Here is a 1,142,762-nt window from a genome sequence, read left to right on the forward strand (position 1 = left end):
TTGGACAATATTTCTATTAAAATATATAGGTCATCACAAACAATATTTTTGACCTTGTAGTTTTTTTGACATCTGAGAATGCACAAGACTACACAGCAGTCTGTCAAAAGTAGCATTGTATCTCTAACATGAACTTAAAGGATAAAAATTACTCTGCACAAACAACTTTATTTTCAAAACAAGAGGAAAACATACAGTATTTGTCCAAAAGTTTAACTGAAAGCCATAATTATGGCTAATGAAGACAAAGAGACAGCATTTTATGAAAGTTTGGCATTTTGACCCTATTGAATCATCAGCTATGTTCCATTTTCAGTGGGAATTTTTATGTTAAAATAGCCAGAGCTTTCAACTGTCACAAATAAAATGGTTAAAATTAGTGCAAGGTCTCTTTCATGTGGAGAAAAAGCATGTAAAACCTAAACAATTCCAAAACTTCCTTCTTTATTATTAAATTAGTTCTGGTAACATCCCTCTGCCTAATGCACCAGCTTATTGCCCAGGCTTCAAGATATCTTTTTAAAATTTACTTTGTATTGCAAAGTGTCAGTTGAAAGTACCTGGTGTTATTATGGTCAAATATTTTATTACAAGGAGTCCCACTAATCCAATAAAAACAAGAAGGTAGCTTACGAGGAATGTTTTTACAGAACAACTTAAAACCAGGCTGATCATATGTACAACTTCCAAGATAAATGACAAACTTTAAAAATTGTTTTTTAATCCAAGTTATTCTCACTAATCCACATAAATATTTTTGACATTTATTATGTTTAATAAGTCTGTCCAGCCTTCACCTGGAAATACTAAAAGATATGTGTTGCCTCACTTTCCATGAGGTTTTAAACAGAACATGAGAACAAAAGGGTGGTGTTAAAATAAATTGATTTTGGTGTTTTTTTTACACATCTTGAAATCCTGAGAGAGAAGTTGATAAAGAAAACAGTGGTATCATTTGGCCTTGTCATACCATATGAGTTTTATTTATTTATTTTTAATGTTCTATAATTGCTGGTAATGCTGTAAGGAATGGGAATAAACTGCAAAAAGCAGGTAATGATGAAACTGAGACACTCCTGTGTGGTCAGCTGAGCTCCTAACTGTGAACAAGGAAAGAAGTTTCCTCAGAAAATATAAGATCTACTATTTTAGGAAGAGTAACCTCAAAAATAATTTTCCTCCACATATGTAGTCTCTCGTCACAACTATTTTAATATTAAACCCAGGTGATATTAAGCCTCTTGAAACCATTAATTTTTCTCCTCCACTTTTTTTCCAAATGAAGTACAATTAACAGTTCTAAAGCAAGAGTTTAAAACTCTTAACTGATATTAAAGTATTAAAAATATCAAATAATTCACTAATAACTCAGTCTTTCTTGCTTTATTTTTGAAAAAAAAATAAAGGAACTTATTCTCTTTTTCTAGTGGAGGTATATTTTCCTCTTTACTGTCACACAAAAAACTGATATAATTTGTTATATATCAGGTTACAAATCGATTTAACTCACATCCCAGCATGTGAGTGTTAATGGAATTTACATTCACATTGATATCTAACAATGGCAAGCAGCAGCCTTCACTTCAGATTTCCGTCTATGAACACTACTAGCCATCAACTAATGTCTCAGAACATTGAACACATTTACAATGAGTCAGGAACATGCACATGCGTGCACACATGCACCTATGATGCTGAAACAGGGGAAAACATTCAGATAGTTTTAGGAAGCTAAAGGACCAAAATGCAGTTTTCTCCCTTTACAAGTTAAATTGTAAACATCAGAGAACTTCTACTGGGAAATAAGAACCTTAAAAGTTGCCTTTAAAATGACATGCAGAATAACCTTTGTAGTGGACACCAAAGGAGACAGAAATAATGAATAAACACACATCCCCAAAAGTCATTCAAGATAAACAAATTTTAAGTTTAGGTAATATATGATATGTACTAGAATCACACTATCTACAATACCAAATGAATAGATAGAAATAAATAGAAAATCGTGCTTGAAGCCATCTACTCTGCACTCATCACAAAGTCGTTGTTCCAGAAAATGATGAGGAATTTTTTTTTTCTCCACAATGACAAAATTAAAGGCACTTTGATTTTTTTTTTGTTTCCAAAGCATTACTTATAAGCAAACAGACATTAGTAGAACACTACTTTGTAGTAGGTACTTCCTTACTCAGAAACAACAGCCTGAAGTGTAATGCTGCTGCATCATTGCTATAATTTCCTTCATGTGCTTCAATAATTTTATTTCCTCTTATTCAGCTATGGAAATTATTTGTCGTGCTTGTCAAGAGATTCAGTGAGTTCAGTGTTTGGCCTTAGAAAGTGCTTGGAACCACAAGGATTAATACAAATAGAAATTATGAGTATACTCTAGTAGTCATACATGAAATACAGAAACATATTTCCTTGATTCTTCCTTGTCCTTGATATTTTCAAAACAGATACCTTTTTCTCAAGGCGAAAAATAATCCTTGCAATGAACAGTGTCAATAATTCTGTGCAAATAATAATTCTTTTTTATTCCACCTCACTTTATGTGTGTGGAAAAAAAATTTCCCGCAGAAGAGCATAACTAGTATAAAATCAATGAACTATAAAGCTGGATTTGTTTTTGTAGTTTATCACTGAATGCAAGAACAGAGGTTCACAGTCTATTTTTTATTTCGCAGGCATAAAGTCCTTGACAATCAAGAAGAAATTACTGGAAATTGCTCAACTTTTAAGAACTATATCAGTTTGTAAGACTGAACTAACTTCAATATTCACTAAACATGAAAGGTAATTATTTGATTTTTTTTTAAATTACTAAAACCACACAACTTTCTAATGGAAAATAAATCAATCCATACAAGACTCCATTACCATTTCAGGGCAAATCATATCTAATCTTTTGGTTAACTGCTATGTTTCCAATTTTTAGCTAACTGGTCATTCCAATGTGTGTTCTACCCCACCAGAAGCAAAATAAAGAAATGTTCACAAGTGATCTTAATAGAGTGGTAAAAATGAAAGGAAGAAGACACATGGAATGTACTTTAACTATCTAGAGGTAAAGGTGAGAAAGGATCTCTCCAACCAGAGATATTACATAGTTTCTTTTTCAGAAGTTTGATCTTATGATGCAGACTTTCCAGAAAAAAAATTAAAAAAATGAAACTGCATATCCAAAAAAAAGCGTTTGACTACCAATGATAATGAAAATTTATGAATCCTAGATATTTTTAAAATCAATAGTGTGTTGGTTTTAACACCATCAGGAAACTAAACTCCAAATAAGCCACTCCCTTTACCCTACCTCTTCCAGTATGAGAAGGACAATAAAAGAGAGACTATGGATTGAAACAACAGTTTACTAAAAGCACAAAGCAATGGAATGAGACATGTACGATAACAACAACAGTATTAATAGCAAAAGTATACCGAAGAGAATGTATTCACCACTGGGAACAAAAAAACACGAGATGGCAGACACTTTCCAAGGATCACGCCCACGTAGTCTCCAGACAAAGGCAATATGGTGACCGTTCCCGTGCCCATACCACATGTTATTCAGGAGACTTTTACATAATTTTTCACTGACCTAAGGTGTATTGAACTTACATATGTGACTCTTAAACACATTTTGGTCTTCACTACACTGATCAACTTTGGAGAATTCAATACCAAGATCAACTTTAGAGAAGTCAGCATCAAATTTATGAAGTTGTTATTAAGAGAAACTTCCTCTACATTTGCTGCCAATCATTCCCCATTTAATGTTTGGATGTCATTTACATGCAGAGCTGAGATGTTAGGAAGATGTTCATCACCTTCTTTTTATTATTACATATTTAATTATCTGTGCTGAGTGTTCCAGATGAATATCATGGTTGAATTAAATTTCTTTATAATGAGATGGAAATATTTAAGCCCCTAAAAAGTTCAATGTCATTTATAATTTATTGTCAAAATACATGACACATATAAGTTCAATCATATTATTTTCCAGGTTATACGTAGCTTTCAGAATCTTTGTGAATTCTGAATAAATCCTTTACTGCTCTTTGAGGTTGCAAGCAATCTGGTGCAGATGTTTACAGAAAAAAAAAACATTTTTTCGAGGAAAATTCTGTGAAGATCGAGGCTGTCATCATCTAAACTATGAAGATGGAAACATGACGATCTCTGGGTGGTCATTTCTCTTGGACTCCTTTGAATGGTGATTTCCTAGGGGTTCTCATTCATAAATAATTTAAGTTTCTTCTTTAAATCAGCTACATAATTTTCTCTCCTCTTTTCCAAACATGAGAAAGCCTCATTCCAACTTCCTTATGGGCTAAATTGACTCCTAGTCTATCTCCATTTATTCCAATGCTTACATTGTCCTGCAGCTTAAGCAGCTTTCTTCATTTCTGATGTTTATCTTCTGAGACATTCATAGTGAACAATCATCTTCCCTCTCAGTCTTAGTTTTATCACATAAAACATCATGTTCTTCTTGTCCATAAAACAGGTTTTCTGTTCTCTTAATTATTTTATTTACTCTTTTCTTTACCTGCTCTTTGAATTTAACAGTCATGGACATTTGCTCTGGATGCATTCTTGTTAGTGATTTGTACAGTGGTATAAATACTTCTTTACTGATTCTGAAACTATTTTGCCTGCTACAGTCTGAAATCGTATGTGAGTTTTTGAAAGCCAGTTCACCTTGACAGGTTACAGTCTTTTCTAACTGCATTCCCCCATGTTGGAATATACTTTGTGGAACAATCTAATCTGACTGTGATTAAAAAATAATAGGTCTGAAACTGTATTAGCATGTGTTTAAACTTACATAGTATATGAAACTGTTAAACAGATTCTTTTCAGTAGAACAATAATATACCTAAATTATGGTGTTTAACATCATTGAGGAAAATTTGTTCAACAAATTTGGCATAGCATGCAGTGTCCAACCTCAGACAAAACTTTGAATGGATTTGTTTAATATTTTTGAAAAAATATTTTATTATATTTCTCTTTTCCATATAGTTTCAGCACTTCTGTTAGCTACAGTGCTTTGGATCAAAATACTGCAACACTTTTTAATAATGAACTGTTATCTTTAAAAGAAGCTTGAGAAATCCTGGTGATTCACATTTTCTGAAGTATTGTTGATGTTACAACATTTTTATCACTCTTTTAAAGTCAGTTTAAAATTCTGTGTTAATGCTGTGTGATCTCGCTAGGGCTCTTAGGCTAAGCTGGCAAGAGGAGCAGATTCTACAGAGCAAAACACTTGGTGCTGAGGACTCAGCATCCACAGTGACATCACAAATAGAGTTTACTTTGGACTGGCTCTAGTCTTGACCCAGAGACTGTGCATTCATCAGCAGTTGGAATTACTAGTTTCCTCCTGGAGAACATCTTGTGATTTGAATGTACTCTGAAATTGAGACTAAGGAACTGTTTCAAAATCACATTCATGATCCAAATTGAAATGACAGGATTGACACACTCTAAGCTGTCTGTATCTGAGATCTCCATGTAACAAAGGCACTACCTACTTCTACTAAAAGGGTTGGATATAAAGTGATGTCCAGATTGCATTGTGCAACAAAATGATGAATATGCTGCTATAAAGGATGTGTAAAACAAGAGAGCTTGACACTTTGCAAGCATAACATTCTGTCCTCTAAGAATACATTACTATCAGTTATCTTCAGCACAGAAGAAAAAATATGTATCAAAAGCCAAAGAAAGAGCACACAGAGTTTATTAACAATACATTTTAAGTTGAAATTTCAGCTGGAATTTCACCTACCTTCCTAAGGTAAATGAAATTGCAAGAGTTAAGGAGTTACTTCCAGCATCCAAGTCAATCATACCCGCAGTGTCTCAGGACATAATAGCAAAATTTAAATCCTTCCTAAACAGGAATTGTATGCATATTCTTTACCACGTCAAGCATGCTACCAGTTTTAGCAGTATAAATCCTTTGGTTTCCAGTAAGAAATTTCCACTAAGGATTGTTCCCACCTTATCTGTCGTTTCAAATCATATTATCTTAGGATACCTTTGAAACACAAGCACACACTCAAAAGAGCACGAAGTGCTGAAAAAGGCCTGCCACTCTTGGGACAGCTTTAATACTCTGCTGTCACAGGGGTTAACAGGCAAACAAGAATGAAGTCATTTCAGTGAAGTCGCCAAGGCGAACTACTCCTGCAGGCGTGCTCTGGAGCCGAGGGTCACGCCGGGGCAGACCATGGGGAGTTTTCATAAACCAGCCAGACACAGCAGTGAGAACGGAAAGCCACCTCCGGTCCCCGCGGGGAGCACGAACACAGCGGCAGGGCAGCGCTGGCGGGGCAGGAGGGGCCGGGTGGGACAGCTGCTGCCCCGCACGGGCAGGGCCGGGGCAGACGGACAGGGCGGGGCGGGCGCAGGGTGGGCACGGTCCCGCTGCAGCTGCAGAGGTGAGCTCAGTCAGTGGCCAGCACCCTCTCGGAGGGAGCGCAAGCAGAATATCTACTCGGCTGAAAGCCACATCCTCTGCGCACGCAAGAAAGGAGGTGGTGACCCAGGCAGAGCTCCCACGAAAACATGAAGCCATTCAGATCTGCAGGGAGACCCAGAGCCTGTCACCGGTTATGAGATGGCAGCAGAAACAAGAGCGCTGTGAGCTATGACCAAGTGGACAATCTTCTCATCCTGGTGGTGGAGATAAGAGAGGAAGTCAAAAGGTTAAAGAGCATAAGGGAGTCTGAGGAGGAGATGGACTGGTAGAGCCACTCTCTTTGATCCCTGAGACAAATGCACTAGGCAGCCACATCACAAGAAACAAAGGATCTCCTACCTCCTTGCACCAGGCAGGAGGAGGGGACCAAAGAGACTGGTGGAACAGAAACAGATTTCTGCCTTGGAGTGGAAGGGGAATTCCCTTCCATCGTACATCACCTTCCCAGATGCCCTTACACAGTAGGTATGAGGCACTGGAACTTGAGGGCCAGGCAAATGGCAATGTGAATGAAGGTCTATCCAGGTGGGAGGAATTGTCTAGGGTGAGTCAGCCTACCCCCCTGCAACTGCCTTGGTTAAGAAAAAAAGAAGGGTAGATGTCTTCAGTGACTCCCTGTAGAGAGGAATAGAGGGGATGGGGGTAGAAAGAGGAAAATCATGCATACACCTGGCTCTGAGCCTGGTGTGATCAGTAGAATTTTGCTTTTTCTTGATCACAGGTCAGTTTACACTATGCTAAGCCTTCTGACAACAGATGGAGTATCCCTGTCTCAAAGCAAGAAAAGGATCTTTGCACACAGGATAACTTTAATCTAGGTTGGAAAGGGAATAAAACCAGGTAATAAATAAAACCTCATTAGAGGTAAGCCTAGGGACACCATGCCACTGTTTGACGGATGGTGGGCTAGCGAGGTCCTTCAGTCTGCTGTCTCAGTAGAGGTAGGGGATGGAGATTCATGAAGCAGCAAGGATGTAAGGGTTATTGATGTGTTAGGAACCACAAAAGCACCTGAGGATGGTCAAGCAGGAATCAGAGCTTCTCTCCCTGAAAAGGTAGTGGGATCCATAACTGAGCTGAAGTGCACCTATACCAATGCACGCAGCATGGGCAACAAACAGGAGGAGCTGGAAGTCGTTCCACTGCAGGAAAACTATGGCATAGTTGGCATTATGGAAACATGGTCAGACAACTTGCACAACTGGAGTGCTGTAATGGGTGGCTATAAACTCTTCAGAAGGGAAAGGCAAGGAAGGCGAGGTGGTGGGGTAGCCCTGCACATTACAGAGTGTTTTAGTTGTCTAGAACTTAATGATGGTGATGAAAGCATTGAGGTTTTATGGGTAAGAATCAGGGGAAAGGCCACCAAGGCAGATATCCTGGTAGGCATCTGTTATAGGTTGCCCAACCAGGATGAGAAGACAGATGAAATATTTTATAAGCAGCTAGTACAAGTCTCACAAATCACTAGGCCTTGTTCTCATGGGGGACTTCAGCTTACCAGATGTCTGCTGGAAGTACAATACAGCAAAGAGGAAGCATTCTAGGTGGTTCTCGGAGTGTGTGGCACCTGACACTTTCTGGTGAGTGAACCAACTAGGGAGGGTGCCCTGCTGGACCTGTCTTTTGTGAACAGGGAAGGACTGGTGGTGATGTGACAGTCGGAGGCTGCCTTGGTCACAGAGATCACAAATTGATAGAGTTTTCAATTCTTGAAGAAGTAAGGAGAGGGTCAGCAGAACTACCACCCTAGCCTTCTGGAGAGCAGACATTGTCCTGTTTATGAGACTGGCTGAGAGAGTCCCTTGGAAGGCAGTCCTAAAGGGCAAAGGAGTCCAGGAAGGCTGGACGTGCTTCAAGAAGGAGATCCTAAAGGTACAGGATCAGACTGTCCCCACATGCCAAAAGATAAGCCAGTGGAGAAGACCAGTCTGGCTGAACAAAGAACTTTGACTGGAACTCAGGAAAAAGAGGGTTTATAAAACTTGGAAGAAGGGGTAGGCAACTCAGGAAGAGTACAAGGATGTCATGAGGTTATGCTTGGCTAAAACCTGGCCTAGAACTTAATCTGGCCAGTGCTGTAAAAGACAACAAAAACTTTGTTACAAGTACGTCAGCAACAAAAGGAGTTCTAGAGAGAATTTCCATCCTTTATTTGATTTAGGGAAAACAGTGACAAAGGATGAGGAAAAGATTGAGGTACTTAATGTGTAGTGGGTTGGCTTTTGGATCTTTTAGGCCTTCCTTAGCAACGGGGGTCAGAAATCTAAGGAAGTATTCCATATCATCCTTTAGTGTAACAACATATAAATAAGGTGCAGGTAAGAGAGCTTGTGCTCTTCTCTCTTCCGGTGGCTGAAGACGACAGGTCTCTCCACAGACGATCTTTGCTTGTATGGGCGGAGGCCTGCCTGCTCCAACCTGCTGTTATCTCCTGTCCCTCCGGGAGGTGTGGGGGACTTGGTTGGTGCTTCATACAGTTCTGCTGTCTCGTTCAGGGAAGTATTTAATTCATTTTTTTTTATTTATTCACTAACTCTCTAATAATGGTGTATGTTTGGAAGATATTTGTTTTAGTTTTTTTTATCCCTGTTTCCCCCCTCTCTTTTCCCTTTTTTCCCCTTGGGAGCTCCCTATTGTATGTACAATATATTCAAATTTTACATATAATTGTAAATATATATCTTTGATATAATCCCATTTCGTTCGGGCTTCTTTTGGATTTTCTGTGGTTCATTTTTTTTCCCCTCACTTGAAAGAGCGGGAGGGGGGAGGGGATAGCTTGGACTTGGCAAGAAAGTCAGGCCAAACTGATACAAATGCCTTCTGTGACTCAGTTTTTAATAGCAAAACCAGTTGTTCTCAGGGTAGCCCAGCACCCTGGGCTGAAAGACAGAAAGGGGGAACAGAATGAAGCCCCTATAATCCAGGAGAAAATCGTCATTGACCTGCTGATCCACTTAGACGTGCACAAGTCTATGGGGCCACATGGGATGCACCCAGAGGTACTGAGAGAGCTTAGCAAAGAGTTTACTAAGCCACTTTAAATATTTACCGGCAATCCTGGCTCACAGGAGAGGTCCAAGTTGACTGGAAGTCAACAAACATGATGCCAATATACAGGAGGGATTGGAAAGAGGATCCAAGGAACTACAGGCCTGTCTACCTGACACCAGTGCTGGGGAAGGTCATGAAGCAGTTCATCTTGAGTGCCATTACATGGCACATGCAGGACAACCAGAGGATCAGGCCTAGCCAGCACGGGTTTGTGAAAGGCAGGTCCTTCTTGACTGACCTGATTTCCTTCTATAGCAAGGTGACCTGCTTAGTGGATGAGGGAAAGGCTGTGGATATTTTCTACCTGCACATTAGTAAAGCCTTTGACACTGTTGCCCACAGCATTCTCCTGGAGAAACTGGTTTCTGTGCACTTGCCAGTATATAAAGAACTGGCTGGAGGGCTAGGCCCAGAGAGGCAAGATGAATGGAGTTACATCCAGCTGGCAGCCAGTCACTAGTGGTGTTTGCCAGGGCTCAGTGTTGGGACCAGTTTCTGCTTGATGGAAAAGAATCTTCAGGTGCTGGTTGACAGTGGCCAGCAGTGTTCTTAGGTGGCCAAGAAGGCCAATGACACCCTGGCCTGTATCAGAGATAGCCTGGCCAGCAGGACCAGGGCAGTGGTTGTTCTCTCTTATTTGGCACTGGTGAGGCCACACCTCGAACCCTGTGTTCAGTTTTGGGCCCCTCACAGCAAGAAAGACATTGAAATGCTGAAGCATGTCCAGAGAAGGGCAACAGAACTGATGAAGAGTGTGGAACACAAGTCATATGAGGAGAGGCTGAGGAGATGAGGTTTTGTGTGGAGAAAAGGAAGCTCAGAGGATACCTTATCACTCTCTATAACTTCCTGAAAGGAGGTTGTAGGCAGGTGGGGGTTTGTCTCTTCTGCCAAGTAAGAAGTAATAGGATAGGAGGAAATGGCCTCAAGTTGCACAAGGGGAGGTTTATATTAGATATTAGGAAAAAATTGCTTCACTGAAAGGATGGTGAGGCAGTGGAATGGGCTGCCCAGGGAAATGTTAGAATCACTGTTCCTGGAGAGGTATTAAAAATACATGTAGATGTGGAACTTAGGGACATGGTTTAGTGGTGAATACGGTGGAGATAGGTTAGTGGTTGGACTTGATGATCTTGGAGGTCTTTTCCAATCTTGATGATTCTGTCATTCTATGACCTCAATAAGCTGTATAAGAAAACCTGCAGTTGTTTCTCCATGACATAAGCCCTAGTGAAACTTTGATGTTGAGTAGTGATAGACTGCCATAACTGTTAGTTAAGGCATCTACTATATATATGGCAGAAACATTTGTATAACTTTTGTTGAATTGATTAAACATGCCACTGACTCAAACAGATCAGGGTCTATATCATTTTGCCTTACAACTGCAGAAGAAAACAGACATTCCTAGGGAGCCTTAAAGCAGGCAAGCCAGGAGACAGGCTTGCCCTTACAAAGCATTTCCTTAATGTAAATCTGGGGTGAAAGTCAGGTTAATTATCACTACACCAGCATTTTGTTTATTTGTACCTACACAAACAGATTGTGGTGTTTAATTGCACTGTACCTAATTTATTAAAAGATTACATAATAGAGGAACCTGGGAGTTTTCTTTTTCATAGAATGTAGAGGAACCTGGGACTTTTTCATAGAATGGTTCTTGTCTCAGGAGAGACTGTCTTATATATAGATTCATATGTGTGTGTGTACCTTTAGTATTTATGTGTGTACATACTTTTAGTGCATGTGTGTGATTATATATGTGTGTTTATATATATATATATGTGAGTGTGTTATATATATACATCTGGAATGTCAAATTATGTCAAGGAACTCAACATAATTTTTTTTAACCTTATTTCAGCTTGAACTAAGAACATGTGTTGTCTAGTTACTGACTTACATTTCATTTCACCTCCCAAGTCTCAGTTTGTCTTGGTAGACATTGTCTTTCCATAACAACTTCTGGAGCACTTGAGATCTATTTTAGAATCTATGTATTACTACCTATAAAACTTAGTACATACATTTGAGGACATACTTTTGGGGGAGAAAAGATTTACCAAATTGGAGTGATACGTTAACTGTAATAAAAACATAGCTGAGTAGTGAAATGGCATATTGTTACAGCCTCCTAGTTTTAACACCTATTAAGAAGAATCTTTGATGATTGCCAGAAAATACAGTGCAAAATAATGAAGTGCCACAGGAAGCTTGAGTTACAGGGATGCTGATTATTAGTGGGCTCAAGCAGCTAAAGGTAAAGATTTTTTTAATAGTGTTGGCAAAACCAAAGTAGTTTAAGACACTGTGTTAACACAGAATGAATTTGCAGATTCCAACTATAGTGCAAATTATCACTGCTGGTATCCCCATGATAACTGAAAGATGCCAACAATAAAAGGAATTCCAGCATTTTTTCCAAGTCTTTATTCCCTCCCAGATGGGGAAATTATAGCAAAACCTTAGTGCTCAATTAAGTTAACAGACTCTTACTTGGAGCATGGGAAGAAGAAAAAGCTGGCATGGTTTGTTCAGAATGTAGCTTTCCATCGCATATCTCCAGTGCTTGCTACTACCATGTGGGTCCTTCTGTGCTACACTGCGCCACTGTCTCTAACTCTACACCCACAGTGAAGACTCTACGTGTAAAAATGGGCTGGTTAATTCATCATAAATCTTGATTAAAATGTTAAAAAGAAAGAAAAGTCCTGATGCCATTTCTTAAAAGTATTAGACTGTGCCTGTTTTCTCCTACTTTTTCCCATCAATTATGAAGCAGTCATTATATAAAGGTTTGGAATGAACTAAGTTGCCCTACTTCCCATTTATCAGTGTGTTGCATTTACTTTGGAAATGGTTGGTTACAAATAGATAATCCTGAAACTATAACATAAACTACAGTGGTTTTATTTTAAACACACATTTTACCTTTTCCTCTTTCTAGGTACATGCTTCCTAATAATTTCCTTCCTCCTTGTGTATGAATTTCCTTATGCAATTTAGAAGTGCTTTTGGTACAATAAACTCCATTAATCTGAGTGTGTATAATATGAAATCTATAGAAATAGAAAATTTGTGAGAGAAAAGAAAGGGAAAGAGAATTTTTTTAATCAAAAATGGTGAAGATTAGAAGACAAGTTCACTCCCTGTACAGTAGGATGTCTGAATTCATCCAAAGAAACCTTTGAGCTTTACAGATACCATTCACAATAAAAAGACAACCAATTGCTTACAGAAGTACCTCCAAGACTGAACTACTTGCTTGATCTAATCTTTACTATTAATGATACCTGTAGTATCAGTTACCAATTCTGATCTCATTGTCAGTTCCAATTTACATTAACTCACATCAGCTTCAATGAGAATGTTTACTGTTGCTTAAAGCTACAGCTCTACTGACTGAAGGATGTCCAGCCGGTAAGACCAAGTTAATTAATTATCTTGTGCTTTCCTGGGATGTATGCTTGGTTCTTCCTTGCTTTGCGGCTGGACTGGAGGACAGTCATCCCACAGCTGTGATTTCAGAAGCTCTGGGCAGTCACAGCAGCAGTCTGAGGCCACAGTTATGCTTCTTGATATTTTATACTTCTTCAGATTAACGTTTGTGAAGTGGGAGAAGATAATACTTCCCTGCCACAGACACTAGATGTTGTGGTATATTTGGTTGCTATAATGATTAATACCAGAAAGATAGTATTACATCAAGAAGCAGGCAGCAGAGTTATTTTTGTTAAAGGGTGAACTCTACTCTGGAGAATGGTGTCTAGTGCAGAAGGACTTCAGAATTCTGACATGTGCACTTTAAAAGTAGATAAAGAAGGAGGAAATGCATAATGCATTTTAAGCGGTACTTACATGTTAAACAGTGGCAGTATATTATTCTGAAACATAGCTTTGAATTTATAAATTCTTTCGATTTATATATTTTTAAAGATTTTGATCCTACTTTTTATAATTAAAGCAATGCACCCTAAATGCACATAATAGAAAGTGACATAACATGCCAGCACACCTTTGGGAACATGATTGTGTGCTACTTGCAGCTTTGTTTAGTCTCAGAAAATTAATGCTAACATTGATAAGCAACACTCATAAATTCGGGTCAAATAATGCTGCTTTGCCTCATTCAGAGAGTAAAAATCATTTCAAAGACTTACTGTGCTGTGCTCAGGGGCTTGAATAATACCCAGGGCACTGTTGGCAACAGGGTTTCATCAATAGATCATCAACTTAACCTTTATTTTAATGCTTATTTACATATGTACATGAAGTTGTGGTGAGAAATGAGTACAGTTTCACTTGACACTTTGGTATCTGTAAATAACAAATGGGTTTGTTTCTTGACAGCAGGATTTCTGGTTTTTTTTTAAAAATTTATTTATCATCCTTTGGAACTCGTGTGGAAAAAATGTATGAATCTCTTATTTGTTTTCAGCTCTATCAGGAGCAGAGCACATCTTTCAAGATAAACAAATTTTGAATCACAAATGGATTTGACTGGGTAAACTCCAGAGACTTGTAATAAGAATACAGAGCATTTCACTCCTATGACATTGGTTTGAAATTAGCCCAGGTGAACAGAGAGCAGGAGTCATTTTCATCTAATGTCTCTTCAGCAGCCTACACAAAATGAATTGCTGGGGTTTAATGCATGCATCTCCTTGGGGTCACACAGCTGCTTTTTAGAAACCAACATTAATCAGTAGTCAGCCTGAATTATGAATATGCACAGATGAACTAGCAGAGGTATGTAAAGTAATCCACATGGGAAAGGAACTATAACTAAACATACACAATAACAGACTCCAAAGGATCTGCTGCTATTCGGGAGAAAAATCTTGATAACAGCACTGACAGTTCTTTGAAATCAGCAGCTCAACAACAATCAGAAAGACAAACAGATGTTCAAAGTTACTAGGATATATACAGAGAGAACAGGAAGCACCATTGTACCAATGATGTTAGATCCACACCTGGAATATTGATTTTGTTTTTCATTGCCTCATCTTAAAAATACTGATGATCTGGTATGGTTCCTAAAAACGTTTCTAGAAAATAAAAGACAGCAATGATAATCTGAAGTATGGTTCTGATTGAAAATAGAGAAAGATTAATTAGACAATTCCTCAGTTTGGAGGACGGTCAGTGAACAAGACATATGAAAAAACAGTGAAATAATGAATGGCATTAAGAGGGAGAATTGGCATGTTTATTCAGTTTTTCCACATAAGAGAAAAACTAGGAGGCATTAAATGAAATAATTAGATGGAAGGTATAAAATAAACAGATGCACATTTTCGTGCTATACGTAAATAAATTATGGAACCCATTGCCACGTGTGTTACGAAATTCAAACGTGTTTACAAAGTGGCTAGAGATGTTCATGGAAGTAAGGCCCATCAACAATAACTAACATAATGCACTTGTAACCTCTTGTACTGGGATACCTAAGCTGCTGATTACCAGAAGCTTAGAATATAAGCCTGGGGAAGTGTACTTCTATGCTACCATTTTATATTTATCATTTCCAACAATATATTTCTCCCAGTCCCCTACTATTAGCTCTACCAAGAGAGACTACTAGGTTGAACAGTGTGGCTGTTTCTACAACAGTCTAAAAAGTTCATTGTTTTTGTGACTATATTCAAAGCAAAGAATCAATCGTTTATCATGGCAACTGCATTTAAAAAGTATCCAGCATCTGATAAAAATGAGCATAGAAAGCAAATTATTCTTCAGGAGCAAAATATTTCTTAGAGAATTTATTTTTTGTTGGTTGGGGTGTGGGTGCTGAATGCAGCTGCTTTTTCATCATTAATTCAAAAGTATTTTGATCTCTGAACATGGAAACAAAGAAATACTTAGTGAATTTACTACAGCAATAACATTGAGTTCAGAGGAAAATGCATTTAATACTTCAGAAAAAAAAGAAAATAGTCTTCAGCAACTTTGTCCTTCATAAAAAAATTTTTGTTTCTAATGTAACTTTATGAATGCTGATGTTTTATAGAATTCTAAAGAATGTAAGGTTCAAATTATCTCCTGTGGTATACAGTATATTGTAATCTAGAGATGGATATGAAGTTCTATTCACACTGAGATTTTGATATAAATTGGAACTGTGTATTATAATTTTTTTCCCTACACTACATTTTCAAACTGAGATTTGTTGCCCATATTTGTTATAGAGGAATTTGCCATATTCTGACTCAGTGGAACCAGCTATGTACATACATGTTGTATATTCCTTCTGTACTTACTTCCCCTGGACTTTTTAATTTTTCAGTATAAAAAACCCCAACAGTCAATTTTATTTTTTTGCGTGCTCTTCCACATGTGTCTATCATATATAACCACATAGCATTTTCTTCTTTTAAATCAATAGGTTTTGTTTTCAGAGAGTTTTCAAGCATCGGACATGAAAGCATTTTGCTTCCACAAAAAGGACAAATAGGAGTTGCGTATAGGTCAAGAAAACAGCTGCAGGAGAAACCGGACCAGCTTTGTAATTCAATCAATTCTTCAGCACCCTTCTGCATGAAGGCTATTAACATTCATATATATCACCTGCATTTTTTCTCAAAATCTTAAAAAATATAAAATAACAGTTCACATTGAACTGTCACAGTGGAATATTTAACTTTATATAACCAACATTTTCAAAGGAAAAGAAGAAAAAAATATAGCAGTTTTACATGAAGGCACTAATTACATCATTAGAACTTGCCATTGTTGTGAAAATCAAATTTGAATATCTGGATCGCTATCACACGCTACAGATGGAAATTTTTTTTAAGTGTTATTTCTTTCTATTTGATTTGAAGTACTGTTACACACCATAAGAAAAGATTTTTGAACCTGAAATCTGAATTCATCAAGGCTATTGAAATAAGATGAAATAATTTTTAAATACATTCCTGGTAAAATTTTAAGCTAACACAGAGCTTTTAAATTGTGTAGCTGTCAAGAAACAAGGGAGCTTAACCATATTTATGAAGGCCCTGAAAAAGCAGAGGTTGAGTACCAAACTGAAGGCTCTTCCCATAATTCCCCAATAGGAAGCCACCAACAACTGACAAAGGAGTCTGAAGCTTTCACAGTGGGTACTGAAGTCCTACCTCAAGGGAAGAAGGTAAGAACCTCCTGCTGACCCCAAATCGCTCAATGAGCAAATACCAACATATTTAGAGAATAGCTAAACAGTACTTCTCCTTCTAAAATACGCATATAGCTTCAGTTATGCTCTCAAATAGCTACTGAGATTAAATTGTTTTAGAAAATTATAAGATATACTTGAAAATTTTCTGCAATCATCGAGGAAAAAGATCCAATCAGCTTGAGTAGAGTGTGAAAGTTAACTTCTACAGAAATGCTCTTTGAAACTTCAGTCTCCAGAGGCTGCAGATCTTAGAAAAGAGAATGCGGATATTAATGATGTGAAGATTACAGATAATTTCAAACAACAGATAGTGAGCACTGAGACTATGAAGACTGTACATTAAAAGACTCAAAAAAGGCACAAGCCTGTGTGGAATGTTTTTTAACTAGGGAATATTCTGCAATCAATACTTCTTCTTTTGTGACCATGCTGTCTCTCTCCAGTGAATATATCTATATTTGAAAACAAATCCCATTCTTTAATTACTTGCATTCAATAATATTGTATTTTCACTTGTGATAGGAGAAAATTTTCTGAGTCTTCTATTATGATTATATTTACTTAACAGACTAGCTGAATAATTCACATAAATAAAGCACCTTATTTTCTCTTTTTTCTCTTCCTTAGTTTTTTGTAAGACAGAAAAACTCAGTTCATAGATTTTAAGAAATTATAAAGATATCAAAATAAAATACATATAAACATCAGTGTTCCACTCAATTTATCCTCTTACTGGGGTGCATGGACACTCAGTCAAGAGGGGGGACAAGGGGGAATGGCTTTAAACTGAGAGATTAGATGGTAGATTTGGATTAGAAGTGTTCAAGACCAGGCTGGATGGGCTTAGAGCAACCTGTTTTAGTGGAAGGTGTCATTGCCCATGACAGAGGGTTTGGAACTAAATGATCTTTAAAGTCCTTTCCAACCCAAACCATTCTCCATTCTATGATAGCAGTGCATCCCTGGTTTTGAGACATGCTTCTGAAAATGAACAGTGCAGCCCCACACCTGCACGTGTGACTATGGAACAGGCCCCATCAGTATGCAAGTCTTTCTATATTGCCGTATCTTTTTGCCTTCGGTTAATTAAGTTCTCCCTTGAATGTCTGACTAAAGCAACATAATCTCCACTTCGCAAAGATTAACCCCATTAATACCAATTAACACATAACAAAGAAGGCTTTTAATGTTTTACAGCAGCAGGCTAAGGAGGATGGTACTGAGGAGGATTAGAGGGGATCACTTGTATCTTTAGTTTATGACGTCTCATTAAATAATTTATAATAACCCATCAAACATTTTATATTGGAGAAGTTGTAAATGTTTAAGCAGTAGGATCCATTAATTGCAGTCAAGAAGAGGAATTTCTCTCATATGGATTCATGTGTGGGAAAAGAGGAAGAAGAGAGATGGGGCTGAGGTTGTACAGAAAGCAAAGACTCAAAGATGTATCTCCAGCATGTGGAAGACAGTAATAACAAGTCAGGACCATATTCAGGCACCAGCTGCATCACCTGGGACAGGCATCACATCTGGCCATTTTTTCAAGTGTTTTGCATGCACTCTTATGGTTGACTGGTAACACTGTGACAATAGTGCCATACCAGCTCCCTGCTGGTCTCACTGTCCTATGCTAAAGTGTCCTATGCTTATAACAGAGTTGCTCTTAAGAAGTGGAGAATAAGGCATCCTGATACAATTTTGTAGACATCAGACTACAGAATTTCCATAGAAATCCACACATCATCATAGGTGCTATTCATAATGAAATCTATGCTTGTTTCCTTGTTTATAGAAAAAAAACAAAAATGAAAAAAAAACAACCAAAACCACCCCAAAACCCCCAAACAAGCAAGCAAGCAAACAAACAAAACCAAAAAAACACCACCACAACAAAAAAAACCACCAAACACCCTATGCCCATTTTAAGGCATTCCAAGTGCAATCAAGAAATTACCTTTTTTCTGGCTGTGGGTAATGACTTTATTGGCTCAGTTTCTTCTTTGCACTTAATCCTAAGAAAATCTCTGATCAATGTCAGTGAATTAATAATTTTTTCAGAATCAGCACTTCAAGTGCATTATATTGAAACTATCAAGTGTCTATTTTTAAATAAAATTAGTATTTTATTTTTAAACTAAAATAATTACATTCTTCCTAGTACTCAATTCTTACAAACTTTTATTTAATTGAGAATTGGATCCTTTTTTCCCCCAGATTGTTCCATAATTGTTTCCCTCTCCCCTTTCAGATGGATATACTCAAATTCACATTGGAAAATAATTTTATTGGACATACTAACATCAGAATTTATTTCATAAACAACAACTGAATTAGTATTTTGTGGTTTGATTGGGTTTTTTTCGCTTTTGGACACAGAAGTCAGAAATATTTGAATGGATGAATGCATACTGAAATCTTGGGAAATATACTTGATATTTCTAGTGCAGACAGAAACTGTAAAAGGAATTTTCTTCCTCTGTACAAGATGTTACCTTTAAAAAGCATGAAAAAAATAGAACTTTATATATTTGATAAGAGTCAATTAATCTCCAATCAAATGCCCTGTTCTGTTCTGCTTTGCCTTGCCACCCTCCTCTTCTGCTATTTTATTCTTTTTCTAAAGATCTGAGAATATATTGGGCATAGAAGCTGCCACTCTGGTAGGTTTGTGTGAGGAGATGCTAGTGTCAAACCAGCAACACTAGTGTCAAACTGCAACACTTGCAGTTATTTCATTTCAGTAACCATATTAATTTAACAGAGATACCTATATAAATATAGCGACCTATATAAAGTCTACTTTGCTGAACTGACACTATTGCTGCCATGTATTGCCTCAGAGCACTTCTGCTCCCCCACATTCTTCCTGCTTGTTGCTAGGTAACAAGAAAAATTTTGTAAGCCAGCCCAAAGTAATTTTGTAAGCCTGCCCAGGCTTTTGGATTTGGGCATGAACTTCGGAAATTTGTTAACTAGCAAATACAGAAATCAAAATTCATGGCAAAATTACATCTCTAGGATGTGTGTATGTGTGTACACGTTGCTGGCCACTGCAGCAGTCTTTTTGTCAGAACAAAGCCATGGTGCTTTTTCCACATATTCCACAGGGATATCAAATATAGCCATCTGCTAAAAAATTGCATTATCTCCTATCTGAACAAGATGTACTCACTCAGAATTTCAAGAGGCCATTACGAACAATGTGCTATTCAATAACTGATTTGTCAAACATGCTTTAAAACTTCAGATGTAGTAATAAAACACAGATAAAGTACATAGGTTTGTGTACATATCCTCATCATCATTTCATTTAATAGTATCTCAAATTATTGTGGAAATAGAGAAATCATGCATGTGTATGTAGTTTTTCACTTCTAGCAGCATTCAGAAGCACCTTTGAGAAAAGAAAAAGATGTACACTTGTAAATCACCCTCCCACAACAAATCTGATCACGGCATATTTTTGCCAAGGGTTTATAATGGTGATGTCAGAGGTTATTAATCTTTCTACTACCCTTTCTATAGTTACAGTTTATTTTATATCAATTGGAGAAGGTATACATGGGTCGTGTTCACTAAATTCTACTTCCTTTCCACAGAAATAGTCCCTTCAAAACTGATTTCTGACTTTCCTACTACAGCACTTTCCATTGAACTTTCTAATCAACAGCATCTGAAAGCCTGGAGACCTTAGATTCTGCCTCAAGTCTTCCATGATCTACTGCAGACATCTCCTTTAAAAGATAAATTTTCTAAAAGACTAATAGCTCAAGGTTACCCCCTTGTTCTTTCATAGAGAAACATTAGAAAATCATATGACAGTGCAAATTAGACAGCTGCCTGCAAATCACAGATTTTCTAAGAGATGATAAAATAGCACTGTTCACTTAGTCACCTGGCTTTTGTTACATCCCATCATTTTACCTCTAAAACATCTCATCTCTTTATACGAAATTCCCTTTGACTCCATTAGATTTTTTTTCTTTGTTCACTGAGAAGGCCAGCAGTGACAGAATTCTTCCAAGGACTCAACATGTGACACAGTAATCAGGAACTAGGGGAAAAAAAAAAAAGAAAAGAATATGATGCTCCTCCTGAGTCCTCTGCATTGTTTGTACCTTGTAATTAGTAATTATGCCAAACGGTAAGAGAGTGTTATGTAAGTCTTGTGCTCAGGATGATGTGCTTGCTTCCTAGCTGTTGAAATCCCTATAAGGAGCTAAAATAACCTTCCTGCACAACTGATAACAACAAACATTTTCAAATCCCAGAAATCTGATCACACATGATATAGCATAAGAACTTACTATTCGATATATTACATTTTAAATATGTCATGACATGTTTGATTTTATTGACCCTACCATCTTGAAATCTTCAATGTCTAAATTAAAATCAGGAACAAAATAATCCATTTACCTAAGAAACCCAACCAATCAACCAACAAAAGCCAAAAAAGCCACTCTATAATTTCTGGTATCTCCCATCCTTGAATATCATTTAAATAGTTTATATGTGCTTCTGTGCTTCTCTGTGAGTAGCAAATGCTGATCTGGGAATAATGTAAACTATGCACTGTCTGGACGATCGCAGTTTCCAAGGGGATTGTGATGCAGAGTTCTCTTACCCTGGAGGTGTATAATTGCAGGTACTCAGAATAGATATAAATGCCTATCCAGCTTTTGATGATGCTCCATGATCTGCTTTATTATCTCACAGAAAAAGAGCAACAGAGCAAAATTTAAAATGCAAATGCACAGTGGGGACAGTGGATGGTAATTTATCTAGAGTCACAGATGAGATATTTGGATTAGATCCTCAAGTAGTATAGCTCCTGCAAGGTCAGTAGACATACTCAACTCGCATTTTCTGAGAATTTGCACGCAGAAAACTGTATCACTAACAAAAAATCAAATAGAGAGCAATAGCATGATGTTTAGAAAGTCCTTGTGCCAAAACATGGAAGAATTGCATCCTGCTGCTTCTTTGTGAGCAGACTTGGTCATCTTCTAGCATTGCCAATCTCACTTAGCACAGACAAGTGACCAAGTACCAAACACAGCCTCAGTGATCCCCAGGGGAAGCTTTTGCTCAAATGACGATGTGGAGAGCTACGTAAATATGGAAGTAGTATTTTTAAAAAATAACAATAAGTATAATATATAATATAATATGATCTAACATAATAAGTAACTAAGTGCTCTTGTGTTTGGGACTCACACTGGCACAGGTGTTTCTAACTCTAGTGCAGAAACCACAGAAATCTGCCAAGAGGATATGAGAAGCAGTCTGTCAACATGGTGATTTCATCATAATTTGAGTTTCCACTTAAACTTGTCCTTTAAACTAAGAAAAACAAATCCAAACAATATGTCATTGATTCTTGTTTCCAGAAAATCCATAAAGTAATGTGAATGAATGTACATCTCAGCCCAGGGTTCTTCCAAAACATATGATGAGAAAGACACTGAATATTGCATATTTGGATCAGCTAAAAAAAGCCTGCATCTCTTTGACCCTTTTTTATCCCATCACTTAATCTCTAAAACATCATATCTGTATGCTATTCCACTTAACAGATTTTTGGAGCTAAAGTATTAATCATTATATTTAAACCATACATCATATGTGATGCAGGAACATTGTTATGTTCATGTACTTACATGGATGCATTCAGGAGGTGGAATTCACCATTATATACTGGAAGATATTTAAGGGGTAAATTTCACATAAAATACAGAAGTCACTGCTTTTAAATGATAACAAAAGTCTTAGAGAACAGAAATAACCTCAAAGAGTAAGTTTATTAAATCGAAAGAGAGCTGCATTTTATTTACATGGTAAAAAATTGTAAAACCTATAAAACGGTCAAAGCCCACTATAGTCAATAAAAAAACTTACAGCAAGTTCCAGTAAAACACTGGCAGTATCTGTCATAGTTAGGAGTCAAGTTTGAAAAATACTGCATACTCAATTACGTGTTCTGAAAATGCATTTATGAGAGAGGCAATATTTCACATTTCACATTAAGGGTTAAGCCCAAACACTACGTTCTTCTAAACTGAAGTAATTATCTGGTAGAATTCTGCAGAAGAAAATATAGGATTTGATTTAATGACTCCTAATAGAAAAAGCTTGAAAACAGTTCAGTGGATTGTTCAAAGCTGGATACTTATTTGGAGCCCAGTGGAAGTAACTTTAAGTAGTAGTAAAATTTACCATCAGAAGTAAATATCCTAGGAAGACAATTTCATATGCCTTTGTTTACTCTTTTCTACTGCTGGCTCCACTGAAAAACTATAAGAAAAATTGCATTCCATTTACAATAAAGAAATTAAAGCAAAACAAATTAAAAACAAACAAAACAAGAATACCACTAAAATTCCTGATAAGCTTTAAAGGAGTCAACATGGGATGAATTTTGCATGAGGCTTAATGTCTTGCTTTATGATATATGAAAGGGCTAGCATATCCTTCAGCATGATTCAGCTCTCTCATCAAGCCATTATGATATATAAATATTACATCAATTTCATTGCTTCTCTAATGGTATTTGAAGGTACTTGCTTTCTCCCAAGGGTATTCTTTTAAAAAGAACAAATAAATAAGCCCAAGCTTTTTTTTTTTATTGTTTACACTTAAAAGTTTGAGCTCACTTAGTGATAAAGGCCTACAGATTTGCCCCAAGAGCTTTGGAAGCTTATTAAATGGAAAGTGTTTTCCAGTGCATGTGTTGCATATGAGAGAGAAGAAGTTGATAAGACCGTTTTCAGTTTCATTGAAGTAATTTATGAATGAAGTTTCTTACACACATGTGCATACTCACACTCAGCCTCCTCCCAAAGAGGCTCAATTATCAATCTCAAACAAAATAAACACATATTATGATAAATGAAATTTCTATGAGTGCTCTTCATGCTAGTGTGCTTCGTTAAAAGTCTCTAATATTAATAATTTTACTCAAAAACTGACAACCGAGAACAAACATTTTGAAAAAAGTTTTTTAAGGTCCAGTATTGTGAGAAGCATATTTACACTGGCAATGAAAATCACCCCATCATTTAATTTCCTTATGAAGGCAAACTTCCTAATAAGTTATTAATATTATGTTAAACCAAAAAATAATGGTTTTAAACCCACTCTTTCAGTCTTAATGAGTTGTGTAAAAGGTACCTAACTCCTCTGGAGATCATTGGCTTCCGTGTGTCTTTTATGCATCTCCATGTTTTAGTTGCTTGCTTCCTGGAAGAAGTGGGACAACTGACACAATATTATGCTGCTGGATCTCATCACTTTCTCGAGAATTCTATCTACCCTCTCCCATATCCTAACTTCATATTTAAGAAAATGGAATTAACAAATTGCATACCTTTTAGGAATTTCAAGGTTAATTTAAGAATCTGCCTGTACTAACCATCTCAATGCAGTAGTACTAGGAGGTTTTTTTTCCATTTGGTTGCTGTTTCTTATTCCATTTGATAGTTACTTCCCAATTTTATGTTGTTTTTCTATTTAATTTATCATACCTTTATTTGTTCTCATATATATATTGGAAAATCTGCTCTGCAGTGAGTTTTCTGATCTGGGCAACTCTAATCATAAACAGTTCAAGCTGTAGTAGCTTCAGGAAACTAAAGATGCACAAAGGCATATATAAATATACAAAAATATATACATTATAGATAAATATACACAGCTAAACAGGGATTTAAGAGTGGGATGCATGGGGGAAAAAAAGCCAGTAACTGTAAGGCTTTGTGCAGATCAAAGCTATATGCTGTGTGGAACTGCTCTATTTCTCTTCTGTAATTCCTTATTTGCAGGGAATATTTTAAAATTAACAAATCAAACTAATAGACACAAAACTGTAACGCATTTCCTGCAAAGAGTGGGAATTTTCATTTTTAGCTTTGAAAAGTCCACATCCCTCAATAAAGTTTATTATATGCCCTTAAAGGTGAATTTTTCTAATTTTTTTGGAGGTAGAATTGCCATGCCAAGTTGAACATTTGTAACCTTCCTATAGATTATGTAGCACCCATAAAATTGCAGAGCAACCCTCATCACAGACCTAGTCTGGTGCTACTTTCCTTCAAAATTCAATTGCAAACTCCTTGCAGCACTGTGAAGAAAAGTAAATTGAAGGCTCTTAGAAAGATGAAGGAGAACCATTTCCAATATACAAGGCATGCATAACTAATACAGTTCTTATATCTTGCTATCTGGACTAAAGGGTCACCCTGGTTTCCGCATTACTGGAAATCATTGTACAACCCTTACAAAAGAAAAGGTATAACACACTTACATAATCAAATAAATGTACAGATTTAATTTATGGGATTTCAATCTGAAAGTGAAAGTGGCTCTTTGCAGCACAACTCAGTCACAGCATAATTCAACTCTTTTTGGTTACAAACGTTCTTTGATGGGTGAGATATGCTCTTCCACATTGCAACGAGATTGATTCATTGACAAACAAGTGCAATTTAATCACTTCTAGTCTACATGGCTTACAGAACAAAAGAGGGTTAATAATCTTAGAAGGCTGAATGCATTACAAGTGCTTACTGTTTATTCAGAAGTGAGATTTCCAGTCTCTTGGGTACTGCTTCACAATTCCTGTTTGTATCCTCAAATAATTACCATCCAAAATATACTTGAAACAAGCTCAGTTTGTTTCTTTATCTACTCTTTCTGACAGCCATTGCATTGAGGGATGCGACATAATTGTGTTATTTCAGGCAATAAAATGGTCATCCCCCACAGACAAATAATCAAGCAATTTAAAATGTCATGGTTGCCTGAGCAGCCAGATTCTGATTTCAAAAGACCTAGCTACATAACCCTGAGAATGTAATGCTTTTTAAGGGAAAATCCTTTCACAAAACAAATATTACTTGGGGGCATGGGGGGGGGGGAGGTATAAAACATTATTGTTTTAGCAGACTATTGTTTTTACAAACATCTTGTTGCTCTCTGGTTATAACAGCATGAGAAGTTCCTTAATTAAATTTTAGGCATTTAGAAAACTTCTGTGTTTTGCTTCCCACACACACTTTTCTGTCTGCTTTTCACATACACACAAGTTTTTTTTATTTTTCTTTTTTTTTTAAAATCTAAGATCTCAAGCTGTGGACATTGTGTTAATTTACTATGATACTGTGAGAACTATGCAAAACAGTTAAATTGTACAGACAAGAAAGCAGTTAGAGAAGGCTCGAAGACAGATGATAGTTATATAAAGAGAAGCATGATCTTGGTATAAGCATAAAACTTATTTATATAGCCTTCCCTGCCAGTCCTAGGGCACTGAATTCAAATGAAATTGACTGATGTCACATATACCAACTTCATCTAGTAATTACCTGAGGTTCTTTGGTTAAGACTTGACTTAGTCTTCTCATAGGGTTTAAGCCGGAGCCAGCTGTAGCAGTTAACAAGTGATATTTTGAACTGGACTCTTTTAAATGAACTAACAATATCATATCAGGTAGCACAATTCTAGTGAGTTTTTCAGAACACAAGACCCATAAGAAGAAAGCAGAAGGGGTAGATCTCTTCCTTCTCCCTTACTAATTTCTTTTTGACCACCAAGTCTGATTTCCTGCAGGCCTTCACGCTGTGGAGAGCCATATTTTTCAGCTTTCTAAGATGTGTAACCCACTCTGTTCCAGGACCTGCTCTTCTCTCCTTCCCTTAGCCACAGAATCTGCCCTTTCAGTACTCCACACTGGCACCATTCATGTCTCAGGACAAGCAGAGCTTCATTTGAGGGCAAAAGCAATGTGACCCAGCATCACAGGACTGGGCAACAACCAATGAAAGGAAAAAAAGAGAATCTGAAATATACAGTGAACAGCTTTGATATTGTTACAAGTCGTGAATCTCAAACTGTGATTCTATTAAAGTACAAATGCATTGTCCAGCATCGAACAGTAAACCAGCATGAACAACATGATTACATCAGACTGGTGCTTAATGAGATCACGTATCCCAGTATGCCTACTGCCTGCAGCACTGTGACAGCTCTCTTCTTTGCATCATACCAACTGCACGACTTGCTCTCAAATCCTTTTATAGCCTATTCTCTGTAGCTGGCTCCAAGCTAAGGCTTTCTCCCCATATTTTACCGCTGAAGGTCCCTTTTCTCACAGTTCAGTAATCATGGACCTCTGACAGCTGCTCTACAACCCACTTCTCCTAACTTAAGAGTTAGAACACGGATGCAAATACATTAGTAGTGGTTTGATCTGTTCCAAAATTATTTTTCTTCTATGAAATTGTCCAGAAACTTTTATACTTTGCCTTGGGAAAATAATTTTAGATTCAGAAAACCTTGTGGCACCTTGAAGAACATCACTTTCCCCCAGATTTTTCCCTGGGTTAGTTTTTCTTTTTTTTTTTTTTTTAGTGAAATAAGGAGCTACAAAATAGAATTTCCCCTTCCGTATGCTCCAGAAAATTAACAACTGTGGTAAAATTAGAAGACAGTAAGTCAAATTTCTCACTGGTATCTACATAAGATGTTTATCATAGGCTGGTCATAAAGAATAAATTATTTTACTGTTTTCATGTGTAAGTTTGCCTCATTATACTTTCTTGATATTAGAACAATTTGCTAGTAGTAGCAATGTGACAAGTTTAATCATCAGGTAAAGAAATGTGTTTAAAATGCTTAAGCTATGCTGGCTATGCAAGATTTACTCAGTCACGTTATTCCTGATAATTATTTATTAATAAATTAAACATTTTAAAATATTTTAAATACATATACTCTTCATAATCAGTCATACTCTTTGGTGTTTATACTGCTCTTTTATACTTAGCCTTTCTATTCTGGTAAATAAGAAAACAGTTTCTTGTTAGCTTTGCTCTTCAGTTCTCATAAATTGGAAGAATGGAGCAACATTTGGCAAAAGAATACACCTTTGCATCTGAATGCTAGAGTTAGGAAATATTTATTTTGCTTCTGTGCTCTTTATTAATTGACAGAACAGCACTGAATTTTAAAAGTACTGATTCCACAGCATACTGCTGCTATGTGCTATGCTACAACATGTCGAGGAAGCAGGCTGCTTAAATAAATTTATTTTAGAAATGTATTCAAATCTGATTAAAGGAGTTGAACACTAGGCATTCAAAGAATTATGTTCAGCCTTGGAAAGTAAAATAGAATAATAAATAAACAATAAACTCACCTTTTTGGTGACATAATTTATCAATATTGAGAGCATGGAGATTTAGTGCGAAGAATAAAGGCACAAGCTTGGATATTGATCTTTCCGACTATTTCTTAGAAAAAACATTAATGTTAATGCAACAATAATCATACATTGTAGGACACTTATATCATATATACTACAGCCCAGAAGGACATAAGTTCAGCATTCCCAAAATGAGAAGGAAAAGAAGAAAGATAACTTCCTACTTGTGATACACTGAGAGTTAACTGATCTATAACAGATATCATGTTTCATTAATGGGAACCAAAGGCAATCTGAACTTCAACATGAATATAAGAAGACCACTTCACACTCTGAGCTCAAAAATGATAAAAAAATTTAAACACAAAAGACAGAGACTTTTAAATATATATGCATATATGCTAAAATAATGTCTTCTAAGCAGATGAAAGGAAATAGAATTGAAACTCCCCTCACCGTGCCCTTCACTCAACTCACTGCTAGCTGCAAACTCTGCAGCACCTCTGAGTTCCTAGCAAAACTGGTTTTCCATCACAAAAGGACAAAGCTCAGGGCTACATCCCTGGAACAGTCTCAGCAAGCTTCTCTTTTCATGCAGAAGCTGCGCACAATCCTCCCCTCCCCAAACGTGCCCAGATGTGTTCTGGGTAAAAACCCTGGCCCCGGCCTTGGCCCTGGCAGAGGAAGCGTGGCTGCCTCAGGACTCAGGGCTCTTATTTCACATTGGGAAGAAACAACTGATACAACTTTATCACAACTTCCCTCAAACAGCTGAGGAGGAAGGAGATTGTGAATAAGCATTTGTAATCTCCTTGAAAGACTCCCCTGGAAAGATTTTGTGGAGCAATGAATGACAGCAATTCCTTCTTACTCCTATCAGCACGAATATTCACTTTGTTTACAACAGAGTTAAGTTCTTTACTATGTCCTTTCTTTTCTTTAAGGGCTTTCTACCCTTTAGTTGAATCAACCTTCCTGAAGATGGAACACTCCACAGTCCTCTGTATTTAAGATAAGATTGAAACATATAAGACTGAATGTGCTCCTAAAAGGGAAAAAAATACCCACAAGAATCTGCAAAAGCTTTCTTGCTCAAGACAAGCCTTTCTCTGGGATGAAGAGGGAAGACATTTTCTACAACTTTTCCCGAGTGAAGTATGTCCCACATCTCTGTGTCTCTTCTGATTGTTTCATGCATCTGTCCCTGTACCTTTCTTGCATCCCTTCATTTTCTTCCTAGAGGATGGCATTGCTGTTTGCTTTGCCCTTTGTCCCAAAGCTAATATTTGAGAAAGCTACAAGAGAAATTAGGGTGTTGTGCTATTTGGTCACACCTCACACCATCTGAATGTACTGTCACTGGCTTTGGCAGTGCTGTCACAGATGCCTAACAGGCACAAAAGATGGTATATCCATCAAATAATACTATAAAATCACATATTAATTTTACTTGGAGACCATGGCTCATTGACTCTTCATTTGAAATTCTCAAACAGTGTTGAATGCTTGAGAAACACAAAAGAAAAAAAAACAAAGTCCAACCTCAGCAAAAAGAGCAACAGCAACATTCACATTGCTTTTTAGGTTTGTTTTACCAAACACATTTTGCAAATGGGGAAACTGCTTCAAAAAGTGATATAAAGAGTTTTTACATGGTGACTACATAGACCAATGGCAAAATCAGGATTACTATGATCACTTTCTCCCACTTTCAGATACATAAACTAGAGTACTCTTTCCCCCTATTTATACATAAGGAACCATAGTTTCCTATAATAGAACAGATCCTTCAGACTCACTGCACTGTATGCATGGGGGCAACTCTTACCTCAGGCATAGAGGAACTCTGCCCAGACCAGAACTTTTACCTTTGGTGAAAACTGTCTTACTTCCCTCCTCTGCTATGCATGCCAGTGGGCAGCTAATCACTCAACAAGAAGTACACTGCATCTCCACTGCATCTGCACTGCTCTCTAGATACCTGCTGAAAGCAACAGTGTCACAAAAGAGTGGATGTATTTATCTCTCTCTCTCTCTCTCTCTCTCCATATATGTGTGTGTGTGTGTGAGACTACAAGAGAGAAAATAATGGAATTTATATTTGTTTCTAATCTTTTGTGCCTTGACTAATCTATTTCTTCTAGTATTTTTTTCATAGGCTCTTTACTCAAACATTGTCTCTGCCCATGGCAGGGGGGTCAGAACTAGTGATCTCTAAGTTCCCTTCCAATCCAAGCCATTCTGTGATTTTCTGGATGCATGTATGTTTTGTAAGTAAAATCACCAACTTCTTTCTTCTTGGTATTACTTGTGCCATTCCTTGGAAACACCCTGAGAAATGAAATGGAATAAAAAGAATTAATTGTATCAAGTAGGATTGCAAAAAAGCAAGGGGTGGATAGAGAGCAGTTTGTACCTGAACAACAGACATAGAGTGATGACACATTTACTTTTGCATAACTTAAACTGCAAAGACAGGCTCTTAGCTATCAAACACTTCGCAGCTGCACTAACATAGAGCACTTGTTGGAAACTTAAATGAAAAAACAGAAGTTTAGGCCAAGGCTGAACTCAGGAGGAAGAGGTGTTATATTTATTACTCCATGATGAATATACTGTGGCCTATTGATAATGTATCTAGTAAGTGTCTGATAGAGTTTAAAACTTAGAGTAAATGTTCATACAGAGAACTGCATTTTTCATGGAAGGCTGATTGGAAGAGACGAACACTTCTCATACATTTCTGGTACACTCTAAGGTCAAAGCTGCAACACTGTCACAGCAAAGCAGTGTGAAGGACTTGGTTCTCGCCCATCGATTCTTTTAGGACTTAATTAACACTTTAAAAGAACAAAATTATTTCCCCTACTGAACTAGTATAGCAACGTGTCAGATCACAACTTTGAACTAAAGCAACAGACCACTACCAATCGATTAGATACATAACTGTAAAATTTTGACATCATTTCAAGAAATGTGCTTCCATAACCATGCTAGCAGTGCTTAGAAGTCATTTTAAAAAAGAGCCGTAATTATCTGTGGTCAGCAGAACAAAAATACATTTAGAAACAGGCTGATCCAATCATTCAGTGAAGCCGACTGAATGACAGTCTTCTATCAACCATGTATGAAATACGATTGCAGAAATCTAAACCACCAGTAGGTTACAGAAATTTTAAATAAGAAACCAGCTTACTAAAGAAACAGCTTTTTTTTTTTACTAAGGTTGTCAAACAGACTTTAGAGAAGACAGAGTATTCTTCTCCTCTTCAGAGGTATCATCTTCCTATGTTAAAATATGCACAAGAGATTAATAACCTCATACCAGCCAGGCTGCTCTACTGACTTTCTGCAGCCAAATCACAAGTGCCATAGAAGCCTGAAAAGTTTGAATTTATTCTGTTTTGCTGCTAAGCCTTGAAAGGAGTGCTGGACAGCCATACTGTTCCACACTTTCATTTACTATCAATGCTTTTTGTGAAGGAAAAATTCCTAATGACTGTACAGACTGATTCTCAATTAGACACAAAGAGTGATACAAGCAAGCAATGCTACGAACGTCCTGAATGAGAGCAAATACCACCATGAAATTCAGGAGGATACATAGCATAGCAATGCAGATTTAGATCCTACAACATGCATCATGGAGAAGATATATAATTTAAAAAGACCCAAATTTTGAGAAAATATGTTGAGGAAAAACTGAAGGCACAGAAAAAAGCTGAAGTTGTAAATAGAGACAAGGGAAAAGGCTTTTAATCTGAAATGTAATAAAATTCATTGAATATTCATTTGACTAGTGAAGGAAAACAGCATATCCAAAACCCTAAAGAATCATGAAAATAATTATAAGGAAGACTTATTTGGGCTTCCTACCCTTTTGTGTTACCAAATGAGAATGAAATTAAGAAAATAGGAAGGACATAAAAATCTTGCATGAAAATAGTAAGGACATTTTTAACCTTCACAAATTTCATCATAGAGTCAACTTTTATACCTTATAATTTCCTTCTATTATTTTGTAAAGGCAAGAAAAAACAAAACAAAAAGCAAAAGCATGTTACAAAATTACAAATGAAGGTGTTTCACAAGGTATCTTTCTTTTTTTTTTCCAAAATTCTAAAACCAGTTGTGTTAGACAGCCTAAAATGTTATCCCCACTTGAGGAGATAAAAGAGGAAAAAAAAGTACAAAAAATGTACAAAGTTTTTCTTATTTCCTAATGAAAAATATTGTATTACTGATGATAGCTGCAGAGGATAAAAATGGAAAGTTCTACTAAATCAATCAATTCACTACTACCATCCTTGATCATTTTAGTGCTTCTTCCAGATTAATTTTCATTAATCCAATTTTAAAATCACCAGAAGTTAATGTAAAAGTGATATTTGCATGTAGAAATTTCACCTGGTTTCTCACAGAATGCAAATTTCTACTTCTGGGAAACTGTTTTCTACTTGTAAAGTGTGAATAGTTTATTTTCAGAGTTCCAACTTATATCTCTTGCTACAGTAATCTCTTAGTGTCCTAGTAGAATTTCATAGCAACACAAATAGTCCTGAGATTTTTTTGACCCATACAAGTCTAAGGACTGTTGCTTTTGTAATTTTTAAAATAATCCCTCAGAGAGTTTCCAGTGTGATTTATTTAGAATGCATTCATCAGTGAGTTCAACCATTATCCAGATATACCATGAAACAAAATGCATGAAATGAGAAGGAAAAATAGCTTTGCACTCCTTTTCAACTTCATTCATCTTTGTAATATATTTTTTTCTCTCCCTGCAATGTTTTTTCGTTAGGACTCTTCCCTAACCATTACCACTGCATTTTATTTCATTCTTCCTTGCCTGCTTCAACCTTTTATTATTTTATTGTTGTGCTAGGTGGACAAAAGCTTTCTTTTCAGTACAGAATTGATTGCTTCCCCACAGAAGTGTCAGAAATCAGCAGAGAGTTGAAAAGATAAACATCCACAGCCAGTGTTTCTCCAGATAGAAACAGGAAGTGACAATATTTCCAACAATACTTATTCATGTCCATCTTGATGGAAATGCTGCTGACATAGGCAATAGAATTTATTAAAAAAAATAAATTAGGAGAACAGAACAATCTCTGACATCGAAGTCTCAGCAAAAGCCATGGAAGTTGTCAATTCCTCTGTTTTATTCAGTCTGTTAAGGCCTCGATGATTGTTTCTTTAGGCATTTGCTTTCTAGGAATCTTAGAGCATTGCTACTTATTGTCTTTTTTTTTATGTGTAGTTTTATACAATTTGCAATCATTTTATAGTCTGAATTTTCAAAGATGTTGATATTTATTTTCCAAGTCCTTTGAATTTGATGAAATTCTTGATTTCGATCTTTTTTCATCACGAAGAAATGTATGACCCAACAAGGAAAAAAGAAAAAAGAGCGTTTCAATGTGGAAGATTGTTAATTAACTCATGGCAGATGATCAACAACCCTAATCTTATATACAATATTAAAAAAACATAAATTATTTATGAAACTAACTTTCTGTGTCAAATAGGAACCAGCTGATAAAAAGTTAGTGAACTTAAACACCTAGTACCCAAATCTGCAGAGGCTTTGCTTAGTAACACACCACTGACCTGTCTTCTGTCTCACTGACCACTGGAATTCACTCCCAAGACAGACTGGACAGGCGGGTGCCTCAGGAAGACAGTTTCAGAAGATGGTAATTGAACAGCCAGACAGAAATGGAAAGCCAAGGAGGACAAGGAAAAGGAAAACCTGCTTGATATCATGTGGGTACTGACAAAACCAGAAATCTGTTTTCCACCTCCTTTCTCAGACAACTAACTGTTCTTTTGAGGAGTTAAATGAGCAAATTAAATCAAATTGAATTACATCTTATGGAATTAAATTACTTTTAGGGGTTGGATTAATTCTGTGGTCCACTAACTCCAGTCCTCTTTTACTAGATTCTCTCAACTCAGTTATTTCATCTTTCTCTTTTTTATACATTCCTTCCTTTATTCCTTTAACCTCACCTGTAGAATCCCTTCTTAAATAATACACATATACAGACAGTACAGACATAGCATTCCAAGCATGCATAGCATTCCAAGATGTAGTTTCTCTTTTTAATTTTTTTTTGTAATTTATTTGCATTTAACTGAGCTACTGTGAAAGGAACAGAAGTACTTTTTCAAGTCAAGAGAGTTCAAAATTTTTTACTAAAATAAAATAAAATTGCAGTTTATATTTTAAATTTCATGAAAATACAATCCATGCATAACCATCTTTTCCAAACTAGGATATTAATCATATTTTGATATGGTATGGTAGCAGAGGATCAAAGAAATCAAGGAATCTTTCACTGTGCAAGCCATTTCAAGTAGATTGAAAAAAGCCTCAGAGACTACTAGACGTGAACCTCTAATGAGTGGCATTTAAATGACTTAACAGAGAATTCCCTTACATGTTCTGTGTGGGAAACTGTTCCAGAGCTGAAAGCCCAGATTATATAGTACATACACTGCAAAATGTAAGAAGAAAACAGAAAAATATGGATAAGACAGTCAGACTCCTTGCAGAAGCTGAATCACATGTAGAAAAGTAACCTTAATTTTTAAGTTTGCAAATTGTGTTTTAGAAAATATGTAAATATTATCTGGGATATATAACTCCCACTTCTTGCTTTAAGCATTACATCTCACTGTTCCTTTCAAGTCCAATAGTATTCTGATTTATTCTGTTGTTTGGTTTGGTTGTTTTGTTTAATTCTGCTAAGGTTACCTACTTTAACATAGGATTTGCTTTTCAAAGTTCTCAAAAGTGACAGACAATTTTCCTCTTTCTTATTTTACAAAAGATGACCATAAAATCATCTGATGATGTCATCATTTCAGTGTCTCTTCCTCATTCCAAAATTCTATACGTCACTGCAGTTACAGTACAGGAAAGATTTCTCTCTTATGAAAGTCAGTCAGGGTTCACTGATTTAGTCCTTTAGACAGCATTCTGGTTAACAGATAGTCTAGATGTACATTATAAACATACAAAAGCAAGGAGTAAAACCAAGACAAATTAATTAAATATTTCTTTAGAATCTCTTATCTAAGAAAATCATGGTTTATTCTTATTGAAATAAATAACACTTAACTATTAAAGTATGTGTCTTAATAATTCAAACCAGCATTAGCATTTTTTCAAAGCATGACTTTGCCATTTGTATAAAACACTGTAGGTTTGTGACTTCTTTTGTTCTTCAAGTTTTCCATTGTTTAGGTGTGCACTAAGTCTTACAAACTACTTGTGATTAAATGTGATAAAGAAACAAGCAAAAAATAATTCCCTCATTTCTAGTCATACACTGCATTTCTGGACCCGAGCTATTACATCCTGATTACTTCTGTGTCTATGTTCTTAAGTGGGGAGCAGTCAATTAAGTTATTCCCAACCCAAAGATCTTCTGCCCTGCTATGCTCTTCCAGCTGGAAACCAGACAAAACCACCATGTTTTCATGGGACACCAATACAAAGTGAGGCTGCTCAGCCAACAGGAATTGCAGATTTACCTGGTAGGTTTCCCAGAATCTCCCTAAGCCCATCCCCTGCTCATGAACCTTTGCTATGTCAGTAGTGATGACTCTGTGTGTTAGTTAGTTATGATACTAATATATATTACCATTTCCACAATAAAATGTTCAACATCCTCTTCAGACAAACTGTATATTGAATTTTAGAAATGAGATTTTTCTTGGCAACACCTGCACAAATGAGAAAAAATAAACTAAATAGTTCTACTAAGAAAAACAGAAATCCAGGCACTGAAGTCTAACTGTTTTTATTATATCTTGAAGATAAGGATAATTATTTCTTCATTTATTTCTTTTGGTATGAAATTGCAAGGTAGCTCCTAACATTTCCTAGGCCTTCACCTCCTGGACTTAGAAAAAAAGTGAAAATTTCAAAAATTATGTAATTGGCTCGTGTAAAGGTTGGGATATAAACTTTAGAGAGAGTGAAAAATTTGAAAATATTTTTGATACTCCTCATTGAAAAGACTACACTAATTGTCATATCTTACATATAAAAGTTGTTATTAAATATTTTCATAAGACTGTGATGCTGGTATAATAAAGTAGAATATTAATTTATGTGTCTTCTCTCTAATTCTGTGATCAACCTGTAAACAGTGGGGACAGGGAATCTTTGAATGATTACATATAATTTTTAATATGTTAGAGTATTTTAGCAAAAAAATACAATTACTGTAATAATTTTCACAGATTTAGCCCTCTGAAGGAATAAAATGCCCATTTTCTATGGTGAATTGAATGGAACTCACTTCGCTTTTCACGTGTAATCTCTGCATTTGGCAAGATTTGTAAGACTCGATGAAAATTCCAGAAAGAAAATGGTTTGCAGTTTCTATTTGTACACGACAGCAGACAAAAATCTTCAAACTCCATCAGGTCAACTGAAGAATAATTCGTCCTTTCTCATGCGCCTACTAGAAGTGATAGATCCTAATCAAGATCACAACTTTTTTCTCCATGATTTTTTTGCATCACGCACAATGCAGTCACCTGCAAGAGAAATTTCATTAGAGCTTTCTATCAGTTATGCTCTGTCATGCAGGCGATACAGGCTTGGTTCTTAACATTGTCATCTCTGAAGCAGCAACCAGATACATTGGCATGTGATTTGAGAATCAAAACAACAGAGAACAGCATTCCTCTCACTTTATTGCAGAGCTCAGTTCAGCATTTAAACTGTGATCTTCTTTAACTCTGGTATTTAATTAATCTGCAAAGGTAATGGGTGTTTTATAGAAGTAAGAAGAAGTCAGAAATAATATCTGTAGTTCCAAGAAGGATAGGGAAGAGGGTGGGAAAATGGTTTGACATATAACACATATATACTTACCCAACCAAATACACACAAATGTTTTTCCTTTATGCTTATTATGAGCAACCAGGAACATCTGATTTTTTTGATTAGCTGATAAAACTGGATTAATGTATATAAAATTGAAAACAGTCACCGATATTATTTTGTATTACACCAAAGAGGATCAAAGGTTGTCAATGATCCAGTTTCCCATTTGACAATGGCTGTACCTTTTCTTATAGGCCTTTTTCTTATAGACCTTTGCTATTAACCTTTAGGAGTTAATCAAAAACTTCCTGTTTATAAAACCATGTTGACCATAACTGCTTTCACAAGTATTGGTTAGAGAGTAGCTATAATCTTTTATCATAAACCCATTAATCACAGATGGTCCAGATTTAGGCTTCCTGGACAGAATTTTTTGAATTTTCATACAAGTATTGGTCATGGACACAATGTTACTAGCCAGATGGGCAAAGAACACATAGGAATGTGTAAATGCAGTGGTTTTGTATGGACTCTATCCTAGTGCTTAAAAGAAATCACCAATGAAATGCTCTACTGTGCTTCATAGAAATAGTCAGAGCTAGGAATCACAACTGTAACATTTTACATTCAGGTCCATCTTTGTCCTCTATTAAAATTCCCTTAGAGTAGATATTATTTTTCATGTTGTACATCAAAGGATAATGTCTTGCCAAATGTTTCTTGAAGATTATTATAGATCTTTGGGTTTCATCCTGTATTATACTTATCAGACGCCTTGCAGAGTGTGATTCATTGTCACCTATCTACACTGTGTCCTCTTTAAATCAGGCCTTCATACTACAATATTCACTTGCAACCTTGACAACTGTGCATCCAATGAGAGATGTTTAGCCCCACAACCTATCAGAATTCCATCTTAAATTTACAGAATAGAAGTATATCATTCAGTAGAGTCTTCATCCTGCATGCTATTACATACTAGAAAGGCCTGAAGAGATTGTGATAAGAACATTATTTACCTGGCATAGGACTCTAAAAACTCTCAGTAAGGGTAGTTAGGAGAGAAAATAGGTGAAAAGACATTCAGAGATGATACATAAGATTCTTTTTTCCTAATTTAAATAATCTTAAAATGCTTCTATTCAGTTCCCAATGCATAAAGTACTTTAATTTGGCAGAACTTCTACTTGGAAGAACACAGAGTCCTGAAGTTGGGTTTTCTAATGCAAAGTCTTCCTTTTAGTTTTCAGCATGCACAGTATACACCATTCCTATACCAATAATCTAAATCCAGAGAATGTATATAAAAAGAAAGCCAAAGGGCGTACATTTCCTATTGGTAAACTGATTTTAAATTAATGTAAACTGGTTATTCTATGGGGAGTCTAATTGTCATGCAAATGAGAGTAACTTATAGGGTCCTCTGATTTGTCTTTGTTCTTTCTATTTTTTAAACCAAAATCCTCAGAGTTCTTCCTGTGACTTACTCCATTGACAGCATTTTGATTCGATTTTGCTCCTAGAGATACACCTTTGATTACCTGACACTGGTATTATAGGCAGCTAAACTTTTTTCATATTTGTGCCTAGAAGCCCCAGAACAACTGAACTGGAAACGACTAGCTTGGATATAAAGATGAATTTTCTTCTTGACAGTTAAAAAACAGAACAAAATTTTCAGCTTTGCCAAATAAATTCAGTGATAGCTGAAACTCCTTGCAAAACTTTTCTGGAATTGTGAAATGTATCTTGTGGTATAGTAGAGGTAATTGCAAACACCACTAGATGGAATTATCTCAATCCTGCATTAGAAATCAAACAACCTTGTTTTGCCAGTACGCTGCTTACATAAACTAAAATGAAAACTATGCTGTTCTTCAGTAATGATCCAAAATGGTTTAATTATTCTCTTTAAAGTGATTGTATTTTGGACCATAACAGCAGATTATCATAAGATTTTTAACAAACTTGATGTTTAAAGCCACACTAAAAATGAGCTATATCCAAGTACAGAAAAAAACCAATATTTTATTTATAATCTTAGTTTAGTGTTTGAACTACAAATTCTGGTTCTAGAATTGCTTAAAAGATCATGGGGTTTATAGGTTTTCACAAGTAAATTAATTTTTTGGTTGTTTTTTTTTCTGTTTTTTCCATTTTTTTTCACAGAATGGTGCTTTCACTAAATACAGAGCAAATCATTACATGGAAAAAAAAGGTTTGCTTGTTTGTTTTTTTTTCACTTGCGGAGTTACTCTTATTATTCCATTCTCTGATGAATAATTTCAAAGAGGGCATGAGAAAACAAAAGAAAAAAAGAGAAAGTGACAAAATAGACTGAATCTCACCACTAGAATTCACCATAAAAATTCCCAAAGTGTAACAGAATTCTTACAAAATTTCCTAGATCAGTTCTTTTGGGGAATCAAGATCTCCTATGAAAAATATGGCAAATGGGAGTCAGGGTAGGTTGGGCAGGAAAACGGGAACGGGAAGGGTAAATAACTGCAGCAAAAACAGGTTCTGAGGAATACACATAATTTTGTCTGCTTTAGATCACAATAGAATTTTTAATAAATAAATTTCTTTTTCTTTGTAAAGACACTTTTGAAACAGTAGATTTAGCCCAGTCATTTGTGTAATTTGTTTTATAAACCATCTTTCGTTGTTCCCACCCCCCGCCCCCCATAATGTCATAAATGTTTCAGATTTGAGTCTCTTGTACATTGTCTTTTGAGTTCATTCGGATCAATAACGGTTCATGCACTGAACTGTGTATTGAATTTATTGTGTTAACTGTTGTTGTGTGGTTGAAAGGAGATTTATAAGAGTTATAGTGATTTAGGTGCTCATGCTCTATTGCTGGCATGGGCAAATGACTCTCTATGGGTGTGTCACCTGTAAGCTCATCATCCACATTAATGATCTCTACAGTCCGTGTTGGAGCATGATGGTTCTGCCGGTGATGCTGCTTCCTCATTTTGTAGAAAATTACCAGCATCACAGCAGCCATGAGAGTGATAGCCACAAAACAACCAATTATGATTTTGGTAGTCTTCATAACCTCATCTATTCCCGGGATCCCATTGTTTGCGTCCGTCACAGGAATGGTGAAAGTTTTTTCTGTAGATCTTGTGCTCTGTGGAGTGAGTGAGGTTGTCATGTTAGTGGTTTCCCAGTTGGTAACTGGCGTGGGCCCAACCTGCTCTGTGGTCTGTGCCTCATCCTGAGAAGGTTCCACAGTCTCTACCGTGACAGTTGAAAAGTATGTGTAACCAGGGTTATCCAGGGCGGTTACATTCAGTGTGGCAGAAGCTGTGGTATTCCCAACAGAGTTACTCACCATGCATGTATACAAACCCGTGTCTTGCAGAGTTACCTTTGTAAAATTTAATGTGCCATCACTGAGCACAGCAATCCGAACTCTGTATGCCCCATGTGTCATAACAGATCCATTTGGAGTAATCCAAGATACAGAGGTCAAGGAGGTTGATGCCCGGCATTTCATCTCTGCAGCCATGCCTTCTGTGACGTTGAGGTCTGCTGGTGGCTCCACTATTACTGGAGCATAACATGTGAAGTAATTCAGGTCCAGCTCACCAATGTACCTTCCTTTTAAACTGGGAGGTGTGTGGCAACGGGCACAGCATGCAGTATTGGAGGGTGCCTTGTCTTTAATCCACCAGCTGAGCCAAAGGATATCACAGTTGCAGTTCCAAGGATTGTGATGCAAGTGGATCCTTTCGAGGCGAAGCGGTGTGAACAGGTCATGAGGCAGTAGCGTTAGATTGTTGTGTGCCAGGTTGATCTCTACAAGTGACTGAAGGTTATCAAAAGCATTCCTTTCTATCACTTGAATCTGGGACTGTATCATCCACAATTTCTGAAGATGCATCAACCCTTGGAAAGAACCTGGCCGGATGGCAGTCAGGTGATTCCCAGAAAGATCTAACTCATCCAATTTTACAAGCGGCGTAAGGTTAGGAATCTCTCGAAGATTGCACATGGCAAGGTTCAAATATCTCAAGTTGGACAGACCTTCAAAGGCACCTTCTGAGATGTATGAAAGCCTTTTCAATTCCCCCAAATCCAGCCTCCGAAGAGAAGGGATTCTGTTAAAAGCATAAGAAGGGATGCTCTCAATGGGGTTGTTTCTCAACCACAATTCCTTCAGTTTTGACAGGTATACAAAAGCCCCATTTGGGATAGTGGTCAGACGATTGTCAAAGAGTTCCAAAGTATTGAGATTGGCCAGACCATTGAAAGCCCCTATTTCAATTGTTCTGATGTGATTCCTGCTGAGCTGCAGGATTTCTAGGTGCCTCAGATGCTTGAAGCTATTAACCTTAATGATTTGGATCTGGTTCTCATGGAGATTGAGTAACCGGGTGTTGGTGGAGATGCCGTCTGGCACGTCTCTCAGATTTTTCCGGACACAGATCACTTTACTGAACTGGTTGCTGCAGGAGCAGACAGAAGGGCAAGTTTGAGCCCTCACTAGACCAGCCACCACAAGAAGCTGAAGAGCCAACAGCACCACAAGCAGGGGGTCAAATAGGGCCCTGTTAAACCTAGGACCTATCATTATCTGCTGTGGATGTAAGGTCATCTTGTTCAACATTCATAATTTATTTGGTGTTGGTCCTTCTGGAGTTCAAATAGTCTGAAAGAAAGGAAGAAGGGAGAATGAGAACATTAAATTAATATCAAATACTTAAGTGTGTCCTCTAAACAAAGGCTTCTCAAGTCTTTAGAATGTCTAATATCATTTTTCTGTACATATATGTATATCAACTGCAATTGGCAATAAGATAAGAAAATGTCAGAGACTAGCTTTTCCTGCACAATGTATAATGTGCATAGCTGGATGGTACATAAGAAGTCCAACCACAGTGGATACCTAAAAGAAAGAGATGAAAGAAATTACAAGGGTCTCAAAAGGCAAAAATTAGTAAGATAGGAATTTAATAAAATGGGAATCTTCAAAATATTCAAGGTGTTAACATTTTTTACACATTATAAGACAAGACATCATATAATATGAAGAGCAAGTGGAGACCTGTTTGGTATGGGTAAAAAACTTTGTCTATGCAAATGTGATTCTGGAATCAGAGTTTAATTAGAAGTCTCTAATTCTGAATATAGCAGGTCATGTAAATGACAGGGCAAGATCTTGCCTATTACAAATTGAAAAAAAAAGAAAAGAAAAGAAACATGCTGAGCATCAGTTTTTCCCTACTGTTAAACAGCATCATCCAATTTCATATTTCCTCCTCAATTCTTTTGTTTGGCACCAGTAGCAGAGAAACACTCATTAGTAAATGTGTACTGAACACAAAAATAAGAATAGCCATTTAAATGTTGAAAAATATCTCTGTAGCTTAAGGGTTGGCAGTTTCACTGGCATTTAGAAAAAACTCTAAAAAAATTCTACAGATCTTACTGTAAGGGGAAATCAGACCTTTACACTACAAATGATCATTACCATTTTAAGAATTTCAGTACTGATTCATTTGTGGCAGTTTTTAAAGTCCCCAACCCTCAGTTCATTTTCAATCTGCTGCTCAGTTCAAGGTCCCTCTGTTGTCGAGATTAATGAAATTTCCTATAAATCAACCAAAAGTGAAGTCTTATAAATTACAGCAAGCTTAAAGCATATTTATAACCTAGAGTATCCAGATGGATAATACATATATTCAGTAAAACAAAATACCATAAGGCAATGGTTTTCCACTCCAAGATCCAAATAGTTTCATTTTGTGTAAAAAACAAAGCAACAAAATTAAAAAAAAAAAACAAAAAAAAACCCCCAGCAATTCATTTAATGATTTTTTTTTTTCTAATTATATATTAGGACAATGAGTTTTTGAGAATTAATTTCTGCTTTTTTATAAAACTTGTCACAGTGGTTCAGAGTTAGAAAGTGTTTTCATCTCACTTTTAATAATATACTTCAGAGAAAACCAGTATAATGGTTAAAAACTAGTGAAGGGAACTGAGAAGTCTGAGCCATTTCTGTTTGTTTGATATGCTCTGCATGTGCTATTTATAAAACGTAATTCTTGTCATGAAAGATTCATGAAACTAACGTGTTTTGCAACCTTGAGCAAGTCATTCAACTTCTCTCTCTGCAGCTTACACTACTGTCATGTGACACTGGAGAACCCTGTGGCTGCAGCGTTAGATGGTACCACTCCCATCTCTCTATCCCTTCCCTCTGCCAACAACTGTACGTCCGAGCATCAGCTTCATGGGTTTGGGACAATGTACTAGATTAGGGGAGGGGCAGCTGCTGTACACACCTTTGTTTTTACTGTAGGCTTACAAGGTCACTTATCTCTTCACAGGTACTGAACAGAACATATGGAGAAACACTCTAATCATTAAAATTCAAGTTCGGTTACATCAAAAATCCAGCTGTAGTAAAACTATCCACAAATAGGGGGTGAAAAGCACATAGTTCCCATCCTTCTTACACTGTTATGAAGAAAAATCTGCCCCTTCTGTCCAAAAGAATTATATTAGAATCTAATATCAATTTTAGGGTTGTTAGTTAAGATCTGTGACCCATGGATTTTGCTGTTGGATAGTAATTAACCATTTTCTGTGATAGTTAATGTGATTGAATTAGTGTTTTTGTCTTTTTTGGAGGGGAGGGGTGGCTTTGTTTGTTTCCGTTTGGGTTTTTTTCAGTAATTTTTTTTTCTATTCTCATTTTTAAAATTCTTCTAAAACTTATCCCCTAAGGACTTGGACTGAATAATGAATTCCATTAACAGGTAATAAAACAGTCACAGAAACACATCAAACCAATTATTTTACCATTGAACTGGTGCAATGTTATGTCAGCTTCAGAGATGCCAGTTGTATAAGACTGGTGTGGCATAGGCAGCACATGCGGCTTGTAGAGGCATGGGAATCTTCTGTGTTCTATCTCAGACCTATTCACTATTAAAGGCCAGCTCTACAAGATGTCCTATGGTTTCTCTACCTTTCTTTTTGTTACTTTCTGCTCTCATTCCAGTATCCTGGATACCCTGAAGGACCAGGAAAACTATAGCACTTGTAGAACAAGAAAGTATAGAGAAATAAGAAAGGTCATGAGAGAGCAAGCCCCCAGCATCAGATAATGCATAAAGTTCCTTCAGTTGCTCTTTGCTAACCTCCATGAAGCTGATGATCCCAAACTATGCTGCAAGCACTCTGAGGCACTTTCCTCCCATTCCAACTCCTTGAGCCTAATGGTATTACCCCATTGCCTTCACCTAGTCTTTTATCCAGCAAATCTTCCCTTTTCATCACTACACATACTCTCATTGGGTGTAAAAAGAAAAAAAAATTAAAAAAGCTAAAACCATTTTACTTGAATACAGTACTTCATCATAACATATAAATTATTCAGTTATGAGACTGACTAGCAAATATTGCTCAACCTAAACTAAAATGTTTCCATGTCTCAATTGCAAAAAGATTTTTGAAAGAAATGCTTTTGTTTTATGTTCTTAAAATAAATTCCCTATATCCTTTCTATCTTCGGTTATTGACTCAAACAATGAATCATTCACATAAAACAGCTCTTTCCGTATGCTGAAGGCAAAAATTGCCCATGGCTTTTACATTTACTGATTTCCCTAGTCATGTGCTAGTGATGTCTCAATCAAACATGTGCCTCAGTACTACAATCTATCAAAGACCTCCAGGGAAGTCTGACACCATCGGGTTTCTGCAAGATTCAAATTCAAATACAAACTTGGTTACTCACTAATTGTTAGCTTCTCTGAAGAAGACAGGATCACCATTTTGTGAGATGGGGATACAAAGTTCGAGATATGTTTTCATATGTGTTGGTATGTTTGATCTTTCTGTGTCTAAGCTGGATCTTTTTTAATATATAAGTACAGAAGATCTATATTGTCACCCCTCTGCAACATATTCAGGGAGGCAGTGGGAGCAAATCTTAGCTTTTGTAGCCACCATTTGATTTAACATTGGATTTATTTACACAACTCAACTTTTTTCCCTCTTTGTTGGCAATATAGGAAACAAAATGCAGTTTTTAGCATAAGACCACACTTGGTATTGAACTTGGTTCTGCTGAAGTACAGGGCAGTTGATGATCCAAAAAAGCAATTATGACTAGCAGAAAATATGCTAGGCAAGTATATGCCTTGCAAGTCCTCCCTTCCAACTAGTGAGCTTTGCATGAGGCTAATACTGCAGTAAGAGACCTAGTGGTAGTGGAATGTATTAAAAAGGCCCTTTCTTTTATACTAGCGGTCTTCCACAGCTCAGAACTTAAATATTCAGGAAGTCTTGGTGCAGGTATTTCACATCAGGGTAATTTTAAATCATAAATACCTTGGAAATACCCTGGAAAAAAATTATCCAACACAAAAACACACTCTAAAATTAATTTAAACCCTTAAAGAACATTATGGAAATATTTTAATGGGCTTTACATAAAGATCCATCTGGAACTCTGTACTAGAGTAATTTGCTATTCAATACCTATTATGCCAGAGACACATGAAGATTTAGCTTAACAAACCCACACATGGAACATAGACCATCAACCAGCTTTAGTCTTTGTTGACAACTCTTTGTCTTCTAAGTAATTTTTTTTTTTTTCATTTTTCTGGTACCAAAATAGTAACTTCATGGTCAATACAGTAACACTAGTGCCCTCTGCTGTATAGACTTAAAATGTAGTTTAAAATGCTGAGAATTTCCTTAATACGCAGTGAGTTGCCCAGACACAGTGCAATTATCAAATGTGTTTCCAAACATGACCTTAAGTCTATCTGTGGCACTGTTCTAATTATCATCTGTTATTTTAATACAGGAATGTATATTCTCTTTATGGCCTTGGAGACATTCCTAGACATATATGGAGAGTTGTTTGGTTTGTTTTCTATTTCCACAGGAAAAAAAAAAATCTTTCTGAAATTGGCATTTGATATGCATGTTCTCCTCTCTATTGCTTATCTGACACTTTGTTAGTCTTGATGTACTACACATTTTCCTCTGAGCAAAAAGCATTACCCTCTTAAGATCCAATGCAGAAGATGAAGCAAGGAATGACAGAGCTAATCTACCTCTACAGACATGCACAGTGCAGCTTTCCTTAGGGGCAGCTTGAAGGATGCGGTAGTTATGCTGCTGAAATCTAACTTTGCCACTTTGCCAGAAATGTCTTCTTATGTACATTGTAATAGTATCCCAAATTAATTTTTCTTTTCTTTTTCTTTTTGGTAATTAGGTCTTGAGACTGATGTGCTTTCTTCTCCCTTTGTTATATTACCAGGAGAAAGTGATTATGATTATTCTGATCACTGAAGGATTTTCCTGTAATGGTGGGCTTTGATTACAAAAAAAGAACTTTTACACCATTTCCAAAGATCTGCCTAATGAGGTGGCAAAGATATTTCCCCAAGCTCCAGTGACCCTTAGCTGGATCACTGGCAGCTTAGTTGCTCTTGGCAACTCATACTTAGCTTTCCATCTAGTCTGTGGGTCTATGAATCTCAGCAGCAGAGCTGTGCAGCACAAAGGCCATGGCTTTATCCCAATACATGGTTTAAGATACAGTGTGATCTAGCACATTTTGGTTTGTGCTGTATATCTGCCATGAAATCCTGAGATGTGATGCTAGGTGTCACTGACTATGTAGACAAATTTATCAGATATCAGGTGTTTAAACTATCTCAGTAAAATTAAATCATCACAAGTACATCACAGTTAAGTCTCAACTGAAGCACAGTTAAGGTAATCAAAACTCTCCCTCAGCCATGTCCCAGAAAATTTCAGGATGAGGAGCATTCAAATCCCTTTCAAGTTGACAAATACGTGAATGCACTCAGAAAATGCATCTTTCCTTCACTTCATATAGCACTGTTATGTATGCTGTACATCACACCCTTTTTGAGAGAAAAACCCTTTGCAATGATATCTGCATTTTATTCAGAAAACAAGCCACTCTACAGTTGCAAATTAAACTGCAGATTTCAAACATGTGAAGAGGAGTTAGGTGTGTCAAGCAGCTAATTATTCTGAGATGTCTCTTCTGGTAGCATCAGCACCAGAGAATTGAAAATAGTTTCTGTGTGGACAGAACATGGAATACAGCAATAAAAATAAGTCCAAATCCCAGGAAGACCTTATGCAGAAGTGACTCTTTTGACTCTCTTTTCAGGAGCTCTGAATGCTCTCAGAGCCTGAGACTGATCCCCTTTTGGCAGCAATGTCAGCAGAGGAAGCCAAAGGAATTTCAGCGTAGATACAAACCGACAAGCACACGATATGCTTTAGCTTCACAAAATACTGAAACACATGAGGGTTAATCCTTGTCCCAGAACAGAGACTGAGCTGTGGGCAGGCAGCTCCACTGGGGTCAGAAATCCTCTACCAACATCTGCTCTGCAAATGGTCCTGCAGCCTCACATGTGTGTCCCCAGGTGGCTGTAAAGGGTTGGGCTGATGGAACCACACTGCTAGGGATTCACTCACCATACCCTTCCACCTACCTCACCTCCCCCGCTTTTCTGTCCTGAAATACCTTTCCACCTGGTTGAACCCCCGAGGACTAGAGCTTTCAGTTCAAGAGCAGTACAAACACTTTGCATGCTGTTCCCTGCCCCTATACAGTACAATGACACCATTGTCTTTCTCCACTGAATGCCTTTGCCACTAACAAAGGAAGACATACTATGTTCTTAACAGAGCATTGAAATAATCATCATGCAAAATCAGTGAACTGGTTTACAGTAGATCTCATATCTTCCTCTTCCTAATCTTACTTTTCATTTTCCTCATGGACTGACTCCTGTCTGAAGTGTTTCGAGTTTTTTAAACAGATTGTTTTACAATGAAAACCCATGACTGCAACTATATAGCTGTGTATCTTTTCCTTCATTCTTAAAAATCACTTTTCCCTTTTCAGTGCTATAGGATTTTAAATGTCTCTACAACAGTTAAGGGAGCCATTGCAATAATGTCTAAAACCTAGGATGTTTTAAAGGCTAGCAGTTTTCATATATTTGCTTTTTATTTTATTTTTAGTTAAATATGGCAGAGGCCAAAGAGGGATAGATAGACAGCCCTGCAATGCAAACTGATTACTTGTGAGACCAGACAAATCAAAACACTCCCAATGCAAATTATTCTCCTCTTTGCATGTTTCACTGTTTTGCTCTGGGACGTAGTTGGGACTTTTTGTGGCCCGTTCAAGCATGTAAGTGTAGGAGGCAAAGTGGGTATTGCTGTACCCCAGATACCTCCCAGTTCTCTTCTGCAAGCCTTTCAAGATTCAGCTGAATCACTAAGACACATACCTGAAAGACTTAAATGTGATTGGACACATTCAATCCTCCTAAATCACCACTGATTTCAGGGGAGTTCAATCAAGGATGAGTTCGACCCAGTCTGCCTTTTTCTTCTTTTCTTTCATTTTGTTATACAGAAAACGGCTTTATTTCACATGCCTCATTTTCCAGCATGATTTCATGTTTCCTCTCTCATGTTCTTCTAAGGTTTAAAACTTTCACTTTAACTTCAGGTAACAGAAATGAACATGAAATAAACATTTTAAAAAGGAGGATTTGAGTGTACATTGGTCCAAGAAAAAATATTTGCATTTTAGCTGGAAATTAAGATAATTTACAGTGTTTGAATCTGTATCAGTCTCGTATTTCCCCTCTATTTATAAATATTATTTTACTCTTAAGCATCATTTGCAGTTCTATCCTCAGTATAACTCATAATATTTGCTAATTTCATAGGAAAACCATAGAAAAAATCAGATGATATGTAATGAATATTTCTTTAGGAAGATTTAGTTTTATTAAGAGGAATTATTTGACTTCTTTATTGTCCTTTCCCTGGATGTCACTCAAAGGGCAAAGAGGACAAAACAGACCTAACTTATCTGTTCAGACTACTCACAGTGGTATGAATAGGAGCAATCTATGAATTATTCATGATGAACTAACTTAAATTCTTTCATAAAAGCCACAACAATACAGCTTGGTACTAGTGCACCTAGAAACGTTCTAGAATTTTAATTGGAATTAACTTTTAAGTGGGTTAATTATATTACATTAAATCTTTGTGTGGACATTCTTATTTCAAATTTAATTTAAGCTAAATTGAATCAAGGCCACTGTAATTTCAATTAAGAATGTTCAGAAAAGGATGTAATGTAGTTTAGCTAGTCCCTTTTCAAAGTTAATTTAGGTTCATTTTCTTGAGACCCCATGTAGACATTAGGAACTTTTGTTCTATATTGACTTGGGCTTGATTCAAACCAATTACGTAAAGGTAAAAAGGTTTTCTACCTCATCACTGATCCCCTGGGTTACTCAAGTTACATTTTGCTTCATTAATTCAGTTGATAAAACAGCTTCTCAGAAGTTTTGTTGTTTTTTTCCTCTTATATATTTTTCTGGAGAGATATTTATGTAGGGAGAAACAGATATCTGGACAGTAGGAATTTTACAATAGCCTTATAAGAAAATTCTCTGAATTACAGATGCATGCCACTACATCTCATGTGCCAACCATGATATAAGGGGAAGTCATACGAGAACCTTCAGAATTTCTCTGTCTTATGCCACAAACACCTCAGTGAGCATCAATTAAACTGCACTATTTCTATAACTATGCTTTTTAAATTCTTTTTTCATTTATTATCAAAGTAAAATCACAGATCCACATTAGGAAGGCACCTATGAACCACAACAAAATTAGTATAAAACCAACCCTTAATAAAAAGTTATATGCTGTTCTAAAGCACTGCTCCAAAACAATTTTCAGAGCAATTTTCAATCCTGTCACACTGGGTCATTTTTTGAAACATTAGTATTTCTTTGTTTTTAGTAGACTAGCAGTGATTTAACAACATCTTCTTAGACATAACACAGTGATGCTTTAACTCAAACAAACTAGTTTTGGTCTGGTAGAATATTTCAATTTTTATACATGGAAAAATTAAATTGTATAAATTAACATACTTTTCAACAACATAATACGGCATTTCAAAGTGGTAGGCAAAAATCTGCAATTTAAGTATACGAAACATTAAAATTTGTGTCTTTCAAAAGATGGAAAGGCAAAAATGTGCAAGGCTGATGGAATCCAAGATGTTAGCCCTCGTTCCTTCCAGAATTTTCTCCCTACTCACAGACTATAAAAACGATGTGGGAAATGTTGGGTCAGAACACCACAGTCTAAGAATATACAAATGTAGTCAGTACAATGAAGAGAAACAATAACAACAAAAAAGGCAATTAGAGTAAGAAAGTCGCCATTAAGAAAGTTGGAATCTAGTTTTTAAAGTACAAAACATAATTTCCTAAATTACAGAATTTGCTCATCTACTGAATGTGCTAATGCTAAATTTTCTTGTTACCCATACACATCATGCTTTGAGCCTTCCTGAGCTCTTAACCTCAGCAGATAACATAAACTAGAAAACATAAATATTTTAGTTTGATGAGCACTTAATAGAGTTGTGGATCAGTAGCAGTTTTCTATACTTTTCTACACTTTGGCAACACAGATGCTCTAGTAAAATCTGAAGTTATTTTAAAATATTTGAAGATTATTTTCATATTAGCAAATTGGAGAATTGTCCATTTCAGAGGCATAAAAAATAAAGTTTGTCCCTTAACAAGTGCAGTTTTTCCAAATGCATTTTTTAGTATGCAAAACAGAGGAGATTAAAGGAAATTATAGTAAAGCAACCATGTAAAATCTGCATCAATGCTTTTTGGGATATGAATTAAAATAGATATTTGTCTAAATACTTCTATGGCATGATGCTGTGCCAAGAAAGGTGTTTTCCTGTTTTCCTCTTTTAAGATCTGAATTATTTGATGCTGAGTTGGAAAAGTGCTTGGTAGTTATTTCATAACGTTGGTAACTATAGTCTGTATTGTTAGTATGTAATATTTCAAAATACCTTCTGGGGGAAACACATCCAACTAATAACACACTAAAGCACCAGAGTCCATTTTGCATCACTGCATTTGTAGTGGCTAACTGAGTCCAAATTACTCCCTCATTCTGCTAATAAATAAAGCAACAAAGAGAAAAAGAGACATGCGTTAAAAAGTTAAGGCTGCAAATAGCCTCGAGTCTGGTAAATGATGGTTAAACTTCTTGTCCTTGGTAGCTATGGAAACCCCTTAAGGTAAGAGTGGAACACAGGCACTTTGTGGTCTGCAATTTACAAGCTGTTTATTTAATTATGAAGGAATACGAAACTGTTAGGGGCAATGCAATTATCCTACTGTGATAGTGTTTTGAAAGAAAAATAGGTACAGAGAAATATAAGAACTTAATTTTTTTGAAAATTACTTGTTTTAGGACTTCTATGAAACTGCAATACATTGTTTTTTACTGAAATCTGTGACTATTTTTTTTCCCCCAAAGGGTATGAGGAGCCAAAATTAGTAATATGACATTTTGCCATAATATCCCTCAGTAGATTCATAGTAATTATGTCCATTCTATGCTTCATGAACAAAACCAAGGTCACGGTGTATTTCAATTAAACCCTAGGTGTTACCAAAGTGCAGTACAGCCAGAATAGCATGTACATTATTACCAGATCTATCACTGCTGGGCAATGAGTTGGTCACAGGTGCTCTTGCATACAGTATTTGTACACCTTTAAATATTACTAGTGGGAGAATGTTTCAATTCAATTTAGGAGGCAGCTAATGAAATAAAATTAAGAGTGAAACTATGTGATGACTCAGGGGGACTACAGCATCTACTTACAAGTATTTTCCTGGATCTGAACAACAAACTTTGACCTGATAGTTCTGTTGTTCGGATTTGCATGAACGTAGTGGCCTCAGGGCCCTTTGCATACAGTGGGAGCTTTTGGCAACAATCCATCCTTCATTTGATTGCCTTAATAAGATGTGAGGTATAAACACATCCTCACAGGTCCTCTGTAAAAGAGACAGGTAATTTTATTCTTGTTTATGTCTGAAGAAACTGAGGCAATAATGGATTAAATCAATTGCCAAAACTCAGCACATCTCTACATGATACTTGGGAAACGTGAGGTTCACATTCCATGCTGACTAAATACAATGTGTGTTGCTCCAAATGACAGCCATATAGCAAACATCAACTTGTTGCTGACCTCAAGATAATGTGTCTTAGTGCACTGTTTCAGTCTGGCCCTAAGAGTACAAAGACTGAGTCTGCTTCAATGCAAAGTATGGATGAATCTTGTTCCAGCAAACCACAAGAGTCAAAGTGGATGTGCTATAGGGAGTGGTGTCAGCAGCAGAGGTAGAACAGGGGCCCAGACATACCAAAACACATTTCCAGCAGAATGCGGATTTAATCTATGTGTTAAAGGGTGTGACTAACATGTCATGACATTTAAAAATAAATTTTATTAAATATTAAAAAATGCTCTGTCCTATTCTAAAGATTCCTGTATTATTATTCTTGTCAAAGTATTTGTACACATTCCAGAAATGCATTAAAAATCCTGAATTTGTCATTTCATGTACATATTCTTTCTCTCATTCCTTCCCCTTTCTACATTCTTTCAGATGCCGTTTTGGTTCTGAGGCATTAACAAGCATTTGCCACAAGCTGTTGACACTATAGATGGCAAGTCTGAAGAAGTACATTGAGAGGTTGAAATTAGAATTTATAATGCTTGCTATGGTATTCCTCCTCAGAAATCATTGGATGTCTCTTCTACCCATAGAACAGATCACAGACATTGAAGTGGATCACCTCAGCCCAGTCCAATCCTTGCTACATTGATAATGGGTAGAGACTCCTAGGGACCTACTATAATCTTTTCCTTGTGAACTGTTCTCAAAAATTCCTCTTGGACAGGCTCTCCAATATATGTGCAATGCTCTTCTGATCCTTGGCCACAGAAAAGCTTTTGTATAACCCTCATGTCAGACAGGTCTCAGCAAGCCGTAAACTGCTTTTTAAATATAAGTGTTTAAAAAGATCTGAAAGAAAATTCCTTCCATAGGAATGTACAAGTGGCAAAACGTGACATTTCACATTCATTATCTTTTGGGGCCATCCAACTAAGATTTAAATAGCTTGAAAAAGGACAGCAGTTCATCTTCAGGGAACTAGCTTCACTAGCTGGAGAAGGAAAGGGAAGAGTGTAATAGCTAAGAGATTTATAACTGGTTTTTATGCAAGTAGGCAAAGTATCTTCTGATGTCACTGCACCACTCTAGGACAACATAGAACCACAGAATCATAGAAGTTTTTCAGTTGTAAAAGACCTCTAACAACATTAAGTCCAACTAGTAATCTGACACTGCCAATTATCCAGCTAAACCATGTCCCTAAGTGCCATATCTCCATGACCTTCCCTGAAATGAGATCAGCCTGATATGAGCTCTTCAAATCTCATTTGCAGTTTCTCTCAATGTCAGTTCTTCTGCAACAAACATGTATCTGACCTAGTAAGGGATGGATGTTGTTTTCATGGACCACAGTACTGTAGAAAGATAGCATGTTCCAAAACCAGTTTCACTCTAAAATGACTAATTACTAATGTTTTAACGACTAGATACTAATAATAAGTTCATTAACTCCCAAATATCTTTGTATAAAGCATAGTCATAGGGTCACACATATATATAAGACGACATTTGGATTTTACCTTAATAAACATCCTTTCCCTTTTCGTGCTTAGTCAAGCACTGGAAGCAAAATTAAAGAGATAGAACTAGGTACAATTTTATAACTGTGCTGACTTCTTTAATGTGGCAAACAAAAACAATTATGCATTTTTATTTTTATTTTTACCTGTTTTCATTTTATTAAAATGTTAAATTAATTCTGAAGCAACTAAAGTAACTGAATACTGGAGCATTCTTTTTCCATATGTGCTGAAATGTGACACTAGCGCAATCCCATATCATCCATCCCAATGTGTTTTCCTGAGATATCCAAAACATAGTGCAAATCTTTGCAGAATATATCAACTGATTCAGGTACTGATAATGTATATCAGCCTGGAAGAGTCATTGTTAATAAAGAAAGTTTGGAAAGCAGCTTTGTGAAAATCAAAGCTTTAAAGGAATTTGTGGAAACAATGGTCAATTATGTGAGTTATTCTATTTCTGTCCAGACCATCTTTAAATTCAAGAATCATAAACTATATGGATAGGATAGATGTTATCTCTCTGAAACTTTACCCTGCAATAATGCTTATAGAGAAAAATAATAGATTACTTCACATTTTCACATCGACATGGGTTTAGTCATGATAAATATACATTTATTTGATGGAATGTCTTCTCTATGTAGGCTGCCTATAGCCTGCTTGTTTAAATCACTGGCCAAATTCAAAGCACTATTGCATCAAAGTGAAATTCATGAAAGCTAGCACGTACTTCTTTAGTAAATGATCATTTTCACTGAAGTATTATTTATCTACTTCAAGTTACCAACAGGATACAATGCCCAGTATCAGCCTGCTTGTTCAGCTCTTCAGACTCTTAAGTGCTGATACAGTATTCTGTGTTCATAAGCCCACCATTAGACTTGCATTTGTAACTAGAGAAAATCATAGGTAAAAATTTACTCCTACAGAACCCAATGGGAATTTTGCCTTTGATTTCAGTGGAGTCAGGACTCCATGTCATATATCAATAAGAATTTGCTGTATAGAGCCAGCAGATTATTGCTGATGTAAGCACTAGGGCTTTGATGCCATTCTTTTAGGACAGTTTTCAGGGAGATGGAAATGTAATTTTCATTTAATTAAAACTGTCAGAGAACACAAAAGGAAAAAATAGTAACCGAGACAGCTAAAAGAGAGTTCGTATATATGAAAGTGGGCTATATAGAAAAAGTAATATAATATTTTAAAATGTCAATATGTTATCATGGATTCTTAAAAGATTCCCAGAAAGTACACAACTATTTTAAAAATGCATAGCAAGAATGAATTCAGGGTTCAAAACAAATTTGAAAATTATCTGTCCAAAGTAGAATAAATTTGATATTTGATGTTATTCAAGGATATAAATATGGCTGCTTGCAGTAAAGCTTTCCATTACTATGTTGGCCTGCATAGCAATAAAAACATTTATCACAGATAACACAGATACCACCAGGGTGTCCAACATCTGCCGTTGGGAAATGTTGTTTTCAGTTTCTTACAGCTTTGTAAAATTTTAACCATTTGCAGATTAAATGTTCCATATTAGGTATATACCTACAGTATAGTCACTGAAAGTTGTGTAGACACTCAACACAGATTTAAAGCAGCTGTCATACCTTATGGTAACAAATAACTTCAAGAAAAGGAGAACTTTACTGGTAAAGGCTCAAGTACTGAATTCAGGTTATTTTTTTCATTCTGTACATTGAAAGACACAGAGTTAACTATAAGAAAAGTATGATCTGTTAAGTAGTTAAAGATAGTAATAAAACACAACATAGTCAACGAAGCTTTCATTCAAACACATGCATTTCTGCATGCATAGGTATACCTAATACACTTAAATACAGATCAACTATTTAAAAAAAGCTATTTTTTTGTTTCCTATCAAGAAAATACTTTCTGAATTTTTGAATTCTAACTATTGCTCTAGTCTGAGAACATGGAAAATATGACAAAATTGTTGAATGACAAAAGTGCTAATGTGTCTAGTTATCACTGGCTGAGAACTGTTTCCTGGATTCTTGTTTGTACTCTCTACTCCAGAAAGATGCACGTGGATAAGTATATGAAATATTTTCAAGGAGTCATTAGCAGGCACCCATGTGCAGTTGAAGTGGGCATTGATAGGGCAGTCATTCCATGAAGTATGCATCTGAAGACTTTTGGCATCATCAGGCACCCTCTTACCAGAGTATTTCACATCAGTCGCATGTGATTGTGAGCTGCTAAAAACAATGATAAATGTAAGTGCTAATGTTGCATTTAAATATCAATGCTATATAGCACGTATGTCCCCAGCACTGTGCTGCCTTGCAGACCCGTATCACATAGTGGACTTTTTAGCCTGGAAGATTACACAATTAATTGTAGAGTGGATTTTGCTATTTGCCCATAGGCAAATACAGTTATTTGCCTATTTCTAGCTGTATCCACTTATGCAAGCATGCCTAATGGCAGCTATTGCCAAGTAACTGTCTGTCAATGACTGCCCTTTAAGAATGCTTTTAAAACCTGGGTTCAAGCATCTTGGGGAAAAACACCTTAATTTCTTTATTCATATTGCTGTTCATAAGCTCAATACTTAAGAAAGCTCAGGAAGTGACAAGATGTAATCACAGCAATTAGAACCAGCAAAGACAATGGGGAGTTTTGTTTCACATTCTTCACACAGAAACATAGAAGCATAGAAATTTCCTTCACTAGACCTGACTTCTGAACTGGGATCTAAATCTCAGAAGGATTTCATGAAAGACAGGAGAGCTGCTGCGTCTCAGAGATAAGGAACATGCACAGATTTAAGAACTTCCTCTAACACTGCAGTTATTACTATCAGGGAGGGGATGATGAAAAAAACATTTTTTTTTTTGTATAGGTGAAAAGAAAATGCTATACATAACATATTCTTGTGGCTTCTTTTCTTTAGTTTTTTTTTCCTTTCCAGCAGTGTGAAGGCAATGTTTTTCTCTGTAATTCTAAGAAATTGTCTGAATTTAGTCTAATTCTCAGATGGGACAAACTGGCATTGTTCCATTCAAGTAAATGAAATCAAATGATTGTTATTCCAGTTGAAGTCTGTGATCCTTGTTACCCTCTAAACTACACTGATCCATTCTTCAAGAATAAGGTCTCTGGGAAGACCTTTGAATGGCTTTCCAGCACCTAAAGGGGGCATACAAGAAAGCTGGAGAGGGACTTTTTATAAGGGCATGTAGTGATAGGACAAGAGAAAATGGCTTTAAATTGAAAGAAAGCAGGTTTAGATCAGATATTAGAAAGAAGTTCTTTACTGTGAGGATGGTGAGATAGTGGACAAGTTTCCCAGAGAAGTTGTGGATGCCCCATCCCCAGAGGTGTTCAAGGCAGGATTGGATGGGGCTTTGAGTGACCTGGTCTAGTGGAAGGTGTTTCTGCCCATGGCAGGGGGGTTGGGCTGGATGATCTTTATTGTCCCTTCCAACCCAAACCATTCTATGATTTTATGGTTTTATGAATATCAGGAGGTTCAGGCAGCCAACTGCTATGAAAATGCAGTTTTTATAAAGTAAGCTTAAAATGGTAAAGATAACACAAATAGTTTTGTTTTAACTATGTAATAAAGAAGTCTCATCTGATTGCTGAAATGCTGAAAGAACAGTAATCATACCTGAAGAGCGGACTTAGTTTTAGTTTTCAAAAAAATAAACTTTCCTTTTTCTGAATAATAAGTTATTTGCTTTCTTTTTCTCTTTTTTTCTTCCTTGGTACCATCGAGTTGCAACGGTAACACCAGACATAATCCACAATGAATGATGTCCTTATCTCCTCCTTTATAATGTGTTATGCCTGGTGTACATGGGTTTTAAGAGGTTTTACATTGACTAATAGATGGTAATAGCTTAGAGTTATGTATTGACTTTTATCTAGAAGTTTCCCTGTGAGTTTTAAATCCTACACTGACAAACGACGTATATAACATTTATCATGATTATCTTATTCCCCACTGGTATTTCTGGAGACATAGCAATTTTTTTATAGTGTTTACAGTTTACCATCAAGAAATACTGAAGACTGCTATCTTCAACTGAAATCAAAGGCAAAGTTTAGAAATGTGGGCTATAAATCTACGCTCAAATTCAACAACCACAATTAGTGTAAAATTCCCTATTGTTTTGGAAAGTCCATTTTCAAAAAAGGATCTGACTCCAAGTGGAGTAGATTTCTCATTTGCCTGTATCATGTCAAGTACTTCTGTCAGAACAGCACTAGAGCACTGCTGTAGAACTAGGTTGGGAGAACAATCTACTTTTAAGAATTTGGCAAAATAGCTTCTTGCAACTCTCCATTTTGTTCAGCAGATGCAATGGCTCTTTTTCAGGAGAGAGCTACGTATCCAATATAAGTAGACTAGTACCCTACGGCATTTAGTCAACAGTAAGTTAAGCATACTGAAAATCTTTCAGTATTTGCAGAAGCATGTACTAGGCAGCCTCTCTTATCCCTGACATTTGTCCTTAGTGAGACAGGGCATGAGAGGTTACCTGGGAAACAGTTAACCACGAGTTATCTTACCTTCCCCTAAGACAGTAGCCATCATTTGGTGGGATCTATTAACATTTAGTATCTGCTGTTCAGACTGCCTTGAGCAACAGCTGTTCCTTTTCTTACTTGAAACAGGTAGCAAATTAACGCTCACAGGCAAATACTGGGATTTAAAGTCTACTGTATAGGCAACCCCTAGAAGAGAGCAAAGCTATATTAAAATCTTTTCATAATACTTTACAGCTGTTTAAAGGGAGGAAGTTTTCTGCAGCTCCACAAAGCTCCCAGCAATGTAACCTGCAAGACTGTGGTATACTGAAATCAGCAAAACAGCTTAAGAGTTTCTCCTTAATGTACAAAAGTAGCATAACAGGTCACCTTTCAATTTAATTAAGGGTCATCAAAGAACTGACAACATTAATTTTTCCTTCTTAAAGAACACTAAATCCTCCTTTTAAAATTTCATTTACCTGCAGTCTGGTGTCCAAATTGTCAGCAATTTCTTTTTTTTTTTCCTTAAGTGTAGTACAAATTGATAAGTAAATTCAAAATTATACAGCAGCAAAAGAAATTATTTTTTTTCTTTTAATGGTTTGGGGTGCTTTTCTTCTCATCAGGATCCCTCACATTTATACTAAACGCAGCTTAATTTTTCAAAATGAAATTTAACAAGCAGTACTTAAGAGTGAACAAGGCATTTACTAGACCATATTCAATTGCTCTTTGCTTTTACTATCTCCCAATTTTTACTAAAAGGCAAAGTAAGAATATACTAGGAAACGAGAGGAATAATTTCATTAGTGATTGCTGAACAATATGAACAGACAATGCAGACACAGAAGATAGTATACCTGGAAGCTAGTATAGAGCTACTATCGTCTTCTTGAAATTCTGATTTTCAAACTGTTGATTCAAGGATTTTGAACGAGGGTTTGCTTCACCTTCCTTGCAAACTGCAAGGAATAATGGTCAATTCCATTTACAATCCAATGGCCATGCCACTCTGCCCATCACATGGTGGCTCAATCATCAATAACACGAATAACATTCAAAATCCAGGCTTCATACTTCAACTAAAGTGACCTGACTTTTCATTCCCCTGAAGGTTGTCTGTTCTGAACACATGCTGAATTTTGGTATTTTTGGAATGTTCTTTCAATGGGAAGTTTCAATTTCAATTCAGTGCATAAAGATCACTTCATTCAACACAAAATTAGTTATGAATGCTGAGCCAGTGCTCTATGTCATGGAGAATTCCTGTAGAAAATCCTGACTATGCTGTAATAGTGGTTACTGTCAAAAATGAAATTCACTGGTCAGATCCACAGCTTGTATAAATCAGTGTAGCTTCACTGGTACAGGGTCTGTCTCACTGCATCCATTTAAATAGTTTCTCAAACTCCTGATCCAACATTTTTATCTGAGTGCTGTTGTCAGGAAATTGAGGGCAAAAGTATGTACACTTAAGAAAAGCAAAACCAACACCTCTTTGTGCACTGTTAATGAGCAAGAATGAAGATTAGTTTTTTAATATTTGGTAATTAGTTCATTATGTTCTTATGAAAATTATATTTAATGTATTATTTCTCAAAAATATTTCAACTTAATCTACAGCAGGGTCAAAAATATCCTCTACAACAGCTTGTGTCTCTGTCCTTTACAAAGACAATTGGATTTCTGTCACAAGGAATAAACAAGGGGAGGTTTTCAGTAGGTGTGGATGATGGTTATGAGGAATTCAGTATTTGATGTGCATGAGAGTCTTCCCTCTGGAATTAACAGGTTTTTAACAGATATTACAAGTTTTTAAAAGATATTAAAAGATTTAGATTATAAGTATTTAAATTCCATTTTCACTCCTCTCCTGGTGAATTATGACTTGCCAAAGCCATGCCAAAATTAACAAACAAATTTAGGATCAAAGTTTCCAAATTCAAGCTTTCTTTTTTTGTCAGTACTATTAAATCCACCTTAGGTATACTTTCATGACAAGGTACTAAGTAATCAGTAATTTTGAACTGAAGAAATTAAATGAATCACATTATCTCCCCTGTTTGCCCTGTCAGCTCACTCAAGGATAACTCATGTGCCATTGACCAGTGAAATGATTATGAGGATTTCAGAAGAGAAGTTGGGATTATTGCTTCTGCATATTTCTATGACATTGCTGTTTGCCACTTGTCCTTTCAGGCAAATGTCATACCCCTTACCAGTATCAAATTCTCTTATGCAATATGCAGAAATAACACCTTTCTGTTTAAAGCTAAAGATCTAAAAATGAGTTAAAAATGTATATTGGAGAAGATCACAGCCTTCCATTATTTTGAATGTTTGATCTTAATGAGGCCTGACAGAACTTTAGATGAGTTAGAACAAAATGTATAAAACTCTCAGGACTGCATTAGAAAAAAAGTACCCATAATCTTTGATGTTGATTCCTTTCTTACTCGCAAGTATGAGCTGCTAAATTTTTTCTTGTTAATAAAAGCAGCTGGTTGCAAAATATGAAAAATGCAAAAAGGCTTTGCCAAGAGATTGCACTTCAAAAATTGTTCTATACTTGAATGAAGATCTGTAGTTTATTGTCCAAAATGCATTTAAAAGTGCAATTTTGATATACTGTACAGTATTACTCAAAATTTTGGTATAGGAAGAAAATTATTCCTACTCATGTAAGAGGGTAGTACTCTAGGTTTGCTGGATATTGAGGCAACATTTGTCCAAACAAAGCCAGTCTTTTAGGGATTTTTTCCCTCCTATACTAACTTGCCCGCATACAGTATCAGATACCTGTTGTATCTGCACAATGGTAAAAGATCAATCTTCACAAGTTAAATTAAACCTGTTATGGAGAAATAGAATTAAAACTTGGCTTTTGAAAGCAGTTTAGGGGTTTTTACCCTGTCCCTTGTTCAATCACAATGAAACTGAGTGGTCTATGTGACATTTGCCATTAGTTGCAACTCTTAGTTGAAGAAAACTGTCTTATGCCACAGCTAATGCAGTTAGTTCTGTAATACATGTAGCAGAACCTTAGTGCTGCAATACTGAAGATTATAAATTTACACTCTGCTGCTGAAAGATGCTGTTGGTGTCATTACTCAATCTGAGCTAAAGCTGATTTGATCTTGAAACTCAGCAGAGTAGCTTCCTGACTTAAGATCATAGAGCTATATAGTCTCAATAAAGGGTCAGACTGGAAAAAAAAAAAACAACGGGGGGGTGGGGAAATCAAGAAACTCAGCTAATTACTACATACATATTTGGCTCATTATTGCCACTGACTCATGTGGTGTGAAAAACCAACTGAAAAGGTTGCACATCAGCAAACTAAGCATGAAAAATGCTCTTTTGTAATTATAAATTGAATAGATTTATGGTGAATTATTCCTCTGACCATCTGATATATCTGTAATTTAGGTGGTAAATAAGTAAATAATGGAAAAAACATAGGCCTTGACAGAAAAAAAAAATAATTAGAAAACGTATTTTCTTAATAAGTTGCTCTCTTTTTAATTTTTTTCATTTTTTCTTCCTCTCCTCCCCCCTTCCAAAACCACTGCCAACAGAACTTACTGAACAATAGCCTGTTATGCAATACACTGAAATATACACAGTGGTTTTGATCATAATAAACTATTCAGAAGCCTGAAAATACTTTTTGCAGAGCCTGGGGATAAAAATCTAAAGAATTTAATTTCTACAGAGTTTATAAGAGAGTTTTATCCATCCTACAAGATATCCCCAAACCACTATCTAAAAGAAATAATTTTAATTAGGTTCTAAGGAGGAAATGCTGGCCCCAGTAAAATAAATAAAAAACACTTTCTTTCTGCAAGAGGTTCATTTCACTCCGTACATTTTTAGAAGAAAAGAAATGCAGTCCTGTTCAATTTTTAGAAAATCTCTATTATTTTCATCCCTGTCAAAAGCTACATCCTAGTCCTTTCTCACTCATATGTATTGTTTTGTGGGTCAGTTACAGATAAGCATAAATACTTGGAAATTTAAGGGACTGAAGCCAGTATGTTTCACAGTAATAAAATCCTTAATTCCTGAAGTAGGAACAGCAACACAACACAACACCCTAGTGTTGAGGACCTGAGCCAGAGCTACTCTTCGTGGCTTGTTTTGGCATTGTTTGTTGTAATTTTCCTGGAGTTTAAAAAGTTTTCTTATATTCAGTTCAGTTAAGTAATATATAGATCACCTATTTCTAAGTTAGAAAGAGCACCATTTTTTGATGTCTTCTCTCCTCAATTTAGTGTTATCCCTTAATAAGTTCTTACTAGTGCTGCAGTCCAGATAGAAATAAGAAAAATGATGGAGCCGAGAATATGCAGAATTACAGTGTGCCATGGATGTTTATGCAGAGGATCTGAAACCATTCCCAGTCCTTTGAGACAATCCTGAGAGACTAGGATTCAACAACTTGAATATTGTGCCATGCAAATGAAACTGAATTGCTTCTGGGGAGAGGTAGTGAAATGGGAAGATGAGAGTCTTTGTTACCATTTCCTATTTCAGAGAATAATCATGCCTTAAAGCTGCTAAGACCAGTTCCTCAGATACTCGTTTGCAGTGTGGGGTTCCAGACAAATAATGACATTTACAAATGCTATTTCATCCTGCCAAGGTCGTTAGCCCAACTGCTGTCAGCTGAGAGGTGAACACATATATGTATAAACATACCAAAACATATATATTTCACAAAGACACACACTTGAATTGGAATTATGGTCTCAAAAGAGTAAATTAACTCACTTGCCTACTGACTCACCCTAGCCTAGCCTTGTTTGATGGTAGTCACATGATCCAGTAATATGAAATCTAATTATGCTCTACTACTAAGCACAAATGCAGGGAACTGCATGTACCCAAGGAGACATTTCAAAGAGCTTTCCTCTGTGGAATGTCTGCAATACCTATTTTTAAATCAGGACCCAAGATTTTGCCTTCACTGAAATGAAGGTAATCTCTGCACAGTGAACCAAAAGAGCATTCTCCTAATTAGTGTTGTCTGTATTGGGCTAGACACAAACATGAGAGAATTACATTCTAGTCCCCAGAATCACTCAAATTGTGAACTGGCAAATATATTTTCCTATATGAATAAAAAATTCACTTTTTTAAAAAAAGAAGTTGCTAGCTTAATGTTTAAATTACATTAAATTTTCAGTTCTAGTTCATTCTTTGGACTTAACAGTATAGGGAAACAAGTCTACTATCACAGGAACAGACGTGTATAGTCTATCTAAAATTCACCCTGACTTTTCTAAGATTGCATCACTTGGAAAATCTTTCTGTTTTGAAGACCAGTTTCTTTTAAAAACAGTTCTTATGGTATAATTGATATCCCTATATCCATAAAATTCTTTGGGTTATGGATTAGGTGTTCCATTTAAAAACATATCCAGCAACATAACAGAGATGTACAGTGTACTGCAGCTGGGATTCAGCATGCACTAAGATGACCTCCTGAAACTCTGCATTATCAGTGATTTCATCTAAAAATCTCTCACCCATAGTTTTGGTCCTTCTGAAACCTTGAAAATCAAATTACATTAATCAGAACATTTTACTCCTATTATCAGCATATACAATTCAATCGAAATTATTATAGCCAATAAAAATCAGCAAAGATCACTGATTTTAAAATTACTTGATCACTAGAACAAGGACATCATTATCAGTTTCTAAAAAGAGCTATGGATGGATAGCGTTTTTATAAGCCATTAAAGGTATCTTAATTTGTACATCATAATCAGGGTTCCCCTATTTCTACAAATTGGTGCTTCAGAGGAGCTTTAACAGAACACAGTGTTCCATACCAGTGGCACTGCAATCAGTAATAAAATATAATGTACCAATGTTAACAGCACACTGTGTTAGGTTTAGCAGCATGTAATTCAATGAGTTTTGTTAGTTTGGCCAGGAAAATTCCAACTTGCCTCCAAATTCAGATAAAAAGATAGAAAAGACCTTTTTCACTAAGTCATGTCATCTCTGGCTCTTATCATGTTTTTTTCCCAGACCAATTGAAAACAGACTGTTATTATAGCTAAAGTGTTCCCAAGTCCAGCTCCAGACACAGAAAGGACTCGTGGCATTATGGTCTATCATAGAAATAGCTAGGTTTTCATTCCATAGGCACCCAGAGCCAGTAAAATAAACTCTTTTTTCTGCCAGACACAATTCTCCAGTTACATTGCTAGGTGCTTTCAGCTTCATTTGAAACATCAGGTATTGCTCATTGCTTAAAGCAAGATGCTAGATGTCACGGTTTTGTGACCTGATCCAATATGGTAAAATCTCTCCCTGCAGGAAGCAGACTGCTAGACCTCTCTATCCAACCACAGCTGCTGCCTTAGTGATCACAGTGTCTGCAGTGGCGTGTCTGCCCGAGGGAATTTATGGGAATACACTGCAGGCAAAGAAGGCTGCATGGCTGGGGGCAGAGCAGCCAGGGTGAGGAAATATTGTGGATGGCCGGCAATCCCTGTTGGGCTGTACCGCAGAAAAAAATGAGTGCGAGTGAGCTGTTGACAGCCCACACACCGGAAGATCGGTTTCTTTCTGAAATGAGGACAGTAAAACAACACTCAGCAGTGATGAAAAGAAGTAAAAGAGCAGCCTTGAACTATCACTTCTTTCAGTGTTTCAGGGACTGGCTCTGTGCCCAAGGCAAAATTACATTTCAACTCTTACACGCAGCTGAGCAGCTGAGAGGGAAATGGTGCTGTGTGCAGGGACTATCTGAGTTAAGATCCCATTTCTAATTGATCCTAAAAGAAGCTGAAGATTCCAACCTCAGGATTCAGCTAAATGTTATAAATGTCTATTTTTTGCAGTCTTGTGCAGCCAAATGTAGTGGTGTTAAGTGATACCAGAGCATCCCTATAGGACATGTAAAAGTCCTTATTCAGGAAAGCTGCAGCTCACAGAAACAGTTCCCCAGTGCTATGCTCTCACATCTGTGCTCCACTAAAACCAAGGAATCTCTATAAACACTGATGTCCTCCCCAAAAAAGCAGCTAGTCTCGGCTATTCACCACTAAGAGGTACCTCCAGGGGTAGAGGCTTATCTAGATTTAAATGTGGGGATCAAGGGATGTTTGTTGGTATTGTGAAAATCTCAAGTGACTTTAAAACCACAACTTTATTGAACTGAATAAAAAAGTTATAAAGCCATTCAATTCCAAACAGGCATTGATATATACAATGAGATGAATTTAAATTAAAATTCCCTTACTTACAGGTTATTTTATAACTGCCATCTGTGAAGGAATTCTATATTTTCCACTATAGTACTTTTACTGCCCACTCTCGGAGATGGGAAAATGGATTAAAATAATCTCTAGGTTGAGCCAGTAAGGCAGTTCCTCAACTGTCTCCCTGCATATGAGGGGACATATGAGTGAAGCTACAGATGGGCTAGCTCAAAGACAGACAGCTATTTCATTTTTTAAATGATGAACAATAGAAAACATTGCCAGCCATCTAAAGCCATGTTGTTAGCTGTTCTTTGTGCTGATGTAGGGTGACTGTGAGATCAGTTTTTCTGAGAATAATCAACATACTGTACTCAACTATTTCCAGGGAAAAGAGAGCTGGTTTTGTTTCCTGTCATTTCAAGTTTAATTTTCTCTTCTTAATCTGTGTTTTAAGGGATCTCACAGAAGTGTCAACTCTGTACTGCTTGATGAAGGAATTTCATTAGTCTAAGGTGACATTTTAGGTTTTGTTTAAATCATTTCTAGTGTTATTGCTTCCTGCAGAGAAGGATTCTTTTAAATCACCGACATATTGCTGTGCACAGTAGAGATCTCCCTTGGCAAGATATGAAAGAGAAATCACATACTGATAGCTATTCATACCCTAAAAGTGGGCAGAGAGTAATGAGGAATAAGGCAGTCAGAGAAACTCTGAGCACGGACAACTTTCACAAAAAAGAGTAATTAGAGGAAAAGGCATGTTCCAAAGTTTTTGTCAAAAAGCTTTTCACGTACAAAAGCAATTCCAACTCTCATGACCATAGTTCAAAAATAAATCTACAGCATATCTTTCTTCACATTTAGAAAGAAGTATATATATTTATAATGATAAATTATATACGACACTGATCAATGTGTGAATACATTGCAACTTCATTTGCATTGGGTATATCTTCTAAAAACTATTAGAAATATTCAGCAAAATATGATATAAAAGAATTGCAAAAAATATAACTAATTTCTCTAGACCACAGCTGGCAAAGTCTGTCTCTGTGTTTTCCAAGTTACCTAGCATTTCTAAAAATATACACTTATCCCAGCCAGCTTGACTTCATTAAAATCAATGCCCAGCTCCCAAATACTATTTGATTAATTGTTTGAAAGAAAGTAAACTCTTAGAAAGCAAACTCAAGTGCCTGAACGAAGCATGCTCAAAATATATTTTAAAGTTGTTTATTGATGGTGGTTATAAGTAAAATGTGAGTATTTCAAAATATAGAAAGGTACAGAAATTATTGACATTATTTTTGTATTTGCTAATTCCCTTTCTTTTGAGCTCAAAGACAAACCATTTTTTTAATCTCTTGTTCATAAATCTCTTTAAAGCTTATATTTTTTTTAAATATAGCTTTTTCCCAAGAACAAAAATTACTTTTTTTTGTTAGAAAGATCGTGAAGAGCAATGTCAGTCTTAATAATTAGATTATCAAAGCCATTGGACACATATTTAAATTTGCATTCTTTAGTTATTTATATTTTCCATTAAAGAAAGGAATATTGCAAGAATGTACTGCCAACAGAAAATTTAATTTAAACCCAAGGGACTATTTGCCACTTTTTCACCTTTTCTTCATATTTTAACATTTTCCTGTGGTATTGTGATCACAAATAACAGCACTGTCTTGGCATAAGAACTGCAGAAACAAAACTTGATTGGTGTTTATTCATTGTCCAAGCTGAAGAAAATGTAGAGTGCAAAAAGCACATGCATTAGCTATAAAAATTCCGTCAGCTTTAATAATTTATGCTATTATTAGTAACACTGTTTGAGCAGGCATGTTTCCCAGGATTCTTTATAAACAAGGTAGAGTCCAAAATTAATGTATTTTCTGTGGTTAATCTTTGCATGAAAGCAACAAATTAGCTTAACATTTAAAAATATTAGTGTTTCTATATAGACCTCCTCAAACTTACTTGCTAGTATTTTACCTTTCTCAGAATGCCTTAATCTTTTCTCTTCAACAGAGCATTCCTGCTTACTTTATATTTAGGTCATAATGAGTTACCTGCTCTGGTGAGTCATTGTGCTGCTATTGACAATCCTCATGATTTATAATGAAGTATTATTTTTAAGTGTCAAATTATCTTACCATTCTGCAGTCAGACATGATACTTTCTGCACTTTGAAATGACCACTGTCCACATTTCTGTACTTGGATTTGCTGCAGAAGCAGCTACAGTCCATGTGTAAATACCCACTGCTTTTTTCTGTTTTTAATAAAATAAAGCCAGGCTTTCCTGAAGAGTTAATGGCCACCTCCTAGATTTGATTTTATGCTTAGTGAGCTGAATAATAAGACTGGTCAGGAATTTTACAAGATGTTATTTTTTTCACAAAATCCTTGGCAATAAGACAAATTTATCAGAGCTTTCATTGGAGTGAGAAGCTCAGAAAGTGTGTCAGCCCTATTTAGAAGCATTATCTGAGACGATCTTTCTGCCTGCTGCAGAGCGAAGGACCTGATGGTCCTGGATTATGTCCCTTTGAATCTCTCTTAGTCTGGCTTAAGCTAATTTTCCAAGAGATTCTTATTGCCCATCTTCATACCTAGGTTAATGTAAGGAGTGCAGTTTCCTCAGCAGCTCAGGAAACTTTTTTTTCCCCCTCACTCCAGTTTGCTTGAAATCTCAGATTTCCTAGGTCACATAGAATTTGTGAAGCTCATTTTGTAATTCATATTTTTTTTCTTTTATTATTTATTTGTGCAGTAATGAGTTTCATCATCCATAAAGTTTTACTGCATAAAGGGTTAAGCACATGTAGGAAGAATGGGATGGTCAGCAGGATGGCAAGGACAATGGAGAAAAATGCATTCTGTAATGCTGGGAAAAAGCTGTGTAGAGGAGCATTGTGATTGAATAATGAATACACAAACAGTTTTATAGCAGTCAAAAAAGCACATTAACATCAGGAATTATTAGGGAAATAATAGAAAATAAAAGCATTACCATTCCCTCTTGAAATGCTTGACTTCAGCAAGGCTTTCAACATTGTCTCTCACAACATCCTCAGAGGCAAACTGAGGAAGTGTAAACGGTGAGATGGATTGGGAACTGGCTGAACAGCATAGCTCAGAGTGTTTTGATCAGTGACAGAGGCTCTAGTTTGAGGCCTGTCACTAGGGGTGTCCCCAAGGTTCAATACTGGGACCACTCTTGTTTAACTTATCCATTAATGACTTGGATGAGGGGGCAGATGCCTCCTCAGCAAGTGTACTGACAACACAAAGCTGGGAGGAGTGGCTGATAACCCAGAGAGCTGTGCTGCCATTTAGAAGGACCTTGACAGGTTGGAGAGATGGGCAGAGAGGGACCTTCTGAAATTCAACAAAGGCAAATGCAGGGTCCTGCTCCTGGGGAAGAATAACCCCAGGCACCAGCACAGGCTGGGGGCCAACCTGCTGGAAAGCAGCTCAATGGAGAAGGAGCTGGGGATCCAAGTGGACAACAAGCTGTCCATGAGCCAGCAGGGTGCCTTGTGACCCAGAAAACCAACAGGATCCTGGGGTGCCTTAGGAAAAGCATTGCCAGTAGGTTGAGGGAGGTGATCCTGCCCCTCTGCTCAGCCTTGTAAGGCCGTATCTGGAATATTGTGTCCAGTTCTGGGCTCTCCAGTACCAGAAAAATATAGAGATCCTGGAGCAGGTCCAGCAGAGAGGGACAAAGATGATTAGGGCACTTAAACATCTCTTACAAGAACAGGCTGAGGAAGCTGAGTCTGTTTAGCTTGGAGAAGAGACAGTTGAGATGAGACCTCATCAATGCCTATAAGTATCTGAAGGGGCAGTGTCAAGAGGATGGATCCAGTGTCTTCTCAGTGGTGCCAAGCAGTAAGACAAGAGGCAACAGGCAGAAACTGATGTACAGGAAGTTCCACATGAATATGAGGAAGAACTTCTTTACTGTGTGGTTGACCAAGCACTGGAATCTTATGGAATGTGCTCTAGGATGACCCTGCTTGAGCAGGAAGGTTAGACCAGATGACACACTGTGGTCATAGAATCATAGAATAATAGAATCATAGAATCAGCCGGGTTCGAAAGGACCTCCGAGATCATCAAGTCCAACCCTTGATCCACTGCAACTGTGGTTACTAGAGCATGGCACTAAGTGCCACATCCAGTCTCATCTTAAAAACCTCCAGGGACAGAGAATCCACCACTTCCCTGGGCAGTCCATTCCAATGCCTGATTACCCTCTCTGTAAAGAATTTCTTCCTAATATCCAACCTAAACCTTCTCTGGCAGAGTTTAAGTCCCTCCCAACTTTACCCATTTTGTGATTTTGTGACAGTCCTGCTTCTAGAACTGTGCCACATTTTAAAAAGGATATAGTGGAACTGAAGAAAGTTTAAAGAACAGTTTTTGAGGTGATGAAAGACATGGAACAGATTCTATGTGAGACATGGCAAAATGGACTAGAATTCTGTAAAAGAGACAAAGGAGGGCAAAATAATGGAAGTTTATAAAAAAACACATGTTATAGAAATAATGAATAGGAATTGATCAGATTTTGGTGTGTCTCTCTACACAAACATTAGAAAGTAGAAAGTGTGGGTATCAGGACACAAAAGTAAATACTTTTTCAGAAAGCACATGGTTATACAAATGGATGCTAGACAAGTATTTGGAAGAGTAAACCAATAAGATGTATTAAATATAAATCTACTTCAGGCTCAGAAATTCATCTGAACTGAAAACAGTCAGAGACTGAACCCAGCTATGGAAGAAGCATAAACAGTTGACAAGCTCTAGTTCTTTGTTGTGTTCATATAATTCCTTCTAGAAAAAAAGAATATCTGAGCCAGTATCACCATCCTTATGCTGAACCATTCATCATGATAAAAGCAGTTACCTGGGTAACCTTGTATCAAAAACTGAGGAGACAATCTAGCAGAATGAAAAATTATCAAGAGTATCACAAAAATAACATCCCAACGAAGTCTTAAGTTGAAAATACTAGAATGTAAATAAATGCATTATTATTATTATGCTTTCGTTCTTTGCCTATATTTTTTCCTATATATCTACTCTCTGCTACTGTAGTAAAAAGATACTGAAGTATATGGATCCATGGTTTACTTAAAATGACCATTCTTATGTTTCTGTCAGGTTGTAGGGACGAGAAACATTAGCAATATCATACATTATAGGGAATATGTTGACCAGATCTTCCAAAGGACTAATTGTCCTAAGTGAGACACTTCCAAGTGAAATGAAAAACATTATGATAGCACATTGACAGCTCAAATGATAGCACATTGATATGAAAAGAAAATGGAAAGAACAAACACAAAACTGACTTTGTTAGACATGAAGAGGTTTCTTTGCTTTTCTGCAAGAATTTGTGAGTTAAATATAAAAAAAAGTGATTGAATAAAGCACAAAAAAGAAATGGAGAATCCATCCCACAAAGTATGAGTAATGTTCAAGACAAACTCTTAAATACTCAACATTGATGGTGGTGGAGTTAAGAGAACATAATTAACTCTGTCCTAATTGGATTGATATCTGCATACCGAGTGGGATATTTTAATTTTGCTGGTTCCAGATAGTTACACAGATAGTTACATTAATAATTTCTGTTTATCAAATCTAATAGTTAAAAAACACCCCAAAACAGACAACAAACCCAAACTTCAAGGAATCTCTCTTAATTCAAGTGGTGCATAAAGTTGTTGAGTCAGTGGAGTTGTTTTCCAATAACATTACAAAATAATAAACAATTCTACAGATGGTCTAGAATCCTGAAATAAAAACTCTATCAAATATGCCCACTGGCACTCTAACAGACACCTTGCACTACCATAGTACAAACAAATACCTAAGTAATAGTAGGATTCCACACTATTCACCACTAATGCAGACATAATGCAGAAATAATTTATTTTCCTGTTTTTGGAACAGTTTACATACTGCCAATGTTACACAGTAAAATAAGACAACTAGAAAACAGTTTATTCCTCTTCCTGCAAAGCACGTTTCAAAGTTAACCTTCATGACAGGAAAACACAATGAACAGAAATATTTGACATGAGTGCTATAGACATATGTATTCAAACATGGGCACGCATATGCAACTCTGCTTGGTATGCATGCATACAAATTCTTGTTTCTCATTGCCACACCTTCTAGACTAAGTTTCTACCTCTTAAATTACTTTGAACAGCTGAAAAAATGCTTCCTTTCTTCCTTATTTGTGTATATGGCCAAAGTTTTGATGTCAGAAGGGAATTCGATCAGTGTTTGAATCCTTAATATAGCTACTGTAGCTATTAAAAAATTGACATGTTAATGGTCACTGCAACTTATTTTGCATCAACTACTAATTCTTTACTTATATCCCCAAGATTTAATATAGGAGAACATCTTCTAGATGCCTAAACTGAAATTGCAGAATACAAATACAGAAGCAGAGCAAAACCTAAAAGCAGGGAGATAAGCCAGACCCTCAAAACAGCTTACTATTTTTTTATTTTCCTAGAATTCATTTTTCTGATTGGCTGAAGGGGAACTTCCACTTATTTTCACTTCAATGTGTCAGAATTTTGCTAGTAAGTGTTTTCTAGTAAGCGGTCATGAGGATTGTTTTTGGGTTGTTCGGATTTTTTTGTGGTTTTTTTTCTTGTTTATTGTTTTTTTTACATGCTGTTTTTCATTACAGACTTGGGAGCATTTTCTGACAGTGTTGCATAGGCACTAAATAACTTTAAATTTTGGCTTAGTATTAGCCTAGATCTAGAGAAATCAGTGAAGTGGGAGCAAAGACAGTTTCAAACATCTTTCGCCTGTTCATCATAGACGTAACCAACTGATAACTCAGTTTAAAATCTCAGAGTTTACATTCATAGAACTCTGTGTCTTTTATGTTCTAGAGTTCAGAGTATTTTTAGTTTCATGCTCCAGAGTCATATAGACATTTTCAAGCGCTCATATCTTAATTATATTGGTTTGTTCTCTTTCTTTCTAGAGGATCTGTACCTAAGATTAAAATTGTTTTTCAAAGCACATTTAAGCAAGAGGGTGACTTTAGAGTTCATTATCTAATTGATCAAACAACCTGCTAATTAAATGTATGTGGGCCTAATCAAAGTAGAGACATAATGCAGCAACACAGTGAAACTGTCAGCTAGGTGCGTGAAACTCAAACCATCAAGGCGACTGGAACTCATTATGTTGCTTAATTACATTTAAACTAAGATTTTCAAAGAAGCCTAGCAGGGACACTTGACTGTGTATCCTAAGTTGCTCTGGATATGTAAGACTTGACCACAGTCTTGACTCAGCACATTTGAGACCAGTGTAAAATCTGGGCTGAATTTTCTAAGTGAATGGTCTTCTTCATGGTTTCACAGTCAAAGCCAGACATATAAATATAGTATATTTCTAGTGTTAAATAAAAAACCCTCTTGTTTCTATTGTTTAAAAGTAATGAGCTGCAACAAACTGCAACACAAACTGCCTTATGCTCTCTCTTAACTCTAAAGCAGTAGCATTTTCTTTTCCATTAAGGCCTAGTCCCATTCTGAAAATACAAACAAATAGCTGACTAACCTCTATACATCTAATAATGTTAATGACTCGTATAAAAAGAAAAGAAGATAGGGGTGAAACTACTGCAACTACTGCATTCTCCACATGAATAGAACTTTTTCCAATGATAACACAAAGACTTATACAAAGCAACTGTATCCATTGAAAAAAGATTTAACAGTCTAGATCGATAACAGGGGTTGGAACCAGATAAAATATATTCTTAGGTCTATCTGAATAATAATAGATTGATCTTAGTTATTGAAGACTAATCTATTTGATCTTAGTTATTGAAGACTAATCTATTCAACTAAAGCTAATGTATACTTTACATTCAAATGTCTCTTATGCAAAGGTGAACTTCATTATTTTTCATTACAGTTACTGAGTATATTGCAGTAACATGTGGAAGTCCAAATCATGATGGTAATGCTGTAAGAATCTTACCCCAAAATTGACCTTAAAAGTGAAGACAGACGTAAGACGATTTGTTTAATCCCATGAAAAAATCAGAAGCACAGCTATGACCCAAAGTCTGCGGCATCAGTCTTCTGCTCTAACTTGTGGGCAAAACTCCAGTTGTTTAATGATGTGGATAAAAACTCTAAGGCATGACTCTGCCTGGTGTCACTCTTGGTTAGTGATGAATTGTACATTGCTTCAGTGTAGATTGCCCTGGAGCCAGTATGGCTTCCCCATTATTTTATAGAGCGGCATCTTCAAAATACAAGAAATTTGCCACTAATGATAGTCACGCACAGTTGCCACATACCCCCTAATTGGCTGAGTATTTTCAAACTACTCACTGCTATCAAAGATACATAGCAATAACCTCCAACAGGGAGAAGCATCTTCTGCAGAGAGGACATTTGCAGTCATTTGTCTAGCTACAGTAAAGATCTCCAGTTGTAATTCATATGGAAGTATTTCCATAATTCAAAATATGATGGTTCTCACACTGTGCCTCTCAAAACAGAAATGAAATAGATAAAATGGTTTTATAAACTTTAAATAAATAAAAGTAGGTTCCAGAGTAAAGATCTAATCAAATTCACTTCAATGTGAATAGAATAGGAGGTAAGAATAAGAAAATAAAAAAATTTAAAGCCTATGTTTTTATGGAGACTGTGAAGTGAAGCCAGACTTAAGAAGCTCTACCCTTCTAATTGTGTTCTCAAACATGGTAATTGTTCCTCACAGGAAACATCAGCTGGCTGTAACTTCCTTTGGAGATTAGTTCAATATGTCTACTACTAGCTCCCCAAACTTGACTGAAATTTGAATCTCAACCATTTTGGCTATATCCAGTCACTGGATCTGAGACTCCTGTCAAATTCAGTGTCATTTCACAAACTCCAAAGGCTGTTACATTAACAGAAATTACAACATAACCCTTTTAATTCAACACAAATTTCCATGGAAAGTTCACTTGTACATCAGGAAGAAAGCATGCACATAGAGTAATATACGTTTCAATAGGTATATGAACTAAAATATGAAATTCCAATTTTGCTATCAAAGAAATTTCATATCTGACTTGCAGTTTTCAGAAGCAGCAGGCCATTAATCATCCATGCTACTCAATTCCCAGCAGTCTTTTCAGTTCTTTACTTTTACTTTTGAGTTATTTTTACAAGGAAATGAACCGAATTACTTTGTCTAAAAGCAAAAAAGAAAAATAAAACATATCTTAATAAGTATGTGCAAAAAAACTAAAAAAAAATAAATCTTGCAGTTTTTCTTTAGGTATTATAAGTCTAGCAAAAAGAAGCATTAGTTCAGAAACAGAAGCTGTCTGTTGTTCCAAAAATTTAGAACTCAAGGACACAGATTTCGGGAAGGAGCTTCATCTGGTAAATCTATAAAGTTTTAAAGTATTAAAATTGGCAGAAGCTGAGAGGCCTTATGCAGATTTAGCCAAAGGACTCTGTAAGAAGTTTTCTTTACTTCACAACTAGGGAAGTCAAGGAAAATTCAAGGAATTGGAAGGGCATGTAAAATAGGCAACACCAGCAATTTTAAGAGTCAAGCAACAGTCTTCATATCATAGTACCTGAACTATTTCTTTAGCAAGAACAATGCCTTCACTTAATAATGTTTGGCTATGTACGAGACAGAGGAAGTATCACTGTTTTTCTGTATTCTCCAAGGTGTTTCTTTAGGGAGCTGCCAACTTTGCTTATACCAGGAAACCCTTTTGCAATGTTGAAAATCTTAGGAGCTCTTTAGAAACAAGCTGAAGAGAAAAATCTATTTTCCTCATGTTGATGACAAAGGATTGCTATTTTGGGGTTACCATCTCCCTAGATGTTTTTAGAATTTCATTTTATAACTTTCCCTCCAGAGGTTTTATAAGAGAAAAATGTTTAAATCCTCGAGTACTTCATAAATTCATTACAGTTACTGAATATATTGCAGTAACATATGGAAGTCCAAATCATGATGGCAACGCTGTAAGAATTTTACCCCAAAATTGACCTTAAAAGTGAGGACAGATGCAAGATGATTTGTTTAATTAAATTATCTTATATAGAGCGAGAAAGATTTTAAAAAAAAGAATTAGTATAGGTGCACAGGTAGCAACCCTCAACGATGAAGCCTGAGCAGTTTCACTGAAGTCAATAGTTTACAAAAGAAAAGCCACTGCCTAATTAAAAAAGGATTTTTGATTTGATTTTATCTAGACTTCCGCTAATATACATGACATCAAAAAGGCAAGAACAGAAGACTTGTCTCTTGCTCCCACTCTATGCCTTTGCCAAAATGTCACCTTCCTTTCTGTTATGAAAAGAGACATCCAGCCCTCAAATTCCTACTTTATTAGATTTTACAGCATTGAAGTGAGCACAGGTATTTATTGCACCAACATGGCAAATGTCTAGGCTGCTGTTCCCCTTTGCAAATACACAGTACAAACACAGAAGCAAAGCAATCTCCCTTATGCTATTGTACTGAAATGTGGGCACTGCAGCAAAACATTAACAGTCATATTTTAAAACATATTGAGGATATTACAAAGGAAAATAACAATTGGAATTCCTATAGTTTGGAACTATAACTTAAGGGTTGGAAATAACACATTGTGAATATTTCATTATATAATCATGATTTAATTACTTGGATGTTCTTTTGAAAGAGGACATTACCTCTCCTGTCTCTAACCAAAGAGGACCTAAAGCAGGGAAAGGTGGGATGCCTTGGCGCAGGTACATCAGTGGCAGAACAGAGAGAATTCATATCTCTGACTTACAGCTCAGTTTATTTCCTTCATAGCAGATTCATTATCTACTAAAGGGGGGAGTGGATTCATCCAGATCAGTGAGTACTTGGACTAGTCTTAGTCCAGCAACCTGCATTTTTCATTACTTCACAGTTTTAACACAGTGCAAAATGCCCCAACAAACGAGAACAGTTTTCTCTCCTTTTGAAAAGCAAATGATCCTTGCATGATTTGCAGATGCTGTATTAATTATGAAAAAAATCTATTTACTTATGATTTTTCTAAGCTAGTCTAAAAGTAAAACCATTTAAACGTTGATTCAGTTTCAGTGCCCAAGAGAACTGCCCCCAAGGAATCCCAGCCACTGACTCACTTGAAATAGCCCTTGTAAATTAGCAAGCATTGCACAAACACTGCTGGCAAATTCAATCATTTCTGTGTCATGCTGCATTGTTATCTCCCGCTCACTTAAAGAGCTGAAGTTCATTCTCTCTTAATTCGATGTAGGCTAGTGAGATGATAGGAATGACTTTGGTTAAGTAGCACTGACTCTATTAATATTTAACTAAAGAGAATAATAAAAATAGAGCAAAAAGACTTAGAAATTAAACTATCACTTGCATGGTGTTTCCTCATGTTCTCTATTTTTTAATATCTATCATCTCTTCAACAGTATTTTTCTATTTTAAAAAAAAATCCTTTGTGTTAAATGTAGAGCTGTTAGAAGAAAGAAATGCAAAAGATCAAGGTTCAAGCTACAATATCTCTAATGTCTCTGAATCTGTATGGGCTTTTACAGAATTAACCAGGGTCAGAATTTTGAAAACAGATGCTTTTGTCTAGGTCCAGACATCAGCACTCATTAAAATGTTGCTATAAAAAAGCTTTCAGAAATCAAAGCCTTGATAAAATAATATCAATCTCTTGTTTATTCTTTGGTTTCTTCCCAAATCACAGGAAACTGAGAAAAATATTCAAAACTTTAATATCACGTATATTCCTCTAACAATAAAGGCAATAATATGTGAAATTATCATGTGATCTGCTTGTAAAAAATAATTATATTCCTTTAAAAACCTGAATTACACCTGCAAGCAGCCATTTCTGACTTCAAACTTTATATCTGAAGGATAAAAAGTTATATTTGAAAATTTATTATCATCTTTTATAAAATAATTCCTAAATTTTAGATTTCATGAATTCATAAGTATTTTTATCATGATATAAATTTATCTCACTGACTTATGTGGTTACATAAATAAATGTTTAAAATGCCTGAGGGACTACTGCAAATTAAATATAAATAGAGTAAAAAGACTGTGTTGCTTTTTTTTTCCCCCCAAGATTAGGAGACAGTTTGTAGTTCACAGCAGGGTTAAAAATGCTAACCCTCAATGGAGCAACAAGGGTATAATTAAAATTTGCAGCTGTTGTGTTTCCAATATTTGTAAAGGTGTATGAACGATACAGAATAATTCTTATTACAGTATTACAAGTGTTATTCTTTGACAGTCTATTGATATTTACCCCATTTTATTCCCTAAACTCAAATAACTCTAATATTGTTCTCAGGTATATTAAAAAGGTTCTGCCTCTTCTTCACAGCAATTGGTGATGTCTATATTTGTATAGATAAGTAAATTTTCATTAATCCTTTCTTGACTGATAAATAGAAATGATTAAGAAGTAGTTGGGCAGAGAACTATAGTGCCAGTTGTCTGCCTCTCCTACAGCTAACATTTCAGCTCTAATGAAGTTAGCCATCTTACACTAGATATGGTAGTGCCAGGCAAATTGTCAGTAATGCCAAAAACTTGGTAATTTTCTGGAAAGCCACTTCAGCTCTTAAATAGTCCTATTTCTTAATTTCCTTGAACTGCCTAATGAATAATTTGAAATTAAGGCAAGCTAAAAGTATAAAATAAAATGGAGTATTTTGCTATAACACAGAAGGAGGATGCCATTCTTGGGTCCTGATCTTAAAAGTACTTACAACAGCCATGCTTTCATTTGTATGTATGAGATGTACTTACATTGTGAGGCTAGATTCTTGTCACATACAGAACTGGAGTAAATTTTAATAAAGAAAGGAAATTGAAATGGATAATTTGCTGGAGAAGCGGGCCATATGAACTACATGAAGTTCAACAAGGCCAAGTGGAAGCTCCTGCACCTGGGTCAGGGCAACCCCTTGTGTCAATCCATGCTCAGGGATGAAAGGATTGAGAGCAGCCCTGTAGAGAAGGGCTAGGTGTTCTGGTGGATGAAAACTGAACAAGAGCCAGTAGTGGATGCTTGCAGACCAGAAAGACCACTGCATCCTGGGCTTCATCAAAAGCAGCATGGCCAGCAGTCCAGGAGAGGTGATTCTCCCCCTCTACTCCACTCTCAAGAGATTCCACCTGGAGTAATGTGGGAATATTTCATGGTACCAAAAAGTATTAATAAATCTCCACATGTTCAGGAAGTATGCCTCACCTGTAAATAGCATATTTTCACTGCATGCTTCTAAACTGCACACAAGGTTGAAAGGAAAATAATCTGCATTTTTCAAGAGGCCTATTTTATAATTAAGGACTCCAGTAGTTCATATGGAAAATGAATAAAAGATCTTTAAAATTCTCTTTGATACATCTATGCACAAGAAACAATCATTACTTAAAGGAGGAACTGAGATATGAAAGAATTTAGTCATGACCCACAGAATGAAGCACTATGTATGGGGAAAATAAAACAAAGTAGCATTCCCAAATCCATATGATATTGGGCTGAAACCCAGGAAATAAAATAAATTTATTGCTATGACTATTGCATATTTATAAAACACCTTACAAATGGGAACTTCAAAGGATTTTTCAAAGGATTCATTAATTCGATCACAATAATCCAGTGAATTAAGTATTGTAGAATTCATTTTAAAGACCATTAAACTTAGGCATGGACAGCTTATATGACATATCCAAGAGTGTATAATACAAAACAGTGGTGAAAAAAAAAATGGGCTGCTTGGTTCTCTTTAAAACTAAGAGCTGAGACCAACTTTCTTTTATGAGGAATACAGTAAGGAAAAATATAGGTTTTATGCATGAAAGAGGGTTTTGACCATCATAGATTTAAAAGTAAGTGCAGTAAAGAATCAAAACTCAGTGAGGAGCAATGAGCTTACTGAGCCTGGAAAACATGGAATGTAAAGAACAAGTTCTATATCTGAAGTGTGATTCAGTTATTAACTGAGACAGGAACATAATATGAAATGAAGGTGGCATAGAATCAGCACAGGAAATCACATACAATATTGGGATTATTTTCATGGTAGACATTTACTAGATACCCACCTGATCGGAAGAGGCAAATGAGGTGGAATGATAATTGAAATACAAAAGAGGCAGAGGAAAAGATGACAGAGATTGCAATCAATAGGAGGTTTCAACGGCTGCCCAGATAAGTGCTGGAATCCATTAAATTGGATTAAAAAATATCACCATTGAAGCAGCCAGTCAGGTTCAGTTTATAGTAGTTTGGTACAGTGGAGAGGTCATGTTTTATTAGGATTAGTTCTGTTTCTTTTTAACATAGTTCCCAGAATGTCATGCAAGAAGCGATACAGTTCCAATTTTCACAACTTGTCAGGTTTCTTCTATGCACCACTGTAATTTTAAATACTTGTCCACAGCATATATTTTTGCTGCAGCTACGCTTGCAGCAATGTAATTGCATCTCCCACACTACATATATCACTTCAGAAAGCAGTTAAAATTTTAAAATTCCAAATCTCTAAAACTTGATTACCATAGAGCTTTTTAAGAAACTCATATAGAAGCTCATCTTGTTTTTTACTACTCGCCATCTTTCCCATTCTATTGAATTCTAGATATTAACCACTGATAAGTTGCTGCTTGCTGTCCATATAACTCTTGTCACCACCTTCATAGTTCCCCTTCAGAACAACACACACACTTTTTGAAGACATGCATTAAGGCAAGCTATTGTTAAGCCACCAACATCAAATCAAACAGTTTCTATATTTATTTTTCTTGTTTCATCCAAAAGGAAAAAGGTAAAACACTATATTTTTAATATTCCCTCTTATTTTGTCATCATTTGTTTTAGAGGCTCTAGTTTCCCTGTGGCCAGCTTTTTGCATGTGAGAGTCATGAGTAAAGCAACACTAGTCATTCACTTGTCAGTTAAGTACATGTCCAGGTGCTTTATGAGCTCAGAGTGTAAAAGGCACTGTAACCAGAGAAAATGAAATGCATATGGGAAGATTATTTAAAAATAATTTTCTACAATCTTGGTTTCAAAATGCAGCCAATTTCTCCTCTTAGATATACATTATGCCGAATAGCTGGGCCTTCAGACATAAAAAGTTATGGATTCAGCACTAAGCTAGAGATCTGGATTTTGGAAAGCACTGGTCACCCAAAAGCCCCACAACTTGAAACTGAGCATGAGAGTACTTAGACCCTCACAGTATCAGATAGTCTTATTACTTGAAGTGCTACAACAAAATTTCTGTGAAAGCCCTGGGGCTCATAAAAAGCAAATATTTAATGAAAAAGCAAATGAATTGCTGTTCAAACAGCAGGGATGTGTTAGAGTGGTACAACGCCCTACAGGAGTTGAGTTTGGTCTAAGGTTTAACCTTTCTGACTGATTTTCTTGGGGGTTTCTCCTGTTTTTTCCAAGTTATATCTGAACACCTTCCACATCATATGGATTGTAGTAGCAGAAATTGTCAAATTCATTTGTTATTTGAACATATTATGTAACTCGACACACTGACAGAAAAGAAACCAGGGAGTAAAACATATGAGAAGAAAAATCCCTTGTATTCTCCAGAAAGGTGAAGGCAAATACTGCACGACTGAACCAGCCATTTAATGGCTCATTTCAAATCATAGTCATATCATGTAAGTATCAAATTTTACCTTGCTATTAACTTGAAAAAAGAAATTAGTGAATATATCTCATTTTATTTCAGCATACCAAGACCACACTCTGATATTGAGGGATGTCTTGCAGCACTGGAAAGAGCTTAGAATTTCTGATGGGAATCATTTACTGTGATAAGCAATAACAGCAAGAACATTTGAGACGGAGCCAGTTTGGAATCAGCTCCAGAGAAATGCTGAGAAAGAATTTAAGCATGCATTTTAGGTCTATATGCCTCAATGGGTAATAAAAGTAAAACCAAACAAAACTAAACCAGTCAACCAATCGATCAAAACCAACCAACCAAAAAAACAACCAAACAATCAAAAAAACCCCAAACAAAACCAAGAAAACTAAACCAAACAAACAAAAGAAAAAAAAAAAAAAAAAGAGAAAATCTGTAGTCTTGTTTGTCCACTGATGGGGAAGAATACCCATTCTTTGTAAGTGATGTGATCACAAACTCTAGGCTGGAAACCCAGGCCAAAGTTTTCAGCACCTTACATCATCCCCACCAAATATAAAATCCCTAACAAGTCACAGTCCTTACAGTGGAACGGGAGCCAGCTCCTTCTATGGCAACAGTGGTTTGACGTAGTTGTATAAAACATGTACTTCTGTCAGTAAAATACACTACAAAGATAACTAAGAGCAAATACTACGTAAGAAGGTGCCATCTTTATGTCATTGCTTGTCATCCCTTGCATGAGGTTCTGTCTAATGGGATCTTGGCTTCCATCTACTTGTGCCTAGTTAACTTGAACTGCTTAAAAAGCTTTATGCATGGCTTCACATTCCTGCCATAAATCTCCTGGTAATATCAATATTGCATGTTTCATTCCTCCTGAGAATGATAGTGTTCCAAAGGAGAGCAGAGTCATAAGAGAAGAGCAGATGACACATTTTATGCACAGAAGGGTGGCATCTGAAACCAAGAAGGGCACTTATTAGTACTGTTTTCTATAACTGTGGGTCATAAATCCCTTGGAGGTCGTACAAAGGTTAAAAAAGAGAGCTATCAGTGACCAACACTCAGTTCCTGCAGGGCTGGGAAATAAGAGACACTATTTTTACTAACTTCAATTTCTACACTTCCCAGAAAGCTTCAAATTACCTTTAATTGCTGGAAACAGTTTAGCTCCTCCAAAATGAGAAAGTCAATAAGCACAGTTGTTTTTCACTCTCCTGTCCTGGGGGGGACTTGTTAATACTGACTGGTGGAGATCACTCCAAAACAGATGAGCTGAGACGGCCTTTACCTTTCAGAAAGTTAGCTAAATGTAATCACTAAAGTAAACGATCTGGGGAGAGATGGTAAGGAAATAGACCATTTTTTCACAACTCTTTTGGCAACTGTCTTTCTCAGGAAGATCCTGCCTCCTGTATTCCCAGGCATTTTTCCATCCCCTGAACATGCATTTGGTTGTGCTGGTACAATTCCACTCACTGCAGAGATTTCTGGGGAACCAGGTTATAACTTCCAGGTTAATAACAAGCCTCCCTGTAAAGGCAGAATATTTTTAAAATAGGTCTTTCTCTTTCATCATGCAACCCCATAAACAGTCATAGGTCAAGCAACAGGGACAGAATAAACTTAATTAAAATGAGCTACTGTATCAGGACAGAGTGGAAATAGAGACAGGGGACACAAGGACAAGGCTAATTACTAACTAGAACACCAATCTGGAAGACAGAATGACGGAGGGTGTGTGAAAACCACTGTACATATCTGGAGTACAAAAGGACAGGGTGAGTCAGCAACATAAGAAACAAAAAAAATCATGATTTGATGCAAACAAAATCAATGAGATGATGGCAGAATTGTTTCCAAGAAGAATTTTTTCAGTGTTTTCATGAGGTCTTTAAAAGAATTGAATATGATGAGGGTACTGAAGATCTCAAGGATTGAACTACAAGACTAAGCAAATACAGAGGCATTGATTAAATGCAGAATAAGAGTACATCAAAGGAGACCAAAAACATCTCTTCAGAGTTGTGGGAGGAAAAAATTGGAAAGTTAATCAATTTTCTTTTAAAGTTATATAAACAATACCAAGATAAACCTAACCAAACCAAAGTCATATTATAAATGCATCCCTCTTTCTTTCAGAGAGAAACTGATTTATTCTACCTACTACCAGATGAAAAAAATCAGGTTTAGGGATGAACCCTCCTTTCTCAGATGCACTGCTGAGCTCAACTCAATAGTCTGCTTCCCCTCCATGTACAGATCTCTGGCTGTTTATACAGGAATTTCTGAGTATGCACTGAAAAATATTAAAATTCCTAGTAATAATAAGAAAAAATTATATTTTATCTGAAACACAAGAAATTTGTTTTAACTAAAAAAAAAAAAAGGCAGTTCTTTCAGTTGCAAAAACAAGCATTCAAAAATTATCACGAAATCTCTTTGTCTGCAGTTCCTTTTTTAAGTTTTCCTGTGCAATGAATGAAGCAAGGTCTCAGTGGATGGTGAAGATAAGGAAAGAAATGACTAAAACATGATAGTGCACTTGAGGATAATATAATAATATTTATGTAGATGTATACAGTATAACCATTCTATCCCTCCCACATTTTACTGGAAACATAAAAAATTTTCTATCATAGCAATCCTTCAGATGAACTACACTCCTTTGGAAGGGGGGAAAAGAAGGGGGTGAAGAAATATGGCAAATTTGTTTTTCAGTAAGATTTCAAAGAAAATGAAGGAATTAAAAAGTAGAGGTGTTAATAGATTGTGCATGCACATTTGTATTGCAATTTTCATAGGAGTAATGCAGTAAAAATCATAAAAATCATAAAAATATGATTAAAATGGGAATAAAATAATAAATCTAAGAAGTTCCAAATTAATTTACCATTAACAGGTTTTACAGACCTCATAAATTTACTTTCTTTTTAGTGCTCATTATAATCAATAAAGGTGTATATATAGAGAAGTATAAGGGTCAACACAGTTGTCTACATATCCAGTTCAATATAATTCCTTAACTGCACTAAATTCATAGGTGTGACTAGGGAATACAGAGCCTCTTCAAGTGAAGAACATAGTGTATTATAATGAGACTGAATTTGTCCTTTTGATCTGGAAGGTACTGGAGATAATAACTGTGGTGTCTTTTGTATGACAGTGTGGCAGGCATGGTTCTGAGCACCATGCATCAATGCTCTGAAACCTCCCTCTGAACCAACATAATTTACCTATTTTTTTTCCAAATAAAACTTAACTATTATAGCCAAGAAATAGCTCTTCTGCATTCTAAATCAGTCCTTCTTCTCTTTTATTTCACTTGTTTACAACACTTATGCTTTATCTGTAGTAATGTGTAAATCATCAAAATGCATACATACAAGTTAATCAACACTCAAAAATTTTCTGTCAAAGCTAGTATGAAAACGAAAATGAAAGAAACAAAAATTCAAGTATATATACCTCCATATAGCTGAATGGACAGGCAACCTGTTATAAAGGCAAAGCTCCAAAATCCCTCATGAAAGTCAGAATTTGCATCAGAATTTGCATCCGAATTAAGAGGTTTCAAATCAGGTTATATTTACAGAGGTCCTTTGTTCTATGAAAATGCTATTTTTTTCCTATTTCTCTTGTTTGTTCTATGATCACTTCAGAGATTAAGAGTAGAAAATGACTGGAAAACACACTGAAATCTTCTAAGAACAAAAATGGAGGCTTTATCCTTCACTATAAAGATATTAATAAAATTTTCTCATCTGGGTGATCCCTAATTTAGTTTTTACAAGTTCTTTGATTATACTACTAAGTTGAAAATAGAGGCATGAATAATGTGATATTCTATGAGAACCTAGAATACTTTTTTTAGAAAGTCAGTTCAAAGCTTGATGGAATAAAGACTCCTTGTTATTTTATTCTGTAAACAGCATAGCTTACAGTTTTAATTCTGAAATTCTCATCAAACTCCACATTAGAATCTACTACAGGAAATCCTCTGTTCACACTTGGCTCAGAAAAATATGAAACTTTGGCAAATAAGATAAGTAATGTCTAATATTCCACACCCATAAATGAAGGAAGCTGAAGAACACATTCAGCAAAATGGAACTGAAGATGCTGTGGATACAGTCTTCCTGGACTTCAGCAAAGCCTTTGACACCGTCTCCCATTGCATACTCCTGAAAAAATTGGCAGCTCATGGCTTGGACAGGGGTTAGGAACTGGCTGATGGCCGAGCCCAGAGAGTGGTGGTGAACGGTGCTGCATCCAGTTGGCAGCTGGTCACTAGTGGTGTCCCTCAGGGATCAGTGTTGGGCTCAATTCTATTTAATATCTTTATCGATGATTTAGATAAGTGGATTGAGTCCACCATCAGCAAATTTGCAGATGACACTAAGCTGGGGGGGAGTGTCAATCAGTTGGAAGGCAGGAGGGCTCTGCAGAGGGACCTGGACAGGCTAATTCCAATAGGATGAGGTTCAACAAGGCCAAGTGCCGGGTCCTGCACTTAGATCACAACAACCCCCTGCAGCGCTACATGCTGGGCACAGAGTGGCTGGAGAGCAGCCAGGCAGAAAGGGACCTGGGGGTTTGGATTGACAGGAAGCTGAACATGAGCCAGCAGTGTGCCCAGGTGGCAAGAAGGCCAATGGCATCCTGGTCTTCCCTGGCCAGCAGGATCAGGGAAGTGATTCTACCCCTGTACTCAGTGCTGGTGAGGCCACACCTGGGGTGCTGTGTCCAGTTCTGGGCCTCTCAGTTCAGGAAGGATATTGAGGTGCTGGAGCAGGTCCAGAGAAGAGCAACAAGGCTGGTGAAGGGACTTGAGCACAAGTCTTATGAGGAGAGTCTGAGGGAGCTGGGGTTGTTCAGCCTGGAGAAGAGGAAGCTCAGGGGAGACCTCATCACTCTCTACAACTCCCTGAAAGGAGGTTGTAGCCAGGTGGAGGTTGGTCTCTTCTCCCAGGCAACTATCAGTAAGACAAGAGGGTATGGTCTTAAGCTCTGCCAGGGGAGGTTTAGGTTGGATATTAGGAAGAAATTCTTTACAGAGAGGGTAATCAGACATTGGAATGGGCTGCCCGGGGAAGTGGTGGATTCTCTGTCCCTGGAGGTTTTTAAGATGAGACTGGATGTGGCACTTAGTGCCATGGTCTAGTAACCACAGTTGCAGTGGATCAAGGGTTGGACTTGATGATCTCAGAGGTCCCTTCCAACCCAGATGATTCTATGATTCTATGCATGCCAAAAAGTTCAAGTAAAGCATTCCTAAGTAGATTAGTTTTGTATTTCTCACACATCAGATTAAATCCCATGAAAATCCAATTTCATTTTTCACCTTCTAAAACATTATTCATATTATGTTTTTAATCAAGTAAAAATAGGAGATAAAAAGATAAAAAATAAAACTATCATAAATGGCTGTACATTTGGTTTACTCAGACTTTTTTATTAGTCCTCAGTTGTTATTTGAATCTCATCAGCATGTTATGCTGGGACAGTGGAAAGGTCATTAGAAAAACATTTCTGGTGGCATTCTGTCTGAAGAAAAAAAAGAAGAAAAAAAGCCCCTCAGAATATTGCAGAAGAAAATAGCAAGGAAGCCAAATTTCCCAAATATGGAGTTAAGAAAAGATGAAAATCATCATCATTTGACCTTGAATTACTGTTCAAGAGATTCATTAGCTAGCACTGTCTGGTCCCCTGACTCTGACACAGCAGAGGCACAGCAATGGTGTTATTGCTTTGCACAAATTCCTAAACACAGGATATACTTTTTACCCTTTTGCTGCTAATCATGTTAATAAGACTTTTGATTTAAGCAAATAAATAATCATTGACTTCACTCTGCAACCATCCAGGATGCATAGTTTATATGCAACTTGAATTTGTTATTACTAACACAAATCAATCCAATTCAGTGTGCAAGCCTCATTTTCCACTTTTTTCTTTTTGAAACTCCATTTTTAAATGATCAGCAATTCAGTATCAAGTGACAATTTCTACATATAGAGTACTTCTTTTTAATATTGGTGATTTTAAATACAACTTTTAGCTGCAGTAAAGGAATGGATTATGGTGGCTCGCAGATTTGCCACCAGTGGATATTTACCAACGTTAATAATTATTGTGGAACTCAGCAACTAGTTGCAATGCTTAATATATACTTAAAAGTGACCAGGACAGGAGAAATAGGAAGATCTCTTACTTACAAATCAAAGCCTAGAGGAAACTGTATGGTGCCAAAACATTAGCATTCCTAGAAAAACTAAATAGAGATATTTGTGCAACTGGACAATATTGTCTAGTTTAGCTATTAACCCCTTGCTATAAAAAGTGCTGCTTTGTTTTTAAGACAGTGTAAGGACTGAAGAGATGACTATTCCAGCCTCTGTCTCTGTAACTCCTATGACTAAGACAGCTTTTCTCAGTTTAGACATTTTAAGATAATTTTCAATTCTACTATCTCAAATCCTCAAAGAACAATAAAGATATGCAATAATGAATTTAAATAGACTAAGTGGTGCTTTCTTTGATGAAAATGGCTCAGATTTCCAGATCAAAGACAGTAAGAAAGAGGTTCTACCCCCTAACTTTCTTAATGCTTCATCTCTGTCTTTGTAAAATTGGAGTAATGATCAAACAACAGAAGTTGCAAAGATAAAGAAATTACCTACTCAATTTCACTTCTACAGTTTCTAAACATGAAATCTTGCTAAAGAAATACATTTTGTATACATGTAATACTCAGAAAAGTTGAGGACTTCTGTGTTGCTTGGTTCTTTAATACATTAGCCAATGTGCTGCTATTTCCATTCTGATGTACTGTATTTTTCTTATTGATCAGAGGTTCACTGTGTTTAGTGTTACTTTATGCAATTAAAGGAGTGAATGACTGTGGGCTCTTGTAATGAGCCCAGTCGAAAAAAGAAAAAAGTCACAGCTATAAATCAAGAGGATTAAATGAAGATATTGTAGCATCTGAATGATACAGAGCTCTCTTTTATTCTGTGCTCATATAGCTCTTTTCATAAATTATGAAAGGCATTACAATAACAAAAAAACGTTAGAAAACTATTGGAAATAACATTATGACAATATAAAGAGCCTACTTGGCCAAGATAAACAAATGTTGTAATATATCAGAAATATATTCACAGTTTAGTTCACCTCTGTTAGCTACTATGGTCCATGTTGTATAAAATCAGCCTTGCATGTACTGCTCATTTGCTTTATATAAAAAGTGCAGGGATTACTCCCAAAATAATTTTTATTTCATTTTAAGTCAGTTCAAACATCTGTATGACCAAAATGAACAATGACTTACTGGATTAAAGTAATCTTCAGCCTAAAGAGGCACAGAAAATCCAGGTCTGCCTGGTGATGTGGGCTAACTTTGCCATCTGTTTCTAAGCAGGAAGAACAGAGGACTGTTCTGCCAGAGGGAATTCCTTCCCAAAAGCTGTTATTTGGCATTCACAGTTCCCATAATGATGCTTAACAGAGCAGGAGGAAGCACTCTCAGCACTTGTGTCTCAAGGTGCGCTCCATTTCCACTACCCGCATACACATTCTTCTGACTTTTTACCTCTAGCATTGTAGACAGCCCTACTGTTTCCCCATGATGCATCTTGCTCCCCAACACAAGGCAGGTTTCAATACAAAAGAGAGTTATACCTATCAAAACTTGAAATTAAGGTTTTACAAAATGCAAGCAAACAGAGCGTTACAAGGAAAAAATAAAACCCAAACAAACCCTATTGCTCTAATTACACATACGTTTCATTCACTCATTCAAATTTCCTTCAGCCTGCTCTTGCTCAAAGGCCACATAGACATGAATTCATCCCCTTCCCCTCATTTCATGAGGATCCATAAGAATAACTTCCATTTCCAGCTATTTGATAGGGGTTTAAACATCCTGGGGAGTTCTAGCTGCAGTCAGACACCTTGTATATGTAAGCTGTATTCATTTTGCTTCTGCAGTAATCATATTGCCTAATCAGACTGGTCAATCTTCAGTTCTTCTTACAGATTTCAATAACTTCATGATAAATGTTATACCAGACATTGGCTATAAATAAAAGTTGCTATGCATCTGATTTCTGGTATATTTACTTTTCACAGAGACCTCACCCTCTATGACAGATACAAATGTCACCTCAATAAAAACTGGTCTGCTTGCTTGATATATCTAGGAGTAAATTCTTTCCCTTCCCTTTACCGTGTTTTAACATGTTCTCTTTTGCCAGAAGAAATTTAAAGTAGTTTGGAGCCGATTTTTTTTTATCTATCAATTTTATGTTGCCAAATCAATAACTCATCATTTGCAATTCCCTAAGATGTCAAGGGAATTGAGGAAAAAAATTACTATTTTGTCAGATCAACTCTTCTATTCCTAGTTTTATTCTACTGTAGTCAAAGCAAAATTTCCACTAAAGGAAGTGTTAAAAATTGCAGGACATGATCCTGGAACAGTACAGGGACCAGAACACTCAGAGGAAGGTAATTGAACATCCAGTCCTACAAAGGGTAAATGCTAGAAACTGTTCTTGTTCAGTATCAGTTGACCAGTTTTCTGCCACCTGTCATAACCATTTGAGGAATTAAATGGGAAATCATAATTTACCGTAATAAGAGGAGCATAATTGGAAAGAAATTAAATAACAGAAAAAAAAAAAGAAAAAAATGGCAGATGAACAAAGACCAACCTACTGAGAGGAATAAAAGAAAGAAGTAAATCAAAAGACTGAATCATTGGCGTTCTGACACACTAAGAGGACCAGCTTTTTGATCAGTTTTTATGAAGGCAAAATTTCACATAGTAAGTTTAAACAAAAAGAATATAAAACATACCAAATGTATTATATACAGTGTTATCAGGTGTTGGAGAGAGAAACTTAAATTGCATTCAGCAATGCAGGTGAAGGCTGCCTGCATTGAAGGCTGCCTCTTTCATGTTTGATTTCTTGGACCATTTCAGAGATCCAATGGTCTATTCTTGTCATGTCACAGTCTAGTTTTTTTGTGATATATTGAAGGAATTGCTGCTAAGTTCTCCTGTCTCTATTTGACTCTTGAGGGTTATTGACTTTGGTTCTGCCTAAGGGTTCTTTCTTCTACGAAAAAACATTAGAGATCTCCTGGTGCTCTCTTGCCTGCTAGCAATGGGCATTGCCAATTTTGCATGCACAGGCTTTGTGACTGTAGTCTTATCAATCTCCAGCTATGTAGAGCTAGTTGTGCACACACAGTCATTCAAAACACAAGCTTTATTCTAAGCATGGCTATCAGAATTGTTGTTAGGTGAAAAGAAACCTCAGGTTTGAGTTGAATAGCTCATTTCATCTGTTCCAAACTCTGGGATATGCCTCATTCTCAAATGGAGATTTTCATTATGTTTAAGAACATAATTAATTCTGAAGCTGTATACTCTTCACTTAATTTGAAAGGTTTGGACTTTCCCATAAATCATGGAACACAGCTGGTTTCTTAGCTGTTACAAAACAAGCAACAAAACCAAACCCAGCATTGACTACTAGGACTCTACTATAAATACTGTGAAAGGGGCACAGTGACTGAAAATTCTGAGTCATTCATCTTAAAATAGACCAAAAGAAAGTATCTATCAAACAGACCAGCAAAATGCAACCACTTGTAAACTGACCAGCCAAAGAAATGGACAGAAAGAACTCTATTTGCTGGAACAACGTGAAACATTTGTGGTTCCCACCAGAAGCAGAATCTGGTCAGATTCAGTACTGATGTCAGATCAGTACAATTATCATTAGATTCCACTGAAGATAAAAGCCTTTTACTGAAAATATAAATTACCTTTTACCATCAAGATTTCAAGTTATATTAAAACAGCACTCTTATTTTCCTTTGCCTTCAGTCAAAATGGCATTTCCAGAACAGTTCACATGAAACACAATTTAAACAGTGAATTAGAGACTGAAACATCAATCCATTAAGCTTCATATTTCTCAGAAAGCTTAAGAGTGGAGAAGTTCAAACTTCATTTAGTATGTTGCAGATGAAGATATCACAATGTCATCTCCTCTAATTTCAGTTTCTTTCCATATTTTTCCTGAGGATGTGTAACTTCTTTTCCCACTGTAAAGCCTGGAATTCAAACCATTCTCTATGGCATTAAGGTTAGATTCATAGACTTCTATAATATCTCAAGTTGGAAGGGACCCATAAAGATTATCAAGTTCAACTCCCTGCTTCTCACAGGACTACCTAAAAGTAAATCATGTGACTAAGAGTGTTGTCCAGATGCTCCTTGAACTCTGCCAGGCTTAGTGCCATGATCACTTCCCTGAGGAGTCTCTTCCAGTGACCAACCACCCACTCAGTGAGGACCCCCAATTTGAACTTCCCCTGGTGCAGCTTCATTCCATTTCCTTGTGTCCTGTTGCTGATCACCAGAGAGAGGAGATCAGCACCTTCTCCTTTGCAGCCCTTATTGAAGATGCTGTAGACTGAGACTACAGACTACTGTTCTCCAAGTTGAGCAAACCAAGTGACCCTAGATGCTCCTCATAAGTCTTGCCCTCAAGACCTTTAACCATGTTGGTCACTCTCCTCTGGACACAGTCTAATAGGTAGATGTACTTCTTTATGTTGAGGTCCCCAAAACTGCAACCAGTACTCAAGGTGGGGCTGCACCAGTGCAGTGTAGAGTGGGACAATCACCTCCCTCAACCAACCATCAATGCTGTGCCGGAGGCACTCTAGGACACAGTTGGCCTTTCTGGCTGCCCAGACACTGCTGACTCATGTTGAACTTGCTGTCAACCCAGTTCCCCAGATCTCATTCTGCAGGGCTGCTTTCCAGACTCTCTTCCTCTGATTTGTACATATAAGCATATTATCCTGTCCCAGGTGGAGAATCCTGCACTTGCTCTTTTTAAATTTCATGACTGGTGATTGTTCAGGTCTCTAGTCTATCCAGATCTCACTGTAAAGCCTCTCTACATTTTATATAATCCTTTGAGCCCAACCCAGCAGCCAATTGTTCACCCAGTATATTATAGACTTGTCTAGCTGCGTTGGACATTTTGTCCAGAAGGATACTGTGTGAGAGAGTATCAAAAACTTTGCTAAAATCCCAAACTACCACATCTACTGGTTATCCTTGGTCAACTAGACAGGCAACCCTTTCATAAAAGGAAATTAAGTTAATTAGGAAGGACTTTCCCCTCATGAACCCATGCTGGCTGTGACCAATGAATGTGTGATCTCTCAGGGTTTTTTCAATAACTCCCAGAATAACCTTCTCCATAATTTTACCAGGCACTGAAGTAAGAATGACAGTCCTGTAATTACCAGTCTTTCTTCATACTATTTTGAAAATTGGGACATTTGCCAGATTCCATTCAACTGAGACCCCTCCAGACTCCCAAGACCATTGAAAAATAATGGATAGAGGCCCCACGGTAACATTGGCCAGCTCTTTCAGTATCCTGGGATGAATCTCATTGGGGTCCATAAATTTATGTGCATCTAGCTGGAGCAGCAAGTTAAGGGTCAGCTGGGAGGTTATCACCCCTCCAGTCACAGTCTTCCAGCATAGATCTCTGGGTGTTCCAGGGCCCATTATTAGTGTCAAATAATAAGACAAAGAAGGCCTTCTGCTTTTTCTTCATCCTTATTTGTGAGATGACTGACCTCATCAGGTAATGGATCAATGTTATCCCATATCCTCCTTATGCTGCTAACATATTTTTGTTGTTGTACACAGTGCTGGTCAGCTTGAACTCTAATTGAGTTTTGGCTGCACTAATTTTTACCCTACAGTGGCAAACAGCATATCTGTAGTCCTTCCCTGTCACTTGTCCTTGCTGCCAATCTCCATACGCTTTCCTTTTCTACCCAACTTTTGGAAGATCCCTGCTCAGCCAAGCTAATCTTCTGCCATATTTCTGACACTTTGGAGTTGCCTGCTCCTATTCTCTTAAGAGATGGCTCTTAAAAAATGACCAGTATTAACGGACACCAGCACCTACAAAAGTAGACTTTCAGGGTGCCTTACCAACTAATTGCTTCAGCAGCCCGCAGTTGGCTCTCCTCCTATACAGGGCTGAAGATTTGCTGGCAGTTTTTCTCCTGATACCAATGATTTGAAACTCTACTATCTCATGGTCACTGTGACCAAGACAGTTACCAATCATCACTTCTCTCATGAGTTCATCTCTGTTTACAAACAACAAATCTAGGAGGGTAGCTTTCCTAGTTGTCTTCCTTTGTACTTGCACCAAGAAATTCTCTTCAATGTGCTCCACAAATTTTCTGGACCTGTTTGTGTCCACTCTATAATATTTCCAGTTGATGACTGGAAGGTTAAAATTACCCATAAGGACAAGGGCAATTGATCAATTCCTTATAAAATAGCTCATTTGTGATGTTGTCCTGGTTGATAGCAGACACCCAAAACAATATCTCTTTATTTGCTTTCCCCTTTGTCTTTACTCAGAGGCTCTCAACCATGTTGCTGTGAACTGTATCACACAATCCAATCCCTCCCTTATATGCAGTGCCACATCTCCACCTCATCTGCCTTGCCTTTCCTCCTGAAGAGCCTATAACTGTCCATCATGACACACTAGTCACAGGACTCATCCCAACAGGTTTTGCTTATGCCAATGATATCGCAGCTCTGGGACTGAGGCAAAGCTTCTAGCTCCTCTTGTTTATTTAGCTTCTAGCTCCTCTTGTTTAAACCCAATACAAATTCTGTGGCCAGATTTTTTAGTGGGGGGTGCTACAGAGGTGGCTTCTGTGAGAAGCTGAAAGAAGCTTCTTGCATGTCTGGCAGAGCCAATACCAACCAGCTCCAGGATGGACTTGCTGTTGTCCAAGGCTGAGCCAATTAGCAATGGTGGTAATGACTTTGTGATACCATATTTAAGAAGGAAAAAAGTTATTGTACAGATGTAATTGCAGCCAGAGAAGAGCCCATGGAGGACCACAGGGATGCAGATATCCACTTGCAGCTCATGGAAGAGACCCACACTGGAGCAAGTGGATGCTCAAAAGAGGGTTGTGAACCCATGGGAAACATGCTGGAGCAGGCTCCTGGCAGGAACTTGCAGACCCATGGAGAGAGGAGCCCATGCTGGAGCAGGCAGGACTTGTGAGCCTGTGGGGGACCCACGTTGGAGCAGGCTGTGCCAGATGGACTACACCCTGTGGAAGAATGACTCATGTTGCAGCAGTTCATGGAGAACTGTTGCCAGTAGTATGGACTCACATTGGAGAAATTAATGAAGGACTGTCTCCTATGGGTGAGACACCATGCTGGAGCAGGGGAAGGACTCCTCTCCCTGAGTAGTGGCAGGAACAACGTGTGATGAACTGACCATCACCCTCACTTCCCATCTCCCTGTGCTGCTGGCAGGGATGCAGTAGAGCTCAGGAAGGAGGGGGGTAGGGGGAATGTCCTTTTAAGATTTATGTTCCTTCTCATTATCCCGCTCTGAATTTTTTAGTGATACAGTCAATTGATATCCACAACTGGAGTCTGTTTTGCCTATGATGGTATTTGGTGAGTGATCTCTGGCACACTGTCCCACAAATATTGGCATGCCACACCCAGGTTTTTCTCTAGTGAGCCTCCTTTCATCCCTTTCCCCCTTCAAATTTAGTTTAAAGCTCTTTCTATGAGACCTATTGACTCCCACGCAAAGATCCTTTTCCCCCTTTGAGACAGAATTATCACTAAAGCATCAGCAAAGGAACATTACAGAAGTTCCATGAGAGTCTACCAATATTATAGGTAGAAAATGCACCTCAGAAGACACATGAAAGGCAGATACGGACTGATGCCAGATCCTCTGGATCTCAGAACAGTTCCAACCATAAGGAAGCTTTTCTTGTCTTTTGTTTACAGTAAATTATCTAAAATCAATTGATGCAATTTTTTGTAAAGTCTAGTGGGCCCTCATTAACAAAAAACCATGCAAACTCATTTCTTCTAGATAATAGAAAATCGAATTAAGCTAGTTCAAATTGATTAGCAACAATTTTGAGTGGAAGATTCTTGAAAAGCATATAATAAGATAAAAACTATCACCATTTGTATGAGTGCAGAAGGCAAGACCTATGTTTACTCTCACTTTCCTGTATCAAACCTTTCTTCTATCACAAATCCATTTATAACTTCACCCAACTAATAAAGTAGTTTCTGTTCTTTTCAGAGGGAAAGGCTTCAGACTCTCTACCACAGCTACAGGTTATACAGAACTCTCAGTGTGTTACATGAGTACAGATTGGTCAGTATTCTGGTAGCTGCCAAGCCTAGCGAGGTATGGTGAAGTATGGAAATAATTTGTGAATTGCCACAGTGGATTCTCTGAATGGTTTTAATTAATGAATGTCAGGGAGCTGGAGGGAGCTCACCACCAAAAAAAAAAGGAGGGTATGTCCCAGACACATTTGAAAGCCTAACCTAGTACTCAACCAACCAAAACATCTATACTCCTGAGCAAAGAGAAAACCTTTCCTAGCTAAATGATTTTTTGTGTTTTTTCAGTGCCTCATGAGATGTGGGAATAGATTCTTATGAAAACTTCTGCATCAAAAATCCCATTGTATTTTCTACCACTGTGATTTCCCATTGTTATATTTCTTACACACTGCATACATTAAGGCACATTAATAAAGGAAAGCAGCAAGTCAGCCTGTCAGATATTTCAAAATGGGCCATGGGAAATGATTGGTTTAGGATGACTGGACAAAATCAGTTTGTTCAGCAAACTTAATTTTAGCTGAGAACCAAGAAATGTGTGTACAACATGAACATATCGTAAATTAGCTGGGCTCAAAAATACACCATATAGCTGGGCTTTTGGGACAGCAGAGAAACTTAAGTGTTCTGGTGCTTCATGGCCAAACTCTACCTTTTAACAGGAAGGAAGAAGCACTACAGTTACTCTGATGGTTGACAGATCTTCGCACATTCTCTCAGAATTCTGAAATGCTAGCAACAGAAACATCCATATTTAAGGCTTCAGGGGAGAAAAAGAGTTTCCACAAACACAACGCTAAACCTGGAAGGTGAGATTGAAAGAACCCAATAAAACAAGATTATGTGCATTTAAAAATAAAACTATTAACTCTCCCTGTGAAGCAACATTTTACTATGCTAAACTGTTAAATGGATGATAAACTGTCATTTCCAGGAGTTTTAATTCCTATAAGGGATTTCTTGGAAAGTTACTGTAAACTTGTGATTTGTGTTCTCTAACAGTTCCATAGGAAGACAAGAAAAACTCTCTAAGATATAGTGTCCAAATTCTCCCTCACACATGAATGGGAACTGAAACTCAGCACAGTTTAAGAAGCTCTGGAAGATATTCAGAAGACTTCGTATGAGCACACAGACAACAGCAAAGGTTTGTGCTCGTCTTATCTACCAGTTTTCTGCCGTGAATTTCAGCACATCTGTGGAGCCTGAAAAGCCGACTGCATAACAACGTCCTAGCATGAATTACCTTTTCAGTAGGTTTACCGTCTTGAGAGGTGATGTTTCTCCTCGATTCCCAAACTACCCCTGGACCTTCTCATCCTACTAGCCCATTGGAGACTGTTCCACAGAGCTGCCTGGACCCCCCCACAGCATCCACCCTGTGGAAGAAACACATATTGAAAAACTGTGATGCAGCAGTTAAATCTTCTTAAGACATATATTGAAGACATTGGGAGAGAATAACTCAGGTAGACTAAAACATGATCTAAAGCTGTCATTACACTATCTGAGAAGGGAGGAGAATTGTAGTATTACAGTGCCCCCTCAATGTAATTGTATGTATGATAGAGCTACTGAAGGCACAGTTAATTGCAAGAAGACTTTAAGGCACAAGCATAAACAGAGATTTCAAAGGCACTTAGTCAATAATGTGATCACCTAATCTTACAGATAACAACCTTGCCTATTAGAAATGCATTATTTTTGCATGCTTAGCAGTAATAGGAAGGGGGTAGTTACCAATATATCTCTGTAATGAGTAGCTTCATCATAGATCCATGCAGGGCATAGTGGTAGAAATTAGGTGTTTTCCTGTCATTAGTGACAGTGAAACATATCTGTGTATATCTCGTGATGGCAAGATATGCCTTCCAGCACTGGAAACTTCCTTCATCTAGAGTCTTACATGCACATCATGGTAAAAATTTAAATTGGACAGAAGTTTAAAAATTAATTGCTCTGCTAAATAATTTTGAAGTTATAGCCTGGATATAATGCACCAAATTTCTGATTCAGTCATCAAATAAATAAAGATTAGAAATAACAATGGTATCTAATATTTCATAGCTTGAAAACACTGATAGGAATGAGATATGAAACTGGTCTTTTGTTTCAAATATTTTAAAAACACTGCTCATTTACTAAAGGAAAAAAAAAATCTACTGTCTCTTGTTTATGACAAGAGAAAATTGAGCAAATCATGACTTCAGATAACCCATAAGTCACTGACTTTGTTTTTCAAAGACCTGCTTGCTTTTTATTCTTTTGGCCTTGGCTGCCTAGCAACCTTCACAGAGCTTTCTTAGTCTATACTAATTCTGGAGAGTTTTCATTTATATATTTATTTATGAGAATGTCTATAAGGAGGATACAGAAACAAAGAGTTGTTTGTTCCTTCCTTCTAACACTGAATTCCAAACATGTCACCTCAGTGTCTCAGTGAAGGACACAGTCCTTGGTTTTGAAAAGAGAGTTATCTACCTTGATATTGCTTGGAAACTAAGCAAATCCCAGTTTCCAGTAGACAAAAGCTTAGTCTGTGTCAGAAGCTACTGATGTAATAGGCACTAATAATTTCTCTCCCTCACTGTTGATTTGATTCATTGATAAGCTTTTTCACACTGAAATACTAGGTGCCTGTGTAAGATTACTGTTCTCATGCAGATTGGAGCTTTTACATAACATGAAGACAGAGTTTGTGCTACCGTACTGGGTCACCAACAGTTCCTGTATCAACCAAGCACTGGCAGGAAATGGAGATTAAAGCTGATCTGCTGTGTCCATGACTCAAAGTAGGACAATCTGGAAGTTGGGCAGGGGACTGCTTATAAGTAGTTTGAAACTGGATATGGGCTATCTGTCCCTGAACCAGCCATTAGGTTTTCACAGAAAAGCCTATTTCCTCAGGTTTGTTTTGGGGATTTTTGGATTTTGGTTGGTTTTTATTTGTTGTTGGGTTTTATTGGTGTGTGCGTTTTTTGTTTGTTTGGGTTGTTTTTGTTTTCCTTCATTAGTAGTGCAAAATTGAGGATGCCACAGAAAATATCCCTATGCTACATTAAAAAATACTTATTTTCTTGCCAATTCTATTCAACCAGCACTTTGCAAATATTTTATGCTCTGATCAACACAGCCATCTCCTACAATCAGAAAAAAAAGGGGGAAAAAAAAGAGAGAGAGAGAAAAAGATGGTCAAATATGTGCCCTGAAGAGCCTAACAGGCTCTTTCAAATGAAGTGGTAAAGGCATGCCAAATATTCATAGCTTGTAGTCACATGATGGTGGTGTGGATTTTATGTCTCATTATTTCTAACCCTGAACTCAAATGGAAAAGTTTGCATTTACTTTCGGATCAAACAGAAGCCTGAAAAATAAAAGACCAATATGTCTTGAGATATCTCAATATGCCTTAATCACTTCATTACATTTTTTTCTGATTAAGCTGTCCTGAAGCTGTGTTTTGCCATTAAGAGACATGGAGAGAATCTGTGACAGAACATGAACCTGAAACCAGATCTTCTAACTTCCACTCTCAATTTCTTACTAACAGAGACATATACATAAAAATTAGGTTGTTTTAAACATGACAACACCTGTAGGATTATGGAAGCATTTGTAAATCTTGGTGTTTATGTATATGCAGGTATCAATAATAATTTACTCCAAATTTAATAGTAGGAAATAAGTATATTTAAAAAATCTCCTCAATACTGTAACAGGTAACAAACATAGATGTTGAATGGTATATCAGTGTCCAGTGAAATAAAACAGAAGAAAAACATGAATCATAGAAATTATTCAAAAATAAGCTGCTGGTTAAAAGAGCATAATTTTTTTACAGCTACTTATGAACAGTGAAAATATCCATGGAAACTAAAATGTGCAAAATTATTCAATAAACAGGAGGGAGAAAGTTACTGGAAGTAAACAGAGATCTGGGATTTCTTTTTCTATTTGTGGGCTCATGATAAACAATTTTCTAAGTTCCTTTCCCTCTGTCACTCTAAACAGTAATACAAGTTTGTAGTTCCCAGCAGACATCTCGATTTGTACTCCTCAGAGTTATTGTAATACAAATAAATTCCAAATGTAATCCAAAATTAAGTAGTTGCTTATTGAGAATGAGTTTCCATACATATGTTAATTTTTCACAGCCTATGATTATTGCAGCAAAACTTGAGATTGTGGTGTTTCTTCCCCTTGCTAAGTATGAACACAATTTCATATGCTTTTAAATGTTAAGTAAAACTTTCTAAAATAAACCTAATGAAGAGTACTAGAACCATGGACTTACATATCTGTTTTCTCACGTACTTTTGTGAGAAGTCTGTTTTTAATAAGTTGAAGGACATGTAAATAGACAACAGGGAGAATAATCTTCTTCCATGCACTTTTATAAAAAGTTGTTATATTAGGGTTTTCTACAGAATGAATAAAATTTAACTGTGTCAAAGCAGCTAGCAAAGAAGATTCAACCAGAGAAAATGAAGTCTCTCAAGATACATGGAAAAATAAGTTGCAAGCGGTCCCATCCTAAATTTCAAATACTAAAATTAGGTACTTAATCCACTACATTTAGACTAGAAAATCTCCTCTGCCATGCACTTATGCTCATAAAAGAAGAGTTATACAAAAAAGACAAATTTTGCCTATCTTTCTTCCTTCCTCCCTCTGTTTGTCAAAAGAGAGAGATGCAAAATGCCTTAGTTTTCTGGATAGGGACTATAGCAAAATGAAATATTAAAGAAGGACTGGGAAAAGGTCATGATATAGAAAATAAAGTTTTAGTTGGAAAAAGAGTAAAAGAAAATTATCATCAATATAAAAGTATAATCTTTGCTTGAATATCTAACTCACCAAGGAGAATTGCAAGAAATCTTTTGAAAGCAATCAATATTCCAGTGCTCAGCTCCTCATTTCAACTGCACTGATTTTACTTCAGACTTATGACAGTAAATGTTCAAAATTTGGTCTAAAATCTTTAAATATTTTCTAAAAATTTATTAGGGCAATAAGTAAGAAAAACTCACTGAAGTTATGATCAGGCTTCAGTAACTGCTTTCAAAGTAGTTATATTTTTATAGATTGCAAAGGGATGAAAAGAGCTGCAGTAAAAGGAAGATTTATTAAAGAAAAACTAAACACAGTAGCATGTGTTACGATGACATAGTAAAGAAAACAAATAAGTAGATGAGAACAAACTACACAGTTCCTATTATTTTTAATAAATATCACTAACAGGGTAGTATTCAAATGACAAAAGAAAGGAGGTTGTTATACTTATTTACTGCTGGCTACTACTCAGTTGTCTTTCCAGAAGAACACAGTTTTCTTGCATATTCAATATCTTATCTGCCTGATCCTGAAATCTTGGGTATTTTAGGATATGTGAAATAGCATTAGACTCTGTTATTTATGAATCTGAATCACTTGCAAGCTGCTAGTGAAAATGTGTGTGAGCTCTGGGTATTTACATGTTAGATAACAAGCAAGAGTAAAGTTAATAAAACAGGAAAATCATAGTGTGATATGCCCACATAAGAATTTCGACAGAGGGTACACAGACAAAATACTACTCAAGACAGTTCCTTAAAGAAAGGTATTTGATACAAATTCATTACTACTAGTAAATATGAGGAAGTTAAGTTAAATCTCACCTCTGAATAACTGCTGACTCACTGTGCAGTAAAACTAGCTACTGGTGATTTCTTGGTGGTTTGAAAAGGTATTCTTATTGGGGTTTATTCCCTTCAGTTTTTGACGTATTCTACTGTTTCAGAGCTCTCTTTTATTTTATGTGCTTATCAGAATAGAACTTTTTTACGCTTCAGAAATGCCCAAACCCCCATAAACCTTGATTATTTCTTGTGAAGGTTGTAACTACATTTTTTCCTGATCTTTTAGCTTCATTAAATCTTGAGTAAGGATTATTCTCCTGCATAAGACCTATAATTTCTGTGTATACTGCACTTTTCATTTTTCTTCTTTCAAGAATGCCAGATAAAAGCAAAACAAAGAATAGCTGCATGTCTGGTATGCTAATATTTTTATACTTCTGTATTTGAGCTAAACAGATGGGGATTAGGCAATTCTGCACGGCTCTCTCTCCAAAACAAGTTGAGATAAGATATAAATTCTAAATGCTAAAACAATTTTCTCACCTTTTCCATGTGATCTGCTGCAGTAAAACTATTCACTCATATAATATTGATTGGAAATGTTTTTGTACATCTAATCAATAAACGAGTTAATATGTGTTAAACCAATCTTCTAGACTATTTGTCTTGCTCAGTCTAACTCATACAAAGTGGTGAGTGATTCATTTCAGAGCAGCAGTATAGACTGAAAGGCAGACTGGGGTCTTTTTAATGTGAGTGTCTGTGTGTGTTTATAAACACAAAATGTCATTAAAAATGTTTTTCCCCGACAGTATTCTTCCCCATTTTAAGATCCGTTCTATTGACTAGTAATAATAGTCTCCAGATACTTGTCTGACAAATGGTTGTTTAATTTATTTTTTACTATGAAAGATTTGACCTGTTTTGTTCATCTATAAATACACATTTTTGTGCTGTAGACACAAATATGCATTGTGTTAGCTTTCATTCCTGCTGTGTTTGTACAACACAGTGTGATATTCATAAACAGAAAGGAGATTGAAGTGAAGAACATTTGATAGTGTCACCTAGCATTTTAAACACAGCAAAATAAATAAATTAGTGCCCACTTCATCAACTGCTAAATTCAGTGTGGTTGAAATGAAACAGAGAGTGGGCCAGAGAGAAAAAAATTAATCTTATGTGAAAAAACAACTCGTTGTCAACAAAGCAATAGAATGCTATAGAATTCAGTGCTACTGAATTCTACTGAATTCTTAATTTTAAACTTATTTCACCCTCCCTACTAGGATATCTGAAGCAACTCTAGTTTGGCAATAATTATAAGGCATTTTGCCATGCCATAATGAAAGATCGTCAAAGAGTCTGCAAGGATCATTATCTCTACAAAAAAGGAAGATTATGGTCTTAAAAGATTGAAAGTCACAGAAAAATTCAGAAAGCAATTTTGAGTTAGAGACCTTTTTTGATTACAGAAAGTAATTTTTTTTTTAAAGCCGCTAAAACCATTGGCTTTTCTTTTCAAAATTAAAACTAAAATTCTCTTAATTATTATTAGCTATTATCATTATCATTATTCCTTTTTCCTATGAAACACTGTTCCCCTGATGGTGTATATGTTGCTGAGCTCATAATTTTAGGAATCTTTTACCTACTCAATACCCAGTTGCTGGAGTTTTCAACCACTAATTATAGGGGACTTTATGAAAATCAGCTTCAAAAACAAAGCACTGAAGATAAGGGGTTGGCACTAGGTGACATTTAAGGTCCCTTCTGATCCAAACTATTCTAAAATTCTGTCATATGAAAGGAGTTGCATGATGCTCCTACTCACTAGTTTAATTGGACAAAAGTCAGACAGCTTCTAAATACAGAAAGTTTCAAATATATTAATAACACGAAAGACCTACTCCATTATTTTCTGCCCTTTGTACTGTCAAGGTATTGCAAAAGAAGGTAACACCACTTGCTGGTGTTATACATGGGAAAAAAAATCCCTGATGTATCAAAAAGAAAGATTTTCAAAGATGTCTGCTTTGTGGCCAAAGAATTTCTTTCATAAGTTTTTGAAGTGTATGATTTGTCTTATACTAATGAAGAATATGATTTGTTTTATAGTGTATGTGCATAGTCACATAGCATTGTTGAGGTGAATATAAGGTGGAGACTGACAAGTAGGGACTGAAGGATAGCTAATATTATTTCCTGCAACATATTGAATAGAAATTGATGAGGTTTGCATTACTGGAAGGTGATATGCAGTGCTACTTGCAAATGAACAGGAAAAAATACCAAAATTGTTATTGAAAACTGAAAAAATCACAAAACAATCAGTGTAAAGCCATTAGAGATTAAAGACTGAAAGATTTTGAGTGCTATTAAAACAGTGCAGTCAACTAGCATACTGCAAAGCAGTTAAAAATATCAGTTGCTTTCCTATCTGAAAATTGTTCATAAAATAATGATGCATTTCCCTGTTAATAATGATGTTTTTGACAAATTTCAAAAAATAAATATAGCTAAAACCAATGAAAACCTATAAATCAACAGATTGATTATGTGTGATTGGTCATATAGGACATATAGTACAATGTTGATGGTTTGGACTGGATGATCCAACTTTAACAGATGGAAACAAGCAGGAAAGTCTCTGAATATCATTGGGAAAAGAAACTGGGGCTTTAGACATGAAAAGGACATAAAAATCCTTTTATCTCCTTTTAAAAGAAGACTATTTGGAAATTACCTCCAATTTAAAACTAATTCTTTTCCCTCCGAAGAGTGAAAAAGGAATAGTTACCACATGTCTACCAGGAACATTTTTCTTCCTGTTACACTGATTACCATGATGTGAAAAATGTTATCAGTTCCAGCTTAACATCCCAGTTTTCCAAAATTGCCACACCATATTCATGCAAAAAAAGTATGCACACAAGCATAATGAAACAAACTGATAAAAAATGGCACAAACATAACCATAGGAAGAGCTGACATTTTCATATGAGTCCTTATTAAGATATGGACTCAACTTGTAAATTCTTCTCCCCAAAAATGCAGTTCTGATTTTCTGATTGTAGTAAAGTTATCATCTAGTAGGCCTTATAAAGTCTCATAGCAAACTTAGACTTTGCAAGAATGCTATCTGGTTCAGCATTTTAAAAATATTTGCAAGCAGAATTTTAGCATCTTGAGTATTAATTTATATGGGCTGTGAATCACAGCTGTACCTGAAATTATCTATATTTTAATGCCCCCATTTTTGATTGCAAATAAAGAACTGCGATATTTGCAGAAATGTCCTTCTCCCCATCCCCCTTTTTCAATTCTACACTTATATTTAGTCTATTTTTTTTTATTTCGGTGCAATGCATGTGTAATAACCCATGAAAATTCTGTTTAATATAATTAAGAGTCTGGAGTACCCACACATCCTAGGGGGAAAAAGTTGTTTATTTAAAGATGAGGAGTGCAAACTTTCTTCTTTTGCATATAATCTAAAAGCTAGAGTACTTGCAAGGAAAGAGGGATTCTCAGTTCAATTCCTGCTTCAGCTAGGGGGGCTAAACTTGAGCTCTTCCAGAAAAGAAGTCTATTTCATAGAATAATTAAGGTTGGAAAAGACCTCTATGATCACCAAGTCTAACTGCCAACCATAACAATCACAGTGCTCACCATTAAACCATGTCCTCAAGTGTCACATCCACAAAGTGTTCAAAAAACACTTCCAGGGATGGTGACTCAACCACTTCCCTGGGCAGCCTGGTCTAATATTTGACAACCCCTTTTGTGAAGAAATTTTTCCTACTATCCAATCTAAACCTTCCCTGGTGCAACTTGAGGCCATTTCTAGTCATCCTGTCACTTGTTACCTGGGAGAAGAACGTGACCCCCACCTCACTACAATCTCCCTTCAGGTAATTGTGAAAAGCGATAAGACTAAACTTCATGGGCCCAAAGCAGAGCAAGCTTGCTAGCTATGTAAAATTTCTGGGGCTAGAAGGAAAAGAAGGAACAGACAAGGTGGCAGTCTGGATATGAAAAGGTAGTACTGTGTTCTGATTCCTTTATTTGGGATTAATACTATTGCAACTAGACCATATAAAGGGCGCCAGTCCTTTAAGACTGATAATCCAAAGCTGGTCCAGAAATCAATTGTAGTCTTTACAGTCTATGTTAGACATTGTTCACGAGAGTATTTCAAAGACCTGAAAGTAGGTATGGATATTATATATATTATATACAATATATCAATCAATATCCTAGAATACATCCCCCAAAACAACAACTATATTCTCCTTAACAGCACACTCAAAGCATGAATACCTTTTCAACAGAGTTCAAGAAGAGATTTAAGCTCAAATAAACCTACAGTACACAAAACTTCTGCTTTTTATGCTTCATACTTCAAGAAGGATGAAGAGAAGACCTCACTGAGCGCTACCATATGTTCAGAGCTTTAACCTCCTGAAAAGACTGTTAAAAATATTACCTAAAGGACTATAGGCTAAAAGCTTCATCACTTTTTGAATTTCTGTCTGAATATTCATAACATTTCCTATGGAAGGTTATTTTTATCCAAGATTAGGGAAAGTAAAAAAGAAAGGAAAAATAACCACACTTTGTGTGACTGCAATTGTCCAGGGCTGGACTGTACAGGAACTCATGAAGCAATCTCTCTATAGATTGGGTAATTGTGCTGTAGAACTGCTTAACCTGTCTAGCAGCAATGCACACAGGACAGACTGAGTTCAGAAGATAAGGTATAAAAAAAACCCCTAGACCATATTTTACTCCTGTATTCAGTAACATAAGGAAATCCAGAATAGCTGTATTGAAGTCCTGAGTGCTAAAAAAAGAATAAAAGAACATATCTAGGAACAAATGCTTATGGAATTTCCAAACCTTTCAAAACACTAATTGAAATGACAATCTACATGCAAGAAAATTTCAGCACGTATCAAAGTATTAAAGAAGGAACGTAATTTTTGCTATAAAAATATCTTTATAAATTTAAAACTTAAAACCAAAATTCCCATGATTTTCCCCCTTTCTTCAAATGCTTTTCAGAAATAAAATCTAATCCTTGGCTGAGATATGGCATATTGAGTCCAAGTTTCAACTTGAGAAGCAGTTGTTGTACCTAAGCAATTAAAAATCTCAAAGAAAACCCATAAGCCCAGCAAATTGTGTTGCTATTAGGCTTCAGAAATCGGACCATCATGTTTGCGACATATCCTTGCCTAAGACTGGTTTTAATGGTTAAGAGAAATATTAAATTCTCTCATTAATAATTTCAGACTTCCTTTTCTTGGATCATTCTCTGCATTTTCCCTGATTTCCCCCAACCTGCGGCCCAGATCTCACAGCTGGTGAGTACAGCAACTGAGCTCCTGACATAAACACATGTGGAGTGTGATTCCAACATATCCAGCTCTCCCTCTATTCTCTTGTCTGGTGTTACATGTTATTATCTCCAAAATCTGCACTTTCTTAAATTCAGATTATGCAATCCAGTCATGAGTTGAAAACATATTTTGCTGACTTGACACTTAAGAGAGTAGCTGGAATACTTGAAACACATATCCCCAAAATAGGACAAAATCCCAATCTTAAAGTATATTCAGGATTTTTTTTTCACTTGCAAGAAGTTTAACACAATTTATGAAAGCTTGGAAATGCTAGCTATTGCATTTCTAGTCATATTTATTCATTAGAAAAATCAACATTAAGCAAAGTAAAGAAAACTGACATATAGTTCTAAAAGTTAGCTCTAGAATGAGATGGAACCTTGCAATCCCCTTAATTTCTATGCTAAAAAAATAGTTAGAGCAGAGTAAGAATACCTAATTTACAAACATTCATTCAATTCTTTGTTTATCAGCTAAGATAGTCAAAAGAAATGTCATTATACAAAAATGATGTTTGCTTCAGTAGCAAAGGGAATGAGAACAGAACACTTTATAAACACCTCCAAGGAATTGATAAGGGATGACTGCAGTTATCGGCATCAGAGGCATAGACAAGAAGCATCTCACGCGTTGCTAATGCCATAAGCTACCCAATCACTCCATCTATGATGACACTCACAGGAAAATATTTGGGACCATACTCCACATACTTCTGAAATATACCACATTGAACATTTCTTCCTCCTAAATATAGATTTTAAAATAGTTTCTAAGGAACTATGAAATGAATTTATATATTCATAATTCAGTGAATTCCTGACTGCTGACTTCTTCCAATGGCTTAAAGTTAGTAGCTTAGAGCTAGTACCTAGAAAATTTATTTTACTTCAGTTGAAAGATTTCTCTGTCTTTGTAAAAGGAGGATGCAAATTCTACATTTATCTTATTAAGTTCCAGATGGTCACAGACAGCAGCACAGCAACAAATGTAACCTTCCTGAGTAATCACAAGTATGCTAAAAAATACAGCATACCTAGATTGTTATGTTGACTGACTTTCTATGTGTGAATGATTTTTTCAGAAATTAAATAATTGTTAAGCTAGTCCATGGGTTTATTGCTTTTTTGTATCACACATACAGCTAATGGTTCTTATTCCCATCCTAAGAAATATGCATAGCACAGAAAGATTGTACTGTACTGCAGCCATGGCAGGGTTGTTTAAGCAAATGAAAATGTCTCCTTAAGAGCTGGTTTCTTTCTGTGCTCATTCGCATCAGAGAGAAATAGAGCTAATGCTACGGTCTTATGAGTGCTTTATGCATTCTGACAAACCAAACGAGGTCTGTCAGGAGAGGCTCTAGGCAGCATGGAACTGCTGCAATTTTACATCTCATTGATTACCGCAATGGGAATTGAAAATGGTTCTCTGCTTTCGACATGATATTAAAAATACTGTTGCAGACCTCAGAAAAATATGCAGGTCCTTCAGCAGAGGCAAAATGAGGAAAACCAACTTTGTACAGCATTGTTTCCTCCTGAATTTGAGTCAGGCCCATCTGACCTTTACGAAGGCTAATAATAAAGCAATAAGGTGACACGCAGGAAAGCATGTCATTCTGTGAGTAGTTCTGCAAGAGGATACATGAAATAAAAGGGCAGTTCAATGCCCTGAGGCTTTGGGAATCTGTTTGTTCTATGGTATGTGCATCCTGTATATTGCTGGCATTACATAGATAGAGTATGTGGGAACACACATGTCACAAAAAACAATACTAAAAGAACCAGGACCTAAAAAATATTGTAAGAAAATAAAGATTTATTATTACTGTCACACTGCCTCAATCACTGGTTGGTTTGACATTCTGGAGAGGTTTTTTGTTAAATGTTCGGGAGACTAATTATTTTCATTGCTGTCATACAAAAATCTCAAGTCTTTCCTGTTCTCACATCTTCAGTGACTTATTTTTGCTGGATCCAGCATTCCCCATACACAGAATGTTACCATTTTATAAGGGATGGACTCACATTCTAAGCACAGAAAAACAACCCCAAAACCACAGAGAATAATCTATAGTGACAGCAGTAGAAGTATGCTCTACTCAGAGATTGCAAGTGGCATATGTAGCACCATGTGCTAAGCAAGCTGCGATAGTCACTAACCCTTTGAGGTGCCTAGCAACCTTCAGTAGCATTCAGTGGGAAGAGAAGATTTTCAGCACCCAACAGAATTAAATTGCTAATAAAACTGTTTACTCAGGATCCATCCTAGCAACCCTCAACAGTCCTTAAAATCATGTAGAGGAAAGCACACTTAGTATGAGAACAAGTCATTAGTTACTGCAATCACAGCATCAAACACAATTTAATTTAAAAAGAAATCTCTGCATTCAAAAATAATGACAGTTTTTTAGATGTTCCAGTGGACTGGTCAACAAACAGAATCATAAGACCAAAGTTCTGAATTTCATCATGCCTTTCTGATATTTGAACTATATTATATCTATATACAAGTACCTATATCAATTCTTTATATTTACATCCAATTCAGATATATTTTCAACACATATACAATATAAATTATTAGTATAACAGGCAACCTAATAATTGGAGTTTGAAACAAAACAAAAATTGAAAACCAAATTTCAGTAAGTTAATGACATCTATGTCATTCCCACTAGGAATATAAAATCACAGAAAGTTGGATGCAAAAGTTAAACACAAGGACTTCCAGTGACTCTCATTAGAACATATTGGGAACTGTGTATCAGCTAAAACTAGGTCTGTATGACAAAGAAACATGCCAATTGATAAAAAAGAAGCAAAACAGCACTCAAGTACTACCAAGTAGCCACTAAGAACTAAGCAATATATGAGGACAACTGGTAGTTTGATTAATAGCAGAACAGGAAAAGATCCCTCTCTCACTGCAAAGGTAGCTTTTGAAAATTTACCCTTTTCCCTGCCTCAGAAGGGTATGATAAAAGCAACAGGCCACTTAGTAATCCAGTAAGTAATGTCATCCATCATTTTAAGGACATGAAAATGCAACAATAAATTTGGGTAAAAAACATCCTCTTGGATTTCTTGATCCTTTGATATAAAGCAAGATAAAGACAAAGGACATAAAGCCTAGAGAAATAATACAGTGATGGGCCAAGCGTCCTGATTGCACTCAAAAAAAATTATTTGTTCTCAACAGAAGTCATCTGCTATCCAAAACCAGCAAACATTTACTTTTTCTCTAATAAGAAGAAACTCTTTCACGAAAAATAGTATGATGTGTACAATTGCACCTGTGACAACTGTTTTTACCTTCTCATTATTGGTCTGCTGAAGAGGTATTAATTTGAACTGTAATACTAATGGAATAATTACCATCCTTGGGTTACATATATATTATATATATATATATAATGTTAGTTACATATTACATTCTACTTTCTGTGGTAATGATGCTTCATAGAACATAAACCATTGCAAATGCATTGGTATGCTGAACACACAGAATAGGCTTTTCTATTATTCTCTTTATTTTTGTATATGCCATATATGTATATAAACTAAACCTTACAATACCAACAGCAAGTTAAAGCTGCGAGATACAGAATATTTAAAAGAAAGAAAAAAAAAACAACCAGAAATAAAGGAGTATTTTGTAAATTTCAATTAATTATGACAGTTTCTAACACCAATAAAGAGTTGTAGATTGGCTATTCTACACTACAATTGGCTTCAGCTATTACAGATGGTCATCAGCTGCCATGAAATGCCTGACCTGAAGATAATAGTCACTGAGAGTTCCATAAAGAAAATAGTGAAATAGTAATTTCATTAATATAGCATTTACACAACGCAGTGTATTGGAATATCACAGAATCACAGAATGCCTGAGGTTGGAAGGGACCTCTGGAAGTCATCTGGTACAAAACCCATGCTTAGGACCCCAGATTGAGTGGCTTTTGGCCCTGCAGTGGTGCAAGCAGTTGTTCCTCCCCAGATGCAGGACTTTGCACCTCTCTGTGTTGAACTTCATGAGGTTCTTGTCAGCCCATTTCTCCAGCCTTTCCAGGTCCCTTTGGATAGGAGCTCAGCACTCTGAACATGCATACATAACTTGTTCTTGGGTTACTTGTTTAATACACTACTAATTTTGCTACTTCTCTTTTTTTTTTTCTTTTTTTCCTTCTGGTGAAATATAAAAAATATTAACACTTTCCTGTTCTTCTTTTGTAATTTACTGAATAAATAATATATATATTATGTGATTTTTTTTAGCAGAGACTGAATTTGTTCTTATGTTCTAGGAAGTATCACATTACAAATACTACTACAAGAAAAAACACTGCAGCTTGGACCCATTAGTCTCACAATGAATACTCTTATTCTGAATACATTAAATCATGTTTATATTAAAAACATGTGATATAATAAATGAAATATCTGTAATTTTAACTTGGTGCTCTACTGTAAGTCTAGGGTTCTAAAGGGTTGAATTATAGTCAAAGGGATTTTGTGTTTGTTTTGGTTGGTTAGTCGGAATTTTTTAAAAAAGAAAAGATCAAGGCACTTTTTAAAATTCTGATTTTGGATACCCAGTGATGGAAATCTTATGGCCTGAACTTCAGGGTTACCAAAATCCCAGTGAATTCAAAGTTAGGTATCATCAGCATTTTGTAAATTCAGACTTTGCAGACATTTAAACTTGGTTACTTGTATACCAACACATACAACAAAATCAAAAAATGTTGGAAATTCACTCCTCTGAAAAAGGACTATGCAATTTTAACCAACTTCTAAGAAATGGAATGATTGTAATTAGTGAAAATCAATAAAATATTTCATAAATGGAATTCTACATAACTGCTAAGTTTTATTATGCTATTACATTATTTTGTATTTAAATGAATCAAAATTAAATAAAGCCTGTATGAAGCTTTGAATAAGTTTGAAATTTTTAACTTCAAAATAAATATGCATTCCTAATACAGATATACTGAATCTCATTTATGCTGTATTTACAGAAGCCTCAGTGGAAAGAAATTCTGTAGAAGAATGTCTGAAAGCTAATTGACAGAAATAAAAATTTTCTTTCAAATTCAGAAACTTTTTGCCTTCATGGCAGAGGGAGACCAAATAACTGTCCTTTGCCCCTAATCTTTTCCTCTGACAAGGAATGGTTGTCTCTGAGGAGGTGATACTGTCAGTCACCACAGCCTTGATCATGTATATTTCTTGCATCTGAAGGAATATTGGATTCAAAGTATTATTGGATGACCAAGAAATTTCATATTAACCCAGTCCATCATCTCCATCACATGCCTTACATGAATCTAATGCAATCACAGATGCAAAGTCACCCTCAATATAGCCATCTTGTAAGCAAAATGATGATGACAAACAAAATATTCAGAGATGGAAGAGTGATAAGAAAAACTTATTTTTAGGAGGACGGATTAGTCCAATATGCCTAAATAAAAAAATATGATTTTATAAATATATGAAGGTTACAGATCTTCAAGATGAAAATATAGTGTGATACAGGGAGAATGAAATGCCAAGAAAACAACAATAGTCTGAAATGAAGGTAATAAGCTGAATAGTAGCAAAACACTTCATGAGACTGAAATCTATCCAATAGAGACACAATTCTGTAAGGCAAGAACATTTGGAAATAGAGTAGACAAAGCATGAGACAGCACGAAACAATTGTGTACTGATGACACAGAAGGGTAAATCATCTATATTTGCCTTATTGTCTTTGAGATTACTTCTTCCAGTCAATCATTCTGGAGCACCACTACACTTTAATATCTCTTTCTTTCATTTTCTTTCTCCCTTCCTCTTCCTTTTGAAAGCACTATCAAAACAGATGTGACCTCATTTCCCTTCTTTTTCCTTCTGCTTTAAAGGAACAATCTGTATAATCACTATGTTTACCCAAATGTTTTCGTATTTGGTTCTTTATATCTGAAAACCTATTTTAAGCAACACCTGGACACAGCGTTCAACATTCCTCCCTTATAATGTAGCTTTCTGTACCCACATGATTTTTATAAGGTCACCTATAACAAAAGTCAGTGACCTTATAAAAAAAACAGATGAATGGGTGAGGAAAGATTTGGGCTGGAGAAAATGTTAAGTATCATGACTCTTTACCACATGCCTAAATCCACATACAGAGTTCACTCAAAAAGCAGATTAAGAGAACAAAAAGCTTAGAAACCTGCAAGTATTTTAGAGAAAAGATTTAATGTTAATACAAGTCTAGAAAGTAGGATTCAAAAGTTTTTGATTACAGAAGAAAATAAATACTTATCTCTTCTTGTTAAAAAAAAAATCACACTGGTTTTGGCTTTACTGGGAAACTGTATTTTTAATGCAAGAAATATCTGTTATCTTTACATCTTTGTTGAAATTCTCTATATCTGCTAAAGGGGAAGTGTAATGAATTTCTAGGGTGTTTTTAGTCATATCCACATTTTTTCCAAGATTTTTTTCAAACACTTTCAAATGTCAAAGGCAAAGGGAAGAAAAGTACAAAGATAGTTACTAGCATCTTAATAGCATATTTTCTGCCAATAGTTGCTAACATTTAAATTCTTCCAGAATTATATGCCCCTTGAAACTCTTATAGAATGCTTATATTATCATTTTTTCAATACAAAAATCCTTGTCTACTTTGAGTCTCTTGTAACAAGTATCTGAATTGTAAGATTCTTGTATCTCAATACCCTCAACATTCTTACTATTATACTCAATGTTAACAAATGAAATTTTCATGTCATTTGACAAAATGCCAAAGGTTTTGGTCCCAGTGATAGAAATAAAAAAACAAACAATATTAAAAATTATTTTTACATTTTATTCAGGTTGACTAACTTTATTTTTACTTGTGGTCTGTAATTGGGAGATTATCTAAATGCTTCTACTACCTTTTGGTGGGGTACATGCGACAGAAATATCCCTACATACCCAATTGTTTAATGGACTTGGTTTTTGGTGTGTAAGAGCAGGATCTTATAAAGGACGTAAATCTATCTGCACTTGTTTCTTCATACACAGTAAAAAGGTATAATTTAAAATTGATGTTTTTTTTTAAATTCTCAGCAGTTCTTATCAGCTTTGCATTCCAAACCTGGGAAAAATAATATTTTTTGACTGATAGTCTGAAAGTATGATTTAAACTGATTTATTTGACATATTTGCTCTCTCTCCCTATTAAATTCATCTTAAATGCTGGTGAAATTCAACAATTGGTAGACTTGACTGTAGACACACATGAGAATGGAATAGCAGGGATTCTGCATATCTGACACTGAGCTGCATGGTGTCTGTGTGGGAAAGAGTTTACTGCAATAGGAAAGTAAAACACAAATAACAAACAATCTCATGGTCCACTGACACTTTGTGTATCATAAGAACCTGCACAAGACAGGAACTCTAGACAGGAGAACATACAAAAAGTTCTTGGAATCAAAGTTATTTGTGAATCCCTGAAAATCTATATGTAGTGAGCTAAGCTTGGGAGAAAAATCACACAGAATATTATCAAAGTATTGCTAGTCCCCACTAAACACTAATCTTGTTTGAATTCCAAGGAGATTTTAGACCTTTTGTTTATAATACAATGTAATTTTGTTTGTAATACAATGGAACTTTGAAATTAAGTCATTTCATGAGGAAAAAACCAACCAAACAAAAAGCTAACCCAACCACAATATTTGTATTTATTTCTGATTAATACAAAAAAAATGTTTCTTAAGAATTTAAACTACTCACAGAATTTGGCATGTAATTGGTAAACATTTTATTCAGTTTTTCTCTGTTACTTTTTTCTGTTCATGAGGAAGGGAGACAAAGAAACAGTCAAATAATATTGTCTACCTGCAGCATGTACCTGCTAATGATATCGTAAACAAAGCAGAACCATTCACTTATTATTTAAAAAATACATTCAGACATACTAGGCTAGATGAACTATTTGACAGTTTATTGTGTGATAAATTTTGTTGCTTGACAGTTTTGGATTTTGGGGGTGTTTTTTGATCAGTGGATTCTCAGCATGTTCTGGCATCCAAGAGCCAGTTCTCTGAGCAAAATATGGGAGGCAAAACTGGAGTTATGACTGAAATCTAGCCTTGCTCTAATAGACATGCAGAGCCGAATAACCACAGCAACATGTGGATCCTTCTGCTCCCTTGTCCTGTGCCAGGCACTCGGTTCTGGCTGAGAATGGAAGGGTATCAACAATATTTGCCATTGATGGTATGCTTACTTGTAGAATGGTCAGTCATATCAAAATACTGGGTATATTTGTCTTTATCATACATCTGCAAAACAGAGAAACTATGTGATTCTATCAGGAAATATAGAGAAAAATAATGTATTAAAAAAACAGGGTTTATTTTTTTTATTTTAGCGAAAAAGGGAAGTAAACTATTGAATTTAGAAACAAGCAATCTAAACCCAGAACCATATTTTCAAGCTCCATTACATAGTCCATTTCTTGAAAGAAGGGGATTTTGAGAAACTTAAGGGCTGAGTCAACAGAAATATGTTGCAACAAGTGCAAATGTCTGTAACCAACACGTGTCGACACAGGCATACTGACAGTTCAAGTAGAAACTCTGAGGGAAAGAATTTGGAGGTCATACTGGATGGCAGGTTGAACACGAGCATTTCCACTGAGCACTGTGCACTGTCACTGCAAGCTTGCCAAACCACATAGTGGACTGTTAGAAGCACAAGGGCCAGCATGTCAAGGGAAGTTATCAGTTGTCCTTCTCAACCTGCTACTAAAACACTGGATACAGTTTTGGGCCCTGGATTTCAAGAAGGATGTAGAGAAACTGAAGAGGGATCAGAGGAAGAGTACCAAGAGCATCAGGATCTAGAGTATGTTCCTAGGAAGAGAGGTTAAAGGAGTACGGTTGGTTTTGTCTGGCAGAGAGGAGGTTAGGGGGTGCTGCTCTGTTGGCAGATTTACAAAGATGACTACAGCAAACTCTTTTCAGAAGTGACAGATCAAAAGAAGGGACAACAGCCAAAAATTGCAGGATAGTATTCAAGACCAGACATAAGTAAAAAACTTCTCCATTAGGAGGGTGCTACAGCACAGGAGCAAGAGGGGCATTCTTCTGGTACCTCTGTTACTGGAAGATTTTAAAACTAAACTAGCCAAATCAGGGCCTAATTTGAAGCAGTGCTAGTGATAGCCCTGCTTTGGGAGAACAAAAGATGATTTCCATTAGTATTTCCATACAATCATTTCCTGATTCTATTAAGTTATAAAAGTAGCAACACTTGCACAGACATATTCACAAGTATTTTCTCTTAAATACACAATAAAATCAACTAACAACTTAAATATACAAAAATTAAGTATGTTGAGGTGTAAGAATTTTTAGGTAGTTCGAACGGTTTTTCAGGTAGTGTAGTTTAAAAAAAAAAAGGCCAAAATCTTATAAAAAAAAGTAGGAAAAAAAGCTTTTTGTTTTCTAAATTTCCAACTTACAGAAACAGACATAGGGAAAAAATCATGGTTTTACATAGGCACAGATCTACTTTTATAGGTGTCATAAACTAAATTTTATATGTGATATAATCCAATATTATGCACAATAATTAGAAGTTAAAATTAATAACCACTATTTTGAAAGAACAGAATGCTTCATTTTAAAACCACTTTCATTTGTTTAATAATCTTTCCCAAGGGCCTAAAATGTGCTGAACAATTACAGCCCCTAATGACTTTGTAATCCAAATTTGCACTTGCATTTCTCTTCTATAGCTCAATCCTGCACGGTAGAGAGATCTAATCCTGATCCAGTAAACCATCCTGATCCAGTAAACCATCCCGATTCTTGCAGGATCACCCAGTCTCAATACTTCTTTTTCAGGAAGGATGATAGAAGAAGTAGAAGAAAAAGTGTCTTAGCACTGCTTTTATAACATAAAAGTAAGTTGAAAAGGGCTTATGTAAAGAAGGTAGTAAAATGAACAGATTGCAAAAAATTGTTTTCTTTATGGATCAAGGCATTGTCTGATTTGGAACTGTAACTAAATCACAATTCCCTTCCTGAGATTCTTCGTGGATATTCTTTCCCCTACTGAAGGAGTTGAACAGCTGTTCAGTCTAACTTTTCATTTACTCCCATCTGTATTGTCGTCTCATGCACAATAAAAAAATATGAATTTTCAAGCTGGGTTTTTCATATAGGTATGACTTTTGTGGTCATGGACTAATTATACTTTTCGAAATGCTTCTTTGCTTTTATAAATATATTTAAGTTACCATTACTTTAAGTTTTTTTTTTGTTACTCCATTTGTTATGAATTAACAAGATGTTTCTAACCAAATAATGATATATAATATTTACACATAACAGTGCTGCTAAATTTTGCTGTATTTACTCTGCCCTACACAGAAGCAAGGGTCCCCTGGTGGTCTAGTGGTTAGGATGCAGCACTCTCACCGCCACGGCCCGGGCAGGGGGGAGCTTGTCAGGGGACTTCCCCGGGCAGATGGAGCTCGTCAGCCCTGTAAGGCCATCCATCTAAGAGAAGGTCACTCTAAACAAACCTACATCCGGAGGACCTCGCTGCCACTGTCCAAGCTCGCTTGGTCCTGGCAGATGAACCTTAGGATTAAAGGGCGGGCTCAGTTCAGCGTACACTGTGTCTCACCTAAAAAATCCACTGCGCAGGCTCGAAGGGTAAAGACCTTTCCCAAATCTTCGTTCGCGAAGACTGGCCATGACACAGAAGCAAGCATGAAATGTTTGCCTTTGAGGCAAAGGGCTCCATTTAACATTAGTATCTCTGGGTTACTGCATCTTGATGACTCTGGAATTCCTTCAGTCCATTTTAACTGTACAACAACACAGAATAGTGGTAGAAGCTATGGAGAAAAAATTTACAGCAAATGACAATTTTTTTTTTAAGAATTACCACTGTATTAAATGACTTTGGAGGACAAGGGATGAAAGGAGGAAATGGTTCCTTTAATGTATTGTGGCACCCTATTTGGTCTTAGATAGGATCTAATGCATCAGTATGAACAATGATGCAATGATGCAATTATTCAGTGTCTTGATTTAATTTTCTTGGCCAGCCCTGGGACCCTGCAAAAGAAACCCAGCTGTTCCTTGATTGCACATTTGATATTAAATAGTGTTATATTTTCCTCAGTGCAAAGCAGGGAGTTACTAACAGAGCAAGTCAGTTACTGTGTATGTTCTCTGTAACACTCTGTTCTTAGCAAAATGAAAACAGATTTTATAAAAGAATCAGGTAAGGAATAAAGCACACTTTGGAAATGCTGTATATGCCACTCTGATGGAGTGGACTTAAGCTGCATGTGTTGTATATATACAGATTGGACCTAGCAATAAATGTGATTGCACAGTTAAGCTAAACTACAGTTATCAGTTCTATTTAGTAAGTACTGCATAGCCTGTACCATAGGACTTGATTATTCATCTTCTAGTTTATTCAAGTACACTACCATATAATCTCACAACATAATCTTTGAAAAGACAAACATAAAACCAAACTACACTAATTCTTTTTTATTTGAAAGACAGATCTGATTAAATACATGATTTACTTTATGTCAGAAATAAACATTTTTTAGCGGTGCTCTAGGAGCTGAAATCCATGAGAACTGCAGCTTTTGAGATTCTTTGACACAGGCAAGCTATGTATGTAAAGTGTTCAGATACAGGTTTAGTTGTCTTACCAAAAGAACTGAAGTTTGAGGGCTTCAACTTATACCCTCTGCTATCAAAGATAAAGGTGGTAACTTATTCCCATGCTGTCTGGAATACTGATGATAAAGAAACTAGAAACACAAATCCGTAAAATTTAAACTGGGGATTCTTTGTCCCAGAGCATTAATATTGTGTATGCTTGTTCTTTGAAGAGGATTCGCCCCAGACCATCACTTCTTGCTTTTAGTCATGGTGCATAACAACTGACTCATTTACTCACATCTCATTCACATTTATTCAAGAGGAATGACTAGGAATAATTAGAACTATCTAGTTAGCTATTTACACTGTTTGGGTAAGTTTATTGGTAGCATGAGGCAAAATACAATGAGCTTTAAAAGAAAATTTCCATTTTAAAAAATAGTAATTTTGTTTAATTTCAGCTCTTTTAAAATATTGTACATTAAGATTTTAAAAATATGTATACATTTTTACTTTTGAACCTACTGTCTGAAGAATGAGAAATGTCCAATTTAATTTATTTTCAATCTGGTAACAGGCATTTACTTCCTTCTAAAGATAACTGATGTGCTGATCATATCTCAATGTCTCACCAAATAAGGCCAGTATTTTCCATTCACTTCTGCTGTATTTAGGGAATACTTGTTCCAAAGAATGTTCTAGGTTTTCACCCATATTTAGAAAATGTATTGTGTACCATGGTGAGATAGTCTGATTCTTGCCAGATTTGAACAAAAAGGCAACACAATGTTAGATAATTTTAGTCATAATGATACCATTCAGTGGAACCACAGTTATGCAATGCTGTTTTCACAGCGTTATGGAGTTGTGTTAGGATACTAATTTCTTGGCATTGCAGCCCAGTTATTTTCATTTATGAACACAGAGGGTGGAGGGTAACTTGCCATACTAAAATTTGAAGCAGTCTTTTAGCTTTTTACTTTCAGACCACTGTTGCACATACACAATTACCATAATAGTGGAACAACTCTGCTATTATAGAAGAGACAAATTGGGTGGATTTGAAAACTAGATGAACATTGTCAGGAATTTTTTGATGAAGAGTAAAGGAGTGGAGTACAACGTGTACAAAAGTCATGTATGAAGCAGATCTGCTTTGTGGAATGCAAACCAAAGCAAAATGCAAAAAAAAAAAGAGAGTACCATCTTGTTCTCTTCATCAACTGAAACTTATACAGACAAGACTCCTCTTAACTGAACGCCCACCACAAAAGTAAAGAAAAATACTGTATGTTTGGGAGACAGTGTCAATTATTTTCTTTAAATTCCTATACAGTCGTGGCTCTGACTCATCCAATTTTCTCAGTTTAATAAAATATGACCCCGTGGGTGTAGCCTGTTGCAAAATTTACCACAACTATCTTCTGCCTCCAATGTGAGAAATGAATTCTGAATATGTGGACAATTTCTCCTTCATTTGGTTAATTAACTGTTGAGGTACCTCTGTGTGAGTTCTATTCTAAATCATTCTAGTGACATGAAATTTAAGCAACGCATAAAACTTTGATAAGGAATTCTGAATCAATGTAAAGTTTTTCCAGAACCTTTAAGAGAGGATGAAGTAAAGTTAAAGTGGGGGGGAGAGGGGGTTCGGAGGGAGGAGGGAGGAATAAAGAATGGAATAATTATGAGATCAATAAACAATTAAGCAATTCACCAAAGCACTAAAAGACAAAGACTCCATGTTTAACTCAATTCATAAAAGATATTTAATGTGCCAAGCAAAGGCAAGCATTTAGGTGATATTGATTTCAGTGTTTTAGTTGTGTTGTTACCTCCACAGAGAGTCATAAAGAAAGACAAAAACAAAACTAAAATTAAAATAAAAGTGGGGGAAAAAAAGGAAGGAACCCAACACTGTGTTTTTCCCCTACCCAATGTCTGATATAATTTTATTTTTCTGAATTTCCAGTAAAAAAATTATAAGCAGTGATTCATGTCTAGGCATAGTCCACTGAAAACCTTACATTCAGCCAAAGATCTGATCTTGAAAACACTTTCTCAAATAAAACAGTTTTTACTCATGGGAGTACTTCTAACTCAGTGGCAGACATGCCTTCCTATGCAATCTCATGGCAACTGAGAAAGTGAGAAATCGAAGCATCACCAAGCCCTTTGGTTGTGCTGGGAGGTTCCCAGGGGCAGGTTGGTCACGATAAATTGTCCTTAGCTGTGAATTTCACTTTCCTCCTGAGACTCTAAATCTCTTGACCTCTGAGTCACATTTCAAAGTCCATATACTCTCCACCTGCTTATTTGCAGCAAAGGGAGGGGATGAGTGTCTGCATAACTAGAGAGTAGGCTGAAAGGAGGTGACTGAATATCATTACCATTTCAATAACAATATCATAGCAAATATGTATGTAAAGGTATAAAGTCAGTGTCCAAGGAAAAGAGTTTGGTCACTATACTTTCCAATCATTCTAGTGTATGAATTGAAAACAAATGAATAATAATTTTGGTGTATAATACATAGAAAGCCTGACAAGGTTTTGAGCTAGAATATCAAAGTAATATGAAAATAAGCCTATGTTTGTAATTATCTACTCTTAAAGTAAGAATTGGTAGGCTTGTGATCTTGCTTAACTCTAAGGAAGAAATTTTTTGTTTGCTTGTTTGTTCAATTCAATTTATGCCTGAAATAAGATAATTCGGTAGGAAAAAGGTCACTAAGAGTCTGGATATAAAATAGTTAGCGGCATGAAATTGCTGGCAGATCAGGAAAGACCTTTTTTAACAATGAAAAGATAAGAAAGAAATTTTTGACTTACGACTCCAGAATTACATCACGAATGGAATATTTAAGATAAAAGATGTATATGGATTTTTGTTTTCATCTCTTACTCTGCACTAAAATGTTTTATGTATGATGATACAGATTGCAATAAAAATTGTGCCTACAAAATGCCTTGTGTTCAAGGACCTTTCACACAACTTAAGTTCACAAAACCTCTTCTTAAATCCCATTCCCACTTCTAAAATTATATGAAGTTGGTTTTGATGTCTGAACTCTTATAAATAGAGAGTGCTGGCTGCATAATTTATGGAAAGATCTGTCCTGCAATATGCAGAAGTAATTTCTCTTAAGTTAAAGAGACAAAAAAAGGAACATACAGCGTCTGTGAGGTTTGCTTCAGAAAATGAGTAAGAGGCCACAGGAATGTCTAGATATGACCACTACTGTACACAAGACTGTCCATTCTACTGTATTTAAATTGAATTTTCTCTTTAAAAGGTATTATTTGAAATGATAGAGGGCGGGAAAGATGTGAAGCAAGATCTGATATTTTTTCTTGCTTAGAGGTGGGTGATATTTTTACTTGTTTTGGAAAAAAAATTATTTATTCTTAAACATTTCTGAAAGCAGTTAATTTTTACCAAGTAGTTAAAGTTATAATTCATCTGAGAGCTACATGACTAATGTGTGGAGATTTATACCCCACTCAGAAGCAGGCACTTTGCTAAATATATATATATAAATATATAGAAAATACTATTTCCCTGTTACTTTTATACAATACAACCACCTGCGCAATGAAACATCATTTTAATATGTCATAAGGCCAAAGACACGCCAAAACTTTCAAGAGTAATCTATCCACTTAAACAAATATACATATACCTACATGAATATATAGCTTTAGCAGTGAAAGTAGTTCAGCTCATACCAGTAAAATTAAACTGACAGCTTCTCTAGTACATTTTTTCCTGAATATAGAATTTGCTTTAGTTTCAGCGAGGCTTCATTTTGGTCCATAGCTCCATCTGCATGGAAAAGCTGGCAAGAATGCACTTGTATCTTAGTTTTTAACATTTCATTAAAAAGAGCTATAGAAGTGATCAGAAACAGGCAACTGTTAGCTTTCCTCCAGTCTCCTCAGACACCTCTCCCAATTGCCATGACCATTCAGTGATAGTCCTAGTCTTCGAGAGACCTCTGACAGCAAAGTACTCTTCGGAAGAGAAGAGAAAAAGACCTCGAGAACTCTGCTGCCACTTGGAGGACATGAGCTACTGACAGACAATATCCATGAGTGAGGAGTAGCACAGTCAAAGTTAGTTTTCCTAGTAAACAAAACAAGTCCATGTTGGTCTCTGTAGTCATTTGGCTGGTCCCAGGGTTGGTCAATGGTTTTAGAAGCAGTTATATGAACCTTTGACAAGAGAATTTGGAGAAGGGACTGGGAGAAAGGCAAGAGTAAAGGACCATCAAAAATAGTGTTTGATAGATTTAGGCCTTGTTTTTCCAAATCCCAAATGTTCACCTACTGTAATAAGTTAATGGAACGATGATACCAAATTTTATCTATACTTAATTGATTTCTTATTTTATTTAAAATACAAGGGATGAAACATTGCATAAAGTGTGCAAGAGAAAATTAGGGCTATGTAAGAGAAGGGTACATTATGAAATTACAAAATGCTGAGGGAGCTCAGACTACAAATAGGATTATAAGAAAATTATCCTAGATGATCAGTTTGGTAGGATTTCAATAGTAGGGGAATTTACTGATTTCTGTGGAAGTAGTAAGGGATATGTAACCTCCTTTCTTGAAAATCCAGATCTACATTGTATGGAATATACATGCAGAATAATGCGTGAGAATTGAGATAGAGTATGAATTTTCAAAATACTGATTACTACACTGGTTCTCTAGACAGACATTCTTAGTATTAACACCTTTTTTATAATGTTACCTAACATGCAGTAGCTATGCCAGCAATCTTAGTGCATGTTGGCCTGTTATAATCACGTCATCCACATTGTTTTCTCCCATAAGCAAGCACGTGAGATCACTTAATTCATTTTTATAAATCCTGCAAAAGTAAGGTAATCTATCCAAAGCCACAGTGCAGTAAAGGATGCATAAAGTAAAACAATATAGAAAAGAATAGCAAGGTTAGAAGTATAACTTTGTCTCTAACCTCACCCTTAGCTTCCTAACATTAGGAATGCCCTTCTCTACCTCAGAGAATACTTTCCCAGACTCCATGATCTCTCAGGCTAACTACACTCAACTGTAACAATGAAGTTGCCCAATGCTCCAGGAATGCTCATGAATGCAGGAAACACAATTTATATGAAAAAATTGACTTGGACTATAAAACTCTAAACAGAGGAAGTGAACACCTACCTACCTCACCAGTAAGTATGAAATATGCATATTTGTTTTAGATTTCCATCAGAAATTTTTTTCAGAAGAGTTTAGAACAGTGTTCAAGAAAGGTGGAGAGTAACTAGAAATATGAGAAGACAGCCCACTGAGACTGCATATAATTTCAACCTACACTACCAAAAATTATTCTGCAGAGATGTAGGGGGTAAGTTGACTTCGTTCTTTCTCTGTCTTCCCAAACCAAGGACATGAATTAGCAAAAGAAATAAACAAGTAAAATCAGGTCCACAAATGGAGTTGTTTTAGGAAGAGAGAAAAACACATTTCTAGTCTGAAATGCTTAGCAACCATTCACAGCAAGAAAAAATGTAGACAGAGCAATCGTCAGTGTCCAGTAAGCAGAGAGAAATGGATATACCAACTTTGACACCTCTATATTTAGTCCATCTCAGACTTGGATAGTAGTCTGACACCAAGACCAACTATTGCAAAAGATCATACCTGGGTTCATATTCGAAGCCTAAACCAGATAAAAGCTTGGAGACAATAATTTTGTTTAGGTTTGATTTGTTGAACTCCTGTGTCATCTTAAACAAATGGACTTCTTTAGGCTGTTGACCCAGATTACTGAAAAGAGAGTGTTTCAGAAGTACAGCACCTAAAGCTTGCTAATCTCTACACTGTGAAGACAACTATGAAGGAGGTAGAAGCTTGGTCACATAGATAAATTAGTGGATTGAGTACTGAGTGGAAAAGTAAATACGCATGATATTTGTTTACCGTCAGCACAGCCTTCAAAATTAATCTCTATAAAACATTTCAGATTTGACAAATTCACAGATTTCAAAAGACATTTTACCAACTAAGCAGAAATCTGAGGACTGAGACTGAGTCAGAGTACTGTCATAAAGCAGCAGATCACCTAAAAACTTCTTTGATGTTCTGATAGCAATCTCAGCAGAGAGGGAATGATGGACTCCATAACAAAATCCTTTGGGGTGTTGTGCACATTTCAAGCTAGACATATTTGTTGATGATAGAAATGGAAGCTTGGTTATAGAAGCCCAGGCTACATTTCTTCTACCTGCAGAATTACAGGTTGAGGGTACAGGAATCTCAGAATCATCTACTCTGCCTTTCTGAATATCAAAATATATGAAACACAATAATACATACTTCACTACAACAGTCTTCCACAAAGACATTTTTATACAAGGACTCCAAAAGAGAGAGAAAAGAGAGAGAAAATACAACTTCTCCATGAGTTTAAAAATGGAAAATTATTTTCAACATTAAAATTCTGCCCTTAATCTCAAATCTGAATTCACAAGACCTCAGCTTCTACCTATTGCTTTTTCTTAGAATTTTTTTTTCTAAATTACAAAAAATTTAAACATCTGTTTTTTTCCTCAAAAACTAACCACATCAGTTCTGGGGTTTCTTAATTAACAGAATAATGTTAGGGTACTGATTTTTTCCTTTTTATTCAACAAATTCAAATGAAAACAGCATTCCAGTTTTCCCACTGACATTATTAAAATCACTCTTCTGTTTCTCTTGCATGACAGTGTTTTTTATCACTATCACTGTGGGAGCTCATGTGGAAATCCTTGCTTGTTGTAATCTCAAATACTTTTCAGCTTGTTTTTACAGATGAGTGTCCATCATTCTGAATCTGTCCTTCTTAAACCTAAGTTTTTGCATCCAATATCACTCAGTATGCCTGTCATATTTATCAAGCTGCCAACACTTAGTCTCAAGGAAAATCTTCTCAATTCATGTGATTTAAATCATGTCACTATAGCCAACAACATTTAATTAACCGGCACTCACTGTCAGCTCAGGATCAACAATACAACAAATAAACCACCATACTTACAAAATGGCAATAAACACCAAAAACTTTTGAACACCTTTATATAATTAACCTCCCAAAGTAATATCATTCGGATATCCTCACAGGCCACGTTGGTTACAAGCACATCCACACTTCTGGGAGTGCAGATGCCTCTACTTGCTCCTATTCCACCTCTCCAGACATGGGTGGTCCAGCTCTGTGTGGTCCCATGCCTTCTCCTAATGGACAGGCTGGGAAGAAACCATACACAGTTCATGCATGCTCTTACAAGGTGTGGGTCCTTACGTGTTGCACCCTGTGCAGTGACTCCACGAGCTGGATGCTGGTTTCTGGCAGCATCCAGTACAGAGGCAGTTTGGTCAGACCAAGCCAAAGGTTGTTGCAGTGAAATGGGTCTGGCAGTATCAAACAAATTTATTTGCTCTGTTTCTCTAACCTGCCCAGCCATTCACACTTAAAAAGCTTCATGCTTCATTTATACACTTTTTCAAGCTTTGTTTCAGAAATTTTTTGGTTTTATTTTTGCCTACTGGGGCAGAGTGGGGGAGGTTGTTTTGAGGGTTTTTGGTGTTTTGTGTTTTTTTTTTTTAGTTTGGAGTTTTGGAGCATTTTTTTTGGTTCAATTCTCCTCTTTAGCATTATCAGTTTCATGAAATTTCCTCTCAGTTAGCTCAGTTATGTTATTCACGCATACTCATCTTAACCAGTTCTTACCTAGGTCATTCTGCTAACTGTGGGCTCTAGACATACATTAAGTAATTTTCTGTCAGTGATCTGTTTAGAACATGGACACAACTATTATATAAATAGCTATGATATCTGTATAATCCATTTGAACCAATCCATTTCATCACAATACTTACCTTGGAATATCTGACCAGTGCTTCTAAGCTACTTAAGTATCCTATGTTCTTTAAAGTTTGAGGGCACTTTATTTCCATGATGACTTCTATCTACCAGCCTTGCAGTATGAAAGGGTCAAATTGTTTGCTTGAAAGAAAATGCTTCCCATAATACCATACTATTGCCTTTTAACTCTTCCCTGCCTTAAGTCTCTATTGGTTAAATCCTGTGGTGTATTTTCTGTTACATTGCCTAAAGTTTATGTCAGGCTAAATGGTCAGTGGTTCATCACACTTGTATAATTGCAATGTTTTCTAGATATATACTCTGGATGACTCTTTGAAAAAGTATAACAGGACTGTTAATTTAAAAATATTTGTCCCTAATAGATATTTCCCAATATCCTTTGACTTATTTTTTCTTTTCATGACAAAAATTTTAATCATAATTTTTCCAGATTAGATATAATAAACATAGAATGGATATAATACAGAATAGATAAATAAATTAATTATTTTGACAGTTATGCCTTACTACTGCCAGTAGCGCTTCACAAGATGTGGTCAGTAAAAGCAGCAAAAGGAACAGTAATAGTCCCTTATTTCTGGTGTAATCTAAGATTACCACAGAACCACAATGTTTCCCTCCTATCAGATCAATTTTACTCATTTTAAACCTTATTCTTTACAGGGGTTGTTATATGAGTTCCTCTTCTTTCCCTAGTATATACTAGTTTATTTTGATTGGTCTAATTATTAAATTTTTACTTCATTTTCCCTTGTGTCAAAGACAAACTCATGGTCAAATGTGAATTCTTTTATGATTTCATTTTTTCTATGGCAAAACAACATATTCCTAGAAACTGTCCAGTTTATATTAACACAGCCTTCTGTTTATATGTCCTTTCCAATCAATTTTCCTCATAATTTTCCTCAGGTTTAGAAGATAGGTTTCTGAAGCAGCATCATCAGCTGCTTTTTATCTTTCATTTGCCATAGGCAATTATCAACTTTATCTTTCTTTGCCACAAAAAAATCTTATCTGGGTGATACTTTAAATTAGATGCAATATCTTTTGTAATAGGAATTTATTATCTATATTGCTCTGCAACTTTTAATAACATTCTACTACTGCTGCATGACATTTTCATACATATCCCCAAACCTGAAATTTCCCATTAAAAAATACAATTATTTTTTCCACATATTATGGAAAGTTACCTAAGGACTAAGCCATCCTCTGCTTTGGTTTGATTCAGTAGTCTTTAACAGATACCTCCAGGCCTTTACTTAATGTATGTAACTCAATCTTCAGGGCCAGACTACTCAGTAAAATGTACATTACAGAAAGAGGGATATCAATATGAACAGTCACTGAAGGGGAGGTTTTTCGACCTCTTTCCAGTTCAAAGGAGAAATCCATTATGGTTTTAATTCCCTGCACCATATACAGTCAAAATTCACAAGGGCGTTAAATGCAATAAAACTCTTATTGAAGTAGTAGACTGTGCACTGCATATGAGCAACCTGAAAGGCTAATGGGGTCACCATCCCCTTTAGTAGCCGTGTCATCAACAAACTTAACAAAAATGAACCTCAGTTCTTTAAAGGATGTAACAAATACAAAAGCTTTCCCCTGGCAAATAATAAATAACCACCTGTAGAAGAACCTTCCCCTTCCAATAAGGGCTCACAAATGGAGTAGTGGCAAAGAAAATTCTTGTTAAACCAAACAGCTAAGTAAAGAACCCTCAACACAACATATATGCCCTTCAGCAAAGAAGCTCATGGAATTGAATACATTTTTGCACACTTCATTTGAAACTTGCATGCATTGAGGAAGGGAAAACTTAACCCTTTTTTGTCCCCATAGAGCCTCTTCTAGCTTTTAAAAGGTAAACTATAGCATTTTTGTTAATTATAATATCACAATATTCAGTTATTGATGTGAATAGTCAATACACAGAGATTACACCATCCTAGCTATGACTGAGAATTCATCCTTAAACTATGTAACTTTATAAACTAGTTGGTTTTGTTAATATAGTTTGAGGATTTGCTGTGGCAGTAAGGTTAATTAATCAATTATTACATTACACACTTATGAAAAAGAAGTACTAACACCTGGAATGTCAGCTGGAGTGGCAAAGGAACATGGAACCTTTGGAAATTTTGAAGTTCATAGCATATTAATCCAAAATGGTATTTGGATCACCTTTTATGTCTGTAAATATAAATACTTACTCTATTGTTTATTTCTGGAAATAAAGAAAAAACAAAACACAAAAAAACCAGAGCATCATCAGTCCTCCTGAAATAATTACTAAAGATCCAATTGCCTTTTTTGCCATCTCAAAGATTCTGAGGTAAGTTCAAAGCACATGAACAGAGTTAGTGCCTGGTTAAGGTCTTAAGACAGTGTTTTGCTTAAGATCATGAATAAAGTACACTGTTATGACTCATGGTGCACCCCTCACATTGGTTAAAAAGGCTCTTTATGTGCTTGGCTTTATTTCCCATGAAACATGGCATGTGAATGAAGAGATTATGGACATGAAAGTGAAGAAAGGTTTGTAAGCAAAATTAAAATATGCTGCAGATCTGAACAACGCTAACACTTTTTACAAATTACTACCACTGGTTTTCAGGATCAGGTCTGACCCTTAGAGTAATCATTCTTATATGAATAGTGAAGAAAAATCGCCAACTCCCAGGCTTTCTAGAAGTCAGTTCATACTATAGTGTCCATACAAAAATGAAAGGAAATCACATCCATATTTCCGAGTATTATTTTAATGCACAGAAATGTATGAATCCCATAGCTGTCAAATAACTGATTCCTCAAATACAAAAAGCATTACTAGATGCTGTGATTTGCTTCTGGTTTGCAGACAAAATGTAATTTATTTAACTTCTCTTGCTGTAATATTTCTGAGTAAGCTTTAGCTACTGCAATAATTGTTGCTGGAGTTTTTTGCTTTTTTGGGGGGTTAGTTGGTTTCCTTTTTAATTCTCCCTGTTCCTGGTTATATTGCTCCCCCACAGTCCTGACATAACAAGTACAAGCTCTGCAGCAAACACTATGATAGATTTTATTCAGTGGTCTGATGCTGCCTCTCTCCCTTTCACAAGCAGCAAGGGTAAATCTTGCCTCAGCACTGTGAAAACAGAATTTCAAGACTTATTACAGAGGTGTTAGTATTTAAATTTACATAAGCTCTGGTATATACCTGAAATGCATTTTAATCTGCCCGAGGAACAGATTTTGTCCTGGGAAGTTCATTGTTGTTTCTAATTGTCAGCAACTGCTACACTTTGCTTGCCTGCAGCTATCCAATTAACATATCACCACTACACAAAATACTGTAATATGCTCGATCTCTTAACAAGTCTCACACTCCACTTCTATCCAACAATTTCACCCCAATTGGATTTTGAACATATTAGCAAATGTTAGTGAAGAACAGACAGACAGACATATACCATCAGATAATACAGCCTTCAACCACCATTCTCTATTGCTGTGCAAAGTTCTGTGGAGATACTCCTAGTTGTTTAGAATATCCAGAGAAACAGAGAGACACAGAGAGAGAGAGAGAGGTACAGAGAAAGAGAGAGAGAGAAAAGGAAAGCTCAACTGCAGAAGTGGAAAACATGTAACTTGTGCCCTGAGATATTGCTATGGTAACATTTAAACAATGAACAGAAAGCTCTGCAGGATTTTGCTCTTGCTTCCTTGGATACCAAATGTAAATCCTGTTTCTCTTTTATTGTGTGCATGCACAAGCGTCTGATTTTTGCCTTTTCCGCTAACAGATAGCAAAGTATCCAGGCCCCCTACCAGGAACTACGCATTAATTCACTTCTATGTATTGCAGCTTATGAATATGCAATTAAAACACACCACTAGCATACTCATCTCCCCTCTTGTTTCCCCATTTCTACCTCTTAGGAGAAAAAAAATGACTGTGATAGTACAGGTACCTTTTTTTTTTTTCCTCTGAATTGCATCATTAAATAAACCACTCTAACATGTCACAAGCTAATCCCCAAGTCTTCTGCCATTACAAGAAATAGAGGCAGGACCCTTTCCAATGGCAGCTCCTTGTCCAATCTGCTAGACTCAAGCATGCTGCATGGCTGCCTTCCAGACAAGCATGGCTCCGGCTGGGTGGGCTGAAGGAGGCTTGTTTTCCATAGAGCAGCTGGAACGGGGATAAAAGCCCCCTGATAATAGTATCTTGAAGCCCAGTCAGCTTGTCCACTATAGAAGTTACTTAGTGGGTGCTAATTGCATGTCTTTGGAGTAATTCTCATCCCAGAATGAAAACAACACTAACTCCAGCACCCTTCCTTCTCTCCTCGTTCCCTCACTAGCCGTCACAGACAAAGACATAGCTCCAAACCAACATGAAGCCACTCTGGCAAGACCAAGATGGAAGCTCTTGCACACTGCTGCTGTGCAAAGTGCAGTCCTTCAGTGAATATATTGCAACTTGGATAGCCTGGCTTGTGAGTGTCCACCAGCACCAAGCTCTCTCAAAATGTGCTAAAATCCTGTCCCAAGCCCCATTCAAAACCTTCCTGCCACATACTGCAACAGCAACAATCTTCATGCCAAATGGGAGACAGCTTTTTAGGTCACAGGCAAATAATTTTAAAGCCTATATATAGGAAGCCATAGCAACACCTCTGGAATCCCTTTGGTTTTCACCAGTCCCATACTTGCTTGTATTGGCTCACATCTACAGCCTTTTTTCTTGGGTCTCACCTAATCTTAAAGTCCATTTTTCACTTGTCAATGGTATCAGGCTAGGAGATATTGTGACACAAAATTTGCCACTCCAGCAAACTGAACCTGCTTCAATTCCAGATCAGAGCAAATCACACCTGATATGAGAAAAGACACAGAGTAGCCACCCCCTTGCACTAGCTTACAGTTTGCCAAGAATACCTGAAGTTTACATATGTGATCTTTGACCTGGAGAACAATTAGAACAAACAGAGCAGGACCCTCCAATATAGCTTTATCTTTCTTTCTGTACAAGAATTTAGAGCCTAAATACACACATAATTTTTCCTGGTACAGTGTCAAAATCCCAGCTGCCTGTGGTCACTACCAAAAAGGTCCATGGTTTGCAGAGGAGACAGCCCACAGGACCAGCATGTACTACTGACTGATACATCTGTGCTCAAACACGTGTGAGGGAAGTAGCAGAGACAGCCAGCTCTTGCCTCTGCTTGAGATTTACTGCTCCTCATTTAGGTGGATACTTGGATTTATGTTTTTGGCTGTATATTTTATGATCAGCCCTTTGGGCTCTGGATAAGCCCCAGCAAAAATCCTGAGAAATGTTATACTCATTCCCACTTGACATCGAATGAGTTAAAATCTGGGTTGTTCCATGTATCTTTTGGCTAGTGTATTAAGTGAATGATTCACTGAAGTGTGAAGCTGTTGCCTCTTTGGAAGCAGACATGCATCCCTAGCTTTTTAATGCTGACAAGGTTTGCCTATTTCAGCCCAAACTGGTGACTAAATTTTCCCAGTGCTTTCTTATCATATCAAGAAAATAATTCTACGTAGTTACTCAACAAAATGAATGGGGTACCTATGTCAGCTTTCTATTGTCAAAAACTGGAGTTGCGCTATCAAATTTTCTGTTTATGTGTTCACTTGACAGCAATCCAGGGAAAAGCTTGGAAATGCCTTTTCCTTAGCCAGCTTCTTTTTCCTTCAGTAATTACTGAGCAGCAGCTTAACATAAATTTAGCTGTTCTATTACTGCAACTGCTGATGTAAGTATAGCCCACAATAGGGCACAGACTTATAATGATACATGAAGGAATGGACAAGAGAGTCTTGCATTCATTTTCAGATGCTAAAAAACTTATTACCCATTTAGTGTCCCACCAGGAAACATGTGCCCAGAGAAATAAATGAGGCTAAACCACTTCATACTAAAGGGATTTAGCTATACTGAGAAAGATGAGAGTAATTGGAGCTGGAAGGAAAAATTTTTGCTGTGCCTGTTTCCTTCTTTTTCTGAACACTACAGTACAAAGGGTCTGATTTGTTCATATGTCCAAACAAAAACTCCAAGAGATTTCCTTATGAGCAGAATTGAACCCTAAATCTTAATCTTTTTCAAGTAGCCAACATTTAAGAGGCATGACCTCCAAACAGAAGCACATGGCACACCTTTGAGAGGCAGAAGTTCTCATTTCCACTATGCCAAAAGATTCAGGACATTTACATGAAGTAACAGTAGTGATGTAAGTGAATAGAGAAAGGCTGGGGGGGAAAGGAGGAGGCTAATATTAATTTGTGCATTTATCCAGGGAAGTTAGAGCTCTGGTTTGCAGGAAGCTTGTGAAGCGAGAAATGCTGCCAGAAAAAAAAAAAAAGCGCTAAAATCTGGCTCTACCATCACTTCTTTCACTCCTGCTTTCTCTCCCCTTCTCCAGAATATTGTAGCTAGAGAAAAGCAAAATGAGTGGCAAAGGTAGTTCTGCACCCTGCCTGCCAAAAAAAAAATAAATCTATTTCTGTTCAATGGCTCATTTAATTAGCTTTCTCCCTTTCATTCTCCACCAGTTTTGGCCTAATACTTTCAGCTGGAGCCTTTACTTGTGAAGGCCAAGGTTGAAGAGGACAGAGGTGAGGGAGGATAGAAGGGGAAGAAAGGGAAAGAAAAGTCCCTACCCACAGACTACGCAGTCATGCCAGGAGAGGGGACGGAAGTATCACTTCCCCACAGGAAAACATGGATCTCTATTTTAAACACCATGTTATCCTCTCTTTATTCCACACCCCCACACTACATTTCTCCAGGAAGGGAGATATTTACTGGTCTGCTACACATCATTGCTAATCTGTGAACCCCACCATCTACCAGCCACTTTTTAACTATTTTCATTATCAGCCCAGTAACAAAAAATCTTCTAACACCTCAATGTCCTCTCACTGCTTTACAATCAGTCTCCTTCAACTGCCATGAGAGTCCTAGGGGACCCGAAGGATTCACCAAAAAATCACAAAGAATTTCCTAAGAGATCTGGAGGGACAAGTGGCTAAAACAGCAGTTTCCAAAACTCCCCTTTAATAGAAGAATGTCCTCTCTCTGCCTGTTACTGTCCTTTCTTAGCAATGGAGAGTAAAATGTGCCATTTCTCTCAGAGCTGTCTCCTCAAAATCCATTAAAAGCCCCTGCCTTACACCCCCCCACAATCCTGACAAAAGCCATCCTTCACCACCCTGCTTGATTATAAAATTTTCCTGTTAATACACCATATTGATCTGCAATGTTAGACTGGGTACCAGCATTTTAATTAGAACCTTCAACTATTTCAAACAATCACTAAATAAATAAACCCCCTCTGTGCATCCAATTCTATGCAACTTGCATCCGCTTGTAGAGACTTGGCAATCAGGCAGCACCCCCCATTCACTGCAAGGGCTTTCTCAAAAGATTTCTTTGCTAGTGAACACTTACACATGCTATAAGGACACACTGGCAGGTGCCTGCAACACCCTACAAGGGCTTGAATTTTACTAACAGGAATCTGAGCTACTGTGAGAATTCAGTTCTATCCTCGTTCCTTCCCTTCTCTCTTCCAAACCACCCCCCTCCAGCCATTATCAAAATACAGTCAGGTTCTTTATTCAGGTGGGAGAAAAGACCGAGAAAAGAGGAATAAGGATGAAAGAAGAGAGGCAATGGAGCATATTTCCTTTTCCAAAAAATAATAAAAAGGAAAGTGTACTCACTGTATCCTCAAAGACTATCCAGCTGGAAATCCGAGTGATTATGAAAAACCCGGGTGGGGGAGGGGTTAGAAAACTATTTCATTTCAGCAATGAAACTAAAACTAAAAACAAGAAAGAAAATAAAAATAAAGGATATCCAATTGCAATTTCCCAGAAATTTCAGTCCACACAGGTGCCAATCCAACCCAACACTGCTGAACTCTCCCCCACTGGCAATTTTACTTTCTTCTTCTCTGTCCTTTATTTCTGTGGCTTTCAACTTTTCTGCTTAAAATTGCCGTAGTGGTAATGTTGATGTTTGCCTTTACTGGAGAATAGTGGTTTCAAATAACAGGAAAAAAAAAAAATCCTTGCAGAGGAGGAATGGTCCTTCTCCTTTCTGAAACTTTTCATTCCACTGTGGATCCTTTGCTTAGTTTCCTTTTCCTAAGGTTTTCTGCCTCTCTGGCTCCACTGCTCCCCATTGCTCTTTATTTGTTTTTTGTTTTTTTTCTCTGGAGAGCAGAATGGGCTGTATTTCTTTTTAAGCAATCCTCCATCTGTATTCTTTTAATGTAATTTTGTTGTGACACTTAAGATCCAGGTCTTGCCAGGCAATTTTCTTTTTCCCCCTTCTTTGCTGCACTATTAATTATCCAATCCATGTGTCTCCACATTAGAATGGGGATTCCCATTCTTCTTTTTCTCTATTCCCCCACACTCCTTTAGAAAAAAAAAATCTCCTTTTGTATTTAAATTTTTATTTCTCTCTGCCAAAACAATAAACTTTTAGTCTCTCTCCCCCCTCTCCAAAGATCTGATTAGATTTCCAATCACAACCCAGTGCGCAATTGGATTTTTGATTTCGGCAAGAAGCCAGCAATCCACAGCATCAGCACCCTCTCCTTGTTTCAAACTCCACGATATATCCTTTTGCCTATCCTCCAACTCCTCTGCATTTTCATAATTTCACATTAAATTATATGAAGGAGAGAGGGAGTAGAGAAAAATTCAAGGTTCCCACCAGCTGTCAAGAAGAAATCCATCATCTCGTTATTTTTTAAACACTTGGGACGGGTGTTTTTAGCGCCCACTCTCGCCTTTGCCCCCCCCCCCCCCCCTTCTCAAAATCCTTCTGATGTTAAAACTCCCCCGATGGGGCACAAAGACGCTCGGGAAGACGTGATTCGTCCTCTTAGCTGTAAATTTCAGAAGCACCCTTTGCTTTTCATTTCAGCTTCCTCTCCATCTTTTGTCCAGCAGCTATACAGATCCAGCAGCACTGAGACGGATAAACTTCTATTTCTTCTTTGAGGAGAGAGATGGAAGGAGAGACAGGAAGGATAAAAGCTCTCCCATCTCAACCTCCCTTTTCCTCCTTTTCTCTGTTTCAATGCAGATCTGGTCTCATTTCCAAGCTCAGCCTGGTGTATTTCAGATGTATAAGTTGGATTTCCCTTCTGCACAGCAGTGAGTTAGTCTCCCATCTTCTTCCACACGCCAGTTATCTTCCCCCTTTTCTTCCTTCCTTCCTGCCTCCCTCCCTTCCAAGATGACACAGTCCCAGGAGCGCAGCCGCTTCTTTCAGCTTTTCGTTTCATCCCTGATATGCATAGCCCTTCGCACAGTCGAACCGCTTCCTCCCTCCTATTAGCTTCGGCTTGAATTCTCCCCGTGTGTGCACGTACGTACGCATGTATGTATATATCCAGCTCCTGACAGCTGCTGTTGTTGCTGCGAGGAGCTCCGCTTTTCAGTCGCTCTGGCTTTCAGTTACTCCCCTCCTTTCAGTGGCACCCTAGGATTTGCAAATGTCCCAGGGCCAGTCTCTCTGGCTACACTCCTCCTTCTCCCCTTCTGTTCTCCCCTCTTTCTCTCTCTCTCTTTCTTTTTTTTTTTTTTCTTTTTGTTTTCTTTTTTTTTGTTTGTTTTCCCCCACCTCTTCTTCGCCCCCTGCCCCCCTCCCTCCCCCCCTTCTTTTCTCTGCTTGGGATCAGTAAAATACAATTACCCAATTACCTCCCATCATCTTAGCACTGATTGGTCAATTGCATTAACACTTGATGTCAGGGAAAAGGGCTGGGAGCTGCTCTGGTGTGGCATTGCTGCCACCTGCTTGACAGTTTGGGAACAAACTTAGGGTTACCTTAAGAAATCTCCAAGTCAGAAAACAGTAATTGAAAAACAAGGGATCATCTTAAAGAAAGGAATGTCAAAACTCATTTTCTTAAAAGCCTGCCTGATTCTGACAGTTCAGCCAGCATTCACAGGTACCAGCCTAGCCTCTGAGGCAGAGGAAATGACAGCAAAATGAAATGAGGTATAAAGTCTTTGCAAAAGAAGTACAGAGCAAGCAGTATTCACAGGTATCAACTCCAGCCACAACTGCAGAGGCGTGACAATAATATGAAACAAGGTATAAAATTACCTCTGCAAAAAATATAGCAATGTAAATAATTTTCATGGAAAGACAATCTATTTTCTAATTACAGAAATAAGTATGTGTTCAAAACTTGTATACACATATTAATTACCTAAAACTCCATTTTAGCAGTTGTTCCAGGGCAAAAGGCCTTTGAAGTGCTTCAAGATTTCAGTGAGTTTAAGTCATGGCTCCAGTGAGCTGTTAAGTGACAGCAACACAAGAGTACAATGTCTAGGCTCATCTATCAAATCTGACACAGTTAGATTAGAATGACGTCTGACCAGCACTTTAGAGTTTTCTAAACTGGTTCTGTAATTTGGACTACTGAAGTGCTGTCATGTTCACTATGTACTTATCTACTTATGTTAGATGTACTTATTTATGTTACCTAAAATGCTCAGAATTGGGCTTGTGTCTTGGTTTTTTTCAGGGATCAAAATTCAATAAAAATTTTACAGAAAACTTTGCATGTATAAGGTCAGATATGCTATCCACTTCATGGAAACAGAGTATAGATGATGTATGTGCTGGCATTTGTCTCTCTCAAAATCAGAAATAAATTATTTATAGATCTAACTCCTCCGCACAAGCCCCAAAAAGAGAATGACAGGTGCTTTCATGGTAATTATAGCAAACTTTAAATATTAAGCAATAACTCTGAGTTATTCCATGCATATAATAATATAACTATCTCTTTGTTCGGTCCTCTCTCAAATAGTCAAATTATGTTTGGTGTGCTTACTTAGGCTTCAGCTTCAGTGTGAAACTGGCATCTTGAAAATAAAACAAATTTTTAAATTATATGTCATATTAGAAGTTTTTTCCAGAATTACAAAATCCATAAGCTAGCTGAGTTCAGTCAAGTAACACTTACTGAATCATTAACACTGACTTTCAGATTTATTCTACTGACTCAACAAGCTTGCTGGCGAGAAAAGTTCTACCAGATATAAGTTAAGCAAGTGGAACCAGGCCCTAAATCACTGTTATATTATTTAGCATCTAATCTTACTATCACTGAAATCAATGGCAAACATAAATTACCTACAATGGGTGAAAGGCTGAGTGTGTAGTAATAATTAATAACCCAAAACTAACAGTCTTTCAGGAATGCTAAAAAAGTCTTTGGGAATTTTTGGAGAAGGCTGCGAGTGTGATAGGAGAGGAAGTTGCTGACAAGTAACAATCTTTTTCTCAGTTGGTGAGTTTATTTTATTCCTGTCTTATTCATTGATGCTGCTGGTGTATTTTGGGCCTACAAACGCCTTATGAGAGTCTTTTTCTTCTTACTACTCAAAATCCAAAAAACCACAAACTTCTTCCTTTTCCCAGAAGAATAAAAACATCACTGCCTAATATGTTTTCTCTACTGTTTGTTTAAAAAATTTCCTGCTAATATTAAAGAGCCTGTGAGTGAAAATGAAGGTTTCTATAACCAAATTAAACAAATATATGGGCATCAGGTAGAGAAGACACAACTTTTGGGCATCTAATAAAAGCATCTGCAATAGCTACAGTATCCCTGTTGATACAAGCTAATATTTTACTTTCAGTAGAAATGTGTACATTTTCTAATTTTGATATTATTCAAACAACATCAAAATACAGATTTTTAACAGATAACAGTACTTAAATAGACAATAATATATTTGCTAGCATAGATCTGACTAAATACAAATCCAGCATCAAGACTGAAAAATATGCTCTAAGCTATGATATGATCTTCTATCTTAAAGTTTGTTATTTTTAATACATGAATTAGGCTTTATCACCTAGTAAACACAGGAGATAACATGATTAGCTCCTTAGAAAATAAATTTAAAGTCACCTAATTTGTGATATTTATAAGATGACATGTCATGCTACATGAAAAAGTAAATGTCCTTATACTAAAGAAAAAAAAATAAATTGCATTATCTGTTTTACAAGCATGCACGCTACCTATGTGTGAAACCTACTTAAAACAAATATTCTGGTATTATCACAATAACTCATTCATTAATCAAACGTTAAAAGACTGTCCTTAACTCTGGAGAGACTTGTGTTATGTTTTTCCTGCAGTACATTATATGTTGTTGCCTCCAAACAATACTGTTTGTATATTGTCTTAAATCTCTTATTTTGCAGATTTTCCAGCCAACAATATCAATTCCCTACATATCAGTTCACAAAAGTCATCCAACATGGTGAGCTGATACTCAAAAGTGCCATGGAAAACATTGGATCATAGACACGATGCAATGTTTTACAAGCCCTGACAAGGTGAAACAGAAGAAATACCCTAGGGCATTCTGTTCAGTTCCTAAACTAGGGAATTACTATTCTTCATGCTCATTGCCCACCTCTGAACACACTCAGGTGGACAGCAACTGTTAAGAGCAGCTGTTACCTGGTCTGGGTAAGCTGCCCTGGCAGTGCTACCATACAGCATGCAGAATAGCCACTGCTGCTGTGGTACAAAATCCCAAGCACACAGCGGAGGCCACTGAGTTCTGGTTCCTCTTATGGACCAAGATCACCATGAGTCAAAACAGTGAATTGTGAAGAGAACACAGACTGGCAAAGGAACTTTGTTTTTGGTGTAGTGTAACAAGATTGCCCAATCCTGAGTATGAGAGGATAACAAAACTGAAATGTATGTACTGGCAAATCTTCACATAATAAACATGGACAATAGACCATTATAAAGGACCTTTTCCTTCCTGACAGATAGGGCAAATTCTGTAGTTCTGTGTGATTAGCACTGGAAGCCACTAGTGGAAAAGACTAGATATTCAAAATTTTCAGACATTTGATGGAAGAGAAACATGGCTAAAACTTAACGAAAGGAGATTCTGACCTGTACATAAAAAAGTAGAAAAACATTGTAATTGAATAAGCATAGCCCAATTTTAAGGAAAAGAGTGAAACCAGACGACTTTGCTTAGGCAAAGTGAAAAGCAAATTGCAAGATTTGCCCCTTTGGGGCAGAAAAGAAATGTTGCATACAAAGACCAAATTGTCAAAACGGAAAAAAATAAAAAAAGAAAATTTCTTGGCAAAAATAATATTACTCAAGGAGATAACCATAATTTTCAAGATCTGTTTTCAGGTACTTATAAAATAAATTACTTCAACTAAATATCTTCAGCATCTTCTATGGCCAACATTGAGGCACCAATTTTACACATCATACAAATTTCCACTTAGCACTTATTGGTCAATGTGAAAAAAACCCCATGAACTTTCACAGTGATTTTTTTTTTTAACTCCTTTCTCTTTTCTATTTTTTTTTTCTTAAATCACTAATGGCTTATCCTTGCCTAACAGAAAACAACATAAACTTTTTTTTCAGGTTTATCTAAATTCAAACGAATTGAAATACTATAATGCATATAATACATGTAAGAACCTACTTTCTTACCTTCCGTGCTTGTAAGACTGCAACCAGTGATGTGGACATCGAGAGTGTTATAGCCAGGACTCAGTGGAATTGTATCATCAAGACAGATTATATGATTCTCTGCATACCTGCCACACTGCCTGTAAAATAGAAATAATACTTATTGAGTGTGTTAAACAGGATGGACTTGCTGTTATTTGGACTGGGGCGAGTAAAGTTTTACAGTAGTATCAGTGCATGATATAGCACTATAACCACAGTATGATGTGCACTACACTAGGCAAGGCAAATAGGAAAAATACAAGGAAACAAATAGGGTAAAACCCCACCCTTCTAAATAATTATCATTCTTTTCTGTACCTTAGCAGCAAATATCCGATATTAAATAATTTAAGATCCCTGAATGTGTTGTAATACAAGTGTACTTTAACAGATGTTGACTTAAACTAGACAGATAAAAAGTCAGGAAACAACTTAGGACGTAGTAATGAATGAAGGCAGGAAGTACCATATTTATATTCACAAATGTTCTGAAATATGGTATAGGTTAGTTAAAAAATGATTCTTCAGCCTTGGGTTGTCTAGATTTTCTCACCAAGTGCTCAGCTCTTCCTTCTATCTCCACATGCCCTTAAAACTGTACATCATTTAAAGAGCATATGAAATATGAAATATCAAACCATCTTTCAGTATAATCTTAAAGAGATGGATGAAAAATTACAAGACAATAATGAGCCTCTTGAAATTCTTTTGGAATTTATTTGGCTACTGCCACTGCAGAACAGACCAACAGTCTGTCTAGTCCACTGTGGCGTCATTTCTAAAAAGAATACAATATTATTCCATAACTTTCACTTCATAAAGTGGTGTAAGTGGAAGAATAGCCAAGACCCATTTGCACTGGATTTTCACATAAGCCCTGGAAAGGTTGCAAGTAGAAACGGTAACTCTGTATTTTGGAGACAATAAGAGGAAACAGGTTTAATGCAAAGAAACCTCTTTGTCTCCATTAGAACTTTGAAAAGTTCTAGAAGGAAATTGTGATTGAGAACTTCTCTCATTCTTTATTGACCATATGTTAGAAATCCTGATAAGGAGTTAGGAAATCCTGTCAGTCACAAGTGGTAAAAATGACGGCATAAATAATGATTATTTGAAGTGTATTTCTGTTTTTTAATCAATGATACTTTAGGCTCAGTTTTCCTACCATCTCTCCAAACTTCATTCCCAGGTGGTATGGTACAGTTTTAAATCAAAACTCACCTTTCTGAATCAGATCTGATCTTCACAATCTACGGAAGAGTTTCTTGTTAAGGGATTATTTCTGGTGATGAACAGGATAGAAAACCTGTAAGGGATGAAACATGGTTTTAAGAAGCTGCACATCATGATTATAGGATAGTTTGGGATCAGGGAAAAAAACACAAGAGGTAATGCACAGAAGTCTGGATTTTATCCACACTTGTACCAAATGTTTTTTTGGTTTTTCAGACATTCTATTTCTCTTCCTTTGCACTTTTCTACTCACTTACATTGAGCCTGCATTTCCTTGAAACAGTATTTGCTTTACACTCCTTTGTGTGTTAGGTGAAAATGTAAATAAATCTATAATTTAAGAGATAGAAGTAGTTTTAGCACCAAAGATTACAGTACTTACAGTCTTTGAACAATAAGAAGGGTTAATATTAAGAAAATTAGAATAGGAGGCTGAAGTTTACAAATTTTCCAAAAATTTTTCCATAGCTTATTCACACATATTTTATAAAAATCAGGAGGTCAGGGGATATGGACTTTCATTTAAAATATTACAAGTGGGCCTTATTTTCAGAAGCAGGCATAGCAATATTTGTTAAATCCAGCTCTATTTAAAATGCATTTTCCAAAGATGAACCAACTGAAAATGAATCATCACTTTTGGAAAACACATTTAATAACTCCATATATGAAGGCATATGTCTGGAAGCAGGAGTTAACCATCTGTGGTCCTTAAGTACATATAGTACACTTTACTAGAATTTTTATACAGATACATATATCTGTGTGCATGCAGGTTTCTCATGACAAATGGCAGTGTTTAGATGTAATTGGCATGGGTTTTCTATGGTCAAAAACATATTAAGAACAGATATTTAAAAAAAAAAACATTTTCAAAAATCTGTGACTAAAAGAATTGAGAAAATTTATATATTTATCCTACAATAAACTAGCTTTTAGATATCGGGAACCATATACTTTTAGAGAGACAGATGCAGTTTGGTCGTTGAACTTGATAGTCTAGGATTTTCTGCTTGTTTGTAGGCAGAGTGGCATTGGCATTTTTCCCATTAAAATACTGTGTTTAAGAAAAGAAATTCTCCTTGTTCACATAAGAATTTGAACTTGCTGAAATTTTTCAATTTAAACTTTTCTGAACAACACCAAAATGTCACAAAACCTGACTTACTTCTACAAGCATAGACTCTAGGATAGATTTCAAAAGGTATTCAGGTGCTTAAACATGTGGATTTGGAACTTTCTGTGATTTACAGATTCTGTCTAAGTGTATTAATCAGCTAACTGCCATATGTTTTAATCTCTAAAAGCCTTTCCAATGAGAACACTATTTGTTTGCTTGCTAATATAACAGAAGTGTTTAAGGTCCATATGTGACCTTGCAGGGTTAGGGAGTATATCTTACAGGGAGTCAGCACCATTCATGTCAGCTTAATCATACCAAGATATTGGTGGCTATTGCATTTTTTGAAAGACTTAATTTCTATTTCTTATTTCTTTTGAACAGAAGAAAACCAGCAGCTTGTCAGTATGGTATTAGGTGGGAGGCAGTACATGGCAGGATATGAGTCAGTCATTAAGCCTGCTGGTCAGTAAAAAAAAACTCAAAAACTCAAAACAAACTAAAACTTGTCATGACTAGGATGATTCTATGCAAAGAGAAAATGCATTAGACAATTTATTCAGAGATACAAATTTATTTTCAGAACATGCTAATACTAAGACAGAGAAAACATTTGAGATACTTCTTCCCTACCTCGCTGCAGAAAACTTCAAACATCTGCATTTTATACATTCCTATTTCAGAAATGTTTTCTCTGGACAAGTTCTGTATTATACCCATGCCCACCTTTGGGATTTGATCCTGTAAGATAGTTAAGTGGGATATTTATAGGGCAACCATGCTGATGAAGACCTTGTATGCTAAGCTCTAGAATGACAAGAATTTCTGCTTTGGTTAAATGAGAGCAAGTATATAAATATATCTCAGCCCTTTGTCACAAAACTGTGTGGGAAAGGCACATTAGGCAAGGTGCTAGAAGTGAGGGAAGCTCTAACTACTTGCAGCTATGACACATTATTATTCATTGCATGGTGTGTCACTCAGACTGTCATAATGCACAGCGGAGAGCATGCACATTATCAGTGCTGAACAGCACTGAGAGGGACTGCAGAGGCACAGGTCATTTGGGGGAAATACCTCAGTAACAATCCAAGCACAGGTTTGCTGCTCTTTGTGAAACAGATCTGGCAGCACACCTGGTTACTAACAACCAACAGAATTCACCCATTACAAATGAAGACATTTGAAAAGGCTTCCTGAGATGAAGTCAGAATTCTGTATGCAAAGTACTCACTAAATATTATTCAACCCCATATATTGGTCTTACAGAAAGTGATCTGAACAAAGAACAGGTCAAACGCGTAAACAGTCATATAGGTATGGGTGTTAGCACAATGCTTTGCTGAGGAAAAAGGATAATCAAGAGGAGGTAGAATCTGCAGGGTCAGAGAATGCACAAATACAAAAATCTAAAATCACCCAGGAAGAACGAAGAGAAATAAGGCAGCAAAGTAAGGAAATCAGATATAAGCATCAGATTTAAACACACATACAAGATGAGTCAATTAGGTAAAGAAGGCAGTCTGAAGTTCTTGAATAAGAAAATCTCAAGTTATAGCTATAAAAAAAATAAAACTAGCTTTTATATATTTGAAAATTAGCTTATATGAACAAAAAGTTTTGTGCTACTTCCAATAAGAATATGCTTCCTTGAGCATTTGCAGAAAATGAAATCATAATGGAAAAATCCATTTTCCGTCCCCCATCTGTAAAACAATTGCAATATTAGGATAACTTCTTCAATGTTTCTGCTGCCCTCTGTTTTCTTTCCCCACATACAGCAGCACTCTCTTTTTAAGGCATTTGGGGTTTCCTTTTTTTTTGGTTGGTTGTTTGGTTTGGTTTTCTTTGTTTTTTTAATAAACTTCTGACCACAAGTCAAGAATAAAAAACTTGAGGTCAAACTTCAGCAGCAATTCAGAGAAAAAATTCTCAAACATGCTTGGCAGGTCAGAAAGCATTACTGTAGTACCATTACAACAAGCCCTGCATGAGACCTTCTAGCAGCTGGTATCAGCACTTTCAAACCTTATCTATACTTCACTCATGCTAATAGGTTTCTTTTAGAATACATTGGATAATAAGATACAAATCACACTCTAATATTCCATGTTAGACCAAGAGTTTGAGCAATTATGATTGAGTTGCAGAGCATTTCCTAGGAAACTACTAAGAGGAGCTAATGATATGCTCCTCCATCAAGAATATGAATTTATTAGTAATATTACAATATATATAAAAGACCCTATAAGCTTATTACCTTTAAATTAGCAAAACACCCACATATTAGGTTGTATTGATGCAGGTCTTTTCATCAGTGGGTCTAAAATTATTGCATAGGAACCATCTTACAGACCAACAAAATGTACCAGCCTCATTCTGGTAAATGATTCACAGTAGTACCACACAGAATTTTCACATTAAGAAGGAGAATTTGGTTTCTTGTTCCATTTCTTTTAAAATTTTAGTAGGCAAAATGCAACCATATAAGTATCATCATAATTTTTTATGATTATTCAAAAGATACTGATATCAAAGGACCTGAACAAAACTGTCTAACTTGATCGGGAATTTAATGGTCTAAGCAGTACAAAACACGTTCACATAATGTGACCATTTCTTAACTCACTGAACAATTTGAGCACAACAGTAAGCTAGCAATTTAAGACAACATGGTTGATGGGAAACGTGATATGGGAAGGTCAGGATGAATATCAAACTGAAAACAAGAAAGGATTTATAAATTCATATCTTCATTAAAAAGTCAATGTCTTTCAATAAGCACTGCACCATGTATGATTAATTTTTCATGACATTCAGAATTGTTATCCAATGACTTCTAGAAAACTTGGTATAAAAAGAATCTTTATGCTTTTTATGGAACAAACAAGCAAGTTGAAAACAAATAAAGGAGAGAGAAGATATACTATTGCAGTATGTGATGCTCTCTCTAAAGATACTCATTTTGCGTTTTGTTGGGGTTTGGTTTTTTGTGGTTTTTCGTTAATATTTACAAGGGAAAAATTAAATTATGGAGTCATAATTTTGGAAGGGAAGGGGGCATCCAGTCTAATCTCCTGCTCAAAATAGATCTGATCAGAGCAGATATCTCAGGGCACGTCCAGTGGAGACTTACAACACCTACAACACCTGCAAGAGCCTACAATCTCTCTTGACAACCTTATCTGATTTTTTACCAACCCAGAGTTTTGGGGTTTTCTTCCCCTATAATTAATGTGAAAGCTGGGAGGTACTGGGAGAGAGAAATGGCTTAGGAATGCTGCCTTTGCTGCCCTGGGAGCTGAATTTGCCATTGCAATGATGGTAACCAATGTCAATCGATTGGCAGCCTACTACATGATGTCAGACGGATAAACAGCATCAGCTATGCCAGTCTATGCACTAGAAATGTTTCCTGAGGAACAAAATAGACTTTTAAATGTAGAATGAAAATACAGAGAAGGTACCTCTAAAAACAGAAAAGGTGGGATCAAGGAATTACGAATGAACAGAGAACATCTGTATCTCCAGTATCTCAGCAAGATTAGCTACAGAAGTTATGACAATTGCACAAAATTATCAACTGGGCACTGTGAGACATCCAGTTTTGTTCTGTGAGTTTTAATGACATCCTGCTGTTCCCTGTGATACTCTGGCACCCTGGATATATGCACTATTGAAAACCAAGCTAGAAGGAATGAAATTATCCAACAGAGAAATGTTTAGCTCAAATTCCAGTCTTTTAAATATACATAAATATAACTGTTACAGTATAACTATTACCTGAATGCGTCAGAAGCAGCTGTGTTTTTCATTTCAGATTACACTGAATCATTCCAGACAAAACCGTCCTAATTTAGTCTACATACATTTATGCTGTTATTAGCTATTATATATGTTTCTGCACTATTAGAAGTCAGGCTAAAAAAAGTTTCATGAATGATAACATGAAGCAATTTTTTAAAAAATCTTGATTAAAATTATGTAAAGATTTTTCTAATATACTGATATTTAAGATTACAGAAAGTAAAATATTAATACAAATAAAATTATACAAAATACAATATTTAATTTTAGATTATGAATAGATTATGACACAGAATAACTGAAGTTATAAAAAATTCTGCTTTTAAATGATACTTGAAAAAACTGAGAAAGTATAAGATAGTCTGTGATCAAACATGGTGCAAGTGTATTGAAATGGGAGGCCAAATGGCTACTAAAGATTTATTCTCAGATATTTCTAAAGATTACCAACCAGTTCCTACTGCACTTGCTCAAGCAAGTACACACAATGACTTTGTCATAGTACTTTTATAAGAAAAGCTGAAGGGCCAGGAGTTGGACTTTGATGATCCTTGGGGGTCCCTTCCAACTCAGAATATTCTACAATTCTATGATTATTTGTTCACTTATACAAAATGAGTCAGCTGTACTTGTTTTATGCATACATACATGTGTATATGCATACACTGACTTTGTCTGCTCTTTACAAGCAGAATAAAAATAATTTTCTGTGTAAATATAGCTCTAAAATATTAACCTACAGAAAATAACCTGGAGATACTGATAGACTTTAACAGGTATCATACGAGGAAAGAGAAAACTAAATTATCAGAAGACATGAAAAATCTATTAGGGATCAGCATATAAATTGAAGTATTTCCTGACAACTGTCATTATTGTGCCAAAGTTCAGACAAGCAATAGAGATGTCTCACTCAGTCTCCTATGCTGCCTGCCAGCACTATCAGAGCATCCAGGAATCTGAAACAAAACCAGCTGATTAAAAAACTAGAATAAAAGGAGACCAAATGGTTTTCTTTCCTATTACCTGTTTATAAAAACAACTGTGTATTGTAAAGATCTCCTAAAGGATCTTTTATTTAATGCTGTTTCATCAAGAAACTTACTCTGTACAGGTTTCAGTAAGGGTGAGACTGACGGAAAATGCAGCAGAATACAGTTCTGGCTACATATGCCATTTTTTCCCATGTATATAAGACTTGACCACAGAGCTGTGAAAGGCTAGCTGTTAAATTGTGGACCACTGTTTTAACTTATATCTACTGGGTTGCACACGATTTATACTAAATGGGTTATTTCAAGAGCTAGGATGTGTTGTCATCAAATCCTAAAATATGCATTAATGATAATAAAAATTTCACAGAAAGCCTTAGCAAGACTGATTTCTAATGACTCCTAACAGAAAAAAAAAATCATAACTCTACAGTCCTGTACCTACTCCAGAACACAGCCAGTAGGATAAAATAAGCAAGATTAACTTGTATGCATATATTATAAACTGGCACCTGCATGAGTTAAAGCAAAAATTGAGTTTAGTTCACAGCAACAGAAGAAAAGTGGAAGAGTGGAGGAAAAAACTTTCTAGCTTTAAGAATAGGTAACCGCAAACTTTTTCAAACTGCAATCTTGATTGTTATTCCAATCCCAAAATGTTCAAATCACCTAACAGAAATAAATGAACTTCTAAGTCCCCCATTCCAGGTAAAATCAGCAAAAAATGAGTCAGCCCCTGATTTCCTCCTTGCCTTCAATAACCACTCTAATGACACTGAAATCTGTTGCTATGTACTGTCACGTTACAGGAGAAAGTGATTGCACACAGACTTTTCCAAACATTTGTATTTGTATGACCTGAAATTACAAAGCACACATTTTATGCCTGCATTTCCTACATTTTCCAGCCTTATCTTAAATCCTGATACATCCAAATCAATTCATCCTTGAATAATTCTCAAGTTACTAGAAAAGTACAAGAGAAAATGAAAACATTCAAATGTCACTTGAATTTGCCACAAATTCAGACGCTGAAAACAAAACTATTTGATTAACAATGTTGAGCCATACAGATACTTTGCAACAGAGTCTCAGTCACAGTGTATCAAAATAAATTCAGGCATTCTGTTAGTATGAAACAAACCTTTTTAAGACCCCAGTTCCATGCCTAGTAATCTTCCACAAAGACTAGCCTTTCTACCAGATGTAAGAATCTGCAATTGACAAATGAAAGCTGTAAAACTTTATGAGCTGAATTATTGCCATCCCTGGAATGTATATACTTCCTCTGAAACATTTAAGTAAAGTCCCACCTAGTTCTGGAAAAAATAATGTGGAAGATAAGAAGGTGATCAGGAGTAGTCAGCATGCATTAACCAAAGAGAAATCATGATTAACCAACCTGATAGCCTTCTGTGATGAGACAACTGGCTGGATAGATGAGGGGAGAGCAGTGAATATTTCCTACCTGTACTTCAGCAGCGCTTTCAACATTGTCTCCCATGGTATCTTCATAGGCAAGCTCAAGAAGCGTAGGCTGGATGAGTGGATGGTAAGGTGCACTGGGAATTGGTTAAATGGCAGAGCTCAGAGAGTTTTGATGAGTGACAGAGGCTCTAGTTTGAGGCCTGTCACTAGGGGTGTCCCCAAGGTTCAATACTGGGACCACTCTTGTTTAACTTATCCATTAATGACTTGGATGAGGGGGCAGATGCCTCCTCAGCAAGTGTACTGACAACACAAAGCTGGGAGGAGTGGCTGATAACCTAGAGAGCGGTGCTGCCATTTAGAAGGACCTTGACAGGTTGGAGAGATGGGCAGAGAGGGACCTTCTGAAACTCAGCAAAGACAAATGCAGGCTCTCTGAGCAGGGAATTTGGACTAGCTGACCTCCAGTGATCCCTTCCAACTTTACCCATTCTGTGATTGTGTGATTCTTTGCAGCAGTAAAGGCAGCACAATTTTACTTGTGGGATCAAGCCCAGGAAATTTGCACTTTACTAAAAATCTTTCGTCTGTGTCAGATTCTGTTGGAGTTTACTATATGAGAAAGTCTGAAATTTACATCAAAACAGGAAGTATGGCATATAACAGCTGTCGTAGCTATCTCAGTAACAAGACGGCAAGGCAGGGAAGAATATTTCCTTTCTTCCTAGGTTCCCCAGAATTTCCTAATGGGAAATGAAGATATTTCAAAGACATGCAAGTTACATGAATTTGTATAACATGAGCTCAAGTTGCTGTAAAAAGGAGCAGAGATAAACCTTTCATGATCACACTTCCCTCTCCTGTTTTGACTCACAAACAAAAAAAGGTCAAGATCCAGCTGTCCTAAACCATACTTGGTGTCTTCATTGTCTTGGAAAGAACGGTTCATTGTTAAATGAAGCAAGACAATTAATTCAGTATATTACTATGAACTTCAGCTGCCACTCAAATGAAACTGTTTTCCTCTGTGTAAAAAAGTAACCTGACTTTGAATTTAGAAACAGCCACCTTGCCACTAGAATTGGAGAATTTGCACACATCTACATGTTGGATTTGCCATGTTCTAATGATCTGTATGAACTAAGTACCAAGGGGGAAAATCAATTCATTTCCCTTAGTAAAAATTTCAGAATATTTAGCTCAGAGAGTTTTTGTGATATTCTTGTACTGAAGTCTCATGAACTTGCTCCCGAATAAGCGTAAACAGTTTCTCTGTCTCTTGAAAATCACCATCATTACTTTAAGCCACCTGTTTAATTAATTTATTTTATTACAGTTGCCGTTTGAGGAAAACAAGTAATTCTTGCAATCCAGGGGAAAATCACTGCTGTTTTATATTCTGAGACTCTGAAGAGAGGCTGTAAATAGTAGAAATATATTATAAATATTTTCAAATGAGAAAACTAGCACAAACCAGTCTATTCATCATTTCAAAACTAAGAATAGGTTTGTATTTTGAACACCAATAAAAAAAGACATTAAAAACCTCAGAAATACAGAGCAAAATATAACATTGCATATGAGACCAAAAAAACCTGTGGCTTTTGGTCTGAAAATATTTTTTCAAAAAACGGTTTTGGTAGGAAGAAAAAAGAGAAAATTTTATTTTAATTTGACCCTAGTATACTTTTGCTTTTTGATTTTGTATTTAAATGGATTAGCTGGAATATCATAAAGCATACATGCATTCATGCTTTGTGTCTTTCAAAAAGAAAGCTTTACACAAACTCAAAGGTTAAAATGTAAAGATTTTCAACAACCTCAAAATCCTAATTATTAACAGATTCACAATCTGCCCTTAAAAGATAACTTATTCATAAAAAAATTGTTTTGCCAATATTGCCATGTACATGTTTAGAAACTCCTTTTGAAAATGTCAATCAGTTTATAAATGTTTTGTCCATATCCTCAAGTACTTCTGGATTATTTTCTACCTCATATTCTGCAATGCTTTGTCAGGTTCAGTGTTAAGTAACTCTCAAATCATTCTAATAACACAGCTATTATTTTGTTATTCAGATGGTTCTGTCTATGCTTAACATTACGATTTTCCATCTAGCTTTTCTTTGTTTGATTTCCATTATTTTTTCTCATTTGAAGCTTCTGTATTAAGCACAGTACTTTGTCTTACAAAAAACAAACAAACAAACCACAACCAAAAAACCAAACTAAACCAACCCACAAAACAACAAACCAACAAATGCACAAAAAACAAACACCCCTCCCAAAAAACCCAAACACCACAACAACAAAAAAACCAAACAAACAAATTATCTCCTTAGGAGGATAATTAATAATCTCAGTGAAAAGCACTGAGATTCTCAAGTTCTAAAAAAATTTGTATGAGAATTTACTAATTCTGTAGTTTTAGGATATTTGTATTTCAACTGCACTGTAGTGTGGCAAGAATAACCATGAATAAATGTCAACTAAATACTATGGAACCATAGTCTCCACTCAGCATGCAGAGTTTCAACAACTAAGTCAGAAAGCCAAATTTACCATCCTAACATGTGATAATTACACTCTTTAACCCCTTGCAAACCACGCCTAAGTAGACAAAATAAGAACTGATAAGTCTGGGGTCAGAAAGAACAAATAAGCAGTTGCTCATAAAACTATTAGGAACTTGAGGCGCTTTTATCTTCTTCTATAATTAAGAAATATTATATTCCATACCATGCTGACATTAATAATTAAAGCAGTATTGCTTATGAAAATAATAGGAGAAATGAAGCTGCATTGTTTTAAGAAGAGTTTGAGGCAATTTCCCTATGAAACTGCTGAGATATTCCAGAAAATCTAAATACTGAGTTGACAAATCCAGTTGCTTTCAAGGACAGCTATGTGAAATATCTTATGTCCACTCCAGTTTTCTTTAGTAAAATATGTTTACATGCTTTCTATTCTACTAATCAGCTAATGGATGGTAGGAAAAACAGCAAATACCAGTGAAAGAGACTCAAGAAATTTCTACATTTACAAAGGAGCAAAAAGTATCAAACTTTGGCAAAAGCTGTAATGAAATGTAGCATCAAGACACAAATTGAAAGTGAAAGATATTTTTTTCTATTCAGTACTCAAGGAAAAAATGAGTCAGTATTAAAATTCAATTCTTGCTGTTGCATCTGCAGGCATAAGAATGAATATTAGCCACATCATTAAAATACAGATAAACCATCACAAAGTGATTTTGTTAAACTTTGTGAAATGTATCTCAGCAACCATTAATAATAACTAGTAGAAATATTTACTTGAGATCACTGGGTCACAAAGGGCATGATAAACATGGTGACAGCTTTCTTGGTATGACAGAAAAATGAGTTTTGACCTGGTTGAGGTCTCCCATATGTGTCCTGTAAGTCCAGCTAATGAGGCAGGACAATCATTAAACTTGGATGAATTAATATGACATGAATAGGAGAATCTGCAGATGCAGTGACAGAGATGAAAGTAGGTCACATTCTCACAATTTAAATAGAAACAGTCTAGGCAGCATTAGCATAAGCCTTGTAAGACTTCTACTGAAACCCACAGCACAAATCTGTAACATCTATTATGACTGACAGGAAATATAAGAATAGATAAACCAACAAAAAGATCATAGAGATACATAAAAAGAGAAAAAAAAGAAAAACTGCTTTAGTTTTAACTGGCATTCAGTGAATTAAAAATGTTTACAGCGTACTCAATAAAGATGATGCCTAATATGATAAAAAAATGGATATAACAATTATTATGAGATAATTTCACTTCAAGTGACTGTAAAAAATACATATCTCCTTGTTAGTGTATATAAAATATTAAAAAATATTGAATAAGAGTCAGAACTGAGTAACAACATTTTACAAGAGTATTGAAATGTCTCGTTTTGTCTAAAGCTCTTGGTGGAACACACAACTTTTTTTAGAAAAAGCATCAAATAACCAAAAAAAAGCTGTCAGTGTGTAAGAGTTCTTTGTCCGTTCTTCTCCTGCACCTTTACTCTTTTCTTTGCTTATTTTAAGAGGATACCATGGTAATGTTGAGTGGACACATGAAGCAGCAATGACATGATGAAAACAAACAACTGAAATATGAAATGGCTAATAGGAAAAATGGAAATATGAAGAATATTTGTGTTTTTAAAAAATGTTCTTAATTTATATAAATGGAAGATAAATGTTCACAAAAAATTAACAGCTGTGATTATCATTCATCAGCAATATATTATGTGGTCTGAGTAGTTCCCAGGTGAAGATTCTGTTCAAAATTTTTTGGTACAACAGAAACACTTTCTGTGTATCATTGTCCAACCCCCCCATCCTGAAATGGAATGATACAAAACCCAAATAATTTTCAAAGTCATGAATATTACATAGTGTGTTGTAATGAGAGGGTAATAAGCAGGTTGTCTTTTAAGTGCTTGCTTGATCTGTATTCCAGTATTCAAAGTGCTTACTAATAAAAAGTTGCTTTAGAAACTGCAGTTCCTTTTACAAGAAAAAGTGTTAATGTTCATTGCATGGTCACATTGCCATTTTGGGTAGTTATATGCCACCAAAAATTTGTACTAGGCTACGCCACCTTTTTTTTTTCCCATTACACCAATTTTTACAAAATGAAACAGATAGAATGCAATGATTGATATTTATAGCCATTAGAATCTGGCTTTGACTATTACATCTTCAAGAGACGTAAGTCTGTGCATCTTATGTATAATAGGTGAGTACAGAAATACTAAAGGATTCAGATCTTTAGCATATAAGCAATAGAATGTATTGGAATCATACATCCTTGTTTAATTTAATCTAAACCCACATATATTTCAAATGTCCCAGTGTTCTATATCACTTTATTGTTGCACCCCTTGGTATTTACTTGCTATTGATTTGTGTATACAGGAGCACTGTCAAAAATACATTAAAGACAGACATGGTAGTCTACAGGTAGATCTGCAAAGCTGTTGCAAAGAACTAACTGTGAGGTTCCAGATATAATTATCTGGAACTTATCTTTCCTTGTTTGTATCACATACCTACTGATGTCTAAATTACTTGTTTATTCAATGGATATTTGTTCACATTTGTAGGAAAGAGGTTTCCTCTATAAGGGAAAAATAGGGAGTTTCAATGTCTTAAATGAAAAAAAGTCGGTTTTGATTTTTTTTTTTCAAAAACTGAAAATCAATTTTGCAAAAGAAATGCTTTAGCAAAGCTTTTCCTTTGAGGGACAGGGAAAAAAAAGGCAGAGAATTATTCAATGAAAAAAACCCTAAAAGCTGCATGGTTTTAGAATCATTGAATCATCAAGATTGGAAGGGGCCTTTAAGATCATCAAGTCCAACTGCTCACCCAGCACTATTCCTGTAACCCCTAAACCACTACATCATATCACCCAGTGCTAGATTCAGATGCCTCAAACACCTGCAGAGAGGGTGACTCCACTACCACCCTAGACAACCTATTCCATTGCTTGGTCACCCTAACAGTGAAAAATCTTTTTCTAATACCCACTCTGAATCTTCCCTGTCTCAGCTTAAGTCCATTTCCTCTAGTCCTCTCACTGCAGGCACAGTAGACTGATCCCCACCTCTCTACAACCTCCTTCCATGCAGTTCTAGAGAGCAATGAGGTCCCCCCAAGGCTCCTCTTCTTGAGACTAAACAAACCCAACTTCCACAGTCATTCCTCATAAGACATATTTTTCTAGACCTTCCACATCTTTCCCCTCCTTGCTGGACATGCTCCAGGAGCTCAGTGTAATTTTTAATATGAGGGGCACAGAACTGAACACAGTACTCAAGGTGCAGCCTCACTAATGCCAAGTACAGGGGGACAATCATTCCCCTGGTCCCATTGGCCACATTATTCTGGGTACAGGCCAAGATGCCATTGGCTTCTTGGTCACTTGGCCACACTGCACCCCAAAGTCCCTTTCCACTGAACAGCTCTCAAGCTGCTCTTCCGCCAGCCTGTAGCACTGCCTGGGATTGTTGTGACACAAGTGTAGGACCTGGCACTTTGCCTTATTGAACCTCACACAGTTGTCCTTAGCCCAGATGCCTCTGTAGAACCTTCCTACCCTCAAGCAGATCAACACTCCCACCGAACTTTGTGTCATCTGCAAATTTACTGAGGGTGCACTCAATCTCCACATCCAGATCATCAAGAAGACATTAAGCAGGACTGGCCCCAAAACTGAGCCCTGGGGGACACATTTATAAATGGAGATCAACATATTAAAAAAAAAAATTACCGATGTAAAAAAATAAATATGAAATTTAAATTTTCAAATTAAATAATTGTTATAATTAAAATTCAAAAATTTTTAAGCAAACCTCCATTTCTTATATATATAAAAAAGTATTCATTAGCACATCAATTAAGATCTATAATTGCTTTAAGCGTAAAATAGATGAATTTTCCTGTCATTCCCAGTTAGGTTATTTTCAATGAGGTAGGAGCCCTTTTGGAACATAAGTAGGAAAACAATAATTATTCTAAAAAGAAAAAGGGAAATACTTGAATCTAGAAATAAGGTAAATGTTTCTGCTTCAATATTTTTTTCTAAGAACTATCATTAGAAAATTAACAATAATACTAGATAGTGCCTATTTTTTTTTCTAATGTTCATATAGTTTCTTATTAGAAATATGTTCACTGGATTTAGCCAAGTACATGTATATATACTAGCTTTTTTTACTGTTTTGAACTATCCTTTCAAGACACATGTATAATTTTGGTCTCCACAACTACAAGTGTTGAAGCAGTAAGACTCAAATGTGAAAAAAATGATGCCGTAAATCTTGTGTCTTGAAGATCTCAAGATGAAACACAGAAATAAGTAATGTCTTCAAACTCTCCTAGCTCAGAAAGACAACTAAATATTTTACATATTTAAACCACAACCTTGTTTCCAGGTGAGTTTCAAAGGGAAAAAAAATTACTTGGAAATGTCTGTGAAGTAGACTGCCTTTATTATACATACCAATATCAAATGTTACAAAAGTTGAAAGGTATCTGTCTTGGACATATCTTTATATGACTGTTAGTCATGGATTTAAATCAAGATTGTCCTAGGGAGATTAAACAGCTTAACAGCCAGATGCTGCAGAGCAGTATTTGGCATAGGTAGTTGATAAAGTTACTGACTTTGAAGAAAACAGAAGAGACTGCAAATGTTCCCAACCCTTATAATCAAAACAGTAGAATGTATAGGTAAAAAAATTTTAATTGAGTAGTGTGTGGCTTAAAGCAGAAGTAAATACCAACTGGTACATGGACATTTATACTATATGGGTTACTCTAATATCCAGCTATTCTACTTCCAATTATTCAAAGTTATACCAGTGTAGTCAGGAAAGTAGTCTTCTGCACTTAGGAAGATTCATTACTCCTTGTTCTGAAAATCTTGAGATCTCTCTTGATGAGCCAAGAACAAAGCTTTACAATTTTACTGTAAAGTACTCTAAGTGTAGAAACTGATTCTTCTATTCTCATAGACTGGTTTGATTCAAGCAGTAACACAAAGATGGTCCAAACTATTACCAGTGTTAATAAACTTGTCAAAATTATAACATTTAATGCAAAACATTCTATTTTTATGAATTCTAATGAATAATAATACCTTGGAGAGAAGGGTCTCTCTAGATTTCCAGGGGCAGTGGCTTCAGGATATGAACAGAGAAATTATTTCTCAAATGTTGTTACATAAACTTTGCAGATAACATAAAAATATTTTATTTTTCATTGCAAAGTAACTTTCTGGATGCATCTTCTCTATGGATAAGTGACACGAATAATGTCCTGATTTCCTTCATCAAAATATTTCATTTTGTACTCAACAGTGCAGCCTGTAAAAATACATCCTTCTTCATTTTCAGGTGCAGAAAATTTCAGCCAGCTATATTTTTAAAATTTCAAAAGTCTGATTTGAAAAATCTCCCCTCTAGCATCTGGTAAATACTGCTGATTATTTTGTTTATCTGTGTGGAATTTAATCAACAGCAAATCCACAAAAATTATTCCTGGAAGAACATGCCCAATACCTTTAACAAAATTTCAGGGAACTGAAAACTGCCTGCAGACAAAGACCTATACATTATTCTATTATTTTCTTAAGTCACCTGCATCAAATAGGACAGCACTCATTTTCCCCCTTAGAATCACAGCATCACTAGTGCTTTTCTCCCAGGCAAGTTACAATACAGACTGGCAGGGAAACAATTGTGTCTTGATAGATGGGGGTGCATTACATGCATCCCTATAGTGGTAACAGTATAGAAAACCCTCTACTATTAAGCCAGTGGGTTATATCTATACCAGCAAGAAGACAGCATTCTTTATCATCTATATGAAATAGATTATCATGTTTATCTTACCTCTCAAGGGTAAAGATGCCAGTGTCATAGGCAACATCAAGTTTAGAGCACTGGCTAGCATTTTTTTTGCAGCGACACAAAGACTGAGACGCCCACAGAGAAAAAGGTTATGGTTCAACTCCTAGAAGCAGTCCCTCTGGAGACCTCTTATGGGGTTTACTGAATGTCAGAAGATTTTGCTGTTCCTGTCTGCTAGACTTGTGCTGCAGACGGACAGCAGAATTTCAGCATAGAGTTTGCCTCTTTCTATCAGCTTCTAAATTCTACTAAAAGTGCCTATGGCACTGCTCTGTTAGGAAACATTTAGCACTGCCACAGACACTCATTCCGAGAAGAAGTCATTTCAAGGCACCACAGTGCTTTTATAAACCTCTTCTGCTTATGCTTGAACACCAGAGTCTACAAGTACCTGCACACAGAAAAGTTTACTAATGGCCTCCATACACTAACCTGGAGGTGACAACAGAAATGAAACAATGCCCATAGCTGTTTTTGGTTACAATTCTGTTGACAGAGCACCTCTGGATATGTTTATATTTTACACAAGACACACTTTTCCTTCTAAGTCTGGGTTTTTTTTCCATATATATATATACACACTATAGTAGCTTAAAAGAGAATGAAGAAGTCATATGCTCCACTTGGGCAGTGAGATTTCCCATGAACATACAACTAAAACCTATCTAATAATGTTACTTAATTACAAGTTTTCTGAGTCAGGGCAAGGTAATGAGAATAAAGGTTTGAAATTTACGTGAATGTCAAATCTTTACACTGAGCTAAATCATTTTCATATTTTTGATACTGAAACTATTAATTGACAACAGAAGTTATAATTCAGTCTTTAATTAAAAGCAAAGAAATAACAAACTACCATAAACATTTTATCCCTCAAAACCTAATCAAGAAATAAAGGCAGAGTGGGACTAACCATTAGATGTAAATAATATAAACATTCATTTGCTTAACCGATTTGAAGGTGTTTTCCCAGTTACATTTATAACCATCAATCAAGTTGGAAGTTAAATTACTATCTGATGTTGACTGTTTAGCAGTTTACATCAGAACAGGTTGTGATCTCAATGTCATGATTTCCAAGTGCTATTTAGATGATTCCCAAAAAAAGGCAGTGACAGGTTGGGTCACAACTCACCCCCTGAAAGGAATTCCTTCTGACTCAGTTATTTCAGTAGAAATGGAAGTTTTCTTTAGTTTGTAGTTTTTTAGTCCAACAGGTTCTAAAATATCTCCTATGATTCATATAAAGAGGACATTGACAAGAACAATAACAAAAGATGCAAACCTGAAAACAGAGAATATTGAAAGGGAAAATAGTAGTGTAGAAATCCCTTTCTCTTTTCATCTTTCTTTCAGGAAAAATGCTTTTATGATTGCAGTGGAATTAATAAGGTTATGATAGAAAATTCTTACCAACCGTCATATTCAAATAGCATACTGAAAATTTTATAGAATTTCCCTGACAACAGACAAACATCCTCTAACTATTTTTCTGTAATGGCTAGCTGCACAATTCATATTTAAAAACATGATTAAGAGGATTAAGAATATGCAATTTCAGACTATGAGAGCATCCTAGTCAATAGATTTATTTTATATAGAAGACAAATTTATTCCCAGGTGAAAAATGTGCACATATCTCTTGGAAAAAACCCCCACACTAGTAACAAAGGAAGGTTACTAAGTAGAGAGAAGTTTTAAAAGATAACTGAATTTTTGCAGTCTTTCTAATTAGTCTATCCTTCTTACACAATCTTAGAGGCAGGATGTTCAAGTAAACAAAAGTTACTGTATTAACAGCAAGTTCAAGAGGAATGCGGGCAGTCCTCCATCATTTTGTGTGTAATCACTACTTGCGGAAACAACTACTGCAGGCTGTGTCTGTGCTGAAGGCACCTGGCTGTGTTCCTAATTGCACTCAGATGAAACGAGGCAGAGATGAGAATTACTGAAAGTGAAACCACTACTATGTTCTTCCGGAGTGTTATTCTGGTTTCTGTCATAAATCAAAGATAAAAAGCTCCTCTTTTGTTTCAGTGGTTACCAATAGAAACAGTTATCCACTTATATCAAGGTGGGAGGCTCACATGTAATAAGATGTAATCAAGAATAATATTTTCCCTAGAAATATGCTGGTATCCAGAAAAGAAGAAATAATTTCTTTCTGCTCTGAACACTCATTCTAACATAAATGCATGAAAGAAGGATGGGAGCAAAGTTTTAGACCCAAGGCCGGAGACCTCTCATATTCCCAGTGCAATTATGCAGGAGGTTCACATTTGTTTGTAGTGACAGTACAGACACCTGCTCACATGTCGAGGGAATATAGGCCTAAAGAAAAGAGGAATCAGTCAACTCATTTAAATCAATCCCTTTGTGCTACCCACTCAGCTCCTGAACACTGCCAGCCACAGAGCTGAGAGACAGTCTGCTGTTCAGGCTTCCACAACTGCCTGACCTTTCCTCTAAGCATATTAGCCTACAGCAGATCCAGCCTCAGCAGTCTTTTGGGGCCATGGACTTTGCTGAGTTTTATCCAGCCATCAGTGTTCTGAGCCCCAGGCAAATCCTTCAGTGCTGCTCTTCTCATCACAAAGTAATTACCTGGCCTTTCTTATGCCAGTTTGAATTCATGGGTGGAACTCACTGAAAAGGTTAAGGAGTCAAAAAATAAATTTAGAACTTGTTTTCAGTCAGTTTTCCTGACTTCATACCAGATGGAGTCAGCAACTTGAGAAGTCTGACAGGCAACTTGACTGAGCCGATCAGATGGTCAATTGATCACTTTCACATTTGCCAAAATGTTAAGGGATAAAAAACAGAAGCATATTCTATTGACATTAAAATACATAGACTAGAGACAGATTTCTGAAATGACACAGTAAACCACTTTGGAGTGGGAGGATTTTTTGCATAAGCACTGGAGACTTTGTCTCTGCGCAGAGTGACTGTTGTCTACGAACATTAAATAGTTTCATGTGTAGTTTTAGTCAGGGAAAGTACTTTGTGAAACAGAAAAGAAATTTCTCTGAGGACTTCATTTATATGCTCTGCAAAAGACAGTATTTGATTAATTAGCTAAAGAAGCACAGACTAAGAAGTTCTGGAATATTTGTATGCTGTGCTTTGTCTTGTTCCAAGCACAATTTTGTTCAGATCAAGTCAGACAAACAACGAAATCTGTGACATTTGTAGATCAAAACTGGATTAATTTCAAATAGATTCAAATTCTTGGACTACCTGAATTTATTCATTTGAGATACTGTCATCCTCAATGCAGATAGAATAGGATCCTTCAGCAGCCTTTCATTGAGGGTCACCCTGCCCTCCCTCACCATTCTTCTTACTAGACAAGAAGCTTCATAGCAAGGGTGAAAAATACCACATTGAATGCATTGATATTTATCCCATTTCAAAATAAATTGATTTAAATTTTAAAAATCAATGGCAATCCTCCCTGCTCATCTGTTATATAGATACGAAATTCTGAAATGTTAAAAAAAGATCAAAATCTCATCTTTTGTTCTTAGGGGGAAAAAAATCCAACTTTTCAGATTGCTTGTGTAAAACCTTCTTTGAAAATATTATTTTGGTTAAAGTTATAGTAATTCCTATTTTTGGATTAAGACAGTGTGTAGATAATTAAAGAAATACATAGCTATTTATTTAATCTCCCCCCATATACTTTTTGTATCAAGAATTAGTCAAGAATATTACTTACAAGGTATTTTCATTTTATTTTTCATAATGGGCTCTATATTAGCTTAATACTCTGATTAAGATTTAAAATTACACAATAAAACTTCAGTTATATTTATGCCTGAGGGAAACAGATTCACTTCTGAAAGCAAAAACCCTCTAGAACAAAACATTGAAACATACACAGTTGTTTTTTTTAATTCCTCCATCATTACCTGTAGCCCATATGTTGTAATTCACACACAGACTCTGTGTATGTGTACAGATATATATTCACTATATATTGTGATGCCTATACAGAGTTGACAGCATAATACATTAGTCTTCCATTTATGCAAAAAATAGCAGATATGACTACTTATTTTAGCGCGCTAATATTAAAGTTTACCATGCTCAGATATTCCCATCTAAATTTTTTTTTAAGCTAACTCAAATCATATTTTTATACATCAAACCATAGTTCTCTTCTCCTTCCTCTATAGTATGTACATTACTGGACTAATTTATGTAGATTTAATAGTGTACCTCTGCTATATAAATAAATAATTTTAATTTGGCCATCTGCCCTAGAAAACACTTCCATATACTACATCTCCAAGACCATACTCAGGCTTGCACTCAGAGACCTTAGGGAAGATATCTAATGAAAGTTTATGAGGGCAGCAGATGTTCAGTCCTGCTGTTTGATGTTGGTGACATCTGAAGCTTTACCACCAAGAAATCCAAGAACAGAAGAAATCACAAGAGCAATGTGCAAGGTTCCAGAAAACACACTGCTAATCAGATCATTATTAAAACTGGTAGGAATTCATGTTCAGGCATTTGCAGGAGCTTCTTTACTAGTTTACTCCTCTTTGGTATATTCTCTTCCTTTACTTGTAAACAGAACTCAGAATTGACATATTGGTCATGTTCATTTTAGGAACACTAAATGCCCAACACTGTGTAAGGCTTTTGAGGCTTGGAGGTCTCTGCCCTCTAATCAGAAGGTTCTTGTGATGAAGTATCTTGAATTTGAACAGAGGAATTTACTCAACTGTTTACTCCTGTTGGATCAAAATTTACTGAGTATAATGGTTGTTTTTTTCATGTGTATAAAGCTTTTTTAAAAAAAATATTTACACATACATCTTTATCGCATATTCAATAGCTGATACCTGAAAATTTTGTGCCTGTTTTGTAGCAACAACATAACATAAAAATATTCAAGTTCTTAAATTATTCATAAACCTAAGTTCTGCTTTCCATAGTGTCAGTGGCACTTACAAACCTAAAACTAATTGGTGGTTTTCAATGGGTTTCTGGTTTCTACTTATGTAATTAATTTATGATTATAAGACAGGCTCCTAAGTCACATAACAACCATTAATAAGTTTCTGTTAATGAATAATGAAATTCGCAAAGATTAAATGAACAATTATGTGGTAGATACACTGAGGGATGAAAAATTATTAGCAAGGATTGCTTGTAGTGGTCTGCTCATGCATTTCCTTAGTGGTCTCTGAACTATCACTTTCAAAAAAAATATTCCCAAGTATTAACCTTTCTAGGAATAAATATTAATTTATCATATCAATGGAATTTAAGACTATCTGCTATCATTAGGGCTTTTCTTGGAGGGGAAAAAGAGGATACATATAGGGCAGTTTCAATGAAGGAAACTAGAAATTTAACATCTGCTAGGATCCATAAGTATCAAAATATACAGCGAGAACCCCAATCAACAGGTGAAATATTTTAATCACTAGATTTGCGCTGCTTACATAAAAAGTCTAATTGTTTTCCATTGCATAACTGATTGTAACGTGGGAGGGAAGACAAAAGGGAAAACATTAGGGAAATCCTGCCCTCATTACTACATTTAACGCTGCAGTAGTAGATACTTTCAACTCACTTCACTGAACTTTAGGTTAAGTTTTTAGTGACCAACTGATCAGAGAAAGAATAGAATGAATTATGTTAACAATTCAGGCTCCTGCAACAATTATTCAGTGTGAAAATATATTCTTATGGTATTTGCAAGACTTCCTTCTTTATAGTTCACTTCAAAGTACATGTACAAATGTACATTTTAAAGGGTTACATTAGATAGAAAACACAGACAAGACAGAAAAGAATTCTTAACTATATTTTTCTAAGGAAACACTGAACTCCCTCCACAATCTACAGCATTCAGTAGGACTATCGTTCTATGCAAAAGGCAAACGAAAGGCACAGCAGAAGCAAATTATTAATGACATTCCTAGAGGTCACAATAATAATTACATAGGTTAAAATTCCTCTCCTTTTACATATTCTCCCTTCTATGAATTTACCTTTCATTTTCAAGATAATTTGGTTTCTAGTAAAATAATTTCAGTATTTGCAAACTTTCATTTTTTTTGTTGTTATGACTTATTATGGGCAATGCAGCAGTAAAACAAAGTGAACAACCAACCTTCAGACAAATATGTGTGAAATCAACCTCATTTCCATGGAATAATTTCTTTTTGCCTTAGAAATTTTCTACCTTATTTGAGCTCTTATGCTTAGTGTTTTGTACAGCATCATTGAATGGACAAAATCACTGCAGCACAGAAATGTTCTTTCACATACCCAGATCCTAATTAGCCATTTTAACATCTATTTATTAATTTTGTAAAAAATAAAGGAAAATATAATTATAATAATAAAACCAGAATGTCTCCAGAACGCTGTTTTATCTGTTATAGTTGTTGTCTATCTGCTCCCTTTACCTTTATTCAGCAATGCATTTTTTGAAAACTGTTTTGCTGTGTCATATAAAATAACAGACACTGTTAACCAGTCAAACCTCTTCATTTTTCTTGATGAATTATATTCTGATTCCCTGCCCTGACTTTGTTACACTCCAAATGGACAAAAACAGCCTTAATGGCATAATTAAGTATTACTGATAGTGAACAACTAACTAGGCTCAAGAAACTCACTCTTTTAATTCACACATTTGAGCCTTAGTCTTTTAATCAACTTGATAAATTCTTATATCTTGTTGGTAGAATCTCCAAATCAACCCATTTGAAAATTTACCTGAGAAATGCTATAATGCAACAGAATTGCCCTTTAACTAAACCAGTACTAAACTCCTCCTATACTACAGCACCAAAATACCATCTTCCAGGAGAAACTATGTGTTTGTGCTTTGGCATTTAGTGACTAAGAATATAAGTCAAATGAATAGGTGGACTAGATAAAACTATGTTAAGAATAAATTAAGTATTGATAAACTTGATAAAACATGATATTACTCTAGTGTGCCACAGCACAGAATGACATATGGCAGAACCAAATGTCAACTTAGAATGCTGTAATGTGCTACAGACTTGAATCAGTATAGTGATACGACAAGAATCCTAAATAACAAAATAAAAAACTGAAAGAGTTGTCTCAGGCCAAATTTCAAAGGAAGTAACCAACATTCAAATTGTTAATTTTACAATTAAGATCAGTGTCATTGATTCACTCAAGAAGACCAGTAATCGTGTAATCTCATGTATGAATGTATATAGAAGCAGTAAGAGAAGTTTTCTGCTTCGGTTACTATTCAATAATAAGAACATATTACTGAGATTTTAAAATCCTGTACCCGTAGTGCTGCCTTGGTCCATTTACAAATCCTGTTTCCTAAAACACTGGAAGCTTGTATATTGACAATTACAAGAATAATCCTTTAGTCCTTTAAAGAGATTTATTCTACAAACAAACCATAATCCTTTCTTAAATATTTTTCATCTCATAAGAAATATTTAATCAAAATTAACTTCATACTTTTTAGCAATGTGTACAATTTCTCTATTTCTAGCAGAAAAATAAGTATCATCAGAAACATGGTAGAAGAAGATATGACGTAATGGTTAACAGAGTAACACAATCATTTCATAAATCGTATGCTGCAGTAGTCACACATTTTCACTTTCACGAAATCAGGGCTATACCTTCTGTCCCAAAATCTAAAATCTTCACAAGTTGTCAGGATTTGACAAGGGGATTATCTAGGAAAGCATCAGAAAAAAAAATTAATTATTTGTTCCATGTAAGCACTTGACATCTGGAACTCAACTGAAACATGGCACTGAGAAATGAAGGAATCTGCACTACAGAGACAGTATCAGTTTCCATTTCACACAGAGTAAAAAGCAAATAGGTGAAAATGTATATTTAAAATGAAATAAAAATAAAAATATAATAATTAATAAGCTTGACTTCTGCAAAAGTGGTGGATAGCATATTTAATGCTATCTAAACTGGCTGCCCTGGAGACTGATATAATTTTCTTTAGCCAAAATGCAAACAGAATGTCTCACAAGCTTTCCAATGAACTAAAGCATGTAAGAACCATTTAAAGTGATGACAGGACATTAATTAATTAAAAAGCCCTTGAAAAGACTGTTAGGAAGAACACTATATTAACGAGATTTTTATTGTGTGAGCTACAACAGACCTTTTACATTAGTCCTCTTATTTGCACAGTTCTCCCAACAGTCACTTGCAACCACTTGTAAGCATTTTACTGCACGACCCCAGAGACTGGCCCAGGCTCTATAATATAGAATATGACACAAAGCAGAACAACCAACCAACTAAAAAGGTCCCTACTATTCTAATAGTGGGTAAAAATTCCTTACTAACCTCAAGCACTAACTAATGATTGATGATAGTTCTGACACAACTGATCTCAGATTTTTAAATATCGCATGCTCTACTTTTTCCACACATATTATTCCAGTCATTTTTTTAAATTTAAAAGAAAAGACACTAGCCACTGTGTTCCTCCCACCTAAGATACCAGGTTAAAAAGCATGTCCGTAGGGATGTAATATGTATAATTTATGCTGTGGATCAAATAAATACAGTGAAGACACTCTACTTGGACAATGATCATGTCTTCTCGAGGGTATAAGCGGATCAAACTTTCATCAGTTTGCCGGGTCATTAGAAGATAGGAGCGAATGAAAAAGCTACAGCTGAAAAAAAGGCCCAAACATGTTTAAAAAAAGGCTGTCAGAATCAGGTTCAGTGAAGTTTCATAAGACTTATTTGCCAGTCAAGGGATTCTGTGAAATCTAGGTGAGGGTTTTAAGAATGGAATAGATAAATACATGTCAGAAACTAGTTATATTTCATCTTAGTTTTGAAGATAGAGATACCCTAGTTGACCTCTTTAGGTCTCTTTCAGTAGAGCTCCACCCATCTGAATTGATTGCTTTACTACTCATAGCAGACTTCCTTGCTGTATAATACAGCAAAAACCTGTTTAGAAATTGTTATTGTCTTTTAAAATACTGATTTAAGGAAAATTATGAAGTAGCTAAGGGAAGGTGTTATTCTAAATCAATGGAAATAAAAGTCTTGGATAATCACTGTCAAGTTCCATAATTTAGGATTCATATTTTATTCAGTCAGTTTTTGGTTACTAGATATGAAATATAACATAGGATTGGGCATTTCCTAGTATACCACTTCTAGTCATGCATAGTGATGCCATGGCAGAAAATAAAAAGTTTCACAGCCTATTTAACTAACAAAGTAATATGCAACCTGCTTCCATAATCTTGATGTCAACTTACACTACTGGTATTAGAGCAAATTGGATAAGATTTAGGGCAAAAGAAGTAAAATTTCTTCTTCATCTTTTCCATGGGAGTCACCTGAAGCTTGAGTTCCAATTGCCGTATGTTAATGTGAATATTAAATTAACATTGCTACAGTAATGAAATAGCAAATCCTCTCAAATATATGTCCAAAATCTTTGATATAGCAAAAATAAGTGACCTAGACAAGAAGCATCATGAGAGACTTTATTGTCTCTAGATGAACAACAGACAGAGCTAGAGACAAGCAAATGTAAACAACCTACCAGCTATGTACCTCTTTCTTTTTAAAAGGCAGTATAAAAGAATGGATAGATTCAAAATCAATATTGGACAACCAGAATATAGAAAAACATGGAAATCTGCTAACAGCCATCTGGAATCAGTTTCGTCTTACTAGCCTGAGTATCATTTTTAAGAATTCAAGCATCAAACACACTGAAGTAACCCGAAAATCATTTAACAACTTGACATGTACAGAGAGAAAGAGCTGAGGCAAGAACAGTATATGTGGTTCCCAGGAGGATAATCCACCTGAGTTATAACATTTCCAAATGTGCTGCATAATGTAAGTATTAATAGGACACAGGTGCCTTTGCTGTTGCATAGAAACAGGTGCACTGAGGCGAAACAAGTTATTTTTAATAAAGTAATTTCCATTTTAGACAACGTAAGGTGGAGATTCTAGAAATCGCTTCCAAATTCTGAAGTGCCTGTTGCTGCCCACTAACACACATGAGTCTCCTCGCTTTGCAAAAATACATTACCATATCAGATTAAACATCAGAACTGGAGATAGGACAAAACCGTGATGCCAAAAATTAATCCAGGAAACACTACAATTAAAGCTTATCAACCAGGTTAAAGGTCTAGGAAACAAAGAAGTATGCCACTGAAAGTGTAATTGGCATGCAGATTAAAGAAATTAAGTTAATGTAATAAACAGAAAGAGGGGGGGAAAAAGAAAAGGATAATTAGATATGTTATAATAGTGTCTTTAGCTTGCACTATGACTTAAAGTTTAAGCAATTTTGTAAAAACAATATGCTACCTCTACTGCAGAATGCTGTCATCATATTACAATACAGTCTCAGGCTCTAACTGTAGAAAAAATGTTAGAGCAGGATTAGCTGTACTTGGATAGAAAATTCAGAGAAAACATGGTTTATTTCTGAATGCAGTGTCAGCAACATACTAGCCAGGTTGGAATCCTTTTTTTCAGAGAAACAATCTAAGCCAGCATCTAAGATTGGCACTTAAAACCTCTCGTGAACACAACCCTTTCATCTCAGGTTCATCATTAACCACATGTAGTTATTGAAATGGGATGCCTTTGGAGAAAATATGGCTATTATTAGTTCTAGAGTCTTCAGAACATTATAGTCTGAGGAAACTGACTACATTTTCAGCAGGTTTTTCTCTGTTTCCTCTCTTAAACTATTTTGAAGTATTGTTCAGTGTTAAGAAACAGCTGTAGCATTCCAACACAGAAATAGTTCATTTAACTGCTAAGCAAATGATAAATAGTTCCAATTAGTTGCAGCCTGAAGGGGCAATGTTTTATGCTGATTAAGGATTTGGTACCTTAAATTCAAAAGTATTTGCCCTAATAGCATTTTGGCTGCAGAATACAACTACCTTCTTTTACTAAATTTGATGCATAAAATCCAGTTCTTGGGATATACTTCACTATTTCTGTATGATCCAGAGGGGTCCCCATTTTGGCTCAAATATATCTCCAGTCCAAATGTATACAAAGCTTTTTTGAAAGTAAAAGGTTGCATAAAAAAAAAACAAACCAAAAACCAACAAACAGACAAACAAAAAAAACCACAAAATCATGGCTACCGTCTATAAAACAGTATAGCCTAAAGGTAAAGGAGAAATAGAAATGAAAATAAGGATACATATGGGTTATTAAAACTGTAGTTTTTCATCTGTTATTACAAACCAAGGCCTGCATTAACCATAGGGGAAAAAATATAAGAATGCTGAAAAGCACCTTCCAGTATATAATGAAATACCAGATACAACCTACATCATGGACTTAAATACCTAACATGGCTAGCAAAAACAGTGTTAGGAAATAGAAGACTTAGGGGGTAGCAAATTTCAGCGTCGTTTCTCAACATGATTAAAAAAACTCCGTATTTTTTGAAAAAAAAGAAATAAGCTAAAAAAGTTCCTGGTTAATAATTATTAAAAGAATTTGAAAAGGAAGCTTTAGGAGAACTATAATGACCTAATCATCAAGCAGGGAACCTGATAATTACATAAGACCTTTATTTTTCCATGTATCAACAGCTTGTTATGATTTCTGGAAAGTATGTAGAAGTTTCTTACTTCAGATAATGCATCTTTCTTACAATGAATGGGCAATTTTATATTAAACAAACTAGGAGACTCATTTAAGTTTCTAACTCTGCTATTGACTTCCTGTGTAATTTTGAATTTAATTTCACCATACAACTCCCCATCTGTTTTAAGAATGCTATGATACTATAACAATGAAGATCACATAAGAAACCAGACATATGTATTGCAACCTTCCCTAGCAACAGAAAACTTAGGGCTTTTTTCTCTTTAGGAAGATAATAATGGATGTGCAATCTTTACATCCTGAGAAGAAATATTTTTATCAGGGACTGTGTATCTTGATTAACTGCATATCTACAGTATAAAAATAAATGTCAGGGCCATTAGGTGAGAGCTTGTAGATTTTTTTAGCTCAAAACTCATAATCCAAAATTGTTAGAATATTATATATTGAAAAAATTAATTTTATGTGTATGTGTATAGAGAGAGTCCATACAAATAATTCTTATACATGGAAAATACTTTTGTAAGAAGTTCATTCTCTAGTTACATTCATTACCCTCTTGTGTACCATTTGCATGTAGAAATGTTTTTTGAAGATGTATGCCCTGATGCATTGAAGTTCTTGAGACCACAGAGATTATTGTGTTGATATTCTTAAAAAAAGACTGTTTAATGTTAAGACATTTTAACCAAGATCAATCTATGTAACTTCTTAATTCTTTCATTTTTTATATTCTATGTTCATCAGTAGCCCTTTGATTAATTCTGTTCTACACTCACAACAAGACCTCTAAAACTACTCCAAAATTGCTTAAGACTTTTTATTTACTGTAAACACTGTCAATATGAAGAAAGGTATTTATACAGTTTCTCAGGAAGAAAGACAGAATGAAATTAACAATATCATAAGACATAATTGACTGGATGTTGAAAAGAGTGAACTGAGCCAAAAGGCAATTTAAATATTCTCAGTTAACCACTTTTCCTTCCACTTCAGGAATTTACAGCGGTCAGCTGCAGTCCTTCGTCTCATAAATTGAATAATAGGTTCCCTAAAAGTAGGACAGTTGATTGATCCAATAATTTATATAAAATATTGTTCTTCCAACAAAAAGACCAAGACCAGTGTTTTGTATATTTTTCCATTTGCTTAACTCAGTCTGAACTGAACGAAATCTTCTAGCAGGTTGCTTCAACGGACATTACTTAAAGCACTAAGATTGCCTACATCCTCAGAGATCTTGGTTTTAGAAAAAGTAGGTTTAAAGAAAGGCAAAGGCCATTCATCTTGGCCATTATAATCAACAGATGCAAGCCTATTGCTCAGTAGCATAACATTCATGGAAACTACACTCAGTAAGTCAGCTCTTTGACAGATGGCTCCCTCCCTCCAAGAAGGACAGACTTTTTGAGAAAGACTTTTCTCCTTATTTCTTCTACTTAAGACAGGAACTGATGAAGGTACCTCTCCAAACACAAGGGAGGACTTGAATCTTGGTCTCTAAAGTAGTTTTATCCACTGTATAGGGGACTGTAAACTTTTTTTTTAATAAAGTAAGCAAAATAAACTCTGTAGAGTTATACTTTTCTTTAGTACAGACCAAGGTGTTTCAAGGGAAAAAAAAAAATCCGCGTATTTGCTTGGCTGTTAATACAACATCATACCATTACTAATGTTAGGCAAATATTTGTGCCTTAGGAATTATCAGTGCTCACCCACCAATTGTTTTGTTTGTTTGTTTGTTTTTAACTCATATCATTTCTGGTTTTGTTTTTTTTTTTTTTTCTCTGGATATAGTATAGTAAATTTGTTTACTAAGGGAGATCTTTCTCAAAAATTACTGGTAGATTGTAGGTATCTGCAGTAGAATATTTTCAATTCATTGTATATATTCAGAGCAGGAGCTGAAGTCAGAGACTATAAGACAGGAGAGGATTATCTCTGCACTGTATCAGAAAAAACTAATTTCTTTCATATTTTAAAATTCAAAAATTCACAGTAAGTTGCTGCCTGTTGGACTACAGAAGAATTATTAATGTAATTTAAACATCAAATATTTGCAAATAATCAATACATTGAAGAAGATACCAGTCTGATTTCATATTAGTGAAAATATGTTGAAAATAAAGTATGACTTACCGACTCAGTGTAATCACATTTTATCTTTTTATTATAAGTGTGTAGAGAAAATTACAGAGGCAAAACATAAATAAGATCTCTATGAAGAGAATTATTGTTGTGGCTTGTGAAAAAAAAACAACAATGTTTATGTCAGCAGGTGAGTCTGAGTATTCCAATCATGAATTAATTTGGTGGAAAATCTGAGTTATGCAGTGATATATACTTTGACTAATTCTTAATCTCCATAAATATAAAATTCAACCCTCTTGAGTTGAGGAGGGAAAACATGGAAGGAAGGAGGGGTGGGGTGAAGGTGTCTTTAAGATGGTTTTATTTCTTACTCTTTGGCTCTTATCCTGTGAGTAGTAAATATAAGTATTATCCCCACTTTGAGTCTTGTTTTTGCCCATGAAGGCAATCAGTCACTGACCTCTCCCAGCTCTTATCTCTACTCATGAATTCTTAGGGGTTTTTTTCTCTCTCCTCTGTCCAGTTGTAGAGGGGAGAGTGAGAGAGCGGCTTTAGTGGGTACCTGATATCTGGCCAGGGTCAATCCACTACCTTGGAGGCAAAGCCCAAGCCTGTCATATTGATTTTCCTGTTTGTCAGCATTTAGAAACAGTCTATCTATTTTCATTTCAGCTTTCCCTTCAGGTATTTAAATTCTTTTGATTGATTGAGGTGTGCAGCATTAATTTCTGGATTTCTTATAGCTAAACTAATTCTTCAGGAATCAACCATTTCAATGTGCTAGATTGAAGGAAACCTCTATAAGTCATCAATTTAGGGAAAACTGGTCATCCATTTTTATTAGATTTCTTTTCTTTCTACCAAAATAAATACCAGTACTGGAGATTCACTGCAAAAAGTATTTCTACACACTTTCACTAGTGGGGAGGGGAAAAGGAGAAAAAAACAGGTGGAGAGTCAGGAATGTCAGAAACTAGTTCAATCTTATTAGCAACTAAAAGTACGTAGATTATTTACATAAAGAATACAATTAAAATAAAACTATTAGTAAGTAGTACTTTTATAATTTTACTTTGACACACAAGAACATTTCCAATTTATAAACTCGGTTACTACAGAGAATCCAGTAACAAAACAGACCAATTTATTAGCCAGACAAAATAAGAATGAAGATTGTGTTACAGTTCAACAGGGTTTAAAAAGATAGGACTGTCCAATTAATGTTTAAAGTATATATGCTGAAGTTTACTCAGCCCTGAGAATTAATAATAAAATATTAAAAAAAAATAATTTCAAGCAAAGGTTGCAATGGATTTATTGCAAAAAATGTTCTTTAGATAAAAAATTTATATTGCAAAACATGACATAAGTTTCTAATCATTACTCAGTTAGGGAAACCAAAGTGCAATCACAAAATACTTGAAGATGAAAGGGACCTCTGGAGATCATCTCATCCAGGCTCTCTGCTCAAAGCAGGGTCAAGCAGAGCAGATTGCCCAGGATAGACACCACAACCTCTCTGGGCAACCTGTTCCACTGTTTCACGATCCTGACAGTAGGATTTTTATCTTTCCAATGTTTAAACAACATTTTGCAGAGCAAAAAAAATGCTGTAGGGCAGAAAGAGGAAGAAAAGTGCCCTAAATGGCTTCCAAGTGCTTCAGAAAATGTGAAGAAAGAAGATTAAATGTCGAGCTCAAAGAGTAATCAAATCTGAGAAGAAAATTTGACATTTTTAGGGGATATTTAGAAGAATGGTGTTTGAATAGTCTTCTAGTAGGTGTGGGAAAAGTTTTGAACCTGAAAGTTGACATAAAATTTCTGCACAAAAAAATCTGGAGTATTGAATTAAGTTTTGGACCTTGACTCAGTTATGTCCAGTTCCAAAGGATCCAATAAACCAGTTAATCACAATTATGCTCCACTATCAGTCTATTTAGCAGTGGTACTTACATAAAATTTTCATGTTAAACTGTTTTGGTATTTGGGCACGACTGTGCCTGACTCATAATACAGAAGGCAAAATAGCTGTCTGTATTCAAGTTAGCCAGTGTGAGAGGTCTGATACAAATCAAAAAATTACTTGTTTTTTGATGCCAAGGTAAACAGACCTGCCCTCTATTTACTAAAAGACACCATAACTTTTTTCTTTCTATCCCCTGAGTTCTGAAAATAATTCTCTGCACTGTCCAGATTGAGTTCCAGCCACATTTCAGCCATTGCAGTTTATATCCTCTAGAGACATTATGATAGTTATATCACTGTCCCTTTGATCCATCCAAAACTCAATTAATTCCGCTAAACTATATACTACAAATTAAGCTCAATTAAACTTTATTTTTAAATTAATCCTCTGACTTCTATTCATTCTTGTCATCTTATCCATGTCTTATTCTCTGCTCTTCTGAGATTTTACGGTCAAGTACTGATAAAGTTCAACATATGGGGAAGTATGTCACCAGTGTGAAGAAGAACACTAAAAAAATTGTATAAATGCAGGCAGAGATTCCATCTCACCAACTATTGTCATCTGCTTTGAAAATGACACCTAATCATAAAGACACAGAAAATCAAACAGAACAATAAGAAGGTAGAATTAAAAAATGAACAAATTAGCCCTTTATGAATTCTTTAATTTGCTGTAGAAAGTATGGATTTTCATTTGACTTTTAAAGTTGCTATGAAAAAGCCATCTGACATATGCCAATAAAATCTAGGAGATCCCTTTCCTCTATGATCTAGTTTATAATCGCATTCCATCTGCAATCTATCTTGTATCTCCACTGATTAGAAGTCGCAGACTATCATGAGGAGGGACTAATCTAATATCAATACATGACCTTTCAAGATGTTTTATAAACCTTAGCACATTTGCATCTATTAGATCGTGAATTTCTCACAAGAGTTGATATATTTAAATACCTATCTAGTAGAATTATTGTTAGTAACACAGTAGAAGCATAAAATAATGATTAACATATCTTGTCATCATCTACTTTTTAAAAATAGATAAATTGATTCACAAAGTGTCAAGTGTATTTTTACATTACCAAAATGAAACAGATTTGCTCTAAGGTACCATGTGGGTACTTTACACTCAAATCCTGCACAAATGAGACTTACCACATAGATGAAGATGCATGAAGATACGATAGTCCCTACAAAAACTGTCCTCAGTGTCAGCTGGTTGTGTGCAGGCTGTGACGACTTACAAAGCAACATGGTAAAGATAAAATAGAATTTTTTTAAATATGTGAGCTACTAAGAAGCAATCAAACTTGCCTAATGACATATTTCAGCAGGTCAAAATTCCAGTAAATAGGCCATACAGTGTAGTTATTAAAGACAAACATGATTAGTTTAGCCGAGTACAGGTAGAAAGTGAATGTTTCAAGGAAATTTTGCGAGACATCATTTCCTGAAATAGCTCCTCCCTTATATGCTGAAAGTAATTTTAAAGGTTTTGTAAGCTCTTTTAGAAAGGTGAATCATTATAAAAGACCTGGCAGGAATTTGCAATACTATCTGCTCTAGAAACTGAGAGCCTCTAGCCACAAGCAAGAAAAAAGAAAGAATAGATAAATTTGTTCACTTTCACCTGACATTCCCTGGACAATTTCTGAATAAAGTAAACTCAACTTGAAGGAGAGCAATTGAAAAAACTGCTCAGCTGCCAGTCATAACAGTAGCTGAAAATCTTTTTCCTCACCCATGAAAAACACTCAGTATGTAAATGCTGGATTACGAGGAACAGTCACACAAAGAAACAGAACAAGTCTAAAACCAGAAAAACTTTTAAGGACACATAGAAAACTCTTAAGAAAGTAAGGATGAGAATAATCTGAACTCAATTGTATATCACTCTGACTTGTACAAAACTTAACACAAACGAGTATGCTTTGATTTTATAGTAGTTAGTTTCCTGTAATAGATGTGATAAACAAGGCAATTTTGATGTGACTTCCAGAAAATTAGAACTGTTAATAAATATTTTATTTGAACAAACAAATTCCAAGGAAAATGTTGGCTTATGATACAGAATTTTGATAGGATATTTTAATTTTATTTTTGAATACTTCAGTAATTTTATTTTTGAATATTTTTCCAACTTTCTTGATGAAATCTTAAATCAATATTTAAGATACAGATTTTTACAACATAAATTTATATATTTCCATAATAGCTTAAGAGGGGAGCTACAGAATATGTCAAGGTTAATATCAAAGAGAAATAAAAAACTTCTGTTGAAATAGCTTTTAATTCATTTGCTGCTCTAATTTCAAGATAATTTCCTTTAAACGCATAAAATACTAATCCATTTTCTGTATTTACTCCCTCAAACATGTTTTTTCCTCACAAAAGAAGCCAAGATTAGAAATTGTCTGTATTCCAATTAGTTATTTCTGTTTGTTTCTTCAATCTTATTTATATCTACCCATAGTAATGAAAGGGCTGAAAACCAGCATAGGCACCAAATCCATTTTCATAGTGTACAGAGATAATAATAAATCATCCTAAAGTCCAGGTTTATTAGAAATGACTGAAATACATTACAGGGCAGCAATAACTTCAATGGTTGGTTTGCCAACCAGTGGTGTGGAATTAAAAATGCATTAAAATTTATAGAAAGGAAAGTAAATAGCAGAGAGTTTAGATTGGTTTTGACATAGTTAAATGAAGCATTATTTCTCTTTGTGTGGCTAATAAAATAAAACTCTACAGAATGCAAGAAACGTTCTCTTTTGGAAGCTGAAAGGTGAAAAAATCCATTATTAATTAAATTTACTTCTTATTCCCTCCACTGCATGTCAGTGATGCATTTCAGAAGAGAAGTGCAATGTAACGTTCTTCTCCCTGCTTCCCCAGAGAATTAGCTACTTCTTTAGAACTTTACAAACAGGTTCTGTTCAAACTTTGTAGATACAAGCATAAAACAAACACATATTTGCACAGGAAAATCAACTGCAATAATAACAACATCTCACATTATATAGTTACCCAACTTCCAAAAAGTTTCTCAAAGCTTGTCAGACCATTGGCCAAATTTGTCCTTACAGTCACAGATGCAGGAAACAATAAGAATGGAGATGTAGAAAGTAGCCGCTTAACACATACTTCCCTTATAAGAAGAACTTTTAGGGAACTCTGGGGACGGTACTTAATTTTCTAAGGGTTCAGTTGTCCCAGTGAAACACGGACTGGCGGTGAAGCTGACTGGAAGTTAAGCTGAGCACAGGATTATTAGAGCTCCTAGAACCACACATTTTTCAGTTTCTATAGGAACAGGCAAAAACCACAGCTGGAAGGGTGTGTTTTTCCTATGCCAACACTTTAGGAAGATACAAAACTCTCTATACAGCAAGGTGTGCCCTACATCATAGAGGTGGTGTAAGACAACACACCATGTGCCTAAATTGTGGTAATAAGCACTGATGAGTACAAGCTATCAAAATGTACCCTTTTTCCAACTAAGGCTCTGGACATGGTAGAAGCATGTAAATACCTTTAATGTTCAGCCATTCTTCACTAGCTTTTACCCGACATAGACATTTCTACCAGATAGAGCAACACAAGGGGAAAACTACTTCTCTGATTGGGAGTCTTTTAGACTCACTTTGCATTGACCAAGCAGACTGCTTGGAAGGGAAGAATGCAAAAGAAGAAAGACGTCACTCATTGTAACCAATGGAAAGAGAAGAATAAAATTGCAGAGGTGAAATATGATTAACCAAATCCTATTTGACTATGACATGAAGGTTACCAACCTGACGTTCACAGTATCAGAGTCTTTTTCAGAGCTTTAAAAGAACATGGTAAAGATCTTCTCTATCTGTATCTCTAGAAGCACAAAATACAACTTTCTGGAAATATTTCAGAACTATCTTCAGAAATATTCCAAGAAATATCCTTATAACTTCCAGAAGTCTGGGTTCCCTCCCGTCCCCTTTCCCTGTCACCCCATGTCTCTTTCACTTACTGTCCAAGTTTTGCCTGCTCAGCTTCATGTTCTCATTAAGTCATCCTTGCTGGTAGAGAAATCATTGTAGTTGACTCTGTAAAAGTCATATGAACTAAGAAAAAATAACATCAGTTTTTGCTGATCAGTTTTTATAGACCAGTTTTTGTAGACCTATGTTTGATTTTTGGGGTTTTTTGCACAACAGATAACTGAGATTCTAGGCAATATCTCTGATGTCAAGCAAGAGAACTCCTGAGAATATTTGTTGAGATCATACCAAATGGTAAATCATTAGCTTCCTTCACAGTTCCAGTGCTTTCTTTTGACAGATAAGCCTTTTTAAAAACTCCTTCATGGAACAAGTTCCTAACTCTACTCTCACTGAAATAAAGGAGATAATATATGCAGGTACAATGAATATGTGAATACTGGACTGAAAGACAAGTGGTTTTACCCAAATAAAAGAAAGCGAAAGCTTTTTCTCTGTTAAATATTCATGCATCTATGAACAGACATCAGAGACATTAGCATTAATATAGAATGAAAACTGCCTCTATGTATCATTAGAATAAATCCAGATTTAGTCTACAAAAATATAAACAAAGTAGGAAACTATCATCATAGCAGCACCAGAATCTTAAAGATCTGTTTAAGATTTGAAAATGCAAGTTTGGTTTTATTAATTTTACTGCATACACTGCACTATAAGAGAGAAGAAAATACTTAAATATCCTGTGTATAGTCAACCTATAGAACCTAATTACTGAAGTTGATTTTCAGAGCATTCTTGTAGTCGTGTGAGTTGGAGTAATGATCCCTCATACTTCAGGAATACAAATTGCTAATATCTGCTGGTCACAAAGAAGATTATTTTTTAGAGCATCAGTGGGGATTAGAAGTACACAACTTGCAGGGATAGGTGCTGGATTGCTTGAATCTTACCTTCGCCTGAAAAAAAAAACAAAACCAACCCCCCCCAAAAAACACCCAAAACCCTAAAACCCAAACCCCTCCAAAATGCAAAATGCTTTGAGTTTCTTTTTAGATATTATGTTTGTCATTAGACTGATCAGAAATCTAATAATGAATTATTTGTAGTTACATCACCAATTTCCATCCAGGAAAATTTCATGAGCGATTTTTATTTTGTCCTCATTTTTGTTAAAGTATTTTATGGGGTTAAAATAATTATGGATAGGCATCCATAAAAAAATGTTATGTATAATCACCACAAACAAAGAAGGATCCTTATTTTTATAAAAGACAAGGTGAAATGTGACATGCATATTTCCTGTAACAATATTACTGTATCTCTAAGAAAAATCAGATTCTCACCTGCCTCTGTATTCCCTCAATTTCTTCAAGGTTTCCAAGAAAAATGAACATTTACCCTTTGATATTAAATACAAGGTCAGACAGAATAAGTGATTGCAAATGCCCATTACTTTCCTGTCATCTGCTCAATTAAGGTTTCCAGCTGTCAGCATCTAACATTGCCGCACCATTAAAAATAAAGGGACATTCAGATGCACTGATCTGTATCAAAAGTGCCTTATCAGGAAAAAAAAAAAGACAGAAATGATAATTTTCTTAAAATGTCAAAACTATTAGATGAAAATTTTAGAAGTAAAAAAGGAAGAGAGAACTCCCTCAGAGTCACTCAGATGTCAGTTGGTGCAAATAAGTTAGTTGTTGCTGCACCCACCATTACTCTTCACTTTTGACCAGGCATCCTCTGTTTGGTCAGAAAGGTAAGACATTCTAGAATACCCAAAGGGTATATATATGCTTTTTCCAGACAACTACGTTTTCATTTTATTTGACACCTTTAAAATAAAACTGACAAGGTGTGCAGGGAGGAATAAAATATGTTAAATGTACTGGAACTGTGGAGTATATCACAAAATCAAGCATATTGATGGTAAAATATCTGCCATATAATGGCAATTGATTAGCTTTTTTTTTTCCTTCTATTTTTGAAATTTTCCAATCAATTGTAACAAAAATAACTTTTTTTTAAAATCACATCTGGAAAAAATCTATTATTTAACCAGCACTAAATAATCAATCTTAAAAAATGTAGTGATCTTTTTACAACCAACTTACCCTTTTCCTTTCTTTTATATCAGTTTTGCTGATCTTTTCTGTTCTGTTTGCTATTTTTTTAGACTTTTAGAGTTTCTTTTTACAATTTAACAGAGAGGGTAAAATTAACTCTTTTCTATATTAAGAAAATATTTAACATAAAAATCATCTTTAAAAAAGAAATTAATTGGTTTTGAAAGGCATAAGCCATCATAAAAATATAAAAAATACTTTCTTGCATCTGAAAAATAACTATAAAAGAGAGAATAATTAAAAATGTTTCAGATTCATATATTAGACATTACTGTAACTGCTAAAACAATATATATGTTCAATGTATTCTTCATAATCTGAATGTAGCAATATTTAAACATCTCATTTCCTTAAAGCTAATTGTTTCCTTAAGTTCATTCTAGTTCAACTTCATGGCAGGGGATCAGTAAAAATTTCTGATTTTTACTACATGAAGATCATATTATCAAATTTATTTAGTCAGCTAAAACAAGACAGGAACCCAGTGAGGTTTATAAAAGATCCAAAACAACTAACATCTCTAAGACCTTGATGAAATAAATAAGATTGATTCTTACCAACTGTTTTCCTGGATGCCAAAATACCTTTATGTATCTGGCCTGTTGCTTTTAAAAATTGGGAACCTTTAGAAATTGAAATATTATTTTGTCACCTCCAAAGAAGCAGCAGCTACAAAAGAGGAGAGTCTGCTTGCATTATGCAGTGAAGGTGTGTACACCCTTCATTTCCAGTTCAGAGTAGAGTGATAATACTAAGTCATGGAAACCTAGAAAAAACCCATTCTTTTCACCTTTGAGTTTCTCAGCTACTAGATTAGATATTCACCCTAATGACAAACAGTAAATATTTGACTTTCTTCTTAAATGGCAGATACAATGGAAAGAGGGATCTGCTTTTATACAGTCACTGAAAGTTCATTTTTGGGCTTCTTTCAAGGTCAGATGAGGGCAGCTGGGATAAAGTGATAAAATCACTTTTAGATAACAGTCTAGAGATTTTTCAATCATGTTAACAGTGTGTATGTATATATAAAAATATTATTTTATCAAAATACTTCAAGTAATATTGAATTCACTGTGATAAACACTACCTCCTGCATTAGCAGATTTTCTTTCAACATGTCAGGTTTTTAAACTGAATATAGCACTTTCAAAAATACAAGTCAGACAATTTTGAGTACAAAAATCTTGTGAGTAGGACATACTGTTTATATATTTCATTTAGGCAACTACTCTAATGCTGAACAACTCACGTCTTCTTGCCAGATCATTAAAGCCTTGGAAACTGTTTGGATGCAGCTGTAAGACACTATTAAGGGTAATTCAGTAAAATGTGTAAAGATAGTGAAATACTACTGATCAAACTAAGAGCTGTAAAATTATAAAGGAACCTGTAGAGTTAACATCAAACTAAGTTTCTATGAGTCTCAGCTTTAGATGCATGCCATGTAAGGAATGAAAGATTTCTTAGATTCCTGAACTCCACTTTCTGGCTTGATAGTGTGGTGGGTTTGTTGTTGTGACCCAACGTGATAGCATCCTCTCTGGTATGGGAGGTAGCCCTATAGAAGGAACACAAAAATAAGATGAATGCTTGTTGATATCCTGTAATGGATACTTGAATCCAGTCACTGTCTGTTATACAGAATAACAGTTTAAATCAGGGTTTTTTTACAAAAGAAATATAAAGAAAGAGTTGATACTTCACTTTGTAGAATGTTTCTAAAATACAACTATGAAATCAAATTATCAAATATCTGCAGTTAGATTACTTCTATAAATCATATGGTATTTTGCTCCTTAACCTGCTACACTTTTACATGGCAGTTGATCTTATAGCATGAACTGTAAAATTAGGTTTCACAACCATTCGTTTTTAAGAATTTCATGATGCCATTCATGAGCAGATAGATCTCACTCTTGATGTTCTGCCAAACTTTTGAATTCCCTAGTCAGGTTCCCTTAACTTACCTTTCTCAACTGAAGAATGTATTCATGTTATTTACATCCCAATCCATGTTGCACACTAAAATATGGTGGCTGATTAACTGTGCAGGAATGATGAACACAGAACTTCATCTGAACACAGCTTGGGAAAACCAGATTACATTTAAAATAAATTATTTAGTAATCAAGTGACCACATCTCATCTAGCATAGCCATGGTTCTTCTGTAGTTAGACAGTCCCAAACACCACAGGCAGCAGGCATTTTAGAGGCTGCAGCTAGATGGCTTCCATATGATACCTATAGCTCATAAAAATCATCTTGCATGGTGTCCATTTATTATGGTGGGTGTTAGTCTCTTTTCCAAATAAAAAGTGATAGGATTAAAGGAAAAGGCTTCAAGTTGTGCCAGGGGAGGTTTAGATTGGATATTAGGAAACATTTCTTCACCAAAAGGGTAGTAAAACATTGCAACAGTCTGTCCAGGGAAGTGGTTGAGTCACCACCCCGGAGATATTTAAAAGATGTGTAGACATGACATTGAGGGGCATGGTTTAGTTGTGGACTTGACAGTGTTAGGTTAAGGGTTGGACTTGATGATCTGAAAGGTCTTTTCCAATCTAAATGATTCTATGATTCTACAATTATGCTAGTACGACAATATATTCTAGCCCCTAAATGTATTTTGTCTATTTGGAGTAGACAAAATGTCACCCCCAAAAAAGGCAAACAAGTCTAAATTACCTGTCTCAAACTACACAGAGAACTTGTTCCAAAGGCAGGAGCTGAACTCAAGCTATTCAAACCTAACAACGCTGCTGGTTCTTGCACACAGCTGCCCTATGGTTCCTGACCTCAGGCAGCACCTTTGGCCACAGGATGGACATTTGCATGGATCACCACAGATCAATGGTTCTGCATGAATGTAAATCACCATGCACATACAGCCTGGTAAGCACTCTGCTTTGTAATGGTATTGCTGCTATTTGTCTTCTGTACTATATCCAGTCAGAAACAACACTGACTCAGAGTTCTCTGGCCTCACCTATCCTACCACATGCTTAACAGGCCATTTCAGTTCTCATTTTCCAAGGTGTTATGCAAATAACAAAGTATTACTGTGTTACAATACATTGTATTATATCTTTTTCCCTTCTGTAAAGACAAATTGATATTTAAAACACCTGAAATGACATTGGCTGTCTCAGTAGTTTCTCCCCACAATTTCCCTCAAATAAATCCAAAAAATCAATTGCATGATGCAGACATCTCCCTTTTACTCAACATATTGACAATAAAAAAAGCTTTCTCATTACCTAATGAAGGTGTACTGTCTTTTAGGTAGTAGAAGGAGTAGTGCTTTTCTTCTTCCTTAGCCATCCTTTTCCAACCCCCCATTTCTAGCATGGGCACGAGTACTAAACTATAGGGCTCTGCAGTATTTTGGAACGAATTCAGGGTTTTGAAGGGGCTGCTCTGACACAGTCACCACAACTAGAAAAAGAAAATGCAGACAGATCACACAGGCAATTAAAAGAGCTAAAGTAATAGAATCTGGCTTCTAGCTATGCCTTATGGATACTGACTTGAAACTGTAGCACCCATAAAAATAATCCATACTCTATTAAGAGGGATAAGCATTGTTGGGCAGGCTAGTTTTGTCCCTATCAGAGACTGAATCATTGGTCTTCTAGATGATCAGTAATTTAAAAGAAATGACCACTAAGTTTCTAATCAGCATAAAATCTAGGCAGTAGGATAAACTTTAGTTATAGTCAATAAATTAATTTCCACCTATTCAGACAATATGTTACAATTTAAGTAAATGGCCTTTGTTATGGTTGACTGCATACTTGTCTCTGATGCTCCTCTTGTCCTACATTTTTCATGATTGTTGTGCACCGACCCCCTATGGTTTGTACAGTTCTGTAAAGGGGTGAAGAAGAGTTAAAAACCCATTTGCACTGTCACAGTCAGAACTTGTCAGGGAGCATATATTGTTCTCTCTTGTCTGGAACCCCCACAATTTAAATCTGCCCTCACAGTCAGCTAGAAAAGTGAATACTTCAAAATGAGACAGTGCTATCATTCAAAAATTATTAATGACAAAGTGGAAGTTAAGTGAATCAAAGTAGATACAAAATAAAATAAAAATTATATTATATTACTATGGCTCATTTCCAGACTCTTTTTTGTTTTCATTTTAACCAGCTTCAAATGACTTCATAAAGTGCAGAGCAAGACATCAAAAATTGTTGTATTGGTCATGAAATAAAGGCAAAATTTGAGTAAAGTACTCGTGAAAACATTGCAAAACAATTACAAGTCAAAAATTAAGAAGAAACCCTGTAATTGGAAAAAATACAAGTAAAAGTACTTAGAAAAAAAGAATAGTTATTAGCCACACTAGAATTTGAACAGAATTCATACTATAATTTATAACAACAAAAACAATACAAAAATTATGTGAAAGTATCAATGAACACAAGCAACTCCTACTCCTTACAAAGGCTGGGCTTTCAATTTAATTTAGAATAAATATCATGTTTCCTATTATTTTTAAAGGTTATTTCAGAAAAACACCAGATAGGTATTTACTCAGTCATATGGTATCTCAAGTATCAAAATGGTTAACCCTGCAGAAGATTCTGAATCTTTCACAGCATCTTCTATGGTAACAGGATGAATTGAATCAGAAATAGATTAACTTTCTCAACAGACAAAAAAAAAAAAGGCACCAAAATACCTGGAAATCCATAGCCATATGTTGTATGAAAATGTCCAGCCTTATCAATCATCATAGAGTTTTACTTGCACATAGCTTTGATGGGCAAATTCAGTGTAACAATGCAGCAGACTAACAACATATGCCACCCAACTGCTACCACCTTCATGCCATCATAGGAAGCAGCATGCATACACACATGCAAGCTGTGTCTGATCTAAAGATCAATGTGGGCAACAACAGGATATCCTAAAAAACAAGTACATCAATTTTATGAAACTGAATCTAAATATTTGTTGCTACTTTTTACCATCTTTTATGAAAAAAAAAAAAGAGAAAAGAGAAGAGAGCGATCAAAAGCCTAACTCTTAATTTATTCTTTAACCCTTAATATAATAAGAAGTGTATAAGATGTCTTTTTATGAAAAGACAATTCTATTCCTTTAATAGATTCAGTCTTGTGGTAAGACAAAATATAGTACTTTGGAACCTGGGTTTATAGTCAACTTACATCCCTTTTAACTAACCTCAAATTTTTTGAACACTGTTATTTCTACAGAAATGTATTTTCCTAGCCAAATAATATATTTTCTGCTTCTTCAGCACTGTGAAAATATCTGATTCAAGGACAACACTGAATCAATAACAAGTTCAGCAACAACTCTGTGTTACATGTCACCACATTAAAATGAAAAGATATGGGAAGTTTGCTTTTTCAGGTTTTGAAGTATAGATTTTCAGTGGAAATGTTAGTGAACAAAAACCTTCTTGCTAATCATCTGTGCAAAAGGAACAGAACAACGAGTGTGTCATATTGTTGCTGAACAACTCCTTCATGGTATCTCCATACCCCATATCCATTACAGTGGATTAATCCAAATTTTAATTTACAGAAAGTCTCTAGGTATGGAATAAGAATATTCTGTTTGATGTCAAGCAAGCAGTTAAATTTTGCACTCACATGATAGCTGTATCAAATGCATTTTGCTATACTCCTCTAGAAAGAAATACCTTCAGAGGTCATCACTATTTCCTTAAAAATGGTAGTACTGGTAGAACGAGATGGTGCCATAGTGTGTCTCTCAAGCTGAGGGATAGACAAGGTAAAACTTGAGTATTGTCTACAAAAACAATATCCCACAAACTAAATTCCTATCCTGGAAACAATCAATTTAATTTAGTTCTTAATATAATCCATTTTCAGGTGTGGGAATGGAAAGGGAAGAGTGGAGTACCTTCCTAAAGAGCAACAGAATCTGGAGGCCCTGGGTTTGGGTTAACTACATTTCAGAAGAATCTCACTTATATGGTGTTCATAGTCTGATGATGACTCCAAAGATTTACCAAGTAGCTGGGGAGCTTTGGGAGCAGTTGATAAGTAGCCTATAACAATGGTCTTCCTGTTCTGTTACAAGATATTATTGGGCTGAACATACGTGGGGATAGCAACAGGATAATGTCAATCATTAGTATCTTCTAGTTGTTATGTAGAGGTTTTTCCCTGTAACTGAAATTGTTCAAAAATTTTGTGTCTCTCATGAACTCCATAAGTTGGTTATCTCCAATTTTTGCTTTTGCAAATTTACATTAAACTGGCTCTTGCTACATTAAACTTACCTTTGCTAGTGCATCTTTAACTGACCTTAACTACTCATTCATGACATTACATAAGAAACTATTATGAAGCAATAATACATTACACTGTATTATTTAATGAATTTCCTAACAGGAAATACTAAATGCATTTTGGTAAGAAGTGCTTTAACTTTTACTTAAAAGAAGCCATGATCTATACTATCTCAAAGACCATGATTTTATATAATCATCAAAAGTCTTGTGAGAAAGTTTAAATAGAAATGCATGATCAACTGCTATCCCCCATCTGTTTGGGAAACTATACCATGTTTTGTTCTGCAGTACTCTGCATCACAGGTTTTTCCTTTAGAAGAAAAGAAAAAGATAAGCACATCAAGTTCTTATAGCTCCAGACATTCCAGGATCTTCTTAATCCGTATAAACCTTGAGGATGTGCTCTGGAATAATTTCAAGCAGATGAAGATGATAGCTTCATATTTCAATGTCGTCAGCAAAGAATTACTAACTGAATCTGGTTTGTTATTATGCATAGGGTAAATGATGAAAATGAATGTGAGAATTTAATAGCAAGCACAGAGAGATATCACCCTAAACTGTAACAGTTATGACATATTAATATGACTTTCAGCTGCCATGTAACCTCTCTCTCCAGAAAAATGCAAATAGATCTAAAATCCAACAGGCACAGGCCCTGGTGTTCTTTATCTGAACTGAGTGTCTTAGCTATCCATCTGTACTTTGAAAGGCAACGGCTGCATTACCTTTTTCCACAGCCACATTTTGAAAAGAAGGCAGCTGTAGCTTATCCATGTTGCAACCTCTATAGATTCATATATGCAGAAAGTTTTATTAACCTGGCTTTAGCTTGAGCACACTACTTACAAAACTTCTTTTTACTGAGGTACAGGCAAAGCAAGAGTGATTTGTCTGAAATATACATATATATAATAAATATAGAAAGACACAAAGACAACAGTAAACTTAGCAGTTGGTGATCAAATCCATATCAATCTTGAAAAATACTCATAATTTCTAATGAAAGTTTTCAAATCCACGTATAATAAAGAATGCAAAATTTTAGCTATGATGTGTTCAGTAAGTTCAAAGTGAGATCCAGGATCTTAATATAGAAACGTCATATGAATTCAGAAATAGTCAGTCTATCTTTAAAAGAAAAAACAATAATAATTTCTCCATATTTTTTATGCTATAATTTAACATATATTTTTATGGTAAGCTAATCTTCTACCCAAAAATAAGATCTTTTTCAGATAAAAGAACCGGTTATGTCCCTTGGAAATCTAAAATATATCTTGTTTTCATTGAAACAAGTTTGCACCATAATAGTCTTCATTTACACAAATCCCTATTGTCATTTCTCAGGGATCTGCCAATCTTGTTCAATTTCCCATATTCTGTCACCATGTGTCAAAAAGAAAGCACTATGCCTTGTTAAATTACAATACAAATAGAACCTTCATCCCAAACTCAAAGAGAAATTAATTTTAAAATAACACTGGCTAATAACCTCCCATGGCTTTTCAAAATCCTTTCTGTTTTATAGAATCTAAAGTTCATTATTTTTACAGACACTCAGGGAGACAGTAACTAAATTTCTGAATTCTCGTGCACAGGAGTATGGTCTAAAAGGCTGTTGGTGTAAAAGTGACTCTACATAGTATGACATCTCTGCTTATATGTATTCTAACTAAAATTAGTCAAATTCCTGTCAGATACATCTAACAGTGGACTTGAGTGCTTGTTTTGTGGTTAGGCCTTAAGTGAGCAAGGACTTTGAGGAGCTGATAGCACACTAAGAAAAAATTTATAAAAGAAGCAGAAATTCATAAAAATATCTCAGAAAGCATATCTAGATTCCCATTACAAAACACAGTATAATAATTGCCTCCCCAACAGCATTGACCCAGTAATTTCCTAGCATTGTTAGAAAATTCCAACACATTAATATGACAATTAAAGGAAAACATCCAAGTTTTGATATCCAATTTTCTTGCCAGCTCCATAGGACAACTGGCTGCAAGTCGAGTTAATCACTCCACTCATGCATCGACTTCTCATAAATCTACCCTTTCCCATACACACAATATTTATGAAAGTGATTATTTGATTTGACTGCTTAAAATTGCAGGTGATGTTTTATGACTCATTGCACTCCAATGGCAAGTTGTGCTTTTAAGCACATAATCTGTGTAAAAAACTTTTGAGCAAGATTTAAACAGTTGGTAAAATAGGATTTACTGGGAAATCCTACCTTAGGTCTCAAAAGTATATACACACTACTATCATGCCAATCAAGTGTGCAAAATCTCAGTTAGAAAGGTAAATTTAGGTGTGGAACCTTGGCCATGCAGACACATAGACATAGGTTCTTGAACTAAGACAGCATTAACCCAGTTATTTCTGGGGCACTTTCATTCTCATTGAGGCTTTAGCAAAAGGAACTTCCTTTCCATTTTGTTGTATATTTTTTATATATTGCCCTATACATTAAAAAGCAAACAAGCATATGGCATTACTCTGAAAAGTATACGGACAACACAAGTTGAAAGCAATAAATACTTTCATCTCTTTACCAGATGGCAACTTTTCATATCTGTGCAACCATAAATCCAGAAATGTACCTTTTAGAGTTGGTTATTGGTTTTTGTTTGTTTGCTTGTTTGTATGTTAATCAAATTAAAATTTTAAAGTAATTTCAGGTAGTAAATCTGAAGACTAGACAGGAAATATAATTGGAGGGGCTGGTAAAACTCTTTAAAATGGTTATTTTAAAAGAAGGGAAGTTGATTTTCCCCAAGTTTTTTAATTTTCTTCTTATGCAATGACTATATGGTTTGGGTTTTTTTTATTACCTCTCAGAGACAAATCCCTCCAGAGTTTGTGAAATTGCTATTGCATTTACATTTTTACTAAAAAGTGCTCTATCCAACACTTGTGTGATTGTTTTTTTTACATAACAGTTCAGAAAACAAACTGCAGATTTGAAAGAATAACCAAAGTTTTTCTAAACAAAAGTTTGGAATAGTCTTCATGCTTATTCGCCAGTTAGGTGAAGCATCATTTTAAAATTCTTTTTATTTCTGAAGAGGCAGACAGGATTCAAACAGAATTTGGGAAGTCATCTACCTTCTGCATCACATGACAGGGTTAACTTTTTTTCTGGGTAGAGCATTTGTTGCTTTTCTCACACTAATTTTCTTTATTTCATTTGCATTATAGAACTTTCAAGTCACAGCCCTGAAGGTGTAATTTTTAATTTACTTTATGAACCTATGATAATTTATGTCTGTCCTGTTGCTTGATGTTCAACTAGATTCTTCATTTTCAATTTGCTTTCAGTGAAAAGACATCCTAAACTTGCACATGTTGAGGTAAATGATAGCACTTTTAAGAGCAAAGCTTGTCCAAAGGGCGGAGACACACAATTTCTGCTTTATGATAGAATTCTCTAGTTTACTTGGATAAATAAGTTCATAAAAAATGAAATATTATCTCTTGTAGCTACTAAATAACTTGTAGCTTTTTAGTATTTTGAAGGGTGGTTTTGTTTGTAGTCTTTCACAGGACAATGATGGAAAAAACCCCTCAAATTTAACTTGACTGATTTTCTTAATTTCTTTTTCCAAGAAATTCTTCAAATAGTAACCATTTTAAATTTCTGTTCTTGGCGATAGAGAAGGTATACCCAGTGGGATCTGTATAATGGGCATTTTATTTCTTTATGTATTTATATTAGTTACAGTCATTAATGTAATAATTTTGATTGTCCATAGACAGTTATTCCAGATGAGGTTGCAAAAGTGCAGATGTTTAGCTAAAGTGCTTAAATCAAGTAATATGAACCCGAAGTTGCACAAAAGGTCTTTCCTACAGAAACATTAAGGTACTTCTTATGAACACTAAAAAAAAAACAAACATGAAAACACCCTTTGCTGATGATTTGTTGTTTTTCATGTCCTGCTTCAGTAATCAAAACCCACTGAACAATATAATAAAAAATATCAAAGGGAAATATGTGAGTGAGACTTTTCAGGGTATTTTTTTTTAAGGTTATTATTGTAGAAATATTCAGAACTTTTATCAAAGACTTGAATCTTCACAATAAGTGCATGTGCTTTCATTTATGACTACCTTTATTTTCTCCTGTTTCTCTGTCTACTCTTTAAGATGTTAACTTTTGCTGTTGTTTTCTCTGCATTCCCTTGCCTTACTTTCAACTATTATATGCACTATTATAATTTCTGTCAGTATACGTTTCATATTCTCTCTGCACAATTCTCTGAGGAAGAAAATCATCTGGACCTTGCTCTGGAGCTCAAAGTGTGAACAAAAAAAAGAATATTTTTTAAAATTCTTTTTTTTTTTAGTTGAGTTCTACTGTCAGTTACACTGATAAGAACCTTAGCATTTGGAACAAGCCTTTTTGTCTCCTTGGGGCCAAACATCCTAAATGTTCTCTCTCCCTACCTTTAACTAAAGAGTTAAAACAAGATCAGTATCTCATATTCCAGCAACAGTCCAAGTTGGTACACTTCCTAAAGCAAAAGGTCACTGAAATATGAGACATCACGTAGAGGACCACAGAACTCTTCTAACTAGCAAAAAGTTATTTTCATTGAGGTGGTGTGAATTCATCTTGGGACATACAGATGACACTAATGGACCAGTGGAAAAATGGATACATAACTAATACTAATAGTGTGGCTTGATCTGGAAAGAAGTTATGATCAAGAGCGCAGAGCTGAAGGGTTTTCTGGCAACTCAAGAAATATTGCAGCTGTTACAGCCCTGACAGTCAACATGCTCTGCTGAAGATGGCTGCTGTCCAAATGGTCCTTTGTGGCATACACAAGAAGCTCCACTGGCCATTAAGTGGTAAATAAAACAGTGTGGTAATTCTAATGCAAAGAGTGGTCCTGCTACTACTGCAGAAAGCTGATTCTAATCCCAGTTTTACAAGCCACATTCCAAAATTAAACATCAACATAAAGTGCCGCGGGGAAGATTTTAATTCTTTATCTGGACTCATTTACTTGGCTCCAAATGTACAGTAAATGACAAAGTACTGCATGAGGTATAATTTTCTCTGCAAAGTTCTTTAATATCTCTACTCAGAGGAAAGTAGATCAGTACTACTGCTGCATTAACATATGGAAAAGCTGATACCTTTTCAAACACATATCCTCAAAAAGATAAGGAAGTCAGGAAGCAAAAATCAAAGTATGTTCCCAATCATCATGGCAGGTCCCACAATAAGTGGACATGCTACACATGCAAAGATCAGGAACATGATGCACGAGTGATTCTTGTGGTTCAAGACATCCAGAGAGGTCACAGTTGACTGGAAGCTGGTGAATGTTTTCCTAATTTTCAAAGACGACCCCAGAAACTATAGGCCTGTCAGTCTCACTTAAGTACCTGGGAAAGTTATGGGGAAGATTATTGAAAAGCACTGAAAGACAATGCAGTAATTGGTCACAGCCAGCAGGACTTCATGAGAGCAAAGTCCTGCTTATCAAACCTGATTTCCTTTTAGGACAAGGTAACACATCTAGTTGATCAAGGGAAGCCAGTTGATGTAATCTTTTTGGATTTCAGTAACGTTTTCAATACCATCTCTCCCAAGACCCTTCTGGACAGTAATGGTGCTCAGGTGTTCCTGAAGTGTTCCTCAGGGTTTGATATTGGGACTGGTACTGTTTAACATCTTTGTCAGTGACATGGACAGTGAGACTGAGAGTATCCTCAGCAAGTATGCCAATGACACCAAGCTGTGTGATGCAGTTGACATGCTGGAAGGAAAGAACACCAAACTTGAGAGGTGGGCCCATGTGAATCTCATGAAGTTCAACAAGGCCAAGTGCAAGATCCTGCACCTGGGTCATGACAATCCCAATCACAAGAATAGGCTAAGCCAAGAATGGATTGAGAGCAGCCTTGAGAACTTGGGGGTGCTGGTGGATAAGAGGTTAGACATGACCTGGCAGTGTGTGCTTACAGCCCAGAAAGCCAAACATATTCTGGGCTAGATTAAAAGTGTGGCCAGCAGGTCGAGGGAGGTGATTCTCTCCTTCTACTCTGCTCTTGTGAGACCCCACCTGTCCAGCTCTGGGGCCTTCAACATAAGAAGGGCATGGACTTACTGGAGTGTGTCCAGAGGACACACTGAAGATTATCAGAGGGCTGGAGCACCTCTCCTGTGAAGACAGCTTGAGAGAGTCGAAGTTGTTCAGCCTGGAGAAGAGGCTCTTAGGAGACCTCTTTGTGGCCTTCCTGTGCCTAAAGAGGGCCTACAGCCTGTACCTAAAGAGGGCCAACAAGAGAGCTGGAGAGTGACTTTTCACAAGGACATGTAGTGATAGGACAAGGGAGGATAGCTTTAAATTGAAGGAGAGTAGATTTAGATGAGATATTAGAAAGAAATTTTTTACTGTGAGGGTGGTCAGGTACAAAACAGGTTGCCCAGTGAAGTTGCGGATGCCTCATCCTTGGAAGAGTTCAAGGTCAGGTTGGATGGGGCTTTCAGCAACCTGGTCTAGTGGAAGATGTCTCTGCCAATGGCAGAGGAGTTGGAACAAGATGATCTTTAAGATCCCTTCCAACCCAAACCATTTTATGATTCTTCCAACCCAAACCATTTTATGATTATATGGTTCTATGATTTCTAAGACGAAAAGTGAACCTTATGTTTCTTAAATATTAGATTAAAAAAAAGTAATTTATTTTCAACTGCTTCATATTATTTCTCTTTAGAACAGGTTCTAAGTTCAATATTACGTACAAAAGGTGTTGTGAGAGCACAGTGGTCCTGTTCAGAACGGTTATTCAAATAATGAGCTTCTGTAGAATGTCAGTAATTTAAGAGCATGCACATAAATTCCTCAAGATTTTGTATTATTATATAGAATGTGGGAATAATTATCATGCTTAATTAAATACCACAGATACAAACAGCTTTGTTTAGACCTCATGAGTTTTGGACCTCATCTTCAAACTATCAATGAATAAATAAAGTCTGATTATTCACCACAAAAATTTTATGCCCCTTTTTTAAAATCTGTAATAACCCCTAGAGTCAGTAAGAACAAAACTTATGTGCAAGTTCAATTACAAACACAAGGTAGTAAAGAATTTATTTTTGCAGTATTATATACTCAATTTGCATTCATTTTTCTTCGTATGCATTATAGCAAAAGATTCAAGGGAAAGCAAAGCTGGATAAAGTGTGATCTAAAACTTACTGTTGAGTGAGAAATCCAGAGTCCAGTTCCCAAAGATACCAGAACTTCCAGGTCGCAAGATCAGAAGTTTTTCATATAGAAAAGAATGAAATGAGTAATAGTATCTACTTTACTTGAATGTTACAAGGTTTCAGTAATAATTTTTAAACATTGAAATTATTGAGCATGTATAAATTATATCTGTTCTCATTGTACCATTTAACTGGCACCCTAGACTTGTCTGTATGACTTATGGTTTGCTGCTTACTAGTTTCACCATTGCATTAGAATTCAATATTATACCAAAACTATTCTTTTTTATCAAAACAATTGGCACTGACGCAAATACCTAAAGGGGACAACTACGGTGTTTTAGCCAACTATATGTAACTGAATGATTTACAAGTCATTCACAGAGATGTTGTCATTCACTGCCTACCTTCCTTTATTCCTGTGACTGGTTTTTGATGAGGTGACCAATAGTCAAACTACCTGTAGATATCCCACTGCAGAGATACTTTTTCTCAACTATTAATTTTGGAGAGCTCTACCTACTCTGGAAATCATTCCTTCTAGACTCTCTCTGCTAGATTTCTCTTTATTTCTTGAGAACTTTCTACTAATAAGCACAACAGGTATTCTGTAAACGTGTTTCTAGGACAGCTATACACTGATATTTATATAACCTTACTAGATACACCAGATGGCTTAATTATAAAAACAAAATTTGCCAAATAAACATTACTGATTGTTTTATATATACATTTTCCTGTCAATAATTTGTATTTCCAAGCAAAACGCTTTTGTGTAGGAGCTAATTATATTCTTGAAAAACAAGTAATCCTTTAATCCTGTAGCATTTGGGCCAGGATTTTAAGCTACAGGATAGTGCACATAGCTAGCACATTATTTGTTATTTATGAAGACCTTCCATTTTTTAGTCACACATTGAAGCAACTTAAAACAGTAAATGGTACGTGCTACATAACAGAGACAATCAACTAATTCTGCCACCATGCAATTCAGGGAAAAGAAGTAGTTAATTTCTTCTTAATCTAATGACCACAGTGTGTGGCTGCAGAATTTGTCAATTTTGTTTTGAATACATCTGACCTCTAACATTCACACACTAAATACAAACTAGTTATCAGGTTTACAAGAATGAAAGGGAACATTAACCTTTTCTTTTCTCTTCTCTTCTTTTTATTACCCACAGTCTTTGATATATGGAGCTTAAACAAAATACAAATGCATCACCACAGAAGAGAATCACAAAAATAGTCCAGAGTTGGAGAAGGAGGTTCCTGAAACTTGACTTATTACTTTCACTCCCTACAATCTTTAAGTTCTACTCCCACATCATCATGGCTTTCATCTATGTTTTTACACACTTCACAGTTATGCCTTAGTCCTATGCTTATAGGCCTTTATTAGGCAAGAATCAAATACATGGAGGAGCAGCTAGTCCAGAAAAGATGTGCATTCTCAAATTGCAATTGCATATTTAGGGGAACTCTGCTTTCTCAGACATCTCCCCATGCCATACTTCTCCTTGCATTCCCTGTAGCATGGAAACTACCCCAAAAGTGCTTTTATCTAGTAAAGTTTTTTTCTAAATCACCCTCACATTCCTTTCAGTTATCATCTGGCTATTACATGAACATAAGCCTTTCTGCATCACTTGCCTTTAACTTTTATTTCATCCTAGGCACAAGGAAATGTTTAGAACTCCCTCACTGAGGCTTAGCTTGTACCAAATAAATACCACAACTAAAGGCGTAGAGTCTTCATCAGAATCACAATGTGTCTTTGTGTCTGAAGACAGCAAGTGGTGTGAGTTAACTACAGCCAGTTGAATTATCTGGATGCTAAATAGAGATTACCTAGTTCAGTTCTGCTTGTGGAAAAAAAAGAATTCAACTCAAAACAATAAACCCTGTTTACATATTACTTCTCCCTACCTACCTCCCCCTCTTAATTACTTTCAAAAATGTATTAATCTCCCTGCCTCATACACACAGTTTTGATGGAATCTGGAACATGGATGAGAAAGGAATGGAATACAACCATCCAAGACAAAAAACAAATACAATATGCAAATTTTTAATAGGTAATTAAAATTACTGAAGTCCCAAACAAAATTTTCTTAATGTTACAACACATCTGAATATGGTCTAATCATGATCTGGACCTTTGATAACATGTTCATGCCCGCATTCCAGGAGGTACACACAGGTGTACTGCCATCAAGTCATTCAGCCCAGGTGAGGTAAACAGAACCAAAGAATAATATCCTTTTTACTGTGCTTACCACACCTCTCTTCCTCTCAGCATGCTCTGCAGCAGAGTATTTCACTGTGCTGTGCTGTACAGAGTGCTGGCACTGCACTGTAGCTCTGATCCAGCATCATGCTTAAATATGTACTTAATTTTAAATATCAGAGACATCACAGAATATATGAATGCATTGTGCAGGGAGGTCCAGAGTGCAGCCTGAAGGGCAAAGAAGTCACCTGCCAGCATTGCTCACTCAAGTAAAATCTACAGGGCTGATCTGGCATACACATTTTTATATTTAAAAGAAGAAACAGTGGTTATTCCAAATGCTCACCCCAGAGTTCACAAACCAAATGCTATACATCCTCTTGCAAAGCCCACTGCTTTTGCACTAAAAGCAAAAAAAACGAGATGAAAAAAAAAAAAAGTCTGGTTCTTCTCTTCAAAGGCCTTCCTTACACTGATTTCTGAAGGAAGACCTATGTCCCCAAATACAAGTAATGATCAGGTTTGTAGTAATCTAATTTCAGTCTCAAGCACAGGCATCCTGAAAGGACAGATTTTGGTGCTAGGAACTGTCTGGAGCTCAGATTATGCATCCATCTTGATTTTAGTACTATTATTTCTGTATACATGAGATATGTGTATAGATCCTATAAATGTTCACAAATTGTATTGTATAACGTGTGTTCCAGTCATGCTGCTGAGATAGGAAACACAGGTGCCCACCCCCTCCCTGACCTGAATCAAGCAGAATCAGCCTAGTGGTTCTTAGTCATGTAACCACTTCTTGAGTGCAATGGGAGGAAATATATTGTGTGACCTCCTTCCAAACACATAAATATTGCAGAACAAGGTGCTGTTCAAACCAGAGCAAAGAAACAAAGAAAAAATTTACTAAATCATGAATTAAGAATCCTCCTCAATCCACATAACTAATTAATTAATTGATTTAGCCAACAACAAAAGGAAGAAAAAAAAGTTCTTACTTGAAATCTTGTGAGCCCTTCACTGACAAGATCTACTGATAAAGATTAAACATGCAGATATGAAAGTGCTGACCACATGAGCAAAGACTTTATGAGCAGGTGATACTGTTTTTATGTACCAGGACATCTTAGACAAAATATCTTGATGTATTTCACCCAGTGTCTTTGTAGTTCTATTTCAGCTGTATTTTATATTTTAATATTTTCATTTAAGAAGTGATTGATAATCACCATATCTGTAGGTACCTCTCAGTGTTTTTTACCAACTTGCATTAAAAAAATTGTCCTGAATTCAGATTATCTAAATGCTCTGGTACCTACATGTATGTAGTATGATTTCCATAGCTGTCAAGCCTTGTTATTTAAGGAAACAATGACAGTTCAGTATCGAGAACTTAAAATCTAAATCAAGACATCTAGGGGATTCTTGGTCTCACTACAAACCATGATTTAAGTGTAAGTGACTGGAAGCTTGCAAAGAAGTCATAGAATCTTAGATCATTCTGTTTAGTGACTCAGCTGGAGGCTGACATGGTGGTAGGTAAGCATCTCAGACTATATTAAAACACACTAGAAGTGTCAGGAGGATTCTCATTTTCCAGTGCCTTACAGTCAAAAAAAAATTTGAAGTCTTACAATCACCATTTTAGGAATAAGTGCAACTAGAGACAAAGGTTATACCATCAAATATGAATGATTCACAGACATAGCTGTGGGCTAAAGAGGTTTCTTCTCTATATATCCAGAACATCAATTGGATTGATGAGCAGTAAACAATCATAACTCCTGCATCTTGTAACAAAACAAAACAAAACCACAGTAAGAGAAAAAAAACTAAAAATTGTTGTTTTGAGTATGTTCATGTGAACTCACTAAAAGAAGGCAAGACATTCCTTTTTTGTTCCTGAGAGAACTCTGGGGTAGGTTAGATCAGGCGTGCTATCTGACCCAGAGTATCTCCCCTTCTTACAGAGGCTACATCATCTATAAGACAGCAGACCCAAGAGCATAACACTGTGTTCACATTTCTTTCACTTCAACCCCCTTCCTCCCACTTACAACCCTGTTCTAGGCATTGTTTTTCACACATGAATGTCATCAGTATTATAAAACTCTTTCTAGAAACACCGACGATTATAAAAAAGTGTCTCATTCTTCCCACACATGAAAATGGAATTAATGTGATACTCATTCTAGACAGTAAGCCCTTCTGAGAGTCAACATACACTGCAGCAGTTTGGGCTCAACAGCACACTAAGTTCACGTGGTTTCCAATTAATACAAATGAAATGAGCTTACTTTTGTCTGCCCAAAATGTCACACATATCTATCTATATCATATATCTATATCATATCTATACTATTTTAAGTATTGCAATGGATTAAGAAATCAGAAGTTTGTTGCCATCACTTTCTGTCAACATTTCCAAAGTATTTTTAGACTATTTTAGCTTAGGTTGAAAACAACAATAGCAGTAATATTTTCATTCTCGGTACTAATTCAATGCTTCATGTCAGAGGGTGACACTGTGATGACATTAACACTGATGTTTCCCTCAATCATCAGTTGATGATCCATCAATCAAAATTTCCAAGAAATGGAGAAACACAACCAAAATAACAAACTATCTACAAAAACTTACTATGTCCAAAAACTATTTGGAAGGAAACCCAAGATTTCATTAAGGTATTTATTGTTCAAAGAACTGTGGATTTATTTCTGTTACATTAGCTCACTACAAATTATTTTCACTATCCTTGTTAGCATACGATTAATTATGCAATTGTGAAATGCTTTCTTAGAGGGATGTGGTTTTCTTTATTAGTTTATTTCTATTGTTGAGATAACTTGTTTCCTTTAAGAGACCCCAAGAGGGTTTTGTTTTCTGCCACCTACTGGGAAATATGAAGTGTCAAAAAATGACTGTTGGCTAAAATATGCATATTTTTTAATAACACAGAATCTTAAATAATGAATTTTTTATAATTGTTATCTGCTTTTACTTGTCCACTTATTCTCTTTTGTCCAACTTAAACACAGTCAGAAATGCAAAATATTTTCAACTGAAAACCACTTTTCTTTAGTCTCCTTCAGGCCTTTATATTTCAATAAAACATTGATGGTTATTAAGTGTTCTGTAAAAGATATTGGAGACTACCTACATTCTTTTTTCTTTTTAATAACATAACTCTCAAATCAGGATAAAAAAAGGTCTTTTTTTTTTTTACATAGTTGTACTTACTAGATAGTTTTCTAGAAGATTCTTAATAATGTACTTGGATTAATGCAGTATTTTTGCTTTTTAAAAAACTTGCTAATGCATCACATATTATTAAACTCTTCCCATAGATAAAAACTAGGAATGTAAAATCAAGATCATTTACTGGTTTCAAAATACCAAAAAATACATTGAAATGCAAATATTTTACATTGCTGTAGAAACTGCTACTTTATTGGTTCCTCAGACTCAAAGAACAGAATCACTTCTTCATAGTACAATGTGTTTGGTTGCTTAAGATTGGCATTAAGAATTGGCTTAAGCAAATAAGTAAAAAACTGCCCAGTTTTAAAGTGTATTTTCACATAAAATTATTTAGTCTTATGTAAGTCAGATATGGTATTTTTTTTTCTGACATAATTTAAATGCTCTAAATCAACTTTTGGATACACCTAACTGATTTCAGGGACTACATTAGGGTTTAAATTTTAATGCTTTGAGTCACATTAGAGTCTATTAATTAGATGCCTGAGTAACCTAAAATTGATAGCAAGGATATACCCTTGAATATCAATTTCTCTCAACATAAAGAAATGAAAAATCATTTTTTTTGTTTGTTTTTTTTTTAGTTTGCTGAATAAAAGAAAAGAAGTTAAAACCTGAAAGTCTGAAATATACTATCACACATAAAAAGGCAATTAATATATTACGCAGGAATTAAGCAAAAATGCACTTTTATGAAATGAGGACTTACACTAATAAAAGGAAGCAATAATATATTTAATGTAGCTTAAAAAACTAACTCTCTAGACTACAAATTCGAGTAATTCTGTAGGTAAGGGTATTCAGCATTTAGTGACACAAAACATACTTACTTAGCTCACATTTTTCCACACTGAAATCAGTACTAATAGTTGAAACAGTTGCAACTAATAGTTGCTTCTCTAACTCACTGAGGCCAAAAAAATATCACTCAAAGTACATTTCAGCTAAGCATTCTGATATTCAATATAAATACAATATAAGACAAAATCTCCTATAAGTAAATATAAATCATCATGAATTTCACACTTAATTACTCTGCTATTGGAAGAATAACATTAGGATGTGATTAGTGCAACTAAGACAAGAATCATAACCACAAAATAATTTGGGTTAGAAGGGACCTTAAAGGCCATCTCATTCCAACCCCCCTGCCATGGACAGAGACACCTTTCACTAGACCAGGTTGCTCAGAGACCCATCCAACTTGGTCTTGAACACTTCCAGGGATGGAGCAAACATCATATTTTAACTAAAGCTCTGACTAGGAGCTCTTTTTTGGAGGGAACATCTTTGTTCTCTTCCTATCCAGTACATAGTATAATGAAGCCCTTTTTGGAATTTGACTCTTCAGTCAATACTTCAGCAGAAATAGAAATTTCATTCTGGTGATGGATTATTGCCTAATTCCAAATCATATTCAGGGACTCATGAAGGTGCCTGATCACACAAGCCAATAATATAGTCTAAGGTGGGATGACATAAAATGCCACGATTATGCCTGACCACCAGCACCATAAACTTAAAAATGACTATTCAAGACAGATCTCTGAAGAAGTTTCAGAATGCATTCACACATTACACTGCCATTTATTCTCTATTTCAGTGGGAATTGGAGAAAAACAATGAGATATCTTACTTTAGCTTGTCATGAAAGTAGATGAGCATCAAGCATGGAACCATATTTCAGACCTTCTTTTAGGGCTAGTCTATATGTCTTGCTTACAGAAATATTTTTCTATTTCTATTGCAATATTACTCCAAGTATAATACAAAGAATATTTTGTGTTTATCCATGATTTCTACACGTCAAATTTTGTACCAGAAACCCCTAAGAGACTTCTGGACATTCTGAAGACATCTACTGTACATGTAAGTTATCTAGCCCACAATTCACTTCTAATGTTAACTGGAAAATCAGAGTATTACATTTATTTCTGTCTTGGACCTATTAAAGAAAATAATGCTTTTTTTAAACAATCTGGAGTGGTTAAAAACCATAAGCCAATGAAAAAGATAGGGAGTATCAAATTACATGTTAGCACTGATTTTGCAGTGTCCAGTGATACAGACCACACCTAAATTCTGCTGAAACAGGCACAGAAAGAATCTTTTGACTGGAAATAGCAGTTGTAAACATAGGTATTTCTGTTACAATAAGATAAGGGCAAAGAGAGCGAAACTAAATTAAAGATTCACATAGAAAAGTACTGCTTAATAACACAACACTGTAGATACATTTTTCTCTATTCCTTTCATCAGTGTTAGGCCAAACTCCCATCGATCTCCCAGTTATTATTAGATAAAACATTCATCTGCCTTTTCACCACTCTTACAGCCAGAGACATCACCTTAAATAAGCTGGAATTGAACATGACACTTAATGTCAAACTCAGCACTGCTAATGCAATTACGATTGTCTCCAGAACAACCTGTAGCATGACCCTCTTTTTGATGTATGTGAGCTGTATATCCTTTTTTCCATCCTGTTCAATATTCCTCACCCAGACATTCTATACAGCTAATACTGAATATCCTTGTTTCCTCCATTTCATCTCCAAAGTAAACTGTTAGTGCCATTTTTTCAACACTACTATCTCTTCCTCTAGCGCTTGACAGCAATAGACTCACATCTGCAATCTCACATGAGAACGTAACAGTCAGTCAATCTTTTTTTCCTGTGGTCAATGAGTGTAGTTGTTAGGTTTTTTTTATTTATGAGGGGAAATAAAGAAATTTTATTCCCTTCCTCATGAATTCTTAAAAAATTAAGAACACACTTTTGTCTAGCAATGGCAGATAGGATCCATACAGTAGATGAGTTACATCAATGCAAGAAAAAGTAAGTAGAAGACACTGAATTGTAACAATTTCTCTTTCACCAGGCCACATAAATAAGCCTTTTTGAAAGGTTTATTGACTGAGTAAGATAAATTTGTATCAAATTATGAACTTATAATCAACTGCACTGCAGACGATAATGAAAGGAAAGTTCAAAGCATGCTGTTGAAAGCCTGTCAGAAAAGTCGCTTTTGTGTCACCTGGATTACTTATAGTCCACCATTCTTAAATAATTCCAGGTGTCCTGGAATTTTATTTTTTTTTTTACTATTTATACATCTGCATAATGATGGAGTTCAAAAAAACCCATCAGAGTTCATTAAAAATAAGATTGACTCTGGAGAGAAGAAATAGTTCCCACTCCCATTTCCAAGAAACAACTGCAAGACAGAAAACAAGAAAAACAGTTTGAAAATTTTTACAGACTGTACACAGAAGGATGAGGTAGAGGCCATCACTGTCAGTGATGTTGTTGTTTTATAGTTAAAAAAAGGTGAAAAATCTCTCTTGACATACCAGCTTGGCTTGTTGTGACAAGGACAGTATTCATCATGAGGATGTGATAATAGTAGGGGTGTCTGGATGTCATTTCTTCATGCAAGGAATACTTCAGATGGTTCTGTTGAAATGAGTATAAAAGCCTCAAGAAATATAGGTAGTCATTGTAAATAGTCCTTTTTATGATTTTCTGTTATTCTAGAAAAATAATCTTGGTAAATGTAGTTTACAGACAGAAAGCAAATTGCTAAAAATATACATGTGCTTTGGCCAATAGCAACATACACTCAGAAACCTGATGAAACAATTCTCACTTACAGATGGCAGGAAAGAAGTAGCCAGTACTTTCCATAATAACTTAAAACTTTACAGTGGGATTATTTTCACCCTATTTAAACACCACTTAGGGACTAATCTCTGATTTACCACTGTGTTTGCCTTTGAAATTAAACATATTTCACTCTATTCCCTCAGGTTCAGATGTCCCATGAAACACCAAAAAGAAATTTCATTAATCAAGATAATGTATTAAATCCACCAAGGACAAAACGTTATTCTTATACAACTATTTTGGTGTTTTATATTGTCACAATTTTACCACCAAGGGCTTTAAACAGAAAAATCAATAGCTACAGCAAAATCTCACCATGGCTATGATATTGTTTATCTTGCTGTAGGTTAAAAGCTGGAAGGGATAATGCAGTGAGGTTGAAGCAAAAATGGCAGGGGTTTTTTTTCCTTTGCCATTGTCAGCAATGCTGGGTGGATAACTTAGAATAGAAAGGATGAGAATCAGTTTTTCCTAATTATAATTATAATACTGAATTTGTCTGGACTCCAGTGGAAGCCAAACCTCTGACCAAGAATACCTCTTCCATCGTGGTTCACAGGGGCACCACAGAGAAACCTACAGCACCAAACTTAATCTTCGACCAAATAAAAAATATGATGGATATTGCTTACTGGAGTCTTTATCTTGCCCCAGAGGAGAGGTCAAAACTTTTTAAAAGCATGAAATAAAGCATGAAAGCTACCATAATTGATGGTGCACTAAAGCTTACGTCTAAGCTTACCAAGGAATCAAGCAGGAAGCTTGAGTTCCAATGACTTCAATTAAGGGGGATTCTGGCTTTTGTGAAAGCTAGGGACAACAACTTGTCTTCTTATTTGTGTTTTCTGTTTTTTACCAGCACCTTACTTGTTTCCTCAATTTAAGTCAACTCTTGTTACTCTTCAAGAAGCTCACTTCTTGTAAACATTCTGTTTTGCCCTTAGTCACAACAATTTGTTGGATAATTTGGTCCAGTTCAGTGAACTACAGCATATTCTTGAAGACCACTGGTTTGAAGCAATTCTTTTCTCACTTTTCCGAATTCTTTATTTATTCTGTGTGTCACAAAGTTTCCCTCAAGTCAATCTGTTTCACCCTTTTCTTAAATTCCTTATCTACAGTCCTTCTAACATTATTGCTAAACATGTCACCAGCTATGAATTCTAGAGCTGGGTTTTTTTAACAATATCCTAAAAGTACTTTATAATATTACTTTATTTCCAAGTTATGGTGGAGGAAGCCTACAAGAAAGCTAGAGAGGGACTTTTTACAAGGGAGTGTAGTGATAGTGATAGGACGAGGAATGACTGTAAACTGAAAGACAGCAGATTTAGATTAGATATGAGGAAAAAATTCTTTACTGGGAGGGTGGTGAGGCACTGGAACAGGCTGCCCGGAGAAGCTGTGGATGCCCCATCCCTGGAAGTCTTCAAGACCAAGCTTTGAACAACCTTTGATGTAGTGGAAGGTGTCCTTGCCCATGGCAGGGAGAATGGAACTAGATGATCTTTAAAAGGTCCCTTACAAACCAAACAATTCTATGATTCTATTATTCTAAGATTCTAAATAAAGCAGCAGTGCAAAACTGTGGTATATATGAATTCTGAATGCCTGCATATGAAGAACCAGTATTAGAATAAATTGTGGCACTGGAACCTAGCCACAGCAAACCATGACACCTGTCAGAAAAGTTACGCTGCAAAATGGTCATTTCAGAAGCTCTTTTTAAGCAGCCTCAATGCTCAAGACAACAACACTTCCTCTTCCCCCCACGAGAGATGGAGAAAATGAGATGTCAGCAATCAACACAGTCAATACAGATTCGGTGCAGCATCTGACAGCATTTATGTTAATAGCACTTTCTTGTCCTACGGTCCCAAGAAATATGCTGTCAAAGCTCCACATGCAACTGGGGCATCTCACTATGGTTGTCTCATCTTCAGATAAGAATCTCCTGACAAAAATGTGCACTATGGAAAACATACGGTTAAGATTTCTTGTTTACCATTAAATTCAATTTTTGCAGAATCTATGATCCAAACTTAAGTCAGAGTAAAGAATAGTTTGCTGCAACTTTTTTGAGCCAATTGAACATATGATGTTCTATTAAAATTTCATAACAGCTGATCATAAGGCGTTTAAGGTTTCATCCTATTTTGTGTCTCTGAGCATTAAATGTATTTCTAGCCTCCTAAAAAAAGTTCTACCAAGATAAGTTTGTATTTCATGAAAGATATTTTAAGCCAACATCAAAGGATGAACAGACAAAGAAAATATTTCCCCTTACTTCAAAACATTTTCCACACTTAATAAATTAATAAATGCCATATTTAGATGTCCAAATTATTGCAGAATTATTTATGCTTAGCTTGTACACCTGTACCACGTTTTTTTTTTGCCAGGATGCAGATTGTTATAGGGTCAGTCAACACACTAATGTCTCCATTATGTTCAATACAGGAAGCATGGTGAGTTATGTTAAGCAATTCCTCTATGATGAGTAACTTTAAATCTACAGTACATTCTTAGAAGGAAAGAGGATGGACATGAGAAGATCTTGTAATTTTTTTCTTAGTTGGACAGTATATTAATTTGGCAGGAGAGAAGGGGTGTATTCATGTGGAAGTCAGCTGTTAATTTTTAATTGGAAAAAATCCACAAATGTTTGAAAACCATAAGTATTTTTCAGATTGAGATTATAAATGGTTCTTATTTTGAAATTATTTTCTGTAGAAGTTTGTCTAGATTTAAGTTCTGAAAATATAAGAAACTTCTGGGAAACAAAGTGCAAAAGGTCAGTCAAGGCTATTTTTACTTTGATTTTCTGTTTGCAAAGATGGCCAAAAGCAGGACTACTAAGTAATTCTGATCTGCAATTTCATTTAGATGCTATATGCTGCAAAGTGCAGACCCTTTTATTGCCAGAATTTCCTACAAGAACATTGTGTCATGCACTTAAAATATCAAATCAGTGTTTCACACGAACACTTGAAAGTTGTTTTAAATGTGTACTTCAGGATATCACTTTGCCTAAATTATGTCATGTACTTTTTACATAATCTATAGCTAAATGAATGCACCAATGTTTGCTAACCCTGTAACAGGTAGTCGCTTCACTTTCCAGACCCAAGCGGCCATTTCCTTCCCTTGGGTTTCAGTCCACCTCCTGAAAAAGTACTAGATCATCTTATTACAGAGGAACTGCAAAAACTGAATGAGAATACTTTTTTCCCTACTAATATATTACTTTTCTTATTTCAAAAGAATTTTAAACACACAGTCAAGAATTTCTCAACAGGTTCAGCTAAGGCTAGGTAAAATATTTAATTTTACAGTCTTGATCTTATTTTTTTTATTTTCTTAAGCTAAATTTACCACTATTTCAAACTAAAAAAAACTGCTATTAAAAAAAATATTATTTTGAAAGATGACATTTCAACACTTGTAGAAATTTTCTCCTTTCCACTATATATATTGTTTCAAGTTGATTGATTCATCAAAACTACTTCTACTGTGAATAATTTAGTTTCAGCAAATAAACAGCTTTGGCGGAGATTCAAAATTAGAGTAATTTTCTGCTTTTAAGAATAAACTTTTCTCCTCTGAGAAAATAATATATAGAACCTGCTTGCCCATATGAAGCCAGCAAGATCAGGGATTGTTTCTTAGGATATAAATACTACTTTAGAAATCTCCATGCACTGTATGAAGAACGAAGATTAAACTCTCACACTAACCCATACTGCAGATAGCCACACTCAAGAACTGTTCTAAAGTTTTAAGTGATTTTGAAACTTAGAATGCATAGACACAAGATTATGAGGGAGTTTTTAGCATTTGAGAGTACAGACACCATGCTTAGCAATAGAAATAGTGCTGCATCTGCAAAACTGCCCCGTACCACCTGCACTTTGAGAATATCAGAGCCTGTTTTTAGAAATTAAAGCATAGTTTGGTCTTTATTACACTCTTTTGTGGCTTCCAGATGACTTAGCCGCCTGTGTAACTGACAACTGGCAGTATCCATGATGTCTGTGTCTACTGAGCAAATGGACTGAGACAACCTGCTAGCATATATTCTGTCAGTTATTCAACTAGAATAGATTTATGCTAGTGACTAAAAAAATAGTCACTTTTGCAATTCCCTGAGACACTAATCCCTATTATTATGTAGGATTCTGAATAAATAGGGTAGGATTCCTTACTAGACTAATCTTTTCATGATAAATCAGGCTTCTAGAAGCATGAAGGTTTTGTGTATGTCTGCCTTTCATCTGAGTTTTACCTTAAAATATAAGAGAGCAGGACATAGGAAAAAAAATTTCAGGTTTATGTAACTAAATTAGCCAACTTCACTCCATGCAAATTCCCAGTGATTGCTGAACCACTCACTAATGAATATAAGTAACTACAGCGACAAGTTGTTTGAGTCTAGACTGTCTGCTTTGGCAGTCAGCAGCAACATGGCCAAAGGGAGCATTAACTTCTGTTTTACTCTTTCATCTTAAGAGGAAAGGTCTTTCAAAAATACCATGTTCTCTCATATATTAATGACTTCCTTCTGCTACACACAATTACAAACTATGATAGGTTGTCGTACAGCAATAAAGCAGTAGAGATGCTACGTGTCAGTAGTGTGGAATCCATTTCTCAAGTTGATAATTTATATATAATACTAAATACAATGACACAATAAATTTACAAACATCATATATGGTTGGACCAGGAAGTAGAAGGTATTGCAAAGTTATGTCCATTTGCTTCTTTTATTTCTTCGTACCTTAGCTTTACTAGGGTTTGGAGTTAAAAGAAGAGGAAGATAAATACTTCCTGTACAAGAGTACGCAACCTTGGGAGTTGTTTAAAAATAAGAAAGTTATTAAGTTTTAAAATCATTAATACACAGAATAGAAAAGCTGTCTTTTACTAGAGAAGAGCAAAGCATGAAAATAGTTAAAAAGATATTTCATCTCCAGTAAGATTTGTCAGGGTCTGTGAGATACGATATCATTGAGCTCTGCCATGAAGACAAGCAGAGAGAGTAAAGCATGGAAGTATCTCTTTAGAAGGTTAGTCTAAGGTCCTCATATAAAGGGTAAGATACCTACAGGCAAACAGAGTATAACGTAGTTGTTTAAGATATGATTTTCCAAAATATTTTCATAGTAAACAAATATAGCTTTGTCTTGAAAAAAATATTTTATTATGCACTATCATGGTCATAATTCCAGGGAGTGGAGAGTTAAACAGTGAGAACTCAAATTAGACCTGCTGAATGATCTAAGCTGAAAAACACAACTGCATTCTGTGAACTGTTTCCATCACACAGAGCAGACATCATCAGAGTGCTGAACCTGAGATCGATATAGATATAATGACAATATCTATTCAAGATTGTATCTGGTCTATGAACTTAGCAATCCCAGGAAAAACTAAGTGAAATAAGTCTGTATGATTCTATGCATTCACTACATGGCTGCTGAACCCATGAATGAAAGGAAGGCAAAAAAAAGAAAGGCCTCAGGACTCCTCCCTTTTACACACTTTTCTCAATTTTCTGTCACATCAACTGTCCTTTGTTTTGGGTTCAGATTATTCCATTGGCTTTGAGCAGCCAATAAGATAGCTCATTTAAAAAATCAAAGAAGGAACCAAACACATCTGTATTTATTTGCCTGAACTAGATTGAAGTAGTTTAATTTCTGTTGTTTTTTTTTTTACCTCAACTCAAATTATTTATAAACTAACAGTAATCTTGCACAGAAATGGTCTCTGACAGTTTTACACTGCTTTTTTGAGAGAAGGATAGGATACGAAAGGCCATTGTCTCAATAGAACCCTCAGATTTCATTAGTGAAAAAGAAAGGCATGTATAAAGAGCTGCCCTTACATAAACTTAGTAAATCATTTGAAATTATGGTTTATGTTGGGAGCAGTAACTTTCCAAATCCAGAGGCTGGACTGCAAAAATACCAGAGATGATCTGGATCCATGTAGAGAGTGTTTACTGTTTACATTTCAGTTTTTCTGCACCAGAGGCACAAGACAGATGCAGGGAAAAAACAGCAACTTTGTCATCCCACATGTCTTTGCAATCAGCCTTATCATTGATTTACTCGTAATTTCCTTGTAAACTTCTTCAGAAATCATTTACACATTTTGGCAAGTATGCCTTCAAGTGTAACATATACAATCTGAATATATAAGAATATTTTAATTCTAAAACCAGGGCAAGAATTTTCTACTTGTGCTTCTATTCGTATAGATCAGAAACACACCGACCTTGAAGCCACTGCTGAACTGAATCAACTTGCACAAAGCTTTTATGCCAGTATGAACCATAAAATTATTGTTTAAATAAGTTCAATGTCATTGAAGTGCATGATGACAAGTGTTTTAACTTTCTTTAGGTACAACATGTTTGCTTTGTAAATTACTATCATCTCAGTGCCACACTGATCTTTGTGTTAGGCTTAAGTGAATATTTTGTAAATAAATCTGGTCAATAAAGATTTTGATAGCAATAAAGATCTTTTTGATAACAATTCTGAAAAACTCCAAATGCATCAGACCACAATATTTTTATTCAGTTCTGATTAAATCAATGTCACATGCACAAGTTAAATCATTTTGATATGAAAGAAGATTTTGGGAATGTAAACCTTGTATTGAAAGGTATAGTCACACAGAACTAGTTATAATTATTTCAAGTAAGTAAAAAAAAACCACCCCAAAACAAAAAAAAAAAAAAAAAAGGAAAAATGCTTCAGAAAAACAATGAACAAGAAATATAAATATTAGTTTTTCTTTGGATGAGGAAAAAAGTAAGTTACAAAATAAATTTCTTCCCAGGATGGTAATGATATCTTGAGAAATCTGTGTTTCTTCCTGCAAACAAATAATGTTGAAGCTTAAACAAAACCACTGACCACTGCACACAATAAGTCTCCCAAGGCAGCCAGTATTTCAGATCAATCTACTGATAATTTTTATGGACTATATCACAGTCATGAATATACTTTTAAATTATAATATTATTATTTTATATTTTGAAAAAGAACACTAACATTAATTTCGGGGTGGTCCTTTGGTTTTATCTGAGTTCTGCAGTGTACAGACCTGTCTTTTAAGATTGAATTAACATGACAAAATAAAATTTTAGTTTTCTTGTTTAACCCTCATTTAAAAAGATAATAAATTACCTCTTACATGTTATTTGTTCTTATCAAGGTCACACTTAAAAAAATACCACACACCAATAAAACTAATTGAACAGTGATACCCCAATGATAAAAATTACTACTGGCTATTACGCAATTAGAGAAAACAAGAAAATTATATAAATCAGAGTGTAAGAAGAACAAATATATGCAGATATTTTAGGAATTTACTTGCAGATAAAAACTGTACTGATAACACTTTCAGGAACGCTCAATTACTGTAAGCTGAGTACTCAGCACTTCAAAGTTACTCAATTTTCTAGGAACAGCCTGTCTCAGTGAGGTCCTATAGTCAGTGTAAATAAGGAACTCAAAACATTTCAATGGAGCTATTCTGACTTCTTTCATGAGAGCAGAATGAAGTCCCAATATTTAATGAGAAGCTCAGTACTACTTTGCATGGAGATGTAGCCTATTTCTCTATGGAGAGACTGTTGAATTCCCAGTAAAGAACTGAGCCAAAAATTCCAGAATTGTCTAAATACTGCACCATCTTTTGAAGTACTGCACTCCAATGTGTTATCTACCTTCAGCAAATGTTCCCTCATCTTCAGATTGTATCTGTCAAAGTATTATTGAGAGTGGAAGGGATGCTGGAGACCGCCAGTCAAACACCCCCATGTTTGACTCTCTCTTTATGTACACACAGATATAAAAACACACACGCATATATATATACATATATATATATAAAGGTTTCCACAGCTCCTAGTTGTGTACCTCAGAGAAAACATCATTTGTTATTTAGTTTTAGAGAAAAAGATCCAACCCTCCTTTTCTCTTAAGAAAACATAGGGAAGGTTTCAGGAAAATATCAGCAAAGATGTGCAATTGCCCGTTAACTGCAGAACATACAGCTCTGAAATCTTTCGTCAGCTTCTCATCCTCTTTTAAAAGGCATTGCCATTGCACTTGAAATCCATGTTGCTCTGCCTTAACTGGTTCAAAAGAGAAAAATTCCTCTGCAGCCAATAAAGTTATTTTAGTTTCTATACCTCTACAGTGGAAATACAAATACCTACTCTGTAACAGAGTTATTCAGCTTAGTTACTCATGGAATATTTGAATGCCGAGGTGACAAACCAGTAACCTGAAAGAATAGTTCAACTATTTCTTTAATTGTAACTGCTTACTTAACATCTCAGTTTCTTAATAGGAGATATTCTACTGTGGTTTGATTCTCAAAGAAGCTATGGCAACTGCTCTAGAATAAGCAGACATGGATAACTACATGTTTTATTGTACTACTGTACTAGTACTTTACTCTTACTTTTTACCTTAGTTTAGGTTTCTCAGAACCTTGACATATATTTTGTCTTATACATGTAGATTTTCCCCAGTATTTTTAGAAAACGCTATACAAGAGAAGTATTGTTGGCATTAAAACCACCTGAGACTCATATCTTACACATGTATATATAGATAATCTTATCATAAGTAAAGTTAGACCCCTACACTGTTGCAGGTCCGACTTATACAACCATTAAAATGCTCCTCAGGGAATATTAATTTTAATGCAAGTGTACTCACAAACATATACAGCTTTTACAGTCTTGGAGATGTCTGAACATCTCACACCCAGAGTTTTGTCGGTATGCTGTATCACATCATTCATCACAGATACATAAAGCTACTAAGACAACTAAAGAAAAAGGCCCAGAAGCATTGCTTGAGGCTGTGCATTTACTAGCTCAAGCTTTTTGCTTGTTCACTGAACTCATACACCTTTCATGGTTGATTTGTTTGGACAACTACCTATGGAAATTAAAAGAAAATGTAGGAAAAAACAATCAGGCTTTGTAGGAGACAAACAGACAAGACACCTACTGTGTCTCCAGCCACTTATTCCACCAGAACAACTTTAAGGTTCATTCTTTTCTTTCTTTCCTGAATTTCAATTTAGACAATTCCATTTTAAATAATACATCTTTATCTATTAAGCAATACTCATACACATTTACATTACTGTTAGGAAAGTCTGTACATCATCTAAGATGGTATTTCTCATTATTTTCAGAGCTGAATCTAATATGTGGCTGTATTTTCCTATTTTCTATTTCTGCAATACTTGTTTGACTGTGGTATGACAGTCTCTAAATGACAGATTATTGCTTCTGCTAAGGAAATGGATTGCCTTACTTCTAATGGTTCTGAGAGAGTGCTGAGTGGTTTTGGTTGAAGAGTAGTCAGACTGTTGAGGACTGATTAAATAAAAATGCTACCTGAAAGGCTTCAGTAGTGTCAGTCACTTCATTATTACCTTCACTTGCTCTAGCTGAGTTAGATTTAGATAGCCCCAAAATTACAAGGTGTTAAGCTATGTAAAAACTTAAAATGCAACACAAGTCCTGATATAGAATGACTTGACACCTTCATAGATGACAGATTAAAGTTAAAACAAAATAATTGGGTTTTTTTTGCTAGCATGGAGAAAGGAAAGCACATAAAGTGAATGCCATGACTGGTATCTGTGGCAATGACAAACACCATTACCTGACAAGGGCACTAATCACTCTGTACACATCTGCTATCAGTAAAGGATGTAACCCATTCTTCCTCCTTACTACACTTCGTCTAGTAATCAAAAATTCACAGACTGTAACATTAATTCCTTTTGCTAATTAGATTCAGGCCCTGCTGATGGGAATTGGCATCACCCTTTCCACAATTAACTTCTATGCTAGTGAATGATGAAACCAAAGAAAGACATTTCTGAAATTTCTAACCCTCAGCCCTAGACTTCATCTGGAAAAAGTTCTATCTGAGCTACGTGGATTACTGATCTAGTCAGTTCAAGTGTTGACAATCTTAACTTTTATATCTACCCAGAAAAAGAAAACTAGGCTATGCTAGAGAAACCACACACATGAAGTGATCAGAAACACTCTTTTAATGTTGGATTTCACATTTATAGCTGTCAGCATTAATCTCATTTTCTGAGGAGAAAATAGACACCACCTTCCCTGACACAAGGTCATGGGTTAGGTTTTTTTGTCCCTCCTTTTTTGTTGGTTTTTTTTTTCAGTTTTTTTTTTCTCCCTTTAGATGTACAACAGGTGTTTGTAGGAAAACTGCTATTCTAACCTAATCATGCTCACTGTGATAAAATACCAGGAGGCAACTCTGGGGAGAGAATGACAAAATACATTTGCATAGTTTGCACTGTAGATTTTATTTAATTTAGGAGGAAAGGCCTGTGAGGCTGCCTGCATTGTCAAAAACTGTAAATATAAAAGTGCCTTTAGTATTTCTTAAAGTGCTAAGTAAAAGGTCCTTTTGATTCAGAGGTAAAGTCAGACTTATGAAATCAGTCTTCATAGCCTTTTGAGTTGATCTTTGGAGGGTGTGAGTAAACTATACTACCTTGAAAAGAGTTTCAGTTACTTCATTAGAAGAAACATCTTGTTCAGCTCTGGACTACCCAACTGAAGTTTGAAACTACTTGTGTTGTAAAGTCTAAAATAAATATACACACACAATAATAATAATTTTTGCCCTTCAGTGAAAAGTCTCAAGCACTTTCAGAAAGCACTAGATTACCACCAATGCCTTCTTCCAGATTTATAAACCTGATGTATTATATTCATACAACCTACATGTGAAATAGTTCATTCAGTGTTTTCTCCTACCTTGGTTGATCCAAGTATCTCATTTCAATATATATTCAAAGAGTCTTCCAGAATATGCATGTGATTTAATCATCAAAATATCTAAAGGCTTTCCAGAACAAACAGATCAAAATGTATACTATCCAGATCAGACGCATAATTCCTAGACTCACTAAAAATAACTATTTATCAAAGAAGAAACAGAGTAAAACAACTTCAGAAGGAAAAACCAAGAAAAACAAACTGGCCAGAAAACATTAGGGTGTTTACCTGAGATGTGAAAGGTTGCCTTACAGTGTCACGAGATGCAGTCTGTCTGCACCCTGCAGAAATCATGGGTTGTCCTGGCCCCCCGCTGCCCACAGAGCAAGCGGGAAAAAGGAAGGACAGGGGTTCCATAGGGTCAGATGACAGACCAGAAAATTTGCACAGCCAAAGCTCAACTGGAGTTGAAGTTGGTCAGAAATGTGGGGGTCAATACAAAGGATTTTTTCAAATACATTAATGGTAATAAGCAGTATAGAAAAATCATCACCATTACAGGATGAGGATGGTCACCTGACAAACAGGGACAGTGACAAGGTAGAGGTGGTCAACGCTTTCTTTGCCTCTGTCTTTAATATGGATGATGGACCAAGGGAGTCTCAGTGCCCTGAGTTGGACAAGCATGACTACAAGAATGATCAACTCCCAGTCAACCCTGAAATTGTGCAGGATTTGCTGCTCAAGCTGGATCCCTACAAATCTATAAGGCCTGATGGAATTCATCCCAGAAACCTTGAAGAGCTGGTTGATGTCTTTGAAAAACCTCTCTCGATGCTTTTTGAACAGTCTTGGGAACACAAGAGAGGTCCCAGCTGACTGGAAGCTGGCAAACATTGTCCCAGTTTTAAAAAAGTACAAGACTAAGAACTCTGGAAACTACAGGTCTGTCAGTCTCACTTCAGTGCCTGGTAAAGTTATGGGGAAGATTATTCTGGGGAGCATTGAAAAACACCTGAAAGACAATGTTGTCATCGGTCACATGCAGCATGGCTTCAGGAGAGTTAAGTCTTGCTTATCAAACCTGATTTCCTTTTAGGACAAGGTAACACACCTAGTTGATCAAGAGAAGCTAGTTGATGTAATCTTTTTGGATTTCAGTAAGGTTTTCAAAACCGTCTTTCCCAGGACCCTTCTGGATAAAATGTCCAGCACACAGCTGGATAAACACATCATGTGGTGACTCACGAGTTAAGCACACAGTGAACGAGGTGACATCAGACTGGTGACCTGTCACTAGTGGGGTTCCACAGGGCTTCATCTTGGGCCCTGTGCTCTTCAACATCTTCATAAATGACTTGGATGCAGGACTGGAAGGGATACTGAGCAAGTTTACAGACAAAACAAAACTGGAAGGAGCTGTTGACTCCTTCAGAAGCAGGGAGACCGTACAGAGAGACCTCGACAAACTACAGGGCTGGGCAATCACCAACCAAATGAAGTTCAACAACGGGAAGTGCCGAGTTCTGTACCTGGCAATCCTGGATGTACAGACAGACTGGGAATGAGATGCTGGAAAGCAGTGCCACAGAAAGGGACCCTGGGGTCCTGATTTAGGGAAAGTTGAATATGAGTCAGCAGTGCCCTGGCAGCCAGGAAGGACAACCATGTCCTGGGGGCATCAGGCACAGCATCACCAGTCAGTTGAGGGAGATGATTGACCCGCTCTATTCTGCACTGGTGTGGCCTCATCTTGAATATTGTGTGCAGTTTTGGTCACTGTAATATAAGAAAGGTATTAAGCTATTAGAGAGAGAGAGTCTAAAGGAGGGCAACGAAGATGGTGAAGAGTCTTGAGGGGAGACCATATGAGGAGTGATGGAGGGCACTTGGTCTGTTTAGCCTGGAGAAGAGGAGACTGAGGGGAGACTTCACTGAAGTCCACAACTTCCTTGTGAGGGGAAGAGGAAGGGCAGGCACTGATCTCTTCTCTGTGGTGACCAGTGACAGGACTCGAGGGAATGGCCTGAAGTTGTGTCAGGGGAGGTTCAGGTTGGATATTAGAAAAAGGTTCTCCACCCAGAGCGTGGTTGGGCACCGGAACAGGTTCCCCAGGGAATTGGTTACAGCACCAAGCCTGACAGAGTTCGGGACATGTTTGAATGATACTCTCAGGCACATGGTGTGACTTTTGGGTTAGAAAGTTAGCACTTTTCTTTCATTTTGCCATATAAGCTATTGGTATTTGTTTACACTTTTTATCCAATAACATGAAAGGTTATCTTTCAAAAATTCTGTGCAGCTTAGGATTCATGTAAGCTATAGTGTTTGCTGCAGTGAATGAGCCCATTAACACTTGTGGACTTGATCTATAACTCCTTAAAAGCTTCCTCCAGAGCAGGAATTAGAACAACACAGTAACTATGATTCATAGCTACCTGTACACTCAAGACAATTTTCAGACCACCAGAGGATAGTTCCTAATAGATATTTTACTTTAAACACTGGAATATCAAGTTATTACGGTCAAGTAAGTTTAAATACTGACTGGACTGTCTACTGTCAGAAATATGGAAGAAATTCTTCCAAATCCTCAGGTAAAGCCAAAATGCTAAGCTATATAAAATACAAAGAGAAGAATGATTATTTTCAGGTTAATAAGCTGTTCTGGAACTATAAGGGACAGCAGGTAACAAAACAGCAGGAAAAAACTCCAGTCTATTTTTTTTCACATTTGACCTCAGTCCCTGAACTAGAGATTCAACTGAATGCTACTCTGTGTACCCAGTGTATGCAGAGTACTTCGTACAATACATCATGTCAGCTTTCCTGAATGGTGCTCAAACTTTTAACTTAAGCATCAGTGTTTTGCACTAAGGGCACTAATGCCTGACACAGTTCAATGTTGTTTTTATTTGGAAAATATTATATTGCATTAATATTCCAACTGTCTCCTTTTCTTGTACATACTCAAAAAAAGACCAAAAATGAAGTGAAACAAGAACTGTCTGCTAGCTCTTTACTAGCAACACAAAACTTTTTTATCTATGGAGCAAAGAAAAGTGCCCTTTGATGCAGCTGTCAAGTGGGTCTAAATCCTGTGTTAAAACATATAACCTGTCTTTGGAGATAACTACTTCAGGAGCAAAGATGCTTGTTTACAAGTGGAAACTTCTTTTAGAGGCATTTCTATGTAAAACAAGCTTTTCAGATAAGCAATGAATAAACTCCACTTCATAAAATTTTCTTCTATTTCAAATAAATTTCAAAAGCCTAGTCTAGATCTGTCCTCCATTTTGGTAACTAAATTTAAAAGAAATGTTACTGTTACCAAAACATTTTGTTAAGGACCCTTTTCTTTAAATGCTCATTTGAAGTAGTTTTTTGCGCTAACTGAAAATCCATTAGTTTTTTTAACTTGAGACTTATAGAGGTTTCATTTTGAATGCTAGAAAAAATGAAAAGCTGACACTGACTTTTTTTCTTGTTACATCTGGAAAAAAGAGACATATATACATGGACTAAAAACCATGAAGGTGAGTGGCTCTATAGTTCAGAAAATTGAGATGCAAGTCCTAAAATGGGCTGCATAATTTTACAACTCATGTTCCAATCTCAACATTCTCATTTGTCTTCTTATGGTATTTTCTAGGGGAACATTTCAGTTACTAAAAATAAATGTAGGAAATAGAAGTGTAAAAGTTAAACTGAGAAAATTGCACCCTTAAGCTTTGGAATTTTATATCCTAGAACCACACAGTCAAAAAATTCAGCTAATACATTGTGCAATATGCTTCTATCAGCTTACAGTACCAGCTCTCTCAAATATAGCACAGGCATGATACCATTCTGATGAGTAAGTCGATACCTGAGTAATGAAGAAACATGCATGTCTGAGCTGCTTTCAGATATGTTTACTTAATTACTTAAACCTGTAGCTATCTAATGAAGATCAGTATCTGCACTACCTGGTCTTTAATTTCCAACAAAATGTTTTGTTTTGCTCATTGCATCACTGAACATTTTAAGACTGTCTCAGGTATTAGCTGTATCAGAGGAGCTTCAGAAGCACTTTAGGACAAACCATTTGAAAGAGAAAAAGGAAGGACAAGAATCTCTGTCCTTCTTCTGAAAGCATTTTAAAATCCAAACCATATTTAAATGACATACCATGCAATCTGAATACCAGTATTGCCTCCTCTACAATGCTTTCAACATCTGGACACACCGTAACCTAACATTTGATGATGCAAAACCTCAGAGCTATCCTTCCAAATTTAGTATTGAACATATCAGAAAGTAAAACTATCTTCATTGTATGACATTAGAAAGGATCCTCAGTGATAATCTCACTTCTTTTGTAAAGATAAGACTTTTTAAAAAACTCAGGATATGAAGGCACTGTAAATAGCTTTGAGATGTATTTGTATGACCAAGTGAAGACAGCAGCTCTGTGCCTGCCAGAACACCTACTGGACAACTTAGAAATTTTAAGATCTTCTCCCATTTACAAAGGTATGAATCTTTAAGTAATATTTTACCACAGATACTATACCACGAATATATTCCACATACATATTTTTAATCAAAGTCTGTTTTTCTAGTACCAGAAAATTTTTTGGTTGACAGTCATTGCAAAGGTCAACAACTACAACACCTATTAGCAAGAGTAGTACCCTTTATTTTTTAAGGTTATCTTTTAGATACTATCTATAGATATTTAGGACTATGTATTAGACACTAATATTATACTACCTATTAGAAACCATGTACCAGGAACAAAGAGATCTCAAGTAAGTTGATACTCATATGATGAACTTACAGTGGAAAGGAACAGCAAGGCCTGTCTGCAGAATACTCAAAGGCCTTACCATGAGATCTGCTCTGACAAGAGCAAGGAAATCCCAGCAAGTCCTTCCACCAGCTTTCAGAACTGCACTTTTCTGCTTATGTATCGTGCAAGAGAGGACACCACTTAAACATGAAGAATGGTTTCAGAATATTCTAAGGAGGGTTCAGAAAGATGCCTGTACTTTAAACTCTTTGCTTCCTCAGTCTCTATTTGATCATCATGTCACAAAGTATGATGAGTTAGATTCTACAGATAGTAAATCTATCATTCCTCATCACATGTCTGAACCCATAATGATCATCAAGGCATAGCAAGGGTTAGCTGCTCCCTAAATGATGAGGAGACAGAAGTCAAATGAGATAAAAAGGTTAGCAGGGCAGGACCCCTACAGAGGTGGAGCAGATCCAGAGATCAAGGCCAGGTTCAACCAAGAGTGCAATGACATGGATCTTGGCCACTTGCTCATGATTTGGAGATAATCTAAAAAATCCGTGCTTATCAAGTAGTTATACTGCCAACGCAAAAGAGATTCTCCAGACCCTCACTGGGAGAAATTCCCTGGAGTTTCTTATCTTTACCACTCAAAGAAGAACACAGTCAGGGCAATTATAGCCAAAAGTAGGGGTTTTTTTAGAAAAGATTTTTTTTTTTTTTAGTTTAAAATGTAAAGCACCTTCAATGTGTAGTTTTAGCTGTGCTAAGATAGCACAGAAAATAGAACTTAATAGGCTTAATAAGAACATGTGAAATAGAACAACTTTTGAGAGTTATAAGACCTCAAGCTCCAAGCCATATATCAACCAGGAAATGAGAGAAGCTAAAAAGTTTGTTCCATTATGATCTACTTTTCAGAGTAGGTATGGTCAGAAATGAACACTTGAAAAATAAAGAGAGAAAAAAGAGCCCTCTTCAGTTTGTAAAAGGAACAGTATTTGCAATAAAAACTGTTCTCATACTGGAGGGTATTTATAGCCCCCCTTTCCTACTTAGTCTCACCATAACTCTTTGGATAGTGCATAAACCCTACAGTTCAGAAGCCCAATTTAATTGCTAGACCAAGAGTCAGGAATTTCTCTTTGTGGATCTAGCATTCAGTCTGTGTCTTATTTGCTCATTTGTGCAATAGCATTAATAACATCTGTATAATATCTGTTCACTGTATAATGAATATATTAACAATTATGATGGATGGAGATATTAAAGATATCATGGCAGATGACAAATAAGGCTTGCATTAGGATTCAGCAAAGCACATGCAGACCTCCAATGACCAATTTTCAACCATCATCCTCCCCTTCCTACCTACAAAACAAAAAAATCTTATAAAGGGGATTAAGATCAGGAAATCATGAAAAGTGCAACCTTAGGAAGATACAGTTGCCTGGATGACACTAGGTTGAGTGGGAGCGTTGATCTGCTGTAGCATAGGAAGGCTCTGCAGAGGGATCTGGACAAGCTGGATCATGTGCCAAGATCAGTGATATGAGGTTCAACAAGGCAAAGTGCCGGGCGCTGCACTTCAGTCACAACAACCCCAAGCAGCGCTACAGACTGGGGGAAGAGTGGCTGGAAAGTGTCCAGCAGAAAGGGATCCAAGGGTGCTGGTCCACGACTGGCTGAACACGAGCCAGCAGTGTGCCCAGGTGGCCAAGAAGACCAATGTCATCCTGGCCTATATCAGTAATAGTGGTGCCAGCAGGACCACGGAAGTGATTGTCCTCCTGTACTCGGCACTGGCGTGGTTGCATCTTGAAACCTGTGTTCAGTTCTGGGCCCCTCACTACAAGAAGGACATTTGAGGCGCTGAAGTGTGTCCAGAGAAGGACAATGGAGCTGGTGGAGAGTCTGAAGCACAAGTCTTAACAAGGAGGGGCTGAGGGAGCTGGGGTTGTTTTGCCTGAAGAAAAGTAGGTTCAGGGGAGACCTTATCACTCTCTACAACTACCTGAAAGGATGTTATAGTAAGGTGGATGTCAGCCTCTTCTCCGAGGCAACTAGCAACAGGACAAGAGGTCATAGCTTCAAACTGCAGCAGGGCTGGCCATCAGGAATAATTTTTTCACAGAAAGGGTGGTTAAGCATTGGAACAAACTGCCCAGGGAGGTGGTGGACTCACCATTTCTGGAAGTGTTCAAGAAATTACTGGATATGGGTTTTAGTGATGTGGTCTAGTTGACAGCTGGGACTCAATCTCAGAGGTTTTTTCCAACCTAAATGATGCTGTGTGATTCTATATGTGATTGGGCTGCAAAGTGCCTTAAGAAACTGGTCTTGATCCTGTGTTGGTTTCATCAACAGCCTACATGATTTGACTTTTAGTCAGTTCCTTGACTCACTTCATGATGCAGACTTCTGCAGAAATACACCTCATTCTTCCCTGGCACACCTCCCATAAACTGTTGAAATAGAAACTTCTGATGAAGTGGCATTAGATTTTATTTATGATCCATACTTGGAGTAATGGTTTCTCAAAGCCAGCCTCTTAACTATAAGAAACAAGAAAACTCTGCTTTTCCAATGCATCTGCACTCCCCTTAATGGCCTGCCAGCCTCCACACTAAACTGATAGTCTTATTTGCATAAGTAGAGAAGCAGGAAGTGGAAGGAGACAGATGGGTGAATATTAATTAAAGTTTATAAAGTAGATGAAAAAAGACAATTTGAAATTTCTAAAACCCTTTTTCCAAACAACCTTTTCTTCTTTAGGTTATAATATAATGCTAGAAGATATAATGTACTAAATGGATAAGGAGCTAGAAGCTTTATATTAAGTATTTCTTGAGCGATAAGGACAGTGAGATGCTAAGATAATTCCAGCTCAGCTCCTCCAAACACTGTCAGAGAGCAAAAGTAATTTCTTACATGGTAGAAAACTCTTATAACCAGAAAACTGTTATTTAAGTTTGCTATCAGGTGGAGATCCCAACCAAAACTCACCAAATAGCAGAATTCTAATGCTATTGCTGAAAATCAGATCTAACTCCAGATGAGAATTGTAATGATAAATGTAATGATAAATGATAAATGTAGCTATGAATAGTAAAGGCTAGGATGTCAATGTAAAGTCTTATTGCCCATGGTTTCCATGTACACTATCTTTTTGGCAAACAGGATTACTGTGAAGCCCTTTCTCACTGTCAAATTAAGCACAGCACAGCAGCTGTGATGCTGAACATACTCCATACTTTATCTCAGAACACAGCTGCTTCAATATCAGGTACAACAAAACATCACATCTACTTCAGCTCCGAAAACTGCAGCATGTCCCCCTTGAACGTGACTAGCATGTTACTGAATATATAATTCTAGGAACGGGGTTGCATTTCCTCTAAAAAGTCAGTCCATATGCTGAAAGACTATACTAATTTTGTCCATATAGAGCATCTACTGTGCTAGTATATGCACCAGATATTGGCACACTAATATTTTGCTGATATTACTGCATTCTGGTACAATTGTTTTATAAGCCTTCATTAAATATCTACTCATCATACTTCAGTATGAAAAGGGCAGCTTTTGCATGATTTGAAGATGATGGCAGCATAATAAGTCAGATGAAAGAACAGCCTTGAAATGAGAATACATTTTTCACAAATTTCAGGCTTCATTTCTTTTTTTAAGGTATGAAGAACAGGATCTAAAATTGCATAACTGTATAAAAAAGTTATATCACTGATATAAAATAGGATGTTATTTTATTCAGACCCAGTAGTAACTAAATGGACCTGTTCACATGCAGATGAGTAAAATCTAAAGTTCTATACATTTTGCTGTGATTTAGTTCACAGTGTGCCTGTAATGACTTTGAAAAGTTAAAAAATTAGAATTGTCCCTTCCAACTCAGTATATTCTGTGACTCTATGATTAAGGGTCCACACCACTTCTACTGAGCAGACTAGTCATCACTATTAAAAAGGTAAAATAATGCCTTAAAAAAAGAAATGGAAAAAAAAAAAAGGAAAAATGTAATAAGAGGGAAAAAGAAGAAAAAAGAAGCAAAAAGCAAAAATGACCAAAAAAAGGAGACAAAGAAGGAGAATAAAAGTTTACATAATATTTTAGTTAAGTGGATCCTTAACCTCAGGGAAATTGATAGATTTGAATGAGTAGTAACCATTAAAAAAATTAGAATTCTATCCGTATTTATTGCTATTGAAAAAAAAATTACCAGGCAAAATTTTTTAGAAATGCATTATTTCTTTCCTTTTGAACATAACCATCAGTTTCACATTCCATCAAAAATGCAACTTTCCTTAAAAGGAATAAGGAATTGTTTTATCTGACAAGAATGTATAGAGATATAAAAATTATATTAGTGTGTGCGTGTACATGTATGTGCAAGTGACCTATAGGTTTATATTCAAGATTCAACTAGGAAAAAATTAAATCAAGAATAAATAATTTAGACATGAAGTCTACTGTTGAAGAACAATAGATTTCCTGAAAGCCTAGGAAATCTAGGCTCAAGAAAGCCTCTATCGAAGTGGAAAACTTTAGCAAGCTTCATTCCTGACTTTAGTCAAGGAGCAGATGAGGCAGGGCTCCTAGACAACTGCATAGCTTCCCACTCTAGTGCAACAGAGTCTTTCTCCCACACTCCTGGGAGAACATGGAGAACTGGCTACCCAGAACTGTGCACCCAGGAAACATGGTCCCTGAGAAAAGTCACAGAAAGGTTTGGCTGTGATTTCTTGAAAGTTCATTGACCGCAAGGTAATTTCATGATACAGTTTCAATTTCAGTCTACAGTGGTTCCCAACAGAAAGTGATGACAGAAGACTGGACAATGAAATAACAAATGCCACTAGTTTAAACACACAGATTTACATGAGTTCTAGGTCCATGGATGCTGGTTCACAGTATAAAATTTCATATAGAAATGTTAGTTTAAGGAAAGTGGAATACACTTTGTAAACATTTTCTAACACTAAGCACCTTTAAAACACATAGAACTTCTACTCAATCAAATGAAATACAACTTCTCTTCTACTGTTTCTTCTGTTAGACTCCCCACTGCCCTTTAGCTATTTACAGTATTATGGTAGTTAGCCTTACTTCAATCACACATCTTCAGACTGAGAAGTCTTCTGTAAAATTTGTAGCCTTCACTTTTAGCTGTATTTAGTCCTTTCTAAACACACCTCCTTCCCTCTGTTTTCTTTTTTCATTTTTTTTTCACTTGGCTGTCTCAGCAAACTTTCTCTGTTGGACTTCTAACTTCTTACATCAACTATTCCGGTATCCATTTTTTGGAAGACTTTCCTACCTCTGTAAAACAGTAATTTTCTGCTTTTAGTCTGAATAAAAATAGTTGGCATATAGCCATGACATTGTTCCTTTTCGGCAACAGCTCTTTGGGTTTCAACAGTCTTCCAAACTCCATACCATGTAACCTGTTTCCTCTCTTCTGAATACAAGGCATAAGGGGCAAGAATATGACCAAATAATAATAGTGGATTGACATACAATATCAGAGGTAATTCACAGGCTGTTCACAGATTGATTCCCCAGTCTATACCTCAATAGAGAAAAAGAAGGATGTAGACAAAAACATTACTATATTTTTATGTTTTTGCATAAAGAAAAACAAACAAAAACCCAAGGAAAATTAACTTCAGATTTTTGAAAATTGTTGCATTTATGGTAAGGTTACATGGCGGGACTCAGTCAGACTTTATCAAATTTCAAGCCTCTCAGAAAATAGTGTTCGAGTTATTATATACCCTCCCCAGAGGAGATGCTTAGTCCTATAATGGAATCAAATACCACTCACTCCAGAAATATTAGCAATCAGGTTTTTATGTAAACTGTTTCTAATAATATAGAAAAGATAGACATTTTACATGGTGGGCAGAAAAATTAGAGAGAAGAGTGGAGGTGGCAAATCAAAAGCGTTATAGATAGGAATAAATTCCAAATTGCTGTCCATACACTGGCGCACAAATGCAGCTGACTAGTATTAGGAAGATTGTCAGATGTTTATATGACCCAAATGTTAGAAAGTACACATAAAAGAATGGTTTGATTTGCCTAAGAATACACTCCAGTCGAATTTATCCCCTAGCACCTGTAGCACCTGTAGCACTTGTGAGTGTAAATCACAGGATGCCCAGTGAAAGTGGGATTTGAAATTAAGCTGAAATAGTCTGTAAATGAACAGTTTACACAGCTCTGAGCTGGTTTAATCTGCATGGGGGAAGAGGCAGGAAGGTGAATAAAAAAGGTTTATCCAAACCACGCAGAGAGGACCTGCTTTTCCCTCTATATTCCCTGATCATAAACCTAGAAGGAGATTGCCTGGCAGTACTGTTATACCTTATAAAAATTGAATGTGGGTGCCTTTTTAAGCCTTCATTCAGAGTGCTCACTATATAATTAAGAGAGAAGCTGGAGAATATGAACTCATCAGTTGACAAGAAAGCTGGAAATGAGAACTCCTGGATAATGTTTCAACCTTTTTCACAAGTTGGACAATTATACATGTAAATTTATAAAAGAGAACACAACATATAATTTGAGAGTATCCAGAATTATCCTATAGCCATGTATAGTTTAATAGTTTGATATCCCTCAGATACATCTGTTAATCAAGCAAAGTAAAAAAAAAAAATTATGCATTGTTAGCAGACTTTTGAAGATAACTTTTTGAAGACAAAAAGAGACATGAGAAAGTCCTGAGCTGAAAGTTGCAACAAGAGAACAAAAAGTTATATTCTATAAAATACCCCAAGAGATGCTGAGTCTGCAGATCCCATTGTTGGCATAATTTGTGGGTGGCTTTTAGAACAGGTTGCACCATTTGCTTTCTCATTACAGAGGCAATCTAAAGAACCACTGTCATCCTGAAAGAGCAGAAAATTTTGAGCCTTTAAGCATTCGACTGTTCCAGCCTAAAGTTGAATGCATATTTGAAGGTAAAATTATAAATTTTGTACACAACAACCTTTAGGTATCCTCAAGCAATAAAAGATTCTGTGTGAAAGAAAAGGATTGTTTAGCTTGTCAGAAATGAGATAAGAAAAATAATGACTGGTTCCATTTAGAAAATGAGAAAAACTGATAGGTTCTGGATCACATGAGTTCTGATGCTTCTGCTATTACATCTTTTTATGATTGAAGCACTAATGTTTGATGAAGCATTTTCTTCTAAATGAGAGTATGGAAGACATCAACGAAGCAGCAGACCTAGTGAGTTAAATTAACATCTTTAACATTCAAAAATTATCATCATTAATATTAATTAGGGCACAGAAAGTATAATATCTAGCACTAAAGAATCTAGAATAACACAAAATTTAGCAGCTGTTTACTTGAATGACAATGAGGTAAAAAACAACAGGAAAATATCTCTTTGTTTACGCCCAGTAGTTTTCATTCTGGTAAATTTTAGATACTCTATTCCAAACATTGTCCACCTCAGCTTGCTGATCCTGATTGGGAGGGTTGGTCCTGGGCAAGTTCTTATTTATCTAAAATTGTTAAAATAAAGGTTTTTAAGGCCTGTGTTTGCACACACAAATATTTGTTATTAAGTTTAAAAATAAAAATAAACACAGGATTATATTAAAATCCAAAATTATTATGAACATCTGATTAAATTCCTACAGTTTCTTAATTATAATTAACTTTCATTCTCTTAATGACCACTTGTTTATTTAATGTATTAAATATAATTTTATCTTCTTTTTTACCAACACTTTTATATGTATCCTGTTGCACCTCACCCAAAATACCTCTAAAGAATGAAAACATATATGAATTTGTCAAAAAATTGACAGAAATTATTGTCCTTACATGCTAAATCTAACCCAAATAATTGTCACTTCAAAACCATGACTGAAAATTTTCACCGATAATAGGTAACTGAAATCAGTATTTATTTGTCCAACTACTGTAACACCTTACCACATTTAATAGTTGATGCTACAAAAATATGAACACCTGGAAAATCATAATGCCTCTTGCATAGCGTTAGCAACTTAAGACCACAGTAGAACAGAATGAGAAGACACATTCATACACACATATTTGCACATATAATTTTTTCACTTCTATGCATACACACACATGCTATGTTTTAAATACATTGGATGGATCTGTCATTGTCACTATAAAAGTTTTGTATCCCTGGAAAATTCAAATAATCTGATATTTGAAGTTCAAGATTATAGCGAGCCAACCAAACACTATTTTAATACATAGATATCCACCTTACCTTTGTTATATTTCAAAAAGTTCTCCATTACTCATTGAAGATAGAAATTAAAGATGGAATTTTGAGGGGGATCCAATGTCGAGTTCAAACTAAAACAAAAAAAATTGTTTTACCTATAAAATATTCTAGACCAGTTCTATATAATAAATTTTAGTCATATAAACTTGAAAATTTCTAGAAAATATTAATATATTTGATTTCTTGTGTGATGAGAGGATTTTTTATATTCAGCTGTTCTTCTCTGCATATCTGGTGTACTCTGCATATTTTACTCTACATTCCTAATTACTGGTTGTTTTTAGCAGATGGAAGACTTGCATTCACTCCCATGATTGCAACACAAAAGAATATCAATAAATACCCCAAGATTTTCAAGAGGAGAGATTTCATAAGGTACAGCACGACTGCCACAAAGCAAATGACTATCCTGTCTAGAGTAGATTTTCTGTAGCCTTATATCCCCTAAGTAGTGAAAAGCGAGAAAAGCATATACACAGTTAGAAAAACCTGTAAAGCAGATGCTGCCACAATGTCCCCACTCCTGCCCTGCCCCATACACCAGTGTTGCCCTGCACTGCTACCCATTGGCTCACTGCAGTCTGCACACTTCAGTACCTACACACCAGGTGCTCCTGACACCTTTTATGAACATAAAGGGGATGTAGATAAATGCTCTCTTTTTTTGCATTAAATCGAATTAAATCTCCACCTTTTAGGTGAGCAATGAAATTAACAATTTGATGGTAAAATCCAAAAGCTCTGTAGCTACAATGATCATCACCCATGCAGACTGAAGCCCTCCACTCCCACTACATCTATTCAGCTTGACAAATTGTTTTCTCTGCTTAAGTAACCCACAGATTTAATTTTGGTTGGAACATTCAGTTGACACTCCGGTCCTTCACTCATCTACTCATCCCTTCCTGACTACAAGATTACCATTTTTAGTTTCAAGACTACTCATTTTAAGCTTGTCTGATCATACTACTTAAATGCTAGGTCCACTGTCCACTTCAGGTTACTGTAACTCTGTTAAAACTCTAGTACATCTTCCAGTCAGGGTACAGGGCAAGGATCTCATGCACAGCTTTTACTCCAGGCCATTCCCACTCCTTACATGACCCTATCAGAGTCTCGTGGAGACACTTCTAAGTTAAAACAACTGCTGCCTCCCAGATTACAAAACCTTGTGGATCCAGACAGTGTTCGTTGTATTTCTTTTGTGAAATAACAGTAATTGTTGTTATGTTATTACCAGCACTTCTGAGCAGCCAGGCACAGACTTTAATGAGATTTTTAGTTTTCTACCTGCCTAATATTTTTCCATTTGAGCAGGAAAAATTCTTAGGGAGAAGGAAAATTCAGTTGTGACATGCAGATAAGATTGAAAACTATGAATATCTATGTAATTCTAGAAGTACAAAACTTTGCACATACAAGCAGCTGTTATTAATTCTATATGTAAATTCTCAATAATGTATATGTAAATTCTAAATAATTCTAAATAAGAATTATGTTTATGGTGCTTGAAAGTAATTTTTTTACATATCGAAGTTCTACCTTTCAAGCTGTCACTTTATGTGGGCTCATACAACAGCCATATTAGTTTGTACAAACAAAATGGAGAGAATTTAATGTGTCTTCATCCAATTATCTTTCTCCCATTGAAGAATTAATACTCTAGAAAATTCCTTCAGCGACTTTTAGTCCACATATACTCCACATACACTAAAAAATCAACTCTTTACTGGAAAAAAAGGATGTTTTTGTCAAAATTATTTTTTGATGACTTCTGCAATTCTTTGCTAAGGTTGTTTGGTTATCCATGTGTATGTAACACAGTAAGAGATAAAAAGAGATAATGAGCCATAGAAAGAGAACTGAAGGGATCAAAGATGATTGTACTATCATACATATCTTATATAAAAATTACAGAAAGGAATTTCTTACACACAATTTCCAGATCACCAAAAAGAAAGACAGCTTTACTAACATACTAACTTGATAGTCGTACTAACTTGAACTGAAATGATTAAATTTCATTCTGATCTTAAATATGGAGAAGAAGATCATATACTTAAACCTAAGTATATTATTAGGATATGCCAACGAAATATTTAGGAGAATTTAATTCCAATGCAACTTGCTACCATATCATCTCCCCTTGGGTTTTAATTCTAGTCATTTAAACACTGAATTCTACAACTACAGAAGAGAAAGAAGAGAAGAAAAAGCTTTCCTGACCAGATTAAATGACCAGGAAAGCTTTGAAGATTAAAATTAACACAAATAACAGTGCAAATTAGAGGCTGAAAAGACTTCTTCCAACACTCTTTAGATATACCGAACATCAGATATCTTAAGCTAGGAATTTTTTGGACATATTTACATAACCTGTTTCATAGGTTTATTTCAAGCTTTACCTTAAAACCATTTAGTTGCTCTGACTCCAATCTACTTAGAAATCATTTTAGAATCTCACTTCACATCTTATTGCAGACCTTCTTCAAATCTATTCTCAGTTTATTTATGACTGGTTAATAATAATTTATGTGGTCCTAATTTTTACTTATAACATAATTATTCTCCCTCTCCAGTATGTTTATAGAAAATCACCTCTCAACTTCAGCTGGGTTACACTACACAGGCCATGTCTTTTCATATTCTCTAAACAACACTACAGCTCTCCTGACTAAGTATATTTGAAATCACATTATTTCTTAGAATAGTATCTGATATGTCACAGTACATATGGCTTATGTAGCAATGGCAGTAGTGTTCCTCTAAGGCTGCTAATAATTCTCACTTAATGCCTTCTAGAACCTGCTTTGTCATTTCCCTGCTACCTAACACTGTCAGCAGATAGTCATTCTCTGACCAATATGTTCAGATTCTCCCACCACCTCCAGATGGTAAATCCCCAGATTATACCTAAATTCCTAGTAGAGGTCTGTTCATGCCAGACTTTACTACTGGATTTTAATCTAGAGCAATTATTCAGAACAAGATCTCCCCCTGGTTTTCACCGTTGAATGATACAATCAATCTGTGCCTAATTACAGCTCTTGCCCTTCTGAATGCAGCCTTGTCTAAGAAACAATTTATCTTATTAAAAAAGATATTCAGTCATATTTTTGCCTACACTTCTGAACCAGAAAGAAAAAGTGAAGGTTTTATGTTATTACCATTATTTATCTGTCCTTCAATAACAAATCATGACTCATTCTTAATAGAACTACTTGAGCACCCATATATATGTATTTGCCTATACGAATATATATTTCAAAAGGCCTGCCACATCAACAGATACAATCCTTACAACTTGAAGGTGGAACACAGTATCTGTTTAATGCCTTCCTATGAAACTTAAAAGGAGTGTCTCCGAATGGTAACTTAAAATTGAAATTACTGGAGACGAAAACATGTTTTCAAGCATTAAAATACATTAGAAATTTAAACAAGTAAAAATGCATAAAACATTTTTTAAGCAGTATAAAATATTGTTTTCATATTAATGTGTTTTTAAGAAATGTCTTTTTTGTCCTTTTGAGTATTTGGGGAATTATTAGGAAGTCATCAAAATGATCTTTATCATTCACTGATTATCAGATCAGCCTCAAGTTAGAAATGTCAATAAATATTTTCATAACATTTCCAATAAAAATGAATGCAAACAGCATACCTATGGAAAATGCTGAAACAAAAATAAAATGTCAAAACCAGCAGCTCCTTTCAAAAGTGTTATTGGGACTAATGACCTTTTTCTATGAAAAAGAATCCTTTCAAAAGCTATTAGCTCTACAAACTATTTAACAGAAATACATTTAGAATGACTGGGAACTAATCAATCAGTCTGAGTGCACAGGAAAATGACATGCTGTATGATTTTGACACAGATGACGTTGCTTCAGGAACAAAACAATTCAATGCACTTAGTCCAGCTGATGAGACTGGAGGAGTGGCTGCTGTTCTGTCTGGCATTTGTCCAAACAAGGATTACATTCCTATGACATTTACTGAAGAGTCACTGTGAGGAAGTCCTTAATTCAGAAGTGCACAGGCATAAGAACCAAATTTCCAGAACTGTTATATGCATGATCTGAAAAACCTGCAGCTATTTAGTACTAGATTTCCAGTGTGCTTCACATCCTCTCCTAACAAATCAGGTTCATAATACATAATTTATTATTACTCTCAAGAGTCTTACCAAATGGGGAATGATGTCTGAATCAAAGTGGGGTGTTGAACATGTGCCAAGGCAGCAAAAGAACTACTTTATCATTTCAGCACTTCAGCCTTCTATTATAATTGCATTGGCACCTTTCCTAATGCATAAGTGAATTTAATCTGCAGCAATGCTATATGGAAGGTGTGCTGTATGAACTTTGAATTTTAATGTAAAAAATTCTGGATAATTTTCCACACACAATATGGAAATTAGCAAAGTTCATGCACTTGTCTGCCTCTAAATCTGAAAATGTCACAGATCTGCACGAAGAATTGAGCAATTCTGAAAATTAATGACCGTCACATATGGATATAAGATATTCCTAGTGAGTTAGTGACTTCAGGTTAGAGACTTTAGGTACAGGAGATGTTTAAATTTGCAGGATACTGGCATTTTTACTTTTCAAAGTTACCTAACAACCAATGCTCAAGAGAAGAAATATAGTATAAATACAAATGCAAGATTCTTCCACCTTCTCTTACTTAATCCACTGTTTTTCAACATACTGACCACTGGAATATTAAGCCTTGTGGACAATGGCTTAACTCTCACTTGCCTTTGTAAGTCTCTGTATGATCTGTTTCATCTTTGTCCTCTCTTGTTATGGAGACTAGGAGACCCTGCAGGGGTAAGGGAAAATTAACACTTCAAAAGGTTTAATACAACATATGGTTGCAATCACTTTCGTTATATAATCACCATACTTTTCTTTCTATACTTCTGCCCCCATCATATTCTTCTTTACTTTGCCTACTAGAATTCCTCATTTCTCTCTAGCATAGCTAGGCTATCACCTATGTTACAAGTTACATGATAGCCCTGTGCTATAGAAAATACCATAACACTTAAAATGCATAGAGAACCAAACTTTCACCCTAGCTCAGATCATCCTAAAGTTAATAAGAGTTATTAACAGGTCAGTGGATGTAATAACAGATGATAACTAGAAAGCCATGTAAAACTAAATCTTGTAGGCTTCTGTAAATAAATTATTGCACTACATCCCAGATTAACAACTTTCCTATTGTTTCAGTCTCCAGTTTTCCTGTTAACACACCACCTCTGCCTACACCAGACAGTTGTGCTATGCATATTCCTTTCAAGCCACTACACCAACAGTTTTGCAAAACAGTTTATCTCCACACTTTTCACTGGATATCTCAGACTACACTAATATCACCAGAAATGGAAGATCAGAGAAGTAGCTTGTTTCATCAGTCTTAGTTTCCAAAGCAAGGCTTTTCACTAGCAACTCCCCAAGACAGAACTAGATGCGTAGCAGAGTTACGTCCCTCCTGTAATTCTTTTCATTCTAAACAAAACAATCCTGAAAGATTAATCAACTTGCATAGCAGGTATGATGCTAGAGCCTTATTTATACCTTATAGCCTGTTAAGATCCAACCTGATGGGTAGGTTGTATCATTTCATAAGTACATTTTTAAATGTTTCATCAGCAAAGGAAAAAAAAAAAAGTGAGATTTTTGTTGTTTGGGTTTTGGTTTTGGGGTTTATTTTCTATATGGAAGAGCTAGCATAGTAACAAAAGAAGCCAGCAGGAAAAGGATGGTACTGAAATATGTGTATATGCCTGTATATAAAGAAAGCAAATCATAGGTTATCAGCTTGAATATGCCACGCTTCATCTGATCATTGCTAGATGTGAGCAATGAAAACAGAGTTAATGTTCCATAGAGAAAGCAGAAGTGACAGTAATGCCCAGGAATGGACTTTTACACAAAGAACTCACTGGAAAAGCTCAAATGTCAAGTGTAACAGAAGTTTACATTACTTCAGGTTTTTGACTTATGCCCCATGCTTCCTTTCTTTTTATCCATACAAACATACACAGTCACACAGTTTAAAATCTGGTTTTAGCATAGCACTTTGTGGGTAATGATCATCTGTACAGTGAATCATCAGGATTCCCAATGTGTGTGAAAACTCCTTGGAGAAAATAATTCTTATTCTGTCACCTTCATGGGCAGCATGCTGCCTCAAGGATGGACAGATCATAGCACAGGCAAAATTCAATTGAACCTGATATTTGTTAATGCTACTTGCCTGAACTAGAAAGGGGGTGAATTCCAAAGTAGTTTTCTAGACTTTGCCTACTCCCTACTGAAAGAGAATTTGTATTTAAAGCTTCAGTGGATCCCTGTAGCAAAGCCTGTACTCAGTTTCCTCAAATGTTTCATAGGTATTCCCCAGCCTCTCCCATCTGCCCTAGTGTACTATGTTTCTTTATGAGACCTATTAACATAATTTAAAAAACTGGAATCTGTAAACAAAATGGTGGTTCATAACACAGAAAATATATCTGGAAGCAAAAGTATTTTCAGAATTAAACTAGAGTGAAAAAAACCAAAACCAACCCACACACAAAAAAACAAAACCAGGATTCTTCATAAACTGAATTATACTTGTTTACCACACAGCGTTGTGTAACTATGGCTAGGGTGGTGGGCTTGCAGGCTGTAAAATATAGCAGAATAATTTAATCTTTTGTTTATAAATTCCTATGACCTATTAGAAATCACAGGCCTGATTTTCAGAGATACTGAGCCTGTCTTTTCCATTTACTTCACCCTGAGATGTGTGTGCTCTGTCAACTCTTCTAGAAATCAAACCCCAGTAACTTTACATGATATTAATGGCTAGATTCTCAGTCTTCAAAGGAAGTACCCTGATTTATATTGGCTGAGGCTGTGTCTCTCACGCTGTGTTTCCAGATTCTACAGCCTCTCTGCTTACACTAAAACAGTTAGAAGTAAGATAAATAAAAAATATAGAGATAAAATAGATGAATGAGATAAATTGGACAATAGATTAAAATAGACAAATTAGACTGTCACAGACTTCTCCCTCCCATATACTCCTTTCCGTCCTCTCCTGTAGCTCATGCTTCATTCTTCATGCTGCCTTCTTCATTTGCCTTTGGCAGGATGCCACTGCCAACTCCTTCTTACTCCCTGGTTTCCAAATGCAGTCAGCCTGACTGGACACAAGCTGACTGCAGGACATTCAAAGCCTTTGCAGTGAAATTCTTAGTTCCTTGATCTAGACATACAGATATGCAGACTGGCAGTGAACAGAATCAGTTAAATCAGCTATACTGTATCACATTATTTATTACTTGACTACATAATACTGAAATACCAGATTTTTGAAGGTCTCTGTTCATGTAAAACTTCATAACATTCAGCCAATTTACCTGAGAAGAATGTTTCCCTGTCTGACGAGGTCTGAATCTACACAGTAATCTTTTGCTTTTGGAGTTACACAGCTTATCGGTACTTAGGTTTACATTTTGGCCTATGAAAATTTGTCTTAGAACAATATAGCATGATGTGGAATTGGATTTCTACAGAGGTTTTCCAGCATTTGATAATAAGGTGACATGATTGAATGATTGCAGAAGACTATTAAGGACATGCAATTTTGATGCAGTGTACTTCGATCTCAAACTGATAGTTTGGGACATTCCTCCCCTTCACAAAGGACACTATTCTCTACTCATGACTCTTTACAAAACTCATTCCTTCATTTGTAAGAATTTTATAACTCAAAAACTATATGGTATTGAATTCTGGAAATATGGAGTTTCAGTTGCACAGGTAGGAATTCCTAATTCTAGTTCAGATTTATTGTTCTTGCGTCTGGAAATGAGACAGATGCAGACACAAACTCCTGTCAAAGCTCTACAGGGAAAAGCTGTTTCTCCTGCAAGTCAGAATATTAGTGTGTGTGTGTACTAGTGCAAGATTTGTTTTCGTTGGTCAGACATTCACTTATTCCACTAGATTGGTTCTGCACAGACAGAGAGGAGCTGTGTGGCAGTGATACATGGAGTGCCTCTGTACAAAAAATTCTTTCAGACTGCATATCTCTGTTTCACCAAAGAAGAAAGAGAAAATGTAATGTTTTATGTTTTCCTTCACTTTACATTCCCTGTCAGCAGAGTAAATCTCACTTTGTCAAGTCTGTAGATGTAAAGAAAGAGCATACAGAATGAGAAGAATTCCATGTCCAACAAACCAAGACTGAACTCTCTCTTTTCTCTGCTAGACCTATTTCTCTCTCTTGTCCATGAAGAGTGAGTGAGAGTCTCCAACTTTCAGAGAGGTACCTGCCTCAACTTGCTGACAGACACACTCTGTATTGCCCAGCCTCTCTAGGCAAATGGCTGCTGGTTGTTACAGATTTTAGTTTCCAGTCACCACACTTCCCAATTGAGTTGTTAAAACTATCCTCAAATAGTATGTAAGTAATTAGTAGCTGGACATTAGATTCCTTTTAGTTTTTCACTATGAGGGTTCTATACCTGCTGTCATCCACCACCAACACACCTACCTCGCCTGTTTAACACCTAGCTTCTATCTAAGTCCAATTTCTCTTCATTTTCTCATTTAACATGATCTCACTTCCCTACAGTGAATGCTTATATTCAGAAGCATTTAAATTGGCTGAACTCACTCAGCTAATTTCTGTTTGGTACCACCTATGTAATTTACCTCACACAGTCATAAAATGAAATGACTCTGAATTTTAACTACATAAACAAAAACAGAGAAAAAAAATCCACAAACATTAAAACATATTTTTGGTTCACTTCCTTCAGTGTTCTATAAACAGAAATGATTTTTATTCATATGCTATATGAAATTATAAAACTACTTTTTAATGAGCTTAATGATTTTGTTTCCATGTTAAAGACTTTAGACTCAAATCCGTCTCAAAAATGACTTAACCCTTTTTAGGTCTGCAAAACTGGCAGTTTTAACAACTTGAATCTACAGACTTGAGAAGATATCTATTCTCAGCATGGATATACATATAGCCATGTGAGTTTTAGCAGTTGGTCTTTAGTGCTGTTTCAGTTGATGATTCATTTATTCTGTAGGTAGAAATAAGTATAGCTAATGAGATCACAGAAACATTCTGACAGCTTTGATGTGAATACAATCCCTATATTAAGAGCAGTGTGTGGAGGAGTAAAAGGTGGGATGTTCTCACTTGTAATTTGAAATAAGTTTGGTGGATCTCAGTACAGCGCATAGCAGACTGATGTTCAGAAAAATCACCAGTCAAACTAAAATGGGCACCATTCTTTGCAATAGCAGCAAAAAATAATGATTAAATGGGCACAGTAAGATCAGAACAGGTTTCCAATGCATTTGCTGAGGGGAAAGTGACCTGGGAAATTTGATGTCATCCCATCTGTACAACAAAAACATGGTCAAGCCAACATCCTTAATGACACATAATTTTAGTATTTAAAAGGTATGGAACAAATTTTCAGATCGCTTAAATCTATTGACTTCAGGAAAGCTGTGCTAATTTCCAGAAGTTTTTCAAACTTTCCATAATATCCCTCAAAAAACACTTGTAGTTACTAACCACCTTAGTGTTTTATTTGTTCCTGTATGGTTATGCCAATTGCATGGTGTTTTTTCCTCAGAGTTGGCAATAGAAAAGATTCATCCAGCAAACTGAGCTGGAAGTGGGTACAAAATTTTATTTGGGTCACCCGCAATGGGATTTATTTTAACTAAAAATCAGATAGCTGGTCTAAACTACATACCTGAGCAGCCTTAACACTTGTTTGGCAAGCAAAAGTACCTCTCCAGAGGGCCACTGAATCCATCAAAGCCACTATTTCTCTCCTGTGCAGAGAGAGCATCCAGACAGCAAAACAATCACGGTGTAGGTGTTGCTGAGCTATGTGAATCTCTGTGGAAGGAACTGCAAGTTAACACCACAGGGTAGCTTAAGAGTCCAGTTGCATCTGCAGGCTGAGCCCCATCACTTAACAGGGAACTGAGAACCCCTAAGAAGCTACTATTGTCCCCATCTATGAACTACTCGCTAGTGTTACTTTTCTGAGGTATGCAGCATACATCTTGCACCTCTCAGACATATGAAGATTTTGGCACTGGAGGTCACAGAATCAGAAAATTTGCGATCCCTTCTATAGAAAGAGTTTTTCAAAATATACATTTTATGTTACCACTATCTTCCACCACAAAATAACTGAGCAGCACAATTGGCTGTATGAAAGCTCCTCCTTATATCTGAAGACAAAGGTAGAAAAAAGTATTATACAGTTTTACTCTCCACACTCTTCAAAAAACTCAGTAAAAACATGAAAGTTTTAATGTGATGTAAACCTTTCATAAATCCAGTAGTGTTAAAGCAATTTTACTTCTCAAAGCTGATCACCCTTCCATCTTTCTACAGAGCAGCGTTGGAGAGAGGGCAGAAACTACTTTTTCTCATGTGCAGAATTTAGGAGTTTCTAAAATCATCATTCATTTTTCTTTATCTGTATACAGGAACAGTAAGTGTAAAATACTTTACATTTGCAGCATGAAGCTGGAAGAAAGAAATCTAAGTTCTTTCTGAAATGACAGAAGTGGGAACAGGACTGAAGACTCCTTGGGCAAACAAAACAGACACAAATGAAACAGACAGACTGATCAGCCCCAGACAAGATGCTACTACTCTTGCCTCCTTCCTCCTTGCATTTGGATCCATTTTGACAGCATGACATATAAGAGCCATTCTCACAGTCCACACCATGACAAAATTTGTAGTTTTGTTATCTTTCTCTCATTCTTTGTCTTTTCTTTTAGAACACCCTGATTCCCTATCATTCTAAGTATAGGAACCTCTCATTGTCAGTTAATTGCATAAAAATCCAATGACACTTGACTAAACTTGGGCCTGGATAGGAGATCTGACATGCATCTATGATTAAAAAAAAAAAAAGGAAAAAAGAAAAAGGCAAAGCTTGCTGTTTTAGGCAAGTGTAATGGTCCTAAATGTTACTTTGTAAAATCATTTAGGAAGTACAACTTGTTTATTAAGCTATATCTACAGGTTCCATAAAGCCAATGCAAATGCAAAAAGCTAAACAAAAGCATTTATTTCTTCCTCATCATTATACCTGCTTGTTACTCTAAAAAGAGTTCTAATGTTAAAAAACTGCATACAGTCCCCCAGTAATTACACTCAGTTTCACAGTTACTCCTTATTTCCTTGCATCACTGGAGGTTAAAGGACAGAAGGTAGTCGAATTCAATGAAAGGGCAATTCCTCAAAGCACTAAAATGCTAATAGTTAAAGAATACTGACTTCAACTAAGTCCACACACTCTCTTTGTACAACTTATATATCTAGTGTGAAGGACAGATGACAAAGAGACCAAGGAGCTGGATGCCATATCAAATGAGTGAATACAGTGCTGCATTTGACAAAACCACAGTGAAATGACTTTCCCTTGCTCTTCACTCTGCTATTTTGGTTTTTTATTGTTTCACAATATAAGGTATGCACTTTACTGGATCTATAGTCCTGTATAATGCCAGAATAATCTCATGAATGATTTTCCCAGTCATAGTGGCAGTAATCCAAAAAACACACTACAGCATCATTATGGTTTTAGCTTCCCTATTTATTTTTACAAACATGTTTACAAAGCCAAAGTTCCTATGGCCCAAATATGCAAAGCTACAAGCATCTGAGAATTTCCTATTAATGCAATTGCTAAAGAATCATGCACTTATCTAATGCTATCAACTATTGTTAACACAGAATCCCAACCATACTGAGAACTAACTCTCATTTGCCAATGACTAGAAGGAATCAGATTAATAATAATACTAAAATATAATGCAGCACTGTATTTTGATATTAGCATGAAATGCAAAACTATATTCGTAGGGTTTCTCAAGTAATCTGGTAACAGCTTGCTTAGATGTAAAAAGCATACTGGATTAAAGTCTTACATCTGGAAACGACAAATAGATTAGTAGACAATAAAATATTTTGATAAAGTTCAGTATTTTTACAGACATATAAATTTCACTGAATTTAAATCAGTAATTTATTTTGTAATTCAGTTTGTTATTGTTATCTATACGTCTACTAGAAAACCTTGTAATTTTCCTGTATGATGACTCCTATAACACAAAAATTCACTATAAAGCCTGGCCTAAATGGATGGGTGAGTTAAACTGGATAGCCGAACTGTAGTTTAGTGAATTAAAGCTAGTTAAAGTAAGTTAAACTATATATACAGAGTCCATTTTGAAATTAAAGTATGGACAAGTTTATCTATCATGGAGTCATCAAATTCCCCTTAATGCAGTTTTTCTACTTCATTTACAAGCCCTTATATTCCCTAATCCAAACTGAATCTTTTTTTTACAGTTAAAGAAATATATGGGCCTACTGAGGTTTTACTGACCCAATAGGCTATAAAAATATCCCTGATGATTTCTTGGCATTTACTATCACTTGCGACCTTTATTTTCTAAGAAGGATTATTATTACCTCCTTCCACTCTACATTTCCCTATAGGATATCACCAGCCATATGTCAGCCTAGCTCAGGGGGTTCTCATGCATGGCTCGAGCAATTCTACACATATTTCTGGTGTTTACTGAAAATTATGAACATTTCTTTCTGTATTAATTCCTATTTTTTTAATTAAATGTGGACTTCTAACATGCAGTTAAACACACAATAATATATAAAATACAGAGTCTTGATGGTATCAGTAACTTAAGAGTGCCTAATTTTCATTAAATCACACATTTAGCCAGATATGTGAATCAAGACAGTAAGAGATAATACTTTTTAGAGACCTTTCTAGCCTTGCAACTACTCATGTGATTATATACCATTTTGTGTGATGTTCCTATGATAATGCACTTAACCATGAAACTTTGATCTTCATTTATGCTCTCCACTTTGCTCATTAATTCATCTTCACAGTCTATACGAATGTCTCAGAAGCCCCTGCAGTGTCTCATATTCATTATTTTTGTTTCAGTAAGAAATGGAGACGGAGCCTCATCCTCTGTCCCAAGATGTGGGAAATACTCAGTCCTGAATCTCTAAGTTTTGGTATCCCATAATCATAGAATCATAGAATCAACCGGGTTGGAAAAGGCTTCTGAGATCATCAAGTCCAAGCCTTGATCCACTACCGCCAGGGTTACTAGACCATGGCACTAATATATGAAGCTTTGTGGGTAAAAAAAAAAAAAAAAAGAGATCATATGCAAAAGAGAAAGAAGTTATCCATTTCAACTGATTTATTAGGGATCTTGAATGGTAAAACATCTATATGCAGATGGATAAGAGAAACAGTAGTCATAAAATAATTTTGTTACTTGATGTGTTACATTCTAAGAGGATGCCTGGTTGAATCTATGTTGAATCACATGATTAAGTTTTTTGATGGTTTTTTTTGAAATTGTGAGGAGAGAGTTGGAAATTAAAGAAATTATTAAGAACTGTACAAGTTCTGACTCATATCAGTATATTCAATAGCTTTTTCAGTACTGATCATTTTCCTAAGCAATGTTATTTGTCTCCTAGTAAAAGCAGGCTTGAGAGGATTCTTCCATAATAACAGTGACATATCCTATAGGGAATTTAAAACTGTTGGAGATTTTCGGTGCAATGTTTGATCAGCAACATAATGATGTAGCTCCACATGGAAACTACCTGTGGTGGCAGCAGGAAGGGTGAAGAGAAACAGTCATTGGAGTCACAAAGTTGTTTGCTTAGGCAGTATAGGCAATACAGTTCACAGTATAATCCAGGTCATACAGTGTACACTTTGAATTAGAAGTAGAGCTGTCCATAAACTTCCTATGCCTTAGGGAAGACACAATACTCACAGATTTATGCTAAATATTTCAGACACTGTGGGAAATGAGAAAAATTATTCTTATGTATTTCAATTGGAATTGTGCTCAAATTTTTACTTGTGAAAATGTACTCTGTGCCTACATTAAAAATAGGATATAAAGAAAAGAAGATGGTTGAAAAATACTGATGTTTACAATAGATGTGTCACCTTAATTATTTTCTTCCAAAATAATTAATTTCAGTCTTTATAAGACATCCTTTAATCCAACATAATTTTACATACTGAGAGGAATTTCTGTCATCTTTTAACCACAATTATTGTAGCCTCATTTTTAATTTAAAATGAGATGAAGTGAAATGTGCCAGTAAAAGCAGTGAACTAGTCCCCAAGTACAAAGCAGATCCATCTTTCTGCAGATGAACAGTAAGAAGCAGTTGTCATTAGCTACTGGCTGCAAGAGTTTATATTATCTTCCAAAATACCTTTACCTGTTGATGGCAGGTCAGTTCCTTGAGGACTAACTCTGAGCACTTTCAAACAGTTCTTCATCATTCTGGAGTAACAACTGCTCCTCCTGAATGTCACATCAGGTCACATAAAAACTCTTAAATCCAAAAGGGTTTCAAATATTTAAAAATATATTTTCTAGTTTTTGTCATTTGGACTTCCGTTCTTTGCTTTTTTTGCCCTCCCCTGTTAGTCTCACAGTAATTAATCTCTCTCTGCATCTAGTACGAGAAGTAAAAGAGTATCAGTAACCACTAATACTGAAGTTTTCAACATTTCTCACCTAAGAATGAAAGCTGTTACTAAAACACCTGTTGCTTTGAAATTTCATTGGTCAGTTAGAAAACCTTATGCAGGAATGACAGTTTTCCAAGAAGTTCAGGATAAATGGATTTATGACTTCAAGGCTACCATTTTCATAGATTTTTCAAGCAACTTTCAGCATAGTACATCATCAATCTTTTCCTTCTGGAGCACATTAAAGTCTAAATATTGACAATATTTTTCATTATTTTATAGTAGTGGATTTTGAGGACCATACAATCTGGATTACAAAGTCAAAAAGATACAAAGTATTGTGCCATTACTTTCAATTGTGGTTTTGTACTTAAAGCCTGGAGAACCTGCAAGCATAGTATATGCTTTTCTCGCAGTGCATTGGTTCTCATCATGGTCCTTGGGAAAAGCTCCAAGGAATTTTTGCTGATGCAGATGACAAATTGTGAGAGGACAAAGGTTCAGTAGGTCCAATTCATTACCCAAGGTGAGTATAAAATTTTGAAAATAAATGCTATTGATATATCACCTGTTGGTGGTTTATAACAGCTATTATATGGAATGTTTGTCTTCTCTTTCCTCAAAAAAGGTTGGTTGCCTAAACTTTGAGATGCAATGCAGAATTTGACCTGCAATAGCAAAATGACTAAAGCACATCTATTTGTCTCCTTAAGTAATGGAAGGAATAGCTCAGTCTAAGGATTTTCTGAGATGTATTTGAAAAGATTTGCTCTGTTGTAATTAAATTTTAGATGGGTCAACTCTTTCAGAAGGGAGTTACATTTTATACAAGTCCCTTCCTGTTCAAAAGATGTGAAAATTTTCGAGTCTACAACCTTGCATTTGCTTAAACTATACCAGTTGAGGAAGATAAAGTTACTTTTTGCTGTTAAGGCTTTTATGAAAGGATTGTTGCTAAATTACTTGTAATGCACCTGAAATTTTTTTTGCATTAAAGTCTGTCACAAACTCCAATTTCTCTGTCCATTACAACAAAATGTGTTTAGATACTATGATATTGTTTAAAGCCAAGTTACCCATGAAAAAATGGCAACATCATAACAAGTGTATTTAGTACACAGTACTTTAAATGCTATAGGTCCAATTCACGTTCAATATTAGATAATGAGGTCCTGTTGATCCTGAAAAACCTGCAAACCTACCACTTGAGCTGAAGAGGAAAAGAAAAGTTTAACTGCTGTACTACACACCTGCATCATCACGACAAGCTGTGGTGGGTTGATGCTGGCTTGATGCCAGATGCCCCTAAACCTTTCTGTCACTCCTCTCCTCAGTTGGGCAGGTGGATCTCTGCTTCACTGTGGGCTGCAGAGGCACAGCCAGCCTCAACATGGTTGCACCATGGGCTGCCCAGAGCACCTCATCCGTCTCCTTCTTTCCTGACTTTGTGGTGTGCAGAGATGCTTCCTTCATACACTCTCACTTCCCTCTTCTCACTGTTGCTGCTGTTGTGCAGGCAGCAGCGCTGCCACTATCACTGAGGGGTCAGTGGTGGGTCCATCTTGGAGCCAGCTGGCATTGACTCCATCAGACATGGGGGAAGCTTCTGGCAACTTCTCACAGAAGCCACCCTTGTAGCGCTCCCACTACCAAACCCTTGCCATGCAAACTGAATATACAAGCCTGTGAATTTCTAATTTCATTCAGAAGATAATAGTATGAGTAGTTAGATAATATAAACACCATATATGCCATTTGTGCTTCCTCAAGCATTATGAAAAACTTTGATTTCAAGCAGACATTTATGGAATGAAATTTTTTCATACACAAAAAATCTCTTCTGCAATAAAAAAGTAATTCCAAAATATATTTAAAAAATATTTCTGTAACTATAAGACTGACAGTGGTACTATCTGTACCTAGACATATGACTTGAGGAATATTACATATTAACCAAAAAACTCCCTGATATTACCATTCAGCCAATAGTACGCCAAAAACTCCAAAACCCTGAAGCTCTAAGACATATATAAATAAATGAGCAGAATTCCACCCTACAGGTGGTACACAGATTGGAGATAGGAAGTCTCAAAGACAAGTGGCAGTAACAGAATAAATACCTATAGTACAAAGTTAGTTTTTACTCTTTTTTTTTTCTATGAGGAAGAGAAATAAAGACTAAATATCAATTCAGGCAGGTCTACATCCATCACATTTTCACATTTATGATACTTAGAAAATTTAGAATTTCTATCTATCTTCAGTTTGCCTCTCAATTAATACCAACTAATGCAAATGTATTCAAAATTAGTTAATCACCATTACTGCAAGTTCTCCAATTATATTGCATCAACACACCAAAAACTTTTACAAAACACCCCTTAGTGGTTTTCAAAACATGACATTCATCATTGCCCATAAATTTCTAATAGTGCTATCAAAGAATATAGTAACATTCTACTATAAGGCATACTAAAAACTGCTCTTCAGTAAAATGATTTTCTATACATTTGAAATACCAAAAAGAAAACAAATTATTCTTTAGAAGAAAATAACGTTCTTCCTTGATTTATAAAGACTGTTTTTTGGTGGGGGGAGAAAAGATAACAGAAAAAATGGTCCTGATATTCTTATAATATCATTATTTCTAATTTTGTCAGGTTTTTTTCATCTCAAAAGCTTTCTTTAAGACCTAGATGGTTATAAAACTCACAACTCAAAATAATTCTCACCTAATAGCATACTTGCCTGTAGGAAAAAGTCTCAGAAAATGCTAATACAAGAAAAAAAATCAAAACTGTTCCTTCACCACCAAAAAGTTCCAAAACCTATTTAATTATATGAAAAGTGAAAATGTAAAATTCCCATTCTAGTGCTCATAGCCATTAGAATTCTTTTTTCGCAATCATGACTGTACAAAAAATGTAACAAAGTGAAAAATCAGACTGAAAAGTCTTCTATACCCTAAATTTCTCTTGTGATTCAGTATTCCTCTGTACAAATAAAAATACAAGACTGTGCTCACATCAAGAATAAAAGGCTTTACGGTTGCTGCATCCCACATGCCTTGGATGGCATGCAGACTTTTTAAACTATTAATTAATAATTCTTAGCTTTGCTTTATGCTTTAAGCACAAACAAACATGACTACAAGACTGACATAGATGAGTCACAAGAAATTCATACCCTATTTGCTTCTGCTGTATATAGAGAGCCTAGAGTTACCATCTTAAAAGTCAGTTTGAGATCTGTCCTAAATATTGTTCACCAATCATACATTTAAACACTTTTTTCTCATACAACCATATGTGAATATAAAAAATGTTATACATGAATAGCCAAGAATAAAGTTTTGAATGAAGGTAATAACACACCTTAGTAGACACACAATATTAATGAATGAAAGACTGGAAGGAAAGTAATTTTCAGTTTACCTGTTTTCACTAATTCATGGCAGAGTTAATTTTCCTTCATGCCAAAGTGTAGTGTATTTACTTTCTCAAATGGTATGCTGTATCTTAGGATATGTCCATATTAACAGTCTCCATTTCACATTCCTTTTTTCTGGCAACCTATTGTGTTGAGGGGAAAAAAGATAACATTTCATGGTGTGGTGTGTCTAACACTGACAGACCATGAGATTATCATGTACTTTAGAATGAACATACTGAGAAATCTCACAATTAATAATGAAATAACCTCTAAAGTATAAGCAGTTAAAATTTCTTAGGCAGACCATTGAAAACATACAATCTATAAACATAGAAAAGGAAAGAATTCATCTGGTTTTGACTAGAGATTGTATTCTGTTCTCTTTATCTTAATCAACAACAACTTTAATAATAATGTGAAACTTGTTCTTGAGACACCACACTGTGGGTAATCTGTGTTACAGCCATTATCCCATTTACTGGACAATTCACCAATTCACACCATAACTCAATGGCAAAGAAAAGTCGGCATCCTTTTCTGAACTGCATACATTGAAATGCAGCTGGTTATTTTGTTGTTTGGGTTTTTTTCAATGTTTATAGCATTTTATAGCATTTGGTAGGAACTATACATTCAGCAATGCCAAATGTACAATGCTAGGCAGCACCTGGGAACTTGGGTATTCTTTACTCACAAACTGTCTGTCACAGTAGAGCTACCTCCTGACATGAATTAAATGCCAAGTACCACCATGACATACATAAATCTTCCCTACTAACTGTAGATTGGAACAGTATGGGGCTTTTTTATCTCTTAAGATAAGCTTTTCACCTGTCTGTTTTCATTGTAGTTTTATATATGTGTGACAGACATTAATGGTTACTTATACATTTTATTCATCTGGAACTACTTCATATTATTCCACTGAAGAACACCAAAATTCTAGGGCAGGTGTGTACCATGCTAGTTTTGCACATGATGTAGCTGTTCAAATACCTGGACATGTAATTTCTCTTTTGAATTGAAAAACATCTGGTAGTAAATACGGTGATCCCTAATTAATCAACAGATCACAGATGTATGGTATCTGACAAGTTCATGCCACACACCAAATAGGTGCACAGAAAATATGAAGTCACTTGAATTCCAAAAGGCTCATTTCTATGTTTGAAAGTAATGTGTGAAGGAAAACTCAGGGAAAAAAGTGTGGTAACATCACATTATAACTAATACTGAGCTGAATTTGAGATATTGTAATATTTACAGTTTCTCTTGTGTATCATATCTCATCAGTTACATATATAATAATTCTGAATTACTAAAAAAGATTTATCTAGTTAATAGGCAGTATGGAAATGAAAGGAATATTTTGATCACTTCCATCTTGTTTTCCCCAAACAGCGATTTCCTATCCCAAGGATACATTATCGCTATTTCATAAGCTATTTCATTAGCTTTTTGTGACCCAGTGGATTTATTAATTAACTGTAATTAAATTACTCTATTGTCATCTTCTTGTCTCTGCTGACTGCTTTCTACGTATAGAAGAAAGATTAGCTTCAGTATCTAGAAAAGCAATAAACAATTATTTAAAACTTAACTAGAGGGGTCTAATAGTTTCTTACCATCAGAATTTCCATTTGGGCACAGTTGTTAAAAATATATTCTTCCTCAAATTTATGGAATATAAAAATAGAAATAGAAACATACTGAATCTTACAGAAAAATATATTAATACAATTTATAGGAAATAGAATATAAAAGTAAAAAAGTGTTATTTTTTAAAACAGGGAAAAAAAGCTTTATACATACACCTACGCCACTGATATATTATTCATCTTCCATAACAAATGAGAATAATCAGGGGACAAAAATAGACACTCGAGAGAAAAATGCATCAGACACATTCACAGTCACAGATTATACTACAGCTTAATTTACTATTATATAAAGGAAAGCTAAAAAGACTACAGCTCTTCTGAAACTTAATCACCAGGATCATTTGAAAACTCCCCTATAGAAAGTGATTTTCCTCCTGTGTTGCATGAAGACCAGAATTTGGCCTAATTGTACCATTAAAACTATGAGAGCCACTCTGTCAAAGGAGAACAGGAGGTACATTTCATTTTACAAATTACTATTACAATTTATAAATTACTGAATTTTGAATGAACCTCAGATATTTTGGCTGCCATCAATAGTTTATCCTTCACAAGGATGACATGAACTACCACTGGCAGCAGTAGATGAATGGATCAGAGGGCATTCCAGTCTGCAAACTAGATCACATACTTTTCTCCTTTGTACAAGACAGTGAATATCATTCAGTAATTACAGAAATAACTGCCACTTTGTATTAAAGTGTTAAGGTATTTCTTCAATGAAAAGCTTTCTTAATCTGTCCTGTCTTTTTGAATATATCACGGAATCAATTAGCACCTAACAATAATCCAGCTTTACCAGTAGTTAGTTGAGGTATTTCAACAACAACACAGAGTTCATACTCACATATGCACTGTGCACAGTGGTAACCATCACCATTGAGTTCCTCTTCTGCTTTCAAACACAATTCAGGGAAATGGATGACAGAAGAGATACTGATAACAAAGGAATTCTGACTAGTGAGATTCAGTTTCTAATTCAGCCATATATTTGAAATGGGTCATCAAGGGTGGTAATGGGCATTATGCTTAAAAAAGCATTGAACATAAGCATTTTATCTTTTGGCCTGTGTTTCTATCTCTAGAGTGGCAACAGTAATTCATCATACACTTTATATTTTTATCTGTAAGCAATAGACAGAACTATTTATAAAATGTATATAACAGTGATAACCTGATACTGACGTTTTCATAATAAAAGTAATAACAACAGTTATCAATAATCTTTTTACAGTTAAACAAGTATTACATAATAATTGCAATTGAGGAACTGCCTGGACTATAAATACAATTACACATATGAGTAATTATTGAAATATTTTTGTTCTGTATTTGGGAATTACTAACAGAATCTCTGAGGTTGGAAGGGACCTGTGAGGCCATCTACTGCAATGTTTCAAAGACATCTATAATGTTTTACAGATGTGCTAAAGTGAGCATTAGTTTGTTTGTTTCTCATACTGACCCTAACATCTCAGAATCCTATTTCCTGAACACATTCCTATAATACAATGGCCACGGAAGAAAAGACTGATCTTTCATCTACTAGCAGCACAATATTTTCTTGCTAAAACACCACGTGCTATTGTATTTCAAAAACCTGTTGGTGACTCAAAACTTTAAATGCATTTTTTGACCCTTTAATTTCAATTCAGATTGGGTTCTGCTTTCTGTTAGTTTGACAGTGCACGTATCACTACATTGCATTTTCTCCTTAAAAAGTACTATTTCTCAGTCTGATGTGATTTCTCTGTTTCCACAGCAAAGACTATATGGTTGGGAAAGGACAAATTCTCTCATCTGTTGCCATGTTGTATTTAAATAAGACCTTATTTTCACAATCCTTCTCATCCCTCACAGAAATATCAAGGTCAAATTATTTCGCATTACAAACGTGAAAAATTAGGAAAAAATCCATTGTATTATCCTATCCTGATGAGTGGTGACTGAGAATTAATTATATGGATTTGCTTTGCTCTTGTATAATGTTATGAAAAAAAATTTATTCTGCAAGCTCATATAGTTATCCAGAATTTCCTAAATTATGTAAATTTTCAATACCTCATTCAGAAGAATTTTCTTGGTTTATGATGACAGATAGTTTTATGATGATAGATTAGATCAAAGTACCACATTGTAGGAGTCTTTGGTTGGATTTACACTTGAGATTTTATGGAACTCGATTTTTCTTACTAAGACAATAAATCATGCAATTTTTTGGTGTAGTCATAGTCACAGGATGTGGCATAAAACAGGCACACCTATTTCTCTTACTTATCACCTGGGGAAAAAAACAGACTAAAATGTTTCCTGTATTCCAATTCTGAAAGGGACTTCTAGTAGCCTCAGTGAAGTAAATTGACTCAGCATTCAACTATAGAATTTTAAAAAATGCTTTAAATTAAGATTATTGCTTTCATTCTTAAACAACATTCACGTATCACACATAAAAAATGCTTTGAATGAATGAACTACTGTACATTTTTTCCAGCCATGTAAAATGGATTGATTAATTAAAGAGATTGATAAACTATTTCTTTACCACTGCATGGGCTATAGGTCACACTTAAAGAACTTTTTAAAAAGATGTTTTCTTATTCTGTTATTGCTTTCAACTACCTGATTTATTTTGAGGGTGTATTTCTCCATTCTTAATGATAATTTCATTTCCCTTCTCTATAAAATCTTCACTACTTCTCCAGTCCTAAAAAAAGAAAAAATACTGTCAACACAATGGTAAATAACTTTCCCTGCCATGAGCCACCCTTTTGCAACTCATTCTTTACTGTCTGGCTTTTGATGGAATCAGTAACACCTGTCCAGGATGAACACTACAAAAGCACACGCTGCAAGCAAATCAGAATAGGAATGTTTCATACCTGTCTCACACAGGTGTAAAAGATTACATGTATTGCAAAGCAAAATGAAAATAGTTTTATTTAATTATGGGATGCCCAGGATGTATTTGCTTCCAGATGCATTTGCTTCCAAAAGACATCAGGAGCAGGAACACCTCCCCCTCATCCTTGTAAGGGAAGCGGCATGGTCCAAAAAAAGTGGGAAGGAGCACCATCAGCTGATTCAATGTGCCTTCTCTCAGGCACAAAAGGTTTCCTGAGAGGAAACCCTTCTCGCTTCATGTTCAAATCTGTCCCTTCACCTCCTAAACGTAACAGAAACAGCTTGAGATGTGATAGCTTTGAGATAGACTAGGAAACAGGACAGTGCAGCAGAAATTTTTACTGGTTGTAAAGCCTTTTTTTGGCACAAAATTTCAATGTAAAGACTACTCATATATTTAAGCCTTTGTGTAAACATTCCTAACTTTAACATTGCATTATACTGATCTTAGTCATTTTTAGCTGGCTTAAACTAAATCAAGATATGACACATCCTGGAACATAAATGTCTACACTGGGGCTTACAGTGAAAGAACTGAAGCTATGAGTCATTACAGGGTTTCAGTACAGATTTATGTCTGGACTTAAGTTATCTTAATATACCCTGTGACAGATGCTATTCACTTAAGAAGGTCGATAAAGAATTCCCTTACCACAGAAAGGGAAAGTAGCTTCTGCACGCAGTGAATAGACTTATTATAATTACTATTTACATGTGCAGAAAATGAAACTATTTTCCACACTGTGATCCGCAAATTCCAACGATTTAATTTATCAAGACAGGACAATATTTAGCTTTAATCAGAAAAGTAAAGATCATTAAACCAGAAAGATTTCATATTTATGCTGTTTTAAAAAATAAACTTAATATTTATTCATTAGCAATTGAACAATTTAAGTCATGGAATTTATTCTTATACACTTAGAATTCATAGACATCTTAAAACCTTAGTCCATACCTAATTCATATAAAAAAAGAATCATACTATTCTCATTAATATATGGATATGGATAAATACTATTGAAATAAATAACATCCTACAATCAGACTAGCCTGAGTCTATGGAATTGCTATTATATTTTACAAATGTCTTAGAAACAGAATTTGAGCCTCATAGTAGGATAATATTGTAAAAAGCATCATACTACCCTTTGTGTTTGCTCAGAATTAAAGATAAGCTGATACACATTCTGCAATTTATGAATATGACAGGTTCCTATCCCTCAGAGAGTCAAAAGAAATCATGCCATCATTATAACTTAAATATGACTGAAATTAAAAATGAAATAAGCAAACAAAGAGAAAAACACCTGAAAAAAACTGTAATCTAAACTTTTATAGAAATATATATTTCTTACTGTCCTTTGCAGATTTACAGATTTAGTTCTTGATATTTCCTAGTGAAACCAATCCATATTTACTAGAAATAGTATACATCAAGTAAACATCAGTCTAAACCTCAGTGTCCACAAAAACTTTTGATCCAAACAGAGATCCCTAACTAGATAGAGCCAACATATCTTCTATATGGGCCTTTCACAAACAGCAATATACAGAAAGTTGCCATGTGGTTCTGTTTATATTCAGTATGGTTTGATTTATTTCATTATATGCGGTTCAGAGTGCCATATCAAGGTACTTCTTCCAAATACTGCCATAGGTCATTTCACCCTCCAGAGACTAATTTCAATTAAAAGACATTTTTCACATCATAAAATAACAGCAAACATTTTTGGTGAAAGACCCGAGATGTTTTTTAGTAGCAGTTATATATTTCAGCAATAAGGCATCCCTCTAGGCTACATATTAAGGTAAATGGGAGACAAAAGTTTGGCTTTTTTCCTGAGAACCTACTGATTTACTTTTTCTTCCATCTCTTCCTAGATCCATCTATGAACAGAACCTCCCCCAAAGTGTGTGAAAACACACATATGACCTCTTTTAACAAATTAAAAAGAAAAAATAAAGTTACCAGACCAATAAAAATAAAGCAAAAATTAGCACACAAACCATAACAACCACTACAATAGTTTCATATAGAAGAAATGTAAATTTTCATCACTCCTTTGTCCTTGATTTCCCCCATGTGTGAATTATTATTTAAGTAATTTTTCACCTAATAATCATAAGTTATGACTTGTTATTATGACACAGATGAACTGAGGTGTGATAGTTTTGGCTGGGATAGAGTTTTCACAGCAGCTATGAAGGGGTTGTATTTGCATTTTTTCTGGAAACGGTGTTGATAACACAATGATGTTTTCATTACTGCTGAGCAGCACTTACACAAAATCAAGGGCTTTTCTGCTCCTCACCCCACCCCACTCCAGCAGCAAGGAGGCTGGGAGAGGACACAGCCAGGACAGCTGACCTCAACTGACCAAAGGGACATTCCATACCATATGGCATCATGCTCAGTATACAAATCTGAGGGTAGAAGAAGGAAGAGGCAAGGGAGAAACACGATCAGAGTGAGGGCATTTGTCTTCCCAAGTAACCTTTATGCACAATAAAATCCAGAGAAGCGAATGAATTCCTTATTTTGGTTTACTTGCATGCATGGCTTTTGCTCTATCTATTAAACTGTCTTTATCTCAACCCTCTCTATTGTGATTCTCTTTCCCATACCACCATGGAGTGGTGGGTGACTGAGTGACCAGCTTTGTGGTACTTGGTTGCTGGCTGGGGTTAAACCACAATATGAGTATGACCCTGAGATTAGCTCAGTTGGTTAGAGCCTGGTGCTAGCAATGCCAAGGTTGCGGATTTGATGCCTGTGAGGGTCATTTACTAATGGTTGGACTTGATGATTCCTGTGGGTCCCTTATGGGTCACTAACAGTTGGACTTGATGATCCTTGTGGGTCCCTTCCAACTCAGAATATTTTGTGAATCTGTGAGGATTACACATAACTGCTCTTGGAAAAATGAATCTGAGAAAAATATCGGCATACAGTACATCAATCCCTGCAGCAGTCAGCAGTAAATGAACACACATTGACCAATGGGTGGAATAATGGCTTTGTTGACAATCTGAGATTCAACTTTTGCAACTAAGTGGATAGAGAGATAAGAGAGAGAGTTACGATAAAAAATCATCTCTCTATCACCTCTGTTTGCTGCTTTAATGATCACCCCCCGTTAGTCACATACATGTCCAGATGGCCAGAGATCAAGGATGGTATGTCACTTCTGATCACAGTAGTTTCTTTGACCTTCTGTCCACAGATAATATGAAAATACTCCATTAATCAGAAAAACACTTCTACTTTGTAAAATGCTATAATAGCTTATTGTAATAATAGTCACCCTTCTTGCTCTCTTAATTAAATTCAGAAGAAGTCAGCAAATCCACAGTGGTTTTATGGTCAAAATTCGTACTTGCAAATATTGTAAGGTCCCATGAGTATTATATAATCACTGATATGCCAGTAGCACACGACTTTTCTAACTGCATACATTGCATAAGAAGGAAAACAAAAGAAGAATAAATCACTATCTGAGATGGATGCAAAGAAACAAAAATGAGAAAGTATTACAAATACATCCAGAGTCTAGATGGAATAAAAGTCAAAGATACACTTTTTCCTGTGTAAGCAAACTTGAATTAACCTTAAAGTTAACCTTGGCAGGACATTAGAAATTTTATGAACTGTGTTAAAACACAGCAATTCTGAAAGCAGCCAATTTTATTATTTTTTATAACAGTCAACCAATAATGCAGTGGCATGATCTTATATCACTGGAGTATTGAAAAAACCTGTGTGGAGATGTGTTTACAACCATAGAAAGCAAGACAGCCCTGTAGGGGGATAAAAATTTTAACTATACATTGCTTCTTTGCATAGAGTCCATTAATCAGGCATGTAGATGGCAGGGATATTCAATGGTGAAGCGGCTGGACTGTGCAGTCTGGATATCCATACAGGGAGCATTATCTTTTGATGCCAAGAAAGATTATTATCTCCTCTTAATTCAGACTTTTTAGGAATTTAAGTAGATTCAGCTGGAAAACAATAACTTTTTTCATGATAATTACTATGATTTCTGATTTGAACATAGCAAAAGCCAAGGTCTCAGAGAAAAAAGAAAGAGAAAAAGGAAGATCAAAAATTTTTATAAAATCTATTATCACAGACATATGTATATATACATATTTGATTATAGATGAATAAATATTAAAGTTACCCAAAAACAGTGGGAGCAATGCTCCCAAGAGCTGCAGCTCTGCGAATTTTCAGAGAAAAATCATAAGATTAAAGTTATACAAGATGGAGATACAATGTAATGTAATACAATGCCATGTAGTTTGACTGAAGGTACATTGTCCATCCCTAACCTGGCAGATATTTGTAGTAAGAAAACAGCTGGTTTTTTTCCATGCATATAAAGTCTGATTATTTTATCTGTCTTCACTGAAGCATCTGAAAATGGAGAAAATAAGTAGGATGACATTTAACTGTACATCCAAGGTCTTTCACTCACTGAGTAAAAATGATTTACATCAAATATGGGAGGACTAAGGTGAAAAGTTTAATGCTACTAGACAGTTGGATAACCAAGAGAACATCCCCATAATGCATCAGGTAGTATTATTCCTCTTTTAATGCAACTGCACAAAACCTAATGTGGGCTTCAGCAGATGACAATCCATGTTCAAGGAATATTAATTCAAGCTGTAGAAGATAATAGGATCATCATCAAAAGAACAGAATCCAATCTTATAGATTATAGAGCAACTGGAAAATGCTTAGCTCATTTACTCTAGAAAAATGAAGGTTAAGAGAAGGTATGATTACAGTCTGTAAATATATTGGCTGGTTAAAAGTAGAAAGACAGAGGAAACTTTTAATGTAAAGGACAGTGTCATAAAATCAAATGTGCATACCATGATGCATTTCTTAATAAAAACAGAAGGCTTCTGAACATTAAAATTGTGGGGGTTCTGTAGTACACTGAGAGAAGTGGGACAACTGTCCTTTCTAATCTACAGTCAACTAAATTCAGGGAGTTTTTTGTTTCTTAAGACAAGTTGAAAGAAAGGAAATACATGATATGGTGGTCTCGTAGAAGAGGGAACCAGAGTCAGTAAAGTGTATTACAACTACAAAATCATAGTCTTAATTGGTTTTAAACAGAGAAGCCCTGAATATAGTTTATTCTCCCTTATAGTTCTTTAACACATTCCACTGGGGGAAAAAAACACCAACCAATTGGTAACAAACTTTTCCACATACTACTGAGTACACTGATCAGTGTTTAGCATTTTAAATTCCAGCATTGATGCTGACACTGAGTCAAATATTATGGCTAGATATCTAAATGCTGAATAACTGCATGACTAAATGCATCTGTGTTCATTAAGGCTAAAGCAATGATGATCAAAATTGTTGTTTGTGCAGCAAACTAACTGCTACTAGAATTATGGAGAATTTTAGATCTTCACAAGTTCTTCTGTTTTCATACAACATTATGTGTTATCAGCTCTGTTGCAGGACTTGTTTTGAGAGATCAGATACGATGACTGGAACTGAATCAGAGATTGAGACGTGAATCTATGTGTCTGAAATTACAGTCACACACTTCTGCAATATTTTCTTTGTTGTTTTTTTTTTATTATGAAGATAATGAGCAGAATTTACCTCACCTTGAATCATTGCTTTTACGTACCTAGAAATATTGCTAAAAAATGACACAAAGACAAAGAAGCATAACAAGTGGATCTCCAGTGTTACACTGAAACACTTTGGCTATATCCAACCCATTATCTATTTATTGCACATATCCTTATGTATCACAGAATGACTCACAGAGCTAAAATAATAATTTTAAAAATATCTGAATTTCATGCTGGATTGACAGCCCTGGAGACTTAATTTTTCTTCTCATCCACAGTGCAGAAACAGTGTAAGTAGCTGTATTACTAGCTCTTTCTCATATCCACCCACTCAGAGAGACTATTGTTAAAGGTAAAATATTTCTTAATTTTACACAATAATGCCTACAGCCTTGAGCCATCTGTTGCCTCTTTTAAAGGGTTGATAGGCACCTGCATTTCAAACTGACTTTCAAAAAAATTAAGAACAACTTGAATCCATGGAAAGAGGAAAGACAAGTCCCTGTTGTACTGGTGAGGCACCTCATATTCTAGGATCTTAAATTAGCAGTCATCTTGTAACTAAAAAGAAATTCTATGTTTCTTAAATATAATAACAAAACAAAGTCATTCAAATAATTGCTATTAAATACTTAATACTTGAAACTTGGGGGAAAACATAAGATTTTTGAAAACATATTATAATAAAAGAAACTGATTTTATAAATTTTGTAACTGTGTGGAAGAACACTTAAAAAACAGAATATAAATTTTATCAGTGTTGGTTCAACTAACAAATCACCTAGATTGATTTTTTAACACGTTGGCAATTTCTTTCTCACTGTTAAGTGAATAAGACACAGTGGATAAAAACTTTATGGAAGATTTCAGTGAGATCAAAAGGAAATAAGAAAATAACAGTGAAAGCAACTGCAATCCCAACTTCACTTCAATCACCTAATGCAATAAAAAATCACAAGTTTCCTGTAATTTTAACAATACATACTGAAGCTTCCACTCTCTTGCAAGAATGTTCAAGTCAAAGTACCATTCAGTTAGGCAAATGATCTGGTATCACTCTCTTAAAACTGTGGACATAAAAATATTTGGAAGAAAAATATCTGTATCTCAAAACCAGGAAGTGCATAACTAGTAAAATTTACGTAGAGAAAATGCTGCCATATTTATCTATTTTAAGATTAAACTTAGATTAATAGAATATATATATAGATATAGATAGATAGATAGATAGACAGATAGATGCAAAGATAAATGTTATTACCTTTCTGTAAAAAAGTCTAATTAAAATTCTGACATCTCCTGTGGTAAATGCGAAATGATTTAATTATAATCCAAATGATCTAAATTGAATAGTTTCTGTTTCAAAGACTCACCTGCATAGTGCTAAGAAGCTCAGTAAATTCAATTATCAGTAATGTACAGCTGTCATGCTTCCTTTCTGAACCACACTATTATAATAAAGTTCTTAGATTATTTTCCTGTAGGGCATTATTAATATCATATATCATACAAAAGAAGAGCTTAGAATAATCTCAAAGATCTACTTACCTTTTACCATATTTTTAGACATTTAGTCTCAATTAAAACAAACATTAATGGAAACATGATGTCTTAACTAGATTCAAAACAAAAGAACTTATGATAAAAAGTAGAAACATGCAATAATTACTAAAAAGCAAACACCACCAACAGACATATGGATGTCAACAATCCAGCAGAATTTTCCTACAAAAAAAAATTGAATCTATAATGATTTTCTGGGAAGAGTTCACATTTTTATAATGACCACTGTAAACAAACAGGATTCATTTAATATTAAAGTACTTTAGCAACCTAAATTTATATGAGACTTTAAGATAGGCTCATATTCTTCATAGAAAAAAAATTTCAGTCTTCCTATAGTAATTATGTCCATAGAAGCTCATGTTCATAGGCCTACAGAAATATGGTTTCATGTGTAAAAGTTTGCATTAACTGACAGACAAGCCTTGATCACTTGATCACAAGATCTTGATCACTTCTAATGGTTGAAAAACAGAAGCAACTTGTCTTTTCACAATGGCAGAGACTCTGAAGTAGAAATGAAAAGGACATGGGAATGGAATATTATTAACTCACCAAATACTGCCATATGTTTTTATTTAAAGTTACACTTTGACACAGAAAAACTTGAGTCAATATTATATGTTGATACACAGCTTGGTAAGGTCAGACAAGGTCTGACAACTCAGTGGTACCTGTTTGGCACCTCCAAATTGCAAGTTGGAAGTGCAACATCATTGCTTTTAGATTCCAGAAGCCAAGTACAGCTCACTGGTTGCTTTGTGATAGCACTCAAAAGAGTATCAACAGGAACGAACAAATTTCTCATGCGCAGTTTTGCACTGTGATTTGTCTTCTGATGTCTCTTCCCCAACTACTTGAAACAGTCCATAGTGTCCCGTGCATTACAGCAAGAAGTTGAGGTGCCTGAGAAAGGACTGACGGAATGAATATTTAATAGCCCAGTATCTGGAATTTCTTTTAATGCATTAATGGTATAGGAAGAGCTGAGACTCCAGCAGTGTCTTACCTTCCTGAGTTCTGAATGGTGTGCTGGAGGGATATTACTGGTAAAACATTGCAAAGAAGGTAAGGACAAGGAGTTACCACTTGAAAATACCCATGAGATTGTCTGTTATCCATACCTGGGACAGTTATGACAGTTTCTGGTTTTCCACACCTTTTTTGTTTGTTTGTTTGTTTTTCTGGTGGGGGTGATGGGACGGGGCAGGGGTGTTTATTAGCTGTTAGCAATGGAAGGGCTGATCCCCCAGTGAAGAACATATAAGAAATATGACTAATTATGATTAAGAAACTTACTGGGCAAATGAGATGGAAACATGTCAACATAGTTACTTCAGTCAGAAATGCTGAATACTGCTTTTGGTCACAGAACTATGAGAATATTCAGGCCCCAGTCCACACTTACAGTTCAGGGGAAGGAGCAAAAGGAGAGGGAAAACAGGGAAACTTCATCTGAAACGTGATCTTAATGTTTACTGTCCTTATTATTGTGACATGTTCTCAACAATAACCAAATAACCATAGATCTCTAGGGTCAAAGTGTATGAGGCAGTCTTCTATCACAGCCTCAATGTTTGGTTCATAAATGATATGAACCATTCATAAATGATATGAACCCCAGTAGGGAAGAGCACCACCTACTGAATCACATATGCCACTAATAAGTAAATTTTAGTTCTCTTTAAAGTTTCACCATCCAATGGGGTTTGTGGTTTTTTACAAGCTATTAATACACAATTTATTCTGTTCCAAAACACACATGAAAGTTGACTTGGTTCAGGTCAGACAATTAAGACCACATAATTTTCTTTATAACCCTTTTACTTCCTCCTTGTGTCCTAATTCTTCCTGCATTCGGTTAACCATTCTTTCATGGATGAAAATTCAGATACCATGGATACTGGTATAACTTTTATTGAGTTTTATTGAGTTTTAAAAGTCAATATGATAACTTTAAACTTTTTAGAAATATGCATCTGAAGTATAAGTCTAGAGACTGGGCTTGTCCAGCCATGAGTTTATCATTATAACTGGGCTTCGCGAACGAAGATTTGGGACCATGAGTTTATAACAGAGGGGTAAAGCTCAGACTTGCAAACAAAGTTATCAACATATTAAAAGGAAAGACAAGGGAAACGAGATATCTACAGCATATTCCACTTTCACAACTGTTCAGTTGAATAAGCCGTGGAAATGAAGCATAACAAAGACATTTTTTATGTTTTTCCTCTCTTTTTTTTTCTTTTTTTTCTTTTTTCTTTTTTTTTTTGGAAGAAAGTAGAGCAATGTCACTATAGCCCTTGTTTCTTCTTTGTATATCTTTGCATCAGTCCTCGATGAAACTGGTGACCAAGCACATTATTAATGCAGTGTTCATGAGGAGTACTCACTACTGTATGTTTAGGGACTCATGGAGTCCTGGCAGGTGTTTGTTAGAAGCTTAGGGGAAAATATTTCTGGATAGATTCTAGAAGTAGAGCTAAAGTATTTTTTTAATTATTTTTTTCTTATGCATACACACTAGAGTCAGCACATTAGAAGGAAGAACTTTACACTGTGACAAGCAGGTCATGGCTGGATAAGAGCCTGACAAGTTTTTCATCCTCCTAATAAACTCTGTTGGTAATTTTCCAATCATTTGTCTTCTTCAACCACTTATTTCTGTTCCTGGTACTGTTTCAAAGTTGAGAAGGAAGGGTATGATAAGAAATTTTGAAGAAACACTCAATTAATGAGATGTATAGTGTTGAAAATGAAAGACAAGGAAAAGTGATCCATTTGGCAACCTTATCATTCATCTGTTATAGTACTCCAGAAATCAGAAGGCAAATATGCAAAACAGAAGTCTTGTGTTTCATCCTTGTCAACCCTACTGCAAACCTTCATTTATAAATGTATCAATGAATTTTTTCTATAACCTAAGTTTTTCTATGTTACTTTCCTCTGATTCCCGAAGAATTTAAAATATTTATGGAATCCTTCCTCTAAAAATCAGGTTAGCTCTTGGGACAAAAGTTCATCTTTTTTCTTGGTCAAATGAGTAGCAGAATGTACATCTAAAAAAAATATATGTACGTCATCTTTGAACAAGCAGGATTATGTATGAAATAAATATCAAAATAAAATCACCATTATTGATTTAAAATGTAGTTAAGCAGAGTAATTGCTGAAAAGTCTCAGGACTGAGCATCTAGAGACTGAAGAGGAAATTTTAGGCCTCCTTAATTCAAAAGTAACACGAGTATTGACTTAATGGAACAAAGATCGCTTCAGGTTTGAGCTGCACATCAGCACCTAAAATAAAAAGATCTCTATTTCTCTCTGTAGAGATTCAGTTTTCTGCCACTCCACCCTAGTATTGACACAAAGCAGGTGTATAACATTGGCTAGGACTTTTTAGAAACCCACTAGGTTACAAGAAAGAGCTGTGACAAACTACACAGCCTACAGCTATGCAAGACGTAAAAGGTAAAACTGCAGAGGTAAAATAGAGGAGATAAGTACTGTCAAGCAGCTTGAGGATTCAAGAGAAAAAAACATGGATGTGATAAAAGGTATAAAAATTCTACGGGGAAAAACAGAGCTGGAACATGGCAATACAGGAACATCACAGATCACCCGGTTCCAAAGAGCAGTAGCAGCTGACCCTTTTTCATCCCCAAGTGTCTCATCAAGAGTGATGAAGCATATTAGTGGTTAGCCTAGTTTATCCCTAGTTCTAGTTAATTCCTTTGTGTCTCAGTCACTAAATTACTGCTTTTTACCTTTAAATGGAGCATATCCTGCTTGCTGCCTCTTTGTGTGTAGCGTAAGTCACCCAGATTGGTCCAGAGAGTGTGACACTGTCTCCAGAGGACCTTTTCCTGCTCTCTTGTCACAAATTATACTAGTCTCTTCATGGTATGCCTCATGTGGCAAACATTTTAATCATTCATAACACCATAATTGCATTCCAATTTTTTACAGCAACTGCACAGTATTTGATGAAAATTTTAGCATAATTTTTGCATATTAATTAAGTTGTATAAATATCTAAAAAAACTATGAATCTCACTATTTGAACCAACAGCAGCTCAATGTTGCCACACTAAATGTACAAGAATAACAATGTAAAAATCTAAGACTTTGCCTACTACTCCTTTGTTTATTTTTTTTTGGGCTTGAATTACTAGAGAAACACTGTAGGAAAGGAGGAACAAAGATGGATGTTTGCTTTTACTCTAAAGCATATAATTGAATAATAATTTTTAAAAATGTGATTCTCTGTATTTTGCATGCTGTTCTTCACTTTCACTGAAACTAACAAAAGACATGAAAACTCAAATATAAATCACTTATTTGGACAAAGCACATATTTAAATGGTCACTAATTCTCTTCAACTGTCAGAAGACAAAAGCTTAAAATTTTCTTCTGTATAATACCTTTTAAACTGTGAGAATGTCATCATGCTCTTTAAAGGGCAGAAGAGAAAGGGCTGGAGAGAAACACACAACTCCAGTGTTAGATCCCAGCACTGAAATGGATTGCTACCAACTGTAAACATACTTAATTCATGTATTGTTATAAGAGAAGATGAAGGCCAGTTGTTAGATACATTATAGGGTACCATGCAAATGTTAGCAGCATTTTATGGTGCTGTCATATTCAGAAAAGCAATAATGGAAAATATGACATTTAATACAATTGCTCCCTTCCTATCTTCAGAGGAATATCTCAACCACTTTTAACAGTAATTTTCTGATTCTCTGAACTTTGCACAGCAAATATCACTACTGGAGAGTAAAGTGTGTTGTACCAAGCTTCCTCTCCTGAAATCATCCACACTGTTGTCAGCTAAGTTATGAAAGCAGTTCTGTGAGCAGAATAGTGAAATAGGGGCTTGCAGGGAGCAGTGAACATGAGGAAACATTATCTGATAACTCCAACTGATGAAACATTTGTACTTCTACAATACCTCTATCAGAAATAAGAACTGGACAATGATTCCTGAATTTTGAACACTCATTTAAAACTTCAATCTAAATATATGAAACTGTTTAGTAATATTTCACAGAGGTTCTGTCTAACCTTAAACTACCTCTTTTTTTTTGCCCCAGCTTCAAATTACAACCTAAATTAGCAATGCATGGGAGTGTTCACAAGTGTTAACCAATTCTACAAATGACAGAAGTATAGCCAATTCGTCAGTGTAGCTCTTGGTCACCATTTAAAACCAATACAGAGAAAAAGCAAACTGTGCTGATTTTGGCTGGAGTAAGGTTAATTTTCTTCACAGTGGCTAGTATAGGGCTGTGTTTGGGATTTGTGCTGAACACAGGGTTAATAATATAGTGATGCTTTTGTTATTGCTGAGTGGCATTTGCACATTGCCAAGGCCTTTTCTGCTTCTCACCCCACCGCACCCCAGCGAGGAGGCTGAGGGTGCATAAGAAGGTGGGAGGGGACACAGCTGGGCCAGCTGACTCCAGTGGACCACAAGGATATTCCAGATCACACGGTTTCATGCTCAGCATATAAATCTGAGGAAAGAAGGAAGTGGAGGTGTGTTCGGAGTGATGGTATTTGTTATCCCCAGTAACTGTTCTGTGTGATGGGGCCCTGCTTTCCTAGAAAACACCTGAACCTTGGCTGAACACCTGCCTGCCCATGGGAATCAGTGAATTAATTCCTTGTTTTTCTTTGCTTGTGCAGATGGCTTTTGCTTTACCTATCAAACTGTCTTTATCTCAACCCACAAGTTTTTTCACCTTTACTCTTCCAATTCTTTCCCCTATCCACCAGGGGCGAGTGAGCGAGCAGCTGTGTGGGGCTTAGTTGCCAGCTGAGGTTAAAGCACGACACAATCAATCTAAAAACCCAAAACAACAGCACCAACAACAAAAACCCAACCAAGAAAACCCAAAACAAAAACAAAGAAGCACGAATGAATTGCCGTTGCCTGCTGTTAATGACGAATGACCACAACTACAAGCATTCATACTTCTAAACGAATCTGCTATTTAAGGAATGCATTGTTTTTATGCTGGAGATTTCAGATTTTATTAAATATAATGAGAGAAAAATCAGCAGTATCCCTGATTATATGATGTAATGTCACAGAAATCACAAGTAGAATAAGTATGATAACGTACTTAGTACTTTCACAGAGCAGCATACCTCAAGATGATCTGAAAACTCCCTACAGCAATTTTTACTGAAATCAGTAATCCTGTTTTTCAGCCTATGTAAATCATTTGTCAATAATAACTTGAAAACTGAAAATCTACTTCCTTTCTGTCAGGATCCAACTCTAATTTTGCTCTAGGAACAATAATTATGTGACTATATTTATGCACAATGGGTGGCCCAGACTGTACTCTAATGGATAGCCTCTCTTTAATAGGGAAACCAAAATACTCCATCATTCAAAGGAAGAGGTAGTCTCTTAGTTGCCTCTCTCATGTAATACTGGCAAAAAAATATTCCATAAGAAAAATTCTGTACTCCATAGGGATTTTTTTTGTGTGTGTTGAGTGATTTAGATGTACATACTCTAGAGAAAGGGCATTTAACCATCAAAAAAAGCTTAATCTTGACATGAATTTAGATTATCAAAATTCAGTAAAATAATTTGAATTTTTCAGCAGATCAGCAGTTTTTAGGATCAGGATCAAATATCCTGCTAAAGAAGACTAGAAATTTATTCATGAATGTGAACAAATGTATTCTTTGAAGAACAGTATGACCATGTTTCTGTGACCATAAACAACATGATGTTTTCCCAATAACACAATCATGAAATTAATCCAGGATTAATTTTAATTTAATGCTTTTAACATGAGAGTTGCAGTACTTTCTCTTGGCCACATAAACACTTATACAGATTTTCTTGTCTTCCTTCCAAGGTAACAATGATCTCAATTACAACAAGCAAGACCATACCACGTATGTTCAGAATTGTGAGTTTCTTTCTTTAACTCGTATTCTCAGAAATGTGGGGATGGTGGGCTACTCCCTTCACTCTGCAATGTCGACTTTCATTTCAATACAAACTTGCTTCTCACACCAAATGTTTCAGCAAGCATATATGATTCAAAAGTTTGATTATCATTTTAATAATCACCAGCTCTGTATAAATTAGTGTGCCAACAGCATGATAAAGTTAGCTATACTAAAAAGTTTACTCAGTATTTTGAAATCTGGTTCATCATCCTGTTTGTGGCTCAACATCCATGTGTACTATCAGATAGTAATTCACTAACATTAATGCATGTAAAGATCTTACAAGATCTAATTTTTCAAGTTGACCTTTCTCTGTCCTTTCTATCAAATAACTTTGCATACATTCCATTTATGTTCTCCCTTCTTTCTTCCTTTCATATTTCCCAAATTTGTTTTTCAGTTTGAATGCAGTATCTTTTCTAGCCTTCTTTAGCGGAGCTCAAACACAGTCCCACTTGAGCATGATTTCAGTATCTCTCACAGCCTGGGGAAGCTGACAGTCTAACTCTGCACAGACAGACAATTGTCTCTTATCAAAACTGCATCTCTGGCTTAATAACATCTCAACAAAAAACATCCCTAGGAAGAATTGTTAAAACAGTGTGCCTCAAAATAAGATTTAGCAGCAGCAAAGTGACTTTTCTTTAATGAACAATTCACAGTTAAAATAGATAATTTCATTATTATTGAATAATAATAGTTATTGTCTCGATAGTTTTGTTTTCACAAATACAACTCAACCACAAAGTACTTTCAGAAACCTGCTAAGCTTGACAAGTTGTCTTCCATATTGTTGGTTTAAAATCAATCAAATAACTTGCTAAAAAAAACTTTTTTTTTCAATTGAATATAGTTAGGAGGGAGAAAGAAAAAGGACAGCAAGCCACATACATGGTACATGGAGCTCAGCAATGAATAGCATTCTTATTGGTGTCATCCAATGAAAAATATTGACTTGGAAGCAAACACTGATAAAAGGCTGCAGGACAACTGTGCCAAACTATTCATACATTACATGTGACATGATACTCACCAGTTTGACATATGATTGGCAATAGAAAGGGAAAAGGAGGAAAGAGGGAAAGAGAGAAAGAGGGAAAGAAAGAAGCAACTCATTTTTGTGAAGGTCAACTATTTTAATGAAAGACACGCAATGATGATTAGGGAAGGATTTTAAAACTATACCAGAAAAATCAATGAAGAAATGTGGTTAATAAAGACTGTTTCCCATGCTAGAAGAAAAAGCAAAACCACAAATTCAATGTCTGACTTGTTAACCTCAGAATTTCTCCATCCAGATAAAGTGCAAAGAAGTATTGAGACTTAAGAGGTTGAACCCCAACTCCATTTCAATCCAAGGCAAAACTTCTACTGAGAATAATATTTCTGTCAAGTGTATTCTGGAAGACCTTAATCAAACTTTTTTCTACTTCAGAGCATTCACAATCTGGTTTTCTTACATATAGACTAAAGATTCTCTTTTAAAGGAAGTCTTGAAAAATATAACTACAGAACATTAAAATGTTTCAATGTTTCTGTAACTAGGAAGAAAGAGTGCTTAAGATCAAAATCAAATCAAGTTGCTAAAAGTCTTATTTTGTGAATAGACGCTTTAACTTCCAGATTAAATACTCTGCATGACATGAATGTACCCTTTATCTCATTATGTACCTTAATTCATGAAAACATTAGAATTGCTGGGGACGAATCACTTCTATTCAGTTGTGACATCAATTAAATTAGACTGGTTGGGGCAATAGCTTCTTTGCTTGGGGTTAAAATGGTTGCAAAACATCTATTCTAAATAAAATTGGCAACACTAATACAATTAGAGACTCCTTTTATTTAAGGTTTCTTTTGTGTTAATATGTAAAATCAATAAATGCAAAAGAAGGAATTGAAGTACTAATGAAAAACATATGGTATAATATTTGTTTGTGACAGAAGTGATACTTAATTAATCTCCTCTTACTCACTATTACCAGTTTAACATGTCTGTAAAATGACACAGGTTTTGATGAAAAATCATACTCTTAGAAGTGAAATAGCATAATAATTAATCTAGATCAGAAAAAGTCGCTTCAGTCTGTAAATATTCAACTCAGGATCCAATCTTAATAGTGCAAATAGTTTTATAGATACCTAAATTTACACATATAATTACCTAAACATGTCACTGTACTTAAGTATGAACCTAGACTTTTTATTTTAAAGCAAATGGGCTGAAGTGTGCCTTTGGTCAAACAATTGCAAAAGCCTCTATGGCTGTCTATTTCTATTTTTCACCCTAACAATCTCCTTCCTACAGCCTTCTTCCTCACAAGAGAAGTAACACTCCTCTTTTGTCAGTGCAAACTACTCTGTGAAAGCATATAGTGTGTTTAAACTCAAAACCACACCAACTACATTGAACTACTTCTGACATTAACTGAATAATCCGTCCTATGGTCCAAGAGATGAGAGGACTGAGTCCTTAAAAATACAGTTTAAAGCAAGAACACTTTAAACATCACTGTCAGTTTCTACAGTAACCCCTTGACCATCATCTACTTGTCCTTATGACCTAATAATAACTTTTGTTGACCATTATATACCATGTGATAACCATATACAACAAAACAACAAAAACTGTACTAGATTTTACAATCAAATATATAATTTACATATTCACTTGTTTATGTTATCTAAATAACAATATTTATTGATTAATAATATAATTTTACATGAAACTATTTAAAATAATTAATAATACCATTAATATTAGTTAATTAACATAATTAATATTAATTGATAAAACTTATTGATAATATTTATATACATTATCTTTTTATATTCATATTCACTTATATCAGTAAGATATCTGAAACAATACTAATAGACAAAAAATTACTCTTCAACTTTCTCAAAATGTCAAGTAACTGAAAACAATAGGAGGGCATTAGCAAAAAATTACCTATAAAGCACATAAAACAAACAGAAATAAAGTGAAAAAACATTGAAGATACTGCTTATTTAAACCTAATTATTTACACATGATGGAGAGATCCATAGAATCACAGAAGATATGGAGTTGGAAGGGAACCACAAAGATCATTGAGTCCAAACCTTAGCTGTGCACAGGACAGCCCCAAGAATCACACCATGTGCCTGAGAGCATTGTCTAAACATGGCTTGAACTCTGTCAGGCTTGGTGCTGTGACCATTTCCCTGGGGAGCCTGTTCCAGTGCTCAACCACCCTCTGGGTGAAGAATTTTTTTCTAATATCCAACCTAAACCTCCCCTGACACAGTTTCATGACATTCCCTCAGGTCCTATCACTGGTCACCACAGAGAAGAGATCAGTGCCTGCCCCTCCTCTTCTCTTCTACAACAAGGAAGTTGTAGACTGTAATGAGTTCTCTCCCCTCAGTCTCCTCCAGACCGAACAGATCAAATTACCTCAATCTCTTCATATGGTTTCCCCTCCAGGCCCTTCTACCATAATTCACCATGTTACCATGTTTTCTCTGATGCATAAGGTAAGAACATCAGTTAGTTGACACCACATCACCTATTAATATTTCTTTACATAGCTCTTTCCCTTTAAAACTCTTTTGGCATTATGCAATATGTTTGATTACTAGTTGAGGGATACAGTTCTGCAAGCAAATGTCATGTAACAAACCCTGATACTATAGGTTCTCTATTTCAGGTAATATATTAGACATTGTGTGCAGTAAAAAAGTTTCATCCTTCAGGGTAATGTGTTATCCTTGTCCTGAGGTTTGGTATGCAATAATGCAGTTACCAAAGCAAGTGCACAAATGCACGTAATGATTTTCATACTGGTACACTTCAAAAAAGTGCAATAATGCCACACGACACAACACTGCATTTTAGTCCCACTTAAAAAATATGTATTAATTAATTACAATATATTATAAGAACAAGTAAAAATATAACATCAGTCAAGTGTAAAATCACTACAGTCAATATGCAAAAATTATTTCCAGCAGCCTTAAAAAATATCTATTATCTCATGAATATACAGTGCATACAGATATAAAATTTAGCATCATTATATACCAATGTGACATAAATCTTCAGTATTTAGAGAAAATTATAATCCACAAGAGAGCTAGCCAGGAATTAGTTATAAGTCTCTTGATAAATGAAGATTAATGTCATAGAGTTAACATGTATTATAATGATATAAAAATAAAAATAGTTCTTACTGCTATGGGGTCTTTTATCTGTGGAGCTCAGAGCACTTTACAAGCACTAATTGAAAAAAAATCCCTGCGAGGTGGTTACATTTTATTTTCTGGGTTCTACAAATTGGAAAATGAAGGCACAGATAATTAAAAGAGCTTGCCCCAGGTCAGAGAGCAAGCCACCAACTAAACCAGAAATACAACTTTCAACTTGAAGTTACCAGTTTTAATTCTTCTTCTTTAATCCTATATGCATAACATTAATATTAATGAATACTTCTAACAAAAAACAGTACTTCTGTCATTGAAATCAATAGCAATACTGCTGATTTCATTGGTGGAAGTTCAAGTGTATCACTAAACTATTCCAAAACTATACTAACATCTTAACACATAAGTGGACAATCTCCAGGTGGCCCCAGAAAATCTCTAAAGAGGGAGACTCAAACTTCTTTTCCAGTTGTCCAATCTATTCCAGTGCTCAGTGACCCTCACAGTGAAAAAAGTGTTTCTGATATTCTAAGGCCACTTCCTGTGCTTCAGTTTGTGCCCATTGCCTCGGGTCTTGTCACTGTGCACCCTGAAAAGACCATGGCTCTGTCTTATTTACACCCCTGGTATTTATAGACATTAATAAGTATGCCTCCTGAGCCTTGTGCTCCAGGCTAAACAGTCCCAACTCTCTTGGCCTTGGATCATTTTTACCGTTTGTTTTTCTGAGAAAATTGATGTGTGAATAATCTAAAACTAAAAACTGAACCTAAGAATTTTTTTTCTGTTAATTACAAAGGCAGAGGATTAGACACCAAATCTGAGGAGGAAGAAATTAGGCATAAAATATATTCTAGCAATTATTAAATGTCCAAACAATTCCAATTATCTGAATGCAATTTGGACAATATCAAAATGACTCTGACAATTTTCACTAATCATTAAATTAACACTTCCTCCAATATTTTACATGATAGCAGAACAGCTGTCTACCACATATTAAAAAGAAGATTTATCCTGTTTGGAATATGGAATGGATTATTATTATTTTATAGCCACTCTAGAAAAATGATCACAGAAATATTTAGTTCAAAGGCTTTTAATATTTTACTAGTACAAACTTGTTTCTGTCTTTTTGCAACTATATTTTCTCCAGATGTGTTCACTCCAAAAATGTTAGATGTTAAAATGTTCTTGTTAAAAACATAAATAAAATAAGAGTATTTTCAATAATATTAAAAAGGAAGCCTTATGTGATTTTTGTTGGAGTAATCCTTTATTTATCTTGAGAAACAAAACTAATTATTCATACAACCCAGCTGCTGTCTTGAAGCACACTCATTAATATACCAGTAAACATGGGGTACTTCTGATTTTTTTCCTGAATAAAATATTTAAAAAGTAATTAAGAGGAAAAACTATCAAAATGTCTTACAGGAAAGGATGATTGCAGCATTAAGAAAATTCAGGAGACAGGGGGAGGCAAAAGCACCTCTGTCTACAGAATATTTTCCTATGGTATAATACTGCATTATTTCCTCTTGATTATTCCAATCAGTTCTGATTATTTCAACTCCTATATGCCAAGCATCAGCAATCCAGAGTATAATTGGAATAGCACACAGCTAAAAGCAGGAGACAGGACCAAAGAAACCCACCAACCTATTTCTTTGCTACAAGGAAAAGCATTTACTCTACTGGAAAACAGAGAAGTGCCTGTAAACAGATATGCCCATTAAATCAGTTAGTCAGCAAGGTCTCTTTTGAAAGAACAACATGGAAAACATCTTCTCAGGTTTTACTTAACTTTCTGTTCAAAGGGTGGATGTTGAGCCTCAGGGATCAGCTGGTGACACGAAAATCTATCTTCCAAATCACTCGGGTGTTTTTCAGTAATGAGTTCCCACTTCCCTATCCCTGAAAGGCATGGCAAATAGAGTCATAGATCAAAGCAGCACGTAGCTGAGTGAGTACAGCTGTGGAAGCTGAAATGGCAAGGGCTGCTGTGTGGTAATGAAAAGGGCCATCACTAAGGATTTACTCTAGAATTCAAAACTGTCACTTTCAATTTGAAACAAGGGATCCATTAGCTTAGTGCACTTTTTATTGTTATTGATTTGCAATCCTTTACATTCTTTTAATTTCAAACTGTCATGAAATGCATAACTGTTTTTTACTTCACAGAATAAGCCTTGATGATTTTGCTTTCAAATAATTATTCTCAAACCACATTTTCTTCCTGCATCAGCTTCTTAATGAGTTTCATTAATATAGGTTTCCATCTACCTTAATTATAGTTTTGGCAGATTTGCTTTTAGCCACGTCTCACCTTACTACAGTAGCATTTTGTCACATCCTCTGGTTAAGTCAGAGTGGCCCTGAACAATTACTTCTCTTCCTAAAGTAGTGTGTGTGGGTAGGGAGCTAAAGTGCATGGACACATTTATTCATACTTAATAAAAAAATCCAAACAACCTGCCATTCTCTCATCTAATTTAAGTGGCAAAGAAATCATCTACCTTTCCCCTTGGTAATGGAGGAACTATTCAAAACAATACAATTAGAAGTGGCAGAGGAATTCCAAAATTGCAAGCCCCAAATATCCAAACTATGTCAATAATCTGAGCCAAATATCATACTGAATTACATTTACACAGGAACCTACCATACAGATGTAACACTGATATTTGATTGACACCTTTACCTCAGTGCAGACAGTTCATAAAGCAATGAGTATTTTCATCCCAATCCACAGAATCACAGAATATGTTAAGTTGGAAGGGACCCACAAGAATCACTGAGTCCAACCCTTAGCCCTGCACCCATTTGTGGAGGTGGCAGGGAGCTTTGCTGAGGATAGATTTGCACCCCTCAGGGGGCAGGAGGTGAGCTTTTGGATGTGTGATGGTAAAGCCTCCGATCTGCATAAGGCAGTGGGGCTGAACACCTACCACCAGATACAAGCTGGGCCCTGAGCCAGATAAGAAGCAGATCATGTGGAGACAGGATAGTGTTTTTTATCATGCCAATTGTCCTTTCTTACACCACTCCTCATCTCACCCCCCAAAGAACGTCACATTCCCATGGGATATTCCTATTCACTTTCACATGCAGCCTGAGGATATTCATCCCTTCTGATGGGGCATAACTGGCCTAATTAAGCTGATGTGAGAGGAAGCTGTCACATCTTAGAGGGAGTCATAAACCGTAAAAGACCCACAGAGTGCCCTCAGACTCATTTCTGAGGCCTTCCACCAGAGGATTGAAAGTTTCCCCCCAAGGGAAAGTACCTGCGAGTTCCCACTCGAACCTGAGTGTATATTAACGCATCGGACTTTGTGTTTAGTGGGCTTCACCCACCCACAACAGAGCAAGACTGTGACTATCACTTTGACCAGTGGACTAAACCTAGAACTGCAATAATCAAGTCTCATCACAGGATCCAGGAGCAGTGATATCTTTCTACTCTTTTCCTTCTCTTTCTTTCTTTGTTTTCCCTTATACATTTTCCTTAGTGATATCTTTATGCTTTCCTATTGCTATACTACAATAGATAACAACCAAAATGGCTACATACCTCCTTTCCATTGCAACCAAATTATTCTAAAATAAACCCTACATATATATATATATTTGCAAACACTGATCATTCAGTGTTGTTTCACTCTAATCCACCCCAAGGGATCTATTAGCAAGAACCTGGATTACCCTTGCCTTCTGGGACGGGTTTTAACAGCCTCCTGTCCCCACAATCTTTCTTTGCCATTTTCAGCTTCACTAACTTGAGTAAATCTTCTGCTTCATCATAGGATGGAGCAGAGAATTACTGGAACAAAAGACACCACTTTAATGTAAAAAGTACATCATTTTACGAGGTAGTATGTGTTGCTTTTCACAATTTGGTTAAATTGAGTTTAAGTAACTACAGTCTTCTTTTCTAAGATTGCCACACCTGTTGCAAATAGATATTATTCCTACTCAATCTAACACTTTCCATTGTATGTAAAAACTGTACTTGTGCATCAGTCTCACTGGTATTAAACATGGTAAAAGTTTATACTGAAGTTCATACACCTTCTCTGATATATAATCCATCATTTTAAACAGATACTATGATTCTGTCTTGGGGTTCTTGCATTTTTGCAATATATTAAATTATTCAACTTTTTAGAGCACTAGCAGAAAATACGGACATTTTAGATGGAGAATGATGATTCACTAGTCTTAATAATAGTAGAATAATATTAATATAATCACAGAATCATGGAATGGGCAATGTTGGAAGGGACCACTGTGGGTCACCTGGTCCAACCTCCCTGCTCAGGCAGGGTCATCATAGAGCACAATGCACTGGATTGCATTCAGATAGATCCTGAATTTCTCCAGTGAGGGAGACTCCACAATCTCTCTGGACAATCTGTTCCGGTGTGTGGCTGCCTGCACAGTAAAGAAGTTCTTCATCATGTTTAGATGGGACTTCCTGTGCATCAGTTTCTACCCATTGCCTCTTGTCCTGTTGCTTAGCACCACCAAGAAGGGTCTGGCTCCATCCTCTTGACAACCTCCATTCAGATACTTATAGACACCAATGTTGTCCCCTCTCAGTTTTCTCTTCTTGAGGCTGAACAGGTCCAGTTCCCTCAGTCTTTCCTCCTAAGAGAGATGCTCCAGTCCCTTAATCATCTTTGTTGCACTCCACTGGACCCACCCCAGGAGCTCCATGTCTCTCTTGTACTGAGGAGCCCAGAACTGGACACAGCACTCCAGATGTGGCCTCACCGGGGCTGAGTAGAGGGGCAGGATTATCTTCCTCGACCTACTGTCAGTGCTTTTCCTAATGCACCCCAGGATACCATTGGCCTTCTTAGCCACAAGGACACACTTCTGGCTTGTGGACAGCTTGTTGTCCACCAGGACTCCCAGGTCTTTCTCCACAGAGCTGCTTCCCAGCACGTCAACCCCCAGTCTGTCCTGGTGCCTGGGGTTATTCTTCCCCAGGAGCAGGACCCTGCACTTGCCCTTGTTGAATTTCAGAAGGTCCCTCACTGCCCATCTCTCCAACCTATCCAGGTCCTTCTGAATGGCAGCACAGCCCTCTGGGGGCATCAGCCACTCCTTCCAGCTTTGTGTCATCAGTGAACTGGCTGAGGAGGCATCTGCCCCTTCATCCAAGTCATTTTTAATAATTGAAACAAGACTGGCCTCAGTATTGAACCCTGAGAACTACACTAGTGACAGACCTCCAACTAAATGCTGTGCTGCTGATTATGACCCTCTGGGATCTGCCATTCAGCCAATTCTCAATCCACTTTATCACCCACACTTCCTGAGTTTGTCTGAGGATGTTGTGAGAGATGGTGTCAAAAGCCTTGCTGAAGTTGAGGTAGACAATATCCACTGCTCTCCCCTCATCTACCCTGGTAGTTGTTTCTTCGTAGAAGTCAATCAAGTTGGTCAACCATGATTTAGCTTTAGTGAATAAATTTAGCTTTGGAGAATCCATGCTGGCTACTCCTGATCACCTTCTTCACATCCATGTGGTTAGAGGTGGTCTCCAGAATGAGGCGCTTCATCATTTGGTCCAGGAATTGGGGTAAGGCTGACTGGCCGGTAGTTTCCTGGGTCCTCCTTCTTGCCCTTTTTTGAAGACTGGGGTAATGTTTCCTTTCTTTTAGTCCTCGGACACCTCTCCTGATCACCATGACCTTTCAAAGATGATTGTGAATGGCCTTACTATGATGCCCACCAGCTCTGTCAGCACTTGGGCATACGTTGAATCAGGGCCCATAGACTTGTTGGTGTCAAGTTTGCCTAGGTGTTCTCTAACCAAATCCTCCTTGACCAAGGGAAAGTCTTTCTTCCAACATTCCTTCACGCTGGTCTTATGTGTTAGAGATTCCCAAGGGCTGGTCTTGTCAGTGAAGACTAATGCAAAGAAGGCGTGTATTAACTCTGCCTTCTCTGCATCTTCTGTCACCAGGGTCCCCCCTCCATTTAGCAATGGGTCCACATTATCCTCAGTTTTTCTTTTGTTACTGATGTATTTGAAGCAGCCCTTTTTGCTGTTGTTGACATCCTTATCTTGATTTAATTCCAGGTGCACCTTGGCCTTTCTTGTCTCATTTCCACTTACTCTGACAATCTCTCTGTACTCATTCCGAGTGGCCTGACCCTGTTTCCATCTCCTGTGTATTTCCTGCTCACATTTGAGTAATGACCAGAGTTCTTTATTAATCCATGCAGGTCTCTTGCCCCCTTTGCCCAATTTCTTGCTCATTAGGATACATTGTTCTTGAGGCTGGAGGAAGTGATCTTTGAATATCAACCAACTCTCTTGGACACCTCTTCCCTGCACAAGCTGTTCCTATGGGATTCTTCCCAGATGATCCCTGAAGAAGGGAAAGTTAGCTCTCCTGAAATCCATGGTTGTAATCTTACTTGGTGCCCTGCTTCCTCCTCACCCTATACTGAAGTCCACAACTCTGTGGTCTCTACAGCCAAGGCTACTCTCAACTTTCATAATATTAAATTATGTTTCCTTGACTTGTAAATATATTTTATAATACAGTGATACATGCATCTACTTCTTTTAAAGCTAAACTAACAGACCAAAACCTCAAAGCATTTTGAGATATTGTAGCTCTTTCTGTGAGGGATCATCAGAATAATGGTGCCTGCAGCACCAGCTTTTAATTTATCATTGCCTAACATTCACAGTCAAGCAGAACAGTTTGGTTTTTCTTCCTAAGTTCTCTTGTACTGTGTTTCCACAGCTGAAAGTACTTGGATAGAGAAATTCCTGTCAAAAAAAGTAAAATACTTCCTTTGCAGATATCTCAGTTGATTTGCAAATTCTGGAATCCGTGTACTTCCAAGACACAACGTTTATGTTGATAACATAGATGCAACATGAAACTTAAAAATTACCTTAAAGCTGGTGCTGACGACAAGCAGAAGATCTAGTTTAGACAGAATTTCTGGATTCCTGACCCTGAACAGTAATGCCATAAAACTTCCCAATCCTGGAAGTGTTCAAAGTCAGATTGAGCGGGGCTCTGAGCCATATGCTCTGGTTGAAGATGCCCCTGCTCACTGCAGGAGGGTTGGGCCAGATGAACTTTAAAGATCTTTTCAAACCCAAACCATTCTAATTCTAGGATTCCAGAAAACTCATTTTAATACACTTTCAGATTTAAATATTTCACTGTAGTCCTATCTTTTGACTTAGACACTTAACTGCAACATGAATATTCAGGTTTGCTTTATAATCCACAGGAGATACTTCAGCAGAACATCTCAAAAGGCAATTTTATAAAATTTATTCTCCCAAAGAAACATAACATTAAATGTTCCCCTAAAAAAAGGTAATAGTCATTCTTCTAAAGACTATGTGATTTTGTAAAAAAGAAAAAAAAAAGTCAAATGAGTAACATTTCCCTGCTGAAATATAACTCATTTTTCTACAGTATACTTTTTATTTTCTAGTTGTAACCAATTTCCAATGATTTTTAGGGCTCGGGATGACTGCATTATTTCAATTTCTTTAGCAGAGATGAAAATTAACTCTGTATAAACTCTAGCCAATTTTAGATCTTCAGACCTTAACAAAGGATCCTCTCATTATGTTTACTTTCTTCATGCTCTCTCCAGGTTCACTGTAATCTGTATTTTCACATGAGGAACTACATTTGGGTACAGATATTTTAATGACAGCAGATCAAACACAATCAGCCACGTAAGTTTTCTTTGTATTTGTTCTCTAGTAAACTAGAATAATTGAGGCAGACAATCTTTCATGAAAATATTCCAATTAGGAGTTAAATGAGGACTGCTGAATTTTTGCACAGAATTTTCTCATATGATTCATTTGATAAATTATTTTTTCTGTCTTTCATTTTCAGTACTTCCTTTAAACTGATCTAAACCCCAAACAAAAGGAATCCTAGATTAAAAACAATCATTAGGAATGCACATTTTATAAACAACTAAGCCAATGAGGTGAAATGCATGATACAAAGAATTATTTTAGAAAATTATGCATATTACCCTCTGACTTCCTAAAAAGCATACAAAGATTAAAATTAAAAAAAAAAACAAACCTGTCTCAAAGCATTTCCTGGCTTTCTTCAAATCTGGAAATTGAATTCACTTATACCAAAAATTACAAAGGTACAATAAAGCAAGCAAGATGTCTCAATTTCTCCTGAATGTACTTTTTTCTCTTTTGAGTATTAGTTTAAAACCCCAGACATAGAAAATGTTTTGTATCTCACTTTATCAGAAAACTGAAGATGAATCAAATGACAAAACTGGTAAAAATCTCAGGCCTCAATGATTCAATTCAAATCTAATAGAGTTTAAAAAAAATAAGTAAGTGTTAACTGAGTAATTTATGCCTACGTATACTGAAGATTTTAAGATAGCTTTTTCTTTCTATGACAACAGTGTTTTAAAGCACATTCCAGAGCATAAGATATAGTTTTAAGAAGTTACCTGGCTATGTACAATGGTACAGTTCAGCAACTCTTTTGCATTCACCGCTTATCAAATATATCCCCTGACTCTCTGTAATGGTTTCCAGTGCACACATTTTCTTCTCAATCTCCTCACACTTTCTGCCCTTAATATCACAAACACATTTCCCAGACACACATTCTCTGCAAGTCACTAAATGATACTTAGCAAATCTATTAATTGCCTTCTAAAATACTGTAGTAAATTAAAAATATTCTTTCAAATCCCTCAAATACTTGGGTAGTCCTGGACTTACACAACATTAAGTTCAGCATGGACTGGAGACACAGAATTCTTCCCCCCAAAACATGAGAGACTCTGAACTATTGATTCTATAGTCTATCTGAAATTTTGATTCTATAGTCAGGGCAACACCATCAAACACCTTCGAAGATATAGGCCAGAAACCAAAACTCATACAGGCTCATTAGAGAGCTTAATTTTATGAAACATTATAGTTTCTGCACTTTAGGGAACCACTTTTTGTTCCCCAGGCTTTTCTACCACATAGACGACAACCACATTTTCTTAGCTTTAAGTTAAACTTAAACCACTTGTTTTCAACTTGTATTTAAATACAAGTTGCTACTTGCTCTTAGTGCCCAGGATACTGTGCATTTCACTTCATTTAGACTTGATACTATAAAGCAGTTGACACCAGATGCTTAGGTGTACAGAAAAGATTTTTAGAAAGCATGTCAATAGTTGACGTCTGTTTTCCACAAAAGTTTTACAAATTTCTAAATACCGTCAGTACCTAAATAGATTTTATTGTATAGCTATAGTCAACTGCATTATATTCCCTTTTGGTTCTGTGTGCATAAGTGTGCTTTCATGGAGCGTATTTGATGATAGCGAATCTGATTTCCTCAGCTGCATTGTTTGTCCTTCCAACCTATGGTAGAATTCATCCCCGCATTCTTACCTGAATTCACTGGAATACACAGCTCATTCCAAATTTTTTTAAAAAGCTTGTTTTGGGGGTAGAAGCCCATAAAATGAGAGATATATTTAATGGCTATATGTAGCGAGTTCTAGACACCACTGACAAATATTCTTTTCATTGTTCAGAAAATGTACACTACAAGGATATTGTTCACTGCAGAAAAGAGTAATGCAGAACTAATACAGACATACAAACCAACTATTCTGGCAGTCGCTTATGTTTTCTTGTTCCTTACTAAATGAAGAATTTCTACAATAGCAACAAACCAAGCAGCTTTCACTTCCTTTGACTTCCCTTTCTGGTAATAATTCTAGAACCAGAATGGAAATTTCTCTTTATGACACTGTAACTCTTGTACTGACAAACACAGAGAAGGCAGAAAGCACAGGTTGTAAGTCAAATTCACAGCTCACTTGCCTGCTTTAAAAAGATATATTAGTTTTGTCTGAACTTAGCATTCTAGGAAAGACTGCCTGTTAGGTGTAAGAAGGGCACTGGCTTAATCTGTTCAGCTTAATTTCTCACGTCTATTCAACTACCTCAGTACTGTACAAACTTCTTCCTTAGGTACTGATCTGATAGAGAAAAGAGTTCTTTTAAAAAGCAGAAATGCTAATGAGATGGACTCTTAGCAGCTATTACAGCCTGCTCTTTTGTGGTTTGCACATAAAAGAGGCTGAAATGTATTTTAGGATTAGAAAGCTTTGCTGTTTATCTAATTACTGTTCCTTGCTTGGCCTAGATTGTCCTTAAAAGTGAATTTTCTATAACTACATTCAAAACATTTTTAACTAAAACAAGTAATTAGGACTTGTCTACTTTCTTTAATGCATGTGTCCTGTAAATTATTTTGTTTCAGTTTCAGGAAGTTGTTTAGAAGTCTCCTTAATTTTTCTAATTTAAAATGTAAACAATAAGTGTGTTTCTCTTATTAACAGTGTAAAATTAAGCTACAAGTAAAATCATGAGACCTTAATATTTAACCAAGTCATGCTTTTACCTCATCCTCTGCACCAGTTCGTTCAGTCTCCCAGATATATTTGTCACATTTATATGGCATGGATACTTTATTTCAAGCATTTAAAGAAATATACTGGATACGTGAATATATATGAGTAGTAACTGGCTCTAGGTAAAGATATTCCCATAAATTTATGGTTAGTGATAGCCAAAAGTTCCATTTAAATCATAATCTTGGTTTCAGGAAAAGTTTTTCATGTTTATTGTTAAAAATAATTAATGTTGTGTAACACATTTTTACAGTGATTAAATTTTAGAGTAACTTAAACTATCCCTCAGCTTGGGGAACTACAGCATGCCATACAAGGTAAAGAGTGCTGTTTACGGAAGTGGGATACCCATATAAACTTATATTAAGAAGTAGAAGGCTAAATCATGCTATTTCACCTGTTTCAGCTGAGCTTTCTAAATACCATTTTCTGGGAATATAGTAGGTGTGTCATCAGCACAACCATTACTTCTTGCTCTATTTCAATTCTTCATGTAATTTAGGAATTAATTTCAACAATTCCACAGCTTTTGTGCAAAAAAACCTGCCTCTGAAATTCAAAATTTCTGATGCATCCATTCAACCTCACATCACAAATGGAAAATCTTCATGCTGGAAAACTGAAATACATTTAATTTATGTTTAATTTCAACTTGGCTACTGAACAAAGAATTACATTCTGTGAATGAATTATCTGCCTAACTCAACATGTTATTGAGACAATATGTAGAGAATTTGAGGGGCAGGAGGGAGTGTCATTTCACTTGATCTGAATAAACCAGGAGTTGGGGTTTTTTTCAAGAGCAGGTAATAGCTATCTGATAATAAATAATCAACTTTGATAATAAGTAATCAAAATGAACAAACAAGTAGTTTGCTGCTTGATAGCAAACAAAGCAGGTTTATATTCTAGCTAGGTTACCCCTTTAGAATCTTTCAAGCTTACAAGTGATTGTAAGTATTTGGAAGAAAAGCTAGTCTACTTCAAATTTTGACTAATAAACTAACAGATTAACAAGTTAAATGATTGTTGTTACCTTTTGAAAATAAGGATAAGAACTGAAAAAAAAAAAGACTTTTTTTGTTGATTCCAGCCAAATTTATCAGTCTTTGAAGTATTGGATCTGTAGCTTCAGCAAAGGTAGAAGTCAAGAAAATATAGCTGGAACTTGTGACTGCAAAAACAACTTTTTGTATGCAAACTTCATAACAGGTTGTGCTGCAAATAGATGGTCTGAAAAGACAGCAAAAATACCTCAGAGAAAAGATGTTTTCCCCATTCATCTCAATGGAGCTGTTCACATTAACAATCATCACTAAAACATGAGTCAGTTTTAATAAGTTACTTGAGAAATATGATGCGAAAGTCACAAGCCTATCTTCACACTTCACTGCTACTAAGAATAAGAACCTTGCAGAATCCACTGAAGCTCGTTTGCACAGAAAGTATTGCATTGTCTGCAACTTCAAATGATGAGGGTTGTAAAGGCAGCCTGCCTCGAGTTGAATAAATTTTGTATAGGAAAGTACTGAGGAAACATAACTGAGTTCAGCCCTATTTCAGTAGTGCTTCAGAGTGTTTTGGAGAGCAGATTAACTATTTTAAGAGACTTGCCTAGTCTGGCTTACAAAAAAACACTATATCCACATAGACTCTGGCATACTGTCCAAGCAGGTATATTGTTCTGATGTGCTAAGGGTATTGATTATTATTGAAATATCAGCCTTTCCAATGTAATTTTCTCTTAATTATTTTTGCTCCCCTGACCCCGTAAAAATTTTAATCAACAAGATTTAACTTCAATCACCAAGAAATGAAATATAAGCATCATTATAGCTTATAAGCTTGTTGTCCAATCAGACCAGTGCATATATTTTAGTTCTTTTCATTTGATCACATAGGTCATCTTCACCAGCAGATGTTCAATATGGCAAATAAAAGAGTTTTATTTTTCTGTTTGGAATAATCATTGATTTATACATTTGATAATCAAGTAAAAATAAGATCAAATCAATAGGAAACTGCAAAAGTACATAGAAGACTCTCAGTCAAGTTAACCAAGGTTTTTGCAGTGGGTTTTTTTTGTGAACACAGCTGTGAAGTAGTCGAGGAATACTCAGAATATGGTTCTCCACAGAACAGAGTACAAGAAGTAAGCCAAACAAAAACATCTGAAAATAACCTAAATGCTACACAAAGACAGCCTTGTTTCTTTACAATGACGTAAATCTGTCTTTACCAAACTGAAGAAATTGTGTTCCTTGTTTCATATTTGGTAAACTCAAAGCAAAACTTACTACTTTTTTGTCAGTTTTCACTTCAAGTCATCTTGAATTTCTGTGGGTTTTTAGACATTAGTTAACAGCTGATCAAGAGGTTTTTAAGTGCTTTATTAGGACAATCAAGCAGGACCTAAACTCCTACATAGTTTTTAAATTCCTGAGCATTTAAAAGATAAAGTTGGTATGTTTTAACATAAGATATTCAGGCCTGTTTGAAAGTCTAGGAAGAGAAAACATTTGGAGAAACAGCTAAACCAGGAAAGCTGTCTGACAGCATAATTGGAGAGCATACCTGAAGATTTCTAAGATTTCTAAAAGACTTTTTATTTTTGGAAGTGAAATAGTTTATTAGACACAGAATACAAGTCCAGGAGGGAGAAAAAAATCACCTAGTCCATCTTCATGAGGTATGTTTATTCTTAAAATATTCCTGATAGGTATTGTTTAATATGACCTTAGTGCCCTCCAGGAAAAGGAACCTTGGTTCAACAACATTTTCAGATCAATCTAAGTTTTAGATCTCTAGCTCTTTGTTTAAAACATTTAAAATGTATCCATATGTTTGAGATTGTGGTGTTAGGAAGACACGATGAGAACTAGAATGCTTCTTAAATAAATGCAGGCCTTCCTGTAGAAAAATTAATCTTTTTTTCACACCACCCCTTAACAAAAAAAATAAAATAAAATAAAAATAAAAAAAGTCTTTACTATCAGCACCTAGGACAAAACTGACACTATTTAGTCCTGTCAACAACCTAGAAGTTTGAGCACACAAAGTTTTGTTCAGGGAAGTGTCAGGAACAAAACCAAAGCCACCCAGGATGGTGTTTTCAAGAATCATCCTCTTGGATTCCAAATGTACCTATGGGTATACTGAAGTCTTCAATTTTTATCCCCCCACACATCTCTGAATAGGAGCCTTATTGAAATCTGCCAAACTGGGGAAGCAGTCAGTTGTCCTGACTGACACAATCAGAACAGTGTGTGCAGATGGCACAGAACATGCTGCAATGAACTGAAGCTCAGCTCTATTGTTAGGCAGAACAGGTATTTTACTCTTCCTGTTTCTATGCTCCTTCCCTGAAATTTGGATTCCAATGTTAAATTAGTACCTTTAAAAAAATTGTATCAAATAATCAGACATTGAAAGAAAACATAAGGGAAAAGGTCTGAAAAGTTTGTGGAACCTTACTTTCTTCCAGTAAACATGTTGTTTTCCTCCTAAACAATTAAAGGTCATTTTCCAATTGTAAAGAAAACTTTTCAGAGTAGAAAGGAAATTACAATCCTCTAAGCTTTTTGCTAGTCAGAGGAAAGCCTAGAAATATACAGTACAGTTTCATAGCTCACTGATCCTAACAGTGAAGTTATCATCTCTGAGACACCATCAACATAAAGAGAAAGACATCAAAAACTGAATAAATAAATAAATACGACAGTATATCCTGGTTTTTTTTGGTGAGCGTGTATTTCTCGTAAAAAAGGAGGAGGGATTATCTCTATGGACTTCTTTTTTGATAGCCAGAAGAAAAGTCAAGACATTCTGATATATTGTTAAGTTTTTAAGTAAAGCAGAACAGTAGTATGGAAAGGAAATATTCAGGCGTCTTTTGGAGGTCTGCAGCCTCTGAGCCCTGATCCCTTAAGAAACCAGTTTCTGCCATTCCTGATGTGCTGTCAGTCTATACAAATTTTATTAGAAAAGTGCTTTGAGACTCCTTTCTTAAAATTCACACTGGCACAGAAAGACTATCTAATATATCATTTGTCTTTCATTCAAATGACAATTAATTACATATCATGACCAAATATACCAATCATTTTGTAGAAAGCAGATTGCCTGAAAAAAGCCTTACATCATTAGTAATGCTGACAGGTTCTAGTGTTTCAGCAGATATTTTGTTATGCTAGGTTTCTCTTTAAAGTACTACTCAAGAACTAATCTATTTTGCAAAATGTTAATTTGCATGCTTTTCTCAGTAACCAGATTCTAATATTACACATATAAAAAGGAGAAAGAAAAAAAGCCCACCAAAATCCCCAAAGATACCCACCGCCCCGAAAAAACCAAACAGCCAAACAACCAAAGCAAACCACAAAACTTCAAATATTCTCCAAACACTTAGAGATTCAGAAAACAAGGGAATAGAGGTTTTCAGGATCTGATTCAGGGTTTTAAGTGCTCCAAACAGTGAGAACGTTCAATTGTGCTGATTCAGTTGAGCACAGATTGCAAACAGCTTCTCCATGCTCAAATAAAACCTAAAGAGTAAAATATTATCTTGTGCCAGGAAAGTGTTCTTCATTTAAGCAGTTTAATATGGCTTTTTCTGACATGTTTAATTACTGAAATATTTTGCCACTGTATCCTTAGAATCAACAGTGTTTTTTGCATAAATTATCGCAAAGAACATAGTTTGTAGTAGCTTATTTTTCAACAGTGACTTAATTCTTATTCCTCTAAGTAAGCTTCATTAAACTAATTGACTTAGCTGGAACCACTCACAGCAGTTAAGGTTTGCAGAATTGCAAGAATTAGCTGTACTGGAAGAGTTGAGTATTTCTACCTATAGTGAATAAACCTAGTGGGTTGTTTGATTCATGATGTATCCAACCAATAAATTGGCTGAAAAGCCAATATTGGCATACCTTTTATAATGACAGTTTGTACATATAAAGAATATCAAGACATATTTTCTGAACTTTGCTGAAAAAAATAGTAAGTGTATTCATGACACTTCCATTTTCTTATCTAAAACCACCAACGAAACAGATATATTTCTGCCCAGAGACACTACTTACAAGGAAAAAGAATGGTCTTGTGCTTGTGGTGCAGTCATAAAACTCCTCCACATCTATACTCTACTTCAGACTACTCATGCAACCTTAGGCAAGTGGCTTCTTTATAGGGGCCTCAGTTTCCTCCGATCTTGTCCATGCAAAATCTGTAATTTGCTTCTACAAGAATTTTGCTGGTTTTGCATGCCTGAACACTACAAAATAACATCAATATAACACAGCTGCTCAATATACATACTCTAAATACACAACTGGGTTTTTAAAAGGTCTAAGAAGCTAGTGGTTAAAATGTAATAAATAATAAATAATTATAAATAATAAAATAAAAGGAATATACAATCATTAAGGCCTGTCTACTCAAGTTTTGTCTCAGTTATTTGTGGGTAAACAGACTTAACCATGTTTTATTAAATTATCATTTCATAAAGGATATATTTACTAACTTTTGGGAGACACACTCCAGGATGAAGTAGGAAAGAAAACTATAGGCCCTTCACATATAAGAAGCCAGATTCTCTGAATAGATTTTCTTTCAGGGTTTAACTTAATTTACCATAAATCCAGGCTTCAGGTTTTCCATCAAAATTCACAACTTTGACGTTATCATTTGCTCATGTAGTTGTAAACACAAAATGTCCATCACTGTTATGGGATGAGGCAAACCTTGACACAGTCCAAAGTGGTCTGTCTTGCATGGGGGCAAATAGGAGATGGCAACCAAAATTCAGAAAATCCCATCTCTGATTCTTCATCAGAGAAATATCTTTCGCAGTATTTAGTTTCTAAAGAATTGTCATCCCAACTTAGTGACAATACCCCTGCCATCTACTACTTTCATTTTGAAGGACTTGTGAGTGCCATCTGTAGGAAATCACGTTTCTTTGTCTGCCAAAACTACTTTATCTCATCTGTATGTCCTTTTATGCCTTTTTTTTCTTGTATGACTAATTTATGATCTATCTCCTTCACAGGCAGCTCCAGCCTCATTAAAACTGACTCCTGTTGCCTTGACTGAGTGTGGTTCCAATGGGAAAGCAACATCTGAGTGCACAGGTTGACCTGAAACTTACTCTTTAACTCCAGCCCAATGAGCTGTTGGGTTTTTATCAAAAATGAGATACACTGTAAGAAGGGACAGCTTTATCTACACTATCTAATTAGATATGTTTTAATAAAGACATGACCTACTGTCTCTCTTCCCCCCTGCAACCACTATGATTAAAGTTTCTCTAACAGAACAGTAAGCTATTTTTGTCCTCTTGCCATTTCTAAAAATTGAATGGAGTTCTGAAGGAACTTGAGAAGTCCAAAATGATAATATGTTAGCCCTAAGAAAAATGTCTATTTTTCTTGTGGATGTACAGTTAAACATTTAGATCAGTAAACAAACAAACAAATAAAGGTAGCAGGTATTCTACAAGTTCTGGTTGCCTCTTACTTATGTCAGTGCATATGCAAAAAAAAAAATTACACATGTGATTCAGTGATGGTTTTAGGTATTAATCTGTGTTTATGCATCTGTTTGAACTGACAAAGCAACTAACATAAAAAAATCAAACCTCTAAATGAATATGAATTTCACTGAAATGGAGGAAAATGTGAGAAAATGAAGTGTTTCTATTCCTTAAAATAACTATCAATGAACAAAATTAAGAAAAAGAAAATGTAAAATATTGCAAAACTCCTGGTGTTCCAATTTCAAATATGAGAAAAGAAATATAAACTCTCAAAATTGACTTAGTTTACCAAATTCAGTAGAGTTTGATAAATCCCTAAAATGCCATGCTGGGTCAATAATCTATTCACAGACACACACAAAGCAAAATGAATGAGCAAACTCATCCTAAAACTGAAAATCTCTGCTGTTGGTTATAGATGATACGCGGGGGACCTGCATTATGTATATAAGAGTTTCCAACTAGAGGAAAAGCAGATCTTTCCCTAAAGAACAAGAATATAAATACACAAAAAATGTAATCACAAGCATAAGTTAATGAAATCCAATTATGTGTATATATAGTGATTACACTTTGGGTTTCTTTTCTTTTCCACAGGTTAGCTGACAGAGCAAACCAAAAACTAATGTCTCTAGTATAGATGGCTAATAACCTGAAGTTCTCATTCCAAACAGGCCTTAGTTTTATTCTTAGTGTTAATTGAGGATACTAAAAGTCAACAAATTTCAAAGAAAAAGAGTTTGAATTCCATATCCATTTACTGAGACACTACATGAAAGGCGATGATGAGATCAAGACAACCAAAAGAGACATGTTATGAAAAGTCAGGGGCAGGTTGGTACACTACCAGATATTCTCAGAATGTTCTAGGAAAAACATGCATAAGTCAGTGAGTGAAGCTATTGCAACTGAAATGATGTTAGGTCATGTAGAAAGAAAATTAGAGAGATGAAAGCACAACTTGAACTTAATCTCGCGACTTCTGTGAAGGATAACAAAAAGTCCAGATACATCAATAACAAAAGGAGGGGCAAGGAAAACCTCCATTCTTTATTGGACATGGGTGGGAATACAGTTATCAAAGATGAGGAAAAGGTTGAGGTATTTAACACCTTCTTTACCTCATTTTTCAACAGGAAGACATGTTGTCCTGACGACAGCTGGCTTCTGGAACTTGTAGAAAGAGATAAGAATCTGAATAGCCCCCCTGTAATCCAGGAGGAAACAGCGACCTGCTGAGCCACTTGGATCCCCACGAGTCTATGGGACCAGATGGGATCCATCCTAGGGTGATGAAGGAGCTGGCAGAAGAGCTCTCCAAGCCACTCTCCATCATCTACCAACACTCCTGGCTCACTGGGAGGTCCCAGATGATTGGAAGTTGGCAAATGTCATGCCACTACAGGCCTGTCAGCCTGACCTCAGTGCCTGGCAAGGTTATGGAGCAGATCATCCTAAGTGAAATCACACAACACCTACAGGATGGACAAGGGATCAGACCCAGCCAGCACGGGTTTAGGAAGGGCAGGTCCTGTCTGACCAACCTGATCTCCTTTTATGACCAGGTGACCCGCCTGGTGGATGACGGGAAGGCTGTGGATGCGTCTATCTGGACTTCAGCAAAGGCTTTGACACCGTCTCCCATCGCATACTCCTGAAAAAACTGGCAGCCCATGGCTTGGACAGGGGCACTCTGTGCTGGGTTAGGAACTGGCTGATGGTCGGGCCCAGAGAGGGCTGGTGAACGGTGCTGCATCCAATTGGCGGTCGGTCACCAGTGGTGTCCCCCAGGGGTCAGTGTTGGGGCCAGTTCTATTTAATAACTTTAATGATGATTTAGATGAGGGGAGTGAGTCCATCATCAGCAAATTTGCAGATGACACTAAGTTGGGGGAGGAGTGTCGATCAGCTGGAAGGCAGGAGGGCTCTGCAGAGGGACCTGGACAGTCTGGAGAGTTGGGCTGATTCCAACGGGATGAGGTTCAACAAGGCCAAGTGCCGGGTCCTGCACTTTGGCCACAACAACCCCCTGCAGCGCTACAGGCTGGGCACAGAGTGGCTGGAGAGCAGCCAGGCAGAAAGCGACCTGGGGGTTTGGATTGACAGGAAGTTGAACATGAGCCAGCAGTGTGCCCAGGTGGCCAAGGAGGCCAATGGCATCCTGGCCTGGATCAGGAACAGTGTGGTGAACAGGTCCAGGGAAGTGATTCTTCCCCTGTACTCAGCACTGGTGAGGCCACACCTGGGGTGCTGTGTCCAGTTCTGGGCCCCTCAGTTCAGGAAGGATATTGAGGTGCTGGAGCAGCTCCAGAGAAGAGCAACAAGGCTGGTGAAGGTACTCGAGCACAAGTCCTATGAGGAGAGACTGAGGGAGCTGGGGTTGTTGAGCCTGGAGGAGGCTCAGGGGAGACCTCATCACTCTCTACAACTCCCTGAAAGGAGGTTGTAGCCAGGTGGGGGTTGGTCTCTTAGGCAACTATCAGCAAGAGGGCAGGGTCTTAAGCCGTGCTAGGGGAGCTTTAGGTCAGATATTAGGAAGAAATTCTTTACAGAAAGGGTAATCAGACATTGAAATTGGCTGCCCAGGGAAGCGGTGGATTCTCATTCCTGGAGGTTTTTAAGATGAGGCTAGATGTGGCACTTAGTGCCATGGTCTAGTAACCACAGCGGTAGTGGATCAAGGGTTGGACCTGATGATCTCAGAGGTCCCTTCCAACCCAGCTGATTCTATGATTCTATGATTCTATGATTCTATGATGTAAGACTATGTCCTAGCAGACTGCCTCGAAAGGGCTCAGCACAAAACCAGCATTTGTGCAGCAGCCAATGCGGTACTTTAAGTAAAGCAGTTCCTGGTAATGGAAATACTTCATGAATAGTAAGCTTAAACTCTCACATGCAGAAGAACTGTTAAGACTTTCATCACATTTCTGAGCATAAAAACTAATCTTATCAAGATGTACCAACAGATAAAAAAGACTATTTGTTATGATTAAATAATTCAGACTGAAGTCTTCTCAGAAAGCACTGACCTGTAAAAGTCAGCTGCAAATGGAATACTGCAGGTCAGAAACTGACCTCAAGTCAAAATAAGCAGGCTTAATGAAAAAAGTAATTATGAAACCTTGAAGCGTAGACTAGAAATTGTCTGTGAGACAAGCAAAACTGCATTTTTAGTCTACTTTGCTCTGGAAAATGGCTTCAATTCAGAATTATCTCTGTAATGGGAAGTCTCACTGCTAGACAGTGAACATTGGTCTAGAATCTGTACTCTGTGACAGCAGATGAAACAAATAGCTGTTACTCAGTTTAAAAAAGACTGAGGACTGTAAAAGACCATTGCAAAGAGATTAAACTATTTTCTACTAAGCATTTTGGGTAGCTCAGAAAGAAATATTACATAATTGACACATTTTAGGATAATTTCTGTAAGTAAGCACCAGAACACATACACAACTCTGGATCACTAATGTTCTGAAATTTGGTTAGATTATCATGTTTCAGGAAGTATTGCAGGTGTACTCTTCTAGAGGAGGAGGATAGGGAGATGTCCGGAGACGGGCAGGAGGACCTTCTGGTATCCTTTTGTACCTTTTTATGCAACAGAGAGCATTTTCTGATGTTTAAAATCTTATTTAAATGATAATTTTTGTTTGACTATATATAATTTTAAGAGTCTCAGAAAGTGAAATTTGGAATGATCAACAGTGCAGATTTTTTTCCTCTCTCTCCTTCCTTGTTACTATACTCTGTTAAAAAAGGTCTTCATTTTTGACGCAATTATACTATTAATTCTGAAATGTATATATTTCATTTAACAACTTAGCCCCTTAAAAAATAGGGTTTTTAAGTAATGTTTCACTTTTTCACTCTCTGAAAACAGTGTAAGAAATTCAGAGTTTCTTATTGCATTTCAGCTTTATCTCATATTTAGATTTACTTAGTACAGTGCAACAATTCTCATTTATAACAATAAATGGGCAGAAGTGTTAAATGCATTTCTTGAGTACAACATCCAGTGAGATATGTACAAGATGTGACTCCTGTATCCTTCCCTGATAACGTTGCCAGTCTCTATTTCTCAGAAAAAAAAGAAGCACTTACATTAATGCACTACTGCTATTGATTTATATTCAGTAATATCCCTGCTAAGTATTTGATAGCATTACAAGAGGAAAGAAACATAGCTTCTTCCATAAGTAATGAAAACAATAATACACCCATAGTAATGAAGAGCAGTAATACTACTTTCAAAAGCAGTCAGGGTGAAACCTATCCCTATCACTGAACTGTCCCAAAAAAGTTGTGCCCTGTGAAACAGCTGGATGCTCACATGCCTGTAGCTCAGAATAATGCTTTACACAGGATAAAATACAACATACAGCAAAACCAGCACCATTTCAAAGAGTGATCCCTCTCTGAGAGTAACATAACACTAGACTGCATACAGCAGAACACACAATAGGAAAGTTCACAGACAATCCCTCAAGAAATGGCAGAATTTACTATGTTAAACAAAGATACTAGTTCAAACTGATTCAGACTAGTTAGAATGATCCCATCAGTTCTAGAACAGAGAGGTGAAGAGTTATGTGAATTCATACTTGCATTTTGATTTATTTTAGGGAAGTCCAGATCTACAAACATATCAAGAAGACAATAGAGAATCGTATTCACTGTAAAAATAAAAATCAAATCCAAATTCAAAATCAACCTTCAGTAAAGCTAACAATTGTGATACACAGCTAGTATACTCATGTTTCTTGGTAAAATATATGGTGTTGTCAATATCACAGGTTAAACTAGGCATTTTTTTACTGAGTTACATCCTGCACTACAAGTGACCCCTTGCAAAGAAAACAAACCTGTGGCCTTTACAAATAACTGCAGTTAGAATCCTAACTAAATGAAAATGTAAAATGTCTTCCTTGCAATTATCTATCTTTTCATTCATCATCTTTCTTGAACATTAGGTTGTCAGATACAGGTCCCTGAAGTATTTCAATTGCTGTTTAGAGTAGTGACTTGTGGGAACTCACATTTCAGTGTTTGGTCTGGCTTTTCAGCTATGATTTGTTGTGAGGGGTCATCTTTCATCACCAAGGTTTCCTTTCGTGTAATGAGTTAGGATGCATGAGTAGGATAACTACAAAACAGTAATTCTTTAAAGGAACCTTGGGAATTCACACTTATGTTTACCATGGCAGAACACATGGGCAGAAGGGTGAGCTCATCTACTTTACCTATTTGTAAACTCTACACGACTGCAGTGGGGTGACCCTGACTGGATGACAGGTGCCCAGCAGGCTGTTCTATCACCCTCCCTTCCTCATCTGGACAGGAGAGAGTAAGTATAGCAAAAGATCCATGATAAGGACAGGGAAAGATCACTCACCAATTACAGTCACGGACAAGACTCAGCTCAGGAAATTAATTTAACTTATTACCAATTAAATCAGTGTAGGATTATGAGAAATAAAAACTGAATCTTAAAACACCTTCCTGTCACCCCTTCCTTGTTCCTAGGCTCAATCTTACTCTCAATTTTCTCTACACCATTCCCTGCCAGTGGCACAGGGGAACAGGCAATGACGATTATGATCAGTTCATCACATCTCCCTGGTTCCTTCTTCCCCAGAGGAAGGACTCCTCACACTCTTCCTCTGCTACAGCATGGGGTACCCCCCACAAGAGACAGTTCTCCATGAACTTCTCCAAAATGACTCCTTCCCACAGGCTGCAGTTCTCCATGAACTGCTCCAACATGGGTTTCTTCCACTGGATGCAGTCCTTCAGAAGCAGGCTGCTCCAGCCTGGGCACCCGGTGGAGTCACACATCCTGCCATGATCCTGCTCCAGTGTGGGTCCCCCATGGGCCACAGGTCCTGCCAGGAGACTGCACAACTACAGGCTTCTCACAGGGTCACAGCCTCCTTTGGACATCCATCTGCTCCAGTATGGGGTCCTCCCACACTGAAAGTGGATGTGGATCCTCCCACATCCTCAAAAAGGATATTTGCCCCGCTAGGGATGTCTGTGGGCTGCAGGGGCACACCTGCAGGGGCTGCAGGGGCACACCTGCAGGGGCTGCAGGGGCATAGCTGCCTCACCATGGTCTTCAACATGGACTGCAGGGGAGTCTCTGCTCTGGCACCTGGAGCACCTCCTGCTCCTCCTTCTTCACTGACCTTAGTGTCTGCAGGGCTGTTTCACATATTCACACTCCTCTCTGGCTGCTCTTCTCTAGGAAGGATTTCCCCCCTATTCTTGAGTATGGTATCACAGGGGCTCAGCTACGGCCAGTGGCTCTTTCAGATATACGGGAAGGTTGTAATAGCTTCTTGCAGAAGCCTCCCCTGTATGCTCCAACTACCAAAACCTTTCCACTCAAACCCAATACAACAAGTCTCATCTTTAATCTCTACCACATTAGCCAACGAGACCATGAAGGAGGTGACATCTATTTTCCCCATGTACATTCTATTCTTTAACACATTCACTGAAAGACAGAAGAGTAGCAAATAATTCAAATTGCAAGACCTTCAGGCAAACCATAAGCTCTTGTTGTACTACAGTTAGTTCTGAAAATAAGCCATAGGCCTAAGTACTGTATCATTACTATCAGTGTTCAGTGTTGAGCAACTTTTAAACCTTCCTACAGAGCAGTTTCAGGGCACAAAAGGTATTGTATTGGTACAATTCTTCCATGACTATTTACATTTTCTAAGCAGATTCACGTGTTATTTAAAGTAATGAGTTACTTTCATTTATGAGATACATTCAATAGGAAACTATCAGTTTCTGTCACAGAATTCATGAATGTATGTCCATAGAATATTTTCATTATACTTAGAAAACACTCTTTTCTTAAAACTTACCTTACAACAGAGAAACATTAGAACAAGCGTGACAAATGTAGTATGTCAGTATTTCAGTATTCACACCAAACATACTGTCGTTCATAACTGAAAGCCAGCTATGGCAAAGAGGGCCTCTTTAGCCACCATGAAAAATGCCTGTGTCTCTGCCAGGTACAGTCTGGTGTTTGTTGACAGGCTGTTTCCTATCAAGGTCTTCTCAGGGGAGTAAAAGTTGCTTTTCTTTCACTGTAGTTAAATGAAGATTCAATAATACCTACTTTAGCACTCAACAAGAAGCAGCTGTTGATTCTGTATGCTACCACTATTCACTGTTTTGTCATTGAAACTAAATACCCTTGAAAATAGACAAGTTTCATAAAACAAGTAAAGCACATTGTAGATAAATTCCATGTATTTGTTTTGGTTTGGTTTGGTTTTTACTGTGGTTTTCCCATGGCTCCACATTTTTACCTTTGAATAGTATTATTTACTAATTTTTGGTGGATATCATGGTGCCATTACTGATAACATCTTATCAGTACATTTCAAAACATCAGTTGCATAACTTCCTGCTATCATACTTCTAAGAAGAAAACTTTCTAAGAATAGCAGCAAAACCTTGAACATTTTTTTTCCATCTCTGAGCTAGTCTCCACAGAGCACATAACACCTCTCAAAGAGACAGTGAAAACTACTAACATTTTTTTGACAATTTTCACTTTTGATAAATACAAGAAAAATGAGATATTACAGTGGACAGAGGTGTCAAAATTCTACTGCTAAGAATGGTACAGATTCTGATGAAAGGGATATCAGAAACTGTTACAAAGACACAAAAAGATAAGAAATATCTAAAAGTATATTACCAGCAATATTAGAAAAGTTTGTTAGATTAGAGATTATTATAGAGACAAAGAACTGTAATGTAATCAAAATCAACAGTCTCGGCATTTTATCATCATATTTCACACCATTAAATATATATAGAGATTGAACATTTTTTTAACATATACATTTTTTCAAAAGGAAAGTAACAATTAGAAAATATAGCAATCTATATTTTATTTCAATATATGATTTAGTAGATATAAAGGGGTTGAAGGTAAAAGCTAATAACTAGAGGACACACAGATCCATGGCATCTAAGATGAAGCATTTTATATATCTCACATAGAAGGGACTTTTTATTGCAAATTATCTTTTTCAAATGCTCATGGGGACCAAAAATAAAAATTTTCAGGTGATGAACTCATCAAAAGTACTCTAGCCTGAAATTCATGGCTTAAAACCCTTTACCTCTCTAAAATCTTCTCTTCCTCCTTCAAGAAATGGAACCATATCAACTTCTCCATAAACCTCTCCCACATCTAAATTCTGAGGCTAAATTCTCTCCTACTTGGTTTTCTCAGTACGGTTTGACTACTGAAAATATCAAGCTCATAAAGTTGTATTTTCATAAATATATTACATCTGTGCTGACTACCCAGCTTTTAGTTTCCTGATGAACTGTGTGTGACTGTACACAAACTGTAAACACATAATTTCTCACATGCTTGTGTAAGTGAAATAACAGATAGCTTCAGATGTTATCACTGTCAGTGATTGTCTGTGTTAATGTATGAAAATTGAGATCCTTAAGCAGTGAGATATATGGCAAAAAGGAGGAAGTAGAAGGCTAAGTGATTTGGCCAAGGACAGATATGATGAAGCAGTGAAGTGAGTTTGATTTACAGCAGTCAAAAATGGGGCCCTAATCTTTCAACTCCCATTTCTACAACTTGTGAACTAGCCTTAACTTGCTATGCCTTAAAGCTGTGGTGGAAGTTCAATATCTTCACTTATCTTTTTACTAATCCTTCATTTGTTGGCTAAACTGGAGGTAAGATTTTACAAAATAATTACTATATTACTATATATTACATGCTATTATACTACTAAAAATCATCTAAAATAAAGCAATTAGACCAAGTCCTATTCTGAATTTTCTCATTAACATCTTTCTCCCACAGACCAATCTTCTACATTTGTTTCAAATGTAAACAAATTCCTAAATTCAAGATATACTTGAGTTGCTGTCTCCACATCCAGTTTTGCAGATTCAGTAAACCTAAAATATCAGTATGCATTTTGTTTCTATAGGATTTATGTAACTAAACTACAACACTTTAGAGCTATTTCAAGCTCTAGCTGTTTCAGCTCTCTTCCAGAGCAGAATAATTTCAAACGGTTTTGCCAGGGAGAGTTAGGAGAACTAGGTAATTGAAGCCACTTAAAGACATTATCACCTTCTTCACAAACGGGGTACTTCAACAGAATGACAGGCGTGTGCTCCTTTGTATCTTTAGTGTGTCCTTCGAGAAAGAAGCAGAGATTTCATTTTCTGTCAAAAATGCCTTTATCGTAAGAGATAAGTGAGGGAGATGTTAGGCCATTTGGAGGGTCAGAAAGCAGTATAGCACATTCAGTCAAAGAAGGAAAACTTGACCCTCCAGTGACCCTAATGCTTACTCTAGTTGATGCAATAATATTTGCCACAATTCACCTGATAAATCATCAGGCAGAGCAACAAAAAACAGATTTTCTTAATGTCACTGAGGTGATTGGTCTATCTTGTAATTCCTTTTGACACTAAAACATACAGATTAAACAGTAGGAAATGAAACAGCAGCCAAATTTCCAACACCTGCTGCCCATTTCATCTGGATTGCTGAACTCCTCCAAAATCACACATCTGCAATATATGCAATGTCCAAAGAATCACTGATTAGAGTTTCTGTTTTACCTGATACGCTACTATGTGCTTGGGGTTTTTTTCCCTTGAAAGAAAAACTAAGTCGTTGCCAAAATAAGGAAAAACAAATATACACTCATTCAGGAACTTTAGGGTGAATGTACAAACAGACCTCAAATTCCTTTTCCCTAAAAAATTATTTCCAATAAAAATCCCTGTTAGTTACTAGCAGTATAAGGCTTAAGAGGTGCATCTAAGCAGTGTCAACTTAGTTTGATAAATTTATGACATATATATCATTTAATTCAAAAGGAAACATTAAGAAAACATTCATATTATTGCCGTATTTTTCACAGTAGTTAACGGATGGCTAAAATAATAGGTTAACTCCCTGTAAAGCTGTATTAATAAGTTTACTAGAAAAATAACTTTCAGACAACAAATTTGAAGAGCTCTATTGGGAACTTTAGTAAATGAGTATAATGAAGGAAGACCAATAACCAACACCAAGTTATGATACATCTACAAATCTAGTGGGAAAGAAAAAAAGAAATACTGTGTTTACAATGTTCTTTTATACATATTTCAACATCTATTATAGAAATAATTTTTTAAAAACAATTATAACAATCACAAAAGATAAAGATCTTCAACAAAAACAGATAGCTTATTTCTAGATATTCTTTGCACTATCTGCTAAGTTTAAAATGTAGCTTGCATCTCTAAGTCATATTCTATAACGCAGTCACATTCAGCATGCCAGACTTCTTGTACAGCATTTCCTAACCTTCAGCTTGATATCTTGTGACCTATATTTTAAACCATTCCAATATACAGTGCATGCTTTTATTTCAGACACAACCCAACAGTCTTCTTCAGTGGCTTAGACCTCCAGACTGAACATTAGAAGAACAGTACTAATTAGAGGAGACTGTAAAGAACAGTGGAGATGATGGTCAGAGAAAGAAATCCCAGAATCACAATTTTTTACTGCTGGACACTTTTCACCTCCTAGTCCCTCCACACAACCCAAGGATTTCTGTTGACCTTTGCTCACTAGATGCTTGCTTTTGTCACTCCTAGCATCACACAGAAGATTGTTACTAAGATGTCAGAGAAGCTGGTGATAAAAATGTTAGTGACAGCATAGGAAGCAGTAAGATTTTCACTGCTTTGACCTCATATTCTATGTCCTATAATAAAAGCATGAGGAAAATATGAGGTAAAGAGATAATTTCTGTGCAATTACATAGAGTAAATGAAATTTTAGAGGTAACTGGTATGCATTTTGCATAGAAAACACAGGTTTTGAGTTTGAAATAAGGGATCTTTCTTATAAAGTTTGTTTAAAAGCCATAGAAAATAGGCTAAGGGAGAGGAAATAATTGCCTTTTTTTAGTATTTTTTATCTGTCAAGTTGTCTGTTAGGAAAATTAATACTACCCTAAAGTATACCAAGGGAAGGCATAATAATATTTTAGCTTGGTGACTCTAAATTGATTCTACATATGTGCTTTTCTTTATCTTCTAGAGATCATCTTTACTATATGATCTATAAGGTCCAACCCAAACCATTCCATATGTCTCATGATTTTTTTTTTTTTGAGACAGATACAATGATATTTAGATGCCATAATTCCATTCACAGGACATTTCTATAGAACATGCTCACCTGGAAAAAGAAAATGTCAACACCAAATTTTATCATTCCTGGTGGCTGAGCTCACAGATCTTAAATCACATTGAAGGAAGAATGTGTATCTCCAATCTTGTTTGCAGAAGTTGAGCATGGGGTGGGGTGGGAGTGGGGCATATATTTCCTTTGATATTTGAAGACATAGCAACAGATTACTCTCCTCAAATACCTACTAAAATGGATTTACTTCAGTGATCTATGTTCACTAAAGTCCACAAAGAAAGAAAACCCTGGGGCTAAAAGCCTCAAAGTACATGTAAACATAACTATGCATTTGAGTGGTACTATTAAAACCAGTGTTCCTAGCACTAAACATAAAAGTTAAGGATGAAGGGATGTTTGCAGAGGGTGGAAATTCATAAGGGTGTTCCTGTAGTTTCTGTATGTGGGTGTGTGGGGGGGAAGGGTGTTTTATTTAAATGCATGCTGACAGGGAAAATGTAGCAAAAACATTTACACATGCTTTTGGAAATGTTTTTCATAATTTCTAATTCTTTTAAATGAAGCAAATGCTTAGGACTATATTAAATCACAAGAGAGTAGTGTAAGCACTACCTCCTGGTTATCCTTTACATGAAAAGCCTATTATGTGAGAGTATTTAACCTTGTACTAGGCAGGTAGTAGAAACAATTACCATAAATGTGGTTATATGTAAATATTTGCTTTCCCAGGCTGAAAAGCTAAAATACAGATGTTCTAATAAAAATATGGATGCCTAATATCAGATCTAGTTTTAGAATTTAGGCCGTACAGGCTTTCAGTCACTGTTGGTTTATTTTAGTGCTACATATGCAACCTCCTTTTTCAGCCTTATGTGTATATGCAACAAACAACAAGTTCAACTTGGGGAACTTTTACTTGATTTAATTTGTTGCTAATTAACACTTACTTTGGATCACCAAGTCAGTTACAAAGCAAAAAACAAAACACAGTCAAGCAAACACTTAATAAACAGCTTTCCTTCCCCAGGTTCAACTTAACTCAAACCCACCTCGTCTCTACTTTCTAGTTTAAACTTACCTTGTTTTCACTGAAGGTTACCAAATTCACCCCAATTCCCCCAGCAGGCAATAAGCAGTAGAGGATGTCAGGGTCATGTACACAATGGTTTCTCTCAAATGCTTTCTGCTTCTTCCTGTTTTACTCTCCCATATTTTGCTTCTTTTCTCAGGTGTTCTTTGCTTCTTCAGGCTTTTCTTCAGCTCTTTTTCTTAGCATCCTTGCTGCAGCATGGTTCACCTGTGGGCCACAGTCCTTCAAGGCTGTTCCTTGTGTCTCCCTCCAAGAGCATTTCTGTAGACAGGTGTTTCCACACCCTCAGCTGCCTGTTTCTTTCTTAAACATGTTTTTGTAGTAATGACAGCATAACAGATAACATTGTGGTTACTTTTGTTCACCAAGACAAAATTTACATACAAGAGCACGAGAAATCCTGTGTTCTGTTGTGTCAGTGATACGTTGCACCTGTTGCTACTACCAGGAATGATGAGAGGCTGGTAGAATGACCATATCCATGTTGATTGTGATGCTTTGCACTGAAGAACCACAAAAAAATAACTCAACATAAATAAGTTCAAAATAGAGTTCTGCAAGCGAAACCAAAGTGGTGACAGAAAGACACTTTTCAGAGCTAAAGGGAATCCAAAGTCCATATGGTTCAGCAACAAGACTGAGAGAAAGGAATATGATCCCACATTAGTTTTCACTCAGTAGGGTTATTGCCAGCTTCAAACAGAATCTAAGTCCAAATTTACAGAAAAAAAAAAGAATTTTAAGACATTAAAACCTATTCATTTTTTCCAAGTTGTCACTTTGAAAAGACACTGTGTATTTAGTCATTTCCAGATCGAGGGGAACAAAATCTATACAGATGCATATTGAGTGCTATATGTGCATTATGTAATCAAAAATGTGCATATGTAATCACCAACCAGGGGACTTTGTAGCTAGCGATGCCTTTGGGGTTTTTTTTTGCATTAATCTTGGGATTTCAGCTAAACTGTGATCCATACTGTGTGTGCTGTTAAAAACCATTCATAACCAGCAGTTCTCAGGATTTTAAAATGGAATCAGGGAAGAGGGGACCTATTCAGAATTCATGCACACATGTTTTTCTTTATGTTTGTCAAGAGATTTGGAAATGGCTTTTGCTAACTGAAATAACAGCTAGAAATGTACTTGACATTTCACTTATTCTTTAGTATTTGTAACCTCAGTACAAATGTTTCATCTCTTAGATTATCTTGTATACTGGGATACAGTTCATGAAAAATTTATCTTCCATGTGGCATCCAATATTTGGAGACTATACCACTTGGAATCTATTTATTCAAACACACCCGGTGCTGCCTTCTCTTTTTAGACTGTAATAAAACTTAGCCTTGCCATTACCATGAATCATAATTTCTGGGTTGTAGAGAAGCCTATTTACTTCTTTGTCAATAAGTTACATACACTGTGGAAAAAGAACTGAAAATTCATGAACTCCCAGTGTCATTCTTCTGGAGTTTCTCTACCAATTTGAACAGTACTCTTGCTTTTATTTTGTATTTCTTTATGTTTGTTTCATAAATGACAGCAATGGTGAAAAGGATTAGGCACTGTCAGTATTGGAAGCCAAATTTTATTATTGCTGAGCACATTTATTGTTTTGTTTTCCATTTAGTTTCAGTGTTCTCCAATCACTTCCTCATCAGTGCACTCCCAGGAAAAAACCCAAAAGATCTGACATAAAAGGGGCTTTTTTCTACAATTACTTGACAGAAGGTATTTAAAATCTGTGCACCTCAATGCAAGTCTTTGGCAGCTCATATAGATTCCTTCTGCTAGGATTTGAACATCAAAAGAAATATTTTAAATGAGTTCACAGTAGATTCTTCACATGAATAAAATCATTCTTTGAAAGCTAAATACTAAAAAAAATTGCATAGAGCTGAATATAATGTACATCATTAGAAGCAACAGTAATCCATTTATCATCTGGTGATTCATATTTGCCCTTCATTTTACAACGGAAAATAATCTGACTCTTTTCCAATGCTGTGGCATTGTAAAGACCATACTACAATATTCTATCAGCCCACCTTTCTGTAGCCAATTGTTTTTTCAGATCATTAAGTAGTTTTATTTAAAAATCACCAAATATTTAGAATAATGTAAGTGTCCAAGCAATGAAAATACCTTCACTCCTACTGTTCAAAAATAAATCTTTTATATCCTTTTTATGTTAAGTTTTTTAATCATTCTGTCTGTAATTTGCTTGTATTTTTTATGCTGTCTCTGTGCTACTGGTTTGCCTTGAAAAGAAATTTAAAATCCTGACAATTCTATCCTCTGTTTCTTCATGAAGAATTAACAAAATGTAATTGGTGTTTCTTGGTCATCCATCTTGAAGCAAGTACAGGATTTTTTGGCCTGGTATATTCCCTTAATGGTTTGGGTAGGGGGTCTTGTGGGGTTTTTCCTTCTCCCCTTTATTTACCTAATGGGGTTTCCAAAGCAGTTTGTGACAACATTTCAAGGTTATGTACTTGGGGCTAGCCCTCCTAAAATACCTCTCTTCTCATTTATCCTATATTTTTACATTTTTAATAAACAAAAAAACAAACAAACAAAAGAAACTTTAGTTAAAAAAAAATCTTAGTGGTAATCAAGATTCTGGCAGAACACACACTACACACAGATCTCCAAACAGATCTCCAGTACTGACCTACAGTATCATCGATGATACTGCAACGTCTTAGTAGCAACCTACAACATTTTAGCAATTAGGAGCCAAAACCTCCCCAAAAATCCAAGCAAATATATTTCCTTGCTATTCAAACACCTACTATATATTTCTGAAAAAAAAAAAAAAAAGTGACTGGATAATTCTCAGTGTAACACTTCTTCCTCAGGATTTCTGTTTCCTGTGGAGCTAAAAAGAACTCATAATGCTAATGAAAATGAAAATATATAGTTTAACTTTTTTCTTTTTTTTAAGAGTATAAAATGATTGAGATATTTTCCTATTTGGCTAGCAGCCACAAAATATCATACATCCTGACGGACCTCAAAGCACTTCACAACTCTATAATAATAGACTAATTCCATTTACTACTGAAGTGCAGCCAACTATGAGACAGAACACAGCAGTGGTTTAACAGCACAGATGAACACTGTCAGCCCTTTAGATTAGTAGGTAGATGTAAATATCTTGTCCATTTAAAAACCATAGGGTGCTTTGAGACAGAGTAATATTAGCCAAAACTCTAAATAGAAAAGAAACCAGAAATAATGTTCCTGTTCTTTTGAAGATGTATTCCTCTTTTTCTTTTTGTGTATTTTGTTTGTTTGTTTTGTTGCTGTTGGGGTTTTTGTTTGTTTTGTTTTTAATGTGGAATCATTAGAAAGCATTATTTCAAATGAATACTGAATTTGATTTGCATTTAGACAAAATTAATTCCATCTACTGAACTCATACTACTGTCTCCTTTGATGGTCTGCAATTAAATCCTGATTCACAATGAAGTAAACTACTGAATTTGTTCTGATCCCGGCTCAGAAATGCTCTACTTTTCTACAGTGCTTCTTGATGTCCCTCAGTGAAGCTTAAGTGACACATACTCTTGGTATTTAAACATAGAGGGCTCAATCTGTTGCTTAAATATAAATGTCTAATGCTATTTGCCATGCTCCAGGATTATGTGAGACATTGTCAGGAGTCTGGCAGATACAACAGGATCTATGGGAGACTCATGCCCATCTGGAAAAGCAGCTGGAGGCTAGATTTAGGCAACTAAATCAAGCTTCCACTGCAAATTTAAAAGCAGCAAGCTGGTGCTACATACACCACTTCTTTCCTACAATTTCTTCCTATCTTATCTAGTGATACAAATTCTTATCAAAGTGCTAACATAGAAATTTCTCTTGTTTTTAGAAACTGGAAGGATTTCCTACAAGTGTGTCCGTTAAAAGTTATAGATTTCACTGGCGAAGAAAGTGAGTCTGGTTCTGGTTGGAAAGTGTGCCCTTGACAAATTACATCATCAGAATCTGAGGTTGCATTATAATTAGCCAGACATTTATAATTAGTAGGAATAGTTTAATATTGTACCTATATTTGTCACGTAAGAGACATTACAAGCATTAGCTGATAAGATAATTTGGTCAGTATTTGTTCAAAATTGAGTGCAACTACGCTGAAGACATATTTGATTGTAGTCACAAGGATGAATATTTCAATTTCATAATTTTGTAAAGACAGTTGAAGACTACTGTAACAAATAGAAGAAATACAATTAATATTCTCCTATTTTGGACAGTTTAAGAGGTTTAAGAGTTAAATGTTTCTATTCTAAATACAATAAGTACTGCAGAAGTACTAGCAGTCCATTGTTCAGCCATGGAGCCTAGGTCCTTAGGTTAAATATTGTGTGAAGAATTAAAGAAAAAGTGGTTTAGGTTTAATTTACCTTGCTACTTAGGATTTTTCTTTTTTATTTTGCTTCCTTTTCAACACCTTAGAAGCGCTAATTTGTCTGAGTCATTCAACACCAAATTTTCTCCTATTATTTCCTTTTTATCTCCCTATCTTTTCCCTAATTTCAGCAAGTATTTCACGAATCTCGTCATACTGATAAGAAGGTCAGGAGACCTGCCTCCAGCTCCTGTGTAAATATGTATAAGAAAATAATGTTACAGAAAGGACAAATGACACAATAAAAACTTCTTCCCATAGCCTCAGTATACTGTGTGTCATATGAACTCGATCTATAAAAACCTCTTTTAGTGTGTCAAACTTTAGATGTTTTTTTAAAATGAGTATGAAAAATTTTCATAATTTTTAACTGTGTTAAAATAATTCTTATAATTTAAAATTAGAGAGATGAAGAAATAGATTTAGCAATAATCTGTCTTACCTTTGAAATGAATTCAAGGGCTGGATAAAAGATGATAAAGCTGAAGTTGCCTTCATTCAAAAGTTGTTGTAAAATATGCACATATCCATCAATCTTTAGGCAATCAAACTACTTTACCTAAACTCTAAGGTTCTCTTTTTATTTGTGGAGAAGTCCTGAAACAACTGGTTTTCATAGGCCATGTTAAGTGATTGTAGTTGTAAAAGAAACTTTTAAAAAAGCTATTTCTTTAAAGATTATATCTGTGCTTAATAAAAATATTGCCCACTATTTTTCCAGTAATATGAGGGTATTAGCAACCAAAGATGATACTCATTCTCTATGTAAACTTTTATCCAGTACCTCAACATCACAGCATCTCAACTGTGCTATTTGAAAATGAAAAGAACAATGATGCTTAGCTACCTTACTCTCCTTAGTTATTATTTTAAATGCAAAATATTGCAAATTGATCACAAAGGTAATGCAGCAACTATGTACTGCTGAGTACATTACCTGTTATGTTGCTCAATATCTCCTGTTCTTGATTCTAGCAACATGTTTGTACAAGTAACCTAAGTACCTCGGCTGCTTTTTGTAGAAGGTTGTCTTTAGGGAGTAACACACCACAAACTCAAAAATTACCCAGAGTGGTAATTTTCCCTTTCAGAAATGTGTTGCATCATACTCTTTAATACTGAACACAGAAACTCAGGATAAATTTGAAGTAGTGTAGAGTATAAAGTAGCATATAGGTAAGTAAAACAAAACAACAACCTACCACCAAGGACAAGTTTTTGCTTTGGGGAAATTTTTAATTAGGAGATATCTCAGTGCTGCAGCCAGACACCAGCAGAGTGCACAACACAGAGCACTATAAAAAGTCCCCAATGCACGGCAAATTTTTTCAGTAAAGACCTGCTGTGGGAGAGCAGAAAGAGAGCTCATTCTTTCATTCACTAGTGCCCCTCAGTGCGGTGTGTACTGTTCAGTGGGGCCATGAAGCCTCTCTGCATCCCTAGGAATTGAAAACCTGTGTTTGTAATTTTATCTTCTGCACAAGCACAGACACACACAGAGTAACCCTTCCATTATTCTACAACAATTCTAGAAGGATTAAATGGCTTCTAATCAAAACTTAGTGTTGCTTTTTAATTGCTTATTGCAGTTTGTCTTCAGGTAAATATCAAGTCCACTGAAAATATTTTCCCTTTAGAAACTTATTCTTTTTTCCTAGAATAGTGTATGGACTGTTAGATTATTTGCTCTATAAATTATTTAAGCTGTGCTGCTTTTACTTTTTTTGTAAAGGAATTGAATGTTGTGGGTTTATTAGTATTAATTTGCATGGCCTTTCCTTCTCCCTACAGTATTAATGCAGGAAAGAAAGTACTGCTTTGTGTATAAACTATTTTCAAGGTCTAAAGTACATTCCAGAATTAGAACAACAAACTTCATTTTTTCATCTTTTTTTTTCTTCAATGTGAGCATTTTAAAGTCACAGTGACTTAATAAACTATGCCAGAATTTATATAAAAAATTTAAGTCAAAGCACACCTCTTTTAGCAAAGCTGGGTAAAATATCTTTAAGTATGATTCTTTCTACACTGGGCCTTGACTGGCTTTGTAATAATTATTTTTATTAACTTTGTGAGCATTCAAAGTAACTAAAAAATTACTTGAAATGCAGCAGTCAGCCACTATGACTGACTTTGGTATCTGTAAATAACTTGCAACACTTACAGTGCCAGAAACTGTGCTGTTCCTATTTGAACTCAAATAACATAAGCAACAAATTCAAATACCAGATGCAAAACCAGTACAATGCATATATAAACATTGTAGACAAACAAGAGGTATGTTTTTTAATTTGAATCATGAAATTTTGAATGGTTGGGAATAGCAAAAATTTGCTAGGATCAAGGATGTGTGTACTTGTGTGTGTTGTTTAAATCAATAAATAAAGTCCACAACAAAGTTAGATACGGTGGAAACCTAAAAGTTAAACTTAGTTCAAATTCAAGCCTGAAAAAGAACAGTGCAAATTATGAAACACAGTATAGTAGCATTAGAAGAATATAATCAATTCACTGAAGAGCTCTAGTCAGTCTATCAACCTCTTAGTTTCTTCATTTGTATGGTACAAGCTAATGTATCCATCTGGTGATTGCAGTGCTGCCTAAATAGAAAAACCAGAAGGATGAAGAATGCCTATAAACTCTTCAGTAAATCGGTTGTGGAGACAAAGCTTCCTCAGTTTATAAAAAGGGTTTCAATGGGTGAGGTTTGAGGGGCACTAACAGTTTAAAAAAACTTGCACTGAGTTTGTATACCTTATATCTAATCTGCCAATAAAAGATTACTGTCTTCAGGGTTGTCAACTGATAGCCTTCACCAGCACAAAAGTCATCATAAAAGAAAGGAAGGATAATTACAGAACTACTGAGCCTAATGAAAGAGATAAAACTATAAAGCATACCCTTCTGTGACTGTGATTAATGTAAGCATCACTTGTTCATGTTGTGAGCATGAACTTCCATGATCATCTCCTTTCTCTGCACCAAGCAGCCTCTTCTGCATGCTCCAGTATTTAAAGAACCTAAACAGAGGCTTTTTTTTTCTTTTTCAATGGCAGATAAACTATATGGAAAGACCTTTGTCTGATATATGACATCTGTTTGGTCTATATTTGCTTCTGCCTTCCCAAATTAGTTAAAATCAATAAAAAAATTAATTCTCAGGTATTACTGAATCCAAGAACCTTTTCACCAGATTTCAAATTAGCAGAAGTATGCTAAACATGAGCAAGGCAGTATATGAAATCTTGACCATACAGGATCTGCTCATATACCAAGCCTCCAATATTCCAGTATTCCAAGGGAAACACTAAGGAGAATAACCATAATATACACTGTTGACACTTAAAAATTTCCTTTTCCTCTCTGAAAATTCCAACAATTCAATAGTTCTCAAAAAAGTTATAACTGAAGACTAAAATTAGATGTAAAAGTTCACCCCATTATGCCTTTTCAAATGCATTCTGAAGTGAATTATTAACAGAAGAAATTTGAATTTCAGTATTTGTAAAATAATTCAACACTGTGAACAATGGGTTCTCTGAGGAGAACTACCTTCTTCAGTTTTCCTTATTAACCTCTGCAAGTAGAAGTAAAGAAAAAAAATTTCCAGTACTCATCTGAAACAGTTTTTCCCTTTTATGTACTTACAGCAGTGCTGACCATATGGTTACAATCCTGTCCTTTTAATCTCTTTTTAGTCTTCAGTGTTTGTATGTGTTATTGAAGAGCTGCCATACATCACCCCAGAGGAATGGTTGTGTTTCAGTTTTGGATAATGGATTTGCTGTAGCATATTAGGTTTTTTACAGTGATTTACATTATCAGCAAAGGCTTTAAAGACTGACTCCTCCTGAAATTCAAGACAGTTACATGGTATCAGATTGTTACATCCATTTCTACTATAAAGCTCTTTAATTTAATAATTTTATTTTATGTGACTTGAACATCAAGACTAAAAGAAAGTTATTAAAATGCCATACTCAGTGGGTGGTCCCTACATGGAATAAAGATCCACTGCTCCACAGACTTCCCCATATTCCCTTTTCAAATCATTCTCTGTCAGGCAAACCCACAGAGGACTATATAGACCATTTACACTTTCCTATGGTCTGTCTACCAAGAAGTTCTGAATCTGACAGAAACACTTTGAAGTTGGTCCCAACTGCTCTGATATTCTCCATGAAAGCACTCAGCAGAACAACTGTTTTTACTCATGTTTGTAGCCTTCCTTCAGTAGTTCTCCTAAGTAAGACCTGCTGGCTGAAGAGAAAAAAAGATGACAAATCTTTTCTCTCAGAAAAGTAGACAGGCATCCAAAGACAGAGGACAAGGGATTCTGCATATTGAGATGCCAGGGGATTCTGCATATTGAGATGCCAGGGGCTGGAGGAAGGGAGGCAAGTAGACAACAGAAATATACCTGAAAATTCAGAGGTCACTAGATCCAACTTCTTGCTGTCAAGCAACCACAGTCATAATTATCAGAAGTTGTCAAGAATTGTGAAAAAATTCTTCCTTCTCCCAGAAAGTTAGTTCTTCTCAAACTAGACTATACAATTCCTTTTAAAAATATTTCACTAAAATATATTCATGCTTAATTTCTCCATTTATTTATCTGCCAGTGCTGGGTTTTAATAGATTCTTCCTGCTCTGGCTTTTGTCTTCATGTATTTAGAGAAAATAAGCATGGTACCCTCTCACTTCTCCTTTTTCTACATTAAAAATGTAATCCTCTTCCAGGTCTCTCTCATAACAGAAGCCTTTATTCCTCTGAGTATTGTAGATGCTATTGTTTACTGTAATTTGAAATCATCACCTGAATATGGAACACTTAAAATAAACCTTTACAGTATAAATTTACTACTGAATTTGTATTTTCTTATCCCCACTGGGAATTTCTCCTTCACTGCCCAGAATATTTTAAGATTCAATTTGCCTTGGGTGATCTTGTAATCACCTAAGTGCCACTCAACAAAGTGACAATTTTCCAAGTTGCTGCCCTATTATACATGCTGATATTAGCTGAGAAAAAAAGGAGCAACAAAGAAAAGCAAAAAAAAAAAAAGGCAGACAAATCACACTATAATAAACCAGTAGAATCTCTAAACATTTATACTCCCATGAACCATACATAGCCATACTGAATTATATGTCTTTAATGCTGATTTCTTGAAAAGTATGGTTGGACTTTTCTGCATATCAAGCAATATATACATGCTTCAGATGGTAATCTTTGCCTGCCTCGACAGTAAGTGAATAATGATCCCATAAATGAAAAAGAAATACTGAATAACAATTACCTGGTATAGTTAATATTCAAAAGATGACTCTTTCTAAGAATGTAAAAAGTATCTCTAAATCAGGATTCTTTTAAACTGCTCTATTAAAATTGTACTGTATTATGAAGTAAAAGTTCTATTCAGCCAAGATATGAAAGTTGGTCAGCTACTATTAACTACAGGCAATAAAGATTACAAGATCAAAAATAACCTATTCAGGAATTAGGAAGAGAAATGGGAATCACCTAGGCTGCTGCTCTTTAGGTCTATTTTGGCTAAGGGAAAGTATTTTTATGCATTTTCAGCTGTTTCTTTGAAATGCCTTTTAGGGTAGCAAGGATTTCTCTATTGGGCAGATATTTGAATAAGAAGATCACCAATGAAGCATATCACAAACAGCACAAAGTTCCTTTGTTGTCTGTGCAGACAAAAAAAAAAACCCAACAAAAAACAAAACCAAAAACCAGAAATACGTTTGTGTAAAATTTCCTCTACTTACAAAACCTCAACCACAGTTAAGTATCTCTGACACAAAGTGTTTGGGTAAGCATGAAGTCATGCTATGCATGACTCCAGGGCTTGTAATACAACAATTTAAAAACAAACAAAAGTAGCCCCTCAAAGGAAAAAGCACATGTAATCTCAGGTAAATAATGTAATTGTGATGAAAGTAGAGAATACTTAAGCTATTTGAGAAATTCCTTTCTCAAATTTATTAATAGTGTGGGGTTTTTATCCCTCTACTTCATAAGTTCACTGTTTTGTTAACAACGTTAAGTCAAGTTTTATACAGAACTGTGTGAGTAGCATTAACAGGTGAAACTGAAAGCAGATTTAAATCCAACCCGACAAGTATTTAGATAGAACTTAAATCTAATCATGTAGAAGCCTGTCACCATTCAAGTACCTGACTGTGTATCTGGTCTTTGCACACCTCACACATATTACTATGACAGGGCAGTCACTCCCCTGTAGTCCACATGGGAGACAGCAAGCAGTAAGGTGTAGGAAGCCACTGGGAAGCTGCCAGATCTGTGCCATTATAGCAGCAATTTTCCTCAGAATGAACATAATGTTTTTAATATGTCACAGTTTTGCCTGAAAAGGGAAGATATCATGAGTATTTCTCTGATCAGATCTTTCAGATGACAAAGTGGGATGGCAGAAGAAGGGTGCTGGTGATCTGAGAATGAAAGTAAGGGGAATGCTCTTCCTTGACCTATAAAATGAAACAAAAATAACTGCCATTTAGTGTTCTGTGGTTAAAAGCAAAGGACCTGACTGTCAGTGGTTCCATTTTTGCCATCTTATCTATCCACAAGGTCTTACAACTCTACTATTTGTTTTCAGAGCTACAAAAGCTATGTGAAATATAACAGTTTTAGACATTACAAATCTTAAATCAACTGCTGCAAAAGACTTTTTGAGGATTTAGTATACTGTTTTATTCCATGTCAGAAATATCATTAGTGACTAATAATAATTAGTAACTTTCAAAGAAAGAGAAATTTGTCACATTAACCTCTATCATTTAACAAGTCCTGTATCTCTACAAATATTATTGTTTATTTATATTTTTTACAAAATATTATTGAATAAGTATATATTTAAAAAGAAATGTAAACTACGATTTGATAATATTTTTGTTAGGATTTCTCAATTGATTAAATCAAGTTTTCCTCAGGTTCAGCACAGTTAAGGTGTTTTTTTCTACAGTTCTTGTCAATATCCCTTGCAAAAACATTGAGCACTTGGTGAACATCGTATCTGTGTCTTCTGCACAATAAACACAAGATAAATGCTGGATGGGCAAGTAACCTATCTACTACTCCAAAATGCCTTAGGAATAAGTTTCCTGAGAAACTGGATGGTTTAAAGACCTCCATTATATGAAGCTCTTGATGTGTAATTTTTAGTATATTTTCTTATGAATGTTACAGTTTCTATAAAATAAAATTTCTTCCTTATTTTCTGCTTGAAGATCATTATTTAAGTGATGACAAACCATTGCTCTATTTGTAAAAAGATGCAGTGGGTACCCATAAGTCTCTTTATCTTGGTTGCATTGAATATTTCTCTATTAGTTTTAATAATTTAACAACAAGACCTATTCTTTTGCAGATGTGTTTTTTCCAACTGTTATAATGGGACAGAGTATTAAGAAATACGCACTTCTTCAGCCTAAACAGCTCTGGAAAAGGGGCATAATTTCCTAATAAAGCAAGCTTCTGTTCTTTTATACCAACCTCTCACTTTCTGGAAGTGTTAATTCTGCCTAGACATCAATTACAGGAAAAGAACTAGTTCATTTAAAAAACCAGTATTCACTGTTATGTATTCTGAAAGGCTTTGTCCAGTTCCATTTTAAAAGAAGCCAGGACAGCAGTCCCACTGTATTTCATCTTTCCTGGGGATATTAGTATGTTGGCACTAAAACCGTTTTCACTAGACTGCTGCTCTTTAGATCTCAAGGTCTTAAGACTTAAGTCTTATTTTCTTCATTCTTAAGTCTTAATATTACTATTATTAATATGAATGGAAACTAAAATGACACCATCCACCCCAAATAATTATTAAGTAACTTGCATTATGTGATTTCATTTAGTATTCCGACTTTACTTTCTACTCTCTTTTTTTTTTCTCACTCTTTCTGGTATTTAAATAGTTTGTCACAATCAGATGGCACAAATATTTGCTGATAGTTTCAGAAGCAGGTAGTGTTAACCTACCTCCACCTGCAAAAGATGCATATAAATAAAAGTCACATGCTTCTTCGGTCAAAAAATCTGCAGAAGGCAGCTTCAAATTCTGGACCAACCCTCCAATCCAAAATCAATGGATATCACTTTAATTGTACTCAAAGAAGATACAACTGAGTAGCTGTAATTTCATCTAAAGAGTCATCATGGGACTTTTTCCTTTAAAATTTCAGCACTCCTATGTTTTGAACTTGGCTATTACTTTTCATTGACACTACAAAAACCTGCCCCATTTCTAACAGTTTTCTAACAATATAGTTAGGTTTTATTGCTCATAATATGCACAACTGTACAATATTCCATATATACAATCTCACCAATGTCCTATGAAAGTCTTCCTTATACTGGATTGATCATATGGACCCAGATCTTTCTCTGTCACAACAGACTAAAAGCTTTAGCAAAAAATGTTATTCGCTTTGATCCTAGTGTAGGACTTGCTTTTAAAGTTAATGAATTGCATCCCATTTATGTCTCTCCAGTTCGTAAAATCACTGGATTATTTCTCTATATTAAATCAGTATTCTGCTGACTAGATGGACTTACTTTTTTTTCTAATTTTATATCATCATCACATCATTAGCACACTGACTAACATTTTTATGACAGAGCTATTGATAATGTCAGATATAAATACACTCAAAGACTAATTTTGAGGAGCCCAAACTGTAACTTGCCTCAATTTATACTTTCATGTAACAAATCCCAGTCCTTGTCATCCTTGAATTTCTTCTGTTCAATATAAGGTGAAACAACAAATTGCTGTTCAGTCTGAGGTATTATATACTATGCCCACCGCTTTTAAAATATTTTTTTAAACATCAAAATGAATGACAGAACTGCATAATTTCTAACTTAGTGACTTCTGGAGAACACAGCTCTTGATTTTCACACCTTGGCCTTACCACTACTAGTACTTTTTCAGTGACCTCTGTATGTGAAATTAAAATCTTCTTATAAACACAGTGCCCACTCATACTCTAGTTTTCTAATAACTCTCTACATATACAAGGTAACCAATAACTAACTTTATGGAAAATTGTTGTTTAGAGATTACCTTCTCTTCAGTGTTCATCCATCTACCCTGTACCATTCTGTTTGGCCTTTACACTTACATGCTATATTACAGCAAGCGATACAAACGTGCAAATCTCTCTACACTTCTGTCCTCTGTTTCCTTTTAGTTTAACAGCTCTTAAAAGACATGCAGACTTCAATCCTAAAGAAATCATATCTGTTATATAATAAAGATATTTCAAAGAATATACAATCAATCATAATAATATATAATTTCCAATACTCCCCTTACTTTGTCTCCTCCTTCAGTAAAAAGAAATATCAGCAAAATGTGCATTTATTAAAACTGCAATTCATCATCTGATTATATATCACTGATATGTTTCTTTCCCTGATGTTTGATAAATTAAGGAGTCCTGACTCCAGAAAAAAGCTTAATCTGACAAATAATACCCAAGAGTATGATCTGGAACTACATTACCAATTTTGACAGAGAGAAATATAGTCCATGATGTATTCCTGCTTGTTCAGAAGCAAACCTATATCTCACTTAAATTTTCAAAAAGAGATGTACTGTTTTTCCTTTTGCAACTCATTTCCAGTTGTGTAATCGAGTACTTTCACAGCACTGAATAGTCTCAATATGGTCTAAGAGGGACAGAGAAGTTTCTTTCCTTCAGGGAGCAGCAAATTTACATTAAAGCAGTATGCAGACACATTTCCAGATTACTTGCTATCCAAAGCCTGTTTTGGATCTTTCAAGGGTTAACAGTATTTCCTTCCTGACCTTGAAACCACTCAGTCACTCCTGACTGGGGGGCAATGATGGTAAATTTTGGGTGACAGAGGAATACCCTTCCCCAGCACAGACCAGTGCCTCGGATCATTTGGAGAATGTGAAACACCAATACAGTTATAGCCTCATCTTTTTTCCTGCTGCCATTCTACAACTTTACTTTGCCAGCTACTGACAAGTAATTCCAAGGCAGGATATTTCTCCCAGTTCTTCAAAGCTGTTTAATGAGTGATGAAAGTTGATAATAGAAATAATTGTTATGTATACTGTTCCAAAACTGACAGAAGAAACACCTATGAGTATTATAAACCTATATCTCTTCTAGAAAATAAAAAGATACAGTGGAAGGTTGTTTGACTGTGCACAACTATCATCTTCCTTTCAGCGTAATAATGGTTGTATACCTCTATAATTAATGATAATTATATACCATAAAATTTGTACAGCGATTTGTGCTGCCAAGACAAAGACATCTGTCACTGAAGTTTCTTCCTCCTGTATTTAGAATTTCCCCCCATTCTATTTCTGCTGCCTTCAACATTAGAGTACTTCTGTAATGTAACTCCAAAAGAATTTGGAGTTACAGATTTTGAATGCCATTTTAAATCTGAATTGGTCCATTATTTTAACTTTACTAGAACTGTGAAATGAGACTCTTTTACAATTATATTCTAACCAAAGGAGCACATTTATCTCTAATACCTGGTATTTGTTTAATTTATGTCCTGAAATAATAAATATTATAATCTTTACAGATATGCCTTTCACTAACACCATTACAGATATTATCTCTACATGTCTAATCTCTTTCTGAATACCTGACTTCCGTAATTTCTGTAATTATATAGATTATTCAGGTTAGTTATGCACAAAATATAATGGTATTTCCTTCTTGCTGCTATTTCTACATTCACTTTATTAACATGCCACATTTATTTCTTCTGATATGAAATTTTGGAGAAACATTTCAAATACCTTCCTTTGAGGAAAAACCAGACATACTATCAAGGTTTTCCATATAATGACAAAGACACTTACAAATTAGCTTGCTATACCTGTTCTATGTTAAATACCTGTACCTAGGTATACTTTACATCTGAAAAGAGATAAAATATATAGTCTAACTCTCCAAAGGAGAGTTTTCAGAAAGCAACAAAAGATGAAATCATACTTAGATGTATCGCCACACTAATTCTTATGTATGTTTATTAAATGAAATGCGATGCAATTTGTCAGGTTTTTGGAAAACTCTATTATGAAGTGAGGCTAGAAGATCAATATCATAACTTCTGTTTGTATTGAGGGTTAAAACCCATGACCTACAATTGGTATTTATGTATTCAAACAATAAACAACACTTCTACTGTATAACATAAGCCCAAGTATACAACTGTCCTCATAGGTTTTAATTTGAAAACATATTTGGTTTTGTTTGGCAGGAAGCATTAGGAATTTCTCATTTTCTCTAGAGTTGTTTGGCCTAAATTCAAAGGGTTTTTTGGATGCATTGTCATCATGAAAGGGCTTTATTTATATTTTAATTTCCAGCCCCTCTGTGAAGAATGTTACTGAACATTTCATTGCCTTTCATTCATTCCATTTTCACTGGAAAAGTACACATTGCCCTCTAGGACTGGAAAAGAAAAAGGACACTATTTAGTGTATCTATTTTGTTTACAGATTTGATGAACAATTTTCAACTAATGGGTCAGTCGGCATTTTCTATTCCCGGTATTTGTGAGTTTCTCCTCATGTACACGTGACTGACTCCATAGCTCTTACGGCACTGCATTCTCATTGAAATAATAAGAGCAGAAAAAAATCTGGCCTTAGTTCAGAAATTATTCATTAACATCCCATGACTACTTTGTTAACAAAAAATTGGTTTTCCTGTGTTTCTTTTTTTTCACAACAGTGCTTATTTGAAGGGGTCTGATATACCAGTCAAACACATTAACAAACTGCATGTACAAGAATAAATACTTTTGGTGACATGTTTACCCAGTTTGAATACTGCAAAAAATCAGTGGATTGAGTTGCTCAAAACATTTTAATTGGAATAACTCTTTCAATTTGTCTGAAGAAAGGAAGAGAAAAAGTTAAGTTTGTGCTGAAATAGAAACAACTTGGTCATTTTCTTCTCTTTTTTTTTTTTTTTCAAGATGAAGGATGAAAAGGGTCACTCATTTCACATTGCTATCTCTTGAACTTCTCAAAAATAAAAACAAATGTGGCTGCAGCCCAAGAAGCACAACCAGTCATCCAAGAAACTGACAGTATCTTACAGTAATGAAAAATGACTGTCAGCATGAGAGACAGTTCTTAGTTTGCCTGTCATTATTTACTTCTAAGGTCTGACTAGTTTGGGGAGATGTCAAGGGAACAGCTGTCAGACTGAAGGCAACAGGATTCAGAAAACAGCCTAAATTTATATTTGAATCATGATTGATCATAACCTGTACCATGCAATTGGATAAATATAACAAGGAGACAAAGTAAAAAAGAAATAGTTTTGCTCTCTCAGTTAAAATATGAACAATTTTATAAACTAACACTTTAAATTATAGTTGCCCAGAAATTTTCCAGTGAAATGAAGTCTCACTGGAAAATAATGATTTGCTGAATTTTAGGTCTCTTAAAATATATAATAAACAATAAGAAAAACTTATTTATATTCATAACTGGTTTGTAGAGGGACCAAAGAGGAGCAAAGGTAGAGAATTACTTGAAACATACATATCAAGTTTTCATTCTTCCCTAAAATTCTTCATCTTAAAGTATCTAATAAATAAACAGTAATTATAGTATTCATTTTTAAAGTTGAAGGAAAGAAAGAACATGGAAGATAACAAATCACAAACCCACTAATGAAATCCACTAGTGAGTTGAGAACGTATTATGTTTTTCTAGCTCACAGTATGAGAGTGGACTATGCCTTTTATTTAGATTGTTTGTGCCTAGGCTATCAGTTAATGATTCATCACTTCCTTCAGACTGGAGCTGAATTCAGTTTATCAGCTTAGTTGATTTCTGCCACCTAAAGCTGATCAAGTGCTCTCATTTCTTGTTTTCTGGTTTATTTGGTTTTTTTCTTGACTTAGGCATCTGTTATCTGGGATTTTAAAATGATGGTTAATTCAAATAATGGACAGACCAAGAATTTTGTATTTCTAAAATAAATCTGGCATGTGAGAAATTTGTTATTTGCATATACACAAAATACATGCAGGCTTTTTAAAAGAGAAAATCTTTGAAGCCATGATATAACTGCTGAATGCTGTTTGGTTTTCAGCACAATAATCTTGAAAGGTCTGTGTTTGACAACTTTTTGCACCACTGAAGAAATTTAAGTAGAATTATTCATTTGCAAACTTCACAATTTCTTTTTTCATTACATTAGCAAAACACGAACATTTCAAAGATGAAATGAAAAAGACTTCTGAAATTAACTGTCACTATCTCATAACTTTGCATAAAAAGCTAAATTAAGAAATAAAAGAAAAAAATATAAGTTTACATCGTGACTTGTTCCTATGTCTTGCCACCTACCAGTATTCTAATAGTTACTTTTTGCTGCATCTAGATCTCTCTCTCTTTCTAAAGAAGCACACATCCTTTTTTTTTTTTTTTTTGGTTCATAAGAATATATGCAGGCTACCTTATCAGAACGTCAGACAATTTTTCCCCTTTATAAGTGCTTGATGTGAAGGTGGTGTAGCTTTCTTGATACACTGCAAAGTTTACTGAGTATGTGCAAAGACAATAGGCTGATTAATTTTGTAATTAAACAACTGTGATTTGCAAATGGTACCTAGCTTTTTACTTTTTTAGTATTCAGACTACATTCCCTCATTCTCTGTGATCTTTCAGTGAGACTTTTACTGTTAGTACCCCTTTTCATTTTATTCTCCTTGACCTAAAAAGTAACACCAATGAAGCTTGTTGGAACATTTGTATTCACTAAAGTAGTTGTTCTGATTTTCTCAGAAGCTATACACAAGGCAGCACAGAAGAAAACCCCTCAAGAGGGAAAAATTGAGTTTTATGGATTTTTCCCTACAGTAGCAGACAAGCCTTACATCTGTCCTGTGAAAAATCAGGCTCTCATTCAATAGCCTCTGTATGTAAAACCAAAGTTCTCCTAAGGGTAGGGCTCTGGAGCCCAGCAAGCCTTACCAGGAAAGAAATGCTGCTGTCAGCTCTTCCTTTAATTTTTCATTTCAAAAGTAATATCCCTCTTGGTAAAAACTGCAATTTATTTATCTTACACTATTTCTTCAGAGCCAGATACCATGTTCTACAAAAATTCTTTGTTGTTATTTCTTTTCTTGTTGTATACTTCAAGCTTTCATTTGGAGTTTTATTTCTGTAAGTTTCTGTAAGATTTATTTCTGTAAGCTTATTTTTCAGTGAAGGTCCTTTGCATATATCCAGTGCTGAAAATTTAAGAGGTGGGACAATCTAATCTATTAGCACATATGATCATCCCACCATTCCTCTATCACTTTATGGATAAATTAGTGTGCCAATTTGTCAATATATTGACAGATACCAATTCTTTCCCTTAAATATATTTAATTACTTCTACCATCTCTTTATCAGGTTTCTTTGAATCTTTTTGTACCTGTGACAAAGTTCTCTGGATTCACAGAATCTTCCATTAACTTTGACTTTCTAACTATACTGCTGCTTTTTCTTTTCTTTTTCTTTTTCTGGGAAATAACATCCGTGTTTCGGTCCACCAGGTTACCTTGATGCAGTATATTTAAGCAGGTATGAAGACTTCTTTTAATAAAGAAAGTTTTTTCACATGTTAAGGAATATTACACACATGACTGATGATGCATCTCTCTTCCTATGCTGTATACAAGCAAATTCTTGGGGCAGTTAGTACAGCTGTGCTGCCAGCAGAAGTCAGGACACTGGGGGGGGATAGTATCCCCAACACAAAATCATGGGTTTCATCTGCAATCCTTCTTTACCTTAAAACACCACTTGACTCTGACAGAACTGACAACTGTAAGCTGAACAATCATAGAATCATTTAGACTGGAAAAGTCCAACCACAAACCCAAAAAGCTACGTTTAAACTCAAGAAATGCTGGTTCCGATTGTGGGGAAGCACGCATGAACATTCACGTTCAAAAAGAACATGAATGCTTTTAAAGGTGTTTTTTGGGATTTTTTCTATGTGAAGGAAACACTTCCTGTGTTCTAGCAGCAAAAGAATGGACAGAACAAAATATATCAAAAGATAGATCTTAAAATGCCATCACGGCAAGAAACATAAAGTCTTCTTTGGATAATATCAAGCCAACTGATAGGGTTTGACAAAGAATTATCATCTGGAAAGTATTACACAAACCAGGAATATAGACAAATTGTCAGTAAAGATAAGGAGCTTACACTCTGTAAAGCATGTCTTAGTTCTGCAAATCTTAAATATTTTCAGGGAAGTGTCTGTTGTTTGTTTTTTTTTAAAGAGGGTAAATATATCACAGATCTCAACATCAATTACCCTGTTCAAACAGAGCAAAAGGTTACAAAGCCTTTCCATTAGTGAAAACACAACATAAACTATGAATAAGGAGTAAAGGAAGTGAAGATAAACAGATTTCATTTTGGTTATATCATGAAATACATCTCCATCATTACTGTATCAACAGAGTTTTATCTTTCTAAATGGACGACTGCCACTTAGTGTCACTGGATAGACTTTTTCAGTCCATTTTATGTCGTATGTGTCTTCTGGCTCTACCTATTAGAAAGAGAGACTTTTGCACTTGGTTGGCCTTTAAGATAGCTGCTTACAAAAATGAAATAGAACTGAAGAAATTATGTTCAGAATACCATGTGAGAATTACTAGGAGATGGAAGAGGAGTTAATGACATTAAAATTAATTCAGTATGCTACCAAAGCTATTTTGTCTTGTTCCTTAAAGCGCTTTAGGACCTATGAGGACAATAACATCAAGAAAGTAGAAGGCATAATGCAAGGACTACAAAAATATCACTCTGGTTCACCCTGAATGACATCTTTCTGTATCTGTCCTCCTTTTTGCTGCTGATTCATAACGTGCATTGAGGAGTAACAAATAAACATTTGCTCTGGCTTGGCAGAAAGGGCACAGAAAGTGCAGGAAGTCGGGGCTTGCTGCTCGTAATTCTGATCCCTTTTCCATGTCTCTGGCTTAATGCTTCTGTGGAAGCTTGAAAAGTGGCTTCAAATGGTACTAATACAGTGACAGGAAAACAAGAGGTGTTTTCTTTTATATTTTCTATTTTTCATTTAGGAAATATAAATTAAGTAGCACATTCACCAGTTTTACACCAGTATTTTTACGAATTTTTTTACTAAGATATTAACATTAAAAGACATACAGTAATTGGAGCATGAAACATGGGCATTTATCCAAGTTAAGAGCATTTGAAATAGAAAATAATCTAAGTACTTTCTAATAGAGATGCCATGACCATGAAGCTTGTATAAAATCCCATCTTTTGCTAAGTGATAGTTTTGTCTTATAGGACTATGAAACACAATTATTACCTTAGGAAAAATCACAGCATTCTCAAAAGGATTACTTCAACATCCATTTTTCTCAGGTTATTTAAAATTTTTGACCTTTTTTTTCCCCAATCAAATCACTCAAAACTCACAGAAAAATAGCATTTTTGTGAAACATTTTTAATACAGAAAATGGAACTTAGGTTGAGAAAAAACAAGAGAAGGGTATAGGAATATCTAGCAGATATCATGGAGGATTACACCTGCATTCAGATGTCTGCCTCCCACAATTCAGATCTGAATGGTAGAACAGATCACTCTGTATCTCTGGAACTGTTACCTGGTTTTGATCAGCTCCTTCACCTAATGCAGCTCTCTGTGCCCAAAAAGGTGTCCTTGCCAACTGTCCCTTAAACTGTAAAAACACATTCTGTCCCTCCATTATTACTGACTCACTCCAAAATCACAGGCTTTTTGAAAAGGACTTCTGCAGACTCCTATCAAAAATTCTACTAAGGTTTTCTACTCTGGGCTCAGCCAAGGAGGTTTCCAAGAATTGGTTTCCTTTAGTGCCTTGAGAGAGCTTGCGATAGCTCTCCCATTCTCTCGTCGAGAGCATTTTGATTGTGTTTTGGAGAATGCAAGTGATCCATTGTCAGGTTCATGGTGCAACAGCAGAGATGTCTAAAGACACACTGCTGCTCTGACTCATCTCAAATGTGCACAGGGTGGCAATAATTGTATCCTTCATACTACCTGATAGAGCACCCACAGATTACTCTAGTCACAGGTCCCACCATGACTTCAGATCCATAGCATATACAGTAGATACCAATGCAGAGCCTAATGCACTCTAAGCTTACATAGGTGCCAGCAACCAAATTGGGGTGACTTTCTACAAAAAATGTGTGCTTATTAAAGCAATTTATAGTACTTAATTCTTTTGTGCTAATCACCTTGTGAAATGTCAGGTATTTCCTATTTTAATGCACATTCGTCTTTCTCTGTATATTTAAACCATATATTTATGGACATAAATGCAAGAAGATAAGTTAGAGAACTATGTGTTTTATTTATGTCATATGCTCTATTCATTACCCAACTATCTGTGATTTACCATGTATTTTTAACAACATCACCTAGTAAGAAAACTTCTTCACTAGAATTTATTTTACTATTACAAATGAAGTTACGTAGGTGATATTTCTCATAACATGCATTTTTACTAGCTCTTATTTTCCTATCCTACAATCTTCATTACAGTGGAAGTCAATGCAAGGAAAGCATATGGCTTCTTCAGGTAGAAGTATGTGGTCATGCCAACACCATAATTAAAACTTTTATTTTCTCAAATCACAAGACATGCTGCCTTAAATAATAAGATCAAATATACACATACAGACCACCAGAACTGAGAATGAAAAAAGAGAGACAGATACTTTTGATTGCAGGCAGTATCTATCCTACAAAGCAAAACAGAATTGAGTATCAAACAGGACTGAGTATGTGTATGATGGTTAGGATATCGGTAAATTAACATTTCAGAACTCTGAATAGATTTGGAATTGAGTTCAGTGAAAAAATTAGCTTAGTTTTATTTTAGTCAAACAGCATTATCCAAGTTTAATTACTCTTTCCTTATATTTGAAATATTTCCATTTACAGAACTGACAGTTCTCTAACAAAACTGGGAATGAGTACCAGAACTCTATGACATCAATATTTAGGTCATGTAGACAAACATATAGATAAATCACAGCCTGGCATCTTATCCTTAAGGAAAGCAGATCTACTAGAAAAATAACTGCATAGCAAGTGTCAAACTCTACTATCATATATTTACCTTCATTTTTATGAGAAAAACATTAGGAATAGTTACTATGGTCACAAAATAAATGCATAAAGTAGAGCTGGAATTTATTCTCAGGCATAATGCAGCTTCCTAGAGAAGAAAACCATGGTTGAAAATCTTGGTATCCATTTTTCACACCATAGATACAATTTTACCATATAAATCCTGCCCCTTTGGTCAACTTTCAACAAATGCAGGATATGGTTCATAAGATTCACAAGAGTATCAGGTTTTTCTTTTAATAAAGCAGTTTGGAACATTTATCAAACAGAAGAATTGCAGCAGGTTGAAACTTCAACAAAGATAAGGAATGGCAGGATGCCAGTAAAACAGCAGCAACAAAAAAGCATGCAGCAGTTGTTTTGATATCAATACCTCAAAACTGGGGAATTTCAAACATCACTTTTTAGTACTGGAGAGAAATGCAACTCTCTCACGCTCCTTTGGTGCAGAAAGTTCAAAGTACTGTAACACTTTCTACCAAAATTTTCCTTCAAAACAAGATCATTTCATCATGTGTGTTGTGTTGGCACACACCTCACCTCCAAAACAAACTGTAACCTCTCAGCTAACACACTGTGCATGGACAGCTGCTACCTGTGTTAGGGCCAAGCTGCCAGCTGCACCTCTGCTCTAGCCAGGGCAAATAACAACTCTAAACACAAGGGAAGTATGGTAAATTCTCTAGCAAAGCACATCTGAGTCTGCACCAAGGAAACCTCTCTGTTTACCAGAAAAAGAGCCCATAACAATTACATACAAAAACAGTATTTTCCTATTTTTCAGTCACCCATGAAAGTTTTTAATTCTTTGGTCCAAAACAGGACCGTATAATGAAAAGAGTTAACAGTTAAATATTCCTTCAAGCCTTTCTGCAAAACCAAGGACACTCCAATTTGAGTAAATTCAAACCTAGAATTATTGTTCTGGCATTTTAAAGGGCAGTAATGGAGAATAACATTGGATCACATGTTTTTTATTTTTCATCTTCAGGAAGTGGCTATATGTAAGTTTATCAAAGCTCTATGGACACTGCAAAAAAACTTGGTATTTGTCAACATTTAGGGTATAACTTAAGAAGCTTTAGTTTGATCAGCATCAACCATGCCATATCTACCAGAAACATTTTAAATTCCAAGACCATAAACTGGTGATGCACAGGACATAATCTGATTTCTGTTCCAAAGGGACCTTCAAATTGACAACAAAGCAACCTTTGTTGCTGATAATTTTTGTCATAGTCTGATAATTGAAAGTATACAAATGAGTCGGTAGACCTTATATTTTTGTGATTAGGGTTGTATTTAACATGTGATTCATGGTATACATAATACACCGTGTACAGGGTTGCTGAGGATGACAGTATCTAAGAAATTTAAATATTTTTAACTAATAGAATTAAAGTTAATGTAATTTAAAGACATAAATAGCTGTGTTTAATATACATGTATGTTTGTAACACCTAGATGGAATTGAATGTGGTCTTGACATACTCTAATCAAATACTTCTTTTTTATTCTTTCAATTTCTGCTCTGGGTGTGTGGAAGGAGCTCAGATACCTAATAATATTAACTATATTTTTCTGGGGACATTAATGTTTGAAACATTTCAAATCCATTTTTATAAGCCCCATACATCAACAGACATATCCAGGCACTCTTGTAATCTGGAAAGCATGGGGGGGTTTTGTCAGAAAGCCACTGAGTAATTTAACAGAACCATACAGAGAACATGCTTAAAGTGTCACATTTTTCCATCACCTGAATGCTTTTCTTTTACCCATAGACATAACTAGATTAGATCATGGTGAGCGTACAAGAGGAATAAAATATTCCAACCATTAGTTTTGCTGTATTAAGTTTAAAAGGATTCAGTTTAAATGGTGGATGGGGAAAAACAACTGGAAAAATTTGCAAATTCCCTCAGCAAGCTGCTGAAAATTATATATTTTAAGTGACCTGCATAAAGGGCTGAGAAAATGAAGTATATTTTTTTTCTATAGCAGTAATACCAGTAAAATGCCTCCAAAAGCTTTATACATTGCCACTGGTAATTGCATGCTCCCGGATCAGACTTTGCATACAAATTCAGAGCAAGAGAATTAGTAGACCAAGAGGCCGACTATCAAGAAGATCATTGATATCACTCTACAAGAAAGTGAAAGATTATGGGGAAAAACAAAAAACAAAAAAACTACCTGATTGAAGTAACACAGAGATGATGTCACACAGCATTACAGGCACCTAACTGACAGCACACATTTGAAGAGATTCAATTTCAAACTAGCTCTGCATAACTAGTACTGCCACTCTCTGGGAATAATTATCATGTCATGATAGAATGTGATGATTTTTTCACAGTTTATACCTTGAAGGACAAAGGAAAAACCATCTCTCAAAATTCTTTCCCATGCTGTATACAAGATGGCAAAATACTTAACACCATAGGCAAAATTTGGAAAACTAAGTGTTCTGGTAGAACATCACAAGGTAGGAAAGATTTCTTATACTGACTGACTTAAGTATTGTCAGTCCATCAAGGTAAATTTGCATTCCACAAAGAATGGGATTTCTAGTTTAAATTTAAATATCTCAAGTATGTTGCATAAGTCTGAAAAAGTCATGTCAACTTTCCTTAAAATTAATGGGAAAAAAATATTGAGTTCTATGAGACAATTCATCTTATTTGTCTTAAAAACTCATTTGGAAAGAGCTTCTAGAGAAGTCAACTTCTGTCCTCTCATAAAGAAGGATAGTACCTAACTGAGTCTCCTGCATGAATCTCATGTTCTCTTCACTGAGTCCTGACTAAGCTCAGTCATGGCTAAGACTGTAAAAGAAAGTGAAGCTGTTCCTTTGGCACCCTCCTTGGCAATGCATGATGGTAAGATGACTGGAGAGAAACGTGCCGTTTGGGGGAAGGAAAAGAAATTAGAAGTGTTTTATGTAAAACCCTATAAATGTCTGAAAGAAGCCGCTCTATCTTTGCATAAATATAAAAGTTTTTATGTAAAATCACAAAATACATGAATAAAGTTTTATCAGAAAACAGAGTCAGTGGACAGCAAAGACCATGCAGCTCCAGCTGAGGTCTCCTATGATGAGGAGGCCAAGATGAGCAGTTACAGTGGTAAGACAAAAGCAAGATATTAATAATGCTTGACGAGGTGGAAAAGTTCCCCTTCTTCAGATAGATTCCTTTAGTAACATTCTTGAAAAAGAAACTGTACCTCTGCTTGAAAAATTAATGTTTTCACTCTCAATACTCCACAGAGATCATCACAATGTAAACAATTGTAATCTGTGTAATTTCTTTTGTGGTGCTCATCAATAATGCTGTCCTGTTTATTTTGGATGAGAAAAACAAAACAAACAGAAAATAAAAAAAAAATCAATTTCAAAAAACAAAATTTTCAATCTCAAAATACAATGCTATTATTTTTGACATTTTTATAAACTTCACAGAATCCACTGAAAGCAATACACTTTGCCCTCAATCAATTTTTAGTGCATTTTTGGGTAACATTTTAGTGGCTATAGGTTTTACTGAATAATTGTTTTAGAATCTAGTATCATAGCATCCCAGACTGTTTAGGGTTGAAAGGGACCTCTGGAGATCATCTAGTCAAACTCCCCTGCTAAAGTAGGTTTACCTGAAGCAGGTTGCACAGGAATGCATCCAGGTGGGTTTTAAATATCTCCAAAGAAGGAGACTCAACTACTTCTCTGGGCAGCCTGTTCTGGTGCTCAGTCACCCTCAACATGAAGAAATTTCCCTCATATTCAGATGGAACTTCTTGTATTTCAGTTTGTGCTGTTGCCATTTACCCTGTCACAGGGCACCACTGAGAAGGTTCTGGCTGCATCCTCTTGACACCTGCCCTGAAGATATTTGAATGAATTGATATGATTCCCTCTCAGTTTTCTCTTCTCCATGCTAAACAGGCCAAACTCCCCCACCCTTTCCTCAATAGAGAGATGTTCCAGTCCCCTCATCATCTTTGAGCCTTCCACTGAACCCTCTTAAGTAGTTTGTCATCTTTCTTGAACTGGATAGCCCAGAACTAGATAAAGTGCTCCAGTATTAGACAAATGCAGCTGATAAAAGCATTAATCCAAGTAGCCCACACAGAAGCTATGAGCATTAGATGTAGACAGACACTAACTGTGGAGGAGTCACTGCCACCAAACCAAACTGATGCTCCTTTATGAAACAAGAATAGCGCTGGAGTTTCCAGACTATAAAGTAATGGATCTCTGACTCAACAAGATAAACTACTGCAAAAACAATAAGGTTGTTTTTTCTCCTTCCCTCTAAAAGGGTGTATTATAAAGGTATATAGATAAAAATTACTAGACCAAAAGCAGCAGAAGAAACTAAGAAATGTTACTAAATTAGCAGTAATTTCTCAGCATCTTGACAATAAGTCTTTTGTTCTTTAAGCTGGCCCTAGAAACCAAAAAGTTAATCACAGTAGCTGATCAGAAGCCCTCATATATCAGTGTCTTTCTGTGTATCACAAAAAATGTCTGCTAGAATGAAGCTTCATAAAGATGTACAGTTGAGACTCTAATAGCAACCTAATCAATATGAGAGTTCTGCTATGCAAATGCATAGCACAGAAGTGTTGCTTAGGTGCACACACTACAAATTCCTCAACTTCAGACAGTAATTGAAACATATGAAACATTAAAAGTTTACAACTACTAGAAAAACCACCACTTTTACCCCAAAGGAAAAGGTTACTCTTAGTACTTCAACTCTACAATATTAATAATCACCACTTATAATTTAAGGTCTTTATTAGGTCTTCAAATTTAGTGTTCTTAGTGTACCTGCCACAGTTTCCTCACAAATTTGCTTAAATTGGAAGAACGATTTCGTTCCTAATAATAAGCTTGGACCAAAAATAAAAGAACAACATTGTGCACACTTACAAGTACGCATCAATACATTAGCAGCAAGGAAACATATTATTATTACAAAATGCATGCCCAAAATTACAAGGCTTCAAAAGTGTTTTTATTTCAAATCAGTTTTTAAAGAGTATGATTTGTCTAACGTGTTATTAGGACCTCTTCACATGAAAGGAGAAAAATGGATTAATAACAAAGAGCATACTGATTGAAATCTAATTTCTATTATCACAGCTAAATGGTGTTTTTGCATGCAAGCTGAAGCTGTGCATTTTGTGATACACAGTCCCCTAACACAATGTCAGTCATTTCTATGTTCTTACTTAGAGCCATTTTCTGTTGAATTGAAAATAGCAGTGCCTCAAGTAACTACACAGTATAAAATGCTTTGTTAGAAGCCAATTCTCTAATGAGAGAAATAATTAAATCAATCATTCCCAAAAAGTGTTTTCAGCTGAAGAATAATATCCACATAAAATCCCTTTAAAATAATATATACCTGGATTATTATCAGCGCAACTCACATAATTAATTTCCCCACACACAAATCACACAGCAATAAATTCCAGCTCCAACCCCAATCCCATCTTTCAGGCCTTCAGGCCTCCCTGTCCCAGGGCTACTCCTAGCACCAAAACACCACAACTAGGAGCACAGTTCAATTTCTACTCTCTAGACTTTGTGGCAGACAACTTCCGTAATAGAACTGTGTTTAATTAGCTTGTCCCTTAGCGGAAAAGCACTGGTATTCCTAAAAATTCTCAGGGGGGCCAGTTGGGAGGAAAGACTGAGGACTGATATTTTATTTTCCACCAATCTGCATCTTCTGATGTGAAAAAAAATTCCAGAAAAATGCAGATCAGTTCTCATCAGTACCGACACCATCCTACTACTGCCAAAATACCTTTGCTTGTTGAATGTGCTGAAAATCAAACACATGCTGTAGATGTGTTTAGTTACTTTGTTAGGTACTAGTCCGGGACATGTATAAATAAATAAGCACTGTGGGTAGCATATCTTTCCCTTTTACAGCAACAGGGACTAGGAGTCCCTTCCAAAAAGCATGGAGAAGAACTGGGTATCATAAAATTATAAGGGTTCTAATAGCAGAAAATGTAAATGATAGGATGTCACATACAGAAAGCTGAAGCTTCCTTATCAGCTCTAGCCAATAGGCACACATTCATACTAAGTCAACTGCAATCTAACTTTTAATCTGGATAATAAAATGGTACTAAGACATTCAATTTTTATTTCAAATTGATCTCTTCTATCACAAAATCTAATGAGCACATCAAGTAAAAGAATTCATCTTCACAATGCAGTAATGAAGAATCTATTTTCTTTCCCTAACAATGAAGAATTTGATCTTAAATCCTATGATCATGACACTGAAAGTATTTGTGAACAAAAAAAACCTATATAGGTGTTGGTAAAGGATGCCTGGTGATTTTATTTCCCCCCCAGTCTAATCCTGAATAGAGTATTAGAAACATCTGTGTCAACTTCCCAGACAGAACAAGAATTTTAACACCATACCTCTGATTTTTTCCACTAGAGGTCCATTTTTACAGGTTTTTGTAGTCAGTCTTTCAGCAGAGAACACATACACTCTACAGTTCCCATTGTATAGCATTTATATCCCAGTTTGAGAACCACTGCCTTACTCTTCAGTTCAATAGACAGATTCAAACCCCTCTTTCCTTCAATTGATAGCTTATTTGCAAAAAATACCATCTTTTATTAAATAATTTATTTTTTAGACTTGTTGGAAAGTTCACCTGAACCAAGCCAAGTTGACTGGCTGTGTGTCAAACCTCCCATTTAGGCTCTGACTAGTCACTATATATGACACACCACCTCACGCACTGATATAATTACTACCCATGGACTGGAGCTTTTCTAAAAACAGTGACAGGAATCCTACTGAAAACACTGAATAACAGGATGCTCAAAATCCTTTTTTCTGTGTGAGTGCATGACTGTTTGAATGACAGGTGTTCAAACACTGGCACCCATAAATTGTCCCCACAAATGTCTGTGCATAGAAAAGACTGAAACAACATCATGAACAAAGCTGAATCAATAAGCCTTTCAAAAGTAGAATGGATGCTCGGAGATCCAACATCAGTCTCAAGAACTGTGCTTTCATGGGGCAAGAAATGTTTATGGCAATGAAATCAAACAGAAAGAGAAAAAAAGTTAGGGATGTCATGCCACTAGCAATATCCAAAACAATATTGTTACTGAACACCGACAGTGCTCAGCACACATTGCTGTGGGAAAGAACGAATGGCCTTTTTGCCTTCTCTTCTGTACTAGCACATTAAATCTGAGAAGGTCATTAATATTACTTAGTGTCTCCTCCAAACTGGAGATTTTAATCAGAGTTTACACTTCTGTCAGCCATTGTATAGTTGTGTTTTCACAGTTTCTACTGGAAAAGGTCACGATACTGCTATTTTGGGAGAGGCTAACAAATAAAGACCTTTATCTAATATCTGGTCATTTTGCTGACCAGGTAGGCCCTGTATAATTTTTTTAGAGTTTTGCTTATCAATTACCATTATTTTGACTTTTGTTGCTATGAACTTTCCTCCGTGAAGCTTATGAATGATCAGTAGATTCTGATAAATATTAATGTTCCAAGTAAAACAAGGGGATTAGAATACCTTCTGAAAGGTATTATCTCAGACAATCTGTCACCATAGCTTATCTACTGTTGTGAAAAAACAAAGAAACATCTCTAACCAATGGTTTCTTCGTTAAAATCAAATCATAATTACTACCTAAATTGAACACATAATCAGTGTTACAGTAAACATATTACACTTACATGTTATTCAGAACACCCTGAAGAACATCAGCACATTTTCTTTCAGCATCAATAAATAATCATGATTTCTTGCAAAAAAGAAATTCATTTCTGGAAAGACAAAAAAAAACCCAAACAAAACAAAACACGAGGTTAAATTACTTACAGGTTTTTTTTAGTAGTTGCGTTGTGGTAATACATGAAAATGTATTACCACAGCAACCAAAAATACCTTTCAGAAATAGACTAACAGAAAATGGAATCTTGTCCAAAAAAACCTGACATTTTTCTTATGTAAAAAAAAATAACATTTCCCTTGAATATTAATGTGAGAAGGATTTGAAGAAAATCCTGTATATTATATCCCAGAGTACCTCCCTTTATCCCTTTTCAATATGTATTAATGAGAACACATGAAGAAAAGAAACAGGTAGACTGAAAAATACTCTTATAGTGAAATCAATTTAACAGTGAAGTAGACTTGCAAGTAAATGAAGACTACTCTATAGATTAATATAGGACAATTTATGAGAACCAGTTCATTTCTACTGTTCTGAGAGAAGTTTAAGAGAGGATAATATTCCCTCTAGTAGAAAATCAAACTGATTTTAATAATGTTTGTCTCTTGCACCTGTAAACAAACACCTTCTAGTTAGTAAGTTTTGTTTCTTACTTAACCTAAAATAACAAAACCTGGTAAGATTTCCATCAGCATTGTGGAATGTTCCTTGCTGTCAACAGAAAATTTCAAACATTTTTCATAAATGACTATTCCTGCAGATTTCTGAATTATTAGGTTGCTTTTTTTTAACTAAACAACTAAATTATTAGAGGTTTTCTCTTTACTCTTTGTGCCCCTTTGTGAACCAGTCCTCAGCCATCCTACAGATAAGGATGTTGAACACTGAGAACAAAATTACTTAGAAGCTTTTATAACTTCTAACCTTTCAAGATTGAAAATGTTGCTGAGGGTGAGCTGAAGTGAGAGAATACAATAGGTTGTCTGATAAGTGATCCACTCATTATCAAATTCCTACAAAGAAACAAGTGATGGGATGCAGGTGCTCGTGGAACGAGTGCTGGTAACATGATACAGCTTTCCAGTTTTGTCAGCTTTTCATGGAACAGTGATTCTGATATACTGCATTTATCAAGCCATAAAGGAATACAGACTGGCTATAAGCACACAAAGTGAAGTTTAGTTTGGCTTATAATGTTGCAAATACAGATATAGAAACAGTACAATTGACAGTATTAGAAACATCTAGCAGTAGTTAAGTCTTAGTATATGAGAGGGGAAAAAATAGACATACAGTTTAAGTCTTCTGTTTAGGATATTACTCTGGGGTCCCCAACATAAGAAAGACCTGGACATGCTGAAGAAAGACCAAAGGAGGGTCAGAAGATAATCAGAGTTGAAGCACATCTCTTATGAAGTTGTGAATGCCCCAGCCCTGAAAGTGTTACAGGCCAGATTGGATGGGGCTTTGAGCATCTTGATCTAATGGAAGGTGTCCCTCCCCATAGCAGAGGGATTGAACTAGACCTGTAAAAGGTCCCTTCTGACTCAACCTAGTTGAGTTAATTCTGTTATTCTCAATAACCCCTTGCCTGGTTCGATGACTTCCAGTTGTTCAAAAGTCATGTGTGGGTTCACAGAGAGTAGATGAACGCATCATATGAAACACAGTAAAAGGATCTTTACGCTTCTAAGGTAACTGTAGCCTTTCCCTCACCAAACTAGGTCTCCTATAAAAAAAATTTCCAAAGATTCATTCATATGCAGCTTACCTGCTCTGACTCTCATAGACGTCTCCACAGGATCAGGCAAAAGACAATTTATTCCTGCCTAAGAATGCAGCAGTTCAGTGCAGTCTCTCTGCCTTGGATAGTATAGTGCAGCTTTCTTTCACACACATGTATGTGGCTACACAGTATTAGGACTGCCACCTAAGAGTATAGGCATGGTCAATGCCTGCAGTGACCACATAGAAATACCTGGCTGCTGGTATCATCTGCATATTATGAATATACAATATATGGAAGCAAAGATGACTAGAATAAAAATATTACAAATTTGAAAGAGAAAAAAAATTAAATTAAACCAGAGATATGCAAAATTTTGGGAAAAAAATCCATTTACTGACATTTAAGAAGACATCTGTATGAGACATCATAGAAAGCAGTTCAGGGAAGAAGGAGAGTGTAATGGTTTTAAGAAATACATCTGCAGTAAAAATATGAAGTCTTCCAAAATATTTTATATCCTAGCCCAGTCTCCAGTAGTGACCAAAACTATCACTAATAAACATAAAGAGCTAAACTTAATTATCTTCTTTTTAAAAACATTTTATATTATGATAATATTTTTCTATTTTAAAAAGTTTGGTACTATGAGTTAAAGGTAGCAAAAGTAGTAAAGGAAGAAAGAAAATTAAAGTGAGATAATCTAAAGATGAAAACACATTTATTCACCATGATGCAATATTGCTGTAATTATTAAATTTTTGTGCTGCTATTGTACTAATACATTTTACACAAACATTAGTCAATACTATATAATTAGTCTTGCCTACAGCACAGAGGGACTTGCTTGAAATATGGTAGCTAAGAAAATGATAATGATTATATATGGCAAGTTTAGAGACAGCAGAATGTAAGGTTTTTTCAACATCCACATCCCCAAAGTTATGCCATTTACATTTCTTTATTAATATCCTACAAATACAGGATTTCAGGAGAATTCAACTAATCATCTAGCACACACACTAATTTACTGAAATAGAATCAAGGATCTTCAGGCATTGCTCTGCCTGCTTACCCTCTAGTTACTTCTAGAAAATATTAGCAAAAAGCATCCATGGCATTATTTTTCCATTGTTCTATTACTCTTAATATCATATTCACAGTGTTCTAAAGCAGGAAATAGAAACCACAACTTCTTGTCTCACCTACAGTGAGAATGAAAACCACTGATCTCAGCCTTTAGTGTTACAACCAACACTATAAACCTTCGGGAATTTCACCGGCATTTTTTTCGTATTATCAGAACTTTCATATTGATCAAAACTTCTCCAGCATCCAAATGCAAACAAAATGCCCCATCCACAATTAAGTGGAGTGGAAATATTATTATGTCATACATACGTTCCTATTGCATTTGTACATTTTTTTATTTTGACTTGCTGCTTCAACACCAGGATAATGTATCAAATGTACTTACTTTATAGTCTGCTCTAAGCCCCAGCTAGGTGCAATGTTGACCCTTTTCAAGCCATCTACCCTGCAAGTTCTCCAACATTAACAGTTCCAAGTTACTTAACTACTCCCAGGATATCAGGATACAATAAATATAAAACTTACATTTGTGTTAATTCATTTTCAATTATTCTTACCTTTATTTTTCTTTGTTATTATTAAATATAGGCTTCTAATTAATTTTTTTGGTGAAGATTAATAGATCACTGAATACATTTCTTTTCAGGCACTTGTTACATGTTCACCTCAATAATATCACACAAGACATTAAATATTTTCTTAAATCTAATATTTTTTCCAAAACCTTTGCCTTACAAAGTCTTATAACCTTTTTTGTACTTATAAGTCACATTTTGACCCAGTCTTTCCAAATTTATCCTTACAAAGGCATTTTTTTATACAAAACTACATCTCTATGTGTTTCTACCACACCCTTTTAATTTTTTTAATTTTATTTTTTTTTGGTCACAAAGGCAACCCTTAGCACAGCCATGCAAAGTAAATGAAGTTTTCTGGATGACAGAAAGAATAGCAGAGTTGATGCAAGGCCAGCCAATTATCCCACAACAAAATGTGTTCAGTGCTAGTCAGTCCCCCAAATTAACTTACAGGAGCATAAAGTAATAGTGTAGAGGAGACTAAAACAATGCTTATAATGAGAAAATAGGAAGAAAATGTAACAAGAGAGCTTTCTTTGCTGAAAAAAATGAAAAGAAAAAAAAAGACTGAACTATGCCTAATTTCAGTAGTACTGGGTAAACAGAAGGGCCAATTAAGGACTTTACTTCAGGTTCAATTTTCATCTTGAAAATGGGTTAGCATACCTGAACGTTATATAACATCACTCTTACATTTCAAATTATTTCTTTCCCTTAAAAACATTAGAATGCAAATTGTCATGGACAAGCACTCAATCAAAAATCCCTCTGAGAATTCAGAACGCAACTATCTAAGAGGCAAAACAAGTGCAGTACAAAACAATTTGAGTGCTGTTGGTATTAAACCAGAAATTTCACAATTTATACAGCTATGCAGAATTAACTGTAAGAGCTCAGGTTTTGATCAGTTTCTACTGCTCAAAAACCAAGGAACAGATAATGTAATTAGTTTAGTTTTATGGTAATTAGTTCAGTTTTATTTAGGTTTAGTTTTATGGTTTATCCAGAAGAGAAGGTGATAGCTTCAAACTCTCTTTCTAAGGCACTGGTTCAACACAGAGCCATTAAGTTACAGTAGTGGCTACAGTTCACAAGCTTATCTCCTTACACATTTTGTTTGTTTGTTTTACAACTGCAGCATAAGGAATAGTCAGTGAAGGCTGCTCATGGGAAGTGAATTGAGTAGCACTTTGAGTTTCCAGGTGTGTATAGAGCTTGTGAGTAATTACTCAAATTATTGCAAGAAATGCTGTGGCTGCAGGGATCTTCATGACATCAGGTGATGTTGCTTTGGGGTTTAACAGTTGCACTGTATCTCCCAACTAAATTACAAAGGCTTTGGAATTTTTCTTTTGTAACACCACTAGACACTTACTCTTTCCTAATACAACCTCCCCCTCTCCTTCCTTCCTAAAATAAATGCTTTGAACAAAGCCAAGTACTGCCCAGACAAGACACTGTTGTAATCAATCTATTTCCAGAATTTATTAACATTATGAAAAAATGCAGAATCTTTTCAGAGCCCAGAGTAGTTCTGCTGCCTCCCAGTAAGAGCTATCTCAAGCTGGCACCCTGGCTGTTGAGGAAATATGTTGTAGACATTAGATAATGTTTTCTCTATTTTAGCTAAATGCTTTACTATTCTATTTTGAACATTATTCCTCTATTTCTCATGTTTCAAAAGTGGAGGATCAAATCTCTGGAGATAAAAAGAAGACACAGAAAGCAAATTCTTCTTCATTTCTGGCAGTATGTGTGTTACTGGGGAAAAAATAACAGAGAATCAGGCTGGGTATTTGTGAATCCTGGTCACTCACAGAAATGAGACCTATTTTAAATCAGTGACTTTTAAGGTACCCTTACAAGGAACACTCAAAATTTACAGGTTAATACATGCAAGATTTGCTTCATTTCCTCTATCTCCATCGTGAACTTTGTCACGTTACTTAATCTTCCAACTTAGTGAGGAGAAAATAAAAGTTTTTTGGGATGAGTGATGGAAAATAGGTACACAGCTCAGAAAGAATTAAGTCGGAGAATAAGTTTAAACAGCCTTTTCATGCTTTCAGGCCTGAAATTGCAGCTCTACATGTAAAGAAACTGAAGCCAGTTTCGTTGCAGTATTTCTACACTCTCAAAATCAAGTAGAAAGGGGAGTCCCACCGTATCAGTTAAAACAGAATTGAGGAATCAATACATGTTACATTTCAATTCTGAGACTGTCTCATAATTAAAATGCAAGATGTTATTTAACTCTCTTTGTTGTCTTTATAAACATGTAATCTAGTCATTGACAATTTCTTAGAATTTTGTGAATGCGGCAAAGTGCTTCCTTTCCAACAGGTCTTCAGACACGGATTACTTCCTTAATATCAAAATACTTGCATGAAGCTATAAACAGCATTAAAACAGTAGAAAACTTAAAAGCAGTCCAGATAATGCCATGGGAACCCAATGTCATTCACATAAATTTGATGGAGTACTTAAAAAAAAAAACAAGAAACGTGACTGCAAGAAAGCAACAATGAACTGTCAGTTATAAGAAAAGCAGAAGACCTACGTGAGGCAGCAGGCCATACAGTGATCTGTTCTTCGGATCACATGGGGTGGTGGTTCCCATATGACTACTGTTAAACACACTGATAAAAAAAATACAGAATATTTTCAAAAGTTCCTGACAGTTGTTGAGATAGATGCTTTTTACAATAGTATCTAAAAGGTTATAACATTCATGAAAACAATAAGCAAATAGTAATTATGTTCAATTAAACCATTTTTGCAACCATTATACTCATGCTTCTGCTTGCACATATGATGATTATATTCATAATAAAACTTAAAGATTTGCTGAAGTTAAAATTTATCTTTAAATATAATTAAAATTTTGCTTATAATGACTGTTTTTAAACAGAATCAAACCTTCACATTTTGTTAAGAATAGAAATGGTCTTATGAGTAGGCATAAGAGCTTTGTATACCAGTTATGTAAAAAAAGCTAGAGAAAAGGCGTAGTACTGTACTGAAATATGAATCCTATGTGGTTTTCTAAAGCAGAAAGGGGTTACATTTGAGAATAAAATTTTTGAGGGTGCTTCAGATCAGTATTATCAGGGAAGAAACTAGCCACCATGAATAAATCTAAAAGCAAATACTAGAATACATACTGAAGTAAATTGAAGACCACATGGAAAATATAAAGAATTTAAGTGAGGCCTACTCATCTCCTAAAATACACAGATCAAAATTTTCGGTTGCATTGACTGTTGTATAACCTCTTCATGCAGATATAAAACTATGGCGATAATTGAAACTAATCAAATTTTAACTGTTAGCTATGAGTTTGAAAGTATCTGTGAATTATCTATAGATTAACTGTTATGAATATGAAATTAACAAATATGTAATAGAATATTATTATTAAGAAATTATCAACTTGTTAATAAAAAATGTGTTCCCATTTGTTGGCCTAGATTACACATTTAAAAAGAGCTAGTTATTCATCTATAGATTCAGAATACTACACTGTATTATCAGCACATTAATTATAAAGCACTGCAGGAAACCTTGTAGCAGCATGTGAGCAGAAGCTTTAGTAATCCAGACTAACAGTCAAACAAATAAAGCAATTCTACAAAATAAAATTATGGTTACCATTATATTTTTGTGTCATCTTCTTTTAATTTAGAGTTTAAATAGGAATAATTTTTTTGCTAACTGATTTTAAGTCACAACAGCTGGAGAACAATCCACAATGGAAGTCTCTGTAGAAGGGTATGCAAGGAAAGTTTGAAAGATGATCAGAAAAAAGGAAACTTAATGCAATCAGGTGCTAAAAGAAGAAGGAGAGAATGTATAGAGCTGAAAGTGAAAGAAACTTACATGTATAATGGAATTAATACTGTGTTTTAAAAACAGTAAGCAGCTAAGCACACACAAATACTTGCTCACTTTTCACCCTGAAGTGAGATGGGAGAGAGAATTGCAACAAGAGAACTGTAAAAACTCATATGTTGAGTTGGCTAATAAAAAAAAAAAGGGGAGAACCCTCCCCCAGGTCCTAAAAAATATAATAAAATAAACCCAAGAAAAACAAGTGATAAAAAAATCTAACCAAACCCAGCTGCTCACCACCAGCTGACCAATGTTCAGCCAGTCCCAAGCAACAGCAGTCCCTGCAAACCTTCTCCACCCTCAGAGTTTTCACTGCTGAGCATGACACCATATGGTGTGGAATATCCCTTTGGATACTTGGGGTCAGCTGTTACAGCTGTGTTCCCACTGAAATTCTTGTGCACCTTCAACCTACTCTCTGATGGGACAGTGTGAGATGAAGAGCAGGTCTTGAATCTGTGTAAGTACTGCTCAGGAATAACAAAAATATCCCTGTGTTATCTACACTGTTTTCAGCACAAATCTGTACAAGCTGCTCTGAGGAAAATTAATGCTATTCCATCCAAAATGGGTACAAATACTTCAGAGGATAAGACCTAAGAGACCTGAGCACTGAAACACAAGGGAAGTTAAGAACTGCAAAGAACTCTGAAGGTGAACTTCAGGTTGTATAAGGCTAGAGATCAGATGGGATTTGAGACAGATGCTGTGAGGTGAATTTAGGCAAACAATAAGGGAATTGATTCTGGCATGTACCTGCTGAGAGATCTACTGGCCATGAAGGGAAGTAGCTAGAATTACACTAGGAGAATATCAATTAACATTATTATTTTTATAGGATACAGTTGATCTATGGAGAAGACAACTTGCTGTTTGTTTTGAATTTTTGTCCATAATTCTTACACATCAGTCTTTTTGCAATTCAGATTCACTTAGAAGTCCTCTCACCCTTCTCTCTGCTCCACTCCAAGGGCATAATGGCCATTCTGGTTTTATATTATCTTTTCTGAGTCATGATCTCATTGTGAATAGCATAGTCCATTCTCCCATCCACATAACATGGTGTTAAAGTGACTTTAGGAATATACCCATATAAAATTCTACAGAATTCTACAGAATTTTATATAAACTACATTTTCTCAGGTGCTCTAGTACAAGGAAATAACTTCTGCAGATGCAGAGAAGGCATTTTATAGAATTGCTTAGGTTGGAAAAGACTGTTGATATCGATTCCAAACTTTAGAAAATAAGAATAAATTAACAGTAATTAGAACAAAACACAACAGCAATTCCAAATGTGTAAGACCGCTCTCTATTCCTAGAAGACTATGGAGCAAACAGTAAGGCTGAATTAAAAAAGCTCCACAATTTCAGTAAATTGCACAGCTACAAACAACTTGTATACATATTACAGGAAAGATTCTGAAAGATAGTCCTTTTTGACTGCATTTTAAAATCAGTGGAAGGAGAGAAAGAAAGGTTCTAATACAGCAGGATTTTAGAAAATCATTATCCTAAAAATTTAATCTGAAAATGAACAAAAATTAGTTTGGCTAGCATGAAAGTATAATAATGAAAGTGTGGTTTTCAGTAAAAACTTGCCATATATTTGTTTAAAAGAAAGCAGAAACAACCTCATCCATATAGATTTTACTGCTATGGAACAATCCAACATCATCATCAAATAGGCAGAAAGAACTTAACAAGGTTTTTTTTCACCCGTTTCTCATTTACAGGATAAGATAGCACTGACTTCTCTCTCAGTTTCTTTCCTAACAGCAGAAAGAATAAAATGGCCACAGATTAGGACCTTATGTTATCAAATTCAGAGACATTTCAGTGAAGAATCTAATTAAAGCTAATAATTATAATTATCATTATTTGTATGTCCCAGGTTGTATGTTCTCAGTTTCTTTCCTAACAATAGAAATAATAAAATGGCCACAGATTAGGATCTTACATTATCAAATTCAAAGATATTTCAGTAAAGAATCTAGTTTATAATTATCATTGTATCTTCCATTCCTTTGATTTTTAGAGGAAAGAAAACAGTTTTCAAAGAAAACTTTTAGAATGACAAATTATTAATATTAATGATATATTTTTTGTTCAACACCAGACAGACAAATATTCAACATCCTAATTAATTTAAACATTTTTGCCTGGAATCTGGGAACAAGTGAACAGCATCTCAAACCTGAAACTCCCACATTAGAAATCAGTATACTGCTAATGACTTATTGCCTTTTACACAGATTTTTCCTTGTCTTTCTCTGATTAAGAATGAAGTAAAAATGTAAAATTAAAAAAAAAGTATATAAATTGCAAAAATTTGGTAACTCAGACTGATACCAAATGCAAAACTAAATATGACACTTGTTATATACTTTCATCAACACAGAGTTGACCTTCATAGTTCATTTCTGTATTCATATTCAAATTCTATGAGGATAGAATACAAAGCAAAACCTTCTGTATTTTTCAACTCTGTTAATCTTCTATTTCAGAGTCACATTTTGACAAATGTAATGACAGAAAAAAGAATTAAAAAACCTGAACGACCTTTGAATTTAAACAAACTGAACTTTGTGAATTTTCAATAGTGTTAGAATATTTGAAAAAACTTGGGAATGGTTTTTTAGTGTAGTTGATTTAATGTAAAAATGCAATATTTGATCATGGTTGAAATCTCATTCTATTTGAAGCAGGTTGCTCTGGTTGCAGAGAAATGTAGGCCTTTAGTACAAGATCTAGTTACAGTCATACTCAATTTTTTCTGCTTTTATACTTTCTAAGTTAACTGTCACATCAAAGTAATTTAATGACTCTTACTTTATCTATTTGTTGTCCTTTACTAATATCGCCAAATCCTGGCCACCTTTATCTTTTCTGCTTAAACATTCCTATGAAAATATTTATTAACTCTGATATCACAACTAGGATTATGAATTTTCAGACCAGCTTCTCTAGATGCAGAGAACACCTGAAGGCAAGGGTGGAAGATAAGAAGATTATGTCATTAGTAAGTGAGAATCTTTCTCCTGGTTCTCAGTTCCCAGGCAACATCCGTCTCAAGTTGAGGTGATACCAGCCCAGAAAACTATTTCACATCAATATCTGAGACTTATTTATGTTCTATTTTCCTCTGTCCTTTGAGGGAGTTGAGAAAAACTTTCAGACAAATACGATACTTTCAAAATACATATAATGGACATATTTTACAAAGGGAAAGTAAGATATAGATTCAAGAATTATAATGATTAAATGGAAGAACAACTCAAATGAAGGACTCAAATAATGCTGATAACTTAAGGTAGGAAAATAGAAATTAGTAGATATTATTTAGCAATTGGTTTAAAACTAAAGAAGCACCTAAATCAGAACGGTTTACAATTATTAGTGTTGATTAATTTCTTATGGTGGGTGAAGAAGGGAATGAAAATTAAATAATTTTGACATACTGAAAATTACAGGAAAAAGTAAACTGGTGGAACAGAGCTCTGGTCTCTTCACGCCTACTGCATTCAGTTGTGAACATCTGAAAGATGAGCGGCCTCTCTAAGAAAATTTTTAGGAAATAACTGTATCTCCTCAAGACATATCAGTTTCTCTACACCATTTTTTCCCTTCTTACTGCCTCAAGGGGACAGACTGGAGAAACATTAGGTAAAATAATGGGAATTGCCAGTATATTTTGAGACTGTAGAATTAGTGTCAGTTGTGTTTTCTCAGAAGTCAGGCATTGAACCAATTCAGGTTTGAATATTGCTTTCTTATGACAATGGTTGTTATTACAACAGCAGCCAGTGTCAGGCCAGGAATCTACTTACAGTGCAGTAATTGCAACACAAGGAGTCAGACAGACAAATGTGCTAAACTCTGCACAGTTTTAAAGTTACAGTATGCCAGTAATTATCAATGTCAACATCGCAAGGGTATAAATTGCAAATTTTCAGCAATATTTTTGCAGTAACTAACCTGAATTCCTGACAGTAGCAACCCACAAAAGAAAACTGTGATTTCCTGAGTCATGCTCAGTCAAACTTCTTGAGTAGAACTAATCAGTAAAAGCACCTTGATCAGGAGCATCCTGATTCAAAGCTCAGGTACTGTGGCATGACACAAAGGCTTTAAACACATATGTGACTAACTTCCCATGCACACCAGAGCTCCAAATGTCCAATAACCAGTGGGTAAATACAACACAGTCAATCTCAACACTTTAATTTCCCCCTCATCCTTCAAGTTAGCCTTTTAAAAGCTTACTCAGAAGCCTAATGCCCTGCTCTTGCCTCTCTACTGCTCATCACAAAAGTTCTATCTGCTCCAGCATGAAATCTGAAGGTTTTAGATACTGAGAATAACAACAAAGATGTGCATGGATGACAGGTACTGTGTGGTCTCAAGAAGTATTGCTGCACTCTTGGACCATTAGGATATTTCTGACAGTTCTGGTACTAGAACCTCTGCTGGGGCATAGCTGCAAATCCAATCCAGATCAAACCATCAGCTCCTGAGAAACTATTTTGGAAGGCTGGTCTTTTGTTGGATTCTCTATATCTATGTTTGATTCCAGCATTGATGACATTTACTGCCATTCCATTCCGTTGGGCTCCTGTATCCACATTTATATCTATTTGTCAATTATAGACAGAATATATGATTCACACATAGCAAATACATTATATAACAACTACCTCAAATTCCCAGCACTTTTCATTTCTAACTTCTCATGTTACCCTAAATTCCAGGCCAGAAGACAGTATTTTAGTCATCTTATCTGATTACATCACAGGGTCCCTTCATTGTCAGACTTTTACTAAGAATACTTTGTAACGGAATGTATTTCTTTTGAAGAAAAACTCAAACGTTCAGGATCTCATTTATTCCTGCAAAGACAGAAAACAACTTTTATACCTAAACAGTCAGACCTGAAAACAGTGAAGTATAAAGAAGTTCCTTCCTAAAGACATATAATTTGAAACTTCAGTCAAGGACACACAGAACTGATGAACGCTTAATCAAATAGTAAAGACTACATCGAGAAGGCATTTAAACATTGAAGTGATCAGAGGAGCATAACTCCCTTTTCTTCTCCTGCCTGACACATGACTTATTTCAGCAATAAAAAGTATAAAACATTGAGAAGAAAACGGTCTCCAACACAGCCAGTGGAATATGGTCACTAGATGCTTTGGAAGCAAATAAGAGCCAAATAATGTGCCCTCACTTTCAGTAGACATGTGCTTATGTTCTCACACTAAGAACCTTAATATAAACTGGAGATTTATAGAAATAACTCTTTATAAAGTTGTATTAAAATCTTGTGGCAAGTATCGGAGTGTTTAATAAGAGACCAAAAACTTCATGTTTCAAGACTGTATCTAATATCTAATTTTTAAGAGCAAGGGAGACAGAGAAGGTCTCTGGGAAAGTGCATACCATTAATAGCATTTCTTGAATGTTATTTTCAAGAACCTTTACCTGGTCACTTTCAAAGCTCTGATGGATGCTGTACTGAATAAATGAACAAGGCAATATTCTGAATAATTATTTTTAGGCATCATAAATATGCATTAGTCAAAATAAAAAGTTTCTGAGATTTTTTAGATAAATATTAAAACTAACTGCATCTTTATATCAGAATACTTCATTTACCAGGGTTTCAATTTCAATGATGATAGTAAAGTCCTTAAGCAGAATCAAAACAAAACCACCAAAGACCACAAATACTCCATTCTATTTAATCAACACAACTGGTAGCAGAAGCAGTAAATGGAAATATTTCATTTTTGGGAGAGATTATTTATTAAGAAATCAAAGCAGTACAGCATGCAGAAAAATGGATGGGCTGTATGGCACAGTGTGGAGGTTATTACTCTTGTAAATTGACTGAACTTCTCCAGTATTCAGAGATCCCACACATAAGATGACTGTACACTGCTGGCCTGAGCAGTACAGCAACAGAAGATTAGGGTATGTATACACAAGGTCAGACTAATTCAGCTTCTGTAATTCTATCTTTTTGGTCAATGCTGTCTCTAAGAATATATTTTCTTGTTTGTTAACTGGTGGAGTGATAGGATAAATATAAAAGTTATGAGAAATTTCAATGTCCTGGACCCTAATAACTCTCAGCATTGCTAATATTGTTTGCCTAAATATATAATTTTTAAATATATTTCTATAAAATACATCGACTGTGTTTTCACTGGAAGCTAGTAACACTAACCTCTTTGAAGGTCAGGAAAAAGATTCTTTCTGTTTAATTTTATATGCCCTGGTAACAGTTTGCTAGCCAGCTACGATGTTGATGGATATTGGCAATTTTCAGAAAGATGAATTTTCACTTCTGCAGCTCTGTGAAACACCTTCTAAAGAATAGTTGGAGCAGAAACATCTCTGGGTATACCATTTTAGTTCTAGTCAAAACTATTTTGTCAGAGAATTTGAAAGAATCCCACCCAAATGCATATGATTTAGAATTAACATAATGTTGTGGGAAGAGTATTATTATTAGGAAAGTTTCTGAACATGCCATATCTCTAAGGGAATCCATAAAAAGGATTTTAATCAGAAAAAAAGATGAGGACTACACCAAAAGCGAAAAGGGGAAGAAAGCCACAGTGTGAGACGTAGGAGAGGAAATGTTTCCAGAATGGTGGTGAATTTTGATGCTTTGAAGATGTCTTGAATAACAAAGACACAGTAGACCTGACATACAGAGAGCCTCAGAGGTGAATGTCCGGCTGAGGGTCACTTTGCTGTTGGGTCAGCAAAGAAGAGCAGACAGTCACTGCTGACAGCAAAATCTTAATACAAGAACAGAAAAAAATCTCTAAGTAATATGCAAAAGAAGCTTATCAAGAAAGAGACCAGCAGCTGCTGAAAGGTGTACTATTTCTTATATTCTGAAGAATGATTATGCCACTTCTAGGTTGTACACTAAATACTTCATGTCTACTGTCTAAACCCACATTTTTCATTCCACAGCATAGGTCCAAACTATACAATTCAAAGCAACAAATATGTAGAGGAAACATTTCTGCTTATTTTTCCATAATTAACATAGATAAATAATATTTTTTCTTAAAACCTTATAGGTTAAGTAAGAATGCTCAAAAAATTACAGAACAGAAGCAGAAGCTAATCAAAATGCATGACAGTTTCTGGATATGTAAGAAAAAGCGGTTAAAGCAAGAAGTAGTGGAAGAAAACAGCACTCTGTGTCTGTGGAACACAGTGGCAAAGCCATTTTTCATCAAACAGGTACATTTATTTAGGTATTACAGTTGTGGCACTGAACTACTTTTTCACTCACTTTATATAAGCTGCTCAGCAGATCCACTCTGGACCCTACTCGCCTGCTAAATAATTACAACAGTCCAGTCATGGGAAATAAAAGAAAATACATTTCTGTTTCCTTTATCAACCATTTTTCTGTGCAGCTTTGAGACAGGCTAAGTTGTTTCACTAACTTGAACATGACTATATAACCCCAAGTCAGTACTACCACATGTATGGAGAACGGAAATTAACTCTAGCAGAAGGTGTCACTCAAGCACAGGAGTGCCAGCCAATTTCCTTAAATGAGAGTAGAGAATTGTTTTAGAAGGCACAATGATGTCACTAAAATGTGTAGATTTGTGGTGGATGTCACAATGTCAGCCTACTAAAAATGGAACACAAACAGTATTCAAAAATACAGCATTAGGAATTAAATATCAATATAAGATAATAATGAGAACAATCTGTTCAAAGATTGGATTTTTAACTACAGACACTATTTAAAGGTGAAATATTGTGACACATCACAGTGTACAATGATTAAAATGCAAGTCTGATATTTCAAAAAGTTTTATTCTTGACTCTAGTATGTATTTACCATGCACAGTAATTCTCTGTCCTCAAAAGACAAAGAGAACATTAGAAAGATTTTTTTTTTTAAAGTAGCCAAGGGAATTAGGAACTTCAGTGGTTTTTAATGCAAAATATTCTGAAGTCAAATAAGCACATTTTGAAATTTAAAAGAGGAAAAAAGGAAAAATAAACAGAAACTTCACTTTGATGCTTACCAACCCCTTTTTTCTAGAAAAAAAAAAAAAAAAAACAAACCAAAATTGACTCAATTTTATTTGAATGGCACTTAGTATTTCAAGAGAAAATTGTTCTGCCACAGGAATCTACGAATAAAAAGAAAAGTTTGATCTAGGGAAGAAAAAAACCCAAACCAAACCTAACAAACATCTTCCTTCACAAGTTGTTTAATTCATGTTACCTCAGTTTGACTGACTATAAAGCTCTTTGTGTTACATGTGAAACAGGAATAAAATTAAATACTTCTGCTGAAGACTGTATAAAGTAATGCAGGAGCCTCCTGAACTCAAAATACTTTTTGCTAAGACTGTCAGATGTGCTGGAAGTATTAAGGCAGGTGGCTGAAAGTGATCATCTTTAAGGAGTGGACCATCAAGCTCGGTCCCTGAAATTAGAGCAGCTAAAAGAATTTTATCTAAAAGGATGTGCCACTGCATCATTACCCAAGCCACAATATATTTCATAATATATTGGAGCAAACTTGAAACGCACAGTATAAACTGGCAAAAAAATGAAGTAGAATAACAAAAGCATAAAATATCAAATTCAAAAGCAGTACTGTCTGTAATATCAAAATGATTCACATAAGGGGAAAATTTCAAGATATCAAAAAGTATGGGATTTATTCTTCTTATTATTGATGATGATGATTATGATGATAATGTATTAGTCCCTTTGACAATGGACATTCTTCATTAGGAAACTAAATACCACTGTACCAGGGATGACTTTTGTTCAGTTTTGCAAAAACTTCACTATCTCCATACTAGGCTTTCAGAAACAGAACAAGGACAAAAAATACAGTGGAATACAATGCACAGTGAGGATTTTTATCATATTTTTCTGTCTAAAACACTGTTAATAAAATTCAATTTAGAGAAGGTTCCAGTGGAGACTAAATGGAATTTTGTCATATCCTTGCATGAATATGAGGATTTATTGTGGGTGGAGGTCTCAGTTTCATAAACTAACATGTTTTTCAGTTCAGTGTAGAATATCCCACAGCTAATGCTTCGGTTTTAATTTCTAAAGAGTTTAGGAGGAGAGGACAGAGAGATGTTGGTTTTGAATGCATTTAGAGGAAGCGTTTTATTGTTGCTATGGTAACAAATATAAATTTTCTAATTTCTTCTGTCATACCATACAAATGGCAGGCTTTAAGTTTTCAGACTGGACAACCAACCTTTCTCTCCTATGTATCAACAACTTGCCATGAAGAAGAGGAAAAAAAGGGCTGCAATCACATCAAAATAAATTTGCTTGGAACTAAGTAGATTTTAAGCATTCCCAGGGTAGCAGCACAGCAGCTGATTGGGTCACAGAACAATGTGTTTCTGCAGTCTTGAGTTAATAAAAATTTTGATCCAAATAACCTCTAAAGAAATATTTCTTTACCTTAAAGAAAAAGAAGTATTGTACCACATGGTGGGATTTCCAGTAGAGAGAAGGGTGAGGTCTTTTCTCTGTTGTCCCTCTTTATATTCCATTTTGGGATCTCCTGTGAAATCTAAAAGACAAACTACCAAGTCTGGCAGGAAGCCTTATGACTTTACTGAGAAACAGTGTGCCCCCAAAGAACCGGGGGACAAATATCTCAAAATACAGTTGTAAGAAAATGTTACACAAAAGCAAATTTGTTAGTTTTTAATCACTGAAAAAAACTACATTATTTTTTTCCCAATACAAAAAAAGGACAAGAATAAACAGAAGGAACTCTAGCGAAGAGGCACTGAGATGGTCAGGGTTGGATTCACTTGCCCTGTGAGGAGAAAGGGAGGGAGCTGGGTTTGTTGAAAACAAATGACTGGGAGGGATTGAGAGGTGGCAGGGGTAGTTTCCACAGGAGGATATCTTCACCACAGTACAAGGAAGAAAGTCAAGAAAGAACAGACATAAGTTGAAGTAAGAGAGGTTCTGACTTCTCGATCGTGAGAAAACCAAGCATGAGATCAGGTTGCCCGCAGAAACTACAGTCTTGGAGTACTCAGAGGTTTTTAAGACTCAGCTAGGTAAAGCCATGAGCAACCTTGTCCAACTCTATAGGTACTCTGGCTTTGAGTAGGAGCCTTGACCTCCAGTACTCCCTTCCAACCTCAACTACCCTCTAATGCCTTATATATATGGAATTTTTTTATATTAAATACATTATATTAATATGTGCATATTATAAATTATAAAATTCCATCTCCTTAATGGTTTAGCTGAAACAATCTGAGAGCAATTGTCCCTTTTCTATGATCAGAAGTAAACAGATCTGAAGCTAGGATGAAGGATTCTTTGTGGAGAAAGATTATTTACTCTTTGGAGACAGATTCACTACTTATAGATTATTTTTTCTTATCTCCTTAAAGAAAAAGGTCTGATCTAAAATTTTATCCTGTAAAAATGACATTACAAATGTTTAGTTTATGTGAGATCATATTCTATTTCAAACCTAAAGAACTGCTAGTTTTCTCTAAATGCAAGCACCACACTTTCAACTTACAGCTACAGGCCAATATGATTTCCTTTCTTAAAATTTCTTTCTTTTTCATAATACCATAATATGTAAAATTCTTTCTAGAAGATTCTACCAATCCTTTAAAGCCTATCTTAGTTCTGAGAAGCTAGAATCTTCCCACTTAGTATTATTAGTCCTACACCAGTTGATTTAAGACATTTCTGAAAATACTTTTTTTTTTAACTTCTCTTTTTAGTTAGTAGCAGTAATTAGAAGATCTTGTGTATTACACTGCTGTCTTCTCTTAATGAGTTCTGCTATATTATCTTCTGCACCTCTTAAACATTGTCTTAAATGAAAATTTAAGCTGTTGGCAAAAGACTGAAATCTTGCTGCTGGAGCACTCTTTCATCTGCATTGCAAATTAGCAGCTATGAACACATCTACTTAGAAATAATGCAGCATAGGTATGGAAATCTCACAATATCTAGGATGTGGTTATTCTTCCATAAAATCCATGAACCTGAGACCTAAGAAGAGCTTTATTCCACAGTAATATTCTCATTAGTTTCACAGACTTACTAAATAGTATATGACATTAAAAGAACATATTTCAAGGTCCAAATCTCTTTTCATTTTTGAAACTGTGTCCATTGCAACAGTCCATTTACAACAACAAATAAAGTAAGATTTTGGTGATAAAATGGGCTTATGTGTCAAGGAGCTATTAGAATTCACATGCAGAAACATGGGACCAAGTATTATATTCGCTCAGAAACCACATTGGTTACATCACAAATCATCTCAATTGTTTCTCTTTTCAGACAAAAAAAACTGTGACACCTTGTTTGAATCGGATTCAAACCCCTGTTTTTGAATTAAGAATATATTGTTTTAAAATGTGTTTAAAATTGATTAAAACTTTTTGTTAAATAATATTCTGAAAAAAACCCAATAATGTATTTAGACAAAAATTTTCATCAGCACATATTATTACCAAAAAAAAAGTCCTATGTGGAAAATCTTTATTGCCCCACACTTAATGCTAGCTTACTAAATCAGTCATAAACTTCCTAAACAAAGTTACTCTTCTGTTCTAGCTACTGAAATTACTTTGACACTTCTGCTGCAGTTTCTGTTGCATTAGGGTAATGTCTCTGGATGACAGCTCTGCCATTGGTAGGGTGGACATGTAATGATGACAACCAACTATTTTCCCACTACCATGTAGGATTCACAAAACACAGTGTGATCAAATCTTTTGTTGGTTGTATATACCATGCTTCTAAATGTGATTTAGGCAAACCAGCCACCTACCTGGATATTGTTTTTTCTCATCTCTTCACAGCAGTAGTGGTTGAACAGATCAGTAAGATTACCAGTGCCTCCCCCTTCTATTTTGTGTTTTATTTGTTAAAAAAGACTGGAGCTTCAAAATCTGACAAAAAAAATCAGATTGATGGCTGCAATTCCAACTTCATTCAGGTAGCAACTGTGTCAATAAAACCACCCAAATTTAGGAATGTGATGTTTTCCTTAGAAGACTGCATTAAGTAAACAGAAGAAGCAGGTCTCTGCTCTCCCGCTGTGGTTTCTTCACTTCACATCATTATAACACATCAATAAATCTGCCTGAGCACCTGCCTGTTGTTATTACCAACCACTCCAATTTCATTTTAGCAAATGTCTGTTACTGATTTAATGCTGTATGTTTCAAAGAGTTGCGTCTTCAGTTGAAGATGTATAGAAACAGCAAGGCTAACAAATCAGGGGCTGAAAAAGATTAGAGACAGTTGTCTTCTTGAAAGTGCTACTTTACGCTTAGTAAGGTTATTGACTTCCTCAAAATATAATAACTGCCATCACTGGGAGACTGGAATCAGTGGGTCTTCCTCCCATGCAAAGTCTTGAGACCTTAAAGTGAACACCACTAGTGAAGGAGAAATTCTACTGTGCCACTATACACTGTTTTTTTATAGCATCAGTTCGTTTCATATATGAAAGGTGAGGTCACATTTGCAACTTTTTGATAAAGAACAATCTACATGCGATCTCTTCCTTAAGAACACACTTGAAAGTTAATATGAGATCATCTGTCAATCAACACTTTGACAAATTTAACAGACTGAATTTCTAAAGTCTCTCGCTGGTAATGGTTCCCAGGCCTTTCTTGAAACTCTTCTCTGAATTCATCTCAGCACTGCACATTTTCATAAAAGCATAGCTAATCTGGACATTAATATATGGAACAGTTACACTGATGTACAGAAGAGCAGTACCACCCTTCAGGATCTTGCTTGATGTTTACCTTCTAACTCAACAATTGTGCCATGATACATTTGGGATAGAGGATATCTACAATGCTCTTGAGAAACCAGCACAAAATCACAGAAAGTAAAACATATTTCTTGCAAAAATCAATAATTCAGACATTAGCATGTTTTATAGTTTCTGCTTTTTTCTTTTAGTGTTGGAACATACAAAACTAACCATTCACTTCAGCAATCTGTGATTGTCTCTACCAGGGATGATCTAACTCTATTTATACTGTCAATTAACAAAAGTACATGATGTACATTATCATCTTCTCCATTATCTTTTTGTTTAAATTTGACAGACTTTAAAATGTCATGTCAGGAGTTTGCTATTAAAGTAAAATTGTGATCAAGTACAATGTTGTTGCCTGCCTGTTTTCCATATATTAAATATGAAGAGTAGAAGACATGTAGAGATAGTCTCACGAATACTGTTGTTAAGTGACTTGCATTAAATTCTAGTATTTCCTCAGCAATTACTGCATGTAATCATACACAGAGTTTTATCTTGATCCTATTTCATTGAAGGTATGAGTGTTTCAACTACATTTGCTCTTTGGGGTTTGTATTCATCTATGAGGTTCCACATAAATACCATCCACTTGACTGTTTCCCTCCACCTCCCCCCCTCCCTCTCTGGTAAAATTTTTTAAATTTCCAGTGGAGTATCTGACACATGTACTATTAATTACCTCTACCTCTACAGAATGTGCACTGATGTATTGATTACAATTGGACACTTCTGTTTTGCTCTTTAAGGCCTTTATCTGATGAGGTCCCTTATGTAAAATTGTATGTAATTAACAAATGTCTCTGCAATACAAATATCTACTGAATTTCAATTCTGACCTAGCTTGACTTGCCACATTAATTGAATTAAAGTGGTTTCCTGGAAGGACATTGCTTATTGATGAGATGACCTAATCAAAGTTAGCTTGGCAGGTATCCACAGTCAATATGGAGCCATATAGAATCTGGGGGGGAGAAGAAATCAGATTGAAATTTGCTTTCCAGTTCTTTTGGAAATTAGGATACTTTAATTCTTAAACCTCATTTCAAAATATTCTTAATACAACCCATACACAGCTCTGGGAAATATTCCATCATTTAGAAACTGTATTCGAAAATTTTCCCTAAAGCTACTGACTTGTTTTGTTGAACATAAACAAATCATGCAGACACTGATATTGACAGGGACTTCTCTAAGAAAATTATAGGTGCCTATAAAGCAAATTAGTGGTGTAAGGGTTGACATAATTAACTTTTGGGTTTCCAGTACCTTCAGGCAAAAGTACAGGGCTCAGGGTGAAAGCTGGTGCATCCTGAAGATGACGTGTGCTTGGGAAGAGGAGGGTCCAGAAAGGCTCTGGCTCCTTTGACTGTAGGATGTGCTTCATGGCAACATAATACAGCCCAGAGAGATTAAAAAATATTTTGCTTACCAAATTATAAGTCTCCTCATAATTAGAGGAGACAGTAACAGAAATGCATAGAGAGGTAGAAAAATTATGACTAACCCTAAAAGTTTAGGAAGTGGAATAATTGCAGCAAGGAAGAAAAGAGGGACACTGAATAGGCATGCCAAGCCTCTAAGTTGATCACATAATAATCCAAGTATCATAAAGGTGTACCAGGCTATAGTAGGACCTAGTCACCTAGTATACATCACAAAACTAAGAAAATTAGGTGAACAGAAAGAATTTGGCCTCACGATAATTAAGAAATTTAACTAAAAAGCTGCCTATTGGGAAAGGAATTCTGTGTGAAGCAGACTGCTCAGCATCATATGCAGTGTCCTGTGGCAATTTTCTGACACTCGGTATGTTATTTTATGACAGTTTTTCTACACAGAGTGGTGGTGGAAACAGAGGAGGGCAAAAACTGTTTCTATACTTGGAACAAAACACAGCTGGGGAGTTTCAGGTTCTTAACTAAATTTAAGTTCTCAGAAAAATACTAGGAGAAAAAAATAAGCATCAAAACAATTAAATGAGTAATTTTTTTCTACAACAATATAAAAGTTTTTATGACGGTTTCATATACCAGTACTTGAATTCAGGATTTTGGCACTGCCACATCTGACATGCTCATAAACAATGGAAAAAGCACAACCTAGATAAAAACAGATTATCACAGAGGCACAGTTGCTTAGAGAGAATTCTCAAAAGGTATTATCAATGCCATTTCATCAAATGAAACAAATACATCTATTGATGTTTACTATTTATTCAGGCCTACTCAGTGTTTTCCGTAATGATGAGGATACTGAAAGCTAAAACCTTCCAGTTGGAAGGACAAGCCTAGAACTGAAAGTTATCTTGACAATGTGGAACTATGCATTGAAAAAACAAACTGAACCAAGTCAAATTATTCTTAAAAACATGGAGAATATTTTGAAACTAGGGTCAGCAACCTGCTACCCAAGTAGCGTAGAAGTGTGGAAAAATGGTTTCACAGAAAAGGATTTGGAGAGTTTTGTGGTTCATGAGCTAAATGTAATTTTATGCTGTTGTAAAAGCAGTAAATTGTATTTGGGATGTACCTGCTAATACACAGCCTTGAAAAGGTAGGAAATTATCCTCTTTCAAGGATAAAGACTCACACAGACTATCACCTCAAATTTCAGGCATTTCAGTGAAGATTAGGGTCAACTGCAGATAGTCCAGGGGAAACAAAAAAATTACAAAGAGATTATGAGTTGTGAAAAAGGGAGGAGGAGAGAAAACTATAAAAGAGTAATAGAAGGTTATGATGAGTTTCCAAATATCTAAAGAGCTGCTGCAAAGTGGATAGCATGAATTAATTTTCAATGCCTAGGGATTACATGACCAAAGTAACAGATTTAAACTGCATCAAAAGGAAAAACCAAGTTAGTCCTAGGGAAAAATATCTATCCATGTGAAAAATAATACAATAAAATATAATATGGACATTGTGATGCCTCTGTCCCCACAATCAATCCCTTCAGAGAGACTTTGGCCTTCCACAGGCTTGGGCTGACAGAGACCTAATGAAGTTTGACAAGGGCAAATGCAAAGTCCTGCCGCTGGGATGGAGTAACCCATGCCAACTGCACACGGGGCTACATTAGCAAAGTGACAGCCAGCAGATTGAAGAAAGTGATTATTTCCCACTACAGCAGTTGTGAGACTCAACTGTGGTCCATGTGTACTCCTTGTACAAAACACAGATTACAAGACATGATGTACTGAAGCGCAGTATGATTTAGAGTCTGGAGGACATGATGTACAAGGAGGCAGTGAAAAACAGGGTTGTTCAGTCCAGAAGAGAAATTTCATGGGTCATCTTACTTAACTGCCTAACGGGAAGCTGTCAAGAACAGAGAGAGCATTAAACACTCTTTAACAGTGCCAGAGATACATGGAAGGAGACTAACACAAACTGCAACAAGGGTAATATGCTTAGATGCAAGCAAGAAAAAAAAATCACCATGAAGGTTGTCAAATAATCAGCTGATTTCCCAGAAAGACGTGATATGTCCATCTTTGGAGACATAAAAAACCTGGATGAGCAAAGTCCTCAACTATCTGATCTTAGCTGGCCATACACTATCAGCTGCACTACATGAGTTCCACAGCTGCTGTCAGGTTATTCCATGAAATCATATCCTCCTGATAAAGCAGTATCAGGAACGACATAAGCATGCTTGATTGCATCCTATATCACAAGGATGACTGCATCACCTTGAGCAATTATGTCAGTTCTATAATTCTAGAATTTTCCATCTTGCAGGGGTATTTTGAGGATATGTCAGTTGACAACACAGGATCTATCAGCAGACAATTTCACAGAATGATAGAATAGTTAAAGCTGGAAGGGTCTTCTGAAGATCATCCAAGCCCAATCTTGGTCTCAAAACTCAGTCAACTAGAGCAGTTCAATCAGGACCATATAGATCTGGATGGAGATAATATCAAGTACAGAAGACTGCTGGTGAGGAGCCTACCTTCCTGTTTTACAAGTTCAGGTCTCACACAGCAAGTCAAGTTTTCATGGCACATATTTCTACTCGACCCACAGAGATAAAAGTGTTGCTGGAACAATGAACCTACCTATAAATCAGAAAAATGCTTGCAGCAGCCTTGACACATTTTTATTTTCTTATTTTTACGATCATTATCATCATCACTTATAATAATAGTGCAGGGATTTTGCTATCTTTCCTCAGCACAGCTGGAAAATTTAACTCAATTTTGCCTTACACCACCCCTTTCCCATGTACTCTGTATGCAGTTATTCGTCATAAACAAATAAATTAGCCTTAACTGTTATGATCATGCAGACTGCTTTCAATTAGAGGTGGCACCTTCAGACCATGTTCACTCAGCAGCAGGAGGAGAGGCAAATGTTTCTGTTATTGAACTCCTTGGCACTGTCTTGCTCGAGGATATTTATTTTAATAAACACAAGGTCATTATGCTGGCATGAGGACACCACAGGTTCTCCCTAAGTGTTACTCTCTGATTACATGTTATCTGTCTTGCTACTGTATCTATGGCTAAATTCTGTCAGCCTCAGCTGAGCAGCTCCTGTTAAAATTAGAAAAAACCTCAAGGGAGGCCAGACTCATAAACAGAGAATTCTAATTCTGAACAGTTAGCAGACAGCTCCATATGCAGTAACAGCTCCAGCTACCTTTGTGCTGCTTGCTCTATCAAGCACCTGTCACCTCACAATAAGCTGCAAGGATTGCATCTATATCTGCATACTAAGGACAAGGTTGATGTCTTATTCACGTGTTTTATTTTGTATACAGAATAGAATATAGAAATGGAGGTGCTGGTCATTAAGGAGCTTTTTTAAAAGCTAGAAATGTTAGGATATTATCCTGACTGGATCTAGAATGAACAATTACATACTCTGACATTTCTCTTTTATAGACTAATCATACTGTCAGACTAGTCAATGCCACTCAGTTTTATGGATGTTTTAGTCCACTTCTGCTGCCACAAAGCACCAATTTGCCAAAGTGCAGGCCAGCAAAAGCAGCATCATGAAAATTCACTCATGGTCCTAAAAAAAATCTTGTAAAAAAATCAGTGTACCTCAAGTGAGAACAGTCTCATTGTTACTTTTTCTCTATGCCAATGAATGAAGAACTAAATGTTCTTAAAAATATCTGAGAGACATGGTACTGTTCTCTGTCAGCAGTGAAATGACCAAATAATCTTATTCAACATTTGGAATGAAAAACAAAGAAAAAAAAAAGATCATTGAGAGGGAAAGGAACAAAAGAATCCAAACTCTCAAGTCTTCACTTCCATTAACACATCATTTATTAGAGATTGAGATTTTCCTGTACCAAAATACAGAGACCATGCTCTACCCTCTATTATTCTATACATTACAAAATACAAGGAAAATCTTATTGGAATTCTACTGACCTAACAGATACAGGCAGTGACTGCCTTCATCTGCCACAAGTAAAAATGTGCAGGAACAATGAGGGGAGCAGAAGGAGGGGCGAGGGGAATTATTTTTTTTACTTACTTTAACCCACAAAAGGTTTTGAAAAGAAATTATTTCAAGCTGAAATAAAAATATAGTGCACCATGTGTCTCAATTCCTGAACTAATGGAAAAGGATGGATTTTTTTTAAGACTTCAATTATTAATCAGAGTATTTTTTCTAAATTCAGAATGAAGCTTTTAAAGTTCATAGCAAATATATATACCTTCAAAAATTACATCTATGGCTTACTGTCACCTTAGAAACTCATGTATATGCTGTGCCCATTTTCTCAGGCTCAGAGAATGGTAAAAACCTTCTTAATAGTTATAGTAATATATAAGAGTGGAAATACTTTCATGATTCTTTCAAAAATGGATAGAAAACTGGCTGCTGCCAAAAGTGATTAATCTTCCTGCTAACTCTGCCACTTATAATAAAACCTGTAATTCAAGAAGCATTTTTAATTATCTTTCACTTTCAGGCTGTCAGCCACTATGGTAATACATTATATGGTCCTTGTTAACAATGCTCTCCAGAATATCTGTTTACTTGAACCTTTTCTAGTGCATTGTTTCCCTCAAGATAAATAATTCCCATCATTTTTCCTACTCAAAGAACAAGGCCTTCTACACCTGAAAGGTTTGATGAAAATGGGCAATTCAGCCACAGAAAGAATTTCTCAGAGCTGTGTGTTCAAAAGATGTTTATATAAGCAGGTTTCAGTGCACTTGAGCTTGGTCATTTAACTATGCTTGCCAGAATACAGTGCAGTCCGCAAAACATTACCCAGAGCAAATGCAATCCTGTGTCATGTTTGCCATCAATTATTACTTCCACCTGGTATGTCTGGTAATTTGATTTAGTTCCTTTCTAAACTTTAAGCACCCTAGCTACAATTTTCTTCTCAGTAACCCTAATCACACACACTGTTTCAAAGTTTGCCTTTTTAAAATTTACTTTGTTGTGAATTTTCCTCTTTTGCCTTCTGATATTATTCATTATTAAACACCTCTTCTGCACCTCTCATGGTAAAGCACAATTGCCTTAGATTTCTGTCTGTTTGTGCCTGTTTTGCATGCACTCCATCTCTACTACATATTATTATGCACATCCAGATATATTCAATCCATTATTGTCCTTGTAGTTCCCACAGGTCATTCAACTGTTTTGTAAAACAGATGCTAGAAGACATCATCATCATCATCACTATTATTATTATTATTGTTATTATTATTATTATTATTGCTGTTGCTGTTATTATTATTACAGTAATAATAAAGAGAAGGAAGTATTGATGTAAAAGCTGAGGTTTTAGATGCAAACATATCTCTTTCTTGCTTTTCTATAGGCTTTACTACAAACCATTGCTACACAGATGTTGAATCTGTCTGGAAACAAACATCCTTCTTTCAGACTTGCTGCTTGGCATTTGAAATTTCCACCAATGTGTTTGTCCTTCAGCAACTAAGTGTCCTACTTTGGGTTTTGATTACTCTTTGTGGGGAGGGAAGCAGGGGAGAAAAGGAGTGTGTAGTGACTCTTAATGTGCTGGTCTACCACGAAGAAATGCAAATAAGAAACTTAATCAGGAATTATAAATTAGAATGAAGTGTTACTTTTTAATGTCTGTTCAAGAAAACACTATTTTATCTCTAAAGAATTAATAACCTATAAAAATTACTTAACATTCGCAAAAGAGAGAAAACTGGCTTGCTTAATTTCAGACCACAAGGTTCAAATATGTGATTCAGATCTGACAATGTCATTGTTGAAGTGCTTCTCTCTTTGCACTGAAAATCTCCATTTCAAAAAAGAGTATTACACCTTCTTTCATCCATCCTCCTCCAATTATACAGCATCACTCAGTTGTAAGTAATGTCCATGCTTAGTCACTGATATGCCTTTGCTTTCAGCAGATTTGCCCCATAAATTAATTTAACCAAATTTAGAAAATACTTTAACATCATCAAGCATAAGGTGTTGCATAAAGGGAGCAAGGGGGACACCTATTGTTTAATACAAGTTAAAGATTTAATAAAGAAATCCTCTGAGTAATCACATATTCCTGAATACTGCTGCGCGTTTTCATTTAATAGCTTCAAAACTAATTATTGTGTAGCTACCTCAGTGTTTTGCAAAACATAACATGCAGTTATTTTGTGATTGCATGTTATTTTTTCATATCAACCTTGTCACTTCAAGAGGTCTTAAAACATAATTAAAATATCAGAGATCCTGTGATTAAGCTGAAGAGAGTCTTGTGCTTTGAAAATTCATCATGCAGCTACACCATTTAATAGCTCTTCAGAAAATTTTAGCTTAAAAGTCATTTAATAATACATATTTAAATCAAGCAGCAAAATAAACTATTCCCATTTCTAAGGTATGTTGTTATATTCAGGCATCAAGAACAATATCTTTTTGGGCTGCTCTACAAGCATACTGTAAATGGCAATGCAATAAACTAAAAAACAACACGGACATATTCAGCAAGTGGGGCACCCAAGTACCAACCCATTCATAAAAAGAAGGAAGCAAGACGAGCAAACTGTCTATTCATTGGGCCACTCATAGCTCTTCCACTGAAAGGATAAGCAGACAATTACTTGCAGACACGAAGCATGTTGCAAGAAGTAGCTCAAAATTAGGATTTCACTGAAAAGCCTAGTTGATAAATACATGCTCTTATAAACACAAAAGAGATTTATTTTGTGATTCTAACCCATACAATTTTTTTAAGTTACATATTCTAATGTGCAATCACATTAAAGTCTACACTATAGCAGTAGAACTACTGTGCCAATTTTGAATGACATTGTCCAGGACAAGAAAATGATATATAAAAGAAATGTGGCATGGAGCTGGAATTCACTTCCCTTGTTCCCAGATACAAAACTTCCCCAGTAAAATCCACCACAGGCATCTCTACTGTAATTCAAATCCAAATCAGCAACAACAACAAAAAAAGATGGTTTTAATCCAAAGTGGTACTTTTTCATTAATTATCAGCAGTGTTGAAAAGTAAGACTTGCAGAACTGAAGTACCCTCTTTTGGAAAACACTAAATAAATTATTCATCTCATCACTTCATCAAAATGTGGTCACCTAATATTCAAGTTCAGATGTTTACTGGAGCATCTGTTCAAGCTATTGAATTTTTATAAGCTTAAAGTTCACTTGAAAGTGACAAGGAGGTCTTTAAGACTCATGTCAATTAAGAGATCCCTATCATCTAATAAGAGAGAATCACAGAATATCCTGAGGTGGAAGGGATCCACAAGGATCATCAAGTCCAACTCCTGGCCCTGCACAGGACAGCCCCAAGAGTCACACCATGTGCCTGAGAGTATCATTCAAATGCTTCTCGAACTCTGTCAGGCTTGGTGCTGTGGCCACTTCCCTGGAGACCCTTTTCCAGTGCCCAACCACCCTTTGGGTGAACACCCTTTTTCTGATATCCAACCTAAAGCTTTCCTCATAGTGCTTTGTGCCATTCCCTTGGGTCCTGTCACCAGTCATGAGAAAGAAGAGATCAGTGCCTGCCCCTCCACTTCCCCTCTTGAGGAAGCTGTAGACTGCAATAAGGTCTCTCCTCAGAAATAGTTATGTGTAAATGATATTAGAGAATGCCACAAACCAACCCAATGTAAACATGGTCAGATTTTTTATATTTAAAGAGTCTTGATAGAATGTTTTTTGTTGAATTCTAAGATTATCAGCAAGAAAGAAGAAAAGCAACAATCCACTTTAAAGATCAGAGTAAGGAAAAATGCACATTTAATGACCTGAAATTTTACATTAATAACTTAAGTCTGTTTTAAACCTATGAATAATCAGCATGTTCAATTTAAGCTAGGACTTACTTCAAAATTATTTTTCCCTCCTAGAATTACATTATGGACATTCGTATATTTGATTTTAAATATTTGAAGTTTTCCACATGATAAGATCATTCCTAAGCAGTTCATATCTCACAGCTGAATTGAGAAGATACTGTTAATTACTGCAGAGAAAAAAGATAATCTTGATGATCAAGATTCAAATTGCTTGTAGGTTTAAAAAATAGTAAATAATGTAACAAAAAGAATGAATTATACAACTTTAGATTTACTATGTTCTTTCCACAGTTGGTGCTGAAAACACTGACAAGGGTAAAAATTAGGAACTAAGAATTTACTGGGTACTAGGTAGCCTATATCTGTGTGCCCATTAAATTTCCACTATTCAGCTTCTGAAGGTTAATTTTCTAGCCATCATTCTTTTAAAATTATCTGTAATAGAAAGTAAAAGCACAAAGCAATTAGATCCTTTAAAATATCTCAAATTACGGAAGCTACTGCAGAAGGAGTAGAGGAATATAAGAAAGGACTATAAATCAAAAGTCTTCATTACTCCTGCTGGAAATGGTAGATTGCTCATTTCTCCTAAAAATCCAGCAGCTATATAAAATAACTAGTATTGTCAATTTGAAGACTGAGTGTGGCTGGATACATGGAGAACTTCTGGTTATCTTGTTCAAGATATTTTTTCAAATCTAACGATTGCTGAAATGAATACTAATGCCTGAACCAAGGTTGAAGTAGCAATATCTCCAGGTGGCCAAAACAGTAACTGTCTGGGAATTTATTTATTTGTTTGTTTGTTTCTTGTGTTTTGTTGTTTTGGTTTTTTTTAAATTTCTGTTGAATGCATGGAAATGTGACTGGGGGTTTCCATTTACATGCCACAGAATCCATGGGTTTCACAAGTTATTGTGATTTCCCAATGTTCTGTTTGATGCACCAGCACAACTTTTAGCTTCCTACACTGATAAAGAAAAGACTAAGAACTTTGACCTGCTTTCCCTACCCATTTCCTTGACATGACTGAGATTTAATTGTACTGACTGCTTTCACAGATAAAAAATTTATCTCAAATAGAGGAAAAAAAAATATTACAGATTTGCCTAATTCAGGCATTTAGAAGTTGAGTCAGATCTCAAAATGCCTTGAAATTTATTTGCTGAAGCAAAGGGAGAAGTAAGATATAGGAACTCTTAAGACAACTTCATCTTCATTTTGTGAAATAAGAATTTCATGTGTATCTGAAAGTTGAATGAGGGATCAACACCCAATTGGTATGAAATGACAAACCTGCCACCCAAACTGAACTGGCATCAGTTAGATGTGGGATTACAGCACTCATAATCTTCTTATCAGCCTCTCCTCACAGGAGCCAGATAATGAGGAGTTAGAATGCCATATAACAGTGGCAGAGGGCACAACTGGGAATGCAAAATCCAGTGAATCAGTGTGGACATCTGAAACGCACAATGTAAAATCAAAAAGGTATTATTCATGGAGAAGCCAGCAAGCTTGACTATTGCTGTCAGCAACTGACCCTCACTATGTGAAATGTTACTGATGTTAATTAGCAAGGTTACAAAACAGTCTTTATGGTGTAAGGAAACACCATTTTACGCTTGTAAAACTGAGGCACAACAGGTTAGCATCTGGCTATAGTAATATCAGTATGTATACACTACAGAAATCAAATGAAAATACATGCTTCTAAAGTTAATAGAGCTACCAAAGAGTGTTCTAGCTGTCTGTGGAAGAGGAAAGATCATACATTTAAAAGATGCCATGTAAAGAAGTGGCCTATTTTATTTGACTTTTTTACAAGGACTGAGGTAAAGAAGAAAGTGGAACTCTTCTGTAGCCAAGGTATGAATCAATGCAAGGACAAGAGGACACCCACAGTGCCACAGACAACCTGAATGAAGAGAGTCCAGATGGCTTTGAAGTAAATACAAGTTCATTTCTGGCTACCCCAGTTTACTTATCAATAGCAAGGCATACAGGATTGAGTAAGCCTACTGCACATCCATCATTCACATTTCTCCATTTCATTATAGACAGAAAATGCACTTACAGCATGTCAAGCTGAAATAGCTCTTGGTATGAGTCAGAGAAAAAAAACTATAAAAGATCAGCCAGGAGGAAATGCAAAATCGTGTAAAACTGGTGAAGTGCTTGTTTCTCCCAGCCTCTGGAAAAGGAAACTGCTTCATTTTGCAGAAAACCAAGTCAACAAAAAAGAAAATACAAAATTTCCTATTTCTTGATTATTGTTGAAAAGTAAAATGTTTTTTTAACTTCCTCCCTTCCTATTAGCTGTCCAAGAGAAGGACACACATACAGACAAAATGGCTATTTTCTAGAATATATCTTCTCTTTTTTCCTTCAATACCTTTCATTTTCTCTAAGGTTATTATGGTATACTTACAACAAAGACATTAAGGATGAGACAATATTTGAAAAGATACTGTTTTATATATTGAATTGTTTTAGTTATCCTTTACTATGTCTAGAGGCTGAAGCACATAAAGGCTTTGCCTACACTGCCTGCTGAATGTGCTCTAATACCCTGAAATTCTGCTTCCCTAGCTGTATTGAACACCACTGGAGAATCCTGCTGCTCTTTTTGTGCCTACACTCTACAACCTCCTGATGGAAAATCAACACACTAGTCTCCTTTTACAATCCAGATGAGGACAGGATGGAGGCAAATTCAGTCACCTCCCCATTGCTGAAACCATGTTCTGGAGTCATCAGATGATAAAATGAACCTGAGAAATCTCAATGCATTTATTTTATCCCTACATTATATCACTTCATCTTCTCCTTCAATAAAAAGACTGTCAAACAATATTATAAGGAAAAATCAAAGCATCAAGTAGTTAGTAACTACAAAGCATTTAATAAATAGCATAAATCAAAAGCCAGAAAAATACACAGAATCAAGAAATTAACTGTTTTGAGGGTGAGGGAATGCAAGAAAGTTGAAAACTAAAACTATGCAATACAACTACATCATGGACAGCAGCAGCTCATACTTTCTCTAATATCATTGCTGCCAGTAGGTGACCCTGTCTTGCAGGCACTGACTCTAATTACTCATATAACTGCCAGAAATAGACCCATTGCTATAAGTACTAACAGGCCAGATCAAATGATCACATAACTGACCCCTTCTAAAGGTATATAAACAAATATACTCATACAAATATATACAGCACTATATATAATAATAATAATATATAAAGAAATAATAAATTGACAGCTGGCTGAACATGAGCATCACAGTGTGCCCAGGTGGCCAAGAAGGCCAATGGCATCCTGGCCTGTTGTAAGGACTTAAAGAATACAGTTGCCTATCTCAAAACTCTGTCAAGGCCACAGAAGCAACTTGCCTTAAGATAAGCCAAAACCATAAGCAGGAAATTGAGATAAGCACAGAAAGAAGGAATGTGCAACAGGAAGGCACTAGTTACAGGTCTGACTGAGGTAAGATCTGGTTAGCACATCCTTGTTACTACCTCCAGACAAAAATTCCTACTGTAGCAAACTGTGGGAAAGGAAGCAACTGCTCATGCACATATCACCCTAAGTTATGAGAATGGCATCTGCATCTGACACTCTGCTATGAGAGACCTCGGGTCAAGCCAGTAAGGAAACCTGGCCTGACTGTGTGAGTGTGAGCTGTGTAGCTGTGAAGGGGCCTTGTTCCCAGCTCAGGTGTGAGAGTGACTGCCAGAGTGGCTCCTGGATGATCAGACAGGGAAGTTTCCTTAACAGAGACCTTATTCTCTACAACTACTTGAAACAAGGTTGTTGCAAGACAGGGATCAGTCTCTTCTCAGGCAAAAAGTGACAGGACAAGAGGAAACAATCTCAAGTTTTGCTAGGGAAGGTATAGATTGGACATGAAGAAAAAAGTCTTTACTGAAAGGATTATCAAGCATTGGAACAGGCTTCCCAGGGAAGTGGTGGAATCACTGTCCTTGGAAGTACATAAAAAATGTGTCAATGTGGTGCTTAGGGACATGGTTTAATGGTGGACCTGGCAGTGTTAGGTTAGTGGTAGGATGATGTGGTCAATGGTTAATGGATGATCTTAGAGGTATTTTTCATCCTTAATGAGTCTATGAAATTTAATATAAAAAATATTCCTCACTTGACGGTTTTTTTATTTATTTAATTCTATTGTCATATTTTACACATACCAGATATAGTGTCCCACATATTTTCTCTCAAAAGTCATTCTTGGTTTTGAGGGACATCAAGTAATTCAAAGGTCTCCCCATAATTTTAGCTCCAATGCATGAAGTAACCATTACTCTAACAGTCAAATGCTAATTTCTACTACCTGTCAGGAGAGGTACTTCACCCAGCCCTTCCCTATCCTTCTCATCCTTCAAGGAAGAGAGTATATATGAAAGCAAAGCATGTATAGTTGGTTTAAGTTCAGTGAGATTGATTTAACCATCAAAGCAATGCTTTTACCAGCTGAATACTGGAGCACTTGAGGTCTGAGTAAGCAGATCTACCTGTTTTCCATCCTAAAAACCGGAAAATTAAACAAAAACAAACAGCAACAAAAAAAATCAGACTCTGCTGAAATAGTGCCATATTTTGGGGGTTCTTTTGAGGGGAAAAAAAGATAATTTTTACTCCAGAATAGGCAATAATCCTGTGATTAGAGTAGTAATTAAAGTACGCAAAGTAATTAAAGTATGTAAAGTAATTAAAGTACTGCGACATTTGTATTCTTTTCTTGAACTTTCCTTTCCATGGAAATCTCATTACTTATTATGTATATTAAAAAAAAAAAAAAACAAATAAACCTAGGGTCTCTAACACTCCACATCCACAAAATATTAGTAAAAAGCTCACATGCTATGAAACGTCACAACTCATAGGTGTGTCCTGTATTCTGCTTATTAGCAAAATAAGAGAGGACAACAAGAGGGGAAATAACCCACAAAAAAGATTTTTCATCCTTCTCTATCTGAGGATGTGTGTGCCAGGCATGTGTAAAATGTTAATCCCTACTGCACACATGTATTGCAGTGACATATATAGATTATGCAGTTTAGGAGAGAATATTCTATCAGAAGGAAAAGGTCAATTTTCTGGATTGGTCAAGAAAACCCTAAACACTCAAATTAAACTCAGAGACAAAGAAAATAAAATCTTAGGAAATAAATGTTTCTATATGCTTTGGAATTTTATATTAAGACAGCTCAGCCCCCATTATCACACTCTCAAAAGCAGGAACTTGTACTCACGGTCAGCCAAGACACAATCTTTTTATGTATCATAACACAGAACTATTAATCTTCTTCATGTTTTCCTTACAGAAAAAAATAATTTTAATATTTTATCTTCATGTTGATATTTTTGTTTCTTAATACAATAGTTGTTACTGCTAAGTTCTTGTAAGATTTTCCTTCCTATTCCAGGTGAGTAGATCAGAGGAAAACAATAGTAATACAACTGGGAAAAAAAACCCAGATTGCTGTATATTTTTTTTTTTTTGCACACACAGATCAATCTGGTGAGAAAACTACATCTCTGAAGAATGTAAACCAAAGGAAGAAACAGCATGATTTGCATGCAGAAAGACAGTTCTGCAAAAATATTCTTCTTTCAAAAGGACTTGATCCCATGTTTATTAAAACTGAAAATGCAGAGCACATAATCATTCCAGAGGGATTAAAGATTCTGACTCGTACTTGTAATAACAAGGAAAAAACCTAGAAGGAGAAGAATAAATTAGGAAGACCAAATGCTTAAGACCTATAAACTAATACTGACCATCTGGGACATAAGGACTCAGTCATCCGTTGCTCTTTTCGAGGGAGTTCAAAAGAACTTGAAAGAGCACACCAGTGAACCTGTAGCCTACGTGCTACACAAGAGCCAGGTTCAGACACAAGACACAATTTTTAAAAGTTTCAGTTCAATAAATGACCCACTTGCAATCTATCTTATCACAGCGAAAAGTGATTTTACTTAATGAGTGAAGCATTATTTTAGTATTTCAGATTAATGTGATGAAATGAGATGCCATCCAATTTTCCCTACTTTTTTTTATCTAGTTTCAGCCACATTTGATCCAAAATGTTTTTTAATGCAAAGGGAGAAAAATTAAGATTGCAATCAAAGACATATTTTAATATGGAATGCCCCAGGGGTTCATACCTGAGAATACTACTTTCCTGTAAGGATTGGTAAAAACTAAGAAAGTGATTTTCCATCAGAAAATTCAGCATTTTGCAGGAATGCATTGTTGTGGACAGAATTTCATAGAAAGCATTGTCAAAATCATTCACTACACATTTCCATTGAATTTAAATAATCTTAAAATATTGCTTTAATGAGGTAAATATTAATCCTTAATATATCTTTTGTTTTAAACTATGACATTATAGGTGTTATTTGAAAACTGTATGCACTAAGTAACATTTCTTGATATTATCAAAACCAATTCTTTAAGAAACAAGAAATTCAGTTTTCCATTTCAATTTGGAAATGAAACAAAACAATGCCAATTTGTGGGATTTCCCATTGGAAAGATAATTCAAGGTTGTTCAAGGGGTTGTTTGTGACTAAATATACTACACATTAAGAAACCTAAGAAAATTATGACTTTGAGCATATACAAACATAAAACATGGGTGTCTCACTACTTTTGTAGCCACTAATAAAATGTTTGCAGCTTCAGTGGTGGTCAACACGCAAAGAATTAAAGATCAAGATGTGATCACTAAAAATGTTATCAACTGCAGTGTAAGATGACTTATTTTTTAGATATGTTATTTATATATTCTCCACATATATCACTCACTAATTTTATATTTAAAAGCCTTATCCTTTTACGTATATAGGTGTTCATTCCTTATAAGAAACTCACAACTGGATTTCAGAAGACAGAAGAGCATATTAACTGCCTAATATCAGATAGTGAAGGTAAGAGACTTGTATCTGTTGAGGCTCTGTGTAGTGCATAGTGAGCAAGAGAATTCTTCAGAGAATAACTCACACCTCTTCGATCAGGTTTCTGTTCATAGTCACCTGATGAAAGATCCTCTTTGTCCTCGTTATATACAGGAGAATTCTCGGAGATGAAACTAACATACCTTCAAGAAATGAACTTTCTCACCTAAACCAAAGAAGTACAGATATCCTTTCCTTTCTCCCAGTTTAAAAGATGTTAAAATTCACACGCGTAAAAGAAAAAGATGGATACAAGAACTGGAAGCCAAGGCTCAGACACCAGTACTAGAGTTAAGAAACACTTATCTAGTACAAGATGATCAACCATATTTCCAAATGGATCATTAATTAGTTATCACATGAAAAACAACTTTAACTCTCTGAACCTGATTTCAGACATAACAAAAAACTCATTTTTGGTTTGTTTCTCCCTCTGTAAATGGACATATTTGGGGTTAGGTTATATCCATCACTACAACATACATATGGAGGGATAGAAGTACACCCAAGTGGCATTCACACTAATTGCTTCGTAACTGTAAAGCACCTTTAGGATATGAAGTGCATATTAAGTATTGCAAGCTCCTACCTCTTTTCAAAAGAAAGTTACTAGTGCTTGCAAAAGCAAAAATATCTCTGTGTAATTAAACAACTAAGACCCCTGCTAATTCTGCAGCGTACAAGCCTGTACACCAGTCAGAAGCCAGCACACTCAGGACCAATCCTGCTGAGCTGTCCTCATTACAACAGGGCAAACAAAGATGTTTTCTTTATGTTCTCTCAATAATTACATTTGATCTGCCTCACTGAGGATCTCCTGCTAGCAATGAAAAGTATGAAGTGTTTCAATGGGTCAATCTCTAGCTGTTTTATTTTTATTTCAAACATAGTAGAGACTTCCTTTTTTATAACATCCAAAGCAATAAGCAGTGTACTTTCCTGTCTTAAGCCTTTCCAGTGACAATGAGCCAATTACATTTCAACTGCAAACTCAGCTAGCAATTTATCCTAATTTACCAATGAGCACAAAGTAAAATAGGTTTTTTCTAAGACTTCAAATGTTCTGTGACCATTATGATACCCAATAGAGCTTTGAAGGTTCATCAGTTAGTTCAATGATTTATTTATTTTTTCTTCTTCCTCAATTTCCAATATACCTCTGCTTCAGAAACTGGTTCACTGAAAATATGAAGGCCTACATTTTAGCACAGATGTAAAAATAAATTCTTAACATGGGTTTATGTGGGTTTAAAACAACAAAGGCTAACTTTACCAAGTATTGTGACCATTTCACTGCTCTGAAAAATTAGAATAAATTTTCACTAAAAGGACAATACTTTCAAGTGCAGAATTTATCTAAGCAATTTTTCATATGTTAAAAATTCTACAGATTAAATAACAAATAGTCCATTTTAAGTTCATGCAGAGGGTCTGGATTGGAGGAAAGCAACCTGAGTTTGTCTAGACCCAAAATTTGTTCCAGAGGTGATTTACAATATAAGTATGCAACTCTGCTATGCAAGAAACCACAAATACTGTAAAAATATAACCACACATTTGAACAAAAATCTAATTCTGAAACAAAAAGTTTTTTCTCCATTTCATTGCATTTTTATTTCTCAGAGGAGTGTATTGAGACACATTTCAAACCAAAATATTTTTAGTAAAAAATTAGAAAATAATCCTACAAAACCAATGAGAAGACTTGTGAATTGCACTGCCTTGTATTGCATAAAGATATATAATACAGTTTATGAAGACTATGATGCCCAAATCCTTTTTAAAAGGAATGAACAAAAGGGAAGTTTGAGGAAATTGTGTGGAAAAAATACATGAACAGAAGAGATGGCTTCATATCACATTTCTTATTTTTCACACACCAATTTTTAGACCATTCAACAGTGTTGCCTTTGCACAAGTGGGATGGCAAAATAATTCCCAGTACATCACATTAATCATTTGAAACTACAGATTTAAAGCAAAAGTAGATAAACCTAATATTTCAATATTCTTTCTGAGCCCCCTGTTCAAAGTCTGCTGGAATCCTCTCAGCAGGTATCTTGTAGCTGAAGAAGGGTAAATTCATTGCAAGGTAAAACATGAGATTGAGGAGAGAAGACAATGAGCAGGATTTTCCAAAGCACATTCAAATTAAGGTAAGACAAACGGATTAGTGAGGTCATTTCATTGTTTCCTGTAAAAATTAGTGAGGACTTATACAGCTTGTTTAAACAATATCTAAATAATTATTTCATACCCTTTTAAGTACAGCTTCCAGCTTAATATGGATTTAATACTTAAATCTTTGCCTGTTCAATGTCTTCCCTAGACAGTTCCAGGAACTGAGCCTTAGCTTAGATTCCAGTGATCATATTTCAGCAGTGGGAGGAGCATCCCTGAGTGCACACACTGTCCAAGAGCAGTCATAAACGAAAGTTTGCCTACCAGCATTAATCACTTAAGACACATCTTGTATGTTTACAAGTGAAGGCTGGTTTTGATAAGCAGTAAGGTAATACATCTTCTCAGAGCAAGTTTTCTTAAGTAATTATGCACAGAGTAATACCTCTTTGTTCCCCCACCACAGACAGAGACAGACTGCAAGGCATGGTAAAAACATCTCTACCCACCAAGTGTTTGCCATTACATCAGCAAAAAAAAATCCCACCATCACATACACACATTTGACCTTGAGAAAAGCTTAGTATTGACTGGTACCAAAGGGATAAGTAAATGAACAATTTTTCCAACATAGCTTTTAATTTACTTTGATGAGCAATTAAAATGTTAATTAAAAAACAATCCAAAACTCAGTACGGTTATGAAATAATAAGTTCTTGTACACTCACTACATTGCAAGTGTTAGGAAGAAGGTCACAATGCAGCTGGGGCAGAAAGGTGCAAAAGAGAGGAATCGTATTTTTCTAGAAGTTGTTTGTTTATTTAAAGAGAAAAAGATACTTTAAATAGATCTGGCAATATGTTTTCTACGTGCTGAGTTAGACCAAAGGTCTATATAAACAGTACCTTGGCAGACAGTGGCTTCAGGCAGCACATAGGACAGGAAAAGAAGCACATGCAGTCTGTTGAGAAATTCCGAGTTCATCACTCAAATTCTAAAATAATAATGAATTGTTCAAAATAATCAAGAGGGGTTTTTTTTAAATGGCTAAAGTCTGGGCTTACTCCCTTTCAGCTATCAAGCTCATGTCTGCAATCAAGAGAATCAGAAACTTGCTTCTATTTCAACTTCCTGTTTTGATTCTCATGCAATTGAAGAGATTTAGAACTTGGCATTTGAAGAAACACCCTAAATACTGTAAGCCACAAAAAAAAAGGTTTTGAGAGCTAATAGTACTGCCTCCTTTACTATGTACCAGTTAAGTCCTGCTCAAGAGCATGAAGTGGCACACTTCTTCCTCCAAAGATACTAATTGAGATCTTCTGCATTTACCAAGTCATGTTTTCCATCATACAAATATATAATATTTGTATCATACAAATATATATAAATATTTGCTACAAAAACCCCAAACCAAACAAAAAAAGAAAACCACTCCAGTTTTTCTAATTTGATTTTTTGGGGTTTTGTTTTTGGTTTTTTTGTGGTTGTTTGGTTTTGTTTTTGTTGTTTTGTCTTGTTTTTAAATGTTACCAAGTTGCATTAAATGGAGGGCAGGAAACCACCATCCTTTTCACTGTGCACTGACTATCGTGGATGCTGCAACAAAGTGATTTTCCTGTAAATAGTCTCAATTACACTCAGAGGGCATCATGAAAAGAAAAACAAAGCAGTAGTGTAACCTCAGCCTTCTAGAGTCTCCAAAAAGCCACTGTGATTCACTAAAAGCAAACTATAATGTTTCTTAAGAAACACAGGTTCTTGTCATATATTGAATAACTGTCCTGAACGAGGCCTTAATTTATGTGATTAGTATCTAATATTTCTGACAATAAAGATGGAGATCTTTTGCATTTTTGGAAACAACTGTATGGGTTCTCCTAAGAAAAAATATTAATTTACTTTCCTATCCTATAAAACCATAATATGGAATCACTGAGAATAAATTGCCCATGCCTTACACCTCAGTTTGTGCATCTGTATTTTAAAAAGAAATAACCAAAAGAAAGAGTAGAAAGAGTCAAATAGCAGAAGACTGAAAAAAAAACCATTTATGCCACAGATTATGATTCAGATCTTATCTCGGAAGTGAAATCCTTATTCTAGTGATATAGCTTCTGAAACTACATTGGGCTGCATGGTTAAAAAGACCCAGACACAAGCCCAGAAAAATAAATTTGTAAACAGACTCCCTGAAGTAAGCCACATACTACCTTGCAAAATGAATGTCTAATATAAACCTACTGTCTAGAGTATGTTAGTAAAAAAATGCAGAAATTCTTTGCCTTACCAACTGAAAACCAGAATAAGTTATTACCGAAAGGTCTATTTTTTCCTATTCATAACATTAATCTAAAAAATAATCTGAAAATTAAAATTTGAATCCTTGAATTACACTTTCCACTTCAGTATATTACTAAGATTCTTTCTGATTACTAGTTCTCCAGGGCTTTACATGACAGCTCTTAAGAGAACCTGGTAATGCTGCAGGAAAGAAATAAAACCATTCTCTTTGCTGGAAACTACCAGGTGAAATTTGAACCACTAACTGTAATTACTATGATTGGATTTTGGCCAAGAAATTGTGAACATTAACACTTCAAATTATGATATATATTAAATTAACGTTTCAAAGAAACATTACTATAACCATGCCATTAATTTTATTTGGATGCATCTTCTGAAAAAAAGGCTACTTTTCAATATTATTAAAAATATTTTACTAAACACTGAAATGTTCAAATGAGGAGTATCAGTAAAATTAAAACATGGTTGCAATGATTTTTAGGGGGAAAAAAGCTAAGGTGTTAGCTTTCTTTTCCTTTATTTCATTATAAATCCCCTTAAGTCTGCTAATCCAGCTTCGATCCTCCAGCATCATTTACATTTTGTATGTGAATTTCCCAGTAGGTTCTGGCAGTTCCAGGTATTTTCCTTAGCAGAGTGTTAGAGGATTCTCACATCTTTTCTACATCATGAAGCCTTGTAATGCCACTTAAATAGTGTTGTGGTACATGCTAGTAAGATCACATTTCATACTTGACAAAGTGGAAGTAGTCTTACTGTAATGCAAAAAAAATAAAATATAAAAGATTATACTATTAGCAGATTTAAGGAAAGTTGGTGGTTTCACCAACTTCAGTGGAGCGTAACTTCTTAATAGTAATGCCATTAGTCAATAAAGAGCATGGAAGAAAGTCACTGAAGGAACTGACCAGAATTCAATTTTTTAATTTATGTTTTCATTACACATAGTAAGGAATGAGAGCCACAAAAAGAAACAGGGGAACAGAGAATCTTCCCTGTGAAAAAAGGTTGAGAGAAATAGGTTTTTTTAGCCTGGAGTAGAGAAAGCTCCTGGGAGACCCTATAGCAGCCTTCCAATAACTAAAAAGAGAAAGTTGGAGAGGGACATTTTGCAAGGGCATGTAGTGACAGTACAAGGGGGAATGGCTTTGAACTAAAAGAGGTTTAGATTAAATATTTGGAAAAAATTCTTTACTATGAAGATGGTGAGGCACTGGAACAGGTTGCTCAGAGAAGCTGTGGATGTCCCATCCCTGGAAGTGTTCAAGGACAGGTGGGACAAGGCTTGGAGCAACCTGGTCTAGTGGAAGGTTCCCTGCCCATGTCAGGGGGCTTGGAACTTAATGATGTTTAAGGGCCTTTCCAACCCAAACCATTCTTCTTCTATCATATTGTTTCAAGACAGCAATCATTTGTGGCATCGGCAAAAATGCTGAGTGTAAACTTCTTAACAGTACTAAGAGTTCAACTGATCCAATCCCTACAGAGGCCAAATTCCATATAATTCAAGGAACTATACCAATAGGTTTCAGTAGTCCAATACTTAAAATCCAGCAATGAATAGGTTGTGTTTCTATAGAGCCAATAGCAGTTTCTGCCTGAATGCACAGTTATTTTGCTACCTACAGTTTATTTAGGTTTTCATTAAATATAAAAATATTAAGCTACTTCTCCTAAGATCCACAGTTGGTTTAAGAGCATTGTAAATGTTTTCATTCTTCCCTTAGTTTTCTCTAAGTTTTTCTTTGCAGTAATATGGCATTAGTTGTCCCTCTCAATTATCATTACAATAGCATATAAAACTGTTAATATGGAGATTCTTATGAAGAGCACTTCTCAACGGAGGCCCACAGTTTCAGACACTTCATCTGAAATAGGACAAGAATAATTTGTGGAGAGGGAGAGGAACAACCATAACACAAATAGAAAGAGCAGTCATGGAACCCATAAATCTGACAGAACTGAAAGGTTTTCAAAAACAGACTATAAAACAGCAGATATCAGAGAAGAGGAACAGACAGAGGTTTCTTCCCCTTTCAAAATATTAAACTGAATAACTGCTGAGTTGGGTTCAAATTTGAGATGGGCTCAAATTGACTTTTCTACAGTCTACTACTAATAGTTTTTTTACTTGCTTTGTGTTACAATAAAAAACACATTTCTGATATAGTTGTTATTGAATCTTGACTTTAGACATAGACCACTATTCATACTCCAAACCATATCTATATGGTCTATATGGCCAAAATCCAGAGGTCTGATGCTTAGGTTTGAAGTCTGCAGTTTTCATTTAGATTAATATTACAATTAACTTTACACTATGCTCATTATGTATATATGAACATTAATGTTACATATTTTCCTTTTCTTCCTATTATTAACATCCCAAAGTTCTGCTGAGATATTGTCAACACAAAATGACAGTTTGTTTAGGTTTCTTTGATAATAAAAAACAGAAGGAGAGGAGTTGCAGCAGAGAAGTCATGACCCATTCACCTCCATAGAAGAGGTGAGAAGAGAAAAAACTAGTTGGAGGTGGAAAGAAAAAAAGAAGGAAACCTGACAATACGGTTTCAGTAATTCACCTCTCCTGCTATCGTTTTACTATAGAAAAATAATTCTGGTAAATAAAACACAGGCATCTCTATCTGCTGGGGTTTTAATTACTTCAGCTCATTGCTAGTTTCATTCAAAATTGCTTCATTCCAGGAATGCATAATTTTTGACTCCTTTTCTTGATGGGTTATTTTGTGTTCCTTTGGTTTTCTCTTCTCCCCTCCCCCAGAATTTTCTTTTTCTTTCCCTCCTAACATTTTCCTCAATATTGTTCTGTTTCTTTTGCTGATATTTTTATATTGGATTCTGTGAGTCAGATTGTAGCTTTACAACCAAAATATTTCAGTTAACAGTATAAAAGACAGAGGGCAGTTTGAAGTGGTTTAGTAGCGATGGTCTTTTACTAGCAGTCAGTACATGAAGAAAGCAAAAGGTTGCTGAAACTATCTCCCACAAACTTTTGGAAGGATGTAGAAACACTAGAAAATCCTAGAAAGTATTCTGAAACTCCTTTGTACAAACATTCAAAGATGCAGATAGAGTGCTCAAAGTTGCACATGAATGAAAGGAAGGCAATGTGTCCTTTAGGCAAGAGGTTAATACCTGTCTCCATTACAGTCATTGTTAGTAATTTCAGAGCCCACTGTTTCTTTTACACAAGAGAATGCTTTGGTAAAAGTTGCTCTTTGTTTACAGCTTGTAGGCCATTCCAACATGTTTTTACTACTTCATTACCATTTCTGATGAACTGGACCAGGAAGGGATATAAAATGTAGCTGTGCTTTTATGGACATAAAAAAAAGATGCAAAGCTCAAGGACAGAAAGATTTGAAAGTTAACCTTCCACCCAAAATATTTGCAGGAACTACAGCTTGTGGAGAAAAACCAGACAAATTCCTTTCTTTCACAGTTTCATTGTCCCAAATATTCCTTCTCTCAAAAGTTTGAAACTATGAAGGCAGACAAAATTGAGAAGAGCCACATGGTATCACCATAAGGAGAGTAGGTGGAAATATTAAAATGGAGACATTTATTTTATAATATGTATTTCCCCATTGCACCTCCCAGATTCACCCATCTTTTCACTCTAATATTTCTGTAAAGTCACCCACCTAATTTATTGTTGTGTTTTTCAGTGCATAAATGAAGCCTCCAGTTTGCAAATGGAGAACACAATGGTACCAAAAATTGCATGCTGACCTATATTTTAATGAGAATCTGTACATAACAAATAGTAAATTTTGCTGCTGCCTCTTCTAGTGCTTCCAAAGCTATAAAAAGAAACACAATAAAAATTTTAAAAAAAAAATCAATCTTTTGCTAATTTGGCATGAATTGGTAATTTTCTGTGAGCTTGATACAATTACTTATAAACTACACGTAGAGGGGTTTGAACCCTTTTGCATTGCAATGAGCTTCTGACACCTGTTTCAGACTCCTCCCTACAGAGATATTGGAAGTCACAGCACAGCAGTTCCAACAAAAACAGAAGAAAAAAAAATATTGAGTTAATAAAGGAAAAGATTAGCACTGAATTTTCTGTTTGATCCAGTCGTTTTATTCCCTCCTATTTCCAAGGACTGAGCATCATGTAAACATCCAGCTAAAGACATGACTGGGGGTTCACAGTTCCTTTTGCAAATTAGCACATGGCTAGAGGTCTAACAGGAGGGGAAAGAACTTCCTCACTCTGCTAGAAAGGTGGAAGCTCCTTCCTCAAATAATCCCAGATTCACAGTTACAACATGGCACATCTCAACAGAATTAACAGAAGATCCTTACACATCTCTTCATATGGCTTCCTCTCCACAAGCCAGTGGTCTGTACAACACTCAATAGAATGTAGCTATGCACAAACTCATCTTGTTATCAGAAGTATTCTTTCTAAATTAGACCTTTTAATTTTAACAATAGCTTTCTGGTATTCAACCACACTTACCAGTTTTAATTAACATTTAAAATCTTCTCTATTCACATTCCAGAGCTTTAAAAATGGTCTAATATCCCATTAGCTTTTGCACACATAAATTAACATTTAAAAAAAAAATAGATTGCTGGGATGTGGGAAAGTCAAGAGACAAAAATGCAAGACTGCTTCAAATGCAAATGAAATCTCACTACGACTATCACCCTTAACATTACTATCTATCAAAATAGTAAGAATATGAATGGAAGATGCAGATCAAAGCCACCTTTCAAAAGTGTCAATTAACATGGCACCTACAGAACATAATTTTTCTGCTTTCTAGGTTGTCTATAAATTATGTATAGTCATTACTTGCATAGTAGTGATTTTATTTAGATCTCATTTCCATAGTTTGCCTCTGAATGTCATGGGCTTTTGTTTCCTTTTTTTTATACAGTCACTGATTTTTTTCTCAAAATGCATCTGATGATGCCATTCTCATTTCTATTTCCTATCTTTTCTCCAGAGTAAAGATGGAATTGTTTATTATTTTGCCTTTAACATAATGTCTCTCAAATCACCAAAAAGCCATTATGCCTTAAGTTAGTTTTCCAAGTGGCCTATAGAAGCACTGCTCTCTGTTATACACCTTAGTGCCAGCAGAAGGAAAAAAAAAAAAGCCAGGTAAAGTAAATTATCAGATTTAGGGAACAGGGAACTAGTAAGTAAATCTAACCCTTGTTCTCTTAGCAAATGTATATTAAATAACAGCAGCACGGAAAAGAAAACGTAAGACAGGGAAAGTAAAAGTAAAAGAGATCAAACACAGTATTTTGTATAGGTATTCTTGGTATGACTTAGCAGCACTGCAGGGACTAGTGTAAATCCACTAAATACAAACTCAGCTGTTAAAGTAAATCTCTATAGTACAAAACATGCGTTCTTTCATCTTGTCACTGTATACGACTCCCCTGGTGAAGGGGCTGTCTTGCATACACTTCTCCCATTCATAAATCCTCCTTTTCTCCTCAGGAGTGATCTTCCCTACCACTTATCTACTTATCCATCACTAGTAGAAGAACTGTGCACCTCCAGGTTTTTTACATTTATAGTTAAACAGTATTAGTTAGTTAATTTCATACGTTAAGAACTTCAATAAGTGAAAAATGCTTAAAATCAGAACAAGACTTAACTCTCCATCACTGCATTCATCATTTGCCAGATTAAAAATTTTCAGTCATCTATTAAAAAATAATAACAAATCATGTACAGACCAGCTATACCCCAAGCAGTGAATAACAAATAACTGAAGTAAATAAATTGCTCATTTTCAGTGGTTCATTTCATGCCATTAGTTGAAAATTGTTTGCTAAAAATAGTAGATATTTATGAATGATTATGACAATCACAGAAATAGGGATGTATTCAAAGGTAAGGGAAAGAAGATACTGCATTTGTAATTAATAGCACTGGTAATTAATAGTTTAACTAGTCTGATCTGTAATGCATTTTATTCCAAGTGACCAGATTGCTGAGTCTGAAATTACCTGAAGTTACAATTTCACGTCTAACGGTACAAATGGAAAACAGATAAGGAAACAGCAACAGCTTTTACAAAGCATTCAGAAGGTTCTAGTGTTTTCAACCACCTAAATGAAAAGTGTGCAGAGGTGACATGAGTCTCAGTCCTTTTGTTGCCTGTGCTACACTTGACTTCTCCATTCCTTTTTTCACACACCAAGTATAGCTAAAAGAAGTGTTGTTGCTCTAAACCTGATGTTACCACTACATGTTGTTTTGTTCACGCCTGTCAGCAAACCCAGTGCACACTGGATCTAAAAACACCTTCTGGAAAAGTCTCAGTTTTTGGTCAGTACTTCTCAGTTTCTGAACAGGCAAGTCTCAGCAGATACCTGAGGAAACTTCTGACCTTCTTCTCTCCTATCCTGCTTTTAAAGTGCTGAGCACTTCAAAGGAAGTTTTCTCATGGTGTGATTGAGATACCAAAAGCATGATGCTAAAGAAGAGATGAATAAAAACAGGAAAATAAGAAGAAAAATAGCTTTTTAAAAAAATCTGCATGAATGGTGTAGTTATTCTCACAAACTAGAATCAAATAGTTCTAAATGTGAGGAAAGAATACATGAGTAAAATGTGCTATTTTGTTAAATATGGCAACTTTTTAGAAACGTTTTTAAACTTTTAAAATTTAGAAAAAATCCAAGATACTAAATGCTATTGTGTGAATGTGAAGTGCCAAAGAATGGACTCAGCACATATACTAATGAGAAAGCAATTTTCTCATTTTAAGAATAAAATGAAGGACTGTAGAAACAGAAGTCAGATGATGTTTTATTTATTCTACTGTACCATAAGAAAAAAGTGTATGATTTGTCATACTGGTTCATTCCAAATACTCCATCCCTGTTCAGTGGTCAAAAGCTGGCCTCATCAGAATACAAGTCATAAGCAATCATGTCATGTTTTCCCTACTATCTCCCAACTTCTAGCTATTCATATCTGCATATGCAGATATTGATTTAATTAATTAGGGGAATATAAAATATCCAAGGGATGGGTGATCTCTGGATTTATGCAGTGACACAAATTGTCTGTTTTCTAATAATTCCTTTCAGTTAATTTGTTTTTCTATTTCTTTTTTTTTGCTAGCAGATACTAAACTGATACTTCTATGAATTTTTTGCTGTATAACCTCACCAATCATGATTATGACTACTAAAAATCATCTCAGCATTCATAATTTCATATATAACATCAAAATTTACTTTTTCCATGTGGAAAATTTAACCTTTACCTTCACCAAATTTCATCTGTCATTTTATTATGCAGCTACTGAGTTGCATAGAATCCTCCTTCAGTTCTTCAACTTATTGAAGTATTTCCATTTAAAGCCATCAATAAGCTTTCTTACTCTACCAGTTGCACATTGTTACATATGCTAGACAGCCCAGGTCCCTGCACAAATACTTTTGAGCTCCACTGGTGACTTAGGGAATCAATCATTTGTTCCGTCCCTGTGTTTCCCATGTTTAAATCACTGATTTACCCTTTCAAGGACTTCTCTGCTCATTGTTTTGTACATTTGTTCAGAGTGATTCACTGTACAGAAGTTATGTTGACCCTTTGTCAGTGTATTTATCCACAAGGTCATTTGCTTTTTGTACATACTCTAGCAATTCCCCATGTACAGTTCTTCAGATCTTCCTGGAACTCTGCTTAGGAACCTCAACCCACAGGCACTTCACAGCCTTCAAATACCTAGGCAGCAGGAAGCAAGAGCACACAAACCACGTTTGTTGGTCATGTGTAGTGTAGTTTGACTAATACATCCTTACTTTCCTTCTGAATTATTTTCTGGTCCTGGCCTGTCCATTTCAACTCTCAGTTGCACAGTCGTTACTGCTGATGATGTTTAGTCTCTGCAAGGACATTTCAGTGCATTCATCCACTTTAAGACCTCAAAATCTGTCACTAACATGGGAAGACCAAGGAAGGAAATACAGCCTGTCCTTCAGTAACCCCATTTTTAGATTGCTTTATCATAAGCATTTTGTACTGATCACAATATGCCCTGAAACCTGAACAAAAGCTTATCCATAGAGACTGAGTATCACTAATTGGTGTTTCTCCTTTTAGCTTCATGTGCCAAAGATCTTCAATTATGTTTTGTGCAGACAATACTGTTGCTAATGAAGCCAGAAACAAATTCAGATACACAATCAGTCACAGCAAACTTTTACAGACAGGACAAAAAAAAACCCCAAAAACCCCACCACCAACATAACCAATCTTTTTCTTCTGTACCACTTCCATAATACATGTAACTACTTATTTTAATATTCAATATAATAATGTAGTTTTCGTGTAATTTAGATTTAACATTTAATATATTTACAAATGTGTGACTCAGTCTTAGGTATGCATTGTTCAGAAGTGGGGGGAAAAAAACTCAAATTGATTAAAGAGATGCCTCAGATACCCAAGAAAGTATTTCATCGGTCTGGATATTTTTCTGGATAGATGGCATAACTGTTTTAATCAATGGGAAATTCAGGCACAGAACATAAAACATCTTCTTGAATTTAAATTCTTTTGAGGCAGATGCAGAAAGGGTGTTCTGACGTGCACTGAACAGCCTGTTAGTCTTTGAAGGACTAATAAAAGTACAGATTCATAATTATACCCATTCCTTTAGAGAGCACATTTCAGAGCTACAATAGAATGGACCTAACCAAAAAGAAACTCAACAAAAACTACACTAAATCATAAGTAGAACTTGCAAAACAGCTTTGCAGATGTGAAAGGTCAAGAATTTACACGGACAAAAATCACTCACGGTAAGTCAGTTCCCTGTTACTACTCAGATGCTCTCAGGTCTGTTGGATGTCAACTGCATAATCCACATTCATCTTATCACCTTTTTCCCCACCTGATTTTCTATTTCCTTTTGAAATTCAAAGTACAGCATAGTATAAATGCAATCTTACACATTATTAGCCTGGCACTTTCTTGTAAAAAAATGCATTTTGCAAAAATAGTAGACCTTCCAGTATTCAGCTCCTTCTACTCAGTGGTAGAATAAATACTTCATATAACTCCTTAATGAAATAGAATCTCTTTGAATAGTTTATGGCCTCGAAGCCAGGATATATATTTCACATTGAAAATAAAATGCTGACCCAAGAGAGAAGACTATAGATTTCACATTGTAGGAACGGAGGAAATCAAGGAAAAGAAAGGAGCATAATTTAACAAGCTAGATGACTAAATCCATCCCTAAAATAGCTCTACTGAAAGCAAAGGGGCTATTTCCAGCAAGGATTAATTCATGCCAGAAATATCAGTTATTGGATTGCATTAGCAAACAGTTTTACAGCAGTGAAAATTGCTTGGATCCATAGCAGAGAACAGAAATGAAGTAGATGTCTTTCAAGGCCACTGCCTCAGCCTTCTGCAATGAATTTGGGATATATTATGCCTTCAGTGTCCCTGCTGGAGTCACTCCCATCACCTGTCTGGGTAAACAAAGCAAGGGAAAGGACAAAGTGTCCTATAAAGAGATTAAGTGATAGAATTAAGAGAGATGGAGGAAAAAATTGAGAACTCCTAGTTAGACAATCTGAGAGCCAGTAGATCAGTTAAAAACTCATGCAAACACATTACCCTTCTCTCTAGTTATACCAGGATGTGGTGAGAAGCAGGTGAATTGTCACATTGAAGGAAGAATAAGGAAATTCCAAAAAATCATGAAAACTCAGTATGTATTCTTTCCTGCAATGTCCCAGTATGCCCAACAGTAACTACATCACCTATATGAATATATAAAGTTCAGCTACATAGTAAGAATGCAACTACATTGAAAAGTATGATTTATCATAATCATTTTTAAGAATCCAATAGCATTTGTTACACAGTAACAAATCATTATACGTACTCTAAACTGATAACCTTGAAAGCATATAGACATTAGATAGTGATTTGAGTGGAATAAAATCTCAAGGAAATGTTTACATAGAGGAAGGGTAACTCAATAGCCATCAAATCCTACACGAAATCCAATCAGAACAAGTTCTAATTATCTTGGAAATCAGCTCTTCAGTAAAGAAACAGAGATCATCAAAATAGACAACCACTATTTTCAATAAATCTAAAACCTCACAGATTAAAGAGACTAAAGGATAAACCCCTAAAAGACAAAATAATCACTTTTAATAACACTTACTATAGGCAGAAGCAGCAGGCAGGCAGAAGTCCTAAGTAGCCTTGAAAGCATTATACTTTTACTTAGCACTGAAAGTTCTATGCCCTTTTTGACTGCATTACATAAAACTACTTTAAAAATAAGATAATTAGCATTTGAAATATTTCCTTTTTCCAAGAACTGCACTGATATCCATGGCCTTACACTGCATAATCCATGCACAATTTGTAAACTCAATGTGAAATATACTATCAATATATGTATATAATATAAATTGTAACAGCTACTCATAAAGTATTGACAAAATGCAGGTATTAAGCATAAAGTGGGCTTTACAAACAATTCACTGTACAACTATGGTTCTCCAGTACATGCAACATTCTTTTGTTGCATAGTTCCTGTATTAAATAATTGTAAAGACATGCATCTTGCTCTTGTTCTGCTTTTACTGAAACTTTCTCTTCAAAGTATCTCTAAGAACTCTGTAATATTAACTCAGGTCAACCCCACTACAGTCACATGAGGTAACACTTGCTGTAATTGAGGAAACAAAGGCACACAATGGTTTTTAAATTTTGACAGCACATTAAAAATTTAGTCACCTTACATGCTAAATAACAGAAATAAAGGTGTAGGTTTTTTATTTAAAATTCAGCTTTATGATGATATATTTGCATACATTACGTCATACTGCAGCTAGTAGTCTGCTCCTTTGAATCAGGCCAGGTTGCATGTTGTGACCTAATGAAATCCTGAAGTAGAGGACTGAGAAGAAACTGGACTGTCCAACCTCCCTAATCAGTCTTCTCACTTAACCTCAATCAGATTTCATATGGGCAGCTCAGCTAATCATTCTCTTCTGTGTATTTATTCGAAGCAGACCACCTAGCACAGGTCTGCACTGAATATGTGAGCTAGGGTGGGCTTTCAGCTCCTACTGCAGGATAGGGTGCCATGGTCACAAGGATCAGGACATGAAACTGGTCTGGTACCCAACTGAGAGTGACGCATTATTGAGTTCAGCCACTTGGACCACTGGATAACTTTAGGTGCTCTGATTTAGGAGGAAGGAGAAAATGAACCATTGCAGTCGGTACTCTGAGTACACTGTAGGACTTTACCCTACTAAAGCAGGCTGCTTATTTAGTCTCTACAACAGAGCAATAAGCCAACACTAATGATTGTTACTAATTAGAATTTTAAAGAGCTCACTGGGAATTTGTAGCTAAAAATTACTGTGTCAAACACCAAAGAACTGGCCATATTTTAACTGCTTGACTGTGTGGCTGAAGCAGACAGAAACAGTCTTAAAATGTGGCATAATTATTCAGCTGTGTTACTAGCTAGTACTCAATATTAATTATACATTAAAAGCTAAGAATGTTATTTATGACTGTTTAGGGTAGTACTTATTTATAATGTGTACTCAGCCTTTTCGACAGAAGGCTGTCTTATATGTGCTCCATGACTCAGAGGCAGGAAAGAAGTTCCCAGATTTCATTTTATATGTGTGGCACTCATTTCTTCCTGTATGGTAAATGTAAGCAGCCACTCAAACTCATTTTTGGATTTAAAATATAATCAACCACAAATTAAACAAGCAAGCTGACATGTAAATCTACTATGCAACTGACACCAACTTTGAACACTCCTAAATAAGGAAAGAGTATGTATGAAATATCTCCAACACCTTCCCCCTCACTGAATTTCACAGAAAGTTACATGATGCTCCACAATGAATTCATGCAGGAATTAGTCAACACATCTTTTCACAAGGTGGTTTCACAAAAGACAAGGCTTTAACAAATGAAAAGAGCTGAGCTTGATTTTTTAACCAAGAGTTTATTCCAGATCACTGTGAGTCATAACTAACCAATTGATAAATCTCTTTTTCCTGAATTTTGGAAACTCCCTTGAATGTAAACCTAATAAGTTTTGCTACCACCTGCAAAAACCTGCTTTCCAGCCCACTCTGACACCGTAGCAGAGAGCAATACCAACTAACTAGCATAAATCCTATATGATGCTTGCTCTTGCAAACTAAGGTCAGAAAGAAGCATAATGGCTTAACACGTGGCAAAGTCTATTGGTTGTTTTTAAAATTAGATTTAATACAGTGGCATTCAAGAGGCCTCCTTGTGGGAAACAAGAGAAGAGGAGCACCTAAAGATTTCAAAGACTAGCAGATGTGAGCGAATATTTGAAAGTATATATGTTCAAGGCCATATTCAAGGGCACTACATCAAAACTGTTAATGCATAGTAATACAGAAGCAGACAAGTTTGGGCAGGAAGTATGTGGGCAGGAATTATATAAAATGCAATTGCAAATTGGCCAAATTGTACAAATAACTAGATTTCTATACAGGCTTTCAAGACCAGGTAGCTCACAAGTAATTTAGAATAAATGCAAATTAACCAAAAATAGCCCTTTGAATTGGTTCTGCAAAGAAAGGGAACAGATTTAAATCAGAATTCAAATGTCTTTAGACTTATGTGGGCCACTACTTTTGAACTTAGTAAAAGCAATAAATAGATTGACAGAAGATAACAACAAGCCTCTGTTTCTTTTTGTTTTGACATAAACCTACCAGATGTAGAGTTGTGAGAAAGATACCCAATTTTCACCTACTTCTCAGTTACAAGTATTCCTGGTCATTTCTCCATTATTCAACCATACTTATCATTGTTTACTCCTACAGGACACATATATTTGAAGGAATAACTACTGCTATCTGTGAAATTCCTGTCACAAAATCTGTGGAGAAAAGGACAGCACACCCCTCCTTCATTTTTCTTCAAAACAGGACTCTGCACTTCAACTCTTAAAAATCTGTTCTCATCCTAATGCCTCTACCTCTGTCTGCCTTTCACTGTCAGGATGGGTTAATGACCTGTCAAAGGGCAATGAACTCCACTCTTCTAGTGCTCCAGGTTTTCTTGAAAGAGTCAACAAATTTGGGTTTGCTAAAGATATTCTTAAAGGATGGGGAAAAGTTTATTCTCTATATTATTTTTTCCTTTTTTTATTTTTTTTACCATGCTACTCTTTCTATGAGTAATATGACCCTTGCCACTATCTTACTGTCAAACCTTCTCAGCAGACCTCTATTACCTCTATTTTTTGTCACAGAGAGGCAAAGTCACTGTGATGGGACAGCTGAGACAGCATTCTTCTATTTTCTCATGCCAAAATATAAATTTAAGGACTCAAATTGAGCAGCTTGCAATGCAGAGGAAAAGTACATTATTGCATCAAACCCCATCATAAAGTAAGCAGATTAGGAATGCTGGAGAATAAGCCAACTTGAAGTCCTTGCTGGCTATCTCATTTCCCACGGGATTTTAGAGGCAGTTCAGATCAAACTGCCATCCTGGTAGTCTCCAGAATCTCTGCCTGTAATAATTTTCTTCTCATGAAGATTAGCACGTTTTTGCTAATAATAATTTAAACCTCCCCACAGTATCACAGCTTCTCATCTGTCACACTCCAGCCTGCATTTACTGCATATATGTTCTCTCTTTCACGTTTAGATGAAATACTCCCTTATTCCACGCACAGATTCACAGGAAAGATTTCAATGTTATTTGCATACTACAAAAAGGGAGTGACACCACCTCCAAATGAGATATTGTAGACTTAAAAAAAATAAGAAAGTTAAAAAATTGACTCTGAATATAAGATGATATGATAAATGCAACCTGTATATGCAGTTAAGAGCTCAGCTTTGAAAAGGGTTGCAAAAGCAACACTCATTATGTATGGCTGGAATTTTGAATGTTCAGCCTTGTCAGACAGACTCAAAGATGTTTAAAAAAAAGGTCACTAGAACGTCAATAGAAATGTGCTATCCAAGTTTCTGGTCTTAACAGAGCTTGGTAACAGTCAGTACCACACACATCATTGGCATCAGGTAATGTATAAATAAAAATGCCATTCAGAAAGCCTTCCAAATTTACTCTTTTAAAGTGGACTTTCAAACCCAAAGCTTCTACCGTGGGAACTGAACTATTTTTCCACTTTGGAATATGTAAAACACGCAAAGCGTTAAGATTAAAATACTTCTGCACTTGGATTGTGTCTCCTTAGTCTTTTGGATGGCAAATGTTGACAAAAGGCACAAAATATTACTCTACCACTAGCCATATGAAACTTTTATGGTAGCCATAATATACAAATCAAAACATTGATATGACCACAGGCCTATGCAATTTACAACTGTGCTTCACTAGAAATTCAAATTCACAAACACAAATGGATTTAATCTCACCCCTTGGCTAATCATCCTGCTGAGACTTTCAAAGTAGAAATGACTGTTCTAACCAGTCTTTCCAGATGTCTCCTTGAATTTTTAAAAGCCTGGACATCACTAAAGACTTTTTGGTAGAATAAATAGGACAGCGAACACAACAAGAGTAAAACAAATGCCATCTTTGCATCAAAGTAGTGATGAAACATACCAACTCTGTATCATTTAGAATAAATCAATTTTTGTTTGAGAGATGCTCAAAAATTATATACTTGACAAACATTTTCAGAGAAATGAAACATTCAGTATTTGTGAAAGTCAAGTTCATTTAACACACAGTGATCGCATGCCACGATCTCTGCTATCCCAGCACTTCAGCTCTCTGTCCTGGCCTTTTCCATGTCAGAAGCCCCAGAACCTCCCTTCCCAAGTGGTACAGGATAAGCAATGTGGGCCCATATGAAAGAAATGAAAAGGCCCTGACTCTATCCAGTCAATCATCAATTTCCTTTGTTTGTATTCTGTGCGTATGTTTATACCACCTGTATACTTACTAGCTATCAAAACTTCCTGGCCTTTTGGTCATGATGGATAGAGTCCCCAACTTCTACAAGCCCTGTATTTCTCTGAAGACATCCTGTTCTTCACTCCCTCCATATCCTATTTATTTTTACTCCTAGCCGTCACAGCACTGCTGATCCCATTTATGTCCTTTTTCCCCAAATAGGAATAACCTCTATCATCAAAATGCAAACAGAAGTATCAGTTTTTCAGTTTGCCCTCTGCTGCACTTCTCACTTCCATTTTTCATTTCCCACCACACAATCTTCATACTGTTTGCTATTGTATCATTTCAGTCTTCATCTTTGTCTTCCCATTAACTCATTCCAAGTCCCTTATAGGGGTCCCTTTGGTTTCCTTTTCCTTCACTACCGTTAGAGTCTCTTAAGCATCTCAGAAGCAGAGTCTGTATTCCCCATGACAGATTCACCACTGCTGTTCTGCAAGACTTTCTGAGCACAATGCCCATCCTCTCTTTTCTAGTTCTTATTATTAGCTGTCATGAAACTAAAACATCCAGTTGTCAAACAAAAGTTTAAGAGAATAAACAGAAACAATTAATTAATGGGAATGTTGTAATGGTCACTGAGAACTGAGTAAGTCCAACTGCAAGCAATTACTAAGGTGATTTAGCAGATGTCTGCTATGATGACAGTAATTTCTCTCCTGTATTCTCTGACTTAATTTCCTAGGTTTGTAGTTATTTCAAATTTTGGATATGAGGAAACATGAAATTTTTCGATTTCTGACATGAGGAAATATATTCCATTGATAAAAGATCAGTAAATTTGTTTACAATTTTTTTCTTTACAATTGTTTACAATTTTCTCCAAAAGACACAACAAAAATTAACATCAAGATGCTGAAGGAGCCTGGAAAGTTTTTCATGGGTTAAAAAGAGGTCATGGCAGGGGACCATAAATTTATTAAAACTCAACCTAGCACATAACAAACAACCTTTCTAATATAAACAAGACCCTCAAAAAAAAAAGAAAAAAAAAAGGGAAAAGCTTCAGTCTACTGGCAAAAGATCTATTTCCTTTTCCTCCACAGAAGGAAACTGTTAGGAGACACATTCTCTGTAAAGGAAAGTTAGTTGTGAGCAGCAACAAGACAACAAGAGGACAAGGGGATGTCTTAACAGCAGAACACAGTTTATGGCACAGGGCTTACATCAGTTCTTTTTCTGTTGTAATTCAGAACCATATTAACAAACTCCATCTTTTAATGTTAACAGAGGTAGACAAGATTTAAAGTGCTGGCTTCATGTTCTCTCTCAGTGTCTCACTGTCATCTGTCTTCACTTTGTATCCTATTAAATCTGTTCAGAGTTATTAAATTAATAGTAAAATAGCAATACAGAAATATATTTCTTTTTCATCTAATGAATGACCCTCCTCAAATCCACTTCGAAAAAATACAATCCAAATCAGATATACTTCTTGAGACATTTAGCTTCCCATGAGAGCTAAAAAAGCAGTAGGTACCTTCTGGGTGCACAGCTAAGCAGTCAGATAGATCATGTATTTTGGCCAGCAAATAGGTAGGTGCTGACAGGGAAGCCAGATGGCATCCACCTAGTCCAAGTGGCTGGTTGCCTCTTAGCTGGACACCCCATGGTACTTCTATCCCTGCAGTAGATATGCTGGCCTGCAGGTTAGTTGTGGGATTCTGTCTTGGAGCCTTGCCTCATTTGAGGGACAGTCAATGGCAGAGAGCATGCTGAGGGAAAAGAAAAAAAGACACAATTTGATACAGTTAAGAAGATAAGAAGAAAGGAGAGGGGGGATGTACTACAGGAGAAAGCTAAAGCCTAGATCTGTTGGAGTTTTTAACAGTTCACCTTTGCATTTGAGTTGGAAACTTTGACAACAAAAGAAGCTATATGGACATTACAGCTTTTAATGGTTGCATCAAGTACATTTAGAGTAAGACACTTGACAAGGAAACAGATAATTCTCTCTCCTGTCCTTTCCCTGAAACTGTCAGAACTAAAGTTGTCATTCCTAAGCAGTCAGAAAAACAAGAGTTTTTTTTAAAAGGTTTCCTAGTATCAGATCTGGACATGATTTTTCTTTCCAGTTCACAGTTGTAGTCTCAGTGGAGAATCAGATGACTAGATAATCTTGGAAACTAATTTAAGGGCCTGTGACTGATACAAAATGTACTCTGGTGGCTTGCAAAAAAATGTGTGATAAATAGATATCGTGTAGGGAAATCTTATCCTGTCTACTGTTTCACCTCCCCAAGATCATAAGCAGCTGTAGCCATGAGATTCATGTTTTGCACATTTGATGACTAAATCCTTAAAATATTCTTTACTTTCATTTTTAAGGATTTGTGATATTAAGTATTACTTCTTACTTTTAAGAAAGCTACCCTGTTTCCCATGCATACAGTGAAAGTAAACCGGTAACACTGCTCACTGGTGTCCCAACAGAGATCACTGTAAGCCAACAGAGATCACCTCACCTCTACTACTTGAGCTAATAATACACACCTATAGTGGTAGAACTATATTCTGTAAGGAGAATCAGCCCTACTGCCTCTGAAAGAAGTTTTTGGTTTAACTTAGATCATGCAACACCATACAACAGAGCCCATGAAAAAACAGTTCTGACAACTCAGATGAGAAACTACTGAGCAACCACTAGAGAAACATCACACAACTACACTGAGAAATAACACTGGTATTTGCTTTCTTGAGTGACTATCACAAGAGTAAAGTAAGATCACGAGCATAGTCCTTCCTCAAATGGTAACATCAGGCACTTCTGGAGCTCAGATCTAGCTAAACTACCACACAGATATATACACAGTACTCTGTCAATGAGTTTGAAAATGCCAGTTTCTGCCCTGACCTCAACAGACTCTTATTTGTCCTACAGCCTACATATTTTTTCTCTTCCACTTGCTGAGGAGATAAAGCCTGTATTTCAACTGTTTTCCACATGAAAAACTTGAAATTAGAGTACAGTAAAATTTTTCTTCTAAACAATAGTTGCTTTTCCAGATCAGTTATTTCATACTGCCTGAGTTTTTCTTACTTAAAGAGATCTGAATTTTCACAGTACTTTTAGCATTTTACCAATCACAGTTCATACAGTGGGTATTGACTCAATGATGGCCTTATACTTCATTGTTCGACATTTCTGAAGCAATCATTTTGATGAGGATCTGCGTAGTTCTTCCACTAAGGATTTGCCTCAGCTCTATAAACTCTGTGATTCAGTTTATTGGCTTCACATCTGAGTTGTTCTGGTTTAACCATATGCGCAGGTTCCCAAATGGTGTATCTTCCACTAAACTGGTGTAGTACCTGTAATATTGTTTTCTGTACATAACAACTCTACAAATGAACAGTTTAATTCTCAGGTTTACTGTTTTCCTTAAAGCAAACCAATAAAAAAATCTTTCCCTTCTTATGCTGTCCACACAAAACACAAACATAGCTTCTTTTACATATTTGACCAAGATTTAATCAACTGAACAGTAACACAAAAAACAGAAAATACTTTCACAAAGAGCAATATTAAATTTTACTCACGAATACTCATCTGAAACACTGTGATTTTGTTTCTAACAGTTTTTCTTTGTACTAAATTGATCTCAAACCCTTTATAACTAGCAATGCTGCTATGATTTCAGTTTTATTAAAGCTCCAGTCCAGCCAAACCTTTTTAGTTGTAGTAGGTGTCAGGATGGGGAAAAAAAGAGTGAAGTACTTCAGTGGCACATGTGACAACCACTTCAAAGCCATAAATCCTACCAAAGTACCTCAGAGAATAATGATCAGTCAAGACTTTAATCATCAGCAAAAGCTAGTTGAGAGAACAAGGAAGGCCCTAAGGGTAATAGCTGTAAAATGAAAGTGTCCACTGAGCGTGTTTTTTTCATTACAGACAATTGAGCCATTTCTCTTGTTTATCTTTAGCTTTTCCTGTAAGACCAGAGGGAGAGTAAGGGATATTATACCCATCTTCCTCCAGTGAAGTAGAAAGAAAAATGCCAAAAATGCTTTAAGACAAACAATGCTGCTTTCAGAGATCTGGTTATGTGCCCTTTTTGGGGGCAGGCTTTCAGGATGAGTTCCGACCTTTGGTCTCCAACATGTGGTTGAAATCCACATGCTGTTCTTGGCCCAGGATACACAGTATACTTTGGGTATCCTAGCATGAATTTCTAAGTACTGAGACACATAATCCCATTATTCACATTATCCCCAACAATCCCATTGCCCCTTGAGCCTTCATCTGATCCCTGATGCTCTTTTGGCTCAAATGCTCCCCATCCCAGAAGACTAGGGAGATGTGACAGACATGTAAAGTTCTGTCATATGGATCAGTTTTGCATCAGCTCTGAAAACATTATCACTCAGTAGTATGTGGAGGTAAAAAGTTGAAACAAATAGTCTGGAGATTTACTTTTCACTGGAGCCTGAAATTTTATCTGAAATAACTGAGCAGAATTCAGATGCCTCTTTGTTTTTCCTGACAGTTTTTGCATAATAAGTACTTCGGGTTTTTTTCCTCTGGGTTATTCAAAAGTCAACAGCTGACATTGTAATATCTGCATCTTTAGTAAAATGGTCAGAACCACAAATACCAGCAGAGTTTTTACAAACCAAGAGGCTAACATTTTCATTTTACTTTGTTGACTATCAGTTGGAACTTATAAGTTGGCTTAATGTCTAGAACACCAATTCAATTTAATTAATTTAAACTCTGTCCATTAATTGATTCCAAACATAAAAGATGAAAACTGATCAAAATCCAAGAGTATATATTACTGACATTTGGTATGTTAGAGTTCAACAGCAACTGAAAAGATCAGGATACAGAATATCATCTATGGTTACACTGTAGATGTATTTCCGGTATATTTTTTAATGTCACCTACTTAGATATACAGAAATGAAAACCATGAAACAAACCAATATTATTATATATATCTGATATCCTTATTCAAGAAAAAAATAAATACATTATAAACTCTTGCTGGTTAAAGTTAAAACTTCTTTTTGTGTTTTAACTAAATTGCAAAGGCAAAGGTCAGTGTAAGTTTAAACTACTCTTATGATGGAAGAACTCAAGCACAACAAGTGACTGAAAAGTTAATAATGAAGAAACATTCCTAAACACTTAGCACTAAAATAGATACCTACGTAAGCATCCCTGGTTAATGTAAAATAGCCTAAGAATAGTTATAATTTTTCAACCATATTGGTGAACTACTGCTGGGTGAAGTTGTTGGAAAGCGCACACTTACGTCAGATTCCAGGTTAAGTCAATTTGCAACACTTATGTGACTTGGGACACTACTGGAGTTGGTATTCAGAATCTCTAAGGAACTAAATTTTAGAAAGCACTGACTACCAAATTTCATCAAATCAACCCAGTTCTCCCTTGAAAAAATGTGGAATCTCTTACTGTATCTTCCATTTCACCTCAAAATAATTAAAGAAAAAATTGGTTCTTTACTTCCCCTTAGGAACCATATTTGGTCTTGTAGGGACTCAATAAGTTGAACTAGGTCACTCCCATCCATAAGGAAAGGATAAAGTAAACTTCTTCTACATGCTGAAACTCTTAAAGACAAAAGAAGTCCAACTTATTTTGTGGGGAAAAAAAAATAAAACACAATATTATCTATTACTAATGAAATAAAACACAATATTATCCATTACTAATGGTCCAAAAAGCCAGTTGGAAAATCGTACAACTTCAGCATTTTATTTTTATATCTTTTCTCCCATTTCTCAGGTTTTTTTCTAGTGTAAATTTATTTAAACTACATAACATAAGATCATACCTTTTCAAAAGTATGAAATAATTAAAATAAGATTCTTGCATTAAAAAGATGTTCACATTAATATTTGCAGTAAAATAAATATTGATTGAAAAACTCCTCATGAGAGCTGATTATAGTCCTGTCTTCTGAAAATAATGTTTGCAATATTAGAAAATCTTCATTTACAGTTTTACACACAGTTAGCAGTTACTTTTGGAGCAATGAAGGGTGTATGTGCTTCATTCCCAGTGGAATTATAACCTTCTCAGCATCATTGAAGACAAGAAGCAGAAAAAACCCCTCCACTAATACAGTTTCTTTTAACCAAAATTTTCTACTCCATCAACTCTACTGGTCACTGTGGTAAGTTCCTCCTTCCCCCACCATCCAGTTGCATATCCCTATTATCCCCCTGCAAAGCCATCCATTTCTTCAGATGTGCAAAGTGATCAGTTTACAAGATTGCAACATATTAGGACATAGAAAATCATGTAGTGGAAACCTCACCCCCAGCAGGATATGAGTGACTTGCTGAAAAAGGAGGAGAGGAGCTGTAGGGCTATTTTAAAATATAATTTTACATTATAATGTAGGGGTATTTAAAATTATAAACCAGTTATCTTAGCTAAAACTGGCAGGTCACAAGCCCTTTACCATTTAACATCCCATTCAAAATTAGCCACTGTGTAATCATCTTGCCCAAAGAGAACCTTTTTTGGATTTTGAAAATCCAAAGAGCCACATCTCCCAAGAAGAGAGAAAAATCAGTAATTTTTTGTAAACCTCAATTATATTATGTCTCACAGGCCCTCCCACTTCCTTGTGCTCTTTTCACTTGCACAGCACACAGAAAATTCAACTCTCTAACTGATAAACTAGAGAAGATTGTACTATTGCAGTTTATAGAATATTAGGTGATATACACCAGAAGCAAGTCCATTCAAAGTACTTTAGATGTAGGAAATAATTTGTGAATAGCTTGAGAACAGGTTTTTCAGGTGCGATCATCTCAGCAAGAGAAAAATTTCACAACCACCCTGGTTTTGACATGTGACAGAAATCTTCAGGGATCATCCCTCTCAGATCATATTCTGCCATCTAGCAAGATTTCAGATATATCTAGGTCGCATACAACACTCCATCTACTCCCCCATACACCTCAGCTGGTCTGACAACTGTAAATATTTTATCACAGAGATTTAAGTCCTGGCCTATTTCTTCAGGATATTTAGAACATTAAATAATCATTTGGCAATAAACAACTTATAATAAACATTTTTCCTTCACTCTAACACTGTTGATATTTGGCTGTTTCAGAACAGAATATTGGAACTTCTTCCTGTTTCTGTGCCAGAGGATTCCCTAATTTTAAATTGTCTGATTCCTCCCTGCTACTGGGCAAGATATTGAAAGTTATTGACAAATCCCACAGACTACCAAATATTCTCTTGGCAGCACTAATTTGCTTGTTTCATTCCCAGTATGTTCATCTTTGATTTCTAAGATTCAATTCCTGATAAAGCATTCTTTGTAAAGTACCAACAACTGTTGGTCCATCAGGTTGCTCAGTTGGCCACATAATCCAATAAAGAGCTCAGCCTTGAGCAGTGCACTTGCAGCACATCACTTTTATGTAGGGAAGCTGCATGTAACCCTGCTCATGGCAGAAACATGCAGGCAAAAGGTACCTGTAAACAAGACTGTGGCAAGGAAGAGTCGAAATCCAAACTTTCTCTTCTAGCAGTTAGTCACAGGAAGATCAAAATCAAAAATTGATTTGAAAAATCAAATCCTTCAGGTGTACGCATTCTTAAGATATTTGGATATGATTTTCAGCCAATGATCCTTGTGGGTCTGAGAATTCAGTTTTATGAGACTAGGAAAAGCACTCAGCATGAGAACTCTGCTCATATAATTCAACGGAAACATCTAAGGTACACACCATTCACATGAAAGATGGAGGATTTCCTGTGAATGATTAATTAACCTTCAGATTTTTCACATTATTATTCATAAATATATTGCATCAGAAAATTTTCTTCAAAATGTTGAGGTACACATAATGGCAATTTAAGGAACAGTATAAAATCACTATTCAACTATTTACATATCCAACACATTTCCTTGTGTCTCAGCTGATGGGTACACATTAAACCAAGCTGCTGGATTTATTTATTTCTGTAGTGCAAGGTACCTACCAAACACTCAAGATGGCAAGATCCACAAGTCCTTCCCTGGGGGTGTGGGGAGGAACCAAACTGGTGTATAAGAGAAAACTCATCATTATGAGTGATGTTTTATTCATTATTTCATGTTAATTAATTGTTTCTTTTATTTCTCTGTTTATGACTAAAGAAAGTACCAGATGCAAATTTTATAGCAAATTATTATCAAAAACAAGCTGCATAAAGAGAAATTTGAAGAAAGGGAGTTTTTGTCTTTGCTCCTTAATGAGCTAGGTGATATTTCAGGAAAGATGAAAAAAAACCCATAAAGTTGTGTGTAAAATAAAGTAATAAAAGTGTGATGCTGCTGTAACCAAAGGGTCACATCACTGTCTTGTAGCAAGAAGAAACTGAAATGCTTGTTTCCATCTACTGTTTCATCATAAAGACTGCTAATGAGGATCTCAAGGGGTAATTATAGCAAGCAGCACCCTAGGTATAGACTGTCACCTGAACATGCATTAAAGCAGGCATAATGCCCCTTTCTGATGCCCCAGATTTCTTTTGTCTGCAGGGCAAAGCTGAGAGAAAGCTCAGTGTCGTGATAATCACAGAATAGAGATCAGCTCAGAAATGTACATTGTTTCTTTGTTTTCTTACCACAAAGCACAATATTACACAGAACCACCAAGAAACAGACAGTTTTCTGTCAATGTAGCTTCATAATTGAGTTTTTAAATGAAGGGAATCTGAACCGCCAAGGAAAAAGAAATTCATTGTAATAGTAAGGTCTTGCAAGAAGCACCCCCTTAGGGTGCCCTCCTCTGTCACCACAAGGTTGTGTCAGTGAAAGCTGTAAAAACTTTGAGGTTCAGGTCAGTGCTGAAAAAATGCTGCGTATACTTCCCCACTGCCTGGAATAGTTTTTTACAGAGAACTTAATTATCTGCATGGCTGCCATGAGAATGCTTCCCTAACTCACAAACATCCATAGAAGAAAAAACTGCTAGAGGCTGAGAAATATTTAGGCACAAAGTCTTTGAATGTAGTCCTAGTTTAAAACAGACCAAATGAAAGGCACGTTCACTCCTTTTTATGAAATCAGACACAGACGCACAGAATGATTATGGCATATGTTTCATTCCTAATATCTCTATTCCAGAGACTCTCATATATTCCTTAAGATGGACTGTTTTGAAAGAAAACAAATTCCCTCCTCAAAGGAAAAATATAGTGATGTCACATCATTCACTAGATTACATATGGTCTGGATTGAATTGGCCTTCATTCGTGAGGCAAGCAAAACAAAACTAAATAGAAAGGAATCTGTTAAAGGAGGAAAACCTTGATCAATGCAAAATCACTTGGCAGACATTGCTATTGGAATGGATGGAGTGGGAGGGAGAGAAGGGTATTTGGGGTTTTTTTGTGTTGTTAGTTTTTAGGGTTTTTTGGAGGGGGTATGAGTGTTTTGTTTCTGTGGTTCTTTTGTTTTATTTTTTTTTAATTCCACTACTGATACTTGGAGAGATGACAGTCTAATAATATTTGCCTAGAACTGGATTATAAGTTTACATTACACAGCATGTGTTCTGTCATTATTACACTGTACGGTAGGATAATGGTTTTAATATACATTGCCAGAGGTAGAAGAGGCTTCCGAAAATCACTTAAGAATCAACACTGCAAAAGATAATCTCTCTCTTTTTTTTTTCTATTATTACTTACCAAGATACAAATACAAAATTATTATTATTATTCAGTGAGAGAAGCTACAGCTTGCATATTTCCCTGACGTGCCTCTCTAGCAGCATCTTGATCCAGGAACACCTGGTAATGGGTCAGTGCAATAAGCTGCTGCTTCAAAAATAGATCATATCAGTCTTTAAGAAGGCATTAAAGTAAGGGAAATAAAAAATTACAATCTTATATCCATTACCTAAAGGTGATGACATACTACTCCTCAGGTCTCAAAGTGAAGCCATTTTCAATTATGGTGAGAAAACTGTGTGAAATAAATTCCAACACAAAGACTAGAATAGAGTGAAATCTGAAACCAGGACATATGAAGGATAAAAAAAGTACCTGAATATAGGAGGGAAAAAAAAGACTCACTTGTTTTTAGGGAGGGAATTTGCCCTTACAGTGTCAAACATTTATAATACATGAGACACAACTGAAAACTCTGATTATATTAAAGATCTTATTTCTCCTAATGAAAAACAATATTGGAGTAGATGGGAATGCTGAATGTATTTCTACAAAAATATTTTTATAACTGATTCTTTAAGTGAAAGTCATATTTAGCACCACAGAACTGAATTATTAAATATACCACATCTATTTTAAGTATTGTTCACCTCTAAGAAAAGACTATATTTGCCAACTCAGAAAGTATATTGATGCCATAGCTGTGATATGATCATAAATTTAGGAAAGACCAACAATTAGTAGGCACTGATATGCCTAGGAATGGGAGAAATGTACACTCTAACACCCCAAATTCTAAATGAGAGGGAAGTACAGGAGAAGGGACCAGGTTTGGGCATGCTCTTCCTGTAGCTCTCCCCATCCTCAGGGCTCCCATGAATCCTTTCAGAGACATAATATTGATCCAGATTGACCATTGCTTTTCTGGTCCAGAGGTGCACGTGCCATGATTCTCCCATAAGGACCTTTCACCTTCCTGTTATGCAATTGCAGAAAACTCTTCCAGCCTCAGGATGGAGACAATATATAATTTCAAGAAAAACTTGCCTGGTTTCTGTGATACAACACGTCTTGTCTGACCTGTTCATGGGTTTGAGCTAATAAGGTGCCTTCTGTAGGTACTGCACTCTCGTGCACTTCCCCATCAGAAACACTTGTGTTTATGGAAGAAAGAATTGAGAAATAATTCCTCTTTAGCCTTCCTCAGGTGTGCTATAAATTTAATTTCAACTGCCTACCCTCTCCATATGTTTGAAAACCTCATGCAGCTGGAAACTACCCCATCACTGAGGAAGGTGATGATATTCACCTCTCTACAGTGCACCATCATGAAATCTAGCGTAAGATTTGTATCAAATTCCAGTCAAGTCTTCAAAAATAAGGTTATATGTCTTCCTAATGCTCAACCATGGTGTGAGTTTCCAATTCTCTATTTGATAGTGCTTTTCATAAATTTCTTAGCTTGATGTCATTTTAAAAATCCACTTTGTTTGAATAGCTTACTGTTAGGAAAACATAATACTAGCAAAGTTATACTTTTTGTTTTTATATAGGGCTCTGCCAGTAAGAACATTCTTTGCTATTCTCTTTTCTGAAATAATCCTTACTAGCAAACCACAGAGAATAGCTCTCATTTAATTTATCATATCCGGCTTGATTCTAGACATTATATTGTTTAAAGGGCACATACTGGAAATTACATGTAATTGATTATGGCTGACTGTAATCAAGTTATTGTTTTGATAAAACCAAAGATGGGATCATTGTTCTGCACCAGAGTTAGCTTTGCATTTTCATCCCTCTAATATCAGAATAATAAAGAGCACTAACCCCTCAGGAGAAAATACGTCCAAAACTTCTGGAAAAAGAAGAAACAGTTAGAAATATTGTTCTGAAGATGGAAACATTTAGGGTCTGTTTGCTCTGGAATTTAGATCCTTTCAAAACAAGTAAGTGTGTTGAGAAGTGTAATGCCTTGAATATTGCATAGTATATGGTGTGTGAAAGGTGTGATGAATTACTGCTGCATGAATTAATGCTAAAATTTTCAAGGTAAGAGCTAACTATATTAGGAATGTATCACAGAATGCAAAATGCAACACTGCTGCAACACTCCCTACTTAATCTTTTGCCTGTGTTCCTGAGCTATCTGGTTTTCCTTTCCATACGTAGTAAAGCCAAAGGAAGTTTTAAAGTTTTCATTAGGAAAAAAACATGCAAAAAAAAGTAGCTATCTGGGGCTTAGTTCATTTGTCTTATAAGAATTAAAGGTTAAGCTTACAAGTTCAACCTTTATCAAAAACAAAACCACTACAACCCAACTATCTGATAAAAAACAATATGGATACTGATACACGTCAGTAAATTACTAATAACTGAGAACTTGGTGTACGTGGTTCAAGACTTTCAGACTTAGAACATTAAAAATCATCTGGACAGTTTTCCATAGTTTATCAAAGTAACACACACATAAGCTCCTCTTGTCTAAGAAAAGCAGTGGGTAGTGTGGGTATAGCATAGCAATAAGCTTCTGGAAAGAGATAATGCACATTATGTTACCATCTCCCTTTCTTTGATTGTGTTCATTTCAGGGCTTCCTGAATCACTAATTTCTGTTAATAGTCAGTCTGCTGCCACTGCGTTCAAACTAGTATTCCCATCAAATCAACCAGTATTATTTTAATGTTGTGTTCTCAAGCTCAGTGATATTGATCTGCTATTTATTTAGATTAGGCACAACCCAGAGCAGAAATAAGTTGTGTCCTGCTCAATCAGAACTTCCGCAATCTCATAGTTGACAAATTCAGTTTAAGAGATTTCGAGTCAGTTCCAGCCACTCTGATATTTTAATCCTGATGAATAAACTCTTAGGCAAATATTCATAGGAATATACTTTAAAAAGAATTTCAGAAATTGCTTGATTGTAAAAATGCGCAAAATGTTGTGGAAATGAGAGGATGCACGAGATCGGAATTCTACTGAATTTGACAATGGGGAAACAAGCAATTTCTGAGATTCTGGTGAACTACTACTATTCTAATAAAAATATACCAGGAAAATTCAAAGTACAGTAGAACACTCTGCCAGTAGAAATGAGCAAATAACACTAATTACAAACGCAGCTTAACTCTTATTCAAAAACACAACCCAATGTTTGCTGTCCCTACATTTCTTTCTGGTTAGGTATTCTACTGAGTCAGTTTATTCCTGAAAACTTTTGCCAAAATTATGTTTGAATTTGTTTAGTTAAAGTTTGTAAACTGCTCTAAGATCTATAAGCAGAGACATGCTATGGTATTAAAGTATTGTGTCAAATCTGCAAAAATATGAACTTACTCATTTGTCAGCTGAAGGAGATTTCTCTCACTGATCTCGATGAGCTTCAAATAAGGTCTAATTTCCCACAAGTGCTATATTTTTGCTTAGAAACTACATAAATAAACACTACACTACTAGCACTACTACCACTAGCTTAATTACTATGTCAGCTGAGGAATACCTCCTTTTGTACACGGATTTAAAGACCTCTGTTTTTTTCATACGCAAGTCAAAGTTCATCTTCAAAGTATTAAGACTTCATCCAAGCTTAAGACTGTTATCTTAACAGAGATAATTGATTTTCTTCCTTTTACAGAAAGAATTCACTATGATAATGAATTCCCAAGGAATGCCCTTGCTAAAGTTAAAATTATTGAAAAATAATTGTAGAAATGGTTTATTTTTCTGAAATACACTGTTATAATTTAAGAGTTCAGTGGGCCTTTCTAAATTAACACAGAAAATGTGACATGGACTAAACTGACAGCATCAAAGGCTAATAGAGAGAGCTACAGTCTAGAAAAGAGCATGCAATTTACACTCTGAAGATAGCTGGACTCAATTCTCTGAAATTACAGATCTCACCTGTATTAAACTGTTAAGTGTTAAAGAAGCCAGGTGCTGGGACTGATCCTCCCACTGTTCATTTTGATTTGAACCTCATGGCATTTGAAGAGCACAGTCTGCCTAGGAATTAAAGTGGCATTACTTTTTTTCTTTTCTTGTTTCTTAGCAGGCAAGGAGTCTTTCAGATAGCTGTGTTTATACTTCCTGGACAGAATCCTCACAAAGAAATCTGCACTTTTACCCTGAATTTCTGCCTCATATGGGGCTTTCCTAACCTCCCGTTTAAAACCTGGTCCCTTTGTTACTCAGTCCTCATTATCAAACTTTCATTATGCTCTGTTCCTTCCCCCACGCCCTCCATCTGTGACTGCACATAACATTTTCATTTCTTTCTCATATTCTTCCTACTCATTTGTCCTCCCATTTAACATTTTACGAACTCTACCCCTGTATTGCATCTAATACCATCCCATTTCTGCACTTGATTTCCTCACTTTTGAATTTCATATAGTACTAAATATATAATAAACCATCATCTTGGTGACTATAAAAACTGTCTTTTGAAATAGTTCCTCAACAATGAGGCAAAAAAATTTGGTAAATACTTTATCTGAGGAAAAGAAGACAAAGTTACAGTATAGCTAACTTTAAAAGCCTAAGAATGTTTAGAGGTTTTTAAACCACATGCATTAATTCAATACAAATTTTTTACAATCATGAAAGATACACAGTCTTATAAACACACGCTACCTGTCCCCTGTGCACATTAAACTCATGCTGTCTTTCAGTCCTGAATATATGTAAAATGTACATTCAGCTATGGAATTTCCCTTTTTCAACTTCAACCATCCCGTGATTCTGCTAAATGTAGTTATTTAGATCTGAAATCAAAAGGTGTTTTAAAAGCCATATTTTACACAGTAAGCAATATTAAAAATGGATGCTTTATGCCTTCATACCAAATGATTTAATCCCCTACCACATACATAATGTTTCCTACATCTAAACTTAAATCAATTTGTTCATTTGTTTCATGCTTTTAAACATTCACTAGGGAGATGTGAAAACATTGGAGGTTTAGTTCTCGGCAGGCAAGGTCTTTTTTCAGAAGCATTTACCTTCTTATAATTGGACATTTTATTATAAGACTCAATACAGAATATTACCTTTAAATGCAAATCCTACTCTCTGGGAATTAATATCACATTTATACACCTAGATCAGAGAGTAACTGTATTATGTGTGGAGGAAAGGTTGGGATTTTTAAAAGGTAATTCTTCACTGAAAGGAAAATTAAATGGAGTAAATTACTTTTTTAATTGGAAATTTCACTGATAGAAAATTACAGACTGGTGTCATTTATTTTTTTTATTTGTTTGTTTATTTCCTGGGCTAAAGAGACACACTCATGTTCTCTTTACCAGTGTAAAACCATTACTATGTAGACTATGTCATGAAACAGACAAAGTTGTTTCACCAACACTACTAGATTAGTGGATAAGTTACTAGATTTTTTTTTTATAGTGGAAAAGTTATTAAAGTGAGGAGAGCTTGTTCCAGAAAAGTGATGTAAACTCAAAACATTGCAGAAACAGGGAATTTTAACAAAATTTCATTTCTCCATCTAATATGTACGAACAATTTCTAATCTTCCACCGACATTCCAATCACGATTTCAAATCTTTTTGTACAACCTTAATCAATTCCATGATTTATTATAATTGTCAAAGAGTGTTTATCTTAACCACTCAAATGAAAAATACAAGAAACTTCAACTATTAAAATATCTTGCAAAGTATTTTGTCCCTGAAGCAAACCGTAATCACATATTCACTTATCCACTTAATGATCCACAATGATTTTTCACGGGGTATGTGTAGTACCCATAAATCAAATGTCCACAGAAAATCCTCAAGTAAAAATATCACCTACTAGGCAGACCAAAAGATACACAGTTCTTCAGATAGTGCTGAATTGGGATGGAGGAGGTCACCTGTGCCCTTAAGTAGCCATTTGTACATACTAATGGGAGAACTAACATGTTCTTTTTAATATGTAAATTACTTTGGGAATATAGCTTAGCAGACTCCTTTCAACACACATTTCAAGGTCAATAAAATGATCAAGTGTTATACATTTTTGAAGCATCTCTGGCATTTGGCATAACAACAGGGACTCCACTCATAAACTTTAATAAAGGTGTAATTTTACAGGACTTCAGAGAATAATAAAGTAAAAAAATTAATTTCTCTCTCAGATCCAAAAATGGAAATGTCCTTTCATTTTTTCATAACTATAACTATTTATATGTTGTCAGGGGAACAGCATGACCTCACCCTAGAGAATAAGACCAGGAAAAGGGAGAAAGTGAAAGTTAATTCCTACTAGAAAAAAAAAAAAAAAAAAGAGGAAGGACCATCTCAAATTCATAACCAGTCTCTCCTGAAAATTGAATTTCTCTTGTCATCTATCTTCCAGGTCAGTCAAGAAAAGCAAACTACGCAACATCACAGAAGTGCATTGCTAACTTCAAAGATCTTATCCACCTTCTGACAAGAGTTGTGCTTTCCACTTTAATTCAATGAAATATGCCATGATATTCCTTACCATTTACCCGGTCTTCACATATTGGATTCTTCTGAAGGCTGAAGCTAAGTATCAAGTGATGATTGACAGATTTACCATTCAAACATTTTATCTGTACCTTGTTTTCCAGAGCAAAGATGATTAGGTATGCACTAGAGTATAGTGACTGGTTTGTTAAATCTTTCAGGTTCAGTCTTTTGTTAGCATTATTGATCCAAGGCTGAGAAGACTATGTAGAGCATGGCAACATGGCCAAAAATAGGGACTAAAGGCTACTGAGCACAACATGAACAGCTACTAGTGGTATAGTAGGACTGAACTGCTTCTAGTGGTGAATTGATACAACATTTAACCATGAGGATAACTGATCTCTCCAAGTGGTTCTGAAAATAGTACTATTTCTTATAGCCCAAAGTTCACAGCTATGTAGGCAGCACACCCACTGAAGCTCTGCCTTTCCAGAGGAACACAGATACTATTCAGTACGGAATAGATACCAGCTAGTGTAAGTACTACCAAGTACAAGGAATATTGAAGCAAAAATATAAAGTGTAACTACTAAACTGCCATTCATTACATTTTTAATGACTGCAAGAATTTTGAAGACAGCAAAACAATGACTATTAACAATAATGTATTTGTAATGTGCTATCCATCTACAGATGCATAGAAACAAAAAGGGAAAAGCAGTCCTCTCCATTATCTCTTGAAGGCTATCAAGGGAACACAAACTGTAAATATCCAGTTGTAACAGATGCCAGACATCATGAATATATCAATTTTTATCCCTGAACAAGTATTTTACAGCTCAGTGGGAGTGTGCACATTTCAATAAATATCCATGTGTTCCACATTTCTTATTTGTAAGAGGATAACTACATTAGATAGATTATTACAAGAAAATACTCATGGGAGAAGTCAAGCTTTCCTTTGTAATTAAACTTTATTTGAAACTGAAACAAAAGACTTCATAGAAGAGAGACTTCTAAAGCTCTCAGAAGAGTTTTCTATCCTAATAGTGATGTAAGATTTAGCAAACATTTATAACATTTTGCTTTGTTGAAAAGCAGAGAAATATCTTGGTTCCTCCTTTCCAGAAAAAAAAAAGATGGTGTAATAGGACAAACAAAAGCTAAAGCACTGTCCATGTTAGAAATGATGTGGGTTTTTGCTCTCACTCACATGAACGACCTTCTTTCCTTTGTTCAGCTGTCCACAAGAAAGGTAAAGGTAAAGAAAAGGTGAAAAACCTTATTTGGGTAGTATCAATGAGGCTGATAGCAAAAACAGTGAAACAATACATCAAACTTCTCTTTCTTCTACATAGCAGTTTTTGTGAACCTCTTCTCAGAAGATATTGTTAATATTAATAATTAATATTAATATTTATAAGAATAAATTAATATTAATATTTCTAAGAATAATGCTTCCATAAACTCATAATTCATTGTGTGTAACATGCAAATTCAGAAAATTCTCAAACAATCCTGACATTCCAAATTCTTTTTCCTAAATTTATCAGAACTCCCTCTGAATCTGTTTTGGAGGGGTAAAAAGTATATCTAGAATTTCTGATTTTTTTTCCACTATTTTCAATGCACAAATATTTGAAAACTTGTTCCAAAGCAAGACTCAAAAATTCATTTCATGGATGGAGCAACTTTCTGCACAAAGGAAAACAGACAGAAGAGGAACACTCAGATGAAATAGATGAAAAGAAAGCTTTGAATCAGTGAGAAAGAGTTAGAGAAGATCTTTTTCAAACTTAAGGGAAAGAATGGGAAAAAGCAGAAAGATTAATCTAAAGGAGAGGAAGCAAACATGATTTAATGCTCAGTACTTGAACTTGAGCCAGATGTGAGAGACAATAAACTGCCAAAAGACAGCAAAAAGAAAGCACTAGCTATAGTTACCATTTCACTTCTGAAGGTCTCATCAGGGAATTAGTAGTGGTTTAAATGAGAAATGATTGGATGGAGAATGATTTGTGGGTGGTTCTGCCTGTTGTATTATAATGATCTAGTTAAGAAGAAATATGAAAAGTGGGATACCAGGCACTTTTGTTCCAATCTTCTGTTAAGGTCTAGTCAAAGTGAAAGAATTTATTTAATTCATATAAAGTCAGCAGAAAAAAAGCTACCTGAGAAATAAAGGAAAAGCAGTGAAAGACAAAATAATTTCTCATTAGCATATGAAAACTCAATTAAAAAAATTAACATTACAAAGAAAGACAATTATTCATGCATTAAAAGTCTCAAGGAGAAAAGAGAAAATGCTTAAACCCAAATATTTTGTGTTCAGACTCAACATCAGCACAAAACTTGGAACAAAAATGTCATTTGTGAAATTGTATTTCAAGATGGCATATGAATAGTGGTTTGAAGACCTAGTTGGATAGCTAATAAGAATTAGATTCAGTTTGGTCATGATATGAAAAAAACATTAATCTGACATTCAGTGAAGCCACTATTGCAAGGTCTTTCTGGATTCACCTGGCATCTTTGAAAATTTCAGCCTAAATCTCCCATTCTCGGTTAAGAGAGAATTAATCCAATCTGTGCAATACCTACATGAACATAAGCATCCCACAGACACACACACAAGACATCATAGGCTAGATATATCCAGCTGCCATCCCAAACAATGCTCTCCAAGAATTACATAAATATCCAAATATTCACTTTATATACTCCATTGAGAGACTCTGAAATTCAGCAAGTCCAGTAAAATAAGGCATCCAGAAAAAAAATAGTGAACAAAAATAACTTCTGCTATCACTACCACAACAACAAGTGAAAGGAAACTTTTCAAAGTTAAAAACTAGAAAAAAAATTCACTGAAATCTAAATCTGTATGTGGAATTCAAACACTTAGAATTTGCTTCTAAGTGGCAAATATTGACCATACAGAATCTAGAAGAGTTCCTAAAGGAGCCAAGACCTAAAATACAACTTTTAAAAACTGTAAGCTACTAAAGAGCAAAACTTTCCTTATAAGTCACCATATATTCCCACATAGGAAATATGATTACTGTAAGCAAGAACATTATATTATTGGTTTCCAGAGTAATTTAAAGTAAGTGAAAGATTTTCTTAAGAAGAAAAATTACCTCAAAAAAGAAAAATACTTCAGGAAATGAACTTCACTGCAAAAAGTGACAGTGTGCAAATGAAAGAGAGACTAGTGAGTACTTTGGGATTTGACTTGAAATTGCTTGCAGCTAAAATAAATGAACAATCCTGTTAGGAAACAAATTTTTTCTGATTCTGAAGAAACAGTAGAGCAGAGATGAGAAAACAAAGAAAGGAAGAATAAGGAGTTTAAACACATATGGGAAACTTTCTTTTCTCACTCTACTCTCTTGTTCCAGACACACACACAGAAAGAACTAACCATTTCAGCAGAAGAAATTAAAGCAAGACAAAATTCTCCCTTACAGATTGCAGAAGCACTCAAAAATTGATAGTTTCAGTGAATCTTCCTTACTGTTCCTCTAGCTGCAAAAAAGTGGGGCAAAAGGGAAGAAACTGCTCTGACAACAATAGCAAACTTATGTTGTGATGGAAGAATATGGATAAAAATACATCCTCTCATCAAACCTCAAAACCTTATTTCAGTTATAAATGTTTCACCTAAAATTTGTACTATTTTCCCTCAACCAAAAAAGTTCTAGAATTAGCATTTGAAATAGCTCATTTTGATTTACTACAAAGTACAGCAGACCTTTGGCTTAATTAGTGCCCATAAACGTACCACTTTTGAGTTCATGTGGTTTTTGTTAACACAGATTCTAAACCTTATGAACACAGAAAATGGTTTTAAATTTTAAACCAGTCTTGACTGATCCAGAAATATATGATAGAAGTTTGAAGCAAATGTCAGACTGTGTCAGGATTATTCCTTTCAGTAACTTTTTAAAAAGAAATCTTGAATTGCTTTTCTTTGAAAGTTTCTGATTTTAATTTCAAAATTTAGCTTCATTTTTGTTAATGTATTTCAATACTGATGCAATTGCTACTCATTACAGAAAAACAACAGAAAAGCTAACCGTGCACTAGTCATAGACATGAGCAGTGGAACACAGATGCATATGCCAGTTTTCTTACCAAGATATGAGTCTCTTTACAGTAACATTTTCTTACAGTGACATACGAAGTCTGTTAATCAGAATGCATGAATAGCTTAGTGAAAATATTTTTTTAAATCATATACCAAAATACATACACCCCAATGTGAGAATACTTCTGTTTTTCAGAACAGCATTTCTTGCATCTATTAAACAAACAAACAAAAAATCACCTTTTCCACATAGGGTAGAAGAAATGGAAAAATAAGTATTAAACTCACTCAGTAGGCATCAAAGCAAAAGGCAGGATTAAAATGCAGAGATCTACAGTCTCACGAAAGTCCAACACATTAATCTATCAGTGCTGCTCTAACTTGTGAGCTTTTTTTGGTTCTCCCTATAGCCTTAGCTTATATCATGCACCTGTACAACAGATGGCAATGCCATGGGCCACTGCCTTAAAGACCAAGCACAGGGACCTGTGTTGTTCTCCAGACATCTGTATAATTAGCAAGGGAATTTCCACCAAAATCTAGGAACCGATTGTCTAATTGTCTGAAAAGAGGCATTTTTGGTATGTTTTCAGTGGAAGAGAAAGGAAAAATTTTAGGTTCATTGATCATTTAAAGAAAAAAAAAGGGATACTTTATCAGCAATGTATTTTCTCTGGCTACTTTGGTAAGAATAACTCCACAAGGGAAAACAATAGAAAGCAAATGCTACAAGATAAACACAGGCACGTCCAGATCACATAAGGGATAAGAAAAGCATCTAGTAAAGAAAAATTGTAAATCTAATACTGGTCTCAAGTCATCCTTTAATACATCTCTACTCATTTGGACTTTCAGATAATTCATTAAATTTTGAACAATTCCAATTCACTTAGAAAAGAAACCAGAAATTTATGTATCACTTTCCATTATCTCAATATTATTCACAGAACAGGCCTACCCCTTTATCAGGTCTCACTTGGCAAAGCAACTATATTTAAGCAACAGCTCGATCCAAGCCTTCTATGATGCCAGATAGTGATTTTGGAGCACATTCTGTCCAAAAGTCAAAAAATGCTTGCAGATTGACAGGTTTGTGCTTCTATACCCATAACAGGTGAAAAGGCAGAACAATACAAAGCTGTTCAAAGATCAATGCACATAGACAGGGATTTGTTTGCATATGGTATTTACCAGAAGATCTTTCAGTGAAATGTAATAAACCCAACATGTCCATTTTTATTTCTCTCTCTTATGAGATTGAAAGATTGCTTACTCCATCAAATCTTCAAACACCTTTTCAAAGAATAAAGTATTTCTGGGAACACAGTCCTGTTTTGAAAACAATATAACAGTGTTATTAAATACCCAAATCTATTATACTGTTCATTTTAAATCAATGCTTTGTAGCATAAAAAGATAAACATTTATCCCAAAACTACACTGGCTGTTTTATTGGAAAAACATAACATTTTTGTCTATTTTACTTTAATTTTCCTTCATATGTTTCTGATTTCTTTGTTTAGTGCTCTATATCACATGTAAAACAGGGAAATAGGGGCCAGATGAAAAGAAACTGCAGCATTAGAAAAAGAATTAAATATGCCAGAAAAGCTCTCTATTTTTAAAAATTTCTTTCTCACTAAGACAAAATCCATGGAAGATTGGAGTGAAAAAAAATTCAGATCATATTTTGTAGCTTAAAATACTACTTCTATAAGCATTACTGTGGGCCATAGTAACAAGTTAAATCAGTTCAAACTGTGCTGAAGAAGCAGTTGGGAATTAAACAAGGGTCAGAAAAAATGTACAATCTTTTTCATTATTTTAATACTTAATATTAAAAAGAAGACCTACCTTTTTCCCCGTTGCTTACAACTGGAGGCAGAACATCATTAATTAACATTATTAATGAATGAAATAACTGAAAGGGGAACCTTTGAAATCAATGACACAGACCCCCTAAATGGTCTATAAAAAAGAAACCTCAAATTAATTGATCAGCACATTAAATAATTTTTTTAGAGTATCTCAGGATTCGTGACTTTGCATAACATGATAACACCCAGATAAGGAGGAAAAAAAGCTGAAAGAAAGCACAGACAGAAGCTTCCTTGATATCAGACAAAGACAAAAAAATCATGTAGGGCAAAAATGAGTACAGAAAAGATATAGCTTCCTCCTATGAACAGTGTTTCCTCATATAGCCAGGCACTCTGAAGTCCTCAAAACTGATCACCAGAAAGGTTTTTTTATTATTTACACAAATAATGATCTAATTATTAAGCAACTTTACATTTCCCAGAAATACAACATCCTGACATCATCCTGAAATAAAGGGTTCTACAGGAATGCACCACCTATATCCCATGTACGATCTATACTGTATACAATCAAGGCTATTCAAATAAATTTAATGTTAAAAACACAATCTGCTGAGTGACTCAACAAGCTGGGGGAAGGTGAAGTTGTCTGAGTCACAGGGAGAATTTAACACTGTGAGGGCAGATTTTGTTTTATTAACTAGAACTGTGTAGGATTTAATGATCTGAATGAACCCTCTCTTTATGAAATGAACTCAAAAATCTTCCTAAAGCAAGAACATACACATATCTGCCAAAAGGCAATCATGAGAGTAAATGTACTGCATATGTGCATGTATGGTGCCTATATTCTGACAATTAACAAAAAGAAATATGTAAAATAATTCTACTACTTTATGGGAGTCACAATAAGCACACTACGCACGCACACACACTATAGGTTTATCATTTCCTTTCTTGGTGGAAAGATGATACAAGTCACAAAAAACATAGAAGTCAGCATTTTGTGGTGGTATGCTTTTTAAATGATGTGTATGGAACAAGTAATAGTAGAAAATCATTTTTCTTATCAGGGTAAAAAAATGTACTGTGAATATGCACTAATCTTTCATTAGGGAAAAAGTTACATTCATGTCAGAGAAGTATGACAGTCTTACAGTTCTTCTGCACCTCAACGAAGGAGACACATGTCGTGAGAAAAGCTTTACTGAAGCTTCTTCGCAGAAAGAACAAATCAATTGTCTGTGCTCCACAGGTAGCATGTTAATCACTTGCTGCAAGCTAAGACAGAGTAGCTCTGATAGATGCCTCCAGAGAACACTCTACCAAGCAAGGACCGCAGTATATGCTGTGCTATAGCATCGCTCATGGGTTGCTCCAAGGCACATTTTCAACATTCAAATACCAACTATTTCTCTTGATGAGAAGGGTTTACAAGAAGTGAAATAGAAAAACAATAAAGGCAGAACAAAGGATGAATGAGAACAATTATTGCTGAGCAAAAAATGATGTCTCAGATTAGCCTGTTGATGAATGACAAAAGCTTGATAGCTGAACTCATTGTGTCTTCACTTTTTTCACTGAATTTGTAGCAGTTCAGGAGCTGTTCAGCCCAAATCAATTTGTTAGGAAATGAATTTTAATTATTTGTTGCAAATCAATGTGAATTCAAGGTTGATTCCAGTATACTAGGGAGAAAAAGGTGAAAATCTCTGTACTGCTAATAGGCGTACTAACTCTCAAATCACATTTACGCAGAGATTTTAAAAAAAATGTAAAATTTTTAGAAGCCACCATATGGTTTCACTCCATATGAGACATGGGGATATGTGAGAGAATTACACAAGCATCAACAAACACAAGACATCATTAATAAAAACAAATACATTGTAAAGTTCAGGATCAAGCATAACTTGTCAAAGCCCATACCTGCAACAACAGGGATCATTTGGAAAGCTGTGGAGATGAAGACCTTAAAACGGTAACTCCAACAGTTCCACTAAGAAACAAGGTAGTATCCATTCCAAAAGTATCAGTGACTCACCCAACACAAATTCCTTGATAACAGTAAGACTTGCAACAGATGCTGAGAGGTAGCTGTAAACCCCAAAAGCACACCATATCAGGTGTGCCATATGCCATAAAACATAGATTTTTTTTTTCTGAATCCTCTATGAGTACAAGTATGAAAAACTCCTGTCAGTTCATGCTTGCTAGTCAAGGAGGATCTCAAAATTCAGTTTGAAAAACCGTCATATTTCTGCTTATTTCAGAAACTCTGGACCCAGTTATGTCCACCAAGAATGTGTCCTACACAACATTGTTCTTTCACTTTGTCCTCTACTTCACCAAAAGCTCCTACATGTAACAACTCTAAAACTTTACCTCTGAAGTACTACTTAACTTGCTAAAGGAGAGCAGCTTTGGAACTGAATACTGCACTGAACTGAAGCACTGCAGTGGTTGCAAATAAGTTCAGCTGAAATATCTAAGGACTAAGGATCTTTCTCCTATGCCTCTTGGCACCAGCGAAAAATTAATTCATAGTTCTCTTCCTGGGAATATGAATAATCAAAGTTAAAGGACAGAAAATCTTTGCCAAAGCATCCATTCGACTTAACTTTTTTTCAAGTCTGTAATGAAAATAAGTTTGCATTAAAAAAGTACCATCCTCATAATTACTAGAGTTTTCATGAAGCCTTCACCCATCACACTGAAAGAAAAGAAAAAGTCAGTGTGAAGGAAGAAGCACTTGCTTTACCTTTCTTCTACATTCAACTTCCAATTATAATAACCTCCTCATTACAAAACCTTTTCTAGATATCAGCTGAAAAATATCCTCCTCTCCCATCCTGCCTATGTCATTTTCTCCATCTCATAATGCAGTTATTATACATGATTCATAGCTGTCCTGTGATTATTTTAACATCTATGGAATCTGAGAAACAGTCCACTTAATAGAGATCCTGTTTTCTGCTGCCTACTACTTCCTGTGTCATCTTGTCTTTCACAGAATCAGGACTACTCAAAGGAGCAGAATTTGAACCTATTAGTGGGTTTGAAAAAAGTAGTTAATCTCTTGCCTCTGTCCATGCAGAGTCACTGCTCTGTTTATGTCACTCCTTTCCCTGCACACATAAAGGAAAATGGGTTTTGAAAGATTTATTGTTGTCAGATATCATTGCCTATCTTTTTCCACTGTTGAAAAGAAAGCATACTCGGTTTTGGCTATAAGGCTCCTTCTCTATTTTCCCAGATTAGTAGATAGAACACAACACATATCAATGGGCAAGCATTTTGTGCCTAAGAAACTACCAGTGCTTTTAAAGTATTCATCAGATTTTATGCTACCCTGGAGAAGAATTTCACATTTCACAGATACAGAAATCAAGAATGAATGATTGAGTCACTTGTCCAAAGTAATTCAGTGGTAAATTCAAGAAGATGACCCATCTTTACTATATCCATTAGGTCATACACTTCAATATCAACAGTTAGTAACAACAGAAGCTCCTTTGCTACTTTACCTATTAAATGAATCTTTCTGATCAAGCCTGATACTAAGATGTCCCATTACAGAAAGCACATATTATTTCTTCTGTGCTAATGAACTTCAATCTTGATCTGAAATGACAGTACTCCATGAACAGTCAGGGATTTGGATTGTTGGCCATCTGTTCATTCATGTACAGTTTCAAAGGGAAAAGCATCAACTAAGCTAAATGAACAGTTTTGTGATTTGAGCTCTGTAATCCATTTACCGTAATTACCACATTTTTATTATCAAATGCACAATATAAGGAAATTTTGTTTTCAATAAAAAGTTTCATATACTAAGAACCATAGAGACTTTTCTAGTTGATAAATATCTGTAGCTTCCACTAATTTCACAGGAGCAGTGAGTGGTCAACATCTTTTGACCTGTCGAAAGATAAAAATAACAGCAACAAATCAAGTAATAGTCTGGTAAGCCAATGATCTGCTCATCAATTTGTAGTGAAGTCACTGCTATAGATCTTACAAAATTTTACTTGTCCACATATTTTCCTTTTATATTATCTGATTCTGGGGCACTGTAATTTTGCTATAGGCACTACGAAAAGAGGTTCAAAAAGAAAAAAAGAAATGATAGGTATATTTTATTTGCCATACTCTTTGGTATTCTGTTCTTCTACTCTTGCTTCATGAGTTACATAAGAAGAAGGGGAAAAATAAAAGGGTAACTAGTTGAAAAAGTTTCCTGAAAAAAGGATACTGCTTGTGAATATTCAAATAGTATGGACAGTCCAGCATACTTATTCTGACTTTATGATTAATGGGAACTCTGAAACATAACTGCAATGGTTAGAGAACAGTAGGGTGTTATTATTCTCCTGGAACCTGCCACCACTGGTAGGCCATGATTCTAACAGGACTTATTCAGTAACCACTACAACCTGAAACACAGTTAATGACCAAACGGAAATTTAGACACAACTTAGTCTTGGGAGAAAAATTCTGTAGGATTCAATACTAGCTCTCTAGAACCAAGTAGTTTTTAGATTAAAGGGTCAAAAGTAAGACTAATTCTAGCACTAATATTTTAATCTACCTATAAGAAATTAGAATACAGCAGTCATAAAACCGAGGATTCAATCTTGAACTGATCAGCACACCAGTAGTTAGGATGTTTCATTTTGTTCTGTTTCAAAATTTAGCTCCAAAAATTAAATGGCAGTCAAGAATTCAGTAGAGAGAGAAAAATCTAATTATTGGGTTGAAAAAGAAGAATATGTTAAGTAAAAGTATTTGGAATTACAATCAGTCAAGGAATTCAGTATGACTTCCAGGATTGCCCAAGGGTAGACATTTACATTTCTAACCAGTTTGACAATTAGTTTGCCTCTAAATTAGTTGCCTGTGCTTTTAGTATTTGAATGTCAGGAGTGACTTTGAATACTGAACTAAGCTTGCTATTTTGAGGAAGGTAGCCACCTAAAAAACACAATGGAAACTGCTTCCATAGTTGGCATTTTAGTATGCTAAGGCTGAAGCATGCCACAGAGTAAATAACCTGTCTTTCATACTGCTTTTGGAAACAGCCTAGGCACAGAGTTCAATCATGCTGCCTAGAAGACGAAATTCAGACATGCCTGGATTTGGTGGTTCAATTCAGAACTAACTCTGCTCAAAGAAGTAAATTTTGGAAATCAATTGGCAATCAAGGTAAAATGGGAAGGGCGTGCAGGAAGTTTCATTTGACAGAGAGAATGAGGGGAGATCTTGCTTAATAGTGTTTCTGTTTTGCCTTTATCTTAGGAGTCCTAGCCTAGAAGCTCATTGCCCAATTCATTATATTTCCACTTTATTATTATGGCCTGACATCTTTGACCATTAAAAAACATTTATCATTATGAATTGTGAAGTGATGCAAAATGAAGCAATGAACCATTTCCAATTTGATAACCAGAATGGCTGGAAGAAATAGTGATGGTCAGACTGCTGTTCAAATGCCTGAGTCTTTAATGATCAAAGGAGTACGTTATTCCCTTTAACTGGACTATTCAGCTTTCTTTTTAGGTAGTTAGGGATGAGCACTCAAGAGTGTACAGGATTCACTTATAAATTGTAAAGCAGTCAAAACATGAAGTTGCTACTTAAACGCCACTGTTCATAACACGCTCTGTTACCTTCTTTCTTTTCTTCAAGAAACAGGACAAAAGCACAAGTATTTTTTTTCAGAGCTTTGTTACATAAATTTATTTATAAAATGGAAATGTGGTTGTCAGAGTTCATACATCCAAATGGAGAAAAGCAGAGGAAGTACTCTTCTTCAGTGTAAGAAATGTGTTCATATATAAATTCAAATTCTGACACACCTCCCTGAACTGAAACTATTGTGGAGAAACTGCTCCTTTCCTCACATACTATATTTCTTTTTAATATGAACTTTCCCTCATCTTCCCTATTTCTGTTTTCTTCTCTCAGCCTCCCAAACCAGCAAACAGATCCACTTATAAAACCAATAAAACTGTTATGTAACTATTTTAATTTAAATTACCTTTTTTTTTTTTTCTAATTAAATACCCTGGATACATTAAAATGGACAATGAGAACAAACTGTGAAATAAGCATTCACTTTCCATACTTCTTATGTATGTACAAGTGTAGGTTATTTTCCCTGCAGTTATTCTAACTCTAATTCAGTCTTCTCAGAATCCCTGGTTCTTAATCATTCTTTTCATGTTCAAGTTTTCTAAGAAGAACATTTCATCCAAGTGATACCCATGTGTCTCAGTTCTTTTAATTTTTATTTTTATTGGTTTTTGACATGAGCAATACTGGATTCTAAATGTATAAAGAGACATGAAGGCAAGAACATTATATTTCTATAATTTGCATCTTTTATCTGCATTTCATTTAAAGCTATGGAGCATTAGCATCTGCATTTAATTTCCAATGAATATAAAGCTATTGCCAAGAGAGCAGGATTTCTGGCAACTCAACAAGACATTATTTTCTCAATAACCAGTTTCTACTTAGGGAAATATCTTAAAATATTTATCAGTATACTAGAGGTTTTTTCTCTCTGTTTTTAAGACCACACTGCACCAATTACTACCTGTGACATATTTGCTTAGAGCACGAAGCTCTACTGAAAACCATGTGAAATTTTAAAGAGTGAACAAAGAAACTTCCAAAGTTCAGGATGCCTTACACTGGCATCTATATCTTTCACAGAGTACCACCCTGCAGGAAGGCTGTCACTGGCAATTGTGCTAGTAAAATGAGAAATGTAGAGTCTGCAGTTCATAGAGAGAGAGGTAGGTACACACTTTTGTGTTTGTTTTAATATTATGCAATATTCCAGGGAAGGATGATGTGTTTTTGTCAAGGACACACCACAACTCATCCTTTCTCTCCACAAAGCTCAGACATTACGTTCCATAGCACTTGATAGGATAGTCAGGTAGGCTAATGATAAGAACTCCTTTCCAGGATAAGACTTCTAGAACTACCAAGGAAATCAAATAAGGTTGCCTATCTTGACTACAGACTACCACCTGGTTAGCTTAGACAGTATTCCTGGTAAAATAAATCACAGTATGATTCATTGGTCTCTGACAGGGGATCACAACTGGGATAATCTAAAGGGAACCTTTCTGAAATAAAACACATTGAAGAAACTGGTGAAAACAGTTTCCCCCCTGGATACAATACTCTCTTCTGATGTCAAGGGCATCATATACTAAGTTTAGACTAGCCTTAAGTTGGGAAAACAATGTATAAGAGAGACAAACTTGAAGATTCAGAAAAATTACTTTAGAAATTGCTTATTCCACCTACTCAAATATTGAGATGCGGATACTGCAGTATTTGTTTACTTGATTATAAAGTTACTTCTGAGTTAGTGATTGTTTTCACATTTCACCCTCCTACCTCCTCAAAAAATATCCCTCATTTTAATAACCATGTTCATAGCCATGAAGCTGCAAGGATATTTCACCCAACATTAATTTTTTTTCAAGTCATGGGTGCTCTTCAGGGCATTATCATAGAATCATTGAAACACTGAGGCTAATAAGTACCTTTAGGGGTGGTGATTCACTTACTTCCCTGGGCAGCCTGTTCCAATGGCTGACAACACTTTCCAATAAACAATGTTTTCTTAATATCCAAACCAGTCAAGCTAGCAGGACTTCAGCACCATGCCCTTCCTGTGGGAGTGGGAGTGGCTGCTGTCCCACCCGGCTCCACCTGTGCTTCTGCAGCTGCCCCCTGGCAGCTGCAGCTCCCTGCAAGTCTCAGTGTTCCCTGAGGGCTTCCCAGCTCAGGAAGCCTTGCTGTTGGCTGCGATCCCCCTCTCTGTTGCAGGTCAGGTTGGCAGGACAGTAGTTTACTCAGCAAGTGAAGGTATTAGCAGAAGATCTTCCTGAATTAGCAATTATTTAGGCATCCTCTGGGTTTTAATGTAAAATCCCATGATAATATACTAATGCATGTGCAATGGGAATATAATGTGCTTGACTGAAAAAATTCCAAAATAATTTTCAATTTCAAGTTATTGAGGCAACCAGACCTTTTCACAGAATAAATTCTCTCAGATTATATCACAGTCACCTCTGCTTCCTGGAAGACAGCAGTCCCCATAACAAGAGTCTCTTAATCTTCATATGCCTCCAGTGACTACCTTTACAGACAAGAGGGCTGTGTGATATATTTAAGCAGGCAGACAGTAAGGCCACTACCTACCTGAACCAGTATTCACATACTCAGGTTCTCTCAGTCATTAGAATCAAAGCAGACACTTTACTTGCTGGCAAAGAAAGTCTTTCAACTTTCATGGAAGAGACACAAAATATTGGACTGTTGTCACTTTATGCTATTTTTTCCTAATGATTTAGGTTAGTTTGTAAGCTCCTTAGATCAGGATTTGTAGCTTTAATACCAAATGTCACACAGAATTATAATCTGACATACAAATGTTAATATAACAACAATTGACCCTGAAGGCATCTACAAATTCTGATCTATCGATGACTGTCAACATGAGTCAGTACTAACAGCATACTTGGCATAAGAAGTATGTTACATTTTCCACAAGTTGAAAAATATTGTTTTTCCCTTCCTTTTCTTTTTTATGGCTCTAGGTTCCCTCATCCTACTTACACTTAATTTTGGAAAGGGTCTACAGGGATTTCTCCTAGAATTTCTGAGCCTCCTTATTCTCATGGATAAGTTTCACCCAATTTTGCATTGAAGTAAATCTGTATGAGTTGCTGTATATTGAGGTCTTATGCAGCCCCACATCTCTATGGCAATACTTACAAACAGAAAGTAGATTCAATGAATAGAGGTGATAGTTTTAGCAAATGACTCAAATATTTACCAAGCTAGAATACTGACCTTACTGGATTAAAACCAGAATTATTAAGACTAATGAAGCTGTCAGGCAGAGTTTATATGGTCTTGCTGTCTGTAAGCCTAATCCAATTCTTTAAATAGGCTGTTATTCCCTCCATCCCAAAAACACAATAGGAATTCCTCGTAAGGTTGAAAAATCAGCCTCAGGCTTTCCTCTGTGAAGAACAAAATAGTTTTGAAAATCACCAAACAGTGCTCCAATCAAAAGAAATTCTTCAAAAGTCAGGCTAGTAGATATGGTTGATATACCCTCTATATTTCAATAGAAGAAAAATTTTGTTATGAATATTTCAGGCAAAAATGTGCAATTATTTTTGGAGATGGTTTTGTAAAAGTTTTATATTTAAGAAAAAAATAACTTTAGAGAACTACAACCATCAGAAAAACAAAGATGTTTAAAGTGCAAAATTTTTACAGGATAATGTATTTCTACTGCATTTTATACTATATTTATTCTGCTCTCTAGATGTGTAGAAAAGTTTATACTTTTTTTCATTAAATATATTCTCTGTCAGTGACAAAGTGCTAGGAATGGAGAATGAATTTTTCATGAGAAAACTCTGCTGAGGCTATGACAGGGTCAAACTCTTCCCCTTGAGCTCTGAAAATGTACCTTAATGTTTTCCTCAAAGCTCTACTCTTGGAGTCAAATTGTGGTGAAATATTCAGACTGTTTCTCAAACATTCTTCCCTGATGAACACTGAGAAAGTTCTAGTTATATCTGCAGGAACAGAACCAAACATCTTTAAAGGCTCTACAATAGCTATCAATCATTTTTGTTGTTGGTTTTTTTTTTACTGGTAGATGTGTTCTGAAAGCCTCAAAAAAAGTTCCAGTGCCCAAAAAAGTATTTGATTTTCTTAAAAGCATCTGAAGGAAAAAAAAATCATAAACCTTTTATCTAAATTGGCAGGGATTTTTCAGTGCCAAAGATCGACAGAAGATATTTAGATATGTCAGAAACAAAGGCTTATAATTTTTTTCCCTCTAATATATATTTTTGAAATAGATTTGAATCAAGCCTGCCTTCTAGCAGGAACCATTCAAGATTTATATTACTTATTACAGACACTACAATTACTAAAGATTATCTGATGACTTCTAAGAGATGAATGAGGGGCTTTAGACCAGTTCATAACATTTAAATACATTCCCCACTGGTGATTTCAGCAGTGAGCCCAAGGACTCCATTCACCACTGGTGTGTGGTACCAGTTCCTTTCTAGGTCAACACAAAACATCTGTGTGGCATAGATACAGGCAATTTTCCAGCTATGTTTCTGAACAATCTTTTCCTGCTCAAAGTTTAGACTCTAATCCTGCTTAGTCTGCCAGCCTCTTAAACTCTTCTTGTCCAAAATTTTGCATCCTTCTTTCTTCTAGACCATGTGTTTCTGAATTCCTTTTCTCCTTTTACATTTTTCCATTCATTTCTTCAGCAAGCTGTCACTCGCCTACCCAGTGTTCACTGGGATTTTTGTAGACACTTTACACTTCCAACCCAGGCCATTCTATGATAGCAGGACACTGTATGCTTGTATCACATAACAGAGAGACCAACAGCAATCTGTACTTTCTCTGCTTGTCATCACAAGCAAATAAATTTGTAGTATAAAATGTTTATGCTAAGAACAAACTGATTTTGTAATGGGCTATTTTGTAAAGGGGATATGTAATTGGGCCCTTTAGACTTACATGCGAGATAGATTAGGTATTTCACAGAAGAATATATCAGAGATTAATATTTTAAAGGTATTATCATTATTAAAAGATTTCCTGTACCTGATAGAAATAATTGTATGCCATTATTTTGGTCTCTACATAATCCAATTGTTCAGTTTTAATTTGTTTTTAAAACCTTTGCAGTTTACATTGCCCCTGACTTTACTCAAATAAGCACTGAGCTGAAAGAGGTGACACTATTAAATTATTTCTTTCTACCTGCTTCCTGGCCTTCATAAATACCTAGCCACATAAACCACACATCAAATGTAGCTTTAGCTCTTAACCCCAATGGTCAAGTAACTTAAACTCTGCTACAGTCCTGTCATTATGGCATTTCCTTTATTCTTTATTAAACTATATGCTAGAGATTTGCTGATAAGCAGTATATCTATTAATGAGTTTAGAAACTGAAACTGATCCAGAGTTGGGTTTTATCAGTTTATGAAATATTAATAACATCATCTGAAATATGCAGTTTCTGTCTCCTTCTCACAGTAGAAGTTTTGCTCATCTTGCTCACAATTTACACTACAGAGAGCTCACACATTGAATTGGTGGCTTATTGTCTTTCCTATCTCAAAATATTAAACTGTCTTTGCTTTTTCACCAAAATGGGAAAATTTCAAGGGTCACATCTATACTGTTACCTGTGTTGAGTGGTAGTTTTTTCCTCAAGTAGTTTTATTTATTAAACAAGATAAACAGTGTTATTATTTGTGAGTAACACTTTCTTATTTGCAATTTTCTGTGTGTGTGAAATTCTTGAAGGATAGGGCAAGAGCAAAACAGAAATCACAAGACTGTAGGTTAAGGTAAATAGCACAACATGGACAAAGACTCAGGAAAGACAACTAAATAAGTTAACATGTTTACAGGATGGCTTAGACCCATTATAATCCTGCTCAGGTCTTGTGACCCCTCACCTTTCACAGAGTGAAAACAGCCACTTGAGTTTCAGGCTTGACTGCAGCCTCCACTATGTGTTTCACGTTGCCTTCCCAGATCTGATGGCAGATCCTAAAACTGTCCCATCAAAACCCATCCTGTGAGTACAGCAATGATGAAAGAGTCAAGAACATAATTTTCAAAACCATGTGTTACTTTATCATTAACAGTTCATTACCAAGTGCACAGAAATAATGGAGTTTTCCCCGACTTGTGGAGTTGTTGGGAAGTACTTAACCATTCTGGTTCAGCACCATCATTTGAGTATCTATTTTCTCTCTTGTGCATTTTGCATTCTTTTGCTTCTAGCTTCAGCCTCAGAACAAGCAAACCCATTTCAGACTTCCCAGAGCCAAGGGAAAGGCTTTCTTAGCTTAAAAGCCATCCAGCCAGTGAAGACAAGTGGTCTTGTCTTGTTTGTCATGTATGTATTCAAATTTTGGAGTTATCAAGTATTAATGTAAATCACAGAACATACAGAGGAGATGAAACAAAGTGAAGGAAAAATAAGAAATTGGAAATAATAGCTGTCTTCCACGTTCCAGGGCATTTTGTGGTTCAATTAATTTCAGCAGAACTTTTGAAAATTCAGCACTTTAAAAAGGCAATGTATTTAGTGGTAATTGAAAATTAGTCTGCCTCTGTGTGAACAACACAGATGGATTCCTAATCAGTTCCTAAACTCAATCTTTCTAAAGTAGAACATAACTTTTTGTAAATTTATGTAAGGAAAGAAAGCTTTGTAGAAAGAAATGTAAGGACGTACCAAACAATTGTATTTCTGTCTGTGCTGTGGACTGAGTGCACAACTGTTTGCAAAGTCCATAAACATAAATTTTTAATGTTTTGGCACAAGGATACACAGCAGCTCCAGTTGAACACAACAAAAGTTATGATGCTCAAAAATTCTGGATTCTTGACTCTCTTTTGTTCTTAATAAGATCTGAAATAGTCCAGCAACAAGTGTCATAGGAAAAATTGTATCTAGAAGACGGAAAAAGGAAGGACAAAAGTATGGTACCTTTAAGAGTCAATTCTCTGACATGGAGGCATATATTCAGCCAATAGGAACAAAGTCTTGAGCAAAGATGAAGCAAAAAAGAGAAATAGCAAAAAGAAAACAAGGAGAAAGAGGATGACTTTTGGAAGGAAGCTAATTGCAGAAGTTGAACAGATTAACTTCTGTCATTAATACACAAATGGTGCATACAGAAAAGTGATGTCCTTCCACTGGGGTGGGGTAAGTGGGTGTAAACGAAATCACTCAGTGAGCCTGAACAGCACAAGCCACAGTAATTGTAAATACCAACTGTAAATAAAAAAGGGCTTTCTTATTCATTCCATGATAATTCCAGGTATTCAACAAAATATATGGGTTGGTAGCATTAAAAAATTTGATAACCTATGGCAGGCACAGCCTGGATGATGGAAGGACAATCTGAAATGTCAGAGGCCACTGTGCTACATACTCCTGCAATTTAAACCACTGTGAGGCATCATGTTTACTGCTGTTACAAGTAATTTTCACAGATGCAATTCCTCTGTCTTCAGCTTGATTTGTAAAGAAATTCTGACATGAAAATTTTATTTTTTTTCTATACTCTCCGTAACAGAAACAGATTTCCTCCTTGCCCTCCTTTTCTCATTTTCATCATCACCCTGTACGCTAGAAATTTGCTGATAAGCAGCACATTTATTAAAATTAATTCTTGGAGAAAAAAAAAAAGTTAATTTTAATTCAATTTATAAATATTCAATTCAAAACAATTAAAGTAATATTTTGAGATAAAAGGGAGCATTTCAAATACTGATCGTCTTCTTTACAAAAGAGGCTTTCAGACACCCCAATATTTTGCATTAAGAGAGTTTTTAAATCATGTATTTCATTCATAACTTTTTTTAAAATTACCTGAGTTATGAGGAAAAATGGTTAAATCGAGTAGTCAAAAATATTTAAAAGAATGACTTGACACTACATGTCTCATTTCAGGTGCGATGGAGGAACTGTTTTGGCTGATCCTGAGACAATCTTTTTCTTTCCATTATTTTTCAGTTCTGTCTTCAAACTGAATGTATTTCTTTCTTCCTCTTCTACTATATCATGTTTATCAGATTTTCCAAACTGCAGCAGGGGGAGCTACACAGAAAATATTTATTTGAGCAAGCTATTAGGCAAAGAGAAGAAAACAGCAAAAAGCTGAAATAACATCAGACACAACAGAATTATGTTCTGTTATCCCTGACCAGGGCTTTTAAAATTTCGTATCAATACTTTTTTAAATGTAATTATCTCTATCAGACAACAATGGGAATGCTACACCTACTTTGAAATCTACCTCTATTGTATCTAAACACAGTAGCAGATGCCCTTTACTTCAGTCATCAGATTTCCTGGTCAGGAATGAGTGGTTACACCACATTCCTCATGCAGATTTCCTGTAGAGAAGAGTTTTAATAAGCTTGACATATTTTCAACGCACTGAAATCACTGTGCACACATGGTAGAGTTGATTTGCATACATACACAATCAGAAATTATTTTCAGAAACAGTAGCAGACTATTATATATGAAACCCAGGCACCTGGTAGTGTTGCTTATGAATCGTACCTTTAGTAGGATTTGTTAGACATCATCCAGAATGATTGTGGTATATGTGTTCTACAGCACCAGTTAATTAGAACCAAAGTCATACACTTTGGTCATTCTCATTACCTTACCACAATACCAAGAGCAAATCAAGTTAAAGGACTGCCTGAAAGAGAGTCTGGAATGCTTAATAGTCCCGACATACAATAAAGCTTCTGTATGGTCAGGACAGCTGAAGAACATAGAAAGTGCTAAAGCCGGGCAAAACGGACTATGAAAACAAATTCTGAGCTGTGCACTTAATGTAAAAAGCAGGAAAGGGAATATGAGGTTTATATGAGAGAATAAAAAAGATAAATGTAAATTATATAAGGCTAAAGACCTTTCCTACTATTTTCAGAAGCTGAGATTAGCATAACACACTAGGTTGTAACTGCAGTCTGAGAATAAAAACTCTGAAAGAAACTGTTGAAAAATACAGAATAAGCCATCAACAAACCAATAGGAATCTGCTAAGCAGGGAAATGACACAGTTCCAACTGTAACTTACACAGAGTAGATTACAATCTGTCATGATAGAGATTTCAAAACGATGCAAGAAAAACACACAGACAGAAAATTTGTGAAGCCCAGAAGTCAAAGTCCACACAAACAGCACGTGTAACTACACATTATGTGACAATGCCAACAAAACAAATGCTTTTCTGTACAAAAGCAGACAACCCACTCACCTTGTGCTTGATAAACATTACTCCTACCCCCATCACTTAGACATAAGAGCCCTAAGCCAGCATGTGTCATCATACCTCTTTTCATCGATCTTCCAAGGAATATCTACCTCCTCCTCTAAATCTGTTTTCTCATCTTTATCTCAGTGTTGCTGACAGTCACGCTCAAAAATATATCTTATCTACTTAATGAGTCTGAATCATTTTATGGTAAATATACTGTGTTTAATTTTCTCTTGGACTGCATCTTTTCAGTAATTTCCACTAACACAATTCCCCACAAATGGGAAATTGTTCGTATTATGTTGTAGTTGCTAACTGCACAAGGACCAATTGTCAGCCAAATACACAAAATATTTTTTATTGTGTTTAAGGTTAACACTATGCAACCAAGATCTACTTTGTAATAGGTCATTATCATGCTTGTCACCTTTATAAAATAAGTGAGACCTCAGCTCCAGTGTGTGCTCAAAACATTGAGTGAAGTCATGGAAACCAATCAACTTGACAAAGCAGGAAGAAATTCACAATTTGAAAAATACTGTGCTACAGCTTGGTACTTACCAAATTTTTAAGAAAAAAATCCAAACATGCTGTACAGATGTCCAGCAGAAAGGTGACATAAAGCTTTGGTCTGGAAAAAATAAGGGAAGAGCTCTTGTTCCCCCTAGCAAGGGTACAACACATCACTGAATGCTTTCTGGATATGGTGAAAAGTCCTTTTCTGGGGCTCTCCACAAATACCTTATTGACTTGACCCCAAAAGAGATGAAGGTTTTAAAGTGAAACATTCTTGCTTAAAATTTCTTTATATAAAAACATTGTTTTAAAAAATTCTGGAGTCAGTGGTTTTTCAAAGTGTTTTTCTTCATGATAAAACAACCTTGCAGTCTCAGGGGATAGAGCAAAATGTCCTAAAATACATAATATCCTTCTACTCAATGATTTACTGAACAGGACAAACATGTTTGTAACATTTTTGAACTTCTCTTAAGTATGCCTTGTCCCCAACCCAAAACCAGCTTTAATTCATAAGAATATTTAAACTAGTATGAAACAGTCCTTTTCTTCTTTATTTCAATTTCTTTACTTAAAAAGAAAAAAAAAAAAAGAATTATGACAATTCCTTCCTTCAGTCACCACTGCAATTTTTATTGCAATATCCTGGTAAAAGTATCATATTCTTCTGTGTTGCTTTAGTTTCTGAACATATATACTAAGGAAAACTGAAATTATGGACATCCAAAATTAATATCAATCAGTCTAAGAATATTAAAAAAATAGAACTCCAAACACACAAAAGCATATAGTAAGTTCATATAAATACTGTTCATATAAAGTCATTCCCAAAACCCACCTGTAATTAAAATTCTTCAAAATAGTCTAATGTCTCATATAGTACATTTCTAAGGAAAAAATTAGAGGCCCTGCATAAGAAACTTTGAAAATGTTTTCCCTCTTTGAGAGAGAGAAACGTAAATAATCCATGCTTCCTACATGCCAGCATCAAAACCTGATGTACATTTTCTCTGCTTGTATTCAGTTTTCATGCCTTATCACTCCCAGGTGTACTAAATTTTAAGTTACAGAAATCACTGTTTCCCCACTTTTCCCACTCTGTTGTTTTTGCCCTAGTCCAGCTACTCATATTTTAGTAAAAGTAAATGGGACTGCCAGTTTCCACGTTCAGATCATTCACTCCTACCCCTCTTGAAGTCCACTATAAAATCATAGATACACTTACTCTGTTTGAAAGGTTGGCTTCTAAACCAAAACTGGAAAAAAACCAGTAAATTTTCTAGCAGGTACTAAGACTTTAAGAAGGAACACGTTATTGCTCTTTTTCTAGACTTGATGAAATAATTCAGTAACTGAATTCAATGCCCTCAATGAGGACCACATGTCTGTGGGTAAGTCCCTTGGCCACACAAAGTACAATGGATTTGGCAGGGAAAACCAAGACCCCTGGTTCTAAACACAATTTATGATACATATACACTGTTATATATGCAGTGTGATATATATGTGACACCAGTGGTCTTTTGTACCTTACAGTGTAAACAATATTATGATCATTCAATCTATTCCAGATCAACCAAACACTAAGAGAGAAGTAAACTCCTAATAATTGGCTTTACAGGCAATCGTCCTTAGATGTTTGCAGTGCATAGCCTATGATAAAACTCATTAATTCCATTCAATGAAGACATGCCCTGTGAAACAAGGACACACCAATGTCAGAAAATCCCCAAGAAAAAGATTGTTAAAATGCAGCTTCTTACACACTTTTCTGAGTAAATAGCTAGCAGAAGATAAGTCTCTGAAGGGATGAGCACTGTGACAAGACTCAGAGAAATGTGACATTTGAATGTCTTCTCAAAGTTCATTCAGACTATGCAAACCCCTTCTATTTAAACAGTTTGTTCCAAAGTGAACCACACCACAGACAAGGTGTCTAGTAAACAAGACCTTCCATTTTCTTTGTCTACAATTAATTATATTTTAGTAGCAAATAAATTACAGTGAGCACTTTCAAAATTCAGAGGACTTGCACTAATCATGGAGTTCTGAAGGAAAGATATGAAAGAAAAAAGAAAATTCCTCTCATAAAAGATTTTTTTCAAAAGTTTTTTTTTCCAAAGTTAAATTTTTTCCTACTTTAGAACATAGGTCTAAAAGCAGTTGCATTGCTCAGTGGAGTATAACAACCTGTACTGGCTGGTAAAGAGAATTAAGAGCTCGAGGCATGTCAGGATTACACGTTAGTATGAGTAAAGTAGTGTTAGCTAAAAATAACTTTTCTAACTAAACACAGACTCTCAAAGCAAGAAATTCCGCCTAACTCATTTTTACCTTTAGCTGGAGAGCCACCCAAATCAGAACTGTGAAATAATTTATTTTTTTATTTATTTTATTTTTTTTACATAGAGGATCATACCTCTCCTGGTTTTGGCTGGAATAGACGCAATTTTCTTCCCAGTGGCTGGTACAGTGCTGTGTTTTGCAGTTAGTATAATGCCAATAACACACTGATGTCCTAGTTATTGCCAAAGAGTACCCACTGTAAGTCAAGGACTTTTTAATTTCCCATGCTCTGCCAGTGAGGACATGTGCAACAAACTGAGAGGGAGCATAGTCAGGACAGGTGAGTTGAACTACCCAAAGGGATATTCCATAACATGGAACGTCATGCTCAGTACATAAACTTAGGGGAGCTGGCCAGGAGATGCTGATTGCTGCTCAGGGATGAGCTGGGCAGGGTCACTGGGTGGTGAGCAATTGTACTGTGCATCGCTTGTCCTTCTTGGGTTTTATTTTCCTCTCTCTTTTTTGTTGTCTCTCTTTTCATCACTAGGATTAATATTATTGTATTTCAATTCTTAAAATGCTTCTTATCCCACAGGTTTTACCTTTCACAAATTCTCCTCCTTATCCCACTGAGCGGTTGGGGGTGAGCAAGCAGATTTGATTAGTTAACAAGGGCCCATGTGAACATCATCCAATATGGCTGAATAAAATGACACACACTCTGGGACCCAACTAAATATATTAGAATTTATTTACTAGAAATGCAATGCTTGGGTTTTGTCTGTTTTAGAACTATTATGACAGAATCATAGAAAGGTTTGGGTTGGAAGGAATCTTTAATGAATACCTAGTCAATTCCCCTGGAAACTCAGTAGCAAGAGATGTTTGGTACTGTCCCTGTCTAAAGAGAGAACATTGTGGTCAATATAATGCCTTTAATCAGTATTATTCTGGAAAACATAAATTATTTACTACATTTTTTCAGTTCCTGAGTTGTCTCTTTTTCAAAAGGTTGAAGCTGGGTTAATATACAACATTTACCTTTTACAAAACTTGCTTCCAGTTTGTTAGGACAATCCACAAGCAGCCAGAATACGCAATAATGAGGCCTTTCCAATGACCGAGAGCTAAAAAATTAGTTAATAGAAAATTAGTTAAGTGAACCATTACTCAGTCTGTCTCATCATTCATTAAGCTAAGACAAAACGTACTGATAAGCAGCTTTTTTTATCCTCTATTAATATGGATAGTGGTATAATATTTAACTCTTCATTAGAAAAGATACATACTGTATTTGTGTAATAGGGCCTATGGCATAAATCAGATTTTCTTCACTAAATGTTTATGGTTTGGTTTTGGCTTTTGGGGTTTTTTTTTAAGCAAGTTAAATTCTATGGTGGAAAAATTCTAGACAGCAACTTTAATACCAAAAAAGGTTAAGTTCTGAAATTCACAGTTAAGATACCTAAAAATGTTTCATAATAATAAGGAATATTAAGTCTACTATAGTAGTAGCTATTAAGAAGTTTTAAATGCTAGCCAAGTACATACCTGTCCAAAAAGGGATATTAGGCAACTATTTTTAAAATCTTTGTCACATTGCAATACCATTAATTACTACCCACTTGCACAGATATTCTTCATTAAACTAGAAAATGAATTAACCACTCTTGCCCAACATTAGTCATCTGCCCAAAGGAAAATGAATACAAATCTGAACACGTGGAAGAACACAAACTATGTGAATGTATGATCAACTGTCAATACCCATCTTTGCTAAAGTTATGAGAAGGAACAAACAAATAGTAGTTTAAAGTGCTATCAACCACAATCCCGTACACTACATACACAGCCTTGGGGATAGGTGGAATACGTTTTTTACTCTACTGTGAAAGTTCAAAGAGGGAAAAGACCTTATCAATTATTAATTAGATTGTGTAAGTCTAAATAATAGTATAAAAGAGTCTAAAAACAGTCTAGATGAAACAAACATTATTTACATCACCACCCTAAATTTCAAGGTTCAGAATAATAATATCTAAGAGGTATTTATTTTTACTAATGAGAACTCTCTGACAGACTAGATTGACCGAAACTGAAGCCCAGGCTGGCAGACACCCAGTGATCAAGATAGGTGTCCAGTCACCAAACTGCTCAAGGGGCTATTCTTTTATCTCCGTATTTTGAGATATTGTTGGAACTAAAAATAGTCTTAAATGGTGGTAAGGGCAAAATTTTTGAGATTTTTTTTCATTATTACATTTCAACATTTTTACCTAACCAGAATTAAAATGCTGCATACTTGTCCTATATCAAAAAAATACTTTGTAAGTCTTGAAAATATTTTAAAGTCTTAGCCTCTCCCCTGTTTTCTTTTTCATTCAGGTCTAACAGTTCCTTCTTTATCTCCAAGATACAATCAACAAGCTTTGCTATGAATTCATCATATTCCAAATACAGCCCTCTCCAAGTTGCCTGCATCTCCCTACTGCACTGCCAAATCTACACTGCATATAGTACTCCATGAGTCCTCATTCTCATCACTACCAGATGAAGCCAAACCACTCCATAATTGTTCCATAAACAGCAACAGATCTGACTATCCTGCAACAGCAAAATATTTCTTGTTTATCTATAGGATCTTGTCTCCTGTAACTCTGAATGTGCTTCTAAACACTGTACTGCTTAATCAATTATATATTTGGTACCTACGCACATTTTTTCCTTTACTTGTAGCACTTTCAATTTATCTTCACACAATTTTGGATGGATTTTTTTTTAGGTCATTTCTCCCCATAAATGTTGTAAAAATGTTACTTTCAAATACTGGTTTCCCAGGCCTTCCTCCCAAGATGATGTAATATACAAGTTTATTCATTATTACTTCACACATGTTCTTAATGAAAATACCAAATCAAAGGAATAAGAAACCTTTCAGCTTCTTTAATTACCAGTAATATATTTTTCACCACCATGTTGACTAGGCATAAAGAATACAGATTAAGGTCTCACTGTGCTAAACACTATGCAACAAACCAGAAGCTCAAAAGCATCAAGACAACAAATGGATACAGATCAACAGTCAAAAAAATATATTTGAAGGTAAATTTCAATTTTTTTGTATTTCAGCACATCATAGTCTGATAGAATTGACACGTACAGAACAGAAACTCAAGAGAATCCATTATGTGAACTTGCAGCAGGATTAAAAAAAAAAAATCCTAAGTTTTTTTCCCCATATTACAAAGTACGCCCATGTGAAGCAATTTTAAGAGGTCTGTGTGACTTGAGATCTCTGTGATAGATCTCTATCATCTGAAAAGAAAGAGCAAACATCCGGCACCTGTATTGCTTTAGGCTGTGTGGCACCGACCCCTTCTCACCCAGCGATGTGTGAACGTTCCACATACACTGTGTAGGTACATGTATCAATTAAAGCCTGCAAAATTAACCATTTTAGATACTCAAATACATAAAGGAGATCCCGTTCCTTCATCCATCACCTCTGGTAATCACTCATGCTTCGAGAGATGATCCCAGCATGACACCTAGTGGCAGCAGCATTTTTAACCCCGTCAGTGCCTTTTCAGAAGGTTATTTACTGCTTCCAAAAGATTCACACCTATTTTTAAGTTTGTTCTAACTTACACACAACATCTTGAATTCACAAGAGAATTAAAAGCCTAGGTATTCTTAAAATCATAGATTTGCTTTGTTTTCTCCCCTCTTGGACAGAAATAGCTGAGACATATCAGGAGTCTTTCTAAAATATTAATGAGTGACAATCAAATATCTATTTTTTCTTCATAACTTTTTAAATTCTGCTTCTGATAACATTCTCAGTAGCAGGAATTGCTCAACTAAATGGCCTTAATGAGGCTGTAATACTCTCTTCATGCTGAGGTTTAATAGTACATGCAGATTTTCTAAATACTGCTTTGCTTCCATAACTTGAGATCTATGAAAATATTTAGGCAATTCCCACTGTCTCACTAAGTCAGGAGATCCTGATGTGCAGTATGAAATATAGCACACTGATATATGTATGTAAACCATAATTTATACAGATGGGTGTTACAGGTGTTACCTCGAACATATATGTTAGAGAGATTAGTGATAATGGCCAGATCATACATACACTCTCAAGGTTGTAATCTTTTAAACAACAATAATAATATTGTCTCATATGGACCAATATCTACTCTGCTCCCCAACTGGTATTTTGATACTAATTTTTAATCCTGTTGTTGAAAAATAATTCATAGAACTCATATGATGGTGATCATCTCTAAGATTAATACAAATTCAGAATGACCACAAATGATAAGAAGAGACAGAAAGTTTGTACCCTAAAATGTCAGGCCATTATTATTTGACATGAAATAATAATTGTGTTGTCTGTTTTATTGGATTTGCATGGCAAGGTTTTGTTAGTGAGAGGCCTACAGGAGTGGTTTCTGTGGGAAGCTGCAAGATGCTTCCCTTATGTCTGACAGAGCTGACTCCAGACCTGCTGCTGGCCAAGGCTGAGCCCATCAGCAATGCTGGTAGCACCACTGCGATAACACATTTAAAGAAGGGGGAGCAAAAGCAGCAGCATAGAGATAAGTGAAAATATGTGACAAAGAGCTCTGCAGACACCCAGGGTAGTGAATAAGGAGGGGCAGGAGGTGTTCCAGGTGCTGGAGCAGAGATTCCCCTGCAGCCCCTGGTGCAGCAGGCTGTGCCCCTGCAGCCCATGGAGGTCCATGGGAGCGGGTGGATCCCCAGAAAAGGCTGTGGGAAGCCTGTGCTGTGACCTGCGGGGACCCAAGGTGGAGAAGCCTGTTCCTGAAAGACTGCTGGAGTTCATGAAGAACAGCAGGCCGTGGCTAGGACTCATGTTGGAGAAGTTCATGGAGGACTGCCTCCTGTGGGAGAGACCCCAGGCTGGAGCACGGGAAGAGTGGGAAGAGTCTTCCCTTTGAGGAGGAAATGGAAGCAGAGATAATGTGTGATGAACTGACTGCAGTCCCCACTCCAAGTCTCCCTGTAGTGCTGGTGGGAGGGGGCAGAGAGTCTGAGAATAAAGCTAAGGCCAGGAACAAAGGATAGGTGGGGGAAAGGTGTTTTAAGATTTGAATTTATTTCTCATTACCCCACTCTGATTTTGATTGGCAATAAATTCAATTCATTTCCCTGAGTTGAGTTTGTTCTGCCTGTGATGGTAATTTGTGAGTGATCTCTCCCTGTTCTTATCTCAACCCAAGAGCCTTTCATTATATTTCCTCAGTCCTGAACATCTGAAGAGGGGAATGATAGAGTAGGTTTGAGGGCACCTGGTGTTCTGCTATGGTCAATACACCACATTTCTATTAGATACCATATTGCTCCTATCAGCTATATGGACAAGCAAAAGGCTGTTGCAGAGATAAAATTAAAAAAAAAAAAAAAAAGGCAACAACAAACAACAACAACAACAACAAAAAAAATCACATCAGCACTAAAACAAGACTCATTAATTTCACTAAATTTCCAGGTAAGAAGAGGATCTCAAAATATCACTCTCTCTACACCAGGTCAGGACTTAATATAGAAAAACAATTTCAAACAACACATTTTCAAATTTGAGGAAATGCATTTTTAGATTGCAGTTATGTCCTTGAGGCTCAACGTTCCCTATTAATATATGCAAATATGCTTACAGAGTAGAAAGAAAAAATAAACTAAAAATGTCTTAAAAATCAGCACTTTGGTATTTTCTTCATTTTTCTTTACCACCCCCGAGCACTAAATGCACAAAATAAACCAAGTGAGAGGTTTTTTTGCTTGTTGCGGGAAGGGGGCAGGTACGTGAAGGGGTGGGTGGGGGTTTTCTTCAAACGTAAGAATTACAAATCTCTAAAAAATATTTACACAAAATTGTGTCCATCAGCCTTTTTTATCCTAATTTGTGACATGCAGTAGTAACAGGTTCAGAGGAACCCTGTGCCTCATCAGACTGCTTGCATTCTGGAGTTCATGTGGCTTCATTGCCTAGGTAGTGAGGGACACCTTTCTCCAGTCTTCGAGGAAGGCTTAAGAAAAGCAAGAACACAGTCAATTCGTTAATGGTCTTGTGATGTACAAAACCAGAAAATACTTGATATTATAAAGACTTTTCAGTCTGACAAAGAAAGCCATAAAAACTTCAACAGCTGGAAGTAGTAGTCAGTAACATTCTAACGTTAAAAAAAGCAACAATGCAAATAGATAGTAGCAGCAAGTGAAACTACATTGATCTGGATTACTGGGGAAATAATAGATCCTTCACAATGAGTCTTTAAAGGAAGATTGGCTGCCTTTCTAAATAAGTTGCTACAAAGGTTAGGCATACAAATTACAATCACTAAGAAATTCTATAAACTGCAAAGAGGATAAATATTAAAAAGGTTTTTTAATAATGAGAGAAATTATATTCTAAAACAGACTTCCAGTAGGACTGATGCCTCCCCTTCTTTATATTTGACACAGATATGAAAATTATTTTCAAGCAAGCTTGTTATCCAAGAGTAAGACCTGATCTTCCTGACTCCAAAGAATCCCCTTCTTGTAATATACCAATGATTTTAAATTTATTAATTTATTTTCCTTGAGAAATTACAAAAAACTGTAATTATTAGGAAGGAATAATTCTACTATTGTTATGGATATTGAAAAAATTTATTGAGGCTCCGAGAAGTCTCAAAATCCCACATGTCAAATACTCTTCACAAGCAGCATCTGCCTTGAAAGTATACATACTGTCTAAAAGAAAAAAAATTAATTAGCAGGAACTGAGAGAAGAGAAACATAAACCAGGATCACACAACAGCAATAAAAATGTTTTGCTTCAGGTCACATATGCAGGCAAATATGCTATATATTTGCATGCAAAAGAACATGCAAATAGCTATATAACTTTCTGTCCTATCTCTGAACAGTGACCAAATACTGATGTCTGAAGAAAAAAAAAGACAACTTGAATCATTCTTCCCCTGAATGTTCATTACCTCCAACAGAGAAAAGAGAAGTTAGAAGCAGAACCCAAACCTTTTCATTTCTGATCCAACCTTTAAAAAACAAAATCTGCATGGTGTACAATGTATTTTGGGATTTTTTTATAAAAGAACAAGTATATATCTGTAGGAAAAGTCTCATACAGAATACTTTAATTCTGGTAAGACAAAAATGCTGATATAGGATAGTTAATGAAACAATAATCTTCAAGAAATTGACTATTAACACCATTTACGACTATTTTTAGTTCAATATATGAGCTGGTTAACTCTCTAATAAGCTCACCTAATTTCCCTAATTGTCTATTTTTAAATTATAATTTTAGCAAACTGCTGACCTGTCAAGAGATACCTATTCCAGATCAATTCCTTTTACTTCAAATTAATGCCAAGTGATTTTACCATCTGGACTTCACCTCTATCAAATGAGTCACCACGACCAAAATACTTAACTGGTGTCACATGAAGAATTTCTTGAGGAGGAAAATAAGTAAAAGTCAATTTTTCACAAGTCTCTAAGCAAGATATGAGCAGTAAGTCCCACTTTCAGAAGGCACTGTTCACTGCATTTAAGTGCAGTTTAAAAGCGTAGGCATTTAGACTAAGTATAGTAAGCTTAATGAACTACCATCATTCACCTGTGTCACAACTAAAAAAAACCTCATGTTCTTAAAACAAACCAACAGACTTCTCTCCAACCTCTCTGGACTCACACTTTCTGAGGATTCCATTAGTCTCCCTTACCATCAGCCAGCCATTAGTCAGAACCCAGCAGTTTTACAACTCAGCCAGTTAAATACAACAGGACAACATTTTAACTGCTTCAGATATGTAACGCTCCAGCCCATATTACTTGATTATTTAAGCTAAAATGACTGACTTTCAGTTCAGCGGATAAGGAGCCCTCATCTGAGTGATGTTCTGCTGACTGTAGGTACAGTACCTATCAGAATTTCAGAAGGGATAGTGAGGGGCTCTAACAGCCCCTGCTCCAGCCGTGGCAGAGTGAACCTACACCAAAACAACTGGCTTCCCCCAGCACTGGTAAGACTTATTCCATTAAGTAACATACCAAAAATGTATTTTAGGTGCCAAAGAATACAATCTTTCATTTCCAGCCTAAGAACTGAGTCAAAAAATTCAATTTTATTTACTTTTATATACCATCTAGGGGCAGGGGTAAAAAGGTTTAAGAGACAATCAAATTAATTATTTCAGTATACTTACTATAGGCATAATACAGTTCAATATTTATGTTTCACAGCAGAAACTAAATGTGGGCTACAGAAGGAAATTTTTCAAAGATCAATACCTCCCTAGCTTGGAGTGGTCTGTACACTTTGAAAAACAACAAACATTGTTTGGCCTCAAGACAAAATAGGTACGTGTGTCAGTAGTCTGACAAGATAGGGCAGCTCCTAGATATGCTCCTAACTTAAATCTGGTTGAGTGACCATAAAGGAGGGGACTTGCTGTTCCTCTCACTTGCCTAGGGCACAGGGGAACTGGGGGAGGAGTTATTGATTAGGGTTTTTTGAGGTAAGCTTGTTTCAATCAAATTTCACTGTAACCGCTGTTGTTACCATAGTTAGAGCTTCAGTAGACAGAAATTGCTGATCTCATTTATGAGTGACCTTTCAGATCGTGGAGAAGGACACTCTCAGCATAGTGACAACGGAAGACTGAATTGTTATAATCCTGGTAAAACTGGCTTCAAGATAAAAGATTCATCACCAAATCCCACTGAGGTGACTTTGTACAAGTACATGTTAACACACAGGAAATGCAGGTCTGGATCATTTGCATGTGACATTGTATAAGTCATCTATTAAAGTTCTGCATGTTTTTCAATACATGGCTGTTACCAGTAACAGTCAAGCTTTGCAAATACTGTTAAAAGCCAAACTGGTATTTTCTGTATTTGTAGATAGCAACAATGAAATTCCCATTTTTTTTAAAGCATTTTCATTGCTCAGATAAGGCACTGAGACAACATTAAAGGTAAAAATTTAATAAAAGTAATTATTAATAATGAGATATAAACATTTTGAAGTCAACCTTCTGATCCATGTAATATAGTAGTCATTAATAGATAGGAATGCAGTAATTAGCTTAATTTATTAGCATCTTTAATGAGATTATTTTTCTGACTTGTGAAAACAGATATACATTAAAACACTCCAAAGGTGACTTTTGCTTCACTATGGTCAGTCGCTCAGAGCAGGAAGATAATTAAGTTTGAATAGCATATGCTGTGAAGATGCAGTAGTGTAAACCTGTGTTAAAAAGTTCAGATATGACAACTGCACAGTGGAGAATTAGAGTGAGTGTGAATATGAGAAAATTGGGCTAGTTGTAAAATTTAATCTGAAATTTCAAGATCAATATCCTCTTTGATTTTACTATTTATTGAAAACAGAGAATATTATATATATTAAACCCAGAACTGGGATGATCTCAGAGCTGTAGAGAGAGTAAAAAATTGGAGCTCATGAATAAGATAGTGAAATCGTTGGTGTATCACACCCTTAGCACTCCTTAAAGAGAAGGTGACCTGAGAGCCCAGAACTGAGATCCTAGGCTTTGGTGAGTCTCTCCTTGCTTGTAGTCCTGCCAGATGACTGGCAGGAGGACCCAGAGTCAGGACTGCCAAGGATTTGCTGCAGAGCGAGGATCCAGGATTCTTGCTCACAGGCTGACTCTGAGATCTCTGGGTGCAATAGTTCCCGCCGGTGCAACAGTTCCCAGATCAGAAAAGTTTTGATAATAAGAAATGAGAAAACACACACAACACTAAATTAAGGGATCTCCTTTATAGTTTTCTCACTAGTAGTGTCCTAGAAGTCCTAGCGTCAATCTGGGGGCTTAAAAGCCTTAAAAGACCATACATGGATTTCCAGACTAAAGAGTCCTGACATCTCAACAAACTAAAGAATTTCTTTGTTTGAGGTTGAGTGCTCTCTCCAACTCAAAAATACTGGTCTGGCACATTCCAGAGTTGGAATCAGTCAAGGCAGTAGGCCTGTCTGCAGCTTCTGTTTACCGGGAGGAAAAGAAAGAGATAAGCTATTGTGGCATAATTTTAATCATAAATTCAACAAAATCCTTGTATTTCTATGAAACATGAATACAAGGATCTGTAAAAATGAAATTTGCAGTGGATTTCCCAACTCAACTGAATAAGAACAAAAAGAATGTGAACAGGATACCTTTGGAGGGGAAGCTAAAGGAACATCCGGTTCCCGTCACTGCCTCAGGGACAAAATGCTCTGGACATAAGTTACAGGAATTCTCCCAGCTGGAAGACGGTGTGGAAGTACCCCAAGTCTACAGATGGGGACCTGGAAGCTACAGGGTGGTCAAGTCTGGAAGCAAAAGCCAATCTCAGAGCCTATGCAGAAACTACTTTAAGAGAAGGTGACCTAATTTTACTAGAAAGAAAAGGAAACCAAAAATCCAAGAAGATAAATGTCTTAGAATTCTGAAGACACAAGGGAGTCTGTTGTGAAAATATTTAATTGTTATGGTCCCTACACTTAAATAAAGGACATATAAGAGAAAATATTAAATATTGAAGGTGTTATACTACCCTGGAATGTCAGCCAGGACTATACTTCGAATTTAATTTTAGCCTACTTTCACCATGCCCCACTAAGTGCCAACACTTTCTGTGCTTAAAATCAGTCTGAAAGAATTATCTAACATCACTGCCTAAAACAATAAGAACCAGATTAAAATTAAGGTAATAATTTCATCCAAAAAAATTTGGTTCACACCAGAATTCAATATTATACTATTGAATTTATTCTTCCTTTGTTTTCTTTTCTGACAAGTATCTGCATGTCTGGATTCCAGTCAGAACTGTGTGGGTTTTCATACAGAATTCATCACTATAGTAACCAAGCACAAGTCACCAAGTGAGAGGGGTTTTCTGTATCCCTCTTCTTTTTTATTTATTTTTTTTTTTACCTTTTAAACTGACAGTAAAGTGGGACATACTGAGTTATCTGAGATTCTCAGAAGCTTCCACAGAATTCCAGTGACATTTGGGTTTATAAGCCCTCAAGAATCCATCAGAAATCCCTGCATAAATAGAATTATGTAGGAAGTCTCTGCAGTGCTTTAAGCCCATGACTACAATAGGAGTAAACGTTGTTCCTAATAATTTTATTAATAGGAAGCACAGAGTAGATGAAAGGTTGTATTCGTGGGTTTTCTAGCCTCATGTTCCAGATGAAAATGTGGATGATTTTGAGATAAGTCACAAAACATATCAAGGACCATTAATCACTAGTTAAACAGATAATAAAAAGCCTGAGCCAAAGAATTTGAATAAAATCTAGAGATAAATATTGCCTGTCCTTTGTAATCAATTTGAGGAAGCATTTTAAGCAAAACAGTAGATGTTTTTTCTCACAAAAATACTCCTAAATGTAATTTTCCTCAAAACATATACATAACTAAGCCACTATTCAGTATGCAGTATTCAAAAAAGGTATTAACTTAAAAATCATATTTGTATGTGCATATGTGTATGCGTGTATGTCTATAAATAAATTTGTATTAAAAGACTCATTAAGATCTCAGGCTCCTCTGCAAATACCAACTGAAAGCAATTGCCTATATAGATTTTAATGTTACCAGAGAAAAGTTTTATTTAGTGTTTGCATTTATCTGTCAAATCAGTAGTGTTCCTTATTTTGATTCTATTGCTCTTAAAAAAAACTATAGACATGGAAATCCCATAAAATTATTTTACAAAATATAATATAATGAACAAAACTCTCTTTTCACTTACTTGCTAATCTCCTAATAACATACATTGCACTGAAGTGTTGGAACAAGCATCAGAAATGTGCTGCAATCAGATACAGATTTCTAGCTGTGGTATGCAGCCCTAGGAACCTTCGACATAATGTAGTCCAAGAACTGAATGACCCAAACTACGCTTAACAAACAAATCCCCCAAGTCTGAATCATTCCAATCAATTTCCAAAATGAAAAACAGCATAGATGAAATGGGTGTCTGATGATCAAATTTCAGCCAACAACTATAATCAGCTAACATTATACATACACAGGTGTAGAGAAATGACATTTGAACAATCATAATGAGTAAGTTTCATCTTGAATGAAAGTTAAATTGAACCTACTCATAAAGTCATTAAACATAACGGTCTAAAATGCAAATGTCACAAACCACTTAATCCCATTATACAATTCCACCCTTTGCAAATTAGAATGTTTTTCTCTTGCAACCTTATCAACACAGAAAAAAAATGTAACAGGGTAGGAAGACTTGTACATTTATTTGTGCAGGCAAGTAAAACCAAAACAAAATGACTGCATTAGTAGAAAGTATTAGAAAGAGAGAGAGAGCAGTTCAGGTTGAGTTAACCTAGTCCAATACTTTACCAAGCAATGAAGTATTTTAGGAATCTCATTACTATTAGCTTGTTCATAATGAAATTACTTTGCCAGATCTGGTTACTTCAAGTAAGCAGGTATTTGCATCCTGAAAAATATCATCATATGCAACACCAGATCCTGCTTATGGGAATGAGATCTCAAATGGCATGATAAGATTAAGTGAAAACAGGACATACATAGGCCTAATGAAGTGACAGCATGGCAGTAAAGCTACAATGGTCTTTGTTCGTAGCCTACAGATTTGCACTAAGGAGTTGCTATAGCACTTTTCTCTCAGTTCTCATGAATTTTTACACAAGCTAGCAATAAAAAACTATTATACAAAAATACTATTTATGGTCAGTTTCATATCGTGAATTATGTAATAAATAAAATAGAAATAACGGAAAACTGTACAGTTATTGATTGATTTAAGTTGAGAATGTCGTGAGCATTCTGTCTAATTCAACTTCTATCTGTCACTAATTTGCCTTTACACTGAGCTCATTAGTTTGCATTTAATGAAAGTTTAATTTGTATTTTGCTAAGGCATATTTTCTAAAAGTGATAGAAATTAAATCAAAAGATAAAAAAATACAACTTCTATGACAGTTTGTTTTAGCAGTTCATCATGTTAAAAAGTACCCATTTCTAATTTAAATTTGGCTGGCCTCAACTTTCTAAGGTAATTATCTCCTTTTATCTCCACAGAAAAGGAGAAAGCAGTTACTCTCTTTCCCAGCTTGATTAGAAAGCCCTACAGTATTTTGTAACAAGACCCTTCCAACTAAAGAGTAGTTCAGTATTCCATTCCTTCACAGTGAAAATTTCTGACTATCAACATGTTGATTCTATTAACCAGAAGGTTCAAGTATAATGAAATGGCGAAAAGAATGAAGAATGAAGGACTCAAAATACACCCAGATATCACACAGAAAATACTTGTCCGTCTAGCCAAGATCATAAACTACTAACCAAATAAACTCTTCTTGGAATGAGCAGATATAGAGGAAACAGCATCTATAAGTTACATGATATGGGTTCAGTCCTAAAAAATGCCCCTTAAGAGAGTGTTTGGAAAATAAAAAATAAGCAGCATATGAATAAGAAGTTTCAGACCACAAGAGGACATAAAGACAAAATAACCACCACTTCCCTAGGAAGAAAACTGTATACTTGCTGAAATGCCTTGCAAGTAACTGCTGAAAAAAGCAGAGTTAAGTCTGCATTTAGTTCCCCAAAGGCAGCAATTGGCTAAGATGACACTAGTTGATTAAAATGGATTCTCTATTTTATGCATAGAGGAGCTACAGGAAGAGTAGATTGGAGTATAAGACCAATGGGGCAGAATAGCTATAGCTATGAAAAAACCGTATAGCTGAATTATAACCCCAAGGACCAACCTATAAGGAAGAAGTGTTTAGTCACACTAAAAAGTCTGTATTCAGTCATATGATTTTACAACCTTGTATTTGTATAATATATGCCACCAGTATCTGCAGAATTAAAAACAAACAAGTAGCTTCTTTTCCTTAGTAACATCTTGGGAAAAGAAGCATCTTGACTCAGCATTAGGATATATAACAAGACGAAATTAATGAAAACATTGACTCCATTAACAGCCATAGTGTTCTTGTAAATAAGGAGAATTGTATAAGAAAATATTTCTCTCAAATACAAAAAAAGTCAGATTAACAACCACCACCCCTGAAAGAGAGCACCTAACTAATGAGGATAGATCTAATTTACATCCACATTGACAGTTATCTTAGAAGCAGATTCATGGATTTTCGATAACATTTTTTCAAACTAGTTTCCGTAGCAACTGCCACCTCGTCGTCTTGTCCCTAAGGCACAAAACATCTAATAAAATAATAATAATAATAGCAACAATAACAACAACAATACTATCTACTTCCACAATGTCTATCAGGAGAATAGGTTAGACTTCTGTTGCGAAATAAGGTTGGCTCTTACAGTGGAGATTCAATCTATTGCAAACACATTATAATGTATTTTTTATTATTTATTTTGCTTTGTGAAACGGAAAACACAAATACACAACTCTCTAGAAATTAAATCAGAGTGAACTGTCCTTTCATTCAGACCCTTTGCTGCTACGGTTGTAATGAATTTCAGAAAGAAAAGCAGTGAAACATATAAAAGATAAAAAAGGAATACATCAAGAACAACCAAATAAGCTATAATTTTAACTTGTTGGTTACGTTCTGCCTATTAGGAATTGATTTAGACAGTCCTCCTGACAGGTGTTGAAAGAACTGGGAAAATCTGTTAACTTTTCAAGTAAGTGATGCCCACTATCAAGATCAGTGACATCTATTCTTTCTTTGGCAGCAGTGATAAAGGAGTGCAGTATTTTCTGGCTCTCAGAAAATTCCAGGAGAGCTGTTAAAACAGATTCTTTGCCACAACTACTTCAACAGAGCATGAAAGTTTAACCAAGTAGTACATCTGGTATAAAGCCTAGGAGAAATACCATTGTATTATACCATAATAGTACCTTGTAGTCATTTATCCTCTCTCTGTTCCTTCATGGAATATGCATAACTTGTATATGCTTCATGATGACTGTAAAACTGCTGAAAACCTATGCAATTCTTCTCTCTGAGTAGACAGATTAAATGCAGATTAACAGATGTCTTATAAGGTACCTATTAGTGGGCAGATATTCTTGTGTTATTCCAAACAGGGTATGGTATTTTGATTATTGAACCTACGACGAAAAATATTTTCAAGTACATTCTCAGAACAACATAGAGACCAACAGGATACTAATGATGAGAATAGTTACTTTTACACAGGGATTAGAATACAAAAATTCAGTAAACAGTCTCCACCACCCTACCCCCTCATACTTTAATACAACCTAGCATAAGACAATGGCTTCAAGTATCTGGTAATTGTAGTTTGCCTTGAAGTTGCAGACTTAGGCATTTAGAGTCACCATATCTTGTGTAAAAGGAGACTACTAAATGTGGAAGCGATCTTTGTACTACAGTGTACCGGTGTTTTGACCAGCACTGCTTGTATTCACTCCATTTGAACCAAAAGCAAGCTAAGAAGTAGTTTCATGGGTCTGTAGACAGACTTATAAATGGAAAACACACAGTCATATGGAGGTTTTCTGTTCTTAGTAGTAAAGCATAACTGAAAAAATTAAGTCTTGAAGCAAATTTCTATTTCTTAGAAATAAGGGAAGTGATCTTCTAATGCAGCCCAGAATACCTTTGGCCTTCTTGGTCAATCCTGCTGATCCTAATCACTTCCTACTTTAAACTGTGTAACTTCTTTGAAATACCACATAGTCAAAACAGTACAGCATGTGATGCAAACCCCTAACTAACTTCCCACACATTCTAAACAGTCAGTTCAGACAACACTAAGACTAAAATACAGCGTTGCAAATTCTCTACTTAATCAGGTGCAGAAAAGAAAACTAGAAAATTAAATAGAGCAGTGGTGAAGAGTGACAGTGAGGGAGATGCAGTCTGAGGGAGTAAACTGGCAAGCCCAAGCACCCTATGATTCCCTGCTCACTCTGTCCACTTAGAAATTCAGAGGATTAAATTTGCATGTGCAGCCAAGGAAGCAATAATAAATGAGTGCTATAGTGATTCTGTTCCTTAGGAAAGTGTGAGCATGTCTAAAGCAGAATGCTTCAGCTGGTAGACTGACCGCATCAGCATGTTACTTGTTTTGAGGGCAAAGTTGTGTTGTGTTTCAACAGGATGCGTCTGTGGGTTTCTGACACTCAGTGCCACCCCAGGAAGCTAAGTCTAGGCCAGACACCTCCAGTACAACCACTTTTGCAGAGCAGGAGACAGTGTGCTGAGGTTCTGCATATCCTTGTCCTTCTCTATCACTGACAACAACACACACACGTTTACATACAGAGACACACAATATACATGAGCTGCATTTTAACATACACTTTAGTTGGTATTGGGGTTTCTTATGATGTTGCATATTTTCTCACTGAGACTGCACTGGTTCCCCATGTTACGTCTATGTAAGCATAGCACCAGCACCAGTGCAGTCTGAGTAAATTTTGAGGTTGCTAAACCTTTCTTTTTCTCACAGAATTACTGTGTGGGAAAGAAAAGAAGATCCAGAGATTACAAAAAACAGGTTGTTTAAGGACTGGCTTTCCAGACATTCTCCAGCATCTCTATACAAAGTATCGACAGGATCTGGATGCTCATCTGTTCTTTCTCTACCACCAACTTGCTATAAAATCTTGGGTAAGTAATTTACATCCCTATGACTTCTATCATCTCCAGAACTCCATGTTAAAGCTTATATTAATGTTAATATCAAATGCTTATCCTCAATTCATACTAATATTAGTGCTTACATTAACGTTAATATTTACAGTTTTCTAATAAACTTTTACTGATCTACTGTGAAGATACTTTAGTTAAAAATGATTAAGGCACAACAAAATTTTGCTCTAAAACAGAGACAATTTGCAACAAGTGATAATATATCTGCCTTTCATTATCTTTCTTGTGCTTGAACAGCCTATTTCCTTAATAAGATAAACTTCACAGTGCCGGTTTTTTTATAGTTCAGATACCATAAGAGAACAATAAAATTAACAACAGGCAGTAGTGCAATTTTACTACATTTTAACACTGAAGTAGTAATCCATTCCAAGATCACTGTTGTTATTTCTTCTTGAACAGATTAATTATCTCAGTTGCCCCATCAACTATGGCAGAAGTTTATTCCTTTTAAAGCACGAAAGGTAGAAAAAATGTCCCTGTGTAGTTCATGAAAAAGGTTGGATTTTATTTTAAAGCTCCTGCATAAGGAAATCCAAGTGAGTGGGCAGACTAGTGGCTGTTCTGTATGCCATTTCAGCTAGAAAAGATGCATGGCAGCTATGCGCAGCTACAGACCCGTGTGGTGCATGTTATCCTAATTGAACCAAGCATCTATCCAAGCTCGCTGTGGCAGGCTGCCTAGCCGTGTGTGAGGCTTGCTCCTGGCAGGAGACAAAATGCTCTCACTCTCCAGCTCACCAGGCTGCGAGGGCACTGCTGCCACTGAGTGAGCCGGGGGAAAGCGGGGGGAGCACTGCGGAGAGGAGGAGGAAGAGCAAAATTCCAGCTGCACTTGCTCACATAAGAGCTCCCTGTTAAACAGCCTTGGAAACAGCCACAGCACCAAGTTCAGAGGAAGTCCGCATGGTGCCAAGTTGGCACCTGCTGAGGAGGAAAGGAAGCTGCTGGGGAAAAATAACTAGAAAGAAAAAAAAGTGGTGAAGATGTTAAATATTTAAAAGAAGTACAGAAAATGGACATTAAGTGCTGATTTTTCCCTAAAACTACAGTTTAGTAGGAAAACCTAGGTTAAATCAAAAAGCTGTGAAAAACACAGCCAATACTGTCTCAGGTATTTGTCTTGCTGAAATAGGTAAGCTGGGCAAAGCACAATTTGGTGGACTGCTATGCAAGGCAGATGGAAGGTTAAAATCAATTTTGAGAAGCCATGCAAAGATGAACATGGTGTTCTCCACTTCATAAGAGAAAGTAATTTCACTGGGAAATTTATCTTTCGGTATAGGTATAAAACAGAATTAAAGTTCTTCCTATTTATTAAAATGTTTAAAAGGTCTTCCCCAGTGACCTAAACCAATTTAAGCACTGCAACTCCAACTTGCCTACTGAAAATTCAACAGTGATTACATGAGGGTAGAGTACTTCTGGTCCTGCGGTCTCAGAGGTAACCCACATTATGAGGATTCTATCACAATCGTTTTTACCCCGGTAGCCAAAAGCTTTATATTTATAATCATTAAAATTAAATATCCACATACTTCTACATACTCACATACATTAAAAGAAAAAGGTGTTTTAATAAGTATCTTTTCAATAATTACTTAAGTTAATTAAATATTACACAATTCTTAAATAACGTAAACACTACACCACAATTATCAAAATTAACCACCTGTAACAAACCTACTCTAGGACAAAATAGGCTGAGTGGCTATACTAATGGGGTCAGCAGAAAATTCTGGTGTCAATCTATGCCTCTAAACTTTGGCAACCCCTAACAAAGCAAGTTTAAGAACTTTTGAAGCTGCATTCTAAGCATTTGGCAATCACCATAATTTAGCCAGTGTGATCATTTGGACATTTTGTTGATTTGATCCATAGGGGGTTTTAGCCAATCTTGAAGCCAGAGAGAGGCTTCTGATCTGTAATGGATACAGCCACAAAATACTGGTGTTAAGGAGAAAATAAAATATATTTTTGGTCATTTTATTTTGCCCCACAAGATATCTTTTCAATTATTTTGCTGAAGTTTCCTAAATATTCTCTGTCCTTGGAGGCTTAGATTTGCTTGTTACCATTATAAACAAAACTGCTAATATAATATAATTACTAATATAATATAATTTAATGCCACAATAGTCACTAAACGTCCCTGCAACAGAGATGCTTGTGGTGACTGTGTGCTCCTTACTGACCCTGTAGCATCCACCAGTTAAGATAAAGAACAACTGCATTTAGCTGCAGGTGGTGAAAGACAGGTAACATGGTTGGTGTCTGCCAGCAGTGAGCAAAGTGGCTTTAGAGCAAGCAGTGTCATGTGAATGCATTGTGCATATTCAGTGCAACATTTTAAGTGAAATATAAATTAGAGCTCCTCATAAAACTTTTTTTTTTTTCATTTGATGACCAAAGCGGGGACAGGAAAATAAGGTGCAGATGTATGAAGCTATTTTTATAAAATTAAACAAAAAAGAAATTAAATTTTTCATAATGGAAAAACATACTTTGTTCATCCCAAAGCCATATACAGAGTGGAAGCATGAGTAGCCTTGCATAAGTAGCCTTTGCCCCACCCTCAATCAAGTAAATTGTCTCACAGAAAAACTTCAAAAGAAGAAAGCAAAAGGCCAGCATCTAAACTTTCCACTGAATTTAATCCAAATTCACTGCTTTGCTCATAAAAATGTTTTTCTTCAAATTCAATATGTTTTTCCCAATATTAAAAGTATTTAATTCTAGATTTGGGCTGGTATGTATTGGTCTGTCCTTGGAGTCACAGTTCTGCATCATTAAATCAATTACACCCTATTAAGCCTATGTTCTGCAGACATTCTTGTACAGTACATGTGATAAGAAACCGCAAAAAGGAGATCAAGGTTTAGATAAGATTTGCCTTATATAAGTTCAAGCACTATCACTGATTGTAACTTTAGTAATACCAAAGTGTTGTTTATAGGTTTTATTAGCAGAATATAGCAATATAACCTCAGACTAACTTAAAACCTAAAACTATACATTAAAAAGAAGAAAAAAGTCCCTAATATGCAACTATTCCATCATTCAGTAGCTCTAGAACTATCCAAGTAAATTCATTCTATCCCTAACTTCCTAATCATCATGTTAAAAACATGAAATTAGACTTATATTTGCAAAAAATGATAATTATATGTACAGATGTTAATTTTTAGGAGACTTGTTTAAAATGTACTATAATTAATCCTGGCCTGACTGACTCTAAAATTTTAAAACTTCTTCTATACCTTTAAGAAACAGGAACTGCACCCTATGCAGGTGCAACCCTACCTATACACTTTATCCACACCTATTCCAGATGTGCTTTCCTATTCACTGATTCATTTGGAAAGTAATTTTTTTTTTCCAAGTATTTTTTTCTAACCTATTAGTTCCCTGATCTAATTCACTGTGCAGCCAAAACAAGCAATTGCACTTGCACAAAAGGATAGTAAAGAATAGAAAAAAACAGGGGCTGGGGACTAGAACAGGATCATGGATGCAGATATAAGCATCAAGTAAGTTGCAGGTAACTGTTGTCTGATTATGTGGAAATCAGTCAACTGAAGTATTAGCTGCTTTAAGCATCTTCATTTTCTCATCACCTGAGAGGTATTATGTCAGTGAAACAGAGACACCATGGAAACCCCACCTAATGAATCACGAACATAATCTAGTTTAGAAAAAAATTTTACCTAAATGAAAAAAAAAAAAGAATCCACATGACTTTTCATGCAAACGAGCTATATCACAGCAGATGTTTAGGGAGCATAAATAGGGTAGTGAAATGGCTGCTGCTGAGATGGAGGAACTAGTGGGAGAGGAGAAAGCACAAGAGGAATTTGGTATTGTTCTCATCGCCCAAGCTATTCAGTAATTTCATAGCAACAGCGTAAACCACTAGTTTGAAATGGTGGGAGGAAAGGTCTCCTTAGTTTTGTAGAAGGAAAGGAGGTAGGAAGAAAGGGACACTCCATTCAGGATCCCAGAATTGCTTTGTAGGAAACGTACAATTCGATTTACTTGCATTTGAAGGTCAAACTTGGTGCCATGCGTAAGCACAGCAAAACTCAGATTGTTCATGAAAGCCTTTCATTGCTTTCAATTATTAAAAAAGGCAAAATTAATATATCTACTAAATTAAACCTGACATGGCTTAAAAAATGGGAGCCAACAAGTTTTTAATTCTGGAATCATTCATTGCTCCTATTTATTAAGCCAAAAGACAGAACAAGCTTCAAGTGCATTAACTTAGTTAAACAAAGCCTGATTTTATGATGCAAATATCAGTCATCACAGTTCAGTAAGTTCTTTTAAATGTTATACGACTTGTCTCAATTTCCTCAGCTGACAGGGTTTTTTATAGCTCTTTTTTCAGTATGTATCAGGGTTCCTGATTCTACCACCCACAGCCATGCTGATCCAAACATTATCTGAAGTTTTGCATGTTTGTTTCACAAGCAGCTCCTACTCGACAGGATAACACATGGTAACCTTCATATTCAGAGCAGCTCACAGGAGACATCCTGCACAACCCTCATGGAGAGCATCTTACTCTTATTTTAGGAGATACATACATACATAGCAGGTACAACCAAGTACCTGCACTGTAAGTCATTATATGTGAATTGCTCCATGTATTTGTTTCCTATCTGTGAACTAAGGTACCATGAATTATATCACCTTCTTCCTTCTTCTCTTTATTACCTGAACTTAACAAAAAAAAAAAAACAACCTCATACATAGATTAAATTCTCTGGTTTCTCACTGTCTCAAAATAAGGAAGGTAATGAATTAATCAACATTAGGAAGACAAAAATCTTTAAAGTACTATGAGAATATATGTAAACAATGAAGAAATGAATTATTCAAAGGTAGTGAGTCATATAAACCAAATACTGTATTTCAGAGACACTGTCACAGGAACTAATAGTCATAAAAACTTCAGGCAGATATACAAATCCAGGTATTGGTAAGGAAATGAAAAAACTGCCCCATTAAAATGCTGATAATCCCTGTGAGAAAGTATTTAAAGCAGCTCCTAATTAAGAGAATTCTTCCACTTTCCACCATACCTGATTTAAATCTTTAACATAGAGACACCTTATTCAGTAGAGTTCAATTAATTCAATTAATTTTTCTTTTGCTGCAAGAAAAGCAGAGGGATTTAACTTTGCTATAACACACATAATAAAAGAGACTATACTAAATAACATTAGCATGAAGCAAGACTCAAAATGCCTTAGCTATGGCATAGCCCAGCATAAGTAAGCAGGGAATAGATTATTTTAAATCACACCACACAAATAAACAATTTGTTTAAAGAAGCAATTTATAAAAACTAAGAATGTCTGATATCCATCTTAGATACCTATCAAGAACAATTAACTATTGATCACATGAAGCAAAAGTAACATCTTGTGTTCAAACTATGAATCGAAGTACAAGGTAATTGGCCAATACTGATATGTGCAGTTGTGAAATGGAAAAACAAGAAATGCATAAACAATAAGAGAGGACAAAATTTCCCTGTATTGTGCTTCTGAGGAAGGATTCCTTTTTTCCTCCCCCACACTAGTGATCAAAAGGCTTGCCCAAGTCCCCTGGTAAAGTACTAACATACAAAAATAATCAGCATACTCTACATATTAGGCTAAGTTGTACATGACTGCCATATGTGCATAGGTTTTCCACCAGAAATTGAAACAAACATAAGGAATTGTTATGATAGAACTCAGAGACTGGTTTGCAGAAAAACCTTTCAGATTGCAGTTCCCTCCTCATCTATTTATTCATTCTGAGTTTGTGGCTTTGGAAAATTATCTGTAATAATCACCTCCACCAATACTCTGCGGAGTGGAGCTATCTGTCACTACATGCAACTAAAAATGGAGTACAGATAGGCAATAACTTGATTAGGATGGGAATAAATACTAAATAAATTCTATAATAGCATCATTAAATAACCTTACAAGTAAGGAAAATAAAAATTATATGAGGGCTAAGAAAGCACAACCTTCCATTTCTTCTTCCCATTTGAATGGTCTTTTCTCATATGCAGGGAGAACGGTTATCATCAACACTTCTCATGAGACAATTCACTACAAAACCATTAATAACCAGGGATGTTGTTACCATGTTACTTCCACCATAAATTTTATGTCTTCAACTCTTTCTTTTATTTCCCTCCTGCACCAAGCATGGATAATACAGACCTTATCACCAGGCACAGCCCTGCAGCAATGCCGGAGGAGGCAGCACAGGCAGGAGCTGGACATGCACTTCATCTGTGCAGCAGCCCTCGCACAGGGGATCCCCGCCAGCAAAACTGCATTGCAGCTGCCACTGCCAATTATGTCTGTTTCCTATAAGGGTGTAAACTCAAATCTGTTAACAAAATTCTTCTCCTGGGTGAAATTTAACCCAGGTTTACCAAGTCTTTATGTTTTGAACACATGATGTGACCACATTTCCTAAACGATTGCTCCAATCCCATTCTTTCTTTTTTCTAATTTACAGCTATCCAATCATAAAAATAAATGAAACTAAAGTGTTACATTTAATCTGAAATTTTCTCACCTCAAAACATCAGCTAAGACTTCCAAATAGCTGTAATACATGCTCATTATTTTTGAAGGTACAAAATAATAAAAAAGTTAAGTAATTAGCATGGTGTGAGAATTACTTTTCTCAGCTCTTACTTTCTTGGGATAATAATTCTCCAAATTATCCAGAAAAGTCCAACAACTGACCAAAAAAAAAAAAAAGGTGAAAAATAATAATTCCTATTCTTTGAGAAAATACATATCAAATTACATTTTTATTTTCCATAAGAATTACCATTTACATACAGACTCAAAAGGATAAGAAAACCAAAAATGCCAGAACAAAGATTTTGGTATAAAAATGAAGATTTTCCCATTCCCAAGAAACACCACCTGTGTGAGCCTGACTTTGGACTATATGGAATCTGCTTAAGTCTCCGTAGTGCCCTATGAATTGGGCCAGTCCTCTGCTGCCCATCCTGCCTTTGAGCCATTTGTCCTAAAATATGACAGAGTAGTTCATCCAAAGGCTTAACTGTTGCATATAGTTCTGGCACGTATTTCTTTAAGTTTTGTGGAAACAAATCAGTGAACCAACCAAACTGATTCAAATTCAATTATATTTAAATGTTATGATTCAGGTCTACTATACTCATAATTGCTTTTAATTTCTCTCACTGGAGGAGGAAAGGAAGTTTACTAACTTATTTCTAACATTTAAAGAAACAGAACACATCAAATCACTGATAAAGCTTTCAGACTGAAAAGCTAAGCAGTAATTCAACAACTTAATATTTTCATTCAATATTTGTGGAGCCATAGATATTGTAATAGGAACCTTGAGCAGCATCTGATATTCAAGTATACTGGATCTGTCCTGAAACATATTTTCGGCAAAACACATATTTTTGTCAAAATATGTGTGGATCAGGTTTACAAGGGCAAGTGTGTAAACTAAATAACTTGTAAACAGTCAAATTAGGTAAAGCACTGCCTATGTTTTAAGACATTGTATTTTTTACTTCCGGAGAATTTACTTATTTCTTAAGTAAATCTTTTACCTAATGCATAAAATTCAATTTTTTTTTGTAAGTAGAGTGGAGGCTAGCTGCAGCTGTTCACCTCAATAGTGCCACTGGAATGCACCTCCATCTTCAGCATGGAAAAGCTGACCAACTATATTTAAATGCCAAGCAATTATCTATAATGTTGTCATCAACCTTGAAATTTGAAGCTATGGTTTTTAATTTTTCCAAGCCACTCTAAGCAGATAAAACAGCCTGAATCTCTTACCATGAAAGAAACAGATTAAAAAGTACATACAAAATTTTATTCTAATATATATCTAGTAGCTAAAAATCTCACCAAAGTGCATAAAGTTACATCAGTGATATCCTACTAAAAAAGCATTACAATAGATAATACAATGAATGTTGGAGTGAAGCAAAAAGCACAAACTGTTTTTAGAGCTAAATCTACTACAAAGCAGCCTGGTGTGTTTAAAGTAGTCTTTCTTCTGCTATGGCTAACTGAAATTACTGGTCTTCTTACACTGGTGATTAAACAACAAATACAGCATTATAGCAGGAAAAGATAACGTGGAAGCCCAAAGCGAATTGTATGTCTGTGTTCCTTAAAAGATTTTACTCTAGATATTCATCACTCAGACCTAACAGACACGGCAAAGACATTCCAGACATTTGCCCAGGAAAAACACACCGAGATTTTTAAGAACTTCAAATATTCCCTCTGGGATGTGCCCACTACACATACTCCATCATCAGCTTTCTGTTTTGATTATTTTTTATTCCCTTATCTTAACATACAGTACTATTCTTTAGGGCCCCTTTTTAAACTGTTTGCTAATGACATGAACTGGCTGCCTATAGTACAGGTAGTGGGAAACATTGCTGTCAGCCAGTTCTTGTTATGCTAGTACCTAAGGTGTACCAAACAGAGTTTGACTGGAACTGAAAATTCCTAATCACTGCCATTGAGTTTGTAAACATATTCATTGCAGTTAAAATGAGAGCTCTTGTGACTTAAGAGCCTGTAAAAAAATGACCTCTTGTGAGCTCATTTGCTGTATATTCTCAGTTCTTCCTGGCATACTACATCTTTCCTTAAATGGCATCTTGCATAAACAAAATGTTATATTCATATTTATTCCACAGAACTAGAGGTCAGCTGAAACATAGTTCCACCATCAATATCTGAAGCATAGGCTAGAGAATTTTATGTGGTAATGTTTCACTGCATTATCTCATAGCAAACATAAAAGGGACAACAGAAATATTTCCTAAAGAAGATTTTTATCTCCCAAGAAAGCTCATGCCCAACCAATGAAAAGTAAGTGCTGGAAGAAAACAATCTGACAGCTACTGACTCTGCGTAACAAATATGCCAGTGCACTTGAGACACTGTTGTGAAAATCTTTATGACATTTATAAGGAAGGTTTTTAAATACACATCGAAAAATATCTAGCTGCTGTTTATCTGCCAATTTATTAGATGTGCTCATTAGTAGCAAGCTATGATAATTTAAAACATCCAAAATAGCTCACTTAAAAACATTTCCCACAATCCACTAAATATTCTGCATTAATACCTACCCATGAAGGTAACATTACAGACAAAATATCTATTCTGTCAAAAGGATGGTTTATAGTTGATCAAGACTACCATAAGAGTTACCTCCCTAAAGATTACAACCAATTTTCAAAGACATGCCAGACTAAATGATATAAGTACAGAATTATGGTTCAACTTTGTCTGAAAAGGTTGGAAGGAAGAGACGCAAGAGCCTGTAAAAAAACAGAAAACAAAACAAGGCACAGATGAAGAAGGATATTCATTTGCAGGAAACATAAGCATCTTAAAATAGTTTAAATGCTTTGGGCATAAAACCTGAGCTGAACTGGTTTAGCTGGGCTAAAGGGAAGCTGAGCAGAAATTTAATACCAGCCTACAACTATTTCAATGGGAGTTAGAATTTACGTCAGTCAGAGATGCTTCTCTCCATACTTCATGATGCTACAACTATAACCTGTCGTCACTGCTCACAGCTGGGAAGGTTTTGAATAGACATTAGGGACAAGTTAATCAGGCGGGTGGGGCTGCCCAGGGGCAGCTGCTGAAACATCCACCCTCACAGACTTAGACTGAGAGAGATAACTTTTAACCAAAATTTCTAACAATCTAAACAAATCGAAACAATATAAACAAAACACAAGAAGAAATGAAATAGCAGAAAGCAAATATAGCTGATGTGTAATGTTATTAAAATATAAATTTAAAATTATAAAAACATTCTTTCCAGATGTAGGTAAGATATATAAGTGACTTGGAAAACTATGGAAAGGTTTATGATAAGTCTGTTTAATATATACTTACTGTCTTAAGCAAAGTTGTTAGAAATTCTTAAAATTAATAAATTCAGTGTTCTACTTGAACTAGTCTCTAGTTGTAGTACTTGATTTACTGACACCTAAGAAAAAAAATTAGTTTATGGAAACCAAAACCCCTCTTGGATTCTTTGCTTCACCACATGTATGCAAGTAAATAAGTCTCCCAACCCATTTCCATAAATATCTTTTTTCGCACTGACACTAAAATGTCAGTCTAAAGCAGAATTTCTAAAGAAAATCTAAAGAACAAATTGAAGAAAGCTCTGGGACATTATGACAAACATGTTCCTGCTTATCAATAAAGAAATGAAGGGGGGAAAATTACAGTCAAAGTGTTCTAATTTTAAAGGACACCATGAAATATTTGATGTTTCAATAACGAGAATGACCTAACACCAGTATTGACTTAAGACAGTCCATTCCATTGGGTTTAATGATCCACTACACACAGTAGCCCAGACCTTCATTCTGTGCAATCAGATCAAATAGATAGAAGCATTCTACTCATTATTGTTCAGAACCTGTTTGCTGTTGACTTTCTTAAGTTTATTCTTAAAATTCTGCTTTTCTTGCTAAGTATCCTTCCTGAGACACCCCCCATCCCAGAATACATTACAATTGAACAGGACACTTAGAGACCACCAAGGCAAAATTTATTTCGCAGATATGTTTGAAAGCTATTTAAAGAGACTAGCTTTATCTCGGCCACCATTTTGAGGTATACAAAAAATAAGTGAAAATTAGTACTATGTACTAACTTAATTTAAATTAATGTTAACTCCTAGCTGCAAACTTTTCAGAAGCAATAAAAGCAGACTTTAAGACTGTAAACCTAAATTCCACAAACTGCATCAATAAAAACTTGCATTTCCATATTTTGCAATTTGCTAATTATATTTTTGATACTAAAAACACATCTGTTTTTTTATGAAATATCATTAAAATTTCTTTATTTTAATCACACTGTTTATCCCTTGTTAAGGCATTAAATTTTTAAACCTATTCTTTTAGAGTGATGTTCATATTTACATAATGGCTTCTAATCTACCAAGTATGCATTTTAGCCCACACAGAAATACCAAAGATGTTTTAATGTACTTTTGGTATAACTGACAAAGTAGCCAGAGAGCAGCTGGTTCAACAGTATGTTCAACAGCTCTACTAGCACTCCAAAACTATACCTGGAGATCCCTTCTGTGCCTGACCATAAAACTCAGGCCTTGCCCTACTGTGTGCACTACTAAGATATGACCTTGGCTCATTCTTGCTGAAAATGTCATTTCAAGATATGAGGAAGTGCAGGAGCTAAGACCACAAAAGACTTTAAAAAGTCAAAGCAAAAATGATAAAAGATTTGCCTAATTCAAAGAAAAATAAAGCTTGGCTTCTTCACATCCCTGAGGACTGCTGACCAGCAGAGACTTATCAGCTGCCCCATCAGGGTTAGTAAATTTGATAATGCTACCTATTTATTGTTCTTATTAACCAGTACATAATTGCTGACACTTTATATATCCTTCTCCTTTCTCATTCGTAAAAAGGATACAAACAAGCTTGATATGAACAGGATACACTGACATTTTAAAGGTCATATGGATGTGCCTGTATGAGCTGCAATTTCTTGTTGCCCTCCACAGGACACATATGAGTACCAGTCTCAGTACAAAATAGCTTTACAAAATTATTCTATTAGACATCCAAACAAAAGCCTCTAGTGAGAGAATATGAAAGAAATTATGGTAGGAAAATTTTTGAAACTGAATTACTTAAACTATTCAACAGTTAAATGATGACATTCTTGAGATCAAAGCATGACATTTCTTACTGTGTATTTTCTCACTTAAACTGTGATTAACAAGATTTGAGTATTTGACCTCTGGAAGACAGTTGACATGTCCTCATTCTCAGTATTCATTCAAAGAATAAAGACTATAATACCTGAATGCATGTACATAAAATCAGAAAAGCTATCATGTTTAGAGTGAAATTCAAATACATGCGCAAAAGCAAGTCAAGTCTTAGTATGAGAAGCTTATACTTGGAATCATTAATATATAATTCCAGATATATCTGTTAATTCTCATTTCATGCTGCAGAATTTGGAAGGATTCAATACAAAGAGAAAAAAGTAGGCCATAGGTAAGGAGGACAGAGGTCTGCTTAAGTGGTCCACATCTTTGCACATTTGCAAGCAACAGCCAAAAACAACTCTTTCAGAAGGGCTTCAGAGGCTCCAGGTGCTTAAACCTTCTCTCAAGCAAACTGCCTCTCGGGGCATATCTTCTTTCCAGAAAAAGTCAGCATGCAATAGATCAGAGACAAATTATGTTTTAAGTGTCTGTCCTACAAAATAGTAAGAGTCTCCATTTTGTACTCCTTCCATCTATGCCTAGATGCCTATTCACAGGTACCCCACACCAGTCTTTAATGATGGTTAGTAACTATCGTCACCTATTTTTCAAGACTGCATATACAATAATATTAGTTTAATGTTCTTGATAACTCCCGAACAGGCAGAGTTCAGGCTTTCTCTTCATGGAGTTGAGCTGAGATGCAGACAAAACAGAACTGCAATAACACTCAGCTCTTAGAATGACATCCCATCATTGCATTGGCAGTCTTATTTACCTCTGGCACTTCAGTAGTTCTTTCACATAATAAAAATTAATTACCATAGACTCTTTAATTCGGAAATCTAAGAATAATTTAGGAATATCAATTAGACATTAAAATGTGAATCAAGTGTAATTGCTCTAAGCCATTATTCCATTCCACAGGTCAACTAGTGATGTAACAAACATGGACCTATCAGAAGTAACTAGGCACTTTATAAGCATACAAAAAAGTCAACATTCACTGAGTCCTTATGGTTTTTTGAGAACATGCTGACAGCAGTTTAGTTCTTTAAATTCATAAAGTCAGTACAGCTGCTGCTTCTCAGCTGCAGTAATCATAGGCAACTGCTTTTGTAAGGTTTTCAAAACCAAAAACTTTCTTTGTACTCTGCTTGTTTAAATTTAATGCCAGCATTCTCAATTTACAGATGCTAATTTTGTCTCTGACTTCTCTCAGCAAAAGTATGCCTTAGACAGGAGGGAGAAAAATAAAGTGTCTGACTTCTGATAATGGAATAGTTTTGCATGTAAGCTAACTCACACCTTAGATATCCTTGAACTAATTAACCAACTGTTAATCAGAAGTTCATGTACTGTGTCCTTGAAATTATACTTAGCAAACCATTCATTTACAAAAATTAAAGGTTATATCTACAAGTAATGGTTATATCTGAAAAATGGGGGAAGCTAAATTCCCCAAAGGTACTTCTTATTGTACTAGAAGTATATCTACTGAATATAACCAGGACAGAAAAGAGAAAAATATTCTGCTGTTAGAAATAGGCACATTCTTGCTTACCAAATATCAAGCCTTCTGTACCTTAAGCTCAAAATGAACATTTTATTAAGTATCATTCATTGGATTATTCAATCACCTGTAAACTGAAGCATGTATTTATCCCAGATTATTTGAACTGTAAAAACAACCATGAGAGACAAAAAAATAAAATGTTGAAAAGAAGGAATGGACATTTTGAAAGCACAGAGTGGATTAAATGGACATTCTGAAAAGGCAGGGCATCCTAGATAGTCACTCCAGCTTTGCAGTTCTGCTATCAGGGATTATTTTCATTCCTATTCTTTTTCTACATTTTCCTTATTTGTAAATTCATAGATTCAGCCCATACAATTCTTCTGTGCAAAGAAGATGCAAAATGCTATGTTAAGAGAAAAGTTGTTTGCTTTTATATCTAATTACCAATATTAATCCCTGAAATTAGAGCCTATCTTTAAAAATCAAAATTAAAAAATAACATTAAGATCATATTTAATGATCTAAAATTAGAAACATACTCACAAAGTACAAAAAAATGATACTTGTCACAGCAGGAGTATACTAATGTTCTTTATCAATTTATGAAAATTCTACCTATTTGTGAAAACAGAGATATTTACCTTTCTTATGGAAATTTAGAATTTACATCTGGCTGACATCAGGGAGCCTTTTTTCCTTGCAGTATAAGCATTACATTGTCTAAGAACAAATTTCATAGGCTGCTCATTCAAACCAATCATTTCTGTCAGTAACCGTTGTGCGGTATACTCAATTACCTGGCAGATAGAGCAAAGAATCAGTACTGAACATTAAATTGCAAACAATGGGAATTTGAAAGGATAAAACGAGTGTTTATTTCTGTGAAATGGAAGAGAGAGAAAACAGTGATTGCTGTCTGATGCAAGACCAGGGTGTGAGATGACACCAACTGTTGCATTCAGACTCCACAAAGAAAACCAGCAAAAGTAAGGCTGATGTCCCACTCGGTCCCCGCAGGCCCTGCTCAGCCTATGTAAATGTAACATACAAAAAGTCTGGAGTCAACTGTAGTACCCATCAGATATCTTGGGAATGCTATGCTGCTTGCAACTCCTTTAAATTTAAAAGAGTTACTGAAAGTTGAGAGCAGTTGCAGAGAAATAAAAATGGCCTCTTTTGGCACAGTGCTTTGCATTTTATATCGATATGAAGAGTTATTGTGGTCTCTATTTGCTTTTCTCGAAGCAGCTGCATTCACTGTAGTAGCATTAACCAATCATATTCTAGCCACAAAGGCAAAAAAAAAAAACCTCTGTCTACAGTAGGTACTGCTTACAATTGAGTCAATGCTCTGTGTGATACCTTTTATTCCTCCCATGAAAGCATTTCATACAAACTTCCCTATATGATTTATATTGTTAATGATTCTAATTATAGATACAAAACATGGTTCTCTATTATAGACCACAAGAGAAAGAGAGCTCTTTTTCTTTGAAATTTCATGCAGAACATATCTGGAGTTTTTTTAACCAGATGTAACATAGGCCCAAACTTGCTCTCAAAAGCCACTGCATGTGCCTTGTGCTGGCTCTACATAAAAGCCAACCTAAAGGTATATTCATGCTCCTCTCAGATTGTGCCATATGAATGTGGAATTTAAAATTCTTAGGAAAGATGCAGTATTTTTGAAGGAAAAAGATAATTCTATAAAGCTCGAGCAATAGATGCATTCATGTGCACCTCTTACCCTACATTAAAAAAAAAAAAAAATCTAAGTAGAAAGTGGACCCACTGCTCCCAATCCTACTGAGAAATCCTTGGCTAGTCAAAGAATAGAAACTCTTTAAATGAGAGTGAAAAGCTCTACAGAACTTTAGCCAGAAAAGGTTTTAATAGGAATGATCCATTGAATACTGCAAAGAACACAGAAGAACGTATCTTCATAAGACATCCCCCTAGCAAGATACAAATCTTGATTTATATTTTATCATCTTTGGAATAAACAGTAATGCCATAAATTCAGTTCTAGCTTCAATCGCAAACTTTTGTGTGTCTAAGCACACATTTCTTGATTGCTACATGAAAACCAAGTTTTGTCATCCTGAATTCACAAAGCTAGGATTGCCTATCTTTGTTTGATAAGAAATGATTTTGCCATTAAGTCTTCCTTTCTCCTTTCCCTACTGACATATGCATAAGAACATAAAAATAAATGATGAAAAGTTTAAGCAAGACAAAGGGCCCTGTAACATCAGTTATTAGCAAATTTATTCCTCTAGTTATTCCCTGCCTGGGGTGGGGCGAGTAAAGCCCCTTCCAACTCAAACTATGGTAACTATTCTATGGTTATATGATGATGATAAATATTTTCTCTAACGGTTGATATTGCAGGGATTTCCAATAATGTCTCATGGTCTGGACAGTGCTGGAGCTAGCTCCAGAGAATATGGCATTTTTAAATAACTCACGTATTGGTCAGCCTAGGAGTTTAAAATTGCAAGACACCCAAAACCCCAAAACTGTCTGCTCTGAATGCTGCTTTAGGCATACCTTCAGTGCAACATGGACATTTCATGGACAGTGAAAGTTACTAAGACAGTAACACTGAAAACCTCATTAGATTTATTCACTCAGTCTTAGCAGCCATGATTTCACAAATCCAAGATTTCATAGTTTCAGAGATTTTTGTTTACTTGACTATCTTGAGAAACTATTCTTCCACATCGTGGATTATTGACCATTTTTATTAATGGTCAATTAGTGATTCTAAGCGATACTAAGGCAACAGGATGCAGCAATCTCCAGCAGTGGCTGCACACTTGCCTGTGGAAAAAACAAGTTCAACGAATGCATAGATCATATTTCCAGTCAATATGCTCCCAACTCTGAACTATTTTCACCTCAGACAGTTACCGAAATGAATATACTTCCAATACATTAAGCAGCCTTCATTTAACTATCTTCCATGAACTCTACTACTGAATTTTGTTATATTATTATAAGATCACAAACCAGATGAAACTGACCACAGACAAAAAGAGAGCAATGATCTAATTTTACTGCAACCTTGCAAAATGTTTGCCTTGGAATGGAAATGCAAATGTTGGAAAAGGATCTATTGATTTCTAATGATTTTCAGATTTTAAAGGTGCCTCTTTTCATGAAAGTCAAGTGAGGTTTTTTGAACTGTCCTTGGGCCTCTGTCTTCCAGACAGAAACTAGCAGTATTATTGTTTCCCCATTACCGACCATGAGTTATATGAAATACAAAACACATAAGTGTCCACAGATTAACAAAATTTGACTCAACTCTCTGCAGATCTGGGTAGTAAAAGTCACCATATCTTATATGCCGGATAAGCTATTAACATTTTGCAAAGTTTTTTTCTGCATAATAATAAACTAAACTGCTAAATCCACAATATTTGAAAGCCACAAATGAGGGCAGTACAAAACAAGGAGAGAAGTTACACCTTTAGATAATATTTGAATATAGTTTGAAAACTACTTTTTGAGACAGATCTTTTTAAAGAAATACATCCTTCTCAAAAATAAGGGCTCCTCCAGGAGGCAGCACGCAAGTCTTTCCTTCCACATAAAGAACACATTCTGTAACTGTACACTATATTCCTGGTTTACTTGGATTCCATAGTCCTTCTCTCTGCTTTCCAATCCCACTTCATAAAGAAGACTGGCAGATTTATAATATAATCCTAAAATACTTACTCAACCTCAAAAGAGGGATCTAGTGGGAAAGGAAGCACTAGTGACCAACTACAGAATCCACTAGTCTAGCTGATACTAAGAGGCTGATGGCAATAATGAACATTACGCTGCTGAAGACCTGTGCCTTTTCAGCATGATCCAATTTGCCTTCTGGTGAATTCAGAAAAAGTATAAGAAATTTTGGATAGATTTTATTAACAAAAAATCTTTAATGTGATACAGTGATTTGAAAATATAATATTTTTTTCAGTCTGTGCAAATAAAGGGTTACATTAAGATCAAAGACATGTAAAACCTCTTTAGTTCTTCAGTATACTACCTGGACATAGCATATACTGCTCAATAAAGTAATAGCTAAGGTATATGTAATGCTCCAGATGAGTGAATTAAGCAGTTAAAAAAAATTTCAATCATGGGGATGGAGAGGAAGAAGTCTATTCAATACCCTGGTTTCTGATCTGTTAAATGTTAGGTCATGGTTGACTTTATTTCTAAGGTTCAGTGTTTTTCATTCATGAGATCAATATAAAAGACAATATTAAAGAATTTTTTTCTCATGTAGTACTTTACTTGTGTTCATCTTGCCATTTCACAACATGTAGAAATGCTGACCCTGTTTGCTTGTTATATGTAACATTACCTTCAAGACATTTTCTTTATTGTATCTTAAATTAAATACCAAAATTATCGGAGAAGGTTTCCTACAGCCATGGGATCTCCCTACATTTTTAATGTAAGCTATTCGTCAGCACTTTTATAATTAGGCAAAATGTTCCAAGAAACTAATAAGAGTCAAGATACATTATCACATATCTTGAGCTGACATTTCTTAATGATGGTCTGTTGTGTAAAAAGACAGAGAGAGAGAGATCAAAGTGACGATACCAAGATGATTCTCAAAGACAGCAGTGGTCATGCAAAACTGTTCTCATTTGTCAACATTTTTTCTTTAGCTTTTCTTCTATTGACTAACCATCAGAACCTAGTTTTTAGAAATGCATGACTGTGATAAATCAATTGGGCACCAAGTTTTAAGCTTCAGGGAGCACTAGGCAGGACATGAGGAGTCACTGCAATAAAGCAAAAGTAGAGAAAAAATTGTAAAATGGAATCAGAGCTAAGACAGGGCAGAGAGAATACGGATAAGAGTTTGAATTCATCATCATGATGTAATTTCTAAACCAGACACATAGCTTGGTCTTTATTGTACTGTAGTCTAGAAAGTTGTACAAAAAGCTGAACTTTTCCAGACATATCTAAAAGAAAAATACAATTTCTGGAAATAGTGCAATTTATTGCCAGAGAGGCATTATTGGAACAAAAAAAAAAGGGAAAGATCAGAATAAGACAGTTGTATTTATAAGTTTTCTTACAGGTTTTATACACGAGCCTGGGAATAAACCAAAAGGCTTCCAACAAAATGGTAAAACTTAAACCTCCAATGTTGTAGAGCATTACAGATCTGACAGAAGTGAATGTAGACTGCCTCCTCTAAGTCATCAGGTCTTAAGAAAAAACTGAATAGTAATTTTCTGCTAGTATCACACACATTGTCTTCTCTGATTCACTACTTTCATTCATCTCGCCACTTTCAAATTTATAAAGATGCGGACAAAGTATAAATATTCATGTCAGATATGAAAGAAAACCATACAGCTTTCCTTCTTAGTAAGGAAAGTATCAAATGTGAAATAGTGCTACAGGCAAGTTTTGAAAATCACAGAATCTGTCAGGCTGGAAGGGACCCACAAGGATCAGCAAATCCAACTCCTGGCCCTGCACAGGACCATCCCTAAAAGTCACACCATGTGCATGAGAGTATCATCCAAACACTTCTTGAACTCTGTCAGGCTTGTTGCTGTGACCACTTCCCTGGGGCACCTGTTCCAGTACCCAACCACCCCCTGGGTGAAGAAAATTATACACTTGACATGCCAGTGAAGACTAAATTAAAGAGTGGTGCAATTAAATCCTGGAAATAAAGTGCATGACTTGTACAGAAACAAAACAGGAAAAAATCACTTCAATAAATACCTTTAAAAACTTTACATTTGGGAAAGATAAATAACATTACTAATCGTAACAGCAGCTAAACTCTTCACAGGACCAGATTCTGGGAAGTTGCAAAATCATATGTGGTAAGGAGTTGGATATTACGTGTCTTCTGTAGAATAACAATGAACAATGTCAAGATCTCTATGTTTCTTAACAACTACCATTAGCTTTGACGAATTGGATAGCTAATAAATATCTTTTCTGACTTCAGAAAACTTTGCTAGAAGGCCTGCAATATTAGGGGGAAGGTATCATAAAAACCTAAAAATGCATCTTGAGCTTTCAATGGAGGTCTCGCTTATGCAGATACTTGAAATGGAAGTATAGCAGTGATCACAATTCAGTGTTTACATGCTTATCCGAATTTGACAGTATTTGAAACCGTTCAAAAATTTCTAGCACAAAGTCTTTCCTCTAGCCTGGCCTGAGAATTGAAAAAGAATCTCATTCTGTAACAACAGCTTTTGTCCACTCTAAACAAAATTAGATTGACTTGCCTAAACTTAACTTTTCTCGAAAATTCTCTTTTGTCTGTACTCCAGAACTTCAGACTTTCAAGGTTCTCTTTGGGTCTCTATCTCGCACTAGTGACCAGCATTCACACACAGTACTCAAGTTCTTGACTGCTGCATCCAGTTTCACTGACTAATTTAAAAAAAAATATTTTGTTTGTGTGTTTGGGGTTTCTTTGGTTCATTGGTTTTGGGGGGAGGGGGGGCTGTTGGGGTTTTTTCATTTGATTTTTTTAAGTATATCAAGAAAAAAAATTAGAACTTGTCGAAATAAAACATTCCAGATCTTTTCCATAAAGATATTACATAGCTTTGGTGAATTTACCATCAAGCCTGTTGGAAAAGGAATCAAACCCAAGATTCACTCAAGAATGTTGAATCACATATACAGAATCAAAGAACCTGCTTGGGGGGGGAGGACTTGATTAAATGCGTTCAGACTCAGTGTATAGTCTTGAGAGTCAAATAAAAATATTTCTTAACCAAACTACATGAGAAGCAGCCTTGTGCCTGGCTTATCCAAACATCCTAAAAACCATTCTTGGGACCTTATCAAACATAATCACTTTCATTGAGGAACATACATAAAAACTCAAATCTCTCTATTGCAGGGCAAACTATTTCTTAAAGTCTTACACAGTAAGAAGGATTGTGTCTAATGATGCATTACACATCTGACAAGCTCCCAGTAAAGAAGTATTTGGAAGAAATCAGGAATTTGAAAACGAAAACTCAGAAAAACTCTCTGGCTTCCTTATATTACCTCCTATCACTAAGATATGAGGTAAAGGCCACTCAAAAATCTTTCAGAAATAAACACTCACTGATTTTATTCTGTAGTTTAAGACATTGATAAAACAACTGCACACCACAAATGACAGTATTGTTTTTCTTGACTATTTACTTTTGCTTCTTCATTAGATAAAAATATTTCCCCTTTTCCCTTTCACATCTACTGAGACATTCACCAACCTGTTCCCCTCAGCTTCTTTGCTTAACAGCTTGTTCTTCATTTCCTGTCTCTTTCCATTTACATTATTTTCAGACTGTTTCCTTCCTGCAACTACTGTTCCAAGCCTTTAGCTGATGGCTTAAGAGTTCAACATATCTTGTAATTGAAATAACTCTGTAGTAAGAAATCCCTTCAGAATTAAAACCAAAGGTGCAAAATGTTATAAATTTGTTAAAGGCAGGGTTAAATTAAATGGGTTATATTAAATGTTCTTATACTAGTATATTTTAGTCTCTGTTACAAAAATGCGTTTGAGATGTTGTGGGGTCTTTTCATTAGGCTTTTCAGAGCTATGTGTGCAGAAGTGTGACTCCTTTTACTCAGTGATATATACAGGATCAGCATTTGGTATGACAGTCCCGTCTGCAAAACTGATTTTTTCATGGTTTGTATACAAATGTCTGCATTTCTTTTCCTATTTTAATAGAAAGATAGGCATGAGTGTCTAGGTATATATAAATATATATACATAACGTGCCTGTTAAGAAAGTAAGCAGACTATTACTTCCTTTGCTCTGTCATAGAGACTCACTTTTTTATGCTATGAGCACGCACACTTTGAGCAGAGACAAATAAGTTAAATTGATTGTATTACTGAGACTCAAGCATTTCTACCTGCATACTCCATTTCTCCTCAGTTATATTATTTCCTTTCTGCATGAATTTCATACTAGGTGTTTATAAGACCTTTATTTTATTTCCCCCAGATAAAATATACGCAAACCTTTTTTCCACTGTACAATAGCAATTCAACTACTTTTCCAAAGCCTGCAAAGTAATTTTGCTACAGATCCCTAGGAAGGAACAACAAACCATCTCTGTGCCTTCTGGTGTTGGTATACCATCTTTACAAGTAACCCAAAGAATGAAACCTAGCTGTACCCTAAGATAAGAATAACATCAATGAGGGACCAAGGGGGTCTCAGTGCCCTGAGCTGGAGGATCATGACTGTGAGATTGATCATCTCCCAGATGACCCCAAACTTGTGCGGGATCTGCTGCTCCAGAGGGATCTCTACAAATCTACAGGATCTGATGGGATTCATCCAAGAATCCTCAAGGAGCCAGCTGATGTCATCACAAAGCCTCTCTTGATGATTTTTAATTGGTTTTGGGAATCCAGAGAGGTCCCAGCTGACTGGAAGCCGGTGATGTTGTCCCAGTTTTCAAGACAGGCAGGAAGGAGGACCCTGGAAACTGTAGGCCTGTCAGTCTGACTTCAGTGCCCAGTAAAATCACGGCAAAGATTATTCTGTGAAGCATTGAAAAAGACCTGGAGAATAACATAACCACTGGCTACAGCCAGCAGGGCTTAATGAGGGGGAAGTCCTGCTTATCAAACCTGATTTCCTTCTATGGCAGGTTAATCCACCTAATTGATCAGGGGAAAACAGTAGATGTAATCTTTTTGGACTTCAGCAAAGTTTTTCATACTGTCTCTCACAGTATCCTTCTGGACAAAATGTCCAGCACACAGCTGGATAACGATGTTATGTGATGGGTGAGCAACTAACTCACAGGTCAGGCATAAAGAGTTGTAGTGAATGGGGTAACATCAGACTGGCATCCAGTCACACAGGGTTCCATTCTCAGCCCAGTTCTCTTCAACATCTTCATTAGCGACCTGGGCACAGGACTTAAAGGAATACTAAGTAACTTTGCCAATAACAATAAATTGGGAGGGGTTGTTGACTCTCTCAAGGGCAGGGAGGCCCTGCAGAGGCCTTGACAAATCAGAGAGATGATCAATCACCAACAGTATGAAGTTTAACAAGGGCAAGTGCCAGATTCTGCAGCTGGGATGGGGCAAACCTGATTGTATGTATAGACTAGGGAAACGGGAAATGGAGAGCAGCACTGTGGAAAGAGACCTGGTCAATGGCAAATTGAATATGAGTCGTCAGTGCCCTGGCAGCCAGGAGGGCCAACTGTGTCCCGGAGTGCATCAGGCAAAGCATCACCAGCCAGTCAAGGCAGGTGATTCTCCCACTCTACTCCGTGCTGGCACAGCCTAACCTCGAGTCCTGTGAGCAGTTTTGCGGACCACAATATAAAAAAAGACATTAAGCTATTAGAGAGTGTTCAAAGGAGGGTCACAAGGATGGTGAAGGGTCTGGAGGGAAGCCTGATGAGAAGCAGCTGAGGTCACTCAGTTTGTTCAGCGTGGAAGAGACAGTGGGAGACCTCATTGCAGTCTACATCATCCTCACAAGAGGAAGAAGAGCAGGTACAGATCTCTTCACTCTCATGACCAGTGACAGGGTTCAAGGAAAAGGCATGAAGCTGAGACAGGGGAGGTTTAGGTTGAATATCAGGAAAAGGTTTTGAGTGACTGAGCACTGGAACAGGCTCCCCAGGAAGTGGTGAGAGCACCAAGGGTGTCTGAACTAAAGAAACATTTGGACAACACTCTCAGGCACATGGTGTGATTCTTGGGGATGGCTCTGTGCAGGGTCAGGAGTTGGACTCAATAATCCTGATGGGTCCCTTCCAACTCAGCATATTCTGTGATTCTGGGATTTTAAGACAGGAAAATAATAATACAGGTTGTCACACAAGAACAGAACATCTAGAAACTGGTAAGGACTAGCAACAAGTTTACTTGTGGTCCAGACGGAAGTCCAACATTTGGATAATCCTGTAATGAGTGCTCAAGTGAGTTTATATTTCTGAAATACACTATCATAGCATCCCCTTAGCAAAACAAAAACAACTGAAAATGCAACATGCCTCAGAACTATTACTAGAATCTAATATACTTTTCAATTAAAATCAATTTATAATAGCCAGATAATGACAAGTTCTTTAGATCTTTAGTTATCCTCCCATTTCTGGGGAGTTAAAAGATTCACCTAATGAATCTTTTAGCTTTATCATAATTTTATTTAGATTAATATCTGAGTTTGTTTTGTTCTTAGTAGCAGATATTATTCAGAGAACGAAAAAAAAAACAACAACAAGGACAGAGACACCTACCCCAGGAATTTCTCATTTGTGCCAAACAAGGAAAAATTCACAGTATTCCCACTGAACTTTCATTTAGGCACATACTCCTCTCTCACAAATGGAGAGATACATATAGCCACATACTTTTGGATAAACTGCCAGCTGCCCAATTCAAATCTGCCTTGCCTTAGAGTCATTAAGCAGGAAGCAGCAAAATGACAGAAGTTATACATGCTCTCGTAGCTGTCTGCTGCTTATTCAAATCACGCAAGATGTGCTTTAGGGAAGGTCAGACAGACTTCAGGTATTCAGATCCATTACATTTCACATCAGCAATAGCTCCATCACAGGAGTCATTCTTCCCTTCCACAAGAGCAATCTCAGTAGTGTACACTGAAAAAGAGATCAAATTCCAACACCAAGTTAAAGTTATAAGCTCAAAAATCACTATTCATGGTCCTATCACTGTACCCTGCTTTCTCACTTTGGGCAAGTGAGTACAAATTTAGCTGTACAGTATATGAAATATTTGTAGCAGCTATTTCTCCTCCCACACATGGCAATATAATTCCTGCTGCAAAAAAAGCCCTGGATTTTTGTAAATTACTCAAGACATTCAATAACACAAATGAGACTAGACCAATACACCATTCACCAATCTGATCACTTGTTAATGAAAGTCACATAAGACCTCCCTTTGGTCCAGTGGAAAAACAATGAAACACATTGTGCATGAAGTAAAATGAACCCACAAAAAACTAAAAACAAACACAGAAAAACCACCCAAAACAAACTACCACCCACAAAAAAGGTACACTCATACTGAAATGATCAAGTTTAGACTCAAGGAAAAACTGACATAGTTTGTCACTTTCAATATCCGTACTTTTTTCTGTTATATGTAATATATTTTGTAAAATGCTTCTGCTCTTAATCATATGAATGTTATTTCCTAACACACCTCTCCTCCACATCTTTTAATAGTAGAGGCTACAGTGTTTCATTCTTCATTTGCCCATGTGTGTGTGTGTCAAGGGCAACCAAATACAACACACAAAAGCGCAGCACGATCCATGGGTATTTATTATGGTACATGGTTATTTATCCTAATAAAATTACTACAGCACAGAATACTATCAACGAGGTTGAAGTTAATTGAGCTGATATGTCATTATGTACTAATTTTAAAAGGGTATTTGAAACAATGAATAGCTCACTCAAGAGGTTCATATTTGAATCTTTATGAGAAACACATAACTGAAGATATTCAAGGGAAGGGGTTTGAAGCTGCTGCACTTAGGAGAGATGGGGAGTGCCTCCCCCAAGTTTTTAATGGCAGGTAGACTCATCAGATAGGTTTAGTTCTCTGGCCACAGAAGCATAAACCACTACTGGTTCCAAAACCAACTCACTCTGGAGATTTGGCTAATGGCTTAACCTCTTTGATTCAGTCTTCTTGTCTGTAAAAGAGGGACAAAACTGAATATAATCTTGTTATGAATCAGTAACCAGCATATATTTCCGAAGCACTGTGAACATAGAAAGTGTAATTACCTAATTACCACGTATTATGATGCTGAGAAATATTCCTAGTTGAATGACACCTATAATATTGTGGCTTCTGTGATTTTAAGAGCTATCAGTGGAGAATGAGACATCAAAGAGTTACATGGAACTTGATAACACTAGAGTAGTTTTCTTTTCTTCACTCTTCTCCTCCTTCCTAGAATATTCAGTCTTACCTTCCACTTTTCCAACCTGATTTCTAAGTGGTTAGTCAGAGGAGCTACTGTCAGGATGAGTGGTTTGTGTCTAATATTGCTCAGCAGGGACAAGAAACTGCTAAGTCAGCACTTCTGTGGCATATTCTGTTGCAGATTTGAGAACATCCACGAAGTTGAAACCATTAGTTATGCATCTCTTTTTAAAAATAATATTAAAACAGAATACCATTCAAAATATTTTAATACTCTTTATGGAAGGTTAATGTGCAAGTGGAGGAGGCAATTGAAATGAGTATTATACTGGAATCATTTTTGCAACACTGTTAATGGTGATCCAACTTGAAATGAGAAATTTATGTTCTTACTTCATAGAAGTTTGTCACATAAAAGACATACCACTACTATATTCAAAATCCTACAGCCAATCTACAGAAAAGACAGTCACTCTTAGTTTCTCTGTCATGATTAATTTTGATAAAACTTTATCATAGTCTGTGTAAACCCTGTTAGTTCTATCCCTGGTCAGATCCTCACAGCTTTCCAATAAGTAATGTGGGTTTGTAAACTTAAACAGAAAATAAAGTCATTAATTTCTTTTACAATGTCAATGCTACAACCACTGTCTTCAAGTTCAGTACCAAATACACACAGGCTGCCTAGAGAGGTACACTGTTTTGTTATCATTACTCTAATTTCCTCTTTCTGTGAGAAAAAACAGTAAACAAATGATTTAGAAATGAATGAGAATTAATTTAAGAAGAATATGTGGCCCAAGACCAAAATGCAATGCAGGCTGATGAAACAGACTAAATGTGTTTGTTCTTTGGCTTTAACAAAAGTAACTACACTTGTAATTTCCCAATAATTTGATATTTGAACATGTTCAGAAAGAGCTAATTAAACAAGGGTTTATCCTTAAGGAGAACACTGCTCTGCCAAGGAAATCAAGCAAATCAAAGCTCTCAAAGGCAGATGCATTTTTGAGGGTGCAGAGTAAGGGCAGTTTGCACTCTCATGACACCTCAATGCAAGCAGAGGTATGGGAGGTTGACATTGCAGAAAAATTCTGAGATTTTATTTAACTAAAAACTAAAACCATCAGATTCTGGTTGCAAACTGAAAGCATCTTGTTAAAAAGCATGACACGTCCAAGGCTTTATGAAAACATTTTCTTGTATTTGCAGTGAGAAGAAGTCAAGTTATCTCAGATTCCCCTCTGCTGAATGAACCAAGTCATTAAACTGGCATTTGCATTGAAAGGCTTTTCACAGGGCTTTCTGTCAGGCCTTTCAAACAGGGATGAAATGAATGAGGGCCAGTTTACAAATGATGCATTGTTGAATGTATGTGGGAACAAACAGCCACCATTGTCAGTGCAGGTGGGAAAGAAAAATGAATAGACAAGGAAGCTCATGGAGACGAAGAATCTCATTATTAATGAACTGTGTGCACATCTTTAATGAAGTTTACCCAATAAAAGATGGATTTTCCCCTGATTCTTCTCTTTAAAAATTAATTACCTTGAAAAATATACAATGGTGATACATCTCAGATTATACATGCTTGTCTTTCATCATTATACTACTAATTTAGATCTAGAAATACTCTGCCTACAAGTATCTCACAGGATTTAAGTATTTTAAAACTCAATCTCTTACAGAAGCACCCTCATAGCCTTTCATTCAAATGAGGAAACTGAGGCACCTTACCAATAGGATGCAAGGATGTCAACTTAAAATATAGCATTTTTTTAGCTTCCATCCTTTAGGTAAGTAATTAAACATTACTCTTCTTTTTATCTTTTCTAAAGTAGGATGCAACAACATGCCCTAATGCCAAAAGTTTACACAAACAAGAACAAAACCAGAAGCTACAGATGCTTCAAAGACACTGCATGGAAAATATTATCTTCCTGTCACAACCTTTTTCTCTGTAAATACTCTCAGATAGTATTCTGCCACAGCTGCTTCATCAGTTTTTTCTCCTGTTGCCTGGTGGCAGCTTTTATCCATATTTTCCTGACTGAAAAGGCACTTTAAATCTTATTTAAAAACATTTCTTTGCCATTCTGTTGTCTTCCTCCTGCTTTTGTTTTACAATGAAACATGCTTAAGCAGTATTTTTGTAATGAATTTTCTGGATTATCTACCATTACAGTATCTCAACATTTCATTTTGCATTTTCTTTCTATTTACAATAGAAATGCTTAATTCTGCTAATTTTCAGCTCACAAACTGTATCTCCTTTTCCTAAAAATATCATTACCTTCACTTGATTTTTGAAAAGTGCTTATTTTACTGTATGTCACCAGAGATCTTAACTGATGTTTAGTTTTCCTCCAGGTGGAACTGATTCCCAGTGGACTTTAGTAGAAATACATCTGTAATATCAAGACACCTGAGCAACTGCCATTATAGCACTGAATATACCATCATTACTACATCAGCACACCAATACAATAAGTCTGAACACTTTACAGAACTTTTACTTTCACTAGAAGAACCAACTAAGTCATTAAACTCAAAGTTCTAACCCAAACTTCAAGTCAGGAAGGGAGCACAGAATGTGAATCCCAAACTCATCCAATTTAGGGTCTCTGAAAAGCCAGGATTCAGACATAGTTCTGCATATCTTGCAGATCTCTTAACTTTGTGTTAATTATGAATCTCATTTGCTGTTGATTGTCATGCATTCCAGAGAGATTATTTGAACTGAGAAGGTTCTAAGTTAAAGCACTATCAGATGCATTTGGAATTTAATTAAAAATACAAAGCTAGCTTGATTATGCTTTTTAAAATTTATTTTACTGATTAGAAATAATTGCACTACTTTTGACATTTAAGACACAAGTATTAGATTGGACATGCGTCCATTCTTTGTTGGTTTTAATTATTGATACAATGCTATTAGCCTTCTTCTGGATTTTCCCTAATGCTCCAAGGTTTAGGATATCTCTATGTTACAGATGACTTGTCCAGATAAGTTTTAAAATATCTGTCAGAGGTTCAATCCAAATAACTTGATGGAAATCAGAGGTTAAAAATATTTTGCTTCAATTAATACTACTAGGAAACTGGAAAAGAACTGTCAGTTAGCTATATAAATTGGTACTTTCGCAAAACAAAAATAGGGCATGCTAATCTTTCTGAATTGTTGGTAGTACCACTGGATCCATGTTGTTATACCTTCATATCTTCTTATTTCCTTTTGTCCCTAAGACATACATACTTGTTTATAAAAATATGTAACGTATTTTATTATTAATACACATATTTTAAACACAATTTTTATACATCATGCTTATGTCTATTACTCTTGCCTATTACACAATGACACCCCATTGTGTCATTTTGTATTATCATCTGTAGTTTCTAAAAAAAAAAAAAAAAAAGTACTTTAAGATCAATCTTTTGATTTTTTTTTTTTTAATTTCATTTTCTCTACAAACTTCGTTTTGACCCACGGAGCATGCTTTATAAAACATTCTGAAAACAGCTCCTAAGCATCAGTTAGTCTTCTCTCCAAACCCAATCTCTTAGTTCAGGAATCTCATCTGTTTTTGACTCTGCCTAGCTGCACTGAGAACCTGGCATGGATTCTACTGACTTGGAACTTTCTTTTTGCACATTTGTCATAATCCTATTATATGATATACTTTTTAGTTCTGTCATGTTTTATTCTACCTGGTTTATGCCCACTCTAAAACTCTGCATTGTATGTAAGGTTTTTTGAATTGTAGTCTATACAAGTGCTGAAGTTGTTTGGGTTGTGAGGGCAGGGGACAGCATGCATTACTGGCAACATCTCCAGCAGATGCCATCCAAGTCGAAATCATCTACTTTAAAGCATTTTTCTCCCATCATTTTATAAATGGCCATGAACTGAATATTCTATTTTCTTGTGTGATGTGGCAATTAATAGGAGAATGATAACTACTATGTTTACATTTTATATCCCAGGTATGCAAGTGTTCTAGATCATTTACTCTGAGTCACCAGAAATTTGGAAAGAAGTGACACCATTTTATGTGAGTGCAACTTTTTTTTCACCCACTTAGTCATTCTTAATAAGGTCTTAAATATTTATTTTAACATTTCAATTCCAGGGACTGAAATATCCATGTTTTAGCTACCACATTGTCAAGTTTAAATCTGAAAATGAACAATTCCAATTAATCTTAAAAATAATAATAATTGAGATCCTAACTCCGAGTTTGACTGTTTCCTGATTTCTTTTCGTATTCTGGCAGCCTGATTTTTGTCTTTCTCCATTTTGACTCTATGCTCTAGCCCATTCCATACTCCCTGAGCATTTCACTCATGAGTTTAAAGAGATTTTGATGTATTTAGAAGTCTCACTCTTTGAACACAATTTCCCTCTATGCTGGGCAAAAAGCACAAGTTGTACAGCGCCATCCTTCCACTAAAGATGAAGCAAAACACACTGGTACCCTGTGTGTACTTGCTTAGTGATTTACATTAAATATCATCCTCTATTCATTGAACAGAAAAGAGATCCAGAATATTTGGGACAATTTTCTCCTGTTTCCTCTGGGATCTCTTAAGTGATCCTTTTGTCCATAAATGTTTGTGGTTGATTTTTTGCTTTTTATCACTGTTCATCAAATCTCACCTACAAGTCACAAGCAACCTCTGTTCTTTGAGAAAGCTGTTTCACATCTACCAGACAACAATTTCTCCTGTTCTGTCTTAGAAAATATTTCTTTTATTTACTTAAATATAATAATTCAGGTGAGGATTATTTGTCTTCTGGGTACATATACTGGCACAATATGTCTTAAATTGGAAGACTGTGTGCAATACTACTATACAGTACATCAATTGTTACAGTAACCAGCATCCCGGAAAAAAACCCAAACAAAACCTGCCACCACTACCCCCCTTCCCCACAAAACAAGAGGAAATATGGCACAAATATCAAACAGAAGTCATGATCTTTATTTATGCTACAACTACACTGAGCACAAACCTGTACCCACACAAGCCTCTCAAACTCCTCTTCCAAACATCCTTCAACCTGCTTCCCTGACAATCCTGTTGGCTAGCTTCATTCATCCGGAAGCTGCATTCAAAAAACAACCACTTCAGTACACCTAGTTTCAGCCAACACTGCTGGCACCAAGATGCAAACAGTACTGTTTTCTCTGTACTCTCCAAGGTCAGTAAGCCTTTAGCAAGGTCTAACTTCAAACAGTGAATATTTAACACTTTGTAAACCAGATGTAATATTTTAATATCCAAATCAGTATCTGATAAAAATTTGCTGGACAAAATCATAAAGTTAAAAAACATGTCAGCACTTCTAAGCTCTGCAGTTCCAAGCTCATAAATAGCCCTGTTTTGCTTGCTGTTGAAATATTATGTATCTCAGACAGACACCACTCACATATTGTATTTTGCTCCTTCGACTCATGTAGACACATACGCACCCTACATCTATAACCTCTGCAGTCAGGAATTCACTAAAAATTATTTGTTTGATGCTACAGCTTAAGTGAAAAGTTCTATTTCATTACTATGCACGGTCCGGAATGTAAAAGAACCTGAATTATCTTAAAACCTTGAATATGCATAAGATCCTTAAAGTATGCCTCCCACCTCAGAAACACAGGAAGCAGTTCAGAAAAAGAGAGATTGAATTATTAAATCAAATGTTGAGTGCTCTGTCAGATTAACAAGCAGCTAAACTAAACTGTAAAGATCCAACAGCACAAGAGTATGTGGAGCTCCTCTTCACATGAGTTAATAACAAGTATATGGAAGTGACACTCCGGAACCTTAAACTTGACAGTAGGTGACAGAAAATAGAAAGGACTTCGTTACCAAGTCTGCCATCTGTTTGTACAGCATCATATGTCATTTACATAAGAAGTAGATAAGAGATTTAAATCAGAACTTTATTAGAATGCATGTTATTGCACCAGGCACTAATCATATTGGTGATTATCAGTCATTCTCTGAGATGAAGTACCTGATATTAGGTGAGTGTAGCAAGGCAGCAGTCAAACAACAGCTCTCCCTCAGTTTACAGGCCAAAAGCTATCACCTACACCTAGGTGTATCCATCTCTTACAAAGCCAGCATCTCAAAATAAATACAGGAGTTGCATGCACATTGTCTTTAAAAATGAGGTCATGATTGCCTTAGATCAACAAATCATAGGTTTAGTAGGTGAGTACTTAGCTGCAAGCTATATACTAGCAATGTAAAGACATGCAAGTTCAGTTTGCTGCAAAGTATTAAATAAATGAATCCATTACTGGATTAGTAAATTAGTTTAAATATTTTTATGCAGCTACATAAACTAAAAAAACTAAACACCGCTCCGCACATACACAAAAAAGCATCAGTAGAAAGAGCTACAAGCAAAGGAAAAAGCAAGCCCACCTTTCAGCTGCGTGTCAGTCTTAACTCAAGTGTGCAAACACTGTAGTTTGTTGCATTAAGCTGACATAAAACCTGTCAACTAGCAATCAACCTATTGCTTCTACCCTACCAATTCCTGTGCATCTTTCAGACTCTGGAACAAATCCACCTGAGAGTTAACAAAGCAAAACAAAATGTTTAACATGCCACATCAGTTCCCTAATCTTGTTCAACAAGTGGACACAAAACTCCCCTTCCTTGCTAGCAGAGGGGCTCACAAGGACGCATTCGTTTTCCACTCACTGCTTCTTTTTCCCTTCCCTTGTACTACATGAACACAAAAGAAACTCAGACAGCACTGAAAAGCTCTAGCATCAAGCCATCCTGATGGTTCCTATGGGGAGCCACTACATTGAGTTAGCCATAAATACACTATCATAGTTTTAAAAATAACTATAAACACATCACAAAACCAACACAAAATAACTACACTTCTTTTATAACTTCCGTCCTAAATATTTATAATATATTTGTCTTTTGAAAGGAATAGTTTTAGTGTTATAAGTACTGTGGTTTATCATAATTTCCATGACCTCCCTACAATTAACCTCGATTACATTTTCACTATACAGGATCAATCATTGCTTGTGGCAAAGAAGCCTATTGCTGTTCAGGACAATAAAAGTCTAACTTAGTAACTGAAAAACCAGTCATCTCTCCGTATAAAATTTTTCCATCACATTTTTATAATTTGTTTCAGAGTGTTGTTTCAGAATTTGTCTTTGACGGTATATAAGAATCATTGCAGCTAACGTAACAAGCCACTTCAGAGGATAAAAATAGAGCCAGACACGAGTATTGCACATGAAAGCACAAAGTAAGCTGAGTTCTCCTAAACATATATCATCATCATTATGATGGAGTTAGATTTAAGACAAGAAATTATGCAGGCTTTTATTTCATTTTTTTCTATTTTGAACCAAAGAGCCTCATTCATAGGAATATACAACATATTTCTGTATACCTGACTGACAAACCTGAAAACATTTTAATAGCCAAACTAACAACTGGGGAAAAATCAGCTTTTTAAATATGAGCTCTTTGCTCTGAAATTTTCTTTCAATTCTTATTTGCTAGTGATTCAATGCAGCTGATTCTCTAAGCTCTTCATCTTAACTTCACTACCACGAGTACACCACTTGATATCACTGAGACCAATCAATTGCAAATTCAGCCACAGCAATTTTGTCAAGAATGAAGTTATCTGCAACATTACACTGTTATGCTGCAAGTGGTAAGTTTCTTATTAATGGAAATCGCCACTTTACTAGCACTCATAAAGAATAGTAATGCTGAGACTTGCATATAAAAGATGGCAACCAATGTTTTTTTACCTGTTTAGGTTTCTAAGTCTTTTTATACTTAAACTTACAGCTTAAGTTGAAAAATTTGTGGCACATTCTGCAATAACCAAAACATCATTATTAAATTCAAGCTATTCCTTTTCTGCTTAAATTACTATATTTTAAAGAGGAATTCTAAGGAAAGAGATGAAGGTTAGAATGTTTTAACACTGTTCTATGATTCTTTGTAGCGTTTACTGTTGAATAAGCAGAAGTGGCAATGTATACAAGGACTTGGAAATTACTACATTACACCACATTCAGCAAGTGGAAGAAAAAGTAATTTCATCATACAGGGTCATCTGCCTCATTAACGCTACTGTTTTTCTGATTTTATTCCACCTGGAATACAGCAATTCCTATCCCTTTCCTATTCTGCAGCATATTACCAATGTCTACATTACGCTGTTAGACATACGCAGGTGGCTCCCTTTGGCACAGATAGACACAAGCTTTCATCCAAAGCAAACACCAATTTTGAGGAATTGGAAATAAACTTCATTCTTTGTTCTAAATTTAGCAGACAGGTGTGGCTTCCATCAGCATCCAGGAAGACCAACCTTGAAAAATATAAGCGGAATAAATTTCAGAAAAAGAATGCATACAAGCTTGTGCTTCATTTACGTACAGGAATAAGCAGGAAAGCAATCACTACAACTGCTGCTTCCAGCTTCAGCAAGATTCTCAACTGATGCAAACTGCAGTAAGTCCAGCTAAGTCAAAGCAATTACTTGCTCAAAGCAGCAATGGAAGCTTACTCCAGCTGTTAATACGACCATTTATAAAGTCCTTTACAGTTAGTTAATAGTACTTTAAAAAAAATCCAAAGCATAATTAAAGGAATGGTTTTGTAACTTAAAATAAGTTACACTGTCATTGGTAAAAATTCAGAACTACCAGCATGACTGAAAAAGAAAGATTAATCAAAATGTAGTGTATCAGGACTTGCAGATCTGTTAAGTACATACATGAGATGTAGTCAGGTGAGTTACAGGGTAATTGACGTGGTAGAAGCTGAAATTACAGCTGCCTTTTAGAAATTAATCCTTGATCTGAAAGGACTTTTACATTAAATTTTGAATCCCCCCCCAAGCATCTACCAAAAAAAGCTTCCCATGTCTATCCAATTACTGTGTCACAGATATAGCCTAAACAAACACAGCCTGACACACAGAAAAATTCCTTTAAAGCTCTCAATACAAGTCTAATATGTCACTTGCCCATCTATTTAAGTTGGACAGGACAAACACTGGACTAGAGAAGAACATAGCACTTTGGGCAGGAGAGATTAAGCAGGTTATCAAGGTGGAAGATACATTATAGCAAAAACTTTGAAAGAGAATATTATTCTAGGTTTGGAACATTTGCTGTCTAAGTGCTTGCTACCTGGGAGAGGAACATAATTTGTCAATTCAAATTTTACCCTGCAAAAGCTAGTCTGCAAAAAGCACACAGAAATTCTCTCTCTTCTTCACTGCCCATGGTGGAGGACTGCATTCAACAGCAGAAGACCAGCCTTCAGTGTCAATTCTGTAGTATAACTGCAATTGCACAAGGGTTTTTAAACATGGGTTTAAATACAGCTTAAAAAAAAAAAAAGCCAAAAATTTGCCCTCTTTATGTGCTGTTCAAGCTATTTACTAAATCTTGCTTAAGCTCTAATAGAGATAACAGTCAAGACTCACAAATGGTGAACTAAAAATCTGACTACTCTGCTTATATTTGGCATATCAACAATCAGTAGCCTATCTTCAAATTTCCTACATATCTACCCACATACCAGCAGCATGACATCACAGGTTACATCCCCAAGCATAATAGCAAGGGCATGAAACCCACTGCATACAGCAGCCTTGTCATTGTGCAGATCCCAAGGATTATTTATGACTGCAGACGCCAAGAGCGGAAGGAGATAAAGTAGACTATTTAATCAGGTCAAAAGCAACAGACATTCAATTACACAGACACACACACAGGACCACCTTTTCGTCTCCCCACTCCTTGCTGATTCTTTTTCATGAAGGCATATTCTGGGAGGGCACAGTATGTTCACTTCATGGTATATGCACCAGTCATATTTTATTTTTTTAAAAATTGAGCTAAACGTTACAATTTTTTCCAATAAATCAGTAGTTACATTACACAAGGTGCCTCTATCCGACATGCCTCAAAACAAAACAGAACCACACCAAATCAGTCCCAGCATGAAGTCTCAGTCCATATGAGCTTCCCCTTCCTCATATTTCCACTGTCCTAATTTTTGGTCCTCCTGAACAGTGGAGCCAGCAAGTCCTGCCCACCCCAACTCTAGCGTACAGAATTTTTAAATGCAAAATGTAGAATATACCTGATCCCTGTTCTGGTCTCTGTGCCCCATTCTTAATAGCAGTTGCAAAAAAAAATGTCAATATGAATTCAGACGAAGAGTGATACCTATCATTTCCAATTCCTACATTCACAAATTATTCCCCATTTTCCCAAGTAAGGCTATAATAACAGCCTATAGTTTATGTATTACTCTTGGTACCACCATCACAAACATCACATTCAGATTTCTCACTGATTCTTAGAAAGAGTGAGGGAGATGCTAACCTTACAGCGAGTTTGGCATCGCAGGAACAAGAACCAAGGAACATAATTTTTTTTTTTTTTAATCAAGGCAGAAGATTTTATTTCTGGACTGGAGATTTTCTGCCTCACTTTAAATTATCTTTTTAGTTTTCCCCCAACATTTTTGCCCATCCCACTAAAAAGACAGAAGAAATCCATTCTGCAAAGCTTCCCCACAAAAATTTCTCCAGAGGAAAGATCCCTCTCCTTCTCTCCCTCTCCAAAACACTCATGTCATTGGATTTGGCCTCTTCTATTTTAAAATCTTTAGTAGACAGTGACACAGCAGCGGGTTTCTACTTTGTATTAACCATCGTGGGGGGGGGAGGAACAAAACAGAGAAAAAAATAATCTTCAATACAATTGAACACTCGCAGTAAAATTAAGTGCCTTGTCAGGCAAAGGGACGGAAGTAGGGCTAAAACACTAAGTTCTACCTTTAAAGACTGGCCTAAACATACAGGTCTGAATGAAACATACCTATGCCAAAGTCCTTCCCTGGTTTGACTGCAGTATACAGGAGCTATCCTTCTCCTATCCAAACTTTTGCTGGGTATCTTTTTTGTACTTAATACAAAATAGGGAAACCGGACCTTCGATCCTATTCATCAAACTGCTGAGATAATTGAGAAAAGACAGTCAAGTGATGATCTGGAAAGAGTGTGAACAGTTATATGTTGTCCTGTACTATTCATGCAAAACAAGCATTTTTCTGTCCTCACTGGAGAAACACAAGTGATAAGAAGCCAATGAGCAACTCATTAGGGTTCATAATATCCTTTAAACAGTACTGTACCAAACACTATGATCTATTCTTCACATTAATTCAAAGTCCAAGAGGAGGTTTTAATAAAAAATATATTAAAAATGGATGGTTTTAGCCATCACAGTCTCCACTAATGAATTTGTTGACAAAAGCTTCCATTGGTTTCACTGCTGTTAGTTCTAAAGTCAAGTGAGCCAGCTGGACTCTGTTCTGACTCATGCAGCTTCATCTCTAATTAAGTTTCATTTATAGAATCAAACTCCTCCAGTGGTTATAACCTTGCTGAAGACAGAGTCACTGACTTTCAAAAAAATGTTTTACCGGTATGTGTGATAAAGAAAAATACCTACTTTTATTGTCACTTTTCAAAGCAAATATGCAATGCTAGGTCATTCAACACAATCATTCTGTGATCTGAATTATTCCTTAATAACAATATAGCTCCTATATAACTCTTTCCAAGATATTTATTTTGGCACTATAGTTGGCCCTTGCTTTACATATTCAACAGCTGTTATACTGATATTTGAAGAGTTAATGGAAGCCATTAACGGACAAGGTAAACATGCATCCATTTTCTGAAATGTTGAGAAAAGGTCCTAGTTCTCAATTGACCAGAAATAAAAAGGCAAAAATTTACCTATATTTGCACCATAATCTGTTTGCACAAATCAGCTTTCACTTATATTTCTGGAGTCAATAATGGAAAACTAGTTTTAAATTCTAACTGGAAACTTTAATTGTCTATTTGTGACCACAAGCAAACTATAAATATATTTCTAGTAAAAAAAGCCTATTTTTTCAAATAAGTGAGTGATAATCACAATAATAAAGTGACACTTGCTAACTTTTTAATTCTCACTCCTGGATTTCTTAACCAGGAAACAGTAGAAAAATAACTGGTGGTTAAATGTGCACATTTTTTTATGTAAAAATAAATTAGTTCTAACATCTATCTTAGACACAGAAAGAAAAGAGGTAAATGATAAGAAATGGTAAACAGCCAAATAGATCTTACATTTTTTTTAGTAAATTTTATCAAGTTATTCACAATCCCTGTGTGTGCCGTTATTTTCAATACTTCATGGGAAAATGATGAAAAACTCGAGAGTTCTCAAGTTTCTAGAAATATCCCAAATTAAAAAAAAAAAAACAACAAAACAAATAAAACCAAAAATCCACAACAAGAAAAAAAAACAGGTTCACTACAGTATTTAACTCAAAGCCTGTTCTAAAATCTTTTGTCTTCAAAAAATTTAACTAAAGTCAACTGTAAAAGAATTTGATTTTTAATAATCTTCAATGGCATTTAAAAAATTGTAAGAGTAATTGCTAAATTTTGATCCTTCCAATGTCCTTGCTGATGAAGTTTTGCACAGGTAAAACATTTCACTTCTTTTAGTTTTGCCATTTTCAAAATAAAAGTGCCTACACTCAAGCACAACTATTGTGAAGACATATTAATCTACAAAACTTCAGAGATCCAATGTTCACATACCCCTTACCACATGTTGGTTAATCTTGCTGTCCTTTCCTAAAGATAATGAAGTGGCTAATAATAAAAAAATATATCTATAGATATTTGAAAGAATTTTGGCAAAGAATAGGCTTCTTTATTATTATTTTTAATTTCTTCCAGAATATTAGCTGAAGATCAAATATAATTTGTGGTAATAAGGAGGACTTAATATCTCAAAATCATATTCTTTACACATTAACAGCATAATCCTTTTACATCCCAGGCTATATATAGACATTAAAGTCATCTGCTAATCAATCACAGATTAATGACAACACACAAATCCGAACGGAGCTGAAAGACCAGCCAATATAATCACACATTCTTTATGACCTTTTTTCAAACAGTTCCAAGTAACACAAACACTCACTAAAATATAGAGGAGATTGATATAAAAGCTACGTCTTATGACTCACATATGAACAAGTGCAAATACTACATCCAAATATATTAATGATTTCTTTTGATATGTTTTAGATGAGTCATGGTATGATATATCTTCATGCAAGGAGTATGAACTGAATCAGGAATCTGAGGTTCATCGTCTGGGTTTTATAGATTTTTATTTTAATTAATACTATTATTGCCATTGCACATAATTTCTTCTGAAGGTAACATGTCCCTCTTTGGTCTTAATAAATTCCCACTGTTTGATGGAGACTAATTAGATGAAGTACCCACTTTAATACTTCAAATAAGCAGCTACATTTTATGTTTTAGTGATAAGAAATATCCAGAGGCACTAAAAACGTTTTACAATTTCAGAGCTGTTTGTATGAGCATCAATTTATTTTGCTTCTCTCATGTCTCTGAAGAAGTTTCTCCTTTCTGTTTCATGATTTTTCTGTTTTACTTTTATTACAGGATCTTCGTCCTCTACAAGGTAGGATATTAGAAAAATACCCTTTTCTTGAATGTATATTTAAGCCGTGAATACTATTAGGAGCTTACTTTTTTTATTTAAATACAATGTTGAACAAATCTTAAATCATATACTATGACAACAAATATTAGAAAACATACTACAGTACAGGTATGAGGATGAGAAATATATATACTGGGAAATGTTAGCAATAGATTATTAGCTACAGAAATGAAAGAAGATGATCTAATTAGATGATAGTGACTACAAAGATCACTATTTAATGACACAGCTGCTTTGAAGATAATTTCGCCACGTACCGACAGTTCAAACTTTGAGAAATTATTTCTAAGATAGAATCACTGACATCAAGGATGGTCCAGGAATACTCTTGTTGCACAGAACTCTCAGGAAAGGACTGTGTACAGTCCAAACAGCTGTAAGAGCTCCATAGGCTCCTTCAACACATCCAGGAATGAAGCAGGTTGAAGAGTTCAACAGCTGCAGCTTGGGAATTTGTCTTAGCCACATCAAAGCTAGAAGTTAAGGGACCTGGGAAGGGACCTGGGCATGGTCAACAGCAGAACACACAAGGCTCTGGTGTGCACATGTTTCAAGAGACATGTATGCCGAAAAAGGGGGAAGCATTACTCAAAGGCACTGCCAGAACAGGGCCCATCAGAAGCGCCAGCCATGATATCCTCTGAGTAAGGCCAGATTCCTTACTAGCTCATTACATTACAATAGTCAGAAAACACTGGCACTTAGTTTCAGTCTTTAGTCCAGTATTCCAAAGTTTATTCCTACTTAATCAAGTAAACAAAGTAGCTGACCAGCTGAGGCTGAAGCAATTCCTTCAAAGTCATTACAGGCCAATGAACAGAATTACCAGCAGTGGGTATATTTCAAGGAGGGATTTCAATGAGTTGTTGAAGTTGCAATCCCATAGTGTTGAAAGTCAGATTTTAGCCAAATATTCTGCATTAGCCATTGTTGTTGGGGATTCCGCATTTCAGAAACCGTAGAATAATAATTCAGCTCATATTTCATATCATTTTGGATGGTAACAAGTCAGTTATCCATATGATAACAGCAATGACCGGTTACATAAGCTACTGATGAGAGAACGGATGCTAAGATGAGTTATTCACTAAGTGATCAGACATTAAAAATCATTAGATGAGTTTCTTTTAGGAAGGCAATAGTGTATCCCTAATGAAATTATCTTAAATAATTTCTGATAATCAGAGTCAACATTCCAAATGAGGAGTCCCACAATACTCTCTTTTTTCTGTTTACACCACCAAGTGGGACTAAAGAATAAATGAGCAACTTTGGCATCTGTGTCACAAACATAAACATTTCAAAAGACTGGTTTTGTCAGCACCAGCAGAGAATTGGTGCTTCTGAAGCAGAGACACCTGTTGCACTTGAAGTAAAATCATATTCAGCAAGACATAATTAACATTCAACTGCCTCGAGCACAAGCATAAGCAAACTAAAACAGCACAACCAGGAAGAACAGATAAGTACTGTGTGACATTGTTATATCACTAATCATATAACCAGCACCCAGCACTTCTAATCAAGTTAAACATAAATAAAATTAATTGCAATGGGACAAACAGAATTATTATGGAGTTGCACGAATGAGCTACAGTAAGATGTGCAAATAGTAAAATCTGCAAAAAAGATGTCAAACAGACATGAAAGATGTTTTGCTGGACTATTTTGCCTTTACCATACAGATGGGAAAGTTGTTTAGTGAAGCTAGCCAATGGGACCACACTCTTATTTAGGGAAGAGAAAGATAAGATACCAGTAATGAACAAGAAAGGATGTGAAGAAAGACAACATTACATTAGTTTCCATTCAACCTTTCCTTCTTCAAAAGAACATCTAAGAAGATCACTGCCACCTTCAAATAAGACAGTCAAGTACTTGCAGCTATCAGTGCCAACTAAGTGTCATCGCTTCTGCTTGACTGTATACTCATAGCTGGATTAGGGCAGTGATATAGACTAAATACTTGATTATGTAGTGGTAATGCTTAAGAGGTAGCCATTGGTAATGCATATTATTAACAGCAGTAAATAAAGTGGTGTTGAAACTAGTCCACTGGTTTTCCTGACCATTCCCACTTCATGTACACTCTTGACACCAGAACTGTTTTACCACAGAAATTCCTGATCAAATTTGAATTTCTTCATGAAGAAACACAAACAGCAACAAAAAGCATCAAACTGAATGAAAAAAAAAAAAAGGCGTGAGCAAAGACAGTTAAGAAATTACTTATTCTGGATGGAATAACATTCATCTTTATTCATACTCCAAAATGATCCAGCATATAGAAAAAATATACACTCAACTGCCTAACAGGTGTTAAAGTCCATGGTCAGGCTGTAACAGATCCAGATTCAACATGCTGCTTTGTCTCAATCAGACCACAGATCACCTGGATTCTCTCAGAAATCCCAAGTCAATAAAGTACCCAATACACTATGAAACCATGACTTTGTATTCCTCTCAAAGCTGCTGACAAAATTAAGAAAAAGTCTGCATTAAAACTTGTTACTTAACCAAAATGTTTTATAGGAAAATTTATGCAATTTCTAAATGAATGCTGAAGCATTAGGTACTCTCCGCTAAAGAAAAAGGTAACTGATTCATAATGGTTGTTCAATGCTGATGGATAAATAGAAAAGGTTTCAGACCACTTAACAGTATGAATTTTCCTAAACTGCAGCTTTCCTCATCCAAAGGTTCTGTAGTATATTTAGCATGCTTGATACTGAGTGTATATTCTATAAATAGTTATATACTGAGAGATAATGAGGGGAACAGTTTACTCAGATTTTTTTTTTTTTTTAGAAGTTACAATGTGACAAGCTCTCATGACAACTCCACAAATTAAGTAACTTTAATGTTACAAACTCTTCCTAATCCTTCCCACACACAATAAATTTCCAAATAGTTCAAAAGAGAATCAATATTGCAAAGGAATAAAATGAGAATTACTACTAAGAGTGGAACAAGTTTACTTGTAAAGGATGAAATAACATTGAAATGTGCAAAAAAATATCTTTTTTCTATGACTGAATTATATGAACTGACCTGGCCTAATCCTGCTGAGCAGTAGAACTTGACAAAGCTGATCAAGTAGCTCCAGTGAGGAGCTGATCTGAATCCCAACACAAGGATAACTAAGGCAGTGAAGCTTCATCCACATACAGTGAAAGGACAATTTATGACTCTAAACTTATTAACCCCTATTAAACAGACTGGAAGACCGAGGGATTTTTTTTTTTCCTATGGATTTTACGAGGACAAACACTTTTGGCCTCTTTTTAGTAAATACTTTTCTAATGCAAAAACATTCCTAACACAGTGAACATATCAAACCACTGAGGCTGCCAACATCCATACAAACCTCTTATCAGGTTTAGTTCGGAGGAAAACCAAGAAGCAGACATTGGTGAAGAAAACCCCTGTGCGCTTCAATGAATATTCATTACATCCTCTAATTTATTATCATGTTTACAGCCAAAACTGCAGAGCAAATTACATTCTACGTAAGGTCCCGAGGGGGTTTTCATTTCCACAGCTTGGACTAGTACCAAAATAAAGTACATTAGAGAGAAATTGCAACGAGAGCCATTAATATTTAATGGACTACTAACAGCAGTTCTTCCTCATGACAAAGTCGCAGAGCAGAGGAGGCAAAGATCATTCAGAACTTTGTTCCAAAAAATTCTTTTCGTTAAGCAAACTGAATTCAAACTGACAAACAGGTGGCTTTCTAAACAAAAACAAGCAGAAAAACCAAACCATAAGAAACTGTCCCTGACAACAAAAAACCTAACAAGTCCCCCCAACAAAAAAAAAGTTAAAGAAAACCCACTCAACAATAAATAGAAATAAACAGGTGAAATTGGACCTGGGAGATAACAAACAGTGCAAAGGACAAATCAACTTATTACAGGAGCAGAACAGAATATGAAACTGCCCATGCATGGAAGGAAAGTATCATATGGAGAAAACCCAACATAATCAGTGTTTGGCAAATGTAAACAAGTCAATGAACATGACAACTCTGAAATTTCCATTTCCTAGCATAGAAACAGCTTCAAACTGCCACTATAAGAGAATGGAATTAAAATACAGGGAAAAGCAAGTGTCCAGCAGCCAGCAGAACTTTTGCAGCATTAGCACAGATGATATAAACTTGTATCATTTCTCTAGTGATTCCAGAGGATGGCTGCAGCAGCACAGTCACTACAAAGGGTATGACAGATAAAGATACTCACACTGATCTAGATTAATTTTCAAAACTAAAATCAGATACAGTAAAGTCACTTAAACCAGCATTTTGTTCTCTTCCTGCTCACCAAAGCTAGTGAGGAAATCCCCAATTACAGTTCCTCTAACACTTGGTAAAGTGACAGTCATGAAAATCCAGCTTCACTTTCAGATTGCAATTACAGCTCTGATGTAGCCTCTGAGCACTGACCAATGATTATTCATCATCACCTCCTGGACAACCTCCCTTTCCATAGAAAAATTCTTTGCCTTTGTCCCTATTCCATTACTCCTGCACTGGTATTTTAAATAACTTCATCATTCTGACTACTTGATCCTGCAAAAACAGACTCAGGCATCTGATTTCATACCTGCTTAACTCTTATCTCTTCCCATCTACTTTGTACTTTGTGGAAAGAATGAGATTGGAGCTGTAGGTCTTTATCTGCTTGCTGTATGTTCTTCTTTCTCTCTCTGACATCTTTTACATGGCAAAGATTCTCCCCAGTGGAGCAGGCATACAGATGGAAAGATTGTGGTTTCATCCTGCAATTAATATCACCTATTTTAGTCTATCTTGGAAACTTCTCTGTTAAAAAGTCTTCATAATCCCAGTCCTGTTTCTCAGAGCATTGCAGAGGCTTCATAGACTTACAGACCGGAAACAGCAGAAGACGTTCTAAACTGAGTCAGTCTAAATGGCAATTTATTTATTTAAGCGAAAATATCTTCTAGCACGGCACAGATCAGAATTCACTTCATGTTACCTTTTTAATATTTTCTCTAGGATTACATTTGAAACTACATTTGGTTTAGGTACCAACTGGTGCAGCTACCAGAGGAACTAAGTAAGATAGATACAAAATAAATACACACAGGTCACTACAAATTAGGCAATGGATGTCCTTGTCTTTTTTGTCATACATTTTCCTGATCATACAATAAAACCATAAATTGTATGAAAGAGCATTAACGATTAGGACACTTGCTAGATTAACCTTTGTATTGAGTGTCCCAGAGCATCATTATGTTATTTTGTAACTTGAAGTTTTCTTCCAGAGGGAATTTAATCTCACAAATGTAACTAAATTCCGACCTATGTTCAATAAAATAATAGAATAAATCCCAGAGCAATGTTGGTGATTCTTATCCACATTACAAAAGTATGTTTTGCTTTTAAAAATAATTACTTTCAAAAGAAAAAAAATCATAAATGGCAAAGCAAAGGTTGCAAAATCACTTCAAATAATTCAGATCTAGATTTACAAAAAATATTGGGTGGAGCCAGGAGTGAAAGTCCCATCATCTTTTATCACTGAGGTACTAACAGAGACAACTTTTTCAGATCTCCAAAAGGCTGGCTTTAAATTTTCATATTTTTCATTGCATTGAACCCTAGCCTTTCTCATCAACTTAGGGGCTATAAGGGCCTTTTACTGAGGCCACTTTTATAGCAAATAGTTTCTCAGTTGGACCCATCCTTTTTCACCCAAGCCCCAGAAGTGAAAGAGTGATTTTCTGACCAGAGGAACCAATACAGAGCTAAGTCTGAAGGGCTGCTAACTCAGAAGCAGCAATAAGAGAAAACACAGAGTTTCAAATGCTAAGAAAGCTGGTTTTCTTCAGAAGATCTGGAGTGTGAGGGGAATGAGCAGTTTTGCCAAGCAGGAATGCTTTAGCATTAACAGACAAGAGGTAACAGACAAAAGTAGTTCATTTCTGGGCAGAGGAGATTAAACTCCTCAGGTTCCCTGGTGTTTCAAGACAACAGGCAATAGAGCTGCCTATGTTCATTCACAGTTGGAAAACTTCTTTGCTCTACAGTTTTTGAAAAGCACACAGTATGTAGACAATTAAAAGATACTGGAGACTCAAAAATGCAAATCCCCAAAATCATGAGCTGGAGAACAGGTGCTCACCTGAGGTATTCTCCTGTAAAGAAACAGGTGGCAGTGGACAGACAGCAGCCAGCATGGGCATCAGCATTCAGCTTGTACCTCCTACATCCAGCCAAAAAATACGAGTAATGCAGGAAAATGAGAAAGTTCTAGAGGGGGATTAGACCATTCATCTTCAACATTGTAATTATCTTTCCTTCTGACTAATAATTTTTGGGAAAGGGAAAGAACTGGCGAATAAGTACACTCAGGTCTTCAGACAGCCTCACATAAACGAGACACAAATTAACTAACTTAAATCTTAGGGAATTATCTTTGTGTAAATGCAAAGTTGTGATGAAGATAAGCTGCCCCTGGTAGAAGAGGTATCAGATGTTGTTATTATATCTGATTAGAATGGATTATTAGAGCAAGTTACAAGAAACATGATCACTTTTAGAAATAAACTGGTTTCCAATTTAAAAAAAATACCCTCATGTCAAATTCGCAGATTATAATTGATCAGCAGTAAGGTAATATATAGCAAAATAACCTTTCAGAGTGAGATGCTCATTTGCCATTAATTTTAGATAGGTACAGCACATATGAGGAATGTTTGTGTATAAGATATTGTTCTGGATGAACAATATATTCTTGGGAGAGCTAGACAAATCTAGGTCAAGGTTAAGAGTTGGAAAAGTACTTGAAAACAGATAGGAATAGAGGTCCTTTCTAGCTCCACATTTCTCTGTGATTGAAGACAGTCTGATGTAGCCTGACTGCTGATACAGAGGGGGACACACTGTGACTAGAATTTGATATTGAATCACAGATAGCTGTACAGGGAAGGCTCACGGTGTTCAACCCCTGCTGAGTACGTGTGGAGGACAAACTGTGATTAATGTCCAAAGTCAAAGCTGACAGTAGCTATTACAGAGTGGATTACACAGAAACCTAACGTAATATTACCAGACATCACCCTCAATCAAGCCTCTGTCCTGAATAGAGTGATCAACACTAATCCCATTGCCATGCTATTATATTAGTAGACTTGTAAGCTTGCCATTCCCCCACACCATTTAAATGCACAAAGTTGGTGGTTCCTGGCCATTTGAAATACCAAATGGACAGGAACGGAGTTCAGACTTTCCCAAATATTGCTAAAGATTCTAAACATTAATTCTCTGGGAAAAATCTTAACTAACAATATATCCCCTCAACAAATACAGCTACGAAACCATGCAGACATCTCCACAGATGGCAGCAATGGACTCCCTGAGCTAGCATATCCTTTTGCATCAACATGACAACTGCATTATAAACACTATTTTTATAGCACACATGCTTAAGCAAGCAAAATGATTATAGCCACATCACTCAATTGGCTAAATCCAAAGGAGAATTTGTGCAAACAAGCGTTGCCAAAGAGATTTTATTCCAAATGGATTTTATTCCAAACTTCTAAATGGAAGTCTTATTTTGTCTGGTCACATGCCAAAACGCACCACAAAATATGTGTAAAAAACGCAAAAAATGTTCTATAGCTAATATTATCTAACGAGAACTTCAACCAATGTACCCAGTCTACAAAGGCAAAACATCCATAGCTCACAGGCTTGTTTTTCTGCTTTTTTTTCCTCTTTCAATTTGTTTTTAACTGTAAGATTACCATTTCAATAATATTTAAGCGTACTACAGAAGCAACATTTACTAAGATAAAATTTTTTCCTTGTTTTTCTTCAGTTGTCTAGGCCACAATTAGAAAAGAATAGACTTAGAGACTGGAATTCTTGAATTCTTTTTTTCAACTTTTCAGATTTGTTTTGGCTTCTGAAATCACCCAGTGAAAATTAGCAAATTAATATTAGAATTATTTTTTTATGTATTTTTGAAAGAAAAAGGGAGGAGGTTAACATCAAACAGTTAATAGATGCCGTACTAGGTATTTATGTTCACATCTTTAAGAAACCAGTTGTAAGACATCAGTTGACCTGGATATAAACAACAATTTAGAATCCAACTCATTTAACTTTATTAGGTTTGACAAGTAAATTTGGAAGGTACTTTAAGTAATAAATATCTACTGCCACAAATATAATTCACACACCCTAAAATTATTTGCATAAAAGATCTAGATAGAATAATTATTTGAGAGAAAAAGTCTTTTCCCTACCTTGACTCTATAAGAATAAAAGGAGGGATGGCACTATAGTTTAGGTCAGATGCTCAACTTTGAGCTAGACATATTTACATGGCATAGATCATATCCCATAAAGTAATGATTTCAGTATTGATTGGCAGTTTCCATATTCAGATCATCTGCATCACAGCCACCATGTTATATATGTGCAATATTCTCTGCAGGGTTAAAGTAGTACAGCCATATAAACAAGGCATAGCAAGTCTGAAGTGAACCTGACTGAAGTAAACAGCTTAAAACACTTATTTCAAAGTTTTATGCCTAACTGCTTTAAGAAAAAAACAGTGAGGGACATTAACACATTCTCTCCCATAAGTAATTTAGAAAAACACTTGTTATGCACTACACTAGCTGTGCTGAATATACACTGAAATCAATCACTTACACTGTAGTTACTACATAACATCATCACCAGGCACAAGAATCTCTTTGTCATAGCAATTTATCAGCTTGCAGCAGATCCCTCCTTCCCAAGACAGCAAAGCCCAGAGCCCAAACTGCTGCCAAGTGCACAAGCACCTGCCTCAGCTGGGCTCTCCAGGGCAGGCTCAGCCCTCGCTCAGGCTGAGCGTCAGTTTGCCAAATGGATCCTGACAGCTTGCCAGAGGGGAGGGCTCTTACATGCTCACTGACATGCAGTCTCTTTTCCCGCATCTGCAAAACCTGCAGCTAGCCTAATGTCTCCAGCTGCTCCTACCTCTACTCCTCTCACCAGCACTCAAGCACCCAGAGGGCAACTTCCACATCTGAACAACACATTTAATCAGAGAAAATTCAGTTCAAGTTGCTGCAAACAGAAAGACATTCAAAACTCATTGACTTCCAACAGATATTGGATCCTCATTATGAGATGCAAAAAGAGCTAGAAGTTATAGGAGTCTGCTACCCATATTCTCACACAGTCTCATTTTCTTGCAGCAAGAATCCTTGAGAGCTTATACCACCTTTACCATTATCTGTAGAGCCTGCAATAATTGGATATCCTTAAAACCCTAAAAAGGACTAGATATCGTTCAAACACAATCCTGCAAGTAAGCTATATGCTATCCAAAACTAAGTTCCTCTCCTTAGTTTCCCTTAATCTATTATAAGGCAACTTCTACTGTTTTCACACCATTAAAATTCAGGGTTTCCTAGTCATTCACTGTGTCTCCCCAGAATAGAAAGCAAGATTTTCTTTTTTTTTTTATATTACAGTTTCCATAAGAACTCATATATTTTCTCACCAACAGTATAACATGGGAAAGAGCTAAAAGATACTGCTCCACAGATGAAGAGGAGTGAGCACAGTCAAGATCTGCTATTCCAATTCACGAATTTGGTACATCTTTACAGTTTTAAATCCTCAAAGTTTTAACAATGAATGGCAGGAAACATATCAGAGAAGTTTTTTTGTACTATAAACATTTAGTTCATTCAGACTATTAGGAATGTTGACCCACTCTCACTTCCCATATCACGAGAGTCAGTTTGCTGCTGACACACATGGCTAAGTCTCAGACCTCCACAGCCAGAGTTCCAGAAGTTTTCTCTGCCTTTAGCACTGCAAAAGAGAATTTCTATAAGGTTGCATTGATAAGGCCAAAAGGTTTGCTTGGAAAGACTTTTCTCAGTTGTTTAAGCATGGATGGGTGTAAATATTTATGAGGGCAGAAAAGCATATCAAAACCTAGTGGAGCTGTGAGACAAGTTTAAACCATACCATCTACAACCCACTAACATAGGTTGTGCTATGTTTCTCAACTTGGTAGGTACAGAAAGCTCCAAGGACTGGTATAATTTCACTTTGGTGCAACAAAAGTGTCAGAAAAAGTTAATATTAGTTACATAAGCATGCATGTCTTTACCGGAAGATTTAAAATACATGTAACTAGAGACGTTGCCCCAAGGCATTTCATTTTGTTCCAGGACGGTTGAAAACGGTGCTGCAACTATCTTGGCATTCTTTATGTAAAGATCCACCAGTTTGTCCTTGAAAGCTATATAGAAGCTGTCCCAATATTAGAAGAACTGTGTTTTGAGGAGGATTTTGCTATCATGGTATCCTGAATACCTTACTAAGGAATACACTGCTAGCAACCTGGGTTTCCATCAGAAATTTCCCAAACATGGCAAAATATTTATACAGGGACACAAAGAGATTTCACCTGTGCACTAAATATGATCAATTTGAAGAAGAAAACCTGAAAATATTTAGAGTACACAAGTACTCAAGATTACAAGTAAATTAAAAAAAATAATAATATATGGGCATTATATGGGAAAATTTAAAGTGAAAGGATCAAGGCATTCAAGATCAAAATTCAATCACATGTTGACCACCTAAAATAAAAAGGTGTATCATATACAAGAAAGAGCCCTTTTAAGTCATTCCAAAAAATAAGCAAATAGTTTCATATCAAATTAAATTTTTCTCAACCTGAGATGAAACATAATTTAACCTTTAAAAATGTAAGATCTTCCGGTTTTTCCAAGAAGGGTTAAAAGAAATCAGGATGTTTCATATAAAAAGAAAACACTGAAATCAGATGCCATGAAATTTTTTTTAGTTGTTATTTTGAAGTAACTATTTAACAAAACCAGCTAAAACCATTATGTACAAAAAGGGATGTTCAATAGTAGCGCATTGGTTTGTCATGTTTGCTCTACTTTCTAACATAGAAAGCACTTGTACTGAAGGCTACTTTGAAGATAGTGTTGTCACAGAAGGAGAAATGCATTTAAGTACCATCCTATCAAAAAGGAAAAGAAGCACGACCCAGGAAAATACCACCCCTGGGAAGATGACACAACAGGTCATGCTGGAGGTCATTACCAGACATGTAGAAGAAAGGAAGGTCATCAGGAATAGTCAGCATAGATTCACGAAGGAGAAATCATGCTTGACCATTCTGAAAATCTTCTATGATGACATGGCAGGATGGGTCAACAAGGGGAGAGCAGCGGATGTTATCTACCTTGACTTCAACAAGGCTTTTGACACTGTCTCTCATAACATCCTTCTAGGTAAGCTCAGGAAATGTGGGTTAGATGAATGGACAGTAAGGTGGAACAAGAACTGGCTAAATGGCAGAGCTCAGAGGCTCATGATCAAGAGAGCAGATTCCAATTGGAGGCTTGTAGTTAGTGGTGTTCCCCAGAGATCAATACTGGGTCCAGCCTTACTCAACTTGTTTATTAATGACCTGGACAAAGGAATAGAATGCAGTCTAAGTAGGTCTGTTAATGATACAAAACTGGGAGGAGTGGTTGATGTATCAGGAAGCTGTGCTGCCATTCAGAAGGACCTTGATGGGCTGAGGAGTTCAGCAGAGAAAACCTAATGAGGTGCGATAGGGGTGAGTGTAGGGTACTGCACTTGGGAAGGAATAATCCCAAGTACCAATACAGGTTGGGGGCTGACCTACTAGAAAGCAACTCTGCAGAGAAGTACCTGGGAGTGGATGACAGGTTGTCCATACGCCAGCAGCATGCCCTCATGGCCAGGAGAGTCAACGGTGTCCTGGGGTGCAATAGGAAGAACATTGCCAGCAGGTTGAGGGAGGCGATCTTGCCCCTCTACTCAGCCCTAGTGAGGTTGTATCTGGAGTACTGTGTCCAGTTCTGGGCTCCTCAGTACAAGAAAGATAAGGAGCTATGGGAGAGGGCCCAGCAGAAAGCCACAAAGATGATCAGGAGTGTGGAGCATCTCTCTTATGAGGAGAGACTGCAGGAGCTGGGCCTGTTTAGTCTAGAGAAGACCGAGAGGGCATCTCATTAATGCATATAAATATGTAAAAGCAGATGCCAAGAGGATGGTGCCAGATTCTTTTCATTGATGCCCAGTGACAGGATGAGGAGTAATGGCCATAAACTAAAACACAAGAAGTTCCACCTCAACATGAGGAAGAACTACTTCACTTTCAGGGTGGCAGAGCACTGGAACAGGCTGCCCAGGGATATCATGGAGTCTTCCTCTCTGGGGGCATTCAAAACTCACCTGGAAAAGTTCCTGTGTCACCTGCTCTAGATGACCCTAGCTTGGCAGAGGAGTTGGACTAGATATTCTCCAGACATCCATTTAAACCCTAAAAATTCTGTGATTCTGCTCATAACAGATGTTCCCTGTAAATAAAATATTTCATTCAATGTATACTCAAAGTTAGAATGCGCTTTTGCAGTCTCTGCTAGCACTGCCTTCATCCTTGTCCAGAGGCATAACATCCTCTTCCTCTTTTTCCTTTTTTTATGTATTACCTGCCTCTCACATGTACAAAAGAGTCATCTTAGCACCTTGATATCTCCTGTCCATATTAATTCCCCAAAAAGCATCAAAGTATCTCTTTGATTCATCAATTTTCCTTCTCATTAGAGAAAAAAAAATAATTTCACCTGCAAGCCCGTCTTCCCTCCCCCGCCGTGCAATACCTTCTGCTTTCCTCACCTCCATCAGTGTAACAAATTTCAGTGCCAGAATAACACCATATTGTTCAACCCTGAAGAATTCTGGAAAACAGGTCTTGCATGAAAAAATATTTTACAATGTTTTACAGTAACTTGACCAATTCCTGCTTAGCTTGCAAGAATTTATGGAAATAGCACACAGTACTGTGGCTGCTGAAGTCAAAGTATTTTTTTTTAAAAAGCTTATTCCATTTGATTCCCTCACCCTAAATGTTTCTGATTCTCCAGCAGTCTCACTTCCATGGGATTACTACATAGATAGAGAGTAGCTCCTTCCTTAACCTTCCTAGCTCAGCTGGTTTTATGACTTTTTCTGGTGCTGATACCCTAAGAGAATACAGCAACCATCAGGGATTATCCATCTGCAAATTCTATGTAAACCCAGATCTATTTTCACTCACATATTAGAAGCAGATGGGCTTGGGGGATTATTCTACCATTGACCAAAGTATTAGAGAGTATACCAGAAAAAAAAATTGCTATCTTAAAGTCACCTAAGTAAGCTAGGTTGATATTAAAGTTCTCTGCTATGTTTTAATAGCACTGTATCAATTTAAAAAAACAAAAACAAAACCTGAATTTAGAGAGAGAAAACAATTGCCAGGACCTTTTCCTCGAAGTTGCAGCCACACATCTAATTAAGAGGGAAATAGTCAATTAAAATTACACAAAAGAAACACTGAAAAATAACAGAAAATGTGTTGTGGTACAAAAGGAAACATATGCAGCAATTCAGCAATAAGGAATTTACAATAAAAAGAAAATCTAAGTGAAAAATCAGATCCTTGTCACCTAAAAAATAAGTAAATCCAAAGCATTACACGTCTTGGAGAAAAACATCTTCCATCCATACATTACAAAAACAGATGTGAAGTGATCATTAGGTCGAGCACTCAAGTCAGACAGAGACACTATTAAGATTGTCTGTTCAAATCTAACTCGCTCCTAGTGATCATCGTATTTGTTGCTACAGAAGTCAGTAACCTACAGCTTTTGTGCCAAAAGCTATGGCTGCACTGGCGAGTAGTTCTGCCAAGTAGGAGCTACAGCCCAGTAGGAGCAACTCAGCATTCAAATGGTACGTGTGCTTAACATGTACTTCTGACTATCCCCAGTCTGATCCCATGAACCGAGCACACATTCAGTGCTTAAACACAGGAGACATGCTTGCCTTGGACAGAGTCATCTAAAAGTCAGATTTTATGCTCCATGACCAATTTATGAGATAAGCCAAAGTAAGGCAGGTGACAAAGACTGGGGCACCAATATCAAAATCACAGTCCTGATGTAAATCAGCTAACTAGTATAATCACATCCCTTGCAGAAGACATGGACACAGGTTCTGACTGACATCTGGCCAGCTTATGTGGGACTAGAAGTCAGAGCATCACAAAATGGATGTTTTCCAAAGCCAATGGCTTGCATATGCAAGTTACTGGCAGTATCTCATATTCGTCATCCATTGTAGAATGTCAAATTACACAGGTATGGTCTGCTTTAGGGATAAATGAATAAGTAAATCTGACTCAGCTGTGCTAATACATGTACTGACCACTTCCATAGTGAAATTGCCTTTATAAAGTTAGTTTTCCATGGGGTTTTTTTCCCCGGAAAAAAATCTCAAAGTCCACAATATAACCAGGAAGCTTTTTATTAGCTCAATATTTTTTTCTATAAAGCTATGTCCCAATTTTCTATTCTGGACTTCTTAATTACACACCTTAAATTCCATTACTCTATTTTCCAGAAGACACCTCCACTACTCAGTGCACACAGCCCTATGGCTTCTCAGTGAATGTCACAGATTACAGTCTTTCAAATTTTTCATTTGTCACATCCCACAGAAGCCAGAATTTCACATTTAAAATTCCTGAGTTTACCTCCAGAGTTACTGCAGTCACGAACACCACCTCTGATTTTATAAGCGTACAGCCTCTTCTCCCTCTGCTCTTCCCCCCATACTTCCTCCTGATTCTTATTTTTCGCCCTTCAGAAGGTAGTATCTATCATAAGTGCCACAAGGCTGTTGAAATGACAAGTATGAGGAAAGAGGATCCATAAAGGATTCTCAAAGTCATCTAAAATGAAAGGAGAAAATTCTCAACATTTCTGTTATTATGTTCAAGGAAGCAAATGAGAAGTTATCTAGGTCAAAGAAAAACGTTATATTGAAGAGGTAGAAGAGAAGCTAGAGAAGTATATGAGCAATAACTTAGGTAACAGAATCTGAATTTGTTTTCTCTGATTGCCCTGAGCCTGGTGTTATTTATGAAAACTAGGACCTTGTGTTATATATGGAAACCAGGAAGAAAGTAGTTGCAATGCAGTGACTACAATAATGCCTGGCAATAATGATATTAAATCCATGTTGTTCTAATTATTCTCAGTGTGTAATCTGGTTCTCTCCTCAGTCTTGCTGTCTAAAAGCAGCTGGGCTTCCTTCATTCCAGCAGAGTAGAATATGAAAACTAAAGTCCCCTTTTGTTTCTCTTTCTCATTCACTGGGTCACTGAACAGGAGGATACCTTTGGTCACAAAGGGAGAAGTCACAAGGCATGTACTTTGCCTCCTGTGAGTCTAAAAAATGATTTTGAAGCATTACCTGCAGCACTGTGTGACGATGAGCACAGCAAAACTATACATAGCAAAAGCTTAGCAAAGAAATAAGACAACTAGAGAATAGAGAAGACTGAAGTCACCAAGGCAAGCAAACTGACACATTAATGGATTTAACAAAATATTCTGTGACAGTGCTCTCTTACACATTCAAAACAGTTCAATACACGGAAAAAAAGTATAGGATATCATGATGCCTGTCTCTAATAACTCCCAAGCTTTGATCAGAGCTTCCCCTCCCAGAAATATAGAAATACCTTTTGTTGTTGGATTTCTTCTATGTAGTACTTCCATCAATACTCAAGTTTTTCTTTAGTCTGAATTTACGTATACATTCTAATTTAAAAAAAAAAACAAACAAACAAACTTCTGTTAACTAGTGCCTTTGATTTCACTTATGTTCTCTATTCAGTTAAGACCAGTGATAACCAACTGAATGACCAAGAGGTACAGACCAGTCGATAGGAGAAGGAAGTTTGTGTGCTTACTGTAAGAAACCAGGCTTAAGAAAAAAAAAACAACAGTAGATTCTTTTTTAATAAGTTCAATGAAACAAAGTTGAACCACGTTATGTTTTAGCAATCCAGCTCTGACTAGTGGCAGCAAAGGACCACTTAACCACAAGGAGAAAACAGAGCAATCAGTTCCTTGCTCCACTTTTCTCACAAGTAAAACAACATGGAGCAGGGTCGGAGGAGATACGGATCCAAATCACACAAACAAGAAACAAATGAGAAACAAATGTTTGAGGAATTGTAACAGGCTGTAACTGGAATGGAACTCAGAAAAAGATACGTAGAGGACAAAAAAAACAGGGGAAGGTGATAAAAAAAAAAAAAAGAGAACTTCCAATGGAAGTGGATATTCTTGGCTCATATATCAATGCTCTGCTCAGCATGTTTTTGATGGTGCAAGAAATATTAAGTTCACAAAAAAATTATATGGAATTCCAATTAACTATATCCTTAGTAGAAGAGGATTTAATGAAAATAATAAGGATAAAGGCCCAGAAAGAGAACTCCTTACCTTAATAAATGGTCACATATATTATTAGTGTAAACCACCATCCCCTATTCTATAAGTAGGCTGCATTTATTTTACCATTACAACTTTCCTCTAAAAATGTACACAAGACTTTCCAATTCATACATTAGCTTGCATTATTTGCCCTCTCCCCCAAAAAATCTACAGAAACTTCCAAAATAGAAGCTAGAGATCCTGAGCTGAGAAACTTTATCTGGACTTGCATGATTTACAACTTTCAGTAATTTAGTTCTCTGAAGTTAACTTCTCCAGTAATACAAATATTTGAAGTGTATTATTTTTACTAAATTAAGTATATATTCCCTACATCTGCTATTGATAAATCCATGGTTTATCACTTAGCTCTACAATTTCGTTTGGTTCTGCCAAAAGAGTATTGGGGCTAGATATTCTCCCTGAACTACAAAGTGTTAATGAAGAGACATTGAATAATTCAAACATTATCATGAGCAGGTAAATACAGGATATGAAGGACCTATACTGCCTCCAGTGCTGCCCAATATAACGGTTTGTTCAAGAATATAATGACTGTTACAACAATATGGATCCATTTCTATTTTAGTTTGATACAATTATTTAAGAGGCTTGAGCTTTTCTGAAAGTATTGCCTTCAGCTTTCAGGCAGAGGCCCACACAGATGCTTAACTTCTTAGGCACTTTTAAAAAAGTAGACAGTTTTTAATTCCTATAACACAGTGATGGCATTTTAAGAGGCAAAATAGTAAATTTATCCTCTCCAAATAAGCACAATACATTTGATAAGTGATTGCAGCTACTATGGTACAAGTTGCTCCCTGCTGTCTGTCCATGAATCTTTCTTGCAAACTAACTTCAAGCATTACTCTAAAAAAACAAATAAATCTGAGGAATCAAGGTCACCATAAATCAATTTGGTAGCCTGCAGATCCAGTCTCATCCTTTGTTTTGTACTTTGATCGGGTTCAGATCACAGATCGTGCATTAGGAAAAGTATTTCAGACAAGAAGTCTTAGCACCACACAAAAACATCTATAAAAGCTCAAACCCTTAAGTATACAATTCCAACACCTGAGCTTTATAAGCCTAAAGTTTTAATCTAACAAAATCAAACAAATTGAACAAGACTTGGAGGGATTACTGATGTCACTTCTCAGGCTGAACCCTGAACAACAGCTGAAGCAAAGTTGACTGTGAGAGAGGAGCCATTTAAGCATCCAGCACTAATATCTCTGAATATCATCGAAAAACACATTGTACTTGTGGGAGATTTCACCTGCCAGATATCTACTGCAAATACAACACAGCAGAGAGGAAGCAGTCTACAAGGTTCCGGGAGTACGTGGAAGACAACTTCCTAACAGAACTGGCAAATGAGCCTACCGGGGAGGTGCACTGTTGTTCATGAACAGTGGTGATGTGGTGACTGGGGGCTGTCTTGGCATAGTAACTAAAAAATGTTAGTGTTTTCTATACTGCGCGAAGTAAGGAGAGGCACCAGCATAACTTCTACCTTGGCCTTCCAGTGGGCAGACTTTGGTCTGTTTTAGGACACTAACTGACAGAGTACCTTGGGAGTCCCTTGGGAGTCACTCCTGAAGGGCAAAGGGGTCCAGGAAGGCTGGATGTGCTCTAAAAAAGACTTGTTAATTATTCAGGAGAAGGTTGTCCCCATGTGTAGAAAGATAAGCTGTCAAGGTGGTAAGGACGAAGGCCTTCCCTCCTTTCTTCTTATAGCCCAGCTTACGTAAAAATCGTAGGGAATACTGGGTAAATCTGGACCCTTCCTTGGTTACAAACTAGTCACCAAGGAAGGCCTAGCCCAAACCACCACACAAGGAAAAAGACCAGACTGATTAAACAGAACTTAGACTAGAACGTAAGGAAAAAAATGAGAATCTAATCACCTCTGGAAGGAGGGTCAGGTATCCTGGGAGGACTATAAGGATGTCATGAGGTCATGTTGGGAGAAGATAATAAGGGTTATAATAAGTCCAATTAGAACTTGATTTGGCCATTACAGTTTAAAACAGGGGATGAGGAAAAGGCAGAGGTACTTAATGCCTTCTTTGTCTCAGTCTTCAATATCAAGACCAGTTGTCCTCTGGATACCCAGCTCTCTGAGCTGAAATTTGGTGATAGGAAGGTGAGTGAAGTCCCCATAATCAGGAGGAGATGGTTAGTGACCTGCTATGCCAATCAGACACTCACAAGTCTATGGGCCCTGATGGGATCCACCCCAGAGCAATGAGGGAACTGACAAAAGAACTTGTCAAACCACTTTCAATCTTCTACCAGTAGTCCTGAGGTTTACTGGAGAAGTTCTAGCTGACTGGAAATTAGCAAATGTTATGCCAATCTACAAGAAGGGTTGGAAGGCAGGATGATCTGGGGAACAGCAGGCTTGTCAGCCTAACCTTGGTTCTGGGCAAGGTTATAGAAGAGATCACCCTTAATGTCCTGCATGTGCTGTGTAATGGCAACCAGGGGATCAAGCCCAATCACCATGGATTTATGAAAGCAGGTCCTGCTTGAACAAGCTGATCTTCTATGACAAAGTGACCCACTTAGTAAATGAGAGAAAGGCTGTGGATGGAGTCTAACTAGACTTCAGCAAAGCATATGACACCATTTCCCACAGCTTTCTCCTAGAAAAACTGGAAGCTCGCTGCTTGAATGGGTGGATTCTTAGATGGGTAAAATAATGGCTGGATGGCTGGACCCAGAGAGTTGTGGTGAATGGACCTAAATCCAGTTGGCAGCCAGTCACTAGTGGTGTTCCCCAGGGCTCCATTTGGGTCCGTATTTGTTTAACATCTTTTTTGATGATCTGGACATGGGGATTGAGAGCATACACGGTAAATATGCAGACGACACAAAGTTGGGTGAGAGTGTTGATTGGCTGGAGGGTAGGAAAACTCTACAGAGAGACCTGGACAGTCTCAATCAATAGGCAAATGACAACTGCATGAGGTTCAATAAGTGCTGGGTCCTGCACTTGGGTCACAGCAACCCCATGCATCTCAGTGGCTTGAGAGCTGTTCAGCAGAAAAGGACCTGGGGTGCTGGTTGACAGCAGCTGAACATGAGCCAGCAGTGTGCCCAGGTAGCCAAGAAGGCCAATGGCATCTTGGTCTGTACCAAAAACAGCATGGACAGCAGGACTAGGGAAGTGAGTCCAGCAAAGGGCGACAAAGCTCATGAAAGATCTAAAAACACACATCATGAGGAATGGCTGAAGGAGGTAGGTTTGTTTAGTCTCAAGAAGAGAAGGCTCAGGGGGTGCCTCATCACTCTCTAGAACTACCTGAAAGGAGGTTGTAGCGAGGTGGGGACTGGTGTCTTCTACCGTGCCTGCAGTGAGAGGACTAGAAGAAATGGCCTTTAAGCTGAGACAGGGGAAATTCAGATTAGATATTAAAAATATTTTACACTGTTAGGCTGGTTAGGCATCAGAACAGGTCACCCAAGATGGTGGAGTCACTATCCCCAAAGGTGTTTAAGAGCCATCTGGATCTGGCGCTGAATGATATGGTTGAGTGGTTTAAGGATTAGAGTGGTAGTACTGATCTTTAAAGTCTCTTCCAACCTTGATGATTCTATGATTGGCATTACTGACACTTAGTAACTACCATGACCTTCAAATTGCAGCTGCTGCAAGGGGTCACCCACGTTAGGCAGCTGCAGACACCTCACATTGTGTACGAACTCGTGGTTTCCCTTGTTGAGAAGTGTAACTCTTAAGTCTGAATGGGTGGAAAAGCTACTTCTCAGCACCTGTTAGAAGTACAACATGATCATCCTGACGCAAACATCATAAATAGATTTCACTACGAATTTCTCTGGCTATGGTTATGGAGAAATTGCAATTTCATCCTACTCCTATGTACATACTTACACTTTCCTTTTGAGTAGGTACCAGGCAGGGTAACAGAATAAGCCCAGGAGAATTATGCCAGGTAAATGATTGTTCTCAGAGTTAAAAATTATGGGTTTCAAGATCATCTTACAGTTTGGTTCAGTCTTAAACCAAGTATGATTTAGGAAAAGCACATACAAAGAGCATACCACCACATATGTGCTAGTGAATCTTAAGTTTCAGGCCCCAGATCCAAGAAGGTTAAAGACACATTTCAAAAACTCCAATAATTACAGTGTTATGAGATCTTTACTTCTTAAGCTCTGGCATTGTCTTCACATAATGTATTTATGGACTATAAGTGTAAATAATATATTAAATGTAAATACCATTTGCCACCATCTGTGTTAATCTCTATGCTAATTTCTTATCCATAAAGTCATATGCAGAATATATACAACTGCTAACTGCAATGAGCAAAAAATATTCTAAAATCTCAAGTGACTGTATGTATCACTGTATATTTCACAGTGATCAACACAGCATTTGCTCATTGACAGACACAGCAAATAAGTTTCAGAATACAATCGTGGAATTGTGATTATACAGAAAAGATCTAGATATAGATAAAATTATGTCAAAATTTGATAGGATTTACAGGCAGTTCCCTTTATAAATCATTCAGTGGAAATATGTTTTTTTAGCATATTTAGGTGCAGTAAATAACAATATTGGGTGGATCAAGTGCCTGTGGAGACATGCTTTTATGAATGGTATGCTATGTGCCTAACTCCACCAAGACTTTGAAAAAATAAAAGTTCAAAGAATTACTAACTTAGTAGGAAAAATAAACATAAATAAAAATTTAGTGACAGACAATTGGAGCAGAGGAACAACAGTGAAACAACTAGAATCCAAACATGCACTGGAAAGTTTAAATAATTACTTTTCTCTAACAATTACCCATGTTGAAGTAATACTGTTCAGGATGTTGAACCCTGAGCAGGCATATGCTGCAGTCACGCATGCAGAGGGGCAATTAATTGGAAATATTAATTTGCTACAGTACAACAGTTAACACTGAGTTCTATTTCGAACATCTCTAATTGTGCTAAGTACTAACATAAATACTTCAATCAGCTAAAATATATTTTTAAATTAGCATATACATGTCATATGTTATATTATATTCATAACCAGAAACTTCAATGTGTTCAAAATACAAACTACCGAGTTCAGCAAACGTGCAGAATTAATAAACAGTGAATAAACTTGCTTTTCTACATGCTTAAGAACTGATGCATTTTGAAATTGCATTTTTCTAAACATGGTATTAGGGAGCTATACAGAATTTCTGGGTTTAGATTCCTCGATGCTGTACACCTAAGTTGCCTAATAATAATTTTCTTCACAGAAAACAAAGTAACACATAGAAAAATACCATCTTATTCCATCAGATTTCCTTTAGTACTCTGATCTATTGTGTTCTCTCTGAATTTCCCTGTCCTGCCCAGGTGTGAATAACAGAAGTGAAAATACCTTCTAAATAGTCATTGGTATAGAAAGCACTCCCCAGAGTGGAGTTATGGCAGAAAAATTCATATAGCAGGAAAGAATGAAAAAATGTTATACTAGCCCTACATGGAATCCCTTTGTCTCTAGTAATATACGGTACCCATGGCTTTCAAGAAGTGTAAAGTGACACCTGAAAACAAACTGGAATTTACCATTATAATATTTGGCATAAAAATATCAACACATTCTAAATGAAAACAAATTCTCAATCAACAAAATATTTCAGGTTAATTTAACAACTACCTCATCTCTACTATGATTATTACATCATCTTTACACTATTTATTTGGGCAAGAAATATTTTCCAACAAGCTGAGCAAAAGAATTGATGGAGTGGGCAGAATCAAAGACATCAGTCATTCTAATGAAAGTGATAGTCTTCTTGCAAATATAATCTATTCTAGTGACCTTTTCTTACAACTGTCTAGTGCTTATCCTCTATATAGTTTGTGCCAAGTACTAAAAACCAAGTAAGACTAAACCTGTTCCCATCCAAAGGTCTACTATTATATTCAGTAGTCCTAACAGAAAAGTTTACAATACTTTTTTCATCTCAGCACTGAACTAGTGAAATTGTTCCCAGAGAGCCTTTCCAGGACAACCTGTAGATAAACTAGGTGAATTCAGCTTAAGCTACCATTGCTTTGGCAGATCAGGTTTTGTAAAACAAAAAACAAACAAAAAAAAAACAAACAAACACAAAAAAAAGGAGGGGGTGGGGGGGGGAAAAAGAGAAGGGTTCAAGATTCAGGAGTTTTAACATTTTCAGGACAACTTAACTTTTCTCCAAAAAAAAGGAGAGAAAAAATCCTAAGAGACAAATGAGAATATTTTATCTAAAAAATCCTAAGGATAAAGATGCGTGCAAGTATGTGTAAGAGTTACCGTACCCATAAATGAAACCAACTCTGCCACTGGCAATAAAAAACCCCAAAGCACTGGTTGAAAGCATACTGCTAACACTGGAAAGCAAATAAATAAGTATTCTCACACTTCATATTCAAGAAAATGTTAACAGAGATTTATACTGCTGACACAGTCTATTTTCAGTCATTTCAATGCCTAATAATGCTCACAGCTGAAATTCATAGAATTCCTCAGTGCATAGTTACCCAGTACCCTGAAGACCACAGTCCTAGCAAACAGCTAGTACACACTCCTGTTGTGTGCTAAATTCACTGCAGACAATAATGGAACACATTATTTCTTAAATTCTGTTGCCTTAGGCCAGTCATATCATAAACCACAGGAGTTGTGTCACTGATTCCTGTAACAGAATTCAAGACATAATTTATGCATATTTTAAGAATGTACAAGTAACACGTCTCAGGAGCCTCTCTTCACTTCTCAATCTTTTAAAAAGCAGTGCAGTTCTAAGATATGCCACTATATTCTGTAGGATGTTTTCTTCAGTATTTTTATGCACAAGGCAATTTTTTTTTAGCTCATGACACAACAGTTAAAGGGATACAGATCAGCCAAATAATATTAGACAAAAATCATATATGTGATACAGGCAATCACCACCATAAGTATTGATGTGCAAGATGTGGCTTACTGACCCAGGCTTCACCTGATCTGAGCGCAACAAGCAATAGGGTTCTAGATTAAAGCAGAGGAAGGTTGCAGAGCTCAAAGTGCCTTCATTTAGGAAAGGTATCTTCCTAAATCCAATGGCCGGCAGTGGGTACATGTTTGAAAGAACAAAAGTTAGTATGCTACAGCTTGCTTATAGTCCTATCTTCATTTTAAAATCAGTGCATTTTGGTATAAAGTTTCTCTTTAAGGAAATGTTTCTTCAATCAAATCCTGTTTAGTTTCTTGTGTTTTAATATCAAAGCTATTTCATCCTCTTGTAGTGCTGTTACAGACTGCCTTAAAAGCCCACCAAAAAAAAAAAAACAAACCCACCACAGCACAAATCTCTTGATTTTCTCTAGTTTTCCAATTTCAAAAAAATTATCTTAATCACATTTATTCTTCTTAGGGAGAGGGGTGAGGGAGAGAGAAACAAGACATGTCTTTCCCACACATTTTCTTTATTTTCTTTTTGTCATTCTTAGTAAAAGGTTCCAAAAAAATCCATTAGATTCTCACTAGTTATGCTTCAGGAGCAAATAAATTAATTTTTTCATGTGTTGCTTGAAAAGACTATTTTTTCACTCTGCTCATTAAATAAGCATGTTACCCCTACTTATCCAAATGTAGAAATTAATAAATCTACATGACACAGTCTATATTATTTGTTTAACTTCTCGTCATTTTGTAATATCTTATGAACACTTAGGAGTTCAGTGTTCTTCTTGTCTTTATTCTTTCCTACTTAAGAGGTTCATCACAATTTCCACACAAAAGCCTTGCTACTATACCCCTGAAGCTAATAGAAGTTTTTTCACTAAGACTAGAGGAAAATCCAGGGGCTTTTACTGCTTTCTAACTTTTTCCTCCTAGCCCTGCCTGTGTTCTTTCTTCTCTAAAATGAAAAGTGAACAAACAAAAAAAAATAAGGAAATATTTTTACATATCCTCTGTTGAAACAGCAACAGCATGTTTCTGGTATATTCTCATTCCTTTCTTATTAAAAGACTACTGCCAAGTGTAATTTTGACATTATTTTGACCACAGCTGACTACTAGGCAGATATTTTCAATAATCCAATAACAAAGCCCAAGATTTTGTGTGAGAGAAAAGTAGCATTTAACCTTGAATCTATCAATGGGTTTGATCATTTTAAACTGCTCTTTCTAAAGTTCATTACCTTGCCCTTACCGAATTAGCTTCGTAACAACTCCATAAGCTCTTTAAAAGCCATTTGGAAGTTTAAAAAGAGATTCGAATGTAACAATTTTTTTATCCTTCAATTTTTTGCCAATTCAGATGCCTTTTGTCACCTGTGTCCTTTCCTCCATTTTCTTCTTTCAGAATATCTCAATGAAATAACAGGAGAAAAGTTTGGTTTTGCTTTCCAGGGGTTTGTAGGTTTTCTTACTGAAAATGAAAGTCTCGATTTTAGTTTTTTTTCCTATTTTCAAATATTCAGGAATGAGAAAAATAATTACAAATAAGTGTTAACATCCATGGTACCTTGTTGATCTAGGGATATGATTCTCACTAAGGGAAGAGGTCTCAGATTCAAATCCTGAATGAGCCCAGGGTTTTTTTTAAGGCCTTTCAGCCTGGCCTCAGTGCCAGGAAAAGTCTTAGAGTAGATCATCTTAAGTGCTATCACACAGTACATGCAGGACAACCAGGGGATCAGGCCCAGCATGGGTTTGTGAAGGCAGGTCCTGTTTGACTGACTTGATCTCCTTCTATGAAAAGGTGACACACTTAGCAGGTGATGGAAATACTATGAATGTTGTCTACCTGCACTTAAGTAAAGCCTTTGAAACATTTTCCCACACCATTCTTCTGGAGAAGCTGGCTTCCGATGGTGTGGAGGTGTATACTCTTTGCTGGGTAGAAAAGTAGTTGAACAGCTGGGCCCAGAGAGAGGTTGTGCGTGGCCTTAAAACCAACTGGCAGCCAGTCAGAAGTGGTGTTTCTGAGGGCTCAGTCCTGTATAATATCTTTTTCAATGGTATGGATGAGGAGATTGAGTGCACCTTCTGTCGGTTTGCAGATGACACCAAGTTGGATGGGAGTGTCAAACTGGAGGGCAGGAAGGCTCTACAGAGACATCTGGACAGGTTGGATCAGTGGGCTGAGGTCAATGGTAGGAGGTTCAACAAGGTGAAGTGCCAATTCCTGCGCTTAGGTCACAGCAGCTCTACCACATTCAGTGGTAGAGGCTGGGTGAAGAGTGGCTGGAAAGTTGCCTGGTTGGAAAGGACCTGAGGGTGCTAGTCAACAGCCAGCTGAACACGAGCCATCAGTGTGTCCAGGTGGCCAAGAAGGCCAACAGTATACTGGTCTATCAGAAATAATGTGGCCAGCAGGACTAGGGCAGTGTCATTTACCTGTTCTCAGCACTGGTGAAGACACCTTGAAACCCTGTGTTCATTTCTGGACCCCTCACTTCAGAAAGGACTTTGAGGTGCTGGAGCATATCCAGAGAAGGGCAATAGAGGTGGTGAAGGGTCTGGAGCACAGGTCTTATCAGGACAGTCTGAGAGAGCTGGGTTATTCAGCCTGGAGAAAAGGAAGCCTGGAGGAAACCTTATCACTCCCTACAAATACCTGAGAGGAGGTTGTAGCCAGGTGGAGGTCAGTCTCTTCTCCCAGGAAATAAGTGACAGGATGAGAGGAAATAATCTTGAGTTGTGCCAAGGGAGGTTTAGATTGTATATTAGCATAAATTTATTCACTGAAAGGGCTATCAAGCAGGGAAAAGGCTGCCCAGGGAAGTGGTTAAGTCACTATCCCTGGAAGTGAACAACAACAACAACAAAAATGTGTGGCTGTGGCACTTGAGAACATGGTTTAACAGTGAACACAGTGGTGTTGGGTTAATGGTTGGACTGAATGTTTGTTATTTTCCAAACCTGATGATTCTATGACTTCAGTAGCATGCACCTCACCATATTATACAATTCTAAGACAAGATTCTGCTAGCAGCTTTTTTCTTGGTTTATGGAAAACTGATCAAGTGCAAACACTATTCTGTCTCTCAACCAGCTCTAATCAACAAATCTTCAATACAAGCAATTTATTTCCCCTAATAAGCCTTTATAGAAAGCATACTTTAAAGAAGTTTAGTCCAAAATATAATACCCAACTCTGCTTTCTTTAGTGTATTGATTCTGATAGAAACATTATAATGGGTTGGTTAAAATATTTTTCTTAATACAAACCATGCTAGTTCATCTGGATCATGTTAAATTAATACAACAGCTTCTTTCCCCAAAGGTTTACAAAAGGTATTGGTGGTTAACGAGTGTAACAGTGCCCTCTGAGCAATAAATAAATTGTGCTTTGTTTTTCTATTGTACTAGAGGAGACTTCTACAAACTTTGCTGACCTTAAGCACACAAATCCAGTTGTACACAGAAGTCACATTTTCATATTTAGAGATAAGGCATCACAGCAACAAAAAAGAAAGATTAAGAGAGAAAAAACAGTTAGAATTGTGAAATCTTTACAAAAGTAAGAACATAGTCTGAAATTATCCATAGAAATTTTAACCAATACTTTCGACACTAAAACCTCAGAGGCTTTATAAACTCATAGACTATAAAACAATCTAGAAGTGCAAACACAGATCTGAAAAAAACAACAAGCTAATGTATGATAGGCAAGACCAATGCCACAGGAGTCCTAGCTCCAAGATTAGGTTTGAGGAACAAGCTACAAATTCTTCAGCATACTGAAGAAATAGGCAGCTGTCTGATAAATCAACAACTTTTTAACATCTGGTTAGCATATATAACACCATGAACACATGCTATTTTGAGGCTCGTGTAGATTTAACTTGTTTGAAACTTCTGCGCACTTTGACTTTTCTATGCAATAAAACAGAATCCTATGGAGTGAGCCAGCATCAAGCCTACCTTAGAGTCACTTAGGTCTTGATCAGAAGACAACCCTGCAAAGGCATTCATACATACACACATTCATAGTACTCAAGTGGGATTGAATCTACCGTATACAAAAGTAAATATAATTGTCAGTGTTAGAAGGGAAACAGCAGAAGTGAAGCTTTTTAGCTTTTGCAATGCCTAGAAGTAGGAAAAGAAGATTTCAATATGCACTCTGCCCTACTGCAATTTCAGACAAAATTACATTTGAAAAGTGTTAAATCAACTTTGATTGGCAATTCTGATCGTTGGAAAAAGGAAAACACAAAAGTACAGCCCTCTCAGCAAGAGGCCACTAGTGAGATTCATGGCACAACATTCAGATTTGGGTCCTTGTTTTGCCTAATTGAGTCCAACAGCTTTCATCTGTCAAATCACTCTCCAGGAGTCAAAACAGGAACCTGAACCCCAAGCTCCCATACTCTACAGCAATACCCTCATCTCACATGGAGAGCAAGAAAAAGGCACAAACATTTCATGGTAGGTCTTGGGTTTTGTTGTAAATTACTATGTTTTATATTTTCTGTTTGTCAGCTCTACACAATACCAGCCTTCTGTCATCTACAGAAAAGCATGGATTTGTTTCTTTAATGTACCAACATGAATGCATGTACGAAGCTAACGTGCTGCATATGGGGGCACATACTGGAAAGAACATGAAAGTTGCAGTACACTGTAAATTTTTTTAAAATTGCCTTTAGGGTGACAGGCTATACTTCAAGAAGAAAAGTCAAATAATTTATGCCAGTAGAGTTACTCTGCTCATATTTTAGCAGACAAAATTCCTCTAGATAAGATAGCTTAGGCTGAACAGGAGGGATCTATTAATCCTTCGTATGTTTCACTATTGTTTATTGTGCCAAAAGAAGGTGGCATAAAACACTAATGCCATTTTCTCACTCGAGGTTTTTTCACTAGAAAAATTAAGGAGCTCTACTGATCAGATAAACCACTGAAAGACTGAGAGAACAGATGGCTGACATGCAGTGAATAGTTTTTTGCATCAAGCAAAACTTCACTGTTCAACACAAACCATGCGGAAGAACAAGCTCCTTTGCAAACATCCCACTGGGCAGATAAGAGTGAAGGATCAGAATCAATTAAACAAGTGTGCTACCTATTGGCTTCCAAAAAGTTGCGTCTACTCCACCACTAGCCATAAAGGCTGAGCTAAGTGCATATTTCCAAATTCAAGAGGCAGATTTCCATCTCTGAACTGGATCAGAGTAACACAGGCAAGCAGTAAATGGAAGAAACAGACCACAATATGTCTTTAAAAAATCCACTTGTTTCCATGTGTTGATATCCTTACAGGTGGAAAGGTTCAAGGAGGCCCCACATCCTGCTCAAAAACAAGGCAAGTCTCCCTTGTCAAATTAAAGAATAATGGTTTTGCTCCAGTTCTTTACACAATTAAAAGTTTGCAAAATGCTATGGGATTCACATTAACCGCAGAAGTGTTTCATTTACATCAGTTTTCATGAGTTGTGAGAAATCACTTAAGTACTGAGGCTTAAGACTAAAAATATTGTGCAAGATGACTACTGTTAATATTCCTCTTCCAGAAGTTATCACTATGTCTTTCTCCAAAATTTCATGAAGATTTCACAGTGGCATCAGTCCTTCCCCTTTGTATGTAAGAATAAACATTCAGAACAAAGCAAGATTTTTCTCCTGCAAAAAAATGTCATCAGCTTTCATAGCTGTAGCTATTGAAAGAAAAAAAAGACTGATAAAAATCTTTTCTGTATATTCTTCTCTGTTTATTGCTTTTGGAAGTGTTTTGAAAAAGCCAGCCATGCATAAATGGTTTATTTTACTGAAATTAGAACAGCATTTTCCTAAAACGAAACCCTTGGATCTCCCTAGCTTTCCTTCCAAACTCTCTAAATGCCATGGGGCCTGTCTACTAAGACACTGGTGTGACACAGCCTGTGGGAAACTGTTCAGCAGTTTGCATCCAGATTTGTCTCCATCATAAGATGTGAAGGTGGTTGTGACTTTTGAAAGCAACCAAGTGAGCCATTTTTGAATACTTTTCAATTTTTCAGAGTCACGCTGCAGTAGGTACACAGGAAGCACTGCACTAACAACACAATCCATAATAAAAGTAACTCAATATTTAAAAGCAACTACTGCCAGAAAGCCCTCTTTCTGCCGCATGTTAAAGACAACCTGCTGATATTTGTCCCAAGTATTTAACTATGGAAACCATGTTCTTGAAATGAGAAGAAATGGATGTGTTGACTACAGGTCTGGATAACTGGAAAGCAGTTTTCTTTCCTAAGAAATTCACTTCATAATCACTCTGCTCTACAGAGTGTCTAGCCCTTACAGGAGTGATCTCTGCAGTTCCCAGTGTACTAGATGGAGTTTTTAAAAATAAACTTTTATATAAGAGTCCTGGCAGTTTTGCAGTCTCAAAAGTAATAAAAAAAAAATGCTAACCCCCCAAAAACCCCATAGAGTTATTTCTAAAATTTAAAATCACTTTGGTCTTAAATAGAAGAATTTATTCACCATGCAACAAGAACAGAATATTTTTGAACAAAAGCTATTTTACATAAATTTTACATTAACTCTGGTTGTTTCTGGTTGTGGAAGGAATAAATATCATACTAAAATTAGTTTTTTCTCAAAGGAAGCAGTTTGAGGTTGTAACTAACCATTGAGAAGGAGCAGAAGAGGAAAATACAGCAAGTGACCAGTCTCTTTTACCTCCCAGGCATACAAACTTTTTATGACAAATGAAACAGGTTTGAGTGATTCTGAGAGATTCTTTTTCTGCAAGACAAATGTCTCCATGCTATTGTTGCTCCAGCAAAACACGGGAGGGAAAAAAAGCCAAAAAATGTATAATAACCATTCAGACAAAGTATGCCAGACAGTGACAAATAATTGATTAAATTTAAATTGGACAGCTTTTGTTGTTGGCAGAAACCTGAAGACATTTTTCTTTTTAAACAGGGAACCAGTGGCAACATTGTCTGAATACAAGTTTCAACTAACATAGGGTGCTTTTAGGCTGTGTCACTCAGTGGTTTGGGTTTGTTACACTAAGCACTTCCCCTGACTTCCAGTGTACTTTTTTGATCTGTAAAAGAGGATCAAACAGAGTATTGCCAAAAGGGAAATTATGGTTGCCTGAGCTCTTAACCCATTGTAAAAGCTTTTCTTTCAAACCCAAGCTATACAGCACTTCTGGAGCACTGATAAAAGATGCCTGGTGCATCATGAAGATAAAAAATGATTCTCAGTCAAGAGGGAAATTGCCAGAGGTGTCTGAAGACATGTTGGAGTGATGCAGTGACACAGGCATTAATTTCAGAAATCTGACAGTGAAACAGTGCATACCTGAGCTGCCTAATTCTTTACAATCTTCCTTCTTCCACAACAAGATTTTGTCATTTGGGCTCTTCAAAAGCTATATCTTCATCTTTTCCTAAGCTCCCTTCCCCTGCCCAAAAAAAAGCACCTACACATTTCATTTCATCAGGAAGCTTTTCATTAATTATACTAAATAGAGCAATGATCTGGAAAGGTCATACCAGCCTTTCAGCATGCCCTCTCTCTCCCAGCTAAGTACTTCTCAGCTACAATTGATTACTTTGTCTTTTACGTTTGCATCATTCCGTCAAGCAGTAGTGCATGTGGCATCAATAAAATTATTGGTATGGTGATGATCCACATCCCAATCTGATATGGCCTCCATCACACATTCAAGGTCCTAAATCACAATAGAGCTTGAAACCTTAAGAGTGACATTCTGGAAAGGAAAAGATGGTACTGGGGACAACTAGCACAAAGGTTGGTACTCCCATGACCTGATGATGTGGCATAACAAAGAGTACCCCTAATGACATCTAACTGCTCTCTCACCAAGTTCCTTTTATTATGTGCTTTAAAACCTTATTAATATATGCTCTGTTACATACATTAAAAAATATAAATAAATCAAACAAGCCCACAACATAAACTAAGTTACTAAAATGTCATTAAGAGGGTATCTTGGAAGTGTCCTTTGCTCATCTGCTTCAAGAGGAAAGATTCCCACATGAAAGATACTCACATGGTGATCTGTGAAGAAAGCCACATGTATACTTTAGCATACATGTTCAGCTCTTATTCAAGAATAGTGAGCTCTTTCAACTTGCTGTAGCTTTCCCAACCTATGTTCTATGCATTTATCAGATGCCCATCTACTAGAGACTGTTTCTCAGTATAAGCTACTCATATATTATTACACTTGTGACAACAGCTCCATACCTGGTACAGCACGAAAAACCTGCTGTTATATATCTGCCCACAACAGTTGCCCATTTGCCCATGACTATTCCCCATACCAAAGATGGAGCAAACTACTGATTTTTTCTGTATCTAGAGATAGTCAAAGGTTTATCTTTCCCTCACTGTTAGGTCAGCAAGGGACACAGACAGATGGTCACCTTGTGCTGAGGCAGCTCAGAAAATGCTTTTTCAAGTAAAAATATAAATGGGTCTTGTCACTTTTTAAGTCTGAAACATTCCACTGGCACCAGTTCAGCTGCTTCTTAGTTAAGAGGTTTTTGTACAATAAATAAATTTGTAAAAGTGCTAGGTCAAAAAAAAAAAACACAAACCCAGTCAGCTCCTTCTGCCCCCATTTCTCTCATCATTACAATGCACTCTCGGAACTTTCAACTTCAGGGAAATGCAAATTCTTCAGCTATGAATTATGCAAGAGGAAGGCAATACATGTGGGTATAGATACGACAGAAAAATCTTTTGCAGCACATGCAGGATGACAAGGTACAGAGACAGTGCTCTTCACTCTTCCACAATTGAAGGGGGAATAGTTAAATTATACCTTAGTGAGGTTTTATATACAGCCTTAAGCAACTCTACTTACAGCACCAACACTGCAGAAAGGGACACGTGACTTCTGAGCCCTTGGTTACATGATGACAGAAAGCAACCCGGATACACAGATATAAGTCCCACTTAAGGTTACATTTGTCCTTTGCTGCAGATTCTGACAATCTGCTATGTCCTACTTCACACTTGGTGAAACACATACACTTTTACTCTGCCCATTCAATACTCAAGATAAATCAAGTCAGTAATTGTCACTGGAGCGGTTTCAACCAGGCTTTGTGCCACTGGCGTACACCAGATTGCAAAACTGTTCTTTGCTCTGTATAAAGTCACAAGCAAGGGGCAAGAGGTGGTGTATATTGAAATAGCAGAATGTATTTCAGACCAAACCAATGATCAAACACCTACAGAACTGCAAGAGATTCCATAAAAGCATCAGTATAAAGTGAGAAGTAGATAAGAGACAAGATACTTCAGCTTAAAGGTGGAAAACCACAGAGGAGATATGCAGTACCTAGCATCCCACAGTACTGCTGGCATATTGTCATCTTTACAATAAATATTCCAGCACATCCACAACAACATTTCATAAGCATTTTTCCCAGAAGGTACACAGGTTGATAGTATCAAGTCAGAAGTCTTACCGGTAATAACACTAAAATTAGCACTAAATATGACTAAAATTAGCATAAAAAAATAGTGCTCACGGATTCTGCCAGACTATAGAGGAAAACTTTCCATTTTGCACTATTAAGAACTCGGCCCAAAGGCAAAAGGAAAACAAGCAAGCCACGGGATGCAACTTACTTACTCCCATTGTTCTTACAGCAGTTCCCTCGGGACGAAGGCACTGCAATACAATTATACAAGTAAACTGGGGGTACAGAGAAGTCCTACTAAGAACTTACTGCAAGCTTAACACAAAACAGCAATCACACGACTAAAGAGGTAAAGGCAGCATGCCAAAAAAAAAAAAAAAAGGAGGTCAGCAGAGGGCACCAAGGAAAGCTAGTGATGCCGTAGCAGCCGCCGGATAGTGTTCACCGCGGTGCAGCTGCGGCGCCTGTCTTATTCTTTGCCGGGGATAAAAAGGGAAGAACGAGCTGTTTGTTTCCCTCCCGTTACCACTAGGGACTCCATAGCTCCTCTCAAGCTACCGGCAGCATCCTGGAAGCTGACTGCCCGGGAGAGGGCCCGCTGCCGAGGAGCGAGTGCGGCAGCGCGCCGGGAGCGTCGCCGCGGGGCATCCACCTCGGCGGGAGCGGTGAGCGGCATCCGAAGGGCAAACAGCACCGTTCTGCCTCTGCGAGCTGAACATCAAGGCAGGAAAGGGGTTTGACTTTAATTAGCACAATAAGGTGCCACTAAGGAACCTGGTCTTCGGTTTTCCATAGCCTCTCCATGCTTTTTCATTCAAAGAGCACTTTCTCAGAGATCTGATTGCTAGATCATGTCAGGTGATGTAGTTTTAATGTATCTCTTGGAAAGGTGTGCAAAGGACTATAAATAGAGAACCTAACTACTAAAAGAGATTTTTTTTTCTTTACCTACATCATACTTAATATACTAAGAACCCTTCGCACACTACATTTTTTTCTCTCTGTGTCTAAACAATCTTTGGTCACCATCTCACACATCAAAGCACAGAATCTCGCAGAGAGAAATCATTTTTCTCCTACATTTGCACAGAATATAGCACAATAGAATTACTTTCTGGAGAGCCTAAAAACTAATGTACAAAATAACTAGAAAAGCAGTAACACATGATATATGAAATAGGCAACTCAACACCCACAAAACAAAAATAAGGATTCATGAGAGGGGAAATTAATATTTTCAATTATATTTTTAAAAATTCAAACAAAAAAGTCTGAGGGAAGCATTTCTATTGTCTAGGATTCACATCAGAAAAAAAAAAATCCACACCTGGATGATAATCAGAAATAAAATAAAAATTTTAAGAGTGACATGCAAAGTAGACACTATGACAAAATATTTTGCACTACAGTTGTGTACCAAGGTCTCCAACCAGCAAACATCTCTCAAGACATGAGAATGCTTCATTCCCAGACCCAGCTTTACAGAAAGTTGTTTTGGGTTTGGATTTTTTTTCCTGTTGCTGGGGGCAGGGTTTGTGACAAAAACTTACAAATTGGGAAGTAACACACAAATTTCAGTTTCTAGCCCCAAGACGAGACCACTGGACTGCATTTCTCCCCACAGCCAAAGTTTCAACGCTGACTTGGTTCATCTTATAGGCAGTTACACGAATTCGATGCTCTAAGAAGGGAAGATGATCAACATGCAGCCACATTATGGAGACTTCATCAATCTCAACAAGCAAGCACTGCAAGCAACTGAACTGAATTGGCAGATCAAACCAGACTGAGCACTTGGAGAAATAAACAAAGAGATTGCTTAGCTTCAGGTGCTTGTGCAAGGCTTGTTTTCAAGAACTGGCATCATTCCCATCTTGTCCTATCTCTGTTCCTCCTCTTGGTCACTCTGAGACTGACTCTAGCCATGGGAGACCAGTTTTGTCTTATGTCCCTGCATCCAGTTGCTTCTCAGGTCAACAGCTCTGCCACAGTTCTTTGTCTACAGAGCGTAGAGAGGACCTGCCTGTAACTGAAAACAGAGCAAAGTGGCAAAAGCAAAATGAGCTGAATCTAAAATGGTAACTATGCAAAGACAGCTGAGATCATGCTTATGCACAGTATTCTTTGATTAATTTCCCTGTCTCAAGAACTTCTTTAGCTGTTTTCCTCTGATAATGACATTGCCATCTGCTCTTATCATTTATCTGGTATCCCTACCTTTTGGGTACAGAAAGATCCCTACTCACATAAAGCATTATCAAATCAATTATGTTCTGTTTATGAAAACATATTTGCTGGAGGGAAGATCACAAGGTTACAAGGAAAGTGACTTTAGACAGCAAACCACAAGATACTAAGAAAAAACGAAACCCTACATACAACTTCTTCACATGATTGTCCTTAGCAGCTGGTTGTTTACTGAATCAAGTTCCAGAAGAAATGCCTGAAATCTACCCAGAACCAGTCCCAAGGAAAACCAAACCCCCAGGTCTCCCAGCAATAGGCTGGCAGAATACACAAAACCAAACTGAGCCTCAAAATGTCAATCTCTGGTAGAATCTGCCATGCTCTAATTAAAGGACCATAATCTGTGAAGTCATCAGGCACATTCTAATAGGAATAAGAAAGAGTATATTGGTACATGGATGAGGGCACTAACAGCATTAATACTATCAGTTGTATCTATAATAGCTCTACAGCCAACTTCTCAATGACAGCTCACTAGCTTTGTGTAAAGGACAAATTCACCTAGGAAGTCTCTGTAATCTTCATCATTGGAGGCCTTTAAAAAAATAAATTAGACATCTGCCAAAAATTATACAGGTACACAGCTGATCATTCTGTGGACAAAAACCATTCTGACATCCTTCCAAATCCACACAAGTTGTCCTTTGAACTACTTAACTTTTAGCCTCAAAGTGTGTTGGTCTCTCCCTCCATAAGCTCCATTGCACCAGAAATAATTCTCAATATGAGACCTTACTAAATAGGTAAGTAGACAGAAATTCTAAAAAGTGCACCCAGAAGCTCTGTGTATTTAAGGTTTGTGAATCACTCTACTCTCCCAAACTGCATATCTTTAATTGAGAGACAAAGTCAACACTGCTATTCCGGGGCAGTTCAGACCATTTCTCCAAAAGAGAAACTGTAAAGTGGGAACTAAGGTTCACAGGAAGCTAGCAAGCCAACAGAAAGGTGAATGATCTTCTCCATAATTATATATCAGTGCCTCAGGACTTGAAAAACAACACCTGGCCAGCTAAAAAAATCAGCCCAGAGAGACAGAGACTACAATTTCCCAGCAATGTCAGCAAGCAACCAGAGTCTCATGATCACTTTGTTCAAAACTGCAGATATATAAAGTGGGGAATGAGAGGGCTTAAAGCTAAAATATGATAACTGAATCTAAACAACAGCAGAGGGAACCAAGGCCTGAATTTTTAAAAGCTCAATCCTGATTCACGTGTCCAAATGTCAGATTACAAAGAGTCAACTACTATACATGCAAGCCTTCTTAACAAATATAGCTATTAATGCCACAATAAGAATTAGTAACCATGCAGGACTTTTCAAAGTGAATTCTGCTTGCTTATGCAGAAAGGGCACACAAGGTCTAAGAAAATCCATCTTTGAGATCTCTTGATAACTGCTCTCAAGTCTAAAAAGCTCAAACGTGTCACAGTTTCAAGCTTAGTACAGTTTTTTTGAGAACACTTCAGTTAACTAGGAATATTAATAGGCTAAACATCATTTCTTATTTCTTTGCAATGATGTATATAATGCCCCAACAGCAAATCACACAGTTTATGATGAATTCACGTGTTGAAAATCACTTGCAATCACCTTTCTCCAAATCGTAAAAGAAATTTAAGGAAAGTAGATATTTTTCTCTACCACAAACTGACAGGATGACCAATACAAAGATACTTCCACAAATGCAATGCTTTCTCAAAACCATAGGGAAAAGAGTTTTGCATTTGCAGTAGCTATTTAGCTACATTATGATTTCTAGTTTCATGTGTCATATACATGAAATACATAAGTAAGACGTTGTCTCATTCTGTCAGGTAGATTCAATACTGAGAGTCAGCGGGCCAAATGTGTGCTTCCTTTTCCTAACATATGGCCCAATTACCACTTAGGCTACTATGCAGCAACCTTTTTATCAATTAGCACAAATAGTCACCAGAGTCTGAGCTCAAGTACTTATCTGATTACATATCTTCCCAGAGCTGTCTGCATAATAAAGTAAAATATACTCAATCAAGTGCAAGAATCTCTTATTTATTACACATCTCATGCTTGGCTAGCTAGTAAACATTAGAAGACACATGACAACTCTGTTATGCCCAGTAAGCTGCCTTAGTTTTATTTTTCACTGCAGAACAGTCCTCTCTAACAACTTGCATGATGAAAGACATCCCAGGTAAAAACCAATGGACTAATAAGATTCAGTAATGCAACCAGTGGGTCATATCGCTTGTATTGCAAATACTGCACATCTATAACTCCAAAGCTCAACTTATTTGCTTTTCCTAAGGTTCAAGGAAGCTCTTACTCTTTGCAGCTTCCAGCACCTTCAGTAAGGTGACCGCGCTACCTCATCTTGATTGCATAGCCACACCTATACTGTCTTGCCTTACCAGAGATGAAAAGCTTTATATGGTTGGACTCAATGATATTAGAAGTCTTTTCCAAACTCAATGATTCTACAACTCTTAATGATTCTATGATTGCAATCCCATAGCATATATGGTAATGGAAATGATGGCTGAAAATTTCAAGCAAAACTTCAACAAGAGAGTCATAATTCAACCACAAGGGTCATATCTTTGTTTAGTACTTGTCATTATGAGCCCTAACACTCACAAATTGTACAATATAAATGAAGAAGCAGTTATTTACTTCCTCACAACCAAGGGACATACAGATAGACTCTAATGCATTTAATTAGTCAATATCTGTAAGCACTTTGATGATAAAAAGCGATGTCATGTGCCAAGTATTACTATTGAGTAACCAGCAGCTCAAAAGCATGTTGCCAAAGTACAACAATAAGCTTGTCCTTTTAAACCTGTTCATAATAATTATGGCTGTTAACAACAGATATTGTTCAGCTGAATGAACATGATGAGACTTCAGCAAACAGCTCTCATCAGTCTGACATTCTTACAAACATCCCTTGCTAAATGTCAAGTGAGATTTCCAGAGGGAAAGAAAAATGCCTTTCTTCCCAGAAAAGGACAAAGTTTACACAGATAAGAAAAGAAAGTGAGATAGAAGTGGAAGCAAATAACTGTTTTCAAAAAAGCTCTAAAACTACTGTCAACTGTACAAATTATTAATAAGGGTCCAGTTCTAAGCAAGAGAAGGAATCAGTTACAATGCTGTAAATTGCATCTTTTGGACACTGATATTACTCTATAGCTAAAGAAAGAACCAAGAAAACAGTAATTATTTTTTTCTACTTCACACCTCTATTCTAATCCTTTGAAGAGTTACACAGAAGTAGCTTGCCAAGTGTTGAACTGTTCATTCATTCTTTAACATCCTAAACAAAAAAATACCTTTATTTGTGTCACAGAGTACAGCATAGCACATTTCATTGCAAGTTTATTTTATTTGCACAATTTAAATATGCAGATGGATTTTTCTGAAGGAGCATTTGTAATATTTTGTTGATTGAAATACCCAATGTTGCACAGGGTTTCAAGCCCCCAGAATACACTGTATGTCCAAAAGGCTCACCCATATGAAAACTTAGTGGATGAGTGAGAGTTAGCTTAGTAGCAAGATGCTCTAGAAGTGTTACCCCAACAAAAACACACCAAAATTACCAATATTTCAGAATTATTTTCTGTTTGGAAAGTGACCGTTTACTGTTTTTTTATAACAAAGGTGCTGAGAGAAATATTTTTAAATGGTTATAGAGTGTTTTAAAAATATAAATCTCTAGTGTGCCTTACTATGAGCATCCATCTTCTCCACTTGTATATCAGAATTCAGATCACTTCCATCATCTCAATGTATCTTATTACCAGTAACAGTTGCATTACAGTCCTCTATGCATATAGGTTTGATTTGCACCTTTCACTTACATATAGTCTTAGCATCAACTGCCATTTAATGAGCTGCCACAAGGACTAATGCTTGTAGAAAAAGCAAAGACTGGTGGTGGTTCTCAAAGAAAATCTGATGGTTGAAAGAAATCCACAAGAAAAATAGATCTATTTCCATAATTTTTTTCAAGATAGTCCTGAAAGGACTATTCCTACTCTAAGCTTAGAAAACTTCATAGACACTTCCATTTAACAAATGCAGATTTATTTTTTTTTTAATGTAGGGAAAAGAAAAAGAGACCACTTCGTATTTCCAGGTTGAATCTAAAATTAATCATGCACACACACTTGGAGTAAGTAGAATAGTGAGCTTTTTTCCCCACTTATGGATTCATAAGTATTAATGACTTATGAAATCACTTAGCCCATCTGTAAATTAAGGCGCTGAATTTCCTACTGCAAGGCTAGTTCTATATGGCAAGCAAGAATAAGATTTGTACTTCAAGAGTTGAGTGGATTAACACAAAAATGGAAAATGTTATTCCAATTCACTATATACTCTGTTATACTGTTGGTGAGGTACACTTCAGATTTGTGATCACTTTCCAAACCATTAGAATCTGGACATGACTGGTTTCCTGATAAAAACATGGGCTTAATTTTTACAGTCATGACTTCTATTTGGGCCAATTTCAAATTGAGATAATTACAGAAAATTTCAATACTTCACAGTTGTGGAATTTTCACAAGGTTTAGCTCCTGGCCAGAGCACTTAGCTAAAGAGCTTTCATTTAGGATAGAACTGAATACTTCAGCTCTTCCAAGTTTAAGACCCTATGACTTAAGTACCTTAAAACATGACCCAAGTAAAAGTAATGTGCTTATACACACCTAAATCTACATGAAACCTGAAACAAGAGTTCTGAACATTTGACATTTGTCTCAATGGGATTTTACTCTGATTCCTGAGGATAACTCTAACCCTACCAGCTATTCTAGCATATAAACAGTCTCTCTCTTTCAAGAGGAAATGTTGTTTGTTCATTTAGAAATTCAAGAAGCACTTGGTAGACCCAAAGTACTGCCATTTATTTTCTGACACCCCACACTAACTAAATCCAACCTAGCAAAAGAACCCTGTGGTGAAGAAAACAGTGCAGAAAAAAAATAATTAAAAAATATGAAGGGGACAGGTATGGAGCATCTGTGCTCTTTCATCTAGGAAAGAAATGGGTTTTATAAAACTTCAATTGTTCCATGGTGAAAATAACCATTATTCATGATAGTTACAGGCTTGTTTTAGTCTCTATCAAACCAAGTAACTTAAACATCAACCTCTGCACCTCTAACAGACAGGGGTAGAGGTAGTTACATTAGCCAGTCCAGTTCCATACAAATAAACAAAATGATCAGCAGGAGTGATCGAAACTAATACACCACAAACAGCAGCCTCACAACACTTTCTCTAAATAGGAAGGCCTTCTCTTTTTTGGTTGATCAGTGTCTGAAGTAAGCTTAGGTCATTGTTCTACTGCTCGGTTCCTTCCCTACTCAGTGAACTGATTCAGCAAAATTAGTCATCATCATCTCTTCTTAACGCAGTACTTAATACCCTAAACTTCAACTGGCTTTTTAGATCAAAAGTGGGCAAAAAATAAATTATATTTCTGTATAAAAGAAGTTACAGTTATAGAAAAAGGGATGGGGGAGATTGGGAGAGGTAATAAGCGCAATTTACCTAATTTTTATTGAACTTATGTGCTTGCCTGTAAGCCCACTAAGCCATGACAACACACACAGCTAATGAAATAATGAGTTGTTAGCACCACCACTGTATATTTGCTTACCAGCTGCTTTAACAAGCTCAGCCAGGCGGGGATCACGGCTCTTTCCGCAGGGGCCCTGCCCTGCCCAGCGTCAGCATGACCCTGCAGCAGTACCTTGAGGCTGCCTCCCCACCCCGTTGTCCCCTTTCGTGTTGCATTTAGGTGAGAGAAACTAGCTGAACTGGTGCTTCAGGAGCCCTGCTGGCAACTCGGTGTTCCCAAGGCTCACACTGCACCATGATAAATTGAATTCAGAAGTGGCACTTCTTTAAGAACTTATGGTCTACTTGAAGGTGTCTCTGCAGGGGGGTTAGAATTAGATGATCTTCAAGGTCCCCTTCCAACCCAAATGATTCTATGACTGATTGATTCTATGATTCATGCAGTTCCGGGTCACCAAGGAAACAAACCAATTTTTAAACTGTCTATTTTCAGTCACGATAAAACTCAGTAAGAAGCCCAGAACAAAAAAAAAGGAACAAACAGAAATGATTAAAGGATTTGAAATAGAGATAGGGTTCACTTAAATGGTCTTTTAATGCTGGGTTCGAGATGCAGTCTTCCTAAAAGACTTACAGAGAAAACACAATTCTATGGGAGAGGAGGGAAATGGCTATGGTTTGGCAAACATGAGACTAATGTTTGGAGACAAGGCAGGGTAAGGAAGACTGGTTCCAACTAAAGATGAAACTTGACCTTCTTTCCACCGACTGAAGTAAAAGCAAAAAGGTCATCCAAAAAGCTGTTGTTCACCCCACAGGTACAAGAGATTTTAATGTTTTGAACAGAAAATCAGCTTCTGTTGTAGCAGAAGTGATTATGACAGAAGCACTTGAACCTTCTGAAGAAATAGCTCTGTGTGTGTGTATATATACACATATAACTTCTAGCTGTATATATAAAGAACAGGAATGCGCTTCTAAAGAAATACTTTGCTACTCTGAATAAAGTCTGAAAAAGTTGTAATCATGCAGTGTTAAGAAAACAAGAAAAGCAGCAGAGACAGAGGGGTATCCATATTTATGAAGGTTTGAGGTTGAAACACAAAGTTAATTCAAATTATTTCATGAAAGAAAGTAGCCCAAGTATTTCGATACAGACACAACCTCATTCTGGCAGGGACAGCATATGATAACAAGACTGAAGTGTTATTAATTGTACTATTTAAACCATATTTATGCAGAGGATGGTAGGGACTGCCTTGAACTCAGTGTTTCATCTTATTCAGATTTGGAATTTTTTTTATTTTATGTTTACACTTTCTAGAGGAAGAATATGTATATACTAATGAACGCATATGCTTTGTTTCAATTTTGCCTCTGCCATATTCGAGAACTGAAAACTTCAAGCCCCACACAGTTTCATCACCTCTTACCAATTTTTAAGTTCTTAATGCATTAATTTCCAAAAACAGGAGTCAAAGCCACCATCTTTGTGCACCTTTCTTCCCTATTTCACACACAAAAATCCTCTGCTGATTACAATGCTGTGATATTAGTTTTACCTAATATAGATAAAGTATCAAATATAGAAATAATGTTAACAGCAAGTTTAAGTAACATTTTAAACACATCTTCTATACCACAACAGGTGTGATAGGGTAAAATGTTTCACTGTTTTTCTGTGCTTCAAATCTAGATAAAATCCTAAATTTAAATGTATTTGCCCTGTAAATGAATATATACTAAGTCAGGTAGCTGTGGAAATCTGCTTTTTAATCATAGTTTCCTAATTTTGGATCCTCCAATCAAGTTCAGTAGAAAATTATACCCAAACATTAAATGCTATGGAATGGTTCAACAAGTACAACAGAAATATGCTCTATTAATGTTTTATTATACTCTGCAAATTTAAGAGTGACCACCATGGAGTCTTATTACTTTTTTGATGGAAGCCTATAATATTGATACTCAAATGCCATATGGATCATCCTCAGGGGGCAGAGGTTCCTCTAAATCTGTGACTACAGGTTCAAGCATCACAGACTTACCTTCTTTAAAACTCTTGCTACAGGACTTACTTTACCAAACACTGCAATTAGATGCTTTGCTGGGATCAGCTGACTGGACTGCTGCAGGATCTCTAAGCCCCAAAGCTGCTGCACAGTCTGACTATTCCGTTTTACCAGTCAGTGTTCTCAGAAAGAGGTGTCTGTCCTCAGGTTTCCCTATACCTCTACAAGGCAATTAAAGCAGTTCAAAACCTGGGTGGGTTTTGTAATATTCATCTTTATTGTTCAAACTGAACCCAGAGTTCTACTTCCGTTGTTTCTACCCTTGACGGAAACACAATCAACGTTGCAATCCCAGAGCAAGATCTGTAACACGACATATTAGCATACACTGCTGTACAGACTATGGTTGGATCTTCACACCCACTACTGAACCAGGAGCTATGCAAAACAATGGAAAGGAAGACATAGCCTCCAATACAGCAAGTAGAACTTCATAGTTGATTCAGTGACTCAACTCTTGCCTAATGCTTCTCAAATTATTCTTGAACTAGCCTTTGTGGAAGAGAATGAGTCAGAAGTTGCTTCTGTATTTCATCTCCATACTTATCAGCACAGGCCATGCAAACAACCAAAGAAAAATAATTAACAACAGCAATATTTAGAAACAAAACCAAAACTAGCCTTGCTAATAGTCTAGTTCCTCCTTACACCCTAAAATGGCACAAAAGCTGCCCATTATCCTGACATAGTGACCAATTTTTTTTGCCCTCTCCAATATGAATACCAGTTGCATCAGTTCTAGACAGGTTTCATTGCACATAGTTCAGAGTTAGGCATCTCCGACATGATCCATTTCCCCATCCATCCTGCACTACTGCAGTGTAGTTTTAAGCCTATTCATCCAATGAACATAATGCAAAAGGCAGCAGCAAGGCAATTCTAGCGTTCTGATCCTCACTCCTGCCTGTGGAGGAGCAGCTTAATAAAACAATTTTGGCTTTAAAGGTCACAGGCAGTAAAACACCAAATATCTGAACCACAGCTTTGACCCTTACAGCATTGTGTTGATTGTGCATCCTATTTTGTTCCAGTTCTGCCAATTTAAATAGCATGATCTCTAAAGGGAGGTATTGCTTTGTCTCACAAAATGACTGCATTTTAATGACCATTCAACAACAAATTCCAAAAAATTACTGCTTGCTGAGTGCCTGTAAGTAGAAATTGAAAGCCTCAAGCAAGCAAAAGTATTTCTTCATCTCATGAAACTCAGGGCATCACATATATAATGAAATGCCATTTAAAGATATTTGTTACTATAATATAGAGAAAGCAAGTTAATCAGAAATAGTAGAAATGTCAGAAGTACACAAGGTGGTAACAGGAAAGCTTCTCATTTTTGTTCTGAGGGGTAGTAGCCATGCACTGGGGTAACAATTTACCAGCTTAATGCAATAGCTCAATAACAGTTTTAGTAGTCTATACAGTATATAAATCTATACACTTTTTACCCTACAGGAAAACTGGTCATAGAGAAAGCAAAAAGCAACTAAAACAGATCACAAAGTAGCTGCATAAGGTTATAGTATATCAAATATAAGACTGTTGTTCTGACCATACCTACTTGAACTTTGTTAATGTCAACAGCCACAGAAAAAGAGCCTGCTCCCTCTAAAAGGGCCAGATCATGACCCTCGATTTAAATGCAGTACATAATCCCAGTGCTATTCAGGATTAGTATGTCTAATGAATAGGGCAAAAAGAGCATTGATTAGGTATATTATTTTCTTTTGTCTACATAAACAATGGAATTCAACAAAGATTTCCCATTTGGGACAAAAGCAAGGACAAAAATCATTAGTTTCATCTCATATCACCCACACATCAACTTCTCAATAACCTCAAGTTTTAAAGTAAAATTGAGGCTCTAGAGATCTGAGAAAAAAAACCAACAGCTCAAGCAGCAGACCTTGAGATGAGATCTTTAAAGAAAACCAAACCACCACAGTATGACACTAGTAGTCTTGCTCAAAATATTTTTAGTGTATGAGTATGTTCATAATTTGTTTTAGAAAACAAAACAAAGCGTTTCTTTTCCTTTGTCATATTAAAAATTCAAACAGAGTATTACAGTTACAAAGGGCATTTACCAGTCGTATTACTAACAATGGTAAAAAGCCCATGTAACCTTAAATTCTTAATGTTTTCTACTCTCTGCATTATCCTACTAAAATCAAATGGAACATCAGGGCCTTTTGTAGAAGACATGATCTTCTTGCTCTGGTGACCTTTTCTCCACTGCCTCTTGTAGTGCTTACCACTGGGCTTAAATAATTAAAAAAGCCTAAGCCTGAAGTGATTGCAGAAATGTACCTACATTTGAAAAGTACTATTTAGACAATAATTTGTAGAACAACTGGAGGCCAAATGTTTATTCTCATAAACTGACAACCCTATTGGAACTACCTACTCATTTCCATTGCCTGAGGGCCTGGACAAGATCATGAAAGCAGCCTTCTAGTACACCAATTACAGTTAAACAATACAGAAAGAAAGGAAGAAAGAGACAATTATCAGCAAAATTCAGAAGTAAAAGAATTTAAGTATTAAAAGCTCAGGCATGGTTTCTGACAAAAAATAGGAGAGGACTCTCATTGTACAATAGATACTAAACCTGGACAAAATAACCTTAGAAAATAATTACTTTTGTTACATTTGGAAATGTGTGGTATTTTCCAAATATTCATAGATTTAGAAAAATCATGACTTGCCAAAATGCACTTTCTCCTCCCTTGATAATAACAAAAAATGCACTTCCACTAGCAAATTAAACATTTATGAATATCAGAGCAGTAGTTTTATCCATCTCTACTTCATCTGCATCCTCAAGGCCATCACTTTATAACATTCTCCTTCTGAAGTTTCCCTTTCAGTATCCAAAAGGGTGAAGAGAAAGGTGGTGTTGGGGAAGAATATTTCCTGCTGATACCACCATAAACATTACAAACTGGCTCATTCCTAGACAAAGACAAAGTTGTAAGTTTATGTCACTGACAAATAAGAGGTAATGAAAAAAGTTAGGCTTCTCCACTGCTAGATCTCAAAAATCTTCTATTACATTCCAGATGGAAAAATTGTTGAAATGTTCATGATTCACAGTAAAGCTCTGATTTCAAATGGGAAATTACATAAGTAAGTATTTTGGGCAGACATTTTACTCAGTTTCTCCTGTCTTTCTACATTCTGTAAACATGTCTAGTAGAAACATACATATGTGTGTTCCACAGGTGTGGAAGTTCTCTATTCACCTAAATGAAAAAGATCTTGCATCTCCGCCTACTTCAGAAAAAGAATATAATAAGAAGAATTAAGGCAGATTAAGTGACTCTTTCAGGCAGCTTAATACCCTTAAGTACACATTCCCAAGACAAGTATTTATAATACAAGAAGTCTCCTAGTTACCTCTCTCAACTGTCACTGTTTTCAGTATTGCATAAAGCTGCTTAAACTATAAAGCTGATTGTCAAGGGAATCCCAGTCTGAAGGGATCTTTTGCGGCCTGAAAGGGTTGTGACTTCTGTAAAAGGAGGGCATCAGGTTACTGTAGCTAGCCCTGACTATCATTGACAATGGAGAAAAAGAAAAGCTAACGAGTCAGGCTGTACTGTCTCTCCCCTACCACTCATCTAAATTACAGGGTAGTTGCAAGGCAGGACAGAGCCAAGGAGGGCTAGGGCAGTCCTTGCTCCCTGAGGCCTCTTCACTCTCCAGTAAATAGCACAGATACTCTCCCACAGGTCACAGGAAAACAAGAGGTGCTTCTGAGCAGCGCTGCCATACACAGCCCACTCCACTACAAGCATCCACTGAAATTTCAGTGGCAAAACCCCCATGTGGATCCGGTGTGACATGCAACTTAAAGAGGAGAAAGAAAAGTATTTACCACCTGACAGCCAGGTTACGTTAATCCAACTATACATTAAACTCAGCCAAATTCCTCTGCATATTCTAGAGCTAAAAATATAAAGTCATTCATGACTTTTTTAGTCACTAAAGATTGTCACAACTAACAGTTTTGGCTTACATTTTTCACTGGAAGACAGGGGTGATTACATAGACTGTGGCAATTTTTAAGGTTGAACTCATGAACCCCAGAAATCATACTTTCTTTTCCAGAAGTTAAAATACTTTCCCATTCAGTTATATTACTTCATAATTTATGATACAAATTTTCAATGCATTAATCACTTTATTTGAATCTTATCTCTGGATACTGAGGCTCTTCCATACCTACGCTTAAATTATCTCTTCTGGATGTCTTAGTTTGCTTCAGGTTTCCTGAATTAAACTGATCCTAGCATTAACTATTGTTAACCTACCACCACTAGAATTCTCCCCAAAATCCTATCTAATCTCAATTTTAGCTCATACCTATAAAAATTTCTAACCACACAAGGCATCTTGCTTTTCTGGGTCTGCACTCTTCTCTAGTCCACACATTCCTTTCACTCAAACATGTTCCAAATTAATCTCTCTGCTCATTTGTTTTCAGAAATAGATAGCAACTAGCCAAGTCCAAGGTTTAAGTTTTCAAAGCTTTTTCTGAGAGATCTCCAAATCCTTTATGGAGTTTTAATAATGCCACTCCTGTTATTAGCCTTGCTATATCTCTCCATTCCCATTTAAAATAAAAATGTGGACTTGAATCCTGACTAAGTGTTATTTCTGAAACATACGCTTGAGGTGCTTAAAAAGAACATTCTACAACCCATTTCCCCCCCCCACTCAAACTGCTAAAATACACTTTGGTTGCATGCAAAATTAAAATTTTCTTCCACGTGCAGTCTGTGTGATGCAATCACTGCCTATGCTTTTCAAGAATATGAAGCTACTTTTGTCTTTGGGGTAATCACTGCAGTGTTTTTCCTTCTTTCTTTGAGTTCACCCATTCCACCCTTTTCTTTCCAGTTTCTACTACTGAATTTTCTGCTTTTCAGAAGCAAGCTACTCTTCCAGGTTAAGTAGGTAGATCATTTAGCTTCAAAGTACATAAATTTTTTCCTGAAATAACTGAGGGTATAGTGAAGATTTAAAGGTATATGTGAAATTCACAGTTATTATCATGAGTAGCTCCCCAGAACATGAAAAAATAGGTTGAAACAAATGCAGCCTTAGTGTGAGAGCCTCTGTAGCAAGGCCTAACCTCAGAACATTCACTGTCTTTGTTCCTTCAACTAGAAGCTCCTAGTGAAGCTTTCAACAATGCTTAACTGAAGAACAGTAAGGGGGGAATGGAAATCACCCAGAGAAGTGCCATCCCTAGGTTTACCTAATAATACCAAAATGTCTTATTAGTTTAATAAGCTGATGAACCATCACATTTCTAGTGCAGAAGTGTTGCTTTTCTTTCTCGTTTAACCAATTTCTTCCTGAGACAGCAGAAAAGACAGTAAAGATTATATACTGGTAAACAAATTCAAAAAAAGCAAACCAGGATTCTATGAAAAATAAGCGTATTTTCTCCTACAAATAAACAAGAGAAGGGGGAGGGGTTGCTCCCACAGGGAGTTAAATAAAATTAAGCAAACATTTCCATAAAAATTACTGTCCTCCCACCTCTGTCTGTACCCTTACTTCACACTAACTCAGCAATTTCAGAGAAGCTAAACAAAGAATTATATAATCCTGTTCTTACTCTTGTAAACAGGACAAACAACAGGACTGGAACTGATTCTCTAATTACTAGTACGTGCTGGACTTCATGAGCCCTTGACAAATTTAACCTACCAAAACAACATCTTAAATTATCAAAGAGGTTAGAATGAGTTTCATGGAAAATTTCCTGGCCAGAGTTCACAAACTCAAAGATATGTCAAAAATGCCGCAAGAGAAGTCCTTCATGTCTGCAGTTATGAGCTTCATTTAAAAGCACACTTTTGCTTTAAAAATTTGTTAACCTTTGCAATACGTAAAATACAAAACAATACTTACCATCGATGGCCAACTGAGTAAAGAAACTTTGGTAAATTACAGAATAGTGGTTGTCTGTACAAAAAGTTTATTCAATATACACTGGGAAGAGACCTAGATTTCTTGCTACAATTCTGCCTTAGCAGTACATGTTCTGAGAAAGTCTCCAGGTTCTGAAGAAACCTCTGCCCACCACCCTCCTCCAGGATCAATAGGATTCTACCTTACATAACTACTCTAAGTTTGGGAGCAAGCATTCTTTCATGGCAGCATCTTGCAGATTCTGAGCACACAGAAGCAGTAAGTTTCCTCCTTCGCAATATGAAATGGCTGTACAGAACTGAGCATACTACTGGGTCATTTGAATCTTAACTTTGAGAACTCCATCACCATCAGCAGCATGAAAAGTAACAGCCTCTAGAAGCAAATACCTACGCATGTATACCATGCTCTCAACACAACTCTTTCAGACCACTCCTGGAAGCTACATTGTTTAAATAATTTTTTTTTTGTTATACACCTCAAAGGTACATGAGTTTTTTGTGCTAATTTGATAAAAATATAAGGAACTCTTACCTATCAAAAGATGCTTTCTTGGCTACCTCAATCTGTGAAAGGCCAAATAACAGGTAGCACCACAATGGGTGTCTCCCCTAAACAACCTATCTGTTTGAAAAACTAAGAGATTAAACAATCTCCCAAACAAAGTTAATTTTCACACTTCCAACTAGGAATACTGAAAGTTGAAAATTAATTGGCTTTAAACTCAAAACTCTGAAGCAGCAGATTATCTACCATGTTTGCTAGCCCAGGAACTGGAATTTTGGACTCCTTCGATCCTAAACTTTTATCCTTTGACACAGAATCAGAAGAAATTAGAAGGAAAGTAATACAAGAAAAGTGTAATTTATTGCAGCCAACTAACTTGTCTATTGAAAAGATATATTTGTAACTTCATTTTTTTCCTCAAATGGCAAAAACTAAATTTTACTTATTAATTCTTTTAAAGATTTAAGAACCCTAACTCCACGTACACGAATTTCCAACAATCATACTGTTTGTCAAAGAAGTACACAATCATAAGCAATGTGTGTTTACTATTCTTTTCCTCCTCATTATTTCAAAACCAGGCCCAGTGTCATTACATTAGTGTAAGACAATGTTGCGGACCAATACAATGAGTCAGCAATCAAAACGACATGTTCTGCAATCCCACAGAGCTTGTTCTTTTGGTTTAAATCATGGAATTGCTGGTACATCTCCTCTCTCCCATCCTCCTCTTGCTTGCATGCCACTACACTGCTTCAAGATTTACTTACCAGTTGTCAGCCCAGCTTGTTTCAGAAAGAAGAAGGAATTCATGTGTAAAGTACCCTGGGTCTTAGAAACACAGAAACATGTGCTGGAGAAGGTTAGTGCCTGGTTGGCTGACTTCAGCAACAAGGAAAGGAAGATGTTCAATTAACTGGAACTAAGTGAAAAAGAAATTTCGGTTTTCTATATCTTCCACTTATTCTTAAAAGAACATTTAGACAATTCAGCTCATATGAATGTCATTGTACCTGCATTCCTACTGAGAGACTTTACCTACAATACACTACTAGATCTGTGCAGGCCATCCCTTCACATTTCAACAAGATATTTGAGTAGTGGATTGAGCTCATATAAGCAACCAAAGAGCACAGAGGAGAAAGCAGTTTCCACATTAGGTGAGATTAAAGGTATATGGGGCATTACACTATGAAATGCAATTGAAATTGAAGGACCACTAAGATGAAACACTTGACATTCTTTTAACAGTTTAACTACTGGTGTTTTTCTCTAAAAAAACGACAACAAAAAACCAAAACAAAACAAAAACAAACAAACAAAAACAACAAACCACACAGTCCAATTGGTGCTAAAGCCTGTTCCCACATAAAACCTGCTAGCACTGAGTATTCATTTCCATTCTTACCATAAAAATAACAATGGTATTAGAAATCAAAACTGATCCTGTAATAACATATTATGTTATATATTAAGGTCATGTACACAATGTACAAACAAAGTCAAAAAATTTTAAATGTGACAGTTTAATTAGGAAATCAGAATTGAATTTCAGGAAAAATTCTAAGTAAAATCCAATAAACCAACAAAACTGGGGAAGCAGGGGGAGAAAAGCACAAAGTTTCCTCTTCAGTGAATCTGTTAAAATGCCAAATAACCACCATTTGTTTTAGTCTGCAATATATAAGGAGATAATACTACATGCAAAACCAGAGATAGATGATTAATAACATCTGGACATCATGAAGAGAGTGCTAACAGTTTTCTAGCATACAAGTGACTGCCCTTCTACTTGGTTTAGGGCATCACTTCTAAAATTATATTTCACACATCAGAATACATAGAAGTACTAGTGGAGCAAATGTGTTGTCTTTTGCACCAGAACATGAAAGTTTCATCTCCAGGCAGAACATTTCTCCCATGCTTTCATCCAGTCAACATCTCTGCTTTGATGGTCTCGTTCCATACTTCAATTCTAAAACCAGGATAAGGCTTCAAAAATCACGAGTTGTCATTTCTTCACACACACCCACTTTTTTTTTTTAGCTCTCATTACATGCAGATTGTTCCCCATAGTTAAAAGAGAGCATAGCTCATTGCCTGATGAAAGAGATTGCTGTTCTACATGCAATGGGGGCTTGAGGAAAGTACAGTGAGGGAAAACTATGGCAAACTGCATCCTGCTCAGAAAGATTTGCTTGTCATAATCATAATCCAGTAAATGCACATGCAACACAGAAACATCACTTCCAGAAAATGAGGAGAAACACACCTATGACCAGTTCTCTTTTCTTCCTTAATCTATCTTTAAAGTTATTATGCAAAACCAGTGGGAAATAGAGGGACTGACTGACAGGATGCAATAACATAAAGTGATTTGATTACTCTGAAGCAGAGCCTTTTCATTAAGTTTTAAGCTTTACAGCACAGGATCTATTACAAGAAGGGTCATTATACTTCTTTGTACCAAATGGATCATCCTATTTGATGTGTCCTTGTATTTATAAATATGACGTAATTCCCCATTTCTTTACATACATTACATATGTATACTTACACATAGAAGCCCCTCATCATCTGCTTATTCAGTAGAACTGCATTTTGATCCACATCTTTTTACACTAAATATCCAGCTATGCCATATTTAAAAGAGATACCATATCCTTCAATATTAGTCATTCATATTCATGTAATTGAGGAGGCGTGAGTACCTAGTAACTCCATTTGGAGAATGAAGCACCTTCAAAATGTATTTACAGATGGTTTTCTTACCTCATTGGGAATGCTAAGTACTATCAGTGCAGTAATAAAAAAAAAAAACAGAAAACAAAGCACAAGAGCTCTGATTCTATTGAAATACAATGGTATTTTATTTCTATTATTCAATGGAAAGATGGGAAAGGCTACAACAGTCATACTGGTCCTGCAGAAACTGCATTGGTGGAAAGGGGTGCGGGTGGGAGGATAAGTGCCAGGTTTAAACACTGAGTAGCACCAGAGCAATATGACTGATAGATCTCCAGAAAATCTGGAGTGCCATGAGCAATGCTAGATAAGTAATTTACTTTGGTCACCTGAGTGCTTAGAAGCACCTCCATCCCAAAAATTAATGGCCTACAAGAACTCATCTGAGATTGGCACTTTGTTCTGTATGAGTTACTGTTTGGTTCTACATATTTCATAAATTCTGTAGTCAAAAAAAAGGAAAAGGAAGAAGGATTCAAAAGGATAATGAGAAGCAAACAGATGAACTTCACATAAGTCATGCACAAATCCTAAAATTTCTGTTCTGCCACCTTCTACTTCGGCTAACAGCAGCAGAAGCAGCTTTTTGCTTACATATTCATCATTCCAGAGCTGACTGAAATGCAAAGAAAAAAACTAGACAAGATTTATGAAAATATGGAGGCTTCTACTGAAGATATTGTATGAGCTATATTTCTTGCCCATTCTAAATACTTTCCAAATATTTTAGCTTGTTCAATACAAAAGATTTCTCTTCCTAGAAATTGTAATACCTTTGAAATGAAAGGAGCTTTCTAGTGCTACTTAATTAACATTTTCCAGCAGCCCTATAGATCATTATTTTGCGAGCATTTTTACTGTGGAAATGGCAAGGGGAGAAGGCAGGGCTGGGGGGGGAGGAACAGAAAAGGATATAAAAAGGAGATACAAATTACAAGAAGACTTTACAAACACCACACTCCTATGCACCTAGTACTAATGTTTTTGCCTTTTTCCCCCACTTCAAGCAGACAAGCAGGAAACAAACAAGAAAACAGAAGGGGTAGACAACCCCCTGGACTTACCTTTTATACAGTCCCTCTGTAAACTTCTCACAAAGAAATTTAAATTCCTCTAGCTGGATTTGATTCTTTCAGCTTTTTTCGAGTCACACAGAAGCAAAACAATTAGTTTTCAAAGGTTCCATTTACTGCTCTTCCATCCCCAGCAAAATGCGTCCAGGAGACGATGCCAAAAGTAAGCCCAGAACTCAAAGGCAATTGGAAAACGGAGCGTAGGGGGTTGCTGAAAGACCAGATTGTGAAATTCAGTAGCTTCAGCACAGAAATATCCTACTGTACAATGTACCTGGCTTCTTGCTCACCAAAAAACTGTAGTGCAAACTGTCAGTAGTAGCCTCCAATAGCTGCTCTGTGTGCTGCAGATGGTATGTCTCACTGTTACCTTCCCAGATGGGTAGAGGATTCAGAGATCAGCAAATCCAGGGGGTCGCCTTCAAACCAGGTGGATTGCCAGCCACTCATTCACTCAGTCCAATTAATCAAGACAAGAACAGCTCAGTCACCGGAGGTATCTCCTTCCAGGGTGCACAGGATTATGGCAAGGTTATTAATCTTGCTTTGCTGCATCCCCCCCACCCCCCTACATTCAGCAGCCTGCACCGAGATGATTGCCAGCTCTGTCTCTGTCCCTGTTCTACTGCATTTTGCTCAGCCCTCTGTTGCTGCAAGTGAAACACAGAGGAGGGAGGAATACTAATAAGGTGGTTAGCTACAGTTTCTTTAAGGCATTCTACATACTGTGTGTGCGTGTATGTGTACGTGCATCTGTGCGTGCATTTTCCATGGGGTGATCTGGATTTCTTGGCAGCTGAAATAGGACTTGTTTCTACATCAAAGTCTGAATTAATCTGGATTATCACTTAATGAATATCAGAGCCAGCAATTGTATTTTACTTAGGATAAGAGGAGGGTACAAAATGGTCTAGAAGATTAGGACAGCAGTAGTGGTTAGGGGAAGGGGGGCAGGGGGGAAGGAGTAGGGGTTGGTGGTATAGAAACCACAATATACCCAGAGGAGCATATTCAATTTGAAAATTTGTTTCAAAGCAACTCGTTTTAGCCATGTTTTAAAAGGTCATTCTTATGTCCTATACCAGTCGGGATTTTCAAATCAGCACTATATTATCCATCTCTAGATTAGACAGCAGTATGCAGAGTCAAGTAAATATTTTTAGAAAAGAAAGGATTTCTGGCAGGAAAAGAAAAATTTAGAACATCAGTGGAGGCAGACATCCAGCGCTGCATTTATGAAGGTGCTCAAAATTCCCTCCTTTACTGAGAATCACTCTGCTGAAACCTTTCACTTGTGAAATGAGTTTAGAATTTGCAGTCTGACAACCAAACCAGATTTTCCATGTAACATCTAAAGAGCGGACCTGCACTGGTGCATGAACCTAGGTATTCTGCTGTAGCAAGTATAAGTCCTAGCTGTAATTCACTCATGAAATTTGAAAGCAGTCATACTGCCTTTGCTTTCCCACAGGTAATTCAGACCCTCTCCATCAGGTTCAGGATGCAAACACTGCTGCCCCACTTGTCATTCATAATTTCAACTTTTTGCAGCAGATGACACTTCAGACTCCTTCAGGAGACTGGAGATTGAGACTCCTTTAGGAACTGGAAAGCAAAAATAAACTATTCCTCAGAAGCAGTTCCAGGATTTGTACATTAAACTCTAACTACATGTGACTGTTAAGGAACCAGTTCATAGGTCAGAGCAACCAAACACACTTGACAGAGCTGCCAATAGAAAGAGCTATATGGCATTAGTTTGATGCTTTATGTAACAGAAAGAGCTACCACCACAAGTTCCAGCAACCAAAGTGTGATTAACAAGGTGGAAATGCTTCTGGAGTTTTAGATACTCCAGCCATAGGATAGTGCATCCCGGCTTCCCAGCCAGCTGACCGTGACAGTGTTCATGTAGCACAGAGGACTGTAATGTAACACAGCACTGTCCATAAGAACTGTGGCCACAACACTGACATTGAGTAAAACTCTTCTACTTTTAAGAAAATCCTGCAGTTTCAACAGCCAGTGAACCTGCAAAACCACACAGCATGAGAAGGTTGTGGTATCTGGAAAGAGAAATGTAGGGCACTGTAGGAGACTGTTTCAAAAGATGGAAGACCTGTACTGTTTCACAAATCACACAGTCACTTGGGCTTTTGTTCACTTTTTCAGCTTGAATTGCATTATAATTTAAACCTAAAATTATTTATTTATATGAAATTCTACTGAACTAACAGAAGACATTGTAAATGGTAACTGTTTTTCTCTGCTGAAATTATTTTGCTTCTCCCCAACCCTACTCCCAACACTGCATTAGACCTTGCATTTCTGTTTTCCTGACTTATGGACCTTAAGTAGAATTCTTGTTCATCCGCAAACATAACCATGCCTATCCACATAGGAATGTGAGCAGATACAGTAGCTTGGAATGAAGATCCATCTAGCCAGAATTTTGCCTGTGTTGATCACCATCAGATCAAGGGAAGCAAATGGTGGTATTTCCCAAGTACACTGTGCCAACCTTTAATTATCTACCACGAGGAGTTGCAAAGTCAGCGACAGGAACACTCTGTGCACTTTAGTATGCCACTCACAGATTCAAAGTCTTCTATTATATGCAGTCTGGACTCCTTTCTTCACACTGACAAGCCCTGATGTATTTAACTGCCCTTCATATTGACTTTGCTCTATTCGCTTGAACACTTGTCACTAACCTTTTTCACCTTGTACAGTGACCAAAATGCCACAGGCATGCCACAAGCTTATAGCACTTCACTGATACTTTCTACTTTGAGAACATGTCATCCTAGAGCATGTACTAATGAAGCTAGTGGCACATTCTGCTTTCTAAGATTGTGGCATGAGTAATTTGGCTACTCTCAGAATATTAACTTCATCAATGGCATAACATTTATAGTTCTAACTAGTCAGTTAAGGTTTTGCAAGGAAGACCTCATGTCTAGACTCATGTCCACTGTGGACAGCTTTTTCCACCACCTTTTTCTAGCTGCAGTCAGAATTTCTTGAGTACATAAAAAAGGTTACTCCAAAGGTAATTAAATCTATTCATACACCTAATATTTATATTCTACGGAACTGGAACAACAGGAAAATAAATAAACTGACTTGCATTTTAGTTTTCATTTCCATGACACAGAATACATGTTAAAGAAAAGGAAAAATATTAAGTGTTGTGTAAGAATAATTTATTGTTAATGGTATCTTCCAAATATGGTTCGTCATAATCCCAAAGGTACATGCAAGGACATTTTTCATCTGTTATCTGTCCTTACATAATTTTTTAAAACCATACTACCTGCTAATTACTTTCTCATTAATCAAAAGGAAAATACATCCTTTGCACTTCCAGGAGTTTGTTGCTTTTTGATTTTGGTTTTTCCCCCAGGGGGCAGCACGTGCTGCACTTCAGACCAAACATCTCATCACTTCCCTGACAACTACAGTCTTGCAATCATCTTTGTTCATGTTCCTACATTATGCTTAAAAAAAAGGCAGGTTACAAAAACATAAACTTGGCAGATATATCACTCCCTTCCCATGACTCCCCCTGTTCCCCCAGCACCCCTACAAAAGAACTCAAACCAAAACCACAAAAACAAACCCAACAAACAAAAAAGTAAAAATGGAACTTTAAAGTCCCTCTCACTCTGGCCCTCACCTCATTCAGCTGAACTTGATGACCTGTCAGATAATATCAATATCACACCTCTAAAAACTTAAATTCAGCACAAGTGAAGCACACAAGCTTATTTCTCAGCAAAGCCCTCAGTAGAGAAAGTACTGACCCAACACAAAAAGCCTCCTAAGTCCATCAAATATTTCTGCAGTGTTTCACTTTTATGTCAACATCATTTGATTTAGTGAACCCCAAATCCATATGCTATTTGCAACAAGTTCCCTTTCTTCCTCTTAATTTTCAGTTTCTTTATGAAGTAATAGTCATATTTAAGACTATAATTTCCACACTGAGAAAACTATTGGCAAGACTATAGCAGGGGTGAAAGAAGACCTGAAAGGCTTATATAGACAGGTTAAGGCTGTGACCCAGTATGACCAGGTGCCTCTGGCTGATGAAGTTTGAGGAGTTACTACTGCCAGAATGTACTACTAGCAGGGCATACACTACCTTGACGAGCACCCTAGTAATCATCAGAAGCAAATACACGCCAGTTTCTCAGCCATGACTTTCTTTGGTCCAGTCCTTACTTCAAGCCAGGATCAACAGGTGGTGTAAATTTATACACTGGCCTCAAAACTACAGGGACTGTGAAGCAACACATGTGGCTTCTGCTGCCTCTGTTAGAGGGCAGTGGCAGTTCCTGAGGAAACACAGCACCCACTGCCACTGTTTGACTTGAGACACCCTCAGAGCTGAACTGTACAATATGAAGGTTCTTTGCAAAGTGATCACAGTATTCTTCCTCCAAGGAGCTGTGAAGCCTATTGTTAACCACAAAGATTTTCAGGAGACAAACAGTGAAAGAAAGTAGAAAAGCAAGCAAAAAGAGAACACATTATCTGAAAGAAAAATTAATTGCTGGCTAACTCATGAAATATTTGCAAAGTTTATATTCAAGACAGGGGTTAACAGATCTCTACTGTTCTGAGCATGGTGTAAAAATTATAGGGTCAAGGTCTATCCAGTACTGTTGCAGCAGACATATGAATAATAGTAATAATTCTTTCATGCTAAACCTCTCCTCCAGCAAAAAACCACAACCACATAACTGCAGCAGAGATTTTTCATGTTCTTTATATCTTAAAACTCAGAGTTTGAGAAACACACTATTATATTTTGGTATTATATTTATTGCCCTAAAATAATGATAGGCATTTCACATAGTGGTAGCCTGTTTTTTGAACCAACTACTTTGGAAAATTGAGCAGTTTACATTGTAGGTATTTTTAGTTCCAATAGAGATCTACCATCAGATTCCAAACTTCTGCCTAAAAAATTTATTCTAATTTTTTACCTCAAGGCTGTGATTTCAAATTAATCCTGCAATGCTGAAATACAAGTCAAAATCACCTTGATTTCTGCTATTTGGATGCTATTATGTGAAGGCAGATTTTCAAACCTTATACCTGATTTAGGCAGAAAACACAATTTGATAAAAATCAGAAGTAAAAAATAAGTACATGTTTTCTTACCAGAAAAGAAAAAGGTTTAAAGGCTTGTTTGAAAGCACTAAAAAGAAAGGTTATTTTAGAAGTTCAACTCATTATCACAAAAATTAAAAAAATAAAAAAAATAAAAAAAACATGCCCACAGACTCCAACCCATAAAATCCTACATAGGTGTTATATTCTGATATATACTTGTTCCTGCACACCCCACACCCCCCCCCTCAAAAGGATATGACAGTTCTTGCCTTTCTGGTCAAAAGAGCAGAGGAAGTACTTTCTTCTTTCAGCTTTCAGTAGCCACTGCTGCAAGCAGGATACTCCAATACACAGAACCTCAGCTTGAGCTAATATGAGCATGCTTTTTACATTTGCTTGCATTTATCTGTGACAGTCATTATCTTTCTTCCTCTCTCTAGAGAGATGGGTTGCAAGAATTAAAGGGTACAGTATGCCTTTTACCAAAAAGATTTAAAAAATTGTCTGGATTCTATTTTCACATCATTAAGCACTTACTAAAAACATCTGAATTGTTGGAGTATACAGGTAGCCTTAAATACTGCATCACTGTTTAAGAAACAAGATGAAAGTTACTAAACTAAAACTAAACACCTTGGACTTCTTTATCTGATACCAAAATGATCAGGGCATTACACTGTTACATTTCCGTTCCCTAGAAGATTTTTCTTTTCTAAGTAGCAAGACGGTTTTACTTCGTTTTTTTTTAGTTGGTCATAAATCTTTTAATGACCTTTAATTTAACATACATTCAGGTAAAAAAAATTAAAACAGAAAGAAAAATTAGAAGCTGTGATTACCACATATATCTTGAATCAGTATTTCAATTCTCAAATGCTTTAATTCTCCAGGAGCTTTGACTAACCTCTCTGTAGCCTTTATGCCCATCAGCAGTTTATTATTTACACTGACTCAAGTTTTACTGACTACAATTAAGAATGCTTAAGGTATGGTTTTGTCAATATTCTTTCTCTCAAGAGACTGCCATTTTCCCTCTAGCCCCAGCTCCAGGTTTCCTTTCAAGTCTCGCTTGTCAGCACAGGAATTCAGCAAACCAGCTTGAGCAATAGTGGGACAGGCATTGCTAAATAAGGCAAAATATCAGGATGAGTGTAAAATTAGTTTTCTTTCATCAAAAAGGTGTATATGTTTATCTGAACATCGTAGACTGACTCTAGTTGACTACCAAGATTATCAGGAGAGTTCGTAAAGCCTTTTCTATGTTTATGACTGTGCAGTGGACTTCACAATGGAGACAAAAGCTTGTAAGTGCTTAAGAGGTCACGGCTACTGCAAAATTTGCAAAATAAAAACTACTTTAGCTTCAAAACAGAGCAGCTAAAACTATTGGTATAGAAATTAATAAAACCCTGTACACAACTGTACTTTTAAGACTTTAAGGGCTAGAGTAGCGCACTCCATGACAAACAAAGCTGGTCCATTAATGTGGAAAACCTAAAGAAGAAAAAGTTACATGTTTAGCCTGACCAAAGAATTCGATTTATTATGTCCATCTCTTTCAACCAAGTTAATCTCTGAGTTACTGCTCTCTAACATACATTCACCACCTTGCAGTCTCATTTTAAAGTTTGAACAATAGGGTTTCTATCACTTTCCATGGGAGACTGTTCCAGAGCCTAATAGGTCTCAAAGTTAATGCTGTAAAAAGCCACTGCATGAGCACCAAGTTCTATTACCTCAGAAATGCATATACTGATAGAGGCTGTTACAGGCTTAGATGACTCATTTTCCTATTAAACAATTTCTGTCAGCCATTACAGCCATGCTCCACACGTGCAGTGAAACATATTTTTCCACAAGATTTTCCTTTATTCTTCTTACTAGCACCTACGTATCACCATGGGCAACAGACAGCAAAAGATAGCTTTTCTTGTGTTAAATTTTAAGCTTACAGATGACAGATAAGAGCAGATAATTTTCGACTTAAAGTTAAGGTTGTGGTTTTGTGGTTTTTTCCTCCTCACTCAAATCAGTGCAGCATTTCTAAGTATATGCTTTAGCAATATTAATTTTAATAATATTATGATACATACAGATGCATCTTTCTTATTGATCTCAGTAAAAATAGTATCTACCTATTCTTAAAACAGCAGTCCTTTTACTTATGATTTTACACCTCTATGCAAGTTTGTTCTTTCAGACTCCCTTTATAGTCACTGCTAGCAAAAGTTCATACCTCAGGGCACTATAATTTAGTTCATTTTAGGCATCTACATTTGGGAGTAGGAGACCAAACCCTCCAAGGCCCAGAAGTGCTTGAGTGAGCAGCTCAGACATAGATAACTTTCATGCAGGTGCTTTTATTTTCTGTTAGCAGATTGTTACCAAGGATTAATCTGCAATCACATTACAGAAAATATCCTGCATGTACATTGATTTGTAAATGGATAAGCTCCATCTCAACACTGAAAAGTCCAATGACCTGTTGGTGCCAACCATAAGAAATAAATATTTCTTTGAAGTCTAACTCTAGAGAGATGTGTTTTAAAAACTTCTTTTAATGTTACTTCCATATACTCCGTAGTCCTAGAGCAAGAACATGTCATCTTCTGCTTGAAAATTTTCATTCTATACCTACTTGGCCTGGATGATTCAGAGATAAAAGTTTCTCTGCACTGCAGTCAATATGCAGACTCACATTCCATTTCTGCCTCAATCACCTGCATGCCCTAGAGTCTGCTGCAATTACTAAAACACAGTTAAGAGAGCCTGAAAAGGTCCATCAAATACGTTTTGGAGGTGTAATGAAAACTGAGGGAATCGGGTATGAGCTACCTCTATTAGCTGCCATTGTGGTGATCCTGTTCTTTCTGCCATGAGTGGGAGAAAGAATGAAAAGAGAGCAAGGGATGGGAAGAAAGTATCAATTAAGAAAAGCTTCTCCACAGATCATTTGAAATAAGAGTAATAATATCTTTAAATGAACACTGTGTCAGGGAGACATAGGGCAAGCTTGAAAAATTGTAACTGAGAAGAAAACTTCGAGAAAAAAACAACTCCAGGTTTCGGATGAACAGAAAGCTGAAGGATTAAGCAAGAGACAGTACAACTGAAGAGTTTTAAGCTACAGTACAGGAAAGGAAGTAAATACCTTCCAGAAAACTTCCAGAAGCACACCCTTGTTTAGAATAACTCAAAACAATCCAACCAAAACTCACCCTCTTCAGTAGTACACTACTCCATATAATAACATTCATCGAAAATAAGTCACGTACATTCTAAGACTCACTGGGATCCACTTGTTGCCAGTTGCTATCACTGACAGTTTGTTACAGGACTTTGGTTCAAGAACTAATAAATACAAGCTACTCACAAGTTAACTCCATCTGCAAATACTTTGCGGGGGAAGAAGAACATTTGCTAAGTTTCCTGGACTAATTCAGGAGTAAGAAGAGAAAACCTTAAATTTTAAATTGACTTAGGTCCATTAGATGGAAACAAAAGACTGATAGAAAATGTAGCTCTTGGAGACATATGTAAACATATGGAAACAAAACAGACTAACTTTTATTCAGGAGCTGAAAGTTATTTTACATAATAAAGAAGTTCTCACAAAGAATTGTTAGATGAAATTAAGGTAAATAAAAATTTAGTTTGTAAAGCAGAAAACCATGCCTGATAATCTAATCATTTTCAGCTTCAGAAATGTCATTCAGAGGAAAGAGCATAAGTCCTAGCATAGCTCTCACTTTAAATAAGACTAGACAAAATAAGTGTACAACAGAGAATAATCTTATACTGAGGGTGAGGGGCATTAAGTCACCTAATGAAGGAATTCTTTTCCATTGCTAACTTCCAACAAAGAAAACCCAAACAGCTGATTGAGTTCCTCATAAAGACATGAATAGAGAAGAAAAACAAGGGCGTTTGTTTCCATGTGGAGTATTAGAAAGACTCCAACAAGAAAATGTTCGTTTTTCTTTGCCTTTTCCAAAGGACTGTGCACCAAACTATTAAAAAGGTGTTGATTTTATCATGCATAATCAAGGTTACTTGATTATGCCAGCCACTCTAAGCAAAAGCAAAAAAAAAAAAACCTTAAAAATACTTTCTCATTGACAGTTTAGAATTTTGCAGAACTGTAGCACCTGTAGATTATACATCTGTCGAGTAGCTCCTTCAGGCTACATGTTTCAGAAAAATTAATTCCAGAACTTCAGAAAGCAAAAATTCCAGTAAAAAATACTTTGATTTGCTAAGCACAGTGTAATAGCTAATCCACTGAATTTTTCTAGCATACTTGGACTTTGGAATCAGACTTTTAATTTCACAGGCAGCTCTCACCAGCATCATAAAATTTCTGTTATCCATATTTTGAAAGTATTGTGAACTTGTAAGACAAGCATGCAAGACCTAAATACACTCATACAATAGAGAGTTACTATGAGCTGGCAGCTGGGCTAATAAAGGGCATAGGTCAGCCTGGCTGAAGATACAGGGAGGCAAGAAGAACCAAAAACTGCAGGAGTATAGAGCTTAATTTGCACTAAGTGCTGAAAGGAAAGAAATAGCAAACATCACACGTCCAAGAGACCAGGCTACTCCACTAAGAACTAGAAGCAGACAAGAACTTACAGAAAGAAAGAAGCCAGGGTCCCCATTATCCAAATGTTTAACCCAAACAGTGTCCTTACACAGAAAGAGCAAACATTTTCTCACGTGGTCTTTCCACACAGTTATTTTTGTACATTATAGCAAATACAATAAAGTTTTGCACATTCTCTGAACACTGGACACTTACCTTCAGAAGAGGGCTCCAAACCATGTAAAGGTTCCCTGAGTTTAGAAGCTTAGGAATCCTAAAGAAATGGAAGATTTGATACACTCATCTTTTTTTGTTTCTGTACATTATCCCATAATCAGTATTCCCCATCAGCTAGCTAAAGGCAAGTTAAACATAACATCACATATGCATTCCCCCCTAGTCCTGCATTCAGACTCCTCAGGCACTTCTCAGCAGTTTTCCCTTACTCAGAATCAGGAGTCTTTCCCCATAACCCAACTAGCACTCCTGAACAAGAGAGAGCTCCACAGAAGAGAAAAAAACCCAAACATTCTCTGTTACCTCAAACCCCTTTTACTACCGCCTCCTAAAGCTCCTCCCAGGTTGCACCTGAAAAGCTCCACCTGCCCCACCCAGCTGAACACTGATTGCCACAAGTACCCCCAAACAACTGTGCCCCACCAGCCTGGCACCAACTCCTCACAGCTGCTGGCAATCAGCATGTACCAAATAGCATGAAATCCAAAATCCTGGTCTCCTTGTACTGTGGCTCTCATTTTTTAATGTGAAATGTTCTGAACTTCTCTTCCATATGTAAAATGGGGATTATATTACCTCCTTATTAAAGAAGAACAGAAGAAAAAACAGTAGAATATTAATATTCATTAAACTCTCAGATGGTTTAAGGATAAACTCCGTGGAAAAGCCTATTGCTTAATAATTCTGTTCCCATGAAAGCACTCAAAACACTTTCAGCAAATAAGGCGCAAGGTCATGCACAGCAAAACCACAAGTTTAACAGCATACAGAGTGATGCAGTCACTGGCATAAAAACACACAAAGGTTATTCCTACAGCTTCAAGACACAACGAAACCTCTAAAGGTCTGGGGCATTAGAGCTACTCATCGCTTGTGGCCTAATAGGCAAGTTTTCTGCACCTGCTGCTTCCACCCATTAGGAAAGTCATTAAAACTTTTATGTGCTTCAGTTATGCATGTGTTACCTGGTTCTAATGAGGCATTCTTAGGACTTACTCGCATTCCTGTTCTTTTAGGAAATCAGTGTTTGAATGATCTTCTCACTACTGACCTTAAGGGATTTCGCAGTGAAACTTGCGTGTTTGTGCTGTCTGTGCACACACAAACTCGCACTGGTTCCCTGTATGCAGCATGTACTGCTGCAAGAAAGCCATACTGATAAGGTGCTATAAGCTTTTCTTTTGGCCTCTAATACTCACCGATATAAAATTATATTTATCAGCTAATTCTGTGAGCCTACATATAAGCACCTTCATTCCCACATAGCAGGAGCCACGTAAGACTAAGCCTGTGACTTCATTGGCTTGATTGTTATCCTGTACATACAAGCGCCTGGACTGAGGTGCTCAGAGTAAGATGTCACAGAGGGCTCAGACTTGTGAAGGTTTTACAACATTTTAATGAGTTACTGAGTGCAGCTGAGAAGAAATATTTTAACCCTTTACAAATGAAAGATAAAATACCTCAGCCTAAATATCTTCTACTGAGTTGTACCAAGAGAACTTGTTTTGCATCCATAGTCATCTGCTAAGCCACAATACAGCTGTGTATAGATGACTCCTGTATCTCAGCTGTCTGTACAGCACTGAGAGCAAATTATCTTTGAAAAGATGTAGTCTTAGTTCAAGAGTTCTCTTCAGAAAAGGTTTCATAATCAAAATGTCACTGTAGAAATCAGTGTAATCTATAAAAACTTAGGACTATTGGAGGGTTTTATACAGATAGTAAGGGAAAGAGCATATTTAGTTAAACAAATCAAAGGATTTTATGGAACAATATTCCTGAATGCATAAGTGTTAGTGTAACTTTTGATAATTAGCCAAAGAAAGGTATTTATTCATTACCACATGTTACAAAATGAAAGGAAAATCTTTGCATAACTGTCTAAAAGAAGGATAGCAACTGGAGGGTGGGGAGAAAACCCTACATATCCAGTTGATAAAATTCAAGTTCAGAAAGATTGTGTTTCTCATTAACTGGAGAAATATGCTTATCATTTCACAGAAGAAAAATACTGGTTATATGTATTTCACCTCAGGCTTTTAAAATAACCATTTCTGCAAGCTGTTGTCACACACATACTGACCTTGATCCTGATCCTAGCATCTCCAAGCTCTTTATGAGTAATCAACAGGCTGAACTTTAAATGAGAGTTAGGGTGACAGATTATTTTTCTTAGTATAAAGAAAAAGCAGCCCTCAAAAGAGAGAAAAGCTGCTATTGTTTAAGCAGACACAATAATAACTATGTTTTAAGTGGAAAAAAATATCTGTCATATATTGACTGATGCAGTGAACTTTTTGGAATTGTACCTCGTGCAGACTTTACTCAAAAGTTGACTAATAAAAATAATGTTCATCCCCACATAGCCTCTTATCTACCTAAACTGACTACAGTGATATATATACTCTGTTGATAGAAGAAATAGAAACTTTACTCACAGCATCCCAGAATCTCCAAATAAGGAACAATATAATCTTAGAGAAGTCCTAGAGAATTAGATAAGGATGTACTCAAACAAAGAGGATGTAAACTAAGCTCTATGTACCCAAATAAGATAAATAAAGAACAAACCTAACAGTTTTTGGTGGAACACAATGATGGTGTGCCTACTCAAGAACTGACGTCAAGACGACAAAGACATAGAAAAACGAAAAAAGGACTTCCAGTAACGGTGTGACTATGTAAACAAACTAATGAATATGTATTAAATAAATGATAATATTTAATGAATATGTAAACATATGTGTAATAAAAAACCCTGTCCATCTGTCATTTGGCATGTTTGATTAAAGGAGCTATCCTGTAAACGTCCATCAGGTTGAATAAAGAAGAATGCCCTTTTTAACATCTCCCAATTGGTGTTAAGAAGTTTGTTTCTGCCACTTTTTGGTATCACTGTATCACTTTGTCTTCATTAGAATTTCAATTTTATGTGCAAATTTACTTTAGCGATGGACAGTGCAGCCCAAGTAGCAGTTTTGAAAAAGAACTGAGGAAGAACTAACCAGAACCAAATATTCAGAGTAATCACTGCCACCTGATCTGCAGCTATCACTTCTACCATTCTCAGTCTCAAAAAAAAAAAATAAAAATATTGAAACGAGATCTCTAACAGTATATTTTCTGTCATGACCTATATCCACCCAGAGGTTGGACGTCCCATTGCACACCTAAAGGCCTTTCCATGCACTGATACAAAGAGAATCTCACTATTAGAAAGTGACTGAAACTTCTTGCTGCTGTATTCACATGTTGTGTGAAGAGCTCTCATACCAGCTCAGAGCCACTGACCCTCCTATCTCACGTACGACAGTCATCTTTTAAGACACGACATTATCACTTCTTAATGTAGCTGTTGTTTGGCTACCATATGTAGCAAGGATTTAATTTCCTAATTTTCTGAAATTCTGCCAGATGGTTGTAAAAAACCCAAACAAAAAAAACCAAACCAAACCAAAACAAAAAAAAAACACAAAAAAACCCACAAAAACAAAACAAAAAACAAAACAAACAAAAACAACAACAAAAAATAAAAAAAACAAACAAACAAACAAAAAGAACCTCTGAAGAAGTTGTCAGTTTCTGTTAAAGTTTAGAAGAGTGTATTTGGCCTGAACAAGTTTTAGTAGGAGCTGCAGTGCCCAGGGGAGGACATGAATTGGGGCAGTGGCACCTCCAAATGACTACAGACATGGGTGACCTGAGAAGAAGCAGATATAAATGGTTCTGCACTAACTCTGGCCCCCTGTGCTACCCATCACCTCTGCAAAGGAACTGGGAAGGACTGGGTGCTACAGGCAAAGAAAAGTGAGGGAAGTTGAGCCTAGGAAATGGGGTGGAGAGGTATTGCACTTAAACTGTATCTGGGAGAAAGGGGACAAGTCTTTTCCTTAGGGTTTGTCTTGTTGTGCACATTTTCCTTCTCTCTGAATACTCAAATCAGCAACTAGAAGCTAGTTTTAGTTGGTAAAAGATACAGTAAAAATTCTTTAAGTTGATTGTGTTTTGCCCTTGAGAGAATCCAGAACACTGTATGTACCTCACTATCAATTAATTCATACTAACCCACCGGCACCTTGCTGTTAGTCGGCCACTGGGGTCATAGGTCACACTGTGTAGTATCGACTGCATAAATAGTACAGACAATATATTCTTTGAAAAAGAAACATTGAGGCAGTTCTTCCTGAGAAAGCTCATGATTTGCATTTTTTAAAGCTGCATTTACTGGATTTTTACTGAATTTACTAAAATTAAGCAATTACTGGCATTTCTGAAATTAGTGAACACCTACAATTCAATGGCTTCATTGAGTTAGTCCAGGTTTAGAAGACAGAGCTCATTTTTCATCTGTCACTCATCATCATCATTAAATTCTGTTTGAGCACTTCATTGATTCCACATCTGGAATTTTGCATACTAAGTAAATTTTATTATACAATCAGGTTCTGCTCCCCAGTGTAACTGTGAGAAAATAGCACATAAGAAGGAAGGAGACCATTTTAGCTGTAGACTCACTTCGATAATAAAATTCAAAGTCTCACAGACTTCCTGGGGGATTACTGTTTAGATCAAGCATGTTTTGGCTGACCTGTATATTTAAACACCCCAAAAGAACCAAAATCTCCCTTAAAATACACTTCTTGCTATCTGAAGCCAGAAATAAGACACAAAAACAAAATGACAAAGAGATTCATTTTCAGTCTGGACTTGTGGAATACCATAATACCATAATACAGTGTAGAGGAGATCTATATTACTGAGACAAAGACATTTAGATAGTCATGAAAACAGATCTTTACTGCACGTTATCCCAAGAAAGTGTTTTGTTTCCCTACCTAGCCAAGAAGAATGTATAGGTAGACTGTACAGAAATCGATTTTTTACCTTTCTATTAATTTTTAATTATCTGGTCCTGTATTCCCATAAATGTCTTGAAAACATTGTCCTAATTGTGTCTTGAAAAAAGAAAGATCTTGGTGACTGAAAGTGGCTACAGAAGAACTAGGATCTGCTGAGCTTGAACAACTTTCTCTAAACTGCAGAGTACTTTGTAGATCATTCAGAAAAAAAAGAGTCTTGGATTTTCTAAGGTCCAGTTCCTTGCTTATGTACAAAGCCATCCACATTGTAGCTTTACACTGTTGCAATACTATCAGCAGTATAGCATCTGTTTGCAGAGAGAAAGACCTACCTTATCAAAGGTTTTCAGGCATGTACCTTCTAATTAGTTGCCTAACTCTCAATGAAATTAATAGGATATAAACAACTAAAGAGTATAAGGTACTTTATCTACAGCCCACTCTCTAAAGAATCCAAGTACAAAGAGCAGTCATTATAATTATCAGTCAAACAATGAATGCCCAGGTAAGAAATAGGGGGTAAATGAAGTCCCTTAAGTATACTTTATGTGAGTGAAGAAAATGCACATCTGTTGCCATAAAGCCTGGCTACACTTATAAAAACTTTTTAATCTCTGACTGAAAGTAACCTGATTTAACGCCATAATAGTAACCGATTATCTCTAGGTTCTCCTATGCCTGCCAGCAACCCTGTCCCTATCTCCACTCATCAGAGGCACAATACCGGACTAGAAGGATCCTTTAGTCTGACCAAGCACAGCTATTCTCGGGTTCTGTGTTTTTTTCAGTATTTGACACTCCAATCTACATGAGCACTCCTATGCACTTTCACTGGAGTGAAAGAATATAGAGTCCAAAGGAGAGTTTGCTTAATGCAGATTTCAGCAGTGACAGGCATCTAGGGCATGAGATTTCCAGAAGCTGACTGAAAGACTCTAAGGTACATTGCCTTGCTTGTTATTATTACAGCTAACACTGAACTGTTGTAGTTAACTTCAATTAAGTTCCAAGTCATCTTAAAAAAGATCACAGCATTCAGCCTTACACTGCATTTTTTGTCAATGTTTTCCATGAATCTCTGTAACATCCACCTTTGCAGATAGTATTTTTGTCTCTATATTTCTCTCACGTCAAAAGCTTCTCATTTACAAATGGCAAGCTCTCAACAAGGCAGCAGGCTCAAGCTTGGCAAATTATCATCCTTCAGGTTATCCTCCACTGTCTGACACTAAGTTCCTACCTTCATCAGAGAGCTTTCAATTCCCTCCTTACTTACTGGAGATAAAAGCCCTTATATTCCTCCCAACAACAGGTTTTCATCTTCTTTATGTTCACAGTAGATTTCAGTTTTCTTCCCTCTAGCCCTGCCAATTTCCCTAATTATCTGTCAGTGGTGCCAAGAGCTCCCACATCAATCACTCCAAAGTATAACTCCATAGTCACTGTCATAGTTCAGCATCACTGCATCAGCTATCTACGGCCCAGTTTACAGCACTGACATGGGGAACCACCTCTTACAGTCAAATGCTTTACTAAATAACCCCCTTTCTTCTCTTTCTAAGCAACTCCTGCATGTCACTTCCAGCTGTCCTCCTTACTCTTCATAGTCCTGGTACTATACAATTGATTTCCGCATCTCTCATACTGTTGGTGTGAAATATCATGCACACAGTTTAACAAACCATAACTTCCAGACATGTTTCTCCATGCTTTGTCTTCAGTACAGACTTCTACTTGCTACACATTCTATTGCATCCTGTGACCATTATCATGGGTGTGATTTTAAGAAGTCACAGTACCTTGATGAAAATTACAGGTGAATTTGAAACACCCTGTCACTCCTAGCCTGTTGATTTGATGCAGTATTCAGACAAGCATTTACCTGTGTGCCTTTAATGTGCACACTTTGTGAATGATTAAGGAAGGAGGTGTAAACAGTCCCTGCAAATCCCTGGAATAACTCATGGACATAAAGTTACTCATGGATGTAATGATTTGTTTAGAGAAGACCATATTTTATAGATTTGGACTGTTTCATAGAATGTCTGGAACTGTTTTGAACCACAGAATGTTAAACTGTGTCAATATGCTATTTTTTTTTTAAAGAGTGAAAAGAGAAGAAAATTACTGTAAATTAAATAAAATGTTTCTGAAGGCCATTATTTTAAGCTCATTTGACCACTGAATCAGATAATTCTGACAGGATGTTGAGTAGAAAGCTTTCTTTTTCAGGTTGTCCTTAATGTTTCACAGATATTTCCAAGTAAATTGTTTTAAATTACCAAATGTATTTTCCCCAAGAGGAACTGTGATTTTTCTTCTACAAGGTGATAAATAAAAGGTTATAAGTTTCATTTAGGGGAAGAGGTGGAGTCTTTGCTATTTCTCTTATACTGTTGTGCAAACAGAAGTCCAACAGGTTAACTTTGCTCTATTCTGCTGCATTTAGTACTCTCATTACTCTTACAATACTAGAAGTATGTATTTCTGCATAGAACCTATAAGTCTTAAAATGATTGCAATTGATGACTAGCAATGTGTCTGAGGTACATGACATAAGACTGAAAATAATTTTCAGTTCTATTCACAATATTATTAATTCAGCGTGTATAACTTAAGTATCTCTTCTACCTTTGAGTTTCCCCAAGCATATTTTACTTCACTGGATTGCTAATAGGGTTAATTCTTTAAGCCTTGATCCAAAGCACAGGGAAGTCTGTGAAAAGACTCCAGTGTGTATTCAGTAGACACAATACTTTTAAAAAAGTGTGTTGTGATCCTCTAGTTGACAGGTGATAGTTAAACAAAAAGTGTTTTAATTTATTTGTTTTCTCTTTGTTATTGATGTTTCATGCTATATATCTGAGAATGAACTCGCACAACAAAGGAAAATAAATTTTAAAAAAACCACAAGCACCAGACTAGAATCTATTGCTTTCTCTATATATGTCAGCATTAAATCACAGAAGAAATATAGCAATTATGTTAGCAAAGAACAGATCCTGGTTCTTTACACACCAAATATTTCAATAGTTTGACAGCTATCTTTGCATTGTCCATGACCTACACTAATATTTACTTGAATATTAATTAAATATTTAGCTAGGTCAGAATAACATTTGTTATATCATAATTAGACAACACTGGGAAAATATTTGGGGAAAAGCATTCTGTCTTGTATGGTAAGATGTAGTCTGAAATGAATAATTCCCAAAACAATCATTCTTCTTGGGACTTTCATAATGCAGCATTTGCAGTGGTGAAACTGACACATGGATAAATATAACTAAGAATAATTTATATATAGGAGTTCTTTAAAACCAATATTTTCATAATATCATCAAGCACAGCCTAGCCTCAGAGGCCTCCCTCAGACAAGAGGCCAGGTCGTAGGATGCTCGTTTGAAGGACATTGAGTCGAATCCCCACCCGCAGCTTTACACACTCAGCATGGGGAGTAAATAGGAAGAATTAGACATCTGTGGTTACAGGGCCATGATCTCGTTGCAATTACAGGGACATGGTGAGATAGCTCACATGACTGGAATGCTGTTATGGATGGCTATGTACATTTTAGGAGAGACAAGACAGCAAGGTAAAGTGGTGGAGCTGCTCTTTATGTGAGAGTGCAATTGGAATGTATTGAGCCAGAATGGCTTCAGGAGAGGAGAGTCCTGCTTATCCAGCCTGATTTCCTTTTATGACAAGGTAACCCACCTAGTCAAGTAACCTTCCCTAGTCAAGGGAAGCCAGTTGATGTAATCTTTTTTGGATTTCAATAAAGCTTTCTATACTGTCTCTCCAGGATCCTTCTGGACAAAATGCCCAACACACAGTTGGATAAACACTGCCTCCATTTTTAAGATCAGTTTTAAATAACTACAGGTACAGGTAATATTGCAGAGTGCTACAGAGATAGGCAAAGGCAGCCAGAAATATTTTTGAGATTCAACAGTAGTCTGAAATTTTTTGTCAAAGGGATGATGTAAGTTTACAACATTGAAAAGACACTTTAATAGCAGAAAAAGTATTAAGTTTGAATTTGAGGGGGTGGGTTGTTTGTTTTTTCATAAGTCTGTCTCTGTCACTGAGTTTCAGAAGTCTACAATATAAGTGGGGCATCTCGTGGAGCATTATTCACTGTCAAGACTCTGGATTAGAGCTCTGGTCTAATTTTCAGGAAAAAAAAGAGGAAATTAAATCATAACATTAGCTTCACATTACATTAAAATGTTTATTTCTAGACACAGGGAAGCTAACATACTTTGATAATTCAAGAATAAGGTAGACATTAATTTCAGCATAACCTCTACATAATACAGTAATTGCAAATTCGCTTTCCATGTAAATGTTTCTCTTGTATTACATATCATTTTTAACTATTAAGGAATATGGGTCCTGTAAAAGAAAAAAAAAAAAACACAAAAGAACCCAAGAGCTATTATTGTAGTATTAATTTATATAATATCCAGCTGAACAAGTGTTTCTGATGTCTACCTCCTAATTCTTTAAAATCTTGATTGTCGCAAAATAAAAGCAGAACTTTATCTACTCTTTTCTGGAACATCTTTTATTATTTGCAAACTTTAATTGAGTCTTATTACATTACCCTAATTTTACCTCCTTGTGAAAACTTAAAAAAGGAAAAAGAATTTGCTGTATTTTTTAAACAGATCCATATGTACACTTACTACAGCCAAATACGTAAATTTCTACCAGTCTTTTTATGGTAAAGGTCAGGGATATCATCTTATACATTGAGATGGTAAAGGGGACTCCTATTAAAACAGGATTAAACCTAGGAGTACTCATTCTTGCATGTTACTAGGACTCATGAAACCATAAGATAACTAGTTCATATCTGTTGGAAGTACTTAAAACCATCTGAAGCAGGTAACATAACTCGTGTTCCTTATTATTGCAAAGATACTACTTTATTTGACCTCCTTTCTTGTTTTCTCAAGATTGACAGGTGCCTGAGTGTTACAGAACAGCCACAAGATTGAGAAAGAGCTCCCTGTGCGGTTCAATGCAAGATTTTGAGGCTCAACAAAAGGATCTGGGACATGTGAGAATTTTAGGAGCCTCAGCTGAAGTTCCTTTTTGTCAGCTGTTGCTAGGGCAGTTGTTGGAAGCCAGTATATAACCTGCCCTAGAAGTCGAGGGTAACCCAGGTTCTTGTTAGTAGATCCCTTGGGGTGGATTAGAATGAAACATGTAATGATTGGTGTTGGTAAATACATATATGTAGCATTTATTTTGGAACAATTTGACTGCAATGGAAAGCAGGCATGTAGCCGTTTCAGTTATTATCTATAGTAATATGGCAATATGAAAACATAAAAGTCTTGATCCACAGGGGGTGGGAGAGAAAGCCCACTCAACACAAAGTCAGGTGGGTTAATACACTCAGGCCAGGTAGGAACACAGAGACACCTCCCCTGGGGGGGTGAGCTTTCAGTCCTCTGATGGAAGGCCTGGGAGTCTGGGAGGGCTTTGGGGGTCTTTGATGGCTAATGATACCTTGTAAGACGTGACAGCTCCCTCTCTGTCAATGTAGTTGAGTCAATTATGCCCCATTAGACCTTCCTCAGAGGAAGGGGTGAAGTTTTACAACTGAACAAGCTGTTTTAGGGAGAGCGATTAGCATGATAAAAAACACCATCCTGCCTTGCAGGATCTGCTTATTCTCAGCCCCAAAGCCCAGCTGGTAGCCTTCCCCTCCTTGAGGGCTGCAAATCTGGCCTCAGCAAAGCACACTGGTGTCTCCACAATTGTTTTGAGCCATTAACCATTAACAGTCCAGTCTCTCACAGCCAGTTAATTTAGTAAATGATTGTTGCTTAACCTCAGGACAGTTCTCTTCACTTTATCTTAAAATGGAGTGAATACACTACACACTGTTCTCAGAAGGGAATTGATGATGGAAGTAGCAGATAGGAAGACAACTTGCCCTTACTACCTGCCTGCTGCCATGTTCTGGGCTTGACCTTACTGTTGACTTGGTTTCTTGGTGAAAATTTCACTAACACTGTCCATTGAATTTAAGAATTAGAAAAGAAAGAGTTCTTTACTACTTTATATAGGTCATTGGAATAACAACATAAGAATACAAGTGTTCTATCCTTGTTACACACCACAGGCCTTTTTTAATTTGTTGTCACTAGCTTGCAAAGCAACTTTATAACACTGGGAATAAAGAAAAAGCATAGCTAACACAAAACAAAATGCATGAGACAAGAACTCAGAAAAGAAACAAAAAGGTGTGTTTCCAGGGCAATTGAGGTGACCAGTATGTGCTACAAAACACTTTTGTAGCATCTGCAGTTCTACCCATTCCCACCAGAGGAGGGACTGAAGCTGCACAGTTTCAATACATTTGCATATAAAATTTAGTGTGATGTGCTGTGAAGGAGGAGAAAAGAGTTGGTTAGAATAAAAATTCAGGCCAGGTCATAAAATTCTTACATTTGCATTTTTACATATATAATTGGTCTTAGCTGAAAGGAAAATGTTATAACTTTGGTCAAGTATGCACAGAACTGAGAAATAGGCATATATGTCTATGAACATGAAAGAAGCATTTTAAAGCTACTAGCAGAAATGAATTGCTTGTGAATACTGAACAATCACCCAGTTCTACTGAGCTGTGCACAAGTACTTTATCCATGTATGTATTTCTGCCTGACGGCATGCTTCCAAATTTTTTGTTTGTCTCATTTCAAATTAAAATTCTCTTGCATAATGTATATGAAGTCCTTAGTCTTAGTCTACAGTCTTTCTGCACCCTGGTCAAATCATAATATCCATTGCTTTTGTATTTTCTTCCTTTCAAATCCATTAGTCCTTCAGTAGCCCTTCCTTACTTCCCAGGCCCAGTAAACCTCAAGGTATTAGTCACAGAATCACAGAATGGGTCAGGTTGGAAGCGATCTCAGTGGGTCATCTGGTCCACCTTCCTTGCTCAAGCAGAGTCATCCTAGAGCACATGGCACAGGATCGCATCCAGATGGTTCTTGAATGTATCCAGTGAGGGAGACTCCACAACCTCTCTGGGCAATCTGTCCCAGTGCGCAGTCACTGTACAGTAAAGAAGCCATTTAAATCTGCTACAGCTGCCCCTGGCAATGATTATCACCACATCAGCCTCGCTCAGACGGCTGCCAGTTCCTGGCGGGTTCCTAGCAGGTCTCTCAGCTGTTGCTTGGGCTTCTCTGCCTCTAGGACCCCCGTCCAGCTCGTTCTAATGCTCAGCCCCCAGAACTCACATCGCCGCCACTGCTGTTGCTGCTGTCACTGCTGGCACTTCTGTCACTGCTGTCGCCACTCACCTCACCGACTGACTCTAATTCTTCTAATCCCTTTACCAAGCATTGTTATTTAGGTTTTAAATTCCCAAAGTCTATTCTCAGCACATAGTGAGGCCTGTGCTTCCAGAGGAATTATTCAGGGAGTTTTCCTTAACTATTTATCAGTTCTGAATAGTAGAGGAAAAGTACGTACCTGATTCCAGGTCTGTAATAACTGCATTAGTTTAATATTCAAGATAAATAAAGTGCCCTTAAATTCTTAATTAATATTTTCATTTTTTCTTTTTGCTCAATCACAATTATATTGTTTTCTCTGTGCCGTGATTTAACTCTGAATATGAAATATTGTAACAAAATTTCCACTGTTCCATTTCCCCTCCCTGAAAAAGCACAAAAGGTTATTCCAAATACAATACATGATGCAACATTTGTGCTTCAGGAACCAGAGCCTGATAAGACTGTATTTAGAGAGCCATGGACCATATGCTTTCAATAAGCTCTCCTAAACACACCTGTGTTAATGCATTGAAATCCTGACCTGTGACAAGGTCAATGCATTAAAATCCTAACCTGTGACAAGATTAAAAATATCATATTCACATTCACTTTGAAGACTTAAAGTCAGATGACTGAAAATGTGCCATGATTTTTAATGTTTCTTAGGTATTGAGACATTCTGTATCATCCAAACTAAAGAAAATATTTCACTGCTGATAACCAAGTAATACCTGTCTGAACACATAAAGAAATTCTAGCTGCTGTATCTGGTCTCCTGGTAAACTTTAAATGCATACATGCACATGACACCTCACAGACTGAAAAGTCAGCCACTCCTAATGTTTTCAGCAGAGTTCACTCCAGGAATCCTGAAAGGTAAATTGGCTCCCCAGAACTCCTACTATTCTTGAAACAAGTTCAAGACCTCATACTGACAAAAGGCAATTGTCACATATGGTAACACCTATTATCTTCCCAACATTCATATGAGTATACACACTTTTTACATGATGAAGTTAGTTCCCAAAACAGAATGAGAGGGAGAGAGAAAAACATATACTCTCTTCTAAGTTAAAGACAAATGAAAATGTACAGGACAGAAACAGTTTATTCTTAAAAATACTGATCAGCTAAGCTGGCAATAGTTTTGTCTTTCTCCTAGTCTAACAAAACCTCATCTAATTTTTTGATGGAGTCTGTTTCTTCATTTACTAATTAGCACTTGTATCTGGGGGTTTAATCACAAGATTCTTCCTTTCTTAATTGAGTCATTGGGGTAGAGTCCTGTGATACCAGTTCATATCAAGCTCAGTAGGTCTGATTCTATTTGTGCCCTGCAAACCTCTTCCCTTCAGGACCATGCAATCACAGTGGCTAAATTGTCTCTGCCCTAAATAAAATATTTTTTGCTTAGAACAAAAGTATTTCTGGGGATAAAAGACAAAACTCACTGCAATAGACTGTCTAGATTGTGAAAAGTACCATCCTTGGGATACAAGTAGTCTGAAATTCTTCAGACTTTCTCTACAAAATTTGTTTTGGTTAGCATGTTTTTCAGACAATATATAATATCTCACCTCATTTCAAAAGGTTTGTGGCTCTTTAGCATTCCACAGAGAGCTATTCTCAGACTTGGAAAGGATTGGAAAGCAATGGCATTTTCACTGGAGGTTGGAGGGTACAATTGTGGCCATTCTGACTTCTCATAGCCTCTCAAAGGGAGAGGCAAATAAACAGACATAGAATATACAATATACAGTAACTTCCTTCACTGATGCAGTCACACAAAGCCATCAGTGCTCATAAACATTACTGCCTCTCAGTATTCTCAATGTTATTACATATATCTCTGTTTCTGTCATACAGGGTCTACCTCTAAGAGGAATGGAGATAACCACAGCACAAGGGATTCTGTTAATGAGATAGGAGATCTTATCCAGAGTGCTTGATAAAAACACAAATACACAAAACCAAAAGTATATGTGTATATTCCGTTGCCTCTAGGCAGAGCCTTTGGTATGCATCTTCAGATAGCTTGGATCACTCAGTAGAGCAGAGATGATAAGGAACAAATATGTATCTTCTAGTAGTATGTAAAACAAACAAACAAACAAACATACAAATAGAAAAGCTTCTGGTTTGTTCAGTCTGCTTGCATACAAATGGTAAGTTATCTTGTCACTGTCCTTTCTCAGTACCTCATTTTACCATTCATTTTCATGGTATGGATACAGCAGGATAAGCCTAGCATCCCACACTATCATGCTCGAAATCTCTCTAGGTTTGCATCCCTCTACACTTTGTCATATCCTTAAGTGTTAGGATATCTTACGCCAATCTGCTCACTGAACATTTGGCATATGAAATCATCCCAACTTTTTCCTGAATAATTTCTCTGTCATCAGGCTGGGTTACTTGAAAAAGAGTAATCTAAGTCCTCAGTTGCGAGAATATAGAACAGGGCACAATTTATCACAGATAAATGGAGAAAGGTAAACACAGCAATGTAGTGAAAGTTGTATTTTACCTTCCTAAAGCCTATTTCTGCTATGAGATATACCAGGTATACAGAGTTAATATGATCCCATCAGCAGCTTTTGTCTCTGTCTTAGAAAAACTACACACTAGCAGTTCTGTTCACCTTCAAGGGGGTCTTAGAATAATTTTTATAGTCAGGAGATATAACAACTCTCCTCCTTAAGGCTGCACCTTTCCACCTCCTAGTATCTGTGGCTTCACCACAGAAAGCCATGAAGGGTCTCCCTGATTGTGTTGCAGATATTGTGCAACCTAACAGCAGGAACATTACCAAGCAACATCGTATAAATACTACCATGGATGCTCAGTTAGATATTTCTTCATGTAATGTTGAAGGGTCTTGTGAGACTGGTGAGGTAGGGCACTGTAATTGTGCTAAAAAACTCCTTGTGATGGGGTCCAAAAGGCAAGTCAAAATTTGTTTCTCTTCAGGTGCAGTGCAGACATGTTAAAGGCAAACTAAAAGCCATGGTGTGGACACACCTTACACGGGACACTTTGTAAATTGAATCTGGAAAGAATTAACTTCAACCTCCCATGTCTGAGTATACTCAACATTATTATGCTTTTGTAATACTTCAATGCAAATAGAACTGGAGAAAGACAGTCAGAATCTAACCCAGTGGATGTACTGAACTGATTTGATGGAGATAATAACCTGACTTGGCCTATGAGGGTTAAAAAATTGAAATGGCTTTCATTTTCATTGGCATCTGGCCTGTCTGGTTCCTGTTGGGAAGAGGTGATGAACTAATATGGATAAGACCTAGTTTCTTCCCTCTCAGTACTTCTAACTTAAACCATGCATATAGAATTGCATTAAAACTCATTATTTGTTACATAATCTTTAAAGAAATAGGATATTTCATAGTTTTTAAAGGCATAAAAGTTAAGATTTTGAAATGTTTCTGTACATTACAGTTGTTATGTTATTTAAAACCTTAAAAACAAACAAATTCCCCCCCAAAACAAAAACAAACAAAACCCCCAGACCAAAAAAACAACTGATTTTCAACTCAGTCCTCAGAAAAACATGAAAATCAGTTTAACTGAAACATAATGAGACGGACTGGCACAGTCTGGAATGTAAGCAATCTTTGAAACGGATCAATGCTCCCTGTCTTTCAGCACATAATCTCTACTGTAAATGGGACCAACTACCAACCATGAGCAATTAGTGGAATACAGTATGCAAATATTGGTAATACCTATTTCTTGATATAAAGCATCTAGCAATTGTAAATTTTTTCTCTAGCTAAACCCTGCAAGTGAAACAAATGTTATTATGCCAGTGTTCATACAACAGTTCCAAATAGTATCAGCTTAGAATTGTAAGAAAACATATTATCCTTCACAATAATCTTTAAAGAAATAAGATTTTTTAAATGAAAGAGTATAATAAAAGAACATTAAATTTTGAAATGTGTTTTCATTGCTGGAACTAAAAAGAATGTTTTCATCCTTTAAAATTAAATGCACAAAAAATCTTAATTTTGGGACCACCAACTGTGATCATGCTAACAGCTATGGAAATAATGAAATAAGATACATAATTTTAATTCATGAGCCTACCTTTTGTTCTTCAATGTCCCCATTCATTGTTAGGTGGGTAAAACTTTTTACAGATACTACCATGACATTTGTTTCATGGATAACCAGTCTTAAAGTGTCCTTTTATGACACTTTTAGGAAAACAACGTTAAAAAAAAAACCTGCAGAGATTTAATAAAATATGCAGCATAACTAGCTACTGGGGAGAATTTCAGATTGTATTTTTGTGCATTTTTAGTACTGTTTATTAGGTTTGTATACATATAGAAAGACCAATTAACTTAGACACTATGAGTCCATGAGAATATTCTATGCAAATATAGTGAATGAATTCTGTAAGCAAATGCTTCTGTGAAATAAATTATTCAACTGTTTTGGCAGACAGCTTGTCCTTTATCCAATGCTTCACTGGAAAGCAGAAGAAAATGCAACTGGAGTAGCCTTGTAACATAACATATGTAAATCTTTTCTGAGCTATTTGGTGGCAAGTTAAATGCCCTTAAGCATGCAGGCTGATGGTCTTGGTAATTGTTTTCCCAGTCATTTGGGAATCTTCTAATCATTCCTTAAATTTTGCATCAGTAACACCTGTACTATTCCATCAGCTCACACTTCTGTGCTGCTTTTGGGACTGTGGGCAGAACTAGCTGATGATGTAACTCCAAATTTCACTGCAAAGAACGTGCAGAGACAGCACTTGATTCAGTGGAGATATCTACGTGTGAATAATGAATATTAACAAGTCTCTTCCTGTCATGCAGATTTAGGTCGGATTGCTTTGTACTGCTAAAGAAATGCCAGTATTTTCTGTATGTCGTTTATATATCCATCCAGTAAATCTGAATGGTGCTTAGGGAATACACATTTGGATGAAAGGAGCTATAGAAATTGAGCTTATGCAGTGAATCTCATTTATTTAATTCATTTATCACAATACAGATATCTGAACAGGTGAGTATTTTCCTATATCCTACTCAGCCTCCTTTCACATATTGCTATTGTTATGAGACAAAAATAAATCCCAGAAACTTTATAACTTAGCAAACTTTCTTTTCTCTTCATGTGAGTGACAAAGAAAATAAAAATGCTTGAAAATCAATTATTCTTTGTAAAGCTCTTTTGAACAGTCCATAGCCTTCTAGGTGTTTTAGTCAGGCATATGAGCATCAGCCAACTATGGCCCTTTTTTGTTAACCAAATTTAAGTAATTTTCAATCAGTCTTCATTTATACAGGCAATATTGTAGAAATTAGCACCACTACACACTCACCCCTTTCCTCATAGATTAGCCACATTCATACAAGTGTCTTCATCCCTGTCAGACCTGGAACCACCTTAGATGAAATGTCCTCATTGGTTCACTGACTTCAGCAAAGCTGTCATCACTAAAAAAACCCCCAGATCTAACCTTCCATTAGGGAAGTTTTATTGGCTTTTCTCTGTAGCATCTGTTCAAAATGTTGTAGTCCTCAGACTTTGGATAAGTGACTGTAGCAGATCAGCATAAAAGTTCATCTAGCCTGGCATCCTGCTATGAGAGATGGCCATATGTGAGCGCCTATCTAAAGGTCACATAGTGATGACTCTGATACACTTTCCCAGCTCCAGGGTTTGAGGCTTAGAGATTTCCTGAACCAAAAACATTATCCCTGTATTTAATAACACCCTCATGGATCTATTTTCCATTCTAATTTGTCTAATTGCTTTTTGACACTATGTAAATGTTTAAGCATCCACAGCGCCCTGTTGCAAGCAGTGCTTCAGCTTAATTATGCATTGTGGGACCACAGAAAGTCTGATCTGCAAAGGGCAGACTTAGCTCCTAAGAGATTTCACAGATAGACTGGCCTTTGGAAAGGATTTTGGATGAATTTACTGTAATGGGCTCTTAATGATTATAAATGCCATCTTGTATGTTATCTGGGGCTAGATATCTGCAAAGTTCCTGAAATGAGAGCTGTGGAATGTAAATATGCTCCTGTATTGGATTTAGGTACTTCCTTAACAGACAGTCTTGGTGAAGGGAAGAACCACCAAAAGAAGGGAATGCCTGGAGCTGAACAGAGGGAAAAGCACAGGAAGCAGAACCTGAGCCGGCAGTGTTATGTGTGAAAATCAAAACTGAGTTTGGCCTCACACTGTGGACTAGTATTAAATATCTGTGAGCAGGGTAAAAGCTACCAGTATGAAAACTGTAATGGGAACAAACCTTGTATTTGCTGATATCCATGGAAGTTTGCCACCTTTTTCTCTCTTCTTTTTTTCACTGAAAAGACTATGTTAGGTAATGAGTCTCTGTCTCACAAAAGAGCTAGAAATAATGATCTCATACAAATGGATTAATATAATGTATTTAAAAATGAAAAGGATTAAGCTCTTGCTAAATTATTTAGATCTGCTTATGAATATACAAGCAAGTATAGATGGAGCTTCTTTTATTTTTTACTTGAAGATTGGTTGTCTTCTAAGAAAAAGAAGGAAAAAAAGCCCATAACAAATAAACATGAAATTGAAATCCTTCTCCTTTATTTAACTTAGCCTTCTTTCTGTAAATAAATGTGACCCCTATTTTGCACTGGTGGCATTAAAGATGTTGATTTCTGCATTCAGCCCCAGCCAGTTGTTTACCTTAGTTGCAGGAAATGAGATGGGAACCTGTCCTCAGATAAAATTCTGAGGCGATTCAAACTGTGATTCAAACACACTGTAAAGACGAGTGGATTTGCCCACAGACAAAGCTGTGAGCCACCATTAGATCGCTAATATATCTATAAAACCTAGTCACGCTGAGACAGTGACAGGTACATATATTAACACATCCCAAGCTCACAGTTAAAATCTGAATCTGAAGATTTTCAGGCTGAGTGAAAGACAGGAGGGCAGTGACAACCAAAATTATATATGAAAAGGGCTTCTTTCTAACTCCATGCTTCAACCACTCAAACTGCTCAAATGCAAACTCTAGTGATTGAAATATTCCTGATTTTAGATATTCAACGTGACAGTAGAAATATATGAGCAGGAGCATGTCAGTCATTTCATTTGAATAGGGAAGTCAAAAGAAAATGTGTACAACTTAGCCATCATAAAAAGATTATTTCAATGATCTTCTGAGCAGTTTAAATGATGAAGCATCAGTTTTTGTGAAGGTGAAATAGAGAGAAATAACCTTAACTGAATATGCATTCACATCTGTTCTAATTCAAATCAATATAATGTAAAACAAACCAAAAATTGGTTTACACAGCACTGAATATGCATTCATATGTGTTCTAACTCAAATCCATACAACAGAAAACAAGCCAAACATTGTCTTACACAGCACACACACAGAAAATCAATATGGTACAACCTGACATCTTCTAACAAGAATGTTCCACTTTAACCAACATCTTGTATGTTGAATTATGACACTTTCTGTATCATGAATCATAACACATCTAGGAAATATTATTTTGGTACCAGATAAAGATGTCAAAGAACAGTGTCCTACACTGGCATTCTTATGTGTTATTTCAGAAATATAACTTAGACCTCATACTACATCTGACACAGAACAAGAGAAATTCTGAGATAATACTTACTTTATACTCCAAGAGACGAGAAGTATTGGGTTCTCTTGCTATAACCAATCAACCTCTGTGCAGTCTTATCTGAAGACAGCCAAGCTACTGAGCTAGACCGATAACAGTTTCAGCTTCATTGACTGACAGTGCATGGAAAGCAAATGGTCCAGAAGCAAGCGGTTCTAATATTCAGTGTTCGTTTTGACATATAAATGGTGTCAATTTTTTGTTCAGACAAGACATGAGAATTACAAATATTTTAATGTAGTGAGTAAAAATAAAAAACAACTATCCTTGTTTAACAAATATTATCTGTAAACTTCAGCAGGTAGAGTTTTAGAAACCCTAAGAAGTCTTGCAACAAATTTTATAAAGTCTCGAATCCTAAGGATTTTTCAGTTTTTCTAATCTCATTTCCCCTGTTAATTAGTGGAACTGTAAGACTTCAAGTCTCAATGAAAATGTCAAAGTTCAGCTTCAATGTGTGGTATTTCTCTTCTCACAAAACTTTATGCTGGGATATTTTGGCTTACCATAACATCATGTGGATATGAGAGAAGGGAAAGATTTAGCACATCACTGTGAAATGAAACCCAAATGTATAAAATCTTAAACAACATTAAACATAAAGCCATATTAATTCTGCTCTGCACAGGAAGTTTTACTTGAGACCCCAGGAGGTTCCTTCCAACCCAAAGGAGTGCCTGATTCTTGTTTGATGCTCATAATTTTGAAAGTAAAAAAAAAAAAAAAAAAGAAAAGGGAAAAAAAAGAAAAAAAGGATTCACTTAACTTTCTGTTTTTAAATACTACAAAAATATATGCAACAGTAGCTGATTTGAACTCAGAATTGAAATTTTTCTTGTCAATGGATGAAGAAAAGTGTCAAGACTGGCTCTCTTGAGATCAATGGTATAAATTCCTATGATTAATGTCAGAGTTAGGATTTGATAAGCTCTCACCATCGAAGTCAAGCTGTTCATATCCAAATATTAAACATCACTATGCATCAAAAGAGTGCTGGAACTAAGCTACTCAGCTTTAAAGGAAATACATTCTACTCCATAGCACTGACTGTGCAGATATGGGGAAAACAAAGAACTCTGCTTAGTCACCAAAACTTTAGATCCCTCAATTTGGAAATGTTTGTCCTATGTTGAGATTCAATTTATGAATCTGAAAAGTAACTGTATTATGAAGCTTATAGAAGGAATTATCAGTAAGGGATGTTATGTCACATTATAAAACTATCATCTTTACAGCATTTCTAGTCTTCACATTGTATATGGGATTTTAGAGTGCAATTTCTTGATAAAGATGATGCTAGAAAGAGAGAGAAGTATTGACCTTTTCCTAATCTCTCCAATTAGAGTCCACCATGGACATAAGTCTGTTGTTTGTTGGTTTTTTTTTCTGGAAAATTGAATATTGGAATTCTACTACAAAATAATTATCTGATTTTCAATGGCCATCTCTTTTAAAATAAAATACATTCATATATTATCGAGGCTGTATGTTAGCAAGTTGTCATCCAAATAGAAACTGACCTGCTAATTTTTCAAGCTGAAAACTAGGAATTTTCTGCAATTGTATTTGTTATTGTCTTAGTATAAATTGTTTGATTGCATTTGAAATTCCTTCACCTATATATTCTGTGTTCTTCAAGTTCTCATGCTTTGTTATTACAAACGTTATGAAAAAGATATTTGAGGCCTGAATAATTATATTTTGTTAAAGAAAAAGTGAGATTTTCATAAGCTCATTTTAAAAGTAGCAGTTCACGTACATTATGCTGGATGTCAGTCTGACTCATTCCAGAAAGAGAAATAATATTTCTTGGATGAATTTTTGAAATAGGTACACTTAACAAGAGATAAGCTATAATTCATTACCAATTCAGTTTATAATTTTCACTGGCATTTTCCTTTATTGTTTATTTATTCAAAATTATCTGGCAAATATTATTTGCAATTATGAGAACATCAATAAGCAAATTATTTTCCAGCATGAAAAACTTGTAAAAACTTATTCAGATAAACAAAGTTAGTCACTTCACTATCTCTTAAAACAACCCATGAAAAGAGAGATGGCAACCATTCTTTATTTAGCTATTATATTATTTTTATTGTACATCTGTCGCAAGGAAAATTATAAAAAGAGGCTACAAAAAGTAGTATTCTGTTTGGACAATGCTGTTTCATGTAAAAAAAATATTTCAGAAGAGTGAGCACATTCTAGAAATAGTATAAAACATTTTCTTAAAAAAATTCAATGTTATAATGCAGAATTGAATGCAGTGTTGTTTTATTCTATGCTAACTTCTCATTTGTTCATATTATTTGTGAAACAACTGAAAAAAAAAGTATTTCAATGTTTGATTTTTTTGTTTTTATCAGGAAACCAAATGTATGTCTATGAAATGTTTTGAAATGTCAGTTTTTCCACTTGGTTGAAGATGAAAATTATTTTCAAAATGTGAGAACTTTCAGACAAGTAGAATTTCTACCAAAGCTAACAATGAAGTCTAATGTTCACAACAGTTTAGGATGATAATTTTTTTTCTGCTCATTCTTCTATGTTCTCATGACCAGGAACTGGTCAGTAATCCCTTCAGCTGACAGTAAATGCCTCCAAATCAGAAGAAACCATCAGAAGCTGGACAAGTTTCCAGACATCATCTTCTCCACTGGTCAGAATGGTTAGAATTTCCTTGAAAAATCTTTTTTATCCCTAAGCTTTTTTTTTTTCTTTTGTCCCATGGCGTTTCTAGTTTTACCTCACCAAAATTTTGTAAACATTATTTTCCTCTTTTTTTTTTTCTGGAACTCTTCAGACCTCTGATTCTAAAGATCTCTAAAGACCGTTCCTATTTCTGCTGCCAGATTACTGCATATCAGCTGTCAAGTCTATTTTCTTGAAAATGTTTACACTGTGTCTTATTGACTCTACCGGGAATATTATTTAAAAAGAGGAGAAAGTAATAAATTCAGTGAAATTATTCATTTGCAGCTTTTTCTATTTGAAAATATCCCCTAACAGAACTTGATTTCTGAAATAACATCCCTCGTTTTAAGGTTTGCTCACATACCCTATGGATTTTGACATTCCATAGTCTTAGACTACTGATTGTCTCTATTTGTTTGTAGGCAATTTTTGATCCCAAGTTATGCACCAAATATAAAAAAGGGACTATGAAGAACTTGTTTCTGAAGTCCTGGTAGCCTTGCACAAAGTACAGAAAGTTAGGGTCTAACAGCTGAAGGCAGTTTCTCAGAATCTATAGGTTTTTCTGAGAGTCCAGCACTTTTCCTGCCACTTTCACCTCCAGGCTATGCTAGAGATAAAGCAATGATTCCAGGCTCTATTCCTGGTCAAAATTCACACGTGGTAAGAAAATGGATTATTTGGTGGAGTTCAGGTCTTTTGCAATACTTAGAAGGCATGTTCGGTTCAGAACAGGAATTAATAATATGGCTTGCAATGCTCAGTACCAGAATTTATTCCTTGTTTGCAAGAATAACACAGTCATAGACATAATCAATGGCATAATTTGGTTTTCTGTTGTTGTTGTTGGTTTGGTTTTTTTTTTTTTCATTTTCTTACTCCACTTTCCTAAATTTCTTCCATTTCCTCTAACTTTTAGGTACCATGACAGTCCATGCTCATTCTAAATCTAATGCAAATATCATGTCCTTTTTCTCCAGCCCAGGGATTCAATTATACGTCCTCTCCTGTTTCAGCAATGCTGCCTGTCTAATCATGGAAGAGTTGTTTGACAGAGATAGACTGGCAGAACACGAATTCTGCAAAGAAAAATCAAGAGTGCTCCACCATGTGAGACATGGGAGGATGTCACTGCCAGGTCAGCTTTTCTAGGAGCATGCTGCTCTGGAAACACCAGGCAGGTGAAGTTTCGAAGTATTTTTGCAAACAGGACTTTTTGATCAGTGACAGAATAAAAGCACGTTTTCACCCATCTTTTTCATTCAGTCACTAATACATATGTATATCTTCCACATTTGCAGCCATTTTCACAGCCTTGACAATCACCTCTGCTAATAATCTACAAGGCAGATATAAGAAATTTTTGAGCAATCAAGAAGAGAAATGTTTTCCATTTAGATATTCTTTTACCACTAGACTGTTGATGCTGGTGTTCCTTGGCCTCAGAAAAAGGACTCAGACTGACAGTTTGAGGAAGACAGGGACAGCTTCAGTGACAGCCTGGAAAGGGTGAGTAATTAATTATATGGGTAAATCTAATTTCTATTTCTATTTTTAAAATCTTCCATTAGAATGTCTCAGGAAAATGTGTAATTAATAGCAGCACAGTGAACAGGATTTGAAATCACTTATAGCAAATGATGAAAAAGACCCATTCCTTATTGTAGCAAGCCGTCATTTCAAAACTATTCCATCTCAGATCAATTTAAATTTTAACTGCACAAGCTTAATAGTTTGCATTCATGCTGATGCTAATAACTGTATGGTTACTCAGCAGTAATATGGAAGCTTTTTTTGAGACCTTCTTTGAGGTTACTTCGAGTTGCTGATACATAAATGAAAAACTATGATAGAATGAATATTCAATCAAGATTTTTTAGGCAAACATACTTTTTTCTATACTTCACTATATTCTCTGGAACCTGCCTGTAAATCTGATGTGTTTGTTTAGGAGATTTTGTCTAGATTTTGCAAGCCCCCTCTATCTTGTATTCGGTTCGAAACACAGTTTTGTGAAGCACACAGGCTAAATTATCTGCTGCTTTGCCATTTGTAGTCTGCCTCTATGCAGACTGTATACAATTTTGCCAGAGGTAGAAGAGCTGTATTTTATATCTACTTTTCACTTGCTCTTTGCAGATAAGTTTAATTGTTCAAGTTGTAAAGTAGTAGAGAAACAAACTATATGTGACCTAACTAAGAATCCTAGTGGAATTAATTTGTGTAACTCACTGTTTCCTCCAGTACTCCTCCAAGAGGTCCTTCTGTGGTGAAACCTTGCATAGATGAACTGTTTCAAAGAATGGAACTGTTGTGACATCTTAGTGTCTGACTTGTCTGCACTTTCATTGCAGCAATTCGGCAATCCTTTCATTGCAACAACATTTTTATTAATTTGCCTGAAACATAGAAAGCACATGAGTGGATTGAATAAGCTTCCCATGTAGCCAAAACCTCTGACCCCACGGTGAAGTAGTGCCACGTTTCAGAGTAATCTTCAAGAGACCCTGGACACAGTTACAAAATTTTTGCTCATTTATGTTGACTTATGTCTCAAAGCATTACAAAAATGTAGATCTTGTCAGCAACTCTTTATTCTAAACCTCTGCTTCTGTTATTTTGGAATTTTTCATATTTTCAGTATAGGAAGAAAAATGAACATCACACACAAAATTGACTTGATGATCTCGGAGGTCTTTTACAACCTGATTCTATGATTCTGTGAAAATCAGTGGAGTGTAGCCTTTCAAAAACAAATGCAGAACATGCCTGTTGCATTCTGATTTAATTCAGCAGTCTGCAATCCACCAAGTGTAAGCTTTCAATAAGATCTTTAGTACAAGAGTGGGTACAGATGGATTGTAATAAGAAAGTAGCTCCCAAGCTGGTAGTGAAATTACCTCAGCATAATCTAGCCCATGATGTGATAAGCACCTTTGAGAGGTATTTTAAACAGGAGCTGAGTGAGACCCAACAATGCCAGGCAGAGATAGTTCATGAATGAAAGAACTTGCAAGACAAAAATTAGTCTTCTTCACACTGATAGATCAGAACTTTACTTCTTAAAGAACCAAAATATTTTCAAATAAAAAGGAAAATCCCTCAAGCTACCTGTGACTTGCACCATCCTCCTTTACATCACTTCATCCACCTAACAAGTGCCAACATGCTTGAAGCAGAAGGGTTGTGTTGAGCACCAGTTAGGGATTTCACTGTTAAAGTCAGCACCTAGTGAGAGAAATATGGCTATTGGTACTTAGCCAATGCATTCACTGGACTTTGGCAGCATTAGCAAAATTATAAAGGGGGTCCATCATCTGAAATGTTGTCAGTGGCGATAAGCCAAAAAAAGTGAAGGAAGGCTTCCCTGATATCAAGAGAGACATTTCAACCACAATAATTCTTTTATTAGAAAAATATTAGAGCAGTAGAATAGCAACTATTCAGATCACTCTTAACAAAAGCTGGAGTTGGAATAAAGTCCATTTAAATGAACAATGAATAGAGAGGCATAAGACAATCCACAACAGCTTAAGATAAGTATTCCAAACTTTACCTGAATGTCTCAGCAGCTTCATTAAATCGGCATGAGATTCTCATAACTGCAGGATTTCTCCTAAGAGGTGTGTATTTGTCTTCTCTGATATTCACAGCAGCCCTTCAGGTATAATTTTGGTAGGGCTCTTGTACATGTTTTGAACAGTAAAGATACAATTCTTACTTCATACAGCAGAAAATGACAAGTAACCTTCTTGAGTCTGCATGATTTCTGCTGATGTCAAAATTGCAGTAGAACAGATTGGACACCTATAAAGAAGATCTAATACACAATAAAAAGTGTAAGTATCTTGCAACATCAGAATGTCCATTGCTGATCTAGAATCAAATCAGATCTAGTTCTTAAAGTGCTTATGTTGAATAAGGTTTTTTAGTCACGTTTAACATTTAGGAGGCAGATATTCTGTGAACTAATGCCATTTTACAAAGATTTATTTTTAAGTGAATGCTTTAATTTGTTAAAAAAAAATGTCCCTCTGGGTGAATTTATTTTGCAATTAGATTCCATTCAGCATCATACTGCCAGGAACTGCCTGCAAAGGAAGGGAATGTAAATTTATAACTGCAAGTCCATGCTATAAAAACGTAAACACAAGGGTAGCATCCAACCTATTATATTAGGAAGACTATAAACAAAACCTCATCACAACTAATGTGCAACAGTCAAAAGACTGAATGAACAGATGGGCTTTCCATCACCCCACAGTGGTTAGCACAGTCTGAAACTGTTGTGGGCGTTTGGGAAGGCTGGCTACTGGCAACACCTTACCATAAAATCTCATGTGGAAAGCATTCAGAGAAGAGAAATGTTGTTTTGCCCAAGATCCCCTAAACACTGGTGTATAATAACTGAGGTAGACATACCCAGAGCTGGCCTTGGTTTGCAACAGGGCATCAAGATTTGTTACCAAAATACAGTTCCTGCTAAGATAAACTTCTGTTGTAATACCACCTGTTTGTTCATCCAACTGTTACACTTCTGACATCCTTGAAATGTAATTGTCGCTCTCACCACACTGTTCATAAACTTTGGAAAATGGAGAACTATCCATTTAAAAGGGAGACTTCATACCTTGGACCCAGTGTATGAAGATGGGCACAATTGTAATATTCAAAGTCCATTTCCTCTTTTCCAGCATTGTATGGTACTGGATGAGTCATTATATTATATTATATATGATTTTATTTATATATATAGATATACAATATATGATCATCTCTTTCCTATTTAAGCCTTCCCATGATCTCAGAGGCAGAAAACTCTGTCAGCTGCTTACTCCCCAGTGAAGAATAGTCTCCTGGTAATTTGATTACAGTGTAACAGTGTATGATCAAATTCAGAAAAGGAAAACAAACAATTTATTATATTTTTTAAATGAATTTGCAAAAGGTCTTAATTGTCCTGCCTTCATAAGATTATTGTCTGACCCTTTCATACAGTGGTCAAGAATTTCTGATGGATTATGACACTTTAATTAAGAAGCATCTTGCCTTAGGCAGAATTGTGAAACTCTGCATGCTCTGTTGTCTTTTGGCTTCTTACAGATTCCCAACAACTAAAGTTGGAAGCAGATCCAGGTCCATTTTGTCCATCATCCGTCAGAAAGAAGATTCCCTACAAACTAGTTTTCACAGATCTGTTACACAGCCAATCTAAATGATAACTTATATGATGGCAACACTGAAAATATTTGGTGTAAACCATTCAGTATGTTTGAATAAACTGAGCATCTAAATAATTGTCTCCTTTAGGAGAGTAAAATCCCTGCCTCAGAACCAAAAAAGACCTTCTAATGGCCTAAGCCAGCAATAATCTCCATTTCCTTTAGTCTTTGCTTCATTGTACAGTTCTGTTTATAGGAGTTTCCTTGCCGGGAAAGAGTCAAGTAAAAGAAACCTGCCAAATATCAAGACCTCAAACCTTGCGTTCCTTCTGATCATTTGTCTTTACTCCATAGGAGGGAAGTGCTGGCAGCCTCCAGTGTTTTTGTCATGGAATTTATAATTCCTAAGACTTTGAACTGCACAGGGATGAATAGAGTTCTAGGGATGAAAACTGGAAATCTCACACAGTTAATGAAAGATGCTTTTTACAACCAAAATGAAGACAGGATGGAAATAAATCTGTTTATATTACACACATTCCCTTATTCTTGAGTAAGACTTTATCTAGAAATGAGGAGGAGGGAAGGGGAAAAGTGCAGTATTTCCATGCTACCTTCTCATTTATGTGTATTATATTGAAATATTTATTTATATTTAAACAATTCTAATGTTTTTTAACATTTTGTAACAGTGTAAGGTTTGAAGATATAATGCTAATTATTAAAAAATATATTTAACAAAATTTAACATTGTAGACTCATAAGCAAAATAAAGATTCCAACCTAGAAAAATATTCCCTAGAGACAGTAGAACCAGTGGGAAGTGTAATTGCAATGCCCAGAACTAGTAGCTTACAGATCTGGATGAAGTCACAATAAGTGTCTGATGTCATATATTCATATATTCTGAGCATCTTTCAGATGTACATATAAATCATAACATATTGGGTTCTGCTGTACCCACACATTGAAACCAAAGCATTTGAAAAGTTCATCCTATTAAGAGAAGAATGTATTCATGGTTTTATTTTTTTATTTTGAGGAATTTAAAAAAATGCATTTTTAGTTTTGAGTTTTGGTTTTTTCAGGATTTTGTTTTTGCTGTTGATGGAATTACACTCCTCCCAATAGATGTAAAGGCAAAATAAATACCCAAACAGTACAAAGCCCTAAAGTCTTCATGCTAATGATCCGATTAGTTATAAACTGATAGAAACACATCTCTTTTTGAAACATTGAAACATTGAAAAAATATTCCAGCTATAACATGTAAAAGATTTCAAATGAATTTCAGGTCCTGGCTCCAAGTTCCACTAAAAATCTCATTAACTATATTTTCAATGAATTTGATCCATGAAGTCTGTCATAAATAGGCCCAGCAAAGTCATTTTCAGATGAAAGTGTTTCTCTTGATGTGATTAGTTTTTAAGATGGGTCTCTGTAAGTGCAAAGCTTTCAAGTTACCAGAATTTTCTACAGCACACAATCCTCTCCACATTTCCAAAGATTTATTTATTTTAAATTCTTCTTTTCCTTCTTCCTAGCTGGTTAAATCTTGTTCACTAAAAGCTACTTAAAAGTCATTCTTAAAAGCGTCAAAGTCCTGTCTTTTTAGTGACTCTTTCTTTCTGATATAATGTATTAAGTGGCACTGTTCTAGTTTTTACCAGAAATTAAAGAAGAGTCAAAACTCTTTACCTAAAAGCAAAATTTGTCCTGAAGAATTCAAGAGTGTCTTTCTAGTGTATTTTCTAATGATTATTTATGTTAATTATATTGTAATCACTTAATTTTCTTCTGGTTTCTATAATTATGACATGAAGAAATTAATTATAACACTTGGTATATGTAATCTAGTCGTAATTACAGTGTGTTTAGAAATATGCTGATAGATACTTTGCATTTATAAAAATTAGCAAATTTGTCTTTATTGAGGTCCTTCCCAGACCAGCACTTTCATCCTCAGCTCACCACGAAATCACATTTCTTCCTGAATTTCACCCTGCTCTATCCAGTCCCACACTGTCTCACAGCAATGCCAAGCACCATTTCTCAACCCAGACATACTCCCTTTACAGCCATCTGAATTTAAAGAAAAGCAGGGCTGTGATTCAATAAAACCAACATCAGGTAGAACTACATAAAAGTGGTGGTATTTACGCTATCGCTACCCTTCACTGTTAATGAGGGAATGCTCTCAGGGTAAAGCCTGTGACAAGCCTTTGTGGACACATACCGAGTAGGAGTTATTTTAACTTGCCTCTCATATCACAGATGAGAAGATATTGCTCCTTTCCATGGTAGGGCACTAACTGTTAATTGTCTAGTTTGTTAGGATGTAGCCAAAGGCTACATTTTTTTCTGAACAAACAATTCCATCTCCTCAAGCATCTCTTCTCCACCAAGTCTTTCCATAACAAAGCAGCCTCCATCACTCCTGCCAGTCCTGGTGCTCTGCTACAACTGCCTCTGCACAGAACACAGGGGACCCTTTTCTTTACTGCACTAACAACTTGGGTGCTTTTTCAACAATTATTTTTAAATGTTTCTGCCTTTTCTGTTTGACATTTGCATGCACTCTTTATGAAATAAAGCATGGTTTATACGTGCAGAGAAATATCCTTCTTCTCCCAAAAATGCATGCATGGAAAATGCACGTCAGTAACCTCAGCAATGTATATACAAGAAAAAAAGGAAGATCAGCTTTTGAGAGGAGTAAATTTATGTAGGAGATGCAGAGGTGCTCTCTATTCTTTTTGAGTATGGATGAGCCAGAATGGGAGAGAATATCTCTGAATTTTAATAAACATTGTTTCTTTGGCATTGTTATTCCTTCTCTGAGGGAGATGAAGGGGACAGCTATGATTTACCAGGGTTCTTTCCTCTGGTGCCCGGTTCAACACTGATATCTGCATGTGCTTAACTGAGAAGCATGGGGGAGCAAAGGTACTTTAGGAAATACAGATTGATGGAGGGAGAATGAAAACATATGGTACCTACATCAGTTACCCTTACAATCAGTAAGTCCACACAATACATATTTTTGGGTAGCTAAAGTCTTTGAAGCTGTGCCCCATGTTTGAGAAAAGAATGACCAGAAAAATTTCTTTTAGTGAGGTTGGGAAAGTCTGCATTATTTGAAGGAAGGAAAAAGAGCTCCAATAATGAACTTGAAAAGAAAATACTACAGGAAACCCTTCACTTTTTATGTTAATACCTCAAGGGTTTGTTTGTTTTTTTTAACGAAAAACTTGTAAACTGAAGTTTTTATTTTTTCCAAAATTTTTGCATAAAATACTCTATCCAGAGATCTCTAATCTGAAGGTATAAATAATAAATACCACAGTTGTTGTCTGATCACTCAGGTACGACTTATTTTCTTCTTACTCTCCTCAAGTAAATTCAATTCCTTGACCTGGGCTGCAGCCTCCAATTTGCTCTAGCAGCTGGGGAGTTAAAAATCAAAGACTTTTCATTTTCGAGACTGGTTTCACTCAGTAGTTAGTCATCATAAGTCAAGTTAGAAAACCTTTTAGAAAGAGAGCCAGCAGACCTTTTGTTGCTAGTCTGACTGTCCACTTGCAGAGAAGAAAGAAGCATCTCATCTCCTTATACTCCTCAGGTGGTAAGTTACCACTGAGAGGATGTGAAGAGACGAAACTCTCCTTTCCTGATCTTTGGCTTTATTCAGAATACAGACTAAGAAGAAGGGGTACAACAAGACTGCCATAAATCATACATGAGTCTCTTCAAAAAAGCCAAGTAACACAATGTGAAGGAGATAGAAGGTGAGGGGATGGAGTGGAGTTCTGACGACTGGACTAGGTTGTGGCAAGCTCATGGCACAGCATGTAGTGTTGTACTTTCACATTAAAAATAGAAGGAAGTCCTTGTGGATATGTGAGGAAGGCCTGGTATTAGTGACATTTTTCTCTCCAAAACAATCTCGCTTTAATTGTTAAACTTAGGTCTGAGAATTTCTTTTTTCACTATCACTGCTTATGTTCACATAACCAATCTTTAAATAAAACTTATTATTAACTTTAAAAAACTGAAAGGTTATTTAAGTCATTAAATTCTGTACAAAAGTTTAATCGATTTCTAAATAATAAATCAACTCTGGGTGCTCTTAATAATCTTAGCATAGCACATTTCAATCCAGAAGCACTACACAGTATTTATCTTTAATGAATAATAAATGAGACATTGGTATTGACTGAACAAATGATTAAATATTCAATCAGTAAGAGAACATGGGAATAATTGTTAATTATTAATAAACTACAGATTTTGCTTGTCAAGTGCTATCATCTTTCTACATAAATGACTTTTTTCTTAGCTGTCATTATAGGGCGGATGAATACAAGTGCTCATATTGGACACCATTTGTCTCTGAGAAAGAAGAGTTGTTTCACAAGATACTAGGGGCCTTACAATCTCTTTTTTTCAGTGGGGTCTTCAGTTCTGAAATTTTGCTCTAGTACATATCATTTTTGATAGAAAAAGACAGACAGTAGGAGCCATAAAAACTGATGGTCAGCTGGCCAACCTGATAGAAAGTTTGATCTGCTAGATTTGTTCTGCAGCTTTTGCATGGGCTGCTGTTCTTACGGTTCCCTAAAGAGTTTTTCACAGTAAGATTTCATGAGAAGTTCTGAAATTGCCTGAAGCAAGGCTGCCACCAAAAATGTCCCTGAACAAGGTTTTTTCCTGTACTGGCTGCCCTGAGGCCTATAAAGTCATCCATGAGCTACTTGAGTAGAGTAATGTGGTCTTTGTCCACATATAAACCAATGGACCTTTTGCAATAATCCATCCTCCTGGTCTGCCAAAGCCATGCTGTGGCACCACGAAATCCAAAATGCAAAATGGTGCTAGTACAACCCTTTCTCTTCTCCCAAAGAATAGGTTTTTGTATTTAGGTAAGAAAAAAAAAAGCCTGTGCATGCTCTAGCCAGGACCATTCAGCTGTGGATGAGCAAAGGCCCAACACTATGATCTGTACCATAATAAACAGCTGTCCCTCAATGCACATGGGTCCATAATGGGCCATGGCAATCTCTACTTACAGTAAAGATTTTATATGTGCCCATTCATAACTTGCTGTCATTTTCACTCAGTTATAACAAGTAATGAATACTCTACATTTGTTCCTTTATGTCATGCTGCAGAGTGTCACGTAGTACAACCTGAGAATTGTATAAAAATCACCATCTGAAATGAGATTATTCTGACACCCCCAATCCATACCAACCTTACGTGCTCAGCTGGAACTGATAAGAGTGATGTAACTGATAACACTCAGGTGCCCTGGAGAATAGTTTTAAAGTATATTTATGGTCAGAAAACATGCCCGTACAAAGCCGCTACTCCTTATCTGTGTAAATATTCACTACAGTATCTTTGAATTGTCTTCTGACTTTGTGACTGAACAAGTTTCCCTCTATTAGATTTGAAGGGCAGGACAACTAATCTAAAATTATCTGGGTCTTATTTTACTGCATGAATTATTGAATTTTCTATCCTGTCTTAAACACAAAATCTTCATTCGAAACAGTGAAACCATTTTCTTTTCTTCTATAAAATATTTTTTTTTGTTAAAAAAACCAAGCTTTAATATGGAAATGTCAATTTGATTGGCTCTTTCCTAAGGAAAAGCGAAAAAGTCTTCTTCATAAGAGAAATTGTTTAATTCTAATCTTTTTGGGGAAAGAGTTTTCTCTTTTTTCTTTAATATTGAAGTCACCTTTCATTTTAAAGTTTATGTTAAGAGAAGTAAAAATAAAACAAACTTTATAATGAAAAATGTCTTTCTAATTGGTTTTTTTTTTCCTATACAGTCCCGTTTCTTACAATTATTAATAGAAGACAGATTACCAAAAGAGAAAATAAATGTATCATGTATTACCAGCACTCTACTCTAGGTATAATTACAGTCTGAGACGTCTCACCCACCATTCCTTGAACACCAAAACCTGAGAGCACTACATAGCATGCAGGGAAAGGCAATATTGTCACAGGGATAACACATGGGAAAATTTGGTTCTGTTCCCAGGCCTGTCATTTTCTCTGAGCCTGACTATAGGGAGGACAGATGATTCTTACAGTTCCACAAATCTAACACAAAATTACTGATATTACTCTACTTTTAGGAAATGTTTTTACTTTATACATATGTCAGATTTCTAATAAATCTACTGTAAATTTTATCAAATGAGATGCATTAGACTTCCTATGATTTTACCAAGTGTGATTTAGTTAAGTTTCCACAATTAAGCACTGTAGCAAGAGGCATGATACTTATTCTTTGAGAATTTGTGTTGAAATACCTATAAGCTGCAGGGCTGATGACATTCTGTAATTCACTCGTAGTTATATAGAATAGATGCAAAAGAAAGAAGGTCATCACAACTCAGAAACCCTAAGAATTGTTTGGGATTTTTATGTAACAGAGTCTACAGAAACTGGGAAAGTTACAAAGAAAGATGCATTAAAAATTAACCTTCATCTCTATTTTCATTCTTCCTGGAGTTTTCATAAAACTCAGTCCATTGAACTTGTGCCAGAAAAATGGATTCATGAAACTTGAGTCTCAGCTCATTTTTAAGGATTTATTTTTCTATATTTGTGTAAATGTAGAACTGACAAGGGTGAAGAACTCTTCTTTTAAGTGTCAATCACAGAAAATATGGGCCAGTGAGTTTCCAAGCTGATTCTTCCCACAGTTTCATATTAATGGAACCAGTTCAAAAGTCAAGAGTTATTCCCTTATGTATATAGAAGATGGCCACAAGAGTAACCTCTCCTTGCTTGTCTCTCTTTACCTCTTCAAGTTTACAGAGTACTCTAAAGACATTGAGGTGAGCTTGCTGGAAGGAAGTGTCATCCTGATGACACACTCCAAATCATTCAGCAAATCTGTTGTTTTCCTTGGTGAAGTGAATTTCTACAAGCCCTTTTACAGACTTTTGTGCTAGGAAGGAACTCAGTCAAGCAAAATGGAACTTCTTTTATCTGTTTAGGGCAAACAAAGCAAAGAAGAGCTTAACATCTTTTGCACATCTGTATTGGATCTGTATGTCTAATACATATTAAAAACTTTTCTGTTCTATCTATCAGAAGTACATATGTCCTGAAGAACCACAAGGTAAGACCCTGTTGTAGACAATGTTTTTGTAGCCAATCTCATAATGATTCATCACAAAATTTAAACAACAATAACATATCAGAATTAATATGGGAAAACTGAGACGCAAAAAACCTGAATGCATTAATCTGATAAAATTGAGTTAAATCATTAAATATGTCATAAGGTTTCCTTTGATAAGATCTTCTGAAAATGGGAGTTAGGAAACAGAGGTCTAGAAATATAATCATATTTTAGCAACATTGATTTCTCATATTTAGAAGATAGATTTCCAATAAACTGAGTATATCAGTCAATGACTCTGTAAGACAACAGGTTATGAATATGGCTATATCTAACACTTAAAAAGATAGAAAAGATGCTACTTACATAAAGCTTATCTCCACAGATTTTATCTTTGCACATATTGTGTTTCTGTATTTGAAAAATATAACCTGAGAAACACATTTCCATGGCACAATTAAATGTTTGTCGTAGTTCTCATCTAATAACATCTGTAGTCTTTGGTTTGGTTAGGTTTTTGAGAAAAAAGGTGATTTTATTGTTATTTTATTCCTGATATGCAGTTTGAAAAAATTAATTAACACAGTATCAAGTTCGCTAACAAGCACAATAGTTTGAGTGAAGAGTTATTTCTTCCACACAAAGTATCGGTTTCAGAAATTACGTGTTGAATCACAGAATCATAGAATATTCTAAGCTGGAAGGGACCCACAAGGATCATCGAGTCTAACTCTTAAGTGAATGGCCCATAAGGGGATCAAGTCCACAACCTTGGTGTTAAAAGCACCATGCTCTAACCAACTGAGTTTGATAACTTTTTGGATTAGTTCTATTTATCAAATAAAATATTGGAAGGGGTTCTGCCAGGTCACCCCCAGGTCAAAGAAAAAATTCTGACATTGGTCTCACATATTTTAATTATTTTAGAGCTGCCTTGTTTAAAATAACAAAAAAGGTAAGCTGTCAAACTTTTCTACTCTTGAGGAAACAAAAAAAAAAACAAGCCAGAGCTGGAGTACAAGAAAGGCAATTTCTAAGAAATTACGTAAATTGTAATAGGGTCATAAAGAAAGGACTGTTAAAAGATAAATATAAGGCTGATGAAAGGTGAAATTTTTTAAACATGATGCATCATTAACCTGTGGAACTTGCTGCCACAGGAAATAATTGAGGTTAAGAGCTTAAATGGAATTAATAAAGAATTATACATTTACATGGATAATCAGAACTTGGGCATGATAAAAATGTAGAATGTAAACCTTCGTACCTAAGGGCAGAAGTTAACTGTTAAAAGGTAGCAACCTGAATGCTTCTAACAATGTTCTATGACAAATATATTCTGATTAAAACCTAGGTTACAGTTTTTATCTACACTGATTTTCCTTTGTATTTGTCTACATTTTTACTCTGCTTGTGCCATTAATTTCCAGGGAGCAGTAAATATTCAGTTTTCCCAGTTTCTCCTAATATCCCCCTTGGTATGCAGAGAAAGAGAGAGCTCATTTTAATATATGTTTTCAAATCTAATTTGTGGCACTTTTGGAGTCTCTGCTGTATATTATACTGATATCTAAATCTAATGCACACTTGAGAAAGAAGTTGTGAGGAGCTGAGAACAGCAGTGGGCAAGATGGAACAGTAACATGGCCAGCCAGAAGACAGAATTGGAAAGCGACAAAAATGGCACAGATATGACATTTTTGGACAAGAGGACCTAAAAGAGTGGGGAAAAAATTGAATGGATACTGGAGGAAAAGGAAACCTATGTGAAGTTCTGAAGTCACAGATATGTCAAAGGTTACCTTAGACTAGATGAAAGAAGATGGGAACAACTGCAGAGAAAAATCTGAACAGGGGCAATATGAAAAACTTTAAAGCTGTTCATTACCTCCCAAAAATATTATTGTATGAAAGCATTAGTATGGCTACACAGGCCATATGCTACCCTTGTTTCAGCAAGGGATATAGCTTGCAGGATGCATTCATTAACAGGCTTTGGGCTGTTGCTATTGCTAAAGTAAAGTAGCAAATCAATACACTTGTTTGCCTTGACAAAAATTGAGAACATAGAAGACATAAAAATAAGAGGTACTTTGTCAAGTCAAGTTAGACCTTGATGCATCTGGAGAAGCAGATTCTAGAATATGTCTGTGCTCTGTGAATGAGACAGAGTTGTATGTCATGTAGTGACGGTCCTTGGAAGCCTTGCAGATGAAAATTTAGGTTATTCTTCTCTGGAACCACGGCAAATATTGGGTGCTACACTATTGAAGTTCACATTGCTAATGTGACAGCTGCATGTGGTCATCTAGCAAACTTACTTTGTAAAGAATTTTGTAAATAAACCCAAATCTGTTCTATCTCTATGTAACACATTAAACTTAAAGGCAGTTCAAGATGAGGATGAAGACCTTGCTCATAAGCTTGTGACCAGAAATACTACAGAACTATAAAGCAAAGGAGTTGAAATGAAAGGACTCTGAACACCTTACTGAAATCTTGGTGAATCCGATACAACTCAGCCATGACTGCTGGGCAGAGGTGTCCCCAGAGGGAGTTACCTGGTGCCTGAAACATCTGTCTGCCTGAACCATCTGTCTGTGAGACAACTTCATTACAAAGGGGAAGATATCCTATGGAGGTTTAGAAACTGAGTATTGAAAAAATGTCTGCAATGCAGAATATTAGTATTTAAAGATGTTATCTACATTTATCACATTTGTCACTTGCCATTAATTTAAATTCCCTTTATTCATCTGTTCAGGAAATAATTAGGATTTTATGCTGTAGTAAATATGCTTGTTCATCCAGTAGTGCAAAGCAGAAGATTAATTGCATTACAATGGGAATCAGGACTACGGTACTTGGAGCTACAGCAACAATGGTGACAGCTGCGCTGCCCACATACTTTGCTTTGGTAAGCTTCAAAGCTTCAAAACCAAGTATGGATGAGAAAATAATTAAACTCCTGACAAGGCAGGGTTATCCCTGTTCTTTTATGTGTAACCAGACAGATAACAACTGGAACAATGACAGATCACACTGAAACTAACAAAATAATATTGTTCCAAAAGTTCCGTTAATCAATTATTCAGCTATTTTTATACATGAAACTTCATATACAGCAATTTGTAGTTTTTATGAATCATTACATTTTGTATAAAACTAACCTAAGCTCTTTTAAAATACCTGTGGTAAAATTCAAAAATATACTAAGATATCATAAGGCTATATTAATTTGGCAATAAAACTCTACAAGGGTGAAAAAAATCTTGAATGATACTAGCTGAAAATGACACTGTAATATTAGAACCAAGACCAAAGATAATGAGTTGGAGGAAAGAGATGCAGGCAGCAGAAAAACACTGTAAAACTTTCCCTGCCTCACTGTGTATGGCTCAAAACAAAGGAACAGTGAGGTAATGGACCCCCACACCACTCTTCAGTCCTGAGGTGTTTATGAACACTGCCCTTGTTGTTATAGAAACAAAAGAAACATGAGATTTTCCCCAAAGTAAACATCAGTAACTTATGCAAAAGTGTCCCCTAAATGGGGATCTTTGTAAAGGCATTTGTTTGTGGGGATTGACTATGGATAAATGCGGGGAAAATGTTTAATCCAAACAAACCAATCATATGTGATTAGCCAAGGGGTCTTTGTGCTATTAAAAACCAGTCTGTAACTGGATGATTCATATTATTCTAGTGCATTATATCAAATAAGCTATTGATGAGGTGAGTTTTGACTTATTAAAAGCTAGGATTTTCAGGGATGTTTTGTGATATTCATAATGAGTAAAAACCAAATAGAAATTGGCAAGATTATTACAGGTTTGGCAACTGGAAATCAGCCATTAGACTCAAAGTACATTTAAGTGACTGCTCAGTAATTATGTCCCCACTGCCCTGACTAAAGATAAAGCATTTTTACTGCCACAACATTTGCTTGAATAATTTTTTTGCAGAGAAAAACCCTCTTTATTTAAATTTGTGAGTTGACTCACTTTGTGCCATGCAGGTAGGGCCAAAAGCAAAGAAGGTACTGCTTAAATTCAAAACTAGCTATGTGCCTTGCTTTTCAAGTGGATGAAGGCTCAAGAAACGGGTGCGATGAACAACGGGAAGTCCAAGTTATTTCATGTCTAACATTTCTGTGGTCTGGGTTTTTTTAAGGTCATTTGACACATTTGTCTATGCCAACAATTTAGTGCAATTATCAGAGACTAAAAAAAAAATAAAAAATAATAAAAGATGTACAGAGTGCACTAACTTGACCTAATCCACTTGACTTTGGTGTGGTAAACTTGAGTCTAAACAAGAAGAACTAACTTCATGTCAATAAAAGACCCTAGATTTGACCCTAGATTTATATGAAGCACCTGCACAACAAATGCGAATAATGTGACTTTAACAAACATGTTTCATGCCTAGAATCGATCAAAACAGTGTATAAAAGGAACCACAGATTAAGAATTGGCTATCAGGGCAAATACGCTAGAAACAAATCTTGGCTCTCGTGATGAAGATGGGTGTTACAGATAGCTATTGAACTGATGGGTTGAACAAGGTCTGCCCTAAAAGGATCATTCCAGATTGTATATTAGGGTATTTTTTTATTCCTCTGCTGTAGTTGCTCATTCATTTTGTAAACTATGTTTTGCCACAGCTCAGCTTCAATAACTCTTATCAGAAAAATGGATTTTCTTTTCTAGGGTGTGTTAAAGTGTTTAAATCTCTGTGGTCAATATCTGTATTATAATTATTCAGGATGCTAATATTGGCTGATCTTTGTCTATTTGATTATCTTTATAAGTCATTTCTCTCCCCTTCTCCGGAGGAATGAAATTAGGAATGTCTTTTTTTCCTCCTATAATTGTTTATGAGCATCACAGATAGATTTCCGTGGGGCTTAAACAGAAGCAATCATTTGCACCCATACACAGCACCTTCCACCCTAAATCTGTGTCATCATGTGTAACTTTTAACACTGTTGCTAAAGAAGCCATACAAAAAGGGTGAGGAGACAGATGATATCTACTTAAAACAGAGAGTTCTTTTGTATTGCAAATACAGTTATCTAACAGATCAGCTGGCATGAAAATACACCACAATTCCATGTGTTTTGTGGGCTGATGCAGACTGGAGCAATGTTATTAGAAGCAAATATTACAGTTTCACACATGAAGTGAAGTACTCAACACTTTCCTCCCCATCGCCCTCCCTTCAATGTTGCCAGAGTATAGCTGTGAACTAAGAACTATTGCCCACAAATTGTGGATCTCGTGACTGAAAACACTGCACTTAATTCCAGTACATTAGGTTTGGCTGCAAACAACTATTTCCAGGAGCAATCCAGAACTGTTACATGTAATGAAGAAATGGATATGATGACAAGTCCCAAAGTTGTGACCATATGGAGACAGGCAGAAGAAGCAGCAGAAGAGAATGTTCCTTTTGTACTACATTATTCTGACAGTTTTTCTCAGTATGAAGATCCATTACAACACAGACAAATCAGATTTGCCTGATTAGTTATCTTTATGATACTTAGGGCTTAAAATTACAAACCTTTTATTGATTTTTAAGGTCAGGAAAATACAATTTTATCATCTGAATTGAACCTCTTGTCTAACAGACCATAGAATTCCATCTAGTCATCTTGATTGCAGTGCAATAATTTGTGCTTTCATTGAAGAGGTGAAGAATGGACAATTTTCCTAAGTAATGTTTTGTAATGGTTAATTACCCTCACAGCTAAAGATACGGGCTGTATCTCCAATTCCTAAAATTATAGACATAATTCCTTGCTACGTATGCCTGCACTATATTGTGGACCTTGTTCAATATCTAATACTTTTCTGTCAGTGAAGGTGCTATACAATTTTTTATCAATTCTCATTTTTCTCTAATAAGTTAAACATGTGAATACTTTTATTCTCTATCTATTCTCTTTGTTCTTCAACTTCTGTATTTCCTTCACTTTTTTTAACTGCCTCTCTTTTAAGAAGGTGTGTTTAATATTACATTCATGAGTGATAAGCACAGTAGTAAAATAATTTAATTTCCTTTATTAATTACTCTTTCTTACATATCCAAAGTTTATGTTCCCTTTTGTGCAATTACCTTAAAGTAAGAAGTTTCCAAGAGTTCAAATAAATATAAATTGTTGATCTTGGATACATAGGATGAACAATTTTAGATACTAAACACAGTGTCACACTCTCCATCACATATTAAACTCTTTTGATTATGCAGAAAAGGACCAAAAATAATTAAAGAGAATTTTGGCTAAAATGCCATTATAATGTGTCTCCTAAACTGTACTTTTTGTGAGTAACCAGCAGGATATCTGGCACTTCTCAAAGCATTTTTGATGGTTTCTACTGCAGATACTGAAAAAAAAAAAGAAAAAAAAAGAGATAAATATATTGAATAACAGTAGTTTTGCTGGAAAGTATTCTTGTTTCACAAACCTACATGTGATCCTGATAGGAATGTTCTCTCCAAAATTGCTTTCTGAAAAGCTGACTGATAAAGTTGATTTGTTTTCTTTGATTCCATTATCACCACAGGGAACACTGACCACTAATAGAAGAAAATCTGGTATGTCCAGTCACAGCCTATGATTCCCATGAGCAAAGAGTTATATGTCAGAAGTGTTAACATTCATAGGAAAAAAACCCAACACATACTGCTAGGAGAGAAAGTTGTGTTTTTTATTTTAATGTATTGCTTATTTTTTTGAGCAAAATTATTAACAAATCTGTCTCAGAATAAACTTATGCGATTTCACTGTATTATGGAAGAGGATCTGAGTTTGTTGGAAGCTTTGTGAACAACCTAATGAATTGTTGACAGATATGCGCATAAATAGGGGAGAGGCCATCTGACCTTCATTTTATTTTTGTATACTTTCCACAGCATTTCCTTTTTCTTTATTTTCTGCTCCTACTTATTGTTCAGAGTTCTGCCCACCTTCATGATTTGTCACTTTGTATGGGAAATTCACCTGCCAAGACAATTCCCGTCTCTGAACTACATGGGAAAATGCCTCCAGTCCCTCTTCTAGCCAGGTCTCTTGAATGAGTCATTCCTAGTTCCAATGTAGTCTGAACTGACAAGAAGAAATTATAATTTACCACTTGACTGATAAAATAAAAATGCAACATCTAGTCCGTGAGTCTTTTCTTCTCTCCATCTTCTATCCCATGTCTTCCATATGTACAGTTCATCACCTGGTCCAATGGGACTACTTTTGCATTGTTGAATTCAAGATCAGATTTTGATGACCATTCTCTATGTAGAGAAACATCTATTGCTGTTATATAAAGCCTTACTGATCATGAAACAATTTCAGGATCTACACAGCTCATACACTTTAAATTATGCTAAAATATTCTGTTTTGATTAACATAATTCCAAAGAGTTGCCATTTACCTCAGGTCTTGAAGTCCATAATTACAAACCCTATGTTATAGCACTGTTTTTACCTACTGCCTTATATATACTGCAGCAGGAAGTTCTACTATTAAATACCACTGAAACACTTTTGAAAAAGAATTCCAAGGTAGATGCAAAGTCATGTTTTTTAATTGATTACTCACACAATATTACAGATAATGTGTTTGCAATCCTCCTTATTAAAGGCAGAAGTTTCTCCCCTCTATAGATTAGTATTATATCTTCTCTTCCAGATGCTCCCTCTGCCAAGAAGAGAGAAGAACAAGATTAGGGGATATTTATCTCCTGCCTCTGTTGTCTTGTATTCCGGCATGGCACTTATGTACTAGTCAAGGTCAAGACAGTTTGCAATCTCACATGTAATTCTGATGGATTGTAATGCTGCAGGAAATGTTACATCACTGATAATAGTTCCTGTAAAAGTTTAGTTGAGAATTTTCAGTTTCAAACATCAAAAAGAATTATACTATAGATAGGTGTCATTTTCCACGTTATACTCAACGCCACTAGATGGTGGTATGCACTAGACCTGAGGAAAAGTATACAAAGGGACTGATTAACTTGTTCTTCCTCTATCTCAACAGGAAATTTTTCATTCCTTGCTTTCCTGTCTTCTTCTGCCCAACATTTTATTTAGAAAGGTGATTGTGACAGTTGTAAATCTCAGTCAAAGGTTTTCACAATTTATTGACTGAATTTGCATGACAATAAGATCTCATTTTGAGATAAATCTGGGAAACCAAGATGATGAAAAGTCAGAGAAGACTCACATGCATGCAATTAAAAAAACAAGAAATAATTATGTGCAGCTTGGTTTATGGTATCTATGAAAACTTTAGAAAGTATAATTAGATGTAAATGTTTTCTACATTTTTAATATTAAAAACTATCTATTGAGTGTAGATGATCCAGTGACCCATCTTGTTTAATTACTAAGTTAACAAGATTTTAACAATTCATGTTTACAACCTTCTTGGCTATCAAGTTTAGCTTATATGTTTCTTCGTACTAAGACAGTCAAAGCTATCTGTAGCTGGCTAATGTAGGTGTCATTTGGGACATGGATTTTGGTCACCTCTCCTCCAGTATGAATTGTAAGGAAGAGGTGTAAAACGAAAATCTAGGATTCTTTTCCACTACCATCCAGTTGGAGCCTAAGACATGTATACAGAAAATCAATGGTAGAATAAGAAATTTCAGGTCTGAATTCCCAGCTATCAGTTACCCTGCGATGTTATGTTTCTTCAGCCTTTATTTGTCTTCTCCTGCTGCCTGTTTTTTCTTGTTACATCTTTGTTTCTTTCAACCTCCATCTAGCTGACTTGGATCTGCTATTTGACTCTGCCAGCACATATAACATTTCTATACAGCTTAGTAAAAGACAAGAAGTCTGAGCTACAGAGGAAAGCTGTATGCTACCACAGCAGTATAAGGAAGTACAGAGATCCATAGTATAATGCACTGACAATTTCAGAGAGCCATAACACAAGATGAGATGATGACAAAAATGAAAGAAATAATCATTCTATTTTTAGAAAATGCAATTATAAAAAAATCAATAATACATTGAAGCCCATTTAGACAAATGTCTTGAAATAATAATCCTATTAAAGAATAAGTGTCATTTACGCAACTATTTTTAATTCTTGTTTTCAATCTCAAATGAATTATTTCAAATTAACAAGATACAAATCAATTGTTGTAAATGACATTTGAAAAATGAGGAGGAAGTCTTAATGGGAAGAAAAAGCTTTTATGTTAATATAATGATGATTAAAACTCTTAACTTATTCCACATTACTTCTAGGAGAAAAAGCATGTTTGGCATTTGGCCACAAAATGTAACTTGAGTGTGACACATCTTCTAGAAAATGGAACATAGAAGAAAGCTCAGCATGGAGAGAAAGGAAACAGCTTTATTGATGCTCTTGCAGCATAAGTGGTGCACTTGCACCTTTGCTACCTGTATTTACTTTAATTCTATGGGATAGAGTTCTTTGCCCAGACCTCTGTTTCAGTGATGAGCCCTGACTGGCTGCATTACTGTATTTTGACAGCTATTGATTTGTGAGAAACTGATGCAGCACTGTAGCAACAGGGTAGCAAAGTTCAATAAGCAATATCATAGCAGGAGAGGATAATGTCATTTGGAATCAAAGCCGATTTCACTAGTTAAAATTGATACCTTTATACTTTATACTCCAGCACTACACATGTGTATCCAAATAGCCTGACCAGCAATCATGAAACCAAGACTGTACCCAGGTGATCTGTACAGCATTTCTTGGTATAAAACAAGCAACAATGGATGACAGCTAGTAAAGGAATCTCTCCTACTTTTTTTTAAAAATTATTACTTCCTAATTAGCTAGTCATTAGTCTCTCTATCCTGTCCACTGCTGTGAGTCATCAGTATTCTTTTCCTGTCTTTCCCCGCCCCCTCTCCTCATCTGCTGGCCTTCTGATGACCTGCTAATATCTGTACCATCAATATTTGCTACTCTTATTAGCTTCCCCTCGCACCGTTTCCTTCAGCATTTTGCAAACGCAGATTTTCCTATTCTCCATTCATTCTTACCCTAATGCTCTGTGTCCTCAGAACATGCTGGGGAACAGCCTGCTGCCAGGAGGTTAACAGAAAGGAGTGACAAAGAGCAGCAGAAACACACACTGACATGTTAAGGCTGATGAAAAGTTCTTAACGGACATCAATCCATCCTAATCTTCATTTGGAATAACTGTTTTCCTTAGGTGAATCAGAAAACTAGGACACAGTGAGGTGTATTGTGGCAGAGCCACTAAGGTTGGTGCAGTCTCTTGCAATTTCAAGAGTGCAAACTCTCGTAGTCTCAAGATACGAATTGACTGAGCTCTTACCACTCAGAGGTATGAGTTGTGGGTATAGTTAACTGCAGTGGAATGGTGTAAAAAAACCATATTTTTAAAAAAATAAATGTGCTTTTACACTTTCAGTGTATAATCCTATAACCGTCTGCAGTTTTATATAAATGCATATTATAATGGCACCATGAGAGAACTTCACATTTCTTTTCAGTGTTCCTTGATGGGAAAAGGCAGTTGGATTGTGAAGGAATAGTTGTATAACCCTTATATGAGTTTGGGCTATGTTTTCTCCTTGAAGTGTCAGAATATACCACGAGGAGTAAAATTTAATCTACTCTTCCTCTTCTCCAGCATCATCCTTAACATCACATGATTAACCCACTATATCATGAGGAATAAAGGGTCATTCAGGACACATCAACCAACTCTATTTCCAGTACCAGAATATTACACATAGTAGACTAGTGATCTCAGACCTTTATCCAGCTAGATTGCTTCTCTTGTTCAAAACAAATGAAAGACATATCTGTAATGCCTGTTGGGGACAGCATGACACTGTATACTTAGTACTAAAAGACAAGTAGTGTTGTTCACTAGTCAAAATGGGCAGATTGGGACTCTCCCCAAGAGATCTTACCTGATTGTTACCTGAAAAATTTCTTCTGCAACTATGAAATAGAGAAAGTAGATATTTTACTTTTTATTATGGGGAAAATGTGGATAAAGTAGTGTATATATTTTGTATATTGATGGTGATTAGACTCAGATGATGTTTTCATACTCTGTCTTTGTCTTGGTTTATATGAGCATACAAATATAAGTAAAGGTTTAATGGGAAAAAAAAAAGGTAATTTTCTTCAATGGAGTGTGAATTAAGGGGGAAAGAGTGAAACTTTGAAGTAGGTATTGGGGCAAATCATGGAGAAAATGCAGTTCTAACGAATTACAGCACGTACAATTAGAAGTTAGCTTAAATGGTTAATAAATCAAAATATAATTTGTAGGATGGGTATGCACTTCTCAAAGAACTGATTCTGTTGACCCACACAAAAAGCTAAATATTCAGAAAGACCAAAGTGTACATTTAGAAGGCTTTTCCGAAACACTTTGTCACCATCCCTGCTTCCTCATCTCAACTAATGGCATGGAGGAATGGCATGAATTATTAAATTGGAACTTCGCTTGCTAAGTAATTGTGTTGTGCTTTTTACATTTTTATCTCGTTTTGTAAATGTTTCCCCAGAGTCCTTGTTTGGGGGTTGTATTTTTGAAAGACTTTTATGCTCAGACAAGCTGTAGAAGACATTTTAGTTAAGCATAAATCACTTTTACTTGTATGTATCTATGTCAGCTGCGTGGACAAACATCTGTGTGTATAAAAACAAGTGTAGAAAAAGCATCATAAAATAGTAAGGTTTGTCCACTTAGCATTGCCTGATGTGTGCTACTCCAATACTGATTAACTCCTTAAAAGTGTTCACTGCCTGCCAAGGTCATAAGGGTAAGAGAGCAATTGCAATAGCGAAAGGGCAGCAGTTGAAAACGATAAGCCAACAACTCAGCAACAATAGGAAGCAAAGGAGTTGCTAAGGATTAGATTAATATGAAAGACTGAAGTCAAAAAGAATACCACATGTGCAGTACAGAATGGATAGGACAAGATTTTCTGTAAGATCAAGATGCAAGAAATCTTGAAAGCACTTGTAGAAATCAGAAATCAACAAACTTCCTATAGTTTTATAGCTGCTACTTTATCCTGGTTGCTTGTGATTGTCTGACCTGGGTCCACAACTGCCACCTGGGATTATTCCACAGTCTAAGAAAACTTCATTATTAGAGTATAATTTTTTTATGAAATACACCCCATTTTTAATTCCTTTTAAATTCAACCCAGTAGTTCAAGCTAATATTCCTATGTTGATCTCTATTGATAGCCAGGGTTTAACTTTATCCAAATTATATATTCATTTTTGGTCTTTTGAAAAATGGTCAAGCAGCAGACTGTTTCTGGTTTTGTGAAGATGTGGACACCAAGAGCTGCAATCTCTCAGTGAGCATTTGTCAGAAATCAAACATCTCTGTAGCACATACCAATAGAAATGGTCCAGATTTCATGGTACACCCATTTTCTCTCCTTGAGTGTGCACATTCTTTTCGGTTATTAAATGTTACCTATTCTAGCTTAACAAAATGACACTAGTTTTTAATTTTGGGTTCGGTTTTCAGATAAAACGCAGATTTTGTATCTATGGCATTTAATTCATATTCAGTGTGATATGGATGACTTGCAGAAAGTCATGAGACAAGCACATGGGAAAAAATGAAACTTTCTTGACATTAGGACTTTCAAACCTCTTTGTTATTCCTGGAATTTTTGCAAAGGTTACAGAACTCAGACATATAATCTAAATTGCAATCATTACTCCCTGTCGTGGTTTGAATTTTGTTTTCCCCCAGAGGCTAAGAAAAGTGGTAGACCCCAAGGGGTGGAAACCCCAGGAAGTTTTGGAGTTCTAGCCAATGGGCGCTCCTGCAAAGAAGTAAACATATCACAAGCTCACCAGAAGAGATGAGTTGTAGTTTTGGTTGTTGTTGGAGAGGTGACCATGTTGTGAGCCACGAGGAAGGGGCTCTGAGCCCCTTGGGCCCTCTGGGCCCCCCAACCCTGGCTGGGGTGGGCTGCAAAGACTTGAAACAGTGCTAGACTGGACTAAGTGTCTGTAGTTATGCCAGGAGATGTTTTCTTCATGGGCGCAGAGCAGCAGCAGGCACTGACCAGAGAAACGGTGGCAGAGAGCCAGAGATAAGACCAAGAAGCAACAGAAACATGCAGCACCGCAGAGAAGACTCCTGGAAGACAGAGCTGGGAGAAAGAGAGCCAGCAGCTGAGAGACAAGAGTTCTGGGGGTAAGACTGTACCAGCTCCCCAAAACTCCTTTGAGATCCCTCTGAGAAAAGAGGGAGATGGACTCCTATTAAGGAGAAGAGTTTTAGACATGCAGCACTGGAGAGAGAGGAGCTAAGAAGCTCAAAAGACGTCCCGGAGCTGGACCTGGACAGCCAGATGGAATGCAGGGGGAGTTGACCTTGGCTCCCCCCCACCTTGCACTGCCGCCACGGTGGCAGCCTGAGGCAGGGCACAGAGGCCTTGCAAAGGAGCTGAGTCTCCTGGAGATACCAGACCGTCACGAAGACCCCCGTGTCTTCATGATATGACGTGGTGAAACGACCTTGTCTGGGGTTACGAAGCCCACGGAAGACCCCTCGGTTGGAGGCGATGGGGCCGAGAGAGGTTTGGATACCTCCCTCGTGGATGCTGGCAGAAAGCCAGCTATCAGCTGCTGCATGTGGAGAAGACAGACAGACTGCTGCCTCAGAAGATGCTGCTGTTCAGAGACTGAAAGGGATCTGTCCTTCTTTCCCTCCTGGACTTTTATTTGGAGGGGAGAAGAGATCTGATCCACTGTAAATACATATGTCATGGTAGAGATAGTTTGTGATCATGTGTATAATGTGATATGGTATTTATTCGTACAGTCATTGTAATATATTCCCTTTCCCCCACTTTGAGTCTGGTGTGTTTTGTCTGGAAAAACCCATCTCACATTAGGCTGAGATGTGGGAGGGGGAATGGAGCTAGGGAATTGGATTTTGGGGCCATCTCAAACCATGACACTCCCAAACAACTAAGGTTCAAAAAGATTTAAAAGTGTTTTGGTTAAATGTGTTTTCAGATTTTATCACTATGTAAAAAAGAAAAATGTAATGAAAGTAACATGCTACATCATACAATCACATCTACCACCTACATTACAGCCCATCAATAGCAATTACTTGGGTAATTTAGATAGCAGGTTGACTGTATCTCTATTATTGATACATATTCATATCTCACTTGTAAATGGCAAAAGACTGCTTGACTCATTTGGTAATTTACACCAAAGAAAAAGATATTGTTTGTTCCTTCTTTGGGGATTCTCAACATTATACTTGGACAGTCTGGTTCCCTCTTTCTTTAAATCTAGTTGATCTGTCTATATGTTTTCTTTCCTTGGATCTCTCCCGTTTTTCACAAAGGATTTGTACTGCAGCCCAGAACATAGCAGGGTTCATCTTCCATGCTGCTGCTCAGGGAATGGAAATCTTTAGATGGTGGGACATGTGTTTCTATGGCTAAAGCATTTCTCTTTATGCTTCACCTTCTCGTTATAGTTCTCAGATTCTGCTGATTTGAGATACAAAGGAGAAATTTCAGAAGCCTTTAAGAAGATCTATTTCTACCATTAAAAAAGAAAAAAGCATAATCTCTGCTGTTTCTGTCTGTGATATAGAAAGGAAAGGTAAAAAAGAACAGTTTGCTTCAGAGACTGATGAGAAGGTTGAAAATTAAAAAGGGGGGGGGAGGGGAAGAGAAGTTCCAGTGATCAAATTCAGTGAAGTCACCCAAGACATAGTTGAATGCAAATTTTCACTAAATAGAGATGAAATTCATTATATTTGGCTTCTTAAACAACACTTCCCTGTAATTTGTTGTTACTTATTTTAATTAAAGCATAAACCTTTTATAAAGATACTTGAAAAAGTGAGATCTAGCTGAGAAGTACTCTGGTTTTCCAGCAAATTAGACTTTGTTTGGTCACAGTTTTTTGAGGCCTGTTAAGAAGACCAGAGTTATCTCATTGAAAAGAAAATTAAGAAAATAAAATGCAAAGTGAGAGCCATTAGTTAGACAGTTTTTTTGATGACTGAAGCAGAGATAAAGGGGTAAGGAGATCTGGTTTTATGCTTGGCTAAGCTAACAGTTTCCCATGAGCCCTATAAAATATAATTTAAAGAAGCTTTCTATTTCTTGGGCATTATGAGATTAAGTTCATCAGGGATTGCAATGCCTTTTGAGATCATATGATTTATAACTTTATAAAAGTGAAAAGTATAATTAGAACTTCCAATGATTTTTGAAGTGAAAATAAAACACCTTTTCTCCTGCTAAGCCTTTTGGATTTTTTTTGGTTTCCTATGAATTTGAAATGCTCAGTGTTATGGATGTAGCCTCATGAGACACTTGAGGGATTAGATCCAACCTCATTGTACTTTAATGAGGATACCTCTTTTTATATGGTCCATGAGGTTGTATGCACTGACATTTCTCACCAGTTAGCAGAGATTGCTTGAACTGAGGTTGTTCATTCATCTATTGTATCTATTAAAATATGAGAAAAATAATGTTTGTTAAATTATTGTAATGCTCATATAGCTTGCTCTCAGACAAAGAGTAGATATGTTTCTCCCTACTCTAAATATCTGGCTCATGCTTCTACCTCCAAATAGAAGATAAGATTTTAAACACACATTTATATACACCATCCTTGTGGCTTCTGTAAATATACTGGCTTCTATGAAAAGAAAAATCACCTTGAACTACAAGTACAGGTCTAGCTCAGAGTCAGTCATTCCACCCTGTGAAATGCAGTTCATTGAGTAATTATGCTGAGAAAAATTTCTGGAAAGGCTTTACTTAACCTTTTACTCATACAGTCAATTGCAGCCAAGTTCTCCAGTTTTTCTAATCCCTCAAGTTCTGCTTACATAGTGCATTCATATGCTTGGGATATTGCCTCTGTGATCTGAAAATATGCCATCCCTGTTATGTGCAAGCAGGCAAGTGTATTCTGGTTTCTTGTTCTAAACATTTTGGCAAGATCATAAATGTTAATATTGCATGAACAATAGTAGGCTTGGAGGCTGATGACTATTACAGGACAAAAGCAGGTGGAGTAGGAAAAAGCCTTTATGCACATAGCAGGCAATAAATAATAAATTACAACAAAAATCATAGGAATACTTTGTATAACATTAATGATTCTTTCTCTTCCTTCTCCCAAATCAACAAGCCTATATGCCCAAAACCAGTCAATTAAGCTTTCCAATACTATCAAAATTCACTCTGCACCATCCCATGAGTAAAGAATTATCCTTATTACAATAATTTCTACAGCTGAAAAATCTCTGCTCTAACACATTGTTCCCTAACTGGGTTTCCTTTTATGCTTCTTTAAGAAGTTATAAGATACTGCAAAAACATAATAGTGAGTAACAGTCAAGTTCTGAAAGTTTCTACTTGTTTGAGCATCAGAAGAAAATTTATTTACAAAACCAAAAAAAGTTCATTTTTACAAGGAAAAGTTATTTCTTAAGTTTTTTTAAGGTCATTAATAAACTTTAAAAGTTTTTCTTAAAACCATTTGAACTACGCAAAGCCAGGACAACTGATGCTGTCCCAGACTCAAATGCGTAGTTCTTTTTAATCACTAAATGATATATGAATTTATATACACATTCCCTAAAAAAATAATCTCACTTCTCTGGAAATCACAATATCTGAAAACTTCTTCATTTGTACACCTTGAAAAAATAAATAAAAAGCATTGTTTATTACTTGTTAACATTGAGAACGTCAATGTTTATTTTAAGAATCCTTTGTGATGTTTGATTGTAGAGTAGAGCAGTTCCCACAGATATTTTCATCAGCTAATTGCTCTAGAGGACGATTTCTGAGAGGCAGAATGGGTTAAAATATAGCTTTGGGTTCTTCATTTAAAGGTTTCACCTAGAGTCAAATGGTCATTCAGAAACTGAGACAATAATAACCTGAAGAAAGCACCTTTCCAGAAATTACTGAATATCTACCTGCCTTGTGCTGCAGATCAGATTAATCACATGAAACATAGCAATTGAGAAAAACTGCAGGGGAGTCAGAGAGGGAGAGGAAGGCAGACACCAGCACCTTGAGAAAGAGATTTAGGAAAGTACTTCAGTAAATGTGCTGTGTGACTGCCAGGAGTCTGCAAAATGGCATTTTTGCTCAGCCCTGTCGGGACAACCAATAAATGCTGCTTTGCATAAAAGGCCCAGATGATATCCAAATGTCTGTGAATGCTTCTGTTTATTTTGCAGAGCCTGGAGGGATCACCAAATTCAGGAGCTCAGGTCTACCCATTGTCAAACTAGTTAGGGTGGCCTGTCCTTACAAAGGAGCGCTACAAAGTTATAGCTGAACTGGGGTAACTCAGGGAGATGTTGAATAATTTATTCTGAGAACAAAACAGTCAGAGGTGCAAGTCCGTGACAGTCTGCAATGTGTAGGAGAAAATAGCCATCTCATGTTTGTTTTTGACTTCAGTATTATTCTTGGATTCTATGGGTGAGCTCCTCAGGAAGCCTGATAATAAATCTAGAACAGCTTCACTTTAGGGCATTCTTTCTCTGGACACGCTGACCTTTTACAGAGTGAACGTGCACATTAATTTCATCATTACAACATAGTGAGGAGAGTCATAAGGGAAATCAGTGCCAGTCAGGAAAAAAATGCATTATTACTTAGCCTCAGTTCTATTCCTCTGTTGCTTCTTGCCAATTTCTGAAATGTAAATCCAATTTGACTGTTTTTCCAGTTAGAGAAAGAAACCAGTACTTTAACCTTTAAGTTAAATATTGTTTTCTTCAGACAATTCCTGACTAATAATACCATTAAAGTGAACGTGTCTGAGCATCTAGAACTCATCTCAACCCTAGAGAGGGACAAATCATCAAGTAGAATAGTACAGTAAGCCTTATTTTTCCTATGATTGATTATCAACCTTTCTCAGTAATAATATTTTAGTCATATCCCAGGTGCAGTCTGCCAGAAAACACATGCATTTTATAAATTAACTGGTCAGTCTTGAAAAAATAAAAGCAAAACATGGTTTAAAAAAATTTAAATCGGGGGAAGATGTAAGACATTTCTCATCTCACATTGGAAATTTGAAATTTATGGAACCTGAATATGTATTGAGAAAAGCAGTGCAACACAAAGCAACACAAACTGATAATTTCATTGTAGGTATCTATGATTTATAACTTGTGTTTTTAATGGTGGACAGCTGCAAAACTTCACATCCCAATTTTTATTTCACTTCTGTCAGGAATACTATCAAATTATACCTTTCTGTCTACAAATTTTAGCTAGGTCTGTAAGGAGCAGATGTATGAATAGCACAGAATGGGAAAAAAAAAGACATGCTGAAGAATTTCCCATTTTTTTAGCCCCTGTATTTCTTCCATTTTGAATATACTGTTAATGTGAGAATTCAGATCCCGAGATCCTGTGAAAGATGGTCTTATGTTCCTGAGTGAGTTGTTAGTGGATTAATTGACCTCTAGAGACCCCTTTTGACAAGTATTTCCCTGATCTTGTGATGTAATTCTGGTTTTGTCATTGACTTTGCAGGATATATTTTCTTATAAAAATTACAAGTAAGTAGGTGTGGCTTATATGCATTAATATTTAATGCTTATATGTATTAGTATTTAATGCTTACATGCTTATATATGCATTTAATGGGACTACATTACTAAAATTGTTGCAAAAGGAAGAACACAAACAAAAATCTCAGGAATGTATTTTCTCTTCATACTTCTTGAAATAATTCACCTGTTTCTTTCTCTTCTGTTTAAAGTTGTAAGCTGGGAAGTCCTGAGGAAAAGGACTAATAGAAATAAATCATCAGTGTCAGTTAATCATCACCATATGACGGTCTACCAGCAAAAAGAGTGCTGGCAAGTTACCACTTGCAAGATGAAAAGAAGAAATAAGAGAACTTCAGTTGAGATGCAGAATTTCATCAATGGATATCTTGAAACACGATTAAGACTTAGCTGTAGCAAAACTTTTCTAAATATTTTTAAAAGAATACATATAGTCAAAATACTTTCTAAAAGCTTTTAGAAAACTGGGATTAAGTGCTTATTCTGAGTCCAGAAAGATCAGGGTGGGTACAGATGTGTTTATTTTGCTCTACCACTGAGTTCCCTGATGATGGGCTCAGAGGCCATCCTTGATGGATCAGTTAGCTGAGGGTGTGTTAGAGGATAAATCACCTTCTAATCCTCTGCAGGACATGCAAACAGGGATTGAGAGGGCTCAGAGACAGGGAGCAGTAGTTTGCACAGCATTTTGCACAGAAGGTCACATAAGAAGGGCCGTGTTCCCTGACTGTAGATCTACAGCTCAGGGAAGTGGTCTAGGTCTCTGCCAGGATGGTAGGTATTTTTGTCAGAGTTGAAAACAATGTTTCTATGGAGAAAGCCCATGAGATGTCTGAGGCTTCCACCTACACTGAACTGGTAAGGAAGGATATTTCAGTATAGTTGGTAGGTTGCTGTCGAGGACCAAGAATCAGAATGGGAACGATTTCAGAAGTGGAAAAATGTACAGCGATTGAAAGAACTTAATGATGCACTTTACAGTTATTATGTATATACACATTGTGTTTCCCCAGAATTTGTATCTGCCAGGCATGTCCAGGCTTGTTCACTTTCCTGCTTTCCAGCTTCCCGGCTGATTGGCTGGAGAAGCTGCAGAGAGGAGACAGCCTCCATTTGCCCTTTCCTTCCCAGTTCCTCCTACACTCCAGCCCCTTTTGCCTGTGTCCCTATCCTGATTTGTTCCCCCGCTTGTCTGTCTCATGCTCCTCCCCATGTTCTGGCCCTTTCCCCTCTGGGGCTGATAAAAAATTGCGTGCACACTTCAATAAAGCATTCTACCTACACCCTACCTTGTCTCCTGAACCCATGCTGTGCCACGCCCCCATCCCCCTTTTGGACCGCGGCAGGTTCCAATGAGTTTTCAGTCCTTTTTCCTGGAGAAAATGTCAGTACTTGCAAAAGATGTGCACAGGTTGATGATCTGTTGCAGGAAGCAGTTTAAATGCTGCAGAGCATTAGAGCAGCTGAGGAGATAGATCAGTGGTTACAGAACTTTGCTTCTGTGGCAGAAACCACAGAGAATGGTGATCCTGGTGACCCACAAAATCAGGTCTGTTCTTCAGTCCTCACCCTCCAGCATCACAACCAAAACCAGATCTGAAGCTTTAACAGCTACAGACACCCACAAACACGGTCTGCAAGGACAAACTGTACAAGCAGCACACTGTGGATACTGCAAAAAGAGATGAGTACTCACAGTGGGTCACTGCTAAAGAGCACTGAAGTGCCCATCTGCCAGACTGACAGGGAGTTAGGTGAGGTGTGCTGCCTTTTGGGAGCTAAGGCCTGAGATGTTGCTGAGAGAGGGTGCCACAACTCGTCAAGAGCACAGACTGCTGTCAAGAGAGGTTTAGGTTAGATATTAGAAAAAGGTTCTTCATCCAGAGGATGAAGTCTGGAACAGGCTCCCCAGAGAAGTGGTCAGAGCACCAAGACTGACAGAGTTCAAGAAGCGTTTGGACAATACTCTGAGGCACATGGTGTGACTCTTGGGGATGGTCCTGTGCAGGGCTAAGAGTTGGATCTGATGACCCTTATGTGTGCCTTCCAACTCAGCATATTCTGTGATCCTGTTACACTATCCACTGCTATACTCTTTCCTTGGGGCACAAATGACACTGCAAGTCAGAACCTGGGCAGGATCAAGGAAGACTACAAAGTCCTGGAGGTGCAAGTGAAAAATACTGGTGCCCAAGTAATTTTTTCTTCTATTTTATCAGTCAGAGAAAAGGGTGCAGCCAGAAACAGACACATAATGCAAATCAACTTCTGGCTTTGTGATTTGTGCCATCGTGAGGGTTTTTCTATGTTTCTGTGAAAATGACTGGGATCAGTCATTTTTCTTGCATAATTGAGTTCTTGAAGGTCAGAGATGGGTGTGTTAGAATAGGTCTGATTTTGTCATAAGCTGCCATTTTAGCTCTTGTCATGTTTGCCCAAGATACATTTAGAACACCTTTAGTCCTCCCACAATGCAATTTATTTGTTCACTCAAGTGTATCCTTAATTTTTTGGGTTTAATAGCTCTGAGTTTAAAATGTGATGCACCCATTTATGAAGTTTAGCTGTCATGAGCATAGTCCGTGTTTGTCCTCAGAATCATTGCAGGTGGTTCCTGTGTATATCATTGCACTTGTCCTATTAAATGGTACTTGGGGAAAAGTAATCCCTGTAGTCCACTCTAGGTATGTAGATACATTTGAAGTTTCTGAAGTGTTGTGTGGGTGAAAGCAGAGTAAGATGAAACTTTCTACTTGTGTTTGGTTACTGAATGTATTCCTTATTCCATTTTTAACATACTAATTCAAAATATGCTGAGGAAGTTAAATGGAAAAAAAAAACAACCACAAAACCCTAAAGCTGGAGAAGGAGCATATATAACTGAAATTAATGACAATTTTTCTATTTATTTTGATACTTAATCATCAGTTTCCATCTGAGATTATTCCTTTTGTTCACTGGATAACACCTGGAAATAAGCCTTATGATGCTGTCTTTTTGCTTAAATAAGAAAATTAACAGTTACAGTACCTGATTTATAAGGCTAAAATAATTATTAATGCATTTAAATGTTCTTGAAAACATCAGATAAAAGAAAAAAGCATTTTTTGAACAGCCAAAAAGAGAACTCAGCAAATTTGCATAGGTTTTTCTTCTTACACTGTAACTAATTCTGCATTTAAGTGTATGAGTGTACCACTGTGAGGCAAACATTCTATTATTTCATTAAAGGATCAAGCAGACTGAGAGAACTCCAAACATAGCAACAATTTCAACATTTTAAATGTGAGATTTTTTGTGGGGGCATCTTCTGCCTAGTTTTACCATGATTCTGATATCCTGCAATCTCTAAATCTTCTCTAAGCTATTCTTGCCATTTTCCTGTAAGCAAGGTTATGTGAAATGAAGTGCTGGAAAAATCTCCCAAGTACATCTTCTGGGGAAAAACTTCTGTGATAGAATGATTCTATATATGAATCTCTGGGTCAGGTCTCTTTCCACCCTTGCAAAATGCCCTTTGGTATTTTCCAAGAAGATTTAGATTGTCCTTAGACCACAGCCTGTGGTCAGGATTTAGTGTGATAGAATCTCACAGTTACTTTTTCTCAAAGATACTAAAGTAAATAAAGATCAAGGTGAAGGTTAACTATGCAATTTTTTTAGAAAAAAAAACATTACAAAGGATGCAGGGCAGTGGAGTCACCTATACATCTTTCTCTTCATTAGAATCAGTCTGTAACATCCCTGAAGCAGCCAAATACAGAATTCTTAGCTATAATGTGGTGTCATGTGCCAGGAAAAGAAAGTACAAATTAAATTATACTTGCTGCAGTTTTAAAGGGTGTCCTGTATATGCATTTATGCATTTATAAGGCTCTCTTCATACTACTACCCAGAACACAGAAGTGGAAAGCAATTGAATTATCTCTTAAGTTATTTAAATTTCCAGAAGAAATTACAATCAATAACATTGTGGCCATACCTGCTTTATTCTATGTTTTGTTCCAGTCTGGTTCTTGCAGCTTTAAGAATAAGTTTGACAGTCGATTTGCAAATTTTGCTAACATAGGACCTCTAATTCAGGAATTTCTTCTAATTTAAGTTCTTTTGCTTTCAGTTTTGGATTTGGGGTTTGTTTTGGTTTCTTCACTATTATCTCCTACTTTGCATGACATCTAGTGGTTTTGCCTGATTTCATTGATTTCCACACAAATGTTTAAATAAAAATAAATAAATTTTTAAAAGGAGCCTAGTTAACATGAGGAGTTTCCAAGTTAACCTTTCACATCTCTTCCTCTACTCTCTTAGATAACTTACTGCGTGTGGTGCCTTGTGACCAGTCTCTGGAGAGGTTTTGAGAGCCCTGGTGTGACAGTGTGACTCACCAGTGCCCAGGAAGTAGCACAGTGCACTGTGGTGAAGTGGCTGCCACAGCTGTGCAGAACAGTGGTGAGAGAAGCGGTGGGAATTCTCTACATTGACATCCCTTTGAGAGGAGGTTTCCGCAAGTGCAAAGTGCATTAGCTGGCTGGAAATGTTTCCTTGTCTGTTTCATGTTAAGGAAGTGGTGATGCTGTTGAATAAAGGGTGAGAGTCCTGAGCATGTTGTTCTTAGGAGAAATAACTTAAATCTTTTGTCCCTCTATCCCATAGGGTTTAGCTAGAAGGCTTTAATATGGCTTGACAAACATGACTAAATTTTTTTCTGTATAAAAAATATCTAAACTGAGTAAAAATCAAGGGGATAAATATCTCTTTTTTAAAACAATCTAGCAAAGCTTGATCCTGAAACTTTTATTTAATACATATTCATGCATACATATATGTACACTTGTACACACATGAAAAAAGCTCCAGATAGCTCTAGGTTTATTAGTGAATTTTGGGAGGTTGAGTCCTCTAATCACTTGATAATTTGCTATGCATCTCTGCAGTAAGAAAGCTCTTTTAATATATTGGGGAGTCAAAGCATAGGTACAGGAGTCTTACAGGGAAGCGCAGATTCCAACATGGTACAGAGCTTCACGTCAGTTGTAGAAATGCACATTCCAATTTGGAAAAATTGTTCTGTAACTTGGTTTGTAGCTATACAAACTTTTACTTTTTTTTTCTCTGTTTCTTTCTAACCAGAGGTTTCAGCTGAAATCAAAAAGCTGCCAGATTAACACCAAGTTTCAGAGCTCTGAAAGTTTATTGTCCAGGTTTGCAATTCCCTGCTGAAGCTTGCTACATATCGGAATTTGTAGATGCTTATCCAACTCCCTATCATCCATCAGCTTATATAACTGTTATGAATGTTTTGGATGTCTTAAAAGCAGCAGACCAATCTTTTGTGTAACCATATCTTGCAGAAAATTAATTATATAATTTGGTTTGTGACAATTTTTTAATTGCAAATTAATTACCTCCATCTGGTCTGTAATTTTCCACTTAGCAGGTAATAACTTTTAAGGCATCTGTTGCTTCTGAAACAGATAAGACAGTATTGAGGATAGGAATTCTTATCCCTCAAAGTTATCTGGTCAGACAGTGGTTATTTTGATTTTTTGAGACAGGGTTTTTTATATGAAATCTTCACTGAACTGGATTCTAAATGTCTTCATTTGCTCAAGTGCTTCTGGCTCATTAGTTGCTGCTCTACTTGCTGCTGATTAATACAAGATGTTTTTAAAACTGGAAATATGTGATTATTACATCTTTAATTTAAAATTGACTGACTGATAAACCTGCTTTATATATGAATTTCCTATTGATGAAGAATCTTTACTATTGTACCTGATATTGAGGCACAGTTGAAGGAGGAAAAACCCTGTATTTCCTAAACACAAATATACTCATCCACAAACAGTAAAGCTAAATTTTACAGCAAGGTCTCATCAAGGAATTGGTAGAGCTCCTGAACAAAAGGCAAATTTTTGTGGAAAGAAAGTGGGTTTCTCCTTTGGCTTTAGTAATGTACATATCCTCAAAACTCTGAGACAAATTCAGATCTTCAGCGACCAAGTTTGTCAATTCTTTCCAAAACCACATCTTGATTTTACATTTCTTTTTGCAACTGTATTGAAAACTGCGTTCTAGCAAAATGATTTCAGTTGTTACAAATGACTGTCATGGTTTAGGAATGGTGCTTCCACTAGTGCTTCCAATCTAGTGCTTCCACTGAAACTCTGCAAACCACAAGACACTTGCTTCCCCTTCCCTTCTCCCTGCAGGTGGCCGGAGGGGAGAACTGGAGGCACAAAAGGTAAAGAGCATGGGTTGAGATAAGATCTGTCGCTGATAATGTGGCCAAAGCCACACGAAAAAAGGTTCCAGCAAAGTTTATTCCAAGGAAAAAGCAGGGACAGCCACTCGGGGCTGCTGCGCAGCCCCTTAAGTACAGTTTTTGAACACACGTAATGCACACGGATAGGACAGTTCAAACTTTCACACCAGAATTCTTACAGCTAATAGGTGCATTTTCTAAACTCTACTTTCTCACAACAACTTTGCTCTTTCTCAAAACAACCCAGTTCTTTCCCACAACAGTCCCGAGCACCTGTTCTTATTTTTCTCTCATGTTGATGTTTTTCCCAACCACTCTCATTCAAAACAGATCCTTGTTCTCATGAGACAGTGCTCCTGTTTTCATGAGACAGTGTTCTCTGTTCCCATGGGACAGCTTCTTCAGGATGCATCAGTATGTTGTCAGGATCAGGGCCTCCATTTTCAGTCCTCTCTTTCAGTCCATCTCAGGGGTATACTTTGATTTGGTCAACATCTATTGCTTTGTCAGTATGTGCCAAGGTGCTGACAGACCCGCTGTCACCCCTGACAAAGAACAATTTACTGCAAACAGCAATGAGATAAGAAAATGAACAGTAACAGCAACAATACTAATGACAAGGTACAAGAAAAAAGTGATTTACAAGGAACACACTCCCTCACACACCACCACCACTTCCCATCACACCACCTCCGCCACAACCACCCCCCCCACCCCTTCTCCCTATAAAAAGAGTCCCTTCCCCCTGCCTCCGGCAATGTGGTGAGGTGGTATAGAATAACCTCTGGGTCCTGGCTGTGCCCCCTTCTGGTTACTGCAAAAACTAACTTGTCCTGGCCGAAACCAGGGTAATGACAATGCATCCTTTTAACTGGAAATTCTGCAAACTGTTATGGCTCCATATTTATTGCAGGCAAATCTGGCCACTGACGTAGATTCGTTTTATAGGTTTAGATGCAGATTTTTGCCCAAATGTTTAGCAGTTCTTTCCAGAGCACACTAAAACTTGAATTTATGGAGGCATACTTTCCACAAGACTGGCTAATATCCCTGTTTTATGATGCTGTTACATATATTTCTTAACACTTATTTCCACCTTTACCACAGAGTTCTCTTCTGACACCTTATCAGAAGTGTAGTCAGAAGCAAAACTGTATTTAATCTCACATATTTGAACTGGATCCACAACACGGATCATGTTTTTGCCACAAGGAAGTCCTTAGTAGCCACTGACGCTTGTGGTTGCCCTTACCACTCTGTTTACTTCTCACAAATCTAGACAAAAGTGTGCTGGATCCAAATACTCACACTAGAGATGCCTTTGTCTTAATTGGCATTACTTGACTTCTCTAACATCATTCACCAGTATGATTTAGGATTGAAATCATGTTAAATTCCTCTCACATCTTGTGAAGTAATTTCTACCTCTACAAGGCAAGGCATTTTGGAGAAGCTCATGCATTAGTTTCTCACACTGTTTGCTTTGACCTTATTAATACTGCTGAAGTAGTTCAGCACAGCCAGAATGTAGCCCATGTCAGATCTTCAGTTTAGCAGCATTTTAAAGCCATTCTGGACGTTTTTCTCTAATATGCACCACTGCTCTTTCCATCAAAAATGTTTAGTTTCCGTGAGATTCCCAGAGCTGGATGGTGTCTGTATTCAATACTGCCATCTTAAGCATGGCTATAGCTCTGCTTAGCTATCTGTGATTTTTTCTTAGAGAAACCTGAGTCTTGCAGAGATGATGCAAACTTTTACCAGTACTGAGAGCTGATGAATATCTACTTTTCCCCATTTGGTGAAAGCCCTGGAGCACAAAACCCAGTACTGTTTCCTGTCTCATACGTATTTAATCAACTGGTGATTAAAATATATCACACTTTTGAGTAATCATGCTTTATGAAAAAAAATCATAAAAATATCACAGAACAAATTTTTTTTGTCAACACTATCTATGCAGAGCTGAGCAACTGATTTTCAGAAAAGCATGTGTGAAATCAAAATCCAAACCGAATAATGAACATTAAAGTCCTAGCAACTTATGCAAAACTGTAAGAGTGGGTCTTTCCTCATTGGAAAAACAACAAGCCCCAAAACCCCCAAACTAACAAAAAAACCAACCAACCAAGCAAACAAAAAAAACCCCAAAACCCCAAACCCCCAAAAAATCCATACCTCACTTGAGTCTGGCCACGGAATATTAAATTAGGGATTTGAATGCAAACATTTCAGCTATGAACTTTCCTGTCCAGGCAATTACTTTGAGTTGATAACATTCTTAGAGACTGAAACTGAGACTGCATATCTTGCCAAACAACTGTAGGATTCCCTTAGTTTTAAGGAAAGTAATACATGGAGAAATTCTCACTCAGGTAATTCTAAAATTCTCTCCACTTCTACTTCCCTGCTGCCTGAGAGTGGATTCAATAAAGAGCATTTCCTAACGATAAGAATTGACTACTTGAAGTATAGTGGAGGTGCCCACAGAACACATTTAAGGAGTGCATTTCAACAAAATGTTTATGGACTTGCTAAAAGCTGAAAAAGAGCTTAAAATAGTTCAATAAGGACTTTTTTCAATTCAATTACTTGTAACCAGAACAGGCAGAAAAACTAGTATTTGTGAATTATTTGCAGACAACAATGTGAAACCTGGAAAGAACCGCGTTTTTGCCAAGGCAAGAAAAATGTTTGAGTCCTTTAGAAATATTCATAAATCAGCCTTTGCCAGGGGAAAACCAATAATCATAATTTCTATGGTAATGTTAATGTGGGAAGTACCTGAAATGAAAAGAAATTTGTGTTTTGCCTCTCAAGAGATAACTGACTAATGTGTGTGGGGAAAAAAACCAACCATACACTGTTTTTTTTCTGGGGAATATTGTTTATAAAGACAATGTGTCAGACATTCAGTCATTCTGATTTTTTTTTTTTAATTTGCAAAGATGACTCTGTTTTTCACATGTCTTCTTTGATAAATCACATTATCTTATGTTTGTAAGCCTTGCTCTTCCTTCCCCAACTGTCTGCTTTATTATTTTATTTTTTTGTATGATGTGTGAAAACAGGCTTCAACCTGTCCCTGGAAGCACAACCACCTCCTTGGGATTCACTCAGATTTTATCACCTTTTAGGACAAAAATCATCCTTCCAGCTGCACTTTCAAACAGGGATTTTGGGTGCTGTTCTGTTGACTGAAAGTATATAATTTGCTCTAAAAACCACAGCATAAAAGAGTGAATAAAACGAGACTCCCTAAACAGCAATATTATTTTCTCTCTGTAGAAGCAAGAGGCCTGACTTTTCACTAGACTGAAATAGGGCAACAGGATTGCAGATCTTAGTTTTCATTGATAAACTCAACTACCAGAGAAGTTACCAATAAACTTGACTGCTGGATCTTCTTTTTGTTCAATTTAAATCTCTCTTTCTATTCCCAGTTAATATTTTTACTGCCTTTACCAATGTTCTTTTCCTTCACCTTCGGACCGTGCAAAGACCCCAGTTTCTCCTTTGAAGAGTTTTCTTTGTTAATAGAGAGATAGCCTTAGACACTCTAGGATTTTATCTTCTTTTGAAGTACACTATCTCCAGCTCCCTTAATACTGAAGGGAGCTGAATGATTGAGCAGACTGTCATGTCTCATCTAATGATTGCTCACACTGAACACATGGTAACACTGTACTGTGCTCTTAAGCAAGAATTCAACTAGCAGGCATATCCTGCATTTCAAGCTGTGATATTCAGTGGAGCTTGAGGCTCATGCATTCACAACTAATTATTTTCTTGTGTACATTGGATGTCCAAAGTGTCCTGAGGAACCTTGGAGACTGCCAGGCTGAAAGGTGAGGTAACTGGGTGACATGTTCAGGGGGCAGTTCAGCATGCACCCTCTGAGATGAAGGCAAATTACTCCTGTTATTACTCGAAGAAGGCTGTTGCCATTGGGCGCAAGTATGCATTCAAGCCACAGGTGATGGCTAGAAACATGAAACTTTACAATCAACCCACTAGATCAGGATCTCCTTAAAGCACAATTGTATTTTAGGTAAAACTGAGCACCATGGCTGGTGGATTTTCTGCTATGAGCCAGTCCACAAAATGGTACAAACCCTAAGCTGGGTCATAAGACTGCACTCCTTAGATTCAAACATTTTGATATGCGTATACTTCCAAAGCATTTCCCTCAGCACGGAAATGCTTTGCTCCTGGAAAACTGGCAGAGGTGACAAAAATATCTCTTATGCCAGTTACCCCTCAGATTAGATGAAATGGTCAGCAGAATGATTCTGTACTTCGATTTTCTGCATGAAAAGGTCTTTTTTTGTGAATTTAGCAGAACACAAATGCTGACTGCCTGGCCTTCGAGCTATTTGGCACTAGAATTAGCTCACAACAGTCACCATTCTGCCTCCCGTCCAGTTAGAGCAAAGGCTCAAGGAACATTAGCCTCAGAGGTCAATTCAGACGGAATAGACAAGGGACATAAAGGGCAGGATTAAGCAGTAGACAAAGGGACCATCTTTTTGAATATCATGGACAAAGCCCAAAGAAATAGAGTGGTAGAACAGAAACTAAAAAAGTTATCTTAGAAACTGTGTATTCGAAAGACTGGTGTCACTGGTATTTATGTCAAGGAAACAAGCAGGTAAGGAGTTGATAGTAAGATGGGACAAAAGATGAGGAAGATCTGGCAAGACAGTGGAACTTCATAATCACAAAATATTAAGCTACACACATTCTTCTTTCTAAGATCTTCCACATAAGAAGCATATTAAATTTGCTTCACTTCTGATGAAAATACTCTTTGCTGTGAATAAAGCCAGTTTTACACTTCCCCTTAACAAATGTGGAGAATATATATTGACTCCCCAGTACACAACAGAACATGCCATTAAAAAGAAGCGCTGTTGTTTCCAAAGGTGAAAATGTCTTCCATTTAGTTTATTGGGGGATGGGGAAGCAGAGCACATTCAAGAACTAAGGTGAACTGTAGGTTTCTTTGAAATCTGCTTCCATTCCTCCAACATTAAGACTGTGTGAAAGTGATTCACAAATAAAAAGCTGCTCTGAAAATTTCCAGAACCCAAATGTGACTTAAAGAAACCGACATTCAGCAAAGACAAAACAACTCAGTTGTCCCCTTTGATCACTCTAGCCAGCTGCCCTAGGCGAGTCTGGAGCTATACAAAGTTGCCTGGAGACCTCAGCCAATACACCAGATGTCACCCTGAGACAGAAGAGAGAAGATAGATGGGGGAGGAAAGAAACTTTCAAGCTGAATTTTTGAGGCTGACATTCCACAGAGGAACATCGGAGGGTATAAAACTCATCATCTTTGCCTATAGGAACAAAAAGTGAAGGAAGGAGAAAGGGGCAAAACATTCACGAAGACAGCTGAGAGCCTCAAGAGAAAGACAATTTCTGCAAATAGCCTCTTAATGTTTGGTTTATGTCTAGGTCAGGAGAGCAACCATAAAATGTCACCTTGTCACCATCTGCAGTCGTCACAGAAGTTGTAAGGGAGTATTCAGACCCATTCATAATAGACCTGCTCCCTTCCTATGCAAGATTTACTGTTCTTTTAACTCACATTATATTTTCCATTTCCTACATCTGTTTAAGTGTCACTGAATTTATTCTCCACCAACCACTTTCCTCATTAATTAATACTCATATCCCATTGTCTTGTAGCTACAACCAGAGTGGTTTTAGTTGGGAAACAAAATCAGGTAATTATGAAAAACATGATAATGTCTCTGAAAAACAAAAGAAGAAATGCCTCTAATATGCATGCCTGGGAGAGAGATAGACTCAGAAGAACTGTCATTTTCCCACTGTCTTCCCATATCTCTTTCTTCAGGAAAAGTTTTCATAGTATGTATCATGATCTAAAAGCAAAAGCAAACTCAAATGTCATGGCTGAAAATGACATTTCAAAGAACTAGCACTTGTTCTGGAACAATTTCTACCATCTCTAACATGTTTGATTCAAAGTTTAGGATAATCTATACCCAGAAACTGATGTCTAAGATTTTTAAGTGTATTTACAGATGACAGTTGTATAGAGAATATAATTTCCTATCGTTTGTGGCTGAGATGATGTGAATCATACTGTGTCTCCCTTCCCTACCAAGACCAACCAGAAGGTCCAGAAACTGCTTTGGTAGGTGGAGTAGAAAGGGACTAAATGGGGTAAATCAGGACAAGGACCCTGTACAGTGAGAACAGACTTCATGCAGGGAGTTCCTCAATTCAGCACTACAAAAGTCTCCAGCCAATTTAGATGCTATCATCACAGGTGTCATACTGGTCCTTGGCAGCCCTAGAATTGGAGGGAAACAAGACTGTATCTGTTTCTTTCCCTGGTCTCCACAATAGAATATCCCCTTGATTCTTCCTGTATTCTTTCCTGAAAATGCAGCAAACCTGACTCTCACTATGTAGTAGTTTTGCACTCAAGAAACTGAGAGTTGTGAAATACCTTTACTACTTTAAAAATTCTTCAGCCGAAAAAAGGGACTAAGTAGAATTTAGCTTTTGATAAGTCCCACTTAGATATGTAGAAAAATATTAGATCTTTGCCAATCCTAAATGGCATGTCTGTTATCTGATTTTTAAAAATTTCCTGTTTACACCAGCATGGATTGGCCAAGCCAAAGCTTTTGTTTTCTAATTTTAAGATAAAGCCTTTACCAATGAAGAAGTTCCAGAAAACTCTTGTTAAAGATGTAAACTTCTGTCCCACTTTACTCTTGTACATGTTGGATTGTTTGCTCTTTCTTGTCCTTGCATGTTATTTTAACTGGATAGCAGCAACAGCAGCAGCCACAGCAATGTGTCTTTCAGGAGCAGACTCTTGCTGGCATATTATGTCAGCCTCAGTGAGTGGGCTATTAGGCTGGCTCTTGTGAAGTGCTGGTACTGCCTATGAGTATGTGTTACTTGCTAATTTCCCCACATGGGACTCCAGCAATGAGCAGAAACTCAGATTTCTCTCTCTGATCCCCAAAGGCTCTGTGTGGACGATGCAGTGTTTAAAAGGACCCTGATGTTGCTAATTGCTAATCTCACTAGATTTTCTTATTGAACTTGCTACAACGGATTTTTTACTTATGCTTCATAATTAAAGAAAACACAGGAGAAATAATCTTTTGTTTCCAGCCCCTGTCTGACTCTGTTCCATTCCCCAAATTGTCATTTTGGTTTAATGGCTTTAGATCTATGTTTTCATACTAGTATAAAACAGTGTTGCAGGGGTTACATTTTTTAAAAAGTGATGTGACCTATAAAATGGTCCAATTTCTTCTTAAAAAGGATTACTAGAATAGCCTGATGTGACTGGCAATTCGTATTGCTAGCCTTATTGCTAAACGGCTTGAGCAAAAATGAGTCTGTTCCTGGGATTTCTGTTCCTGTTCACTGGAGTCTGCAAGAAGGGATTTATAGAGGGCAGATGATAGGAGGGGCAGCAAAGTAGAAGGTGGGAGTAAACTCCTCTCTTCTGCAATATTATGGGTTTTCTTAAATAAAAATTCAATTTTAATTGTGCTGATGGCCACTTTGTCTCTGCCTGTGACTCTGCCCCTAAGTTCTTTCTACTGCTCTCAACTTTTTGCTCTTATATGGTTTTTCACTTAGTGGTGCTTAATCAGCCAGCTCCAAGTGTTGAGTCTAAAATACATGCAAGCTTTAATTTCTGATGTGGAAAGCAGGGCTTGCTGTAGGCAACATGTGTCCAAATAAGCCACCTTATTTGAATACAGGTTTCAGATCACAGACATAGACTTTCAACAGCCCTAAATTGGGCTGAATTCCCAAGTTATCAGCTCCTACCCACAGCAAAGGCATATAAGTCCTGCCAGTATTGATAACTGGTTGGAAAATGAGAAAAAGTTAGAAATGTAGTAATAACAATTGTGTCCTGGAGTCACTGAATCTTGTTAAAAGAGGTTTTCTGGGATTCGCTGTGTCAATTTGAATTGAGAAGTGCCCTCTTTTGCTTTTTTATTATGCCATCCATCTTACAGGCACTGATGTGTAGTCTCATCTTGTAATAGATACTTCCAGCAAGATTTCCCTATTGTGAGCATGGCTTTACATTTCCCCCAAAGAACCACAGTAGCTGTACCAAGCTATGCCATTTGTCGCATTATTTACCAGAATGATCTTCATGGAGGAAATTTTATTTTCATAAGATCAAAGGTGTCCTAGGCATGACCATGGAACACACAACACTGATAATTGATGATTGTGGTGAGGTGACTGTGACCAGTCAAGTTCACCTATTTTGGCATGAGCCACATTTGTGTTTGTTCTTTACTTTTAATGACACTTATATCAAGAGGGTGTATGTGGACAGTCCAGCGCAGCTGAATTCTCAGCAACATGGCCTCAATACTTGTGACTGCTGCTTGTTCTAAAACAGATGTATTGGTCACATAATCTGACCAGCAGATGTTTAGGATTGTACGGAGGCAGCGTTGATGGAAGCGTTCTAGGAGACGCAGGTGGTGGCGGTAGATGACCCATGATTTGGAACTGCATAAGAAAGTAGACAGCACTATGGCTCTGTAAACACTGATCTTGGTGCTTTTCTTCAAGTGTTTATTACGCTGTACTCTTTTATAGAGTTTTCCAAAAGCACTATATGCCTTTGCTAACCTGTTGTCTATCTCCCCATCAATCTTACCATCTGAGGAGATGAGGCTACCTAGGTAAGTAAACTGCTGCACTGATTTAAGCTCTGACTGGCCAATGGTGATATGGGGATGATGGAAGGCACATCTCCAGGATGAAGGACCACCGCCTCCCTAAGATCTTGCTTTACGGTGAACTGGCCTCCAGCTGCCGCAACAGAGGAGCCCCAAAGAAAAGATACAAGGACTCTCTGAAACAACATCTCAGCCTCGACCACATTGATCATCTTAACTGGTCTACTCTGGCCTCAAATCGGGAGGTCTGGAGACACACCATCTACAACACTGCCGTTTCCTTTGTGAACACACGCAGGATCACTCTCGAGGAGAAAAGACAACGCAGAAAGAATCGTATCCTGCTGAATACACTACCTAAGGAGTCTTTCTGCTGTGCCTTTTGTAATCGGATATGTCTGTCTCGTATTGGCCTCATAAGTCACCAGTGTGCCTGTAACAAACGTGGATAGAACCTTCCTAAATCTTCGTTCGCGAAGCCTAGCCATGTTGTTGTTGATGTGGACAGTAGCAGCAATTTGGCTATAGTTCCCTGTAAGGAAGTTTAACGAAATCTCTTGACTTTGGAGGAATTGTGATAAAATATGCTTTGAGCTATAATCTTCATTAGAGACAATCACATGTAGAACAAATGTGTCTCTACACCATGGCTTCTGTGAAGCTCTTTTGTGTGAAATGGATGGAATGACAATGCACGAATTAGCTTTCAGATATTCTTTAATCCAAATTGTTCTTCAGAGCCACTTCACCTTTCTTAATTTTTTATGCTATTTTACTGCCTTCTATTGTCATTTCCTACCACTCTATCAAAAACCAGGTGTTCTTAGCAAATTTAAATAAGCAGTATGTCTTTTTTTTCTCTCACTCTTTTTTGGTAATCACTCCCTATGTGATGGTTTTCCAGTGCCAGGTGGAAAATCAGCTGAGCATTTAGGAGGAGTGAGATATAAGTGAGGGACTCTTTTAATGATACACTCCACCAAGACAGCTCCATTTCATCACAATTGATGTATGAGCTCATACAAGAAAACTAACAGTCAGTTTAAACTTTTTTCTTGAATCTGCAGTTTTCTTTCTAAAAAGTAATTTTAAACTAAGAGAGATGGAGAACTCCTCAGTATCTTACACTACCTCCTCTCAGCTGCCAGGACTATGTCCCAGATCATCTAAAAAATATTTGTTTTCTTGCTGAAAGAAATGCGATACTAAATTGATCTTTCACACTTCTACACAATCTTCCATCTTGATAGGAAGCCAAAGTACACCGAAAAAATTATAGGGACTTCATTTTGGAGTTGTGGGACCCTGACACTTCAGAAAATTAAACTTGCACCTTTCCCTGTTGTTCTCAGAGAAAATTTCCCTTAGCAGACAATGAAAAAGAAAGCTGGAGAAAGTGAGTGGGTGAAACATATGACTGCATTCACTAATGCAATGCAGCTATTTAATATGGCAGGTAGGAAACATCAGCTGTTTAATTTCTTGCAGCTACTCTGAACAGATGATTAGGATGGGGAGTGACCAAGTCTTGTGTATCTGACCAAATGAACGTTTATGTAAAAAAAATACAATTGCCAACAGTTGCCTAGATGAGGGTCTAACGTTGCTACTTGTGTACAAAATCCCCTATTGTCTTTAAAGTTTTTGTATAGCAAGAGTGTTGGTGTTGCTTTTCATTACCAATCCTATAAAATGTAAGTAGTAGCTTATACACTGATTCTTGAGGCTATGATTTCAATGAAAAATTGATCATTGCTAAGAATGGGAAGTAGTGATGGCTGAGGCAATTGGAAGAATTTACTGAAAAGTCATCTGCATCACATAGATGTTGCCACCTTGACACACTGATATTTCAGCCATGATATGCCTACAAAGATAACTAGGACACTGTTTAATTTACAAGTAAATGGCAGTATTTAATTAGTTATATATGCTGTAGGTAACTTTAGGGTTTGTAATGGTTAGCATAATATTAGGTGGCATAGTTTCTTTTGAACAGTTCTACTTTTCTGTAAAAGAAATGGCATGAAAAAGAGTTGGGGGAATTTTGTACAACTGGGATTGTCTGTTTGATGATTCAATGCCATTGTTGGTATAGAGGCAAGAGCACCAGTAACTAGACAAATATGTGAGTCCAAAGTCTGAATTGAAATGAGAGTTACAAAAATTACACTGTCTCCATCATTTATGTAATTTCCCACTTACTTTCTCATCTTGTCTCTTTGTAATTTTTACATCTGACAAAGGAAGGAGTTATAAAACTCTTAAATTTACCATGATTTCAGATTCTGTCTGCCTGGCTCTGCTTCATTTATTGATCATGTGTTTGCATACATACACTGTATATATTGTTATATATATAATGGTTCTTTAGAAAGATATTGTTGACACCAAGAAACACAGATATTTTTCTGCTATAGCTGATAATTAAGATTTTGAATGGCATTGAGCACTAAAATTAGGAAGAATGCACAAAATACACAATTACAGATAAATTACCTTAAAGTTTTGATCACAGATAATTTCTTTTCAATATTAATACAATTCCTATTTGCAATTATAATTAACAGAATAAAAATTTTCATACTTATCAACTGTAAAACTTCATGTCAGAGCAGGGACGTGAAAAGATTACTTTTACCTGCTTCTTCTTCTGGTCTAGAGGCAGCTGCCAGATCAGGAAATGGGATCATGAGCCATGTCCCAACAGACAGCTCATACTGTTGTGCTGTGCGTTGCTTCATAAATATTCTGGAGCAAACATTCTGCTGGTCTTTCTCTGGGAGAGTACCCTGGTCTGGCCCAGTATGGCAGTCTATGCTCTTCTGAAGGGTTTGACATTAGTCAGTGCAGAGAATGAAATAGCAGGAGCCAATAGTTTGTTTGACAATACCTCCATTATTATCATGGAGAGTGTGAGAGAAAAAAAAAAGAAGTTGGTTTTCTAGGGAGGACACTATAACATGCAGTTAACAACACTGTCTGTTAATGAATTACATGTGGAAAACACTACTAAATAATTCTATTTGTTATACTACTAATACTGTGTTTTTCCACAAAGTTTTTCCTCATTGAAATAATCCTATAAGATTCATCTGCCTTTCACAAAAACTGTATTTCTGAACATTTTTTCCACTTTGGTGTGCTTTTAGAGCCCCAAGGGATGAGGCTTCTGCTTCTTCTCTTCACAGTCAAGAATGCTTCCCTTTCAGGAAAACTCTTCAGCTATTCAGCTTAGATTTTTCTTTTCTCAGTCTAATATCTGCACTTATACACCCAGACATTTATAACTAATTTTCTTTGTTGTTCTTTATACTATCAAAATACTTCGGGACTGGTGCCTCACCACATATCACAATTTAATTGGAAGTTTATATATACCGAGTAGCCATCTTCCTTTCTTATTGGGGCTAAGACTTCAACATATTATAAAAATTTATCTCTTTCCATAAAACTGAGATACAACTGCAATTCAAAGACTGAAAAAGGAAAAAAAATCTTCTGTATTAATTTTCAAGGTCTTAGAATCCTAATTAGCTAAGAGTTAAAGTGTTTAAACAGGCATACATGACTGAAGAACACTTCAAGACTCAGAAGGGAACATCAGAACAAAAAAGGGAAAATATCTGGGAGATTTTCACAGCCAAAAGAAGTTCACCAGCACCATAAGATATTTAGTTTGATATTACTGGTTTAAGCCTAGGTTTATAGAAAATATTTGTCATGCATGGCATATTAAGTAATTCACACTGGTAACTTTATATATACATATACATCACTTGCAAACACATGTACACCTGATGGCTTAGCTAATGTAGGAGACTTGAGAAGCACAGAGTTGTTTATATCACATCTAAACTGTCTTTGCTGATCTAGCCAGAAAGTGAGCTCTTGAAACAAGGCTGGTTGGTACAGACTGGCTTGTTCTCGCAGTGACAGTGGAGTGCCCATATCCATACAGACTTACACTCAGCCCTGGAGACTCTGGCCCTATCAGGAATTCTGATGGCCCTGAAGCAAAATGGTTGCCATCTGTGTGTTCCCATTGCCAAGTACCAGAATTACAGAGAAGATTTAATTGCAGCCATCAAAGTGGTGATTTTAAAGCATGTTGGGACTGTGTGTTATGTGCAAGTGCTCTGGGATGGCACTGGAAGACTGTCCTTCATAGAGGTACATTAAGACAATACAGTCTGTGTTTGTATAATCTGGACTCAAGACAGGAGAAAACAGTCCTGTAAGTTGTGCATCCTCTTCTTGAGCAGGAGCCAAGATGGCTCTCTCCAGAAGGAACCTGGGAGCAGACTGGTGTGTACAGAAGAGACAGTATGGGCAACAAGGCTCTGGACTGAGAAAGGAGAAGAAATACACTGACAGCACAAACACACTTTCCACTTTACACTGGGCTTATTACAGTATAATCCGAGCTAAACATTAATTCTAAAGCTAACTAAAGACCAACAGCCCATTGCCTATACATGGCTTGCAGCTTCATTCATTCATTCAGTGTATAGGCTGTAGCCTTATGGTTACAAGCAGACAGATCATTGAACAGGTATATTAAAATAAGCCTGACCTGTTTTCCATTTTTCTATCACTCAGTAAAAATTTTTATTAAAACAAACGAACACACTACTCACTTCACTTTGGGTGATATTTTCAAATAAATGTAATAGTCATGTAGAAGTATCTTTAAAACAAATGCTTTAGCATCACTATGGTCAGCTAGTATCTCAACAGTGATATACTCATGTTTCTCAAGATACAGAACTTTCCTAGTAACCTGTTGTCTGAATGAATTTGTCATGAGACACTGAATAAAATAAGTAATTTTCAGCACAGCAAAAAGAAAATAGTTTGTGGTTACAAATCAAAAACATCTTTCTAATGAACTGGAATCCTGAACACTTCCAGAGTACCAAAAGCAGTCCCTGGGAGAAATAAGTATCATCTGAAAAGCCAGGTTATGTGGCTAGACTGAACTCTGAAACACTTAAGTTGAGTAGCCTGAAGATACTTTTCCATCTTTTTCCACTACCTTAAGGCTTCTTTCAATAAACTATTGATTTCAGTTTTTAAGTCTTATCAACACATAGTTATTTTAGTTAGCAATGAAATGCACATAGAGATTTTTAAATTATTCTCATAAGGAGTTTGGAAGCTCATGAGATTAAATGTCTGTCTGTTAAAGGAAAATAGAATCCTGAAGTTATAAATTATATTTTTACAGTGTCAGATGGGGTCTTTACTATTACCAGAAAAAGTAATTATTACAAATCAGTTGGAAATCACTTATCTCTGCAGTTTACTCTGCTGATAAAACAGCAAACAAGCTGTTCATGTATATGTCTTGTAACTGTAAAATATAAATAATCATATGCTTATGTATTACACAAATATTTTTTCCTTAATGTATCTTTTTTCTTTCTTTAATCAGTTGTCCTCATTATACAAAATAATTAATTAGAAAGAATGTTCCAAACTTTATGTGTATTTGGAGAGGCGATGATTACAGTTAAATAAGTTTGATAGCAATGGCAGCAGGTAATACTTCTGAAGTGAGAAAATCACAGAGGACAATCCTGGAGCCAAGTATAGCTCTGCTGAAACCCTTTGTGCTAAATAAGGCCATGCAGTGTCTTACTTTAAATTTCAACCACAATTAAACCTTGTGCATTTCTGTAAAGAACCTTCTGACTAAAATAACCATACCAGGTATTAGGAGACTTTGATTTTCTTTCTTTTGCTAATGTTCCATTAACCTCCAACATCTGTTCTCTCTGTGCACAGTCAGCAGCTCCACTAATATCTCCCTTCTCTTCTAGCAGGAGCAGTCATTTTTAATAAAGTCGTTATCCTCTCTCTAGCTCTCTCTCTCTCCTCTACAACACCACGCTGGTGTTTGAGTGCATGCCATGCCACAGGGGATTGATATTGCTGCCTAGGCACTGATTTTGCTCTGCTTCAGCACTTCAAACACTGAAGGTCCATTAGAAACTTTCTGTGTGAACTTTCTATGCGTCCAGCACTGCATGTGAAAAGCTTTGGTGCAGTCTAGGGTCATGGTCATGGAAATCTGGCCGTTTTCGTCACTAAGTGGTAGTAGAAACCAGAGACTTAGAAGCTCTTAAAAGTACTTTGTCTCATAAGCTGCATATTTTTTCCTGTTGGTTCCTAGACTGCTGACAAAGCTATGCAAAAGTATTACCTCATCTGCTACCTAAACAGTTTTTCCTTGAAGATGAAGGCAACAGTTAACAGTTCACAGCACCACACTGCACTGCAAAAGAAATGGAAAGACATAATGCAGTATGTATGGCAAATCACAGACGTATAACACTCTGTGTCAGAAAAAAGAGGCCTGACTATGCTATTTTGTATGCTATAGTGTTGCTATCTCTAGATCTGTATACTGCGTTGATGGTTTTAATTGCCTGTACAACTGTATTGATGACTGTACTACTAATACAATAGTTTATTTCTGTTTAGGAAACTAAGTAGTATCCACGGAAGACACACTCATGAAAGTTTCATCTTCCTCAGTTCAGAGGCAGCCCATTCCTCAGGGGTAGAAATACAAACCAATCTGAAGAAGAACTTCATAATTTCTGGTAAAATTTAGCTTCATGTTCTTGCTGTCCTGCCCTCATGAACTGCCACAAACAACATTAATATTCCTTAATGCTTATGAGAAGCTAGGAGTGTCTTTTAACATCACAAAGGGGAACACCTTGACCTAAAGATGTAAAAAGACTTTCCTACAACTCTATTCTTTCTGATGTCTTTTTTCCTCAATGTCTTATACAAACATTTTCAGTTACTTTTGTGGATGATTGTCTGTTAGCTACAAACTAGATTTCTGCAACTGTTGACCATAGGTATATCCAATTCCCTGTACTCTCTTATTCAGAGAGAAGATGAGATATCAGTGTAGGATTTCTGAAGAGGCAATAAAAGAGAAATTAATCTGCCAGATGAAAATTCTTTGTTATCAGCATTTCTCAGAATTGAAGGATTAAGTGTATGGAAAATTCTGAATGGAAAACATGTTTACACAGTGCTGTGATTAATAGCCACTGCAGTGCTATGTGCTATGTGCAGCTACGCGCAGCTATGTACAGCTATGTGCAACAGTCCATTTCTAAATGATTTAAATAACCCTAGACAGCCCTGACTCCAAATCTGAGATCCAAACTTTGTGGTTCTTAGGGATCCATATGCAAACCAGCCTATATTCTTAAAAAGTCTGCTCTTTTTATAAGAGATTGAAAAAACCACGTATGGTCTTGTAGGTAAAGCACAGTACTCTGAGTCCAGACACATGAAATTAGTTTCTGTTTCCTCTACAAAATTCCTGAATTACCTAAGGCAAATAATTTCTCTGTTACGGTTTCCTAATGGTTAAAATAATAAGATAACAGCTCTATTTAATAGATGTCTTCTGAGATACTGTATTAATACACATGCTGTATGCAGTCGTTATAGAGGGTAATAGTGACTGTCGTTGGATTCAGCCACACTGAGGTGCACGCTGAGGACAAGGCTTTGGCCACCCTGCCTGGCCAGTTGCTGGGCAAGGCAGGTCAGAGATGCTTGCTGTGCTGCTGGAGACATCGTTTCAGGGAGGGCTGTTGCCTGGAAACACTCATGTGCCTGGACTATTGTGCGAGATCAACACACTGATCCTGCTTAGGGCAAACTATGCAACAGCCTTAACTGCTACTTGGATAATCCACCTAAAGCTAACTGCCTAACACTAAGAAAAGGACCAGTTCCAAATATACCTTGTAGTTTTTACATAACCTTAGTGTTAAATCGGCAGATTCACAAATCGAAGATACATTGACCTGGGGTCCTTTTCAAGCGCAAGACAGGAAAGTGAACAGCATCAGTATATGCAAAGATTGGCAATGAGTCAGGAAGGGTTTAGCAGCTCATGAACCAGTCCAAGTGTAGCTACTGGCATGGACAGAGGATGATTAGATGTGTCTTCAGTACTTGATACAGCACTCCCACTTTTACATTCCACTCTCTCTGAACTTGTTCCTTCTAAAGTCCTGGAAGTATTTCTCTGGGAAGAAGCTTCTGCTACTCAATATAGTCTTAATAGGGGGATGCTCTTTTGCCAGATGGGAGAGTGATACTTCTCTGATTGATACTGCTGAGATTCTTACCAGGTCTGCACTGCACATAGCCAGCGGACAGCATCAACTTAAATTTGTACCATGCTTTCCACCGCAAGTGCTGTAGTGGTTTTGTTGATCACTACCAACTATCTTCATGCCTCTTTCACTGAAGGAGCAAGAGGAAAAAAGCTTCCAGCCATGCATTGCACACTGCAAAACAGTAAGACTGTGAGGAGTTTCCAAACTAATTTCATGACAGTTTCCAAATTGGTAAAATTATTCTAAATTCTTTTCTACATATTTTTCATAGTTGTTCACTCTTTGCTTAACATTCAATCACCATATTTTTAGGTGTAAGTGAAGTGCATACTGAAGCACATTTGATACAAAGAGCTGATTATTGATAACTGCTGGTCATTGACCAAATAAACCAAATAAAGCTCACTACACAAATTTAATCACTTCCTTTTTTTGTCTCCTTGCCAGTCTCCCCACAATTATAACTGGCTGTTCTGAAATCAGGTGTCCGTGTCTTGTCCATTCCTGAAACATACATCTATAAGCAGCACTAGCTTACATATGGCTTGTAGCTCAACACGTAAATTAAATAGCCAATAGCCACAACCAAAGCACAGGTTGGAAAAGACAGTTTGTTCCTTAGTCCTAAACTGTGACTTAGATGATGGGAGTTCAAGAGACAGCAAGCAGTTTCTCTGTACACACATCTGAGGGTTGCCTCTCCATCCCGAGAATATTTCCTCACCATTCCCTGCCCACGTCTGAAGTGACTACCACCACAGACCCCCTCTTGGGCATGTGACTATCTTAGCTGAGCTCTGCCAGGAAATCCTTTCAGTTGCAGCTGAAAAATTATAAAGTCCACAGTCCACCTTTGGACACTGAGAGAGCAGGCAGGGAACTGAGTTTCACAGCCTTGTCAAAAAATCCTCCGGGGATGGTCTTGGTGTTATATTGGACCATACTTTGTTTAGGATTTATTAAGGATTTTCCATGGTGGGAGAAGTTCAGGAAGAAAAGTACTGCTTGGTAATGCTTTTCAGGAAGAACTGTGAAAATAATTGATTTTTTAGTTCAGCAGCTAAACTTAAAAAACCCCACAACTTTTGATCTGAACCAAATGTGGCATGTTTTCTTTTTCTTTTTTTTTTTTTTCCATTAGACAGCTTCTGCCCTCCCTGCTGTAATGAATTCCAGTCAGTTTAAAATAAAAATATTTTATATTTACTGTTGGCAAAACAACCAAAATCCAAACACTTCCAATTTCATTACTATATCTTCCATTAGCATTATTTAGTAATCAAATCAAATTACATGGGAAACTAATTTTGACATCGCAAATAGTCTGAGGATGCTGAGTCCTGAAAGTTTGCTATTTCCAAAAAAAAAAAAAAGAGAAAAAAAGAAGATCAAACAAACCCCCAAATCACTTAGCTCTTTTTAGAGTAGAATCTGCGAAATGCCTCTGCTGTATAGAGGAGGAAAAGACAGAAGCTGCAAATAAGTCTCAGGGATGAGCCTACATGCCTATCCTGTGTGCCCCTATCAAAATGCTGATTCTATTCTCCAGATATGCATCCTTTTCCTTCCTTCCTTCTGTGATCTGAAGACACAGAATACATCTGAATCATCAGGGGATACATATGATGGGAAAAGGGGGAGTAAACCATCTTTTTAAAGTTTTCTCTATCTCAGTACCATTTTTAAGTTAAAATAGTCAGAAGAAAATCTCACAGTGATTTTAATAAAGTTTCTGCCAGCAATCTCCTTGTTTTCAAGGAACTAAGCAGAGCAAAAACAGTGATGAAAATCAGCTCCATTAGTCTGACATATTGTGGTTCCTTTTGCTTGTTCAGAACGAAGAAATGGAAAAGGCACTAACAGCAAAGTCCTGCTTCTACTTCCCAGTTCTTGGAAATGGTTCTGCTCTTCCATCTGTAACAGTCAGTGTTTTTTGCTTGTTACTTATGGAGAATACTCTGACACGTAATGTTCTTGTCAGTGATGTTTGTGGGATGGATTTGACCAAGTGTCATTGTAGTTGTTGAAGGACTGGAGTGTGCAACACAGATCAGAGGCAATGGTGAGTTACAATTTAGAATCATGACTGAACACCAGGGGTCTAATTCTGCCTTTGCCTTAATTTATCCTATTAAAATAATTTGATCCAATGAGTGCATAATACCACTTACACTTTTATAAGTACTAGCACCTTTCTCAGTTAACAGATATTGGTAGTCTGATGACAGATTTCTTATGAAAGAAAATCATTGAGCCCTTCTGAATTAATGTAAAGAAAAAAGTCAAGTTTTCTTAATTGATTTTTTTTCTGTGAAAAATTACATTTTCATTCTATGACAAATTCTAATACACCCTTGGGGAAAAGGGTGTATTCTATACCTTTCTCCAGTATTGCCTTTGGTGTAAATTTTTATCTTGGAAAGATGGAACCATGAGCCTGGCAAATCCATGTGTCGCATTCTGCAGAATCTTTTCTCCTTGACTAAGAGCAGCTTTCCAGAATATGAAAATTACTCTGTTAATTAGCATCATTTACTTCATAATACGTTTTTATTGCTAAGTTACCACATAACTCATTAATTATTCTTTTATCATAAAAAAAAGGAAAAAATATTTCCAGTAATCAATCTCTTTCCGCATGCCCTGAAAGTAGCAGTCATAACCAAGTAAAACACAAATGACAGGTGAAGCAGCAGAATTCAGAAATAAAGGCTGGTTCATCATTTCCCATTAGAGATTTCTGATTTTTTTTTTTAATTTTCTTAGAAATTGTGTTCCAATGTAATGCAACACAGAAATTAGAGAATGAGTCTGAAATTCAATCACTTGCCTGCTGCTTCAGTCTTAGCGTATGATTAATCATAACTACTTTTGCTTATAAGAGGATTACCATTTGTAGACATTACTACTAGTAATCATTTAAAAAAAAAACACTAAAAGCTTCCAGCAACACTTCTGTTATCATTCTTCAAATCAAGGGACACAGGGAAACAATATTTACAAGAGATTTTTAAAAAAATTTCAAAAATTGAGGGATTGAAAACACATGTAAAAATTAAAAGACATGACAGAAGAGAGAGATCTGTTCCCATTTTTGCTGTTCATTTCATCTCAGGGCTTCACTGCCTTTACAGAGGATCCAAATTTTGTCATGTGACTTTGTAGGAGCACTCTAATATTATGATTCCTCTGCTGCTTGCAAAATATGAATATTTTGACTTTTTATTTTCAAATATATATAAATAAATATAAATAAAATAGTAAAAGAAATCCCTCCTGGAAAGGCCCAAGCTGAATTTGGTTCAGTATAGTTGATAAAATATTTCACTTTCATTCATTTTAAAACTACCAAACTTAAGAGCTGGACTTGATGATCCCTTTCCATTCAGGATATTCTGTGATTCTATGGGTTGGCCAAAACCTAAGTTTTTAAAAAGTTGGTTTTGAATATTTAAAAAAAAATTATAGAAATAACATAGATTTTTCCTAGCAGTTTTCCACTTGAAAGATCTCTTTATGATGAATTAGTATTTGGATAAATAAATTATTCTTTTTCTTTTCCCTAAACTTCAGCTGGTAAAATTAGAGTACTTAGAAAATTTAGCCCATGAATCTTTCCACAGTCCTGTTAGATGTAGCTACAAGCATGACTGTGATGCAAATATTGGGAGGTAGATACAGGTGCTCCAGCTGCTTAAAGCATGAGAAGAACACTCTCTTCTCAAAGTTTACTCCTGCACTATTTCTTTTAAAGAGAGAGAAAAAATAGGGAACAGAAAAATTTGTTTCATTATTTTACATTTAATTAAAAATAATTTGATTTAACTTTTGATTGACTATTCAAACAAGTTCCTGTTTCCCAGTCACTCTCACCCATTCACAGCAGATCAACTATTGGCCTTGGTCCACATGAGGCCCCTCTGAAGTCAGTGTCAAGCTCCCTGTTGAGTGCAGTGAGTTTTCTTATAAATCCCTGTAAAAAGCTGGTTTGTTAGAATCTTTGAAGGCTGACATTCTTTGCAAGACAAAATACAGAAGTCATCATGAGAACAACTTCCCTCATTTCTAAAGAAAGAGACTAATAATATATGCTTCCAAAGATGACTGCTGGTAAAGTATATAAGAACTGTAATAAAGTTAGGGAAGATTTTATTTTCATTCCTTTTATTTATTCTTGAGGGACAGAAAGAAATTTTGCAGCCTTTGAAAAGATCAGGGCAGAGTGGTGGATCAGGATTGAGGTAATACTTTCTGAATATGAAGAACAATGTTTGAACAATTCTCTGGAGGATGTATTGTAAATGCTCAAAATTAAGCACTTTTTTGAAGAATGATCTTAAAAGTTTATCTTCATCTTTCTTTCTTCTCATAATGCGCTGTCTATTTTTCATGCTTTGACTGAATCCCAAGGACTTACTATACATATTCAGTTCATAGGAAATCTCATTATCTTTCAGTGCTAGGCATCCCATCCCATTGTTCTGCCAGCAACACTGGTTACTTCTATACAATTTTGTATAGTATGTTATTTCCTACTGCTGTATGTGCATGAATCATTCAAACAGGAGAATATAGCAGTTCCTCCTGTGGCTCGTTTGTTTACAGAAGTCGAAGTTTTGTATACCAGCAATATAGCATATTATGTGCCTGGGAAAAAATCTTGGCAGAAGTGAATTACAAAAACCATCCAAAGCAGGAAAGTTTCTGTTCAGCACTTTGAAATGTGAACTCTCTGTGATCTACTCAATTTGTTCCAAGACTGAAATGCTTTCAAATGAAAAAAACTGTAGATGGAACTCCAATCACAGTAAGTGGCAGCAGAGAATCATTAAGAATGACAAATGGTGTATTTTTATAGTATATTTAGAGAATTCTTGAACACACACAATGCTTTTCAGCCTCCTTTATCTCTCATATAACTGCCAAGTCTTGCTGATGAGATTGCACGCTTTGCTATTCCTTCCCCAGTGCAGTACTTTGAATAAAACAGCTTGAAGCTTTTTCTTCTACTCTAAATGTTGCCTGGGTCCTGAATGCAGCAGAGCTGTGACTACTGGCCAAACACTAAAAAGGCACTTAGTTGGATACTGGTGTTTCTCATCTGCTCAGTAAACTGGCTACGTATGTCAGTACAGAATTATCACAATTAAACCAAAACAAGGTTCCTTGGGATCTTTACAGAATAACTAACCAGATAGGCAGCAGTGAGTGAGCTCCAGTGAACCCTGGAGCTGTGCACGTTCTGAACTACAGTACTGTGGAACAGACCTCACAGAGTATGTGTTAAGGTAGCACACTATGACCTGATGTAACACAGGTAAACTGAGAAAATTGCAGTAAAATGCACACCAGCCACAAAATAGACTTCAATAAGATGAAACGAGCTGTAGAACTGTTAGACAGGAACACTTGTAAAGGTGTTCACAGTACAACGTTGTAGTGTACCATTGTAAATCCAAGTAAAAAGCAAATACTTATGTGAGTGAACTATATGCACTTAAAAAAAAAAAAAAGAGAAAGAGAAAATAAAAAAGAAGCACCTGTTACCATAACACCTGTCATCATTTGCTGATCTGTGTAACATTCTGTAGATGGCAGTGTGGGTAAACCATCTCTGAATTCATAATATTTCAGTTCTTGGCTTCTGTGCATATATAAGACAGCTAGCATAGACTTTGTCAGTAAGAAAACACAGGACATTTTTGGAAACAGAAGTCAACTTAATACTCATATGGCAAAGATCTCCTGGGACATATCTGCTTTTTAAACTGCAGCTATGTTAGATCTCAGTTCTCCCTTCCCCTTTTATGTATCATGACAAATGTAATTTTGAGTTGCCCGAGCTACACCTGAAATTAATACTTGTACTTCTATAATGGCTTACAGTGCTGCACAATGCATGTTAGGAATAGCTGTAGAATGGTTCCTAATACCTGCTGCTCCCTTCCCACTGCTTGATCAAATTCAAGGCACAGGTTTGGAGCTAAAAGTCTCTATACATTCCTCATCTTTGGAATTTTCAGTCCCAGTTTGTGGCAGGAGATTAGGACCTCTTTTAGCTGCTGATCTGGGATTTCCAGACATGTTCATGGGATTCATAGCCATACAGTTGGTGGGTCAACTAGTCCTGACCAGTTCCAATAGAAAAAAACAACCAGGTGTTTTTAGGTTTCTTTTCAGAACTATTCGCATATCCTAAAGTATTTTCCCACACCACTTTCATTGTTGCACTGGGATTAAAACTGAGATGACAAAATGAAGAAACCTGATGCACATTATATGTACAGACAGACATCAGGAGTATGAAGTGAATGCTTTAAAGCCCTTTTTGCAATGTATCTGTATGTCTAAGTAAACCTAGGAGTAGTAAAATGTCTAGAGACACTTATACCTGTTATCAAAATACGTATTTGAGAGAGAGAACAAAGGTTCTTTCTTAATTTCTTTCATCTACCAAAGAAGAATACTCATATATTATGGGAGCAGTTCTGTTGCTCTTCATCTTAAAAGATAATGAAAATCTCAGATATATTAAGGGTCCAGACCAGGAGCCAGGACCCTGCAGTGGCCCAGTTGTGAGGCAACAGGAACAGGAGTTCCAGAGGGGTCTAATCCTGCACCCTCACCCTAGGTCAGCTTCCAAGGGATGGGGGTCAGCCCTGTCCCAGGCCTCCTCACAGTGCTGCTGTGGAGCCTCACCCCAAGACCACCAGCAGGAAGGGAGCAGCTCTGGGCCTCTGGACCTCCCTGCTGCCAGGACCTTGGGAGAAGGTGGATATGCTCAGGGCCCAGCCCTTCAGGTGCATTTCTGGAAAAAGTCAATCCTCTATAATATAGCCCTTATTTTAAATTAATGCTGACCTGATGTTGATTTATCAATGAGAGCAATAATTCTGATCCACCAAGCCAGCATTGATGGAACACAAACAACGTTAAACACTCTCCTTTTTAATATAAACACAGACTATCAAATCTCTTTAAATGAGAACCCATTCATAGCATGCAATATGTGTGTCTGAAATTAATTGATGTATAATGTTTAGTGGTGATGATTGATTTCTACCCAGAGGTAGGAGACAATTCATCACTCTTTGTATCACCTTATGTAGCATCTTCATCCTATTAATGTCAAATTGTCAGGCAGAATAAAATTGAGAACTTTTGGTTCTTGAAAGATAGAAATACTTTACATTGCCAGAATGCTGTTTTCTTTACAAAATCTTTGTTAAAATGGACAAGTTTATATATTTAAAATGAAAAGGTGAGCTAAGGATTTTGAGCTCTAGCAAGTGACATAGCTATTAGAATCTGTATATCCTACCTATGAAAGTCAGAGGCAGGTTCTCCAAAAAGAGTTTTAAACTGAGATATGAGGCTTATGCTCTTACCTCATCTTGCGAAAAACATTAAAGTGACAGCATAATCCAGGCTTCAGCCTTCCATTTTGATTTAAAGTTGGCATATTCATCATATTCAACCCAATGCACCTTGTACATTGATCTCTCACTGACATTCATCCAAGGAAATTATACATTTGACAAAACTCAATCCAGATCAACCAACACTTCATGTAGCATTTGTTTTAACTACACAAAATCCTCATGAAAAGTGGATTTCAATTACACAGGTTTCTTGAGAGGTCAGAATTGCTGCTTCTGTGGGGAATGGACACAGATTTCCCCTGTATTAGTATTGTCTTTGAATTTAGCTGCTATGTTTCTACTATTCACTGAGTTAAAACTCACAAATATCACAGGTGTTTCTTAATTATTGATGTTATTTTATTTTTGTGGTAGTATTCATCTAATAAAAAACCCCAAACAGAATAAATGAAGTGCAGAGGAGAAAAAGGTTATTACCTTGTCTCAAGTTATTTGTTAATCTTTTCCTTTAACATCCAGGAGTAAAGGTTTTCAAATATCTTTTAAGTATAACTCATAGAACACAAGCCTCCTCAATAGGATATTTTAAAATAAAGAAATGTAGATCTATATATGTGGCAACCTTTACCTGCTAGGCATTCCTTACGTGGAATATTTATCAGAAAGTCCATTCCTTCTCCCATATGACTTACCCATAATTCCCTTACCTGCTCTTCTTCCTTCAGCAAGCTTCCTAGCCCTATCCCGTCACATGTTTTTAATCTTTAAAAAAAATTCTCTGATTTATCTAGATATTTATTTGATTACTGGATATCTAGTCGCTCACCTCTTAATGTCTCCCTGACCACAGGGAGTTTTGCACAGGGAAAGTACCAGAGTGGAGACTTGTGGAGGGAGGGCCTGCTGACCCCTTTGATTGATTATGTGATGAAACAGTGTCCCCTCCTCTCACTTCAGGTCATGCGAGACTGGTCAGAGGCATATTTGTACTCTTGCTGTTTTAATTTCACTCAAGATTGCCTCACATATTTAATGACAGAAAAAATTCGAAGTAGGCTTGCTCTTCAGCCCACGCCTTTTCATAGGTACGCTGTGTGATGGTATGAATCCCTAACACTGGGAGAAAGCTTAAGTCAAACATGTTTGTGATGCTTCTGTTAATTTTAAAATAGGTGGAAATTAGAAATACAACTATTTTTGCGGCATTGTGCTCAGGAAACATTGTTGTTATTTTAGTAAATTATTTTTTTTCATTCCTTCTGACTGTCAAGATTTGTATCTCTACTTAGCACACTATTTGTGTTTGCTTGGCTGTAACTGACACTCTGCTCACAGCCCCTGGAGCTGGCTCCTGGAAAGTATTTTTTCAAAAATTAACCCAGGTTTTTTTTCTATATTCAGATAACATTTTAGCCTTGGTGTTTTTCATTTTCTAATTGTCACCTGCTCATATTAGTTCTTGTTGAAATTGCTGGGTCAATCATGAATACAACAAACAGATTTTTTTTTTATTTTTTTTTAAAGACACAACATATATAATATATTTGTATATTGTCGGTGGAGTATGATTTGCACAGACCTCCTCTTCATTTCCTGTGCAGAAAAGAATTTTAATGACACCTGCTAAGGCTCTATGCCAGAGTTAATCAATACTAAATATACAAATACAAAATAGAAGCAGGTCCTAAAATTTTCAGTTAACATTACATGACTGTGCAAAGTGAACAGAAGACTTACTTCTCTAATTTAAAGCTGAAAGTTAATGTCTGACTACTCTGATTTTTAAGAACTGTGGATCATGTCCCAGGAGTTCTCCAGATTCCCATTGAAAATATAAAATATTGTTGGTTTTGATGTGATGAATAACAACTTTGGAAAGTAATATTATGGGGGGTTTTCCAAGATAAACAACAGAATTTGTCCAAACAAAACTTGCTGTCATCTAGTGGCATTCCTTTTATACTGAAGTACTTGTGCCAACTGCCTTGAAGTTTTTATTGACTTTGAGAACTACTGCCTTTTATTTGGTTTACCTGTATTTTATGGTGGCTTTTTTTAGCAGAATTACTGAAAGATCATTTGTAATTAATATAATTTAACACATGCTGAATGTACATATTTTAAAAACAGATTTTTTTTTTCCCAGTAAAGATTTTATTGGTTTTTGAAACATATAAAATTAAACCTTCCATAGCAAGTCGCAGGTATGCCTAACTAAAGTTTATTTGTGGTTATTTACACTGACAGTTTTGTGTTAGTTTAGGTGCCTTTCATTGTTTACATTTAAAGAAAACAATTTAGATTGTTAGGAGTTTTTTTCTTTTTAAAATGATAGGAAGTGTCTGGAAAATTACATACTAAATTTTTATGACTGTAGTAAAACTTTGAATTCTACATGTATTTCTCCTGATTGATTAGCAGGAAAAAAATAGCAGAGATGTATCTTTGTATCAGTCAGTCATCTGCATGCTCTGTCTTCATAAGTTTTTTCATTAACATGTGAATACTCTCCCCAACTACGTGTAAATACATTCTAAACTGAGTTCTGTTAACAATAGGTTCTCTTCTTTCTTTTATTCTCTGTACACAGTTCTTTCATACTGGCAAAGACTATATGATTGATTTTGATAATCCATTAGATCTAGAGCATATATAGAAGATAGCCTTGTGATAAAATCCATAGATTTACTCAGCAGGGTTTCAGATTTTTAATCAGGGTGCAAGTTCTCTATAAACTTGTAAACGAGCAAAGAATCAGTATATCAGACTTGCATCCAACTGGAAATTGGTTCTAAAACAGTTGGTTCTCATTTGTATTGCAGAGTTATGTGGTTTTTTTAGAAGAAGTAAGTCTGAGAATCCATCTAAGTACTACTAGAGACCACAAAAGTCAAGACTTAGGACCAGTTTGACCCCTCTTTCATACATCAGAAGCAATAGACAACTAATGTTCAAACGCTCCAGCAAATGACTGAATGACTTGCCCTTCTGTGGTAAAGCTAGGATAAACCCAACAGTACTTTCACATAGGAAAAAATCTTTTTCTTTCAAAATTATATCAGTTAAGCTGTACAGAACAGTTTAATTTCTCACTCATGGCAAGTTGTATTTTGTAAGAATTGTACAAGACATATTCCACATAGTCATTTCTTTAGGTTCAATCTTGTTATCTTTTAGTCCAGAATGAAAACAAGTTGTTTACAAGAACTAGAACAAATATAACTATTATGCATATACAATATACATATTACTCATGTAAGGTTGGCCCTTCCTGAATTAGTCCTACTTGCAATTTATATCATGTTCTGGTTTTGTTTCAGAAATAACATCTTCCATCAAACTGACAAGTCTTTTTTTTAACTTGCTTCCATAATAAATATCCCACCTCTTAAATCTGTTTTCATTAGCAGTGACATGGGTGACACAGAAAGGGCTTCTATGTGGGCAGAAGATACTTTCATTTTTTGTAGCTATTATTGAGGGGGTTTATTTGTGTTTTTACATCGCTTCAGCATAATGCATCTTATTATGACTGACAGGTCTGTAATGGGATTTTTTGCTATTATCATCAGGTTTCAGAAAAAAAGAGAGAAGTTTTAGTAGTTTTGACCTGTAAGCATTTGTCAATGCTGGACTTGCATATGTTTCAGCTACCAGTTTGTTCTTAGACATAAGAAACAATGGTAAACACACTGTTGTAACTGATCTGGTAACTTTTCTGAAATTATTTTATCTGTTTAGATCTTTAGTGAAATTCCTGCTACCTGGCTGGAGACCAGACACCCAATTTCCCCTTCCATGAGGACTAGGGTGCAAGGCATGTTTTAATTTAATCCAAGTTTTGCTTTCTTTTTAATTCCATGAAGATGACCTTCCTTCTGACTTTTCAAGTGCTCAGGCAGAAAAAATGTGTTAAGTATTATACACTGGTATTTTAAGATTTTATTTCAAATTAATAGAGCTGACAAAATAGTGAAAAAACAACAAGGTCTTTTGCTTTAAACAATGTAATTAGAAGTTAATTACCTGACAAATAGTAAGTGATATAGAATAATAATACACCAAATGGGAAAGTACAATATCTAGTTTTTAGGAAGCTGTTAGCCCTGTTAGATCAGCAAATAAACAAACAAGTGATCAATCAAGTGCTTCACTTAAAAATTCAGAAGGTCTGCAATGAATGGAAGGGTCAAAACAAAAACAAAAAACCCCACCACACACAGAGGTTAATTTCAGACACTGTTTCAAAAGACTACTGTTAGCAAAATGCAGAGAAAAAGCCAGTTGACAGACATTGTACTTAAGGGTGCTATGGTAAATACACAAGCAGAAGTCTGTATTACCGTACAAAACATTTCACCTGGGAAAGAGCTGAGCATAAAATGTACTTCCAAAAGGATGAAAATATCAGAATTCTTGCATTTTTGTCAAAATTGACAAGAAAAAAACTCAAACCAACTCCTGGAGAAAGTTAAAGCAGACAGCAGGCACACTTAATACTACCTTGTTTAGTATCTTCCAATAGAAGACAGACAGACAATCCTAGCTAGTTAGCAGTTGCACAAATAAGGTGCCTAGTTATTAATTTATGTCTGAAAATAGCTGCGTGAACCATGTGATAACAGTCACAAATTTGCATAATGCTTAACTACATCAGTGTATGTACCATGATCAACATGATTCTATTGTATATGCTTTACAGAGCTAAAACCCTTCAACTTGGTTTTGGATTAGATTTTGCCAGCAAAAAAAGAATGTACAAGCATTTGAGAAACTTTGCATGCAAAAGAAACAGGATTTTTTATCAACTAATTTGGTCAATGTTTTATAAGTCAGGCTAATCTAGTGCTCTGAAAAGAAGTGAGTCTCTACCTATCATCAAGACCTGATATTAGCCTGAGAAGCTGCCCAGACTCTTTTAGAGAGCCAGTGCTAACAGCATGGGTAGTAGAACTGAAACCTGCCATCCCTTTCTCCCCCTATAAATATATATTCACTGTTGTGTATCAGTCTGTATGTTCATTTTCAGGCACTAATGACTTCTGAAAAAAGCTAAAATTTTGCATACACTTGATATTTGTACTTTTGTTTGAGGGGAAACAAAATCTTTATAAAGAAATGTTGACCCACCTCAAAATTCACAAAAAGATTGGTTGAATGGGTAAATTTGCCCAAGAGGGTCAGATTTTGGAAATAGGTTCAATTTTTTAGGTATATGTTGTAATACAAGTGCTTTGTAATGTAAATGGTTTGTATATGGTTGTTCTTATAAAAATATGCTCATATAAATGGTCCTTCCTTACTTTTGGCAATTATTCATTGCATAAAACCCCAAAAGGTTTTTTTTAGGCAACTGAGACAGACTTCAGTGGGGCTGACACAGACAGTGTAAGATTCCTGCAGTTTAAAGAACACATCAGATAACAGTACAGGTATAACTGTAGAATTCAAAAGTTTTCTGTCATAGTCATTATATTAGAAAATATTTTAAACTAAAATAGAATATTAAGGTTTCTGGTCTCCACAAAAACAAACAACCGAACAAGAAAACCCCCAACCAATTAAAAAAAACAAACAAACAAAACAAAACAAAACAAAACCCCAAACAAACAAACAAAAAAAAAGCACCCAAAACAAACAACTAAACAAAAGAACCACCAGTACATGATTCTTTTCCATTTTATCTCATTCCCTGTTTATTCCAGTAAAAACTTGCTTCTGGATAAACTTACTGAACTGGTAACTTCATCTGACTGTACTTAAAACATCAAAGATGAATACAGATGCTATGAACTAATTTAATAAATGAACACAGAAGATAAAGCTTTACTTCACGGTACATTTTTAGTATTTGGAAAGTCACAGATAAACAAGCAGCATGTGGGCTTATCTGGGGGAAGCCATGACTGACATTCAATATTGATACAGTTAAATGAGAAGTGTTTGTCTCCTGCATTTTTTTTATAACTCAAAAGTTTTTAAAGCTCATGTAACATTCAATGAAATATCAAAACCAAAATATGATACATAAACCAGTGTAAGACGAAAGGGATGAGGTTTACAAGCTTAGGGTCTAATACTGATATTTGCTACACTAGTTTTACAATACTGATGTTTTAAAAAAAAAACTACATGAGAAATCATAACACATTTCTTTCATCTATTTCTTCCTTGATCATCCCAAAGCTAATATTTTCAGACATTATTTCAAATGTATTATTTTGACACTTCCAGAATTCATTGAATTTTTTGTTAATTTTAAGTTGGAAGAATGATTCGGACTTGCAGAAAATTAAAAAAAATAGCATCCTGTGTGTTCATGTGTTCATATTCAGTGATCCCATATGGAAAAAAAGCTAGAAGAAAGCTGCCCTTGTTATGTGATCCGTGGTACTACACTGTGATTAAATTGCTTTAAGGAATGAGATGTCTGAGACTCTGCTATAGGAAACCCAGAGTCAAGCTGATGAGGATACCATGACTGTGTGAGAGTGGGGTGTGCAGGGAATCAAGCAGGGCACTTGTTTTGTCACTGGACCCACCCACTGTGAAGGGGCTTCAGTCTCAGCATTGAAATTCCCTAATGGTGGGAATATGACTGCCAGAGTGCTCCCAAATGGTCAGAAGGGGAAGTTTCCTCAACAGATTCTATGATGTAGACACAATACCTCTACTTAATTTTATTCTTAGAGTGATTCTCATCACATGGCCAAGGTAAGCATATTGTTCTGGTTTTGACTGAGGTAGAGTTGACTTTTTTCACCATGGCTAATGTGGAGATATGTTTTGGATTTGTGCTGAACACAGGGATGATAATATAGAGAGGTTTTTGTTATTGCTCAGCAGTGCTTACACAGAGCCAAGGCTTTTCCTGCTTTTTGTCCCGCCACACTGGCAAGGAGGCTGGAAGTGCATGGGAGACTAGGAGGAGACACAGCCAGGAATGCTGACCCCAACTGACCAAAGAAATATTCCAGACCATGTGACATAATGCTCAGTATATAAAGCTGGGGACAAGGAAGGAAGGAGACATTTGGAGTGATGGTGTTTGTCTTCCCAAGTAAACTTTATGTACGATGGAACGCTGGCGATGGGGCCTGGCTCTCCTGAAGATGACCGAACACCTGCCTGCTCATGGGAAGCAGTGAATTAATTCCTTGTTTCGTTTTGCTTGTGTGCATGACTTTTGCTTTCCCTAATAAACTGTCTTTATCTCAACCCACAATTTCTCTAGTGTTTACCTTTCTGATTCTCTCCTAGATCCTACTGGTGGAGAGTGAGTGAGTGGCTGTGTGGGGCTTCGTTGCCAGCTGGGCTTGAACTGCGACACATATATAGCTTATGCAAACTAGTACAGGTTTGATCTTATGAAACTCCTTGCTCTACTCCGAAGCTGAATATTATTTTGAATTGAGGAAAGCTGCACACTCCTCCAGAAGCAACACAACAGTGTTGCATTTTCTCACAGGAATATTACTTTCATCATTGCCTCACCTGCAGTTCTGAAACTGAAATAAATATGATCTGTTTGAAAGCACAGGTGGAAAACTTGGCAATCTAGCAATGTAGATTAGGATAAAATGTAAGAAAAGCGAGCTAGGAGTGGTATGTCATTTATTGAAGCACTGAACATTAAAACACCCATTAAGTTCATGCTCTGCATCATGATGGCAGGTGGCCTTCATTGGTAAATCTTTGCCTTCCTTCTTTTCTCAGTTAATATACGCTTCTCCTTTCTTCTACTTCGTTAAGTTGTTCAGGAAGACAGGAGAAATAAAATTCTAACTGGTTTCATTCAAGGTATACAAAACTGAGTCAGAGGATGTAGAAACTATTCTCAGTTTAAATCTTCTTGGGTTTTTTTTGTAGAAGCCACCTATACCATTTCTAGTATATGGCAGTCTCTTCTGTATTTAACCTGAGACATCTTGAAGTAAATTTTTTAGTACTTGCTCAAGTTCTCTTACAGCTGCCAATATTTCTCCTCCAAATGAACAGCCACATAAACTCCATATAGGTTTTCTTTAACCATTTGTTTCTAGATTTGCTAAGTCATGAATAAATGAATAAACATTCATAAAACCTTTATGTGGGAGGTGTTCTATAAAAATGTAGTAGTGTAAAAATACATATCGATTTTCTTCAGTAGCTGTGAAAGGTATGATCATAAAGCATTGACATTCATCTAAGATGTAGATAAACTAAAAACAATCCTAATTTTCTACACAAATATGGATCAATTCTAAAAAATTTTCCTAGCATTGGGTTATTTACTTAATATAGAAATTATTCACACTTTAATATGATGGTAATTATTTTTATGCAGAAGCAGGTTGCTGCAGAACAATTACTTCATACAAACAATCTTATTTTTAAAAAGTAAATAATTATTTCTGCCAACTCCTCTGCAGAACAAGGGTGGTAATTACTTTTTATCTTTATAGTGATCCACAGAAATATGAAAATTAATGACTTTTTATTCTGATATTTACTTTGCAAAACTCTATGAAACTGCAAAGATTACAGAATATTTTTGCTCTGCAACAGAATCTGAAATCTGCTTTTCCCAAGGACCACTTACTGTTTCTGTTTAATACAGGATGGAAAAAATCAAAGCATCACAAAGATTTTTTTGTTCTTTTTTTTTACAAAAGCATTTGACTCATGTTCTTGATGTAAATTGACACTTTTAACTTGCTTCATGTTGTAATTATGTCAGCACTTCTATCATAACAAATGCTTACCAATATATGGGAAACAGCTCTCCAAGTTTTAGCAAACCAGATGGCAGCTGCAGCATGTATGGTTTGGACTGATAACCAGGTACCTGCATCTCCCCGAGCCAGATGCAAGCAACAGTAAACAGGTGGGGTAGGTGGCCATCAGAGAGAGGGAAATAGGGGACTTGTTTTGGTGTCTGTGCTGGAATTTTACTGTGAAATTCTTCTGGGGCACCTAACACAAAGGGTTTGTTTTTTCAGTTCCCAGAAGCTGTGTGTGCACGTGTGCATGCACATACCTAATGTGAAACAGTAAAGTGCAAGAAGGAAACTTGACTGACATTTCCCTTAGGAAAGCTAACATGGGGCACTTCTGCTATGATAGCTGTTGGGCTGTTGGCTATGATAGCAAGCTTTGAGAACTCCGGGATGTCACTTACATAGTGTCATTACTAGAATAATCATAATCACTGACACACACAACAAAAAAAAAAGAAGCAGAAAAATCTAAATGCTTTGCTGAAGGCAAATCTGAAAGATGAGGATAGGTCTTGGGCTTCTGTGGAGAAATTTGCTACAATGTAATTTTTTGGGGGGTAGTTTCTAACGTTGCTTTTTAGTTACATAAATTCTTCATTAATAGATGATAGAATAGTTAACAAAAGGATAAGATGTACTATTGCATTTTTACCTTTTCTGTTTTACAGACAGGTAACCTGACCTGCAGCAGAAGGGTTAAAAGTAAAATTCTCAAAGACACTTAGCAGGAATACTTACAGCATGAGCTGAGCATCAACCAGAGGATCTATATTGGTGCCCAATGAACTGGCTTGGGAACTCTAACTAGTATGGGCCTCAAGAACACCCTGCTGGGATACAGAGCTAACTGATATGGAGTGATACTGCTTCAAGGCTGCAGGGCAGTTTCTCTGTATGATCTCATGTTGTGGCTTGTTTCATGCTGACTGTCCCACAGATAATTCAGGTGACCATTGTACTGCATTGCGTTATGTGGGCACATTTTAAGATACATCTTTTTAGATGAAGTTCATCAACAACAGGGGAAAAAAGCCAGGAGTGTCTGTGCAAGGGGAAGTGATGCTTTCAGTTCTTTAGGAGAATTTGTAACTTTGGGATTTTTTACAGTATCCCTTTAAATGCTTAAATGTTAGTCAAAATGCACTGAATTTTAGGCCTAAGTCCCTAAGGAACTTTAGATTATTCAACACTTATCTAAAACTCTTACCCAGATGAGAAAAGAAACCACATGTTTTTCCCCTCACAAAATGGAATGGAAAATGGAAAAAGGAAAAAAAATCTTTAATATTCAGAAATTATGATGGTTAGCACTTTGTTGACCATACCCTTACATGCAAGTCTTTATCTTACGTACAGCTCCCTCAGTATACACTCACAGTTCAGGCACATGACTAAGTAGCATTAGAAAAACATCAGTACTAAGCCTGTAATCATAATGTGCACATTCTCTCTGTGATGCATCTTATCAGAGGTTTTGCTTTATTGCACCTGACTGCATATATACATCTAGATGTATGTACATTTGCAGCAATACTATTTTTCTTAGAGCTTCCAAATATATAAAAAAATATGTTTGACAAGTCATGTGCAAAAAAGAATAGAAGGAAGCATGTGTTCTCTTGTAAATAATTCATGGATTTTCTTCCTTCTGTTCTTCAGCTAATTTGGAGTTGTTTAGAGAATTTTCAATGTACAAATGCCTTGCAAATTATCTCAGATATTACAGTATCTGGAATCATGCCAGAGCACCATGAACTAAAGTTCATCTACTTGCTGATTCAATAATCTTGGGATATAGATGATAGGAAATCAAGGATTACACATGCCTTTTGGCATCTTGACTTGCTCAGGGGTGTCAGCTAATGAGCTGAAATATTTAATTCCATAGAGCACAGAGTCTGTGATGTGGTGGATAAAATCAGAAACAGTTCATTACTAAAGAAGATGTTATAGGGAGCTCACAATTACTGATTTTTCATGGCAAGAGCTCAAGAGATCCACCACATTGCTTCTTGAACTTACTTCTCGGCATGTAAATCCATCAGTCCCTATCAAGTACTAAAAGCCAAGGAAAGAGCAAAATATTTCATAAAAGATGCTATGCCACTGTGTGAATTTTCTTTTAAGCTTTCCACACGAGTGGCTTTGACTACTGAAAAGATAAAGACATAAATTTGCATAGAAGACTCTTTTAATACTTCAGAGCAGTAGTCACCAGAGAAGCAAAATAAATATGTGTTCTTATCACCAGTAATTTAAAAACTTACTGTGAATTGATCATAGATACGAAATTGATTTATCTTAATGGAAAGACTTTAGAACAAACAAAATCTCTGAAGATTACCACATGCTATGGAATGTGAATACTGAGGGATAACATGCAACAGTTCAACTTTGGCACTTTTGATTGCTTTCAAGACTTTGGACAATGCTATGTAACAGGCAGGATGCGAGTAGCATTCCTGTTTGTTGTGAGTGTAGTAACAGCAGAGGACACCTACACTTTTTAGTTGTGGTTATCACCCTTTAATATAGCAAAGGACAATGTTAAGCTCAGAAAAACAGGAAAACACCCTAAGAGCTACCTGTTGAAATTCTAATTACATATAAGAACGCATTCAAGGTATTTACATGAATGTTTACAGTAGATCAACAGTTAGAATATCAAACTGCTTTAGAAACACAGAGTAGAAATTTGCAGAGATAAATTATACTATTGCAGTCCCAAAGGAGTTTAACGGCTTATTTAAGTGTACACATAATTTAGGATTTCAGAAGGAACAAGTGATAAATATTCTCATTTTATCTCCTGCCAAAATCTCTTCTGTTCCAGGAAAAACAATCAACCATCCCACAAATGGAATTCACAGAACCTTAAACATATACATCTTGGCTCGTATCAGCAATAGTGTGGCCAGCAGGCCCAGGGCAGTGATCAGCACTGGTGAGGCCACACCTCAAATACTGTGTCCAGTTTTGGGCCCCCCACGACAAGAAGAACGGTGAGGTGCTGTAGCAATAAACTGGTGAAGGATCTAGAGCACAAGTCTTACGAGGAGTGGACAAGGGAGCTGGGTTTGTTTCGCCTGAGAAAAGGAGTCTCAGTGGAGACATATCACTCACTACGACCACCTCAAAGAAGATTGTAGTGAGGTGGAGGCTGGTCTTTTCTCCCATGTAACAAGTGATAGGAGGAGAGAAAATGGCCTCAAGTTGTGCCAGGGAGGTTTAGATTGGATATGAGGAAAAAAATGCTTCACTGAAAGGGTTATCAAGCAGTGGTATAGGCTGCTCAGGGAAGTGATTGAGTCCCTATCCCAAGAAGTGTTTAAAATTTGTATAGATGTGGTACCTAGGGACGTGGTTCAGTGGTGGACTTGGCAGTTCTGGGTTAATGGTTGGACTTGATGATCTTAGAGGTCTTTTCCAACCTAAAAATTTCTGTGATTTGCTGGATTTTTTTTTTAAGAAAAACATGCGAGCAATGCAAATTTAATAAGAAAAATGTGAATCAATAAAATTTGAAGAGATATCTATGGAGCAGTGAAAGAAATGAAAAAGCATTGTATATTTTAATTAGGAAGAGCAGAAGTGAAGTTGTCTGCTTTTACCTACCAGCAGTAAACAAACTGCTAGAATCCCCAAAGCTCACAAGGAAGTGTAAGGAAGAGCCTTCTCTTCCCAAAAAAGAAAATTTCAGACTATGGATTTGAATTTAAAAAATAATGAGAAAGCAAATAAGTTTTCAGAAATTCAACAGAGCTCCAACAAGAGGAAATACTTAACTGAACAAAGGATGCCTCTGAATCTCAGCTCCTTAAGTGGTTACTGTGTTCAGCTTACTGTCAGTTAGCACTATCTGTGCTGTCCCCAGGGTGTGTGAAGGCACTGCAAACTGAAAAGCAGAGCTGCACTTGGCATAGTGAAAAGACAGGTCTTTAACAGAGGTGGAAAAATAGTAAGAGAGAGAAAACCCAAAGTATAAATATTAATAGCACAACATTGACTGAGTTTTCTGCATACCAGGCAAGAATTTCACTACTAAGCTTGGATCTGAAGTGTAGCTGCTGACCAAGTCTTCATGAGACAGTAGCTGGAAAAATTTTACATCCACTGGGAAAACAAGCAAGATACTTGTGGTACTTGAATAGCGTGGTCAGCATGGCATCAGTGTCACCCTGCTGTCATTTTGCTATGGCAGAAACAACACAAGTTATATGGGTCATTATAAGTCACAATGGTAAGTCTAAACCCTGATCCCTTCAAAACACATAATATAACCCTACATAATCTGTATATTTTGGTTTTATTTGATCACTGAGGAAAATAATACTTATTTGCTTAAGAGCAGGACTGTCAGCAACATCCTGATGGTGCAAGAGTGCAGCCATATTGCCTGGGACCACACAGCACTCATCACCCATGCACATCTTAGGGCACTTACCAAGCATCACTGAGAAAAAAGGGTAGAATTGAGATACTTTATTTCAACATATTTTGCCTTTTACAGTCACAATCAAGGGGATGCTATTCCAACTAATTAATCTTCCACTCTCTGAACACTGGTAAAAATGAGCCTGCCTTGTCTCATTACCTCTGATTCAGCCCTCAGAGCCACCTAAATGTGGATTTCACAAGTCTACAGTACATCACAAGAAATGGTTCCATGCATTCATGGGACTCTGAATTATGATGATAGAAGCAATGTTAGAACAGGCAGTCATACACTGAGATGCCTAAGGTAGCTGTGCCTGTAACAAAAGGAGAGTGAAAAAGCAATAAACTAACAACTACCAGAGAGTTTTCTCTGATGCTCAGCTGCTTCAGGACACATTAATTGTTGCTTTTGATTTCTCCATATACTGACTTGCCATTTCAATTAACCTGCCTCCACTTTTAATGATAGTGTCATATGACAGAATGTAAACCATGGTTATGTAGCTTTCAGCTTGCTCAAAACCTTGAGGTTGGTTATAAAAAGACAAGATTTTTTTGTCCCTTGGTGACTCTCTTTCTCTCAGTAGTAGGTTGCAGTCCATTATACCATAAACAGTACTGTTTCAGGGCTCAAATACCTTTCCTGGAGCACCATTGAGAAAAGCTTGTGGCACTCAAAGTCATTCCTCTTTCACATATTAGAAACTGCATTGTTCTCTGTCTCCTCTTGGACTGAATGTCATTGATTTTGTTCAGTTCCTGTCTCTATTCTTTGTATATCAACGTGTTTTAATGATATGCCAAAAAAGTTCCCAGCAGGATATGGAACTGTGCCTTCTTAAGGAGCTTTCAATAAAATTTTGACCTGTAAAGAAACTCCAAGATAAATGTAGAAAGAGAAGACAGTAAGGACAAAATTAGGCTCTACAAGATAAATGCACAATAAAGCTGTTTATCTCTTAGGATATCCATTAGGCATCTTATCAACTCGACTAGCTTACATCCTTTTTAATCTTTTACTCTGAAATGATAGAATTTCTCAAAGTTAAATATTTAAAAAAAAATAAATCTGGCTTTTTCTGTCCTTGACATTTCTGTAGCTAGATGCTCCAGCACTTCGGATCTATTCACTCAATCTCTGTGAAAGAGGGAAGAACAAAGAGGATAGTTGTGTATAACTCAATGTTATAACAGTGTTACTGTGCACATTAGGATTCTTTTAATATGCCAATATTCTGGATCTGAGTCTGTGGAGCAGGGAAGTCACAAGCTGTTGTATTGGCACCTGTGCTCGGATCCTCTTTAGTGAGAACACAGAAGACAATTTCTTCAAGGTATGCATAAATCTTACTAACATGATCAGTTGGCCACGCTGTTGTTAAATCAGCAACTAAGCCTGACAAAACAGTGGCAGTAACTGTATTGTTAAGGAAGTCCTTTTAATGGTAAAAGGTGCTATGTACATGGCTTGAATTTTGTTAAAGTGGGATGGTGATGGTATTTGTTAAGGACAACCTGACATAAGACCAGAATATCCAAAATAACTCTGCTACACTTTTGCTGGCTTCTTGTAAAGCCAGTAGAAATGGTTGCATACCCACATAAGTATTTTATTGATGAAAAACATAGGTTATAATGGAAAGAAATGTACATATTAATCCATCCAGAGGAACAAACTTTGCATTTATGGAGCCAAGATAAGAATTTCCCAGCTATTTCATACCCAGCTGACACATATTCATTCCTGTGACCATGGTAGCCCTTGGGCTTGGGATAAGAGTTATACTCTCTGGCACAGAGCAACACTGGAATTTGAGCTGCAAAAAGGTGCTAAAAGCACCTATTTGCACATCTTAACTTACCATACTTCCAAGTTCTGGTCCATTCTGTAGTGAAATGGGATTAACTTCTAGTGTAAGAAAAATTCTCCTGTATTTTAACTTTCAAAAGCAATATACTGAAGATGACTGCAACTGATTGATCTATCAGTTTGTGAACCATGCTGTGTTTAAATGATCCGCACCTGGATACTTACTTTTTGTTATGTTTGCATAGATATGATAGAATTTACAAAATTAATTTATACAGCATTTGTCCTGCAATGTGGTCTTTACATTCTGTTTTGACTGACAGTTCAAAAAAAATGTACATCATTGTGGAACAAAAGAGAAGGAAAATCTTTTTATGAAATGAATGAATAACATGACCTAGTTTCTAAGTGTATGAAAGCAGGGAGATTAACATTCTCCCACTTTCCTGAGGTGTTCTCAGGCTTTATAAACCCAGAATGTGCTAAGGAAATGTCAAATATTATGTGGGATGCTGCAATCTAGATAAAGCCACATGGTTAATTACATATAAATATATATATATATATATGCAGACTCTTATGTTTCTTTATCTAAAAGGTTCTGAGATTTCTGTATCTGAAGCCAAAATCTGTCCACATTTGACTTCTACAAAGCCAGTGAGACCCTTCAGAAGTGAAAGAACTACTCCTGAAGATTTTTCTTTAGCAAATGCAAAGCTTTGTTACTTTAAAAAATAGCTGTTTTTTTGAGCCTCTGGAGCTGACATATGTGAGGTAAAAACGTGGTAAAGACAGTATACTTCAGTTCTCCCAGAAAGTAAAATCACCAAGGTCAACATATGGATAGGGCCAAAAAAACCCAAAAACTATATTAATACAAAAGATAAGCTCTAAGCCTCTTATTTGAGAAAATTTTACACTGAAATGTAATGCCATTGAAAATATCTTCATCATGACCTTTAAGAGTCAATATTTATACTATTTAGAGATGTTGACTAACTGTTCAGCTACGTACATCCAGAGGCTAATGCCCAGAAGGGATGCACACAAAATGTCTGTCTAAAAACTAAGTTCATTTTAGCTACAGAAAATCTAGAAAGACCAAACATAATGATTAATTTTTAAAACAATCCTTTCAATGGCTTGAGATAAATTTAGTTGTAATAGAACAACTTGGAGGAAAAAAAAGACTTACTCTGAGCTAATCACTGTTGTTATCATTAAATTTTCTGAGGAAATATTGACAGGTTTGAGTAGTCTTAACATACCTGTCAAATGAGGTTCCTATGTGCTTTTTCCTTGAAAAATTTTAGGGCTCACTTGGAAGCCCTGGCTTCCCATTGAAATATACTGATAGAATCTGTGTAGTCAATAGTTTCCTTTCCAGGTCATTGATTACCTGCATCAAGCCTCCTGAATCCTATAGACCAAAGGCCTTGGAAAATCCATTTCACTATTGTGCATATTTTAGTTTCCCAATCTATTGACCAGCATAGTAGCATTAATTTTCCTCTGCAGTCTTCTGTTGACTTGATTCACATCTGCCTTATAACCTCTGAAAAAAAGGAGTCTTTTTTTATGAAGATAAAGCATCATCAATTTTCTAAAGAGCAGAGTTAAATTCTTCTGAGATCCACTTCTTTATTTTCTGTATCAGCATCCTCTTAGAGAACTATTTTTAACTCTCCCAGGATTGATCTATAGTAATCTCTTTAGTATACGTTAATTCAGAGAACTTTTTGACTTTGTCCAAAGGGCTAAATCAAAATCAAAGGCTTTCAGCTGTGCCTCAGCATTATAGAAATACAAACAAACCCCAAATCCTACCTTTAGTCCTCAGCCTTTTTTTGGCTATTTTCCTTTGCCTCCCATTTAAACCTGCCAGGCTTTGCAAAGTCAGCTAGAAATCCTGCTAGAAGAGAAGGAAGAAAGGAGAAAAGCTTTGTTACCTTCCTCTTGGTCCTAAGAATCATCATTAAATGATTTGTGTTGGAAGGGACCTTAAAGATCATCCAGTTGCACCTCCACTGCCATGGGTAGGGACAACTTCCATTAGAGTTTGATAATTTTAAAATTATAAATAATAAAAGCTCCTGAGTTCATTCCTGCTAGTGGCTCTAATGCTTCTTTCACCTCTTACTGTTAGTGTTAGTTATCAGTCTTTAGTGTGGCATCTCGAAGAGTGACTCTAATAGTTCCACTTTATAGCATCCTTTCAAAGACTATAAGTGTAACAGCACAGGCATTTTATGAAGACTTATTAGGCAACCTACAACAGATAACAGCAGTAGAACAATTAGCCACATTCATCAAGATCACCTGAACAAGGAACAGCATGTCAGACACATTTGTATCCACTTCAGAAGAGAATATAAATCTCAATATGTAGGTTTAGAAGACTTATTAGACTTTCATGTCTTGACAAGTGTTTTACTTTCATTTCATTCTACACTGTGATGAGTAGCTGGCATGCAGTTATTTTTGCCAGCTGTGGAATCCAGCCAAGTTTTTTTGCAGTCAGGTGTCTTCTGGCCTAGTGATAAAAAGGGGATTCATATGATACAATAAAGTAGTATTCTAGAAAGGGATAAAAAATGCAAGTACATGGAAGATAAAGAGTTGCAAATAGGACCTGACAGAGCTGGGATCAGTCAAGAAAGTCTGTTATTCATGAATCTTGTGAGTCTCCAGGTTTTCCTCCCTTTCTGAAAAGCATGGCTAGGAATAGAAATCAGCACCAGCATTTCCAAGCTCATCCTGTAGGATTAAACAACTTAATCACTTGCATCACATCTAATTAAAGGTAGACTAATAAATTGGAATACACTTAATGGTAATGGCAAGTTTTTTAAGGGCATGTGCACTTACTGATGCTCACTGAGGTAAGGCAGTATTACGCAATCTCTGTTGAAGTCCTTGTTCATCACAGATTTCCTGTAAGACTGAGGAAATCACTAAACTTCAGTTACCTGTCTACAAAACGAGGACATTGAAGGCTAGAGAGAAATCAGAAATCCCAGTATTCTAGTTGTGGTTATGTCGTTAAGAATCCCCTATGATCATGCAGAATAAGTTTTAGAATGATAGGCTTAAGTTACTTTTCCACAAATATGTCAGTTTCATCACAGTTCTTTAATGTCCTGCAACAAATACTAAATTTATATTTGAAGTAAGCTCACTTATTAATAGGTCTGTAGCACTGACAGACTAATAATGCACTTACCTTTCCAACTCTGAGTAATAGTTTCAATGAAAAGCCTATTAAACTCATGACATCTTCCATCATATTTGCCTCTGAAATAGCTGTGTAGCAAGTATTAAAATTATGAAGATGAAACTGGCTATTCCAAAGTAGCTCATCACCTTAGTAACCTCACTGAGAAAACCATTTTTAAAAGAAGGACTATTTCTGAAATTCAGTAATTGGTAAGGAGCACCAAGGCATTGTTTCCAAGAGGGTTTATTCTATGAGGTATCTGAGCAACCTTAAAGTAGGATGTTCAACTATTCCAGTGATTTTAGTATGATGCGGAATAATATATGCAAACATCTTGAACTTCCATCTCAGCAAGTTTCTTTAGCAATGCTGAATATCCAAAACTACCAATTCAAGTAGCAATTACTTGTCACTGACTTGCACAGATCACTTACAAAACCGGTTTTAGAAATGAGAAAACAGTTCAAAGATCACTAATCTCATGACAGTCTAGTTATATTTCATAAAACAATGTAAATGCTGCAAAGCTACACAAGTAAATGAAGAGCACAGGTATCTTTCTTATCAAAGGAATTAATAGCTGTGCAAGAAATATCAATCTGAAATAAACAAAGCACCATGAAGTAAATGTGTGCCATTTACTTCAATTAGTAGGTTAGAACAGCTATCTGCTGTTCTAACAGAAAAGACACTTCAACAAAGCAGAATGAACGCGCATGACTCCCTTGGCAAATGCAGAGCAGAATAACTTTCTTATTAAAAAGAATATAAAATTCACCACAAAAAAGACAAAGACAAAAAGCATAAGCCATTCACCCTCAACAAAATACTCAAGTAAACTATAAGATGAATACAGTACAAATGAGAAAATTTGAGGATACAAACACTTTCTCCAGATCATCAGCTGGGAAGTGCTTGCTAATGTTGCAGCAGATTACATCCTTTTCATTAAACATTTTTAAGATGGATTTTGATATTTTAAATGGCAAAGAACACTATTAAAAGAAAAAGTGTTGTGCCTGCTAAGAACTTCAGGTAATTGTATTTGGGATGTCATTTAATTCTCTAAAAATTTATCTTTATACTCAGTATCTTTCCTTATGATTTTTCATACTGGAAGCATCATACTGCTTGTGAAAGTACTGCTTTCCATATGTACTTAACACTTCCAATTCCAGTGTAGCCACAGATCACTGACTTCTTTTAAGCATGGAACTTGCCTGCCAGTGTAAGGCACACAAATTTTAAGACTTTTTCTGCCTACAGCATCCCATCAAGGGAAGTGCTTGCTCACTTGCTCGAACTTCTCACTTACTTACACATTCTGGTTTTAGTCCTTGCTTTTCTCAGTCTTGGAGTCAAGTAAGAACTTCAGTGTTTCAATTACATTTCTGTAGGGAATGTTAATATCCTTTAACTTTTTTTTCTTATTTGGATATCTTTTAAACCATAAACATTTACTACAATACAAATTATTATTTTGTTACTCACAGTAGATTCTGTTTGTGCTTGAAATAAAATAACAAAATCAGGACTGTTATCTCCCTAGAGACCATAGTCCAAATGTTCAATGACATGTCTATAGTCATCTCTTTGATGTAAGCTCTTGAACTCCATCTAGGAATTACAAAGGGGAGAGATGAACAAACAGGCTGGGGGGAACAGTCCATGGAGTCACTAAGGAAACTCTCTACTGAGTTACATGATTTATTTATCGACACATAGGTATCCCTGTCAGTCGAATCAGAGACTCTGAGACAGCCCTTGGGAAGAATCTGTCAGGAAAAACTAAAAAAAAAAAAAAAACGACAACAAAAAAACAAGTAAAAAGTTGGCTTCAGACTGACTCAAAATTGTTCACATATTAAGCAAGACTGAAACACTGAGTAGATCTAATGGAACTGAAAACAAATGGGTACAATTGCATTCCTTCTTTTAGGATGAAGGAGAAGTTCCTGCCTAGTTCCAGTGGAAATAAGAGAATATAATGATACCTTAGTGGCAAAAGTCCCCCAGAAGTGTTATAACAGCAGGGATGGTTGTGGGGAATCAATTGTCTTAATCTGACTTTAATTAATTCTATAATGAGAATATAATTTCACCCTACTGCAGTACAAAACATATTAATTATGAGTACAAGAACAAAAACAATAAAATTAAAACAAAATTAGAACCATAATTTCCTTTCCTTCAAGTGCTAAGTGGAGAAGGAAAAATAAGGCAGTAGCTCACAGCTTTCTAGCTGGTGCCTGAATAAAAAGAAACCATACAAAAATGCTGACATTATTAACTAGGCATAAAGCATATTAATTTTTCTAATTCAGGCCTTTCCTAGTTGCTTTGGGTTTTGGGATTTTTTTTTTTGGACACAGATTTCATTATCTCAAAAAAATCTCATATTTCAGCCCTTGCAAAAAATGTCAGTCTTTCTTCAAGGCAAACAAAGTAATGAGATGCAAAGGGCCTGTATACATATGGAGAAAGAGCAGATATCACATGATTAAAATATTCCACAAGTGTTTATTAGTTGACTACAGTTTAAAAGGACAAAGAATAGACTTGACTAATTGGATAAGTCTTCCAGATAAAGAGAAAAGAGCCTTGAAGCATCTTGTTCTTACTGTATTTCTTAAGCTCAGATTGTTAACAGGGATCAAATATAGGTACTTTTTTCAGATAACTGGTATGACCAGTTACATCAATCTCTTGAATTAGGATAACATCTGTCCAAATACTTCCCTCATCCATTGACTATGGCCAACAAAATACTATTTTGCTTTGCCTCTTTCCCTTTAGATATAAACAAGGATGCCTAACTTGCGGAAAATGGATTCTGTTGGAATGGATCACTGATTCTCATGTGCAACTCAGTGAATAAGTTCCTACAGATGGTATATATAAATGCATTTTATTATTGTTAACTAATAAATGTCACCTGAAATATCACCAAGGAAGCAGAAAACCTTTCTTGCACAAAGTCATTTGTCAGCCTGTATGATATTGTGACAAAGCTCTGGTCACCTAAGTAGCAACTCAAATCTCTGCAGTAACAACTACAACAGAAATTTACCTTCCCTAAACCCATGGCAGTGCATGTGACACCTGTCACATCATAGCTATTTTTAGCTATTTTTTTGCCAGTATAATTCTCCTTCTTCACAACTCCCCACAAGTGAAGAGACTGTCCTAATTTTCAGTGAAACAGATTTTTGATAGGCAGTACCACACTTCAGTTCGCGAAAAAGTAGCAGAATGCTTACAGACTTGCCAGTTTGTCCCAGCTTGCTGTTTATTCTAGCAATAGTGCTGATAAATATCAAAAAACCACTGACATAAGTTAAATCAAGTTATATAAACACTCATCAGAAGTTTTTATTTCCTGAAAGTGACAAATCTCTTTGGAACTTTCACTTTGCCCTTATGGAAAGGAGGGGAATACCTCTTTCCTCACAGTTATGTTGCTTTGCTTTTGACCTAGGAAAATTATGCTGTCAAGAATTACAGATGATGTGACAGCACTTTGCCTCTTTTGTATCTGTAGAGAGGAAAAGGGGGGAAATGAGAGAATAGAATGCACACATGAAAGCAAAAGCAGATCTAGCTAGGAAAGCACTGAATTCAGGAGGTAAGACAGATTAATGCACCTGCAAGACTTGTCTTGCTATGGTCTAAAGATTTGATTTGGTTTGTTGGGTTGTGGTAAGAGAGGAGATGAGAGCTATGCTTGGTTTTTCAGAACATTCACCACACAATAGCAGACACTCCTGTCACCTAGTGTGGGATATATTGAATCCAAATGACACAGCTGACAAAAAGAGTTATGTAGCTCCATGAGCTTATGTACTTTATTACTTATATTAGCTCCTGGGAAGAGAAAAAGGAATCTCAACAGGCTGTAAATCTTCACTGAGGCTCCTCATGACATTGTCTCCTTGTGTTAGGGAACGTGAAGGTGACATGTGGTACCTGCCTATCATGAGTACGGCCAGCATGAGATGTTTTTGATGCTCTGCTGTCTGACACCTCTCATAGCAGACAGCCAGAATCAAGCATGGACTGAAGGGAATGAAATTGCCAGTACATCTTCTCAGAGACAAGTTTCATTTCTCGTTATCCATATGGCTGTAGAAAGTTTTCAGGGAAAGATTTTGAACTCTTTGCACATTCATACTAAATAAAGGGTTTGTACTGAAAAAACATCAAAAATAAACCTTGTTGTCCTTCTTTCTGATAAAGAAATCTGTAGAGGTTGCTGACAAAACCTTACAAATTAGCTCTATTCACTTCGCTGTGTCAGTATGTTGACCGTTGTGGCTAGATTGGGCGAGTTGGCAGGAACAAAAATTATGCTGCTTTTGAGCTTGCTGAGTCAGAATTAATAGTCTGCATTTAGAAGGTATTGACATTTTGTGATTTCCTTTAGTATTCCTGCAGTTTGCTGCCATCAATCCCAACTGTCTGCAAAACTTATACAAATCCAAAAAACCTACAAGAATTAAGTACAAAAAGCACATTTCACCATCAGATGGCACAGAAGATACTTTTACCTCTGTATCCATGTCTGACAGACCATCATAGTTCTATTTGTGGTCTCTAGTGTCCTAGTTTATACTGTGTTAGTTCAGAATTGCTCAAACAGAGAAACTGGGCTATTACTGAAACTGCTTTTCACAGCTACGATGGTCAGCATCTTCCTGTTATCTTGTAGGTCTGGGGGGAATAAGACTTCATTGCTTAAGAAAAGACCTCAAGGCATCTTGTTTCTTGTGATTTATGCTTTTACTGGTAAGACCTAGAAAAGCAGAAAATTAAGAGGTCTAAAACGATGTAGTCCTGTTCTGCCATGTGAGGTGGGATTGATTTAAAACGATTGACCTCTTACACATCCCTCTTACCAATTTTGTTATTTCCACTTCAGGGCTGTTTGACTACTGTGTTACTAATGGCATTAGCTCTGCTCCTGGAGCATACTGCCATGCATGTCATAAACTTTCATACACGTATGGCATTACAAGCATGACAGTTTGACATCTGCTCGGTTTAAAGCATATTTACAGGAGATTACACAAGCCAGGAGAATTTATCCATCTTTCTTTCAGAGATTAGTTTTGGTAGGCAAAGCCAAGAATACATGTATCCTATGAATAGGGAGAGACTGTCACTTGTTTCAGCAAATCAACATAGGAGCTGTTTTGTGACAGCACTGTCTGCTTAAGCTATGGCTGTATACGGCTGCTGAAAACAAACCAGCTGGTTAATGCCTATGTAGAATGCAGAGTTCTCATCTAGAACATACAGTATCAAACTAAGAGCAGCTTTATATTTCAATGCTTTACATAACTAAATTTTGGCATTATATTAAGGCTAAGGTGAACAATGCACAATATTTATTTGCTCGGTTCATACTCGATCAGTTGAACTCTCCCCAAGAGACAGACACATACACCATGTCGTTATACCTCTCACCACAGCTTGGAGCACTTAGTAATTTTCAGGAAAATGCTTACCATGGAGGACACAGAGCTAAGATTGCTTTCTGCTTGATCTAAGGTTTGAGATATTACGGAGCATATTCAAGGCATACTTTCAACAGACTCATCCAGGCTCTGCTTTGTACAGTTACTGCATGTATATTTTATGTATATATATAGATATATAGTGGTGAATAATTCAAAGAGCAGGATACACTTAGTACCAGGGAGATATGATGTGCTCATTTGATCTGCTTTGGTGAAGTTATTTTCCATCACAAAATTTTCAGAAATGATGTTCACTTAAATATTTAACACTATGCAGAGACATCAGCATGTATTTTTCTTTGAAAAAATACTTAATTATATCAGTTTTAAACGATGACACTAAAGGTAAAATTATTTAAACTAAGTTTAACATGGGTAAGGAAGTTTTTGCAAAAGTTAATGCTTTTTCAGCATCCTGTGAATCCTATGTACTCTTTGCACTTTTAAGTGCAAGCCCAGTTACAAAACCCAGTTCATAAAAATAACGTGGAGCTCTATTTCCCCAATGAGTTTGTATACAGTTTGACTGAATTTAGAAGTCAGAAGATGTGCTAGACATGCACACATACACAGATCCTAAAACTAACTGGGCTGCAAATTCTATATAATTATTTGGCTTTATTTTTCTATCATCCCTTCCCACTTTAGGAAAGTAATAGCAAACCAGAATTCTATTTTGTTGATGACTCATAAAACAGGAGGTGAAACAGATAAGTCTCTAATACAGAATTAGGATTCAGTGGTTTTGATATCAATATTTGATACATGAATTGTTACCTCTATTCGCTAATCTGATGGGACTTTCAAGCACAGCTAAAGACAGAGGGCTTGTAAGGTGTGTGCACATGTGTGAATTCTTTCTGTTTGCATTTCCAGTTGCTAATGTGAATTAACTCTGGTCCAGAAGCCATATACAGCTGTATTATCAGAACAATGAATATGCATTTCCTCTGCTGCATTCTAATAGGGTACTTAAAGATAGTAAATAAAACATTTGCCCAGACACTCTACTACATACACTCCTGGATGAGAGTTAGGTTACACCTACCCACTTTGACATTTGAGCAGAACAAACCAGTGCAAGTGCATTTGTCAATGTCAATCTGCATGGAGTTTCATAGGACCAAATTAAAAGAATCATTATGTTCCTTTAATATGACTGCATAACCCAGACAATAGAGTTTTAGTGTGTGTTTACTACATTATTCACTGTTTGTCTTTCTGGGACACTATCCAGTTTTAGTCTAAATAAAGAGAAATAAAGGGAAATATTTCCTACATTACTTCCCTAAAAAACTTTGACACTGTACCAAATGTGACTAAAAGCCTAAAGCCGTAGGTTCTTTACAATTGTGCTGGTTACAATAAAAGCAATTCTATCAGAAATAGGTCTCCCATAGGTACTTACATCCTGTGTTTAACTCACCACTGTTAAACATCCTGTGTTTATCTCACCTTAGCCTGTGTTTATGAGCAGAAGGCCTTTACCAACAGGGACTGAAGAGAAACAGTGTCTACCAGCAATTAAAGAATAATCTCCTCGCGATGTCCAAGTGTAACAAAAGTTACAAGTGCTTTTGAGAGAAGCTAACATACAAGCATTCTGCTTGATCAGATTCTTCACCATCACAGTAAATACTAGATCCATATTTCACCTGATATTTCACAGAATTTGACAAGCAACCCTGACTGTTCAGTTGATCCCTGGCATCTACACTCTACCTTTCATGTCTTAACCTGGGCTCCCTAAGCACAAACCCTTCCTTTTTTCCCAGTTATTGCAAGCTCAGTAAAAGTATGTAATAATACTTTCACAGTATGATTATGTTCTGAAGTTGTTAGAGGTATCAGAACACACAAAATCTTAGAATACAGTGCAGCTGAACAGAATGGCTACATACTCGCTACAGCAGACTAGTACACTCATTAACAGCACTCTAATATCCCCAATCCTGTACACTCACCAACAGCTCCCTGAAAATTACCATGTGCTTAGAAATAACCTAGAAACTAAATGCAGAAAGAGTTGTTAAAGGACATAGCACTTTTCCTAAACATAGGAAGAAATTGTTCCAAAAATTGGAGTGTCTATTGTTATCTGATTTTAAAATGTACAGAGACAAAAAACTTAAAGTTTTCCACAACCAAAAAAATTCCTATGATTAGGAAATTATTTGATGCACAAGCTAGATCTTTATCTATGTATTACTGCTAGCAAAACCTCATTAAACCACCACAGATAATTCTTGATCTACTTTGGTGTACAAAGTGTTGGTATACATAGCCTATCTTTTAACTAATCCATCTGTTATAGTCTCCTTTTATCTTTCTTCCTCAATCTCATGCTACCTTTTCATATTCTCTATACAACACCAAGAGAACAGGCCACAATTTAAAAGTATTTCCACTGATGCAACTGGCATGTAGTTTAGGTGCATGGTCTTCCTCAGCAAATATAAAACTACTCTTTTCTGTCACCATAATCCATTTTGCAGCCAAGACTCCCAAAATCATCGTTCTTTACCAAAGAACACATGGGAAAGGACATCAAGAAAATAAGTTCTTTATGGGATGATTCTTTTCGTCATAATTAAATCCACTGGGCTCTGATAGGTCATTGAAATTAATGTTCAAAAAAATTTCAGACCTTTATGCTTGGTTTAAAAAAATAATAATAAAATTACTATCTTGCTTTGCTCTTCAAGAAGTGCAGACAATACACTTTTGCAAATAGATACTCACTGTTAAATGCCATTTTCCTGAGGCAAGATCAAAACAATACAGCTAGATATATGTACCTGAACTGCAAATCCAGGCACTGTATAGATGGAGAAAGCAACCACTGAGTACCAAAATGTCATATTAAACCTTGGAAATAATTTCAGTTTATCCCTTCCCCTTCAGGAAAAAAAAAAAAAAAAGTATTGTCTCTGAAACAATAAAATACCAAGTGTTGTTGGAACACATCTGTTGCTCTGAGAGGAGCACTTAAAAACCAACATCACTGAAATGTTTGGTTAAGTAGGCCAGAAGAGCTGTCCATGAACACGGCTGCCAAAAGCCATAGTTTCACCCTGCTTCTCTTGGCCCCTTCACTGCCCTGGCCCCTGTGCAAGCCCCTTTAGACAGTGACCCAGGTCTGGTCCTGGCCCCACTGGGCCCTCACCCTCACCCACTCTGGTCCCCCACAGGGGGTAGCAGGACAGCCCCAGGTGAGGTGACAGTGCCCTTGGCCCAGCTCAGGTGGGGCCACAGGCTGATAGCAACAGCACCCATGGCCCTGATGCCTTCTGTTGTTTGTTCCTACCCCAGTCGATGCCCCTGTCCAGCAGGTAATGACAGTCAAACAGCCTCAGAATCGGGCAGAACCAGCTCAGTAATTTTAATTATCACATTCCAATCCAATAAGTACTTGTCATTAATTAGCAAACCAAAAACTATCTGTACTGTGTTGTACGATAATAAACACCTGGGTAATATTCCTTTCTTCATGATGCTGTCTTTTTATTATAGTGCTAGATATTTTCATTTCATTTCTCCCTCCAAGCACATGTAATTCAGCCATTTCTGGTGGGAGAGGCTGGAAATCTTCAAGCAAAGAACAGAATGATACCAAAACTAGGGAAAAACCTATTAGACCAAAAGTAATTGGAGAGGACCCCACTAGCTCTTGGCCAAAAAGAAGAAAAGAGAAAAAAAAGGGAGAGTGGGGGGTGTAAGAATGGGGTTCAAAACCCAGGCCTTAATTTTCCTGCTATAATCTACCTGAACTGACACTTGCTTCAGATTTTCATCATCTTTCTAGTGGGCTGAGAACCTTAAATATTTCTATATTTAATATTACAGGTGAAGAAAGTCAAGTGTATGAGCAAAACTGTTACTGAATAAAGTTAATTAACATCTATCATTAAAACTATCTGTGTAAATTAAAATCATGGCTGAAAGGTACTTATTATGAGTTCTGTTGCTTGTGGCTGTATGATACATTACTTAAGGTTGCTAGTTCTAGTGTATAATAACAGGAGGACCCTTCTAAAAACCGCATAGTTAACTACTATCTCAGTAGACCCGTGGGAGAAAATATATCCATTATTTATGCCTCATAAAACTGTATAGAATCTATTTTGCAAAAATGTGGTAATTATGTTTGGTAAATCCAGGTTGCCAGGTCAGTCCTTTTGCAATTTCACAATGCATGTGCTGTGCAACAGTCTACATCTCCACAGCACAAGCCATGTTAGCAGCTGGAAAACTGGTCAAAGATCTACACCTCCTTTCCAGGTCATTAATGAGGCCTCTGTCCTGGCCTTGCATAATGTTGCTGGAAATATAATTGTGTATATAGCAGTTTCAGGAGCCTCAAATTGTGCAGAATGATTGTAAAGATTCCAGTCAGTTGGAATAACAAATGTAGTGGGACTGAAACATCCTGCATCCGACACTCACAATGTGACAAGGTCGATTTTCATATTTCATTTTCATTTATGCAGGTGAACTAAACGTCTTTCTGTGGGACCTGTGTAGTTAAATGAGGACTATTTGGTAAAAATTTTAAAAGTACCAGATGGAGAAGGAACAGAAGGTACCAGTCACTCAACAGTATCACAGAATTAAGACATATCTTGTTCTAAACTGTCCCTCTAGCAGTTTTATTCCTAAAATGACTCAGGCAACTCCACAGGAAATGAGAAGATGGAAAACCATGCCATAATTGAGACTTCTATCCCCGTAAGAGAAAAATCAGGCATCAAATATGAATACATCAACTGACAAACAGAGACAGAAAGTATTAGATCAATTTTTTCCTAGGTTTCATCACCAAATTTGCACATCTGTGCAGAAGAGAGAAACTCTTTAGAATATAGGCAAAAAAAATGAAGGAGGAACAACTAATTTTTAAAAACCTATTTACCACTGGCAACGAAAAAATCAACAAGTATGGGTATCTTGACCGTGGAAGAACTCAGAGCTAGAGTACATTTCTTTCTAGTCAGAGGTAACCAAGAAGGATAATTAAACCTCCGCGGCATTTTTTTTGTCTTGTGCAATTTTTCTTTGAGTAGAAAACAAGCTTTGAGGCTGCCCCAAGACACTCTTAGGTTTGCTATAGCCACAAATGCAGACAAAAAATGAAGGCACTGCATTGATTTACTCCTCTGTTTCATGAGAGAAGATGCCTTAATATTAACTGGGGACAAAGCGCTGCCAAAAGAAAGAAACAAAAGAGAAAATAAACCCTTGCCATTTCTATATTTAACAGAATAAGAGAGCATTGTGAGAAGATGCAGGGTTTTATTTTAAATCATCAGCTGAAGCAACCTGTCTTGCCTGTAAACGAGTGTATGTGCATGAATAACAGCTGCTTGCTAGTTTTCAAGTGGGGAAAAAAAGAGAAGAAAAGTAAATTATGTGTAAATTATTTTTAAATACTGTAAATGCTTGGTTCTGAAATCAGCAGCAGTACAGCAGAAGTATTTACTTGTATAGGGTTAATTTCCATGCATTTGGGATCATCACCACACCTTACAGTTTACAAGGCCTTCCAAGAAGCTACAGTAAAGCGACTTTCACACACTTAAGTTTCACACTGTAGTCTTTCTTGTTACAAAGACTTCCTCCTATATCCAAGAACTATATAACCATTTAGGGGGGCATATGCACTTCTTTCTTGGAGGGTAGCATCTGTTAAATTGCATGTAACCACATAATGTTTTACCTTGGCAGCTGCCTTCTACAAAAGATATAAAACACTGGCTCCATTTAGACCAGTGCAGTGTTGTAGCATTGTGGCCTTTGGGGACTAGGTTTTCATACTCTGATTCACTCCAAGTATACAACAGTCTTTCCAACTACAGAGTTTCTGTGGGTGCTTCATGGTAAGGCAGTCTGAGATCATGTCTCAACCACTTCCAAAATCTTTACCAGAAGGAGAGCCAGAAATATACCACCTACTCTCCTCTTTTATTGTGCCCTAGTTTCTACAAAAGGAATTCCAGTGCCAGAGACTGCACAGGTAAGCAGGAGGTAGAGGTCACACACCAGAAAGCCTTGCATAGAATGCCCTTGCACACAAGATAATTGCAGACCTTAGTAATTTTAAAGTACCTTGAATCTTGTTGGTTTTTTTGAGAACACCTTTGGATGTGAATTGTCCTTTTTCCTCTAACAGGTGTTTGAACATTTCTGGAAATGGTGATAAATAATATTAGTTTTGAAGTCAAGACAAGTGGCAGATTTTAAAAGCTCTCTCTCTTTGCAGTGCAAAAAAGATTTTATAGAAAATATTTTTGATTTTCAAAGATGTCAAGTAAATCAAAACCTCTTCAGAAAGAGCCATATGGATTCAGAATTTCATGAAAGCAGGCTTTATATTATTTGAATAATAAATCCTGAATTTTGAAATGCTGTTCCTGGTTATCTTCAGGGCTTTAATATAATTACACACAATTGGAAGAGAATCTGTGGGACAGTATTCTCCCTTTGTGATTCTCTTTAACCTCTAAGCTATCTTTTTTGCTTTTGTTACAGCCAAATGAGTGTGGTAATTAATGTTAATTTTTGTTTTGTTGCACGGTTTGTTTATTAATTCTTATTTAGTTTGTTTTCTTCGGGAAGCATTATACCAACTTTTGGAAGTACAGAGGTAGCCCAGGGGTTCTTTTAGCTATGCACAGCCCCAGAATCAAAAGGATATTATCACGGAAAAATTTTACCAGGAGGCAAACACTATTTATGCACCCTCTGGTCCTATCGTGCTGTAATGATAAGAAATGTCACTGTGGCATATTGTGCTGAATAATAAACATTCCTTTCCTACCCACTTTAAAAGTGCAGGGAGCTGAGGTTGCTGGTTATCAGTAGAAAGGGAAAAGATATTTTGCCTTTTTTTCTTGAAAATGCACTGAAAACCTTCCTATTAATTATGCCTATGGTGGAGCAAAGAGCGGAAAGTTCTGAGAATATCTACATTACAGATTAAAAGTAGTTTGACTCTTTTATGTTAAAAGTTCTAAATGTAACTCACTTTAATTTCAGAGACTAAATATAAATGTAATTAGTTAACGCTGCTGTATGACATCATTCATTAAATTGTTCATGTAAAAATGCAAAAATCCCTGTAGGATACTTGGTGTGTTTACTGGGAACTTTCTATGATGTTAATGATGATCTGCATGCAAATAAATATACCCACTGGAAAACTTTTGGGCTTTTTGTTGCAACCTTCTATATTAGCAATACAAACCTAAAAATGCCCAAAGTTTACCAGAGGGGTAATGAAGTCCTTGAGTTATCTTGATAGAACTCTCGCTTCTTCTTGTATGTGTTTTTTTTTCTCTAGTTTAATTTGCATTACTTTGAGAGAATCCTTAGCTGAACTAAACTGAAGTGCTTATACAGAGAATAAAACTAGCTGTGAATGAGCCACTGATACTACAGTGTAGTCATGATTCTGAATACATACAATGTGAAATTACACCATAGTTAATAGTTACTGATATCATCACATCAGTCACCCCATCACACATGCAAGACTTGTATCTGCAATAGAAGTCCTGTGCCATCACCTCATGAGTCTTTTGTGATTTTGCCACTTTCTGTTTTACTTCATTGGTCTGAATTGTGACTGAACATCTTTCCCTTACCTATGTTTCTGTACTGAGCCATCATCTGAGCCTGGTAACTCCATTCCAGCAGTGGTCCTCTCCCTTTCCATAAAACAGATGGTGGATTTGAAGGCAATAATGGTTTGATGAAGGACCAGAACGAGGATGGAGAAGGAGGCATTTCAAAGCTGCCTCTCACTGGGGTTTAATGGAGCTCCTCACACTCATTTCTGAGTCCAGCAGAAAAAAGTCAGTCAAGGCATTTTTTAATTTCTTACTTTTACTTATGCCAGTTTTATGTTTTATAAATACAAACCTTGGGTTCAGTTACAGAATATTCTGAGTTGGTAGGAACCCACAAGGGTCATCAAGTCCAATTCTTAAGTGAATGGCCCATACAGGGATGGAATCCAATACCTTGGCATTATTAGCACCATGTTCTAACCCTCTGAGCTAATCTCTGAGCTGCTGTCAATATCTTTTTCTTTTCCATTGTTTTTCTCTCATTTGCCTTTTTGCATAAAGACAGCATCATAGAGCAAGAACTCCTTATTAAAATTACTCATAAAAATTCATTTTCCTACAAACAAATGTTCAACAGGGTGTATGTATACACTGACTCACATGTAAAACAAAGATATGTTCATTGTTCTTTGCAATATGGTGGCTTTTTCCTCTCAGAGATTATAAAAGCATTTGTACAAGCAGTACCTCCACAGTCAATGCAATCTTCTGCTTCTGTGCATTGTCATATGCACAACTTGGAAATTAACATTACTTCGGTCTAATTACACAAATACATGCAGAAGTGAGCTCAAGAGGAGAAGGCACATGAATATATGAATCCATTTGAAAATATGAATGAAAATTTCTGGGAAATTTTTATGCATTATTGTCTCAGCTCTGTTCATCACAGAAGTCATTCTTGAATACTTCTAATCACTGTTTTGTGAAAAGAATTATTTTTCTTCCTGAAATAATACCCTGCTTGATATCAGTCCTATTTTACATCTCTTTTTTTACATTTATTTAGGTAATAAATATGAGGCAAAGTAGAAAGAATTTTAAGAACAATTGTGATTTGGAGGGGATAGGAAAGCTGATTTTTCTGAAGAAAATTTACAACAATAACAGGGCCAAATTTTGAGCCCTAATGCTGCTTGGTGTTAGGCATCCCTAGTTAAATAGAGATAACATTATTTGAAGTTGTCAGCTGGACATACTTATAAATGAAATACTATGAAGACTTTCAGCTGGTTGTTATACTCAATGTCTTCCTGGATATATTAGAATGCTGGGAATAAGATGTCAGAAGCATCTAAGAGAGAATATAACTTCAAAATGTTCCCCCTTAAAACTACTATAATTCATGAGATGAAATTGAGCTACAAAAACTTGAGAAAATCATCATAACCATGTAAAGAAATGTAAAGAAAACTACCCCAGTGGACAGATGGATGGTTCATCATTTGAGTGACTAGCATAGATGAAAACAACTTTGGAACAGTTGTAAGTGGATGGAGAACATAATAAAACTAAGAATAGAAGTAAAAGTAGAGAAAACTAAGAACCTTGCAGAGGCAAAAAGTAACCAAGCAAGAAGAATTCCTAAGGGAAAATGTAATTGATTAAAGAGTTATTCTATCCAAAAGCAAATGTAAGGTATTTGATTCCTGAATGGACATGAGTGGATGATCTCAAGAGATTCCTTCCAAACTAAACAGTTCTGTGATTCTGAAGCTTTAATCCTTCTCTGTGGACATGCATTTTGCTTTCCAGTTTCACTAGGACATACCACAGTATCATAGAGAATGAGTTATACTATAATGATTTAGTCACGTGGAGAATTAAACACTGACATATATCTCTAACTGCTCATGCATGAAAGAAGACTATAAATAGCCACCAAAGAATTAAAATGGGGACTTGAATGAATCTTAAGCAATGCTTAAATTTATTACAGAAATAAAAGTCACAGCAGCTCCTTTTATTTTCCCTCATTTTTAGGGATAAATATACAGATGAAGTATCGGAATTTGCTGATTTAGGTTTATTGCCCATCTTTGTAAGTACTCAGAGTACACTTTGGCATACATTTGAGGTATCCAAGCACTGAGTGCACCAACAGGGTCTGACTGCCCTGACCAGTCTGTACACACCTTCTTTTTCAGTCTTCTTGTGCAACTTCTTCCCTCTCCCATCACAACAATTGGGATCTGCCCTGCTACAGCACACCTTGAACCAGGCTTCTGTGAAAAGATAAGCTGTGAAAAAAAACTGAGAGAAGCTCCACCTTAGGCCTCCATCACCATGGCCATCCTTTGGCTCCAGAGTGACACCTGAACTTATGCCCTGGCCCCTGGTCCTTGACTGAGATACACCATAGGTATGTCATGTCTGGCCATGTACCTTACCAGTTCTCACCTTGTTTTGACTTCGCTCCATGTTTTGACTGTGGACCCCATGGGATTGAGCCCTTGCCAAGAGAGGTCCCTGTGCTGCCTTGCTGTCAGCTCACCTTTCCTTGTGGGGCAGCCCACTTGCTGCTCACTTGGTAGTTTTGTGCTGAGAGCAGAAAAGGCAAAAAAATCTAGGATCTAGACACCTTCTGTTAAAAAGGTTTATTTCCATAAGAGTTAAGGTTCATTGCAGTCAATAATGTTGTCCAAAGTCAGGTGCTTCAATTCCAAAATTTTTGACCAGCAATTTCAAAACAAGGTAAATTTCTTTTTTACTGGGAATGAGTAAGGTCTTTTTGCTTTTATCAAATAATAACTTTTCTTTTTTAATGGTTAGGTACTCATATATTCAGTTGACTGAACTTCTCAGAGCCAAAACATTAATATCATAGTAAACCACAAGTATCATAATAAAATGGTAAGAATTGAGGGTATAGAAATTATTTTGACTCAGAAGTCTCTGTTCCTAACTGGATTTAAAAATTAATTTTAAATAATTTTTTCTTTTCCCTAGTGATAGAAGCTCACTGGAAAAAGCAACCTGTCACTGATAGGTTTTCAGAGGGGAAATGTAACCATTCATACTCACTTTTCATACACAGTACATAGGAATGGTGGCTAAAGTTGATATGCAATAAATGACAAATTGGGCAAAAATATCTCTTCATCTACATCCTTTTTAACATTAACAGTAACTGTAGTATTGATTCTCCTTTTTTGTTGCTTTATTTGTTGGGGGTGGGGGGATGGTGTTTGACTTTTTTTGTTTGTTTTTATAAACAGAAGGTTTTCTATGCTTTGATGGTTAGGGAACTGATTTGCATTACATATATCCAGATTCAAGTCCATTCTGCACCTGGTTCACAGTGGTCTTAGATAAAAATCTTTGTATCCACTGTAAAGGAATAGGAGTCTTGGCTTTCTGCTGTATATACCAATGTCCTAGCTAGTAGAAAACGTACATATCTACCTATTTTTGACAATATAAAACTAAGACTTTGGTTCTGAAAAGATATGTTAACATAATCCCGCTTTTTGCAAACATTCTCAAAAGCTTTCTTTTCAGTTCTGCTGTGGAACAAAGAAAATAAAACTGAAGGCATTGTCACAAAATGGAATTGTCAGCTTTGATAAGCAGATGTATATTTCATCTCCTTGTGCCCATCATTAGTAGTCCTTTGCAGGAACAGATAATGAGCCACTATTCATATGGCAGTGTGGAAAGTGTGTAAATGTTATGGGAATAAAAAGAGTTTCTGAGTCCCGTTCAAAATGAACACACTATTGTAATGAAAAAAGACTTCAGAAGTGGCGACATAATGACTGTAAGTCTGGAGCAAATTTGTCATTATGAAAAAATTCACCCATTTTTTGCAATAATTCTCTTTCATTAAGGCAATTTTGGCTGTTTTACCTTCCTGAATCTACCTATGTTTCCCACTTTCACAAATCTTGTTCCACCAAGACAGTCCTATAATGAGAGTGAAGTGTTTTTATTATTGCTTTTGTTAATCATGCTTCCTGCATCCTGCAAAGTGCTTCTTATTCTGAACCAGAATTATTGGGGAATTAATCAATACTTGTTACCAATCACGGTCACAGCTGTTAATCACAGTTGTAATTACCAATTGATTAATTAGCACAACCCTGTTCAAAAGCCAGGAGTCATTAAATTTCCACCACACGTAACTTTAAATACAGCCCAATATCTACAAAACTCTACAATTACATTTCAACCCACCTTAATTTATTACACATTGCTTTTTATTAATAAAATTTATTTATTATAGTATTTTCCAGTAACCCAAACTGAATTCTTGGTCTATATATAGTTTCTCATTGTATATCTATTCTAAATATAATAATTCATTACAACTCCTAATAATAAATGATGATGAGGTCAATGAAAACCCAACCTGAACATATTTAGGGACCTTACTTTGAATTTTCCTTTCATTGTGATTAATGCCTCAGCTAAAGAACATTTGGGTGTATTCCAGAGGCTGATACACTGAAATCATTTACTTTCTTCTGCTACTGAATGCAATTTATATTAGCAAAACAGCATTTCATTGTATTAACTTAAGTACTGGCGTATCTTTACTGGACAGTGTGCGTCATCTAACTTTCAATTCATTGACCTTTTTTCTCCATAGTTCTAAGTAGAAGAATCTGAATCTGTTTCTTGATGTTTTAACAGAGCGAAAGGAGTTAAGTTACAGGTTAATAGCTAAACATATTTTCTTTATGCTTTCCCACTACTTAGAAAATTTCTAATATTTCCTGGTAAAATCACTAGTCTGCTTCTGCTCTCAATACTCCATTAAAATAACTTTGATTAAAACTTAAAGGTCAATCCTTGGATTAAAACACAATGTTCTTCGTCTGAGACAGTACAAACGTCTGGCAGCTATAAGAATACTAAACATAATCTATTTAATTTGTCTCATAACTCGAGTTTATATTTGGATTTAGGATTACAATTGTAGTTGGCAGGGTGCACTCATCCCACTGCTTTTCTGCGAATTACATCTCTACTCTTCAGCCAGTTTTTCTCCTGTTTCCTCTACCTGTCTTCCTTTCTCCTTTATAATCACCAACTCCTTTCTGGTACCAGGTGCAATTAGTGATTTTTTGCCATATTACCATATTCTGGTAAGGTTTAGGTGCAAAAAACTGGTATACCATTGATCATAATCATCTTTTTCTGGAAGAATGCAGTATTTGAAGGTACCATCACCAGTTGCACATCTCGTATTTTATTATCCTCAAGCAAAGCCCAAGGATCAGCTCCTATGACTTTTCAGTGTCAGAAAAGAATATTGGGGAAAACTAGTCCAATGTTTAAAATAGTGTGTGGTGCCACCAATCCTGCCCAGCAATCAAGTGAAAATAATACCCTGCACATACACATCTGCCTTCCCTAATCACCCTGAGAAATCAAAAAGGGCTCAGTTATCAGGTAAATACAAAATATTCTCATGGAATATATTGCTGTAACAAATTTCAAAATCTTTTTAATAGAGCCAGAAAAAAATAAAATGAACTTTTATTTCATATGTTATATATTTCCCATATGTTAAATACTATTTCACCATCTAATGAACACCAATATGAAATAAATTTCATTTATGTATATTATTAATACCTAAGTATTTTAGCTAGAGCAAAACACATATATTTTAGGTTGATTTTAACTGTAGCTAGACTTTATCTTTCTATATGCATCTGCTCATGTGAAATATACCTGCTGACATGCTGTGCCACTATGCCAGAGCTAGTCATTTTTGCTGTTCCAGATGTAGGTACATTATCATACAGCATGTTTTTCTCTTACCTTTCAACTAGATGAAATATAGTAATGAAGATAAAAAGTATTGAAAATGCAATGGCTGGATCACTTGGATTTCTTGATTGTGTTATGCATTATATCCATATTAAAAACAAAGACCCTCAGCGTGGTTAGTGGTGTCTTACAAAGAATTCCCGAGGAATTAGGGGCTATTAGCCAGGGGCTGAACAACTCTGCATTATCTCTACAAGTTCTGAAGCTGGGCTATGTCTACTCTTCTCACTGGATCTCTGTTGCTGCAACTGATATCTGTACTAAGTGCTGTCATTACAGATTGTGACTTGCTAAGCTGTGCAAATTTCAATGCTCCTGGGAGCAGAATAATAAAGGTTATGCACCGTTAAACATGTCACTGATTCAACTTCCATTTCCCTCACTACAATTTTATAGTGGATGCCCATTCAGTCTCACAGGGACAAATAAAATGGGGTGTTTTCAAGCCATATCCATCTAAAGGATGAGGTGTCATGGTCTCTTGGCAAGTGACTACTTTGATGGCAGAGCAGTTTGATTTGCAACAGTTATAAAACAGCTATTTCTGACCCTGGAGCGTAGCAGAGTTAATTACGGCAGTAAGCAGTTTGCAGAAACTAATTTATATTGTGATGCCTTAGTTGGCACAAGAAAGAAGGGATTTGTCAAAATATACTAAGATGGCTCCCTCAAACCCTACTTTATTTTGTAACTCAACAGTAAAAATCTTGTTTTGTAATGACAGAGGCAAAATATAATCAAGGAAAGGTGCATCTTCCTTGTCCTTAAGGACATATTTTCTGTTTCAAAACATTAGCTGACAGGCCAAATATGTTGTGCAGAGTCTTTCAGAAAAAGAAAAGTTTTGCAGTTTCTCTGTTTTCACGAGAAATACAAGTTACAGAATGACAGTCTTTTGGCTAGGCTAGAGAAAACTTTCAAGCCTAGCTTTGTAGTAAATAAAACACCCAGTCTTTCTCCTGCTGCTTACTTCATCTCTTCTCATCAGTAGGTAGAGGTGATAGTTTTTTTCGTCATTCTCTCGCTGGCAACCCCCTTGAGTTGTTAAATAAGAAGGAAATGTCATTGACAAGAATGCACAATCCATGTGTCTATATTTTAAAATGGATTATTAGAGAAAATTGAATCTTGAAGGGCAGAGCAGAACTATAAATAGTAAGTTCTAGCAAAATTTTCAGCAATTCACTTTTTTCAAAACTGGTTCTACTTCACAGTTCCCATAGGAGCTGTTATCCACAAGCTGAGAAAAGTAACCTGAGCTGTACTAAGGCATTATCAGACTGAATCTCTGTGGTATTTAATAGGATTTTGTCTGGAGGTTTCCACTCTGCATCTTCATCTAAGTTCCTTTGTGTCTTGATGGATTGTTACCTATTGTCTATGTCTTCATTTGGTACCCATCTGACAGAAAAGCAAAGAAAAAAATATTCAGGACAGCGAACTAAACATTTGTTTCTGTCAGGTCACGTCTACAAGACTAGGTAACTGAAAATGTGAGATGGGAAAAAATTAGTCAGTTACTGTTTACTTTGCTACTATTTCAATTCTTTTTTTGTTCTCTATATGCTAACTCTCCCTCTTCCCTCTCTTCTGTGCCACAAGTCTAGAGACACTGTTCTTGACCTCACCTACTCCTCACAGTACTGTGCTCTGTATGGTATTGTTTCTAAGAAGCAGAGTGACACTTTCTGCATATACATTATCAAAAGATCTCAAGAAACCATGCAATTTTTGCCAGTGAATAAAGCATCATAACCTCAGTTTATGAACTGACCTTCTCTATTGGTCTTGTTTGATGTCTGCCCAGTGGAGTAAGTTATAGGAGAGAAAAACATTCTCATTTTCTTACTTAATAGCTATTTTGTTTCAGAACAGTGGAATATCAATAAAAAGTAAAGCTATTTTATCACTATAATTTACCAGAGCATGGCACTTTATGCTTTGTTAATCTGCAAGACTCAGTTTTGATAGAGTTCATCAGCTATATTTTATTAACAAGATGGACAATATAACATATTTCATACAAGAGAACAGAGGATCCAAATTCCTGATTCTTGACAACGGTTAGCAGAACAAAAATGTCATTACTAATAGACAAAAATTAGGGCACAGACTTTGCCTCCATTTAAGAACACACAATCTAAGCAATCTATATACAGATTTAACATAGGTTCAATCATCTTCCTTTCATATCAACTCCAAATGACAAATTAGATCTGTGAAAATGAGGCAAAAGGTCATCCCTCTTGCAGCTGAGCTGTCAAAGTCACTAACTAATTTGATAAATATGGGCTCTGATGACTTCCTGAGGCTGTCTTCAGCCCATTAGATATTCTTATGCATATTTAAAAAATTAATTTAACTTCTCTTATACTTTATTTTTAGTCTTGTCTCTTCCTACAAACAGGAGGATGTAAATAGAATGAGAAAAAATATATTAGAACTAAAGTCTCATAAATTTATATCAGAAAAGATTTCTCATGCCAGATTTTTAAGTCAGAGTAGCTGAGGAAGATTTGCATGCAAGGGTCTGTGATTTTAGAACATGTGATTTGACTGCTTGTCCTGGCTTTAGCTGGGATAGAGTTGATTTTCTTTTTAGTAGCTGGTACAGGGCTGTATTTTGGACTGAATATGAGAATAATGTTGACAACCCACTGACAGTTTAGTTATTGTGAGTAGTGCTTATTTAAAGTCAAGGCCTTTTCAGTTTTCCAGACTCTGATAACAAGCAGGTGCACAGGAAGCTGGGAGGGAGCATGGCCAGGACAACTGACCCAAACTGGCCAAAGTGCTATTCCATACCATAAAATGTCATGCCCAGTATATAAACTGGGAGAGTTGCTCAGAAGGTGCTGATTACTGCTTAGGAATAATCAGCAGGTGGTGAGCAACTGTATTGTATACCACCTGTTTCTCTGAGGTGTTATTCCGTTCTCTTCTTTTAATAAAAATTATTATTATTATTATTATTGTAATTTTAATATTTTATTTGTTTCAGTTATTAAACTGTTCTTATCTCAATGCACAAGACTTCCTTTTTTCCAGTTTTTCTCTACACTGAGGAAGAGTGAGGAGGGAAGCGAGCAAGAGGCTGTGTGGTATTTGCTGGCCAGGATGAAACAATGACACTGTCCTAAAGCAAGAAGAGGAATTTTTTATTAAGACTGGAGCAGTTTCACAGACCTAAAGAAGTAAAAGACATATACTGGTTAGATCTGGAATAAATGTTGGAACACATAGTAAATATAATTTTGTTCTGACACGTGCTGCAATATCTGTGCCTTCAGAGCTCTGAGATTCATAAGGATGTGCTTGGTATTCACACTATTGTAACTTATCTCACAGGAGTAAAAATTATACTGCTTGATTCCTGGAAAGGGATTTCCAGTAAAACAGTGATCTTTAAAAGCAGAATAATCCGACATATGCAATCAGTGTAGTGTAAGCACAACTTCTTAGAGACTGACTAAAGAAACAGACAAAACCACTCCCATAAAACATCCACAAGGATTAAATCATGACCAGGTAAGCAAATCAAGCCATAATTATGTTATTTTCCCTTAGTAGGTTCTTTAAGACTCTCTGGGGCAGAGAGTCTTAGAGAACTCAGTGGACGTTCTTCTTCTCCCTCTGATGGTAAAAATTGTTTCCAAGCCACAGGCAGGGAAAACTGAGCATTTTGTTTGCCTTGGTATGCTATCATACCTGTTCAACTGCTTTCTGGCAGAAGACACTTGAGCAGAGAGGGCATATAGTCTGTATGGGTTCTAACTCATTGAAGGCAAAAAAAGTTATGGTGGACTGACTATAACTATATTACCAAGCTACTCTAAAGCTCTGTAATTTGTGTGTACAAAACGCAACTTTCTTCTTTCCTGTGGGGCAATAAAGTTGGATTTATTTGTACAAGGTGCATTTGCTTCTTAGCAGCTTCTCTCTTCTCTGTGCATGTGCTGTGATGTCAAAGTTTGGCCAATTAATAATGTCTCCAGGAGAGGGAGAGTGGACTTTTCCAACACAGTGAAATTGAATCTACTCTGTAAAAAATTGGCAAGTACAACCTTCCTAAGAGAGAGCCATCTGACACCTAAAGGCTTATAGTAACAATCAAAGCAGGCTGTTGCAAATTTCTAAGGGATATGGCATTATTAACTGAGACTGAAGAAGCCAATGTCCTATGCACTTCTATTCATGACATAGCTGTCAAGACTTTTCTTAGAAATGTTCTTATATTTTCAGTGAAACTCTCCATGGAAGAACTGTATCTACCACAGAGATTCTACTTGCTGTGAAAAAAAAAAAAAAAAAGGAGGCAAAGTAGAATTCAGGAAGTATGTTCTATTCCTAAAAAGTTTTCCTTTAAAATCCAAAAGCACTGAAAGCTAGTTTTGGCAAGAGATTTAATCAAAATATATTATTATGAAGCAAAGTCTGAACTCTATCAAGCACTAACAAACTCCTCTGAGGAATAGATAACTCCCAGTGAAAACAAAGTATTGGCAGTATATGTCTGTATCGGTGTAGATTATTGGTCCAGTATTTCATACCCACTGGATGAGACAAAGGTTGCCTATGTCTCTATGCAGCTGTACTGACAAGAGGAATGTGACCTCACTATATTAAATCACACAGTTTTGGTCCAGGTAACAACTTCCATTTCCTGTTGTCTTGGTTTTGTCTTCTGTAAATGATGGCCACTGGAACTGAGGAAGCCTGAATAGGTGAATATGTTATACCTCATAAAATAAATTGGAGTAAGGGTAGGAATGAGAGTCTCTCATACTTCAGTCGCTTTCTGCACTACAGTTGACTTGCAGGCAGTGTAGGAAACTGAGGGAACTGCAACTTCCCTCATGTCTATTTTCCAAGATAAAACGGTGTTGAAAAGTAATTTGTGACCTTTGTGGTTCATAGCCTCTCTTGTGGTCCATGAAATTTCTTGGGTAATGCTAAGTGATGCTGTCTCTACAGGTCAGTACTACATAATTCTTAGAACAGCCTATGCCATTCAGTTCAGCTGCATTTTACTATTCTCTGGGTACTCCAGGGAACTGTATTAGGATGACAGTCTACTAATGCTCCATTGACCAACGACACCTGGAAGAGAGGAGGGACTTGATTTCAGTCATGGCACTTGAAATGATCCTTTTCTTATGCCAAATGAAAATAAAGACAGTAACAGAATTTATTGGGGAAAAAAATAGACAGTATATTACAAAATTTTATCAGGGTATGAACATCAGAAAAGGATAAAAAGTCATGTTTAACCTTCTTCAAAGTTGAAGTATACAATGGGCATTCTTCCTTATCCAGTTGAGAAGTTATAGCTGAAATATCTTGAAGAGCAGAGCCTCAAGACGTGTTAGCTGTAGAGTCTCAGCAGCTCCTGAACTTCCACTCTTTTTGATATCTGCTGCTTCAGTCTTTCAGAACTAGAAGTGATGATGACTATGGTATGCCTGACTTGCAATCTGCTTATGATGCAACATAAGACATATGCCTTCATCAGAGACTCGTAAGGAACCTTCTTCCTTTGCATGCTTCCCAGCAAATGCTGTAATCTGACCTATTAGAAAAGCCCACCATACTTGCAGCTTGCTTATCATGTGAACATGTTTTCTGATGCTTCACTGTTAAGTGAAGTCCCTTTCTGACAAATGGCCATTCTGTACAAAGAAAGCAGCAATCTCTGATAACAGGAGGCAAACTATTAATGCCTATTTTGTTATTCTTTGTCACATCATTAATCACAATAAAAATTCCTTAGACATCATTCATGTTCAGTACCTAATATTTACTCCTATGGGAGAAAACTTGGTGATACTATTAATAATACAATGTGTATTTTTTAAGGTCCTGCCTCCCCAAAATACATCTCAGACATGAGATGATAGTACAGAAGTTAAGGAAAGAGGAAGAGATGATAGGTCAGAAAATCTTAGGGCAAGAGCTAATCTAATTTTCAAAAGTAACCACTCATTCTTGCTTGTCTATCATAAAAAACCTCAAGTGAACTGCTCAACATGCAGAGATGCTAAAAGTTTTTCTCTAGTAATGTCGTCCTCATATCTCAGTTTGTTCACCAATGGAACAGACACGATAAGTTGACGGGTGTACTGCAGTCAGTAGGATTGGTGAGCTCTCTATCTGAATGATAGTGGGTTTGTTGTTCCACAACACTGTTCCGTCCTGTTTGAAAGAAATGACAAGGCCAAGCCCACCTGAAAGAAATGACAAGCCCATCAGTCTAAACAAGTCATCTATGGCATGTTCTATGTCTTTACATAATTTTTTGTATCTGCATGCGTATATACTTAGCAGTTAGGTGCTCTGCTGCTTAAAGAAGATGAAAGTACATGGCTCTTTTTATACACAGGGCTCCCTGCAGTTCCACATTAGTCAATGAAAAGTATATAACTGAATGATAAAGTAGCAGCAGTCATTGCTCAAATTATTTATAAGTCATTCATTCATCTTTATGTATAGGGCTGTCAGGTTTTTTCCTCTTACACAGAAGGAAAGAAAAACCAAGACTTGGTGCTTGCTCTTCCAAAGAACTGTGCAAACATTAACTAAAACCAGGTGGAAAATGCTGATAGAAGGAAAAGGCCACACAGAAATTAAGATTTAATGCAGCTTTAAATATAGCTTGTTCCTAAGAAAGTATAAGAAGATTAGAAAGAAATTTTCACCAAGACCCTCAATATGTTATCATTTACTCTCCTACAGAGTGAGTGTAAATATATATGAGAAATACTATTGTTCTTATCTGGTGGCATTATGGTTTCCCTTTCCATTGGTGTAAAGTAGCATGGAATTAGACAATACTGAATCCAGGTTATTAAACATTCTGAGATATATGGAAAGTGGAAATATTATTTTTAAGAGAGATAAAACTGAATATCCTTCTCGTACTTAATACACCAAATCAAGAATGAATCCATAACAGGAAAAGTATTTTGTAGCTTGTTTCTCTGTTGTTTCCAAACTCAAGCTGTAGCAGAAGAGCTTGTAAGCAACTTTTTTTTAAAAGAAGTCCAAGATTCATGAAAGAATCATGGACAATTAAGTGCCACAAGTCAAGCCTCCTTCTCCAAAGGCAGGTCAGAGAAGCAGAGAAGTATGCAGGCGGCCACAGTGACAGAGAGCCCTCTGTCATGTTTTGGTTTTTTCACTTTTTTTGTGAGAGCACTTCTGGAATCACCTTGGTCCTGATGGAGTCATTGTCATAATTCCATGTGTTTAATTTTTCTATGATTCTTTTTATTTGGAAAAAAATAATGGAATCAGTCTCTGAAGCATCTGGAGCATCACCCCATCAATAAAACTATTTCAATAACATGCCATAACTAATCTTCAGATTTTTGAATTTTGAAAATCTGGATTTAGCTTCAAGTCCAGCTGGCTGCTCTGGCCATCATCTGTTAAAAAAAATATCTGGAGACAGAATCTTGGCTGTCAGAGCGACTTTCTCTGTTGCGTGCTTAGCAGTACTGTGAAAAATTTGCAGCTTCACACAACTCAGTCCTTCAGAGTCCCAGGGTACCCCAGGGAAGCTGTTGAGTTTGTTAATATTGTAGCATTGACAAAGACAGATAAACCTCTTTCATTCACTTCTATTTTTGGCAACTAGCTTAGAACACAGTCTTCCAACCCTATGAATCATGCCTTCAAACATACTTCAAATATACATCCACCTGTCTAAAAGAGGAAAGGGAATCTGTGGCAACAGGTTGGCCAGCTTGGTGAGGCAGGCTTTAAACTAAGGACTCAGGGTGTGGGGTCCAAAGTAGCAATGCTCACAGCATCAAATCCGGCTGGGGAACAAGCCAGGCCAAACAGAGAAGTGACAAATGTTCCTTATCTGCCTCCCAAAATGAGATCCAGAAGGCAAACCACCTCGAGAGTGTGTATGGCTGTGGTGGAGCCTCTTGCACCCTTACTGGGAAACCTGCACACTTGATTACCTCTCTGAAATGCACACAGCATGGGAAATAAACAGGAAGAATTAGAGATCTCTGTGCGGTCACAACGCCATGATCTCATTGCAGTTACAGAGACACGATGGGATAGCTTGCATGACTGGAATGCTGTCATGGATGGCTATGAACTTTTTAGTAAAGACAAGCCAGCAATGTGAGGGGGTGGAGTTGCTCCTTACATGAGAGAGTAACTGGGATGTATTATGCTCTGTTGAGGGGTGGATGAAGAACAAGTTGAAAATTTATGAGTAAGAATTTGGGGACAGACTAACACGGTGACATTGCTGTGGGTGTTTGCTATGTGCCACCCCATAAGGAAGACAAAGTTCTAGAGACAGCTGGAAGGAGCCTAACAGTCACAGGCTCTGGTGTTCATGGTGAACTTCAGGCAGACTGATCTCTGCTGGAAAGACAACACAGCCAGGCACACACAGTCCGGGAGTTTCCTGCAGAACATTGATGATAAATGATTCAGATACAGGACTTGAAGGTATTCTAAGTTTTCCAATGAAAATAAATTGGGATGAGATATTGACTCCCTCAAAGGCAGACAGACCCTGCAGAGAGACCTTGACAAATTAGAGAGCTGGGTAATCAAGAACCGTATGAACTTTATCAAACACAAGTGCCGGATTGTGCACCTGGGATGGTGCAAACCTGGATGTATGTACAGACTGGGGAACAAGAGGCTAGAGAGCAGTGCTGTGGAAAGAGACCTGGGGACAAATTGAATATGAGTCAGCATATTCAAAAGTAACCACTCATTCTTTCTTGTCCATCATGAAAAACCTCAAGTGAACTGCTCAACATGCAGAGATGCTAAAAGTTTTTCTCTAGCAATGTCATCCTCATATCTCAGTTTGCTCACCTATGGAACAGACACAATAAATTGCCAGTGTGCCCTGCCAGCCAAAAGGGTCAACTGTGTCCTGGGGGACATCAGGCACAGCATCACTGGCTGGTTGAGGGAGATTATTGTCCACTCTGCTCTGCAGTGGTGAGGCCTCACCTTGAATACTGTGTGCAGTTTTGGGCACCACAATATAAGAAGGACATAAAGCTATTAGAGAGTGTCTAAAGGAAGGCAGTCAAGATGGTGAAGGGCCTTGAGGGAAAATCATATGAGGAGAGGCTGAGGTCACTTGGCTTGTTCAGCCTGGAGGAGACTGAGGGGAGATCCCATAGCAGTCTACAACCTCCTAACAGGAGGAAGCAGAGGGGCAGGCACTGATCTCTGGTGACCAGTGACAGGACCCAAAGGAATGGCATGAAGTTGTGTCAGGGGAAGTTTAGGCTGGATATATGGGAAAGGTTCTTAAACCAGAGGGTGGTTGGGAACAGAATCCCCAGGGAAGTGGTCACAGCACGGAGCCTGACAGAGTCCAAGAATTGTATGGACAATACTCTGGCACATGGTGTAACTCTTGGAGCTGGTGTGTGCAGGACCAGGATCTGGATTTTTATGATTCCTTGTGGGTCCCTTCTAACTCAGCATTTTCTATGATTCTACAGTGAGTATTTTTAAAAACTTAAAGATTTCAATTTTTTTTTTATTTTTAAGAGTCAAATAAAACAATGCAGAGGATGGCACAAAAGTGAGAGGCTACAGATACCTGTTCTCTGTTCAAAAGAAAACTGTCACTGTCTAATGCAACTGTTTAAATAGTCTGTCCTAAATCTAACAGCAGAGCAGAAGAGTCAGCAGACTTATACTTGCTCAAGGGCTCAGTGAGCCAAATGTCTGGAGCATATTTTTTATTAAACAATGAAAGGTAGAACCATTCTACCATGTTCTGACTGTTCAGATGCTTGCTACGAGTGTTACAAGGCCCATTGCAAATTACTATTTCCACATTCATATCATCTCTTATTATCTCTGCTCAGTCACTGTGAGGCAGCCTAATCTATTCCTCACCATACAAACCATTTTATTCTAACCACTAAATAGCATTTCCCATTTGGATTCTGATATTCAGCAACAGGCTCATTTGTTCAAAGACAGTTTCTACATACCTTAGTAAAAAATGACATTTTACAGACAGAGATTTTAAACAGTTTCCCAACCCAGAAGTTTAACCCCTTGGTTGTATGTGTATGTGCTTTTGTATACATATAAGTGTTATTTAAGGCAATGAGATAAATGACAATAACAAAGTATTGCAGAGAATATATGATAAGTTGTCATAATAATGACTTTAAGATTCTTTTTACTAATGAATAAATAGTAAAAATCTATTTACGAGCCCTAAGTTGCAAAGCACTTATACAGCTGCTTAACATCAAGCAACATGTATTCAGTGAGACTGATCTAGAATTAACCTACTTTCACATTAGTATTAGATAGTGGCTAGTTGGTGATGGTTACCAAGTTTTTCCCTCATATGAGGCTATAAGAATAATGTGGGGACACCTGGAAAATTGTCTGTAGAAAAAAAAGTCCAACCACCTCAAAGGAGGTGAATGAGGAGAGAGATCGTCTCATTTCTTATTACCGTACCTATCATACACCGGGGCTTATTGAGAACTTTTGTACTTACAGATGTTAGTTAATCTGCCCTTGTGCATCATCTCTCAGTGACATCCAACTCTGCACCTCATTTTCAAATGTATCTGCTGACCATTTAGATGCTCCTAAATCAACATGTAGTATGTTGCATGGATATACAATTGTAAACTTATGAAGAAACTAGTAAGGAGATCATATAGAAGTGATGGTTTCCTTAGGTCAGAACAGATATTTGTTATAAATATAAGGAATGGCCATTTTTCCATAATAACGATGATTTCATGTAAAATGTAGGCCTCTACAAGATAACATTTTCAGCAAAATTTGCAAACTGATCACTTCTCTATCAAGAAAAGCAAACCATAATGTTTTTTTGGGGGGTAATTTACCTTTAGACTGTTTATTGACCTAAGTACTCACAGTGTCCCTGGGAAATCTCTCTGTTTCTGATCACATTTCCACACCTCCCTGAAGAAGGACTTCCAGTTAGATTAACAACAACTCGGCTTAATGTTATGGAATATGGATATATTTAATATTATTGATTCAAAATATAAAAATAACTATGTTTTACAAGAAATCCAGGTATTTCATCTTGATTTTGGATGAAAAGAAATGTAAAAATATCAAAATTTGCCATGGCAGAGAGAGAGAATTTTAAATTTCATTTCTTAACTATCCCTAGTTGACTTAAATATGAACTGAAGGGAATACTTGGAAACATGATTTAGAATTAAGTTCTGTGCTGGCCGCAAAATAAGCACCTTCTCTAACACTGGGCAAGATCAGCCTATAAGTCATAAGTTATATAAGTTATCTGATGTTACAGGAGGTCAACTAGGTCTACTTACCTGGCCCTCTACCTGCCCTTGAATGCCATTTTTCTTGAGATGGCCTTCTGGCAAAAGACTTTAGGCTAGATAAATTATTCTGATGGTGACTCTCTGTTCCTGGCTGCCTTTTCCATTATTCTGAGCTGCATTGTTCATGTGCTACACACTTCCAAGTGCTCTGATAAGTGTCTGGGAAAAAATGGTGGCTGAGAACAGGCCTCTTATCACTGTCAGAACCATGAATTCATGAACAACTCTTCTGCCTGACTTCCAAATTGCCTGTGGGCCAGAGAATAGCTGGAAGTGCAAACTATCTGTGTTGGAGGAAGACACCGGTTATTCTTTTTCCTAGGACAGTTATATGGCTATTTGTGTTACAGCCTTAGGTACAGAATGTTTTTAAGCCTAACCTGAAAGGAGGTTGTAACGACGTGAGGGTCAGCTCTTCTTCAAGCGAAGAGAAGCTCCTTTTTGCTTTTATGACTAAAATTTCTCTGAAGACTTTAGTAGTAGATCACCTGCCCAAGGGTGCATTGCCTTGTTTTGATTTCTTTTTGTTCAGTACAGAGTGAAAGAAGTGATGTACTCTCTGAAGAAACAAGATTTTCTGAGCAAATGTTCTACTTGTGTAGGGAAGCCAATTTGCAAAAAAACAATGATTCAACTAAAACTCCTCCAGTTTGAAATTACTCTTAAAATATTTATCATCAAAGAATGAGAAGTATGCTTTGTTCTAAACTATATTTCAATCTTTCAACAGCTTTCCAGCTTTACATGATACTGTGTTAATAATATTTCCCAGGTGGGAAAATACTCCCCTTCCTCTGAAAGAACTTCTCTCCTGACCTTTTATGCCTCATTTGTAAAGTCAAGCACAAAAGACAAGGGGAGTTTATAAAATAATAAAAATAAACAATGACAACACTCAAATGGATATTTATAGGCCATCAGGGGTATCAGCTGTTGGAGATGAAGGGAGCAAGTACATGCCATTGCACAGACCAGACTCAGGCATGGTCAGTCTTATTTTCTGAGGTTTTAGCATGCAACCCAGAGACACTTGGCCTTGACCTTTATTCTGGTAAAACATGGGATGGAATTATATAACAAAATAGTAAGTTACTGTTTCTAAAACAGGGAAAGGGAAGCCTGATAGGATACAGAAGAAATTGTGCATCAGTTTAGAGGTGAACTGCTGAATTTTTTATGTGAAGGAAAAAAGATCTACCTTCTTTTTGTCACAAAATTATCTTCCTATAAGAAAGATGGAATTATTTCTGAAAGCCACAAGGAATGATAGCCACTTTTTGGAGTGCTGTGGTGATAAGTCATTGGAACACATATTCTCATGAGTTGATTTGGGATTTTTCAGAACAGTGAAAAGTCACAAGATGCAGCATTGTGACAGGCATCTGATTTTTATTTGGCATGTGCTGAAACATGAATCACAGTGTTCATATTGTTTTTTTCAGAGTAGAACATGAGAGTTTCAGACACTGATTCATGCTCTTACCTGAAAGCATTGCAATGACAATTTCATGTCAGCTTAAGTCACAAGAGGGCTGGAGGTTTGGCAAAAGCCCAGAAGCCCCAGTCAAAATGCTGCAGAAAGAAACAGCAAAGAAATAACAAACAATTGGAAAAGGCAAACAACACTTCTTCTTACCGGGGCTTAAAAAGATAGAGTCAAGGACTTTTATGCTACTCAAAACACATGCCTTTCATTCAAGTGATGAAATCCAAGTAATCAAAGGAAAAGTTATCAGTGTAAAAATCACTCCATGACACATTTTTTAGAAATATACTCTTGTATTTGCTTTGGTAAATGCAATGTTCAGAAATAGTTTGAAACAGCTGGTACAAGTGGAAATTAATAATTTTGCCTAGGTCACAGTAAATGTTTCTTGCATGCATACATAAAGAAAAGCAGAGACAAATTTTATAACATAGCAGAACAACTTATCTGCCTCATAGACTCATGAATATTTGAACTGAACATTTGAGACTGAAGAAGTAGTCTGAAATCTCAAACTCTTGTTATTTCCTTCAGTAATTGTGGAGTTTTGATGTTTAGCTCCACAAGAAAGTAAATCTGTTGAGAATTTTATCCTTATATGAAAAGCATATATATTTAGTGGCCAAAAGACATGAAGCAGAGTTTGTATTTTATTGTGACACAGAACTGTGAGACAAGATCTACAAATGTGGAGTGCTCTTGTATCTGAAATACCATTGGGTTGCCCTTATATGCCATGAATACTTTAAACAGCCTACCTGTTGCCATAACAAAAGTGAAAGGGAGACAGAGAGAAAGAAAGGTAGGAAGGCAACAGATGTCATATATATACTAATGGCAACAGAAAGTGATCTAACCCATGGGACCCTTATCTGAATGAACTATGAGTACTCTGAACTAAATAGTTTATTAATTTCCATGAAAAATTGAGAGTTGAAGTCTTAGACTCAATGATTTATAACATATTCTGGATAAAAAAATTAATTCTATTATATGAACAATACAACCTATGAAGTTACAAATACAGCTGCATAAATACTGGATAGATGAGGGTTTTTTTCTCAATAGAGAAAAATAGCTGGTAGCTTTTCTGCGTAGAGCAATTTGATTCTGAGTTAGAAGTTAATTTTGAGGCTAAGTGAGATGCTAGGCTTGTATTTTCTTAAATGAAAATGAGATGATGTGGACTACGGAAATACATAAACAAATGGTCTTATATGGTTCATTTTCCTACAACAGCTATTTAGGAAATGTAAAAGAAAATAGTCTGATATTTTCTGTTATCACTGAATTTATGAGGATTAAATTATTCCTTCAGTTGAACATAAGATCCTTCTGCATCTTAGCCTCATCCTCTTATTTTTAATCTGCCTTTTTCGAAGTTTTAACATGGAGGTAATTACCTGTCACTGCTGAGTAGAGTTACATATAGAAACAAAAAATAAGTTCCCTTTTTGGCAGGAAAGTAACAGTATTATGACTGGACAATTTAACCATTATTTTTTGGCTCAGAAGTTAACACCCTGCTGAAGCATTTATATTTCTCTGGGCTCTTGAACAGGGAGAAAGACATTACCGCAGGTTACAACTGGCTTACAAAAATAAGGTTTTCTTTTGCAGTCTGCAGCCTTGAGATTTCATTGTTGCAATCAAACAACAAAAACAACCCTGAATATTAGAATCTGCACAATAAGGCGGCCTCCAAAACCAACCAGTTCCCCAGATTACCTTTCACCAGCCTATACAAGGTTATAATTTTTCAGTATTTGTGTACATCACTGAAGTTTTTAGGGCAATGCTAAACATATTCCTTTTCAACAAACTAAAATTTTGTATGGCAGACCTAAATGCATTTTAGCTCAGAAATCCCGATTAAATCCTAACTGTGACACTAACCTAAGGCTGTCTGAATAAGCTGACAATAGTTACCTATGTCACACAGCTTTTGCTTTCACCAGTAGTACAGATTTTTCTAGAGATGGATTAGAAACGGAGAGACTAATCTGTCCTAAGTAGACCCTTTCTGTTCTCATGTGTATTTAGCCCATGGAAAGGCACTCAGTCCTCTCTATCCTCCTTATTGCTATCAGGCTTCCTTTTAATGGTTTGGGAACAGCATCTTTGTGTTTATGGGTTTATGAAAGCCCAATAATTCAAGGAGGCAGAGTAACTTCCTCTTAGTGGAAAGGGGGATTCTGTGTAGTGGGTTTCTGTGTAATGGGTTTCTGTGGCTGGGTTTTGGTAGCAGGGGGGTTACAGAGGTGGCTTCTCTTAGAAGCTGCTAGAAGCTTCCCCTTATCCCATGGAACCAAAGCCAGCCAGCTTCGGAATGGGCTTCCTACCACAAGGTCGAGCCAATCAAGAGTAATAGTAATGCCTCTGTTTTAACATATTTAAGAACAGAAAGATATTGCACTGAAAAAATTCCAGCCAGGGAAGAGTGTAGTGAGAACATGAGAACAACAATGCACACACCAAGGTCAGTGAAGAAGGAGGAGGAGGAGGAAGAGGTGCTCAGATGCTGGAGCTGTGGCCTCTGCAGCCCATGGAGGACCAAGAGAATGCAGAGACCCACCTGCAGCCCATGGAGGAGCCCCTACTGGAGCAGGTGGATATCTGAAGGAGGCTGTGACCCCATGGGAGGCCCAAGATGGAGCAGGATCCTGTCAGACACCTGCAGCCCGTGAAGAGAGGGGCCATGCTAGAGCACGTTTTTCCTGAGTAGGACTTGTGGCCCCTGTGGAGGACCCACAGTTCATGAAAGACTGCACCTCACGGAGGAGTGACCCATGGGACAGCAGTTTGGGAAGAACTATTGCCCAAGGGATGGACTCACACTGGAGAGGTCCATCAAGGACTGTCTCCCATAGGAGTGCCCCCATGGGAGCAGGGAAAGGACTCCTCTCCCTGAGCAGGGCAGAAAGAACAACTGACCATAACCCACATTTCCCGTCCCCCTGCACTGCTGGGGGGGGAGGGAGAACATGGAAGGAAGAAGGGGTGGGCGGAAGATGTGTTTATTTTACTTATCACTCTTTTGATCTGACTCTGTTAGTAATCAATTCAACTAGTATCCCCACTTTGAGTCTGTTTTGCCTGTGATGATGATTAGTAAGTGACCTCTCCCAGCAATCAACTCATGACTCCTTTGCTGTTTTCTTCTCTCCTTTGTCCAGTTGCAGAGGGGAGTGAGAGAACGTCTTTAGTGGGTACCTGTCATTCAATCAGAGAACTTCAGTACAATCTCATAATGTGCCTGTCTGCACAGGCCATCAATGACAGACCACTACCAGCCTCTTTCATCATGACCCTTTCATTTCAAAGCAGAATCTTCTAAAAAAATTCATATTAGTAGGTGATATCAGTACTGAGGAAATGCATAGAAACCGCCAGAGCAAAATATAGTATTTGTTGTTTAATTATAATTGAATAATATTAACTGATTGGTAGAGCAGATTCATACTAGACTATTGAATTTGAATAGCGTTAGTAAGCCTTAGTTCACCTGTATTGACAGCAGTCAGGTTTTGCTGATAGACTTCTTGTTTTCTCCCAATTTGGAATACATCTCAGAAGCTTTACTCTGGTTTTCTTTTTTTTTTTTTTTTAACAAGTGTCCTAATCCTGTAGATATTTAGTGGAAACTTGCAGCTTGCTCTCAAGACAGCTGATCAATCTTCCTCTATTTGTACATTTCATTTACATCCTTGTTGGCATATTTTAAAACTACAGACAGAAAAAACAAATCAGCATTTTGTTTCAAAGCAGAGCTGCAGGAAGAATTCGTTGCCCATTATTTTACCTATAATACTTCCAGTTGGGATTTTTTTTTTAGTGAGAAAGAATAAACAAAAGATATTGCCACATATTTCAAACTGTAAGCTTTTAAAAAGCATCATTATTTTTTTTTCTATCCAGTTACAGGAGCAGAACAGCCCAGAAGTGCTGTGTAGGGTATTTTGTAGCCTCATTTATTTAGAAATTAATCTCACCTGGCAAAGTAAAAACTATTTGCTATTCCCAGTAGTGATGACCTAAAAAGTCAGCATTAAACAGTGTTTGTTAGAGACTTTATACTGTAATCAGGCCTCTTTACTGATGCTTGCTGCTGAGAAGGGCATAAAGGTTCTCCCAGAGAAAGCAGCGGAAACTTGGTTTCAGCAAATCACTTAAGCAGATGCTTATTTAAATATGTGTTTCAGTTAAAGCAGGTGCTTATATTCCATCAAAGTAAACTAGTCTCAAAAATGTACTTCAGTGCTCTTTTAAAGATGGGCTAGCACCTTGATTAAAGCCTAAATTTTCAAACACATTTCTGGCTTTTCTCTAAAGATCTTTGAGAATTTCGGAGCCCCAACTTAGTTGTTATCCATCTGCAATGAATGAGAACATTTTCTTCCTCCGTATGAAATCTCATTGGTTGATGAAGAAAATATAGTTTAGCATTAAAAAAGAGAAATCAGAAGTCTTACGTCTCCCATATTAAAGAATGCTAGGGTAAAATGAGCTTTCATTCCTCTAACAGGGTGAATAACTACGCTTGTGAGGAAGACCAGTTGTGTAGAGATGCAGCACACACACAGGCACTTGCATTCTTACCACTGAGTCACAACTGAGCCTACAAACAGATTGCTCACTTCTTGGGATCTTTAAGGGCCCCTCAACCTTTTCATATGAGCCTATGTCTGAGTCACATGTCCCACTCAGATGTCACTGTCAGTAGCCACATTTGCCCAAATAGAATAGCTCATTTCTTCAATTATTTCATTCTGGAAAAATAGCTTGTTTATACAATTTCCTAACTTCTACACTGGCTCAGTGCTACCACATTTCCATGACAAATGGAGAATGTCTGTTTACCAAATTCCCAGTTCTAAATGTTTCAGATAAATTGACGAGAGTTATCCTTGAGTAGTAACAGTAGAATTAATACTGGTAAAAAGTATAACAAATATATATAGTAAGCTATGCCGCAGGTGTTTTGTGTATTTACATGTGAGTAACTGAGTAAAGAATAATTACATTTATGAAAGAAATGTAAAGAGGGAGGAAGGAAAAGAACTGCTATTACAAAGTACAATTCTTTGAACATTTTTGTGCCAATAGAGAAATGTTTGGGGGTTTGGAAGTGTGGTTTGCACACTTGTTTTTATTCCTGATGTTTCAATGATTTTTTCTGTTTGAGTAATTTAACCTCCAAAAATCAATGTGTGCTTCTAGATAAAGACTACAGGGTCATCAGACACGTAGATGTTAAAAAAGTAATACTTTTTCGGTCTCAAACCTCCTTCATTAAGGATTTGCATACATCTAGAAAGATCAGATTTCTAATTTGAAGAGTATTTGGGGATTTTTGGAGATGAAAGGCACCATTCAAATGTTAGCTATTACCATTGCAAGAGGCAATCTTTACTATCACAGTAGGGGTAGGTGCTATAATTAGTGCCAGATAGCACTGCTACCTTTATTCATTTATATTACTGACAGTTCTGAAATTATCTTGTGGGGAAAAGCAGATATTATTTGAGAACCTATTCCTGATTCTGATCCCTAATTAATTGAATGTACAATCCCTTAGAAACATATACTCTTTTACATGAAATATTACAGTAGTTGCTATTAGTGTGAATGACAGTATATTGGTCTTTATGTGCAGTGGGACACTGAATATGATATCATACAATCTTTTACTTTTACTTTCCTTTGAATTTCCAGGTTCAAGCTGTTACTAGCTGATTCACACCTGTGTTTCTGATCTGCTGAGAAAGGTATCGTTGATTTATGGAGCAGTCATTATTACTGCAACATAATTGAGAGGCCAGAAAATATTTAAGATCATTTAACAAACTCAATTTACTTTTTCATCTCTCTGTTTTGAAATACTGGCATATATGCCTTTTATACTTGTATATTAAACTTAGCATTACAGTATTTATTTCCCTTCACTCTACAATATAGAGTTTATTTTGATACCAGAAATGCTCATCGTGCACAAGGAAAATTTCACTTTTTCACTAAAGAACTGAAAAAAAGTCAGGATGACATAGGCAACCAGTAACAGAACTGCAGTAAAATTAGCATAACTGGCAACTTAAGGATTTGTCATGTTTGTAGACACCATTCAACCCATTCAGAAAATATATTATGTGAAAACCAGTAACAGGCTCTTACAGTTAATTATTTTTGATAGTACATAAGAATAAAATCCAGTGGGTGCTTTCCCATCTCTTGGCCCTAAAACACTAACAGCAGTTAAACTATTTCGGCAGCAGCTTAGCATGAGATGTTTATGATCTGTAAGAAACATCTGTTTATCATAGAATCATAGAATGGTTTGGGTTGGAAGGGACCTTAAAGATCACATGGCTGAGATGGTTTACACATATTGAAGATAAGGGTCTTGCAGCATCATAAGCTTGTAGATAGATATGTTATATGATACATACGTATGTGCAGACCGAAATACATCAGAAATCTACCCATGTTGCCTTTTTATTGTACAATACTTTTCAAAAGGCTCTTCTATCACACCCTATAATTTCAGGTTCCTGCTTCTCAAGCTTTCCTCTCCAATTGAAGTCACATTTTTGGATGCCTTTCATACACAAGTTATATTTATGTATGTCTCAGGAATTCCTAAATTTCAGTTAAGTATGCAGTGAAGATAGAAAAATTGTAGCACATACATTTCCCAAACTGATTCTAAATTAAATTTCTATTCCTTTTCCTAGGCTTTTCAGGTGTCTTAATATCCTTTGAGAGGGTAAGCAATTTCACAAAGTCATCAGTAGCAGCAAATTTCATTAATAATGCTACCCCTTTGGTTCAGATTATTAATGAGGACATTTAACAAGAACAGGCTCAAGATCTTGCACTAGCCTGTTTTTAATAACATTAATATATTTAATACTTGGAAACTACTCTGGTTTTTTATGACATACTATATCTTCTCTATTAGACTACTGTATTTCTGTTGTGCAGCAAGCGATCGAATTTGGTACTGTATATTTTGATTTGTACTAACACTCCTAGCATACATATGCTAACAAGGCATACACTAATTTTACTAGTATGCCTTACATTTATTTATGTCATAAATCAAGCTGCCATTGCATTCTTACTTTTTTGCAACATATATTCATATGCCATTGCTTCTGCATCATGAGTGGAAATTAATTTTGAGTTGATTTTTCTGCTGATTTGGCAAAATTATACTTATTGCAAGGTACTGTAAACATCTTCTTTCATGATGTATCCATTAAGATGAAGGTTAAAAACACTGCTATGAGGTGTATCTCATTTTTAATTCAGTTTTATTACATGCACTGTTATCTGTAACTCTGTAGCACTTTAAAGTATTCAGTAAGTTCTGTAACAGCCAGTATAACATCCATATGGACAGCCAAAGATGTTTTCCTTTGCAGTTAATGTTGGCTACTTCAGTTTACATCAGAGCTCTATGTGATTCTCAGAACATTTAAATATGCCTGATTTCAATCATCAGCATGGGAGTAAACTGAAGCTCAAAATGATTGAGAGCAGCCCTGCAGAGAAAGTTTTGGGGGTGATGGTTGATGAAAAACTTAACATGAGGCAGCAGTGTGCGCTTGCAGCCCAGAAAGCCAACTACATCCTGAGCTGCATCAAAAAAAGCATGGCCAGAAGGTGGAGGGAGGTGATTCTTTTCTCTATTCTGCTCTTGTGAGACCTCACCTGGACTATCATGTACAGTTCTGGTGCCCCCAACACAAGAAGGACATGGAACTGTTGGAGTAAGTCCAGAGAAGAGACACAAAATTGATAAAGGGACTTCCCCTATAAAGACAGGATGAGAAACTTGGGGTTCTTCAGCTTGAAGAAGAAAATGTTGGGCGGAGGCCTCACAGCAACATTCCAGGGTCTGAAGGAGGCATACAGGGAAGCCAGAGAGGGACTCTTCATCAGGAACTGTAGTGATAAGACAAGGAGTAATGGATACAAATTGAAAGAGGAGAAATTTAAAATAGATATTAGGAAGAAATTCTTTACTGTGAGAGTGGTGAGACATTGGAATGGGTTGGCTAGGGATGTTGTGGATGCTCCAACCCTGGTGGTGTTCAAAGCCAGGTTGCATAAGGCCTTGAGCAACCTAGTCTAGTGGGAGGTGTCTCTGCCCCTGGATGATCTTTAAGGTCCATTCAAACTCTCTAACAGCCTATGATACCGGATGATTTGCCAAGAATCCTGTTGTGAGCTAGTAGTAAATCTGTTAAAATAACTGGGAAATCCTCCCAGATATACACTGTATCTTCTGATTGTGAAATCACTTAGATTCTTAATCTGTACAGTGTTACTCCAGCTATTAACTTCATCCAACAAAACCTCTTGTCTGTATATGACACATTTAAGCAGGTTATACTAATATATTCTAATTATTCATTATGATTAAGTGTCTTCCATTTTACAAGTATTTATTTTTTCAATTATTATAACCACTTACTCAGTCACAAAAAGTATTTACCTGTGGAGGCTATGATTTTCCAGACAGTACAGCAATAGTTGATGTGCCCTGTCTAGCCATGTGATTTGTACTGTAACGTTGATGTGAGCAAAAAGAAAGAAAGGGCAAAGGAATACATATACTTTTGTTATTCTGTGTAGCTGATTTAAGCCACTGCTTGAAATAAGTTTATTCTCTCCCTCTGTATATTAATGATGCTGAGCACTAGCTAGACGTGTGATTCCATGATGCAGTGAAGGTCATAGGATTTCTTCTACTCTTGAGTTGCTGGACTCATTAGCACATCCAAAAAGGCTCAGAAACAGGTAAAAATAATGCTTCTGAGCAGCAGAGATGTTAAGGAAATGTTTCCAAAAGTGGCTAGCAAGCCATGACTATGAATACTCTGCAACAACCTCTACCTCTGTGCCAAGACCTCTGTCTGTCAGAGGAAGCTCTGCCAGCTCAACCAATGTGTGGTTCAGGATCAATGGTTGTCTACTGTTAGGGTCTGGTCTGCAATTCTCTGCCATCTGAGGTATCGGCAACTGATTTCTGTCTTGCCAGAACTAAAGAGTCCAATCAGCTATTCAGCTGAAGGATTTTGTTCTGCTAGCTATTTACTTGCAGAGTGCTGAGATATTTGGAGCTAACTGTGAGAATATCTCTCTCCTTTAATGCTCCAAAGAGTCTAACTGTCACACACTGCAAATTCAGAATACTCGTGCAGACTGAGAGACCACCTTGGCATGAGTATAGGACAAGTTTACTTGTCCATGCTACAGAACAGAGTCAAACATTTTGTTGCTACCAATACCAAACTCAGTTAATTCTACATCACTTCCTCATCACAAAAATGGAAATTACTAAGTACCTTTTCTTCATAATCCTGAATCTTGACCTTTTTAAAATAAAAACAAGAAACATCTTTCCAAACCCAAATTCTGTCTGATTTCAAAACATCCTAAGCCTGTTTCTAAAGCAACTCAAAACAGACAAAAAGATCAAAACATGCCACCTCACACTTTAAAGATTGTTTGAAAGGGCAACCATTCTTCCCTCTGCATGGGAAATGCTAACATTGACAAAGTTTTTATTCTTTTCAAGATGAAGGCTTTGCTTTCTCTGAGATTTTCAAATATTTTTGTGACATGATTACTGAGTGAATCTCCCAATTTCTTCTCGGATTGTTTTGTTGATGTGTGGTGCAGGTTCCATTTCATGGCTGATTGGGATTAGTGAACACCAGCCTTCTGAGAGAGGCTTTAAGAACATCCCACAAACTGAGTGGCAGATGGGAAAACAGTTTTTGGCAGCACTGGCTTTCTAATTACTGCAAAAAGAACCCAGCATCTTGCCTCCACCCCAAGCAGCTGTACTTTAATTTGCAATGGAAATAATCCAATCAGATCTGTCTTTTCCCTCTCTTCACTTAATCCTGTCTTGTTTTATTTTTAAATGTGATCGTTATTTATTTGGTTTAATATTTTAAACTAAGTCTCTCTGTTTTTTTCTTTTAAGGACTGGCTGCCAAGAATTTCTCCATGATGGGATTACTAAGAGATTAGCCACCGCCAGGAACTTTCCTTAAGTATGATAGGATTATTTAGGGAACAAACTGTTGTCATGTTCCATCATCATGAATTGGGATTCCAGGGGCAGTCCAAACTGTCCAAGCTGAGAAGTCACAAGTGTTCCAGGGAAGACTCAAAGTGAGGGCAACAAGCAAAAATCTGATATTTCAGAGTAGTCAGAATTTAAAAATATCTACTGTCTAGGCAGAAAGCATCAGACTCCCCAATGATTTATTTCAGATGTAAATTAATGCACATATAAAAGGAATAAGAAGGCTTAGGTCTATGGCAAATAGATGACTCCTTTCCCCTGTTCTAGCAACCACCAGAGTTCCCACTATTTTAATTTGATTTCTTTTAGACATATCATGTATTCAGATAGCATGTATGCTCACAGTGTCCCCATGCATCCCAGAATATTACTTGCAAAAAAACCCAAACAAAACGAGTCTTACCATTTTCATATTAACTACGTGCACTACCACCTTCTTACCTTGGTTCCGGCCAGGACAGGGTTAATTTTTGCAGTAGCCAGGAGGGGGCATGGCCAGGACACTATACCATCTCACCTTATTGCTGGTGGTGGGGGGAAGGGAGTCTCTACCAGGGAGAAAGGGTTCCTTCCGGTGGAGTAAGCAGAGGGAGCAGTGGAGTGGCCCCCGTTCTGAGCGAGAGGGAGCAGTTGGGGGTAACACGACAGAAGGAGTGATCAGGTGTCATCTATTGTCGGGGGGTTCTGCAGTGAACAGTAATAATTTCTTTTCTTGTACCTTCTATCATTAATATTGTTGCTGTTACTGCTCATTATTTTTATCTCATTGCTGTTTCCAGCAAATTGTTTTTATCTCAACCCATGACCTTCACCTTTTGTGCCTGCAATTCTGCTCTCCAGCCAGCCACAGGGGGAAAGGAGGATGAGGAGTGAGGGAGCAAGTGAGCAGCAGAGTAATTTGGAGTTTCAGTGGGAACACAAAACTGGGGAGTACCATTCCTAAACCACGACACTTCTTCAGGATGAAAGATTGCTTAACCATGTTTATGGACTTCCCATGACTAACAGGCAATAATATATATATCTGTGCTTTTGGAAAAGAACCATAAGAGTTTCATTTAGGCACAGAAGCAGTTGCAGTTGAGGTGTTACACGTAAAGTGACATACAGAACAACGTTATCCACCAACTTTCTTAGTAGAACATTGCAGAAGTAGATTCTGCTGTGCAGACTCAAGTTGTTATAATCACATCGATTCACAAAAGGCCAGATTCTAAGCACCCACTGCCTGTGTAAACAAGCCCAGTAGACTTGTGATGTAAATGCTTACATAAATCTGAAGTCAAAAGTAATTTTCTTTAAAAAGTAAAGATGATTTACATTATTGTCAAAGAAGGTATGGGCTCTGTCCTCAGAAAGCCCTCTATTTTCTACAAGAAAAGTGGGCTCAAGGTGAAAAAAAAGAAAAGCATGGTGGTAAATAAATTTTCTCTGGTTACTCTTCAAAATAGCATACAGTTTAACTTTTAATTAGCTAGATTAAATTTGTGTAGGTTTTCTGTTGCCTTTCTTTTTCAAAGAATCATGGAACTACAACACTTTTAAGACAGAGAAAACAGACAGAAAATCCCTGCTACCCAGTATAAATCTACTGGCTTCCATTCTACTTTCCTAGCCCTTTCACCAAACTGAATTCTATTAAAATACAGTATTTCGTCAAAAGCAGTTTATCTACACCATTTTTTTGACTTAAAAGGACACCAAAAAAATCTCAGTGTTTAAGATATTAATATAACTAGGGCTTGAATAGCTTCTGTTACTGCAATACCCAGGTAGTTCTGAAATAAAGGTTCACCCATTCTGACCTACAAATTAAATAGACCTATACAAGCACTGATTTTAAGACAGTAAGTATTTCATCTTAATTCTCTAACAAGCAGTTTATATTAACAGAATAAAAAATATTTTAGGGCTTATATCTTAAAATAAGAGTGATTTTTTTTCTTTTTTTATTTTTTATTTTAGACTAGAGGTAGAGATTTTATTTAAACTTCTCATTAGTTTTGGACCACTTCGTCCACTGTTATTGTCCTGCTTTACCAAATGGAAACCAACTTAATGAAAGCCAAAGCCAGAATACAATTAATATTTACAACAAAGTTGAAATTTGAAGTCCTGAGATACAGACTCAAGTATAGGCTTAAAGCAGACTTAAAGTGTCCAAAGAAACCTTGTGCCAAGTCACAGCTCATGGGCTAATTTCACCTCAGTACAAACAAAGAGTGTTCAATTTTCACCACCATTCCTAATTCCATATACGTTCATCTCTACATGAGGTAAATAGCTAAAAGGATTAGCCAAGAGTCAGATTTATATTTTTTCACAAGATAAATATGTTTATTAATATGGAACATCATAAAAATCACAAGGAAACATATTTCAAGTAACTGGAAGTTCAGATAACTTATATTCTGTCATAAAGAGAATTTTGCTGTATCCAATTAGAAAATTATTTTGTCCAATATTAATTCCATTTCATAAAGTATGTGGTTTATGTCAATAACATTGCCTCTGTTGTAAAACATAACTAAAAGTAGTGTATTTGTAAAGCACATTTTAACAAGACAGTACAGAAAACTACCGTTATTGGCTGTACCATTACACCCTTCCAGCTGTAAGAAATAAGGACCTATACTGCATTATATTTTGTTTTAAACTTTGCTTGATGAACTTTCAAACAATGTCAAAATGCATCCCATGGAATGATCTGCCTGTGTGAGGTAGTGATTTTTCTCTGTTTCCTGTTCAAACGTGGCATTTTGCATTATTTGCAGTGAAATATATATGGTATACAGAGAGGGAAAAAAGTTATATATTAAAGGAAATAAACAATCTGTTTTAGTTCTGGCTCTTAGATGTTCTAGACATAAAAATTTACAGAGCCTGAATCTAAGATTCATGAATGATGGAATAATATTTTCCTGAGAGCATATACAACATACTGTTCCATTCTCATGACATTGACCACTCATCACTGGTGAGGAAAAGATAAAAGTGTATTGACATATATCTGTAAACATCTTTTTAATCTGTTTTATACGCTAGTATAAAATATACAGCTTATATCAATTCTTCCCAATCTTTTATGAGATATCACTCCACCACTCATTTAGCACACGACATGTTAGATGCAGCAAAGTGTACCTAAGGTGTTATAACTGTATAAGAGGTGAAAAGGACATTTACAGAGACAGTATCATCTCACGAATCTGACTCAGAGAAGAATCTTATACTGCCCTCCCAGAAAGCTGAAATTAACCGACATTGTACAGGATCAGGTACAACAATGCCCCCAGGAACACACAGTGTAATAAATGGCAGCATCTGAGGTACCTGAAGTTCGTATTTGACAAACATTGATTTACACAGAACTGTGAATCACACAGGCTTCCAACTGGCAATTACTGACTGTTATCTCTCCCTCTGTGCCAGAGATATCTATCACAAAGCCTGATAAGACAATAGGAAAACTAAGAAAAATAGTGGTGTTGAATCCACAAATGATACTATGGACCACAGACAGCTATACCAAAAAACTCAGAGCAGAGTAATAGTCTAAACCAAGTATTAACCACACCACAGTAATTCTAATTTTGCACAACAGTAGCCATGATTTAAATTCTAAAACAGCACATTTGTGTGAGTGTGATTGGACTTTCTTCAAGACCAACATGTGATCTCCCTACAAAGTCACCAAGCCAAAGTGAAATTGAAACTTTTGCACAGTAAGACAGTCAAATGTATCACATATATGAAATACTGCATGGAATTTCAAAATTACAAGTCAGTTGATACCTTAAGAAAAACAAAAACCAGCCAAAAAAAAAGGTAAACCTGAGTGCTGGTCCAACTCATACCCACATCACTGGAAAGACATTTTCAGGTAAACGTAAGAATGCTCGCTCTTTCAGGCAGTGAGCAAATTATGACAGCTGCAATGCAACTAAAGATACTAAATTAGGAAAGAATTAGCTGAAACAAGTTTTGAAATATCATCTGTAGGAAGTATCAAGTAAAATATTCATCCTTCCCCCATTCACCCTTGACTAGCACACAGGTATATACACACTCCAAGACATTTGTGACAATTCTGATGCATAAAGAAAGCCATTTTAAAAGGAGAACATCCATGTAGCAGAGCATGGCATCTTTAAATGAACGAAGTCTCAAAAACTTCTGCAGTTCACCAGTTACAAAGAGACTGGAGGAAAAGAAATAATTGTATTTTTTGGAGCTTTCTCTTTTTTAACTTGTGTTTCAAGTGTTATCAACTAGAACCAAACTCATTACTTTAATATAGTTACATGTTTTCCAATAGTTAAGCCCTTCATTATGAGTGGTGTCAGATAAATCAGACAGGTATAAGATGTAGGTTTTCGTAAGTATCAGTGAATCTATCCTTTGGCGAGCAAGTCAGTTTAGATTTAGAATACCTTGACAGAGATATGGTATGGATAGATTCTGGAGTGCCATGAATGTCATGGAATTGTATTGTCTGTAAAACACAAATGACCATCAGTTACCCCTGCCACAGCACAGAGATGTTGACAGACATTGCATATGTATAAGAAGGATGAGAATAAAAAACAGTATCTTTTTTATTCTGACAAAAGACCAAGAGCCTCTTGTCCTCATATAAGAATGATGAACGTTGATAGGAAGAGATGGGGAATAAGAAATTTTTCTTTTTTTAAGCATATGTGCAGGGTAAAGGAAAAGTTCCAAGGAATAAGGGAAATTTCATAATTCAACATAAAAATATAACATAAGATGCCCTTCATGGGGGATGTTTCCAAAAGCATGAAAATATTATGTATTCAACAATGGGTTCCTGGTGATTTTAAAGTTTCCATTGGCCTCTTAGCTGAGCATATTAAGTCTTAGATGGCAAAAGGTACTGGAATGAGGTCTTTCCTTAAACTCTCTTCCATAATTAATCTACCTCAGAAGTTATATATATTAGTAGTAGCTCAGAGTCTGGGAAGAAAAATTAATTTTTTTTCTCTAGGCATGTTTCCATCTTTCATTGCCCTGTTCCTTTTCAATTTTATATGAGATATTCATTTCTGAATAAATGCTTTGGAATCTATTTCTTCATTCAAATCTCTACTTTGTGATGCTACTCTAATTAGGAAACATTTGTGGCAAGGGAAGGATAGCCGAGAATAACTTTAGATTGAACATAAACCAATGTCATAAAAATAAATTACACTTCAGTCAAACTGTGGTAAATCTCTAGGAAATCTAAGAACTACTTTGAAGTTATTACCTGTTAGAAGATATTAGATGTGCATGTACAGGTGTCTATAATTCTAAATAATTTTAATTGCATACTACATATAAATAGGCAGAATAAGAAAAAAGAAAAACAGAACTCTAAAATCAGCCTTAAGGAAATATTCTTTACTAAGCACAGCACCCAGAACTTCAGAAATAACTAAGCTAATGTTTCCTATATAAATTTAAATTCAATAGTTGTAAATTTATGCACCCAGGGATCAACTTTAATTATCAAATCTGAAACTCTTTCATAGGAATTTGATCCATACCCTGAGTCAACCTTGATAAATAAGGCCCATAGTTAATTCTCATTTCTATCTTTTTTTTTTTTTTTTGAGTATGAAACTACTGGTTTTATTAGAAATTTGGCAGTAATTAAGGACTGTACAGAAAGACAAACAACTATCACTACCAGCTTCACAAAATCATTCCTGTGAACTGGTCATAATTTGTAGATCCTTTATGTACATGCTCCTGCAAACTTTATCTCTAAAATGATATCTATATGCATAAGTATAAAAAACATATATGAAAGTTATATCTTATTAGTCAACTTTTAAAAAAAAGATTAACCTTTAATCTGGGTACCTCTGGCTTCAAGTTTATTGTGAAATCATCTTTATTTCATCTGATACCCGGAAAATATGGGAGCTTTAGTGTAAAATTTCCTCAGTAGTTGTCAAAAAGGAGTAACTGCTGAAACATTTCTTGTTGTGATTAGGCTTAAAAAAACAACCAATACTAGCATATGTTTTCATGTTCAATCCTTATAAATACCATTACTTGGCATTTTCGTGATGCTATAATTTCATGCATTTGCTAAAGGAAAGGATGAGTGGGTTTGGTAAGACTTATTTGACCAAAATTTGCTGAAGGATCTCAGTTTTATTTTGCACAGTTATGTCAAGGTCCTCGGTGAATATTATTTATAGACAAACAGGAACAGAATAATCTCTTGAAAAAAGAATCATTTATTATTGCCCAAGATTTGTAAATGATGACTTATTATAGCAACATCATAGTGGCTGCTTTGATGAAGTTTCCCTAGAGGCTGATGCAACATGAGGTTGCTTAATGAATGTAAAATTTTTCCCATCAAGTGAGAAAATCAATTCCTCCATCTGTAAATTGTAGCACATCTGTGCTGCAGCTGTTTATTGCATCACAATATATATTGAAATTTAGTGTCATATATGATGACAGAAGTAGTTTCAAGTAAAATTAAAGAGAAGAAGAAATATTTCTTAGAATTAGCTTTCTATTTTCCCAAGACATATTGGTTTGTACTATTCATGAAAATGCAGCAAAACCATTTTTGTGATCACAGGGGTCAAGCCTCAGGCTGTTCATTCGGTGGTATTGTCACTGACCACATGTTATTTATTTAGTTAGTGTTCACTGAGAAAGCAGATCAGTATATTTACCAGAATAACCTCTTCTGGTTTTTTTCTATCAGCTCTTGACTACACTCTGTTCTTTAGGTCTATACGACTTTTTCTAGTTTGAATACAGTCAAATAGTCCCAGGTAAAATGCTAAGCAGACGTTTGATGGTTGATCAAAAGCTTACCCTCTTTGAAAATTAACTCACTTATAATGAAACAGACTGTGCAATTTGAAATACAAGAATTCCCAAATGTAGTTATGATTAATTTGTGGAGGCAATAGAAACTTTATGATTAATTTGTGGAGGCAATAGAAACTCTATCAAGATCTTTATTGTGCTATCCTCTTGCTCTTTCCTTTGTCTCTGCTGAATTCCTACAATAATACCCACTTCCTAAAATATTTATGTTTGAGTATAACTAAAAACCCTGTCCAAAGTCAAAATAGATCTGTTTGGAATTAAACAATTCTAGACTATAAGAAAGAAAGCTAGAAGGTGTACTAATTATAAGTCTATCATGCTTTAAGGCTTACCTATCTCAGCATGAATGCTTCAATAGGTGAAACCTTTCTTTTTTATTGTCTTTAAACACAAAATGTGATCAATATCATGACTGATATTGATATCTGCCTGACATCTATTTCACAGGCATTTGCCTCTAGGGGTGACAGTTGTGGAAAGAAGTTTTCCATTTACATTTATCTTTGTAACAGTCATTAAACTGACACTGTTTCTGGTTCCTATTTGTTGGCACTATATCGCTGCAAATAATAAATATTAAATCTGGTTTCTTTTCTTAGAGGAATAAATTGCTAAGCAGTCAGAAACCTTTTGTTATTTTCTTTTAAAACTATTTTTTAAATACATCAAATGATTCTTTTCTCCTATAACATTCTCTGACTACAATATGCTGTCTTTTTTACTTCTAGACTATCTTAGGACTTGTTCTTTACATGAGATCTTATTTTCTTTCTCAGAGTCCCTAACTGATGCAAATCATTTGCATGTACTCCCTTTCCCAATTTACTTGCAGCTCTTCCCAGGAAGAGCTTAAAAGTTCATTAAGGAACCTGTGATAGCACCATTTATGAAATAAGGAAAGACTAGTAAATCTAGAAAAGCCCTCCAAAGAATTCCAATCAATATGTTATTCTATTTTAAAAGTAAACACTGAAAACTACTATCTTAATATGGAATATAAGAAATGAAAAGATGTTTCTTTCAGACAAAATCAATATTTAGAGGCTCTAATTGTACTAAAAATACTACTAAAAGGTAATTGTTCTGGAAAATGAAGATTAGGAGATGAGAAAGGTGATCAAGATAGTAGAAATAAAGATTGACTGACACAAAATGTACAGAGGAAAGTAGAATAGTGTGATAATAAACCTGGAACTAGTTCCTTAACAGGGTTTGATAAGTGCCTTCACCTTACTCTAAATCACAGGTTATCACCCCCCTTCAACTAAACTGAAGAGAAATTCCTGTCTATTTATTTACCACTCATGCTCCACCAATTTGCAGACTGGAAACCCTAATTTTCTGAACCTTTATATTCCATACTTACAACTACATTGGTAGCAAACTCTAGAATTACACAGGACTATGTATAAATATTGGTACATATAGAAAATGGTTTCAGATGACGTACTTAGATCTTCTTCTACCTCTGCATCCTTTTTTTAATTACTTTTAAAGTTACCGCTCAATATGTAATTATGAATTAAAAAAGCTTATTTCTGATTTGGGGTGGATGTTGTTGCAAGAAAACCTCCCTGAAAGTTCTGGGTAAATGGTTATGCATTTCACAGCTTGGTTTGTGAATATGAAAATCTTGAAATAAAAGGTGTATTACCTACAGAAGTTGAGAAAAAGAAATTTTGTGAACTGCAATTTCATGGTTGTTTCAACATTCCACTGCATGACTGGAGTATTCTGACAAAAGTTTCTCCAAATAGTATAGAAAGAAACAAGATTTTGAGTCTGTTTCTATAAAATGATCAGTGTTCACAATAGATAATTGGTTTCTTTCTTCTATATCATAACTTTCTTAACTGTGAGATGTGCAACACACACTCTGTGTAGTTCTGCAAAGAATTTTCTACAACTATGTTCTCTCAAAGTTATCTTAGCAGATCTCTAGTGAGTGATTTAAGCATATGCTATTGCAATTCTTGTGGGCTTGAGAGATTTTTCACAATTAGCCTGGTGCCTCACTTCAGTTGATCTTTTTTGGATTCTAGTTACCCATTAGTAATGAAGGGCCTTGAATTTTATAGACACTTACATTTAGATATTTCTTTTCTTTTGAAATAGACACACACTTCTGCCCATATCCTTATGTAAGGATACTCAAGGAAACAAAAATCTAGACAGGGGGACTTGGTTTGAACACTTGGAAAAGGTGAATGTTACTGAAACATTATCTCTGGATGAGAAGAGAAAGGACCACATAGAAACAAAGAGTGTTTCAATCCAGCCTGAACTGTGCATATGACTTTGTAGGGAAGATAAAAAAAACCTTCCAACCAACCCATCAAAAAACCACTAAAAACCAAATGCACAAACCCCAAAAATAAAGAAAAGCCCCAAATAAAAAAGAAAAGAGCCCTTAAAATGGATTTTGGGACAAAATGCTGACTGACATTTTGGTACTGTAAGCCAAGGAAACTACTCATGACTTTTTGATTCCTCTTCTGCTAAATAACACTTGAATCCAAGTATCCAGCTGCGAATTTTTCTCTGAAATTGAAAGGTCAAGAACATCCCATGATAACTGTCTCAGTCTAAGATTAGTTAAAGACTACTTCATAACAGAAATTCACTGGACTTCATAATAAGCACTCATTAAAGAATGCACAGTAGTTCTGTCATGCAAAGTATAATGAGAAGAAATTTAAAAAAGAAAAACACGTGAGGTGAAGGATCACTCATGGAGTCTACAAGCATGTGAGAAATAAAAGCAGAGGAAAGGCTGAGTATTAGGAATACTTTGCTAATCAGATAGCAGGCAATCTGCTGAGGTCAGACAAACATGTCAGCTTAGACTGACAATAGAGACATGGAAGGCCAGAGCTTGGACTGATGGATGAAAATAATCTAATGCAGTTTAAGAAATCTTTTCTGTCCAAACTAGAATCTTCTGTCAGTGCCCATCTTCATTTAGTTAAGTGAGACATCAGTGGCAGAGGCATTATTGGGTGCAACTGAACACAGTAGTACAGCTCACCTTTGATCTTAACAAATGGAAGAAAACTTCAAGTTATCAGGTCTTTTTTTATCAAAGTTAACACATGTAATCAAAGACTGTTTTTTTCTGTAACCTAATTGATTGCCTTTCAGTACAGATATGAATACACAGCTGTCCTGCAAAATTGTGTCAGAAGTGGTTCAATTTACTAGCTCCAAAAGTCATGTAAAATATTTTATGTTCATGACCAACAATTATAAATAAATTTCAGCTAAGAAATTTTTTTGCGGTAGCCTAATGGCTTAAATTGATTTCCACTGAAAAGAGAAAATTTTGTGTTTGAAATATTAGCTTGATTTTTTACTTTATTCTGCTGAAACAAACATATTGAACAATATGTGAACACATAGTCAGCTGAATCATAGCTGACAGACCACACTGGTTCTGCAGATAACTCAATATGAAAGAAGTTGATGGGTTGCAGTGTACTTTGGCAGCAATGGTGGCATACAAAATCCATTGGCACTGTCTCTGTGAAATGGCCTTTCAGTGTTTTGATTAGAGAACACATTCTCAGTGCTCACAGTGTTGTGATGCCAATAGATGTTTTCCCTTCTATTCCTCTCTGACACAGGCAAACTGGTCACAGATGCCTGGAATTAGATGAAGGGATTATAAAATAAAGAAGAAGAGCAAAATCAGAACAATATGCATATACTTTAATTTTATGCATTAGTAGATGAGCTACTAGGTGACAGAACAAAATTGCTACCCAAGACCCTAATATAGAATAAATCAAATCTCAGTACACTTCTTATATGATATCACTGTTGTATCACTACAGTCCATGACGTGTATGAAGAAAGCCCACCAACGTTGTTTTTATACTTTGCTTTCTTTTATCAGAAGGACTTTACTAAGGAACATTTTCAATTACAATACTTAAGAAAAGCAGAGATTTCTATGCGGATATTAAAACACACACTTAGAGAAAAAGGTAACAAAATGCTAACAAGTGCCAAAAGATTAACTGAAGCAAGTACCCATCTAGGCTATCAAAAATAAATCACACAATTTCTTAAATAGACATTTTAAATGGAATACAAACCACTGGAGTACATACCGTATAAAATCTTAAGCTTGAGATGGACCTTGGGGAATAGAAAGTATTGATTTGTGTACTATCTTCTTTCATATTACCAAAGCATCTCAGTATTTCTGCTACTATGACATATTGTGAATAGTATAACAGTTTTACTTACTTTGCCATTAGGTTGAGACCTAATATCTCAATTATACCACAGCAGCCATTCACAAAGTCAAAAAGTCTGTGAGCTATTCACACAAACTCAGGAGGGCAATCAAATAAAATAAAGAATAAATTTTTTTCAGTAGTAAGCCTTTGTTTTTTACGTTCCCATGTGCCTAGCAAAGTGACTAGTTGTAAAATAAGTGACCAAACATAATATCACTCTTCATGTTGCTTTTATTCTGAAAAAATGCAGTCCTTTGATTTTTCAAGCCGTAGTATTTTCAGGACAGAAGTTTTCACAGAGCAGAACATTTGACTAGATAATTCTGTGTAAGATTTTCCCACATGCTTAATATTCATTCAGTTCTGGTATGTCATCTTAAAAACATCATTGTAAAATCAAAGGTGACAGAGGTGAAGATAATAAGAATAACTCTGGTAGGAAAGAGCTACCATACAAGGAATGACTAAATAAAACCTTTCAGTTTGGAAAAGAGATAGCTGGAATAGGCTATGTCCTAGGTGTCTACAAATCATAAAAGGAAAGCAGAAAAGGAAGACAGCAGTACGGGAACTAGAGAGCTGTCAGGGAAGTTGTTCAGAAATAATACTACTGACAAGAAAGAAAAGTACTTTCTTGTGTGATATGTATTAATCCGTGGAACTCATCACCTAGATTCTTAGGTTCCAGAAACCTATGTGAGCTGAAGACAGGATTAGAGAAATTTACTGAGGATGGTTCCCTCAGTAGCTCTTAGTACAGATTCAACTTCTGCTAAAACATTTCATAAGAATTCCATAAAAAGTAACCCCTGGAAACTGTCCAGATATACAAGGGTCATGATCTTTCCACTCAGGTCCTAATATAACACACCTTTCAAAGTATTTCGATAGCTAAAGAGTCAGTCTAATCAGTACAGTATTTCTTTGGTTCCATGGCACATGAAGTGAGAGGATTGTTCATTTTGTCATGTAGAGCTTATTGCTCATTATTAGTTCAGGTTTACTCCACAGAGTATCTGGAAATTTAACAACTTCACCATCTCTTCATGTTTTTCAAACAATAAGATTATATTTTTTTTTCTAGTAGTCATAAAAATAGATCCTGAATGACTCCAGCTATATTTCAATCTAAGTTTTGTTGAGTATTTCTTAGATGAAAATCAAATAAAATCTATAAATAAATCTCTAAATGTTATTAAATATTATTAAATATTAAATATTATTAAAAATATACTTCAGATGTAAAAGGAAATAGATCAGATTAAATACAGTGTATAAACACGTTTTGTTGGAAAAAGGAATTTTCACATAATTAATCTTCTGATCAGAAGAGCATTTAAAAGTGCCTATTTACCATATACCTATATTTAAAATTAACCCAGTATCATCATCTTGAAAATTTAGTGTGCGTACTGGTTTTCTTTAACACATTCTTTTCAACGTGACACCTAAAGTAGGATAGTATCATGTAGAGATTCTGGTTTCACCATTATAAAATTCTTAATGAATTCAGAGGATGTTTCAGTTGGTTTAACTGTCATTTTAGTGTCTTCTTTTTTTGGTCATACTTACATCTTCTGTAACATATTTTTCCCAAATGTATCTATATTATTGCAGTTTCACTGCAGTACTTCCACTTGTATCGTGTAGAAGCAGAAATGTTCCATGTCAGCTTGTTAACAGCCTTCGTATCTGGAGGCTATTGTCATATAGATGTTCCTAAAATACTCATGAGTTTGTTGCTTAGCTAAGGATAGAAAAATAACTGGTATAATGTTTTTTATTTTCTTCAAATAAAACTGACTTAATTAACTAAGTGAACAGCAGGGTTGAAGGCAAAATATCATTTAAATTTGCTGATCCTATCCCTTCCTTATTTCTTATTAAGACTGTAAAACATACAGGGTTCCTTGGGGCAAGAACCACGTCTCTATTTATTCTGTAAAATACTTAGTACAGGAGAAATCTCAAAAAAATTACAAGTTACAATTCTTCTCAAGCATTTCCCTCATTGTATTTATACAGACATTTTGAGAATATTTAATTGTCTCCTGGAGATTTTCAGTAATTCACATTGGAAGAAACAAATGCACACAAATGCAGTGAGTGCCAGGGAGAGGTACTTGAACCTCTGTAAAAAAAAAAAAAAGTACCTTGAAGTTTCAGAAGCCTGACTTTTCCCAGTATGGTTAAACAACCATACAACATTAATGCAGAAACAGCTTTAGATATTAAGCAAATGAAAAACATGGTTACAATGGTAAATAACAAGACTGTAAAGTTGGGTTCTACGGGATGCTGACAGGGAGCTGCTGTGTTGCAGGAACCCGCCCTTATGCAGTTGTGACTGAAAGCCACACTCAGTGGACCCTGGGTAAGGTCTGCAAAACTCCATCTCTGGCTGAGTCCTTATTTTTACATGTACTGCTAGGATGTGTTGTCCTCAGTTTGCATAAGAAACAAAAGATGTTATAGACCTGGATATTCACAACTTCTCTTGACAGCAATCTTGCAGAAATTTATGGAACTCATGTAATGTGGTGAATTTCTTTGCAATCCTTTATGTTAAGAGAACTGGAATGATTCATCCCCTGACTCTGACATAGCCTTCTTCAACAACCTCAGCTGACTTTTTCTATATCAGTATTATTCACACAAACAGTTGTTCTACTGGTCTTTTGCAAAACATGATGTCAGTTTTAGAAGTCCTGCAGAGGAAGAAATATTTTGTGTGCCCATGTCTGTCTGTGTTTTTTATCTTCTTTCAAAGGTAATGAGACTCACTTTACAGGAATTTTTAAAAAAAGCTGTCAAATATGTAAGTTCTTTCTATGTTTGGTTACAATGCTCAAGGGTAAGTTTTACATGTTTCATAAACTTGACCTGTCCTGTCAACACTGTGTGTTGCCTCCTGGTTCAGAGCTATGCAAGCATAGTAAGGAAAATGCTTCATCTGCTTCCTTAAACCTTGGGGTGGCACACAGTGATTATATCATTCAGGCAGAAGAAATGACAAATCCTGTAGTATTTGGTTTGTACTTTTTTTATAATTTTAAAGCAAGTAAAATGAAAAAGGGGTCAAAAAATATTCAATTATAGACTTTGTAAAAAACAAAAAACTCTAAGCAATAATATTAATTGAATAACCTGCTTTTATTCCTTGTGTTATCCACATCTGAATTTGAAAAAATATTAGATTAGTAGGATTTTTGTCTTTAGTAACCAATTTTTTGCAATTTTATACTTGAAATGGTTCTAAAAAACAGAATATAAATAGCAATATAATTTGAGAAGTGTTCTAAACAAAAATGTTTAAGTGCCATAGCAATTTATCCACAGTCCCTAGAAAAATAAGTCATGTTCTTTTTTAGTCTCTGTGCCATTGTAAAAGAAGCTTGTTTCTTCTCAGTATATGGGCATTTCTTTTTCCTGGTTCCATAAATATCTTAAAAATCAGAGAAGTACTTTTAATGTCAATTCAGTAAGAACTGAAGTATAAAAACTTTTTCAAGACTCTGGTTTATGTAACAAGGTTTTGATAGCAGGGGTGCAGGGGGGTTGATGGAGTGGTTTCAGTGCTGTCCCTGTGTCAGTTAGAGCCAGTTTCTCCGTTTAGGTTCCCAAAGCTGAGCCTATCAGAGATGCTGGTGGCATCTCTGTGATAATGTATTTAAGAAAGGGTAAAAAATGCTGCAGAGCAGCTGTGAGAGAAAGTGAGAAAAACATGCTAGGAATAGCCCTGGAGACACCAAGTCAGTGAAGAAGGAGAAGGAGGAGGTGCTTCAGGTGCTGGAGCAGCCTGTGGAGATCATGGTGTACCCCTGCAGCCCATGGAGTTCCACAGTGGAGCAGATAAACACACTGCAGGCCATGGAGGATGCCACACTGCAGCAGGTGGACACGACCTGAATGAAGCTGCAGCCCACATCAAAACAGGCTCCTGCAATCAACTGCAGCCCATAGAGAGGAGACCACACAGGTGGAGATTTTCTGGCAGTAACTATGGTGCTTAGAGGACCCATGCTGGAGCAGTCCATTATTAATAGACAGTACTCCATGGAACGGTCTCATGCTAGAATAGTTCTTGGAGAGGGACCCACATTGGAGCAGTTTGTGAAGGTCTGTATCCTGTAGGAGTGGCTCCATGATGAAGCAGGTGAAGCATGTGAAAAAGGGAGCATCAGAGACAGTGTTATGAACTGACTAGATCCCATTCCCCATCCCACTGGATCATTTGGGTGAGGAAATGGAAGAGTCAGGAATGAAACAGTGAAATGGAGCCTAGGGAGAAAAGTGGGTTTGGTTTGGTCTTTGTTTTTCACCATACCACTATATTTTTAAATGTCAATAAATTAAACTGATTTTCTCCAAGTTATTTCTGTTTAGCCTTGGATAGTAGGTGGTAACTGATCTCACTGTCCTTATCATGACCGATGAACTTTTTCTTCTTATTTTCTTCCCCTGTCCTCTTGGGGGAATTGGTGGGTGTCTGGCATCCAACCAAGGTTAACCCACTACAAAACCAGAAAATTTAGCTTTGTTTTCCTAAAGTAGAGTTTGGTGCTGTAAAAACTGATCCTACTTTAATTTTTATTTAGGCTAATTCATCCCTCACCTGCCTCCCATTTATTACCACTGCTTACATTGATTTAGTCAAAATAGATTATGCCCAGACTATGGACTCATTCCATCTGTCCCGCACCTATTCTGCTGTAGCCTCAGAGAAGACAGAGAACAACTATTAAAACAGCACTTTATATTGACAGCCAAATAAATACTTGTCATTGTAAAAGTGCATGGCCCTTGCACAGCTGTTCTGTTTAACTCAATCGCCATTTTATCCCTGCTGATCGTGAAGGAGATCTAAAATATTGTGTCTAGACTCAGACACGAGCAAGATTTAACAGAAGGAGCAGTTTCTGCTCAGCAAGAGTCTTCTCTGTCAATGACTTGTCATTCTCAGTAGGCTGCTGCAGAAAATCAAGTAAGGAATTACTAAACTTCTTTATTTAGGAAATCACCTTTACTTTTAAGCTCAGAAATGTTTGGAAGATGATAACATTAAAAATGCTTAGATGAACAGTAGCAATAATAAGCTGCTACAAAGACCAACACAAGTGTTGACAAATCTCACATTTCTACTAGAAGTCTTTAAGACAGACTTTGCAACAAAGTGATCAAAGAAGTATCTTAGTTTTCTTTTTAAGATCCAGAGTAATGTTCTAGTTCAAAAAAGAAATGTAAAAGTGTGATTTTTATTTTTCAAAATTATATATATTTTAAGCTGATATTGTTGTTTCTTCATATTTTCATAGTACTAGATCTTTGATGAGGAAATGGTGAAAAAATTAGTTATTTGATTTGACAAGACTGAAGGAAATTCAAATCAATATATAACTCGAAGTTTATTGTTTCTGAGAAAGAGTAGCTAGTAAGCTGGATGCAGTCAATGACACTTAGTCCAAATATCTTAAGGAAAAAAGCCAGCAACATTGTTATCTGTAAGGTAAAGCTGCTTTCTTGGCCCAAATTTAACTTGATAGTGTTTCCCCCTCCTCTTCATGTTTCATACCCCTTCTAGTCACTGGATGACCCTCCACTTTCTTATTTCTTTATTTCTGTGTTTTATACAAAACGTCCATTAAAATCAGCTACTATTGAACGAGCTCTTAGTTTTTTCTCAATATAGCATTTATGTTTCAGTTAATTTATGTTTCAGTTAATCTCTTCTGAGTACTAACTTTCCTGCAAGTCCCATGTATTTATCATTCTGCTCTTTTACAGCTAACTGTAACCACCATCATGTCTATTGGCTACGTTACTACATGTTATTGAGTATAAAAAAAGGTGATTGATTGACAATCACAGAATCAAGCCAGCATGGGAGAAAGATTCCCAGACTCCTAACTGGAACACAGCATCTAAGAAAGCTGACCTCTCACACTGACAGTATGCAACATTGAAAAATATCGGTTCTTCAAATATATCTTTCTCTGCCAGGAGGAACACTAAACACAAGTAGGAAGTGATTGGGATAGCTCATCAAAGAGGATCTGAGTCCCCCATGTCACTTGTGTGTATAGGAGATACCTACTATTTCATTCATACTCTAGCAACTTGAAAACTCAATGCCTCTATATCAGATCGTTTTTAAAGTACAGCCTTCCTAGTTCCATGTTTCTCCAAATTGTACAGTGCTTCTGTACAGACAGTGCAAAAGGATTTTTTATATCCTCATCATTTGTGTACAAAAATCATGATGAAAGTAAAATTTGAAGAAACTAGTTAATTCCTGAAGCTAAATATTTTTTTGAAAGCGGTAATGGGTTTGTGTAGTAAAATAACTCTTCCTCTTTCCAGGAGGAACAGGATATTCCAAAGCATGTTATGTCAGTCTGACTATAAGACGGAAGGAAGAATTAACTTGGCCCTTCTTCTTTCTTCCAGTATGACCCTGTAGGGAGCTACGTCTGTTTGAGATGCCGTTCCATGAGGGAGGTAGAATTTTTTTACTGTTAGTTTCCTTTGCCTGTATGTCTGTAGTGTTTTTAGTCTCTTCTTTTTTTCTCTGTGTAAATATAAACTTTCTTGCTTGGTAAGCCTGGGTTTTTCGCTTGAAACTACTTCTGTCATCATATATGATGCTAAATTTCAATATATACTGTGATGTATTACATCCTTTGGAAACGGATCAGCAACAAGTATTTAGGAGTTAAATCTTGACTAGTTATCATAAGGAGAACAATTTGATGTTTCTTACCAGCATAAACATTACTGAGGTATTCACCAAAGGGCAAGTAGTTAAGATTCTTTTGCAGTGTGACAATGCTATTCTGAAAACAGAAGTGTACGACACGTAGTACAGCGTGTTTCAATGGCTATTGCAGAGTGTCTAGGTGGGCAGCAATTCCATAGAAAACAATCTAAAGATTATACTGGTTCAGATGTGGACTATGAGCCAACAATACCATGCTACTGGAAAGGCCAATAGTCCTGCTAGGAAGTTTATACAGAGACACTATGTTACATCGATAAAGTAATTATTTGAACTGTCTCTACCCTTGTAAAGTCACCCTTTCCAAGCCCCCTGTCTAATTCTGCAGAATAGATTTTAAGAAGAAAAGAAATGCGGAGAAATAAAAGGTCATTGAAAATAATCAGAAGTACAGTAGCTGAATCTGTGATGAGAGAAATGAAATATAAGCCTACCACTGAGTGTGAGGTGACTGTACATAAAGAGAGAAACAGCAATGGATGCTATGTCAGTGATATATGTTCCAGCAGTAAGGTTAGTGAGCACTAGTTTAGTCTACTTGAAGGCCATGAGAGGCCTCAAAGAAAAAGTCTGTCAGGAGTGATATAGGCCCTGCCTTATGACAATAACAAGAAATAATGTCTTCCAAGATGCTCTTCTATGATTTTTCTTTTCTATGATTTCGATAATTTTAATAGAATGAATTATTAATTTATTAGTGTATTTAATTTTAACTTATTTACTACATTGGTTTAATCTGTATTCTAAGGAATATATTGGGTCACTGCAGCACTGCCTATTTTGTTCCCAATGCACACTACTATTTCTCTCTCTTAGACATGTAAACTGAGTCTTGAAGACGAGCTGATCTAGTTCTGCTTCAAGCTCTGCCTCTTATAAAATCTGTAACATGTTAACAAGGCACTTTTAATGGAGAATTAGACTTCTTTACTCTCTACACATCTGCACTAATACTCCACTTTTTATTTGCACATTTTGACTATTTAGTTCTTAAAATGTTATCATTTTTTTAGCCAAAGTGGCTTCTTATGCCAAACATGTGTTGGTATATTAATATTCTTCTCATAGATATTAAGCCACACTCTGTTGAACATCCTAATTGATTTGGTGAAACAACTGAAGTGCAGCTGTTGACTTTGAAAAAACATGTAGTCAGCTTCTAAGAATGCCCAGGGGAGGGAAATTCTATTACCAATAGACTGTCTTCAATTATAATTCTTTGGGTATCTTTGAACTTTGACCAAACAGTTTAGGGTTTCAGGAGAATATCAGTAGTACTAAAAATGTTTGACACCTCAACCCAGTCTGCTTCCTCAGACCATTGATCCTTTCATTATTGGCAAATCTGTCTATGAGTGTGAGTTATTAATGTTGTGTCAGCTACCACATTAATAAACAAAACTGCTGGAATAATGAAGAAAGAAATCCAAGCTAGGAAAGAAATCCAAACCTGTTTTTCCTGTGAAGCTGGATAGCTCAAGGTTTTATTACAGAGATTTTACAGATCAAGATTAGCAGGCAGAATAAAGTGGGTGCAGTCGTAATGTATATCTGCTATAGACCTCCTAAACAAGAAAAAATGAAGAAATAAAAAGAGAAACACATTTTTAAAAGTTCTCCAGCTGAGTATTTTTTTATGAGTCATCAAAATATTTAATGTTTCTCCTGACAATTCACACTGGAAATATGGTCAGTAGGCCAGCTGGATCAAAAATTAAATTTAGTTGATTTAATTTTTATACAGTCAGCATGGGTATATGAAGGGGAAATCACAGGGGAAATCACGCTTAACTGAATGGAATAAAGAAGTATTCTACATCAGATTACTTCCTAAATATACAAAATCTCTTCAGTTTGATCAAACGATAATCTATGAGTCAAAGTCATAGTGTTTCTAAATCTATCAGCAACTCCTTGCCAGTGCCATTAACAGTGTAGAAAGTTAATGTTCCATAGACTGTTGGAGTATCTCAATATGTCCATTGAGCTTTTACTTTTAAAAATAGAATCTACATTATATCTTCTTGAAATTTTAGTTACAGGAAAAGCGTAAATTATCTCTTCTGTGTTACACTCAATTGGTCTTTTGAGTCTCAGCTGGAGCACTCAAGTTTTGTAGCAATTTGATTGAAAAACTTATGGCAAATATGCAAAGCAATAATTTTAGGTAAAGCAGAAGCTTCAATTTCAATTTTCTTGATTTAAATTATACTTATTTTATGAATAGAAGGTCGGATGTGTTAAAAAATTGTCAATAAAAATATTTCTTGAAACAAAAGTAGTTTCAAAATGCTTATTCATATTTTATTATTTATAACATGCCAGAATGAGTAAAGCAGACATTCAGTGAGATGAAGCTGGCCAAATATCCTATGTATATTATGTTTCACTTTCAGACAAGTTTGTAACATTACTAAAATTTGATTCAAAGTGAAGCAGGAAGTTAAAAATCTCCCTACTTTTATTCATGGTTCAAGCAAAGTGGGAAGCATTTCAATTTATAATGGACTTTCTGCGCAATGGACCACATCTTCATTTATTTTTAACATGAGTCAGAATTTTAGTGGTTACATTTCTTGACAGAGTTCTTTTAAAGATTCATGTACTTTAGTGCACTGAGAATTCTCCAGCTGAATCAGTGTCCTGCCTTGAATACTCAAAAATTAGTCAATGGGTCATATATTACAAGAATGTATTGGAAATTTTTACAGAGGAGCTGCTTGAGTAATCTGTATTTCTGTGCTATGTGATGTCCTTCTAGGTAACATGACTCTGCCTCTGCTAATATATTCAAATCCCTACAAGTAGTCAGAGATCTTTTGAAAAGATCTGTCAGAGATCTTTTCAGTAGTTTACATGAAATGAACTAGTTCCTCAGGCATTCTCATAAAAATTTCTACCAAAAGTGACATCCTTATGAATGTGCACCACTACTACTTAGAGCAGATCCCTGGAGGCTGAAAGTTCAGACAAATGGTGCTGCAGTTCAAATGAAGCCTTCAGAAATTCTGCCTGTTCTGTGGTGTTCAGCAAAGGAGTGCTTAGAGCTCAGAGTTTTCAAGGTCATCAGTTTGGCCCCATTAAGACAGAATCAAAAAGCGTCATCCTATATACATTAGAAGTCACAACTGTAATGTCCTGTTGGTATGACAAATGTTCTCAGTAGGCTTCAGATTTTTTAAATCTTTATGAAATATATGTTAAAAATTTCAATCATTATTTCAAGTAAAGAGAGGATCAATATCACCTGACACATTCACAAGGTTATTTGATAGCATCTCAGTGTCTTTGAGGTTTATTGGGTGGCCAAGAACATATACATACATGATCTACTACCATCAATTGATGCATTTTAGTATCCTTAGTGAAAGTGTCATCTTAGCTTAGAAGTGTCATAGCTGTAGACTTACACTTGTCTCCTATTCTGGCAGAGACTTTGTTTCCTTGGTAAGAGCTTTTTGCAATAACAAAAAATGCTAGGCCTTACAGACAATACTTGGAAAACAGAAAATTAATTGATCTCCTTTGGGTGTTTTTTGCAAAGACTGATAAAAATTTTGTTGTTCTGATGTTTTTGACTTGCCTTCCAGGAGATTGTTTATTTTATTTAGAATTACTCAGAATTTATTTAGAATTTTACTCAGAATTGTAGCTTCAGGCAGGCATCATGTAGGGAAAGATGTAGGCACATTTCTCTCTTCAAGCACTAGCATTGAATTGTCATGTGCTCTATTAGAACCCCTTGCCAGTAAACACAATACAAAAGTCATTTTACTGCATCTCAACTTCATCCTGTAACCTTATCTACTATTTCTGGTTCTGCATTCCCTCCACAGCTGACAAATGTTCTTCAGAATTAGTTGTCATTATGTCTTGATATAGCACAGCCGTGTCTGAGAGAAGGCTTGTCATTCTCTTGACCAGTAGTGGTAACAGATAGCAGGCAATGTAAAAGGATGGATCAAAGATAATTTTCACTAAAAGCAAGGAAGGGACTGACAGCGTTTCACTGACTAGTTGTAGAGTTGGTGGCTATAAGACCTTCAGGCTTAGCCTTAGAAAATACCATACCACAGAAATATCTATGGCACAATGAACAGAAATTATTTCAGCATCTTCATTTTGGCATCTTCTTACAGCATAAAAAGGAAGATTGTGTGTGTATGTAAGCAAGGGAGTAAAATGCTAGGATTACACTTGTGAAGCAAAACCAAAACCCAACTCTTATACAGCAAAAATAGAACAGAGTTTTTTGCTTTCATGCAAAGCTGATGGAGGAATGAGTGAAGAAAGATCTATCATTTAAAGTAATATTTTTCTACTACTTCTTTCAGTACTAAATTAATTCTCATCTCCTTCTCAGTACTAAATTAATCATTATGTTGTTGATGTTGTTCTACTTGGAATAAAACAGTGAAATAAAGAATTACTGACCTACCTAGCCACTCCCGCTTAATAAAGATCATCCGCCCTTTTCTTTACTACCCGCATATTTACTAATGTAGGGCATTTCGAAAAACCAGGGGTAAAGCTAAAGCAATTTTCTCTGCAGTTTGAATTTTACACAAGTTTCTTTCTGACCTTGTGTGAAATTACAATACAGTATTGCTGTGCTCTTTAAGCCACTAAATACAGTTATATTATATATTAGAAATGGCTAAATTTTCATGAGAACTAATATAAGTTATTCACACCATATAATTTCCTAAGATTATATTCTGGGGTTTTACAGACACTGTGTAACAAAGATTAGTAGCAATCTAATCCAGTAAGAGTGTTATAACAAAAGCCTTATGATTTTTTATGAACAGTTTATTTCAAAACATTTTTTACTTCTTGATTAACAATTATTCACATAAACACTGCAGCAGTATTATTCATGTAAATAAATTGTCATAAAACATGTCTAATATATGTCTAGAATTGCAATTCAGGCTATTGGATTTCCTACTTCATAAAGCTTTAAAAGCTTTATATAAAATGTTTTCGGTTTGTTGGGTATTTTTCTTTCATTCTAATGGCAGTTTAAATCAGAGTGGAATTATAATATCTCTAAATTATTTCCCAAACTGGAAATCTTAGTGCGTCACATAGTTTTAAAAATAATAGCAGTAACATTATTTTAAAATTTGCCAAAAAAATACATCTCTAAAGCTATTGCCAAGCATCATTCTGCTCTGTAATTGGCCTCTGCCATTTTTTGCTGTTGCTGCAGACCAAATTAAAAGTAGCTGGCCACAAAGGGCAAATCACAGAGAGATTTGGTGCCATTAGTAATCAAAGGTAATGATTAGTGAAAATGGCAGAGGAGACACTAAGTGCTGAGTGATTATGGAGAGATATACAGACATTGAAATGTGGGCAATGTAAGAAATAAAAAAACAAGGAAAGCCCAAGTGATGCTAAAAATATTTTCAGCTATGACATCTGTATGTGAAGACCACCATGTGGGTAAAACTCTGTCAGACAACTAAGTAATCAGAGTATTGGAATTATTTCCATTATTCCACTTATGCATAAGTGGAATTTCTTCTCACATCTTCACTATTTTCCAGAATGTTTTCTTTGAACCTGTTTCATTTACTTGCTTCCTTTCTTTTGATTTGTGAGCCAGTGGGAAGTGTGAAATCGACACATACCGTGACTAAAGTTCACATTAGTCTTTCCAATAGGCACAACCTGAGCAGTAACTAAACAAACTTTCTCCTTTGTACTGCCTGTCAGCCTGGTCCACCTGTGTTGTGGACAAGTCAAATCTCTCAGAAAGTGAGAAAGTTCTACTTGATTGGCCTAGCTAATTCTTTCAACCACCACTAAGGAACGCAGAGTATTTACTGTAAATATGGTAATAATCAGCATTTTCTGGATTCAGTCAAAATAAAAGTTAAATATCAAGAGAGTTATCAGGGTGATAGATGTGGTCAATGCAGAATGAGACTAAAGGCATACAGGCAACTACCATCCCTCCAAATTAAAATGCAATCTTCAGAATTAAGATGAATGTAATGCAAAACCTGATGTGTGCCTATGTGCCTTTGGAACATGGCAAGATGGTCTATGATGAGCAATCTTTATTAATACTGGAATCATAGAATCATTTAAGTTGGAAAATACCTCTAAGACTATCAAGTCCAACCTTTAACATAACACTATCACGTCCACCACTAAACCACGTCCCTAAGTGTCACATCTAAACATGTTTTCAATACCTCCCAGGATGGGGACTCAAACACTTTCCCAGGCAGTCTATTCCAGTGCTTGACAACCCTTTGGGGGAAGAAATTTATGCTAAAAAATTATGCTAAACCTCCCTTGGTGCAACATGGGGTCATTTCCTCTCTTTCTGTCACTTGTTACTTGGAAGAAGAGACCAACTCCCACCTCACTACAACCTCCATTCAGGTAGTTGTACAGAGCAATGAGGTTCCCTTGAGTCTCCTTTTCTCCGGGCTAAACAAACCCAGTTCCCTCAGACACTCCTCTAAAGACTTGTACTACAAGTCCTTCACCACTCTATTGCCCTTCTCCGAACACATTCCAGCACCTCAATGTCTTTCTTGTAGTAAGGGGCCCAAAGGTGCTAGTGGGATTCAAGGTGTGACCTCATCAGAGCTGAGTGCAAAGGGACAATCACTTCCCTAGTCCTGCTTGCCACACTATTTCTGATACAAGCCAGAGTGCCATTGGCCTTCTTGGCCACCTGGGCACACGCTGTCTCATTCTAAGCCGCTGTCAGCCGGCCCCCCGGGTCCTTTTCCACTGGGCATCTTTCCAGCCACTCTTCCACAAGGCTGTTGTGACCCAAGGGCAGGTCCCGGCACTTGTTGAACCTCACACAATTGGCCTTGGCCCATGATTCAGCCTGCCCAGATCTCTCTGCAGAGCCTTCCTACTCTCCAGCAGATCAACACTTCTGTTCAACTTGTTGTCATCTGAGAACCAACTGCATGTGAACTTGATCCCCACATCCAGATCATCAATAAAGATATGAAACGAGATTGACACACCACCTGTGACTGGCCACTAGCTGGATTTACATCCATTCACTACTACTCTCTGGGCCCAGCATCCAGCCAGTTTTCTACCCAGCAAACAGTGCAACTGTCCCAGCCATGAGCAGCCAACTTCTCCAGGATAAGTCTGTGGGAAATGGTTTCAAAGGCCTTATTAAACTGTAAGTAGACAACATCCACAACTTTTCCCTCATCTGCTAGACAGGTCACCTTGCCATAGAAGGAGATCAGATTGTTTAAGCAGGATCAGCCTTTCATAAACCCATGCTGGCTGGACCTGATCCCCTGGTTGCCTTGCACATGCTGTGTGATGGTACTCAACAATCTGTTCCTTAACCTTCCCAGGCAGTGAGGTCAGGCTGACAGACCTGTAGTTCCCTGCATCCTCCTTCCAGCTCTGCTTGTAGATGGTGACTTCCAGACATCTGAAACTTCCCCAGTTAGCCAGGACTGCCAATAAATGATTGAATATTAGTAGACTGCCTATTCTGTTTTTGTGCAGATTGGTAAATGTGAAATTAAGAACATTTTGTTTTGTGGGGGTTGGTTCAGTTTTGGTTGCTTTTTTTTTCTTGTAGAGGATCCCACGTTAGTGGCTATTACCCGGGCACAGTAAAAGATTCTATAATGATAGCAGTTTATGTGATTATATGAAAATTTAACTTTGATCCAGGATATACACAAACTAATAGCATGAACACTTCTACAGAATCTTTTGGATCCCTTCTCAGAAAAGAGTTGCTTCTCTAAAGCAGAATACCCAAATTTATAATTTTTTCAATAAACATTAACGCCATAAAATAATTTACAGTGTAAGGATGATGCTCATCTAAGTTACAGATAATTGAAAAGAATGAAAGTCACAAAATCACCACATTCACAATACATAGAATAGGCTTCTTACCTTCTTCATGGACCTTAAGGACTGTGAAATACACAATTTTTAGAGAAGATATGCACAACTGACAGTTTTAAAGCCACGATGATAAACATCAAGAAGATAAAATATACTGTAAGATTTAGATAAACATATTTTTCAAAGGCTAAGCCTTTAGAAGACACACAGACAAGAAAGGAATCTTGAGATATGATACCTCAGGGAAACTCTACATTGGGAGTTCTCGAGGAGAAACTGTCTCATCCACAAGAATCCTGATTTCAAAAACCTGTCCTACTCAGTGGGTGGGCGTAGATACTCTATTCTGGCTTGTTTTGCATACTACCTTCTTCTCTTCACTTCTCTTTGCTTGTCTTCTTTCCATTTGTTTTGGATCTTTTAATTCCCCTAACAAAAGGTCAAAATTTTTCTTTGACCTGGTATTTAGCTTCCTCTACCATGCACCAACCCTTGCACTAAGCAATGTAGACACATGCAATGAAATATGTCCAAACAAACCTTCTCCCAAGTGACATAGAAAGCTCAAAACAGCACCTGACATTCTAGGTAAGATTATTAGATGCAAGCTATAGGCATTATTTAAAATCATTAGCATAAAATCAATAGCTTTAGGAAATAATTACAGTTTTCACTGTGACCTTGTCCCTCATTGTACTTCATCATCAAGGTTCAAAGAAGCATAATTTTCCTTAGTGATTTTGCATGAAATTTAACTGAATACCTCTCCTCCATTTTCAAAAGACCTTTACTTCTTTATTCTTGATTCTAGCTAAAGGCCCTTGAAGACCTGATGGTGTGATTGTGACTACAAATATCTTCAATTTTTGGTAAGCAATATTTAGAAAAACCTTTCTAATTGTAACAACAGTGAAGAATTAGAATGAAAAGCAGGCCAGAAGGATTAGAAAGGATGTGAAATTTCTGTTGCTAGCTGCCTTTAAGAACAAACTTGACTGTTGATTATATAGTGCAGGTTTATTTATTCTGCATTGTTCAAGCTGGGTGAACTGAATGACATCCTGAAGTCCCTTCCATTCCTGTTTTTGAACCCTTTATCTTTAATAAATAAATAGCTTTCTATAATCACCTCATCCAACTGCTTTAGTTCTCTCACTGTGATCAGAGTGTGCATCCAAACTGTATGAAAATCAAAAGCTGTTCTTTTCTAACTTCCAGATTTATAAACTTCCCCTATGATCAAAAATGCAGGTATTTTCCTTTATTGCCAGCATTGACAATATAACTTCTGATTTTGAATCTTAGCTGAGAATTGATGGTCACTTCTTTACTGTTTGAATTTAAACGTTCTCACTGGTGTGGCTTTCTAAGTCCCTCTACTCCACACAGATGGGCTATAACTAAGGTTTAATACATAGAACCAAGATACGCATGTCTATTTCTACTTCTAAAACTAGGACAAACACATTTTTTATCCTTGAAAAAGTCCCTTAAGTTTTTTGAGTTCCTCAGTTTCCCCAGGAAATACAATCGACATTTATTATTTCATGAGCATGATAGAGCACACTGTTGACAGAAAGAACACGACTTTTCAGAAGTATCTTTGCTCTCACAGAGGAATTGTTATTATCAGATTTCTGGCGCAAGTTTGTCAATTTGTGACACTTGAAAAGTTTAAGGAACTCAAGAGCTTTCCAAAAGAGTATCTACTTTGAAACATCTAGAATTTTAGACCAAAATGACCAAAATTTATATAAATTTCAAGACGAAGTGTTTGAATGAAATTGGAAATTTAAAACTATAAAAATACAATGGAATTTTGAACAGGAAACCATAGCAATATTGTACTAAAAAGAAGGAATTTTTAAAGACCATGACTGTCCCTGTACATATGCAATTGTAAATCAGTTGAGGTGGGAGACATTAACAACTTAATAACTGTTTCATTAATGCTACAGCATAGCATCTTTACAAAAGCATAATCTAAGATTTAGTCACTGATGAATGAAACTTGCTATGGGGAACAGCCTTAGAAAGGAGGAAGAGAAGAACCCTCACTGTTGCTATAAAGAGGCAAAGAAAAAAAGACCTTTGGATCTTTCTATCAGTATGATCTGATTCTACAAGCCCTCAGAGGGAAGAGGTAGAGGCAGAGCTATGATGTTCAAATTAGGACAACAAAAAAAACCCCGTACATTTGTGTGCCAGATTTCAATTTACAGCAGCTATGTTGCCATTGTTTTAGAGATCGTCCAAATTGTTCAGCAGCATTTAAATGAAAACCTAGTCTTAAATGGCAAATATGCGTAATGCTGGCTATTACCTCTTTCTATTTAATGTAGACTGTCACCATTGAGGCTGATTTCCCTACCCTGCTCTGCGTCTGCAATGAGACTTAATAAATATTGGCAGCAATTACAGAGAAATAAGACTTTAAACAGCCCTGATTTAATCCACAGAATAGACAGGATGCATAATGAATATGCTACAGCCATTACAGAGAAGTCTGATTCTGAGAGAGCTGTCTCAGCTGAAAGCTAGGACACTCTAGATGTTTTCAATACCATGACACAAGAAATTTTTGTCTGAAATTCTTGCCCTTGCCTGTACCCAAGTTGTAGCCTTTATATTCTGGTTCATAAGAACTACAACATGAGCTGGTATGTCCTCTGCTGGGAGCCGCAGACTGTTCAAACTTCCGGAGGATTCATCCATTCCCAGGAAATTCACAATCAGCCATCTGTCTTTCTAGATGCTTTTTACTCCCAGAGAGGAGTACTCATACAGGATATAAGGAAACCTTCACAGGAAAGAGGGAAGGTGCCTCAGTTCACCAGAAGCACTGTTTTCAGACCATTTTATATATAGTTGCATATATAAATGATACTGCACATATTTTTTGAAAAATAGCTACAGTTGTACATGCAAATGTGGTCACTGATGTATAATAGGGAATTACATATGTGATGGGCAATTTTCACATACACTTTTATTGAATTTCTCCTAGGTATATCTTAGAGAATTTAAGAGTGTACACAACTGTACACTCATTCTCTGAATTATCATATCTTTCTTTTATATAAAATATTATCAGTAATATGGAAACAGACTTTAATTACTAATCCTTAAGAACATTTAATGGCTACAAGAAAACATACAAACTGAGTCAAGTGGGATGTACTGAAGCCTGGGGAACTGTTGCTTGCTAAGTATCACTAAACAGTACCCATGATAATATAAATATAAAGTAATAAACCCAGCTGACCTTCAATTCACTAATAATTCAATGTGAGAAATTTTCTGGTCTGGCTGGCAAGGTAACTGATTTACTTTAGGGACAAAACCTGAACTCATCATTTAGGGCTGCATTGAATTTAGGCTTTACATTATTAAACAAAGGTAGCAGGGAGGAGTAAGAACTCACTTTTATAGTTAGCTGAGACATTGTTGATATTACCTAAAATCATGAATTATAGAAGCCATTAAAAAAACCAGTGGGAGGCTTATTACTTGAATGCCCAAGCAACCCAAGTAACAAAAATTCATAGCAAAGATAAAATAGCAACTAAGCAAAGAAACTGAAAGTAATGAGGAATGTCAAAAAGTAAGAGAAATTTTTCACAAGAAAGGTCGAAATAAAGAAATCCTCATATAGGAAAGCAGAAGAGTAAGAAATAAGAGCACTAAATCTGAACAAATATACACAAAAGTTATTGTCAAACTTTTTGTGTCTGTTAGTGTATAAATTGCTTTTCTTGTAATTTCAATGTCTGAGTGACTAATTTTGCTGAGCATTTATCAAACGAATAGATTTCTTAGAAGGTAGACAAATTTCACCGAAGAAAAAAACCAATTCCTCATGTAGTGTACATCTGAAGAAGAAAGACAATCTAGTCAAAATTGTTCATTGGAAATATTTGCAAGGAGAAATGATCTGTCTGCAGACAATTCTTAGAATAAGTTTAATATTTTTTTTACTTGAAAATTATTCTATTCTTAGAATATTTTGCATTTGTAATGAAGTGTTTCTTATACCAGAATTTTTAAATACAATAAATAAGAGAGAGAAGTTCTGATGCATGACTACATCTATTTTTCAGGGTCTAATTTTAATACTCTTGATTTCATTATATCCCTCTTTAACTTCTCATTTCAGTGGTGTTTTTCTGTTCTTACAGCAGCTAACAGGGAGGAAACTAAAGTTCTGAATGGGACTGAAACTGTGTGTCAATGTACATTTGTTTCATTAAACTTCAACATTATCTACACAGATATTTGCATATCTGTATATATGTATATATATATCTACATATGTATCTATCTGTCTATATCTCACATAGTTGTGCATTACTGTAATATGCATTTCACTGTTCCATGCTGTCCATTTACTACATAAACAGGAGTTAGACATATAGATAAACCTGGATTTTCTCAGTGTTATTTGCCCACATCTGTGTCCAAACTTAACAAGCACCTCAGTATATGTGCTTTTTTATGGCACTAGTAGACACCTTACTAGCATGTATTTTGGGAAAGTCTCTTCCCACAGCCTCTTCTAAAGATCTAAAAGCCAAGCAGCCAAGGGGATCTGTGTATTATGCTAAACCTTTAATAGAAGCCAAATCCTGTGTCAGCACCAATTGTAGTTACCCTCCTTGGTGCTATTAGATTCACATGGCGAGACTTCATTCGCATCATGTTTATAGTTTCAGCATTGCCTAAAGGGGTTATAAAAACTAGTCGTGCCTGTGTGATTCTTGTGGCATGGCTAAAAGAATAACCCTGAACTCAGGGCAATGATGAGCTACCATTAATTCTTTTTTTTTCTTCTTCTGTCTACATTAAATACCACTTTGGTATTTAAACACAATTTACAATATGTAGATGCTGAGTGAGAGGGAGAATTTCACTCAGCATCACTGCAAATGCAAATACAAATATAAGAATACAAAAATTACCATCCTACACCTTTTTCCTCCCTGATTTGAAATTTGTGGAAATTGTCACACCTCAAGAGTTGCGTAGCTTCTCTCAGAGACAGTAGCCCCTGAGAGGGGGGTGGATTAATTTCTGAGTATGAAGGTATCATTTTTATTGGGACAGAAGAGGAAAATCAAATGAAAGTTTAGGATGACTTGGCAATGGCAAGGTGGTGCAAGGTAGAATTTTGTACTGCTTCTTCAGTTTTACAGTGGAGCTCTTCAATGCTAGATAAGTATGCTGTAAGCATAGAAACACCATTTAGTGGAATTTAAACAATCCAGTCGACCACTTAATTTTTTTTTTGTGACAAGAGATTGAACATAATGTTAAAGTAGCAACAATGTGGTAAGAGGAGAAGACATCTTCTGACTTCAAAACCACCTACTTCAGACTTTAACAAAGGCTTTGTGGTTGTATCTATCAGTGATTATATGTCATAGTTAGTACATTGTCCTAGTTGTCAAATTACTCTTGAAGTCACTTGCACTCTTGTGTTTCCTTCCAGTGGAAACCCACATCTCCCATGACAGTGGGTAGATAAAAGTGGCGGTCAGTAGAGTGAACAACTTAACTGGTCTAGGGATGAAACATTCTCAAATTCCCTAGTTTAGGTTTAGTTCAACCTTCCAACACCTCATTTGCCTCTCCCGGTCCCCGAGACTTAAATGTAAGAACAACAATTCTGTTCTCCTTTTTGCTGGAGTGGTAAGGATGTATTTGTTAAGATTGATGAAATAACAAGCAGTGGGCCCTTCTTTAGTCAAACCTTAATAAATGAATGATAATATATTAGGTAAGTATACTTCAAAGACAGTGTCTAAGACAAATCTTTTCTTGTATAACTATTCTTGTATTCTTAATATGATCAGCTGCTTTCTTAGGAATTACTTTTCTTTGATTGGCTATGAGTGTCTTTACAGTCCTGATAAAGTAAACAACATTAAAACATCCTTGTTGTAATTATGTACTCAAACATGTGCCTTTATTTTTTTTATTTTTTTTTTTTTAAGAAAGTACTGAAACATCACCTGTTCTGCAAAGCTGATGAATAAAATGCCACTGGCTTTATTGCCAGGACATGGCAAGGGCCAGCTGCCCTCTGATGGATCAGGAAGCAGGGACTGGAGTAAACTGATCCCAGAGGGGTAGGGACCTCACCAGCCGAGACCTGACCCCACAGTGTCTGTCTGACTGTAGTCAGGCTCAGCCAGGCTCCCAGATCATCAGGCAAGGTCAGAGTAGCAAGGACAGGTCAAAGCCAGACCAGGACGTCAGCCCTGCACATCAGGTCAGGACCAGACCTGGTGAGAGACACATACGTCAGACACAGCCCCAGTGTGGGGATGGGCTGTGCTGTGAAAACTAAAGAAACACCTAAAAGCTAGACAGGATTTTAAAAAAAATATTAAGTAGAAGGTTTGTTGGGTTTTTTTGTTTGTTTGTTTGGGTTTTTAAAATTAAAACCTAGGAAATCTTTTGGCATCTCCTTCTGTTTCATCTGTTTGGAAAAGAGTAATTACAGAGATTTCTTTTAAATTTATGCAATATGACAGGGAAAATGGAAGAGGACCTTCTTTATGATTATGGCTCTTAAGTGAGAGAAATCAGGAATATATTCCAACATTTTTTTATTAGCATGTAACTTTGCTATATGGACTAAATACATACTTACACAATACCTAGTGACTTACAGCCTTAACCATTATATTGATAGCTAAGATTTGCCAAAGGTAAACATTTTAATGTATTTATTTCCCCCCAGTGTAGAACTTGAGCACTTTTCACTCATAGGAGATCTAAGGTAATTTTTTACTTCAGTTTAACACTTCTGATTTTTAAAAAATAAATATTTATTTTGAAACATAACTGAAACAGCTCTCAGTGGATCTTGAAAATGACAGTATTCTATTTTCAAAAATTCCGTCTTTTATTTCTTGACATTGTAGATGAAAGAGTTGTGTCTAGATCTAAGAAGAAAAGGACCATTCTCACTAGGTGCCCTATTTCTGACTATTTTGCATTCTAACAAATCTGTGGCCACCTAGGATTTCACAGCTATCACTCTGCAGCACTTCATAGTCACCTAGAATTTCATTAATAGGAATATGAACCAGATCCTTGTGCTCTAAAATCACAAATAATTGTGACCGCATATACTCATAACATTAGTGCTGTTATGAGTATAGGAGCAAAAAAACAGTGACAGATTTTAGTAGTTCGTGGTTAATGAGTACCTACACTAACTAGACTCATTACTGAATGAAATAGAATTATATATACTAAGGATAATATTGTAACAGGATCTGAGATCTTAAAATACCATGTGTCTTGTATTTAGCAATCCTGAAGCCTACAAAAAGGATTTGAATGGATTTTACATTTACATCTTTCAGCCCAAAGCTATATTATTGCAGAGTTAGGATGTAATTTAAGTACTCTACTAGAAGGAATCAGCCATGTCAAAAACTCTTGATTTACCATTCTTGTGTCTAGGTAGGAAACCCCCACAAAATGACTGACAGTCAGGAACCTTCAAATTGTCAAATATAATTTTGTTTTGCAAATAGATTTTGTAATGTGTAGTCAGCCTTCTGGTAAGAAACTATTGATTTAAATTAAATCAGAAAAGTTTACATGCAAACCAAATTTGAATTAGTTGGTTGTTCACAGATAACTTTCTTCTATACTCATACAAATGGTGATCAGAAAGTAAGAAAGAAAAAAGAATGAGAAAAGACGTAAGATACATTATATTTGCTTGCAAAATTACAAACACCCTGTTGTGTTTGTTGATGTAAATTCCTACTTTCTTTTATAATTTAATATGCATTTTATGTACTAGCCACTTCTATATAACTCAACAAAACCCTCAGAATGGAGGAGTGGTGCCCATTCCAAATGACTGTGTGCGTGAAACAGGTGCAAAAAAGACAAAATTGATTACAGAATAATGGAAGTGGGGGCAGATTTAGGATGGATGGATGCTCTAAGTTCGTTTGAAAAAAACCACAACTAGCCTCTGAAATACATGAATTTGTATTTCATGCATGTGGGTGAAAGACAATAAAACAGGAAGTCCTTTGACTTGTTAGAACTATTCTCCAATTTCTACTCCATTTATTTAGCAAACAATAAAACCCATTCTTTTATTTTTCCTGTACAGTCTTATCTGTTCTTCTCCTGAACAATCCTGTTTATATTCTGTGCAACACACGTTATAAAACTTGACCTAGTCACAGCATATCTAAACCCAGAGTCTAAATGAATGCTATGACATTCATTAACCCACCTTGTAGATGAGGAACAGATTCTAAATTTTTCCATTTAAAATCTTTTGTAAGAGTGTCATTGTCCCAAAAGGGAGCATTTCTGCTTCTGTCTACAGCTAAAATTGTAAGTTCTTATCATGGTTTCTTGTGCTTCTGAACTGACAATCCTAAACAATGAATCCTCTGTACAAAATCCAGAATAACTACAAGTTTTTTTTCCTAAATTGCTACTTAGAAAGTACCATGGTCTAAAAATAGGACATCTGCAGGTTATATATATAGGATTACTTGCTTTTATAAGCTATTTTCCTCCCCAGTCTTTTGCCCAGCAATGCTAAAGTGGGTAACAATCAGTTTTAGTTACCCTGGTGTGGTCTGAAAGTTAAATATATTTTCCTCAGAAACTGGTTTCAAAACTAGCAAATCCTGCCCCCCCCATCTGGGGGCATCTTTCTTATTCTTTCTGATCTGAGCTGATTTAAATTGATGATCAAGCTGAAATCTGCTTTGCACTGCTGACTGCAGATATAAAGGAACGGGGTTAATCTTATTATATTGAATTTTTTATTTCTGATATATGTCAGATTTTCACACACATGTGATAAGTTACAATTATATTTAAACACAGCTATGGCAGCACCTAAATACCTTCCTTCTCAACCTAAAATTTTCCATGATTCTATAGAATAAGTTAAAGGAAAGTCAGTCTTTCTATTTCCCTGCTGCTTATATCACTAATTGATAACATATATAAAGTTCTCTACCCTTAGAGAAGATATTAAAGTGCAGATAACCAGTTTTATCAAACACAAATTTTAATGCACCACCTTGCATTAACATCATATGCTGCTGTATTAATTACATCAATAAGAAGCACACCTCAGAGTCAAGCTTTTTATACTTTGAAGAACACTACTTTTGGCACGTGTTTTGTTCTGTTTGTTTGGTTTGGTTTTTTTCCACATAGACTGTATGCTGATATTCAAGAAATCAGCACTCAAGAAAAGTCCATAAAAACATGGGTCCTTGCTTGTGCCTCATTTCTTGCGAGAAAAAACACCAAGCACCAGGGAACATGATGATAAATTGACAAGATAACATTTGAATCTATCAGTTTATTAAAAACTCCCACATCTAAAGCTTCAAGTATTTGTCTAGATATTGACACTGTGGCTTGCACTTCGTCATGTAGAGACTAAAATGATCATTCAAATACAATTGGAACAACTGTAAATTTAAAGGTTAAAGGTTAACCTTTTGCCAGTAGATTCAGTCCTGATGCTAAAGCATAGTTAATCACAGATCTTCAGATAAAACTGGGTGAAAATGGTTCATTCATTTCTTCACAAAAGTATGCAAACATTTTTTTAATTACAATGACAGAAGAGTGTGTCTAGAGAAGAAACCTTATTAACCTAATAAACCTTTGATTATCTGGCAATGAAAAACAAAAAATGTCTCTTGAAAGTACTTAATTAATAAAGAAAAATCATATTTCAGTAGGGTTAAAATGCATGTATCTGTTTCTCCTTATATTAGGTTATAAATCAAATATGATTCCTATCCTCCAGAGATTTAACATTCTTCTTGTTCTATCAAAGAACTTTTGGGGATATTTTGCCTTTTTTTTTTTTTTTTTTTAATATGGAAGCACAACATTCCATGATAGTTAGCCTACTGGACAGTAAATCCTCTAGAAATTTGTATAAGGATTTATTATCACCACACTGAAGATACTGGGTATTACCAGAGAAACTAAAGAAGGTAAAACAATTGAACTTCACTTGGAATATATAAGGAGAAAGAATTTAGGCTGGATTCAAAAGCAATTAGTCAGTCTTCCCATTGTCACCTTGACCTTCTAGTCAAAAGTTTTTACTTAGTCCTGCAAAATGGATTAGTTCTGCATTGCTGTCAACTATCAGCAAGGAGGCAAGGACATTTAAAAAATCCTGTGTGTTAAGAGAAATCAGGAACCGTTTATTCCTGTAACCAATAATTCATTGGCTTCCAATCTGTGTTTACACACACACATATACACCCTGCAGGCAAAGGGCAGGCTGTAGTTGTCTGTTGTTGATAGACTGTGATTTGGAAGCATATTGTTTGCCAACCTTTAAGTTTAAATCCCTAATAACAACTGCTTTTAATTCCTGGTTTATTACCAGTGGCAGTGTCTTGTATTGGTCATTGAGTTTAGACCCTTTAGCAACGCTGCAAGATTTGCTGAGTGAGTTGGGGTTTTATTCTGCTTACTAGGTGTCTCTCGAGTCATCAGCCAGATACTTCCTGGCACTGTTCCCTCAATAGGGATAATGAATCATGACAGTTCATCTCAAATTGCCCAGCTCAAACATTTAAATGTCTGCCACAATCTACCAATGAACCCATCTGAGTGCCATTGGGGATCAGTGGGAGAAACTTATTAATACACATGAGATTTGGCAACATGTCAGGCTTAATCTATCACAACAGCTAAGATAATAGAGTTGTGTCTTCCCCTCCCCTGTCCTATGGTGAGAGAACACCAGCAGTGTGATATCACCAGGGAGTGCAGTGGTGCCATGCTGCTTTGCAGCAGCTTACTTTGTATTCATCCACTTACTTATGTGGTATTCTGAAGTGTACTCATTTTTTTCAGCAGAGAACTTTTAAGCTTTGCAAGTGAAATAAACTTTTTTAAAAGTATCTTTCAAAAGTATTTAGGAAATCTATAGCACTCTGATTAAAAATGTAACACTCATCTGATTCTCTCTTCTATGCTAGAACCATGATAGAAAAACATGACCTCATAAAAACCCTATAGCTCAATTTGCTAATGCATTTTTTTTCAGTCAGAGAATCTTAAGTATTACGAACATGAAGTAGTTGAAGGACAAATAGAAATGTTCTAATATGTAGCTCCAGCTGGTTTCTTTTGGTATTTTCTACCAAAAGCCTCTAGCAGCAATTGGGGATAAAGACTTTTTCATTTTGGAAGAGCGTTACTGTGTCTTTGGTGCTGTCTATATATAGATATATATGCTATACTATGAACTATTTCAAATAATTGAAGACACATGCTTTATTTCCAATCCAAATGAAAAAAAAACCACACAAACCCCGCAATCTTCTCAGAAGAAGTTACTATGACCAAATGAAATTCACTTAGTGGTAATACTCAGTAAAGAAAACCTTTTTGATAACAGAAATGTCTCTGGAGACACATAATGGGAAAGAAGGCATGTTACAGCTCATTTCCTTACAGTAGTTATGTGTTAAACTGTGGATGAACTAAAATAGAATATAATTCTTTGGAAAAGGAATTTGGAATTCTATCCCAACAGAATTGCTCTCTGAGTTAATATTTTATGGCTAAGTATTAAAATAATTGTCCCCATTATTGATCCTGCCTATATGGCATGGGCATCCAAACAGCACCCAGTAATGTTCCTAGTTTTCTTCAGAAGACTAAAGCTTGGAGTGGATTTGTTTAACATGTTATTTATAGAAGGTTATGAAGAAGATTTCTTCAATCAGCTTGCAATTAATTTTCTTCAATGTCAGCAACAGCACAAAGCTGGAAAAAACATTGTCAAAATGGGAAAACAATCGTGTAATATTTGTTTACCATTATCAGCCCTTCTTTCAGTCACTCCTTCAACAAACTGTCATTACTTTCATATGCAGAGACAGAATGGAAAGTACCTTAGTGCAGTGATAGTGTGCTTTTGAAGCAAAATCCTCACTTAACCCAGTTTGTCTTGTGTTTGTTCTCTTTGGAAAGAAATTCTGGTACATATTAAATAGATTCTTTTGGAAGGAATTTAAACCAAAGTCTCTGATTTGAGTATGTACCACAGTCTCCAGCCCTTCCCAGAGATAGCAGAGTAGCAATCAAAGGCTTGTCTTTTGTACAGTTTCAATCCTTTTAAATGGTGAAGATGACTGATCCAGCAGAAAAGAATAGATCTAGTCCCAGCTAAGATTCGCATGCTGCCTGTAATGTTGGTGTATGGGCCTCAACACCTTTTTTTCCTACAGATTTAGTGCTACTGCACTAAATTACTAGCTACTATAGATCTCACTACCAAGAGTTACTTTTTTACAATGCATAACAGAGAAGAGCGAACAGTTGCCGTCATCTCAGAAGATATCAAAAAAACACGCATTTTCAGTCACAGTTCCAGCTGCTCTTAAGGAAAGTTATCTTTCTCCCAAGGAGGAAGGGTAGCTCTGTTAGGAGGGCAAAGGTGACAGTAATGAAAGGATTCCCAGCCTAGACTTGTATTTGAAAACATTTGAAAGCTTATTTCAAAACATGGGAAACTTCACTGCCTTATTGAACTTTAGAATTCATTTCTATCCTTTTCCTTTACATTTTTCTCCTCTCGTTTCTCTTAGTTATCTCTAGATTGCCTTGATTTCTGAAACACTGGGACCTTTCAGCCTTTTTTCCCTTACCCGAGATGTGATACTACAGAATGCTCATTATAGTTGAATCATTGTATTAACTGAAATATTTACACATTGCCTTGAAGCATCAATGATCCAACAGTTTTTGTCCTTAACCTAGTCCAAGAGACTGCATTTCTGAATGTGCATTAATGTTACTCAGCTTCTTTTCTTGTGAGCGCTGAAAGTAATTGTAACTATACATGCCCTTTAGAAGATACTTGCTAAGTGCTGGAGTCCAGCTGTTCATAGATGTGTCCTGGGACAGGGTTAATTTTTTGCAGTAGCCATGAGAGGCGGAGCCTAGAGCTGTGTGGTCCTGGCCAAGATCCTAATGTTATTTTGTATCATCTCAAGTCATTGCCAGGTGTGAGGGAAAGGGACTCTTACTTTCAAGAAGGACATGTTTTTTTCTGGGGGAACAAAAGTATGACAGGCAGAGAGAAGTCATCCACCATTGTTTCATTGTCCTAGGTTTGGTGAGCATTTTGCATATAGATCATACTCTCTTTGTACACTTTTGTTATTAGTATTCTAGCTGTTAGTGTTCTTTTTCTTGTCTCATTGCTGTTTCCAGTAAATTGGCTTTTTGTGCGTTCAGTTGGAGGGGGGAGCAAGGGGCAGCACGGTTTTGGTGAAAGCACTAAATTGGGGAATATCATTCCTAAACCATGACAATCAGTGATTTTTAGTTCAAGTTAAACTAGTTTAGTGTGTTTTAGTCCTGGTGAAAGTGCTGGATCAGCATTCCTGTGTAATTAACTATTTCTTCATCAGCTATATTTAGAATACAATGATAGAATTACCTGAGCCACTCTTCCAGTGGGCTCATTTACAATAATAAGACCCTAAAGTAAGGAAGCATGTCTTGAAATCCCTTTAAATTCAACAGAAATAATTTTTAACAAAGAATTGGTGCACGTTCATCAGTATGACCCTAACTAAAGCCAACTAAATAATTATACATGTTTGAAGAAGACAGGTTTTGTTCTCAATCGCTGTTAAGAACAATGAAGGGGAATATGTGAAAAGTAATTGGTAGCTAAGTTTCCATGAAAGTAGCAGTCAAGCAGAGAAGATATTTTTCTCAGCACAATCAAAACATAAAGAAACAAATCAATAGAGATTATTGTGTGAGACTAAAGTAATTAAATTCTATGTAAAGAAAGATGGAAGTATGTGTAACTTCAAGGATAAAGGGCAAAGACAGGAGGGCATGCAAAGCCGGGGTTCTCCTCAACAGATTAGCTGACAAAAGCACAAAATCCAAATATATCAACAGTTATGCAGGAAACTGACCAATTCAGCTACCAACTCAGGCACAATACACTTGGCATAGTGTATAAACTATTAATGAACAAAGTAGTTCACAAGCAGAAAAATCTGAATTAGGCAACTATTCAACCCTTACTAATAATATATATCATCTACATGTACACATCTGTGTATATGTACACATTTGTATGCAAATATATCCTTCCCAATGGGAATAATTGTTTGGCTTTCAGAACAGGATCCCCTGGATTATTTGCTTCTTGCTATTATAAATAAATCTGCATATTCTCAACATAATTGTATTGTTTCAAAACCTCTCAAACAGGTGGTAGCTAAATATGTTCCCACATCTTGTCAGAAACCCAGTCATTTCTATAGCTCCTTTAAAAATCTGGTGGTTTACTTCATGTAAAACAGTTAGCTTGCTTTTTTTTACTAAAGCTATTATAACATATAGAGTTATCAGCAAAATCTTTAATGTCCAATTTCTTCTCTATCTGCAGGTCCTTGTTGTAAAAACTGTGGTACCTCTTGTCCTTTCTGGGTACTGGGCCCAGCATGGATTCTGATTCTTCTCACTGCTATAGGGCTGCTGTTTTCTCTCTGGGACTGCCCCTGTCTTTTCCAGATCCATAAGTAAGCCCTTGTACAGCTCATTGCAGCTACAATTCCAGCATCACATCAGAATGGCTACACTCACTGGTGAAAGTTACGAGCCACAACTACACATATATCCACACCTACAGAACAAACAGAGCTATGATTTTCAGAAACCTGGTTGATAAAAGGTTCCTTCAGGAAAAAAAAACCCTTATGTGGTCCCAACCTGTTTATGTATCAAGTTATAAGGAGAACAAGCTAATGCTGATATTCACTTAATTCTTATATACCTCACTCATACTGGCAGGTTGCCATTCTGACAAGATGCTTTTACCTCGTGGGAAGGAAGAACCAGGTTTCAGATCTAAACAATGAAAGCTCAAAAATAGTTAATTCCATTCTCCACTGCAACCAGAGAAAAGTTTGAATAATGTATGTGCCTTTAATCCATGGCCCCATTGCTCCTCCAATTCTGCTTCTATCTTGTTCTTGTTTTCCTGTAGCATTTTGAATCAGAATGGATTATGCACAAGGGACCTTCACACAGTGCAAGCTATTTGGGAATTTAAACAAAGTCCTCTAACTTAATTAGTCTTCTCCTAAGGTGATAAATGCCATTTTTGATGCTGCAAAGGGGGTTTACGACCATACTAATAACTGACATTTAACCATACACTTCCTGAGCTGCAGTTGTAAACATATAATTTCCCTGACTTCACTAATATAACTATGTGTTAACTCATGCTACAGACTCTGCAGGAAAGGTTAAGAGACGAATGGAAGCCTTGCTGAATTCACATACACAGGACACAGAGCTAATGACTGTGAGCATTAAAGCTTGTTACAGCTTTTTTGAGAATTTGAACAGGGAAAATCCTTAACTGATAGAGCACCTAAGAAATTCTTAGCAGTGCTACTCTACTTGGAATGGAAATCTATCATGAGAAAGCAATTTTAAAAGTAGGGGGCAGATGAATTATTTAGTTAAAAATATGTCAGTAAAGTGAACAGACAGTGGAAGAACTACTGCTTTTTGGTTGTTATAATTAGAGGGGAATGAACAGAGGTCACACCAGCCTTACACAAAATAATAAACAGTTTTAGATAAATTAAAATGGAAGACGTTTTGACATAGCATTAGAACACAAATACAACACATTTCACAATGATTAAAAATCTTTTTTGGATGACAGTTATCCTGTGAAGTTTTGGGCTACAAAACTTGTTAAGACAAAAGGTTAACTGGCCTAAAATATATACAAATCAGATTTACATAGCAATTGTTAAATAAAGGATTTTGTTAGGATAGACTTACTACATATAAGTAAATTAAACTACTCAGACAAAGTCAGGTGTTTGTGTGTGTACGTTCGTACCTGCCCAGATTGAACACACATGTGTATAGTGGAATGAGGAAAAGGAAAGAGAGTGGAATTAATGGAATACACATTATTTTTGCCACTGTGTTATGTTCCTCTATCTCAGTTTTCAAATATTCTGCAACCTGAAGAGAGGAGTTGATTTTTTTAGGCACTGTAGTTCTTTGGAATACAGAACACATTTTCTTAAAGTGAAGTATCACAAAAGACTGTTCTTATAGAAGAAATTGGACATTAATATATGGTTCCTCCCTTGTATCTTCTGATTCTGCTTCCTCTGACCTTTTCCAAATAGTTTGTCCTCCATCTTTGGGAATGTATCTTTCTAATATTTAGGAGTGAGGTGAGCCTGCAGAAAGAGGATGTATTAGTAGTTCTAGAAGTGAAAAGCATTCTGGTTATATTACTGCTGCCAAAATCCTTTAACAAATGTAAGTGTTATTTTTACTTTTCCAGGGAATATTTAATGAGCATCAAATATTCATAAAGGATAGATAATATTTAAATGACATCTTTAAATGATTAAAAATGTGCAACTCGCTCATACTGATTACTACATTAAGACCTAAAATATATTTTCATTAGGCCCCAACTGTCTCCAAGGTGATATCAAGAAAAAAATATTTCATGACTTTCTGTGCTTTTTGTAAGGAAGTTCATATACAAGCCTCTGTCTTCAGGATGAAAAATTTGTGTTCAACTCAGTAGTAGGTAAAATGCTAGATAAAATCAATCAGTTGCTAAGGAAAAAGAAGTAAAACTCAGCCTGTTTATTTACCCCAGCCTATGTTCCGTTGGGATAGCCTTGATGTTAGCCTTGATGTTAGCCTCTCCCTCTGTTTTTGAACAGAATGCTCATTCTCACTCATGATTCTATTCCAACAGACTGAACACTCTTTGGAAATGAGACTGCAGGTAACAGTACAACAGATCTAATGCAAGCTGTGTGTTTATATAGTGTTTTAAGGTGATAAGATAATACAACTCTGTTTAAGGTATCTTTCAGAAACAAAATGTGGGTTTTTTAAAGGAAAGTACGTTGCAAACCACACCAACAGGAGGCATAATAATTTTCCTTTCCTTTTTTGCTTCTTCTCTTGTTTCTGTCAAATTGATGCTTTGAATATTGCTGGAATGTTACTGTGTACACCAGGAAAGAACTACCATGTTTCCAAACACACAGAGTGCTTAAACTACAAAATCAACTACAAAAATCAGAAGTTTAGGGGATGCAAGCTGCAGTACAGAGAAATACAAACATGCTTGTTTATAGAATATAAATCTCAATATTTGAAACTAACTACTGAAGGATGACATTGTCTCAGTTTATATTTCTTCCTTTATTACCAGGATTACTACTATTTTAGTAAAAAAAGGAAGTAAATCCCAATTGAGGTAAAACTCTCTCAACTAAAGTTATGGCTGAGAAATAAGAAGAAAATTAGATACTTAAAATAATAGATTAGCTAACCCAAACCAGGCTTACAAAATGCCGACTTCCCAAATGTTCAATAAATATCTCCTCAAAGATGAAGTTCTTAAAAAGGTTGCAAAGTTTATTTTTCTTTTTCCTATTTCTTTCTTATAAATCTAAAGTAGAGGAAGCATGAGCTTCATGACAGCTAATCCTGATTTTGTCTTGCATAACCAGTGTTCATTCAAATTATTCTGTCTCTTCCTCTCTCTTGTTTATGTACGGATATACTTGCTAAAGTAAGGATAGAAATCTTTGATGCTTGTAAATATTTATTTTGAATTGGAGAAGGGAATATGGGGTCTACTTAACTCATTTTATCTGCTTCACTTAAAAGAGAAATTGTAAATGAATTCAGACAGTTTTATTAATTGTTGAAGCACAGGATAGAGGCACCCTGGCTATCTTGGAAGTGTTCACTTTTCATTCACAAAATTCATAAATAAATGAGGAAGAAGGGATAGTCTCCAAAATGCCTTGCCAAAGAGTTGATTTTTCTATTGCTGGAAGTGCTGAGAAAACTCCTGATTGGACTGAGCCACAGAAGAGCATTTAGTCAGCCTTATTGTTTTGATCTATTTTTATCTCCAGCTGTCAGGGACACAGAGGGGGACAACACACAACAAGGCCAGAGCTCTTGCCCAAGAGTATCCTGTCTTTCTTCTAACAGAGTGGAAAAGAAGAGTAAAAGTCCTGAAAGCACTCTGGCAAGTCCTTGTTTTCTACAAATGTGAGAGGCTCTGAGAGTGAAAATAGAACAGGTGGGAAAAATACTCCAGAGTAGTCTCTAATTATGTACCTCACTAACAAGTTTTATATTATGAAAAACGGGAAAATAATTTTATAACACTTCTCTTTCGCCTGCTTCTAGTAATCCATCTGAGATGATACAGAGATTAAAATCACTTTGGAGAAACAACTGTTTTTTTCCTCTCTTGGGGAATAGAAATGTGAGAGGAGAAGTGTGAGGGAACACGATTCAGGACGGGAACAGTTCCGGGCGTGGAGAGAAGCGTGCAGCGATTGGCGGGACTTTGTCATGTGGACTTTGCTGTTATTATGTGGTTTCGTTGTGTTCACACTGCACAGTGCACAGCCTGGACAAGCCCAGGCTTGCCATGAGTTTGCCCCCACTCCTCCCCCTTTTGCCGGTGTCCCTATGCTGATTTGTCCCTCTGCTTGTCGGTCTCATACTCCACCCTATGTTCTGGCCCGTTCCGCTCCCGAGTGGATAAAAGGAGAGTGGGCACGCCTGAATAAAGAACTCTGCTTGCACCCTTCCTCGTATCCCGTCCCCCCTTCAGACCACGTCAGAAAAGGAAAAGCTGAAGTACAAAAGCAAAGAGAAAAGCTGATGGTTTCAAGAGACCACAATGAGAATCTTTCTGTTTGGGTTCACTGTACAAAATGAAATTATTCTTTACTTTCTCTACTTGCTTATGGTTCTTGTTCTGTATTTACAATCTATTCCTAATAGAGTAAAAACTTCAGGAACTAAGAATTAGGCAGAGTAATAATGACAGAGATATTTACCTTAATATCAGGAAGGTTAGCCATGGAATACCAAACATTACAATCTCACTAGTCTATCTGAAATATCCTGCCACTTAGACATGTAGAAGTAGGAAATTGTATTTTTCAAGCCTGTATATTAAGGATATATTCCTTTTGATTAGAGAGATTTTTCCATTCCACACCACAGAAAAATCTTGGCAATATGAAAACAGACCATGGTTGTCACATTAAGTCAAACATAGTCAAGGAGTCTGCTGCTGTGAGGACTTTGATTAGAAAAATCAATCAGACAGCTTATATATAAATAAAATAGAGGTTTCTGCTCCCCAAATAAAGTCTTTCCTTCACGTACATGTATTTCCCTTCTATAATTCTTAATTCAGATGTAAACATACAGCATCAGCCTTCTAGCAAGCACAAGATGCTAAGTGATGAAGCTTAGTGAATAGGTTGGATGAATGCTGAGATATCCATGCTTCTGCACCTGTGTTAGAAGAAGTTTCCAATCTTAGAGCCCAGCTATTGCCAACTTTAACAACTGTGTGTTTATTTTAAGATGTTCTAGGCAAATTATAGGCTATATTGATCATCTTAGCATGCACTATGAATCTTACCATGTGCTGAGACTGTTGTGAGACTTTGATTATGTGGACTTGGAATTTCAACCTCACAAAAACAATAAAATGGCAAACAAAGTGTTTGTTTAATGCCATTTAAGTGTCTTTGAATCAATAATTTATTTGTTAAACTGCCAGGAGGTTGGTAAATGCCCACAATGGTTTACCCAGGATAGTACAGTGTTTTATACTGAGAGATTGGTAATGCAAAGAGAGGAAAAAGGTAAGGGCAAATGCATTCCTAGATAGGGAAACTACTGAATTTTTACAGCCAAAACCAGAAGATGTATAATCAGGGGAGAAGCAATGTTGAATTTCCCTATCACCTTTCTACAAATAGAAGCTAATAAAAAACTACATTAATTAGACTGATCCATGCAGCGGGACAGAAACTCTTCATGCCTGGAATAATCATCAAAAGTACTGTCCCCTTTGTGCTAGAAGCAGGATTATTGTTCTGTCATTAACCTCCTATAGAGGCAGCTGGAGAGCTGCCAGTTAGAGAGAACATTTTCTCATCACCAGGTGTTAAGTCAGCATTCTGTAGACGACATGAATTAGAGCAAGAACTATAGATTGCTTGAATAGGCATTGAAAGCCTGAGTTATGCAGCTCTCTCATTATATGGCTACTTTTCTCCTACATTCTTTTGCAGTATACGATGGACTTCTAGAAGAACAAAACCACCCTGGTGACTCCAGGGACAGAAGATCTCCTAGGAAAAAAAGATATAGAAGTACTGGCTGTTCACACAGTTCAGTCTACCTGGGTACTAGAGCCAGCTGGTACAGACAAGAAAATATAAGAAGTCTGCCAAAAAAGCAATTCTTCTGCAGCAGAAGTGCTAAAAGGCATTTGATGGGAGCCATGGAGTGAGAGGAAGCTTGCTTTTTGCCCTGCTTATCAAGCAGGGCTAATCATGCTGAAAGTGTTACTTCATATTTTCACAGATACTTTCCCTCTTACCTAAACAACAAACCAGTTCTAACTACAGATAAGAGTTGAAAAGTAATATTTGGCTCTGTCATTTTGCTCACTTTTTTTGAGAATATCTGTGACAGGGGTTTTATTTTAGCTTGGTTGTTTCTGAAGAATGTATTTGATTTGGCATTTTCTAGTTCAAAAAATTCCAGATTCCACTGCAGCAATCTTACCTCTAAACTGTGCTATTTAGCTCAAGCACTGGAAATTGGGCAAATTTGATATTGCCACACAGTGTCCAAATGGGGATGAAAAAGGAGGTTTTTACTATTTTACTGGTGTTACAAATGCTTTTGACCCATCTCATTCACTGATATCACCTCATAAATGATTGCAGAGAAAAATGTTACCTCTAAGTGACTGCTTAACTTTTGAGTATAATGGAGACATGGGATGGATTTATCTAATTCTTCTGGACATATCCGAGGATCCAATCAAATCACTTGAACAGCTCCCTCAGGCATAATGTGAAAGCCAGTGGTGTTACTCTGCGTGTACAGGTCTAGTCTGCTAACCTCCACTCATCTGTTTTGTATTTCTGTTCATATTGGTATTACTGGCAAACTGCTAAAGCCAGAATCATCTCTCATGACAACAGAGAACATGTACACCTCTAACGTGGCCCTTATAGACTGTTATGATATAATACAGATCCCAGAAGATCTCAACACCTTCAGCAGCATGGATGAGAGTGAAAGCATTAACGTTTGTCATCTAGCCTGTTACCGTCAAACTCTGCCTCCAGCTATGCAAGTATCAGGACAGTTCAGTAGCATTTACATCAGGCAGTTTCGTGAGGTCTTTGTGTGTGTCCTCAAGTAGTGTAGAATATAAAGAAAGGCTGATAATGCTAGAGGTATCTATGCTGAGACACAGGATCACACAATATGAAACAAATAAGGTCAAGTACACACATTGATATCTCCTCAAATGAAATCTCATTACAGAAACTTTCTAAAAATAACGGATGTACATAGGTTTTAGTTCAGACTCTAGCTAGTCCTGGGTTGCAAGACTAGCCTCTGTACTAATTTTGAATGTCTTATCTCTTTAACTCTTACGGTTTTTATTGATTAATTTTCGTTAATGCTGCAGAAACATTGCAAAATTATGTCCTTTACACGGACAGTTTACAACTTAAAGATGATACTAGATATCATTGCAAAATTGTCATCACTCACCGAGTGGAAGCCTGAAAAGGGAGACTCTTAGTTTCACCCACTGATTTCTCTCCCTGATTCTCCTACTCTCAGTAAACTAAGATTCACTGAGAGAAATATTTACACTCAGAGATGCAGTAAAATTATTTGGCAAGACTCCTAACGTAGCTGTTAAATGTCTTTCTCTGCTGCTTACGAAGTACCTTTAGTGAAAACAGATAGCTCTTACATGTCATTGCCTTTGGATTTGGCAATGGGTGGAAAGGTAGAAAGCTAAGAGATCACCACTGTCAGAGGCAAAAAAGCTGTTCTTTTGTATAGCAGATGTAGTCCTAAGAACATGCAGTTACCTGGCAGGGAAGAAACATTCAAATAACCAGCAGGACTTAGTGTACACTTTAATTAATTGGAAAGGCTTGATTTCTTGTCCTACAGAAAAGCCATCTTGTTCATACTCCCATCTGCAGTGTACATTATGCAATAAGAAAATCAAATTGTTGATGATATAAATACTATCCATTTATGCTGATTTCTAGTTGTTTAACAAATATCTGACAGAAACATATCTAGCAGATACTTTGCTGTTCCAACTTTGTTCATCTCTTGAGACAGACAGCTACTTAGCAGAGAAAACTATCCTAGTGATTTGTGGCTGCTGAGATACAGGATCATAACCCTATGTTAATCTTGACGTGAATTTAACCTTGATATTTCACTAGAAAATATTAAAAAAACCCTATGCCTTTGGGTCCATTATAAAAGAATTGGTTTTCACAGGTCACACTTTTGATCTTGAGTATACACTCTATGTTCATATCTGAGACATGTAACAAACAGACTTGCATTCTCTGAAGTGCAAGGTCACAGGGATGTTTGGTTGATAAATGCTCTGTTTTGATGCTTTGAGTTCTTAACTATGTTGCTTTGTCTCTAATCCACCTTTGAATGTGGGCTACTGGAGAAAAGTGCTGCTGTTTCTGTTCTGGGAAGGTCAGACAAACAGATGAGCATGAGAGAAAATATTGGTAATCTCTTAATTTTTCTATTTCACGATTTATCATGTAACAGGAAATATTACAACTAATATTTTAACATTTTAATGGGACTAAAAAAGCAAGTAGCTCAGATGAAACACTTAGAGTGGCTATCACATATTCTCTTTTTTTTTTTTTTTTAACCAGGGAAGTGTTTAGTGATTTCATTTGGTGCAACTTTGCATTCAGTGGATCAAGTCCTGCATATTTGAACAAGTGCATTAGTTAAGAAATCTTTACAGCCAAATTCCTGACTGACAGTTTTCCCGTCTCTCCATTTTAAAGCACTTTGGTGCCATAGTTCTTCTGACGGCTTCTATGTGCTGGCAATTACCCTGATTAAAAACCCATTTGAGAGTTTCTAAGGTGACAGCTTAAAGTTTTAATGCTCCCTGTGATTTGCAAGAAGGAATGCACACCATTCTCAAAACACATGAGCAGTTATTTAATAATGTGGCCAACCCAAGTATCAAAATGTAAGAATGCCAAAGAAGGAATTTGTGCTCTCCAAATATTTGTGGCAAAAAGAGAATGTTTAATGTCAGTAAAGAAAATTCACTGTTGTCACCTTAACAGTTGCAAAATGATGAGTAGAAACATACTCAGTACATATATATTAGAAACTATATTATTTTTATCCCTGCCACCTGAATCATTTTAGAACACAGAATGACAAGAAACATCAGATTATATTTATGTAGTTTAAATTTTCATAGGCCTACACCTGCAGGAGCTACTTCTGTACATTAGAACAGACCAAAGGTTTGTTATAATTTTATCATAGATTTATAGTCATTTAGAGGCTGTCTAGAAGGAAGAATTTTGATAGAGTGCATATTATGAATATAAACCTTCCCATCTCTGTCATTTCTGAGCCCAGTCTCAGTCTTGCCTCTCAGTATACCTCACTCTGGGGTCCTTTAACTCTCCTGTAGTACAGAAATCTCTAATGCCATTGTTTGAATCTTCATTTTCTCGTGGTTTAAAGGTAGCATATGCTGCTAAAATGATAGAAGGAAAACACTTTTGATTGCTTAACTACTGAGAACATGCTAAGGTTATCCATTTATATGGGGTGCTGAAATCAAGCTGGGAAACCTGAAAGGAAGATTGACAAGTAAGTAGTTTATCTGAAGTGGGATGAAATGCATCTTGGTAAACACTTTTTTATGATGTGTTTTCAAATGGACTACAATATTTAGAGAACAGTGTTATATTAATTAGGAAATTACCCGCATAATAAAAACAGATGTTAAATTAAAGGGAAAAAAGGGGAAAAATTGCAATATTATGGGACCATAATAGTACTGAGAAGCTAGGAGAGATGATAACCTATGAAACAGATTTTGTTCCTTACCTTTCTTTCATTTTTTTTTTTAACAGAGCAAGAGATTGAAATGTATCAAGATATCTATCCAAATAGAGCGTACCGGTCACATTTGAGAAGACTTTTTTGCATTAGCCAACCTTAATTTGCAGACAATCAAGACCAAACAAGGAATGAATAAAATTTTTTTTCTATAGCTAGGCTGGTACAGCTTCTTGATTTACTGTAATTCTTATCTCTGCCTCATTTGGAGAAAGCAAAACAAATGGCATCTTTAAATTTCTCTGCCTATTTTGTCTGCAGGGACTTAATATTTACTAAGGGTTTGATTTGCCCTATTGTTTCCTTTACATTATTTTCCTTCTTTGATTTGCCTGCCATGATAAACTTTTGTACATGAGATTAAAGGTTTCATTAATTGCAAAAGAGCAATCCAAAACATCCTATTGAATGTACATTTTTCTACTGTCCAAGAACTCTTCTTATTGTAGTTTAAACTCTACCTAAAATAAATTTTAAAAGTCAAAAGTTGCTGACACAATCTCTTTCCTAGTCATGAGGAGGACTGCTCTGGTTCTTGGTGGCAAACTATGTAAATTCATTCTCTTAACATTCCAACAGGGAAAAAAAATAAATAGATAGGTAAGAGAAGGGAGTAGAAGGTAACGGCAATTCACCAAATCAATGACTAATAAAAAACATGGCAGCAGTATTTTAAAAAACTGATGTCTTTTCTAAATAACATTCTAAAAATCAATTTATCAGAACGCTGTACTTCAGGAAAGGAAACACTCCTTTTGCTTTGTACATAGGGAACATGCTACCTTTCATATGTTTCTATCACATAAATCAATCCTCAACAATATAAACTTCTGCCACTTGTACTACCTGCAGTCCTATAGAAAAGAATTGCTAGCTATGATTAATTATTCAAATTTAAAGTACTGAAGGCTTATTATACATATAAGTTTGTGTTAGCATAAAATTCTATCACATCCAACTGATACAGAAAATTACTTGTGTGCAAAAATCAGTTGTACCTTAGTAAATGTTGTAGAGCAATAGGAGAGAGAATTTTCCCTGCCAATTCCACTGTGGCCATCTACAACATAATAGTCAACAAATGATATCCATAGAAGATCACATTCAACAAGTGAAAAAAGGAACTCTGGAAACTTAAAGTCAAGTTTAGACAAATCTTATTTCTGACCTTGCAAAAGAATTTTGCATGGCAAAATGTAGAAGAAAATTTCATTCCTGGCTGCTGGTAAGACAAAAAGGGTATTACATTTTTTTTTCATTTAGGATGCAGTTACATGCAAATAAATCTAATTTCAGGCACAATCTCTAGGTTTTTCCATATTTACCATGTCTCAGATTCTCTCTCAAGTACCCAAACAGAAAGATGAAGCTGCTAAACAGTCTGCACCACAAGCACAAATGAAGACAGGAATTACAGGGCAAAAGAAAGAAAAGTATAATCCAGATAGATATACAATTAATCACGTGAGTTTACAGAGTTTAGGTCACTTCTTCAAGGATACTACTAAGCCCCAACATAGTCTTTATGCACTAGACTTCGTGTCCCTCAAACCCCCAACTATAAATGCCACCATTAGCAATAGTCCTAAAGGACAGGTATGTTTGAAAAGTTCCCTCTGAGCAGTAGTTGGGAGTTACTGGGTTAGTACTCAGCCAACGGGCACTGGGTTAGGACTAGACAAGGGTTGGGAGGGAGACAAAAGCTGGCACTGCAGTTGCAGCAGAGTGGCAAGAAGGGTCTCAAGGGAAAGTGTATTCTGAACATGAAACAAAAGATGAGAATTTGTTCTGGGCCATGGGCTTGTTGTCATCCTGATAATTACCATAAAGCTAGGGGATGGCTTTGTCTCAGCCTGTCTCAAACACCCAGAGCCATGAGAAAGGTGTATGGCAGCCCATGAATTCTCATTGAAGTCAATTTTTAACCTTAATTTTCTAAACTAAATATAAATCAGACGTCTCAGAAGATGTAAGGTCCTCAGAGTACTTACTCTGATACAACCAAAAAAAACCCCGAACAACAGAGGGACTGCCAAATGTAGTTGCAAAATTCAATTTCATCCATCTTAACACCCTTGCCATCCTTAAATCTTATGTTGTTTAGTAAAATTACACCATTTCCTCTAGGGGCACTGGAAAAGTAGTCTGATTAAAGAGTTTCCTTCCCTCATATCTATCTTCTTTCCTCAGGCAAAAGTGCTGGTTATCTTCATGATCAGAATGCAGATATTATTTGTAGCATATGATATCTGCTGTCAGTGGGTGACAAGTTACACAAAAAAATTAATGGAAGGATTTGAGGTACAGAAGCATACACTTAAATGTACATATACAATGAGACAAAAAATATTAAAGTGAAGACAATATAAAGCTTTGGTAAAGCCTGAGTTATGCAGCCAGTGTCAGATGCAGGGCTGCAGATAATTATGCTGAAAAAAAACTATATTCAGGTTACAAGCACTCAATAAACAAGCCTTTTTCTATCCTACAGACCACACCCATTTTTACAAACAACTGAGTAGACATCCAAAACCAGATGAGTTTTGTTTCTTTTAATCTCTTTCTCCATTCTATCTATCTGATATTTAGTCTTCTTACCTTAATCAACATTGTTGTGGCAGCATGAGAAATTTGTACCACATTGATTTCCCATAGCACGGAAGTGTCACACTAGCTAAAGGTGAAGAAGCTAATAGGATGAAAATAATAATCAGAATAATAATGGAGGAATTATGAACCCAGTTCCATATAAGAGATTGAAATATTACATTTGGGTTCTTGTGCTGCTATAAACTTTTAGATCAAAACACAAATAGGTGTTATGTTTAAAGACATTGTATCAAGTCATCCACTTATTGACAAAAACAATATCCTTAAACATGTTAGTGTATGAAATAAGTGTAGGAACAAAGCAAACTACTGTTTACTATCAGCTGAATCTCCTAATGCTCTGAATAGTCTTTTTCTTCCATTGCTGCTATTCTTTCCTTTTAGAGACAATTGTGTGTGGGTGGTTGGGATAGGGAAAGCATATGTCCTAATATTTCCCAGAGAAGAATATCCTAAATCAGATCATATATCTGTCATGGCTACAACTTGTCTTTGACAGTGTCTAAAATGAAAGATAAAAGATTCTGTTATTAACAATAGAGTGCTTCTTTGGGATATAACTCCAGGTTTGTATTTGAAGTGGTTTAAAGCATGAGTTCAACAATGTAAAAACAATCTTGTTATAAAGAGTGTGGGTTTGCTGTCATGTTAGCTCACCATCAAGCTTGCACAGAAGTCTTTATTGTCCAACTATTTATACTGCAATATTAGGTTGAAACCTGGATTAAAGTTAAAAAAGCCTGAACACTGGTAAAGAACTGTCAAAATGCAACCTCATGGAACCTACTGGGCAAACTCTCAAGAGCAACCTGCCACCATGCACAGGGCCAAAATTTCTATTGACTGTTAAAAAAAGAGGTTCAGTATTTCTTGATTACATTAATAAGTACTATGATGACTTTTGCCTATGCTCTTCTTGATTGCTCATTGGACTTAATTTAAATAATTCTGTATATACATTAATCTAAATATCCAAAGATAATATCATAAATATGGGGAAGTACTGGGAAAAATCAATGCATCATCTAATTATGTGCGCTGTTCTCCATGACCGTATAAGAACAAGTCAATCGGAGCTTTATTTCCTATATTATACATGCAGTATCCAAGAAGTTGTTAAACCATATTTTGTAATATATTTCTTTCCTAATAATGTTTAACATTTTATTGCTTTTTCACAATTGTCAAATACTAAACTGATGCTTTTATGAAGCTGTGATTCATAAGACTGTGATCTCAGTCCTGACTGGTAATGGCCAGCTCTGAAACCATCATTTTACATATGAAAATAAGTTTTATTTTTTTTGATGATATTTTATGTCCATCTACACTTAACGTGATTTTTCATTTTATTACACACTGAGTTTTATAAAGTCTGTCATTCTGTGATAATGGTCCACATCTATACTATTCTGAAATTGTCATGAGCAAACTTAATCATTTTAAGATTTATTCTCCTTTCCAGGTAATTTGCAAGAAAATAGTGTCAGGCACAATTTAAATAAACTTTCTTTGAACAAAACAATCCACAGTATTGTGGAAAGAGCATAAAATTAAAACAACAAGAGAAGGAATGCTCTGAATATTCTTCCAGAATCCAGCAGTTTATCATTTGAGGACTGTTGCAATTAGAGGTGAAGATTTTGTATTCATGAGTTCAAGACGAATTTTTCTTCCATTAATTTGTTTGCTTTCCAAATCCATGTAAATTTTCACAATCCACAGACTTCTTAAAAATCCCAGAGCACTTCTCCACATTTGAGGAAAGTTTTTTAAAAAAATATATTAAAATGGCTCAAATTTTACCTTTCTGCCTGTGAGCAAAGAATATTTTTCTTGTTTTTACTTTTGGTCTTGCCACTTCAAGTGATGCATTAGCATAATAAATCCTTTGTAGTTTTCCCTAGTGCTAATTCGAACTGATTTTTGGAGAGTTAAATTAAATCATGATCTGTGCCATGCTGTTCCTGTGGAAAGCTTTTATTTCAATACTTTGTGTTTTGATATATCTCCATATGTTTCAGGGTAATGATAATAGTCCTTGTAATAGTATAATTTGACATCATTCTTATTGTAAGAAACTTAGACAGTCAGTATTAAACTCCAGTGCATGTCTTAGGCAATACGAAAGAGCATGGCACAGAGACATACATGTGGGAGCCACTGTAATAAGGAATTTCATTTCAATAAGCTAACCAAAGAAGTTCAGAAAAAGCATACTAAACCCCAGAATTTTTCTCTCAGCTCCAAGCATCTTCAAGGCTAATGAAAACAACATGCAAATGGATGTAAATATCAGGGTAAATTGAAAATATAATTAATCATACCTGACATTGGAAACTAAAGAAAAGTTAAACAACCCACATAGGATTTAACTCTGCAGCTGAATTCTACTTTCTGATTCTATGATCAAGTGATTCTGTCATGCCTTCTGTAATTATTATTTATTGCCACAGTGTCAGAAAAAAAGTATTGAACACTGATAAATTTGTAACCTTTGTTGGTTGATATCTTAGTATAAATAATAGCTTCCAGAGTAAAAGAACTGGGTGTGATTGTCCTGAAATTGTCTACTGTAGACAGTACAGACAAAATGGGGCCCTGATATATGCTCTGTTCTTAGGCATCCTGGAGTATTCACTTAGTGAGAGGGAAATAGATGAGAAATAGTACTGAAATGGACTCAATTGACCTTGGCAACAGGCACACTAATGGCTCTGAGAGCAGAGAGCAGGGTAGGCTACTTAATCCTCAGTGTCAGAAAGCAATTAAATCTGCTAATTACAAAATTATGAGTGCAAATGCTCAAAGGCAAGCAAAACCTGTAATGATTAACCATTTTACAAAGAAATTCTTCCTTCTCTCTCCAACCGTTCCCGAGTATTCCCAAAAGATAACATTTTCACACAGGAGTAACTTCAGATACCTTAATGTCATGCTAAATGACAATGATAGCCTTTGCTTTTTCCTTGGAGATGGTACATTTATGATCCCCAAGTGTCAGGCTGTGAGACTGGACACTGTGTTTAACACAGTCATAACCATTATAGTAACAAAATTTATCGTAAGAGCTACCACTCAGAGGTAGAGCAAATTCTACTCTTACTTTTCAAAGAAGCAGAGGGATATTGCAATAGCACAGGACCCTATAGTGTCAGACTAAGTGTTTGTGTTTTTCCACCTTCAAAGAGGAGATCATTTTTGCCAGAAAGTTTATGCTATATTCTGTACAACAACAACTAGAGAAGAACTAAACCCTGGGAATCTTTTTTGACATCTTTTCCTAAGCTTTAAGAACTCTGAATACTGAATCAAGTATATGAAGAGGATATTGTAAAAGTCCAGTACACAAGAAAAAAAACTAGATTATTTATATGGAAGTTAAGCTGTAAGTGTCAAAGCAACATCACCATAACAAACTTGATGCATTCTTTCCAAGTAATGCTGTTCCCTAGCATATTTATTATCCTCTAATACATCACATCAACATGTTGCTGGAGTGAGGAAAAAGAAGGCCTGCCCTAGACACATTTGATGAGCCTTTAATTAATTTCTACTTTGCTGCGGAGCACCCATGTAGTCAGAGAGACAGCATAAAGGAAAAACACAAAGGAACACAACTGAGGAATAGCCCCTGCATGTATGTCAGCCTGTCAGTTGGCTTGCAGATTCCTTTGAAACCTATGCTTTTTGGGTTAAAATGAAGTAAAATTAAATTTCCTCATTTTTACCAATATTTTTTTTTCAACTAGAAGTATAATAAGTTTTTTGATAAGGGTCAAGCCGGTTGAAATAATTTTGCAAGTAAAGAATGCTAAACTACCGTGGTTTGACTATCTCATTGAAATTTGTCTGCTGTATTCCTTGTGTCTGGTAGTTCAGCATGTGTTGGCTGTTCAGAGGCTGCAGGACTTGGTGTGCAGATGAGTGAAACTTCACTGTATGAAGCACAATTTTTAAAGAAATCCTTCATTATCTCTACTGTGAAATATCCTGTCAGTTTCAGCATTTTTATCTTTTATTTGTTTCAAGATTTTTGGAACAGTGTTTTTCAACATTCTCTGCAGATTTACCAGATGAAGAAAAAGACTACAGTGAAGTACCACTTTTCATGACACTTAAGTCTCTATGACACTGATGACACTGGTGTCCACCACAGCTGGCACTCAGCACACATCTATTCTCCGTAGCATATCTTTGCAGTACAGTTTGAAACACAAAGTTCAAGTGCGTATGTTATCTCTGGTTTTCAAAGATACTTAGATATGTATTACACTTAAAAATATGTGTCATTAATCCTGCGAGACAAGATTGTAAAAACTAGAATATTTTTATGAGAATTTGTGCTTTCTTTTCTTCTGCCAATCCACTTTTACTTCAGCTTTTTTTTCAAATTTTGTGGCAGGAGGAATGGAAGAGTATGCTAACTCTAAAATGGCTTTTCAAAGGATTTAAAGAGTCCTAGGTGCTCGTGATCATAAATATTGAATGAAAAACATAACTTTATGACATTGTTTTTTGATTTTTAATGTAAGTGCTTGATTGCTTTTTGAAAAATATGGCTTTAATCATCACTGCTAGGAGCATATATAGCTATATATCATAGAATGGACTGGGTTGGAAGGGACCTTAAAGATCATCTAGTTCCAACTCCACTGCCATGGACAGGGACACCTTTCACTAGACCCGGTTGCTCAGAGCTCCATCCAGCCTGGCCTTAAACACTTCCAGGGATGAGGCATCCACAACATCTGTATCCAATAAATCATACATGTGAAGCTAATATCATGCAGTGTGTTTTAGAGTCATGTGAAAAGTCCTCGTGTTTCATTTTTACCTTGAAATCAGTTCTCTACCAACTACAAGTTTCTATAGGACTTACTCTTTGCTCAAGTCTTGAGTAACTTCTAACTGTTCAGTGGTACAACAAAGCATCTTATTCCTCTTCTTCATATGCATCATGGAGTTTCCTACAATAGTAACAGATGCAAAGACCCAAGATTCATTATTATTATCTATACTTAAAAATGATGCAGTTTTATTGACTATTTCATAACTTTGATAGTGTTAGGGAATATTTGTTTGCCATGCCAAAAAGTGACGTGTCATTACAAAATTAAGTGACACATTAAAGAAGGTTAGGAAACTCTGGAATATAATACTGCAATTAAAAATAATTGATAAGAACAAAATTTTAATTTAACATTTTAAAATTAACATGCTTTGGGAATTTAATGGCTTTGTTTAACTAGATTAATTTCTTATGGGAGACACACTATTTTTAAGTGGGCTATCTCAGAAAAAAATCCCTACAGAATATATAACAACTCTTAACATTTTTTATGTACATGTATCTAGTATTTGAATAGTATCTAGAAACATAAGTCTCAGTTGCAATATTCGGCTGTCTTGTTTCTGTGCTAAAACAGAGAGCTGCACTGACATGGTTTTCTGTAGCATTTTGAAGAATGCAAAATAGAGGGAGTAAAAGTACTTTTCAAGAAAATCCTCAACCTTCTAGCTTCCACGACTCTAGCCTCATTTATGATGTTCCTGCAAAAAGTGTTAGCATACTCAGTGGATTGAAAACTTCTAAAATTGGCTGGAAATACGTTGTAATCCTGTTCCAAGTTTAATGGAAAATGGGAGCACTGGAGAGATTGTCCAGACTGAATTCAGTGAAGATCTTTCACAGTTAGAGGGGTGATCCTTGGTAACATACTGCATCTCTCAAAGAGAGAGAGAAAGAAAATGTATTTTCATTCTCTGAATGCTTAGATGATAAAGAAATTCAGTATATTTGAAATGAGCTCCTAAAAGTATTTTGTCCTATTAGCCAGTAGAACTCCATAGAAACTTTTGTTGCTGCGCAGTGAGGCGCCATAACAATGTATATTGTCTTTCAGTTTAGTGTGTGTTCTTTCTCTCAATGTGAAATATTACGAGAGAGTAGTTGGCTCATTTTATCTGAGCAATCCTGCAGTTACCTTCTGATTCTCATTTTACTGGTTATGCAGAGAAGATGCCATTTAAAACTTTAATTGCCAGAGAGGGTTGTGAAATATTCGATGAGATTTACTGCTTTCCCTTTGTGATGTACCTTCACAGCAAAGTGACCCTGGTGATTAGGAAGCATATTGTATAAATGGCAATGTAATGAGGGCTTGGAGACTGTGAAGTCTCCAAAGAACACTTCATTTTGAAATTTTCTTGTTGTGGAGTATTTTATGAAGAAATCCTGCCAGGCATTCCAATGAAGATAACATGGATCTTTAGCCAGAGACACTGTCAAAAATAGAACAAAATTCTTAATAATACTTTAAACTACAGACCCATGAAGTCCAACCTCACTGTTTAACTCAACTGATAAGGAGAGGCACTGAAAGAAAAAAAGATCTCTGTCTTTAAGATGTAAACAGTCTGCATATTTTTCAAGTTGTTGGCAAGACATCTAATCAGAGTATTCATGATTCACAGTAAGAATAATCGTTCAGAACATAACAAGTATGTTGATAGCTTTTCTGTTTTTAAGAACTGCATAATGCATAATAGATGTATTACATACTTTAATATATAGATTTTTTTTGATTCAAATTCTGCTGCTAATCCACTGCAATCTCTACAACAGAGTTAAATTGCTTCCTTCATTTTATTGCTTGTTAACATTGAAACATAAAAATGACCATTTATAAGTTAATATGAATTATTTCACTACTGATCAGATTTAGGAAGAACTTGCTTTAGTACACTCAGGTCCAATCCTGTATTGATTCTGCAGTTTACTGAGATGTTAAACTCTTGCGCTCCTTTTAAAATAACTTCTGTTGCGGGTTAAGCTCAGGAGGCAGCTAAGCTCCACACAGCCACTCCCTCACTCCCTACAGTGGGAAGGGAAAGAGAATCAGAAGGATAAAGTTTAGAGAACTTGTGTGCTGAGATAAGGACAGTGTAATAGGCAAAGCTAAAGCTGCAAAAAAAAGCAAAGCAAAATAAGGGATTCATTCACTACTTCCTATCAGCAAGCAGATGTTTAACCATTTCCAAGAAAGTGGGGCTTCATCAATGTGTAATGGTTACCTGGGAAGACAAAAGCAATAACTCCTAATGTCTCTTCCTTCCTCTTTTTTTTCCTCAGCTTTTATTGCTAAGAATGCCATCATATGGTATGGAACAACCCTTGGGTCAGTTGGGGTCATCTGACCCAGCTATATCTCCTCCCAGATTCTGGTGCACCCCCAACCTACTCACTGGCAAGCTTTTATAAACTAAACCAATTATATTTACTAGTAAAGAAAAAATATACTTTTTGAGGTTTTTCAAAGAAAGGGAATGATGTTATAGTAAGTGAATATATATGCAGATACATCCTGAATATAGCAAAGCTTATAATAGCACTGTCACTCATAGCATTTGATCTTTAGTGTCACAGAAACTACCTTGAAAACTCTGTGAGAGAATGAAATGCAAAGCATAATTTGTACGGTTAAATGACAAAGTCGTATCCAAAACAGAATATACTGTATATAAAAACCAGATAGTTGTTTCAAACAGGTTTTTAGCCTTTGACACTGTTAGTGACTAAGACCTGAGAAAACAGGTATCCCTTTCAGCTGCTGACAAATACTCAAAGTCAGGTCACTTCAATATTCCTTTCACTTTGTTCTTGAGAGAGTAGTGATTGGAGATTCAAGTAAGCATCACCAGAGGTGAGAACCTAATTGGGCCCAGAAGATTGAAATTCTGCCAGAAAAATGAAAGTGTGCAATGTCAAAAATATACCAAATCAAAATAGCTGCTGTCCCTGTCTCTGTAAGACACTGAACAACAAACACACAAGTAAGACCATTGAGTGCATAGATATTTCTGTTTAAAAATTAAATCTTTTCCTGAACTGGATGTGTAAAATTTGAAGTGGTCAGATCCAACAATAGAATAATCACCATTTCATAAGGGCAGCTACAAATGAAGTAAATAAGTGACTTGTCAAAATGTCATTGCAAGGAGGGACAAAAAAGACTTCATTCACCCCTACTCCCCCTCAGCGTACACAAGCATATGCACCAGGAGAAAAAGTGCTGCTGCTCCTGCACCTCCCTTAGTAAATCAGCAATTATACATCCCCTTCCAAGAAACCTTCTCACAGGTTTTGTTTCTTTCACAAAAATCTTCCTTTCCCCAGAAAACCTGGGAAGATGCCACCAGAGCGGCTCTTCCCAGCAGCTTACAGGCTGCCAAGTCATAACTGGAGTCATCCAGCTGCCCGCAACGGTACACCACAGGGAGGGGAGTGGGCTTCCATACCCCCATTGGGGACATAGATCATACAGGAGCCAGCTACACCCATACACTAAGCTGGGCCAAGGATCCAGGTGGGAAAAAGCCATGAGCCTTGTTCAACACCACTGTTCCACGGAAGCATTGTTTCCTCAGCATGTCAGGAGCTCCTACCTGTCACAGAAGAAATATGACAGGCTCACAAGGTAGTTGAAAGAAATGCCATCTGGACATCCCACAGCCTGCTCATATCCAACAGGCACACGAGGGACAGGAACCAGAACCAGCTGTCCCTCACAAACCCACCAACAGCAGTCTGCCTTCTCCAGCCCTCTCTCACCTCTGCCTCTACCTTCTGTGAGGCTGGCTCCCAGGGACTTGCACATCCAGTATTGGGGTCAATACCCATCAGTGTTGCTGGAAGCTCCCTCACGAGGCTCCTCCATGCTCCCCCCAGGCTATGGTCATTTAGGAACTGGTTGGGCAGGCCTGGACCCTTCCAGATAGCCACCACTGGCAGGGGAGGAAAGGCGTGGGTGGCTTTCAGCAGGGAGAGGGTAGGCTCGGAAGAAGAAAGCTGCCTCCTGGACACTGATGGCAGGTTATGAGGCAGCTGCATCTGATGGGAAACATGGTGCATGGGGGAGGCAGGTGGTGTGGTGGTTGGTGATAAATAACCCACCACAACTGTGCATTCTGGAACTGTCTGTTCAAAACAGCTCTGAAGAAAAGGACCTAAGTGTCTAAGTAGGCAGCAATCTGTATGTGAGCCAGCAGTGCACGGTGGTAGCAAAGAAAACCAAGTCTAGGGAAGTGATCCTTCCACTCCACAATTGAGAAGACCATGCCTGAAGTCCTATGTCCAAGTTTGGGCTCCTTGAGCCACAGTGCAACATCATTTCTTCTTTAAAGCTATTTTTTGGATCATTTATATCATATCCTAAGGCTTACCTTGGTTATAGGAGGACAAGGCCAACCCAGTGGCAGACCTGACAAGATGGTAATACTTATCACACTGGGGATGCAGCAGTGGCAGCTGCAGGTGCAGCCTATTGTATCCAGGACCTCCGAGCAGAGGTTTGTTTCATATGGCTAATCTTGAAACTTGATGGTGCAAGCATGTGGCACGTGAGGACAGACAGATGGGTAGCGTGGCATGCTGAAGGGTGCTTGCATTAAGTTGGCAGAGCAGATTATGGAATATGTTCTCAGCTGGCGATGCTCCAAGTGCTATGCAGTGTAGATATAGCAAATTGGTTTTAGAAGGGGCTAGTCATGAATGGGGATGATGCACACTGCTCCAGATTACTTGGAACAATAATTCAGCAATTATTCCCTGAAGCAGATCACAAGTATAGATGTAGCCTAAAGGATGCAAAACTGTTTCATTTAGTTATGTGCCAGGCTGAGATTGATTGTTCCTTAACTTATGTCATATCCTCTAAAATATCTTTAGAAAGTCTTCTAAAAATGTCTTTGGATTTTTTTGAAGAGCACACTTCGATCCAAACTCCAGATTGGATCTAAACATTTTTCCTCTCTTATTCCATTTCAGATAAAAATATATTAGAGTCAATGTTAAAAAAGTCAACCTGACTTGGATGTCTTCTTTCCAAGTATATCAACAGTTGCTTTCAAAATTATGATCAAGACTTTTAATGACTTCACATTGAATTTCAGTGAAATATTTAATCCAGACTGAAATTAAAATAAATTTCGGATTATATACTATCATTTTCAGAATTAAATCAATTTTATTTGAGGACTATATTTCATATCCCTGAATATCACATGGAGAAGCAAAAAACGTGATCTCTATAAACCATGACTTTACTCACTGAGACCAATTAACATATTTAACACTCATCTCAGTTTTTAGTAAAGGCACTAATGAGAATATCAATGCCAAGAAGGGAAGGAAAAGGAAAGGTAGAACTGGAGGTTTGCCCTGACCAATGAGAATATCTTGAGATTATTCTCTTAAGAACATATCAATAGAGCAGTAGTAAGTGACCAGCTCAAATTTAACAAAAGGATCCCTGAATATTTTTTTTTAATTTTTTTTTCCAGTATACAGAGCAATTACTTGTGGTCATGTCTCTTCAGTCCTGGTAAATCTCCGAGAGAGAGAGAGAGACTCTCACTGAACAGGTTTTTTACTGAAAATTTTCTCCTAATTACCTGAGCTTCAGAGATCAATGCAGCAGCTCCTGGGTGGGCAGCTATAGTTAAAGAAGAAAGATGTTGAATATCAATGCCATTGTTCTATTTTCCTTGGAATTATTTTAATCAAGTCAGTGTATTTGGTAAGTGTGGGGTAAGAGACCTGGAGAATATCCTGTCTTTATTTTAACTGAAAAATTTCTACTAAAGAATTTGTTTTGATGGTAGAAACTGTTTTTTCAACTAGTTGAAAATTACCTGTTTTTGTAAAAAAAAATGTTTTCTTATTTTTACTATGTACACATTAAAAAAAAATCAAAAACCTGAGGGGTGAAACAAGATTTTTAATTTTTAACAGTGTGGATCAAAACACTATTTTTTGTTTCCAGAACATTATAAATATATCATTGCTTTCAGATGTCCAGGTTTTGTAGAATATTAAAAATATAGATATTTTCATGTAAATTAAAAGGTATGTGTTTTTTTCCATTATGAAGAAAAGAACAGAGGATATTTGGCTAAATATTGGAACTGCCAAATGGAAACCTCTGTTGTAATCCTTGATATCTTTAAAGATATTTAATCTAATTTAAAATTGAAGTGCTGTGTGGTTGTGTGTCAGATACAATGAAATCTTTATAAAAATTTATTTTTTAAAATCCAATCACTGAAGTAAAGCATCAGACTTAAGAGATACAAATGTGGCAAAGGTCCCCCAGAATTGGTTCAGCAGACTAGTTTCGTCATTCTGGATAGATAACCTGTATAGAATTATCTGAGAATCAAGAATAATTCTATTTCAGTATTCTTTTGGATCTTTGGATGCCCAGAGAACTCTACAGTTCTATTTTTCCTTAGCTTTGTGAATTTGCATCAGAATATTACTCAATACATAGATTTTATGACCAAGTTAGAAACAATGCTCAAGGATTTATACATTATTAGCAGTGTCAAAGGAATTAACTTTTTTATATCCTCAGAGATAAGAGGATATATAAATAAACCTGGTCACATATTATTGTGTTGTCAGCAATATCTTAGCTGGAAAATATACCAGAAAACATAAATGAAGCAAGAATAAATTACATGAAATTAAGGTATTTTGACTTAAAGACTGGGAAGACTGAGTGCTTTCAACACAATGAATAAAGTACCATAAAGTTTCAGAACAAAGAGTTTTGGTGACCCCAGTAAATTTTAATTAATTAAGCCATAGAATAAAAGTAGTGCATAAAAGCTTGTCTATTATGTATATAAGTAAGATGAGAACTAGTTGAAATTGTCAAAAAGTATAGAATAGGGAAAATAATATGAAACAACTGAGTTCAATTTTCCCAGACAAACTGTAGCAACAAATGCACCCCAGCAGTCCTGATCACCGCAGTGTTGCCATCCACATTATGGCACACACACTTATCTCTAAGTCTTTATCTTGTTAACTATTTCAGATTTTGAGTATTTGTACATGGTATTAATTTCTACTAATGATTTTTTATATATATATTCTGTATAAACTGCTTTATGATGCAGTCCTGAGCTTTCCTGTCCCAAAGCCAAACATCCTTCCGAAAGCTAAGAGGCATGAAGTACCTCTCCTATGAGGAAAGGCTGAGAGAGTTGGATTTGTTCAGTCTGGAAAAAGGAAGGCTTAGGGGTGACCTGATTGTGGCTTTCCAGTACCTAAAGGGGGCCTACAAGAAAGATGGAGAGGGACCTTTTACAAGAACGTGTAGTGATAGGACAAGGGGGAATGGCTTCAAACTGAAAAAGAATACCTTTAGATCAGATATAAGGAAGAAATCCTTCACTGTGAGGGTGATGAAGCACTGGCACAGGTTGCCCAGAGAAGTCGTGAATGCCCCATCCCTGAAAGTGTTTAAGGACAGGATGGATGGAACTAAATGATCTTTCAGATCCCTTCCAACCCAGTCTGTGAGTCTTTTTATACATTCATCATGTTGAATTCCCAAGTAAGAGCTAAATTCATTAGTTAAAATACATTTTTAACATAATTTCTTGAGGTGACTGAATTTTTTTTCCTACCTGAAAATACAGAACTGAAAATTGAGCCATACTTGGGGTTTGGATTGAGAAGTAAATGCTACTGAAGGACTTGATTTTATTTTCAAGAATTTTAAAAAATCATTTCACCATTAACCATACAAAGCAGGTTAGGTTTTAAGACTAGATTTCTGACCTCTGTTAGACTATTGTAGACCTTAAATTGTCATTTAATCTTCATCAGACATACTATATCCAGTTGATTGAGAAGTAATATTGTGGCATGGCCTCTGAAACATGACTATATCAGCAGACAATAATAACTCTTGTAACGCATTGAGCTTTGTTATGGTTAGTTCGCACACTTCACTAAGATCTTACTTATTACAAGTCTTTATTGTTAAATAAGTTTCCTAGTATAGAGCTTTTGAATTATATAGATAGTACCTTTTATGGCTTGTTTGTTAAGATTCTTTCTAAGTTCTACTTTAGAAATTAAAATAGTCATTCTTTATGCTTCTTGAATGTAAAGACTATTTTTTTCTTCAATTTTAATCATTCATGCTGTGGATGAGAGTGCAAGGGATGAGAATGCAGTCATCACAGATTTTCTGACAGAGATAATATTCAGCTCACTAAGATTTTCTATTCAAAACTAGAAGAAATAAAGTTTCAGGACAGATTTTGTTCCCTGCTTCAGTCTGTCCTCTAATCTTGGAATGTCTTAAGCTCTCTGTGCCTGTCAAATGCTATAGGATATCACACAGAAAAGCTAATACAAACTGCTACTGTAGCTCCTCTGGAGTTCTTCTATGAGTGTACATCATAATGTTTCACTTTTATGAGAACTTTAGATATCTGTGAAACCTCTTGTGATGTAGAAATACCATATGGATTTCTATTTCACTTCAAAAACTGCCTCTGCGTGGAAATGTATAGCGATCATACACGTGTATATATGCACACAGACACAGATACTTTCTGGTAAATTAATCCACTGAGGCTTTAATGACAGTTCAATCCTGGTTTCTTTCTATCTCTCTGGACAAGGAATTAAAACATGTGGTTATATATTCTCAGTTTTGTAAGAAGGGTGAAATTATGTTTCCTTTTATTAATGTATAAGTGTTTCTTGTATGTCCAGTACTACTTACAAAAATACAGAGACCACTCTTCTGAAATTTTTGTGATCCGAAAATACATAATGGAGGTAACCTACATAAGAAGAAGAAAAGGGAACAAAATTGGAACGGCATTATTCATTTCATATGTAAATAATTGGATGGGAAAGAGAGTTAACCAGTAAAGAATCCATGTAGCTGACAGATAAACTGAAATAATTCCCCAGTCTGACTCCGATATGATCAAAGAAGAGTAGTTTTTACAAAGTGTTTTCAAAGTGTAAAATATGAGAGAAAGTCCAGGAAAATGTGGGAACTCTGTAGGTGGCATTGTAGATTTTGTAGATGCCATGCCCAGAAAAGGCATGGTATTGCAAGTCATGGGGGGGAAATCAGTGAAAAGGGATTTTTAACTTTGTACTTTTTTGATACTTTTGCCACAGTCCTGTGAAGTCTTCAGCAAAAATTGGTTCTCATAGCTTAACTACAGATACAAATAAAATACTTTAAAACATTTTCTAAATACACACATACAATATTTCCCTTCTATGTTATGGGTTTCTTAAAACCTCCTTGATTTAAAAAATTGTTTTGCTATATTTTACAAATTTTTACTGCAGTTTTTTTAAATACATTTAGCAAAACCACATTTTCAAGATGCAAATGCACTTCACAATAATCAATGAATTCCAACACAAACATTTCTGGTGACATTTGTTCCCCAAAGTTTTACTCTATTGCCACTCAGCATGAAACATGTATTGATTCTGGCCTCAGGAGCTGCATTCCATTCTTTCTCCATTTTAGCAGATGGTAAATCAAAGGTGACACAATAAAAGTGAATAAGAAGTGGGACTCTAGGGAGAGGGGTAAGTTAGTTCCTTCCAGCTGGCTGGGAAAACAGCTTCCAAACAACTAAATCTTAGATCTAAGAAAGTTATTCAGTGTTCAGGAGAAGATTACAAGGTTGATGCTTTCCAATTGCCATATTTTCTCAAGAAAAGAGTTTCTCTATGAAAAGTTTGATTTTCTTTTTAATTCAGTTTCTTTTGTTTGATAGACTTTCCATTGACTCTTCAAAGAGCTTCTTTTCAGTATCTGCATCTTTTTATCATAGCACACTAATAAAGACATGAAGATGACTTCTTAACTTAGTTTAACCTTTTCCTGTGCCTCCTATTGAACTTCTAAGGAGTTGTTCATCAGAGTCTGAAGTTGTCTTTTTTATTCCTGAGCAAACAGGAGAAGAGATAAATAAGTGTTATGTATTTTCTGATTTTGCATTCAACTGAAATTGTTTGTTTCCCAGAATCCCTCCTGGCAAGGTTTCTTCTTTACATTTATTCTCTTAAATCTTTGGCTTTCAATGTCTTAGTACTTAGTAGTAATGTCTTACTACTTCTTACTGGTGTGTTTCTGGGACCGTGCTTCTTCTGATATAATTCTCACAATATTGTTTTAATCACTTATGTAGCTCAGGAGTTTGTGGCCTACATTTCCCTTTTAATTCCCAAGCCAAACTTCCTTCTTTTTTTTTTCCTATAAACTTCTATTTCCAGGGAACTCTGTACACCTCATGAAACCTTTGGTTATATTTTTGAGTTTACCGCTCTTTGATTCTGTCTGTGCTTAATCCTGCATATCCACCTAACTAATTAAACCTCATGGGCTTTCTGCCATTTTCAGTTATTTAGTGTATAATGGACTATTTTATTTTTTATTTACATATTTTAACAAGACCTGCTGGAAGTCCATAACATGAAGAGACTAAATACCTTGGTTGCAAGTTGTTTTCAGTGATCTGTTTTGTGGTTCGTACAGATTAGCAAAAAAAGTTTGATTTTAAGATTGAGGAGTTTCTTTTGTCTGTGAAAACCAGGAGATTCTTCCTGCTCTGATCTTGACTGTGAATTAAAGAGACTACATTAAACATTCATTTCCTTCAGGTTCCTAGATTATTAAGGGATTATACTTCTTTCAAATAAAATTTACTGACAAAAGCATGGAGTATGTAATGCAAAATTGGCAACTGTCTTTGCCAAATCCTTAATCTTCCTTCTCTATGAGCCCAGAATCAACCATGGTAGAAACATGCAAAGTTATATTTTTCTTGAATATTTTATCTTGACAAGTATTTATACACATACTCCTGCTTTTGAACAGAATATTTTATAATATACCTTTATAATGAACAGTACTAAACACAGTATTGTCCTTGAACTCAAGAGAGAGGATTTCTCTTCTTTGATATTTTTGCCATTCCTGAAAATCTTAGAAATTCATTTTACAAGCCTGCACCTCTGTTTCCTCAAAAGAGGTGAGTTCTTTTGGAAAATAGTTTGAGTTCTACTGATTAAGAGTACTTGGTGTTATTTGTGCTTTATTTAAAGGAACATATTAGTTATTACTTATATAATACAAAGTAGAATTTTACTCATGACTAGAAAGGACTTGCTAATAAAGTGAAGGATGAAGCTGTGCAACAGTACATAGAAACATCATGAATACTTCAAGCTAGGAATTTAAACTACAGAGGCAATTTAGGGAGACAGAATTACTTGTTGTAGTGTATCTTTCTTATCATGAAACATAATAGAAACACATCTTCCTAATCTATGGGAAGATCTTGACTTGGGAAAGGGGAGAAATGACAACAGCTGCAGTTGCGGTGTAGTAGTATTGGTAGTTCTATTCAAACTGTGGAGAGAGATTTTTTTGAGTAAAGAACCATATATAGTTTACAGATAATAAGAGAATGTTACTCTGCAATGCGTGGGCCAGATTTCCTGCAGAACCTCTTGGCATTTCTTTACTGTTACTTCTTGGATCTTGCACATTACAAGAGGGCTCATATCCAACTGTAAACTTCAAGATCTGACTTCTCTGCCACGGGAGAAATCCATTCAGCTTTTCTGTGTTGCTTTTTAATATGAAATGATAGAAGGAATTAATACAGAATTAATATTTGAAATTATAGAAGGAATTAATACAGAATTAATATTTTTTTAATCTCCTGAAACATATAGTTTAGCTAGGGGTTAGTAGCTAACTCTTTCAGTACTACTATCAATTTGGAATTTCTAGACATATACATTCTTTCTGCTTTGAATTTTTGTGAAAGGAAGAAAATTTGTCATTTCCCTGAGATGTCTCCATGCCAGGCATCTAAACCAAGATAGAGCTTTGACTAAGCTACCTGTCCTTCAGAAATTGAAGTACAGAGCTACTGTGCATGCCCCGAATCAACAGTCTCTACATTGTAATCTGGGCTGATGGTCTTCCCATACAAATAGTACACATTGTGTCCACCTATTTGTCTGCTCTGAAATTTTAGGACAGAAACAGAGAACTGTAATCTTCTTAACTCTGGCAGTCTCAAAAATTTTTTCAGAAAGGGGTTTCTTCTTATGTTGCCTATGGAACGAGATTATTTGGCTTTGCTAGGTAAATCAGTTTGCAAGACTGTGTCCCTGAATCTTAAGAGACCTTTTTCTTTTTCTGAACCGCTATGCAATTACATAATTTACAAATAATAATTTGTTTCATAGCAGTAGTTGCAGCTAATTCATGTAACAGGGAGGTTAACTGTAGAAGTGAATTCTTCATCATCTCATGAGTTTCATATTCAGCACATGGCAGCGTCATTATTCTGAACTAACATGTTTTGCTACTTCTACTGACAAAAACACTCCTGTAGTCATAAGGTTAATTGCCTGGTTTACAGTTTTTAACATCACTGTAATTGCAGAGTAATTACACTGTGTTCAGTAGACTAACAATAAATTTTACAGGTTACAAAAATAAAAGTTTAGTATAATGGAAGTCTCATTAAATTGGCTGTTCTAAATAACTACAGTCTTAAAATAGTAGTTTAGGACTTTGGATGGAGTATTTTTCAAATCCAGCCCACTCCTTCATTTTTGCTTAACAACATTTTGCTTAATCCTGTCATATATATAACCTTCTCAAACCATATTTAGAGTTCCTCTTTCAAGATCAGGTTGACTTTTTTGTGTATGTTGTAAGTAACGTGCCCAGTCTCTTTCTAATAACTATTGCCTGGGGAACCTCGTTCACTTCAAACCAAACAAGGCTAGTGTACAGACTGAAATACAGATGGCACAATTTTTTCCTTGACAGAAGTAAAGCAAAGTTGACCTAGAAATGTCCCTGAATTAGGAGGTGTATTCAGCTCTTCTTACATAAGGGGAGGCAGATGTAATATAAAAAACTTTCCCTAAGGAAGAGAAAATATGTAAAAAAGGAGTGAACTGTAAGGAGAACATCAGCACCCCTCATAAAACCATCATCACTTATCAATTATTAATTTTTTTTAAAAAGTAACAGAAATAGCATTTTTTTAAAGAGAGATTCCCAACCCCCCAGACCCTCATATTATGCCATTGATCTGCAGCTTCTCAAATGAATTCCCAGTACTCCTGTATCATAAATACACTGACCTCTGCATTTATTTGTTCCCTGTGTGTTTGTGCATATTTGGCAGCTGCTAAATGAGTTTGGTCCTTTTACCCACAAGCACCAGAGGAAAGTTGAACCCTTGGTTAATGGGCATAGGGACAATCATAAGAGTGCTGCTTTTCTGGAGGAAAGAGATAGTTTGATTTAAAGACAATTAAAGCCCTGAGTGAACTGGGACCCATCCTCCTCTATGTTCATTATTTAGATAGTAAGTTGTCAGTTATTATTGTCTTTAGAAGGAGAAGGAAAAGGAGAAAAGAAGCCTCCTGTGCAGAAGAAAGGATGTTTTTTAATGGAGTTTGAGGAAGTAGTAGAGCAATCTGGACAGTAGAATCACTAGTGATTACAGAAACCAATGCTGTAAATTAAAGTGGCACACAAGCCTTCCTTAATTCCAATGCACTATCAATATACTAACTACCAAATACTTTATCCTATGGAACGACCCTGGTGGATCATAAGGTTTTGTCTTCCTTACATTATGTTTTTAGACAAAGCTCTCCAGCTAAAGAGAGGCACATTCTCACTGATGGATAAGGCACACGTTAACAGAAAGAGATTTCATCTGTCACTGAGTGAATCGTCTTTCCAAAGGTGGTTGCAACTGTGTGGTGTAGTTGTTTATTTACTATCCATAGGACTAAACTTGTACAGGTTTTGTGACTTTTCTTTGGAACAACTATCTTTCAGGAGAATCAGGAAGAATTTCAATAGTCCTTTCACACTGAGAAAACAGATTGTTTCATTTCATCTAATTCTGAAAGTACTTGAATGTGTTGAATGTGGTAGCTTGATTTCAAATTGTAAAGCTTGTGTTCCATCTAGTAGAATTAGATGATGGGATGGGAACTGAACACAGTGGACAAAATGGAAAGGTAAAAACAAAACATCTAAAGAAATAAAAGGTAGTAAATTAATTTGAAGTAGGAGATAGAAAAGAAATCTAAATAATAGAGTGGATGGTATGCATAAATCAATCTATACTTTTAAGTGTAATACAACAATATCAAAATGAGGACAAAACTGTTTATGTAAGTTTAATATATAGTCAACCCACCCAAGGTCTACCTTCTCTGTGTGGGTGAAACATGTCCTGATAGTCCTTGCACCAGAAGAACACATTGATAGAAGGAACCTCTAGCACTAAATTCATTCAGAAACCTGTTTAAATATGCTTGCCTGCAGTGCCCTGGCCTGCTACCCAGTCTTCCTGTTTCCTACAGAATCCTGCAGATATGTATAAAATACTCTAGGTTAACTTCTCACCCCTCTACCAGTGACTGCAACAAAATCAGGTAGATATCTGCCATGAAAGGAAGAGCCCCTTGATAGAGGGACATTCTTTCATGTCTTAAAGCCATAATAACCAAAATAATCCCAGAAGAAGGCTGGGTAACCTGTAGTTTTTAACATATGCCAGGTCATTTTGGTCTACAGAATCAATTCAGGCATAAAAATAGATGCCAGGGTACTGTTTCTTTTTCCACTTTCTTTCTTGGTATAAAATAACTGTAAAATTTCTGACCAATTATTACTTAAGAGCCTGATTCTGTGCAAATGACATTTTAAATGGATGACAAGACATCCAAGAGTGGATTTCAGAGTGTGGAGCCAAACTGCCAAATTAGGTACTTAAAAAAATATATAGTGAATAAACAATAAAAAGATAATAAGTGTAAAAAGGGATCACATGTAAAATGAGAACACTATGTGGTTGTGATGACAGTATTAGGAAGCCCCACAGATTAGACCCTTTTCCTTCCACTCTGCCTCATACCTAAAAGTACACTGAAGAAACATCTAAGAAGGAGGAAAATTGGGCAAGGATTGCATGAAGAGAGCATGGAGTCTGAGAGGCAGAACAAATCCATGGAGATTTGAAAAAAGGAAATAAACTAAAGCTTACAAAAAGGTAATGAAAAGTAGATCAGTAGAGTAACCCTCGTAGATGACTTTTTGAAAATTAAAACAATCCAGTTGATAAAGAAAAAAGGAATTCCAATTCTTAGTATAAATTATTTTCTGTGCTTGCCACTACTTCAGTTGTACAGCTTCAAATATTATAAGAATCATCTGATAAGATCTGTTTTTTACATTTAGAAGTCATGTCAAAATAAACACCCTCCAGCTTGACAGGCACTCCCCCTCTTCCCCCGCCCTGTCTTATGCTGTTCTGCCATTACTTTACTGCAACCCATCTGTCAGAAAAAAAAAGTCTTTTTTTTATTGGTAATTTGTCTTTTACATATGTCAGAGAACACTTACCACGATGCTTTTTTTGGTATATTTATAAGAAATTACAGTGCTTCAGTAAGTAAACAAATGGAAATATGGCAAGTATACTTTACACCAGTGTCTCAAACACTATTTTAATTTCAGAATTTAAAACCAGAAAACTAACCACTGTAGTTTCCTTATTGTGATTATTTTGTAATTAGTACAGTAGAACTGAATCTCCATTTTTGAGCCATCTTTAACACTCCCGTGAGGACAGTCAAAACTAAATTTTCAGCCCCTTTGGCTTTCTACAGTCCTACAATTAGGTTTTATTTTGCTAATATAATTTAATATACATTGATATCACAGTATGTTTTTAGCAAAACTCCGATGATATATTTCTTTCTTTTAATAGAAACAGAACGTACTGATTTAGAGCTTCTTATATAATATTTAGTGGGACAGAAAGAAGGCCAACCCTGTTAAACAACAGGTTTATTGTTCAGGTATTCAGTCACAACAGTGAGACCTGTTAAAGTCTCAGTGTTCAAATCCTGAACTCACCTTCCTTCTCATGTGTATGACTCAGAGCAGTGAGTTGGTTTCATGCCCCAGTAAGTGCTAAATTATTTAGTACCACTGAAATAGCACCAACGGGAGACACACAGAGAAATAAAACATTTATCTCCTTAAATCCGAGCTGGATGTGCATTGCTTGGGTTTCGAGGTCCTCTTTTAGATTCCTTAAACAGCATTCCAGTACTGCTGTAGCCACTGGGCTGTTGGTAACTAGTCTTTCTGTGTTTTCCTGCTTTCTTTTGTATATGGATGAGGCTGGTTTTGTGCATGACAATTACACAGATAAACAGATTTCAAATTTCCAAATTTCTTTCACAAAACATAACTTTCCTGCTCTGGACAGCCCTGGCTCTAGAATCCTGTTGGGAACTTGCAGTGGAAATAAGCTTCGGTACAAAATAAATCAGTGTTTCCCAAAATGTGACGAACTTTTCACTTGAAGTGACTGAATATGTCCTGGTCATACAAATCCTGGAAGAAGCTAACCAACCATCAGATTGTGGTGCCAGCAAATTTCTTCTAGAAGTTTTGTACAGGAGGGGTTAGGGTGCTGTGAGAGACTGAAATGTTAATGGTTAACAACTCAAAACAATGGGCCATGGTGACAAGGTGCTTTGCTGAGGTCAAGTTTGCACACACAGCCAAAGGGGAGGAGAAGAATTTTTGGATGTATGCTGGCGAAACCTCTGATCCAAGTAAGACAGAGGAGATGACCACCCACCACTGGAGGCTACAAGATGGGCCTCCCAAGGGGAGGTGCTTGGGTATTCCCATGTAAACCTAAGCATATATTAACCCACAGAACTCTATGTTTCATGAGCTTCCCCCGATAGATCAAGACTGCAACCATCACTTTGACTGAGGGACATCAGAAAAGTCAAGTCTCTTTGCTGGGTCCATGGCTGGTGAAATCTTTCTACCCTTAACCTTTCTTTCTCTGTCTTTCATTATTTTCTGTTATACATTTTCTTAAGTGTTATCTTTATATTGCTATATTTCTATAGATAATAACCAAAATGGCTACATACATCCTTTCTATTGCAACCAAATTGTTCTAAAATAAACCCTATATATCTACACATATATATATTTTCAACACTGATCATTCAGTGTTGTTTCAGTCTAATCTGCCCCAAGGGATCTATTAACAAGAGCCTGGGTTACCCTCACCTTCAGGAGCAGGTTGTAACAGGGGCTATCATCCAGTAAGAGGCTGAAGCAGCCAATGTCAGATGCTTCAGCTAAGTTTATTTTGGTAGCTTTCATCCCTGTGCAAAATACTGGGATCTCATTTGCCATTGAGGTGATATCAGAAGACCATAGATTTTTCCAAGACAGTCTCTGCAATGTTCTGTGTCAATGGCAAATGAGAGGTATTCTAAAAAAGGCAGGATAAATAAGTGAATAGTCCTGACTTTTGTCCTGAAACATTCTCTAAAATTTTCCCTCAGACGTCTTTCTGAATTGTAACTTAGTGGTTCAAATGCAAAGAAACTTTAATTATGGATGTGTATAATCAAAATGTCATACAGACATCAACAAAGATTTTGGTGGAATTTCAGAATTGTTCTAAATACCTATTTGAACAGACGGATAGCATGGATATGTTGAAGGTAAACTAGATACTTTGTTTTGCTTTCACGGTTTGTTAATATACTGTTATTAAGCACAACCAACAGGAAGTTCTGTGAAGCTTGGTGGGATACCAACCTTAGAAGGATATGGGCTTCACATCTTCCTTGAACCAGTTGACCACTCACACTAGTGGGTGTTAAATACACACCATACTCTGCAAGTTATCTTATTATCACTGAGAAGGGTAATTCTGCAGACACACTTTACCTTCAAACGTGAATGCTTGCTTGTTTAAAACATTTGGTGGATATATAGCTCAGGTGTCTCCTTTTGCTGGATCTTATATAAAGAGGGCAATTTTATGTCCCATATTCTGCTCAGATAACAGCTTGTTCTGCACTGGACGTACTTGAAAGTATACCCTTGAAAGTAACAACTTTACTTATTCATTGTCCAGACTGATTTTGAATTGAGATCCAGATTTGGCCTTGTAACCCTATTAACATCTCTCTAAGCCAGTGAGTTCACATCACTGCACTTAGATTGATGCATATGTCCATTTTGAGACATATCTGATGAATACCTTCATATTACTTTCAATGATACCCTTTGCCTCTGTGGACCACAGAAAATGAACCACCACTAAAAGCTGATCTAAAAAACCCCACCATTCCCTCAATTCAAAACCTTAAAGGCTCCCAACAGCAGAACTGTAGTTTCCCTAAAATCCTAATTACAGTGAATTAAATTACTAAAATGCTACTAATTACTTTTTAATTTCAAGAGAGATGTTTACAAAGCACAGTATAATGAGTAATACAGTACTTCAAATGATTACTAATGTTGCCATTTTGTCTGACTTAATCTCAATTAGTATAAATCATGCCATCATCGCTAATTGCTATTCCTTTTGAGCAAAATGCTAATTTCTCTTTACAATCTTACAATTGCTGTTTGTTTTTCCCTTAAATTATTCCATTTAAGAGGCCCTGATAAAAGGAGTGTTCAGAATATTTATTTTCTAGAACTCAAGAAGAGGAAGGCATAAACTGAGGCTTTTAGGGTTTATTTTTCAGTAGTTTTATCTTTTAAGTTCCTTTTTTTCTATAATAAAAAAAAAGCTTTCATCTCTCAAATGAATCATCAAGCAAGATGTAAATTCATATCAAATTGTACTTTCAAGGGATTTTGCTTGTTTTAGTGTCATAAATTGACTTTATTATCCATCCCTGAAAGGAAGATTAGATTTTTTTTTCATTAATAAGCTACATTCTTACAACATTCTCACTGTACCTGTGAAAACTAAATATCAACAGAGAAGGATAGAATGCTTTGTCCAGGGTCAGAGAATGTACAAAGGGAGTGGCAGAGATGAAATCACCACGGAGCTCATTATCTTACTTTTGGGCTAAATAGTAATCGGTGCTCCTGCCCTCTAAAGTCTCACAGAATTAGATGTCAAAGGTGTGGGTCCTTTGAGCAGGCTGTGCATTACAATGTCAATGGATTTCTATTCTGGTGTTGTATAAATGAATGGGGACAGCACACTGGGGATGTGAGTGGGGACTTGGTCCTGCTATCTTCACCATTGTTAAGTGAGATACTTGCAACCTTGACTCATCAGAAATTATTAAAGCTCCATTTGTGTGTTGTGTCAGCTCACTTAAGGCATCGGTCTGTCTTCAATAACACTGGTAGAATCAGACTCAGTCATGTCATGGCATTTCCTCGTCTTTCTCTCCTTGTATCATTATGGGAATAATTTGATCAGCAAGAGCTATTAAACTGAATGGAGTTGAAAAGGAGCACTGGAAAGTGCCAGAGTATGCTATTGCTTACTGTAAGATATTTTCATGCTTTTAAAGGAAAATTAGTACTCAGAGATCTAGTCTACTTTGCTATGCTTTATACTAGAAATATGTACAAATGATAATGAGAAAAATTTATCTCTCTGTGCTGAGAGCTGATGGAGCAGAATGTATCTCATAAGCTTGTACACATTTCCAATGCCTTTGACTGAGAGATCTATGAAAGGAGTCCTCTGTACTGTGCCCATTCATTCCTGGTATAAACTCAAGCAGTCCTCTGAAAAGCTGAGTGTTGTAGAGGGCCCAGTTAAGTCCCTTTCATTAAGTCCCTTCTCTTTCCCTACCACAGTCATTTCTGCTGCTTGGAATGGATGCTTAGGGGTAAGTAATTGTTATAATTTTTAAGGCATGGTGCACATCACAACTGCTGTAAGTCTGCCTTCCAGAAATGAGCAAAGGATTCATTTCTCATTTCCTCCATACTTGTGTATCAGGTAGAAAACATATCAGTGAAAGTGCAGGTAGTACATTTTCCTGAGAGAAAGTAAGTTACATTCTGTTCATTCAGTAGTTGCATTTGAAGTATCACCTAATGGTTTGCTTCTAAACTCTGCTTGCATAGATATTGTTAGTACTGAAATTTCTGTCTTGAAAGGAGTGACAGGTCTGAAAAACAGATTGCCCTTAAGGCATTTTTAAGAATTCATTTCCCAGTTAGCCCAAGGAAGAAACAAAAGGGATGAAAAGCACTTCAATTATCTCTCTGTTTACCAACTGCTGAATAAAGTCCTAAATCACCAGTGCTTGTAGGATTTCCAAGGGAATTGATGAGAATTTTAATATGGTTTCCAGACAGGAGTGCATAAGTTTGACTTATTATTCTAGATATGGCTCTGCTAGCTACTGTCAAAAAACCAGTCATACGGGAGTCCTACTTTGCAAAAAAACCCCTGATCTTTACGGTAAAAACTCAGTATAGGTAACTGATCCTTAGGTGTGAGGGGAAAACAGAACTCCAGATTAAGTCAACATAAGTCAACAGAAGTACCTGTGAAAATCAAAATGGGCAAAATTTAAGAAGGCAGTCCCCAGTATTTTAAACAGTTACTTCAGAGAAATTTCAGTCTCAGATACGGAGTTTACACATTTCCTGTGCACTCCCAATAGCAGTCACTACACAGCATTCACACAGGTACAGTGTTAGCAGTTTTTTTGAGCTCATGCTTAAATACTATGAAGTTGAATAGAGTTTTGTCACTCTCGTTAGTTTAAGCAGCCTGGGGAGCAATGGGAGCTGTAGTTGATGTAACTAGCAGTACTCTGTGCATTAGGCAGCTTTTTTTCCCTCATGTAGAACTTTCTTTGTAAACTTTGTGAGTCACTGTGAAGGCAGAAAGCTTTACTTTTTTTCCCAGTCCTCATTAGAATGCAGTCAAATTGCCCTTCAAGTTTTTTTTCCATGCTGGTGGCTCAACTTTAACTTTTACACTAGCATAGGCAATACCAGAGGACTATGGGAGTGTTGATGTAAAGAATGGGATTTTAAAAAATTGCTGTGTCTAAAAATGTTGTATTTTTCAAGTTTGCACAATGCATAGACTAATCAATCTTCTAAGAAAACATGCCCTAGAAAGAACTGCATTACAGAATAAATAACACAGGTTTATTAGCCTTCTTTTCTACTTACTAATCACCTATCTGTAGCAAGTATCTGAAGGACACAACAGAGGTGACTAGTCACTCTCTTGGGATTCTTTGCCTGCATTTTGATAGACTTTTTTTTTCTTATGTATTTTTGCAGGTTTTGGGGCTAAGTGCACATCAAGAGATTAGAGAGAAAACCACATATTATTTTTATTTTATTTTGCAAAAATTCTTCCCTCTTTTCCTGTTTTGTTTTAAGCTTAAACCAAGTATGTAAACCTGATATTCCTATGACAAACCTGGCTGTGTAATTTTTTGTATCTGTCACTGGAAAACCTAAGTGTCATACAAAACTCAATTTTTATGTTGTGTCTTTATTTTCATTTAAATAAGAAACTGGAATTGCTGGATTGCTTTGTGGCAAATATCATATACTCTTTGGCCCCTGTAGTAAAAACTCCAATTACATTTGTATACAGATGAACTTTTTATACTGACCTACTTTGTAGCACTAAGTCATTCAGTGTTGTGATATCTCATTTTACATGAAAATCTACCACCACATTAAGTTACTAGATTTTCATGTAAAATGAGATATCACAACACTGAATATCAGATGAAAAATATAGAACTTAAATTGTCTCTAAGTAAATGGTATACAGCATAGGGCCTCAGTTGCTGTTGAATACTAAAATGAAAAAGTCATTTGTGAAGGTCAAATCAGGACCAAGATCCATATTCTTCTAAACTGTGAGATTGTTTTGAATCTGGGAATAGTGTTCGTGTTGAGCTCTAGCATAAGACATTCACTTATGAGACTGTTTTTAGAAATGTCTAGAGATGCTGGAAATATTAATGGCTTTACAAGATACTAAAAAATGTCTTCAGAAAGCAAAGAAGGAGCAAGTAACCACTGTATATCTGCAAAGGGAATCTGCTTCCCTGGAACAAACTGGGCAAAATCTTTGTGAAACCAGGGTCACAACAAATTAACCAATTAACAATTATCCCAAAAGTCTTTAATTAGAATACTTTCTATCCATGTAGGAACAAAAAACAAATCCACTAGATTTAGGAAGCAGGCAAAACCACAGGATATTGCTTGACGTGAACTGTGCTTCCATCTCAATGATTCTGAGGACTTCAATATTATACCTGTGAAAATTTCAGTGTAGACAGTATCTAGTAACCACTGTGGTAGTGGATCAAGAGTTGGACTTGATGATCTCAGGTAATCTCCTTTCCAACCTGGCTGATTCTATGATTCTATGATTCAGTTAATAAAGGCAGCAAATCTGTCATATATAGTCATTAAATGCTTGCCTATGATAGTAAAGATTAGATATAATAAGCAAAGAAGTCTGTCTTTTTCTCATGTTCCTAAGAAGCAGATACTGCCTCTACCATTTTGAGGATTCCCTGAAGGCTGATCTGGTCTAGTGTCCTGGTTGCAGCTGGGATAGATTTAATTTTCTTCCTAATAGCTGGTACAATGCTGTGGTTTTTATTTAGTATAAGAATAATGTTGATAACACTATAATGTTTTTACTTGGCACTAAGTAGACTTATCCTAAGTCAAGGACTTTCCAGCTAGCTACTCACTCCCTGCCAGTGAGAAGGCTAGAGAGGCACAAGCAGTTGGGATATTACACAAACAGGACAGCTTACACAAACTGGACAAAGGAATATTCCATAACGCAGAATGTCATGGTTAGTTTATAAACTGAGGGCAGTTGGCTGGGAGGTGCCAATTGCTACTCAGGGCCTGGCTGGGCATCAGTCAACGGGTGGTGAGCAGTTGTATTGTGCATATATATGTGTGTGTATATAGATAGATAGATAATCTATCTATAGATAATATAGATATGTATAGATAGCTACATATATATATATATATACACACACATGGATTTTTCTTCCTTTGGCTTTATTTCTCTCTTTTTGTTTATTTCCTTTTCATTACTCCTAGTAGTATTATCATATTGCTATTTTTACTATTGTGTTCTTTTTTATTTCAATTATTAAACCATTTTTAACTCAAACTGTAGAGTTTACCTTCTTTCTGATTTGCCTCCCCATTGGTGAAGGGTGTGGAAGTAGGAAGGATGATCAAATTGCTCAATGGTATTTTAGGTACACAATGTGAGGCACAGTGGGTTGAGATAGTGACAAATTTTGCTGGAATACACTAGAACGGATTTGTTATAAGCATTCATTATATTAGTATGGTAGTCCCTGATCACAATGTTGATTTGTTTGCTCTCAAAGTTTGTGTGTTGCATCATATAAAACCTTATTTACCATATAAGCTCTCTATTGTGCTGTTTATTACCTGTGGGAATGGGGGTAAGGTTATCATGTTGTTGTATTTTGTAACATGGGATTATGATATGATACAACTGATGGTTTTGAAACTAGTCTGGTATTTGTACTCTGCGTTGCTGTCATCTCCATACTTTGGGAGCAATATATCAGAAACTATTAATAATTACACCTTTAACCTTTTCTCCTCAGAGGCCCAAACTATGGAGGAGATATCTTACCACATCTTCCCCTTTCCCACCAGTCTAATTACAGTAGCATTTGAGAACTTTGAAAATTTTGAATATGCTTGGGATGTTGAATCCAGCATGGTCCTATTGCTAGGAACTAACATGTTGCTGAATGGGTCTCAGATCTTGTCTAAGGTTAAAGAACTATTTAAGAATATCACCCACAGATCTGCTGTAGGTTGGATAGCTATGAGTGGTAGTGTGCAAGGGATACTACAGGCAAAAGCCTGGGACTGGATGCCTCCAATTTTTTGCAACTTCACTGCTTAACAAGTGCAAAATCTGAAAAACTGGTAAAATATTTGGAAAAAATATACTGTCATCCTGGAAATTTCAGAGAGACACAAATCACTGCAATATATTGCATGCCCACTGAGCTCTGTTCAACACTGTTCAATACCCTCAAGTGGTAAAGAATGTCTCTGGATCTAACAACAAGAGAGACACTGCAGGTATTCCAGTTTCTGTGACTGACACTGAGGCTACTCCAATCATGGCAATAGGGACTATGCTGAACCAGAGAACAAACCCAAGTCGGTATCAGTTGCCTTGATACAAGAAGAAATGGTCACGAAAGTAGGATGAAGTAGGACCATCAGTAGAAAATGAGGATAAGGTAGAACAAGATGTAACACCTTGATTTCTATCCCCGAGTGAGCTGTAAAAAGATTTCAGCCATTATCCAGGTGAGCACATTATTATTATATTCTATATTTCCGTTATTAAACAGTTCTTATGAAAATTCACAGATATTATCTTCTTTCTGATTATCCTCTCCTTCCCACCAGGGTGTGTATGTGTGTGTCTATCAGTGAGTGAGTGGCTATGGGGTACTTAGGTGCAATCTGAAGTTAAATCACAATGCCTTGCAAAGTTCCACGACTAGTATGAGATCAAGAAAGTTCCATTAGAAAACTATGTTTTGCTGATTTTACAGTAATGAACACTAAGAAAGAAAATACACTTTTATAATTATAGAGTTACGTAAATCAAAGACTTGCAGAAATTCTGTTTAGAAGTGACATCTGAGTTTATAGAGTCAAACTACTCAGGTAAAGCACTACATCAGTTTTAGCAGTGACTTTGTCCAGCAGGGTCTTGAAATCTCAAGGATGGAAATTCCACAACCTCTCTGGGTAATTTCGCCCAGCATAATCCAGCTTCCTGATGACTTTTTTCCCCCGATGTCCATTCTAATTATACATACACAATTGGTGGCTCTTTCACCTTTTTATACTGGCTTTAGTGAGAAGGGTTGGGCTTCACTGTCTTTTGAATTAACCTCTCCTGTAGCTCCACATCCCTTTGGAATTGAAGGGCCAAAAATAGCCACAGCATTTTAGACATGGCATCAACAATGTTGAGTGGAGAAGGCTAATACTTTCCTCTGGTCTGCCTATGTATTATGGGCATATAGTCCCTAATAGTTCCAAACTGTCCCTCAAAGTCCCCTAATCACATATAGTCCCCTCAGTCTAGTATGTGGTTTCCTTTACTCACAGTGAGACTGCTGTGTTGACTGATATTTAAGGATATGTCCACCATCAGCTCCGTGTTCTTTTGTGGCAGGGCTGATGATCAGCCAGTTGGTTCTCAGCCCACAGTGATGCACAGGGTTATCCTGAATACAGAATTTTGCACTTTTTCTTGTTGAATATCAAGAGATTTCTATTGGCACAATCCACATTTTAGAAGGAATTATGGATTGATTCTCTGCTTGTTATGCCAGCTACTTCCCCTACCAGCTGGTAGCTCATTACTATTGGCATTCCTCAGGGGTCATTACTGGAACTGATAGTGTTTATCATCTTTTTTACTCATCCTCGTGATGAGATGGATGTACCTTCAGCATGTCCATAAACTGTGTGCAGCTGTTAATACACTGGAGTGTGTGGTAGCTATTCGGAGACCTCAATAGACTGGAGTCATGGACTGACAGGAGCCATATAAAGTCCATAAAAGGCAAATGCAGAATCCCCTACAGGATTTTTAAGCAACAGGCTATGTGACAAGTTACTATAAAGAAGTTGTGCAGAAATGGGCAGGGGGGGTGCTCATGAAGAACAAACTGAATGTAAGTTACAAGTAACTTGGACAAAGAAGGCCAGCCACATACCAAGCAGCATTAGTACGACTGTAGTTTGAGGATTATTTGGTTATTCCCTTCAATTCAGCACATGTGAGACCACACTCTCGTTACCATGGTCCAGTTTTTCTCTATATTTAATGGATGTCATATGCACAGGGATTTTCCACAACACGAGACTAACTGTTCCAGCCTGTTGAAGCAATGGGACATTTAACAAGGCAGAACATCAGAGCAGCCTGCTAAACAATTTACACCCACTTTAACCCTGACTTTCTCTCTGGTGCTGTTTTCCCAAAACAGCATAAAGATCCCTCCAGACAGAGTCAAGGGCATGTTTTTGACACTGAATAACATGTTGTCAAGATGAATCTATTACTGTTACAGGAAGTTGCTCTTCAGTCAATATTGGGAGACATTAGTGTCATATCTCATCAGACAGTACAGTTTCAGAAGTAGAGGGAGACTTAAATGTTAAATTTTAAATCTTTATTTTAGTTCTGGCCCTTAGTGGGTTCAAGTGTTGATACCTCGAAAGACACAAATGTTTTGCATTCTGCTTTCTAGCCTAGATAATAGTTGAGCCTTGAAGAATATTTTGTGATCCATTCTGACAAAACAAGACAGATGACCATATAAGTTCCCATCTTATGTAGGGTTTGTTAACTGGGTCAGCATAATGACAGTATCATTATTTCAATTACCAGAAGTGAAAATTTATCCATAGGAAACAGGAAAAATGATCACTGGCACACTTTAGCACCAGAATTCTTTCTGCTCTGCAGTGCTTCAGCCTTTCCTAAGGGAGCTTTAATTTTTATTCCAAAAGAAATTACTATTCCAGCAAATAACAGCTGGTTGAATTGGAAGGACTATCCCAATTACAAACATGACATACTTACAGAGTGACTCTTTTATTATTTCATGATTCTTGCTGGCATTTCTGATTGTTTGGTTCTTTGCTTGCTGTGATAAAGGGATAGCATAAACGAAATTAAATATTATGTAGGTACAACATAAGGTACAACAAAGTCTCTTGATTTGCTTCTTCATTTTCCCAGTCACTAGAACATAACACTGGCTAAGCTTGACATATTAGGAAAAGATCTAAGTCTTTAATAAATTCTTGGAATATATAATTTCTCGTACCTTATCATGTCACTGAACTATCGAGTTTTATGTTTCTTTCATTGCCTCTAGCAATAGTTGCTATGTTATGTTCTAATGCAAGGTCATTTGTCTTTGACTAAACACTCTTCCCCTGTAAATATACAGCGATAGAAGAGATTTTATCATGCTGTTTTAGGTGTTCTATTATAAATGACATAATAATTAATGTCTGTAAAATCAGTGAGTACCCTTTAAAATATAATCACGGTAGAAAAATTAAAAGTTTTTTTGGTTTGAAGCATGCTTCTTTTGCTCTCTTATTTCCAATACCTACCATCCCTAGATGATTCCAGTGCTGTTGCCATAAACTATGCAAGTCCAAATATCTGTGAGACAACTTGCTCATTGTGAAGATCCTATTCTAAATTCAGTAATGGGAGACTTCGTTAACTGCTATGGTTCTTTACAATAGAATCATAGAATTGTTTAGGTTAGAAAAGACCTTTAATATAATCAAGCCCAACCCTCAACCCAACACATCCAAATTCATCCCTAAACCATGTCCCCAAGTGCCACATCCACATATCTTTTAAATACCTCCAGGGGATAGTGACTCAATCATTTCCCTGGGCAGCCTGTTCCAGCACTAGACATCCCTTTCATGGAAGAAATTTTTACTAATATCTAATTTCAACTTCCCCTGGTGAAATTTGAGGACATTTCTTCTTGTCTTATTGCTTGTTACTTGGGAAAAGCAACCAACTCCCACCTGGCTACGACCTGCTTTCAGATAGCTGTAGAGAGTAATAACATCTCCCCTGAGCCTCTTTTCTCCAGACTCAGCTCCCTCAGCTGATCCCCATAAGACTTGTGCTCCAGACCCTTCACCAACTCCATTGTCCTTCTCTGGACACGCTTCAGCATCTCAATGCCTTTCTTGCACTGAGGTGTCCAAAACTGAACACAAGATTCAAGGTTTGGCTCACCAGTGCTGAGCACAGGGAGGCGATTACTGCCCTGATCCTTCTGGACACACTATTTTTGATATAGGTCAGGATACCATTGGCCTTCTTGGCCATCTGAGCATACTGTGGCTCATGTTCAGGTAGCCATCAGCCAACACCCACAAACACCCTTAAAACCATGAATTTTTTTCTTTGGTTCCAAAAATCTTTCTTAGTAACATAGTTAGGTAGACCACAGATGTTCTGAGCTGTGGTAAAACTGTATGCCACTCTTGCACATAACATTAATACTTCTAAAGGTCTGTATAGTAATTGAATGGAAAAAAAAAAATCTTTGTAATCTAAAGGTAAGTACTGTAGTGTATGAGATACACTTTGTCTGGAGCAGGGGGTTTTCAGTGTATTTCTCTGTACTAGATTTTATGGCTGTCACTAAAATGTCAACCATTGATCCAGTGCCTATATTATCTGAGATTCAATTACAGTGGATCAATGTTGGCTTTTTAACAGTAACCTTTGTAGCACGCTGGACAACACTGGAAATATATCTTACTCCACATACCTGGTAACAATTGATGGCAGTGGTACTGCTAACATATACAAATGGGAAAAAAAAATTAAAGAATCAACTTCCAGGTGGTTAAGAAATTTTGAGCACTAAAATTTGCCCCAAAGAAATAGAGACAAAAAAGAAGACCTTGAAAAATTCTCAAACATTTGCCCCAATATTTTCCTTTCCATACATATATTCAATCACTCACATAATGATCCTGATTTTTAAATGGAAAAAAATTCCGTTAATTCAGATAGACCTTGATGTTATACTGAAATTTATTCTTCTACCAGTTTCTTCAGAAGAAGTCTGATTACTCCAAGTAACACAATTCAGTATTTTCATGCTTTTAGTTGCAGGTTTATTTCTTTCTTTATCTGACTGAAAAAATGAATCACGACACTAAGACTTAAGTTCTGTTTCTGGTGCAGGGTTCATGACTGATGACAGATAAATTAATTCTTTTCTTTCAAGGACGAACAGTAATAGGTTTTTATACCAGTCAAGTATGTCAGCCTGTGATTTTGGGCACAGACTGTGTGTTACTGATGGCCAGTACTGGGAACAAAGTCCTTATTTCAAGTCTCAGGCATTTAAGCAGCATTGTTATACAGAAAGAGAAATTGAAAATTCTCCCAATTTTAAAGGGAACTTCACACAGGTTTAAAACAGTAATACCAGAGCATAATATTTTTTCCTGATTTGTGGTTTTTCACAAAGCATTTATGAGTCTATTAATTATTACTCTTTGTGATTAATACTGACATAATGTTTATATAGAAATAGCAATGCAACTCTGCAGTCCCTTTTTACAGTAATGTTTAGATCTCTCATAGTGAAATGTTTAAAGGCTTTCCAAATCTTCTATAATCAGGGATCACTCTTCCTTTCTCTCCTCTCCTATGGTTGCTAAAATAAAAGCCACCAAAGCTATGCTGTTCTATTTGTCTTAAACAACTCAAAAATAAAAAAAAAAAAGCAGTTCAATATGTCTCTCAAGCTATGTAGTTATATCTAAGCACCCCTATAATACCTGAGATATATTAAATATAATGCAGAATGAGGACTAGGTTAATATTGATGGTGGTGGGCAGGTATGGTCAGGAATAAAAGCAATAAGATTTACAGATAGTAAGTCAGCCTTAAAGTAAGTCAGGCAAAAATGTCTCCATTTCTTTCCCACTGGTCCTTCTACCATTCATCATCAGAATAAGATACTGTCTTCTGACTAAACCTCTTCACAAACCAGGGCAGGGTGGTCAGTGTTTGTATACACTTGTCCATGCACAAAGTTTAACAGAGCTGCAGGATGACAGCTCCTCACAGACATTTACTGCAACTGTGGATGACATGTTTGTGCAGGCTCAGGTTAAGGCTCTTTATTTATATAGAGTAGCTGTGTCAGTGTATCACTTGAAAATAAGTCTATCTCTCACTGAAATATGTAGTAAATAAGAAAAGTAAAAGTGAATGATCCAGTGAGTACAAGGATTTTCATGAAATGTGTTTCATACAAATTTAGTGGTAGACTGAGGCAAATTGGGGCAAATTGTCCTTAGTCTGTCACTCAGTAGACCTTCTGTGAGAAGGTGTGAGAGGTGTTCATTCTTATGCCAGTGAAGTATCTAGTCTTTCTGGGTGCAGTCATCAGTACAGCTTTAATATTGTCTTATTTGCCAAAGGAGGATCCAAGGACTGCAAATCAAGGATAAATTCACATTTTCTCACTGCACCTGATTAAAGGGCATAAAAAAAGTTGGCACAGAAAGTTTTCAAAGGCCTTCTTTGGGGTCTGTTCATCTCCATGACCACAATCTGGATTCCAGGATGATTTAAAGATGCTTTCAGGTCCCCAGCCACAGAAGGCACAACTAAAAGGTCACAGAAGTCTGGGCTGCAGAGCCCAGGTCTGTTATAGCTGGCATCCCTGGAGAGTGGGAAGCTTGAGTCTCTCCTCCTCAGGCTTCAGCAAACTCTACCTCTTCTTTCCTCACAGACTCTCAGAGTATTGGGAAAACAACTTTCAATAGGAAAATATTGCAGAGCTAAGTGAGCATGTCTGAGCCCACCAAAAGGAACAAAAAAAAAGCCTCTGAATCTAAGGGACAGGATCTCCTAGGGATCATGGTCTTAAATGATGCAGGGCTCTCTTTCTCAAGAAGGGATCAATTAACCTCTTCCCTCCTTCAAGCACTGTAGTAAAGAGAAAATATTTAATCTGGTGGCAAATCAACATGATAACAGTGATGTGTTTGAGAATACAGTCTTGATAGAAGTAAATACAAAATAACTAAAGTATACACAGACATAGTTCTCTCACTAGATTTAGACAGCTGAAATTCCACAAACAGTCTTTACCGATATAAAAGCTTGGAATTGAACCTATCTCTCCTCTCATTCATCATATGAGTTAGGAATTTGACAAAAAAGACCAGCATAATCAGCACTCATATTTTAACATTAATCTGCCATTTATGTCTGTCTAGATATCTTCTTTTTTTTCCTACACAAGTTAATAAGATGGTTATATCTCCAAACGTCTAGCCTGAGACATATGGCCTTAGTCAAACTGACATTTATTTCAAACATCATGCATCGTTGACACTTCACAGAATGCAGTGATACTCAGTTGATGAAAAAGAGGAGCAGAACTAGTCCTCCCCTATTAGCTAATTCCCTGAACTGAACTCATCTTAAAAAAAAAAAGAAGAGCCGTGCCCTGGAGATTCCTGTAACCTTTAACAAACACACTAAAGACAAGTAAATTACTTCAAAGTGGTCACACTTAAAGCTATTGTTTGATTCCAGGTTCTAGCTATCTATAAGTGTGTTAATCTAATTAATGATTTCATTTCCCCTCTTCACTCCTCCTGTCTCTTCCCCCATCCCCACCACCCCAGGGAAAGTGTTCATTAGGGAGAAGAATCATCCGAAATTCTTCTTTTCTGGGTAAAATTTGCAATTGTGCTACTTGTAGATGGAGTACTCTCTTGTGCTTTGAGAAGCCAAACTTGACATGCAAAAATCAGTTTGCTGCCAGAGAGCTCTTAGACTAACTTGGTGAAATTACTAAGTTTTTTTTGTAGAGGACATTGAGACAGAGACATCTTCATTACTTGAAATTTAAGCTCATTTTAGTAGATGTTGGTTTCAAAATTTCATATGATCAAATGGATCTCAGTGACTGCTGTGCTGCAAATGTGCACCAGTAGAAAATCTATTTACTTTTTACTTGTAAGTCTATCCAAACTACTTCTTAATTGTTGGCCTGTGGAATGTTTATTTGCTTAATTATTAATTAATTATGTGGAGAAAGATCCCAATTAAAAATATTGCCATAAAAGTAAGGTGATGTAAATACTTAGTGGGAGTTTCTACATCAATTTTGTAGAAAAATGCTAGACTACAAAGAATGTTAAGAGGACAAGAGAGACATGCACCCACATCTAGGACGAATATGCACTGTTCTCACAAGATATATTTAGGACAGATTTCTCGGCGTCTGAGACACCACTTTCATTTTCACAATGGAAGGAGAATTATGCTTTCTCCAGGTTCAGTGGAAAAGAATGTCATTTGTAAGAATCAATGTAAACACAACAGTAATTACTCATTTTTGTGCTCTGATTCAGCCTTCTTCCCAAATATACTTTGTTTTAAAACAGACACCAAAAATTCTATTTATATGTTTTAAATCAGAGCTTCTTTATACAAAGAAAAAGTGTAAACTTTATCCAAACATGAAATGTAAACTTCCTCTGGCCATTGGTAGGAAATCTTGGGGATTTTCAAAACAAATAAAAGAAAGAGAAATTATATGCATACTTAATTTTATTCACGGTACTTAATCAGGAACTTTATTAATGGGGGTACACATTTTTTGTTGTTCCCTTGGGCACAGTGGTATGTTTCTGGGGATACTAATAAGGGCCAGACTGTATCTTCTTCATAAATTATTTGCTCCTTCTTAGTTAAAACTGCATTCTTTACTATAGGAACACATGCTATGCCAAATGACAGGGTCCTATTTTTTGATTTGGAAAGAACCATTAGGAGATCTGAACTTCAGCCACTACCCAACACATACTAGCTTGTGATAGGTAATTTCACTCAAAATACTCATTACTTGCAAATGAGCATCAAAATATTTGTATTTAAATTTCAAGACATTTTTAATATTTTTAATGCCTGATTTAATGGAAATGAACCAGTCAGATACATTCAGAATAATAGGAGCACTGCAATTTCAAAGGTTGTGCAGAAATGTAGGAATTTTCAACTTAATCTAGACTTCCTCAGCACATATTTCCAATCACAAGACATTATTGTCAATATATGCAATGTTTTCAAGCTTTATTTCACCTGATTTTTGCCAGTGAAACTCAGCAGTTAATAGAATTGCCAATTTTGCTATTAAATGAATAGTATTTTTAGCAACACTTTCTACAAATTTTGGTGGAAGTTTGATCTTACACCAGCAAAAACAGACTACTAGTTTGAGATGTCCACTTTTATGAGGCTTAAGAAAGGCCCAAAGTTCAGGAGGAAGTATGACCTTGTGATTATAACAAGAAGGGCTGAGGTGTAGCAGGCAGGATTTCACACCATTTATTTACTAGAACAGGATGTACAAAAATGAGAACATATTTGCAAAAATTTACTTGATAGTTCTTTTCCCAGTAGATGTAATTGAAATGCTGACACATTTTCAATTTGGAAAAAAAAAAAATCAGCCAATGATATTTCAGTAGTTGATTGTTGCCTACTGTCAGCCTCTACATACATTGTAATTAAATACAACAAACTGTGAAGAAAGTGCTAAGAAAACTAATAAAAGCAATTGCATTTACCTCAGAAACAGACAGTGGAGTAGTTTTAGACACAATTTAGTCCCTTTTAGTTGCATCTTGAAGAATTAAGAAAAACACTTCTCATTTATTTATTCCTGAATATGTTTTGTTCTTAGTTTCAGTAACTAGTCTTTCTTTAATCTTAGAACACTGCAAGTAGCAAATTCAGTAATTTTTTGCTTTCCTTTGCTTTGATATGAGAGCTATATATCAGGCTTTTCGAGCAGAGGACAGGCTGCAACCACTTTTTAGAATGCAATGCTAAAGACTAGGTTTTGTTGACATTTTTGCACAAGCAGTGCAAAAAAATGAAGTCTCAGTCTCCCAGAAACTACAAAATTCAGGTAAATTTCCACAAATATTTCCTGCTCAAATAGATAGGGAAAAGATGTTAAAAATGTCAAAGTATTACTTTCTTTAAACGATTAATGAAATGCTTTGATGGTCATTTGATAATAAAACATTTCAAGAACTCTTTCTTTGCGAAAAGAATTTTAGAAGTTATTTAGAATACAAACACACAAGCTATTTCTTGTTGGAAAAGGCAAATGTCAGAAAGTTGACCTGACAAGAATTTTCTGCTTTATTTTGTAGATTTTTTTTCCACAAATATTTCCATTCTCTAAATTTTTCTTTGGATTCAACAAGAAGTGAGTACTTTCCTGAGCTTTTCAATTTGTCTCTTGCACCAAGTGCCGTTATTGGCTGGCCACCACTGTATTCTCCTCCTGTGTTTAGAAGAGCCCTGTAAGAACACAGCCAAAGTTGATGCTTCAAGGACATACACAATACTGTTTCGCCCAGAGGCACACTTTAACATATCTGAGACAAAGCTCAGAGCATTTGTGTTTCAATTTCAGCAGCCCTAGGATTCTGTTCTCAAAATTTTTTTCACACAATCGTAAAAACATGTCAGAGATGTTATACTGTGCTTTAGTACACAGGAGACAGTTAAGCGTTTCTGTGATGCAAACTATGTAAATTGTAACATGCTAAAAAGTCCTACATACCTGAATACAACATACACACACACAAAAAAAGTTACTCTTAATTCTTTTAATACTAAGAAACACACACTGAATATTTTCCAAATTGTTTGGCTTTTACTGCTCTCTCTTTACTGGTGTTTCCTCTTGCATTTCTATCGCATCGATACACTTTAGGATGCCTCTATATTTATCACAGTCATGTTTGTTATGCAGTCTAAAAGTTAGGTTGCTAGTTTTGCTGCTTTCAGCAATTCTCAAAAATTTAAGATTTTTCTCACTTTAGGATGAAAATAAGTCTGGCTTGTGACAACTAATATTAATATTAATAATACTGTTAAAATATTATCTTTTAAATGGATAAATAACCCTATGCAAGGAGAGTTGATATGGAGCAATTTCCTCTTCTTTAAGAAAGATGATCTGAAACAATTTCCTCCTATGCATCCTGAAAGCCTTTTTGCTAGCTTTTTGGCTGCAAAATACAATAGTAAAACTCATTTTCAGTTAAAAATTACTGTAAAATAGAAATAGACAATAAAGACAATAAACAATTTAGACAATAAATCATTAGGTTTTGGAGTTGTTGCATATTTTGTTTTGGGTTTTTCAATTTTTTTAATGGAAATCTGAGGCATGCATCAGTAAATAATCTTTAATGTAAAAGTTTTACCAGCAAGTCTTTATCCAAGTGTAAATTTAATGCTTATTCTGTCGATAAATTGTATTTTTGAGAGCAAAATATATTCTTTCAAAAAAGATCAAAAGACTTCAAGCAAGCCCTGGAGGTGGATTTCCTTCATTGCATCCCTTTGTTGTACTAGAGCACTAATAACCAGTAAAAAATTTCCTGAAGAAGAATTCCCCATGCATTTTAGGGTAATCGTGTGAAAACAGAAAGAAACTGAATTCACACCTCACCTCCGAAACTCTTAAACTGCCTTTAATCAGGAATTTCATTACTTGTTCTTACCTCTTCTCATGACCATCCCCGAATCTGAAGTGCAACACCAATAAACACTAGGAGCTCCTGAGACAGAATCTCTTTTATCCTTACATATGCCAAAAAGGAAAACATTGGATGTAATTAAGAAAAGAAATCGTGGTGAGGAAGAGAGAAAAAGAAGTGCATACAACCCCAATGCATAGTTTCTCAAGGGCACATGGGAACTATTCACTTCATCTGCAGAAATCTATAGATTTTGAATCTGAGCTGTCAAATACAATAAAATTAGCTCAAATTTTCACTTCATGTTCCTCTCCGTTCTTGGATTATAGTGCATTATAATACTATATGTTTCATTAAGAGTCTTTCCTCTTTCAATGAAGACTCTCAGCATGAAGAAATGTGGTATAGATGGCCTAATACAAACATTTCTGTTCTTCTAAAAGTAAAGTCCTAAAATGTAGAACTTTAGAGAAGAAAACTACTTGAGTGAACTACTTTGCTTTTGACCAAGTCTTTTCATTTCTGTGAGCTATTAGATGTTGTTCCAAGCCCCTTTCCCTGCAGGATACAAGGCTAAGAAGGATTACTCAATCACGAAAACCCCACTGGCTCAGCTTATGACACAAAATCCTCTAAACTTACTGAGAAAGCAGACACTTCTGGGGTGCTTCAGACCCATTTTTTGTCTCTCTTGGTATTTTAGTTGGCAAAAATGCTGTCAAAGGTGAGCCCTACAACCAAAGAGACAGTGGAAATATGACATATTGTCAGAAGCTGATTTACCCAGAAGTCAGAAGTTATAGTTAGGCTAATTTCACAATGAAATATGAATTACACAGATTTCTTTTCTCACATAGGAGACCCTGTGCCACTGAGTTTTTCACAGTCAAGCAGCAGAGTGAGGGGGTGTTCTTTGCATAAAAAGTAGCATTGTCCTATGATATGAGTGAAAGTCAAGATTTTTGTTTCTCTGTGTGTTAAACCAGAAAAAAACATACTTATTAATCAAATAGGAGTCTATTGACCACTAATGTTTTCAAATCAATACTTTTCAAAAGAGGAAAAGAAGTATCATTATTTTAAAAACTGCTGATTTTACAGATGTTAGTTTCTTCTATACTGATAATTCAACTTCTGGTCTCTGTTCTTGGAGAAAGTGCTGGATCTGCAAAAGGATTAGCACTGCGTTTAAAGAGACAGTCTCCTCATTCTCTATGTTATTAGTGGGAAAATACATTACCATTTACCAATGGTAATATGCAATATGCAATACTTTCTGATACAGTTCTTATGATTATTTACGTCAGACCAAAAATTGCCCCTATTTTAAATTAAACAACATTATGGGAAGTTTCTAGCTGCCTTATGATTTGAATCACTCAGTACTCGCTTTGGACTTCAAGGTACTAGAATATTTATGGACCAGGGACAAACCAAGTCTGCTCTAGTACGTTTAAGTACCTATTAGAAGTAAATAAACTTTGGAAAAAGCACATCTCCTTCGGTGGGTGCAAGCTAGAAGCACAAATCGTATAATTTACTGATGAAGTTTGGGATCAAACCAGAACCTGTAGAGGGTACCAAGTCTTTCAACTCATGCCATAGAGCCAAGTGAGATATATGCCTACAACACACGGTTGTAGGCCCAGTGCCCTATTCTAATGTCAGGATAAAGAGGTTCGGATAGTTATTATTTCCTGGTTCGTCAAAATAGCTGGATTTAACTTTTGGCTGTCAATAGTTACTGCCATTTATCACCTAATAACAACTAGTAGCATTCAGTTTTCCTTTGGAATTTTTGAATCAAATATTAAATTAAGAGACAGAAAGTGAAACATAAGACTAGATATCTAGACACGGAATAGAAAGAAGCATTTTTTTTTAGTGGAGATGTTGACTGGTTGCATTGTAAGATGAATGTAAAGGTTTCTTTCCTGCTCAATAGTAGGTCCAGGTTTCTTTATCTTCCTGCAGTAACTGTTGTCTAATCACTGTAACTTCTAATATTACCATAATTAATGGATGGAGATGAAGAAAGAAAATGTTCAGCAGTTTTAAGGTAGGTGTTGGCTGTGTTTCCCTATAATATTTGTAAATTTTATAAAAGTACCACTCAATTCCTATGCCTCACTTAGATTCCCTTTAGCATCTCCAAACAAGATTTGATTGCTTGAGTTTTGTTTTGATGCTCCATGTATGGCTGAATTTCATTCTACTGCAGGACTGTTGCTGACAAAACAATCTCCTCTGCTTTGTCCAATTTGGCTGTAAATGACTAAATCAATGTGACCTTCAGAAAAGCCTCCTAGATGATTATTCCATAGCCTTGACTGCCAATATGAAGCACTCCCCATTTACCAGAACTCTTTACAGAAAGCAATTCACTAATTGAACAGGTGGCTATTTATTTCAGTGTTGGGGAAGCTGAGATAGTTCCTGATGCAAAACACAAAAAGTAACTTCTGGAATATTGCTAAGAAATTTAATACAGTCATGCTCAGGCTACCACGTCCTGCCAGAACCTATACAGTTCAAAATCCCATTTTTCTTCTTGACTGCTATGTCACTCTGCAACTTTATATCCATTTTATTATTCTTAGCCCCTAATTCAGTTATGGCAGAAAGCTTTCCAAAGCTCTGAACTCTTGAAGACCTCAGGCCCAGCCTACAAACATACACATTTGATTATTTTTTAATGAATATCCCCACTGCAAGTATAGAGAATCAGGGCCTGTTTAACATTACATTTTAAAAAAATTACTGGGATAAAAATGGAGTAAAATCTTCATGCTACTAGTTATAAATTTCAAGCTGTACTCCTTGGGATATAAGTCTATCTTTAGCTAGTCCCAGATTAGGAAAGAATTTTACACTGCATACAGGTACTATAGTGCGCGGTGCTTGAACAAGTATTCTTCACTATGAGGGTGTTCAGGAACTGGAATAGGTTGTCCAGAGAAGCTGAGGATGCCCCATCCCTGGAAGTGTTCCAGGCCAGATTGGATGGGGCTCTGAGCAACCTGGTCTAGTGGAAGGTGTCCTTGATCGTGTCAGAGGGTTTGGAACTAGATGATCTTTAAGTTTCCTTCCAACCAAACCATTCTATGATCCTGTGTCTCTCTGATGCATCTGTTACTGATCACTGTGGAAAAGGAGACAGAAAAACTGGAATCTGACATTAAAACCAGTATTGTAGCTCCTATGCTGCTACTCACTTCATTGGCAAAGGATATTTTGAGTAGGTTTTACAATTCAAATCTAAATGACCACTCTGGCCATGAAGAAAGACAAAAGTAGTTTCAGAGAGACCCATTGCCTTGCAAAACTTAGGTGGACAGGCTTTTTAGGTAAAAGTTTTCCTAAAGAACTCTCAGACGTTTAATTTCCGATTCTGATTCTTCTTTCATTTTCTTTGGTGCATCATTAAATATAATTTCTAAGTCAGCTCAGTAGATCTGACATGAGAAGAGCCTTACTAATTTAATCCTCTTTTTGAATATTCTTCATTTCTCTCCTTTTCCTTCCCAACACACTCACCAAAGCCACCAACTTCTATAAAGAGACAAAATATTTTGGTAATTCTTTTTTGATGTCATTTTCCCAACAAGCTGACTGACTCCATAGTCCTCTCCTTTCCCTCTTTTTTCCCCTTTCCCAAACATTTCTAATCATTCCTTTATCAAGCCATGCTGGTAGCTTTGCAACCTGGCATTTAGAGCTAAGCAAGTAAATTTCAATAACTAATACACTCAAACAAAGCTTTTTTCCCTTCTTGGGGACTACTTGAAAGAAGATCTTGAACTGAATTTATGTGATAGCAGAATGCTTTTGATATATTTTAAATTCTGTTAATCTCTGCTTGATCACAAATATTTATCCTGCCTAATTTGTGAGAGATTGAAAAAAGTCATGTAACACTGATTGCTTCACATGATTTCATACAGCAAAAGTGGAGGTCTCAGGTGCAGAAAAAGTAAGCTAAAATATGAGTGAAAATACTGGTTTGTACACCTCAATATATTCACAGGCATATGTTTCTCTCAGTCACTCTAATTCCTTCCACAGTCATCTTCATTGGAATTTTAATCTATGGTAGCTTTCAGCACAATGCTTTTTTGCTGTACCATTAGTCTCTCTCCACAGTCAAGCATTTGAATCCTTCTACCAGTCATCCTTGTTCAGTCTGTTTCTAGTTGATTTGGAGAGCAATAACATTGGAGAAGCCCAGACAACATTTTTCACAGGCTACATATCGAAGCAATTTCAAAATGGACAGTTACAGGGTGCTGTTATATTTCCTCTATTCTCAAGGAGTGAGACCAGTGTACAAAGTCAAGAAAGAAATAACAAAGTAGCAAAATTACCACTGCACAATTATTGCATTCTTGATAAAACCAAAAATATTTGGTTCCTCTTTTTTAGTATAAAAAATTCTGGCATTTTGTCAGCATCCCATAATACTTAAACCCTACAGTCTTAGAAGTTTTAGTATGACTGTTCTGTTTCAAGAATCTGAGCTTTCTCCATATTCCACTAATGAAGCTTCTTCATCTACAGACTTATTATTTGAAAGGGAAATGCATATTTGAAAGTGAAATAAAGTATCTGGAAAGACAATAAGAATACAAAGAAACCATTGAGGTCTGCACATAAACTTCCTTATAAAGGAAGAAATTTTGATGAGGGAAATGCAGTCTCTCCATCTGGGAAACAATCAGCATTGCTCAATGACTGTCCTTATCACTGGCACTTGAAACAGCGTTCTGCCTGCAGCTTTTAAGATTTAATTGTACCTGAAAATCAGGGGTTTTTTGCAGTCTGGCGACTAAACCTGGATAAAGAAGACGAGAAGAAACAAAACGGAGAGGTAAGGGTTCTGTGTCCTAGTCCCTCTTCTGCTACTGAGCAACTGGGTGACCTTGGACGAGACACTTAATATCCATGACTTATTGCTTCAACTGCCAAATTAGACAAGGCTGACCTGCCTTTGAGGGGTTTGTGGGCTTCAATTTTTAACATCTTGATACAGAACCACTCAGAACTGCAAAATAGAGGCTTTCATTGTTGTAATTAAATAACTGAGACTTCAACTCAGCAGAAATTAAAAATCAACACTTTCTTCGTGTATCCCTGGGGATGATGATGGAGATCCACTTGAGTAAGTGCAGGAAGGCTCTTAGGGATGGGCAGACTAACAAATCACAAGAATAAATGAATGAACAGAAACATCCGGCACAAGATTTCCTAGCTGTCCTCGCCTCTGATGCATTGATTAATAGAGAACAATGAAGGAAACAGTGCTGGAGGACAAACTGAGTAGCAAAGAATTGTAACTGACAATTTGCTGCTAAAATACATAGTCCCTTGTAAAACCTATTGATCAATGAAGTCTCTCTACCAGCATAAAAAAAATACACACACAACAGAGGGAAGGAAATTTGAGTAAATACTCTCATTTAGAAAACTCAGCATCATGCAGCATTTAATCTGTCTGCTATTCAATAACAGCAGCACACACAAGTAACTTTTCTCTTTTGTTATTACTCACCTGGAGCTATTAATCATCAGACTACAAACAAAAGACCAAAAGGAGAGAGGAGAAGTGATGAGCCTATTTCTCCCTTGAGGCAGATATTGAGGAGGGCAATAAACACAGGGAGGGGCGCAGAGCAGCCTCCCAGCCCTGACAGAGTAGGGATCGCAGCAAGGGTGTGCACTGAGCATGGAAGAGGCGCACTCTTCTAGCGGCAGGGATACAGGGTGCCATCAGCAGGACCCTGAAGTCACCTTCCCTTGCCAGCCAAAGTTTTTAGTACAACACTGCCATCTATTGTCTAACGTTCCAGATTTGAAGGAGGCTGGATATTACAAAGTGGTCTGTCTTGTGAGATATCCCAGATTTGAAACCATATTCGGCACCCCACTAGCCAAACGCTGTAGAAGTTACAACCTAGACATATCTTTTGACCTTCCAGCCCAAGCAAATTATTATAACAGATTGACAGGTCAAGGCTGTATAATGAAAGAGAAGATGAGCAGGCTGGACATTCACAGATAAGGCAATACAAAAAAGGAGAGGTGCTCTAACTGCTCTGTTCTGACTAAACCCTTCTGAATTAACCTGCATTAACCTTTTGAGTACCACACTGGGCTGGAGATTTATCCAGATGTACAATGGAGGAACCAGAAGAGCTGACTTCAAATGGTTATCATGTTAGAGCAATATTAAATAATCCAAAGGTCAAAGGAGGAAGAGGACTCCTTGTACAAGTTATAACTCTGATTAATAGAATATTAAATCACACTAAAGCAATACTTTATCTGAGTGTAAATTCAGGCAAGTGCTTTTCCCCCTTTTAAAACAGCCTGTTGACAAAGTTCATTCACTGCTTTCTGTTCAGGGTGGAATGCATATTTCTTAATTCATTATTGCACGTAATTATACGGTTAAATAAACATTGATATGTAGAAATAAAACTCAGAGTTTAGACCACAATTTTTGGGTCTATAACTATCACTGCATTGCTCCCAGAGAGAGAAAAACATTCTGGGGTTTGGCAAGAAACAGAAACCCAGATGCAGTTTGATGAATCCTTCAAGTTTCAGTTTTGAAAAAAGAATAAGTTCTGCACTTCATTCTTCTGGGGAAATGAATTAGGCCCATACAAGAGAGAGAGAATAAAGAGAATTAGACTTTTGTATTGACAAGGAGTAGAGCAGAACATAAAAATGTGTAGCATTAACAATAATAAATCCTTTATCCGCAGGAAGGCCACTTCCAGAAAGTGTAAAAAATTCAAATGAAATCTCTCCATTTTTCTCCTTTCTCAAACTTCAGGTAGTGCTGTCCTATCAATGTGATTAAAAGTACCACATTATATTTTACCACTTTTTATGGTTTTGCCTTTTGAAATGAGCTTGTTTAAATCTCTCTTCTGAGCTGCACTAGCTACCCACATGAGCTCAAACCTATGAGAAAACACATGAACTCTGGGGTAGAGGTACTGGAGTTAGACAACCAATAGGGAAGATATTCCAGGTCACATGGTCATATTTAATCCCTCTTGGAATTCTGGTGATACACTGGAGGATCCTCAGTAGAACAATTTTCAAAAATATCACCCAAATATTTTTATGGTAAAATAGCTGTTCTCACAAAGGCAGCCAGCTCCACATCTCATGTAGGCTCCCCCAACTCACCTATCTCTTACTCATTCTGTCACATTTCACAGCTGCCATGTTGTCTGAATGCAAAGCTGATAACTTGGTGTGATTTCTAAAAAAAAAAAAAAGAAAACATTTGTGTGTGAACATTCTTTTACAATCCATCTTCCTCCCAAAAAATCATTTTGTTTTCTTGATTTTAATTCTGTTACAATTCTGTTCCCAATTTATATTGCATGCCTGCAATTTTGATGTCTTTTCATTTTATTATTTCAAAAAAGGAAGAAGGAGTGTAGAGGACCAATGAAAGGAACTAAAACCATGAAAAAGTAAGAGAAATGGAAAGAGACATTTGGAAGGGGCATTAAACAATTTTTAAAAACTCAGGATATGTTGATGGAATATTAAAACAGCTGCAATTCTTAAGGCTGATTCACTGTGAGATTAGATGGGCCCAATTAATAATATCATCTTTGATTGGTAAAACTAGATGAGTACCTGGCTGAAAGACCTAATCTTGGTTCTTTCATCTCTGAAAAAATCAAATACAGGGTTTTTTTTATCAAGTAGGTACAAGAAACAACAATCAGAGCATTGATGTTCAGGTTTTCAGTATTAAATATTAAATTTTCAATTTTCAGTTGATGTTGAAAATTTTTTCAAAATTTTTTATTCAAGTTTATTCTAGTCCAAAACAGCTTTTTTTTTTGTTTTGTTTTGTTTTACCGAATGCTTTGGAAACTCAAAACCACGTATACCTAAATATTTTGGTTTCCCATGAACTTCAGGAAAATTTGCTTAGCATTTTGATCAGAGGTATAATTTCCAAATTTTTAACAACTAAAGGGAATAATTTAGTTACAGAGATCCAGCTATTCACATGTCTTCATGTGTTTCTGTAGAAATGTTGGAATCTGGTTAACTACATCTGCAACTTTTGCAAGTTCAGTTGTCCAAAAGCTGCCTGCATCTTCAGGCAATCACTTATCATTAGGGGCAGTAAGCATTGAAATGAAGATGGATTCTCCTTCTCTCTAACACTGTGATGCTAGACAGTATTTGGTTCCCAGAGAGGGAAAACTGAGCTTTGCAACCCAAGTGACAATAATATCGCTTGGCTCCAAGTGTTACCAGGACACAGGAGAGTATAGAAGGCGTTTTACCTCACCAGTATGCAGGTTCTGCCAAACTCCACAATAGTGCCTTTAAGAGCCTGTAGTCCTAGTGTGTCAGTTAGTTTGTAAACAAAACACTATGAGAAAAAAGAACACTTAAGTGGTGAGACATGGATCAACATGACTAACTCTACGACAGTTTCTGTCTCATGAGAATTAAAATCAGATGGGGCATATCTTCTATTCCTAATGTCTCTATGGCAATTTTGGCAGCTGCTCTTGTAAGTGTTCATTTCTTCCAAGTCAGCTCAATCTCACACTCTGGTAGTTTTGATCTGTAGTCTCCTAGATTAATATAGCACAAACAATTCCAATTATCACAGCTCACATCAAAAGGTTTTAGAATAAGCAGAAGTGAATAAACTGTGCCCCTCAGAGAGACATATACAGTGGCACCAGGGTGGTATTTGAAAGTCTCCTGAAAATCACAACAGATCACTAGAAAACACAATAAATTTAATTTTTGAAGAGGTTTAGCCTGGTTTTGATTCTTCTTAAATACTCTTCTGTCAGTCAGTGGAAAACTGTAAACTTTTTGTTGTAAATTCAAATGGAAAAGAAGGTTTTGCAGTTTGTTGTTTTAAACTACATGTGGAATAAAGTTCTATTCCAGTGAAAATACATGTTCTATGAATTAAAGAAACCCATTTTGCAAAGATAAGAACTTTAAAGTTCACCTGAAGCAAGTAGTGAGCAAAGATCTGCACCCAGAGGATAAATATGTGCAAAACAATATAACTCCTTTAGTTATATAATTTTTAAAATCTGCTTGAAATAATAATATTTCTGGAAATCTCAACAATATTTCTCATTACCAAAATTTTTCAGTGTGTAGAACAGCAAAACAACAAAACATAATCTAGTTAGTCTTAGAGAATTGAACACATTCTGTATTGTGTTTGGTTTTGTCACTGGGTAGCTCCACATAAATTCAGTGAAATATGTGATATAACTAATGTGAAAAGGGCCAAAGCAGCAGCATAGCAAAAACAAATGGCAAAAAAAGAGCATGAGAGATACTGTGAGTGGATTCTGTCCAAAAGTGTTTCATGTTAGTAACATCACATTGAAACCAGCATCCAACACCAACAAACAATACAGTTGAGCCACTGTTAGATGCAAACAGTAGCAGCACTTACGCTAAGAAAACCACTGCAGTATATATATAAGTAGCTTATTGGTGCCTTGAATGCCATCTGCAAAGATTAAAGCCTGTTCTGGTTTCTGCTACTAAATTCTGTCTGTGGTTCAATATGTAGAGGTTCAGACATCTGTGAAAGATTGAATATTGGTTCAGTCCGAATGAACTGACCAAAACAGGAGCTGTCATGTACAGGCCAGAGGTATCTCTCAAGACAGCTTTTTATGTCAAGCTGCATTATTACAATCAATTAATTCTTATCCCCAAAGTGGATCCCTGGATCTGAAATACCAAAGATGAAAGAAAGGTGTTTATTTGGGCTTCTGCAAGAGTACTGATTTACATGGAAAATACTCCTTTTTTTTATCAGACAAATACTCCCTAATGGAAGTAGGCCTGTCATGTGGGCTGCACTATCTTAATTGTTGCTGCTCTTCCTTTGACTAATGAGCTTTTCTACTCCTGAAGAAAAAGAAACCAAGCTATGATTCCCTTAAGGATTCTGAAAGTTGAAATAGGAACAGAAAACAGCACCAACTATGTGACAGTGATGTAACATGTTATCATAATATGTATAAGGACATCCACTTAGTTTATCAGAATAATCTATATAGTTCCCAATAGGAGTAATAACGAATACAGAATGCTTGTACAGTGAAATTTTATGAACTAAGACACTTAGTAATTTAGAAGTTATTATTTTCTACAGCATCCATGAGAACAGCGTCATGATAGGATAATCAAGAGGCATTTTCAATGCAGCTGTCAAAAAAAATCTCTAATGTCATTTTTAAATAACACTGAAAGAAAGGGAGATTGCGCTTTCTCCTGCCTGTAGTGGAAATGCTACAGAGAGAGGTCAGCAGCAATGCAGTTAGTCTATAATATATAGTACATTTCAAAGATGTGTACCATTAGCTTGGACTGCAGTTTGTTGTACTTTACAGCAGAAGGGTATTAGAATTTTGTACTAAATCCTCAAGGTCAAAATATGCCTAACTAAAGGACCCCAATACACCTGGTTCTATGACATTCCAATTCCCTATACATGTGCATGTCCACCACTACTGGCATACATGGTAAGGTTTATAAATTTTTTCAAACACTCTGATAATCCAAGTTCTTGGTAGCATTTGGTGTACTACTGTAATTGCTATGCTAAGAACATAAAAGGCATGGCTGAGTGCATGCCCAGAAATGCCAATGTTTCTCCAGGGGGTCATAGTAGATCTGAACAATTAAATGTATCCCTTCAGAAGCACTAGACTTTAAAGAGAAATATCAGTCCTCCTCTGTCTACCTGATCAATGTGCAGCAGATAGGCTTTTTTTCTGTCTTATTCTACTTCTGTCTTTCTCAGATATGTGGCAAAAGGTCCACAGCCATCAATAGATTAGGTCATCTTCTGTAACTCAGTGGCAAGAGCCATGTCAGACAGGAGAAGCCTTGAGAGTTTTCTTCTATATTTCCAGAATCTATCACTTGGTCATATTTCCTTTATGTAAAATCTGGGGTGTAATGGAGAATTATGTCTCTGCTCCTTTAACAAAACTCGAATCTCTTCAGTGTTTATGCTGTCTACAGTGTACCTCTGCTCAGCATAGTTTGCAGCAGAACTGGGAATCACAGGGTCTTGTTCAATGCAACTGTACAGCACAGCAGCCATTATTTCTTAAGGCTTTTCCTTTCTTCTCCACTAAGTGAAGGCAATCTTAAATCACAAGGTATATGACTATGAAGCATTTTCAGATTCAAACTTCATATTATCTTCCTTTTCAGAAAGGAATCTTTAGGCAGGAAAGCATCTTCAAAATGGTGAGAGAACACCTCATATTGGTGACTGGAAAACTGTGTAAGAAAGCTAGAAATGTACCGTAATAGCCTTTCTTCCACTATATCATAAAAACTCTGTCTTCCTTCCTTTCGCTATTCAGTTTAAGTTTTTATTCTTAAAGAGAAGCCAGTTCACACTTCAGTTCCTAGCTGATGGTGGGGATCTGGATGGCTGTTGAAATCAAGAACTGGAAGGGTAGTTTCTACTTATGATCCTGAGATTATCTCAGCTGGTTAGAGCCTGGTGCAAATAACGCCCAGGTAGTGGGTTTGATGCCTGTATGAGCCATTCACTTAAGAGCTGGACTTGATGATCCTTGTGGGACCCTTCCAACTCAGAATATTCTGTGATTATAGAAGTGCAACTGCCACATGTGCTTTAGGATAACCTCAGATTACTAGCCTGTCTTTCTGCTAGTACCTGGAAAAAGTGAGAAGTGGAAGCCCTTTCAGGAGGCCTTCACTTTGACCTCTTTGCCCAGTTGTGATTCTGAACTCTGTCAAGCAAACAGGTTTCTCTCCAGTTTAGCTATGCTACGTAGGAGCTTTTCAGCTTGTGCCACATATTTACCAAGAAATTCAATTCTTTTTCTTTTGTTCATCTCAGTAATGGGTTTGAACTGGGATATAGTCATGCTACAGTGTCTTGGATTTCTCCTCAGTGAGTGCTAAAACTATCAGTTTTCTTTTGGGCTAAACTGCCTCAGTCTAGCAATTAATGGCACTGGGACCATTTATATATGTTGGATTTATTATCTATGGTTATACCTGGTTGGATCATTTTTCTGCATGCTGAAATGGAGCATAATTGGACTATTTTTCATAACAAATGGAGTGTGCCTGTACAGAAGGAGGTTGGCCTACATCAAGTTTTGCCTCACTATTTTTAATAGCTCCAGCAGGGAACGCGTTTCACTTCTCTGTTGGGGTCTTTCCAGACTAATGTTTTTCTTTTTGTTTAATGACACAGAGGTTGGTCTCTGTCATATTGTTATGAGTGATAAAGTATAAGTCCTGGCCATTTTTGCATTGCTTTTGTGGAAAAAAGGTGAACAAGCAAATTCCAGAAAGAAGTACTGCTACGCGTATTTGAATTCCCTGTACTAACTAGGCAATAGTGGCCCAGACAAGTGAGTTTCTTGCAAGAATATCTTGGTTTATTTTATTTTAACACAAAATCAGAACACAATTCCTGGGAGACATTCCAGCCTGGTAGTCCTTCATTATTATTATAGTAAATATTTAGTATAATAAAATAATAGAATACAATATAACATAATATAATAATAATATTACACAGTTCTGCAATCTATTAATGTCTGATTTAAAATGGACATCTCCAGCAAAGAGAAAATTAAAGCATCATGGTCAACGAATAAATTCAGCATAGCAAGACTACTGTTTTAGTGATCTGTGATGCCAGTTTTTTCTTTGTTTACTATGTGGTATGGCTCACAGGCGTGCTCCGGCAGAAGAGAAAACTTTAAAATGATTCATTAAAATCAATCAGAATCTTACTCTTTGAGCATCTGCTTTTGTTTGGGTCATGTTTTCCTGGTGATTCCTTGAATCACAGCTAAAGAAGAGTCAGACACACAGGGAGAACATCAGGCCCTGTCTTTATTCCTTAATGCCTTTACTCTCAAATAGGCTCCTGGGTAGAGGTGAGAGACAGAGTAGTGTACTAGCAATCAAATCTGCTTTGCAGCATGTTCCTATGCTGAGCATCTGGTAAGGAACACAGATGTTCATTTTACAAACTGTCTGTGTTGAAGCTACGGCTGAGGTGTATGTCTTCATGAAAACTGACTGTTTATTATAACACAAAATGAGACTGTGCAACTTTGTAATCCCATCCCCAACTCCATGTGTTCACATGGTATATATGTATATGTGTTCATGCAAATGCCGCTGTGTGTGTGAGGCACTTGTTACAGTGTTACAGTGTAACAATATTTGTTACAGTGTTGTGTGCATGTGTTACAATGTATTTAGAATCTTCATACAGTGAGATCACCTGATAAGCTTTATCTTCATCACTTATGGTCTTCGTTCAGATTGATTTCTTTAAACATGGTGAGCATGAAGCAAAAAGACAACTTCCACTTTTCTCTCTTAACTCTGAAGTTCTGAAAGTCTGTTGTATAAAATCGTATTGAGAAAGCTTCAAGAGGGTCAAAAATGTGCAAAAATTTACAGTCAACTCCTGTCTCATCTGAATGACTATTTGGCATGAATTTCAGGTCACTACTTTCCTTTCCAAAAGAATCTTGTGTGTGATGCTCACAGTATAGGCTCCATGGCACACCTCCAAGGGTTTGGATTAGATAGAATAAATATCCTTCCACAGAATAATCAAATCTTGATATCAGTGTATTTTAGCAATTTGCACAACAGAGCCATTTGCTGAGGACTAAGAAAGAAATTAATTTATTTCTTGATTCATTTATTTATTTTGATTTATATCAACACTAGTTTTAAAGCAAAGACCTAGAGTTCGAAGCAATGTTGTTATGTATTAAAAATGTGTGCACTAATGTGATGAAAACTAAATACAAATGATCTGAATGAAATCAAAGTCTAATTCATGTCACTCTTATCAATTGGCATATATATATACACTAGCCACTATCATAATTGATTTTGTTACTGTAATGTGCATAGACCAAATTCAAAATCAGGCCTTCACTCCATCTCTGTAATGCTCTCACAGGGAAGAGACTATGTTATTGCATAAAACCATTGTACGTAACTGAGTTCAGCTAAAGTCTGAGCAGGTACAAAGAAAAGTACAGCTTTCATGGAAGAAAAAGGTTAGACAAGAATATTCAGCTAAAGGAAGAGATGAATGAAGGAGAAATATCATAAATTATTAAATCATGAAAGTACAAGAGAAGTTAAAAGACAAAAATTTATCTTTCATGTAAAGAAAAAAACCTACAGGGAATCCAATGAAATAACCAGGCAGGAAGTCAAAACCAAATAAAAAGCAGTACTGTTTCTAATATCTACTGTGTTTTTCTTTCTAAGACCATAGCAGAAGCAAAAAGCAGGAATGTTTCCAAAGAGGGATCACAGAACTGCATTGAGGGTAAGTCAAATGGCAAAAACCACAGAACTATCTAGATACAAACTCTGGCACTCTCCCCCTCAAATCCACCTCACCTGGAGTACTGCATCCTGTTCTTGGGTCCCCAATATAAGAAGGACATGGACCTGTTGGAGTGAGTCCAGAGAAGGGCCACAAAATAGGTCAGAGCACTGCAGCCATGAAGACAGGCTGAGAGAACTGGGGTTGTTCTGTCTGGAGAAGAGAAGGCTCCAGGGAGACCTTTGAGCAGCCTTCCAGTACATAAAGGGAGCTTAGAAGAAAACCAAAGAGGGATGTTTTATACAGGCATATAGTGATGGGCAAGGGGGAGTGGCTTTAAATTGAAAGAGGAAAGGTTTGGATTAGATATTAGGAAAAAACTCATCAGTGTGAGGGTGGTGAGGCACTGGAATATGTTGCCCAGAAGAGCTGTTGATGTTCCCTAGAAGTGGTCAAGCCAGGCTGAATGGGACTTGATCAACCTGATCTCAGGGATTCTATCCCTGCTCCTGTCTGGGGGAGTTTGAACTACATGATCTTTAAGGTCCATTCCAACCCAAAACATTGTGTGATTCCTTGGACTATTGACTGTCAGAAGCTGAGAGGATATATCCTGGAAAGTGCATCAGACCAGTTGTTCATTGGAGTAGTCCAACATGGATATTGAGGCTTATAAAGTCAGTCTGTATCCCAGTCCTCCCTTTCTGTGTCAGCTTTATAGGTGGAGGAGGATATATTTCAAGGAAAAGATGATGGGGCAAAAGAGCATCAAGGTTCAGTCAATAAATGATAAACTTCTCTACAGAGTGTCTGTGTATGTCCCCTTCTCATTCTTTTTGTTGTAGGCAATATAAAAGTAAAACTAACAGTTGAATATGTTCATAGATTTTGTTTTAGCTGCACAGACAAATGATAAGAAGGGAAATGGAGATACGAGGTAGGAAAATTACTCCTCCCTGAATGTCAGTGACAGAACTAGACAAACAGTTCCACTTCCTAGTCTATTACCTCCTTTTACATTCTACATTTGCTATACCCTAGTGGCATCTAGTATATGGCAGAAAAGATGGCTTGCAGTCTGTCCTGAAGATCAGTGGATTGGTAGCTGATAGTCAGGATGACTCCCTGAGGATGCATTGATCAAAGATCCTTTAAAACCAGGGTACTTTAACATGGTCATTGATTGCAGCTGTGACATTATTGCAAAGTCCTGCTGGTCTTCAGATTTAGAAGAGTCTTTATAGGTCAAAACCAATAATTTGTACTGCACTTGAAAAACAGCACCCATTTTTCAGCTCAGTGCCTCCTGCATCAGCTCTGCTTCTTATCTGATTTATGCTTTATTTCCATGTACAATGTATTGCAGTAATCCAATTCCCAAGTAATTCAGGCATGGATGGTAGCAGCACTGTACTAGCATCTGAAAATACACAAGAAAGTAATTTTGGCATAGGAAGCTAAGAATTTTACAGCTCTTCATCTTCAGTCCTATGTCAGATAAAGAAAATATTGTGCATAACAGTGTTGAGCTGAAGGATTGCTAAAGGCAAAGAAATGCACTATTACACTGATAATTTTTTTCCCTAACAATACAACGAATGCAGGATTGAGAGACATAGCCCTTTAATCAGGTCGAAAATTGCATATTAAAAATGTTACTGAAACTTGATTTTTGAATTTTTTTTTCTCCCTTACCTAAAACAGTTAAAATTGTAACTAATTGTACTGAGAAAAAACTTAAGAAAGGTCTAACTGCCCAGAGATATAGCAGAGTTATGTTATCTCTTTGCAATAACAGTGTCTAATAAATAGGTTTCAGGAACACACATTAGTTAACATTAGAAATACTTTCAAAAATTAATCTAGCTCCAAATTTGCTTGTTCCAGTTGATATGGTTTATAATACTTAAATATGCATAGCATGCTTATTTTTGTCTGGTATGTTTTTAGTGGATGCAGTTAATAGAAAACATCTTAAAAATTATTCTTTTACAAAAAAAAAAGCCCACAATTTTGCTCTTTTAAGGATGAGATCCATTCTTAGTCTACATCAGTTTACATTTCACTGACTTTAACAATGCTTCTCCTTATCTTCACCAGTCTAAGGGAGTTCTGAAATAGGTCTTAAATTTGTGTTAATTTATATAAATGCATACTTAATTATGACGTAGACTAACAGAACCTGGCACATCACCCATCATATATCTCTCACAGACACATTTTTGCTCTTGTGTATTTATTATGAGCCCTGCAATTTTCAGTAGGTTTTTCCCCCTTGAAATCCCATTTTACAGAGTTATATTATATTACAAGAAATTCAGCTTTCAGTTTTCAGAAAATAAGCTTCAAGTTCTCATGGCTGCTAAGAGATATTTCGAAAGGTTAATCTGAAAGGATCAAACACTAGAAGGCAAATAATATAAAGATCCCAAGGGATATTACTTTTAAAATCTCATGATTTTTAAACCAGTTTTATGGGATTAAAATTGCAGCAGGGGAGATTGAGGTTAAACATTAAGAAACCGTTCTACTCTAAACATAGTTAAGTAGTAAGACAGTTTGTCTAGAGAGCTTGTGATTTTCCTCCACTGAAGGTTTTTAAGAGCAAACTGGACAGGTTGCTGCTCAGGAATGTTTAAGCTCTCATTGATTCTATCTTCAGAGGTGGAGTAGTAAAATGAGGTCATGTAAAGAATTCATCTCTTGACCCATTTTCATTTGAAATGATTGATGCAAGATTTACCATTTTTAACATGTTGGGTTTACAATGATAAATACAAAATCACTTCATCTAAACCCCCAGTAATCACTGCTGGTAATGCATTTCTTATCAATATTGTTAATAAAAATCTTTAAAAATCCAATATTAATAATAAAAATAGAATGGATCCATTTTTAAAAAGCTGGAGTTTTCCCCCAGAGTCCTTTCTGTAGGTTTTAAGGAATCTCTATTCAGGATAAGTCTTTAAAGAATCTTAAAACTATATTTTATCAGCCCCAAGTAATTCCAATGGACAGTTTTTGTTTAATTTTTTCTATTCTCATCTAATTTTCTTATTTTGTTCGTATACTAGTATGACTGTATTTCTAGCATGTTAATTTTTTAAAATTTTATTCTATTATGGTTTTGCAAGTTCTCTTGCACAGTTACCCAGCTGTTATTTTAGGTGTTATCTTTCTTATATGAAAATATAACAAGGTTACCTTGTTAGCAATTGCAAAAAGCAGGTCAAGAAATACTTTGGCAATGACTTTTGAGGTAATTTGTGTGGACTCTCAGCTGTTAGCTAACACCTTCACTTAATGTATTCACTTTTTCTTGTTGCTCCAGAGAATAAGTTGTTAAGGAGTATTTATTTACTTCTTAATTTAGAATAGAATAATTTTAGTTGGAAGTTACCTACAAACATTATCTACTTCAACTGGCTGAGAAATTCAGGGCTGACCAAAAGTTGATGTTGCTAAGGACACTTTCCAAATGCCTCTTAAACTCTAAAAGGCTTGGGGCACTGATCACCTCTTTGGGAAGCCTGCTTGGCCATCTTCCCAGTAAAAAAATGTTTCCTCATGTTTAAACCTTCCATGGTATAGCTTTGAACCACTCACACACATCCTAACACTGAATACCAGGGTGATACGTCACAAAAATTAAGCCTGCAGGAGGTTTTGATCCTAAAAACACACACAGTATGTAGCCAGAGCAAGATGGTTCTGAAAGAACCCAGCAGTAGGAAAATAAAAGTAAAAACTTAGGTCACAGAGGGGCGAGCTTACCCCTGTTAAGCAATAAGCACACAGAGTAGAGTTTAGTTGTGTACAATTGTGGATGAGCTGGAGGTCACCTTCCAAAGAACAAAGAAGCTCTAATGGAGTAAAAGATTAAATCCAGAAGAGCACAATTAATCAGCAATTTCTCTCCTGAGTTTTCTTTGCCTGCAAGTTGAGGGTTTCTTGACTTGGAAACATAGGAGCCAGCAGAGAATTGATTAACACAAAGGAAGAAACTAACAGAATGCTTTGTTTGTACAGAAACCCAAATGCATTAAATAAAGATGTAAAAAAGAAAACATGTTTCAACAACCAACCAAGGGATAAAATTTGGGCCATATGGCTGATGCCAAACAGCTATTTAAAATAGACACATCAGCCTCTGCCCTCATACCATCACTGTATATGTTCAGAATATTTAGCACACCTTTAGAAGTTTACTGAAGACTGCTATTTTGATTTGTTTTGGGATGTGAGCTGTTTCTGTAGAATATAAAACATTTGTTATGTTATTGAGATTAACAAGAGTTAGTGATATTTTTATTTGGGAGAAAGCCAACATCTAGAGGATACTGGCAGGACTTGGGGGAGAGGAAGAGCTGTAGGGTTAAAGATTAAAAAAACCCAAACAACCCCCAATGAGAGGAAAGTCTAAGAAAACGTATACCCTGGAGTTAATGTAGAGAGCTGCACAGACAAATCCTGATCATTTTGAGATCATGAATACCATCCTCACCAACAAGTAAAAGAAAGAGAGTTGAGAAATTAATGCTTAACTGAAAATAGCCACGTGGAAAGATGCCAGTTTGCATTGTGACTTACAAAACAACAGCTCAGGTTGAAAACCCCCAGGAAATAATTTAATCTATTAGCACAAATTGGTTGGTCATTTCCCAAATCAAAGTTCCAGCCCTATATGATATGTTACTTTGATCATGATACATTACTTATTGGAGCAAGCTAATGAAAAAGGATCTTGTAGGTCATTGAGGGAATAAAAAATCTAAAAAAAAAAGGTCTGAAACTTTTTATGAATAATAATACTACATATGGTTTGGTGTATTACAGATGTCAAAAATACAGCAGAAAAGCTACACTGTTCTCACATGAAAAAAATGCCTCCTGAAGCAAAGCAGGCATAAATTTGTTTGTGTCAACTACAAAACTCGGTACTTATTCTAGATAATTTTTCTTACTTCTCCCTGAGAGCCTCAAATGAGATAATGTTATATATACACATTTTTTCAAATCTGGGTTTTTTTGCTGGACATCATGTACCTTTAGAAGCGCATATAATTCAGAAAGTTTCAAGAAAGTTTTCACCAGTGTACTGGGAATAAAATAAATGGAAAAAAAGGAAAGAGAGAGAAGTCAGCCACATGCTGTTGTTACCAAGTCTGTCTGTGACACTGAAGCTACTCTGACTGCAACAGCCCATGCAGACTGATGCAGACTGCCTTGTAGTTCAAAGTATGTCTTACCAGCCCCTGTAATCAGTAGGATGTGGAACTTGTCCCCTACCCATGCCGGGCAGAGGCAGAAGAGTACCCATCTCTGTAATTATGACAGCTCTGGACGGTTGCTTGGGGTTTCTGAAATATACCTTGGTTTGAACTCCAGCTGTGATTAAACTTGTTTCCAGCAGACAGCAACTTAATGTAAAACTAGTAAGAATAAAGTGAGGATTTTGACAAGGTGTCATCAGATTTTCCCAGCACACAGGGAGGCTGTTAGCTTTTTCAGTATAATTCCTAATATGACAGGGACTAAAGCTGAACCCCCGGTCATTTATTTTAAATTTAAACCTTTCTGGGTCACTATGCTAAAACCACTCAAGATAATTTTTAATGTAGGAGTCAAAGACACAATCAATGCAACCTAATTTGAATACCCAAGTTGTACAGCTGTGCACCAGTTCTGAGAGGTAAGAAGCATTGCACTGTCCCCTGATGAACACTGTGGATAAGGCCATAATAAAGAAGTCATAGCAATGACTGGACAGTGGACTTTTCTTTTACAAAAAGCAGTACATATTATAAATGTTCCTGCTAATTTTTCAAGGACATAGATTTGTCATGTTGAAAGCACAAAGTGATGTTGTAAACCTTTTAACAAAGTAGTGCACACTTTACAAACTGCTTTAGGATGCCAGATTGAACAGACTTACAGCACTTTGGTGGTACTGAAGAACATAAATCCAATTTTCTAATCACCACATTATTATAGTTCTGTGAAGTTTAGCTGGAAGTAAGATACCTAGATAACATTACCATAGCAGTTATGTGAAATACACATGCATTCATCTTTTGCATCAGGGCGTAAACTTTAACTGAGGGAATTACTCAGAACAGGTTTAATTTTTGCACAGCACTTCCCATCGGATGCTAACACCAGTTTCAGGGCTACTTGTCCTTTGCTTGATGCAGTGAAATTCTTTCTTTCTTGCTGTCATCCTCAGGAGACAGTGATCTAACAGCCATAGGCTTTCTCAAGCTGCAGGCTTGTAGAAGAGTTTCTGGAAAACTGCCCAGCAGAAAAGACCCTGGGGGTGCTAGCTGACAGCTGGCTGAACGTGGTCTGGCAGTGAGCCCAGGTGGCCTGTACCAGAAACAGTGGGGCCAGCAGGACTAGGGAAGGAGATGACTGTCCTGTACGCGGCACTAACAGGGCCATTCCATGAGTGCTGTGTTCAGCTTTGAGCCCCTCACTTCAAGAGACATCGAGGTGCTGGAGTGAGTCCAGAGAAGGGCAACAGAGCTGGGGAAGGGTCTGGAGCACAAATCCTATGAAGAGTGGCTGAGGGAGCTAAGGGTGTTTAGGAGAAAAGGAGGCTCAGGGGAGACCTTATTGCTCTCTACAACTACCTGAAAGGAGGTTGTAGTGAGGTGGGTGTTGGCCTTTTTTCCCTTGCAACTAACTAGCAACAGGACAAGAGGAAACGGCCTCAAGCTGTGCCAGGGGATGTTCAGGCTGGACCTCAGGAAGAATTTTTTTTTCTGAAAGGGCGATTCAGCATTGGAATGGGCTGCCCAGGGAGGTGATGGAGTCACCATCCCTGGAAGTGTTCAAGAAATGACTGGTCATGGCACTTAGTGCTATGGTTTAGTTGGCACGGTGGTGTTCAGGAGGTGTTCATGGTGTGCAGGAAATCTGCAGTTACAAACTCAGCAAACCCAATCTGAGCATCAAAATTACACAGAAATAATGTAGTATTTGAGAGTCACTGAAGTCTTACTCCTGTGTGACATTATGCATAATGAAGCATCTAAAGTGAAGAAAGGATTAATGTCTTATAATAAAGTAACTGAAAATGATATAAAATAAAAAAGGCAATTATGAAAGTCATCAACAATTTAAATTCTGTTATAAGTAATTTTTTGTGTGAAGGTCATTGTATCTTCAAGGTACTGATTTTCTCTTTTGTAATCTTTCCCAGAAAAAGAAGGAAAGTAAGCAAAATGAGACCCAGTTCTTACTCAAAAGTAGACCTGGGAGCTTCCAAGAGCAAATCAATTGCCCAGAAAAGAGATTTTTATAGAATTATGAAACATGATGTTCATGCCAAACTATACTTTCATCCAAGTCAAATACCTTGATTTGAGAATTATTGTATACAACCAGTCAGTGGTGACACTGTTATAATGGGTAAAAAAATCTGTTGTGCATTCTTCAAATGTCTGTTTACTCTAAAAAGTAGGAAATATAGTTTGGAATTTAAAATATTAAAAATTTAAAAAAGATTTTAGCAAGTACATTTTGTTTGAGACATGTATCTAGAAAGATATCATTGTAGTCAAAGCAACCTAGAAGTCCCAGACACCTTGGAGAAGCTCCAAAGAAGGCATGTAACCTGAAGATGATGGTGAAGAAGAAAGGGGTCTTGAGATCTACAATTCAATTCTGGGAAAGCGTGGAAGGGGTGGACCTGAGGGAGGTTCTGGGAGTGGGCAATTTTCAGGTTGGATGTATCCATTAGATATGATAATGAATTAGTTATAAAATTGTGGTATTCCTATGCTGTATCGTACACTTACGTATTTAATGAGCCTTATAGCTCTTTAATTAGACAATGCTCTACACTTTATCTATATTAATATTGTCTAGAATGTTCTTTTCTTCCATTTTAGGCAACAAACAATCCAAAATACGTAAGAATGAAATCATATGTATTTACTGCAAAAATATCATCTGAACCAACTCAAAGCGTTACTACCTACTCTAATTATCTTTTTGTCATGGATCTAACTTTGGCAATGCCATTCAGCAGTGTTGTTTTCACTGCAGCTTGAAACATTAAGAGTCTGCATATAGTGATATCACTGATCTATTTCTGGACCTATCTCCAAACAACATCACTGAATCTGGACTGTAGCATCTGAGAAGTACTTTTTGTCTGTGACCACCTGCTCAAGTAAATAGATGAATTGAAGACAATGGTAAAGAATATTTCCTGTTCTTTTCAAGGTTGGATTATTACCTGGGAATTACAGATTGAGACTTTGTGATGCAGCCTGTTCAGATTCAGTTTGTTGAGGGAGGATATTGAGGTGATGGAACAGGTCCAGAGGCAACGAGGCTGGTGAAGGGAGTCAAGCACAAGTCCTATGAAGAGAGGCTGAGGGAGCTGGGGCTGTTCAGCCTGGAGAAGAGGAGGCTCAGGGGAGATCTCATCATTCTCTACAACTGCCTGAAAGGAGGTTGCAGCCAGGTAGAGTCGGTCTCTTCTCCCAGGTATGGTCTTGAGCTCTGCCAGGGGAGGTTTAGGTTGGATATTAGGAAGACATTTTTTACAGAGAGAGTAATCAGACATTGGAATGGGCTACTCAGGGAGGTGGTGGATTCACTGTCCCTGGAGGTTTTTAAGATGAGACTGGATGTGGCACTTAGTGCCATGGTCTAGTAACCACAGTGGTGTTGGATCAAGGGTTGGACTTGCTGATCTCAGAGGTCTTTTCCAACCCAGTTGATTCTATGATTCTATGAAAACAAAACTGAGTCAACTATATGTAGAGCATAAATATTACTTACACTGAGTCTTTTTGTGCCAGATTTCCCTTAAATTTATTGTGGATTTCAACATTCTTTTTGATTTTTTAAGGTCTTTACTGAAGCAGCTTCATATTAATTCACTCAGTTCCTTCTTTCATTTTTTACCACTAGACCATTCATATGTAAATCTGTCACTTATTTATCAGCAGGTTGGAAGACGTAATTTCCACTTCCTAGGAAATTCCTATGGTCCCAACTTTTTGTAATTCAGTGTCAGGAGTGAAAGCCAACATTTAAAAAAATATTTGTAGTAAAATTGAAATTGTTCGGTCATATATTTTTATTTCTTTGTTGAAACATTTTAAGAGAAATAAGGACTATTGTAATTTAACATAATGTATTATATATATTATAAAATTAAGATAAATATTTTAATATAATTAAAAATTCAAAAGGAACTTCTAAAGCATGAAGTTAAAACTAAGCTCTGCACATTACTCCAGAATTAATTTTAAATAATTTTAGTAGTATAAAACCAGAATAAAATCTGAAGAAATTATCTTCTACTTTCTTATTTACAAACACATAAAAATCTGTTTGTTTCTGAAAGTTTTTTGAATTTAGTAAGATGACATTTTCAAAGAATACTAGCTTTCTGATTTTTATTTAGTTCTTATGTAACTGGACTCAATTATACACCTGAAAAATCAAGAAATCCTTCAAAATCTGGAAATGTTCTCTGCTGCTTCAGATGTTCCTCCTGTTGACCCATGACTGCCACGAGCCAATCTGTAGATGTACAACACAAGAAAAAGTATAATCCCAGTACTAATTCATGAGTCTTTGGCCTCCTCACTAGATGATGCCTCAGGCTTGGTTCCGTACTGTGGACATATTCCTTTGCAGCAGGTCATGAGACTAGGCTATTCTTATATGAGACTTTGAAAGCCAGGAAGAAGGTCCCTGATACTAATAATGTGCAATATGGTACACTTATTCAGCCCTCTCACCTTCCACTTGTGTACCTAATCATGTATATATACAAACAGTATAACCAGATAACAAACTAGAAGAAATGCACCATTTTTTCAGTCACAGATAAGTATTTGGTCCTTTCAGCAGAGACTACAACTGAAGGTAAACAGCAGATCTACTGAGTATTCAATTTATCCTACATGTCAGTAAAAATAATAAAAATCTTTTTTGCTATAAATAATACAGATTACTCTTTCAGAATTTCATCACTGCAGCAATGCTGTCAAAAGTATGCAAAGCAAAATGCTCTTCAATGTCAGTATTTCATACATCACATTGACACCCTCCACACCACTTTCTTTGGGGTTCAGTGGTAGAAGTGAAGACAGATGAAGTGGCATTAACTAACTCAAGTGCTTTACTGCCAACTCTCATTTTGGATGAACTTATTCAGGGACAGCCTGAACCTCTCTGACCTAACACTGTACAGTAGCCAACCCCTGTCTCTAGCTGTTATGAGTACCAGAGGGAACAAAATAATTTGTACTTGATCCTGAAAAACTTATTTTGGAGCTATATTTGGAGTTATATTTGGAACTTCTAATTAGCAACTAATCACATGTCTCTGGAACAAAAAGGCTCATATCTGCCAAACAGATTTCAAATAGTCACATCAGAATGGTTGAGAAATGGGATTTTCGTGTTCATAACTTCCTCACATCTTCACCGCATGACAGAATGACCAAGGCACAATGCCTTTGTGCGCTTGGATTCCTAATAGTGTATTGTGTTGCCACGTCTCCCTGGCAACACAGGCTACTGAAAGCACATCAAATTTGTCCTCTGCTCACTAAAATTCTTTACTATAAAATACTGAATTGAGTTCAAGGTCAGAACTTCCTCTAAAAGCATTCAGTTCTTCTGGACCTGGCATATCTGAAGTTTGAGCAGGAATGACAGCTAGGACCTTGTACCCTTTCCAATGACAGGAAAGTTCATATGCGTAGATTAAACTGCCTTAGAAATTAGTGTAAAGCTGCCATTGAGCTGTCCTAGGAACAAATGGCCATCACAAATCTTACTTTTCCCAGCCCAAATACAAGGTTTAATTCTCTGATTTGTCTTCTCTAATGTATCTATCTTCTCTAACAGATATTAAAGAAAAATATTACACCATTCAAGATAAGACACTCTAGGCTCCCTTCTACAGAAGAGGGGCAAGGAGAAAAGATACATATTACAAAAGGGCAATGTATTGCCTAATCCTCCTAATTTATTAGCACAAGTGGTACCAAAAGCCATTTCTGGGAGAGCTGATCCACATGAACTTTCCCACTTTCCTCAGAGCCCTTAGAGGTGCCATTGGGTTGGACAGAAAGAGGTAGAAGACTCAAGACAAAGCAAAAGTGTGAAAAAATTCTTCAGAGAGAAAAATAATGAATCAACGAATAGTTAGTCAGAAGGGTAGATTGTTGACATAGGTCCTGCATGCTCTGTAACTGCATGAAGCAGCAGCAGCTGTTTGCTCTGTGCTTAAAAAGAACAGTTCTTCTGACAATGTAAATTCCATTAAAGAATTCTAGTTATTTAAAAGGTGATTATATTGTAGTAATTTATTCTAGTTTTATTACAATGCTTTTTCCTGAGGGATCCTAAAAGGTTGTTATCATTTCTCATACAGCACATTTATTCCTAATAATCAATATCAATTTTACTATATCATATTATTGCTTAGATTTATTTTCTTGTTTTGTTTGGGATTTAGGTATTAATATAATTTAAAAGAAATGAGATAGATTGCTCTGCTTTGAAATTTCACATTAAAAATAATTAGCTTTTCCTCTCATTTCCAGATAATACAGAAGCATTTACATCAAACTATTTATATTTAATACATTTCTTCAGTTCCTCTGAGTTAGAGAGTTTAAATAAATAAAGGAGAACAGAATCTTTCTTTTAGGAACATCCATGAAACAAAAAAGGTTCCTCTCATCTAAGTAAGCAACTGGAAGAGGTGAGAATTAGGCCTCTCAGAAATTTGTGGAGATACACAGCTTATTTCCAGTGTGCTACCACAAGTTAATCAAAAACAGTTAAATAATTCAAGTAATGAATCTGTGATCAAAGCCATTTTCTTTGTGAGAACCCTTATGCTAACCCTTTGTGATAACCCCACCATCCTATATAATTAAGAAACTGTTTATATTTTATTGATCCTAAATATTTGTTAACTCAGTTATGTCCCGTGATTTCGACTTATATTTATCTACCCCAGACAGTTTCTACCAGACTCTGCACAGAAAAAAACCCCTTGGCACAGAGTCTCCTACAGAGTATTTCGCAGGCTCTTCTATTCTGTGCCCTGCAGGGTTGTATTTTACATAAGAGAAATGTGACAGCAAAGAAAGTAGCATTTTTCAAAAAGAAATTTGGCTTTTTACTTTACATGCATTCGAGGGCAAGTAATTTTTTCACAGAAGTAGATTTAATTTAAAACAAGAATTAAAGGAAACTTAGTGCCTTATCCTCTGCAACTAGCTGATCTTATCCATATTTACTGAAGAGACAATCAGAAGTAATCAGACTGAAAGAAGCAGAGATTTATTTTTCTCTCTTGGATGAAGTGGTGTGTTCTTCAGTGTGACGTGCATTTTGATTTTTTAAAAGCTGTATACTAGAACAAAATTAATTTACTTCCATACTAGGAATAGGTAGATACACCAACAAGAACCTAATGATGTGATTCAACACACTTTAGACTGTAGTTTTATAAATAATCTGGAAAGCATCTCCAAAAATCAAAAAATTATAACAATGTCATTATAATCTGTCATTTATATGATACCATTTATACAATGCATGCATACGGATTTCCAAATGATACATCCAGAAATTACTTTTCAAAGTATTAGAAAAGAGCTATTTCAGGTATGATATATGAAGAAAATAAAATGATGGGCACAGTACTAGATGTCAAGTTAAGACAAGGAGTGCAAAATAACACTCAGTAATCAGTGCAAAATAACCCAGTGCATAAACAATGAGGTCTAGATCTGAGGTGAAGCATCTAACTCTGACAATCACAATAACTAGCAATAATGTTACAACATTCTGTTGTGGCTTAACCTCATCTGGCAATTGAGTACCACACAGCTGCTCACTCACTCCCACCCGCAGTGAGATGACAAGAGAATCAGAAAAAGGTGAAACTCATGGGCTAAGAACAGTCTAATAACTAAAATAAAATAAAACTCGATAATAATAAAAAGGAAAAAGAGAGAGAGGAATAAAACCCAAGAAAAACAAGTGGTGCACAATACAATTGCTCACCTACCACTGACTGACATCCAGCCTATCTCTGATCTGCAATTTGTACCTCCCGGCCAACTGCCTCCAGTTTATATAGAAAGAATTGCAGTTCCAGACAAAACCAGGACACATTTTCTTTGAGAATTGTAAGATAAGTGAAAAAAAATTTATAAAAGTTTTCTCTTAATGAAATTATATGTTATGTTTTACAAGAATTCCCTTTGTAATCATATATCCCTATATAGCAAAGGCACCACATAATAGAAGCAGGATGATGCACTTGAAAAACTCCTGACTATAAGCCAAAATGTTAATGAAGCACCAAAGTACCTGGAAACATGGTCTTCCAGGTCATTTCCAAACTAAGCACTAATAGGCTTGATCCTTCTTTTCAGAGAACTCAAGTACGTAATTCATGTCTTCCTGGTTGCTTTGTCATGGGAGAGAAGGATTTGTTATCACAAGGACTTTAGTAATTAAGGTGACATTAAATCAGAATCCTTTCAGTCTCTTCACGTTCTGAATTTTGCAAGAACAGGAGGACCTAATCCATTTTTTTTAAATATAATGTAAATATATCCACTCACTTCACTGAGTCTTAAGTAGGTGGGAGTAGCTTGTACTTAACTGAGTGTACAGTTGCCTTATGACAGCAAACTACCTTCAAAGAATAGACTTCCAAACCACAAATGAACAACAAATGCCAAATTGCCATGGATTTATCACATAAATTCCCACGTATTCTACACAAAAGAATGACAGAGGAAGTATCATAAGGGAATCATAACTTAGCATACATTACTCTTAGTAGATTTGCAGTCAAGCCTTGCTCTGGGATATTTGGGTGTTCTTTCCAGGGGAGACAATAGAATAGAGGCTACACTTGCAGTTCTTGGTAAATGAACCTTAATAAAGAAGGTCTCTGAACAGTCCAAATCACCACTTTACCCTATTCTCACTAGGGTTTATGGATCAAAATGTGCTGTCTTTCCCTTGTAAGTCATTACAAAGTCAATGGAAAGTATACAGAAAGTTACCAAAGCAAAACTCCAGTACTTTACCAAACAGGATGTTTATTCAGTTGATCCAAAGCCAAACAGCAAACTCACTGCTTAGAACTATGGCTTAAAATAATCTGTTTCATTTCTAGCTGGAAATCTATTGCACTGATACTCCCGTCTATGACTTGGTTTTTGTATCTATTGATAATTTATTGATTGTTAGAGAATCATTAAAAAAGGGCCTTTAATACAGAATTTGACCTCCTATTTAAAATACTACTCTGTACAGTCCCCTTATAATTAACAGCCAAACAATTAAGTTCTACCTATCTAGCTAATCGCTACTGTGACAGTATCTCAGAAAAAAGAATGGTATCAATCTACAGTAAGTTTCTCTTTTAGTTATCCCCTACACTGTGGTTCTGCAACATAATCAGTTGTCTTTTCAACTCTAACCTCATTGTAGCTAGTGTTATCACTTCATCTATGTTTTGTAATGTTCCAGCCATGTTCTTGATTAGCAGCAAATAATAGGTGCAAGAGCTCACCTAATGGGACTGCTATAGGCCCTGATTCATTGTACACTCTTTACCAGTCCGCTATGGTGCCATTTTCAATGGCTTGTATGGCTCAATATATAATTCCCAGTGTCACCAGTCCATTTCATAGTTCATATTTTGAAATTACACACACATTGTGGCTAATAAAGATAGCCCGGCACAACAACAACACCAAAAAAAATCACAAAAAAACCACCCAAAACCAAAACCAAACAAACAAAATCCAAACCAAAACCAAGAAAAACAACAAAAACCAAACCAACAAAAAAAAACCACAAAACCCCAAACAAAACAAACAAACAAACAAACAAAACTAAAACAAAAAACTCACCCGAAAAAATGTCACTGAGCAATAGAAATAAACCTTTATTTATCCATCCATTACAGAGAATCCAGGACATTCAACAATAGCTCCAGCATAATAGTGCTCCAAATCTGTGATTTTCTCTTTCTTATTCTCTTATTTTGCTTTTTAGTTGAATTGGTACTTTTTAAAATATTAGTCTTTCCTAGTTTAGACTGCAGTAGAGGCAAAACTAGCAGAGAATGTGATAATGCTACAGCCTACAGTTCTACAAGTTAGCAGAGGAACACAACTCAAATATGGAAGCTATTTCCTGTTCCAACAAGGGCAGGATTGTTTTGCTAGGGCTGTATATTCTCAGTGTTTCTAAATATAGAAGCCCTGTACTTGGGTTATGGTTTAGGAATGGTACTCTCCAATTCAGTGCCCCCACCAAGACTCTCCCAAAACATGCATTTCTCCTCACTCCCCACTTCCTCTCTCCCTTCCTGCTCTGGCAGAATGGAGTTGAGAATTGGAGGCACAAAAGTTGAAGATCACGGGTTGAGATAAGAACAGTTTACTGGAAACAGCAATGAGATAAAAAACCCAAACAGTAACAGTAACAATATCAATAACAAAAATATCCAAAGAGAGGGTGATTCATATGCAGAAATGCTCACCCCAACCCCGAGACAAAGAACAATGCCAGACAATACCACCACAATTTTTCCGACTGGAAGTTCGACCCTTCTTCTCAGTAGCCAGAGAGAATCCCTTTCCCCTGGCACTGGAAATGACCTGAGGTGGTATCGAATAACATCTGGGTCCTGGCTGAAACTAGGACAGGGTCCAGTACATAAATTAGCCAGGGTAGTTTTTTTCCTGCTAAGGCCACCATAGCACCCATTGACACAAAGGCATATTTACTATTTAGAAAATGAGCCCTTTTCTGAGATGTTTGTAATGAAGTTAGAAACCTCAGTGTAGATAATATTTCTGGACTAATAATTGCATTGATTTAATTTCATTTTTTGTTAAATTACCTATTGAATCAAAACTGGGGGGTTTTTTTGGTGGTGGGGGAGATTCTATTTCTAATTTATTAAGGATTTCTGTTGCTGCTTTTGCTATATCTACACATTCAACAAAAAAACCTAATCCTTGTGAATTCCACATCTGCTCAAAAACATTTACCTTCTGAATATTCACTTTCTGTAGGTTTTGATGAAACTCATGATGAATGACATGCAACAGCACAAGACCTGGAAGCAATTGCTTATAAATTCATAATGCTTGTGGGATGCATGAAATTTTTGCTGGTGAAATGCAATATGAAAGGTGAAGGCTTTAAGATATAATCTGACCCAATGAAGAACAGCCGAATAAACTTCTCTCACTTATCTTTCACAATGTTTATGATTCATCCTACCTGTCTAGGCACTATGAAGACACTGCTAACTAGCTTCACATCTGTGCCTATGTGATTTACATGACTAACGTGCTTCTATGTTTTGTGTGCTCGGTTTCTTGTGTATTGTGACAAATGTAGTGTGCTATTGTACCAAGGCCTACAAAATGACCTCCATAGATGTAAGGGAGTGCTTACTACTCACCAGAACTGATTGTTGGAGATTTTGGGGCCTTCAAATGCAATGTGAATGGCATGAAGACGCTACGAGTGTTAGTTCGATCAAGCAGCCCTCTTCGTAGTGATTTGTAAGATGATTCCTTATTTTCTTGTCTCCAAGTACAATTATAAATTTGAAAGTAATCATATAGCAAACTATACCTAGAAGCTGAAAAAGAAAAAAGAATAGAACTTAGACTCTGTTTTCAGAGTTAATATGAGAGTCTATTATGCTCTACCAACTATTCTCCAATAGGCAGGAAAACTCACAGTTCTTATTGTGAAAATGTATCCATATGAATAAAACAAATGATATCTCAGATATATTAGCTGGTTAGTTATTCTTTAGCACTTCTTACATAGCCTAAGGATTAAAGTCTGACAGACTAAAATTACGAGATTTTCTCTTTATTCTTGAAAAAGGAGACCTAAAAGAAGCAAGAATGAACTTCAGATAATTAGATTGTAAAAAGCAACAATAAGGCCATAAATCTTTGTTTCGATCTAAACCATATAGATCTTTTTCATGCCATTTTTTTCTACACAGGTTGAATTAAGCCTCACTGAAGGAAGGGGAATGCAAAACAAAATGAAAAATACAGTAATGTAGGGTCTTTGTTAGCCTTGCAGCAGAGACATGCTGCTTTTTAAAGTGTGTTAGCAATTACTATTGTTCCCACAGACTGGAACACTTATGAGTTAACCAATATATTTGAGCAGTGGAATTGACTTAAAAAAAGGAACAAGAGCCTCTTGCTTGGTAGATGGATTTTTTTTTTTTAAATTAGGTCTATGTTGTCTGTAGCCAGAGTGGTCACCATCTGAAAGCTTTATAGATGAACACCAGCAAACAGAATGGTGATTTGACCATGCCATAAATTTAGTATGATGCATCTGTCATTCACTGGTTTCTTATATGTGGATTACAGCTAAGACTCTGTGCCTAAATTATGATTGGAAATGAAATGTTCTCTCACATTAGTTGCAATTCTCCTTCAGATTGACAGAGGGAAACATGCAGAAAACAGTTTGGTCTTGATTTAATGGAACAAATACAGGTTGATGGAAGGAAGTCTTATAATAAGCCTCCATGTGGTATGAAGAGAAGTAACAGATGAAAAATTCCACACAACAGTGGTCTGGTGCTGGCTTTGTTTTCATTTAAGGACATGATTGAGGACTATAGTGTTCGTCTCAGTAGAGGTGTACTTATATTCGAACAAAATAACTCCATCTGCCTACATTTAACAAATCATTTCCCCCATCTATTAAAAAAGAATTTTATATTCTTATTTTCTAAATGTCCAAATTTTTATAAGATCTCTTATTGACAACCTGGCATACTGAAGGTTGCATAAAACCTACATCAAAAAGCAAAATATTATATGTTTTTAATAATTTTTTTCCTAGATTTATTTATTTACTGAGAAACAAACTACTACCAGGTTACCCTCACCTTTTAATTAATTCTCTGATAAAATTAATTTGGGGGAAAAGTACTGTTCACAGGTTAGATGAACTCAGATGAAGTTACCACTCTACTGCAATATTTACATCTTTTTTCCATTAAAACCTCACTTCTATTGCCTGGGAAGAAAAAGTGGATGAGAAGATGCAAATTACAGCAGAGATTACAAATTCTTTCCAGAATTTCTCTGCTTCTTTCCTTGATGAACAGTCCAGCCTTTGTGAGTGCAGTAGATGTGTGCAGAAGGCACATACTTAAAAATGGTGCACGTTTGCAGTTTTATAATTATCTATATCAGAATTGGTACAATAACTGAGGAGTAGGCATAATTCGTTTTGTTTAAGATAGAACCCAAACAATATAATGTGGGTAACTAGAGGGACTAGTCTTACCATAACATCATGGACATCTACAGAGCCAATACTGAAGGAAAACTAATTAAAACCATTCACCACATTGTGCATTCTCCACATTTGACTCTCCACAAAAACAAACACACCAGACTTCTGTGTTACAAGGAAGAGACATTCGCATTCATTTTCCATTCAGCTAAACATGCTCTTGCATTTCATATAGTGTCATCATGTTTTCTCCACACTCTCCTTTTAAATCTGAATGTGCAGGACTTTGTATGGATTTAAAATACCATTTTTCTGGTAACAGAGACAGCAGTGGTTGATAAATGTTGAAAAATAAACAGTTCTTCTGTAGCTTTTCAAATAATTAAAGAAAAGGCTGCTTATACAGTGAAGTTGTGAATACAATATATATTAAATAGATCATTGGAATAGTGGAGACAATACACTGTCAAAAGAAACATCAGTCAAAAGAAATAATATTACAAGTAAATGTGCAAATGTCTTGCCTAAAATAATGAGGAACATGGAACAACTGAGTAGTTTATAAGAATCATGTGTATCTTTAACTTAAAAAAAATATACAGTTGTGGTTATTTTCAAGTTCTGTATAAGCTCACTTAAAGCCTATGGTGGCTGACAACAAACCAGTTTAAACAAATCTTTTTGTATCAATAACTAATTACATCCTTGTTCTGCCTCAGTAACACAGATTGATAGTTCCATTATAGTGTTTAATTGGAATTGTTTTTAATTTATCTTTAAGAAGTGGTCTAATTGGAGAAGGAACAGATGTTACAGGTCACATGCCACCGGGATGACTATGCTGCTGCAGAATGGCCAACTGGGCTGTGAATGCCTCCCAGGATCTCCTTCAGAGAGAGGTGGAGGGGAGTTTTCTGTGTGTCTGGTTTCATTTGCAGATGCTGCCTGTAAAATCTGTGAAGCACAATCTCCTACTGGGATGAACTCTAAACTAGCTGACTGGCAGGAAGAGTCAATAACTGTTTTTCACTCTTTCTTTGACAGCTGGTAAATACAATACATTCATGATAGCAGACAAATAGGACTCTGTTTAGGCCTCTCTTGATGCAGTTTTGCTTTCTGTCCTAAGCATCTGACAGGCAAATTTCTTTTTTTTTTTTTTTAAATCATGCTCTATTAACACTGACTCACAAGAGAGACATAACATTATGCATTTGTTATAACTCATGGCTTGCAAGTATGATTTCAGAGAGATGAAGTGACATTTATGTTACTAGCCTTTACAACAAAGCCCCAGCCTTCTGAATTCTAGGGTTGAATACCAAATAGCTCAACAGAGCCTTGAGCCTACCTCAAAACTGAACTAAACAGGAATGGGAGCTTTCCATTTTTTAATTTCAAGTTAGGAATACCTAGACTTTCAAAGCAACATGAAAATCCTCCAAATTATGTTCCCACAGAGGAAACAATTATGAAGAGCTCTAGCACATAGGAAAAATAGTCATTTGGTATGGATAATTTCAAACTATTTTATAGTAATTTTTATTAAAAGCAGAATGCAATTAGAAAAGTATTGGTTGATCATTTTAAGTGAAGCAGCACAAAATGAAATTTTCAAATGACAGAACATTTCTCATCCAAATATCCCTATAGTGAAAACTCAGAGCTATCTTTTTGCTGTCATCCCAAAAAATACCAATTGCTCACAACAAAGTAAGTGATGCATGTAGAGGTCTGAAGTAATACTGAACAGACACTGTTGAAAAGCAGCTACTGCAGGGTGCAATACAGCAACTGTTGAGAAGTGTCTGCCAATCAATTGTTATGAAAAAGGGAAAAAGAATTCTGAAGAAGTATTGGAAAGTTTATACCAACTAGTGTTGCAGATTGAAGAAAACAGCATTACATTCTGACCTCAAAGGCAGAAGAGACATGGCTGCTATTAGTTAGAATGGATATTTGATCTATTAAATTGTACTTTTCTCTGCATACATCACAGTATTATTTCATCAACCTGTTGGATTTGTTGGTGGCAGAGTGGGAAACTAAATGTTCCTGAAGCCTGTTCATTGCTACCTAAGACCCCACTGACCAGGGATGCTCTCTCACATGGTATAACCAAGTCTCTCCCAGGACTGTAATCCTGACTGGAAAGCATGCACTCAAATGTCAGGTTTTTGCCAAAAGTGAGTTGAATCACCATAATTCTCCCCCAGTACTAAAGATCACATGAGGGGTTTTAGGTCCCTGAATCTAATCTGCAAACGGTGCTGTGTCACAAATGATTTTTCATGATTTGGAATGACTTATCAATAATCCTTTATGAACTGTTTTCATATATTAATAATCTTTCCATATTTAATTGAAACATGACATTCAACAGCATGAAATGAAGCAGAAATCAAATACATAAGCTGAATCTCTGGCACCTATCTTACAAATACTTTTGAGACTATCCATTTACTGCATACATGCAATTAGATTATATTTTCAGAACTGAATCTCCCATAGAATTCAGTCAAAACTTAACCTAATTAACACCCCAACAATATCTGAGGCAGTACTTCATTATTTAGTCCAATTATCTGGATTAAATAGAAAAGCACTGTAATTTTTTTCCTCATTTTAAGTGTTCAAATGAAACTGGACTTAAAAGTATAATTTTGAAATAGGAATACAAAATTTACCTATCAGAATGACTATTTTTTAGAAGTATTTGAATGTATTTTGAGATTACTGAAAGCAAATATATTTGACATGTAATAAGCAGTATATGTCCTCTCAGAGAGATTTCCTAAAATAAAGTTTGCTGTAGAGGACAGAACAATGGAGATCCTCATCCTAATGCACATAAACCTTCCACTTCATTACCTGCAGTTTACTCTCACCAGCACGATATAATGACACATATGCCTCCTTATTAAAAAGTTATACACTTCAGTTTTTTAAGATGTTTAATTTCACTTCTATTTAGCATGACCATTATACCACAATTTTCTATTATCAGAGAAAGTGTGACTGTCATTTAATAACTCCAGATTTGCAGAGGCTGCCCATGGTTCAAAAGGTGGAAGTAGTAGATAAATGGGGATTTTTCCAGGAAAGAAAGACTAGATGAGTGGGTTCTGGCCCCCACCATAGCAGCTACACAATAATCAAGGACTTCAGTGATAAACAAAGAGTGCTGCTAGAATTTTCTGCATTTTTTCTTGCCATTGTGAACCAATAGTAGCAAAGAACCAAAGAAGATACAAGCATTGAGGATTTGAAAGTTGGACAGGTATAGGAAACAACACAAGATGGTAGCAACTTAGCCTGAAAAAGCTATTTCCTGACATCTTTTACTCAGAGAAATACATATTGTCTCAGTAAGTTGTAGTACCAAAGAGATATCAATACTGCCAAACAGATTAATGCAAATGCAGAGGCCGATGTATTGTCCATTGTAGTATTTACCCATGAATAACTGAGTAACTTAGTTGAAGAAAACCATCTCTGGCTGGCACTCTGATGGACAGAGAAAAGTGAAATTAAAATCCTGTTTTGACACACAAAGAATTGTCACAATTAACTAAGAAATCATGTTACTGTGCTCTCAGTTTTGATCTCAAATGCTTATACATTACATTCATTGACTTCATAACTGGAAGTAGTCCTGACAGTTAAAGATGTTCTTTGTCTAGATTATTTACATCAAATAATGCATAGAAGTCAGTCCTGTCAAAGTTTATATATATGCAATATAGGGAGGGTCCTGAGTACTCACTTAAAGTTTGTGTGTTTTGCCTTTTAATTCTACAATAAACCTCTGATGCTCTGTCCTTTTTATGCATTTGACTTCATTGCAGAGCAAAGTATTTCAAACCTTTATACCTCCACATTTAAAAAAATAAGATACTAATGAATATTCCTGTCATTTTAACTGTCACTTAGAAACCATCATGTAATTATTCCAGATGATCAATTCAGTAGCAAGCTCATTGGCAGGCAGCATCTGTGGGACTTGTGATCTCGTTCAACAAGGAGACCTAAAAAGAGTCTGTAGATAGTATTAAGGTTTTTGTAAAATATCCTTATTTGTAAAATCTTTCATTCTTACAGATTTTGTCGCTCATTTTTACAGAACCACAAAGGAACAAGAGCTTTAAAAATTCTCCTCAAGCTATGGGGGAAAATATTCCAACAGTTTTCTTCCTTCCCTTCCTTCTCCCTCTACTGTCCCCTCAAAATTAAAAAAAAAAAAATTATTTGGCCCTTTTAGCACAAACTTAAATTCTGGAGAAATGTTTTCCTTTCAGCTGTGTTATAAACATAATTAGTAAAGTTGACTTTGTTTTGTTGTCTGTCAGATAAGACATTCTTCATTTTGGAGACAATAAAATTAGTCAATAAAAATTCAGAAAGGTTTTGAGCATCTGTCACAGTACAACACTTCCATAACGAACTGATTGGGTTATATTTTCTTTAGAATCTGGATTAATAGCTCACCTAGGTTATAGAGAGGAGTAAGAATAAACAATAATTATAATTGTTTTGTTAATGTAAGAGCAGGGGCACAGAAATCTCTTTCTACAAACATCAATAGTCAGAATTGACTGAGTCTTGTTACCTTCAGTAAAATATTTCCTTCTAGGGGATTTCAGTCACTTCTTAAAGAGCTCCTAAACTACTCTTGGTAGCTGTCTATTTTGCTGTGGCATTGGACTGTATCTCTAATTCTTTCTCTGATCATTAGACAATGGTTTGCCTAGGGGATTTTTTTTCCCCTTCTCATATACCTTTGCATGTAATAGGAGCAACACATTTCTCCTTATGGCTATGGTATGGAAGACTGCGACAGTGCAATGAAGAAAATTGTTTGTTAAGCTGTTTTGTGTGTGGATGACTACCCTTTCCCAATTCTCTAGCTGAAACAGCAGCTTGAGATGTACAGAATAGTGTTTGTGTGCGTGTCTGGGAGCGGGGGAGTGTATATCTTGGCACTAATTAGTTTCCCAGAAACAATACTTGCTGCTTCATCTGCAGAGTACCAGGCAGGTAGATTACAGTTTAGTGAATTACACCCAAGGGCTGTCTCTAACCTTCAAATATGCTACCATAACATTTCATTTTCAGACAGTTTAATACAGTTCCTGATTGTTAATATGATTTTAATATCTGACAGTGCAAAAGGGTAATAATGTTATGGGGCTTAGAAAGCAGAAAGGATAAAATAGTCATCATCATCAGTGATTCACTCCTGGCATGTCCTGTCTAGAAAATATATTTTATTGCCATGGTATGTCTGAGCAGCTCAGGTAAAATATCAGTCAGTCAGCTCTCAGACCTGTAAAATTATTTTAATTCTCTTTCTATTTGTTCCCACTCTTACCTCTTCTCCAAGCACTGTGCCAGGTACCATCTGTGACCAGCAAGTCCCACTCAGACTCACATTTGCAGACAACTGTGACCAGCTGCAAGCTTTCCTCAGGAGTGTCACTGACAGCTACAACATGTGCCTGGGATGACTGGTGTTGAGGTGCAGTGACTCATAACAAACCAATACCATGCTTTGTTCAGGAGTTTCAAAAGCATGACTCAATACCATCTTTCCGAGGATATTTTTTGGTTGCTTTGTAATTATTTTCCTAGTTTGCCCTGTGTTCACTTTTACATTTTAGATTTTTACTGATTTATATACATACTAGTATTTCTTAAGTGGTCAGACTGGTTCCCAGACATGGGCATTTCTGCCTTCTGTTCTCCTAAGTCATGTGTGATTGAAATGTAGTGGGAATTGGTACAGGGGTCCTGTGGCTGCCACAGATCATCATCTAATTCTATATAACCGTGTCACCATGGCATTACAACTCCACAAATAAATTTCAGCCAATGGGCAGAACAAATTGGTCTACATACAAGGCCACATTGATGCAGCAAAGTTGCTTCCAGGATTTAAGATAACATCTGTGTGGGACGGTAATAGTCTCCATATTCACTCAAGAGTTAGCTCAGGGAACTGTCCTGCTCAATAAAGGCTCAACATCAGACTTGCAGGCTCTCTGAGGGAAAAATCTACCTTCCCTCTTGCATTTGAATTGTCAAGGAATACAGGACATGGCAAAGATTCATTTGGGTGACCTTGTTCCACACTGACCATCTCTTCCCATCATTTTCTATTTTTGAACCAGTTAATCAGCACTATGATGACCTTTGCTTCTGCCTATGGCTTGTTAATTTAAGAACCCATGGCAAAGGAACTTGTTCACTTATTTTTCAGAAACAGGTATATCAGAAGAGTCAATTTACCAACTATTCTTTCTCACCCACAGCAAGTCCAGCTCTGAGTTTATTTAGTGTGGTTTTTGAAAAGCAATGTACCATATTTAATTAGGGGCTAGTTATGTACTTAAAATAGTTTCTATCAGTTTGCTTGATAGAATAATCTGGTTTATTGGTCTTCTCCGAAAGCCTTTAAACTCAGAGGAGTGAAGAAACCTAAGATTTTAAATAGTGGTAGGAAGGTCTTCTAAGAAGAAGATCTCCATGAATGTCTGCTGTGCAACAGCAATTAACAGCTCTATCAAATATGCAGCCTCTACCTTTGTACAGATTCTGCCTCAGTCTCAATTGCCATGGCACTAGTCAATATATAAAATCACTTTCCCACAGATCTGGTTCCTGCACATAGCTTGCAGAATTAGGCCTACAAATTCTGACTCACTTGATTGCCTCAGTTGTTTCACCTCACGTTGCTTTCCTGTTTGGTGGTAATAAATTAGATAATCATTACAAGCAAGAGGATTATGACCATAATTAGCAAATAAGGTTGTTGAAGGATTTATTGTTCTGGCTCAATTCTTCACTAGTTTCCCTAAGAAAAAGCATCATCTAGCTCATACATGTCATTAATTAGCTTTGTCTTTATTGCATTGTAAATACTGCTTTAATTACTGCACTATTTAGCTCAGATGAGATTCAATTGCAGTAACTTAAATGTGATTCTTGTGGTACCAATCTTTTTCTTCCCTTAATTCATTTTATCCTTAACTCGTTTTAAGATAAACATTCAGCACATATTGGCAAAGATATCTGGATATGTTTTCATGATTAAAACCTTGAATAGGGCTACTCCAAGAGGGGATGAACTCTGTTATTAGACAAAAACCAATTTAGTCCTTCGAGAGACTACCTATGCTGGGCTTTGGTTATTTTTTGTTATTTTACAAACATAAAAAGGCAGACACTCAGCCACAGAACTGTAGCAGAAAATTTCTTTGGCTTTGGCTTACTCCTACTGCTGTACATGCTTTGTACCACCCCCTGTGTCTCTATCCATCCAAACTCAATGACAAGATGTAATTTCAGTCTAGTGGAAGTCACCATTTGAAATTTAGATGAGCTTTTGAAGTTTCATCCATAGACAAGGTTAAGCAAAGGAAGGCAGGATAGGAGAGAGCACCTCACTCTTAACTCAGGCTTTTTTTAATTCTGAATTCACATGGGAGCCTAACTCAGTGGAGCAATACAAAGTGTCAGGATACATGCTCTCCTGATTTGGGGATTATAAATTCCCCGACAGTTCTTATTCCCTGTATCATATAGGATCCAGTGACCAACATGATCTGCCCTAATTAATTTTTTCCTGCATCTGAATAAGCTTACTAAAAGTTGTCTGTTCAACTAAAAGAGAATGACTGTATGCTCACCATAGGAACTGTTAGGGGTTGAGCTTATTCTATTGGTAGAGCATTGTAATAACTTTAAGAGTGCAAGAAAGCACATCTACTTATCTGATGCTTGAGGAGAGACAGATAAAAACATTCCTCTTTTTCTCTTTGTCTCAACAGATAGTACCTATACAGTTTGGGCTGGACTAGAAGATACTTCATATCAGAGATATTTATTAGGTTCTAATTGTCTTCAAGAAGAAATGTGTGAAACTTCATTACTTCGGTTGTTTAGACTAGACAAAGCTCTGAATTTGCCATCATGGGAGACACCTGCAGGAAAAGTTCTTCGGCTCCTGCTGGAGTTCATATTGTTAAGTCATGAGGGACCAGATGTGTTTATGGTGGTTCAGAAGTATTAATCAGCAAATTTTCTCTAGAGCCAACAAAAACATGTGAATAAGTAATTGAAATTGGATTGGAATTGTAGCCAGGTTTTTGTATAACACAATAAATAATTACACTGATTATTTTCCTAAGTGAAGGTCTCCCTTTTTTCAGGTATTAGTCTCAGACACAGCACGGCACAGTATGCCAACTCTGTTCTCTTAATTTAACTAGGATTGGTTAATAGGAAACTTGAAAACATTAGGAAAAATGAAACAGAATAATTTATAGTTGCATTTTTCTATTATGTCAACATTGCATGTGAAACTATGCTGATGACTCGATACTTTGCCTTAAAAAGGAAAGAGAAGATTGTTACAGAACTCTGCAAATTAAATTTCAATAATTAATTGCATTTTGCCTTTTCTCCTGAAGATAACAATATGCCTTCACTTCCAGTCCTAAACTACTGCAACTTTTGTTCTTTACACGACAATCTGAAGAAACCACTCTAGTCAGTACCAAGTCAATTTACTAAAAAGATGTATGAATGAGACCTGAAAAGTACTATTTTCACTCTAATGGCTCTTGCAATGACCCTCTAAACACCATTAAAGGGTCCCCAGATTCCTCAGCATTGAAAAAATATCCCTGTATCCCTACATACTCCACTACAAAGCATTTGTAGAGTTCTTTTCTGAGGGTAGCTATGCTTCAGCTATGACCAGAGTAGCATTAATTTATAGAAAATCTATTTAATTATTTTGAGAGCTCCATATCAAAGCCTCTATATAAAATTGTTGTCCTATCATGAAAGATAAATGAGCTTTCTTACAAAGCAGGCCTGACAGATTGAACATATTTGACTGAATGCTTCTTACAGGATATCATGCCATAGTTCAGGTAGGAAACATCTATGATTTAATTCTCCTTACATCCATTAGAGACTTTGTGCCATATATTCTATATTATCCCCACACCTCCATCCCTCTTCTATCAAACACATTTACCTTTGCAGCAACAGAAGGCTGAAGGTGGATAAAAAATGCGTCTGCACAGCTAGGAGTGCTCTGATGCCATTGTAATGTGGGCATAAAATCAAGGAACATATGTAGAGGCAGCTGCTCGCAGTTGTGAAGGCATGTTAAAAATATGGGACTGTTGAAAAACTTCAATAGATTTTATAACTGGGGAGCTATGTAGTTTTATTGTATACTACAGGAACCCACAAAAAGTGATGCTTTTCTTTAGTACATTTATTCACAGCTCATTTACAACAGAGTAATTCTATCATGCAACAAAATGGAAGGTTTATTCCTAGTTTTTTCTCAGAGAATTTGAACTTTGTTGCACTAATGTCTCTGAAAGAGAAACTAGACAGGGAAAGGGACTGGATCATTACAGAGGGTTAAAAAGAGCTCTTTCTTTTTGTGAATCCCTGGCCATAATTCAGTTCCCAGTGCATAGCTTCTTAAATGAACTAGGGAAAACTTTTTTTGGCATCTGGATTTGGGAACCTAATTGTTTAATGGAAGGATAGAAACCAAGTTTGAAGTTCTCCTCTGAAACTATGAATACACATCTAGTCCTCATGGTTTATCTTCCAAATACCGTCCTGATCTTTACCTTCGCTCAGAGAAGATGCATATATTCTGCAGTCCTTCAGAGAAGTGTCTACCTAATTGAGAGGATGAGATTGCTGCCTTTGAATGAGAGTTAGTTTAAACAAAGTGAGTGTTACAACAGAGAAGACAAGATCTGGACTATTGCTGAACTTACCATACTTTGAACCTCTCCATTTTAAAGCAATCCAGGAGTTTTAACAGAAGAAATGTTGAGGTAGCCAAAGTAAAAGACTAGCAAAGGAAAAACAATACACAGAGTAAGCAACTTTATGCAGAAACAGTGCAAATCTTTCTTGAAAGGGCAAGAATTACATGTTTTTGAGTCAATCTTACATTATAATGCCACTGGCTCTATCCTGGAAATTTAACTACTATGTTTAGCATGGTCCCCAAGGCATACCCTCATCCTGTGTGAGGCCATGGGAAAGACATTCAATTTTGGTAGTCTTTTGATGTGCAAAATGAAAATCATAGTGAAATTAGTGGTACCTTGTTGAGATACTGGAAGAATCACCTAGCTAACACGATCAAAGTGCTTTTAAAGTGTATGCACTTTCATTACAAACTAATTGAGCCCTTCCAGGGAGAGGAAAATAGGATGTAATTATTATCTCTGTGTCTGTCACTCGTGTTCTAATCTGTTAATTGACATAAAACACCAGATGGAGAAACTAAACAATCTAACAGTGGGAAGAGTTAACTTTGCAGTAGCTGTATGCAATAATCTGTATGGTTTTAGTGATAAAGCAGATGAGAGTCAAGGCAGAGAAAGATATGAAAATAGGAATCCTAGGAGTTTATGGCAATGGTTTTCTATCAGACTGTGACAGTAGTAGCATCATCAGGGTATCTTCCACTTAAAATCACTGGTGCAATTAGTATGGATCAAATTGACCTGTAAGACTGAGAGTAGAACCTGTTAAGAAACAGTTCCTTCAAACACAGGTGAAAATCTCTGCTTTTGATGTAAAATTTATCATATTGAACAGTTTATGTGTGCATGCAAATATAGGTAATAGTCTTAAAACCAAAGGAATAGTCACTTTGAGAAGGTGACTATATACATGGTATGGGAAAACAACTAGCAAGCAAATCTTCTAACACTGTTATCTTCTCCCACCTGCAACAGTACAAATTATGTAACAATACAGAATAGCATGAATAGATGGGCACAAAATTTTACTTCCTGATTATGGATTTGGAATTCTGACCAGATGAAGCAGACATTTTCATAAATATTTCTGATGAACTATGCACACTATTTAGACAGTTTCAATCTAATCTCAAGCCATATCACTTCTAAGAAAAACACATAAAGGAAATCTAATTTTTAGTAATGTGCGGTGTGATTCTATGTTATATTTTTCTGCGGGCAATTTGAGGTCTTTAGTCATCATGAATAAAATTCCCAGTACCTTTATCAATGTTAGAAGTCCTTTGCCTTCTTTTTCAAAAAGTGCTCCATGAGAGTAGGGTAGAAATTCCATTATATTTCCTTCTCACCCTTCTTCCTTCAGATCCTATCACCCAGAACTAACCTGAAAGACTGACAGACTTTCCTTATCAGTGTTGTGCTTTACCTGTTTTTTTACCATCTTTGAGACTAAATCAGAAAAACATGTGGCACATTCATCCACTGCTGCTGATATAATTCTAATCTTTCTAATCTTTCTCTCTTCCTCTTTCTTTCTATCAAAATGCTACCAATTAGTTTATGTCCAGAAAGCACCTTGAAGATGTAAAACTCAGTGCAAGTGCTAAGTATTTAGAACACAGCAGAATCAGCCCAGTTAAGCATTCAACAGTACCATTGGAAGCCTGCGGCTGAAATGGAGGTTGCAAGTGTATCGTATACTCCGAGCAGGCTAATACCAAGTTTCTGTCACCCGGTAGCCTCATAATTCAACATCTACTACTTTTGGTGAAATCTCTACCTGTCTCCAAAGTCAGGTGGCTGTTGCTGTCTTCCTCACCACGTCATCAGTCACTCAAGTGTCCCACATTTCCAACTAAATAAAGGAATAATTCTGGCTTTTCAGAAAGTTGAGACTATGAATAAGAGCATTAACTTCTAACTCAACTGTGAACAATCCAGCAGTAGCTGTGCTTGGCACCTGGTGAGGGTATGTCCTGTCCTGATCAGAAAAGAAGCAGGAGGGTCGAGATTTCTTCAGTCTAGTACTTAGTCTAGTACTTGGTAGGCAGCAGCAAGGGCTAGCTGCCTATGACCAGGGGTTCAGGGAAGGAGACAAGGTGAACCCTGCACAGATTGTGCACTCACCAACTGATATTGTCCTACAGGGGCTGAATCAGGCAGAGATAGGGCCCTTCAACAGCTCCAGGTCCAGCAAGTGGCCAAGATTTCACTTCCTCTGGGCAGTGCTGGCAAAGGCTGCAGGACACAGAGCTGCAGTGTGAGGGTGAGGGACCCAGATGGAACAGGAAAAAAGCACCTCCACAGCACTGCCCAGGGAAGAGATGAAGATCCAAGCCTGACCTGAAATAAAGCCTCTCATCCTGACAGCAACAGGCGAAGAGGGTGAATAGAGGTCCCAGGTAAAGCTTTCAGGGATATTAAGGCTTGTGAGTGTCCTCTGGGACATGACACCAGTGCCCTTATCTCACCTTAGAAATTGGGAAAATCAGTATCCACTAACTCTGAGGAAACAAATATAAGGGTTGTGCAGCTTTGCATGAGTGCTCAAATATCTGCATTATTCATCTGGCCCTCATCACTACACTGAGCTCTAGGGAAACTTTACAATACTGTCAAAATATATTACTCACTGTATCTGTGCCTTTTATAGGTCAAACCATTTTCCCTGTGTTACAGGTAGGATTTCAAGGTTCAGGCAGACTGCTGGCATGTCTGTACAGTGCAATGGAGTGTGAAGCATACCTCCTTGAGATAACAATGCTCACAACCGCTTCAGAACCAGAAGCAGTACAATTTCAGTGCAGCCTCTGAACAAATACGCTGTAATGATGAAAGACTGAACTTACAAGGTCTGGCATAGCAATGTCAAATGTGGCCAGACTGCTTTCAGATCATATGATTCTCTGCTCTTTACTAAGCAATGCCATGTGAATTCATCAGTTTAGAAATTCATTACTGTACTTGATATGTTGCAAGCATACTTCAGGGGATTTGGCCATAAGCACTAAGGGAGTTGATGACAGAACAGGAAATTGGGTTTGGAGGTTTCCTCCTACAGCCCTGGCTAATACCAAATAGAGGACCACCTCCTGAAGTCACTGAGAGACCATGAGAATAGCTGCAGAAAGTGGATGTTTTAGAGGTGGACAAGAGGTGAAGAAAATTTTATGAGCAATTGTATAAATCTTCCTGTTTAGTTTGAAACAGAGAAACTTCTCTTAACTCTCATTCAGATAACAAAGAAAAAAAATTCTATCTTTTTAACAGAGCTTAACAACAGTATTACAGCCTGTGCTGCAGTCTCAGCATTTTCTCTCAGTTTATTTTATTAAGTGAAAGAAATTATAAGAATAGAATTATCTCCATAGTGTAAAAAAGCAGTTGAGTATATTCTGCTTTGTACAGTGTCACAGGTAAATTTTAGATTTAACTCAGCTTCAATAGGCTCTGTTCTCCATGATTGCCTTACAGCAATCTGAGCGAGATACAATGACAAACAATGCACCATCATCAACAGCAAATTAGTCATTTGCTCTCACACTGGTTGACTATTAGAGCTTTGTTTGAATTCACTTCTCTCTGGGACTTGGAAAATATTACTCCTGCTTTTTCATTCAACATGCGGCAACAAAGCCTGCTCTCTGTCCTCCATCAAATGCTTGTACACCACACTGCTTTTACGTTAAACCTATTCTAAGCAAATTAGTGAAAGGAAAATCTAAGAATAAGCAATATTAACTTGAAGACTGGTGGCAAAAGTAAAGACATGTATCAGTATGGTTTTTTACCTTTTAATATATTTATCTTCATTCTAATAATAATCAAGACACTAGAAGAAATAATCGGATGAGGCATTCAAAATATGAATTGGCAGATGATGAAGATGCATACAGTTAGCACATAACTTCCCATGGCATTTAACTATTCTTCTCCACAAATATATTTTGTGTTAGGATTCTTTTTTACCAAAAGGTAGCCAAAACAATTAGATATGGAATTTTAACAAATCTTAGATTTGAATTTGACTCATACAGCTTCTTCTGTGAGATGGTTTATAAAATCTCTCCAAGGAAGTTTATACCTAGATACAATGGGCAGAATAGTCTACTTAATATGAAATATGAATTTCCAGAAATGGGAAAAAATGCTTTACTGGTGAGTATAAAATAGAAAAAGGGCCTATCTTACTGAGCCAGATTTTAGCTTTGGGTGCAGAATTTTAGACCAAAGTTGCTGGTTTCCTGAATAGGTCCATTTCCCGCTGACTTCAGTGGGAACTCTGAATGCTCAGCAGCTTTCTGCATTTCAGCAAAATGAGTGCCTTGAAGCGATTTATGAAATGATGAAATCAAAAAGTAGGAGTAAACTCTAAAATGATGAATCTTGAGTTCCTGGAAATAGTTTCTTCAACTGCAAAAACAGGGATGTCTTTACTTGGCTATCCTTTAGGACTTGGTGAGAAATCCTTCTATAATACTTGTAAATATGTAAAGTTGTAAGACAGCTGGAGATGTGCAAATTTTGCTTGCACTGGCTTTACAGTGGTGTTTTTAAGAATCACTGAATACACTCCTTTATTTAGGATAAAGTACTTTGTATGCAGCACTGAAACATCCTGAGAAGGAATAAAATGAGGTAATGATCTCTTTTTTTCATGGTTTTTTTTTTTTTTTCAGCCCATAGGGCAGTGAAATTGTGCACCACTCATAGCATGGCTTTTCAGTACAGTTATTTTGTCCTGGAAGACATAAACAAAGAATAAGCCCCTGAGTAAGGTTTAGCCTTTCATATGAGGACTCCCTTCTTGTTGCGTAAATTACAAACCTAAGAACCCTAATGCCTTGGGTATAAAACAACAGTCTTCATTTCTAGAAGAATTTTGCATTAGCATCTTTCCCCAATATTTTAATCTATTACTAGACTTCAGAGTAGTGTGAAGTAATGAATAAGTTTGTAGTGAAATGTATGACATCTGACTTTCTTTGATTTGTATTGGAAACCTGTCAGTGTTAACATAAAATGCCCAAGTCAATAAATTCCTATAGATCAGTATTAAATCTATGACAGTCAATGCATTTACACCAGCAGGAACAAAATAAGTAGTTTCCTCGTATATTAAAAAAAGGCTGTATTTTTCCCTGTAATAGTATCAAATTGAATGCTGCATATAATATATATTATCTAAAAAGAATATAGATATGCAAAGTGGAAATATAAGTTTTCATTTATCTTGGATTTTTTATTGCTTGAATTGTGTTGAATTTGGGGTATTGATAAAATAAAAGTAATAGAAGGGTAAAAAGTTTCTCAAGCATTCATTGCTGAGATTTTGGGTTTGAACACAGGATACAAAAATCTGAATTTGTAGCCAAGGTCACTTGCAAGTGCCAGATGGTGTGACATTTAGCCTTGCCGTGTTCCCCAACTGTGCTCACTGACTCTGAAGGTATGGATCTAGAAAGAACGTTGCTTATTGTACAGTCCAATAGCAAAAATAGAAATAAATTTAAATTCGTTTTAAGTGATGTGGCAATTTTTAATAGAACTTTACTTGGCTTGTAGTCTGTTTCATGCTTTTTCTGAAAAGCAGTCTGAGAGTGTATTAAACAGCAATGCACAATATGTCATTTTTCATACTACTAAAAGCTTGTTTTCACCATAAGAATCCCTGGAACTCATCTTCTGATCTTTTATTTGAATGTAGTTTTATATGTCCTCAGAGCAAGACATTGCAAATGGACTGACAGAGTTGTGATTATTGTGCTGTGTATGGGGGTGTCTGAAATTAAAAATTTGGAGTTTTCAGATTTGCCTCTGCAAAAGAATCCAAAATGCTGGCCACTGCTTAGTGACTGCAGAGGTATTTTAAGACCAGACAGAGTCTGCTTTCAGGGTTGGTTTGTTTTTTAAGAAAGATGGAGAGAAAGTTTCCTGTGTACTAAAAATACTTATGCCAGCTTGGATAATAGAAATTAATATGAGAGCATACAAGGTACTAGCTTTTCATTATAGGATATAAGAGTCCTTCCTCCACAACAGTTTATCCTAACTAGTCTTGGTAGCTCAGCTAGTGTGTTGTCCTTGTATCATCATGTCTTGGCATCTTCTAAGAACAGGAACAGTGTCAAAAATAAAAATGTGCATTTTCCGTGTAACTAACCCTAGCAATTGGTGTCTACAACTGCTAATATTCAGCATGCAATTCATGGCTGTCCCTGTCATTTCACACAGCCATAACACTGGCACAGAAAAACATCACCTATATATACCTCTGCCTGGGACATGATAGCACTATGGAAAATTCTGCACAATGAAAAATATAGAACAATGGGATAAAAGACTAATGAAGTGGAATTTAAATGTTTGCACTCCTTTTAAGCAGAGTACTGATGGGGAGGTAAACAGGGAGTAATGTTGGCCTCAGTGGTTTTGTTCAGAGAAATATTTCAACCAAAAGAAAAGAAGCTGAAATTATGGCAGACTAGAATTAAGCACTTTTTGTATTTCTGGTGTTTGCAAGTCATCAACCATTAGACTACAAGTCCAGTCATTAGACTGCAAATCCAGACTTTTATATTTACTACCTGATTGCAAATTATCCAATTTCTTTTTAACACATTTCTTTGAAAGCCACAAGAGTTATCTGAGATTAGGGTTTTCTGGACACAGAATATTAAATAATATTAAATGGCCATTACATTAAAAAATTTGAAGGAGTTAGCCTTCCTAGAAGATGCACCTCAGGGTGATATCTCTTCATTACACCGAGCAACTGCAAGCCCTGTTTTCTATGCATTGTCCTATGGTGACCTTAACAAGAGTCTAGGATTGTGTGTTTAGATTAGGTGCTCATTCATGGCTAGGCTTTGTGAATGAAGATTTGGGAAGGGCTCTACCCACGTTTGTTCCAAGTGCGTTGGTGGCTAAAAAGGCCAATACGAGATAGGCATGACCGGTTGCAAAAGGCACAGCAGAAAGACTCCTTAGGTGGTATATTCAGCAAGGCATGGTTCTTTCTGTGTTGTCTTTTCTCCTCAAGGGTGAAGATTAGGTGTATTAACATAGTAATTTACACTTGGCCTTGTTAAACTACATTCTGTTATTTCAAACCATTCCCACAGTATGTCAGGAAAGTTTTGAACTCTCATCTGATCACCATCATGATACAGTACTATGTGCAAATTTAAATAAGGATTTTCTCTAGTCAGTCATTCAGGTACAACATACCAGGCAAGACAGAATACAGTCACACGCTGCTTCCTAACATTTTGGCAGAAAACATCTCAACTGTGAGGGTACCAACAGGCCAAACAACACTAACTGGAGAGACCAGCCTCACCTGGGGCCTCCCTACACCCCACTCCAGCCCACAGATCCAAGGGCTTTCAGATCTTGTCTGAGCTATGATAGAGGAGTCCTGGTCAGATCCTGGTCACCCTCATTGCCCCTGGCCCTCGACTGATGTCCTGGCTTGACCTTAGGCCCTGCCTGAGAGGCATCGCTGCTGATCCAGGCCCTTGGCTGAGTCTAGCTGCCCTTGCTGCGTCGCTCCTGCCTGGGTGCTCTGGGGCTGGTCCCAGGACTGGCTGATGAGGCCCCTGCCCTGCTGTCTGTGCTATCCTGTTTGACACCCTGAGGAGCAGCTGACTTCAGTGATCACTCACTAGCTCTGCTTTTTTTAATCAGGTGATACACTCATACAACAGTTCACTACAGAACATGTTTTTGAGACTAAGAGCCATATGGGATAGAGCTACCACTGAAGTCTAGCTGTGCAAATTCTGATACTTTTCTCTTAATGCCTACTACCTTGTTAGACATTATACATAAGTAGATGCGATTTAATGCATTAATTACATGCTTACTAGCTGTCATTCATCTCCTGACTAAAATTCTGATGTAATGAAGACTATTTTTTGATTATTCATTCAAGTACTTTAAGCACCTGAGAGTAAGCTGCTTGCTGCATTGCAGAGCTTTTTTTTTTCTTGCTTGAAGATGTGTCCTTTCTGTGCTTCTGATGCTTTATCTGTCTTGCATGAGTTAGCAAAGATAACAGTTAAAACTTTGAGGCTGTTTCAGCCTCCAGGTTATTTATTGTGAAACTCAACAGCATGAGTCAACTCTCTAAGAGAAAGTAGAAAAACACCAAACATAAAATTCTATTGCCTGAATTTTACCTTTCATTTAGCTTTCACTCTGATGTGATGCAGACTCACGTTGAGTTCCTTAAAGTTTGCTGTATTTTTTTTCATCCTTTCCTTGTGGATGGAATACGCAATCATTTTATCTTTTTCGGTCGGGCTTATTCTCACCTTCATATATACCTTCCTTTATCAACAAACAGTTATTAGAACAGTTTAAGAACTTGATGACTTGTATGTGAAAAGGCTGGACAAAGCAATAGAATATTCCAAACCGAGGTGCTCTGTATAGCCCTGGGGAAATTCTTTTATTCAATTTAGGTAAATAACCTCCCCCTATCCTGCCATTTTTCCTTCCCAGGCTTTATCCGTGTATTTGAAACTCCTTGTCATCATATAGTCTTGTACTGTAGATGACTTGTTAGTAGTCACAAAAGGCCACACCTATAATATTATCTAGGTTTACTGATCTATAGGCTCCACTGTGGCAAGACTCTTTTGTTTTAATGTCATGAAGGCTTTTATCATGTCTCAAGCAAACATCCTTCATGTACGAGGCAAAATTCCTTCCTTTTCTGTATCCATCCCTTAATCAGCCATTATCTTTGCATTAATATTGCAACTTGCCAATTATTCTGTCAAATATCTTCTTCCTAAAGGAAGTGGTAGCATTGATCGTACACATTCTTTGCCCTTTGTATCTTCTGAAGACATCTTTGAGTCATAATTTCTCCTACTGTTCTATGATTTGTTATCAGCAACTGCACTTATTCTTAGTCTCCCCAAACACAGATTTCATTTCATTTCATTTCATTTGTGGGCATCTGTCACAGGTTTTCCCCATATTACTGTATGGTCCTTTTTAGTGGATCAATGATATTTTTCTTTCTAATTCAGATTTTAGTATGAATAGTTCATATTTTTCTATATATATAATGGAATTTAGGTTTAAAACATGCCTATGGAGAAGGCAACTATTAACATCATTCATATTCTGACAAACAAAGGATGATTTATGCTGGGATCTGACTTTACTCTTGGTTACAGCTGTTGAGTACTAATGAAACCCTATTAGGGCATATTTTGATTGTAAATTGTGGTGGCGGTGGTAAATTGCGAATAAGTGTGGAAAAGGAGTTGATTTGTATGCACAGACTGAAATGCATAAAATACTACATTGATTTCAATATCCTAATTTCATAACTATGCCAGTTAATGGGAGATAAAATATGGAGGGGAAAGCTGGGCATGATGACAATATAGTATAGATCTTTTGAAACATAATCCTTTTCTAAATGCAGATCTTCCTTTACTGGAAAGAGATAAAGTGAGAAGACATTTTATAAATTGGGTTTGATTTTGTCTTGTTTTGTTTTTTAATATGTATACATATACATTCACTGTATGAAAAAAGTTTAACCCCTTAGTGTTTTAATCTTACTTACCTTTCCTTTATCTAAATGTGTGGTCCTTTATTTGTCAAAGGGTTGCTGTTCACTAGTTGTTCTTTTGAAGTAAAGTAAGATAATGGTATCCCAAAGGTGTTATATAAGGAAATTGGGAAGCAGCGCTCATATTAGGTAATAACAGAGGCAATTATGCTGATTCATCAAAATCAACTAGAACCACACTGAGATATGCAATAGAAAAAAATTATATTCATGGTTGTGAAAGATGTATAAACCTTGGTAAATGCAAACTTCATTCCATTTCTTTTGGTTTTTCGTTTTTCAAAAAAGAAAAGCTGCTCCTATCTAATGTATTTTTCCTGCATGACGAAAACAAAAGGTTCTTTTCCTCCCCCCAAGGATTTTTGTTTGGGGTTGTTCTTTCTCTGTAAGAATGGAACAATGACTGTAAACATAATTCACTCTAGGGATTCTTCAACCATAGAAGAAACAACTTAACAATTGTCAAAGATAGAATTTAAATGGCTTTATTTACATTGTCAAAGAGCCTTATAGAAAAGGATCTATTTTATGGCATTAAGTAGATTCTTTTTCTTCTTGGTGTAAGTTCACAGTAAATAAGAATCCATTTCCAGCAGTGTTTGTAATAAAAAGCCAGAGAAATAGCAGGAAACAGAAGAATTTTGCCCATACACACTTTTTGAAGGGAATTCTATAAAAGCAACCAATATAAAAGAATACAGACTTCTTGCAGTAGTTTGTGACATTCAGGGTACTTCATAAGCTTCTTAGTAGCAAAGTATATATATTAAAAAAAAGATGTAGGCTTTATCTTTGAAGAAACAGATATATATTAGCTGTCAAATTAAATGAGTTGGGTAGTCTTACTGTAATTCAAAGCATGAATTTAGTGGTACTGTTAATGGACTTTGACCTGTCCCTCTATCTCTTCCTGTTTCTTGTCTGCAAAGTAAAATACAGAACTCGTCTGCTTATAAAACAGACTTACCATTTCTATAGGTCTTTGATAATAGCAGAAAGGATATAGCTCAGTTCATTAAACTTTTGGTCTACATGTCATGAATGCTGTTGTCTAAAAGTTGCAGCTAATAGCAAATGTGAGTAGAGTTAGACATACAAGAGCAACAGAACTGTAGAGAGGGGGAGAGGGAAAAAGGTCTTCATTGTGCCATTTTGTTTAATTCATTTTAATAAAGCAAAACAAAAAAAAAAAGAAAACAAAACCAACCTAAACAAACAAGCAAGAAAAAAACAGGAAGATACCAATTTTACTAATTTATTCAGCAAAGCCAAAGTTTAGAGGACAAATTAAAGTAGCAACTGATGCTTCCAACAGTATTTGCAAGAACTTGATTTGGAATTATAGAGAGCACCAAGTTTTTTTCTAGTGCTAAGGAAATAAAGTTAGTTTAGTTATTAGACCCTCTAGTCAGTGGTCATGTGGGACACAAAATGTATTTTGGCTTGCTTTCTTTATGTACTATATGACTTTAAAAGCAGTACTGACTGTATTTACTGGAGTGTCTTTCTTTACCATCACCTGTTAAAGGGCCTTCCAACCATTTTCTTGTTTCTCTACACAGCACCAAATGCATAATCTGATGTTACATCGTTTTTCCAGCTGTGTCTGGAAAACTTAATTCATCATATTATGGAACTTATTCATTGGACAAAGCTACTCGATGCAGGGTAGATCATGCACTTCGGTTAATTCTCAGGTGGGAATTTGTAATTTTTAATCTCAAATAGATATCAGATTAAAACTATGATCTGCTCTGAGAAGCCAATAAAATGCATTATTTCCAGTATGTTCAAGATGATAGTCCTCACTGTGGTGGGGAACACACAGCAAAAGGATTATGCTGTGTTGCAGATGATAAACAACGCTGGCATCAAAACATAATTATTTTTTAGTAATTCTTGTCTCCTGAATCAGAGCTTTTTTTCCTCTGTCAGGATTGCCCTGTAAGTTTCAGCAGATATACAAATTAAAATAAATAGAACACTGACAGTGCAAAATTTGCTCTAAATCTCTTAATTAGAAGCACAAATCTTGATCCCTCTCTTCCCAAAAAAGGGAAGGAAAAAAGCTTTAATTTCTCCAAATTGTATCCAGGCCATCTTTAATCCAATTCAGAACAGTAGCCCCATCCCAAGGTAGAATCCATTGTCCTTGAAGAACCTGTCTTCTTATGGATGTAATCTCTATATGACTTAATCAGAGTTTGGATCGTACTCATTATCCAATATGATATACTAAAGAATTGCAGATTAGTGGCAATCCAGTAACACAACAAGGTTTGCAAAGCAGGGTTATCTTTGCAAATGTTTAGCTATTGCTTAGTTACAGGTGATGTGAGGTGAAAGTGAACCAGAAAACCAATTTAGTGAATTCATGAGTAGCACATTAAGGACAGTAAAACTGTAGGAACTTACATAAGAGGTTGAGACCTAATAATCAATAGGAAAAGCAAAGGGTGAACACTACAGAAAATGTCATTACTTTGTTTTCCTGCTTCTGTGTCACATGAGATTTATTGCTCCTCTCTGCCATCACTGCAGGTTTCCTCCTTTTTTTTTCATGTGGCCCTTTCAGTTTAAGTCTGGGGACTGCGTTTCAGGTGAACATTTATTGCTAAAAGTCAGTAAATTATGGCAGCTGCTCTGACAGCCTTTCAGCTCATGTCTGTCATCTCAATTTACAGTGAGGATATAGTGCAAGAATTAGGTTTAGAATGGAATAAAAAGTGATTATATTTTCCCTGAAGGAAATGTACTCACAATTTCTCTAACAGCTAGTTTCTGTGCACTGATAAAAGCCTTTGGAAGTAATTACATTTAGGACACAGTCCACAGCATTTTACTTTCAGATGCCATAAATAAGCCAGAATCAATTGTGAATCATAATAAAAAAGGCAGCATGTATTAATTTTATACAGTATAATACATTTTAAGAGATGTGCTGGCTGATAACAAACTCATTGGTCTGCAGGGGGGTAAAGCTTCTTGCAACAGTGACTCATGAGTCATACAATGTTCTAGGAAGTGGTATTCTCTGTGCATATGTCAAAGGTGCTTCCCTTAACAATTTCTCTCTTCATAGAAATTGTTGGGTTTAATTGTGCATCTTTGGAAAGAAATCTTGACCTTCATTTCCAACAGCCCCATGAACTAATCTGCCCTCTTACTCAGTTGCCCATCACATCTCAGTAACAACTCCCAGCTGCTAGGTGATTGATTCGTACCCAAATGCTCAAGTGCCTGACACAGAAAAGCAAGTACTGCTTCAGCATGTGAGTTGCACTGAGGGTCATGGAGATTTAACAGCTTCCTAGGTGTATGCATGAATGTGTGCACACTGACACACACAGCACCCCTTATTTATACAATGACCTCTAAGTTGGATCATAGTCTATATTTAAAGCAACTGTAAATAGTATGATAAATAACTAAAATGTTAAGGATGGGGAAGAGAATTCTGGCTCATTTAATCTAGGAGTTCACTGAAGGTCATTAAAAAAAATACCTAGGGAAGTGGAAACATAATCCACCAGAAGTCTGGGTCTAGGTGAAGTCAAGGCTATGCTTCATTAAGATAGGATTGTAATGTAAGGAAAAGGAAAGGTTTATAAAGGAAAAAGAGCCTGAGGTCCAAATCAGGAAAGAGGATTTATCAACAATGTGTGTTTGAATTCACACACTATTTTTAATTGATCTTACATCTGAGAAATACACACCTTTGTCCTTGGATTCAGATACACCTTCAGCTGAGCTTTTTCCTTCCCCCAACCCTCAGTTAACTGCTGTAGATCCCTCCCTGTACATGGATTTGAAATGACAGACCATAAAAGTTCACCATTGACACATAGTTATCAAAACATGACATAAAAACTTCCACACTGGTTTCATTGGATGCAGGAAGCAGTTTTCCCCCACAAAACTGCCTTTTCAGATTGCTCTCATAATGAAGTTGCTTCCCTGGACATAGCAAAATCATTTTCCCGTGTTTGGGCCAAGAAGTTCACTCTCAGACAAGATCAAAGTGATCATAAATATTGACTTGACTAAACTGCAACATGTTTCTTGGACTGTGACCTTTTAAAAATTATCCTCAGAGCTGCATAGTAATGGAAAAAGATCAAGAGAGGAAGCAAATGGCTTTATGCCAGTGCACTGTAACTGAAATTATCACAGGACCAGTGTCCAGTTGCCACTTGAAAAGTTGGTAAGACAGATGCACAGAAGCCTTGCTCATCTCTTTGTTACCTCTAATATTTAAACATTTTCTAATCTTAGTTTGGAGGGCATCCTTTCTATTTTGAATACAATCATTTAATTTTTTTCTTCTACAAATATTCCACATGGTGTGGGTTTAGATCATTATTCAGGATTAAATTGCACAGGACCAAATGAAGTTGTTGAAAAGGTGAATCCAATAAGAAACAAATTGTTATGAAACAGGGAAAGACAGGAGCAACCTCCAGAAAACAGGAAATTTAAGAGTCAACAGTTACATATTAGTATGTATGTGAAGGCAGAGAAAGTCAGAGGAGACTTTATGCTTGCTCTATTGAGAAAAAATGAAATATATAATTCCCAGAGTAGCACTTGTAGTAGGGACTAAAAATACTTGCATCATAAACACCTCGGCTTGTATATGTCAACAAAAACATTACTTTCGTAACACATAGCTTCACTCGGTACTTCCTTCTTATTGTTATTCATATTATGCCCAGGTACTCCAAATATGTTTGTTGTTTTTGTCCTCTAGCTGCTAAAATCTATATCAGCTTGGGTAAGTGGCTCTCTTCAGTAATGGAGGCTGAAATTTTCAATGAAAAAACAGCACTGGGACCCTGTAGCAGCCATGGGCACTGTTGCGGAATGGGATAGGCCCCTGGCAGAGGCCATGTGAGCAGGGATCAGAGCCAGGACAGCAGCATGGGGGCAGGGGATGCAGTTGGGAATAAGGCTGGAGCCAGGGCCTGAGGCTGAGCCTGAGCCATAGGTAAAGTGTGAGGTGATTCCCTTCTACATGGACAGAATCATAGAATCACAGAATGGTTTAGGTTGGAAGGGACCCTAAAGAACATCTAATTCCAACACTCCTGCCATGGACAAGGACACCTTCCACTAGATAGATTGCTCAAAGCCCTATCCAACATGGCCTTGAACTCTTCCAGGAATGGGACATAAACAACTCCTCTGGGCAACCTGTTCCAGGGCCTTAACAGCCTCACAGCGAAGAATTTCTTCCTAACATCTAATCTAAACCTGCCCACTTTCAGTTTGAAACCATTAACCCTTGTCCTACATGCCCTTGTAAAACATTCTTCTCCAGCCCCAGAGCTGGGCACAGTATTCCAGGTGGGGTCTGACGAAAGCAGAGGGAGGGAATCACCTTGCTTTACCTGCAATCACTCTTCTTCCAATGCAACCCAGCATGCATTTGGTCTTCTGGGCTACAAATGTACATTGACTGTTCATGTTGAGTTTCTCATCTGCCAACATCACCAATTTCTTCTCCTTGGGGCTGTTCTCAATCCATTCTCTGCTCAGCCTCTATTTGGGCTTGGAATTGCCCTGACCCATGTGCAGGATCTTGCACTTGGCCTTGTGGAACTTCATGAAGTTTGCACAGGCCCACCTCTCAAGCCTGTTAAGGTCCCTCTGGATGGCATCCCTTCCCTGCTGCTCATCAATCATACCACACAGCCTGGTGTCCTCAGCAAACTTGCTGAGGCCGTGCTCAGTCCCACTGTCCAAGCCACAAGATGATAAACAGTGTCAGTCCCAATACCAAATCCTATAAAATGCCACTCATCAATGGTCTCCTGAAGTTCAGGATAGTGAGCTTGCTATGCACTCTACTTGGTGCCCTAAGGATCTCAAACTTCACCATCTGTTCAGTCAGGCAATCTGGGCAAATATAATTTCAGGTATTTCTCCAGTTTACCCAAATGTTATCTCCTTTCAGTTCATGTATACTCTGTGTTACTCCAAGAGAAATGTAGCCCTTTGCAGAAGGCAAGAAGAAGGTCTGGGACCCCATTCTGGAAATGTCAGATGTGTGTAGGCCTTATGCCAGTTGCAAACATTAGGCTGAATTTCAACTTCTTATTCAAAGCTGTAAAATGATGGTTTTGTACACTCTTCTTCAATGACAGGTAAAATTCTTCCTTTAGATAGCATGGAAAGTTGCTTAGTACATTTAGTTACTTTTGGATGTAAGGCATTTTATCTGTATAAGATATATCTACATAAGATATTTTATCTGTATAAGCTTTTTGTGGCTATTTCAGAGACTCAGGCTAAGCTTGAGGAGGTTCATGTGTCTACTACCTAGTTTACCAGAAATAAGAGCAAAAGAAATCATTGCTGCTGCAGTTTTTGAATTGGCAGATTATCAGACAACACTATGTTGTTTCATTGCTGTTATAATATTATCAATTTCAATGCAGTTTTGCTGGCATGAAACTGGATTAATACATTGGTGAATCAGGAGCAGAAACTATAGAGCCTTTAACTGCAGGGAAAAGTAATTAAACTTAATAAGAGTTATGGATTTTAAATGGAGATATATAACATTTTCAATAAGAACAGTTTGTGACTCAGTAGCAAGGCTTCAATTATACTCAAGTATTGCTTTAGCTAAATTGATTTTTTTCAGTTTAAAATTTTCCATTTTTCTTAATATTTCCTTATGTTTTCTAATTCCCTGGAAAACTTTTCTGTGTTGTTAATATTGAAATTGGGTCAACTCAGGGAGTCTCAGCTACCTATAGAGAATCCCCAAAACAGTCTGTTGCAAGTGTGTTTTCATTCCACGTTTCCCATTTATTAGAGTTGAAAAAACCAAATTCCCAAAATGTTAGGAAAAATTTTCACATCAAATATGCTTGATAGTGGAAATGGCAGTATATATTTCAGTATGTCACTGCCACCACCTACGACTCTTAGAACACTTCCATCAACACTGTCTTCGTACAGTCCTAAACACCCACTGGTCAGATTATGTGACTAATACATCTGTTCTAGAACAGGCAGCAGTTTCGAGTATTGAGGCCATGTTGCTGAGAACACAGCTGCGCTGGGCAGGGCACGTCTCAAGGATGAAGGACCACCGTCTCCCTAAGATCTTGCTCTGTGGTGAACTTGCCACTGGCTGCCACAAGAGATGAGCCCTGAAGAGAAGAGAGGAGGAGAAAAGACAATGCAGAAAGAACCGTGTCTTGTCGATACCACCTAAGGAGTCTTTCCACTGTGCCTTTTGCAACCGGACTTTGTCTCGCATTGGCCTCTTTAGCCACCAGCGCACTTGTAGCGAATATGGGTAGAGTCCTTCCCAAATCTTCATTCGCGAAGCCGAGCCATGATGATGATGTCAAAGAATTAATATGTGGAAAAGTACTGACTGGCTTTGAACTTCAAAGATCTAAACACTGGTTAAGCATGTGTTCCTTCCTCTCCCGGGTTGAGAAGAAGGCCTCAGTAAGAAGCCAATGGCAACAAGATTCAATAATCTTTGCTAAAAATGAAGAAAAGATTTTTTTGTGTCCAACATCTCTTCCGTTATCCTCCTCAATAAACTAAGGAAGTCTTTTGCTTTCTTTAAAAAAACAACATCAACAAAAACCCCCAAAACCAAAACAACCAAACAAAAACCACCACCCACAACCAACAAACAAAACCCAAAAACAAAACCAAAGAAAGCTTGAATATAGTTCCTTGAATAAGCATGTCCCTGAGTAGCCAGGCATGTAGTGAAAGGCAGTGCAGTCTAGGAAGATTGGAGCAAGTGAGTGTGGGCAGAGCTGAAAGAATGAAAAATGAGATGGAGTTCCTTTTGCTATTCAGAAAGAAACTTTGTCTTTGCTGTCTCGTGTCAATTGTTAGATTGTCAATGGGTGGCACACACTTGCAAATTCATTGATTTGCACAAATAAATGAACAGTAACAGTTAATTACACACTCCATGAGTACAACTCAGTTGGAAGGCAGAAGCTGTGCAGACTTGCACAGCACCCTTACCCCCTATCATTCTTGCTGTGTGATCAGGATCCTTATTAACTCACCAGGCAATCTTTGTTGATTCCTCCCAGCTATTTTTTCTTACTCTTTTGATCATGAGCATAGAATCCAGCTGAGTTCAATGGAGCCATCCAGCAGCCTTTGGGGAAAAAAGTTAGTAGCAACAGCTATGCCCCATAGGAAATTCCTGCATTTTATATTTTCTTTATAAATTGTTTCTCATCTTCATCAAAAAAACTGATAAAAAATAAAATATACATAACATATATACTATATTAAATATATGTATAATAAATATGCCATCAGGCATACAGCAAGCTCTATTCTGATCTCTAAAGTGTACCTCAGCTGCTACATGAAAGAAATTGAAAAGGTTAGGTCAGGTTTCTAGACAAGAAATTTCAAAGCTGTTGACATACCTCATCAGCCCTCAGACTCTAAGGACAGAATCTGCTCTACATCTAGGTAATTTTTAAAGGGAGACTAAACCTCTGACCTATATGGTCAAATTAAAGGGCTTGCAGATATGATGAAAAATATAGGTGAATAGCTGGGAGTTCCTGCAAGATGCTGTGGGTTCTCTGAAGCAGTTTGAGAGCTGAAAACCAGGCAAAGAAAGGACATGTCCTACATAACGCTCTGGGAAAAGGCTAGAGGGAGATTTGCTGCTTTCTTTACTGCTAATTCCACAGCCAGCTGTAAAGGAGCATCAGAAAGAGTAGATGAGAAGATCCTAGGGAGAAGCCAGACTCAGCAAAAGCAGGGCATTGGGATAATTTCATATAACAAAAGTCTAGCATTCTTTATATATAAAAAAGAAGAAGCTATAGGTCAGTGAGAAGTTGGTTGGGGTGAGAGACTTACAAGGACAATAAAAGTAGTGAGTGCCAACTCTTGATTTTTTACCATTAGGCACTTGCATTTGGATCCAGATGCATGAGTTCCTAAATGAGGCCTCTTTCCAATTGCAAGGTGAACCTACCTTTTCATCCTGGCCACGCTACTTAGAGGCACAATTGGTCTGACTTGGTGTGCTGGTTTGGCTGGGGTAGAGTTAGTTTCTTTACAGTAGCTGCTATGAAACTGGTTTTGATTTGTGCTGTAAATAGAGCTGATAATACAGGGACATTTTTTGTTACTGATGAACAGTGCTTACACAGAGTCAATGCCTTTTCTTCTCCTCACCCCACCATTGAGGAGGCTGGGGGTGCACAAGGAGTTGGGAGGGCACACAGACAGGACAGTTGATCACAACAGACCACATAGTATCATGCTCAGCATGTGAAGCTGGGGGAAGAAGAAGAAGGAAGGAACTTTCGGAGTGATGGCGTTTGTTTTCTCAATAATCATTACGAGTGGTGGAGCTCTGCTGTCCTGAGCATGCCTGCCCATGGGAAGCAGTGAATGAATTACTTGTTTTGCTTTGCTTTGCTTGTGTGCATGGTTTGGCTTTACCTACTGAAATTCCTTTATCTCAGCCCATGAGTTTTTTCACTTTTACTCTTCCAATTCTCTCTTCCATCCCACCAGGAGGGAGGGAGCAAGCAGCTGCGTAGGGCTTAGTTGCTAGCTGGGTTTACACCACAATACTGGGTTATGGAAACTGTGGCTTTATTTAAAACAGTCATAAATATTCTGATGATCTTTCCAGTACTCCAAGCAGAACACAGAACATGAGCTGCAATTCATCTCTTTAATTCTAATTATGTTCCTTACCTAAATTGGGAAACCTGTAGTATAACAATCTTTCACGCACTTTGCTTCATGATTTAAGTTCAGTGGCAGAGGTAGATTACTTATTTTTTGCTGGACATTGCATTTGTCTTCTATCTGAGCCTGTCAAAAGTAATATTAAAAAAAGAAGTGTGGTAACTAGCTGAAGTCTAAAGAACTCTCCCTTCTAAAAGGGAGTATTTTACCATCTGATGAATGATTTTATTTATATTCTGTTCATTTTTTATTATCTCTGATATCTTTTACCTGCAGTGTTTGTTGTGCTTAAGGCACTAGCAGAATGTTCATGAAAATATTCAGCTATAACTCTATTCGGTCAATAGAAGTGTTTTTCCTTCCCATTACCTACCACAGTGCTGACATTTTATTGCTTGCTGAGATAGGAGACAACAAGAGGGAAAATTGAGTCATTTAATTCCCATATCTAAAAATAAAACTCTCAAGAATGCTTTGCAAAAGAACAAGTAATTTCTGCAGAATTCACAAGCTCTATTGTTTGTTGAAGGGAGAATATTCTGGAGATGAAATATTTGGAAATGAATAACTGTTTGTGATGTTACAGTCTGCTGAGATGCTCAGACTTATCTATGTCCTTTCTATCAGTGGATGTTTTTACCTAATGTCAGTTAGATAGGTATATAAACATATTGTGACATTTTAAGTGCTTTTACATTGTAGTTGTAGAAGGATTCACAATCATTAACAAGTCTAGCTTTTCAGCAACCTGAAGGATAGAGAAGTGTCTCCCATTACAAACAGGGACGAAGGAGTGGTATATTAAACCACTTGGTCAAGGTCACGCAATAAGTCTGTGGCCATACAAGATGAACCCAGATTTCTTGATCACTCAAAGAAAAAACCCAATCTCTTTTCTATATAAAACAACAAATTACATACTTTGCCAAGTCTGAAGCCATAAGTATGCAACACAAACATTGTTGTACTCTGAAATCCACAGAATCCTACTACACTTCTACTAAGCCTTACCATGTTTTGAAAAGAAAGCTTTAAAGGCACATGTTCTGTAGCCACCAGTTGCCATGGTGAGTAAGGAATAAAGATTGTCTTACTGTTTCTAAAAATACGTTTTCAATGGGCAGGAAGAAATCCGGAAAAGTAGAAAAACAGAGACAAAATGGCTTTTAACTATTGTTGGTGTAAACCTTAGGCATTTCTATTAGAAGTTAAAAATACTAAGACCCTCTTCCATATTCAATCTTTCCTGGGAATACAGCATCCAAAAACATGGTTGTTTTTTTTTAATTTTAGTCAGATTTATGCTGACTCTGTCAAAGTTAGGAATGGGAGGGGAGTGGATAAGAGGTGGGTTAAAGAGCTGCACAGTGAAAACCATTTGAAGTATACAAATTTATTAACCTTACAAAACCTAGGATTTTGCTGCAATCTTGAGCACCATCTACTGGACCTCTATTTGCTGACTCATTGCTTATATGTCAACAGAGGACAGTATCAGGGCTATTCCTGTTTGAGACTGTCCTGCCATCAAAGTGTCCCTTAAATCAGGCAGGTGAACAAGTGCTGAAAGCTGCTTTTGCTGCACTGGCAGGATACAAGCAGTATCCTCTCTTGAGTCAGTCAGGTGAAACAAAGGTAGCATGGTGGAATCCAGGATCTGTCTGGCAATGTAGTAATGAGCTCTTCATGAGCTGTTAATCCTGAACTTCTGTTGTCTATTCTCTTCAGCATACGTAAAATGTCAGGCAGAAGAGACAGAACAAGCCGCATTCTCTGTCCTCTCAGAGTTTCTGCAAAGACAAAAAAAGTGTTGCAAGACAAAATTTTGCAAGATTGCAAACTCACATGGATTGGGAATCAGGTTTTGAGTGTGATTTCGTTCAAAGTTCTTCTGGGTTTCACGGTTGGGGTTTTTTTTAGGTTTTGACGGCTTTTTTCCTTACTTCCCAGGGGAGTTTATGGACATAAAATAATCTGCTCATCTAACTGCTATTATTTCTTAAAAAATCATTGAAAATTTGAACCTTGGTTTCTAGAAAACAAAGACAAACTTTCAGTAGACACTGATAAATCCTTTGTCTACAGTTTCCTCATGAATCCAACCATGTGCTAATATAGAAATTAGTATTTTGCTTAGTATTTTTCTTATAAGCTCACCAGAATTTTCTCTATCCAAAATTGACTGCTGTTTTGGAAAAAGCAGATATCAGTGCATACATTCAATCTGGGATCTAGTTTAACCTCACAAGTTATTTTATAAATAAGTGACAACAAACAGTGTCCTTCCTGCCTTCCAAATGGTTTAATCCTTAATCAGAATATTCAGATCTGAAGGAAGATAATTTCTTCTCCGTCCTTTTCAAGGGATAGTTCTATGAATTGAAAAGAAGTGTAGACAGAATTCCAGTCAGGAAGAACTGAAAAAAGTGGAGCCTTGGGCTTCTCTTTCAATATACTGGTTTCATTATTGCTTCAGTCCACTGAAGTGCTCCTAAAATGTGGTTTCCTGGAGGCAATGGGAAGTGACTAGAGTAGAAGATTGGTAATAGGTCTGGCCCAAATGAATACAGCTCCTTTGTCCCAGGAACAGCCATCATCGTTTATGTGCATTTTAATTGCTGGTCCTGGATCATTGTGACATTTTCTCCTGTATTTAAAACGATTATTTGCTGCTCCCCCCCCCATCAAACGAGAAACTCAGACCCTGAAAAAGAAACTAATGGAAACAGTCTATCTAGAGAAAGGACAACCAGAGCTGTTCCTTTATTACATTTGAATTCTCTAGTTACAGGTTGTTGCTTATGCACATGAATCACACATGGGAAGAGTAGGCCCTGACACTTCACGATCTATACAGTTCTGTGATACTGTCTCCATTTAATTCTTGCTTTAGAGCAGGGATAAGAGGAGTTGTTATCTTGCCAAATGGGAGGTACAGGCTGCAATTTAGCAGAGATAACCAAAATTAAAACATCAAAGAGAAATAAGAAGATTTCTGTCTTTCCATTGATCCCTAATAATTTTGCCACTTATCAGTTATTTAACCAATGAATTTATGTTTCAGGTTTGAGCAGCTTCAGGGAGCAAGGGCTGGGAAGGAGAGTGTTTGAAAGTGGCATCTGTCTGTTAGTGGTAATTAAGCCAAAATATGCAAAGTTTTAGAGTTCTAACTGCTCCCATTAAGCTGTTGATGAGCAGTAAAATCTCTGATTAAATTTTAAGCAGAGGGAAATGGGCCAGCCGCCTAACATGGGGAGGCTGATGGAGTGGAGTGTGGGCAATTATGAGAGTTGGATGCCTGTGCTAGAGGGGAGACAACACATTCAAGTACTGACTGTCCAAGCCAGCATCAGCTCACATCCACTTGTGATATCCATTCTGTGCTGACTGCCAGCCCCCAAAACAACAGCTGTTTACAGCACGGTGAAGATGTATAGGATGGGGTTGAATGACTTTTGCACAGCCTTATTTTTCCAAAATACATACACATCAGAATCAGAGATTTATTTTTTTTCCCCTGCTTACTGTCTTAAAGTATGTGGTTATCTTAGGCAAATCACAATGTACTGGTGGACATTTAGCCATCAAATGAATGGTAATTGTGAAGGTTAATAATGTTTTTATAGCACTCTGAAAGCCCTAAAATACTGCTTCAAGTCAGTTAACTGTTATCACACTTTAAATCAGTATTAATATCATTACCTAACTTAGCCCTCCTCCTCCAGTGCTCCTGTCTGTCTCCCATCCCTTCTTTCCTAACCATTCACCTCCTGGAACGAACCAGAGGCATCATTCCCTAACATGTGACGTGTCATGAAACTCTGCGAGTAATGAATGAGCCCATTACAATTTTACAGTAGAGGAAACAGGTTAATCCTTTGTCAAATCAGTGCACACAGTGTCCTCCTTCCTTGTTACAATTACTCAAGGGGTGATGGCAGTTTCTCATCCACAGCCTTTCAGGCAACCACTGATGCATGTTTAGGACAGAGATAGGTATGTCACTGCACACAGGCCTTCAGATCCAGTCACAAGGGAACAATGACAGAAGCTGACAGCAGTGACTAATGCTCTAACTTTCTTTGAAACAAACCTTTAGAAAAGCACAAAGTAAAGCAAACAACAATGAAAAAAAACACCTATTTCCAGTTCTAAAGAATTCATTTGATTAAATATAAAAACCTCAAGCATCCAAAGAACATTGAGACAGTTCTCTGTACTGAGACTGATATACTTTTGTACAATCTTATCCTGTGGATTCGCAGAGTTTTTCATGATATTGCTATGAAGAGTAGCCACCACAAAGGTAAAAAATGATGGTTTTTTATACAGGAAAGAGTACATACCCACACCATAGCGGAGGGTGAGAAAAAGAGTATTGAACTGACCAGACACTGCAAAGGGAAGACCTTTAGAAGAGAGCATTTCTAGAGGATCTCAGAGCATTATCAGCTGTGTGTTTGTTAACAGAGGAGCCATAGTTGATTAAGACCTTGGATTCCTTCTCCCAGAAAATTTTTATTATGGACTTTGAGACATGCAAATTCAGAGTAGAAAAGAAAATCCAAATTTTAATGCTGCTGCCTCAGTAATCCTCACTTCCAGTGAGGGTAGAGGAAAAATGGACAGCTGTGTTTTAAGAGGGAGACAAGAATAGGCCTATTTAGGAGGTGAATTTCCCGCAGAAATCTCAGTGAGCAGCATTGATTTGAATCACGTGCTAGAGAGTTGGTGACCAGCTGGAGTAATTTCTAGGTAGCCATTTTTAAGAAGATCTATAGTTCAAGCAAATGCAGGCTGTGCCAGCTTCCCCAGCCCTAGATTTATCTAGTTCCATGATGCTCAGTTTTCACAAAACCAGATAGACCCTCAACAGCTCATGAAATCAGTATTGTAGTCCCTTCATGTACAAGAGTGCTTGAAGAAAGCTTTGCAGTGCCCAGAATTTAGGCAATGTTGCATTGTAAAAATTCCTCTAAGCATAAAAATGACACTGTGTAATTCTTTATGTTACTTCAAGTGGATGGATCAAATTGCAGGCTTTTAACTACAGGGAATTACGGGGCTATGAGCCTTATATAAGCTTTCTGGTTATATACGTGTGCAGCAGGAACAGGCACACAGGAGACAATATTCCTGTATGGGTGAGTATTAGTGGGGAGAATACAAGTTCTTTGCATAAAGACTGCTGAAAAGCAGGAACCCTACTAGGAGGAAGCAGAAACAGGTCAGTGCAAAGCTCCCTCCACTGACTTAATGACTGCTAAAGGCACAGAAAGCTTCTCTAGCAGATCTATGTTATCACTATATTCATCCTTCTGGAATTGTGGCTATGAAATCATACAGATTGTGCAGATAGTATTTCATGTGCTCAACACACAGTGGGAGGTTGTTATAATAAACATCAGCAGTGTTTGAGGAAGATAAGGATCTAAATTTTGGGTTTGTTCTTAGAAAAAAAAGCTTTTATCTGGATGTCAATTAAAGATTCAATACAGCTAATTATCTTAATAAGATGAAGGTAATCTGTCACAGGCTTAGCAGCTGCTTAGTGTTTTGATGGTCCAGCAACATGTCTTCCAAGAGGAGTGCTTGCATGTTCTCTCTATTTGTTAGGTAGTAGTTATTACACCCATGCAGTAACACTAGCCTGCAGAGCATGGGATTTCTAGATTGGTCTCAGATTCCAATCATCTAGTCCTATAAGACAAGAGTTACTACATGTTCCTGGGGGAAAAGAATGAGCAAATCACATAACACATCAAGAGATCAGTTGCTGAAATGAATTAAACCACTTACCAATGTTTCTCTTCTGGGTTCTGTTGGATTTAGAAGATGATTTCTTCCCTCTGGCTTGACTACATTCAGACTCAAGAGCTCACCAGCTTTTAAAAGGGTAAACCCAAACGGTGACAAAGAGTCTTCTTGCTACCCTCCTTTTTGTTTTTATCACTTCTTTCTCCTTTTTGCACTGGAGCATCCTTTGAAGTCTGGTTGCATGTTAGAGTCCTGGTCACCTTCCCAAGTACCATGCCAACAAACCAAAGGAACTGGCACTATTATTTGCCACAAGTTATTATTTGCCACACTACTCTCTGTTTGGAGCTATAACAGAATTAGAATATACACAGAGTTCTACAAAATGTAGAGTGGGACTCCTAATCAGATTCCTACCAGAATTCATTCCAAAGGATTTTACAGAAATGCTTTATTTCTCTTACATAGGAAAATATATAGCTTTCAATTCAATTGGCTCGGTCTTCAAATAGTGGTAAAAATGAATTCTTGTGATCTGGAAATGAAATGCATTATTTAGGCACAGACGGGTGAATGCTCTGCAGGATGATGCCGAAAAGCTTCTTTTCTAAATAAGAGAAAATGAAACAGGCTGATTTTGTATGGGACTAGCACTGCTAGGAGAATTCTGCTCTCTTGGCTCTCAAGTGTATTCAGGGACTTAAAACTGACAAAACTGGGACACTGACTGGAAAGAATCATGTTTATTTTGGAAGTGGATCCTTTGGCTTCTTGTATTATAAAGTGTGTTTTCCTAGATATGCAGTGTGATGCTGTAAGGTAGCATGAGGAAAACATCATCTGTTAGTTCTGTTAGACCAGACCTCAGATGCTTAGGAAAGAAGAAGATCAAGCAGAGGAAGAGGTCTCCTCAGCTTTGGGATTTGTTCTTTGACTGTCCCAGACTAATACCTTTTAGCAGACTAAATATTCTGCGCATTAAGGTAGCATGACTGCCTCATCTGTTTTCTAGTCCTTGTATTTAACATGAACCTTCAGATGTATTGCTTTGGTGAATAAGGTTTATTATTTGATCAGATACTTTGCATTTTGGCCATTCAGTTGATCTGATGGACAAGTTACCAACATCTGAATTTCTGAGCCTTTGTTTTTGTGAACTAAAAAGCTTTCCAAAAGATCCTAAAGTTCTTGGGTACAGGGGACTTATGATAATAATACATTTTTTAAAAAAGATAGAACCAGCTAAACAGTGGAAAGAAAGACAAATTCTACACACCAATTCTGACACATGCATTCTGCTCCAAGATGCTATCCTGATCTCCTCTGGGCATCTTTTAACCTACTTGATGTCTGGATCAGAATGTACTTAATTTTATGGAAAATAACACTGAAGTTGAGGATGAAAAATAAAGAATTTAGTTGTAAAAATGGAACAAAACAAATTCTCATCATCAGCTTCTACTGTAAATAATCAATACACTACAATAACATATGAAAGAGACTCTATAAATGATTTAAGCTACTTTTAATAAATTAATAAGTGGCTGCCCCAGGAACTGTTGTTTAAAGGTTTGATAAATCTTTGCATTGCAGCCCCACATCTGACACTTATTTGATAGATTGCCTTGGAGAAGTCATGTCCACACATTATGTTTCATCCCCTTAATCTGTAAAATCAGTATGAAAATATTTACTCCCTAGGCTGTTGTGGAAATTAATTAACATTTCCATAGTTCTTTAAAGATGTAAAGTGCCAAGTAACATTATTATTATGTTGCCTCAGTCTATGATTTTTTTCAGATGTCACAACATGGGTCAGTAGTTAGATGCAAACTTCCAGTGAAATTTAAGGGGTTTGCATGATGTAGTTCTGCAGTATTAAATAATAATAATTTTCACTCCAAGTTAATAATAAAAAGTCTCCAGTATTTGATATGAGACATTATGCTGCTAGGTATGTCATTTTTCAAATTAAAAATAAAATCAAGAAAACCCCTTAGCATTCTGTTGTTATTAAATACTAATGGAACTTTTCCCATAGATATACAGATGCTAGTAATGGTGTTTTAAATGCTGTTTATGACAGGACACTGTATTTTAGTTTCCATTAATTTGTCCTTTTTCTAGCAGAAAGCATTATTCGTGGGGATTGCCATCATTCTTCTGTTTGCCACTTGACAGCTTGAATGTTTTTCCTCAGAAGTGGCTGCATTTTGGTGAAAGGTGATGTCATTTTCTCTCCCAGCTTTCTTAAATGGCTTTGGCGTCCCTCATGATGAAAGACACTGTAGCAGTGTAAGCCACTACTAGAAATTACTCAAAGCTTTGCTGAGGTGAGGATTGAAGCTGCTCGTTCTGTTTCTTCTCGCACATTACATAACATGTGCACTAAGGAGTGTTAATGACACTTGAAAAATGGAATGGACTTGTTGAAAAAGGGGTTAACTGAGAGTGATCCAGTTAAAACATAATTTAGTGGGATAGTGGCTGTGCTTCTTATTCTTGCAAATAGAGAAAGTTTTAAATTATTATCTGCTAAGTAAGTTGAAGCTGATGAACTATCCACAGACATACTTTATTGACACAGTTGCAGCTTACAAGTGTCTATCAGTCCTTACCCTCGAGGATAGTTTGCAGGTAACACAGCTTTTCAGCCTCTTCCTCTCATCCAGAAGTCATGTATAGTTCTACTTTTTATGTCTGACTGATTGCGACTTCAATGCACTGTGCCAGGTGACTCAACTTGCTTGCATGGGTTGGAGTTCAAGCCTCCAGGTTAGAGTTCAAGCTGTGCCTCATCTTCAGCCTACCAGCCATCTGACCTCCTCCAGCCATCAGCTGGCATGGAAGCCCTAAGCAGTCCGGATTTGAGGCACAGCTCACATTACTAAAATCATGCAGCTCTGCTATGAGAAGCTTACACACCTTTCCAGCTGCAGAGCTGGTTTGCTCTTGAGAACTGGTTACCAAGGAACACTATGTTGGCCAACCCAGATCTGTAGTTTGCTTTGATTTATTAATTAGCTAGATTTGCATGTTGTCATTCCCTCTAGACAAGATAAAGGCTTGCTAAAAGTTCATTATTTCCCATCAATATGCCTGCTGCTTTTGATACAGTAGTAAATAGTGAAACTAAGAATAAATTGAGGAAAATCAAGAGTCATTCAAAGGATAGCCATCAGCAGTGTTTTGGAGCTGTGGAATACTTTTCTTACAAAAACCAGACACCCAAAGAGATAGATTATTTAAAATTCACAATAGAAAACAATAGTATTGAGCATGCAATGGAAAATTATCCTACAGTACCAAGGGAATTATTAGACACAGCTTCCATCCCGATATGACAATGTTTTGCACTTACTCTACTCTTGCTTTACACAGAAGTAACTGGGTATGGAATAAAGTCTGTCTTTGCCTGTAAACACATAAAGAGATCTCAGCCAAGCCCAAAAACAGGCCTGAAATTCTGTACAGATCTACAGCTCCTGAATTTCTGCCTTTTTTTTTTTCAATTCCAGTATATAATCTCTGTTTTCTAGCTAAATCCAGATGTTTCTAACAGGATGCAAATCTAAGCTAACGTTGCCATGATTTTGTCCTTATCCCAACTCTGTCTTCCTGTCACCAGACAAGCACTCTTGCTCCATCTCTTGGGGTAGCCTAAGAGATCAGTTCCTATCACAAAATGAGCCAACATAGGGCTCATTAAACTTATGGAAAGCTACTTTTGGGTTGCTATTTTTCTTTATTTTTTCCTGTAAGGATAGTTGTTGGACAGTTTCACTGATTGAACAGGTTCACCATAGGCTCAGATGAGCATCATAGCTGGAACATAGGAGGAGGAGGAAACGATTAATCTGGGTTTTCAACTTATCTCAATTTAAATCATCATGGAATTAAAGCCTGGTAAAAACCTTGGTTGCCATAGATTTCCTCTGCAGTCAGTGAAAGGTAAAAGTAGCCTAAATCACTTTATCTATCACCCTATATAGGACTCGGTTTTTCTTTAGTATTTATAGAGAGATCTTAGAGATAAAACCCTCTTAATCTAACCAGCACAGTTTTATTATGGCCTAAGTTAAAGAAGTAAATGCTGGAATAAATCAGAGCTTTCAGTTCAGCTTTTAAAAGTGCCGATGTTATGACAATGCTTCTTCCCAGACCCAATATTCCTGTAACAGAAACATAACTGTGCTCCGGGATGCATGTGGCAATGTCTGCGTTTCTCATAAACAGAGGTGCCCAATATTTCAGCTTGCATTCCATTCCAACTACGATGACTAAATACATATCATGCTCTTCTAGGTATAATCAAACACTTATATAAACTCACCTGTGATTCATTCATTGTACAGAGAAAAGCCCAACAATCTTACTAATCTCAGGTTATCTTGGACATGCTTCTGACATTATGTGGGGGAAATGACTGTTATGTAGTCCTTTTTATTTAAAGACTCATAGTGCTTTACAAAGGAAAATATAGTGCAGTGACATGAGGGGAAACTGAGATTTATGAAATTAAATGACTACTCCATTTGCCACTCCACAATGTAGCATCAAAGAAAAACATAATTCAGGTACTCTTATTCCACTCACTCTGATTGCTGTCTTGCATGGGATTGAGTGACTTTGCACTTACCATAGCATAGTCTCTATCCAGGATAGTGTTGTGGATACTATAAGAAGTATTAAAAAAAGTCTGTTCTGTCTGTCATCTGCAGTCATCTGGCCAGACTGCACCAGTTTAAACCCTACAGCAGGTAGGGTTCAAAAACAGCCTTTTTTCAGAAGTGCCAATGAGCTCTGCACCCACAGGGTTTCTTTCTCACAATTCTGTAGATAGCATAGGATTCACTGGCAAGGGCAAACTCGTTGCCTAAATGCACATAGCATTTAAAGGCATAGATTTCAAACAATCATGAAGGCTTGAAGGTGTGCTATCTTACCACATCCAGGAGGGCAAAACCTGATACTTCAGCTATGGCATGCCCATACTTGCCTTACCAGTTTTCTTCTGCCTTTTCTGCTCTGTCAATCTGATCTGTCAGGAAAACAAGACATAAATTTCTCTAGCACTCTGTAACACAGACACGGTACAATATCAGATCTCAGATTTTCAGTGCTATGAAAACAGTAAAAAGAGTCTAAAAAACCCATTTGTCAAGGTTAGAGTACACTTACCATGTGATGTTTGAGGAATTTCCTTACCTAGGATTTTGCTTTACTCTCTTGAAAGCATCTTTTCAACTATAAGTTTTGCCTTAGCCTTACAAGAAAGAAAGAATGAATAGAGACCTATACATAATCTTCACATAAATTAGTAATGCATAGTCTGCATACGAATTAGTACTTCCAGCACTCCATCAGAAAAGTACTTTACAAATTTCCCTATATGCTTAATACCAGTTGCTGTTGTATTCAGAAACCTAAATTTATCCTGGTTTCTTACATGACATTACAATAGCTTTTACACCAGAGATAGTACTAGCTTTTGGCATTTTATAGGAGAACCATAGTGGTTTGTGCACCACTAGCTCAAAGTGATAAAACCTCCGTATAAATCAATGTCTCCTCATTTAACTGTCATATCGAAATGGTGGTCTTGCATATCACTTAGGGAAAAGCATTCTAGTTGCAATATTTTATCAATTTTTTTTCTCTTGGGAATTAGTAGAACCATTGAGATTCTAATGCTTAAGTCTATGACATCAGTGCTTTCTAGTCCCCTGAAAATACATCATAGACTCAACCCAGCTCTACGCACATCTTTCCCAGTGGTTATTGTCTAGTGACCTCATATTACCAAGTCTTAATCATACTTGTAAAACATTCTTCTATGGTTTGTTGACGTACACTACAGGTGTCATCATAAGTAAATGCAACTCTGAAATGAAGACATTATATTCCATTCACTTTCTCTACTTGTTTAGTAATGTATTTCATTCCCAGATTCATATCTCAGAGTTTCTGCTGTAACAGGGGAGGGGATGAAGTTATGGTATGACCAAAATGGTGCCTCGTCGTTATCAAGTAGATGGTTCTTGACCATAGTCTGATAAAGCTAAAGTGAAGGGGAATTGGGATCTTTGTGCTGCAGCACTGATGAGAATTAGGCCTAAACAACATGTGACCTTTTATGGGAGTGAATTTTGGAGTAACCCTCAGGATCTTCTAAAAAGGTACAGTAAGGCTGGTTGTCTGCAGATCAAATATCACCCCTGGCATACTCCATCCAGCCTCCCATCTTTTCCTCAGAGGAAGAGAAAAGCTGTGTGTCCAACATTAACATTTCCTCCTGTGGTAACCACTATTTCAGTATAAATCCTAATTGAGACAGAGCTTCCAATATCGAGCACCAGCCCCTGTAGCTTTCAGACATGGCCCACCTTTTCAATAGGTGATAGTTTAGAGCTCAGCAATAGTCCAGTATGGGGAGAACATAAGACAAATTTCCCTCCTTTCCCTGCCTGGTAATAGCTGAGGAGGTGGGCACAGCCTTTAGCACTGGCACACAATTTCGCAGCCCAATTACATGATGGCTCAAGGGAATATGACTAGCGAGTGTGATGTTTGCTATTTGGCATACCTATCAAAGTCCTGTAGATATTTTTTGGCATTTGTCCAGTTGCCTCCTTAATGTCTTTTGACATGTTTTCCTGAAGAGCCTGGATTTTATGTTTATATCTCTCTGACCAGAAAATGAACACCAAAGCAGATATTCCAAAACTGAGTTTATTAAATAGTGTAAGCCAAATAGTTTGGAAATAATTTCATTTCCCTTCCTTATTTTCTTTACAGTTTCTCTTTTATGACACACAGTGCTTGTTTTAAACAGGTGTAGAAGTGCCAAGGGACCAAGAGGACTTCAGTCCCTCATTAACACGCCCAATGCATCAGGCATTCTAGCTACATCTCATGGTAGTAAATATAATGTGTGCAGGAACGTTCCCAGATACTGATGCCAACTGGCAAAGGATTTCCCATGCCTATGCTGGTTTATTCTGTTAGCTTCTGAAAGAGGGTGCTGCATGCAAACTTCTTATTCAGAATAAGCAAAGCCCAGGAATAATTTGGGAAACTGCTATTTGGCATGGGCCAAATGCCAGGTGCCACTCTAGCAATCAAGTTTCAATGTCCTTGGAACTTAGCAAGTATGTTAGGATTTATTAGTAGAGACAGTTTTCAGAGAAGAGCTTGTGATATTTCACAACTTGTCGTCCTCACCATCCCAATAGCTTTGCTTCCAGCTCTACCATTAAAAGCTGATCTCAGTTAAAGGCCAGTGATGTGGTCATGTAAATCCATAGACCTGTACAGCACTGTGCATTTCTGTATTATCTCTCTGCTTCAGTATCTTCGAACAATATCAGGGCAGAAACAGGAAATCTCTATCTGTGGTTTGTCCCACATTGAGTGTTGGATAGGTGTTCCTAGTGCACGTGAGACAGCATTATCAGCATTGAGTTTGTGTTTACCATAACATACTCACAGTCATAGCCCTTTTCCACAAGAAAAAATTATATTAAGCAAATATAGCTTGGTCATGAGAGTAAGTCTGGTTTGTGTATTTTGACCACGCGAGTATGTAAAGAGCATGTGTTGCAAACATGAAAAGCAGTTGCTTAGGTGCAAAAAAATAAATTCAATGCCCTTGAAGGGGAAAGTCTTCATTTTAAGTGAGCTCGATGTGTAAGGAGCCCATTTGAATGAATAGCTAGAGTCAGAAAATCAAAATGAGGTATGATGGCCTCATTAACTGGATGTTTTTGATCGCCTGCACTGGCAGTCTTTTCAGGTGAGTTTTAGGGTCATGCATTAAGCATACCTACCTGCTTTCTATTTTGATTCTGACAGCATAGGTATGGCTTAAGAGGTCATTGTATAAACCAAAAGAATTAAAGGTGTTGTGGGACATATTAACCTAGAAATCACTTTATTATTCCTTCAAATACAGGAAGTGAGCACTTGAATTAGTACTGCCTGATTTGTCTCTTTCATGTTTCTGCCAAACTGCATTGAAACTTTTCTATGACTTCTGCACCCCAGATCCTGACAGGTCTAAGACCTGAAAGTCTGAGGTCTTATTCCTGATATAGCCTCTTGAGTCAGATTCATTTTAGCACTAAAGCATTCTTCAAGAGTTTTAAGTGACTAAAGCAATGTACTGTCTATGAAGTCAATCAGATGCTTTTCCTGACCACTGCTAATTCTCTGAGTTGATCTAGCATATGGGGACTGATGAGCCCAAGGCCTTAGATAAAAGAAAAGTAGGCTGTGGGTGGGGACAGCACAACACTGAGAGCAGCAAATGATCACATTCCAGCCATTTACTTTGCAATGCCTTTGCCAGCCCCAGAATTGGTTCCTGATGCCAGAAGTAGGATTGGATGATGTTTAGAGATGGTGATGTTGCATAGAGTATTTCTTCCCAGCAGCACCAGTAATTTCTGTACGCTCTTTCTGGAACCCATCACTCCAGCAGCTCTAAGAGCAACTCATTCACTACAGCTCTCAGCCCTAACCTGCACAGCCACTATCTGTTCTTCCCCTGCCTGCAGCAGCCCAACTGCTCACTGTTGAAGCAGCAAATATAAATAGTGGCATTATGAAGTAATGGCAATGGACGTAATGGCAGGACTGAGAAATTCTTCCTCCCTGCCAGCAGGCAGCAATATATGTAATGAAAAAGCAACCACATGGTGGTTGCTTTCATATCCATTTTGCTGTTTCAAACTGCTTTGAATTTGGTTGTTTACAAGACATATTCTTCATAAAATACTCAAGAAGCACAAGCATTGTGCCTTTTGCACATTATATATCATGAGTACTAAGGCCAGTTTTACTATCTGCACAAGGCAAACCAAATGACTGTGCTGATCTCCCCTGCTGAAGGTGACTAATTGAAGGTATTGTCTCATTCTCAGTAACTCAGTCTATTCCTCTCTTCTTGCATACTTTGTCCTGTGATTGCTAGTGTATTGCCCTCCTACTATGAAGAGAATAAAATAAAAATTAACAGTAATGCTTTTCGAGAATGCTTAATTAATAACTATGTTTGTATAAAAGAAAGTAATGTAATAAAAAATAACACAGAGACACTGTAGCTTTTTTTTATCCTATCACTTTGGAGGCAATTTTGGCTAAGTTTCAAATCTGTGCTCTGAGCACTGAAGTGGTTAAGTGACTATAAAGATACAAATAGGTTTCAGGCACTTTAGACTGAATTCAGTCTGCAGTGATTATTAAGTATGTTTGCCGAAAACCTTGCTTTGCCCTCCAAACTCATGCATCCTATTATACCTGCAGTCTGTAACTACTCTTTCTAAAGCTGTGAATGCAGAAATTGCCCTTGACAAATGGTGACAGATCGTCCCCACGAGGTGATCAAGAACTCCCACTGGTATCAGTCTTTCACAGCCCTGTTATTGAGAGACAAAAATTGTTCACAGCTCCCAAGTTCTGTCTCAGCTGTCCTGGACAAAAGGAACTGCAGGATGAAGTATGTTTTTTTGCATTTATGTATTGTTTCAATTTACAAGAAATGCCCCTTTTCTCTGCTGTGGTTATTTTCACAATAACTGAAAATGACATTGTATCAAGATAGATCTGTCAAGCAGAACAAATGCAGCATAATAATAGACAGCAGGCACTACATTTAATTACACAGTCACATCATAATCTGAAGCAGAAATCAAAGGTGCCCAGTGAAGAAGTCTAACTGCTTTGCTTACTAAAGATTGAATACTGTTCGTAAGATGTTAAAGAGGATACTGATGGATTTTCTGAAATAGACAACTGTCCATAGAGAGCAGAGTTATAACTACCAGGCTCATCGTACATCAAAATTTAGTGACAATTTGGCAGCAGTGGCCGCGATCTGTGGTGATGATGACTCAGGGCTTTGAGTCCTGTCTGCTATCAGATTGGGGCGTAAACAATCACCTTTTCTTTTGGTTAACAGGAAAAATCTTTCCAGTCAGTAAGTAGATGAGGTTTTTGGAGCATGGATGATAAAACACTTACAGAGTAGAAAGCTTTCAAGAAAATGGGAAGTTACTATCCAAGGAATAGGTAGAAAATGAGAAGAAACTATTTTTAATACATATGAAACCAAGAGGCTTTTATATGCCTGAGTTATTATTGAAATCTGGCAGGATGTGATTACAGGGAGCTGTTGTTTCATGAAAGATTTTTAATCCTGTTGGCAGAGTCAGACAGGGTGTAAATTCGCAAGTTGATTTGTATGCAGATCACCCTGCTGCCTTGGTATTGATTTGAAAGATGTAGGATGAATGTTCCCTGCTTCATAAGGAGAAAAAGATGCTCTGAGTCCCAAGAGCTTTTGTTAAAAACCGCTAGAGAAGACACTAGATGTCATTTCAGGAACTGGAAGAAATTGTGTCCATAATGCTTCACCTTAAATGTAGAGGTGCTGATGTCTGGTATGATGGTTATGGATGTACAGACAAGAGGCACTAGACTAATCCATTTGTTTTTCACTTTTGAGGGCATTGGCTTGACCCACAGTGCCTGTCACTGTGTAATGACCCAAATGAATCCTCTTTCTGAGATCCCTTTTAGCCCCTTCATCTAGCACCTTCTTTTTTAAAACCTCAGCATAATATCACAAATGTAGCCTCTCAGTGTCTCAGAGGGGAATGATGGAGGCTGAGTTCTCTGGCAAAAACAAAATGCACTGGCTGATCTCATGGACCCAATAACACAGGAGGAGTAGAACTGCTAGTTCTCCTAGTCCAGAGCAGGAGTACAGTTTGTCGAAGTATCAGTGAGATAGTGATTTTCCTGAAGCTTTCCCTAAACCAGATTTTAACAACCCACAAAACAGTGTAATTGTCACTTTTTCAATCTCCACCTCCATGGCTGCATAGTATGCATGGCAGTGGGACCTTGGAGCACTTGAAGAGCTCAGGTAACCTCAGTGCCACCCCTCCAAGGCAAATGGAGCTTTACAGGTGCAAACAAGCCAGTATCTGAACTAAGTGTCTGAATAACCAATATCACTGAATTCAGAATATCTTGATCCCTAGTCCAATCCTAGACAGGTTAATCATATCTGCAACTTTGATAAAATTATTAAAAATATACACTAGGTATTTTTCCATCTACGTAAACAGACCAAAGACACAGTGAACACTAAAATAACACAAAGGACAAAATAAAATAGTAGAAACTTCAAGTATATATTTCATGCAAAGTGCACATTTCACGCATAAGATGCCAAACAAAACTGTAGTGGAGAGGCAAAGATTAAGAAAAAATTCTGATGCAATGAGCTGTGCAAAGGAGGCAATTCCAGTGCTCCTAGTTATTTTTTGTCACAGCTCTGTAGAAAAAAAAAATAAAGTAACTGAATAAAAATTCAGAAAACAATTTTAAAAGAAGTAAGAAGAAATTTGCTTTTAACCCAGAACACAAAGGGAAGTCAAAGACACTGAATATTCATCCAATTGTGTAGTATTCAAAAAGAATCAGGTATTTAGGCAAACGACAAAGTTACCTCTTAAATTGGATTAGATATGATATTGTGAGGAATACTAAAGCTTTCACTACTGATTACTGCAGACCCAGTGAATTTAAGCTGCTGCGCTCAGCACAAGGATGGTAGTCTATAAAATCTCTGTCCTTTTGGAGCAGAATAGGTCATAGTAGAGGCTGCAAGACAGCTGCCAGTAAACTACTTGAATAGTTAAAAGAAAATTAAGATAATGTGTGAGCATGTTTTTTAACACCTTTATCACCAAACGATTTTATCACTTGAGTTAATCTTTCATGCCAAAATAAACTCTGATGAAGCTCACAAGTCTACCAGTGGGTCCTATCAAATACTTGTATATGTTGAATGGACTTGCTAAAGTCAAAGAGAATTCCTTCTTCCAGCTTTGCATTTCTGATTTGAAAGTGAGAGCACAGTTATCTGTGCTGTTGATGGACAAGATGACTACTTTTTCTCCTGATGCAGCTTGAATACATCTTTTAACATACTGCAGCCGAGTCCAGATTACCTGCTGAACACTTACAAAACACTGGGTTCTCAGGTTATCCATGCACAATGGAAATGCAAGACTAGAAGTATTAATGAACTGTTCTACCCTGTCAGCAGATATGGTCCTCAAACAGGTGGATAATGGGTCTTTCTGTATATGGCAGTAACACAAAAACTAGGTTGTTCTCAGAGGGCAGGAAGGAGGAGTTCTGGTTAGACCTTTATCACGACAGACAGGACAGTTATTAGATCCTTAACAATCCATCAGGTGCATGTCATAGGGGCAAGCATTGCTGCTCTTTTCTGCATACTGAATTTTGGGTGTTTTTTTTTTTTTTTAGGTTCATTGTTCAGCTGAGATGAGATCATTAGATGTGTCTAATGATCTATCTATCCTCAGAAAATTGTCTGTTTAAAGGAGCGTGTTAACTCCACGATAATGTCTGGGAGGGCAAGAACTCATGCTCTATATATAATTTTCAGAATATTCAATAGCCAGAAATTCTTTGCAAGAAGCTGTGCCTGGCTGTAGAGATTTGTGTCAGTCATTAAGGTTGTAGCTGATCTGTCTCATCATTGATCTTCCACCTTTTATGCAATGTAAAATGAAGCAATAATGTAATTTTAACAGTTTTTAAGCCATTAAAAACTTGTGATAGAGGTGTCTCCGCTCTCTCTCCTTTAACAATTTACATAAATTTTCTGTTGTTTCAGGGTCCCTGAATGTTTTGGCTTCAAATTGTTCCCTCTCAACTGCATATCTGCTTGGAATATTGAACAAACACTGAAGTAGGAACTTCAGGGATATTTGGGGCACCTCTAGAAATTATCCTTGACTTTCCACATCCTCCCCTCAGAGATACATTGTTTGACATGGACACAGGCTGCCATAATTCAATATGACACACCAAATCATCCCATGTAGCTTTCATGATCACATTAACTCTCTAATTCTCAATAGTGCTAACAACTCACCTTTAGGGATGCAAATTAATTAAACTCTTTTAAATTTTCCCCCCTCATTACTTCCATGGGTGAAGCTCACAGAGCTCTTTCAAGAAATGGTATCCTTCAGATGACCCAAACCATGGGTGACAGTCAGTCTCATTCTCTGTGCAAACTGTGTTGAGTGTAATACAAAACCTCAGTTTTGCTTCAGAGACTGGGAGAAAAGGGGTTTGGATTATAACAGCAATGAAAGCAAGAGAAATAAAAACAATAAAGAGGAAGCAAAATTTCTCTAAAACAGACCTTGTTTGTTTTCAAACAATAAATAAACATAATTAAAGAGGATGTAGAAAATGTAGAATCCAGATTAATAGAATCATACTCTATGACCATATGCTGTCTATGGTTAAAGGTCAAATTACCCTTTGTAAATAACGTGTCCCTCACATGTGTTCCTTGGAAATCATGACCACTAAGGGTAGCTGTTCCTGGCCCTTAATTGTGTCTGTGTGCTGTGAGTGTGATTGAGGGAAAGAGTTTACAGTCTTGTTGTTCAATGGTGTTATGCTACCTTTCCCAGCTGGACCAGGTGATCTTTCGAGGTCCATTTTGTTCCAGGCTGTTCTATGATTCCATGGTTCTATGACTCTGTTCCTTCTTCTTGCATTCTGTTTTGCAGAAGTAGTTCTTGTGCATGTGTACGAATCCATCATGTTTCCAGTTTGTCTGAATGCATCAGGTATACTGTCATGAGTCTTCTGGAAAAGGGAGAGATGCAGTCAGTTTCTTATATACTGGGAGGATCAGGAAGCTTCATGTCTGTCTCTCTCCCTAAGCCTCACATCTCAGGAGTGAGAAATGTTCTTTAAACACTAATGTTTTACATTTCCAGCATATTTCTTGTGTCATGAGGCAAACAGTGGTAGGTAAATGTATATTTAAATAAGTGCTTTTATATTTAAATAACTGTAGCCATGCAAGACCACTAGGAAGGAATCAATCTTTCAAGCATTGCAAATTCACATACATGTCAATATTTTTAATGAAGAAAATGGGAAGAATCTCATATATACTGAAACTACTACAGGCTCACTCTGTTCTTACAAATCAGCCCTGGTGTGAATCTGGGATTATTCTGTGCATGCTTAGGCAGCTATGCCAGCTACCCTGGCAAGGTAGATTACATGAAAATCATTAAGTTACTAGTAGAGATGTAAGTCAAAGCCTTGCCTTCGTTCCTATTAGGTGAAGAAATGGATAATGTATTTTTGGAAGGATCAAATGAGCATGGCTCATGAGCAAATACAGATTTTATCTTTCACAAGTGTTAAATTTTACTAGGGTTCATAGCTCTTAGTTTAGACATCACCCTCTTCTAGACAACCGTGGGTTGTCTCATGGGATTTTCATAGGTGTTGGCTTAATATACCCAGAACTTAAAACTGTCTGTGTGTTCACAGTCAATTATTTCTTTATATGCAACTTTGTCATAGCTCCTTCACTCACCTGCTATGAATTTTGAAGTCCTTAACTCATGTACTGAGTCTGAGAACAATCGAGATGCAGAGTGGTTTGTAATATTGATGTTCACTGAGGCCAGTTTGTCAGAATGATAATGTAGCCAGCACAGATCACCAAGCCACAGAAATCTGTGCAGTTTCACCAAAGATCTTCTATTAATAAAGGGTAGGTCTTTGTGCCTCTCTTTGCACTTTAAATTTTCCTCTATGTAGAATAAGGAGGGTTTTCATGTTATTTTATCACTATATCTCTTTCCCTTTCATCTTTACTAATTCATATTTCAAACTTCAGAAAAATAAGAATTAAATAAGGTCATAGAGGAAGACATCCTCAGGAATCAGTTCAAGGAAACATTTGGTGAAAGTCATCTTATTTTGGCAATAGTCCTGTATTGATTTTCAGTGAAATAGGAAGAAAGGGAGTCAGGTGAGTGTGTGAAAATAAAGCATATCCTGATCTAATGGAAATCTTTGCCCAGTTCCATTTTTCTGGATTCCTTGTTCTCCGTGCAACTGTATGTGTAGTTTTATACGTAGTCCACCATTCACCTCAGTAATTTTGTTCTGCGATGCATCTTTTCCTCCTTTTCCCTCACCAACACTCATCTTCTTTCCAAACACAAGCAAATGATATATTGAGACCTAGCAACAAATTGAACTTAATCATTTTAGTTGCATCCTGTAAACTGTGATCCAGCAAAATTAAGCCAGTCATTTTCAGGTAGAAAATTACACTTCTGTGGAGTGATGCATCAGCAAAATCTCGGTCACTCAGCCTTGAAAACAGTTACCAAAGCAAAAGCTATTTTAGTTGCAAAAAGATGAAGCAATTATTAATTTTATCTGTCCCTAATTTGTTTTAATGACTGCATCAGAGCAACATTAAAACCTCAGACTTCAGACTATCGTAATCAGCCAATGCAGATAGAAGTTTGTGATAAATGTCATATGGGTAATTAAGTTTATGCATGAATAATTTGTTATGTCATCTGGGGGGAATGTGGCATTTTTTGGATGACATGTAAAATTAAATCCTGGACATCTCACACTTCTACTCACAAATAGCTAGCTGTGATCTTTAGGCAAGCTTCTGATGACAGTTCCTTCCCTCATGGTATCCTAAGCCTTTGTTGCAATTTCAGTTGTGTGTAGAATTGTTCTGCAGATTCCAGCCATCAGTTTTCATTACTGTGTGGTGCTAAAAACAGAGCAGAAGGTCCTTTTGCAGACAAATGTATAATTTTTTTCAGGCTTTTTTGTGGATATTTTATGTAAGCTAAAGCAGCACAGAGAAGAGTAAGGATGCCTGGAGTTGTTTTTGATCTCACAAATTCAGTTTTAACTCTTCTGGCTAGAGAAGAATGTCTTCTCAAACCCATTTTCCTGAGTGAGATCAGACACCAAATTTGTAAAGAGTTTTATCTTTGTAAATGAAATGTAAATATAAATTATGTGTTTGAGTTTGAATAGTCCTCAGACTAGTTTTGGCTTAATGAGTGGTGATATTCTTTGTTTTACTTAATGAGCTATACTGGTGAGGTTCACTCAGTATGACTAAAGGTACCTGAGTCATGTCCTCACTGTGCATGTTGAGCAAACAGACAGATAGATAGATATACACTAGCTATTTGCAATTCCATGGTTGGTGTCACTGTGTTAAAATTCCTATTTAACTGAAAGAAAATGAATATCGACCTGTATTAGCCTGATTGCATGTCAGGTTCTGCACTCAGTTTGAATTATTAGGAAATAGCCATGGAAAATTGATTGTATTTTAAAGGTCCTGTGAAAAGTTTTAGAGCCGCACATTAGGAAATGGTGTTAACCAAATGAGAACTAATAATTTTCAGTAGCATTAGTAATCACCCATTCTACCTTACCTCTTCAAAGTGCACTAATTTTCCTTGAATAGGTACAATAAACAAAAGTTTCAAAGTGCTATTAACTGCTGTGTAGGATTCACAGCAAGACACTATATAGTTTTTCCAGCAGTCAAGAGATTCATCTTGCTACGCTGCAGATCTCAAGACCAAAGATATTGGAAGTAATGTACCACAAAACTGGTCATGAGCAAGACATGAACATACCTACCAAAGCTAGTTTCTAATACTGGAAAAACTGCAGTGGAAAGTCAATGTGGTGGTCTCTGGTTGTGAATTACAAAAGAGCAAAACCCCTCTGCCATCCTCCAGCACTGAGCCCTAGATGTCCTGGCAGAGCCAGGCAAATGACAAGTCTTGCCACAGTTTGTGGATGCTGGAGGACCTGAGGGCTGCAATGCACAACCATAGTGCCAGGAGCACATTTTCCAGGATGATATCAGTGTATTGGGCTGGAACGAGCATTCTATCACTGAAGAAAAAAAACCCATCAGGTAGAGTACCATAGCAGCACCAAGAATGGGAATTTTTAATTTACCTGAGCCTGAAATGGGTTCCTGTCTACATTTGTCACCAGGTCAAGGGAGCTGATTCTGCCCCTCTACTCCACTCTCACAAGACCCCATATGGAGTGCTGCATCCAACTCTTGGGTCCCCAGCCCAGGAAGGACATTGACCTGTTGGAGCAAGTCCAGAGGAGAGCCACCAAGATTTTAGAGGGATGAAGCACCTCTCCTAAGAGGAAAGGTTGAGAGAATTGTGTTGGTTCAGCCTGGAAAAGAGACGGCTTAGAGGTGACCTAATTGTGGTCTTCCAGTACCTGAAGAGGACTTACAAGAAAGATGGAGAAGGACTTTTTACAAGAGCATGTAGTCATAGGACAAGGGGGAATTACTTCAAACTGAGAGGATGTTTAGATTGGATATCAGGAAAAAATCCTTTACTGTAAGGGTGGTAAGGCACTAGAACAAGTTCCCCAGAGAAGCTGTGGATGCCCCATCCCTGGAAATGTTTAAGGCCAGGATGAATGGATTTCTGTACAACCTGATCTAGTGTTCATGGCATGGGGGTTGGAACTAGAGGATCTTTAAGGCCCCTTCCAACCCAAACCATTCTATGATTCTATAATTTCCCAGAGGAAACTGTAATTCCATCGACTCTGTCCAGTTGTAGTGACCAGCTTCTGACATGGCAGGTATATAGAAGCTGACCTTTGATTAGGAAAATACCTGCCTTGGATTTCACTGCCAACATCAGTGAAATAGCATTAACAGTCATGTTCATATAAAGATTTGGCATAATTTCTAATAATATGCCCCAGACAAAAAAAAAATCTCAAAACACTATTACCAGAATAGCCAAGTGGCATTTTTGTGTTATGGAAGTTCAGTTCCAGAACTGCCACTTTTTGGAGGGGACGTGAGCTCGTTAATATGCAGCTCTGCACTGAAAGGGGTATGAAGAAACATAATCTGTGTGAGTTGTCGACAACCTGCCAGTGTGAGGCTGAAATACTTTTTGGAAATGCTCCATGCATGGAAGAGATTTTGTGCTTTGCAGTGCCTCTGTGAGAATACCACCCATGAGCTCATAGTGGAATTGAAGATTACATTCATTCTGGTAGGACAGTTAGACTGCAGAGCTTTGACATTTCTGAGATGTTAAGGCAAAGGCAAGGAGAGCTACAGAACAGCTATCAAAAATAGGCATGTTTCTCCAGCCTTGTCATGGTTAATCTTTGTCTTTATCAATGTATTTTCATTCTACCTTTACACAAGGTTGGAGTTACTTTCTTGTCCTGCACAGGATTCTGTTCTGAGACCTGTGCTGCTGAAATTATTCCTAAATGACCTATTAAAGAAGGTAAATAGTGAGGAAACAAAGTCTGCAAACAATACAAAACCACTCAAGAGATTGCCAGACAATGAAGTTTTGTAGAAGGGTCTTGTGATACTAACAACTGGGTTATAAAACAAATTAAATTAAATTTATAAAAGAAAACAAAGTAATGTTTAAGGAGAAATCAATGCACAATGACCATCTCTAAATTATATTATTTTTCTTAACACATAAGAAAGAGACACTGAAATTATTATGGTTATGCATCTGAAAATATCAGCCTCATGCCCAATAACAGCTTAAAATAAACCATGAAATATAATTAAATATTAAAAAAATATTATTACTTATCTATTGAGAAAGAATAGAGATAAAAAATTAGTATTGTAACATGTGCGTGAGTCCTTTTCCACACATACCTTGAGTGCAGTTTTGATTACCATATCTTGAATAGACTGTAACACAGCTAAAGCCGCACAAAGAAGAGCAAGAATGCCCAGAATTATTGAAGGATTGCATGTATTTAATAAAAGAACTCTTGAGTATGGAGAATGGATGAGCAAAAATGGCAAGATATAAAAGGGGACATACTGTTTTGTACTGGTTCTACCCTTATATTCATTCTTCACCTCAACTTCCCCCATTGGCCATTGTCAGGGGCAGTATAACGAGCTTAGTGAGCTTGGGAGACTTTTTATCTGTACTGCTATAAAGTTTTTATGGTCTTTTATTTCTTTTCTTTTTTTCCCATCTCAAGACTAATGAAAATTGTCTCTAACAACTTAAAGATCCTGACAAACTGAGGAAGATACTTGAGTATTCAGAGGCATCCAAATTCTAGATATTTCTGAAAACGCCATCATGTCCTTCTCTGACATGTGTAACACAAAAAAACAAAAAAAAAAAAACAAAAAAAGGTAACTCCTTGGTTTTTGTTCTGATGTCTGCATTGCTATTCATGCCAGGAGACAAAAGCATGTCTGGTCAACAAAACTGTCCCCAAACTACAGCCTCATGTCATTAAACAAAAGTTTAAGGAATATCTTATATTCATTCAAAGGTATGTATCTGAGGAGTGCAAATTTCTTATCACTGTTTCCTAGCATTTGCCAAGAGGCAGAATGTCAAATAAATAATTTAGACTGGCTGAGGCACTGCAGGAAAACAAAGCCATCATTCATCTCAGCTACATTATTGATAACCAATAACAAGATACTTGCTAAGACAAATGGTTCTGTTATTATACCAGTGAATTTTAGTCTACCCTGACTACATAAATCTTATTGAACAGTTTGTTGTTTTAAGATGTCCAAACATTTCCATAATAATTTTTACCTTTCTTTCTACCCAGCCACCTATAGAATCTCTCTCTATATATGTTGTTTGTTTGTCTACAGTCTTTCTCTAAATACAGCATTGTTACTTACCTTATAAAGTTGGGTAAGGAATTTCATGCCTGTATGTGTAATTTTTATATCCACAAAATCTTCTTTATAGTTTGGATGCAGAGGAAAATAGGAACAATGTGATTATGTAAGTCAAGCATTCTCTCCTCTCTCAGTACAAATGTTTTTCTGCTATCTTATATTAATGGGGCTTGTCAGGTTCTTGTATCTGGTGTTATGATACAATTATTTTTACTTTACATATGGATTTTCTCCATTATCAACATGTAATTATAATAGCAGCAGTGCCCAGGAGGTCTTAGCAGATCCGTTCCATAGAAGTGTTTCAGTATGTCAGAAATATCCTTCTTCCTCTCACTTTCCATACAGTATCTGATAGCTCCAGACCTATGCAGACTGCTGTGTACTCCTCTGTCAGCTGCCTGGATCATGCTCTGGGGGAAGGTGAAGACACCTCTTGACAGTGAATCTAACCACTTCTAAAGATACAGGGAGGAACACTTGATCCTGAGCCTCTGAAGTGTCAAATGCTGTTTGCAAGATGCTGTTCTGTCACAGTCAAGAGAGAAGTTCTCGGCACATTGTGGATGTGTGGAAGAAAAATTTGCTGCCAAAGCGTGGGCTGAGAATGGTTCTCGCAAATGCTAAGCCCCTGAGCTTGCTACATGACTTTTTTCCCCAAGATTTTATAAACTCTGGGACTGATCTGCACCAGAATTTTTTATTTCATATTAAATCTTGTCAATTAACTTGAAGTAATTAAGAATTTGAGAAGTTTCTTTTAGGCATTCTCCATACATGTCATTAAAACAAAGTGCGTATGTGGATTAATTTTAAAATATGGGCAGTAAGTTCTAAATATCACATTCCTAGGAGGAAAGTGATCAAAGAATGGAAGTGAATATACTTCCAAGTAAGAAAATACAGTGGGTGAAAGACAAGAACAACAAAAATATTTCTATATCAGAAAGCATCATCTGGGACTTGCTGACTTTTTATTGAACAGAAAACTGAAAACAAGACTTCCCTCAGTGATAGAAATATATTCTAGAGTCTTTGGAGACTTATAGAAGTATACAGAAACACTGAAGACAAACAAAAAAACCCTCAGTATTATTTGGGGTCTTGAAAACTACGATTACCTCAGGGACATTCTGCTGTGCACCTCTCTGGTGGGAAATAGTCACAAATAGTACAAGTGTCACAAGAATCCAGACTGTGATCCAGTAAGATTGCCACCTTGCATGGTTATGTATAAGCATCAAAGCTAAAGGCACTAAGTCCAAAATTCACAGCAGTGAAAAGCTGAAATGGATCAGTCAATAAAGACTGAGAACACCAAACCCTAGGGTTAGGACACAACCATTGTTTTGTTAGGTTTGGTTGAAGAAGGGAGGTCTGCATCTGAAGGTTCTTGCAGGAGCCAGTTGTCATTCATCTAAGAGCTCATGTTAGCAGTGCTAATCAGTCGCAATTTGGGCACTTGATAATGCAAGTTCACAACACCAATTTGCAGGAAGAGAAGCTTATGCTAGGATCTTTTCTCATTAAATCCCCTGAGCAGCAAAACTTAGATACATGTTGCTCTGAATTGGTAGAATATGGTATAATCAGGAGTTTTTTGACCTCGCAACTGATTATACAGATATCACCCTGGTTTCTTACTTTTGAGAGTTACCCTGGTTTCTTACTTTTGAGAGTTACATAGCTGCCAGTCATGGTGGCTCTGTGAAGGTACAAAGATTTAAAAACAGCTGAATACAAATTTGTTCTAAATTGAGGAGATGAGTCTCTGAAACTAGAAATACAAACTGAATAGTAATACAGAGTAGATTTTAGATTTTGAAATGCTTCTGAAAGATGATGAATGCTTTTGTAATGTTAAAAACCTACGTCTATAAATTTTAATAGTATTTTGAGTTTTCTTAGGACTCCAAATTCTCTTTTACATGTCAAAATGAAGGGCAGTTATAGATAACACCTGATTTTTAATTTGTTCAAAGTGGATTATACAGTTTTATACTGTAGATGACCCAGCTAGAGCAGTTTCCTTTTTATTTCTCCACATTAGAAATCCTTGTGGAAACCAGTAAGATTGCTACAAACAAAAGAAAATCCTTGCCTGAAAATCTCTCCAGGTTTCTTTCAAGAGGTAACATTTCTCCATCTAAAACATCCTTGATGTCCTTTTAGGACTCTTGAAGTCAATTACTAAATTCCCATTGATTTCAGTGAACCTTGTGCTGCTAATTAATATTACTAAAAGTTGTGTCCTGCTATTATTGCTTGTTAACACTAAGTTTCTAAAAGTTTGAAGAAAAAAAATCCCTTTAATGAAACCAGAAACAAACATAAAACTAAAAACAGCAATTATAAGATTTCTGATTAAAAGACTATGCTAAAATGTGATTAACAAAAGGATTTAAACTCCTCCATAGGAGTTTCAAACATGGGTTTATATTGGATTTATACTTATTATCCCCATCATACAGATAACACTAAAAGACAAATAGATTGGAGAGCTAACTGACATCTATCAGGTCTTTGATGAGAGCTTGGACTTTCTGATATTTGTATCATGGGTATTGGCCATCTTGTGCAAAAACTATGTGTCCAGTTGTTACTCCTAGCACTAAGCAAGCTAATGTATCATTAAACTTGTCTAAAGTTTTCTGTTCTTTGTCAGGGCCAAGCCCTTACACTCATCCATCCCTCTTTCCAAGATTTGGGAAAACATTCTTGTTATATTTTCTTCTCTGTTTCTTCATCTCCATACATCTCTACACTTCCAAGAGAAAAATTCAAAGACTCAAATTATCTTGACAGTTTCAAGCAACTATATTAACCCACCTTGGTGAAGTAGGTAAAAAGAAATAAAGGTGAAAGGTGAATAGGTAGATACTATGATCTGTAGCTACCTCAGGCAAACAAACCATGCCACCTGCTCTAATAAAAGCTCAAATGACTAGACACGTAAATGTAAGATAAAAATCCATCTACTCCTTCAAAAAAGCATACATTTTCATCTTAGAAAAAAAAATAAATTCACCCTCTCTCTTTTTGGAACAGATTAGATTTCTACGTGTCATGGTTCAACTCCAGCTGGCAACCAGGCACCACACAAATGCTCAGTCATTCCCCCATGCACACAGGCAAAGCAAATAAAGCAATTAATTCACTGCTTCCCATGGGCAGGCAGGTGTTCAGCCATCTCCAGGAAAGTAGGGCCCTATCACACAGAATGGTTACTTGGGAAGACAAACACCATCACTCCAAATATCTCCCTATTCCTCCTTCATCTCCCAAGCCCCCTCACCAGCGTGGCAGTATGAAAAGCAGAAACGGCCTTGGGTCTGTGTAACCACTGCTCAGCAATAACAAAAACATCAACACTGTTTTCAGCAGAAATCCAAAACACAGCCCCAGACCAGCCACTGTGAGGAAAATTAACTCCCCCCCAGCCTAAACCATCACACTATGCCATATAGCCTTACAAATTCTCAGGTTGGCCTAACACCTAATCTCTGAAGCATGGACATTGAATATATTCTAGTGACTGAGTTTCGGAAATGGATGGACTTGCTGAGAACCTGCTGGCAAATCATCAGCCCAAGTGATTCTGTCTAGTAGCTGGCTTCCACTTTCTTCCAGAAGCAGGCAAACTGCTTCAGTACTATATGGAAACATTCTGAATTGCCTTGAGAACTTGTGGGATTCAGTAAGATGACCAATATTTGAAATTGCATTAATATAGGGTGCCTAATTTACAGATGATAGACAATGCATAAATCAAACATTGGTTCATGAAAGTGACCGATGTTGTCCTTTGATGGATAAACCTCTGGGGATGAAGGGACACTTTTCAGAATGTATTAACATAAACAGCAATACTATTTTATGTTTCTCAGCATCCTGGAGCTACATTTTAGCATTGCTCTCCTAAATGGCATGAAATTATCAGCAGGGGTGGATTGTGTCTACAGAAATCAGCCATAATAATGCCTATAGATTTGCATTAATTTCTGTTTCTTTATTTATATTTGCTAGTGCTTTTCAAAATCTGATGGACAAATTGGCTTAGCAATCACTGCCCCCGCTTGGTGTGTCTTAATGGAGGCTGTCATCTGAAGTGATTTACCTTTTGTTACAGCATAAAAGCATTTCATTTTTTCCTTCCAGGGGATAATAGACCTTGTCATAAGCTATTGTACCTTTTGATTAAAAAAAATAAATATGTCAGTTCCCCTTTCCCTTCTCTTTTGACACAAACACAACCCAATACTTACAGGTCATACATACCTTGAAAACACTTCTGGATTTCACAAGCTAATGCAGACAATAAGCTTTATAGCACCCAGGAAAAGAAAACAGGAGGTGATCAGGTGGGATCTTTTTCAGAGATGACCAAACTTTTCTGGTTTTGCTGTGGCTGCACTGTTTTCGCTTTGTTTATCCTCCAAAAATCAGCAAGAGAGATTGGTCCTGAGTAATTTTTTTATTATTATTTATTTATTACTTCAGGAAATGTGTGTCTTTAGACGAGCCATATTAAGGACTTCTTCCCTTGTCTGAATCACTCTGTTTCATCTGCATCTTTTCTACTTTTTGAGTCAGCCACCAATCAAAACTCTCACATACTTTTAACTTTTATTTTTGAAATTAAAATTCCCCCTGAGTGAAAAGGGAGACCTGATATTTTCTAAGGTTCAGAAACAGTAAACAGTTCTCAGGTCATATAGTCTGTTACCTTCCCTATACTATGTCACTGCAATATGTAAAATACCTCTCATGGGAAAATTTGGCATCTTGTGCTTCAGTTCAGAAAATTGCAGCTCTTGTGTTGACAGATCTTCAGGATCCTGGAAAAACTGTTGCTACAGCTACAGCTGAATATCTAAGGACTGTATACAGAACTCAAGGGAATGACCTGAAGTTGTGTCAGAGGAGGTTTAGGTTAGATATTAGAAAGAGGTTCTTCACCCAGAGGATGGTTGGACACTGGAACAGGCTCCCCAGGGAAGTAAGTGGTCACAGCACCAAGCCTGACAGAGTTCAAGAAGAGTTTGGACAATATTCTGGGGCACATGGTGTGACTCTTGGGGAGGGTCCTGTGCAGGGCTAAGGGTTGGACTCGATGATCCTTATGGGTCTTTTCCAACTCAGAATATTCTCTGATTATATTTCTTTTTAACCATACCTCCTCAAATCCTCTGTCTCATACACTCATCTATCCTGCCTGTTTGGTATATTTTGTAGATTTCTCATGCCTTTGTTATTACACGAAGGCAATTAACATACAGAGATCCTGGTCTCTACAATATCTAGGGTGTTTTTAAAATACTGTCATTAACAGGATTTTAATGCAACCAGTAGAGGATAGTATTCTTAATATTGTTTTCTCTCCTCCAGGTCTTATTAAATAGTATGAAGATTCCAACTTCAATTTACAAATTTATCTTGTGAAAGGAAAGAAGTTATAATAATACAATTAAAGAAATCTAACTCCTGATTTAATTTGAAAGACTGCAATAAAACCTCGGTTTTCAAAACAAAAAACTGATCTGCATTCTGAGCCAATGTGGTCCTCCTCAAATTCTCAATCTTAGATGCAGAGCACTGTCCAGGAGCACAGAGATGGAGGACATGCTGGTGGAGTCTTCAATAGATACGACATCTTAAAGGTACCTGTTGCATTTTTATGGTCAACGGTTACACCTTTAGAGTTTTGGCTGAAAGTCCATAAAATGTTCTACATTCGTTGGAGTTCCATTATGTGACAAGATGTGTGTGTCCTTCTGAGATGTGTATAGGACAAAGATCATCTCCCAGGGAAATTCGGGGTAAGCTTATATGGAAAAGCTACTTACGGGTTAACAGTCAGGAAGAAATTTTATGAGAAATTGACATAAAAGACCTCACAGAAAACTGCAGAATGTTTGAAGAAAAAGACAAAATATTCTACAGGAAACAAAAGAAGGTTTCTCTTGAGGGAGAATGGCAAGGGGGAAAAAACAGCAAGAAGTGAAAGCAAAACTCTTGAAATATGGAACTAAGGGTACTTATTTTGGCTTGATTTAACATCAAACAAGTGTAAAACATTTGGTTTGTATTTATATATTTTCCCCCTGAAAAATGGTAATTTTCGTTAATATTATAAAGATTTTGATTTCCAAGTAAGTACTATTAAGTTTTATTCTGAACTGATGCTACAATTTGCCCAGTAGAATTGCTATGCTCTATCCACATATATAAGGCTTTGCAATGTCCAGCATATCTGTGCAAGGAGTACATAATTTATTTTCTGTTAAATAATTTAATAAATTATGACTTGATCATAAATTCTGAGATCATAGGTTAACCTAACAATATCTGTTCAGTACTCATCTAAGATTCCAGAAATTGTGTTATGTAGACCCAAAAAGACAATTAAGCATTATTTGGAACAGGCTTTAATAGTTGTGATGGTGCATTAGCAATTACATACATTATGATAGTGGAGTATGTAGAGACAAGGTTGAGTTGTTCAGTTTTGCATTGCACTTAGCCTGATGTTCAGGTGTGGTGTCCCATCACTAAGTAGCCTTTGTTACAGGTGTACATTAGTTCTCTTTAATGACCCACATCTAATAATCTCATGTCTACTTGTCATCTTCAGTCAGGAAGAATAAAAAATCCATGTAGGAATGATCTGATGTTCTCATCTCTCCTTGTAGTCTTGTGATCATTATAAGAATGGACTAACATCTAGCCTTTTGAACCCTGTTAGTCTTGACACGAAAATTTTTATTACAGAATTTTAGTGAAAGATAGATACTTTCTGTCTTCCCAGAGCACAGCCACTGATCTTTGAAAAATCTACTGATAGTCAAAACCTAGCCTTTTGGGCATCTGTTTTTATGAAAAATGACATAATAAGTGCACAGAATCATCAAATTATATGTACATTGACAATAGTGTTCAGAACTCTTCTTTCTACCTGGTTGTGGAAAGAAAGTGGCACATGGCTGGCATTTTTCTCTCTATTGCTCCTGCTTGTGAGAACTAAAATAGAAAGTAACTCCCTGTAATAGTTTTCAGTGTGCCAACAGTTTTAAAGATGTTTCCAAATCTTCATATTCCTCAATTAAGTACTTGAAAAGTCTATTCCTTTGGATGAAACCATAGACTCTTTTTTAATGTGTCTTGTGTACATTTGATCAACCTGAAGAAAGCACTTGGCAAAGGTGCCAGTTAGACAATTAGATACAGCTGTGTTGGCAAATAGTATGGTTCAATAGGAGTGGATATTGAACAGCTGGTGCCAAAGACTTGGAATCCACACTACTCACTTACCAGTTTTTTCTAATCTTAGTTATCTAGTCTTTTCTGATAGCCTGAGTACCCATTAGTAGCTGGAGCACAGTAGGTTCTCTTCTAGAACACTTTGCTAGAGCACGTTGTCTGGTTTACCTCAGTCTGACAGAAAGCCTCTTAATGAGCTCTAAGATATAGACAAAAATGCAGTAAGTGGAGACACCCAGGAAATATACATCAAAGCCTTATCCTGACCAGAACTAAAGAAACAGCTTTGAAACCTCCCTGGTTCTTCAATTGATACTGTCACAATTTGTGATCTTAAAAATTATAATTTTCTTGGAGCAGTTAAACTTATGTTCTTCTAATAGCATGACAACTGTTTAAATGTTCTCCTCCTTTTTGGTTTTTGGATAAAGAATAGTCTCTTCCAAGTGTGCTTACTGGAAATTCAGTGTTGTCAATTCTTATAAAGTAAGCACAGATAGGCCAAAGCAGTCTTAGAAGACAACTTGTCTATTCAGTAAGCGGTGTCCTTCTTCAGATTAAATAAAAAGCAAATTTTTTTCCCAAGGGAAATACCATTTAAATGTGACAGAAGGCAAATGTCTGTAAGCCGTAAGTAGAATCTTAAAAGTATTCCACCCAAGAGTATTTTTCATTTTTCCTTGAATGGCTGACCAATTCTAGACAGCCTATTAAAATTACCTTCATAATAAAGATGAGTATTTGGTGAAGAATACAGAGATCTACCTCAAAGAATGATTTCTATATTTTCATTTTGAGAATTTGTCTCAATATGTACCAGATTTGACTTCAGCTCTTTTGCAGATGTTTATACAATCCCAAGTCTTGTTCAGACACACAAAACTGCTGATATAAGTTGTGCTTCACATTTGGTGTTCCCTGGTGAAGACGTGTCAGCATTTTCAAAACATTTAGTGACTTCCAAGTTTTTAATAAAGCTGGTGAACTTGCCTTATTTTCTAGAGAGCTGCCTAGTTGAAATAGAAATAATGGAGAAAACAGATCCCATCCTAATAGCACTGATAGGTAAAGCTATACCTATCCTAAAGGTTACTCTACGAAGTACTAGATTTGCAAATCTCCCAAGAAGTGAAGTCTCACTTTCCCTTGGTAAACAGCTGTGCACTTGACACAGAGGAACTGGACTACCTAGGATTTTCCCCTGTAACCCAGAATAGCATAGTACTACATAATCAGTAACTAAAAATTCAGGTGCAAAATTGCTTTGCTGCTACACTAGTTAATGTTGAAGTGGTACCTTGTGGTATTCTTGTAGTTTAACAGTTCCAAATATTTTTGAGCTACCATTCTGTAATTTTCTTCAGTGATGGACACATTGGGAAATTCAATTTTGATAACAAGAACATTTCTGTATTACCTTCACTTTGGTCTGTCATTTCCATTTCTCCTCTCTGATTCCTTGAGGTGATTCTTGCTCAAGAACTTTTGCAAACTGAATTGTCTGTGCTTATTTTTCAGAGCATACACATATGCTTTGTGCTTGTTTTACTTTGACCCCCCCACAAAAATTAGATCACAAATGATTCCTGGCATTCTAAACAAAATACTTATTGATCTATGAATTGTTGTGTATGATTTCAGCCAATCCAACAAACTTCTGAACAAGAAAAAATTGGTGTCAGTGTTGTATAAATTCAGGAAGATGAGTTAAAGGCATTGTATTGATAATGGCTAAAACAGGAATTTAATTTTTTTGAAAGTCTAAGATACCACCACAAGTTGATAATTAAGGATGAAATTACATTGTAAAAAAAAAAAAAAAAAAGAGAGGAAATATGCAGAACACATAATATTGCTCTCTTCTGAGTAAGAAGACAATTCTACACAAAAAAAATTGACACTATATAAATTACTAGCAGTAAAATTTTCAGAATGTTTTTTATTTCATTGCAGAGCATAGGCTTTAACCCTGTTGGGGTTGTGCAGGTGAGCAGGAATATTATCTTGTTGGGATCTGCCTCCCTGGTTTGTCAGGACGGCTTTCTGCCTTTCACGTTGCCTGGTTTACTAGGTATCTCAGCCACGTCGATGTGTTAAAACTCATTCAAACTCTGATTTCACTTCTACTGTCTCTGTGCCATTCTAACTTTAGCAAAATTCCTGAGTTGAAAATGTAACACATGGATAAGCTAGTTATTTTCTGACTTTTTAGGCAGAAAATCTGAGTTCAAAATAAAGTCATTTACTTACGACTGCAGTAATTCAGCCTTGGAGATGATCAGCTTTATCTAGAAACAGACCAAATGGATGAGTGAGTTAGAATCTGGATTTATGGGACAGATGCTCATCTGCAGGCATTGGAGTTGCAACAATTCATAGAGGCTGAAAAGTGTCTGAATTTCTGGTTCTGCCACTAGACATTGACTTGTAAATAATGAACATTCCCCTGGCACTAAGGCAAGTTTTAATAGAAGGTCTAATGAAAAAAGCTGCCAGCAGTATAAGTTTTTGATTTAACTGAAGACCATAAATAAGTCTTATACATACAAATACACAATGAAAGTCATAGTAGGGTTGTCTGCACACTTTCCCCAGTGGGAGAAACATTGTGCCTAAAAAGCAAAGAGAAGAAACAAAAGCAAGTACTCTTGCAAAGAAATTTGCATCTTGTTATTAAACAGCCAGCCTTTACATAAGGAAGTGCTGCTCAAATTGAATGCTCTAAGGCTGTTTTATGATATAAAAAACATTTATAAATAGGCTTTAATTCAGCTTTACCTCTGTCAGAAAACTCAATGGAAATTCTAATTACCATTTCTCCATGCAGATGAAAGACAATCATGTATTGACACTCAGCTAACATTATTCACCGAAAGGTTCAGTAGTTTAGCATGACTGCACTTACCTTAGAAAACGAATGATCATATTGTGGGACCAATGGGCAATGGGACGAACTGACAAATTTATTTTCCTCATCTGCCCAATCTCCTGTCTCTGCTGGGCATGTTTAATTTTGCCATGTTTGCTGCCAAAGAACCCTTTCACATTTGCTACTAGGTCTGCATTTTATGGGAAGAGAAAGAGGAAGAGGCATAGAGAAGAATTATCATAAACTAGCTTTTGAGATCCACACAGCCAGAGAAGAAAACAGGAGTGCTAGCATGCCTTGTGTTCTTATCATCGGTTCATCGCCGCAGGCCAATAATCTCTGGGGTACTCAGGGCTTCCCCAAAATTCACTTGCTAAGCTTCTTCTTAGCTTATAGCTAACATGCTATAAGCTGCTATGAGTCCTTGAGGTGATCTGTACAACAATGCTTTTCTTTGCTTTGTTGTGGCCTTTATGCAGACTGATTTGATTCAAAGAGATCAAAAGTACAGGATTTTCATCATTATTCAAATCAGTCAGTAGATAATTTACTTTAAACTTTTCAACTTTTATTGCAATTGGTGCATTCCAGATTTTTCCTATGATATATATAATTTCCTATTTTCTATAGGGCATTTGTCTTTACTGATGCAGGAGGACATGGTAAGAATAAGGGCATCGATTTAAATAATTTAGAAAGCTTAATCTATAGTCATTAAAGTCTTTAATGATAACGTTTATTTTTTCTTTTAGAAAATTATTCTACATTTTTTTTATTATGTAATGATTGCCTTAGAAATTTTGGCAAGTTGCATTTGAAAGGAAATTGAAATGCCATTAAAATCTTGGGTTTATTTTTCATTTTGTTCTAAATCTAAGCAAAGTTACTTTAGGTCTGACCTCATGCAAGTCTTTCCAAACCACTGAGAAAGATCTCTTAGTAGGGGAAGAAAACAGCACCTATTATTAGTGAATTGGAGAGATTGTTCCTAATTACCAGATCCTTTATCTTTCTAAAACTAGTTAATCTTCTCATTTTTATGCACAGATTTTTTTCATGGGCTGGAAGAGGAAACATAATTTTTACCTTTTAATCAAGTCTATCCAAAATTCTCCCCTTAAATGGAATCAGTAATTGAAATATACTTTTTGAATAATGAGTTATTTTCTATAATACAGGTAGAGGTTACAACCAGTTTGATTGACTTAGCAAGTCATTAAAGTGAATGTTTGGAATTTGACAATTTACTTCTACAGGCTTGGTGGTTTGATATGCATTAACGCTACGACAGCAAGCACACTACATTTTGTATTAGTATTTAATATATATGCTTTTAGTACAGCAATAAATTGAATCATTTTATAGGTTTTCATAGCTTCATGATTAAATAAAAAATAGTTGTAGATTTCTTTTTTAATCTAAGAGTTTTTTAATAGTTACATTCTGTCTATCTTACCGTGCTACTGGATTTTTTTGGTGGAGCTCTGGGAATAGTTCACACAAAGAATGACACAAGTTGGATGTCAGAGTCATTTATAAGATTTAATAGAGACAAAAGCTTCCTTATACTTTCCTTGTAAAGACAATACAAACATAGGAGTTCAAATGTTTCTTCTTTCATATTTCTTCTGTTCTCACATATCATCAGTTACTAATACATGAAATGGAAGTAACACACATGGGATTTGGAATCTAGCCTGGTTATGAAGACCTGACAGAAAAAATATTCTGTCTCCTGAAGTGAGCCAATTTGTTATGACCTCCTTGGCAGAGAGTAGATTTGATACCCCACAATCTCACTGTGGGTGTTACCTTCCAACCATACCCACCCATAAGTTTACACTGCCATCAGTTTTGAAATATGGTGCTGCAAGAACAATTTACAGTATTTGACAGGGTGCCACAAGCCATCTTAGCCTCTTCTTTTTGATTTGAAGTTTAGAGGAAATGGGTTCTTACCACTGTTACCACACTGTAAAAGCCTTGCTTGGAAGGACAAAAGCATGTCACAACAGTGCATGAGTAATGTGGAATTAATCTGCAGGCTTTTATGTTGGAGAAAAGAACTGGGAGTCTCAGAGCTGTGAGGGCAGCCTTTGACACGGACAGCATCTGAGGGCACTTCAGAGAAGCACCTGAAAATTCAGAGGATTAGAGATGTTTTGGAATCTAGATTAAAACATTCTTTTTTTGCTAAATCCTTTTTTTCTCTTTTTAAAAGTATTAACCTTTCAAAGGCATAAGGAAGAAGAATATTAAAATTTTCTAAACAAGACATTCTTTTAACATTTTCAGAGGGGAGAGTTATTTACTGATCCAAACTACTTTGAAGTCTGAAATGATAGTCTTGAAATCTTGGTGAAATGGCTCATGCCTGCACTAACTGGGTTTCTTCTTGTCCGTAACCCAGAATTACAGAATTCCCTTAAAAATAAGCAGTATTAGCACACATATTTCACAATATAAAAATCAGATTTGTGCCAAGGACAGGACAAGGGCTCAGACAGACTACTTTTCAAGGGATAGGAGAGTGTTTGCATAGCAGTGCAGCAGCAGTGACAAAAATCTCAATGGCAGCAGCCTCTGGCTCATGGAAGGAGAAACTAGGGAGTCTAGCATAAAAGGATAGTATTTGTCTAAACAGAAGAGAATCACAACATAAATCAAAGGTGATCGCATTTTGAAGGTACATTCAAACAATTACTTTTGTCTGATCATAGTTGAAGGGAACAGAAGGTAGCTTTACGTGGTACACAGCAAACTGAGTCATTATGAAAATCTGAGAGGGTTTTTGGTTTTTCCACTGATTCAGTCTGAGATGCTGTAAAAATTATTTATTTAAGTACAGACTGTTCATAGAAAGGGTCAATAGTATTAGTTGCTACACTGAGTTCTCTTGATTAATTCACAGCTGATAAAGCACTTTAAGACAGCACTCAGTTGAAATATGTTTCAGAAAGAAAAAAATGTAAAATACATTACTTCAGTGTGTTTGTCCTAGATTTTCAGTAATTAAAATTGGCAGTATATTTACTATATAAGCATTGATAGAACTGCTCCAGCATATAATTGAAAAGAAAGAAGCAACTTTGCCTGACAAATGCCTTAATAAGTCATTCCACACTATGTCTGCTTTGTAATGTCTATCATTACAATGTAAGTAACTAATTGGTATCTGTGCAGAGATGTCTCTATTGGCACATTAGACATCTAGAGAAAATATCTTATTTACAAACAACAATAAAAATACCAATGGAAAGACTTGTTTTTAATACCACACTGAATGCAGCCTGAACAAATGAAGAGTTTTGACGTGATTTAGCATTATGCCAACAGTGAACACAACTGTAAATTATTTTTGCAACCTGCTCTCAGAGTCCCAAATTGCCTTTTTACTGTCTGCATTCCTAATGATGGTTGATACATCCCAGGGAAAAGAGAATAGTGATGTCTTTTATCTTGATTTAGTTACTGGGCTGGGATCTTTATATATTCAAGACCAAAAAGAACAAAAAAAAATATATTCTGCTTTTGCAATGTCAAAATGCAAATACATTCTATGAAAAGTAGAAAGCACTGATCATGAGTAGAAAGTTTTTATAGTGGCAATTTAACCTGGCTGTTATTTACACTATAAAAGTCTCCCTATGTCTGAAGATATGTTGACTAGAAAGATCAGACAAGATTTCTTGCCATTTTAGTTGGCTTTAAGGAAAGCAAACTGACAAAGTCATAAACTATGATGTGTACAAAGCAGAAATGGTGAAGTTTTTAAAATACCTGTGAATTTGTAATGTTCAGGATATTTCTTTTCATTACTAAATGCAGAAGTTTAAAGAAATAAATGGTATCATTCAGATAGAGACTAGAAGTGTTGATTTGCTGACCCAAAAATTTGTTTGTTTATATAATGATCAGCTCTGCAATGTGCTGTGCCAGTTGTACCTGGTAGATACATATCAACGTCTGGCATGGGAAGAACATGATGAATCCTTAAATTTTGCACATCATATTATATAGGTTTGTAGAACTGCAATTTAACAGTAACAGCTGAGAGACACACTATGAACAAAATTTCTTAATTAATCACAACTACTTAAAGGCATATTTTCAGCTGGCTCAGTGACTTTTTGTGATGGAAGGTGTGCCTGCCTGAAAAAAAAAGCACTTTTATGAAGTGCTTGCATGAAGCAAGAAACCATTCTAGAGACAAACCACTGCTAAATATATTGGTGTGTCCACATAATGCAACACAATCCTAAGCTAAGATACTAACTCTGAGGTACTATTAGCAATCAGTACAATACTGCGCTGAAGCTAATTTGCCTATCTTTGGATAAATAATGGTTCCAGCACTGAAACAACACAGGTCTACTGCAATTCAGTGCTCTCTCTAGCATGTTTGGATGGTGATGTGTGATTCTATGACCCTCCTTCACTGTAGGTGAATGTCCCAAGAGAAGTGGACATGATGCGGATTGCACTGGTGCCTTTGTAGGCAAGTCCTAAATATATGGAATGGTATAGCTTCATCTGTATATAGTTTCTTCAATTTGACTCTGAGATTTTGAGATGAGTTCTTGCTGGCAAGACCTGGCTTCGGAACATGGAAAAGCATAGCTGTGAAACCAATAGGACACAATCCTAAATGAGGCTTTTGTGTCATATTTCAGACATGAATATTCACATTAAGATTCCACTTCCAGATTTTACACAACAGAAGCCTATTAAACCAGCTCTGCAGCTGACCTGAACATTTGGGTAAAGCTGAACCAGCTACAGGTTACCCTCAGGCTGTGACACAAGAGCTGCTATGCCAAATAACTATCACCTTCAAAGAACCTCTGAGAGGAGCCACATCAGTGATCCTAAGCAAAGTCTTCCCTGGCTATGAATCAGAGCCCTTAGTTATAAGTCTTTCCACACTTACTTAAGGTAAAGTTCAACCCCATACTAGAGAGAGCAGCAACATATATAACAGTGAGTTACCCCAGGGCAGAAGTGGATTGAAACTGTGCTGAGATATGCTAGAAACAGACCTTTCAGAGGCTTATCTCCTTCTCTGCCAAAGCAAGGTCATTCTTGTTCATATATTTTCCAGTGCCTGCTCCTAAAATTTGTTACGTAATGGGGCTTTTCACCAGAAGGAAGCTTTTCTTTTAACAGCTACACTTACAGAACAGGCCATGGCCCTCTTACATCTTATCGCTATTCTGACAATGTTCAGTATGCCTGCTTAGGGTATGTCACTCTCCTTTGTGATTTCAAAGATATTTTACCATTCACTGATGCCCTTGACAATAAAATTCCTCCCCTCAAAAGCTGTGAGTGCAACATAGTTTAGTATAAAAGTCTGCAAGTATAGTATATGTTACCTATCTCTTGAAAATTACATTAAAAAAAAAAATCGGGTTTGCAAAATTTAAAACTCTGAAGCTAGGAAATGCCAGAATTAAGACTTCCAGTGCAAGCTTTATCCAGATCCCCTCTGCATATGCCTTTATGATCGTCTTTAATTACAAAATCAAATGTTTCCCACAGGTTCCCTGCCTCATTTAGTGCACCAGTTGGATAGTACTTACTGAATGGTAACTGTTCAATAGTGCTTTTCATCTTCACCATTTAATGCACAGACCCCCATGCTTTATCTACTAAATGCCATCCAATACTTTCACTGAACATAGAATTAAAGGCCAATCTACTGTATGCGTAATGCTGTGTCTTAGTTCTTAGCAAAGACATTAATATTTATATATTTATAAGAGAGTCACAATTCCATTTTACACATGAAAAGAAAAGGCACAGGCGTGCTATTCTGAATTAGCCTTAGGTCTTGAACCCAAGATACAAAGTGGTATTCCAGAACACTTAATGTTTGATATCAGTTTATTTGTCACTAGCACTTGCTATATTTGTTGGTAATCCACACTTTAGCAAATCAGTTAGCTCACTTGGTTAGAGCATGGTGCTAATAACACCAAGGCTGTGGGTTAGATCCCTGCGTAGACTATACGCTTTAGAGTTGGACTCAATGATCCTTGTGGGCCCCTTCCAACTCAGAATATTCTGCGACCTCTTTGCAAAGAGTTAAAGTATTAAATTAAGTACCTTTCAAATAAGGGTGCACCTGGAAGAGAGAGTAACTTTAAAGAACTAAGGGTCCAGCAGACCTGTTAACAATGAAGTCTCTTTCCCAGAGGTAATTATCACAATGAGAAGAAAGGGCAACGGGAAGCTCTGTACAAAGATCTTCCAGCCTATAAAGGGACAAAAAGGAATGTTATCATAGGGATTTCAATTTAGGATAAAGAATCTGTAACTTTATAAAAGTACATAAACTTGTTTTCATGTAGTGTGCATACAATGAGAAAAATGAGAATATTTTCCTTCTATGAGGAGATGAGGATTTTGTACCAGCAAGATCATGAAACTGCAAGCATGTTGGCACGAGGAACTATTGATTTTTCTTTGAAGTAGTTCGGTAAAATGACATACTAGTGGTTTCAAAAAGGGAGGGAAAGTTTTGTGGTGCATCGCCTCCACCCTTGGGACACAGAATGACCTCAGATGAGGAGTTAAAAAGCTGACACCTCATGAAGAAAATCAGAGTGACAATTGTAATAGTGAATTGAGGATTATTTTTTAAACATCATTGAAATGCATAATTGAAGAGAGAGAGGAAAATGTCCTTGTTTTACATACAATTTCAGTCTAAAGCTGAAGCTTACCTGAGTTCATTCCTGACTAGTCTGCCTATCTACATATCTTTCCTTCTGGACATGAAATGTGCAGTGAATGGTGTGACCTTAGGAGGCTATTTATAATTGTTGACTAATCTTAATAGAAGGTTCAAAGCATAACATGGGATTCAGCACCACAAAGGGGTTTATTTATTCATCTGTCTTGTGTTGTACCACCCAATGTCTAGTGATTATAAAATGAAAATTGACTCCCTAGAAATCTCAGTCTTCTCTCTGCCTGTGTTCTTGATACAACTCTAAAATTTTACTGCTCAGCTTTTTCATTTGTGGAGTCTCTTTGGCTACAAGCCAAGTTGTAGGTCTCAGTGAGATCAAAGTAAAACTTCAAAGCAGCTGACTTCTGATTTTTTTCAATAATTTGTAAATGAGACTATATGATATTATTTGCTGTGCAGCCTGTTTGCCACAGGTCTAGCTGGATTTATAATTCTCTGTGTTCATATATAAATCAGTGTGGTAGTACACAAAATGTGACAACACATTACTACAGGCCTCTTGTATCCATTTCATTCATAGATACATTATACTTGAGTTCTTGGTCTTAAAAGTCATAGACAAAATTAACAGTTAATCTAAATATTTGTGCCGTTTTTATATATGGAATGCTGTAAAAGATGAGGGCCAGAACATTTTAACTCTCCACTTGTAAACAGTTCAATTTAGTACTGAGAGTCCATCGCCCCTGGAGAGAATCTTCCCTTAACTGCACTGCACAGTTTCCTCTAAAACACTGGTGACACCTACAGAGACCAAAATGCAACTTGCTCTGGAATCAGCTCCTGAAGTCGGATGCCAAACTGAATGTCATCTGCTTGGGCCCCAGTGTAGAAATTACCACTTTCTTGTACAACATTTAGTCTCTGTGTCTGAGCTATGAACAAACTATGACAGCCACTGTCAAGGGGACTGGAAAACAACAGAGAGGTGTTAACTAAAAGGTGTAGTGAAAGGTGATTAAATGCTAACCATAGGTTCTTTTAATCCCCAATAGCAGAGACCCAGTCATTTGTGTGAACTTATATAGGTATACCAAGGCTAGGAACACCAGAGAGCCACATCCATTCACAAACATCTATTCACATCTTAAAAATTAATGTAGAAGTGAAGCTTCTTTTCTTGTTCCAACTTAAAGGAACATTTTCACTTTTCAGGGACAGCAAAAAGGTAGAATTTTCTACAGTTTTAAAACTGTAGGACTTAGTTTTACTTTATTTCTGGGAAGGTTCCCATATTTGCATTGCTGATGTACTTTTAAATCACTTTCCCTTGCTTGCCACGTTTCCTAAATCTGCTACTTCTTTTAGACTGTTATAAAGTGTATCAACTTTTAGCTGGTTTAAATCTCAGTAACTGCACAGGTAAAAACTGGACTTGCTAAAACTGCTGTAAAAGAAAATCAGATACAGATGAAAGAAAATGTAAAGGGCAAGAAGAAATGAAGTACACTCAAAGTGCCTTCTAGTAGTTAGTTATGATATGTGTTTGATGCTTAGGCTTCATAAGCATTTTTCCAGGGCTTTTATTACCAAGTCACTTCTGGGTAAATTACAGAAGCTGCGTCTTGCATTTGCATGACCAAAATGGTAGCATTCAATAAGAAAATTCATACATACCTAATGATTTGATGTTCTTTGGATCTCAAAACTGAGTTTCTATAGAGGTACTACCAAAAAACCCTGTATTTTGCAGGAGAAAATACCAAATACTCACTGAAAATCAAGCCTCTTGAAAGAATTGCAGATGCACTCCAAAGCTTGAAACAGTGTTAGCACTTACCTACTTTGAAAATGTTTTTCCAATGCAGAATGAAGCGATTAAAGTTTGTTAAATGCTCAGAGCACATATTTTACTTTTCTCCTATCTACAAAGCTGATTTTTATCTGAGACTGGAAAAAAATATATCGTTGCATTTCAGTGTACATTAAGTGTACTCCCAAGGCACAAGTACATCATTTCAGCAGCATTCCATTTTCATTCAAAAAATTGAATGAGATTGAATTATGCAGTCAGATCCCAGAGTTCTTGGTAACTTTTCTCTTAGAAATGCTTTCCCTTATTCAAAGTCTTGTCTTTTCATGATTAAATAATACAGTCATTTGTAGCCATGTAGCCTGTCTTCAGGGACATGGCAGAACAGCTACAATAGTTTCACCAGCTAAAAAACCTAAATACATCTGTGCAAGGGAAAAAATACTGCACACTTGAGCTGTGACAGACAGAACAAATGTTCCCTAATTTTCTGTTGGAGGATTTGCAGTTTTTCCACTTGAGATGATGATGCTGAAATGAGGATTTTCACTTTTTGAATATGACATAATTTGTGAGGAAGACATGCAGTAAATATTTCAGCTGGAGTAGGTTTAAAATTAGCCCAGGCTCAAAAGGTTTAAAAAGTAGCTTCTGTCTTTTTGGAATTTATTTAAGCTGCGTCGACTTGATGTGTCAATGACGAATGAACAACTATGTTGGAAAAGGACTTTGAGAAAGGACTTTGCTTGGGAAAGTATGCTGTTTCGTCTGATCAGGAAGGATCTGACCACCAAAGTGCACATTTGTCAGGAATATACAGGATTAACAGTCTAGGATCAGTTCTTAGCAACTAAATGTGTACATCCCCTGCAATGTTGGTACAGAGTTGGTGGGTTTTTCTCATATCAGAAAGTTTTACCAGAAAGAACAGTGACAAGGAGTTCCATCTCATTTATACTCCCTGATGCTATTTACCTAAATTCAGCCTAATGACCTCCAAGATTGTATCTGTTAACCTGAGGACATGGCTAAAATTACCCCAGTTTCCAGGGAAAAATCATGCCTTTTACAGACAGCAAGTAAAAAGGTGAGCTGTTGCAGGGTTCTTTGTTTTATCCTTAGAGATACCCACTGACATTGTGTTGTCTCCACCAGATGATCTGCAGGAGCTGGGCAGGTGTGACCTTAGCAGAGGAGTAGGCAACACACCAGAAGTAACTCGTTGATTTTATGAAGCATTTCCCTTCCCATCTGTGACACATCAGCATAGGACCTTTCTAAAAAAAAAAAGGGATTAGAATTAATTTTCAAGACAGAGTCAGATGACAGAAAACTCCCTACCTCTCTTGCTTAAAATTTTTTGTATTCTACAAGCCATTTATAATATCACGTAACATTCATGAAGAAGTTAGTGATTTTTTTTTCTTTTATATTAAACAAAAAGACTTATAACCTATGATAAGTGAAATGCAATGTAGTCAGAAACCATGACAATGAGTGTGTAAAACAGAGAAAGGGAGTATAAACTTACCAGAAGATTGTCTCTAAGGACAATGTTTAATAAAACTACTGAATCAGCTTCCTTCAGTGTATGGAGGTTTTGAAGAGCCTCTTAGCAGTTATAGCTTTCATAAGGGAACTACATCTAGCGACCAACAAGTGTAATCATATATATTAATCTTTCATAAAAAAATTTCTAGACCTGTAAGCACTCCAGATGAGTCACAAATCATGTTTGTTTGGTTGTTTTTTTCTTGAAGATTTTAAATATTGAAAGACTAAAAGTCTGAAAACTGTAAGTTATCTTCATAAATGCTAGGGAAGGAGAATTTCCTTTGATCTTCCTTACCCAACTAGTATATTGTTAGCATATATACTGGAGTAAACTAGATATTACTATGTCTCTAAATGTATAATCTGTTAGCTAGCAGCACATATTTTTATGAAAGCCTGTAAATTAACAGATATTGTGGCAAACACTGTAAGTATAAACTGTAAGTATGTTCTGTGCAGAAATATATACTCTTCACCTCAGAACAAAGGATCATCCCAATAGAAAAGAAACCAGAACTGAGAGGATATAGTATATCCTGGGTGACTGTAATGTCTGTGAAAGATGCTCTGTGATCTTTTTCCCCTTTAGCCAAGTCATTGTCCCACTCCTGGAGAAGGCCCTGCCCAAAGTTTCCCATATATCTAATATTTCAATACTTCCCCCTTTAATTTAGAGAATGCAATTCCCCTTTCATCTAGCACAGTGATGGCAGCAAGCGAACAACCCAACCAAAGTTAAGTATAATTCACTTATAAGACTTCTGTGAAAACATACCTTAAAAATGCTAAACCACCCTGAAAGTTTGCATATCTGCCCTAAAATTTATCATCTCCTAAATCTGAGATAAGTCTCCCTGTAGGTGAATCCTATTTCTTCCTGACAACATGTGCCAAATAACTCTTCTGATTCTTCCAATAAAGAATTTCAATTGCATTCCTACAGAACAGCTTCATAAGCAAAGGTACAGTAACTTCTCCATACTGACTGCATGTTTGCTAGCATTCAGAATGTCATTATATCCTGGTGATCCTAAATCAATAGTTCATATCTGTCACTGCTTATTCTTGTGCTGTCATAGACAATTCTCACAGTGGCTTTAGAAAGCTCCATCAGATTTGAAAGTACTGATGGGATTCTGCTGTAACATCATTTCTGCAAGGACTCTGTTCCAAGTTAGTGCTTTCTTTCTCCAGTGTTGCCTAGCATCAGTGCAGGAATCCTTCTGCCTCTCTGCTAGGTAGCAGGTAGACTTTTATAATTCTTTTTCATTATTCTCTTGTATCTGAAACAAATAGATCTGGGTTTTTTATTCCATGAATCAGAGTGCAGTTAACTGAGGTTTATAAGCTTCCAGCATATGTTTAAAAGCTATTTGGATATAATATTCATCTTTGAAGGCAGCAGGCCAACCTTCTAAACTTCACTTGTGGCTGTGTGGTTTTTTTAGGGAGAGGAGTCCTTTTTTTCCTATGGTAAATATAAAGATACTAAAGTTACTACATAGTTAAATCCTTGTTATATATGGTATTAATAAATGTGCCACTAGTACAGTCTGTTCTCTTAAGTAACTTCGCTAATCTGAACACATTATACTAGATTTATACTGTAGAGGAAAATTTCTTGGAGAAAGCAATGAAACAATCTAATGCAGAGGATCCAGATTTATTGTTGTCTCTGCTTTTGTGGCACAGAAAGAGGGACAAAAATAATGTAAAGGAGGAGACTGCATCCAAATGACTGCACTGAGTTCTGTCATTGGTAGTGCAGATGTTCCTTTCTGGATTCTTCCCATATCCCCAGAGCTCTAAAGCATCTTTTTTTCATTGTGGTTTCAAAATGATCCCTCCATGATAAAATAGTTCATTTTTAAATGCCAGTAAATATGCATTGACATTTCAGGAGCTTGAGTGTTTTAGTGCTGCAGGTCACGTGCTTTCCCTATTATACCTTAAAGATCCCTATAATACCCCTGCACCCCTCCAGGTGTCTTCTAGGATGCAGGGAAAGGATTGGTGAAAGGTCTTTGCAAGGTGGTCCTGCAAAGTGCAATGTGGTTCCCACAAGTGGAGAAGTGATGTACGTGTTCAAACTCCTAGATATACTGAGACTTGAATTAAGAACCTTAGTAGTAAAAGGTGCATTACTATCATTTGGAACTGCTGGAAAATGTGATGTTAAAGTTTGTCTTTCCCAGGTATTCTCGTGCAACACAGAGACAAATTTCTTTGTATACTTTTGCTCTCTATGTAGACCTTGTACACTGCCAGCTCCATACATCCATGTGCTCCCAGATCTGACCTGTTCAGATTACGTTACAGGTGAATCATTCAGAAGGCACCTGTACAAAACATTATTAGTTGGTCACTTAAGCACACTATCTATCACCAGATCACAAAACAGGTCTCTATTGCTTCAGCCAGGACTAAATCTTTATAGATTTTCAGATATCAGTGAATTCCACCAGTGCCAGGACCTGTCAGACAGCTTAAACGCAGTAAAGAACTCATGCGTTTAAATTGTTATATTTCAGTAACCCTTAGAACTCAGAGGCAAATATACTGAACTAAGAGAAGAAAGTAGCTTTTGTCTTAGTACCTACCACCTCTTCTCTGCTCCACTTTTCCTTTATCCCTCCATTTCATATTTCCAGCTTTGCACAAACACACTGAAACCTGTCATCCCAGAGATAAAGATGTCTCCATGATGCGTAACTCACAGTTCTGTAACAAAACAGTCTTTTCTCTACAATCAGTACAACAGTGCTGATTGTATTCTCTGTAAACGTTCACATGACTGTGCACACCTAGGGACTTCAAGACTGAGCACATCACCCATGTGAAACACTCAACAAATGAATTTGAATGAAAAGCAAGGGGAAACAAAAAAGAAAAAGAATACTTAAATACATTAGAAGATCAAGAGATATAGATTTGACAGGATGATACAATTTTGTGCTACATTAGTATCAATTGGGTTAATTGAACACATATTTGTATTAGAATGATCTTTTATTTTCAGAATCATATTTCAGTATCATGTGGAAATTTAAACAAAATATATTTACTTTGACCTTAACCAAAGCCCCTTTGGAGCAATGAGAGTGAATCTTTCAAGAAAGGCTAGCATTATTAACTTCATGTAACAAGAAAATACCAGTATATTTGTGTGTCTGCTACCTCCTTCAGTACAAAAAATAATACTAATTACAGATATGTATCTGTCATCCTCCACTGACTGAAGAACTTCCAGAGTAGTTAACTCAATAGGAAAAAGTGGAGATTTCCTGTTAGCTTTGACCTCAAAGCTTTTACTCAAAAACATTACTGTCTCCTGTTAAACCTAACCTAACTGTATTGCCATAGGCAGTAGTTAATAGTGCACAATGACAAACTTTGTTGATCCCATTCTTGAGTCTCTTCTTTTGATATTATCTGCTTATTGATGTATAAGCTGAGAAACTTTGAAATGTCACATGGGGACAGATAGTGTAGAAGACGATTAGATTACATGTATACATCTATGGAGACTGCATTAGCCACAAAATTAGACTTGTGCATGAATCGTATAATCCATTTTGTTGAAGTGATTTTCTCATTGAGACTTTAATGTATTTCATAAATTTCAAAAGGAAATTACAATATTTGAACTGAATTTTGCAAATCAGAAACAAAGTACGTATATAGCCATTTACAACTCTAGGTCTCAGCATCTTCCCAGTGTATATGAACTATCCTGGAGTCACATGTTAGGAAAGAAGGGAAGATTAAGCATCTAAAACTTTAATCTTTTGATATTTTCCTTCTCATATTAGTACCTACTTAATGGAAAACCTCTCTAAGATACTAGCTCTGCCTTTCTATTTGCAAACGCAGCTAGGAGCATTCAGCTCACAGTTCACTCTATCCAGTAAGTGCTATGATGATACAGTGATAAGAAGAAAAAAAATGCATAAAAATGATGTACTTGAAAAGGACTCTCCTTGCCAATCTTATGGAGAGGCCATACAGTTTTAATTTGATATCAACTTTGATCCTATTCCTAGTCTTCTCATTTATGATGACCAACACTTTCAGACATTGTGAGGAAGCTCAGTAATGAACTTAATGATCCTAATGAGATCTTAGGAGAGATATTTGACTAGTTTAATAGAAACAGATTTTGCGTTGGTTTGGAGGGAGGGGATTGTCCCACTCTGCTCTGCTCTGCTCTGGTGAAGCCTCACCTTGAATACTTTGTGCGGTTTTGGTCACCACAATCTAAGAAAGGTATTAAGCTATTAGAGAGCATCCAAAGGAGGGTAACAAATTGTGAAGGTCCTTGAGGAGTGGCTAAAGTCACTTGGTGTGTTCAGCCTGGAGAAGAGGAGACTGAGGGGAGACCTCACTGCAGTTACAACTCCCTCATGAGGGGAACAAAAGGGGCAGGCACTGGTTTCTTCTCTGGGGTGACCAGTGACAGGACCTGTGGGAATGACCTGAAGTTGTGTCAGGGGAGGTTTAGGTTGGATATTCAAAAAGGATTCTTCACCTGGAGGATGACTGGGCACTGGAACATGCTCCCAAGGGAAGAGGTCACAGCACCAAGCCTGACAGAGTTCAAGAAGCATTTGGATTATAATGATACACCATGATACAAGAGTCTTGGTGTGACTCTTGGGGATGTTCCTGTGCAGTGCTAAAGGTTGGACTTGATGATCCTTATGGGTCCCTTCCAGCTCAGCATATTCTGTGATTCTGTGAAATGTTCCTGCTTCTAAGCCTGACATGTGCAGGACTATACAGGCTGGTGGTTGAGCTGGCACAGAAGTATCCAAGACAGGACTGGGCCAGCTTCACAGGGGAATTAAACTGCTGAGGATTTGGAGTTTGTTTTAGATTTGTACACTACAAGCCGCACTAAATCTCTGTGCACATTACTGAGCAAATTGCTTCTTGGGGTTTTTTTTATATTAAGAAGACTAGTTCATGCTTGAATTAGGAGATTACTTCTCCTACAATCTTTTTCAGAATTTGTGGATTTATCATCAAGATTTCATGGCTGCTGTGATGAATTGCCATTAAGAGGTTATCCTCAAAAGAACAAAGAAGGGCTTTCATATCTGAGTAATTTTTTAAATAAAAGGAGCATTTGACTAAAATGAAATGACTGCTAGAGGAATATTTCTTACTGTGTCCAGAGACATATCTTTGCTAAACATTTTAAAGCTTGACTTCCCCTTTGACACTGAAATTAAGATATTACTCTGCATGTAATGCACATGACATTACAGCCTTCAGTCATGGAGATCTGTGTATTCCTATACATGTCCCAGGCTTGAGGTAACTTTGTATTTAAAAATAAGCCCAAGTCAGTAAGGATGGATCTCTTCCAATCTAGCTTCAGCTTGGACATTTTGTGGTTTTGATCTGCTCATCACCATTTGTTATGGTGCACTTTCCTCAGCAATAAACTGAGAATTGTATGACTGATGGACAACTAGACCAGTACTAGTTAATTTTTGAAAAGACAGTGTTGCTCACATCAGCATTACACATTGTTGTTTGTATCAACATTGCAGCTTCACAGTAGAAAAAGCAGCTAGGTCATGAAGGAGCAGCACGTTTTTATGGAAATTAGTAAGTATTGTGTGAAAAATTATTTTAACCCCATAAAGGATGAATGAGCTAGTGTTTAGCAGTCAAGACTGTCCAGTTCTGACCCAAATAAAGAAGTAATGGCAGCATCCTGTGGGAGATCAGTTGTTTTTATAGTTCCCGAGTTGTTGCATTCAAAATTATTTTCAGCATTTTTTTTCCTTTGTTGTTTCCTTCTTTCAGGTCTTTTATTGGAGGGGACAAAAAGTGTTCTAAGAGGTATAGAATTATAGAAGAGGAAAGAATGGGATTATACTGGCATGGAAATACAGGGTGTTTCATTTTCCGTATTTACTGGATCGCTCAGGCTGTCATTAGCAGTAAATGAACAACATTACCACTCCAGCTCTAGAGGAAGTTATGTAGCAATTCTAGCTGAACCATACTGAGACAGTCTTTTGTTTTCTAAAAATAGTCAGTTTGTTAAACTGAATCATATTTGTGATTGCTGCAAAATCTTATGTGGAAAAAATTCTTATATTGACAAAAAATTTGGAAACTGGTTGTTCTGTATATTATCTATATTGACATCAAACATCAGTAATCACTGGCCATTGTTTTTAATCTGATGTATGTTATTCCTGCAACCATGGACCGCAGACAAGAAAAAAAAATGTTTAGGTGGCAAACATTTGCCTTTATTACTTAGTAGAAGATAATGAAGTTTGTTAGTGGCTTATAAGATGAAAACAATGCATTACCCCATCATTTACAAATAGTAGACATATAGATAAAATCACAGTAGAGGCAATCAGGAATGTTGTGGAACACACAATAGTTTGTTATTAGGATGCTGCTTTTTGGCATTTGCATGCAAGTGTGTATCTGGGATACTCAGAACTGCTGAGAAAGGGAGTGCATTGATAATATTATAATTAGCATATAATTTCTGCTGTAATAACAAAAGCTATAAATCTGGGTCAGGTTCCACTGTGCTTGTTGCTATTCAGCCTTAGTCAGGTTTACAGTTCAGAAAGAGGTATATTTGCTTGTCAGATACATAATTAGATACATGTAGTGATTTAATATGTTCATATTGCCTATTAATTCAGAGCTTCACACTAATTATTTGCTAGTTGAAAAGCATGATGTTGTGGCTCAAATATCATCACTGTTTTTTTTTATTTAGAAGGAGGTAAGTAAAGCTTTAAAAATAGAACACAGAAAATGAAACTAATTTTACAGTTTTCCAGGGATCCAAACTGGAAAATAACAAGAAAAATGTTAGTCAAACTAGAAGACAAAATCAATTGCGTTTATGATGTTTTGTTATAATGTCCTGTCACTTGACATATTAAGTTTAATATTCTTTAACTGGGGAAAAGGAAAGATGTACATGACAATATTATGCATGGAAATTGGTTTTTCATTACTTTCAAATAATCACTACTGAGAGGAGAGGGGAGAAGGGAGAGAAGATAGGACTTTTTACATTATTTTTTTTTTATTAATGTAGTGTTTTTAAAACAGAAAGACAAAAGAAGATAAAGAAAACAGACAATTTAGCTTTTAAGTGAAATATCCAGTAAGAAAAGCTCGAAACTGTGTGCTCTGTCACAATAGCTGTTATACAGACAGGCTGAGCAAATCAAAGTCTACGTCAAGGTGGAGAGATTACCTTGACTACCAGTGTTGGGAGATAACCATCACCAGGGTGACAGAAGCAAAGAGAGAAAAGAGCAACAGCAAGGACAATAAGCAATGTGCATGTAGAGAAATTTCATCTTTTTACACATAGGAAATGAGTTTGCACTTTATCTCCCAGGACATTATTCTTGTCCAGAGAAACAATTCTGCATTCTTAAGGGTCTGCAGTATGTCTTACAGAAAGTGTTGTGGTAATACAGTGTGGGAACAACCCAATGTGCAAAAAGAGTCTCAGAGGCACACACATATGAGAGCACTCAGAATGCTCACTGGTACAGCAAATCTCTCCAACTTCTCAATGTTATCTTTGGAAGCAGTACAGATGCAAAGATCAGTATCATTACCTGCTCTGTTACAGCAGGTCGATAGTTTCCACTTGGTCGCTATTGCCTTTTTTTTGGTAGAAATTTAATGGCAATTACAGATTTTTCAAATTCATTTGTGTGGTAGAGGTACGGAGAATGAGACGAGCAGAAAGCAACAAGGAAAACAGGTGATAACAGCAGCCTATTATCTGAGTATCAGTAGAGCCAGGAACACTGCTCCTATCCACGCAGCTTTCCCCTATAAGGTTTCTCACCGCTGTTAGTCCTTAAAAATGGCTGGTGGAAAGCTAGACAGAGTGTTACCTCCCAGCGTTTTCTCAGTAGGTCTTAAAACTAGATCTTCAGAACACCACCCCCTAGTCTATGCTAGCAGTACTCTTTTGTCACCTGGCACTAGAGCAGAGAGAGTTCTAGAATGAATTTTAAACTAAACCCAAAATATTAAAATAGGACATCTGAGAGGAATAGCTTAAATCTTGCCTGTTTTCTGGTAACAAAACTCCTACGGAAAACTGATCATTTCACCACCTTAAAAAGTCATATATTTCAGGGAAGAGAAAAATAATGATGCAGAGACATACTGGCATGGACATATAGGTGGAAAGCTAGTATGCACATCTACTTTTCCAAGAAGAATGACAGTCTGTACAGGAGAAAAAAAAATTTGTGATGTAGATTTACATTTCTGTCCTGCTAATAAATGGGCCAATGAAACAGCTGACTGCTCCCCTATTGCAGGTGTGGGAGTTATTTACTTTCTAATCCTTTCCCTTTTGGCTCTGGCTGGACACAAATGAAAATCCCTGGCATTAGGTATTAGAAGAGATGGAGAAAGCACAGAAACCAATTTGCAGGGTTTCACTTGACTAGTTTTCTTCATTTGACTCCTATTAGCTCTGATAATGTATCCTCACTATTAATCAGCTAGAGAGAGAAGAGGTGATGCCTGTTTTTTCACGTATGTAGGAGGATGTAGGTACACCACAGCAATCCCACTGGAAAAAGTTCAGTGCCTTAAAGTATCTCCATCAGGACTTACAAGGCACAAAGGCACTGACCCTGAGCACTGAGACAGTTGTCAGCAGGCACAGAAGAGTCTGAAGGAGTGTCTGAAATAAATTTTTGAGTTCATGGTACCTTAGCATAAACTCTATGGAACAAATTGATCCCTCCTGTAATCCCATTAGAAACAGTGGAACCAAAGGACTGTAGAGGCAGCTATTATTGTTAGATGTGAACTTCTTCCAAGCAGTGTAATTCCCAGAACAAAACCACAGTTACAGCAGTAGATGAGCCGCAGTGGTTGTAGCAACAGCAGCTTCTGGAGAATTCATGTTCTGTCTGTTCCTGATGGCTCCTTGGGAAAGGAAACAGGCTCTGGGCCAAACAGCCCTCTGAGTTTTCCCCTCTTGTGTCTCACACTATAAAAACCAAATTGCTTCCTCTTATGACCCTATGCAGATATCAGAGCTTTGTTAGTATGGAGTTTGTATAATGTTTCTGCATGTTATGTCAGTCACTAGTCAAGCCTGAGAGCTTCTCATTGCAAGATCATTACACAGAAGTGTAAAAAAATTCAAAAAGTGTTGCTCAATTTCCATAAGATTTGATGAAAATTCATCATCATTAATGTATTTTAAAAGTGTAGTAAGTAAATTGTAGTAGAGTTGGTTTCCAAGGCAATGATGTCCACAGTAATGCCACTGAAATTTGAGATTTTTTCACACAAAAATTACTATATCCATAGAAGTTCAAAACAACAGTCCAGTCAGACTAGTATCTCCAATGGGGCCACAGACAGGTGCCTAGGGCAGAATAGAAGAGCAGGGCAAGTGCAAAGTAATGCATACCAGCAATAAGGGAGCAGTATCCATGGGTTTGCAGCTTAGAAACTTGCAAAGTTAGGGGTGGCTTCCTTGTTTTGAGTGGTCCTTGATGGACTCTTCTTCCATGAGTTTATTCTATTGCTTTCTAAATCTATTTAATTTTCACCAGCTGTTTCTCTGTCTGCCACATCCCTACTCTCCAAAAATCTTCACCAATATACACATATCAGGAAATACATAGGTAAGCCAAAACTCTAAGTGAGGTCTGTTCCAAGACTTATAAGACCAAACTTAGCTTTTTCTTTTGCTGGCAGTTTAGTATAATAGACTCACCAGAAATTCATCTCTCTGGTTACTAACTGAACAAGGAGCAATCAGGCTTGAGCTAGAGCAGCACAAATATGCACCTAAGGCAAGGCTAACTTATGGGAATATTCTGCATTTGGATTATTTCTAGAAGATCTAAGCTCCTTGAGGAGAAACAAATAAGGCTTCATGTTGAAATGAACACTGATGATGTACAAATCTTCTGCCTTGTAACTGATATCTATCTGTTTCAAATAGGAGATTTCCACCTTCTCTGCTTCAGTCCTGCTACCTCTTACTCATGAACCAAGTTGAAAGGAGGTTATAGAACAGAATCTGGGCTCTGCATCTAATATAGAGTTTGTTTTCTATCACTCACTAGACCTGTTTCATTAAGACCACACATTCGCTCCTGCCTATTTAGAGAAAGAAATTTTTTTCAATCAGTGCATTTTGACCAGGGGAAGTCCTGGAAAACCATATGAGCCTATAAGTTGGGATAGAAAGGTCCAAAGAAACAACATCAAACAGAAACTCCAACCTAATTTACTCTTCTTCCCAATGCAGAAGTATTTCTCTTTATCAGAAATTGTCCCTTGCTCTGCTGGAGTGGGCAACTGAATCTGTGTAGGGGAATGTGGCTTCACTAGATTCTCACTAAAAAGCACTCTCTAAAACTGCAACGTGGCTCCCCAGCAAATTTGATTCGTGAATGTGCCCATAGCAAGTAATTCAATGTGTTCTTCCTGTGCTCTGTTCACTGATGTTTCAAAGCAAGCATATAATATCCCTAAATGTCTCTGCTAATAGTGACTATTCAGCAAAAGGTCCGTAAATCAAACTACAGCCCAAGAGCTATGCCCTGCAAGAGTTCACTGTCCAGTCATTGCACTGGGTTTTACCATCTAAATCATCTGGAATGTTACCTGTTTCTGAGTGAGTGGCTGTAAGTATTTTAATGAGTGAATGAATAATAAATAACAAATATAAAGTAATGAAAACCCATGTTGGGTATTCTTATTTGCTTATACTCATCCTCTCTCATCTACCAGTTTGATCTGCATACAAGGAAGCATATCCTAAAATGTTCTTGTAAACAGTCCTGAACTCATTCATATATATGAAGAATTTCAGTCTCAGAGGTAATTTTTCAGTAAAATACTTTTGTGACTGCATTATGTTAAACCAGATGCTATTTTAATGCTCCACTATTACAGTTTGAGAGGAGATCAAAGGAACAGATGGCTATCCAGAACTTTTGGAGCATCTGGATAGCTGATGTTAGGAAGCCAAGCTCACATAATTTTGCTCAATTGTTGTCCTTTGTTTCAGTTAACTCTTGAGATGTGAGTGTCAAAAATCTGCTGAAGTCAAATAAATCATGTTTACCAGGCCACAGCCTGGTTATTGGAAGGTTAGTGAGGAAATGGGGCAGGCTCTGTAGGATTAGCCACAGTAGTACTGCTTTAATGTTCTCCTCTCCCTCATAAGAGGGACAGTGACATGATCTGAGGTAATTGTGATCACTCACAAGAAAGAGAGGATTATTCAAAGTTACTGCATTGGTCTGGGTCTTCAAGTATCTGCATTTGCACTGTGTCTACTTGCAATTCACGGAGCTTCCTGAGAGATCACACTTCCATTTTCAGTAGCACTGGGTGAATAAATGTATTTCAACTATTGTGTGCTCAGATGGTGTAGTAACAAGGCTAGATAAATACCTACTATAAAGAGAGGCAAAGCCACTTTTGCCTCACCAAAATCATTCCTTCTATGTTACTGCCAGAGACCGCTATGATGATTTAGGACACATTGTCTGTAACAGATGATGTTTGGGTGGCTCTTCTTTATTTACAGCCCTGATTTTTGTAACTTTGTCCTTTCAAAGGTTCTCAGATTTATTTCAGATTTTGGAGAGATTGACTTTGGAGAGACAGACAAAATTCATTTCTACCGGCAATGTCTGTAGACATCCCGAAAACATAAAGATTTTGTAAGGAAATCAGTTTTTGCTCTTGTTCTATTCAAAGGCAAATGCTTGCATCAAATTTAAAAAAAAAAAAAAAAAAAAACAAAAACCAAAACCACAAACAACCAAGCCAAACAAAAACCAACCAACCAAACAAAAAAAACCAACAAACTCCCCCCCAAAAATCCCCACACAAACAAAAACAAAAAACAAAACAAAACAAAAAAAACACACACACACAAAAAAAACAAACACAGAAACATACATGCCACATTGTGAAGTCTAAATATGAAAGACTTGTGATTAAGATAAGTAGAGGTTGTTAAATGGTTTGGTCTCAGTCTCCTCGTGAGTAATCAGCAATAAAATCATTTTGCTTTTATGATGCACAGAAGGACACACTAAGGCCTAGTGCAAAAGGCTTTGAATTTCTTTAATTTTTTTTCCCCATTGGCTATGAAATTTCCACTTAGACTGATTTAGCCAATTGGAAATGGTGTATGGCTTAAAATACTTATTTTGTCATGTCTTTTTCAGTCCTCAAACTCTTGTAAGACAACTCTTGTAGTGCAGTAAGCTGCTAAAACTGAGCTGTGCAAAAGGTACTGAGTGTCTTACATTTGTGTAGCTGGTTTTACCTTGAGGCTGATGACCAAAATTAAGAATTAGATGACATCAACATTATTCATTCACACTGAGAATTAGTTGCACAATCCTAATATCACCCTTAGATCCCTTGGAGTCCTAGAAGATGAGAATTTTTAGGTAAGGCTAATAACACTTTGGAAGGTTTAAGTACATAGGGAGTATTTGGATATCAGTGAAAGTCACAGGTCTGGAATGAGGTGTGTTATCAAAGTGAATACAACAGCTGCATCAGTAAGTCCTAAAAGTGAGTACAGCAGTGAGCTGGAACACAACCAGTTCCACAACACAGGAGAAATAATAGTTAGAGATCAAAACTTAGTTTCAGAAAAATGCAAATAATTGTTCACAATACAGCTATTGCAAGAGATTTTTTTTTTTAAAGAGTTTCCAGGAACTCAAAAAAGAATTATCAAATCCCACTTACATGTGGGCAAGCCACTTACAGTCTGGTATTCAAGATCTAATGATTGGATGCCTGCAGATGCAAATAGTCTCCCATCCTGTTTCCTGTCTATTTAAATTGTAAACTTCTGAGAGTTGGAATTATGCCTTGCCATATATTTTAATACTACCTGGAAAAAGCTTTCTAATTTTGCTTGAAATCTCCAGGCATTATTGTAATGAAAATAACCATAATTATCTCCAATGGGACAAAATCTGAGTGTCGAATTGAAATTGAAATGCTTGAATGGATCTAGTAGCAGAGAGGTGCCCACACTGCAGTAGGCACTTCTCTCAGGTTTTGTGTAATTTCTAAATTGAACTAGTCAAAATCCATATAAATCCATAAGTACTTTCTTCTGGCAGGTTTCTATACCCCTAATTTACAAACCCTTCATCCACCCCCAAAAAAGCTGATTCTCTAAAGGTATGAGGAAAAGTTCAATGAAAAGCAGAGAGTTGTGACATGGAATCAAAACTAAGGCAGTAAATACCTGGAATCAAAAATTTTCCCTTCCATTTAAGCTCTTTTCACCACCCAGGCCTAAGGATTACTAGCAATAATTCTATTTATTGATAAAATGTTACTCAAAATGTTAAAAAATTTAATTTTCCATATTTAGTCAAAGTTGTGCTGGAAACTAAGATACAGCAATGCAGCCGTACATTGATTCTACACCAGTGAGATCCTCAGTGCCTTCTGGAGATAAAAGAATATACCAGGAGTAAAGTAGAGGGAGGGAAAGGGAAAAGGAGTTCTCTCCTTGTGTTGTTTGGTGGACATATGAGAGAAGATTCATGTTTATGAACAGAAAGAACAAAAAAATGCAATTTAGATGATCAACCAAAGTAAAATAAGAGAACAGTTTTACTAGATTTGATCTTTTGCACAGGGTTAGTTCTGCTTCTAGAAGAATTGATGCCAAGCAGGTCAACAGATTGATCTGATGCTATGAGTGACTGAGATGTTGATGGTTAACTCGCTACAATTTTTAGCATGCACTACTTTCTCAAAACGTGTAACTTACTTTATCAGTTAGTATAACACCCAGGTTCTGTTATCATTCATTAGAAATTACTTAAATTGTTGCAATTTAAAATAGAAATACTTTTTTAACCTGAGTATATAACAGTTGTCACTGGGGGATCTTTGGAGCTTTTCAGGATTGTTGGAGCACTTTAAAAGATACTTAAGCAATAAAATCTCTAGCTAAATGGCATGAGAAATGGTAAAAACTTAGGAGGAATACTTCGAGAGCTTTGAAAAGCATGTTGGTTGGAATACACTAATAACTGGGATAAAAGCACTAAATTTACTTTGTGCAAGTCTGTTACCAGCTGGTAACAACAGGGTTTCACTAGAATTAGTAAAAGCAAGACATAGTGGTGTGGAGAGCTGTGAGGATGCAATGTTCAAAATGAGGGTGTAATAATGTACATGTATTTTCTGAGCAACTTAGGTACAAGACATTAATTGTGTTGTAGTTCTCCCTGAGCAATGCAGACAATGGAATTCATTATTACATTTAATCGAAAATGTATTTAATTTTCTAGTAAGTAATCTCATTGAAATTGAAATAGTCTACCAAAATGTTTTCAAAAAACAAATTACCTTTGGCTGTAATATTTTTGCAAAATAGAGATGTCCATATTCAATTAAGTTAATTTCCTTTTAAGCTGAACTGCAGGAAAAAGTGATTTGTTTCTAATTTTATGTGGAATTGTTTCGCATTCAATGTAAACATTACCTGTGTTTTTGCTCTAGTTATGAGCTTTCTTTGTACTAAGAAAAAGCAGAAGCATCCTTGTGTAGATATATTTACAAAAATGCTTAATTATTCAGTTTGAGGAGAGAAACTAAGAGAGCTCTACAGGTCTGCTTCTTTCCCAGGGTAAGAAGGCAACGGTAAAGAATAAAGTGCATCCCAGGTGTCATATGGAGTCTGAATGTGGCTAGAACACATTTCTAGATCCGGAAATCTGGATGGTGCAGAAATCTGAAGGTCTCCCAGATCCTATAGATTAGACAGTAGCTGCTGAGAGCCATATATATTTAAAATACAGCATGAAACAAGTAGATGAATAGGCTGATTTAAAGAGAGGTTATTTACAGGACACAACTGTTCATGTGCACAGAGGCAACTATGCTCACTGTCATCTAGGACTGGCCACAATGTCCACATGAATTAAAATGCTAATTTGTGACCAGAACAGAGCACGTCTCAGTTCCTGTTCTTGCAGCTGCCTCTGGGTTACACAGTCACCCTGCCTGTGCTAGGTGGACAGCCCAGTATTTAAGTAACTCAAGCAAAGAATAGCTGGAAGGTAACATGACCATGGCTGGTTTTCCACTTCTGATCTCAGCAGGAGGTCTGATAAGCCCTTTCTTTTTTTTTCATTCTCTTTCTACCCATCTCACTTCTCCTTTCACTGTTTCGGATCTTTCTTAGAAAGAGAAAGAAAAGGTAGAGGGAATACATTTTTATTTAAAAGTAACAAAAAAAGGTGAAATCCAAAAATGAAATGTCCAGTAATAAGTTCAGTAAATAACAATGCCTTTTCTTTCAGTAGCTCTCATGCAGTTACTTTGTGAATGAATTCAGAACAGCATGTTCATTATGCTTATATCAAAGAAACTGGAGAAGGAAAGGCTTATAATTATTTTATTTATAGTTTGGTAGGATCAAGGACTTTCTGATGTGGCTCAGGATCTCGTGTTGGACTTTGTAAGCACAGAACAAAAAGATGATCTGCACCTCATGGAATTTATTACCACTGTCAAATTTTGGCAATAGCAAAATGAATCTAGCTTGGAAAAGCAGCTTTTGCTAACTTATTTGTTACATCCTTATTTTCTTAGGAGCTTATGATAACTATCCATTGTGAAACACTACAGCTATTTTTCTTTATTCCTATTGTCCAAGTAAGCTACCTGAGTTGGCATGGTTTTTATGGGCAGCAAAGGTTAGCAGTGAGGTTTGTTGGAGGCCAGAAAAGTGAAACATTCCTACTTACAATTTACATCTTGTTTCTGCTTGCATTGCAATTCTCACGACTTCACATGCCATCAGATTTATTGTTGGGAATCTGACTCAAACTTCATCTTAGCAAAAAAAAATATTCTAATTACATATTAAAAAAAATCTAAACAGCTCAACTTGCTTCTTTCTGACAGGCAACCCATGAAGCATCAAATTACTTTGGATGGTGTTGCATGTTCATAACCTGGCTTTTATATTTGTCTTAAACCTTAAAAAAAATGGTCATGTGTAGCCATCCTTGACTTCAGGACCTAAGGAAATTTCTTTTTGTCATGAGATAAAATCAGGTTGAGATTTTTGGTTTCTCTGAAATCAGACAAAATTTTGCAAGTAACCCTGGAAGCAATGGAGGAAGAAAGCAGAGTCAGTAGCAGTCTTCCCCCACCAGTCAGTCATATAAATCCAGTGTTGAAGGGAGAGAAAGAATTTTTCTAGTAGGTATGAAATGGCATAAAGAAAAATGATATGCAATTTGGCAGCCACTGCAGTCTCAGTAATGGGACCATCAAAGAACACACTACAGTTAGTAGCATTGGTGCACCCAGAGAGTCTTGGAATGCCAGACGACATTTGTCTCACTTTATGGTAAATGAGTGCCATCTACTCAACAGCAGCAAGGACTCAAGGTCTGGGGTAAGAACTCAAATTCTGAAATAGCCTTCACTCCTGCTCTTCTTATATACTCCCACCACCGTGGTGACACTTCTCAATGAAGAGCCACAGACACACAATTCAGCAATTACAATTCATGATGGATAGGTTCTTGTGGATCCACTCTCCATGTAACCCTGGCACCTGGGCTGCAGCAGAGAAGATGCCATTAGTGTGACCCTGAGGACCTGGATCTTCTCTGCTTGCCCAGACAGGTTTGAAATAGTAAGTTTCATTCTGTTGCTGATCTCTCATCTTAGCAGAGACAAGATGCATATCCAGTCTATCCTTCTTCAGTCCTCACTTCACACTGTATGCTGGTCTGTACCTTCAGCTCCTTCATTTGTTCCAGCTACCTGATTATGAGTGTCTAAAAAAGTAGATAAATACTGAAGTTCAGTCCAAGACCCTTTGAGGGAAAGATACAAAATACAGCTCCCAGCAGTCCCAGGTAATGGGAGTTTGAAAATCAAATATCTGAAACTTTCCTAGAGTGCCTGAACAGGTTACAGAAGCATGGAAACAGTCCTGAAGTTAGTGGCACATAGGAGAAATCCCAGATCTCACTCTCACACACTTGCACTTATGATGAGGCACTGAAACTAGTGGTTAGAGGCACCGCTCCTGCCTCTAGCCTCACAGCTTCCTACTTGGCAGAAGGATCAGCCCTCTTTTGAATGAAAGCTAAACCATTCCCCAAAGTTTTGCAGCAAGGCAGAGATTCTGAAGCAAATCTAACCTGCACAAAACTGAGAAATGCATTTGGAGATGATGTGACCAGGGTAGTTTCATAGCTACATAGCCTTCATCACACTGAAAGTAGAGAAGAAAAGAGAGCAGAACATGTGATAGACACCATGGTAGTAGGAAGGAGTCCAAGAGACACACGTAATTCCCGAGTGCCCCATGATATTTCAGTTTCTCCCTTGCTTTGGCAGCACTATTATCAGTAACAGACTATTCTAGAATTTCTCTCTACAAGCTGCAGGCAGTGCCCAGTAAAGATTTTGAAACAGTTTCCCATAGCAGCAACAGTTTGTCCTGTTGTCCTTGGATGCAATTTTCTTCTATTTCTCTCTACACTTTCTGCTAGTGCAGCGTTTTAGTGCTGCAGTTGCATTAACATAGTTTGTGAAGCACTTCAGGACCATTCAGCTTGAGAAGAGCTATATTAATGGAAAATATTCTTCAATGAGTAAGTTAAACAGAAAATGCAATATTGATTCAAGGCCTCAAAAGGTCTTACCAGAATTAATTTAGATAGGCTTGGATGTAAGCCTTTGTTGCATGGACTGAGAACTGGCTGAAGGCTTATAAACAAATTGCAAAGATTAATGGCACTGCAACTTGCTAGGAACCTTCGCAAATGCCTTTTTTGGGTGCCTTGAAACATTAAGTACTTATCCTTGCAACACTGGAAATCAGGACTTACTGTGGGAGATCACCCAATTTTGCAGATGGGAAGCAGAAGCCTGAAAAATCTTTGTAATGCATAAGCCAAGGTTTTGGTAAAAGTTCAAATCCAATCTAATATCCCTGTTACAAGGCCATCCTTTCTGACAAATCTTCCCAACCTACCTTTGGAGATTCTGATGTTAAATCTACTTCTCTCAGTTCCGTGTCTCATTTGAATTAACATATTTCTCAAGCTTTAACATAAGTTAAACTAAAAAATTAGTGGTAGTCTCTGTCCATAGCGTTTCTCTCAGTTTATCTGCTTTTTTCAGTCATGCAATATTTAATATTATGACATAAACTGCACCTTACAAAGCTTGTTTTCCATATTGACATTTAAAAATATTTTGAGGAGCATCAGAATAGCAGCAGTTGACAGTGTCTTCTCTCTGACATTGACCAGAAAAGGATGCTTATGGAAAGAACATGAAAAGTAGACAACTGTATACCTTCCCAGCCCGTGGTATATAGACCAAAGATTAACTCATTGTTTGAATACACATTTTAGGTTAATAGCTCATGGTATGCCTATCCTCTATCAGCTTTTCCAGTAACTTTTTAAACCTTGTAATGATTTTGGTCTCTTCATTCCATGGCTACAAATTCAACAGTTTAATTGCACATTGAGTGAAAAATTGTTTTCTTTTATTTCAGGATTGTTATGCTATTTTGGTTAATAATCACAGTTCCTTGTGTTATAAAAATCAGTGCATAATCATGGTCTATTTATCTACTTCAAGTTATTTGTGATCTTACGTGTTTGACATAGTCTCTCAGTCTCTCTTTTTATGAGACTGTGTTCTTTTAAAACCAACTTTTGGACAAGAGCATGATAAAAAGTGTTTTGGAAACCAAAATGCACTATATCAAAGGGATGAGATGCCCAGAGAGCTCAAGCAAAGATTACTGTTTCTTTAAAGAAAAAAACGGTAAAATATACTGACTCTTCCTGAGAATGTCATATATATCCACATCTATTATTTTTATTCTTTATCACAGCTTCGGTCAATTTGATTGATAAGAAAATCAGACTTATTTGTTCATAGATCTCACAGCCTGCTTATTCCCCACCTGCACACACCCCAGGGGGTCCTTCAAAAATGAGCGTTGGGCTTTCCACCTGCTCTTTCTCTGGAATAAAGACTTATTTATTCAATAGTTCACTCAGAGAAGTTAGTGGTTCAGCAGCAACTTTGAGAACTCTTGGGTTAATACCATCTGTTTCTTACAGTGGCTTTTATTATGCATTTTATTGATCTGTTCTAAAACCTCTTCTGCTGACACTTCACTTTGAGACAGTTCTGCGGACTCGTCCCCTGTAAGTAAAGGCAACAATGTCTCTAAGCTCCCATGTGGATAACACTAATGTATGCAGTTCTTTCAGCCTTTCTGCTATGACCACAGCATCCCCCAGTGCTTCCATAGCTCAGCCATCTGTCAGCCCTACAGACTTGGGAAGGATGCTTGGTTTTCATGTGTTTTAGAGAGGCTGTATTATCAATTTCCATCTCTTTAGCAGCTTGCTTCTCAGAATCAGTTTTGATATAGGTTATTATGTTTTTACAATTGCATATCAGAATTTTTATATATTTTCTGTTTTGCACCTTTGTATACAAATTCTGCTTTTTGAAGTATGTAATTTTATTTACAATTGTTTCATTTGCTCTGTTTAACCACATTCCTTTTTTTGGTCATTTAGACTATTTTTAATAGGAATAAACATTTACTTTGAGGCTGCAATATGGTGCCTTTAAATATTCTTGAAGACGTTTTACCCTTTTGATGACTCTCCTTCATCCTTTAAAATAGTTTCCTGGTTACCACAGTTCCCGTTTTGAAGTAAAATTTTACTTTAGTGACTTTTTTTCACTTCTGTGAGGTTGTTTAGTCTGAATCTGTGGTTACTGTTCTTCCTTTTGAAGATAGTTGCTTCAAGGGAGACTCATCAGTGACTTCTAAGAATGTAATTTTTGCACAGTGCTTTACCTTGACACTTAGCTAACATTCATGGGGAAAGGGGAGGTCTCATTACAGCTATGTTTTCAGCCCTTACAGGCTCTCTTATCACTCAGAATACCGCGTAGTCAACATTTGCCTCCTGGTCATGTAGTCAAGACAACTCATAACGTTTTCTGCATTTAAATATGAAATTTTAATCTGAAGAATTTCTGTGATGCAAATTTAAAGATTTATATATAGTCACGCACACCAGTCACACAGACCTTCTCTCCCTTATGCTTTCTTCAGCATAAAGTAGTGGGCTCTAATTTGCTCCTTGATTTTCTACTGCCCCAATATCTATTAACCTTCCATGAAGTACCTGAAATTAATGTTATACCAACTGTCTCATTCATAGCTGCAGTTTTTCCCCATAACCTCACTGTTACTTCTCCCAGTGCTGCTGTTACCCAGATGAACATTCACCAACAGCTCCAGAAAAACATTCTCTAGATATTTGTCCAGATGGTTCATGAAATGTGCCACTTCTGCACCTGGCAAACAAGTCATCCTGGATAATGTGGAGGGCTTTTTTTTAATAAAACATATAGTTTTAAAAGTAAATAAATTAGGAAATGTTTGTTTGGGATTTTTTTTGCTAGACACTCTTCTTACAGAGAGTGTTTATAAGTTGTTTCCTAAGAGACAAGGAACAAAGAGTACTGACTCAAGAACCCTAGCATGAACATTTGCAAAGCTACTTAATTATCTTCATACAAGTATTTCTTTGAAGATATTATTTGCCATATATTTATAATTGTTAACAATTTTTAAACTGTGAATATGTGATCACTTTATACCAGTCTAGTGTGCCAGTGGTTTCTTTGCATTTGACCCCATTTGTGCATCCATTCTCTTGCCTTTGGCCTGATAGCCACACTGCAGGTCTTTGGGACAAAGTAGGAAGGTTTTCTTTTTATTCTGTGTTTCCTGAGTTACCATTAAAGTATGGTAACAGTCCACAGTTACCAATTCTACGTAGGCTGCACATTCATCCTGCCTGCCTGTGCCAGATGGATGGCCCCCTTCACAACAGAATGAGCATATTCCTGGTCAGCAGGGGGTTCCCATAGTAGACAGGGAACTCCTGTAGCAGACAGGGAGTGTTGTGATTTTACAGACATACACACACACAGATACCCCTTGTAAGAATGAACTTGTAGTTTGTGTGCAAAAAATGCACAGAGCATCATTCATACACAGAAGTACTGAGCTTGCATGATGCAATGCCAAGACTCCAGTAGGGACAGCTATAAAAGTTTCTACAGTGTAGTTGGAGAGACTGTAATCAATAAAAAACTTATATTTTTATCTGGTATACAGCCTTAGTATAATAAATGCACACACCTGAATCTAAGATATGACATTTACATAGATCTTTATATTCATTCAGTGTTCTAGTTATTATTGTGGAGTCTAATGGTTTTATGTACTGTATCTTGGTCTTTTTTTATGTGGTTAAATGTATAATTTATTAAGTAATTTAGAACTTACCCCAGGAAAAATCTCAGTTGTTCCATTGGCATTGACAGAAGTTCTGAGTGGGATGACAACAACCAGAGGCAAATGCTATCATAAAGAGTGATTTTACAGAGCTTATAGAAACACATAAACCATTCAATCAGACCTGCAGCATTAGTAAAATTTCTTTCATCAGCAGGAAAAAAAATATGCCTGCTCTCATGCATTGGAAGACTATAACATGATGTTCCAGTCCAAGATCCTTTAAACTTTCATTCCTCTCATTTCTTACATTTAGCTCTACGTAGACTCAGCTTGTGTATTCCTTACTTCATCATTCTCTGTTCCTGCAGTCTTTGTATGTAGATGGCATATGAGCAGCCCCCTTGCTTCCTTTTTGCTCTGTTTATTTTCACAGGAGATATGAATTCTCTTTTAATTTGAGTCACTTGCTGTGAGAAAAAGGAATTCCCAGACTGGACTACAGCCTTACTGCATCTCATGGCATACAGCACCCACATAGAAGACTAAGGAGGATGACTCATGCCTGGATACATTTACTGCTTTACAGAAACCTATTAATATTGAAAAAGTGTTTGGAAACTCAGTTTTAGAGAAAGATAGTTCATACCATTCCAGTAAGAAAAGGACTCCATGGCAACCCAGCATGCTTTGGAAATCATTTCCTATATGTCAGAAAAGACTGCACCTTCTGGCTGTGTTAAAGCCCCTCTTTCAATTTCTCCTACCTTAGCTTTTGGAGCACATGCAGTAAGCGCGTAAATACATGCAGATGGAAACAGTAGAGGTGTTTCTGAATCTTTGTGGTATATTTTAAAGATACAACTGTAGATTTTACAGACAAAAACAGGCCAGGAAACAATAATGGAGAGGATAATATTGCAAACATATAGGGTCTCGGTCATTCCTTCATTTGTCTTCAGCTTGATGGAAGAAGGTCTACGATAAGTGAAGGATGGGCCTGCTGTAATGAAGCTGTCGACAGTAACGAAAGTCGTTTGTGCATGGCCTACCACACTAAATTACTGCTGACTGCCTTAGGCACAGCTCTCATCAATCCAAAAACACCTGCTGCATAGAGCAATATGGACCATGGGGGAAGATATCATTATTCTCTCAGAGATGCCTCTGCTGGTTCTTCATCATCTCCCATCCCTCCTCTACATAACTTATCATTGATCAAGTCCTATTATTTCTTCAGGTACAGAGCCATGGTACATACAGTAGCACCATTACTCTTCCCAGCAATTCTCAGCCACCTCTAAATTATTTCTTGCCCTTCCAAAAGAGTTATTGTCCAGCATCTAAGCATCTAAGCGCTCCTTTTTTTCCACTTGTGCCCTGAATATCAATGCTGGAAAATAAAAGGGAATACTCCATTTAAATCTGTACTTCCTAGAATTAAGTAATTCACTATATCTTCTCTAAGCAGAACACTGGACCACTTCTAATTAGCTTTCGTTAGTTGTGGTTCATGTACAAATTTTCTGTAGAGTGTGCTCTGAACAAAAAACAAATCCAAACAGTACCAGTCTGAATACATGGGCAATCCTCAATGTCAAAAAGTAAGGTTGGTCATGTGGGTATCAGAAAATTAAATTTCAACAACTTTTCCTTTGGCTATAAATGTGAGGAAAAATCCCTATGAGAGAGAAGCACTTGTTCAAAATTAATTCTGTGGAATTAATTTTTCTATACAAGAGAGAAAGACGGTACGTTGTTTGCATAATCAGCACTTTCTAATTACATTCTTTCTGATGAACTCATCACAACTTGACATTTATTTTACATCTCTTGTACTATATCAGTCTCAAAATTAAACCAACACTGAAATGTTTATCCTTGAGTCTCTTTCCAGGATTTGCCTGGTCCCAGGACTGTTTCTTCTGTATAGCTGTTGCACAGCATAGTGGGAGGATTCGCATTTCTAGTGAAATGAGCTCTTTGCTAAGTCAACTGATGTTCAGTGCTGTTGAAACATCAGCTATCATTTTAGCTGTGCATATGAAGAATGGGCACTTCATACCATTTTCAAATTATCTATCCCACAACCTATGCTCCCATCCTCATGTTCTATACAGATGTTACATCCTGCTTATGAACCATATGAGATTATAGGTTAAAAGAATAATGAATGCATGCTAGGTCTGTGTGATCCCTGTTTCTTACTTATATAGTTTTTCCACAGATTTTTATGCATTTGTTCAGAGCTGCATTCAATGGATGACCCCCATTTGTCAAAGCTTAGGCACATCAGTCTAAGTTTCACAGCAAAATTGCACTTTTTTGGTTCTCGTGAAAACCTGAACATGCCAAAAGACATCCTGAAAAGCTGCCCTTCAACAGGAATCAGAACAAATCAGATCCGAACAGCAGTGAGGTAATTTAGATTACCTCATCTTAAAACTGGTCCTAAGTCATTGACTTTCTTAAGATATTGGGTAGAGCATGGAGTACTCAGATCTATTTTAAATAAAAATCATGTCTTATATCTCTGTCTTATTTGTATATGCAAAATAAGCATTGTCTTAATATATAAATGGGATTCACTCTCAATTTTCCATTTTGTGTCATGACAATGCAGTTTTGTAATATCCATCATCTCTAACAGCTCTCTTAGCTCTGTATTTTTAAAATGTCTTTGTTACCTACATTGAATGTGCTTTTACAGTCCAGCAATAAAAATTATTAGTTTTTTTAAAAAACTAACACTTTTCATTTGCAAATGTAAACCTGGCTCTATCATAAAAAGCAATGAAAGGTATACATCAGGGAGAAATATGGGAAACTGCCAGGTTAATAATTTGGAATATTGGGATGAAAAGTTGTCTGGAGAAATGTATTTGGTCACCTAAAAGATTAATTCAGTCTTTTGTCTATTAATATTTTTAACTATTTAGCCTTCAGATTTACACTCAGATATAAGTCATTAGATGCAACTTCCATATTTACAGTTATAAACCAAGTTGGATGAAGAAATAGCATAAGAAGAAAGTGGAAAAATGACAGAAAGATATAGAAAAGTAAAATGCATTGGCTTTTGCTTTAGTTATGCTGACTTAGCGGATAGATTCTGCTCCATGATTGTGTGTGTCTATGAAAGAATATGTATATATTTTAATAATTGTTCATCAAAATGAAATTATTATGTGTTCAATTTTACGAATTTTATTAAAGTTTCAAGGGCGACCATTGATAATTAGGAAATGACAGGACTAAGGGAATGCATATAAATTTAGTTTAGCCTCCAGTATGTATGCATTATGATACAGCTCTTAATCCAATAATCACCTGCATTTATTTACAGAGAACTGTTGTCTCATTCAGTGCTCAGAATTGACAGGGTGCACTTAATGAACAGCTCTTTAATATTTGATTTTCTTCTTATTATTGTTCAGTGTGTGATCTCAGTTCTTATTTACTGCATTACCTTCAAACCCTGCTCTGAATACACAACTGTTCATTTCCTCATGGACTTTTCTGTGGTGTTGCTGACTAGTACCTAAGTGCTCTGCAAATACTAATGAATTTATCTTCTCAAACCCAGGTGAGGTGAAGACTGTCATTATTGTCTTATTGTAGACCTAAAACTTAGTCACAGAGGAGTTCAAGTCAAACAGCCACTGCCATCAAGCACACTATCTGAAATGCGTAGACCTAAGTTTTCAGAGTATTTAGCAGTCGATCTGATTTTGTATGCTGAGAGCACATCCCTGATTGACTGCATCTATAGTTGTGAGCATTTTACACTCCTGCCAATCAGGAAAAAGAGTCTCATGCTGGGCACCCTGGGAACAAGGAACAAACTGTTAATGACCCCATCTGAAAACCCCACTTGGATTTTAAGTCACTTGCTAAGCAACACATAAGAATTCATCAGAAAAATGAGGATAAAACCTACTTCCTGAGTTCAGCATATGTCTGTTTTAACTGTGAGACTTTGTCTTCTTAAAATTCCTGCCTCAGAAACCAAGCAGCTTCTAAAAATGCACAACAAAAGAAGGAACAAAACCATGCAAGTTTCTTGCACTACACAATAGGCATCTCCCATAACTTATTTTTCAAAAAAAGTAGATGTGTTTTATCTGAAGTCATGGTTTAAATGGCAGACACCTGGAAGTCAATTTAAGAGAAGCCCAGTCAAGTTTTTTGACTTAATGTAGTTTAATTAGGAAATCCCTGTTGTGGAGAGAAAGACAGGTATCGTCATGGACAACAGAAGCTGACTGGAGTCACTTATTTCATGAGCAGTTACAGATAGGTTTAGTTTTCTCTCCTTTCTGCACCTGTGACCTCAGAAACACATCATTGTCTCATGTAACTGATGGAAATATTCTAAGAGTCTTTGCTACTGAATATCATCACTTTTATCATATAATTAAAGAATAATTCAGGTTAGAAGGGTCATCAACCTTTGCCATTTTAGGAATGTCCTTAACCAGTAGCAATCTAGAACCTTACTACTAATAATTTCTGATTCCATTCCAGACGCATCCTCTGATCTACTCGTTACTGAATGAATGAGCAATATTATCGGCCCATTATCTATCTAAATACCTTAATTATCTACATTACTTAGCTAAAGACAGGCTCAGACAAAGAACCTGCGCCTAAAGCTTTATTGTTCAACACAGAGCACTGGTAAATCTTCAGAGTCAGCAGTAAATAATATGGACAGCTTTTCTAAGGCTCATGATAATGTTAAGTATAGTTAAATATAAAATATGACATAAAAGTAGAGCAAGTCTTAATACAGCTTCCAGATGACAAAGGGGGTTTTCAGTGCTATTAACACAAGTCTAATCAAGAACAGTCATTTGAACAAAGAAGCCCCATAGAACATTTTCCAAATGACTGTTTTAATGTCATTTAGCAGATTAAAACCAAAGGGCAGCATGCTCAGTTTTGAAAGGAAAGATGTGAGCAATTTCTAACACTTCATTGATTGCAATTCTTTATTCCAGTGCAATGAGTAGTCAGAGTGAGCATCTGAATGATTATAAACAATATACAAGATAAAATGATATATTTCTTTATTTATCTTGATCCTAATAATACTGTTCAGTAATCATTGCTGAAGGATGGAACAAGGTAAGCATTATGAACACATTCTGGAAAAGTCAAGAGGTAGGGCAGCTGAATGAAATAGAGCAGAGACTGAATGATCCTACCCTTAAAATTACCCAAGATGTCAACAGTAGTTTTAAACCTGGGTTTTCTTTTAGTTTCTGCCTCTTGCACTTTCTTCTCCAAGTTTGCCATCCTCCATCTACTCTTCCTTCCTTTTAATGCTAAAATACTCTTCTTATTTAGTAAATGCCCAAGACAAATACTTCAGTGAAAACTCCTGTTATTTCAGTGATGAAATAAGGTAGTTTCTAGCCTGAGATAGTCACACAAATGAGTACACAGGTATTTAATGATAATCCTACAGTATCAAAGAGTACATCATGGACCACAATGACTTTCCATATCCCTTATATCCACTGGATGCATATCCCTGAGAACAAAGCTATGAGTGCTCTGAGTTTCCTTGTTTTTCCCCATGTTTCTTTTCCCTCCTTTTATCCTCTCCCTATCTCTGTACTGTATTTGTTTCCTCTAAATATTTTGTCCCAAATTTAATTGATTTTCCACTCTTCCATTTATTCTTCTTTCTTTTCCAGGTCCTTTCTCACCTTCCTATTCCTCTTTGCTTTCTTTCTGTTTTATCTCTTCTTTTTTCTCTCTATACTCAGCTCTGCCGTCCTGTAACCTCAATCTCTGAAGTCCCCATCCCCATTTTTTCTGTATAACCTTCTTTCTCGATATATTCCATTCTTTGTCTTGTCGCTTTTCCTGTCTTTCTTCCCTATGGCCCTACTGAAAGGAGACACCCTAAGTGATCCCAAAGGCCTTGAGGTCTAGAAATAGTACATATAGGATAGTACATCTAAGAATAGTACATTAAGAAACACTGCTCACGCAAAACAACTTTGAATCAAGTAAGCAAGACCCACCAAAAAGGAGAGGGATGTTAGAGAGATCAAATGTAAGTGATTTGAAAATTATTTTTGAAAGTCTAGGGTAAAACTCCATCAGATTTTGATTGGACTCAGATGTCTTACCCCTTGATCCCAATATCTTGAGTATAAGGTCATATCTGTCTGCCTACTACCATTTGTTCTGTCTATTTCTCCTTCAATTCAGATTATAGTCTTCTTAATGGCCTCTAATTTTTACTTTTACAGGGAAGAATAGTATCTGCCTCTCTTTTTGTTTTCACATGTGAATCTCAATTCTTTAAAGAGGCAAGGCTCAAGAAGTCTCCATGAAGAAACTCACGTATAGCTAAACGAAATAGTTTGTTTTCCTATGTTTGCATTTGAATCGAAACCTAAAAGTAGTGAGTATAAAAGAAGTGGCATGTGTAGTTTGTGGTTAAGAATTTGCAGCTAACTGAGATAAGTGCAGCAAAGCTCAGAGTTCTCTCTATGTGAATGCCTGACCTTTCTGGTCAAACCCTTTTTTCTAGTCCTTCCTTTCACAGCATATGAACACGAACTTCACTGCAGAGACATAAGTAACTGCTGACTAGAGAGAATGCCATTTTGTGATGAGGAATGAAAGACACTTCTCCTGTGCTTACAAAGAAGCAGTCAATATATTTTTCTTCTCTCTATCATCAAATGGCAACAAAGCTGCTTCTCTAGCCACCCATTTTTCAACACAACTTCACTCATACAAAGATAAAATGAAACAAATATAAAGTGAAACAAATATATGTACCTCCATCTGTTAAACCTAATAATTAATCACATCTAACCTGCTTTAAAGCCCATCCCTCATCAACATGTAATGGTCATTATTTAAGGATACAATCACAGCATCAATACAAATAGAGCTTTCAATTGCTCAGGCGCATGTTAAAGAATGGAGTAGTAGTTAATAATTTCAAAAGTGAAAAAAAGTAGTTTAACATAGTTTTATATTAGCAGAAAAATAACAACTCACAGACTGTAAGTATCCCTTCTCAAGCAGCTATAAACCTTCAAGCAAAAGATCCACACCTTTGCTTGGGGTGTAAATTCCCAGAACTTTCTTTATTGGATTTAATTCTGCCCTGCAGGGCTCTAATGCTACCTCTATCATAGCTTTAAATTTTCATAAGTAATCCTAGCTACAGGAGCAGCTGCTGTTCTGTGAGACACTTAATGTAGCAATTTAGCCTGTGTTCAGATGTTCCCTGCAGTTTCAGCTGCAGAGGTATGAGACACTACTAAACCTTGTCTAGTTTGGTACCACATCTCTGTTGTGGGTTGACCACCCCACAGCAGACCCAGAAGAAGGGAAAGAGCCTGTTTTATGAATGATCCTCATGTACTACAGTGCAAGGAAAACATTTTAGCTGAAAACACCAGTGAAGGCTGTCTAAACTGTGCCAGCTGACTTTGCACTGAAACAGAAGAACAATAATGAGTGGCTGGGAGCCTGTAACAGCTCACATTATGCACTGAGCTGTGCAAAGCAGATGATTGCAAAGGGAAGAGATGTATGCTGACTTCTTGTTTTCTGGGTTTCATTGTTCCCATGACTAAACTGAGAGCTTATTCAGAATGAAAGTGCTCACGTGCTTACCATGCAAGAAAAACATAATGCATAGATGACCTTGGACTTGTGTATATACGTACTGTGCTTTGTACTTTATAAATTGCTTGATAAAGTTTGTTGAATGCATTGAAGTCATGGGAAAAATGTCAATTAGACTTCTATACCTTTGAAACACTTTTGTGAGCACTTTGCTGTATCCCCAGCTAATAGACGTGCTTCTAAAAGGCAGTAGCAACCTTGACAAGTTTCCAGGATGTCAGCCTGCCCTGTATAAGAATGGAAACTAACATACAGCCTGTGTCAAACTGTTCAGTGCTGCTGGTACCCAGTCCCAAGATAATGTTTAAAAATTAGAAAATACATAACGAGTGAACAGTTGTATCTTGTTTTCTCTTATCCCCTTTGCCTGCCCTGCCTTAACACAATTTAGTCTGCAAAAACTCTTCTCTGAAATCACATTGTGAGAGGTTTTGATAAGCTATCACTGTATTAAGACATCTCTCCAGGGAGGATCTAAGGAAAGCGTAGAAGGGCCTTGCATACATGCATATGAATTCAGTAACATATTGAATTGCCTTTCTCCTAGGATGTGGAAATTCAAACAACGCAGACATGGCTGGTGTGACTGGAGCTCACAAATTGTAGATGAGCTCCTGAAGCCTTGGCAGCCTTTCTTTTCTAATTGGTGTATGTGATTACTTCTGGGGCAGAGTGTTGGGGTTTTTTCCCTCTCAGTTTTCTTCATCAGGCTTGAAGCACTGATTGCGGGAGATTGCTGTTGAAAGGTGTCAGTACTGTGGTAAAGTCTTCCGGTTATTAATTTCACTAATTGCAAATTATGTTTCTACATTGAAAGATACATAACTCACAGAAAGATGTATTTTTTCTGTGAATAGTAAAGGGCTATAAGTAAAGGGTTAGAAGGAATTATTTTAATAAGATTCTCCCTCTCTACTGTGCTCAGCTGATGGGAAAAGTATGTGACTGAAAAGTCCATTGTCTGACCCCTTCTCAAGGCAATCCAACAAAATCACCTGGTTACATATTTTCCAAGCACTGTATGCAGGGTCAGATTTGGGACCAGATTTTCCTAAGCAGATGCATGTCTGCAACTGCCCATGAAATCAATGTCTGTAGTGTCTTAAAAAAGGTGCCCAAGATTAGAGGATCTTTTGAAAAGTCAGAAAATTGCATAATTTCCTTGTGAGACAGGAAAGGAAAGTAAGCATAATGATACAAATACCTTTCAGTTTATTATAAAATGAACAGCTTATATCTTAACAAAAGAACCTTGAGCATTTCAGATGAAGTATAATACTGAAATTAATTAATAGTTGCTGTTTAGGGCCTAGTTTCCTGTGTTGTCCTTGTTCTCAAATGATAAGACAAATACAGTTGTCATACAGATAACACAGTCCAGTCTATTAAGGCCAGTTATTTCCTGTATCTAATATAAATCATTCCGTTTGGCATTTATCACACACACATTTTGTTTCTGGATCCAAATCCTCTTGAGATGCAGGTTCATAATGTAGATGTTATTTTTTGTAGTTTGAAAATCTTGTTCAGAGGGCCTCCTCAATGGAAGTGGAGATATTTCGTGATAATGCTGTCTGAAATGCTGAGTAAACAGTTTATTCTTCCTATGCAAATGCAGCAAAAAAAAAGAAAAAGTGCATATGACATTTTCTTAGGTTATGTCTATCCTATATATTATCATTCAGGAATACACGCAAAACTAAGAGCACAGGATGCAGTTCTATCTTGCAACTCATGGTTTATCTTGCATAAACTGTGGTTTATGAAGCCATGAATGAAACTCAGAAGTTCTTTCCCAGGCAGAAAATTTACTTCAGGAAGAACAGGACTTAAGCTGCCTCCTTTGTAATTTTGCAGAAGAATCAGGATAAAAGGTGGAAGCAATTGGCTTTGCATGCAGAAGTGTAGTATACACTGCAGTTGTACTGCAGGACATCAGTAGTCTTACCTACATGTTACAACTCCTGGTGTCAAGTCCAGCCTCCACCAGTGCAGCCTTCTTGTCACTCCTTGTTGGAATAGGGATTTAAACCAATCTGGCCAAACTCCAACATACACAATAATTTTTTATTGAGTAAATTGCACTGGACTTTCCACATTTTTCATCATTACTTCTCTTAAAGACTGAGCATCTTTGAATGGTGTTGAAGTTGCTACCACATTCAATGCTAGAAGTGGCAACTTAGTCATTTAAAAAAGTGATTTCACTTGAGCTGAGCAGTGAAGTGCCAAAACCATCAAAGGGCTTCAATGGAGTCAGCATAAAATCAGCGTAAAACTGAAAAGCAGACAGTAATTTATGAAGGCAGACACATTATCAGAGATCACATTCTATCAAGGGTATACCAGCAAAACAACTTGATTCATATGCGGGACTATTTTAATGATCACAGAAGGTTGGGACTTTTGTAGCATACTTCTGGAAATATGGGAACTCTGGCAGAGCAGCAGCTGCTTTGTGCCACATCACCAGAGTGATTCCTCTGATACAAAGACATTGAAAAGATGGAGAGAAACCATGCACACAAAATAGCTTATGCAAATTGCCTCTGGTGATGCTTCAAAATTCAGCGTAGTTGGATTAATCAGTGTTAAAAGAAATAGCCAGCAGAATAAAAAATGCTGTAATGTGTCTAGACTTCTCTCCAGGGAAAGAATATTTTGGTCCTGGGCCATGTCTCTTGATTTGTTTATGGATCAACAATCATTAAGCACTGTTAAAAGATGAAAAGCTCATTTTGGAAGCTGGGAGCTTGGATCTGGAAGGATGAGTAGTGGCAGGTTGCTGGATTTCTGGAGCCAGTTTTCAACAGCATCTGGAGTATGTCATCAAATTTAGCCCATATGGAAAGCTGTTTGCATCAAACTAATAGTGATGACTATAAGCCTGCGGTTTTATACACCTGATTGAAATATGTTTGCATTAAGTATTATCTGATAGCAATGAGGACTTAATATTCATGTGATAAGATTACTGGAAGATGTTGTCCTTTACCCTACTCCTGCTGTAGCCATATGTTTCATGTATCATTTTGATTAATCAATACATATGAAACAGCAGCTCTGACATGACTGTAATTAAAAGAGCAATATGGGACAGATTCTCATTTGGAACAAGCGGGTACAGCTCTGTTGACTTCGAAAAAGTCATCCCCTATTCATACCAGAGCAGCATTCAATCTCACAGTGAGACTGGTGTACAAAGCCAGAGCAGGCTGAATCAGCCCTACTGTGTCTCAATCCAGAGCCCACCTGTGAAACAGTAACAAAATAGCAAACCTGAGAGCACATGTGTACGGCATTCCTGGACAGTGTTAGATCCTCAGCCAGGTGGCATTCAAGTTGATCTGCCATCAGTTAAGAAAAGGATATTTGCTACCTAGTTGATATTTTTTGAATTGCTAGATTTCATAGAAACAAATATGTGCAAATCAAAGTCATATTATATTATAACTGTGTTACCACTATAGGTAATAATTCCAGTGCATAAACACTCATTTTTTTGTGCTTGAAGAGAAGGGAGCTCAGACCATGAGGAAAATACTGTAGAGCCTTTCATCTCATAGTTAGGTTATTAGACCAGCATTAAGGTATGTCAGTTCTTGCCATTTGATAAATGATTTATAGACTGCAGAAAATCAGCTGGGATCTTGTCACAGGAAAAGGGGCTTTTCTTGAACCCTTGGTGTTTGACTAGTCTGCCAGCATCCCAAGGAAGACAAGACCCTTGTGGCTGATCAATCTGTCAGTGTCCTGATACTGGGACTTCAACGAACAGTTTGCTGTACCGGAGGGTGGTTCAACAAACTTGTTCAGAAACATGCACTGACAGCATATCAGAGGCAAATCCTTTACTGCAATTTAGAAAGAGACATCCACTTCTTGGATCTCCCCACTCTTAGCTGAGTATGTTATCTGCTGCCAGCAACTGCTAGCATCCTTGAAGGACAGAATAACACACCTTTCTAATAAATATGCTGACAATACAAAATTTTGCTAGCTTGAGATAATCATTTAGTGTACACAAAGTAAGGTTCTTACCCAATAAGCATCTCTGTGGGGGACAATATACATTCAGCCTGTCGACTGATACCAGAAGTTATCAGGGAGTCTTCCCTAATTTCTCCCCATCCTTAACTCACTTTTATACTATTTCTTTACATTTGTATCTTGGAGGTGGGTAATTTTGGGATGAAGGTGTGCATTAGTATTACAATGAGATTATAATGGGCTATGTTTGTCCCAAGAGAGTGATTTTGCCACAGTTGTGGGTTCAGCAGCAAGACATCCCCTGTCTCCCTTGCTTGACAGGTGCTGTGTGGTTTATCAGCTACATGGTACCACTGAGTTCCCACCACTGGAAGGATTACAACAGAGCCTGTACCCAGTGTCACCAGTCCACTCCACACTCTGTTTCATCCCTCTTAGCACGTGCTTAAGGTTGCAGGCTGTCTGTGTGGGGAATCATTGGTGAAGAGATTTTGTGCACGCCAGCTGCATTCCATCCAGGAAGTAGAAACTACTTTTCACTATAATTTCCGTAATTACTTCTGTTAGAATGATGCCTTAAGAGTTTTTAAGATTTGTAGCAAATATGGATTTTTAGTGTGGCTGTAAAGTATCTCACACTTTAGAATAGCAGTTGGCAGTTACCAAAACCAGTTCTCACTCTTCATATAAAATTTTCTAAATTCTTTAGGTTTGTTTAATGTTCTTCTCAAGGGAAAGGACTCTAGCAAACAAATCTTCTTTAGGACATATGCACCTGGACTGGAACAATAAGATATCATTGTAGCCAAAGCAACCTTGAAGGTCCAGAAACCTTAGAAAAGCTCCAAAGACAACATATGCTGTGAGGAGGAAGAAGATGAAGAAGAAAGAGGTCTTGAGACCTTCAACTCAATTCTGGGGAGGCATGCCAGGGGGCAGATCTGGGGATGGATAGTTCTCAGGTTGGATGGATTAGTACAATAAAATTGTAAAACCCCTGGACACCTATGTATTGTGTGCACCTGAAGGCCTTCATTAAAGAGATGTTCTCTCTCTTATCTATACTAATATTGTTTGGAGAATTTTTCTACAACTTTTGGCATCAGTTTGGCACCTGAAATGTGGGAACAAGAGATCTATGACTTCTCTGGATCAAGTTATTTCATCCTGTGAGACTCAAGGATGTGAATTTAACTTCCCAGTTTTCTCCAATTTTACCCACAGTCATCTTCTCACAGATCTCATAGTATTTCCACAAATATAGAAAAACCCGTATTAAATGGGTGTCTAACAGGTAGCCTTGCAAGGAACGAGAGCTGATGCAAAAGTTAAATTTTCATGTCATTTTGAGGTCTTGGAGTAAATTGGTCATGGACTGATTTGAAGTCTGCAGTGTTGTATGTATTTGGATTCCACTAGGAAACCAGCTTGAGACAAGGCAGATGACGATGACTAAAGCAGTTTGTAGGGGTGGTAATTGGTCATATCTCTTACAAAATGGAAAAGATTGTTACAAAGTTGTAACTATTCCAGATACAGATAAAATCTTTAAATTGTTAAGCTTAATAAAAAAGTTTGAAAATACTGAATTAAGATTGCAAGCTAAAATATAGTTTATCTGTCAATGTTGATATAGATCTAGATCTAGATAGATACAGATACTATAAACTGAACAAATTTGTTCAATTTGAGCTCAGAAACATCCACATCTTCATCCTCACTCAAAGTCAGTAAATTCCAGTCAAATCTGTCAAGTTGCAGTTTGTGGTTCTTTGACTTTGTTTTGTGGTATACTGTTCAACATCCTAAGAAACAAGCTACATTTGCAGAAAATCAGTTCAATTTCTCTTCAAGACTTTTCTCATTTGTTATTGTTGTTATACAACTTCTAGCTTCGTCCATTTTTATGATTTAGTTATGCATCAAGGTCATAACAGTAAATTTACACCATGGTAAGCTTCATTTCCTGCTTCCAGGTTGTCAAGTAAAAAGAAGGTCATCACAGAAAGAAAGGAAAAGCAGGTGAAGGTAGAATCTCTTTCTTCATTACAGTGTTATGCTGTTTTTCATTACTATTTTCTCTATGCAGCAGTTTTAAACGCAAGAAGTTCTGTTTGATGGCTACAGTGAAGAGATTCAAGATGGTAGCTTGAAAAACAAATCCCTATGTCATGCTCCCTCATAACAAATTTTTGTTTGCTTTTTATTTTTCCCTGACTTTCTTTGATGTAAATTGAAATTATTTATACAGAAAGTGCCAGTTGCTTTTTACATGGAAAATGGGACTCAGGAAATGCAGGTCTTGTCAAGAAAGTCCAGGTTTTAAAATTATTCCAGACAAGTTTGCAGAGGTATGAAAATCTCTCTTCTGTAAAATTGTTAGATTATGTGTTATATTGTGACTGCAAAATGTTGAAGCTGTTCATATGTTGCCCCTGCTTCTATCCAGGGACATTTAGAAGGACATTACACAGTTTTTCTGAATTCATTGTTTATCCCTGGATGGATTTGATTTGAAAAAATCATCTGAGTGTAAAATCTATGCATCCCTAACCTTTCATGGAAGTATGTCTTTATTCTAAAATAAAATCTTAATTAAACAAGACTCATTACAAAATCACAGTTTGTAGAACCTACAAATGAGAGGGGGGAAAAAGAAGAAATTTTTCTAAGTAACCTGTGAGGAGGCTGATTCAAATCAAATTATAATGAGTGTCATGAGGTCTTATTGTCCTATCTGTTTGTACAAGTTTTGCATTGTTGTTGTTGCACCTTACTAACACTAGACTAAATCTAGGGTAAATAATTAAGAACCAAGCTTACATTGCTTCAAGATGCCACAACAAAGTGATGTACCTAAGGTTATCTATTACAAGATGGAGTAGTGATATTTAATTGTAAGAGTTTAGCTGTGAGACGATCTCTGTATGTGTGAACACACGAACATCTACCTGCATACTTTAAATTGCAAACAGAAAAAGAAGCAGCTTCATAAGACAGTACCTGGGGTAGTACTTATGGAGGCTGCCTAGGGGAGTCCTCTAACCAGCTGCGACACTGCTTCGTAACAAGTTTGTTCTGCAGGGGTTGGGTCGGCCCAGGCTGCAGCAAAGTGAAAGGTGCTGATGCCCAGGAGGTGAGAAGGGAGGGAGTCTGCCTTTTACTCATGTCTTGAGTAAGGACTCTGCTGGCAGCAGGGAGGACAGAGGCACCCTGTGGGCTGTGCTCAGTGCCAGAAGAAATAGAAGGAGGACGCAGCTGTTTCGAGATTTCTTTAAAAATAATTGGGGATAAATGTGATTAGGGGGAGAAAGATGAATGCAGCAGGCTGATTTGCAGTATTTATGAAGTCCTGCTAAGGACAGCTGAGATTGAGGACAGCTGCACATTCTGTGTCCTCAGCCAGGTAGTGTGAAAAAGTTGCTCCTTTGAGTGCCATTGTCCATGGATTATTACGGTAAGATAGACTAAATAGAAATATCAAGAAGCCATGCCTAATGCCAGAGTCCAGTCATGATGAGAAAGAAAAGTAGACCAAGACCTTGATCGAAGGGAGAGAGACTGCTGAAGAAACAATTGTGGAAAAAGACAAATCTTTGAGCAGCTCTTGAACATGATATTAAGAGAAAAACCAAAGACATTAATTCTTGTGAAAGAAAACAGCAGAGTCTTTTAGGAATGCCGGACTAAGTGTGTATAATTCCTATCTTTTGTTTGCAGGTGAATTTCAATCAATGAAAAGAGCTGAAAAATCAAGTATTGCTGATGCAGGACTGATTAAACTTCATGACTGAGATCACTGCAATCAACACAAAGAAAAAATCTATTCTACAGATACACTGCTGTTTTTTCCCAGAGAACACAAAGGTCATTCTTCTTATCTCTCCTGTGTTTTGAATGGTGGAGGCAAGGTGCTTACAAGAGGGGCTGAACGAGGAGAGAGTCTTTTCATGTCCTTTTTTCCATTTTAATATTTCTCATTTTCCGTAAGGGGTGTAAATGAGCTGTGCAGGCAAACTGAAAATGCAAAAGTGTTTGTATTTGACTCTTGATAAAATTCCCTTCAAAAATTATAACATATAATTATAACTGGGAAGAAGGAGAAAGGAGAGTGAGGAACTGGAGTAACATCTTATATTGAGACTTTTTATTAAGAAAGATGTAAAAACACTTTCCCTGTAGACCAGATGGACTTGCCTACTCCTTCTCCAACATCTACTCACTCACTTCTGCAGTCTGAGAAGAGGAAGTGACTGCAGCAGCCAGTACAACTCAGACTTATTAACCTTCAACTGGTGTCCCATTCCAAGGACCAGGACAGGCAGTTTTTGCCCTTTCTTAGTTAAAACTACTCCAGAAAGCTGCTCCTGCATGTCTCAGTTTCTACCTGCTGTCATAAAAATATGACATAAAAAGGAAACAGCTGCTTTCTTACCTTCTGTCTCCTACTGAGGGGGAGATGGGATATTCCTTCTTCTTCTATCTTACAAAAACCTTTCCCCTCTCTCTCTCTACATGTGAAAATTGGACTTTTTACCAACTACCATATGTAGAAATATAATATTTCTGTTTGCAATTCCAATTTCACAGTTGAGCAGGATCTGCAGAGACAGAGAATTTAAATAAAATTGCAGAAACATTTAATGCAGTGACTGGCAGATGGGGAAAGGGTTTGTGGCAGCTCCATTTTTCTGATTATGTTAGCAAAACATGGCATGTGCTTTTATAATACATAGACAACAATTCCATTTGCAATTTAAATCCTTTGACTGAAACTCAACAGATTACTTTTTTGGAGAATATGTTTACTACCTGAATGATCTAATAATACAGAAGTACTTATTTTTCTTCTCTTGAATTAATGTTCCAGACTTGAAGTTTAATGAAGTTACATGAGGTAATTTCAAAAATTGTCTAAGTGCAACAATGCAACTTCAGAAAATTATTTATGCATACTTGATTCAGCAATCAGAAGAGAGTAGCCTATAGTGATTCACGCTAGGAAGTCCTTTACATACAGGTAAGTATTTCACTGTGCTAATGGTGTAGGGGGATAGTACTAATAGAAAAGATGGAGAATTTCTACCAAGGCAGCTACATGAGGTAATGTATAAAGTTTACAAAATTTGCTCCAAACAGTTTTCTATAGGCAACTAGTTTGAAAGTCTGGACATCTACATAAAATTCGCCTAGCTATCTAACATCTCTTACCAACCTCATGTCACAGGTCCTGGATCAAATATTCCAAGTTCTTCCAGTGTTTGAACTTAGATGACTCAAATGTGACCTATCTGATGTGGCAGATGCTCATTTACTGTGTTGTCATATTTGCTGGAATTGGAAGTATATATATCCTCCCCAGTTCTGTTAGCCAAGACAAATTCCATCTTTTAAGACAGGATTATAATTATTAAGTTGCAAAATTATCAAATTTCAGTGAGAGAGAAACTGGAGGAGACACTGAAAATCAGGGTAAACTCTCTGGGTCAGGCAAACACAGACCTTGGAGAGAACATATGTGTGCTGGGTTTTGTTTGTTTAGCCGTGGTTTTTTTCCTTTGCTTTCTCCAGCTCAGTCAAAGCTAATTTTTAATGCATGTTTAGAAACCAAGTGAAAATTACTTAAGCTGACCTTAGTTGATCCCAGTGAGTCTCAATCACTTAAGGTTACAAGGGAGTTAGCACGTGATTTGCCATGAGATTTATTCCTATAAGTTATCATGAGGTCTCCAAATGACTGAAAATGTGAAGATAGTCCTTGAGGCACAGTTTAACTGGTGATGTTGGAGCTCTGTGTTATGATCCCTCTCATTTATAATCTCATCCTTTCTCCCTTTCATTCCCAAATAATACGACTGCAACTATAGTGAGGCTGGCTAAAGTCTAGGAGCATTATCCTGTATCTCTAATTAGTGGCCTTTTCATAATGGCACAGAAGAGTTAGGGGAAGTTTGCCTTACATTTATTTGTCTGGCCTCATCCTAGGCTTACATATCGGATGACTGTTTCTAGCACTGCCAAGTCTTACATGAAAAGCATTTGAAACTATATGTATTGCAGTTACCAAGGAAATGCCTTACTGAAAATAGGTCCTGAAACACCACATATAACTAATGCAATCAAAATAAAAGCATAAGTGATTCAGAGGCCCTCATCATTGCTTTCCAAGACAGGACTCTTTCACTGCATCCCGCTCCCTTGATTTGCCAGCAGGGCCACGCTGCAGTCACAGAGCAGTAAGACATATCTTCTGATCTGATCCTTAATCCTCCCTGCCCTTTTCTTTCCCAGTGTGACACTTTTAGGCAACTTCTCATTTCTCTTCTGTAATCACAGTTCTGTTCCCTTCCCATGTCTGTCTCCCCTTATTAATTACAAAGCAGTCCTCCCGCTCTCCTCCCAGCCACCACAGTGCAGCAGCCAGGCTGGTTCCTGTGACACTTCAGTCCCTCACTGAGCGCAGATCAAGCTGATGCACTCTCTGTCTTTCCTGGCCTCTGCATGTCATCCAGAAAAGTATCTATCTAAAGACTGCACCTTCTAATTCAACAAATCTGCTCCCTGTGGAGGAAATTTAGGGTTGTGTTGCAGCAATTTATGCCAGCAGTTGAGGAGGTCAGCTAGCAGCGCTGGTGTAAACTGGTAGCAAAATAGGCTTGAATGCTCTGAGGCAAAAAGCCAATACTGACTGATTTAGAATCTGTATAGTCAGTTTTAAGGCTACAACACCCCTCCTTGGGAGTCCTTTGTACAGTATGAAAATCAGGAATTAGTGTGATTTGGGTGTTCATACGTGCCAACTATGCCCTAATGCCAGAAGCTGCACACCCAGCCTGTCTAGAATCAGAAGGGCATACTGTCCCCTCCTTCAGGATCTGCAGTCTGCACTGAGCACAAGCACAAGGGGAATCCCCTGTTGGGCTGTGCAGTCCTGTCGCTGAATTCATTTGTGCACATTTTTCCAGTCCCATTGACCACATCATGATACAGGAGGAAAGTCAACTGTGATCTAAGTGGCATCATATATCCACAGAAAAAAAAGGCTCAGAGAAATCTAGGCTCTTGGATTACTTGTACTGATTTCTAAGAGATTTATGCTAGTGATCTTTCTGTGAATGTGGGGGAATACATGCCTACTAGCAGTCAGAAGAAAGTCAGGAAAACTTTTGGCTTGGGAAAGCAACAATTCTGAGAAAAAGCACTGATGAAGGAGGAGAGTTGTGGTACCAGGGATGCTGCCTCTAGAGTCACTTTCCAGATTAGGAAAAAAACGACACTTAAAACTGACAAAATCTAACTTTAAACAGACATCCAAAGTTTGTAGGTCTGAAATATTCTTTTAATGGTATTTTAGAAAAGAGTGTGAATTGATATTGCAAGTTTTCACTGTGCACTGTAAAACAAGAAGTTAAATACCAGCAGCATAGCAACTCTGTGAGTAAATGTTGCAGATCATATATAGAATAGGATATATGATCTTGGTTTATTTCTGAAATAGGGAGGTTTTATGATATTCTTCAGTAGAAAAAGAAATAGGATGCATCTATGCTAAAGAGATTTTTATTGAGGATAAGTTTGGAACTTTGTCTGTCTTTCAAATTGATGAAAATAGGTGTGATATAAAATTATGTAGCTTTACCATGCATAAGACAAATTGCATAATACATTATCTAGTCTGTAAACATCGCAATTTGATTTTTTGTACTTCCAGACAGAAAAAGCCCAATAGAAATGAAAAACAATTGAAGTACTTTCTGCCACAAACTTTTATTTTCACCTTTTTTGTGTGTTGTTTTTCTTTCTGTTTGCTTTTGGGTTAGTTTTCTTCATTGGGTGGATATTGTGGATTTGGGGGGGGGGGTTCACTTTCATAGCATTAATAAGACTAGAAATATCACTGGACTTTGTTTTTAAGAAATTTTATTGTTCTCAAGCAGGCAGTTCAGATATCTCCCAGCTCTTCTTAAATTGAACTAAGCTAGATTTTATGAACTCCCCTTATCATAGTGGATGAAGTGGTACACCACCTCCTGCTTCCAAAGACATTTTAAGCTGTAAATTTCCCTGTTAGCATTTTCCCCACCCTTTCCAAGACTAAGCTGATGTAAGAATCTTCTTTCTTGATTTACATTCTTCTTAGAAGTCTACCTTCTTCCTAGACAATCTGTGATTCTTATCATCCTTGCATAAAGGATGTGATTATCAAGGCTTCTGACCATACCTGTCTAATTCTACCTTCTGTAGAATATACCCTAAATCAGTGTATAAAGGTAAGTTTTCTCCATCTCAGAAATATTTTATGGGTTTTCTAAAAGGGAGGGGGGATGTGATTTTGAAACGTATTGTTTTCGTCTTATGCAAAGTTCACCCTGACAGTTGGCTGGCAAGGATCAAAGCTTCATATGGCATGTTGAAAGGTCAAAGCGTGTATTAAATTGTGCACTGAAAAATCAAAGCTTTGTAATTTACAGGCAATAGCTCAGAAATTCATACTTGAGCAGGGTCAAAAGAAAACTCCTATCCCTCTTAATTCACTTGGCAACACAGTTCCTTTCTGTGTCGTAGCAGTGCCTCCTGCTGCTGCTGTTGTGCAGGTCTGTTGAATTTCAGGGTGTATAAGAGTCTGTGCTCTCAGTTTGCCTCCTGCTATGACACAGCTCTTTCAGGACATAAGAAAAAAGTGCTTTTGGAAATATTTGGTAGCAGTTTTTCTGTATTTCAATATCCGCTTTGTAATATGGATAAAATATTGTCCATAACATGATGTTTGTAAGGACTGTGTTTAAAAAAATTGTTGCATTTTTTGAGATGTCATTGAGAAAGATCTCAATTGTATATTTTCTTTATTCATGTAAACAATAAATGCATCATAAAAAATAGCATTCTAAGTTAAAAAAATCATTTCGTTAATACCGATTTGCTTCAAAAATAGCTTCGAGCTTGATTGTAAAAATTTGAAAGGATAATGGCTTATTGCAACCTTGCTGACACAGAAGACTTACATTGTTTTGGTTACAACCTAGACATGGATATGGATTTAGTTAAATTGCTTTGTATCTCATATGAATTGGTTTGGTTTATAACTTATTTATATGGATTTCTCTCAGTTCAGTTATTGAATTAACTGGATCTGTAAAGGATTTAGATTACTTTTAACTACATCAATTTAAAAAATAACTCGAATTAAACTCATGCAACATGATTTTGTAGACAAGGCCTAGGAATAAGAAAATTAACCTTTCTTTTATCCTTCTTGGGGCTTTGGTCTTACCTCACTTTCACTTACTTTTCTGTCCATGAAGTATGATTTCAAAAAGTTTGTGGAACCACAGGGTAAGAGATCAGAATCAGTCTATTACCCAGATGATGTCTCTCTTATTACTGTTTTTAGTGCTAAATGTATTGCTGATTAATGCAAAGCTTTAGTGGTGATCTGGTTAGGGACACACTGAGGAAGTGGGCACACATTGTCTTCTTTAGTCACCCTCAGGAATGTAGAAATGTTTCATCATGAGGCTGTTACCTTGAATCCCTGCTTACTAGCCATGTCCCTGGTTACTCAGTGCAGACTTTTATGTCATTGCAGTTCCATTTCTGTCCTGTCACAATGTGGAGATATCTGTAAGCTCTTGATACTTCTGGCAGAGTGTAGACTATTGGAGATAAACCAGAGGAAAGCAGTAAAAAAAAGGAATGGAAAACTGAAAAAGGACAGGTCTAGATTAAATATAAGGAAAAAATTCTTCACTATGAGGCGGGTGAGACATTGAAACAGGTTGTCCAGAGAAGCTGTGGATGCCACATCCCCTGGAAGTGTTCAAAGCCAGGTTGGATAGGGCTTTTGAGCAATCTGATCTAGTAGAAGTTGTCTCTGACCATGGCAGGGGGGTTGAAAGAAGATGATCTTGAAGGTTCCTTCCAACCCAAACCATGAATATATGAAAAAAAATTATCTATGAGCAAAAACTGAGTGAGTTGGAGTTATTTAGCCTGAGGAGAAGAGTGAGCAAGACCTGTTAATAGCCTCCAGAGACAGAAATGTCTGTTCTCTAAAGGAAAAGAAGACCCCATTCCCATTTTTTCTTGATGGAAGAGGTGATGTCCCAGACCTAAATTTCAGCCAAAAAATTCTGCTTAGATGATGAGAAAACCCTCCTAATCCTAAGAAAAGTTAAGTACCTGAATAGATAGCTCAGGGACATTGCAACTGCTGCTTCATTAGAAGTCTAAGAGCATTGTTCCATGTCAGGAGCATAGAAAATTATGTAAGAGAGTATTCCCTAAAACAATTTTTCTATAACTGCTGTATGATCAAGGCATTGATTTTTCCCTATTTATGCTTCCAATATGCTAGAGAAGGGGGAAGGAGGAAGGAACTCCAGCTAGAGAATGAACAAAACACAAGACAACTGCTGTCGAATTTCTGTAATATAGATTCCCCTACTGAAGCATCTCAACTCATCAGGGGGATAAACACAGAAAACAAAACTCTGTACATTTTAAAAATCCATAAATCTAGAGTATAAAGGAGTTGTCAAGGTGAGCTACTCAGACTATCAGGTCTGACAGTAATTCCTACACATCTTTAAATCAGCCTCCTAATCTCTGTCAGTTGTTTGTGGAAGCTGTGCAGAGGCAGTCTGTCATCACAGCCAATTCTTACCCCACTTCTAAAGCGAGGAGCTATTACACTCATACAAAAAGCTGAAATGAGCATGGTGTCCCAGATCTAGGTTGCTCTGTGAGAAAGAAGAAATCTGTCCACAAATCTTTTATTTGTGCCAGCCCTGTATTCCACAGGGTGTACTGAAATATTAACAGGCAGTTTGATCTATATAGTCCAAGAGCAGAGTATCTGATGATTCATCTGTTAGACAGGCAGTGCTCAATCACTGCTCGAAGTGGGTGCAAGGCAGGGCAGCAGTTAGATCAGAAATCAGGGTCTTCTCCTCATGTGATTGTTGACTCACCATGTGGCTTTTAACATTGCCCTTGGTTTCTTCTTTGATTCCTTTGCAAACAGGAACCAAGAGGTATTTGTGAACAGAAAGCACTGATGGTTTGACATGCTTTCAGGAAAGTTGTGACTGGGCAAAGGACTGCAAAACCACTAACCTGTATCTCACTCACAGTTTGTTGCACAGTTGCAGTGAGGTTCATTGAAAACACAGAAGCCTGCAGCTTTGCAAGACAGAATATTGCCAGCACATTTACCTTCTCTGCCTGTGCAAACTGTGTGGTGAGTGTAGCACAGATAGGGAGTGTGGTAAAATGGAATGCTCACTCAGTCATTGTTAAGTAGCTTTTATTAATTTCTCCTTTCTAACATGAAGAACCTAAGTTGTCAGGTAACCTTGACAAACTTAATCTTTTTTTGCTAGCAGCTGAGGAAACCCTTTTGCTCTTCTTGGTTCATCTTCTTCAGATACAAGACAGCAGGAAGAGGCAGAGCAAACAATTATGCCCTGCTGGTGTCCTTATAGTCTCACTACCAGTGAGGCCTGTAGCACTTAGCACACATAAACCAGAACACAAGGATGAATCCTCCTGATCTGCATTCATATATTGTGACTAATTCATACTGCTTTTTCCCTCTTAAGAAATAAACCACAGACCTTTTGTATTGTGGGAATAGTGGCATTTTCCTTTGTATTTTGTGGACCAAGAAAAGCTTTCAGAGTTTAATGGCAGAACATGCCATACTCAGTGTTAAGGAGTACAATTACTATTCAAGTTCTCATATATTCATGCAACAAAATTTCAAGGTGTTTCAGTGGATATAATAGGAAAAACTATTAGTGGTTTTAGGAACAGCAGTATCATTTTAAATTTAATGCCCTGCATGCTCATCCTCACAATGTTCATTGAGATTAATATACCTTTTTTGAGCATTAATTAAATTCTGAAACAATTTAATGTTTACCAAGGTTTTCACAGTTGCCACTAACCAACTTAACCACGCTGATAAACTGAAGGCAGTAAGAGAGCACAACTAGGAAAATCACCTTATCTATGAGCTGTGGAGGGCCCGCAGGACAAGCAGATAGTTTTGACCGAGTTAGGCAGAAAGGAGCCATGAATGTAAAGATTATATGATTATTATACTATTAAGCTTACGTGGTTCTCATATTTGTCCCACTCCTGTAGGGAAAATGTGCTTTGAGCGAAACACTGTGAGACTAGTAGTCACACGTGCTATTTTGATGTCATGGTAGAGAAGCCAAACACAACATGGATGCTCAGATTTGAACAACTGCCTCATCTGTCCTCAACAGAAACCTACTGGAGTGAGAGGAAAGCCTGCATGCTGCTACCTGTATGCTGCCTGCCTCTAATTAAGCAAAGCTTTATACCACTGAGTTTGTCCCAAGACCATATTGTTTCCAGATAAACCTCATTTGCAAACACATTGCATTTTTTTTCAGAACAAATAGTAGGAAGCATGGCTCCAAAACCTATGTAGCAATACCAAGAATATTTTCCAGTAAGAGACAGAAATAATGGAGCAGAGGATAAAAGGGATTTGTGCATGTAGCAGCCATTTTGAAAATAATTTCAGGGTGCATTCTTCTCAGTGATATCTGCTTAAATAAGCTCAGGAGCCAAAGGATTTAACTCAAAGGTGCAGTTAACAACTATTCCTCAAGATATTGTACCAGACTACAGTGCTTACCAATTAATTGTTATCAATTGAGAAAAGGAAATAAGCTTCTATTTTGTCTAGTAAATGAAATGAGGGGCCAAAGCAACCATTTTTATTCCTGTACTTATATGAATAGTATCAGTATAAGGCAGCCAAAGTGAAGACAATTATCTCTTAATTTTCAATCACCAACTGTACAATGTCCCTGGGTTTTAACATCCAACTCAATCTTGTTTCACTATTGCAAACATGAACTAGATACCAATTGATTTTTAAAATGAATGTGCTACAATTCAACAATAGCTGCAGGGCAGTGAATCAAAACTACTCACATGCTTGTGACTCTGTCTCCATAGTTGCTGAATCCCTACAAAGAGGATATCAACTCTAATAATGCAGAGTCGATCCATGTTTTGTGCAGATATCTCTGTCTGTGCCTCCCAAACTTACCATCATCATATCTGAATTCACATGGTGGACAAAGACTGCAGTTTAGCAGCAGGATAGTTTGCCTGTTGATGAACTGATTTATGAGATCTACACATGTAGCCAGAGAGTACAAAAGCTGCAGATCAGACCAGAAAGATCCTCAAGTCTCCAAAAAGGAGCCCAACATCTTTTGGGACAGAAAAAAAAATCTCCAAACACATATTTTTCCACTAATAAGGCAGAAAACTTTGTGTCCCTCATACCAGAAAAGGCTTTCAGAACAATAAGAGTGGACCTTAAATTATAGGCTTTTTCCTGCTTCTCAACACAGCATGTCCATGTGCAATTTCCTCTCAGCAGCCCTCTGTCACTTCCTTTAAAATAACAGTCTGGAGATGTTCTATGAAATTGTTCAAGCTTTCAGAAATGTGACAGAACAGACTACTGCTTCTCCCCTCTCCTGCATGAGCCTGCCCCACTTCGCCTCTCCCCATCCCAAAAAGCGCTGCAGAGCCGAGTTTACTGCCATTTCATCAGGAACTGGCCTTAAGTCATTTGCATGCAGCATGAAATAAATTGGATGGGGAAGACTTTATAGCTGCAGTTTCTTTTTCTTTTCCAAAGGAATCAGAAAGAATAGCTACCGTGTTTCTTTCAATGGACAAAATTCACTTGTGAATTCACTGAAGTTATTCCCTTTGTGACAGGACTGAATTCAGTCCAAAACATACTTATATCTTACTTTGCATTCAATCAGATGTATTATGATTTAACACTTGCATATAAAAAAAAATTATACCTGCTTGACTTTTTGTTAATTCACATGTTCCACATAAGTATAAAGAAAAGAAAAGTTACCTCCATTTCTGTGCTGTCTGTGGCTCTTTAGCTCCACTGTCTGGTAGTGATTTAAAATTTTATAAAGACAGGTAAAATCATTTACTTTCTAATCTGAGTAAGATCTCACTGCTATTGCTTCACAAGATAGGGGTATTTAAGATGCCTGGATGGTATAGCTGGCTGTCAGTTACAGAAGAGGAAAAACATATATTGATGTTAAATGTTTGTTTGCTCTTGAATTAAGCATGTCTAACAATCTACTTGTTATATTAATTGGAAATTTTCTCAGGTTATAGAACTCCGATTTATTACTTCCAGAGTTTTGTGTATTATGAATCAAAATCCTGGATTACTCCATTTAAGAATAGGAACATTCTGAAACAATAAATGCCCTTCAACTATTTCCTTGGTCTGCCTTTCCTTTTCTGTTCTTCTGAGAATTATCATGAGCTCCTAAATAATCAGTTTGCTAGAAATTAATTCTGTTTCCTTTTCCATCCTTGTGTTGTTAAACTCCTTTTGATTAGGTTGTGATACTTTCTGAGTGTTTGCCCTAAGCAAGTGCCAATTTGTGTGCTGAGGTGTGAAGGGGAGAGGTCACTTTCTTCTATAGAGCTGGCACTCAAGATCTCACGGTAAGGACCCTGGTACACACAGTCGGGTGGGCAGACAGAAATCGACTGAGTAAGAAGCCAGCCAAGTGTCCTGAGAAACACATTTTCCATCAAAATATCACTGCTGACTTTGAAAGAAGCACTAGGTAACTACACAGTCTTTACTGTAGAAAAAACAAAGCAGATTCAAAGCCAAAGCCTGCCCTGTTGACTTTCTTCTATCAGAGGACCTTATGAAAAGGCATAGTCTGAGTTTGATTTACAGGCACTCAGTATAACAGCTTCAATCCACAGACATTGCAAAAACATCACCTGACTTCTTGCAGCACTTGGCAGTGCTGTCTTCAGGATCTGCACTTCTCAAGCCAAGACCTGGGGAATGTAGAGTAACATTTTTTGAATGTTTTCTAAAAAGAAATTGAAAGGTAAATATGTGATTTCATGCCTTATAACTTTGTCCACCCCCTACTCCTATACCACACTTCCTACTGTATAAACTTTTGTTTCGCCAAATGTAAATATATTTGAATGCTTCAGCTGGATGATAAACATGTCTTCCTATACCTATTTATTTCCATTTTTGCTATAGTTCAATAAAAAGGAGAAGTGTTATACTTCAAGGACTGGAGGAACTAAATTAAATGTGACAGAGAGTCCATCACTGAATTAATAAGTGAAAGTAATGCCTGTCTTATTTTCATAGGCAGTCTTCCCAGACTTTGGTGGAGTAAGATAAATACAAAGATTTATTTTTTTTAATTGTGGACCAAAAGATTCAACAACAGCATTTTTCAAAGCCAGTCTTCTCTGGTAGAAGGACTTACACAGGGATAATATTTTTTTTATTTCTTAACAGAATACTCTATTCTTAGATAAGTACCCACATATTTATAAATAAGCATTTAATTCTGACATATTGTACCTATAGGGATGATTATTCATTATTTCATTACATTTTCACAAAATAATTCCATTGTTCAGTGTATAACTGCAGGTTTGTTCTAATCCATAGAAAAGTTCCTTACCCTTCACATTGGCCAAGTAGTTTAACTATGGGGTTTAGTGTGGAATGTGGGATCCTCTGTGCAATATTTCTCATCTCTTATTAGTACATTTATTGACAGTCCTGGTCTCCAGTTCTCAGACCCTCCTACCATCAAGGGTCTGCCTGCTGATAAGAAACAGGTTTGATTTTTCAGATGCAGACATTGGATGCAGCCTACAGGTTCTGCTCCTTCATGTTGCCACCTTCCTACACATCTCCTCAGATCTGGGGTACCTCTGACTGTTCAGGCTCTTTCTGTCTGCCCATGCCCCATGCTCATCTGGAAGGTCCTGCCATGCCCCCAGCATTGGGCTGTTTTTTCATCCATCATCTTGCTCTTGTTGAGCAGTGTGTGCACAATGTGGCTGTTGTTCCTGTCTGTCCTGCTTCTTTTCCAGACTTTCCTCCTGATCTTTAAACTATAAAGCCTAAGGAGGAGAGATATGAAAACACCATGCCCAGTGTTCATGAATTTCTTTCTGTGACAACTCAGGAGATAATTACCTTACCCTAAATTATTTCCAAACAAAAGCACAAACAAGCTAGGGAATCTGAAGACATTTATGTCCATAAAAATAATGCAGTTGAGCACAGGGTTTACAGGTAATTTTTTGGGCTGCATTCTCAGCTCTACCCAAAGTTAAGACTTCAAGGGTTCATCTGGAGATGAGTTTCAAACTTGTAGCTCTATTTTATTTATAGGTCATTTAAAATGTCAGCACTCATACTGCTAACTTATTAAACTGATCTTAAACAGTCTCGTGCTTCTCAGTTTTAAAACGGGCCTTTCAGTTCATCTACAAAACATATATTTTTTCCTGACAGATGAATAATAAGCACATGGAAAAGCAGCTTTTAGAACTGACTGGTTGGACTTGAAAGTGTATGTTTTGTATGCATAAAAATGTACACAGGTCAGCAGTGTCAAAGCCTTAAAAGGAAGACCATTATGCCTTCTGCTAAATGCATCCATGCTGTAAATTGCCTGTTATCCTAAAGAACAAATCTTGCAAGAACAATCTATGTTTTCCTAGTCAATGGTAAAAGTCAGGTTCCCTTGAACAGTCTTCCGTCACTACAGCATTACAGGTAATGGAGTTGGGAGTGCTAAAGTGAAGGAAGACTGTGTTCAAGGCAACCTGACCTGTTGCTTTGAGGATTGTTAGGCTGAACTACTGTGTGGAAGATATTGTCTGCCACCTGACTACAATCTGATCTGTCCTTTCACACTTTTACATGGCAACTTTATTTGAAATGGGGCAAGGAGTCTTCCATTCCTCTGTGATCATACCTATGGAGGATCGTAGAAATCAAATCATATGAAATTAGGGATTTTACCATCTAGTTGTTACTTGATGGTTGCATAACTGTTGCTTTGTAGCAGGAACTGGTGGGGTTTGACCCTCCATTATGAGGCAAATGTCTACCACTCCAAAGCTACTTTACCAACCTGTAACTCTTAGGAAAGAAACACTGAAATTGTTATGTGTGCAAAAATTAATCCCTCTTTCATCCTGCAGGCTATCAAGGTTAATGTTAAGACAATACCATGCAACACCAAGTCTAACTTTTGGAACCCAGCCATAATTTTTATTCTGTCATTTAATAATCAGTTTATGCCTTCTTCTAAGCACGAAGGCATCTGTTCCCTTGATTTAAAAATCAGGATATGTAGGGAAAGGAAGTTAAAGCCGAAGATTTATTTGAGGAGGAAAAAGAATTTTGCTCAAGGAGGTTTTCACTGCTGGAAAACTGGACCTAGAAAAAACCCACTGTGGGAGAAAATTCTTTCCTGTGAACAGTACTACTTATTTTTGCCTGTCTGTTTTGAGAAGTTAAGTCCCCTATTGCAAGAAGAGATAAATGTTCTCACATTTGTTGGAGGCCTCTCGGGGAGAGAAAGAAACCATAAAACACAGAGGAGATTATTTCTTTGAAGTTATGAACATGCAAAAGGTGTTGTTATAAAGGCACCAGAACAGGACTCACAGGGCTGCTTTTTGGCCCTGCTTAGTTTTCACTTAGCAGTGTATTTGGGGTTTCCAACTTCAGAATAAGCTTTTCCTTAATACATTAGCCGTGGTTTGGTCATCTGGGTTTACCTGCGTATGAATCAATTCTTGCAGGATATTAAGAATATAGCTCCATGAAATGCTAGCATTGGTTGCAAAATTACTCAAGTCTTTAAAACAATCTTTTGCTGTTTGACTTTTTTTTAACTCAGAACATTTTAGTCATCAGGTTTATGGAGGACCCCTAAATAACAGTTTTACTATCAGAATGATGGGTGTAAAAGCAAGACATTGCTACCACAGGGCAAGAATGACTAGGTAAGGGCAGAAAAGAACTGAAAACAGCTTTGTCCTGATAGTAAACATCTGTTTTGGACCAGATTTACAAATAACGTTTACCAAATTTCCGTCTTGTTTTGAGAGTTGTTCAAAATCAGTCAAAACCAAATGCTATTACAAGTTTTTTTGATGGACTGGAAAGTAGATGGATTTCACTGGCAGGTGCATGATGAATGAACTTGGGAAAAGAAAATGAAAATAACCAAGTCCAATATATTGCTTACTTCTCAGAATACAGATGCTTGTAGTCATTTATATTCTACAAGATTCATGGGCAGCAGTATTTACATGAATTTTTGTCTATTTTAAGCTTTCAGGAAAGTTGTGTTTTAAAATGTGACCTAAATATTAGATTTAGTTAAGAATTTTTACGATACCCAAGGACTGACCTGCATAAGAAAGAATCCTACTTAGTTAAACAAAAGGCTTCTTCAAATTTTTTAATCCGTACTTGTGAGATTTTCTCACAAAGTTTTAAACAACCTAGAATCTATTATTCAAAATTCTAACTTATAATATAAATGTAAATTACATCATAATCAGAGGAATGAATTAATCATAAACAGTGTCTTTATGGCAAATGTTGAGGAGAAACACTGCAGATAAAGGAAGAAAATCTCATTACACCACTTCTAGAGTGTGTGATTGTAATAGTTCTTGACATCAGTCAGCTATACACCTTATGGAAAACCACATGGGGACTAAACACAGAATCTCTCATCAGAAACGAATTGATACTTACAACTCTTGCAAGAAGCACTTTGAACATGTGTCCTAAAGATGCTGTTTGAGAAGCTGTGAAAGGAGCCTACAGTATTCTTAAGGCAGCAACCAGACAGGGGACATGTCTTCATGTCAGCACCTGTTTTCCTGTCAGTGTCAGAGCCACTGGAGGTACACCCTCAGCCTCCTGCCTCCATTACAGTTGTGCTGCAAAGCATATTTCACTTTTCCTCTCCTCTTCACAGAAAGAGGAAGAGCCAAAATGATAAAGAGGAGAGATTATACAGTCCCAAAACAATGGGAGAGGTTTTGTTCCCTGACCTTCATACACTGCTCATGGGGACCAACGCCAAGACCTGAGAGACCAAAAGAGACTTCTCTTGTTGCAGGCATGTTACAGATGAGCCCACCGTGCCTCAGTGGGTCATCTCACGGGGTCAGCAGGTGACCAGAGCACAAGTTGCACAGCTGTGCCCAACTTTCCCTTAAGATCAATTCTCCCATTCAAGAGAAAGAGAGAACATGCCAGAGACAAACCTCGGTGAGGTTAAAAAGCAAATCACAAAAGAGACCAGCAGTCCTCGCATCTTGCAGGAGAATGCAAGATGGTAGAAATTCCAATTTTGAGGTATCATGTCAGAAGAATCATGCTGGGGAAGCCCAGTTTGATGTTTCATTTGATGTCAGAATCACTTTTAAATTTTATTTTTAATTTTCTTCTATACAGACTTGCTCTGTTTCTAGCTCTTATAGAAAAACAAATTGTGTGCTGGAAAGATTTGTATGCAATGAAACATGCTCAGAGATAAAACTCCACAGTAAGGAAAGATCTGTGCTCCTGTCTGGGTTATCTACAACTCCTTCAGCTCTTAAAAAAGGTGAGACCTTACATACCTAACATTTTCCTCAACATGTCTGTTTGTGTCCCATAACCAAGAAGATAACACTCTGGTCTACTCTTCCTGTTTTCTTCTCGCCTTGTAGCAATCCACTCATGAATTCTCTGAGTGGTTCAGGCTATCTTATGTTACAGCATGCTGGAGAGATATGTCACCATCCGCAGTATTTTCCTTTAATATCTTGAGAGTTCCAGACCACGATAATATTCATCAATCTAAAAACTGTCATTATATGATGTATGATAGTGTTAAAAATCAAAATCCTTGGTAATTGTCCATCCAGCTGTACAGGGGATAACCCGTCCAGTTTATAAGACAAAGAAATTCCAGCTCTGGTTTTTATTATCCAAGATTTTCTTCCATCAAGGACTCTCCTGCACAGTTTATTTGAAACAGTCCAAAAAACCAAAAAGCTATAAAAAGCCACCTAAACAACGTATTAATGCATTTATAAACATCAAGTAGAAATCAAAATTGGCTATTATTATATTGAACGCATAGAGTTAAAACATTTCTCAGACTTCTGCTGTAAATTATTAGCTTCTAAATAATTATTGCTGGGATGTATTTAGAGCCACCATTTGCAATTCACATCTGATTTACTTTCTAATTAAACAGTGTTTACAAAAGAACTAATAATGCAACACATGGAAATTCAATTGCCGCTAATACCCAGAGTGTTACCTGTCTTCACATTTCCTACTTATATCCTGAGCATTTATGAAATTCTGAACCTCCAGCAGAGTTTCTCACATTCTATTCAATCGGGATGGAAGTTAGAGGGGGTCATGGAGGGTGAGGAATTTGTGTGTGAGAAATAACAAAATTGATTTAAAGGGACCTTGTGAAATTATCTTAGTAAATTTGATTCATTGTTTAAAATAGACAAAGTTCATAGACAAAGTAAGCTCTATTAAAAAAGTTTACTTGGAGAGACATGCAGTAAATTTCTAATATAGAAAATACCTCTTTAAATGTCATATACACCTGCCAGAAACCCATTCTTAAAGCATTTCTCCAGACCTTATCCTGATGAAACAGCATACAGCATGTAGGATAAAACTATAGTGTTCATTTTAGGAACAGAACCTCAGAAAGTTAAAAGATCTGACCTTGCTGGGATTTGAATGTGCTTTGTAGCAGCTTTATCATTCCCAGGGATTTAGCACACCAGCTGGTAAAAGTTCAACAGAACTTGATTATTTTTTATGCTAATCACATAGCATAGGTAGTAATAATTTAAAAGGTTTATATATTAAGTTCAAATCTCTATTCTGATTCGTAGAGCACATATGAAACAAATACACTGAACAGACAGAACAAGACAGACACTTTAAAAGTTTTTAGACACTACTTGAATAAAATTTAGGAATCCTCTTTTATAGGATCTATGGACTAATTGTATAGGATTTAGTAATTACGTGCATAGATTTTTTTTATGCTTGCAAAAACATTTATAGAAAGAAAGGGACATGAACACATTTATATCCCATTTATGCAACTGGCTTGAAAATCCTGTGTGAGTTTGTGGAAAAAAACAAGCAGTATCTGTGAGTGACACTCTTGAGTAGCCAAGAGACTAAACTGTGTTCAAATAAACCACTGAATTTGTTTCAAGATATAGCAAAGCTGAAAGTCAGTTCATAGCTGAAACTATGTTGAAAACAATTAGAATTCTGGTTGTATTCAACTGTGTTCATATCTTTTCATATTCATAAAACTTTGAAGGTTATCTAGGTAGAAAAGTCAAAATATTTATTTCAGGTAAGTACCCAGCCTGCTGTGAGGCAGACACCTTGTTCATCCAGTCAGGTGATCAGCAACAAAAGTATTTGATGATAAGTCAAGTTCAGAATTGAAAACTCATTCAAAAGCCATCTTATTTCATTATGCTCCTTTAAACTATATTCACTTCTGATACTAGCTGGATATATTCAAGCACAAATATATTTCCCAAACCAGGTCAAGGACACCACTAAAAGAATGTAGGATTTGGCAAATTCTGTTTGACCAGCTCTGCAGATTTGAACAAATCAAAGTCTGTTCATGAATAATCTGCAAATACAGAAGGAGGCTAAATTTGTCAAACAAATTCTTAACTCTACAGTGTTTGCCCAAAGCTACTCCCTGTTCCAAATGCCTGTTAGTCTCAGCTGGTCTTCTTTATATACTTAGTATACGAAAAAATCCATACTGGGAATAATTAAGGTGTTATGAATTTTAGAGAAAAGAAGTTTACTCCAAGATTCTGTGCATCTATACATGGATTTGACTCTGGCAAAATGCTGGTGGTTCTGCAGTCTATCACCTTTATTTATACAACAGGAACAGTTTAACTGGAACAAAGGAAAGTCACTCTGAAACAAAGAGGATCTCAGCCTCTGTGGCTGAGCAAGGCTGGGACTATTTCATTATGTCTGACCCTTGGACCCAATGCTCAGTCAGTCGAGCCAAACAATCCCTCTTCATACTCTGCTATGTCCCACACGCATGAAAATGTACAGTGAAAGTCATCTACATTTCAAACTGGCTTCTCCATGTACCATCTTATGAAGGAAAGCAAGTATCCATCAGCCTATTCCCACCTGTCAATTGAGGCAGAGAAACAGGCCATGGGTATCCTTTAAGTTCATCCCCAAAGCCAGTGAAACAAAATCTATGACACTCAACATTCTTTTTTCTTTTTCTTTTTTTTTCATTTTGTTTATGCTCGGCAGGCAGTAGGAAAGGTAATATTTTTATTATTTACAGCTATGAAGCTCTCCAATACAATAGAGTTCCAATTTTAAGTTGGAAATGTATTGCTTCAACTTTAGCAGTGAAAATATAATTCATGTCTTCTTTTTCTTACTTTGTTTCTTTGCATTTAGATAGGATGTGACTCTCATTTGGGGTAGTTTCCTTGCCTTCTGTGATCCCTGGATAATGTCTTCAATTTTGGTATTAGACTGATCTAGTTAATTGATCATAGCATACTCTCAAAGCCTCACTAAACCCTTCATGGACCTCTCCCATACTACTTAGCATAACTGTTCAACTGGCAGAAAAAAAATCTTATCTTCTCTCTCCAGAGGCAGATAATCTAGCCTCTAAATCTAGCAAAACTTGCAGCAACTATTGAAAAACTACATAGGATGTAATAAGATCCACAGTTAACTTTTCCCTGCTCTTTTTCAGTTACTGATTGACCCTTATTTTCTATTTTTCTTTTTCAGTAAGAAATGTTGACTGATAAAAGCTTTTCACTGCAAATCAAAGACGTTCATCCTGTTTTCTGTAAAAATTGGGGTACAGACAAATTCACAAATGCTTTGCCTGAATTCTGTTCTTTGGAAGAAATCTGGCTTGGCCTAGTGTATGCATTTGATCACTGTAATATCTTTTATCCAGTGAGTGAAACTGAAAGCAATTTACAGGAATAAGTTTAGCCTAGTGCTTAAGCAGAAGACTAGACCCCTGTTTTTTTCTGGTTTGGTTCTGTCAATGAGCTTTCAAAGGTAGTTTAAAATTTTGGAGGGGTTTATTGTTTAAAATATAGAGGGTCCTTGTGTTTAGTGAGCAGAAAACAAAATGCACATGCAGGTAAAGAGTAAATTTTAAGGCTACTCTAAAGCTCCTTCAAAGTACTGCCACTGATTTCAGCAATCTTTGGGTCAATTGCTCAGACCATTACTCCTGTGCCTATCAGTTGGTAGCAGAAGGGAGATGAAACTAATGCTTTGGACAGGCAGCACAGTTATGTGGAGCTACAGGTCAAACAATTTATGTTCTGACCCTGCATTTTCATTGATGCAAGCTCATCCCACTGATGCAATCACTACATCCCACTCCACCACAGTGGTGGATGATAAAACAGGATGATACTTACCCACCTTTTAAGGTTCCACTTTATCCTCCACCAGCAGTAATCGTTCTATGACTAGGAGGCTTAATTATTTTAGACACTTTGAGATGTGAGATGTTCTAAAAGTATGAAGTGTTAGCATTAATAATAATAATGAAAATGTAAAAAGACTAATTTCCAGTAAATTAACACAGAACTACAGATCAGTTCCAATCTTGTGGGTTTTAAGCATAGCATTTCTTCCCGAGGGCTACAGTACGATCTTTCCCATTTCATTCATTTCAACCAACAGTTATGTTCAGATTGCTTTTTAAATATTTAATAACTGCTTGGGACATTTTATTTTATGGCAATTCCACACCATGCATCCCTGAGCTTCTAAATTCAGCACCAGGTTTTAGAACAAACAAAGCCAGTTAATTCCTCTGTGTGTAGATCAGACAATCAACCCTCCCTTGGAGTTTTCTGAAGGTCAAGTGAAACATCCAAAGGAGTTTTTTATCATTTTTCACACCCTTCTTTCCACCCACCATCAAATCAAGCAAAGCTTCTCTTAATCATCATCAAGGAGACAAAAAGTTATAGTGCAGAGCAATGGACTGGAATTTCACACTCCATTTGCACAATAACTCTGAGGGCTGCTAATGTGCTGTTTGCTTTTTAGCAGGCATCTCTGCAGTCATCACTGAAATGCATTTTGGCGCTGCTCCCAGGGCAACTTAACTATTTATGACAGCTTGTCTTGAAGTGCCTACATGAACATTAGGATGTCCACAGCAATCTGCAAATTGACCCATCTACATGGCATTTGAGATCAGATGGAAAAAGCTTTAATAATGTAATGAAAGTTAGGGTGGATGTCATTTTTAATTTATCTTTTTTACGCACTCTCCAATTTTCCATCCCATCTTCTGGCCAGGATATGTGAAATTGTGAAATCCTCCCATATTAACAGATGCTAATGACCTCACTCTCACTTGGACTGTCTTTTATTACACGTTCAGTCAGACAATAAATGGGAAATATAAACAATCACCCTATGTAAACCATTTTCCTCCAGACAGTGAACCTGCTCCACCAGACCCAGATGTTTGCTTATTGTCCAAGTTGAGTGATGCTTAAGTAATTTAAAAGACAGACATTCTTCATGACAGCTTTCATTTTCATGCTGCTCCAAGGTTCAGAGGTGGATTTTATTCTTCGACCTTTATTTCAGCTTTTTATTCTCTCTTAGAAGCAAAGCTGTCTAATAAAACAACATTTTCAGACATGCAATAACAGAGAAGAAAAAAAACCCCTTCAGTTGAGATCCAACTTCAGCCCCCAGCATGGGTATGGAATTATGTCAAGGAAGTTCACCAGGATGAGAGAGTTTACAGCTCCTAACTGTTGCTGATTTATTCAGGGGGCAGCCAGAATTAAGCAACCTCATCTCATTAGGCCACACTTTCTCTGTTGAAGATTGATGTACATGAGGATCTGTGAGAGAAGCAATTTGCACAGAAAGTTATAGCAGAAGATAGAGAAAAAGAGTGAGTTACTTCCCATCTTTGCACCTTTGTTTTCCTAAACCTAGTTTGACTATAAATATTTTGTGTAGCTATTGGTTTTAAATATATGGCTGTGTAGTACACATTGCAGTTTTTCCCATAACACATCTCCTGAGGGGATAATTATCTTCCTGTCTCTTTTTGCCCCACAGGGTTAACAACATTCTCACTTCTCTTTTTGCTAGCACCTTTCCTTCCATGGATACCAGACACCTTTTCCCTCCAATTCTCAATCTGATTAGCAAAATTTAATTATGTTAGTCGCTGATCCCAGCTTACACTCTGAAGTTTGTTGCTTTTGTTCTAATGAGCAAAAGGTTTTGTGTATCGTAAGCTTATTCATTTTTCTAGCTATCAGTAGATCCTAACAAAATACAGTCTCTCTTTAATTATAGTCTTCTTTATAATCATAAACCACAACCCATATAGCATAGGCGTGTGTGTGTATATATATATATATATACATATATATATATATAAATGTATATATATATATATAAATGTGACCTCAACTTCTGTAAGACCTCCAGGCCGAAGAGTGGTGGAAACCTGTTCATAACCTAAAAAATATAGAGGTTTTCAGGCATAAAGGGGATTTTATTAGGTCCCTTTAAGATAATCCACTATATATATCAAGGTGTGACCAGTTTCAGAGTTAGGATGTAGGGCTGTTAAAGCAAAGCAAAACAGGAGTGTACTCTGAGAAGGTGCCTGTCTAGACAAGTTGCCTTTGTTATACTATTGCCATCATTGGTGCTACTCTACCATTGCAACATGAATGGGCTTCGTGTTACTGAGAAGTATCTGATTCAGGAAGTGTTATGATTAAAAGACTGACAATAAACTGGACTAGTTTTTCTCTTGTGGCAAGACTTGCACCAGTAATCATGGGCTGTGAAAATTCAAGGAAAGGGGTTATAGTTGTGGTCAAGGCCAAATGCTGCTGCAGACTAACATAGCAGTTTGCTGTGCACAATTGAAAGAAAACCAGGCAGAAAGCAGACTCTAAGGTAACAAAAATGATAACTCAAGAAAATACATTGGTTTTGCTCTTCAGAGAGAAACAATTTAATTTTATTTGCTGTGGAAAGCCTAATTTACCCCTGATTGTAAGTGCACCACAGAAGGTAAGCAATACACAGCTCTTCATGCCTGAAGAAAGATGGCAGGAATTCAGGGAAAAAACCCTCAGCTGAAGCTAACTGAGGCTACAAGAGCAGAGAAAGGGAGGGCTCCTTGCTGCCACCCTCCATTGGTTGGGATCAGCTCTTGGCACTCTACTTCTCTGTGCAACTAATGACGCTTTTATACAACTGCTAAAAACAGTGGTCCTGTTTATTGAACAGTAAAATTCCAGTCTCTTCAGCCGTGCCTTAAAAATGGGCTAATAGCAACAACCATTAGACACAGATTTCTTGCAAAAAGTTTTTCTGTGTAAAGTTTCACTGCATTTAATATCCTAGAAAAAGACACCTCTGAATTACAGTATTGCTTTGGAGAAGGTTGTCCTAGAAAGGGTCTTTTATTATTTTGCTTCATTTTTATTTGGTGTTGTTTGTTTGTTTGTTTAAAGACAGATGCACAAAGAACAAGAAACAGAGTTAAGAAAGGGAAACAGTCGTTGCCTTAATCTCAGACTTTCAACAAGAGGCAAGGTTTCCTGTGATTTAGTATGGTGGATGGAATTGTATCTTCTGAGAGAGACTATAGATTACAAAACCTTCCTACCTTGTGGCTGTGGACATTAGTCAACCCCAGCTTACTCAAAACAGCAGAAGTTATTCATTCCACAGCTATAATAATTCACAAAATAAAATGTTGTTTTTTTCTTACCAAGGACCTGATCTAGTGTCAGTAGTGTCAGCAAAAACGCTCTCATTGCCTAAGGAGTGGTGTCTGAAACAATAGCTACAAAGAATTCATCCTGTTCTTGTCTTCCTTGACTGACAAATATGAGATCAACTGTGCCTGAGTAGCATTCCTGAACTCAGCACCAACACCAGTCGCCCTGGCAAGTCAATTTGCTTTGGTTGCTTTCAGTCCATTTCAAAGGGAAGTGTGGTCTGACAGACTTAGGAGCTTTTGTTTGTTTTGGTTTTTAGTTTGATCTTTTTTTTTCACTACTGAGTCCTTGCTGCTCCAGGCAAATCTCTCCAGCAAGCCAGCTGGGAGCTATCAGTTCAATGCCTAGTCTTTTACAATATGTCCAAAGTTTCAGAGTAGATAAAGGTAGAAGTAATAAGGAAGATTGTTTCTCACATCTGAATAAAGTTTTAGTATCTGCAGCACTCTGAAAGATGAGTTCCAAAGTTTACACCTACATCACATTAAGAATCACTTCACTGGAAAGTTTAAAGCCTGCCAGATTGTAGGTCCTTAGACAACTCTTAGATCATCTCTTGGAAGACACAGCAAACAACTGGCCTGTGTTCATTATCTCTGTGACACTCATGAACTCAAGTCATGCCTTTTCCCAGCTCAAGAGTCCTAGGACTCACAGTCACTCCTCATGTGAAAACAATTACTGACCATTTACTGAATCTTTTCCAATTCTATTATATCCTTTTTGAGATGATCAGAATAGGGCTGCACACCACACAACTGCAGCATGGGTTTCTAGAATGGTATAATGATGCTCCTTATTTCATTCACTTAATTGGCCCTAACAACTAGATGTTGGTTTAGGTTGTTGCTGAGCACTGCTAAAATTTTCCTGTAACTTTTTGTCATGAGTGAAACACCTCAGTCTTACATGATCACAATAAGCTTAAAGTCCGTTTTTTGTATAAATCAATATCAACTCTGCTAATAATTCATTTTATGTGATGAAAGGAACTACATAAATGAGAAACTTTGTCATCTGTCTGAAGCATACTCAGAACTTCAGCTCAAACATGCTCTAACATGCTCTCATGCTTTGATTTGGTATTTGAAAGTCATTCTCACGGGATGGAAAATACACATTTCTGTAAATAAAAAAATAATAAACAAATTCTTCAAAAGTTCTTTTTTAAGCTCATATAACATTCATGGATAATAAGGGCTGACAGTTCTGGGTGAAGATAAAGACTACTACTTTGGAATGGAAGCAGAGCAAGCCTTCCTTACACAGCTTGCCTCAACCAGAACAGGGCGAATATTTCAAAAGAAATGGTTTAGGTTCCAGTCCTACCTTCTCATCTATGGAAAAAGGACCCGATACCCATAAAGAACCTTCATGACATCTCTGGGACACTCAGCTAACTTAAAGGTCTGCTGGTTGGTTGGGCAAACATTTACCAAGCTCAAAATAATATTGTCTTTTCTGTATGCAGGTTTTTATTAGAAAGTTATGGTTATCAGCAAGCTCAAATTCCTGTTATTGTCCATGTGAAATTAGAAAAATAAAATCCTTCTGAAGCCAACTCTGTTCCACCTGCACATAATCAAAGCTGGGAGTAGCCAGCTGTAATGCTGATTTTCCACCTGTCAACTCTTATGAGTCCACCTATACAGACACACAGAGTTTTGTCTATCTTTCCTCCATCCCTCTTTGCACTTCCCACAACACACACTATGCATCAGGCTTCCCTCACAGCTAGTTTGGAAGCAAAACACACTTGGATCCTATGAGTCTATCTGTGTGTGAAAAATTCCCATGGCCAGCTGTGCGGCAGTCTCTATCCACTGCTCCTGAGTGCCCAATGGAAGCTGAGAGGTGTCCCAGATCCAATAGGTGCAGCTAAGCCCTTACTGTCTCCCTTTGAGCTCAGGGATTTTTGAAAAGATAGGGTTGCTTGCTTCTGCATATTGTTTTTAAATTCCTTGTAATCCTGAAGTCAGCACTGGAGTTAATAAAATTCTCCCAGGTTCTTTAAAAGTCCACATAAAACACTTCATTATGTAGGTGTGCACTTACTGTGCACAATTTGACAATTTCAAATTTTTATAAAACATAAATATATTTTCTGGGGTTTGAAATTGACAATGTCACAATTTGCATGATAACAGGCATGAAGGTTATATATATATATTATATATATATATATATAAATATATATATATATGAAACCAATATACAAAAAGCCATAAAAAATATGAGTATAAATGTTAAACAAACCTTTTCAATCCCCAATTTCACAGTACAGTTTTGTCAACATACATTTCATCCTTCCTCAATCCATGCAAAAAATCCCTTGCATTTCATAATCTAAAATCCAAGAGGTGATGACATCTCACTGAAAAAAGCCGTACCCCCAAAAAAAAAAAAAACCAAACCAGAAAAAAAACCCAAACAAAACTAAAGTTACCAAAATGTAAATGTGCTACTTAATTTAAACTATCAGAAACCATATTCTTTCAGCTGCTGAAAAGCCTCTGCAGATAAACACTGGAGGGAGGCGAGGAGGGATTAAGCACTGAAAGAAACTAAGATGCCAAAAGAAATGTGCAGCTTGTGTGGGGATCAGGGACTCTTTCCTCAGCAATGCGTTCATAAATTTTATCCTGAGTGTATATCATGAGCAGAAAGTCAAGGATTTAATATTGCTGGCAGTAAGCCAGCAGCATGTTGAGAAGGTTTTTATATTAATTCCCCACATACCACTCTGCTGGTGCAGCTCAAATCGACCTGCACAGCCCCTTGCTACATCCATTCTGGCTACACCTACAGGCACAGACCTATTGGCACGTCTCAGAGGAGGCTTATACAACACCTTGCTACTCCAGCTGAAAGGGTCGCCAGTGATTCTACCATACACACCATAATTCTCAGTTTGTTCTGAAACTCCCTGTAGCCTTTTTTGCTATAGCTCATCTTCTTCATGCCAGCTCCCAGTAACTTTTTGACTCTTCATCACTATTGCTTTCACAGTAGAGAATTCTGTTCCTCTTTTGTCAAAGGAGAACTTTGGAAACCACTCACCCAGGATGAATTTGAATCAGCAGCCAGCTTTACCTCCTGTTTAGAGTCACTTGAGCCACTCAGCCTATAAGAACTATTAATCTCACCTGTCTGGAATTTCCATGAATTCTCTAGCCAAGAAGTCAGTCATTAAAGTTATTCATATTATATCTTATAGTAATGAAATGCTAGAGTGATGAAGGCCATATAAGTAATTTGAAGATCTAAAGGGAATGCTATTTAACAGGTGTATGAAAACTGAATAGAATATGATATATTCTGTCAAAGTTGAGCTTGGAAATTGCCTTGTTGCTTTGGGAATGTATTCTGAATATTTCCTTAACCACAGAAATATCATTTATGTCAAAGTGCCAGATTCTTAAGACACCCAAAGAATGCCAAAATATTACCTTGCAGTTAGTTCCAATGACTTCAAAAGGGACGTAGATCATGTTTTGGGTTTCTGAACCAGAGTGAATTCTACTGTTTGCTCAGTGAAACAGAAGATACAGCCTAAAAAGGACAGGAATTTCCAGTTTAAATAGTTTGCAGCCGGTAGCACTATCCTCCCTGCACTGAGGACTTTATTACATTTGAACTCCAGTAGACATCACCCATATAGGCATGGAGACTTGGGAGTAGATGTGCTTCCATCAGTCCTAATTTCCAGGTTAAGGTGGAACCTGATTACATAGGGGACTGTCTAAACAACAATGACTGGGCCAGAGCAGCTTGGAGGTATCAAAGCCAGCTCCCTGCCTTAGGACATGATTTCCAGCCACAGGGTCACTGTGGTGGTTATGTCTAGCAAAGCTGAACAGAGCGAGTCACAGTGGAAATTACGGTGAAAGTCCTACTAAGTGTACTGAGTGATGTTTTGTTAAAAGGAATGCTCAAACTTTTTATTTGAGAACTGAAGAAAGCACCTTCTGGTTTTGAGAAAAAATGTAAGAATATAGAAAAGGAGAAAAATGCTTACCACGAGAATGCAAAGATTTTCAAAAAGAAAGTGCATCAGTATTTTTTTCCCAGTCCAAATCCAAGTAAAGGTTAGTTTCAATACTTTAGCTTGGAAATAAACATACAAATAAGTTATAAAACTATACATATTCTTTATAATGCTTTCATATGAAGTTATAATAACAAGCCCATTCTTCCTGTCTTCTTTGCCAGTAAAGCCTGTCTTTGGCCAATGCATATTTTATTATTACGAAAAAAGCAATTAGCTAATTAGATGGGAGTGCTAAACTCAAGTGTCACTGAGAGGGAAATGGGAAAAACTTCCATCTTATGAGCAAGCAATCTAGTTTTTAACAAAGTCTGAACACCAAAACTTTAGCTGAAGGCAGAGGAAGCTAGCTTCCACACATGAATGGTTTTTGTCACCTGGATTTCCATTTTCCAGTCATTGACTCTTCACTGAGTGTCTTTCAAAATCATTTTTTAGTTAATGAAACACTGGTTCCCAAAACATGAATTTTGTTATTCATCCTCATGAGACAGCTTAGCTAATTCTTTATGAATCAAACAGTGGAAAGAAATTCTACATGAACCAAACAGGTTTCCAAAGTTTCTTATAATCATATGATAATCATCTGGTGTTAGCATTTGTATATGCATATATATACCAGTGTATACAATGTGTGTGTACCTGTAACCACAGGAGAGTAATGCCCTTTAAGGAACATTATCAGAAAAATGCAAGACTTTTGTCACCTTCTGGGAGATTTTCCTTTAACTCACCGTTTAAATTTAAGCAGTTGTTTCAAAGCTAGGTTTACACCAGCAGTGTCTACACAGTGCCTAGGTTAGATTCACAAACTCAATACCATATATAATGATGTGCAACCTTAAGATTATTTTGTTTGCCACAGCAAAGCCACTGCTGGAAGCTGCCCTTAGAAACACAACAGAAAGCTGGAAAGCTTCATAGAAAAGGGAGCAAAGACGAGCTTTGAAAATGCCAAATAAAGCTGGATAGATGCAACCGAATTTCCTGAAGTCAAATTTTGGCATGGTACAATTAACACCCCACAAATCAAGCACACTACCTGTAACCAGAACACTTGTATACTTTGCTAAGGTGCAATAACTTTTCCACCACACAGCTGGTTCTGTGTCAGAAGAAAAATGCCACCTACAGATTTCTAACATCCATTCAGCTATAAATGTTCTTTCTGGGTCTCCTCAGTGAAATACTGAACCTGGCTATCTTACAACCTGAACCTGTCTGTCTTACAAGATCTGATGAATCTATGCTGCAAGACAGTACTACTTAAGAAAAAGTGTTCTTGATACTGTTACAAATGCTTCCAGGGTTGTGAGTTTTCCCAAAAGAGAAACTGTCTTTACAGTAACTATTGTGAAAAAATCCCGACATATGTTAAGGTTTTCATATCACATCTTCCATATCACATCACATTCCACAGTATCATTCAATGTCTTTAAAATTCCCTGCTTGCCTGCTTACAATCTATTTTGCAGCCAGCTCTGTGAAAGCATTGTCACTTCCTCTTCTGCCTTTCTTCTTAAGGCTGCTAGTAACCCTGTTGTGAAGGAGATGTGTGAATATTAACCTATGTATACATTTGTCCGTGATATGATTCTGTCCAAATACTACTTTAATACACAAGATTTCTCATTTATGTAGAGCAAAGATCAAAAATCTGTGCTCATTTCTCCTCACACACCAAACTAATTCAATCAAGTATCTATTTTTAACTACCTCTTATTCTGGAAAAAGGAAAGTAATACTGAATTTAATGAAGTGGTGTGATGCATGTCAAGTGTAGGTTGGGAAGAAACCTTTTGTAAGTTCTGTCCTAGGACTTGCAGAGTGTTGTGCCATACAACTCAAAAAAAGCAGGACCAACCAATGAATCATAGCAGTTCAGAAGGATCTTTTCAAAATAATGTAATTCTTCATTCCAGTGACATTATAGATTACCTTTAAGAAGACACTTAGCAGGATAAATTACTTGTTGTTATCTGCAAACCAGACTTCTCACGTTCTTGGGTCCCAAATAAATACTCTTAGATTTGTAGGTTATTTCAAGATCAATATACATAGCCTCAGAATAGCAGAAAATTCGTTCATCAATAGGAATTGACGAGGGCATAATCCCAAAATTGCAGTTATGCAAATTAAAAGAGGCTATTTTGTGTGTGTGTGTGTATGCATGTGCACGCATGAGTGGGTGGGTAAAAAGGTATTGGTTTAAGACTTTCTCCCTCATGTGCCTCATCATGAAATTCAAAATTTTCCAGTGTAGATCAAATCTGAACCTGCTAGAATTGAGGAAAGTAAAGTCTAAGATGACAGGGGCAGAGGTTTTGAAATTACGTCTTTTCTGGATCTCTACTGCACTAAAAAATCAAACCTATGAACATGGAATTTTCTTGGGAGATTTTTCCATTCCTTTAATGTCTGGGTTCAAAAAAGACTCCCTGAGAAAGGATCAATCCTTTGCACAGGTGTGCACAGGTGTGCTATGTGGAATAGAGGGAAAGGAAAAGAAGAGGAGAACGAGCATAAAGATAAACTCAGTTTCCCTGAGAAGGTAAACATTACCTGTGAACCCCCTCTGTGCACCACTGGTTTGGATAATTACTTATTTCCAGCATGACTATTTTAAGATTTACTTGAACATGGCATGGGAATAACAGACTGAGAGAGGAGCCATCTCTAGGCAAAAACATTATGCAGGCTTTTCCTTTTCATAAGCAATTAATTATATACATCTTTCAATTAGCTATCAGTTTTATACTTTTGTACTCTGCTTTAAGCAGAATGAGCAACCCTTCAAAATGTGTTTGAAAAGCTAAAATACCTTTATTAAATGCAGGATTCTTTGAACATCTGTAAAAATTGAGTTGTAAATAAAAGTTCAAGATAGTTTAACTTTGAGTTTAGCAGCTGAAAAAGAAAGTTCAGGTTAATGCAGGAATTCGTAGAAGTCTTATTTCAAAGGTTAAAGACAGGCATCTTACTATGGCCAAATCTGAGTATTTCCAGATGAGACCTCTGAATTAAAATGTTCAAAGCACCAAAGGACTTTCTGAAAAATAAACCTCTTGAGGGAATTTATCATTCCCTCTAAATGTATGACTACAGTCTAGGAAATCCCTAAATTCAGGAGTAAAATTATTTCTTCACAGTTTTCTCCCCTATTGTATTTACTACTGTGTACAGGAAATATGCTGGAAATATTTTTTCAGCAAAAAACAATTTCACTACATAAAGCCCCACACAGATATTCTCCAAACATAGAAACCATTTCAACGCCAGTTTTGCAAAATCCAGAAGTAGGTAGTGTATTCATTCTGACCAGTGGTTTGAAGCTCAGAAGAATTTGTTTTTCTGAAGTTGTTACATTGCGCTTTCAATAACTGAAGGCCCATTAGCAGAGAGACAGCTGCTCAAATGGCTCACATCCAAGGTGAATGTCCTAACCACCCGTGCCATGCCCTCAACTCAGTGTCTAGTCAAATCTTTTCTATAGTGTGGAATACCTAAAAAGAGGGGGGTTTTAATTTTTTTAACATCATTTGAGGACACTCACCCAAGAAATTACATTCCCCTGTTCTCTCACTATGTGTTGATCCAAGTAAATTGGGGTTTTTTTCCTCACTGCTGTTGGCCTACCTTTTCCCCTGTCCCCACCAATTCAGTGAGCAAACCAAGAAGTCAATTATTTGTACAGACTCATGTGAAGTTTTTCACACCAGGAATAGTGCTCCTGTTTCACTGTCTTATTTGTCCTCAAAGTTCTTCCTTTCAGGAACCAGATTATAGCCTCATAGACCCGTAGGGTGCTACTGAAATGGCTTAAATACAGTAACTATTAAAACAAATTGGAGCACTAATTAAATTGTCTCTTTAAGGAAATCTTTTTCCATTCAGGAAGGTAAAAGGTACAGTATCCTTCTTATGATTGTGTCTGCCAGTGTATACACAATGTGCTTTTAGCCAAATTCACAAGTCTGTCTTCCCATTTGCACAACTGTTTTTCTTACATTCCATGTTTACAGGCACATGTAAAACATTTTTATGAACTACTGAACAGCATCAATACCCATATATCTCACACCCTAAAAGTAGGAGTGGATAATAGGTCTCTATTCACCAAATATTATTCATCCTACTGCAATGGGAAGCCCCCAGCTGGAGGAACACCTGTCAGATCAGGCCTTGTCCCTTCTGCTCTTTCCAGGGCTGGTTTTCATGACCCCCAAGTGACAACAGGACCAGATGATTTTTGAGGGTGCCTGATGGGTCCAGCCTTGGTCATCTACTTCCAGATTGCCACTTTCCCAGAGGCCTGCATCAGAGTGCTTTCAGTCCAATACTACACAGTGCCCACCAACCTGAACCAGTTTATGGCTCCTCTGAATGGCTCTGAGTAGTTCTGACTGCTCTCTACTGCTCTTGAGACCCCTCTCTGCAGAAGTAGAAGCCCATGAAGGTGCCTAGAAGCCCCTGAGCCTTCCCATTTAGGGGTAGAGGGGATGAATTGGCATTGATGGGTTTTGTTCTTTCTGCACATGTTAATCAAGCTCTGAGCTTGATTAACATGTGCAGAAACTGCATTAACTGCAGTTAAATGACAGTAACTGCATTAAACTACAGTTTTTCATACTAATGAATAACTATAAATGACATTTCTTTTTCCATTCAGGAAAAATTGAAGCTAACTTGAAGAATACTGCAATATCCCAAAAACTAAGTAAAATGCACTTTTCTGGAAAACAGAAAAGAGAAAAGTTAAATGTCTCTACCACCTTGACTCAATCTTCTTCTTCCCATTCAGCTGTTCATGCATACTGTGCAGGCTTATACTCTGACCTTCAATTAACAGAATAGCAATCATCTCCACCAGCCCTACACTGAAAACTAGAAAAGAAATCAGGCCTGTCAAGTGCTACAGCCCTTTCCTCTTTTGTTACAGTCTTTCTCATATATGTGTATGATGTCAGCTAACATGACCCTCTCTCTTGCTCATCATTAAGAGCCAGGGTAGCTGCTAACAGTCCTTGCAGCAAGGAGATTTCTATGTCCCAGGATTGACATAGAATTGAAACCAAAGTATGCATTTTTTTTTCCTTTGATTACAAAAATGGCTATCAGCAGGAGCTCACACACCGTCCAGGTAGTTGTCCAGACTCCTCTATGAAAAAAGCACACCCTGCACAGGAGGCTCCAGCTGTTCACTGTGGGAAGGACCATGTCTACACTGGCTACATGGGATTGTTTACCACATCTGTGGTAAATATACATATGGGAGTTAAAGCCCTCATAACTTCACTACTCATTCCCAATCTGTGCCCATATTTGTGCCCATGCAACTTTTTTAATTGAAAGGCTTATCATAGAAAGACTGACCAAATCAAATGGATGGTTCTGCATTTTCTCTAAGTGCATGTTCTGCAGATATTGACATTAATTTCTAGCAGAATTATCTTCATTCTTGCTTAAAAAATCTTACATTGTGCACATCATGGACCTCTAACTGTCTGCTCAGGTTACTGCTGCCCTTTTTGTTGTTCACACTTCAATCATTTATTATTTATTCATTGCACATTGCCAGATGCTAACAAGCAAACTTTTCAGAACAAAGACTGTCTTTGGTGCCTCAGTCTACTGAATTCAGGTACTGCTGCAGTGTGGCCAGTAATCTCAAGTGTTTTCAGTCAGAGAGATCAGACATCTGGCATTTCTAGCTCCTGGCTGTGCACCCTGGGAACTGCAGCATGCAGGTGCATCCAGCTGAATTCTGGGTTCAGCTGCAACTGAAGTGGGTTTGATCCACACCCAAAATGGTTCAAAGTTTAGTTCCATAACCATAAACAGTCAAGAAATGCTCACAAGAATGTAATTCTTTAGAAAGGAAAAGACCATATGATAAATTTGTATCCAGCAAGTCCCTGGTAAAAAATGCCTCTCTTTAGTCATACTGCTCTTCTGAATTGATAATCAATGATGTTTGATTTTCTTGAGTCCTGTGTGGGTTCATCAAAGACTTAAGGCTAAAAGTTCGAGTTCATTCCATTTTCAGAAAAAATAACAGTGTCAACCATCTCAATCTTGGATTTAATTTACCAAACCTCATTTGACAATACAGAAGACTAGAACAAATGTAAGAGAAAGATTTTTTTTGTGTAAAACTCTTTCTATTTCACAAAACTTTGTTCTATTGGCTTGGTTTTACTCTCAAAACAGATGCACATCAATATGGCAATGAGCATTCCGACCAGTTAACTCACAAAGTCTGCTTCTGACACTGCATGCATTTACAACACTACACTGTGGAAGTTACCTCTTCTCCTTAAGGCACTGGGAACACACATTGTTTAGAAAACAAAAGATGGCAAACACAGTGCACTGAACCATAATGAACAAAATCTCATCAGTCACATCTGTCTTCAGGACAGCTCCCAATAGAAGGAGGAGGTTACACTCAATATCAGCCTTCTTCATCTGAGTACTGGAGGAAAATCAACAGGACCATCTCTCCCCTAAGCAAATTCAGATGTCTTAGAGAAAATATCTTGTACATGTTCCCCTTTATCCCTGCCTGGTACCCGTACCATGCAGACAAGGACAGAATTAATTTTTCATTCTACATTCACAGCAAATAAAGAATACAATGTTCACTCTGCATCATTCTCATATTTCATCTTAATTATCTCTGCAAAGACTACAGAAATCATTATCTTTATTATGATGAACATCCAATTAGCATTTCCCATATAAATTTCAGATCATGAAGGGGGTTGTAATGGATAATGCAACTTCTTAATGGTCTTTCTTTTCCTAGCTGAAAAATTGAGGTGCTTAACAAAATGAAATTTAATCTGAGCCATTTTGAAACAAGTCAAGAACTTTTATTACTTGACAGGGAGGAAGGAAAGAGGAGACCAAAACTAAATCTTAGAAATAGGCATATTTTAAAAGACCTTGCTTTTCCAGCCCATTGCTCAAGCTTTCTCCTCCAGATAACTAAATACTTGTCTGGTAGGGATCAATAAGTTTTAAACTATTGTGAAAGCTAATAGAAGACATTTCTTTAATTAGTTCTACTATTTACTAAATCAAAAAATTATTCCAAGTGAATGTTCTGTTGTCTCTAATATAGCACTTCAATTGATTCCCATCCATCACATGTAGAGTGAAATTGCCAGTAATTACATCATTGCCATTACAAGGCAGTAAGGAACACAATACACCCCTGGTGCTGCTTGTGTACAGAGATGTGTTTAGAGACATGCCAGACGGATTCCCTTAGGATGGTTTTGGCTTGGGGAGAATTAATTCAGCTGGCAATTTTAGAAGTATCTCAACCATTATTTGCACATAGGAGTTGCAATTATAAATGAATCATGAGGTCCATAGAGTCTAGTTTGTCATCTCTAATTATAAATGGTAACTATTTCCCTGAGCCAGGAAAAAAATCAGACCTTTGCTGATGTCCTTCTATCTAAGCCAGCAGACAATTGTAGTGACACAAAGCAAAACTATACCTGGTCCAAAAATGAAGTAGGGATGAGCCTGTCTAGTCCCTTTTGCCTTTTTATCCCCTCTTTCCTTCTTTTTTTTTCCCCAGAAAAATTGTACACCTTTTCTAGCCCATGTGACCTGCAAGTAGCTCTTCCCAGTTTCTGGGAGGCTTACCCTATGGCATGAGCAAACACTCACGGGCATACACGCACACAAACACACATACTCTCTCTCTCTCTCCCACCCTTCCCTTTCCCCCAGCATTTTCCCATCCTTCACAAATAGGTCCCAAGATACATTTTTCAGGTTCAATACCTCCTTGATGAGATATGCAAATAGAGGTGCTACACTGGGTCCATGAATTGCAGTGAAAGAATTTGGCAGCCTTGAGATGGTCTACTTCAGAAAATGTGACCATTTCAGTAGGGAATCAGGGTAAAATGTGCCCCTCGGAAGTAATATCTTACAGCATAAGCTTTCTATTTTATAGTAAAATAATCTGTTAATTACCAAGCAAATTGTTTCTCTAGGAAGGTATTCTGTTCCGAGAAGAAGTTGTTCAGTTACATGTAGTGTGTTTTTCTTCTGTCTGTTCAATATTTGATTTAATCAGGACAAGAAAGAGAACTCTAACTTTGACACTGTATTCATGGGCATGAAGTAATTGCAGAAATTTTTACTTGGCTTTGGTACTGGTACAGGCTGTTTGTCCCAAATGGTCTTGTTGCATGTAATAATTTTTTATATAAGTCTATTATTTATAATTCTTTTTAGGCCTTGCCGGGTCCATTAAGTGAAAGAGTATAATTCATGTTTAATTGTTGTTTCATTACTGTATATAGTATGATATAGGTCTAAGTTTAATTTTAGCATGCATGGTAGATGCATGATATTGAATTAAAAGAACATAATAAAGTCTGGTTACTGTAATTTCAGATTATGTGTTTATTATTCATATAAATGTGTAATTCATTTCTGAATCCTTCCTTAAGCTTCATCTCAGTCATGTCTAATGGCACCAACAATTATTATTCATATCAAAAAGCATTTTTTAACATCTATTTGCATAATAATTTTCACTGGTTTTCAGTTGTTTTTCTCCCTGAGAAAAAATGAGAGGATTATCCGGCTACTATCATCTGCTTTTGTCATTTTATATGACCCTGTTTGTTTTCTTTTCTACAACTGCTGAATAGACACCATGTCTTTTTACTGAGGAGATTTTTGTGTTTCTAATATTTCTTTTATACCCTTTTTCTGACCTTTTTTATATGGATTTGGATGTTGAGAAGTAGAGTGCATCTTTTAGGTCATTATGAATTACCTTACTCTAGGGTCATGTCTCCACTGCACCATAATTACACAGCACAACTGCATCTTTCCTTCACTTATGTATTCCTCACAGTAAGGAGATCTGTGTTTTGGATGCACAGTGATAGATTTACTGTCTGAACTGCACTTAAACCAGAATCATACATATGATGCGCTTAATTAAGGTTTATGGAAACTGAATGATTCCACTTCTTTACAAATTAACCATCAGGAATGTAAGTTAAAATAATGAAGTCCTGTATATCGTGTACATTTCTTTTTAGACTGCTTTCTAATGACACTGCGTAACTGTGCTCTCTGCTTTTTTTGCCCACTATTCTACTTCAATGTAGTAGACAGAGAAGTAGAATTATCAGAGATTTAGATTTGGCTACATTTCATGAAAATAATTAGTTTGGCATCCTACTAGTGCCATTTGAAAGGGGAAAACTGTAGTCTTCAGAGAACAACAGAGAAAGATATTATAAATGCCTTAAACAGAAAAAAGCTTGTCTGAGTAGTGAGTTCCCTGGTGTCTACTTAAGAGCTCATTCCAGTTAAAACTTTGTTCACATTTTTCACTTTTCATTTTTTTCAAACACATGTCACTTCACTCCATGTCTATACAGATTGGCCAGTGTTACATACGGGTTATAATCTTACTTTGTCTTTAGCCACTGAAATAAATTATTTTTCTGAATAAGGCCTCTGTCTCTACGGTAAGGTTTTATTAACAAAGGCCAGAACAACATGCATAGATGGGTATAACAGAAAGGACATGAAATTTACAAACAAGGAAGAATATATAACATTAATTTAGGGTCTGCTTATTAAATAATGAAGAAAGAGGTGTTTATAGCTCTATAATTCTAAATGATTCTCTCTTAAATGCCCATCAGGATATATGAGAAGTTGGGACAGTTTTACTGCCCTAGCAGATAAATAACCGTATAGTCAGAAGTTCCTGATGGAAATTTCAGGAGCAAATTTATGGATGGGCATCTGCAGCACAGTAGCTGATTTTTCAAGCTAAACTCATTAAGAAGCCTTAATAGTGATTGGCAAGTTCCTTCAAACAGAAAGGCAAATAGGTGAACAGGAGTCTGCTTAAGAAGCTGTATGTCATTGATTAGGAGTGAAAGGCATGTCTAATGTATTTTCTAGTAAATCTGCTTGTTGAGTAAACAAATTTAGCTATTTCACACAGAAAAAAAATGTGCTTCAGTGAAGCCAGGTGTTACCTGGAACATACCACAGCCTCAGCCTAAGCAGCCTTGGGCACCACCTGTGTGTGATATTTCAAAATGCTTGGAGTTTGCAAATTTAAAAAACCCTTACAGACTGCAGCCTAATGCTTAGAGCTGATGGAAAGAGCTAAGAGTCCTTGAGTTTTTTTGCATCTCTCCCATCTCTTTCCTTGACATTTTGTTGTTCAAGCTTGTCCCACTGTGAAGAACAGCCTTAGTGATAAAGATATGTTTTATTTTGTTGAGAAATTACAAGATTTAACCAGTTAGAGCCTGTTTCTATGCAACTGAAGCTAATAGAAATTTGTTATTGACTTTCATAGAGATAGAAAAACAATATTAAGGATTTTAAAGTCCTTTCATCCAAAATATATAAGCATACATAAGTATGAAGCAGGCTGCAGTGGAAGCTATTTTGCCAAGCATGTGGGTTCAGCACCATACTCAGCCTTCAGATACTTGAAGAAATCTTCTCAAGGGCCTTATAAGTCATTTGCTCTCATAAGCCATATTTTAATAATAGAAAAATGTTGGCCTACTAACAAATATTTTGCTGGTTTTTTTCCCACCAGAATAATATTATTAAAAATAACAAAATGCCTTTGTATTAATAACTCTTAACACCTCCCCTGAGCAACTGTGTGCCCATCACATAGTCATATTTGCATAAGAGGCAAAGGAAATTTTATAGTGGAGAGAGGGAAGATAGTATAAACCTTGAAAATGTAAGTAATTTAGTTCTTATCAACTGTGGGACAATTTTGAAATAAGACACCTCTGAAGCAATTTTCTTCCTGACTCCAACAGCTAGTGGCTCACTCATGTGCTGGAGCGTAAGGATTGTAGACAGCTTTTAATTTTTTTTTTCAGTTGAATGCACCCATAGCTGTTCTCACAATGCTTATTTTATTTGTGGTCAATTTTTGACCCACTGACAAATATTTTTGCCGCTCTCTTCCTGTCAGAACAATGGAGTGCAATAACATTTTTCTCTCATGGAATGCCAATAGAATTTACACATTTGAGAAAATATGTATTCATAGAAATGCGGTGACTGTTTAACAACAGTTAACAACAACCTATAACAAAAAGTGGTGTCTACTGTGTCAGTGTAGGAGGGCATGCACATTAGCAGATGGTAATTAGATCATCTTCCCGTAATTTGATAATTAAGATACAGTGTTTGATTAAAAAGATTTACACTACAGTTTGGAGAAAGAATTTCTGTCCTGTAAAAAGCACCATGAGCTCTTTAATGAATGCAAGCAGCCTGGCTTTTCATTTTATATTTCATCTGAAAACTCACACTGCACACAGACCCCTCACTCTTTGCTTCCCCAAATAAATCACACATTTCTGAGGAGCAGGATTTGCCCAGTCTTCTGAAATTCCTACTAGGTGTCATTTTACTTTGTCACTCAAGAACATAAACAATCTGGTGTAAGCCAGACAGACTTCTTTTTTTTTTCTTTCTATCTAGAAAAATAATATTGCAGAAATATCCCTGTTTCACAAAATTATATCAATGAAAACCTATTTAACTTAACATGAAAAAAGGCTCATTTTCTAAAGCACCTTCTAACAATGCTATCTATTTAAAAATAATCTGTTGTCTGTAACTTAGCCATCATGAGGCAGGTGGTGGAATTTCTGGCAGAGTATTTTTCTTTCTAGAACGTGCTATTTTCTAAACCTGCAATTTTCTACAATAAATATCAGACAAATTTTCAGACATAAAATCTAAGTAAAATATTTTGTGCATGTCAGTCTGAATCTCCATATTGTATGCTCATGTTCACATAGGATGATTTGGGAAGGATTCTACTTTAACAGACTAAAGGTAGAAATACATATGACAATGTTTTGGGAGAAGTATGAATGTTTCAAGCAGAGTTCTCTAGTTTTCCCTAGTAAACTTGGGCAGGGTGCAGATAAATGAATATAATTTCAGTCATATGAGAGAAGTGAAAAGATACAGTGGCATTCTAAATATTAGGTAAACATCAGGAAAAAAAATAGATAAACACATCATGCAATGAGTGAGCAACTGGATCAGTTCAGGCACAAAGGATAATAGTAAGTGAGTTTACATCAGGCTGGTGACCAGGCACTAATGGGGTTCTATAGGACTCCATTTTAGGGTCAGTTCTCTTCAACATCTCCATATGAAGCATAACAAAGACATGTGCCAGATTCTGCACTTGGGTTGGGGCAACCCTGTGTGTACGTACAGACTGGGGAATGAGAGAGTGGAGAGTAGCACCATAGAAAGGGACCTGGGCATCCTGCTTCATGGCAAGTTGAATATGAGTCAGGAAAAGGTTCTTCACCCAGAGGGTGGTTGGGCACTGGAACAGGCTCCTCAAGGAACTGGTTAGAGCACAAAACCTGACAGAGTTCAAGAACTGTTGGACAATGCTCTCCAGCACATGGTGGGATTCTCAGGGTTGTGCCATGCAGGACTAGGAGCTGAATTTCGATGACCCTTGTGCATCCTTTCCAAGTCAACATATTCTATGATTCTATGATTAGTTGCAGCTCAAGTTAGCCATTCATTTATAACTGTAATTTGTTCTCACAATAACTCAGTACCAAATTGCTAGAGATTATGAATCATCCTCAGTATTATATTCCCCTCTGAAATAGGAAGCTCAAAAAGTTGTGCAATAGTAAATAGATTATATTTCCTATCACAACCATTAAAATCAGTCAAGTGGCTAGAACCTGGTATTTCAATATTAAGCAAACACTAATAAGGCAACAGACAAGTCATCAACATGATTAACAGGCTGACATCTACTTCAGAATGAAATATCATACTGGCAACACAGCAATCCACTGCTGCTTCCTTTGGATCAGGAGCTCTTTCAGTGAATTCAGGATTGAGTTTGATCCTTTGCCCATTAGGCCTTTTTCTCATCAGACCTTTTGCCCATCAGACCTTTTGCCCATCAGACCAGTCTTAGCCCATACGAAAAAATTCTAATAACAGAGCTCAGCATCACTAGTGAATTAATCAACTGTTAAGTACTCTGATTTAAGACTGGTCCAGATCTGTAAAATCATTTCCCAGAAAAGAAATACTATAATTACAATAATAATGGCAACCACAATAATAATATCTACCTTTACATAGTTTTAAGCTGTAGGAATCTGGCTACTTTAGAGCAAAAAAAAAAAACCAATCGGAAAGCCGTTATTTTGTATTCTCTAATAACCCTGCAATGCACCTGCTGAGACAGACTTCTTGCTTAAAGGCAACAAAACTAAATTCAAGTTGCAATATTTAATCCATAAATAATATAAATAAATAATGTCACCGCTGTGGGGTAGGGAGACATCAGAAAATATAAAACATGGGTAACTTAAAATCCAGTCAACCAAGCAGAATTTTCACTCAGACTATGATTGCTAAGAGAGTCTGGTTAAGCATCATGTAGTTTTATTCTTTTTTTTATATTCAGTCTGTTTTGCTCAGTTGATTTTTTTGCTGAAGAGGAGAACAAGCAATGTGAAATCACAGCAAGAAAGAATGGCTTTGTGGTTTTGCCAAAGCCAGGATTTTCAAGATAGCTCATAAGGAAGTTTAATTTCACTTCAGGGTCAAAGTAGTAAAAATTATGGAAGACAAATGGTGCATCTTCTTACACCTCCGAGCTCTGTGGGAAAACCCTTTTTTTGCTGATCTATATCAGCTATGTTTCCTCTCTTTCAAAACTCTCCAAAAAGCACCAAAATTTCATTGAACTTCATCTAGACCTTAGATTGCCAAATTGAGTCTTATTCCTCTCTTTCTTTTGCCTTCTTTTCTATCTTCATTAACCACCATGTAAAAGAATCAACTGTAATCCTAAAAAATAAAGAAATAATAAATTTTTTAGATATGTACAATCCTCACAAACCTCTGATCATAAATGGAAACTGAAATTCCTACCCTAGCAAACCTTATGTTACCACTAAGTAAATAGTGATCACATGCTTTAAAATCTGGTAAGGGTCATAAAGTCTTGGCCATTCACATTAATATGAGCACATCTGAAGGATTCTAAGAGAACTTGAAAATGTGCCATCCTGGATGGTATCCAGAAATTTATAACCTTTGCAGAAAATGTATTGTGATCTGTAAGGGAAAACTTGCACTACATATGGTTAACACAGAATTATTTTATTTCCTTAGATGAGCAATGAGAAAGGCAGGTTTCTCTTTGCCTCATAATTGTCAGCTTCAGTGTTGGTGAATCACAGAGTTTCAGTGCGTATTGCCATGGAAACCTACAACTAGGACTGTGCAACTTATCTTTGTTAACATACTATGCTGTTTGCAATGTCCTTGTTCAGTTCAAGAAGTTTAAAGGATAAGAGAAATACCTCCAGATCAGTCTCGATACAAAATCATGTTCAGACTCACTTTTAAATCAGTCAGATTCTGGTTTTCTGTACACCCACTCAATATGCATTATTTGTTTCTGAGCTATATCCATCACTATGGCTTTAGTTTAACTCTTGACATTTTATCTGCACATCTTTCCCCTTACTTCAGGGGGGAATAAGTTATTGCATGTGGATTCTATCTAATTTGTTATTATTTGCTACATCCAAATCTATTCCTGGCTTCTTTACCATCACCTTTATTGTTGTCCACAGCCATAAGGTTATGCAGGCCTAGAGGGATCAGATAGAATATAAATATGATGCTCTACACCCTTATTTCATTAAATACTATGCACATGGTAGTGTTATATGAACAGGCAACCTGCTGTGTCCACAAATTTGCCACGCTTTAGTCTGCTAAAACTTTATTGGGCACAGTATGGAAACTCAATTAATACTGGAAATTACATTGCCTAATATCACCCAAGTTGCATACAATCACTTTTTCATTATATCTTTTGTTCAATCCCAGGCTAACTTAAGAAAGTAAGGTCAGTGTCCTTCCCCTTACAAAAGCCCATTGACAGGAAAGCAGGGATCTGCTGGAGAGTCTCAGTGTGGAGGCCACTGGCATGGCAACAGCTGTAACCTTTTCACCTTTTCCCAAAGCAGCTCTGTTGCTGTGTTGCAAAATAATGAATACTGAAATTTGACTGTTCGATAGATTTAGCTTCATAGCAACCTTATTAAAATTACTCATCTTTATTCCTTTAATTGGTTTTTATGTTGGGGTTTTTTTCTTTAATTTTTCCTGGGCTCTAGGTTCCTGATCTCACAAACAGAAAACGTCATCATACTAGGAAAAAATACCCTAGGCAGCATCTGCCTTTCACTTTTTCTGTTACTATGGAATATGGTGGAATAACATACTAAATAGGGCCCCAAAATCCAAACATAACCCTCCCTAAACCTTACCTTCCTTCAGAGCTTGACTTGACTAGATCATCTTAATACCATTCTATTCATAAATCTGTGCAGGTCATTAACTGACAGAAGATGCAATACTGCCAACACCTCTGCCTATGAGATGGTTAGCAGAGTACCTTTCACCATGGAGCTGTCAACCCAATATCTGAAATGGTTTCATGTAATCTTTTCCTTTATAGAAGATTCTACATACTGGGGGGGGGGGGGGGATTTAAAAAAAAGGATTTAAAAGCAAGGAAAGAGCAGCACTTCAGTCTCCATAGACTATACCATGAATTTCACCTTAGAGACTATCCCTGTACTGTACACATAGAATCCTAGTATCATTTAGCTTGGAAAAGTATCTTCAGATCATCATATAACACATATTCCAGAAAATCATATTGTGAACAATTAGCAGAATTTTGAATTGGTTGAAACTACTTTTTTATCATCACTGGAACCTAGTGTTTGGGTGGGTGGTTAGAGAAATTAAAAATTAATTTTTTAGACACACTAACAAAAATTAAACTAAATTAAGCACCAATTAAACCAAATCAAGCTAAAAGCTGGGTTCCATGGTATGTGCAGTACTTCAAAGGAACAAAAGTATTGTTTGACTAGATATATATATATACTGCAGTATATATGTTTGATATATGTGTAAGGTCTGAGCTGTCTGCAATGTGGAGAATTTGTCTTTTGCATTCATAAAAAGCTCTTCATGATTGTTCCCCTACCACGTTGCTGTTGGTTCAGCTTTATGTTACTCATTCTTTATCGGTATATTGATTTCAGCACCAGCTAAAAGTACAAGGCTCTCCTCAGGCTCTTTGACTGAAAGTTAGTGCCTGTTAATAAAACCCCCTAGAAAATGAGAAAGCATCCCAATGTGGAAAATCTGTGCATCTATTTTGAGATTCTTTATACTTTGGGTAGGCTTCTCTGTCTATTTAGAGCTCTAAAATGTCACCAAATTACTCCTTTTTATGTGGTAATTGATTGCTGCATGTCATAAAATGTGCAATATATTTATTAGCAATTTTGGTCCTGAGATTGTTCCCGACAGGGTTGGGAAAGGCAGAATCCTGTTGGCTATATCCTATTTCTGAACACTCAGGTTTTGAGAAGTTACTTATGTTTCTCTAAAAGTTTAAACATTATTTATTTCTAACATAACACGATTGTAATAACTGGCTCTCTGCTAAATCCTTGCCTTATGAGTTAAGATAGTCCTCTGTGCCTTTTTTATGTGATTTATATTTGTGTACACAATTGCAATGGGTTGATCCTGGCTGGATGCCGGGTACTCACTAAAGCTGTTCTCTCGCTCTTCTCTGCAATTGGACAGAGGAGAGGAAAAAAAAAACCAAAACACCAACAAAGGATTCATGAGGTGAGATAAGAGCTGGGAGAGGACGCTCATCACCATCATGGGCAAAACAGACTCAAAGTGGAGATATTAATTAAATTTGTTACAAACAGGATCAGATCAAAAGAGTGAGAAGTAAAATAATCTTAAAAACACCTTCCTCCCACTCCTCCTTCCTTCCGAGTTCTACCTTCTCCCCCCCAGCAATGCAGGGGGATGGGGATTGGGGGTTATGGTCAGTTGTTGTTTCTGCCACTGTTCAGGGAGAGGAGTCCTTCCCCTGCTCCCGTGGGGTCCCTCACACAGCAGACAGTCCTTGATGGACCTCTTCAGCATGAGTCTATCCCACAGGCAACAGTTCTTCCCAAACTGCTGTCCTGTGGATCACTTTTCCATGAGGTGCAGTCCTTCATAAATGAGCTATACCGGCATGGGTCCCCCACAGGGGCCACAAATCCTACACAGGAAAAACCTGCTCTAACATGGCCCCTCTCTTCACAGGCTGCAGGTCTCTGGCAAGACCCTGTTCCATCATGGGCCTCCCATGGGGTCACAGCATCCTTCGGATATCCACCTGCTCCAGCATGGGCTCCTCCATGGGCTGCAGGTGGGTCTCTGCACCCTGATGGTCCTCCATGGGCTGCAGGGACACAGCTGCTCCACCATGGTCTGCACCACGGGCTGCAGAGGCCACAGCTCCAGCACCTGAAGCACCTCCTGCTCCTCCTTCTTCTGCACTGACCTTGGTGTGTGCATTGTTGTTCACATGTTCTCACTCTGCTCTTTCCTGGCTGGAATTTTTGCTGCGTAAAAACTTTCTGGTCTTAAATACGTTATCACAGAGGTGTTACTGTCATTCCTTATTGGCTCAGCCTTGGCCAGCGGCAGGAAGCCCATCCTGGAGCTGGCTGGCATTGGCTCCACCAGATAGGGTAAGCTTCTAGCAGTTTCTAACAGAAGCCACCTCTGTAGCCCCCCTCACTACCAACACCTAGCCACAGAAACCCACTACAACAATTTATATAAAAAGGCATACCTGTTAAATACATCCAAGTACCTTCACAAGGTGTCATACAAACTTCAACAGAATTGAGATTGTTTACTCTTGATGATTCTAAAAATGAACATAAAATTTCACCCACACTCCTCAGTTTTTAGAAATTCCTCACTCTGATTGACAAGAGAGATTGCAAAATCTAGTGTTACATATGTAGGGCTACAAGACAAAGCATCACATACATAGTCAAATAAACCTGAAACTCAGATACCTGCCCTTGAAGCTCCTACTGCAGTCATCCAAATAGATGGGTTCATCCATCTGTGACAGGCTGTTGTTGGGCTGTCTTCAGGCACTGTCCATCCACTTTTGCACCTGGGTCAGTCTGTTGCACCTCCATCCTTCACATCAGGGCTCTGGTCAACCTCTTCCAACTCATGGAAGAGGAAGAAGACAGGGAATGTGTTGTAGCAGTGGCTCAGAGGAACTTGCAGGCAGGCTTAAATGCCCAGGAGATACACCTGTAAGTGTTCAGGCTGAAAAACTATGTCCCAAAGTGACATAGACTCTAATTTCCCAAGGTGATAACTTTGGCTGCAATTGCACTTCTAAGAGCTGCTGTTCATTCTCCTGCTTAGACCGACATCCCATTGAGCCACTCAGTTACCCTGAGGCACCTGCTGAGGTACCTGCACTATACACCAGGTCAGTAAAACCCATCTGTAAAATAATATTCTGGGACAGCATCATAAGGCTCTGTATGATGGAGCTCCTGGAAGGCTCCTAAAAGTCTGAGTGTAATGACTCCAGTCAAGGCACTGCTGTTCAGAGCCCTGTACCTGGAAGGTAGGATCACGAAGAACTAATCAAGCAGCAAGAGCTCCTTCTAAAATTTCTAAGCCGGGTTAGAGAGGGTAATTTAACTGTGAAATTGGTCCAGGAAAATAGTCCCCTGTTTGCCCTCACTCGGGTGTCTGAAAAGAACAAGCTTAGTGCAATTGAAAGGATCTCTTTGCAGCACCACTGAGCTTCAGAATGGGGATTTTTTAACATTTTTTGCAGATTATATTCAAGTTAAATTTGAAATTGCATTTTTTTAATCATCTCATAATAAAAAATAAATCCTACATAAACAATTTGAACAGCTATGACATAAGAACAATGGCTGATGTGTTATGCTCATGCCACATAACATACATGCCAAACCTAGACAGTTCCGTAATGATACTTTCCTTTCTTACCTCTGCAGACTCCTTTTTGATTTTTATGGTAGCATTTGTCTTTTTTACCAATTTTCCAAGCTTAAGATTTTCTGATGACATAAAGTGTAGTTAATAAAGTGATAGTCAGAAGCTCTTGAATAATCTGCCCAAGGTATTTAGCAATAATTTGCTTGTTCTGTAACCTAATAACCATTTTAGCTTCAGGGTGCAATAAAACAGAAGTGCTAATTCAGTAGTGTTAAAGGAAGACTAATTGTACTGAGGACACATCCTCTTCTGAGCTTAGTCACTTGTGACCCATTGTGAAGCTACCAGAGAAGAGCCAGGCACTCTCCTGTGCTGAATTATTCATGGGCTTATCTGCTTTAAGGGGCTGATAGAAGCATTGTTCATATGGTTGTACTCACCAGAATCTGGCTACACTCTTCTCGACACAATTTAAGAAGCATTCAAGTCATGAACATTCAGATAGGGAAACACAGATTCATGTTCTATGCAATGTTCATCTGATATTAAAAAGACTGGAACATTTATCTAAAAATGAGACAGGATGTGTGAGAAAACGGTGGAAGGGAAAGTCTCATGAGCAAATCTGTCCATGGATTGTGATCATGGCCTGCACTAAGATGAAACAACTTTCAGCTACAAAGCTCCCTTGGCTCCATCACCTATAGGTGTGTAACGGTCCCTTTATTTCATGAGCCTTTTACTGTCATCTTTACAGGAATCCAAGAACTGTACAAACCAAAAAAATATCTTCTGAAATTTGATTTCTGTATTAAAAAAAGTTAAAAACTACATTACTAACAATCAAGCAGAAAGTTCTAAATTGTTTCAGTGGCAAAACAGCATTCCTTCAAGTGTCATCACCTTTAGTGCACAGCAGGTCTTACTTAAGTCACAAGAAGGAAATTCAGTCTCTGTGTACATTCAGTTCTTGACTCAAAAGCTGAACCTGGTAAGTACAGTACAATTTTTCTTCATATTAAGAGATGTGAGTGCCCACAAAAATAATTTCAAATGGTACCAAACAGTCATAATACAATAACACAATTGATCACTATTAGTCTTGGATGAAGCTAAAACAGCATTAATGAGGAGGAACACTCTGTTTTACTGCACTGTGTTTAAACCACCCAGACACAATCATATAACTTTATTCCCTGTAAAAATTGAAGCTTAAGAAAGAAATCTTTATTCCTCTATGTATCATAAATCATTGTGCAGGGTTTTCTGTTCAGAACAACTAGTATTTAAGGCCTTGAACATGTAGAGTGATTTAAAGCTAGTGCTTTCCTTCACATTTTTATATATACTTGAATCTGAACAGGATGAAAAGCACTGGGCATATGCAGATCTTACATTCTCAACATGTTAACACATTGCATACAAGCAATTTGCTGGTGCTGCTATCTCAAGCATCACACTCTTTAGTTCAAACAATTCTTACCAGAGGCAACCTGAAATGAGAACCAGGCTGGTCTGTTCCTCTCAAATCTTACGTGCTGCCTAGAACTGTTACAAAGAAGTCATAATTTTAATATATGCACAATTCTGTTTTTAAATACACTATCTCAGGCCAAAGGGGTAAAGCTACAGAGTCTGTCTGAAGGGAGGTCCAAATTTAATGGAAAACCAGAAAACTTCACTCTACTAGAACTGTTTCCTAGCTCAGATAAACTGAATTCTCCTGGTGGAACTGGGAACGTGGAGACAGAGGAGGAGGACCTAGCCCCAGTGGTTGCATATAGCTGTACGTATGGATATAATATTTATATCACAGTATTAGACTTAAAATACATTGTCTGGACTATGCTGATATGCTCTAAATCAATCATCCTGTTTAAAAATTAGCTAAATTCTTTAGCAGTTGCAATCACACAAATGCAGCTGTTTGAGTGTCACTCTACATTGAAAATATAAGCATTTGTATTCATTAGGTTCAGAAAAAATTGCAAAACTCAAAAAATAAGGGTCTTCTGCTAGGTGTTGATGTAGCCAAATATGCACCAATCCAGCAAGTCAATACATGCCAGTTTTACTTATCTCTCAGATAGAGTTGACCTCCACTTAACTGTGAAAACGTTAAAACCCTTTCTCATTGATTTGTTTGTTTAGTTTGAATTTGTCCTATTAACAGATTCTCTGTCAGTCTCATAATGGAACAAGGCACTCACTAAGAGAACCAGTAGAGAATTTCTCTATGAATTTTCAGGGCAAAGCAAAGTGTAGTATTGCGTGAAAGTGCTGTTTTCCAACGGTAAGAGAGGACAGCACATGCTTCCTTATGCACAACTCTCACGAGCAAAGGCAATGGTGTTTTGTAAGGAGATCAATAAAGAAGCTTGCAGCACAGAACAAAGAATGCAATCGAGACATTGTCCATCAGGTTTTTCCCATCTTGAGTGACAGAATGCCACTCCATTCAGATACATTCATGTCAGGGTAACAAACCAGTGTTACATCTTTGTATCTCAACGGCACATTATTACAAATAAACATGTCATAAATGTGAATACTACAAAGCTGAGGTTCTGCCACTACCATAGAGATGGGGCTAGGAAAATATGGGCATCAGAGTAGAAACCCAGAGATGCATTGTTCACGGCTCAGTGAGTGAATGAATATCCCCATTCTTTGAAGCATCCAGTGTTGGATTTTGCCTGGCACAAATTTACCTGAAACTGTAGGCTTTACAAAGGTTACTCTCCTATCTGTAAAGAGCTATACAACAGGTGCTCACATGCTACATGATGCTCAGCTCTGCAGTCCTCTACTTTAATCAGAAGTCTGTGTGTGTTAGGAAGAAAACATGAGGGACAGATGCCTAAATGGACAAGGCATTGTCCTACTTCAACCTCTTTTAGTGCAGAATCTCTTGAATAATTAGTTACCCCAATATTTGCCCTTATTATGAAAACTCTAATGAAGATTCTTCAGGAAAATATCTATATACAAGGATAATATTAAAGCTTCAAATCAGTTGTTCTTGTGTATGGGAACAGACTCATGAGCTCTATTTTGCAATCCAAAGGGTTCTACAATTACAAATCTTCTGTAGTCTTATTTGATCTGTATATGGATTTACATTCCTTCCATATTTTCCCCTAGATTAATTCTGTGCAGCTGGAAGCTTATCTATCCAGCTGTTTCGGTAAACACAGAATTAAGTTAATGGCCAGAAAGTGCCAAACACTGCATATTTAGTGCAAAGATAATGGAAGACACACTAATGCTTCCACTGTCCACTCTGGATATTCAACTGCCAAAATTCTTCTATAATTTGTCATGTTGTCTCCCACATACTTACAATTGTGATGTTCCTACTTTCAGCTCTGAATCTATCTTTAGCCATTATGGGCATGTCCAGCATAATATTGGTACCTTGGCTGACTTTTTACATTGCTGTGTTGCAGCACTTTACAGTTCACCACTTCTGCATATTCAGACAAACAGTCTGTCATATCCCTAGATTCCAGATATTTCTGTACCAGCACTATTTCCTTGTCATCATGGCTGGGCTTTGTGAATGAAGATCTAGGAAGGGCTCTACCCACATTTGTCACAAGCGCGTTGGTGATTAAAAAGACCAGTACGAGATAGGCACATCCGGTTGCAAAAGGCACAGCAGAAAGACTCCTTAGGTGGTATATTCTGCAAGACATGATTCCTTCTGCATTGCCTTTTCTCCTCAAGAGTGATCCTGCGTGCTTTCTCGAAGGCATCAGCAGCATTATAGATGGTGTGTCTCCAGGCCTCTCGATTGGAGGCCAGAGTAGACCAGTTATGGTGATCAATATGGCCAAGGCTGAGATGTTCTTTCAGGGAGTCTTTGTGTCTCCTCTTCGGGGCTCCTCTCTTGCGGTAGCAGGTGGCAAGTTCACCATAAAGCAAGATCTTAGGGAGGTGGTGGTCCTTCATCCTTGTATCTTCATCCTAATGGTTGCATTGGCATTTTAGAAGAGTGCTGTATGATATCTGTGTCCAGACAATGGACCATGTTGGAATACACTGAAGAGCTTTTCTGTGTGTTTTCCCAGCTTTTCTGTGTGTTTTCCTGCAAGGAAACAAGAGCCCATGAGTGAGCTGGAGTACCCATGTCCTCTCCTGGCAGACAGGTGCAATGCACACTAGGATCAGATCAGGCCAAGCTACAGAGAGCATCACAGTGTAGGTAATGTCTTCCTGTACCATTGAGACACATATTCAACTCGCTGCATGCCTTAGAGGTAGCTCAGTCTTTCCTCATACCTATGCCTCCTGTTGGACCCTTACAGAGCATCTCTCCAAGATTTTGCTGTCCCTTTTCTATCACAGTCCTCTTCCCACGTGTTCAGTCCGGCAAATGCAAACCTAGTTGAGCAGTGAGAATACGTAAGTTGCTCTGATCATCTTTGCAGCCTCACTTCTGTGAAGAGTTGAAGAGCTGAATTTTGTTTGCTTTGTTAGCAGCTTATATTTTTCCAAATATAGGAATCCTTTCATGAATGAAAATTTGTGAAAATCTGCAGATGCATAAAAAATTATTGTTCTGGGTAACTCATAGAAGATAGAAACCATATCATATAAGTCAGCCAACCAGTCAGGCAAAGGAAATTGTGAGCTCTCTGTGGTGATTACTCTAAGGAATGGTTGTTATGAACAAGCTAAGCAGTTCACTAGCAAAATTATGTCCATTAAGACAACTCCTCCTCAAAAAAAAAACAGCTGGGAAAAAAAATAAAAAAAAATAATAATAATTAAAAAAAAAAAAAAAAATAAATAAAAAAAAGCCAATGAGTGGAGGAAAAAAAAACAAAACTAGCAGGCTGATCTTCCCTGACTAGAACATTTTGCCAGCCAAGCATGTTCAAAGCACAGATAACAGACTTCATTCCTTGAGCCTTGACTTGCTGATTTGAGCTAGTTTGCAGAAAGTATTCATACAATATATGCAAATAAAGAAGTATTACTATAATTATTATTATTATCATTACTACTGGCTTTGGTGGTGTTGTTATAATCATCATCGTTATCATTATTATCACTATTAGCAGCAATATCATTATCACTAATACTATCACTAATATATTATCACTAATAGCAGCTATTCAACAAGCTGCTATTTACTTCTATCTCCATAGTTTTTAAGAACTACAGCCGTGGTTTAAGACTACACTATACTTACTACCTTTATCCAGTCAAGCAATGTCCATAGTGATAACCTCCTTAGTTTATGGTCTTTTTTACACCTGTGCTCAGCTCTGCAAGAGAAGGATATTAGAGGATGTCTGACTTCTGCACTTGGTTCCCTGCAGAAAAAATGATTTTGTATTTGACCTAAAAGTCAAAGGGACTGCAAATATTGGTGAACAGATCAAAAATGATTTTCACATTAAAATCTCACTGTAAATACTTCACAGTGATGAACAGACCAGTATTTTAAAATGTCTGCTCTAAGAACAACCCTTAATAAATTACAAAATAGCTGAACTACCCAAAGCTGCCACTACTAATCTGCGCAGTTGCAGCACAAGTGTTTTATTGAAAGACAAATGCTTATGTGGTTATATGTATGCAAGAGACCACGGCAGTTTGTAAGAAGTAAATCACCATGTCTATACCAGTCCCTTCTCCATCCTCCCTGAAAAGAGGGCACCAAGCACAGAGTCAGCCCCTGTCAAACTAAGAAGTGTTTGAGGTTACCCAGCACTAAAGCAGAGTGAGTCACATTATATGCGGAAGCTCTGAAGATGAAGCCTCTTCCAGGAGGTCCTTCCCCTTGTGCCATCAGCTGTATTCTAGGCCCAAGCATGAGTCTTTCTCTGGGGTCTAAATCTTCACTGTGAAACCAGGGCTCTAGTTCACATACCTCTTGGTGGACTATATTTTCACACCTGATGATTGCCCAGCAAACAGACACTGAAGAACCTAGGAAGCCATCCTTCAATTTCTTTGTGATTACAGTGGCTTTTCCTGTTGCAAATGCCACGTCCTAGGGATCAACAAATTAAAATATGAGTTTGGTTGTTCATGTGTCCTGAATTTGCCTTAGCTATTCTGCTCAGTTTTACACCAAAGGACATGAGAAAATGAAGCAGTTGGCACACGACACGTTGTGATATAGACCTATAGTTAGTAATACACTAAATGGTAAGTAACTTCAAAGTACTTCACATCTACTTCAAGCTTAGGTATACGTGTGAATAGTTTGGGAAGAAAGCTTACAAGCTCCTGTAATTGTGAACCTGTGTCATAGAAATATAGACTGATAGGGTAGTTCAGGTTGGAAGGGACCTCTGGAGGTCTCCAGTCCAACCAACTGCTCAAAAGAGGGTTAGCTATAGACTTGGACCAGAGTGCTCAGTCAGGTCTCAAAAAGCTCAAAAATTTTTCCCATATTATATGTCGCTATGCAATTCTGCTACTACCATGAGGCTGCATATTGACAGCATGTGGAAAAGATCTACAGTCAAAGAAATTGAGAGTATCAATCAATAGAGGTAGAACATTATTCTTCTCATCCTGAATCCTGTCACAAGGTGGGATGGTAAATATAAATGGAGGCACACTCAGCATATTCTTATTCAGAGTAGGATAATTAAAGTAATTGGTAAATTTATGACTGTCGTGAATGAGAGGTTTAGGTCATTTAAAGAATCACCATCAAAGATATTAGCAAAAGCATGTTTAATACAAATTTGAGAAAGTGTGACAAAGTTCTGTGGCAAGGTTCACTGTGTTACTTACTATATGAATGAAACATACAAAGGAAAAACAAGAGTACAATCAATTTAGAATGATTTACACAGAGATTACAGATGCAAAGAGGTAAGGATGCAAACAGGTAAGGGAAACCCTTCCTTTGAGACATAAGGTTCAGAATAGATCCCCTTGCTTTCTAAACTCCCATTGGAGATTAGGTGTGACTAGATTCAATTTTAGTCTCAGACTTGGACAGCTGTGTGTATCTAAAGGATTTAGCAGCACTTAATCATTGACTAATTTAACATTTACAAAATTATTCAATAGAATTTACTACAGTTACAACAGTGACTCAAATATAGCTCAAGATATACTTTCCATGGGGTATTTAAATTTATTCACACACAAACACAAAAATACACAAAGGTGCACATATGTGAATGTACTAATGTATATCTTGAGGGTTCCCCTCAAGTTCAGAGAAGTACTCATACTGAATGCCTTTGAATTTCTCAGTGTGCAAGATTTGAGCCTCCAGGAGGGGTGGTGTCAGCCCAGGCCCCAATGTCAGCTTCTGGTGTGTTCTGAGTATTGCCAAACTGAGAGTTTGCAAGCTTTAAGAGGTGTCCCACTGAGAGAGAGAGAGGTTGGTGCAGCCTGTTGTGGTCCAGGAGAACACAAAGGGCCGCACTTAGAACCACTGTTTATAGGGTCACAAGATGATTGGGTTTAGTCACCTGTCAATCTCCACCCTGGTCCTAATGCAAAATGGTAATTACTGTAGACTTTTAAAAAGACCAGTAACAATGATATCATTCCACTTGGGCTATGATTCAGGCAAGTAATGTTTCAGGGTTGTCAGGGGATGACTGGGTATCACTTGTCACCCTCCTTGGTCAGGGAGCTGAAGTTCCTGGTACAGATAATGTCACCCCCTGCTTAGTCATGCAAGAGTTTCTGATAAGGTTAAGGAGCACTTCAGGAACTATCAGTGCATGGCCGCATGACCACCCTGAGCCTCACTTGCCTCCAATATATCATCATCCTGACACTTTACTACTTCATGTCTTAAATCATAATAAATGCTTATTGTGTTCATAGCCTTAAATGCATTACTACTGATAAACTTTGGGGCAAAGACAGATTTCATTATAAAATAATAACACGGCTATAACATCAAGAAAAATCTGAAAGAAAGCAGAGAGAGAAACAGACACATTCTTCTACCTTGGTACGCTGGCCTGTCTTCATTTGCAAGCCACATAAGTTAGCAGGTCTGTACTTGACTCCACTTTATAGAATACACACTAGCAACAAAATAATTTTCTTTATTAAATGGTAAGAATTTATGTTTCTATACAAAATGCAGCTCAGAGAATATGTGATCAGGATATATAACACCGTTCCCTTTTGTCTTTGCAATAACTTTAAGTCTCTCTCCTGCAGCTCTTAATAAAGGAGAAAAAGCCCATATTGTTTTCAACTAATTTCTTTAGCATTTCTCAGTGGGTATTTATTTATGGGAGGCAACTGTCGTATTCGAAACATACTAAAGGTTTCCAGCACAAGAGAGAAACAGTCAGTGTATACAGAACAAAAATTTTTCTTTCTCTTTTGTCTGTGTTCAGATTACCAGACAAGGGGTCAGCCTGATACGCATCTTATATAACCAACTGGGCAGCAGTGAGTAATTCTCAACTAGTGATAAGGTACAGATGTGAAATCACCTACTTTACTCAAGAAAATCTACCTTTGAGAAGACATTTCATTTCATTCTTTTCAGTGTTCTGCTGGACATTTTCAGTTATCAGTGTTTTAATTTTTATGATGTCCTTCATTCCAAAAGATCTTCAAAGGCACATCCAGCTACATAAATACTTTCATCCTGATATGAGGTTCTGCAACTATTACATGTACTAATTACATGACTGCTTGAGGTAGGAAGTGGTGTTCTGTAACAATTACTATCAGAATTTGATCAGACAGTTAAATTTTTCTTCAAAAGTTTAGATATTCTCTTTCTGGTGTCTTCAAAACAAGCTTTGGACTGTTGCCTTATTAGCAGAGTAACCTATCAAACTCCTTCTTCTGACTTTAACAGGTTTGAAATAGCCTCTAGAAGGACAGTAAACATGGATGTGAGTCTTTTTACTAATGTATATTTCTTTAACCCAGTTGAACAGATGATCGGACAAAAATTAATCATGTTCAGTATTTATGAAATCATACAGGCTTCTCTTGTAGGAGAGTACAGTTTCTGTCTGGATCTCAATTCAGGGGCCTCAATGACTCTCCAACCAGGTGGATCAGACAGCTCAGAGTGTCCAAAGGATAGTTAATAAACACTTTCAGCACCTGTGAGATATGTCAATAGCATGTCTTATCATATTATTTGTCTATGTGATTAAGTTTATACTGTTGCTTGTGATGTACCATCTTTTTCTAGTAACTAGGTAATGAAGCATTTTGCCCAGATAATATCTTCTGATTGTATGTACATATGTATTTTATGTGTTTGTTAAAACCATATTTGTTAAAATTGTGGTGATCCTAAAAATCACAGGTAGCCCTCCTGTACATCTTTAGTTGACTAAAGACACTTAAATGGCTGGATACCAGCACACTGAGGTACCACAAACAGGTAGAAAGGATTTAACAGTGTTCCTAAAACTTATTCCACATTGCATTTTTAGATGTAAACTTTTATAATGACATTTTCATAATTATTTAAATGTTATGGTGAATATACTTTGTGTTCAAATTAAGATAGCCATCATTTGCATTTGAGTTCTACATTTCTGACGTGGATATGCATCATTTTACTGATTTTGCAAACTGAGGCTATTTGTTTCTGTTTATTCTTGATAGTCATGCAGGACTTTCAGGTATGTGAGGAAACTAGCACATAGATCATCAGTAATACTGCTGTACTCAAAAAATCTAATTTTTCTGGTTAGTAGCATGCAGGCAAGCTGCAGCTTCACAGATTTAGGACTTAGTTTTAAAGCAAAATATTTTCTGCATTTGTCAGATGAGCAGGTTTAATTTGGAAATACAGAAAGGCAATAAATACAGAACTCCAGGATATTTTATGACATTTTTTTAGAAATGTACGTTGAAAGAGAATATTTTCCAAGCATCCGATATGTCATTATATTTCTTATTTTACTGACCTAAAGAAACAGCAAACATTTTACTCTTTAGAAAAGTATTAGACCTGAGCATCCCTAGCAACTTTTTCTTCATTCAATCTAAACAGACTTCCTACACTCAGAATGTCATGCATAGGTTTTGCAATTCCCAAAACAATAAGAAAAACAGAGCCAGAAATACCAAATGTTACACTGTGAACCCACAGGTCATTGGTTTTCATTCAAGGGACTCAAAAGTCTAATTTTTCTATTCTGTTAGGGAATATGAGGAAAAGGAATAAGTCTGCAATGGGGGCCAGAAGTCTTTGCAATAGGGTCCCCGAAACACGGATGATTGTGTTAGGAACGTAATTATTCTCTTAAAGGTTATAGTAATTACATCTCTAATTCACTCTGCTAAGATCTATGAGAAGAGAGAGATCCCTGGAGTTCGTTAAGAGCTGTTTGAAGAATTTTAATTGCAAAAAGGTTATGTGGAAATGTTTCTTCCTACAGAATAAATAAACTAATGAAAAGTTACTAGAAATTTCCATGTATTTAGAAGGATATAAATTGTTTGCCACAAGAGAGTCACTTTGGTGTGTATAAATGAAAAAAAGATACAAGTTTTTCTGAGTAGGTTGTACTGGATTCACGGAAAGCCAAAAATACTAGTTTCAAATAACCTAATAAACAAGATGGACATATTGGGAAAAAAAAAAAGAAAGAATATTTTCATTAGCAGCACAACCAAAAAGCACATGCTTCAGAAATTAAAATGATAATTCATATTAGGCAGTTCCATCTTTAAATTGACTATAATCCATACTTACCAGTTGTCTCAGTATTTCAGGAAATCAGAATAAATATTTTATCATAGATACATCTCTCTCTATGAATGAAGTCTATAACACTTGACTATGAAAAGTAAAAAGAAAATTTTAAAAAATAATATTTTTTTTTCCAGCGACACAGTTAACCTCCAGAGTACTTTTTAAGCATTTACACGGAGCCAGAAAATATTGTAAGAAGAAAAAGCTAGTTAGCAAGTCTTTAATTTCCTAAATTAAATAAATGGTTTTCTTTCTTAAATTAATCTGGGAAATCCTCTGAAAGAGAAATCAGACACTTTGAAACAGCACATTTTTAAAGACCTGAGCTATTTCATTTCAAGACCAGTGTGTTGCAAATAATCAGTACATACAGTACAGGTTGAACAGCAAAATAATTTCCAAACCCTATAGAGAATATTGACTTGTGATGGGTGAAGTGAGAGAAATTTTGTCCATTGATTTATTTAGTTAGTTGCTTTTTCCTTGTCCTTTTTTCTAGTGTCCTGTTAGGACAATGATCACACAACGTTATTCTTGTTCTGGACAAGGTGAGAATGACAGGTCTTTTCTGTTATATACAAAGAAAATTATTTCCCTCTGCAGTGGCAAGTACCTTCCTTCCCTCTTTTAAAAAAATAAAAAGAGTTGACCAGGATAAAATTCCTGTATTCACGAGATTGTATAAAAAAGAAATCACTATTTCTAAAGTGTTTCAAGTAGTTCTGCAGATATCCAAGAAACAAAAAAGATGCTCAATCTGCTAATAACCCCATTCTAATTGGGTATCTAATTTGCAACACTAGAGTTGCACAAAACATGTATAAATAAAACAGCAATTAACCTTTAGTTCTCAGCATTTTTTTCTTCTACCCAACATGGGTCAGTTACCATAGAGATTATACCTACATGATGTGCAGATGTGACTCAAAACCAGCTGGAGTCTTCATCTCAGCCACATCTCAGTATGACACTAGGATAATTAAAAATGTGCTGAAAAAGAAATGGAAGTTCATCTGAAACACCAAAGTAAAAAGAAAAAAAAAAAAAGAAACCACAACAAAACATTTAAAAGGAAAATTGCTGGGGGGGAAAGGACTTTGAAACACTGGCAAAAAAAGTGTTTTTTCATCAAGACAAAATATCCTGGCCAGACCCCCAGGAGGTCAATGGAGGTCAATGAGCTGTAACTTTTGGTGTCTCGTGTGGTTCAGAGCTCAGCACAGAACAGGGCCTGGACCATTCACCAGCCGAACTCAAAAGATTTCAGTTCTCTATAGCTGAATCCCACACCAAGGCCATAACCTTATTCCATGCAGTAATTTATTCCAACTGCCTCTGTGTAGAGCTCTCTGTCCAAGGAGTACACTGAAACCCTAAATTAACTGTTCTAGTCAATGCTTGGCAGGAATGATCATCCTGTCCTGATGAGATTTTCTCAAGGGCTTTCCTGCAGTTTCCATAAAAGGGTTTTTATAATCCTACTAATTTTAGGTAGGATTGCATTTTGGTTACCCTTCCAAAATTATCTATATAAGCATTCATATGATACACTTGCCAGAGAATTTGTACAAAATCTTCAAATGGAATAGCTTTGTGCACAATTTCTTTTAAGCATCATCTGAGAGGCTTTTATCAAAGTTCTTTCTGCAATGCATTCAAAAGGAATTTGGCTGCACAGTGTTCACCTTTATGGCATGAGTATTTCACTGAGATAAGAAACGTGGGTTTCAGAAAGAGTGAAGAGTGCACAAAGTGCTTGGAAAACAAACGTGGTCTTTTCCACTGAAAAAGAAAGGAAATGAAAAGTAGTGTCTGTATTCCACAGACTGGATCATATAGTGATCTTTACTGGAATCATCATCATAAACTTCATGTAGCATCATTCATGTTAATGTATCACAAAAAGCTTTATAGACTGAAGAACATCTAGAGAATTAAACAAATTTTGCTTACAATAACAGAAGAAAGTCAATCAAATATGTATGGAGCCATATAGAAGAGCTGTATGAGAGCATAATGGTACTCCGTATGTACAGTGTCTTTTAGGTGAAAATTGCAACTTTGAATGGTCTGGGAAACTGAGGTAGGGACACCTTAGTCCTTTCATCTCAAAATAACTCAGTCAGAAATACAATCCCCATTACCTGTTACAGCCAGTGCTTCCAACCAATGTACTGCATAACCTTGAAGTTAAAGCAGAAGAAAGGAGAAAAAAAGACCTGGAGCCATAAAAGTGTAGAAAAAGCAGGGGATTTTTATCTGAAATGTGAACAAAGTTATTGATTGGGTAGAAGCACAAATCAGAATCTTGGAGAAAAACACTAATGAATTTTGCTTTCTTGAGGAGAAGATATGAAAAGATTGTACCAGAATCCCAGAACTCCAGAAGTGTTAATTGGTGTCTGGGGGAGCAGGAGTCAGTGGGGTACCCCTGCAACAACCTGGAATTTGGGTGATTTGCTTTGAACAAGTACTTGCAGCCACCTAGAAAGCAGTATGGAAAGAACTGGTTACATGGAGCCTAATGCATCCTTCCTGGGTTTTATTACAAATTATTATGAATTACTGTTTGTACAGTACTTGGGCAATGTAAATTACTGTTTCTTTATAAGTCCCATGCATTATTAATGGTATCATCCTCATGAAACCAAACATCTTTATTTTACTGAGTAAAGTGTGTAGAAATTAATAACCAAAACAGAGCAGCATTTCTGTGACAGAACAATTCCATTCCTCTCCTTGAAATGAGGCCAGGTAGTAATCCCAGATGGAGCTGAAGTACATGACACGGGAGGTTGAATATCGCTTATGCCACCATGCTGTGTCTGTGCGCAAGAGAGACAGAAAGTGCCATTACCTCCACTTGTGAATGAAATCATATTCAGAATGTTTCAGTGATATGGATAGGAAGGGCTAGCCTGCCACCTGGGATGGCTTAATGAACACTGTAATTAGCAGCACCAATTAACTAATTGTTAACCTGACAGGAGATAGTGCAGAAGCAGCCAGCCTCCCTACCTCTCTTGTCCTGAACACTTTTTTAAAGCCAGGAATCTTGCAGCATATTAGGACTATTCCTCATGGTTAGAAACTGATGGCTAGGTATTTTTCCTAAATAGAGTGCCACCACTGCCTTGAAATATTTCCAACAGAGCAATCAGAAATTAGCAGTTTGCCAACACTGACAACACTTCTGATCCAGGCAGAATTTTTTCTTTCTATCTCCCCAGGGAAAAATACAAAAATAAACATAAAATAAAATAAAATAACAAAAATACAACAACTTGAAGAAAATTGAGATCCTAAGGGTCAAAGTTTTAGATGAGGAGGCAATTTTACAAATTGCCTGACCAGGCCAGGCAGAGGTCCAGCATCCTAAAAGTTATTCTGGTTTTTAAGAACAATAGAATGAAAGACAGTTCCAGACCATGAAACCAGCTGGTATGAAATCAGAATCCTGCTCTAAGTTCACAGAAGGAAGTGTTGATCCACAGGTCACCATGGAAAAGCCTGCGGTCTCTGACCCTGCCACTAACAAACTAACAGCAGGATAGCACTGAGTTACCACTGCTGTCCCATCACTGAGCCCAGCCTGCTTCTGAGAACCTGCTCCTAGGCCCTCTGATCTTTGACGCTTCTTAGACTAGAGTCCAAATTTTATAAATGCATTGTAAATTTAAATGCTTGACAGTATTCTTGCAACAGATGGGTTTACTTTAACTACGGCTAAGCACAAGCAGATTTCACTGTAGCAACTGCCATAATATGTAGTAATCTGGACTTTTGCCATAAAGGAATTAAAGGAAACAGCACTTTATGAGAAGATCATTGGGGCTTTCACCTTACTTCCTTCAGATTTTTAGAAAAATTCAGATCTATTTCTGAATTAATAAATCAAAAAATGCTGGTTGAAATAAGGAGGCACAGTAAAATTATCTAGAATTAAATACTTTCTCATTTCTCTTAAGTCCCTAAGCATTTCTTCCTTACATTTTACTCAGGCACACACTAGTCAATCAATGAGCAGAACTGTGCTCCTCCACAACTTGTCTTCTTAGTTCACAGCCACCATCCACTGTTCTACTAATCTCTTCACAGGAGCCTCCCATGTTCCAGGCACCACATCCCTCCCAGAGTGCTGCCAGCTTTAGCGGTTCGGATGTCTCAGGCTGAAAGTATTGTGTTTCTTAATAAGCCAATAGACCTCGTGCACTTCTGTGAGGTATTCCAGTGGTTTTGGAATCTGTGTATTCATGTCACACCAAAAATGCAACTTGTCTCCAAAACCACTTACCAGCAGGAAGATGCATAACATTGAGAAGCAAAGAAAATTCAAAATTCAGTCTGTATAATGTTAATTAACGTCTCTCACCCGGCTTAGATTATTTCTGACTTGCTAACATTATGCAATGGAATCGTCTAACACTAAATTTGGCAGACATTCAGTGGTACAAAGGACTGAAATCACCATCCCAGAATGTTCAATATATTTTAATATTCTGAATCTAGTTCTAATTACATGACAGGGATTACATGACATTTGTAATCTGCAGAATTCAGTGTAGCGTACAAAAACCTGACCTGGATTAAAAAAACTACCTTAGGTACCAAAAATAGCTTAGCTATGGCAACAGAGGTCTCCATTTAGGTTAATTTACACTTTACCCAGGTAATCTTTGCTGCATTAGGATCACTCTTTCTGATGTAGCACTTACAGAAAAACCTTGACTTTTGCAGTCCCAGGAAATAGGTCCAGAGAGAGCTAGAACAAAATGCACATTGAAGAGTCCTGACTAGGCAGGATTTTACATCTAAACTGATGGACCCATCAGTGGTAGGGAATCGCTTATTCATCCTCTACAGCAGCCACCACCTACAGCCCAGCTCCCACAGTGGCAGCTGTCTGGGGCTCTTTGCCTTTGCAAAGTAAGGCAATAATGGGACATGGCCTATGCCACAGCCCCTCTTGATCATCTTACCTCCTGATCCACCTCCTGCATCCATTTAAAACCATTCCAGGCTTTTTGTACTACATCACAGTCTGACCATCATGTAGTCTTATCTGTTTGACTTGGTGTGCTTCTTGATTGGCTGATTGGTTGATTCAGCAGCAGATATTCCTGTTCTTGCTGTCAACAAGCCTCATTCTGAACATATATGATATTTGCCTTGAATCATCAAAACAAGCTGACAATAGCCAATTCCCTCGGTGGCAGTTACATCGGAGATTTCTGCTTCTGAAGGGCCATATGGCATGAGTAGACCATCTCTTTCAGCAGAGGCTCTTTAGGCACCCTGGCAGGCTACTTCCTCTGTTTGCTTCGAGCTCCACTGTACCTGAACTGATAAACCGAGAATCTGAGTCTTTAAGGATATCAAAAAAAGCTAGCACCTTCAACTGACATCAAATTTTCTCAAAGTTCTATAAATAGATGCCTTTTGTTTGACTTGTTCTTTGGGGTAATATAACATCAATGAGTTCTACAGAGTTTAGAATTCTCTTATCTACCCTTCAGTATCACTATATGTCCTATATTAGAAATTTCTATTAGGGAATGCACATTGTGATGTTATCTGATTTTTACCCAACAATAACAATAAAACAAAAATCCAGACCACCTAACTGTGCGCCAAGAGCTCATCACTACTTATCTTTTCTATTTTACAGTGTAAGACTGAGATTCTTTCATTGCCTAAAGTACTTTTTACAGCTTATCTAGCTTCAAATGTGCTTTGAAATACAAACCTACAGCTTTGCAATAATGACACTTTCACATCTTCTGATCACTTTGGGGATATCAAAACTGAAAAGCATATTTGAATGACAACTTTAGGTCATGTGCCCATGCAGTGGAATCCTTAGCTGGGTCTTCAGAATGTTAAAAGGCACAACAAAGATAGAGGAACTGCTCAATTTTGTAAGATGTACTTGGAGAAAAAAAAGTTGGAAATGGCATAACACAGTTATTCAAGGATAAATTGTTATATAAGAAAGAGGCTTTAGGAAGGAGAAGCAGCAAAGTTTAATAAAAAAGCTTAGGAAAGGATATAAATTTTTGGAAGTTTTTCTTTGCATTCTGAGCATCTCAGATCAACAGATCACAAGGTATCTCAGACAATGGAGATTTTTATTGTGCATTCATAGTCAGAAAAGGCAAGCAGACACGTTTCGTTTGTCCAGGACTGCACAACTAATGACAAAGACAGAAGAAGAACCTATCAAAGAACCTGTAATGTGAGAGAGCCAGGGGCAGATTTTCCTGACTCCAAATCTGGTCTTGTACTTCACTAGGTCTCTCTCCATTTGTTCCAAAAACTTCTGATTTTTTCCAAAACATCGCCAGCCAGGCAAGGGATGTGATTGTCCCGCTCTGCTCTGCATTGGTGTGGTCTCACCTTGAATATTGTGTGTAGTTTTGGGCACCAAAATATAGGAAAGATATTAAGCTCTTAGTGTCCAAAGGAGGGCAACAAAGATGGTGAAGGGCTTGAGGGGAAGCCGTATGAGGAGCAGCTGAGGTCACTTGGTCTGTTCAGCCTGGAGAAGAGGAGACTGAGGGGAGACCTCACTGCAGTCTACAACTTCCTTGTGAGAGGAAGAGAAGGGGCAGGCACTGATCTCTTCTCTGTGGTGTCCAGTGACAGGACTCGTGGGAATGGTCAGAAGTTGTGTCAGGGGAGGTTTAGGTTGGATATTAGGAAAAGGTTCTTCACCCAGAGGATGGTTGGGCACTGGAACAGGCTCCCCAGGGAAGTGGTCACAGCACCAAGCCTGATAGAGTTTAAGAAGTATTTGAATGATAATGATACACCATGATACAAGAGTCATAGTGTGACTCTTGGGGATGGTTCTGTGCAGGGCTAAGGGCTGGACTTCATGATCCTTATGGGTCCCTTCCAACTCAGTATATTCTGAGATTCTGTGATTTAAACTGAGATTCTTCTGAAAGTATTTCCACATGTTCTAAGTGCAAGTTGCCAAATCTAAGACAACAGATGATGAATGTTGGTTAAATTAAATAGATATGTAAATATTGAACAACTTCAGGTAACCAGCCTTTAAACTTCCATTCATGGCTTGAATGCAAAGAAAAAGAAATTGCATTTTTAAGTGGAAAAATGAATGGCACCCTTTGTAACTAACTTCCTCATTAAGCCTTCCTCATTCTTCCTTTGGGCTTCCCAGTTCACTAGTTTACACTAAGTTAAGCTTACAGTGCAGCATAGTTCAACAGTCTGTATTTTCATCATCCTCCCTGGGAACTCTCAAGGTCAATCTACTAATCAGCTCATTTTTCTCAGAGATCCACAAGGGTTGATTACCCCAAGGGCATCACTAATTAATATTCAGGTTTGAAATAGAAGACAGTTAAGTTTGATGCTAATTAAAGCTGGAGACTTCCATACCCAGAAGCCCACAGTGAAATCAGTTTTAGTGTTAGAATGTGTTTTGCACCATTTATATTTTTCCCTTTTACTATTTCAGAAATTCCTTCTGGAATCAAATGTGCCAGACTTCTCTGTCCAGTTTAATGGTCTGAGACATATTTGTTTAGCTTTAAAAATCTCTGCTATTATTTCAAAGGTCATCAGACACTTTATACATCTTCATGCAATCTTGAGGGACACTTGTGAACATCAAGTAATTTCCACACCTTAAATCATTCGCGACACACACAGTCTGCTTCTTCTTGCAGCTCTGCCCTTCCCAGAAGACGGCATAGTGGGCATGAAGGAGTTTGGAGGATCAGAGACCTTGGTTTTGGCCTCACCCAAGCAAAGCTGTTTATGATATCCCTGATAAATATACAAAATTCACTGAAGACCTCTTCTAAACCCTGTAAAATAATTAGAAGACTGCCACCTATTTAAAGGGACTTCAGCTCACATCTTACAAAGACATGAAAAATTGAAGTTTTATGTGTTGCTCATGCATATTCGTATTTTTAGATATCTTTACCTTATGGAGTTTCTGCCATTCTTCATTTACCCCCACATACATAGAGTAATTAGTCTTGATACACTTCAGGAACTATCAGTAGCCTATTAACTTGTCATTTCCAGATCTATACACAGGGCACTGCGTCACTTGCAGTGTCACTGACATTTGATATCGTGTTATTTTCTTTTCTTGACAGGGCCAGGGTCTCTGAGGGACAAAGGATTGGAAGTAATGTGCTGCACCCATTAAAATTAATTGCATGCAAACATTAGAAGCCAGACATCCATTTCAGTCATGAAATATGGATAAGGATTTGCAGAAAGCCATTTATATTAAATTACTTTTATGACAATATTTAACTTTTTGGTATTAAACATTTAGTGCCCTTTTGCTTTCCCAATGTGATGCACCTTTAAGCCTCCGTATTTTTGACAGAATTGCAGAAGTGGCTCACTATTACCTTTAGTGCTCATCTTTGAACTAGAGACGGACAAAGAAGTCAGAGCTATGATCACCTGTATGATGCAGCATTGGTCTAGGTGCCAACCAGTTGTGGCCAAACCTGTGGCCAAATACAGAACATAAAACTTCAGAGACCATCTCCAGTCTCATTTTCATGTTACAACCAAGAAGAAGCCAAGATAAAGCTTGGTGCCGCAACAGCAGCACCATTTATCTCAACTGGGAGCTCTTACAATAATAGAGTCAGAATTGCTCCCTGCCCCACCCCTTACAAAAAAAAAGCTCTTTCCCTTATTGCTTTTTCCCTTTATGTTCCACAGTAATTCAAAGGGGAAAAAAAAATCCCACATCAAAAGCAACTGTGTATCTTGACTCCACTTCTCTTTCCCATTCAAGCAAACTTGGTATTGACTTGAACTTCCCGGGCAGTTAACAGGGGATCTCTCTCTGTGAACCAGCTGCCTCTGCTAATATGATGATCAAAACCAATAGCTCAGCTTATGTTTCACTAACAGCGCAAGATCTGCTTCAGCTGCTCATAAGGGGAAGACTAGCGTGGGATCAGCATTTATGGTGTTGAAATATTGGCCCCTGAACAGCCTGGAGTGACAGTGATACACAGTAAAGCACCCACTGCTGGTTGTGAACAAAATCTCAAGTGAAAGACCCTGCAAATAAACCACAGCTTATCACTGGCATTGTCAAAGATTATAGAAAGCACATTCACTGTGCTATACAAAGCTGCTCAGTCCTGGGGATGAAGAGAAATTAACCACAGAATGAATATTAACTGACCAAGGAAGCTGACAGTGCTTGCTCTCTTGCTAAAGAAGTGTATTTGACCAGGTGGCTGAAAAGTTGGCCAGGGTAGTTTAATCATGCTTGTTTAATCATGCAAATATTTCATATAATTCATAGGCATCTATGCTTAGTTCATGTTTAATTTCACTTAAATGTGAAAATACTGTACAGTGTTGAAATACTGAATTTGTTCCTCCCCCATTCACTCACACTGAAATGAGCTGTCAAATTTCTTCCTCTTCTCCAAAGATAAGGAAAAAAAGTTGGGTACGTGTCTAATGAGCGCTGCAGTACCTTTTTGGAAGTATCCATCACATTTCATTTGCTCAAGTGCTTCCAGGAGAGTTTAGACTACACGTAAAGAGCAGTCATCATCAGCAACAATCAGAGGAGCAGCTCTGTTTCTTTTTGCCATATTCAAATAAAGTTCATGGATGAAAAACAGGTGCTTGAAGTGGAATTCAAGCAACTTAGGCCAACTGGCAGAGTGCACTGCCCATGGAGTTGGCAGTTATGGTGCAGGTACCTTAGGCTACTGATATAGAAGCCAAATTGGTCAATACTGTGAATAGATAGGGTTCCTCAGTCTTCAATGGCAAACTTGTGCACTGCTTCATAGGAAAATCCAGCCACTGAAGAAAGCTACAGTACATTAGTTCAGCTACAGGGGTTATGGCAAATGCACCTACCAGTCTTCAGCTTTACACATGAGCTTCCCTGAGGATGTGAAATTAAGTTCTTAGTCTCGGTCTCTATCCTCGACATGTTCAATGGTTTGATGCCAAAATAGGCTAAAAGCTAGGCACCCAGAAAATGAGAAACACACACATGCTGTGTTTGAAAAAAAAATGCTTTAAATTACTTGCCAACTTCCTAGTAGAAATGTCCTACAAAGATTTTTTTCACAATAGATGAAGAAGAGGAGAAGCAAGCATAACATCTACATCTGTAATATGTCAGGAAGCTGCCAACTCACAAGAACTTTATTTTCTTCCTGACGCTTCTTGTCTTATTGGTTGCACATTGTTTAACATCTCCAACACACAACAAAGGCATCTCACACGAAATGATTTCACGCCCTGTGTAAGCCTGACTTAGTCCAAAAGCAGAGCCCACGCCGTGCTGTGAGTGAGGCTCCATAAGAAAGGGTGCACCACTGCATCATTAAAGACTATACTGCGAGGCATAAAAGGACAGCTAAGATTTCAAGGACAAGTTTGGTCACACCTACATTTCCTTCTGGGGCTAAGATCCCATTATCCAAGCTGTCTTACTTATATTGCCAGATGGTGTAATGACCTAAAGTGAAAAGGTGAGCAAACACAACACAGCATGGAAATCCACTAGTTCGGGTCTGAGTGCCACCTAGACCCTTGAGCTAGTATAAAAGCATAACCTTTCTTAATACATCATCTTACTGTTCTTTGATTAGGAGAATTTGCAGTCTTAATATTGTTCTTGTTTTGTGTAAAGCTTTTCTCAAAAGATGCTACCCAAGAGTGTGAGCTGAAAACCAAATTCTCACTGATTTCTACAGAGGCAAGGCCAGATCTCCTATGAGACTGATGATCCATCAAGCCAACCTACTCCTTAGGACCTTGACCCAATCCATAAAATCATTACTCTCTTCTCCTGCTTGAAGAAGTAGCTCTTCAAGCATCACTTTGCAAAGCATAGAGTGCTGTAAAAACTCGTTTTGACTGAATTGTTTAAGAATTAGCTTTGAGGGTACAAACTCTGAATGCTGCTGCTGGACAGGATCAGAGGCCTCTGTTCCTCCTGTCTTCCATTCCCTGTGTTTTCCTTTGTACCCCTTCTGTGGTGTGTCAGTGTGTTCATAAAGCACAGAGCACAAAATGGCCTGGAGTCTTAGGAGTCTACAAATTTTTATCACAGAAATAGCAGGTAATAATTGTACCTCTGAACACACTGGGGCAACTGAGTCCAGGGGTATTTATCCACAGAGGAAAAGGTTAGTACCTTGCCTGGCCATGTAATGAGCTTTGTGTTATACTGACAGCACATTAAAAATAATGAGGAGAGGCTGTTTGTACAAAATTGGAATATATCATGAGCATCTTCTTCCCATCCAGTAGTGTGGATCTAGGTGTTGAGCTACCTTTCAGCCTGCTGCAGGTAAGACACAACAATCCTCATGCCCTAGGCCTCATCCTCAGAACCTTCATGTTATGGCCAGCAGTTCTGACCAGTCTCTGCCAGATCCTAGAAGCTTTCTAACTTTGCTACTGCATATTATTTCCTCACTGGATGAGTGGAAGGGTGCTGCAATTCCCCAGTCCTAGGCTGCTAGTATCCAATGTCAGGCCAAGAGTGAATAATCCAGTGTATGCCCAGCACCTGCGAAAGCACAATCTGTGCTTGTAAGGTAGCAAGTAACTTTGGCTGTAAGTGGCACATCTTGGCAGTGTAAACTCCAGTGATTGGAGGCTGGTGACATTTTGCCTGCTGCTATCTACAGATGCTCACTTATTACGAGTACGTGTTGCACTTGTCTTGCACTTTGTAGCAATCAGCCCTTTTCTTGGATTTAGGTGAAATGGTTTGAAAAGGGATAAAGGTTCATGATGTGGGAGCAGTTTAAGAACTGGTTTTGATGCCTGCCCAAACAGCCGTTAGAGGTAGAAGAAATGCCAGTCCAGAGCTGGCAGAGTGTTTCAAGGGTTTGGAGTGCACAAAACTGTGTGATAGATGTGATAATCAGATGATACCCCAACCATCTTTTCTCACTGTAAAAAGCTTAAATGCACAGTCATTCTCTAGGACATAAGACTGGTCTAGGGAAAAAGGTTTTGTTTGAGGGCTGGACAAGTCAAAACATATTCTAAAGAAATTGTTCATAGCCAGCATTTGTATTAGAATTTTCCAGGGGAAAATGAAGCACATCAGGAAGGTGGAAGCCATTAAAAGCATAGGCATGACTTTAAACATTGGGAAAATAAAACAAACTTTTAAAGAGTTTCATACCTGACATAATTCCATCTTTTCATGAAAACCAACCCCTAAGTCATTGGTTATCTCAGTCTCCAGAAATGGATGAGAAGGAAATAATTTTAATTCCCAAAATAAAATTATGCTTTCTTATCAACCTACAAAAATTTCAGACCCTAACATTTTGAATATTACCATTTTATTGTTTCTAAAACAACTCAGAATTTGACTTTATTATCATGAAGGACTATTTATTGAGACAGTCTCATCAAACAAGGTCCTTCCAAAACTATTTCTGTTGTTCTGTTGACTCTGGCAAGGTGTTCCTGAAACTGCTGGCTTCTCCACCGAGCTCATCCAGTTTTCACTGTGGGGCCCTCTCCCATGAATGGCAAAGGAATAGATGCCCATACACATCCTTTGTCTATGTTGCTATGGCATGGCTGTGGATGGAGCACACAGCAGGGATGGGCATGTTCTGACAATTTAATACTGCATTTTTATGGGCAGAAAAATATCCCAGTGTAAAAATGTCTTTGGCAGAACCTTACTCTGTAATGCCGGTACTCTTTTTCATATCCCAGCATCTCAGACAGCTGTGGTGCTTGCTCCAGAGTTACTTTCATGCCAAAAACCTTTGCTTATATCAGAGAGACTTTAGGGATACAAGAGTGTGTGTGTGTGTGTGTGTCTGTATGCACATAATGATCTCCTCCACTGTCAGTGGAAAGGCACCAACAAGGAAAGGATTCAGAATGTCTGCAACAACTGGTGAATTAAGCCACCTTTAAAGAAAAAAGTACCTGCTGGAAATTCTCATCTTTAACATTCCACAGACTTCTCCTTGCCATCCCATGTCACCAAAATATGCTTAATGGATCACACTGAAACTTTGCAGAATAGCAGGTGTGCATTTTACGGATTTAATTAATTAAAAGCCAGATCCAATGGGCTATGGATCTGCTAGTGCCAGATATGAATTGCTGCAAAAGCACATGTTAGATATGGGCTGTTCTGTGATCACTGTTTTCCCAGAATACAGGCCAAGAACTCAAGTTAACTGGCCGACCATGGCAGTAGTGAAATAAGAGTGTGTCAAAATCAGCAGAGACCGAGCTGAGCTCAAGAAAATATATTTTATGGTTCCAAGCAATAGCCCAGTTTAGGGGAAAAAAAAGTCTGCATTTATTCAGCAAACGACTTGTATCATTACTAGTAAATATAAAAAGAATAAACATCATAGAACTGCTTGAGCCTCTCTAGTTATCCACTGTTGAACTGGGTTCTTAATCATAAATCAAGGCAAAGTATTAATGATCTTGGTCCAAGGAAGCACTCAATCACTTTCCTAACTTTGGTTTTATAACTAGTCCCATTGGAATCTAATCCATAGATCAAATGTTTAAAGGCACACACAGGTCTAAGTACTTTCCTGCCTAAATCTTTCAAATGAGGGGCTAATATTTATAAACAGGAAACAACTCAATAAAAACATAAAGTGATCCAGGTCAGGCAAAAATGGAGACCAGTAAATGCAATTGCAAAACGTTTTTAATTAAGGGAGAAAGTAGAGCAACACTAAAGTGATGCAAGATGAAGCTCTAGACGCAAACACTAGAGATGCTGTACATGAGCTGTAATACTGAGTAACAATGCAGCAAAAAGTCAGCTTTCCCTAAAAGCTTGGACACAATATTGCCACTGAGGAAATTAATTTAATTAGATTAAAAAGAATATGAAAGTCCCTTTGCAAACGTAACTATTCACATACACACAAATGCAATTATTTTGTGTTTAATTGACAGGGGAAATTTGCATGTGAAATTATCAAAAAGAACTATTGCAAAGCAAACAAATAGCATGGAAAAGAGCTAACTGCACAGTCAATGCGGCAAAGATCCTGTGTTCTGTCTATGACTCAAGGAATGAAATAAAAAAGTTAAGAGCTCACACCATGAGCTCCCAGCAGCATGACTGTTTATGTGCAACAAAAGGACTAAACAAATACAAGGAAATGGGGAGAAAAAAGATCCATCAGCAATTTTTAACCACATGTTTTCTAAAGAAATAAACTCTCATGGAGCTTTAGCTCCACTTACTGGTTGTAAATTAAAGTCCTCGTATATACTCAAAGGACAGCTCTCCAATAATTTTTACTGCCTTCAATCTGATCTCCCTTAACAGTCAACTGAGCTACCCTGACTGACCTTGATGCAGCATAAATCTGAGGCGCAACACTCAGTAGAAGTCCGCAAGGTCTGCATGACTGGCCTCACCAGCGTTCACCGCATTCACCATAGGCTATCTGACTGCTACCAAGTGGGTCCAGACTTGGCAAGGCTAAAGGGGATACCTGGATATGGAACATAGCAAAGGCAAAGCAGAGTGAATGCAACCGTGATTCACGAAGCAGGCAGATCATGCACAAGTCCTCATACAGTTGCAAGACATGAGCATCTGCATGAAGCAGTGGCTCTGCCACCTCAGCACTACAAATGTTTTTTTAAATGCACTACAAAGGGTGCATGCCTCATATCACAGAGCAATAGAGAGTGCTGTGCTTATCTGGATTGGCTCCTCCTTGGCATCTGGATTTGCAGATTGAGTTACTTTAATCCTCCTCAGTCTTATCATGGAGCGCCTGTGGAGTATGTCAGCACATATACTTAGGAAGAACAAGAAATGCCAAGAGTAAGATAAGCTACAGTGGCCAAATGCGGCTAAGGAAACAACTGGAATTCCTTGAGTTACCCATGCACTAAGGCCAATGTCAGACTTGATAGGAATAGGTACAGAAGTACCTACAGATAGCTGATCAGAGAAGACCAGAACAGCCTGAACTTATACCAGCAATATTCAAGGGATCCCATTCAGGCATGGGGAATCACATATGATCCCAAGAGCTAAAAAGGACCTCACTAGCAGAAAGCAGAAAAATTCCTTCCAAACTAGGGAGAACAGGACATGCTGTCAGTGGTCCAGGTAAGGGCATTGCAGTACCTCTAATTAAGTCTGAACAGCAAATGGCAAAAATTTACAGAGCCAGAAAGCAATAAAAAGTGGACTCAGAAAGCCATGAGACTACTGTTTGCCAAAAAAACCACACATCCATAACACCTTTAATATCAGACAATACTCAATGTGGTCAGTCAACCTCCTATTCTTTAGTACTTTATATTCTGGACATGTGAATAGTTCTCAGCTGCTGATTTTCACAGACTTTTTCTGACCTTCAGCAGGGTGAAACAGGCTGAGAATTTCCCTGAGTATTTCCTAGCCATGCCCCAATTCTCCTGGAAGGAATCCTACAAGTGTGAATTAACCACCTGCTGTTGTTCTTGCTCACAGTCACGTACTTCACCCAAGCGCCTGACGCCCATCACAATCTGATAGACTGTGGCAGTATATGCAGTTAGAGGGTAAGGCAGAAGCACAGGTGGTTGAAAACAGTGTTGTTGTGATCACTCTGAGTCTGCAGGGAGTCAAGGCTACCCCCTTGACCTGCTCATTTGAGGCATAAAACATTGCAGCACAGCTATACTAGCAAAGTACTCATCTTTAGGTCAGAGTTAACTGAACCCAACACGACCTTACTTCAGTTCATTTTTCTAGTGTAGAAAAGCCCAAAGGTATAATGCAAAATAACACATGTTAAGAGGGACTACCTTAGAAAGGTTACCTCTTCATTTAATCATACATTTCATTTATTGCTCGATTAACATTCCTCATGCATTTTCATCCATCTATTACAGCTGCGGTATCTCTAGACCTGGAGCTGTACAGTTTTCTATGAGGTATTTACTGTTATCTGCTCAGATAGGTAAATCATTTTCTTTAGTACAGACTGTCAGCATCTATCCTTCCAAAGCAAAGGATGGTTTCTGTGGTCTTTTTATAAGTATGCCAGGTATGTAATACAGTAAAAACACCCTTTTTTCTCTCCTCAGTTCCCTACCTGCACTAAGGCTGGAGATATACCAGGTTGTGTGCAGGTTCAGGACCCAAGATAACAGCACAGGATCCCCATCTCTGAAGTCTCCTGCTCATCAGGATCTTTGGTCTTTATATACCAGGTAGCACCTAACTTGTCTGTTATGTCCATGAGTCAGAAATCCAATACACCACTGTAGAAATTCAGAAAGAATGATCAGGAATTTCATAAGTGGACTGTCTCTATAATAGATCAAATCCTTTCTGAGCACAGGGTGAAAAATTTTATTCATTCATACAACAGCTTCTTTTCATGACCATATTGCACCATACATCATGGTATCTTTGCACATACAAAGAGCTCCCCAGGCAGCACAGTCAAGCTCAGGTCCAGAGACAATTGGCTACAACTGGTACAGAGCTTCTTGCTAAGATGATCGTGCTGCTTTCAGGACAAAAACTAGTATCTCCAGGGAGAGGTACTGCCCTACCCATATGTAACAGCCTACTTAGTGGGCATGAAGAGACCTCAGTCCCATGTTCCAGTGCAAGGTACTTGAGCCTTCTGCTGCTTATGATCTCAATGAAAAGTATTTGTAAGCATGGCAAGTGAGTCACTGTTTTTGTCCAAAGTGTAACTCTGGAATGTAGACTGGTTTTAGTGCCTCCATCTTTTGCCTCTCCAGATGAAGGCCACCTGTCATTTCACAGTCTTTACTGGTTCATACACAGTACAACTGCTGCCTTCACTGTCACTGCGAGTGTCTGAATCTTAAAAGCAGTGTTGCAGAAAAGATGAACTGGTTTCAAAACAGGAACACTGTGTGTTCATCCATTCGGGACATGAGCTTCTATATATACATATCTGCCATATCTTTCTTTCATATCTAAGAAACTGCATATTAAGTAATGAATGAACACACAAAAGCTACTTTGCACAAGCAGCTACCATGTTCAGGTGTACAAGACTGTTTGACTCAGTCAATAAACTTGAGATGTTGCTGTTCTGGTTCAGGCTCCCCTGGCTCCAGAGCTCAAGGTTTATGTCTTACTTCATTTTTTCAGTATGGGGCACAGAGGCTTCATGCTACTATCTCCACAGGGAAGAATCATTCCCAAAAACAGCCAGGAGAAAAACAGTCACAAAAGCCCTTCAAATTGAAACACCTTGCCATAAAGAACAAGGAGAAAAAACCTTTGAAACTGAAGAAAATTTTGTTTGCCCAGAAATGTTTATCCATCCAATATAAAGCCTCTGGAAGGCAATGCAATAATCTACAATATTATCACCAAACTGCTGTACTATCTAAAATATACGTTAAAAAGTCACCTTGTTGTGGGACAAAATATCATTAACTTCCTGATCTTTAGAGCAGCCAAGTCCTTTAAGGGATATTTAATATCAAAGCATGCCATACCTTCTTTCAGCTGAGATGGCTCTGTACAAAATAAAAAATTGAAAAAAAAAATATAGAAAATTAAAACAGCCTCACCCAGGTCTTCTATTAAGCATGAAAGCCAAAGACTACAAATGAAATTTTTGATCTTTCCATACCTCTGAAATGGAATAATTACACAGAAAGATAAAAACTTCATCAAGAAATTGTCCATCAGTTTTCAGGTGGAGTGTGATTTTTGTTTTTGCTTTTTTCTCTTACTTCTCTATGCATTAATTCTGGTGTTTCAGATAAAGTTAACAGTCATGAAAATGTACCTGCTAGCCAGAGAAGCCTCAGGAATAAATGGATACCCATATCCGTTTATTCCCAGATGAAAATGAGTGGAATAGACTGTAGGATACGTAGTTCACAACTTGCGTGTAATTATTTAGAGCGGGATTTGTCTTGTTCGGAAATTGAACTCGATATATCTTTATTGCTTAAGTCTTAGAAAGGGTGTTAAAATGGTGGTCTTGTACTAAAACAATATTAAAGGAAGCCTTGAGCTGACCAAGAGTATAGTTGCTCATTCTAAGTAGTGAGCCTTGTCTAAAACCAAATCACCCATTAGACTTATGGCAAATTCAGATGAGATTGGTAAATATTTAGGGATTAAAAATCAATATAACATTTAAAAGTGGATTTGAAAATAATTCATCCTAGGGCCCAAATCTGATATACTTGAAAGACAGTGGGGCAATAGCAGGTAGACTATCAAGAATCACAATCCATTTCTACTGGTTGAGTGTAGAAAGAAAAACGTCTACTGCAAAAAAGTGGTAGCAGTATTGAAATATCTCTTCTAGAACAGGTAAAGATCAAAAGATCATGGGAGAAGACCTACATTTCATCTTTGATCCAAAATACATATTCTCCTGCATTAAAGGTAACAGATTTCTGAGACCACTTTCTTTTCATGGGATTTATCACCTGCTCCCCCAACACAGCATTATCAACAGCACCGCTTCTTTACCCACCACACACACTTTTTCCATGAAACAAGGTGCCACACATAAATAGAAGGGAAGAAAAAGAACTTAGTATGAATTTGGGGTCACTGTTGCATGAAGATTTCTCAAAAATATAATGATTTATGGAAGTTTCCTGTGTTTGTCTTCATTATTATTGCTATTGTAGAAAAGATAGTGAGATGTAAAGAAAATTACCCAGAACAGGAAAAGAAATCTGGGCATGTATCTGCACTATTCCTTTAAAAAAGGTCTTTAAAAACTCTAGCTATGTAGACAGTTTAGACTTCTGAAAAATTAAATGCCAATATAAGGTGCAGTTGCACGCTGGCCCATTTGAAGTTATAGGTACCTGTAAATGTCCCCTTGTGTATAGGGAAGCTTAACTAACACAATATATAGACACATAAGAGGTCTATAGATCAAAAGCATACAAAATAATCCCATAGCATGGATGTCAGATGGTCCTTGTTATGAACTGACTGAAACTTTAGATCAAATTTGCCAACATACTGTTTTCACAGACTTCTCTTCCCCATCATGATATGGTGATATGCATTAAAGTTGGTGATGCAGTTGAAGTAAAGGGAATAATGCACAGGTAGTTCAAAAGGAGGACTCAAATAGCTCAGAAACTGGCATAAAGCACAAAGGGACCGCCCTTGTATGCCATGTGACAATTCAGCTTGCAGCACTCCTGTCACAGCCATGCTGCAGCACCAGTGCTGTCAACTAAATGTGAAAGCTCTTTTCTTTATCAATTCTTAGTAATACTTAAAGTTATTGTGTAGCTCTCACTCCTACAGCCAAAGTAGGGCTATTGAATGAATCTCACTTTTCTCCCTGCTTAGGTCTCAGCTAATTCTTCTGCTACGTCAATGGGACTTGAGTGGCTCTCTGCAAAATAAATTACACTCTTTGGTACTATATACTTTTGCAGTGACTGATTTTACCATTCATCCAAGAAATCTGTAAGAGAAATACTAACACTGGAAATAATAATATTGGTATTAATGAGATATGAATGGAAATGTGGGTATATGAAAGCACCAGAAAAAAAAATGTCAGAGCAAGAGTCAAAGGACCGGTGAGCAACAATTGCTATGGAACACCATGTCTCTGTTTTTATACAAATGACCAAAGAAAGGAAGAAAAAAGTCACTTAAATATAAGCTGATGGTGGAGAACCGTGTTGGAGCCATAAAATACTCAGACACAGAAAAAGTAAAATTCATGAGTTTCATGGGGACAAGAAAAATATGAGGCAATGGGTACAAATACCCAGAACCTTACTTAAAAGCATGTATATTTCTTAAATTCCTTATTTTTAACTACGATAATCTACCACTGCAGAGAGATTCCAGAATGAGTCTCTATATATTTCCTCCCTTCCTCATAAATAAGTCATTTTGTTCATCCCATTATCTGATCTCATCCTAGTTCACCAGCATCCTTTCTTTCTGGGATGTCAAACAGTGAAAGAAATATTTCCAGAGTTCCTTCTGTTCACACCCTCTGCAAAAATTGGACCTTTTGATCCACTTGCATGGTTGCTGCTTGTTGCGTGAGTTTTATAGCAAGCACATAAGCAGTTTGCAGCACATAGAGCAATGGCCTTTGTTTGCAGGTCTGATATTCCTTTTTAGAAACAGTGTCAAAAGAAGAGTCAATAGGTCCTTGCAGCTGCTTAAAGCATATTGTATAGCCTCAGAGGTGATGGGCATTTCTTCACTAGAAATATTTCAACACTAGAGAGACCTAGGGCCTCTACTGCTCTTTGCAGCATTTGCTCCACAGCAGTAACAGGAGACTGTCTCCTGTTCCAGGAGGATTTATGGATGCTATTTCTATCCCTGCCACAACTCACTGTGAGGTTTTAGGTGAGCTGCTGACACAATCAAAGCATGGAGTAGACACCTGTCCTGAGAATTGACTCTGATAACCAGACTGCAGTGCCTGCAATAACCTTGTCAGAATAAAATGTGCAATGTACATCCTCTACTAGTAGGAAGTTTGGAATTACCACTGTTGGTGCAAGGACAGTGAGTCTTCCTTTCATTCACACAGCAGAATATATGGTCTAAATCCAAGTTACAGCCACGTGAAAGAGGAAGAACTACACAAAAAAGGCAGGTGATGTTGACTAGCTGGCAGGGGCAGTTTATTATCACGCTCTTGTGACACTAGTAACAAGAAACAGGTCATTCTCACTTCAGTCTCATCTCATCAACAGACTAGTAGCCAGCTGCCAAGAAGGGGAAGGCAGGAGAAGCACTCTGATTCCCAGCCGCATCTTCACTCGGAGAAGAAACAGCTGAAGTACATTTCCCTGGGCAAATGGAGAAGCACACATAACCCAACAACTGGGAACCATTCTGTCACCAACTGCACAGGCTAAGGGCACTTGTCCTACCTGACCTTCAAGGCAGAATGGTGGACACTTGTCTGAGAATAAAGGCTGCAGCTCCCACTAGGGGAGTCTGAACCATGTACCCATGCAGTGACTGATGCCTCCATCCAGACAGAGCTGCTGAAGGCAGAGGCTGCAGTGCAGACCTCAGGCTGCAGGAAGTGCTGAGACCTTTCTGGGGCAGGGGCAGGGCAGGCAGCAGACCTACCTGCAAAATGTGTGCCCAGGTGGAGGACCTCAGGTGGCAAATGGCTGTGAGAAAGCTGCATAGCATCAGGGAGGCTGAGAAGAAGCTGGATAGGTGGTTCCGAGCACAATCTGCAGTGGACTCACAGCCTGCAGCCAAACAGCCAAAAACTCACCCATCACACACAGAAGGGAAGAGACCTAATAATGTCAAAGAATGAAATCTTGCAACAGCAAGGACCTGTAGGAGGAAAAGACTTCTCGCAGTCTGAGGTGCCCTTGCAGAAGCATTTGATGGCTCTGCAGACTGAAAGGGAAAGACCCATCACACTGGAGACACTCTGGAGCTAAATAAGTGTAATCTGCTCCACATGTACCAACCAGTACAACCAAGAAAAGGCAAGGGGTGGTAGAAGTGGGCAACTGTCCTCTGAGAGCTATGGAGGCACCCATTTGCTGACCTGACATGCTCCCTAAAGAGGTATGCTGCTTACCAGAGGCTAGCGCTGAGAAACTACTGAGCTTCATATGGTCCAGACTATTAACCACTGCTCTTGTTTCACGTGGGTGCCAGTGCTACAGCCAGGAACAGTCTGAGGTGTATCAAGATGGATTACAGAGCCCTGGGAATGGTAGTAAATGTCAGGTAGTTTTTTCATCAGTCCCTCCAGTCAAAGGAAAGGAGTTTGAAAGGGTCAGTCAAATCTAGAGATTCGACAGTTATGGGATGGGTGCAACAGCCAGGGATTTGGCTACTGACACCATGGGAATTTCTTTGAGAAACCTGGTCTACTGGAGAGGGCTGATGGGGTCCACCTGTCACAAAAAGGGAAAAACATCTTAATTTGTAGGCTTGCCAAGTTGGTTGAAGAGGGCTTTAAACAAATTTTGATGTGAGAGGGGAATCTCAATCCATCACCCTCCTACCAGTTTGATGCCAGGGCCAGCTAGAGATGCCTAGATGCTGGGGAGTCTATGCAGGTCAGCAGGAAAGCACTTGAAGAGCAGTACAAAGAAAATGCCTCTCTATTCCTCCCAAGTCCTTGCTTCTACCTTCTGTAGGTTTCATTTTTTGTGTTTAAGTTTGTCCAGGAGCATCTTGCCAGTAAATCTGTTGCCTTGATTTAAACAATAAAGACAATAATACACAAAAATCTAAAGAGAAAATGGTTTTGTGAGCTGATGGAAGAAAAAGAAGATTTATTTTTTAAAAATGTGACTATTGAAGCAGTTGAAGAATATCTTCTTCCTTTGGGAATCAGCACATATTCTGTGATTCAAAGACCTGGACTAGAAATAAAGACAAAAGTCACAGTTCACACGCTGTACTTATGTTACAAGCCATCCTCTCTCCCTCATCCGTAGGAACTTTAACAGCATAAGGCAAAGCACAGGAAATGATGTTGCGAAGAGTGTACCAGGACTAGTGAGGAACAGGCCTGTCCCCATCTGCTTCTTGGCCCCTGCTTGCTCTTAGTGAAACCATGTTGGCTGTTACCAATTACCTCCTTATTTTCCAGGCATGATTTGCCCTTAGTTAAACCATGTTGGCTGTTACCAATTTTCCTTATTTTCCATCTGTCTTAGCATAGTTTCCAGAACAATATGCTCCATGATCTTGCTGGGCACAGATATGAAACTGATCATCAGGTCATCAGGTAATTCTCTCAGGTATTTCCCTGGGTCGTCCTTATTTCCCTTTCTGAAAATGGGCTTACATTTCAGTAAACAGAAACTTCACTGGACTGCCACGACTTCTTAAATATGATGGATAGTGGCTTAACCACTTCCTCCACCCATTCCCACAGGACCCCTGGATGATATTGTCACATCCCACGAACTTGTGCACCTTCACCTTTCTTGGATGATCTTGAACATTATATTCTCCTACAGTGGGTTATTTCTTCATTCTTTCAGTTCCTTCCTTTGTCTTCTGCAACTTCAGCAGTGTAGCTGGAGCACTGAGAGAAGAAGCATCTCAGAAGATTGAGGAAAAAATTTTTCTGAATACCTCAGCCTCCTCCATGTCCTGGGTAACCAGGTCTCCACTTACCTTCCAGAGAGGGCTCACATTTTTCCTAGTCTTTCTTTTATCACTGACATAACTATAAAAGCTTTTGATTTTGCCCTTTATGTCCCTGGCCAAATTCAATTCTATCGGAGATTTTCATTTTATATGTCCTGCCATGCCTGGGCTAGACTGACTGCATTCTCTCAGAAGTAAGAACTGTTTTCCTTTCCTTTGTCAGACCTTTTTCAGTGCAAGGTTATACAAAGTTATACACACCATCTCGCTGGAACAGCTCTGATGAGGAAAGCCCCTACTGTACCATGGCACACTTTCTGCAGCAATAACCCTGCCAGTGTTGTTTCCACATCTCTGCAGATTTTTGGTGATCATAACAGAAGGGTAAATCAAATAGAACTACCTTCATTTCTGATGCATTAGGAATATGGTCATTGTGCAGCCTAAGCTCCCTCTTTTTTATACACTTGAAGACAGCTTCTTCAATTTTATTCTGGGATATACAACAGAAGGGAGAACACCAGATGAATTGCCAAATGGAGAGGAATTAAATTATGCCAAGTGCTATCTGGAGTTTACTCACAGACACATACGCCCCTATCACAAACTGTCTTGCTGCAATATTTTTCCACTAAAACTAAAAGCAGTGCAAGATACATTATTGTGCCTCTCTTCATGAATGACGAGCTTCCTATGTACTCCAGTACCTCTGTATTTGTAATATATGCCCTGCTATTTCTGACATACATGTTGGCATATCCAAACCTGTCTATCTGTCAGCAGTGAAAGTGGTAATGCATTAGATACAATAAAGCTTCATAAAAAATAGCACCCCCATCAACTAAGGCTTATTCCTTGGGAGGACTAAAGTCCTCTGAGTTTTCTCACAGTTCTGCTGATCTTTTACACCTCACCCCAGACCCGGCTGCTCACATGCAGTGGGCATCCCTGTGTCCTGCAAAAAAAGAGCATTTGCAGGTCTGTAAGTATATTAGAAGTAGCTGGGCTTTCAAAGTTGGGCTTGTTGAAATACATAGTCCATCTTGTAATTGACTGTCAGCTTGATTTACAATGGCAGTTGTGATGGGTTTGGAGATTTCAGTCCAGAAGTCTCTCTGAAATAAATGAGGGGAAGAGTCAATCCAGTGAGGCAACTCGATTTGTTAATATCATAAAAGAACAGGGAATGGTTTAGGCAACACAGCAACCCAAAACAAAACGCACTCAGGACAGAAGTAGCCCAGACAGAGGCAGTTTATAAAACAAATCACAACTGCTGTAGAAACTATAGGAGCAGATAGAGGAATGAAGGTCATCAAGGGGAAATTTAAAAATCAGTCAATTCAAAAAAAAAGCAAGGAATGAAAAGCATATTTAAGTTCAAAAGATTTTAACCCATCAGATGCTTTATAAGAATGTAAATCATATGGTTTGGGCCTAAATTGGTGGCACTATGAATCTTCCAGTCAACCATGGTTTGCTTCAGAAACATCGTGCCTGACCATCTAATTTTTGTAAAATCCTGAAAGTCTGGTTAAACTAGGAAAGCATGTAAAGGGGAAGGAAAGAAGATGCTGATAGAGATATCCATGTTCCTTGGTTGCTCTCTGGAACAACAGACCTCATCTTCACTCCTGAGGCTCTGAACACCTTGCATTTTCTCCATTTTTAAAGTGAATAGAAACATTCCAGACAAAGTACGGTTAACCAGAACTGAGAGAACTGAGGAAAAACCTATTTTTCACCTGTTGAAAGAACTTATCAGCAGGGGGACAATATTAACACCTTGTTTTCTATCCAAAATTTTGTCAAGTTTGACTCCTGTATTTAAGCCAAATTTCTTTGTTTAGACTAAAACACCTGAGTTCTTCACTGAATTAGAATCATTCATTGGCTTCATCCAGATATAATAAACAGCAATAAAAAGCAAAGCAATGCTGACTGCAAAATATATCACATATTTTATACAGAAACTTATATATGAAAATAGAACAGTTTTTGAAAGAGACCCAACAGATTAAGATGTGAGTTATGATCTTGATTCTTCATGTAGACCCAACTGATTGATTTGGAAAATTCATTACTTCGCCACCAGGATCCTTCCATCTCCTACTTCTGATTTCTGTGCTTTGCTGTAAGCAAACAATTTGTTAGTCAAACAGTTAGCCATGTCAGCAAGCAGCTGCTTGGTAACAATACTTTATGCATACCAGTATTGAACTTGACATTGCTGTGGTCTGTCTCTAGGTGTACCAATCCTGTTGATCACACAGATTAACCCCTTTGGTAACTAAAGCATGCATAGACATTTGGTTCAAAACCTAAAGTTTCTCCAAAGTGAACTACGGAAAAAGTCTTGATTCATTAGCACTGCAACAAAGTCCCCTCTGTCCTCATGCCACTGATTTTTGAATGCTTGTTTCCAATCAGCAAGGGAGCCAAATACCTACGCCCAACATCCAGTCCAAAGTCCCATTCCTAGTGCTCCAATTCCTTTCTTCCCTAAGGCACTCTGTTTCACTCACTGAGAATGTTTAATAATTTCTGGATTTCAAACCATTTTCCTCTGTTGGGAAATTATATCCATATTGTTTTTTAGTGACAATGTGTACAAAAAGTTGGGTTTTTTCAGCTAAAAAGGAGTATATTTTTAAAGAATATCATCCTGTTCCAATTTCTGTTGAAAAATATTTTACCTTGGAAAATCTAACGAAAACATAAACTGAAATCTAAGGGAAAATATGTATTTCAAATAAACCAACATACAAAAAATCCAGATGATTCTTTTCATCAACCCTAATTCTTCTTTACATCAACTTCACCCGTTTCCCTCATCTTCAGACCCTAATGAAAGTTTGTTCAAGACACATCTTCATTCTTCTTCCATTACTTCCTATCTTCTTGACCTCATAATTGAAAAGCCTCTTACCTTTCCATTCACATATATTTCCTAATCTCATATTGACTTTCCTGTTTCCTACTACTGCCAGAATGCCTTTCCATCCAGATGCAAAGCAATGTTCTATCTTTAGGCCTCTACCACAGTTTCTCCACATATATCAGCTATGCTCCATGTTACAAAAAGTCAGATCTATTAACCAGACATTTTCTTATGATTCCCTTGACTTAATTCATTGAATTTTATCTCTGAATATTATCACTTACCTGGAAAAAAACCTATGGGAGCTCATTAAAATTGCTTTCTTTTGCCCTTCTCCCAGAAGAGAATGTAGGACAACCATATTAATTAAAATAGAGATATATCCCAAAGTTTCAAGAACATTCCCCATGAGTAATCCTCACAAAATTCCATCCGTTCACATTCTCCAAAATGTGGGTTTATATTTTGGCTGTCTGTAGTCCTCTTGGGATCGTTGGCTTGGGACTCTGTCTGGGGAAAGGAAGAAAGTGCTGCAGCTGCATAATGCTACTGAGATAAATCATTTACCACATTTCCATATGTGAATTGCTTTATTAAAGTCACTTTAATAGGGCCAGACATGTTGAAGTTCAAAATCTCCAGAGAGTTTAAAAATAAAACCAAGATGAATATGGGATTTGACAACAATGGTCTTCAGGGCACTGTTAGAGAAAGAGGCAACACAAAAGAGATTCAAATATGGCATTTGGGGATGATAGAGAACCAATAGAAATGAAGTACAAAAGAAAAGAGTAGGAAAGAAGATATGAAAGATATGGCTGAAACATAAATTTCTCAACATATTGGAGCTCTTTGAAAACAAAATAAAATTACCATAACCAAACATGGTATCACTAGTGTGTTGTGATCAGGGAATTGACTTAAACTAGACTAAAACATAAAGAAGTAGATGTTTCCTCCAAAGTAGTTGTACTTTGAAGTAACAAAACAAAACAAAAGACTGAGAAAGGATAAAATATAAAATACCTAGAGTTCCCTGAAAGATAAGATGCAGCAAGAGGAAGCCTGTCTGGGAGAGCTTTCTTTCCAGATTTCTGAAGAGTCATTGCTTTTCAACACAGAACTCTACTCACCAGGAAACTCCACTCCTCAGGACTGCCAAACCCCCAGCCCAGCAAGTAAAGGACAGTTGCTTGGAAAGTAAGTTTCACTTTGATACTAAAAGAAGAAGCAGCAATTGATTCTACTTTGTGTATGCTCTGTTCAAAAATGCAAAGACAATGTCTTAAACTGAGAAAAGCTCCTGTGAAACAGTGAAGGATTTCAAAGGGTGGCAAAGGAATAAAATGTAAGAAGGAAGGGATGACCAAAGCCAGCTTTCTGCAGAATACTGGAGGCCTTTGAAATAAACTTGGAAAGGACATTCACCAAGTTCAGTAAATTCATATGCTGAGATCTATATAGATAAAATCATCCTTTGCATTCTACATCTTCGTTGGGTCCATCTGTTTCTCGGCTACTACTTCTAAGTTCTGCTTTGAGTCTGGTATTTTACATGTTAAAAGAAAGATGAAAAGAGACATATAAACTAATGCATACTCTCAGAGAAGGTTCCTGTGAACATAAAGGAAGGAGGACAGAGAGATGGAGAACAGAACAAATCCAAAATTATGCCATTGGCATCAGAATTCCTATTCCAGTTTTTGCTGCTGTAACTGAGAGCAGAATCCAGCTTTATTTAGCACTGGTCAAAATTTCTTCATTATAAATGTGTGTGCCTACTCTGTGTGATCCAGCATCTACAGAGAGAGACTCTACCTGCACTGTGGGACTCCTGTTCTTGGGATGCAAAACTAAAAATAATCTGAGGTTTCTGAAGCATCAACATTCATATGCTATCCCTCTACAGTAGTCACTGCTCTCCAGCTGAGGTCAGACTTCCTCTTCTCACAAATAAATGTGAGCCAGCATCCTGTTTTCTCACCTTCTGCTCAACCTTCCCTCTCGTAATGTGTATAAAGTACAGTAGAAAATACAAAATGAGAGAGCAATGCTAGAAACAGACTAACAAAGCAAAGTTCCCCTGTGGGGGCTTTGAAAATAAGTACAAGAAACTGGACAAGTAATAAATATTACAAGGTTCTGTCTTTAGCAAGGGAAGGAACATGGCCAGAATGCACTGGATATGCACTGCAGAATGCACTCCAGAGCCTGATTGTCTCTAAAATGCCTGAGAGAATTTGCAGTTGCAGAGCAGCCACAGTGTTCCCCAGACAGATATCCTTTATTAAAGCCCTCGCCCAGTCAGTCTGCGTGTGCTGTTCTGCTACCCCATTGTCTACCATGGGAGGATTTCTGTAACATATGGGAGCTGCACTACTGCAGCATCTCTCCTGTTGGAGAGAACAGGGGAAAGACACCTGCATCTACCACTCAGAAAAAATATACTGGGTGCATGCTTGATTTCAGAGCTACCAGATATTTTTTTTCTTTCCTTTTCTTTTTTCCTACTGCTGAAAACATCCCTCTTACAAAGGAGAGGGGAGTTTATTCAGCTCTCGCAAAAGTCCATTGGCTCACATTAGAGATAAATTTGCCCCTGGGGACTCCAAAGTAAGCAGTCAGAGAATTTTGGCATGCAAAGAATCGTTCCTACTCCTAAAATCCTTCCTGGGGCAGGACATATTCTTCTCACCCACGCAATGAGCAAGCTCTGCAGAGTAGGAAGCGGAACAATATCTTTGCATCTTCTCCCTCTCACTTTGCTTTCTTCCAACCACTACCTCACATAACTGTGTGGGAGCTGCCTGTCGAGTGCTGCTTAGCCTTTACCAGACATGGAATACATAAACACAATCTCCTTTTCTTCCCACCCCATGCTTCACCCAGCTCTGGTATCTTGCCTGAACACTGCCAGATTCAAGCTTAGCACCAGACTATAAAACCACAGAGGTCCTCCCATCTGACGAGAGCTGTGGAAACATAACATCAATCTTAATGGCCTCCTGTTGGCAGTATCTGGGATCATCCTTGCTTGCCCAAAAGCATTTATCGAGGTCAGTAAAACCACTCTGACATTTATGTGCTGTTTGCAGAAGGAAAGGAGTGGGTAAAGACTTACACTGGAGGCTGAGTCCCCATTTTATCAGAAGCTATTTGAAGAGTGCTATTTGAAGAGTCAAACTAGATTTAGCGAGGTGGTTCAGGAAGGATCAATGGAGCTTTATTTCATATAGTCTCTACCTGAGAGGCAGGATTCCTTTACCTGAAATTGCTGTCAAGCCATTTCTCAGCAGAATACATGTGGGTTTTATGCAACTTTCCATCATCTTCTCTCCTTAAAACCTTTTATGTGACACCTGAAAATTTCAACCCTTGAGGATACATTATTTGACTTTTACAAAATGACCTCTGATTCATCAGGATACACAGAAAAACCTGATAGTTACAAAAAGGCCCAAAAGAACAACATTAAGCAAGCTCAAAATCCAGGATTCTCTTTGATGTATAAATAAAAATGAAAAAATTTCCAGAAAGAAATTCCCCTTTAATTTGTCTATCAAGCAGTCCAGGCAATGGCAGCCTTTATCAAGTTGTCAATACTCAGAAAAACACTGTAATTTGGACCATCACTGCAGAGTAGTGCAATCAGGTCAGCAGACAAGAGCATCTGGTTCCACCAGAGCAGGAGCAGCAGCTCAGCCAGGATGCTTTGCAGCTCACCGAGGCCAAAGCACCTCACAAAATAAGCCCTCTCCAGACTTTTCTGTTTGTCCTTTTGAACATCTCGGAGTAGCTATGTCAAGTCAGCCCAGCCTCCTCTCAGCATTGGTGAGGTTCAGTAGCTCTTCTTAGCCTGAAAGAAGGAAAAGGAGACAAACCAGGTCACCATAGATAAATAACATTTTCTTTGTCACTCCTCCCAAAAGCCTCAGAGCGCAGAAACTGGGATCTAAGACCTAGGTCCTCTCTGGTGATTACAAGCTCTCTGAAAATAACAGCTGGATTTTTACCAAGGACCTGTAAAAGTCCTTTTAACTAACATGGGGCTTAAAATATTAACTCATTGCTGAGACCAGACTGTGATTTTCCTGATTCAGTAGTACTCACTCAATGTATCTGAAAATGCCTATAAATTTAATCACTCAGAGCCCGGGTGGATGACAGATGGAGATAGACAAAGTGGTGATGGCAGGGATGAAGGGTTCAGTATTTTATTTCCCCTTTTGTTCCTTAGTCAAACATGGTAGTCAAATAATACCCTCCAAATTTCCCTGTCTCTGCAAGTTAATGGTAGCTACAGGACTTAAAAATGGTATGCAACATAACTCACGGCTCAGCTGGGATTTTTCATGTGGAATGAGGCAAGAAAATATAATTGGAAGGCTTGGTGGCTGCATGATGCCTGTTTCTTATTTCTCTCATTGTACCTGACAGTTAAGTGTGAAATTTGGTATTCAAAAAAATATTATGTTATACTTGAAACCCGATAAACCTGACTATGGATCTTTTAAAGAACTAGAAAGCAATGAACTGTTCATTGCCTATAGGAGTATTTCAAGTAGTCCTTTTACTTAGCTGTTATTCTTGACCACTTTTTCAAATAAATTAATTTTGTACTGATAAAAAATATCAGAAAAAGACTCTTGGAACATAATGTCCTCTAAACAAGGAATAACTGTAGTATATGAAGCAGCAACACAGTCTCTCTATCTTTCATCAATATTACTCTCCTCTTTCACTTGGTACCAAAGAAGCAAAGCAACCTATCTTCCTTTGAGTCATATATATCTCCAACCAGGTCTTTTGGTGTGGAACAAGAAATGCCAGGTTTGCTCCTAGGTAACCTCTCTTTAATGCACTGATTTTTATCCATGGTCAAGTTTTGCTGGCCTGTTGTCTATATTGTCTTTATTCTCCCTGTCAAAAACACTTGCTGTAAGTGTCTAAAATAGTTCCATATGCTTTTTCCTATTCTTCTTGATTCTTACATTCTTCTAGTTTCTTCCTCTGTATCTACACATTTATTATCATTGACCCTGTCATTTTCTACATTTCATTCGCTGTGAATACATCCATCATACAGTTATGGCAATTGTGTCTCTTTATATCCAACAGCTGCATCTCACCCCAAGCAATGCCTGACTGCTTTGCAATCTGTGTCTATGAAAATTTAATAGTAATGGACTACAGTAAAAATTCTTTTGCTGCCCATAGTGGTTCTCATTTTTTGCCCTTTGACTGGTTTTCTGCTCCTGAAGAAATTATTTTCTTTGCTAACCTGGAAGCTAAATCTTTGCTATTTTTTACAGTGGGGTTTTTTTTTTTTTTTGCTTAGCTCAGTAATGGTCTGTTGTTATTGTCGAGACGGGAGCCCCAGGTGGGATCTAGGCCTCAGACATCAGCTGTTTAAACAAGTGGAACAGCTGTCATTAATCTCTGCTTCTGGAGCTCATAACAGAAAAATGGAGCAAGCAGGGAATTGGTTCTCAATAAAAGAAGCGTCCTTCAGCCTTGCACTGTTTCATGTCCAGCCACTAATCAATATATATTGTTCCCATAGATCACAGTAGTGGCAGGTGAGAAATTGCTTGGACTAGAGGCTTGTGTAGAGTGGACATGTGAGGATTTCCCATGCACACTACAGACAAATCAATCTTCTAGAATAAGACTTGAAAGAAGTATCAGGAAAAGGCAAGAAATAATACCAAAGATATTTGGGAACATATCCTTTGTGGGGAATATTTAAGACAGTAAGAAAGCCTGGTTCTTGTCAAAAGGGTTTTTTTTGTACTTCAAAGATCAATACAAACATGTTAGAAGATATATCTTTGCAAAAATATTGGTAGCTGAGAGCTAACTGTGAAGTGTCACCTGCCTGCACAGCAGGCTTTAAATTGTCTTCCAGCACCTAAAGGGGGCCACAAGAAAGCCAAAGAGGTACTTTTTACAAGGGCATGTGGTGACATGACAATGGGAAATGGCTTCAAACTGGCAGAGGGTAAGTTTACACCACATATTAGGAAGAAATTCTTCACTGTGAGGGTGGTGAGAGAGACAGTGGAATAGGTTGCTCAGAACATCTGTGAATGTCCCATCCCTGGAAGTGTTCAAGGCAAGGTTGGATAGAGGTCTGAGCAACCTGGTCTAGTGGAAGGGGTCCCTGCCAATGTCCGGGAGGTTGAAACTAGGCGATCTTTAAGGTCCCTTCCAATCCAAACCATTCTGTGGTTCTCTGTTTCTAATGCCTCATTCCCACTAGTGTCTTAAACATCTGCATCCTCTGGTTCACACAAGCCATATTTCTCTATATTGCTTCTGTGATCTGATTGCCTTATTCCTTCTCGCACTTTCTCCTCTCTCCACCAAATCTCTCTTTGCCACACCAAAGCTATACTCATAAAGAAAAAGTTATTCTGCTTACTTATGCAGGAAAATTCCCGAGTGCTATAAGCCAATCCAGCCTCCCCTTTTCACTCTTGAAGGAGCAAAGCAGTTGTTATGAATATAACTTAGATCAGTCCACGCAAGCAGCCCCAAGATGCAAGATGCCAATACGACTTATACATAGGAATGTAACCTTCAGATTATTGCTGAGTCCACAGAGCTGAGTTCATATTGGCTGAGGCACCATACTGAAGTTTGACTGCAAATCAGTTGTTCTTGTCCTGCGTCTGGTTCTTTGCTAACAGTAATCAAAAATCTGAACTTTCAGAATTACATTTTTTACCAGAGGCTGTACTTACAAGAAAATCACAAACAGGGTAAAAAAATCAGCAAAATTTAAGTGGTGTGGTGTTCCAACTCTGTGCAAAGGCTGCTCTTTCATGGCTCATCACAATCTTCTCTTTTCACTGCTGGACAGTAGGGTAGGCTAGTTCTGGCATCCACTTGATTGAACATCTCTGAAGGAATGCTTTAATGGGCCCAACAGCTGTCTTTTCTGTTAAGATCAGAGGGTACCTTAAAGTGGGCCACAATGGAGAATAGAAAGGATCTAATGGCTGGGACTTTGCTCAGCGTGTAATAGAGCCCCTATGTTTTCAGCTACTATGTAGGTTAGAGAGAGAGTCATTTCAGTTCCCAGAAGGAAGAAAACACTTCTGGTTATATTACCAAGACAAATAGTGCAGTGAAATCAGTTCTGAGAGACAAGAATTGGTCCCAAAAGATTGACTGAGTAAATTTTCAATACAATTCAATTCATACGCTCCAACGTTCTATTTTTTCCTCATAAGCAGGTGGTAGGCAGTACAGAATGTGGCAAGTTCTTTAATATGATCAATATTTTAGACTCTTCAATTAAAAGCATGTTTGCAGGCTTGAGGAAATCTTTGGAATGAGGCAGAAGGGAGAGCTCTGTGTGTGAGAAGAAGAAAGCCTTATTTTCTCTATTAGCGCCTGTGTACCTGTTTAAATTCTGTCATTATTTGACCAAGAGGACAAGGCACCACAGCACATTGCTGTTGGGTGGAAGTGTGATATGAAGCTCCATTCCAGAACAGTGTCCCCAGCACCCTGCCAAGGACATGGAGAAATTGAGCATGAGCTGGAAGTTTTGCCACTGCTTAGTGAGATGGTGCCATTGTGACACAAGGACTGAACACGCTGTTGCTCTTGATGCCTTCTGTCATCCATCTTACCATTCTCCAAGGGCCTGGCTACGGATGGATAAACTCAAGGAAGCTGTATGTTCCTACAGATATGAGCATTTTAAAAAAAAAAGAAAAAAATATCTCTGCTCTGGAACATTATCATTCAGTTTCCTTTCCCTCCTTGAGAAGACTGGAAATGTCCACCAGTGTTGCACCTCTTCTTCCAAGCTGAGGAATGCCCTGCTGCAGTTTGGTAGATCTGGGGTCACAGTCCACCCACCGAGTCTCTGATGACTGCCAGGGCTGTGCATGGACTGAGCATATGCTGATGGGCTGCTTCTGTTCACTGGGGCTCCACCCACATGCTGGCTTGTTTTTACAGACTTTCTAATGAGCACTGAGACCAGACACCTTCGATTGCTCTGCTGCCTCGCTCCTGACAGATGTTTTGAAAAGAACATTTCACCTTTTTTTGCTGCATGAAAATGATTCATTGAGGATGACATGCAGTGAATATTCAGACTCCCTGCAATTCTTGAGATAATATAAACTTTCTTATCCTATAAATGGTAGCCTATAAGATGTCCTTAGCAAAAGTTGTTCTATGGGATTCAGTATCTTTGGTACTCAGATACTTCTTTTGCCATCTAAGAAACATGATTTTGATTGATTTGTTTTATAAAAGGCCTTTTATTACGGTCATGACTGCGGAAAGTGATCACAAGCAAGTTTTTTCTTTTGTTTTCACTAATTTATTGCAAATTACATGAAGAAGTATCCCATCAAATGGCTCATACCTTCACTGTCTAACTGTCCTGCGATGAAAAATGCCTATTGTCTGCTGGCAGAGAGAAAAGCAGACTTTCGTAACCATGTTGCCATTAGCTGTATTTTGAGCTGGGAGTTCACTGACAGTTTGTTTGCAAGGTACTGAACCAACATTGCAAATTGGCTTGGCTCCAGCTGTTCTTTGGAAGGAGTGTGTAAACAGTGTACATCATTCAAACCCATCATATTTCAGATGCGCTTTTGTTGCAAATTTGGGATACAGAACCACATTACTGCAACAATATCACTTCCAGACTACAAATTAGTTGTCATGTTCTGTTAATCTATGGGATGTTACTACAAAACCACCTCTCACTACCTAAATCTGAGTTATCCTCTGGAAGTGCATCTCTTTCTTTCCCTTGATTACAGATATCTTTGTATTTTGATCCCCTGTGGAATAATTTAACTTAATCCAGACTAGATGGAATGAAGCCAGTTGTGTGCATCCCCTCTGAGAGCCATGGAAACTGCTATAATCCTGACATGGTCAGAAATATAAAGACTCTATGATTTTTAGCAAGATTGCTAAAGCAGGTAGTACATATCAGGCTGGATCCACAATTTGTGATGCTGAAAATGTTCTCATTGGAACAAACATTGTAGCCAGATCAGAGGTGGCCTGGCCTGCCTGTGTTAACTTTAAACATATTTAAAGAACAAATTAGGTGAGAAGTCCTTTGTATGGACTTCTGTGGTGTTTGGAGCAAGAGGGCATTTTAATCAGTAGAAGTTCTCAGGGAGTATAAAACACATTGTTCTACAATCTCCCCCAACTCCTAGCCCCTTGCAGGCTGACAGAAAGAGGTTTTTGTGGCCAGAGACTGTGTTGTGGGGCAATAAGCCTGGCCTTTCCCCTTTCCATTGTCTTTCCTTACTTATGTTTGAAATGTACATGTCCAAACCTTACCTGAGTTACCCTTTTTGGCAACAGAGGTAAAACCTAAGACATGCAGCAAGGACGTAGCATTAAATTATTTTGGCAGAGCTAAGATTACTTGCCCAGCGTGTCAGTCAGAAGAAAGCAAGAAGACAGCAAGAGAAGAACACTGATAAGGCAGCTGAAACTGGAGTCCAGAGAAGAGTCTTTTGAAGCAGAAACGCAGCAGCCTGGGCATAGAGCATTATAGAAGAGGCAGACCTGGTAGCATCTGCAATTCTATGCCTTGAATACTGCAAGACTGTGAAAACCCCTGCCATTTGAATGTCTATGGTTGTTGAAGATAAGCTGGACATGAGAGATGGTAATTAGCATCTCCCTATCTTTTGTGTACAGTCACTCAGTTCCTAGTGCCATGGTAAAAACACCCTAAACATTACTGGTTAAGAATGACTAAATCAACTTTTATCTGAATTTCCACGTTTCTTATAAATATTCATGTATTTATTTTCACAACATCCTTATTACTCCTTCAGAACAGAGGTTTAAGCACCTGAATGACGTAAACCACCAGCACAAAGGAGACAGACTCTGATTCTCTGAAGATACAAGCTAATGCCCCAAAAACTCACCCTACATGACAGTCTACACCAATTCAGAAACATGTGCAGTATGGAGGAGGGGGTTTTCATGATCTTCACTTCTTGTGGCCTTTCTTAGCCAGAAGATCATCCTTTCTCTGTATTGTTGTCCTAGCACAAACTACGAGACTGTATCTTACTTTGTTTAAATGGAAATAATTCTTAAAGGAGTGTATTGAAGTACCAAGTAAAAAAGTTCTACTTATGTATGGTTTGAGTTTTACCTGCATAACTTCATTAAATCTTTTCCAAAAAAATTGGGATGTGGGACAGATATTTAGGGTTTTATATAAATAACCTCACTAAGCAGAGGATCTGCAGCCTGCCAAATTTCTAACTGCTCACAACACTCCTCATAACTTCAGGCACAGCATCTTAGCTAGCCATGGCTTCTGACCGTTCACTTGTAAAATCTATGTTAAGCCTTCAGTGCCTTGAGGATCCATACTTTCTTTGTCCTTCTCTGGATGGATGAAGATGTGAAACTAGGGCTATGAATATTTTTCAGCTGTTCTTGAAGTTAGAATTCCAGTTCACAGCATTGCCACTAGAATAATTACTTTTTAGATTTGTCATTAATTCTAGTTCTTTTTAATGCATTAGGATAGAGGCTGTAAGAATCAAGGGAATGGAAACACTGGAAGCTACTTCTCACACATCAGTGAAATAATAAAACACTATAAACTGAAAGTGGAACATGAGCTTAAAAGAACAAAATTGCATCTGGAAATTTTATTTTTGTATCAAAACTAATTATTGCAAGTTCCACCTCGGTAATACTTGAGGATTTCATTACAAGATCTAATTGGACTTATATGTGCTGTAAAAAAATTTTCTTTTTTAATTGGTAGCAGAGATCAAAGTAAAGAGAATGAGAGACAAACTTGGTATTTGTTTCATAAATTCATCTTTTGACTTCATTTGCATTTACATGGTTCCTTGGAGCAGCTCATAGCACAGGCTTGTATTAACACGCCAAAAGAGAATCTGCTCCTGTTTTTTCAGTCCAGTGCTTCAGAAATTCGTCAGAGTCATTCAGCCAGTCAGATCTTAATTACTAAAGGATGCTAGTTCAAATCAGTCTTGTATATCCTGCCTCTCCTTATGCCTCTCTCAAACAAGTTTGGAAAAAAGACAAGTAGGAGCTGTTGTGCCATTTTACTGCACTGCCCATTGTGGAACCGCAAGCCTTCTTTCTCAAGGGTGATTCCTTGGAATACCTCATCTAAATTAAGTTTATGGGGCTGGACCATAGCCCTTTTAAACTTTACCCAGCCTGGTAGCACAAATATTTTTGGCTGATTCTGTCTCAAATATACCCAAGCTGAAACAGCTTCTTCAGAGCCCAGTGCTGCTTTGTACAGTGACCACCACCAATCCCGACCAAGCTGGCACCAAAACCTGAAGCGCTATAGCTGTTCTATCTTATTTCCATAAGTTTAAAATGAAATATATAGAAAAATTAAAAGCCTGTAAGAACCTCATCCCCACCACCACTTTTCACAGCACCATCCAAGAGTTACTGGAGCTGAACCACTATGAAAGACGGTAAGTGAAATATCTCTTGAACTGATGGGGAGACACTTCTAGAGTCAGTGATGAAGAAGGGACCTTGAGGTGCTTGAGAGGTGGACTGATGCAAACCCCTGAAGTTCAACAAAGCAAAGTGCAAGGTCTTATAGCTGAGTCGCAGCAATCGCAGGCACGCCTACAGGTTGGGCAGAGAAGTGATTGAGAGCAGCCCTGTGAAGGACTTGGGGGTGACGGTTGATGAAAAACTCAACATGAGGTGGCAGTGTGCCCTTGCAGCCCAGAAACCAATGGAATCCTGGGCTGCATCCAAAGGAATGGGGCCAGTTGGTCAAAGGAGGTGATTCTCGCCCTGTTCTCTCTGTTCTTGTGAGACTCCAGCTGGAGTACTGCAAACAGTTCTGGTGCCCCCATCATAAAAAGGACATGGAACTGTTGGAGCAAGTCCAGAGGAGGTCCACAAGGTTGATAAGAGGACTGGAGCATCTTCCTTATGAAGACGGGCTGAGAAAGTTGGAACTGTTGAGCCTGGAGAAGTAGCAGACACAGGAAAAGGGGTATAAACAGGCCTCTTAAATGTTAAGTATTTATGCTGCCAAGTTAGGAGGCAGAACGAGCAACAGCTGCCAAAGAAACTGAAGAGTTTGCATTATATTTATCATTCACATGTTCTTGACTTGATTTGTTGTGTTTTGCCAAAGACTAGCTGTGTCCTTTTGTCAGTTACACTTTTATTTTATAAGCAAACTCAATGTTTTTGAGGGCAGTATTGCCTCTCGAAGCTGGTATTTAATCTTCCCAATTTTCTCTGTGTTTCAGCTATGTGTGTTACATCTGTAAGAGGCATCTGTCCCAGTTCTGGCCCCCCATCCTGAGAGAAAGGTTTCACATGTCAGAAGTATACCACCTCCCAGCCTCTTTGCTTGAAACTGTGAAAGTTGCCAGCCCAAATTTCTGGTTCTGCAGCAAAAACAAGGTAGATTTTTTCTAAATTTGAAAATACAAATAACTGGCAAACTGCATTCACATCACAGACAGAAGAAGAGAAGGTAGAGGAACATTATTTTCAAAGGCTCTTGACCTCCTTGCTGTCACCTTGCTCCGTCACTTTCCAGTGCTCGACTTTGCCAGGTAGAAAAAGGAAACCACAACATTTACATATAGATTTCCAGAGGGCAGAAGGCCAAACTGTCATTTTTCAGTTGCTTTGGAGAAAGGACTCAGGAAAGGCAAAACATGATGCTGATTCAAATGACACGATCATTTTCTCTCTGTGTGGGTCCTGGGACTTCTTCTCCACTGAGAAAATATCCTGTTTCCTATAGTGTTTGGACATAAAATGAGTATTAAGGAGGAACATTTTCAGGAAGCTACTTAATTTCTTTTTCTCCAGCTCATTCTAACTCTCACCCTCTCCTTGAGATGGCCCAAGGGATTCAATAGTCGATTCTTCCCTTTCTTTTCTAGATATTAATTAAAGAGCTCAATTCTCAATGCATTTATTATAATAAAATAGCCATGCAGTGCAAAGCAATCTGATTTTCTCTACTCCACACAGGCCAACAAGATACCCACTTTGGAGACTTAATAAAATGAAAGAGCTGCAGAGTTATTTAGAGTCAAGCTGAAGATTCACGTTTGAGCAGATCATGGGTACTTTATTATACACTCATCATTACAAAAACAATTCTTATTCTATGATGAGACAGAAAGCAGTCAGAGGCACTTGTAGGAGCAGCCAACATCTCACAGAAAGTATGTGTAGTCATGTCTCTAAATTATTCGTTTCTCATAGCTAAACAGCTGTAAAGCTGGATGTGGCCCATGATACAGATGGGCTACAAAGCAACACATTTTTTCCTAAATCTAGTGGTACTGCACTGTACTAGGTCCTATAAAGGGACAGATGGGAGGAAAGGTTACAGCTTCTTTCTGATGCCCTAGTGGCAATGCTGGGAAGTAAATTTTGCTCTTACCTGGTGTTTTTTCCTATTTGAGAAAATGAAGATTTTTGAGATATGATAATCCTTACTCAGCAGCAGAGAGTTCACATGAAGAAAGCTGTTCGAAATGCCTCACCTGTAGTGTGTACATTACCAGATACTAGAGAATACAACCACAATATACAAAACCATAGGAAATCAGACTTCATTAGTTCTTTTGGTCTCAGAACTACATGTTTATATACGACGGTAGTTCTCTTGTAAAGAAGCTTTTTATTGCATGAAAGTTCTCCTGCATTCATAATCCTCTTCCTGGAACATCCTAATCCTCTGTTTGCACAGGTGTGTCTATATTTTGAAGTGTTAAATCATTGAAAGAGGACACTTCACAGACCAACAGTCAAAAAATGGCTTTTGATCTTTGGTATATCAAAATATACAGTGGGGACTGATCTCCCCCTGCCTAGGTAATCATTTTACATCTGTGTAAAATGAACTTCAAGCTTTTCCACTCTGATTCAGTTGAGTTCTGACATGCTTTATGGGTTAGTTTAAATGACAGCATAAGCAGCAAGACAACAGAAAATCAAGCACTGTCATGTGGGTACACCAGCTCAAAATGGATAAAGCAAAAATAAAAAAGATTAGCATTGTGGCTTTCATGCCAGCAGTCCTAACATCATTTACATATTCTACAGGAATCCCAGGAAAATAGGGATATAGGGTTGGCAGGGACTGCCTGGGTCATTGAGTCTGGTTCTCTGCTACCATTGGCAACAATATCATCTAATCCCTTTCATAAATCCTGTGACTTGACAGTGAAATACAGGAAACACAGGAGAGAATATTGGAGCTGTTTAGAAGAGCACAGAAAAGCCCACAGTCTGTTTACAATTAAAAATGTAGTTGAAGTTATACAAGCTTTTAATAGGGATGAACTAAAAAGTTTGGGTTACTTCAGCTCTGACTCCAACATTTTCTGGCGTGCAGGTGGGAGAGGGTTACATGTGAATATCTAATGCAAAAGATTCACATATCTCTTTCACATATAAAGAGATACTTTGAGATCTGAGATTTGATTTGAGCACAAGCATGGTCGAAAAGTTCCCAGGGATCTTGAATAATCAAGACTGGTTCAAAATCCCCCTTTATAAATCACTTGAGGTATATTCAAGATGATATTTAAATAGTAGGTTGCCTATTGGCTCTAGAAAAGGCCAAAGAGAGAGAACAGCCTAACTTAATTCCTGTTTTGCACAGGATATCAGTCATTCATCTATGACATGGAGAGTTCAGACAAAACAACAGGTGTTTCCAAGATACTTTTAAGTCTCTGATCCATTTGTAATTCAGACATTTAATTTTGTCTTGCTGCTTTGCAAGTTTCACATAAATAACCCATTGCTAGTTGAGTTGGCTGCCAAAAGGGAAAAATTCAATGGCAAGAGAAAGGGATTAGCTGGAATGGCTTACTGGGACCAAGAAAACTAATGTGGAAACAATCCATATTGTAACCTTCTATAGAGCATGTGTCAAGAAGTTTAACTTTTTGCTGTTTCCTTGTCAGTGGCTGATATTTGTGTCTGTATCTTAGTAGGGGAATCATAAGCGTCTCTTTCAGAGCTCTTCATGCTCCAGACTGTATTATTAGCCAAACTATAAGCAGTAAATAATCAAGAGATTTGAATCTATGCCAGAAGCAGAAGTCCAGATTGTCTCAAGCTAAACAAGGCTGTTTCCTGCTTGTCCCCTATGGGAGACAGTTCTCAGTGCTGAATCAAACAAAAGAGGAAGAAATCCATAGCTGTAGAGGATCTTCTTATCAAGCTTGTTCAATTTGGACTGCAAAATGGCTGTTTTGGGCAGTACTAGGTCAAAGCTAAGGTGTTTCAGTGGTTTCTTGTCATCAGAAACTCAGAGTGGAAAGAGGAGTGAGTTGATAAGGGAAAAAGTTTAGCCAGTACACAAACTTTGCCACAAATTCTGCTGACCCTTACATATCTTCACTAGTCACTGTTTCACACCTTTTGAAAAAATACAAACTGAGGTCAAGCTTGTGCCTCTTCCAAACTGTGGTGAGATTACATGATGTTTGTAACAATGTTCTAAAGTGAATTTTTTTTTCACTTTTTCCTATATATTATACTCAGCTTTCCACAGTCTGTGTAAAATTTTAGTGTAACTGCAGATTTCCATCATGAAAGGATATAATTATACTAGATAACCCTTTGCTAGGGATTCACTAAAGAATGCAGAGATGAAAGAGGCACTAAATCAAGGATCTGATGCTCATTTGGAATATATTGCAAATGAAATGTTGGGGGAGAGAGAAAAATGGCCAGTTCATAGAGCTGATACCATTCTGACAGAGATGTTAAAGATAACAAGGCAGTGTACATAATGAGCACCTCTGGTTTCAGAGCCTTGGGAAAGAGATGACAGAAACAAAGAAGAAATGTGAGAATGCCATAGTTTAATCCTAGTGGGCAACTAGGAACGCACCCACACATTCACTGCTCACCATAGGATGGAGGAGAGAATCTGAAGGCTAAACTGAGAAAAGCCGTGGTTTGAGATAAAGACAGTTTAATAGGTAAAGCAAGAGCTGTACACTCAAGGAAAGCAAAACAAGGAATTCATTCAGTACTTCCCATGGGCAGGTAGATGTTCAGCCATCTGCAGTAAGACAGGGCTCCATCCCATCTAATGGTTAGCTGGGTAAAAAAATACAATCGCTCTGAACATCCCTCCCCTTCATGCATCTTCTTTCCCCAGTTTTATGTGTTAAGTATATTGCCAAGTGGTTTGGAATCTCCCTTTGGTTGGCTGGAGTCAGCTGTCCAAGCTGTGTCCCTGCCCAACTCCTTGTGCTCCCCCAGCCTCATTGCTGCTAGGGTGGCACAAGAAGTAGATAATCCCTTGACTCTGTGTGAGCAGTGCTCAGAAGTAACAAAAACATCCGTGTTATCAACATTCTTTCCAATACAAACCCAAAACACAGCCACATGCTACCTATTATGAAGAAAATTAACTGTGCCAGACAAAATCAACATAGAGAAGTTAATGAAGAGTTAAAACACTGGCAGAAAATTATAAGTGAACAACTTCTAGCCTAGTTCCAGCAGTCCTTACAGGGCAGATATGCCAAGGAAAATGACAGAACTGAAAATCAAAGGGAATAAAAGAAAAAAGAAAAGTGAAGTTTAGTGCCAAATTTACCTGAAGTGTTCCAGTAATGGCCTAACTTACCATCAAATCCCTCTTATAAACACTTTGCTCAACATACAATGCTGATATTTCTGGGTATGTGTATGACAATAATTTCTTTATATTTATGCTCAGCAGACTATCCTTTCTGCAACATTCCTATCTACTTCTGAATGTTAAATTTTATTTTCACATAGGAACGAACTAGACAGATCTGTAACAGTTCCCTTGAAGGTTTCCACAACCCACACAAAACTGACCCAAATCATTGACCCAAAACTAAGTCATGCACAGAGAGCATATGCTTTTAAGCAAGGTTAAGAAGTATAGAGGTGAAGAGCACACAGGTAAATATTTCTAAAGCAAAATAACCTGGGTTTTTTTTCAAACTGACTGAAGAAAGAATACCTGAGTGCAAATGCACATGGAAAATTTAGGACAGGCTTTGCCAGCAGTCAAGCCTATTAGATATTCACATTTCCTAAAGAAACCCTCAAAATACACCTTTATGTCCTTTTTGAAAAGTTTTATAAAGTTTTAAAAACTTAAAAGTACTTTCTTAGACACCTTTTATTGTGAGGTTCACTTTTTCCCACTTCCACTGTTAAAATTTAAGGCATCCCCTTGTCTTCTCTGAAGTGTATTCATCCCATACCCCAAAAAAGTCCTTTCACTCCCTGATAAACATTATACGTATATTCCCTGTCACTTGCTTAGGTCCATATTTTAATTAGTTCTTTCCCTTTGAAAAAGCAAGGAAACTCAGCTATGTAGAGAGTTCATAACAGTGTGACAAAATCTTCACACTTTCACCACAGCAGGTGCAACTAGTAAAGTGAGTGTCCTAGAACTTGTGTCCTGACAGAAAACCCTACAAATACCAGATGCTACTGGTCTTTGCTTTGATAAAGGAATTTTTAGATTCATTATTCCAGTAGGTGCTGTTCTCATTCTCCTGATTGTTACAGATAGCATCAATATCTCAATCTCTGCTGGCAGAATGGAAAATGAAGGTGAGGCAATAAGTGCTACGGACCTGAGGCAGCACTGCTCATCCCAGGGTCAGGCTGTGGTGAGGTGAGCAGGGACTGAGCAGCTGGTCAGGTGATAAGTTGAGAGACACTGGTCCGACCTGTGGTCCCAGAGATACACAGACAAATATGAAAGAGCATGTCAAGCATAGTGCCTTGAAATGCAAGAGAGAAGGCAGAAAATCTACACAGCATGTACAAATGAACACAGGGATGGGCTGCTCCATACATGGGGCAAGATAACATGGAACAGCCATGCCAAGACGTGGCAAGGATGATATTTCCTGAGATTGAAGGTAAGAAAAGGGTAATTTCTAACAAGAGCAACAGTAAGAAACAAAAGAAGATGAGAAGGGAAAGAAAATGAGATAAGGCAAGGAGGTCTTCTACAGAAGGTTCAAGTCAAAGTAATGAAAGAAAACCAAAGCAGGAAGAAAAGGACCAGGTACATTCACCCTTATGCAAAAAAAATAGGAAAATGCTCAATGCTGCCGCATGTTGGAGAATAAGGAGAATAAAATTAATAAGAGGCACAAGAAAGAATAGCTAATTGTGCTGTACTTCATATGTCTCTTCTAATAATTAGCAACTGCAGCAGCAACTCACCTGCTCCTCTTCCTCTGGAAAGAGGAATACTGGCAAAATGCACTCAGATAGTGAAGGGTCCCCAGTGCATTTCCTTCAGACTAGCACTCTCTATCCATGGAAAAAAACACCTCCCACATCAGTTTTACCAAAGACACATTGAGTTGAGTTGTTCTGGAGGGAATGAGATGTCACTTTGGTCTCTGGCCATTCAGTCATCCATTTCCCTGTTCAGTGCTCTCACATATGCACTGGTGAATAGGAATAGATATGGACTGAGGAGAGAAATTACTTGTTTATTACCCAGCTTTAAGCCTGTGCAGCAATGCTCAGCTGTGTACATGTCGCCTAAACGCAGTCTGCTGATGGTTGTCTCAAGTCTACCTCTTGCTGGGCAGAGTTCATTTCTATCTGAAGCACAAGAGTAGAGTGACTACAGAAAAGTCACAAAATTACAGCAAGGTATTTGCAAGGGAAATTAAACATACTAGCCAGCAAGTGTTTTCAAAGCATGTTAACAAATCCAGCTTATCTCACATGCCAGCTCTCCTCCACCCCGTTCTCATTCCCATTGAATAGACACTAATTGAAAATTATGTTTTCAATGTGAAGCCTTTTTCTAATTTGGTCTTGTTTAGAAGCATTTAGGAACCTATGGTTTGTTGTATTTCAAAGCAATTTGCATGAACTCCCCTAGGAAGCCAACAAAGGGCACTACTAACATTTTGCTGGCAGACAGCAAGGGTTTCTACTCAGCACAGAATATTCATGTGCTCCAAGAAACACAGATTCTTGAGGTAAAGGAGATAGCTGAAGAGCCCCAGTGTAAAACATCTAGGAAATTGTTGTAATATCTATTCCTCTTCAGCATTTTTTGCAATCCTTTAGCAATCCCAAATTCCTTGGGGCATGCACAGAACACTATTGAATATTTAAATAATTTAAAAATATTTTTCATGCAAAAGATAGAATTGCCTATGCAGTATAGTTAGACATGCTCACAAAGATGCTTTCCAGGCTTTAAGTCTCATGTACGCAACACACTGCATCTAAAATCTTTTCATTTAATTCTATACACTTCCACACATTTATGACAGATGAGTATACAAAGTATAAAACATTTTGTATTTACACAACAAAATATGTAATCATGCACTCAGGCATGCACCACACACATGCCTATAAATTTGACATGTGCATGATACCAGACATTTTGTATATGCACATATGTGTGCATTATGTTATATGAGTGTCTTTGCAGGTCACACAAAGCACAGGAACAGCCTGCACCTTACACTACGCAGTTGCAGGACCTGCACACAGCCAGCCATGCCAATAAAGTTCAGATTAATTATATATGTGTGCATTCAAAAAACCTGTGTTTACTACATCTTCCAATTTGCATGTATGCAATACATGCCTGTTCATTCATTTAATTAATACAGTATGCTATGGAGGAGAAAAAAAAATACTAAGAAGTACAGTGAAGTCTTCAAAAGACAATTTATTAAACAGAAAGCCCAGTTCCTAATATTATGAGAGTTCAGATTCATGTAAGACCTCGTCTACATGGAAAAGCTTAGTTGGCACAGCTATGTTCAGAACATAAAAAACAACCCCATTAATTGACATCCCCATGACAACAAAAGTCCTAGAACTATGCCAGAAAAAACCTCTTTGGCAGTCTAATTTCTCTAGTTCATGAGATGGGAGAAAGGAAAAGAATATTTTGCTTCCTTTTTAGCGTAATCTGAGATTGAATTTGCCATCAAATTTTTTCAGTGTAACAAAGGCCTGAATCTACTTAGGATGATTTGGAATGGCTCAAAAGTGCTAGAGGAATACTATTTAATTCCAGTCTAGTCAAGTTCCAAGTCAAAAGGAATCAGCTACTTAGAGATCCTAATTCAAACTACGATTTGGAGAACAAGTGCTGCAGACTGTGGTTTCCATAGCCGTGTTTACACAATCTGCTAAAGCTCACAGCATTTCATCCAGGTGTCAGGGACCTTTCATTATTATATGCAATTTGAACACATATTCCCAGTATTCCAGGTATTTCACCCACACTGCTGGTATTTTTCTGAAGTATGTCTGGATAACATTGCCAGAACCAGCTAAAAAACAACCTCAGTCATCAAAATTCTTCTTTTCCTTTTGTCATCGTCTAGCTCCTTCTGCATAGCCAGTGTCATTTTCACACTCTTATCATCCAGAACAGACAAAAACAGTGCTCCATGCCATTGCAAATGCCACTGCAAATACACAGAAGCTGTGGAGAAGTTTTCACAGCTTGCTGCCATGTGGCTTTAGCATTTCCAATCTGTCACTGTGCTGCAGAGTAGCTCTCACGTGTTTTCAGAAGCAGTGGCAACAGCTGTGTCACCAGCAGCAGCCTCAGGAGCAGTGGAAGGCACAGGACATCAAGCTGCTCAGTTTGGGAGCTGGGTCAGCATCCATGGCTGAAATGTTAGTTCTGAATTTATCAAGCAAGAGGCAAGTGATGGGGAAGGTCATAAAATCATAGAATCATAGAATGGGTCGGGTTTGAAGGAGAGGAAGATCATCTAGTTCCAAAGACCCATCTTGGCCTTGAACACCTCCAGGGATGGGGCATCCACAATTTCCCTGGGCAACTTGTTCCAGTGCCTCACCACCACCATAATAAAGATTTTTTTCCTAATATCTAATCTAAACCTGTTGTCTTTCAATTTGAACCCATTTCCCTTTGTCCTGTCACTACATGCTCTTGTAAAGTCCTGTTTCACCTTTCCCATAAGTTCCCTTCAGATACCGAAAGGTCACAACCAGGTCACTCTGAAGCCTTCTCTTTTCCAGGCTGAACAATGTGAATTCTGCCAGCCTTTCCTCATAGGAGAGATGCTCCATCCCTCTGATCAACTTGGTGACCCTCGTCTGGACTCGTTCCAACAGCTCAACGTCCTTCCTGTGTTGAGGACCCTATGGCTGGTTGCAGTATTCAATTTCCTGGCTCTGTGATGCCAGACTCCCTCTTATCTCTATGATGAGACTCCTTCCTTCCTCTTTTTCCTCTTTATTTCTCTAATTCCACTTCATTTCTCTAATCTCTTTTTTCGCCTAAATTTGTGGATATGACTTGGAACAAACGAGGCGTAAGGGTTTTTTTTCAGAGAGTCACGCGTCACGGCTCCGAATACTGCAGAGCGCTCCCTTCCCAAAGGCCTGGCGCTGTCCTGTTTGCGGGAGCACGTCCCCCTGGACTCGCAGCGGCTCCTCTGCGGGCGGGGACGCGCGGCCGCGGGGCCGGAGCGCCGCTTGCTGGCACGCTTGGGATGCGCGTCCACGGCATTGCCGCTCCCATGGGAAAAGAAGCGCATAGCCTTGCCGGGGAGAAATTCCGCGAGAAAATCCGATTACATCAGAAGGAATCTGTAGGAAATCTCTGCTCTCTGAAGACAGCAGTCAGATGCGTGCAACCATGCAGGATGTCTTTAATGTGTGCCAATAAAAGGCTTTACAGCTGGGAACACTGTTATGCACTCACTGCATTACCTTGTGATACCTGGACACCATTTTCTGAAAAATACTTAACAAATCTTGAAGATGGATGGGGGAATAATTGCTATATCCCTTCATTTGTAAAACTATGCTCTGTTTAAAACTCAAGCCCATTTCTAAAAAGTGAGATTAGAAGAATTCAGGATCAATTGCTCATTTAGGATAAACCAAAAAATGGACCTTATTTCAGCCACTTTATTATCCACTGGGTATCTGGCCCACAGAAACCTTTCAGGTTGGGTACATGGGGATTCATGTGATTAAACCATTGTTCCAGTGTGAAGTCTTCTTTAAGCATGTCTTCTCCTTCTGTCATAATAGACATTATGCCCCATCTATGGCTTTGCCCCATCTATGGCTTTGCCTGAAGTCTGTCCTCCACCAAAGACCAGGGCAGTTGTGGGACAGGAATAGTAATTTTTTTTCCTTTGAGGAAAAAAGAAAATCTTATTGATTTCATAAGTAAATTATTTTTCTTCTGGAGAACCTGCAGTGATTCTAGGATACTTGGTTTATGGGCAGTGCACAGGAATGGGAGTCAAATGTATGATACCACTTCATCATCAAATGAGTCTGTAACTTACTGCAGGGTTATCTCCATGTGCATGGGCATGAGAAGATTGAGAATAAAGAAGAGATGAAAATCTTGAGTGATGGCCAAACTAATCATATTTTGTAAAACTAGGGGACTTGCACTGAAGAGTCTGACTGTTGACTCAGTCATTGAGAATGACTATGTGTCATTCTCAAATGTGCATTTCAAGTTTTTGAGTTTCTAAAGATAGATTTTCAAAAATATCCCAACATTAACAAACAGAGAGATCCCTGATAAACAATATCTCCTAATATGTAACACCATCAGTTCTTCATTCATGTTCCTTCCATATAAATGCTAAAGAAAAATTGTAATTAATTTTAAACAGGTTCACTATAAAAAATATGTCATAAGTGAAAACTAGAGATGGAAAAATGGAAATTGTTGTAAGGAGAGAAAAAAATTAAAAGAATTATGTGAAGCAACAAGGAAGTAGTTGAGGGAAAAAAATACTAGCATCAAAGGGTGGAAATGGAATGAACCTCAGAGAAAACATTTTCTTAATGTGGGTCTGAATACCCCTTTCATTTTATGTGTTCTCTGTTAGAAAGATGATGAGCACAGCTGAATGTCTCACTGCCAGAGAAGATAAAAAGTATAATTCCAAGATATATGTTATGGTACAATATACAAAAATGTGATTAAAATATTTAGATATAACAAAATATATGTTATTATTGTATATTTGAGACTGCTTACCATCCCACCCCACCCAACAATCTCTCTGTAGCACAGCCAAAGTCCAGCATTTGAGTTCATCTTAATTTCCCATCACTCTCCGGTATCTCAAGCACCCCTTCTGCTCTGCCATGGAATACAGAGCCAGCCTTTCCAAGAAGGTACACAACTCCTCTCACATCCATCTTCATTCGTGCCTACTTTTCTTCCCACAACTGTCACACATACAACAATGTATAAATGCTATTTATTTATCAATATTTGCTATAGAACGTAATCACAGTTCAATAACGTGTTGAGGAAAAAAAGCAAGAAAAGGAGATAACGAGGCAGCTCGATCTACATAAACACTTTGGGGGAGGAGTAAAACGCAGTTAAATGAGATGTTCCTCTTTATTCCTTTCAGACCAAGTTGTAAAAGTTTGCCATGGTAGTGGCAATAAAGATGATTATAGTTTTAAAATCTGCATTCAGATGTAATACTGTCTGGAAGATGCTGGAGGACAAGAGATTGACATCTCTTAATAGCCACCAGGCTGTATTAAAAATATTTTTTCTCTCATGTTATATTTTGTTCCCACTACTAAGATTAGCATATTCTTTTGAGATTACTCTGGGTAAATGTGATGGTCACCAGCACAAGAAGGGTCAGGATGTGGTTAAAGCTGTCTTGGATCTGACAGAAGCCACAATTTTGCACACCCTCAGACCTCATCACAGCCTGAAGAATGACATGGATCCACCTGTGGACAGGTAAAGGCACCGGACCTCTATTCAAAGTGGGGGAGAAAGGTGACTGATGCTGTCACTGCTGCCACTTGCTGAAACACTGTGAGAGGAGAAGAAAAACAAAAGGAAGGTAAATGATTGATGCTGCTGTACACCCCTGCTGTGTGTGGTCTGCCTGCATGTACTCTGGAAACAGATTAGGGCTTCGAGTGCCTCCAACAGCACCCTTCATCCTGCTGGGAAGGATATTTAAGAGAGGTCCAGCACTTTGCTTAGCTCAGCCTCAGATTGACATAAGAGAAATCCTCTTCCATTTTAAGCTCCTGTGAAACTTCCAGGATGATAAAACACCTAGAGATATGAGGAGAAGGCACTGCTACAGCCTTATAACTTTTGCCACACTTTATATTTGGTCCTTTGAGCCTAATGTACATGTGCTGCCTCCATTGACACTACTTACAGGTACTTCCACTTCTATAGGCTAGAATTAGATAGCATTTTTCTCTGCAGGAAAAGATGAAAGTCGGCAAATCACGGGAAAGCAGTCTCTTTCCCGTACCAGGAACTCAGCGTGCAACAGGTACTTCTCGAGCACCTTTCATCGTATTTGTATAGGAGAGACAAAAACAGGGGCGCTGGAGGAAGGTAGCGATAAGGGAAAGAAGGAGGAGGAGTGGGAAGAAAAGTCCGGGGGGGGGGGGGGGGGGAAAGAAGGCTGCAAAAGGTAAAGGCCATGGCACATTCCTGAGCAGACCAACGCACCCCGTACCAGGGCCCCGGGTCGGGCCTGGGGCCGGGCGGATAAAACCAGCTGATGGTGAGCTGTCCCTCGAGAGCGCGGTGCCTTTGCGCGTCATCCAGGGCCGCTCCCCGCTGGAAGCGGCCGCCGCGCGGCGGGCGCGCAGGGTTTCAGGCGCCCTGCAGTTCCCCGCCCGCCCCGTGCGGGGCGCCGCCAGCTGGCGCGTGGCGCGCCGCCTGTTCTGGGCCCGCCGTCTCGCTAGGTGGCTGACGGCGCCGCCCGAAGCGGGAGCGGCGGCCGGAGCGGCGCGGCGTTTGCGGGCTCGGTGTCACGGCGGTTCTGCCCCTTCCCGCCGCGCCATGCCCACCGTGGAGAGCTCTACCGCCAACTACGGCATCCTGGCGGACGCCACCGAGACGGCGCGGCCAGGTGCGGCGTGGCTGCGGCCTGCAAGCCTCGCGAGGCCTCGGGCTTGCGTAGCAGCCGCCGCGGGGAGGTACCGGGCCCGAGACGGGGTGGCGGGGGCGGGCCAGGGTGCGCCGTGAGCGACATGCGATACTCGCCCGCACGGCCGGCAAGCCCGCGGGCTGTGCGCGGCAGGGTTTGCCTTCGTCGACCCGCGGCGGCGCCGCGGGGCGGGTGGAGCTGAGCATCGCGCCTGCGGACCCGCAAGGACGGCGCCAGCTCCCGGTGCTTCTGCAGCACTCGCGTCGAGTCGGCGGCTCTCCTTTTAAGTGTGGCGTCGCGGGTATTAACTAGTTCTTACCTAGTCAGGCGGGGAGTTTCGCCTTGCGAAGTTAGGTCTGTAAAAGAAGACAGCGGTAGCTATGCAGATCTGATCCAGCGCAAGTGCAGATCCGGAAAGCCTCTGGCAGGCTGTCTTGCTAAGAGACTTGTTGTGGAGTCTACTGTGAAGTCTATCATGATTCGATAACCGCCTGTAGCCCTTGTTTTTTTCTTCCTTAAGGCAAGAATGAAAGATCGACCCTCACGGCTGAAGATTTTATTTTCTGTAAAATCCTGGCAAGGCCTGCCATTTGTTTATACAGTTACAAAATTATTCAAAAAAAGAGGATGACTTTGTACATTACCAATATAAAATATTATGGCTAGTTAGCACTAATTTTTGGAATTTCATTAGGCCCTTATTTTACTAAATGTCCACCTGAAAAAGCAGCAGGTACTTTTTTTCCGTGTGTTTTTCTTTCTTTTTTTTTTGTCATAATGTCCACAGGTAGGAAAGTAGCCTTGCACATATCTAGCCATGGATTTTAAACTAGATGGTACTATACATAGTCACTTGAAAAGTTTTTTGAGAGAACAAATCATATGGTGGTTGTTTGGGGGAGGGTGATTTTTTTTTCAATTTAGTTCGAAAACGTTCACTTTGCTTGTGTAGTTATGCCTTAGTGAAACAAAACATCCTCGTAGACAGTCCAACAAAAACATAACGTCAGAACCCAAACCAAAGTGCAGATAAAATTTGGGAACTACAGGGGGAGATGCAGAGTAAAACGTGCTGTTACCATGCTGTTTTACAAGTACGTAGTCCATCATCATTTTGGCTATTGTGAGTAGCTTTTGTGAGGTAGGAGTGGCCATGTTAAGTAGACAAACTCCAGCATTGTTAAGAAATGCAGCCTTTGACAGGGGAGCAGATATGTAAGAACCTCCAAGGGTAAGTACAGAATGATGATCCCTAAAGCATTCTCCCAGCTTTGCCCCTTTCCAGTTTGTAGGCTTCCAGAGCCAGAGACAGCATCTCTGTAATGAGTGTAGCTTGCTAGATTGTTCTTCAGTGAACTTTTCTGATGCTTTGTTTAACGGATTATATTTCTGGCCTGTCAATGTGTGGTAAAATGTTCCATTACTTCATGAACCTTTGTGAAGGAGTTACTTCCTTTGAACTTGTCATTTCCTAATCTTATTTGATCTCTCCAATTTTTGCATTCTGAGAAGCCATGAGTAATTGTTCCTCGTTCATCAATTTTATGCCACTTACTGCTTTATTATCTCTTCAACAACCATATGAACATGAAATCTCACTACAAAAAGTCACAGTCAAAGAAATGTTGAACATGAGCATGGGAACCACCAGAAGTATTAAGAGGAGTTGTTTAAAAGACTGGAAGTATTGAGCTTGTAAAAGAGTGTTTCACTTGAGAAAGGGGCTTAGGTATGATGAGTTCACTGTATGAGTGGAATGAAAGTGAGAAGTTAAGAAAAACTATTAGGAAGCAGTCTCAGAGAGGAAGATGAACATTTCTCAATAACACGTGAAACTTGTCACAGGGCATTTTAGGGTATGAATTGATACAGGAACTAACCTAGAGTAGTTAAAGGATGATAGGGCAATTGACAGTTACTAAAAAGGAAGGTCTGGACATTCTCCAGCGTAGACGTTCCTGTGTTACAGACTGGGAGGAAATGTGCAAAACTGAAGGATCATGCTGCTGTAGTTGCCTGTGGTTTTTCTTGAGCATTCCATGCTGCCAGGTACAGGGTAAAACAAACTCTTTCCTGAACTCTATTTTGCCTGAATGGTAGGAGGAGTTAGCATGCAGGAATACAAATTCATGGAACACAGGCTACTCTCTTGCATTGTTGTATAAATGCTTTTTCATATGTATTAAGTAATGTGTTCCACAAAAATAGTGTTCTTAATGTGCAATCTGAGAACCTGTGTCTGTAATGACATGTGTTTCATTGCTAGACCGTGCTGGTGTATTCCTGTCTTTGCTGTTGAGTGCACTCTGTTGGCACAGCTGCAGAGTAAACTGGATGGGGATGTGGATCAGCTGAAAGGCAACCAGTTTTTTCATGGGTTATTTTTCATGCAGATCTGTATCCTATCCCAGTTCAGAATCTGTCAACACAGAGAGCTATCAACTAGCTGAAGGGAGTGCTTAAGGAACATTGGCAGTAAGTGTTAAAATGCAGCTTGCTTTGAAGGGCATTAATGCAGTGTACTGCTTTGTAAATTAGTATCTGTAATTGCTATGGAGAAACTTCCACGAGGAATAGGGATGATGATATATGTGGCTCTGGGAAATTTAATGTAAATAAAGCAAAGAAAATGTCCTGTGCTTTCAGTGTTGCCATTCAAAGTAGGATAAACTGTCTAAAGCATTCTGTTCACAACCATGAGGAAAATTAGATGATTCTGATTTCTGCTGGTATGCTAATAATGCTGACTTCTGTTTCACAAACACATAACTGACCACAACAAAGACTTCAATTATTTTAAAGTTTCAGTCCTGCAGGCACAAAATCGGAAACACCTATGTGATTCTAGTTGGAGCAGCTAGAGGATGTTCTACAGTTGCTGAAGTGTTTATTTCTGTGCTTCAACCAGGAGTTTCTGGAGTATTTTTTGTATCTATTTTCTGTTAACAGTTCTTTCAAGCACTGTGTTTCATCTCAGATTAAGTTAACTAGTTGAATAGGTGTCAGAGATGCTGCATCTCTGACTAGCAATTGTTCATTAACAATCATTTGTGATCCGTTTCAGCAGCACAATTGTTGGGAAAGATAACCTCTACTTAAGAGACAAAAAGCAAGGAGACAAAAGGCATAAACTCCTTGAAAAAGTGCCCAAGTTCAGTTGATCATATAATTTCTTGCACTAATCTAATCACAGGTGGTGTGTAAGAGCTGTCAGCCTTAAGGCCAGCAGTTGGAACAGTGAGCACTTGAATAGACAGGAACCGGGATAACAGTAAAAGCCAGGCAACAGAGGCAAATTTTATGAAATTGGCACAGTTATATCAGTCTGAGAGGACAATCTATTCTTTTGTAAGAAGCTCGTATAATATAGTTCACTTAAATAGTTGCAGAGATTGGGAGAGAAAAAGTCTTCTGTTGTCTTGAGAATAACCCAAGATTTTTCCATTTATATACTCTGGTTTTCCTCTTTCAGCATAAGGATGCATACCAAGTGATCTTGGATGGTGTGAAAGGAGGTGCCAAGGAGAAGAGACTTGCAGCTCAGTTTATTCCTAAGTTCTTCAAGCATTTTCCTGAGCTAGCTGACTCAGCTATCAATGCCCAGTTGGACCTCTGTGAGGATGAAGATGTTTCTGTAAGAATAATAACCTTGTAGCAAGTTGATACATTGAATTTATATTTTGCTATTATTTTCTCCTTTTTTTTAGCGGGCTGTGTCTTTAGGGGGAGGAGAGTTGGTCTTTTGACAACTAAACATAGTTGTATTCCTGCAGTTAAAGAATTCACTTTGGAATGATGCATCACTTTTCATTTGTCTTTTTCGCTCCCATCATTGATCAAAGGAATAGCTCTGTAGAAAGAAATTTACAGATTATTTGAATAGCATTTACGTGTTTCCCTATCGAAAAGCACTCAGTGGTAATTGGTTCTGATAAATCCTGCCGGGAGGCAAGAAAATCTTGTTTGCACCTGAGAACCATGGGGATGTGATTCTGACTGTATTATTCTTGCAGAAGTTTGAGATGCTTCATACTGCTTCTGTGATATTGGTAGAAGCTGTACCTTTGAAGATCTTTGTTTATCCAGTCTTAAACAATTTGGAGAGGTCATTCAAGGATTTTTGTCAGTGCTGGGAACTGTAAACCATAGAGTTTATTCCTGCCATATGCAGAACTGTGGAACTATCCTTGCTGTTAGCAAATAAAACTGTAATAACACACATTCCATGCTTTATTTTGTTGATCATATGAATAATTTTGTGAACAAAGGTACTGTTTGAATTTGATTTTTCCCCATACCTGCTTATGTCTAAGAAAAATATATGACTTTCTTCATAAATATGTCAAAATAGTTGTTTGGGTTTTTTTATGTAATTCCTGACATTTTAAAATTTTTGTATTTCTACTAAACTGACAATTTTGGCAGATTCGTCGACAAGCAATCAAGGAACTGCCTCAGTTTGCCACTGGAGATAATCTTCCTCGGGTAGCAGACATACTGACCCAGCTTCTACAATCAGGTAGGAGACAGTCTCCTCGTGGCACACCTAAAAATATATGCCATTTTGGTTCTGTAAAACACTGATTCATAATTTATCCCAGGGCCATTCATGTCCTTCTTCTATTCTTTTTTGACCACTAATTGCTGTGCAGTTAGGCTACTGCTTCTGCTGAAAGGCCACTAATCATCCTAATCTAAACTCAAAATCTTTCTTTTAAATAAAACAATTTTTTTTATTCAAGCTCTCTGAAAGCATCTATAGAAAAAGGCAAGGCACAGCGGGAACCTTACAGTTATGAACTGCAGCAAATTGCCTTCTGAGACAAGAGTTGTTGGATTTCTAATCCAGGTTCTGGAATTTGAAAAATCCTAAAGGCGTTTTCTTTCATATAGTGCATTTTTGGTGCAAAATAAATATTTCTAGACTGCAAAATCAGATTTTAATACACTTTTAATCCAATGAGTTATAGAGTGCTAAACTTAGGTGTTTAAACTTCTGTTAAAAATGCCTGGTTAAGTCTCTAGGATTCTCAGAAGATAAATTTTGGGTTGGTTTGGGTTTTTTGAGACTTAGGCATTTCTCCATTTAGTTCAAGAGGAAAATTGTTTCTGCCACCCAGAAGAGTTAAAAAAGAAATTACTTTATTTGACGTTAATTTAGTGAAGGTCAGCTTGTTAATACAATTGTTCCTTAAAATAAGTCAATGTATTGATTAGTAACTTCCTTTCAGGTTTTCAGTCCTATTAAGTTTATAATGTTAAAGTTTTGGCAGGGAGGCTAAGGTGGCAAATAGCTTTGTGTTTTGCTTCCATCTTTCATAATCGTGACTTTCAGCTTCCTCAGTCTAGTAGCTGTTAAAAATACAGGTTATGTTGTTTATCACTAAATGCTGAGGACGGAATACTTAATGTGTAATTACACATCAGTGATTTTTATTTTTCTGCTCTTACCTTTTCATTTCAAGTATATGCATATCAGATTTTTTTCTCTCTCCAGATGATTCTGCAGAATTCAATTTGGTGAACAATGCTTTGCTCAGTATATTTAAGATGGATGCTAAAGGTAAAGGACACATTTTTCTGTGTATGTCTTTTATTAATACTTCCCAGTCTCTAGTAGGATGAGAACAGAACTCAATTTTTTATCTTAGTACAATGCAAAACTGAGACACACACGTAACTGTTTGATTTTGCAAACAATACTGAACTTAATAATCATGGATCTGAATTATACAGACCAGTAAAAGAGTGAGGATTCTGTCAAGATACAGGTAAATTGTGTTTTTTTCTGAAAAGTTAGTATAGCAGTTATTTTAAAATGTGTCATGGAGTCTTAAAGGAGTGAACTTATTTCTTCTGCATAGAATGTTGAGCTCATAACTTTTAAAATAATTCTCATTACCTGATTTATTCTCCATTCAGGAACTCTGGGAGGCTTATTCAGTCAAATTCTTCAGGGAGAGGATATTGTGAGAGAGAGAGCCATTAAGTTCCTCTCTACAAAACTGAAAACATTGCCTGAGGAGGTGATGACAAAGGAGGTGGAAGAGTTCATATTGACTGAATCAAAGAAGGTGACTCTCTTATTTCAGTACAAACTTAAGTATTATGATACCATTCCTTATCATTAGTGTTGCTTTGGAGTTCATTTAAACCACATGTATAGCTGAGCATTGTAAAAATGTGATCTTGTACTTACCCTATTCTGTTACACTCCGAAAATTGCAACAGTTTTTTGTGAGAATGTTAAAACCATGCTAGGCTCTTCTCATTTTGTAAGAGCAACTTTTATTAGAATCACAGAATCATTCAAATTGGAAAGGGTCCTTAGGAGACTGATCAGCTCAGTGAATCATGCTCAGCTGAATTCTGCTCAGCTGAATTCAGATCAGACTTCTAGGTGCTTTTTCTAAGTGCTTTTGAAAATCTCTAAGGAAGGAAAGTTCCTATACTCTCTGGGCAACCAGCTTTAATGTTTAATTGTCCTCTAGAGAATTTACTTTTTTCCCTTTATCCAGTTGGAACCTTCCATTTTAGTTTTGTATCATTGTCTCATTCTCACCGTGTCCACCTCAGCAAAGAACCTGACTCCTACGTTTGGTGACTCCTACGTTAAAGGTTTAGTGTTAGTTTACCACACCCACATACAGCTCTCTCACTTTAGACTGGAAAAGCCCAGTTGCTTTAGGTTCTCCTTACAGGTCGTGCGCTCTAGATACTGATCACTTTGTTGGTTTGACTTGTAGGTTTGCAAATTACCACCATAGAACTGTGTTTTCTGTTTTTCTGCTAAGGTTCTGGAAGATGTGACAGGCGAGGAATTTAATCTGTTCATGAAAATATTGTCTGGATTAAAAAGCTTACAGACAGTAAGTGGGAGGCAACAGCTAGTGGAGCTGGTAGCCGAACAAGCTGACCTGGAACAAACATTCAATCCATCTGATCCAGACTGTGTGGACAGACTTCAGCAGTGTACTCGGCAGGCAGTGCCACTCTTCTCAGTATGTATTTGTTTGCTTTGCATGAGGAGTATTGTGGAAAGTTAATGGCTATGACTTGTCTTTGGTGTTCTGAACGATTATGTTAGAATGACCACATATCAGTACTTCTCCACCTTCAACTTCTGCTGTATTCAAATGCTGGAAAACATCCTTAAAGCCTCCAAATACAAAGATATTTTTATGTTACTCTCTTCTTTTTTCAAATTTAGGATGTTACACTGAATTATGACAAGATTCTCACATTAGGTTGTATGAGTTTATTTCAAGTTTAGTGCCAGGCAATTGCAGCACTTAAAAGCCTATTCTTGGGTTGCAAGCAATCTTTTCAGCTGCTGTTGCAGACAGCCTCAGCTTAAGCTATGTGCAAGGGGGTCTGTGTTTTAGGAGTTAGAGGGAAGTTTAATAAAGCTTTGAAGCATAGCTGTGTGGTAGGCATTTAGAAGGGTGGCAGAGAGATGGGGGAAAAATATTCAGGTCATTCAAACTCAGAGTAGCATGAATAATATGCAGTGGCTTGTTTGGGTTTTTTTCAGAAAAATGTTCATTCCACAAAATTTGTTACTTACTTCTGTGAGCATGTTCTGCCAAACCTCAGTTCTTTGACTACTTCAGTGGAGGGTCTCGATATCCAGCTAGAGGTAAGCTAAAGCTAAAATGTCTTTCAGATTAAGAAATAATAAAAAATCAGCACATTAGATGAAGACATCTATTTTTAAAATTGAAAACTCCTTTCTTGAATAGTTTTCATTTCGTGGCTTATAGAAAAAGTAGCTACACTAGGAAAAAAGTTTGCACTATTGAGGCATGACTGAGCATTGCCTTTTAAAGCATGTCATTTGTCCTGTGCTTTTGAGGCAAGGTACAATAAGTAGATTGGTGTAATCATTTCTATATTGCTATCAATTTTTTTTAAGCACATAGCATTTACCAAAATGATGGTTGCACAGCTCATGCTAATTTAATCTCCTAAGGGAGTGGCTCAATGTCTGTAATTTTGCTTACATTAATCAGTGCTACAGCTTCAGTTAGATCTCTGTGGCTCTCACTGAAGGTGAGCTGTGCTGCAGGTGTGGGAGATGAAGGTTTGTTTACTTGTTAACTAATGCTTGTTGGGATTAGATACACAAACCTGTATTTCTGTTTGAGGACATGAAAAACAGATTAGGCATGTTCTTCCTTTTATTCCTTCCCGATGTTTGGGAGGGGTTTAATTGTAATAGCTGATCACTACTGTACCAGCCGTAGTGATGTGATAATTGATTTTGGGTTGAAAGTTAAGCCTATGTACTTTTCAGTTAGCAAACAAAAGCCCTGCTCTTCTTACATGTAGGTTTTAAAGCTTCTTGCTGAAATGAGCTCTTTTTGTGGCGATATGGAAAAGCTTGAATCAAATTTGAAGAAGCTGTTTGACAAACTGCTGGTAAGACTAATTCATTTCTTATTCATGTAAAACACTTTAAAAAATTAAGTTTTCATCGAAACAGTTATTTTTATGTATTCATCTCTTTATCCTTTTTCTAAAGTGGCTGTTTCAGAGGTAGTTCTATCCATGGTAGAAGGTCAAACATCATTTTGCAATTTAAAGCCTTTGTAGATACACGGAGCTGTTACCTGAATAATGTTTTTAATCCAGTAGATTTATGTGGGTTTCTTCTTTTTAAGTTTTGTAACCATGAGAGACTCATGTTGATCTCAGTAAAGACTGTATCTGCACTGACAGTTTTAAGCAAGTTCAGCACTACTTCAAAAGCATTGGTGCAGTACATTGTTGCTTCCTGTGGTAGCAGTGCCACGGTAGTATTTCCACTGAGTCTGAGGTATCAAGTCACATAAGTGTAGGCAAACCACCTGCACTAGGACTTTATTCAGCAGTTCATCACATTGGTATAGAGATGGGGGATTCTTCTTAAATTATCAGCATAAATACACCATCCAGTTCAAACACTGCAAAAGAGCTGTCAGTGTGTATAAATGTGTCTCATGCATTTGTTTTTCCTTTCTGTTCTTTAGGAGTATATGCCTCTTCCTCCAGAGGAAGCAGAGAACGGGGAAAATGCTGGCAATGAAGAGCCCAAGTTGCAATTCAGTCATGTGGAGTGTTTATTGTATAGCTTCCATCAGCTGGGTCGTAAACTTCCAGACTTCCTCACAGCCAAGCTGAATGCAGAGAAATTGAAAGACTTTAAAATCAGGTAATCATTTAGAGGCAACTGTTAGCGTTCTGTTAGAAAGTGTGTGTTAGAAAATGTTAGTGGAGTTCCCTGGGGCTCAGTACTGGGACCTGTCCTGTTTAACATCTTTCCAGTGATTTGGCAGGGGAGTTTGATTGCATCCTCAGTAAGTTCATGGGCGATACTACCTTGGGGGGAATGTTGATCTGCTGGAGGATAGGCAGGCTCTGCAGAGGGATCTGGACAGACTGGATTGATGAGCTGTGGACAACTGCATGGGATTCAGTAAGGCAAAGTGCCAGGTCCTGCACTTGGGTCACAGCAACCCCAGGCAGTGCTGGGGGAGGAGTGGCCTGAAAGCTGCTCAGCAGAAAGGGACTGGGGGTGCTGGCTGACAGCAGCCAAACATGAGCTAGCAGTGTGCCCAGGTGGCCAAGGAGACCAAGGTGGGCTGTAACAAGAATAGTGTGGCCAGCAGGATTTGCGAAGTCCACCTGTACTCAGTACTGGTGAGGCCACACCTTGAGTACTCTGTTCAGTTTTGGGCTTCTCTCTTCATAAAGGACATGGAGATGCTGGAGCATGTCCAGAGAAGGACAACAAAGCTGATAAAGGGTCTGAAGCAGAAGTTGTAAGAGGAGCAGCTTAAGGAGCTGGGGGTGTTTTGTCTGGAGACAAGGCTCGGGAGGAACCTCATTGCCCGCCCTAACTACCTGAAAGGAGGTTGTAGTGAGGTGGGGGTCAGTCTCTCCTGGCATGCCTCAAATGAAAGGGCGAGAGGAAATGGGCTTATGTTGCACCAGGAGAGGTTCAGATTAGATATTAGAAAAAAAAAAAGGGTGATCAGGCACTGGAATAAGTTGCCCAGAGAGGTGGTGGAGTCACTGTCTCTAGAAGTGTTCAAGAGGTGTCTCAATGTGGCACTTGGATATATGGTTTAGGGGTGATTACAGTGTTGCTGGGTTGACAGTTGGACTACATGATCGTCAAGGTCTCTTCCAACCTTGATGATTCTGTGACTATGAAAGTGTGAAGAATTATTGTCTGGATGCTAAAGCAGCACAAATCAGATTGATGGATGACTTATTTTGAGCATTTTTCCTAAAGTGAAAAAAAAAACAAAATTACAGTTTCCCTTTGCTTATGCTTTTATTTTTATGGGACTATGTAAATTTTACTAACAGATTGCTTTTAATTTTTTAGGTTACAATATTTTGCTCGAGGGTTGCAGGTTTATATTCGGCAGCTTCGTCTGGCACTTCAAGGAAAAACAGGAGAAGCCTTGAAAACAGAGGAGGTAAGTACTGTTTGGTAATTCTGTTTTTCTAATTGAGCCTACTGAAATAATGATTGGCACATATTGATAGGCTGCAGTCAGTTGTAAGTATGCAAATAGATTAAGGGAATAATACTGCTAACATTATTGCAAATGCATCTTACTTGATGCTGCATTTTGCCAGCAAAGATGCTCTTTTAGTTTCTACTGCTAACTACTCTATACATCCACGTATATAATTGGTTTAATTGTGCTCCGTGCTTTGCTTTGAAGGGGAAATTTTCATATGTTGTGCGAAAAAACACCAGTGAGAAGTATACTGGAATATAAAAGCAACTTCTTAGTGTAAAACTGCAAGAAGCCTAAGAGTAGTTGTGATGAAAACTCAGAAGTGTATACACCTTTCACTGTTACTATTGCTATAACAATTCACTAGGAAGAGCAGCCAGTTTAATGTAACATCATCAAATGCAGTTGGCATAAAACTACTAGATCAGTGTTCAGTGATGTTTGGTTTTTTTTACAGAACAAGATTAAAGTGGTTGCCTTGAAGATAACCAATAACATTAATGTTTTAATCAAGGTAAGTCCTCACATCATGAACGAGTAAATTCTCACAGCAGAGTAACCTATGCAGCAGAAAGGAATAGATTTGAACGAAGTTGTATTGTGTTACTTTGTGTATTGTGTTAGTTGGTGTTAGCTAGCTCAGAGTTGCCATGCTTTACTGTTTCTGAAGAGAGGTGGATCTTGCTGACTATGCAAGCAACTTAGCTTTTGCTGCTACTGCTGCTCTTGGTCCTTTTTTGCAGCACTGGTTGCCCCCAGAAGAAGACCACCTTGCTTTAGGGGTCTCTGGATTCTGGCTGAGCCTTTTTTCTTGTAATTTCCCTTTCCTGCAGTGGCATTGAGGGGTAAGGAGTAGTTTAAACAGGTGCAAGGATATGTAAACAAGGATACAAAACTTTTGTCTCCAAAGAGTCTAGAAGAGATGGGCTGCAGAAAGAGACTTCTGTCTGGAGCCCATGAAACCATTCTGATTTCTTCTAACCACCTTTTCCTCTATTTCTTCACTCTCACAGAATAAACCAAAAACTTTGCCCATGGTATTGCAAAGCCTATCTTGTACCGTCATAGGGATATTGTAGGGATATCAGATGTCTCCCTGCAGGAGCCATTGTAGTTCGTTTTAAGATGCTTGGTGTTCATAGTGTCACGTGAAAAGGGGAAGAAATGCAGAGATTTCTTGTCCCACCTCTATTAATATATTTTTTATTGGCTATCAGTGTCCCCAGAATACCAAAGCCTTTTAAGGCCCAAAACAGTCTGTCCACACTTCACCTAAAGAGACCCTTTGCTAGACAGATTCACTGCGATGGACAGGACTTTTGATACCCTGATATGGGGACAGCTCTTAATAGCAATGGAGAACTTTCTCAGCAAGGTTCTCCTACAAGTTACGAGGCTGCCAGCACCAGAAACAAACTGAACTAACTAGCAGCTCACAAAATAACTTTTATTAATACCAGTATGTGACAAACTACTGTAGGGTTGGCGTTGCCGGTGATAATGTTTAACTGCACGATTGCACTTTACTAATAAAAAACACAAAAACCAGAAGCACGCTCTACAAAACAACACAACTACCTAAGCCTTAGTACAAAACTCAAGCAACCCCCCTCCATGACAGACCAGTTTACAAAGACTAGAACAAAATCTAAACACACTGGTTAACATAAAGCAAAAAAGAAAGAATATAGCCACTTCCCACTAACACACATTTTAACTCACTAAGATAAGGAAATGCACACCTTAAAGCAAACCATGAACGAGTTGGCAATAAAGTACAATATAGGACAAGAAAAAGAATAATATAAAGTAAGATATATACCTGGTAAGTTACAAGGTGTAGGGCAAGGTAAAATTAGTATCTATAAAGCAAAGTAGCAAAGTACAATTAGGAAATAAGCTATCTATGGGGTAAAGGTGAAAGAGGGTAATCTATAAGGTATAAAGCAAGGTCAAGGTAAAGAAAGCAGAGTAAGTGGTTGCTCAGCCCTGCAGTGTCCAAAGGAGTGGAAGGAGACAGGGCAGCTCTTTAGTTACCCCCGAAGAGATGATGGAACTTCTCCCCGATTTTGCTCATGTCCGATCTCTTTTTATACTTATTTTTCTTAGGCAGTTTGAGTGACAATAGTCAATACTAATTTTGGGGGTGCTAGACAGATGACATAGGCCTAAGGTTTGGCTTCCTGTGTTCCAGTAGGATGTTGTAAAGAAAGGCCATGCTATTTCCATAACACTCCATCCTTTGTTAATCCTATCAGTCTGTTGCTGGGAAGTCTCCCCATTTTGTTGAGGACTTTCAGGAAGCCATCGGGGTCTCTTTGTCCATTTTTGTGTAACCCACTATCATCTGACAATGGGTTTCTGGGAATGCCCTCTTCAGGTGCTGAGGTGTTTCCTGTAACCGATCAGGACGGTCATCATGGCCTTAAATTGGTCTATCACACTACACATTGGGAGGGAGAGAAGGCTTGTGCTTTCTCTATAGATGCACCATTCCTTGAAACATTTAAGGTTGGATTGGATGGGGGCCTGAGCAACCTGATCTAGTTGAAGATGTCCCTGCTTATTGCAGGGTGGTTGAACTAGATAGTATTTAAAGGCCCCTTCCAACCCAAACTATCACATGATTCTATATTTGGTCAGTACAAGACACTATTTTGTTAATTCAAATCATATTTGAATTTCCTAGTAAGGCAGTAAGCACATGCCTTCTCCCTCTGCCATGGGACTTCAAAAAGGATTTAAAATTGTTGGAAATTAATGGTTAGCTACTTAACTGAGACTACAGAATAAAGTTTTGAAGTGCAATCAACATGTAAACTGTCCCAATTTTGCCTTCATAGGATCTCTTCCACATTCCTCCTTCTTACAAAAGTACAATTACACTGTCCTGGAAACCAGTACAGAAGGCAGATGCAAGGTAAGAGTTCTTAATTTAAAAAAAAAGTGGTGTTTGTTTTGTAAACAGTAAAAATTAACTTCCGAGCTGTGTATATTATATATACACAGCACATGAGATGAAAGTTTCACATCTTGTGGCTGTGGAAACATTATCTTAGTCTTGCTTAGAGATACAATAGACTGAATCAGCTGGAGACTAGCCTACTTCCTCTTCTGAGATATTATTATTCAGGGCATCTTCATTAGCTGCTGCTGGCTTCCAGTGGTTAATCCTTGCGGCTAAACTACTATTCCTGTACTTGTCACCACAAGGGTGTAATGACATGTTTTTGTTTTCTTCTGTCAGTCAAAAAAGAGCAAGTGAAGATACAACCTCAAGTTCACCCCCAAAGAAAGCTTCAGCAGGACCAAAAAGGGATGCCAGGCAAATATATAATCCTCCTAGTGGAAAATACAGCAGTAATCTGGGTAGTTTTTCTTACGGTAAGTTAGGCAGTTTGGAAAAACTTTGTCTAGTGACAGTTGTATCTCAGGGTGGGGGGAACAAATACCACATTCTTGGAAGATCAAATTGTACTGTCACAAATTTTTGTATATGGTGGTCTTTTCCTAGCTGTTGATCTATTGCAGTGTTTGAGTGTTACCAGCCTATAAACAATGACATTTGCAAGTTACTTTTAGTAGTGTTTTAATACCTAGAGTTAGTAATTGAACTGTTGTGTTCTCTATTATGACACACAGCACTTGCACCAATTTCCCATTGGACAGGCCAGTTGCTGCAAGTGGCAGAGCTGGGTCACCTCCTGTCATACGACTGGGCCTGTGCTGCATTCCTATTACAGCCACTGCTGATGTTGCAGACCTGATCCAAAGTTCTGCGAATTGCCAGGTTCACTGTGCATCCACAGTTATGTCCTCGTGCTCCCAGTCACACTGATTCTGTCTCTCTGCAAGTTGTATTTTTGGGTGAAGCACAAGAGCAGTTGCAGACTGGATGAGTAGGCCCAGCAATGGTAGCAGCCCATTCCTGTCTTCCCTGTAGATCCATTGATCCTCCTGGCAAGTAAAGAGGCTGGTATGACAAATTATCACCCACGCTCATAGGTTGAAAAACTGATACAAAGCACTGTCAGATATATAAAACTAATACGTCCAGATATTGCTATTCTATTTTAATCTGTATTCAGTATAAAACCTGCATGAAAAGTTTCCACTCTTATTTCAGAGCAAAGAGGTGGTTTCCGGGGTGGACGAGGAAGAGGCTGGGGAGGACGTGGCAATCGTAGCCGAGGAAGAATCTACTGAGAAGACTGCTAAATCTTCCATGCCCCTGAAGGGCTGAAGTGAGAGTGCTACTCAGCAAGTGTTTGCTTGGAGCATTGTTTTCTTCAAGGACTGCCTTCCACTAAGACTGAATTAAATGTTCTTTATACCTTTGTATGTATGATCTACTTTTCTAACGGACTACAACTTGTCCATAGTGAAACTACAGCTGTATTTTTGGATGCTTACAGTCAGCAGTTTTGGGTTCTTAATTTTGAAGTGTCTTCAGGATTCAAAATTGGAAAAGAGCATAGATGTTTCATCAAAAGCTGCATCTTGACAGTTTGTATATTAACCTAAAAGTCAGCTACTGCGTAACTGAAACTATATAATTGAGTTTATGTATTAAGTAATGGACAGGAAAGGCATGACAACAGAGATACGTGTCAGATTAGCTTAGCAGCTGAAGTAATCCTTTCCTCATTTGTAACCGTATTTTGCAATATGTGGAGAAGAGTACCATTGTTAAATTTGCTTTGATTTGCATTTTTAATTAAATTGAATGAGATACATGCTGGTTTTTTAAAGTTTGCAATGTGGCTAGAAATCTGTTTTGCTTGTAGCATGATGCAGTCCTCTTACTTAGAGATGTGGAGAAAGTGGCGTTTTTTGGTTTGCACATCTTACTCTTCTCCGTGCATTGTAATACAAAAGTGATGTTTTGCAAATTAATTTTTAATGTTTAATATGAATATGTGCTTATAGTTATGCTGTGAAAGCTCAGTAAATGAACAGCAAAAATCGAAACAATAAACGACTAGAATTATTCCAGGAATGGGTAAAGACTGATGCAGTGATTAAGCTTCATAGGCTGGAGCTGGACCGTAGCAGTACCTGGCTCTTTTCTGTGTTTTGCAGATTTCTGGATTAGTTGGCACTGGAGGGTGGGGGTTGGTTGATTGGGGTTTTTTCTTGTTTGGTGATTTTATTTTTTTGTGTGTGTGTGTGTTAATTTTTTGTTTGGGGTTTTTTTGTTTGGTTGTTTTTTTAACCAATAGTTGCATTTAAAAATATATAAATAAAATTGTATTTTGGGTAACACTGAAAAATTCCAGCTATGTAGTTCAATTCAGGTGGAAGAGTTAAAAATTCCATGCTATTTTTTTCCATAGGAAGTTGGGATTCTTATTTACTGGTGTACACCCAGAAAATACAAAGTAAAAGCACAAAGCTTTTTTTTTTTTTTAATTCTCACCACTCAAAGTTTTTAATTCTCGGGTCATTCAACATTGTAAAGAAATTAGCATATAGTAAAAAGAAGTTTGGACAGAGGAAAAGAATTTTAATTAAGTGTTCCAGGGCGTGTTGGTGTAAAATACCTTAGGCTTTAGAAGAATAAATAATACTTCTTATCTTGCCTTTTTTTTTTTTTTTTTTGTTCAGCCACTTGATATCTACAGAAGGTGATGTCTCCCCACTCTGGTTCTATTTGTATTTGCTTGTGAATCTGACTCGGGTGTTTTCATTAACACTGATATTTATCACTACAGTCAGATGACCAAAATACCAAATTGTCAAAGTGAGAGACATTGTTGATGCTAAATTAGAAGTCTGGTTTTGCTTAACTCTGGAACACTAGGCAGCAAACTTTGGACATTCCAGGACATGTGAGCTGACTGTATTTCTGATTACCTGCCAGTTGCTCAAATTTGATTTGTCACAAAAACCATAAAACTTGGCAAAAAGCTTTCAAGGACAAATTTGTGAGACCAAAATGTCACTCTGAAAATAGGCACTAGATGTGTAATAAGCTTCCATTGGAGGAAAAAAGGAGGGAAAAAAAAGACATTTTGCACTTGTGGCTATAATTGGTGTTTTGAGGGGATTTAAAAATGTAATCTCAAAGCCTAAACATAGCTTGTATTTAGACTAGTAGCTAGGTGCTAGCAGCTTATTTTCTCACTGAATTTTGAGTGAGTTTTCTTTACGTGAGTCCTGTATTTCAGAAGTGATGTGCAAAGTTCTTGTGGCCTCAGTAGTTAGATTATTTTTCCCCAGTTTCACATCTAATTTTAATGCAGTGAGTTCTTGTGGAAACACCTTTTTACTATCTTGTTGAATTGTAAATGTTCCCTTACAGCTTTGGAATAAATCCATTTTGTAATTTTGTTCGGCTCATTGTTTCACAGTTACTCTGCAACATTTTGTGTTGGCTTAGTAAAAGGGTTCTGTGGTACCTTTTGGTCGTAGTTCCCTTACTCCTTAGATTGCTATAGATGTCTAAAGCTTTTTGCCATTAAGGAATATATTGGAGCAAGACTCTGTTAGCTGTTTCAACTTTTAAGTAATTCACCTTTAAATGCAACGTTTTGCCTAGGAATTTAAATATTCAGCAAAAGCTGCATGTCATACATCTTATTTGGAACCGGGTGAAAAGGAATCAGTCATTGCCTTATGCAAACTCCTACATGTTGACAGTGTGATACAATTCGTTGGTATCTTATGATAGAGGAAGACTGACTTGGAGTGGCAGCCTGGGGTTTTTTTTGTGGAATCTGTAATATGCCTGATGTGTAAACTCTGGCAGTGGTAAGGAACTATCATACTTGTGCGGATTTTTCTCTAGGCTGACAGAAACTGAATCCCTTGCATTGGTTTAACCACTGACACCATCTGGAAACTTGTTTCCACTTAATGGGTTTTGAGTTACTGCTGAATTTTACTATTTAACAGGCTCCAGGAAGTTTGGTGTCCCCAAGAAGCAGGACTGGTAGGTAACACAGACCTTTCGGTCAAACAGAACAAAACTTGAATGTGGCAGCTTTTAGATCTCACTCAGGACTGGGAAACAGGCTCTCACTCCTGGGTTGGTATTTACTCTTAACTGCAATGGGAAAGGAAAAGTTCAGATGTTTCTGTGTAACTGAAAAGCATTAGAAGGGAAAAGGAGCGATGTGTCTTTCAGAACTCCCTTCACCCAGCTCCTCCGGGGGCTGCGGATAAAAACCTGTGGATAGCTGCAGGTACGGTTCAGTTTGCGATGGGCATACAGTCGTTTCCTCGAGCTGCCGTGGCGAATGTCCGAGTGTGCACTAGACAGAAATTACATCCTTTAAATTACAGCGTTCAGCGCGGCGCCACACGCCGCTTGTTGGCACTTAACGCCGGCCTGGAGTTCCGGGCGGCGGCTCCGCCGTTACCGGGCTGCACAGCTCCGGGAAGGCCCGCTGTCCAACCGGCTACCCGCGAGGAGAAGTCCGTCGCGGAGCCCGCCGGCATCGCCCAGGGGCTGCGCCGTGTGGCGTGGGGTAGGAAGCGCCGGCCGGGCTCCCTGGCGGCTGAAAGGACGCCCGCCGCCACCCGGGCCCGGCCGCACCGCCCGCACGCAGCACGCCCGCATCCGCAAAATGGGGCGCGGCGTTCCGTCCGGAGGTGCGAGCAAGCACGGATTGGGGAGATGCCGCGTTGGGCGTCGGGCGGGGGCGGGCGAGGCGTGGCCTTTCTCCGCTGGGCGGGTCTGTGCTCGCTGCTGGCTCGGCGCTCGGCCGCCGCGCTACCACACACTGGGTGTCAACGAGGATGGAAGATCCCAGCACAAGTGAGCGGCCCGGGAGGCTGGGGCGCGCCCACCGCTGCGAGGCACGGAGAGCCCTGCCCGTGCACCGCTACTCGCACCCGGCTCCCGACGTGCGGCGCAGGGGGAACGGATGGCCCTCGGCTGGAACCGAAGCCCTGCTGTCCCGCACGTTGCAGCAGCCGGGAACAGTCTGACGCTCCCCGGCGGCCTCGGCACGGGCTCACCAGCGCAAGCGGCGTCGCTCGCGAAACATTGGCTTGAAATCAGCCGGAGCGGCGGGGGAGCGCGGCGGGAGGGCGGCGATGAGTCAAGCGAGCCGAGATGATCAGCGGAATACTGTTGAGGCAGCATGTTTCGTGCTAAGAGGCGTCCCCGGAGCTCCTCCGGCAACGAGGCGGTCCGCTTCGGGTGCGAAAGCGCGGGAGCCAGCGACCTCGCAGCCACAGCCGTGACCTCCTCACCGCGGGGCGGCAGCGCTCACGCGCGGCCCCGGCCCCAGGCACTCCCGGGCTTCTCGCCGCTGCCGGCGCAGCCCCAGGTATCAGTGAGTCTGCGATTTTTCACATCCCGCCGCTCCCGACCCGGCCGCATTCCCTTCCTGCTGAAAGTGGGAAAGAAAGGGTGGCGTGTGTGCTCGATGCAGAAGCACACGCGGGCCCTGTTATGCGGTAGTCTTGTGGGTTTAGCCAAAATGTCTTATTTTGATAGCGAGCTGCGCCTCACTTTCACTAAGCGGCTTGAAAGAGTCGATAAGCGTTTCATGTTTGGGCTTTTTCTTAGTTGCTTGGCTCCCTCTTTGTTGGAAGGGGAACAGCAGCAGAAATTCACTTTCATGTCAGATCTGATCGGTTTCCCTCTGGAGCGGAAGAGTTAGTAGCTGTAGCAGGCAGTGTGGCCTTCCCCCCGTGAAAAAGTGTGGAGAATTGAGCGTCCATTAATATCACCTTCCTTGGTGAGGATTTTTAGTTGAGTCTCCTAACAAAATGCATTATGGTCCTCGGACAGGTGGAACAGACTTTCTCTGCAGGAAGCTTTTGCTGTGTTTATGATTCCGGGGCACTTCGGCCATCTGTGTAGATTGAGGCATTTACACGCCCTAGTTAATCATAAATTGATGAATGACAACACTCCAGTGCTCTCTCATCTCCTTTCCCCACTTAATGCAGTGGGGGAGTGGTGCGAGTATGTGATAATGGCCTGGAAGCATCTGTATGTTTGTACTGATTGTATGTTATAAAATTTGGGTCAAGTGTTGATTTTGATTATTGCATGAAAAGCAGCTGTGGCTTGAAAAAAATTTAATTAGATAAAATGGCTTGAAAATCTGATTAGCTAAATTCAGTACTGATTTTAAGAAATGGCATTTTATGGTGTCAGCTAATTGATGGTACAGGTAGGAGCTTTCACTGTACCATTGCCATGCAGTAGGCTTTTCTGTTACAGATCCAAATGCTTTTTAAGCGCGAGCATTCCCATGTTCCCTGTATAAAGTTTTCAAGGCCTGTTGTTGACGTGATAAAACAATATCTGTGGAATAATTTCTCTTACCATGGTCAAAATTAATCCACCCATTTCAAGCAAGGAAACTTGAATTATAAATATGGTGTTACTTGGAATATCAGGAGCTGGCTTCTTCAGTAGCTGGAACGTAGTGCAGCTGGAACATAATGCTACTAAGTGTCCAGTGAGTTTTTTGTAATAAGATGTGTTTTGGCATCTATTAATTTCATCTCCCTGGCTCTTACACTTAAATTTGTGAATAAGAAAATTAGACTTAAATTTGTGGTTATTGCCATTGCCAGCCCTACGTGGTACATTTGAGTTTCATTTTTTCTGCTTAGTTGTGTTTTGGGGAATGAGAGGACAAGTTTTACAGTGAACTTAAATGTTGTTTTAAATGCCAAAATATAGTAGTGGTTCAGTAGTTAGCAACAAAAATGGTAGATAATCTCCACTGTCCAGCAATAGGAAAGAATTGTCATTGTCCCACTCTACACTACTGTACGCTCATGCAGTCATACCTTGAGTTCTGGGTGCTGTTTCGGGTGCCTCAGTGTAAGGTCATCAAACTATTAGACTGTGTCTGGAGGAAAGCAACCAATAAGGTGGAAGGTCTCAAAGGTAAGACTTAGGAGAAGCAGCTGAGGTCATTTGGCTTGTTCAGCTTAGAGAAGTCTAGGGAGACCTCATCACAGCCTAAAACTTCCTTAAGGGTGGCAGTGCATGAGGAGGTGCTGATCTCCTCTCTCTGATGATCAATGAGAGAACACGAGGAAACGGAATGAAGCTGTGCCACGGGAAGTTCATACTGGACTTTAGGAAAAGGTTCTTCACAGAGAGGGTGGTCAGTCATTGGAACAGGCTCCCCAGGGAAGTGGTCATGGCACAAAACCTGCCAGAGTTGAAGCGGCATCTGGGCAGCACTGGAAAGATTCATAATTGATTTAACAGTTCATTGGTAGAACCTCAGTATTCCAAAATATATGAGCTATCATTCTCCTAATACCAAGACTTTATTAATAAGATACAAACCTAGAACATCCCTGCAGAGTATCCCTTTGCTTTAATTTTTCAGAATATTCTTAATTAATTTGTTATTTATTGTGAGAACTCATTGGTCCGTTCCCACTTGAGATACTCTAGGATTCATTGACAATGGGAGCCTCTACATGTTACATGCTCCAGGGCCCTCACCACCTCGAATGGGCTTTGCTGGCCTTGAAACCAAGGACAGAAAGCTGAAGTACCTCCCTCCACATGGGTACCTGGTGGAGGGGGATAATTGCACCCCTCACCCTGTTGGCTCCGGCCTTGCTGCTGCAGCCCTGGATGCAGTTGGCTGCCTCAGCTGCAAGGGCACACTGCTGGCTCACCACAAGCTTTTGCCCCACCAGAACCTAAACACTATTTCTGGAAAGCTGTTTTCCATTCAGCCCCAGCCTTTCCTGCTGCATGGGGCTATATCACCCTATGAGTTTGTTCTTGACGTTGTTGACTTCATAAGGTAGGTCCTTGTCAAGCCATTTCTCCATCCCTTTCTCTAACTGCAGCCCCTCCTTCCACCATGGCCACCCCACATTTGCAGAGGACACCAAGCTTGTCGAGGTTCCTTTTATTTGGTGTCATTAGCAAAGAGGGTTTTTTCACTGTCATTAGTGAAGGCCTGTCTCAGTAAAGACTGGTATTGATCCCCAAAGGATGGTGCTGGTGGTCAGCCGCTGTTGGACTTTGCACTGCTGATCACAGTGCTTCCAGCACAGCAGTCTCTGACTGCAACTGGCTACTGGTAGCAAAGAGTGGTGGTATTAATTATTCAGTTTTGGAAATACTGGCATTCTCAAAGTCTGAAACACATTTTTAAAGATTGTCAACTTTTTACAGAGGTACAGGCTTAGTTTTCACTTGGACTCCCACAGTTTATCTGAACGAAGCCTGTATAATTAAGAGGTAGGAAAAACTTAATGGATTGTAAGACCCAGACATTCCCACTGCTAAAGGAGCCACTAGCTATGGATATGCAGATAAACACAAGTGATAACTGACTTCCTTGTAGCTTCTGGTTTGCTCTACTGTGAGTTTTGTTTTCTGTGTTACCAAAGTGCACTATGGATGAGGAGCTGAAAGGAGGAGTTACAGATCCTGACCTATATACAATATATAATATCTGGAATATGTTTGAGGGAAGAAGGGTGAGAATATTTTATGTTATTGACCTAAATCTCTCTCAGGTGTTTTTCCTTATAGTACAGCCAGGGTGCAGGCATTTAGTGTGAGATTACATTCAAGTGAGATTGACTTTTTTGTGACATAAGATCTCTTGCAGTACCTGGGCTGAGACTTGAGTTCCTGGTGTTACAACAACCTGGCAGCAGTAGCAAAGTTAACACGGATTGAACAATTTTCCATCTATCAGCAAGCTTCCATCTAGTAAACAGGAGTGCTTGCTAAGTAGACACTGCTGTTCCAGTTTCTACTGAGCATTTCTGAACGATGAAACAAATTAATTCCTAGCAGTACATGTAACACTTCAAAGTCTCAGCCATCAAGAGAAAAGCCATCAAACTGTATCTGTTACTTTAGTAGCTGGTTTTCAGATCAAAGACATAATTCTCTGGATCAGTTCATATTCTTCTTTTACTCTGAGTCCACCTTCAAATGTATGTTCCTGCAGATAGGAGCTGAGTAATCGTCTCTCTTTAATGAGATTATAGCTACTCAGTGCACGTGTTTATAAGCCTTTTCATTTCACAACTCACAGTATAAAGTTCAGGCTAATATATAACTGATTTTAGACAGTGCTTATCTGCCAGTAGGGAAAGTCGTCTCTACAGAAATACTAGTGTACTTAAAGAGAAGAGAGAAACTTGGCATAAAAAGGACAGACAGTTGACAGATTAAATGCAGTGCAGGATACAGTTTCAGTGGTCATTCATGGCTTTAATGGCGGGGACCACTTGCTACCATGACTCAGAGACCTGGCATACCAGAGCTGAGGTAGGATCTTTCTAGAGATCCTGTTGATGGAGGCGATTGAAGCTGAGCGAGCTCATGGAGACTCAAAGGACTGCCTTTGTGTGGACTACTGTATACACTGAAAGCATTACTTCAGCATAATTAAACTAAAGCTGAGAAACCTTCCAGGCAGATGGTCCAAAGCAGGATTGGGAAAGTGTTCTGGCAGATTCTGGCAAGGAATCGAGTTGACAAAAAGTTGTTTTGGTTTTAATGTGCTGTCATGTGTTTTGAAGTCCATTAGAGATGATCTGGAGAGGAGAGTGAACGAGCAATGCTGGTTAGCCTGCTGGGGGCTAGGACAACCAGACACTCAGTCTGAATTTCCTGCAGTGCAGTAGTGACTTAGTGCAGTAGAGAGGGGGGACAGTACCTAACAGTTGTTCGTGTGGTTGCGGATTTGAATGCCAGTGGACCTCAAGCAGGAGAAAGGCAAATTGATTCATGGATGGCTTTAGAGTTGGTTAATGCGTTAATCTGCCGTCTCAGTGCACCAGGTTGAGATGAGAACAGTGGTCCATATACTCAAGAATATAGGAAAAGCAGCCATCCAAATCCAAGGAAAGCTGAAAATCCAGTGAAGCTGAAAATCTAGTGCAGCCAAATAAAAATCTATTTGCTGCTTACAAAAGCATTTTCTGTGGTATATTAAGCAGTCACTCAGTCCTGTCTTGAAAATGAAAGGTGGATGTTTGCTTTGCTCTTTCTGTAAAAGGTTAGTTTGCTTGGCTGTATGACCTCTTTCTTGACTGAATTTCTTATACTTCCAAGTCTGTTGTGTGCTAAGCAAAAAAAAAAAAAAACAACAAAACAAAACAAAAAACCAACCAAACAAAAAAAAAAAACAAAACCTGTTTATTTTTACTGAAGTGTGTCAGGTAGCATGCCTTGCTCAAAACAGACCTAGGCTGGAGGTTGGTTTGAGTGTTCTATAGTTCATCAGATGTCATCCAACCCCGGGGTGATGAGCTGAAGCAGGATAGTTTTGAGACATAGGTCAGCTTATTCTCAGGAAAAGGGAAACTTTTTCTGATTTAGAGCTTCTCTTGATCACCAAAGAACTGTAGGACTTAGACCTCCATCTAGTGTGAAAAATAGTAATTTAAATAAAAAAAACCAAAACCTCCTCACTTTAAATTTTCTGCCTTTTTATAAGTGCGTAAGAAAATTTTGAACCTGAACATTTTGGATGTTGAATGGCTGAGATGTTTAACGTCCTTGTCCCAAATGGGGACCTAGAGCTGCACTTCACCAGCACTGCCTGCTCACAGGGGAGCACAGCCTACATATTTCTGTGTCACTGTGAGCGTCACAACTAGATCTGAATTTGATAAAAATAGGCCTTGTGGTAGCCTGTATGTGGTGTGCAGTCAGATATGCAAATTTTTCGTTTGTTGGGGCAGTGGTGGAGAAGAAGTAGCTTTCACTGTTCTCAACTCAGCAGTGAAAGATTTGCATCTGAGGTGGAAGAGCAAAGAGGTAGATCCAAAGGGCTGCTGAAATACAGCTGTTGGTGTCCATGCCCCTCACACCTGCTGCAGTCTAGCAGGTAATCTTATGCCAGGTTTGACTGCTGACAGAAAAGCTTTAGTGCAAAAACATCTGTATTTAGCCCAGCATAGTCATATGTGCCGAGGTGGTTCAATTTTTAAGTCCAGAATGCCCTAGTGGTGGCTCTGACCTTGTGTAGGCATGTCATGCTCATTCCTCCGCTCTTGATGTTTTCTTGCAGCCTTGTCCTCCAGACACAGTGTGCTCCCAGGTTCTGTTTCTTTTAGCATCCTCACACTTTGATTTCCTGGCCTCTCATCCTGTTTTATGTTGCTTTTAAAATAAGGGTAGGACAAACTGACTAGATGATATGAATCAACTGTTCAAAACTGATTATTCTGGGTGAAAGTGTTCGTGGTGCTTGGCATGCCTTTTTCATATTGTGAGCTTCACAGCTAAAGGGTAGCCTAGAAGTGGCCCAATCACATGTCTGTATGAAGATGCCATCAAAGCCCAAAGGAGCAAAGTCAGCAAGACTGTGAAATCCACTGTTATTTCATGTAGCTGCTTGCTTTAAAAATACCTCTCTGAATAAAGTAAATTCCCTCAAAGTTTAACCAAAAAAAAAATTAATGGGTTTTCTGTTGTTCATTTGTTGAATTTGTTGTGTAAGTCTAACTACTAGTTTGCCTGTCTGTATTTTCAACGTTAGAACATTTAATATTTTTAGGATTTGGCAGTGAGCAAGCATCAAGAACCAGTCTGCCTTTATGAAAAAAATGTACTTGTTCATTACAGTTGTGTATGAGTATAATCTCTCCATCTCTTGATTTGATTCAACTGAGTGTATGGCTGGCATCTGGTTTGCTGCTGAAGAATATAAACCTTACCTAGAATATACAAGTTGGAAACTTATACCCTTAAGTATGACCAACAACACGTTACAGACATGTGGTGTTACAAGTAAAGTCCTGTTTTCCTTTGATGTGTTTAGATCTGTTCTCTGCGATATTCATAGCTGGTGTGATCTCAGTTGAATAGAGTTATTCAATAATACTGCAACTTTGTTAGGTTTTTTTATGTTTGAAGTGGCCCAAGTGTTTAAAATTTCTGGTTTTTTTCTGTAGCACAGCTAGTATTAATAATATCAAAACACCTAGTGCTGTTTGTTAACAGGTTCTGCAGCTCCAAGCTTTTAAGTGGCTGAATACTTATCATAAAAACTCATTTCAACGTCATTTTTCTGTGTGAATTTTTCAGTGACATCCCTTGGAAGAAGTATCTTTTGACTCTGCCTACTCATCATTTGAATGAGTCAAAGAACTTCTTTTCCAGTTTAGTAGCTTGTCTCGCACTGAAACCCATACAGATTTTTGTGCGGCTTCCTCAGAAATGCCATGAAGTATCGTGTTGGAGTGTCAAGTATCAAGACAGCAAGAATATACCAAAAGACAAGCACTGGTTTTCAGATCGTTTGCTCACACTCGAAATTGCAAGGAGTTGCAACGTGTTGGAGTGGGAATTGCCTTAATTTCCTACAGTGACAAAAGATCCACTGACTATAAAACAAGCCTATAAAACAAATATGGGGGGTGCACTTTTCTGTACGCCATCATTTGATGTAGTGTGTTTTTCAGCTTCTTTCTATAGTAATCTGCCTTCTGCATGCAGCATAAAGCTTTTAGGATGTGAAGAGGTACTAACAGCTCTTCCGATTTTGATGTGCCTGTACCTCAGTTAACAGGGGGATTTCCACAGTACTTTAAAAAAAAGCCTTACCTAAAAATGGTTGACTGAGGCATCCTTTGACCCTCATTTAAAAAATTTAATTCCTGTTGCAATATAAGTGGATTGTCAAGAAAAATGTACTGGAAGGTTTGACAAAACTTACAAGTCTAACTATTCAGAGATTTTGATATATGCAAGTAACATAGGAGACTATAAAACTTCAAGGTTTGATTCAACTCTGATGTCTTTTCTTGTTACATAAATTCTGTGTGTTTCTTGCTGAATCAGATTCTTGGTGTACTTTGTGACTGAATAAATTTGAACTGTGCTTTATAGAGAAACTTTCACCTTTGGGCAAAGTGGAACAGAGAACACTTATTCTGTAAGTGTTTTACTGGCAGGCTTTCTTCAGTGTAGCTACAGTAGCCATCAAAGGTTCAAAGAAAGCTTTTCAGCACTATTTTTTTTCCTTGTTTACTGTGTTTGAATTGAAGTCAGATTCTTGCATTTCAGGCGCTTCATCTTGAATGTCACAGTTTCAGCACTTTGGAGGAAGAGTAAATGAATGTGGTGCTTTGCCGTCAGTCTAACACACTTAGAGTTAAAAACGATTTCAGCACACCATGCTTGCCGCTTATCTTCACCACTGTTGCTGCCCTTACCTTTGCTGTGCAGGTTATGTGGATGTTATACTGTTGTTTGCTACCTACTTGCTGTGCTAAATTCTTCATGAGGTATCATTATTGCCCTCAATGGCAAACACAGTATTGGTGCTCTTCACAATTGAGTACATCAACCTTGCCTTTTTCCTGCTGTAGAAATGGCTGGCAGTGTAAAGAAAAGTGTTTGATCTAGGAAGGGATGTTGTAAAAACTTGGATAATGAACCATAAGTCTTAACAGTATTGCTGGCTGGGTCCGAGAGGAATAAGTTTCAGTTCAAAAGCCATCTGTCTATCACTACAGAGAGTGGGATGATGAAGTGCTCACCTGAGGCCAGCTCAGACTAGCCTACTGATTTGGCTGAAAACTTACTGTTTAATCTTTTATTTTTCAGCTGCATTAGTTGGCCTCTTTCTCAGTAGAGCTATAAGATTACAGATAGCAAGAAAAGGGAGGATTCGCCTACTTGGCAGCAGGCTGATTTTTTTTGATCAATCTAAACAGATCAGAAATTTTTGGTTTAAATTCTATGATATTCTTAAGTTTGAGCACCCTCATCCTCCAGCCAATGCCTCTTGAAGGCCAGTTGGCATTGTTTTCCTCATTTGCAGGCATGATATCATAAGATCTCCTGCGTTTTTTTATTAAGAATCTATTTTCCTTTGTGTCATATAGTATTTTTTGTAGATCTGAATGCTTTTTATTTCCTCAGTTACTGTTTTGTAGTGCCTTCATACTGTAAATGTATAAACTGAAGAGTATAAGAACTAATAGAGTATTTTTGGTTCACTTTTACCAGCTGCCATCAGTGCTCTGAATACATTGGATGTGCTGGCTCAAATTGCCTCTGGAAACCTTGCATTATTGTCTGGTGTAGCTGCTTAGTTTTTTCATTCAAATTATTTTTTCCAAAATTATTGCACATAAAATGCATTTTTATTTTTAGGAGCTAATAATAGTCTTTGATAATTTCTTGAAGTGGTCTTGAACTTTCAGACTCAGAAATGATCAAATGGAAATAAATGTAAGGTTGGATTTACTACTGTGGTGGGTTGACCTTGGCTGGATACTGAGTGCCCATCAAAGTTGCTCTATCACTCCCCTCCTCAGCTACACAGAGGAGAGAAAAATATAACAGAAGGCTCAAGGATTTAGATAAGGACAGGGAGAGATCACTCACCAGTTACCATCACAGGCTGAACAGACTCAACTTGGGGAAATTAGTTTAATTTATTACAAATCAAATCAGAGTAGCATATCAAGAAATCCAACCAAGTTTTAAAAACACCTTCTCCCAACCCATCCCTTCTTCCCAGACTTAACCTTATTTCTGATTCTCTACCTCCTCCCCTCGGTGGCACAGTGGGATGGGGAATGGGGTTGTGGTCAGTTCATCACACATTGGTTTTACCACTATTTCCTCCTCGGGGGGAGAACTCCTTCCCCTGCTCCAATGTCATGTCCCTCCCACAGGGGACAGTCCTCCATGCACTTTTTCAATGTGGTTCCTTCCCACAGGCTATTACAAACTGCTCCAGTGTGCTGTCCCTCCCACAAGATGCAGTCCTTCAGGAACAGGCTTCTCCAGTGTGGGTTCCCTGTGGGGTCACAGATCCTGACAGCAACCCTGATACACTGTGGACTTTCCGTGGGTTCACAGCCTCCTTTGGGCATTGACCTGCTCTGGTGTGAGGTCCACCATAGGCTGCTGATATATCTCTGCTCCATGATGTGCTGCAGGGGTACAGCCTGCCTCACCATGATCTTTGCAACAGGCTGCAGGGGAATCTCTGCTCCGGTGCCTGGAGTGCCCTCTCCTACTCCTTCTCCACTGACCTTTGTATCTACAGAGCTGTTTCTCTCACATATTCTCAGTTCTCTTTTTTCTGGCTGCAGTTACTTCTGTACAATAACTTTTTTTCCTTCTTGACTATGTTGCCCCAGAGATGCTACCACAGGCACTGATGGGCTTGGCCTTGGCCAGCAGCAGGTCCGTCTTGGCGCTGGCTGGAGTTGGCTCTGTCCAACATAGGGGAGGCTTTGGCAGCTTCTCACAGAAGTGACTCCTGTAGCCCCTGGCTATGAAGACCTTACCATACCAACCCAATACAACTACTAAAGTTCTGGGTTAAGAGCTTTTTGTTTTCGCACTGGTAAAGTTAACTTTCTACAAGGTTGAAGGGTTCTATGCTATTATTAGAAAGTGCTTATTTGCTGGTGACAAACTGAGGTCTGATCTAGAAGTGAAAATATGAAGCCTAAATTAAAATACTCTTAACTTGAGGTGAGTGGATTGACATAACTGTATGAATGAATTTGAAATTGTATTGCTTCTTGATTGTTGCTACCACTTTGATTTCTGCTGCCAGGTAATAGTTGATGGGAGTATGATACTTGTTGCATTCTTTTCTGTCAACCCATACACACTGAGTTGGTAACATACCACTCCAAATTCCCGCATGCTAAATTCAGACCTAACTCTCATGAGTCTGTCTTATCAAAAGTTAAAAACAGAAGCTGTCCCTGAATATCATTCTGTTTCTGACTGAATTATAAGCCAAGATACTTAATCTTTCAGAGTAAAGCTCTCTAATTGGTGATACCTGCATAACTTTCTGCAAAAAATTGCTCCCCAGATGCAGTTCGTCACTGAAAGTGGAGCTGATAATTGACTTTGCTCTCAGTAACGGTGTAGTATCATGCAAGCAGCCTTTAGATGTCAGATGCACCGTGGTGTTTTGGAATGGGTGATGAAGTGCTTTAAATACAGTAAAAATTTCCCTTATTTTCTTTGCAAATTCATCTCTTATTCATTTGCACGTAGCACAGTAGTTTCTCTAGCAAATGATGCATGGACAAGTGCTACATTCAGTGCATAACTCTGTTTTTGTGTGCAGCCAGTTCAAAGTGAGGTGGGGCTCATAGGAGGAAATATGAAATACGACTATAAATAAAATGTTGTAGATTTTGATACTTCAACTAACAAAATCATTAGATTTTTTTTTATATGGTATTTTCTGTGCTTCTCTGGATCATAGCAGATACTTGGTCATCCTTTATTGGCAACAGTTGAATCCATGATCTCCAAAGTGTAAAAATAGACTGGTGTCAGTAGCACCTATTATTTTCTATTCGACTGGTGATAGAAGAGAATTAATTTGCTAAGGCAGAAAATTAGTTAAATGTATTTGGACTGTGTAGGTAGCCCTTGCCAAAATGGCTCCATAATAAAAGAAGCACTGAGGCTTTTGACTTGGAAAGGAATACTTCGCCAAATTTAGCCAAAACCACCCTTAGGGTTTAATAAAAGGAACAAGTGTTTGTGTCTCAGAGGACAAGGCCTTTACTCAGTCAGGAGTTGAACATAGACTTTTATAGCCAGTAATCCAAAGAAAGTAGATATGAGCTTACCTGACCCACAAGTGAGAAAATACAGTCCAAGGCTTAATCTGTTGACAGGACACATTACAATGACCATGAAATTTGCTGTGTCCTGCTGGAGATGCAGTTTTCTGCAATAAGAGAGAGTCACAGAAGTGTGTCTAAGTTGTTTGGAAAGTTGACAAAAAATGAAGAGCTGGAGCTCAGAAGGTTCTCCTGCATATGTATGTATGGCAAACTTTTCCATTACATTGCAATGTCACCGGGTTTTCACAGATATCATGGGGATGGACAGCCCATGTAGTTGTATCAGTGCTAACATACAGGTAAGTGTTTACATCTGTATGCAGTAGCTAGTTCTGTATCCTGAAAGGTTGAATGGAAACTGAGCAAATCCGGGAACATCCTGGTGTAGATCATCTTACCGTAACAGTCATGTTAAAAATGTGAGATCTTGCTGTCTTTGTCAGCTTGTCATCTTTTCATCCTGTTGCCACGTTCTCTTGTCCATTTCCTTGTTTCTGTTCTCATGCTCATTGAACCTTCCTGAACTAATTTAATTTACTAGTTCAGGTAAAGCAACCGAAAGGGAGTTATGCGCTGTTCAACTCCTGAGTTTGGGTTAGCTCACAGCAGACAGAGCCTGGAGGGCACCAGAGCTGGTGTGCAGCCAGTGTCCAGGTATCACACTGACAGATTGAAGGAAACCGGGCTGGAAGCATGGAAGTGAGCCTTTGGTCTTTGATGAGCCTTTGCATCAGCTCAGCTGCTCATCCACCTTCTCGACTGTAGTGACTTTCCCCTGCCCGGTCACACAGCAGGATTGATTTGGCATGAGGACAAGGCTGGGCTGTTTGGAGTGAAGTGCTGTGGCTTATTGAGCCCAGCTAGGCCTCAGAGTGAGCCTGATGTGTGACTGCTCTTGTCTGGGACGTACCTCTAATGCTGCTCTATTGAGCTGTGAACTCCTGTGCAAAGCTCTGGAAGTGCAGCATGGTCTTCTGTAGCAGAGCATTCAGTCTTCTCCTGATTCCCTTTTGATTTTGTTCTTTTACTTATTAATTCTGAAGGCAATAGAACTTAATGCTAGGCTGGTGTGTTACATTAGTTGCACAGAGGAGTTGAAGCTGAAGTACTTTATGCCTATTGAGGCACAGAGTAGAGGAATTTTAAAGTTATAAAAGAAAACTTTTTGTGATTGCAGTCTAAGGTATCTAGTATTTCAGCAGTAATGTTTGTTGTGAGAAATTTAGTTGCCTCTTATGCTTAGAACTTGTGTGTCTGAATAAACTAAAATTAAAGCATGGTTTGAATTGGATTCTCAAATAACTGTTTTTTGAAGTACAGATTTTTATTATGGACATATTATGAATGCTGACTGGACAGAAAACCTTTGAACAGACAAACTAATTGAATGAACATAACTGCCTACCTTTTAAAATCACTCTGATTAGGAGAATGTTTTACATGATGGACTGTTAAAATTTCTTGCAGGTGGATTCACCAATGAACTTGAGAAACCCTCATGATTTGGTAATACTAATGAGACAAGAAACAACAGTTAACTACCTCAAAGAACTGGAGGTAAAGCACAATATTAAGTACTAACTAATTTCTGAAAATACAGATTTTTTTTTTCCACAATCTTTATAGTGATAGTTTTAGATGGGGAAAAGAATTCACTGTTGGCAAAATTCTGCTTCAATGAAAGGATGAAGAATTCTTCAGAGATCAAGAATTTTTTGCCCCAAGTCTACTTAACTGGTCTCCAGTTGCATCATTCTCTGTTGTTAGCCATAATCCTAACATTTTTAAGGAAAGTCATTCAGATACTAGATTCTGTTGTACTATATTTCAAAAGAGTACAGAGCAGGTCACCTCTGGTTTAATTGGGGTTCATTTATTATTGAAAAAGGGTCTGAGACCCTTTTGAAAAGGGCCTTAATGAACTTTGAGCTGATAAACTGAAGTTTAAATATAAAAGGGGTTAGGCAAGCAAACAGCTCACAGCCCTTCAGGCCATGCGCTCCTGTCTCTCTTGTGCCAGCTTTGGTTTTGTCAAATTAGCATAACAAGCTAACTGGAAAGTTAGATGAGCACCAGAGGTAGCTTTAGGTGAATGGAAGAAGTGGAAGGGAGCAACAGAAGCAGGACTGCCCCTTGTGTGACTGTATTCAGCCAGTCTTTCTCATCAAGGTTTACTCTTTTTTTGTGGTAATGAACATTTTAGCTGTGGGGCATGGGTTGGGGATTTGGAAGTTGCTAATGTCCAACTTGCGCATACAAATGACTTTCAGCAGAAGTTATACATTGTAAGTTCTTGTACAAGTTTCTATTACTTCTAGTTTATATCTGTACTGTTGCATAGTAGCATGCAATCAAATGTGTATGGCTAAAACTGCGATTTTTTTTTCTATTATTATTTCACATGTATAGACTCCTATGATATTTAATGTGTTTTCAGTTTGCACATCTGGGTGAGAATTAAATGCAGCTTACTGTACTGGACCAGATCGTTAATCTGTGTGATCTATACCTGTGAGCTTTATGGGGCAAAAGGTAGCTCCCAAGGCACAGCATAAACTGATGTATGGAAATTAGTCTCGATTCTTGCATTTGCCTGCCACCTGAGTTGTACTTAGCACACTGAATGCTTAAGATGATGATTTTGTTTGCAATCTCTAGTATTAGTTCCATTAGGTCTTACAGTGAAGGAAAAGGGTCCAAATATTTAAAAGCTGACATACTGTTAGCAGCTATTTCTTCTTTTCCTAAATGGACTACCATAAGCTTGGAATGTTATTAGCCCTCCTTTTAGGTACAACAGAAGAAATTATTATAGTTGTATTATCTCTAATGAAAGTATTTACGTTCCATCCAAATCCAAAAATATGCTACAGATGTTTTAAAAGATAGGAAAATATTCCCAAAATTTAATGAGTTTTTTAGATTTTTTTCAAATGAACTTTGTTGTAAGGAAAACATTGTACTGTTGAACTCCTAGCAACTGTAGAGTTTGATTTCATCAGTATATATTCTTCTGTTTCCTTCTCTTTCCCTACAGAAACAGTTAGTTGCTCAAAAGATTCATATAGAGGAAAATGAGGACAGAGACACAGGGCTGGAACAAAGGCATAACAAAGAGGATCCAGACTGCATTAAAGCAAAGGTGCCCCTGGGGGACCTAGATCTGTATGATGGCACATACATCACCTTAGAGAGCAAAGATATCCGGTAATAAGATGCTTTATATTCTAAGATTTTTACTGAATTAAAAAAATACCTCTAAATGAAAGTAAAAAGAACAATACTAACACAGACTGATCTTTAGATGACAGTTTAATTTTTTTTGTGTTACTGTGGAATAAAATTGAAGCAACATCTGCTACTAGTTGTGAACAGTTACAACACAAACAGTTTCCCTCAAACAGTCCATGTTAGCCTTACCCTGAAACCTTTCCTTTCTCTTCTGAGTTCTACCACTGTTACTCTGTACTGACGTGTCCAGACATGTAAATTAAAGTGAAATGCATCATGTAGAAGGGGGTTGAATTTACTCGAGTGTACTTTGAGCTAGACACAGTTATTTTAGTGGGAACTGTCTTGACTTAAATTTGAATGAAATTCAGTTGATTACTGAGCTGTTGAACCTTCTGGTTATATTTTGTCCCCTGTGTTTAGAAAGTAAAGGATGAGCAGACAGTCTCCTTGACATTAGACATCATTGGTAATTCATCTGCAGGGCTCACTGTCTTGGTTTTGTAGTTTCATTTTTATAACATAGTCATATGAATACTTGAAGTGGGAAAAGATCAGTTTTATCCTCATATACCTTCATTTGGACTTCTCACCAATATTTGGGATTGATTTGTTTGTTTCAATGGAAGAGTCTTCTAATCTGCATGCAGTGCCATTGGCCTGGCAGATAGATCATTAATCATAGCAGTGATGCACTAGGTTGACGCTTAGACATTTTGGAGGCTATCCAAATGTTGATGTTTTCTCTAAAGCCAACAAATTTATTTACTTTATCCTATAGTGATGACATCCTGGTACAACTGAAATCTGAGAAGACATCAGAAATAGTCTGATGTGCTCAAACAGGGGATTTTTGTAATGATTAAATCAGAGTACTCTCTCTGTCAACTGCAGTACTGTTTCTTATGAACTTCAGCAATATTTTAATCTGGAGTCTGTTATATTATTATGTCTTTAGCCCTGAAGACTATATAGACACAAAGTCCCCAGTGCCTCCAGACCTGCAGCAGCCAGACTGTACAAAAGTTCTAGATCTTCCATACAGTATTCATGCTTTTCAGCACTTACGGGTAAGTGAGCAAATGCAAAGTATGTGTATTTCCCCATTAGGAAGAGGAATAGAAAACCCTTACTGGTAGTTCTCGGTCAAGATTACAAGGCATTGTAATCTTTCAAGACTATTTCACGTTTTTTTTAAACTACAGTTGTGCCTTGATTAAAGTACCTGCTTATAGGAGGACAATTCTATCAGATTGATACAGTTTCTCTTTTATTATTGTTTACTGTTCTTTAGAGGACATTTTTTGGAAAATGGAGTATTTTGTGTTCATAACACATTTCATCAGCAAATTGGTAGCTTTCGTTGGAACTACTACTAGCTTGTGAATTGTTTCTCCAGTTGAAAATTGGAGCGTGGCGAACAGGGTTGTTTAAATGTATGACAATTCAGGATCAGAAAATGGTTTGCAGGTTTGTCAGTAGCTCCTAACATACTTGACCATCTGTTTGGTATCTGAATGCCAAGCCCTAACCCAGAGGGTGAGATAACTGTTCTTTCAGCTGCTTTAGGAAAGCTACAGTGGAAGAGTGGTGCAAAAACTGGGTTTGTGAACAGCATGATATGAGCAAATTTTCTAATGCAGATGCAGCTTTAGCAGTTATATCTTGATATTTATTTCATTACAAGTCTTTTCATCTACAAATAAGGATTTTCTTACAGAAAAAAACAGGAAGTGAAGTCTTATTATCTCTGTTCTTGGGTCTGAGTGTATTTTTGAAAGAAGGACATTTGTTCATGGGGAGGGAAGAAAGAGAAGTGGTGTAGGGATACTTTCATTGTGTGCATGTAACCTGATAAACATGATTTAAATGCTTCAGTGGAAATCAGTAGCTGCCAGATACACAGTACTACCAGAAGTGAATATTTCTTCTGTAGCACTCACAAGCAGCGACTGCTTTTGGCTGCTTCTAATATTTGCTTATCTGACATACTCATAATCTGTCAGAGGTGAAATTATTCTTTCAATTGCCAAAGATCCTGAAAGGATGATAAGATCATAAATAACCAAGCTGTACATTTTCCTGAGTGTCATGCTTTTGTTTGTATTTCTCTACTCTTAGTTAAAGTGTCAGCAAATACCTGTATTTAATTTTTATTTTAGGGTGTCCAAGAAAGAGTTAATCTTTCTGCACCCCTTTTACCTAAAGAAGATCCAATCTTCACATACTTATCACGGAGGCTGGGAAGAAGTATAGAGGAAATAGGTCATCGTATTTATGATGGGCTAATGAAGGTATGAAACTGAAATCTTACTGTATGCACAAAAAGAATGCTAGAAAAGTCTCAGAAGATTAGATACACCTCATACATGCAATCAGATCCAGTACTAGTTTTGTACATATATTTTTGGTTTACATTTCAGTTTCAAAAGGGAGACTAAAACCATTTTCTGCTAGGCAAGCAGAGATAGGAGAAAGCATCAGCAAAGCAAGTAAATAAATACTTATTGTCATCTTTATTGACTTATGTAGTTAGGTTATCTGGCAAGCCACATTCATTATCTCTGTCAAGATAATAAGAGCTTTTAAACAAAAATACAGGTACTTAAAAGAACAAAGAAGAAACAACAGTACTGAAATGTGTATGTTTTTATTAAATACCTTCCTGCAAAATCTAGGAATTCTCATTGAACCCCATTAAATTGCTGATGCTCAAACTACTGTCACCTCTCATTTCATCTCATTTCAAATTTTTACCTACCTGAAAGGCAGAAGTTGTGTTTCTTTAATACATTTGTATGCCAGTTCATTCTTCCTAAACAGTCACAACTGTTGCCAAATGGCAGCTTTCCAGTGGAAGAGGATAACTTAGAGCAGCTGAGCACCAGCTTTTAATCCCATAGTAATTAAAGCCTGATTAACCTTTTAGTTCATGTTTTAGTAGTTAGTACAGTTCATGTGTTTCTCTTTACTGCAGAACTCTTCTTCCTGGGTACTCTATAATATGGCTTCTTTTTACTGGCGAATAAAGAATGAGCCGTACCAAGTAGTAGAATGTGCCATGCGTGCCCTTCATTTTTCTTCAAGGTAAGGATTGCTAGAAGGATTTCTTCTCAGATTGCTTTTCTAGTTATCCTAATTAATAAACAGGTTTTGGTTTCTAAGACTGTATACTAATGAGTAATCCATGTTACTTGTTCTTGGTCTCTATGTGCTGTACTAGGCATATATATAGTTGAGATGTTTTTCTTAAATGATATATTTTAATGCGTGACTGACAACTGACTGTGTCCCTATGCACGATTCTTTTACAGTTTGACCCTCCTTTAATGTCCATTTTTGCTTCTTTTTTGTATTCTTTTAGGCAAAATAAAGATATTGCACTGGTAAATTTGGCAAATATTCTGCACCGGGCTCACTTCTCAGCAGATGCAGCTATTGTGGTTCATGCAGCTCTGGATTACAGTGACTTCTTTACCAGCTATTACACTTTGGGAAATATATACGCGGTAAATACAATCTTTATTTTCCAAGACTTGAAGAAAATTGAATATTACTTAATTTTTTTTGGCTTGACTCTTTCACAGTGTGTCTTGATTTCCATGTGATTTCATGCTTAATGTTTAAGATTCTGTCAAGAGACTTTCATCCTTTCAGAAAGTCAAGAGACTTTCTGTCTTTCAGCAAATTTTTTTTCCTGGAAATAAATTCCATAAAAATTCTACTGCAGCCTTTCTTTAACAGATATAGTGGCTTGAGTGCCAGAAATGACAGGCTGCTTGTTACCATAAATTAAAATTCAAGTTAAAGGCCTACTTTAAAAATTTTCTTTAAAAGTTGAACATTTTTAATTAAATATTACTGAACAATGGCTAATTCTCTTCTTCTCGGTCATTCTTCAGATGCTTGGAGAGTACAACCACTCAGTCCTGTGTTACGATCATGCTCTACAGGCCAAACCAGGGTTTGAGCAAGCGGTAAAAAGGAAGCATGCTGTCTTATGTCAGCAAAAACTTGAGCAAAAATTGGAAGCCCAGCATAGGTAACTAAAGCAGTATCCCAGTGGCAGTGCATACAATCCAACTTCTGTTGCAGCAACCATGTGCATTTCAAGAAGGATAATGATTTTCAACTCACTATAATTCTTTGACTATGCAGTAGAATTAAGCATAAGAATACTTAAGGAAACACAATGTTGAAAATATGCAACAAGGTAGGAAAAGGTGATATTCTAGAAAGCATTCAAATAAATTTTTCTATTGTTTTATTTTCAAGATCACTTCAGCGAACATTAAATGAATTAAAGGAATATCAGAAGCAGCATGACCATTACCTTAGGCAACAAGATGTTTTAGACAAGTACAAGCTCATCCAAGAGGAACAAATCTTGAGGAACATTATTCACGAGACACAGATGGCAAAAGAAGCTCAACTAGGTACAAATTTTTAGTGTTCATGCTCATTAAAGCAATGAAGTATTGCACATATTCGAATTATGTCAGGACATAACTTCCATATATATAAAGATGGCCCTGAGTAGCTGCTGTGTTTTGCTTATTAAAGCAAGAGATTGCAGCATGTTCTTGAACAGGGACTTTTTTTTGGTGTTTTGAAGCTGTAGGTTCCTCTGGGCTGATGAAGTCAATAAAAAGTGATTGACTGAACTGGGGGCAGAGAGGTTGACTGTATGCTGGCATTGTCTCCTCAGAAAGCACACTTAATGTAATATAAAAAAATGTTTTGTCCTCTGCAGGGAACCATCAGATTTGTAGACTGGGCAACCAGCAGCATAGCTTGCACTGCCAGTGGGACCAGCCTGTTCGTTATCATCGCGGAGACATTTTTGAAAATGTGGAATATGTTCAGGTTTGTCTGTGAATTGATACCACTGCTTTAAGTTGCATCCCATTTGCCTTATTAGCAAAATAATTCTATTTTTTTCAGACTTGACAAAAAAGGTACGTTTTGGGTGTGGTAATTATAGTGAGAAATCATTTAGTCTCTTTTCCAGAGTGTTGTTTAAAGTATTTTAATGCTAGTTTCTTTTGTAATTAATACAAGCTGAGATTGACTGTGAATTGTAGAACTAGAGAGAAATATAGATTTATTGTACAAAGCTTTGTTTTTCTTAGAAAAGAGAGCTATTAGAATTATTTGAATTGAAAAACTTCATTTTAGTCCAAAGTCTTAGTTTCCTGTGATCGCACGAAGGAAATTTGATACAAGAGTACTGAGAAGTTTTGGAAGCAAGGTGTATACTCATACTGAAAATCCAGAATGACAGCCACCCAAGCAATACCTCTGCTGTATTAGAACTACAGATAAAGATTATGGTTTCAGTTATTTTGCAATATGGAATATGTTCTGGAGTTTCCCCTTAACTAGTTTAAGAAACAGGAATAATTATTTTTAATTATGTTGTTTTCTTCTTGGTTGTTTTTCCTACTATAGTAATTATAAAATCAGATTATCGAGATAATTCTGAAAGCCATGAGTTTTAGTAACTCTGACTTGAACTCAAGCTATGCAATCTAGATACGTAGATTTTGGTTGTGATCTGTTTGCACTAGTGTTTTCATTGTTGACTTATTTACAACATGAATATTACTTTTCCATGGTGTGAGTAGATCGAGAGACTTAGATTTCTTCTTTTTTTTTCTGCTACCCAAGTTTCAGCTCATCAGTGAGGCTTAACTACATAAATAGTGGGGGAAAAAAATAATATGCAGAATTTCAGCCAGTAATGTACCATCTCTTTTCTTTATTAAATTTTGTTTTTCTCTTGTTTCTAGTTTGGTGAAGACTCTTCAACTTCTAGTATGACATCTGTGAATTTGGATCTTCATGCAAACCAAAGCATTCACAGCCAGTCCTTGCAGTCTTCCCCTGTTGCTCGTTCTGTTGTTTCAGTGTGGAGTGTAGAATCCAACAGAGTAAGTGAAGAGTAGATAGGCTTTGCCCTTTCAAAGAGGGGTGGTGAAAGTGAAATTTCTCCTTGTTTATGAAACTTCTTAGCATTTAGGCTGCAGTTTTGATGTGTGGCAGCACTGGAGAATGTAACATTCTGAATGTCATCAACATATAAGCATCTGTCTAGTTTCTCTGTACTAGTTTCCCATCCTTTGAAACTCTACTACAGCACAGAGGGAGTTGTTCTGTAAACATCTGCTGTAAGTAAAGCTGTACAGCTGAGTAAAAATAGAAATTTGAACTGCTGATATGCAAAAAAAGATGGAAAAATAATAGTTTTTAAACTCTCTTTTTTTTTCTTCAGACTGTTCCTTGTGTTATTATTAGCTTGTAATTAGAATATTAAAAATGTTGAGAAAATTATAAAAAATAATTCCTTTTCCCCTTAGGACAAACAGCATATTCTGTGGCCTCAGCGATCAGAATGCATTAAATCTTTCCCCAAAATTCCTGACCCAGAAGAACTGCCAACTTATTTCTTGCCTCCAGAAAATAGGGGATTCAGGCAAGTGCTGACTTTTAAAAACTGTATTTGTAAATTTTCACACTAATACCTTAATGAGTATTTTCTTTCTGGAGAGGATGGATGCAATTAGTAATCATCAGCACAGTTGTGTTCAGACTTCTTTCTGGCCGTTCCACAGAAGGAAGGCATTTTCCTTGATTGTTGTCTTTGGTTTATACACAATTACAGGCAGCACATGCTGTTAATTTGTCTTATTTCTCCTTATTGCTAGGATCCATCCAATCCTGAGTACCCCGAGAGATACTGTTGAGCATGGAGAAACACAGGCACCAGATTGTTCTTCCATTACTGATGCTCGTAACAATGAATCTCTAAACATACTGGTCAAGGAACTAGACACTAATCTAGATTTGAAATTCAGGATGCCAGATGATCGAGCAAGACAAGTAAGAGATGTTATCTTGTTGATTCTCTTCTGTTATAAAATTCTCCTCTTTATTGCCTTAAAAATCTTACACAAAACATAAAAGATTCTGATATTTAAAGGATTCCTTGGTATCATAAGGTAATCAATATTTCCAAAAAAGGTGAGCAAGTGCTTTCTAATGGGAATGGAGAAAGGGAGAACTTATCTGACTTTTTCAAATACTGACGAAAAGCACACAAAATAGGAAATATAATTTACTGTTTGAAATTTTTAAATCTTCTAACAGTTGGTTGACATGATTCATCTTCTTGGGGTTTCTAAGAACTGTATTGTACCAAGTTGGTAACTTAAGGCTGGAGTGAGTCCTTCATATTGCATTATGAAGATTGGCTCCTTGAAGTGTTATGTGTTCACATCCTCTCTTTGAAACAGTATCCTTTTCTTCCCTTTGCTAAAGGAAAGACTTAAAGAAGCAAGACTTGAATGGCCTGTGTTTATGTAGACTGTGAGGTTTATTCAGTTGTTTGGAGGGGAAAAAACCACTATCTTTGTGTTTCAGGTTTTGCATTCTCGTATCAACAATGAATCTATTACACAGGCGAAGATAGGAGTGTTTCTAGATCGTGCCATGAGGAAGGTATGTCAAGCTGTTGAACGAGATAAATTCAGAATTCTTACTTGAGGCTTGTTTCTATACTTCTAAAGTAGTCAGTCAGTCAGTGACATACAAGGAATAAGTTTATTTGCTGCCTGAAACTGAGATGAAACTAGCTTAAAAATCCATGTTTACAAGTAAGGCGCGAAAGTATAGAGAAGTATCTAAATTAGCTTAATGTAGACCAAACAGCCCTGTAGTTACTTGTTCTTGTTACAACTGCAGGACGCAGAACAGCAGTTCTGTACTAGTTCTATTAGCTAATTCTGGCAGACATTTGCTTAATTGAGAGAACTTGGAACTACTCCTCATGTCACCCCTCCCTTCATGCCTACCTTTTGCTCTTCCTCCTCCTTCCCACTACCCTGCTTTCCCCCCGGCTCTCCCTCCAAAGAAACCAACCCTCTGTCAATCTTCTGTCAGGATAATTAGCACTCTGGAGCAAAGAATGTACATCTGTATAACACCCTGTGGAGTGCCACCTCCGTCTTGCGTGGGGCCTTTGAGAGTCATCACAAGTCAAATGACAAGGAAGCATTGAGATATAGACGTTGACTCTTTTTGACTTGTCAAGCTGATATTTCTCAATTTAACTTTCTTGTAGAAGTTGTGTCAAGGCAATATATATATATGTATATTTTTTTATTCTGAAATCAGTACTTTTTACTATGTGCATCTGTCTTACCCAGAAGAAAAATTATCAGTATGAGTTGATTCCTATTATTATGTTGTTCAGAACAGCCCTATAAGTGTTGTCTTATGGTGCAGTGCATGGGTATTTTGGTTTTAACTGTAGTATTCTGTTGCTGTCATGCTAAGAGCCTGAATTCCTCGGTCATTTAGATGCTGATGTAAGAACAGTGTTGTGTCACACCTGTTCTGCTAATGATAAACTCCTCAGAGCAGGAAGGCCACAGCTGGTATCTTTGTGTTGGGAAAGACAAAATGCTAATAACTTACTGAGGATTTAGTTTAAGAGAGGACATTGAGACGTGTGTATGGAGTGTAATGCAGTGAGAAGTTTGGAATGGATAACGTGTAAGTAATGTTATGGATGTGCATTGCAAAATAGAGATCATAAATACTCTTAAAATTATAGATTATGTAAGGTACTCAAAGAATAATATTTCCTATTGATATCTTCCAGTTCATCTAGAACCAAATAGTTAGAACCCTCCTGTGTGAGGGTTTTAAAACCTGGAACAAAATCTTCTTACTGATTAACTTTTCAACACAGTATTACTGTTATGCCAGCTGCATTGTATTGATATAATACTACTGTAAAGATCCTTATCTGTTTTGCTTCCTTAATTCTAGCTGCATGTTTCCTATTCATTTGGGCTTCAGACATGTAGGTTGGACTGGACATTAATTTCAGTTGTTGCTTTTATGCTGTAAACTCTTTGTACAGAATTGTGTAATACATAATGCTGAAAATATTAAAAACTAGAACATGTTTCTAAGTAATTTGAAAGTGCATCTGAAAATGGATGTTTTACCTACCTCTGTCCACCTGCCAGGATTTTAAAATTTTGCTATTTCTCCTCTAGGGTGTTTGTTTTTTCTGTTATAGGTGAAAGAGGAGGAAGGAGCACTCAGAGGTGTATTTGACACTTCTTCCATTCTTCCACCTGCCCTCTTATTGCTTCCTATTTTATAATCTTTCAATAGTATCTAATGCATGTCAGTTGTCAACCTTGATAAGACAAATAGATAACTCAGTGTAAGAAAAATACAACTCTGAAACCTTAAATTGTCAGGGAAAGGTCAGGATGTGCCTGACCTTCAAATTGTAACATTTCTACATAGATTTGTGTTAGTATAATTTTAAGACTCTGAAGTGGCTCACAAATGTTCCTTCCTGAAGTGAATTGACTATTATCACTTGTATATTTGAAGGGATTTTGTGGTCAATATATAAGGCAGTCATATGAGAAGAGTGTGAGCAACAGCTGCTACTAAATTGCAGTTCAGATTGTAAATGGTGTCAATTTGAGTAGAATAGAGCAGATTGAATAATCTGCTAGTGGACACAACAAAGTCTAATTTGTATCTAGTTAATAAGATAGTATGCAAAGGTGAGTTCTGTTTTCTTCTTACTAGATAGCAGGCAATTCTGTCTTCCTGACACCTTTCTGTGGGTGTTTTTACCCTTTTCCTGACTCTCCTTTAGCCAGAAGATCCTCTATGGCTTTTGCTTAATGAAGCTGGATTGTACTGGCGTGCAGTTGGAAATAGCACCTTTGCTATCACCTGTTTGCAAAAAGCATATAATTTGGCTCCCCATGAGTATCAGGACATCCCTCTGGTCAACCTTGCCAACCTCTTGTTTCATTATGGTCTTCATTCGGATGCCAGCAGACTCCTGCTGAAGGCTTTGGCCATCAATGCCTCTGAGGTAAGATGATGGGGTTTCTGTTTGTTCAGCAGTGAATGTGTTTTTCTTCATTATTTTCTAAATATATGTTGTGCTTACTTACCTGTGCATGCATTTCAACTTCCAGCTTGCGATTTGCAACAGATGTTAATTTTCATTTAAATTCTTGATCACATCGGGGTGATGCTGATTGCCGAGAGTAGAAACATCTAGAGAAGTTCTTATAAATCAGTGACAGACTTTTAGCCTCCCAAAACCTGTATTATCAGCAGTGCCTCCAAGGGATTTAATCCTGGTGTCTGGTAACATTTTTATCTAAAACAGAGATCCGTAATGCTGTCAGCATTCTTAAAATCCTTAAAGTAGCATATATGTCACCAGGATCTTTGATTGTGTGTAGACATCTTTCTGTGACACTTGACTTTTTATCTCTACTGTTTTATTTGTCCGCAGATTTTGTCGTAGAGGAAAACCTGTGTTCTAGTTGTTTGGTGGCTTTATTTCCAACCATAGGTTCAAACCAGGTTTTTGTATTTCTGAGCAGTAACATTATAAACATTTTGTACATTGTCACCTATGTCATATAGACAGTTTCTATATAAACTCTTTGAACTACTGGACTGGCCACAACAATTGTGAGAAGGAAGGGGAGGGGGCATGGCATAGTGGGAGACAGCTTTCCTCTAGCAGGCAGTCTTGGTCTTTGATTTGAGATGCTTCAGTAAGAAGCTCAAGTGACTTTTTCCTGTGCTCTGTAGTTAGATTAACAGAGCTTAAACCTGCTAGGCCACCAGTCACCTAGCACATAAAAAAGCTAAAAACAGAAAAAGCTTTTTCAATATAGCATTCAGAAAGAAGTTTTCAAATGTTGGAAAGGAAGCTAGCCCATTTGGGTGGTGTGTAAGAGTGCAAAAAGGAAGTATAGAGAGAACTATGCTTGAATGATGTGCCTTAAAGCACAGCCTTGGAGGGGAGGAGCCTAGGGATCCTTAGGACCATGCTGTGTAAGTAGGGCTTTCATTCAAAAATATTAGTGAATCCTACCTCATTACAGTAATGTCTACTCCTGTTTTTTTCAGATGTACTCAGTCCTGTAATATCTATTGTACCAAAAAAATTAGCAGGAGACTTTATACTTGAATAGTATTTCCTGGAATATAGTGTAAAGTAAATACAAATTAAAATTAATTACAGCCACTGGGAGTAAAGAATGTGCTATATAAGCAAAAGCTGTTAAAAAAAGGTCCTGTTGCTCAGCTTGCACTGTTTTCTGAATGCTGTTTAATAATACAAACTAAGATGAGTTTGAAAAATCTTAAGTTACTGATCAGACAATGAATGTAAAACTATTTCAGTGGGAAAAATGACTGCTAAATTACAATACTGTAGTTCATTATTCTAGCATTATACTGCTAATTGCAGCAAATTAGTTCATGCAAGGAAAAGACTTTTCAGTCAACAAACATAATGTAGTGCTTTACTGTGTGCCTGTATTAAAGTGCTAATTAAGTTCTACCCAGTGAAAAAGGTGTTTATACTCTTTACTTTTTTAAAAAACACATACTTTAGTGAGACTGCCCAAAAGCAGTGGACAAAAATACTGTTTTTTAAAGAATTGAAAGGCATGAATGTGTACCACTAAGCTAGTGTGACATTGGTGTTTGCAGTAACCTAGTTCTGCTCAGGTAAATCTGAACACTCTTGATAAATGAAATGTGTCTGTCCTACTAGAACGCTAGAAAAATTTTTACTTTTTTTTCTGACTTTTAAATGTTATAAACTGCCTTCAAGCATTCAGTTTGGTACTCTATGCAGTAAGCATTATGTTGCTGATGGTTATAAGTATTTAATACTTCGTTTCAGTTTGTGTGTATTTAACAGCTGGGTTTTTATTGTAGGAAGACAGAATTCTTAACATAACCCTACGTCAAAACAGCTTTTGTTTAGCACCAATGCATCAAGCTGTTAGTTCTCCATTTGAAGAACAGGTAGTCCCAGTTTAAGAAGTTTTCTGAATTCTTTGTAGCCAAGTTTGGGAGGGTGTGGATTGACAAGGGTTTTTCCTGTCTCTTACCAGTCTTAAACAGTGAACATACTTATGCTGGGTGTGTTACTTTTCTCTTTTCAGCCCCTGACTTTTTTGAGCCTAGGAAACACATACCTGGCTCTGAACAACATAAGTGGAGCCCTGCAGGCTTTCAGACATGCACTGAATTTGACAACCAAGTGTTTGGAGTGTGAAAGCAGCCTGAAGATGATCCGTTGTTTGCAGTTTTATCCTTTTCTGTACAACATCACCTCAACTGTGTGCAGTGGTAAGCAACTGCTGAAAGATGGACCACAAGTCAAATAATGTCTATTTGCTTTGGGTGTTGCACCCTTTTTTCCAAGAATCCATCCTTTTGCTTTACAGTGCTTTCTATCTTTAAGGATCAAGGTTGAGAAACTGCTTTTAATGGAAAAGTTACAGTCCATTGAATAATTGCTTGAGGATGACTTCTTAGATATCCAGAGGGCTTCCACTGAATGCAAATTACTTCCTGAGTGTGTCAGTAATACCTTAACAGCCTCATCAATTTCTTACTGGTAAACCAGGAATGCTGGATTCAGTATTTATGGAAATGCACAACTTCTATTGCTAAGCTACTCAACAACCCCTTTGTACATCCCTTCAAAATTTACAGACAGTTGGATTTGTTTTCTTAAAGCTGAAGAATTTGGTGAAGAGTGGTTTAGTTTAATTCATATTCTTTCAGTGTGTTCAGTACTTTGGCTGTCATTTTCTAGTGTTCAGTCTTTAAGGAATAGGCTATACTGTGTCAACATTATTTTGTTGATATGAGACCTGTGGTCACTGCTCTTAACCCTCCAAAAATCTGTAAGAAGAAGGACTGAATCCAGTCTCACTTTTAAAATATTTGAGATTGAATGCTTTATTGTCATTAGTGGCTACTTGTATTTTAAAAAAAGAGCTTTTGGAGGTGGATTCTTTTATTTTAGTCAATCCCACTGAATATTTTCAGTGTTTTGTGTATGCTTGCATATGGCTAATATGCTGCTCTTGAGCAATCTTGAAGAACATCTATTAATATATTTTAAAAACCTCTCTCTCTCAAATTGTTACTAAGGTATCTTTCTGTCTAATCTTTTCCTTATTTTTAAATGAAAACCTCACCAGATAAATGCTTCTGATTTTTGGTATTGCTAGAACTTCCTCTGAGGTGTTTTTTTTAATTCTATCTCCAGTGAAAAGACATGGAGAAACCTCCTCTGATTTAACATGTAGAACTGTGTAGTCTAAACGTAGTCTAAACTTCATGTCTGCTGGTACAGTATGGATGATGCCATTGTAGGTGAAATTTCAGGACTATGCCATTAGAATAATACTCTTTTTATAGCCTTATGCATTTTGCTGTGATTGACAGTACATCAGTTGTGTGAGAAATGAATGCTGTTTGGATAAATGTACTGTAGTAAGTGGTGTTACAGCCCAACTGATGGGGCTCTTGCTGATGCTCATAATGTCAGCTCCTCCATATGCTGGTGCTTCGCAATGAATCTCTTAACTTCAGATTGCCCTTCTTATAAAAATCCTAGTAGATACTGTAAGCAGTAATGGAACTTGCGCATTTCATCACAAGAGACACTTCACTGTTCTAGAAAAAAAATCAATGTTTGTTTACTTTTAATTAAGATCTTCTTTAAAATGTCTGAAACTCAAAAGTTTAGTTGTTCCAGTGATAGCTACTTTATTTTGAAGGTAAGCAGAAAATGATTTAAAAGTATATTCACAGAACCAAGATGGTAAACAAGCAGTGTCTGTATCTGAACTCCAAAGTGATCTTTGACATCTTTCTTTTGTCTTGTATGCTTTTCTTTCTTAAAGTTGTCATAACCTGTTTTGGTTGATTCTTGGCCTCTGTTAGCATTGACTCCTGTTCTAGGATGTTCATTTTGAGGTTAGCTGTTGCTGCATATGCTGTTTAGGAAGTTTCTATTTCTTGAATGTGAGGGAGAACCCCTGTCAAAAGTGCTTCTGAGAAAAGTGTTATCTTTCCTTTCTTTGCTTCTGAGAAAAGTGTTATCTTTGCTTCCTACCTTGGCCACAGGTTAACAAAGTGAGCACAAATATATTCATCTGGTACATTGACATTTGGTTTTGTTTGTTAATGAATCTGTGACAATGCTACATCAAGAGGGAGCTGAATATGCCTTAGCTTGTTAATTTGCCTATTAAATTTCAGTATTCCACTAGTTAAGTATTTTACTCTATTTTTTTTTTTACCTTTTTCCGGGACTCTTCTTAATATTTCTTTTTCATTTTTATTTATACTATTCTATAGGTCATCTTTTGTCTGAGTGCAAGAAACCTGAAAGTGCGAACCTGACAGATAGTGTAAATGCTCTTTGTACATTCTTGTGCAGAGTGTAAAATAAACATACTGGTTAATTCAACCTTGATGATGATTTGTGGTTTAAGTCAAAACTCAAAATTAAAAAATGGAGAGATAGATGTGCCTATCTTATTTTCATAAGGTTTGGGGAAATATTTTTTTTTTCCCCACCGTAAACTTCAGCTGACTCAAGAGGAACCTTGACAGGCTCTATGAAAGTGAGGTTAAGTCTCCAAAGCCAGAATTATTTCAAGAATGCATACTCAGAAATCACACTTCGCACTTACAAGTATCCTGAAATATTGGAAATCTTCTGTTCATCCTTCAGTCCAAAGAAAACAATTGAAAAGAGATTGTAAGTTTGAATTTTGACTTTCCATTCTAATACAATAATATATGCAATTATTCAGCCACTATATGGAACCTAAAAAATGCGAACTGTTTAGATGCTAATATTTGACATTACTTGTTGCATTTACAACATTTTTTAAAATGTTAATGTCACATAGACTTAGAAGATTCATAAAGCAACATAATCTGTTATTGTTTAACACCATGACAGACTGGAAGGTACATTCTGATGACAAGGTGCAAACTGAACACTACTTTCACACATGTTTCTGAATAGGATAGAGCTAATGAAGCACATTCATAAATACATGGATCAAATGTATGCTTGACAATCACAGTATCACTGGATTGTTACTTCAGGAGTTTCTCACAGCCTTTCAGGTGATGTGTTTCTGCTTGGGGACATCTGATATTGAATTTATTTTGTCCTCTTGTTATTAGGTAGTTGATGGCGTGTCATAACTATTTATATCCTTTGAGGTGGATATGTTATGCTAAAAAATTTACAAAGAAATTGGAATATCACGTTTTCTCTGGTTTAATATCTTGTTTTGATAAGCATTGATTCAGTATTTCTGAAAGTAACAGCAATAGGGTTGCCTGTGCTTTGGGTTGTAGGCCCATGTGATAGCTGTGTTTTTGCTTCGCCTGTCAAAAGCCTCTGTTCATGAGAACTGAACTAACTAGCGAGACACGGAATTCCTTGCTGTGCTGCCCTGAGCCATTGGCAGAATCCAGCAAATGGTCAGTGGGAATTATATGCTAGCATGGGATGGAATGTGGGGTCAAGAATCTGAACTTATGGTCTGATTTTTGATTACAGTACATGCTTGGTGTTTTTTTCAAATAGGTGAAATAGACATTTTCTCAAGCATGTTGGGATGTTTGCTGTTAGCACAGAGCTTTGGAAGTGTGACACACTAATGCTGACTTGTTGGATGCTTGCTTGTATGCTCCTGTCTGTACTGCTGCCTGGTACTTTTTTTTAGTAATTTATCTCCATTCTAGGTAAAAATTTATATTTCAAGCACAAATCACTTCATGCATGTGAGAACAGGAATTAAAAATCTCATACCAACATTTTTCTTTTTATTTTTCTTTTTGCCTTCTATATTCAAGTTTATATAAATGTTGTAAAAGAATTTCTAAATCTACAGAGGTTTTTGGTAGGGTTTTTTCTTATGGAGTAGGTGTGTGAAGTGTCAAAAATTATGACAGCACTATCAGCTGTGACATGTATTTTAGACAATTGCAGTTCAGTCAGTTGCATCTAATGTAGATGCTGTACAGCAGCGGGCCACATACTGTCTTATTGCCAAATACCTGAGAAAATGGTTCAAAGACTTCATTCTTACGGGATTATCCTGTGGTGGTCCTTCTAGAGGTGACTTGGCAGTGTTAAGGGTGTTGCTACATCAACTGTTAGTTACTGGCAAGTCAGTTCCTGAAGCATGTTAAGTATCAGAAACTTTGTGTTGCTTGACAAATAAATCGAGCAGCCATATCTGACACACAAGTAACAGGACCAAGAGACTTGCATAAGCTTAATGTGAAAAGCATGGTCACCTCTGAGGTGCAGAAATGAAACATTTGTGCTGCTTATTAAGCTAGTAGAGAAAGCCAACGTCATTTTTGTGTGATACTAAAATGATGCATTTCTGAGATTTGTCTTGCACACTTTCATGGCTTAAAATATTGCAAGTAGCTTTTGTCATGTGATAAGGTCTGTAGAGGACTGTCCAACTACAGAATTGTTCCTGTGGCACTTCACTGGCTGATGTGAACATTCTGATATTGTCAAGCCTTATTAAAAAGGTTACAGAAGACTAGAACCATATTTTTAGTGTGATGATCAGCTGGCTGTTGAAAAATGATGATTTATTAGTTGCTGTTGTATAAGACTTTTCCTTGTTTGTGTAAACAGAATTGTTGCCTGGGCAATTTGTACTCAAAACATTTTTATCAGAATGTAAGCATCTACCTCTGACTAACAGTTCTGATTTTGTTATGAGCTCATGCACTTCACATTCTTTTAGACAAGACTAAAATTTAAAATCTTATTAATAGACCGATGGCATTCAAAACGTGAAGCACAACTTGTTTCAAGCTTCGAGTCTCACCATCTTTCATCCTTGGCAGGGTAGTGCTTTTACAAAAAGCTTTGTGCTGCTCTGTTGGAAGTAGAGGGAGTGTGAGTACGTTATGAATGTATGTGCATGCCATCAAGAAACCTGAATCCTTTTATGTATGGGGTGTGTGTGTTTGTGAAAGCATTGCATCATCCTTCTTAGTTCTGTGATGTGTGCGGTGGCAGCATAAGGATCCGCTTTAGGTGTGGCTTTAGTGCCCTCTTGTGGTAAAAATACTCTGTACCACATGAAGTCAGTAGTCTTGGTTCATTTCATGTACTTCCTCTTAAAATGAATCACGAGGTTCTTACAAGTTAAAGTTAATAAGCTGAGACCTTAAAGCAAATTAACAGGAGTTTTGACCTGGAAGGAGAATCTCTGCTTGAAACTCTAATAGTAAGCTTATGGATGGATTAAATAACTTCCTGAAATCAACATCACATCAATCAACAAGCCTCTGACTGTATTTTGACAGCTGCAATCACCTCAAGTTCCCTATAGTGATTTCAGATACACAAACACTAAGGAAAAGCATCGTCGCCTTATCAGAAGTTTCATCTGTATAAACAGAATAGTCAAAGCCAGTAGAATTTTTAAACAAGCAGAATTCTATGAAGTCTGTGGACAGCTTGCCAGAGCTCTCAGAAACACATCATGGCAATAGTTTGCATTGTCATTTAATAATAGCATAAAGTAGGTGTTGTCTTAAACAGTGGTAGTTCTAAAATTAGTGTTAACCTTTAAAGTTAAATACTCAATTGCTTATTGCTACCCCATACAGGCACATGAGTGCACCCATGTACCTGCTGTTCACCCTGCAAGTTCTACCAGGAATCTGAAAATCAAGCTGGATTCTTTCTCCCTCTGGCAGTCAAGCAACTCTGGCAGTGGAGGTCATACAGTGTTAGTCCATCTAAGACATATGGTGGGTGCCCCACAAGTGGAATCTAAGTCACCATATTTGGGGTCTGCAGTGCTAAAGGAGTAAGAGGAGGTTAAATTATTCTAGTGTAGAATGAAAACATCTTGCTGAATGCAGGTGGGTGGGAGATAATGGAGAATGAGGACTTCTTTTTGTCCTGGTGGAGGCCAACATCCCTAGGGAGTGGGGGTGTCAGGAAATGTTAGATGTGCCTCTGACTGGGAGATCTTGGAGAAATCCATGTGAGAATGTGCTCTGTGGGAATAACGTGACCCAATTATTCTTTCGATCTTGTGCTACTCTTTCTGAACCACTAGCCCAGTAAGAGAAGCAGCAGTTCCTACAGTCCACCTTAGCTCAAGTAATCTTAGAATATTAGCGACGTGATCTGGAACATAGTTGACCAGATGCAGACTTTTTGATACTTTTGACTCCTTGGTGCCTGCTTTATAAATCATATCTTTCCCTGCTAAGTCTCTGTCTAGTGTCTCTTGGGTGACTGAAGAAGTTGAAGGACCTTGCCCTGATACCACTATGCCAAGCTCATATTGAAACTTGTCTTTCCTTTCCAAGCCCCGTATATTTTTCTTCTCAAAACTATACAAAGATGTATGGATTAAGATTCTTAAATTTAAAAATGAAAGAATGTGGTACTGTGTTAAACATGGCATTTTTAGCTACACCAGTATCCAAAGCTGCATACCCGCTGCTTGTGCACGTTGCTTCCAAGCTGCTGCTTGCTAGAAAGCCATTATGAATCTTAAAGGTTTCTGTAAGAAATGTGTGCTTTCTTAAGTATATCTCTGTAGCTCAAATGTCATTCTCTTCCGCATGTGTTAAATATGCTAGTGGGGGAATTTGGTCTTCAGCTTCTTTCGTCATGCAGAGTCTGTCTTGCTAGCTTATGTGCTTAGTCTGCTTATTTTCTGCATGGCAGTGTACCTAACAGCTTCTCCCAACAGTCATCAGCCTCACTTTGCATCATGCTCTGTTAAGAATGGTATGCCTGCAATATTTAGTGTTCTGTATCCATTCTGTCTTTTCCCAGGATCAGGCTAGCAGACGAGGAAGGAGAAAATTATGGCCTCCGCTGCAGGAGTAACTGAGGAAATGGGAATTGCACTGTGGAAGGGGATTTAGAATTGTAGGGGAATTCAGTGAGAGGTTACTGATGCAAAACTATGCAGTATGAAGAAAAAGCAGTACAGTATTAAAGTAAACATAATATGACATTTCCCATTTTTATCTGCCTTTATAGTGCAAAAGATTCATCCTCATATGTTATCTTGAGCCTTCAGTTACTTGAGCAATAGCTACATGTTCATATAGGAGGAGGGAATGGTCAGGAGTTGAGTGGAAGGGAAAAGGTTCTTCCCAACTAAATATTTCGAAACTTGATACATTCTGTTATCAGATGTATTAACATTTCTCTACAATCTTTTTGGTGCTTTTTTGTGACAAGAATGTAGAGAAAATGAGACATATTTTTGACTCTCTGTGTCCTTCTCTGTTTAGGAGGCTGCATTTGCCAGCGGCAGTTACTTGCACATAGCTGCTAAAAGTTCTTACTGAACCTTAATAGTCTGCTCTGCCTAGAGCTGGACCTATTTAAAAAGGTCCAACAAAAGCATATGTTCAACAGCCTTTTTAGGAGGAATAGTAATTCCCAGTTACATCTCCAGGAAGATGTAGTCTCACAAACATCTTCATAGTTGAGCTGTATTAATGAGTTGGTTAAAACACGTTTGGAAGAGAAAAGAACATGTGGTCCCCACGTATGGGAGAACTGACAATGCATAGTGTCATTGTGCAACTTGCCAAGACCTCGAAGCCTGTATTCACTTGGCTTAAATCTGAGGACTTGTAAAGTGGTGATGTGTAGCCTCAGCCTGTAATGAGTCATGTTGAGATTGTCTCAAAGCAGCATGCAATGCCATGTGCTCAGATTGAAATAAGCACTGCACGCTGAGCCATAGAGTGCCAGGCACTTAACTTCCCCAATCTGTCTGCTTTATTGATTTGTTTTTTCCTTTTAAGGTTGGTTGCTTGGTTCATGTGAGTTTGTGTTGTGCTCTGACTGTCCTCAAAGCTTTAAATCTATCATCTATTCTGGTTACTAATGTCTGAAACTAGGACAGTTCAGAGTTTCCTAGAGGAATAGATTGAAGCTTCTTGAATGCAGCAGTTTTGGGGAGCAGGGACATTCTTCCAAAAATTCCTAGTCTTTCTGCAGTCATTGTTCTATAGCTTTGTACTGTTCTGGCAGTATGAGGAGAGTGTTTTCATGTTGAATTCTAATCTAGAGTGGTTGGCAGTATTCTTGTCAAACATAACCTTTTGCAGGTATTCCTTACTCAAGAAAAGACTAATCCTGTTCTTGATCATCACTTCATCAAAAGTAGGATTTATTTTTTTTTTTAGATCTTATTTATAGCAACTATTCTGCTGCTTAATGGTATTGCATAGAACATATGACAAACTGCCAAGCACTTAAAAGCTATCTTAGGTTAATAAGGGACATGCCTACCTGACCAGTTAACACGTTAGTTTTCTGTTTGAATGTGTCAGTATCTCTGGTTTGATGGCCAATTAGGATGAAGACTGCATGGATATCTATCCCAAACAAATCTATAAATTGTCATGGATCAAGTCTGACTATTAATCTGCTCTTGCTGAGCAGTATAACCTAGTAAAGAGAAACATGGATAAACATGAATACGGCCTATCAAAATACTTCCTCAAAATAAATATGGAATCAGGTCTCTGTGGTAGACTGTTTGAATTCCAGTATATGGTGTAAATCTTACAGGCAGAGTGGTAATCAAGACACACACACATGAGGCCTTTACTTGGCTTTACAGTGTCAGCCCCATACAAGTGGAAAGCTAATCGTAAACCACTGTGGAGTTACTTTCCTGTCGTAGAGTTCAACTACAGATGCTATTTCTCGTGAGTAGGGTTACTGTTTTACTTAAAGTCCTTTTTAAACTTGAGTTCATAGGTACTGTACGCTCTAACAGGATCTACAAAACATATGATGTTTAGAATAAGAGATATGTGGAAAAGAGGAAAGATTAGAAAGAGAGAAAAAAGGCCACTGTTGCCTTTGCATATGGTAGTGATCCTTAAACTAAGAATTTCCTTGGCTTAATCATAAACAGATTTCAGAAGTGTGTTGTGTACAGAGTACTAAATATTGATCATTCAATATTCATAGTATATGATATACTGTGATGTACCGTGGGTGTGTTTATTGTTAAGAAATTTATGAGTAACTATTATCTACAGTAAAAAAAATCTGCGACATAGGAGAAGTCACTGAGGACAAGCATTTCCCTTCAGAACTTATCTATGCTTGTTTCTCTTCCTTTCTTTCCCTCTTTTCCCAAAATAAACAAAAAAATTCATTATCTTGAGACACAGGCTGAAATTCAGACTGGAGGGCTACTTACCTTCCTTCTCTACATATAGGAACGGGATCTTCTGAAAGAGGCATTTTCTAGTCTTCTTTTAACCACTCACAGGATTGGAGGGTTTAAATTTAAATGTTTAGGTCTTTCTATGTTTTAGCCCTATTCCCCAGGCATCATAGAGCAAGTTACTGCTTCTACAGTTTGCATCATGAAAAAAAAAAGCTCCTTTTTTAGTGGGTGGTGAGGAAGGAGGAGAGTGAAGGCTTTAGGTAGTCAACCTCTTTGAGGTTCCCCTCCCTGTTGTTGGGGGGGAGGGTTGACATTTTCTACTCTTATAAAGTAGCCTACTGAATTCTTCAAGATGTTTTGCATGCATGTCCCTTATTTAACTGCATTGTGTTCTAATTTAAATAGGTTTGTCTTTCTCTTTTAATTTTTTCCCATGTTTTATTTATCACGTCTTCATATATCATTAGGAGAATTTTTGTGTCTGTTCTTCAGGGACTAGTCTGTTACTCAGTGGTGAGGTATTTCTCTCAATATGATCAAGAAATCTGGTTATGTATTTGTTGGCATTTGTATGTTTTGAAAGGTTTAATCAGAACTACTGTAATGAGACAAATAGATAACTTTTAAATCTATAGTTAAGCCAATTTAGAGGCATCTATTGGCTACAAATCAGATTTTAAAACTCCCTATGAGTGAGAACAGTTTTACCTTATAATCCTCTTAATTGAAAAACTATTGTTGGAATAAATAATAAAAAAGAAAGAACTTTGTAGGCTTCATTTTGTGTGTTTCAGTCTAAATTTTTGCAACATAGATTATCATCCTGTTGCTTGCTATGCATCAGACTGAAGTTTTGTATTGCTTTTCTGACTACTCTGTTTGGAGCATGCACCTCATGATCTTTGAAGAAGGGCCACTGACCATCTAGGGGAGGATTTGTGGAAATCAGATTTTGAAATACTTCATTTTGCTTTTCATTATTTGTTTTCTATACTTAACTTTTTCAATTGCAGTTTGTCCTGTTCTTTGAAAATGTTTATTTTTGGCCTGTAACTTTCAGTTTTTCAAAGGAGGGTTTATATTAAAGGAAGAAGCTAAAAATGAAAAGTGTTTCTGTGTGGGGAGAACCACACCAAAAGCATAATCTAAATTTAGGCACTACACTCCTCATTCTTTGTCTGTACCCATACTGATACTTAACCTGACCAGAGAGGGAACTTAGTACAATCTGTCTTTTGTTATTCCAGAATAGAAGCTATAACGATATGTGGATAGTAGATACATCCTTTTGGCTATTTATCCAGTATGTTACAACTGTAAAAGACACTGAAGGTGCACTTGCATTACTGTGATGGAGCCTTGTCATGCCTTGTTGAAAGCAGTGGTGATACTTTTGGGTTCAGAGAGAGTAAAACTGACCACTGGGTGGGCTGGTTGACTTTTCAAGTCCACTACAAGGCTTTGAACTGTTTTATGCTTCTGCAGATGTGGGTTGCCCATCTGCTTTCTATCCTTCCTGGGTCCTGTAGTGCACAGTGAATATGTAGTAGAACTTGTGTATTTCTCTTGAGCTAAATACAGACCTGTCAACCATTCACAGGTCAGAATTGCATAGCCAGGTAATTGTAATTAAGAACTTGTAGTTTTCTTCTCCTTTTACTTTTCTGCTCTATTTGTCACTTTGTTGATCATTTTCCCCTAAAAATGAAGTGAGAATTCTTTAGTTGTATTTTTTTATGCTTGTGTGTGTGGAAAGCAGATGATTTCCTTTGGTATTGCTTCTGGAATGCAGTGCTGTCTTGCTGTTCAGCAGTTACGGTTTGTGACGTTTCTGTAACATTTTTGATGGCAATCCTGTTCATTGCAAGTGTTCTCCAGTTTATGCTTTCAGAGCTCAATCATGAGATTTATTTTGAAGTATAAATATGTCTTTTTTCAGGAAAACAGAAAAGGAATGCATTAATTTTAGAGCAAAATATTAATAATACCATGTTAATTTATGAAAAAGGTAAGCAGAGCAGCAATAACTGCTAAAGATAGATCTCTAGTTACTTCTCATCCTGTTGCTTTTAAAACTCATCTCAAAATAAGTGGCATAGATTTTTTTTTCCCTTAGCAAATGTTTTGCAATCAAATATCTGTTCATATGTGATTGGAATAACATGGTTGCTGTTAATATCTCAGAAGATCTTTAGGAAATTATCATGTTCACCTTGAAAGATCAAGGTAATTAGAGTATGCAGTGTGTTAATCACCAGTGTTAACATTGCCATGAAAGTCAAAGCTCATGTTTTATGTGTTGTCTAAAGGGTGGTCTCCCAAACAGCACTTCCCTGTAACACTACCCGAGCTTGTTAATGTCATATTGTGGTGAAGTCACTATGGTGCAGAAAGTAAGACAGTTCTTCAGGTGCTAGTTTAGCCCAAATTTTGATGATTGAGATCCCAGTAGCTTTAAATGCACAAAAAGGTTGTGGTAGGTGAATTCACTCATTCTAGATTATTTTTGTAAATCCTGCTAAATTTTATTGCCTGTCACATGAAGCACTGAACAGGACTTGTCCTATAAAAGTGATGGGTGACAATGTGCTTGTTTTGTTTGATTTCTACAATAAACATATTTTAGCCTCACTGTAAATATGCAGTGTTACCCAAGCAGTGAGCACACCTAAATTTTTCACGTGACCTGTGAGCAGCATTAATTGTTATGCATTTTCCTGTGTAAAGTGGTAGTATACCACCCACTTTGACTTGTGTGTCTATGCATCTGTGTAACCAGTGACTAGCAAAAGTAAAAAGGCAGCTGCTTATTGATACACTGCTTCTGAGGTGTCTGTAGATGAGACTATTCATCTGCATGCAGGGATTGAAACTTATTTCCATTGAGATCAGTGATATGTAATTCCTGCTTTAAAAAAAAATACCTACCTTTACACCTTTACTGAATTTCAGTGTGGGGAATACTAGTTTAAAGCATGCATTAAAAAAAATATGGAGTTAATAACTCCTGTTAGCAGCTTGGTATCAGTTTGTTCTGTACTCTGACAACTCAGGTATTAGGCTGACTTACATCTGTACTAAGTACAGTTCTCTCTTTGCTGTGTTTAACTGTAAAGAGGCAAATCATTTAAGTGACACGTATCTCCAGATAACTTGCATTTTGCCTGACCTAATGCAAGTCAATGACTACTGCAATAGTCCTTGACTCTTGTAATCATTCAGGAGGTAATCCAGCTCTGCTTATTCCAAGTGCTAGGAAAAAAAAAATCAGTACCTAAATTTAAAATTACTGAAGCATTATTCTGCCACTGTAATCTCTAAATATGTACCAAAAAAATTTTTAAGGGAATTAGTCTGTGTATCATAAGAAGTTAGAAGCCAATAATTTTCATAAACCTACTATGTTGGAACATAGATGGTGGAGTTAGGAATGTCCTATTTTGCAAGCTCTGCACTGACAAAGAACAAAATGTCACTAAAAACTCTGTCCAAAGACACTTGGAGATAATTTTGTTCTTATTTCCAGTACTATTGATGACACCAAATCATCTGTCTTAAGTTGATATATAGGAATCGAACAGTGAAAATATTTAGTGATGCCTCATTCTCTCTGCCAGATGTACCACAAGAGCCAAACACCTACAGTGGCAGTTAATTTGGATTTTTAAAACAGTCAATGCCCACTTTAATGGTGAGGTTTGATTACTTTCAAGAGCTTACTCAGAGTTCAGCACTTCCACGTGATACACGGGGGGTGTTGTTTGTTCATCTTTCCTCTTTTCCATACTTCTCACATTTCTTTCCTTGCTTAAGGTAAGTGGCTTTCAGTCTGAGGATCTAAATTAACAGAAGTTTGCTCTTCAGACAAAAAAACCCAGCACCAGAAAAGTTCATGTGTAATAAGGGAAGTTCCTAATTGTTTCCAAGTGTGACTTAATGTGGCAACATTAAGTATGGTTCAGAATAAGTATTTGTTATCCATTCATAGATGGCACAAGTCTTCACCATCAGTTACTGCATCACTTCTCCTTTCTAATATTTCTCCTTCCTTGTGACAGATGAGAACACTCTGGGTGCTTCTCTCTTTATGCTAAGTGGCTTTCAACTTAAGCTTTTGGAATGATCATGTTCCTAAAGAAGAACTTAAGCCTGACTTTCTGTTTAGGGTTTTTTAGCCCTACCAGCTGCAGTAGGTACCACAGCTTCAGTGGACATTCAAGAGGGGTTCTCAAAATCGCAGAGGTGGTTGATATTAGATGGGATGGATGATGTAGCAGATCTTTTCTACATTTAAAATTTATTCTGTGCTAATGCTGTACAGGTGCGTTCACATTGGCCCCAAAAACTTACAACTTAAAACACTATGGGAAATAGAGTCCTTTAGTATGTAATAGTGTGTTCTGCTTTTGATCTTCAGGGACTCAATGCTTCAGAGTTTGTATTTGCTTGTTTTCTCCAAAAGATTTGCCTTCTAAGTTAGGAACTGCTTTATGGTTTTTTTTCTGCCAATTTCTGTATTAGCCTGGCACAGTCAGACTATTTGTGTTATTTCCATCGCTTAAATAAAGGCCCAGACACTTGTTTTGTATCATCACTATATCATTTTTGTTTCACTTCCTGGAACATGGTAACCAGGTCTCATAATACTAAAGGTAGGACAGACTCTGATCCACTTCCCTCTGAGCTTTCTTACCTCTGCAGAATCAATAGGAAAAGTGGCAACAGCTACTCTCAGAAAAATAAATGAGCAAGAAAGCAATCCTTCTCCAGTAAATTTTCAGGATAGAGTAAGCTGAATTGATCAAGTACTATGTAGAAGTTTTAGACTTCAAATTTTTTTGGCTGCAATATCATTGTGTCAGGACTTTACACCTAAAATTCACATGTGCAGATTCAGACAACCAGAATATGTGTGAAATATTAATAATATATGGCTGAGCATTTGTAGGTCAGCAGTCATGTTTGTCTTTCGCATGGCTGAGGTGCTGTAAGTATTGGAGTGATACAGCTAATGCTCTGCAGACAGTGAATGTGCCTCGAGTTTGGGACTGTGTTGTTCCTTTGCTGGTCTCACACTCCTACCTGGTGGTCTTCCCTGTTGGGCTTCAGGCATCTGGCTGATACAAGCTGTGAAGTTCTGACTTGCAGTTTTTCAGTACCAACAGCTTCATGGTACAGTCATCAGAGATCTTCAACTTCCATTGGTTTTTCAGCTAGCATTTTTTTTCTTCAGCAACATCAGACAACTGAAAGCAGCAATTTGAAAAAAATTAGGTCACTCAAGTTTCTATATATAGCAGCTCTCAGATCCCAAGAAAGCCAGTACAGCCATCTAGTCTGTTTTTAGCCATCAGTGTTTGTAAATTAATACTAACAGAGTTGGTGTTAAGTAGAATTGTAAGTGCCATTATTTTTTTCCTTCTGCTTGTAATTTTCAGCTTTTTTTTTCCTTTTGACATTTTTATTTCAATTTAAAATAGTTGTCTGGTTTTCAGCCCCTTTGCTTTTTTCTTTATACTAATGATGAGTGGACCTTCAGCAAAGGGAATTGTGGTCATCACATTACTGAGAAGCACCTGACTTGCATTAAAATCAGGCTGGTGTGATGTCAGGCAGGGGAACTAGTTTCAGCTTTAGAGTTCTGTGCACACCATTTTGCATAAACTAAACATGAGGATCTCCATATATTGAAGTGATTGTTTTATTTTTTTAATGAAAGCAATTAATTTTTTACTGACAGAATGGGAGAGGTGGGGAGGGGATTGAAGAAAGAATTAATGACTGATAGAGTAGGAAAGGCTGAGTATAACTGTATGGAAGATGTTAGAAGAGTTTTATATATTTACTCATAACATTGTTTGACTTTTGACATACAGCAGAAAAGGTAGGGAAACAGTTTTCCCAGAGGGTTAATGAATATAGTTTTATTTTTTTTATTTTGGTCACATGCACATCCCCCATGTCAGGAGAAACTGGTCTGTTTCTCCTCCAAAGATACCTCCTGAGTGTTCCCAGATGCAAAAGCAGAGAGCAAACAGCTAAAAGCTGTTTCGCTTTGCAGAGAAGCGGTGGAACAGGTTGTTACCCTTACATGAGAGTTAGAACCATCCTGTCATCCCTCTGACCTGATACAAAAGTGAGACCTAAAATGGGATTGTAATGTGAAGTGGAAAGGAGTCACTGATCTACTTTATTCACATTCCTGATAGTTTATGCTGCTTGTTGAAAAAAAAATCCTTTCCATATGCATGGAGCAATACCATTTGCATTCAGGAGGGCAGAATAGGGAACATACTTGAGAATCTTGCATTTAAGTTTTCTTTTTTTCGCTGTGCGCTTCTTAATTCATTCATATATGTATGCTATTTTCACTCACAAGTGATTGAAATAAAGGAAGGGGGGTGTTTGAGAGTAGTAGCTTTGTACGTGAATTATATTTTTCTCAGTGGTGACAAGCTTCCCTTGTGATAAGAGGTAGGTGCCCTGATCTGCGTCTCAACCCCATAGTTGTGCTGTGGGGTTTGGGGCAGCTCCCAGCCTCTCAACTGTGTGGAGAATCATGTCATTAGCTCTGCAGGCAGGCTGGGGGAGCAGCTCCCTAAACACCTCTTGCCCTGGAAGACTGGCAAGTAGTTATTATTAGAAAACTGAGATCTGTCGTTAAAATGTATTTAATATCAAAAATATTGCTACAAAGTTTCAGATGGTCACCCTCTGAAGGCTTAAGAGTGTGGCACTGAAGGATGCTCCAAGGCTAATGTTGCAAGTTTGCACTTTTTTCCTGTTTCTGCTCATTACTGACTCTACCTTTGGATTTTTTCCAATGTTATTCCTAGATCTTTGCATTTGGTGGAATGTGAGCTTGTATGCTGACCACAGAATTATAGAGCTTAAATTTTTGGCTGAATAAACTTCTGATTTTTAGCACATATTAATACTCATAGCTTTTGTCTGTCCGTTTAATGAGCTAGTCGTGCCAACATACTGTGTTGCTGGCATTGAAGGTCAGTCTGGCAATCCCAGACCAGTCTGCCTTCACCGTTTTTCTCTTGCATGTAAGCATGGTGAGCATTGTGGTTTCTTAAGTTCATATGGCCGGCAATCCCCACATATGGGGCATTGTCACTAGAAATATGCCTTGGGAGTGCTCATTGGTCTGGCTTCCAGCACACAGTAATTTCTGACGTACTGTGCAACCTTCCCTTGAAAGATAGCTGATTTTTCCTTCATTGGTAGTTCACAGCATATACCTAATAATTTAGTTTCCTGTAACTGTTTTACATGACCTTCCTTGTCAATAAGCAGATCAACTTTTTAACCACTGAATTAAGTGTTTGATACCTTGTAGAATTATTCTTTCAATCCATATGTAGAAAACTAGAAGACAGTAGCTTCCGCTGTACAGCTTCTGTGCTTGTATCCAGGAGGAGCATTCATGCATGGTTTATCAGTAATTTTTCTCTTTCAGACCACTGTCATGAGAAAAATACAGATGGCAGTTATGGCAAGGAGAAATACTTTGATGACCACTATGAGTCAGTTACAGCAGTGACAGAAGGACACTCTGAGGGAGGTACAGAAGATCTGCAAGTCCTTACTCAGAGTTCAGCAAGGGATCCCTCCTTCTTGAGACTGGAAAGTAAGTTCAGCCTTACAAAATCAGTGCTGGCAAATTAATTGGTTTCTAGATTTTTCAGAAATCTCGTCTTCCTCCAAGAAGCTATGTTTTCCCCCCTCTACCCATACAGTAACAAGTAACCCATAAACTGGTTTCCTTCTGTTCATTGTTCTTCTCCCTGCATAACATGGATGCTTATTTGCATTGGGAAGTCTGCATTCTCTAGTTCTGTTTGCAGTGTGCAGTGAATAGTCAGTGTTACTTGGTTTGTGCAAGTGGAAAAGTCAGACGGCAGAAAAAAGATTATTTTTATACAATTTGTGAAAGCACAAGGAAAATAATTTTTAATTTTTGTGATATTCTCAGATGCAGTAACAGCAGAAAGTAATGGTTCAGAAGGAGTGGAGGGTTTAGAAGATGATCAGATGTCTGAAGAGATGCTGGCTTTGGTGGATGAGTTTGAAAATTCTTGGCCTCAGGAAGCTTTTGAAGGAGCACTGGAGGTAAAAGGTCGTCGGATGGACTTGCAGGGAATCCGGGTCCTGAAGAAGGGATCTCAGGATGGACTGGCTAGCTCCTGTTTTGGGGACTGTGGTGATGATGATGAAGCTGAATGGGTAAGTTTGAATGAGTTTACGTAAGTCTTGTACTAACTAACTATTGCGGAGGAAAGATGAGGACAGTTCAGGGAGTTTAACACTGGGAGATACATGAACTCTCCCTATGGGCCTAAAAGATATGGTTGATAGCTTGTGTAAAATGAACAAGTAGTTTTAATCCATCACCAACTGGCATCATATAAGTGCTGATAATCAGCAGCAAGAGCTTAGGTATAGAATGATGCTGGATGCCTTCAACCTTCTTGCTCACAGCTGCAAAGGAAAAAAGATTCTAAGTAAAAGTTCTGGTTAGCATGAAAACAAGAAAATACCTGTTGTCATCATGTTAAAAGTAAAGTAAATACTGAAAAATGCCTTTCGGTTCTCCAGCAGTTAAATTGGTTTTCTCTTATGTTAGAGGTAAGAATTTTTTTTGTGCATGGCATGATACACTGTAAGAGATCAGACTTAGAGAATGGGTTGACATGGGGAGGGAAGGAGAGAGACAAAAATCTCATCTGTAACATCTTTGGGCTAAAATAAGTAATGTATTGGAGCTGATAACATCCATGGTGTTTCTTACTGTTAACCTTGCTAATGCTGTTCTTTTGATAGATCACTTTTCAGGTCAAACGTTTAAAGAAACCCAAAGCTGAAAGCCTGGATCTCCAGGAGCCAGCTGGGAGAACTGTGGAAGAAGGGACTAATGGAGAAAATGAAAACTTTTACCAAACTGCACTAGAGATCAGTGGACCAAAGATACCTTCTCCTGGACCAATAGGTAACCTGCTGCTTCTAGAGAAAGCGAATCATTTGCAGCTTTTGCATTACTATGGCTTATTTCCTTTGCAGCTTTTATATTACACTGATTTATTACTAAAAATAAGCATCACAAAGACTATGTAGTGAAATGTGCCTTCTATATGAGTACACAGGAAAATAAGAAATCTCCTCCCTCTGCACCTTCTTGATGAAGTGCAGCATAACTTTATTTATTGAATGAAAACTTTCTAGTTAATTCCCCAAAACTTCTGCTGGTCAAGTGGTAAGACTGAAGAATGAAAAGGGTTAATATTGTGAGTAGAAGTAGTAAAAGAGAGAGGGGGTTTTAATGATGATATCTTTCGATAAAACTGAATGAGCAGAGAAGTTAGTTTATCAGGATGCAGAATAAGAGCTTGGACTCATTGTTGACTAAACATAAGACATACAACTCAAAGACAAAAAGCAGAAAGCTTGGTCTAATAAAAATGAAATAAATAAATAAAAATAAGTTCTGCTGTAATTGTTTGGTGATACTATAAAAGAAAACTTAGAGACTGTCTTCCAGAATACTGGAGCTACAGAAAGGTAGAGTTTTGCACCAACATAGATGAGATTTGGAAAGAGAAGTGGAGTTTTTGCTCGCTGAGTAACAGGAATTGGAGACTAATCTATTAATGTGGTGCCAGAGAATAAAACCCAAGTAATTGGCCCCCATGCTTTTTGTCTTATCTTTCAGTGGAGCTAAAATCTTAATGTTGTAGGACAGTGTAAGGAAAAATATGTTCTACAGTACATCTTAGCCCTTGATGATTTGATGACCTGGAAAGTGGTTTCACATTTTGAAGGCTTTTACATGAAAACTTTAACAAGCTCCTTTTTTAGCAACTGACAAATGTAGGTTATTGAATTAAATATTTGAAGTAGGGGGAAGGATTACATGAAAACAGACTATCATCTGTGAGCACACACCTGTCCTTTCCTCAATATTTATCTTCTTTCCATCCGAGCTACTTTCGTGGATTTATTACACAGCATCCCTCTGTTGGAGAGTAGTTACCTTCCTAACATTCCTGAGAGGCAGGATCTGCTGACATCCTCTTTGCAAGAACTAAATCACCAACATTTAAGTAACATATTGAAGGTCACTTGGGGACTTCTTGGTAGAACAAGGAAATTATGATATCTCTCCTGTGTTTGACTACCTCCCAGACTATTGACCTGTCTCTGCAGCGTTTCCATACCGCTTGCTGAATTTTGCTATTCGTGCCAGTAAGAACTCACAAATAGTTCACAGTGGTGGTGATGAGAACGGATCATTTCTCTCTGAAGTTTCCTAGTGTATCTCAAAATTAATTTTCCTTTTATCACAATGCTTTACAAAATACATGGTATTACAAACATCTTTGTTATTTTGCAAAATTATGGCGAAGTGGCTTACTATAACTTGTATGAGAAATAGGATTTGCATCCAAATGGGCAAAATTTCAGGTAACTAGAAATAAGTACTGAAATAAGTACGCTTTCTGCATAGCTGGTGCAATAGATTGGCACGGTGTTAAACTTGGCTTCCCACTGTGCAAATCTACTGCTACTGGGATTTATTTTTTTTTTATGTTCCAAATAGTTTGGATGTTTCTTATATGAGAGGAAAATATTGCCTAACATTTAACACAGGCTTGATTCCTTGGACTTGCTACAGTATCCACCAAATGGAAGGGAATGGGAGATTTCAGTAGGCTTTGGTTCAGATGTGAAGATCATGTTCTTCTTTCTCCTGGTGATCTCCTTGTTAACATAAAGCAAGTTTAACCTTTCCCTACCTTGCTTAACTTTTCTGAAAGGTGGGAGGGCTAAGGTTTAATTGTTTAATAGTTTCAGAAATGTTGCTGTCTTGAGTGTAAGAATGCAGTAAAAGCCACTGACTCTCCTAAACAATACTCATTGAACAGAAAGGGCACTGTCTTTCACCTGGGATTGTCAAAAGATAGACCAAACAACTTTTATTCATTTTAACTGTAACTGTAGAATATAAATGATGACTCAGTTATGAACTTTTTTTAAGGACATTTAAGTAGAGATAATACCTGTAACCAAGAAGTGGCAGTTGTTTTTAATCTGTAGTTTTGGAAAAGTGTAATGAAACAGGTTTTGAAACTCCATCTCCTAAGCTGTCTTGCGTACAATCTGGTTCTGTCTTTGCATCCTACAAGTTCCGTTCAGTCCATTTAGGTTCAGGAATGTTCTTAAAGAAATCTGACTGCAAGATGGTGACTTTTATAATGCAGGGAATGTATCCACTGGTATAAAGTATTTTATAAATCATCGTACTGAAGTATAATGTCTTCTGCTTCCAGAAAGTTTTTTCTGTTTTTGTTTTACTTTCTCAAGGAAAAAGGCGGGACTATCGTAGCCTTGGCTGGCCAAGTCCTGATGAATGCCTGAAGCTTCGCAGGGTAGAGCTTACAGCTGTAGCCAGCACATGGCTTGCTGTTTCTGCTAAAAACATTGAGTAAGTATCTTGTATATGAGCCTTAAATAAGTTACTTACACAAAGCAAGACAGTTGCATGGCCTTCAGTGTGCATAAAGTGAAGATTTTGATAGTAAGAAAGAACTTTCAGGATTTCAAAGAAGTTTGAAAACATTATGTGGTATTTCATCAATAGACTTGCAAAGAAAAGTGCAAGTGCAGATGGAAGATCCACTGTCTCTTGCCTCTTGAACTTCTCAAATGAGATTCTGCCCAGTTCTGAGCAGTTTACTTTCACTAGAGAACTTCATAATGACTATTCTGTTTTCTTCTCTTAACTAATTCAGCTTGTTTTATGACATTTGTAGCATTACAGAACACATTGATTTTGCCACACAGCTGCAAGAACCAGCCATGGAGCCCCTTTGTAACCCAAACCTACCAGCCAGTATGCATACTTTGGACCACCTGCAAGGTGTCTCTAGTCGGGCCAGCTTGCATTACACTGGAGAAAGTCAACTGAAAGAGGTATGCCAGAGTTGAAGGCTGACACACAAGAATGCTGCCACAGCGTGGCAGATTCAGGGCCCATTTAGTTCAGTGTCCTGTCTCCAGAGGTGACTTTCAGTGAATTAATGCCCAGATAAAACTGTAAGAGCAATAAACCAGCAACCAACAAATGTTACCAGAATGTTTTCCCAGCCATCTATAGTCTGGTCTGAGGGAAATCCTAAAACACCATTAGTGTCTCTGTATTTATAGCTCTTGGTGGATAAATAAGTGAAAGAAAAGTCCAAGTCAACATACTTAGAACTTCTAGCTTCTTAGTATTCAGTGCCATGGAATTATAACACTGTGTGATAATACAGATAATATTAACTCAAGATAGACAATGATGTTTAGGTTGAAGCAGGTGACAGCATTTGTAAAAGGCTGGGTTAAAAAGCAACCAACAAACAAGAGACATCTCTTACTAGGTACCAGCATGTAAGCACTTGTACTTCCTCTTCCACAGGTGCTACAGAATCTTGGCAAAGACCAGTACTCACCCCAGTCACTAGAACAAGTTGGTACTCGAATAGCCAAAGCTTTGGAAAAGGTATGTGTAAACAATATAAATAAGAAGTCTGGGCTTACTGCTAATGACTGACATAGTGGTCAATCTGGTCTCAAATCATTTGTGTGAAATCTCAGGCAAGGAACATATTAGTACTTGGACTAGAGATTTGTGTCTATTTAGCATCTGTAATGCCCTCACAGGTATTCTGTTGAGGTATATCCTGTGCTTACACCAGCAAGTGTCTTCCATATCTCTCTACTGAAAGTTAAACTTGTCACATTTTCCAGGCTTTCCTGCCCTGTAGTGAACAGCATTGCTGATTATTGATATATTAAACTATTTCAACAGTTCTCAGCCCTCTTCTTTCTTTTTATGCTACATTGACTTGGAGCTTATGGAAAGTTGAGTTAAGCCATGTCTCACCTCTCCAGTGCTGCTTCTGGCATTCAGCAGTCAGACAGCTTCCTGCTGTTTCAGCCTGCTTCTTTTACCTCGTCCAGTGTTGGGCTGAAGTGTCAGATGTGTTCAGGCAGAGGTGTGGTACCATGTGCAGGGCTGCACTTCCTGTTGTCCCCAGAGAAAACCAAGCTCTATGGTTAAAGGCTGCTGAGGACCCCAGTTGAGCACCTTAGGATGAGGTGATTAGGGACGTAATTTTTTTCCCAGGATCTACAAAGTAGATAGAGATGTAGGGATTGCTGTTCTGTGTTTACAACTAGTAGGGAGAATATCCCAGTCTACTGTAGAAAAGAGGTCTCAGTCAAACCAGTTTGGTGCCCCTAGCCTATTCTTCTGAAAGCTGTCTGAGGACCAACCTTACTATGCTTTGAAACTGAGGCCAATATAGCTTTGTCCATTCCCAGAAAGTAAAGATGTTACTCTTGTCTTCATCTTACAAGACTTAGTCTCTTTTCACTTTAGATGTATAGTAGCTTTTTCTCTTAAGTGCTAGTTTCCCCTGCAGACAGCAAGCTTTATCCAAATAAGCTGAAAATTTAGTGCAGAGACTAGTAACAGAATTCTCAGTGTCAGCTGTGTTGGAAATAAAATGCAGTTCTTCTGTCTACCAATCTCATTCAGTATTCACAAGAGCTAATCAAACAAATCAAGATGGCTACTTATGTAATTGCATATGTGAGCATAAACATTCATTTACTGTGTCTGAGTCCTTAGAATTCAAGCACGTAGTATTTTCCTTTGTAACACAGGGCATGGGAGTCAGCCAGCTAGAAGCACCAGAGGTTACCCACTGAGCTTTGTCAGGCATCTGGTCTGAGCTGCATCCCAGGGCATCCTTTCTCTTTCCAATGATTGCAGGGAGCCTACAAGTCCAATCAGCTAATTTAACTAAGTTTTTTCCTTCATGTTGGCTAACGTGTATACACATGTAGATGCTCAGCATCAGACAGCTGTTGTGGCTGCTGAAAGCTATTTAACTGGTATTCCTTTCCGAAGAAAATGACATTGCATTTAGAACTTGTGTTTCATTTGGCAGTCTCATTTACCTGGTTATTGCATATGTGTTGTCAGATAAGAAACCTTTTGCTACTTTGGAATAGTTTAATGCCATTTTTAAGTGTAACACCCTCTACCTCAGTATAACAAATTAATTCAAAGAGTGAAAGATAAGACTATTCACTACAGATGTTTGTTTACATGACAGTTTTTCACGTTCTTCTTTTGCCAGAATCAGACTTCATGGGTCCTCTCTAGCATGGCAGCTCTTTACTGGAGGGTGAAAGGTCAAGGAAAGAAGGCAATTGATTGTTTACGGCAAGCACTGCACTATGCACCCCATCACATGAAGGTGTGTATGCGTGTGACCACTACTCAGATGAAATAATGTTTTGCTTGTCACAACAGAGCTTTCACAGATTATTTTTAAGACCAACAATTATAGACACTTTATCAACTGTCTATGAGGTATTAGGTATTATCTAGTTGAGGTGAAACCTCAAGACTTTCACCACCTGTTTGGTACAGACTGTCTCTTAAAAAAAAACAAACAAGCAAAAACAAAAGATAACTGCAGAAAAGGTTCAGTAGTGTTTCCTACAGTTTAGTGGGTTTGACACCTCTCTGGGCATTCTGGGCTTGAACTTCCTCTTGCTACATAGACTGTGAGTCTTAATCAGCCTTTGTCTAGACAAGTTTTCTAACCCAAGATATGGGGAGTATATTTTCTGGTTGTGCTTTTAAAGAGGGGAGTATGTCTTCTGGTTGTGCTTTTAAAGAGGATAGAAGGTGGTATCTAAAGGAATTACTTAAATGCTTAAATCTTAAGCTTTTAGGGTGTGAATCTCAACTAGACGCTATTGCTTGACTTTGTGCAGCAGTTCTGTACTTCACTCAAAAAAAGGCAGTACTTTGGATATCATCTTCTGTTTAATGTTTCAGTTGGCTGAAGTGCTTTGTACTCTTCACCTTGCCACGTGCTGTGCTGAGCATTATAATGTCTATTCTTATACACCAAGCTCCCCCTTGCAAACTGATAAATGCATAGGCTCCTTACTATACATTGTAAATTTTCCTTTGGGACCTGAGCGACAAATTGTGCAGCATTGCAAAATGTATACTGCTTTTTGAATCTTGGTCTTCAACCCTTCTCTGAAAATTTGGAGTCAAAGTAATTTACGCTTTCAGGATATTATTAGGAGGAGTTAGCCATTTACAGTAGAAATGCCTCAACTAAGAAATGCACATCCCCACTGCATATCCTGTGTATGTCTCCTATAAGTCTCTATCTTTGCATTGTCCTTTTAAAACAAGGTTGGAACCACGATCTAACACATCAAACTTTTGCTTATTTTCCTGTCTTTCTTAGTAATGGGGAATGGTTCCTCAGGAGTGGAGCCCTTAGTTGTGTGATTTGTAAGGGTCAGACTATGGATTGGAAATTACAGCTTGGCAAGATTATGGTGTAGTAGTGCTGTTTTCTAGAAATATGATGTAAAGTTGCTTGAGACTGGATGACTCTCTTCATTTGTGCCTTGGTTTTGTCCTCCATCCTGAAGCTGCCTCCAGAGAAAAGTCTGGATTTTTGCAGATACAACTGTGCTTGTACTCAGAGTTAGCACTGAATTAAAAGCTATTTAATATTTTGTTTTATCCTCTTCTTTGCTTTTATGCACTCTGGCTACTTTCTCTTGACTTTTCTTATGTAAATGAAAGGTAATTAATTTTCCTGTGAACTTCTTTCGTGATTCTGACTTCCATAATATCTGCTTTGCAAACATGAATGACTTATCCACCAAAGGTACTCCTTGACACGTGGAGGTCAAGGAGGCAGGAATCACATCCAGAATGTTTTATTGTCTTGTTGAGGGCATTTAAGATTTGGTACTAAGCAGTATTTTGTCCTTTGAAGGTATGAAGCCCAGCTCCCAGAGTCTGCTATGGCTTCCAGGGCTCGACAGTTTTGTTAGTTAGACAAGGTCACAGTCTGGAAATACAGGAAATAAAAAACATACCATCGGTGATTAGCTGAGAAAATTTTATTTATTGCTGTTACTCAGCATCAGAATAATAATTCTGTGATGGAGGCAGGACAAAAAACATCCTAGGACACTTAAGTGAGCTAATTTTTGAGTTGTTTTTCTATCCAACAGTAGTGTTTATCACTATTGAGAGTAGTTGTGGGTGTGAGGGGTTTTTTGTTTATAACTTGGGCCCAAATGCCCTTTTAAAGTAAAACAGGTCTGGCTCATCACTTTTAATGTCACCAGAGAGGGAAGTGAGTAGGAACCAAGTGAGAGTGGCTGAGTAGTGGAATCTTCTGACAACTTCAGTGGAAAGAACCTCACTGTTTGTTGCTCTTCTCTTTCAGGATGTGCCACTAATAAGTCTAGCAAACATCTTTCACAACGCAAAACTCTGGAATGATGCCATCATTGTGGCCACCATGGCAGTGGAAATAGCACCACACTTTGTGGTTAATCATTTCACACTGGCAAATGTCTACGTAGCAATGGTGAGTGTGCTGTCACCTAGTTAGATCTGTCTTTGGTACAATATTTACATGGATATTAAAATGGTATTCTCACAAATAATTCTGAAGGAACAGCATTCAAGAAATCGGGGTAGGATCATCAAGAAGGAATATCTTTGGTGGAAGGCAAAACTTCTATTATTCGTTTTACTCCTATCACTCAGTACTTTAAGGCCAACGTTTTTATAAGCTGGCTTAAGAATGCTGTCTGCAAAGCTTTGTTAAGCTAGTAGCAAACAATTGGTAATTTGTGTTGGCTGCTCATCTAAACACAAGATACTTTTCTACTGGAAAATTAATGATAAATTGGGTCCTCATCCTGAAGAGCTAAGCTTAGAATCATAAGTAAAATCCAATTCACAGTTGTAGGGAAAAAAAACAAGGGAAGTTCAGCTTCAATATCTGGATTATCAATGTCTAATGTAATTTACAGATTGAACTCAAATTTCTTCATACTGTCTATATATTCTGTTAAAATGTACTTTTTAAAACAAAACTTTACAACTCACCTTGATCTAGTTAGTGTTTATAAGATGGCTAGAAATTAGTATTATCTCTACTGTACAACTAAAGTTACTGAGAAAAGGAACTTAATAGAACAAAAACAGTATTGAAAGTGACTGAAAACCCCAGAATGTTTTGGATCTTTCCCCTCTCATTTTTCTTCTAATACATTATTGGATGTTGGCATGCTTTCCTAGTTAATAAAAAAGCAGAGTGGCATAGGTAATGAGATTTTAGCTATATAAAATTAGGTGCTATTTCCACATAAATGTTTCTAACTACCAATCTGAGTCCAGCTTACCAATTGAAATTATCTAGCTATTGTATGCTCTTTAAATTTTGGCGTTTTTTTGTTGAGTTTTTACTCTCTGCATTGAGTGATCTTTTAAAAATAATTTCAGATTGTTTCTAAAAATGTTAGCTTTTCAGAAAAGTTGGTGGGTTTGCATTGTCCATGATTTTAAAGATTTTATCTGTATAAATTCTGACTGAAATCTGTTTTTAAATGTTACTTTTACATCAAGAATGCTAAGATGTACTATTAAAAGGAAAAGACAAGAACATGGATCAATAATTCGCAACAGTAATTTGACTCCTTTCCATGGATTATGCAGAATTGAGTCATTAGCCCAAGAAAATAGCGGTTTATTTGGGGGAGAAGGGAAAAAAATCCTAAACCACGTGAATTGGTTCAGCTGCTTTTGCGCATATCACACTACACAACTACTTAGGATAGGAAAGGCATAGAAAATGTGTTTACTGCTTTTGGAATCTGACTCTTTGCACTCTTGTTTCTTTCTTTACAGGAAGAGTTTGAAAAGGCGATGAAATGGTATGAGTCAACACTAAAACTTCAGCCGGAGTTTGCCCCAGCAAAGAATCGAATCCGCACCATTCAGTGTCATTTACTTATGAAAAAAGAGCGACGGTCTCCTTAGAGACCAGCATCTTTCTCTTTTCTAAAAATGTCATTATTCTCTATTCTGCTTTTAAGCGTGTTAAGATAAATTGAGGAATCAAAATTTTTAACAAGACTTTTAAAAAGAGATGGGATTTGGATCAAGGGTTCTTTTATTATTTTTTTTTCTCAAATATAGGAGCATCTTTGGAAAATATATTTCACAGACCGTAATTTTAAAACATCCATGTAAATATTAAACCAAGAAACTTCCATAAGTCCATGACCACCTGTACCAGGAGCCAGGCACTGTTACTTTTTCCTTAATGCTCAGATTGGCATCAGCATCCAAAATAACTTGCTTCATGTCTTACAATCTAAGTCACTGGAAATGCAAAGCACATACCTGTACCAAATAGTAAGAAGAGATAATAAGCAGTTCATCCATGTGAAACTCATGCTTCGTCCAGTCTTGTTCACTCCATACCACATTACCTGCTTTTTTGGAAGGAGAGGAACAGACTTCTAAATGTTTATAAAAAACATGAGAAACATCAAGTATTTTTGGAATTGTTTGTTTCTCTTGGGGTATAAGGAGGAGGGAACAGGAGGACCCTAAAGTCAAAGTAGTTTTTAATCTTACTTGCAGAAAAAGAAAATTGGTAAAAATCCCAATAAGGTGTTTTGTATTTGTCTGTATATTCATAGCCCTCTGCCTCCCTGAGTGGTTGATTTACTAATTCTTTGTTCACTATATTTCTAGCCGTTTCGGAATAAGGTGCAAGTTTATGCTCACTCTGAGCCATACTTTCAGCTGCCGAGGAGGAGGAGGGAGACGGTGTCAAGGTATCAACAGCAAATAAGTCAGGTGGAAGATTTCCAAATCAGTTCTGTCTTTGGTTGGTGGAGGACATGATTCTCCAGACATCACTGATGAATCAAAAAGGGCACATATTTGAAATAAAATAAATCGTTTATGAACAACTCACAGCTTCTCCTCCAGTGTGTGTGTCATGTGCCATTTGCAAGAGTCTGGCTTAGTCTAGGGGAGCTACAGCCTTTCCTTGGGAGCAGACAGAGCTGGGAGGCGGGAAAACCTTTAACACTCCTGATTAGACAACAATTTCATGTGCACCCTTGGAAAATTCCCCGCACCTCTGTGTCTGACTCTCTGTGGCAGAGTAAAATAAGGGAAAGTTAACTAAATCAGCTCTCATATAACCTCCTCTCCAGCTTTTAGTGTTAAATATGATTCTTATTGATTCAGAACTAACAATGCTTATGAATTTACTTTCCCCCTCCCTCCCCCCCATATTTTTCCTCTCTCATTAATGCAGATTAAGAGCAAGTATGGCAGTGGTGGAAACTGTGACATCAACATAATTTTTATAATACTGTAACATTACTTCATAAAAGGATCTGTGAGTATTTTTATATATGACTGAAGATAAGCAGTTCTAATGCAAATTTTACCCCTGTTTTAGTGCAAGTAGTTTTCATTTATCTAGAAAGCCTGACAGAGGTATGAGCAAGTGCTGCTGTTATGTAGATTTGTATTAAAAGTGGGTGAATATGTTAAATTTTTATCAACAGAGTCAACAGCATGTCAAATTGTGTTCTCTTCCCAAGGCTACTGGAAGGCTGAATGTTTTGGGCTGGAGACAGGCATAGCTGTATCTATATGTAAACCAGTTGGGTTAACTGGTCTGCTTTACTTTTATAGTGCTTGATAAATACTTGGAAGTCACTTAAATATATTTGGTAAATATGTCATGTGCTAGTTTTAAAATGTAATGTGCAAAAACTTCCCTTGGTACAGAGGATGGACCTTACAACTTGGTTTCCTAATATATCACGTGGCCAAATCAAGTGGCTGCCACCTGCTGAACTCTTTTCTACTGCATCTGTCTCACTGATAATGGGGGATGCCAGGATTTAAGTGAAGAGCAGGGCTGGTCCTTAAGAACCCCAGGGGGGCAGTATGTGGAGCACAGATGGTCATCCATGGCTTTGACAATAGGTGGAATTCAAATAGACCTTTTCTGGATCATCAAGGATTAGACAACACTGGTGGGCACTTAAAGTCAGCTATTAATACTCATGTCAGCTTACATCTTGCTTACTCTAGTGTTTATTAATTTTTTTCATTAAGAAATGCAGCAAGATGTACTGTATATAGGCATCATACAAAATGCAGGAAGACTAAGTTTTTTGTGTTTGACCATACTATAAATGGCCATCAAGGAGATAGCAGGATATGGCATTTCCAAAGAATTTGCACCTCATAAATGGTTTTTGAAAACTGCAATCATCTGACTTGAGGTATTTTTTCTGAATCTTGGTTCAAGTACTTTAATGCGTTCTGCCTTAGTCCCAAAAAATTTGTATGTACAGGTGTTCCGTTGCTACTTGTTTACTGTTTGCTCTCTCTGCCATACAACTGATTTTAAAATAGTCTCTGCTTCCCTCTTAACTGTACTTTCCAAAATTTTAGGTGATTCATAAATCCCTTGTGCATAAGCAGTACATCGAACTGAAACCCAGAAACAAAGAGATCTCCTTGAGAGCATAAACTTGACCTAACGCTATAAAGATTTCACCCATTAGTGAATCTGCTGAGGAATGCTGGCATGTGCCCGTGGAGAAGGATAATGGAACACTCTCATCTCCATGCCTTCAACCCTCCTGTATAAATGCCAAGAGTGGTGGGTTTGAGTGGTTTGACTGTGTTCAAGTGTTAGTCAATTAAAACTAATTATGCTGATCGTACAAACAGCGAACAAGTTGGGCAGCGTGCTGAAATGGAGGCCAATGCATATTATGGAGGAAAGGTGTGATTCTCTGTGGGATGAGCTGGCTATTTAAGGACTACATTCATCTCCTTGCATTTAAGCTATTTTAAAATAAGCTAAGATAGTTGTCTAGGCTCTGTTTTCGATAAATGGAAAAGATTATTATCTTGGAGGATGATCTACCCTCCCTGTTGTAGAGCGTGACAAATTGCGTATTCGAACTGCCTGTTCCTTTCCATTGACTGTTGAGATACTTTGACAAACTGAACTTCAATATGATTTCTAATAATGAGGCTTGGTAACTCATTTCACATTGACTGGCTCTGCTAAACATATCACTGAAGTAGTGGAATTGAGGGATGACATAACCATAGGTAAATGGCAAAATCCTCTCTTCTCCAAAAAAAAAAAAAAAAAAGGTTTTTTTTCCTCAGTTGTTTTCAGAGCATGTCCACAAATTAAGTATAGATGGAAAAAATATCTCCATTTGTTCACAGATAACATCCTCAAAATCCTCAGCATCCTCACAGCCTCTAAAGCTCCTGACATCCAGGGGCTTTTGAGGGCAAATGCTACAGGAAAAGAATCAGATACTTATATCTATGAAGTCGTTGGTTTTGATTTACTGTCGATGTCATAGTTGTACTGGTCAGGACTTGCACTGATGCCACACAAAAAAAGGAAACCCCAAAGTATCGTGTTGCCATCCAGTGTGACCATAGGATCATGTTCAAGCAAGAGGTTTTACAATGCAATGGAGACAGATCACCTATGGACACCTTGGATCCCCTATGATGGCAAATTTTCATGACAAATGGAAAATGGTAATCAGAAAAGGTTTATGATGCAGCTTACAACCTTCTTTCCCTACTCTATAACCCTCCCTTCCTCTTACACGAAAAAGATTAAAAACGAACAAATCCTTAACCTCTCCTTCAGCATTGTATGATATAGCCAAAGATGCTAATTAGATTTGTTGCAGTATTGTGATGCTTTTGCTTCCTGTGATTTGCAGTAGCTGCCATGAACTTTTCTGGCTAGCAATTTAGGACCTCCTGGGTTTAGACCTGCTTCATGAATAGTAATGTTCCTACCCTCATTGCTGTCCTCTTGTATGACTTCAGGCAAGGTATTTCCCTCCTTGCTGTACCTCTCTTTCTCCCACACATTGTCTGATGTCTTTTTAGAACATATGGGGGTTTTTGGAGCTGGAATTATTGCTGTTTATGAATTTGTATGAGAAACTGTCGCAGTGCCAGAGAATACAAATAGTAGCAACACAAACAGAAAACAACAGTGTGGAAACCTATGAAGCAGGGAATAGGAAGAGTTTAGTAGTCTATGTACTGATACATAGAAGTACTTTAGTAGAAGTAGTCTATGTACTGATACATAGAAGTACTTTAGAAGAATTTGCCTTGACATTCAGAAAACGCAAGCTTCTCCTCTTCTCCATAGCTGTTGGATATTCTGTGGCAGGTTCGGGGTGGGGGTGTGTCCTCCCACCTCAAGAATCACTTAGATGTGTCCTTCTGGAGTGCTGCAGGTTGCCGTGATTTCTTAGAGGACCAGCCGGCCATGATTGGGTCAATGAGACTCTCTTAAAAGAAATGTCCCCCAAGAGTAAGCTTTGTCACTTGTGGGATTGGTTTTGTTGGGTTTTCTTTTCTCTTAATTTGCTGAATGTACTCAAGTGTGCCAGTATTGATTGAAACAAAGACATTTGGGTCTGTGAACGGGGGCTTGTGAAGCTTTCCTATCAATTTGTGGTGGTCTTGCTGAGGTCCAATGGCTGGTCCTCTGTGAGAGCCAACAGCAAGTTGCCCTGCAAATGACTACCAGAAAGGGACAGGTAGTGAATTTAAAGGCAGTGTGTTTTCACTGCTATTTTTAGGGAATCTGCGCGAGAGTGGTGCAACCTATATTCCATACACAGAACGTTAAGGAAGTGACAGTCTGAATGAAGAGAGAGAGTTCTTGCATTTTAGGCTTTTTTCATTTTTGAGTATTGAGAAGCTCAGGATTGATTAGGAACGGTGGGTTGATATGGCCTACTGCTTAAAAAAGCAGCCCCTTGAACTTTTGCAAGTAGTTGGGGTTTTTTAACCTTTTAAACTTAATGATCTACTTCTGGGTTCCAGAGCAAAAATAATAGTATCTGAGTTCAGTAGTCCCAGAGGGGGTGTGATGACAGTGCCACAGAAGGAACAGTTTTGAATACAGATGAGTATGAGTTAGCTTTCTAATATTTATAATCTATGGGGATTGTCTTGACGCAGGTGTTTTGATTTGTTGATTTATTTTTTTTTCTTTAATCTGGTTTCAACTGCTCCTTCTATTTTCAGTCCTTCAGAATTGAGTTATTAGTAGTCTACCAGAGTATTGCTATTTATATTTATTTGTGCCCGCAGCATGCCAGGTATTTCACACAAGAGCCAGTCTATGCTCTGAAGAGTGCACAGCCCCAGACACTGGCCCACAGAATTTCAGTGGTCACTGGTGCCTTAGCCAGGGATCAGGCAGTTGTTGAGTCAAACCTTCTGGCCACAGTCCTTCCATGGTAACACCACTGTTGGTTTTAAAATCCAAGGAATCCACATTTCTTGGAGAATACTACTCTGCCAAATCAATTGGTCATCATTCTAGTACAATTTAATGGAAAACTTTCAACTTGAATTTTTGGCTGTTTTGCTTTTTGATCTAAAAAATCCAGTCTTGTCCTCTTTCTTTAATAGTCTAATTCTACTGTTGGTTTGTGAAATTTTTTTTAAAGATGGTGTTTTCCAGAGCTGCAGCTGTTACAGATTACAGTATGATAGCATGAGTTACCACTATTCTTATGAGTGCCTTTTGCTGTACTCTGTCTTGTGGTCCATATGCTGAGCAGCAAAGATGTAATATGTAAAAGTTAAGAGGCACTAACTTGTGGGCAGATGCAATACAAACAAAATAAATGGATGGAGGAAGCCAGTCTCATCCAATTACCATGCTAGGAGCTAAGGTAGGAAACCATGTTCTCTGGGAAAAGGGAAAAGAAACCAGGCTTTAGTGGTGAGACTCTTGAAGGAGAGAGAGAAGGCTCCAGATAGAAGCAAGGAAGCCAAAAGTCCTGCTTTCATAACATCAGAGACTGTTTCTGATGGCAGGACCAGACAAGTTAAAAAGGACAAAGGGATAGCCTGAGTGGATGGTTTTTTCTGGTTGTCTGGAGACATCAGCAAGAAGGACATTTAAGGAGCCATGAGTCGATGCTGCAAAACCATTGCAGCAGTGGGGCACCAGCCATTGACATGCAGTCCTCTGTGTGTTCAGTATGTTCCTTTACTGTTTGGAGGACAAGAGCTGCTCAGCCTCCCTGAACACAAGTTCCCACACACCCTTCCAGCTCCGAGTGCTGAGGGAGGTAGTGAAGCCTGGAGCAGTGTGCCTGAGAGCCTTCTGCTCTGCCCTACCACACCCACTCCTGTGTGCACTGACATCCCTCCCTTTAAACATGTTGTGTAATACTGTTATGACTTTGTTAGTCCATTGTCTAAATTGTAGACATTTTAGGATCCTATGGACACCTATGGCTGAGAATTACAGAGTTCAGTTTCCAGTGAAGAAGTATCCATTCGTTTTGAACCTGCTACTTCTTGTATTATAGAAGATCATGGACGATTTTTCTCCCTCACCTTTTCTGCGACATGCTTATCTAAGACTTGCCTTCTTGACTAAATGGAGGCCTGACCTTGGTTTGGCTTTTAGCCTACTCACTTGTTTGGGAGGATAGAATACTTAAAAGCAATTCTATGCTTTTTTAAGGAGACTATACAGCATCCTTAATCTGCTTTTTTCTACCTTCTCCACCTAGATTGCAGTTACTGCTGGAAAAGAAAGATCAGAATTTGATTCGGGTAACTGAGGTGTTAACACTAGGGTGGCCAATCTACACTTCACACACCAGATGCATCTTCTGGCCCAATCACTCTTGCCCTCTTTCTCGGGGACCTGCAGATAGTGAGTTCTGTGTCTTGTTGTGTGGCACAGGGATATGTCTGCCTGTGGGGTCATCTGAGGAAGAGTTTTCTATGCAAGTAGATGGCATGATGACGTATGATGGTATGTCCCTAAGCATGGGTGGATGCACACATTCACATAACAAAATGTATGTGGTGTGCCCTACGTAATTCACTTTACCAATTCTACTATTAGACTGCCATAATGAAAATTGTGCCTAAAACCTTTTTAATTTGTGCATTATCTGTTGAGTACAGTAGTGCTTTACAGTCTCTTTCAGTGATCTGAGAGAGGTGAATTGAATGATCTGACAAACCCGACTTAATTAATACCTGACTGTCATCAAAGGGCAATTTTAATTATTTGGAGCAGCTTAGTCAGCACATCAGGTTGCAAGAGCTCTATAAGGGTTCTTATCCTTGTCACTGTACGGTTACATGGGCCTTCCTTTAAATTTCTATAGTGACACCCCCCTTGCACCAGTATACAATAGCAAAACTTAGCAGGAACATCACTAAAACCTCTTAAAACTTAGAACGGCTGCAACCTGAGTGATAGCATTTTCTCAGGAGCAGATCAGATCATTGCAGCACTGCTGCTGGTATCCTGACAAAGAGCCCTGTGTCCCTTTTCATAAATAGGGTATTTTGTGCCTTAAGAAGCCCAGAGTGTTTCTTATGAACCACTTTCTCCTAAAATGTTTCAAAGACATTTTGACCAGAAGAACAAACAATTTGGCATATTTTAGTGTAGGCAAGGCTTGTTTTCTTCAGCTGGAGGACTTGCAAGAGACTAAAAAAAAAAGTTGGGGGGAGGGGGGAACCTTGGGTGGGAGTTCCCTTAGAAACTCTTCAGAAGAGAAGCCAAGACAAACCCCTTCTATTTGCCTGTAGTTTCAACTTTCCTCAGTGCTAGGCAGAAGAGTAGAGTCTGCTCATTCCATTACCTATCTGATTTCAGGGACAGGGCTTTTATTTTCTTTCCATCTTTTTATTTATTGACTTATACCTGAGCTTTTTGGGGTTTTTTAAACTTTCTGACTGGCTGTGTGGCAGTTGTAGTTCTTTTAGTCTGGATAGCGTGTCCTAGCATATCAGGTTACTGTGATTTGTCTGTTCAACACACAACTCTTCAAGTCAGTGAAAAAGTAGAACAAGACTTTCTAAAATTGTCAGCATGGCTTTAAACATTTGAGAGGGGAATGAGAAGTGTAGTTGATTTCACAGTATTAGTTTAAAAGTTGGTATTTGCAGAATGAACAACAAGGTCACTGCAGGTAACGTGGAAATTAAGTCATCATGGTGACTCTTTTGCTTCAAAGTGTCACCAGCAACCCTTGATTACCATCTCAGAGCCTTGCTTGCACACCATTCACAAGATCTCCAGCAAAATGGATCCTGGCTAGCACAGGTTGATTTTGGGGGGACAACCAATGAGCTTCACATTTTTTACTTTTTTTTAAATCAATCCTCCCTTCCTCACAACAAAGTGACTTCTTCACAGGGCTGCAGTGACCATCTTTGGCTCCCAGGCACCTATATTTCTCTGTGCCCCACTTCACATCATGCAGCTCAGCCACCTCTGCAAGCATTGCTGCCAACACTGAGCAAATGGAGGAGACAGTGAAGGTCGAAGGAAGATGGGGCTCTGGAAAGAAACCAGGCAGTGGCATCTGTCAGCCTCCAAGTGCTTCCCCTGTTCCTTACTGTCTCCTCCAGCCTCTCAGAGCTGCTGTGTGGGAGGAAAGAGCAGCACCAGCAGCTGGAGGAAAGTGGGAGGAGTGGGAGGAAGAAGAGGGAAGAGCACCTGGGGGCTGAGAGCCAGCGTCGCTGTCTGCTCCGTTTTGCAGCCCCCTCCAGCTGTGTTTCTGTCATCCACCTAGTAGCCAGAAGGGCTGAGGAGCAGGTAGAGGTGTGAGCAGTGGCTTGTGGGGCAATTCCCACCACCTCCTTCACCTTTGCCGTGCTTCTGCCTTTTTCTCCATGCCAGGAAAAGCGCCATTACTGATACTGAAGCACTCCAGCACTGTCATGCTTTATTCCCTGTACCTCTAAGTTAAGGAATAGGTGGATGAAGCAAAGATGAGAAGTAGCCAAGGACAAAATTAGTACTGCCTCCTCTCTGGACATATTTGGACTTGGATGGATGGTCTGCCCCACTAGGAGCAGGTAAGAATTGTCCCATCCCAGTACCCCTCTCCTATCCCATCCCACAGACTGTCCCAGCATCTTCCCTGGGAGAATCAGAGTGATGTGAGGATCTTGCAGCTCTTTGCCAGTCTGGGCACAGCAGGTTTGTTGAGCTGCAGTTGTGCTACCTGTCCCCCTCCTCTACCACCACAGCCTTGGTCTTCCACTGACAGAATCGCTTTCCCAGGTCCCAGTTTTTGTTCTGCCTGTCTCCATGTGCCAGCTTTGGCCCTGTGAATCCCTAGTAGTGCAGTTTTGTGCCTACACACCTGCAGCGCTGAAGCCTCCTGGGTACCCCCACAACACACTTCCTGCCCTCCCCGGAGGCCTGGTATCGAGCCCCTCACTGCTGATTCATGGCACCTCTCTGTCTTCTATATTCCTTTCCCGGACAGGCTTTGCCAGTGGGGCGTGTGTGTGCCGTGGACCCTGGGCAACTCGGCAAGGGTAACGCCGATTCCTCAGTATCCCCAGTTTCGTGATGACTCACGTCTTGGGCAGGAGCCTTTCATGCTGGGAGGGGAAAGGGGTGTCCGTGCCACGGATGTCCCGGTCTTTCCCCGTCCAGGGAGGGGTTGGAGCCGGCACCTTTCGCCGCCAGACACAAAAGCTTCTCCGCCGCAGCCTCGGGGCCGCGGGGCGGGGAACCGGGCAGGTCCGGCGGTGAGAGACCCGGAAGTGGGGGCGGCGGGAGGCCATTTCCCCTCTCTGCGCAGGCTGGCAGCACGCAGCGCTTGCGGAGGGCGTCCGGGCCGGCGGGCGGGGCAAGCGCCAGCGTCGCGGCGGGACCGGGGCTCGTCGGGCTCCCCGGCCATCTGCTCCCGCACGGAGCGCTGGCCTCGGCCTGGCGTGTACCCTGCGGCACCGGTCTCAACCCGGGCACACGCTCAGCCGGAGCGCTCCTCCGGAGAGCGCGTCGCTCCGCAGATCCCTCCTCGCCCGAGGTGCGGCCTCGGCCCGGTCTGTTGGGAGGGGCGTGCGGCCGCTGGGAGTTTCTGCCTTTTTTGGCGGTGACCCCGTGAAGCGCTGTAGTAGCACAACTTTGCGGGGGTGTTTCTGAGCGCCCCTCTGCGCGGGGCCGCCCGCACTTCCCTGGCGGCCCCGCTGGAACCCCCCGGCCCCGGGGACAGCTCCGGCTGCGGCGAAACCTCCCGCTCGTTCCCACCTCCCCGCCCGGAGAACGGCCCCGGGGGCGGCCCGGCTCCCCCGTCGGCACCGCAACGCCCCGGGGGCTGAGGGGGAACCTTCCCTCCCGCCCACACAGTCTGAAACCCGAGGGATGCGGGTGCCGGGAGTGGAAACACGGGGGCGGAGCGGTGTTACCGGCGATCCCCTCCTGGGCAGGTGGTGCCCAGCACTGCATTTCTGAGGGTTTACCCACTTCAGCTCTAGATTCTGTAAGGGAAGGGTTTGCCTATCGGGAGGTTTCTCCGGGCGATCCCACCAGCCCACGGAATGCTCCTTTGTGCAGCCTCACGCTGATCCGCCCTTTGGGCTGCGGTTTGCGATTCCATCTCCTTTCATTGTAGGTTGTTTTTTTGACCAAAACTTTAGTCACAGCTGGGCTAATCTTTATATATTTCACGAATGTCACGATCGTTGCTTTCAAGCTGACCCTCCCCAGCTCCTTTACCAGCTCAGTCCCTCACCTCTGCGTGCCCTCCAGCTTCTCACAGCAGCCTCTCTTCCCAGAGCCCAGGGGACAGCCCACTGGCAGGGAGTTCCCTGCTCACCTTTCCTGCCTCTGGAGGGGGCAGAGACATTGTTATCCAGCACTGCATCTGTCCTGAAACGTCTGTAATTCAGAACAGAAACCACCTCAGGCTCTGTCAGTTTCAAACCTTTCGGGCTGGATTCTTGCTCGGAGAACAATGACACCACTTTCTTCCAAACTGTTTCAAATTCAGTCAAAAATCAAACAGGAGAGTCATGCTTAGAGCTGGGCTTGACTCAGAACCTGCGAGTGAAACATTGGGGTTTCTCATCTGATGGTCACGGTCCCGCTGAGACAGGTAACAGCTCCCTGTTTGAAGATCTACAGGGACGACAGAGCTGAAGAGGTGGTGCAAGCATCACCACCCCTAGTCCCACCACCATTTGTTAGTCTCTGCTCAGACTCCTGGAAGGTGATGGGAGATGAACTGGAACCTTGCCCCTGCAGGGTGTGGCACAGGCACTAAAGGCAAGCCATGGCCATGGTGGGGAATTGTCCTGCCTGTGTCTGTGATGTTCTTTAATATCTTAGGGACTGCAGTGTACAGGGTTCTCAGACTGCTCCCCCGATTTGCCAGCTTGAAATGCTCTTTAAAATGTATTTTTAAAAATCCAAACACTATTAAATGCAAAGAAATCATGAAAAACAACAAGGAACAAAAGCTCTCAATCCTAGCTGAGCATTGCACAGACAGGAACCTGCTCTGACGTACATGAGCACCCCATAGGGATTAACTCTCTCCTACCCAACAAAGCCAGCCTTCTAGTTTCTACTTTGCAGCACATTTTGTGTGCTATATATGTATTCAATTTAGCCAGATAGGGAGATTAAAATGTACAGGCTTAGTACCTATCTGCAGTTGTCTCCACCCAAAAAAACCCCCCACAATCCTGGTCCAGGAGTTTTCTGCCTGTATGACAGATCCGAAGAAATTTCCCTTGTGAAGCAGAAACAAGATACAGGCAGCAGAAGTCTAAAGGAAAACAACAGGGAGAAGCTCTAGGAGTCATTTTCCCCTTTGCTTTCCTAGTAAATATCCAGAAGGGAGTCTATTGCATGTCTACTACCAAACAGTTAATATTTTGCTACCCTCATACCTTAACTGAGGTTCCTAAAGCCCTTTGCAGCCACTGCTTCACTCAGTCTCAGGTACACCCACCTAGGAGACAGCCAGAGTAACTAACCCTCTTATAAAAAGAGGGGCAGTGAACCACAGGGGGGACTTGTGTAAAGCCACGTAACAGACAATTCCTGGAAAAGAAATTAGGAGGTGGGATTCTCAGTTTTGACTTTAACCTTCAAGTCAGGTTTCCTTCTTTTTCCAAACCTGCAGTGCCAAACCACTGCAGTATCAAACATGCAACAGCATCCTCCATCTTCTTGTCATCTTTGGTACCACATTAGGGTGGAGGGACATGTAAGCTGCATGCCTCCAGACCTTCACCTGCCTTTTTAGGAGACTGCCATTTACAATGCTGGACTAGGAGATTCATGCTTCTGGCTATCTGCATTATCCTTAATTTCTATAATGGAACATCATCACTGAGGGGGGAATTACACAGAAATTACTTGCTTCAGGTACTGCATCTGTCCCATGTTCAAGCACAGTGAGAAGGTCTGATGTTTTTCCTGATGTACCACATGCTCTTATTCCATTTCTTTTTTCCCTGCATCTGTGGGCAATTCAAAGTCTCACCATGAGACCACCTGCACAGGGATACAGCCCACAGAAGATCTCAGTTGTGTCTGCAGCAAGAACAGTTTGGAACAATGCAGAATTTTTCCAATGTGATAATTAAAGCATAGCGTCACCTGTATATGCTTGCCCTTCTCACCATAAGCTGCAAATTTTGAATTCTCTCATTTTTTACTTTCAGGTCTGACTGGACACAACTACCATCTTGGGGTGCCTGACTGGTTGTCTGCAAGGGAGGTGTGTAGACATCAGCTCTCTCTTTCCCTGACAACTCGTTGCTGTGGTACAGCACAGGACATGAGCAAAATGCTCCATAGCATCTGAGATGGCAGTGAAAATCCTGTGACAGAGGCAAGAACCTTGGAGATTGGTGTGTCTTAACAGGTACAGTGTTTTCCTTGAGAAATAAGTGTAAAATATTTACTACCTTTCACTCTACTGCCCTTTGACAAAATTATGAAAAAAATTTCACTCAAAAGAAAGGGGAGAAGAAGGGATTTATGGTAGGGAATTCCTCATGTCTGCATATCTGTTCTAGAAATGGAAAATGTTCATGAGCTGTATCCAATCACTTAATTGAAATCTTTTCCCAAAACGCCACCTCTACTTTTCTTAATTCTGGGCTGGTACCATTCTGGATCTATACTTTGAGTTTATCCTAAAATGAGACAACACTATGTTGAACATGCCTTAGCTACCATTGCAGGAGTGTGATATGAGACATACCATTTCATACATGGCATGGAAAGTATGATAGACCAATATTGAACTCAAAAGCATGTCAACAAGTTTCTGGGTGAAGTTGCTAATCAGTATGCCCTGTATTTAATGTGCTTGCACTCTCCACACATCAGTGCAGTGTAGAAGTACTGGGGGAAGCGCCATAGGTGACATGCTGTATTTTTCTGAGGCTCTTATCTTCCACTTGACTATGCCTAAGGCCCTTGCCCTCTGTGAGGATCTGTCTAGGAGCAAGTGCAAAGTTCACGAGAGATGTCTGTGATGGTATTATGACATGATATGATATGGGTGAGAAAAGAGGGAGAAAACATTTGCTGATAATCAGAATGTGAAGAAATTAATTTCAGTAATTTCAGGCTTGTGTTGCTCAAAGGTCAGTGTTCAGTGACATTTGACAGGAAATGAGAACTCAGTTAAGACAAGACATCAGTGTTTTTCAATGTTTCTTGAACACTACAGAAGTGGCTTAAAATGCTCCTAATTCTTACCATTTTTCTACCTCTAAAAGTCCAACAAAGTCTGGTTTTCATACTGGTTTAAGTGTCCTGAAACTTGGGCTTGAAACCTAAAACCTTCCTCATCCATGTCCCTCCTATTAGTGATGAGACAACAGGATCACAGATCCTCTTAAGGATCTTAAATTAAAACCCTTTCTTCCAGTGCTGCTCTTCTTGTCTCCATTTGCTAATTGTGAATATGGAAACTTGATAGCCAGAGACCTCATGCTAGAGCCTTACAGATCTACAGATTACATAGCTGTAATTAAATTGATGAGAGTAGAGGGAACGGAATTAATATTAAAAAAAAAAAAAAAGGAAGAAAGAAAACAACAACAACCTAACCCCCAGAAATCAAATCCATGACAATTACTTTAAATGTGTGGTATGTGGTCAGTGACATATGAGTCACTTGAGCCTATCTTTATAGAAGTAGCAAAGTATGAATAAAACACCCAGCTGGCATGGTGCCACTGTCCCTGTAGCTATATCAGAGCATGACAGCAGCCTGCATTGTCAGCTAGAGGCTTATTGTCATCAAGGCCAATAGAAATCTTAGTCCTGGTGCTTGCTAAGAGTCATCCTATACCTCAACGCTCTATTGCAAGTCTTCCTTGGAGCTGTCTTCCATAACTGTATTTCTCTTCAGCGCCTTTACACCCCCATTTTGTTTTCATGATTCCAAGAGAGTTTTCAAAAGAAGTAATGTAGGTACCTGTGCCTTTTCCTCTCATAGTTATATTACCCACAACACTAACAGCTCTGTGGTGCAGGTTCAACCTACACTTGCTTTAATGAATCTGGGCTAACATGGAAGCTGGTTGTTGCCTGCCAGGATTAACAATCCAATGCATGGAAGTCCACTTTATGTGGTGTGACCATGGACCTTGGCCAGGCCCAACCAGATTCTCCATTTGAGGACATGAGTGTGGCCAGTGCTGAACCATTACACTTGCTCCCTGCAGCACAAGGAGGTCCTCTGCGAAAAGGAGATTGTGGGGTAATGGATATTGGCAAAGCCTTTAAAAAGGTTGAATTGGCATCTGTCTGGAATGACACTGGTTATGGTTGACTCTGCTCCAGCTAGACGGATAGATTAGATAAAGCATTCCAGGTGCCTTCCAGCTCTTCCACTCTGTGACAACTCCCTTAGAGCAGTCTGCACCACCATTAGCTTGATGAGCCATCACAACTAAAACATAAAGAGGAGGCAAGAGCCTATTTTGGTTTGGGAAGAGAGCTTGTAGTAAATTAGTGTACTTCCAAAGCTCTGATTGTGTAGACACAAATGTAGCACAACTGCAAATGTTGATAAACTGCCATACTCTAAAACCAGGTCCATCTCATCCCACCCTCTGTTGCCAAGGAGCAGACTAGAGGGAGGTTGGAAGGGCAAGATTAGTTTTCCAGAAATAGCTAGTCTTCTACGCTGCGTCACTCTTTACCAGTGTGCTGACATTGCAGCCATGTTGTGCTAAAAGGTCAAATCCATTCAGTTCCTGTGTTGTGGCCCCATTTCCCAGGGTGGCTCACACAGCACACTTGCTAACTCACTCCCACCCCCAGGCTCAGGTGAAGCAGCCATTTCCCTAGAAGAGGAAACCTGGAAGAGAGAAGAGTTTCCATGAAGTGCCAGATGGATGGTTGGGAACACAGTCCAACTACATGGCTCAGCTGCACTTCTCAGCCCCATCCCCCAAAAGATCAAGTCTCTTCTTAGTGGCTCTAAATGGGAATAACACATGAATTCCCAAATGAGTGAGGGAGTTATGCAACCATGAGGCAACTGATCTCATGTTCATATCGCTGGGAAGCAGAGGAGCCTTCCCCCGCATCTTACCCAAGCAGACAGTGAGCGGGGTTTCCTTAATGGGAATCCCTCCACTGCTTCTCCCCCAAATCCCCAGCTCATCCATGTGGGGTGTGCCGCCTGTGCATCAGATGGGTGGAATGAGGCTGTCAACTTATTTTTCATTCAAAGGTTTAGCTGAAGATAGATTTGAACTCCACACATATATTTAAAGGGAAGTTTTTTCAACAAGTGTAGTAGGCTTAGTCTGAAATGCCCACCTCTATCCATCCCTCTCCTTCTGGAGAAAGGAGGCAGCTCAGTTTGTTGCCTCTCACTATATCTGTTTGTAAGAAAGTTGTGAGGGAAAAGCTCAAATATGTGGGCTGAACACTCCAAGATGAAAAATAACAAAAGCAAAAAAACCACCATGGTCCTCATCAGTGAGATGACAGCTTGAGTTGCACCCTGAAGTTGGTGAAGACTAGCTGGGGAAGGAGAAGGGCTTTGTCCTTTCCCAGCGTTGTGGCGCGTCTATGTGCAGGACAGGTTAAAAAAGACTCTGATTGGGAGCTCTCCCACATTCCCAGACTTTCCAGCATCTTCCATCACCTAATTTTCATTTATTCCGAGAGTTAGAACCATTTACAAGTCATTGATGTATCTCACCTTGTGACTAACCGAGCTACTCCTGCTGGGTGAGGTAGCATGACTTACCCAGGTCAGGCCATGACAGAAGCAAGAGAAAGCCTGAGGAGCATCTGTTCCCAATGCTTTTCTACCTGTCAGGCCATGTCTGTTCTCTCTGCACAAAAGTTTGGGGAAAACTTGGTGCCTGAATGGGTTTTCCTGGGAGATCGGGGTGCATTTGCATGAGCATATCCAATAATTAGGTAACTGCCATAGCTGGTGAAGACCAACTTCCTCCTAGGAGGCCACAGAGGAAGATGACTTTCCCTACCTGTTGTGGCTGGGGAGAGGGGCTGAACTCTGACCAGGAGGTGGGGTTGGGAGACAGGTCATGGCCCTTCAGTGTCACCGGGACAGCCCTCCAGGGGAAGAGCTAAAGCTGCCCACACCAGGTGTCCGAGCAGCTACGCTAGAGCCTTCTCTGCCCTCTCCTCCTCAGGAGTGAGAGAGCTTTGGGCTAGGGCTGACTCAGCTCAGCAGGGCACAGAGAGACACCCCACCAGGCAGCCCTACCAGCACCAGGGCTGGGTGGTACCAGCATGACCGCAGGCATCCCAGGCCCTGTGTGCCCACTCACCGGGCTGCTGGAGCTACAGCCAGACTGAGCACGGGAGTGACCGCAACATGGAAGGGTTACAGTCGGGAGGGCTGCTGGGACTGTCTCCCCCCCACCATGCTGGACATCAGATGGGGAAGGCAGCTCTGACTGATAGGTGTCCCTTCATGAGAGAGTAATAGGAAAATTACTGGGATTTCTGCTTCTATAAACCATCCTGCCTGGGAAATAGCCAAGCAGAAACATCTAGGAGAAAAAAAATGAAACATCTGCTTGATCATATGAAGGGTGTTGCCCTAAGATGGAAAAACTAGCTTTATGTCCCAGCAATGCCACACACTACCTCTATAGCCTTGGGTGAGTCACTCAACTTTCATTTACCCAGCTATAAGTAAGTGCAAAGGGTTTTTTCCTTTTATATTTATTATTTACTTTTTCTTTTCACATATTAAGCTCCTTGGGCAGTCTCTTAATACCCAGCATGTCTAGCTCCTCACATGTTATGGTGCAGATCTTATTTGGTTGTTTACCTCCTCCCATAACATAAATGAAAATTCACTATTAATATCCCTGTAGGAATACTGATATTGGGAGAGGCTATTTTGGGAATGACAGGATGGGGGGGGGAAAAAAGTATTTTGTTAAAATGCAGACACTGCCCTTCCTAAGCCAGGCTGAGTTAGCATCCCAGAATTGAGTAATAAATGCTACTTTTTTTCTGTGTCCATCCCTTCTTTCAGCCATTCTAAGCTGAACCTTTCTGCTGCAGTGTATGTTCTGTCCTCAATTAAAAAAAAAAAAAAAAGGGCACAAAATAAAATAAACCCCTGATAATATCATTCTTCTCCCACTGCCTGAGTCTCTGCACCAGGGAACTGTGAATAATCTCCCAGTGCAAACAGCCCCCTGTGTAAAAATAGCAACACAACTGCAAACTTCAGGGTAATCACTGCTTGATTTCAAAATATTTGTTCTGCTCCTGTCCTGTCCTTTATCTCTCAGACCTCTATATGTCACTAAAGCAACATTGGACAGCTCCTCGCCAGGTCTGCCTCCTCCAATGTGCTCCATCATTATTAATGGAAACAATCTCCATCTCGGAGTATTTAAAAATATACCCTTTTCTAAATATAGGCAATCTGCGTGTGCTTAACTACTACAGGGCAGAATGAGAGGGACCAAAATATTGACATGCACTGGGTGTGTATAATTTGTTTTGATTCCTGCTCCCCCTGCCACCTCCCAATACCAATCTGTATATTACCCACACACCTTGGAGGAAAATCTGTAATTATTTAGCACGAGGAATGTATCTGCTGCTTAGAGCCTGGAGTTTCCTTTGTTTATTTTTCCATCCTCTGTCCAAACGGTGTCAATGAGAGTGGAGCTTACTGAGCTATTTATAGCCTCTCGCCACAGTAGGCTGCACCTTGCCAGCAGCAGCGGCAGCAGCAGCAGCCTCCACCCCCCGGGGGAAACAGGATGGGGCAGGCCATGGGGCAGGGCAGGGCACGGGCCCCCGGGCAAGGAGAGGAGGGCAGGTGAAAGCCTGGAAGTCAAGGAGGGGAGGGAGCGAACCAAAGTGGGGACCATGGCATGCAAGGTGGAGAGGAGCAGGGTGCCGGTGGACCAGGGGAGCTGTGTCAGGTGCTTGTCAGGGAACGGAAACTGGAAACATCAAAAATTGTTTTGAGAGAGATTTGAGGAGGGATGTGTCAGGTAGCTATTTCCTGGATAGGATGGGGGCTTTGAATTAAATCATATTGGGTCTACCCTTGCCTGGGATCAGGGAGTACTTGGGAGCTGGTCAGAGCAAAACTTGCCTCTTGGGAAGTGGGTTTTGGGGAGTGCAGAAACAGCCCATCTCCCTCAGTACAGCAGGAGCATCTAAAAAAAGAGCAGTACTGGAGTTTGACCCATGGGGAGGGGGCAACTTGTCCAGCAAGAGTCATAACTGGGACTGGGGAACTCTGGGCTTATGTGGCCTGTTGCCACAGGGGACTGGGTTCAGGGTGTGCTCCCCATCCCTTCCCCAGCATCATCGCTATTCTAGGGTGGCAAGCTCTGACCTTGGCTGCAGCAGGCAGGCAGAACCATGACGAGTGTGTGAAAACACCCCAAGAGGGTCTCAGTGCCTTCTCTACAGCCCCCTCGGCTCTCACTGAGCCTTTGCTTACTGCACCGTGCCTGGCCCCTCTCCCTGGGGGTCCTGCCTGCTTCCTGTGCCCCATGGGGGACATTTGCCCACCCCTGCCCGTGGGTGGATTTGATTCATGCCTGGTTTTATGTGCAGACGTACTGGTGACAGTTCCCTAAAAGGGGGTGAAGGCAACCTACCCACTAACAGAGGCAGCTCTGGGGCTCCGTTTGTGGCTGTGTTCTGTTGTTGTTAGCGTTAATAAGCTTGCCCTTGGTGCAGTCTGCAGGGCTTGAGGAGCTGACTAAGGAGCAAAAATCCAGGGAAGGGGGAGAGCGGGAAAGGGAGCTCTCATTTGGGAGTGTGTGTGTGCATGCTCTCCCTTGAGTACATGTCCAGAGCCTAAGGCCACCCTATTTTTCTAACGGGGTGCAGGGAATAAGCTGCAGTTTCTGCTTGAGGTATTGCTTGAGCTGGCAGGGAGAGCTGGGCTGGCCAGATGGAGGGATGAGAGGGAGGCAGGGAGAGAGAGGCAGGCAGGGATGGGAGGGGGGAGAAGGGAGCTAGACACCTACGCAAACACAGAGTGAGAGGAGATCCTTGGATGCAAACACAGACACAGGCGTCCTCCTCCTCCTCACATGCCCCTGATTCATTTCCACATGCCATACACGTGACATGCTAATTCAGGGCTACTACAGAACTCCAGGGCGAGAGAGGAACAGGAGAGAGAAATAAAACCCAGTAAGGCACCGAACTGCAGATTTTTAAAGGGGATTCAGTGCAGCTTAGCCGTACTCCCGCCCCGTGCTCCCTCCGGGGGAGGCAGAGCCGGGCTGGCCTCGCTGCAGCCCCCCCCCCTCATCGCCCCCCACGCCCCCACACCCCTTGCGGGAGGCTCCATCCAGCCCCCGCCACAGAACCAACCGGTGCTAGAGCACATCCCACCCATGCCCGGGACACACGCGGTTACATCAGCGGCACGCTCCCCTCCGCGCCCCTGCGGCACCACGCGGGCTGGGGCGGCCTCAGCCTCTGCCCTCCTCCCCAGCACCGGGGGCCTGCCGCGCTCGAGTCTATTTTTAAATACAGGCACATAAGTCCTACGTGCTGGGGGGCGAATAAGCTCCAAACAACCCCGTTACAAACCCGGGCATCCCCAAGGTAAATGTAGTTACCCGGCAGTGGGGCAGGAAATGCTCCACGTCGCAGCCCCCTCGCTGCAGCCCACTCCCCCACCACTGGCTCTGACTTTTGGTACCCCTGCCCACCTCCATTCCCAAGCCGTGGCAGGCTGCCTGCCCTGCCTGACTCCAACAGTCACATCCCCACTGTGACAAGATGCTGAAAAGGAGGGGAGGTAAAATACAAAATACAGCTGTGTCTGTCAGTGGGCTGAAGTACCTCTGGCAATATGACTGCTCCAACCCCACTGGGGTTTACACCAGGGTAACAGATAGGATAGTTTTATCCTCTGTATCTGTACCCTTGCCCAGTTTATGTGACACTTTCTTACCATCCACTCATCCAATGCTGGGTCCAAAATGAATGAACCACCTGGATTCATAATTTCTATCATGCAGAAATAACGTCAGTACAAAGAGCTCTGCAGCCCATCACCAGCCATCTTCCTCCCACTTCCTGTTTAAGGCTGCATCAATGCAAAGACCTGAAAAGCTTCACCCCCTCAAGCACTACCAGGTGTGCCAGAGACATGGGAAGGGGAAAACAAATTTCCTCTTCAGAGCTCCCCCCAGCATGAGGAGGCAAGGACTCTCATCTCAGCCATCCCAGGTGAGACAAAGAGGGGACCAAGTCCCTACTCCACACCAGAGCAAACGTGATGAGGAAGAAGAAGCACCCTCTGAACTGCACTGGGAAGTGGTGGTGGCCAACAGCAGCAGGATTAGACCTCTCCCCAGTGAACAACAAGTGATAGTGGGGGCTCCCAGTGCCCTTCGGGGTTAGCCGTGAGCACCCCCAGCTCCTATTGCATCAGGTCAGTCTGATGGGGACTGGGTGGGCATGACACAAGGATCTTAGTGGAGTTACCTCTTTGTAGCATGGAAAACCAAAGATATTTGGGGCTATATTGTATCCTGGGGATATTTTTGCTAACTGGACTAACCCTTCAGACATCTCTAACAGGAGCTCCAAATCTAGGAAGACAAAAACATCTTTGCCTTCTCCTGAGCAGAAGCATGTGTGTTTCACCTTTGAAAAGCATATCAGTGAAATTTGGGTTGCAGTCCTGGTAATTTGTTCCTGTGAAAAGGTAGTGGTTACAACTTTTTATCCAACTGTTGCCTACCCTTTTCTTTTTGGGAGCCAGTGGAGCTGGACCCTGGCTCCAAGAAAGATATCTTAGCAAGCTTCTTGCTTCTGCATTTCTGAGGAGGAAAGAGAGAGGATCTAGTTTACTGGCTCTAACTCTCCCCATGTATGAAGGGGCTTTCTTGGCTAGACTGAATATTTTGAACCAAGATCTGTGAATGAGAATACACAGCAATTCCACATTTATCTGCCACCATTTATATTAGAGACACTCTGCTCACTCAGTAGAAGAAACCTGTGTTGCTTCATGCAAAGAATAAGAGGAGAAGGTGGAAAGCATTCAAGTTAAATATTCCACCCAAGTATTTTAAACTGACAGTCACATGAAGTAAAAAATCCCGCAAGCTAAATAAGACTGTGTAAGGCTTACTGAAAAACAAGGCTTTCTGTCTAAGGCAGAGGAAACAAAGGTCACTCATAACACCCACTAATGTTTGTATTTTTAAACTCTTATGTCCGTTCTTAGAGGCCCTAATCATGATCAAGGTCTTTGTGTGTATGGACAAGAAGGTAAGATATCAACCCCAGAATGTTTTTAATGATGTAGACAGACAGTTATGGTGGAAGTGGTCACAAATGTGCACGTGCAGAAGTGTGTGTGTGTTTATGAGTAGCATCCTGTCTCTTTACAGTACTGCCCATGGGCACCACAGTGCAAGATGCTGCCCCCAAAATAACAAGGAAATCCATGACCAAAGAATGTGCAACTGCAAGTAAAGACCAAACTGACCTGAGTGCTTAGTTCGAGCCTAACAAGCTGCTGCACCCAAGCTGGCATTGCAGCCCGGGAGTCCTGCCTCTCCCTGTCTCCAGTAACCGTGAGACAGCACTCCTTCCCGCATTTGCAGGAACAATGATTTTATTTTTTTTTTTGTAATTATATTAATACCTGTTCTTCCCTCATGCTAGCAATTTGGTTGATTTCTTGTTTATTGCTTTTCACCTTCTACCATCAATAATTCAGCCACATAGCCCCCAGGAGGTGGAGAACTAAATACTCATTTTACAGAGACTTGCCTAGGAAAGGAGTGATATGATAGCTGGAATCAGATCCGTGGCATTCCTTGCTCCTAACCCAAGCCACAATCCCAGAAATGGCAATCCCACAACCTGTGATGCCAAGCCTCTTGCTGGCTTTTGGAATTTTGTTCTGGTTTCTGTCTCGTTGAGTTTTGCCAGGAATAACAACTGCAGGATGTGACCCTGATTGTAAATGAGGTCCATAGGTGGCTTGTGCCCTATCAGTCTTGCTTCTTCTCCTCTGGTCTTTAATCCTGTGTTTCCCAAATCAAAGTGTTGTACCCAGATCCTCTCAGGATCTGTGGATTAGGTCATGGGGTTCATTTCAGTGTTCAGTAAAACCTGGTTCTTGTAATTAAACTGCTACCATTGTCAACCCCAGAAAATCCTGTTTTAGGGACTGGAAGGGGTGAGGAGAGAAAAGGCTGTGAAGAATCAGCTCCACTCACGCTCTCTAGCGAGTGTCTGAGCCATATAGGTCAGGCAGAAGCCATTTGCTGTGCTGTACCTGCTCCATGGATGAACAGGGGACTGCATTCGGCATATATGTCAGCTGTCTTCCTTTTCAGTTCAATTCAATTAGCTAAACCCTTCTTAAAACCCTGTAGAAATAAATATCTCTCTACTCCTCAAGCTACTGCTTTTTTTTTTTTTTGGGGGCGGGGTGGTGGTTTCTGTGCGTGCTGTCCCTCCAGCTCATCCTTCAAACACCTCGGCCATCTCTTCGAGTGCCGTGGGCTATTTTTAACTCATGTGCGGGTTTGAGCGAAGCCTCCCCGTGCCGGAGTCCCCCCGCTGGGGTGCGGAAGGGGCTGGCGGCGTGGAGCAGGGAGCGAAGTCAAGCCACAAGGGGGCATGTGCTCTTCTAATTCATAAAATGTGCCTTCATTGACAAAAATGCTGAACAATTGGTGAATGGTGTGTGCATAAGTTAATGCCGCTGGAGAATACACGGGTAGTGACGGGGGAGCTTGGCTGGGGGGCTTGTGAGCAGGGGAACAGAGAGATGGGGAGGAGTGGCAGGGCCCTAAAATGCATCCGGGGTGTCTCTGCACCTCTCTCCTGCTGAAGCAGGGAGCTCTGGTGAGGGGAGAGTCAGAGAGCCTAATTCTGCTCCCAAACTCCACTGAAAGGAATTACAGTGGTAATGCCAAAGCCGGGAGGATGTTAGCGACAGTCACAGGCTCGAGCTGGCTCTGGGGATGCTTTGTTGGTTTTTTTAAGGTTTTGTAGCAAATGCGTTCAGCTGCCAAACATTTTTAATTCCTTCACTAGGTGAGACGGTACAAGAGACTAATGGCTAATAAGGATATTTACACACAGAATATCTATTTCTAAGCAAACTTTACATCCACCTGCATCTCCTGGACTGGTGTAGCTGAACCCATCCTCACCACAGTAAGTTCCCCAGCTTCTGCTATCTCTTCCTGCCCTACAGTGTTGTTTCGAGGCTTGGGTAGTTTCACCAAAGGACAACCAGTGTAGAGGGAAGAGAAATGGGGCTAAGCACTGAACAGGGAGCCAGGACCCTTGGGGATGCACCCAGCCCTGCTATGGTCTCCAGTGTCTGTGAGTACCCTGATGAATTAGAGGAACTAGGAACTGCTAAAGACTACTGTGAAGTCTTGTTTTCAAATAGATTTCCCAATGCAATGGATAAAAGAAAATATGAGATGAGCAGAAGTTTTTCTGTCTGAGCATGTCACAATAAATATTTGCTTTATTGGCTTTTTAAGGGTCCTATCTTCTCAATCCAAAATGGAGTCAGGTGTACTGGGAGTCAGTTTACAACTTCCCAGTATATGAGTCAAAATGTGCAGCTCATCACCTGTAATTCCAGTGACTGCAGTGGAGTTCAGACAAGGATGAATTTGACAAAAGAGGACTGATCAGGATTGTCCTGAGAAACATCAGAAATGAGGAGGCAACCCTCATTCTGCCTGCCCTGCTAGCTCACCTCCTTCTGCAAACCTTCTCCTCCAGCTGTGAGGGCAATGCAGTCAGACCTTCACTCACTGTAGGCTGTGCCTAGGCAGCATACACTGGGGTCTTCCACCAGTCCCTACAGACTGCACTGAAATAAGGGACAGGGTTGCAGAGGGTGTGTCTCACCCCACTCCCCAGATTATTCCCTGCTTCCCTTTCCTTTCTTTGGTGGGGAGGGGAGGGAAAAAGCCAGGCAGTAAAGAAAGTACCAGCACTGTCCCTACAGCACAAAGAGAGGAGGTACAGGATTACTCCATAGTGACAAGCTGATGTGTCCCAGGAAGCACCTTCTTGAGTAACCAGGCATGTAAGAGCCAGGCCTACAGCCACCATTGTTTAACTTTGATGATTCAGCCTTCAAGCCCCTTCACCTCATTTTAAAAAGGCAGGAAAAGCCCTGTCATGCAGGTCAGAAGATCATGTTGCCCTCTATCTCCATCTTTCCCCCTGCACCAGTGCAAGCAAGACATAAGTGCTGCAAGGTTTTATACAAAACAGAAGAGGCGAAGCAGACTGGATTTACCTGCAGTATGAAACAGATTTATCTCTTGAATGAGATAGCCCAAAATGGCACCTCTGAGAATTTTGGCTAAATTCAGGAGAGGTAGAAATAAACATGAAAAGGGCTTTCTGTCATGAAAGATGCTCTGACACAACACTGATGTGTGTGTATAACATTTATTGGGGAAATCGGCAGGAACAAACCCAGCCTCAAGTATTCTAAAGCCTGGGACATGACATGCAAGGCTGCTGCATAGGAGTCTCCTGTCAGAAACTGTGTGACTACTTCATGCTGCTGACAGCAATACCACTCCATTCAACATTTTATGTGTGGCATGGGTAAGACTTTGGGAAGTCTGGCTTGCCCCTGGGACATGATTGGTTAGGCAGGATGCAGGACCGTAACCTTTCATTGTCTTTACAGTTTTTCAGGCCTCTGGTAGTGCTATAGCTGATCATGATTTTGCTTTTGCTAAATTCCAGATAAATCCTCCTGCACTCTGTGCAGACCTGAAATTTCCCTTTGGACTGCAAATTGTGAGGTTAGCCCTTCCCTGCATGGGAAAAAAAGACATCTTCCTGTGACTTGGGGCTAGACACAGCCACTTGTTCATGTGCTGTGATGCCTGTGTAGCCTGTAGCCTCTAATATCCCTAAAGCCATGTGCCATGAAGCCTATCCAGACTGAAAATCTCCTGGTTCTTCTTCCAGGACTGAAGTTCCTGCAGTGGTTCCGAATAGTCTTTAAACACAGGATGCCAATTTGATTTAAAAGCTGAAAATAGCAAGATGTGTCTGTCCCACCCACCATGAAATTTGGTAACTTACTTTGTCCATCCTCCCTCCCCTTTTCTAATTGTTCTTTTTTGCACAGTTCCCCATTTAGACTGCAATCTCTTTGTGTGCAGCATGCTCTCCTATACTTAACCACAAAGCACTTTATGCACTGAACTGCTTTTTTTTCACTATTATTTAGTGCTCAGAACATTTGTTGCTGCACAGGTGGTGTGGTGTCTCCCTGCTCTTCTAGAAAATTCCAGTAGTCATAAGACTGAGATGTCTAAGAAGTCAACAATGAAATGCCAAAAGAAATATCCCTTCCCAACACAATCTTAACTGTGAGTTGCTGGCATTAGCTCCTAGAAATGGCATGGCAAAAAGTGAGGAGCCTAATAAATAGACCTGAGATGCTCTCTTTCGGTGTGCTGTTATTAGAATTACAGACAACAAATTGGAAATCCAACATTTATCTGCCTCTATGCTGAGTGTGTTGACTGTAGCTGTATTGATTACCTGTTGGAGCAGCTTGGAATAGCTGATATCGTGATACAGTGCAAGGTCTATGTTAAGGGATGGAGCATGTTTTTTTTGGTTTGCCAACAGAGATTTAGCCAATGTGCCCATAATCACTTGCTGCGGGAATTGTCCACAGCCTAGTGGTATGATCTCCTGGTCACTGGGGGAGGTGAGCAAGGCCATCTCACTGAAGGAATCTATATAGAAAGGGAAAAGTCAAGATATCTTTTAGTGTCTTATATGTAGGCTCAGCACTTGAACAGAAGCCAAGCCAAGCTTGCACCTGTTTGCTTGTGTCACCTTGCCTTGTGCTTTACCACAGAAAGGGAGACATTGGACTCTGTCCAAGAGACCTCCATACTCGTTTCCAGTGTGCCTGCGATGGTGGGTGAGGGCCCTGCTGTGGCACAGCACTCAGAGGGCAGAGTTGAAGTTGCATTGCAAACAGCAATGTGTGCAACAGAATTGTGTCTCTTTGCTTGATTTCACCCTCACTCTGCTTCTCTACTTCTTGAAATGAAATGAAGGAAATTTAATTCCCTCTAAGCAAAGTTCTGGGATATCAAATATTTTTCAATTCACACGCACACATACACACCCACAGAAAAATGCAACCTTTTCCATGTCCAGAGCCTGGATCCCCACACTGGATTTGGTTCACTGTGTTGCACACTGCTTCCCTCTTTATGCTCCTGTGTTTGCAGGTACAAGCATGAAACTCCAAAGAGGAGCTGGGGAAGGACTCTGGAGTAGCCTGGAGCCATAACTACACTTAGAAAGGTGGAGAGGACAAATGTGAAGGGAGCACATATGACAAGCAAGAGACCTGAAACAAAGCACTCCAAAGCCCTGTGAGGTATGGATATTGGTTATGAAGTTTGTAAAGCTGAACTGTTCAGCTTCTCTCACTTCTTTTCACTGCTTTCTTTCATCCACCACATTCCTTTTGGCTCTTTTTACTCCCCTACAGTGCTTCAGGTCTTCTCAAATCCCTTCCATTACACCCACACTTTGTACTTCCATACCTTCTGACACCCTCCCCTTCCTCTCCATGCATGCACTGTTTGCAGCTGTCCTCCCTTGTTTCCTCCCACATCCATCTCAGCTTTACCCTTCTCCTTCCCACTTCTCACGTGGAGGTTATTTGACATACCTGTGGGCAACAAGGAGCGGGGCAGTGCTGTGAGGTGTGAGTGTACCAGGTGCAGGATGGCAGGACAGGGAACAAGAGCCAAGGTCCAGCCCCAGGCTGCTCCTGGGGAAGGGAAGCCCTTGGGAAGGAGGTTGAGAGCTCTGGAAATTCAGAGGCTCATTCCTGGTCAAGCAAAAGAGCCACATGAAGGAAAACAGTGTCTGCACAGCTCCAGGTGGCTCTGGCCAGAGACGGGCTTGGTGCCAAGCAGAATTCCCCTCTAACTAACATACTCCGCTTACACAGAGGGAAAAGGAGAGTGCTTCTCGATCACTCTCCTCACAGCCTACCCGGCCTTCATTTTCCACCAGGCCTTTCATCATACTTTTGGCCTAGGGCCTCAGCTCTACTCCCTTGTCTTTGTTTCCTTCTGCCTTCTAGCCTCCCCCTCTAATTGCTTTTGCCTTTCCAGTCCTATACTCTTCTTCCTATGCTCTACTCCAGACCCTTCTCCCTTCTGCATCCAACCAACCCAGCCTGCCCCTGTTCAGTCAACACATGTGCCCCAAAGCTTTCCCTCTGATAAGCACCCCCAGAAAGTAAAAAATTTAGAAACTCTAGAACAGTCTGTGCTAAAGGGATTTTTTTTATCTATGACTTACAGGCATAGATGACCAAATTGCTTTTTTTTCTTTGGCTGCATTCACTTTGCTTGTTCCAGGTAACCTAATCCTGTTTTTTTTAACTGTCTTCTATGTTCCTCCACTTAGTCCTTGCTGATTTTTCATGACTACTTACGTTTCTAAAACAACAGTGGACTGTTTATTTTAGAGAACTCACAAATGTTGTTTTTAAATGAGAGATAGTGAGGTTTGAACAAAAGGAGCTCTTGCAAAACACAAGAAACTTGTACATCACTCTGTTCCCAAAAGCTGTCAAGAGAAGTCACCCTGCATATTGCATGGGTGCAGCTCAGGTCTAGCCAACCCCTCATGTCACCTGAGATCACTTCGTTATTTTACCAGCAAGCTGCCTTGAAACCTTCTTGCTTCAGCACGTCTTACTGCTCATGTGCACCTCACCTCACTTTCTTTGATTTGATAGTTTGCCACAAGCTGATGTGGGGACTCAAGCTCAAAGGTCAGTCACTTTTGCAGCAGAGTGTCATCACCACTGCAGAGCACCAGCAGAAATTAATATCCAAGAACATGCCAGTCTGAGCAGGACCAAAACTTCTTTTTAAAAATTAATAGTAATAATAATAATAGCCATCATCAATAGTGATACAAAGATGGATGACTGTGTGAATGAATGATTCATATAATGGCCGTGCTTTCATTCTTTTCCTATTTGTCCCTCAGAACTAGGAGTGGAGCCTCTGTGCACACCAATGCTAGTCTTGGAGTCATCAGCAGTCTGCAGATACAGTTCCAGCTACAGTACATGTGTAGCCATTACATGAAAAAAAGGGATGTGTGAGATGCCCATCTCAGGCAGGCTGCGCATCTGCAACTTCTTGCTCAAATGACTCCAAATTTGCCCCGAGTGATATTTATCCAGGGCCTCTGGGAGGTTCATTAGTACTGCAAAAATCAGATGGAGCATGAGAATATTGAGGTATGTTGCATACTTCCTTGTTAAGCAGAACATGATGCTCATTCTTCACTATGGTAGAGCAATGCACACTCTCTGGGATGGATCTGAGTGTATACAGTGCTGAAGTATCGTAAGTAATAAATGGTGTACCAAATAGTGCCTAGCTGCAGTGGTGATTAATCATTTAGGCCCTGATCCTGCAAACATGCATGAGTTTAACGTTACTACTATGAGTAATCCCCTTGATTTCAAATTAGATTAGTCACAGTCTTAACACTTGGCACGTGAATAAATGTTTGCAGGGCTAGAGTCCTATTTATGGCCTGATCTTGCAAATTATTACTGTCTAGCACAGTGCCTCTGTTCCTGAATACTTTCACCGATTAAAAAAAAAAAAAAAAGCCTCAAACACTCTCCTGAACTGTGAATGTTGCAGGATTAGATCTGCTGTGTGGTACGTATGCACAGCTCTGCATAGCACAGGTCATGGATAGCTATAGCTGTGTCTGGCCATGGGTGTGTGCTTTGATGCAAAGCACTTGAAAGCTGATCACCATCAATGTTTTTTTACTGTCCTTTACCACTGGTTCTAAGATTTAGGTCTTCCCTCTACAGTGTAAACAGAATTTTCCTCCTATTTCTTTTTAAAGAAAGAAAGAGAGATTAAATCAGTTTTGCTAAGTTAGGGTGAAGAAAATAAGGAAGCAAATAAGCAGCTTGCAAATTTAAGTCACCAGTCTAATCAAATTCCTCTGGGCTGCGGTGTCCTTTCTGTGAAATCAACCTGCATTAAAGCGACTGGGTTGCTGTTTGTGAATGTACCATCTCTGCAAATTACCGCTGCTCTGTTGCATTGTGTTTGTATGAATGGGGGTGACATGTGCTTGCCCACAGGTCCACGTGAGAGAGGTGGGGTGAGGAAGGAAGGATATTTTTAAAATGAATCTAGAGGGAGAAAGTGGACGCTGCAGCTTCATAGAATGTGAATGGTATCCTAAAATAACCCCTGTCATCTGCCCACCCACCCACTGCCAAAATCAAGGTGCAGCTCTTTCATTTAAAATTAATTCTTGGCCCCAGAGGGTATCGATAGATCAATATCTTGTGCTTCTGATCTCTTGCAGGCCACCCTTCAATGGCTCATGCAAAGGCTAAAAACAGAAAGATGCAACACAAAAGATACTGCAGTCAGCTCAAGCAAGGGGGATATTTTTAGATCAGAAAAGGGAAAGGAGGGGAGAGGGAGAGAAAAAGGAAAGAGAGGGAGAGAGGCTGGTCTAGGGTTTGCAATCTAATTTGGTCTCCCTCTTCCCCCCTCCTTTTTTTTTTTCTTTCTCTCTTTTTTTATTCCATCGGTGGTATTTTCCATACAATCTGATTTCTGCCCGCTTGGTTGGGGGGGGGGTGTCGGGCGGGGGGGGGGGTGGGCTGGCACAGCAAAGCGGGCTGAAGATTCTGGAGTTTTATGGCTCATTCCAGCTAGTGGCCTTCTCTCTGCCAGTTGAATTAATTTGATACTATTTTTGAAAGTCAGTGTTTCTAAGGGAGACCTAATGACGCAATGACGTCAATGCAGGTCAATAGCACACACTGGAGGAACTGACTGTGCTACCGGGAGCCAAGGGCTGGGAGCCCGCTCCAACACCCTGGCTCCCGCACATGCTCCCCCGCCGCCTCCCCAGCCATCCCCGCTCCCCCCACGCACCCGTGGGCTTCCCACAACCCCACCTCCCCCCCCCCAAAAAAAAAAATCTGTGATCAGAGAACAGTGCGGTGAAAAAAAGCCCTCCCTCACTACCCTGTGAAAGGCAGCGTTATTGTGGCGGTGCACGCACTAGGAGAAGGGGAGGCAGGCAGGGACACGCGTGTGCCCGGCCCGGCCGGGACCGCGGGCTATAAATAGCGGCGGGGGCGCGGGGCGGCGGGGGCTGAGCGGATTCCGCCCCGCGCACTCGCTCAGGAGGTGCCGGGCTCGGCGGTGGCGGGGGTGGGTGCGTGGGCGGCGGGCGGGGGGGGTGGCGGGGGAGGGGAGGAGGGGGCTGCTGCTTCTCCCTGTCTCCAAGTCAGGCTCTGAACACGAACTGGCTTCTTTTTTTTTTTTTCCCCCTTTTTTTTTTTCCTTTCTCCTAGAAGAGTGCAGGCACACATTACGCGAAACCCACAGCCTTTCGCGATACACAGCTCGAAACGCTCTAGTTTATTTATATAGCCCCTCCACCCTCAGCTCTTCCCACCCGTCCCCAAATTCCCTAGAAATCCAGCTAAGGCGTGGGGAAGAGGGGAAAGCGGTTTTGGAGGGGAGGGAGTTATTTATTTTTGTTTTGTTTGGGGATTGTTTTGTTTTGTTGGGGTTTTTTTCTTTGCATACAAAAATAAGTGAAGAAGATTTTGCAAGGTAGGTTTCTCTGTGTGTGCGCGCGCGTATGTGTGCGTGCGTGCGTGTGTGTGGTGCTTTCCTTTTGCTTTTTGCAAAGTTTTCTGATTTCAGCTGTTAGATGCTTTTACAAGACATAGACTTTTCTGATTTGTTCTGCTACCTGCCTTTGAAAAGACTGGACAGCGTTGCATTCCCCCTCCTTGCAAAGAGTTCTCTAGACTGTCGTGTTTTGTGTCCTGTGCATTTGATGTTCCTGCAGGAAAGCATGTTAGTTTGCGAGCTCAAACTGCAGACAGGGAGCTATGTATTTGAGACCCCCCCACACTTTTTGCAGAGGCTGCAACTTTCACTTTGTCACATTTTGGGGTGGGGGGAGAAGGCAGGCATCAATTCACTCAGGAAACAAGCTTGCAAATGAAATTTTAATTGCAAAAAGAGCAATGTTAAAGCTTAGGGAGGATGAAAGGGAGTTGACATTTCTTGCATAGAGAATTTGCTACCACTGGGAATAGACTGAAAGTCCATAGTGAAGGGGGGGGTAATAGGTAAAATAATAACAAAGCAAATGATAAGGCAAAATACTAATTAAAGTGATGCAGGAAAGTGAGAGGCTGTTACAAGCTCTAACCACCTGTAGAGGGAAATCTTTATACATAGTAATTTCTGATAGCTGATCTATAGAGAAACTAAACAGAATTACATGTTCCAAACTTTGCTGCTCTGCAATGTGTGAACCAAGATGCCAAGATGCTCGGTTAATTCTCGGGGGTTTGCAAACTGCAGATACTGTTAGCTCAGGAGAAATGAGGATTTCTTAGTCTCCACCTTGGCTGCAGCCGTCTGTGGTGCACGTCCTGGTTTCCTTTACTGCTGCTGCACTCAGCGTTGGTTATCAACAGATGTCTTGCCTGAGAAGAGCAGGTTTGATTTATTGCTAATTTCAAGCAGGTTTCTTAATCAAAAAAAGTTGAATGGTCCTCACTGTCTGAGGGGAAGGTTTCCAAAGTAGCTGTGAGGACCAACTACTTCAACCAGTGGAAAGCCTTTTTCCCTTCAGAGAACCCTGCTCAATTTCTGTGTAACTAAAAGTAATAACTAAGACCATGTGACAACTGACACAGTACAGAGCGTGAGTTATGTGCCACACCTTGTGTAGTACCTTTCCTTCTGAGGAATCTCAGGGCACTCAGTGGAGCAGTGGAGCAACCTGACCTCAGAGGGGACAAAACTGGCAACTGCAGGATGACAGCCAACTGCCTCAGAAGGGTGAGGTGGCACTGGAAGTCAGAGACATGGCAGTTGATGCAGAAAATCAAAAGTGATGTGGTTTTGAGGCAGCTTTTCACTTCTCGCTTGCTCATAGAGTATTTTCATCCTCTGCCATGAAAGGCAGATCTGTCTGGAACATGCTGGGGGTTACAAAGTGCTCAGGTCTTAATCATAGAATGGTTTGGGTTGGAAGGGACCTTAAAGACCATCTAGTTCCAACCACCCTGCTATGGGCAGGGACACCATCTACTAGACCAGATTGCTTAAGAACCTATCCAATGTGGCCTTGAACATATCCAACACTTAATTACCCTGCCTACTACACCATTGGTCCATCTCCCTTGCAGAAATATGGAGATCTTGAGTTCATTTGGCCTTGAATCACCTCTACAGCCACCTGTTCAACCCTCATCTGTCATTCGCCTGTCCAACTGAGAAAACATGGAGATCTCCTGTGTTTTATGCTGGTGAATCTTGATGCAGACGTCATTGGGGTCATCTGATTAGTGAGACTGCAGGTGGTGAAACACCATGGGGCAGTGCTACTCACTTGTATCCTCCACAGAACATTACAACAGCTGGAGTCCATCCCTTCAGAGTGCTGTTTTGAGGTTTCTGAGGTTTGTGCTTCATGTCTTTTCTTTTGTCTGCTCCTCACCCCAACACCCAAATTGTTGATCAGATATTGATCAGGATATCTGAATGTTTTGAAATGCCACCGGGTTTAAACAGCTTCAGGAGCTCCTCGCTTGCCACTTCAAGAAAGCAATCTGTGGCAGGATGACTCTTGGTAATGAGTTTTCATTAACTCCTTTCACTTCCCCTTCTCTGGGAGCTTCTGAGGTCCTACACATGGTCTTCTCAGTACAAACTCTCTTTAACCCAGATATTCTCACATCCACTTCACCTATGAGTCACTGCACTTTCTAGCCTACAATTACATTTGCATAGCTTGTGCAATAGAGGGAATTCTCCAGCTCGAACACTGCTCATCTACCTTGTTGCAGCTTTCCAGATGCTGTGTCTTTTCATGTCAGATTTAGAAGGATTCCCTGTGTTGAAAGAGCTAACCACTCCCTCTTTTTCTGGCCTTTCTCTCTACTACCATCTCCTCCTAGTCCAACAATGAACAGGACTGCATCAACACAGAATCTTGCCCTGAAAGTGCTTATCTTGCTTTAGATGCTTGTGCTGAAGGATATTCCCTATTAAGACTCCTCCTGCTTTGTATGTTCTTCTGCTACTCTTGATTTTCTAGTGCTAAGCATCCTGTGATGCAACTTACCTCAAGGAGGCTGCATAAGCTAATTCTGAAGTGGTTTTATTCAAGATGGTGGTAGTTTATGTCACCATACAGCATATTAAATGTCAGGTGGACAGCCATACAGAGGAAAATCCTGTATTTCTTCTCACTGTACTTCTCCAGATTGTCTTGCCAATAATTACATAGTACTACTAGAGACCTAGATACAGTCTTCATCACAGTAAATGGCAATGAAAGTAGCTCTTTCTTATGAAAAACCTTCAGAGAGGCAACCACACACCACCTTATAAACTCCAGGTATAAGAAGTAAAACTCTTTCTTCTACTAAACTATGTATGTAGCATAAGGACTGGACAAAAAGTCAGTGCTGGTGAGGTAGAGCAAAACAGTTTATTGCTTGGACTCACATTTAGTTTATAGGAAAATGAGGAAAAGGCCACAAGTCCACAAACTATCTGGCAGAAGAATTGCTGTCTCTCAATTTCATTGCAGACCTCTCTGAAAGGCACTCCAAAATTCATTGACACCCATGTGCAGTCTCACTGCCAGGTTAGTTCACCTCCACTTTCTCAGTTGAAAAACTAGTATCAAGTCAAGGTGAGTGGCTTCACTCTTTCACATACTCATTGGAGTATTTTTGATATTCCATGGCATTTTTCCCCTCGAAACACCAGGATCTCAAGTAAGATTGAAAGATTGTCTCAGCCCTGACATTTGCAATGCATTCTTGCAAATTCTTCTTGTATAGTAGCTTCAGTTTCTCCTGCTTTTCAACCTTAGGCACGAGCTTCCCATTGACTCCCACTGTGAGTGTGAGGCCATGCACCTTGCTCTTGGTGCTTGTCACTTTACACTCCTCTTTGCACTACCCAAGATCTCCTTCCTATCAATTCGTCACTTGCTGTGATCTTAACAAAAATATCTACATAATATTATTTATATTATAAATAATATAATATTTCTATAAATTATATAATTTATAATATAGCAATACTTCTGCAAAAGATAGCTATTCCAAAATAAAAAACCGTGCTGGGGCACAAGTAATTTTCCTCTGTTTTTCATAGGACTCTCTTCTGTGCCCTTCCATTTGAATTGTAACCTCATGGGGCAGTTACTGATGTTGTTCATTCTCTGGTACAGTACCCACCAGGTCATGCATAGGTAGTAGGTAACAATTACATCGTCTGTCATTATTTTTCTTTTTTCGCCCCCCTAAATAAGGATCCAACTTTATTTTAATGCCCCAACCTATGTTTTCAAGTGTTGGCTCCTGGCTAGAATGTTCCTTTTGGTTACTTTTTGATTCTTTGTTTGCACAGCATCCCATAGGATGGGAGCTTAATCTGAGATTGCCAACACATGATAATGAGGCTCACTTTTGAAAGTTTAACTTGTGACATGTTGCTAATGTAAGGATCAGTCAACTGATACAATATTAACGTAAAAAAAAAAAAACCAAAAAAACACAGATTTCTAAATTTAGCTAAATACTCATTGTCAGTTTTAAACAACAATTCAAGATAGCTTGTATATGCAAACCTTGAACTACCCAGAAAATCATTACATGAAATGTAATTCAGACTTTGTATCTCTGTTCATATAGTCCTGCAATAATTGCAATTACTGCAAAAGCAGCACAAAACAATGATCTGTAAGGGATTTGAAGAAGCATATGGGTTTCATCCCCTGGCTCCATGGCAGGCATTTATAGCAATATGATGATAGCCTGCGTTTCTCTGTTGCTCGTCTGTGGATCTCCAGATATTCTACTAATATTCTGTAAGTTATGTATGGTACTTCTCCATCCAGTTCACATCGTGAGCTGGGTAAGTATTAATACAAATGTCCTGTCATTAAAAGAATGTACATGTAGCCACAACAAGGACCAGGGACACAGCTGCTACCCATCCTCAGCTTTGGAGGGCCCACTGATGAGGGAACAAAATGGAGAAAACCACTATGGTTCCTCTGTACACGTTTCGCCATATATTGGCTGATGGTAGTGGTGTGATCAGATGTATGCACTGCAGCAGTGTTTCTGAGGACTTTCTAAATGGTCTATACTCTTCCAAATACTGAAGTGTGTCCTTCTTCCTGTGAATTTCATGGCATGCCTTGTCTTCTCAGTGACAGCTGTTGGTCCAGTAGCTGTCACAGTTTCCCCTAGGGGAACCAAAGCATGTCTTAACAGTAAAAATTTGTAGATGTTTCCGCTCCTATGCCCAGTCACATGAATTACCTCCTCCCGATTCATGACCAAATAACATCATATACCAATAGTCATTTATTTGGCAAAGTAAAAGAATATGAAGTATCGCATGTTTCTGCAATTCAACATCTGGGAAAGTAAAAGCCATTGGTGCTTGCCCAGCTGGTCCTCCGGGACTTCCACAAGTTTTGTACGCACTGATGGTTTGCCAGTCACAGTAAGGAAACCAGTGGCTTACTTTGTAAACTGTGTGTAGAAAAGACAGCTTGGATCCAAGCAGAAACAGCTTGGATCTTGGTGCCGTTTATAGGGTTGAACTTGCTATTAGCATACAGTGCATAAATGTTAACTGGTGATAAAAATAGGTGTTTAGACAAAAAATCATATGTGATCTAGATCTTTTATCCATTCATGTTTTAATTTTCTTTCACGTTATCGGAAACTGCCACGTTTCTGCTTTACTGAACATGGGTTTCTGGAATTTCAGACTTTAGATAAAAGAGATATTTGGGCTTTTAGTAGGAATTCCAGAACTACTGAATGGTGTGAATTTGGACCTAAAAAGGTAAGTAGAGAAGTGACTGATGAAATCTCTATCCCATCCTTGTTTGAATATGCATTACATTTTCTAGTTGAGTAACACTTCTATGTTGTAATTTTTGATAGCCAGATTGAACTACATTCTAAGGAAGAACAAATCAGAGGCAACAAATTAGGAAAGGACAGTGTTACAGCAGCATCAGAGGCCAGGATAAGAGCTCACAAGGCCATGTCTTCATAACCCTAGACATCTCACCTTGTCTTCCACCTCACCATCTATGAAATGTAGCTAAATGAATGTATTTTCTTTTTCCCACTCCACTGTCTTCTGCCCTGAGAGAATCTGATTTTTTTCTTTAATTATATCCTTTGGCTTCATGTTTTATCTCAGTAAATAAATTCTTCCTAAATTACTTAAAAATCACCCCACTCCATATCCCATTCTCTCCCACTGACTATGATACCGGCTAGCTTGAGGTAAAGACTGACACAGATTTTTAGCATTTCTTCATCACTGCCTTCTCTTATTTCCTATGAGTACAAGTTCCTGTATAATTTACCTTGAGGTGTTTTTTTATGCTTTTGTTCTTGCTTATAACTCTTTCTTTAAGGTATTTGCCAGATATGTATGCACATTATGTTAAAGGTCATGGGTCTTATTCATTAAAAGTTCCATTTTAAAGGCTAATGAAAATCAAATCTTAGTGTAAAGGCTCATCAAATTCATAGTAGGATTCCTCAAAGGTTGTGCTTCTTGTATCTGAAGTATGATGCCTATTCACTGTATTTCTTCCATAGGTTCAACTTTCATTAAGAAGTGGTATGATTTTCTTTTGATATCATCCTCAATATTGAGACCTTAGTATTCTTTTCCACCAGCTTCATTATGCTAATGCTTCTCTTCTTTTCATCCCTGTTACACAGAAGTATGTCTCTAGGGCCTGGTTTTGCAGCCATTGGAGGAAAATCCAGTTTCTATCCCTTTACATGTTATAGCAGCAATATATATCTCTAATGTAAACAGAAAAGCTAATGAAAACAAAGCAACCCAGGTATAGTGGCATTTCAACCCAAAACTGTTCAAAGTGTTTATTAATGCAATTTGTGTGTGATGATACTACCATGACTTGTCTATTTTATTGGTGTCCTGGTATATGCATCCAGGTTCTCATAAAATTCCGTAAATCGAAGTCTTAATAAGTCCTTGATCTTCTGACAAAGGTGAGATTTTCTTTACTAACATACTGCAGTTTCTCATTCTGATGTTGGAAGTAAAACATTCTTTTCCTCTTTGTGCTTCCTTGCATGCTCTGATCTCTGATTATTTATAATATAACAATATTATAAAGTCTTCTTACTGATGACTTTTATTCATTATCTCAATGCTATAGATACCTTCAAGAACATCCTGGTTAGGTAAGTGGGTATTGTCTTATCTTCATTTTATGGGTAGATATACCAAGTATAAAGCGATGGGCACTTCACCTGAAATCGGAGGAGAACCTCAAAATTTTTCAAGGAAAAAGCCTTTCCATGAGAAATTTCAGATCAACACTTGTAGCAATTTTGTAATTAGAAGGAAATATCTAGATCCTAATCCTCAGTTTTAACTAGCAATTACTCTTCTTCAGATCCTTTCACTAGCTTATACTCTGACACCTATAATAACCAGCAGATTGTTGAATAGATATTGCTTTAATTTATTTCCATTTCAATATGACTGTGCTTTCCTCTGGATTCTATATTTTCCTGTAACATGAATTAACTGGTATAAGTTATTGATTGACCTGATACAAGGTGAATTTTATTCCAAAAGATGAAGGGGGTTTGTGAGTTCCTAGTATATCTTGGTGACGCTTCACTCTGTTTCTGGTTATCTTCTGTTCTCCTTGTGTTTGGAACATATCAAGTGTCATTCAGCTTCTTGAGTGAACGAGGCCAAGAACAGACTCAAACTGTTTGTGGAAGTAAGACTGGGTTAGGAGAGTATTTTATAGCAATTATATTAATGAATGGCTCACAGGTCAGCTGAACTCCAAAGCTCTGAGGAGGTAACTCTCAAACTACAGCAGACCCAAAATGAGAAAGAGATGGTGCCTTGAACTTGCTGGAAGGGAAATTTCCAAGGGAGAGGACAGTTCCACATATATGGATCATACATGTTACAGCAGCCCTTTTGGCGTCTTCTGTAGCTGTAGGTGATGCTGATGGGGACTCCACTGCTTCAGTCAGTATTGGGTATCACTTTTCAGTGGAGTTAAAAATACAGCATCCGTTGCTTTCATTAAGACTTCATTGGTAGGAAAGCTTAATTGTTTGGAAACAAGGAGATGGCTGATAACTAAAATATCAACGTAGAAGATAAATTCTCTTTTTAGTGCTTCTAATGATCAGGAGAAGTGGAAACTGCTGTTTGGTACATGACCAACTGCCAAACATACTTTTCAGTTTGGATGGTTTCCATTTCTTTTTTTTTTTTTTTAAGCCAGAGATTCTCTGGGCACTGGACTTCACTTTGACCAAGCCTTTACCAGCAGACAGGCAAGATAGGAGGTGGTTCTGCTGAGGTGGAGATGATGTATTGGGCTTGAGAATCAGGGGACACCAAAGAGGAAGGCAGGCTGGTTTTGTGGAATTGAAGCTGAAAGATAGTACTACAGCTTCCAGAAGAACATGTTAAACCCTTTGGTAGAAAGATCTAGTTCTTTCACTAAGTTTAGAGGTCTTAGGGGAAAAGAAACCACACAACACAAAAAACCCCAAACAAACCACAAAACAAAATAAAAAATCCCACACGTGACTGCAAGGAGCTGCTCAGGATGGGAAGCAGGGAGGGAATTCCAGGCATCTTTGTGGCTGGTGAGGGTCTCAGGCCCAGGAGCTGCAAGGCTTGCCAGCATGCCTGTTCCTGACCTGTCACAGAGATCATCCGTTGTGCACAACCAGGCTGATACCTTTTCTTTGCAATAGAGAAAAAGGAAAGCTAAACAGCTTTCCTCTGTTCACATTCACAGAGGAGAACTACAGAGAAATGCAAAGCATTTTGGTGTATGTCTGGGAGGGAAGAGAGTAGATGACCATCCCTTCCTTCCACAGTGGACTGTGGGTTATCTGAAAGCTCTCAGGTCTGAGTGACAGAAGATAGTTTAGGTGTGCACACCTCCATCCTTAAACTCCTTTGTCACCTAATGATTTTAGTAATACAGGATGAGCTTCATTGCAGTTCCTCAAAGAAGGTATGTTGTGTGACTGGCTCTTCATCTGGGTCTTTAGGTGCTTTGACCTGTCCTTGGTATGAGGTCTTTCCCCACTGTGGTATTTCTCCACATCCTTCTAGTGTCTGGGCTGCTACTGCTGTAAAGGCCAGCTTTCCAGATGTATATGGTGAAAAAATGATTTAGGCTGGGTTTTCATTCTAGGTCTGAGGCACAACATCTTTCCCAGTCCTGGGAAGATGGATTTGTGGCTGGTGTGCCAGAGATATGCGAATGAAAATGGATCTGCCCACTTCTACCAAAGTGTGTGTGTAGTCCTTTTAAAATGCCTCATCTATTTCCCCAAGCCTGACAGTGCTTATGATGTGATCTCATAAAGGTGTGTGATGTCCCCCTCCCTGAGTCCTGTTCTATCACTACCAGTAGTTGGCAACACCATTGTCTGGCTAAGAGACAGAGGAGGAGACAGCCTTACCTCATTGATTGCAGTTTATTGACATTAGGAAATTCATTGTCTGCAAAAGAAGTTGGTAATAATTAAGTGAGTTAATAAATAAGGAATGTGTGTGTACAGATTAGACAGTAAATAACTTACCGTCTTCTTGATTGCCCCAGAATTTTGCTTCTCTCTTCATGCAAGGTGTGAAAAGGGATGATGGTGGGCAGAGCATGGTAGGGTATTCTTACCTGGGGAAGACAGTCCCATAAGCCTGGGCTTTCCCTCGGGTGCTGGCATGTGTGTCTGAGTCTGTCCCCGGGGGTGGGGAGGTTGTTTAATGCTTTTAGTGCCATTTTCCAACAAATGAGAGATGTGTTTAAAAATAGCAACAGCCCTTTATGCTTGACTTTTTTTAGTCATTTTAAGAAAGAGCTGCATCCCTTTGGCTGGGAGACGGGAAGACGACCTGATCTTCAAGGTCCTCATTAGCTCCTCTGGGACTGTGGAAGGGCTCCTGGTGCCCTCCCCTCCCCTGGCTGCATGTGTTAATTGACCCCTCTTCGCACACTTGGTGGCAAGAGAGGTCGTTTCAGAGATGTGTTTTGCTTAATGGGAGCAGGGAAAGGTGTGGTGCCTAAAGGGAATACCTCTCTTGGCCAGATAAACCCCGCAATTGTCAGCAAGACAATTCTCTTTTGTCTGGCTGCTATTGATGCCTGGGTTTGGGGCAGGGGGCTCGGGGGGTGCGAGTGTGTGTCTGTGTGTGCCACACTGCAAGCTCAGGTTTAGCCATCTGCGTACAGACTATAGCAGCATTATAATTTTTAATTGCAATTTCATTTGATATTCTCTCCCTTTCCCCCACCCTTTTCCCTCTCTCTGTATAATCTGGATCATTGCTCTCTGTAGCTGATTCCGTGGGAGACCAAGCAGAGTGCGTGGGTGCAGAATATAGAAAGCCAGAGCCATAGAATCTGTTATTTGCGTCATTCTAGGAGACGGGGCTGTTTGCCTGACAAATATACAGAATTAATCCTGGTTTTATCAATATCTGTCTTTTGCTACAGTAGCCAAATACAAGTGTAAGGTGGTAGGGGGACTTGCTGCTGCTGTTGTTGGTCTCTTGTGGGGAGGGGGAGTGCGGGGGGGTGACAGGGGAAAAGAGGAGGTAAGGATGCTAAAATATATTCAGCTCCCCCCGTGCTGTTTGCCTTACAAATATTCAGAAAACAGACTTATGTTTCCAAATTGCTTTTTGTTAAAATTGGTAACCACGAGAAGGGGAGATGGGGCGGGGGGGGTGGGGGGGGGCGGGGGGTAATGTTCTTGCAAGGTCTGTCTATGCAGATTGCTCTCCCTGCCTGTGCTTCTGCATGGGATATGTGTGTGTTTTTTAAGAAATATCTCCCTGTCCCCAGCGCATATTCCTTCCTCCCCACCCCCCACCCCAAACACACATATGAACACCCCTCAGGATTTTTGTGCAACTGTACAGAGCGCTGCACTACACAAAATATGGGGCTTGCTAATTAACTCTTTTCCTCGAATTGAAGTGCCTTACTGCAAGCACAAAGCTCCAAGCACAGACATCTTTTATGATGAACTAGAGCCTCTGAAGAGGAGAATCTGAACGTGACGTCAATAGCTGATAACTGACGCAGCCTTGCAAAGGAGTCTCAGGCTGGCTCCTTGCAGCCTGCAAGCCCTAATGATTCTATTTTTTCCCCAGTCCCCCCTCGTAGTGAATTACTAGAACGCAAACACACACACCCCTTTTTCTTCATATATGTATTTATAGATCCTTTATTCTCCAAACAAAGGATTTTTTAAGGGGGGGAAAGGTACTGGGTGGGGAGGAGAGAATTTTATAAAAAAAACCCTTTCTTCGTGCTGGGTGCAATTCAGTACATGAAACCACCTCTATCTCTCGGCAAAGCAAACATCCCTGCCTGAAATCCACATTTGTGCATGATGGCAAACTGGTGCATGGTGGTTGTGTTTTTTCCAAAGCCCACTTTATAAAGACTCCGGAGGAAGACAGACACAATAATGATTGCAAGGCAACAGGCAGAGAGGCACTGAGACAGACTCAATACAACTGTGGATTAGGGGGTTGTGCAATAGGACAGCATGGAAGGCGGTCAGTTTGGGTCGTTTGGTGTGGATTTTGTTTGTTTGTTTTTGTTGTGTGGTGTTTTTTTTTCCTCTGCAATGATACACCTAAAGCAAATGTGGATGGTGTTGCAGAAAGAAGCTAGGGTAGGGGGGTGCGTGGTTGGGGGTTGTTGTGTTGTAGGGGGGCAGACTTAATGCACATTTAATGTTTTGGATGTAGCGTTCCAGCGAAATGCCTTTGTGTGTAGATTTTTTTCCCCAGTACCTGCTAAAAATAGCATCAGGGTTTTGATCGCGTTCCAGAAATAGACAGAGGGTTGCACTTGTATAAAAAGCGAGCGCGGGTGGAAGAAAACCTGGACATCACCGCAGTATTTTTTTTCCAACTCCTGTCTGGAAATTAATTGTTGGATTCCCCCCCTCCCTTTCCTCG

At 37.1% G+C, this 1,142,762-nt stretch overlaps 3 protein-coding genes and 1 long non-coding RNA gene across 7 annotated transcripts in view; 3 read left to right on the top strand and 1 right to left on the bottom strand.

Annotated features, from left to right (window-relative positions):
• Nucleotides 1-38,781: 38,781 nt before the first annotated feature.
• Nucleotides 38,782-530,196, bottom strand: LRRC4C (leucine rich repeat containing 4C). 4 transcript variants are annotated; one of them, XM_018082944.1, is made up of 6 exons: nucleotides 529,625-530,196; nucleotides 242,825-242,962; nucleotides 140,577-140,661; nucleotides 139,335-139,453; nucleotides 96,405-96,537; nucleotides 38,782-41,436 (listed from the first exon to the last, which is right to left on the bottom strand). In XM_018082944.1, the coding sequence occupies exon 6, from the start codon at nucleotides 41,392-41,394 to the stop codon at nucleotides 39,478-39,480; it is 1,917 nt and encodes a 638-aa protein (XP_017938433.1). In that variant the 5' UTR covers nucleotides 41,395-41,436; nucleotides 96,405-96,537; nucleotides 139,335-139,453; nucleotides 140,577-140,661; nucleotides 242,825-242,962; nucleotides 529,625-530,196; the 3' UTR covers nucleotides 38,782-39,477. The 4 variants fall into 4 exon arrangements, with proteins under 4 accessions (XP_017938433.1, XP_017938436.1, XP_017938435.1 ...); XM_018082947.1 differs by lacking the exons at nucleotides 242,825-242,962; nucleotides 529,625-530,196 and adding an exon at nucleotides 147,976-147,998; XM_018082946.3 differs by lacking the exons at nucleotides 139,335-139,453; nucleotides 140,577-140,661; nucleotides 242,825-242,962; nucleotides 529,625-530,196 and adding an exon at nucleotides 133,528-135,376.
• Nucleotides 530,197-1,028,706: 498,510 nt separating this feature from the next.
• API5 (apoptosis inhibitor 5) lies at nucleotides 1,028,707-1,044,778 on the top strand. The gene is made up of 14 exons (XM_029964341.1): nucleotides 1,028,707-1,028,716; nucleotides 1,031,313-1,031,563; nucleotides 1,032,355-1,032,448; nucleotides 1,033,427-1,033,492; nucleotides 1,033,852-1,034,003; nucleotides 1,034,724-1,034,930; nucleotides 1,035,464-1,035,568; nucleotides 1,036,261-1,036,350; nucleotides 1,036,941-1,037,122; nucleotides 1,038,305-1,038,398; nucleotides 1,038,904-1,038,960; nucleotides 1,041,290-1,041,366; nucleotides 1,041,694-1,041,830; nucleotides 1,042,573-1,044,778. The coding sequence occupies exons 1-14, from the start codon at nucleotides 1,028,707-1,028,709 to the stop codon at nucleotides 1,042,650-1,042,652; spliced, it is 1,602 nt and encodes a 533-aa protein (XP_029820201.1). The 3' UTR covers nucleotides 1,042,653-1,044,778.
• Nucleotides 1,044,779-1,046,706: 1,928 nt separating this feature from the next.
• TTC17 (tetratricopeptide repeat domain 17) lies at nucleotides 1,046,707-1,101,221 on the top strand. The gene is made up of 25 exons (XM_018082381.1): nucleotides 1,046,707-1,046,725; nucleotides 1,059,456-1,059,545; nucleotides 1,061,026-1,061,195; nucleotides 1,062,178-1,062,289; nucleotides 1,063,382-1,063,513; nucleotides 1,064,197-1,064,306; nucleotides 1,064,584-1,064,728; nucleotides 1,065,122-1,065,261; nucleotides 1,065,495-1,065,655; nucleotides 1,065,973-1,066,085; nucleotides 1,067,012-1,067,152; nucleotides 1,067,579-1,067,694; nucleotides 1,067,927-1,068,101; nucleotides 1,068,642-1,068,719; nucleotides 1,070,911-1,071,135; nucleotides 1,073,243-1,073,429; nucleotides 1,089,801-1,089,971; nucleotides 1,090,317-1,090,567; nucleotides 1,091,165-1,091,330; nucleotides 1,093,703-1,093,823; nucleotides 1,094,152-1,094,311; nucleotides 1,094,799-1,094,882; nucleotides 1,096,531-1,096,650; nucleotides 1,098,670-1,098,813; nucleotides 1,100,142-1,101,221. The coding sequence occupies exons 2-25, from the start codon at nucleotides 1,059,468-1,059,470 to the stop codon at nucleotides 1,100,271-1,100,273; spliced, it is 3,432 nt and encodes a 1,143-aa protein (XP_017937870.1). The 5' UTR covers nucleotides 1,046,707-1,046,725; nucleotides 1,059,456-1,059,467; the 3' UTR covers nucleotides 1,100,274-1,101,221.
• A 29,785-nt stretch (nucleotides 1,101,222-1,131,006) lies between these two features.
• Nucleotides 1,131,007-1,142,762, top strand: part of LOC108641385 — a 76,126-nt gene continuing 64,370 nt past the window's right edge. The window contains exon 1 of the long non-coding RNA XR_001921975.2: nucleotides 1,131,007-1,131,293. This is a non-coding gene — a long non-coding RNA (uncharacterized LOC108641385). The remainder of the gene's footprint in view (nucleotides 1,131,294-1,142,762) is intronic.

The sequence above is a fragment of the Manacus vitellinus genome, unplaced genomic scaffold (assembly GCF_001715985.3).
Source record: "Manacus vitellinus isolate BGI_N305 unplaced genomic scaffold, ASM171598v3 scaffold_6_pilon, whole genome shotgun sequence".
NCBI classification, from domain to species: domain Eukaryota; kingdom Metazoa; phylum Chordata; class Aves; order Passeriformes; family Pipridae; genus Manacus; species Manacus vitellinus.

What these genes read in the sequence shown, in the direction of transcription:
- TTC17 (XM_018082381.1), top strand. Translation starts at nt 1,059,468, where the DNA reads ATGAACTTGAGAAACCCTCATGATTTGGTAATACTAATGAGACAAGAA. An exon ending in AAATTGGAAGCCCAGCATAG is followed by an intron (nt 1,065,262 to 1,065,494) that starts GTAACTAAAGCA and finishes TTTATTTTCAAG; the next exon opens with ATCACTTCAGCGAACATTAA. An exon ending in CAAATGTCTACGTAGCAATG is followed by an intron (nt 1,098,814 to 1,100,141) that starts GTGAGTGTGCTG and finishes CTTTCTTTACAG; the next exon opens with GAAGAGTTTGAAAAGGCGAT.
- API5 (XM_029964341.1), top strand. An exon ending in GTCTCGATATCCAGCTAGAG is followed by an intron (nt 1,035,569 to 1,036,260) that starts GTAAGCTAAAGC and finishes TCTTACATGTAG; the next exon opens with GTTTTAAAGCTTCTTGCTGA. An exon ending in AGCTGTTTGACAAACTGCTG is followed by an intron (nt 1,036,351 to 1,036,940) that starts GTAAGACTAATT and finishes TCTGTTCTTTAG; the next exon opens with GAGTATATGCCTCTTCCTCC.
- LRRC4C (XM_018082944.1), bottom strand. Translation starts at nt 41,394, where the DNA reads ATGTTGAACAAGATGACCTTACATCCACAGCAGATAATGATAGGTCCT.